The following is a 1146595-nucleotide window of genomic DNA, read 5'->3' on the forward strand; positions in this document are numbered from 1 at the left end:
CAAGGAAGCCTCTTAAACACCCACCTTGTTGCAGGTGGGACGCTCATGGCCAGCTGCTTCCAGCTGGAAAAGACAGGACTGCAAGTGGGTTCAGGAGCTCAGGCCTCTGAATAGACAAGCAAAGGCGAGGCTAGCAGGCGAGGGGTGATTCAACTGCAGTTGCTGTTGACTTGGGAAGAGAATTTGTTAGGAGAGACAATGGACATTGATTAGGGTGGACTCTCCTTAGGAAAAGGCAGCCAGATATGGTTCATCTTGTAGTGAGGAATGGACTCGGGCAGTGGTTTGGGGCTCAACGATGAAGGACAGGTCACAGCTTCAGAATATGGGGTTAGCTGGACTCACATGAGGCCTGAGTCCAGAGCCTCAGATCTTGCACTGGCAGCACACGGGGACACAGCAGCTAGACTGGGAGCAGCAGGGCTTGCAGCAGCTGGACTGGGAGCAGCAGGGCTTACAGCAGCTAGACTGGCAGCAGGATGACCCACAGCCTGAGGAGCAGCAGGGCTTGCAGCAGCTGGACTGGCAGCAGGATGACCCACAGCCTGAGGAGCAGCAGGGCTTGCAGCAACTGCGCTGGGAGCAACCACAAGAACCACAGATCCCCTTAGAACCCCCACAAGAGCCACAGCCCCCCTTGGAGCCTCCACAAGAGCCACAGCCACCCTTGGAGCCCCCACAAGAGCCACAGCCCCCCTTGGAGCCCCCACAGGACCCACAGCCCCCATTGGAGCCCCCACAGGAGCCACAGCCGGAACAGGAACAGGCTGGCACACAGCAGCACACAGGCTTGCAGCAGCAGACAGGCACACAACAGCTGGAGCCACAGCCCCCACAGCCGGAGCCACAGCCCCCACAGCCGGAGCCACAGCCCCCACAGCCGGAACCACAGCCCCCACAGCCGGAACCACAGCCCCCACAGCCGGAGCCACAGCCTCCGGAACAGCCACAGCAGCCCATGGTTCTGGTGGATTGAGAATAGAGCAGGTAGAGGAGCAGGTGAGAGGGAGGTGCAGGTGTGGAGCTCCCTGAGGCTGGGCTCTTTATATACCTGTCCAGAGGTCAGGCATGATACAGGGTCCCTTCCTTGTGACTGTTTACACTATTTTTCCAGAGCTCTGTTTTTTCCCTCTTCGCTAGTGACTTCCTCCTGGCTCAGTTGAGCATCTACTTTCTTTGTGTGCTAAATTTGTCTTTTTCCCCATTTGTTTTGGCTCCTACAATTAATACCTCAGCTCCAGGCTGTCTGGTGCTTCCCACAAAGCCCCAGGGTGCTGGTCACCTGCTCTCTGCTGACCACATGTGACCAGTGGTCAACAGCCTCTGCCCAAGTGCTCTCATCTTTCCTGTGTTGACTCCCCCAGATAATATTAATTTTACCTTTTTAGATTTCAAAAGTTATCCATGGTCTTTATATTTTAGTCATGCCATTTTCAGTTTTGCATTGTTCTAAAGAAATACTGGAGGCTGGGTAATTTATAAAGGAAAGAGGTTAGAATGGCTCATGGTTCTGCAGACTGCACAAGTGTGGCACCCACCTCTGCTCAGCTTCTGGGGAGGCCCTCAGGAAGCTTTTCCTCATGGCGGAAGGCAAAGCAGGAGCAGGCACACCACATGGTGAGAGTGGGAGCAAGGGGTGAGGAGGGGCCCCACGCTTGTGAACAACCAGATCTGAGTGAACCCACTCATCGCCAAGGGGATGATGCTAAGCCCGTCATGAGGGATCCACCCCCATGATCCAAACACCTCCCCGCAGGCCCCTCCTTCAACACTGGAGATTACATTTCGACAAGAGATTTGGAGGGAACATCCCAACTATATCATTATACCCCGACCCCTAAATCTCATGTCCTCGCATTGGAAAATAGAATCATCTCTTCCCAACAGTCCTCCCAATGTCTTGACTGATTCCAACATCAAGTCCAAAGTCCAAGTTCCTTCCACCTATGAACCTGTGAAAACCAAAACACATTATTTACTTTCAAGATACAATGAGGGTAGAGGCACTGGGTAAACATTCCCATTCCAAAAGGGAGAAATCAGCCAAAAGGAGGGGGCTACAGACCCCATGCATGTCTGCAATCCAGCAGGGCAGCCATTAAATCTTAAAGCTCCAGAGTAATGTCCTTGGACTCCCTGTCCCACATCCAGGGTACACTGGGGTGAGCGGTGGGCTCCTAAGGCCTTGAGGAACTCCACCCTCGTGACTTTGCAGGGTTCACCCCTGCACCTGCTCTCATGGGTTGGAGTTGGGTGCCTGCAGCTTCTCCATGCTCAAGATGTAAGCTGCCAGTGGCTCTACCATTCTGGGGCCTGGAGGATGGTGTCCTCCTTCCCACAGCTCAATTAAGCAGTGCCCCAGTGGGGACTCTATGTGGGCCTCCTGCCCCACGTTTCCCCTCTTCACTGCCCTAGTATATACCCTCTGTGGGCTCTGCCCCTGCATCAGGCTTTTGCCTGAGTGCCCAGGCTTTCTCATAAATCCTCTGCAATCTAGGCAGAGGATCGCAAGCCTCCTTCCCTCTTGCACTCTACACATCTACAGGCTTAACACCACATGGGAGCTACCAAGGCTTATGGCTTGCATCCTCTGAAGCCAGAGTTATCTTTGGGGTCTTTTGAGCTGAGGCTGGAGCTGGAGCAGCCTATGTGTGGGGAGCAGTGCTCCAAGGCTGTGCAGGGCAGTGAGGGCCTGGGCTGAGCCCCTGAAACCATGCAGTCCTCCTAGGCCTCTAGGTCAGTGATGAGAGGGGCTGTCTCAAACACCTTTGAAATGCGTCTGAAGTCTTTTCCCATTGTGTTGGCTATTAGCACTTGGGTTGTGTTTTGTTTGTTTGTTTTGAGTCATGCTAATATCTCTAGCAGGTGGTTGCTCTGTAGCCTGCTTGGATTCCTCTCCTGATAATGCTTTTTCATTCTCTGCCACATGGCCATGCTGCAGACTTTCCAAACTTTTACACTTTGATTCCCTTTTAAATATAAATTCCAACTTTAATTCATGTATGTGCTCTTGCATGTGAGAGTACGACGTTAGATTCAGTCAGGCCACAACTTGAATGTTGTGCTGCTTAGAAATTTCTTCCACCAGATATCCTAAGTCACCACTCCTAAGTAGAAAGTTTCAGAGCCCCCTAGGGCATGAAACACAATACAGTCAAGCTCGCTGTCAAGGCATAACACATGTGACCTTTGTTTTTAGTTTCCTGCAAGTTCCTCATTTCCCTGAGACCTCATCAGGCTGGATTTCATGGTTCTTATCACTGTAATTATTTTGGACACAACCATTTCACCAGTCTCACAGGAGTTCCAACCTTTTCCTCATCTTTCTTTCTTCTTCTGAGCCCTCCAAAAGCTTCCAGTCTCTGGCCATTATCCAGTTCCAAAGTCACCTCCACATTTTCAGGTGTCTTTGTAGCAACATCTCACTCCTGGTACAATTTTCTGTATTAGGCTCTTTTTCGTGTTGCTATAAAGAAATACCGGAGACTGGGTAATTTATAAAGAAAAAAGGTTTAATTGGCTCATGGTTCTGCAAGTTGTACAAGCACGGCACCAACATCTGCTCAGCTTCTGGTCAGGCCCTTAGGGGGCTTTTACTCATGGTGGAAGGCAAAGCGGGAGCAGGCATGGCACATGGTGACAGCTGAGAAAGACAGAGCTGGTGGAGGGACAGGTGCCACACGTTTGTTTTTTTTGTTTTGTTTTGTTTTTTTTTTTGAGATGGAGTTTTGCTCTTGTCGTCCAGGCTGGAGTACAATGGCATGATCTCGGCTCACCACAACCTCTGCTTCCCAGATTCAAGTGATTCTCCTGCCTCAGCCTCCTGAATAGCTGGGATTACAGGCATGTGCCACCACACCTGGCTAATTTTGTATTTTTAGTAGAGACGGGGTTTCTCCCTATTGGTCAGGCTGGTCTCGAACTCCTGACCTCAGGTGATCTGCCGGCCTCAGCCTCCCAAAGTGTTGAGATTACAGGCATAAGCCACCATGCCCGGTCAGTGCTACACATTTTAAACAACCAGATCTTGCTTGAACTTCCTCATCACCAAGGAGATGGTGCTAAACCATCCATGAAAAATCTATACACATGATCCAAACACCTCCCAGCAGGCCTCACCAACATAAGATTTGGAGGAGGCATCCAAACTATATTACTGGGGATCACTTTTTTTTTTTTTTAGATAAGTCTTCCTCTGTCACCTGGGCTGGATTGCAGTGACGTGATCACAGCTTACTCCAGCTTCAAACTTCTGGGCTTAAGGAATCTTCCCACCTCGGCCTCCTAGGTAGCTGGGAATATAGGCGTGTGTCACCATACCCAGCTAACTTTTAAACTTTCTGTAGAGATGGGGGTCTTGCCATGTTGCTCTGGCTGGTCTTGAACTCCTGGCCTCCAGTGATCCTCCTGCCTTGGCCTCCCAAAGTGCTGGGATTGCAGGTGTGAGCCAGTGCACCCAGACAATATCCTTTCCTTTCCTATCCAGATAAGAATAATCTATCCTCATCTTGATGTTTGTGGGGAATCTTTTCCCCTACTCAATTATTTCTGAAAATCTCACAAGTCTCTCTGCTGTTGTTTTCTCTCTTCCCCAGACAGAGCGTTCACTCCTCTTAGGCTGCTTCTTCCAGCTTCTCAGTTGGGTTCCTTGCTCAGTTGTACTCCACGTGGGGAAAGAGGTTCCTTTATGCCATAGTCTGCATGTGTTCCCCAAAATTCATGTATTGGAAACTTCACCCCCAATGCAAGAGTGTTGGGAGGTGGGGCCTAACAAAAGGTACTTGGAATGAGTTAGTGCTGCATGCAAGAAGGACTTGAGGGAGGGCCTTCATCCTTTTCTGCGCCATGTGAGGACAGCATATTCATGCTCTCGTGCCCTTCTGCTTTCCAATATGTGAAGACACAGTAAGAAGGCCCACACCAGACACCAGCACCTTGATCTTGGACTTCCTAGCCTTCGGGACTATAAGAAAGTACATTTCTGTTCTTTATCAATTACCCAGGTCAAGTATTTTCTTATAGCAGCAATAACGCCCTGAGGCACTCTAGTCACCAAACCACTGCTTATATGAGGCTGCTTTCTTTGTTTAAGGGATGCATGCTAAACCCCGAGGAGAGCATAAGAGGGGCACATTACTGACAAGAAACTGAAGTCTGCTTACCAGATGTGTCTGCTCCTCAAATCTCCTGGCCATGCTCTTGGGCATTGTTTCACCAGTGTACTCACCTAAGAACACAGCAGCATGTCCCCAGCGTACTCGCCCAAGAATACAGCAACATGTCACCAGTGTACACACCCAAGAATACAGCAACATGTCACCAGCGTACTCACCCAATAATACAGCATCATGTCACCAGTGTACTCACCCAAGAATACAGCAACATGTCACCAGCATACTCACCCAATAATACAGCATCATGTCACCAGTGTACTCACCCAATAATACAGCAACATGTCACCAGTGTACTCACCCAATAATACAGCATCATGTCACCAGTGTACTCACCGAAGAATACAGCAACATGTCACCAGTGTACTCACCCAAGAATACAGCAACATGTCACCAGCATACTCGCCCAAGAATACAGCATCATGTCACCAGTGTACTCACCCAAGAATACAGCAACATGTCACCAGTGTACTCACCCAAGAATACAGCAACCTGTCACCAGCGTACTCACCCAATAATACAGCATCATGTCACCAGTGTACTCACCCAAGAATACAGCAACATGTCACCAGCATACTCACCCAATAATACAGCATCATGTCACCAGTGTACTCACCCAATAATACAGCAACATGTCACCAGTGTACTCACCCAATAATACAGCATCATGTCACCAGTGTACTCACCCAATAATACAGCATCATGTCACCAGTGTACTCACCCAAGAATACAGCAACATGTCACCAGTGTACTCACCCAAGAATACAGCAACCTGTCACCAGTGTACTCACCCAAGAATACAGCAACATGTCACCAGCGTACTCACCCAAGAATACAGCAACATGTCACCAGCATACTCACCCAATAATACAGCATCATGTCACCAGTGTACTCACCCAATAATACAGCAACATGTCACCAGTGTACTCACCCAATAATACAGCATCATGTCACCAGTGTACTCACCCAAGAATACAGCAACATGTCACCAGTGTACACACCCAAGAATACAGCAACATGTCACCAGCATACTCACCCAATAATACAGCATCATGTCACCAGTGTACTCACCCAAGAATACAGCAACATGTCACCAGCGTACTCACCCAAGAATACAGCAACATGTCACCAGCATACTCACCCAATAATACAGCATCATGTCACCAGTGTACTCACCCAATAATACAGCAACATGTCACCAGTGTACTCACCCAATAATACAGCATCATGTCACCAGCGTACTCACCCAATAATACAGCATCATGTCACCAGTGTACTCACCCAATAATACAGCATCACATCACCAGTGTACTCACCCAAGAATACAGCAACCTGTCACCAGCATACTCACCAAGAATACAGCATCATGTCACCAGTATACTTACCCAAGAATACAGCAACCTGTCACCAGCGTACTCGCCCAAGAATACAGCAACCTGTCACCAGCGTACTCACCCAAGAATACAGCATCGTGTCACCAGCGTACTCACCTGCAGAAATCCTTGAGGAGATGATCTACCGAGATAAGAATCAGAAGAGCCCTCAAGAGGTGACTGAACTCCGTTGAAAACAGAGGCTGTGGTGTGCAGTTTCCAAGTAGTTCACCTAAGACAAAGTGATAGAGACATGTTGAACATGAAAAGGGTGATGGATAACAGCAAAAAATAAATAAAATAAAATAAAATAAAATAAAATAAAATAAAATAAATAGAAAGGAAAAGAAAAGAACAGACAGCAGCAAGTTGGCAGCTGGGATTTAGGGTCAAACACCAAACAGGCCCAGGGCAGTGGCTCATGCCTGCAATCTGAGAGTGCCTGTAATCCAGGGAGGCCAAGGCAGGAGGATCACTTGAGCCCAGGAGTTCAAGACCAGCTTTGGCAACAAAGGAAGACATCGTCTCTAGAAAAAAAAAATTGTTTTAAATTAGCCAGGCATACTGGCACACACCTGTAGTTGCAGCTACTCAGGAGGCTTAGGTGGGAAAAACATTGAGCCTGGAAAATCGAGTCTGCAGTGAGCCATGAAATAAAAATTAAAACATATCATAAAAATAAAAGAATATGGAGGGAGAGTTAAAGATCTCACTTTCAGAATTGGGGACACCTTTAGACACAAAAAATGTAAGGATAGAAAGGAATCGAGTAAGAAAACTAACAAGTCCAAGCGTTCAGTTTGGGAACTGGTCCCAGAAGATGGGTAATGTCTTCCCGTCACCACCAGCCTATCCCACTCCGTCTTCTCCAGAGCCTCCATCTCTGTCTCCGTTATGTGCAGGCTGGTATGCCTTGCCAATCTCTTCCCAATTTCTTCTTGATTTTAGCTTCTGGCTCGTGACTACTTTTTCCAACACAATTTCTAGGTTAATTCTCAGTGATTTCCATACACAAGTAAATGAATCTTCCCCACTCCTCACCCCTGTGGTGATATCTGTGACCGTGTTCTCAGCAGGGCACCCCACTGGGCTCTGTCCCATGCACCCCGCTTCCAGCCACCATCCTCTTCCTAGCTCTCTTTCTCCAATGCTTTGATCTCACCAGAACTCTGGGTCCATCAGCACAACCATGGCTTCACCACTCCCCAACCTCTCTGATACCTCTTCTTTTTCTGGTAACAGCTTTGTTGAGATAAAATTTATATGCCACACAATTTGCCCACTTAAGGCATACAGTTCAATGCTGTGTATTCACAGTGCTGTGCACCCATCACCATCACCAGTTACAGAACGTTTCATCACCTCAGAAGGAAAGTGCACGCCCTTGAGTACCCCCAACTCACTACCCTCCAGGACGGTTCTCCAGGCGGGTTCAGATCTCGGCAGTTCTCCCGGTGTCTTACTTGTGGTTCTGAGGCTGAGGTCAAGACCCCTGACTTAGTTCCTTCTCCTTGGCTAATCTGATCCCTGCACTGCCAGCTGTGCCATTCCGGGCAAGTGATTCATACTTAACCCCTCTGTGCCTGTGACACGAAAAACACGCAGCTGCCTTGAGGATGAAATGAGTTAAAGTCAATATCAAGAAGTGCCTTGATATTGTGCCAGTATCAACAGGTACAATCCCCTTCTCTGTCACACCCAGTTCCAGCCCACCCCGGCTGCAGTGCTTAGGGGCCCAGGGAATCCTGAGTGACAGGCTAAAGCGTGTGCCCTACCCTGCGTGGAAGGCCTGGTCCCCAGTCCCTCAGGACGGGGCCTGATTTGAAGGTGGGGCCATTGAACAGGTCATTCAGTTTCAGTGAAGTCCTCGGGGTGGGCCTGATCCCCACGCACTGGGGTCCCCATGGGGAGAGGAGACACAGACCCACAGAGGGCGGCCCAGGGTGGGGAGGAGACACCCGCCCCCAGCCCTGGAGGGGCCTGGGAAGGAACCAAACCCTGAGACTCCCTGAGCTCAGGCCTCCACCCCCAGAACAGAGGAAACCAACGTCTGTGGCTGAAGCCTTGGAGCCGCCCCGTCTGTGCCGCCCTGAGACTGTGGCCCCGAAAGCTCCTCTCCCCGGCCACAGAGCTGAGGGTCCGACAGCGGCCCCAGGAGCCCCCAGAGCCGCAACCCCACCGTGAGGGGAGGGGAGGGAGTCAGGTCCCGCGGTCTGCCGGGTGCCTGCCCCGCAGCTTCCCCGGGAGGAGGGAGACGAGGCCCCGAGGAGGCTGCAGGCCGGGGCTCCAGGGTGGTGCTGGGGGGTTCCCAGAACGGCCGGGGGGCGGGCGAACAGGCGGAGCCTTCGTGGGTTACCCCCTAAAAACCAGCCCACGCTCCGCTTCTCGGGAACCCTCCCCACGGAAGCAGCCCTGAGATGGGGGGGAACTGCCCTGTGCCAACCCCAAGGGAAGCCCCCAGGAGTGACTCTGATGAGCCGGGTCCATCAGGGCACGCCCCCCACCACGCCCCCAGACAGACACTGAGACCCAGATGGCCACCCGGTTCCTCATTCATTCACTCATTCATTCCCCGCCAGCGGACCCCAGGGACCGCGCAGTCCCTGGAGATCCAGAGGAAAAGGAGAAACCCAGGCTGCCCCGGGGGCTTCAGGCTGGCATGGGGAGGGGGAGGATGTGGGCCCTGCCCAGGTGCATGCTGGAGGAACCAACTGCAGGAGGCACCGCCAAGCAGGTAAAGCGGGCAGGGGCAGTTCTGAGAGCCCGGGGGTCTTTCTCTTGCTGCCCCCAGGAGCGTCTTCTGTCTCATTCTCTTAAACCTTCTACAGACTCCGCTTCCCGTTTAGTGATTTTCCTTTATAAGGGTCACAGTGAAAAATCAGAGTCCTCCTCCTGGCGAGTAAGGGCCTGTGTGGTTCTCACTGCTTGCTGTGCCACTGCTTTTGGGAACATGCTTGCACCTGCCTATGTTTGAGGAACTCTATGCGACATGTTTTCTAACTTCCCTTTTCGCATTGTGTCTGAAGTGTGCGAGTGATGGTGTTTGGTTCAGAAATCCCGGAAGTCCTGTAAACAGATGTTGTGTGTCTGCTTTCTGATTTCAATTCCTACAGAGGTTTCAAATGGGAGTCTGCAGAAATGTATACTCAGTAATTTTCTCCGAACACTAAGCATCTGCCCAAATATAAGATAATCTAGTTATTTTACTTCAAAATGTTATTTTCTTTTAGTGTGAACTGAGGTTGGTCATTGAAACTCTATATTCCCCAATGCCCAACTGTAACAGTTATAATATTATCATTTTATAATTTTATCTTTTTCAGATAATACATGTTTACATTTACATGTTTATAAAGAAAAGTAGGGCCTGTGGTATTTTTAATGCCGTTTTGCTAATGTACTCAGTATTATTTTATAGATTAGATTAATAAAGTGTATTCATCTGTGTCTAGTAAGTAGGTAACTTTATTTACTTTTTTCAGCTATGTCTTCTCATATCACCCAAGACTTTTTGCCAGAGCAGGGCATACAAGATGCGTTCCCAAAATCAATATGGAGAGGATGTGGAAATTGTGGCCTTGACAATTTCCACTGGAGGAAAGACTGGGGAAATGTAGATGAGTGTAAATTGCAGAAAGAAGATTACAACAGACTTAAGCAATGTTCATCAACTACCCATAGCAAAATCTTTCGATGTAATAAATGTGTTAAATATTTAACAATTCTTCAAATTTAAATAGATATAATATAATTCATGCTGGACAGAAGCCTTTCAAATGCAAAGAATGTGGTAAATCCTTTCAAATGTTCTCATTCTTAACTGAACATCAGAAATTCACACTGGAAAAAAATTCCACAAAATGTAAAGAATGTGGCAAAACCTTTAACCAATGCTCACACTTTACTGAACGTGAGAACATTTGCACTAGAGAGAAACCTTACAAATGTCAAGAATGTGACAAGGTTTTTCAAACTTGCTCAGTCCTTCCTAAAAACAGAATTTACACCGCAGGGGAACATTACAAATGTGAAGAATTTGGCAAAGCCTTTAAACGGCTGTCCCACCTTACTGGTCGTAAGGAACACGGTGCTGTGGAAAAATTTCACAAATGTGAAGAGTGCGACAATGTCTTTCTCTCTTGCTCAAGGCTTTCTAATCATCAGATGATTCTTGCTGGAGAGAAGCTCTCCAAATGTGAAAAATTGCACAAGTCCAAGTCTTTCCAAACATCAGAGAAATGAGATTGGAGGGAAACCTTTCAAATGTGAGGAATGTGACAGCATCTTCGAATGGTGCTCAGACCTTACTAAACATAAGAGGATTCACACTGGTGAGAAACCCTACAAATGTGAAGAATGTGGGAAAGCCTATATGCAGTCCTCACACCTCAGTGAACACAGGAGGATTCACACCGGAGAGAAACCCTACCAGTGTGAAGAATGTGGGAAAGTCTTCAGAACTTGCTCAAGCCTTTCTAATCACAAGAGAACTCATTCTGAAGAAAAACCCTACACGTGTGAAGAATGTGGCAACGTCTTTTTTTTTTTTTTTGAGACAGAGTCTCACTCTGTCGCCCAGGCTGGAGTGCAGTGGCTGGATCTCAGCTCACTGCAAGCTCCACCTCCCAGGTTTATGCCATTCTCCTGCCTCAGCCTCCCGAGTAGCTGGGACTACAGGTGCCCACCACCTTGCCCGGCTATTTTTTTTTTTTTTTTTGTATTTTTTAGTAGAGACAGGGTTTCACCGTGTTAGCCAGGATGGTCTCGATCTCCTGACCTCGTGATCCGCCCGTCTCAGCCTCCCAAAGTGCTGGGATTACAGGCTTGAGCCACTGCGCCCGGCCGGCAACATCTTTAAGCAGTTATCAGACCTCACTAAGCATAAGAAAACCCACACTGGAGAGAAACCCTACAAGTGTGACGAATGTGGAAAGAACTTTACCCAGTCCTCAAACCTTATTGTACATAAGAGAATTCATACTGGAGAGAAACCCGATAAATGTGAAGAATGTGGCCAAGTCTTTATGTGGTTCTCAGATATTACCAAACATAAGAAAACCCATACTGGAGAGAAACCCTACAAATGTGAAGAATGTGGAAAGAACTTTACCCAGTCCTCAAACCTTATTGTACATAAGAGAATTCATACTGGAGAGAAACCCTACAAGTGTGAAGAGTATGGCAAAGCCTTCACCCAGTTCTGACACTCGACTGTACATGAAAGCATTCATACTTGAGAAAAAAAATAAATATAAAAATAGGCAAAGCTGTTAGTATCTGCTTGCATCTTACATCAGAGTTCAGACTTAATAATTATAAATGTAATGACTGTTGAAAGACCTTTCATGAAATACAAGTTTCCAGAGGACTAAAGAATATTTCTTCTGGAAAAAAAATTAGAAATATGTTTTATACTAGACGGAAATCTTGTATCAGCTGCTTAAACTTTATTCAAATTCAGAGAATTTGTATTGTAGAGAAATCCTACAAATGTCATAAATGTGGAATAACATTTGTTCAGAAACTGTAGCTTAGAAAACACCAGAGTTCATACTAAAAGATATTTTACAAATGCAGTAAATGGAAAAAATAAGCAAAATCAAGTCTACGGAAACACTGGAGGATTCAAGAGAGAAAGGAATAGGGCACGGACACATTCAGAAAAGATGCTGAATCAGAGTGTTGAGTCTACAGACTCATCTAGACTTAAAACAGATCATTAATTAGCTGGGTGTGCGCGCCTGTAATTCCAGCTACTCCGGAGGCTGAGGCGGGAGAACTGCTTGAGCCTGGGAGGCAGAAGTTGCAGTGAGCCAAGATCGTACCACTGCACTCCAGCCTGAGTGACAGAGCTAGACTCTATCTCCAAAAAAAAAGGAGGATGAGATTGATTTTTAGTAGTTATATATTCTAAATGTACTTTTTTGCATTGAAAGAATGCTAAGTATTTTGAAAAGTGAATATTGATGTAATTCAACTCTCAATTGATGCTGTGTCTTCATTTCTAGTTCTGATGTGAAAACACACAGTCAATTCTTATTGTTGCATCAGAAATATGAGAAATTCCTTTACATTAGGTGTGCATCACTGATACACTGGTCCATGAAAGGCGAAAGGCTCTGAAATGTAAGATGCGTGAATAACATCTTGATCAAGAGGCTCTTTGTGGTTGTCTTACTTACTTGTAAGTGGTTCATGAGGTAGGAAGATTCTTCTGCATTATAGGAAGAGGGAACCATTTTGAATTTTATAAATCATTGGTTTTACCAGTATTTCATGAAGGTAATATACCATAAATTTTTAAATGTTTTATAAGATTCTGTGTGAACTTAATTTGCTTTTAATTCAATACAATTGTGTTAAATGTGTTAAGTTCATGAAATAAAGTGTTATCCTACCAAAAACCAATTCCATCTTACTCAAGGGTGTTGATAACAGGTGGTAACAATATGCTATTGGGTGGCATAGTGGAATAGCATCTCCGGTGATCTCTATTCCCAGTGACTTTTTAACTGCAAGTAATTTGAAGAATATTGTTCCCATAGTTTTTTATACTTTTTTTGTAACCACAGAGTCATCATTATTGCTATAAGAAAGATTATACAGGAGTTTAAATAAAATACATACATTTCTGAGTATTTTAATTGTTTTCCTATATTTTTTGTTGGATGTACAACTATTCTGCCCTGACAAAACACATACAGAGTTTTAGTTTTGATTCACATAGAGTTAAATATACAAATATATTACTGTAAAGATAAACTACGCTGAGCATGGGGACTCACATCTGTAATCCCAGCATTTTGGGAGGCCAAGGTAAGAGGATCACTTGAGGTGAAAAGTTTGGGAACAGTCTGGGCAACATAGTGAGACCTTGTCTCTACTATAGATTTTTTAAAAATTAGCTGGGAGTGGTGGTGCACACTTTCAGTCCCAGCTACTCAGAAGGCTGAGGTGGAAGGACCATGTGAGCCTGGGAGATCAAGGCCGCAGTGAGCTATGATCATGCCACTGCACTCCAGCCAGGGCAGCAAAGCAAGCCCTTGTCTCAAAAAAAAAAAAAAAAGAACAAAGCAAATGCAATAAAGATGAACTTTAGGTTTAAGAGAATTATGGAGCAAGTAATTGTGTTTGTATGAGTGTTGGTGTCTACCTAGTTTGAAGGTACAGACAACAAAGAAAACAGCAGGATTGGATAAAACAGATAATTTTAATAGACATGATTATTTACTATAGAAAACTATAAACCTCAAAGATGTTGAAAGAAATCTCTGTTCTTTCCTTTGTATTGAATTCATTTCTGTAAAATATTCTGGCTCCTGGTTCAGAATCTCCTCATGCAAACCCTCTGTTTTTACTTGCCTCTTGTTCATGCTGGACCTCACATCAAATGTTCCTATCCCATTGTTCATGCAGCATTATTTCCATCCCCTGCCCAGGGATGAGAAGAAGAATTTACATAAACCTTAGTGATGCTCCCCAAATCATTTTCAGATGTGAGCAATTTCACAATGAGTGTATTAAGTAATATTTTATATAACTCATACATTTTATTTAGTTATTTCATTTAAAGAACCCAATTTAAGCCAATTTTTCTTTAGTTATTGTTCTTTTACTTTATATAATTGATATCGTTGGGTATATTTACATTATCGGGCCAGTTTGTTCAGGTAAACACTGGGGATGCTTTGTAAGTTATTGGGTTATTTTGATATGTAAAAGAAGTAAACAAATATAGTGCTAGGGTGAATAACATTTTTTATAATTAGAAGTAAATAATTCTGTTGAAGCAAGTTTGTGTTTTCAAGTTAGAGACTGAAAACATCCATGGTGAAGAAATGGTATTAATTTTGCATGTGGAGAGAGGACATCTGCTCCCAGGCTACACAACTGGCCTTCTCTGAACTTATGAAGAGGAATTTGCTTGTTTTATTTTCTAATAATCTCCAGCTCTCTGCCGTCTCTTTTTGTTCATCTCTAACTATGCATTGATCACAGCCCTTCTTTGCCTGTCTTACGGCTACACCTTTCTCACTGTTTTCCCCACCCCACATCGCTCCACATAGCACTTTGCAGGTTCTGATGAGAGGTTTGGAATTTTCTAATGTGGTGAGAAATGGCTTTTCACTGGAGTGTTTGAGGTCATTTATAGCCATGAATACACTTGGATCACTTAATTGGGACAAGAGGCGTGCACTGTCTGCAGGTCAGAAGATTCAATCGGTCAGTTAGCACTGTCTGGATTTATTTGTAAAAGGTAGATGTTATTAAGTCCTCACACAGTGTGGTTACTATAACATTAGTTTGAATAGTAAAAGCATTAATACCAGTGGGTTGTATATGGTAAGCACTGTTTTAAGAAATGTCAAATTTTGAAATGTCTTAAGAGAAAATGTATTTTGAAATAATTTTTTAGGAGAGTTTATGGTAACTAAAAAAATTTACATTTTCTGTAAAATACTTATAGCATAATGCATGCTGTCATCAAAATGTATTTGAGTGTAAGTGGAGCAATTAGAGAATGACCTCTGTGGATTTAAGATTTTGAATGGGCGGGGCGCGGGGGCTCATGCCTGTAATCCCAGCACTTTGGGAAGCTGAGGCGGGCACATCACCTGAGGTCAGGAGTTCGAGACCAGCCTGGCCAACATGGTGAAACCCTGTCTCTACTAAAAATACAAAAATTAGCCAGGCATGATGGTAAGCTAATTTTTGGAAGCCCAGCCGCTGTGAGATGGGACTCTACTGCACTGAATAGCTTGTGTATACATAGCACTTTACACTGTTTTGGTGTTGTGATATTTTTTGTCCATGGTTCCTAGCTGATAACTTCCACAGACTTGGTGAGTCTTTTGTTACTAGTTTGGTGCAAAAATTATTGTAATTACTTTTGCAGCAACCTAATAGACTATTGAATGTTTTAAGCCTCAGGGGCAGCCTCTGGTGTCCTCCTGCTCTCCTTCTACTCTGATGGTCCCTTGCCTTGTTGACTGTGGGTCTTGAGACCCTCCCATGAGACAGTAATCCCTACCTACCCCATGCCCTGGGGGAAGGAATGGTGATGGCACAAAGCTTCCATGAGAACCCAAGAGGGGCCGGGGAATGGTGGCTCACGCTTGTAATCCCAGCACTTTGGAAGGCCGAGGTGGGCGGACCACGAGGTCAGGAGATCGAGACCATCCTGGCTAACACGGTGAAACCCCGTCTTTACTAAAAATACAAAAAATTGGCCAGGGGTGGTAGCACGTGCTTGTAGTCTCAGCTACTAGGGAGGCTGAGGCAGGAGAATTGCTTGAACCCAGGAGGCAGAGGTTGCAGTGAGCCGAGATCATTCCACTGCACTCCAGCCTGGGCAACAGAGCGAGACTCTGTCTCAAAAAAAAAAAAAAAAAAAGAAAACCCAAGAGGACTGGGTTCAGAGAGCTTTTCTGGGTAGCTGAATGCAGGGAGGGTCCTAGGGGGTGGAGCCTGGGGAGATCACGGAAGCTCGGCACCCCTCCCCCTGTGCCTCACCATACGTGGCTCTTCATCTATAGTCTTTGCAATATCCTTTATAATACACTGCTAAACACGAGCATTTCCCTGAGTTCTGTGAGCTTAATGAGGGGGTCATGGGAACCCCAACTTGAAGCTGGTAGGTCAGAGGTTCTGGAGGCCCGGACTTGCGACTGTTTTGTGTGTGTGTGTGTGTGTGTGGCGGTGGCGGGGTGTGCAGTCTTGGGAACTGAGCTCTCAATGTGCGGGACGTGATGCTTTCTCTGGGTAGATGGTGTCAGAACTGAATTAGAGGATACCCAGCTGGCGTCCACTGCTTAGTGTGAGGGGGAAATAAAACCCATGTTTGGTCACAGAAATCTTGTGTCGATGATTGTTACGGTGGGAGAGTAAAGGAGAAAACACCATACCTGCCATATTTCTTCTTGGTTTCACCTCCTGTTACCGGTGGCGAATCCATAGGGGTCTGCGGCAGCCTCAATTCTCGTCTCCTCAGAAGACAGAATTCCACTGAGGGGCATGGGACTGAGGCGAGTTTTAGAGCAGGAGTGGACGTTTATTAAAAAGCTTTAGAGCAGGAACGAAAGGAAGGAAAGTAAATTTGGAAGAGGGCCCAGCAGGCTACTTGAGAGTCAGGTGCGTGGTTTGACCTTTTGACATGGGGTCGGCATGCTTCCGGGGTCTGGCATTACGGTTCCCGGATTCCTCCCTCGGGGAGCGCTATCCACATGCACAGTGGCTGCCGGCGCTTGGGAGGGGAGCATGCGCAGTGTGTTTACTGGAGTTGTGCGCATGCTCACTTGAGGCGTTCTTCCCTTGCCTGTCTAGCATTCCTAGACAGCACCTGCCGAGTGCACCCCCCCTCTGCTATCCAGACAGCACCTGCCAAGTGCTCCTCACTTTCTGCTATTCAGACAGCACCTGTCGAGTGCCCCCCACTTTCTACTATACAAACAGCACCTGCTGAGTGCCCCCCACTTTCTACTATCCCGACAGCACCTGCTGAATGCCCCCAACTTTCTGCTATCCTGACAGCACCTGCCGAGTGCCCCCACTCTACTATCCAGACAGCACCTGCCGAGTGCCCCCCACTTTCTACTATCCCAACAGCACCTGCCGAGTGCCCCCCACTTTCTACTATCCCAACAGCACCTGCCGAGTGCCCCCCACTTTCTGCTATCCCAACAGCACCTGCCGAGTACCCCCCACTCTCTGCTATCCAGAGAGCACCTGCCGAGTGCCCCCCACTCTCTACTATCCAGACAGCACCTGCCAAGTGCTCCACACTCTCTGCTATCCATACAGCACCTGCCAAGTGCTCCCTACTCTCTACTATACAAACAGCACCTGCTGAGTGCCCCCCACTTTCTGCTATCCCGACAGCACCTGCCGAGTGCCCCCCACTTTCTGCTATCACGCCACTTAGTACTGCTATGACCTAGAGACGGTGAGACCAGGATGGACCAAGGAGGCCTCGGGCAGCCACCCCCTGGGGGTCGTCCCCAGTGGTAGCACACTGGGAGGGACAGGGTCTGCTGGGGGCCACCTCGGTACCGGGCACATCACAGTTGGAAGGCTCCCTGGTGGCCCAGGACAGAGGGAAATCTACAGCCCAGCTTAGGGAAAGCTGGACATTGAGAGGAGACAGAGCAGGGACAGGGGAAGAAAGACCGCGCAGACCCGCCTCTGAGCGGGGACAGGGGAAGAAAGGCCGCGCAGGCCCGCAGAGGCGGCATGGTGGGAGGATCACTCCCCGTATCCCAGCCTAGGGCCCCCAGTCGCTTCCTAGGAAATTCACCCTCAGCTGTGGTCTGTGTCCCAGCCTGGGCCCTGGGTTTGGTGTGGGGCTCTAGGTGAGGCTGGGAAGCAGGAGTGCTCCAGGCAGAGGGGCCGGGCATGGGGGAGAGAGAGGACGGACACCCGGTGGGCAGCACAGACCCCAAACCCACTCCACCCTCCTGGAGGCTCTGGCCTGTGCACCCATCTTCATCTCACCTTCACCCTGCAAGGATGGGAGGCTGAGACTCCCTGGGGCTACCCTGGAGAGAGGGTTCCAGGACCAAGGGGAGCTCTGGAGAGGATGGAAGCGCCGCTCCTCACCCCATTCCATAAAAAGACAAAGGTGCCCAGAATGGCAGGAAAACGAACAGGAAGGGGGACCCACAGGGCCCCGCCCCTGCCCCGCCCCTGCCCCATGCCCAGATGGGGTGGTTCTCCCATAGGACAGGAGTAAGGCCAACTAGTCCCCAGACTCCCAGGAAGAGAGCTCTGCGGGGACCATCTCCCCAGAACCTTCTGGAACCCAGGACAGGAAGGTGTATATGGGTGGGAGAGGAAGTCTTCTCTCCTTCATTTTCTGCTCATGATACCCCTCCCTGCCCGGGAGCCACCATTCTTGTTCTTGCAGCAAAGATGCCACACAGGGCGGCGGTTGGACCTGTCCTACCCAGGCGGCTTCCGTCAGAGAGTGCCAGAGTTCGCGGGGAAGCACGCGCTGGCAGGAGGTCAAAACCACATGCATTGGATTCCAGCCTCTTTTTAAGCCCAGGCTTTATTCCAGCCTCTTTTTGAGGAATTTGACTGAAAAGTTCCCTCCTTCTTGGCTGATGTGCCGTGCCGTTCTGGGCTCCTACCCTTGGCTCCAGCAATGCTGGTGACGAGGCGCTGGGGTCCCCGAGGAGAGGAGGCCTCCAGGAAGGACCTGGCCTCAGTCCACGCCGTCCAGGGACTGTGGCGCTGCCCTCTCGAGCTGTAGCACCTGGAAAGAGAGGCCTGTGACACCACAGCCCTGCGAGGACAGACTCTGGGGCTGTCGAAACACTGGCACACACCAAAAGCGGGTCACAAGTCCCAGAGGTGAAAAAGTAAATTACCAGAGTCTCCACCGGATGCTGGGAGTGTGCGCTGGTAAAGCCTGGAGGGGCGGGTCCAGCACACGCACAGCTGTCACCGCAGACGACAGCACGGCAGTGTTTCCACCTTTACCTGAATCTGTCTCTGATGTTCCTACGTGTTTTCACTCTTGTGGCTGCACAGCGTCTGAACCCCCTTCCTGATCTGGGGGAGCTCACCCGAGTGCATCTTGGTGGGAGCCAAGCCCCACCGCCCACTACAGAGGCCAGAGCTGGGGTAGCTCTCTCTCCTGTCCTGGGTGGCCAAATGACAGGGCCCATCACCTGAGGCTTGGCCACTCCACTGCCCGGTGACCCAGGGACACTGGGATTCAAGGATGGCAGAGCAGGTTGGCATCCAACCCAGACAGGGTGTGGCGCATGGGCTCATCCAGCCACAGCAGGGGATATAGGGCAGCAGCCACCTGGCCTGAGTCCCAGCTTTCCAGACCCTGTGACCCCTGCCCTCCCTTCCACGCTCTAAGTCACTCTTTCAGCAAGTTCCATTCCACAGAAATCAGCCAGACACAGTATCTGTTCCTTACAACCATGCAGCCCCAAACACCTTCCGGCCCCAAACATCAGCATTCCTCAACCTTGGCGCCACCAACATGTGGAACAAAGAATTCTCTGCCAGGCGTGGGGTTGGGATGGGCCCGTCCTGCACGTGGAAGGACATTCAGCAGCATCCCTGGGCTTCACCCACAGGATGCTGGGAGCACAGACCCTAGCCCAGTCGTGATAACCAAAATCATCTCCGGTCATCACCTAACGTCCCTAATATGTGCACACACACAGTGGAGAACTATGCAGCCTTCGGAAAGAAGGAAATTCTGCCATTTGCAGCAATATGGATGAACCTAGACGAACATCTTAAGTGAAATAAGCCAGGCAGAGAAAGACAAATACTGCATGGTCTGAGTCATCTGTGGAATCTCAAAAAGGGGATCTCGTGGAAGCAGAGAGTGCGATGGCGGCTACCAGGGGCTGCTGGGTGGGGAGATGTTGGTCAAAGGCCACAAAAGAAGTAAGTTCAACAGATCCAGTGCACAACATGGTGACTGTAGTTAATATTGGAAAATTGCTGACAGAGTAGATTTTAAGTGCTCTCACCACACACAAATAATAGGCATGTGGGGTAAGGCATGTACAGTGAAAGAGCTTGACTTAGCCATTCCACCGTGACACTCGTATCGAAATGTCATGTTGTATACCATCAATATACAGAACTTTTATTTGTCATCATGAGAAAAGTAAATTTAAAAAACACTTTAAACATACTTGTCCCTTTGCAGAAAGGAGGACAGTAAAAAGTCACTGTGTATATAAGAAAGTTTTTCAGTCTTTCATGGAAATAACCTCACGTTTCTTCTACAGACACTAAACATGGAGAAAGAAACATTTCTGCTGGATTTACCTGATTTTCTATGCACCGAAACTGCCAAGGCCAGCTCGTGTTGTACAGGAACGGTCGCAGATCAAACCTGTTGTCCTCAGGGCTGTAGTTCTCGGCGTGGTACGCGGGCGTGAGCGTGGTCATCTTGTGTCTGTTCATGGAGTGCTTGGTGAAAAACCACTTCACTTTGTCAGCGACCTGGTTGGCGTGCAACACACGAACTTCATGTTAGCAAAGCTGGAGAGACCCCAGGCTGGAATTCCGATGCTGGACCACACAAGCAAACGGTTAATGGGTTACTCCCCACACAGGACCTTCCCCAGTGGCAGGCATGGGGGATGCCCAGGCTCACACTGGGGGCGCTGGCCGAGCTATGAAACCAGCATCCCCCTAACTCTGATGCTATGAAAACAGGGTCCCCCGCCTCTGATGCTATGAAAACGGGGTCCCCCGCCTCTGACGCTATGAAAACTGGGTCTCCTTGCCTCTGACGCTATGAAAACTGGGTTTCCCTGCCTCGGATGCTATGAAAACGGGGTCTCTCTGCCTCGGACGCTATGAAAACGGGGTCCCCTGCCTCGGACGCTATGAAAATGGGGTCCCCCTGCCTCTGACGCTATGAAAACAGGGTCCCCCGCCCCTGATGCTATGAAACCGGGGCCCTCCTGCCTCTGATGCTATGAAACCGGGGTCCCCCTGCCTCTGATGCTATGAAAACGGGGTCCCCCATCTCTGATGCTATGAAACTGGGGTCCCCCTGCCTCTGATGCTATGAAAACGGGGTCTCCCTGACTCTGATGCTATGAAAATGGGGTCCCCCGCCTCTGATGCTATGGCATGCTGACTCGGGAGATCTGAGATAAATCCCGCGAAGATTTATTTCACAAGGCTTCCAGGAGGTTCCATGGGACTACCATGCTTGTGGGTTTCAGCCCAGGCAAGACTCACAACTAGCAGAAAAGCAATACTATTCTGACCCTGAGGTTTACATTCTGCCCTCAAAGAAAAGGGAGCACTTGTTTCATGTCATGTTTATCTGGCTGTGGGTGAGCCTCACACAGATTAACTTTGGGCCAGCAGAAGACCAAAGTTGGTAAAAACAATTGGAGAGTGTTACTGTGTGAGACACAGTTTTATTATGTTAGGGTCACACTGTCGTCTACTTGTTCCTGCAGGTCAAACCGGCCTCTGCAAAGGGGACATTACCTAACTGGCCTCCCTCTGTGACATGTCCCACGGGCTTTACCTGTCTCGGGGTGCAGACGTGTCTCCACATGCCGAGGAGTTTGCAGAACATACTGTAGGGCCCCATCTTGGCCACCTTCCTGAGTTTCCCATAGACCGAGAGCTCTGCATACGTCATCCCCATATCTTCCTGTGCACGACAAAAATCCGTTCCACAGTGACAGCAAGTCACAGCGGGAGGACAGCCTAAAGCTTCTTTTGGAGTTGGGGACCAGAGACCCAGGAGGTGAGACTCTCCCAGGGAGGCAGGAGCAGAGGTGGGCTTTGCTCCCCATCGCTGGTCAGCCAGTAAGGAGGCAGCATTTGGAAAACAGCAACGAAGAACCAGGCATTTGGTTTGGAGGACTGCAATGCGTGACCTGTGGCTCACCAAGAGCACTCGTGTCTGAAGGCCCAGTTCCTGGGGATGTGACTTTATTTGGAAAAAGAGCGTAGGCCGGGCGTGGTGGCTCACACTTGTAATCCCAGCGCTTTGGAAGGCCGAGGTGGGAGGACTGCTTGAGCCCAGGGGTTTCACATGGCAAGACCTTGTCTCTACAAAAAGTAAAAAACTAGCTGGGTGTCGAGGTGTGTGTGCACCTGCAGTCCCAGCTACTTGGGGGGCTGAGGTGGGAGGATCACCTGAGCCCGGGACATCGAGGCTGCAGTGAGCCAAGATTACGGCTCTACACTCCAGCCTGGGTGACAGAGCCAGACCCTGTCTCTTAAAAAAAAAAAAAAGAAAAGAAAAAGAAGAAAAGAGAAAAAGATAAAAAGTCTTTGCAGATGTAATTAAGTAAAGAATCTGAAGGTGAGATGACTCTGAATGTGGGGTGGGCCCTGCATCCAATGACATCCCGTATGTCATTGGGATGTCATAAGGGCCAGGAGGACACGTAGAGAACGGGAGGCCACAGGAAGAAGGAAGCAAAGGATGGAGTGATGCAGCCACAAGCCAAGGAACACCTGGAGTCCCCAGAAGATGCAAGAGGCAAGAAAGGACCCCCTAGAGCAGCGGTCACCAACCCCCAGACCATGGATGGGTACTGGTCCCTGGCCTGTCAGGATCTGGATCGCAGAGCAGGAGGTGAGCGGAGGGGTGAGTGAGCGTTATCGCCTGAACTCCGCCTCCCATCAGATCCTCGGTGGCATAGATTCTCACAGGAGCGCGAGCCCTACTGTGAACTGCACAAGCGAGGGATCTAGGTTGCACGACCCTTATGAGAATCTACCACCTGGTGATCTGAAGTGGAACGGTTTCATCCCAAAGCCATCTCCCACCCTCTGTTTGTGGAAGACGTTGTCTTCCAGGAAACCCTGGTGCCAAGAGACTGGGGACCACTGCCCCAGAGCCTTCGGAGGGACCAGGACTCTGCCAACACCTTGATTCCAGACCCTGGCCTCTGGATCTGTGAGAGAAGAAATTCCTGTTGTTTTAAGCCACCGGGTCATTAGTGACAGTAGCTCCACAAATCATCCGAGGAAGGCGTGGCACACGGAGCAGATGGAGCCTGTCTGCTGCCCTCTTGAGCCCGTGCCCTGAAGAGTGGGGGACTCAGAGAAGAGGACTGGGGGCTCACTGAAATCTGGGCCATGCTGGAGGCCATGAGGTGCCGCTGGTATCACTATCACAGCGCCAGGCAACAAATGCCTCAAGCCAGGCTCAGAGGAGCCGATTTCACCGTGAGGCTCATACAACCCAGGCCCCTTCCATTGTTCAAGACCCGCTCCGATTTCCCCTGGATTCCTACCACACCCCAGGGCCATCATTAGACAGTACGGCCACAGCCATCGCTGGGCCTTCTTGTCCGTCCCTCCAGGGGACTCTAAGTGTTTTCACTGCAGAGGCCACGTCTGTGTTGCTCACCACAGCGTCCCCAGCACCTGACGGGTTGTGCACAAACGGCTGATTGACGGGTTTCTTTCCCATGAAGTGAGCATTTTCCAGTGTGACATTTAATTCCTTCAATTCAACAATAGCTGGAGACTTCAATACCCCACTTTCAGTAATGGACAGAACAACTAAGATGAAAAATCAACAAGGAAATGGAAGATACAGACAACTCTGTCAAGCAGGGAGGCCTGGCACACGGCTGCAGGGCGCTGCACCCAGCGGCCGCGGAACCCGCCTTCCTCCCAAGGGCACACGGGGCACTTCCCAGGCCAGACCATCTGCTGGACCACGAGAGAGGCCTCAGACAACTTTAAATGTGGAAGTCATACAAAGTGCTTTCTCACCACAATGGAATAAAAGTACAAATTCAGTAACAAAAATTTTGGAAATTCACAGATACGTGGAAATTAAAGAGCATATTCCTAAATAATCAATGGATCAACAAAGAAGTCACCAAGGGAATCAGAAAATACTTGGATAAATGAAATGAAGACACAACAGACCAAAACGTATGGGAGGCACTGAATGCAGTGCTAGGAGGGAAACTTGTAGCTGTAAACACCTACCTTAAAAAAGAAAAAGATCTCAAATCAATAACCTAACTTTCCACCTTGGGATACTAGAAAAAGAAGAGCAAATGAAACCCAAAGCCAGCACAAGGAAGGAAATGGCAGAGATCGGAGGGAAATTAACGAAAGACAATAGAGAAAATCAACAAAACAAAAAGTTATGCTTGGAAAGACAAAAAAAAAAAAAAAAATTGACAAACCTTTAGCTAAAATGACCAAGAAAAAAGAATGAAGACTCAACTAAAATCCGTAATGAAAGAGACACCTTAGTGACTTTACAGAAATCAATGGCGAGGCCGGGCGCGGTGGGTCTGTAGACCCAGCACTTTGGGAGGCCGAGGCAGGCGCATCACCTGAGGTCAGGAGTTCAAGACCAGCCTGACCAACATGGAGAAATCCCGTCTCTACTAAAAATACAAAATTAGCCGGGCATGGAGGCGCATGCCTGTAAATCCCAGCTACTTGGGAGGCTGAGGCAGGAGAACTGCTTGCTTGAACCCGGGAGGCGGAGGTTGCGGTGAGCAAAGATTGCACCACTGCACTCCAGTCAGCCTGGGCAACAAGAGCAAAACTCCATCTCAAAAACAAAACAAAACAAAAGAAATCAATGGATCGTCAAGAAAGACAGGCACGCATCACTTAATGACAGGGATACGGTCTGAGAAACACACGGCCAGGCCACTGCATCTTGTGAACATCCTCAAGGCACTTACACACATCCAGATGGTCTAGCCTCCTACACGCCTATGCTCCATGGCACAGTCTGAGCTCCTTGGCTACACACGGGCACAGCATGTTGCTGTGCTGAATACTCTGGGCCAGTCTAACACAATGCTAAGTATTTATGTATCTAAATGTAGAAAAGGGACAGTAAAAATACAGTAGAAAGGATAAAAGATGGGACACCTGCATAGGGCACTTCCCAGGACTGGAGCTTGCAGGACTGGAAGCTGCTCTGGGTGAGTCAGGGAGTGAGTGGTGGGTGAATGGGAAGGCCTGGGATGCTACTCTGGGCTGTCTAAGCACTGTAAACTTAGGCTACAGTCAATTAATACAAATATATTTTTCTTCCTTCAATAATAAATTAACCTTAGCTTATTGTAACCTTTATATCTTATACACTTTTTTTGTTTGTTTGTTTTGTTTTGCTTGTATTTCTTTGGTATAGATGGGGTTTCACCATGTTGGCCAGGCTGGTCTTGAACACCTGACCTCAGTGATTTGCCCACCTCAGCCTCCCAAAGTGCTGGGATTACAGGCGTGAACCACCGCGCTCAGCCTTACCTTATAAACTTTTTTTTTTTTTTTTTTTTTTTGAGACCGAGTCTTGCTCTGTCGCCCAGGCTGGAGTGCAGTGGCCAGATCTCAGCTCACTGCAAGGTCCGCCTCCCGGGTTCACGCCATTCTCCTGCCTCAGCCTCCCAAGTAGCTGGGACTACAGGCGCCCGCCACCTCGCCCGGCTAGTGTTTTGTATTTTTTTTTAGTAGAGACGGGGTTTCACCAGGTTAGCCAGGATGGTCTCGATCTCTTGACCTTGCGATCCGCCCATCTCGGCCTCCCAAAGTGCTGGGATTACAGGCTTGAGCCACCGCGCCCGGCCTAAACTTTTTAATTAAAAAAAAAAATTGACTCTTATAATAACAGCTTAAAACACAAATACACTGTCAGCTGCCACACACAAAAATTAACTGGCTCACAGACCTAAACATAAGGACTTAAATGATAAAACTGTTGGAAGAAATTATAGGAGCAAATCCTTGTGACCTAAGGAAGTTGGAGGGTCATGGATCTAATTGTAAAAATATTTTTTCTTATTCTATAAGCTTCTTTCTATTAAAAACAGATTTTTTATTTTGCTTTTTAACATTTGTTGTTAAAAACTAGTAACACAAACACGTCGATCAGCCTGGGCCTGCCCTGGGTTAGGATCATCAGGCTTGGCAGAAATTCTCTCTAGCTGCGACGGCATGACCCTGTAAATCGGAATCTTAAGGAGGTTACTAAAAAGCTCTGAGCACTAATACATGAGCTCAACAAGGTGCAGGGTATATGGTCAATATGCAAAAATCAACAGTGTTTCTCTATAAAGTAGCAATGAACAACCTACACATGAAATTATTAAAACAACTCCATTCACCAGAGTATCAAAAACGATAAAATATTTTGAAATACATTTGGCAAAAGAAGTGCAACCTTAAATTCTGAAAACTAGAAAAAAACATTGTTGAAAGACATTAGAGGCCGGGCGCAGTGGCTCACTCCTGTAATCCCAGCACTTTGGGAGGCCAAGGTGGGCAGATTACTTGAGGCCAGGAGTTTGAGGCCTCATGCTTCGCCCAACATGGTGTAACCCCATCTCTACTACAAATACAAAATATTAGCAAGGCGTGGTGATGCACATGCATAATCCCAGCTACTCAGGAGGCTGAAGCAGGAGAATTGCTTGGGCCAGGGAGGCGGAGGTTGCAGTAAGCTGAGATTGCGCCACTGCAACTCCAGCCTGGGAAACAGAGTGAGACACTGTCTAAAAAAAAAAAAAAAAATTAGAGACAACTTAAATAAGTAAGACATTCCATGTCCCATGTTCATGGATCCAAAGAGTTCTTATGATTAAGATGGCAGAACTCCCCAAACTGATCTACAGTGTCAATGCAATCTCCATCAAAATGCAAGCTTTTTTTTTTTCTCCAGAGATTGACAAGCTGATCTCAAAATTCATATGGATATTCAAGAGGCTCAGAGTAGCCAAAATCCTTCCTACAAAGTTATAATAATCAGGACAGTGTGGGACCAGCATAAGGAAAAACAGAAAAGATCTGTGGGACAGAATTGAGTGTCCAGAAATAAATCCTACATTTACAACAAGGGTGCCAAGCTAAATCAATGTGGGAAAGAATCATCCTTTCAGCAAATGGTGCTAGGACCACTGGATATTCACATGCAAAGGAATGAAACTGAACCCCTTCCTCACACCACACACAAAAGTAACTCAACTAGATCACAGACCTAAATGTAAGGATGAAAACTAGAAAACGCTTGGAAGAAATTATAGCAGCAAGTCCTTGTAACCTAAGAGGCTGGAGTGTCATGGATCTTATCACAAAAAGCCCACAGCCACTTCTCCCAGCATCCATTAAGCTACAAACCACAGCCTGGGCCTCATCATGAAGGGCCAGTGTGCAGTGGAGGAGTCAAGGGCGATTCTCCTCCTAGGTCACTCTAAAGCACAAGCAGAAACGCCCCTCCTGCCTGCGAGGGACTTGTGTTCCTCCGCCCGCCATATGCTCTCCCTCCCCTCCCACCATGTCATCCCCGTTCTGGGGCCCCAACCATGAGGAAGTAAATTGAAGTGTCAAAGGCCAGCGATGTGACTGACACTGAGCCCTGGGCACCCAGGCCAGGGACCCAGTGACAGTGATGGAGCACTGCTCCTGGGGTCAGGAGGGAGGTTGGAAGAGCCAGCACCACCATGCAGGAGGTGGGGAGGAGGGCAGGAAGCGCCGTGGCAAAGCCACTGCCATTACCTCGTCGGTCTGGGACACCTGTCCATCAGCCAAGGGCTCCAGCTCTGCGGTGGCCGGCGCCGACACGATGCTGCAGCCAAAACACACAGAGGTGGGTCAGTGCAGCTGCGAGGGTGGTGTGAGCTCTCGGAGAGAATCCCCAAACTAAGTTTCCCGAGTGTGCTGGCCCTGGTCACTCCGTTCACCCTGGGCAGGACATCACCGAGGCTTGCGGTGCTGGGCTTCCCAGCAGGGGTGAGCACCCTGGCCTGAGGAGCGTGGGCACTGCTGTGGCCTCCCGACCCCAGGAGGGGAGGCAGAGGTGGAGGCACAGTGCAGGGCCAGTCCACCGGGCACTGTCCACACCCGGGTCGAGGGGACTCTGCTGTAGGGAATGTCAATGGCCTGTGCACGGCACGATGTTGAGGAGCACCCCTGGCCTCTACCTGCTAATGCCCAGCACACCCCGTGTGGTGAAGCTAACTAAGCATGTCTGCAGACATTGCCTGCTGTCCCCTGGGGGGCACAGTCACCCCAGTGACAATAAGCAGAGAAGAAAACACATTCCCGTGGCAGGAAACCTTGGCAAAGGCCGAGGAAAGGTCTGGGCACTGATCCGTCTTCTGTCACTTCTATTTTTTTTTTGAGACGGAGTGTCGCTCTGTCGCCCGGGCTGGAGTGCAGTGGCCAGATCTCAGCTCACTGCAAGCTCCGCCTCCCGGGTTCCCTCCATTCTCCTGCCTCAGCCTCCCGAGTAGCTGGGACTACAGGCGCCCGCCACCTCGCCCGGCTAGTTTTTTGTATTTTTAGTAGAGACGGGGTTTCACCGTGTTAGCCAGGATGGTCTCGATCTCCTGACCTCGTGATCCACCCATCTCGGCCTCCCAAAGTGCTGGGATTACAGGCTTGAGCCACCGCGCCCGGCCCCGTCTTCTGTCACTTCTAAAGCACAGGTGCTCTGCTCAGATGTGGCGAGCCTCGGTCCGCCAAGCCTCGGCCTGGGGAAGGGAGGCAGGGCAGGCGGGGAAGGCAGGAGGCCGCAGCTCCGTGATCTGGCCGGAGTCGGGGGGCTGTGGAGGCACCCACAGGAAGAAAGGGAGGCTTGGTCACAGGCCTCAAGTGCCAGCTCAAGGGCAGGACTATTCAGCAGGCAACAGGAGCTATGAAGGAGCCTGAGTGTGGGCCAGGGTGGCCAGGCCCGTGCTGGGAGAGGAGCCCGTGGCTGCGGAGCCACAGCCCGTGAGCACGCTCACCTCTGCAGGGCAGTAAGCTGGAAGCGCTCGATGCAGAACTGGACGAAGGCTCTCAGGTCTGTCTTGCTGATTCCGCCTATGGGGTTGATGTCTGCACTGGAGCAGTCATACTTGGTCAGGTAGCCCAGGAGACTGCAGGGAGAGGGAGAGAGAGCGCGGGTTCCCGAGGGGCCGCAGATTCCATCAACCCCAGCCGTCCATGGAGTTGCTTCTTCCAGGGGCCCTGAAGCCAGAGGCGTGGCAAATTCAAGCCTCCTGGAGAAGTCCCCGAGCAACCCGCAAAGGTGGCAGAGGCTGCAGAAGACCCAGGAGGGCCTTTGAGCACACCAGAGGAGACAACGGGGATGGCAGGCAGGTTTTGGGGGTCACCAGCACGGAGCTGGGAGCAGCCGTCTGAACAGAGCTGAGGGATAGAGGTCTTGGGGTGTCGGGAGTGAGCAGGGACTCGACACACGTGGACGGACACTCTGCTGCCCATGCGGCCGGGCCCTTCCCCTGCCTGTCAACTCTGAGGCCTGCGATCAGCAGAAGAATCCATCCCTCACTAAGATGCCCACGTCCTAATCCTCAGAACCTGTGACTCTGTCACCGCACAGGGCAAAAGGGACTTTGCAGATGGACTCGGGTGGGGACTTGAGATATGGGGGTGATGCTGGATTGCAGGGTGGCCCCGAAAGGCAATCACAGGGGTCCTTAAAAGAAGGGGGTGAAAATGAGAGTCGAGGGAGCCCTGACTGCAGGGGAAAGACAGAAACGCGGGGCCGCTGGTGGTAAAGACGGAGGAGGTCGTGAGCCAAAGAAGGCAGGACTCCAGAGCCTGGAAACGGCAGGAAACAGATTCTCTCTGGGGCATCCAGAAGGAACCCACCACGTCCACACCTTAACTTGAGCCAGGGGACCCATACTGGACGTGCGTCCCACAGAACTGAGGGACCATAAATGTGTGTTGTTGAAGGCACTCACCTAGTGGTACTGGGTTCCAGCCGCCCTTCTCCACCCCACCCCACTGCCACCGCTGGCACAGGCCTCCAGGTTCTCCACGGGACTCCTGGCTGACCACCCATCTCCGCCACACCAGGCCAGGCCAGGCCCTTCCACCGTCTGAATCCTCTCAACGCTGCCCTTGACCTTGCAAGGCCTTCCAGACTGGCCCCTGCCTACCCCACCAGAGGCATTTCTCGACACTCTCAAACTCACACCTCCACGCCTTCTCACCCTTCCAGACCCTCACCGTGGAGCAACGTCGGGGGGTGTAAGACCTCCAGGGTCCCCACAGAGGGACAAGTGAGACCCTGTGCTGCCTTCAGTGGGGGCTGTCCCAGTCGCCCCATCACTCCCTGTCCTGTCCCGCCCAACGGTCCTTTAGCAGGAGCTGGGATATGGGCCAGACGGGCCAGGGGAGATGACAGTCTCCATCTTACCACCTTTTCTCTTCCATCCCCAGTGACTGCCCAGGACTGGGGAAATCCGCCTGGGCTGACTCAGAGAGCACAGCCAGGTGAAATCCCGCAGTGCAGAGCTCAGCTCAACCTGCAGACCCACGGGGCCAGGACGCTGCCTTGCCTTGGCGGAAGGAAACTCCGGCTGGGAGGTTGGGGACCACGGGGATGGGGAGGCACGGTTATAGGGGGAAAATTGAGGCAGACTTTTTCTGGTGAAATCGAGACTGATTTGGTGGATTGGTGAGACTCTGAAGCCAGCAACAGGCGTGGCCATAAATTTCAACACAGGACCACCGAGTTCCAGCAGCTGTCCCCTCCTCTCGCGCTCTGCACGGAGCTTTCCCCCAGGCTGGTCACTTCCAGCAGCCGAAATCATGTTGTTAGATGCCCACTTTCAACACAGTCTCTCAGCCCTGCATTCCCATGCTAACCCCAACTTAACCCCGCAGGGCTGGCTTCACTCTCCCCTCCCCTCCTGCTCCCTCTGGAACCTTCTCCTGGGCCTGCCTCTGAACCCACCCCTCCTGCTGCTGGGGATGCGCTGGCCGGGCCCCCAGCAAAGCCACGCTCCTGCTTGGTCACCTGCTCTCATCTCGCCAGTAACATCCCCACTGCTCCGCACCAGCAAGTCCACCCCCTCTCTGTTGGTCTTTTCTTTACAGCATTTTAAGGCAAGAAAACAAATGGAGACCAGTCTGGGCAACAGAGCGGAAACAAAAAAAATTTGGCGTGGTGGTGTGCCTACAGTCCCAGCTACTTGGGAGGCTAAGGTGGGAGGATCGCTTGAGCCCAGGAGGTCGAGGCTGCCGTGAGCTGTGACGGTGCCATGCCACGCCAGCCTGGGTGACAGAGCAAGACCCTGTCTCTAATAATAAAGCAAACTCCTTTTCCTGTCCCCACTGATCTCGGCAGCGCTTATCCTGCGCCTCCCCTCCCCTTCGAAGTGAAATTTCTGGAAACAGCTGTCTCTGGCTTCTCACACCTCCCCCTGCCCCACACTGCACACTTTCCAAAACCAGCTCTGTGGGTCTTCCAGTCCCCACTCAAGACCAGGCCTTTCAGGGAGACAATGACGGAACCTCAGTCCTGGGGCAGTCACGACTCAGGCCTTCACGGGCTCTTCTCCACCCACCCTTGCCTCCTGCAGGCCTTTATGAAACCCAGTTCTCAGTAGGGCCCTCCCTGGGTGAGCTGCTTACAAACTCCCAGCTCTCCCTTCCCCTGCTTGAGCTCTCTCGGCAGATGTTTCCTACAACACACATGTTATCAGCTGGGTTATTGCTGTCTGCTCCTACTTGCAGAGAACAAGAATTGTTTCTGACTCATTCACACCACCGGGAAGAAAGCCTGATGGGGGACAGGTGTCCAACAGGCCCCCGACGAGCAGACAGGGATGCAACGGAACTAGAATCAGAAGCAATTCAACAACAGAATTACAGGGAAATTTAAAAGAAATCAACACTACACACTTGAGATTCTCGCCAGAATGCAGAGGAAGAGAAGGACTGGCTGTGTCCAGTGAGAAGAAGACAGCAGACGGGGATGCGGCATGTGAAACAGACAGAAGGGCTTTGCTACATCATGAGGGGCGTGTCCGCAGCCACAGAGCCTTCTGTCCCGCAATGAGAAAGGGGCAGCTGAGGAATTACGTTTGCTTATTTTTTCTTTTTTTTTTTTGAGACAGAGTCTCGCTCTGTCGCCCAGGTTGGAGTGCAGTGGCGCCATCTCGGCTCACTGCCAGCTCCGCCTCCCAGGTTCACGCCATTCTTCTGCCTCAGCCTCCCAAGTAGCTGGGACTACAGGCGCCCGCCACCACGCCCGGCTAATTTTTTGTATTTTTAGTAGAGACGGGGTTTTACCATGTTAGCCAGGATGGTCTCGATCTCCTGACCTCATGATCCGCCTGCCTTGGCCTCCCAAAGTGCTAGGATTACAGGTGTGAGTCACCGCACCCAGCCCGTTTGTTTATTTTCTAAATGGCATCTAGAGACCTTCCAGCTCCCAGAACCCAATCCCGCCCTGGAAAAAATACTCGTTTCTTTGTTAATATTTTAAATACTAGAAAATGATGGACAAGAGTTGTGAGGGGAACTGTTGTAACACAATTTTATAACAGATCAAATTCTTCCGCATCTACAAAAGCAATGAAAAACCAAACCAAACATCAATCTCCTCAACTACACCAGAGCTCAGAATACACACCAGCCACTCACCCCTCCTGAAAAATCAGTCCCTTACAAAGGCACCAGAGGCACCAGAAAAGCAACGATCAAAACATGCATGAGGAGGATGAGAATGTTTACACGGTATCAGGTGTTAATTTCAGATTTCTGTAATTAGAACAATAAAATAGGATTTAAAAGTAAAAAATCAGTTTTAAAAGAGAACACGTCTGTAGACAGACAAGGATGCAGAGTGATTAAGACACTTATACCCTTTGGGAGGCCGAGGCGGGCGGATCATGAGGTCAGGACATTAAGACTAACACGGTGAAACCCCGTCTCTCGTAAAAATACAAAAAAATTAGCCGGGCATGGTGGTGGGCTCCTGTAGTCCCAGCTACTAGGGAGGCGGAGGCAGGAGAATGGTGTGAACCCGGGAGGTGGAGTTGCAGTGAGCCAAGATGGCGCCACTGCACTCCAGCCTGGGCGACAAAGCGAGACTGTCTCAAAAAAAAAAGACACTCACACCGTAGAAAAAAGGGAGGGATAGATGGATGGAAGGAAGGAAATGTGGACAGATGGGTGGATGGACGGACCAAGGGAGAGATGGGCGGATGGATGGGTAAGTGGACAGATGAAATGGTGAATGAATATATGGATAGATGAGTGGACAGATGGACAGATGGGTGGATGGACAGACACATGGGTGGATAAATGGATAGGTGGGTGGGTAGATGAATGTGTGGATGGACAGTTGGGTGGAGGGATGTGTGGGTACACGGATGGATGGATGAGTGCACAGACAGATGGGTGAATGAATGGATAGGTGAGTGGGTGGGTGGATGGATGAATAGATAGGTCATAGGTGGGTGGGTGGACAGACAGATGGGTGGGTGGGTGAATGGATGGATGAATGGATGGACAGACAGATGGGTAGATGAATGGACAGGTGAGTGGGTATATGGATGGGTGGATGCATAGATGGATAGATGAATGGACAGATGGATGGATGGGTGGATAGATGGATGGCCCAACTGATGGATGGATAGATGGATGCAGAGACAAACAAATGAATACATGACAAATAGTTTTTGAAATTCCTCAGCTCCTAAGGAGCAACTAAGAATAGCACAGACGAGCTGAGAGGGGCAGAGGCTCACCTAAGGGAAGTGGGGAAACAAAGGCTGGAAAAGAATTTCTAGGAGCCTCCACTGCTGGGCTCGAGGGGCAGCTTGAATTTTATCCGGGGAGTATTTTCAGTCCACATAAAAAATGAACTCTGGTTTGGAGGTAAAAACTAGCTGCAAAGGAATGACTGAAGAGGCAGTGGAACAGCCTAGAAGAAAGAGGGGAGCCCGACCATGGCAGAGGGCAGTGGGAAGATGAATTTGAGGCGCAGGAGAGACGAAGAACCACAAGGCTGATGAAAGTGGTGAGCACCCAGAGCCACTGGCAGGTACACAATGCTCATAGCTCTGCCACTCGGGGTGGGTGAAATTCTAGAGGAATGATGTCGTTCCAGGTACCAAACCCGCCATGAGAGGCACAGGAGTCACCCTCAGAGCGTGTCACCCTCAGAGTCCTGAGAGGTTCGGGGGCCCACCACCATGTGCCGGTGGACCACACTCACCTCTCATCCACATTGGCGGATCCCAGCACGAGGAGCCCACCACGGATGCCCCGAGACCAGAGGCTCAGCTGAGCAAACAGATAGGCGAGGACCATCCGTATTCGAGCCTGGACAACACAACAGAGGAAATAACAGGTTCCCTCGCAAAGGAACACATGGGAGACGCGCACCCACAGACTCTTGAAAACAAGAAAATTAAAACAGCTTAGGAGCTCTCTAGTGTTCTGGGAACATCAGAGTCTCAGAGTCCCACGGTGTCCCGAGGCCTTCCTCTCAGGGTTGTCCCAACTCCACAGGGCTCACGCAAGCTCGGTGGGGCTTGTCTTCAAAGATGGGAGCACCCGGAGCCCAGGAGGGCAGAGGGCAGAGGGCAGAGGGAGCATCAGTGGCAGCAGTGGGGTCCCTGGGAGAAAGCTTGGCAACTGCATTTCCATCCCTTTACCACTGGCAGGAGGGGAGGGGCCACCAAGGCACAGCAGAAAGGGGACAGGGAGAGACAGGACAGATCCCAGCAGCGGGAGCCCTCGGCCTCTCTTCTCCTCCACCCATCATGGAGCACCCAGTCAAGTGCAGTAGCCCAGGAGGCAGACAGCGTGTGGGCTTTTCCCTGAGGATTAAAAAGACACACACTCACACACAGTCACGTGCACTCTCACATCATGCACACCCACCCACCCGCACGCTCACAGGCATGCTCATGCACTCACTCATGCGCACAATTGTGCACTCATGTTTGTGCACACTGACTCGCACATCCACACACACTTGTGCACAAGCACTCACAAGCACACCCACACTTGTGCATACTCACATTCACACACTTGTACTCTCATACACTCATGTAACCTCTCACACTCATGCTCACACCCAGGCTCACACCCTCCTCTTGCACTCATGCTGGTATGCTGGTGCACACACTCGTGCATGCACACCCTTACACCCCCGATCTTGCTCTTACACATCACAGGCTCACGCACCAACACACACACAGACCCCCTCCTTGTTAACAAGGCTGCATGACCGACGTCTTCAGTGAGGCACACAGGCTGTGACCCCAGCACTAGTTGTCCCTGAGCTCCCTGTGCCATGACCTTCATGGAGATGACGGCCCAGTCCGGGGCACCGACACATCCTGCAGTGATTGTCCCAGGGCTCCCTGCACCTCCCCAGGGGACGCCGGCCCAGGCAGGGGCACCCGCACATTTTGCAGTGATTGTCCCAGGGCTCCCTGCGCCCCCACCCCAGGGGACGCCGGCCCAGGCGGGGGCACCTGCACATTTTGCAGCGCCAGGTTTTCCCTGCTGCTTCCTCCATGAGCTGTGAACAGAGGGCTCTTCCCCGTCACCAGGCTGAAGATGCCCGTGACGGCCTTCACGGCTGGATCAATGTTGAGACTGATGTGGTGGCTGGAGGGAGAAGGGTAGGTGTTGAAGGCAGCATGTGCACGTGTGTGCATGTGTGTGTGCATGTGTGCATGTGTGTGTGCATGTGCACGTGTGTGCGTGCATGTGCATGTGTGCATGTGCACGTGTGTGCATGTGTGTGTGCATGTGTGTGCATGTGTGTGTGCATGTGCACGTGTGTGCATGTGTGCGTGTGTGTGCATGTGTGTGCATGTGCACGTGTGTGCACGTGTGTGCACGTGTGTGCACGTGTGTGCATGTGCGTGTGTGCGCATGTGTGTGCATGTGCACGTGTGTGCATGTGTGTGCGCATGTGTGTGCATGTGCACGTGTGTGCATGTGTGTGCGCATGTGTGTGCATGTGCACGTGTGTGCATGTGTGTGCGTGTGTGTGTGCATGTGTGTGCATGTGCACGTGTGTGCATGTGTGTGTGCATGTGTGTGTGCATGTGTGTGCATGTGTGTGTGCATGTGCGGTGAAGCCCTGATGACCTAAAACTGACCATTGTAACCCGTTTAAAGTGTATGATTTGTGGTGGTTAGCAATCCACAGTGCTGTGCAGCCATCACCACCATCCAGCTCAGAACTTCCCATCACCAGAGAAGGAAACCCCATCCCACTGGCAGTCTGTCCCCACTCCCTCCTCCTCCAGCTCTGACAGCTGTGACACTGACAGATGCAGAGAGTGACAGACTCCCTCTCTCTCTGTGCCGTGGCCTGTTCTGGACATTGTGTGGAAATGGAATGGAAATGGAATCAAACACCATGTGGCCTGGTGTGGCTGGCTCCACTCCTTTCATCCGCACCACGTCTTCAAGATTTCTCCTCACTGTGTCACGTGATCGTGCTCCACTCCTTTTCATGGGTGAATAATATTCCACTGTGTGAATGGACCACAGTTTCTTCCTCCGTTCATCTGAAATGGACCTTGGGTTGTCCCAACCTCTTGGCTTCTGCAAATGGTGCTGCTATGGACTTTCCTGAACAAGTATCTGTTTGGGTCCCTGCTTTTGATTCCTCTGAGTACATATCTAGGAGGAGAATTGTTGGGGGGCAGGGGGACAGCTTTTAGCTGAGCTCAACAAACAGGATGGGGAGCTACTCATTTTCTCCTAGGAGCCATTACGGATGGAACATTCCAGATGGAACCCAGTCTCTCTTCTCTGGAAAGGTGCTCTCCCTCCACTGTCCTCACGTAGAGAACTGCCCGTGGAAGAGGGAGTGAGGGCAGGGGGAAGGGACAGGAGGAGGGGTAGGAGCCAGCCCGCAGCCGACTCCCAGGACCTGCTGTGCACCCTGGTGAGCACATACGACCTGCAGCCTGCACTGGGAATGCAAGGAGTGAGGGGACGGAAGGGTGGAAATCGCAGGCACCATCAGAGACCCGGGTGGGTCAGATAGGGAGGACTCATACACAACTTCCCTGAAATCTGTCTCAAACCAAGAGAAAGTGGAGCCCTGATAAACTCCTAGATGCACGTTTAAGCAATTGCTGATGACTGGAGAAAGAAACTGGTCTATCCGTAGACAGTGGAATATTATTCACCCACAAAAAGGGACGGAGCACTGACACGTTTGCCCACATTGTGGATGACATGATGTGGAGTGAACGAAGCCAGTCACCAATGCGCTCACAGGCAGAGCTTCCAGCGGCTCTGAGCCCTGTCAGCCGCCTGCCATGCCCAGCACCAGGGGCCAACTCCACCTTCCAATCTGCTGGGCCAACTCTCTGGCCCGGGTGCACGTCTCCTGGGAGGAGTTCTTGCTGGCCATGTAGCAGGTGGTCAGTATGCGCCCACAGAGGTCTCGGGGATCCTGAGGGGTGTAGCTGATCTGGTTCACGATGGTGCGGACATCCGCCAGCACTTCCTGATCTGAAAACCACCAGGACAGAATGGGTGGAAGTCACCTGAGTGTGTGGGGTGTCTACAGAGTTCTACCCTAGTCTACAGCTCCCAGATGCCCGTGCAACTCCACCCCAGTCTACACCCCCAGGTGCCCGTGCAACTCCACCCCAGTCTACACCCCCAGATGCCCGTGCAACTCCACCCCAGTCTACACCCCCAGGTGCCCGTGCAACTCCACCCCAGTCTACACCCCCAGATGCCCGTGCAACTCCACCCCGGTCTACACCCCCAGGCGCCTGTGTAGCGCCAGCCCACGCTATGGCCCACAGCCCCATCCGACGGGCATCGTCACCCCTGTTCTGCTGCATATGCTAAGATGATGTCCCATACCATATCACACAGGGGAGGATGTGAACCTCCAACGCCTGTGTTCTCTCCACCAGGCCACACCGCGCACAGAGCAGGCAGGTGCAGCTCTGGAGACTCAGCCACATAGGCCCAAAGCTCCAGGAAGCTGCTGATGGCCTTGCTGCCTTGGCTGCAGGACTGGGATGTGACGTTGTGACATTTGTGCGTGGCCACAAAGCCCCTTTCACCCCGATGTCCACGGCATGGGTGTTTCCTCTGCCCCCTCCTGGGTCCCAGACTCAGGTAGCCCAAGGGCTGGACCCTGGAGCCTCCCTCAAGCCAACAGATGTCACCTACTTCCGCTCCTCACAGACTTGCAGACCTGGCAGCACATGGAGTAGACGAGGCAGGCGGTGGCTGCGCTGTCCACCCCGCCACTCAGGGGCAGCAAAAACCCCCCCTGGAATGGACCAACCAAACACAGTGTAAGCAGAGCCTCGGAGAAGCGGCATGCCCACGGACCAGCCAAGCTCCACCCACAGACCTCAAGGAGGCGTCCACAGAAATGCACGTGGGTGTCGGCACTTTCCACGGGGTCAGGACAAATGCCCACACGTGGCAGGATTAATGGATTTTTCAGAGGGAAAAGAGACACTTTGCTGTGGGGCGTGTCTGAGCTGATTCCACTGATGAACTGCAGATACGTGGGGTTACAATGCTGGCGAGATGGCGAGCGTGACCCTGGATGCCGACAGGCTGGGTTTTGCCAAGCCTCCAAAGGTGGAGCCGACCCACCAGCCACTGTGCCCACCTTGCCTCTGGCTAGTGCAGACTAAGCTCACCATGGAGGCAGAGTGATGAAATGCTTTTTGTCATTTGCATTAAAAAAAAAAAGAAAAAATCCCTACCCTGCCCCAGAATAAAACCAGACCAACCAGTAGAACAAGCAAAGTGGGCTCACTAGAAACTGGAAGTCTTACCTGTTGGCTTCGTCTTAAAAAATCCCAGAGCCAGCAGGCAGGTCCAAGGCTGCAGGGCAATCAGAACATGGAGCCCGGAGGCGGACGCCCCGGCCCACAGCCCCCAACAACCCACCCAAGCAGGCCCCAGGAGGCTGCAGTGCCGGAGTCAACGCTGGGCTCTCAGGACGCCCGTCTCTGCTTCAGGCACCTCGTGAGAAGGGACGCATGTGATTCCAAAGACAGCCCCGGGACGTGGGTATTACCATCATCCTCATTTAAAAATGGGGACACTGAGCCACAGAAAGGACAGTGCCTTGGGGCCCAAGGTCACAGCACGGGGAAGGAGTAGGACTGGGGGTCACACCCAGGAGGTCTGGCTCCAGCATCCATGCCCTCAACCCAGGGGAGGCACAGCTGCCTCCTGCCAAGTCTCCACCCAGGCAGGTTCTGAAAACCCACTGCGTGACCTCCAGGAGTCCCCACCCCAGAGGTGTGGCCACGCGGATGCCAGGTCCTTCCCAGGGGTCGGGGCCACACACCTTATCTCCTCCTCAGGGCTGTGGTATTTCCACTCGATGGGCTCAGAGACGGGTGCCAGGAGGTCCTCATGGCACGAGAGGGCAAAGTCCACCTTCACTCGGGGGTAGGGGCTCGCCCTGCTGGCCTGGCAATGGAGATTCAGACAGGATGACTCCCAGCTTCATGGAAACCCTCTGGGTCCCCGGGACCGACAGGCAAGCAGGACTCCATCAGCCATGTCAAAACCACAGCGAGGCCGCCCTCACTGCCACAAGGATGGCGAGGAGCAAAACGACCAATGGCAACAGGTGTTGGTGAGGGGCGAGAAACCGGGGTTCTCATACCCGGCTGCCCGGAACCCACCACGGTGCAGCCGTGTGGCAAACGCTCTGGCAGCTCCTCAAAAGGCTCAACAGAGCCAGGGGTGGTGGCTCACACCTGTAATCCCAGCACTTTGGGAGGCCGAGGCAGGTGGATCACCTGAGGCCAGGAGTTCGAGACCAGACAGACCAATATGATGAAACCCCCCGTCCCTACTAAAAATACAAAAATTAGCCAGGCATGGTGGTGGGCGCCTGTAATCCCAGCTACTCAGGAGGCTGAGGCAGGAGAATTGCTTGAACCCACGAGGCACAGGTTGTGGTGAGCCGGGATCGCACCGTTGTACTCCAGCCTGGAGTGAAACTCCGTCTCAAACAACAACAACAACAACAACAAAAAACCCATAAAAAATGGCTAACAGAGTTACCATAAGACCCACCCAGCCAATTCCACTCCTGGATAGACACACCCAAGAGAAATGAAAACACGTGTTCCCTCCAACAAAAGTACATGTATGTTTGTAGCAGAATTATTCACGATAGACAGAAAGTGGAAGCATTACTGATGCCCATCAGTGGATGAGTGAATAAACACAACGTGTCCATCTCCGCTACAGAACACGCTCTGACCACACGAAGGGATGAGCTACAGTCGCTCCCTGTATCTGTGGGTTCTACACCCGCAGATTCAACCGCACACAGAAGATACGGTAATCGCGGGATCTGAAGCCCATGGATACAGAGGGCTGACTGTTCGTGTCAGTGAGCTCTGCAGGGGGCACTGTGGGACACAGGCATCCCTGCAGGGGATCGGTGGAGGCTGAGGCTCCCGGATCCAACCCCTGTGGATACCGAGGGGTGGCTGCACCCGACACATAGATAAACCTTGAAAACAGCACAGTAAAGTGTGGGAAGCCATACGCTATGTGATTTCATCCCAATGAAACGTCGAGAATAGGCAAATTCATGAAGACAGAGAGTAGACTTGTGGTTGTCAGGGGCGGAGGAGGGGAACGGGGTAGAGTTTCTTTTTGGGGTAATGAAAATGCGCTAAGATTGTGGCTGCATAACTCCATGAGAACCCGAAAAAGCACTGAATTGGGTGCTTAAATGGATACATTGGGTGGTATGGCAAATACGACTTAATAAAACTGCTATGAAAACAAAGGCTGGGTGTGGTAGTTCACGCCCGTAACTCCAACACTTTGGGAGGCCAAGGTGAGAAGATTGCTTGAGCCCAGGAGTTCAAGACCATCCTGGGCAACATAGTGAGACCCTGTCTCTACAAAAGAAAAAAATTAAAAACTAGTTGGGCATGGTGGCATGTGTCTGTTGTCTCAGCTGCTTGGGAGGCTGAGGTGGGAGGATCACTTGAGTCCCAGAGGTCCAGCCTGTGGTGAGCTGTGATGGTACCACTGCACTCAAGCCTGGGAGACAGAATGAGACCCTGTGTCAATCAATCAACAGCAGAAGAGTCCGCTCTGTGACGAGCATCACACTTCTTCAATGTCTGCAAAAATCACTGTCTCACGACAGCTGCACAGTTGGATATCCTATTTGTGATGACAACCTGCAGAAATGCAGAGCTCCAGGCTACCAGCAGCAGGACCTTGGGCTGCAGGAGGGGCGTTACTTGCATCCCAGTGTCTCAGACACAGGCTCACTTGTGCCTTGGACCTTGCCTCCGACTGCCGAGGTGGGGACCAGCCTTGGCTGCACACTGTGTGCCTGTTTCTACTGCGCTTGCCACCCCCCACCTTGAGGCCTTCCTGGGCTCCAAGGCTGCTTGGTTCCTCCTTGTGTGGCAGCCCCTAGCACACTGACCGTCTCGTCGGCCTCTCCGCCTGCCTGTCCCCAGCTCACCCCAGCTCAGGGCCTGGCTCAAGCAGAGGACGATGAGGAAGAGATGGAAGCAGGTTCCGTCTACAGCACCAGCCCTTTCCACACTTGGGAAGCCCGGAACTTCCCGTTGGACTTTTCAGGCACTGCACTCTCATGGCCGCCACCAGGCCCGCACGAATGGGGCCACTTTCCACATCTTTGAGGAGCGTCCCACACAGTTGTCTACTGCAGCACTCACCGCCAGGTTTCGAGATGAAATCTCCGCCCTATAGCTCCGGACGTCCTCCAGATCCAGCGTGGCCGTCAGGACTTCCTGGGGAAGGAAATTTCAAAGAGAACCCATGATTTCCCATTTATTCCACTCCCACGTGTAAACTGGCCGCTGTCAAAGGTGTGTCACACCTTCTAAAGCAGGGGCTGAGACCCCTGAATTCCTGGGGGCCCAGGGATGGGACAGATGACATTGAGGCCAACCCACAGCTCTTCCCCCTCACTGTTGCCACCAGAACCTCCACTGCATTCAGACACTTGCCAGTGACCCACTAATCACGGCACAAGACACCACCCTATAAGACACCCCCCTGTCAGTAGGACACCTCCTGGTCAGTAAGACACCCCCGTCAGTAAGACACCCCCCTGTGAGTAAGACACCCCCGTCAGTAAGACACCCCCCTGTCAGTAATACACCCCCCCGTCAGTAAGACACCCCCATCAGTAAGACACCCCCCTGTCAGTAAGACACTCCCCTGTGAGTAAGACACCCCCGTCAGTAAGACACCCCCCTGTAAGACATCCCCCCGTCAGTAAGACACCCCCGTCAGTAAGACACCCCCATCAGTAAGACACCCCCCTGTCAGTAAGACACTCCCCTGTGAGTAAGACACCCCCGTCAGTAAGACACCCCCCTGTAAGACATCCCCCCGTCAGTAAGACAGCCCCTGTAAGACACCCCCTGTCAGTAAGACCACCCCCCTATAAGACATCCCCCCGTCAGTAAGACACCCCCGTCAGTAAGACATCCCCCCGTCAGTAAGACACCCCCGTAAGACACCCCCCTGTCAGTAAGACACCCCCGTCAGTAAGACCACCCCCGAGTAAGACACCCCCCTGTCAGTAAGACACCCCCCCGTCAGTAAGACACCCCCGTTGTCAGTAAGACCACCCCCCTATGAGTAAGACACCCCCCGTCAGTAAGACCACCCCCGAGTAAGACACCCCCCTGTCAGTAAGACACCCCCCCGTCAGTAAGACACCCCCGTTGTCAGTAAGACCACCCCCCTATGAGTAAGACACCCCCCGTCAGTAAGACCACCCCCCATCAGTAAGACACCCCCCTGTCAGTAAGACACCCCCCTGTCAGTAAGACACCCCCTGTCAGTAAGACACCCCCCTGTCAGTAAGACACCCCCCCGTCAGTACGACACCCCCCTGTCAGTAAGACACCCCCCTGTCAGTAAGACACCCCCTGTCAGTAAGACACCCCCCTGTCAGTAAGACACCCCCCTGTCAGTAAGACACCCCTGTCAGTAAGACACCCCCCTGTCAGTAAGACACCCCTGTCAGTAAGACACCCCCCTGTCAGTAAGACACCCCCTGTCAGTAAGCCTCTGCAGGGGACTTCTGGGAATGTCCCTCTCATCAAAAAGACACACAGGGAGCCAGGGCCCCTTTGCTGCCTCTGCATGTGGCTGTGTGAAGATGGGATGGCTGGAGCTGCTGCAAACATCCCGTGCCCAAGAAGAGAGGCAACCTGAGACTGAGGCCAACACAGAGGAGGGCGGAGCTGGAGGACAACCTGAGAATGAGGCCAAACACAGAGGAGGGCGGAGCTGGAGGACAACCTGAGAATGAGGCCAAACACAGAGGAGGGCGGAGCTGGGGGAGGGCAGAGGCAGAGCCACAGGCCCAGTATCCATGCCAGGGTCCTGGCCCGGACGTGCTGCCTGTGTCACAGGAGGTGACACTGCCTTGCCTTTGAACCTGGCTGTGGGGGATTCTGCCAATTGCAGTGTATGCAGAAATGAGGTTTTAACTCAGGGGTTATTCCTTCATGAAAAAATACCTTTATCAAATTGTGTTCCTGAGTGTTGCCTTGCTAAACGCAAGCGTGGGACAGCGGGAACACCACCTGCACTACTGTGGTGGTTCACAGGATGGCCGTGGCCACCTTGCGCGCCCCTCACTCCTACTGCTGTAACAGGGGGCCAGACCTGGCTGGAGATGCCCATGAACACAAGGAGACCGATTCACGCATCCTGTGGTTCCCTGGCTGCTTTCCAAAGTGATGGCACTGTGGCCACCAAGCTTCCATGCAGAAAGCCATGGTAAGTGTGAAGCCATAAAACAATGGAGATGGGGGAGGTGAGGATTGTTCCATGAGAAGGTGGCTCCATCCCACTCTCCCCAAGGCTAGGTTAACAGCCTTCCATATTGCAGCCTGACTCCAGGTACACAACAAGCCGGAAAGCCCAGGGGATTAGGAAGACTCTAAGAAACATGGGCCCGACGAGGGGGATCGGCGGGTCTGTTGCTCGAGCGGGAGGCAGAAGGGGAGACTCTCAAATGATTCCACGTGTCACAAGACTTCTGTTGATGATTTCAGGTGCACCACGGAGGACCTGGCAGAGGGCAGTGTCCTGAGCCTGAGGACAGCACTGCCACTCTCAATGCAGCAGACCTGTGGCTGTAGCCTAGGACGGAGATCTCGGGCCACATCAGGAATTCTAGAGACAACAGCTCCTGGATTCTAGTGCATGAAACAACTGCCTAGTGCTCACTAAAAATGCAGACCCCCGAAGACTCCGGTTCGGGGGCTTGATGTGGGGCCAGGAACCTGCGGGGGTCCTGGGGCAGGTGATTCCCAACACACCTGCCAATCAACACGACCGCCAACGTGCCTGTGGCTGTGGCGTGGGGAACGGGGAGAGGACCACACTTCCCATCAGCAGAAACTTAATCCTTCTCTTCAAAGCCCTTCCAGCTCTGTCGTGGTTAACGATGAAGAGCAAGGAGGCCTGCAGGGACGCTGTCACGTGGAAAGCAGGGCCTGGAGTTGAGACGGCCACATCCTTGCCTGCCCCCTGTGCAAGAAACCCCTGAAAAGACCGTGGAATTCTTTTTCAGGGTGAAGTTCACTCGGTCCACTTTGAAACTGGTTTGGTTTCGTAACCGCCTCCGTGCTGACCGCGCCTATGCTGTACGGAAAGCACCACACAGAATCGTGAGGATGGGAAGGCAGGGGCAGCAAAGCAACGAAACCGCTCAGCCAGCCTCTCAGAGTCGGTGACGCCAGGACACAGGCTCGTTCTGCTCCTGCAAAGCCAGCTGCAGAACTCGTGTCCTGTGCTACCGCCTGCCTCGGTGAATCCGACGCTTTAATGCTGCTCCCCAACAAGAGTAGAGTGGAATGCCGTAGTGTCCAAAGGCGAGTCCGGCGACGCTGTGTGCGGGAGGGAGCGCTGGGGACCCGCGAGGGGTCTGAGCCCGAGAGTGGGGATGCTCCCACCCACGTCGGCTTGGGGCAGAACTAAAAGTTACTTTTTGTTGTATTTGTGCACTCGGGATTGATTTCCATTTTTGGCAATAACAGCTCGTTTTTTCTTGTTTGCTTCAAAAACCGAAAGGGAGGCCGGGTGCGGTGGCTCACACCTGTAATCCCAGCACTTTGGGAGGCCGAGGTGGGTGGATTGCCTGAGCTTAGGAGTTTGCGACCAGCCTGGGCAACACGGTGAAACCCTGTCTCTACTAAGTAAAGTACAAAAAGTTAGCCGGGTGTGGCAGCAGGCGCCTGTAGTCCCAGCTCCTGGGGAGGCTGAGGCAGAATTGCTTTAACCCGAGGGGCGGAGGTTGCAGTGAGACAAGATCGTGCCACTGTACTCCAGCCTGGGCAATAGAGCGAGACTCCGTCTCAAAAACAAACGAACAAACAAAAAACTGAAAGGAAGAGTGGCCCAAACCTCTCCCAGGACTTTCCACCTGTGGTCTCTTCTCTGTGGAGGAAGTTCGCGCCCATCGCGGTAACGATCACCTGGGAAGCCCTGCCCCGTGCTAATGCGCATCTTTAGACGCAGAACGTGCAGAGCTTTCATCAGCTTCCCAAAGGAATCTGGGGCTCCAACAAGGTCCTGAACCCCATTCCAAGCGGCAGCTCAGTTGCTGGTGAGGACTGTGCCAGGCAAGGTTCTTAGCTTTGTTCTCTGTTATCTCCTTCCTCTGAGCACCCACATATCTGTGTCGCTTCAGGATAGCAATGGCGCTTCCAACCTGTAACTCACAGCTTCCCCAGGGCTGTCCCTCACGCAGCTGGCCACTGTGTGCTCAGAGAGCCCCATAGAACAAAGCCTCGCTGACCAGAGTGTCCTGGGGTCTCCACTCCTGCTTCCCCCGACTCAGGGACAGCGTGGTGTAAGGCCTTAGATGAGTATATGTGGCCTCAGCACCCAGGGAAGAATGGCGGGGACTTAAACGGCCTCACCATGAGCTCCCCTGACGGCTCTGCTCCTGAGGATAAGGCCCCCTCACCAAACACGGGATCCCTAGACCTGTCTCGGGGGCCATGGAGTCTGCTCCTTTCAAAGGAGCGGCTCCGGTTCCCTGCCAGCCCTTGGAATTCCAACAAACCAACACCACCCTCCCACAGGCGCCAGGCGGCACCCATCCTCTAGGCACCACAGAGCCTGCCTCCCACCGCGGGCTGTCCCCTTGGTTCCTGAGTGCACTCCCACCTGGCCCTGCGGGGCACGGAGCCCTCCTCCCGCACTGTGGGTACGCAGAACTCCTAAGCTGCCTACAACCTCAACCGTCCAGTACCATGTGCCGTGTGTCGGGGTTCGGCTATCCTCAGACCCGAGGGTGGGAGGTTCCCCCCTCACCAACCAGGTAAATCAGAGGCCATCAGAGCGGGCGGGACCCCCGGGGGCTTCTCCACAGGGGCCCTCACTAAGCACCCGGCTTAGAGGGGAGGGCCAGGAGCTCGGCCTCTGCACAGGGAACCCTCCCCCAGTCACGTCCAGGCCCGTTCATTACCACGTCATCCAGAGAGAACTGGGATCCTTGAGCGAAGACGCTTCCGTTCATGGCGATCATGGCGCAGCCGTCGTAGTAGAGGCGGTCCCCGTCACAGCCCTTCTGGTTGGCCAGCAAGTAAATCCCACCGTTCTGGAAAAGGCAGAGCCCACAGCAGAGTGGTCAGCTGTGGTCCACCGCCCTCGCCTGCCACCTGCCCGCGTACAGGAACGTCCCCCCAGTCCCGCGAGGTCATCATGAGCGGCCCCACCACCGCCGAGATAACGCGCACGTGTAGGGAAGCACAGACCCGTGAAGCTGCGGCGAGCCTGGCCTTGCTAGGCGCCAGGCTCTTCGTAAAACATGTGTTTTTGCTTCATAACAACCCTACAAGGCAGACCCCGTCACGTCTCTGAGGCATGATGAGGTTCAGACAAGCCAAAGAAAGCTCCGTGTGATGAAGCCAAGATTCAAACGCGGCTCAGCTAAACCCACACCTGCAACGTGAAGGACGAACCAGCACCGCCGGCTGCACATCTCACTGCCCAAGAGCAGGAGCAGCAAACATACGGGTGTTCCCTACGCCCCGCCATCATGCCAACGAACAAGGAGCACGTCCTGGTTCCTGGTCACAGCAGGAAGGGTGACGGGGTTGGCTTCCTGGGGTAGCTGCGCGGGTGAGATGGGCTGTGCCAGCGAAGCCCCGGGGGGCAGCAGGGCACACTTGTTGAGTCCAGGCCGTAATTACAAGCCCGGAACGTCCAGCTTGTGTGGGCCCAGCCCTGCAATGGGCACTGAGGATGCAGGAGTGCTTGAGATGCAGTGCCTACCCCATGGTGCACGCTCCCTGGCCCAACCCCTACCTTGCTGGTGGCCATAGTCACAAGATCCACCCTGGTGTTGGCTTTGCGCAGCACGTGGTGACTGCCCGAGGCATTGGTGATGATCTCCACTCCATCCAGGCCCATGTCGATGTGCGGGCTGCGGGCAGGGGCAGGTGAAGAGAAGAGGCCACCAGACTCCTCTAACCCAGCCTCCCCGGCGGCCCCTCACACTTTCCCATGGCAGCTCCCGGCCGATGGCCCCAGGAGGTCTGCAGTCCCAGGTCCTCCCAGCTGGCCCATGTGAGGTGGGTGATCGGACAGCACAGGGGCATGGGGCTCACCTGTGGGGTGTCCAGAGCTCCTCACAGATCTCACTTCCAATGCAGGTGTCCCACGTGGCCAGCACCGCATCTCCGAAGGGCGCAGTTTCCTGCCGTCGGAAGAGAAGAGTGCATAAGATTCATTGGTCACGCCCTGTCTGGGCCACAAACACTACCTAGGGCCACACACATCCTGCAGCCACAAGAGCTGGAGTTGGCTCTGGGCTCTCGCACATTCCGAAGAGGTGGGTGCCCTGCGGCTGCACATGGGACACTGGGTGGTGCCAGGAAGAGGAGCCTTTAGGAGCCTATGTGTGGAATAAGGGGATGCCTGTACTCTGAGCAGCCAAGGGGCACAATGTCACGGTCACCGATGGGGTTGCCAATTGGGGCCAGCGGCTTCTGAAGTGACCCTGTTCTGTGATCACACTGAAGCAGCTGCTGCCCTGTGTTGATGAAACTCGGCCTCCACTCCCAGCCACAGAGCAGCGGCTGAGAGGGGACACCAGGGTGCCTTCCCTTAGAATTCAAAATTGAGAATAGGGCAGTTTGCTGTCGGTCTAGATAACACTTAAACGTAGGAACACAGCCCCTGGGGGCGGAGAAGGCTGTCTTCTGCCACAAGGAGGACACCAAGAGGAGGAAGCCAGTGTGAGCAGGGAAAGGGAGGAAAAGCAGCCCCAAGGCCAGGAGGAGCCGCCCTGGCTGCTGCCTGGCCCGCAGCCCCCCTCGCTACAGGAATCTGCCTCCTTTGTCTGTTTCAGACCTGTGCGCACTGTGGTGCCTTCCGTTACCTGGATCCCAAAGGGTTCCCGCCCCACCCGGTCCACTGTTGCCTGAGAACAGCGACAACCGACTGAAAAATGGGCTCCACACCCAGGGACTCGCCTGCTTTGTCAGGTCCTGTATCATCCGAGGCAGAAGGTACTCCTCCGTGTGCCTGGAGAGGAAAACACCAAGGATCTGAGGATGAGCATCTCAGGACAAATGAGGAAGGGCAGCTACATTTAAACAAAACTCAAACTGAACCCTCCGAACTGATGAACTGGCAAAGGAACTGCCAAGCGTTCCCCCAGTGCAATAAACAATTGCATGAAGGTAAAGAGTATGAAGGTGGCTTGAGGAGACTACGTGACATCGTGGTGGGCTGGGCTCTCCGAGCATCAGGCTATCTCAGTTTCCCCACACGCTCATGGTCATCTTTACGGAGAGATGTGTCACAGGGGATTCGCTGAGAACTGGCCACGCTGCCCCATGGAGAAATCCGGGTGGAATTCCTGACTGCTGTTACTGAATCAGAAAAATCATGTGGCATTAACCCGAAACACAATGACAAACCCGTACATCCTTGGAATAAAATGATGCTCTCAATTTGAGAGATGGGGAGGAGGGTTTAATACCAACTTTAGTGCAAGGTGTCCCAAGACACTCCACCAAGAGGTGGAATCTTCAAAATAGACGGTTCACGTATTTGACTTCCAACAGGCTGTTACAAGATGCGCCACTCAGACTTGCAAGAAACTCTGTTTCCTTTTTGCTTTCTCAGAATTCCCAGGAGCCTTCTGGGCATGGTTTTAGTAGTTCTCTTTACTTAAGAAATGTTAAAAGTTGAGAAACTGAGTCAATGATGTCTTTCCCCATCATTCACGTAGGGAACGGGGACATGAAGATACCCTACAGACCTCCAGGCTGCCTTGGCATCCCATAACGAGCACTCAGTTCACCCTCTATAGCCTGTTGATGGCGATACTGCTGCACCAACATGCATTTTAAACGCAGGAACCGTCCAAACATCTCTCCCTGCATCTGCACCTTTCCCTCGACTCATGCAAAGACCCCCCGGGCACCAAAGACCCAGCAGGATGGGCATGCACCCAGCCTTGCCCCTCACTGCAGCTGTGCTCCACGGCCAGCACACACCTTGAGAATGGCTCTCTGCAGGCAAGGACCAGGCCTTAGTTATGTTTTCCTAAGAGGACCTGGAACCTGGAATGGCACCTTGAGCCTGCCAAGTACTCTTTACTAAAACAGGGGCATGGTGAACACGACCATTTCTTGTCATCATCTGGCACAGCTCCCAGAGGATTAGAAACCTCACCTTTCGGCCAGGCGCGGTGGCTCAAGCCCGTAATCCCAGCACTTTGGGAGGCCGAGACGGGTGGATCACGAGGTCAGGAGATCAAGACCATCCTGGCTAACCCGGTGAAACCCCGTCTCTACTAAAAAAATACAAAAAACTAGCCGGGTGAGTTGGCGGGCACCTGTAGTCCCAGCTACTTGGGAGGCTGAGGCAGGAGAATGGCCTGAACCCGGGAGGCGGAGCTTGCAGTGAGCTGAGATCCGGCTACTGCACTCCAGCCCGGGCAACAGAGCGAGACTCCATCTCAAAAAAAAAAAAAAAAAAAAAAAAGAAACCTCAGCTTTCTCTAAGCGAACCAAAATGTGCAGTTGCTTCTGGTGGGCTCCAGCCTCACCTTCCTGCCACCCCTTCCACAGGGATGAAAGGAATACCATCCCAGAGGGCCCAGTGTGACACCTGACACTGAGGTATTCATGAGACAAACGGAGAAGGAGGAACAGGAGCCCCACACTTACGCTCTGAAATCCTAGAGACAACATCAACTGATAAAAGGTCTCAACAAAAGCACAAATAAATGACGGGAGATAAGTTGACAACTAAGAAAAGATTTTGAAAAGTCTTAAAATGCTTGCAGATACGAAAAACAAAGCACAGGATAGAGCCCCGTGAAGAGCACTGCAGAGAAGACAAATTCAGGGGAATAAAACTGCCAGAAAAAAATGCAAATACATGATGGTTAGAAAGAAGATGAAAGATAAGGCAGGCAGACACAGACATGTCACTTGCCCACCATCGAGGTTCCGGAAGAACAGAACGGAAGCAAAAGAACAAAAGCCTTTGGAAGCAGAAAATAGGTCAACTTTTCCTGAAATAAGAAGACCTGAATGTGAAGTCGAAAAACCTTACAGGGTATAATCAAACATGATGAGAACCCCCAAGCCATTTGCTGGAGCTACTGAACCTCCAGAGTCGTAGAGATATCCCACAGGCACCTCGGCAGGAAAAGCTGGTTCCTGCAGAAGCAGCACTAAAATCTGGTTGGCCACAGACTTCCTTTATGGATTCGTTTTATTGCAAAATATGTTACGCAAAAGAGTACAAAGGCACACATGTGTAATTAAAGGATATTAAAATAAGTCCAGTGCACGCAGTACCCAGGTGAAGGAGCAGAGCATCGCCTGGACCTCGGAGCTCCCACCGTGTGATGCTCTCTCCTTGGAAGTGCTCCCCGCAACAAATCTCGCCTATCTTTGGACTTCAACCCAGGTGCGCTGATATGGTCTGGCTGTGTCCCCACCCAAATCTCACCTTGAATCGTAGCTCCTGTGATTCCCACATGCTGTGGGAGGGACCCGGTGGGAGATAAATTAACCACAGGATGGTTTCCCCCAAACTGTTCTCATGGTAGTGAGTCTCAGGAGAGCTGATGCTTTTATAATGGGTTTTCCTTTTTGCTTGGGTCTCGTTCTCTCTTGTCTGCCGCTACGTAGGATGTGCCTTTCGCCTTCTGCTGTGATTGTGAGGCCTTCCCAGCCACATGGAACTGCGAGTGTATTAAAGCTCTTTTTCTTTATAAATTACCCAGTCTTGGGTATGTCTTTATCAGCAGCATGAAAACGGACGAACAGGGTCTCATTCTGTCATCTGGGCTAGAGTGTAGTGGCACGATCAGGGTTTGCTGCAGGCTCAGTCTCATGGGCTCAAGTGATCCTCCCACTTCAGCATCTCAGGTAGCTGGTGTTGGGAACAGGCCCCCAAATGTGGCCATAAACAAAATCTCTGCAGCACTGTGACATGCTCATGATGGCTATGACGCCCAGGCTGAAGGCTGTGGGTTTACCAGAATGAGGGCAAGGAACACCTGGCCCACCCAGGACGGAAAACCACTTAAGGCGGTCCGGAACCACAAACAATAGCATAAGCAATCTGTGCCTTAAGGACATGTTCCTGCTGCAGATAAGTAACCAGAGCCCATTCCTTTGTTTCCTGTTTTAGTTAATCTATAATCTATAGACACAATGCTTATCATTGGCTTGCTGTCAATAAATATGTGGGTAACACTCATTCGTGGCTCTCCACTCTGAAGGCTGTCAGCCCCAACTACCACTCCACACTCTATATTTCTGTATGTGTGTGTCTTTAATTCCTCTAGTGCCACTGGGTTAGGGTCTCCACAACCCAGCTGATCGCGACAGCTGGGACCACAGGTGCACATCGCAACGCCCAGCTGATTTTTGTATTTTCTTTGGTAGAAAGGGGGTTTCACCATGTTGCCCAGGCTGGTCTCGAACTTCTGAGCTGGTCTCGAATCCTGAACTTCTGACTGCCTTAGCCTCCCAAAGTGCTGGGATTACAGGCATGAGCCACCACGCCTGGCCTTTCTTTTGGTCTTCATGAGTATCTTAGCTATTCGTGGCCTTCTGCTCTTCCATGGAAATATTGGAGCTGGTTTATTGAATTTCCTGTTCAGATTCTTATGGAAACTACACTGAATCCATAGATCAACTTAGGGGAGATGAATGCTTTTCACACTGTGCCTTCCTTTTCACATATGCAGGCAATCTCCATTTAGCTCAGTAGTTGTTAATGCCCTCCCATAAAATTTTATCACTTTTTCCCATACGGCGCTTACACATCTCTGGTTATAGTTATCCATAAGCACTTTGGCTGCTGGAATAAACAGTATCTTCCTTAAAGTTACACGTTCTGACTGAATGTTGCTGGTAAATGAAAGGAGCCTGACTTTTGATTGGTTTTATCATCCAGCAAACTTGCCAAAATGTATTGTTAATTACAATACGGTTTCAGTCTATTCCTGGATTTTCATTTGATCCAGATAATCAAATTATTGGATTAATTATTGTCCTTTAATTATTTAATTATTAATTATTAATTATTGTCCTTTAATCAAATTATTGTGTCCATTTTTATTTGTAGTGATTACTGACAGATTTATTCTGTCTTCTGTGCTATCTCTGAGTCCCACTTTTTCTACTGGACTTTTAAAGAACTCACTTCCTTTTATGCTTCATTTGGAATTATTTCATTTTTTCCTTTTTATTCTTCTTTTCTTCTGCCTGCTACTTTGACAATCATATGTTCTGTATCTTTCCTTTTAGTGGTTACCCTAGAAACTTTATGTGTATTTCACCTAAAGTCAAAAATTGATCAGTATCTTTACCCTCCTACAGAGCATTGCCCTAATTTACATGCACAGCTGTGCAGCGATTTAGGGCTGGCCGATTTTCTACTACATACTAGACATTATGTTTCGTACAGTCCCGTTTGTTTACACATATCCACAAATTTATCAATATCCCTTTTCACCAATCCTTTTGAAATTTCAAGGCTTCTGCTAGAATAATTTTCCTTCTGCCTAACGTACACGTTCAGAATTTCCATTGAGTCTTTTAACGATAAACTGTTTTTGCTTGTGTAAAAATGTCTTGATTTTGTCCTTGTTCTTAAAGGATGCATTTGCTGATTCTAACATTCCCGGCTGCCGGTGACTCCCTCCTCGGATTTTTTCCAGCCACCGTCTCCTGGCTCCAGGCTTTGCCACGACGAAGCAGGAGTTGCTCCAGCTGCTCAATCTTTGTGGGTGATTTCTTTTCTCCTTCTGGCTACTTTCGAGAATTTCTCTGTGTCTTTAGTGTTCTGTGGTTTCACAAGAATGTTTCTAGATGTGACTTTCTGTTTGTTTATCCTGTTGAGATCTGTTGCAGTTAGTGTATCTGAGAACAGCATCTTTTAAATATTGTGTGGATGTTTCCATCTTCTTTCAAATACCGCCTCTTCTCCATAACCTCCGTTATCTCCTTCTGAGACAGGGATTCCACCCTTGTTATCCACTTTCACTCTTTGCTCATGTTTCTTAATGTCTCTTAGGTTTGCATCAGATTTTCTTTAAGGCTTAAATTCTAGATAATTGCAGGGAGAGGTCTATCTTTCAGTTCCCTACCTCTCTATTCAACTATGTTTAACTTACGTGTTATTCATCCACATTATTATTTGGCTCTTTTTCTAACTCTGATTGTCTGTTTCTTACCTTTTGAGCTTCTCATCGATTTATTTCAGTGTATTAGGAACACTTATTTTCTATTCTGTGTCGAGCTTTCACGTCTGCATCTACTATATTTTTTTGCTGGTTCTTACTCGTTGTGCCTTATTTCCTTGTACATTTTATGATTTTGGACTGTGAGTTTCTCATTTTCTATAAATGTCATGTCTAGAAATTCTGAGCAGCCTGGATTGAAGGTGAATTGCTCCAGAGAGATGTCTGTTTGCCCATGCCCAGCATCTGCGGGCGCTACGGTAACTTCTGGAAGGTCTATTGCCTGGAGACTGGACACTTCCTGAACTCATCTTGGGTGCACACGGAATTAACTTCTTCTCCTGAGTCTTATTATACTACACAGGTAGGGAGGTTTCCAGCACAAAGGCTGTCAGTTTCTAGGCAACATTTCTCCCCCTCCACCAAGCACCAGGTTGAGGAAGGCATGTGTTCAGCCTTCTCTCTCTGTGCAGTGGGCTTATGTCTCAGTCACGGTTTTAATGTGAGCCGACTATAGCGACAGCATATGGGGGTGTCTCCTACTGGATCTCCTGCCCATCCCCCCACCTCCACTTCCATGGAGTTATCATCAATAAAGCTCAAGGTCTCCAGGCGTAGGAAAACCCTTGGGGCAAAAGCCAGCTTTGTGCCCCCGGTCTTACCCTTGTTTCCCAGGGTCTCTGGTTTCACTGTTTTTAGGCTCAATGTATTCTGTACTTTCCTGCCAGCTCAGTGGTGCACATTTGAAAATGAGACATAAATGCAGACACACTGTATCCTGCATATTAATGGCTTCGGTCGTGAGGGTCATTCCGGTTCTGGAACTGCCCTGGAGTCAGAAACGGCAAAGCAGCAGAGGAGTGAGTGGCAGACAAGAGCAGTCAACGATTCCACCTGCAAGACAGAAAGTGAACCGCGAAGGGGCAGACATCTCTCCGCCTCTGCTGGCAGAGATGATGAAATTACAGCCTTGGAGCCTGCAGAAGAGAGTGGCCATGAGAAGCAAAGCCGTCCGCCCACGGAGACCTTGCAGCCCGTGTCTGGCAGCACCAGGCTCTAGAGGGCGGGGTGAGACAGAGCCGGAAGCAGAGGATACCTGGACCACTTCCTGGGCCCAGCACATCATCCCACTGGGGACCAGAGTGCACCAGACACTGGGCACCAGAACACCAGGCTCGGGAGACAGGGGACAGGGAAAGGGGTGGTCTTGAGGTCTAGAGGCTGAGGATGGGGGCGCGTGTTAAGTGAAAGCCCAGGTGGCTGAGTGTAGGTGCTCAGCCTAGGAGATCAAAAGACAGCTTTTTTGTTTTTGTTTTTGTTTTTCTTCTGGAGAATTTACAAAGCAAAGATTTACTTTATCTTCACCTCAACATATGCTAGAAAGACATGGGATAAACTTAACATCCATTCTCAATTTTTAAAAATCTGAAGTAAAACTAGCTATAGATAGATATAAGCCCCAATCAAATGCAGAAACATGAAGAACTTTCCAAGGAAAGTCGGGAAAAAGACGAAACTGCCCCTTAGCAAAGAATTTTGCTCCAGAAATGATCTAGTACACCGTTCTAGAAATGCTGGCCAACAAAAGTTAAGAAAATGAACCAAGAGGTGTAAATACTGGAAAGGAAAAGGAAAATTAGTTGCATATTATATAAGTTTAACTTAAAAGAAAAACTACAAAAATCAACAGACTAACAGACACAATAGGAGAATTTAATGAGGTGGTCAATTACAAAAGCAACACAAAAATCAAGTTTTCCTACATAAAAATATTAACCACTTAAAAATATAATATTAAAGAATTCATTTACAATAACAACAATAAAAAATAGAAATAACTGTAGTAAAAATAGAGAGTAGAATTTCTCAACTGGGGCAATTTTGCCCCCCAGGGGACATCTGGTAATGTCTGGGGACATTTTTGGTTGTCACAACTGGGAGTATCTGTGGGGAGACCAGCTATGCCAGTAAATGCCTGAGGATGCACGTGGCAGACACCCCATGATGAAGAATGACCCAAAGGTCAACCGGGTGACGATGTGAAACCTGACATTCAGTATCATTCGAGATGGAAGTGACACTTCACCTAACATGACTGACATCCCTGACTGATGACTGGGAGTTCCACGTGATCTGCACTGAACCTAGCTACAATTTAATCAGCAGCATCAAATCAGGCATATAAGGGACTGGCACCAGGGGGTGGAGACCCTAGTCCATGTTTCTGTGCATCCTCTGCTTGCAGAGACCTGATCAGATGAGGAAGCCATGAGTATGGAGCCCCAGATGTGGAGAACAACGAACAATTGTTCTGAGGGCACGATGACCTCCACAGGCACAATGACCTCCTTCCGCAGTGGCTCCCACAGTTCTACCTCATCCCCAATGTAGCCCCCTCCAGCACAACCCTATAACACCTCCCTCCAGCCCCCGCCTCTCTGCAGACAGCCCCTTCTCTGCTGTGCTGCCTGTTGCAATCTTGCAAAATATTTTCCTACTTTCTCTAATCAATCTGCCTGTCTTCGCCTACAACCGTCTTGGTAAATCCCTTCACCGCCTGCACCATTGGCCCCAGCTAGTCCATATCCCTGACACTGCTGAGGTAGAATAGGGTCTGGGGGCAGGGAACCTGAGCACTTCCTAGAACTAAATCAAAGGAAAAACCCCAGCTTTCTAAGACCAAGTAAATAACTTTGTAACTAATTCAGAGAGGAAACACCTCTTTATTTGCATAGTGTGTACACCAAGTAAATAACCTTGTCACTTCACTTCAGCCTCTTTATTGACATGGGGCCCACACCAAGTAACCAATGGGAAGCCTCTAGAGGATATTTAAATCCCAGAACATTGCGTAACCGGGCCCGTGAGCCTTGCTGGGGCCGCTCCCGTCCTGTGGAGTGGGCTTTTATTTTCATTCAGTCTCTGCTTTGGTTGCTTCATTCTTTGTTTGCTTTGTTTGTGCTTTTTGTCCAATTCTTTGTTCAAAATGTCAAGAACCTGGACACCCTCCACCAGTAACACCCCCATGATCCGGACCCAAGGCTACACACAGCGAAGGTGCTTAACACACATCCCGGGAGCGGTCCAGCACCCGACTCACCGACTCCTCGACCACGGGGTGAACCAGCGTAGCTCGCGGTAGTTGCCTTCGTTGGCCAAGGCCATCTTGGGTCTGATGAGCAGGATCTTCCTGCAGGCAGAGGAACAAAGCCGTGCACACCGGGCTCCTGAGACAAACATGTCACTGGCGGTGGCCACTGCCACCGGGGGACAAGGTGATGCCGTGTACAGTTGGCTCAAGAATGGGGCCCCGAGCAAATCTCTCTCCTTATCTGGGCTTCCACTTTCTCTCTCTGACTCAGGTCTCCACGGCTGCATCCGTTCCTGACCCTCACAGTGAAGCAGCTAAGCCCCAGCAGGTGTGCACCTCACCAGCAGCTGGTGACCAGGCGCTCCAGGGAACTCGCTCAGCAGGACTGGCTTCCAGGCCACAAGGACCTGTGTCCCCACACCCCCACCCTCTGCGTCTCTCTCCTTCTGATACCTGATGATGCCTGTCTCGGTGATGGCTGAGACCCAGAGAAGCAAAGGCACCTGGGTCACCTGCCTGGTGCATCGGCTCTGACTAACCCGGGCACTTCCAGAAGCAGCCTACCAGTAATGGGTCCCCAGGGCAGCACCCTCGGCTGAGAGCCAGGGAGAGGCCCCAGTCACCCTCCCGGGGGCAGGGGCAGGGAGCCTACCTGTTGAGGAATATTACTCTGCAGTTGTAGCGGACATTTCGGTGCATTACAGGCCTGCAGGAGAGAGGGGAGGTACATGCATGTCTGCCCAGTTATGAAAACACAGAGCATGCGGAGGCAGTGGCTGGCTGCAGCTCTGGAATCATGCATTTTACTTTAATATGAAGCTTCCTCCGATCCCTTCACAGAACTGCAAGGCTCTTCTGTTGGCACCTCAAATCAAAGCTAAAATGAGCCGAGATGGTTCTGCCACCCAGGCAGCACCGACTCTAAGCCTAGAGGAGCTTCTTCTCAACGAACAGCAACTTCTTTCCACCACAGGGTTCTTCCCTCTCCTCCTGAAATGTTCCAGCCTCTGCTGCCTCCTCCCCTTCCCCCTCCAAATTGCCTTGTGCTAACCTGAGGTATCCACTTTCCAGCACTTGTCCGCCCTGAGCTCATTTCCACCCACCACCTGGGACATGTGGAACCCTTCCATTTGCCACTCGGGGCCGGCCCTTTCTCAGGACTGGGCCTTGGCTTCACACTCCTATCACCTTGCTGACACCCTATCATCTCCCACTGCAGATGAGGGGACCACAGCAGGAGAGGGCGACCTGGCTGGGGATACTCGCACGGGGACCAGAGTGACCCGACAAGAGGCTCTGGCCAGAGCAGGGCAGCACAAGGGAAAGATGACCCGGACAGGAGCGCTGAGAGGACGCAGTGTCGGAGAGAAGCACAGGCGCCTGCCGGGGGTGTGATCCGACCGCAAAAGTGTTTCGGGGGAAGAAAAACCAAACGTGGATGGTGTGGAGTTCCGATTCCAGCCTTGCCACTGGCTGAGTAACCGGTGTGAACCCAAAAGTATCTGAGACAGGTCTCAGTCCACTTAGAACATTTATTTTGCCAAGGTGAAGGACACACACCTGACACAGCCCGAGGAGGTCCTAACCACACGTGCCCGCGGTGGTCGGGGCACAGCCTGCTTGTACACATTTCAGGGAGAGAGAAGATGTCACTCAATACATGCTGGATGGGCACTGCTCGAACTGGAAAGGCAGGACCAACTCGAGGCGGCCGGGGATGGGCTTCCAGGCCATAGGTGGATTTAAATGGTTCTGATTGGCAATTGGTTGAGTTATTATCAATAGAAAGGAATGTCTGGGTTATGACAGTGGGTTGTGAAGACCAAAGTTTTATGATGTAGATGAAACCTCCGAGTAGCGGGCTTCAGAGGGAACAGACTGTAAATGTTTCCTATGAGACTTAAAGTCTGTGTTGATGTTCATGCTGGTCAGCTCTTCCAAAAGGAAGGAGGGGAAATGAGGCCTGTCTGATCCCCGATCACCACCGACTCCCCGTCATGGCCTGAACCAGGCTTTCAGGTTAACCCTGGAGGGTCCCTCTGAGAGAAGCAGTTCATTCAGAGGGTTGGGAGGACCTTAGGATTTTATTTCTGGTTGACAACAGCCTCGACTCTTCCTCCCAAAAATGGGGATGAAAGGGTAAGATGCATGCAGGGGCACCACTGCCCGTCCCTGTCCTGGCTGCAGCCCCCGTCCTGGCTGTGGCCACCATGAGCGACTCACTCCATCATGGCTTCTGTTCCTCCTCTCTGACGTGTTCTGGATTCAGGACCCCACCAGATCTCATGTCCAACTGTAATCCCCAGTTTGGAGGTAGGGCCTGGTGTGGGCGGAGTTCTCATGCATGGCTTGGCACCATCCCCTCCGTGCTGTTCTTCTGACAGGGAGCGAGTGGGTTCTCGTGAGATCTGGTCGTTTTAAGAGTGTGTAGCAACTGGGTGCAGTGGCTCACGCCTGTAATCCCAGCACTTTGGGAGGCTGAGGCAGGCGGATTACAAGGTCAGGAGTTCAAGACCAGCTTGACCAATCTGATGAAACCCTGTCTATACTAAAAACACAAAAATTAGCCTGGTGTGGTGGCGTGCACCTGTAGTCCCAGCTACTTGGGAGGCTGGGGCAGGAGGATCGCTTGAACCCGGGAGGCAGAGGTTGCAGTGAGCCGAGATCGCACCACTGCACTCCAGCCTGCGCGACAGAGTGAGACTCTGTCTCAAAAAGAAATAAATAAATAAAAATAAAAAAGTGAGTAGCGCCTCGCCCCTCTCTCTCTTGCTCTTGTTCTTGCCACAGAAGATGCCTGACGAACACAAACTTGTTCTCACTTAGACAAAGTGTGCCCAGAGTGTGAGAGAAATAGATGTTTTCAATAAAATACGAGCCCTCCGTGAATATCTGATCTCTAAGTGGAGTAAGTCACCAGGACAAACTCAGAAACAAACTAAAGCAGATCAGGGCGGCGCTTTCACCACGTGAACGTTTTACCACCGGACACATAAAACAAAGTTACACACCAAACGACGCACCGGGAGAAGGATTTTTACCTTACGTGGGAAGGGACTGACATGTTTCACATGTCAAGGACTCAAAATAAATGAGACACAAGCAGTTGTAGGCAAAAAAGCAGGTAACTCTCGAAGAGTGTTACAACCAACCAACAAACAAAAAAAGTTCAACTCCGTAAGTGAGCAAAGCAAATAAATAAGACAGTCGTTTTTAAAAAAGTATCCACCACTCTGTTTCTTTATTTTGTTTATAAAGGCGAACCCCTTGTAGGGCAGAACTAAGGATGGTGCACCTGCAACCACAACCAAATCAGCACCCTCTTCCTGGAGGACCATTTGAAGAAACAGTGCAAGATGGAAGTTATCAATGACATTATGATAAAACTCTTGTTTTGTTCATTGGAGCCTCCAATCCAGAAAAACGCTAGATTTCAAAAGAAAAAAATACCTTCAAATATGATGGTTACAATTTTTAAGTGTAAAAAGTAGAAAAATGAAAAGAGGATTATAAACTCAAAGTCAGCAGAGGAAAAGTTTGAGCAAAAATGAACCAACAAAAGACAAAACCCAAAAAGAACCAGCCTGGGCAACATAGCGAGACCCTGTCTCTAGGAAAAATTAAAAAAAAAAACAAAAAAAAAACACCAGCCAGGTGTGCTAGCGTGCACCTGTAGTCCCAGGTACTCAGGAGGCTGAGGCGGACGGATCACTTGAGCCCAGGAGGTCGAGGCTGCAGTGAGCCAGGATTGCACCACAGCACTCCAGCCTGGACAACAGAGTGAGAATCTGTCTCAAACAAACAAACAAAAACGAAAAAAAGAAAACCTAATGAGTAGAAAACTTGGTGAAGTGACGAGAGTAAGTCCCTGTGGTCGGCTGACTCTCAGCCCCTCAAAGATGTCCCCATCCTAACTGCTGGAGCCTGCGACTGTGTTTTGTTACCTGAGACGTTGCAGGGGTGATGAGGTGACAGGCCTTGAGATGGGAGATGATTCTGGACAATCCGGGCCAGCTAGCATAATGGCAAGAGTCCCCATAAGAGGGAGGGTCAGAGGAGGAGCTGTGACAACAGAAGTGGGGGTCGGGGCGACGTCACAGCTGGAAGAGGCCACAGGCCAGGGAAGCTAGAGAAGGCAAGGACACAGATCCTCCTGGAGAGTCTCCAGAAGGAACCAGGCTTGCTGCTGACCCACTGACCCCTTGACTTCTGACCTTCAGAACCATTAGATAAAAGACTGGTGTTGCTTGTGTGTTTTGTGTCCATGGTAATTCACCAGAGCAGCAAAAGGAAACTAAGAGAGTCCACGGGACCAATTAGCATCATCCATGTGAACAGAGCCTAAAATTCCCATCCGTGTGCTGCTTAGAAGAGGCCCCACTCCATAAATGTCATGGTGAGGGTTGGATGCGAGTGGCGGGAGAATATGCGCCAGACAGATGCCAAGAAAGAAGTGAGCCAAGATGCCATCTCCATGCCGGATGAGGCGGGGCTGAAGGAGACGTAAAGGACTCGATGCAAAGCCCAGTGAAAGGCGACAGCGATGCAGAGCGCGGCAGACACCAACAGAGCATGTGCAGAGGCCTCCACAGGGGACAGCTATGCAGAGTGCGGCACAGACACCAGCACAGTGAGTGCAGAGGCCTCCATAGGGGACCAGCTATACAGAGTGCGGCACAGACACCAGCACAGCGCACACAGGGCCCTCCACAGGGGACAGCTATGCAGAGTGTGGCACATAGCGGACCAGCTATGCCACAGCACAGACACCAGCAGAGCGTGTGCAGAGGCCTCCATAGGAGCAGCTATGCAGAGCACAGCACAGACAACAGCACAGCATCCTCCACAGGGACCGGCTATGCAGGGCACAGCACAGACACCAGCATGGTGCATGCAGAGGCCTCCACAGGGTACCAGCTATGCAGAGTGCAGCACAGACACCAGTACAGCATACTCCATAGGGAACCCGCTATGCAAAGCAGGGCTCAGACACTAGCACAGCATGTGCAGAGGCCTCCATAGGGACCGGCTATGCAGGGCACAGCACAGACACCAGCATGGGGCGTGCAGAGGCCTCCATAGGGACCGGCTATGCAGGGCACAGCACAGACACTAGCACAGCGCATGCAGAGGCCTTCCTTGTGGAGCTACACATATGCAGCCTAAGCCATGGGAACCACGTGGCGACATGCAGACATGGAATGAGCCCCAGGGCTCCCCATGATGTGAGTCAAGCTCTCTGCATGCAATGGGGTGAACGCTGCATTCCCCTTTGTGTGGAGTCTGCTGATGTGTGCATGGGACTTTCCGGAAGAACTGACACATCCTGCTTCCGGGAGCTACCTCCTTGCAGGGGAAATGAGGTGGCGTACGGGGCTGAGATAGGAACAAAACCCACTTTTCAAGCATAAGGCCTTTGGTATCCCTGGACACGTGGACGTTCCACACCCTGGATGGAGGCTGGTTGGGTGGGTCATGCCCTTGAGCCTGCCTTTGTCCCGGGCTTGCCCTTCCACACTCACACTGGCACTTACATGCCCACGTCGCAGATGATGTCCTGAGTGACGGGAGACTCCAGAAGGGCCGCCAGGACTTGAAACGAGTGCAAGAGGGTGTCCGACTCGTAATAATGATCCCAGCATCCGTAGCCGCTGCAGAGAGAGTGAGAAGGTGAGCTCCAGAAACAATTCAGGTGAGCGGGCTGGGGCAGGGCCTGTGGGCCCGTCCAGTCTGAACGTGTCTGGGGGCCGGGGCTCAGGTGTTTTCTCAAAGCCTTCCAGGTGATTCCAGTGAGCATCCAGCATAAGACCCACCACCCCAGCACAATGTGCTTTACTGAACGTGATAGAGCATGGCCCCTGCTCCTCTCTCTGAGTTTTAAGTTACTACAAAAAATCTCTCATATCAGGAAGCGCCTGTCCTTGGGTTTCCTTTTAACCATTAATGTGGCCCAAATGACACTGATCGACAAGAGAAGAACCCCAAAGAAACAAAGCTGGACCCACAGAAATCCATTATTTGGCAAAGATCACTAATAACCGTTCAGAAAAACCACCCACAAAGCTACCCCTGAGTTTCTTGCTATAGATGTTTGTAGTCGGCTGAATGAAGGTAATGACCTTAGAAACCTACAAATGCAACCTTATCTTAGAAAAAGAGTCTGCTGATATAACGAAATTAAGTATCCCAAGATGAGATCACCCTGGCTTTTGCAGGTGGGCCTAAGTCCAATGACAAGTGTCCTTGTAAGAGAAAGGAAAGGAGAGACAGGGAGAACAGGAGGAGGCAACGTGAGGACGGAGGCAGAGATGGGAGCACGGAGGCCACCAGCCAAGGAGCACCTGGAACCACTAGGAGCTGGGAAAGGCAGGAGGGACCCTCCCCAAGAGCCTTTGGAGGGAGGCAGGCCCTGCTGCCATCCTGATTTTGGACTTCTGGCTTCCTGAACTATGAGAGAATACATTTCTGTTGCTTTAAGTCTCTAGTTTGTTTCTATTTCGGCATCCGCAGGAATTCAATAATCCGTGGTGTCATTAAATGTGAAGGCTGGGTTGCTTACTATTGGGGTTCCCATAATACAATATAGAGCATTTGTAGAACACTTATAACTCTTCAAGAAGTTCTCCTTTCTACTACGCCATCAGCCTGGAAGGCACACTTTAAATGCCCAGCAAACCTCACACACGCTCGCATAAACCCCAGAACCGGCAATTATGATTTTTAGTATCTGGGAAAGCACTGCTCTCTGTGCTGGCTCTGCTAAGAGGAAAAGCCCAGTTCTCAGATACAAACGGTATCCAGGAGATGCCCCAGTAGGGAACGGAGTCCTGAGATGTCCGTTCTCCTCCAACGGATCCCTGTTTCGTGGGTTTTCATGCCCTGTTGGCGTCCTGGCCCACATGTGAAACCAAATAACATAATAACACCACACGTCCCTCTGCATGGCGTCCAGCGACCAGAGGCCTCTCACCCCTTCGACGGGCCAGCAGCTGGAGGAGCAGTTTATCGCAGGCGCTGGTCAATCCGTGCCCGGGGCTATTTGGGTGGCAGCCATCCCTTTCCAAAGCCTCCAGCACCGACTCAAAGGAAACAGCTGACGTTTCTAGGTGAGAGGGTCTCTGGTCCACGAGTCAGCCTGCTCTAGGGCCACTGGGCCCTCCCTGTGTATCAGGTGCTGGACCCCTAACCAGTAAGAACAAGAGGCGGTGTGCTCAGTGAAGTGACGTCCCTCCTCTCCTGCCTCGGTTTCCTCTTTGTAAACTGTGCAGGTTGTGAGCTATATAGAGCCCTGCTCAGCTGGGCCCCTGTCCCTGCTGAATGCAAATATTCCATCCCAGGGGCCTTTAGTTAGACATCCTCCCATTTTCAAAATGAAACAGGTCCATATTTGGAGGAAAGAGAGAGGTGGATATAACTTTTATAGAAGAGAGAGACTAGGACGAAGAAAGAAAAGAAGAGTTAAACTCTAAGCATCTGGGCCACATCAGGCCGGGGGACTGGGCTGTCACCACTGCAGCTCTTCCAGGGCAAGCAGCAGACAGGACATGAGGATCACGCTCCTGGACCAGCCCAGGAGAGGTCAGGCTCACGAGATGATCAGGCCTTGAGTCCGGCCCAGGAGAGGATCCGGCCACAGGGCCAGGAGAGGATCGAATTTTTGTGACCTCAGACTACCCAGAATCCTAGATCCCTTGGCACTTAGGTGAAGAATTTCTTAAAGAATCAATCAAATGAAGACAAATTAAAGAACAAAGTAAACATTCTTGGATATTATGGGAGAAACAGCCCTATTTGAAGGTGGGATTCTAAGGAGAGAAATCGACCTAATAAAGGAAAGGAACTTGGAAGGACTTAGAGAAAGATGCCTCTGGACTCACACAAAACCTCCTAAGAGAAGACAGTTCCTGCTTACTCTAAGTCCAGAAGCAAGAACACACACTAAGGCAGGAGACAAAGACTGAAGAGGGACTTCCAGATTCCACAATGGGTCAGGGGCCTAAAGACCAACGGGAAACTAGCTGAGCACAGATGGCAGCTGACATCCAAAATGAGAAAGGACTATCGCTTACAAGAGACCTACAATGTGGCTACTTATTATTTTTTGTTTTTGTTTTTGTTTTTAAAGAAGGGACAAGAAGGGAAATAAGCAATCAGTTTTCCTGATTTTTACAAAAAGGCATATAAGAAATGATGACTTATGCTTCTTTTGAGATCACAGAATGAAAACCAAAGATATCTTGGTCCTCAGGCCGTTATAACAAAACACCTTGGACTGGGTAATTTATAAGCAACAGAAATGTATTGCTTACAGCTCTGGAGGCTGGGAAGCCCATGATCAAGGTGCTGGCAGATTTGGTACCTGGTGAGGGCTGGTTCTCTCCTTCTGTGTCCTCACGTGGTAGAAGCGGCCAACGAGCTCCTTTGGGCCTCTCTTATAAGGGCACTAATCCCATTCATGAAGGTTCCACCCTCATGACCCAATCACCTGCCAAAGGCTTCATCTCTTAATACCATCACCTGGGGGTTAGGTTTCAACATATGAATTTTGGGGGGACACAAACATTCAGACCACAGCAAAAAGGCAGTGGTAACACAGAAGCAGCCCAACTTTGAAATTGGCCTTAATCCGGTAAAAGTCAGTTCCTTTAATTACTCAACATGGGAATCTAGACTTACTCAGCCTCCCTGGGCCTGCTCTTGCTCAGGTGTTCAATGGCATTAACCAGGCCCAACAGCAGGTGTGGCATGTCCACAGCTCTCAGGACTGTCCCTGCTCCTTCCTTGCCTTCTCAGCTGGGGAAAGCTGATGCAGGCATCGCTAGCTGACCACCCCAGGGTGTCTGTGTCTGTTCTTACCATATTTCCAGCTCTGGTCCAAGCCTGTATCTTGCTCCTCTGTTTTTGGCAATTTCAATACCTGGAAGTACAGACAGAAAAAGAAAATGGGGCAATTTCAGCACCTATACATTCAGAGACAGATGAAATAACCTGCTGCAGTAGGTAGGATAAAAACAAAATACAAACAACAAACAAAAATGCTCTGTGCCTTCCCAGACCGGATGCAGTCAGGCTTCCTGTTGACAGCCTGGCAGCAGAGGGCAGCATACACCTGTATACACCTGCACCTGCCTATACTTGCATATGCCTGCTTATACCTGCAGAAAATGAGAAACAGGGAGGGTTTGCAGGCCTGACCCTTAGCACCACGGAGGAGGCGGAGGAAGAGGAAGAAGTCACACCCTGGTAGTTTATTAACAAGGAAATGCCCAACACCACCTAGAGGAAAAAGGACTTGAAGGATTACGATCCAGCAGTGGTGCCACTGTCAGGCACCATTGGCTTACTGGTCTGGGGCAGCAGCTTCCAACAAGCATCTAGGGAGGAGAGGCTGGCAGAGTGTAGGCTTAGCTCTAGTCACCCAGCCTTCTTCAGTCCAACTGGATTTGCTCTGAGCAAATGAGGTGAAAGCAGGTTGCTATTAAAAAAAAACAAAACAAAACAACCACTGGCTGCGGTGGCTCATGCCTGGAATCCCAGCACTTTGGGAGGCCAAGGCAGGTGGATCACTTGAGGACAGGAGTTTAAGACCGGCCTGGCCAACATGGTGAAACCTCGTCTCTACTAAAAATACAGAAATTGGCCATGCATGGTGGCGGACGCCTGTAATCCCAGCTACTCAGGAGGCTAAGGCAGGAGAATTGCTTGAGTCCAGGAGGCAGAGACTGCAGTGAGCCAAGAAGGCACCACTGCACTCCAGCCTGGGCAACAGAGTGAGAGTCCATGTCCAAAATAATAATGATAATGATAATAATAATAATAACAATAATAATCCAGGGTACATGCTGATAAGATGCCAGCTCTTGAAACATTCTGTTTCTATTGCTCCTGGCAAAGGCTCTTGCAGTCAGCAGACCAGTGCAAGATAACCTGCAACCTGACTACACCTGCAGGCTTGCCCATTTAGGTGCAGGTGTAATAGTTTAACTTTTCATCCTCCACGGTGCGTCCATATGAACGAAAATTAGATGGTGACCTTTCAACAACCACACCCTATCTTCGAGGCCACCATGCCCAGCTGATTTTTGTATTTTAGTAGAGGCGGGGTTTCACCGTGTTGGCCAGGCTAGTCTTGAACTCCTGACCTCAGGTGATTCCCTGCCCCCTCCCCGCCCAAAGTGCTGGGATGACAGGCGTCTTTTTCTACTTCCCTTTCTGGGACGCCTTCTCCCAATGCCCACCCACCAGGGAGGTCCACGGGGACCCAGACCGTCAATCTCTGGTCTCTGCACACCATACCCGCCAGGGGGCAGCCATTCCGTCCAACTTACATATCTCCGAGGATGGGCAGCTCAGCCCCAGCCACTGGACCCCAGAGATAGAACACGGGTCCATCCCCAGGCCTCCCCCTAAACCGCCAGACTTTTCTTAACCGTGCCTTGTATATCGCTTGTCCCCACGAACTATAAACACTCACTTCCCGAGGAGGACCTGAGCACGTACCACTGGCGGGGTCATTACCCATTTTCTCACCTGATCCCATGCCCAGGGCCGCGAGTTGCCCAGGGCAAGGCTGTGAGCGCGCCACGGGCAAGCCTGGGCCTAGCCACAGTGCCCCCGCCGCCCCAGACTCACTCTTTAAAATCCTTTGCAAATTGCCCTCGAAGTCCAGGGCCCACTGGTTGAGTGCGCAGGTGGCCACGGTCACCTTCCGGCCCATCCTGGCTGCAGTCGCCCGGGCAGGAGGCCAGCGGGGGACAGCAAGACCCGGGTCCCAGCGAGACAGGGTGCTCGGGCGCCGGACCTTCCGGGTTTCCCGGCCCCGCCCCCTCCCCGCCCATCCGTTGAGGCTCCGGCCAAGCAGAAGTGCGGCGTCAGGCCCTGCCTACGGATCGCTCCGCCCCGTCTGCGGCGCTCACGACCGCGCCTGCGCAGCGAGGTGGCCGCCGAGTTCGTTGCCCCGTGAAGGGCCCCGCCCCCGCCCCGGCTCCACCCCTGCTCCGGGCCCCGGCCCCGCCCCCGCCCCCGCCCTCGCGGGCAAACCTGTCCAGTCGCACAGGTGCGGGGGAGCTCACCGCCCAGCTGCAGCTCGCCTCCATTTTATCCCAGACCGCCACCCCACAACCAGCTTAGCCATGTTTTATTTTAATACGGCGTGAAACGTTCCAAATACACCAACACTAGAGAGTACGGTAGGAGCGCTCCATCGTGCCCGCGGGACTGCAGACCGCAGCAATCGTTTCTCCGTGCTGGGAATCCCGCCTCCCTGGGCAGATGGCGTTGAATTCCTGGGAACCCTCTCGTGCCCCTTTCACTCCTGTACCACGTGTGTAAGCAGCGCAGGTAAGCGCGCTGCTTGCCTTTTCTGAAACTACACGAACTGCACTTTAATGTGCTTCTGCAACTTGATTTTTTCCCCTGTAACATGAGATACGTTCTTTTAATTATTTTTCTGCAGTTTGGTATTCCATTGTAGGAATAAAGTAGGTTTATTCAATAGCGGATGGGCATTGAAGTTGTTAGCAGCGTTTTGCCAACAGACGCACGCACACACGCACTGCTGCAATTTCCTTTCCGCCAGTTCCAGCAGCTTTGCGGAGTAGTAGGGTTCGTGCTGTTGGACTTTCCTAAATATTGCCAAGTCTCTTCTCCAGGGCGCTTGCACCGATTCACTATCAGCAGTTTCTCACTTTTTATTTTTTCACATTTCCTCTTTAGTCCACCCAGGGTAGAATCCATTTTTCCCCCATATAAATAACTGCCTCACCATCCTTGCTCGAAGAGGCCGTCCTTCCTTCCGTCATTCATGTTAGTTTAAAAACACACAATTTACAAATTTGGAAAAAGAGGAGGCTTTATTTGTTGTAAAGGGTTGTAGCCTGCAAGGTGGCCGCACCAGGAATCTGTCTCCAGCCAAGGCCAGAGACAGGGACTTCCAAAGAGGAGGGTTTGGGGCAGGAGCTCTATGCTGAAGTGATTGACTAAACATACATATTTAACAGGTTAGAGGAGGAGCTATGAATATTCATGAAGGTGGTCCTGACACATGCCCTGTTTTTGAGCAAAGCATGGAATATATGACCCATGTTCACTTTGGCGTGGAGACTTAACATTTACATGTCTTACAATTAGGGCCTTTATGGCAAAAGATCTTTTCAGGACACAAAGGCATACAGGTGCATCATCTCTATAAACGCGTCAGCTGGTTGGTGGGGTCAGCTGGTCGGTGGTCTCTTATCAGGAGAAAGTCACTGAAATCAGTCTCTTGTCCAATCACAGCTGTTATGGCTGGTGAAACAGGGTGAGTTAGTCAGCATGTGGAGCTGCAATTGTTTTAATATTGCCTATCCCAAGGCCAGTGTTTGGCTAATAGAGACACAGAAAGCCTTGTGGCCGTTAGAATATAGTTTATTCTCTAAGTGTGGAGTGCCTGACTTACCCTTGCCTAGCATGGCTTCAGGTCCTGTTTATAATTTGGTGTCATATTGCCACAGAGTCCGTTCTATCAGTCTTACGATATCTGTTTTAACATGAATGCTGGCCAGTTGTGCTGTCCAAACTCTAAAACAGGGGGCTATTACCAGGCATGTCTGACCTCCCATCGCGTCATGTCTGGGAACTCAGTGTTAAGGTTTTTCTGGTGTCCCCTTGCTCAAGAGAAGGTCCCTTTGGTCAATGGGAGACTTAGGACTTTATTTTTAGCTTATGTACATATACCTGTTTTCACATTTTTTAAATCACTTTTTCACTGCCTATAAAGTAATGCTTGTTCATGACAATTTGGCAACTCCACAAAAGCACAAGAATGTTATACACGCTAACTTATTTAATCCTCACAGTAGTTTTCATGCCTCTGAAATCCACACAATCTGCTCAAATGATCTCCTGCCAACAATGGCTGACACCAGGCCTGGGCAGAGAAGGGGAGGATCCTTGAATATCTGGTTGTCCCAGAAAATAGTAAGTACTCAAAGGATGGTAGGGACATGTCATTTGAAAAAAGAAGCCAATTTGAAGGGGCTCCCATTAGCCAAAGACAGGACAATACAGTAAGGATCATAACTCAGTCAGTTAAATCCATTAGGGCATACTGATAAAAAAAAAATAAAGAGGAAATTTCTACAGAAGAATGCTTGCTAATAAATAATTTATTAATCAAAGTTGAGGGAATGATAAAATTAGAAAATTAACATTGTCCCAAGAAATAAGGGATTCAGGCAAGAGTCATCATTAAATGCTAGGGTGAAAGGTAATTTGGGAATAGCATATTTACAGTCTCAAAGTATCACTGCTCCAATTACTCATAAATAACAAAAGGAAAAATGGAGACTTCTGGCAGTAAACACTGAACCCCACTATCAATCATGGAGCACAGTGATGTGTTGTCTTAGAAAAGTTTAGGACTCTCGAAATTTATTATGTCACCCTGGGCAACAGAGCAAGATCTTGTCCAATTTATTAAGTCAAGAGGGAAGTCCTAGAAACTGAGTCACGTAGCATGTTTGTAATTTTGTCTTTTAGATTAGAGACTAATGTTTTTCTTTATCATTTATGTTTTATAAATGACTAGGAGAGACCACAGACCAGGCCTCCTCCCCTTTTAATTACTGATCTTTATTATATTGTCTCTTATTATCCCATACTTAACTCAGACCAGACTCCTACATCTTCAGTGTAAAATGTTAAATATACCTTCTCTCCAAAAAAGACCACCTCAATTTGTCAGATTATAACTTTATGCATAAAAAAGTTAAAATTCTGTTAAACTTCCCTAAAATTTGTCTACATAAATGATCCCAAACATCTACACTTTGAAACACTGATTTCCATTCTTTAAAATCTGTGCTTCCCAGGCAGCCTGTCCTCAAACTTTATACACTTAAATAAACTCTCTTTAAGCTAAATTCTGACCCGTTTGGTTATTTCAGGTTGACAGCCTTCTGACAAGATAAAACATGCTCTAGTATATTATCCTGCCAAAAAAAGTGCATAGCCTGAATGCACAGTGTGGCTCCCTGATTAGATCCTGGGGTTTAAAAAAGGACTGTAGGGCAGGGCTTCACACCTGTTGTCCCAGGATTGTGGGAGGCCAAGATGGGTGGATCGCTTGAGCCCAGGAGTTCGAGACCAGCTTGGGTAACATAGTGAGACCCACGTCTTTACCAAAAAAAAAAAAAGTGTGCTCCTGTAGTCCCAGCTACTCAGGAGGGTGAGGGAAGAGAATCGCTTGAGCCCAGCAGTTCAAGGCTGCAGTGAGCTGCGATCGATCGTGCCACTACACTCCAGCCTGTGTGACAGAGACCCCGTCTCAAAAAAGCAAAACAAAACAACAATAACAAAAGGGCTGTAAAGGGCATTATTGGGACAACCGGGGGAAACTGGAGATGCAGAATAGATAACAGCGTTGAACTGACGTGGTCACTGTATTTTGGTAATATAGGAGAAGGTTCTTCTTACAGAGTTGGATACCGAAGTATTTGGGAGGGGGGTATCACGGTATCTGCAGCTAACGGTGGGGACTGAGTGGGGAGAAAAAAGAAAAATACACATATATAAAGAGAGAAAGAGAGACATGAAACGTGGCCACCTGCTCACCCCTGGTGAATCCAGGAATCTGTGTGTTCACTTTACGTTCAACTTGTTTGTATGCTGAACATTTTTCAAAACAAAAAGGTGCAGGTTAAAAATAAAACATGATGTATCTCTGAGGGCCACAGAGACGTGGTAACCAGATCGCTCTGCTCCTAAGTAAGGTCTGTTACCCGAGCTGTTGGGTGTGGGGTCAGCAGACACCTTCAGCTGCCCCCACCTCCAGGTCTGCCTCGCCCCAGGTCATGCCCTCGCAACGTGGCCCGTACGTCCGGCTCGCACTGTGGCTCAGCTTCTTCCTTTGCCCAGTTCTGCTGCTCCCTCCCCTCCCGTCCTAGCACGGGTGTGCCCCCTAATAAGCAGACCACCTGGACTCCATCTCGGGTCACTTTGGCGGTCTCCCAGCAGCGAGACTTCCCTGACATCCATGTGTTTACCTGATCGTTTGCGGAGGATCCTCTTCGCCCCGGGACATAAGCCCTAGGAGCAGTGGCTGTGTCTATTTCGCTCCTTGCGGTGCACCGGCGCCTGAACATACGCTCCATCAATGTGCGTCGCGAGCCGCTGAAGCCCCATTTGCCGAGGAGGAAACTGAGGCACGATCATCCAGGTGATGAGCCTGGCACGTTCATCGCGCGGCCCACGTGGCCTCCCCGCCCCGCCCCACACCCGGCTGGTCCTAGCGGTTCCAGACCAAGCGCGGGAAGCTGCGCTCACTCGCGGGGGCCGGGGAGGGGCGGCGGGGCGGCGGGGCGGGGCCTGGGCCGTCAATCTCGAGTCTGGCCGCTGCCGAGTGGCGGGCGCGGTGGGCCCGGAGTCAGCTCAGGCGTCTCGGCCAATCGCGGGGCGCGGGACCGACGGGCGTCCGGGGTTCGCCTCCGATTGGCGGGCAATCGCTGACGTCATCCGGGGGCGGGCACCCCTGCCCTGCTGGTGACTCCGGCCCCTGGCTAGAGGGTAGGCGGCGAGGAGCAGCGCGAGCCGGCTAAGGGGCGCGTGCGCAGGTGAGGCCAGGGGAAGGTGGTCGCAGGTGAGGGGCCGAGGTGTGCGCAGGTGAGACCAGGGGAAGGTGTGCGCAGTGGGGGACACGTGCCCAGGTGCCCACTCACAGGGCGAGGGTGGGGTCAGGGGCAGGGGGCGTGCGCGCAGGTGGGGACGGGGACCTGCGCGCGCTAGTGGGGACAGGGTCCGGCTCACAGGCTAGGGGCAACTGGGGCTCCGGGAAGGCGGGGCGGAGGCGTGGATAGTCTCCCCTCCCCCACGAGCCGGCCCCTGAGGGATGCTCTGTACCCGCGCGGTCTGGAGCTTCCCCGGGCGAAGGCTGCCTGGCTCCGGGGTCGGCTCCTGGCCCCTCCCCCGTGCCGCGCTCCGCGGCGGCGCTTTCTCCTGCTCCACCTGTTGTTCGCCTCCCTCTTTGTCAGTGCTGAGCCAGGCACAGCAGCTCTGCGATGGGACTGGCTTGTCCGCCGCCCTACCTGACATGCGGCTGTTGAAGCCCTGAGCGCTCACCTTGTGCCTCTTGCTTGACTCCAACTGTGGACCTTGAGCGTCTGCCCTCTCCTGAAATGTTAGCTCCCTGGGGTCTTATTCATCTTTGTGTTCCCTGCAGGACTTTAGCCGGTTGAGAAGGATCAAGCAGGCATTTGGAGCACAGGTGTCTAGAAACTTTTAAGGGACCAGTTCAAGAAGGAAAACTTCCCTTCTGCTGTGAAACTATTTGGCAAGAGTCTAGAGGTAAGTGTGTCTCAGTGTCCTGGATCCTGAGCGCAGGCTATGGCTTCACAGCGTTGAAAGTACAGACAGACTGGTCCACCAGCTCTCGAGTGCCAATGACTGTCTGTGCCTCTTATGAGTAAAGTACAACGTATCAGGGCACCTCCCCTTTGTCTGTTCCCAGCCATCTATTGGGAAGGATGTTACTTAGATATTTATTGCAAAACTCAATGCTTATGACTAAAGAGCTGACTCCTGGGTGACTGAACTCTGTAGTAAGCTAAAAGTACTTCTTAGGTCTTGTTTTAATTCCTTTTGACAACATTCTCCCAGTGGCTTTTTCACACTTTGGTTCTGAGGTTACACATCCTCTGACCCTTTGCAATTTTCTGGTATTTTACATAATTGATAATGTTGGTACCAGGCATTGTCCCCTCGTAGCTTATCCATGACTTGGGGCAGGAAGAATGCCACCCCATTCTGCTTAGCCTTCCTGTAAGGCAAGTGTGCATGTGGGTGGTCTGGATTAACACTAGTCAGTGTGGAAACTAGGGATCGGAGGGAGTGGGGGCACTGAGCTGGTAAGTTTTGGTTGGGAAGAAACTAAACTTGTATCTTACCTTGATGAGAGCCTGTGGGAGAGGAACTGTCTAAAACAAGCTGGCTTGTCCGGGTGGCTGTGATCTTGAGATCAGACTCACTAGCGTGTCAGTTTTTCTCAGAAGCAGTTTTCTTTCATCCACTTTGATTTTACAGATATAAGGAGAGTGACTGGCACTCACCAGGCTCTGTATTCAGTATTTGGGGCCGTAGAGAGACACGGTCTCTTCCCATCAAGAACTCTTCGTCCTGCTTTGTACATCATAGGAACTTCAGAAACTAACTTGTGTAAATTGAATTAAGTGCTGCTACTCCAGTTCTCACACTGCATAAGGAAAATGTCTTTCATAATTGAAAATTTTTAAATGAGTGTAAATGTTTATTAAAGTAGTTCATGCTCACATTTTTTTAAAAATCAGGGTTAAAAGGCTTCCAAAGAAATAGTCTCTACCGCATCCCACATCGACAGTCTTGCTTGCCAGCAGCAAACACTTTTCATTCTTTTAGCTACTTTTGTGTTGTTGTATGTACCTACTTATTTCTAAGTAGTTTGCTTTTAGCAACCCTAACTTTGCAAATTTCCTTCTGCACGTACAATAATCAATAGAGAATACATTGTTATGACAAAGTTACCATTATTCATTGTTGAGCCAAGTAAGATCCTATAATAATGGTTTGATTTCTTCTTTTCCTCCCTTGTATGACTTTTTATTTTTCCTGGAGTTAACAGTTGCCTTGCTTTTTTTTTTTTAATTTGGTAAGGTTTCTATGCATCTATCATTCATATTTTTTTTCTGGATGCTGTAACTGAGCTGTCACACATATCAATAATTTTCCTACACATTCGGATGCAACAAAATTCATCATTTTCATTTCCTCTCTTTCCTAGCCATTCATCTTATACCAATGTGGTCTGGTTTCTGGCTAGTCCTGCTGCATAGCTGTCCTCTTGGGACTTGCCCATGCCCTTTTGTGGACATCACTTCAGCAGCTCTCTTGGGTCTCCAGTTTCCTGGATCCTTTGTTGTTGTCCTTGAGTAATAGTTCTCATAGGAATAGAATTCTAGGTTGCAAAAAAGTTTTCCTCAGAATTTTGAAACTTTTCGTCATTGTCTTCTAGAATCCAGTTTGCTGTTGAGAAATCTAAGGCTACCATGATTTTTACTCCTGGTTTTTCTCTAAAAGCTTTCAAGAGCATCTTTTTAAAAAATCTCTGATATTTTAAAGTTTCACAGTTATGAACTTGTTCTGGAAGTGGGGATGTCACTGCTTCCTCCAAATTATAACCATGTAGAGCAGCTGTGGGTACCTAGAGACATTCTTTGTTCTCTCCGCCTTTTTTTGTAGGGTGATTATTGAGGGCCTCATATGGGCCGCTGTTCTAGGCCCTGGTAGTAGAACAATGAGGAGGACACACAATTCCTGCCCTTGGGAAACTTACACTCTAGTGAGGGGAGACAGACAATACACACACACAAATGAATACTTCTAGGCGATGGGGAGAGTTACTAAGAAAATTAAGTACCCAGTGGAGGGCCTTGGCAGGGAACCTGGGGAGCAGCTGCTTCAGATTGGCTGGGAGAGAAGATCTCCCAAGGAGGGGACATTTTACATGAGCCCTGAACAAGGACACCTGCAAATGTGCTCTAAGCAGAGGAAGTCAGTGCCACGGGCGACTTAGACTGTGTTCAAGGATGAGTGAAGACCCCTGTGTTCCTGGAGCCAAGGAGAATAGGAGAGAGTGGTATGTAGGAGGGAGGTGGGAGCCAATTTGTGCTGTAAGAGGGAGGGGCATTCTGCCATGTTTGGAGAATGAACTGAGACTAGCAGGAGCAGCCGTAGGAAGGTCAGGTGGGAGGTGATTGCAGGGTCCAGAGGAGAGAGTCTAAGACAAGATGATCTCTTCCCTGCATGGAATCTGCTGTCAGGGACAAGGTACCGGGAAGGTGTGCACAGGAGGCCAGCCCTGCCAGGCCCAGGAGCAGTGGTGGATGCAACAGGGAAAGGTGGTGTCTGTTATTTGAGGGACAATGTTAGCAAGGTTCTCCTTCTTGCAGGGCCCAATGGCTGCAAAATCGCAACCCAACGTTCCCAAAGCCAAGAGTGTAGACAGCGTCACCAATGACAGAACTGCATCTCAAGGGCAGTGGGGCCGTGCCTGGTAAGGATCTTGCCTGTTCTCCCAGCTAGAAAGTAAAGTGGGGTCTCAGAGCTTTCCAGCCTTTGGAATTGTATGGACCCAAAGGAATGAAACACCTATTTAAAAGAAAAAAATTTTTTTTTTTTTTTGTCAAGACTAATGAAAGGTAAGCAGTTTCCCACTTTATAAAGTAAGGAATTAGAAAAAGAAACTAGAAATCATGGCCGGTCCACAATGTGGGAAAAAAGATATGGGCTTAAAGAGCAGCTGGGGCCTTCTCACCACCCTGGAGTATGACCTGTTGTCACAGCTCCCATTTTTCCATGGAGCCGTGGGGACTTCCTGTGGGGCGAGTGTCCTCTCCGGCCTGGAACTGGGGAAATGACTGGCCTTGGTGGTTGTGAAAAACCTACCTGCACTCATGTTCTGAGCTCTGGGCCTTCCGTGGGGGCCCCAGATTGTGCTGCCAGTTAATCAACCACAGTAAAGCAGGCGTGCTGAGTGGCTTCCTTGCCCACAAGGAGGGCCTGTGCTAGGAGCTGATGCCCTCTCTCATGGGGTGCTGGTGGGTTTGAGCAACAGGTCCTCCACACAAGAGCCTGTTAGGGTCCTGGTGGGGCCCGGGGCGGATGGGCCCCCGTGTGACTGCCTGCATCCGTCCTCGCAGGGAGGTGGACTGGTTTTCACTGGGGAGCATCATCTTCCTACTGCTGTGCGCGCCCTTCATCGTCTACTACTTCATCATGGCGTGTGACCAGTACAGCTGCGCCCTGACCGGCCCCGTGGTGGACATCGCCACCGGGCGTGCTCGGCTGTCAGACATCTGGGCCAAGACTCCACCTATAACGAGGAAAGCCGCCCAGCTCTATACCTTGTGGGTCACCTTCCAGGTCAGCAGCCCCTGCCCTGGGGTCGGGGCACAGCAGGTGGGGAGTGTGCCCTCCTGCTGGGGTAGTCCTTCCATTTGTCTGGGACATGGGATCCTGACTCAGGTTGACATCTGGGTTCCCGGGACCCAGCAGGGCATTCCTTGGTGTGTTCAGATTCATCCTCAGATGTCAGGCAGAAGGCACCTGTCACATCAGTGTTCAATGCACCTTCATGGCCTGCCTGCCTGCAGTTGCTGGGCACGCCCAGCTCTGGAGAGACAAGCTGAGGATAGGAGCAAAACCTGGTGGGAGGGCAGGGCCAGCCCGGGGAAGCCCCATAGTCGGCAGGAGTCATGCCTTGGACCAGGCCTGGAAAGGAGCATCTCAGTCCCCAAAGGGACGCTCTCAGTCATGAGATGCCACTCACGAGGCAGGGCTGTGTTTCCCCACAGGCAGTCAAGATCCAGGATGTTCTCAGCTCTGTGGTGTCCCCACCGGCTTCCCGGTCCAGAGGGAGTTCCGGGAAGGGGTTGTTGTAAACCTGGCACACACAGGGGTGGTGCTGATTGCCTGAACCCAGGAAAAGGTTTCCAGGGAAACGGTGCTAGAAAGAGACAGGCCTGGGTTTTCCTTCCCTGCGAGGGAGGAAGGCTCAGATCCTGATTAGCTGTTTCTCCGCAGGGTCCAAGCTTTTGGGCTCCAGAATACTTCTCAGTTCCGATCTCTTGGTCCCTTTGAGTGAACAGGGGCAGTGTGAATCACAAATAGACACAAAGCAGGAACCCACCTGTCCATCAGTAGATGAATAGACACACAAAACAGAACACTGTGCCCACTGTGGGACACTATTTGGCAGTGGAAGGGAATGAAGCTCTGATGCCACTAGGCGGATGACCCTTGAAGACACCACTGAGCGAGAGAAGCCAGTCACAGAGGCCGCATACCGTGCGGTTCCATTTATATGCAATGCCCAGCACAGGCAGATCCACAGAGGCAGAAAGCTCAGTGGCAGCCAGGGGCGGCAGGGCCAGGGAACTCAGAGTGACCGTGGATGGGAACAACATTTTCTTTTATGGTGATGAAAAGTTCTGGAATTAGCAGTGACGGGTGTACAACCAGTGATGTAAATGTGCTGACTGCCACTGAATTGTGCACTTTAAAAAGGTGAATTTTAGCCGGGTGTGGTGGTGCACACCTATAATCCTGGCTGCTTGGGAGGCTGAGGTGGAAGGATCACTTGAGCTCAGGAGGTCAGCGCTGCAGTGAGCTATGACTGCACCACTGCACTCCAGCCTGGGTGGTGGGGCAAGACGTCATCTCAAAAAATAGATTTATGTATCAAAAAAAGGTGAATTTTGTGGGATTCTCCATTTTTAAAGGTGACTGGGAGGGACCTGTGCCCTCTCCTGAGGCGCGAATGGAGCCCTGGGGGAGAACGCGTTGGCACTTTCCCTGGTTGATGAGTTTATTGTCTCAGGACCCTCTTCAAAACCGGCAGCCCAGCAGTGTGAGCTTCCAGGAGCCATAAGTGCTTTGGGAAGAAAAAGGCTATGATTGTGATTCTCATGTTCCTGCTATGCATCCCCCTTTGCAGGTGCCCTCCAGGTGGGGGTGATCAGGCTGCTTGTGTGTTTCAGGTGCTTCTGTACACGTCTCTCCCTGACTTCTGCCATAAGTTTCTACCCGGCTACGTAGGAGGCATCCAGGAGGGGGCCGTGACCCCTGCAGGTAGCTCCCTCCCCTTCACCCTCCCCAGGCTCCCGTTCCTGGCCCTTCCTCTCAGGGACCTGTCCTTCCCCACACTGCTTCATCCCTAAGACTTGTCACAGGATAGAAATCCGTTTTGCTTGGATTTTTCACAGCATCCGTCCTCAAAACCATTGAGGGCAGCTGGGGCCATCCCACACCCAGGTTAGAAATCACTTTCCTGGGTAAGGAGGGAATGGATGGGTCCAGCTTCTTCCCAGCCCCATAGCAGGGGATGCACTGGGCCCATGGAGCTTCCTGCAGACACCACCGTGCCTTCCTCTGGGCTGTCCATGGGAGACCTTGTCTGTTCATTCCTCGCCATCATTGAGAACCATGAGGAGCCTGGCTTCATGCCTCACACGTGGGTGCAGACTGGAACCTCACCCCAACTCTGCCCTGAGAGACTCCCTGTTTTTGGGGTGGGGGGTGGGCTGAGGCGCTCCCCAACAATTACAGATGGGACCAGGGACACCACAGGGGCATCCTCACTTGCTTCTGCCCCTCTGCCCTGACCTCCCTGTCAGACTGCGCACCTGTCACTCAGCCTATGGCCAGTTAGCAAGATGCAGAACCAAAGGATGGACTCAGCCTCCTCTCCCTCTTCCCAGGAATTAGGAGGAGCAGGCAGTTCCTTGGCCAAGGGTGTAGGAGCCTCAGAGATGGTGCCTGGGGCCCCGGACGAGGGTCTGCAGCAGCAGTGGCCCAGAAAGTGACCAGAGCCCCCGCCAGGCACACTTCAGCCCAGCCAAGCTCCTCACTACAGGCTGGGAAAGCACCTTGATTTCTGAATCCTTCGTCTGCAGGGGTTGTGAACAAGTATCAGATCAACGGCCTGCAAGCCTGGCTCCTCACACATCTGCTCTGGTTTGCAAACGCTCATCTCCTGTCCTGGTTCTCGCCCACCATCATCTTCGACAACTGGATCCCATTGCTGTGGTGCGCCAACATCCTTGGCTATGCCGTCTCCACCTTCGCCATGGTCAAGGGCTACTTCTTCCCCACCAGCGCCAGAGACTGGTACGTTCTTAGCAGCGGGTCCAGCCTGATGTGGAAAGTGGAAACTTCCACCCCTGGCCTTTCTTGCTGCCTGGGGCAGGTAGTTGTAAAGCCCTGAGCACTGAGAATCCATGGAAGAGGAGGAGGGGATGGAACTTGCTTCACCCTGGGGAACATCCTTTCTGAATGTTTGCTGGCTTCTCCAGCCTTGGCAAGAATGCAGCTGAAGATGGCCAGGTCAGATGTGGTGGCCAAGTCATTGTCTTTAGGGCTGGCGTGGGGGTAGGGAAGTCAGGAAGAACTTCTGGCTTGGGGCACTGGCAGACCATTGCCTCTTTGGATTAGCTAGTGAGGCCCAAAACAAGCTTCGTGAAGAGTCTTGTTGTCCCTGTGGCTTTAATGTAACAGCTTCCCAGGAGAGCCCTGCTGGCTTGTACCCATTCTATGGAAGCCTTGGCTGGACAGCGGTCAGCCAGTCATTTGTCTGTCCACTCACCCATTCACCTGCCCATCTCCCCAGCCACCCACCCATCCACCCGTTCACCTACATATTCACCCATCATCCACCCACTCATCACCCCATCCCATTCACCCACTCACCCATCCATCTACCCATCACCTCATCCCATTCACCCACTCACCCATCCATCTACCCATCAACCCATCCCATTCACCTGCCTACCAATGCATCATCCACCCACCCTCATGCATCCACCTATCCATCACCCACAGCCACCCAGCCATCATCCATCCATCTACCCTCCCATCATCCATTCATCCATCTGCCCATCCACCTACCCATCTAGCCACCCACCCATCCACCTGCCCATCTCCCCATCCATCCACCTACCCACCCAACCGTCCATCATCCGTCTCATCCACCTGCCCATCCACCCTCCACCCCATCTGTCTACCCACCCGTCATCCATTTGTCCATCCACCTACCCACCCACCTACACATCTAGCCACCCACCCATCCACCTGCCCGTCATCCATCCACCTACTCATCCATCCACTCTATCAGGGCCTGTAATGGCGTGTGCTGAAGGGAAGGGATGCATTCATCCCATCCAGGTCAACCTCCTGCCTGAGCAATGTCCACAGCTCCTGACCGGCCTCCCTTACCATCTCAGGCCCTCCTAGCTGGCTCCCTCCGGTTCCCTGGGTGACGCTTCTGAACACACCTGATCCCTGCCACCCTGCACCCTAGCTCAACCCTGCCTATCATTTATCCATCCCCCTGCTCCTCTCCCCATCTCATTCATCCATCCTTCCACCCACTCACCCTCTTATCTGTCCATCCATCCATCCATCCATCCATCCATCCATCCATCCATCATAAACCAATGTTTGGTGGGATTCTCTTGTGGACACTTGTAGGCAGTGGGACTCACAGTTCAGTTTGGGGGATCCAAAAAACCCAGTGTGGTTTACACCTAGGCTTTTGGGAAGTGTTTCTGGAGGATGACGCTTTGTAGCTTGTGTGTTACCAGATAATGAGCCTGGCCTTCAATGTCTCCTTTAGATCATCCTTGTCACCTTTCATGTCAATGGCTGTGGACTTTGTGTGTTTTGCTTTTTGCTACTTACCCTACCTGAGGGAACTGGACATGAAAATAGGATTTTCTAGTTAACACAGAAATTGCTGTGTGTCCGCAGCCAGCTAGACCGAGCCAGGGTCTCCACAGGGGTTATCTCAGCTGATGCTCTGGCCCTCCAGGGATTGGGGGATTCAGGTAACTGGTCAAAGAACTTGTCCTGCACATGCTGGAAGCCGGGCCCAGGGTGCGTTTGTCATTCTCTACGCTGGCGTGATTTATAATGTCACTCACCCATGAGGGCCCATATGCCCCGAGTCTACTTCAAACCACGTGCTTGGGCCCCAGAACGTAATCTCAGTGCAGTTGAGCCAGTTCTTCGGCTCACCTGTGCCATGCATCAAGGGCATCTGGAGAAGGGTAGAGAGAAACCCAGGTACCAGCCCAGGGCCAGTCTCCCATCCTCCCGGGCACGGAGCAGGTGCCCAGGGGCTTCTGCCAAGGATGCCTCTGCTGAGCAGCAGCTGAACACAAAGGAGAATGAATGAGGGTGCCAGGAACCAGCCAACTGAAGCATTCCAGCCGTGGGGGTCCTGACGGCTCATGGCCAGCCTCTGCCCGTGCCGTCTCACGTTACCCTTTAGGACCCTGGACCAGTGCTGGGCTCCCACTAAGCGAGGTGGCCCCATCTTCCACTAAATGTATCTTTTATTTATATTTTCAAGCAAATTCACAGGCAATTTCTTTTACAACTACATGATGGGCGTCGAGTTTAACCCTCGGATCGGGAAGTGGTTTGACTTCAAGCTGTTCTTCAACGGGCGCCCCGGGATCGTCGCCTGGACGCTCATCAACCTGTCCTTCGCAGCAAAGCAGCGGGAGCTCCACGGCCACGTGACCAACGCCATGGTCCTGGTCAACGTCCTGCAGGTGCCTGTCATGGCTGGAGAGGGTGGAACGCCGATACCGGCGGGCTCTGGGGAAACCCAAGAGCCGGAGCGTGTTTCCATGACCTTAATCTACCGCTTGTAAAAGAGAGTCAGCCGCCCTCCCCAGGTGTCACCAGGAAGCGGCCGGAGAGCATGTGGTGAAGGAAGCCATCCTTGGGTGCCTGTCTCTGCCAGCCCTGGGAGGGGAGGAGGCAGGTTCTACGCAGCCAGGCATGGTCCGGGAAGGTCTCCCTTGGGGATTACACCAGGGTAGACTATGGTGGTGCGTGGGAGTTAACCTGGTAGAGTGGAGGCAAGATGGCGTGCTCCAGGCACCCCCTGTAGGGAGAGAGGGTGGCAAGTCTGGGACACTCAGGAACGTCCCGCATCCTGTGCAGACAGCGTTCAGGAGCTCGGAGGCAGGTGAGGCTGGAGGCCTTATGGAAGTCGTCGTCTTTATCTTAAAAGCAGCAAGACCGGGAAAGTGTGTGCTGAGCTGGGGTGCAGGGTGGCAGGGATCAGGTGTGTTCAGAAGCGTCACCCAGCGAGCCGGTGGGAGCTGGCTAGGAGGGCCCGAGAGGGTGAAGGAGGCCGGTCAGGAGCTGCTGACATTGCTCAGGCAGGAGGTTGACCTGGTTGGGATGAACGTATCCCTTTCCCTCGGCATGCGCCAGTGCAGGCCCTGAGAACCTGGGCTGGAAGAGACGCCAGGGCCATGGGCTTGGGTGGCTCTGAGGACAAGGACACCCTTACCCCTGCCCATGTGCCAGGCAGGAAAAGCCCCAGCTGCACAGTGAGGAAGCTGCTGAGCCGCTCCCCAAGCGCCCCCTCCTGCGTCCGCGCCGAGTGTGATTTCCCCGAGGCCCGTCTGGGCCCCAGGAGGGCCGGGGACAGTCAGTGGCTGCTTCCGTCTTGCAGGCCATCTACGTGATTGACTTCTTCTGGAACGAAACCTGGTACCTGAAGACCATTGACATCTGCCATGACCATTTCGGGTGGTACCTGGGCTGGGGCGACTGTGTCTGGCTGCCTTACCTTTACACGCTGCAGGTGAGGAGGTGGGCAGGGCCGGGGCCGGCCCAGCGGGGCATTTGGCAGACACATGCTAAGCTTTCTCCTTGCAGAAGCATCTGTCCTTGGGGGCGCCAAAGCTGCTTTCTGTTTCTAGGAAGAAGGGAAGGCCTCATGTATTAGCTAGCTTGGCCGCCTTGGGCCACCAGCCAGGGAGGTGACCTTGAGCATGTCCCCAACATCTGCAAAGTAGGGCAGATGCCGGCTTAGGGCTTAGGGCTAGATGGGGCAGTTGAGGTGGAGTTGGATCAGTGCGGGTGCTGGCAGCAGGTGTCCTCTTTATTCCTGCCTCCTAGGATGTGCTGGGCACTGGGGCAGGGCTGCCCTGGGAGTTCCAAGACAGTGGGGGACAGCGAGCGGCCTTGTCATTGGCATCAAGCCCCCCACTTCCCTCCCAGCTCAACGAGAGCAGCCCTGCTCTGATTTGGGGGAAATGCTGGGCTCCCAGGTAAGGGATACCAGGTGGCATCTGGTCCCGCATCCTATGCAGGATGCCATCTGCCCATTTCAAGAGCAAGGAGCCCCCTGGGGACAGAAATAACTCACACCAGGGCACTTGCTCAGCAGCACGGTGGGGTGGCCTGCCCCAGGAGGCTGTGCACAAGTGAAGAGAACCAACGTGGAGAGGCTGTCACCTGTTCAGGATGTGACAGGCCCAGCCTCACCCGTGACAGCCAGTCCTGTGGGATGGAGGTGTGGGTGTCCTGGAGAAGTGTCCTGGAGACGCTCACAGCAGAGAGGGCCAGTACCAGGTGGAGGGTGCAGAGCCCCAGCTGGCCCCACGCTCACACCAGGTCCTTGGAGCCTCCGCATGGCCCACCCGGCCCCATTTCTCCACATGGCTGGCTGCAGGCCTGCTGGTTCCCTGGTTTTATAAACTCCGTTTTCTAGGGATGTGAAAACGTAGCAATAGGTCCCACTATATAATAGTTCTTACTTGCTTTAGCCTCTGTATGTGTCTTGAGATGGATGTACATTTTTTATACTACATTTGTATTAGTCTTCTCCGGAGAAACAGAATCAATGGAAGGGTGGAGGGTATACGTGTAAGAAAGAGATGTATTTTTCAACTCATGTGATTGAAGGGTGGCTTCAGGGCAGCCTGGAGGCCCAGGGAAGAGTTGATGCTACGCTTAAATAGAAGGCCACTTTTTTTTTTTTTGAAACGGAGTCTTGTTCTGTCACCCAGGCTAGAGTGCAGTGGTGTGATCTTGGCTCACTGCAACCTCCACCTCCTGGGTTCAAGCGATTCTTCTGCCTCAGCCTCCCAAGTAGTTGGGATTACAGGTGCACGCCACCATGCGCGGCTAATTTTTGTATTTTTAGTAGAGATGGGGTTTTACCACGTTAGTCAGGCTGGTCTCAAACTCCTGACCTTGTGATCCGCCTGCCTCAGCCTCCCAAAGTGCTGGGATTACAGGCATGAGCCACTGTGTGTGGCCAGAGTGAGCCACTGTGCATGGTCAGAAGGCCACTTTTTAGCAGATTCCCTCTTCTTTGGGGAAGGTGGGTCTTCTGTCTCTTAAGGCCTTCAACTGACTGGATGAGGCCCACCCCCATTGTGAAGGGTCATCCGCTCTGCCTGGTCGACTGATTCGTGAATCTCATCTGAAAAATGCCTTTACAACCAGACTAGTGTTTGATGAAATATCTGGGAACAGTGGCCTGGCCAAGTGGACACATTAAATTGACCATCACAATATTAAATTCAGATTATATTTTTAATACTGTTACATGTTTGATATTTATACTATATGTCATATATAGGGGGTGTATACACACACACATACACACATAGACAGGTAGAATGCGGGTGGAGTTACTCATTTAATACCCACAATAGCCCTCGAGGTAAGTGCTTTTATTCACAGAAGAGAACACTGAGGCAAGGCGTGTCAGAGGCAGAGCTGCGGTTCGACCCCAGGCCCACCGGGCCCCCGAGCCCACACTCCTGTCCTCTCCCTGGGCAAAGCACCGCTTGACCCCTTCCCCCTCGTCCCCCAGGGTCTGTACTTGGTGTACCACCCCGTACAGCTGTCCACCCCGCATGCCGTGGGCGTCCTGCTGCTGGGCCTGGTGGGTTACTACATCTTCCGGGTGGCCAACCACCAGAAGGACCTCTTCCGCCGCACGGATGGGCGCTGCCTCATCTGGGGCAAGAAGCCAAAGGTCATCGAGTGCTCCTACACGTCCGCAGACGGGCAGAGGCACCACAGCAAGCTGCTGGTGTCAGGCTTCTGGGGCGTGGCCCGCCACTTCAACTACGTCGGCGACCTGATGGGCAGCCTGGCCTACTGCCTGGCCTGCGGCGGCGGCCACCTGCTGCCCTACTTCTACATCATCTACATGGCCATCCTGCTGACCCATCGCTGCCTCCGGGATGAGCACCGCTGCGCCAGCAAGTACGGCCGGGACTGGGAGCGTTACACCGCCGCGGTGCCTTACCGCCTGCTGCCTGGAATCTTCTAAGGGAGCGCCCGAGGGAGAAGCCCTGCAGGGCTGTCAAGAGCATGTTCTGCCAGGTCTGTGGGGGCTGGCATCCCAGCTGCAACTGTAGGAGCCTCAGTTTCCTCATCTGTAAACTGGAGAGAGCCCGGCACTTGGCAGGTGTGCAGTACATAATAACGCTCTGTTCCTTGCTGTTGCCTTCAAGGGAATTCTGAGTGTCCACCACTGCCATATTGCCAGCACAGACGGGTTTTCCCTTATCAGTGTCTCTAGGGCAGGAGGATTACCCGGTCACCTTTACTAGTCCTTTGGAGACAATTTACCTGTATTAGGAGCCCAGGCCACGCTACACTCTGCCCACACTGGTGTCTGCTGCTGAGCAGGTCTTCCCATGCCCTGTCATTAGGCTGCATTTATTCTTGCTAAATAAAAGTGGGAGTGGGGTGTGTGGGTTATCCATGTATCGCCTTTCAGCTGCAGATCCCCCCTCCCCTGCCTGCTCTGCAGTCGTGGGCGGGGCCTGTGCTGTGTTTCTCCTTGGTGGCGTGCATGGTGTTGAACTGGGGCGCTGGGGAGAAAGGGGCTTTCATGTCGTTTCCTTCTTGCTCCTGCTGCACAGCTGCCAGGGGTGCTCGGCAGACATCCAGGGGCGCTCTGCCTGGAGTGTGCAGACCTCAGAGAGGTCCCAGCACCGACTGTGGCCTTTCGGGTGTCGGCGAGTGGGCTCTGCTCCCCGATTCCCTGTGAACGCCCACCTTCTCGAGAGAATTTTCTGCTTGCCCGGTGACTCTGCGCGGACTCTGGCTTGAGCAACTCGGGGAACTTCACCCTCGGGGGCCTCCCACGCCTTCTCCAGCAAGGAGGTCTCAGTCCCGGCCTTGGCAGGGCACCTCCTTTTCTGTGCTTTGTTACCTGGGGCATTCTCCCTCATCCCTACGGTGTTGTGTAAAGCTCTTTTTAAACTTTATCCTCTGAGTAGAGTTCATCTTTATATTAAACTTTCCCTGTTCGAATAAATGGCTGTGTGGTGTCTGACTCGTGAATGGGCCTGACCGCAGGTCTGACTGGTATATGCGGGCTCTGTTTCCAGTATGAGAAGGGGTGTCCGAGAGAGACGCTTGGGTGCAGCATCAAAGCGTTGGGTGCCCATGGGTGCATGGCGCCACCCTGCCCCTCTCCCTCCCACGTCAGCCCTTTGCTGGGGCTGTTTTCAGGTTGGATGTGGAGAGTGTTCCGTTCCCCAGGGAGATGAAACCAGGCTTGGCCCCCTGTCCCCAGCAAGTGAACGGAGAAGCCAGAAAGAACGTGCCAGGTTTGTCTTGCACCTGGAGAAACAAGAGGGTTTCACACAGGCAGCCCAGTGCCCACGCCGGGGCAGAGGGCCAAGCTCAGAGTGGTTTCATTGCTTCTCATGAGAACTGGTCCCACAGCCAGGCGGCCTCCCAGACAGCCTGGAGGGTATCGGAACTGTGACCTGGGCTGACTGCGGAGCCCCGGTGTTGGTGCACCGGGCCCCACTGCTACCTGTTTGAGGATATGGGCCTCAGGGGTCCCGGGCGTCTGTGCTGGACACATACCATGAGAGTGACTCAAATGCCGGGGAGATGGGAGCACACTGCCCCGTGTGGCTCTGAGCGGAGTAGACCCTGCCTTTTTTCCCCAGACATTGAGTAAATTCATTTCACGGAGGCTGGGGTGTGGTCGCTGTGAGCTCAGATTTGGGCTTCCTTGCCCGCGTTGGAATCCTGGCCCCAGCATTTAAAAGCTGCATGACCTTGAGCGGACCTACCCTCTCTGTGTCTCAGCTTCCTCTTTTGAAAGATGAGGGTCATTATTATCTTCCTGCCTTGATGTGAGAAGGGCTTCCCAGGCCAGTTTGGTGGGAGAGCTCTCGGTTCAGATGTGGACCTGCCTGTCTCAATCGGCCGAGGGTTGCTTTTGGTTTGGTTTCTGTTGGAGCAGCTTTGCGCTGGGCTGCAGGTTCCCCTTCCAGACGCCGTGTGTTTGCACAGTGGGTTCTGCAGATGCAAGGCTGTCGCCCAGGCTCTGTCCCACCAGACACATCTGCCCTCACTCGTCCTCAGATGGAGCCCGCTTCTCTCTGGGCAAGAACAGGGTGACCCAAGAGCTCAGATTAGACAGTGCCAGCCTCTACCATTCTCCAGGTACAGAGTGCATTCTGTTCCCAGTGAGGCCACAGTGCCTGCTCCCTGGGAAGCTGGGCTGGCCTTTGCCCCCTTCCAGAGTGAAGGGCAGCTCAGATCAATTGCCAGGGCCATCTGACCTGTGCTGTACAGGGCATGGCACTGCCCTCTGATAAGGGGCAGGCATCTGGTACCCCAGGACAGGGTCAGTGCAGGAATCCAGTGGGCACATTCAGCGAGGCTGTTTTCCTTTGAGTAGATTCAGTCCTGACACACCCCACCCTCCCCCACCTCAGCCTTGGAAAGCGAGGGGAGGCCTTTGTCAGAAACCACCCTGCTTGCTGTTGGCTCCAGCAGATCTGCTTTCTGGTCCCTGTTTAACAATCTTAACAAACTCAGCACATATCTCTGTCCTGGGAGGAGCTGGGCACTGCGGGCACTGTCTTTGATGGCAGAGCTGACTTCTTGGGAAACTGAGGCCTGGGGTTTGAAGCAACTCACCCCAAATGACAGAAGTAGCAACTGGTAGAGGCCAAATTTAAACCTCAGGTGGAGACGTAAAGGGGCAGTGTAGGTCACAGTGTACAAAGTTTGGGTTAGACAGGAGGGTAAGTTTCTGCAATCTGTGGCACAGCATGGTGAGTGACCATAGTTAGGAATGTGTTATATATTTCAAAATTGCTAAGAATAAACTTTCAGGGTTCTCCCCACACCCACAAAAACACACAGGTGGTTAATTAGCTTGATTGACTCATTCTACAATTTACACAGGTATCAAAACATCACATTGTACCTCATACATATAAGCAATTATTGTCAATTGATAATACCATTAAAAAATAGAAATGACCAATGAAGATCTGAAAAGCTGTTCAATTTCCCTAGCAATTAGAGAGAGGAAAATTCACATCATGTGATCCTTTGGCAAACTTTATCACATTGGCAAACTTTATCGCAACAGTAGCTCCCGGCATCACCGAGGTCAACAAGAAGCCAGTGTTCTCCTAAACAGCACGTAGGAGTTCTGTGACCCATTCATTCGGGTCAAGAAATTTACCCTGAAGAAATCAAGGGAGGAGGAATATGTTTCGATAACAATGTTCGTGCAAGTATGGTTGATAATAAAGTTTTCTGCTGGGCGCAGTGGTTCACGCCTGTAATCCCAGCACTTTGGGAGGCCAACGTGGGCCGATCACTTGAGTTTCAGGAGTTTGAAACCATCCTGGGCAACATGGCAAAAACCTATCTCTGTAAAAACAATGAAAACATTAGTTGGGCATGGTGACACATGCTTGTAGTCCCAGCTATTCAGGAGGCCAAGGCGGGAGGATCATCTGAGCCTGGGGAGGTTGAGGCTGTAGCGGGCCGTGATTGTGCCATCACACTCCAGCCTGGGCAACAGAGCAAGACCCTGTCTCAAAAAAAATTAATAAAGTTTTCATATGAAATATACACATAAAAGGATATAGACCAAAACATAAACATTAACGCTATTCATAGCTGCACGGTGGAGGTGATCGTGTTTTTTTTTTTTTCTGTATTTTTGATAAATGTTATTTTTCAGTAACACTTCTGCAGGATTATAGTAGAGATGAGGAAGGCTGCTTGCACCTGGACAGATACGATGCGTTTGTTTTGAATAAACTAGACCTTCCTGCCCTAAGCAGGCCGAGGAGGAGGAGGAGGAGGACTTCTGACCAGGAGGGGTGTTTCCTCGCAGGCACTGGTGCCACTGAGAGCCGCGGACTGGGGTTGGCTTCACCGCGTTGCCTGCAGGGAGGGCTGTTTCCGGAGCAGGAGTCAGCTGTGTGCAATTCGCTTCTGCTCAGAGCTCTGTCTGGAGGACTGTCAGAGGCGGATGTCAGTGATAGCGACAGGAGGCAGCCAAATGCCCAGCAGACAGAGGCGGGTTCCCGGTGAAGCCCCACCTCCAAACCGAAGACAGTTTAAAGCCTGAAAGCCAAGTTATCCTTGGACCGGACTGAGAAGTTGTCTTGCTGTTTGGTGTACTTGCCTCTGATGGATCCCCACCCTTCACCTGTTTTACATATACCTACCCTTTCCTAATTGGTTTTCTACACTGTCGTGTCCACCTTGGAGTGGCATCTTTGCTTTAACCATTTTTGTTTGTTTGTTTGTTTGTTTGTTGTTGAGACAGTCTTGCTCTATCACCCAGACTGGAGTGCAGTGGTGCAATCTCAGCTCACTGCAACCTCCGCCTCCTGGGTTCAAATGATTTTCCTGCCTCAGCCTCCCGTGTAGCTGGGATTACAGGTGCCCGCCACCATGCCCAGCTAATTTTTGTATTTTTAGTAGAGACTGGGTTTCTCCATGTTGGTCAGGCTGGTCTTGAACTCCTAACCTCAGGTGATCTGCCCACCTTGGCCTCCCGAAGTGCTGGGATTATAGGCGTGAGCCACCACGCCCAGTCTAGTTTTAATCTTTTTTTTGCATACTCACAAACCAATCAGCATGCACTCCCCATCCTGTGCCTATAAAGACTCCAGACTCAGACAGTAGAGGGGAGAGGGCCTGACTTTGGGGAAGATGACCTGCCCCTCCTGGCCCCCCTCCAGCTCCCCTTTCCACTGAGAGCTGTTTTCGTTGCTCAATAAAATTCTCAGCCGTCACCATCCTTCAATTGTCCATGTGACTTCATTCTTCCTGGACGCTGGGCAAGAGTGGCACCCACCTAGTGTGAGTACCCAGAAAGGCTGTCACACTGGCCCTTTGCCCTTGCCAGTGGAGGGCAGCCACACCATGTGACAAGGCAGGGGGACAAGTGAGCTGCTAACACACCTCCATCCACAAACGGCAGAACTAAAGGGGCACTGTAACGCTGCCTCTGGGGCTTTGGGGTCACAGGCACCCTCACCTGGGTGCTGCAACACGCCTAGTCTGGCCTCAGGTCCTGCATGGAGCCTGCTCCTGTGTCTGCACCCGGAGTGTCCGGCCAGATCCCGCACTCACTCGCTCACGTGCTCCCTCCTGCAAGGGGTTGAGCACAGAGAGCTGAGTAGACGAGGCACCCCTTCTGTGAGTCCCATGAAAGGACCAAGAAAAACCTTGCATTATTAGGAGAGGGAATGCCAGGCCATAGCCTGGCCAGATTTTCTGGTCAAGAGGCCTCAAGTCCATGCAGACTTGAGGTCTAAATCCCCTCTGTGTGTTTTTTTCATCAGGATGGGCAGATTATTCTCCCTGAGTGCCTCCTCAGTTCACCAATCCGCTCTTGCCCCTTTACCAAACCTTGGTCTCCAAATCTCTTAGGAAATCTGGATGTTACCTGGGAAAACCAAGACCGCAGTGACTGGGAGCTGGGGACGGGATGGGTCTGGCTTTTGGAAACTCAATGCCCACATTCAGCAATGACCCACAGACGTGGGCCAGCTCTTTGTTGTCCCAGGAAGTGGGCAGGGGTGGGGGTTTGCACAGGGTCAGCGTTGTCACCTGGACACACAGGGAAGCTGCAAGATGGCTGTTAGCAAGAGGCAAGTACCAGGCAAGCCCACCTGGCTCATAGCTTTAAACAGCTCCACAGCTTGATGACTCCAAGGTTCCATCTCCAGCCATACCTTTGTCCTGAACTCTGCTCATGAGTCCACATGTCCCCTCTGCACCTCACTCAGCATCTGAAAGGTGACTCAACTTCACACCTCAATCAGTCCTGACCTTTCCCCATAAATGTCAGTTGCTCAAACCCAAAACCTGGTATCATCCCTGACTCCCCTCTCTCACCCCACATTCCATCAGAGCATAAGCCTGTGGCCGTGCCTGTAAAATGTCCAGGATCTGACCGCTTTCCATCTACCAGGTGCCCCCGTCCCAGCGTCTCTCAGCCCCCAGCACATGTCTCCCCGCCTCCTGCCCCCTGCCCCCAGTCTGTTCTTGGCTCAACAGCCAGACTATCCCATCAAAACGTGAGTCAAGTCCTGTCACTCCACCACTCAGAACTTTCCAAGGTCTTCTAGTGTTGCTCAGAATAAAAGCCAGGGTCGTTCTGAGGGCCTCAGCAGCCCTGTGGACTCTCAGACCTCTCCTGCTGCTTCCTCCTACATTGACACAGCGACAGCCATGCCCGCCACCTCCCTGGGCCTCCGGCACTGCTCCACCCCAGTCAAAGCCCAGTTAGAATTATGGATGCAAATCCCCATGGCCAAGATCATCAAGACATCGACCGCCAAGCTTTCTGGCCAGGGATTTCAGCTGCAGAACTGTTTGCAACACTTAGCTGCAATGGAAGTGCCAATTCTGGAACTGGTTTCCGTGTTGTTGGCTCACTTCTTCTTACCCCTGAGCACACTTGGAAGGCTACAGACTTAGATAAGTGAGGAGGAGGCGGGAGTCTTTTGAATTACGTGGTTATTATTTTTTTCTTTAACTGGGAGTGAACTCCACTCTGTCTTGAGAAAGAATTCATTCTTGACTTGCTTTGCAGATGAGAAATGCTGCTGTGGAGGCTGAGTAGAGGCAGGAACGGCTGCCTTCCCTTTAAGACTTGGAGATGACCCTGAGGAGGGCAGCAAAGGCGTCTGCAGAACCATCTTGGCTGTTCCTCCCTGGACAGGAATGCAGGGAGCTGCAGGGAGGGTCACCATGGCCCTCTGTACCTTGGAATACACTAAGATCTCCAGGGTGTGGTGGATCCTGGTGTGATGGGTGCAGATGCCCACATATCCCACTGTTAGGAGTGTCCTCACAGTTGTATCCTGCCATGTTCAAAATGGCTGCAAGTTCAGGGCTGTGCATTGCAGTGTCCTGTGCAAAAAACTGTGAAAAGATTGGGAACGAGTTATGCAAATCAATAGGTGATTGGTTTATTAAGTGCATCCACATGGCAGAATATTATGAAGCTCTCAAAAATAACAGGGCAGTCAACTGATGATGAATTACATTAACTTAATAAGGAAGAAAAACCATTTTATTAAATCAAATAGATGGAGAAAAAAGGACACTAATTCATGATAAAAACTCTCATAGATAGGGAATCAAACTTTCTTAATCTGATCAAAGACATCCATAGAAAACCTACAGCTCGCTTCATACTTAATGGTGAGATATTGGATTCTCTCCCCATAAGATCAAGAACATGGCAAGAATGTTCACTGTCACGTCTTCCAAATGATATTAGAGATCACAGAGATTGCAATAAGGCAAGAAAAAAATTTAAAAAGACCTAGATTAGGAATAAATAAGTAAATTAGTACAACTTACAAGATTGTTATGTAGGAAAGAGTTAACACAACAGGCCCTAACTACTCTGTTTGGAAAGGTCTGCCTTCAAGGTAGGCCCTTAAGTAGCATCTGGGAATTTAGATGTGGGTAGGGTTCTCACCACTGTGATTGACACGAGTAGCTCACTGTGCCTAGACTGTTGATACAAATAGTATGCCTTTTGGTTCACTTGCTTTCCTTCTGGAACTCTGGAATTTTGACCATGCCAAGCAGAGGCTGGATATGGTATAAGGCCAGCACTCCTGAAAAGTCCTGGCTGCTTAATCTCAAAAGAGCTTCCCTCATTGATAACATGTCAAACGTATTGTCACAACTTGTTGCTGGGAAAATTAAGCATGTCCTGCATGACCCCACTGGGAGAGACCCTTTGAAGCTTATGCCTGGTCTCCCCCAGACTCCACTCGCATGCACCTTTTCCCTCTGCTGATGTCGACTTTTGTTCTTTCCCTGGAAGCTGCAGTTTTCTGAGCCTTCTTAGGGAATCATCAGACCTGAGGGTGGTCTTGACAGTCCCCCACAATAGTTGTGCAGAAAATCCTAAGAAGTCTACAAAAAAGCTACTAGAACTAATAGTGAGGTTGCAGGATACAAGGTCCATATCAAAAATCTAGTTTATTTCTATTCTTGCAAAAAGGGAATCATATCAATTTTTCGATAACATTTACTGTGTCAAAAACACAGTGGACTTAGAATGAAATTTTAATTAAAAATATGGAAGACTTACTGTATTTTGGAAACCACAAATTATTTCTGAGAGAAATTAAAGAAGAGCTAAATAAATAAACAGGTGTGCCATATTTACATATTGCTGATGTGTTTACATACTGGTTACATATCAGACTGGTGATACAGCACCATTTCATCCAAGTGAGAAATGAAGAATATTTTCAATGAAAAAATTAGCAGTTAAAAAACCAATAAAAATTTTTGAGTCATATAGATACCCAAATGGAGAAAAATGAATTTTGACTCCAACTCGTATCATTTACAAAACTGAAATGGATTATTAATCTAAATGGAAAAAGCAAACCCATAAAATCTTTAAAAATATATGTAAGAAAAGGATCTTGGTTAGGCAAAGATTTTTAAACAGGATGATAAAAAGCACTAACCACAAAAGAAAAGGAAAAAAAGTGGACATTGATGAAATTAGAACTTCTCTTCATCAAAAGAAAATGCTACGAGAATGAAAAGGCAATTCACCAAGAGGGGGAAGTTATTTGCAATGACACTTCCGTCCCCTGGAGGACTCACATCCACATTATATTATGATGCTGCAAAAGTAATTGCGGCGTTTGCTATTTCAGTGACAAAAACTGCAGCTACTTTGTCACCAACTTAATATAAGAGGTTCTGGCCGGGTGCGGTGGCTCAAGCCTGTAATCCCAGCACTTTGGGAGGCCGAGACGGGCGGATCACGAGGTCAGGAGATCGAGACCATCCTGGCTAACACGGTGAAACCCTGTCTCTACTAAAAAATACAAAAAACTAGCCGGGCGAGGTGGTGGGCGCCTGTAGTCCCAGCTACTTGGGAGGCTGAGGCAGGAGAATGGCATGAACCCGGGAAGCGGAGCTTGCAGTGAGCTGAGATCCGGCCACTGCACTCCAGCCTGGGCGACAGAGCGAGACTCCATCTCAAAAAAAAAAAAAAAAAAAAAAAAAAAAAAAATATATATATATATATATATATATATATATGAGGTTCTTACAAATCATGGAGAAAATGACTGGCACGCTGATGCTTTTAAGATGAGACAGAGGCTTTGACAAAATGACCAATGTAAGTGAAAATATGCTCAACATCATTAGTTATCGGGTAAATGCAAATTAAAACCACCAGGAGCTACTGCATCTTCACAAGAATGGCAAAGAAAAAGGCTGAGAAGCCTACCTGTTGTAGAGATGTGTTCTCCGGTTGCCGATGGGGTGCACATGGGAACAACCCCTTGGGGAGATCGTTTGGCAGCGTCTCTTACAGCCAAGTGCTCATGTACCCTGTGAGCCAACAACCCTACTCCTGGGAGTGTTCCCAGGGATGCAACCTTCATGCTCGCCAGAAGACACGTGCAAGAACGTTCATAGTGGCATTATTTGTAAATAGTTTAAAAAAGAAACAGTTGGCAACAGCCCGAATATCAATCAGCAGTAGAATGAATAATTTGAAGTACAGCCACACAATGGAAAAAACGCATGGCAACTGAAAGAAACCAAGAAAGCAGCAATGGCTACGTCCAGCAGCACGGCTGAGTCTGCACACGGGACGTTGAGCGAAGGAAGCAGACCCGAGACTGTGTACCATGTGAGTTCCTCTATATGGTGGCCAAGGGCAGGAAGGACTTACTATTATAATTAAAGACAGAAGCATGGTTACCTCCAGGGACCATGGAGCTGGGTGGGGTAACCTAGCTGGAAGGGAACAGGGTGCTGCCTTGAGGACACACGAAATATTCCAGGCTTTGGTCCAGTTACTCAGGAGTAGGCAAATGTGAGTCATCCCTCTGCACCTGAAATGAATGCATTTCATGTCTGTAGATGATATCTTTTCACTAGGAAGGGAAGAAAGCCAGGCAGCTCATGCAAATGCACCTGCAGAGGATGAGGCTGGGCTGGGACCAGAAACACAGGTGTGGACAGGGGCCTGCAACAGGAAAGCTGTAAGGGGGTCTCCTAGAGGGAGGTGCTGTTGGGAGGGCAGTGGCTGCAGTGGCTTTTTATAGAGACCCTGCGGATGCAGAAGGAGCTGATGGGGGACAGAGCCCCTGAGCAAACGACAAAAGTGGGAGCTTGGAAACCCAGGCCCCTGGTGATGACCAGCATTTACTACTCCCTGACCAAGGGCAAGGCCCTCATCTCAGTCCTTGCTGTACAGTGACTCAGACTCCCTGAGCTAGGTAGGCGTCACGCTTGACATTGCTCCCACTTAACAAGGGGGGAATAGCAGTGCCAGGTCTCAGTTTTGTCCAGTTCACAGCAAGTGCAGAGCCAACATCCTTATTGCCCAGCACTAGGGTCCTCATGCTTAAGCACGAAGCTATAAGTTCTGTCTCCCACCACACTCTTTCCTTTCTTTTTTTTATTTTTGAGACGGAGTCTTAGTCTGTCACCCAGGCTGGAGTGCAATGGCATGATCTTGGCTCACTGCAACCTCCACCTCCCTGGTTCAGGTGATTCTCCTGCCTCAGCCTCCCGAGTAGCTGGGACTACAGGTGCATGCCACCACACCAGGTTATTGTTTTTATTTTTATTTTTTAGTAGAGATGGAGTTTCTCCATGTTGGCCAGGCTGGTCTTGAACTCCTGACCTCAGGTAATCTGCCCGCCTCAGCCTTGGCCTCAAACTCCTGGGCTCAAAGGATCCTCCTGCCTCAGCCTCCTGAGTAGCTTTGACTACAGGTGTGTGCCACCACACTCAGATAACTTTTTAATTTTTTGTAGAATCAGGGTTTTGCTATGTTGCCAGGCTGGTTTTGAATTCCTGGCTTCAAGGGATTCTCCTGCCTTGGCCTCCCAAAGTGCTGGGATTACAGAAGTGAACCACAGCACCCGGCCCACACTCGTACTTATAGCCTTCTGTCTCTTTTTTTCTGATAGAATTCTAACAGTCCCAAAGCTCTGTCCTCCAGACCCTTAGAATCTAGAGCAGCAAATTTGGAGAAAAAAGAGGGTTTCCCAGTTAAGTCCGGGTGATAACAGTCAACATCTGGTTGGCCATCACGTGATGTTTATGGAGGTGGCATTAGGAACTGGCCCCCGACATATGGAAGTGAGGATGTTAAAGTCCACTACTCCAGCAGGGTGTGGTGGCGGGCACCCATAGGCCCAGCTACTGGGGAGGCTGAGGCAGGAGGATCGCTTGAGGCCAGGAGTTTGTGTACGGCCTGGGCAAGGTAGCAAAATTCCATCTCAAATTTGTTTTCACGTGAACAACTCCACGGAGGCCCCCTGCGTTCACCTCCCAACTGGCAGAGACAGTGCCATCATGCCTATCAGTCGGGCTTCAGCAGTCCTGACTACCTTCTGTTTGCACAGCCTCAATCATCTCGTTGAAATGCGCAGCATCTCCACGCTGAGCTGCCCCGTGTCCTTCCACAGCTGCCTGGTACTATCGTTTCAGCCCAGGTGAATGTCCCGCCCACATAGGTGAGCTGCACCTTCCTCTGCCCTTATCTTGTCCCAGCCAGACGACCTGGACCCTCCTGCCTGCTCCACATGTGCGGCTACCGCTCCTGTATCCCCAAGAGACCTCCCAGGCCTCCCCTGCTCAGAGCTGAGGGCAGGGATGCCCCGTACTTTGAGCTCTCTCTTCAGCCTCCCAGTGTCTCAACCATCCCGGCAAAAGTCTTAGGGCCTCTGTTGTCCTTGGCAGGACAGATCCCTGGAAGGTCACACACTCCAAAACAACCAAAACGATGGATATAGATAAAGTAGAAACACGAGCATAAAAGCAAAAAGGTATATTCTGGGGCCACCGCTGCCAGGGGCTGATGCCCGCACAGGGCGGGGCCCCTGAGGTCATGGCTGTGTTGCAGCACAGAGCCATTATTGTGCATGATGATGGCCTGAGCCACCCAGAAGAGGCCACCTGACACCCAGCATCCCTGCTCAGGAAGGCAGGAAGGTTTGTAACGCCCTTTAGAGATCTTGGTGCATTTACAAACATCCTGCTCGGCCAGGTGCGGTGGCTCAAGCCTGTAATCTCAGCACTTTGGGAGGCCGAGGCGGGCGGATCATGAGGTCAGGAGATCGAGACCATCCTGGCTGACATGGTGAAACCCTGGCTCTACTAAAAATACAAAAAAAAAAAAAGCTGGGTGTGGTATCAGGCGCCTGTAGTCCGAGCTACTCGGTAGCCTGAGGCAGGAGAATGGCGTGAACCCGGGAGGCGGAGCTTGCAATGAGCCGAGATCGCGCGTGAACCCGGGAGGCGGAGCTTGCAGCGAGCCGAGATCGCGCTACCGCACTCCAGCCTGGGCGACAAAGCAAGACTCCACCGTCTCAACAAACAAACAAACAAACAAACATTCTGCTCTACCTAGTTTTTTGTTAACCGGATTATTCAGTTATATGGAACAATCCATTCTCTAATGAAAAGAGCAGAAGGGTTGTGGGTGGGTTGCATTATAGATGATTTTCAAGCAGTTCTTTGTTTCAGTAGCTCTGGTTTGGCCTGGATGTTTTCACTGTTCAAGTCTTTCAGAGTCTTTTTTTTTTTTTTTTTTAATTTTTAAATAGGAAGTGAGAACATCCCTGAGCAAGACCAACAATTGCTGAATAAACACAAACACCCTTGAGAATCACTCCGACAGGTGCTGCCTCTTCACCTGGGGATTGCAAAGGTGAGAGGGGAGGTGAGTGTCTCCCGGTGTTTGGAGAATCATATGAACGTGTGCTCTGGGAGCTTTAAGTTTCTCGTGAGTGAAAGTTCGCGGTTTTAGGTTTTCTCTTGATGCTACTTTTTACCTCTTCCTCCGTCTACTAAGAAGGGTTTCCTTGTAGGTGAAAATGGAACCAAATTAGTTCTGTGATCTTGTTCCATTCTAAAAGCACCTGGAATTCAGTAATTTCTGTGGGCTTGTGCTCAAAAGCAGGCTGCCAAGTCCTGGGGTCCTTATCAGGGGTCCTGGCAGAACCCTCAGGAGAGGGCTGGGTTTCTGTAACGTGGCTAACACAGACCAGCAAGGCCACATTTAAACCAAGGTTTTTTTTTTTTAAATTTTAATTTTAATTTTAAGCTCCTGGGTACGTGTGCAGGACGTGCAGGTTTGTTACGTAGGGAAACGTGTGCCATGGTGGTTTGTTGCACCTATCAACCCATCACCTTGTTATTAAGCCCACGTGCATTAGCTATTTGTCCTGATGCTCTCCCTTCCCCCACCCCACCCCCGATAGGCACCAGTGTGTGATGTTCCCCTCCTTGTGTCCGTGTGTTCTCGTTGTTCAGCTCCCACTGATAAGTGAGAACATGTAGTGTTCGCTTTTCTGTTCCTGTGTTGGTTTGCTGAGGATAATGGCTCCATCAAAGTCCCTGCAAAGGACGTGATCTCATTCCTTTTTGTGGCTGCGTAGTACTCCATGGTGTATATGTACCACATTTTCTTTATCTGGGTATGTTTATTAAGGGGAAGACCCAACCATGCATTGTGTGTGGCCACCTGGTAAATGAAAAGTAGGTTGGGATTTTCTTCCAAATATATATATGGGTATGTATATGTGTGTATATATATGTGTGTGTGTATATATATTTGTGTGTATATATATGTACATGGGTAAATTGCATGTCGCAGGGGCTTGGGGTACAGATTTTTCCATCATCCGGGTAATAAGCATAGTACTCAATCGGTAGTTTTTTGAGCCTCACCCTCCTCCCATCCTCCACCCTCAAGGGGGCCCCATCCTCTATTGTTCTCCTTTGTGTCCGTGTGTACTCAGTGCTTAGCTCCCACTTATAAGTGAGAACATGTGGTATTTGACTTTCTGTTCCTGCATATATATATATACACACACACACACACACACACACACACACACATATACATGTTTCAGTAGCTCTGGTTTGGCCCAGATGTTTTCACTGTTTAAGTCTTTCAGAATCTTTTTTTTTTTAATTTTTAAATAGGAAGTGAGAACATCCCCGAAAAAGACCAACAATTGCTGGATAAACACAAACCCCCTTGAGAATCACACCAACAGGTGCTGGCTCTTCACCTGGGGATTGCAAAGGTAAGAGGGGAGGTGAGTGCCTCCTTGGTGTTTGGAGAATCATAGGGGCGTGTGCTCCCTTTATAATTTATAATAATAAAATATATATATTATTTCCAAATATATGTATTTCAAATATATTTCAAAATATATTTCAAAAATGTTTGAAATATATATATTTGAAATATATATTTGAAAAAATATATTTATATATTTTAATTATATATTATATAGTTTAATAAAAATATATATAAATAAAAATATATATATATATTTGAAATTCACAAACATTTGCATTTCTCACCAGCCGATTACCACTGCTGGCAGTGAGGTGGCCTCCAGTCAAGGTCTAGGGACTTGACCTGGCTTGATCTGGCTCCACTCCCACTGCTCGATTTAGACTCTGCCCAGACAAACAGCAAGAGTGTAGCCAGATCCAGATCTTACCAACACACTCCTTCCTCCCCCGTCCTACCAGGCTGGAATTCACTGTCAATATCCTCCATAGAAGACACAGTTGGCTTCCAACAGCATCAGGGGATACAGGCAAAGGGGGTGATGGGGCCTGAGATAAGTTTCAGTTCAGCATAGAGGGGGCATCTGTGCCCAAATGACCAACTGGTCATTGGTAACTGGTATGACTTACTGTTCTCACTGAAAATACTACAGCTCCCCAAGTTTGAAAATAACATCAAGAATCTTCTCTGGCCAGAATAATGTCTGGCACATAGGTATGCAACCGTTTTGGGATGGATGGATGGAAAATCAAATCCTAAGAGGAAGCTTCCTTCCAGGCTGGTCGTACGTCCATGTCATAGGTGTCTCCACTGAAACGCTCACCCAGGAGTGGGCAAACTGATTCTGGAAAGGGCCAGGGAGTAAATATTTGGGGCTTTGTAGGCCATGAGGTCTCTGCTGTGATTACTCACCTCTGCCATTGCGGTGAGAAAGCAACCGCAGACAATAAACACAGAATCAAATCAGCATGTTCCAACACAACTTTATTTACTAAAGCAGTCGGTGGGCAGGTTTGGCCTGCGGGCCACGGTTTGCCAACCCCTGTGCTACACACGCTCACTGTTCCTACAGGACAGAGACTGCGTCCCCCATTCCCTTAGGATCCAGAACTAGATGTTTTAATTAAGTACATATGTATTAAAACTGCCTCCCCCTTTTACGATTCTGTTTTAAGAACTTTAAAAAATGTTGCAGGATTCTTAGGTATTATGTGAGGTTGAAAGGCTGAAAGTACCAACCTTGCTTCAGAGGGAATAGTGTGTAAAGCCGTTTCCTTCCTGAAACTTGGATTTGGGACTGAGAGGCGTGAGAATTGTGCTCTAGGGAACAGCCACCAGGGGGAGCGCAATGCACACAGAAGTAACCTGCTTTGCACCAAGAAACCAGGGGTGAAATCTGGAGGCTCAAAGGTGCAGGCTATTCCTGGGATATGCTGTGTGCTCACTTGGGGTACGGGAGCTGGGATTCTGGGTGCAAATGAGGGAGCAAGACACTGTTTTCTCACACTCTACCCTTCCAAAGGTTTCGTGGTTTTGATTTGTGCACGTATTACTCCTGCAAATATATGCGTAAGTATTGTATGTGTGATGTCATCAGGACTAGACCAAGACGCATGGCACCCAGGGGAACAAGCTTCAGCCCAAATTACTTACATAACTGACTGATCTGTGTTTAGGGAAGGGGCTGAGTGCTATGAGGGGGAGCAGAGGGAGTTCAACTTCACCTGGATCCCCTGAAATTCAGTTCAGGCTCCACCTGCAAGCCCTCCAGGCAAAGCATGGTATCATCCACAGGACCATTTTCCAGCTTTCTGTTGCTATCCAAACATATCCCTTGGCCCAAATGACCACATTTTCATCCAGTGGAACCAGGAATACTATACAGCAGGGAAAAACAAGCCACAGCTACACACATCAACATGGGGGCACCACCAGAGGACGAATACAATAAAAAGGCCACAGGAAAAAACATACGAGGTGGTTACTTTATTTGCAGAAAGCCCCAAATCAGGCAAAACCAATATCTTCTCTGGGGATATATCCAGATGTGGCAAAAGTGCTAAAAAGAGCAAGAGAATCATTAAGCAAAACGTTAGGGTGCTGGATATCTTTGGGAGGAAGAACTAAACAAGAAGTGTGGAGAATACATGATGTCTTATGCTGGGTAGCAGGTTATTCACTTATTTGTTAAAACAAGGCCAGGTGAGGTGGCTCACACCTATAATCCCAGCATTTGGGAGGCCGAGGTGGGAGGTTAGCTTGAGGCCAGCAGTTCAGGACCAGCCTGGGTAACATAGCAAGTCCCTGTCTCTACCAAAAAAAAAAAAAAAAAAAAAAAAAAAAAGTACACCTGTAGTCTCAGCTACTCGGGAGGTGAGATGGGAGGATCATGTGAGCCCCCAGGATGTGGAAGCTGCAGTGGGCTATGATCATGCCATTGCAGTCTAATCCAGCCTAGTGACAGAGCAAGGCTCTGTCTTATTAAAAAAAAAAAAAAAAAAGGCCAGGTATGATGGCTTAGACCTGTAATCCCAGCACTGTGGGAAGCTAAGGCTGAGGTTTGAGACCAGCTGGGGCAACATGGCAAAATCCTGTTTCTACTAAAAATACAAAATATTAGCCAGGTGTGCAAGTGCATGCTTGTAGTTCCAGCTACTCGGGATGCTAAGGTGGGAGGATCGCTGGAGCCCAGAAGGTCGAGGCTACGGTGAGCTATGCGGGTTCCACTGCACTCCAGCCTGGGCAACAGAGCCAGACGCTGTCTCAAAAAAAAAAAAAAAGTCATCCCTAACGTGTATTAGATTACATATACCTTGTTTTACAATATATCATAATAACACAGTATAAAACAAAACTAGAAATAATCCCTTCTGCATGTGTATCTCAGGGTGCAGCCCTGGGGAGACGGAGAAGCTTAGATCTGGGGAAGCTTTCATTTGGCTGTTAGGGTTTGCAGTGTGGTTTTCTAGAAGCTGTAAGGTTGAATGAACTGCAGATGCTCAGCTCAACCCAGAGAACTGCAGCTGGTGTGGAAATCAGGCTTCGTAGTAGAGTGGGAGGCATGACAAGCTGTAGTGAGAGACGTCGGGTCTGGAACACAGTGACTCAAGGCAGAGGACTGTCCCAGGGCATGGGATCCAGGCTGATGCCCAGGTGCCACTGCACCGCTGGCTCAGATGCCCCCGTGACCCCTGCAGCTCCCGGGGCTCCTGGGAATGCCACTGGCGGTGCCCCACACTGGGTGGTAGCTGCCTTTGTATTTACCCAGCCATGCCTTGGCTCCCTGAGCACTGGGTTGCTTCCAGCTCTGCGTTCCAGCACCTGTAGGACGCATCTGTGGATGCTGGTGGGCGGGATCAGCCTCCATATTACCTGCTCTTTGCAGGAAAGCCTGGCCTTTTAAGTCCCGGGCCTAGGACCTGTCCCAGTTTGACCGGGACTGAGAAGTTTTGTGGGGACATGGTTCCTCTCAATGTTGAAACTGGAAAAAACCAAACCAGGATGAGTTGGTTATTTCACCCAGACTTTGGTACTCAAATATAAGGGCTTGGTTTGGCTAGGACTGCTTTTGTGTCGCAGGAGCTCTCCACATATCCTGTACGCCTTCTGGAAACCCTCCATTTATTTTGGAAGGAATAGTCATCCCGCATCTCCCACTGGCAGCTCCTGGGGGCTGCCAGCGTTTTCCCGAGTGACTCTCAGCTGCCTCCAATCTTGCTAAGGGCAGATTAAACTAGTAAAATGAGACTTGAGAGCAATTATTCCTCCCTGAAAGGCTGGAGTGAGGACACAAGAACATGCTTTTCAGACTGGGGAGTCAACAATCACAGCAGATTTCTGTAACTGAAGGTGGTGGTTTTCTTGTCTTATCTTCGACTGGCAGGCATCAGACTCACCTGGGGGTCTTCTTAGACTGAGATTGCGGGGCCCCCACCTAGCGTTTCTCATTCAGGGGATCTGGGATGAGGACTGAGGACTGCATTTCTCACAAATGAAGCTAATTCTGATGGTCTGGGGTCCACACTTTGAGAACTGTTGTCACAGTGTTAAGGGATAAAGTCTGGATGAGGGGTTATCAGACTTTTTCTGTAAGGGGGTCACATAAGAAATATTTTAGGCTTTGTGGGTGATATGGTTTGGATCTGTGTCCCCACCCAAATCTCATGTGGAATTGTAATCCCCAGTGTTGGAGGTGGGGCCTGCTGGGAGGTGATTGGATCCTGGGGGTGGAATTCTCCCCTTTGCTGCTATTCCTGATAGAGTTCTCAGGAGATCTGGTTGTTTAAAAGTGTGTGGCATCTCCTTCCTCTCTCTCCCTCCTGTTCTGGCCATGTAGGATGATCCTGCTTCCCCTGCGCCTTCTACCATGATTGTAACTTTCCTGTGGCCTACCTGGAAGCCAGCACCACACTTCCTGTACAGCCCACAGAACCGCAAGCCAATTAAACCTCTTTTCTTTTCTTTCTTTTTTTTTTTTTGAGACAGTCTCAGTCGCCCAGGCTGGAGTGCGATGGTGCAATCTCGGCTCACTGCAACCTCTGCTTCCAGGGTTCAAGCCATTCTTTTGCCTCAGCCTCCCAAGTAGCTGGGACTACAGGCGCACGCCATCACACCTGGCTAATTTTTTGTATTTTTAGTAGAGATGGAGTTTCACCGTGTTAGCCAGGATGGTCTTGATCTCCTGACTTCGTGATCCACCCACCTCGGCCTCCCAAAGTGCTGGGATTACAGGCATGAGCCACTGCACCTGGCCCTAAACCTCTTTTCTTTATAAATTACCCAGCCTTAGGCATTTCTTTATTGCAGTGCAAGAACAGACTAGTCCAGTGGGCCACGTGTTCTCAACTACTCAACTCTGCCGTAGTAACCTAAGAGCAGCTAGAGTGCAAATGAGCGTGACTGAGTTCCAATAAAACTTTATTTACAAAGACAGTCAGTGGGCCAGAATTAGCCTCTGGGCTTTGGTTTGCCGGCCTCTGGTTCAGACCGTTACAGTGTGATTTTCAATGATCCCCTTAGCTTCTCTGTGTTTTCCATCTTTGTATTTGTGTGTGGATGACTTTGAGCCAGTTGAAAGCAGACCATGGAAGTCTGGGAAGGACCGTTTGTTTAGAGTATAGATGCAGGGCAGCGTAGCACAGCCATACCAAGGCTTTACAGCTTTCAACAACCGTCATATTATACTCACCGGTCTGTGGGTCAGCTGGGGGTTCTTCTGGTCTGAGCTGGTTTGGCTGGTCTTTCTGCGCTGTCTTGTGCACCTGGGGGTGGGGTCACCTCACAGGTCATCTGATGGTGGATTATCCAAGGTGGCCTCAGCCACATGTCTAGCAGATGGTTGGCTGTTGGCTGGGCACCTTGGTTCTCTTCCACGTGGCCTCTCCTCCTCCAAGAGGCTAACTCCAGCTCCCACACCAGGGGTCTGAACATAGCAAGTGAGGAAGCTGCACCTCCTCTGATGACTATGTTTGGAGCTCACACAATGTCACTTTCATCACACCGTATCCATCAAAGGAGTCACAAGGCCAGTCCAGATTTAAGCATGGGAAAATAGGCTCCACCTTGTAACAAGAGCAGCTGCAAGGAATCTTTGGCTGTTTGTGATTTGCCACTCAGATGGAATGAAAGGATAGGGAATGAAGCTGCTTGGCATTGAATTTTAACTCCAGCTCTCATAGCTGGAGGTCTCACTTCATCCCCCTGAGCCTGATCCGCTCCTGCCCCCAACAAAAAAAATGAGACTGATGCTACCCAGCTTCAGAAGGTTGCTGAGAGGCTAGCTGGATTAATCTAGAAGAGTGTCTGGCACAAGCAAGTCCTCTCCATGTGGCTGCTGTTATTAATGTCTCAGTGAACCCCTACAGATGTGACAGCACTGGGGGCGTAAAGAATTGAGGACACCCAAGACCATTGGAATGTCCCTTCACATACGTACCCAAGGACTCCCTGCCCAGCTCTGGGCTTTTTCCTTATCTGTTTCCCTGCCTAGAATCTGTTCAAGCCTTCAAAGGTCAACTCACCTTGTAGCCTCTTTTTACAGCCCTTGTTGCATTGAATAATTTCTTTTTTACAAATATCTTTCTCCTATGAGCTGGGAGCTTCTTGAGAGCAGAAACAGGGTGTTGCCCAGAGCCCGTGGTTGTGCCTTAGGGAACATCCTATCCCAGCCCCTTTAAATCATCTGGGGTTTGCTTCACCCTATTTTCCATCAGAAACGTTGGAAGCCAGCCAGCACTTCTCAAGAGAGGAAGGATGTAAGCAGTACACATTCTGCTCCCTTGCAGGTCTATGTGGTCTCTCTTCTGGGACATTGCCATATGGATCTTAGAATAATTTGCTTAAGAAAAACACAGTAGCCAAATTCTGTCAATCCTATCTGTTTCCCATGAGAAGAACAGATCTCATCCTCAGGGCATCAGGGATGTTCAGGCTTTTTGAGAAGAGAGGACAAAGGTGGGCCCCCCAAGGGCATCTCTGTGCACTTGGAGAGATCCAAGAACTTGCTAAAGTAATGTAATAAGTTAGTATTCAATGCACACTTGTAGGGTTGAACTATGCTTTGTTATAAAGGGATGCCAAGATAGTAGAAAGTTTGTGTAGGGAGTAGACAGATACATCATTTCTCTTTCTATAAGGCCTGTTTTGAAAGATTTCTTTCTAACAGATGGACTAGGTGAAGACACGGCTGTCTGAACTTAGAGAGGTATAAGAGATGCAAGGATCGAAATGACTACATTATGTATCCATCCATCCATCCATGGACTTACCACCCATCCTCTCATCCATCCATCCACCCACCCATCCCTCCATCTATCCACCCACCCATTCACCCATCCATCCACCCACCCACCCACCCATCCATCCATCCATTCATCCATTCATCTATCCATCCGTTCAACATTCATTCATTCATTCATCTACCCACCCATTCATCCACTCATCTATCCATCCATCCTGGAGCTCACACAATGCTTTGCAAATACTTCAGTCTACCAACTTATTTTCCAATTCTAACCCTCTCCAACACTCCAACATCCCCTTCTCACAATCTCTCTTTCTCTCTCTCTATCTCTCTCTCTTTCTCTGTCCCTCCCCAACTACCCCCTTTTGGGAAATTCAAATTGCCCAAAATATAATAATATAATAGAGATAACTCCTTGATGTTATTATTGTGATCACCCCTTAGGTATGTACAGCACTTTACAGTTTTACCAAACACAAGTCTTCACATCAATCCTCTTCTCTGCAGCCACATAACTCAAGCAGTGACAGGACCCATCGGGAACACCAGAGTCATGAGCAGGAAGAACGTCTCCTGTTGCAGCTATGGGGGGAGTCAGGCATGACATGCCCGATGGTGCAGCAGGACACGATGATGTCAGGGCTGCCCCGGATATATTGAACTTTCTGATTTTTGTCTTCTTGTGATGGAAGAAATGACTTTGGATGAAGATGGAGAGAAACAATGATAGGATCAGATCTGTTGTGATGGTTTCTCTGGTGAGGAAATTATTTCATAAGCTTGGAAAATCTGATTCTAACTGGTTCACCCCTTGGAATTGTCTTCCCACTTGGCTTCCACAGGTCTGCATCATGAAGGCCCTTCCCTTTCAGCCAGGACTGTTTTGTCCACCTCCCACTCCCTCTGCAGGCAGGCTTGGCAGAGCCTGGACATTTTGGGTTGTCATAACTTGAAAGGTGCTACGGGGATCTAGTGGGTGGAAGCTGGGGGATGGCTACACATCCTACAAGGCACAGGACAGCCCACAGCAGAAAACGATCAAGACCAACATCTCCAGAGGACCATGGGTGTGTGGCTTGGTGACGCGTGGCCTTCCAAACAGAGCTGGTGGGCCCTGACCCACTTTGGCCCAGAAGTTTCTGGCACCTCCCCCCGTCTGTGTGACTGCTATTCTGTGACATTTGCACACTGCAGTCATAGCTCAGTGCTCCAGGCAGGACAAGTGACATCACAAGACATGCACAGGCAGCCTCGATGGCACTGATCACAATTGAAAAATTATTAATGACTTTTTAATGTAAAAATAAATTCTGGGCCAGGTGCAGTGGCTCATGCCTGTAATCCCAGCACTTTGGGAGGCCAAGGCAGGTGGATCACCTGAGGTCAGGAGTTCAAGACCAGGTTGGCCAACGTGGTGAAACCCTGTCTCTACTAAAAATACAAAAATTAGCTGGGCGTGGTGGTGCATGCCCATAATCCCAGCTACTCAGGAAGCTGAGGCAGGAGAATTGCTTGAACCCAGGAGGTGGAGGTTGCAGTGAGGTGAGATGGCACCATTGCACTCTGGACTGGGTGACAAGAGCGAAACTCAATCTCGGATAAATAAATAAATAAATTCCATATAATATCTGGCTTCCCAGGGAGACCAGCATGCCCATGGGGAAAGAAATTTGTCTGAATCCTCCTCACTGTCTCCTCACTCTAGAACAGCACCGTGCCCCTGGGAGGCAGTTGGTAAATATTTGCCGAATTAATACTAATAACCCTCTGAGTGAATCTACCTTAAGCTAAATATACAAGAGCATTTTCAGAGGATAATCGTGTAGCTCTAATTTTCAATGATTTTCTGGGCATTCCATCCAATGAAGCTCTAATGCCCAGGACCAAGGAAGCCCAATTTCTAAAAATTGGTCAGGACTGTCTTGGTTGCAAGTGACAGAAACCCAACTCAGACCCATTTGGCAGGAAAACATTCTGTTGGCTCCCTGCGCTAAACAGTGCAGGGCAGGCTGAGGTTTGTGCTCCAATGATATCGTAAAAATTCTGTTCCTCATGTCTCTCCTTTGCTTCCTGCGGACTGACTTCCTCCTCAGGGAAGCTCTGGTTGTGGGGCTGCAAGGCAGCTGCAGGGCAACTCCAGGCTCACTTCAGGTTCTCCCAGATCCTGAATCCAAGGGAAGAGAGTATCCTTCCTGAGAATTGACCAAGATCCCAGGAAGAAACCATGGCTGGCATCACATGCCCACCCTGGTCAAGGGTAGCCGTCACAAATCAACGCAAACTTTGACCTAAGACAATTGAAATGTATTCTGACAGTTTGGAGGTCAGAACTCTGAAATGGGTTTCACTGGGCCAAAATCAAGGTGTCTGCAGGGCCATTTTACCTCTGGGGGGCTCTAGGAACTGGGAGAACCTATTTCTTTGCTCTTTCTAGCTCCTGGAGGTGCTTACATGCCTTGACTCGCTGCCACTTCTCCGTCTTCCAAGCCAGGAGTGTATAATCTTCCAATCTCTCTGACTCTGACCTCCCGCTTCCTCTTATAAGGACCCTCGTGATTATCTGGTGTGCAGCCAGATGATCCAGGGCAATCTCCTCATCTCAAGATCTATAACTTAACTATACCTGCAAAGTCCCTTTTGCCATGGAAGGTCACATATACACAGGTTCTGGACACTAGGATGTGGCAGGAGGACAGGGACCATTATTTAGCCAACTGCAGTAGCCAAGGAGTGGAATAATCTTAATGGTCAGCATGGGTCCTGTGAGCCCTCAGGGCCCACCTCATCCAAATCTTAAGACTGGAGCAGGATTAGAGTGGAAAGAGACGTAGAGACTCTAGGAGGCTGCTGGGCCAGCTTCCAGAAGCCCCAACTAGGTCAAGAGGCCATGACATCTACTAGGCACCTCATAGTGGCATCATGCAGAGCAATGACACAGAGGGACCCTGCCTGGACTATGGGTGGGCTCCACCTCTTACCTCTCTGCACCTGTTTGTCACCAGTTCTCTCCCTGGTATTAGTTATGTGCCCAGGACAGCACCTAAAACAGGGCAATGCCTTCTTTCCCTTCCTTTTGCATGTCAGTGATGTGAACCAACAGTTTCTTTTCTCAGTGGTTGAACAGTATTTTCTGGTTTCTTTTTCTTTCTTTCTTTCTTTTTTTTTAGAGACAGGGTTTTGCTCTGTTGCCCAGGCTGGAGTGCAGTGGTGCGATGTTGGCTCACAGCAGCCTCGAACTGTGCTCGAGCAATCCTCCTGCCTCTGCCTCTCAAGTAGCTGGGACTACAGATGTGTGCCACCACCATGCCTGACTAATTTTTAAATTTTTTGTAGACATGGGGTCTTTCTATGTTGCCCAGGCTGGTTTCGAACTCCTGGGCTCAGGGAATCCTCCTGCCTTGGCCTCCTGAAGTGCTAGAATTATAGGTGTGAGCCACTGCAGCTGGCCTCTCCCAATTTCTGTTATGCTTTCTTCAGATTTTCACTTCTGTGCATTGATAGTCAATATGTGGATTCACAAGTAAGTTTCAGAGCAATGAGGATTTGGAGTAAAGTAGAAACATGCTGCTTGGTTGGCCACATCATTCTGGGGCAAGCTCAGGGATTCAGCCCGTTGGAGGCAAAAGCCTTCCCTGCGCTGAACCAGTTTTTATTCCACTCAACACACCCCAGGTGAAAATATTTTGGCTCAGGAGAGCAGTGCAATTACTCATGGCCTCATTTCCCTCCTTCTGTGGGAGTGGAAGCCAACATCAGATGATTTAAAACAAAGCAAAGGAAAAACCACGTTTTTGACATCAGGGCTAATTTCCCTGAATGTAAATGCTATTGTACCAAAGAAAAAATGAAAACAGCTTGACCAGCCCTGGAATTAATTTATTTCTGTGTCCCAAATGCATAGCACTTGGCAGAAAGAGCAAGGTATTTGGATGTCTGCTCCCACAGTGGCTATTTGCTGATTTATGTGGGGGAAATGCCTTGCATATCAAGACAATCCATCATCATCGTCATCGTCACTGTCATTGTTATTATCATCATTATCAGTGTCATCATCATTGTCATCATTGTCATTATCATCATCAATGTCATCATTGTCATCATTGTCATTGTCATCATTCTCAATGTCATCATTGTCATCATCATTGTCATAGTCATCATCATAATTGTCATTGTTATTTTCTTTTTCTTTTTTTTTTTTTTTTTTGAGACGGAGTCTCGCTCTGTCGCCCAGGCTGGAGTGCAGTGGCGCGATCTCGGCTCACTGCAAGCTCCGCCTCCCGGGTTCACGCCATGCTTCTGCCTCAGCCTCCCGAGTAGCTGGGACTACAGGCGCCCGCCAACTCACCCGGCTAGTTTTTTGTATTTTTTAGTAGAGACGGGGTTTCACTGTGTTAGCCAGGATGGTCTCGATCTCCTGACCTCGTGATCCACCCGTCTCGGCCTCCCAAAGTGCTGGGATTACAGGCTTGAGCCACCGCGCCTGGCCCATAATTGTCATTGTTATTTTCATCATCATTGTCATTGTTGTCATTACTGTTATTGACATCATCATTGTTATTGTCATCATTGTCAATGTCATCATCACCATCATTGTCATAGTCATCATTGTCATTGTTATCATTTTTTCATCATCATCATTGTCATTGCTGTCATTACTGTTATCATCATTGACATCATCATCATTGTTGTCATCACTGTCAATGTCATCATCATCATTGTCATAGTCATCATCATCATTGTCATCATTGTCATTATGCCATCATCATCATCGCCATTGTTGTCATCATCATTGTCATAGCCATCGTCATCATTGTCATCATCATCACTATCTATCATCAACGTCACTGAGGCCATCACACCTGTCACCGCAGTGAGGGTCAGGCCAGGAAATGCACCCAAGGGTTTCCTGTGCTGTCAAGTGCCCCTCATGTCTCAGGCTCTGTTGCAAATTAGAAAGTAAAAAGTCAAATTATTCTTATTTGCAGACCGTATGATCTTATATATAGAAAATCCTAAAGACGCTACCAAAAATCTTTTAGAATTGATGAATGAATTTAGTAAAGATAAAAAATTAACATATAAGATCAGTAGCGTTGCTATACATGAACAATGAAATAGCTAAAAGGGAAATCAAGAAGATAATGCCATTTATAATAGCTACAGAAAATGAAATACCTAGGAATACATTTAAGAAGTGACTGACAAAAAACTGAAGAGGAGAAAAACAAATGGAATGACATCCCATACTCATGGATCCAAAAATATTGTTAAAATGATCGTAGTACCTAAAGTAATCTACAGATTAAACACAACCCCTACCCAAAATACCAAGGACACTCTTCACTGAATTACAAAAATGTTTAACTTTGTACAGAACCAGAAAAAACTCTGAATAGCCAAAACAATCCTGAGCAAAAGCACAAAGCTGGCATTATAACACTTCAAAATATACTACAGAACTGTAGTAACCAAAGCCTCTTCCATCCCTGCATGTCGAGGATGAACAGAAATGAATAGGCAGCCGATGCCTGGCCTTCCAGAAGTAACAGGCTGGCTGCAGATACACAGTCAGCATGCAGACAGACGGGACACCAGCAGATATTCCAGAGAAGAAGGTTATGAAGCCCCCCACATGAGAGACCAGGTGGGTTCAAAAGCCATCCAGCCATATCAGCTGAGCATGCAGTACTCAGAGGGGGAGTGTGGGCCTGACGTGGAGACGTGGGACAGGGGCCTGCAGAGATGACGGCAGCTCCATGTGACGAGGGCGTGACGTGGCTGCGGCAAACTGACCGATGTTTCTGGACAGCAATTTGGCAAAATGTTTAAGGAGCCTTTAAAAATTCTTGCTCTTCCAACTAGTCATTCAAAGGAGGTGATGGAAAGGGGCTGATCCAAAATGCAGGAAAAAGAGGGATGACGAAGGAGATTATCCCAGGGTTGCTGATGGTGCCAAAAAAAAAAAAAAAAAATAGGACCTACAGGCTCCACAGAGGATTCATAGCAGGTGTGGCAGATGACATTAGAAGGAAAACATTTCCATCGAATACTCCATAACATGCAAATGGCTATAAGGTTCCACTGAAAAGTCTAGCACAAAACCACATATACTGTAATATATGTAGTGTGTATACCTTAGCAAGTTAGTGAGAGACGCCCTGGTGCCCCACTGAGTTGCACCTCATACAGCTGTTCACAGAGGCACTAGATGAAGGGAGACCCCTCTGTTTTCTGTGCCGACTATCAGGGTCGATAGCTGAATATTGACAAAGTTTACCTCTGATTAGCAGGATTTGGAAAGGGTTTTTTTCTTCACGGTTTTCTCTATTTTCCACAATGAGCCTGTATTCTTTCTTTATTGAAAAAAGATCCAAAAGTCACTTATAAAATGAAGAAAACATTTGTCATGACAAATATTTAGTCACAATGCAATATTCAAAAAAGAAAATGGACTCATTCATTTTTGAGGGTAGTCGATTTTTAAAAAACCTATACACTGCATAAAAGTAGGTTGAAAACAGGCTGGGCACCGTGACTCACGCCTGTAATCCTGGAACTTTGGAAGGCCGAGGTGGGCGGATCACCTGAGGTCAGGAGTTTGAGACCAGGCTGGTCAACATGGCGAAACCCTGTCTCTACTAAAAATACAAAAAATTGACCCAGTGTGGTGGCTCACACTTGTAATCCCAGCTACTCAGGAGGCTGAGGCAGGAGAATCCCTTAAACTTGAGAGGCAGAGGTTACAGTGAGCCAAGATCATGCCACTGCACTCCAGCCTGGGTGACAGAGTGAGACTTTGTCTAAGAAAAAGTAGGTTGAAAACAGAAATGCCAAAATATCAGAGGGGTGACCACGGGCGGGGACCTCAGGTGATTCTGATGTTCTGTATCTTTCTGCATGTTTTCTAAACTTGCAAAAACATGGAAAATGTTCTCTGGAAGCAAAGCAGAGGGACAGAATGGTTTCAACCAGGGCCGGAGGCCAGTGAAGCCTCCCGGATGAGGTGGCGTTGAAGCTGGAAGTCAGGCATCTGGCTGGGACCACAGCTTGCAGACCACCCAGGGCCCAGCTCCTCTTGGGGTCTCCCCTCCCACGAAGGGGAGAAGGGCTGCTTCAGAGAAGTGGCTGCGAAACAGGTGTCAGAATTTGCTAGAAACAGGTGGAGGCCAAAGCCTTAATGCAGGACCCTCCTAATCCTCCCTTCTCCAGGGCAGCCATGTGCAAATGGTCATCGGAAAGGATCCCCTTCCAGCAAACTGCACACAGCATCCTGGAAGTGGCTCTTGCCCGCCCAGGGCCCAGCTCTGGGTGTGGGGGGCCACCCACACTGCCGTGGGCCCCCAGGCGCTATGAACCCTGATCCTAACGCCCAGCACAGCGCCTGCCCCAGGGACCAGTGCCATGCAGTGGCGTGGGTAACCGTGTGTTCTCTTCCACAGCCTCACCGCCATGGACAGCGTGCCCCTCATCTGTGACTACGGCTCTGGCTTCAGCAAGGTGGGATTTGCAGGAATGGAAAGCCCAATGGGCGTGTTCCCCACTGTCCTCGGGAAACTTCGGCACGATGTGAGTGATGTCGGGGTCTCCTCCCTGTGGGGTGCTGCTCATCCAGAGGTGGCCTGCTGGCCCGGTCAGTCCCATCGCCTCTCCCACAGGGTGACCAAGGCAATCCCCTGAGCAGGGCGTGGTGGGCGCGAACGTGCCTCCACGAATCCAAGTTGGGAGCACCAGGCTTGGTACCACACAGATGGCCGGGCCACCTAGAGTCTCTGCCTCAGCCGGTCCGGGGTTGGGGATGGGGTGGGAAAGGCCTTGCCCCTCTCACGACTCCCAGCATGCGGCCCGCTCTGAGAACCACAGGCTTAGAGGGAGCAGTGATGTGTAAATCAGTAAAGTGGACACGTTGTGAAAAGTCAGTCTTACTGCCCGTCTCCCATCTCTGGCTCTTCCCACCTTCGGAGAGGTATGGACGCAGGGAAGGAGCAATTCGCCTTTAGGATAAATGGGAGTCCATTAGGGTGAGCGGCAACGGACACTCAGCCTCTGTGACAGGAAGGCAGTAGGAGGGAGGGTGGGGACCGGGGCACAGGCCCTCCAAGAGGTCCGTCTCTGACATGCCAGCAAGTGGACCCCACATTGCCAGATCTTCCTGCGTTTCAAGGGAATTTAGAAACGCAGGCGTTTCTATTGTGGTAAAGTATACACAATGTAAAGATGTGTTAACTGTACAGTTCAGTGGCATCAAGAACATTCACCACCATCTATCTCCAGAACGTTCTCATCCTCCCAAACAGAAGCTCTGGCCCCATTAAAAACCAGCTGCTCATCCCCTGCCCTGGACAACACAGTCGCATCGTAAACGAAACTCGGCGAGTGGGCCTGGGCCCGGCCACATTCCTGGTAAACGAGACTCGGCGAGCGGGCCTGAGCCCGGCCACATTCCCGGTAAACGAAACGGCGAGCGGGCCTGAGCCTGGCCACATTCCCGGTAGGGAGGGAGATGCCCCTTCTCCCCGAAGAGGAACCACCTGCTCCGAGAGGTGACTTCTCGAATCCACGTGGTGACAAAGTGGTGGTGACAAGACCCCCAGTGCACCTGCGTTCCCAGCCCATGCTCTGGATCGTGGAGCTCATCCTCCGGAAGTTCCAGTCATCCGTGGCAGGGAGCAGCGTCGTGACACGGAAGATCTCAGGTGTCACAGGACCTCATGGCGATCACTCTTGTGTTTTGCAGTGCTTGGAGCAAATTATTGGCAATGTTTCTAATTATCCAAGATACACTGGCTCCCAGAGCTGTGACAGAGGAGAAAATCCCGTCTCCCTCTCTAAGAGGATGAAATGCACATGGCTCCTGGGAACCAGTGGATTTCCTCCTCGCTGTCCAAGTGGCAGGCATCATAGCAGGGACCGCCCTGGCAAATCGCAGGCGCCTGCACTCGAGCTAGACAACCAGCTTACCGCTTGGAGATTGTGGTGCTCAGTGGTTAACAGCTGGGGCTGCAGGGCCGGGGAGACTGAGGCTCCAATCTCAGTCCTGTCCTCAGCACATGCATGACTCAGGGCAAGGGTGCTGCTGTGGCAGAGGTATCTCTTTTACATAATATGATTGTCCTCATAGATGTATCTCATAGATTCAGCCTGAAGGTTAAGTGAGATGAGTGAATGCATGTTTGGTGCAGTTTCTGGCCCATGGGGAAGATTTAGCAATGACAACGATGGCAGTGATGATAATAATGACTAGCATATTCGTGTATTTGCTTAGAACAACAGAAATGTAGCCAGGCACAGTGGGTCACGCCTGTAATCCCAGCACTTTGGGAGGCTGAGGTGGGTGGATCACCTGAGGTCAGGAGTTTGAGACCAGCCTGGCCAACATGGCAAAACCCTGTCTCTACTAAAAATATAAAAATTAGCTGGGTGTGGTGGTGTGCACCTGTAATTCCAGCTACTCTGGAGGCTGAGGCAGGAGAATTGCTTGAACCTGGGAGGCAGAGGCTGCAGTGAGCTGAGATCACACCACTGCACTCCAGCCTGGGTGGCAGAGTGAGAATTCATCTAAAAAAAAAAAAAAAGAAAGAAAAACAGAAATATATTTTCTTATAGTTCTGGGACCTGGAGTCTGAAAGCAAGGTGTCAGTAGGGCTGGCTTCCTCCCAAGGCTGTAGCGGGGGGATCTTTCCTGCCTCTTCCAGCTCCTGGGGGCTCCAGGCATCCCTTTGCTGCCTCTGTCTTCACATGGCCTCCTTCTCTTTTTCCTTTTCTGTCTCAAATCTCCTCCTGCCTCTCTCTTAGAAGGACACTTGTCATTGGATCTGGGGCCCATCCAGGTAATCCAAGGTGATGCTCATCTTGAGATTCTTAACTATCACTTCTGCAAAGACATTTTATCCAGATAAGGTCACCTGAGACTCCAGGTGGACATAATGGTGGCGGGGGCCGGGGGGCATCATTCAACCCACTGCAGTTACAATGTGGAATTTCATCTCAGCTCTCAGCCCCTGCTCCAGGGAAGGGGCCTTATCCTTGGAGTATGATTGACTTAGAGGGGGTGCATTAGGGAGCGTCTGCTGAGAGCGAGGCTCTCCCCTCTGAATCCACCCCAGCTAGGCTGTAGGCACAGTCATTGTCTCCCATCACCCCCAGATGAGACTGTCCTAGTTGCAGGAAAACAGGCTCAGGGATCCCACTGATTCTATGTTGTGGTGAGTTATATAATTATTTCATTATATGTTACAATGTAATAATAGTAGAAATAAAGCACACAATAAATGTAATACACTTGAATCATCCCAGAACCATCCCCTGCCCTGCTCAGTGCAAAAATTGTCTTCCATGAAACTGGTCCCTGGTGCCAAAAAGGTTGGGGAACGCTGACCTAGATGGCGAAACACAAGATCACAGCAAGAGGAAAATTCTTCGCCAAAACAGAATGAGTGACCAAGATGAATTATGGAGCAGCAGACTCTTCCGCGGAACCACAGCAGATTGGCTCTTGATCTGGATTTATTTTCACGGGCAGATGGGAGTAAGTTTCTATCTCTGAGAGAGGTCACCTTTTGTCCTAGATGTAAGCTCCATGGCCCTTCCCACAAGCTCGACGCAGTGCCCTTAACTCCCAAGTCAAGAAGTCACAGCCACGGAGACCCAGGGTGTCCCTCGGGGCTCCCCCAACCCCACACCCCTTCCAGGGCTTGAGTCTGGCAGCCAAGACGGCAGTGAGACCCCTCCTAGGAGGACTTGTGAGAACAGAGAGGCAGGATGAAGGCGTTGCCCAAAGTCATTGGGTCCCTTCTGAGTAGAGCAGCCGCTCTGACCCACAGGCCTCCTGACGAAAGGACACCAGGCCCAGCACTGTCCATCTTTTTATTTCAAACAGCAACTTTGAACCGGAAAAAACATTGTTCCTTCTGCACACCCATGACTTTGTCCACCACCCACCCACCGCACTTAGATGTGGTTGCTGAGAAACGTTCGAGGAGGTGGCCGCAGTGACAGTCCCTCCTACCATGAAGCCAGCTTATGAAACGCATTCCTGCTGGTGGGCTTAATCGACTTGATCCTCCAGCAGCGCCATGGCGAGGTGTGAGGAAGAGAGGTCATTGTTCCCATTGGACAGAGAAGAAGTTGGAGGCTCAGAGAAGGAGATAGAGGCTCAGAGAAGGAGATGGAGGCTCAGAGAAGGAGATGGAGGCTCCGAGAAGGAGATAGAGGCTTAGAGAAGGAGATAGAGGCTCAGAGGAGGAGATGGAGGCTTAGAGAAGGAGATAGAGGCTCAGAGAAGGAAATGGAGGCTCCAAGAAGGAGATGGAGGCTCAGAGAAGAAGATGGAGGCTCAGAGAAGGAGGTAGAGGCTCAGAGAAGGAGATGGAGGCTCAGAGAAGAAGATGGAGGCTCAGAGAAGGAGATGGAGGCTCTGAGAAGAAGAGGGAGGCTCAGAGAAGGAAATGGAGGCTCAGAGAAGGAGATGGAGGCTCCGAGAAGATGGAGGCTCAGAGAAGGGACACAACTTTCCCCAGGTCTCATAGCTGGTGATTCTCATCCCAAGTCCAAACCTCTTCTGCGGAAGAGACAAACTCCTAAGATAGAAAAGCTCTGTGCAGGTGAGCTGTGGCAGCCTGGAGAGGGGGCCTCACTCTGAAATCACTGCTCCATTGCATCTCTGCACCATTGCACTCTTGCACCCGGCATCATGGCACCACTGACCCACTGCACCATGGCATGGTTCCACCGCATGTACCATTGCACCGTGGCACCATGAGGTCATTGCAGCATGGCACCATTATGTCACTGTGGCACAGCACCATTGCACTAAGGCCATCCTTCCTACTTGCTGCTCCCAGCCAACAACGGAGGATGGCAGTGACACCAAGGCAAGTCAAGCCCATTTCTGGGAAACCCAGCACTCCTGTGATAAATGAGCCTGGCTCAAGGACTCTCCAACAACCTTGCAAAGCCTTCCCTTAGACACCATGGTGGCTAAGGTCACCCACCCAATCTGCTTCCCTGTTTCCTGCACCCAGGCTCAGACTTGGACAGCAGCCTGTTGTCTTGTCGATCTTCATCCTGCTCTCACCCCACTGTCCCCCTTGTGTGCGCATTCCCTAATCACATCCTTGCACCTTTCATTCCATCCTGGTGTCTGTTTCTCAGTGGACCCAGATGAACACATGGGCCATCAAGTAAAATCACCTCTGAATGATGGAATGGATAGCTTAATCTGCCATGAAAGTAGCCAGGTTTATCTTCCTAAAAAATAACAGCAGTTGAATTACATCACAGACCCTTTCCCGGTCAACCTTCCAAAGCAAATATGGAAGCAGTGACGATCCCTCCTACCATGATGTCAGCTTATGAAATGCATTCCTGCCAGTGGGCTTCATCGACTTCACCCTCCAGCAGTACTGTGGCATTCCTGGTGCATCTCCCCACACCTCTCCTTCCTCAGCAGCCTCTCTCCTTGCTGTCCCCAGTTTCCTCATCTACAAATTGGACAGGATGAAGTTCCTAGGAACGACTCCCCGGGTGCACTCTTACCTTGCAGGTACTTTGCTAAAACCTCTTAGCGGCCATTTCTGAAACAGCTGACAGGGCTTGGGGAGGTCGTGGATGCCGGTGCTATGACTTGGAGTCTCCCACGAAGGCCACTGTGGCCTCCCAGCCGCGGCTCACTGGGTCTCCACAAACGAAAGCCAGCTGCAGGGGAGTCCAACCCCAGTCACCCCTAGAAGCTGACCTGTCCTTGCCTATGTCTTTCAGAACGTATTGGTGGGGATGGAAGAGGAAGACTGGTTCATTGGAGAGGAGGTTCAGAAAAATCGAGGGAAACTCATCCTGCAATATCCCATTTCTCGAGCAACGATGACCAACTGGGACAACATGGAGAAGGTGGGCACAGCTTCTGCCAGGCAGGACGTGTTCATAGGCCTCCCTTGTCATGTCCAGCTATGAGACGGGGGTGCAGGCCTTCCTGACCCAGACTCTGCTCTGAGGGCTGAGGGGGATGATGGATAAAAAGTCCTCAGTCCTGGCTGGGCGCGATGGCTCGTGGCTGTAATCCCAGCACTTTAGGAGGCCGAGGCAGGTGGACCGCTTGAGTGCAGGAGTTTGAGTCCAACCTGGGAAACAGAGTGAGAACTCATGTCTGCAAAAAATTAAAAAATAATCTGGCTGTGGTGGTGTGCCACTGTGATCCCAGCTACTGGGGAGGCTGAGGTGGGAGGATTGCTCGAGCCTGGGAGGTGGAGGCTGCAGTGAGCTGTGACTACACCCCTGTGCTCCAGCCTGGGCGATGGAAGAAGACCCTGTCTCAAAGCAGACAGACAGAAAGCAAAAGAGTCTTCAGTCCCAACAGTAAAGAGTGGTAAGTATGGTGAACTTGCAGCTCCCTCACTTAGTAACAGGTTCTGGCTAGGGCCTCCATGTGCATTTGGACAGGCCGTGTACTGCCTTAGAGGATGTACCTGTTAGTTACTGTGTCCCTGTTCCAGCCACAGACAAGGCAGCTTCAACAGCAGGAATTCATTGCCTCACCATCCTGGAGGCTGGAAGTCTAAGGTCAAGGCGTGGGCCAAGCTGGTTCCTTGCAGGGCCGTGCATGTCCTGGGCCTCCCCACTGGTGACTGTCAGTCTTTGGCTCACAGATGTGTCACCCTGATGTCTGCCTTCAGGTTCACGTGGCGTTCTCCGTGTCTGTGTCCACATTTCCTCCTTCCTGTGGGATTGGGGACCCACCCTCCTCTTAACTGATGGCATCTGCAACAACCTTGTTTCCAAATAAGGTCCCATTCAGACATACGGGGGCTAAGACTTCAAACTATGAGTTTTGGTGTGACACAGTTCAACTCATCACAATGTTCTAATGCTGCCTTCACACATTTAGCCCCAAATGTGGAGTCTCAAAATGCCAACGGTCATCTCTCTCAGTTTTGTGGGCAGGAATCTGGGAGTGACTCCTCAGGCTGGTTCGGGCTCGGGGTCTCAAGTGGCTGCCATAGCTCAGGGGCTGTGTCGGCTGCAGGCTTGACTGGGGCTGGAGGAGCCCCTTCCAAGGCGGCAGTATCAGGTGGCCGCAGGGTGCTTCCTCTGCACGGGGGTCACCCTCCAGGGCTGCTCGATGGCCTGCCAGCCTGGCGGTTGGTTTCCCCCATGGGGAACTATGGAAAAGGCCAAGGTAGAGGCACCAGGTCACTGTTACTTCTGCCACATTCTGTTGGTCACAGAAGCCAGTCCTGATTCCATGTGGGAAAGGTGTGCACAGGGCATGACTTCCAGGGGCTGAGGGCCTTGGGGCCATCTTGGTGGGGGCAGTGGGAGCACTGTTCACAAGTGTTTTCTCCTGCACAGCTGTGGCTGTGGCTCCCAGTGTGACAGGGAATGCAGAAACACGGGCCGTGTAGACAGGTCTTGGAGAGCACGGCTTCAGCTATGGGCCCCAGCGGCCCCCCACCCTCTGCTGCCTTGGGTGGGGCTTACCTGCCTGAGGGAGCCCAAGGCACTGACTTCTGTGTGGCTTCAGGGGTCCTGGCTCCTGGCTTCACCATCTTCCCTGAATTGCCAGTGTCACGCAGTGACCCTCTGCTGTGCCCACGCCTCCCACCTCCTCTCTCTCATCATCCCGCCCCATCTTCAGGAGACTCTTCCAAGCTCGTGTCTGGCTGTGTCCCTTCCCTGCCTCAGGCTGGTCATCTGCGGATGGGCCACACCTGCCGCTGATACCTGGCTCTTGCTCTTTCATAGGGATTGTGGCCTCATGCTTCCGGGTTCTGTGCCTGCCTGCAGGAGGCTGCCCCTCCACACTGTCCTCCCCCAGGGGCACGTCCCCGTACGGGGACGGGCAGCAGACTCACACCTGGTAACCAACCATGGTGTACTGAGCCCCTACTGTACCGGATATGAGGGGCTGAGCCTACTGTACCAGATGTGAGGGGCTGAGCCTACTGTACTGGATGTGAGGGGCTGAGCCTACTGTACTGGATGTGAGGGGCTGGACCTACTGTACCGGATGTGAGGGGCTGAGCCTACTGTACCGGATATGAGGGGCTGAGCCTACTGTACCGGATGTGAGGGGCTGAACTGTGTCCCCAACGTTTACATGTGAAACGCTAGCCTCCGATGCCTCGGAGTGTGACCGTGCTTGGAGATAGCAGCTTTAAAGCGGCAGCTAGGTTAAGAAGAGATCATTAGGGTGGGCTCTAATCCAATGTAAGTGAGGCCTTATCAGAAGAGGAGGTTAGATGCAGACACACAGCGGGGGACCCTGTGAGGACGCGACCAGGAGAAGACAGTGCCTGCTGCAAGCCGAGGAGCGAGGCCTGGGGAGGAACCCGCCCTGCAGCGCCTTCATCTGGGACTCCAGCCTCCAGCATGGGAGAGAGTGAGTGTCTGCGGTGTGAGGCACGCCGTCTCTGGAGCTTTGTGATGGCAACTGTGGGACATGAATGCTCCAGGCTTCTCGGCGAGGTCACGATTTCACTGTTACACTCCTCTGTGAGGCAGGGAACATTTCCTGTTTGGAGCATGAGGAATGAGGTTCACAGAGTCAGGTCGCTTGTCCAGGGCTGGCCTGGTGTGTGGTGGAGCTTCCGTGCATGCTGGGCTCACACCTGCACTCTCTCCCCGTGCGGCATCCACCCATCTGAGTCCCAGTCTGTGTCACACCCTTGAAGTCCTGGTGGTGGTATCTGTCCTCATTAGACCACATGATGCTGTAGCCAATCTCCGGGCCTCACTGGTCTCAGCCCCACGTCCTAGCCCCAGGCCCGGTGACTGAGCAGAGGTTCTGCGTCTTGCTGAAGCTGCCTCCCTGCTCCTCCCTCAGATCAGGTTGACCTCGTGTCACTCAGCCGTCACGAGTGCTATTTAAAATGCTGCTTTGACGGCCGGGCGCAGTGGCTCACACCTGTAATCCCAGCACTTTGGGAGGCCGAGGTGGGTGGATCACCTGAGGTCAGGAGCTCAAGACCAGCCTGGCCAACATGGCAAAACTCTGTCTCTACCGTAAACACAACAATTAGCCGGGCGTGGTGGTGGGCGCCTGTAGTCCCAGCTACTCGGGAGGCTGAGGCAGGAGAATCACTGCAACCTGGGAGGTGGAGGTTGCAGTGAGCCTAGATTGCACCACTGCACTCCAGCCTGGACGACAGAGCAAGACACTGTCTCAAAAAATAGAAATAATAAAAATAAAACACTGCTTTGTCAAACAAATAACATAACATAAAATAACATAAAATAACAGAACATGAAGCCCTGCCCGGTCCTGCAGCCGTGCCCTGCTCCGTTTGCAGAAGCCTGGCCTTGGCCCCAGGAAGCCGCTGACTGCATCTTGTCTCCTCCTAGATTTGGCATCACTCCTTCTACCAGGTGCTCCACGTCGCCCCAGAGCAGCACCCCGTGTTGGTGACGGAGCCGCCTTTGAACCCAACACCCAGCAAACAGAAAGTCACACAGGTACCGGGGTCAGTGGTGGTGAGGGCCTCGGCGGGGCCAGTGGTGGTGGGGGCCTGGGCGGGGCTGATGGCGGTGGGGGCCTCGGCGGGATCAGTGGTGGTGAGGGCCTCAGGGCGGGGTCAACATCTGGTCTCCCCCGAGCTGGGGGCAACCTCGGCCTCACCTGCCCCTTGCTTGGCAAGAGGAGGACGCTGGGCAGGAGACGCCCCCTCAACACTCATGCCAAGCACGCCGGCCTCCGCCAGGGCGCTGGCTAGGGGCCAGAAACTGCATACACGTGACTTCATGCAGGCCTTCCAACCAGCCATGGGGCAGTTGACCATCCTCCCCTTTGTATATATGAAGAGCCTGCGGCAGCAGGGAGCTTAAGCAGTTTGGCAAAGGTCATGCGGAGTGTCGCTGGTGGGCTTACCTAGACCCCGGTGGTCTCGCCCTGCAACTCCACTCTCAGCCACAGTTCATTTGTCCTATGTGCAGGTCTGATTCTGGTTTAAAACCTCCCAGGTCTCTTCTCTGAGCTTCCTCTTGGGCCTGCCCACCAGAGAGGAGGTGCTGGTGTGTGCTGACAGGGTGGCCCTGATGGGACTGGGCAGTGGGGCCTGGCAGGGGCCTGGGCTAGAGAAGAGAGGAAGGTGTGGCACTCTCCTTAAGGCCGGGGTGGGGGCTGCAGGGCCGCCACTGGCCACCATGCTCCCATCACATCATTAGCTGCTCCTAATGAGGACATCGGTGAGCTCATTAAGCGAGCAGCATGGTTCCACCACCTGGCCCAGAGTCCCTGGAGCCCAGCGGTTTCTCCCGAGGTGAGCCGTGACCCACGGACAGGGCTGGGGCTCGCGGCACCACCTGCTCGCTGCAGAGGCGCACGTGGCGGCCCAGAAACGGCAGCTCAATCTGTCACGGTGCAGGCATGAGCTGCTGCCTCATTTAAGCCAAAGCCCTGAGCAGACCCTTGAGTCCTCCTTAGCTTGTGGACAGGTGGATCACAAGAGTGGGCCACAGCTGGGCTGCATGGACGGGGTGCAGCAGGCTCCCACTTTCAGACTGTCGAGTGCCCATGAAGTGGTGGGGAGCTGGAGAAGGAGCGGGACAGCCCCCTCTGCAGGGGACATCTCGCTTCCCGGCGGGGGCGGCAGAATTCTCCGGAGACACAGAACAGTGGGATGATCGTAGGCATGGAGAGGGGTTCAGGATGAGGGCCTGGTTCACACAGTGACAGAGGCCGGCGAGTTCCAGGCTCTGCCGTTGGGAAGCTGGAGCCCCAGGAGGGCCCATGCTGTGGCTCCAGTCCGGAGGCTGGCGGGCTGTAGTCCCAGAAGAGCCAACGTTCACTCCCAGTCTGAAGGCAGGAAAGGGTTGGCGTCTGGGTGCAGGCAGTCAGGTCAGAGGGGCTACCTCTTACTCCGTCCTTTTGAGCAAATCAAGTCTGCAACTGATTGGATGAGACCCACCCACACCCAAGGAGGGCCGTCTGCTTTACGCAGCCCCTGATCCACGTGTTGGTCTCACTCAGACACACCCCACAGACACACACTGAAGAACACTTGGCCAAAGCCCAGGTGCCCTGCGGCCCAGTTCAGTTGGCCCGTGAGATGAGCCAGGGCTCCAGCTGTGGGTTTGGACTCCAGCCTGCCTCGGCGGCTTCCCACCCGCTGGGTGCACTGCCTGCCTTTCTGCCCTGGTCCTCTCCAAATTCACCCTCTAACTGTATCAGGGACCCAGCAGGAAGTCAAAGGTACACTCACGTGGGGCATATTTAGTGGGAGTGGCATAAAGGGATTATACACAAAGGTGAGCGTGAGTGTTAGAAAAAAGTCCCATGAGGGGCTGCAGTATCCGGGGGTGTCCCAGGGCAGCTGCTACCACACCTTTGCCTGAAAGAGCAGTGGATGGTTATCAGTTCCCAGGGAGGGCTGTCGCCCAGGCACTGTGGCCTTCAGAGGAGGGACCCAGCAGGGAGGGAGCTGGGACGTCAGCAAGCCCTTCTCCTCCCCTCCCTGGGTCTCCTTCTGGAGCCCTATGGGCAGAACCTGATGGGCGACCCGAGAAAGAGGAGCCCAGGGCAGACATCACGAGGAAGACGGGGGCTCCTGCAGGCCACAGGCAACCGCCAGCCCACCTGTGTGGGGCTTCTCCTCACTGCTGGCAAAGGGAATACTTCCACATCTGTGGGCTCTACTTTGACCTCTCCATCCTGCACCCAGCCCCAGCAGGCCTCAGAAAATCCCCACAAAGACAAAAGTTGGCCTTGGCTCCCACTGGTCTGCTGTGGGGCCATAAGGTTACAGAGCTCGCATGGTCCTCAGGATCCTTCCCTTTGGTCCACTTCCCATTTTACAGATGAGAAAACTGAGGCCTGGGACCAGCAAGTGATGGCATTTGCAAAATGCCCAGTGTACACTAAGCACTATGGCATGGGCGTTACGGGTGTTAACTCATGTTGTCCTCAGCACCATCCCCAGGGAGGTACCACTATTATCCTTCTGATGAAGAAACTGAGGCACAACGAGAAGCAGTCATCTCCCAAGGTCACACATGCTGGAAGAGCCAGGCCTAGAACCCAGGGGTCCTGATGCCAGACCAGGCCCTTCCCTGAACTCTGGGCTGCTCCCAGTGTCCACACCCCAGCACTTCACACCCTGGGGCCACTGTGCACCTGTCCTAATCCACCCTGAGCCAGATACCAGACATCAACGGACAGCCCCTATGCCCAGGAGCCCATCCGTAGGGAGTCCACCATCTAATGCAAGTCTCCCCACAGTCCTAAGAGATGTCTGGGATGGATGTGAGCCCATTTTACAGACTGGGAAACTGAGTGTCCTGGAGCTCATTGGAGCAAAGCTAGGATAAGGAGGAATGTGTTTCTGTGCCCGTGGTCTGGCTCTCTCTTGGGTGGTCCGGGGAAACAAGTGCCTCTTGCAGGTGGGACTCATGTTGCCTGAGTGGTTAAGGAGAAGCCCACCTCCTCCTCATCTGTGGGCCTGGCTGCCAGGGGTGGCTGATGTTTCTCCCTAGGTGCTGTTTGAGACTTTCAACATACCTGCCCTGTATTTAGCTAACCAAGGAGTCCTTTCTCTGTACGCCTCTGGCCAGACCTCTGGTGAGTGGCCCTGTGGGAGCCCCCCACACCCTCCCCATCCCTCTGGCTGAGACGCTCACCACTGTGCACAGCCCACTCTCCCTGACCGGTAATGAAAAACAAAGACCCACACAGCTCGCGCTCTCCAGCCCCTTTCATCCCTCCTGGTTAAACGATTCACTCCCAGGTTTTAACAGTTTGCTCACTTTTTTTTCTTAATAGCTTTCTTGAGGTGTAATTGATATACAATAAACTGCACATGTTTAAAGTTTTTTTAATTTGCTAAGTTTTGACACATGGGTCCAGTCTTGAAGCCTTCAGAACCAGATAATGAACGTATCTGTCACCCCAATCCCTTCCCTGGCACCGCACACTCTGCCCCTCCAGTCTGTCCCCAGACAGCCACCAGCTGCCTTGGGGTTTGCATTTTTTAGAATTTTGTGTGAATGGACCGGGAGGGCGGCACTCTTTTTTGGGATTCTTTTTTTTTTTTTTTTTTCCACGCAGCATAATTACTTGAAGATTTATCCTTGTGTGTGGGTTGAGAGTTCATGTCTTCCCATTGCTGGATAGTAGCCCATCATATGAATACATTGTACTTTATCCACTTGTGAATGAATGTTTGAGTAGTCAGTTTGGGGCTATTGTAAATAAAGCTGCTATGGGCCGGGCGCGGTGGCTCACGCCTGTAATCCCAGCACTTCGGGAGGCCGAGGCAGGTGGATCACGAGGTCAGGAGATCAAGACCATCCTGGCTAACACGGTGAAACCCCGTCTCTACTAAAAATACAAAAAATTAGCCGGGCGTGGTGGCGGGCGCCTGTAGTCCCAGCTACTCGGGAGGCTGAGGCAGGAGAATGGCGTGAACCCAGGAGGCGGAGCTTGCAGTGAGCCGAGATCGCACCACTGCACTCCAGCCTGGGCGACAGAGCGAGACTCTGTCTCAGGGAAAAAAAAAAAAAAAAAAAAAAAAAAAAAAGCTACTATTTGTGTACAGTACAAACACTGTACAAGTATTATTTGTCAATTAAAACAATAAAAGGAAAAAAATCCTGGTATAATTTTTCCTCTTTTACCTTTTGGACCACTACTGTGAAACCTGCCTATGTGGTGTCATAAGAAAACTTGTGGGCTGCTGTCCAAAACAACCAGTCCTTTTCTTCCTCCTTGGGCGCTTCCCTTTAGGGGAAGAATGCTGGCTCCTGAGAATCTTTGTCTTCTCCTCCATTGGCTCCCCTCTGCCTTCTTTCCCTGCAGATACAACAATTATAAGGGATGTCATTGGCCCTTCATTATGATGCCAGCATGTTCTCTTGTCTAGGCTTGACTGTTGAATCTGGAGAAGGAATGACACACTTTGTGCCCATCGCTGATGGCTGCCCTTTGCATCTGTCAACCTTCCAGCTGGACATAGCGGGCCAGGACCTAACCTTGCACCTCCTGCAACTGTTGAAAGACAATGGGCAATTATTGTTGGGCACAGGTAGGAAACTGCTATTCTTGGCTGGGTAAACTAGTCTCTGGGGTGTAATAGCCTTCTTTGCTAGCTCATCCTATGGCCCTCAGTATGTAAAGCCAAGACTTCATGACCATCATTGAAGTTCTAAAAAACAACCTTATCTATATTTAGGGACATTTAGTGGATTGATGATGATGATAAGGGCAATGATAATGATGATAATGATTATGGTGGTGGTGATGATGGTGATAGTGATGGTGATGATGGTGATGCTGATGATAGTGATGGTGATGGTCATATGATGATTGATGGTGATAATGGTGATGGTGGTGATGGTGATGATGGTGATGGTCATATAGTGATTGGTGGTGATGGCGATGATGATGGTGGTGATGATGGTGACGATGACGGTGATGGTGACGATGACGGTGACAGTAATGGTAACAATGATTGTGATGATGGTGGTGGTAGTAATGATGGTGATGATAGTTATGATTGACAGTTGTTATGATGATGGTGAGCTAAGCTTTATAGAGAATTTATCCTGTGCCAAGCACTGGGCCAAGTAAACATTTTACATGCATTTTCTCATTGCTTCTCACTGTAACCCCATGAGAGGGAACAATTATTTCCATTACAAGAGGATAATGCAGCTGGGTGCAATGTCTCATGTCTATAATCCCAGCAATTTGGGAGGCTGGGGTGGGAGGACCACTTGAGTCTAGGAGTTTGCGATCAGCCTGGGCAACATGGCAAGACCCAGTCTCTACACAAAAATTAAAAAATTAGCAGGGTGTGGTGATAAGCAACCTGTAGTCCCAGCTACTTAGGAGGCTGAGGCAAGAGGACTACTTCAACCCGGAAGTTAGAGGTTATAGTGAGCTATGATGGCACTACTGCATGCCAGCCTGAGTAACAGAGTAAAGCAACACCCTGTTTCTTAAAAAAAAAAAAAGGAAGAGGCTTAGGAAGGTTATTAGAAGATTTGCCCAACACTCCATAAATGATAAATGGCATAGCAGCTGGGATATGAACCCGAGGCTCCAGGCAAGGTGTCTGTCCCTCTCTACACCAGTTCCTGGACTGGATTCCCAGCCTGTATAACCTGCATGACACTCATTCCCAGTGAGCCTACAATCCTGCATCTCAGGGTCTTCCTTGCGGACCAAGAGGTCTGTGTCAAAAGTGATGCAAAGCATGGAACCCTAAAGAATAACAGCAGTTAGGGGGAAAGTGAGAAGGATTGCAGGGCAAAGTCATACCATGTTATTGACGCCTCACACTTGGTGAGCTCTTGGTGAGCATCGTTGCCTCTCGTCCTTCCAACAGTCCTGCGAGTGACCATTAATCCCATTCTTGCAGATAAGGAAAGGGAAGGTTTAAGAGGTTGATGAAGTTGCCTAAAGCCAGGCATTGGGTCAATGGCAGAGATGGGATTCTAAGCCAAATTTGCCTCACCAAAGCCCCAACTACATGAAGAAAGGAACAAATATTAGGAGAGTGCAGTATCCCAGGAGCTGAGGAAAGAGAAGGGAGTTATTAACAGCCTCAGCTGCTGAGGAAAAGAGGGCAGGAAAGAATCAAAGCGTGTTCTCAGGTTTTTGGACCTAGGAGTACAGAACAGACCCAGGCAAGAGCAGGTTAGGTGGAGCGAGTGAAGGTAGAAGGCAGACGTCAGGGGGCTGAAGAGCAAGTGACATTTCCAGGTGGGTGGTGCAGAGTTCCCCTGATCCAACTCAAAAGCAGTGATAGACAAAGCATAAAACCATAACACAAGAAGACGCAGCTGGGTTTAAAACCTGTCGTCCGCCATCCAAAAAGAGAAGGAATGTATGTAAGCTTCCAGATATTTCTGGGTGCGGACTTTGATCCACTGTGGGCAATTCTCCAGAGAAGAAGAGGGCAGCTGTGAGCAGGTGGCAGCTGGGGGATGGGGCACCAACAGCACCACTCATAGCAGTAGATAAGAAAGTTGGGTTTGGTTTTCCAGCTCCTCCCACCCTCTCCCAAACATACACCATATATAGAAGGGTCTCAACTTCTCAAAAGCTGAAATTTCCTAACCCCTTTCATCTTAGTTCAAGACATACCTATTCTACACTTCCACAAACTCAGGCTCAACACGCGGCACGAACAAGAGCACCTGGGGTGTGAGATGGAAATGGAAATGGCAGCTCCAGTGGTGCAGCCTCAACCTCACCAAAGGCGTTTCTGTGAACTCATCTCCTTTTCATGCCTTTTTCTGTTTGGCACTTTTCCTTTGTCCCACAGGGGATCGAGAGTACATCCGGGACATGAAGGAGAAATGCTGCTATGTGGCTTTGGACTTTGACAAGGAAAAGAAGAAAACCGATTCACCTTCCCACCATCAGAAATATCAGCTGCCTGACGGCCAAGAGATCACCGTTGGGCAGGAGAGCTTCTTCTGCCCCGAGGCGCTCTTCCAGACAAAACTCATAGGTGAATTGCTAAATGCAGTGTCATTTAGAAATTAGCCTGGACATGAGCAAGTGAGCACCCTGTAAGAAAGAAGGGGCCGGGCGTGGTGGCTCATGCCTGTAATCCCAGCACTTTGGGAAGCTGAGGTGGGTGGATCACCTGAGCTCAGGAGTTTGAGACAAGCCTGGTCAACATGGTGAAACCCCATCTCTACTGAAAATACAAAAATTAGCCAGGCAGCGTGGCGCATTGCCTGTAGTCCCAGCTACTCTGGAGGCTGAGGCAGGGGAATCGCTTGAACCTGGGAGGTGGGGGTTGCAGTGAGCTGAGATCACACCGCTGCACTCCAGCCTGGGTGACAGAGTGAGACTCCATCTGAAAAAAGAAAGAAAGAAAAGAAAGAAGGGAGGGAGGGAAGGTGGGAGGGAGGAAGGGAGGAAGGGAGGAAGGGAGGGAGGGAGGGAGGGAGGGAGGGAGGGAGGGAGGGAGGAAGGAAGGAAGGAAGGAAGGAAGGAAGGAAGGAAGGAAGGAAGGAAGGAAGGAAGGAAGGAAGGAAGGAAGGAAGGAACTAGGGCTGCCAGGAGGAAGTCTGGTTTGAGTAGCAAACAAGCACATTGTTTCAAAAGCTCCTCCGACTCCAGCTAACACAGTCTGCCTGTCACTTCGCTGACAATCGCATGTGTTATATCCTTAAATCTACCCCCAAATCTGCCTCTATAAAATTATCCCAATTTACAGAGAAGGAAACTCACCGAAGAGGCCTTCTCTTTAATAATGTACTATTTATATTCTGCCTACTCACAAAATAATCTGAAATATAAAAATCAAGACAATTTAAGACAGACATGTAATCACCCTGGATTTGGAGGGAGCTTTTTACAAATGTGGCTGATCTAGAGACTTTGAGTGAGCATGCTGCTGCCTAAATGCTCCGGCCAGTACATTTGTCCTGGTGGAACGGCAAAAACGATGGAGGGTGAAATCCCTACTGATGGGAAAGATGGAATCTCCCGGGTCGACATGGAAAAGCACGTGTTCCCCAGAGTCCAATTCTTCGTTACCTTCATAAAGGACAAAGGGGAATTAAAGGTGGGGAAGTAACCATTTCCCCAGGATGAGGACCCAGTGAGTACCTGGCACTTAGAATCCCCTGTAAGTTAGTTGGTTTGTCTCTGTGTTCCCCTGTTAGACTGTGCAGGGGATGGCGTGGTCACGTGCCCCACCAATGTGACGTGGAGAAGCAATTGAGATTCTTCACCCACCGTGGGGAGGTTCTCCCCGGGGTCTGGCTGGGTCCCCATGAACGGGAGCACCACCCCAGAACGGTGAAGCTAGCAGGGCCTTCCTGCCGGGCCCCTCTTAAATGCCCCCTGAGATTAATCTTTTTTCATAGGTCCAAGGTTATTCGGCAGCTTTTCCTCCCAGGCAAGGGACATGAGGCATGGACGGCACCACCTAGCCCTCCCAGGGGCTCACAATATTGAACAAAAAATATCAGGTTGGTGCAAAAATAATCGATTACATTTGCACCAACCTAGTAATACAGGGCACACATCTCTTCAGGGCGGTTCCCATTATATTTGAGTTTATTCATGTGGCCAAATGATGAGCCAAGAAAGGAGGGATCAGTGTCATTTCTCAAAGGCTGCCAGAAGGAGGATGCTGCCTCGACAGGAATCTTTTTATACACTTGATACCAGAGCGTTACATATTAATAACTGTCAGTAACAGTTGAATATAAATTCTCCTGGAGGAGAGCGGAGAATTGCTATGTATTTCCTCAACCAGGAGCAGCTGAGTCCTGTCGTCTGGCCGGGTGGCTCCCTGCATTCCCTGGTGGGAGTCCAGCTAAGCTAAGGTTTGCCGGCCACACTGGGAGCTAACTAAGGCTCAGGGAGGTTTCCAGCACCCAAGGCCTTCCGCTGGGAGGCAGGGGCCCAGGTGCACAGCTGCCGAGCCTCTGGCTTCCAACATTCTTTCTCCCTCTGCCTGTCCTGACAGGGAGAGACGCCCCTGGCATCCACACGATGGCCATCCAGAGCATCACTTCCTGCAGCGCCGACCTCCAGAACGTCCTCTTCGGCCACATGCTGCTGTCGGGAGGGACGGGCTCCTGCCCCGGCTTGAGATTCCGGATGCAGAGAGAAATATCTGAGCTGGTATCCCCTACAGTTCATGTGAAGGTGAGGCTTCCCCAACCCATCCCCTCTGGGAGCGCCTCCAATTCATTCCACAGATGTATCTGGAATGCCTCAGATATGCTGGGCATGGCTCCTGGCACCTGGGAAGTCCTTGGAGCTTTCACTCTAGTTGGCGGAGGTGGGGGAGGCAGGAAACGTCGTGAATAAACATGAAGGGGACATGAGTGGCATGTCAGGAAAATGCAGCAAAGGACGGGGTGGGAGGGAGTGCGGGCAGGGCCGGGGGTGCTGAATACAGGGTGGGCCAGAGTGGGCCTCCTTAAGAAGGGGACACTGGGTAAGCACTTGAGGTAAGGGTGAGCCATGTGGGTATCTGGGGAACAGCGTTCAGCCAGGGGGGATCAGCCCATGCAGCAGCTCAGAGGCTTGCTTCCTGGAGGAAGGGCAAGGAAGAGTTGGCCGGGGCCGAGTGAGCAAAGGCAATGGGAAAGCGAGGTTAGAGATGCCGCAGAAGGACATCCACTCCAAGAGGGGCTGGAAACCCCCTGGCGGGTTCAGCCGAGGAGAGACGTTGTCCAAGTAGGCTCTGGAGAACTGATCGGGCTCCTGTGCAGAGAGTAGACATCATAGGGACACAAGGTGTGGACAGTCAGGACATTAGGACTGTTGGGATGTCGGGACTATCAGGACATTGAGACTGTTGGAATGTTGGGACTGCCAGGATTTGGGGACTGCTGAGACGTCAGGACTGTCAGGATGTCGGGACTGTTGGGATGTTGGGACTATTGGAATGTTGGGACTGTTGGGATGTTGGGACTGTTGGGATGTTGGGACTGTTGGGATGTTGGGACTGTTGGAATGTCGGGACTGTTGGGATGTCAGGACTGTTGTGATGTCGGGACTGTTGTGATGTCGGGACTGTTGGGATGTTGGGACTGTTGGGATGTTGGGACTATTGGAATGTTGGGACTACTGGAATGTTGGGACTGTTGGGATGTTGGGACTGTTGGAATGTTGAGACTATTGGAATGTTGGGACTGTCGGGATGTTGGGAATGTTGGGATGCTGGGACTGTCAGGATGTTGGGAATGTTGGGATGTGGGACTGTCAGGATGTCGGGACTGCAGGGATGTGGGACATACCTGGCCTGGCTGGGGCAGGAGGGGCAAGGTCACTCAGTCACTTCCAGCTGGGCTCAGCAGCTGCCCCATGAATGCAGCCTCCTTTGGTTAAATGAAAGCACTCTTCCCCCGTGGGTGCCCCACCCAGGGTTGTCCCCAGTGGACACTTTCTCTGGCTTCCTTTGTGTCTGCGTCTGGCCTCACAGCCTCTGCTGTGGGGTCTCTGGGAGCTGTCACTGCAAGGCGTCCCTGTCGAGCTGGCCCTGAATCCTTCCCATCTCACCAGCTGGCCCTGGAGCTGGCTGCAAATCCCACCGGCCAACTGTAGGGAACTCTGTGATGGGGTCTCCTGCAGGTGCACAAGAGACTTTCACCAGAGCAATACCCCCACCCAACTTGTGCCTGTCATCAGGGTTCATGGCCACCCTTTGTATGCTCTGTGGGGGCGGGGCAGGGGCGGGATCTTCCAGACACCAGGGTGGGCAGGGGCGTGAGTGGCCATCTCAGCACTTCTTGTCCTCCCTAGACCTATCTTACTGCCTTTGTCCCCTCTGCTGCAGCCGCCAGCTTTGAAACAGGACACTGCAAGGTGACTTCCTCCAGAGTCTGCAGGCAGGAGGCATGGACTTACTCCCTTTTGCCCACAGCCCCCCAAACTTTTCTGAAGGATTCTATCACCCTATCACCCATTGCCCTCACCCCCAACCCTAGGGGCCTCAGGTCTGGTTGCAGGCAGATGCACTGAGAGGGAAGGGTCTGGCACGTGTCCTCAGAGCATCTTTGGCTGCCTCTGAGACTCTCCTTGTCCATCTGACGGTGTTCCCTGCACCCTTCCTGTCCTTGCTCTGTAGACCAGGGTGAGATTTGAAAGAGAATGCACAGCAGTGATGCCTGTCCCAGGTAGTCCCCATCCTTCCTCCATAGCAACAGAGAAGCATCAGGAATTACAAATGCATCAGCCAGGATTACACAAAAATATCTTCCCACTGCCTTGTCACTTCCCAAGTCTTCAGCCCTCTTCCTATAGGCCATAAACATTCATGGGATGCTGTAAAACGGTTATTGGTTTCCTTCCTCCCTAAGTCTGCAGCTCTCGTTAGACCATCTTATGTTATATCATAGGCATTTATATTCTGTTAAAACCATCACCCCTCCCACCTTCTCACTCCAAAGCCCTAGGCTCTCACTTCATAGCCTCCTTCTGGTCTCCCTCCTCTCAGCTTTCTGGACCACTCCAGGCTCGTGTGTAATTAACTTTGACTGAATCAGAACAGAAGGCTACTGCTTAGCCCAGCGTGGAAAACACATTAAAATTGAATGTCATACTTTTGTAACTTTCTTTTTTTCTCTTTCCTTTTTTTTTGAAAATAAGACAAGGTCTCACTGTCACCCAGGCTGGAGTACAGTGGCATGGTCACGGCTCACTGCAGGCTCAGGTGACCTCCCACTCAGCCTCCCAAGTTGCTGGGACTACAGGCGTGTGCCTCCACGCCCGGCTCATTTTTTTGGTTCAGGTCTTGGACTCTGGGCTCAAGTGATCCACTTACCTCATCCTCCCACAGTGCTGTTATTGTAAGTGTGAGCCACCACGCCTGGCATACATTCATAGGTTTCTTGACCACGTTTGCAAAGGGGATCTTTGGGCCATCTCTGTCCTGCCAGCAGGTGGCTGGGCTGCATTTGGTCCAAGCCCTTTCATCTTTCTGAGTCCTCAAGGTGTCCTCCACAGCCTCCTCCCGCCCAAAACTCTCCATGAAGCTTGATGATGACATCGCCCATTTCCCATTACTTGGCTGTGATTTAGCTCTTCTCTGCCTAATTTCTCTCCTGTCTGAGCCATCTCTGAAAGAGGTACCATGGTAGCTTCTCCTGTAATCATCCGTAAAGCTCCTCATATTGTTGCCTAAAGAAAATGCTCTCCCTGAAATGAGCTCATCATCCACCTTGAGAGAACAGCTAGTTTCCATGGGGCCAACTTTTCAAATAATTGTTTCTCCCAGCAACCTAAATCTGCTGTCATGAATGTTCTTGAGCTAAAATTCTGTCCAATATTTCCCCTCATTTCTTCAGAATGTTGTCATACCCTTAGATCCATTTCTAGATGTGGATTTTGGAGTCACAATCATGCACAATTCGAGGTTTTTTGAATAGATGACCCAATTGCCCACAGAAACACTGAGCCTCCCATCTGTCCCGGCGAGGGCTGAGCCAGCTCTGGACCACGTCCACGCCAGCACAAGGTCCTTTGTTCTCAAAACCCCTGGGCACCTGGGTAGATGGAGAAGAAATGTTTGTTGTTCTTTTCTCTGTTTTTTTTTTTTTTAATTTTTTAAAACATATTTCTCGTAATTGTTCAATCCAATCCTTTGGCCATCTTCTGTTAGTGATTTGCTATCTTCTTCTTTTCTTTCCTTTTTATTTATTTATTTATTTTTTTGAGACAGAGTCTCACTCTGCCGCCCAGGCTGGAGTACAGTGGTGCAATCTCGGCTCACTGCAACCTCCGCCTCCCAGTTCAAGCGATTCTCCCTGCTTCAGCCTCCGGAGTTGCAAGGATTACAGGCGCCCACCACCACGCCCAGCTAATCTTTGTGTTTTTAGCAGAGATAGAGTTTCGCCATGTTGGCCAGGCTGGTCTAGAACCCCTGACCTCAGGTGATCCACCTGCCTCAGCCTCCCAAAGTGTTGGGATTATAGGCATGAGCCACTGATCAATTTACTTTCTTCTTAACACACACACCATCCCAGTCTCCATTTGGTTTAGATAAGACACAGATGAGGTCACCAACTGATCAAGGTGACATCCCCTCCATGGAATCTGTGGAAGAGGCTCCCGGGTGCCTGGCATCAGCCCTTTCTCTGCCTGATGCCCTGATCCTAACCATGCTTTTTTTTCCCCCCCTCCTGACTCTTCCTTTTTATTTTTATTTTTTTAGCTATGATAAATCTTTTCTTAACCAATGCCAGCAAGTGGTTTCCAAGCCAAGAGCCATTCTGTGGTGCGGCAGAGCCAGGAGACACTGGGCAGCTGAGTCGGGGAACCCCTCTTCCCTCCCTCTCGTCTACGCCTCGGGTTTCCCAAATCTCCGTTCAGCGCTTCCTGACTGCAGATCCCCGCAGCGAGGCATTTGCTCCCTGTGTCTTAGAATCCTAAGCATGTCCTGTTATTATCTACCTAAGTGACTTAAGGAAAGTTAGTGAACATGTGAAATGACAAGTGTCTGACCTGGAGCAAGTGACCTTAACCTTCCTGAGCCCCAGGGGCCTCTGTTTAGTTATTATTAATTTATTTATTTATTTATTTATTTTGAGATGGAGTTTCACTCTTGTCACCTAGGCTGGAGTGCAATGGTGCCATCTCGGCTCACTGCAACCTCCACCTCCAGGCTCAAGCCATTCTCCTACCTCAGCCTCCCAAGTAGCTGGGACTACAAGCATGCACCACCATGCCTGGCTAATTTTTTGTATTTTTAGTAGAGACGGGGTTTCACCATGTTGGCCAGGATGGTCTCAAACTCCCGACCTCAGGTGATCTGCCCGCCTCAGCTTCCCAAAGTGCTGGGATTACAGGCGTGAGCCACCATGCCTGGCCTTTATTTTCATTTTTTGAGACAGGTTCTCACTCTGTTGCCCAGGCTGGAGTACAGTGGCACAATCACAGTTCACTGTAGCCTTGACCTCCCAGGATCAAGCAATCCTCCAGCCTCAGCCTCTCAAGAAGCTGGGTCCACGGGTGCACACCACCATGCCTAGCCCCCTGCATCAGGCAGAGAAAGGGCCAACACCAGGCACCCGGGAGCCTCTTCCACTGAAGGGCTGTCACCTGGATCAGTGACAAATGGCTGTAGAGACCTTCACTTCCTCCCAGTCCAGAGGTGACCTGACTGGGTATAAGAAACATTACTCTCTCTCCTAAAACAGAAATGGAAAGAAATATACACTTTATAGGTGTTGCCATGAAAAGAGGAGCCTAGCAAGAGTGAGAGGAAGTCTTGAAAGCTCCCCATCGCAATCTAGAAGGAATTTCTCTAGGGGGTTCGATGACTGGTGATGGGTTGATTTTGCTTATCTGTATTTTCCAATTTTTTCTACAAAATACCTATGCCTTAGGCACCATCATTCTATATGGACAAAATGTGTTACATGTTTTAAAATGCCAAGGGCACGAGTCCTCTGTGCTCTTATTCATTTTATCTAATAGTTTAAAGCTACAGGCTGGGCATGGTGGCTCACACCTGTAATCTCAGCATTTTGGGAGGCCGAGGCAGGAGGATCACTTGAGGCCCTGAATTTGAGGCCAGCATGGGCAACATAGCAAGACCTCATCTCTACAAAAAAAAAATGAAAATATTAGCCAGGCATGGTACTGTGCACCTGTGGACCCAGCTACTTGGGAGGCTGAGGCTGGAAGATTGCTTGATCCTGGGAGGTCAAGGTTGCAGTGAACTGTGATTGTGCTACTGTACTCCAACCTGGGCAACAGAGCGAGACCCTGTCTCAAATAAAAATAAAAAATAAAGCTACAGGAAGTAGGCATGGACTGTTCGATATCTTTAATGGCAAATCGTAGATTGTATTTGCCAGGAGAGAGAGACGACTGTCCATGAAGTTCTCTCAGGGGCGGACGTTTTGTGTCCCCACTTTAGAGTAGCATTTTGATTTTGCTTTCTTCTCTTTTCTCCTGCCCTCTCCCTACCTCCCCTTCCCTCCTCTGCCCTCCACTCTCCTCTGCCTCCTTAACCCCATCCAGGTGGCCACCTGTCCGTATTCCGTCTATGGAGCTTGGGTAGGTGGCTCCATCTTGTGCTCACTCTCCACGTTCAAGGACATGTGGGTCACCAGCAAGGAGTACAAGGAGATGGGCTCTTCCATCGTCAGTAGAAAAAGCTTCTGATATATGGCTTTCAGGTGCCTTCGACACCAACTGCAGGATGAGCCTTGTTGTGGCTGAATTGATCAGAGCTCAGAACCAGCTCAAGGGCAAAGGCACTTCCTCCCCCAGACTTCAATAAAGAATGTCAATAAAGGATGGACTCTGTCTTTTTGTCTAGGCTGGGCTGGCAGCAGCACAGGACACTCACTAGGCAGTGTCACAGGACACCAGCTGCATGAATGCAGAGTAGTTGAGGTGAGGGAAATCCTGGCTCTTCCTGTGTTATCAGTCAGGATGGTGACACTGTGCTGCAGTAACAAGCATCCCCCAAATCTCAGTGCCATGAAACAAAAGTCAGTATCTCACTCATGCATGTCCACTGAAGGTCAACAGGGGCTGCCTCCTACATCATCCTCACTCAGAATCCAGTGACGGAGCAGAGCATCAGAGACATTGTCATTCATTGTGGATGAGCAGAAGAGTGTGCTGCTGGGTCTTACATTGGTAACTAAATCCATCAATTCAGAAAAATCACAGGGTACACAGTCATGATTAATTAACCACAACAAGTCACGTGGCCCTACCCAACCACAAGAGGCAGGAAGTGTCATCCTACCACAGGCCTGATGTACCCACATGAGCAGAACAGCATGGATGCTCTTGCCTCGTGAAGGCACGATTGGGGCAGTACCCATAGCACTCACCATGCAAGGGGCATTACATCCCCTGATGAACTTAATCCTCATGGCGTTGCTGTGAGGTTGGTTTCATTAAAGTTGATTTCATGAAGCAGAAACTGGTGCTAAGAGGTGAATTAACTAGATCAAGATTATTTAGGTAGTAACAGGCAGTTTAAATCAGCAAATAGCATCTAGTAAGAGCGTCAGGGGAGAACAGAGAGAACTAAGGAGAGGAAGAAACCAACCAAACAAATAGAAGACATATGTTTTCAGTGTAGAGGGGCCATGGAGGGCTGCACAGACCCAAGGAAGGGTCCTGAATGCAGACACTAGTGGAATTTCAGAATATCAAAAATAATGACATTTAGAGGCTTTGAGAAAAATAAACAAATGCAGGTTAACTTAAAGTAAGGTGACTGGAAAAAAACCCAGGTTACCCAGTTAAATTTTGAATTTCAGAAATGTAACAAATTTTTAGTATAAGCACGTCCCAAATGTTGTATATTATCTCTACTTGCTAAATCTGGTACCACCATCACAAGGGAAAGTGACTCCAGTTATTATTATCAGAGTTCTTGACTGTAAATTGTTGTAGAAGATAAGAGAAGAAAACCATCAAGTGAAGAGGAAGGATTATTTTGAACCTAACATCTCATACCTTTTCCAATAGGTGGAAATGATAAAAAATAATGTGGGGACAGGCAAATACTCTGAAAATTTACCACCTATATGCTCTCTCTAAAAACAGAATCAAAGATTATCTACAAGATGGATAAACCAATAAACCAAGAAAAAGAAACAGTGGTGAGTTAAGAAAGCGGACCAAACTTAGAGTTAAATCTAAATAATTATTATTATAGATTAAAAAAAATTAATAACAGTATGGAACAAAAATCTAAGATGATCTCAAAATGAGGGGTGAGGTGATAGAGGAGGGAATGAGGCAGAAAGTGAAATTGTGGAAAATATGTGTGTTACATGGGTGTTCATTAACTCTGGAGATTGATAGGAGAGATTAAATTTAGGCATGTATGTTTCTAATTTGAGAACAGCAGGAGACTGCACACACAGACCTAGTCCACATCTTCCAGGTTCATTTACTGTCCTCAGCATGTATTGTTGGCCTGTACAGTCCTCCCCCAACCCTCTACCTGGCCCAGGTGATTTGGGTAGGCGAAAGATACAATTCTGGCAGCTCTGGCTGTATTTAAAAGTAACATTTTAATCAATGGGTTGTAATTTCAGACGTCAAACATTGGGATTGTTTTCCTTCCGTTATCAGATAGTTCTAACTTTTTTCTGGCCTGAGAACAAGGATTTTTATTCCAATACATTTGGAAAAGTTGGTTGCTTGCCATTGTCTTTACATTGGCAACATGGTATGATGCAGCCAGCAAGCAGAGGCACCCATGGATCTGCAGGCTGAAAACCATGCAGACATGTAGCTTCTGGAGGTATAGTCTCACCCTGGGTGGGTATTGGTCCATTCTCACACTGCTATTAAGAACTTCCCTGAGACTGGGTAATTTATAACAGAAAGAGGTTTAATTGAATCATAGTTCCACATGTCTGGGGAGGCCTCAGGAAACTTATAATCATGACAGAAGGACAACTAGGCACCTTCTTCACAAGGTGGCAGGAGAGAGAGCATGTGAAGGCGGAATGGTCAAACACTTACAGAATCATCAGATCTCATGAGAACTCTTCCACTATCATGAGAACAGCATGGGGGAAACCGCCCCCATGATCCAATCACCTCTTTCCCTTGACACTTTGGGGATTACAGGTACCTCCTTCAACACATAGGAATTACAATTCAAGATGAGATTTGGGTGGGGACACAGAGCCAATCTGTATCAGGGTGGCAGTAGTCAAATATGTAAATCAGGATTATTTTAAGGTAGTAAACCTCTAATGCTTTTATTACTGTTTTAGTCTGTTTGTGTGGCTATAAAGGAATACCTGAGACTGGGTAATTTATAAGGAAAAGAGGTTTATTTGGCTTACAGTTCTGCAGGCTGTACAAGAAGCATGACACCGGCATCTGCTGCTGGGGAGGGCCTCAGGAAGCTCCTACTCATGGAAGAAGGTGAAGGAGAGCCAGTGTGTGCTGAGATCCCATGGGGACAGAGGGGGCAATGTGCAGTGGAGGCGTCAGGCTCTTTTGAACAGCAGCTCCAGCAGGAATTAATAGAGTGACAATTCAGTCATTACCACAAGGATGGCATCAAACCATTCATAAGGGATCCATCCCCAGGATGCAAATACCTCCCATCAGACCACAACTCCAACATCGGGGATCAGATTTCAACATGAGATATGACAAACATCCAAACTATAGCAATTACTTATAAGCGGGCATTAGAATTTAAATTAGAGGAGCCTAATCTAAAGAGTTAATATTCTGAGTTTTGTCCTACATGCATTGAACTTTAAGTAATTTTTTAAGAATAACTTAAGGAGGCCAGGCATGGTGGCTCATGCCTGTAATCCCAGCACTATGGGAGGCTAAGGCAGGAGGATTGCTTGAGCCCAGGAATTTGAGACTAGCCTGGGAAACACAGGGCCCATCTGTACAAAAAAAATTAAAATTAGCTGAGTGTGGTGGTGCACACCTATAATCCCAGCTACTCTGAAGGTTGAGGTGGGAAGATCACTTGAGCCCAGGAATTTGAGGTGGCTGTGAGCTATGATTGTGCTACTGCACTCCAGCCTGGGTGACAAAGTGAGACCCCATCTCTAAAGAATGTTTTTTTTGTTTTTAAAATAACTGTACTAGTCTGTTTTCACAGTGCTGTAAAGAACTACCTGAGACTTGGTAATTTATGAAGAAAAGAGGTTTAATTGACTCACAGTTCTGCAGGCTGTACAGGAAGCATGGCTGGAGGCCTCAGGAAGCTTTCAATCATGGCTGAAGGCAAAGGAGAAGCAAGTGCCTTCTTCACATGGCGGCAGGAAAGAGAATGAAAGGGGAGGTGCCACACACTTTTAAGCCATTAGGTATCATGAGAACTCACTCAGTATCATGAGAACAGCAAGGGGGAAATCCACCCCCATGATCTGATCACCTCCCACCAGGCCCCTCCTCTAACACTGGGGATTACAATTCAACATGAGATCTGGGTGAGCACACAGATCCAAACCATACCAGTAACCAATGGGAAAAAAAAGCAGTGAGTGGGACATATATAAAGTGAAATTAGAAAGCAAAGTTTGAAACAAAGTAGCAGAAGAGGATATGCCAGAAAAACAAGAACAAAAATAAGTAGATGTGACATAAATAAGAATCAAAGCAAAAAAGTTAAAATGAGAGAGATTCATTTACCAAGGGGAGGTGACAACTATCAAGAATGTGTCAAATCTTTTTACCTCTTTAAGGTGCATGTCGCTTCCAAACATATCAGCAAAGGGTATAATATATAGAACATACCAGGAACTCCTTCAAGTCTGGGTGAACATGCCCAAATCAAACTCTTCCTGTGGGCCCCTCCCACAAGCACTCACCTACTGTCTCAGGACAGGGCAAGGCCACTCACTCCATTGCTCAGCCAAAATCCTGAAGGTGATTCTTGACCCTCTACTTCATGGCCCACATACAATTTTAGCAAATCTGATGGAATATACCTTCAAACTACATCCAGAATCCAGCTACCTGTCTCCAAGTGACTGCCATCCCCTGGGCAATGGCACCATTGCCTGCCTCTGGATTTTGGAGCAGCACTTCTCAGCTAAATTTCCAGTGGTGATACTAGAATCATTTAGGGGTTGTAGTAGGGTAGCGGGAGGTATTTTCCCCAGCAGTGTCTAGACAATGACTCTATGTTTATAGTGGGCAGGAGTTGGGGGTCTCAGGGCCTGAACTGAGGTGATTGAGGGGGAAAGGAGCTAAGTTCCAGGCTGCTGGACTACCATGGGCAGGGGGCTCCAGGAAAGACTAAGACCTCCCCCACCCCACCCTCCCTGACTCCAGCTGGGCATGGGGTCACCCACTCAGGAGAGCGGTGTAGTAGAGGAGAGGCCAACCTCCCTTTTCACCCCCAGGGACAGGGAGCGCTTCCCCTCCCTGAAGCCAGGGACCCCTGCACCCTCAAATCATACATGATTTGGAGGCGTCATTTTGTTTCTCTAGTTGGATGTCACTCGGAACAAAGGGTGATGGAATGTGGAGTCTCATAAGGGACCTCTAGGTCCCAGGGGAGCTGCCTGGCAAGGAGCTCTTGAGGGTGGGGGCTCAGAGAAGTCACACCTGCCCACATGCAGGCCACAGACCACAGCAGCAAGGACGACCAAGGAAAGGACGGCATCCTCACTCTAGACAGTCAGGTGAGAAGCTGTCTTTTCTTCCTCTTTCCTCCCTACCCACATTGGAGCACCCAGTGAAGGGAAGAGGGAGAGACCGGAGATGAACAGGCACTCCAGCGCTCCTCACTCAGCTGCAGGAGTCAGGGCTGGGGCAGTAGGAGGGAAATAGAGAGAAAGAAAGAAAGACCTTTCATCAAATACAAAATTTATTCATCTATCCAACTACCCACCCATCCACTCATTCAACAATCCATTCATCCATCCATCTACTCATCCACCCATCGCCCATCCACCCTCTCCTCCATCCATCCAACCATCTCTCCACCCATCCATTCTTCCTTCCATCCATCCGTTCCTCACTTTTCCAGAGCAGAAGTCAAGGCTGGAGCAGTGGTGGTCGGGGGAAGCATAGAGGGAGAAAGTCCTTGAATCAAATATGACATTAACATTTTAAAACAAATAGGACCAAGCTGTAGAAAATATTAATGAGACTGCCCCACCCCTAGTAAAAGCACAACTTGCCTTACACCAGCCCTGTTCTAAGTGGTGTGCATAGGTTACCTACCTCAGTCCTCACCACAAGGATGGTGGAAGTAGGGGCTATGGTTATCCCCATTCTAGAGAACACAAGTGGAAGCACCCATCATCACACAGTTAAGAAAGTGGGGGGCTGGGTCTCAACCCCAGGCAGGTATAGACCTTAGCCTGCTTCCCAGTAGAACCAGAAATCTGTAAACAGTGACAGAATCAGAGTGAACCATCAGCTATCACTCAGGTTGCCTGCTGCCTGAGGAGAAGAGCAGGGGGTGAGAGAAGGGGTCAGCACAGCTGAAAGCAATTGAGAAAAACATCCATGTTTATATCCCAGTAAATCAAGAGTACTCAATAACTGGGGCCCACACACATGCACGCAGAAACCTGGCTTGCCTGGTTTCTCCAAAGGAGTGTAATTACCAGCATTCAGCAAGTGATTTATACTAACTACTCCAGAGTGAGTTTCTCCTATTAAAAACACAACAATTAGTGATCCTAATAGTCCACTACACTTAATCTGATGCTGAAAATTGCTTCATTAAAAGCCAGTTGAGAGACTGGGGTAAATAACTGTAAACCCAGCCCCCAGATGATCTCTCTGTTCCTGGAGAGTTGGTTCTTACCCTTGGCTGAGTTTCAATCCCAGTCCAAGGTATAGCAGCCTACGGGCAGCTCAGACCTCAGGGATAATCATTCCTCAAGAGGCCATTTTGTTCTCATGTCTCAAATTATGGGACTCATTATCCCCCAACCCTACACAACAGCAGTAGAGGGGGTGGTAAAAGGGTCAGCTGGGGCTATTCTGTCATCCCCAGGTCAATCCTGCAAGTGTTGGTTCAACTGCAGCAATCCTCTCCAACCTACACAGGATGCAGCTCTGGGTACAACCCCTTGTGCCAGCCCAGCCTGTATCCATGCACTTCAGTGCTGGCTGCTGAGGAACATAGAGGCCAGGCTTGAGATAACTCAAGTGTACTGCTTTCTGTTCTTTATTTTTACCATTCATCCATGTCCATCCCTCCATTTGCCTAGCCCACCATCATTCATCCATCCATCGCCCCATCCATCCTTCCATCATCTCTCCAACTATTCATCCAACTATACATACAACTCTACAACTATCCATCCATCCAACCATACATATAAACATCCATCCATTCAGCTATCCATCCGTCCATCCATCCATCCATCCATCTATCCATCCACCAACCCACCCACCCATCCACCTATTCATGCATCCATCCATCCATCCAACCAACCAACAATTCACTCATTCATCCATTCCTCACTCATTCATTAAATACCGAGGTTATACTACATAAGTGAACAGGTTCTTTTTAGTCAAATCATCTGTACTTGAAGTCTAGTTGTATTATTAATTAACTGTGTGTGACCTCCAGCAAGTTTCTTTTTTAAAAAATTTATTTTTAAAGACAAAAAGGTTTATTTGGCTCACAGTTCTACACATGTACAGAAAACATGGCAAGGGAGGCCTCAGGAAACTTAAACCATGGCAGAAGGTGAAGGGAAAGTAAGTACATCTTACATGGCTGAAGCAGTGAGGAGGGAGAGAGAGGGGAGGTGCTACACACTTTTAAACAACCATATCTCGTGAGAACTGCATCACGAGAGCAACACTAGAGGGATTGTGCTAAACCATTAGAAACCTCCCCCATGATCCAATCACTTCCTACCAAGCCCCATCTCCAACATAGGGGATTACAATTGAACATGAGATTTGGGTGGGAACACAGATCCAAAGCATATCAGGGTGTTTATTTGCAAATATGTTGTTCTCTAGTTCTGTAGTGCTCTGTTGTCTGCTATAAATGCCTGCTGTGAAGGTGACACTGGCATTGTTTTTCCTGGCAATTGTGTGGTACATGGAATAATGGAGTCCAGTGCTGACTAAATTGAGTTGGAAGGTCAGTATGGAAGATACACAATTAAACTCTCATGCATGACATGTTTACGTAAACAATAATCCACTGTTCTTGTTGAACTCTATGAATGTGATTTCAACCCATTTGATTTCAAATGTATTGCCTTAAAACACTAAGGGCATTGAAAGTTTAAAAGGGATTGGCCCAGTGTTTGAGCAACTGAAGCAAGTTTCTTATATTTCTATATGGTACAGTTTCCTCATCTATAAAATGAGGGGGAATAATAATAATCTGTAAAATGGGGGAGTCAAAGAGTTAATCCCTGTAAGGGGCTTAGAAAAGTCATTTGGGAATAATAAGTGCTTAACAAATGTTAACTGTTATCATTATCATAATTTTTAAAATTCACCAAGATTTACTGTCAGCCAGGATGGTATAGTTTTAAAGAAATATATAGAAAAAGTTCTGGAATTCAGAGAAGCTACTGGGGAAGGTGTCAAGGAGCTGGCAGCATGTTCAGGGATCATACAATACTAAATTATTTTTTCAGATTTCAGGAGAAGAGGAGCTTAACTTTGGAACCTGGTAATTAAACATTTCCAGAGGAACCTTTCTTAAAATACTATTTAAAAATAAGGACAATACTGTGATCTTACCCATATATTTAATTTCTGTTCAAGTCATTGCTTAGACTTGGTAATTTTTTTAAACAAAGCATGACACAATGTTAAACTAAAGAAGTCTTAAATAAGACCAGTTGAACATACTGAAAGCTTCAATACAAAACCTATTGATTTCCTGAAAGTTAGTGAACAACCCAACTCTCAATTTTTATGTCTCCAAAAAGAATCAGTCCAGATAATCTTCAAGATGGCTTCCAACTCTGGCCAAAGTTATTCTGCATGCACATCTTTCCAGTATCAGAGCTTGCTTATGTATAGAAGATTATTGAATCCATGACTGAATCCACTGTGTGCGTTCTTTAGAAAGAGGGACATAGCTTAAGAGGAAAAATGATCATTTACAAATTAAAATGATCCAATGTATTGGGTGAACTGACTTAGTAAGTATTATTGAAGCCCTCAAGTTTGTTGTCTGCCAACCCACATGGTTGGCTCTGGCCATGGAACTCAGCAGCCAGAAGAGAGGAGGAGAGGGAAGTGCTGGTCCACCCTGAGCAGGGAGCAGCCAGTCATCACAGTCATGGCGGAAGTTATGATCTCAGGCTCATGGCAGCCACTTTGCTGCACTCATTGTGGATGGAAGCCTGTATTTTCATTTAAAATTCTGTACAACACAGAGAAGCCATTGGCTTAATCCTCCTTTCAAACAATCTCTATCTTCCTGAGGTTGAAATAATGGGGAAAGGGGAACTGCCAGTCCTGGCTCATTATGTGATGTGTGATTTCAGGCAGGTGGCACCACCACTCTGAGGCCCCTTCTGCTCATCAGTCATGAGGTGACAATTTGCTCTCTATCCCTATCCCTATCCCTATCCCAGTCTCTATCTCTATGTCCACTCCTATATCTATATCTATCTCGAACCCTATTCCTATTTCTATCTTTATTCCTGTTGTGGTTTGAATGCCCTTGCTAACATTCATGCTGAAATGTAATTTCCATTGTAATAGTAGAATTAAGAGGTGGAGCCTTTAAGAAGTGATTAGGTCATCAGGGCTCTGTCCTCATGAATGGATTAATGCTGTTATCTCGGAAGTGGGTTGGTTATTGTGGGAGTAGCCTCCTGCTGCAGGATAAGTTCATCCCCCATTTGCTCTCTCTGTTTTGTGTGCTTGTTTCCTCCCTTCACTCTTACACCATGGGATGACACTCACCAGATGCAAGTGCCATGCTCTCAGACTGCTCAGCCTCCAGAACCATGAGCCAAATAAACCTTTCTTCTTCATATAATAAATTACCCAGTCTGTGGTATTCTGTTATAGCAGCAGAAAATGGACTAAGATAATCCCTATCCCTATTTCTATCTTATCCCTAACTCTATCCTCATCTCATTCCTATACCCATCACTAACCCTATCCCTCTCCCTGTCTCTGTCCGTATCCTTACCTCTACCTCTACCTCTACCTCTACCTCTACCTCTACCCTTATCTCAATTTCTATCAGCAGGGCTGTTATACATATGAGCGTAAAACAGCAAACACAAGACACTTTGTAAGCAGTAAAGTTCTTAGCAAACTCAGGGAGCGGGGTGTTGGCATAAACCAATGGTTCCCAAACTTAATATGCATCAGAATCACCTGGAGGTGATTGAAAGCAGTTGGCTGGGCCCCACCCCAGCATTTCTCAATCAGCAAGAATTTCATTTCTAACAAGCTCTCAGGTGTTGGTGCCACTGCTGATCAGGGGATCAGCATTTCTTGTGGATCTCTAAGGTGGTCTTTATAGGTTATACTGGGACAGGCAAATACTTTCTGGTAGTCTTCACCATAAAAGTAGGATATACTTTGTTAAGACTTACAGATTAAAAAAAATATATGTTTATTAATCATCACGATTATGCTATGAAAAAGGTACTGTATTTATTTAACCGACGGACCTAACTTGAGTAAAAATATTTTTAAGGTGCTCACAGATAGGGTAGAAAGTTCTAGAACTGCCTTCCTCCAACCTGGTCTTTCCCAAGAACTGACCCAAACCAGGGGCTCCCTTGGGAGCATGTCCTATCTCTGTTTGAACCCTAGCACAGCGATCCTTGGCCAACGGCAAGCCTTGGCAAGTCCCTGTTTGCAAAAGCCCTGTGGCTGCACCCTGATTAGTATCCCTGGCACTTGTCTGAAAGTGGGCCCTCATTCCGTCTCTTTCTCCTGCCTCCCTCCTCCTGGGTAAATTTGGACAAATACCTGGCATCTGCTATAATTCACATTGTATGCCATGTTCTCCACCAAGGCTGTGAACAGGAGCCCAGGCATCTGCAGGAGGGGACTCTATGGAAAGATAAGTAACTGGAACTTGTTTCTCAAAACAAACAAACAACAAAAATCATAATCCTGACTCCATTCTCTTTAGTGCACTACCAAGTTCCATAATTCAGAATAAATGATCATATTCTCACTATGCTGCCTGTTTTTCTCTAAGAAAATATTTCAAATTGATTTTTAACTCATAAGAACTAATGAAGTTGTCGACTTGGCAAAGAGAAGTCTGCACTCCCACACTCATTGCTCCACTGTTCACAATAGCCAAATTATGAAGTAAACATCAGTGTCAATCAACAGATGAATGTGGTATAGACACAAATAATGGAGTACTATTCAGCCCTAAGAAAGAAGTCTTGTCATTTGCAACAACATGACCAAACCTGAATGACACTATATTCAGTGAAATAAACCAGGCACAGAAAGCCAAATATTGGATGTGATATCTAAAATTGTCAAACTCATCGAAATAGAGAGGAAAATGGTAGTTACCAGGGGCGAGGGTAGGGGAGGAGGATTCGGGAGACGTTGGTCAAAGGACGCATTTCAGTTAGGAGGAATGAGTTCAAGAGATCCACTGTACAACACAATGACTATAGTTAATAACAATGTCTTATACACTTGAATATTGCTAACAGAGTAGATTTTAAATGTTCTAAGAATACATAAGTATTTGAAAAAATTATTTTTCTGCCACCTATCTAAAAGTTGTTAACTTGGGGTTCATAAGGGAATACCATGTACTGTAGTGGATAGTGGGGGGCCGAGATTGGGAAATTGTGGGTGAGCAAGGGTGGAGATCAGGGGACTCACCCTCTATCCTAACCTTCCCAGTGTCTCCCTGTTCTGCATTTCCCAGAATCCCTTGCAGCAAGCTCCTAACGGAAGCACCTGCATCCAACTGAACGCTCCTACAAGACAGAGGCTCCACCAGCACTGCCTGGCATTCCTGCAGGCAAGCCCCTGCACAGAGGTGTTGACCCTTCCTCCAGCAGCTTCCCTATCTGGGTGGCGTCTGCAGTGGCTGTCTCCTGACTCTCATGGCAGCCTGACTCTGGAGCTGAAGGAGGAGCTACAGCTTCCCAGTTGAGCAGGTGGCTTCCCGTTGTCAAAGAGGAAGCAGCTCCTTTGCTGGCTCAGTTTTGTTTTCAAAGTCGTTCCTGAATGTTCAGCTCCAAATCCATTTCTTCAGCCTCTCCAATTATTCTGTTTGCCCTGCTGTATCCTGGAACTAATTCCTTCCTGACTAAACTAGCTGCAGTGCATCCTGTTCTCTGAGACTGAGCCCCAGTGATATAGGGCAGGTAAGCATTTTCTAGGGAGATGCTCCATCATTCCCACTAGCTTCCTGAAAGGTTGAATATCCAAGAGAGGCTAAGAACCTCACCCACTTGTGATCCACAGGAAGTTCTGGTGGGCTTGCGCAGGTGTCCTAGAATACTTGAGGGGAATCACATCACGCTGAACTTGTGGTACCGATAGTGCTTCTAAAAAGCTCTGCTAATTTGCATTCTGCCCATCTGGAGTTTCAGATCCCGGGTCTAATTAACACATTGCTCACCTGAAGCCATTTTCACTTTATATTCAATTCAACAAATTCAACGACTTGTTTAATAAACTTTCACTGAGCAAGCATTCACCAGATCCTAGGGTAGGAGATTGGGAAAGAGATACACCTGCTGTAATTCCTGCCTGGGGCAGCTCAGTCGCTGCATAAGGAGGAGAAAGCCTAGAAATAAAACCTCTGCATTTTAAGCCTATTATGGCCACAGCAGCAGTTATGTATTAGGTGGTGAAAGGGGAGAGAGAATGAGGCAAAAATATCCTAGGAAACATCCGTGAGCACCAACTGTGGCGACTGCAAAAAGGGCCACAAATTCTTCCCCTTCCATCAGGAACTGGAGACTGCTTCTTCATCCCTAGAATATGGGTTGGTCATGTGACTAGCTTTAGTCAATGGGACATTAGCAAGCATGATGCAATGTTCCATAGACTACGGGGTAAAAAGTAACTGTGCATTGGGATTCCTCTCTTGCTGTTCTTGGAAATTCTGCAGCCACCACCATGCAAACTGATGGATGTACTTGGGGTCACGAAAGACACATGCCCCAGTAACCCCCATTAACTCTATCTGACCCTCAACCAATCAGCAGCCAACTGCCAAATGCAGGTGTGAAACTACCTGACCACCAGCTACCCACAGATGAATGAATGAACCCAGCCAAAACGAGCAGAGGGACCAGTGAGGTCCAGCCCAAGTCACTGGGCCACAGAATCATTACTTGATAAATAATTGTTCCTTTAAGCCACCAGCTGGTGGGATTGATATACCTACTCTGTGCCTAGATTTCTACTAGGCCTCCAGGCAGAGTTTCAGGAGAAATAGAATAAATATTCCCTGTTTTCAAGGAACTAAGGCATCACATCTGAAATGTGCCTTTGGCATAGGGGACTGACTACGACATGGTATCAGTCTTCAGGGTCTGCCTTCTCAGTCCAGAAGAGGTCAGTAGTTGCTAATGCTCCAAGTGCTTTTGGTTTAAAAATCCCTTCTCCAAAGGAGGTTGAGAATCGACTTTTCCATCATGGTCAAGGAACGAGGATGGTGGTCAGAGAATGTGGCAATGAGGCAGGTATGCTGGTAGCAACGATCCCCATTGTCCTTCTTGCCAGTGTGGCCCAGAGGCTGGGGATTGAAAGGACACTGGCTATTTGTTAGGTAGCCCGGGTATGAATTTCAACTCCACTCAGTATGGACAAGTTCTTAGGCAAATCACTTCACCCTCCAGGGCCTGTTTCCTCTTCAGCCACATGGGCTGACAACACCAAATCTCAGGGTGTTGGAGGAGCAGATGTGTAGACATGAGTGGAGGGTTCACACGTGCACACCCACTTCCTCTGCTCTCTCACTGACCCTGCAAAAGGGCAGGGAAGTGGCCCAGACTCCTCATAACCCCAGCGGTCATCTATGCCGCAGGCAGCCCTGGTAACTGGAAGGTTCAGTCAGAGTGGATCGTTCGGTGCCTGCGAGGCCTGGCTCTCTCCTCATCAGGCTCCAACCTCCCTCCTCTTGATTCCCCGGGTCTCCTCGTAGACTCCTCTCATCCTCCTTCATTTGTGCCTGTCTTCACTGCTTCTGGGGAGAATGTCCTGCTCGCCTGGGGCCCTGGGCCTCCTTGCAATGCCACACTCTCGTCCCAGCCCCCACCGAGTCTAGCGGGGCCCCTCTAGTAGGGTTGGGACAGAAATGGCCAAATGAGGCCAGTGAAGGCCAGAGCTCTGGGGCAAGCAGCTTCCCTCTCTTACAAGCTGATGGTTGCAGGATGGGGCTCAGCCTACTGGAAACAGCTGGATCTCCCTCGGGTGAAGCAGCAAACTCAGGGGGGATGGGAAGCTCTGCAAAGCCACCCCTAATGAGGCCAGCAGGGTAGTGCAAGGTATAGGACAGAGAACCAGGAACCAAGAGGCCTGAATTCTGTACCCAGCTTGCTGGTGCTGGGCCATTCTAGGACCCACACTCACACTGGGGACGCAGCTCCTGCTGTTCCATGAGCCGCCCTATGGGGTCAGGACACAAATGGCAGAGCGGGAGGCCTTGCTCCCCTCCATGGGATCTGAGAGCAGAGAGCACAAAGCAGCTGCTACAGCATAGATGTGTCTTTTAGAGCTCTCGTCCTCTCTTAAAATGTGTGCAGGTTGATACTCCTCTCCATAGCAGAGCTGTTGGTTTTATGGTTAAATGTTTTAAGTTACTTACCGATTAAATTATCTAACTCTTCCTCTAAAAGAAGAGTTGGAGGAAATTGACATATGGGCAGCTGTGCTCCAGTGTCCTGCAAGTTCAGGCCCCTGCCCAGTGTCCCCAGGTCAGAGGTCTTCCATCTCAGAGCAGCAGGAGAGCAGCGTCCCCGAATGGCCCATCCAACTCGGACACACAATGGCTGCGTCTAAGTTGTGTTGAGTGTATGTTTTTCAAAACCGACGTCAGGCAGAGAGTTTTGTGCTGGTGCAGGTATCGGAGAGAGACTGGGTGATGTCTCTGGAATTGTAGGAATTTTCTGTTTGTTTGGGCAGAGGATTGGAAACGTGACTGGTCTGGAGTGTGGGGAGGGTGTTTTTCATGGTCGCTGTGTTTCTTCTCACTTCTCTTCTCGTCTGAGAATGTGGCTGGGCTCGGCAAGCAGACTCGTCCCTACTGCATGGTTGGAGAAAGTGAGGAAAACACATGTTCTCAAGGTCATGTTTTTGGAGGCCTGCGATTGATCTGAATGCAGCAGGTGGCTCTCCTTGGAAGGACAAAGTGGCCACTCAGAGGCCTTGTGTGCAGGTTCTGTCTCACCAGCTGGCACCCGTGCCGGGGCTGAGTGCGAGCTGACCGCTGGCCGACAGACCCAGCTGGAGATATTTTCCTTTTCCCTTTTGCAAGAGGCTGATTCGACCCTGAAGGAGGGTGCAGCGGCCTCCCAGAGAAGCTGATGCAAAATTCAGGTGCATCATATCAAGGGGATCGGTTGCAGACCACCAGCTTGTTTTCCCCCTCCGTGCTTTTCCTTGATTTTTCTGTGAGATGGAAACTTCTCCCTCCTCCAGCCAGGGCTGGGGGCTGCCGAGTGAGTGGGGAGACTGGGCAGTGAGACCTGCAAAACACATAAGTGAACCTGGAGGACAGTGGCAAGATGGGGAACCCCTCTGGGGAGCAGCAGACCAGGAAGCACCAGGCAGGAAGCACTGCGCAAAGAGCACCAGACAGGGAGCACTGGGCTAAGGAACATCAGGCCAGGGCCATAAATACAGGGAGCATCACGCTAGAGGCACTTACTGTTCCCAGGAGCACCAGGTGAACAGTGCCGGGCCAGGAGCACTCTGCCAAGGAGTACTGAGCCAAGGAGTACTGAGCCAAAAAGTACTGTGCCAAAGAGTACTGTGCCAAAGAGTACTATGCCAAGGAGTACTGAGCCAAGGAGTACTGAACCAAGGAGTACTGAGCCAAGGAGTACTGAACCGAGTACTGAGCTAAGGAGTACTGAATCAAGGAGTACTGTGCCAAGGAGTACTGAGCCAAGGAGTACTGAACCAAGGAGTACTGAGCCAAGGAGTTCTGAACCAAGGAGTACTGAGCCAAGGAGTACTGAATCAAGGAGTACTGTGCCAAGGAGTACTGAGCCAAGAAGTACTGTGCCAAAGAGTACTGTGCCAAAGAGTACTGGACCAAAGAGTACTGTGCCAAGGAGTACTGAGCCAAGGAGTACTGAACCAAGGAGTACTGAGCCAAGGAGTACTGAGCCAAAAAGTACTGTGCCAAAGAGTACTGTGCCAAAGAGTACTGGGCCAAAGAGTACTGTGCCAAGGAGTACTGAGCCAAGGAGTACTGAACCAAGGAGTACTGAGCCAAGGAGTACTGAACCAAGGAGTACTGAGCCAAGGAGTACTGAACCAAGGAGTACTGAGCCAAGGAGTACTGAATCAAGGAGTACTGTGCCAAGGAGTACTGAGCCAAGAAGTACTGCACTAAGGAGTACTGAGGCCGAGGAGCACTGTGCTGGAGTACACCTAGGGTTGTCTGTGAGGTCAGCGCTCTGCCCAGCAGACCCTCTTGCAGCCAGGCCTGCTGCTTCACCTTGCAGTGCTTGGTCTGGGTCTCCTCAGCCATTTTTGGGCCTGAGCCCACCATCAGAGAGGCTAGTGAGCAGCCTAGGAAGCTCTGGTCCTGCTGGAAGCTGCAGCTCCAGCTGAGGCAGATGCCCCGGTCCAGGCTGACTAGCGATGAGAGGCTGATAGTCAGTGTTTCCCGCCCTGCTCTGCACCGCTGTGGCTCCTGCAAAGGCACAGCTCCACAGGCCCCTCCGTCTGTGCTGCTGCCACTGGCTTTTGTTTTCAGAGTGCAGGGTTAAGAGCAGATACAGTGGAGAGACTGCTGGTATCCCACACCGGTCCGTCTTGGCTATGGGAGGTATTGCTACATAACAAATTGCCCCAAATCTTAGCAGCTGAAGACAACAAACATATATTAGTCCCAGTTCTGGCCCAGGGTCTCTCCTGAACAGATTCCCAGCCCTGAAGGCTAGAGGCACCGGTGGACAGAACTCAAATTGTCACTCGGAAGCTGGCATCAGATTGGACATGACAGAGAAATGCATCTGAGAATCGAGACTTGGGGATTGTGTGTTCCAGCTGTGAACCTGCCTAGATGGCAGACATGCTCATGCTCCCCTCCCCCAGGAAGCCTCCTGGGAGTACCCCACACCAGGGCAGTTCGGGGGAGTCCTCTGTCTTCACCCTCAGTTCCTGCAACAGGCACCACGTGGTTGCTGCCCGGCTGTGGCCTCACTGTGGCCCTTCAGGAGCCAGCTCTGGTGTAGACCACAAACAACCCAGCACCTGGTCCAGGCTCTGAAGGGCTGGTTTCCACTCCTGGCTCTGCCTCATGCTTGTCCTCTGAACCTCACCTTCCCCATCTGTAAAGTGGGCAGGAGGGTCCCTTTGGTAAGGGCCGGTGCAGCAGCGGATGTGAGAGGCTAGTTGTTGCCTGTACACCACAGTGGATGCGGGGGTAGATGAGCAGAGTGCATGTCAACTCCCGCCTCTGGCTGCTGTGGCATCACCCAGGTGTGCTCTCTGGCACCTGTGCCCTTGCAGGGATCTGATCCCACAGCAGGAGCCTCCCCTGGGGGTCACTTTTACAGTCGGGCCCTCCTGCTCAAGCAAGAACGCTGAGGAAGGTGGTTGTGAATTCTTTCACACCACAGAGGGTGCCGGGCACCCACCCTGCTCCCTGGCCTCTGTGGGGACACTTTTCGGTCAGTGCATCCATAGCGCTTGGCTGTGGAAGACCCCCTGCCTCGGACATCAGGAAAGGCTGTGTTACAGCTCCTGCTGAAACACCTGCTTGCCAGACGCCCCGCTTAACCTTAAGGATGAGCCCTGGAGCAGCAGCCTGCCGCCAGGGCTTCCCCCGCCAAGCCGCATCAGCCAAAGCTCTTGGCTGCCTTGCCACTCTTCATTCACAAGTATTCAAAGAGTGGCCGCCACATGCTGCCCGGGGAGTTTGAACTCCATGGTGGTCTCACTGCGGTCCCCAGCTCTGGGGGTGGTTCGGTGAGGTCTACAGAGCACAGGCTTTGGTGCCCACAGATCTGAATTTGGAGCTCCCACTGCTTACCTATTGGGACTGGAACAGCGGGTGTATTCCATGCCTCCCACTCTTCACTTTCAGACAATGAAACAGGGCTCTGAGGCCTGCTGCTTGGGATGCTGTGAAGGTTGAACCAGCTGGGGCTGCACCTGGGACCACTCTCCTTCCCGGCAGCACTTCCACCCAACCCGCAGCTCCCTTGCTGTCCACAGCCCTGCAGACACTTTGTGGCCTCCTGTTGTGGTGCCTGTCCCTAGACCTGTGCCTGGCTCTGAGTGGTCTCCAAGCAAATCTTCATGCTTGCTGAATGTCCATTGAGGTCAGCAGGGAGTTCCAGGCCAGCAGTATCAACGTCCCCGGGATTGTCAGAAAGGTAGATTCTTGGCCCCACGCTCACCCTGCCACTGGGGACTCCTTGGGAGGGGCCGGGATGCGTCATGATCAGCCTCAGGGACCCTGCTCACCCTTGGCACCATTGGGGAGAGTTCCTGTTTTTTGGTGCTGACCAGTAGATGTTACCCTGGTGCAGGTGGCGGACCAGGCTCTTCATCCTGGCTGCACAGCTGGAGAAGGGTGGCAGGTGTGCTCGGCTGCCTGCCTGGGGGGTCAGCTGGTCCTGAGTGGGAAGAGGGTGGGTCTCTGTGTGTTTGAGCATTTAGGGCAAATGGAGCTACTCAAGGCCATCCCCGACGAACGTCCTGAGGTCAGAGAGGGTAGGAGAGGGCCACTGAGAGGAGCGAGTGCTGAGCTAGGATTTCTAAGACAGACTCAGCACACGTTGTGACCTGGGCTGCTAGCCACGTGCTTGGATGGGAGGCACCGCCCTGTTAATGCCTGGTTTCCTCACCTCGCCCGGGCAGGGGCTGTGCCCCCATCACAGAGCCATGCGGACCAGCTGGGAAGGATGCATTGGAGCGTTGGCATTGCCCTGGGGAGCCTGGGTGGTGCTCACGAATTCTGGTGGTTCTGCTGCTGCTGGCATCTGACATTCAGCAAACTTCAGTGAGCACCTCTGAAGCTCCAGGTGCTCTGTGGGGTCCAGAGTTGGAGACTGACGCTGGCCCTGGTGTGGAGCGTGGGTGGAGCAGGGAAGAGGCTCAGTGCAGCAGCGGGGAAGCAAGAGGCTGGGGCGGCAGCTCGGGGGCTCTGGGAAGGCATTCCAGGCTCCAGGGGCTCAGACTTTAACCGATACCCGCTGGCGTGGTGATAGCAAGCCCCGTCAGCAGTCCTGGGAGTTTCTCCAGCCTCGTGCCCTGCTCAGAGTCTTCCTGCTGGGAGTGTGGGTGTGAATTATTTTACCCCACAGAGGGTGTAAGAATTCACACCCACACTCCTTACAGGAGGGTGAACCATTTCAGGGTCAATTCTGTTTCCTTTGAGGGCCCTGAGAGAGGTGGCAGGTGCAATTGTCTAATTTGCACTTTAGAACAACTTCTCCAGCAGCAACAGTTTGGAGGATGTGTTGTGGGCACGACGGAGGTCAGAAAACAAGGGTCTGGAGACGGGTACAGCAAGCTGGGCAGCTGCCCTGAGCAGTACAGGGCCTGGGCAGAAGCCCTGGAGTGTGTTTGTCCCACTTTGTGGGTCTGGTCGACATTTTTTTTTTTTTTTTTGAGATGGAGTTTTGCTCTTGTTGCCCAAGCTGGAGTGCAACAGCGTGATCTCAGCTCACCGCAACCTCTGCCTCCTGGGTTCGAGCGATTCTTCTGCCTCAGCCTCCTGAGTAGCTGGGATTACAGGCACGCACCACCATGCCTGGCTATTTTTTTGTATTTTTAGTAGAAACGGGGTTTCACCATGTTGACCAGCCTGGTCTCCCTCTGTCGCCCAGGCTGGAGTGCAGTGGCATGATCTTGGCTCACTGTAACCTCTGCCTCTCAAGTTCAAGGGATTCTCCTGCCTCAGCCTCCCGAGTAGCTGGGATTACAAGTGTGAGCCACCACACCCGGTCAATTTTTTGTATTTTTAGTAGAGATGGGGTTTTGCCATGTTGACCAGCCTGGTCTCGAACTCCTGACCTCAGGTGATCCGACCACCTCGGCCTCCCAAAGTGCTGGGATGACAGGTGTGAGCCACCGCGCCCAGTCTGGTCAACATTTTTAGAACCCAGGAAGGAAACACACCAGCAAGCTCAGCACGTTTTGCTGCCTAGAATGTTCCTGCAGCTCAGAGTCTCTCCCTAAAGCAAGCAGAGATCAGTTGCTTGTTCACCAATTGCTTGACATAATTCATTTTCTAATAGGAAATCCCAAGACAGCCAGGGACCTCAGGAACAGGTGTGCCCCTACACCACATGCCCTACTGCCAGCCCTGGCCCTGCTGCGGGCCTCTCACCTCTACCCCACAGAAGCTGCCCTGGACTCAGTAGCTGGTTGCTCTCTTGGGAGCCCTGGCCATCGTGGTGCAAGGAGCCAGGCACTATAGCCAGGAGGGCTCACCCTTGCCCAGCAAGAAAGGCTGAGCTCTGAAGCATCCTGGGAGCCAGGTCTGGCCATCCAGTGACAAAGCCTGGGTCACTCTGCAGCCTGGAGCACAGACACTTCCAGTCCGATGCAACAATCCAAAGTCAGGAGCCCTTTCCAAATAGAGGAAGCATGTTTTCTGTCATGGGCAGGAGAAGCAGAGGCCTTGAACCCAGCTCCCTGCATTTGATTCATGGCCTGCTGTGCTGAGGGCCAGGTACTCAGGCACCTGAGCCTTGAAAGGGCTCAGTGTCCTCATCTGCAAGTTGGGGACAGTGTCTAGAAATCAAGGCTCTCAAATGACCAGCAGGGCATCTGGTCCTGAGGACAGGTCAAGCCCTTGCCATTAAGAACACTAGCCCAGCTGGGCACGGTGGCATGCGCCTATAGTCCCAGCACTCTGGGAGGCTGAGGCAGGAGGATTGCTTGAGCCTGGGAGGCCAAGGCTGCAGTGAGCTGTGATTGCACCATTGCACTCCAGTCTGGGTGACAGAGTCTATTTTATTTTATTTTATTTTATTTTTTCCTTTTTCCACATGTTCTAAGAGACCCTGTCTAGAAAACTTTTTAAATTAAAAAATAAAATGTAAAAAAGGACACAAGCCCTCTTCAGTGAGGGCTGGCCAAGAGCATAGGAACGCAGGGCAGATGAGACCTATGGAGGCCAAACCATGGTTATCTTAAATATTTAGCAGATGGATGGATGAATGAATGAATGAGACAATGTGACTAAAGCAGCTCTTGGCAGGGAAACAGAATCTGCAGTGAGATGAAGACAGGATAAGGTGTCACCACTCACATTAGGAAGTGGTACCCTTGAAGATGCTGGACTCCTGCCTACTGGGACATACTTCTCATCAAAGCCAGGTGACAGCAGTGCCCATGTGCATTGCACAGACTGCATGTCTATCTTTAAGCAGCCTCCTCCTCCCTGAGCCGCACTCAAGTTCTGCTTTTTCCAGAGAGAAAAACCAGGAAGGCTGGAGTGAGGAAGGGACAGGGTCCCCGGGGAAGGACCGGGGCCAGGCCACGTCCCCTTGGCTGGTTCGGCCGAGGCCTGCGAGATGCCAGGCAGCTGCCCTCAGCTTACAGCCGGGCCTCACTCAGGACACCAGAGGCCAAGGCTCCTTCCTATTCCCTGGGCTGACAGCCAGAGCAGCCCCTCTGGGCTGGGATGGACAGACCCAGGGCCTGCAAGAGCCCCTTCCTGGCCCACTGAGCCTGGCTGGAAGGTGAAGAGCTTTGGGTCTCCCAGGACTGGAGGACTTGAGCCAGTGAGGAACCCAGACTGGGGAGGAGGCTGAGGCTCAAGAAAAGCAGGTGGGTGGGCATCAGGTCAGGCATCAGAGAGTGACGTTGGCTCCAAAGCAGCACTCAGCCCTGCCACCTCCACGCTGAGCTTCTCCACCTGTGTCCTAACTCATTAGTGAGGGACACTGGGGACAAAAGGACACCCTGCTGGGCTGTTGGGAATGAGGGACACAGGCAGAGTACGTGCCATGGTGGCCTCAGCTGCAGTAGCTTCCATTGTTATGGGACATGGGGACAGGTCACAGGCCCAGCAACATGATGACAGCTGGGCCTTCCTCCCAACCTTGTGCACCTCTGCTCTGCTCAACCAGGCCTGAAGCCCATTGATCCTCCCTGCCCACTCTCGCTGCCCCTGCCAGGGCTGGGCCAGAGCAGGAAGTGACACCTCCCAAGGGCTCACTCTGCTGGGATCTGCCACAAGGATCTGGGTATCAGAGGCCCCAAGACCACTCAGCTACTAAGAACGTGGGGGCACAAGGGGCCTCCTGAGTCTGGTCCAAGCCTCTCCTCATGGCCAGTGGCTGGCTGTGGCTGAAAGCAGAGGGTGCTCTGTGCTCCTAAACAAATAAATGAGGTCAGGGTACCCAGTGAGAGGGTTGGCAGTGAACACCATCTGTCCCTCTCCATCTGTGGGGAAGCTTCAGAGCAGCCAGCAAGGCAGGGCTGTCTGGCTGTTTCTCCCTCTCAGGGGATTCCCTCAACATCAGCCTGAGAAAGCCAGCACCCTAGAGAATTTTCCAAATGGCTCCAACAGCTGCCATGGGGCCTCTGGGAGACCTCAGGCCTGGGACTGATCTTTGTTTTAAAAGACAAATATTCTATTTATTGAAAAAGGGCTCACACACCTCCGCCTCCCCAGCCTGCCTCCTCCCCCAAGCCACTGAACTGGTTTCAGGTCAAGCCTCAGCTGAGTGGCATCTCAGGTTGGGCTCTGCAGTCTCTGAGGCCTTGGTGACCCTAGAACGGCCCCCACAGTGACTGGCTCAGGCAGTTCCTCTCCTTGGCAGGTGATGCAGGCACAAGTGTGGAAAGAGAGGCAGAGGGACAATCTCCTGTAAAGCCCACTCAGTGGGTTCATGGAGGGTCAGCGTCCAAACCTGCCCACAGAAGCAGGTTCCTTTTCATTCTCTGGGTTCGACTTAGATAACCCATGAGAACCACACTTCTAAGGCTCCCTGAGCACACTTTTCTGGGAACAGCAGCTTAGGGTATGTTTATATCCCCTTCATTAAGGTCACTATTCTTTACAGGTCCAGCCATCAGGGTCTCCACCTGCCTGGGCAAGTGGCCTCACTTTTTACTCTATGACCCTCTTCCAAGTAAATGTAGAGACACCTGGGCCACATAGGGTATGATTCCATGAAATATACAGAGAAGGGAGATCCACAGAGACAGGAAGTAGTTTAGTGGTAGGTTAGGTCTGGGGAGTGAAAGGTTGATAGCTAAAGGGTAGGGGGATTCCTTTGGAGGTGATGAAGTGGTTCTAAAATTAATTGTGCTGTGTCAGCCTCCCGAGTAGCTGGGACTACAGGCACCGGCCACCACGCCCGGCTAATTTTTTTGTATTTGTAGTAGAGACGGGGTTTCACCACGTTAGCCAGGATGGTCTCGATCTCCTGACCTCGTGATCCGCCCGCCTTGGCCTCCCAAAGTGCTGGGATTACAGGCCTGAGGCAGGAAAATGGTGTGAACCTGGGAGGTGGAGCTTGCAGTGAGCCAAGATCGTGCCACTGCACTCGAGCCTGGGCGACAGGGTAAGACTGTCTCAAAAAAAAAAAAAAATTAATTGTGGAGATGGTCACTCATATCTGTGAATTATACAGTGTTTGAATTATATACTAATAAAGCTGTTTTTAAAATGCTGCCGACTCATCTGAAAAATGTGGTCTATTCATTCATTCCCTCTTCCTCTTTCCCCTGGCCTGGAGTACAGACCTAATGGCTGGAGCTCCAGCAGCTCTAAGGGCCAGTGAGAGTAGAAGCCAATGCTAGAGAAGACAGAAGTATTCTGGGTCCCAGATGACCATGGAACCACCAGTCTAGTTCTGCCTGTCTGTTTGCTGAATTATTTTTCATGAGAGAGAAATAAAATCTCACGCGGTTCAAACCATTGGTATTTTAGTTTTTCTATTGACAAAGTCAAAGCTTATCCTACATTAAGCAATAGCATTCATTGATGGCCTATTTTGTGCCAGGCACTGGTCTAAGAAATTGACATGTAGTGACTCTTGTAGTCTTTGTTGATATTATTTTTTAACATCTAACTTATTTTAATATATTTATACCCATTTTAAAGATGAAAAAGTTGAGGCCCAGGGAGATTAAGAAACTTGCCCAAGATCACACAGTGGCAGAGCCTAGGCTCCCAACCACGACATTAAAACAAGCTGCTCAGAAGCTAGAGACTTCTCTTTTTTAAATCTTCTTATCGCTGTTCTCTTTTGATTACAAACACATTACTATGAGGCCTTGCAATAAAACTTATATGGGGAACTTATATAAAAATCATAACGTCTCGCTGATACTTCTGAAAGCACTATTTTTTCTTTGTTCTTAACTCACTTAAATTTTCTCTTTAAAGACCGTGGATTGGCCGGGCGTGGTGGCTCAAGCCTGTAATCCCAGCACTTTGGGAGGCCGAGACGGGCAGATCACAAGATCAGGAGATCAAGACCATCCTGGCTAACACGGTGAAACCGCGTCTCTACTAAAAAATACAAAAAACCAGCCGGGCAAGGTGGTGGGCGCCTGTAGTCCCAGCTACTCAGGAGGCTGAGGCAGGAGAATGGCGTAAACCCGGGAGGTGGAGCTTGCAGTGAGCTGAGATCCGGCCATTGCACTCCAGCCTGGGCGGCAGAGCAAGACTCCATCTCAAAAAAAACAAAAACAAAAACAAAAAAAAACCCTGGATTGATCTCCTCTTATCCTGGAGTTTGCAATGCATGGAGCAGGCCCCAGGCTCTTACCTCAAGAGAACCTCCAAACCTCAAGGTCAGGAAACACCTTAAGGTCAGGAAGCACCCACTCTCCCAAAGCCCACTCAGGGCCTGAGCGCTCTTGATGGTGTATCCAAATGTCCCAGCCCAGTTTCACCTGAGCTGCACTGGCACCCCACCAGCCTTTCTCCTGCATGGAGAAGCTGACTGCTAGGAAATTCCTCCACCAGGAACACCAGGAAGGGGCAATTTGAAATGCATGCACAACAGTGTTGGTGGCCAAGCATGAGTGTTGCACAACCTTTATTTAAAGCAACTGAGCCCTTCTTGTTCTCACACCACCACCTTGCTGGTAACTAAGGAGAGCTCCATCCTATCCACTAATCTGTTTCCTACAGTAGTCCTGAGAGTTGGCACTACTGTTCAGGGTCAGAAAACGGGAGGGGCCTCCTCAAAGTCACATGGGCTTGGGGGACACAAGTGATGAGGATCTAGTTTCAGCACTTAGGACTTGCAAACCTACCACATGCTCATGTGCACAGGCAGGTGTGCTCAAACGGTGGTCAGCAACTTCACCCAAGGAGGAAGAGTGAGGCCAACCCTGGCTACAGAGGTCAGTGGCCATGTATACCCTCCCTGGGCCTCACTGGAACAAGGCAGAGTTGAGGTCGGGTAGAAAGGGGACATATGATTCATACATGAGAAATTTGGTAGTGTTAGAGAGTTGATAATTAGTAGAGAGACAGATAGGTAGATAGATAGATGATGGATAGAGAGATGGATAGATAACTGGATAGACGGATGGATGAATAGATCATTGAAAGGTAGATGATGGATAGATGAATGGATGAATAAATAGAAAGATAGATAATGGATGGACAGGTGGATGGATAGTTAAACAGATGATAGGTAGATGATGGGTAGATGAATGGATAGACAGAGGATAGATGGATGGATGAGCGATGGATCGATGGATGGATAGAAGGATAGAGAGAAGGTAGATGACAGATAATAGATGGATGAGAGAAGATAGATAACAGATAGATAGATGGATAGGTGAATAGAGAGATGATGGATGGATGGATGGATGGATATATAGATAGACAGATATTGAGATATTGGATGGACAGATGGATGGGTGGGCAAATAGGTAATAGATCAATGATAGATAGATGATAGATAGATAGATAGATAGATAGATAGATAGATAGATAGATAGATAGATAGATAGATTAGATAGATAGATGATGGATAGATGGATGGATGGATAGATGGATAGATGGATGGATGAATAGATAGTAGATGGACAGATGGGTAGGTGGATAGATTAATAGATAGACAGATAGATAGATATAGATAGACAGACAGATGGGCAGATGAATGCTGTGGAGGGGACCGTCCTAGACCCAGACACCCTGCTCACCACAGCCTTTACTGCAGACTCAGGACATTCTTGCCGCTTCCCCAGCACAGAGCTTCTTTTCATGGTGACGAGGCCCCCTTGGTGGGCATTAACAGCAGGGAAACTGTGCTCATGAATGATCCACTCCTTCATGCCCATGCTGGGAGCTCATAATATCAGCAGCTAAGCACACAAGTTCCACTTCCAGGAGGTCCCCTGCACCTGCTGCCCTGCCCAGAGTCCAGGCTGACCAGGGCAGGATTGGAGACAGAGCACACAAGGATGGCAGCTGCCGGCTGCGCTCATCCCGGCTCTGCTGCTGACCAGCTGTGTGGCCTGGGGCTGATGTCAACCTCTCTGAGCCTCGGCCCTCCTTCCCATCCCAGTACTGGACATCACTGTGTGCCGTGTCAGTATACTGTCGGGAGCAGAGGGAGCCAAGTGCTCTGTAATTGTACAGCGTTTGATGAGTTAAGGGATATTTGTGATTACCCTGGTCCTGTATTGGTGATTGTCCCGCCTCCCCAGGCCAGTTATAAGAACCATGACGATGATGATGATGATGGTGATAATGAAGGTGATGACAATAAAAGTGGCATCAGTAGTACCTCTCCCACTTATAGATGGTGCCAAACTGGTGAGGTGCTGAGCCGAGTGCCTGCTGTGCATTATTTTATTTCATCTGCACAGTATCCCCATGGGTAGTTACCAAAACTCTCCCATAATGCAGATGGGAAGTCAGGCCTCTGGCGGGTGTTCCTTGATGCAGAGTGTACATATCAGAGCTGGAATTTAACCTCGGGGTCTGCTAGTCTCCAGAACCTGGGTCTTTTTTCATCACTGCCCCTGTCTTTCTACTGGTCCCAAAAGCCCCAGGTCCCTGCAGCAACGTGCAGTCCACTGCAGGATTCCCACCATCACCTTCCAGCCAAGCCTGGTGGGCCCTGAAGTCCCATCCCACCTTTGGGATCCACTGCCTCTCCCTGGAGAACCAGCACAGGCTGCAGGGTGTGGCCCACTGTCCTGGGTGTGACCATGGAGCATTTCTCTCCAGCATCTTGGGGCTGTGGGTGATGGTCCTGGCTCTGTCCTCCTCTTCCAGCCCAGGACTTCTTGTTCAGGAGGGATGAGTCCATCTCTCAGGTTTGAACTCCCCCTCCCAGATGCGGGAGTCCAGACCTCTGCGTGGGCCAGGGTTGGGTAGCCACACCTGGAGTGGGAGCGGTTCCATCTGGGTGGGACTCGGAAGCAGAGAGCAGATGACGCTGGGTCCGTGGCTGGGGACAGAGCCGGTGGAGAGGCCCCCAGGGAGGGCGTGAAGGAAGGGAGCCATTCACCGAGCCCTGTGGGGGTGAGCAGGGAAGGAGGATCACTGAGACCACATGTTCATGTCCCTCCCTCACAGAGAGCTTGGTTCCCATCCATGACAGGGCATCCTCCTGTCCTCTGACTTTTCCAGCACCCGAGGAAAGCCTTCCCCTTCACCACCGACTGCCCTACATCAGCCCTTGCTTGGTGCCTCATGCAGAAAGCTCCCTGCCTGCCATTCATTTCCTTCTCCCTGAGGGCCTGGCATCACCACTGCCCAGGCCAGCTGGCCACACTGGCCTTGGGACAGCCCTGGCCTCTGGGCTGCTGCTGTGCATGCCCACTAGGAGCCAGACCAGCGAAGGCCATTCTGAGATGGAGAGGCAGGTGTGACGGGGAAGAATACAGCATGGTGGCCTGAGGGCAGGTGGCCGTCCTAGTGTGCTGATCCTGGTGGTCCTCAAGTTAGCATCCCACCAAGTACAGCCTCAGCTCCATGACCCTGGCCATGCCTCCCCAACGTTGGCCTCTCAATGGGGACCAGCCCCAGCCTTGAGCCTCAGGACAATTGCTGTGCCTGACTCCCTGCCTCCTCCAGCTCCAGAAGGGGCAGTCCTCCACAGTTATTCAGGCTCTCCTGGGGGCGTCCTCTGTTTCGATTCCCAAAGACCAGAGGGTGCAGTAGACAGAAGCCCTGTCCTTCCTGCCCAGGTCCAGAATGCTGCCTTTGAGAGGGAAGCAGAAGGGGCCAGACTCAGCTCTCAAGGCCCAGTTCCAGCTACCTGGCCTCAGCCTGGAGGACGGACCCCATGCCCACCCCCACCCTGCTGGGCGAGGCCTGTGCATCGTGAGCCTGGATGGCACCTGGCTTTGTGGGTTGCCTCCCTCTATTTGAAGATAGAGGAAGGGGAGTCACTAAGCGAGATCACCATGATTAATTGATGAACACTCGTCCCAGATTTGGAGAGGAAATGGGTCACTGTCAGAGGCCCTGGCCAAGAGCATGCACATGTCACCTCTGAGTCTGCACATGTCACCAGCCAATGGGGAGAGGCTTCCGGAAGGTGTCGGGAAGCAGGTGGCTGAGTGAGAGTCAGCCCAAGACCAGAGAATGTGGATGGATGGCAGACAAAACCTCCAGGCATCACTAGAAGTAGCCTTAGGGACAAAGTTAAAATATTCACTTTTGTTTGCTGTGCACAAGCACCCAAGTGTTGAATAAGATTTGGGTTAGTCTAAACATACAGTTGACTTTTGACGACACAGGGGTTAGGGGAAACCACACCCCACTCCCCTGCACAGTTGAAAATCTTCATATAACTTCTGACTCCCCCAAAACTTCACTACTAATAGCCCACTGTTGACCAGAAGCCTTACATACATTAACAGTTGATTAACACATACTTTGTATGTTGTATGTGTTCTATACTGTATTCTTCCCATAGATAAGCTAGAGAAAAGAACACGTTACTAAGAAAATCGTGAGGAAGAGGGAAGACAGTCATTAGGTGGAAGTGGATCCTCATAAAGGTCTTCATCCTTGTCATCTTTATGCTGAGTGGTGTGATGATGGTTAATACTGAGTGTCAACTTGATTTGATTGAAGGATGCAACGTATTGATCCCGGGTATGTCTGTGAGGGTGTGGCCAAAGGAGATCAACATTTGAGTCAGTGGGCTGGGCGAGGTAGACCCACCCTTAATCTGATGGGCACAATCTGATCAACTTCCAGTGAATGTAAAGCAGGCAGAAAACCGTGAAAAGGCGAGACTGGTCTAGCCTCCCAGCCTACATCTTTCTGTGTGCTGGATGCTTCCTGCCCTCAAACATCCGACTCCACGATCTTCAGTTTTGAGACTCGGACTGGCTCTCTCCTTCCTTCCTTCCTTCCTTCCTTCCTTCCTTCCTTCCTTCCTTCCTTCCTTCCTTCCTTCCTTCCTTCCTTCCTTCCTCCCTCCCTCCCTCCCTCCCTCCCTTCCTTCCTCTCTCTCTTTCCTTCCTTCTTTCTTTCTTTTTCTTTCTTTCTCTTTCTTTCTTTTTCTTTTTTCTTTCTTCTGTCTTCTTTTCTTTCTCTATTCCTTCTTTCCTTGCTCTTTCTTTCTTCTTTCTTTCTCTCTTTCTCCTTTCTTTCTTTCTTTCATTCTTTCTCTCTTTCTTCTCTTTCTTTCTCCTTCCTTCCTTCCTTTCTCTTTCCTTCCTTCCTTTCTTTCCTTCCTTCCTTCCTTCCTTCCTTCCTTCCTTCCTTCCTTCCTTCCTTCCTTCCTTCTTTCTTTCTTTCTTTCTTTCTTTCTTTCTTTCTTTCTTTCTTTCTTTCTTTCTTTCTTTCTTTCTTTCTTTCTTTCTTTCTTTCTTTCTTTCTTTCTCATGATACATTCAACACCAGGGAAGAAGGCACTTTATATTTTTCTGAGCATACCTATAAATTTATAAGGAAATTCTGCACTTCTATTTTATTCATTGACTCAAGGAGAGAAGCCAACCAGTCTCCTTTGAAGATTCTGGGAGGAGGCCTTTAAACTTGAGTCTGGCCCTATGAAACCTGGTGAACGCTGAAGGCACCCTGGGCCCCTTGCAAGGCTTTGAACAAAGTGTTAGTCAAGTTGAGAGTTGTGGCAAGTGCAGTCACATATCCAAGGGCCCCGGCGGGTGATCTGAGCCAGTGAGTTGGCTCACACATGGCCTATTTTGGGAAATGGGGACATCAGAAATGGAAAGGCCCCAGTTCCACAGCCCAAAGCCTCATCTAGAGAGTGGGTGAGGCACTAAGACATTTACATAATGGAATCTTTCTTTTTTTTCAAGTCAAAATCTTTGAGAAAAAAAATAAACTTGGCTAAATTGTCTTTTAACAACACAACAGAAGCTACCAGCAGCCTTGGGGCAGAATGGACTGGCAAAGCTGTAAAGGACGGCCCTGTTTACATGCCTTGCAAGGCAGGCCTTTATTAGTCTGAGGGAGAGGGAGTCCTGTGCCCTCACCTGACGGGGCAGCCCATACAATCGCCAGCAGGAAAAAAAGAGGCAGTTTAGGAAAATTCTGGTAGGAATGATGGAAGCTAGCTATGTCTCTACCAATGCTCGATCAATAACGCCCCAAACCCTGGCAGACTCCCTTGCTTATAAGAAGCAGTAAATAAAATAATAATAATAATAAAAAAAGACGGTTTACCAGTTCTATAACTCAAGATGCTTTTGTGATTGCTTTCCTTCATTGAGGACTTTTCCTGGCAGACATGGTTTTGACCAAGTCTAAATGGACACAGAGTGAATAATGGCCCAAGTGAAAGATGTTTGCCAAAATCTACACATGTGAGGGAGTTCTTTTTCCTTTTCTTGATATCTAAGAACACTAAGGGTGCAGTTGGTTCTGAAGATCACACACATGGCACACTGGAAGGATGTCAATCTTTTTTCATGAAAGTGTGTATCAAGTATGGGCTCTGGGCAAAGAAGTGTGATGCATGCTGCCTGGTCCTGGGCAGTTCACATTCCAGGAGGGGAAATGGTTGTAAAACTCTATCAAGCCTTATGCAGAGGTGGTAAAAACAACCAAGGAGGCAGCAGCTCAAAAGAAAGATCCTGGACCAGACATGGTGGCTCACGCCTGTAATCCCAGCACTTTGGTGGGGGAATCGCTTGAGGCCAGGAGTTTGAGACCAGCCTGGGCAACATGGTGAAACCAAAAAATTAGCCAGGCATGGTGGTGTGTGCCTGTGGTCCCAGTTACTTGGGAGGCTGAGGTGTGAGGATCCCTTGAGCCCAGGAGGTCAAGGCTGCAGTGAGCCATGATTGTACCACTGCACTCCAGCCCAGGCGACACTGAGAGATTCTGTCTCAAAAAACAAATAATCAAAACAAAGTTCCTATCTCCAAATACAGTCACATGCTGAGGTGCTGGGGGTTAGGATATCAACATAGGAATATTGGGGAGACACATCTCAGCCCATGGGGATCAGTCGCAGCTTGAACTTGAGCTCTGACGTGGCTGTGTTTGGAGGACTCTGCATTCCTCCAGCTCTGAGATGTGACGTAATCACCTTACCCAACCCACTTCTCATGTTCTCCACTGGGAAGCCTCACGAGCACCCTGAGACCTGAGGAGTCACTCTTGACTCTCCCGGGACTTGTTGGCGCTCCCTTCAATGCAGACCTCCTGCCCAAGCCCCTGGTTTCTTGCTTGGACGACTGTGAGCCCCTCACTGGTTTCCTGGGCACCCCCAGCTCTACTCCCTTCCATTTTCCTCCTTGCAACATTTTTGAAATGCAGACTGGACCATGTCACTCCCTTCCTCAAAGCCTTCAGTGCTGCCCTATTGCTCTTTGGACAATGTTTCACAGCCTGGCCTGCAGGGCTCTGCCTGGCATGGACCTTTCAGCCACATTTTCAGTGGCCAGCCGTGTAACCCATGCCGTGTCCATATTGGTCATCTTTCCATTTTTTGAATGTCCCAAGCTATTTTCCTCACCTGAGATTTGACCAGAGCTGTTGTTGCCTCCCGAGATGTCCTCCCTGACTCGTCACCTCACCAGCTCCTCCCACCTGTGGGGGTCCACCTAGGAGCCACCCCATCTCGGCGCGTCTGTGCTCCCACCTTGGCTCGCCCATGTACATCTGCCCACTGTCCACCTGCTCCTTGCTAGACAGTGCTGTAGGAGTTGGGATGGAGCATGCACGAGACAAACAGACTCCAGCAGGGCAAGGCGGAGAGCAGGCAGACGGGTAAGGAAAATAAACGAATGGCAGGCCAATGGCAGGTGAAGAGTGAGGTCTCCTTTTGGAGGTCGTGGTCTTTAGCGGAGACCCACATGACAGGAAGGGACCAGGGAAGAGCACCCCAGGTGAAAGGAACAATTGGCGCCCAGGCCCTGAGGTAGGGATGGGCGTGGGGTGTCTGTGGAAGAGAAGAAAAGACCATCGCTGGAACCCATGGAAAGAGGCAGCACGAATGCCTGGGGAGGCTGCGAACTGAAGCCTGCAGGGTTTGCAAGTCCAGGCGAGGGGTCTGGATCTTATGCTACTGGAGAGTTTTCAGTAAAGATGGAACATGATCTGGTTTATGCAGTTAAAGGATCACTCTGGGCCAGGCGCGGTGGCCCACGCCTGTAATTCCAGCACTTTGGGAGGCCAAGGTGGGTGGATCACCTGAGGTCAGGAGTTCAAGACCAACCTGTCTAACATGGTGAACCCGTCTCTACTAAAAGTACAAAAATTAGCCGGGCGTATTGGCTTGTGCCTGTAGTCCCAGCTGCTCGTGAGGCTGAGGTGGGAGAAACCCTTGAACCCAGGAGGCAGAGATTGCAGTGAACCGAGATTGTGCCACTGCACTCCAGCCTGGGCCACAGAGTGAGACCCTATCTCAAAAAAACCCACAAAAAACACAACATCACTCTGGCCATTCCAAGAAGACAGTATCAACAGGGAAGGGACACGCAAGGAGACCCCTTAGGAGGTTACTACAGAAGCCCAGGAGAGAGTTACCAGTGACCAGGGCGAGGGCAATGGAGTAAAGCTGGAGAAATGTGCACAGACTAGTCTACACTTTTGAAGTAGATTTAAGAGAACTTGCTTAGGGTCAATAAAGGTGGCAAGAGAAGAGGAAGCAAGGCAGATGCTGGAATTTTGACCTAAGCATAGACAGACCACCCCCTGAGAGTGTAAATCCCAGGGCACAGCAGACTGTGATGGTGGCCTTTCCGATACCACCCTTTCCTTCTTCCTATGACAGTGGCCCGGTGAGGCTGAGGCAGGCATTCAGCCTGGCTAAAGAACTGCATTCCCAGCCTGCGCCACTGCTAGGTGTCATCATGCAGGGGTGGGGGACACAGGGAGGAGGACCAGGATTGGGGCAGAAGCTGGGAAAGACAGGGTGTGAGTCTGTGGCCGGGTGGAGTTGGAGCTGCCCCCCCGCACCCCTCACTTCCGCCGCCTGCTGTGCAGCCCCCTGAGGCTTGCTCACCGTGGAGCTGACCATTTCCACGGCATGCAGGTTGAACTCTGTCTCAGGAGCACTCCTCACCGCACCGTGACCTGCAGGACGTTTGCCTCCCTATCTCACCCTCCATCACTGCAGAGGCCCTACACCCTGCCCAGAAGCCTCGGCGCACGGTGAATGTACAGTTAGTGTCGCTGGAATGAATCGGTGACAGAGGGAGGAACGCAGACACGAAAGGACCATTGTGCTCTGTCCAGAAAGGACATCAGCAGCCCTTTGGCAGCTTGGTTCCCCGGCTTCCCCTGAAGCGCCTTTAAAATCAACTACAGTAAGAACTCATCTTTGGAATGGCCGTCCACGTATTTTATGACTAATCCTGAGAAATCAGCAGCACGGAGCCCACTAGGCAATAACAGTAACTACGGTAATTAACCCAAATTGCCCTCCTCTTTAAAGACCAGCACCAGCGAAGCACAGGAGATGCATCCCCAGGGAGTGCAAGGGATGAAGATGATTTCTTTAAGCTCCTGATATCTGTTCCATGGACGTGTAAAATCACAGCTTTGAATTCCTAGTTGAGTTGCCAGCTCTGTGGGCTCCAGAGAGAGCACACACGGGTAGCCGCTGACTCACCTAGACCTCAGCCCTGGGTATCCTCCTGGTTACAGGCGGCCATACGGCAACCACCAGGCTCTGTCCTCTGCCTGCTGTGTTTGGGAGGTACGGCTTGTGCTGGGAAGCACAGTTTCCGAAATGGTCTCCTTTGGCCTCCCAGGGCGATGCATTAGAAGTAAGGAGAAGCTTCCATGTCTGTCTGGGTCGGGAGACCAGCACGCCTAGACTTGCGAAGCAAATGTGTTTCCTCTTTGGAAAATGACTGTCCCTGGCAGCTCCCTGCCTGGACAGCGTCGGGTGCATAATGGACCTTGACTGTGCGTGGGTGTGAGGAGCGAGAGGGCCAGAGGCGGGCGTGGGGGCCAGACGACCCAGAAGCATGTGCTTTTGAAAGTGAAAATGAACCATAATGACCCAGAAGGGTGTTGATGCCTCATATTGGACTTCCAGTGGTGGAATACGTGAGAATGCTTTCAATTTTGTCGTTGAGACACTGTTGATTCTGGGGCATGGCTGTGCATGCGTGCCCTTCGTCGTGGTAGAAATGGCTTGTCTTAATAAGCTCTGGAGCAAATGCAGGAGGTTTACAGAGCCACGCTGCAAAAAGGGCATTTGGCGGTGTGCAGAGCTCCCCCAAAGCAAAGCAAACGCAGGACATGGGAATCAAGAGAAAAAAATCCTGGGGGAGGTGACCAGGGTGTGAAGGGGCCAAGATTTAGCAAACAAAAGTAACAGTGTGCATAGTTACATAGGAATCCCAGACACACAATATATATATATTTTTTACATATAAGTGTGCCCAAATATTGCATGAGACATACTTACACTAAAATAAATAATAACCCATTGCTTATCTCACATGTTATCTGGCAGCCCTGTGCAGCGAGGGAAGCTCTGCCTGCAGCACCTTAAATGGGTTTGACTTGTCGTCACTTCTGAAGGTTGAGTTTTTGTTTCTGAACATTTTAACCCCTTGACAGAAAGGAGGGGATTAGCTCGGCAAGTACTTTAATGGGTAGTTGACACGCTGCTGTCTGCCATGGTAGGCTCCTCTGTCAGGCCATTCTTGCATTGCTATAAAGAAATACCGGAGGCTGGGTAATGTATAAAGAAAAGAGGTTTCATTTTGTCTCATGAACAGGAAGCATGGTGCCAGCATCTGCTTCTGGTGAAGACTCGGGAAGCTTCTGATCGTGGTGAAAGGTGACAGGGAGCCAGCATGTCACAGGGTGAGAGATGGAGCAAGAGAGTAACGGGGAAGGGGCCACACACATTTAAACAATTAGATCTCGCACGAACTACCTGAGCAAGAACTTACTCATTGAAGGAAGTAATGTATACAGTGGCCCATTTCCAAGACAAAGTGCCTTAAATTGGCTTAGGTCAGCAAACTACAGAAGAAACAGGATATACTAGGCCCCTGCTTGGATAGCCAAGGCCTGCTTGTCAAGCCCCCTAACCCCCTTGGTTGCCCTCACCCGAAGTGAAGAAGTTTAGTCTAAGATGAATGTTTACAGGCCGGGCGCGGTGGCTTATGTCTGTAATCCCAGCACTTTGGGAGGCTGAGGCGGGTGGATTACTTGAGGTCAGGAGTTTGAGACCAGCCTGGCCAATATGGTGTAAGCCCATCTCTACTAAAAATACAAAAGTTAGCCAGGCGTGGTGATGCGCGCCTGTAGTCCCAGATACTCCGGAGGCTGAGGCAGAAGAATCACTTGAACCCGGGAGGTGGAGGTTGCAGTGAGCCGAGACTGCGGCACTGCGCTCCAGCCTGGGAGACACAGAGAGACTCAGTCTCAAAAAAAAAAAAAAAAAAAAAGAAAAAAGAAAAAAGAAAAAGGAAAAAAAAAGATGAAAGTTTACTAGCCTGCAAAATAGCTCACTTTTTCTGTTCTTATCAGCCTGCCCAGCTACTTAGGTCATAAGTCAAATACTTGAAGAGCCCCTGAACTGACTAGGATTGCAATGCATTATGGGCTGCAACAAAATGCAGCAAAACAACCCCCAAAAATAAAACACCTAAAGTCCCTGCCTAACAGTCAATGGGCAACGTCTGGGAAGATTGTGACCCCACAGTACTCAGCCTGTGGGGAACCGGGGGAGGGACCTGTGCACTGGGGGATAAACTGCTTATTGAAACCATGCTGGGTGTGCCTGCCCATCAGACACCTGATCTTACAAGACCATCATTAAAAGTCTCATGTTTGCCGTTCTCCAGGTGTCTGAGTCTGTTCTTCGGGTTTGGATGGGTGAGTTTGTTTCTCACATCATCACCAAGGGGAGAGTGCTAAGCCACTCACGAAGGAGCCACCCCATGATCCAATCACCTCCCACCAGGCCCACACCTCCAACACTGGAGATTGCAGTTCAGCATGAGTTTTGGAGGAGACAAACATCAAAACCAACAGAGCTCCTTTTACCCTCCGTGCAGGCTGCACCCACAGCTGCTCCAGGGCTACGTGGCTGGATGCAGTGCTCTGCAGAAAGCATGCTCCTTCATCTTTAACAAACCCTGCAGGGTAGGGATCTTTGTTCCATTTTAAAGATAACTGTGTAAGGCTCAGAGAATGGCAAGAACTGCCCGAGCTCATGCAGCACACTAGCCAGGGCTCTTTAGTTGTAAGCAAGAGAAAAACAGGTTCTGTCTAGCGTAAGCAGAACAGAAATGTATTAGAAAAATAAAGGGCAGCACAAACATGGCCAGAAGAAGGGGAAAATGCTGCGGAACTGATGACAGGAGGTATCTGTGGACACACGCCCTGCCGGCCCCGGACACGGGCTACTGGACCACACTGGCCTCTCCCAGTCTCTGTCTCCTTTTCCCATGGTTCCCATGCACAGTTCAAGGCAGACATCTGACTGGACACAATTTACAGTGGCTGTATCTGACTGTCCCTGTTTAGATCAGGTGCATCTGATTGGGCAAGATGTTCAGGGAAAGGGCACCTGATTGGACAGGTGACTCAGGGCAGGCTCATCTGATTGGCTGAGTCAGTCCACATTCCCGTGCCCAGCTTCCAGGGAGGCTGGAAAGCAGAAGGGACAGTGCTTTTAGAGTGTGTTCTAGAAGGGCAGGTTATCCTTACCAAGACCTAAGGAGGCAGGTCCTGGAGAAACACAGCACCAACAACCAATTATCTGTTGCTCAGCTACAAAGCCATGGGGAGGGAAACTAAAGGGAACCTGGGCGGGTCCAGTCCCAAAGCCCTTGTTCTTTCCATTTTCCATGCTGCCTCTGGGCAAGCCTGGCCCCTGGGTGGGCTCACAGGCCATGGGGTACCCCCCTCTGTAAGCCTGTCCAGCACCAACTTTCAGAGCTTAAAAAACAGAGCACATCTCCAGAGGACACTGCCTGTGGGACAAATAAGTGAGCTACAAAAATGGCTTGGCATTGATTCTGGTGCTGCTCTAAGCCACAAAACCTTTCTCATCAAATATCTCATTATCCCTGCAAATCAGCTGATTGCACAGATAAGGGAGGCAGCCATATGGTCCGGCTTGCCAGGACAATCCCCGTTGTACACCTGTTGCCCTGGTGGAATTACTGATGGCACTAGCAGTCGTTCTCAGAACTGTGCAATGTGGATGACGGATGTGGTCCCCTACAGGTGAGGAGGAATGCTGAACTAAAGATGGGCTTGGCACGTCCTGGTGCGATTTCACCACCGTGCACCTGGATGTGGTCTTCCTCGTAATTTTTTTCTGCTCATTTGTACGTCTAGCATTTCCTTTGTTATTCTTTCCAGAAACATAAATTGAGATGAATAAAAAACACACTGTGGGCTCTGGCTCCCAGGATCACATCTTCTCAGCTGCACTCTTGGAACACAGTAAAGGTCAGGGCGATTTCTCTGCAGGGCTCCACAGAGCAACACCTTCCACTCAACTGCACTTGGCCGAAGCACAGGAGGCAGCTCCATCATTCTAATGGCTGATGAGGAAGTTTTTCTGCAGGTGAGCACAGAGTCACCTCCAGAGCCCAGAAGTTTCCAGGGCTGTCTTCCAACTTCTGGGTTCTCTCTCAGGTCTGCAACATCGAGGCTTTGCAGTGTCTACTCTGTTAACATCAGCCCTCCCTCCCAGAGGCTTTGGGCTTGCAGCTTCCCTGATGAACAGCCACTCTGCTCACCGTGCCCAGTCCCAGGGCAGCTACAATGCCAAATGCATCTCCCTGGCCTCATCTGTCCCCTGTCCTCTCCGACCCAGGCCAGGAGTCCCTGCTCAGACTAAGCTCTGCCCAAACCAAGCAGGAGAGCTGGCTGACCAAGGTGGAGGTCTTGGGCCAAGCAAGGGCCCTGGGTTCAGAAGGACCGAAGGGTGAGAAAAGAAGCCACACAGCCCAGAGGCCAGCTGGCAGAAGCCAGTGCCCAGCAGTCACCCTAGATCCACACCTCTGTGGAGGGTGAGTTGTCCACCTCCTTGTGCAAGCCTGGTGGACTGCAAACTCTGGGCCATCTATCACCGCACCAGGCTGCCCCAGACCTGGGCTGCATTAACAGGAGTATTATGTCCAGGACAAGGAGGTGAGAACCCAGCTGGGCTCTGGGATCACAACCCCAAACACTGTGGAGTACAGCGTTTGCTTCCTAGCAGTAGACTCTGGAAGGGGATGGATCCCCTTCAGAATGAATCCAGAAGAAATGGTCCCAGGAGCAACCAAAGGCAGGAGCCCTGCAGCCTGGAGGGGTCGATGCCTGGGAGAGAGCAAGCTGCTTTCTCCTGTGGAAATCGTTCCCCATGAAGAGTGGAGACCTGGCCTGCACACCCCAAAAGTTGAGCTATAGGCTGGAGGTCAGTTCAGCATGACAACAACTCCTGTGCCCTGAGCACTTACCCTGTGCCTGGATCTGAGAGGATGTTGTGCACACACTCTCTTTTGAAGGCTGGAGACCTCCCTGCACTCGCAGTCCCGCAATGCTCCCACCAACCCTAGAAACTCAGGGAGCTTCTGTAACTTGCCCACATCATACAGCCAGAGCCTGAAGTCCCATCGGGCTCAGGTCTCATCTGTGCTCTGAACCACAAATGCTTGTCCACATACAGAACCTTCTAGTACAGTCATGTATCCACACTGTTATGGTCCCTGGGGTGACAGAGGAGGTGACTGGCCCTGTCCCTGCTTCCTGAAGCTTCCAGGTTGTCCGCAGAGTAAGGGTCTTGGGAAGTAGCGAGTCCCTGGATGAGGATCATTCCCACAGACACACATGGCAGGGACTGGAGATGTGGATTCATGCACTCTGCAGGGTTTTGATGCAGGCAGCTTCTCAGAGCCACTTCCATGTGGAAACCCTCTGAGAAGCTTCTGGAGAACAGCAACCAGCTCCCATCCTGCAGCCAAGGACAGGCTCCCAGGGGGTGCACTGCAGCATGACCCTGTTAGACCTGTCTGTGGTTTTCCTCTAACCAGCAAAGCCTGGGGAGGCTGGAGGACTGCAGCTGGGGAGGACTTGCTAATGGGCACGGCAGGTGCAGAGAGGGGGCCAGTGGGAAGGAGCCAGGCAATGGGCTCTCCATGTGCACAGCCCAGCGGGGGCCTGGAAATGGCTGTCCTCCCAACTCAGCCCAGCTGGGCAGGGACCTGTGGGGTGCTGGGGAAATGCAGGAGCCAGTCCTCCTCTATCCATCTCCTGGGCCCAGCCTGAGCTCTGCCCCTCCCCTGGTGCACGTCTGCCCTGCTGGGAGGGCTTTTAGTGCTCAGGGTCCAAGTACTGCTTCACAAATGAGGAGACCACAAGGAAGATGCTTTCTCAGGACACAGCACTGCCAGGTAACTCTGAAAGACCCAACCCCTGGGTGTGATTCCAGGACCAGTCTGTCCAGTACCACGGTGACCACTCCCCAAACCCCCATCCTTGTTTTCCTCCATAACCACCATGACCTGTGTCTACTGAGCACTTACTGCCTGCTAGGAACTGAGTGAGATGCTGTACACATCATATTTTTGGGTTTTCCCAATAGCCCTCTGTATTTCCCAATAGCCCTCTGTCTTAATCCCACCCCTATCATAGCAGAGGGAACTAAAGTTTGGGAAAATTCTGTAACATGCCTCAGGCAGCAGAGCTAGGAAGGGGTGGAGCCCAGGAGAGAGCCCAAGTCTGAGTGTAGAACCCAGCTCTCCATCACTCTGAACTGGGTTGCTCCTGTATCTGAGAGCAATCATTATGCAAGGAAACACCAGTCACTGAAGTGCAATGAGCTGGGAAGAGGAACTGAGTCAGCCCCTTCGTTGGCCAGCAGTGCCCATCTGGTCAGGTGTAATTGGCCTGGTGAATGGGCCCTCGGCCATCCAACCCCTTCTGGGGGGGCTTTCCATATTGCAGATGCCAGAAATCTAAAAACTACATTTCCCAGGTGCCCTTGCAACTTGGGCCCTGTATGCAAATTAGGCATCATATGCAAATGAGTTTCCTCCAATTATACACTGTGTGAGTCACAGCTGCTCTCAGCTTCTGTGATGGGCACCACCACAGGGATGTTGAGCTTTTAGCCTGTGGCCACTTTCTTTATTGGTGCCAAGAGGCAGCTGTGCAGGTGGCAGCAGCTGACCCCTGCATCATAGCCCTATGGAACATTCTGGAAGTCAGTATTTCCAAGGGCAGCCTTCTTCTCCCCATTTTCTTGCCTAAGACTTTCCTGGATATCCACTCTGGCCAGTCCACTCTTCTTGTCTTAAACTCTCAATCTAGACTGTGTGTGTTTCCTGCAGCTGAAGCTTGACTGATGACTCCGGTGATTTTCATTAAAGGCAGAAGGGAGAAAAATGTTTAAAAATTGTGCCTATTTTACAGATTAGGGTGCTGAGACACAGAGGGGATAATCAACCGAGAGTCTTGCCAGAGTCGTTCCTGGTGCTAAGACTACTCCCTGGACTCTTAGCTCTGGGCAAGAAAGGGATGGGGTGCAGACACAGTGAAGCCTACTGTGCTAGTCTTTGGATCCCTGCCCACCTTGAATCCCAAAGTATTTCCTTCCCAAAGGAGCTTTGGCATCAACTCTTCATCCAGTCACCAGCACAAATCCACTGTAGAACTATGAGTAATAGGATCCATGCCATTTGTGCAAAACAAATTTTAAAATGCAGGAAACAAAAACCAATTGTTTTGAGTTGGTTATGCAACGTATGATCCATTGTAATAGATGCATATGATATGCAGATTTATGCACACGCTTTGGAATGTGAAATTGCATAATCTTCTACCTTGCCCTTCTAAATCTCTGGCAAAAGGCGGGGTTTGCATCGGGGTGCGTTTGAACACCAAATTGAGCTTGAATAAAGAGATTAGAGAAAAGGGAAAGGCTGGCCCATCGCTTTCCATCTCATTTCAGCTACAGTTTTATGGATCTATCTTCATGATCAAGCTGCAATGCTTTTAATGTCCCTCATGCAGGCCAAGCATTTGGGGAAGTGCTGGATGGTCCCACCTGCCTCTGTGGCTGTGGCTACAGCTGTGGCCTCTATGGCCGGTGCCCAGGGTGCCCATCAGGCCTGACTCCTGCCCAAACACCCTCAAGGCAATGAGCCCTGAAAAGGTGGGAGGCCCTTTGTCCTGTGGCTTGGGCAGGTTTGCAATGTGTGGGGAGAGGAGTAGGGTGGAGATGCTTAGCCTGAGGCTGGAGGTGGCCCCAGGATTTGCACTGAATCAAGTGTCTGCCTGGTCCTCCCAGGATATGGGCTGGGAAGAGAAGAGGCTGTTTTCTCTGCTCTGGTGTCCCCAGGCTGAGCCGAAATTCAGAAGCAGGAGGGAAGCTGGACTGGCCATCTGCTGACAGCCCAGCCCCAACCTCATACCCCCAGATCTATGAGGGCAGCCCTGGAGACCCACCTGTAGTCCCTTGTCATGAAAGGGCTCCCAGCAAGGCTATTATAGGAAAGAGGAGGAGTCTTTGGGTGAGTAAACTCCCATTCTCCTTCTACAGGAGGGGAACCCCATCAGAGAGGGGCAGCGGCTGAGGCATGCAGGGTCACCCTAGAAGCTGGCCCCTGATTCTGAACTCATGCTCCATTGCTGCTGCCACCCTGCCTGTTCCTTCACAGAGATTTGAGTTCTCTGCTCTACCCCCACCTCAGGTGCCCTAAGCATTGGTGGCCAACCTTCTCTGCAGTGCTGGGTGGTTGGTCCTGGCACCCTTGCTGTTTGCTCTTCCCATTCTGGCCAAACCCCAGCTCTTTCCTGAATGCCCCTATCCAGGGAACACCAGCAGGAATGCCCCTTGGTCCTAAGAGACCTGCCCTCGCCTCAGATCTAGAGGCTTTTTTGTTTTCCCAGTCTGCCGGCCCTGGTGAGTCTGTAGGCACCCCCAGGCCTCAGTGTTTTCCCCTTTAATGCTGAGAGATTCATTCCCACATACAAGAGATGACATTAGAGAAATGTCATAGCTCCTGCCCAGCACATAGCTGGTGTTCATGAAATAAATGGTGGGAGCAGCTTTTCTCTCCAGTTAGATCAGTGGTGTGAACGTTTCAAGGGTTATGAAAATGTTAAGAATCTGATGAAGGGAACTGACCTTCCTCCCAGGAAAACACACATGTGCATTTGTAGAAAAATTGGATGGAACGTCATGGGTTCCTCGGTCATCTCCATCAATCTTTGTTTAAGGAGTGAGGACCCCGGCACAGCCCGGTCCATCGGAGCCTCCAGGCCACTGCGCGTACTCCCCAGAGACTCCGACCCACGTGGGAAGGAGGGGCTGGATCCAGGAGTGAGCGGCACAGGGAAGGAAGAAGCCTTCAGAGAGCAGAGCACCTGGTCCACCCACCTCACCTGCCCCAGCTCCCTCTCCAGGGAGATGCCACAGGTGCTTCTTAGGAGCAGGGAGGGGTAATCCCTCCATTCTCTCCATCTGAGGGGCCTTGTGTGGCTAGACTGAGGTGACGGGAGCTACTCTGCAAAACTTGCCTCTTTGTGGGACCTCTCCCAGCACAATTTAAATATCCAGAACTGGACATCATCAGACTTTCCAAGAAACACACAAGAAAGCCCACCCTTGCCTACTCACTTATTTTTAATGCTGTGATGCTCTGCCTCACAATCAGATATTCCATTTTGTTTACCAATGCATTATTTCGCTGGCCATTGGTGGCTGTGTTGAGAATTAGATTTCTCATGAGTGTTTCTCAGATTGAAAAATGCTTTGTGATGAAGTAAAGCATGCATAGAACCTAGAGGTATGTGCCTAGTCATGAGACATCCTTGTCAGCTCTTTGTCCCTCTGCTGCCTGTGGAGGCCTCTGACTTCACGTTCGCGTGGACACCTGGCTCTGTCCTCTCCAACCTTCTGCGTGGAGGTGGGGAAGGGGCACCAAGTGGGAGCTAAGCCAAGGCGGCAGCAGGTTGGGCTCACGAAAGAGGTGGGGGGAGGAGGACAGGCCCCCGGGCCTCACTGTGACGCTGCAGAATCGAGTGGCTGGCCCACCTCTGGCCGTCATTTTAGAATTCTGTTTCTTCAGTGTGTACAGAGGCCGGCAGAAATGCACAGGCCTGGTCACACAGGAAGTCACCTCTCCCATATGTGCTTTACCCAACAAACATCCAGCCAGCCCCAGTCCATGTCAGGCATTTTTCTAGGCGTTTGGAGCCTGGCCTAGTTCGAGGGGACCAATTCCTGCCCTAACAATGCGTCTGATGGAGAACAGCCCCTGGAGAACAAGTCAGTTACCTAATGAATAGGTCACTGTCAAAGGGTGGTAACGTGGAGAAGGAAGGAAAGTGGCAATTGGGGACCTAGGATGAGTGTTGGGTGCAGACAGCATGCTTACATAGAGTGGTCCGGGACGGCCACCTTGAGAAGGTGATGTATGAGCCAAGGCGAGGAGGTGGCATGGGGAAGAACATTTCAGACGCAGGAATGGCCCGTGCAAGGACTGCAGGGCGGATGGGTGCACAGGTGGGGAGTTTGGGGAAGGGCAAGGAAGACTGTGGGGCTGGAGCTGAGCCAGTGGTGGGGAGAGGAGACAAGGTCCGGCGGGGAATGCAAGGAGCGGGGTTTCTGCAGTTGGTGCAGGCCTAGTGGGCCTTTGCAAGGGCTTTGGCTTTTATTCAAGGAGAAACGGAGAGCCCTCCAGGGTTTTGAACAGAGTCACATGCTGTGACCCACCCTCTAAAGCAGGGGTAATGGTCTGTGGCCTGTTAGGAACCTGGCTGCACAGCAGGAGGTGAGCAGCAGGCAAATGAGCATTCCGGCCTGAGCTCCGCCTCTGGTCAGATCAGCTGCAGCATTAGATTCTCATAGGAGCATAAACCCTATTGTGAACTGTGCCTGCGGGGGATCTGGGTGCTCCTTATGAGAATCTAATGCCTGACGATCTGTCACCATCTCCCATCACCCCCAGAGGAGGTCATCTAGCTGCAGGAAAACAAGCTCACGGCACCCACTGATTCTACATGATGCTGAGTTTTATAATTTCATTATAGCACAATAATAATAACAAAAATAAAGTGCACAATAAATGTAATGTGCTCGAATCATCCCAAAACCTTACCCCCTGCACCCCTGCCCTCCAAGTCTGTGGAAAAATTGTCTTCCATGAAACCAGTCCCTGGTGTCACAAAGGTTGGGGAGCCACTGCTCTAGAGGATCACACCAGGTTCTGTGCCGCACAGAGCCTCTAAGCACTCAAGAGTGGAAGCAGGCAGACCAGAGAAGATGCCACTGCAACAATCCGAGCACGATGCCACAGCCACTTAGCCCGGGAGGTGGCAGTGCAGAGGCTGTGAAGTGCTCATGCTGGGATTTAGCTTCAAAGCAGAATTAACAGAATACATTTTTTTTTTTTTTTTTGACAAGGTCTTGCTTTGTCACCCAGGCTGGAGTGCAGTGGTGCAATCATAGCTCACTGCAGCCTTGACCTCCCAGGCTCAAAGGGTCCTCCCACCTCAGCCTCCCCAGTAACGAGGACCATAGGCCTGTGCCCACATGCCCGGCTTGTTGACACCTTTGATCTGGGTGTGAGACAGTGAGGGAGGCTGGTTTTAAACTGAACAACCAACCCAAAGGTTGGAGGTGCTACCACCCAGGATGTAGCAGGCCCAGTGTGGCACCTTTGGCAGGGACAGTTAGGAACTGGGCTGAAGACACTGGCAGACATACATGCAGCGATGAGCTTTCGGGCCCACACAGCTGGAGTGCAGGAAGGTCTGGGCTGGGAGCTGTGGGCACCTGGGTGGAATGAGAGACACGCCTGGAGCAGAGCAGCAAGGAAGGGACTGCAGGCAGAGAAAGGACACATCCAGCTGGGCTGTTCCAGCCTTAAGAGGAAGAGAGGAACCAGGCGCAGTGGCTCATGCCTGTAATCCTAGCACTTTGAGAGGCCAAGGCAGGTGGATCATGAGGTCAGGAGATCGAGATCATCCTGGCTAACACAGTAAAACCTTGTTTCTACTAAAAATACAAATAATAATAATAATGATGATAATAATAATAATAATAATAGCCGGGCATGGTGGCACATGCCTGTAATCCCAGCTACTCAGGAGGCAGGGGCAGGAGAATTGCTTGAACCTGGGAGGCAGAGGTTGCAGTGAGCCAAGATAGCGCCAGTGCATTCCAGCATGGGCGACAGAGCGAGACTCCATCTCAAAGAAAATAAATAAATAAAAATAAAATTGTTTTTAAAAAAATTGAGCTGGGCATCGTGGTACACACCTGAGGTTCCAGTTACTCAGGAGGCTGAGTTTGGAGGATCAGTCGAATCCAGGAATTCAAGGCTGCTGTAAGCCATGATTGCACCACTGCACTCCAACCTGGGTAACAAAGAAAGACCCCATTGTTTACAAAAATAAAAAATGAAAACTAGCTGGGTATGGTGGTGCACGCCTAAGGTTCCAGCTACTCAGGAGGCTGAGATGGAAGAATCGCCTGAGCCCAGGGGTTTGAGGCTGCTGCGCCCACGCCACTGCACACTAGCCTGGGCAACAGAGCCCTGGAAGCCAACACCGCCGAGGGAGGAGGGAGCGCTGTCCACACGTTCCTGAGGCCAACACGATGGGCACTGAGGACTGACCGTGCTTGGGCAACGCAGTGGCCACTCATGAGTGACCCTAACGAAAGCACTTTGGATGGGTTCCTCGGGTCCTCAAAGCCACCATGTGAGCAGGGGCCATCGCTACCAACATCTTACAGATGAGGAAACAGAAAGGCTCAGAAACGCAGCCCAGGTCCCACAGCCAGGAGTACAGGCAGGCAGGGTCTGCGGTGGATGCCTGCTCATGAGATGGGGTTCAGGGCCCGCGTCCTGGGCAGTTCCTCATACACCGTGGTCAGGATGTACAGCCAAGTCCTGGGCAGTCCCCAGCATCTTGGTGCAGAGACCAAGTCCACCAGGCAGACTCAAAAGCAAAATCAGGCTAATGACAGGGGCTGGGCCCAGGGGAAGGTGCTGGGAGCCTGGGACCAGAAGTCAGGCAGCTCGGCATGAACAGGGATGCAAAGCTCGTCTGTTCGCTGGGGTGCAGACGTGCAGCCTGGGAGTGGGGACGGGGGGACATCGGTGCAGTGCTATGAGGTGTCACCTGCACCAGGTGGAAGGGAGTGTTCATGCCAAGCCTCCCGAAGGACAGGGAGGAGGCCTTAGAGGCCACTGCCGGCTTCCTGTCTGCAACTGCTCTTGTCTGGGGATGGGAGAGACTGAACCATCCAGGGAAAGGGGGCTCAGGGCCTGGACTGAGGCCTGCTATGTTTGGAAGCCAGAGGCTGGAAAAACAGACCCAGACAATTGTGCAGATGGGTCCTCAGATGTTTTCTGTGTTTCTCTGCATCACACAGACCACAGCAGAAACGAGGGGCTTGGATGACAGGAGACCCTGTGCCCATCTGCACTTGGCCGCTGCCCTTGAGGCGGACCCCATGCCTCCGCCAGGTGCAGTAGTTTGAGTGAGGAAAGCAGCCTGCCAGCGTCGTGTGGCCCGAGCACCCAAACATGCACATCTGCATTGACCCCATGAACACCAGAGCTGCACGGGCCCCGAGAGGGCGTCACGCCTGCAGCCCACGCTTCCCCAAGCCTTAGGACGTTATTGAAGTCACCGGCCTACAAGTAGGATGGCTGCCTGATTCACCTGGCTTCCCCTGGGGTTGCTTCTTGGATGCCACACATACACAGTCCACCGACTGGCCAGAGGAGGGCCGGGCAAAAGTGCAGCCACCTGTCCGCTGGACATCCCAGGAAGAGGACAGTCATGGCCTTTAATACCCCAGACCAGCGAATCAGCAGTAAGTGACAGATCTTTCTCCGTGGGGTTGGTGTTGGAGATGCCGAAAGGCGTGGAATCCGGCTGTGGCTGGCTCCTCCGTGGCTCTGGGTTGACCAAGGAGAACCCGCCTCTGGAGTGGCAGTGAATCCAGGAGTGGGCTGTGCTGTTGACACGCTGGAAGGGTCCCCTGGGGCCTGACTAACCGTCGCTGATTTGTAATTGAATGGTGCTGAAACTCGGAAGATCCTCGCACTCAGCAGGGAAACACCTCCTTCCTGGCCCTTCAAGCACCGTGAACTCAGTTTGCCAAGCTTTGTCCTGAAGCAGCAGTGACGCTTCCTACCGAGTTGGACCTGGTGCAAACCTGTGGCCACCCGCAGGGTCTGTGGAGCTCTGAAGGAAGAGGTCACCAGGACCAGGCTTGTTCCGGGGACAGATGAGGATGTGCCTAGTCCTGAAAGACTGAACATTGCTTCCCATGGCACATGACCCCAGGGCACTCTACCTAGTCCAGTAGGATCCAGGCCCAGGCCGGCTTCCCTCCGTCCCTGGGGAAATGGAATTTGTGCAATACCGCCTGCATTCCTTTGCTGGGGCTGCCCTAACAAAGCCCCACAGACGTGTGGCTTAAGCAACAGACACTTACTGTCTCACAGTCCTGGCAGCTGGAAGGCCGAGATCAAGGTGTGGCAGGCCCAGCTCCTCCTGAGGCCTCTCTTCCTGGCTTGCAGACACCACCTTCCCCTGAGTCCTCACACGGTCGTCCCTCTGTGTGTGCCTGTGTCCTCACCCCGTCTTCTGATAAGCACCGGGGTCAGATGGGATCAGGGCCAACCCTCGTGAGCAGAGCGGGCCCATGTGGTTCTGCAGTCCCACCTTGGCTGTGTCGTCTCCACCCGGCCTTCATTTCCCCCCCACCTCCCTGGAGGGCCGTGTTCATGTCCGTGGCTGCTGTATGCAACAAATGACCACAATCAGGATGGCTTAAAACAGCACGGATTTATTCTTTCACAATTCTGCAGACTAGAAGTCTGAGACCAGGGCGTCAGCTCGGCTGTGCCCCCACCGAAGGCTCTAGGGAGGGACCCTTCCAGCTTCCAGGGCCCAGGGGTCTCATTGCTGGTGACTCCTCCGCTCCAGTCCCTGCCTTGCCTTCACAGGGCCTCCTCCACTTCTCTCTGTGTCTCGACCCCCTCTCTGTTCTCTTCTAAGGTCACTTGTCACTGGGTTTAGGGCCCATCCAGAAATCCAAGATGCACGTGGTTCAAAGCTTTAACTTAATCACATCTTGCAAAGACCCTTTTTCCAAAGAAGGTCACATTCCCAGGTGGTGCGAGTTGGGACAGGGACACGTCTCTCTGGCAGACTCTTTTCAGCCCCTGCAGGTGCCATGCTGGCATCCCAGGCAGAGGCCTCCTCCCTTGGTTGTCTTCTCCATGTCACTGGCCATCCATCTCCAACCCAAACCCCCGGGCTACGTGTCCAGGTGTGTGTCTCCACCATTCTGCTCGATATCTCCACGTGTGGGTCTTGCAGATGTCTCTACCTATTGTTCCCAAAATGGAACCTGATGTTCCCTCCCCACTGCTGCGTGCTTTTTCCTCTCCCATTGGGCTCAGGCCGTGGCCTCACCACCCTCCCATCGCTCCTGCTGGCCACCTTCCTCAACCCTCCTCTCTTCCTTCCTCCTCGCTCCCATGAAGCCCCAAAGCCACGGATGGGTCCAGTTCTCTCCCTTTCCTCGGCCACCACTGTCTGCCTCCTGGACTTTGGACAGAGCCTCCTGGGGAGCTACTGCCTCACTCTTACTCCCCACAGTGCACTCTCTACAGAATGAATGCCATAATCTTTTTTTTTTTTTTTGAGACGGAATCTTGCTCCCTCTGTCACTCAGGCTGGAGTGCAGTGGCGTGCTCTTGGCTCACTGCAACCTCCACTTCCCAGATTCAAGTTATTGTCCTGCCTCAACCTCCCGAGTAGCTGGGATTACAGGCACACGCCACGATGCCCAGCTAAATTTTATATTTTTGGTAGAGATGGGGTTTCACCATGTTGGCCAGGCTGGCCTGGAACTCCTGACCTCAAGTAATCTGCCAGCCTTGGCCTCAGTGCTGGTATTACAGGCATGAGCCACTGCGTCTAGTGCCATAATCTTTTAAAATACAAATTATATTGTTAGTTCCCATCTTAAAATCTTCCAGAAGAATCTCACCACTCTTAGAATATGGTCCAATTCCCTACTATGCCCACAGGGCCCTGCAGGGCCAGAGGCTTCCTGCCTCCTCATCTGGAACTCCCCTCCGGTGGTGCGTCATGCTGACCAGCCTCAGGGCCTCTGCGCAGACCTCCTGCCTGGAATGCCACCGCCACTCTCTATACCAGCTCCGCATCACTCAGGCCCCCACTTAGAAGCCATCTCACCAGAGTCCCTGTCCCTGCACCTGTGCCTGTCCTGCACAGCAATCACGGCAGGTTGTAGCAACACGTTTCTTGGTATCTTCGCAGTGTCACCTGTCAACTTCCAGTTCCATGGAAGCAATAGAATAGGCGCTGGTGTGCATGGTGAGTGACGGGAATAATGAACGGCCCAGGGAAGGGACACAGGGACGGGATGCCCTGTACAGATCCAGGGTGCGGACCAGTGTGGGTGAGACTGAGACAGCTCCCTAGAGACATGACGGTACCTCCTGGGTGCCAGGACCTCGAATGGGAAGGGGCTAAGGCAGCCTCCCGCATAGTCAAGGGGTTGCCCTGTGACATCGTCTCTGAGCTATTATAGAAAGCCATTGCTTCTGAAAACCAAACTCAGTATGGGATCTACGTGTTCAAGTATTTATGGAGCTCCCATTAAGTACCGGGCACTGCCCTGGGGGCTGGGGACACAGCCCTGGACAGGTGTGGCCCCTGCCCTTCTGGACACTGTCCTCCTGAGCAGTGCCCCGTCAACAAGCAGACACACAGGGCGTCCTTGTAGATTCTGATGGGGCTTAGAAAGCCTCTCCCTGCACAGTCAATGTGGGCTCGGGAATATGGATTTACCACTGTGGCTGAGCATCCCTCCGTCCCCCAGGCTTCTCCGACCCCTCCTTCCTCAGGGCTCCATCTGCCCTCAGGCTTCCTATGGCAGCCGGTGGCCCTGACTCTGACCCTGGCCCTTTGAATGGAGCCTTCTGGCACGGGTTTCCTCCCCAGGTTCTCCCAGAACCAGCTTCTCTCCAGCTCTCCCGCCTCTGTCCTTGGCTCTGGCGTCCCCAGCATTTACCTCCCTGGGCCTGGGCGCTGGCTGTGTGCCTCAGTCTCTGGGAACAGCAGCCTCCTCTTTGACCACCTACACAGACACTTAAGGCACGGAGCCCAAGAGGGGGCTGGGGTGACCACCTCCGCCTAGTACCTCGGTACCGTCACCAGCAGAAGGCCAGGGAGACATTGGACTAGCAGAAAACAACAACTGTTCATGCAGGTATGTTGGGGGAAGCCCTTGAGGGTCGCAAGACGGGAGACAGGCACAGCTCTGCAGCCTGGGAAGAAGTTAGGGGTCAGGGGACCCAGAATGGTTCAATCCTCCATTTGGGACCTCCCAAAGCAGGGAAGATCCCCAGGACCTGCTGGGAGCATCTTAAAAACACAGCGGGGACCAGAGCACCCCAGACCTGGTGGGACCAGAGAGAGGCGGTGGCTGGGAAAAAACTGTCTTGACAGTGACTGAGATTGCATCGTCCCTCAGCACCTCGGATAGGAGATAAGGCTTGAGTTTGGGTTGATTTAAAGTGAATTAAGGAGTGCAGTCTTCTTCATGCTTGGGGGTTAAGATTCAGGTTTGTTGTAAGTAGATGGAGGGATAGAGGCCAAAACAAAGAATATCTCTGCTTCTCAGCCTGCCCTGACAGTGTCTGACAAAGGCTAACCCAGGCGTGGAAGCGAGCAGTCCTGATTTAAAATACTCAACAGAAGAATCCAAGCTTATGCTCCACTCTGGAGCCTTGAGGGGTCTTTCCTGGGAGGTGGCTTTGGGTGGTCCTGCCACGGAGGCCTTGCATTAGGGAACTGGGAACGGGCATCTTCTCCCTGAATGGGTACCCAGGCCTCAGGGCATGGGGGCATCCGGGTGGGGCCCAGCTATGTTTGGATCCAGAGGGTTGGGGCAGAGACAGAACTCTGAGAGCGGCCCCAGCAGCTGGTCTTCCCAACCAAGGAGTACTTCTGTCCAGCAGGAGGGAGTTGGGTGAGCCAAGCCAAGGAGCTAATTAAGCTCAGAAGCAAACGTATACTCCCAGATTGATCAGCCAATTCCACAGCAGTCACCCACATCGGACGTGTCCAATCTGTGTGGCTTGGCTCACACGAAAACCAATTAGAAGCCTGGCAACCTTGGGGTCACTGCCTTGCTTCTAGCCCTGTCGTCATGACGAGTTTGCATATTAGACTTGTAATTTCTGCCAGAGCTGTTGTAATTTTTTACAGCCATCAGCACGCAGGAAGGAAGGGGGAGAAATGACGTTCTGCAGGGTACGGGGGCCAACGACTCACCAGAAGTTGTCAACACAAAGGGTGGAAGGATGGCCCAGGTCACCCCCTGGTGGTCACTGGGATGACCACGTGAGAGTCACGATGTCCTGGGCTCCCTGCACATGTGATCTGCCCTTGCTCGATGTTACCTCTGGCTCTCAGGATGCCCCATGAGCTCAGTATCAGTACATGTCCAAAGAATAGTTTATGAAATGCACATCCTGGTTCACAGCATGTCCTGTAATTTATCCTTTGAAGATAGGGAAACTGAGGCAGAGAGGATAAGTGACTTTCCCCAGGTCAGGTGGAGAGCAGTGGCATGTGAACTTCAATGCCCACAGCTTTGTCCTTGGACCTTCCGCAGGGACTGAACCTCCCTGCACCCTCCAACCTACCCTTCATCAATGAACAACAGCTGCCATGTGCCGACTGCTTCTTAAGCTATTGCATAATGATCTCATGCAAGCCACTCTACAAGCAGGGGTGTATTCATCCGTTCTTGCATTGCTATAAAGAAATACCTGAGGCTGGTAATTTATACAGAAAAGAGGTTTAATTGGCTCATGGTTCTGCAGGCTATACAGGAAGCATGGCAGCATCTGCTTCTGGGGAGGCATCAGGAGGCTTCCAATCATGGCAGAAGGCAAAGGGGGAGCAAGGTAGCTCATATGGTGGGAGAAGGAGCAAAAGAGAGAGGCGGGCGGTGCCACACACTTTTAAACAACCAGATCTTGGGAGAACTCACTTAGTATCACAAGGACAGCACCAAGAGGATGGTGCTAAACCGTTCATGAGAAGCTGCCCCCATGATCCAATCACCTCTCACCAGGCCCCACCTCCAACATTAGGGATTACAAGTCAACATGAGATTTGGGTGGGGACACAGATCCAAACCATATCGGGGGTCATGGGGCCAGCTTTGCAGACGAGGATGCTGAGGCTAAGGGAGGCTCTGGAATTTGCTGCAGTCAAGTCCCACCTCCCATCTGAGGTGCTGACAGATGATACAACCTCAGTCACTGTCAAGAAATGTTTTTCCTCCTCTGGCCACTGCCTCCCTGGTCCCGCCAGGTCTGGGGTGCTCTGGTCCCTGCTGTGTTCTTAAGATGCTCCCAGCAGGGTCTGGGGATCTTCCCTACTTTGGGAGGCCCCAAATAGAGGGTTGAACCACTCTGGGTCCCTTGCAGTCAGGATACCCTGGGGTGGAGGAAGGAAGGTGCAAACCAAGGAATCCCAAACTCCTAAATCCTGGCTCCTGGAATTCTCTTCCCAGCATGCTCATTCATGAACATGGGCCTAGGGATACCTAATGTTTCTGTGTCCCTCCTCTGTTGTTCTGCTTTCTGATAACTCCTCATAGAATAAGAGACGGAGGGACCGGAGGAACAACAGCAAATGAGTGCACGGATGGTCCCTGCCCTCAAGGAGCTTGGAGCCAGGGTGGGAAGAGGGGTCAGGTATTAGATAAATGTATGTACAGGATCAGCATGGTGGCTGGCTTGTAATGAACACCCAATATTTTAAAATTAAGAACATCATTAGCATCTATCGTATACAACTTAATGTACGTTGAGGAGCATGTTTTGGATATTAATATTTATGGGACACTTACGTGCATAGGACCAGGCTTAGGAGGTTCAGTTTGAAGACTGTTTCTCCTGCAGTGACCCTTCCAGGGCTAATTAAGCAGCTGCAGATATGGTGTGATTTTCCTTATCGAACACTGCAGCGAGGACAAAGCATGAGGCAGGTGGGAGGTGATGGTCAGAGGGACCTGGACTATAGACCTCCTTCCCGCCTCAGGGCTATTAGAGAAGAAAGCCTCAGCCCTAATCCTCCTTTCCCAGTGGGTAAAAGTTCAGGGCTCTGGATCAAAGCCCAACTCACCACTTACTGTGTGACCTTGAATAAGTCAGTGGGTGGGACCACCGGGGGATGACCTGTGCCATCCTTCTGCCCTTTGTGTTGACAAGTTCTGGTGAGTCTTTGACCCCAGCACCCTGCAGAACGTCATTTCTCCCCCTTCTTACCTGTGTGCCGATGGCTGTAGCAAATTACCACCACTCTGGCAGAAATTACAAGTCTAATATGCAAACTGATCATGGTGACAGGGCTAGAAGCAAGGCAGTGACCCCAAGGTTACCAGGCTTTTAATTGGTTTTTCATGTGAGCCAAGCCACACAGATTGGACAGGTCTGATGTGGGTGGCTGCCGTGGAATTAGGTGATTGATTCAGGATGATACGTTTGCTTCTCAGTGTAATACAAGTTACGCTGAGACACCCAGCTAGTACCGTCTGCACATTTGCCAAGCCAGCAACCATTCCCTTTGAGTTTACTGGAGACAGCAGCAATGACATAAAATTCATTCTCCTGGAAGCAGAAGGGAACTGGAGTTTTTCAAATTTGTTGTCTTATTTTCAGGTTTACTAGAAAGCAAAACAGAATAAAGCATGTCAGTGGTCTGTCTGGCCAGGAGTCTTGTCCCTCCCTCCTAGAATACAAGCTTAAGGTCTCAAGCAGGTGTGGGCTGGTAAACAATTCTCTAAAGGAGAGCGGCAGAGAGTTAGCGTTGGCTCAGAGGCAAGGAAAAAACGTGGTCTGCAGAGACAAAGCAATCATCAGAGCAAAACTGGGATGTGACACAGGTGTTAGAATGATCAGACAGGGAACTTAAAATTACTATGATTATTATGTTAAAGGATCTAATAGAAAAAGTAGACAACATGCAAAAACAGATGGGTAATGTAAACAGAGAGATAGGAACTCTAAGAGCCAGTAAAAAAAAATGCTAGATGAAAAACTCAGTAAGAAGAATGCCCCTGAAGGGCTCATCAGTGCCTCAACACAACCTGGAAAGGGTCTGAGCATCTGGATAGTGGAATGAAAACCTCTTAGAATGAAATCCGAAGAGAAAGAATTGAGCAGAGAATATAATACACAGGAACTATGGGGTCATCTCAAGGATTCAACAGAGGCCAGGTGTGGTGGCTCATGCCTGTAATCCAAGCATTTTGGGAGGCCAAGGCAGGAGGATTACTTGAAGGCAGGAGTTCAAAACCAGCCTAGGCAACATAGTGAGCTGTCATTTCTACAAAAAATGAAAAAATTAGCTAGGCACAGTGGTGTGTGCCTCTCATTCCAGCCACTTGAGAGGCTGAGGAGGGAAGATTACTTGAGCCCAAGAGTTCAAGGCAGCAGTGAGCTATGATGATGTCCCTGTACTTCAGCCTGGATCACAGGGTGAGACCCTGTCTCAAACAGAAACAAAAACAAAGATGCAACATACATGTAATTGGAATACTGGAAGAAGAAGAAGAAAAGATAGAGGAGAGAAATATTTAAAGTAATAATGGGAAAGGTCTTTCCAGAATTAATGAGAGACAATAAGTACACATGCAGAAAGCTTGGAGAACATTGAACATGATAAATATCAAACACACACCCCCAGGCATATTGTATTAAAACTGCCGAAACCAGAGACAAAGAAAAATTCTTGAAAGAAGGCAAAGGAATACAACATCTGATACATAGGGGAACAATGGTGAACATTACAGTGGGTTTCTCATTGGAAACCATGCCAACAAGAAGAGAGTGGCATAAAATACTTCATGTTGAAATTTAAAACAAAACAAAACAAAATAAAAAAACAAGGCAGAGCATGGTAGCTCCTTGGGAGGCCAAGATGGGAGGGTAGCTTGAGGCCAGGAATTTTAGAACAGCATAGGAAACATAGTGAGACCATGTCTCTACAAAAAATAAAAATAAAAAATTAGCCAAGCATGTTGGCACACACCTGTAGTCCCAGCTACTTGGGTGGCTGAGGCAGGACAATCACTTAAGCCCAGGAGTTCAAGGTTACAGTGAGCTATGATTGTGCCACTGCACTCCAGCCTGGGTAAGAGAGTGAGACTCTGTCTCTACAAATAAAAAATATACGAAAAAGTTAAAACCAACAAGAATTCTATACCTAGAAAAATTATCCATCAAAAGTGAAAAATAAAGAAATACTTTCTCAGAGGAAATAAATGAAAATCCTGAAGGAATTCGTCATCTGAAGACCAGCCCTATTAGAAATGTTTCAAAGAAGCTCTTCATGCAGAAAGAAAATAGTATAGGTCTACCTATCTACACAAAGAAAGGAAGAGCATCAAAGAAGAAATAAGTGAAAGTAAAATAAAATCATTTATTTTTCTTATTCTTAATGAACCTAAAAGATAACTTTTTTCATAAGCAATAATAGTAACAATGTATTGGGTTACACATATTGGATTATAGCATATGGATGAATGATATTAATAACAGCAATATCACAAGGAACAGGAAAGAGGAGTGGAGAGTACTCTTGTAAGTTATTTCTACCACACACATAAAGTAGTATAGTGTATTTGTGGGTGAATTTACATTAGTTAAAATGTATATTGTAAACTCTAGGACAATGACAAGAAAATGCATACAAGAAATATAATTTCAAAGGCAGAAAAGGGAGGGAGAAATGAAAAACTAATGCAACAAATAGAAAATAAATATATCAATCACCATTTTACATGTGAACGGTCTAACTACACCAATTAAAAAAATAAAGATTGCCAATGTAGACTAAAAACAAGATTCAACTATATACTGTCTACAGAAACCCACTTTAAATATAAAGACCCAGCTAGGATAGAAGTCAAGAGATAGAGAAAAATAGACCATGCTGACAGCAATCAAAAGAAAGCTGGAGTAACTCTCTTAGACTTCAGAGCATGAACATTAGTCAGGAACAAAGAGAGGCATTAGATAATGATAAAGGCATCAACTTTCAAAAAAAAAAAAAAGATAACAATCTTAAATATTTATATGTAACCAAAGAGCTTAAAAGTAAAGCAAAAACGGACTGGGCGCGGTGGCTCACACCTGTAATCCCAGCACTTTGAGAGGCCAAGGCGGGTGGATCACCTGAGGTCAGGTGATTGAGACCAGCCTGCCCAACATGGCGAAAACCTGTCTCTACTAAAAATATGAAAAATTGGCTGGGCATGGTGGCAGGCACCTGTAATCCCAGTTACTCAGGAGGCTGAGACAGGAGGATCCCTTGAACCCAGGAGGCAGAGGTTGCAGTGACCCAAGATTGTGCCATTGCACTCCAGCCTGGGCAACAAGAGTGAAACTCCATCTCAAAAATAAAAATAATAAGGCAAAAACTGGCAACACTGAAGTGGGAAATAGCCAAATGTACTATTAGAGTTGGAGTTTTTAATATTCCTCTATCAGTAATTGATAGATCAAGCAGGCAAAAAATCAGTAGAGATATCCATGATCTGAATAGCACTAGCAACCAACTTGATCTAATTGACATTTACAGAGTACTCCATCAACAGAACACACATTCTTCTCAAGCTCACATGAAACAAACCACATTCTGAGTCATAAAACATGCCTTATTAAAATAATAGAAGCCATACAAAGTATGATCTCAGATTTCAGTGCAATTAATCTAGCAACCAAAGCAGAAAGATAACTAGAAAATTCTGTAATATTTGAAAAATAAGCAACACTTCTAAGTAAACTGTGTGTCAAAAAAGAAGTTTCAATGGAAGTTTTAAATATTTTGAACTAGCAAAAATGAAAATACAACTTATCAAAGTGTGTGGGATGCACTAAAGCAGTGCTTAATGGTAAATATACAGCCTTAAATGAATATATTTAAAAGAAAAAAGCTCTAAAATCAATAATCTTGACTTCTACCTTAGGAAAGTAAAGGAAAAAGGGCAAAATAAGTCCAAAGCAAATGAAAGAATAAAAATTAGAAATCAATGAAATTGAAAATAGGAAAATAATAGAGCAAACCAATGAGACCAAAAAAAAAAAAAAATCCAGTTCTTAAAAAATATCAATCAATTTAATAAACCTCTAGCAAGGTTAACCAAGAAAAAAGAGAAGACACAAATTACTAGTGTCAGAAATGAAAAAGTTTCATCATTATTGATCCCTTGGACATTAAAAGGATAATAACAGAATACTACAAATAACTATGCCCCAAAATTTGATGGCTTAGATGAAAGGAACCAATTTCTTGAAAGACACATATCATCAAAACTCACGCAAGGAGAAATAAATAACTGGAACAGACCTATATATTTGAATAGCAAACATGATACTGAAGAACAAAGTTGAAGAACTTATACTCTTCCATTTTAAGATTTACTAAAAGCTACATTAATTAAGCCACTGTGGTATTGGTGAAAGAATAAATTCATAGGTCAATGGAATGAGAGAGAGAGCCCTGAAATAGACTTGCAGAAATACAGTCAACTGATTTTTGACAATGGCCAAAGACAATTCTGCGGAAAGAATCTAGACAAAAATTATTACAGAAAAATTAACTCAAATGGATTATAGACCCAAATGGATTACATTTAATACTATAAAATGTACTATAAAACTTCTAGAAGAATACATAAATAAAATCTACATGCCCTGGGTTTGGAGATGAGTTTTTAGACACAGCACCAAAAGCATCATTCAAGAAAACAATAGATAAGTTGAATTTTATTAAGATCAAAAATCTTTGGTCTGTGAAAGAATGAAAAGACAAGGCCAAGATAGGAAAAAACAATTTGCAAAACACATCATATCTGATAATGGACATGTATCCTAAATATACAAAGAATTTAAAAAATACAACTATAAGAAAAAAGGACAACTCTATTTTAAAATGGGCACAGGATCTGAAAATATATCTCATCAAAAAAGATATATAGTCCAGGCACAGTGGCTCACACCTGTAATCCCAGCACTTTGAGAGGCAGAGGCTGGAGTGAAGCATCTACAAGCCAAGAAATGCCAAGGATCACCAGCCACCACCAGAACGAGGGAGGGAGGCATGAGATGGATTCTCTCTCTGAGCTCCCAAGAAGGAACCAACCCTCGACTGTGGACTGCTGGCCTCCAGAATGGTGAAAGGGTCCATTTCCATTGTTTTAAGTCACTCCGTCTGTGTCAGAAAGCCCCAGAAAACTCATACTGCGGTCTTGGCCTTTTGGTTTCAGATCCTCAAAAGGAAACTGTCCAGGTTACCATGAATTCCAACACATTAACAAGAATTTTTGACCCGGGATTCCAGGTCCCAAATCACAGAGCCTTTCTGGCTGCTTTCTAGGGGTATGAGTGCAGCAGCTGGAAGAAATTAGGGGTCTGCAGGTGCACCAAGAAGATCGATGTTCGACATCAGTTGGTATCAGCGTGCAGAAGAAGGCCTTCCTGGGGAGCTGAAGCAGGTTGTTTACAGGGTGAAGAAAAAGCGCTGTTTTATGAAGTGCCTTTTTCTGCTCATTTGGACAATCACAGCAATGATCTGATGATGAAGATATGTTTATATATGTATATATTTTTTGAGACAGAGTCTCACTCTGTCGCCCAGGCTGGAGTGCAATGGCATGATCTTGGCTCACTGCAACCTCCGCCTTGCGGGTTCAAGCGATTCTCCTGCCTCAGCCTCCTGAGTAGCTGGGACTACAGGCGCAGGCCACCACACCCAGTTAATTTTTGTATTTTTAGTAGAGACAGGGTTTTAGTACGTTTGCCATGGCTCCCCTTCCGGGCACGAGGTTTCTTAGACCCAGGACAATGCTTACCATCACACGGGGCCTGTGCTTAGAACAGTGCCAGCTTTGGTTTAATGTTCTGCTGCCACTGTCTTACCACTTTTAGTAGTCTATCCTTGAACATGTGTCTTGTAACTGAAGTCCAATGGGACAGTGGAGCGTGTCTGTGGCAGGAGGCCTGAGCTGGGTGTGGGTTCACCAGCCTCACACAGTTCTCCCAATGTGTCACTAAGCAGGACTCCAAGAGAGTGGAAGTCCACGGTGTGAGGTCCGCAAATGCCTCAATGCGGTACAGCCCCAGAGGATGCTATTTCCATGTAAGTCAGAGTCTGCTTCAGATGCAGAAAGATGGCCCTCGAAGAAAAGGAACAGGCCAGGCGTGGCAGTTCACTCCTATAATCCTAGCACTCTGGGAGGCTGGGGGAGGATCGCTTGAGCCCAGGAATTCCAGACCAGTCTGGGCAACATAGCAAGACCCCATCTCTATTTTTTATTTTTATTAAGAAAAAAAGATGAAAAATAAATAAATAAGAACAAGAACAACTGAGGAGTCCGTGTTAGTCAGTGTGTGCTGCTGTAACAAAATACCGCTGGCTGGGGGCTCGAACAACGGATACTTTTTCTCTCACGGTTTTAGAGAGTGGAAGTTGAGATCAAAGTGTCTCAGGGCTAGTTCCTCCTGAGGCCTCTCTCCTTGGCTTGTAGATGCCACCTTCTCCCTATGTCTTCACAGGGTCAAACTTCTGTGTGTGTCTGAGTCCTCCTCTTCTCTTCTTATAAGGACACAGTCATCTGGGAATAGGACCCACTCTGAAGATCCCTCAATTTAACTTATTTGCCTCTTTAAAGACTCAAATATGGTCACATCCTCAGGCACTGGGTGATAGGGCTTCAATAGATGAATTGGTGGTGGAGAGGAACAACCCATCATATTCTTTTGTTTTTTTGAGACAGGGTCTCACTCTGTTACCCAGGCTGGAATGCAGTGGCACCATCACATCTCACTGCAGCCTTGACCTCCCAGGTTCAAGTGATCCTCCCACCTCAGCCTCCCACATAGCTAGGACCACAGGCACACACCACCATACCCGGCTAATTTTTTATTATTTGTAGAGACAAGGTCTCACTATGTTGCCCAGGCTGGTCTCAAACTCCTGGACTCAAGCAATCCTCCCGCTTCAGACTCCCAAAGTGCAGGGATTAGAGGCATGAGGCATCCCGCTGGACCTCGTTATATTCTTTCTCACTCATGTGACTTCCATGTTATAGCCAACCATTTATGCTGAGAATTATGACACAGAAGGAGAGAAAAAGTTCCCTCACCTTTCACTTCTTCCTTACCCACCAGTAAGTGGTAAGTAGAGAGTGTAGAATGTGTGCATCTGGAAGAGTAAAACAAAAGCTGCTGTTTTGTCTTACAAGAACACAATACATGTGTAGGTGTGAGCCACAAATGACAAATGGTACAATTTCTACAATTCCACACACAAGTTCAGTGATCTTATACATGAGCTAAAAACCAATTTATATGAATAATTTAAATTTTAAATTTTTCTTTATTTAGAATGATATTCATTGCAAATCTAAAAATAGGACATCAAGAGAGAAATGGAGGAAATTAGTGACAAGTTTATCTTACAATAGCTTTAACAACACGTTATTCCTGAGTTTTGAACAAAGGCTCTTCATTTTCATTTGAACTGGGGAAAATTATGCACCAAATTTTTGCAGCCAACCTTGCAGGAGCACAAAGGTCCCCCATCCCCAAACATTATACCAAATTCTTAGGTCCACCCTGATTATCTACCAATGGATTGCTGCACCGGAGAGGACAGGTCTGTGTGCTGATTGGCTTAGGTCTGAGTCACATGCCCTGCACTGACCAATCACAGTGGTGATCCCCATCAGCACCCACCCTGAGTTGGGGGCAGGGTCCGTCCCTCCCAATCCCAGGTCTACCCTGAGTTCTCACTGTGCGTGGATCAGCTGTGGAGAAGTCACTGGCACCCAGTTAGCACCCCTTCTGTGTTCTCTATTAAATTCTGGCTGCCGAAGTACCCATGTTGTTTCTGTCTCCTGACGGCCCCTTAGCAGCATGCCAAGTGCTGTGATGGGGCCATAAGCCGTGTGTTCTGGAAGAACTGTGGAAGAAGCAGTTCACTCTAACGGGGTCCCCAGAGGAGGGGCTTTCACGACACACCAGGGAAAGAGGGGCTGTTCGAGGTAGGCGGTTCATCCTGCCGTCCCTCCTTAACACATAGGTCAGACCAGCACTGCCCTTCTGTAGCCAGGTTGCCCTGGAAGTTTCCTAGTTGGGCCCCTGCAAGGGTCATGCTGTGTCCTGAGCTGCCAAAGCAACCCAGCCTGGCTAACGGGTGAGGAGACTGGCCCGGCCCAGGTCTCTAGGGACAGAGGGCCTCCAGTCACCCTCCAACTCCGCTCTGGCCCTACGATTTCAGACTCCCATCATCCCCTTTCCTATGCACCCTGCTAAACAGCGGAGTCCTGGGGACACCATCCAAAGCTGCCTGCAGAGATGGGACAAGCGCTTGCTGTGACAAATGCACTCATTCTCAGTAGCTGAGAGCAGAGGACTGGCAAGCTTTCTATTTGTTCTGTAAGAAGATGTACTCGGCTTCCAAGAAGGCCTCTCTCCAGGAAAGACCTCGGATACAGATACATCCTAAATCTTTGCTTCTGCCTGCATTTTCTCCAAAACCTTCATTCCATTTCCATTGTCAGTACCTGTGTCTTTCATTTTCCGGGCGGCAGCTGTGCCTGGCTTTCTCAGGGTCATTAGAAAAGGCCCCTGCCTCCCTCCCTGGGCTATTCCACATCAGTCCCTCGCCAGGGTTTCACTGATGCAGTTTGGAAAGCTGAGGCCACTGCCTGGCTGATGGGGAGAACGTGAGAGGCTGTTTTTCTACCTTTCTCAGGTCCCTGGAAATCTGAGCTTATGCAACATGTTCTTTTTGGTTGGGGAAAAAAAAAAAAAAAAAGAGAAAACTCATCAATCATCAAGTCTGGGTAGCAGACCAGGCAAAATTGTGAAATATAGAACATTGTTAAGTATTTTTATCTGTGCTGTGTGGCCATTTCTCCCTTTCGTTCTTTGGTTTTCCAGTTGTGATAAACAGAACGCACATTTTTATTCTTTGGTCTGTTCTCTAGAAATGGCTCTTGGCTTGTAGCAATCAGGGCTAATTCGTAGTGAGGGCCTCCTGTGCGTAGGAACTTTTCATGCTTGTTTTCTTTTTCCTCCTCGAAGCTTGTTTTGGCTTCTTAGAGCTGCCAGAACAAATGGGACCACAAACTGGGGGGCTTGAAACAACAGAAATTTATTAGTGTCAGTTCTGGAGGCCAGTTTTTTGTTTGTTTGTCTGAAATGGAGTCTCACTCTGTCACCCAGGCTGGAGTGCAGTGACACGATCTTGGCTCACTGCAACCTCCGCCTCCCAGGTTCAATCAATTCTCCTGCTTCAGCCTCCTGAGTAGCTGGAATTACAGGCGTGTGCACCATATCCGGTTAATTTTTGTATTTTTAGTAGAGATGAGGTTTCATCACGTTGGCCAGGCTGGTTTCGAACTCCTGACCACAAGTGATCCGCCTGCCTCGGCCTCTCGAACTGCTGGGATTGCAGGTGTGAGTCACCACACCTGGCTGGAGGCCAGAAGTTGAAAGTCAAGGTGTGACAGGGTTGGTTCCTCTGGAGGCTCTAGGGGAGGGTCCTTCCTTGTCTCTTCCAGGCTCTCGTAGCTGCTGGTGATCCGCAATGCTCCTGGGAGGGTAGACGTGTCACCCCAGTGTTTGCTCTGCATTCCCATCACATCCCCTCCGTGTCCTCTGCCCTTCCCTTCTCTTCTCTCATGAGGACGCTGGAGGTACAGCCGCTCCCGTGCAGAATAACCTCAGCATTTCCTTAATCACATCTGCAAAGATCCTTTTTCCAAACAAGGCTGCACGCACAGGTCCTGGGTGGCTGTACCTTCTGCGGGAAGTCACCACGCAAACCACCACATGGCCCTTTGAAGCAGATTCTATGGCCACCTCACTGAACTGATAACAAACAAAATAAGCACGTTTAGGGAGGTCGAGTGATGGGCTAGTGAGCGGCCATGCTGGCATTTGAGGCTGGGCACCTCCAGGCTGACGTGACTCATTCCTGGTGCTCCCTCTGGCTGGAGTTCCCGCTGGAGCTTCATACTTCCTCCGTGTCACGTCCCCCAGTGTTGGTCTGGGCTCTGAGCTCTGGACCAGCCTGGCTGCTGTGGCGGAACAAGCCACACTTTACCCACATCGGCTTAAACGTCACCTTGTCAGGCAGGACTTTCGTGTCCCCCGTCCCTGCACTAACATTAGAATTTACTTCCTGACCTCACGTAGGAGTCCCCAGGGATGATGTAACAAAGGATCACAAACTTAGTAGCTTCACACAAGACATTTATTCTGTAGCAATTCTGAAAGTCTGGAGTCTCACTGGGCTAAAATCAAGGGGTCATCAGGGTTGGGTTCTGCTGGAGGCTCCGGGGAGAACTTGTATCCTTGCCTTGTCTGGCTTCTAGCAACCGCCTATGGTCCTTGGCTCAGCTCCTGGCCCCTTCCTCTTAGGCCAAGCTAGCAGTGTAGCGTCTTCCAGTCTCTGTCCGATGTTGAATAGACTTCTGCTTGTGTTGCCGCATCTCCTACCGTCAGGGATCCCCGTCTCCCTATCCTAAGGACCCTGCAATGACACCGTGCCCATCCGAATAATCCAGGATCATCTCCCTGCCTCAAGGCCCTAGTCACATCTACACGGCCCCTTTTTCCACATCAGGTAAGATATTCGCAGGCTCCTGGGATTGGATGCGTCACTGGGAGGCCGTACCCTGCCTACTGCACCCTGCTTTCTTTATATCCCTGGTGGTACCCGGCATGTTGATTATTTACTTCTATAGCTGATCTCTCCCCACTGGAAGGTCAGTTCCCTGAGGGCAGGGGTGTGGTTAGTTTCCTGCTGCATCTTCAGACTGTGTTTGGCACACAGCAGGCACTCAATAAATACTTGCTTAATGAATGAAATGGCATAAGACCCCTACTGAAATGTGGGTCTCACTGAGTGACTTAGAAGATGCTCTGTTCTGAATTGGAGCCACCGTAGGCTCAAAGAAACTTTTTTAAAGGCTAAATCTGAAAGCAATTATATCATGGGATTCTAAAAATGCCTACTTTAAATTGTTGACATAATGCCCACAGCCAAAACCTCAGTGCCCCTGAGAACATTAGCAGGTGCCAAAAGGGCATCTGAAATGCTGTAATTTGGGACAGCTGGTCCATAAAGCCTGGCCTGTGGGCTGCCCCTACAGCCATGCCTGTGGTGCCCACACCAGACCAGGGGATGCTGTCACAGGACCAGGGAATGCCGTTCATTTCTAAGCAAGGTGTGACTGGGTCCTTGGATGGGGAAACACAGCAGACCTGCCTATTTCTGAGACTGTTTTAAGCAAAGCCCAAGGCTCCGGCCTCCTCCTTGTATACAACAGAGACCTGCACCTTGCATCTGGGAGAGGAAGCAGAGGCAGTCAAGTGGCCACATCCTTCCTCAGAGCCAGAAACCACTAGTCCAACCCCTCTGGCCCCTGGTTCACTAAGAAACAATACCCACTTCTCTGAGTTTTCTGACTCTTCTTACATCTCTCTCTATAGTAAGCTTGCCAGAAAAAAAAAATTTAAGATAAGTATATCCCAAATATAGCATGGGATATACTTATACTAAAACATTTATCCATTGCTTACTTGGAATTCATATTGCCTGTGAATCCTGCATTTAAAAAAATCATCTACAGCTCATCCTTGTTTTAAGAGCAGTTTTATGTGCACAGCCAAATTGAGCAGAAAGGAAAGAGACTTCCCATATACCCCCTGCCTCCACACATGTACAGCCTCCCCCATTGCCAACATTCCTACCAGAGTGGTGCATTGGTTACAACTGATGAACCTACATGGACACATCGTCACTTAAAGTCCATAGTTTATGTTAGGGATAACTCTCAGGGTTGTATGTTCTGTGGGTTTGGACAAACATTACAATGACATGTCTCTACCATTACAGTATTAAACAGAATTATTTCCTGACCTACAGATCTCCTGAAGCCAAGCTCAGTGGCTCATGCATGTAATTCCAGCACTTTGAGAGACTGAGGAGGGAGGATCACTTGAGCCCAGGAGTTCAAGAACAACCTGGGCAACATAGTGAGACCCCATCTCTACCCCAAAAAAGCAGATTCTATGGCCACTCTGGGGAGGTATGATGCAGTGACTATGGGACTTTGCATTGGAACTCCATGCTGTGCTGTCACAGCAGAAAGCAACACATGGCAGAACTCAGCTGGTGCCCATGGAGGGAGCATTTAGACCAATCTTAGCTGGGGGGAACCACCCATCTCAGTGGTCAAAATCTGAGTTCCAGCAAGCCCTGACACCGTGAACTAAAGTGCTCTGGGGTTCTAAATACACTCAAAGGAAGTCTAGGCCACAATGACTGTAATTCCTGGGCAAGTCCTGGTGCTGTGCTCAGAGCCAGTGGACTTGGGCTGCACATGACCTAGTGAGACACCAGTCAGGGCAGCTGTGGGAGTGCTTGCCACACCCACCCTCCAATCCCAGGCAGTGTAGCTCACAGCTCCAGGAGAGACTCTTTCCGTCTGCTTGGCATAGTCCTGAGGCCGCTATTCCCGGCCCTAGCTCCTGGATGACATTTCTAGACACACCCTGGACCAGGAGGAAACCTGCTCCCTTGAAGAGAAGGACCCAGTCCTAGCAGGATTCATCACCACCTGACTAAAGAGCCCCTGAATCCTGAATAATCAGCAGCAGTATCCAAGCAGTACTTGTTGCAGGCCTTGGGTGAGGCTCAGAGACGTGCTGGCTTCAGACATGACCCAGGACATTCCCAGATGTGGTGGCTATGGGGAGAGAGACTCCTTCTCCTTCAGGAAAGTAGAGAGAGGAGAAAGGAGGACTTTGTCTTGCAGCTTGGGTACCAGGTCAGCCACAGTGGAGTATAGCACCAAGTGGGCCGTTGGTGGCCCCACTTGCAGGCCTTGGCTCTTGGACAGCATTTCTGTACCTGTCCTGGGCCAGAGGGGGAGCCCACTGCCTTGAAGGGAGAGACACAGGCCTGGAAGCGTTGACCACAGGCTGATTGAAGAGCTCATGAGCATTGAGTGAACACTAGCACTAGCCAGGCAGTACTCACCACAGGGCTGGGGCAGTGGTGGCCGTGGAAAGAGACTCCTCTGCTTGAGCAAAGGAGAGGGAAGAGTGGGCAGTGAGAAGGACTTTGTTTTTCAGCTTGAGGGCCAGCTGAGCCACGGTAGAACAGAGCACCAGGTATCTTCCTAAGGTTGTTGACTCCAGATTCTGGTTCCCAGATGCCATCTTTGGAACCCCCCGCAGCCAGTGGGAACCTGTCACCCTGAAGGGAAGGACACAAGCCTGCCTGGATTCACCACCTGCTGACTGTAGAGCCCTTGGGCCTTGAGTAAACATAAGCAGTAGCCAGGCAGTGGTCACCGTGGGCCTTGGGTAAGACCCAGTGCTGTGCTGGCTTAGGGTCTGAACCAGCATAGTCCCAGTGTTGGTGGCCACAGGGGTGCTTGTATCACTCCTCCCCCAGCTCCAGACAGCTCAGCACAGAGAGAGAGACTCTGTTTGTTTGGCGGACAGTAAGGGAAGGGAACAAGTCTGTACCCAGTAATCCAGGAAATTCTCCCCAATCTTACCGAAGACTACCAAGGCATTACCTCTACAAGTCTGTAAGAGCCACAGTGTTAGGTTTGGGGTGCCGCCAATGCAGATATGGCTGCAGTGACCAAAGACTTGGATCACTCAAGTCCCTTCAAATACTTGGAAGGCCTTCCTAAGAAGGATGAGTACAAACAAGCCCAGTGATATGGTTTGGATTTGTGTCCCCACCCCAAATCTCATGTTGGATTGTAATCCCCAGTGTCGGAGGTGGAGGTCTGGTGAAAGGTGATTAGATCATGGTGGCAGATTTACCCATTGGTGCTATTTTTGTGATAGCGAATGAGTTCTGATGAGATCTGTTCATTTTATAATGTATGGCACCTCCTCCCCTCTCTCTTTCTCCTGCTCCAATCATGTGAAGTACCTTGTTCCCCCTTTCCCTTCTTCTGTGATAGGAAGCTTCTAGAGGCTCCCCAAGAAGGAGAAACCACTATGCTTCCTATAAAGCCTGCAGAAACATGAGCCAATTAAACCTCTTTTCTTTATAAGTTATCCAATCTCAGGTATATTTTTATAGCAATGCAGGAACTGACTAATACACCCAGACTATAAGGTACGATAAATATCTAACTCTTCAATGCTCAGACACAAATAAACATTCACAAGTATCAGGATCATGACCTCACCGAACGAACTAAGGTCACCAGTGAACAATCTTGGTGTATGGTATGTAACCATATACCAGGATGTAAAGGTATGTATGTAAAGGTATGCAACCTTTTGCACAGAAAATTCAAAATAGCTATTTACAGGAAGCTCGTTGAAATTCAAGATAACACAGAATCTTATTAGATAAATTTAACAAAGAGATTGAAATAATTTAAAAGAATCATGCAGAAGCCAAGAAATGCAATTCACATATTGAATTCATCAGAGGCTCAATAGCAGAACGGATCAAACAGAAGAAATAATTAGTGAGCTTGAAGAAAGGCTATTTTAAAATACATAGTCAGAGGAGACAAAATAAAAACATAAAAAAGAATAAAGCATGCCTATAAGATCTAGAAAATAGTCTCAAAAGAGCAAATCTAAGCAATATTGGCCTTAAAGAGGAGGTAGAAAGAGAGAGAGATCAGGATAAAAAGTTTATTCAAAGGGATAATAACAGGGAACTTTACAAACTTAGAGACAGATATCAACATTCAAGTGTAAGATGGCTGTAGGATACCACGCAGATTTAACCCCAATAAGACTACCTCAAAACATTTAATAATCAAACTCCAAAGGTCAACGTTAGAGAAAGGACCCTAAAAGCAGCAAGAAAAAAGAAACAAATAACACGCAATGGAGCTCCAATACATCTGGCAGTAGACTTCTCAGTGGAAACCTTACAAGCCAGGAGGGAGTGACATGACATATTTAATATGTGGGAAAAAACCCTTTCATCCTAGAATAGTATATCCAGTCAAAATATCCTTCAAACATGAAGGCAAGATAAAGACTTTCCCAGACAAACAAAAACTGAGATTTCATCAACATCAGACCTGTTCTACAAGAAATACTAAAGGCAGTTCTTCAATCTGAAAGAAAAGGACATTAATAAGCAGTAAGAAATCATCTGAATGTACAAAACTCATTGGTAATAGTAAGTACACAGAAAAGCACAGAATATTATAACACTGTAATTATTGTATGTAAACTATTCATATTGTGGGTAGAAAGACTACAAGATTAACATATCAAAATAATAACTACAACAACTTTTCAAGATATAGTAAAACATAGAGACAACACAAAATTCAAAAACAGGGAGATGAAGTTAAAGTGTAGAGTTTTTGTTAGTTTTCTCTTTGCTTGTTTGTAGTTTATTTATGTAATCTGTGTTAAGTTCTCACGAGTTTAGAATAATGAGTTATAAGAAGATATTATTTGTAAGCCTCATAGTAACCTCAAATCAAAAAACATACAACAGAGATATACAAAAATAAAAGGCTAAACATTAAAACATACTACCAGAAAAAAAAAATCACCTTCACTGAAAAGAAGATGGAAGGAAAGAAAGAAGGAAGAAAAGATCACAAAACAATCAGAAAACAACAAATTGGCAGGAGTAAGTCCTTATTTTTCAATGATAACATTGAATGTAAATACACTAAACTCTTCTATCAAAAGGCATAAGCATGGCTGAATGGATAGAAAAACAAGACCTAACAACCTGTTGCCTACAAGAAACACACTTCACCTATAAAGACACACAGTGACTGAAAATAAAGGGATAAAAAAGATGTTCTATGCCAATGAAAACCAAAAAAGAGCAGGTGTAGCTACGCTTAGATCAGACCTAATAGATTTCAAGATAAAAACTATAAGAGACAAAGAAAGTTGTTGTATAATGATAAACAGGTCAATTCAGCCAGAAGATATAACAATTATATATGTGCCCAACACTGGAGCACCCAGATATATAAAGAAAATATTATTAGAGCTAAAAGAGAGATAGACCCCAATACAATAATAGCTGGAGACTTCAACACCCCACCTTCAGCATTGGACAGATCATCCAGGCAGAAAATCAACAAAGAAACATCAGTCTTAATCTACACTATAGATCAAATGGAATGAATAGATATTTACAGAACTTTTCACCCAACAGTTGCAGAATACACATTCTTCTCTTTAGCACATGGATTGTTCTCAAGGATAGAGCATATGTTAGGCCACAAACCAAATCTTTGAAAATTCAAAAACATGAAATTAAACCAAGTATCTTCTCTGACCACACTGTATTAAACTAGAAATCAATAATGAGAGGAATTTTGGAAACTATACAAACACATGGAAATTAAACAGTATGTTCTTGAATGACCAGTGGGTCAATGAAGGAATTAAGAAAAAGTTAAAAAATTTCTCAAAACAAATTACAGTGAAACCACAACATACCAAAACCTATTGGATACAATGAAAGCAGTACTAAGAAGAAAGTTTATAGCAATAAATGCCTATATCAAAAAAGTAGAAAAATTTGACAAAACTTGACAAGAAAGTTAAAAGAATTTTGACAAAAGAATTTAAAAATTCAACAAATCTTTAGCCAGACTGACTAAGAGAGAAGACCCAATAAATAAGAATGGAGATGAAAAAGGAGACATTACAACAGATACCACAGAAATGCAAAGGATCATTAGCAGCACCTATGAGCAGCTATATGCCAATAAATTTGAAAGCCTAAAAGAAATGGATAAATTTCTAGACACATACAATCTACAAAGATTAAACCATGAAGAAATCCAAAACCTTAACAGACCAATAACAAGTAATAAAATCGAGGCCATAATAAAAAGCCTCCCAGCAAAGAAAAGCCCAAGACCCAAATGTCTTCACTGCTAAATTTTACCACAATATTTAAAGAAGAGCTAATACCAATCTTACTCAAACCATTCAGAAAAATAGAGGAGGAAATACTTCTGTATTCATTCTACAAAGACAGTGTTACCCTGATACCAAAACCAGACAAAGACACATCAAAAAGAAAAAGAAAACTACAGGCCAATGTCCCTGATGAACATTGACGCAAAAGTCCTCAAAAATTACTTGAAAACCAAATTCAACAACATTTAAAAAGATAATTCATCATGACCAAGTAGGATTTATCCCAGGGACGCAAGGATGGTCCAATATATGCAAATCAATCAATGTGATACATCATATCAACAGAATTAAAACCATATAAGCATTTCAATTGGACTGAAAAAACATTTGATAAAATTCAACATCACTTCATGATAAAAACTGTCAAAGAACTGGGTATGGGAGGAACATACCTCAACACAACAAATGTTATATATGATGGACCCACAGCCAGTGTCACACTGAACAAGAAAAACTAAAAACCTTACCTCTAAGATCTGGAACAAGACAGGGATGCCTTCTTTCACCACTGTTATTCAACACGATACTGTAAATCCTAGCTAGAGCAATGAGAAAAAAGATAAAAATAAAGAGCATCCAAATTGGAAAGGAAGAAGTCAAATTAACCATGTTTACAGATAATATGATCCAATATTTGGAGAAACCTGAAGACTCCACCAGAAATCTCTTTGAACCAATAAAAAATTTCAATAGTTACAGAATACAAAATCAATACACAAAAATCAGTAGCATTTCTCTATGCCAACAACAAATAATCTTTCTGAAAAAAATCCAGAAAGTAATCCCATTTACAATAGCTGCAAATATAATAAAATACCCAGGAATAAACTTAACCAAGGAAGTAAAATATTTTTACAATGAAAACTATAACATATTGATGCAAGCAATTAAAATTGAAGAGAACAGAAAAAATGGAAAGATATTCTGTGTTCATGGATTGGAAGAATCGATACTGTTAAAATGTCTGTACTACCCAAAGCAATCTACAAATTCAATGCAATTCCTATCAAAATACCAAGGACATTCTTCAGAGAAATAGAAAAAAATAATTCCAAAATTTATTTGGAACCACAAAAGACCCAAAACAGCCGAAGCTATCCTGAGCAAAAGGAACAAAACTGGAGGAATCACATTAGCTGAGTTCAAATTATACTACCGAGCTATAGTAACAAAAACAGTATGGTACTGGCATAAACACAGATACATAGATCAATGGAAAAGAATAAAGAACCCAGAAATATATCCCTACATCTGCAGTGAAATCATTTTTGACAAAGGTGCCAAGAACACATATACTGGGAAAAGGACAGTCACTTCAATAAATGGTGCTGGGAGAACTGGATATCCATATGCAGAAGAAGAAAACTAGACCCCTCTCTCTCACCATATAAAAAAATCAAATCAAACTGGATTAAAGACTTAAATCTAAGACCTCACACTAAGAAATTACTAAAAGAAAACACTGGGGAAACTCTCCAGGACATTGGACTGGGCAAAGATTTCCTGAGTAATACCCTACAAGCACTGGCAACCAAAGCAAAAATGGACAAATGGGACCATATCAAGTTAAAAACCTTCTGCACAGCAAAGGAAACAATCAACAAAGTAAAGAGCCACCCCACAGAGTGGGAGAAAATATTTGTAAACTACCCATCTGACAAGGGATTAATAACCAGAATATATAAGGTGCTCAAACAACTCAACAGGAAAAAATTCAATAATCTGATTAAAAAATGGACAAAACATTGGAATAGACATTTCTCAAAAAAAAAAAAGACATACAAATGGCAAACAGGCATATGAAAAGATGTTCAACGTTACTGATCATCAGAGACATGCAAATCAAAACCACAATAAGATACCATCTCACCCCAATTAAAATGTTTTTTATCCAAAAGACAGGCAATAACGAACACTGGTGAGGATGTGAAGAATAGGCAACCCTCGTACACTATTGGTAGAAATGTAAATCAGTACAGTCACCATGAAGAACAGTTTGGTGGGTTCTCAAAAAAACAAAAAATAGAGCTGCTATATGATCCAGCAGTCCCATTGCTAGGTATAAGCCCCAAAGAATGGATATTAGCATATTAAAAAGATATCTGTACTGCCATGTTTACTGCAACATTGTTCACAAAAGCCAAGATTTGGGAGCAACCTAAGAGGATGGACAGAGGAATGGATAAAGAAAATGCAGTGCGTATACACAGTGGAGTACCAGTCAGTCACAAAAATAATGAGATCCTGCCATCTGCAACAGCATGGATGGAACTGGAGGTCATTATGTTAAGCAAAATAGGTCAGGCACAGAAAGACAAACTTCACATGTTCTCACTTATTTATGGGAGCTAAAAATTAAAACAATTGAACTCATGGAGATAGAGAGTAGAATGATGGTTACCAGATGCTGCAAAGGGTAGTTGGAGGGTGGGAAGGAGAGAAAGGGGATGGCTAATGGGCACAAAAATGTAATTAGAATGAATAAGATCTAGCATTTGATAGCACAACAGGGTGACTAGAGTCAACAAAAATTTATTGTACATATAAAAATAGCTAAAAGAGTATAATTGGATTGTGTGTAACACACACAAAAAAGACAAATGCTTGAGGCGATGGATAGCAAAACAAAAAACTCAATCTTGAATCCACTTGTGGCATCATCTGTCATGGACAACAGCCCTTCCTGCCAGTCCCCAAATGCCTGAACAGCAGCCAACATCCTTCTCTCTGGCACCCTCTTGCTTGTCAACGATTAAAAGCACACTGGGCTGGCCACCGAGGGAGTGTTGAAAGAACATGTGGAGTCTCAGGCTTGCAGCTCTACCAGAGCAATGAAGCAGAGAGTCCAGTAATTGGATGCAGGGGCCAGAGACAGCTGTGTCCCTTAGCAGAATGCCCAGCCCGTGAACTCCTTTCTGTGGCTGCGTTCTCAAGGCCGGGTGCCAAGCTCACCATGCCGCACAACAGTGACCAAAGAGAGTATGCACGAAGACGGGCAGGGCTGGACCTGACCTTCCTGTGCGTGTAAAACTCCCCTGCTGCCATGAGCCTGATTTTAATTAAAAGTAACCAAGTTTGCTCCTGTTTAAGTTGACAGAAAGCCAACCCCAACAGACAACTCCCAGAAGGGAAAGTGCAAATGACACACACGTCAATGAAGAGCTGCTCGAACCCACAGGAATCAGAGAAATGCAAAGTAAAACGCAGGAATTCCCTTTACACCCATCAGATTGGTAAAAGCTAGAGGGTTGACTAACGCCAAGTGCTGGCAAGTTGGTGCAAAGCAGAGCCTTCCAGGACTGCCGTGGGAGGGAGACCTGGCACATGGCAGCCTGGGAAGCACTTAGGCTGGGCTGTGTAGTGGGCTGCGACCTTGCAGTCAGGCTGAGGAATGCATGTCTGAGAGAGGCTCTCACTGCATCTTCCCCAGAAGGGCTTGCATGGGTATCCATCAACACTGTTTGTGGAAGTGAGGGATGGAGCAGCCCAGAGTCCAGTGGTCGGCGACTGAGTTATCAACACGTCGTGGAGCAGCAGATGGAACTGTGCAGGTGTCACCCCGCCTGCATTAGGCGTGCACCGACACGCCCTCAGCTGCATGGAGACAAGTAAAAATAACACACAGCACCACCTCACACTCCTCGGGATGGCTACTGTCAACGAGGTGGAGAATAACAAGTGTCGGCGAGGCCATGGAGAAACTGGAACCCTTGCACACTGTGGGTGGGGATGTAAAATGGTGCAGCCCCTGTGGAAAATGGGATGGCGGCCAGGCGTGGTGGCTCAAGCCTGTAATCCCAGCACTTTGGGAGCCCGAGACGGGCGGATCACGAGGTCAGGATATCAAGACCATCCTGGCTAACACGGTGAAACCCCATCTCTACTAAAAAATACAAAAAACTAGCCAGGCGAGGTGGCGGGCGCCTGTAGTCCCAGCTACTCGGGAGGCTGAGGCAGGAGAATGGCGTAAACCCGGGAGGCGGAGCTTGCAGTGAGCTGAGATCTGGCCACTGCACTCCAGCCTGGGCGACAGAGCGAGACTCCATCTCAAAAAAAAAAAAAAAAAAAAAAAAAAAAAAAATGGGATGGCTATTTCTCCAAAAATTAAACATGGAATTAGCACGTGATCCAGCAATGCCACTTCTGGGTCTGTCTCCAAAAGAACCAAATGCAGGGTTTCAAAGAGGTATTTGTACACCCCTGTTCTGAGCAGCTTTTTTCACACTAGCCGAAAAGTAGAAATGGACCAAACGTCCATTGACAGGTGAATGGATAAACAGAGTGTGGTCCATCCACACAACGGAATATCACTCAGCCTTGGAAATAAGGAGATTCTGACACAGGCAACAACATGGATGAAGTTTAAGGATGTCACACTGAGTGAAATAAATCAGTCACAGAAAGGTGAAGGCTGTAGGGCTCAACTTAAATGAGGTCCCTAGAATGGTCAAACCCATAGAGACAGAAAGTAGAATGGTGGTTGCCAGGGGCTGGGGGAGGAGGAAACACAGAACGGGGGTTTAATGCGAACAGAGTTTCAATTTGGGAAAATGAAAAGTTCTGGAGATGGATAGTGGTGACAGCTGCACAACAGTGTGAATGAATGTAATGAATGCCCCTGAACGATACAGTCAGAAATGGTTAAAATGGGCTGGGTGCAATAGCTCATGCCTGTAATCCCAGCACTCTGGGAGGCTGAGGCAGGCAAATCACCTGAGGTCAGTTCGAGACCAGCCTGGCCAACATGGTGAAACTTCGTCTCTACTAAAAATACAAAAATTAGCCAGGCGTGGTGGCGTGCGCCTGTAATCCCAGCTACTCAGGAGGCTGAGGCAGGAGGATCGTTTGAACCCGGGAGGCGGAGGCTGCAGTGAGCCGAGATTCTGCCACTGCACTCCAGCCTGGGAGACAGAGCAAGACTCCATCTCAAAAAAACAAAAAAACAAAACAACAACAACAACAACAACAAAAAAACAACAACAAAAAAAACCCAGCAGGTTAAAATGGTCAGTTTTAGGTTATATGTATTTTACCAAAATTTTTTTAACTTGATGACAACAAACAAGAACAGCGTTGAGTGAAACTGAGTAGGATCCGGGGCACAGTGGCATTTACAATGTGAAGCGCTCACCGGAAGCCCCACGCCGTGTTCTGCAGGGAGGCGTGTGCATTGTGTGCGTGCATTGAACCTGCTGAATGGGAAAGCGATCAGCGTGAGATGGGGAATGGAGTGCGGGGGCCGTGAGCGGAACATAGGAGAGGAAAATGAACACGTCGTCCCCTGCACCCTCGTCCCCAACGATGAAGAACAAAGAGTCAGGCACCTGTCAGATGACGGGAGGACGGGGAACGACTCAAGGACGGGGTGGGCCCACTCCAGGCTGAGCCCTCCCTGCCCCGAGCAGCCCCTGCTGTCACCTTTTAAGGATCACGCGTTCACTGCCTTGTCTTGATTCTCATAAATTTTAGCCCTGCACTTCCTAGCCTGGCCTCAGAACACACAAGTGCACGGCAGGCCTCTGTTAGCTCGGGCTGCCTGAAATCCTTTCTCCTTTTTCTAGAAAGAGTGCAGCAGTTCCTCCTAGAGAATCAGGCTGCCCCAATCCCTGCACTTATGGTTCCCATAAGGGAGGCTGACCCCTCCCTTGCAGCAGAAGTAGGCAAGTGGCCCTAGCTTGGCCCCACAGAACATCCCAGCATCCTAGGAGAGATGGTCACAGATGGGCTGGAACCAAGCCAGCCGTGGTCCAGGGCTCCAGGAGTGCACATTCTGGAATCCTGCCAAAAGCATTGGCCAGGGGAGGTGCTCTTTCTGCTGAGTCTAAGTCCAAAGGCAGGAGAAGACCTATGGTTCCGCCTTGAAGACAGGCAGAAGCAAATAATTATCTCCTCGTCTTTTTATTCTATTCAGGCCCCTGATGGATGGGGTGAGGCCCACCTTCTGCAGGGAGGACACTCTGCTTGCCTCGGCCTGCAGATTCGAATGCTAGTCCCATCCAGAAACATCCTCGCAAACACAGAGGCTTGGCCAAATGTCTGGGCACCCCCACGGTCTCATCAAGGCGACACATAAAATTTACCATCACGCACGGTGAGACTATCAGCCACGGGGCTGGAAAGAAATGCCCCCGGTCGGCTTGCTCTCTGCCAGAGCTAGCACCCAGTGCCACCCAGTCCTTAACCTGTCCTGCGTCCTCACCCGCAGGCCCCATTCCTCTCTGTGTTTCCCAGGCTCCGTGCATTCCTGCACAGACCTCTCAGACCAGTGGGGTCTTTCTCATGGCTGCCATCCGGCATCTCCGAACAATCCCGCCTTCTGTTTTATTGTTTGTTGGGTAAACGAGCTGGATTATGAACAAGCTCCCTCTTCCTGATTCTCCCACACACAACCAACCCAACCAGCCTGGCCTGTTCTGAACCCAGGCAGCTGGCACTCAACAGCGTCAGCAGGGCCCTCCTCCCAATACGAGCCTCAGAGGCTGAAGGGCAAGGAGGCGCTGAGAAGCTGACCTCTCCCCGCTCTGAAAGCAGCCGAGCCTTCCATTCTGCTCCTCCTGTTTTGGCTTGGTGTTTGATATAGAAAAATCACGTATTGGGAGGCCAAGGCGGGCAGATCATGAAGTCAGGAGATCGAGACCATCCTGGCTAACACGGTGAAACCTTGTCTCTACTAAAAATACAAAACATTAGCTGGGCTCAGTGGCGGGCACCTGTAGTCCCAGCTACTCAGGAGGCTGAGGCAGGAGAATGGCGTGAACCTGGGAAGCGGAGCTTGCAGTGAGCCGAGATCGCACCACTGCACTCCAGCCTGAGCGACAGAGCGAGACTCCGTCTCAAAAAAAAAAAAAAAAAAAAAAAAAAAATCACTTAGGGTCCAGGCGTGGTGGCTCATGCCTGTAATCCCAGCACTTTGGGAGGCCAAGGTGGGCGGATCGCCTGAGGTTAGAAGTTCGAGACCAGCCTGGCCAACGTGATGAAACCCTGTCTCTACTAAAAATGCGAAAATTAGCCGGGTGTGTAATTCCAGCTACTTGGGAGGCTGAGGTAGGAGAATTGTTTGAACCCAGAAGGTGGAGGTTGCAGTGAGCCAAGATCATGCCACTGTACTAGTCTGGGTGACAAAAGCAAAACTCCATCTCAAAAAAACAAAAACAAAAACAAAACAAAAAAAAAGGAAAAAGAAAAATCACTTAGGAAAGCCACATTGTTCACCCTCTATGGAGCACGTTTATTCAACACACGTCGGTTATATTAGGCACTGAGCCTGGTGCCGGGGATTCAAAAATGATGAAGGCAGGGCTCCTCTCATAATCTAATTGCAGGGAGACCCCTGCCAGACAAGGCCAGCACCCAAAGTCAATGCCGTGGTGGGGGAAACGGGAGCTATGTGGAGCCCGGGGGATGAGTTTGTCATCCAGCCTCAGGAATGAGGAGGTATCACTTGGTGGAACACCGTTCTGGAAGAGCTCCGAGGACTCTGCAGGGTTGGACTTGCCTGGAGACTGGGAACAGCACCCTCAGCAGAGGGAACGCCATCGGCAAAGACAGGATGCCCCAGGGCGCATGTGGTTCCCCGGGAGCACAGAGCACAAACCATGGGGTGTCCCAAGCTCGAGGAGGAGCCCCAGAGATGGGGCCAAGCTGACAGCCTTCCCTGCCAACCCGAGGCCCGTGGGGTTCACTCTGCAGCAGAGAAGTGTCCTCGCGGGGTGGGTACAAGGCATGGTCAGAAGTGAGGCCCCACACAGCCCTTCATTCCTGGGCACCACAGTCCGGGGCCTCCTAGACTTCCCTGGAAGCCACCCCCACCCCTGCTGTCTTCTCCACCTGCTCTCTGGCGCTGCTGCCATCATTTGGGAAAAAGCCATTAAATGAACGAGACCAGAAGCTGCATGTACATTTCCCGCTGTGCCCCGGCAATGCTCTGACTGTGCCCCAGCTATGCCCCAGCTGTGCCCCAGCAATGCCCCGGCTGTCTCTTAGCTAACCCTGGGACCCAAGGGTGCCTGGAGATGCTCCAGGCTGCTCCAGTGGGGAAGAATCCACCTTCCTCAGCCACTGGATTCCAAAAGGCCCTGGAGCCACGCGTGAGACAAAGGTGGTGTGTTCCTGCTGCCAGAGTCACTCTCTCTGTCTCGCCCAGTGGTCAGAGCGAACAAAGAGGTGATTGAGGACTCTCATTCCTGTTTCCTAAGCTGCTCTCCTATTTATCTTCCTCAAGGTGCAATTGAATGAAGAGGGGGATGGGGACGGGCCCCAGCGAGGATAATGCCATGATTACTGGGTATCCAGCTAAATTGTAAAAATGTGCACCATTCATAATCCTCCAAACGGCCTCACCAGGCACCAAGCCCAAACTTGAGGGTGGCCTGGAAGAGGTGGGCTCTGATTTAAGAACTTCGAGTCTCTTCAATTTTCCTGAGTGTTTTTGTGGCTGAAACCCAGTGAATGATAACCTTGGCAAAATAATAATAATGATGATGTATGAATGTTTTGTATTTTTAAATAAATCATATGAGAGTCATATTTCCTGTTGGGGTCAGGCTGAAAGCCAGGCCTCAAGGTCACTTCAAGGTCCCTGTTCCCCACAGGCAAAGTGAGTTCCAGCCTCTGTCCAATGTTTCCTTTCCTGCCCCACGGGCCTGGCACTGTTACCTAAAATCCAGGGGCCATTCTACTCAGTCTTCTGCTGTCTCTAAGGACTTGCATTCTGCATTCGGTCTAAATGTATTTTCCATGGATGGTGTTGCCAAGTGGCTCACCTGACAGCTGAAGTCAGTTCCAATGGCCGCAGAGGGAACCAGAAGTGCGTCTAGACATCAATGCATATTCTTATTTACCTAGTATTTGGCTCACATCTCAGGATCTCACTGAATGTTCAGAAGCTCTGGGAAAGAAACGTTATTACCCACTCCTTCATATTTTCAGAGTGGAAACAGGCCAAGAGAGGGGACGTGAGTTACCCAATGTCACGCATCCAGCAAATGGCAAGGCTGAGATTTCACTGATTTTACAATTTTATTGATGTATAATTGACGTACAGTAATCTGCCCATGTTTTAAGCGTGCAATTCTGGGCCCGTTGCAGTGGCTCACGCCTGTAAACCCAGCACTTTGGGAGGCCGAGGTGGGTGGATCCCCTGAGGTCAGGAGTTCGAGACCAGCCTGGCCAACGTGGCGAAACCCTGTCTCTACTGAAAATACAAAATTAGCCGGGACATGGTGGCACATGCCTGTGGTCCCAGCTACTTGCGAGGCTGAGGCAGAAGGATCACTTGAACCCAGGGGCCGCAGGTTTCAGTGAGCCAAGATTGCACCACTACACTCCAGCCTTGGTGACAGACCAAGACTCTGTCTCAAAATAAATAAATAAATAAATAAATAGTGTACAATTATGTAATTTGTGAAACATGTATACACCCAGGTTTTTCAGCCTCAGCCCCACTGGCATTTGGGGTTAATTATTTTTGGGGGATGGGGGATGTCTTGTCGACTGTAGGATATTTAGCCTCATCCCTGGCCTCTATCCACTAGATGCCAGGGGTCTAATTAGTCTGTGAGGGGCAAAATCATCCCTGATTGAGGACCCATCGTGTCCCCCAATGAAGCCACCACCACCATCAAGTGATGAAGGACCCCTCACCCCCAATTCCTTCACGCGCCTTTGTGTTCCCACCTTCCCCAGGCAACAGCCCATCTGTTTCCTGTCACTGAGGATTCGGCTTACATTTTCTTTTCTTTTCTTTCTTTCTTTTTCTTTTTTTTTTTTTGAGACAGAGTTTCACTCTTGTTGCCCAAGCTAGAGTGCAGTGGTGCGATCTCGGCTCACTGCAGCCTCTACCTTCCTGGTTCAAGTGATTCTCCTGCCTCAGCCTCCGGAGTAGCTGGGATGGCAGACATGCACCACCACGCCTGGCTAATTTTGTATATTTAGTAGAGCCAGGATTTCTCCATGTTGGTCAGGCTGGTCTCAAACTCCTGACCTCAGGTGATCCACCCGCCTCGGCCTCCCAAAGTGCTGGGATTACAGGTGTGAGCCACCGCGCCCGGCCTTGGCTTACATTTTCTAGGCTTTTGTATATCTATCTGGAATCGCACAGCAGGTACCTTGGAGCGGTCTGGGCTTCACTAAGTTGTGTTATTTTGAGGCTGCCCCGGACAGTGTGTGTGTCCGCAGTGATTCCTGTGGGGCCCTGAGTTGCCTCCTGTGGTGTAGACATTCTGTGCCTGGCTTCACCATCCGCCTATTGACGGATTTTCAGGTTGTTTTCAGTTTGGGACTGTGACAAGCAAAGCTCTTACAGACATTCATGCCTGACACCTTTTGTGGACACGAGCATTCATTCCTCCCGGGTAAGTACCTAGCAGTGGAGGGGCTGGATCGGAGGGCAGGGGTGTGTTTACCTTTTCAGGAAATGGCCACGCTGTTTTCCAAAGTGGCTGACAGCTTCTGACTCCCGGGTCAGTTCTCTAGGTTCTCGCTCACTGGCTTCTCAGATCCAGACACAGCGGGGAGGAGCAAAGGCAGATGAGGGTGGGTGGAATTCCCTGGTTAAATGGAAGCCAGAGAGAGATTTTGAATCATTTAGAAAATACCAGGAAAAGGAGGCACGATAGGAGGGTTCAGAGACTCCACTCACTCTACAGGGGCCCTTGCAGACCCCAGCCAGGACGTGGCTACCCGAGCCAGACACCCACATCTCACTCCACACTTCTCACCTTTCACATCCTGGATGTTAGAATCTCATTCCTGGGAACCCAGGGCTTCCCTTGGCCCCAGGATGGGTCACATTCCACAGAAATAGTAATCAGTTTCGATTACCTTAATTCTTTTAAACCAGGAGAGAACCTTCACTAGAAAAAAAGTACGTCTTTTGGGGGTACCATCAGTTTTCACAGGACTGCTTCCTATGTGGATTGCTGCAGAGTCAAATTCTGTGTAACTTTTTCCCCTTGACTGTACCCACAAATAACATTTGCATCATAGAAATGAACCCACCGTAGCCGGGCGCGGTGGCTCACGCCTGTAATCCCAGCACTTTGGGAGGCCGAGGCAGGCGGATCACAAGGTCAGGAGATCGAGACCACGGTGAAACCCCGTCTCTACTAAAAATACAAAAAATTAGCCGGGCGCGGTGGCGGGCGCCTGTAGTCCCAGCTACTCAGGAGGCTGAGGCAGGAGAATGGCGTAAACCCAGGAGGCGGAGCTTGCAGTGAGCCGAGATCGCGCCACTGCACTCCAGCCTGGGTGACAGAGCGAGACTCCGTCTCAAAAAAAAAAAAAAAAAAGAAATGAACCCACCGTAAACTTCCAGAAAAGCTCCTATGCTAATTTATTTGCTGTCCATTCACATGGCTTCAGATCTTCACTGCCAATTCTGCTGACATGGAAGAATTCTGAACCTACAGGGTAGGTCTGGAGAACTGACCCAGAATCTTGATGAAATTTTTCCCTTTCTTTGAAATGCTTTCATAAAGACTTAAAGAGTGATCTCATGACATCGTATATAATCCCAAATTCTTGCATTAAGTAAGATTTCTCTTCAAAGCTAAATATACACCTTTCAACTAGGTAAACAAATAAGAGTACAAAGAATGTATTTTCCTGTTTCTAAAAGTGTGAGGATTAAATTTTAATCCATAATTTTAATGAGAAACAGATTAGCCCTGTATAACACAGGAAGAATCTGTGCTGGGTAGAATATTATTTTAGATCATTATTTTTTTTTTTTTACTCAGAGATTTGATAAACCTTAGTTCCATAGTTAGTTGGTGAATTGGAATTACTTGAAAAGACAGGCCAGATACGGTGGCTCATGCACTTTGGGAGGCCAAGATGGGTGGATCGCTTGAGGTCAGGAATTCGAGACCAGTCTGGCCGACATGTTAAAACCCCATCTGTACTAAAAATACAAAAATTAGCCAGGCGTGGTGGCGGGCACCTATAATCCCAGCTACTCAGGAGGCTGAGGCAGGAGAATCACTTGAACCTGGGAGGTGGAAGTTGTAGTGAGACAAGATTGTGCCACTGCTCTCCAGCCTGGGCAACACAGTGAGACTCTGTCTCAGAAAAAAAAAAAAAAGAAAGAAAGAAAGAAAAGAAAAAAAAGAAAATATGGCTACAGAGAGAACATTTCTAGAACTATACCAAGAAAATATTGTCCCCAAAGAGTGAGAATGGGGGTTAGAACGGGAGAATGACTTTTTTTCATTGGGCATCTGACTTTTGGTATTTGGGGTTCTTTTATCATCTGTGGAATAATGTCATAGTTTTAAAAGAATTCAAAACAGTATTTGTGGATAATCACCCATAATGCCCAGTACTAAGAGGCAAATAGTGTTAACTTCTTTTTTTTTTTTTTTTTTTGAGACGGAGTCTCGCTCAGTCGCCCAGGCTGGGGTGCAGTGGCCGGATCTCAGCTCACTGCAAGCTCCGCCTCCCGGGTTTACGCCATTGTCCTGCCTCAGCCTCCCATGTAGCTGGGACTGCAGGCGCCCGCCACCGCGCCCAGCTAAGTTTTGTATTTTTAGTAGAGACGGGGTTTCACCGTGTTAGTCAGGATGGTCTCGATCTCCTGATCCCAGCACTTTGAGAGGCAGAGGTGGGAGGATCACTTGAGGTCAAGAGTTTGAGACTAGCCTGGCCAACTTGGTAAAACCCCGTCTCTACTAAAAATACAAAAATTAGCCAGGCATGGTGATGGGCGTCCAGCTACTTGGGAGGCTGAGGCAGGAGAATCACGCGAACCCAGGAGATGGAGGTTGCAGTGAGCCGAGATCATGCCACTGTACTCCAGCCTTGGTGACACAGTGAGACTGTCTCAAAAAAAAAAAAAAAAAGTTTTCTTTACACCATAATATAGTCTATTAAGTATGCAATAGCAGTATGTCTTAAAAAATGTACATACCTTAACTAAAAATACTTTATTGCTTAAAAAAAAAAAGCTAACAATCATCTGAGACTTCACTCAGTTGGAATTTTTGGCTGGTAGAGGGTCTTGCCTCGATGTTGATGGCTGCTGACTGATTAGGGTGGTGGTTGCTGAAGGCTGGAGTGGCAGTGGCAATTTCTTGAAACAAGACAACAATTTTTTTTTTTTTTTTTGAGATGGAGTCTCGCGCTGTCGCCAGGCTGGAGGGCAGTGTCATGATCTTGGCTCACTGCAATCTCCACCTCCCGGGTTCAGGCAATTCTCCTGCCTTAGCCTCCCCAGTAGCTGGTACTAGTGCGCCACCACGCCTGGCTAATTTTTGTATTTATGGTAGAGATGGGGTCTCACCATGCCAGGATGGTCTCAGTCTCTTGACCTCGTGATCCGCCCGCCTTGGCGTCCCAAAGTGCTGGGATTACAGGCGTGAGCCACCGTGACCAGCCAACAACGAATTTTACTGCATCAATTGATTCTTCTTTTCATGAAAAATTTTTCTGTAGCTTATGATGCTGTTTGAAAGCATTTTACCCACAGTAGAACTTTCAAAATTGGAGTCAATCCTCTCAAACCCTGTCACTGCTTAAGCAACTATGTTTATGGAATATTCTCAATCCTTTGTTGTCATTTCAACAATGTTCACAGCATCTTCACCAGGAGTAGATTCCATCTCAAGAAATCGCTTTCTTTGTCCATCCAAAAGAAGCAGCTCCTCATCTGTTTAAGTTTTCTCATGGGATTGCAGCAATTCAGTCCCATCTTCAGGCTCCACTTCTATTTATAGTTCCCTTGCTATTTCCACCACATCTGCAGTTGCTTCCTCCCTGGAAGGCTTGAACCCCTCTAAGTCATCCATGAGGGTTGGAATCAACTTCTTCCCAACTCCTATTGTTGATATTTTGTCGATATTTTGACTTCCTCCCATGAATCACAAATTTTTAACTGGCATTTAGAATGATGAATTCTTTCCAGAGGGTTTTCAATTGACTTTGCTCAGATCCATCATAGAAATCACTATCTCTGGCAGCAATAGCCTTGCAAGGTGTATTTCTTAAAAAAACAAGACTTGAGGCCAGGCACGGTGGCTCATGCCTGTAATCCCAGCACTTTGGGAGGTTGAGGCAGGCAGATTACGAGTTCAGGAGATCAAGACCATCCTGGCTAACATGGTGAAACCTCATCTCTACTAAAATACAAAAAATTAGCCAGGTGTGGTGGCGCCCACCTGTAGTCCCAGCTATTCAGGAGGCTGAGGCAGGGGAATAGCTTGAACCCAGGAAGTGGAGGTTGCAGTGAGCAGAGATTGCGCCACTGCACTCCAGCTTGGAGACAGAGCAAGACTCTGTCAAAAAAAAAAAAAAAAAAAAAAAAAAGACTTGAAAATACAAATGACTCTTTGATCCATAGGCTGCAAGTGGATGTCGTGTTAGCAAGCATGTAAACAACATTAATCTCCTTGTACATCTCCATCGGAGCTCTTGGATGACCAGGTGCATTGTCAATGAGCAGTAATATTTTGAAAAGCATCTTTTTTTCTGAACAGCAGCTCTCAATAGTGAACTTAAAATGTTCAGTAGGTTGGGCATGGTGGCTCATGCCTGTGATCCCAGCACTTTGGGAGGCTGAGGTGGGCAGATCACTTGGGCTTAGAAGTTCAAGACCAGCTGGGCAACATGGCAAAACTCTCCTCTACAAAAATTACAAAAATTAGCTGGGTGTGTTGGTACATGCCTGTATTCCCAGCTACTGGGGAGGCCGAGGTGGGGGGATCACCTGAGCTTGGGAGGTTGAGGCTACAGTGAGCTATGATTGCACCACTGCACTCTAGTCTGGGTGACAGAGTGGAGCTCTGTTCCTCCCGTCCCCTCAAAGAAAAACCAAAAACTCAGTAAACCATGCTGTAAACAGTAAACAGATATGCTGTCATCCTGGCTTTGCTGTTCCATTTGTAGAGCACAGGCAGAGTAGATTCAGCACCATTTTTAAGGGCCCTGGGATTTTCAGAATGGCAAACAAGCACTGGCTTCAACTTAAAGTCACCAGCTGCAGTAGCCCCTCACAAGAGAATCAGCCTGTTCTTCGAAGCTTTGAAGCAGGCATTGGCTTCTCTTCTAGCTGTGAAAGTCCTAGATGGCATGTTTTTCCAAGAGAAAGCTATTTTGTCTACATTGAAAATCTGTTTAGTGTAGCCACCTTCATTGATGGTCTCAGCGAGATCATCTGGAGAACTTGCTGCAGCATCTCCATCAGCACCTGCTGCTTCTCCTTGCACTTTGATGTTATGGAGATGGCGTCTTTCCTTAAATCTCATCAACCAACCTCTTCTAGTTTCCAACTTTTTTTCCTGCAGTTTCCTCACCTCTCTCAATTTTCATAGAGTTAGGGCTTTGCTCTGGGTCAGGCTTTGGCTCAAGGGGCTGCTGTGGTTGGTTTGATCTTCTGTGCAGACCCTTCAGACTTTCTTCATACCAGCAAGAAGGCTCTTTTGACTTCTTCTCCTTTGGTGTTTTTACTGGAGTAGCACTCTAATTTCCTTCAAGATCTTTTCCTTTGTATTCACAGCTTGGCTCACTGTTTAGCATAAGAGGCCTAGCTTTCAGCCCCTCTCAACCTGCCTTCCTCACTAAGCTTAATTGTTTCTAGTTTTTTATTTAAGGCGGGAGGCATGTGACTCTTCCTTTCACTTGACACCTAGAGGCCATTGTAGGGTCATTATCTGAGCTAATTTCAATATTGCTGTGTCTCAGGGAATGGGGAGGCCCAAGGAGAGGGAGAGAGGGGAATGGCTGGTGAGTGGATTGGTCAGTACCCACTGAGCATTTATCAATTGGTTGACGGGGTCCTAAAACAACTACAACAGTAACAGCAAAGATTGCCGATCACAGATCACCATCACAGAGCTATTCAGAACAGAAAGGTTTGAAATATGGCAAGATGTACCCAAAAGTGACACAGAAACATGAATCAACCTCATATTGTTGGAAAAATGCCACTGATTCACTTGCTTGATACACGGTTGCCACAAACTTTCAATCTGCAAAAAATGCAATGAAGTGAAGCTAAACAAAATGGCATGTGCCTGTCTCTTCTTTAATGCTGAAGCTCAATGTAGTTGGCAGAAAATCTGTGATCAGGGAAAGTCCTTTTCCTGGTCTAAGGGTATTAGTCAGCTTTTGCTGTGGTACCAAACAACCCCAAAAGCTTAGTGTCTTCTGATTACAAGCATGTGTTTCTTATGAGACTCAGTGGGCTTCGCTGGGCTGGGATTTAGGATGTGGTCGGAAGCGCTGCTCAGAAGACCCCTCCACGGGTCTCTGTAGAAAATAAAAGTTCCTCTTCAAAGTTACCTTTTTTTTTTTTTTTTTTTTTTTTGAGACGGAGTCTCGCTCTGTCACTCAGGCTAGAGTGCAGTGGCTTCTGCTCACTGCAAGCTCCGCCTCCTGGGTTCATGCCATTCTCCTGCCTCAGCCTCCTAAGCAGCTGGGACTACAGGTGCCCACCACCATGCCCGGCTAATTTTTGGGTTTTTTTTTTTTTTTTGTATTTTTAGTAGAGGGGTTTCACCGTGTCAGCCAGGATGGTCTTGATCTCCTGACCTCGTGATCCGCCCGCCTCGGCCTCCCAAAGTGCTGGGATTACAGGCATGAGCCACCGTGCCTGGCCAAAGTTGCCCTTTTATTAAAGAATAAATCATAAGTGTTGAAAATAAGAGTTTCTTTAAAGACTAACTTCCTTCAAGCCTCCGTACTTTATGCTAATAACTCTTTGTTAAGCCCTATCCTACGTAGCTGTTAGACGTGCTCACAGGCACATAGTACATTCTATGTCCTTGTACTTTACCCAAAATATTTGTGCTGGACGTGCTCACAGGCATGTCCCAGCTCACAGCCTATGCCCCTTCCTTATTTGGGAATGTTATTATTTTCTAAGTCCTTTCATAAGCAACTTCCTCCTTTCCTGGTTTCCATTGCTTTTACCTATTTATAAAAGTTTTAAAGTTATTAGCCAGTCGGGTTTTAGTTTAGATTGTGCGGTCTGGCTTCAGCCAATGGAGAGAGGTCACAGTAGCAGGGACAAACTGCATAAGGGTAAAAAATGCTTCTCTCCTTTGTCCAGGTGTGCTCTTGTCATTGTTCCATCTGCAATGAGCACCCTTTCTGCAGAAAGGAAAAATTGCCTTGCTGAGAGAATTAAATGTATGCTCAAGTGCCATTTATTTGTGGCACTGGGGAACAAGCATTTCTAACAGTCTCTCATTCTGAGACTGAGGATGAAGGAGCAGCCATCTCTGGGGTCTGTTCTGCTCAGGGTGGAGATCAGGAGTAAGTGAGAGCTGTTGGGCACCCGCACTGTGTTCCTCACCACCAGGTCAGGTTGGTCAGTTTCATCCAAATTCTATGGGCCAAAGCAAGTCATATCATTGGCCAAGTCAACATCAGTGGGGCGAAGGAGTAAACTTCACCCATGGTGGAATGGCGGGGTGGGGGTGGGGCAGTAGAGTCGATATTTGCTGAACAATAATGCAGTCCAGTGCACTGCATGAAAAGAAATAAAAAGAGAAGTTGGGATTCTGCTGAATAAGTCACAAGGGCTTTAGAAACCGAGCTGGAACTTGTATTTTGTGGCTGCTATAGTAATTCTTCAGATCTTACTCCATTTTGTTTTTTGGGCTTGAATTGCTGTGAATGTTAGTGAATAGAATGTAATTTATACCATGAATAATGACAATGATGATAGCTGTGAATAGTTCACCATTCAGAGCACTTTTTATGAGCATTTCATTGAAATTATCTTATTCAATTCTCACTATAATCTGATGAGATGTTTATCACTATGATCCCCATTTCAAAGACGAGAAAACAGAGGCTCAGAAGATTAAGTTACTTGTCCAAAGTCACACCCTAGTGGGTGACAGTCGGGACTCAAATTCAGTTCTGTTTAACTTGAAGCCCAAGCATTTCAACACTATAGAGTCCAACAGTAGTATTTGAGGGGTGTGTGTGGCTTTAATATCCTCCTTCTTCTTGATATAGGAGGGAGGGTGGCTGTGTGCTCTTAGGGAGGGGGCATTATTTGCATGGGTATAATCCCTCCAATGACAGGTGCCATTGGTGAAGGCCCCGACCCCAGGAACACTGACCCTGCATTTCTACATAAAACATGGCCTTGTAGTAAGCACTGCTGAGGCTGATCAATCCTAGCTCTGCTTCTCCTTGCCTTCCTGAACACAGAAGGACTATGACCTTTTCCTGCCTCCTTGAGTGAGGCCTGGCTGGTTGCTTTCCTTGGCTGATGGGGTGTGAATGGCAGGGGGTGGTGCCACTTCCAGGAGGGAGCATTTAAGAGCTGGTGGGTGATTCCCATCGCCCACTCTTCCTTTGTGGTGACAGTTTTGGAGGTGCGTGGAGGACAATTGCTCCGGAGGGTCAGCGGCCCACAGTGAAAAATAAATGACATGAGAAATCACGTTGTTGTGCTAAGCCACCTGGAGTTGGGGGATGTTTGTTACCACAGCATAACTCGGCCCATACTGGCAGAGACAGGTCTCCCTGGCTGCCTGTAGCACTGCTCCCCTCTCCTCTTCTGAGGGTTTGCTCTCTAGTTAGCCTACAACATTCTTCACTCTGATCTACAACGGACCTAGCTCCCCTTTGAGAGCCCAGGCAGGCTCCTTTGCTGGTGCGGGATGGGGATGGGGTCTCTATTGTGAAAATCACAGCAGAATCCCTGAGGACCCTGCTATCCCCAACTGGGCTGACAGCAGCCCCACAGGCCATCTGACCCTGCAGACAGGTCCCTTTGTGCAGTTAACAGGTTTCAAACTCACATCTTCAGATGAGCATTAGAGTTTGGGTAACAGTGCCCAGGGGTTTAACGGGCACCCAGGCCCTATCAAGCCACTGTGATTTAATGAGCTCCCAGCCTTTCTTGCCTAATTATCATCAGCACTTTACCACAATTTGCTTTGCAGAGTGTTTTACAGAAATTTTGGTAGTTATTAATCCCAAGACACAGAGAATAAGACCACCAGAGTGCCGGAACGAAGCCTTCAAAAGCAAGGCAGAGTTGTGAGTGGAAATTTCTTCAGTCCTGACCTCATGTTGCCACAGTGAGATGCACACATGGCCTCTTCTGTGTCACACAACAGGACCCAACTCAAGAGAGGGTGTATCCGTTCTCCGTTCTCCGTTCTCCCTAACACTTGGTAAGAAGATTCTGAAGCCCCACAAAAGGCCAGATCCACCTAGTTGCTTTCATTTTCTACCCCTGCCTTCAGGTTAATTTGCTATTTTTAAGAACACATGTGGCTGGGAATGGTGGCTCATGCCTGTAATCCCAGCACTTTGGGAGGCCAAGGTGAGTGGATTGCTTGAGGTCAGGAGTTTGTGACTGGCCTGGCCAACATAGCAAAATCCCATCTCTACTGAAAATACAAAAATTAGTCAGGTGTGGTGGCATGTGCCTGTAATCCCAGCTACTCAGGAGGCTGAGGCAGGAGAGTTGCTTGAACCCGGGAGGCGGAAGTTGCAGATCACACCGCTGCACTCCAGCCTGGGCAACAGAGTGAAACTCCCTCTCAAAAAAAATAAATAAATAAAAGAAAAGAGAAAGAGAAAGAGAAAGAGAAAGAAGAAGAACACATGTGACAATAGAAACTCCTACCCACAGAAGTCTATGAAGCAATCCAAGCTCTCATTATAGAATTAAAAATAAAACCAGGCCAGGCACAGTGGCTCACGCCTGTAATCCCAGCACTTTGGGAGGCCGAGGAGGGAGGATCACCTGAGGTAGGGAGTTGGAGACCAGCCTGACCAAGATGGTGAAATCCCATCTCTAGTAGAAATACAAAATTACCCGGGCATGGTGGTGTGTGCCTGTAATCCCCGTTACTCAGGAGGCTGAGGCAGGAGAATCGCTTGAACCCAGGAGGCGGAAGTTGCAGTGAGCCGAGATTGCACCATTGCACTCCAGCCTGGGCAACAAAAGTGAAACTCCGTCTCAAAAATAAAATAAAATAAAACAAACAATAAAAGAGTTCAGATATGCAAGTAATCTATAGTTAACTGTTATTAGAATTATCAATCGCCTATTCCAAATTGTCTCTGCATCTTTATCCCACTTTCATGGAGGCCCCATTCTTGTTCCCTTTGTGCTCTTTGCAACAGCAAGGGACGGGCATCTCTTGGTCTGCCAGTCTGTACATCCCTTGCATTAAAAGGCTCTCAGGAAATACATGGAGAGGAGCCAGGAACAAACCACTCCGTCAAAGGCCCTGGTTATAATTCTCTGTAATGTGCGTTCCTAATTAAGTTGTTATTGGGCCAATTAACTGTTAATGCCAGGGCCTAGAACACAAAGGCTTCTTTAATAAGAGTGTTAATCACTGCTAACTAAGGAGGGTTAGGAGGTTGTCTGTATTTTCCAAGGATTCAGCCGAAACCTCTCTTGTTCTTTCATTCAGCCCTGCAGCCAACACAGGGATCCCCACTGCAGCCTCCACGCCAGTCACCGGTCATGTTTCACCTCGGCCTGAACCCTTTCCACCAGCCACATGGGCTCTCTGTGAGACAACCCAGGGTGTTCCTGCAGGAGCCTGACTGGGGGCACCTGAGGGGTGTGCCCAGGTGGCCCACAGGGTGGGAAACCCCTCCATAGAGGCACCGCCTCCAACTTTTGATCTTTTGTCCAGATGAACTACTGCTACAACAGTGGGCATAGTAAAGGCGCTGTCTTCAAGAAAGAATTTTGGTTGAAATAGGCCTTGTTGTGTGCAGGAGAGCAGGTGCAGCTTGCTGTGTGTACAAAGGGTGTGGACAGAGGGGCCATCTAGCAGGTACCCGAGAGTGACCACAGCAACTGGGAGAGGATATACGGCAGGGCAGACAGCAGTTTCATGCTGTAAAGACATTGTAGGAAACGCAGCAGTTTTTACTCTTGTTCTCGGATTTCTGAATTCTTTTAAAATGAGTCTTAAATGCCTTAACCCCTCCTTACAAGCCACCCAAAATTCTTGAAAGTGCACCCCGAATGTAATGCAGCTCGAGTCACTGACCTCGTGGCATGGCCGGTTCTTTGTATTGAACCCGATTCATCACTTTAAAGTTCCACTGATGTTACTTTTGTCCCAACAGGAGCTGTGCAAAGTCTAATCCAACGTTCATGGGCCATTGTTCTCAGTGATTTTGATGGCAGCCCTAATGCCACCTCCAGCCTTCTATTTCCAGTTGTGATAACAATTCTCTCAACCAGATGTGATAACAGCAATTCTCTCAACCAGATGTGATAACAGCAATAGCTGACATTTGCTGAGGATCTACTCTGTGGCAGCAGGCTCTGTGCCAAGCCTCGTGCCATGCGAGATTTCATTTACCCTCATTAAATAAAACACAATGAAGACATTGTTGTCCCCCCTCTCCCCCTTTTTTTTTGAGACAGAGTTTTGTTCTGCCACCCAGGCTGGAGTGCAGTGGTGCAATCTTGGCTCACTGCAACCTCTGCCTCCCAGGCTCAAGTGATTCTCCTGCCTCAGCCTCCTGAGTAGCTGGGATTACAGTCGTGCACCATCACACCCGGCTAATTTTTGTATTTTTAGTAGAGACGGGGTTTCACCATGTTGGCCAGACTGGTCTTCAACTCCTGACCTCAACTGATCTGCCCCTCTCAGCCTCCCAAAGTACTGGAATTACAGGCGTGAGCCACTGCACCTAGCCAGTTGTCCCTATTTAACAAGGAATCTGGGACTCAGCATGCCCAGGTCAGCCCCTCAGCATCATAGAGCTGGTACAATTGGCAGAGAGGGGACCAGGGCTCCATGTGCCATATCCTCAGGCAGTCAGGGCCAGCTCCAAGCTCTCCTCCACCCCCAACCCCCTCCCCCTCCATGAGGCCGTTCCCATTCTCAGTGTTCCAAACGTGTGAAATGAATTCTTCTGCCGGCCTGTCTTGTCACAAACACAAGGACAGCACGATATTCTGTTTCTTCTGTGGAGAGTGTGAGGGTGGGGTGGTTTTAAAGTCCGAAAAGTCACAGGGGCACGACTCGCATCCACCGATATTGTGCAGAACACAAATCAGAGAGATTCTGGAATCTAGAAAACCTGGCTCAGTCTCCTCCTCCTCCTCCCAAAGCCCAGGCTTGGACCCACTCCCACCTTGCAGAGGCAGCGGGGGTAGAACTGGGCGTGGAGAGAGGGGCATGGACTGTCAATGGGGAGGTAGATCTTTTTAATTTTAGAGTATGTCTTGACAAACATTAGTTAAACTATTATGCTGTTATTTTCATAATAACAACGAAGAATGTAAGTATTAGTTAACAATAAATCGATAGCAATGGAAGTATAATAATAGTGCAGTGAGAATGAACATGGGAAAGCCTGACTCTCCGGCATCCTAGTTGCAGCCCTGGATTGTTTCCAACATCTGCGCTCTCTCCAGGGACGTCTGGTGGAACTCGGGATGTTGTGGTGGGACAATGAAGGAGACGGCTGGTGATGCAGCTGTGCCCTCTCATGTAGCCTCCGCCAGCCTCTGAACTTCCACTGCCATAGAAACAGGGAGGCTGGTTCCCACCTCACTTTATTAGAGGAAATTGACAGAGGAAGAGCCGGGGGCTGAGGGAGCTGTGCAGCGGACCTTTCCCAGGGCACAGCTCCCCGAGGTGCATGAGCTCATTCTGAGGGGAGCCCAGACCACACAGGGAACAACAGGGCAGTAGACGGACCACCAGGTGACAGCAGGGACCAGGCAGACGGGGAAGAATGGATGGTGGTTTGCAAACGACTCAAGCCTGGGAGATGCTGGGAGTGAGGACTGCACAGCTGCCAAGCTGGGGGTTCCCACTCTGCTCGACTGCCCCATCCTGCAAGCTGCACTGGCCCTGGCTTATCTACTGGGTCTCTAGGGCAGGGGCCTGCCCTGGGTGGTGGGGTGGGTGGTTATGGGACCCCAAGGGAGACAGTTTCTGGGGGGAAGAGTGGAGGCTGTGGCCAAGTTTAGAGGAGGAGGGAGTGGGACCTGGGTTCTGGGGGTCCCTGCTGGCTCCAGCCCGCATAGCCTGGAAATGGCCTCCTGCCTTAGATACCCCAAACCCAGCCAGAGAGGGAGAGGTGGACTGAGTAGAGGCAGCACCCTGTTTTGTTAAAATAGAGCAAATCCTGTCTAAACCCTATAGTTATGTACTCTGCATCCTGCACTCCAAAGAAATGAATGTAATTGTCTCCAACAAAATGATCCTCTTGGTACACTTTGCATTTGGCCTCAGGGTACATTCCGGTAAGGAAGGAGATGCTTAGGGGAGGCTGTCCAGGGGAGAAGGCCTTGGGTCTCTTGTCAAAAAAAGTCAAATAATTTACCATTGGCCATTTTATTTTGACTTTTATATCACCTATTCCATTTAGAATTAATTTCCTTAACTGTGACCCGGGGAAGGGCATAGGGAGGCCTTTTTAAAAGTGGGAAACTTACCAAGTGGCTCCATATCCTTCCCAGATAGCAGCAGTAGACCCGATTCATTGCTTCATCGATCATTTACTTAAAAAAAAAAGTCCCACATTTCCTTCAGAGAGGTGAACGCATGGAAGTTGGTTTTTCTTTTTCTTTTTTTTTTTTTTTGAGACAGTCTTGTTCTGTCGCCCATCTGCCTCCTGGGTTCAAGCCATTCTCGTGCGTCAGTCTCCTGAGTAGCTGGGATTACAGGCGCACACCACCATGCCCGGCTAATTTTTGTATTTTTAGTAGAGATGAGGTTTCACCATGTTGGCCAGGCCGGCCTCTGACTCTTGACCTCAAGTGATCCGCCTGCCTTGGCCTCCCAAAGTGCTGGAAGTACAGGCATGAGCCACCGTGCCTGAGCAAAGCTGATTCTTCTAACGAAAATAAACTTTGGACCTTGGGATAAATTCAGTCACTGTGTGCCTTCAGAGGTTTTTTCACAGAGCGCATCGTAGCAGTGTGCACTTGGCCAGATGAACACGGTGCAGCCTCTGGTGGGCCCGGTTTGTCCAGAAAGCAGACAGCCTGCACCTCCTTCCTGTGCCGGATTCTGAGCCCAGAGGCCCGCGGGCGCGTAACCCGCCCCAGGAGCAGCTCTGCCACATTTCTTACATGGAACTGGTTTGGAAACCGGGCCTGAGTCCCAACCTTTACTGGCTCCACTCTGCAAATGTGGAGGGTTGCTGGGCTCAGGAAACAAGGCAGGTAAAACACAGCCCCTCCCCACGAGGAGGAGCAAGTGCAGCTGAGGGCAGGATCTCGGGGAACTGGCCCTACCCGGACAGGGCAACAGTGGAGCCAGGAGAACTGGGAAGTTCTCTGAAGGGAGTGAATGTGCGAGCCAGTCTTAAGAGGTGATGAAGAAGCATCCGGGTGAGAAGTTCGGCCCCTCCAAGGGGCCGTTTACCCAGCAGAGGGGTTTGGATCTGACGCGGGAGGGATGGAAGCCAGACAGGAGTGATGGAAGCCAGACAGGAGTGAAAGCAAGGTGCAGTTTGAGGCCAGGCCAAGAGCTCCAGGGCTGGTGAATGAGGCAGGTGAAGGGGCTGAAGGTGATTCAAAATCAACAACAGATGGATGACAGCAGGGCCCCTGCAGGATAGATGGAGAGACACGCGGGACCCAAGGCAGGTGGAGGAGGCCGATTCTGCAGGGCTTGGAGATGTGAGAGCTGGTGGGGGAGCAACAGGGGTCCGGGACACCGCGGGGTCCTAGCTTAGGGCACTAAGGTGACAGTATTGACACCCCTGCCCCCAGCAGGGAGCCTGGAGGGGAACAAGCACTGTGTTGTGATGTTCTGTACTTCTGCCACTCAGTTAGGGATCGGGGTCCTCTTTTTCGTGTCTGTCTGTAAATTTAGATCTACGTCCCCATTTGCGTCAGCTGCTTGGTATTCTATTGTCTTCCCGTGTTACATTTTATTTGTGCTGAGCACTTATATTTGTGAGATTAATCCATTTTTGAGATCCATCCACATGTTGTGTAGTAATAGTGCATTCACTCTGTGGCCATGAAGATGGCATGATTTGTTCATTCATAGCACTGTTGACAGGCTTTTGGGTGCTGAATGAGTCAGCAGGGTTCTCCTGAGAGACAGCACCAACTGTGTACACGTACACGTACACACACACACACAGGGAGAAAGAGAGAGAACGAGAGAGTGAGCAAGCATGAGAGCCACAGAGGGGCTTCGTTACGGGAATTGGCTTAGGCAATGATGAAGGCTGAGAAGTCTCAGGACCTTCTGTGCAAGCAGGAGAACCAGGGAAGCCGACACAGCATGGCTCACCCCAGACCAAAGGCCTCAGAACCAGGGGGGCAATAGTGTTGCTCTCAGTCTGAGGCCAAAGGCCTGAGAAACTGGAGCTCTGATACCCAAGGCCAGGAGAAGACAGGTGTCCCAGGCCCAGAAGAGACAGCAAATGTGCCCTTCCTTTGCCTTTCTGTTCTATCCGGGCCCCCAGCTGATTGGATGGTGCCCGCTCACATTGGGTGAGGGCGGATCTTCTTACTCAGTCCACCAATTCAAATGCCAGTCTCTTCTGGAAACACCCTCAAAGGCCACACCCAGAGAGAATGCTTTACCAGCCATATGGTCATCCCTTCACCCAGTCAAGTGGACAGCCAAAATCAACCATCACAGCTATTAACACTTTCCAGACTGGGGAGCTTATCAACCTACGTACAGGTGATCTCCTTCAGGCATAAATCCCTTGGCGATAATGTGATTGTGTCTTTAGAATAACCTAGAATTTGGTTTCCTGGATTCCTACACTTTTCCCTTTGACATGGGTGGCCATGCTGCAGTCACCTTGCTTGCAACTTTTGTGTGTGTGTGTGTGAATGTGAGATGGAGTTTCACTCATCGCCCAGGCTGGAGTGCAATGGCGCGATCTCAGCTCACTGCAACCTCCACCTCCCAGGTTCAAACTATTCTCCTGACTCCGCCTCCCAAGTTGCTGGGATTACAGGCACCTGCCACCACGCCCAGGTAATTTCTGTATTTTTAGTAGAGATGGGGTTTCACCATGTTGGTCAAGCTATTCTCAAACTCCTGGCTTCAAGGGATCTGCTTGCCTCAGCCTCCCAAAGTGCTGGGATTACAAGCATGAGCCACTGCACCTGGCTACTTGCAACTTCTTACACCATCACCCAGTCCTGTGGGCTCCCCTATTCTCACGTCCTGGAAGACACTGGGGTGCATCTGTCTTTGATCCTCTGTTTGCAGAAAAGGAAGTAAGTAGTTTTGATTTTATTTCATCATCTTGAATTATCAATGAATAAAGATATTTTTGAGATATATGTCAATTGTCTTGATTGTTTAGAATAGATTCATTGATATTTTAATAGTTGAATAAGTTTCATTTTCATAATTTGTTTTCCAACTTACATGGAGTGAGAGTCCTTCTTTTTCATTTCACAAGTTTTGATAGATGCACAGTCATCACCACACTATCCAGATAAAAAGCAGTTCCATTGCCCCCAAAATTCCCTCCTGCTGCTTCTCTGCAGCTTCTCTCCAACCCAAACTCTCGCAACCACGGATCCCTTCTCCGTGCCGAGGGCTTCGCGTTTTCCAGAATGTTTAAGTGAGATCACTCAGTAAGTAATCTTCTTCCTGATGCTGCCTTCTTTCTCATAGCACGAAGTATTTGAAATTCAGCCACTCATCGCATGTGTCCGGAGATGATCCTTTTTATTGCTGAGCAGTGTTCACTGAAGGACATTCATTTGGGTTACTTCTACATTTTAGCAATTACGAATAAATCTGCTATAAACATTCAGACAAGTTTGAGTGTGGACATAGGCTTTTCATTTCTTTTGGGTAAATATCTAGGTTGAATATATTAAGGATATGCTTAATTTTCTAAGGAACTGTCAAACCTTTTTTCCCCCCCACCAGAAATAAAGTCTCACTCTGTGGCCCAGGCTGGAGTGCAGTGTCACCATCACAGCTCACTGCAGCCTCGAACTCCTGGGCTCAAGTGATCCTCCCGCCTCGACCTGCTGAGTAGCTGGGACTCACAGGCACGTGCCACCGTGCCTGGCTAATTTTGTTTTTAATTTTGTGTTTTAGAGACGGGGTCTTACTATGTTGACCAGACTGGTCTCAAATTTCTGGTCTCAAGCCGTCCTCCGGTCTCAGCCTCCCAATTAGCTGAGACTACAGGAAGAAGCCACCATATCTGGCTGGCTAAATCTTCAATTCATCTGAAATTTACTTTGCTATGAGAAGTTGGCTAGAGATTTAACTGTGTTTTTCAAAAATTGCTAGGCTTATACTTCAACACCATATATTGAATAGTCTTTTTTTCTATATGTTTTTAAAAGCATATTTATGATCGCTAAATTTCCTCCCAGGTTCCCTCCCTCCTTCCCACCCTGCCTTCCTTTGCTAAAAGCATACTGAGCACGTACCAAGAGCCAGGTTCCATATAAGTGCTGCAAATCCAGGTCAGCAGGAGCGAGTTAATGGGTTTTGCTGTTGTCATTGTTTTGAGACAGGGTCTCACTCCCGTTGCCCAAGCTGGACTTCAGTGGCACAACCATGACTCACTGCAACCTCTACTTCTGGGCTCAGGTGATTCTGTCATCTCAGCCTCCCAGTAGCTGGGTCTACAGGTGTGTGCCACCATGTCTGGCTAATTGTGGTTGTATTATTATTTTTATTATTATTATTACTATTATCATTTGTAGAGAGGGGGTCTCTCCATGTTGCCCAGCTTTCTAGGCTGGAGCAATCCTCCAGCCTTTGCCTCCCAAAGTGCTGGGATTACAGGTGTGAGCCACCACACCTGGCCTGAGAGAGTTAAGATGTACCGGTTGACAAGATGCTCTGAAGCACATGGCCCTGGCACACAGTATTTCAGCTTTGCTGTAAAAGTTGAGTGATGGATAGACAGTCAAGGAGGTATGGTGGGAATGGGAAAACAGAGGAAAGAGAGAGCCTGGCGTCATGAAAACTTGAAAGGAGATCATTGTGGTTGGAGCACAGAATGCAGGTAGTGAGTAACCTGGTTTTATTTCTGATGGGTCGGTTGCTCTATCACTCTATTTCTGTGCCTGTTACACACTTGGTCATTATCATAGCTTCTTGGTATATGTAAGCTTGAGTAGGGCAGGTCTCCTTTGCTGGTCTCTTTGAAGGTTTTCCTTGCTATTCTAAAGTCAACTTTTATCGAAGTCTAGCATATCTATAAAAAATGCATAAATCATAAGTGCATGACTTGATGGATTTTCACAAAGTGAGCACACCCATATGAGCAGACCAATTAGGAAACAGAGCACTCAGCACTGAGAGCTTTTCCTCATGTTCTCCCCAAGTCCCAGCTGCCGACATTATAGATTACGCTTGCCTATGACTCAATCTTCTATAAATGTGATTTTACAGGACCTTCCTGTACAACATGTAAAGCTTCTTCCACTTAAAATGGTAGCAGTGAGATTAATTCCCGCTTTTGCATGTAGCAACAGTTCCTTCATCTTTATTGCTGATCAGTATTTCATTCATGTATCATTTCATTTCACTGCTGATGGAGCTTTGGGTGATGTTTTAGTCCATCCAGGATATGATGGACTAAATACCATAGACTGGGTGGCTTTAACAACAGAAGTTTTCTTTTTATAGTTCTAGAGGCTGAGAAGTCCAAGCTCAAGGTGCTGGCGGATTCTGTGTCTGGTGAGGGCCCACTTCCTGTTTCACAGACGTCGTCTTCTCTCTGTGTCCCCTACACATGGCAGAGAGCAGAAGTGAAGCTCTCTCATGACTCTTATAAGGGCAGGAATCCCATTCTCGGGGGCTCCACTCTTAAGACCTCAATGAATCCTAATAACCTAACAAAGACCCCACCTCCTAATGCCACCAAATTAGGGGGTAGGATTTCAACATACAAATTTTGGGGAGACACCAATAATCAGTCCCTAACAGATGGTTTCTGTTTTTGCCACATAATGAATGCTTTGCCTCTTTATCTTTTTTTTTTTTTTTGAGACAGGGTTTTGCTGTGTCCCAGGCTGGAGTGCAGTGGCACGATTGTGGTTCACCGCAGTCTCTAACCACCCAGGTTGAAGTGATCCTCCTGTCTCAGGCCCCTCTGAGTAGCAGGGACTACAAGCACATGCCACCATACCTGGCTAATTTTTGTATATTTTTAAGAGGCGGGGTTTTGCTATGTTGCCCAGGCTGGTCTCAAATTCCTGACCTCAAATGACCCTCCCATCTTAGTCTCGAAAAGTGCTGGGATTACAGGCGTGACCACCATGCCTGGCTGCTATGCATCCTTTTTTTTCTTCTTTTTTTTGAGATGGAGTTTCGCTCTTATTGCCTAGGCTGGAGTGCAGTGGCGCAATCTCGGCTCACCACAACCTCTGCCTCCCGGGTTCAAGTGATTCTCCTGCTTCATCCTCCTAAGTAGCTGGGATTACAGGCATGCGTCAACATGCCTGGCTAATTTTGTATTTTTAGTAGAGACAGGGTTTCTCCATGTTGGTCAAGCTGGTCTCAAACTCCCAACCTCAGGTGATCCGCGTGCCCCAGCCTCCCAAACTGCTGGGATTACAGGCGTGAGCCACTGTGCCTGGCCTGCTATGCATCTTTTGATGCACATATACACTCATTCCTCTGGAGTGTCTCCCTCTGAGCAGACCTGCTGGGTCATAGTAGACAGTGCCAAAGCGTTTTCAGGCAGCTGTGCCAATTCACACTCCCAACCGCAGTACACACACGTGTCCATGGCCCCATGGCATAGTCTCTCATTGTCATTTTAGCCAATCAGGTGACAGAGGTGTTTCGCTGTCAGTTTATTTTGCATGTTTCTCTGATGACAAATAAAACTGGGGACCTTTTCATACCCTCACAAGCCATCTTGATAGCCTCTTTTTTGAGGTCCTTGTTCAAATCTTTCACCCACTTTATATATGGACTTGTTTTTATCTTGCTAATATATTCTTTTATATATTCTAGACATAAATATTTTACCAGATAAACTGCATGTCAAGTTAAAAAAAAATCCTGCCATGATTGTGTTTAGGATTATGTTGGATTTTATGATCTGTTGAGGAAGAGTTGCAGCCTTGCAGTAGTGTCTCCCTCTTCAAGAACAGCCAGGTCAGCAGCACTTACATTAGTAAGAATTACTTCTTGGCCAGTGGTGGCTCATGCCTGTAATCCCAGCACTTTGGGAGGCTGAGGTGGGCGGATCACTTGAGGTCAGGAGTTGGAGGCCAGCCTGGCCAGCATGGTGAAACTCTGTCTCTCCCAAAAACACAAAAATTAGCTGGATGTGGTGGTGGGTGCCCATAATTCCAGCTACTTGGCAGGCTGAGGCAGGAGAATCACTTGAACCTGGGAGGCGGAGGCTGCAGTGAGCCGAGATTACGCCACTGCACTCTAGCCTAGGGTGCAGTGTTCTAGTGCTGTATCTAGGGTGATACAGCTAGACTGTCTCAAAAAAAAAAAAAAAAAAAAAAGTACTTCTTGCAAGGTGTGGTTCTGAGTAGATTATATAGGTTTGTCCATTTAACTTTCTCAGCAAAACGGTGCTGCTTCAACTTTCATTTTAGGTATGAAAATGGAGAAAAAGGCCAGGCATGGTGGCTCACGCCTGTAATCCCAGCACTTTAGGAAGCCAAGGTGGGCAGATCATGAGGTCAGGAGTTCGAGACCAGCCTGGCCAACATGGAGAAACCCTGTCTCTACTAAAAATACAAAATTAGCTGGGTGTGGTGGCACACGCCTGTAATCCCAGCTACTTGGGAGGCTGAGGCAGAAGAATTGCTTGAACCTGGGAGGCAGAGTTTGCAGTGAGCCAAGATCGTGCCACTGCACTCCAACCTGGGTGACAGAGTGAGACTCTGTCTTAAAAAAAAAGAAAAAAAGAAAAAGAAAATGGAGAAAAAGAGAGGATAGGGAACTTGCCTACATCCAACAAATTCATGGGTGGTAGAGCTGGGATTTGAAATCAGGCAGTTTGGCTTAACACTCCCGCTTCTTAACCACAATCTTATGCTTGTTTTTTGCTCATTCTACTTTTTTTTTTTCTTTTCCTCTAGAAGGTTTTTAGTTTGTTTTTTCTTATAGGCCTAGAAATATTCTCATTATATTTGTCTTGGCATATTTTTCTTTTTGTCTTGTTGATACCAGGAGTTATGGTTTTATTTTTATTTTTTTGTATTTCTGACGTGTTGTTCCTATGAAGAAAAGCTAGTGCTTTTGAATAGTCTGCTTACTAAACTCCTCCATGAACTTTCAGTTTCAGTGTATTTGCTTAGATTTTTAATCAAGAAAATCATAGCACCTCCCCAAATGGTAAATTTGCCTCCTCTGTTCCCATGCTTATTCTTCTTATTCGATTGCATTGGGAGCATTTAGAGATATGCTAAGTGCTAGTAATGTCTCTTGTTTAATTTTCTTATTCAATTGCATTGGCTATCATTTTAGAGAAATGTTAAGTTCTGGTAATATTAGCAGCATCACAGTTCTGGTTCCTGAATTGAATGAGGGCAATTCAGCATTTCATATTGGACATAGTGCCGGTTTGATATACAAAATTGAATAATACTAAAATATTCTCACACGATTTCTTTTTTTAACCAAGAAATGTTATTGATCAAACATATTTCCTAATAGGTTTACTAATACTGAAATATTCCAGCATTACTTGGCTAAACCTTGCTTAGTCACGGTGTGCTGTTTTTGTAAAGCCTTGATGTATTCTGTCTGTTGATCATTTTAAAAGTTTTGCTTCTTTCCTTGCTTGGCCAAAAAACCCCAAGGGTTGTGAGTTGGTTGTAATGGGATCCTCTGATTCCTTCCTTCCTTCCTTTCTTCCTCCCTTCCTTTCCCTTTCCCTATTTCTTTCCTTCTCTTCTTCTCTCCTTCCTTCCTTTCTCTTTCTTTCTCTCTTTCTCTCTCTCTTTCTTTCTTTCACAGTTTCCCCTCTGGGCTAGAGTGCAGTGGCATGATCTCGGCTCACTGCAACCTCCACCTCCCCAGGTTCAATTGATTCTCATGCTTTAGCCTCCCGAGTAGCTGGGATTACAGGCATGCACCACCATGCCCGGGTAATTTTTGTATTTTTAATACAGACAGCATTTCGCTGTGTTGGCCAGGCTGGTTTAGAACTCCTGACCTCAAGTGATCCACCCGCCTTGGCCTCCCAAAGTGCTGGGATTATAGGCATGAGCCACCGCGCCCGGCCAATATGTTTCATTTCCCAATAATAGCATCAAGTTGCTGATAGTGATTTGGATCAGCTGAACCCGCTCCCTCCTTAAGGTTCCTTCACGCAAGCCTCAACTCACATGGCCTGCTGGTGACTTCAGGCGGATCTGACCCATGACACAAGACAGGTTTTTTTGTTTTATCTGTTTTGAGACAGAGTCTTGCTGTGTCGCCCAGGCTGGAGTGCAGTGGTGTGATCTCGGCTCATTGCAACCTCCATTCCACCCCAGTTCAAGTGATTCTCGTGCCTCAGCCTCCGGAGTAGCTGGGATTACAGGCGCCCGCCACCATGCCTGGCTAATTTTTTGTATTTTTAGTAGAGACGGGGTTTCGCCATGTTGGCCAGGCTGGTCTCAAACTCCTGACCACAGGTGATCTGCCCGCCTCAGCCTCCCAAAGTGCTGGGATTACAGGCATGAGCCACCGTGCCTGGCCTCACAAGACAGTTTTTAATATAATAGTGCCCCCTATCCACAGTTTTACTCTCTGTGGCCTCAGTTACCCCAGGTCAACGAAGGTATGGAAATATTAAATGAAAAATCCCATCAATAAACAGTAAGTTTTAAACTGTGTGCTATTCTGAGCAGTGTGATGAAACCTCAGGGCATCCAGCCCCATCCCTCCCTGGATGTGAACCATCCCTTTGTCCAGTGTCTCCATGCAGCATACACTACCCGCCCGTCCGGATCAAGAGATAGAAAAATAGTATATACCGGGTCAGTACTACCTGCAGTTTTGAGCATCCACTGGGGGTCTTGGAAGTATCCCCTGTAATAGAGGGTTAGGGGACACTGTATTATTTTGGGTTTCCCCTCAATGCTTTCCCTGAAACAAGGACTTGGATGCAGGCTCCTCTATTTGAGAGCTGACTCCAGGGAGCAGCGGAAGGGAGATGCAGAAGGAGGCCATCTCCAAATAAAGGTGTTTTGTCCTGGCCCCTGCTGTAAACAACGGAGGCTACAAAGGCCCTTCCTAGAAGCCAGACAATGTGCCCCAGCAGGACAGTTCACCTGCGGGGTGGAGAGCAGCTCCCTCTCCCAGTCTCCCAGCTCTGCTTCCACAAGGACTAGAAGTGGCCCCTCAGGGAATTAACTCCTCCATTCTACAGGATGCCCTGCACCCCCACGGGAGACCTGGGAGAAGGTGGACGATACCCTTGTTCTGGACGTGGGCCTCAAGGGAAGAGACCATGGCCTGGCTGGGAAGCCCGGCAGACCCTGTCCTGCAGCTTTCCCTCCTGCCTGCTGCTTCCCACATCCTCCCGCTCCAGTGCAGCAGGAAAAGCTTCAGATCATTCCCTCTCATCAGCTCAGATTCCAGGAGACAGAAACTCTCCCTCCAATCTCCCAGGTAGCAGCCAAGACGCTTACATTCAAAGTCCCAGGAGGCTTTTCTCCGCAAATCCATCCACGTAAGCTCATGGAAAATTAATGGAGAGGAATAAAAGTCCACAGTAAGCTACAGAGGTGAGACGTGAGAGGCACTTCTGCACAGGAGTGAGAGGGCTTGTAAAACCTGGGAATCCTTACAGCATCAGGTTTATGTGATTGAATTAGAAGTTGTCATGAAATTATGGAGAAACGAGTGAATTTTCCAGTACTTGACATGGGAGGGAACAGGAGGGAAGTGGACCTCTTGCTGTATTAGAAAACAAGCAGGAAAAAAAAATTGCAAAAGCATGGGAGAATCTGGCAGGGACAAGGGGATGCAGCAGACTTGCTGGCCAGAGCACCTACCTTTACTTGGGCACACCTGCCTTTACTTGACTTCACCTGTGTGTGCTTGCCTTTATCTGGCTTCATGGGTTCACCTGTGCACACCTGCCTGTGTGGCCCTGACCTCGTGCCCTTGAGTGAGTCTCCTCCCCTCCATGCACCTCAGCTTCCTGCCTGTTAAACAACAGGGTTGCCTTGGGTTAGGCCACTGCCACTCGGGCTGTCTAGGAACCGTTCTCTGAAGATGTGCAGGCCTCCAACTCTTAATACATAAGCCTCAAACCCAGGAGCTTCTCTGGGGGGGAAGGGAGGGACTGCTGCTGAAGGCGGTGAGCATCTGGGTTAATCTAAGCCACAAAATATTTATAATGTTTTCCCCAGGACCGAAAAGGTGGCTGTATCTCACATCCCTGATGGTACGGTGTCCCAGTTTCTAGTTCTCTATAAAACAGTTACTCTTCCCAGAAAGTTCTGGCGTGCTCAGGACCACACAGCGTGCACTCCACAGAGGTGGCTGACGGTTTCATGGTTCAGGTCGGACAAGAAAAAAGAGAAGATGATTAGATGGAAAACCTTACCCCTTTCTGCAAAACCTGGTGAATCCTGGAAAGCAGCTTCCAGAAACAAAACCGGAGGGTCATGTCTCCTTTTCCTAAACTGAACCTAAAACAAGGCATTTGGTGGTGTGTGTGGCTATGGGCCCACCAGAAATTAGAATGCCAAAAGAGGTCCTACGTCAAATGAGCAGTGGGGGGTAGGTGTTCCTCTCAACCTGAGATGCCTGCCCAGGGCGTTAAGGTGTGAATAAAGGCACTGTGGCAGTGTTATCTGACCCTGAACCTTTTCCTAAGAGGCTTTTTTTTTTTTTTTTGGCTGTCAATACTTTTAGTTGACACATAACTGTATGTATGTATGGGGTCCAGTGTGAGATGTTGATACACGTATACAATGTGTAATGATCAAATCAGGGAAATGAGTATATCCATCACCTGCAACCTTGATTTTCTTTGTTTTGGGATCATAAGAGATTTTTACAGACTTGAAGGATGTTGCTTCATCAGAGTACAAGGCTGAACTGGATATCTCTAAACAGACACAAAGAAACTGGGGCGTAAGCAGGATGCTGTCCTTAAAATGCCGAATGCCGGGGCTCTCACACAGCGCTCTTGTTGGCTAACAGATCAGAAGGACTGGAGGGGGATGGCCCAAGGGGTGTCCACTTAGGTGAGGCTGGCAGAGGCCTGCGTCCCTAGGGGAGTATTTCTTGGAGATAGCAGAATGGCACTGGCCTTAAACCTTGCATGGAGATAGCAGGAAAGTGTTCACGATTGAACTGTGACCAGCTGCCTCCTTTGCTATCTGCAGTGGTGGTTCTAGAAACCTAGGAAGGGGCATTCCGGGGGTGGGGATCTGGTGAGAGGAGGGAAATATCTTGAGGATAGGTCTTTGAGCTGGGTTTGAAGGGTAAATACACTTTATTCAGATGACTTGCCTTCTTTGGTGGGGAGGGTACTGACGGACTGTTACGGAAAGGTAGAGCCCCCACCCCTACTCCCTGCAACCCAGGTCTTACATCTGCCACTGGCCAACCCAAAGAACATCCGATTGCCCTGCTGACACCCCTCCCGGGCGCCCCAGCTTCCATGCCAAAGAAAGGATGCCTGCAGGATCCTGTGAGGATGTCCTTCTTCCTGTTTTGGGGATTATTATTATTTGATTGCCTCCTTTATTCATTCGACAAATATTTTATCAAGTGTATGCTTAAGGAAGCAGCCACGAGAAAGACGTTTGCATAAGGCAGCTGCCCTCAAGGAATTACAATATTTACTCCATGTGTGTCCTGAAATATTCAGGCAGGCCCAAAACACAACTTTTTTTTTTTTTTTTTTTAACCTAAGTGCTTTTAAAGATTTCTTTGAAATGTGGGACAATTATGCAAGCAGGAAAAAAAAAGTATCTAGAGCAAATATTTAACTTTGCCTTTGGTATGTTGAAGTCACCAGCCCATGCAAACCTCTCAGGCATGTCCTGTAAGATAGACTGACTTACACACACACACACACACACACACACACACACACACACACTCTCTCTCTCTCTCTCTCTATGTGGGGGGCACAGTTTTGGGTTTGCATAATGCCAGGCTCCAGGGTTCTGGAGACAGTTGTTCTACTTCACAGCCTGGACTCTGATCCCTACCCACCCCTTCCAGAATACTGGAAAACCCAGAACAGAGAGACCTCAAGAGCTTACTCAGAAACACGCAGCTTGTACTGGGGGAGATTCCTAGTGAATGATCAAGGCCTTGAGAAAATCTAGCTCACACATCGGCCACAGCTCCAAGCTCAGGATCCGCCCCTTCGGGCTTCCGCAAACCTAGCAATCCGGAGTCCTGGATAATAACAGGATTCCTGGGAGTCTCCGGAGGGTGCCTTTGGCCTCTGGGATTCACCCGAGCCGTTGGCTTTTGCTCTCCCCACCCCACCCCCTGGCTGTTTTTGGCTTGGAGGGCAGCTGGCGGAGACACCGTTGTGCACCCCTGGGCGGAAGGCGCCCCAGACCTGGTGGCCTGGGCAGCAGACGCTGGCGTTATTACCTGGGTACAAAGTTTTCATTTGCTCTGCAAACGTTTTGATGTGCAGGCGGCCTCTATTTCCGAATCCTATTATTATAAATACTCTGTAGCGGGAGCCAGCTGCGTTCGGGATAATCGTGCAGACCCAACCGGACTTTACAAAATTCAGGGACTTTCTCGTCCGCCGGCTTTGGCTGGGGAGGGGGAGGTGCGTGAGCCATGCAGCCCGGGGCGGGGCGGAGGCGGCCAGGGCGCCCCGCGGTCTCCCGGGGTTGCCACAACAGACCCCACGCGCGCGCCCGAGCCGCAGCCGCGGGCGGGAGCAGGAGCGGGGCCGGGGCGGGGGCGGGGATCCAGGGCGGGTGGCCCGCGGGTCCTGGGCCGTACGCGTCCTTTTGGCGGCGAGAGGGCCCCTCCCCCACCCTCGCCGGAGCCAGCGCCCGTGCCGGGCGGGGCCGGGTCCTTCCCCACCCCCTGCACCTGAGCGGCGGTGGCGGCTCCCGCGCTCCGGCGGGGCTGGGCGCGGCGCCGCTCGGCTTCCAGCGGCCGAGCCAGGTGTGCGCGGACGCCGGCGCTCCCGGGGGGCTCGGACCCGCCCCCGACTCGCCGAGCCAGGTGAGGCGGCGGCTAGGGACGCAGGGCGCGGGCCGGGGAGGACGGAAGGTGGCCCTTGGGCACCCCACCTTGCTCACTGACGGCATTTTGGGTGCGTCTCGATTCCCGGAGCACCCGCTACCGGGTAAGCGCAGTCCTAGACCCAGAGAGGCTGGAGAGGTGGGCGCTGAGGGGAGGGAGCCGCGTGTCCAGGTGGGGGTCGATTTTCCGTAGAGAGCTCCTCCCCCCGCGTGCCTTTCTTCCCGGGCAGGGGCCGGTGTCGAAAGCTTTGGAAGCGGCGTGGGCTCAGAGCGCAGGAAGGAGCCCCCGCTTTGTCCCTGCGTGCACGGACCCCGTAGTCTCTGGCGCGTCCTGCCCCTTCCTCTGGAACAGCGTGTGTGGCGCGACCTCCGCCGCGCTCCCGCGGTCTCCTTGCCCCAGGTCGCCGACCGCCAGCCCTAGCACCCGGGCCAGGGAGCCCAGCGGAGGAGCTGGCTCGGGGCCGCCAGGTGGCGCGCGGGGGCGGAGACCCGAACCGTGGCCGCCAGGTCCCCCGAGACCCCGCTGCGGTCACCCTGGCCCTGCACTCAGAGCTCCCATTCAGGCGCGCGCGGCGGCAGCAGCAGCTGTCGCGGAGAGGCCGGGGCCGGCGCGCCTGGTGCGGGCCCGGGGGTGGCGGGTCGGGCGCCCAGGTCCCGGGGTCGCGCTGAGCCACAGCCGGGTGCCCGACTCCGGCCCGCCGTGCTCACCAAGTGGGATAGGGAGACCCGGCGGGCGCAGCCCGGCCGCCACCGTCCGTGAATTATGCAGGAAGCTGGCACCGGCGCGCTCGAGTTGATCAAGTTTCCCTGGCAACTTTCGCCCGGGCATCCCTCCTCCCCGGCGGCCGGGCAGCTCCGCCCGCGCAGCCCGCGGCCCAGGCGCCTGCACCGGGTGGCCCCGGCCCGGGGCGCCAGGCGTGGGGAGCGCTCCCGGAGACGCCGACAGCGCACTCGCCACCTGGGCTGGGGCAGCCGGACTGAGCCAGCAGGTGCGACCACCGCAGCGGGCCTCGCCGCCCGGGTTCGGGGGGGTGCGGGGGCTGGGGTGGGCCTCCCCGCCCGGGTTCTGGGGCTTGGGGTGGGGGTGCAGCGCGGCCAGGCGGGTCTGCTTGCGGACACCCTGCTCGAGGTGGGTGAGCGCGTGGGCGAGGCTTGCCTTTCCGTGGGGCTGGAGCACCCAGAGGGAGGAAGGATGGTGCGGGTGACCGTGGGTTTTCGCAACTGAGCTTTTAAAGGGGTTCGGGGCGCCTGGAACTGAGAAGGCGCTCGGGCCAGCCAGGTGGGGGGCGTGTGGGGGGGTCAAGCTAAAGTACGTAGGGCCCTCGGGGGCTGGCAGCCGCGGGCAAAGGCCTGGGCGTCCTCAGAGGCCATCCGAAAATAAAGTGGTTTTCGGATGGAAATTCAGGGTAGTAAATTGGATAGTTGCGTGACCTCTTTTTTCGTTTGAAACTCAAGTTCGAACGTTAATGAGGCCAATCAGCTAATTAAGCTGCCAGATCCAGAGAGGTAATTTCGGAAGTCCCCCGGTGTGGGAGGGCGATTTGATCTCTACCTGGGATGTGAACCTCGGTTTTGCAGACCCAGCTACGGGGAAGTTCTGCGCCCCTGGAAAAGGACCTAACAGATTCAGCCTTCAGCCGGGTGCCCTGCGGTCCGCATCCCATAATTAGTGACGCCCTACTACGCACTAGGCACCGAGCCCGGCGCCCCAGCGGTTTCAGCAGGTCCAGAACAGCCTCTGGGCCGATTGCTTTTGGAGTTTTCCAACTACTTGTGGGTTGGAAACAAGGTTGAGGGTCCTAACAGGGTTGAGCCTGCGAGAGTGGAGTGAGCTTGGCCCCCGTCTGGGTTCAGTGTTAATTCTGGGGGAAAGCCGTTGTGGCCGCTCTAAGAGGGGGATTGGTAGGTGGGAGCTGTGGGTTTCTATGCCGGATATCGCTGTCCTCTAAGGGGGTTTGAGGAAGACCCTTGTCCTGATAGGAATCTGGGTGTCCCAGTGAGTGCCTACATGATCCAGCTCCTGGGAAGCACTGTCTAAGGCCTCTGATTCCATTATCACACCCAGGAATTCCTGGTTTTCCTGGAAGGAAAATTGGGTGGAAAGCTTGGTGCTTCTTTGGGTGCCTTTGGAAGGAGGTTGGAATTCAGGTATCAAAGGTAGCTCTTTAAGAGTAGGTGATTTCGCCCATAAAGATGATCCCAGAGGCCTCGGTTGACAGCACTTGGCTGCTTTTAACAAATTAGATTACCCCCCACCCCACGGGAGGGTTGTGGTCTGTGTAGGGGATCTTTTCTGCGTACTGTCTCCAAGTACAGTCTGCTATAGAAAGCCCTATTCCTATTTGGGTGAGTTTCAAGGAGATTTTTCATTCATTCATTTCTTCATTCGGGTGCTTAGGGCCCATGCTGGGCCCATGCTGGCTTCTAGGGGTCTTGGTCTAGGCCAGGGTCTACCGGGTGATATCAGATGTGAGCGCTGCCCAGAGGAAGGTAAAGGGATTCTGAGACTGCATTGCATTTTGTATATCATTAGTGAAGAGGAAAAAGATGGGAGAGAAAAACGGACTGGAAGTTGATCAGTATACAGGAACACACTCCTAAAAATGGCTTTTTATGGGAAGGCAGTGCTTTAGCATACTTGCCTTATTTCCAAATACGTAACAGAGTTGCAGATGAGAGAGTTCTGTCCTGATGAGAGAGGGTCAGTCCTGATGAGGGATGAGGACTTTTCTAAAGTGGGGCTCAGCTTGGGAGTTGCTGCGGGGCCTGAGGTCGTGCCTCCTACTCTAAAGGAGTTCTGGGCCTGGACACCTGAGGTCTCACCTGCCTGCAATTCCAGCCTCCTGCTTTGTGAACTCAAGCTGGAGCTTTCACCTGGGGCTGTTGTACCTGGAGTCTTAGGGCAGCAGGGAGGGTGTGGCTGAGAAAAACTGGAAATGGATTCGCACAGCCTCTTCAGGAGCTTCTAGTTGTCCTGTAACTAGGACTGTGAGCCCCAGGGAGGGACCCTTTAGATCTTCTTGCCTTCACATGACCTCCAGCAAAATTCTTGACCCTCTCCGTGTCTATAGACTGGGGAATCTGGAAGAAAGGGAAGGAGAAGGGAGGATAGCTCCAGACGAAGGCGGGTCTTCTCCATCTCTGGAGTCCCCCACCCCTCGCCACTGGCCTGGGCACCGGGAGAATGAACCACTTATTGAGAGGCCGTGAGCATATTAGTGCAGGGCCTGGAGCCTGCAGCCCCCCAGGGCTGAGTGACCTTTGTGACTTGGCCACTGCACCTAACCTCCCACCCAAAATGAGAGGCCTGTCATTCTCTGATGGTCAGAGGATAAATAGGGTGTATTTGTTTGTTTCCGCATGAATAATCATCTGAGGGCCTGCTGCCGCATCCAAGCCTGGACTGGCCGCAAGGGCTGCCTCAGGGAGCTTCTAGGATAATGGGGAGGAAGAGGCGTGACTGGACAGTCCAGTTAGTCCGTGTTGTGACAGGGCTTGTGATGGAGCTGACCATTGAGTGCTGTAGGGCATAGAAGGGGTCCCCAACCCAGCGTGGGGTGGGGCTATACAAACCCTTGGAAGAGGCCCGGGTTGTTTGTGTCCTCCTGGGACTGAACATGGGCCCTTGGCAGAACGATCCAGTCCTTGTTCCCGGGGTGGGGACAGAGCCACACGCTAGTCACAATAATGTCAGCAGCTGCAGTGTGCATAGTGAGACTCTCACCGAACATTTTCCTTTTGGTTGGCATTAGTGCCATACTCTTGCTATTTATTCCCTCAGTAAATCTCACAGAAGTCCAAGGAGGCAGCTCCGATTCATTACGATTCCCATTTCACAGATCAGAAGCTTGAAGCTCAGAGGAGTGAAGCCGCTTGCCTTAGCCCACACAGCTAGCGGGTAGGGGAGCCCTTGACCCCGCACCGCCCCGTGGTTAAATGCACACTACCCAGCTGGAGAAAGCTGCTAGGCAGCGGTTAGAAAATTAGTCTTCTCGTTCCCGTGCTGTGAAATAGCGCTGCGGTCAGCAGGTGAAAACCAGTTTCTCATTAGACTTCTTGATGTGCTCCACGTTTTGCACTGTGGAAAGCAGATTCAAGGACTGGTTTGATGCTGCTGATGGACGGCTGTCTCATTGGCCGTGGCTCCAGTACGGACGCTGGGCTTCGGGGTACAGGTGCTTCTGCTGCAAGCCTTTCCTGCATTCGAGGGTTTCCGTTCTTTGCAGGGTATGGGAAGATGGGCCCATGCCCAGTACCCAGAGCCTGCCTTGGGTTTAGGGACCATAGACTGGGTCTCTCTAGATGCACGTACCCTGGGGATGGACCTTCAGGGAGGGACTGGTTGAAATGCAGCTCGCTCCCTGGGAGATTAAGCTCTTAAAAGCCTGTGGGGCTGCCAGGAGTTAGCGGGCAGCAGCAGGGACATGCTGGGCTCCCCGATTGGCTGCCAGATGTCATTGCTGAACCCGGCACTGCACCAGAGCGTGACTGGGGACGGTGTTTGAAAATTGTCCTTGCTGGGTGTGGTAGCTACTCTGGGGTTAGCTCAGTGAGGGGTGTGTGAATGGAATTAGGCCACAAACTCCCAATCTGAGGCTGCAGATTCGAAATGGTGGCGTGTGGAAGGGCTCCTAGCTCCCCGTCCTAGAAATTCTGATGCGGCAGAAAGGCAGCACGGGAGCCCCCCAGAGGAAGAGGAAGATCAGCTGGAGCAGCCCTGAGTTGCTGGACTTAGAAAGGCCTCGCCAGAGACCCCCCCCCCCCCAAGGAGGTGTGCATTTGAGGTCATGAACCCTGCCTTGGCCCTGCTGGGCTGGGGCCCGCTTCTTGCATTTTTTTTTGTCCCTCCCTAAAAGTGTTTTAAAAAAACAGCTTGTTCTCTCAATTGTTGCTTGTTCTCTGCAACAATTTCTTATGAAAAATTCAAATATCCAGCAAAGCTGAAAGAATTGCCAGCAAACGTTCAGATTATGCCATTCATCATTTACCAGGCTTCTTACACATTTTAAAGTCAACATCTAAAATTTTTCTTCATAGGTTTAAATATTTGTAAAGGCTACGGTACCTCTGTGAGGGCAAATATCAATATTTTAAAAGGAACTGTTGCCTAACTCTTTACTCACTGTAATATAAACCCATCGTGACTCACATCCACTTTTCCTTGACAGATACGTAAGTGAGCTTTAGGACATTTTCATCGTTCTTTTCTCTTCTTGAATTTATACAGCCACTTCCCCCAAAGAATTTTATCCTAATGTAATAGACTTTTATGCTCATGGGTCTTTTATTAATCAACTTAGCATACTTCTCTGCATGAAAAATATACATAAATTGACTTTCATAAAATTTCCCGTGACCTGAAGTTGCTAAGTATTTAAAAAAATTACTTCTGAATTGAAAAAAGCTGTACAGTCATTGCTGGGGCACAGTTGGTCAAAAACTATAAATATATTACAGATTTTTAGAAATGGAAAAGGGGAGCTGTTACTGGAGCTGCATCTCTGAGAAGGCAGTGGGTGTTTTTGGTGTTTTAATTGAAGCCCTAGTTGCATTAGCCCTTTTGTTTAGTATCAGGAGGGCTCTTCTGGGGCTGCACCGCCACCTCACCAGCTTCTGGGGGATAGCAGTGCCTTTCTTATGTAAAAGAGCTCCTGGGGTGTTGGGGAGGGGAGGTGGGCAGGGGGACCCAAGGCCTCTCTCCACTGAGCAATTTCAGGAAAGACTTGGCTACCCTTTAGACTGAGCTGGGTCCACTTGGAAAGGGTCCTTGCACCTCAGTTTGAAAGGGACCTCTGTAAGGGAAAAGATCTTGGTTCACAAGATTACACCTGCACTCGGGGTCCTGCAGGTGATTCTTACCTGGGGAGAGTAATGATACCAATATGAAGGCACTGACAGGTGATGCCCGCAGTGTGCTCTGGATACTGCCAGGCTTTGCTACCTCCCTGCAGACTTGGGGGTGTCCTGCCCCACGTCCTCCTCACTCTGGCTCATCAGGCCCCTCCGCTTCTCGAGGAGAATCCAGAGTCAGCACCTAGAGTCGAGGTGGGAGGGGGAATGGCCGAGAGTCTGGACAGCTGGCAGCCTGGTCCCTGGTCCACTGGGGTGGGTCCTGGGAGGCTTAGGGCCAGGGAATGGGGTGCAGGGCATCCTGGGTTTCCAGGCCTGGAGCTGACACAGACTTCCCGGCTCCTGGGCAGTGGGAAATGAGCCTCTGAGCCTGTCTTTCCTGAAAATCCTGCCCTGGATTCCTTCCCTGGGGAGAAGGCAGGCTTCTTGGGGAGGGGAGGGGGAGGCTTCCACGCCCTCATTTGTACCCCTGAGAGCATAGGGCTCAGCCGTTCCTGTCCATGTTTTTCCTGCCGCCCCCCACAAATGTCCCTGGAATTTGAAGAATCTGCTCCGCTCCCCCCTTCCTGTGCAGGGGCCTGCAAACCAGAGGCGTTTGCCCCTGGGCCAGCTGGCTCCTGTCTGACCCCTCCTCACCACATGGACAGGACCCCAGGAAAGGCACCACGTCCTGCTCCTATCTGCATTTCAAGGTCCTTCAGTGGCACCAAGCATGGACCAGGGGACGTTGGCAGGGGAAGATACTGACCGGATGGCGTTGCTACGGCCCCTCATCCTGGTTCTGGACTTTCCCTCCCTCGAGGGTCATTCAGCTCCAGTGGCTGAACTTGCCGAAGGTCTTGTGGCCCAGCTGGGATCCACACCAGGTGGCTGCCCACTGCACTGTGCAGAGGAAGGCACCGCTCGCTTCTCCGGCCTCCAGGTCGCCTCCTAGGTGGCACGCCAGTTTATCTTTCTGTTCGCTTTCAGGTGCGCAGTGGTTGTCAGACTTTTAGCTTAAGGAACCTTTTTTGCTCTCTTAGAATGTTGAAGGACCCAGAAGCTTGCTGTGTATGAGCACTAATCTATTGTTATGCTGTTAGAATTTAAAAATATTTATTAATGCATTTAAAAATAGTAATAAACTCATTACATGTTGGTATAAATAATGTGTTTTTATGAAAAACAACTCTTTTCAAAACAAGAAAAACATTTGGTGAGGCTGGTTGAGGTGGCTCAGGCCTGTAATCCCAGCACTTTGGGAGGCCAAGGCAGGAGGATTGCTTAAGGCCAGCAATTTGAGACCAGCCTAGGCAATATAATGAGACCCTGTCTCTACAAAAAATAAAAAAATTAGCCAGGTGTAGTGGCACGCATCTGTGGTCCCAGCTACTCAAGAGGCTGAGGTGGGAGGATTACCTGAGCCTGAGAGGTTGATGTTGCAGTGAGCTGTGATCACGCCATTGTACTCTAGCCTGGGTGACAGAGTGAGAAAAAAAAATAGTGCAGTGGCTCACACCTGTAATCCCAGCACTTTGGGAGGCTGAGGCGGGTGGATCACTTGAGGTCAGGAGTTCAAGACCAGCCTAGCCAAAATGGTGAAACCCCATCTCCACTAAAAATACAAAAATTAGCCAGGCACAGTGGGGCACACTTGGAGTCCCAGCTATTCAGGAGGCTGAGGCACAAGAATCACTTGAACCCAGGAGGCAGAGGTTGCAGTGAGCCAAGATTGCACCACTGCACTCTAGCCTGGGCAACAGAGTGAGAGTCCATCTCTACAACAACAAAAAAGACTTGGTGAGAAGAGTGACATTGTTTAACATTTTTGCAGTCTTTTTGCTGTCAGGTTTAATGGAAGACAGCTGGGTTCCCGTATCTGCTCCTGCAGTCAGCTAGTTGCAATATCACACGTTCTGTAGCTTCCGTTGTGCACTTGGGAGAGGATGAGCTTGAAAAAGCAGCTCACATCTCAGTGTTATGATGAGAATGGTTTGACTTCATAGATCTCTCGAATAGGCTGGTTCCTGGGGCTGCACGCTGAGAGCCTCTGGGAGGTGCATGGGATCCACCTTGTCAGTGCACGAGTCTGGTTTGAAAGCTGGCTTTGCCATGTGGTCCAGGGGATGCTTTGAATGTTACATGTCCCTTGTCGTTCAGGATATTTCTGTGGAGTTTAGTTGGGGGCTTCAGACAGCACCAGGTGGTTCCCACCCCAGGGGCAGGCCTTCTGATTGTGGAGTCTAGGATGTTGGAAGCATGCAGGGGCACCTTCCAGGCTGTGGGGTCAAGGAGGCTGGCAGAGCCTGAGGTGACTTAGGAGACTCTGGGAGAGCAGCCTGGCCAATTCGTAGAGTGAGGCAGGCTTGCAAGTGTAGACAGGAGAGCGGAGAGGACTTTGTAGGTGTTTGGCTGCCAGAGGAAGCCTGTAGTTTTCTTGTGAAGTCTAGTTTTGGTATCAGAGTAATATTGGCCTTGTAAGATGACTTGGGAAGCATTGTCTTCCATTTTTTTCCTGAAAAGTTTATGCAAAATTGGCCTTCATTCTTCTTTAAATGTTTGATAGAATTCACCAATAAAGCCATCTGGGCATAGGCGTTTCTTTGTGAAAACTTTTAAAATTATTAATTGGATCTCTACTTGTCATAGGTCTTTTTAGATTTTCTGTTTCTTCTTGAGTCAAGTTTGTTTGTGTCCCATCAGAAATGTGTCCACTTCAAGTGAGTTTCTCTGATTCGGTTGCTGTGTAGCTGTTTGTAGCACCATCTCATTATTATTATTATTTTTGAGATAGAGTCTTGCTCTGTTGCCCAGGCTGGAGTGCAGTGGTGCGATCTTGGCTCACTGCAAGCTCCACCTCCTGGGCTTACGTCATTCTCCTGACTCAGCCTCCTGAGTAGCTGGGACTACAGGCATCTGCCACCAGGCCTGGCTAATTTTTTTGTATCTTTAGTAGAGACGGGGTTTCACTGTGTTAGCCAGGATGGTCTTGATCTCCGGACCTCGTGATCCGCCTGCCTCGGCCTCCCAAAGTGCTGGGATGACAGGCATGAGCCACTGAGCCCGGCCTGATTCCTTTTAAGTCTGTAAGTTGGTAATAATGTCCCTTCTTTCATTTCTGAGTTTGATGATTTGAGTCTTCCCTTCTTTTCTTGATCATTCCAGCTAAGGTTTGTCAATTTTGTTGATCTCTTCAAATAACCAACTTATAGTTTTATTGATTTTCTTTATTGTTTTTCTAGCCTAGATTTCATTAACTTCAGCCCTAACCTTTATTATTTCCTTCCTTCTGCTTGCTCAGTTTCAGTTTCCCATTCTTTTTCTGACTTTCACAAGGTGGAAGGTTTTGGTTACTGATTTGAGATTTTTCTTCTTTTTAATAGAGACATTTACAGATCTGAATTTCCTTTAAGTACTGCTTTAATTGTATTCCATAAGTTTTGATATGTTTTGTCTTCTTTTTCACTCGTTTCAAAGTGTTTTCCAGTTTCCCTGTCGTTTATTCTTTGACCCATTGGCTGTTTGTGTGTTGTTTAATTTCCACATATTTGTGCATTTGTAAAATGGATTTCAAATTTCATTCCATCGTGGTTGGAGAACATTATTTGTATAATTTCAGTCTTGCTGATGTTTAATGAGGCTGTTTTATGGCCGGGCATGAGGCCTCTCCTGGAGAATGTTCCATGTGCCCTTGAGAAGAATGCGTATTGTGCCGTCTTTTGTGGCGTGTGCTGCAGATATCTGCTAGGCTGCTCTAGACTCTGGGATACAACAGTGAACCAGACAAATATTTCTGCCCCTGTAGGGTTGACACCCTCACCGGGGAGCAAACAATAATTAAGGGAGATCATAAAGAAGCAGTGATGCCGTGCGGGAGGAAAGGAGAGCTTGCTGGTGGGGACTGGGAGCCAAAGGGGCTGCTGTTTTAGCAGGGCGGTCGGTGCGGGCCGCACTGAGGAAGTGGTCCTTGAGCAAACACTTAAAGGAGGTGAAGGAAGCGATGCGTGATAGAGGAGGAGTTCAGTGGAAATTGATATGAGAGCACTTTTTTTCCCAATGCACATTTTATAAATCATGCAAAAATACCTGTAACATAGAAGGGTACCCTTTTCACCATTTTTAGGTGTGTAGTTCTGAGGCGTTAAGGACACTCACCTTGCTGTGCCGCCATCGTCACCATCTATCTGTAGAACTCTTCAGCTTGCAAAACTGAAACTACTTCCCCACTAATCACTAGCAAACCATCCCCCTTCTCCCAGCCCCTAGTGACCACCAGTCTGTTTCCTGTCTCTTTGGCTTCTGTAGGGACCTCATCCAAGTGGAATCATGCAGTGTTTATCTTTTTGAGTCTGGCTTAATTCACTCCGCATAATGTTCTCAAGCCTCATCCATGTTGTAGCGTGTGTCAGAATTTCCTTCCTTTTTGTGGCTGAGTAATATTCCGTTGTGTGGATGGACCACATTTTGTTTATACAGTCGTCCATCCATGGGGACCTGGGTGGCGTCACCCTTTGACTGTTGTGCATGATGCTACTGCGAACGTGGGCATGGAAATATCTTGAGTCCTTGCTTTCAGAAAACACCTTCTAAAGCAGTGTCCAGCCCCAGGCCCATCCGGTCTTGAGATACTAAAGCTGAGGTCTTTTACCCACTCGCTCCAGCCCAGGCTGGTGTCTCAGAGAAGGAGGCCCCACCTTTCTTTGTGGGTCTCAGGAGAAAGCAGGGGTGACCCTGAGTGTGGGAGAAATTGTGGGACAGACTTTTTCCCATGTCCGGTGTCTTCCAGTGAGGCAAGGTGCTGCTCCCTGGGAACCTACTCCCTGGGAACCTACTGGGGATGTCTGATCTTTGTGGGTTCAACCCTAGCCTAGGGTAGGACCAAGAAAGACAGGGACCAGAGACAGTAGCAGGGGAGAGAGTGTCTCCTGCAAAATGTAGCTGATGAACTGATTAGATGCTTTCCGGTTGCCTCATGATCTTAAATGTGGGCTGATTGTGCAATGGGTCATTTGTCGATCTCATGTGCAGTTGCTGGCGAAGGTACGTATTTGTTTGTCTCATGGGGCCTTGGGTCGCCTGTGTGGGGCAGGAAAAGCGGGGTGTCCAGGTACTTCCCACTCCCTGAAAGCTTTGCCTTGAAATTTTCTCAATAGCCACTTTAAAAAATCCACGCTGAGTTGATCATGTAGCTCGGTTTATACATTCTATGGAATGGTTAACCCCATTTTATTCTTTCTCTTCCTGTTGACATTTGGGTTGTTTTCAGGATCTTGTTCTTTCAGACCGTGCTGCAGGAAACATTCTTCTCCGCAGGGCCTGCCGGGGCTTCCCTGGATACCTCCTTAGACGAGAAGTTGCCTACCCCGGAGCTTTCACCATGCACAGAGCTAACTTTTGCCAGTGTTCTCAAATTGCTCTCTCGGGGGTTGTACCAAGTTACAATCCCACCCACATGGTGTGAGAACTCCCTGGACCCCTCCTCCTCAGCAAGACTTGGTGTTACCTGATATTTGCCAGTCTAATGGGTGGGAAATGGTGTCTCCTTTTAACTTGCATTTTCTCTGATTCATACAAAGCTTCTCCCAGTTCCGGTTCATCCACCACTCAGCTTTCCATTTTCTGAGTGGATCTCCCTGGCTCAAGCAATCCTCTCACCTCAGCCTCCCGAGGAGCTGGGACCACAGACGCACAGACTACAGGTGCACAGCACCACACCTGGCTATTTTTTTTTTGGAAGGGGCTCCCTATGTTGCCCAGGCTGGCCTCAAACTCCTGAGCTCAAGCGATCCTCCCACCTCAGCCTCCCAAAGTATTGGTGTTTATGGGCATGAGCCAACATGCCCAGCCCATTTTATTTTTTTGACGTGGCTCCTGGGAAATTTAAAATTACATTTGTGACTCCAATTATATTGCTATGGGGCAGCATGGATTTGTAACCTTCCTTCTGCAGGGGCTGGGGTCTGCCCCTTCTTGCTTGGCCCCCTGCCCTGCAGTGGCCCTGCTTCCACCGCCACCTTCTCACCCTCGGACGGAGTTGCCTTCCTGCTGACATGCTTCCTTTGAGTTAGCAGCCAAGACTCTCGTTGGAGGAACAGGAGAGGGGCTAGGGAGAGAGGATGGGCTAGGACAGCTTGTCACGGCTTGTCACTCAGAGAGACCTGAGTGTGGGCAGGACCGCAGAGCTCACTGAGAATTAATCAGGGTTCTGCACTGCTGGCTCTGGACAGTCCAGGTCCAAACCTCTTGGAGAACAATGGAACTTGGGAGAAGATGCACCGCGTCTGGGTCCTGCAGGAGGTTTTATGCTGGATCAGAGAATCCCCGTGCTGATAAGCCTCCCATTACCCTGTGGCAGGCTCTTCATAGACCAAGCCTGGTTAAATAGCTTCTGGAGTTCATTCTCCAGAAGAACGAGGTTCTTACCAGAAGCAGTCTAGAATTAGTATCATATTTCTGTTAGTAATTATTACTATTAGAATCATATTACTAATTTTAGCAGTCTAGAATTAGTATCATATTACTGTTAGTAATTATTACCACTAGAATCATATTACTAATTTTAGCAGTCTAGAATTAGTATCATATTATTGTTAGTAATTATTACCATTAGAATCATATTACTAATTTTAGCAGTCTAGAATTAGTATCATATTACTGTTAGTAATTATTACCATTAGAATCATATTACTAATTTTAGCAGTCTAGAATTAGTATTATATTTCTGTTAGTAATTATTGCTATTAGAATCATATTACTAATTTTAGCAGTCTAGAATTAGCATCATATTATTGTTAGTAATTATTACCACTAGAATCATATTACTAATTTTAGCAGTCTAGAATTAGTATCATATTATTGTTAGTAATTATTACCATTAGAATCATATTACTAATTTTAGCAGTCTAGAATTAGTATCATATTACTGTTAGTAATTATTACCATTAGAATCATATTACTAATTTTAGCAGTCTAGAATTAGTATCATATTTCTGTTAGTAATTATTACTATTAGAATCATATTACTAATTTTAGCAGTCTAGAATTAGTATCATATTACTGTTAGTAATTATTACCACTAGAATCATATTACTAATTTTAGCAGTCTAGAATTAGTATCATATTATTGTTAGTAATTATTACCATTAGAATCATATTACTAATTTTAGCAGTCTAGAATTAGTATCATATTACTGTTAGTAATTATTACTATTAGTATCATATTACTAATTTTAGCAGTCTAGAATTAGTATCATATTACTGTTAGTAATTATTACTATTAGTATCATATTACTAATTTTAGCAGTCTAGAATTAGTATCATATTACTGTTAGTAATTATTACCATTAGAATCATATCACTAATTTTAGCAGTCTAAAAGTATCATATTACTGTTAGTAATTATTACTATTAGTATCATATTACTAATTTTAGCAGTCTAAAAGTATCATATTACTGTTAGTAATTATTACTATTAGTGTCATATTACTAATTCTAGCAGTCTAGAATTAGTGTCATATTACTATTGAACATTCACGGAGGCCCTTGGATCTTCAGATGGCTTTCTGGCCACCACTGAGTGTTTGCCCAGCTCCCAGGGACGTGCAGTTGCCTGAGACACCTGGCAGACGCCCTGCGAGATGTAGCCTGTGCCTGGTGGGCTCAGTGGCCTGGGGTGGGGTGGGTGATTTTCTGAACGAAAGGAAATGCCCCCGAGGTAACAGACCAGCCCGCCAGCTGCAGGACACTCCACATGTAGAGGCAAAAATGACTTCTTGGTCAGGTGCGGTGGCTCTTGCCTGTAGTCCCACCACTCTGGGAGGCCGATGTGGGTAGGTGGCTTGCTTAAGAGCAGTTTGAGACCAGCCTGGGCAGTATGGTGAAACCCTGTCTCTAGAAAACAAAACAAAACAAAAACAAATATTAGCTGGGCATTGTGGTGTGTGCCTGTAGCCCCAGCTTCTTGGGAGGCTGATGTGGAAGGATCACTGAGCCTGGAAAGGTTGAGGCTGCTGTGAGCTGAGATGGTGCCAGTACACTCCAGGCTGGGCAGCATAGTGAGGCCCTGTCTCAAAAAAGAAAAAAATTGACCATTAACAATGCAGTAATAACACAGAGTGACCTGTATCTTTGTAGGTAGCTCAGTCAGTCAGTCATCATCATTATCGTTAATGTATTATCTGCAGACATTGTTGGAGGCCATTTCAGTACCTGCTGTGTGCCAAGAGCTTCGTGCATATGGTCTCATGGAATCACCAGTTGCTGTCTGGGAGTATCTTAATGCCCATTTCACAGAAGGGGAAACTGAGCTCCAGAGAGGTGCATTGGCTGGGGCTTTGAACCCATGTAGCACATTACCCATGTAGTAGAACGGAAAGGGACGGGAGCATTTAGTCTCCTTCACTCCAGTGAGTCCTCCCTCTTGGCCTGCCTGGCGGCCCCTCCTGGTCATCTGTTGACATGTTGACAGTCAGTCCTTCCTCAAGCCTCCTGGGTGTTTGTGAACAAAATGCTTGTGAAACCGTGAGTTGGACCTTCCCATGAATGAAGTCTGTCCCCGTGACTCTGTGTCCGGACAGCCCCTCTTCTGGGGAGAGTCCTCTGCAGCAGGTGCAGTCAGCGTGGGGACAGAGAAGACACAGAGGGCCCCAGCTCTTTAACACTTCTCCTGATTGACTCCAGCAAGCTCTGGCCGTAGACGGTGCATTTGCCCAGCAGAGTTGAGTGTCACCGTGTTTCAGCACCCTGTTCTCTAGGCCGTGGTGACGGGTGATCTGCCTGGAGAATTTGGGCCACAGAGGGAGCATAGCACTGGCCAGGAGGGGCCTCTGGCCTCTCCGCTCTTACCCCGACATCTCTGGGCTTTGGGGAGTGTTGGGTTCATTTTCCTTGCTGTAGTAAGTGGTACATTGCAGTGCAGAGCAGCTCTGCCGTGCTGCTGTGTGACCTTGGACAGCCCAGTTGGCCTCTCTAGGCCTTGGTTTTCTTATCTGTGAAACGGGGGTACTAACATATTTCTGGTAACTGTGAGCATTAAATAAGGTAATTTTGTAAAACTGAGACTACGGTAAGCATCCACGTACTGCCACTGTTCTTACTGTCTTTAGTGGTGACGTCTGCATCGTCTGTGTCCATGCGACCTGTGCCACATGTGGATTGTTGGGTCTATTAAGTGCCTGTCTTGTCAGGGCTGCCCACTGGCCTGTTGAGATCTCAGGTTGGCACACAGGTCCTGTTACAGGCAGAGCAGGTATGCTGTGGCCTCTACCTGTTCTCTGCAGAGCCTCCCACGTGGGCTTCATGAGTGCACAGGGTTCAGGGACTCAGGATGATGGGGTGCCCAGCGGCAGCCCCCCAGCTTGTGCAAGGGACATCTGCAACCTTGCCCCCCCCCAGTCCCACCCTCAATCCATGTGTGCATGTGTGCAGTGCCTGGGGACAGAGGTGAGTCTGTGTGTCACAGGGAGAGCCCCTTGGGAGGGGCCCCCCTCATCCTGTGGGAACTCCAGGTGACTGGGTTGCTCTGCTACCCGTGAGCCTGGGTAGTGGTGTGTGTTCATCCTTGTCGGCCTTTGTGGCCCTCAGTGGCTTTTCCTGACATGGATGAGCCTTTGTTTGTTGGAAATCTTATCCTGCCATGTTTTACTGAAGAGAAAGGGGCGGGGGGCCTGGGAAGGGGAGATGGGGTAGGCTGTACAGCTAGTGACTCCGTTAGGGACCCTTCCATAAAGCCTGCATTGTGGTGGGCTTGGGGCCTTTGGTTTAGACAGACAGGGTTAACTCCTGCTTTGCCGGAGCCTCCCCGTAAGTGCCACGATGTGACCTGGGTGAGTGACTGGATCCTTCGCTGTAGGCCTTGGCTTCCTGATCTTTAGGTTGGAGGTAACGACACCTATCTAATAAGCAACTGTTAAGTTGAGAGTCGTGTTAGTTAACCTTTGCTGCATAACAGACCACCCCAAACAAAGGGTAAAACACCTGTTCATTTCAGGGCCGGATAGTAAATATGTTGTGTTTGCGTGCTGGGCAGTGTCTTTCCAAAAAAGCAGTCAAAGGCAATACATGAATGAATGGGCACGGCTGTGTTCCAGTAAAAACTACTTATAAAAACAGGCTTGGGCTAGAATTGGCCCATGGGCGGTCACTCGCCGACCCTGATTTATTTAGCTCATTGTTCTGCAAGTTGCCCACTAGAGCCAGGCTCAGTCCCTGGACTCAGTCCTCCTTGCCCACTGGCTACTTGGTGGTTCTGGGCTCCTGAGGGCAGCAAGAGGGGGAACTTCAGGATGCCATGGTCTGCAGCTTCTGTTTGTGTCACATTTGCTGCCGTTGTCTCTTTGGGTTTATTGACATGGCCGGAGCGAACACAGTGACCGTTTCCAGGGTCGTTGTGGGAGAAGACTTCCCAAGATGGTAGATCTAGGAGGCACGACTGATACTGTGACAGCCTCCCAGGCCCGCAGCGCAGTCCCGCCTGTGCCAAGTCCCTCCTGGCCGCTGCCTGCACTGTTGCCCTCTGGGCACAGAAAGACCTCACAGAACTATAGAGGTGCCACATTGGGTTTTGTTTATCGGTTTGTTTTGAGACAGAGTCTCACTCTGTCACCCAGGCTGGAGTAAAAATGTTGTGCTTGTGCGCTGTGCAGCGTCTCCCCAAAAAAGCAGTCAAAGGCAATGCGGGAAGGAATGGACACAGCTGTGTTCCAGTAAAACTTTGCTTATGAAAACAGGTTTGGGCTAGAATTGGCCCGTGGGCAGCTGCTTGCTGACCCTGATTTATTTAGTTCACGGTTTTGTAAGTTTCCTCCTGGAGCCGGGCGCAAGCCAAGTGCAATCTCGGCTCACTGCAACCTCCACCTCCCAGGTTCAAGCAACTCTCCTACCTCAGCCTCTGGAGTAGCAGGGACTATAGGTGCATGCCACCACACCCAGCTAAGTTTTATATTTTTAGTAGAGATGGGGTTTCATCATGTCCCAGCTAATTTTTATGTTTTTAGTAGAGATGCGGTTTCACCATGTTGACCAGGCTGGTCTAGAACTCCTGACCTCAAGTGATCTGCCAGCCTCCTCGGCCTCTCAAAGTGCTGGGATTACAGGCATGACCCACCACGCCTGGCCTCACATTGGGTTTTGATGCTTTTACTGGTCACAGCATTTTATGGTTCAACCAGGACGCATAATGCATGTTTTTATTTTATTCCTGAGTAATTTTGCATGGTGACTGTTGCTAAGCTAATTTCAGCCTGCCTTGTTGCCTTCTCTGGCCGTTGAGCTGGGGACAAGGAGAATGAGGAGTGTTCTGTGGATGGTGAGACGGGCCCCGAGCAACATCCCTCTCAGTCCAGTCCTGCCTTTCAAACAAACAGTGTTTGTGGAGGGGATGGAGGAGGCTGAGCAGGAAGAACCGAATGGCCAGCCTGGCTTCCTCCTGGTCCTGGCTCTGCTGCCAGTGCCTGCTGGTCTGGTCTCAGTTTTCTCAGCAGGAGAATGGGTGCATCTGTTAAAGTCACATTGCTTCTGGCACAGACATCAGCAAAGGCAGCCGGCAGGATGGGAGACGGTGTACACACACGTGTGAGGAGAGCGTGTGCCCATCCTCGCGGCAGCCACTCCCCACAGGCTGTGTCACATGGACCTCAGGAGGTGGCTTCTGACAAAAACTGAAGATTGGAGGCTCTTCTGTCCCCGCTGCATGCCTGTACATGTTGGCCTTTTGCCTTCAGTGTTTTCCTCTCCATGAAGTGGATCCTGAACCCTTGTGAGGCGTTGAGAATGAGAGGTTCTTTTTATTTCCTTTATGGAGGTAAAATACACGTAACATAAAGTTAACATTTTTTTTTTCAAGATAGAGTTTTGCTCTTATGGCCCAGGCTGGAGTTCAATGGCACAGTCTTGGCTCACTGCAACCTCTGCCTCCCGGATTCAAGCGATTTTCCTGCCTCAGCCTCCGGAGTAGCTGGGATTATAGGTGCGTGTCACCATGTGGGCTAATTTTTGTATTTTTAGTAGAGATGGGGTTTCACCATGTTGGTCAGGCTGGTCTCGAACTCCTGACCTCAGGTGATTCACCTGCCTCAGCCTCCCAAAGTGCTGGGATTACAGGCGTGAGCCACCGCGCCCGGCCTGTGCAAGAGTTTTTATAGAGCTTAATCTCCGGTACCTTCCGGAGCTCAGCAAGTAGGGCCAGAAGTTCCCACCTTCTCAGATACCTGTGCTCCTGGTGACCAGTCCCGGGGCCCCCACCCTAAGTCACCTCATTAGCATAAGCTCCGGTGGGGTCAAAAGGGACTCACTTCTGCTACTCAGGAAATTCTCAGGGTATTAGGATCTCTGTGCTGGGAACCAGGGACAAAGTTCAGTGTATTTCTTTCTTTTTTTTTTTGAGACAGAGTCTCACTCTGTCGCCCAGGCTGCAGTGCAGTGACGCGATCTTGGCTCACTGCAAGCTCCGCTCCCCGAGTTCACACCATTCTCATGCCTCAGCCTCCCGTGTAGCTGGGCCTACAGGCACCCACCACCACGCCCGGCTAATTTTTTTTTGTATTTTTAGTAGAGACGGGGTTTCACTGTGTTAGCCAGGATGGTCTCGATCTCCTGACCTTGTGATCCCCCCGCCTCGACCTCCCAAAGTGCTGGGATTACAGGCATGAGCCACCGCGCCCGGCCCCCAGTGTATTTCTTATACCACAGAGGACGATTCGTGCTGTAGCGTGGATCAGTGCCTCCTTCCTTTTTATGGCTGGAGATGCTCCGTTGTACCGTAGCTCTTGTTTCCTATCTCCGTTGTGTATTGATGGATCTTTTGTTCTTGCTGGGTTTTGGCTATTGTAACTGGTGCTGCCATGAACATTTGTATACACGTTTTGAACATGAGACGGGGAGGGTGTGACATTTCCTCCGTCGGTTCATGGGTGCCTGTGGGGCAGCAGGGCCACCCAGCCATGCTCATCCAGTGCCTGGGACTCCGGAATGAGTGTGGTCCCTCATCCCCCCCTTGACAGAAGAGGACGCAGACTTAGCTTGAACGTGGGCAGTTGGGAAGTCATGGAGGGGGCTGGGGTCAGGCAGGGTGGGCTGCTCCAGAGACCAGGCCCCTGCTTTGTGGCACCTTCCAATAAAGGGGCCCAAGGCTCAGGCAGGCCAGGTCTGGCTGCCTACAGACAGGCCCCCCGACTTGGAGTCCAGCACGTGGAGGACCTGTCTGTGGGGGTATTTCCTTTGGGTCACAGAGCTGTTTCAGAACTCCTCACAAGGATGGTTTCCATCTCTGCAAGAGTGATGAGCACTTCCAAAAATAGATGCACATCTGCGGGCTAACGTTTATTTATTTATTTATTTATTTATTTATTTATTTATTTATTTGACGAGTCTTGCTCTGTCACCCAGGCTGGAGTGCAATGGCATGATCTTGGCTCACTGCAACCTCTGCCTCCCGGGTTCAAGCAATTCTCCTGCTTCAGCCTCCCGAGTAGCTGGAATTACAGGCGCGTGCTACCACACCTGGCTGATTTTGTATTATTATTATTATTTTTTAGTAGAGGTGGGGTTTCACCATGTTGGCTGGGCTGGTCTCGAACTCCTCATCTCATGATCCACCCGCCTCGGCCTCTCAAAGTGCTAGGATTACAGGCATGAGCCACCATGCCCGGCCCTATTTATTTATTTATTGAGATGAGTCTGGCTCTGTCTTAGTGGCATGATCTTGGCTCACTGCAGCCTCTGCCTCCTGGGTTCAAGCAATTCTCCTGCCTCAGCCTCCTGAGAAGCTGGGATTACAGACCTGCACCAATACAGCCAACTAATGTTTGTACTTTTAGTAGAAATGGGTTTTTGCCATGTTGGCCAGGCCAGTCTCGAACTCCTGACTTCAAGTGATCCTCCTGCCTCAGCCTCCCAAAGTGCTGGGATTACAGGCATGAACCACTGCGTCTGGCCTGCAGGCCAACGATTTAAATAGTTCAGTAATTTAGTGATTCGCTATTGGGGGAAGGAGCATCCTTCTTTAATGGATGTCGTTAAAATTTCCTAGAACCCAATTGCAGATTTCTTAGAGAATTTGTTGAGATATAATTTACATACCATTGTGATTCACCCTTTGAAAACCTGCAGTACCATGTTTTTCAGTAAACTAGGGGGATTGTGCAATCATCAGAGTCGATTTAGGAACATTTTCATCCCCCCTAATAAAGACCCCCAAACCACCAACCTTACTCCCTGCTCCAGTCTTCCCTTTCCCAGCCCCTGACAATGACTCATCTGCCCTCCATCTCGGTGGGTTTGCCCGTTCTGAGCATTGCATGTAAGTGGAATCATGCCAAGTGAGATCCTTTGTGACTGGCTTCTTTTGTTTAGCATCACGTTACCAACGTTCCTCCGTGTTGTAGCCTGGGTCAGGCCTTTCTTCTTTTTGATGACTGAATCATGTTCCATTTTAAGGCTGGACCACAATGCATTTATGCATTCGTCAGCCCAGGGATTTTTGGGTTACCTCCACTTTTGAGCTGTTATGAGGGATGCTGCCATGAACATTCATATACACTTCTTTTTTTTTGGTAGACATGGAGTCTTCTGTACTGCAGGCTGGCTTCAAACTCCTGGGCTCAAGCCACCCTCCCACCCCGGCCCCTCAAAGTGCTGGGATTACAGGTGTGAGCTGCTGTGGCTGGCCTGCATGTTTTTGTGTGGATGTATGTTTTATTATTTTTAGTTGTATGCCTAGGAACATTGCTGTCTCTTATTGAAACTGTGTGAAAGTTTTGTCCTTTCGTTTTCCACGATGTACTTTTAAAAAGACTTAAAATTTTTACAGTTAACCTTTGAACAATGTAGAGGTTAGGGGTTCCAACTCCCACACAGTCCAAAGTCCAGGTATAACTTGTGACTGCCCCAAAACGTAACTACTGATAGCCTACTATTGACTGGAAACCTTACCGATAACATAAACAGTCCATTAACACCTGTTTTGTATGTTATACAAACAAATAACCTTACTTTAAATAAGCTAGAGAAAAGAACATGTTACTAAGAGAATCGTAAGAGAAAATATATTCACTCCCCATTGAGTGGAAGTGGATCATAGTAAAAGGCTTCATCTGTATCATCTTCATGCTGAGTGGGCTGAGGAAGAGGAGGAGGAGGAGAGGAGGAGGAAAGGAGGAGGAGGAGAAGGGGTTGGTCTTACTGTCTCAGGGGTGGCAGAGGTGGGAGAGTATCCACGTGTAAGGGACTCGTGAAGTTCAAACCTGTGTTGCTTAAGGGCCAACTGTATTTTTAAGATAATTGCAGTGTAAGAATTAGTACAGAGATACACGCAGTTTACCCCCATAGTCTCGTCCTGGGACGGTATGATAGCATCACAGCCAGGATGCTGATGTTGACACGGTCGAGATTCAAATGCTGCCGTCCACACCAGGACCCCTCACGGTGCCTTTTTAGGGCCTGACCCACTTCCTTCTGCCCCTGCTTGCTCCATAAGCCCTGGTAACCACTCATCGGTTCTCCATCTCTGTAATTTTGTCATTTCAATAATTATACAGAAATGGAATCACACAGTAAGTAACCTTTAAGACTGGCTTTCCCCTCCTTGGTCAGCACAACTTCCTAGAGATTCACCCAGGTCTTGTGTATCAAAAGTTCTTCCCTTTTTATTGCTGAGTAATGTTCCATGGTGTGGCTGTATCAGTTTGTTTAACCACTGAGCTTCTGAGGGCCGTCTGGGTGGTTTGCAGTTTTTGGCTATTATGAATAAAGCTGCTATAAACGTTAGTGTATAGGTTTCTTTGTCTTTTTTCTTTTCCTTGAAGACACCCGGCCCTGTCACCCAGGCTGGAGTGCAGTGGCATGATCTTGGCTCCCTGCAACCTCTGTCTCCCCGGTTCAAGCCATCCTCCCATCTCAGCCTCCCAAGTAGCTGAGACTGCAGGCGCATGCCGCCATGCCCAGCTAGTTATGTATTTTCAGTAGAGACTGGGTTTCGCTACCTTGACCAGGTTGGTCTTAAACTCCTGGGGTCAAAGTGATTCACCTGCCTTGGCCTCCCAAGGTGCTGGTATTATAGACGTGAGCCACTGCACCTGGCCCATAAACATAAGTCGGAATTTCTCTGGGACGAATGCCTAGGAGCGTGGTTTTTCAGTCACATGAGAGTTACATATTTAGGTTTTTAAGGAACTGCTACACTGTTTTCTGTAATGGCTATACCATTTTGTATTTCCACCAGCAATGTGCGAGATCCAGGTTTTCCATCAGCAATGTGATTCTTTATTTTCTCACTAGCAATTAGTGTCACCATTTTTCATTCTAGCTGTTTTGATAGGTGTATGGTCATATTTTGTTTTATTTGCATTTCTTTAATAGCTGGTGTGTTGAACGTCTTTTCATGTGCTTATTTGCCATCTGTATATCCTCTTGGAAAATGTCTTTTTCTATCTTTTGCTGTTTTAATTGGATTGTCATTTTATTTGTTTGTTTGTTTTTACTGTTGAGCTTTGAGAGTTCTTTATTCTAGACACGAATTATTTGTTAAATATGTGGTTTGCAGACATTTTTCTCCCGTTCTGTGGTTTGTGTTTTTCTCCTTTCAGCAGGTCTTTCTCAGAGCAAAAGTTTTTAATTTGGATGAGAACTTATTTGTCAATATTTTTGTCTGTGGATTGTGCTTTTTATATTGGGTCTATGAACTCATTTTCTGGCTCTAGATCCTCAAGATTTTCTCCCATTTTTTTCTAAGAGTTTTAGTTTTGTATTTTACATGTAAGTTCATGATTCATTTCAAATTAATTTTTGTATAAGGCAAGACACTTAGGTTGATATTCATTGTTTTGCTGATGGATATCCAATTGTTCCAGCATCGTTTGTTGAAAAGACAATCCTTTCTCCATTGAGTGGCTTTTGCACCTTCATCAGCAATCAGTTGGGCGTATTTGTGTGGGTTTTTTCTGGACTCTGTATTGAGTTATATTGCTATATGCCTGTCCCTCCACCAGAACCACACAGCTTTGATTACTATACTGTATAATAAATCTTGAAGCTGAGTATATTCCTCCCTCCCTTTTTTTTTTTTTTTGCAAATGGTTTTAGTTTTTCTAGTTCTTTTGCCTTTCCATGTACTTTTTTTTTTTTTTAAAGTCACAGTCCCGCCCTGTTGCCCAGGTTGGAGGCTGGAGTGCAGTGGCGTGATCTCAACTCACTGCAACCTCCACCTCCCAGGTTCAAGCAATTCTTCTGCCTCAGCCCCCCAAGAAGCTGGGATTACAGGTGCGCACCGCCACACCCGGCTAATTTTTTGTATTTTTAGTAGAGACGGGGTTTCACTGTGTTGGCCAGGCTAGTCTCAAACTCCTGACCTCAAGTGATCCACCTGCCTTCGCCTCCCAAAATGCTGAATAATCTTGTCCATATCTACGAAAAAATTTTGCTGGGATTTTGACTGGAATTGTGTTCATCATCATCACCTGCACGTCAGTTTGGGAAGAACTGACATTCTGACTATGTTGAGTCTTCCCATCCATGAACAGGGTATATCTCAGTGTTTTTAGATCTTTGATTTGTTTTCATCAGTGTTGCATAGCTTTCCGCATACAGTTCCTGAACGTGTATTGTTAGGTTTATACCTATTTCTTTTTTCTTTTTTTTTTCTTGAGATGGAGTCTCTGTCACCAGGCTGGAGTGCAGTGGTACAATCTTGGCCCACTGTGACCTTCACCTGTCAGGTTCAAACGATTCTCCTGCCTCAGCCTTCCGAGTAGCTGGGATTACTGGTGCCTGCCACAATGCTCAGCTAATTTTTATATTTTTAATATAGACAAGGTTTCACCATGTTGGCCAGGCTGGCCTTGAACTCCTGAACTCAGGTGATCCACCTGCCTCGGTCTCCCAAAGTGGTGGGATTACAGGTGTGAGCCACCACACCCAGCCTGTAATCTTTTTATGCTCACTTTCTCTGGCTTTGGTTATCAGGGTAGTACTTGCTCCATAAAATAAATTAAGAAATGTTCTCTCCTATTCTACTTTCTGGAAGAAATTGTGTAGAATTAGTATTAATTATTCTTTAAGCATTTCATAGAATTCTCCAGTGAACTCATTTAGGTCTAAAGATTTCTTTTTCTCAAAAAAACTGGAGTTTAAAAATTATGAATTCAATTCCCTTAATAGCTGTAGGAAATGATTCAAATTACCTTTTACAAATTGGGCAAGGTGAAGTAGTTTGTATTTCTTGAATAATTGCTTTATTTCATCCACATTGTCAAGTTTATGTGTGTAGAGCTGATTTAGTATTCCTTTAGTACCTTTTTGATGTCTGCAGGGTCTTTAATGGTGTCTCCTATTTAATTCCTGGTATTGGTAATTTGTGTTGTCTTTTTTTCTTTGTCAGTCTTGTTAGAGTTTCGTCAATTGCGTTGACTTTTACAAAGAGCCAGTTTATTGTTTCGCTGATTTTTCTGTTGTTATTCTGTTTCCTGTTCATTTTTTTTCCCACTTATATGTTTATTATTTTCTTCCTTCTGTTTGCTTTGGGTTTGTTCGGCTCTCCTTTTGCTAGCTTCTTGAGGTGGGAACTTAGAATTTGATTTGAGATTATTCTTCTTTTCCAATATATGCCATAAATTTCATGAACACTTGAAAAGAATGTGAATTCTGCTGTACTACGGTGGAGGCAAGTTCTACAACTATCACTTTGATCTTGTTAATTGATCATATTACTGAGTTCTTCTGTATCCTTGCTGATTTTCCTGTCTTATTCTATCAATTGTGGAGAAAGGCTTGTTAAAGTTGTATTCAGTTATAAGTGTGGATTTATGTCTTCTTTCTTCAGTTCTATCCATTTTTGCTTCATGTGTTTTGCTCCTCTGTTTGGTATATACACATTTAGAATTACTATGTCTTCTTGGTGGAGTCCTCTCTCATCATTATGTAATGTTTTCTTTGTGGTATTTTCCTTGCCTCAAAGTCTATTTTATCTAATATTAACATAGCCATGATTGCTTTCTTTTGACTTCTGTTCATAAAAGGTATCTTATTCCATCCTTTTACTTTCATCCTACCTATGTCATTATATTTGAAGCAAATTTTTGTAGATCTTATTTAATTGTAGCTTGTAAAATCTACTCTGCCAATCTCTGTCTTTTAACTGGTATATTTTGACCATTTACATTTAATGCAATTATTGATACATTAGGCCTTACATTTGTTATTTCAGGTTTTCATTTTTCTATTTTTTCCTGCCTTCTTGTGGGTTATTTGAACATTTTTGAACATTTTTTAGGGTTCCATTTTGTTTATGTGTATATCTCTTTGCACAGCTTTCTAAGTGGTTGCTCTGGGTATTATATCACGTATACTTTATCATCTATTGTGATACCAGTTTGAGTAAAATATACAATCTTCTTTTATGTCTCTTTACCCTTCTCCATTTATAAATGTTAAATATTTGCTCTATACATTTAGAACCATATCAGATTGTGTTGTAATTTTTGTTTCAACCATCAAATATAATCGATAAAACTCAAGAAGGAAAGCCTATTATATTTACCAAACTTTTGCTTACCATACTCCTTTTTCCTTCCTAATGTTCCAAAACTCTGTCTTTTATTATTATTATTTTATTTAGAAAGGTTTCCTTTTAGCTATTCTTTTAGATTAGGTCTGCCAGTGGCAAATTTCCTTAGTTTCCTTTCATCTGAGACTATCTTAATTTTCCCTTCATTCTTACAGGATATTTTTGTTGGTATAGAATTATGAATTGAGAGTTCTTTTCTTTCATCACTTGAAAATTACTGTGCCACTTTCTTTTGGTCTCCACAGTTTCTGATGAGAAATGTAAGTATTGCTTTTCTCTGCCTGTTTTCAATATTTTTTCTTCATTATTAGTTTTCAGAAGTTTAATTCTCATGTATATTGGTGTGAATTTTCTTGGGTTTATCCTATTTGGGATTCATTCAGCTTCTGGAATCTGTAGGTTTATATCTCTCACCAAATTTGGGATATTTTAAGTACTTTTTTCAGACCCTCCCTCTCTTATCTCTCCTTCTGACATTTCAAGCACTTAAAGTTAGGTATTTTATTATTGCCCCGTAACTCCCTGAGACTCTGTTTATTTATTTTCAGTCTGTTTCACTCTATTGTTCAGTTGGGGGTAATTTCTATTGTTCTGTCCTCCAGTTCACTGATTATTTTCTCTGTCCCCTCCATTCTGCTGTTGAGTCCATCCACTGAGTCTTTTGTTTCAGTTATTGTATTCTTTAGTTCTATCATTTTCCTTCCTTTCTTTTTTTTTTTTTTGTAAGATGGATTTTGACTCTTGTTGCCCATGGTCTGGAGTGCAGTGGCATGATCTTGGCTCACTGCAACCTCTGGCTCCTGGGTCCAGGTGATTCTCCTGCCTCAGCCTCCTGAGTAGCTGGGATTACAGGTGCCCACCACCACACCCAGCTAATTTTTGTATTTTTAGTAGAGATGGGGTTTAGGCATGTTGGCCAGGCTGGTCTCGAACTTCTGACCTCGAGTGATCCACACACCTCGGCCTCCCAAAATGCTGGGATTACAGGCGTGAGTCACCGCGCCTGGCCAGTTCTATCATTTTCACTTGATTCTTTTTTATATCTTTGGTGAGATGTTCTGCTTCCTTGGTGAGGCTTTCTGTTATTTCTTCTGTTTCTAGCATGTTCATACTTGTTCGTGGAAGCATTTATCACGGTTGCTCTCAGCTCTTTGCCAGACCATTCTGACATCTCTCTCACCTCTGTGTTGGCATCAATTGATTTTATTTTTTCAGTTTGAAATCTTCCTGAACCTTGGTTTGATGGGTGATTTTCTATTGAAACTTGGACATGTTTGTATTATGTTATGAGACTTTGAGTCTTACTTAAACCTTTTTTTTGTAAGCTAACTTTTCCTGACGCCACTTCCACAAGGGAAGGTGGAAAGGGGCGTCACCTCATTACTGACAGGTGCTATAGAAATCCAGGCTCCCCGTGCTGCCTGTACTAATGCCAGAGTGAAAGGAGGATTTGTTACTGCCTGGTGGGGATGAATGTGCCAGCTCCTTCCTTTGGTCTATTCGATGCCACCCTGGCAGGGATTTGGTGCCTCATTATAGCCACACAGGGTAGAAATCTAGACTCCCTACTCAGCCTTTGCTGCTGTGGGTGGGGCTGAGGTCACAGATTTTTCTGCAGTGTCTGGCTGGAGTAGACCTGTTGTCTAAATGTATTGCCCTGTTAGCTGCCACTTTCCCAGTCTTTAGACTAAAGAGAACACGCTTTTGTTGTGGTATTGTTCCTGCTCCTGTTGACTTTTCTGGGTCGCTGGTTTATTCAGCACCATGTCTGGGATGTATGAGGCAAGAAGAAAACCCAGAGAGCTCACACCATGTCCCTGGCTGGTCTGCCTTCTCTCCACCTTGAGGAGCGTTATGTTTGTTTTATATACACCATCCTGAGTATTAGTTGTGCTTTGTGTGAGGAATAGGGAAAAATGTGTCTACTCCATCTGCCCGGAAGCAGAAGTTCGATCCCTGGTTTTTAGCTCAGAAATATCAGAATCTACATGAGGTTTTAACACGTGCCTCTCCACAGTCTCTGTCTGACCATGCCCTGGTCTCTGTCTCTCCACAGGTCTGGAAATCTCTCCAGGCACCCTGTTTTGGCCCCCTAGAACACAGACAGTTCCTGCTCTAAGAGGCCATCTGTGGGGCTCAGTCTGCCAACACCTCTGGTGAGTTATAACATTTTCCCCTGTGCTTGTTACCTGCAAGCCAGTGGCCACTGTCTGGTTTGGTCCACCTCCCCGCCTTTGCACTGTGGCCAGGGGACTTTCAGTTTCTTTTGTCAGGCCCTGTGTGCCCTGTGCTTGTGTTTGGGTGGGAAGAAGGTGGGTGGCATTGTCCTTGGTGGCCCTCTTGTGTGACCTTGTGGGGTGTGAAGGGGACTATGCCTCTGGCTTCTGAACTGTGCTCTGAGCTGTCCTCACCAGTGTGCCCATGCCACACCCAGTCAAGGTGGCGGCAGACAGATGAGTGGTGCAGGCACTTCCAGCTCTTCTCCATCATTTTCACATGAACGGGGGTGTGACTGGTGGTGCCCACATGCAGGGAAGGGTGCACGGAAGCTCAGGCCTGTGTGCTCTGCAGAGGCCAGAGCGTGGTCTGGTGCTCAGTGGCCCTTTTCTTGAGTGCCTCCTCTGTGCCTTGCTGGTATCACCTCACCTGTAATGTGCTTAAAGGCCCCGTCTGCTGAATATCTTATCAACGTTGACCCTGACTACCACCAACTCCATGCAGAAAGTGGCATCACCACCATTTTCAGTGAGGACACAGGCTCTCAGCAGTTAGATACTTGGTCATGGTCATGTGGGTATCGAGTGGCTGAATCCAGCTTGGCTGACCGCACACTGGGCTCCTGCTGGTACAGGACCCTGCCTCCTGGCATGGCCTTGTATACCAGGGGCCGTAAAGACAAATCTGTATGGTCCAGAGCCCCATGGGCAATTTCTCAGTCCTTCTGAGCTGTTCTCACCAGTGTGCCCATGCCAGACCCAGTCGATGTGGCTGTAGACAGATGAGTGGTGCAGGCGCTTCCAGCTCTTCTCCGTCATTTTCATGTGGACGGGGTGTGTGCCTGGTGGTACCCACATGCAGGGAAGGGCCTCTGAGCTGCATGGGCCTGCCCAAGAAGCTGTGTCAGATATGCTTTCCTAGTTGTGTACACCATGAGATCTTAATACTGTGGAAGTGCTGTACAGTCATCCCTCGGCACCCAAAGGGGATTGGTTCCCGGATCTCCCGTGAATACCAAAGTCCATGGATGCTCAAGTCCCTGATTTCATACGGTGCAGTATTTGCATATAACCGAAGCACTTTCTCTCATACACTTTAAAACATCTCTAGATCATGTATGATACCTAAATGATGTAAATGATATGTAAATGGTTGCTATACTGTGTTGTTTAGGGAACAATGATGAGAAAAAAAGTCCGTACGTGTTCGGTACAGATGCAACGAAAAAGTATTTCCAATGTGTGTGTGGTTGGTTGAGTGCAGCGAAACAGAAGCCGTGCACATGGAAGGCTGTTTAGGTGCCGATTGTGTATCTCTGCTTCACCCTCCACCACCCCACGAGAATGCACATGCTGGGGTCCTAAACACGGCAGGCAGGAGCGGAATGTCAGAGTCACAGCCCCATGCAGGACTACCCTGGTCCTGGTCACCATCGCAGTTGGGCGGCCTCACCTGCCTGGTTTTCCTGTCTCCAGCTCCACAACTCACCAATCCCGTCTGAAATCCAGTCGGAGTCCCGCTCTCCCCGTGTTCAGGCCCTTCTCTGCACCCGCACGTACCTCCAAGTCTCTGAGTTCCCTCTCAGCCTCTGCTGTCATTCGCTCCCAGATGTGGACAGGTGTCCTCCCGGGTGGAGGGTGCTTCTGCCTTCCCTGGCTGTCTTGGCCGAGGGCTGGGTCTGCATCCTCCACAGTCCCCCTTGTCTCTGGCCGATGCTGCATACTTGTCCCTTGTGCAGAAGCACTGGTCTGGTACATGGTTCCTGATCGAAAGCCGTCACAAGGATGCATATGAGAACGTGTGACCCTGCTGGAGAAGGCGGTCCACCCCTTTATCCTAGGGCAGGAGCAGAGAGGGAAGGACATTAGTTCCTGTCCGCCTGGGAAGGAGCATGTGTCCCTGCAGGCCCGGGGTTGAGCCACTAAGATGCTGTCAGCAGTCAGCTGCCTTTGGCTTCCTCGGAGCTTGGACTTGGGACTTGCCATTTATTCATTCTCTCTCCCGGGGCTGGGGCAGAGCTAAAACCCATGGTGTGCATGCACTTCTGCCTTTAGAAGGTGCCTGCGTCCGGCCAGCTGGGCCTCGGTTTGCAGCTGGGACCTGTCTCCCTGCAACTCCCTTCTTAGCTCCTCCGGGAGCTTCGTGAGGAAGGAACACTTGGGCGGTTGGGTTGAGCTTTTGCTTCTCGCTGGGAGCCTGTCTCTCGGGAGCTGCCTTTGGCTCTCAAGTGTTGGGGAGCGCTTGCTTCCGGAGCAGCAGCCCTGCAACCCTGGCGACTGTGATTAAAGGGAAGGAGAGAATGAAAAGCTGGCCTGGGCAACTCATGAAGGCCGGGAGTGAATTTCTTTTAGTTCTGTTTTTCTGGCCAGGGTACTTTCAGCCCACACAGTTGGTGACCTCGGGACAGGGGAGCCGTGCTGCTTTCTGGGAAGATCAGTCCCCTCGGCTGGAGGCAGGGTGGTGGGTAGGTGGGGTTTTCCTTTTGGGGATGTCAGTGCTCTGGGAGGCCCAGGTGGTCCTGGTCCTGGTGCAGGGAAGGGTGAGGCAGAATCACTGACTTGGCCACGCTCACCTGGGCGCTTCTCCCTCCAGCAGCTTCTCCTGCTTCCTCAGGTGTCCCAGTTCCACCCTAACAGGAGCCACCAAGGGACCCTGCTCCTCAATGGCTCTCCTGATGTCCTCAGACCCCCATTCGTCACGAACATTGTTGTGTGGCCACCTCACGCCCCCATGCCATGGCTGCAGTGTCATTTTACAGTGGAGACTCCCAGCGCCTAAGCGCCTGCGTACATCCTGGGTTTCTAGCCTTGTCTACTGATCACCTCCCCTTGCTGCTCAGAAAAAAAACCGGAAAATTACCCTGGAGGGGTAATTGAGTGAGCAGCCAGGATATCATGTAATTAGTGGCAGAAGGGTTCCACTTAGCAGTAATGGAATTAACTGACAATGTTGCAATTCTCATTGACTGTTGAAGAGGCTAGATTAGATGAATTTGAAGATTTGGCTTTTCCTGAGGTGTTCTTTGCTATTGTCTCAAATTATATTTTTCACTTGTTGGTGTAATCAGACCCCTAATGATTAATGACGTGACCCGAGAGGATATGCTCCAGGGGACCCTCCTGGGTGGGGAAACAGGGTATCAAGCGGCATTTGCCAGGGCAGGATTGGGGCGAGGACCCTGTCCTCTGCAACTGTTCTCTGGCCACCGTCTCCTGCTGGGCACCCACTGCCTTGTGCCCAACCAGAAACTGGCAGACTGTGGTGCAAGGGTCCAATCCTGGTCATTGCTAATTTTTATAAATGAAATTTTGTTTTTATTTTAAAAGTCTTAGCAAGATACACATAATACAGAAGTTACTATCTTCATTTTTTTTTTCTTTTTCTGAGACAGAGTCTCGCTCTGTTGCCCAGGCTGGAGTGTAGTGGAGCGATCTCGGCTCACTGCAGCCTCCACTTCCTGGTCTCAAGCATTTCTCCTGCCTCAGCCTCTCAAGTAGCTGGGATTATAAGCACCTGCCACCACGCCTGTGGGTGTCTCAGGGAGCTGTCATCGTGAACTTGGTAAGGGGAACAATTAGGGCTGCAGCAGCCTTGGGGAACCCCCCGAAGCAGGACCCCAAGGAGTCAAATGGCAGGATCCTGTCAGCAGTACAGATGGACCGAGCTGGAATACCCTGCTGCCCTCTCCTCCTGCGTCTGTCTCGGACACTGTCATGTTTCCCCAAGTCCGTGAGGATGAGGGAAGTGCTGGCACCGCATCACGCTGTCTTCATTGCCCCCCCAAGACGTTTTTCTCTTCAGCCCTGGGGCTGCCGGGCTCATTCTTGGAGCAGGGAGAGTGCTGTCCACGTGTGGAGAGTGTGTGTGTGTGTGTGTGTGTGTGTGTGTGTTTTAAGACGGATTGTGCTGTGTCCCCAGTTCCTTCAGCAGAAGCCTGAGTCTCTTGGCATCCACTGAGCCCCAGGCCAAGTAGAGGGAAGTGGGTGGATGGAGTGAGCTGGTCTCCAGCTGCAGTGGATTTCCTGACACTTGCAGAACAGTCTGCCGGTAGGGAAGAAGTGAGATGAGTGTGAACAGAAACAAAAGCACGTTACATGAATATAAATATATACCTGGGCCAGGTGCTGTGGCTCACGCCTGTAATCCCAGCACTGTGGGAGGCCAAGGCAGGTGGATCACGAGGTCAAGAGATGGAGACCATCCTGGCTAACACGGTGAAAGCCCGTCTCTACTAAAAATATAAAAACATTAACCGGGTGTGGTGGCGGCACCTGTGGTCCCAGCTACTCGGGAGGCTGAGGCAGGAGAATGGCGTGAACCTGGGAGGCGGACCTCACAGTGAGCCGAGATCGCGCCACTGCACTCCAGCCTGGGCGACAGAGTGAGACTCCATCTCAATAAATAAATAAGCCTGTGGATTTCCAATGAAGAGGATAAGGTGGCAAGGGCTGAGACAAGGTGCTGAGACCAAGTATGCACCACTAAGTACTGGGATGGTTTTGCAGCCCCTGGAGACCACCTGGGACTGAGGCTGCCTTTGGAAGTTCCCTTGCAGATGATGGAAAGCTGCTGTTCTTCACATTCTGGGGTCACGGACTTGTTTGAGCGTCTGTTGAGTCTTGTGAAGAATGGACGCCTCAGCACACACCCACGTCCTGCGTCGAATCCTCGGCGATTTATTGCCACTCCCAGAGAGTCCCCACCGGGCGCCAGGCATCTGATGATTCTTATGAAGAATGGACATGTCCTGCTCTCCCAGCGAGCCCCCACCAGGCGCCAGGCAGGCCCCTGGGATCTAGTCTGGCAGAGACCCCCCAGTATATCTCTCTAGGCAGCTCACGGCAGGTGCTCTGTTGAGGGGACCAGATGAAGACCTTCACCTCCAGAGCAGATGCACTGTTTGGTAGTCCAGGGACACACACAACACGGAGGGTCTCCTGCAGGAGCACCCACACATTGACACCAACGCAGTGTTCCTGTCTGCTGTGTGTTGTGCCACAAGGGATGGCTGCTGCCTGGCTTTGCAGCTCTCTCAGAAGTTCACTGAGTCAAGATTGAGGAGCTGGGTCTGTGTATGACCACGTGTGTGCTGGTGGGAGGGCGCCACGGCTGTTCCTGATTCTGAGAGGAGGCACAACTTATGCAAGGGTGAGCACCCAGGTGTGTCCCTGGACAGGGAAGCCTGACACCCTCCACACCATACTTGGCTGGGCTCCTATGAACTGAAGCTCCCGAAGGTCCCTCCTGTGTCATCGCTGCACATGGGTTTTCTTGAGGCATGGCGTGGCGGGGTGTGTCTGATTGGCCTGCCTCGAGAGTGGCTCACTACAAATTGTGTAGCAGATTTCTTGATGAGAACAATTGTGGCAGTCCTTGCAAGGCCCTGTGCTTTTCCTCAAGTCCTTACCCATAGCGACATTTGTCCTGGCCTGGACATGGGGCTGGCAGAGCCTCCTGCTTCCTGATTCAGCCTGACTAGTTGCTGACCAGCTCCTTCCATCTGTGGTGAGATGAGGAGAGCCAGGGCCTGAGAGGGCATTCTGCTTTGGAAGCACAGTGGCTTTGAGTCAGAGGACTGGGCTTTATTCTGCTCTGACCTTTCCCCTGACAGTGGGGCCGAGCGTCCTCGCTGGTGAGGAACAGTGGCTGACGGTGCATCTCACTTCTGCAAACGCCTTTTCCTGGAGACATATAATGTCGGGCATTCCAACAGGATCATGAAATTTCTTTTTCTTCCATTTCCTGGCCTGTGATCTCCCAGAGTTTAGTAACCTCTGCTCTAAGTCAGAGGGTGTGTGTGTGCCTTAGATGCAATTTATGGAGCACTTCTCTCTCAATAAATAGTCTGGTCTTCTTAGACTATCTTAAGCCTCCAACCTGCCTTTGACAGATAAGGAAACTGAGGCTGGAGATTCAGTAACTCATCAAGGATCACACCTAAGGGAATTAGAATCAGGATTCCAAGCCAATATTTCGTATCCCAGAGACTGCCCATTGGTCCCCTTTGCTATGCCAGCCACTCTATCCTGGGAGCTCCCTTGAGGCAGGGCTGTTTTATACCCACCTGTAATGTCCACGGCACCTGCCTAGGACTCAGGAAGGGAGGGTGGGGAGGGACACTTGGGTGCACAGCCCTGTCCTGGCAACGTAACATTCCCTGGAGCTATCCAAGATTTGGAAAACAGCATCGGGCTAGGGTTTATGGGGTTGGAATTCTTTCTCCCCTTGTTCTATAGCCTCACTCAGTCCATCCTTGGAGTCCTCTGCGCATGCTGGGCTCTGGGGCGTGTCCCTTCTCCCCCGTACTTCCCCATCTCCCCTGACACTTCTGCTCGGGCTGCCCTCCTTCCCAGGACAGCTTCTCCCTGCCCTGGCACATCCCACTCAACCAACGATGCCCACTTCAAGCTCATGCCCCTCCAGGGCACCCTTCTGCCACACCGAGTACACAGTGGGGCCCCTGGGAACACCACTGCATGGCTTTCTGTGCCGTGTCCCCCCGCCCCCCACCCCCCACCGGGTTTAAATACAGGGATGCTGGAACAGTTGGATGTTCAGGGCAGCTGTAGATTTCTTCATGTGTGCGTTTTAGGTGTCTTAAGGCCCTTAAAAGCTTTTCTTGGGAGCCCTCAGACTGCCAAACCCAGTGTACCCCTTGGATGCCAATCATTCTTTTTTTTTTTTTTTTTCCCAGTGGAATTCATTGAAAGTTAGGTAAGCCTGCCTCGGAAGCAGGCAGGAATGCAGAGGAATTCCTTTCTCGGCATTTCACTCTCCAGCCTGGAGAGGCGAGAGTGACCCCGAGTGTGCCACCTTCCAGAGATGCCTGGTGCAGGGTCAGCCTCCAGCAACGGTGTCATGCTGAGGACTAGTTAGAGCTGTTCAGATTCTGGAAATGGGGACCGGAAGACCTGGCTGAGGGAGAGACACGGGGTCACATGGGGCAGCTGGCCCTGGCGTCCGTGCTGTCCTGCTCTGTCGATTTGCTTTTGCTTCTTGGTTAAACTTTACCTGCATCTCAGCAAAGCACTGAAAATAGGTTAGAAACTTGCTAATTTCCCCTTTTCTTGGAAAGAAGAAGGGAAAAATCAGAGAGAATGTCGTTCAACCAAAACAAGCAAACAAGCAAACAAACCTAATGTAGGAGGCTTGGCCTGAGACTGCTGGAAATGAAATTTAAAATGGGCCGGGCATGGTGGCTCACACCTGTAATCCCAGCACTTTGGGAGGCCAAGGTGGGTGGATCACCTGACATCAGGAGTTCAAGACCAGCCTGGCCAACATCGTGAAACCTCATCTCTACTAAAAATACAAAAATTAGCTGGGCATGGTGGTAGAAGCCTGTGATCCCAGCTACTTGGGAGGCTGAGGCAGTAGAATCACTTGAATCCAGGAGGCAGAGGTTGTGGTGAGCCAAGATCCCGCCATTGCACCCCAGCCTGGTTGACAGAGTAAGACTTGGTCTCCAAAAAAAAAAAAAAAAAAAAAGAATTTATAGTGTTGGTTGAATCCAAATGTTCCTGTTTTGTTTTGTTTTTTTCCTTTCCTTCCATGATTCTTTCTTTTCTTTCTTTTTCTTCTTTCTTGAGGCAGGGCCTCACTCTGTCACCGAGGCTGGAGTAAAGTGGTTCAGTCATAGCTTACCGCACCCTCAACCTCCTGGGCTCAAGCGATCCTCACTCCTCAGCTTCTTGAGGAGCTGGGACTACAGGCATGCACCACCATGCCCAGCTAATCTTTTTTTTTACTTTTACTTTTTGTAGAGACCAGGGTCTTGCTGTGTTGCCCAGGGTGGTTTCAAACTCCTGGCCTCAAGTGATCCTCCCACCTCAGCCTTCTGAGTAACTAGGACTACAGGTGTGTGCCACCATGCCCATCTAGTTTTTTTACTTTTATTTTTTGTAGTTGCTGCGTCTTGCTATGTTGCCCAAGTGGTCTCGAACGCCTGCCCTCAAGTGACCCTCCTGCCTCGGCCTTGCAAAGTGCTGGGGTTGCAGACTTGAGCCACTACACCCAGCCTTGACATTTTTATTATATTACAAATTATCAACTGTTTACTGAGGTGTCCCTTCCCTGCCCGGCCCTGGTCAGCATCCCGTGAATGGGCCGTTGGGGGAGGTGGAGTGCTCCGAGCCCCTGCCTCCTGCCTCCTTCCTGGGACTTGTTCTGTGTGGCTCCAGGTTGGCCCTCATCACTTAGCAGTCCTGAGAAAGAGAATGAGTTTGTAGTAGCGGGAAGTGCATTCTTGGTCTTATTTTCTGTGTCTCTGCTCAGGCTTAGACTGGGGCCGTCTTGGAAGGTGACAGTGGCCCCAACTGAAACCTCAGCGGGACCCTGTTCTCAGAAGCCCTATTTTCCCCTAAAGTGCAAGGGTGTGGCTGGCAGGGAACAGGCGTCAGGGTCTCGGGGTGAAGTGTACCTGCCTCAGGAGTCCCTTGCTGCGGTCTTCACCCTGGGGGAGGAGGTGAGCAAGCAGCATCCTGTGGTGCCTCTTCCCGTCGGAGCCTGTCACCTGAGAACTTGTCCATGGGGTCCCTTCCTGGCACAGGCTCACTTTACAGAGGCAGTGCAGCTGGGAGGTGTGCCGGGTCCTGTTACCTGCCCAGGGGACGCTCCTGCCAAGCCGCATCATCAGCCCAGCAGGGGCCCTCTGCCTACGCCCTGAGCTGGGAGCCTGGTGCCGCGGTTACCATGTGAGCACACCCCTTCCAGATCATTCCAGTGGAGTTTATGGGTTTTTTTTTTTTTGGATTTACATCTTTGACTTTTATAAAAGTAACTTATGTTCTTGAAAATCCAGCCAGACCTCGGTTTCCCCACCCCTGGCCTTCAGTTCTCCTCAGAACAGGACAGCTGTGTTCGGGGCTCCCCAAGGTCGCCCCCACTACCAGGTTCACTGATTCGCGAGAGGGACTCACAGAGTCCTTAGTGAAGCTGTTTTGGTGACAGGCACGGTTCATCACAGCGAAGGGTGGAATCAGCAAAGGCAAAAGGCAGGTGGGGCAGAGTCCAGGAGAGACCAGGCGCCCGCTTCCCCTGTCTTCTCCCAGGGTGGCATGTGGACGGTTCCCAGCGAAGATGTTGACAGCACACAAGGAGTCCAGCCCTCTGCACTATGCTCCAGACCCTCAGAGCCAGGCTTTTCCTGGGGGTTTTTCACATATGTATGACTGGCCTTAGTCCCCAGGCCCCCCAGAGGTCACGCTGCTACCATGTGGCCTGGGGTCCCCACTGTAATGCGTGTTGTCAGCACAGGCCACATGATGCCGCTCAAGACCCCAGGTGAACTCGGGCACTCTTACTGCACAGGATATTCCCAGGGCTCAGAGGGGATCTCCCATGAGCTGGGTAAAGACCTCGTCTTTCGTTTTTTCCTTTTGAGATGGAGTCTTGGTCTGTCGCCTGGAGTGCAGTGGCACGATCTCAGCTCACTGCAACCTCCGCCTCCCCGGTTCAAGCAATTCTCCTGGGGATCCCGTCTTTCTTTGGAATGTGTGGGGTTTGGACAACCCAGGCCTGCTGAGTTAACCCTTTATTGCACTGTAGTATTTAAATGTCGGGCATCTGGTCCAAGCTGCACAGGATCAAATCTTGGTTTGACCATTTATTAGCTCTCTGATTTAGATACTTTTTATATCTCTTTGTTTTCTTGCTGTTGAAATAGGGGGTATCATAGCACCTACGTCTTAGGCATGTGGGAGATTGACTTGTTGGCAAATGCTGAGCCCTGAGGTCTTCGCAAAGGTTCGCTGCCTCCTCACCATCTCCAGCAGACAGTTGGGGCACATCTCCCTAGACCCTGCGCCGCCTCCTCACAGATGGTCATTACGTTGGTGTGACCCTTGATTCTAAAAGCTGACCCCACCCTTGCAGGTGGTACCTGAGATCACTGGAACCCCACAGGGCCACCTGCTCCGTGAGCATGCCTGTGTGTGCAGTCCTGTGGACACACGGTGTTTTCCAGATCTCAATTTACTTCTTATTTTGCTGCCCCACAGAAAATTTGGAAAACAGAGAAAAAGGGTCGAAGTCACCCATCCCCAGTGCCAACTAGCCTCGTGGCATCTGGCTCCGTTTCTTCTGAGGCAGTTTCCCACGGCTTTGGCCCTGGGTCAGTGCCATGCCAGTGCCATGCTCATTGTTGCCCCTTGCGTGCCCATTGACTTAACCAGGGCAGGTGACTTTGACACCACGGGCAGTGGAGCCAGCCAGGTGCATGGAGACAGCCTTGCTGTGCCCTTTGGGTGGGACTTGGTCAGGAATCCCACATGGACAAGAGGATTGTCCATGGTGTGCTCTGGCTGGCCTGTGACTCAGAGACTTCCCAAAGGTCACCTTTGGTGACTCTGTGTGCTGGCTGCTTTCCCGGTGGGTCATTCTGGCCAACATCGGCCCCTTTTGACACCTGGGCAGAGCCACCCGGCAGCCAGCTCCTGAGGAGGGGTAGCCTGAGATGTGGGTATGATGCTGAGCATGGAGTTGGAAGACCCGGGTCCTAGCTCTGCCTTGTCTGGCTGACGGACTGGGAGTACCCTCACCTCTCTGACCTCAGTCTGTGGACCTCTGAAATGGGTTCAGTCATCTGCCCACCCACCAGGTAGGCTGTTCTTAAGGTACAAGGACCTGAGCTGCAGTGAGTGGCCGGTTGTGCGTCCACTGTGCTTCTGTGCACATTCTGAGATGTGGTTCTGTGACCTGTCTGGGCCCCGAGGGGAGGAATGAGGAGGGGGTGGGGCTGGGGAACCCGTGGCCTCTGGGGTGAGGTCCTGATCTGGGCTGCCACGAGGCAGAAGGATGAGGCCACCAGGCCCATTCAGATGCCTTAAAGGCAGGGAGTTATTTGTGCAACTTGCACCCTCATCATCAAGCAGCCATTCATTCACTTGGCACACAGTGATTAAGCACCTACTGTGTACCCGTGAGCCATATGGGCACACCCCTCCTCCACACAGCTGTGAAGAATCAGAGAATCAGATAAACCAGGACTTGGACAAATAACAATAATTGGTCAGCATCCTGTAGAACAGGGAACCCTAATCCATTTGGAGGGCTCCTGGCTGTGCCCCTGAAATTCGGCATTGACAGAAGCCACTGGGCAGGTTCCAGGAGGCAGGTTTGTTCCTCGGGTCAGGGTGACTGGAGGAACCTGGAGTAGGTGCCTCGTCCCTGCCTCCTTCCCACAGATTCAGCCCCTGCCCCCCGGCGGGAGACGACGTGCTCCTTCTGGATTTCAAAGCCAGCCCCACTATCATCAGAGTCTGCGTGCTGGGCGTGGACGAGTCTCTGCTTTGTACCCACTCTGTGGCCGTGAACCTGTGACCTATACTTCTCAGCCTTGCTTTTCTTATCTGTAAAATGGGAACAGTCACTGGATTTATCTTAAAGCCGAGGTCATTGGTGTCTGGGCTTGAAAGACAACCGGCTCATGGGGACCTCACTCATGAGCCCCTGCTGTGCAGGTGACCGCTGTCAGTGACCGCCATCTGTGGCCAAGTGAGTGGCGGCAGCAGCAGCAGCTCTGACCATCGTGGCATTGGAGTGCAGTGGACACAGCGTGGTGATCATCCTTTGTGGCACACGCCAGCTCGGCGCAGTCTCCGGGCGGGCAGCGACAGGCGGCACAGCTCCCCCAAGGCGTGGAAAGATGTGCTTGTCCCTGGGATCATGATGCATCTCGTGTATCCAGGATCTCACGTATCCGTGAGAGCAGAGGTGCTTCTCGTAGCCGAGGCCTCTCTCTTTGCAGTGCCTCAGATTTCCACGGCTTTGTCGAGTTGGAATACAGGGGAGGGCACGTGGTTGCTGTGGAGAAGGAATGGTTGAGGGAGATGAATGTGTGTCATCGGCAGGGGCTCCACTTGGCCTGATTGGAAGATTAATTTTCCATCTTGGGAGGAACTTCCGGGCACTGCTAATTATCTTAAACTGTCACTATCGTATCTGTCTCTTTGATGGCTCTGGGGAGGTCGATGGGGGAGGCTTTATGTTGTTCACTGATGCATCCTCGGGGCCCGTGGAGGGCCCTGCCACTGCAGGTGCCCAGTATTGGTTGAATGCACCACTGAACAAAGCTTTGAGCACACACCTTTATTTACAAGTAGGGTTTTCCCCATATGACAGTCACTAAAATAAAGATCTGAAGTGTGTAAGTGTGTGTGTGTGTGTGTGTGTGTGTGTGTATTAATTGAGACTTGATACCTCTCTCTGGTCTGGTGACTGAGGACAAATACATCTCACCACGGTGTGAAGCTCCTGACTGAGCATGCAGATAAAGGCTTGAAGACAAAATGACAGCAGTGGGAAGGGAATTACTGTCTGAGTCATACCCATGGTGTTGGTTAACATGTGGCTGCTGCTGAGGAAAATGGTCTGGCAAGTCCTAAAAAAGTTAAATGTAGAGTGAAGTAAAACGTAGAGATACGTTAAATGTCGAGTTAAGTCAAATGTCGAGTTAAGTCAAATGTAGAGTGAGGTGAAATGTAGAGTGAGGTGAAATGTAGAGTGAGGTCAAATGTAGAGTTACGTTAAATGTAGAGTTAAGTCAAATGTAGAGTGAAGTTAAATGTAGAGTTAGCACATGAGCCAGCAGTTCCACTCCTGGGTGTGTCCCCAGGAGAGAAGGAATCTGGGTAGGCGTGAAAACATTTACATACATGCTCCCGGCAGCATTATTTACAATAGCCCTCAACTGGAATCAATCAGATGTCCGTCAGCTGAGTAATAAACAAACAGGGTGGTGTACCCATGTGATGGGATGTGACTCGGCCTGAAAAGGAATGGATTACGGATGAGGACTACTGCATGGATACACCTTGAGGACATGACATGTGGTGAAAGGAGCCAGATGTAGAGGGCCACGTGTGATGTGACTCCATTTATCCGCAGTGTCCAGAATGGGCAAATCCATAGAGGCAGAAGATAGACTAGCAGTTGCCAGAGGCTGGGAGGTGGCTGCTAATGGGTTTGGGGTTTCCATGTGGGGTGCTGAGAATGTCCTGGCATTAGATAGTGGTGATGGTCACACAACATGGCTAAAAACCATTAAATACTTTACAGTGGTAAATTCTATGTTATGTGAATTTTATCTGTCTAAAAAATTGCTAAGGAAACACACCCTAAAAGACAAAACCATGTCTGCCTTTGAGAGATTAATCTCTTTGGAAATGAAGCATCTTTCTCTTTGCCAGAGGGGATTCCCGCCTGGCATTTTGCTGTTCCCTTGTATTCTTCATACCCCCGACTCTGTCCCCGGCAGCCCACAGATACAGGATCTGCGCATCTGGCCAAGGTTGTTCTCCGTCGTTCCAGCGCAGGGGATTAGGATTCCCCATGGCAGGGAGAGGTGTCCGTGCTGCCAGCTTTCCTTCCACGGTTCCTGGCAACCCTGCTGCTTCAAGGACATCCACTGGGCGCAGGTCCTAGGGGCGGTGGCTGGCTTGTCACATCTTTCCTGCATGCTGCCTTCGAGGCTGCAGCTGCTTTGTGTGGGCTGCTGCTTGGGGAGTGTGCACATTTTAGCGAAGGCTTCGAGAGCCAAAGCACTTTGCTTCTGTGTCTTCCTCCTATCCATGAAGTGCCTCTTCCTGAGGCGTGACTGCAACCTTCATTTCGACGGAGTGGTCACCTGTAGCTGTGGGTATTGCCTCTACGGCAGGTCACATTTCATTCGGGTATGGCCCCTGCCTGCCCATTTGCCTGGAGCAAACCCCGGCTGCCTCCAGGTGGTGACACAGTTTGTGACTGAGTCTTCTATTTTAATATGCGGCTTGTTCACATCTGCAGAGGCCGACTTCTGTGGATTTGCCCTGTGAGGTGGGAAGTAAAGCTTCCATTTTACAGGTGGAGGGGCTAAGGTTCAGAGAGGTCTGGTGATTTTCTCAACGTCACACAGCAAGTGGCAGAGCTGAGAACGCTGTGTTCTCAGCTCTGTGAGTAAGGAAAGTGACTGGTAGCCCCTGAGACTGTCTCTGGTTTCTGGACCTTCTTGGGGGATCCCTCACGCCCCTTGGCCTGGAGTGCCTCACTCGTGGGCTCCAGGCCACATCATTGAATGCGCCTCTGCCCCGTGTCCACTGTGGCATGGTGGCAGGTGACTGAGCAGAACGGAATGGAATTCGAGAAATGGGCCTGGTCATGACCGTCGATGCTGGGCTGAGCATCACAGGCAACTCTCAAAGCTGCAGTGTAAGGAAGCTGCCACAGGATGCTTGGGCCTCCATGAGCCACAGCTGCCAGTGCGGGATCCAGAACCAACTCTGCCTTCGAAGACTCTGCCGCCTCGCGACCTCACTCGCCCACAGACACGAGGCATCTGCCTCAGAGGCTCACTGCTACCTTCTGGATTTTGAAATTCCTGGACATCTGCCGGACGGGAGGGGGCCCTGGTGGGACTGACGTGGAAGGGAGTCTGGTCTCGGCCCATCCCCAGCGTGGCGTGGAGTCAGCCATGGATGGGGGTCGGCGGGGACGGCGTTTGCGGGGACAGCCGTGGTCTCGCCCCTCACAGCTCGTGGACTCACAGTGTGGTAGTGGGATGTTCCTGACAGGGTCCTGGGGAAGAGAAGACCTGTTTCCTGTGGCACTGTCTCTCAAGGGTACCGAAACCCCTCTTGGAGGCCCCTCTAGAGACCTCTCCTCATATGGCACGAGCCTTCCTCAGCCGGTCTCTGGCTCAGAAAACGGGATTGTTTAACCTGAGAGCTGCCAGCCCCTCCAAACTCCCCGCAGGGGGAGATCCCAACTGGGGTCATGGTCCTGTTGGGACAGATACTCGGCAGGAGGCCCCGGCACCAGCCACAAAATTCATAACATACAAAGGCAAAAATGGCTGGGTGCAGTGGCTCATGACTGCAATCCCAGCACTTTGGAAGGCAGAGGCGAGAGTCTCTTGAGCGCAGGAATTCGAGACCAACTTGGGCAACATAGTGAGACCCCATCTCTAAAAAAAAATTAAAAGCAAGGCAAAAATGCAAACCCAAGCCGCTGTCCTTGAAGGCTGGGTGTGGAGCTGACCCGAAACGGTACACAGAGTGAAGCTTTGGCAGCTGTAGCTCTTTCACCATCCTTAGCAGTGACTGCCCTGTGTTTGAACTTGGAATTCTCTGACGTCGGAGTTTGTGGCCAGGGTGCCCGACTCCTCCTTCCCTGGCTGGGGTTGGTGATTAAGGCTCTTTGCTTTAAACGCCCTTTCCTTGGGGCTGAGCATGGTTAGGCGATGTGGCTCAGGAATGGCCTTTCGGTTAATCCACAGTGATTTCTGAAACGCCTCCCGGTGTAGTCCCAGCTACTTGGGAGGCTGAGGCAGGAGAATGGCATGAACCCGGGAGGGGAGCTTGCAGTGAGCTGAGATTGCAGCACTGCACTCCAGCCTGGGTGAAAGAGCGAGACCATGTCCCCCCCCCAAAAAAAATAAAATAAAACGCCTGCCAGGTTCTCTTCAGAAGACGCAGACAAAATCTGAAATCTGAGACCGATGGGGTCCATCTCCACAGGATTCACCATCTGATGGAGCCAGTGGGGTTTGCCCAGATGGAGAGACGGAGAAGAAGATGGCCTCATGGGGCAGGATGTTTGCGACCTCAGCTTACCTGGCGACAGGGAGGCCTAACCCTAGATGAAAGAACTGAGCTAGAACTTAAGAACCATCACATACACTTGCTTATTTTTAATCTGTTTTTGAGACGGGTCTGAGCAGGGTTGTGTGCTGAGGTTGGCGCAGGCTGCATCACGTGCTTGGAATGGTAGCGTCTTTGAACCTGCCCACACCCTCCTCCACCCCACCTGGGAAGGCCCAGCCATGTGCTCAGGCCGGACACTGTGGAGAAGGAAATGAAGCAATGGTTTCGCGGATACAAACACGTTGGGTCACACTGAGTCACGGAACTAAGTTCTTCTACCTGCAGTTCTGTTGTGACTCCCAGCACAACAGACGGTCTCCCAGGGCAGGGATTTCTGTTGATTTTGTTCAGTGTGAGGTCTCAAGCCCTTAGGGAGAGCTAGGCACGTGAGGGCATTCATCCAATAAATGCTGAGAGCAGGGATGGATCTTTTTTTTTTTGAGACAGAGTCTCACTCTGTCACCAAGGCTGAAGTGCAGTGCCATCTCGGCTCGCTGCAACCTCTGCCTCCTGGGTTCAAGTGATTCTTGTGCCTCGGCCTCCTGAGTAGCTGGGATGATAGACGCCTGCCACCATGCCCAGCTAACTTTTGTATCTTTAGTAGAGACGAGGTTTCACTATGTTGACCAGGCTGGTCTCAAACTCCTGACCTTGGGTGATCCGCCTGCCTCGGCCTCCCAAAGTGCTGGAATTACAGGCGTGAGTCACCACGTTGGGCAGGGATGGGTCTTTGTGAGCCATCAGGGGGAGGGGGTGTGGGGAAACCCCTGGTTTGCTGTGCTAGAGAGCCTTTGACATTTCTAGGACCTTGGTAGTCTCTCCCTTTTTAGCAGAAAGAACCAGAGGCGGGGCCGTGTGCAGTGGCTCGCACCTGTAATCCCAGCATTTTGGGAGGCCAAGATGGGCAGATCACGAGGTCTAGAATTCGAGACCAGCTTGGCCAACATGGTGAAACCTCGCCTCCACCAAAAATACAAAAATTAGCCAGACGTGGTGGTGTGTGCCTGTAATCCCAGCTACTTGGGAGTCTGAGGCAGGAGAATTGCTTGAGCCCGGGAGGTGGAGGTTGCAGTGAGCCAAGATCATGCCACTGCATTCCGGCCCGGGCAACAGGGCAAGACTCTGTCTCAGGAAAAAGAAAAAACAAGAAAAACAAAAAAACCAGAGGCGGGCTGAGAGCCTTAGGTAGATTAAAGCATGTAGCTAGAATTTAAGAACCATCTATTTGTTTACATACATATTAATTTATTCTTTAGACAAGGTCTTGCCCTATCGCCCAGGCTGGAGTGCAGTGGCGTGATCATGGCTCACTGCAGCCGCAGACTCAAACTCCTGGGCTCAAGGAATCCTCCCGCCTTAGCTTCCCGAGTAGCTGCAACCCCAGATGCACACCAACATGCTTGGCTAATTTTTAAATATTTTTGTAGAGACAGGGTCTCACTATGTTGCCCAGGCTGGTCTTGAACTCCTAGGCCCAAAATATCCTCCTGCCTCACCCTCCCAAAGTGCTGGGATTTTAGGCGTGAGCCGCTGCACCCGGCCCATCACATTTATTTTTATGGCTGACTCTCCTCTATGGCAGGCAGGTTCTTTCTTGTTCCTCAAGGGGAGATTTCCCCTCAGAAAAGAGTATTTTTGTTATGTGTGATTTTAGCATTAAACTTTTAACTTATTAGAGTGATACATTCAAAAACTTGTTTTTCTTAAAGTTTGTAAGTTTAATTTTACAAGGATTTCTCTATTTATGTCTAGTTGATTTTATGATCCTTTAAGAGTGGGTCTCTGATTACACTGTAGTCTCATTTACAAACCTGAATTCCTGAAATTCTATCAAAAGACTCTGTTTTGGGTATGTAAGTAATCCTTATTAATCTCAATATACTGAAAATAGGGGGAATCCTACATTCTCTGAGACATTTAAGAAATGTTTTCACTTTTCTTAAAATTATGCTTTCAGTATAAAATTTCACGTCTCCATCAATCATTCACCTGCATGTTTTGGCTGTGATGACAGGATTAATTGGTTAGGCACTTTTTAATACTAAATATAAACAGGTGCCCTACGTAAAACGTGAGGCCTATTTCTGGGTTGTACATGCAATGCGTGTCAGGTGGCTTTGGTTTCTTTCTTCATGTCTGTCCTCAGGTTTAAGCCTTCCTGGGATTGTAAACCATTGACCCATGAAGGAAGCAGACTGGACCTTCTGTCTAAGTAGCTGGAATTGACCTTTGACGGGGGTGGGTGTAGCGCTGGGACCCAGGATTTGCTTCTTCCTCATGGTCCTTGCTCTTTGCAGCCATAGCAGGTCTTCTGTGATTTGCAGAGGGCCGGGTCCTGCTGTCCATCAGCCCCTGCTCGAGTTGCGGAAGCCTGGATTATTCTCTGCAAGCATACTTTGCCGGGAGGTTTGGAGCTCCCTTTAGTGGTCTGGTTCTCTTTTGTGTTTCTTTGCGGTCTTTAGATGTTTTAATTACTTCCAGATTGGCTCTGAAGACACGTGGCTGTTCCAGCAGCCCCTTCACACCCGTGTGTCACTTAGCGTCCGCTTCCTTGGTCACTGGTACTCTGTTCTCTGTGTCTGTCTGTCTGGACCTGCCCCTCTCCCATCGGCACCTGCTCTTTGGATCCAGCCGTTAACATCCTGCTTCATGGCTTAATTCTCAGTTAACACAAAGTGAGGTGATTTAGAGAAGTGTGAGTGGTGTTGAGATTTTTTTTATGTTAGTTCTTTTATTTATTTATTTATTGTTATACTTTATGTTATAGGGTACACGTGCACAACGTGCAGGTTTGTTATATATGTATACATGTGCCATGTTGGTGTGCTGCACCCATTAACTCGTCATTTACATTAGGTACATCTCCTAATGCTATCGCTCCCCCCTCCGCCGACCCCACAACAGGCCCCAGTGTGTGATGTTCCCCTTCCTGTGTCCAAGTGTTGAGATTTGAGGCCAGAGAGAGAGAGCAGGGCTGAGGCAGTGGCAGCCTGCCCTGACTTCCTGCAGCTCCCACTCCCAGGTCCCCGGGTCTCAGCCCTCACGCCCGGCACTGATGCTGGGGTCTGTTGATGACATCAGCTCCATTGGGCACCCACTGCTTAGTTGTCCCCGAGAGTAACTGTGGTCCCATCAGAACAGCCACTTCCAGACCAGCATCCCCAGATGTGGCCTCAGTAGCCACTTTGAACACAAAACTTTTCCTGGGTTACCCAAATACCTGTTGTCCATCCCATCTGGAGTGGGTGGTGATGTGTTTGGTGTTGATAAAGCTTGGGGATCTCTCTGTGCCTTGATTTCCATGGAAAATGGGAACGATCTTGCTCTTGGCCCAGCCCTTCCTGCCAACGGCACTGTTGTGGGCTGAACTATGTCCCTGCAAGTTCGCAGGTTGAGGCTCTGACCTCCAGTACTCAGAATGTGACCTTATTTGGAGTGAGGGTCTTCAAAGAAGTAATCAAGTTAAATGAGGCCAGTAGGGTGGGCCCTGATCCATCATGATTGGCGTCCTTAGAAGAAGACAGCTGTATAAAGACACAGGGAAAATGGCAGTGCCCAGGTGAAGGAGAGGGGCCTGGAACAATCTGTTCCTGCAGAGGGAACCGACCCTGCCTGGACCTAGGACTCCTGGCCTCCGGGGGCGTGGGATAGTGTGTTTCTGTGGTTTCAGCTGCCTGGTCTGTGCACTTTTCCGCAGCAGCGCTGGCTGACTCGTGCGGGTGCCCAGGGCCGGAGCAGGCTAGAGAGCTCTGGATGGTGAGCAGGCAGTGACCGGAGGCATGTGGGTTGGGGACTCTGTTCCTAGCAGTCATGCCAGTGCCCTTTGACCTCAGAAATTGTGGCTCTTTCTAGCCTGTTATCTCATGTTATGAGACCTCAACCCCTCCTCTGGATGGGGTCATGAGATGTTGGACATCCAGCTCAAGGTCAAGCCCTGGGATATGGAACAGCTCTGCTGATTATAGGGGAGTCCAGGAAATGAGGTATCTCTGGTGTGTTTGTGCACACATATACATGCACGCATGTGCACGCACACACACACACTCTGTCTCTCACACATACTCCTCTTGGAATTGCTGCAAGACTCTGATGAGATGGCCCCAGAACCCATGGGCTGGGATTCCAGACCGGCCACAGAAGCCCTCTCAGCTGGTTCTGGTGAGTGCGACCATCACCTGGGGCCCGTGCCTGTGGTTTGAGTTGATTTATTAGTATAATTTGGTGGAGGAATCTGGCTTTAGCAGAGTTGTGTCTCTGCATTGCCTGGAGGCCATTTGTCTCTGTGTATCTAACATGGCAATAAAGAGAGGAAGGGTTTTAATTTCTCTCTTTTTCTAGTACTTTCCAGACAGCCAGGTTTGGTTTTGCAGACTTCTTTAAAGGAGGAAGAGTAAGCGGTACCAGCTCTTGTTTGAATTGGATGTTTGCCTTTGACAAGGAAGGTTCCCCCATTAAAGATGCGGTGTTTTATACGAAGCGTTTCATCTTTTCCTCGAGCACCCTGCCTGCGATGTAATTAAGCAGGCATGATTGCATTCTCTGGGTCTCGCCTTTTCCTGTCACCTTTATGAGCTGATAGCCTCCGATAGCTTGATAAGATCTCTAGGAAAAAGAAAGCCTTGATGAATATAGATCTCTTTGCAATTTGCATTTGTAAGTGAATATTCCAGTAATGACTGAAGACAGAGAGTATGAAACTGGATTGATTAGGTCATTTTTTTTGGTAAAAGTGAGGCTTTTCCACCCAGGGCGGGGCATGTTGTTCCTTTCACCCGGACCTCATGTTTCTTTTCATTTAAAATATCTTCATAAAGGCTCAGGTTCTGGTCTTTCTAATTACAGTGGGGTCAGCCGGGGACCTTCCAGCGTCATCCGGTCCCATTCAGGAAACAGGGTTCCAGGTAGTGACTGAGGTACAAGCACCACAAATGTGGATTCTGATATGAAGTAGCGGTTTTGTTTGACGTGTTGGTCATTGGGCTTTCATAGTCACAGCCCAACAGTCTGCAAGGAGCCCCGTCACCACAGGTCATGAAGAGCAGAGTGGAGAGTTGTCATGGGCTGCACTGTGTCCCCTCCTGGAATTCCTAAGTTGAACCTCTAACCCCCAGTACCGCAGAATGTAACTATGTTTGGAGACAAGTCATCAAGTTAAGTTGGGGTCATATGGATGGACCCTAATCCAAAGGACTGGTGTCCTTATAAGAAGATGAGATGAAGGCCGGGCACGGTGGCTCCTGTAATCCCAGCACTTTAGGAGGCTGAGGTGGGTGGATCACTTGAGACCGGGAGTTTGAGACCAGCCTGGTCAACACGGTGAAACCTCATGTCTACTAAAAATACAAAAATTAGCCAGGTGTGGTAATGTGCACCTGTAGTCCCAGCTATTCAGGAGGCTGAGGCAGGAGAATCACTTGAACATGGGAGGCGGAGGCTACACTGAATTGAGATCACGTCACTGCACTCCAGCCTGGGCGACAGAGCGAGACTCCGTCTTAAAAAAAAATAAAAAATAAAGCTAAGGGCTTGGCAAAGTGGCTCACACCTGTAATCCCAGCACTTTGGGAGGCTGAGGTGGCACTTGAGGGCAGGAGTTCAAGACCAGCCTGGCCAACATGGTGAAACCCCGTCTCTATTACAAATACAAAAACTAGCCAGTCGTGGTGGTGCATGCTTGTCATCACAGCTACTGGGAGGCTAAGGCAGGAGAATCCCTTGAACCTGGGAGGCAGAGGTTACAGTGAGCTGAGATCACGCCACTGCACTCCAGTCTGGGCGACAGACAGTGAGACCCTGTCTCCAAACAAAACAAAAAACAAAAGAGGAGCTGAGGAAACAGACCTGCATGGAGGGATGACCCTGTGAGGACACAGTGAGAAGGTGCTGTCTACAAGCCAAGCAGATAGGCCTCAGGAGGACCCAGCCCTGTGCAGACTCCAGCCTCAGGATGTGAGGTAATGAATGTCTGTTGTGTAAGCTGCCGTCTGTGGGGCTTTGTGCGGCAGCCTGAGCGAAGACATCTGAGGTGATATGCAGTGTCCTGTCTCCCTCATAACACACAGTTGTATCAGTACTAAATTGTGAATGAGGACATAGTGTGGATGGGGATACAGCTGAGCTGAGTGTGCTGCATGCGTTTTTGTATTGTTTTTTTCTTTTTTCTTGAGACAAGGTCTTCCCCTGTTGCCCAGGCTGGAGTGCACTGGTGAAATCATGGCTTATTGCAGCCTCTACCTCCTGAACTTAAGTGATCCTCCTGCCTCAACCTCCTAAAGTCTTGGGATTACAGGCGTGAGCCACTGTGCCTGGCCCATTTCTCATTTAAGCTTCACAGTGGCCTTCTCCAGCACCGCAGGGGCTGGACGTCCACCTTCCAGATGGGGAAAGTGAGGCCGAGACAGAAATGACGGGTTCATGCAGGCCACGCAGCCCAGGGTGGAGCCGTGGAATTGGGACTCGGCTCTGCCTGACCTGCAGAGGCCTCCGCCCAACGTCTGCACAGCCCTTGTTCCCATGTCTTGACATTCTGTCACGGCCTGCAGGACGTCACACACCTCTGCACAGACGTTGTCAGAAAGGGGAGAGGCCTTAAGAGTTTGGTTCCCTGCGGAGGCCTTGTGCCTTGGTGGATGGTGACACACTTCCTCTTGTTCCCCATCAACCATCTGTTGGTTCCAAGGTCTCATTTTCCAGACACTGGTGAGCCACACTGTCTCTTCCTTTGAGAAGTGGCATAGACGTCCCTTTCTCCCCGCGGGCATTGCAGGGGTTAGTTCAGGAGTGCGGCAGATGGGTGCCGAGATGCGTAAGGGTCTGGATGGAGCCTCATGCTGTCCCCTTGCTAAGTACTTAGCACCGCTGCCTCTAGGGCCTGGTTATTGATTATGTGGAAGGAGAACACAAGCGAAAGCCTTCTGAAGCTGCCACCAACAATGCCCACCTTTGCAGCTGTCAAAGCATTTCCCCTCTGCTCCAAAGGGGCAAGGCCATCTTCTTGTCCAAGGCCAGCTTGGATAAGAGCGGGGATGGGAACAATGGCAGCTGTAGCCATTGGGCAGCTCGGGCAGCAGTGCCTGTGCTTGGCTGGTTTCTTTTTCAGTCGTGGGCTTGGGGCCCTGCAGGTGGACGTCTCTGCTGTTGCTCGACCTACGCTGGGATGACTTGGGACTTCCTCGCAGATAAGGGCTGGGCTGCGGGAGCAAGTTGGCTGTGCTCTTCGCGGTGCTACTGGTCGCGTGGACTGGGCCCTCATGCTCGGAGTGCTCAGCTCCCTTACTGTGCCCCTCTTGTCCTAGCAATCGGGGTGAACCCTCCCCCAGGTGCTGGGGCTTTGAAGCCAGGCTGGCAGAAGAGCTTCCCCAGGCCTCAGCTGCGGCCTTTCCCATGTTCATTCACCCCCAAGGGTAGCAGTGCAGGCTTCGGGAGGGACGCTGTGGACATGGAGTTTGTCCCTGAGACCTGCTGGCCTCGGATACAGAGCTCGTCCTCTCTGAGTGTTGGTGGGCTCGTGTGTAAAGTTGGGACCATGGCCAGGCACAGTGGCTCACACCCAGTACTTTGGGAGGCCAACACGGACAAATTGCTTGAGCCCAGGAGTTTGAGACCAGCCTGGGCAACATGGAGAAACCCTGAGTCTACAAAAAATAAAAATACTTAGCTGGGTGTGGGGGTGCGCTCCTATAGTCCCAGCTATTCAGGAGGCTGAGATGGGAGGATTGCTTGAGCCTGGAAGGTTGAGGCTGCAGTGAGCCGTGATTGTGCTACTGCACTCCAGCTACGGCAGGAGGAATCGGCAATTGCACAGACTTCGCCTTGAACCACAAGAAGTCAAGGGCAATCTTGTCATCTGTGACGCTCCTAGATGGTGAGTTGAGGCTGGACTGAATGCCAAGGGCCAAGGTAGTGGCATTGATCACCTTCCCTAAATCCCGGGACGTGTTTCCTACAACCTTTTGTAGTCAGATGTATCCTATGGATAGCTGTCTGCAGCATTCACATAAATAATGTGCCACTAACCCAAAAATTTACCAAGTCACTGAGGGTAGCTCCACTTTGGAGGGAACTTCTCAGTGATGCAGGGCTATGTGACATACAGGGAGTGCTTCTGCTTATATACCCGAAGGTCTCTTACAACGCTTCTAAGGTACAAGTGTCCGTGTTCTCAGGAGGGAAGCAAGGTGACACTTGGCTTCCACACAGGAAGTAGAGAGCTGTGGGTACATGGTGCCCCAGAAAGTGAGGGTTGCTTACAATTGCTGGAGCCCCCGCAAGAGGGACCTCCATAGGTTGGGGGATAGAGGTTGTCGGTGTCTCCATCATGGCCTCCTGGATGACTGATAGACCTTAAGGCACCTGGTTCAGTTGGAATAATTCAGTTCAGTCTGCGGGTCCAGCCTGTTCAATGTGTCCACGCCAGATGGCATTTGTCCACCCCACAGAATGACTGGCCAGTGGTTCCAGGAGTGGGGATGGGGCTGGGGGGGAACATCAGCAGGTGTTGACTTGTGTTTTGTCTGGGATGTGCAGGACTGAAGTTCTCCCATGCACGTTCTGATAGATTTCTCAGTAAGAGTAAGGCGAATGGGCGTCAAATTGGGTTTAGAGAGTGCTAGACCCAGAAGTCAGTGAAATTTATCACACTTTTGGGGCATCACTGTACCAATGTGTTTTCTATTGTGGGGAATGAGCCATGGGTGACTCAGAAAGGCAGAGAATGCTAGACCCAGCAGCCAAGTGAAATGTACCACACTATGGGGCTGTCACCGTACCAGTATATTTTCCATTGCGGGGAATGCGCCATGGGAGACTCAGAAAGGCGAGACTGTTAATGTCCCCCTCCCTCCCCAGGCTCTGGGGTTGCTGTTCTTTCCCCACCCACCCCCCAAATTGGTGTCTCATTACAATAGCTGCAACTTCACTTTCTTCCTCGAGTGTCCCCTCCTCGCACCCAGACTTGAAGGGTCAAGTGCAAGAGGCTTTTTATAAAACTGGAGGACCCATTGTGTCTGCTTTGTCCCATAGGAGAATCCATTGTATCCACTTTGTCCCATATGGGTCACTGTGGAAGGACATGATCAGCAGTACACTCTCCCAAGTGTGTGTTGTCCTTGCAGCCCAGGACCATGTCAGTCAACAGGATAATCCCAGTGGCTGAACTGGAATGAGATTTGAACCCTCCAGGCCTCCGTTTGGCTGGGTAGTCACCTGGAGGCTACACCAACCAGACCAGCCTGGGCTCGCTGCTAGAGGGAAGAAAGAAGCGTCATGCCCAGGAATGGTCAGGGTGGAACCTTGAGTTTTCACAGTTGGTCTGTATGATCCCCATCCTTCTCTTCCTGGCCGTTACTCAAGATGCGGCCAAGGGGAGATGATTCCTTCCTGGATTAGCCATATATAGTGATGAGACTTTTTTGCTAAGGACCAGAAGGAGGTGAGGGTAGCAAGGGTGGAGAGTAGGGAAGGTAGACAGTCCGAGTGTCTCAACCCTCTGCCTGCTGGCAAGTGGCTTTTGTGATACAAGGTGCACCATCTTTGAGTGTGGATGGTCTGAAAAGTCGAAGACGTGCTACAGATGAGTTTCAACAACCGTAACAGTGTGGCCAGTGCTGGCTGATTGTATTAGGACAGCATCATGGTAGCCTATAATGGGCTCAGTGTTGGTGAGGCCCCCACCGGTACCCTGGGTCGGTCGGGAGAGCACCACATTTTGAGATGGTTGATCTGCTGAGAGGAGGCAGGAGCAATGGGCCCACCCTCATGGGGGACAGATGGGACAGCCGTGGGCAGGAGTCACAAGTCTGGCATGCAGAGATGGCCTCTGCATCAGGAACAGAGTGTTAAATTTTGTGCCCAGGCAATAGTGGATGTGGTGCTGTCTGGTATGATGGGTAGTAGTGGTGGCCTCTGGGCAGTGCGGGCTCAGTCAACAGCTTGGTCTTATTCAGTGTCATCAAAGAACAAATGGACTCTTAGCACAGGCATCTACATGATGACCCAGAATGTTCAATCAGCCGCCGTGGCCTGCCGCAATGTGCAGCCCTGAAGACGGATGTCTTTAATCTGACTGTTCCAACTGGCAGACCAGACAGTGAGGTTGCTGCCAGCAGTTGCCCATGAGTCAGTGAAAACATAACCAAGTTCATCAAGGGGAGAGTTGGCCACAGGTATGAGAAGGGCCCTCAGTCCTGCCCGCGGAGTGGCGTGGCTCTGTGCACTGTTTGTTCTACAGAGCCAGCCCTGAGGCTGAGCAGCTGCTGCGGCCCAGTGGGTATCGTTGGGCTTCAGTATAGTTGAACCATCAGTGAACCCAGCCCTGACATTCAGGGGCAAACTCTGAATCGAAGGCCCCATGAAGCCAGCGACATTGTTTCACGTGATGGACCCTTGTCCCACTGGAGATTCGAATTCAGTAGATCTGGGTTGGGTGGGGCTGGGAACCTGAACATCTTACTGCTCCCCAGGTGGCTCTGACAGCATCCAGGGCTGAGGATTCCTGGGCATGTCCCCACACCTGCGGCTTTTTGTTGCACTGGTTCTGTTGTGCACGCGGTGTCCTGGTTGCCTTGGATGTAGGGGATCCCCATGTTTCACCACGAGCGGTTGCCTTGCTTGGAGGCCTATGCGCTTCATTTCCTGCCTGTAGCACCTGCCCTTTCCTCTTGCCGGCGGCCACTCCGATTGGTTTTCTCTGACACTGGGGTCATCTCGTTGTCAAGATGAGACTCTGACCTTGGCTTCATTCTTCTGAGATCCTGACTTGTCATTTGACCATTGCCTTTTTTTTTTATTTTTGAGCCTCATTATGTTGCCCAAATTGGCCCTGAACTCCTGGGCTCCAGCGGTTCTCCCGTCTTGCCCTCCCAAGCAGCTGGGTCTGCAGACACACGTCACCATGCCCAGCTGTCATTGTCATTCTTTTGTTTTTGTTTTGTTTTTGAGACGGAGTCTTGCTCTGTTGCCCAGTGGCAACAGAAGTGCAGTGGCGCGATCTCGGCTCACTGCAAGCTCCGCCTCCCGGGTTCTCGCCATTCTTCTGCCTCAGCCTCCCAAGTAGCTGGGACTATAGGTGCCCGCCACCACACCCGGCTAATTTTTTTGTATTTTTAGTAGAGATGGGGTTTCACTGTGTTAGCCAGGATGATCTCGATCTCCTGACCTCGTAATCCGCCCGCCTCGGTCTCCCAAAGTGCTGGGATTACAGGTGTGAGCCACCGCGCCCGGCCTGTCATAGCCATTCTTAAAGGCCATGTGCCACTTGCTACCCAGTGGCTTCTTTGCACGTGAGAGTGAGGTAATGGAGGGAGAGAAGCTGTGCTGAGGGGATTCAGCTGCTACCTTATTAACAAACTCTGAATCGGGCTTCCTGCCTTCAGCTCAGCTGGAGGAACCTGAAAGTCAGTTCCTGGGCCTTCCTGCAGTTCCGTGCTGCAAGCTGGTCGGCTTCTCCAGGCCTCCCCTCGGCAGCAGTTGCACTCACGGATCTTCTGCCATCTCTGGTTTCTTTCCCAGCTTCCCCTTTCCTGTTTGTCCTTGTGTTTATATGCGTTAAACATCAAATCCCTTTGCTGCTATTTTTTGTGTGTGATTTCGAGAGGCAGCAGGAATGAGGCTGATTTGCCACATGGAACTGGAAGGTTGCTTTATGGCCAGAAATACACTAGACAGCCGGACGGGGCTGTGCCTCGTGGGCGTTGGTGGAGGGGAGGGACTGTCTGATGGTCTGACCTTGCCCCGGGAATTTTTACTTCCTCTCCAGTGGTGTATTTAAGAGTGGTAGCTGGTGACAATACCATCCTTCTTGGCTTGTAGCTTCAGCGCTTCCTAAAAGTTTTAGTTCCTGAGCTGAAATTCATTTGATCCACATTGGCGTGTGGGCTAGTGTGGTGTGGTTTACCTGGATTGACAGGTTTGTTCAAACATGCCGTCCCCACCACCCCCTCCCCCCCAAAAAAAGTCATCTGTAGATGTTTTCTAGAAGCCTGTATCTATTTCCTTTAGAAATTGAACTTTGTATGGGGAGGTTGTTTTCTTTTCTTTTTTTTTTTTTTTTTTTTTTTGCAACCTAGACTTCCACTGTCGACTTCTTTGTACAGCGTTGTTAGATGGGCATGGGGTAAGGGACTTTGTGTTTTCTTGCTTTCCTTCTGCTCCTACCCTGGTAGGAAAAGCTATTTTAACTGCCCAGACCATAAATTAACAAAGCTTGTCACCTCCTCCACATTTTTCTTTGGAAACTACTTCCTCTGTTCTCTTTCCTTCTATCCTGTACCCTTGATAAAGAACGCCAGCAGGTCGACTTCGTTCAAAGAAAAGCACATATTCTGTGCCCCATGGTGTGTTTGTTCTGATAAATACCAAGGTGTTGCTGGGCACATCTGGAGTAAGATGTAGTTGTGGGTACACCTGGAATAAGGATGCCCAGAGCTATTTGCTTCTGAGTCACGTTTTTCTGCAAGTGCAAAGTGAAGATAATGACATTTGTCCCTGGGAAATTCAGCAAGATGCTTGTCATTCCCAAGTGGCAGGCAGGTTACAGCGTGAAGGCTGGTTGTCAGCTCCCCGGATGTCCTGTGCCTGGAAGTCCTGTAACCTTAATTGGTCAGCAGAGGTTTGCATGAGCGTGGACTTTGAGACTCGCATCACAAGGTGGCATCTCGGTTATCCAGTCATCTTTAGTTTCTTGCAGCAGGGTTTTGTTGTTCTCAGTGTATAAATCTTTCACATCTTTCGCCGAGATTTTCTCCTCAGCATGTCTTATTTTCTGTTGGTATGTGTAAATAGAGTTGTTTTAACATTTCAACTTCTAATCATTCATTGGAATGATATAGAAATATAATTGATTGCTTTATATTCCTATTGCCTTCTTCAGTCTTGCTAAAAATCGCTTGTTCTAGTAGCTTTTTCAAGGATTCCAATGGATTTTCTACAGGGACAATCATGTCTTCTGCAAACAAGGATGGTTTTATTTCTTTCATCTCACTCTGGGTGCGTTTTATTTATTTTTCTTGTCTTGCTGAGGAGAAGTGTGAGAGTGGATGCCTCAGTCTTGTCCTCGATCGTAGGAATTTGTCAGTCTTCCCATGTAAATACGGTGGATGCTGTGGGTTTTTCAGAGATGCCTTTTCTCAGGCTGAGGAGATTCCCTTCCAGTTCTGCTTTGTTGAGGGATTGTATCCCAAGTCTGTGTTAGATTTTATGAAATGCTTTTTTTTGCAACTATTGAGCTGCTCATAGGGTGTTTAGCTTTTGTTAACATGGTTTGTTGGGATGTTTTGATTCTCAAATGTTAACTGTTGATTTCAAATGTTGAACCAAATGTTAAATCTGATCAGTTCCCGATCAAAATCACACTTGGTTATGAAATATCCTTTTTACATATTGTTGGATTTGATTTGCTGTTTTGTTTTGACTTTTTGCATCTGTGTTCATGAAGAATGTTGGTCTGTGTTTTCTTATTCGTATCAGGGCAATATTGGCCCCAGAAGGCATTGGGATGTTTCCTTTTATCCAGCTTTCTGGAAAAATAATATGATCCTCCAACTTTCTTTTGATTACTATTAAGTTGGTCTTTTATTTCATTCATTCATTCATTCATTCATTCATTCATTCATTCATTCATTCGTTTTAGACGAAGTCTCATTCTGTCATCCAGGCTGGAGTGCAGTGGCGCAACCTCAGCTCACTGCAACCCCTGCCTCCCAGATTCAAGTGACTCTCATGCCTCAGCCTCCTGAGTAGCTGGGATTACAGAGGTGCACCACCACTCCCAACAATTTTTGTATTTATAGTAGAGACAGTGTTTCACCATGTTGGCCAGGCTTGTCTTGAACTCCTGGGCTCAAGTGATCCACCCACCTCGGCCTCCCAAAGTGCTGGGATTACAGGTGTGAGTCACCGCGCTTGGCCAGATTAATACTAGCTTAGTATGCTTTTTCCTATTCAGTTACTTTTTACCTGTATTTGTCTTTATTTTTAAAGCACAGTTCTTTTTAAAGACTTTTAAAATTGTGATAAAATATGCCTAGCATAATATCTATCATCTTAACCATTCATGAGTGTACGATTCAGTGGTATTAGATACATTCATAACATTGTGTTACCACCACTCTGTCTATACCAAACCTTTTTTTGTCATCCTTCACAAAATCTCTGTGCTCATTAAATAATAGTTCCCTCTCCCCTCTCTTTCTGGCCTCTGGTAACCACCAGTCTACTTTCTAGCTTTATGAATTTGGCTATTCTAGGTACCTCATATAAGTAGAATCATATAAGATGTCTTCTACTGTGTCTGGCTTATTGAACATAGTGTTTTCAAAGCTTGTGCATGTTGTAGGATGTGTCAGAATTTCCTTCCTTTTTATGACTGAGTAGTATTCCACTGTATGGATAGGCCACATTCTATGTATTCATTCATTCATCAGTTGATGGACAGGTGAAAGGGTTATTTCCATCTTTTGGTGCTTGTGAATACTGTTGCCATGAACATTCATGTACAAAGCTCTGTTTAAGTCCCTACTCTCAATTTTTTTGGATTTATAACTAGGAGTGGAACTGTTGGATCAGGTGTTACTCTCTATTTAAACTTCTGGAAAAGTGCTATCCTGTTTTCCATAGTGGCCACGCGATTTACATTTCTATCAGCAGTGCATGAGGGTTCCAGTTTCTCTACATCCTCACCAAATGTGTCATTTTCCACTTATTACTATTGTTATTGCCCTCTTAGTAGATATACAGTGATATCTCGTTGTTGTTTTGACCTGCATTCCCCAAATGCCTAATGTTGTTGGATTTTTTTTCATGTGCTTATTGGCGATTTGCATATTTTATTTGGAGAAATGTCTATTTAGATTCTTTGCCTATTTTTGAATTGGCTTATGGGTTTAAAGTGTATTTCTTATAGAAAGCTTAGAGTTGGGTCACATTTAATGGGAAAATTGATAATGGTTTGATTTAAATCTGTCATCTTACTATTTTCTTTTTGTTACATCTGTTCTTTGTTCTCCTTTTCTTTTTTCTGTCTTCTTTTAGATTAATAGATTTTTTTCCATTTATCTTTATTGGTTTATCTGTGATTACTCTTTGTTTTGTTCTTTCAATGGTTGGTTTAGGGTTTATTGTATAAATCTTTATCTTACTATACTCGATCATCAAGTAGTGTTATACCAGTTCATGTAAGCATAAGAACTTTAAAATAATACGCTTCCATGTTCCCATCCCAACCTTTGTGTTGTTGTTATACATTTTTCTTCTATATGTCTTGTAAACCCCATGATACATTTTTTTTCTGCTTAGTCACTTGTCTTAAAGGGGTTTAACTAAGAAAAAAATTGTATATTTAGCCTTGGGGTTACCAGTTCTGATTGTCTTCACTCTTTTGTGTAATTCATATTTTTATCTGGTGTCGTTTTCTTCTGCCTCAAGACTTTCCATTGACATTACTTGTAGGACAGATCTCCTGTTCATGAATTCTTTCAGCTACTGTATGTCAGAAAAGTCTTCATTTCTGAAAGATATATTCACTGCTTGTATAATTCTAGTTTGACTTTTTTCATTTAAAGATGCCAATCCACTGTCGGTTCACTTGAATCATTTCCATCAAGAAATCTGCTGTTGTTCTTAAGTTTGTTTTCTGAATGTAACGTGTCTCCCTTCCCTAGTCTGCTTTTAAGCTTTTTTCTTTATCTTTGGTTTTGAGCCATTTTGTTATGTTGTGCCTTGGTGTAATTTTCTTAACGATTCTTGTGCTTAGGTTACACTGAGTTTCATGAAACTGCGAGTTTATAGTTTTCATCAAATGTGAATAACTTTTGGCCCTAAATAGAAATATTTGTTTGTTCCCCCTCCACCTTTTCTTTTTAGAAACTCCAACTATGTACATATTAGGCTGCTTGACATTGTTTCATGGCTCACTGATACTCTGTTCTGTTGTTATAATTTGTTGGTGGTATTATTTTCTTTGTGTGTTTCATTTTAGACAGTTTCTACTGTTCTAGCTTCAAGTTCACAAATCTTTTTGTGTGATTGTCGTTTTTATCTTTGGAAGTTTAATTTTTTTCCATGTTGCTACTTATCTTTTTGAACATACAGAATACTGTTAATATGATTCGAATGCTTTGTCTGCTAATTCTAACATTGGTATTTTTGCTTAGTTTTTATTGATTATTTTCCTAATTATGGGTCATATGTTCTTACTTTGCATGTGTGATAGTTTTTCATTGGTTTATTAATTGAATTTTCTATCACTAAACGTTGTAAAATATGAATTTAATCTTTTTGGACCTGTGTGTTTTGGATTTCTGTACATATTCTTGAGCTTTTGTTTCTGGGATTTAGTGAAGTTACTTAGAAACAGCGTAATCCTTTTGGGTCTTGATTTAAATATTCGTTTGGCGGGATGATCGCAGTGCTCAGCCAATGTCTGATTATTTCCCACTACGTGAGGCAAAACCCTTCTGTATGTACACTGCCCCGCGAGCGGTGAGATGGAAACAGACACCGTTCCTGGCCTGTGTGATTGATATGAATTGTTTCTGCCAATTCTTTTGGGTGGTTCTTTCTCCGGCCTAAGGTGGTTTGTTACGTGCTTGCATCCATCATATTCTGAATAAGGGAACACGTCCCTGCTAGGCTCTGTTTCATTCTGTCCCCTCCTGTTTTTTTGTCCTGCAAACTGGAGCTACCTTGACCTTCCTGTGTTCTCAGCCCCATCGCCTCCACCCTGGGAGTTCACCTTGGTGGTCCTTGCTTGCAGCATGGCCTGGAAACTCTGGAGAGGCAGAAAGCTGGGAGTCATCATAGGGCTCACCTCGTTATTTCCTGTCTCCCATGCATCCTATCCTGTACTTTGAAAATATATGGTTTTTTTTTCATATTTTGAATATTTTGGGGGTGGTTTCAGGTAGGAGGCTAAATCCAGCACCCCTTCCTCCATCTTGGCTGGAAGCAATGTTTCTGTCTCTCTTGCCATCTCTGTGTCTGTCCCTCTGCCTTTTTTGTCCCCACATTCTCCAGCTTTGGTCTGTTTCTCCTCCTCCTCTCCCTCTCTTTTTCTTCCCTTCCTCCTGCTCTCTTGACAGACTCGCTTTCCTGCTTCGGTGTACACAGGACCACCCAGCAGCAGCCACGGTTTCCCATCGACACCAGCTCTGTAGTTCAGGCATCATCTATCTGCTTTGCATTTCCTGAGGAGACCTGTCATGCTCAGCTGTGTTGTTCCCGTGCCCATCCAAGAACCTGCCGCTGCTCATTTCTTCGTTCTTCACACTTGTGCTGAGTTGGACTAGGTGCCAAGGAAGCACTGGCGAAGATGATGGGTTTTGTCTCTTGCCCTCCTGCGAGCGACACACAAAATAAATAAGACACAGATTTAACAAAATCCCTTGCTCTGGTAAATGCAGATAAGTGACTGTGTGTGTGTTTTGTAGCTGGAGAAAGGTAACTGGGAAAGCCTTATCTGAGAGCATGACATGTAAACTGGGAGAGGAGGAGGGGGAGACAAGGAGAGAATTCCAGGCAGAAGAAATGGTGAGCACAAAGCTGGGTGTGTTCTCTGTGTCCAAGCTACTTCCCCAGGGAGCCCCAGCATTGGAATCTAATCCTGTGTGGCCCCCCTCAAAGCCTGTGTTCTTTTTTTTCTCTTGAGACTGGGTCACCCTCTGTCGCCCAAGCTGAGTGCAGTGGTGCAGTCACAGCTCACCGCAGCCTCGACCTCCTAGGTTCAAGCAGTTCTCCTGCCTCAGCCTCCCAATAGCTGGGACCACAGGCACACATCGCCACACTCAGCTAACTTTTGATTTTTTTTTTTTTTTTTGGAGATGGAGTCTCATTCTGTCACCAGGCTGGAGTCCAGTGGTGCAGTGTTGGCTCATGGCAACCTCTGCCTCCTGAGTTCAGGTGATTATCGTGGCTCAGCCTCCTGAGTAGCTGGGATTACAGGCATGCGCCACCACACCCAGCTAATTTTTGTATTTTTTAGTAGAGACGAGGTTTCACCATGTTGGTCAGGCTGGTCTCGAACTCCTGACCTCGTGATCCACCCTCCTCAGCTTCCATAGTTCTGGAGGTCAGAAGTCTGAAATCAAGGCATCGGCAGGGCCGTGCTCACTTCAAAGGCTCTAGAGGAGGATCCTTCCCCCCCTCTTGAAGCCTCAGCTATTCCTTGGCTTGTGGCCACATCACTCCAGTCTCTGCCTCAGTCTTCACCTGGTCACTTCCCTGTCTTTCCCTCTGTATCATTTCCCCTCCTTATAAAGGCACCTGGCATTGGATGTAGGGCCTACACTCCTCCTTATATGATCTCATCTTGACTAATTACATCAGCAAAGACCCTCCTGTTCCCAAAGAAGATCTCATGCTGAGGTTTGGGTGAGGATGAATTTTGAGAGGACACTCTTCACGCCAGTGTGCTTGGGTAGGTTTCAGCGTGTTCTGGAATAGTCGACTCTTTGGGCAGAAGTTAAAATTGTTGTAGTGGAAGTCCCCCTAGCTTGTGGATATGAAAGAATGTTTCCTAGGGGGACATTTGCCTGGTTCCTCAAAGAAGAGGGTTGAAAACAGTATTAGCTTTGTGTGCTGGACAGTCAGGGTATTTCCAGCAGGGTGAACTCACACCCGGACCACGTGCAGTGGTGCCAATCCTGAGGCCAGCCCCGCAGCCACCCTGCCTGGAGGCACCCGGGAGCTTCATCCTTTACATCTGCTCCAAAAGCAGGCAGGGTAACAGCAGACTTTTTCCAGCAGTGATCCCAGCCAGAAGGAGAAACCTGTACTGGAATCAGTTTCTCTCTTCCAGTTCATCTTGTCCTCCATGAGGGGTGAGATAGATTTTCCTTTTATGGTTATTGACTCCAATAGTCCAGTATTTTATAGTCTACAAAAGACCAGTAGCTGGAAAAAATAAATGTAATAGATTTATAAGACACTTCATCAAACAAGGCATTCTGCCTGTCCCTGCTCAGAGAGGACAGGGCACAGTGACAGGGTTGGGTGCTGGCTGGGATGCCCACTTCTCAGCCTCCACCAGCCCGATGGCCCCGGAGGCCAGAGCACTTTGAAATGCAGCCCTCGGGAGTGTCTTTGAAGGAGTGCGAATTTGCTGTGCTTGTGCATTTTTGATCCTGTTCTCACACGGGACTCGATCACTGTGTGTGTACCTGCTGTTGCCTGCTCTAGCGTGCCGAGCTAGACCATGCACCTGCAGGAGGCAGGCATTGCCCTGGCGTTAACTGTGTAGGCTTTCTGGGTGGCAGTCTGACGGTTCTCTGGTGGGGGAGTGCCTTTAAGGGGTGCATGTGCCCTGAGGGTTATTCCTCTCTCAGGAGCATTTCCCAAGAGGCCATTGGAAATAAGGGAAGGTGCTGCTCCTCAGGTCCATCCTTCCTCCCTTCCTTTCTCCCTCCCTCCCTCCCTCCCTCCTTTCCTTTTTTTTTTTTTTTTTGAGGCAGAGTCTCCCTGTGTCTCCCAGGCTAAAGTGCAGTGGTGTGATCTTGGCTCACTGCAACCTCTGCCTCCTGGGTTCAAGCAATTCTTCTGCTTCAGCCTCCAGGTTAGCTAGGACTACAGGTGCTCACCACCGTGCCTGGCTAATTTTTATATTTTTAGGAGAGATGGGGTTTCACCATATTGGCCAGGCTGGTCTCGAACTCCTGACCTTGTGATCTGCCCACCTCGGCCTCCCAAAGTGCTGGGATTACAGGCGTGAGCCACCGCGCCTGGCAGCTGTTTGTTTTAAGTAAATAAAGTAACAAGAGAAAGCACGTGGCCCACCGTGGCCCTGCGTTCTTGAGGTGGATGCCTTCCTTGGGCGCTCCTTCTCCTTGTGTGAGGTCAGGGATTGAGCTGGCAGGACGGTGGCATATTTTGAGGGCTTCCCTTGCGCCAGATGGGAATCATTGTGTTGGAAATCCTAGCAGTTGTTTACTCCTTTTGGTTACGTGGTCAGTGTGCCACGGATGGGGCTGAGTGGAGTGGTGAGGTCTGCCACATTGTTCAACCCTCGGGCAGCCATGGGGGACAGTCCCATCACCCCACTGCTGCTGCCCCAAGGAGGCCTCCCAGGCCCAGGGTCTCAGGATCACAGCTGCGCCTTCCCAGGTGTTGTGGACTAGATTGTGTCCCCTCAAGATTCCTCTGTGGAAACCATAACCCCCATCGTGACTTTGAGGCTGGGGCCTCTCAGGCAGTGATCCTGGTTAAACGAGGTTACAGGGATTAATCTGATTAATCTGATGGGATTAGAGGCCTGAGGGGTGATCTTCAGAATCCTTTCGACTGCACTAAGGAACACCTGGGATCCCGGCAAAGTGTGACGGTGGGCGTGTCTGTGTGGGGTTTCTGGAGGGGATTAGCACATAAGTCTGAGAGGACTGCAGGCAGGGATTTGCCCTGGGTGTGAGTGGGCACCGTCCAACCTGCTGGGGGTCCAGAGAGAACAACTGCAGAGAAGGGGCAAGGGCATAGAGCCGCTGGGCTGGACACTCTCGTCCTCTCCTGTCTTTGGGCAACTCGAAAGCCTTTGGACTTCAGGACTTGCACCAGCGGCCACCCCCTTCCCCTCGGGTTCTCTGTCCTCTGACCTCGGACTGAGTTACGCCATCGCCTTCCCCGGTTCTGAGGGGAAGGACTCAGAACCTGGACTGAGTCTTGCTCCCAGCCCCCAGGGGCTCCAACCTGCAGACGGTTTGTCCCAGGACTTTTCAGCCTTTGTCATCGTGGAGACTCTGTCAGCCCCCTGACAAGCCCACCCGCATGTGTCTGTATACATTTCCTGTTGATGCTGCCTCCCGGGAGAACCCGGACCAATACAGTGCACCTAGAAGAAGAGAAAACAGAAGGCTCACTCTCTCCCCGCGGGTGCCAAAAGAGGAGGCCGTGCTGAAAACAGCCAGAATTTGGCTGTCTGCAAGCCAGGAAGAACCCTCACTGGGAGAAATGTGAGCACATGCATTTCTGCTGTCATAGCCCCAGCTGTGGTGTTCTGTGATGGCAGCAAACTGACTACTGCACCCCTTGCCAGCGACAGCAGGAACCCAGGAGGACTAGGGCCATCATATTTCCTAAAGCTCTTGCGATTTGATAGGCGTGAAGGCCTGACCCTTGTCCTGGGAGAAATAGCTGCTTCCTCCTGGCACCTGGGAGCGTCCCAGCTGCTTGCCTCTTTGGAGACCCCTTTGAGCATGGGCTCTGCTGTGGTCTTGGAGGTCGGGAACAGGCAACATGTGCCTCAGTGCCACGTCTCACCAGCCAGCCCCTACTATTTGGGGTCCGGGCAGGGAGCACCAGCAGAAGCCCACGTGACATGTTTCCTATTTGAAAGTTAGGTCCACACCCAGCTAGCACGCGGTTAGATCATAGTTTCTTCTGCTTTCACAGACGTCCCTTTTTGATGGCAAAATGTAAACCATGTGGGAATTGGCTGTTGCATGCAATTGAAAGCTGCTGATACACCAAACACGGCTGAGTTTAGTTGTTCTGTTGCACACTTGGGCATCTCACTGATGCACAGTGACATTTGGATAAGTAATAAATATAAATGCCATTCATTCATTATTATATATGCCAGAAAATATATTTGTCTTGCCTTCCGTTCAGCAAAATTACCACTATGTTGTTCTGGTCTAGCATTTTGCACAATCTGTGTTTCATATTCTAAATGATTAGAAATTTAATATATTCAGTGTATACAAAATTTGGGTGTCTATGAAAATGGGCTAATACAGAAAAGAAAATTGAATGTATTTTGATAAAGGTATAAATTAAATTTAGCATTAAACATTTTTCATGATTCCAAAAATGATATCTACTAAAATATTCCAAATTAACTGCTCAAGGGCAAAATACAAGTTAAAATTAATGAGTATTATATATTTTTAAAAAAGAGATGAGGTCTTGCTATTGTGCCCAGGCTGGAATGCAGTCACAGGTGGGGTCCCAGAGCACTGCAGCCTTGATCTCCTGGCCTCAAAATTTTAATCAAAATGATTTCTATGAAATGGAAACATTTTAATTTAGTTTTCTGAAAATTTACTCTCATTAAATATTTTTATGAACATAAATCACAGTTATACTGCTGAGATGTGCAAAAATCAGTATCTGGTTTTACACACATTCTTCTTCTTTTATTTTTTGAGGTGAAGTCTCCCTCCTTCGCCCAGGCTGGAGTGCAGTGGCACCATCTCGGCTCACTGCAGCCTCCGCCCCCAGGTTCAAGTGATTCTGAGTGCAGTGGTACCATCTAGGCTCACTGCAGCCTCCGCCCCAGGTTCAAGTGATTCTCCTGCCTCAACCTCCTGAGTAGCTGGTATTATAGGCGCCCGCCACCATGCCCAGCTAATTTTTGTATTTTTAGTAGAGATGGGGTTTCACCACGTTGGCCAGGCTGATCTTGAACTCCTGACTTCAGGTGATTCACCTACCTCGGCCTCCCAAAGTGCTAGGATTACAGGCGTGAGCCTGGTTTTACACACATTCTGTGTAGACTTATGTGCATACATATTTTGGAGTCACATGAATTGTTTCATGTTGTCAGATTAAAAAGGAAACCAGGCCTAAAGAATCCTAAGCAGAGCCCGTCAGAACTCATAAGTGACCTCAGCCTTGCTTGATGTACGACACCTGAGTGAAACCTAACTTGAGCTATTTCTTATAAATGCCTACATCAAAGAAAAATGAAGCTCAAGCTTAGCTGATCAGAAGCCATCAATTAACTTCAGCTAGGGACTTTCCGACAAGATAAGCCAGTAAGGCAACCACATCATTGTAACCAACCAGGTGTCTCCTTTGCCTTGCATCTGCGTTCACCCCATAAAGCTTTCCCCTTCCATCCCTGTAGTGGAGCCTAAAACTACTAGGTTGCTGCAAAAATAATTGCAGTTTGTGCCATTTAAAAGAAACGGCAAAACCAACAGTTCCTTTTGCACCAACCAAATACCTTCAGTTTGGTGCTTCCTGATTTCATAAATCACTGTTTGCTCAAACTAACTCTTTATGCATCTTATTGTGCCTCAGTTGACCTTTTATCAGTGTTGTCAAATGGTCCCTAGATGCTACTTGCCGCTGTTGTGAATATTGATTACTTTCAGAAGTGTGGGCCAAGCGTGGTGGTTCACACCTGTAATTCCAGCACTTTGGGAGACTGAGGACGGCAGATCACTTGAGGTCAGGAGTTTGTAACCAGCCTGGCCAACATGGTGAAATCCCGTCTCTACTAAAAAATACAAAAATTAGCCGGGTGAGGTGGTGGGCGCCTATAATCCCAGTTACTCGGAAGGCTGAGGCAGGAGAATCACTTGAAGCCGGGAGGCGGAGGTTGCAGTGAGCCGAGATCATGCCATTGCACTCCAGCCTGGGTGATAAGAGTGAAACTCCATCTCAAAAAAAAAAAAAAAAAAGTGTGGATTGGAAGGTAAACCAAGAAAAGTCATGTCTTGTAATACTGGGGAGTGCTGCATGGGTGTGCAAGAATTCTTTTTTTTTTTTTTTTTTTTTTTTTTTGAGACGGAGTCTCGTTCTGTCGCCCAGGCTGGGGTGCAGTGGTGCAATCTCAGCTCACTGCAACCTCCGCCTCCCAGGTTCACGCCATTCTCCTGCCTCAGCCTCCCGAGTAGCTGGGACTACAGGTGCCGCCACCACACCTGGCTAATTTTTGCTGTCTGTAAAGAAGTAGCTGTCCAGTTAATTCCTTGGTTTGTCCTTACCTAGATCCTTCCAATGCTCAAATTCTCTTCAGATTCAGAGGTCCTATCTGCCCATCTCCAGCGTCTTCGTGATACAGTCCCCGGACTGTCTGGTGCAGACCTTTTGTTTCAGGATGTCTGTGAGAGGGTGAAGCGAGGTGACCCAGTGCCTGGGCGGCACCTGCTTTGGTGCTTGGCCTGTGCAGTTTTGATTTGTGGAACCCCCCCGTCTGTCCTATCATCCCTGGCTTTTTGGCAGGAGCCTCCTTCAAGGGAAGGGCTGACACCAGGCTGTCGTGTATGCTTGTCAGTGTTGGTCCAGGCTGGGGGGGATGTGGAAACTCACATTCGTCCATCTGTGCAGCATGCGGAAGGCTGGAGAGTTGTCTTCCACTCAACGCTCAGCAGAGGACAGAGGAGACGGCTTCCCAACAGTGTTCACGGCGGGTGCTCTGCACTGGGTCCTGACAAGTGGGTGGGGCTGGACCATGAGATCAGCCGGGAAGCATTCCAGGACGGAGGCCCGAGAATGAGACGTGTCTCTGCTCCTGAGAAAAAGGTACCTGACAACGCAATGTAAAAGATGTTGCCAGTTCTCAGCCTTGGCTGGGCCCGTTTCACTTGGGGGCATTTCAAGGTGAATGATTCTCAGGTCCCCAGGCAGCCTCTGGCATCCGAATCTCAAGGGCTGAGAAGTTCCGAGGAGGAAGATTTCTGGGATGAATGATCTCGCTGTAGGGTTTGTCCAGGCTTCACAGAGAAAAGTGAGAACAGCCTTCCCACCTGGTGTTCAGGCTTCATTCTTCATGCTGTGGGGGCATTAAGGCTGTGGGACTGCTGCACAGCATAACATCCTAGGAGCAGGACACACTGAGGACCGGCACACACACCTGGGGGCACCTCCCACAGAGGACTGCAAGAGGTTCTCTCACCATGAGGTTCTCTCAACCATTGGGTTAGCGCAATAGTTTAAAACGCCCCAGACGGGAACAATATTTCTTCTTAAGAAAACAAGACGATGGCTGGGTGCGGTGGCTCACGCCTGTAATCCCAGCACTTTGGGAGGCTGAGGCGGGCGGATCATGAGGTCATGAGATTGAGACCATCCTGGCTAACACGGTGAAACCCCGTCTCTACTAAAAATACAAAAAATTAGCCGGGTGTGGTGGCGGGCGCCTGTAGTCCCAGCTACTCGGGAGGCTGAGGCAGGAGAATGGCGTGAACCCGGGAGGCGGAGCTTGCAGTGAGCCGAGATCGTGCCACTGCACTCCAGCCTGGGTGACAAAGCGAGACTCCGTCTCAAAAAAAAAAAGAAAAAAAAAAAAACAAAAAAACAAGACGAGGCTGGGAGTGGTGGCTCACACCTGTAATCCCAGCACTTTGGGAGGCCAAGACGGGTGGATGGCTTGAGATGAGGATTTTGAGACCAGCCTGACCAACATGGTGAGACCCCTGTCTCTACTAAAAATACAAAACTAGCTGGGTGTGGTGGCACATGCCTGTCATCCCAGCTACTTGGGAGGCTGAGACAAGAGAATCACTTGAACCCGGGAGGTGGAGGTTGCAGTGAACCGAGATCGTGCCACTGTACTCCAGCCTGGGCGACACAGTGAGACTCCGTCTCAAAAAAAGCAGAAGACAAGAAAATTAAAGTTAAGATAGCAAAGGACATCTGGGTTCCCACAAACATTGGAATAATAGGAATTAAGGGAACCCACCCCCAGCTTAAATACTGTCATTACATACGATGGCAGGATGGAGTAGCCACAGCCCCACTCATGGTGGAGTCAAGGGCGTCCCCAAGCAGGTGGTTGGGAAGCCCCCTTCAGACTCAAGCACTTGGCATCTCTCCTGGGCCCCCAACAGATACCTGCGGCCAGTTTTTGATGGAATTGGGTACAGCACAGAAAGCTGTTGAGAGTTCTTACCCTTGATTTGAAATCTGTTTAGTATACAGGCACATCTGTACACTAAATATGTTTAGTAACAGGCACATCTTAGTTCACCAGTGACATTTCATCTCCATAGAGCTCTCAGAGCGTGTAAGTTTGTTGTGTGATGTTCCCAGTTCCCAGACATGGTAATTTAACTTACTTTCTGGTAACCCATAGTTTAGAAGGTGCGGCAGCTGTCGTGAGGCCCCTCTGTGAATCAGAGATGCCTTAGGTGGGTCACCCTGTGGTCAACCCCTCACTGGGGACACTGGGTCCCACTGGGTTATTCTGTGGCTGCTCTGGTGTTGAGTCTGGAGCTGGAATAGAACCTGGTCATGCTTCTGTCTTCTCTGTAGTGGCCTAGGTTGCTGAGTCTGTTTAATGCCAAAGCCCTTCTGCCCAGACAGACACTGCTGAGATGCAATGTACTGTGATATTTAATCTTCAAAGGAAGGTTAATCCCCCAGCCCTCCACTGCCAGGTACTGGGATTTTAAGAACCTGACTTGTACCTGGGGATGATTTTGGTGGCTAGTCTTGACTGCCACACCCCTCCCTTGCACTCACAACGCAGGATCCAGAACTGTCCAGATGGACCCAAGTCAACCGCGGGGAGCCTCAGGAACAAACGGAGGGCACCTGAAAATTTAGAGACCACTGGCATCTGGGAGGGTTGTATTTTGATTTTACATCTCCTTTTAGATCCTAAGTGCAACAGGTTTGTTAGAGCAGACAGACTACAAACTAGGAACTAGATCAGCGGGAACTCTCTGTATCAGCTGTTTCATATAAACCTAAACCTGCTCTAGAAGAATAAAGCCTATTAATTTAGAAGTGCACAATAAAAAGCACGGATATATAAATATTTTGCATTCTGCCTTCTGTCCTCCTGCAGCCTCCCTGTTGCTGAGGGTGTGTGATTTACGTGAAAGGATGGGGAGTGAATTGATCTGAATTTCACTTCTCTAAGACCTCACGCTGCAATCTTTTGGGGCAGTTTCCACTGAGCTCCTTTTTGCACAAGCAGACTGTCTTTTGGAAATTGTCTGGAGAATCTTGAATTTGGATTGAGGGTGAGCTGCCTCCCTTCCTGGCTGTGACGCACCAGGAGTTTATCTTCTGAGGTTCCTTATCTATCAGATAAGGGGAAGTCACGAAGTCCTCCTATCACATTCTCCCAGGACTGACAGGAGATACTCAAATACAGGCCTAGCTGGTAGGCCGACTTGCTGGAAGCCCTGAAGAAGCATCAGCTCTGCCTTCCTGTAGCAGCATGGCCTTCTGTGTTCTCATCCACTGGGATCCCCCACAAGCACATCTGTCCGGCTTCTAAAATGAATAAACTTGATTTGTAATTTCTAAAGTTTTTATTTTTAATGAAAGACATGATAAACATAGAAAAGTAGAAAAACACAATAATGACTCTATACCCATCATCAGAACTAAACATTTTAAGATTTTGCCCTATTTGCCTATTTGCATTTATTTATTTATTTGTTTTGAGATAACTCCCACTTGTTCTCATCAGTTTTCCCTGTTTTGAAGCAGGGCTATAGATAGGTGAAGACAGCCATCACCATCTATATTTTTAATTTGTGTATGAAAATGTTTAGATAAATGTATCTGTTCTTTTGAAAGTTGACATTTCCCGCATTTCACTGTCGCATGTCAATGTATGTTACTTGACTTGTCTTCACTGTTCTATAATTTTACCTGATATTACTACACAATCATTTACTTAGTTTCCTGTTGGTGGCTGCTATGGTTTCAACATGTTCCTCAAAGTTCTTATGTTGCAAGCTTCATCCCCAAATTTGTATGTTGATTGGAGTTGGGGCCTTTGGGAGGTCATTGAGATTAAATAAGGTCATCAGCGTGGAGTCCCCATGATGGGACTTATGGCTTCAATAGGAAGACAGACCAGAGCTGACATGCCTGATCTCACCCTCTCGCCATGTGATGCCCCCTGCCATGTCATGATGCAGCAAGAAAGTCCTCACCAGATGCCACACCATACTCTTGGACTTCTCAGCATCCAGAGTCCTAAGAAATACACTTATTTTCTTTATAAATTACCCAGCCTATGGTATCTTGTTATAGCAACAAAAAGTGGAATAAGACAGTGGCATTTAAGCTGTTTCCAGTTCATTGGTTAATTCACCAAGTATACATTGAGATCATGTGATGCTTCAGAACAAAAAGCAGGAAATGCTACAGGGGTGTCTCATTCAGTGTAAGGAGAGGCTGCTGCAATGGCTTAGGGAGCCTCCACACTGTCCACCAGATTTGAGGATGCTGCCCTGCCTATGGACAGACTATGAAGACATTTCCTCCTGTATCTAAGAAAATGCCAATGAAAAATAGTCAACTCTGTAAAATATTTAAAGAGGTTTATTCTGAGCCAAATACAAGTGACCAAGGCCCATTTTATAGCCCCAAGAGGTCTGAGAACATGTGCCCAAGGTAGTTGGGTTACAGCTTGGATTTATACATTTTAGGAGGTAGAAGTTACAGGCAGACAACAGTGCGTACATGTAAGGTGTACATTGGTTCAGTCCAAAAAGGTGGGACAGCTTTAAGTGGAGTCAGGGGAGGGTTTCCAGGTCATAGGTAGATTCAGAGATTTTCTGATTGGCAATTGGTTGAAAGAGTTGTTATTATGTAAAGACCTGGAATCAATAGAAAGGAATGTCTGGCTTAAGATCAGGGGTTGTGGAGACCAAGGTTCTTATTATGTGCAAGAAGCTTCCAGATAGCAGACTTCAGGGAGAACGGAGGGTAAATGTCTCTTAACTTACCTAAAATGATGCCAGGCTCTTAGTTAATCTCTCCTGGATCAGGAAGAGACCTGGAAATGGAAGGGGATTCTCTATAGAGTGTAAATTTTCCCCACAAGAGACAGCTTTGCAGGGTCATTTCAAAATATGTCAAAGAAATATAGTTTGGTAAAAAATACTTTGTTTTCTTTCAGGACCTGCTATCTATTATGTGATGCTATACTAGAGTCAGATTGGAATTTGCTACAAAGACTCCATTTGGTCCATCTTGAGATCTCTTGTTTTAATGTTAATGCTGGTCAGTTGTGCCTGAATTCCAAAGGGAGGCAGATATAATGAGGCATGTTCGATCCCCGCTTCCCATCATGCTTTGAACTCGTTTTTCGGTTTTACTTTGGAATGCCCTTGGCCAAGAGTGGCTGGGGGATCCATTCAGTTGGTGGTGGACTTAGAATTTTATTTCTGGTTAGCAAAAGTAAACTTCTTAAAGAAGGCTATCTACAAACTTAGTTTCAGTGTTGAAGCAACTGGTTTCTATTGGAAACCATCTTCTTTGGAGACAGACATCTCTTGGGAGACTCAGCAGCCCAGGGTTGAAGGCTGCCAACATGGACCATGATTTAAGGTGTCATTGCTGGAGCCGAAATAACACAGCAGGGATTTTCCTGGCTTCTGCAGGGCTCTGGGGACAAAAAGGCATATGTTGGAGTGGCCTCCTCAACTGTTTTCCCCATCAACTCTGTTATGTTTTACACATGATTTTGTAGAAGGTGGGTGTCTTGGGCAGCTCAGGCTATAACAGAATAGATAGAGTGACTTGGCAGAAATTTATTTTCTCACCTTTCTGGAGGCTGGACATCTGAGATCAAGGAGCTGAAGAGCTGGCTGATTCAGCTCCTGGTGAGGGACTGCTACCTGGCTTGCAGAGGGTTACTTTCTGGCTGTGTCCTCACATGGTTGGTTGCAGGGAGATAGGAATGCATGACCACCTGTGGGCACCCATGCTAGCTCTCCGATATTTCTTCCTTTCCTTATAGGGATGCTAATCCTATGGGATCAGGACCCCACCCTTGTAATCTCATAACCTCAACTACCTCTTAAAGGTTCTACCTCCAGATACCATCACACTGGGGGGTTAGGGCCTTAGCATATGAATTTTAGAGGGAGACAGTTCAGTTCATAGCAGCGAGAATTTCAGGGCTGCTTTAAGTGGGGATGACAGAGTCCCCAGGAGCCTCCGGAACAGTCCCACTTTGCATTGCCTTCTCCATCCTGGGACTGCATTTTCATTGTGGGCCTTGGCATTGCTTGTTTTCCTGGTACCTTTGGGATATGTTCTCCCATGCCAACTAGCCCTTCAGGTGTCCCCTGCGATGAACTGTACCCGTTTGCATCTGGAGTTGTTTCTTTTTTTGCCCTGTAGGAATTCTTCCCAGATTTTCCACAGCACTTGGTCCTATGTTGTAAAGGTCCCTTTCGGGTGTTTTCTTTCTTTTTTTTTTTTCCTGTCACCCAGACTGGAGTGCAATGGCATGATCTAGGCTCACTGCAACCTTCGCCTCCTGGGTTCCTGCGATTCTCCTGCCTCAGCCTCCCAAGTTGCTGGGACTACAGGTGTGCACCACCACGCCTAGCTATGTTTTTTGTATTTTCAGTAGAGACAGGGTTTTGCCATGTTGGCCAGGCTGGTCTTGAACTCCTGACCTCAAGTGATCCACCCGCCTCAGTCTCCCAAAGTGTCGGGATTACAGGCATGAACCACCGTGCCCAGCCTGAGGTGTCTTCTTGCTGTTGTGTCTGATGAAGTCTTAACTTTTACATTGTCTAATTTGTCTGTCCCTTCATGCTTTGTACCCAATGCCTTGTAGAAAGAAACACTTTTTTCTCCCCTTGATTTATTCAGCAAATAACAATTGAACATATTTGTGGCTAATTAATGGCCCCCAAAGATATCCAGGTCCTAGTCTCTGGCACCTCTGAATATGTGACCTCATACGGCAAAAGGAGCTTTGCAGAGGTGATGAAGTTAAGGATGAGATGCGAGCAATTATCTTGGGTTATCCAGGTAGGTCCTGAATGTCATCACAAGGGTCATTATTTTTAAGAGGGAGATTTGACTGCAGAAGAGGAGATGGTGATGTGAAGATGGAAGCCAAGGTGGGAGTGACCCACTTTGAAACTGGAGGAAGGGGCCATGAGTGGCGGAATACAGGTCACCACCACCGTCTGAGGAAGGCAAGGAAGTGGATTGTTCCTCAGAATCTTAAGGAGGAACCAGCTCTGACAACACCTTGGCTTTAGCCCGGTGAAACTCATTTAGGATTTCTGACCTCAGCATGATGAGGGTACACTGCCGCACATTTCTGTTGCTCTAACCCACTAAGTCTGTGCTATTGTCTTACACAGCAACAAAGCAGCATTTATTGAGCAGCCAGAATCCCCTGTCTAAGGGACCTTACATGAAGGCATTGCCTCTTACTTTTTCTTCTAGAGGTTTGTTGTGTTGCTTTTCATGTTACAGTAGTCAGTGCATCTGGAATGGATTTGTGTGTCTGGAGTGGCGTGGGGCTCATCTTTTCCATATGAATACCTGCAAGTGTCAACCTCATAGGTTTCTTAATTCATCCCTTTCCCCCGACGCATATGGGACTCTGATATATACAAGCCCAGACTAAGGTTCTGTGCTTTTTAAATCCATCTATTTGTCTTTGTTTAATACCATACTGTTTTCATACTATAACTTTTTCTGGTAAGCCTCAGCATCTGGTAGAATGAGTCTCCTCTTAGTCTCCAGAGTTATCTTGGTTTTAGCTGGCTCCCTCTCTTCTTTGAGCTTTAAGATCAGAGTGTTAAGTTCTACGAACAGTCCTATCAGGTTTTTATTAGAAGTTACTGTAATCCCAGCACTTTGGGAGGCCAAGATGGGAGGATCACGAGGTCAGGAGATCGAGACCATCCTGGCTAACCCGGTGAAACCCCGTCTCTACTAAAAAAATACAAAAAAACTAGCTGGGCGAGGTGGCGGGCGCCTGTAGTCCCAGCTGCTCGGGAGGCTGAGGCAGCAGAATGGTGTGAACCCAGGAGGTGGAGCTTGCAGTGAGCTGAGATCCGGCCACTGCACTCCAGCCTGGGCGACAGAGCGAGACTGCGTCTCAAAAAAAAAAAAAAAAAAAAAAAAAAAAAGTTACATCAAGTTTATATTTTGTGGAGAATTTTCATCTTGAAAATGTTAAAGCCTAGTGTCCATGATTATTGTATAGCTCTTTATTTATTTGGGTCTTCATTTTTTTCTTTATTTCAAAAAGATAATGCTATATAGTATTACTTTTCTCCATAAAGGCCTCACACATATTGTGTTTTTTTTTTTTCAAGTTAACTTTGGTTATTGTTCATGGTATTATAGTGTTTTTGAATGTTTTTCAATTGTTTATTGATAATGTAACAATTCAGTTAACTTTTGTATATTAACTTCTTATCTGGCATTTTGCTGGACTTTTTTTTTTTTTTTAACTAGTTTTACACTTACACATTATTTAATTTGTCCCTAGATTTTCTTGGATTTTCTATTCACAGAAGCATATTATCTGAGAATAATGATTTCCCTCCTTTTAATCCGTAAACAATGTATTCACTTATCTGTTTGCTTATTGGTTTTTGATGTTTGCTACAGGATTTGAGTAGATGCTCTGTTCGAGTTCGGGAAATTATCTTCTATTCCCAGTTTTCCAAGAGTTTGATCATGACTGGGGGTGGTTTGTGTCCCCACCCCAGGCTGTCTGTGGCTGGGCCTCTTGTTCCTGCTGGACACAGGGCCTTGTTGGACCCATGCTTAAGAGTTGTGCACACAGGGGCGGTGTCCCAGGAGGGGCTTGTTGACCTGTTGTCTTGATTGGTTTCCTTCTGTGTAGGTTGTCTCCCAGGAAGCCTTTTACCTTGGGCAAGTCGTTCCCTTCTTGGTCACGGTGAGTGGTTTCTGCAGAATTGTGAGATGGGTAGGCCAGCGTATCACACACAGGCTGAGAGTGGGTTCATGCTGGCTGGCCAGAACCCCTTAAATTCTGCTCTAAGAAAACTGAAATGGAAACCTGTCATACAATGAAGGCTTCTTTAGAAATCATGTGCTCTTTACAGCAGCCTGGACAGAAACCCACTGAGGCCCAATTAGAAAGCCAGACAGACTATTCTCTCTGGCTTTTCTAGCAGAAACTGAGAGACTGTTGGAGTCTGTGTTGAGTCTGGCCAGAGAAAGACGGTGCAGACCACATTTGTGGTGTGATTACCGGTGCCACCGAGAAAACGGCACACTCCCACATGAATGCTGAGGCGTGGAAGAGAAATAGACTTACCTAATGAATGTACCATCTCACCAGTCCTTCTCAAGACCTGGACACCCCAATATCTTAACAGAACACAACAGTGAGGCATTGCAATTCATCTAAGGGAGTGCTTTTAAGTGACGTATCATTTTAATTCAGGTATCTGATTTATTAGTAGCTCGTTTTCTGATTTGGGGATATCGGTTTGGGCATTAAGAGGAAGGTATGGAGTGGCTGTTTTATCCCTAGAGCCCCTTTCTTTTAGATAGAGAACCATTGCAGAGTTCCTACTGTCAGTCTCTTTCAGGCAATAATGGTTGGCAGGGTGCCAGCCTCAGTGAGCCACGCACTCTAGGGGTGTGATTGGCTTTTGCTTCTAAGATCTTGAGTCTAGCAAGGAAGGGCCCATTGGCAATTCAGACCACAGCTTCTCTTCCTGTTGTGGGAGATTGCTTATCAGTCCCAGGGGAAAAGCATGTCTGGGGCAGGTGCACTTGGGAAATGCTGCCTTTACCCCTCTCTCTGGGACACTGCCATATAAAGCCCTCTTAAAAATTCAGCAGCAAAGTGACCTGTGTATTTTTGTTCTATCCAGTTACGTTTCCCAAATGTGTGTGTCCAGAGGAGGATTGGAGGGTGTGTGTGTAATGGAATTAGTTCTCAGAGCTGTAGTCAGGAGGCGCAGCTGAGGAAGGAGTTAGATGTGGAATTAGGCGTGGACTGCAGGCCCTCCGAGGTGAGAGGAAGGGGAGCTTGTGTACCGTAGCAGTTGGTTCTCACCTGGGGTAGAGCAAGCCAGGCTGAAAGGGAAGGACTTGGCTGAATGGGGAGAGAAACTCAGGGTAGAAGACGGTGACACCAGTGGAGGGCGGAAACTCAGAGGCAGGATCCTGTTTACAGGTGTGAGCCACTGTGCCCAGCTGAACCCTTGCACTTTTAAAGGTGTTTACGAAGGTTTTGTAACTCTAACCTTGACAAAGTCAGCTCTGGCCGTGAGGTTTTTTGTTTGTTTTTATTACGTATCTTCTCTCCCAGGTCAGCTTTCATATTTTCACAGTGGCTGAAATAATTAGTGGAAAAGTCTGTCTACCTTTTCATCAGAGGTACTGGAGGACGCATGAGCTGGTTGAGGATTTTAGGTTTTCTTGGAGCAAGTTAGCAGCAAAATGCTGAGGCTCTGTTGGACTTGCTTTGATTGTGATGATTTTCTTGTCTCCTCATTAGTCTACCCTAGCAGGGCCAATGAGAGAAACACACACTAAGAGTCATTGAAGTTCACGCACCTGGGGTTTTATAGCCTCTCTCCTGACCAGCCCGAGAGATTAGTTACACAGAGAACGGTTGCCCGGGGTGGGGAGTAATCTTCCCCTCCCCTGAGCTGGGACTGGCATTTCCTGGGGAAGCCAGGATTTCAGATTGTGTCTTGGTCTTTGCTTTCATTCTCTCTGCGGAGCCTTCCGGCATGCTGGTCTTCACGGGGTTAGAGAACTCAGCACAGCCCACCCCGGCTCTCCCATGGTGTTGCCAGATAAAATACAGCGCACCCAGTTCTGCCCGAATTTCAGATGAACAACAGAGAGTTTTTTAGTATAAGTATGTCCCGTGCAATTATTTGGGACATGCAGTCAAGTGTCTTTGTGGTTTGTCTGAAATGTAGATGGGACTTGCGCCGTCTGCCTTGCCCGGTGGTTCTCCCCGGGAGTTAATAATTAAATGTTTTCCCAGGCAGTGATCAGGTGTCTGCTGTTCCCAGGGAGCTGCTAATCAGGTTACTCAAGCCCCTTACGAAGGTCAAGACCCTCTCGGTCAGATCTCTGGCCATGCGCTCCCAGGACGATTCTGCAAAGAGCCTGGGCGGTGTGACACAGCCTTCTCTTCTCTGCTCCCCCTGCTTCTGCACGAAATCCTGGTTCCTCTTCGGACCCAGCACCGGGGCTCTTCTGCACCATGGTTTGGGAGCAGACGTGCTTGTTTGTGACCATCACCCCTGGAGCCAGTGCCGGGGGACATGGTCCTAGTGGGCGATGATGTCCGCCGGCAGCAGTGGGGGCTATAGCCCCAGGAGCCCCTCTTTGCTGTCTTTCCTGTTGTGGGCCGTTGTTTTTGTTCCTGGACTCAGGTCCCGCTATAGATGTATACTATGTGGCCTGCAAAGTAATCTGTTAAAAACAGTGAATTTCCAGCCAGACGCGGTGGCTCACGCCTGTAATTCTAGCACCTTGGGAGGTAGAGACAGGTGGATCACTTGAGGTCAGGTGTTTGAGACCAGCCTGGCCAACATGGTGAAATCCCGTCTCTACTAAAAATACAAAAAATTAGCCAGGCGTGGTGGCAGGTATTTGTAATCCCAGCTACTTGGGAGGCTGAGGCAGGAGAATGGCTTGAACCCAGGAGGTGGAGGTTGCAGTGGGCTGAGATTGCACCACTGCACTCTAGCCTGGGTGACAGAGTGAGACTCTGTCTCAGTAAAAAACAAACAAAGTGAATTTCCAACGTTTATACATTTCACATTCTTGCATCAAATCTGCCATATCTAAAAGATACCTGCAGGCCTGGCAACACCAGATCTGCGTTCCCACCTACCAGCTGTGGCTGGAGTGGGAATGCTGCCACCTGGCTGATTTGGGGACCATGTTCTGCCAGCGTTGCCCCCTTCGTGCCCCCTGACTGCTCTCCTGGGCATCTGCGATCCGGAGCCCTGGCCTCCCACCCAGCGTGTGTTCACTGGGTGCCCACTCTCCACTGAGGGAGGCTTCCTACACATGCCCCCCGGGAAGCAGCTTGGAGCCTGGACAGTCTTTCGCCTGCTCTTGCCAGTCAGACATTATCTGACCTGAGCAGGGACAGAACCAATGTGGGCCGTGTCTGCTCTATGCCAGGGCTCTGAGCTCGGGGCTCCCACCCTGCCATTTTTCAGATGTTGACGCTGAGGCTGGCCCCGCTACCACACTAGGCTTCTTTCTGCATTAATGGGTGACATGAGCTCTGTGTAGCTTTGACTCCACTTAAGAAGGGCTCCTTTCTCCTTCACCCTCATGCCTGCACTGCTTTCTAACCCAGCAGGGCCCAGGAGAATGAGGACGCAGAATAAAAACAGGTGGAATGGGGTGGCATCGCACCCACGGATGGAGGTTGATACCTGATGAGGAGTGGCTGCTGTCAGGTTTCTGGGCAGCGAAGCTGAGGGCGAGGCCGGAGTGCCTGCTGAGGACATAGTTCCAGCGCCCTCCGCTACCCGGCAGGCTCTTCCCACGCTGGAGGAGTGCTGGGAGCCAGCAGCAGGTATCAGCTTTCTCCTAATTGGACATAGAGCGTTGGTTCCTGGTGAACTGCCCGTGGCCTCCCCGGGACATCCCTGAACACTCACAGGGTCGCCCAGTTATAAAACGCTAGCACAGGGTCTGTGAACCTACACTTCTGCTGCCAGGGTCCAGGGCTGATGGGGCAGGTGAGGTGAGCTGGGTGCAGGGTGAGCCTCACTGTACCTTGATGGGGAGGGGCGGCAGCTCCTGTTGTGCAGAGGGCATGACGAGGTGGGGCTGAGTGAATCATGTTGCTCCTGCCCCATCGAGAGGGCCGCATGGCCCAGTGTCCACATGGCTGCCAGGTGGGTGGAGTGGGCCCAGGAGGCAGGAGCCTGTCCAGATGTTCTGTGAAAACTCTAAGTTCAGGATTTTTATTGCACTTGACCTTGAGGAAGTTGCGCTCTCAGCTGCCCCTGCCTCTTGGGGACCCCCGAGTCTGATGGCTGCAGTCTGCTCATGACTCGGGTTCCTCTCCAGTCCTGGTCTGGGAGGTTCTCTCATCTGTGAGCCTGGCCCTGGCTTTTTGTTCTGTTTTTACGTGGTACCTATCATTGCCCTGTGTTTGAAGCAGAGGGGGTTATTATAGCATGAACTTGCTGCCGTTCTGACCTGTGTTTCTTCCTCTCCTGCAGCTCTGTCCTCCAAGGAAAACAAAAGGCAGCCTTTTTTATTACCTTGGGCGGCTCAGACGGCCTCAGTGGCCCTCTGCTTCATCTTTGTAAGCTGTGGTCATCCCCATGGCTAGCCTAGGCTCCTTTTGAGTGCTGGGGTTTCATGGCTCTGGTACCAGAGTTTGCAGGGGTTTTTCTGGATCCTGGCTGCTGCCTCTTGCTCAGGCTCCAGGGGGAGCAGGCAGTGCTGACTCGTGTCCGCCCTTTGGGATTTGTACGTGTGCACACACGGGGCCCTCGGCTGGCAGTCACACCAGCAAACACGACCGTGAAAGCGAGTCCACCGCGTGTGTTCCAGTGCCAGCGTCCACCTTGCCCCTGGGTTTTCTTTCATTTTCACATTTCCTGTTCTTTGTCTTCCTTCTTCCCACTTTGAAGACACAGGCAGCCATGCCGCGCAGCCCAACATCCAGTGAGGACGAGATGGCCCAGAGCTTCTCCGACTACTCCGTGGGGTCGGAGTCAGACAGCTCCAAAGAAGAGACCATCTATGACACGATCCGGGCCACTGCGGAGAAGCCGGGCGGTGCCAGGACGGAGGAGAGCCAGGGCAACACGCTGGTGATCCGCATCGTCATCCATGACCTGCAGCAGACGGTGAGCCTTGTGGTCTGCCCTTTGGTTCCCATCTGGACGATGTCACCTGTGGCTTGAACACCAGAGGGCTGCTCTGGTCCTCCCCGGACCCGCGGTCCCGACTGCTCCAGGCACACCGTGCTCTTTCCTTGCTCCATACTTCTACCCCACTCCCCGCAGGCTCCCTCCTGTGCCCGCCTCCCCTCCCTGCTACCACTGGCCTCACATCATGCTGTCGCGGTCACTGTCCCCGCCTCCACTGTCCCCGCCTCCATCCACAAACATTTTCTGAGCATCTGCTGTGTACCAGACCTGAGGCAAGGGGCCCAGAGATGGAGAGGAGCATTTCACAGCCTCACAGAGGAAACCCAGGCAGCAGGTGCACCTGCAACTGGCTTCTAGCGCCAAGTGCAGGAGGCTCTGAGGCCTGGCCCTGCCTCTTCCTGGTGCCGGACTCCACCGTGCCCGAGGAGCAGCGTCCCATGCTCCCCCACTTCCAGGGGATACAGCTCTGAGCACTCCTCCCCACGTGGCTATTGTCCTGCCTCCTCCTGTCCCTCCAGCCCTGGGTCCAGTGTCATTCCTGTGCCCCCCAGAGCCCTCAGGCTGCCCTGGCCCACGCTGGCTGGGCCCTGGACGTCTGTCCTTATGCCTGGGGATCCCCGTTGTTGGATTTGCCTCCCCGAGGAGGACGATGGCCCCTGGGAACTGGGGCTGTCTGTAAAGGGGACCTTCGTGTGCAGAGGAAGGGGTGTGGCTTCATCCTCTGCCTGAATCCACCTGAGCAAGCTGGGGGCCGGTCGCCCAGCCGCTTTCCCTCTTCCTCACAGCAGGGACTGTGCCGCATGTGGTCTCAATCGGAGGTGTGGGACAGAGCTGGAAGCATGGAGCAAACATCATGGTTGCGGACAGGCGCCTAGTAGGGTTGGCCTGTGAGCATTTCACACGCTGTCCACCTGGGGAAGGCGGATGGGAGTGACAGTAGTAGGGGCAGTTGATACGAAGCCCTTTTGCTGTGGAGTAGAACATGGTGGACATCTAAGCGTTAGGACTCAGAGGGGCATCTGGGTGAGGCTCCTGACAGTCTCCACCTGTGCTTTCTAGAAGGGTCTCCCGGGGCCTCAGTGGGCTGGGAGGACCCTTCTCATTTTAGCTTTGGGTGAAAGGAACGGGGAGAGGTGGGCTGGCGGTGTAGGCTGCTGCAGGTGCTTGAGAAGGCGAGCCCAGTGCTCCGTATCCACCCCGACCTCTGAGTACAGTCTCCTGTCCCCAGCCACGATGGGGAAGAGAGGCCCAGGTGCTGGAAGTCAGGGAAGCGTTGTGCTGCCCACTGGCTGAGTGTTGCTGGTGCCTCACTTGGTGCCCATCCAGGGTGCCAGCTCCTGGTGCTGTGGAGGAGCTAAGAGATGCTCTGGGGTTGGCACCTCTCAGGGCTTGGTCCCCAGCGAGGGCTAAATGTGTGTCTCCTCTTCCCCCAGTGCCAGCAGCTTGCGGTCCAGCAGGGACCCTCTGCTCAGCCCACCCCCAGCCCTGCTCCTTCTGGGAGAGATGCTAGCTGGGCTGAGGGGGCTAACACGTACCCTCTAGGGATGCGCTCAGCCAAGTGGCTTCACCGTCTAGGACAAGCTTGTCCAAACCAAGGCCCGTGGGCCACATGCAGCCCAGGACGACTTTGAAAGTGACTCAACACAAATGCATAAACTCTCTTAAAATATTCTGAGAGTTTTTTTTTTTTTTGCAACTTTTTTTTTCTTTTTAGCTTATCAGCTCTCTCTAGTGTTAGTGTATTTTATGTGTAGCCTAAGACAATTCTTCTTCCCATGTGGCCCAGGGAAGCCAAAAGATTAGAGACCCATAGTGGGGGAAGCTTAGGGTGGCCTGATGCCCCAGAGCTAATCTGGCCATGCCACGGGGCCCAGGGGCTGCCCTGGTAGTACAAAGGCTGTTCAGGAGGATAGGCGTGGTCTTTTGGAGTTCCTTCTTCTGTGTTATTTAATGCCTCTTATAAAAGCTATAAATGATTGTTATGTAAAGATCAAGTAATGCAGGGAAGCACAAATGCCAGACTCAGCAATGGAGGTCACATCAACACTCGCAGACCCCCATTCCGACATGCCCCTCTGCGGGATTACAGGCAATGGGTGGATGTGTATATGGATAGAAATACCTTGGTAAATGTGGGCTCAAACCACACACGCTCTTAAGAAATGAACTTCATCAATGTTATTTTATTTGAGTATAAGAGGAGAAAAAGATGGTGAAGGAAATGCTGCTTTTATTTATTTATTTTTGTCACGAGACTTTTTTCCAGCTAAATCTGTGAAGTTAAAAGAAGTGATTATGAAACACTGGAAGGCTGGAATTTGTTTTGTTTTTTGTTACAGTTTTTTCCCTTCTCACTGTGTCCTCTTCCTATATGGTTTAGGGGTAAATTAAGCTCATTGCTGTAATAAAAGGCCTCCAAATGTCAGGCACTTAACGTATCAATGCTTTACTTTTTTCTCTTTTCTTAGTCCACCTGGTTTGGCAGGAGGGACAGGTGGGAAGTTCTGATCCATACTGACATTCAGGGACCCAGACTCTTTCCGTTCGATAGCTGGACCATTCCCTGGAGCTCCGGAATCTTCCACGGGGTCTTCTGTATCTGCCCAGAAGATAAGAGGAAGAGACAGAACTTGTAAAGTGCATCATCTTCCCTGGTTTCATGAGGAGGTTGCACCTGACTGCAGAGTAGGCTGGGAAATGCAGTGGAGGTCTGAGCCCAGGAAGAAGGAGGCATCAGTTTGGTGAATGAGTAGCTAGCCCACGCGCACACACACACTTCTCCTCCCCCACCTCCTGAGCCTTGTTGGGTGTGGACAGTGATTTTTTGCACACTGTCACTCTCCCTCCCACTTACTATCCACCATGCCACCAGGGTGTGCAGCCACTCTGTCTCTCTTGAGGGGGTCACTGCCGTCAGTTGCCTTTGCAATAGCCTTTTCTTTTGCCAGATCCTTTTCTGGTTGTTGTTTTGCGTTTAATGGGAGGGAATTCATTGTTCAGTGGGTTTTTTAAGGAAGAGTTCCTGAGAGCAGTGCTTTCTCAGCGAATGGACGGTCAATGCTCATTATCTGTGGTACCTGTGTTCTAAAAAGCTGCCACAGATGCTGAATGAGTGACGCCTTGGCCATTGCTCCCAGGGGAAGTGCAGTGTTTGATTCCTACAAGCCCCTGGTCGCATGTTTGACCATAGGTCAGTACGCAATCTTGCTTTATGTGCGTTGCTGTTTAAAGATGCCTTATTTAATATGTAATGGTGATTCATTAACATGGAACTCACAGCCAACAGTGCTCTCACGCAGGCCTCAGTGAAGCTTCTCTGGCACGTTTTCGGTGTGAAGCTCATGACAACCTTCTTGCCTTAGGGACAAGTAGACAGCACTTCAGCCCTTTGCTAGGGCCCTCTTAAATGGCAAAATCACCAAGAAAAAGCACAAACAGTGTGAGAATCATGACACTCTGTGGGCTGCAGTCAGATGCTTGTTTGCAAGGTGAGAGCTGAGACAGGAAGTCGGACCACCACCTTGTTCACCCTCCCGTGGGAACCCGCGCATCGGGCAACTGAAACCTTTGGCTGTTTTGTGCAAAAAGCATTGCTTCTGGGGTTACAAATAAATTTTAGCAAGTAGGCACACCCCCAATCCAAAATTCATGCATAGTGAGGATTGGCTGTGTTTTGAAAATGTCAACGCGTTCCCTCTGGCTTGAAAACTCTTTTCTTCTGTGGGTTTTTTGTTTGTTTGTTTTTTGAGACAGAGTCTCACTCTGTCACCCAGGCTGGTGTGCAGTGGCGCGATCTCCACTCACTGCAACCTCCGCCTCCCGGGATCAAGCGATTCTCCTGTCTCAGCCTCCCAAGTAAATGTGATTACAGGTGCCTGCCGCCACGCCCGGCTAATTTTTTGTATTTTTTAGTAGAGACGGGATTTCACCATGTTGCCCAGGCTGGTCTTGAACTCCTGACCTCAGGTGATCCACCTGCCTCAGTCTCCCAAAGTGCTGGGATTGCAGGCGTGAGCCACCATACCTGACCTCCTCTGTATTTTTGAGTCACAATTTCCCGTCTGTGATTGTTTTCTTGCCCTGAACATTGCTTTGAATACATTTGAGGCCAACAGATTTATTTTTTCCATCTCATAGGTGACTTTTTTTTTTGAACTAGATTCCTAAAGAAGTAGCTTCCATTGCTAGACCACGAAGTGTCTGGTGTTGGACATTCTTGGTTTTTCCTAGAAAAACTTTCTCTCTGCAGATTCTGTTTAAGGACGTTTTCATTTTAATGATGTTTTCCTGTATTTTGTTACTTTTTCTGTGTTATCGGTTGGATCCTTTATTTCAGGGATAGTAATTATCCCTGTATTGGATTTTCCTTGTTCATATCTGTTATCTTTTTCTCTAATTGCTTTAATTGCTTGGCATTTTTCTGTTTGTTTGCTGTTCTTTTTTTTTTTTTTTTTTTTTAAATGAAAGAGAGTCTCGTTCTGTCGCCCAGGCTGGAGTACAGTGGCGCGATCTCGGCTCACCACAACCTCTGCCTCCCAGGTTCAAGCGATTCTCCTGCCTCAGCCTCCCGAGTAGCTGGGATTACAGGCACCCACCACCAAGCCTGGCTAATTTTTGTATTTTTAGTGGAGACAGGGTTTTGCCATGTTGGTCAGACTGACCTCCAACTCCTGACCTCAGGTGATCTGCCCGTCTCAGCCTCCCACAGTGCTGGTATTACAGGCCTGAGCCACTGTGCCCGGCCTGCCGTGATTTTCTTGAGCCTTTAATTGTTGTGTTCTCAGTTAGACCCGTTCTATTTTTTGTAATTTCTGATTTATTGTAGTCATGCTCCTTTGACTTTTTGTTTGTTTCCATAGCCCTGCACGCTCTTTTTGAGAGTACTCTCCTGAGTTATTTGTTTGGTAGGTTTTCTGTCTTATTTTTGTCCTCCCTGGCAGAAAGCATTCTTGGGGGCTTTTCGTCTTCTGACTATGCTGAGTTTTCATGCAGCTCGGAGACTGTCGGAGGTTTGCGTGCCGCCTTTCTTGGTCTGGTTCATTTTGCGTCTGTGTGAGGTCCCTGTGGCTTCCCTGACGTTTTTCCCCGTCTCGTCCCGGTTGGCTGTCGGCAGCTCAGGTTTTCTGTTGGTTCGCATAGTGCATGGGTGAGTTCCGTTCGGCTCCATTATGAGGTTAGATTTGGCTGTCTGTTTGCCTTTGCAGATGAGCAGGCCCAGGGCTGGGAGAGTGGCGTCCACGTGCAGGGCCTGGAATCCCTGTCTTTCCTGAAACGCTGTATTAGCCCATTCTCATGCTGCTAATAACGACGCTGCTAACTACCCGAGACGGAGTAATTTATAATGAAAAACAGGTTTAATGGACTCACAGTTCCACATGGCTGGGAAGGCCTCACAATTATGGTGGAAGGTGGAGGAGGAGCAAAGTCACGTCTTTTTGTTGTGGTTGGTTTGTTTGAGAAGGAGTCTCGCTCTGTTGCCCAGCCTGGAGTGCAATGGCGCGATCTCAGCTCACGGCAACCTCTGTCTCCCGCCTCCCAGATTCAAGCGATTCTCCTGCCTCAGCCTCCTCAGTAGCTGGGATTACAGCCACCCACCACCACACCCGGATAATTTTTTTTTTTTTTTTAATTTTTAGTAGAGAGGGGGTTTCACCATGTTGGCCAGGCTGGTCTCGAACTCCTGACCTCAAGTGATTTGCCCACCTCAGCCTCCCAAAGTGCTGTCAGCCTTGAGGTAGACAGCACTGTGAGCATCTTTGTTGAAGGATAACACCTGTCCAGAGGGCGTGTGTCCCATGCACTCAGATGGAACACAGCGTGTAACCTGCAGGCGGAGGAAGGCGTAGGACACCAGCCAGCCCCGGGAGCCCCACTGCCCCCTCCTAGTCATGGGGAGGGTTTATGTTTAATCCCAGTTTACAGATGGGAACAGGAGGATCAGACTCCAGAGCCAGTGAGGGGCAGAGCCATTGCCCTGGGGGTATCCAGTCTTGGGCCTTGAAACCTGCTGGATGGAAGCCCTGGGATGCTGGCGTTGGGTGCGCCACCAACTGCTTGGTGCTGGGCAGAGCCAGTGAGGGGCAGAGCCAGTGTCCTGGGGGTTCCCAGCCTTGGGCCTTGAAACCTGCTGGGTGGAAGCCCTGGGATGCTGGTGTTGGGTGCGCCACCAACTGCTTGGTGCTGGGCAGAGCTGGTGTCCTGGGGGTTCCCAGCCTTGGGCTTTGAAACCTGCTGGGTGGAAGCCCTGGGATACTGGCGTTGGCTGCGCCACCAACTGCTTGGTGCTGGGCTGATTTGCACCTGCAAGTCGAATTCCCAGCAGGAAGGCAGCCAGCAGGCAGCGCTGTGTGCGAAGCAGCCCCGGCCCCAGTCGTCCCAGCGTGAGTCAGACTCACGTCCCCCTCGCCATTCACTCTGTGCTTTTGGGCGAGGTTCTGAAGGTCTGAGCCTTGGGGTTCCACCTGTCGGGACACAAACACCACTTGTGAAGTGAGCCATTGCGGGTTGGCGTCCAGCCCAGGGAGCACCCACAAGGGGCCCATTACTGTTTCCATTCTCCTGAGTCCACTCTCCTGGAGGTGCCACCCACACTCGGAGGCTCTCATCAGCCACACAGGAGGGAGGCCCTGGTCATCGCAGCCATAGAGGTCCTCCATCAGCAGTGGGGCAAGGGTGTCGGGAGATCAGGGGCCTCCTAGACCCGCCCGGACCCTGCCTCCCTGCCTGTCTGACGCTGTCCTTGACGGGGTAATCTTCCCCTTGCAGGGCAGGGGTTGTTTCCCCAGCAGGTGTTCTGCCCACTTTGCTAGAGGCAATGGAGACCTGTTGGAGTGACGGATGGAGCCACAGCTCTGCTACAGCCCAGATTTAATCTACGGCACCTCCTCGTGAAAGCCAGGGCCTCCTCAGGGTTTAGTCTCCACTTGTGGGAGCTTGGTTGTTTCTGGAACCTTCTGAAGACCACTTTGCTTCACTCTGTTCAAGGCAAACAAAGCCCCTGGAGGCCAAAACCAGAAATCCTCTGGGTGTGAGCTCTCAGCAACAAAGCAGACTTTGTTCCCGTGTGAAATCCCTTGTGGGGCTGAGTCCTCTGTGTAGCCAGGGACACGAGACAGTTCCTGGAACCCTGCCGGGAAGAGCCAGCCAGGAGCTGCCGAGTGAGTCTGCACTGAGGCCCCAGTGCCCGCCAGCTGGGAGTTGGTCCTGGAGAAGCACCTGGGCGGCCCCTTTTCTCCCCAGATGCTGCCCCTCCTCCCCTGCTGTCCGGGCCCACTGCTGCTGGCCGAGTGAGTGCTGTTTCTGAGCCTCACCCTCCAGTGGGACTGAAGCTTTAAGTCATTGAGTGAGAGCCTCTAGCAGTGCCCATGACGCTTCAGGCACAACCGGAGCCCTCACTTGAATAGTCTTATGTGGGCAGACTTCCCAGGCCACGCAGGGAGCGGTGGGGTGGGCTCTGGGCACAGGGAGAGCAGCATCTCTGCATCCTCTGAAATGCGCTGTAGTGGAGTGCTGGCACCGGACATTCAGCGTGGCCTTTTACACAAGTAGCATGTGCCAAAATCAATACAAACTACGGTGAGCTCTGTTATTTCTGGGGGAGCGTGAATGAGGAAGAGGGAAGAAAACTGGCCCTATGGCCCGAAGCGGTTTCTCTTTTAATCCACAGTGAATGCCATGTTGCAAGGACAGCAGAGAAGAAAATAGAATGGGGCTGCAGTGGCCTTTCTCGGGCTCTCCTGGGGTGTGTACGTCGGCCCCACATCTGCCTCTCCCCAAGGACTGGCACCGAGTAGCTCAGCTGTCACTCTGAGGGCCGAGCTCTGTGACCTGGCCCACCTCCCGGCAGACGCTTTGGGAAAACGAGTGTCCCGTTCTGTGCTTGAGTCAGTGCTTCCATTTTAAAGCACGTGCATCTTCAAGTGGGGTACTTCATTTAGGAAAAAGCATTTGCACTGCCATCCTGACCCCCTCAAAGACCACACATTGTCACTCACCTGTCCTCCCTCTCTCCCCACCCGTACAGTCACTCAATGCTCATTCATACCTTTGCCATGCTGGGAGGCCCTTGCCCTCTCATTCCCCCTGTGCTGCCTCACCCTGTGGCACACACCTGCTGACAGGGATGTCCTCTCGTCTATCTGCTGCTTCCAAATGGACTCTCAGATCTTTTTTCTTTTCTCTTTTCTTTTCTTTTCTTTCTTCTTTTTGAGATAGGGTCTTGCTCTGTCACTCAGGCTGGAGTTCAGTGGTGCAGTCATGACTCACTGCACCCTTGGCTCAAGGGATCCTCCTGCCTCAGCTTCTCAGGTGCACACCACCACACTGGGAATTTTTTTTTTCTTTTTAGTAGAGACAGGGTCTCACTATATTGTCCAGAGAGGTTTCAAACTCCTGGGCTCAAGTGATCCTCCGATCTCAGCCTCCCAAAGTGCTGGGATTACAGGCATGAACCACCACGCCCAGGTGGATATGCTTGATTCCAAAGTGACCTTGGCCTGCCTGCTTATTATTGTGGATTAAAATAGAACCCCAGGAGCAAGGAGGTTTCACCACCTCCTCCTTCAGGATTTAATCCCCTCTTTTTGGTCACAGGCACATAATTACTGTATTTGCATCTTGTATTTGAGGATTCCTCTGCTTTTGAATATTGGGAGGACTCTACCTGTCCTGGCAACGTCTGAGCCTATCTTCTCCTCCTGTACCTGAGGCTGGCTCCTCATCCTCAGAGACCATGAGGCGCCTGCCCATTGTGAGAGGGGGCTCTGGACGGCCGGTGCAGGGGTGGTTTGTTACCGTTAGAAGCTGCATTTGGAAGCTTTGCTGTGTGAGAGAGCCCCCCCCCCTGCCCCATTGTGAGAGGGGGCTCTGGACGGCTGGTGCAGGGGTGTGGTCGTTACCATCAGAAGCTGCGTTTGGATGCTTTGCTGTGTGTGTGTCTGACTCCTTGTTCCTGGCCCCTGCGAGGTGAGAGCTGGGTGTCGTCTACTAGGAGTTGATGGAGTTCGTGTGTCTGGGAGATTGGCGGCTTGGGTGGCCGTGATCCTGAATGGTAGCCTCTTAATTCCACTTCAGGAAGGTTTGTTCTTGACTCCTTCAGGTGGATTTTTCCAGGTAGAAAGCCAGTTCTGGTCAGATTTACCTTCTGCTGTGTTCTATTCAACACCTGAACCTGCTGGGCAGTAGGTGGCAGGAGGGCTTCTTGGCCTCCACCCACCCATCCACCCATCCATCCACCCATCCATCCACCCATCCGTGCACCTACCCAGCCACCCACCTACCCATCCATCCGTCCGTCCATCCGTCCGTCCATCCGTCCGTCCGTCCGTCCGTCCGTCCGTCCGTCCATCCATCCATCCGTGCACCTACCCAGCCATCCACCCATCCACCCATCCATCCATCCATCCATCCATCCATCCATCCATCCATCCATCCATCCACCCACCCACCCATCCATCCATCCATCCGTGCACCTACCCAGCCACCCACCTACCCATCCATCCATCCATCCATCCATCCATCCATCCATCCATCCATCCATCCATCCATGCATCCACCCAGCCACCCACCTACCCAGCCACCTATCCACTCATCCTCCTACCCACCTCACCCCTCCCTCGCACCCTCCATCCACTCATTCACCCATCTATCCATTATCTTGATTATAGAAATAAATGGTTAGGATCTTTGGTCTCCTCTTTGAGTAGCCCTGCCATGTCCTTTGTAGTATGCATTTGGATTACCTCTTGGGGAGGTGGAAGGCATGGAATCTGATTTCCTTTGTGGTTTCATTAACTGGTTGCTAAGACCAAAGAGAGTGCCGCTCCCAGCCCCTCAGCCTTCCCTCTGCCTCCACTGTCTCTGTAATACAGCAATGAAAACTAGCCTCCGTGTCCTTAAGAGGAGTGGTTTACACTTGACTATTTTAATCAAGAAATTGGTGTGTTACAAATTGTTTAAAACAAAAGGGAAGGCCCTGGGGCTCTCCAATGGAAGTTACCATGGAAAGTCAAGCCTTGATTATATTGGTTATCATTCATGTCACAGGGCACCCTCGATAAAGACAGAGAAAGACTTTATTTTCTTACACATCATTTAAAGCAAATATTGTAAGGACTGTATGTGGACCCTTCCTCTGTTACGTATTGGGTTCGTGCTTTGTATGTGGGAGAGATTGCCCCAGTTTGCAGGGGTCTCCGTAGCCTGCACGGAAAACGTCTGACTTGAGGTACTCTTCTGCCTCAGCTTAGAATTAATACCTACTTAAATCTCATGGAGAAAATAATGTATGGGAAAAGTGGCTTTGGTCTGGAATTACTACACGTTCTGTAGCAAAGCTCTGTAAATCCCACACTGTGGGGGGAGTATTGTAGTTTGAGGCCGTGCTGGTGAGGAGTAGCCATCCTCTCTTTGCTGCCATCCCAATCTGGTAAGGCTTATCCAGAGGGTGGCAATACCAGGGCCGCAGATCATCAGTTTTTACTTTTCTGTGTTAAATCCAAGGGTGGGGCTTTTTTCCAGCATCTTTGCTCTGAGGTTGGACCTGGGCGATTCCTCCAGCCTGGCTCTGACTCTGCCTCCCTGCCAGCCTCCACCCTTCCCTCGCTGCCCTCCCTTCTGGGCAGACGAGACCTCCCACATCACAGCTTCTGAGCAGCATCTGCATCCCAGCAGCAGCCGCACCAGCCTCTGTGGCCTCGTCTTTAATCCACTTTCTGACCTCCTGCTGGCTTAATCTTCCTGACTCACAGCTTCGTCTGTGTGCTGCCGGGATCGAGTTGAACTCATTAGCTCAGCCTCGGGGACCCCCTTAATCCCCGCTCCTCCTCTTGCAGCTGTGTGGTTCTGGGAACGATCTGGCATTTTGGAGCATTCCTCTTTGGGCATGGGGGTGCTAATGCCGCCTCCTGGAGAACATAAGGAAGAGATGATGTGTTTAACGCACCGACGAGCCAGGCTGTGGGTGCATAGTAAGTGTTTTGTGTCTGCAGTCAGGACTTTTTAATTATAACTCCCCTCCATGGCTGCCTGTTACTTCACTTCAATTTACTGTTCCTAATGGGATTTCTCTGGCCAGCATCTGGTCTCTGCTTTACGATGGCTCTGCCTGAAATCATGGCTATGGAAAGAGGAAGATTAAGTCACCCCCAAGGAGTCCATGGACCGCTGGCAGAACCAAGCAGTGTCTCCCAGTTTAGCATCCCCTTGACAATAGCAGAGACAGACAGGCAATCTCTTTACTAATCACCCAGAGATACAGTGTGCCCGCCACTTCGCCACAGCATCCAGCGGCTGCCATGAAGCTTTCACTGTGTGAAAAATGTTCTAATTGGAAAAACGAATCCACAGCTGCGTTACCCTTTATTGGCATTTAAACATGCAGAAACACTAAGCCTGACCCTTGGACCTCAGCACCCCCTGACCAGGCCATCTTTCTGAGTCAAGGTCACCCCGTATTTCCCTGTTCCATTGATATCTCTGATTTCAGCTTCGTGTGTTACCCGTGCGAGGGTCTTAGTGTTTGCCACCACGAGTACCAGCCCAGTGGGCCTCTGTCCACAGTAAGAAGTATTATCTCATTTGGATAATTGCATTTGGGAATAAACCAATTGGAGTTTGGGGTGACCATGACGTTGGTTGTTCGTCAGAGGCATGCAGGTACACAGACTGCACGTGAACAGCTATCAAAGGCCCGAAGACGCTGCGTGCACCTTTCTATGGCTCCTGCCAAGCTTGTGTTTATCATGGGCCCTTGAAAATGCATCATGCAGAAATTGATGATGACAGAAAGCATCACGGCAGAGGAACATCTGAATGTGAAATGCGCTTCCTCGTAATGAACGGTGTGCTCAGAAACTTGGATTTCTTTCTGGCTTTCCTGAGTTCTTGCCGAACGCTGCTTACATGCGTTTGCAGAGCTGGCATCTTGACTGTTCCAGGTGTCTGTGTTTCTAGCTCCAGATCCTGAATAGGGAATGTCCCCGTGGGGCCACGACCTGAGATGCCCTGGCATTTCCTCCCCCTTATTCTCTTGGCTTTTCCTGGGCTGGTTGGGTAGAAGTCAAGAGGAAGGTGGATGTAAGTCTCACCTGAGAAAGGTGAATTAGCAGATGCCGTAGAGGTGGAGGTCCCTGAATCCATCTGTGTAATCCGAGCCTCGTGTTGTGGATGGCCCTTTCCACAGCCTTCAGATAACCCACGGCAGTAAGACCTATTTTATATGGTATAATATTTACCATTTTCTCAAGCTTTGTCAAGACACTCTCTCGCCCTCACTACTGTCTTCCAAAATCAGCTGTCATCGTCGCCATTTTACAGGACCCAAAACAGATTTGGAAAGCAATTTAGTCTCTCACAGGAAACTCTCTTGCTACGTTGCTATAAATCAAAACAGCCTGGCCCAGGAAGCTCCTCTGACCCCTGCAGGCCAGACACTTTTTGGCGCGGGTTTGCTGATCCACCATTGTTTACGTGTCTTACTCATCAGTGCAGACGTGTCCCCCCACAGGCAGGTGGTGGCCCTCAGTGGGTTGCAGAGACTCGCCCATGGTCGTTCAGTGCTGTGGGCTAAGTCTGTCCCCCACCAAAATTCCTGTATCGAATGAAGTCGTAACCCAGGACCTCAGAATGAGACTTTATTTGGAGATTGGGTCTTTACGGAGGCAATCAAGTTAAATGAAGTTGTTAAGAGTGGGCCCTGATCCCATCGGAGTGGAGTCCTTATGAGAAGAGGAGGTGGGGACAGAGACACGCACAGAGGGACAACCACCTGAGGACGCAGAGAAGGCGGCCGTCTGCAAGCCAGGAAGAGAGGCCTCTGGAGGAACCAGCCCTGCAGACATCTTGATCTCAGACTTACGGCTTCCAGAATGGGAGACAATAAATGTCTGTGGTTTAAGCAGCCTGGTCTGTGGTACTTTTTGCCATGGCAGCCCGAGTGACTCATAACTCAGCATAAGTGGCAGACTCAGGCCAAACACAGCTGCCTCTGCCTGTCTCCAGTGACCGCATTCTGCCCACAGTTGTGTAGTCTCAGTTCTTAGTCTCTCACCTTGCAGAATACTTGTAACTCATGTGAACCAAGTGTGAGTGGCTTTCCCTCACTTTCTCCGTTTTTTTCTTTTTTTTTTGTTTTGAGTCAGGGTCTTGCTCTGTCACCCAGGCTGGAATGCAGCGATGCAATCATAGTTCACTGCAGACTCAACCTCCCAGCTCAAGGGACCTTTCTATCTCAGCCTCCAGAGTAGCTGGGGCTACAGACACGTACCACCATGCCTGGCTCATTTTTTAAACTTTTTATTTTTTGGTAGAGACTGTTTCCCTATGTTGCCTAGCCTGCTCTTTGGTTTTGATTGGAGCTTGACCATGAACTGTACTAAGAGGGGTGTAGGTGTGTCATTCTGTTCAACAGCATGGCCAACCCTAGCTCTGTGACATATAGTTCTGCAGACCTCGGTGTCGTAGCCTCCACTTGCAGGGTCATGGCTGTAGTTAACAGTCTGCACAGTCCACTGAGTACAAGCAAGGCTCAGTAGGCAGAAACTTCCATCAGTCCCGATGTGAAGTCCAGACCTTTCTTGACTGTTGGATGATATCACCCAGGAGTATTCCATGTCTGGAATGTTGATCCAGTGCCGTTCAATGCCATCCACGTTTACAAGCTGTGGTTTGGTTATGCAAAGAAAAAGACAGAAATGGCCGGGCACAGTGGCTCATGCCTATAATCCCGGCACTTTGGGAGGCCGAGGCAGATGGATCATGAGGTTAAGAGATCGAGACCATCTTGACCAACTTGGTGAAACCCTGTCTCTACTAAAAATACAAAAATTAGCTGGGCGTGGTGGCAGGTGCCCATAGTCCCAGCTACTCCGGAAGCTGAGGCAGGAGAATTGCTTGAACCCAGGAGACGGAGGTTGCAGTGAGCTGAGATTGCGCTACTACACTTAAGCCTGGTGAAAGAGTCAGACTCCATCTCAAAAAAAAAAAAAAAAAAAACCAGAAACCCCTGTCCTCAGGCAGCTTGGGCTAGGGCAGGGAGGAGCACTTAACTGGCTGGATGTTGGAGTGGTGCTGAGACAGATGTTGGGGGAGAGAGAGATGGGGAGGAGTAGGAGGGACAGGAAGATGTAGGTGGTTCATCTGTGCTAGAACATAGCTCCCTTTTGTGGCTGAGGGCCTTTGTGGTATGAAGGGGACTTAGGGAGAACTGAGGCTGGCTCGAAGAAGCCCCGAGAACTTCCGAGGATCGGTGTGTACATCATCGCAAGACTGGTGTCAGCCACAGACTCCTCCTCTACAGCTCCTGACCGTGTCAGCCCTGTTCCACTCCATCACCGCCCGGGTCTCATGCTGTATGCACTGCCTTTCTGGAGATAAAGGAGAAGCCTGATTTGGGTCTCGGAGATCTCGTTCCATCCACTTGCAGGCTTTCTGTGTCTTGAGCCGCTTGGGCCAGGCACGCAGCAGGTTTCAGAAGGATCTGGACATCACAGCCTTCAGGGGATTGAGTGACAGAGGGACCGACTCCTGCCTGCCGGTTAGGAGAGTGTGAGGAGAAACATCCTAAGGCAAAATATGAAACTCAGCACTGCTCCCCCCTTCCTGGGAGGCAGGAAATGCAGGGTGAAGAGGCCGAGACTCACGGGCTGGACAGGAAAGGGAGCAGGATCGGTCAGCTGGCCTGAGGGCCACGGGCAGTTGGAGCAGCTCCCTGTGTTCCCACCCAGGATGCCCAGTGGTCAACTCAGCCTGCAGGAGGCCAGGGGCGATGGATGGCACCGTGAGACCTCGGCCCCGGTGGAAAGGATGAGTGCGGCTCCAGCTGGCAGACACAGAGAGGATGGCTGGTCCACCAGAGGCTGGGGCGTGGGGTTGTATGCAGCCTGGTAAGTCTGAACAAAGGGAGTATTTCTTCGGATCCAGAAATGACCTGAACATCAACATCCTCTTCAGTATTCTCAATGACTCACATAACAGGCATATCTTAGAGATAATGAGTCTGGTTCCGGACCACTGCAATAAAATGAATCTTGCAATAAAATGAGGCACACACATTTGTTGGTTTCCCAGTGCATGTAAAAGTTTTATCTACACTCTAGATTATTAAGTGTGTAATAGCATCATGTCTAAAAAAGCAATGTATATACCTTAATTAAAAAATACTTTATTGTTAAAAATACTTAGAGTCACCTGCATCTTCAGTGGCCTGTAATCTTTTTGCTGGTGGAATGTCTTGCCTCCTATTGATGGCTGCCGACTGATCAGAGTGGTGGTTGCTGAAGGTTGGGGTGGCTGTGGCAATTCCGTAAAATAAGACAGCAAAGAAGTTTGCTGCATTAATTGACTCACGAAAGATTTCTCTGTAGCATGCAATGCTGTTTGATAGCATTTTACCCACAGTAAAACTTATTTCAAAATTGGGTGAAATCTTCTCAAACCCTGCACTGCTTTGTCCACTGAGTTTATGGAATATTCTAGATCGTGTGTGGTCATTTCAACAGTGTTCACAGCATCTTCACCAGGAGTAGATTCCATCTCGAGAAACCACTTCCTCTGCTCATCCCAAAGAGGCAGCTCCTCATCCATTCAAGTTTTATCATGAGACTGCAGCAATTCAGTCTCATCTTCAGCCCGACTTCTAACTCCAGTTCTCCTGCTGTTGCCACCACACCTGCAGTAGTTCCTTCCTCCACTGAAGGCTTGAACCCCTCAAAGTCATCCATGAGGATTGGAATCAACTTCTTCCAAACTTAATGTTGATATTTTCACCTCCTTTTATGAATCATGAATATTCTTTGCTGAGAGCGGTGGCTCACGCCTGTAATCCTAGCACTTTGGGAGGCTGAGGCGGGTGGATCGTGAGGTCAGGAGATCGAGACCATCCTGGCTAATGGTGAAACCTTGTCTCTACTAAAAATACAAAAAATTGGTCAGGTGTGGTGGCGGGCACCTATAGTCCCAGCTAGCTACTCAGGAGGCTGAGGCAGGAGAATCAGTTGAACCTGGGAGGCAGAGGTTGTGGTGAGCCGAGATCACGCCACTGCACTCCAGCCTGGGCGACAGAGTGAGACTCCATCTCAAAAAAAAACAAAACAAAACAAAAAAACAAAACAAAACAAAAAAAACCATTTGTGAGAGTTGGAATCAACTTCTTCCCAACTTAATGTTGACATTTTCACCTCCTCTTATGACACATATGAATATTCTTAATGGCATCTGGAATGCTCCATCTGAGGAATCTATGGCAGCTATAGTCTTACAAGATATATTGTTAAATAATAAGACTTGAAAGTCGAAATTACTCCTTAATCCATGGACTGCAGAGTTGATATTGTGTATGCAGGCATGAAAACATTTATCTCCTTGTGCGTCTCCATCAGAGCTCTTGAGTGACCAGGTGCATTGTCAAGGAGCGGTAATATTTGGAAAACAATCTCTTTTTCTGAGCATTAGGTCCCAACAGTGGGCTTACAATATTCAGTAACGTGCTGTAAACAGATGTGCTGTCATCCAGGCTTTGTTGTTCCATTTATAGAGCACAGATAGAGTTGATTTAGCATAATTCTTTTTTTTTTTTTCTTTGAGATGGAGTCTCTCTCTGTCGCCAGGCTGGAGCGCAGTGGCGTGATCTCGGCTCACTGGAACCTCTGGCTCCTGGGTTCAAGCGATTCTCCTGCCTCAGCCTCCTGAGTAGCTGGGGCTACAGGTGCCTGCCACTATACCCAGCTAATTTTTGTATTTTTAGTAGAGACGGGGTTGCACCACGTTGGCCATGCTGGTCTCTATCTCTTGACCTCATGATCTGCCCACCTCAGCCTCCCAAAGTGCTGGGATTACAGATGTGAGCCGCCACTCTCGGTCGGTTGATTTAGCATCATTCTTAAGGGCCCTAGGTTTTTTTGAAGGATATATTAGCATAGGCTTCAACTTAAAGTGACCAGCTGCATTAGCCCCTAACAAGACAGCTTGTCCTTTGAAGCTTTTAAGCCAGACATTGACTTCTTGTCTCTAGCTATGAAAGTCCTAGATGCCATCTTCTTTCAATAGAAGACTTTCTTGTCTACATTGAAAATCTGTTTAGTGTAGCCACCTTCATCAATGATCTCAGCGAGATCTTCTGGAGAACTTGCCGCAGCTTCTCCATCAGCACTTGCTGCTTCACCTTGCACTTTCTGTTATGGAGATGGCGTCTTACCTTAAACCTCATGAATAAACCTCTTCTGGTTTCCAGCCTTTCTCCTGCAGCTTCCTCACCGTTCTCAACCTTCATAGAATTGAAGAGAGTCAGGGCCTTGCTCTGGATTAGGCTTTGGTTTAAATGAATATCGTGACTATCTTGATCATCAAAGTTTGACGACTCCAACCTTCTCCCTTTCAGCACTAAGACCTGTTTCACTTACCATTTGCGTGCTCACTGGAGTGGCCCTCCTCATTTCCTTCAGGAACATTTTGTTTGCATTCACATGTTGGCTTACTCTTTGGTGCAGGAGGCCTCACTTTTGGCCTGACTCAGCTTTCAACATGCCTTCCTTGCGAAGCTTAATCATTTCTCGCTTTTGATTTAAAATGAGAGATGTGTGACTCTTCCTTTCACTCGGACACGTAGGGGCCACTGTAGGGTTATTACTTGACCTAATTTCAATATTATTCTGTCTCGGGGCATAGGGAGGCCCAAGGAGAGGGAGAGAGGTGAGAAAATAGCTGGTCGTTGGAACAGTCAGAACACACAGAACTTTTATTAAGTTTCCTATCTCATATGGGTGTGGTTCATGAAACCCCAGAACAATGACAGTAGTAACATCAAAGATCACTGACCACAGATCATCCTAACAGATATATTAATTATGAAAAATTTGACATAGTGCAAGAATTACCCAAATGTGACACAGATATATGAAGGGAGCACGTGCTATTGGAGAAATCACGCCGATAGATTTTCTCGTTGCAGAGTTGCCACAAACCTCCAATTTGCAAAAACACGTTCTCTGTGAAGCTTAATAAAGCAAAGTGAAATAGAACAGGATATGGCTCTAATTTATGTTTTGCCTGCACTAAGATTGGCAGTGAGTGTGTATAGAGAGGAACATAATCTATCACTTGAACAGCAAGCACTTGGGAGATGGGGAGATTTGACTTGGGTTTAAATCAAACCTCTACTGCTTTCTAGGAGTATGACCTTGCAAAGTGTAGTTACTTGAAGTCTCTAAGGCTCAGCTTCTTTATCTAGAGAATGAGAAGAATAATATTATTGTTATATAAAGTGAGAATAATAATATTATTATTATATAAACAGTAATAATAATAATATTATACAAACAGTAATGATAATATCCACTTAGGGTTGTGGTGAAGGTGAATACGGTTAGCAGAATTTCTGGCTTATTAGGAGTCAATACATGGTAATCATCACTGTGTCGTGGTTATCATCATTATAACTGTCATCACCATCATCTTCATTATCACCGCTACTACCATCATCATCATAATCACCACTGTCATCATCATTGTCACCATCACCATCATCACTACCATCCCCATCACCAACATAATCACCATTATCACTATCATCATACCATCATTATCACCATTATCATCACCATCACCATCATTACCGTCACCTCCATCACCATCATCACTATCGTAATACCATCATTATCACGATTATTATCACCATCACCATCACCACCATCCTCATAATCACCACCATCACCATTATTACCACCATCGTTATCACCATTATCACCATCATCACCATCATCATCATCATCACCACTACCATCCCCATCACCAACATCATCACCATTATCACTATCATTGTACCATCATTATCACCATTATCATCACCATCACCATCACCATCATCACTATCATAATACCATCATTATCACCCTTATTGTCACCATCACCATCATCACCACCATCCTCATCACCACTACTATCACCATTATCATCACCGCCATCGTTATCACCATTATCACCATCACCATCATCACCACCATCATTACCATCACCATCATCACCACTGTCATCACCACTACCATCTCCATCACCAACATCATCACCATTATCACTATCATCATACCATCATTATCACCATTATCACTATCACTATCATCACCACCACCATCATCACCGTCACCATCATCACCATCATCGCTATCATAATACCATCATTATAACCATTATCACCATCATCACCATCACCATCATGATCACTATTGCCATCACCAGTTATCTCCGTCATCACCATTATCACCACCATCACCATCATCCCCCCATCACCCTCATCACCATCACTGTCACCACTACCACCACCATCATTATCACCACCACCATCATCACCATTACAGCCACTCTCATCATCACCATCATCATCATCCCCTCCCTGTAGACACTGAACTCTTTAAGGGGCAAGAGCCCATCTTGGTCATCTTCATGTTCTCTCACCCACTGCTGTCCTGGTGCTGGTATAGGACCCTGCGCACAGAAGATAGAAGCTCAAGGAGAAGATAGGTGTTTCCTCCAGCAATCCTTTAGAGGAGTTGGCCAGGGTTGGGACTCCTTACACACTGTTGTCTTTGCCATCCTTTCTGTACTATCTGTGAGTCATCTGACAAATCACTCACTCGCTCAGAATGTCTCTAACAAATTATAAAGGAATAGCCACTCACAGGGCTGTGGGAGACCGGAATCAGATACTGTTCTCCTCAAGGAGAACTTGACATGACCAAGGCTCACATTGGTAACAGTGGGACCAGGAAGGGTCACTTAAGGCAGAAACTGTCTTATGCCATCTGCCTGCCAGACACATCACTGTTCCACCTTTGCTTCCCTCCCTCTTCTTATGCTGGGCTCTCAACCTGTAAGTCCTACCCCACACTCGCATATCCCTCTGTGTTCCTGGGCAGCAGCCTAGGATGTGCACTCCTTACCAAGCAGCGTCACTTACTCCTTCCTCTGGGTCCTCAAGGGAGCTTGTGTTAGCATGAATTTTTACCTTTTCCATATCGTATGACAGTTGAGTGGGTGTCTTTCCCTGCTACAGATGGTGGCTTCAGGCTGGTTTGCTTCTTATTTATTGTCTTCGTGGCTCCCATATCATCCATTCAGCCAGTGTCAGTCACCTGTACTGTGTCAGGCCTGCTCTCAGACCTGGGGTTTGCCTGATTAGGCAGTGAGTCAATGACGGGTAAGTGAAGAGTTGAAGCAGGATTCATCCAAAGTGTATTCTGACCTTGTGGGCTTGCCCGGAGCTGGTGTGAACATGCGGGCAGCTCCCATCACATATGGAGGGAGGAGAGTTCCCTGGGAGCTGGGAAGGCTTGACCTGCTGAGTTCCGCTCTCAGAGATGATGGTGCTGCTGTTGTTTTGTTTTGTTTTGTTTTTTTGCTGCCACAATTAGTGGCAGGTGATTCACACGTTTATGAGTTCCCATGCCTGCCATAACCAACCACAGACTGGTGGCTTAAATAACAGACATGTGTTGTCTCACATTCTGGAGGCTGGAAGGCCAAGGTTAAGGGATAGGCAGGGTTGGTTCCTTCTGAGGCTTGAGGGAGAATCTGTCCCAGATTCTCTACCTCTACCCTGGCTGCTGGGGGCTTACCAGCAATCAGCATTGCTGGGTTTGCAGATGCAACACACCGGTCTCTGCCTTCCCATTCACATGGTCATCTCCCTGTGTGCGTGATGCTGTGTCCAGATTTTCTCACTTTTCTTTTTATTACACTTTAAGTTCTAGGGTACATGTGCACAATGTGCAGGTTTGTTACATGTGTATACATGTGCCCTGTTGGTTTGCTGCACCCATTAACTCGTCATTTACATTAGGTATTTCTCTTAATGCTATCCCTCCCCCAGTCTCCCACCCCATGCCAGGCCCTCGTGTGTGATGTTCCCCGCCCTGTGTCCAAGTGATCTCATTGTTCAATTCCCACCTATGAGTGAGAACATGTGGTGTTTGGTTTTCTGTCCTTGCAATAGTTTGCTCAGAATGATGGTTTCCAGCTTCATCCATGTCCCTACAAAGGACATGAACTCATCTTTTTTATGGCTGCATAGTATTCCATGGTGTATGCATGCCACATTTTCTTAATCCAGTCTATCATTGACGGACATTTGGGTTGGTTCCAAGTGTTTGCTATTGTGAATAGTGCCACAATAAACATATGTGTGCATGTGTCTTTATAGTGGCATGATTTATAATCCTTTGGGTATATCCCCAGTAATGGGATGGCTGGGTCAAATGGTATTTCTAGTTCTAGATCCTTGAGGAATCGCCACACTGTCTTCCACAATGGTTGAACTAGTTTACACTCCCACCAATGTGTAAAAGTGTTCCTATTTCTCCATATCCTCTCCAGCAACTGTTGTTTCCTGACTTTTTAATGATCACTGTTCTCACTGGTTGAGATGGTATCTCATTGTAGTTTTGATTTGCATTTCTCTGATGACCAGTGATGATGAGCATTTTTTCATGTGTCTGTTGGTTGCAAAAATGTCTTTTGAAAAGTGTCTGTTCATATCCCTTGCCTACTTTTTGATGGTAGTGTTTGATTTTTTCTTGTAAATTTGTTTAAGTTCTTTGTAGAAGAAACTGGATCCCTTCCTTACACCTTATATAAAAATTAATTCAAGATGGATTAAAGACTTAAATGTTAGACCTAAAACCATAAAAACCCTAGAAAAAAACCTAGACAATACTATTCAGGACATAGTCATGGGCAAGAACTTCATGACTAAAACACCAAAAGCAATGGCAACAAAAGCTAAAATAGACAAATGGGATCTAATTAAAGAGCTTCTGCACAGCAAAAGAAACTACCATCAGAGTGAACAAGCAACCTACAGAATGGGAGAAAATTTTTGCAATCTACTCATCTGGCAGAGGACTAATATCCAGATTTTCTTGCTTTTTAAGGACACAGTTATTGCAATAGGACCCACCCTGCTCCTGTATGACCTCATCTTAACTCGATTACATCTGCAAAGATCCTATTCCCAAATAAATCACATTCATAGGGTATGGGTGTTAGGACCTCAACATTTATTTAGAGGGGCACAGTTCAGCCCATAACAACATGTCTTTTTTATATTCCATTTGATCCTCACAGCAGCCCTGAAGTTAAGTAGTGGCTTTGATTTTCATGGGGGAATTGGAGGACTGCTGGGTGGGTGGGTTTCCCTAGGAATCAAGGTTGGTGTGCGCCACTGGGTTGCAAACCCAGGCTTTCCGACCTTTGAGCTCTTGCTCCTTCTAGATGATTCTCAAGGCAGTGCTCTTAGCATTTTCTGGAGCAGATGGTTCTTGTTTTGTGGGGTTGGCCCCCGTGCTGCACAGACACAGCGTCCCTGCCCTGTCCACAAATGATGGTGGATACCTATCTTTGCAATCACCTGCAGTGGCACAGAAGTCCCCTGAGAGGCAATTTGGAGCCCTGTGCTCCTCCAAGGAGTTGCCCCTTGGCTGAATCTTCTCTGCAGGTGTCAGGGAAGGAGCCATGGGCTCTATGGACGTGGTAGCCATGGGCTCTGTGGACGTTGGAGCTTGAATTAGAGGGGCCCAGAATGATTCCTGAGACAGAAGGGTGAGTAGTGAGCGGCCCGGCCTGGTCACACCTGATACGGTTTGTTTCTTGTGCCAGGAGTTTCCAGAGAGTCCTTGCTCAGCCAAGGATAGGGGAGGGTGTGGGTCTGGAAATCTTTCTGGAATAAACAGCTGCCCCCATCCAGCCTCACAGCCCTTGGTGGGGGTGGTGGGGGGAGCTTTGAGAGCCACATGTGAGCTCAGCCTTTGACCTTGGAAGGGAGAAACAGGAGCTTTTGTGCAGAGGGTGTCAGGTTTCCTGGCAGGGAGGACTCTGGCCGCCCACTGACCCCAGGCTCCTGTTGGCAGTCCCAGGATCATTTTCCCAGCAATGAGGAACTTACCCTCGGGCTGTCTTGGGAAGATGGTAGGGCCTTTTGCTTTCTTGAGCACAAACCCACAAATCCCCAGATAGAGAATTGGTTTGAGCCTCATAGTCGATCAAACCTCCTTTCGTTCTGAACATGTTGACAGTGACAAAGGGAATTACTGAGCCCCTGCTGACAGCTATTCAGTAGAATATAATTTTAATTCAACAGAAATTAGAAGTCATGGTTAGAAGTGGATTTGCCTGGCCTTTGCTTTTCCTGGCTCACTGGTGAACCTCACAGAGGGGACCTGGGAACGTGACCGAGTTGCTGTTATTTCAGTTCTCAGAGGTGCCATTGTGTGTTTGAAGTGTTGTGATTGGTTTGCAGGCCCTGTTGACACTATTTAACTTTGCAAAAATGAACTCTCGTGGCAACTGATTTGATTTTCCGTCAAATCGTTTTTCCGTAATTGCTTTCCTGTGTCCTTTGGGAGAGGTGATGACTGTGTTTTTAAAGCTTTTCTGTTCAGAGTCAGCGTGGGTAGTATGAAAACTTTCTCGTCAGCGCAGTTCTAAGACAAGGCTCCCACCGAATCTGAAATGCTAAAGAACAATCCATGTCAAAATTAAGTCACGTTGTAATATGCGCCGGCTGTGGTTCTGAATGTGTGTTCCCCAGGACGGCACAGCAGTAGTGCCTTGGGATTTGTCTGAGATGTAGGTTCTCGGGCCCCACCCAGACCTGCGGAATTAGACATTCTGTTAGGGAGAGATAAGTGGGGTCTGTAACCTGTGTTTTTCAAACTGCTGGAGTTTGAGAAGTGCCATGCAAGTGAGAGAGTGCCCTGAGGCGACAGGTGGTCATCGATGACCAAAAAGACACTGTGAGGGCCGGGCGTGGTGGCTCACACCTGTAATCCCAGCACTCTGGGAGGCCCAGCAGGCAGATCACAAGGTCAGGAGATCGAGACCATCCTGGCTAACACGGTGAAACCCCGTCTCTACTAAAAATACAAAAAATTAGCCGGGCATGGTGGCAGGCGCCTGTAGTCCCAGCTACTGGAAGGCTGAGGCAGGAGAATGGCATGAACCCGGGAGGCGGAGCTTGCAGTGAACTGAGATAGTGCCACTGCACTGCAGCCTGGGCGACATAGTGAGACTCTGTCTCAAAAAAAAAAAAAAAAAAAAAAGACACTGTGAGGGCTAGAGATTTTTTTGTTTGTTTGTTTTGTTTTGTTTTTTGTTTTTGAGACAGAGTCTTGTCTTGTTGCCAGGCTGGAGTGCAGTAGCGCAATCTTGGCTCACGGTAACCTCCGACTCCCTGATTCAAGTGATTCTCCTGCCTCAGCCTCTCGAGTGGCTGGGATTACAGGCACGTGCCACCATGCCCAGCAAATTTTTGTTTTTTATTAGCAGAGATGGGGTTTCACCATGTTGGCCAGGATGGTCTCAAACTCCTGACCTCGTGATCTGCTCACCTCGGCCTCCCAAAGTGCTGGGATGACAGGCGTGAGCCACTGCACCCGGCCAGTGCTGGAGATTTGAGTCTGTGGTGAGACCAAGGCCAAAGAGACCAATGTCTCGTTCCTTCCTTTTTCCCTTCTATATTTACCAAATGTCTCTGTCCCAGCAACCAGTAGGCTTTATTTTTCCACGTGAAAAGTCGTGGGTTCACTGTTCAGAGGGAGTGTTGGGAAGGGGTTGAAGCAGCTTTGTCTCTGACCATGTGCCCCACGTGGGTGACTCAGGTAGCGTCCTCCGTCACTCACCACCTGTCTTTGTCCTTCCTGGCAGAAATGCATTCGATTTAACCCGGACGCCACGGTGTGGATTGCAAAGCAGCGGATCCTGTGTACATTAACCCAGAGTTTGAAAGATGTCCTGAACTACGGCCTTTTCCAGCCGGCCAGCAACGGGCGCGACGGCAAGTTCCTGGACGAGGAGCGGCTCCTGCGGGAGTACCCACAGCCTGTGGGCGAGGGCGTTCCTTCCCTGGAGGTATATTTCAGCCCACGGTGCATGGGCCGTGTTTGTGTCACAGCCTGGATGCCGTGGTGGGTGGGGGAGACACGGTGGTGGGGGGAGACAAATTCCATTTGCGTTGGGAAATTATCCTCACATTTAAAAATCAATCTGGGCCGGGCGCGGTGGCTCAAGCCTGTAATCCCAGCACTTTGGGAGGCCGAGACGGGCGGATCACAAGGTCAGCAGATCGAGACCATCCTGGTTAACACGGTGAAACCCCGTCTCTACTAAAAAATACAAAAAACTAGCTGGGCGAGGTGGCAGGCGCCTGTAGTCCCAGCTACTCGGGAGGCTGAGCCAGGAGAATGGCGTAAACCCAGGAGGCGGAGCTTGCAGTGAGCTGAGATCTGGCCACTGCACTCCAGCCTGGGCGACAGAGCTAGACTCCGTCTCAAAAAAAAAAAAAATCAATCTGGGGTCTTGAGGTTTGATATCATTTGGCTTGTGTTCCCCACTGAAATCTCACCTCTAATTGTCATCCCCACGTGTTGAGGGAGGAACCTGTAATCCCCATGTATTGAGGGAGGGAGGTGGTTGGATCATAGCGGCTTCCCATGCTGTTCTCATGATGGTGAGTGTGAGTTCTCACGAGATCTGATGGTTTTATTCTAAGTGTCTGGAAGTTCCTCCTTTGCTCGTCTCTCTCCTGCTGCCTTGTGAAGAAGATGCTTACTTTCTCTTCACCTTCTGCCGTGACTATAATGTTCCTGGGGCCTCCGCAGCCCTATGGAACTGTGAGTCAATTAAACCTCTTTGCTTCATAAATTACCCAGTCTTAGGTATTTCTTTATAGCAGTGTGAAAATGGACTAATAAAAGGTTCCATCTGATTTTGCCGTGAATCTCACACTGTTATACAACTTTTATAATTTTTTTTTCACTGCAGATTCAAAGAATCCGTGGAGAGAAATCTTGCTGTGAATAATAAACCATAGGTCTGATTCAGGCTTTCATAACCAGGACCGTGGGTCCTGAGCATGCAGAACGGGGCTCCCCATGCTTCTCTGAGGGGTTTTACGTTTTTCCCTCCCAGCGCCTAATGGATGGTGTGTTCTCCTTCTCCACCTATCCAGACACCAGCTGGATGTCAAGAATTAATTCAGTTCTGACACTAACTACAAGTTTAAGGGCTCAGTCCCACAAGACGGCCCTCCACAAACGTCAAGTCCCCAGGCCACCCACACTTCTGTCCCATTTGGCTGTGAACTAGGGGTTCCCACCACCCCCTTTTCGGGTTCAATCACTTGCTAGAGTAGCTCAGAGAACCTAAGAAGGCATTTTAACTACTACCCCTGGCTTATTACAAAGTGTACAAACGCACAGCTGATGAAGAGGTGCACTGGGCGAGGTCGGGAGGGCCCAGCCTGCAGGAGCTTCCGTCCCTGTAGAGTTGGGGGTGCGCCACCCTCCCAGCACGTGGATGTGCTTGTCAGCTCGGAAGCCTCCTGGCCCCGTTGTTGAGGGATTTTTATGGAAGTTTCATTACATAGGATGAAATCACTGACCATGGTGATCCGATTCCATCCTGCTGGTCAGCAGGGAGGCTGGGAATCCTGACCTTCAAGTCATGGTCTGATCCTTCCGGCCACCAGTCCCCATCCTGGAAGCTGCCTGGGAGTTGAGAGTCATTTCATTAGTGCTCCAGAGATACTCTTATCACCGAGGACATTCCAAGGGTTTTAGGAACTCTGCCAGGAATCAGGGACACAGAAGGAATTTTTAAATTATATCGTGTTCCTCACGGTAGTCTTCTTTCATTGCTATAAAGAAATAACTGTCTGGGTGAGGTGGCTCACGCCTGTAATCCCAGTACTTTGGGAAGCCAAGGTGGGTGGATCACCTGAGGTCAGGAGTTTGAGATTAGCCTGGCCAACACGGTGAAACCCCATCTCTACTAAAAATACAGAAATTAGCTGGATGTGGTCATGTGCACCTGTAATCCCAGCTACTTGGGAGGCTGAGGCAGGAGAATCACTGGAATTCTGGAGGTGGAGGTTGCAGTGAGCCAAGATGGCACCGTTGCACTCCAACCTGAAACTCTGTGTAAACTGTCTGAAAGAGTGAAACTGTCTGAAAAACAAAAACAAACAAACAACAGCAAAAAAACCTGAGACTGGCTGAGAGAAAAGAGGTTTAATTGGCCCACGGTTCTGCAGGCTGTACAGAAAATGTGGTGCCAGCATCGGCTCGGCGTCGAGGCCTCAGGGAGCTTGTTCTCGTGACAGAAGGTGAAGCAGGAGCAGGTGTTAGGTGGCCAGAGCGGGTGCAGGAGCGAGCAGGGGAGAAGTAGTTCCTGGCTCCCCCATGAACTAACAGAATGAGAACTGATTTACTACCTTGGGGAGTGCACCAGGCCCTTCAGGAGGGATCCGCCCCAGGACCCAAAGACCTCCCACCGGGCCCCACCTCCAACACCAGGGATCACATTTGAACATGAGGTTTGGAGGGGACATACATTCAAACCATGCCATTCCCCAATTCATCTCTGAGTCCTTGGGTAACAGGGTGGCTGTGGCCATCCAGCTGTTCTCAACAGCACAGCTTTGCTTCCGCTTCCTGTCCGGGTGATCAGGGCTCTTTGTGCTGCCGTCAGCAGCCACAAGCGCCTGGGCCTCCCTTCAGAAGTGGCCGATCCATAAGATGGGGCAGCCCTGACACGTTTCCACGCGATGCATGACCCTTGTCTTTCCTTTCTGACCTGGGCTTGCTGTGCCCCAAGTTTACAGGCAGCGTTTCCTGTAGTGTATATGTGTTGGGTTATGTCAGTTAAGAGAAGCCGGAAACGGGTCATTTCTACTCCTGCACAGCATGTTGGCATCGTTCAGTGATTGCACTCACTTTAGCTTAGTCAACAGCGAGAGGCTGCATGTGTGTAATTGCAGCTGACTCTTGAGCAGCCTCAGTGGGTTCTCCACTCGGTGACTAGAGATTCCCCTGAAGCCCGAGATGTCATGGACGCCCACCCAGGACTAAGGCGATGCTGCGTCTGCATGTTTCTCGGTTCCGTTGTGACGTTGAGGCTGAGGTTGTTGGGATTCCCAGTGTGGACCATGTGTCAGATTCGGGGAGGGGTTTCGGTGGAGAAAAAGATGAGATGCCACTTGGAAGTTGGGTGGTTTAGAGCAAATCACTCACGGGTCCTGGCCTCAGTTTGCTTATCTGTAAAATGGGTATCCATTGGGAAAAAAATTGTCATTGAGGTCCAACTAAGGATCAGATACTTCAGGCACAGTAAAGTCAAGGTGCTGATCCCACAGACCTTACACTCCAGTGGGAGGTGATGGATCAGGAAGAATAAATCCACGCAGTTCATTTCGGGGGCTGATCATATCCATAACAGCAGGAAAACTGGGCGAGAAGACCAGAGAATCTGGGAGCCTCCTCTGCATCTGGCCCCAGTACCTGTAGCTGTGCAACCTCGAGCCTGCCACCCACGCTCTCTGAGCCCCAGATTCCCGGTCATCGAGTGAATGTTAGTGGTGACGTCCGGGAGTGGTGGTGAGGGCCAGAGAAGGTATTCATGGAACAGTGTGTGTGTTGTGAGTCTGGCCATCCACAAGTCCCCAGATTGACGTTGCAGCTGGTGCTCTGATTTCATTGTCATGAAATTGTTGCTGATACTTTCTGTTTGGTTTTTGTTTTGTTTTGCTTTTGAGACCGAGTCTCGCTCTGTCACCCAGGCTGGATTGCAGTGGTGTGATCTCGGCTCACTGCAGCCTCCGCCTGCTGGGTTCAAGTGATTCTCATGCCTCAGCCTCCTGAGTAGCTGGGATTACAGGTGCCCACCACCATGCCATGCCCAGCTAATTTTTGTATTTTTAGTAGAGACGGGTTTCACCATGTTGGCCAGGCTGGTCTTAAATTTCTGGCCTCAGGTGATCCACCTGCCTTGGCCTCCCAAAGTGCTGGGATTACAGGTGTGAGCCACCATGCCTGGCCAAAATTGTTGCTGGTACTTAGGTTTATTCATCTCCCCAGGCCACTGTCCCACCAGGTGACCCACTGCAAAGGCTGAGATTGACCCAGGAATTGACACATTAGGGGCAGGCATCAGTCTGGGCTCTTTGCTTCAGATAATTTCAGCATAATAGGGTGGGCTGCTCATGAAACGTTGGAGAAATAGCAAGAAAAAGGATTTGTGGTTCTGAGCCGGTGTCCTCTGTAGTCACGGGCTATAAATGTTTATGACTCTGGAATAAACACTCCCCGCTTGAATACTTTACCCTCTTGCCCAGAGATGCTATAGGCCCGAGCGGATTATTTTATATCTGGAAAGGGGACCCGTGGAATTGAATTCCCTGAGACTTTTAGGCTTAGCCACATGATTGTGAGCCTGAGAAGGCACCTGGCATCATTCTCAGTGGCTTCTGAAATCTGGACCAGAGGCGTGATTGGTTCCAGGGCATGGACACACAGAACCTGCTGTCCTGGAATCTAGAATCAGAGGTGGAAATTCTAAAATGGGCCTGTAGCTCTTCCTACCTGCTCTGTTCTGGGAAATGAATGGGTGCCCTTCTGACCAGCACACTGTCTCCCCGAACTCTGTGCAGCCTGCATTTCACAGAACTTTCTGATTTCACAGCTGGTTTATTTTGGCACTTGAAAACAAAACCCTACAAGTATCAGTCTGTGCACAAGAATTTTGTCTTTTGTCAAATAGCCGTTTTGTCTGGCATGGTGGAAAAAGGAGAGTAGGGTTGTTTATTTGGAAGCGTTCCATGAGATGCGGCTTTCGGTTTCAGGATGAGCTCACCCACCCACTACTCCGCACTGTCATTTTACCCAGGGGCAGTTTTTGCTGGCCCTGAGCACACGTGTAACCGTGCAGGGTGATGGCATCAAGGGCAGTAAGGAGGGAGAGAGAAAGTGGACTTGTCTAGTGGCAGGTCTGTGCCAGGAGGCTTGCATTCAATGCTCAGGCCACTCTGGGAGGTGGTGCTGTTATCCCCATGGGGCAGATGAGGAAACTGAGGTGAGACAGGAAAGTGCCCAGCCCTGAGTTACCCTGTGAGTTGAGAGCGTTAGGGCTGGGATTGAAACAGAGGTCCCGACTCCAAACTGCTGTGACTCCTAAATGCTCAGTGTCCTTCCCAGACCTTCTGCAGCATCTCCAGCCCAGCGGGGCGCTGGGGGAGGGAGGAGGTGTTTTAGAGACCCACCAAGCCCGCTCCGACAGTGTTGCTTACTCCCTACATCCGAGGAAGACATGCCCCTCGGTCCATGCAATGATGTAATTTCCAGTTCAAAGGAGGCGCTGCTGTTTGCAGGGAAAAACAGTAGCTCCAGCGTTCTGGGTGGAGGTTGCAGGAGTACAGGAGGTGGGGCTTTTCCCAGGTGGGGCTTCTAAGGTGTCTTTTAACTAAGGTGGACGATGTAGGAGAAAAACCTGGTGTTTGGAGCAGCATCCTTGTTTACCAAAAATGCCTTGTCGAGGGCTGATCGATTCCCCCGGGAGGAACCGTCACCATCCTGTTAGCTGGGGAGCCCATCACCAGGTGGGAGACCTCCCAGCTCCTCACCTGCAGGATCTTCCCTTCCCCTTGCTCCTGTTTCTTTTTATGTTTTTTTGGCTAAACTGCTGCAGAATCTTGGCAAACGTGACGCTTAGGATGTTGTAGGCTCTGGGGTGCGAATACCAGTCATTTATTTAAAACTGGAAGAGTTTGCTGTGGGGTTCCCCGTCTTCTATGACATAGCCAAGGAACAGGCCCATTTTCCCTCTGAACAGCTGTGTGAAGCATTGACCTGTTTTCTTTCTCTCTCTTTTTTTTTTTTTCCCCTGTGCCAGTTTCGATACAAGAAGCGGGTGTATAAACAAGCCAGTCTCGATGAGAAACAGTTGGCCAAGCTCCACACAAAGGTATGCAGGGAACGGGCTGTTATTTACACGTACGGCGTCCTCATTGTTATCTTGTTGTGTTATCTTTAGACACTCTGCTTCCAGGGGCACCTGCTGTGTACCTGGCGTGGCATGTGGCCAGTCTGGGATGTACAGGCAGACCGGCCGCCACGGTGCACACTGCGGAGACCCACCCGGGAAGCAGCAGGGGCTGCTTGGTGTGGCCGTGGGGGCTCGGGGAAGGGGGGGCAGATCCCACTGGCTGCTACAGGGAGGATCAAAAGTGGTAGCTCCGAAGAGAGTGGGATCTAGACGCACGGCGTGGTGGAGGGAAGAGGGTCCATGCCGAGTCCCATATTAGTGTTCTGCTGTTGTTGCTTCAGGAAAAACCTTGTGAAAGTGCTGTTGACGTAAACTGCACTGAAGTTAGACTGCAGGTGAGCAGCAAGGGCATTGCACACGGTGTTCACAACCTGGCAGAATGCACTATGCCTTGAGCTCAGAGTCCCACATAAGACATCCACGCCACGGACACCCTGCTGTTTCTCAGGGTGCTGTGTGAGTTGAGGAGGAGGCATGGAGGGGGGTCTGAGGCATAGGGTATGTGGGCCGAGCAGTTTGCTTAACTGACAGGAGGAGGAATCTGTAATACCCAGGAGGCTTTTGTCCCGGCCCCTGGTGCTGTTCCTAAGGAGACCCCAAGAGCATTCCCTGCAGAGCATGGGGTGGAGAGTCGGGGCAGCTGCCTGAAGCGCTTCCCTTTGAGGGCCCTGGTGCTCTCCAGGTGAGCTTCCCTGCAGCTGCGAACTCACCAATGGCTTTCTCAGCCAGCAGGATCCTCTCGGGTTTTGTTTGGCTGCCCCCACTTCTTACATCAGATGGATGCAAGGATTCCGTTTGGTTGGTTTGTTTGAGACAGAGTTTTGCTGTGTTGCCCAGGCTTCAGTGCAGTGGCATAATCTTGGCTCACTGCAACCTCTGCCTCCCGGGTTCCAGCGATCCTTCTGCCTCAGCCTCCCGAGTGGCTGGGATTACAGGCACGCACCACCATGCCTGGCGATTTTGTATTTTTAGTAGTGATGGGGTTTTGCCATGTTGGCCAGGTTGGTCTCAAACTCCTGACCTCAGGTGATCCATCCACCTCGGCCTCCCAAAGTGCTGGGATTACAGGCGTGAGCCACTGTGCCCGGCGGGATTCTTACTGTACTCACTGGGTTCTAATCTGTCATTATCATTATTGATTTTTGTGCTCAGGTTGTCCAGATGTGGCCGGCAGTTGCCCTTCCTCTGGTGCTCTGCCCTGTGGCTCGTCCCCAGCATCCTGAACGCACCGGCCACTTTCTGGCACAAGATGCTCTGGGCTCTTCCTATCCTTCCCCTGCCTCTGCCCTGGAGTTTGCCTGGAAAGCGGCATTCAGACAGCAAGGTTTTTTTTTTTTTTAATCACCCTCTGATGTGCAGATAAAAACGTATTTGTGAATTTTAAAAATGCTGATTTGTAAATAACAATGCAGGGTTTCAGTGACATCATGTGTAGGTCGTGCGTTTTGGGGCATTGGATCAGGTCTGGTTCTGGACTCTACAGAAAACGGTCAGGTGGAAATCCCGCCTGTGCCAGGAGGCTGAGAGGCCCAGGAACCTGCTGTGTCAGAAGCCACCTTTGTCCCCTTTCTTTGAGAGAGGTACAGAGTAGGGACAAAGAATTAGGCTGGTGAGGAGTATTAGACGCAGCAGGCAGAGGGGTGCCAAGTCCCACAGTCCTGCTCAGACAGCCCAGGCTGGCTCTGGATGGGCAGAGGATCATGACTTTTCTTACAGCGAGGCTGGGAGGGTAGGAAAGTTCCCACCCCGTCAGGTTGAGCTGCGGACCATCATGACCTCACAGCAAATGAGCCCCGCCCTTCACCTTGAGCCACTCGGGGACCAGGCTTCGCTGTTTTCTGCCTGTGTGGCCACGGGGTTCACCACAAAGTGGGTTAAGTACCAATCCGCGGGCCTCACTCTGTGGCGATGGAGGCAGGAGGCTGGCCCTGGAAACTGGAGATTTGAAAAGTGCTCCAGCAGCCCGGCTGTCTCTTCCGAAAGCAGAGGAACATCCGTAGCTCTCAGCAAAGTATCTAAGGCCATTTGCGCTGCTTTTACGAAATACCTTGGGTAACTTATAAACCACAAAAGTGTGTCTCTCACCATTCTGGAGGCTGGAAGTCTGAGATCGTGGCATCGGCAGGTTCAGCATCTGGCGAAGGCCTAGTTCCTGTTCCTGGTTGGGATGGCCATCGTCTTGCTCTGCCTTCATGCGGAGGAAGGGGCAAGGGAGCTTTCTGGAACCTCTTCTGCAGTGACACTACTCCCATTCACGAGGGCTTCACCCTCCTGACTTTGTCACCTCCCAAAGGCCTTACCTCTCAATGCTATTACATCGGAGATTATTCAACTTAGGAATTTTTGGGGGATGCACACAGTAAGTCCGTAGCACCAGGATGGTGAAGAGTGAGGGGATTTTAAACATTCATCCAGGACAGGCTGATGATTTAAACATTCATCCAGGACTTGCCTTGTGCCAGACACTGTGCTCAGCCTGTGGTTCCAAAAGCCTCAGCTCCAGGAGCCTCAGGGCTTGCAGTGCGCCCTGGCGAGAGTGGGTCTCCCGAGTGTACCAGTCAGGAACTTTCCCAGACCCTGGAAAGACATTTGTTTTTCTTTCTTGAGACAGGTCTTGCTCTGTTGCCCAGGCTGGAGTGCAGTGGCATGAACACAGCTCACTGCAGCCTTGGCTCAGGTGATCCTCTTGCCTCAGCCTCCCGAGTAGCTGGAATCACGTGTTCCACCACATCTGGCTAATTTTTAATTTTTATTTTTATTTATTTATTTATTTATTTGTTTATTTATTTATTTTGAGACGGAGTCTCGCTCTGTCGCCCAGGCTGGAGTGCAGTGATGTGATCTCGGCTCACTGCAAGCTCTGCCTCCCGGGTTTACGCCATTCTCCTGCCTCAGCCTCCCGAGTAGCTGGGACTACAGGCGCCCGCCACCTCGCCCGGCTAGTTTTTTGTATTTTTTAGTAGAGACGGGGTTTCACCGTCTTAGCCAGGATGGTCTCAATCTCCTGACCTCGTGATCCGCCCGTCTCGGCCTCCCAAAGTGCTGGGATTACAGGCTTGAGCCACCGCGCCCGGCCATAATTTTTTGATTTTTTTGTAGAGATGGGGTCTTACTTCGTTGCTCAGGTTGGGACATTTCTTATAAAGATGTTTGAATTGTATTGTTTTTCCTTCTAGACCAATCTGAAGAAATGCATGGATCACATTCAGCATCGCTCGGTGGAGAAGATCGCCAAGATGCTGGACCGAGGCCTGGATCCCAATTTCCACGACCTCGAGACCGGAGGTGGGCACTCGCTAGAGGGGACCTTACCAGGCTTTACGGAAGCATAGAAAAGGCCAGCCCGCTGCTCAGGCTACCCGTGAATGACGTGGCCGTTACGTTTTACTTGGTTTTGCTTGGTGTTTACAGGTGCATTCTCACTCTCCTGGCTTCTCAGTCAGCAGGGGCTGAGTCCGTCTTGTCCATGGGGCATCCCCAGCGTCTTGCACGGGGCCTGGAGCACGGCAGGTGCTCGGTGCAGAATTGTTGAGGAAGTGAATGAATGAGCAGATGACACGCATGTGTTGTGCCCCTGTGTGCCAGCCTTGGATCTTTGGAGACACATATGTTTGTAAAGGCGGAGGATGTGTGTTTCTGCCTTCCGCTGGGCACGGGCAGCCCAGCAGACAGGCATCTGCACACACGCATCTTCTTATTCCCCTGCTGGAAACCGCATTCCTAACGAGTGTGGGCCTCTAAGCATCGGTCGGGAAAGACGGCCCAGGCCCTTGGTGGTTCCACGAGTGTGTCTTTGCAGCGTGACCGTCCTGTGCACCAAAGGGTTCAGTGCCAGCCCCCGCCTCCACTCAGCGTCAATAGCAACACCTAGTTGTGACAACCAACAGTGTCTCCAGACATCACCCACTGTCCCTGGGTGTGAGCACTGTCACCCCAGGTGACAGTCCCTTGCCAGCAGGGCACCAGCTGGAGTTGGCAGGCAGAGGTTAGGTCTTATGGAGAACCAAGAGAGGCGGAGCTGAGGGTCTCCATAGCAACTCAGAGTATGCCCCCTCAGGTGGGCTATCCTGGGCTGGGGACACTCCTCCTGGGCTCAGGGCAGTGGGCACCTCCCTCCCCTCTTGTCTTGAGTGTGCCAGCCCTGCTTCTGGCCCCTGCATGGTGTGCAGTCGTCACGTACTGGTGTCACACCTCCAAAATATAAAATACACAACAAATGCGTTTGTCAACTGAAGGATGCCACTTTCTCATCATTTGTGGGAACCCCTCAGACCTCTGAACGCCGGGGGAGACCCTGCTGGGTGTGGATCCAGCCTGCACAGCTCTGCCTGAGCACTGCTGGAGGACTGTCCTCGCCTCTTTGCAGTTGTCTGTGTCTCTTAGGCTTCACTGTGAGCGGCAGGAGGAGCCGGCACAGGAGCTTTGATGCCTGTGACATCAGGAGGCAGGACTGCATGAGCGTGGCTCGGAGGGGCAGAGTGCACCCAGCGGGTAGGGAAAGGATAGGAAGGTGAGTGCCTGTCTACAGCTGAGCAGGCCCCAGGCCCTGCGCCGATCCTCCATGAGTCAGGGAAGCCTGAGGGTCTGTGTGCAGGGCAGTGACGTGGACAAGGCCGAGCTTTCGCTGGAGGTCTGGGCAGTCCCAGCTGATGGCATGAAGCAGGAGGCTGAGTGGGGCTTGTGTTGCTGGGGACATCTGGAGAGGAGGAGAGCGGAAAGGCAGTGATGGGGCAAGGGCATGTGGCAGGCAGGAGTAGTAGAGTCTAGGCCTGCAGGGCATCTGGAGGGTGGTGGGCAGTTGCAGGGCTTCATCTTATGTGAGTGGTGGCCCTCAGCCGTGGAGCCGGCAGTGGGAGGAGGAGAGGAGCTGAGGTGGGAAGCAGAGAGGCCTGACCCGGGCATGGTGGTGTGACGGAGAGCGTGCAGGTCTGCAGGCAGCTCGGGAGAGTCCTGGCCAGTCGGCCTTCCCCGATGTGGACGCATTCTGTGCTGCGCTGACGTGGCAGTTTCTCTCTGGCGATGGCCTCTGCACCAGCTCCTGGCTCTGTGAGGACTTGAGCCCTTTCCATCTGAGGCTGTGAAAGTAAATGGACCCAGGGGCTCCTGAGCTTGACCTTGAGCCTCGGAGCACCTCCACGGGCAGCCTTCATCCTGAGCTGCTGACCTGGACTCTCCCTGGAGACAGCCTTTGGCCGTGGCTCCCACCACCCTGGCAGAGCCACTTAGGTCTTCATCCTGGCCTCATCCAGGGCTGTTTCTAATGCTGCTGTGGGGTAACCAGGCAGCGTGGCCCTCTGTCTTGCCTTGGCCTGGCCGGCAGTAGAAGGAGGCTGGGAGTCCCTTCTGAGCTGCTGTGCTCCTCTCTTCCTCATGTGCCCGCTGTAATTGGCCCCCGTCCCAAGCCAGGCCTCCCCCGGCTTCCTTCACCAGACTGTTGTTGGTGTCTTGACTTTAAGAGTTCTGAAATGACTGTTATTCCAGAATAGACCCTCAATTTGCTGCTAAAAACGCATCAGTGCAGACTCTGAACAGGTAAGCAGCGATTTCTCTGGGCCCTGCCTGGAGTTAAAGCTGCTGCCACTCGAATCCTGGATTAGGCCGGTGCCAAACATCAAGTTCATAGTTGTTAGAGCCATTGTGGAGGTGCGTAATTAAAGAGGGAGAAAGACCTGACCACGTTCCCCAGAACTCAGGAGAGACGGCTCGGGAGCCTGTTCCGTGGAGATGGTAGCACGGAGTTACCTTTCGAAAGTTCTGAAATATTCTCATGATGACAAGCCTCCGGGCTGGTTTACTGATGACAAAGACCAAACCCAGAGAAGACACAGGAACTCCTGCTGTCATCAGGTCCCTGACAAGTGGCTCCTGGGAAAGATCACTTAAGGACAGGCGTTCTAGGGTCTCCAGCAAAGGCAGAGACCCGTGGGGCCGGGGCCTGGGACGGGGCCCCGGTGGGTCTGGTGCTCAAAGACAGAATGCGTGCGTGCTTCCTTACAGGACACTTCCCTGCATCACCCAGGGAGACGATGAGCACACACAGAGGTTGGGGGTTTATTTTGTTTTGGTTTTGGCCTCGACAGAAATCATTACCCCTCCCCTCCTCTTTCCTTTTTGTTTTTTTTTTTTTTTTTTGAGACAGGGTCTCCCTCTGTTACCCAGGCTGGAGTGTAGTGGTGCAATCTCAGCTCCCTGCAGCCTTGACCTCCCAGGTTCAGGTGATTCTCCCACCTCAGCCTCCCAAGTAGCTGGGACTGCAGGCATGTGCCACCACGCCAAGCTATTCTTTGTAGAGACGGGGTTTTGCCATGTTACCCAGGCTGGTCTCAAACTCCTGAGCTCAGGTGATCACCGGCCTCGGCCTCCCAAAGTGCTGGGATTACAGGTGTGAGCTACCGCGCCTGGCCTCTCCCCTCCTCTTCCCTCCCCTTCCTTCTTCTTGGGACAGGGTCTCCTTCTGTCACCCAGGCTGGCACGATCACAGCTCACTGCAGCCTTGACCTCCTGAACTCAGTTGATCCTCCCGCCTCAGCCTCTTGAATAGCTGGGACTACAGGTACATGCCACCATACTCGAAATTCTGCCGCTGGAATTCTGGATTAGGCCGGTGCCAATGCAGAAAGTCCATAGTTGTTGTGAACCACTGCGAAGCAGCAGAATTAAAGGAGAAAGACCTGACCGTGTTTCCCAGAACTGAGTAGAAACGGCTTGGGAGCCTGATCCGTGGAGACAGTAGCACAGAGTTACCTTATGAATGTTCTGAAATATTCTCACGATGACAAGCCTCTGGGCTAATTTTTATATTTTTTTGTAGAGATGAGGGTCTCCCTATGTGACCCAAGCTGGTCTTAAACCTCCTGGGCTCAAGCAGTCGTCCTGCCTCGGCCTCCTGAAGTGTTTGGATTACAGGCGTGAGCCACTGAGCCCAGCCTCTTATTTTCAATTTTAAAATTTAAAGCAGAATTATGGAATCAGTTCTCCCCTGGTTGTTGCCAAACGGCAATTTTATGAATCAGTTTTTCTTCTCGTAGTGGCTCATATTTCTCTATAAAGCAGAACTTCCTCTTCTCCTGCCTCCCTTTTGTGAAATGAGCAGAGCGGATTTTTTAGAGCAGTTTTAGGCTGACAGAAAATTGCATGTGAGTTCCCATATTGTCCCCTCCCCCAGTTTCCCGTGTTAGTAATATCTTGCTTTAGTGTGGCACATGTGTTACCATCAGTGAACCAATAGTGATCCTAAAGTCAGAGCTTACACGACGGTTCGTGCTTGGTGTAGCACCCACTAGTGATCCTAAAGTCGAGCTTACACGAGGATTTATGCCTGGAGTTGTACCCACGAGTGATCCCAAAGTCCAGAGCTTATATGAGGGTTCAAGCTTGGTGTTGTACATTCTGTCACTTTTGCCAGATGTCCTGTATCCACCATCACAGTATCATAAAGATCAGCTTCACGGCCTGAGAGCTCTTCTGTGCCCCTGTTCATCCCTGAGTCCCTGTAAGCTGCTGACCCTTTTTGTTTTGTTTTGTTTTGGGTTTTTTTGAGACTGAGTCTCTCTCTGTCGCCCAGGCTGCAGTGCGGTGGCACGATCTTGCCTCACTGCAACCTCCGCCTCCCGTGTTCAAGCGATTCTCCTGCCTCAGCCTCCCAGTAACTGGGATTACAGACATGTGCTACCATGCTCAACTAATTTTTTTATTTGTAGTATAGATGGGGTTTCACTACATTGGCCAGGCTGGGCTCACATTCCTGACCTCAGGTGATCTGCGCACCTCTGCCTCCCAGAGTGCTGGGATTACAGGCATGAGCCACCACACCCAGCCTTGCTGACCCTTTCACGTTCTCCTTTTCCAGAATGTTCTAGAGCTGGAATCTTATCACACAGTGTGCTTCAGATCGGCTTCTTTCACTTGGCAGCACGTGCGGAAGGTGCCTCCAGGCCTTTCACAGCTTGGAAGCATGTTTCCTGTTTGCGCTGGACAATGTTCCATTTTCCGACGTACCGCGGTTTGCTTATCCACTCGCCTTCTAAAGGACGTCTGGGCTGCTTCCAGCTTTTGGCAATTGTGGGTCAAGCTGCCATAAACACCTGTGTGTGGGTTTTTGTACAGGTAAAACTAACAGTGATCATATACACTGACATATTTTTGTAAGGCCAAAAACATTATGTATGGCAAATAAAAAGGGAAAAGGGGTAACTAAGGGAGAAAGTTCCGAAACTGAAGGCCAAGTGCAGACCCACGGGTCGGCTGCAGACAGCGCAGGTGGCCCTGGCCTCACACCACCCCGCTTCCCAACTTCTGCGCCTGCCACCAGTGTCTCAAGAATTCTCACTTGTTTTCTCAAATCAGGAGAGAAACCAGCAGTGCTGACAGAGGGGCAGTGAAGTGGGGACCCAGGGTGACGAGGGAAAAGAGAAAAGTAAGCCGGGGTGGGTGCTCTCAGAAACAAAGGTAGCTGTGGGTAATTCCAGAGCAATGGCTTATAGCAACCCTCAGGCACACACAGAGCGAGTATCAGGGGAGACAAGCTTAACACAAGCTCCGGTGAGAAGCCAGAGCCCCATGTTGCCAGGGAGGACACCACCTTCACTTTGTTTCTGTCAAGGCAGAGTAAGAGAAGGCAGAGTGGGAAGGACGGATATGCATCCTCCTGACTGAAACGCCGACACTCCCCGGCCACACGGATGACACCACTGTTAGAGACGCTGGGCTTCAGAGGTGCAGGACCAGGGAGCCCTATGTTGGAACTGCAGAGGTGACCCTTCCAATGCCCAGCTCAATGCCAGGCCATGGAGAGCCCCAGAGAGGAGACTTTAACCCCCGCTTCTCTGCAGCCGGCTGTGTGAAGACCAGGTTAAAGAACCTCTCTCAGCTTCCATCCTCTTGTCTCCTAAACTGAATGATAACAGGGCAGGAAAAGGTGAGCATTAGATGAGCAGTGTGGTGCTATCAGGCTATTTTCACATTGCTGTAAAGAAATACCTGAGGCTGGGTAGTTTATAAAGAAAAGAGATTTAATTGGCTCTAGGTTCTTCAGGCTGTACAGGAAACTGGTGGCATCTGCTTCTGGGGAGGCCTCTGGGAGCTTTTACTCATGGCGGAAGGCAGAGGAAGAGCAGGCGCATCGCATGGCGAAAGCAGGAGAGAGAGAGGGAGGTGGGGAGGGGGAGAGAGAGAAGGGGAGAAGGGGAGAGAGAGAGAGAAGGGGAGAGGGCCAGAGAGAGAGAGAGAGACGGGCAGAGGAGGAGAGAGAGTGAGAAGGGGAGAGAGGGAGAGAGAGAGAGAGGTGCCACACTTTTAAACAATCAGATCTTGTAAGAGTTCACTCACTTTTGCCAGGACAGCACCAAGGAAGGGGATGGTGCTAAACCATGACAAATCCATCCCCAGGATCCAGTCACTTCCCACCAGGCCCCACCTCCAACCCTGGAGATTACATTTCCACATGAGATTTGGGCAGGACACCCATCCAAACCATATCAGTGGTTAAGCCTGTGGGACATGTGCCACCCTTAATAGAGTTTCCAGAATGTTCCTGTCATCAGCATCAACTACAGCAGCTCAATCAATGTTGTTTTCTCCTGGTTTTGGACGCAGAGGGAGAAATATAGGGTTGGCTCTGGCAGGCTGCCTCCAGGAAACAGGCAGGGTGACCAATGTGTCCGGTTTTCCTGGGACTGCCCTGATTTTAGTGCCGAATGCCCCATATCCTGGGAAGCCTGGTGGTCCCAGGGAGACTGGCACTGTCACCCACCCTACCAGTAATAAGGGCACTTGAGAGTGATAGCTGCAGTCTGTTGGTGACCTGCTGTGCTCCAGCAGCAAACAGGGCCTTGCCAGGCCTCGGCTCTGTAATCAAGGGGGGGTCCCCTGCAGGCACCACTGTCTTGGGAGGAATCTGAAGCTCTGAGAGCCCAGCTGAGCGGCCGCCAGGGCTGATGTCTGCGTCCCCCATACTGTTGAACCCTAACCCCCTAGGTGATGGTATTAAGAGGGTGGGGCCCTTATGAATGGGATTAGTGCCCTTACAAAAGAGGCCGAGAGAGCTCCCTCGCCCCTTCCACCCTGTGAGGCCGCAGCAAGAAGGTGGCCTCTGTGAGCCAGGTAGACACACGCCAAATCTGCCAGCACCTTGATCTTGGACTTCCAGCCTCCAAAACCGTGAGCAATACGTGTCTGTCACTTCTAAGCCACCTAGCTTCTGGCATCTTGTTACCACAGCCCAGTCTAGCAGTCGCTGAGTCATTGTGGAGGGCAGGGGCAGAGCCTGGGCTCCGCTTGCCCTTGGAGGTCCCTGCTGTCAACTCCTGGGGGAAAAGACAGTGGGACAAACAGGGGTCTCTTAGCATTAGCCGGCCTGGCTAGACATGGATGACCCAGGCAGGCCCAGGTAGGGGACAAGCTGTTCACATTCCCACTTTCCTCCTGGTTGTCGGCCACAGCCTGGGCATGTTCCCATCCCATATTTTAGCCTCTCCACAGTGAGTTTGGTGACTTCTCAAAGCCACCTGGGGAGCAGCAGAGTCTGTGCTTAGAGTTGAAAGCAGCCTTTTTGCTAAGCTTAGGAAATGACGCCTTGCTCAGTCCCAGGCCCTGCAGACCTGGGCCCCATGTCCCTGTTTTGGGACTGGACATGGGGCGGGAGCAGAGAGAAGCAGCCCTCTAGACTGAGATAATTAAATCCCAGTGGAATGACCTGTCAGTGAAAACATAACAGCCTGTGTGATTGCAGGCGACCATCTGGTACCTGTTCTAAATGTAAATTTTATTAAGTAACGGTGATGAAAGTAGTGTTAAAAAAAAAAAAAAACAAAGACTTCCCCCACCAGAGTCTCAGGGCTCGTCTCCTGCTTTGGTTGGAACCTCTGAGATGAGACCCAGTCATGTTTCCAAGCCCCGAACAGAAAGTGAACCTGACAATTTGAACAAAACTTAGGTTGGCCCTTTTATCTTGCACCATTGTCTCCAAATTTGAGAGAAGCCTTAGGAACCGCAACAGAGGTCTGGTTAATAAAGCTAGAAATGCCTTTCGACTCTTTAAGTATCTGGATGAGAAGTCAGAAAGAGAGGTTCCTTTGTGAAGCCCGATTCCGCAGAGCACCTGTGATGCGTGTGGACCTCACTGATGAAATCCAGTTACTGAATCTGTTTCCAGGGCCGTGGTGCACTCATTGCCTATGAGGCTGAGCTCCTCCAGTTCGGCCACCCCCCATCCCCGGCTCCCCCTTCTTGCTGCTGTGGGGCTTTGTCGCCGGGGAGCCCCTTCCCACCTCCCGCACCACCCAGTTAGGAGGCCTCAAGGACATTCTGGGTCCTGGTGCACCGACTACCTTCAGGGCATCGTCGTGAAGAGCGGAAGGGGCTTGTTTGATGCGTGCAATGACTGACAGTTCATGCTCCGCAGTCTCACCTTGGCCCCTGAGTGAATCACCCAGTGCGATTCCCCAGAACTAACAGCACCTGGGAAGGTGAGGCAATTCAAGAGAATATGGTTCTGGAACCTCATGAACCTCTGTCTGCAGAGGGTGAGAGGTGCAGAAATTACCCAGTGCCAATGAAGGAGCTGGAAGACGTCGAGTAAATAACTCCCTTTGCTACTGGTGAATATATTTGGGTGCCTTTGGTTTGTTCGGTACAATTCCTTATAAAAAGAGACCTGTTTTTAAGGGTCCAATTATTTCAAATACAGTGTCTCATTATTTCAGGGTTTTTCTTACACACACCCTGCCATGCTCTTAGATGGAGCAAGGTGCCGTGCCTTCAGTAAGGAAAATGTGGCAGAGGGAGTGGCGAGGGTGGGGGTGACACGGAGGCAGGGGCCAGGGTCCTCAGGAGCCCCTCTTGGGGTCGGGGACAGAGCCCAGTTTTAGGTTGGCAGAAAAATCAGGCAGAAGGTACAGAGTTTTCCCCTGTGCACTTTCACTTCCAGCTCCCCTGTTGTTGACAGCTTGCACTGGTTTAGGGCATTTGTTACAATAACTGAAGTCCATAGTTTACATGAGGGTCCGTGCTTGGTGCTGCTCATGTTGTGGGTTTGGACAGATGCATCCTGTCCTGTACCCATCGTTATAGAATCACACAGCCTAGCTTCCTTGCCCTAAAACTGCTCTGTGCTCCACCTATCCATCCCTCCCTTGCCGTCTAACCCCTCACAACCACTGATTTTTTTTTTTTTTTTTTTGAGACAGAGTCTTGCTGTGTCACCCAGGCTGGAGTGCAGTAGCATGATTTCAGCTCACTGCAACCTCTGCCTCCCGGGTTCAAGCGATTCCCCTGCCTCACCCTCCTGAGTAGCTGGGACGAAGGCATGTGCTACCACGCTCAGCTAATTTTTGTATTTTTAGTAGAGACGGGATTTCACCGTGTTAACCGGTATAGTCTCGATCTCCTGTCCTCAAGATCTGCCCACCTCGGCCTCCCAGTGTACTGGGATTACAGGCACGAGCCACCACGCCTGACCAACCACTGGCTGTGTAGTTTTGCCTTTTCTAGAATGTCATCAAGTTGGAATCACACAGCATGCAGCCTTTTCAGATCAGTTTCATTCATTTGGCAATATGCATTTAAGCTTCCTTCGTGTTGTGTCGTGGCTTGACAGCTCGTCTCTCTTTAGTGTTGAACAGCATCTTGCTGTCTGCATGTGTCACGGATAATTTATCCACTCAGCTACTGAAGGACCTCTGGATTGTTTGCCGTTTTGGGCAATGGTGAATAAAGCTGCTGTCAACACTAACACTGAGATTTCTGTGTGGGCGTACGTTTTCAGCTCATTCAGGGAGACACCTAGGAGCTGAGTTGCTGGATCGTGGAGTATGTGCATGTTTACTTGTGTGTGAACTCGTCACACTGTCTTCCAAAGTGACTGCACCATTTGGCACTCCTGCCAGCAATGTTGAGAGTTCCTGTTGCTCCACATCCTCACCAGCATTTGATGTCAGTGTTCTAGATTTTCATCATTCTGACAATTGCGTCGAGGTATTTTTTTTTTTTTTTCCCAAGACAGGGACTTACTCTGTCTCCCAAGCTGGAGTGCAGTGGTGTGATCATGGTTCACTGCAAACTTGATCTCAGCTCAAGTGATCCTCCTACTTCAGCCTCCTGAGTAACTGGGACTACAGGCGTGTGCCACTATGCCTGGTACATTTTAAAATTTTTAGTAGAGGCGAGGCCTTATGTTGCCCAGGCAGGTCTTGAATTCCTGGGCTCAAATGATCCTCCTGCCTTGGCTCCCAAAGTGCTGCGATTGCAGACATGAGCCACTGAACACAGCCTCTAATTGTTGCTTTAATTTGCGGTTTCCTAATGACATACAGTGTGCAGCATCTTCTCATGTCTGAGTTTGCCATCTGAATATCTTCTGTTGTGAGGTATCCATTTAAATATTTTATCCTTCTTTTAGTTGGGTGGTTTGCTTGCTTGTTGGTGAGTTTTAAGGGTTCTCTGTATATTTTGGCTACAAGTATTTTATATGCTTTTCACAAACATTTTCTGCCAGTCTGAGCAGCAGCATTTTTTACATTAAATCTATTAACCCACACAATGGCCAGGAGGCAATTTTTTTTTTTTTTTTTCCAAGACGGTGTCTCGCTCTGTCACCCAGGCTGGAGTGCAGTGGCACTATCTCGGCTCACTGCAAGCTCTGCCTCCCGGGTTTACGCCATTCTCCTGCCTCAGCCTCCTGAGTAGCTGGGACTACAGGCGCCCGCCACCTCGCCCGGCTAGTTTTTTGTATTTTTTCAGTAGAGATGGGGTTTCACCGTGTTAGCCAGGATGGTCTCGATCTCCTGACCTCGTGATCCGCCCGTCTCGGCCTCCCAAAGTGCTGGGATTACAGGCTTGAGCCACCACGCCCAGCCAGGAGGCATTTTTAAACAAACTTTTCATTTTAGAACAGTTCTGGACTTACAGAATAAGTGCAAAGATAGTACAGATAATTTCCGTATATCCTACACCCAGGTTCCCCCCTTATCAGCATCTTACTCCAGTTTGGTACGCTTCTCACAATTAGAGAACGAATATTGATGCATTATTATTAACTGAAGTCCACATTTTTTTTCTTCTCTCATTAGCATTTATCTGCTGGTCCTTTTCTGTCCCCAGGCCCCACCCCGGTTCCCACACAACGTTCCCTCGTTCGTCTCCCTGGGCTTCTCTGGGCGGTGACCGTTTCCCAGGCTCTCCCTGTTGGTGATGACCTGGACAGTTTCAGAGGAGGACTGGTCAGGTGTCTGTAGGGTGCCCCTTATTGGGATCCATCTGGTGTTTTCACAATTAGACAGGGCTGTGGGTGTGGGGAGGAGGAGCACAGAGGGAAATGCCTTTCTCATCGCCCGGTGCCGAGGGCCTGTCCTGTTGGCATGGCTCATCGTGGGCGATGCTGCCCCCATCTCCTGGCTGAGCTTGTGTGCATCAGGTTTCCCCATGGAGAGATGCTCCCATTTTTCCCTTTTCCACACTGTGCTCTCAGAAGGAAGCCACTGTACACAGCCCACGCATAAGGGGTCGGGGGAATGGGGGCTACACGTCACCGCCTGAGGACAGAGAAGTGATGCGAATTGCTTGGAATTTGTCTGCATTGCAAGATCGGCCCCTTCCTCCCATTCACTTTTGAATCCCTTGCTTACTTCTATCGATGTGGCTGCACTCACTTTCTGGTTGGCTTATAACCCAGCTTTATCTATTCTGTTCCTTTTGCCTTTAGTCTTACAGAGTCCATTCATGTCTGGAGCTACCGAGGTCAGCAGTTCTTTCCCCATCCCTTTCAGTGAGGTTGTTTCCTACACCTGTGATACGTCTGTGGTCTTCTTTCACGTGATGGTTTCCTTCTGAGCATCCCCAGCCTCCTGAACTATCATCTTCTAAAAAACCTGCTGGAGGCCCCCCAGCCCTTTGGGGAAAGAGCTGGGTTTTGTTGACACCAGTCACTCCCCCTCATAGGAAGAATTGCTTGCCCAGTCATTTGATTTTTGCAGCCCCATTGATCTTGGACACTAGGATGCACCCAGGAGCACACACACATGGATATGCACACAAGCATGCACACACACAGAGGCATGCACACGCAAACATGCACACAGGCATGCAGACACATAGAGGCATGCACACACAGAGGCATGCAGACACATAGAGGCATGCACACACAGAGGCATGCACACACACAGGCATGCACGCACACACAGGCACGCACACACAGGCATGCACGCACACACAGGCATGCACACACACACAAGCATGCGCACATACAGCCATGCACACACAGAGGCATGCACACACACATACAGGCATGCACACACACAAGCATGCGCACATACACCCAGGCATGCACACAGGCATGTACACACACAGACAGGCACACAGACAGGCACACACACAGAGGCATGCGCGCACACACACAAGCATGCACACATACACACAGGCATGCACACACAGAGGCATGCATATACACACACAGGCATGTGCACACACACACAGGTGTGCATACATAAAGGCAGGCACACACAGGCATGCACACACAGGCACACACACAGGCATGCACACAGGCACACACAGGCATGCACACATACACGTAGTCATGCACACACACAGAGGCATGCACATGCATACACAGGCATGCACACACATACAGGCATGCACATGCACACACAGGCGTACATACACACAGGCATGCCCACACACACAGGCATGCACACACGCACACAGGCATGCACACAGGTATGCACATATACACCAGCGTACACATGCTCCAGCCTGCACTGCCCTGTGCCCGCTGGGTAGCAGCAGCTGTCTTAAACACTTACACTCCTCCTGCCTCCTACCCCCCCACCCCCCATTGCTGTGCTACCTCCCAGTGTCAGGACAAAGAGCTGTGGCTAGTGCCCTCCTGCTGCGCTTCCAGGAGCCCCCACTTCTCAACTTTTCGAAGCACATCTGCTCATCCCTGGAGCCACCTGGCTGCTGGGCAGCCTCTAGTTGGAGGGTCTGCATGTCTCTGAGGTTATCTCAAAATATTACAGGTGTTTTTACTCCCACCCATTGTTCACGTTGAGGGAGACTGGGGCCACTTCTGAGGTTATGCTTGTTGAGCTTCCAGTCTTCCTAGCTGGGGAGGACAGGAAGCCTGCTTTTCACATGGAGAGGGGATGAATGAAGATGCTGTCGTGTCTACACACGGCACACTCCTGACGTGGAAGGGTTGAGCCTGTGCATCTCACCACGAAGTGGCAAGCTGCAGAGTGGTTCCTAGGGTGAATTTTAAAAGTCCTCAGGATGGTACCCATTTGTGGATAAGTAAACATCAGAATTAAAAATAGATGGGAATAGTCAGTGCACACTCGCGAGGCAGGTGCCCTTTCTGGGATGGAGGGTGGTGGGATGGGGTGAGGGGTCAGCAAGGCACACCCCCCGTGGAAGGCATCCGAAGTCTTCCGTCACTGGAATGTGCTTCGAGACCGAGTGAATATTCACTGTTGGTGTTTCTGGGTCATGGGAACTTGCGTGTTGTCCTGGTACTCTGTGCACTTTTCTGGAACATTAAGAGCCTCTCATATGAACCACAGCAAAATAGTTCCTCATGCTTAGCAGTGGCCATGGTGAGCCCATTAGGAAGATGGAGATGGATGGAAAGATTTGTTGTCATAGATACTGATGTCCTTAGCCGCGCTCAGCTGCACACTGGTTCAGGGTCATCTGCACGGGACCCTTGTCCCTACAAAGGCAGGCGGCATCCTTCTGTCTGCTGGGCCCCTGCCCTCCCTCCTGGGTCATCCTGCACCGCGTTGATGAAGGAAAGTTTCCACTTACCCAGATCGGGAGCTCCAGGGGGCACGGACTCCGTGTCTTATCTGTGTGTGTGCCCCTGCAGCCCATGGCTGGCATCTCCTAAGATGCCCGTAAATGTGACATTGAATGAGGAAGGGTGGCTGTGTGCCTTTCCCATCTCTAACGAGGGCTTTAGTCCTTCACTCCTCCTGTACGGGAAGCACCCAGATGGCACAACAGGATTCTGCGTACTCAGAGGGAAGGGCACCAGGGCAGCCTCTTGGACTGTGGCCCACACAGCAGTCCCGTTGAATCCCTGCCTCTGCCACTCCTGTGATCCGCGCGTGACCCTGTGTGTCACTGCATCGCACGGGGTGCCTGAGCCACACTAGGCAGTGTGCCTGGACTCTTGGGGTTCCCGGGTGGTGGGAGCTGTAAACAGCCTGGAGGTGGTGGGGGGCGGGGGGCAGTTCTTTCAGCTTAGTTTTGGGCATCTGAATATGGCTGTGTGAGCGGTGTGACAAATGTCGGTTCTAAAGTGTGTGTGTTTGGGTTCCTCAGAGACCCCCCTGACCTTAGCCGCTCAGCTGGACAACGCTGTGGAGGTCATCAAAGCTCTCAGAAATGGCGGGGCTCACCTGGACTTCCGTGCCAAAGATGGGATGACCGCCCTGCACAAAGCTGCGCGAGCGAGGAACCAGGTTGCCCTGAAGGTAAACCCGGGCCCATCTTACGTGGGTGCCGCCCCCTGCTCTGTCTGATCCCCGGCAGCTGCCCCATCTCATCCCTGCAGTGCCCACCCTAGGGGGTCCGTGCACAGTGTTTGGCCCACCCTAGGGGGTCCGTGCACAGTGTTTCGGCCGGAGCTTGGAAGTGAAGCCAGGTTTCAGGTTTTCCTGTTCTCTCTCCTGGGTGTCGATGCTTTGAGAATTCGTGGTTCCCAAGAAGTCATCTTTCACCTTCTATTCAGTCAAGGGACTTGTGTTTTCGACCCATAAGGCCAGTGCTGAACCCCAGCCCCATCCACAGGGAGACTCATGATCATGAGAGCAGCACCAAGCGGGTGGTGTTAAGCCATTCCTGAGAATCCGCCCCCATGACCCATCACCTCCCACCAGGCCCCACCTCCAGCACTGAGGGTTACGATTTAAATTGAGATTTGGGTGGGGACGCAGAGCCACACCGTACCCGTTGGCTTCCTCGGAAATCAGGAGCGTTCTTGAAGATGCGATGCTTGCTAGGTTTGCCACCGTCGCGTGCAGATTGAGGTGGTTTTCCACTGGGCATGTAGGTTAAACCATGTACCTTTTCTCTCTTCGGCACATGCTGCCGTCACTGTATTGCTGCCCATGCCATACCATGGCACAGAATGTTGGCCAGGCCGAGGATGGGTCTGAGTGCTGCAGGTCTCCTCATCTGAACAACAGTCTGCCCTGCATTTCTGGGCACTGTTTGCTATTTCAGAACTAGAAATGTTACTGTCTAAAGTTATACCCCCCCACTTTTTTTTTTGAGACTGAGCTTCGCTCTTGTTGCCTAGGCTGGAGTGCCATGGTGCAATCTAGGCTCACTGCAACCTCCACCTCCCAGGTTCAAGTGTTTCTCCTGCCTTAGCCTCCCAAGTAGCTGGGATTACAGACGCCTGCCACCATGCCAGCTGTTTTTTTGTATTTTTCGTAGAGATGGGGTTTTGCCATGTTGGCCAGGCTGGTCTTGAACTCCTGACCTCGGGTGATCCGCCTGCCTCAGCCTCCCAAAGTGCTGGGATTACAGGTGTGAGCCCCCACACCCAGCCAAGTTATACCCTTCTTAATTCTGGGGAGCCCAGGAGAAGCACTGGGTACTCAGGGTGTGGGTTGCTTTGGCCTGTGGGAGGGTGGTCCTGGTGCTTCTTTCCTGATTGCCTCACTCTGCAAAAGGGGTCATGAGACCAATAACAACAGATTTTGATTTTTTTTTCCCTAGACTCTTTTAGAGCTTGGTGCATCCCCGGATTATAAAGACAGTTACGGCCTCACCCCCCTGTATCACACGGCCATCGTCGGAGGTGATCCCTATTGCTGTGAGCTTCTCCTGCATGAACATGCCACCGTGTGCTGCAAAGATGAGAACGGCTGGCACGAGATCCACCAGGTACGTGGGCCTGCTCCTCCACTCTGTCGTACCCACGAACCGACCTTCCCTTCTCCTCCGATCCCCCAGATATCAGGGCAGCCCGAAGGTTAGATCCTACCTTCGGGTATTTTGTTTAGTTTGCCCAGAGTTCCTAAAAATACGTGAATTGAAAATTATTTTAAAATGTGAATACCAGTATTTGAAAACAGACACATTTGCATACAAATAGACATTTCTGACTTCTCTGGAGAAACCGGGAGATTAGGCAAGGCTGCTGAGTTTCTGCACAGCACGAGTGCCCGGCAGTTATGGGGTAGACGCCGCCTTCCTAGAAGCCCTGCGCTTTCCAGGTTCCCACCGTCCTGACAGGGCAGGATACCAGAAAGCACTGGTGTTTTAGCACCAGTGTTTCCTGAGTACAGGTGAACCCCAGGAAGGCCTGATTTGCATGCACAAGGGGCATGTTTTTCAGGCCCCACCTTGCAACAGTTGGATTAGGAGATAGGTCACCCGTGGTCTTGGCAAGAAACAGACTTTTACCTGTTATCTGCAGTGAAAAGTCTTTACCTGATCAGATAGGGGTGTGGACGGGGTTAAAGGCTGAGGCCCCCATAGAAGAGCAGTCTTGGGGAGCCATCAGCATCTGTGAGCTGACGGGCAGGGAGAGGAGATGGTGCTCCCGGGAGCAGGAGAGCCAGGGCTGAGGAGGGAGGGAGCCCCCAGGCCCATGTCAGGAAGGACTCAGGGAAGGAACGCCTGCCTCTCTTCTCTTGGCTGAGCCCTGCCAGAGTCAGAGGACAGTGAGGGAGCTCAGAGGTGCAGGCTGGAGGCCAGGGTCTCCAGGCAGAGGGGTGAGGTGGGTCAGGGAGAGTTGATGGGGCCTGTCTACCCAGGAGGTCAAGAGGAGGCTCTGGAATAGCAAAGGGAGGTCAAGGACAGAGGGCCCTGAGCTGGTTTCTTGTTGGTCCTCTGCACAGTGACTGCCATGGCTTCTCCGGCTACCTGTGTGTTCTCCTCGGCCATCGCCACCTTGCACACCTGTAAGGGAGGTTATGCACACCGCCCACTGTGGTCAGAGTGGGTAGTGGGGGTGCCAGCAGGCCCCACCCTCCCTGGGTTTTCCTTGTGCTAGGTCAGTTCTGGTCGATCTTCAGCCCTGCAGGCTGGAGAAGCCCCTGTTCCCCCCGAGGTGTGAGTAGGGATCTGTGCAGCTGCTCAGGGTAGCCCCAGGCCCACACCCAGGCCGGAGCTCTCGGGAGCAGGAGCAGTAATGACCGGTCTTTGGAAGTCCTCTTCCGTGTATCCGCCGTGAGATTTCTTGTCGTTCTTGTGCTTTTCTTTGTGAAAAAGGAAAATAATTTTCCCCTGTGATCATTAATGTTATGTGTCAACTTCGCTAGGCTGTAGCTCCTAAATATTTGATTGAACAATATTCTGGAAGTTGCCGAGAAGGTGTTTTTTAAGGTGGGATTAACATTTGAGTCAGTGGACTGTGAGTTAAGCCGATGACTCTCCAAATGTGGGTGGGCCCCATCCAATCAGTTGAAGCCCTTATGAGAAAAAACACTGAGATCCCAAGAGAGAAGGAATTCTGCCGGAAAAAGACTCCAGATTCCCACTGAACTCTGCCCTGGGTCTCCAGCCTGCCCTGCAGATTTCAGACTTACCTCTTCCATGACTGCATGAGCCAACTCTTTAAAATATTTCCATCTTTAATTTTATGTGTCTATTTTAAACTTTAAACTTAAAAATTCTTTGTGCATATACATATGTAACATGTAAGTGTATACATGTACAAACACACACACATACACAGGTTGTGTTTCTCTGGAGAACACCGGCTGATACCCTCTGAATGTAGAAGCAGCAGGACACACACACACACACACTCACACACACACACACACACACACACAGGTTCTGTTTCTATGGAGAACCCTGGCCGATACACCCTGAATGTAGAAGCAGCAGGACATGGACACACACACACACACACACACACACACACACACACACACAGAGGTTCTGTTTCTCTGGAGAACCCTGGCTGATACAGCCTGAATGTAGAAGCAGCAGGACACACACACACACACACACACACACACACACACACACGTTCTGTTTTGATGGACAACCCTGGCTGATACACCTGGAATGTAGAAGCAGCAGGTCACACACAGACACACACAGACACACACACAGGTTCTGTTTCTCTGGAGAACCCTGGCTGATACACCTGGAATGTAGAAGCAGCAGGGCGCACACACACACACACATTGGTTGTGTTTCTCCGGAGAACCCTGGCTGATGCACCCTGAATGTAGAAGCAGCAGGACATGGACACACACACACAGGTTCTGTTTCTATGGACAACCTTGGCTAATACACCCTGAATGTAGAAGCAGCAGGACACACACACACACACACACACACACACACACACGTTGTGTTTCTCTGGAGAACCCTGGCTGATACAGCCTGAATGTAGAAGCAGCAGGACAGACACAGACACACACAGACACACACACACAGGTTCTGTTTCTCTGAAGAACCCTGGCTGATACATCTGGAATGTAAAAGCAGCAGGGGACACACACACACACACACACACACACACACACACACACACACACACACGTTGTGTTTCTCTGGAGAACCCTGGCTGATATACCTGGAGTGTAGAAGCAGCAGGACACACACAGACACACACACACACACAGGTTGTGTTTCTCTGGAGAGCCCTGACTGATACACCTGAATATAGAAGCAGCAGGGGACACACACACACACACACACACACACACACAGGTTCTGTTTTTCTGGAGAGCCCTGGCTGATACACCCTGAATGTAGAAGCAGCAGGTGACACACACACACACACACACACACACACACACACACACACACAGAGGTTCTGTTTCTCTGGAGAGCCCTGGTTGATACACCCTGAATGTAGAAGCAGCAGGACACACACACACACACACACACACGTTGTGTTTCTCCGGAGAACCCTGGCTGATGCACCCTGAATGTAGAAGCAGCAGGACATGGACACACACACACAGGTTCTGTTTCTATGGACAACCTTGGCTAATACACCCTGAATGTAGAAGCAGCAGGACACACACACACACACACACACACACACACACACACGTTGTGTTTCTCTGGAGAACCCTGGCTGATACAGCCTGAATGTAGAAGCAGCAGGACAGACACAGACACACACAGACACACACACACAGGTTCTGTTTCTCTGAAGAACCCTGGCTGATACATCTGGAATGTAAAAGCAGCAGGGGACACACACACACACACACACACACACACACACACACACACACGTTGTGTTTCTCTGGAGAACCCTGGCTGATATACCTGGAGTGTAGAAGCAGCAGGACACACACAGACACACACACACACACAGGTTGTGTTTCTCTGGAGAGCCCTGACTGATACACCTGAATATAGAAGCAGCAGGGGACACACACACACACACACACACACACACAGGTTCTGTTTTTCTGGAGAGCCCTGGCTGATACACCCTGAATGTAGAAGCAGCAGGTGACACACACACACACACACACACACACACACACACACACACACACAGAGGTTCTGTTTCTCTGGAGAGCCCTGGCTGACACACCCTGAATGTAGAAGCAGCAGGAGAATTCTTGCAGAGCACTAGGGAGCTTTTTGGGTTGGGGGAGCTGCTTCCCCGCCTCAGTCTCCTGCCCTGCCCTTGCTTTTTCCCTGGATTAAACTTGCCAGTGTTTCTGTCCTTGCTCCCTCTTCCTTCCTCCCCTTGACCTCTTCTCCCTTTGTCAACCAACAGTTCCAGCCTCAGATGGCCCTGCCATCCCACGGCTGTGTGTCAGGCCTGGCCCTTCTGAGCCTCTCCACAGCATCTGACCCTGGCCACGCTCATTCCCCTGGCACCCTCCTCATTTGTGTCTGAGCTGTTTCAGGGGGTCCCCAAGAGGTCTCCCGGCCTGAGCCTGACCACGCTCGCCTCTTCACGCCTGACCCACTTCCAAGCATTCTGGCTGCACCGCAGACCCCACCTACTGCCGGTGCTCATTCAGCCACAGACGTCGTCTACTGGGTGTGATCCTCAGCGACGTGTCTCAGTGTCCTGAACACACAGCCTGCAGCAGTGAACAGAAATGCCTGATGCAAGCCCCTGGTGTTCCCTTGTGGGGAAACCAGATGTGAGACAGAAAGACTAACATAAATTACACATACACACACACACACACGTACATACAGGTCCACGTGTGTGTGGACATGCTTCTGAGCAGGCCTGACAGTGTTCTGTGTTTCTGGGCACTGGTGCCTCTTGGGTTCACGCCGTGGCCATGCAGACGCTCACGCCCTGAGACACGGCTCCGTTCCTCTGCCCATCTCCTCTCCTTGCTGCGCTTGGCTGTCAGCTCTGTGCTGGTGTTTTCAAGACCAGGCCCGTCCACACGGTGTGAGCTTCGGCTCCTGTTGAGGATGTGGAAGAGGCAGTTCCCGAAGGAGAATCCCGCCTGCGTTGGGAGCTGTCCCAAGCTTCCAAGGTGACCTGCTTGGAAAGGGGCAGTTCCTGGGACTGCCAAAGCTCTAATGAGCTTGGTTTTTAAAACTGACTAGGCTGATTTGAGGTCAAGGTCAAGTTCAGCACGAGGGGAGGCTCCTGGTGGGGTGGTGCAGTCACCCACGAGACATTTCCACCAGCAGACGTGGCTGGGCGAGGGGTGGGAGTCGTGGCACCCTGAGCACCCACGTCCTTCTCAAGTCTCACAAGGTCTCTGCCTACAGCTGCTGGCCCCAGGGGACAAGACTGAATTGTGAGTCTCTAAGAGACGTGGATGTTGGGGACGTCCCTCCCGCCTGGCCAAATGGAGAATGAGTTATGTGCCTTGTTCTCAGTCAACTCTAAGTCGGTGGTTCACATGAACAGAACTGTCATTTGATGTCACTGGATGACACCATGGAACCCACTCGCTGTTGCTTCTGTATTCACGGGTGATAGGGTTCTCCAGAGAAACAGAACCAATAGAGTGTGCACATGTGTGCATGTGTGTGTGTGTGTGTGTACAGATACAGAATTTTTTTTAAATAGAAAGTGTTTTTGAGGAATTGACTCATGCAATCATGAAGCTGCAAGTCCAAAATCTGCAGGGCAGGCTGGAGACCCAGGAAGAGTTGATCCCGCTGTGTGGGTCCTGTTCGTCTCTGGCGGAATCTTTTCCTCCTCAGGGGACCTCAATCCTCTTTTCCCCTTCAAGAGTTGAAGGCTCTTGAGGCCTTCAGCTGATTGGATGGGGCCCACCCACATTATGGAGAATCATCGACTCAGTTGACTGATTTTGAAAGCAGTCACTGACTTCATGAAGACAGGAGCGCGCCCGGAAGAGGAACGTTTAAATTCACGTTTCCTTTAGTGAATGAGCCCCTCCAGGCACAGGACAGAGGCTTTGTAAAAACAGTCAAATGTGGCTGGGTGTGGTGGCTCACACCTATAATCCCAGCACTTTGGGAGGCTGAGGCAGGTGGATTACCTGAGGCCAGGAGTTCGAGACCAGCCTGGCCAACATGGTGAAACCCCGTCTCTACTAAAAATACAAAAAGTAGCCAAGTGTGGTGGTGCAAGCCCGTAATTCCAGCTACTCGGGCGGCTGAGGCATGAAAATCACTTGAACCCGGCAGGCGGAGGTTGTAGTGAGACGATATCATGCCACTGCACTCCAGCCTGGACAACAAGAGCGAAACTCCAAAACACACACACACACACACACACACACACACACACACACACACACACACAAAAGAAAGAAAACCCACCATAAATGCATATGGGACCCGAAGCTCGCTTGTTCTCTGTGAGAATGCCTGCTTGAATTAGTGTTTTCCAAACGTGTCCTCCCTTTAGACATCAGTGCTCTGGTTGCGTTGCTGTTTTCTTTTAGAGCTCTGAAAGTGTGAGTGCAGGCTAAAACCTCCTTAAACGTGGAGTAGTTCACAGAGCCCCAAATCCAGCTGTCAGCCCTTTTGCCAGAATAGCCGCTGTGTCTCAACTTTGGGGATTCCTGGAGATCCGTCCTTTCCCCTCCCATGCCCCTCCCTGTGTCCTTTTTCCTGCCCTCTCTCCCAACCAGGCAAATGTCTCCAGGCCCATCTCTCCAGCTGGCCCTGGGATGGAGGTGACGGTGGAGGCTGGCAGGAGCCCTGGCCATTAGTCACTCACTGCAGCTCTCAGCTGTGACTCCTGGCCTGCCAGGGGCAGGGTTCCGTCCCTGAGGGCCTTCGCTTGCATTCAGAGCCTGGCTGTCCCAGCGCCACCTGGCCACCTCGGTCCCACGGCCTGAGCCTGTGCAGCTGCACTGGTACCTCGGAGGCATGAGCTCCAGGGCGGTGCACCTGCTCTGGCCTCAGCTTGGAAAATGTGGAGCAGGGTTTGGAAAGCCAGCCGGGTGCGTTCACTGCCCTCTAGTGGTGTGCTGGCTATTCAAGAGACTGGGAAACCCATTTTCTCCCCTGCTAAAGAATCTTGGTGATGATGTGAAGAACTTTGCCTTTGCGAGCCTCGTCTCGTTCACGTGCAGGGCCCTTGTGCCTATCAGATGATAAGGGATGGAGCAGATAAGGGATGGGTGCGGGTGCCTTGCACGGGCCTGCAGGAGCAGTGAACAGCGCCGTCTGCCTCCCAGATCATCCTCATCAGCCTGGCATTTACCCTGCCACGTGGCCCAGTAAATGCCACAGTGCAGGTCTCAAGTCTATCTCTAGCAGAGTCTCTTCCTTCTCAGGGGACCTCAGTCTTAAGGCCTTCAATGGATTGGATGGGACCCACTCCACATTATGGAGAATCATCTGCTTAACTCCAAGTCTACTGATATTTATGTTTATATTTATATTTGAGATGGAGTCTCACTCTGTTACCTGAGACCTGGGGTGGAGTGAGGTGATCTTGGCCCACTGCAACCTCTGCCTCCCAGGTACACGCGATTCTCTTGCCTCAGCCTCCCAAGTAGCTGGGATTACCGGCGTGCGCCACCATGCCCAGCTAATTTTGTCTTTTTAGTAGAGACAGGGTTCACCATGTTGGCCAGGCTGGTCTCGAACTCCTGACCTCAAGTGATCTGCCTGCCTCAACCTCTCAAAGTGCTGGGATTACAGGAGTGAGCCACCGCGCCTAGCCCAAAGTTTACTGATTTTGACAGCTGTCATTGACATCATTAAGACAGGAGCGCTCCTGGACGAGGAACGTTTAATTTCAGATTTCCTTTAATGAACGAACCTTTCCAGGTATGTGACAGAGGCTTCTCTTTGTAAAAATGGCCAAATGTGGCCGGGCGCGGTGGCTCAAACCTGTAATCCCAGCACTTTGGGAGGCCGAGATGGGCGGATCACGAGGTCAGGAGATCGAGACCGTCCTGGCTAACACGGTGAAACCCCGTCTCTACTAAAAAATACAAAAAACTAGCCGGGCGAGGTGGCGGGCACCTGTAGTCCCAGCTACTCGGGAGGCTGAGGCAGGAGAATGGCGTGAACCCGGGAGGTGGAGCTTGCAGTGAGCTGAGATCCGGCCACTACACTCCAGCCTGGGCGACAGAGCGAGACTCTGTCTCAAAAAAATAAAAATAAAAATAATTAAAAAAAAATTAAAAAAGAACGGCCAAATGTGTGTAGGACCCGTAGCAATTTGGGGGCATTCATTGTCCTGAGCTGCTTTAATTGCACTGTGATTCTATATCCTCAGAGCTGGTTACTTCTCGTTGCTGTTTCTCATATGAGTTCACAGGCCCAGAGAGGGCAGGTAATTTGCCCAAGGCCACGGAGCAAGCAGTGGGCTGAGCTGGGATCGCTCCCAGCCTATCTCATACCAGAAACCTGGTTCTCTGTGCTGCCTGTAGGGTTCTCACATCCAAACCACTCACAGCACGTCTGTGGCAGAACAAATTACAGGGGCAGGTGGGTTTTCCTGGACTCACTGGGCTGTGCCTGGCTCTGTGCTCTCAGGAGAAGCACCTCTGAGCTCTCAGGCTGATGGGCTCTGCATTTAAAGTCTATGTCTCCGTTCTAGCACCTGGAGAATGGACAGCCCTGTCCCAGGGTTCTGGCTGTTCATGGTGTGGGAGAGCCTGCGTGGCCACAGCCAGGCCTGGTCACAGCTGCTACAGGTGCACTCCAGAGTTCCCCAGGTCGCTGCTTTCCCGTCATGGTCTCAGGCCGGGTGCATGTGGCCTAAGGACGCATTTCAGATCCACCTTCCACTTCATGCAGTGGGGATATGCCCCGTCCCCACAGGCTGATGTTAGAAGAGCCTTTTTTGAGCTCAGGCTTTCTGCAAATTATCTTAAAAGTTGTTATTCAAATTACCCTTTTTTTTTTTGGATTACCAAAAATATACCCTTGCATGATGGAAATCTTGGAAAATACAAAGAAGTATAAAGAAGCAGGTTAAGAAACACCCCAATGCATTCCCACAATCCAAGGACATCAGGGATCAGATTTGGGGGTATTCATTCTGTATTTTTAATTGGTGAAGACTTTTACATCCACCGTGCAACGTCACAGCACAGTGGCCCTGGCCAGAGCGGGTGTGGTCCTAGAGAGGATGCCGCTTGGTGAGGGATCCAGACGCTGTGTTTCCACGTGCTGAACTCTGGTGCCTGCCTAGGGGCAGAGCCTGGCTCCCTCCCTCCCTCTCTGAGTTTGACTCAGTATCTTTGGGATGAGGGAATCTCCTCCTCATGCTGTCTGTTGGCCATACTCTGGCCTGGGTGTTATGCAGCCTGGGGTTGCAAACCCACCTCATCGCTCACTGGGTCACCCAGTGGTGCCCCACCCTCTCTGGGCTTATGTGCTTATCTCTCAGGTTGGCTGAGTAATAATTTGCAGAGCTCTGGAGACAGCTAATGACAGAATTCACGTGAGGCACTTTCTGCAGTGCCCAGCACCGACCAGGTACTCAATAAATGTCCCCATCATTATTGTCATCATCTGTCCCCACATCATCATCCTCATTATCATCATGTGGTCACGTCCAACGTCATCATTAGAAGTAATGCATTAGGCTGGTGAGCATTAGAAATAATACGTTAGTCTGGGCACAGGGGCTCACACTATAGTCCCAGCACTTTGGGAGACTGAGGCAGGCAGATCACTTGAACCTAGGAGTTCAAAACCAGCCCAGCCAACAGGGCAAAACTTGTCTCTACCAAAAATACAAAAATTAGCGGGGTGTGGTGACACATACCTGTAATCCCAGCTACTTGGGAGGCTGAGGTGGGAGGATCACATGAGCCCTGAGGTGGAGGCTGCAGTGAGTCGAGATCGTGCCACTGCACTCCATCCAGCCTGGACAACCATAATGAGAGCCTGTTTCAGAAGGGGGAAAAAAACTAAATAATCTGTTGTATTCAGAGAGTGCCGACCACATCTGCTCCCAGCCCCTCGTTTGATTTTCCCCCATCGTGCGATGGGTGTGGCATCAGTCTGAATGTTGTTACTGGCTGCTATTTGTTATTTGTCGCATTTAAATGAAGAGTGTCAGCCTTAAAGAGAGAATTTCAGGCCACAGTGACTTCTCCCCTCCTCCTGTTCCAGGCTGCCCCCTGCCCATCCCTGGCCAGACGCCCTCAGCTCTCGAGCCTCTCCAGGCCCCATGGCGAGGGGACGGGCCCCTGATCCTCCCAGGCCTGTGGGAGGTTCTCTACTGGAGCCCCACGTTATGTCGTTCTGGGTCCAAGCATTCTGGTTACCGTCCCGCCAGGGTGGGACTGTGTGCAGCCCGGCGTGAGCTGCATGGTAGAGATGGGAGTCAATGTTTGACTGAAAAGTTAGCATTTAGGATGGGATGGAGCCACATGGGGTGTGGTCTTCCTTCAGATTGAGGTTTTTCTAGTGTACTATGGCTCCCACCGTGTCCAGGCACTGAGGTAATCACTGTCCATCTAGGTACTGAGGTGACTGCTGTGTCCAGGCCCCAAGATGACCATTGCTTAGGCGCTGAGATGACCACTGTTCAGGCACCGCGGTGACCCTGTGTCCAAGCCTGGGCTTGGTCACAGAAAGTACAATGCCAGGTAGCACAGGAAGGACCAGTGTGAACAGCGGCCAGGTGGAGAGCCCGGGAGCTCCACAGTGCCAGCCGGGAGTGGCTCATTCTGGCCAGGGGAGGTGGGGGCTGTGTTGGAGCCAGACTGTGGTGCTGGCAGGTGACCCTCAGATCTGGGCAGGTGGCATGCGCTGGCCCTGGTTGGGGGGAGGTGTTGTGAACAGGGTTCTGCCCCTTGGTGCTGGCATGTGCTTGGCAGCCTTGGAACTGTGGCCGAGCCTCACTGTGGGACGTGGGTACTGGCAGGTACTGCACCTTTCCAGGTGAACACCTCCAGGGTGTGAGAGTCTGGGGTCCCTGCCAGGTGGCAGGACCGGAGCGTGGGAGCCCCTCCCCATGTCACTCTGGACCCAGGGCTCAGTGTCTGCCCGTGGGCACGAGTGGCCGAGCCTCTGTGGCCCCAGTGTCTGGAGCCGCAGCAGTGAGCCGTGTTTCGGGGGATCTGCTCTGAATTGACCTGGGAGGTCAGTTCCGTATTCTGAGCCCCTCTTGCCTGGCAAGGTTCTGTTTGGAGAAGGAAGAGAGGCATCCTCTCTCTGAGCCTCCAGAAGGAATGAGGACCCTTGAGTCCCCGTCTTCCCAGTCAGCCCTGACTCCTCAGGGACGTGCGGGGAGCGGAGGAGAGGGGATGGGTGAAGACCCCGAGACCAGCACCCCACGCTCTGCACTTCGGCAGGTCCTCTGTCCTGCCCTGGTGACATAGGTGACATCTTTAAGAGACTTCATCTTTCCAAAAATCACATTATGAGAGCAATGGGCTCCGTGGGGAAGGTGGGCAAGGGCCGTAGCTTTATGTGGGAATGCCAGTCATCTCTCCTTTTGGAATTGAGCGTGGCGTCCTTTGTCTGTGATCATTTCAGGCTGAACAGCACACATTAGTAGACCCAAAGAGATTGTGTTCGCTGCATAGGGCTGCCGCCGCAAAGTTCCTCAAACAGTAGACATCATCTCACAGTTCTGGAGGCTGGAGTCCGAGATGAAGGTGTCCAGGGCTGGTTCCTCCTGAGGCCTCTCTCCTTGGCTTGCAGACACTGCCTTTTCCCTGCGTCCTCACAGGGTCATCCCTCTGTGTGTCTGTGTCCCCAGCTCCTCTTATAAGGATACCAGGCAGACGGGATTAGGGGCCCCCTAATGGTTTCATTTTAACTTAATTGCCTCTCGAAAGACCCTCTTCACATACAACCCCACGCGGAGGTGCTGGTGATGGGGACTCCAACTCATGAATGCTGTAGGGATGCAGTCCAGTCCGCAACACCAACAAAACTGAACTAGCCACTTGTGGTTTGCATCACAGCCCGTCCACTGCCTGCGTTCCTGCGTTCATTCAGGTGCCTTGGCCTCCTCGACTGCTGGGCCAGGAGGAAGACCAGAGCCAGCCTTTGAAAACCGTGGTATGCGGGGCCGCGGAGCAGCCGGTGGCTCAGGCCAGGCGAGGGGGTTTGCCTGTGTTTGGACAAGACGTTGTTTCTCTACTGACGGGCAGCCTGCTTCCTGACCCAGTGAGAGCTGACATGATGTGACTCTTGGTTGTGTGAGCTGTGGTGTCTCCACCTCATGTTACAAGGCATATGCTTTGGGAGAAAAGCCTAAGTGTGGTTGGGAACAATTCTCTTTGGGGCACAGAGCCAAGCAGAAGTGGTAGGGGGTTTGTCTCAGCCAACCTGTGCTGCTTCCCTGCAGAGAGAGCAGTGACCTCCCCGCCGCTCCGGTTGCTGTGCTGGGCGTTGTACAACCCCAGGTGGCACCGTTCCTCTTGCCATAGTTTGAGGGCCTGTAGATGTATCGCCAGTGTCCAGCAGGTGGCAGTAAAGGGCTTGAAGGAAGCAGCACCCTTTTTTCTCATTCACACCAAGTCTTGTGGTTGCACAGGGGCGGGTGGGACGCCAGGCATCGCTGGGCAAACAGAGTCTCGAGGGGAGCCATCTCCAGGTGCCCTTGCCCAGGCCTCAGCAGGAGATTCAGAGGCAGCAGACGTGGGTGGAGCCTCCCACACATGCATTTTCCGAAAAACGCCTCAGGAGAGTGGGTACGGGGAGCAGGTGTGAAGGACAGTGTTTTGTCTTTCGTTCCATTACTCTCCACCCTCCTATCACCCTCTCAGCTGTCTCTCAACAGCCAGAGGCCAGACACCCTTTTCAAAATAAGAAAAGGGGGTTAGTGTTGCTTCTCTTGGGGGAGGATGAATTCCTTCCTTTAACGCTTTGGTAACTTTCAGTATCTTTGTGTCAAGCGAGTCCCTCCCTCTTTCCCTCCCTCCCTCCCTTCCTTCTTTATTTATTTATTTTTGAGACAGAGTCTCACTCTGTCGCCCAGGCTGGAGTGCAGTGGCATGATCTCGGCTCACTGCAAGCTCCAGCTCCCAGGTTCATGCCATTCTCCCGCCTCAGCCTCCCAAGTAGCTGGGATGACAGGCACCCACCACCACACCCGGCTAATTTTTTGTATTTTTTAGTAGAGACGGGGTTTCACCGTGTTAGCCAGGGTGGTCTTAATCTCCTGACCTCGTGATCCGCCCATCTTGGCCTCCCAAAGTGCTGGGATTACAGGCATGACCCACCACGCCTGGCCAATTCTTTATTTCTTTTTTATTTATGAGACGGAGTCTTGCTTTGTTGCCCAGGCTGGAGTGCAGTGGCACCATCTCAGCTCACTGCAACCTCCGCCTTCTGGGTTCACGCCATTCTCCAGCCTCAGCCTCCTGAGTAGCTGGGATTACAGGCACCCGCCACCATGCCCAGCTAATTTTTTGTGTTTTTGGTAGAGACAGGGTTTCATCATGTTAGCCAGGATGGTCTCAGTCTCCTGACCTCATGATCCACCCATATTGGCCTCCCAAAGTGCTGGGATTACAGATGTGACCCACCGCGCCCAGCCTATTACTTTCTTTTTAAAATTGTAAATGACTATTTCCATTTCCAGCTTATAGAAGAGTTGCAAGAATAGTACAAGGAACTCCCATATGCCCTCCACGCGGAGAGCACATTTGAGTGGTGCTGGTGTCGCAGTAACGTCCCTGATAGAAGAGGATCCAGCCTGGGACCCTGCATGGAGCCTTTCCATCTGGGAGACTTCCTCTGGCTTCCCTTAATTCCCATGGCTGTGACCGTTTTGAAGATTTTGGGGTGGTCATTTTGCTGGGTTTGCTCGGTGTTTGCTCATGATGGGATCCAGTGTGTGCATTTGGCAGGAATGCCTTAGAAAGGATGCTGTGCTGTCAGCCTCACGTTCTCACAGGGACACATGGGGACCATTCGTCTGGTGCTCACCGTGAAGGTCACGCTGACCACCTGGTCAGGTGGGGTCTGCTGATTTTCTCCTCTTTGGATGCAGGGCAGGCGAGACCCAAAAAGGGGGCTTAGCCAGGGAGGACTCTTGGCTTCACCCAGCAAAGAATTCAAGGGCAGGATGGTGATGTTGGCAACCTTTATTGAAGCAGCTGTGAACAGCAGCAGAGAGCCTGCTCCTTGCAGAGCAGGGCTGTCCCAGAGGCAGTGTGCCCAGAGCAGCAGCTCAGAGGCCATGCTGCACTCACATTTATACCCACTTTTAATTACATGCAAATTATGGGACAGGTTCTGCAGGAATTGCCAGGAAAAGGGTGGTAACTTCTGAGTCATCAGGCCATTGCCAGGGAAGGGGGTGGTAACGGCTGGGTGTTGCCATGGCAACAGTAAACTGATGTGGCACACGGATGGGCGTGTCTTATGGAAAGCTGCTTCTGCCCCGCCCTGTGTTAGCTAGTGCTCCGTTTGATCCGGTGTCTGAGTCCCGCTTCCAGAGTCGAGTCCCACCTCCTGCCTTACTTTGCTCCTTTGTAATTAATAGATCTTTTTTGGTGATCTTTGAGGCTATGCAAAAATCTCTTTTCTCATACCCTTTTCACCTGACAGTTCTGGCATCCATTGGCCTTTCTTGCCGGAATTATTGCTATCATGGTTGCTAAATGGAGATTTTTTTTTTAATCCTACTATTGCTTCTACATTTATTAGCTGGCTTTCTGTTGTAAAGAAAAGCTTTCCCTTCTTGTTTGTTTATTCATGTATTTACAATAAGGCAGACTTGCAGAGTTCTCTTTATTCAGGAGGTAATAATCCATTATTATTATCCCAGTTTTAGCTGGTGGGTGCCCCTCAGGATGGCTCATGTGTCCTCGGGACACAGCCACATTGATTTTTTTTTTTTTTTTTTTTTTTTACCATTGTCTTAATTTCTGGCACAACAAGTTATATCAGGCTCACCTTGCTCTTTTCCTGCCTCAGGAATCAGCTGTTTCTCCAAGGAGCCTGGTTCTTTTTAGTGTGGAGTGGTATTTAGAAGCCAAGGTGCAGGTGCTTGGGGTGCTGATGGCTGCTCGGCTGTTCCTGTCCCCCACCCTCTCAGTAGGCAGAGTTAGGGATGGGTAGACATGTGGGCATCCATATTCTAATTTTTATTAGTCTGTATATTAAAAATTGTGAGTTTCTACTGATACTCCCATTCCAAGCCAATGCCACAAGGCATGTTCTCATTTTCTCTTGTACTGTATTTGTAACTTCCTTCTTTGAAAGTGAGAGCGCAGCTCCCATTCCCCTTCTTGAGTGTCCTTGTGTGTGCAGAGTCCTGCGTGCAGCCATCTGTGGACCCGTCTGCCCACTATCTGGCTTGGTTCCCCCTCACCCCTTTGCATGGCAGCTGCATCTTCCTCAGCAGGCGCGAGCTCCGTGCCTCAACCACCAGGGGTTAAAACAGAAAGAAGAGACTAGCTGAAATGATGCTTGAAAAAAAAAAAAAATACTGCTAGTGCTAAGACTGTGGGATTCTGGGTGACTTTTGGTTTTTGTTCAGCACTTTCCTGTATTTCCCGGGTTTGTGTGTTATAAAGCAATGGACGTGGGAAAAGTGGAAAATGGAAGCATGCTCTTGGGAATACGCCTACGAGACGTCCGCCTGGAGTCAGCGGCTCCGTTTTCATCTCTTCCCGTTGAGCCTATTTTGCCCTTGCAAGGAAAGAGTGCTCTGGCACCATCTGACTGATGGAACTTACAAGCTCATAAATTCAGATTAACTGGGGGAAGGGGAATAATGAGTGTGGATTAATTGTTCAGTGTCTTTATGCTAACATTAGTTGTCTTTATTGACCACAGAGCAATTAAATTAAGCTGTAACAAAGTGTTGCCTCCCAGAAGTCCTTTGGGGAGTGCCAAATAGCCAGGGATCCTTCAGTTTCAGGAACGCAAATCCCAATGCAAATGGGTGGGTGAGGGGAGGGAATTATGCCTAATCGTTATGTCCCTGAAATTTCAGAGTCAGTTGTAGCTTAGATGGGCTCAGACAGTGTCATCTTGGCTTTGTGCATGTCTCTTCCTGTCTCCCCTCTTTCTCTTTCCTTTCTTCCTCTCCCTGCCCCCGTCACACTTCCCTTCTGTGTTGAGGGTCCTAGCAGCTCCAGGGCTCTGTCACTTTTCTGCTCCCCACTCTGGAAGAAAGAAAGAACTTTTCCCCCGTTAGTTCTGGTGAATGTTCTAGCTTGGGACATGGCAGCTTCTCTGAGGTCACATGGGCGTCCCTTATTTTGCCTGGGGAAATGGAACCTGATGGCTCCTGCCTGTGTTCTGTGCCTCTGCAGGAGCAGGGTGGGGAGGCCTTTCCCAGACCTCTGAGAGTGGAGCTGGGGTAGCCCCCAAAGGCAAACGCAGGTGCAGTTCCCAGAAGAAGGGGCTGTGGGGCCGGGCAGGTGACAGCAACGAGGTCTGCCACAGGGATCTACTTCATAAATTAATGAGATTTGTGGGAGGCACAGCAATGGTAAATGGAAATTTCTAGTGTCTTTTTTTTTTTTAAACAGCTCATCCAATTAATAGTTTCAATATCCTCCCTGTCATCTTTCCTCACCTTGCTGAGGTGTAGCTCTTTCTCATGGACCCTGAGAAGGTGAAATTCACCTCTATCTGTCTCAATTAGCAGTAGAGCAGGATTCATGAGAACCCCTTCCTGGGCTACCACGGCACGTACTGCTCTCAGCACCCCTTGGCTGCCTGGGGGTGAGACCTGTTAGGTCAGGACCCACTTTTCTCCAGGTCCAAGGTTGTGGCCACAATGTCGAGCAGTGCGTGGCTGGACAGAGGGCCCTCGTCACCTGGGCGGGGACCTCCCTGGCCCCTGTGAGCTTGGGTGGGGAGGGGCTGCGCTGGCTGACTCAGTGCCCGGCCTCATGTGAGGCCCTGTGGGGTTCTTTGTCCCACGTGATTCTCATCTGAACCCTGCGAGGGTTGAGGGTTGTTCCTGCCTACAGATGAGAATGCACGTAGGTGCCGAGGCGAAAGTTCTGACAAATGGTTCGGGCCTGGGTCTGTTTGACCCCCGGGCCCTGATGGTTCACAAGCCACACGTGTTGTAGTTCTCAGAGAGAAGTTGGTCATACTGCAGGGCTGCCCTACCCCTGTGTCCTGCAACTTACTTAGGAGCTGGACTGCATTAAAGCCATCGTGGGGCCGTCCATCGCACGTAGAAGGACAGGGCTCACTCCTGTGGATACAGCACAGGGAAGAGGCTGTGAAGGCCTCTCCTGGCCATCTCGTGCCGCCTCCCTGGAAGGGGGAGCTTGGGTAACCGAGGCCGGGGCTGAGCCTTCTGGTTTGCATCTCGTGGAGCTGGGCACTGAGGTTGAGAGAAAGACGTCCTGTACCTCTAGGCTCTAGGCCCCCGGATCAGGATGGAAGGAACTTTGAGGCTCCTTCCCAGACCCTCTGTCTCACAGCTGAGCACCAGTCCCCAGTCCCACCATGAAGGTCGTTCTCCCCGATCCACAGCCAGGGGTCTGGCGGTGCTTGCTGACGTCTTTGGAGCCCTTGCGCAGATGGTGGGTGGGGGGTTGGGGTCCGCCCAGGCCCTGCCCTGCCTTGGGGTTCTGGTGGAGCTCCAACCTGACAACCAATAGGTAACATCTGAAAACTTGTAACCCATAGTACTCAGCTTATGAGGAACTGGGGGAGGGACCTGTGCATTGAAGGATAAGCCGAGTGGCTGATGTACTTTGTGTGTGCATGCGGCTGTCATGGCGGAGGGTTCCTGATTCACAGCCTGGGTTCTGCGTTTCAGGCCTGCAGGTACGGGCACGTGCAGCACCTGGAGCACCTGCTGTTCTACGGGGCAGACATGAGTGCCCAGAACGCCTCGGGCAACACGGCCTTGCACATCTGCGCCCTCTACAACCAGGTGAGTGCTGAGCATGCCTAAAGGAAATAATGTGGACAGAGGTCCATTTCCAAAACAGAGTGCCTTAGATTGGCTTAGGTCAGCAAACTACAAAAGAAACGAAATATACTAAGCCCTTGCTTAAATAGCCAATGCCTGCTTGTCAGCCTGTGCCCTTTAGTTGCCCTCACCCAAACCAAAAAAGTTTAAGATGAAAGTTTACTAGCCTGCAAAATAGCTCGCTTTGTCTGTTCTTACCAGCCTGCCCAGCTACATGGGTCATAAATCAAATACTTAAAAAGCCCCTAAGCTAACTAATATTGCAACACATTGTGGGCTGCAACAAAATGCAACAAAGCAGTCCTTAAAAAAAGCACCCAAAGCTCCAACCCAACAGCCAATAGGCAACATCTGGAAAAATCGTAACCCATAGTACTCAGCCTATGAGGAACTGGGGGAGGGATCTGTGCACTGAGGGATACACTACTTGTTGAAACGGTGCTGGGTGTGCCTGCCCATCAGACACTTGATCTTACGAGACCATCAGTAAGAGTCGCACTTTCGCTGTTCTCCGGGTCTCTGAGTCCATTCTTTGGGTTTAAATGGGTAAGTTTGTTTCTCACACGCTGCAGTGGCATGCACCCCAGCCAGCCCTAATCCTGGGGGGCATCGGGAAGGCCTTGCAGGGGGCGTCTCAGGTCATCCTCACCTGCTGCCTCGGTGGGAACTGTTACCCTGTTGTAGAAGGGAGGAAACAGAGCCCCAGGAAAGCAAGGTGAGCATCGCGCTCGCACAACTGGTGCCAGAACTGGGTGCAGGAATCAGGTCTGGTCAGTGCCACGCCTCCGCACTGTCCATGCTCCAGAAGATGCGCGAGGAGCCAGCCAGGCTGTCTCGTTCACACTCCGTAGCTGGGATGCAAACTCTGTTCAGTTCTGGAGTCAACCATCTACCCCGTCAGCAGGTCTCTGTGTGGAACATGGAGAGGGGCAGATCAGAGTCATGAGATGGGGAAGGACGTGGCAGACAAAGACTTAGGATAGTTCTGGTACCCTCACCAGGCATGCGTGGCACCATCACATGACAAAAGCAGGCCTTCCGGCCAGGTGCAGCAGCTCACACCTGTAATCCCAGTGCTTTGGGAGGCCAAGGGGAGGTGGATTACTTGATCTAGTTCGAGACTAGCCTGGGCAACATGGTGAGACCCCATCTCTACAAAAAATTTAAAAATTAGCCAGGTATGGTGGCATGTGGCTGTGGTCCCAGCTACTCAGGAGACTGAGGTGGGAGCATCACTTGAGCCTGGGGGTTTAAAGCTGCAGCAAGCCGAGATCATGCCACTGCACTCCAGCCTGGGTGACAGAGTGAAACCCTGTCACCAAAATATTTAAAAAGCCAGCCTGGTCAGGTGTAGTGGCTCACTCCTGTAAGCCCAGCAATTTGGGAGGCTGAGGCAGGCAGATTGCTTGAGGTCAGAGTTCAAGACCAGCCTGGCCAACATGGTGAAACACCGTCACTATTGAAAATACAAAAATTAGCTGGGTGTAGTGGCACATGTCTGTAATCCCAGCTACTCGGGAGACACTGAGGCAAGAGAATTGCATGAACCCGGGAGGTGGAGGTTGGCAGTGAACGGAGATAGCGCCATTGCACTCCAGCCTGGGTGACAGAGTGAGACCCCATCTCAAAAAAAAAAAAAAAAAAAAAAAAAGCAAAGCCTTCCACCACGGCGTGGGACAGATATGCCCCAATGTGCCTTTTCATTCAATGGTAAAATACACATAACCAAAGTATGCCATTTTAACCACTTTTAAGTATGCAGTTCAGTGGCATTAAGTACATTTACATGGCTGTGCAACTGCCCGCCATTCATCTCTGGAACTCTCTTAATCTTGCAAAATTGAAACTCTGTCCCCATCAAACAGTAACTCTCCACTCTCCTCAGCCTCTGGCAACCCCCATTCTACTTTCTGTGCCTATAGATTTTCCTGTGGTAGAGACTTGATATGAGTAGGAGCATAAAGTGTTTGTGCTTTGGTATCTGGCTTATTTCACTGAGTGCAATGTTTTCGAGGTTTGTCCGTGCTGTAGCCTGTGTCGGAATTTTTGGCCCTTCCTTTTTAAGCTGAATAATATTTTTAAGCTAAATAATTGTGTGGATTGTGTACGTGGATATCTGTCAAGGGACGCTCGGGTGGTTTCCACCTTTTGGGTGTCGTGGATAACGCAGCTGTGAGCATAGATGTGCAAATATTTGTTCAAGGCCCTGTTTTCATTTCTTTCGGGGAAAAATACCCACAAGTGGAACCTTGATGTGAAAAAGCAAATCATCTTCACACTCTTCCCTGTAAGTACAAGTGTGAGAGCCGAGGATAGCAGGAAATGAATGTGTCTGGGAAACACTGAAGGCTCCGGGGATGTGAGCCCTGCCCTCTGGGAGGCTGAATCCTAAATGACAAGGCCAAGTGCCACCCCGCCCAGTGTGTGCACCGTGGCCTTATGGGGAGGTGAAGCAGCGGGGTGGGGGCCCCTGCTGGTCCCACAGGAGCGGGGAGCCGTGGGGGTCTAAGCGGTGGGGGCGGCCTGTGGAGTGGAGCTGGTGAGAAGGGGCCCTGGGCTCATGGGGCATAGGAGGGGTGCAGGCACTGCTTTAGGAGGACAGGGGGCTGTTTCTCTGTTTCCTAGGTGCTCAAAGTCAGGTTAATTCTTGGACATCACTATTGAAGGACTTCTCCTTTCCTGCCTTTTCTTTTCTCTTTCTCTGATTTCAAGGAACTTCAAATCTGGAGGGTGTTGAGATGCGGGTGCTACACTAAGCAGCAGAGCAGCGTGGGGTGGGAGGGGATGTGGCTCTTTGTCCTGGAGGAACAGAGGGAGATCTCAGAGGAGGAACTCTGCTGGATGCCCAGGGCTGTTTGTGCCGGGGTCCATCCTCTGCAGGCTGTCGGCATTCTCTTCCCATCCCAAAGCAGTGCTCCCATCCTGTTGGCTCACAGTGGCCTCCAGGGTGAAATCTCAAGCCTCATCCTTTACCCAAGCCATTCCCCAGCCCTTCCATGGCTAGTCACCAGCCCAGGCCCCTCCAGCCACTCTGCTGGAGTCCCACTTTGCTTCTAGCTGTTCAATCTTCCTGGATTCTTTGCCCTGGAAAACTCCTATGCATCCTTCAAGACCCTATTCAGACTTCCTGCCCCTGAGTCAAGCCTTCTGCTAATGACTCCCTCACACAGTTGTGTATTTTTCTCTGCAGCCCTTTGCAAGACACAGCCAGGGCATAATGTCCAGGACCAGGCAGTTACTATGCCTTCCTTGTTTTCTCTGCTGACGCTCCCTTCCCCTTGGGTCTACCTGAGAGGAAGCACGTGTGGATACCATCAGAGGCATAAGCCACTGTCTTTCATACCTGGCACAAGAAAACAGCCAGGCTGGCTGTGGTTGGGTAGCATTTCAGCTGAGCTGTGAGCAGCATTTTACAGAGCTGCTGGCTTCCTCCTCAAGGAAAGCACATTGATGTGGTTTGCATGCAGCTGTGTCCCTAGGTATGCCACGGCGTGTGGATGCTGAAATGTCTGTGTGAGTGTGGAGATTCGTTATTCAGCTGCATTAGAAAAACACATTATGAGGCTTGGCTGTGGTTGGTAAACACATCTGCACCAACATCTGCTTCCTAATTACTGCTTTGGATGGGAAAAACATTCCTTAATTTTCCCCAGTAGATTGCAAGCACATTTTATCTTGAAAACTCCAGAAAAGCCTGTTTTTTGTCACTTGAAATAATTGTGGACAAGATGGTATTTGAAAGTGTTGATGTTTCTTTCTGATTAGAAAAGGTTAACACATTTTGATGATCTGTATTGAGCTTGACTCGATATCACACCACACTCCACATGCCCCATATCTCTCCTTTGCCTCAGCTGCCGGCTCCAGGAGGGTCCCAAGCTGGCCGGGGCTCTCAGGACATCCTCTACCCACCTTGGGCCTCAGGTTAGCACAGGAGCCAGCTGCTTTTGCTATAAAGAGCAGGTTGGGGAATATTTTAGGCTTTGCGTGTTGCGTGAACTCTGTCGTAATCATTCAACTGCCGCTGTAGTGCAAAAGCAGCCATAGACAGTATGTAAATCAGAGTGTAGCCATGTTCCAATAAAACTTTATTTACAAAACAGGGAGTGGGCTGATTTGGCCTGCAAGCTATCCTTTGCTAAGCCTTGGAATGGAAGGCTGCATCTGCTTCTCTCTCCCACCTGTCTTATTGATGGATCCCCTTCCCCAGGACTGAGTGGCTTCTCCTGCAGCCAGGAAGCCTCTGGAGGTAGTGTGGAGAGCCGTCCCCTTCCGGGGGGACAGCTCTTCCAACTCCCGCCTGTGTGCCCCCTTTTCGGTCTGGGTAGAAATGCCTTAGCTGGCGCCCTTGGTTTTGATTCCCAGCCTTGCCTAGCCTCCAGGAGCCAATGGGCAGGGTCATAGGCTCTGGGCTGGTTGGCCCCTTGATCTCTGGCTACAAGGTCAGTTGGAATGTCTTTGAGTGGTCTAGGATCCAGCTTTGTGTATCCCTCATACTCATCCTTAGGGTTCTAGGGTGTCTTTAATCTCCTCCCTCATGCCCTCCTCAAACTCTTTGGAGTGTCCTACTGATGCAGTTAAAGAAGCTGGTCCAAACCACATCTCGTGTGATGCCAAGAGAGGCACAGCTTCATGTCTGCGTCTTCCAGTAAGTGACTGGGAGGAATGCAGAACCCCTACCTTTGTCCTGTAGGTACTGCGTGTTGTACTTGACCCAAAGCTGCTTTCCTTCCTGAGTCACCAGCTGAACACCTTGCTATACTCACTCCCCCTTGTCTACACACGTGTGAGACATGTGATTGCATTAGAGCAGGTACTCACGCAGGCAGCAGAAACCACTCTGGTAACTTTAAGCAGGAAGGGTGCCATACAGGGCGCACACACACAGGGCATGCAGGGAGTAGTGTTGAACAATAGACTGTTCAGGGGTGGGGCAGAGATGCCTTTGAATCAAGACAGGATTCAAGGAAAGGAGTCAGGAGGCAGCCCTGAGAAAGTGGAACAGTAATTCAAAGAGGCATGGTGGTCTGGGTTTCATCTGGGCTAGCCCATTGCCTTGCTTTGCTATGCTGTCCTGGACAACCGATTTTCTCTCTAGGGCCCTAAATTTACTCATCTGTAATGTGGGGATAATTATACCAAATTCACAGGGTTGCTAACGGACTAAAAATAGAAAACAAATATATGGTAATATGGTATTCCTGGAACATAATAGATGCTCAGTAAGTAGTGGCTGTAATGATAGCAGTGGTGTTGGTGGTGATGGTGAAGGTGGTGATGATGAAGGTGGTGATGGTGAGGCTGATGGTGATAATGATGAAGGTATTGATGATGAAGGCGATGGTGGTGGTGGCAATGATGAAAGTGGTGATGATGGTGGTGGCTGATAGTGATGGTGAAGGTGAAGATAGTGATGGTGCTGATGGTGGTGGTGATGGTGATGGTAACCATAAGTAGTGGTGATGGTGACGGTAACCATGGTAATGGTGATGGTGATGGTCATGGTGACAGTGATGATGGTGATGGTGGTGGTTGATGGTGGTGGTGGTTGTGATGGTAATCATGGTGATGGTGATGATGGTGGTCATGGCGACAGTAATGGTGATGGTGGTGGTGGTTGATAGTGATGGTGCTGATGATGGTGGTGAGGGTGGTCATGGTGATAGTGATGGTAGTCATGGTGTTGGTGATGATGGTGGTGGTTGATAGTGATGATGGTGATGGTGGTAGTTGGTGGTGGTGGTGGTGGTGATGGTGATGATGGTGGTCATGGTGACGATGGTGGTGGTGGTTGATAGTGATGGTGCTGATGATGGTGGTGAGGGTGGTCATGGTGATAGTGATGGTAGTCATGGTGATGGTGATCATGGTGGTGGTTGATAGTGATGATGGTGATGGTGGTGGTGGTGGTGGTGATAGTAATCATGGTGATGGTGATGATGGTGGTCATGGCAACAGTAATGGTGATAATGGTGGTGGTTGATAGTGATGGTGCTGATGATGGCTGACCATGAGCATGGTCATGGTGATGGTGACGGCAACGCAGCAGAATAAATGAGGTTTCTAGCTGAGCTGTAACCTCCACATTGGAATTACCCAAAGAACCTGTGAATAGTACAGATGCCAGGCTTCTGTGAATAGTACAGATGCCAGCCCATAACCCAGAATCGCAGTGATGCCGAGGAATCTGCAGAGCAGCAGCTGGCTCCACTGTGAGACAGGACCAGCATAGCAGACTCCATGCCCATTAAGGTCTCTTTCCATTCTGCCCTCACAGAGCATGAGCCAAGTTACTGTGGCATCTAATGGTGGCTTGACAGGCCTTCTCCCTGAACATGGCCTGTGGTCACCAAATACACAGTCATGGTTGCAGTGTTCCCTTGTGGAGCTGGGGAACTTGTCAAGCAAAGGCATTTTATTTGCCTTCCCTAGATTTTCAGATTCTTCCAGTTACTTTGGATGAGTCTTATAGCCCTTGAGCTTTTCTGCTACAGACACTGGGGGTCAGGGTGCAGTGTTCTGTTGTCTAGGACTGTGCCAAGCATTGCTGGGCATTTAGGATTTAGTTTCTGGGCACTAAACAGCAGGAGTGTTTGTCACTCAGTTTGCCATTGAGACTACTTGTGTACATCACCCCCTCCCTCTTTCTACTTGTAGATTAAGTCATGGTACTAATGATGATGGCAGTGCTAATGGTAATGATAGTGACGGTGATCACGTTGATGGTGAGTGATGGCAGGTGATGGTGATGATGATTGTGATGATGGTGGTGATGGTGATGGTTGTGATGATGATGGTGATAGTTGTGATGATGCTGGTGATGATGTGGATGGTGATGTTGGTGATGGTGGTGGTGTTGAGGATGGTGGTGACAGTGATAATGATGATGGTCATACTGATGGCGAGTGATGCAGGTGATGGTGATGATTGTGATGGTGGTGATGCTGGTGATATTGATAGTGGTAGTGGTGGTGGTGGTGATGGTGATAGTGACAGTGGTCATATTGATGGTGAGTGATGGTGGTAGTGGTGGTATAATGGTGTTAGTGGTAGTGGTAATGATGGTGGTGATGGTGATGATGATTGTGATGATGGTGGTGATGGTGATGATGGTTGTGATGATGCTGGTGATGATGTGGATGGTGATGATGGTGATGGTGGTGGTGGTGAGAATGCTGGTGAGGATGGTGGTTACAGTGATAATGATGATGGTCATACTGATGGTGAATGATGCAGGTGATGGTGATGATTGTGAATGTGATGGTGGTGATGCTGGTGATATTGATGGTTATAGTGGTAGTGGTGGTGGTGGTAATGGTGGAGATGGTGATAGTGACAGTGGTCATATTGATGTTGAGTGATGGTGGTAGTGGTGATGATGGTGATAGTGGTAGTGGTGATGATGGTGGTGATGGTGGCGATGGTGATAGTGACGATGGCTTTATTGATGGTGACTGATGCAGGTGTTGGCGATGACGATGAGGATGGTGACGATGACAATGATGGTGATGCTGCTATTGACGATATTCCCGTAACACGCTTCTCGTTATTAAATCTAAAAGCACCCAGGTGTATGGATTGTTACATGTGCTTTATCAGTTTTAGGCAGGCCTTACTACCTCCACACTTGTAATAAAATACACTATGATCAGAATATTCTCTCTTCTTTTATGAAATCACCTAATTAGGGCTTTGATTATAAGTATCAAATTGTGTCTAATCTGTCAACCCCTCACCTCATCCTGGCTTTCGAAGAGCTCCAGAGGGAGGGGAGCAGCCTGGGGTTCATTTTTCTGCCCTGGATGACGAAGGAGTGAAGCAAGTTTTAAATATCAAAGGTTACTGGGCTAGGCCAATTTGTCTGGGAGGTAAAAATAATAAAATAAAAACCTGCCTCTCTTTGATACCAGTGCAAGCCAGGGTAGGAAGACGTCGTGTTTCCTGCTTGCGTCTCTGTGCTTGCTGGTGTCCCATGGAGCACCTCTCCACTCTGTGGCAGTTCCCATGGGACCACCATGGGGTGATAGCCCTCTGAGCACTGGGCATTGCGGGCGTGGGTCTCGCTGAGTGGAGATGGCATCCACACACCCTTTCCTTCACCTGCCCCAGCTTCGGTGGATGGTTTGGTTGACTTTCCCTTTATACAGGTCAGAAGATTCAGGAATGGTCAAAGTCCGCTCTGTTAGTAGACGGGGAAGCCAGGCTTCCAACCCACCCCTTGTGAATGCATTCCCATAACCCACTGACTGGGGAAGGGGCCTTTATTGGGCATGGGTCAGGCAGAAGCACCCGTGTCCATGGCAGTGAGGGATATACTCATGTTTACCCTGGACCTTACTTAGAGGCACAGCTCTTCAAGGGGAGGGCTGGTCTGAGGGACCAGGTTCTAGCCCTGCCCCGATGACACCAGCGTCCCAGCCACTTCCCCCGTGTTACTTATGCAGACATCTTAGTTGTTTTTACATTTATGGCTGCCCAAACAGCCTTATTTCAAAAGATAATTTAACCTGAAAACAAACTCCTGACTTACAGTTTGGAGTGTGCAGTAATTTGTGTCTGTGACATTTAAGTGAAGACAGCCTCAGTGCCGTTGAAAGGAAATGGCTTGACGGGGCCTGGAGCTTCCGAGTTAACATCCTGGTTGCAACGTTGTCTGTTTCTGTGGGCACATCTGCCACCAGTGTTTCTGCTTTTGACCTCTGCCTTCTCTTACTTCATGCCCATTTGTTTATGAAGACACTCCACCCACTTCTGTCTCCAGAAGCTCTCTTGGCTTCACAGACCCCCCCCACCGCCCACCTTCCCTGCTCACCGCACATCTCCCTGGGAGAGTTCTGTACCTCCCCCTCCAACTTCCACACTCACTGCTCATCTCCCCAGGAGAGCTCTGCACCCCCCCCCCCGCCAACTTCCATACTCATTGCTCATCTCCCCGGGAGAGTCCCGCACCCACCCCCAACTTCCCCACTCACTGTATATCTTCCTGGGAGAGCTCTGCACCCCTCCGCGCAACTTCCCCACTCACTGTACATCTTCCTGGGAGAGTTCTACACACCCTCCCCTAAGCTTCCCCCCTCACTGCTCATCTCCCCAGGAGAGTTCTGCACACATGGCTTCCACCTTCCCATGGCTCTTGTCTCACTGACACAGAGTGGTCAGACTTTTGTCCCTGCTTGCTCAAAGCCAGTCACACCCATATGGCACTTCCATGGTCCCGCCTCTGTCCCCATCCAGCTCAACGTCTCTGTGGCATCTCTCAGCGTCTGCACTGCACACTCCCGTTACCCAGGTTCCCTCCTGCAGTGACTCCCGAGGTGACCTCAGGCGGGCCTGTCTGTGTCCTTGCACACCCTCCAGAAAACCCCAAGAGTCCCCAGTCAGGGTCTCCCAGCTCACTTCTGCCCTGAGCTCTGGCAGTGATGTTTGCTCCTGGCCCGTGTCCCCATGTGCTGACCTCTTAGGAGCCTCCACTGTGGCAACTGCTCCCCACTCTGTAAATAATGCCCTTCCCCTGGAGCTCAGGCCTGAAACCTGGCCGCCTCCTGTTTCTCACCGTCCCTCTCATCCCGGGGCTTGTCCGTTCCCTCTCCACCCTCTCCGGGCCCGTCTACCCCTCTTGTCTCCTCCACCCGTCTTGTCCCCACCATCCCTCTCACCCTTGCCTGGGGCCCTGCCGTCTCTCCCCAGGACTACGTATTCACTGTCCAGCCTCTGTCTTCCCTTCCAGTCTGTTTTCCCTCAAATCCACTTTCTGTCACCCGAGTTCTTCATCCCTCCTCTGCTGAGAACCCCCTTTGCATAACCCAGGACTTGTGTCCTGTGCCCTTCTCTCCTGTCCAGCCCAGCTCGTCCCAGCTTGCTGCAGCCTGGCCCCACCACTGCCTTCTTGCCTCCCGGCCCCTCGCTGGTTTCTACTATGGGATGGCCTCTGCCTCCGCTGGCTGTCTCTCCTCCCATCCCAGGGCTCAGCTTGCCCAGCCAGCCACACCTTCTCCACTGTCTGCATCAGACCCACCCGTCCTGAGGCGGTGTTGTTGTTTCCTGTGTCCCCTCTCCAGCCCAAGCCTGGCAGAGACCTTGACCTTCTGGTTTGCATCTGTGTCTCCAGGGACTAGGACGGTACCTGGCAGCTCCGTGAAGACTCACTGCGTGCATCGATGAGCAGCTTTCTCCGTCTGTCTCTTCATCTGTAAATGGAAATGATGGGGTCCGGGGAATCCATTTGCTGGTGGGAACTGCAGGTGTTCATCTGTGAATGGAAATGATGGGGCCTGGGGGTCCAGCAGCTGATGGGACCTCCAGGCACACTGTGTTCTCGGTGGGCACAGTGTGAGCCCCAGGAATGCTCCTTCGGTGGGAGGTACATTTATTAAGGGAAGTGTCTCGGAAAATTCATGCCAAGAGAAAAAGTGGCAGTGAAAATGATATTCTTCTTGATGCTTGGGTCTTCAAAAAGCATTCCAATTGCTTCTATATTTATACTTCGCTGAATTATTTAAAAGGATAAAGACCTGTCAGATAAGATACACCTCTGAAAGGAATCCAGGGCAGCCAGCAGCCTCGCAAGGGAACCGAAAGCTCCCACCAGCACCTCCTGGATCACAGTTTTTCCTTTCTCCTCCTTTCCGAAGCTGCAAGTCTTTGCAGTTTTTCACATTAACCTTGTCTGTAAAATGGGCCTCCTGTTCCCCCTGGCAGAGAGTTCTCCCATCCCTTGAGAGTTAAATCAGAAGGAGCGGGTAGATGTGCGTTTTGAACTGCAAAACACGTACATGTTCACACACGTGTACACAGACACGTGTGTGATATGCACACATACATGGAGGTGTCATTGTTATTAAGCTAAGTGAACCGTGTACCTTTGCACTTCGAAATAACGAACTGGAACCTGATCTCTTTTTGACGTCTAGGAAACACTGCGGTAATGGGTCGGAGGTATGATACTGACTCGGTCAAAGTCACTGGGCGAGCGGAGGTAGTGGAGGATTTTTCTTAGGTCCTGCCTGTATCCCCCTGGAATGGCAGTGTCTGCCGAGGGTTTATTCTTAGCTTTTTGTTGGAAATACGTGTCCTTTATAATAGGGAATTTTCTTTTCTTTTTTCTTTTCTTTCTTTTCCCTCCCTCCCTCTCTTGCTTTCTCTCTCTCTCTCTCTCTTTCTTTCTTTCTCTCTCTGTGTCTTTTTTTTTTTTTTTTTTTGAGACAGGGTCTCGCTCTGTCACCCAGGCTGGAGTGCAGTGGCACAATCACAGCTCACTGCAGCCGCGACCTCTTGGGCTCAAGGGATCCTCCTGCCTCAGCCTCCCAAGTAGCTGGGACTACAGGCGCGCACCACCACGCCTGGCTAATTGTTTTCATTTTGTGTAGAGACGGGGTCTTGCTATGTTGCCCAGGCTGGTCCGAAACTCCTGGACTCAAGCGATCCTCCTGCCTTAGCCTCCCAAAGTGTTGAGATTACAAGTGTGAGCCACCATGCCCAGACTATAATAGGGAATTTTCAGAAAAGGTTCTTACTGAGAGATAAGAGGAAGAGTGTCCCCAGGCTCCTCCCTGAGCAGGTCTCTCGTATTCTGAATTCCAATTTGCCAGGCCGCTCTCAGCCATCTGGGTCTTGTCAGTGCTGGGTGGTTCTTCTAGGCCACTGGGCCAGGGTGCAGTTAGAGCCCAGAGCAAACGGGTGAGCAAGACCCCCAGGGAGCAGCCTTCACATCCCCACGGTTGCCCACCCCCATGAAGTCCCTCCTCCCTTGCTGCCCTATTCTCTCTTTCCTGCCCCCACCACACCCCAGAAGATGGAAACTGGCTGAAAGCCATCGCCCCATTCTCCTGGCCATGTGGTCTCTCCTCCTCTTTGTTTTCTCTCTTACCAAAGTGAAAAACAAAGTGTTGCTCACCATAGCCTGATAATACTGTGATTTTAGTAAATACTTTGGGCTGGGTGCAGTGGCTCACGCATGTCATCTCAGCACTTTAGGAGGCCGAGGTGGACAGATTGCTTGAGCCCATAAGATCAAGACCAGCCTAGGAAACATGGTGAAACCCTGTCTCTACAGAAAATACAAAAATTAGCGAGGCATGGTGGTGCAAGGCTGTAATCCTAGCTACTTGAGAGTCTGAGGTGGAGGATCGCTTGGGCCTGGGAGGTAGAGGTTGCAGTGAGCTGAGATTGCACCAGAGCAAGACCCTGTCTCAAGAAAAGAAAAAAAGAAAGACTCTTTGGGTTGGAAATAACAGGACCCCACTGGGGGTGATTTGATGGGAAATTCTGGACTCATGATCAGGACACAGGGCAAGTCCTGCAGCTGAGGCAGAGCAGGGATGGGCTAGGTCAGGACTGGAAAAACCAGAGGCCCGGCCAGTGCTGTCCACACTCTGCCTTATCCCGGTGGAGAAGGCTGCGTTCTGTGCATCTCTTGAAATGCCGGTCACCCGCAGAAACTCACCATTCCCAGTTTCCTGGTAACACCCGATGGGCCCATGTGGCTGGGACTCGGAGGTGCTGTACTCATATGGGTGGGCCCCTCTCCTGGGGGTCAGGGGTCACTTTCCAAGGACAAGGCATTGCTGAGGGTGGAAGGAGACCCCTACCTGTGTCATTGATGGTGTATCAGGCTCGTTATGCTGCCACCAAGCCCGGTGTCCCCACTTTAAAAAGGTGGAAACTGAGGCTCAGAAGACAAGAGGCAGAACCGCTCTCTCAGAGCTGACGCTGGTTATCACCCTGCACTCCCTGGGACCAGCCTAAGTGGGGCCTGAAGATTGTTGTTAATATGTCTAGTGTTAGGGCATCCTGCCGATGTGGTCATTTCTGTGAACGTGTGACTGTGTTGGGGAGATGCAGGACTACTTAATTAAAACCAGAGTGGGTACCCTTTTTTCTGTAAAGACCCAGAGAGTAAATACTTCAGGCTTTGCAGCTGCAGAAAAGATGCAGGTGAGTGGATGTGGTCGTATCCCAATAAAACTTTATTTACACAATTAGATGTGCAGAATTCGGCCTGAGGACCATAGTTTGCAACCCTAAAATGAAATAAGCAGGCCCAGAGTCTCAACCTGCACCTCCCACGGTGTGGACCTGGGGCACGGCAGAACGGACACCAGGGCTTTCTGTTTTTGAAACTCTGGGTTTAATTATACCCCAAACATGAAAGATTTGTTTGCTGAACATGGTTGTGTCTTTGAAAATTCCCTTACATATTTTTTCCTGTACTCAAAGCAACACATGTTTATGGCAATAATTAGAAGAGTATGAAAATCCCAGCATAAAACCCGGAATCCACATTTGTGCTTTTTCCAGGGGTTTCCCACCCTGAAACCCTGTGCAGAGCGTCACCCTATATCGGCTGCTGCACGTTCTTGCAGACTCACACGTTGTTTTGAAACACCATGGGCTTCTAGCGACTCGTTTCCTTGTGTTTGCTTTTTCTCAGCTCAGCCTCCATCTGCAGTGTTGTTCGAGCCTCACACGTGGCTTTGCCGGCTCTCCTTTCACCTCTGCCCCACGGGCCTCAGGCTGACAGCTTCATGGGCATCCATCCCTCCCCTGCTGACATGCGTAGTGAGAGGTGACAGAGGCCACCTCCACCTTCCCACTCCCCAGGAGTGAAGCATCTTCTGTGAAACCTGCTGGACTGTCCCTGAGTCTGAGGACACGTTCCAGGGACAAGACCCTGAATAGCATAGGGCTTGGCGTCCCCTAGAGGCCTGACCAGCTGGGGCCAGGGCCTGGTGGGCTTGGGGAGTGGCATGTCATTCATACAGGAGACTGTGGTCTGTGTTGTTCTGAAACTGTTCTAGAGATGCTGCTGTTCATGACTCATATCCATCATCAGTAACATTTGGAGCCATGAAGACAGGGGTTGTTGACCTCAGCTTTATTGAGGTTTGGGGCTGGACAGTTTTTTGCCGTGGGGGGCTGTCTTATTCATTGCAGGATGCCTCACAACATCCCTGGTCTTAACCCAGTCAGTGCCAGTAGTACTCACAGCCGTGACAGCCAAAAATGTCTCCAGACATTGCCAGATGTTCTCATGAAGGCAAAATCACCCCCAGTTGAGAAGCACTGTGCCAGGAGGTGGGGACACCATGGTGGTCTTGCTTCTAATTGGAATCTTGGTACAGGGGCTCTGGGGATCCCTCTCTGACCAGCCTGACCTTCCTGCAGGGCGGTGGGACAGAACACTCAGCACGGTCTGTGAACCGGTCCACACTCAATTCCACATGCCTGACTCAGTGGCATCTGTGGCCAGAGCCCCCCACTCTGTACAGAGGCGGCCTCAGTGGGGCTGGAGGCAGAGTGCACCCCCAAGTATGCAGGTGGCTTTTTACACAGTCGGTGACCAAAGCCGGCCACGGTCACCGAGGCCCCAGGATGCTGGAGAATACAGAGGCAGGAGAGCCTTTTCCACCGAACTCACATCCCCCGACCTGTGTCTCCCAAGTGAGCACAGCCTACACTCTTAGCTGCCGGAGAAGGTGTGGTTCCCTCGTTAATAATCACCATCATGGGGCTGAGGCCTGGTCGGCTCCCCACCCTGAAACCAGCCGGGTCCTGAGAGCTCAGTGTGCTCCTGGCCTGCCCCACCCGCCCAGCCAGGGATGAAGATTCTCTGCCAGGGCGGCCGCCTTCCTGCTATCTGTCCTCTTAAATATGTGTGCAACCCTCTATCAAGATGTAATTCACACACCACACAGTTCACCTATCTGAAGTGTGAGGCTCCATGATCGCTAGTCTGTTCACAGAGTTGTGCGGCCATTACCACTGTCAACCATTACCACTGTCAGCCTTAGAATTTTTTTTTTTTTTTTTTAACCCAGACTGAAACTCAGGATCTGTTGGCAGCTGCTCCCTACTTCCTTCTGGATTTCTAGCTCTCTTTCTTATTTTTATTTTCTTTTATTTATTTATTTATTTTGAGACAAGAGTTTCGCTCTTGTTGCCCAGGCTAGAGTGCCATGGCGCAGTCTCAGCTCACTGCAACCTCCACCTCCCAGGTTCAAGTGATTCTCCTGCCTCAGCCTCCCGAGTAGTTGGGATTACAGGCACCTGCCACCACGCCCGGCTAATTTTTGTATTTTTAGTAGAGACGGGGTTTCACCATGTTGTTGGCCAGGCTGGTCTTGAACTCCTGACCTCAGCTGATCCGCCTACCTCAGCCTCCCAAAGTGCTGGGATTACAGACGTGAGCCACGGCGCCCGGCCAGTCAGCTCTCTTTCAAATCTCCTGATCTGCCGCGTCCCACCACCTGTGCCGTGTCTACTCAGCATCTTGCTGTTCCTGAGGATGAGGCTCCTCCGGGGCCCGGGCTGGGGTCTCTGAGCCGTCCTCGGTGGGAAGCCCTGGTCATTTAATCCACGTATCCCTTTATTTGGTGTGTGTTTGTGTGGTGTTGAGTCCAGGTGGTCACACCTGTTGTCTGTACACTAGACTAGGTAAGGATGGAATTCGCAGGATCTGCCCAGTATAGGCTTCGGCTGTCACCTGCGCTGAGGCCCCGAGTCCTGTAGGAGAAGGTGCCCCCAGCCCAGAGTCAGGCCCCTGCTGCCGAGGCACAAGCAATCAGCCAGCTCCTGATCATTTAAATGCACTTCCAAAAACAGTTTACTTATTCTAAATAGCCAACTGCATTTGGAGGCAAAATTATTCTAATAGTTGGTCCAGCTACGTCGACATTCTACCACTGCCTTTTTATTGGTCGTTATTTGCTGCTGCAGTCCTCACTGGCCTCACTGGCTACATCGACGTTCTACCACTGCCTTTTATTGGTTGTTATTTGCTGCTGCAGTCCTCACTGGGAGCTTCAGAGGGGTTGGCGAGAAGTTCTCCATCAACCCCATGGACAAATAGTAGATGCCCAATCAGTGGATGGACGCACATTCATTTTTGTTATGCAAATGTGTAAGAGGCTGGGTGCAGTGGCTCACACCCGTAATCCCAGCACTTCGGGAGGCTGAGGCAGGCACATCACTTATCACTTGAGCCCAGGAGTTTGAGACCAGGCTAGACAACATGTGGGATCTCGTCTTTACAAAAAAAAAAAAAAAAAAAAAAAAAAAAAAAATATATATATATATATATATATATATATATATATATATATATATACACACATACACACACACACACACACACACACACAAATTAGCTGGGCATGGTGGCACGTCCCTGTAGTCCCAGGTACTCAGGAGGCTGAGGTGGGAGGTCGAGGGTGCTGTGAGCTGTGATCGCCACTGCACTTTAGCCTGGGTGACAGAGTAAGACCCTGTCTCAAAAAAACAAACAAAAACACTTTTGCTTGCTTTTAACAGCATTAAATAATATAAGCCCACATATTAAAACAAAAAAGATTCTCCGGCCAGGCATGGTGGTTCACGCCTCTAATCCCAGCATTTTGGGAGGCAGAGGCCTGCAGATTACTTGAGCCCAGGAGTTCTAGACTAGCCTGGGCAATATAGTGAGACCCTGTCTCTACCAAAAAAAAAAAAAAAAAAAGTTATCTAGGCATGATGGCACATGCTTGTTGTCCCAGCTGTTCAGGAGGCTGAGGTGGGGAGAACTGCCTGAGCCCAAGAGATGAAGGTTGCAGTGAGCCAAGATTGCACCACTGTACTCTAGCCCCAGCAACAGAGCAACACTATGTCTCAAAAAATAAAAATAAAATGAAAAAAGATTATTTCTGTTCTCTCCCTAATCCTTTTCCTTTCCATGAAAGTAAATACTGTTAACTGGTGCATATCCTTCCAGACATGGTCCCTGCTTTTCTATAATAGAGACTTTAAGCCTTTATTAGTTTCTCTTTAAGCCTTTAAAATGTAAATGAAATTAAGCAGTATTACTGGGGATTTTGTTGTTGTTTTTTTTTTTCGTTTTTTTTGTTTTGAGATGAAGTCTAAGTTTCGTTGCCCGGGCTGGAGGGCACTGGGTGCGATCTCGGCTCACTGCAACCTCTGCCTCCTGGGTTCAAGTGATTCTCCTGCCTCAGCCTCCTGAGTAGCTGGGATTACAGGAGTATGCCTCCATGCCCGGCTAATTTTTGTATTTTTGTAGAGATGGGGTTTCACCATGTTGACCAGGCTGGTCTCGAACTCCTGACCTCGGGTGATCCACCACCTCGGCCTCCCAAAGTGCTGGGAGTACAGGTGTGAGCTACCACGCCTGGCAAATATTATTGTTTTGAGGCTTGCCTTTTTAATTTAGAAGTTCCTGGATATGTTTCTTGTCAGTTTATAGTCATCTGCCTTGTTTTGTCCTGAGACTGCCTAGGTGAAGAATGTTCTAGAATATATCCCCACTGTTCCCTATTTTAGAACATGTATGCTATCTCCAGATTTTCTTTTCTTGTTTTCTTTTTCTTTTTCTTTTTTTTTTCTTCTTTCTTCCTTTCTTTCTGTATTTTATTGAAGATATTTCACTTGTTATATATTGTATACAATGTGCAAGACTTTTTATAGAATATAGTCTTAAAAAGTGAAATTGTTTGGCCATAGGGTGTTTTTTATTTATTATTTTATTTTATTTTTTTAATAGATTCTACCCAGCTGCTGTCCAAAGTGTTGGCAGCAGGTGAACCTCACCTGACAGCATACGGGAACCAGATGAAAGCAACATGCCTTCCCTTTTAACTTTGCACTTCTGTTTCCCTGGTTTCCTGTGAGCTTGAGACTCTGGACAGATTTCTTTGGAGAATGTCTGTGCTACCATTTTACAAACAGGTTTCTCCTTTTCTGTTTGCAGGATAGCTGTGCAAGAGTGCTTCTGTTTCGAGGCGGAAATAAGGAGTTAAAAAACTACAACAGCCAGACTCCCTTTCAGGTAAAAGAGATCTCAGCATCAGGAAGGCCTGTGTGTGGATCACAGTGGGTAATGGCTCTGCATCTCTGCGGTCGTGTTTGTATGTGTGACATGAGGCTGGCTCGTTCTGTTGCGGATGTTTTCTTATTCGGAGGCTGCTCCGGGTGCCTCCCTCTCTTGGTGCAAAGCTGCCGCCCTGTCTCAGTGTGCCTGCTTGCACTGGCTCCTTCCTGTTAGAGCAAATGGCACAAATAATGTGGAAATGCGTGCAGCAGTCAGCGCTGGAAAGGCAGCAAAGACGTAAGTGCGTCCAACCGTGCAGCTGTTGGGAGATGCTGGCTTTGCCGCCTCTCCGTCCAGTGGGACAGGCTGCCTGAGGATCACACGGGAGGGGACTTGCCTTCCATCAGCACCCCTAGGGCATCCGCTGTCCCAGAGTGGAGGGAGAACAACCCCAGCCAACATGGTCCAGGGTGTTCTGAGGTGGAATGCACAAGCCCAGGTCCTAAACTTTTTTAAAAATTGTGGCAAAATACATACAACATCACATTTAACATTTGAACCATTTTAAAGTGTACACTTTGGTGGCATTAAGTATATTCATGATGCTGTGCAAAACCATCCCCATTATCTAGCTAAGAACTTATCGCCTCCAAAAGGAAACCCTGTACCCACTAACCAGCCACTCCCCACTCCCCTCCCCCAGCCCCTAGAAAACCACTCATGACTTTCCATCTCTATGAATTTGTCTATTCTGAATGTGTGATATGAATGAGGTCATGTAATAGATGAGATTTTGCATCTGACTTCTGTCACTCAGCATCGTCGCTGAGGCTCGCCTGCGTTGTAGCCTGCGCCTGTGCTTCACTCCTTTTCATGGCTGGGTAATATTCTGTTGCACAGAAATGGAGCTCGTCTACTTCTGATGCCGTTGTCCAGAGAACTGTTTAGGGTGAAATAAAATATTTTAAGCTAAATGCTAATTTTTTTTAGCTAAATGAGTTATAGAAATGCTTTTTGATGTTATACACAGTCAGATCCACTTGAACTGAAAATTGACATTTCCATGATTCTCCTCATTTGGAAATGATTTGTATATCTTATTGCACTGAGAGAGGACTTTAGTTTAGAATCAGCTTCCACGAATGATTTTACTAATACTCTTCTTAGACATTCCTAATATATACAGGCTTGTAGTGTTGAAAATGAATGAGTTCAGCCCAACAACTGGGCCCAGATGCTTCATAACCACTATTAGTCCATTCTCATGCTGTTAATAAAAGCACACCTGACACTGGGTAGTTTATAAAGGAAACAGGTTTAATTGACTCACAGTTCAGCATGACTCGGGAGGCCTCAGGGAACTTATAATCATGGCGGAAGGGGAAGCAGACACATCCTTCTTCACATGGTGGCATTAAGGAGAAGTGCCGAGCAAAAGGGGGAGAAGCCCTTTATAAAATCAGATCTCATGAGAACTCACTCAATATCGTGAGAACGGCAGCATGGGGGTAACTGCCCCCATGATTCAGTTACCTTTACCTCCCACTGGGTCCCTCCCATGACACGTGGGGATTATGGGAACTACAATTCAAGATGAGATTTGGGTAGGAACACATTCAAACCATGTCAACCATTAGGGAGTTTACTTTAACTCTTCAGTCATGGTGAGCCTGGATTTTAGTCTTGAATCTGGCCGTTTGCAAATGTCTAATATAAAGTAGATGGTTGGAATGGGTCCCTGGTTTGCTGATGGGTCTATAGAGATTCCAGTTACACTCCAAGAGAATGTCCTCTTTCCAGTGGGGAATATGAGGAGGCTGCGGCTTTCTTTGATTTCATGGTGTGACTGCGTCTGCCCCTTTGGGGTTAGCTATGCATTTGTGGGCTTGGATTCAACATTATTTTTGGGGGCATCAAATAATATATTTCTTTGGTCCTTTATTTTAAAAAGTCACATAGTTGCTTAAATTGCTCAAAAAACAGCTGCTGATGCCCGTTGACTCAAGGCAAACACTTGGGTAATCATGAAAGCCATTTCTGACTCTCCTGGGCGGTAGCCTACAACCACCACACAGCACTCCAGGGAAGTGAGTCTTCCATGGCAGCCAGGATGAAAGGTCGGTTCGGGTGGCCTGTCCCTTCCCTGTCAGTCCCCATTACAGCCTTGTCGCCATTGGCACAGTGACCACCGGGGATGGGGATGCCCTTATTACGTGAGACCTGGCAGGATGCTTAGTACGCCTTCACAGCAGCAAAGCTGCACCAGCACCAACCCTGTGCCATCTGTCTCTATTTTGCTAAGGACAATCAATCAGTGCCACAAATGATTCCAAAAGAAAGTGATGCGCACTGTCACTGAACTGATCAGACTCCGTACACCATAGACGTTGCTCGGGTAACTGGCGGAATGAGGTCTCTGCCAATCTACGTGCCCAGAATGGGCCCTGGCAGTGCCTGTCAGGAGCCAACTTTCTCCTCCTTATCTTCCTGCCTCGTGTTTTATTAATACAAAGAGACTGGATTCACTCTGTGGATCTTTGCCCGTAAAATATCCCCAGCTTTTATTTTTCATTCACAGTTGTTCTTACCCTCTCAGTTATGAAAAATGAATCATTTAATATTGAGTTTGTGGGAGAAATGATGACTGACTGCACGATTTAAAAGGGATCAAATATGTTCATCTGGAAAGTGCTGATGATGTACAACTGTGCTGCAAAGGCAGGTTTTTCTAAGAAGTCTTGGGATAGTTGTTGGAGTTCATCTGGCTGACCCTTGCTTAATGATTTAAAATACTGGACAGACAGCATCAGAAGACCTAGGAGCTTGAGAGAAAGGCAGATTCTCGGGATTCACCCCAGTCCCACTGGATCAGAAACTCTTGGGGGCAGGGACCAGTGCTCTGTGTTCTCCTAAGCCCTCCAGGGATTCTAATGTTTACTCTGGTTTGAGAATCAGAAGATAGACAGAAGTGGATTTATCTAAGGTAGAGACGAAGCACTTAAACATTTTGGGTGGGTGTTGAAGAGTGATGGTGATGATGTGGTGATAATGATGGTGTTGATGGTGATAATGATGGTGATGTTGATGGTGGTGGTGGTGGTCATGATGATGGTGATGTTGATGGTGATCATGGTGGTCATTATGATGGTAACGATGGTAGTTATGACGACGGTAACGTTGATAGTAGTCATGGTGTTCATGATGGTAATGGTGATGGTGGTGGTCATGATGATGGTAACGTTGATGGTTGTGATGGTAGTTATGATGATGGTAATGTTGATAGTGGTCATGGTGTTCATGATGGTAATGTTAATGGTGGTGGTGGTGGTCATGATGATGGTAACGTTGATGGTTGTGATGGTAGTTATGATGATGGTAATGTTGATAGTGGTCATGGTGTTCATGATGGTAATGGTGGTGGTGGTCATAATGATGGTAACGTTGATGGTTATGATGGTAGTTATGATGATGGTAATGTTGATAGTGGTCGTGGTGTTCATGATGGTAATGTTGATGGAGATGGTGGTGGTCATGATGATGGTAATATTGATGGTGATGGTGATAATAGTGATGATTTTGATGATGGCCATGATTATGGTGATTAAGATACTGAAAATGGGCCGGGCACAGTGGCTCACGCCTGTAATCCCAGCACTTTGGGAGGCCGAGGTGGGTGGACCACCTGAGACTGGGAGTTCGAGACCAGCCTGACCAACATGGAGAAACCCCATCTCTACTAAAAATACAAAATTAGCTGGGAGTGGTGGCGCATGCCTGTAATCCCAGCTACTTGGGAGGCTGGGGCAGGAGAATAGCTTGAACCTGGGAGGCAGTGGTTGCCTTGAGCCAAGATCGTGCCATTGCACTATAGCCTGGGTGACAAGAGCAAAACTCCGTCTCAAAAAAAAAAAAAAAAAAAAAAAAAGATACTGAAAATTTTAATGATGATGAGAGTGATGAATTTTCCATTTGCACAAAGTTTTAAAGTTCACAAATGCTTTTCTATATGTTCTTGTTTAATGTTCAGCAATCCAATGAGGTTGGCTTTTTTATCCCCAGTTTGTGGGAGAAATGGAAATCTAGAGAGACAGATGGTAAGAATTCCAAAATCAGTGATAAGTCAGTGGTCTCCAGCCTTCTGACTTCCGGTCCAGGGCTCTGGGATCTGTGGTGAGGAAGAAGCTTCTTTGTGACAGGCCCTTTTCTTGCAACCAGGTGTGAAATGAACATCATCGGCGACCCTTTGCTTTTTGGATTGCTCAGTCCAAGATAGCAAACTTCCTGATTCTGAAGACAAAGAGGAACAGAATGGGTAGAAGTCTAAACAGTAGAAGACCCAAGCCAAGGAGGGGCTACAGCAAGGGAGAGAGGCAGAAATGGGCTGTATGTGTTGGGTAGTTTGATATGTCAGCTTGGCTAGACTCTAGCACCCAGTTATCTACTCAGATGCTAATGTGGGGGTTGCCGTGAAGGTGTTCTGTAGATGTGATTGACATCAGCAGTCAGTTGACTTTAAGTAAAGGTATGCCCTCTATGTTGTGGGTGGGCCCCATCCGATTTGTTGGAGGCCTTAAGAGCAAAACCTGAAGTTTCTCAGAGAAGAAGGAATTCTGCCCTAAGACTGCAGCATCAACTCCTGCCTAAGTTTCCAGCCTGCTGCCCTGTCCTATGGATTTTGGACTTGTCAGCCTCCACAATCATTTAAACCAATTCCTTAAAATAAATCTCTTTATATACATACACATATACACACACATAAAGTATATACAAATATATACATATACACATATTACAAATATATATGTAAATATGTATCTATTTGTAAGTGTGTATATTCACACACACACGCACATGCACGTCACACACATCCCGTGGGTCTGTGTCTATGGAGAACCTTGGCTGAAGCATGGGGGAACTGACTGGAGGAGTTGTTCCTGCCTCCCAGCAGCTGCATTCTGAAAGGGGCTTCCACTGTTTCTTGGATGCAGGGACTTTAGCACCTGGCATTGTATTTTTGGAGAGGGCAACCCTCTCCCCATGTGCTGTCATTCTGTCGGTTTTCAGGCTGTATTCAACAGTTGCTAACCAGACATCCAGAAGCAAAGGAAAGGTGGATAAAATCAGGAAAAAAAGGCAGTGGCAATGAGAGACGTTCAGAATGGCTCCATTTTAATATGGCCCAATTTTAATAATGGGCAGGGAAGGACAAGGATGAAATGGGAGGGAAAAGACAAAGAAGGCCTTGACGTGGATGTCTTTCTGATGAATGACACTGTGCCTGGTGGTTTGGGTACCTTTCAGTGCATGGTGGTACCCTGCCCAGTCCTGTGCTGAGCCCTTTCCATGTGGTCCCACGAAGTAGGGTCTCCTGTGGGTGAACAGCCCAGGTCACACAGCTCCTAAAAGGACAATGAACAGGGCATAGGCTGCTGGATGCCAGACCCCATGTTCTTCCTTAACTCCTAACACTACACATAGAAGGAGGAGGAGAAAGGCTGAAGTCAGAAGCAGGAAACTGAATTTCCAGTTCTCTGGCAATTAGGTGATGGACCCCAGCATTGCCGCAGGCTAAGCCAGTGATGGCAGAGGCCCAGGAATATCGTTGGCAATGGTCCTGTGTCGTCTTGTGCTCTTCACTCCAGGATCCCAGGCAAAGCGTTTTTGGACATGGCCTGTCCCAAGTGCCTTCACTGGGGGGAGGACTCAACCCAAGAAAGTGAGGGCGGATCTCCTGAAATGTCGTCAGAGCCTGGCTTTTGCCCTCCAGACCCTTCGTCTGATTTCCTTTTGCACGGAGCTCCAAACCGAGTTCCCACATTTAGCAATTTAGCCAGAGGGGGATGAGTAAATTTTCTTGTGCCACGCGTGGTAGTGGCTGCCAGAGCACTCTGCCAGCGGCTGTGCACTCTGCCGTTCCTCTGATCGTGCTGGTGGAGGCAACTGCGTGGCTGAGGGACGGCCAGTGATGAAGGCCGCCTGACACCATGGATGACATTGTGGTTCCGGGCGTTGCACTTTTCAGAAACCCACGAAATCTGTTCAATGGACCCTTCTGTTCCCTGTTCCCTCCAGGTGGTTTTCTGAGTTTCTTTCCTGGTTAAATGAGCCCCAACAAGACTCTTTGGTTGTGCCTTCCTTGTTTTGTGGAAATCCACGTGGATGTGGGAACAGGGTCATGGCGTTTTCTCCCAGGTCCTTCCTCTTCCCTGATGAACGCCATGGGCAGGGTCCCAGGACGTCCCTGTTGTGCTGCTGTCTACATTGCAATTTCTATGAGCTGATGTTGGCAAATTGTAAAGTTCATGTAAGACTGTCTATTAGACACACACACATACACAAACGGCTCTTCTAGAGGTGCACATGCCTGTCAGTTCACAGGCAGGAGCTGGCCCAGCTCCTTGGCAGGGAGGTGCCAAGCCCTTCGTAACAACCAGCTCTCAGTGGGAACTCGCAGAGCAGGAACCCGCTCTCTGTGATGGTTAATGTTACACTTCAACTTGACTGGATTGAGGGATGCCCACAGGGATGGGGAAGTATTGTTTCTGGGTGTGTCTGTGACGGTGTTGCCAGAGGAGGTGGACATTTGAGTCGGTGGGCTGGGAGAGGAAGACCCAGCAGCCAAATGGGTGGGCACCATCCATTTGGCTGCTAGCACGGCAAGAGCAAAGCAGGTGGAGGCAGGTGGGATGACCTTGCCTGCTGGGTCTCCTGGCTTCATTCTTCCTCCCATGCTGGACGCTTCCTTCCACTGCTGACCTGGGACATCAGACTCTAAATCGTTTGGCCTTTGGACTCTGGGACCTACGCCAGTGTCTTGCCGGGGACTCTTGGTCCTTCGGCCACAGACTGAAGGCTGCACTGTCAGCTTCCCTGGTTTTGAGGCTTTCGGACTTGGACTGGGCCACGATCTGCTCCTGTCTTCCCCAGCTTATAAACGGCCTGTTGTGAGACTTTACCTTGTGATGGTGAGAAAACTCGCTTTCCTGTGTAAATATATCCTATCAGTTCTGTTCCTCTGGAGAGCCCCAATTTAATACACTCACCTCGGAGGGGAGGGCATTGATCTGTTCATGGGGGATCCACCGCTATGGCCCGGACACCTCCTGCTCGGCCCCGCTCCCGACACCACCACACTGGGATTACATTTTAACGTGAGGATTGGAAGGGGCCAATGTCCAAAGTGTAGCACTGGGTAAGCCAGCGTCATCACCAGGGTCCTCATAGAGGACACACACAGGGAAGGGGGCTGCATGAAGGTGGGGGCGGTGGGAGTGGGACGTGGATGGGGGCAGAGATACAAATGGTGCTGCCAGGAGGCTGGGAAGGACCCTGCCCCAGAGCCCTCCCGGGAACACGGCCCTGATGACACCTCAGGGCCAGCCTAGTGATGCCGTTTTGGACGCTGGCTTCCAGGACTGCAGGGAAGGTTTGTTGCTTGAAGCCACCTTGTTCGTGATCATTTGTTCCCGCAGCACAGCTACCAGAGACCACAGGTAGGTGTCAGTGGCGAGTTCCTGCACGTCTGCTGCTCAGGTGCCCCCGGCCACACGAAGCCAGGACAGCCCTGCCGTCCCTGTGCCCCGGAGTGCCGCCCTGAAGCAGCCTCACCTTTCCATGAAAATCGTCAGCCGCTTGGGTGCGTCTCTGCTGTTTGCCACCACCGAAAGCCACGTAGAAAAGCCACGGCGTAGGAGCCAACAGGAGAACAGTTTCAGCACTGAGACGGGTATTAGCTCCATCGCCCCCCAGAGACTGCATTTTGCACTTCCTGGGTGATTTGATGAAATCGCATTTATTTGAACAAGACAGCCAAGTAGCTAGACAGCTTGCGTCTATCCACTTTAAAAGAGGAGGGAGCACATGCAGCCGGGAATTGGCAAAGGATTACGGTTTCCACAGCGCACCCGTGGAAGGGTTTTGTGTTGTGTCCAACACCATTTCTATGAACAAGATGGAACTTGTTTCCAGAATTCTCTTCCGGGTTCTCAGTCACCCAAGAAGGTGGTTTATTTTGGGTCTGCATTTACTGAGGCACAAGACCTCGGCCAGGAGAGACACCCCAAGGAAACCGGTGCACTCTCAGCCACAGATCTGGCCAGAGGGCACCGCAGGGGCCTGGCATCCCCGTCTGCAGAGCCTGGGTTTCAGTCCGGCTGGGTTTCTTCTCAGCTGGTGCCCTTGGGCAGGCCACTTAGGATTTACTTAAAAGTCTCCACGTGCTCCCGTACTGAGTCAAAGCGTTTGCCCCGTAAATTCACGTCTATCTAGAACTGTGAATGTGATATCGTTTGGAACTAGGGCCTTTGCAGATGTCACTGAGTTAAGACGAGGTCACGCTGGACTGGGGAGGCTCTAATCTTGAAAGATGTCCTTTGAAGAAAAGGCAAAAGAGACACCGTGCACACAGATAGAATGCCACATGAAGATGGAGGGCTGAGAGTGGAGTGACGCGGCCACAAGCCAAGGAATGCCGTTGAAGCTGGGAGAGGCAGGAAGGACCCTCCCCTAGAGACTTTGCGGGTGGACAGCCCTGCTAACACCTGGAATTCAGACTTCTGGCCTCCGGAACTGTGAGAGCAGAAACTTCCGTTGTTTAAGTCACCCGCTTTATGACAGCACGGCGCAGCAACCTGGGGAAATGAATGCAGCCCCCTCCACTTTGAAGTGGGGCTAATCACTGCAGTTAAGGGAGTGTCCAGAGGTTCAAATGACATCACATATAGGTGCTGTAGTCTTAATGTGCCTTCAAATTCATGTGTTGGCCGGGCGTGGTGGTTCGTGCTTGTAATTCCAGCACTTTGGGAGGCCCAGGCAGGCAGATCACTTGAAGCCGGGAGTTTGAGGCCAGTCTGGCCAACATGTGAAACCCTGTCTCTCCTAAAAAAAAAACTAAAATAAAAATACACACACACACACACACACACACACACACACACGCAAATTAGCTGGGCATGCTGGCGTGCACCTGTAATCCCAGCTACTTGGGAGGCTGACACATGAGAATCACTTGAACCTGGGAAGCAGAGGTGGTAGTGAGCAGAGATCGTGCCACTACACTCCAGCCTGGGCCACAGAGTGAGATCCTGTCTGAGAGAAAAAAAAAAAAAAAATCTTGTTGAAATTTAATCGCTGCTGTGGTAGCACGAAGAGATGAGGCCTTTTGGAGGTGATTCCATCATGAGGATAGAGCCTCTGCGATGGGATTCGTGCCCTTGTACAAAAGGCTGAAGGCAGACCTGGTGCGGTGGCTCACGCATGTGATCCCAGCACTTTGGGAGGCCGAAGCGGGTGGATCACCTGAGGTCAGGAGTTCGAGACCAGCCTGGCCAGTATGGTGATACCCTGTTTCTACTACAAATACAAAAATTAGCTGGGTGTGATGCGCTGGGTGTAGTGGTGCTTGTCTGTAATCCCAGCTACTCGGGAGGCTGAGGCAGGAGAATCGCTTGAACCCGGGTGGCAGAGGTTGCAGTGAGCTGAGATCAGCGCCATTGCATTCCAGTCTGGGTAACAAGGGAGAAACTCCGTCTCAAAAAAAAGGGCTGAAGGCAACTGCCTTGTCTTTCTGCCCATGAAGACACAGCAAGAGCCACCACCTGTGCAGCAGGGAGCAGCCCTCTCCAGGCACCGCACCTACCGGCTCCTTAATCCCCAGCCACCAGAACTGTGAGTCATAGACTTCTGCCATTTATAATTGGCCCAGCCTCAGGTGTTTTGGCATAGAGGCCCGGACTCACTAAGACACGCAGGTGGAGGGGTCAGACAGCGCCTCATGACTGTGGGTGCTGTCATCAGCGTCAACCCCACCATAGGAACACGCCAACCTTGGAAGCCCAGAGAGGCCGGCCCAGGCCGTGGGGGCCCAGGGAGGCCTGCAGCATGGGTCAGGGCAGTGCCAGTGAATGTGCAGGACAGGGACTTCCTTCCATGGCAGGAGGAGGTGGTTGTGTCCAGCTGGCCCCTCATGATCCCTGCAAACACTCCAACCACGAGGCTCGGTGCCCTAGTCTGGAGCCCAGGTCCCCCTGTGGGTTCCTGGGTGGCTACGCGGCAGGGTGAGGAAACATGGCTGGTACCAACTCAGGGATTCTGGTCCATGTCACGTTTCCTTTTCTCCGTGTGAAGGGAGGATGAGCAGGTGGAGCCTGAGAGCGAGGACGTCTCCCCACACAACAGGTGGAGTCTCTGAGCTTGTGCAGCCCAGGGTCCTTGGAGAGTTTGCCAAGATGATGCGCCCCGGGGGAGCTGCTTGCCGGGCAGCACGCCAGGCCTGGGGACGTTGCTGTGCACGGGGTTCTTCGCCCACTTTCACCCCTGCTGCCTGTGTTCTGTGGGCAGAGCCGGGAGGGGCGGTACTGAGGCTCTTGCAGACTGAATGAGGGAATATCAGCTTCGATTTTAGCCTTTTCTCTTCCACATGTGAGTGGCCAAGCAAATCATTATTTTTATTTCTTTTCCCTTCTTCTTTTGGTGTGTTTATCCGACGTATTTACAAGCAGCTGGTTGGCAGGGAGCTGGGCACTGGCTGGTACCTGCCATGCATCTTGTGATCAGTCAACCTCCTGCAGGGCTGTCAGTAAGTCTGGGCCTGGGGCCCAGCTCTCACTGGGTTGATAGAATGAGCCGTAGTGTAAAGTTCACCACCGGCCGTCTGGAGGGTGGATCTGACCCAAGAGAGCTTGATTGTAACCTGCCCAGATGTTAACATTTATTTTTTTTAACTTAAAAAAAAATTGAATATGTTGCTGGTGTTTAAACTTCCAGGAATTTCATTAAAAAATTCAGCTTTCCAGCTTCTCTTGAAAAATTAGGAAACGTGGCCACACCCAGGTAGCCTCTGTGCATGTGGACATTTGGCAGGGGGTGGGAGCGTGGCCCCTCTGGAAAGGCTGTGCTCTCCAGCCTGCCACACTCCCCCCAGCTCCCTGCAGCCCACCCCTGGTCCACCTCCTCCACGCTGCAGCATGGTGGCCCTGCTGAGGGCATGCGGTTGGCGGAGTCAGTCGTTTAGAAGTAGCTTCTTTTAAAAGTTCTGCTGAGTCTTATTTGGGATTCAGACTCTGTGTTCCCATAGAAACAGGAAAGTGGAAGTTGTATTTCTAGATGAGGGCGTAGAAACCTGGGTAACCCAAAATGTGGCTGATGTTCGGTGCATATCTATGATGAAAAGTAATCAGGGATCGAATTCATTATTTCCACTAGTACATATGGAGTTTCTCGTAAGAGCCACGCTCTCTTCTAGGTGCTGGGGACACATCAGTGAGCCACGGCACACTCTACTCTCTGAGACTGCACATTAGATAATTAACAAGTAAGCAGAGAACTGTGCAACATGTCAGGGTTGGTAAATGACAGGAAGAAAAATAAAGCAGGGTGAGGGTGGAATGACACGGAGCTGGCAATGCAGAAGCGTGTTTCCTTCCCGCTGGGAGCTGAGGGTGGCCTCTGTGACATTTGGGGCAAAGACCAGGAAAAGAGGAAGGAAGGAGTGGGCCTTCGGGATGTCACAGGGAAAGGCATCTCAAAGAGTGGCACTGACGTGTGCAAAGGCCCTGGGGTCACTGCATGCCTGGGGTGTGTGGGAAGCAGCCAGGAGGCCGGCCAGCTGCAGAGGATGGGGTGGGATGGGGCCCACACCAGTGGTGGGAAATGAGATCTTAGAGGGCCATGTTGCTTGGCAAGGTCTTTGGATTTTAGTCTCAGGGAGATGTGCAGTGCCAACAGTGCAGAAGAGAACTCTAAAATGGATTTTAATCTGTACATCCATCACCCACCCAGATGCTATCCTGGATGGGGAGCAATGTTGGTAAAATCTCATGAAGATGCTGAGTGAGGCATCTGGGGTTAGCAGAATATTCTAGAGCTCCCTGTCCAGTCCAGTAACCACAGGACACACATGGGTATTTACATATAACTATAATTTTTAAAAATGTAGAGTTCAGGCCAGGTGCAATGGCTCATGCCTGTAATCCCAGCACTTTGGGAGGCTGAAGCAGGAGGATCACCTGAGGTCAGGAAATCAAGACCAGCCTGGCCAACATGGTGAAACACCATCTCTACTAAAAATACGAAGATTAACCAGGATTAGCCAGGCATGGTGGTGGCACACACCTGTAATTCCAGCTGCTTGGGAGGCTGAGGCAGGAGAATCGCTTGAACCCTGGAGGTGGAGGCTGCAGTGAGCCAAGATTGTGCCACTGCACTCCAGTCTGGGTAACGGAGCAAGACTTCATCTCAAAAAAAAAAAAAAAAAAAAATGTAGAGTTCAGTTCCTCAGGCACATTTCCCATGTTTCAGGCGCTCCGCAGCCAAACCCTACTGCACAATGTTCTGGAAGTTGAGGGGTCCTTAGTCCAGAAGGCTGGCCTTGTTCCCTTACATCTGGGTACTGCAGGGCTGTTTTCTAACCTTTAAACGTCACAAGTGTGTGTGTGTGTGTGTGTGTGTGTGTGTGTGTGTGTGTGTTGGGGGTGGGTGGTGTGTGTGTGTGTGTGTTAGAGAGGTGCCTCAAGAATTGCACCAGATTGGGGTCAGCACGGGGAGATTTTCCAAGTCAGTTGGTTAATTGAGAAGGGTTGATTAGCAGAGAGGGAGGTTGAGCCTGGGAAAGAGTTTGGTTAGCGGAGAGGGAGGGTGAGCCTGGAAAGGGTTGGTTAGTGGAGAGGGAGGTTGAGCCTGGGGAAGAGTTTGGTTAGCGGAGAGGGAGGGTGAGCCTGGAAAGGGTTGGTTAGTGGAGAGGGAGGTTGAGCCTGGGGAAGAGTCTGGTTAGCGGAGAGGGAGGTTGAACTTGGGAAGGGTTGGTTAGTGGAGAGGGAGGTTGAGCCTGGGAAGGGTTGGTTAGTGGAGAGGGAGGTTGAGCCTGGGAAGGGTCGGTTGGCGGAGAGGGAGGGGGAGCCTGGGAGGGGTCGGTTAGCGGAGAGGGAGGGTGAGCCTGGGAGGGTTCGGTTAGCGGAGAGGGAGGGGGAGCCTGGGAGGGGTCCGTTAGCGGAGAGGGAGGGTGAGCCTGGGAAGGGTCGGTTAGCGGAGAGGGAGGGTGAGCTTGGGAAGGGTCGGTTAGCGGAGAGGGAGGGTGAACCTGGAAGGGGTCAGGGAGGTTGAGCCTGGGAAGGGTCGGTTAGCGGAGACGGAGGGTGAACCTGGGAAGGGTTGGTTAGCAGAGAGGGAAGGTGAACCTGGGAAGGGTTGGTTAGCGGAGAGGGTGGTTGAGCCTGGGAAGGGTTGGTTAATGGAGAGGGAGGCTGTGAAGGAGAGGACTTGAGGTCACGTTCATTCCCACCAAGGGCTGTAGATCCAAGATGTAGGAGAGCAGCTCCTTGTGGGCTGGAAGGGTGAGTCCTCCAGCTCTTCCCCCATAATGTCCCACTCAGCGGTGCTGCAACCCCAGGCACCTGCACCTGAGGTGGTCACCTAGTGTCTCAGGAGTCTAAAGTCATTCTGTTGTCTGTCTAAGCAAAGCCATCTGAGGTCAGCCGCGCCTACCTGCCCTGATGCACTCAGACAGGTCTGTGGCTGGGGCCTGTGAGGTATGTGCAGGTCGGGGCTCTCCTTCATCTTTGTGGTGCTAAAGGCCTGGCAGGCACACAGCCCTGGGCTCCATTGTGTGAAATGAAGAAGTGGTTGTGATGAGGTGGCAGCCTGGAGAAAACCATCCCTACTGGCAGCAGGAAGGGCTGAAAGCTGTTGGAGCTCAGGATATTGGAGGTCTGGCCCTTCCACATGAGGCCGTAGGCATGGCTGAAAACAGGGCCTTGGAGGAACCACAGCCAGCCTGGTGGGGGCCTTGCTGATCTCACCAGCCTGCTCCCGTCACCTCCTCCCTCTGCTCAAGCCTCCCGGGCCTCCACTTTTGCTTTTCTCAAGCACAGAAAACACATGGTCACCCCAGGACCTTTGCACTGCTGTGGACTCTGACTGGAACGTGTCCTTCAAGGATTTCATGGTTCATCTCCCCAGCAAAGTGCCCCAAGGGAAGTCCTCCTGTTGACAAGAGGCACCCATACAAAATTTCCATCCCCTGTGTAAGTGCCTCAAGTACAAGATGGAGACAAGCAGCTGAGAATCACCTGTCATTGAAGGAAAGCTGTCACCTCAAAGGCAGACATGAAACAAGTAGAACTGAATACTCCAGGCAGAAACCAAGACAATTTGGGGAACTGAAGTATCAGGGGAACCAGCCCCCAATATTTCAATGCAGGTTCTTTTTTAAGTGTCAGCCGGTCTGAGAAATAAAGAGAGTACAAAAGAAAGAAATTTTACAGCTGGGCCTCCGGGGGTGACATCACATTTTGGCAGGTTCTGTGATGCCCCTGAGCCACAAAACCAGCAAGTTTTTATTAGCAATTTTCAAAGGGGAGGGGTGTACAAATAGGGAGCGGGTCACAGAGATCACATGCTTCAAAGGCAATAAAATATCACGAGGAAAATGGGGGCAGAGCAAGATCACAAGGCCAGGGTGAAATTAGAATTACTAACGAGGTTCCATGTCCTGCTGGGCACATGTTGTCATTGATAAACATCTAAACAGTAAACAGGGTTTAAGAGCAGACAACCAGTCTGACTAGAAGTCACCAGGCTGGAATTTCCTAACCTTAGCAAGCCTGGGGATGCTTCAGGAGACCAGGGCGTATTTCATCCCTTATCTACAACTGCATAATATAGACAATCCCAGAGTGGCCATTTTAGAGACCTCTCCCTGGGAATGCATTCATTTTCCCAGGGTTATTCCTTGCTGAGAAAATAATTCAGCAATATTTCTCCTATTCACTTTCTGAAAGAAGAGACATATGACTCTGTTCTGCCTGGCCCCACAGATGGTCAGACTTTATGGTTATCTCCTTTGTTCCCTGAAAATCACTGTTGTCCTGTTCTTTTAGGATGCCCAGATTTCATATTGTTCAAACACACATGTTTTACAAACAATTTGTACAGATAACACAATCATCACAGGGTCCTGAGGCAACATACATCCTCAGTTTACGAAGATGACGGGATTAAGAGATTAAAGTAAAGACAGGCATAGGAAATTGTAAGAGTATTGATTGGGAAAGTGATAGATGTCCATGAAATCTTCACAATTTGTGTTCAGAGACTGCAGTAAAGACAGGGGTAAGAAATTATAAAAGCATTAATTTGGGGAACTAACAAATGTCCATGAAATCTTCATAATTGATGCTCTTCTGCCATGGCTTCAGCTGGTCCCTTTGTTTGGGTTCCCTGACTTCCCGCAACACAGAAGGGAAGTTCCAAAGGAGATGCCCTCCCTACCTAATATCCTCAGTGCAGTAAGAGAAGATAATAGCATCTGTGAAACAGGGAGCATTTGAGAAAGTCATGAAGATCAATAATGATTGCAAAAAAGTGGCATAGCAGTAATGTTGGAGATGAACACAAGGAGGCGGAAGAGAGCCCTGGAATCAGGTAGAGTTCGAGGAGTCATCTCGCAGGTTCGGCATCTGAATAATGAGGGAGAAATAAACAAAGAGATCATCCAAGATAAAGCCTCTGAGCAGATGGATGTGAGATTCCCAGTTGAAAGGGCCCTGGTGTGAGAAGACACCCCCAGGCAAGCTGGGGGTCCTAAAAGCTCAGAACTCAGGGAATAGAAACAGAAACGCAATCCTAAAAGTTTCAAGAGAGAAAAGTCAAGTTGCACGTAGCGGATCTGGGGTCTGACCTCTCAGCAGCCATATGGGAAGTGCAGTGGGAAAAACCTTCCAAACCAGTGTTCTAGCAAATCAGAGGGTCCCAGATGCGTGTTTTCTCGAATCAGCCCCTCCTATGCTGCTTTCTCAGGAAGCTCCTGGAGAGGAGCTTCACCAGAGAGGGAGTGAGCCAGGGGACAGGAAGACCTGCACTCTGGGGAGGGCCCTGGCACCGGGCAGAGGCCGGGCCTGGAATGACTGTGGAGCATTGACCTAGGTGGGCACAGGAGGGTGGATGGCTCTGGGAGAGGGTGGCCCAGAAACCCAGGCAACAGATTGCTGGATGTGTTTGCACCTCACAGGAGGAGACCTGCGCTCTGCAATTTACACCTCTGTCAGAACTTGGTGATAAATTCGTTACATGTAAATAGAAAGGCAGATTTGAAAATGTGGCTGTTATTTACTCAAGGAAAATAGAATCGCAGTCGACTGCCTACCTTGCTGTGGACAAGATGTAACTAGCCCTAATAGCATAAACACAGGAACCATGATTTAACCAAGCGGGGCCATGGCTGTCTTGGGCTGTGTGATAAATGAGTGAAACTCTCATCCTCCCTGGCAGGAAGTCAATAAGTAATATTTAAACAGAAGGAAATCAAGACAGATGATCAGATGTGTGCTATTTACAAATAGGCAGCAAACACCTGAAAAAGCACTGCGGCGTGGGATGTGGTTGGCCCTGTAGTGAGGAAGGGGTTGGGTGGGAGGGGAGCAGCTCGTACTCCATGTAGAACAATAAACGTTTCAAAGCATCCATCCAGACAGGACATTGTTGCTGTAAAAGTTAGATTTCATTTGTTTAGAGAAAATCTTTAATATTACCTCTTCTCCATCTTCTGATCTGGCACTGGCTATTGCAAACAAGACTGCATTTCGGGGTCAGTGCTCCACAGTGCTCAGGGCTTGCCATCCTTCTGGCCCAGGCTCTTCTCCTGCCTCCTCAGCCCCTGTCCCCGCCGCCCAGGGGTATTGCCACCTGCTCATCTCATGAGTATCTGCTGTGCCCTAAATCTGGACCCACTGCCATCTCTCCTTGCATGGGAAAAGCTCCTGGTTCCTCCTCGGTTTGACCTGCTTACTGACCTGGTCAGAGCCCCAGTTCTCAAGGTGCTTCGAGCCTGGGCATCCAATTGAGTTTCCACCTAAGGACACCAGAGTGAGTTGTAGTCCTAGCCAGTTTCATGTGCAAGGGGCTCCATAGGTGCCTTCCCTAGCATGGCCACACTTTCCTTGTTGAGTTTATCTAAGAAGTGCCTTAGCCACTCTCTCTGCTGCTGGGCTGCCTCCAACAGGGGATATAATCTCCCCTAGACACAGACAGACCCCTTTGAACACGTCGGTGACTGAACACCATCTTCTCAATGATGTGATGTCTCTCCAGCCAGGTGGGACTGCTTGCTTCACCATCACCACCTTTGCCAGGTGAACTCCTTCCCACCCCTCAGAGCCGAAGTGCTTTCTCTGCAGGAAGCTTTTCTTTTGATTCCCACAGTACTTGATGGGTACCTTTTATATATTGTATTACAATGAATGGTTCATGCATAAATCTCCCAAGCTAAACTTTAAAGTGCTTTGAGAGGGATGCACTTTCCCATCTATCTTTATTCTCCTGGCGCCCAGCACCAGACCCAGAACCCTCAGTAACAAATGTTAAGTGAACAGGCAAAGGCCCTGTCTGGTCATATGGCTCCATGTAATTTCTTGAGCTGGCCACTAAGTGGCAGTGTTAACCTGGTACAGCTTGGTGCCCAGTTAAGGAGGAGGGGCTTGTGAAATGCAAAAGGTGAGAGCAGGGTGCAACTGATGCTTGGTGAGATACTTATAATCCACTGTTTCCATCCTGAAGAAGTGTCTGTCCCTGAATGTAAGTCCTCAAGTTCATCTGTTAGAAGTGAAGTGGAAATGACACTCTGCTAGTGTGCTGGGGCCGTGCTAGGGTTTGGATATGGCTTGCTTGTCCCCACTGAATCTCATGTTGAAATTTGATTTCTCAATGTGGGGGTGTTGGGAGGTGGGAGGACCTAGTGGAAGGTGTTTGGATTCTGGGGCAGATCCCTCATGAATAGCTTGGTGGTGTTCTCCAGTAGTGAGTGAGATTTCACTCTCTAGACGGGATTAGTCCTCATGGGAATAGGTTTCTTCTCATAAGAATGGCTTGTTATAAAGCCAGGACACCCCTCACATGTGGTTCCTCCTTGCATGTGTCTACTTCCCCTGTGACCTTCTCCACCATGTTGTGTAGCAGCACAGAAACCATCACAAGAAACTGAGGCGGTGCCCTTGAACTTCCCACACCACAGAACCATGAGCTAAATAAACCTCTTTTCTTTTCTTTTTCCTTTTTTTTTTTTTTTTTTTTTTTTTTTTAATGAGACAGAGTCTCACTGTCGCCCAGGCTGAAGTGCAATGGTGTGATCTTAGTTCACTGCAACCTCCGCCTCCTGGGTTCACGCAATTCTCCTGCCTCAGCCTCCCGAGCAGCTGGGATTGCAGGCACCTGCCACCACACCCGGCTAATTTTGTGTTTTTAGTAGAGACGGGGTTTTGCTATGTTGGCCAGACTGGTCTTGAACTCCTGACCTCGTGATCCACCCACCTTGGCCTCTCAAATTGCTGGGATTACAGGCATGAGCCAGCACACCCAGCCGTCTTTTCTTTTGAAATTACCCATTCTCCAGTATTATCATGTTATTATTATATATTATTATTATAACACGAAACAGATGAAGACAGGCTGCTATAGCAAAGTGCTGTAGGCTGGAAGGTGTTACACAACAGAAATTTATCACTCACAGTTCTGGAGGCTGGAAGTCCTAGCAAGGTTGTGGCTGATTCCATTTCTCATGGGGGCTGACTTCCTTCTCCCTGTGCCCTCATGTGGCAAAGAAAGAGTGAGTCAGCTCTCTAGTACCTCTTCTTATAAGGACACGAATCCTATCGTGGGGGCCCCACCCTCATGACCTCACCTAAACCTAAACACTCCCAAAAGGTCCCAATCCAAATGCCATCCCACCAGGGGTTAGAGCTCCAACATATGAATTTGGAAGGGTTGGGAGGGGACACACAATTTAGTCTGTAGCGACCCCAACAGCAAGTTTAGGAGATATGTTTCAAGTCAGGAATATTAAGTAGTTTTCTCAGTTTACCGTAATGCTTCTGTTGTCTGTAGTTCTGCAATATTTTGCTTTCAACACACAGCCTGCTGTCTTCCTACAGATGTAGTTCTGGGAGGTGTCGTGTGTTTAAGTGTGTCAGCCTCCATTTTTGGGCAGTGTGTGGAGTTAGCTATCTGACTAGTTCATGAATAGATAGAACTCAGGGGGAGGGGGGAGAGGACTACATGTATTGAGTATCCACTATGTACACATAGGGAGCAGATGCTTTATTGGTGTGACATGGTCCTTGAATGCTCTGCAGGTTTAAATATTATGAACCAATTTTACTGATCAGTTCATGAGGCAGAATTGAAATTGGAGACTATCAGACACCAAACTTGTTTTTAATCAGCCCCTCTGCCTCCTGGAAGGGATTCAAACCTGTAACTCTCTATCTTCGTCTCCCACCAGAATGAACGCTCCAGAAGGGCAGAGGCCAGTCCCGTGGTCATCATCTCCCCACCAAGTAGCACACTTGGGATCTCAGCAGGTATTTTATGACTAAAGGAAGGAAGTACCCATGACCCCTATGTGGTGCTAGTTCATTTAAGTTGGTGCTTTAAAAGCCATTTTTTTCCCTTTTTTCTTGCACCCTCCATGAAGATTTAATGCCTCACATAGACCATAAATCTTTTTAGTTATCACTGCATTGCTGTGCTTTAAACCCCCTCCAGCAACCAGTGATCAGCCTCTTGTCAGGGTGTTGCTGTCACACCTTTTGAGAATGGTTTATGGGAGTTATGATTTATCCTCTTAGAAAAATTGAGTCGGTTCTGGGGGGACTATCAGAGGAAGAGGGGCACTGGCTAATGGGAGAGATGCCTTTGTGTCCTGGGCCTGCTGTGATAAATGACCACTGCCTGGATGGGTAGAAACAGCGGAAATTCTTGGGGAGGCTGAGGTGGGTGGATCACGAGGTCAAGAGTTCAAGACCAGCCTGGCCAACATGGTGAAACTCGGTCTCTACTAAAAATACAAAATTTAGCTGTGTGTGGTGGCACACGCCTATAATCCCAGCTACTCAGGAAGCTGAGGCAGGAGAATTGCGTGAACCTGGGAGGCGGAGGTTGCTGTGAGCCAAGATCGTGCCACTGCACTTCAGCCTGGTGACAGAGTAAGACTCTATCTAAAAAAAAAAGTGGAAATTGACTCTCTCCAGTTGAGGGGGCCAGAAGTCTGAAATCAAGGTGTGGGTGGGGCTGCCTTCCTTCTGGAAACCCTGGGGAGAAACCATTCTTCGTCTCCTCCAGCTCTGGGTGGCGACGGGCAATCTTGGTGCTCCTTGGTTTGTGGCCGCATCACACGAATCTCTGGACCCCCAACCCAGTTCAACCCCTGTGGTCACATTACCTTCTCTTCTGCATCAAATCACCCTCTTAGAAGGGCACTTAGGATACATTTAGGGCCCACCTGGATGATCCAGGATAGTCTCTGCATCTGAAGATTTTTAACTTCATGACATCTGTGAAGACAAAGGTCACATATTTATAGCCTCCCAGGATTGGGACTTGATCTCTTCTAGGCCGTTGTTCTGCCTACCTCTAAAGAGAGGAGCAGGCCAGGCACGGTGGCTCAAGCCTGTAATCCCAGCACTTTGGGAGGCCGAGACGGGCGGATCACGAGGTCAGGAGATCGAGACCATCCTGGCTAACACAATGAAACCTCGTCTCTACTAAAAATACAAAAAAATTAGCCGGGCGAGGTGGCGGGCGCCTGTAGTCCCAGCTACTCGGGAGGCTGAGGCAGGAGAATGGCGTAAACCCGGGAGGCGGAGCTTGCAGTGAGCCGAGATAGCGCCACTGCACTCCAGCCTGGGCGACAGAGCGAGACTCCGTCTCAAAAAAAAAAAAAAAGAGAGGAGCCATGCAGCGGGGAGGGCTGCGGGTAGGACAGGGCCTTTCTTGGCCCATCATGGGGAAGAGAATGAGGTATGAGAAGTTCTGTAGGATCAGGGTAGACCAGGAGGGCCCAGGTCAGCAAACCTTAAAGTTGTTTAGCTGTTGGATGGAGAACAAAGCTCAGGAAAGGCCTTGGTAAGCAGGCTGCCCCACACATGGAGCACCTTGCTAGCACCTTGCTAGTCTCTTTTTTAGAATTATTATTTGTTTTGTTTTATTATTATTTTTATTGAGACAATCTCACTCTGTTGCCCAGGCTGGAGTGCAGCAGCACGATCTCAGCTTACTACAACTTCCGCCACTCAGGTTCAAGCAATTCTCATGCCTCAGCCTCCCGAGTAGCTGGGACTACAGGCACGCACCACCACACCCAGCTAATTATTTTTGTATTTTTAATAGAGATGGGGTTTCACCATGTTGGTCAGGCTGGTCTCAAACTCCTGACCTCAGGTGATCTGCCCACCTCGGCCTCCCAACATGTTGGAGCTAGCCTCTTTTTAAACTGAAGTGCACAAGTTCTTGAGACGCTCCCAGCAAAACACAAAACCCGGGAGGGAAAGTCAGAAAGAACAGCCTGGTCCTCATCATCTTATTTATGAGAAAGAAAGTCACCCCGGGTTCCCTTAGGGTCTGTCATCTCCCTTCGGAAGGTCTTTCCAGCCCATCGGCCTCCCTCTGTCCCTGCTGCCACCCCACAGTTCTGGCGCCGCAGTGTCTCTCCTGGATTAGCCACCAGCTTCTCTGCCGCTGCTGGTGGCCCAGACCCTTCTCCTTTCTGCAGCTGGGCACCTCACCTTTCTAGATTACACATGGGGTCATGTCACTCCCTGCAGCTGCCCCGCCAAGAAGGGCCCTCTGAGTGTGGCGGTTGTCACATCACCTCCCTTCTCTGCCGTGTGCTCCCTGCATTCCGTGCTCCAGGCGTGTAGAACTGGAGTCCACTAGCCTGACTCTGACCTCTGGCATTTTGCATATGCTGTTCCTCTGCCTGGAACTCTCCTCCTCCTCCTCAGCTCCTGGGCTTCCCTCTCCCTGTCCTCGCCTGGCTGCCCATTGCCTTCTGGGTTCTTTATCATCTCCTCAACTAGAAGCCGTGTTTCCAAAGGGCAGGGACCTCCTGTGCTCAGCACATTCCTCAGGATTGACCTGTACAGGTGGCTGTCAGTAAATACTGTTTCTTTGGCTAAATCTTAGTGAGCAAAACGACACATATATGCATTTTCATAAGTCCCCCGATGGCCTCTGTGCCTCCCGTCTTTTGTTTCAGTAATCCCTGAGTGGACCTGCGTGTAACTTTTCAGGAACATGCCTTTCCTTGTTGGGGAGGGAATCCTGTTTTCAACAATATTCCAGAGTATTGACTAAGTGGATCACATTCATGAAGCAAGTCTACCTTCATTTGCTCCTTCTGTGTTATTTTATCCTCAGCACATCTCCTCCTGGCTCAGAGGGGTTAAAGCTGTGCCCAGGATACCCCCCGCCACCACATCCACACATACAGTGATGCTGGTCCCACCTGAAAACCATCTCTGGGTTCTGTTCCAACCTTCACCCCACTGTGTCCCCAGCCGATTGGCTAATTTTGAGCCAATCTGATTTGTCCCTGGGGAAACTGGGACTGGGGCAGAGACTCAGTCCTGCTGGGATTTTTTTTTTTTTTTTTTTTTTTTTTTTTTTTTTTTTTTGAGACGGAGTCTCGCTGTGTCTCCCAGGCTGGAGTGCAGTGGCGTGATCTCGGCTCACTGCAAGCTCCACCTCCCGGGTTCACGCCATTCTCCCCCTGCTGGGATTTTAAAGAGCCCTCTGCTCCTAGGGAGGCAGAAGCCAGGGAAGGACATGCCAGAAAAAAAAGGAGAAGGTGATATAGACCCAGAGAGAATAAGATGGACAGGTCGGCCGGGCGCGGTGGCTCAAGCCTGTAATCCCAGCACTTTGGGAGGCCGAGACAGGCGGATCACAAGGTCAGGAGATCGAGACCATCCTGGCTAACCCGGTGAAACCCTGTCTCTACTAAAGAATACAAAAAACGGCCGGGCGCGGTGGCTCAAGCCTGTAATCCCAGCATTTTGGGAGGCCGAGACCATCCTGGCTAACACGGTGAAACCCTGTCTCTACTAAAAAATACAAAAAACTAGCCGGGCGAGGTGGCGGGCGCCTGTAGTCCCAGCTACTCTGGAGGCTGAGGCAGGAGAATGGTCTAAACCCGGGAGGCGGAGCTTGCAGTGAGCTAAGATCTGGCCACTGCACTCCAGCCTGGGCCACAGAGCGAGACTCCATCTCATAAAAAAAAAAAAAAAAAAGATGGACAGGTCGTGCTCACGCATGCGCGCGCACACACGTGCATGCACACAGGCGTCCGCACACATATGCAAATGAAGAGAGTGGCCCCAAAGGTCCTCTGGCTTCTGAGAGGTCACACATCCTACACTAGGTTTTTGTGAGATTCTGCCTCTGGGACTGAGCCCATCTGAGTGGATTTGTGTTCCTCAACAAGAAGCAGTTCCTGAGTAAACAGGGACAACACCAGGACTTGACCTAGACCTTTTTTCTCTAAGCTCTGCCTTTTAAAAGATGTTCTATTTCCACTCGAGAAAAAAAAAAGGTGCACACACACCTGCACGTGTGCACCTGCGCACACACATACACACTATAAAGTGCTCAAAAGATGGGAGTAGCCACTGTGACTGTGATCTTTGATAGCAGAATGCACACGATCTGATGGCGGCCATTCTCATCTTTTGCACGCTTGCCAAGGCCAGGCCCTCTGAGCACTCCAGATGCATAGGCCACCAACTGATGAAACATGGATGTCCTCGGGAAATTGTAGGATCTGGGAGACCCCGGGGCAGACGATGACAGAGTCACTTGTCCACCATCCAAAAGTCACCTAGGAGGGAGCCTCACCGAGCTGTCAGGGAAATGAGGTCCTGGTGAACCTCCATCAGGCAGGCAGCAGTGATCAGTGAAGGCATTTGGGGCTTTTGTTTCGAACACATCCCTGTTATCACATGACTTGGGGAGTTTCAAAAGATTTCTGTGTTCCCGTCACTTGTTCTCCCCAGAGGATGTTTTCTTCCATCTCCTTTGAGCTTTGAAAGCACCTGTGCATCTAGTGTTTGGTGGCTCTTAAACTCTTCTAGACACAGGCTATATCGATTCTGAGGAACCCAGAGGCCCCTGCACAGCATCTTAGCTTGTCCAGGGCTGATAAGTGACATGTTCCGACTCCTCACGGAGAACTGGGGTTTGGCAGGGCAGAAGTACATGACTGATGCTACAGATCTCAGTCTTCCAACTTAAAAGCGACAGCTAGCAGTGACATTTCAAAAAAGGTCAGGCCCATCAAGACATCTCAGGGAGGGAAAGGAAGGTGGAAGAGTCAGTTCCAAGGAGAAATGAAGGATCCTTGGAACTGGAAACCCGGTGCTGGCTGAATCACCTTGAGGACTTACAGTGGGTACTGGTGAGCATTACCCGTCACCAGAGGTGTTTTCCTGCTTATAGTCTCTGACTGTTCTTTAGGGAGGGCTGTTGGGAACCTCGAGGGTACACACGGGTTAGGGTCCGGGAAGCGAGGAGGCCAGAGCCCACCCGGCCTGCACCAGCTCTCTGTGAACCTGTTCCTTAGCGGAGAACTGTTTCAGCTCTGTCTTTTGGTTGCTAACATGGTCTTTACAGACCAAAATGATTGTCAACAAGATAGAGAAAAAAATAGCAAAGACAAACACACAAACACATGGTCTTGCTTCTTTTGCCTGTTGCCTTATTTATTTTAGTTTTACTTTTTTATGTAATTCTCTCTCCTTTTTTTTTTTTTTTTTTTTTTTTTTTGAGACAGAGTTTCACTCTGTTGCCCAGGCTGGAGTGCAGTGGTGTGATCTTGGCTCACTGCAACCTCCGCCTCCCGGGTTCAAGTGATTCTCCTGCCTCAGCCTCCCAAGTAACTGGGATTACAGGCACCCGCCACCACGCCCGGCTAATTTTTGTATTTTTTAGCAGAGACGGGGTTTCACCATGTTGGCCAGGCTGGTCTCAAACTCCTGACCTCAGGTGAACTGCCTGCCTAGGCCTCCCAAAGTGCTGGGATTACAGGCGTGAGCCACCACGCCTGACCTCTCCTGTTGCTTTAAAGGTATCTGAAAACTCTCTCATTGGTTTTAGTGCTGTGATTCTTCTTCATGGGTTTTTCCTTTTTTTTTTTTGAACATTTTGAGAATAAGCTCCACAGAGTTGGCATTTAAGGAATGGTGTTTACTGGAGAGAGAGAAATCTCAGCCAACTGAGACATTAATGTGGCCAAATTGATTTCAATCCGTGTGAGACCTCAGCCGTGGGCCTCTAGGAATGGTGCCCACTTCAGCCAGTGCAGCGGGGACAGGCAGGGGAAAGACATGGTCCCTGGCAGGTGTGAACCCGAGGCTGTTCATGATGGGCACCTCCAAATCCCTGCTTAACCTGGAACTGTTCACCACTGCGGAGGCGGTGTAACAGGCCCGCTCTCATGACGAGGAACTCGGGGCAGAGATTCGCTGTGCTTTTCAGAACATGGAGTTTTAAAACATTCCTAAGCTGCTGTCTCGGAGGAGGCCTTTCAGATCTTGGAAAGTGTCTGTTTAGGACAGAGTCTGTTTTATCCATGTCTGCATTCAAGTCAGCTGTCCTGCTCGGGGCCTGGCACGTGGTAGACGTGTTTGCTGATTAAATAAATAACAGGTTAGCATCCCAGGTTCAGAAAAGACCTCATGTCCAAGTCAGAATAGAATCGGTTGTGGTTTTAGGTTTTAGGCTGTTGGAAAGGTCAGCGTGACCCACGGGGAGTGACCTCCGGAGATGGATTCCAGATGGTTCAGAGGTGTCCTTGAACCCGTCCGTTTGGCTGCCACTCTCGCTTTCACTCCTGGCTTACCATGTGATAGGGGCTAATTACAAACTGAGGACTCGGTTCTTCCATCTGCAAAATGAGACTGTAGCAGACCCTTCTTACCCATGTGGGCTGTGTTCCAGGACCTGGGTGGATGCCAGAAACGGAGGATAGCACAGACCCCTCCATGTATGGGCTGTGTTTTCAATCTGAGAACTGAGAGAGCTCCTGAGTGACGAATGGGTGGGTGGCCTAGACAGCATGGGCACGCTGGACAAAGGGATGATTCACATCCTGGGCAGGACGGAGCAACAGGAGGCAAGATTCCATCACATTGCTCAGAATGGCACGCAATTGAAAACAGGTGAATTGTTTATTTCTGGAATGTTTTGTTTCATATTTTCGCATTGCATCAGACTGCAGTTAACTGAAACCGCAGGTAAGGAGGGCCCCTGTCATAGACACGGCTGTTTACCTGTGGAGAGAGGAAGCAGGGCGGCTGGCTCCACACCTGCTCCATCCCTGCTCTCTGTGAACGCTTCCTGTGGCCACTGCGTTGCTTTAGTTTGCTTTGCGGTCCCCGGCAAAACATAGGCAGTTCGAGAAAGGAGTCAGTTCCAGAAGTGAAGCCCCGTTATGAGGACGGCTGACCCTGCTAAGCCGGACCAGCTCGTCTCCTTGGTAACGTCCCTCTGAGTGCCAGGCCCTGCGTCTGTGAAACGGCGACAGTCCTGCCCATCTTGGGTGCTCCTGTGACCGTCGGGGTCATTTGTTCATCCGCACTGGGGATGAATATCTGTGACACTGGCCCAGCCCTCGGGTGAGGGGACACATTTTGGCTCCCACATGGCTACGCAGTTCTCGAGAGTCAGTAGGCTCTCAGGAGACTCCTGCTGGAGCTCTAGAAAGCCCACGTGACCTTTCGGCGCCCACCTGTGCCCAGCACACCTGTGAGTTTGGTGTATTCTGGAGGCAGGAAGACCCACTCTGAGATTCTGATTCCTGAGAAACAAACCCTGTTTCTGGGTGCTATACCCTGGGAGGTTTCCGCCCCTGTCCCGCTGGTCCCTGACTGTTACCTAATGTTCCTGCTGTGTCCATCATCCAACCCCCATTTATTGAAAACCTGGGCACTGGACATTCCCCAGCGAGGAGGTCCTCCCCTTGGAACGGCCCCACTGGCCTCCGGGAGGAAAATCGCACCACTCATGATTTACTCACACGCGGCATTTCAGCTGATCTAAGGGGGGTTCTCTTTTGCCTCTTGTATATTGTAATCAATAGTATTGGAAATATTCAGTGACAGCGTTTTCTCTTATCATTGGGGCATAAAATAAGGAGCCTCCTTAATTGATGGTGGCTTTGAGTTGATGGAATTTGGTCTTATAATTGCAGTGAATGCCAGGAGATGCTATTTGGGGGTGACTTAGTCTGAGACCCAGTGACCTTCCTGGGGAGCATCATCTCCTCTGGCTTCAGAAAGCCAAGGTGCTTACCCTGCGGCGGGGTGGGGACGGCCGAGGACTGCTTCCCGGGCAGAGCCCCTGTGTTTGAGGCTGCACCCTGGGCAGGGCTGGGCTGTTTGGGAAGCAGAGGCGGCCTGAGAAGCAGGAGGGAGGCCGGCCGGCTGCACGGGCCTCCATTACCTGGGGTGAGAAACCTGAGTGTGCGGCAGGAAGTGACTACCTGGTTTTAATGTGCAGTGGGCATTGTTGTTGCTGCTGGTTTTTTTTTTTTGTTGTTGTTGTTTTTTTTTTTTTTTTTGAGACAGAGTCTGGCTCTGTCACCCAGGCTGGAGTGCAGTGGCGCGATCTCGGCTCACTGCAAGCTCCGCCTCCCGGGTTTACGCCATTCTCCTGCCTCAGCCTCCGGAGTAGCTGGGACTACAGGCGCCCGCCACCTCGCCCGGCTAGTTTTTTGTATTTTTTTAGTAGAGACGGGGTTTCACCGTGTTAGCCAGGATGGTCTCGATCTCCTGACCTCGTGATCCACCCGTCTCGGCCTCCCAAAGTGCTGGGATTACAGGCTTGAGCCACCGCGCCCGGCCGCTGCTGGTTTTTGTTGTTGTTGTTGTTGTTGTTGAGACAGAGTCCTGCTCTGTTGCCCAGGCTGGAGTGCAGTGGCACACTCATGGTTCACTGCAGCCTCTACCTCCCAGGCTTAAGTGATCCTCCTGCCTCTTTCTATGGAGTAGCTGGGACTACAGGCGTGTGCCACCACACACCACTCATTTTTTTGATATTTGATATTTTTGTAGACGTGAGTTTTGCCATGTTGCCCAGGGTGGTCTCGAACTCCTGGGGTCAAGTTATACTCTCACTTCAACCTCCCAGCTCATGCTGGGATAATAGGCATGAGCCACTGCGCCCAGCTGTTGTTGTTGCTTTTTCTTTTTTCTTTTTCTTTTTTTTTTTTTTTTTTTTTTTTTTGAGACATAGCCTTTCTTTCTCGCCCAGGCTGGAGTGCAGTGGCGCGATCTCAGCTCACTGCAACCTCCACCTCCCAGGTTCAAGCAATTCTCCTGCCTCGGCCTCCAGAGTAGCTGGGATTATAGGTGTGTGCCACCACGCCCAGCTAATTTTTATATTTTTAGTAGAGACGGGATTTCGCCATGTTGGCCAGGCTGGTCTTGAACTCCTGAACTCAGGTGATCTGCCCGCCTCAGCCTCCCAAAGTGCTGGGATTACAGGCATGAGCCACCACACCTGGTCTGTTGTTGCTTTTTTAAAAATTGCAATAAATACACATACCCACTGTTGTCAGATCTTCCTGCTTTTCAAGAGAATTTAGAAATTCATGTTTTTCTCAACTGTGGTCAAATACACATAACCTAAAATTTATCGATTTTGATCATTTCTCAGCATGCTCTTCAGTGGCATTAAGCACATTCATGGGATGGTGTCGCCATGACTACCAGAACTTTTTCATTTCCCCAGACTGAAACTCTGTCCTCATTAAACACCAATCCTTTGTTCCTTCCTCCCCCAGCCCCTGGTAACCATCATTCTACTTTCCATCTCTATGAATCTCACAACTCTAGGGACCTCATTTAAGTTTAATCCTACAGTATTCGTCTTTTTATGACTGGTTTATTTCACTCAATACAGTGTCCTCAAGGTTCCTCCACGCTGTAGCCTGTGTCAGAATCTCATTGCTTTTTCATGGCCGAATAATATTCCACTGCATGGATGGACCACACTGTGCTCATCCATTCGTCTGCCGGGGGACACTGAGCTGCTCCCACCTTTCTGGCTAGTTTGAATCATGCTGCTGTGGACATGAGTGTGCAAATATCTGTTGGAGTCTCTGGGTTGAATTCTTTTGGGTATAGACCCAGAAGTGGAATTACTGGGTCATATGGGAATTCTATTTTTAATTTTTCCAGGAGCCACCATTCTGTTTTCCATAGGAGCTGTGTGATATGTAGCAGCCATGCTAATCCATGTGAAGTGGTATGCTGTGCTTTTCAATAGTTTCTGATTTCTGTGGCATCCACCAGGACAATATCATATGGAAGGCATGACATGCCTAGGCAGGGGGTGGAGTTAGGAGAGCCCCCTGCCCTGCCAGGTGGTCCCCACGTGGGGTCTCTGAGGCCTGGCCACTTCATAGCTACCCTGGCATTTGCTTTGATCAATGCTTGCAGAAGACTGAATGTTTGGGGGTGGATCTCTACTCACACCATGGGAAGGTGTGGCCCAGATGCCTGACTTGGAAATTGGCTTTAATCTTTGTAAACAGAGATGGTTTCCTGGGAATTGGTCTGAAGTCTTAGGGGCACGGATCTGCCTCTGGTCTGGACAGTTTCCATACATCCACTTCCCCTAGCGGGACCGCACGTGCACGGACCCGGCAGAGCCCTGCTGCTTCTGCTGCTGAGGGGGTCTGAAGGACCCCTTATTCCTTCTGGCTCCCGGAGTGTCTAAGATGAGGCCTTGCTTTATATAGGACAAGATTTTAAGATAAAAACGAGTGCATCTGGAAATTAATATTTCCCATGGCTCTTATCAGAGGCACTGCCTTTGTTTCCTCCACGGAACGTAGTTTCAGCTGTTCAGATTTCCCCAAGGGGTAGATTTCCATGGCTAAGGCAGAAGCAATGCTTTTGTCCAGAACCAGATGTCTGCAAAATGTTTTCTTTTCTTCTCAGAACATCACAGTTTCAGCTTGAAAAAGACGTTTCCACTCATTTCCGATGGAAGATACCGTGTCATAGAGATTATGGTGATTCTGAGACGTTTAGAGTGGGCTTATTGAAATCGGTAATAAATACGGCACACGGAGGCTCTTCCAGTGTTTCTTAAAAAAATATTTGTTATGCTAATTTCGAATTGCTAGGATTTCTGCAGGCTTGAAAATGAGTGATGTTTTTCTTTCTTTATAAAAAATGTTAGGATGATTTTCACTTTGGAAGAATAATAAGCGTCGTTGAGAAGGTGTCTCTGCTCAAAAGAGATTGGCCCTTCAGCAACAGGCAGTGGCTTTCTGGATGTGAGAACTCATTGCTCCGACAGACGCTCGGCGCCAGCACCTTGCCGTTGCCCTGTGCACCACTAAGTGGTCTCTAATTATAGCTGTGTCCTTGGCATCCAGACACCTTCTCTTGCCCGTTTCAGAACGGCGGGTGAGGGCTTAGAGATGACCTACAAAGGGCTGGCCCCGGTGACCGGTGGACAACGTCGCCACCAGGAAGGAGAATACAAGGGCAGGTGATTCTGTAGCCTCTTCGGTTTCCCTTTCCTGACTTGCCGTGGCCACGCCAGCAACTCTGACTTGTGGTCCAGGGTGCCCCAGAGCTGCCACCCTCTGAGGGCTGTGCGGAGGGATAGACGGACATCCCTGGCGCTGGTTTCCCAGTGCTGTGTGCTGTCCTTGTAAAAGACTGCTTTATTGAGATGTAATTCACAGACCATACAGTTCACTCGTCTAACATGTATAGTCCAGGGGTTTCTGGTATATTCACAGTTGTGCAACTATCACCATAGTCAATTTTAGAACATTTTCATCACCTCAAAAAGAAACCCTTTCACTAGCCTCCCCTAAACCTCCCTCCCTATAGCCCCTGGCACCACGAGTCTACTTTCTGTCACTATGGATTTGCCTTTTCTGGACATGTCATGTGAATGGAATCATGGAACATGAGGCTGTGTGTGTCTGGTTACTTTCTCTGAGCATAGCGTGATCAAATCTTATCCATGTGTTAGTGTGTGTTGGGGCTTCATTCCCTTTCGTGGCTGAATTTTGTGCATCTGTTTATCCATTGATGGCTTCTGTGCCTGTACTCAGAAAATGCATTTGTGGGTGGGTATGGTGACTCATGCCTGTAGCCCAGCACTTTTAGAGGCTAAGGCAGGAGGATTGCATGAGCCTAGGAGCCCCAGACCACCCCAGGCAACATAGTGAGACCACATCTCAAAAAAAAAAAAAAAAAGAAAGAAAGAAAGAGAGAAGGAAAGAAAGAAAGAAAGAAACGCACCCGCTGGGTGTGGTGAGGTGTGTCTGTAGTCTCAGCTGCATGGGAGGGTGAGGCAGGAGGATTGCTTGAGCCTGGGAGATCGAGGCAGCAGTGAGCCATGATCGTGCCACTACACTCCAGCCTCCAGCCTGGGAAACTGAGTGAGACACTGTCTTTAAAAAAAAAGAAAAAGAAAAAAGAAAGAAATACAAGAGAAAAGGCATTTATGTTTGCAAGATCAACCTCTGAGACCAATGACCTCTATCCAGACCTAGCAGTGACTTGAGACTGCCTTAGGTTCAGCATCTCATACTGGCCAGGTGAGATAACAGAGAAGGTGCTGGAATAGCATTAAAACAATACAATCCTAATAACTAACACTTTCTATTTGCATCAGTCAGCTTGGACCCGGTTATGCCTCATAACAAACACCCCCACATTCCCAGTGACTTCAAGTCATCTGGTAACTGCATCTAAAGGTTGACTGTCGATTTGCCCCAGTTTTTTCTGTGTCCCAGGATCCATACAAAAGGAGACATTGTGGTTGTCTGGGTAGAGGGAGCAGAGCACCGGCAGATCCTGACATCTGTGGGGTGGGAAGGACATGCTTCCTTCCACAGGGAGGCAGAAGGCAGGGCTTTCTGATCCTCATCCAGGGAGATATTGAATGATTGGAACCAAGAAAATATTCTGCATTGAGGTTTACACAATAGGTCCTGCACTTGGCCCATAGCCTTATCTTTGTAAATACATTTTTTCTGGAGCATAGTCATGCCCATTCATTGAAATGTTGCCTGTGTTTGCTGCTGTGCTGGAAGGGCAGAGTTGAGGAGCTGTGATAGAGACCATGTGGTCCTCAAAGCTGAAGGTGTTTACTCTCTGGCTTTCTGCAGGGCTTGCTCACACCAGCTGAGCGTCCTCATCAGCATCCTACTCACTGCTATCATTTCAGTGACTGTCTGTGGCACGTACAGCTCACGTTTCTGTAGTCACCCAGGATCCAACTGCTTTCAATATTGTGATTGCTAGAATAACGTCCCCTCAACATATCTGCATCCTAATCCCCCAAACCTGTGTACATATAACCTTACATGGCAAAACTGCCTTTGCAGATGTGATGATGCACACACCACAGGCTTCCTTACGATACACACACCACTAACAGATGGTGACCTCAGGTACAAGTTCTGGAACTCACACTAGAGATTAGGGAAGTGACAAGCCCCTGGGCACATTGTTCTTCGTGTCCTGTGGGTGGTGTTGCTTCTTTTGTTGAAGCAGAAGTACCCTCCCAGCTTCTCTCTCCACAAGGCAACTGTGCATCTCCATAGGTCTGCACTCCCCCCGGGTCTGCATTACCATCTGTCTGCTCCCTGACTCTGCCGGCCCCACCCTCCCAGGAGAGATGGGGAGTCACTTTCAGGTCACCCCATACCGTTCTTCAGTGTGCGCATCTTCCTGCCTCTCTCCTCTGGTGTAGGCTTTTGGTGTGGGAGTTTGAAGGCAGCCCTACCACCTGTCCAGGTTCACAGTCGTAGGTGGGCTCTTAACTTCCAGCCCTAGGCACCTTTATCAGTGCTCATGTCTTGCCAGGCTTGCAAGTTTTTCTCCCTTAGTCCTCATTCTGCCCCATGGATCCCATTGGAGGGGTCTGGTTCTTCCTCTAGGGGAGGACCCCCTGTGCCCCCACCCAGTCTTCCTCTCCCCACAGGAATCAGCTTTGAAACAAATGCCTTTTTCTGTTACCACGTGCTTTTCCTCCATTCTGAGGCCCTGTGATTCCATCTCGTGTTCCACATAAAAGCAAGCAGTAGACCTTTGCCGCATCTTCTGGGGGTGAGGCTGTTCTGGCAATCATGCTTTTGTTTCTCATGTCAACAAATGCATCTTAGGACTGTCCTGGGCAGCCCTTGATCCATGCCAGGTGTGCCACGAGGGCCTGTTCTGCACTGAATTAGGGCTTTATAGCGAGTTGACCAGTTGTCTCAGATCTCTGCCTTCAAGTTTTCCCCCTTCAAGCACACAAGCCTTTCTTTCCCTTCTAGACACCTTTGGAATGCATGGTGGAGGGGGCAGCTCCATGGCTGGGGTGTCCATTGATGGGAACAGGTATCCGTGACAATGCTCTTGTCTCTCTGGGTTTCAGGGCATGCAGTCAGTGGTGTCGACAGGCCTTGTGTTAGCCAGGGTTCTCTAGAAAAAAATGGAACCAATAAGATACATGTATATATGTGTACATATATAAATATATACATATATATAGAAAGAGAATGAGGAGAGATTTATTATAAGGAATTGGCGCATGTGATTACGGAGGCTGAGAAGTCCCACAATCTGCCATCTGCAAACCAAAGACCTGGGAAAGCTGGTGGTGTAAATGCCAGGACAAGGGCAGAAAACGATTTGTGTTCAGCGCCAGCAATCAACTGGGGAGAACTGATGCCCCCTTCCTCTGCCTTTTGTTCTATTCAGACCTTCAATGGATTGGATGAGGCCCACCCACTTTGGGGAGGGTATCTGCTTTTCTGAGTCTACCAGTTCAAATGCGGATCCAGAAACATTCTCCCAGCTATATCCAGGAACAGCCTCCCAAATAGACTCAGAAATAACGGTTTACTCTGAGCACCCTGGAACTGAGTCAAGATGACACATAAAATGAACTGTCACTGGCCTTGAAGGTCACCAGGACCCTGCCTGTGTCTTAATGGGAATTTCCATCTCCTTAAGATCTTGCTTGCCTTTGCTTGAACCCCCACAGAGATGGGGAACTCACTGCTTGTGGAGATAGCTTGCTCTGTGGGGTTATTTGCCTTGTATTGACTCGCCTGCCCTCTCCCCATCTCAGACCCCATCAGTCCCAACCTGGCCCAGATTCATTGGTCACATAGAACAAGCTGAGTCTCCCGTGCTTCCTATGGCTTTCAAGTCCATCACACCAGGCAGTGAAATGACCTTGGGAGCAGAGCAAGAGACACGGGATAAATGGAATATTTTATTGTGAAATCTTTTTTGGAGATCGAGTTCAGAATCTTCATGAATATTTAAATGGAATTCAGAGTCAGCGTTCAGGGACTCTTATTTATTTTAACACAATGGGAAGTATTATTGTTTATAAAATAGCTACAAAGAATCTTTTGTCTCCATGTGTTGCGTTGAAGTCTATTTCTTATTACTGTAGGCCCTTATTTTTTTAAAACAAAGAAATTAACATATTGAGATGCCTTGGCAAGCATATGATGTGTGTCTGCCTGGAATTCTTTTTTCCGCGCCATGTCATGTGGTAGAGATTCTGATCCCTGGTTTTTGCCTGTTTTAAGCAGGTAGAAAGGGATCCACCAGGAGGCAGGAGAGAGACGAGTGGTTATTGGTGGAAAGTAAGGATCAGATGCCTCCTCCAGCTCGAGTGGGTCAGACCGTGGACGCCACACACTTCTGCACAGTTCGTCCTCCTTATCCGCAGATTCCATATTTGTGATTTTGCCTACTCACTAAAATTTATTTGTAACACTGAAATATAAAAGCTCATGCGCCTTCACGGTTATTCGCAGCTATGCAGAGCGGTGGAGAGTCTGAGTCATCCAGCCCGCAGGTGCCCAGCTGAGGCTGAATGGGGCCACGCTCTGCCTTCTGGTCTCACCTCTTGTACCCTAAACAAGTGTCCTTTTTGCCATGTCTTTAGTGCCATGGGTTTTGAAATTGTGTGCTGTTTGTTGGTGGTTTTGCTCTATGGAACGGCCCCCTGTCGTGGTGCTGCAGTGCTGTCTGGGGTTCCCAAGTGCGAGAAGGCTGTGATGTGCTCATGAAGAAAACACACTTTAGAGAAACTTCATTCATGTCTGAGTCATAATCATTGGCCGTGAACACACTGTTTTTGTTTTGGTTGTTTTGTTTTGGAAACGGGGTCTCAGTCTGTCATCCAGACTGAAGTGCAGTGGCGCCATCTTGGCTTACTGCAACCTCTGCCTCCTGAGCTCAAGTGATCCTCCCACCTCAGCCTCCCAAATAGCTGGGACTACAGTCACACGCCACCATGCCCAGCTAATTTTTTTTTTTTTTTTTTTTTGGTATTTTGTAGAGATGGAGTCTTACTCTGTTGCCCAGGCTGGTCTTGAACTCCTGAGCTCAAGGATCTGCCGGCCTTGGCCTCCCAAAGTGCTGTTACTACAGACACGTACCACCACACCCAGCTAATTTTTGTACTTTTGGTAGAGAGGGGGTTTCACCATGTTGCCCAAGCTGGTCTCAAACTCCGGGGCTCAAGCAGTCCACCCACCTCAACCTCCCAAATTGCTGGATTACAGGTGCGAGCCACCACACCCAGCCAATACAATGTTAATGAGTCAACAATATGTGTAAATAAAGTGTCTTTAATCAGGAGTACACATAAAACTAGGTTATGTATTGATGGGTTGATGAGGGTGTGACCAGAGGCTCTCAGGAACCTAACCCTGCTTTTCTCCTAGGAGCAACAGCTCAGGATTGCTAATTTTGTATTTGTGGCAGATTTATAGGATGTTAGCAATACAGACCATGAGAATAATGGCTTTACACATCCTGGACAATAAGAAGTTAGTGCTGTATGCACACGGCAAGGCAAGCAGGGGAGGTCAAGCACCTCTCAAGTTCATGTTCACGTAACATCCAGTAGGCACGCCCTGTGCAAACCTGGCTTTTCTTCTCACTAGGGTGCTCCTGCCAGTCGTTTGTAGTGGATTTGCTTTTATATTTCAACCTAACACAAGCATGAAGTTCTACAGTGGGAATGATTAGATTCACATGTTTTTTCTACCAGGCTTTAAGTGTCTGACTTTTCACAGGTGCGTGTCTGCTTGGTGTTGATTATAGACGCGTGGGGTGGGGCAGCAGGCACTGGAAGAGTCATGTTCTGTGAACATGCTATTTCCTTATTACACAGCTTGGTTTCCAGGTGGTACCTGCTCCTATTGGGCACCTAATCTGTAAGAATTAGCAGGGCTTTCTTCACTTCGGCGGGTCGTCTTTAATAAAAATGCTTGGTTTTCTTAGCACAGAGTCAACCTAGCAGGGTATCGTTGAAATATTTATTCCATAATGTTGCTGATGAAATAGGGCATATATTTAACCATTGCTTTCTTAAACATACAGGAACTGCTTAAGCTTTCAGCAACAGCTTAAGGCTGCTGATTCATACAGATATAAATAGTGGCCCACTGTGAAAGCCCCACACATACTCCCCTCTGCAGTGCCGACCGCCATGGAGAGTTGTATCTGGCTTTGTCTATTTCCTGACCGCTTGGTGGAGGGAAGCTTAGAGTGCGCATCTCTGCTGGGCAAGTGGGCGCTCCGTCTGCCCCCCTGTGAGCCTGGATGGTGATGGGAAGGGAGGGTCCTGGTGAATGCTTCCGATTCAAAGTTAGCAGCTCCGGCCTTGTTCCGGGAGTGGCGGACCCTGTGCTGTCTGCATAGCTTTTCCTTTATCTGTTCTCTGAAATAAGCTCATTTCTCTTATGAGGTTTTGTGATGCCTAATGAAATAATAAACGTGTAAAACCCTTATCAAGTATCAGGCAAGGGGCTGGGCACAGTGGCTCATGCTTGTAATCCCTGCACTGGGGAGTCAAGACAGGCAGATCACTTAAGGTCAGGAGTTTGAGACAAGCCTGGTCAACATGGCGAAACCCCGTCTCTACTAAAAATGCAGAAATTAGCTGGGCATGGTGGCAGGTGCCTGTAATCCCAGCTACTCAGGAGGCTGAGGCAGGAGAATCACTTGAACCCAGGGGGCAGAGGTTGCAGTGAGCCAAGATCATGCCACTGCACCCCAGCCAGGGTAACAGAGCAAGACTTTGTCTTAAAAATAAAATAAAATTGAAAAAAAGTATCAGGTAAGGGCATGGCTTTCCTTTAGCCCCACCATTTCACTGGCTGTTGGACAGAGCCCCCAGTGTCAATTTGGCTCCCACACCTGAGCCCGGCCCCATGTCCTAGGAGCAGCACGTCGCAGGTGAGACTGGGATGCAGCATCTTACCCAGGAGCCGCGGACTGAGCTCCTATCCATGGAGAGACCTGCTGTGGGGTGTGTCCTCAATACGGCAGGTCAGGCCGATCAGTATCTGTTCCGTCAGGAGGGATCCCTGGGGACTCTGGTAACGGTGCAGGGTGGTGGGGAGTGTGGAGGGAGGGATGCTGAGTCTAGTGCATTGGAAAGCAAAGGTTTCATGATGGCAACCAGGACCTGGCGATGCTTTCCCTGTGATGGTATTGGTTTCTGGGTAGTTCGCCAGCCTCCTGCCCCTGTCTGCTCCCTCTTGCCTCCCCCTGAGTAGACACAGGGCTCACTGCAGTATCTCACAAGGGCACTGAGGAACCATCACTGGGCAGTGGTTCACTGGTCTTCGTTCTCATAGGCTGGATGTCAGTGGCTGGAAGGGAAGAGGAGCTGCCCAATTAGGCTAATCAGGGTTAAGACAACAATGCTTGGCCAGGTGTGGTGGCTCATGCCTGTGGTCCCAGTGCCTTGGGAGGAGCTAATTTGAGCCCAGGAGTTCAAGAGCAGCCAGGGTAACATAGTGAGACCCTGTCTCTACAAAAAAAAGTATATAAAAACAAACTGGGCATGGTGGTGCGTGCTTGTAGTCCCAGCTACTTGAGAGGCTGAGATGGGAGGATTGCTTGAGCCTGGGAGGTGGAGGTATCAGCGAACCGAGGTCACGTCATGCCACTGCACTCCAGCCTGGGCGACAGAGTGAGATCCTGTCTCTCTCAAAAAATGTTGAAAGCAGCTGGACGCAGTGGCTCATGCCTGTGATCTCAGCACTTTGGGAGAAGGAGGATGGTGGATCACTTGAGGTCAGGAGTTCGAGACATGGTGAAACCCCGTCTCTACTAAAGATACAAAAATTATGTGGCTGTGGTGGCACATGCCTGTAATCCCAGCTACCCGGGAGGCTGAGGCAGGAGAATCGCTTGAACCCGGGAGGCGGAGGTTGTGGTGAGCCGAGATCGCGCCATTGCCTTCCAGCCTGGGTAACAGAGCAAGACTCCATCTCAAAAACAAAACAAAAAATGAAAGCTGAGGACCAGGGCAGTTGTATTGGAGGGAAACAGTGGGGACCCATCATGTGTTGTCAGCCCCTCCTGACCATGCAGCTGCAAATTTCCTTCTTCTTCCTTACAGTTGATGGGTTTTTACCATCAATGACTCCCTGTCATACAAATTGTCAGTTGGATTGTACCCGTTTGGCTTTTGGGTTTGGATTTCTGTGTTGTAGATTTATAATAATATAATAGGTACTTTTAACTCAATCATAAGTTACAAATATGTGGATTTTTTTTTTCAAATTTCTCTCCTTTCAACTTTGCTTATAGGGATTTTTGTTTGTTTGTTTGTTTGTTTAAAGTATAGGGGATGTTATTATATTTCATTTATGTCATCAGGTCAGCTTCTTCCCCTATGTCTCCTAGCTTTGGTAACATGTTTAGAAACTCACCACTCCTATATCTTCATGTTCTTTATTACTTGCTCACTTATTTTCCATTTGCTTTTTACTCCTTCCAGATTTTTTTTGTGGGATCATCTTTCTTTTGCTAAAAGAAGTCCTTTTTAGAATTCATGCTGGTGATAGATTGTCTGCTTTGATTTTTCCAAAAATGTCACCATTTAGCCTTATTAATAGGATATTTTTGTGAGGTACAGATTCCAGATTGGTAGTTACTTTCTTTTTTCTTTGTTACATCCCTTATCTAGTTTCTTTTGAAAGACTGCTGTCAGTGTAATTGTAGATAATGGCCATTTGCTATGGTTGCTTTAGAAATTTTATTTGTCCTTGGTTTTCAGTATTTGTGTGCCTAGCTATGTTTTTTCCCTGTGTTTATCTTGAGATTTATAGAGCTTTTTGAGTCTGTGGCTTTACATGTCTTGTCAGTTTAGGATTAATGTATATAATACTTTTGCCCTATTTTTCATCTTCTCTCCTTCTAGGATTCGATTCACATACATGTCAGAGCCTTTCAGTGTGTCTTATATGTGTCCTTTCTGTGTTTTCCATTCATCCTTCTGTCTATGCTTCAGTTTGTGCATTTTTTTATTGACCAATTTTCCAATTTCCTTATCCATCTCCTACATGTAATCTGATCTTAAATGTACCTTTGAGGTCCTTAATTGTAGATGTTGGATTTTAACGTCTAGAGTTTACGATTGATTCTCTTCTGCATTCAATTGCTTCTTGAAATTCTCCATCTTTTCAGCTGCTTTCTCCAGTTTTCCTTTTACCTTCTTGATCATACTAATAATTGTTAAGTTCTTCACTGCTGACTCCAGTATCTGGATCATCCACGGATCTGTTTCTATTGACTGTTTTTTTCTCTTTGTTTTCCAACCCATGGTACTGTCTCTGGGAATGACTAGTAATTGTTTATAGAATGTCAGCCATTGGAGATATATATATATAAATTATGGCCAGGCGTGGTGGCTCACGCCTGTAATCCCAGCACTTTGGGAGGCCGAGACGGGCGGATCACGAGGTCAGGAGATCGAGACCATCCTGGCTAACACAGTGAAACCCCATCTCTACTAAAAATACAAAAAAATTAGCCGGGCGTGGTGGTGGGCACCTGTAGTCCCAGCTACTCCGGAGGCTGAGGCAGGAGAATGGCGTGAACCCAGGAGGCGGAGCTTTCAGTGAGCAGAGATCATGCCACTGCACTGCAGCCTGGGCGACAGAGGGAGACTCTGTCTCCAAAAAAATTATGGAGACTCTGGATAATGTTATTTTCTTTCAGAGAGGATTATCCTTTCTTCTGTTAGGCAGATAGAGGGAAGCCTTGTCACCATAATGCAGTCAGAGACTTAGCTGAGTCAAGGCTGGGTTGTAGTTTTGAGAGGACTCATTCTAACTCCAGTTCTCCTTTCCTTCTAGAATGTAGCCCTCAGCACTTTCAACTGAGAGCCTGGTGTTTACCAGCATCCTTCTCCCTGGTGGGCCCTGCCCTCCAGTTCTTAGGCCTAGCTTTTTCACCTTCTATTCCTCCCAATTTCGGAATTCAGCAAATATCGAAAGGAAAAGCAGCCGAATGCCTCATTCATTTTTCTACTCCTTCCTCTCACCCAGACGACTCCTCTTCGGGTCTGCAGTTTTTGCCTTAGGAGCCCTACTTCACTGCTAAAAACTCCAGGGATTTCTCTACACCTAGCGGGAATCGGCTCTTGACCCAAGGACCAATTCTCAGCCCTTTCCCTGAGTCTGGGATGTACAAATGATCCCAGGGGAGAAGCAGCTTTAGCACATCTGCTCACCTCTCGACAGCAGCCCCCTTTCCGAACCTTGGCACCTGTGGTCTTTGTAGCTTCAGTAGCTCCCTGATGCTTTAAAAGATACGTTTGCTGTTGTCTTTTGTTGTTTATTCTTTTTCGGGGGAACATTCATATGCCTCTAACTACTTCATCATATCTGTCTGTGCCCAGTGGAGGCTGATTCCGACCTTTTCCTGAGTCTTTTGGACATGACCTCATAGTCATTGATAGCTTCCTGATTTTCTGGTGTGGTGAGACATTTCAGATTTCTCATCTCAGACATGGAATCAGCCATTTTTCAGGGAAGCCTGTTTCTTTTAGTGGAAACTGGTGTTGAAGGGCCACATCTAAGTTTAAGGGGGCTTACTTTTTAGGTAATATGCATCATGAGTTATATTGATATTGCCTGTTGTGATTCAGGACAAGGTTTTGGCTTAACCTCCTTGATCTTAACATCTGTATCTCCTTTCAGCTATGCTAAAAACTTTAACTTTTAATGAGCACCATCACCCTTCTTTTGGTTTATTCTACATGCACAAAAAATTCTTCACGTAATGCTGCTAGCACTTACCCAGCAATATGCTGCTGTAGTGGTTTCAGATTCTCCCTTGCAGTGTCGTGTTGTCACTGGAGTAGACCCCGTTAGGGACATGCAATTAAGCTACTGAGCTTGAGAGACGTTTGGAATAATTTCTATTTGTTTTTGCCAGCAGCTATGTACGGATTTAGGTTCATTTGTTTAATTTCATTTTTGATTTTTAATGACTTGCTTTTTACATTTTTAATTTTGGTTTGTAATTCTATAGAATATTTGCATTTTAAAGTCAAATCTATAAACCAAGTTGTATACAAAGAAGTTCCACCTTCCCCCTCTCCTTTCCACTCTGTTCTCTTCCTTCATGATAGGTAATCATTTTTAAAGATAGGCTGGGGTATGGCGTCTCACACCTGTAAACCCAGCCCTTTGGGAGACCAAGGCGGGAGACTGGCATGAGCTTACAGTTTGAGACCAGCCTGGGCAACATAGCAAGACCCTATCTCTGCATACATACATACATACATGCATACATACATAATATTTCTATTGTTTACAGAGAGTGCTTTTAAAATAATTATGATTATACTAGTAGCTACTATTTATTAAGTGCTTGTGTATTGGGTAGTACTGATAATTATGGTCTATGCACTATCTCAGTTTGACAAAATGCCCTGTGCCCACTGGGCACGGACAGATATGATGAAGTAGCTAGAGGCATATGAATGCTCCCCCACAAAAGAATAAACAGGTCTGTTATAATCTCTGTTTACAGATGAAAACACTGAGGCTCAGAGATGTTAAGTGACTTGGACAGAATGCTACAGCTGGTAAACTTGAACTTGAGACTAGAAGCCAGGTCTTATCCCAACATGCCTATGTCTCTGCAGTTTTGGAAGCTGCCACTTAACAAGCTTGGGTTGCTTGCTCTTGATTGATTATTTAAAAGACATCCACAGAATGAGCCCGGAGGACTTAACGTTAAGCACCACAAGCCAGGCACAAGCATGGCGCAATCTCACTTATGTGCAGAATCTTAACAAGTTGAACTCATGGAAGCAGAGAGTAGGATAGCGGCTGCCAGAAGCCAGGAGGTTGGGGAGGGGGCCAGGGCAGTGCTGGTCAAAGGATACACAATTTCAGTGAGACAGGAGAGGTAAGTTTGAGACTGGCCGGGCGGAGTGGCTCACGCCTGTGATCCCAGCACCTTAGGAGGTTGAGGCGGGTGGATTACCTGAGGTCAGGAGTTCAAGACCAGCCTGGCCAACATGGTGAAACCCCGACTCTACTAAAAATACAAAATTAGCCAGGTGTAGTGGCGCACGCCTGTAGTCCCAGCTGTTCGGGAGGCTGAGGCAGGAGAATCACTTAGAACCCGGGAGGTGGAGGTTGCAGTGAGCTGAGATCGTGCCACTGCATTCCAGCCTGGGCAACAGAGTGAGACTCAGTCTCAAAAAAAATAAAAGTTAAAAAAAAGAAAGAATTAGTAAGTTCTGAGATCTGTTGTACAACATTGTGGCCAGTTAACAATGCATTGTATACTTGAATAGCTGAGAGGGTCGAATTTAAGTGTTCTCACCACAAAAAGATGGTCAGCATGTGACGCAGTGCACGTGTTCATTAACTTAATTTAGCCATTGCACATTGTATGCATGTTTCTTTTTCTTTTTTTTTTTTATTTTTTTGAGACGGGGTCTTGGTCTGTTGTTGCCTGGGCTGGAGTGTAGTGGGGTGATCACGGCTCACTGCAGCCTCGATCTCCTGGGATCCAGTAATCCTCTCAACTCAGCTTCCCAAGTGGCTTGGACCACAGGTGCATGCCACCACACCTGGCTACATTTTTAAATTGTTTGTAGAGGTGGGATCTTACTGTGCTGCCCAGCCTGGTCTCAAACTCCTGGGCTCAAGTGATCCATCCGCCTTGGCCTCCCAAAGTGCTGGGATTACAGGCGTGAGCCACTGTGCCTGGTCTGTATGTGTTTTTCAAAACATGTTGTACACCGTCAGTGTACACTATTTTTATTTGTCAACTTAAAAAGTCAATTAAGGGCCAGGCACGGTGGCTCAAGCCTGTAATCCCAGCACTTTGGGAGGCCGAGACGGGAGGATCACGAGGTCAGGAGATCGAGACCATCCTGACTAACCTGGTGAAACCCCGTCTCTACTGAAAAATACAAAAAACTAGCCGGGCGAGGTGGCGGGCGCCTGTAGTCCCAGCTACTCCGGAGGCTGAGGCAGGAGAATGGTGTAAAAAACCCGGGAGGCGGAGCTTGCAGTGAGCCGAGATCCGACCACCGCACTCCAGCCTGGGCGACAGAGCGAGACTCCGTCTCAAAAAAAAAAAAAAAAAAAGTCAATTAAGGCCGGGCACGGTGGGTCACACCCTATAATCCCAGCATTTTGGGAGGCCGAGGCAGGCAGATCACTTGAGGTCAGGAGTTCAAGACCGGTCTGGTCAACATTGTGAAACCCCATCTGTACTAAAAATATGAAAATTAGCCAGATGTAGTGGCAGGGGCCTGTAGTCCCAGCTACTCGGGAGGCTGAGGCAGGAGAATCACTTGTACCCGGGAGGCGGAGGTTGCAGTGAGCCGAGATCACGCCACTGCACTCTATCAGTCTGGGAGACAGAACAAGACTCTGTCTCAAAAAGATAAAAAATCAGTTAAAATAAAGATATCCATATAGACTTTGGCACATTCTTCCCCAATTCCACTTCAACCGGCCGAGCCACCTGGGCTGTACCTGGCATGGATGATGAAACTGCAAGTGGGTGCTGAGCGACCTTGTGATTCTAGGACATAAATTATCTCAATAAAATTGATACCAATCAGCCTCTCTCTGTGGAGAGGGTACGCTGTCTGACTTGACCTGACCTTGTAGCTGATGTAGGAGCCCTGTGAGGAGAGTCTGGTGACCTTTATTCCCTAGGCAGCCCCCGCTCCCCCCCCCTCCCCCCCACCGCCGGCATGGAGCAGCTGCAAGCATTCTGCCTTTGGGAGATGGATCTCTTGTTAAGTTGGCTCTCATGGCCGATCAGTGGGCCACCCGTTTTATAGCCGTTGCTTTTCTTTCCTGGGTCAGGGTCCTCACAGTAAAGTGACTTAAAATACGGGTTGCCTTGAGATGTTCATCTGTTGGCCTTATTAAAAAACAAAACAAAACAAAACCTTTTATTTTAAGTTCAGGGGTTATATGTGCAGAATGTGCAGGTTTGTTACATAGGTAAACAAATGTCTTGGGGGATTATTGTACACACTATTTCATCAACCAGGTATCAAGCCTAGCGCTCATTAGTTGTTCTTCCTGATCCTCTCCCTCCTCTCACCCTCCACCCCACTGAAAGGCCCGTGTCTGTTGTTTTTCTCTTTGTGTCCATGTGTTCCCAACATTTAGTTCCCACTGATAAATGAAAATATGCTGTATTTGGTTTCCTGTTTCTGCATCAGTTTGCAAAGGATAATGACCTTGAGTTTCATCCATGTCCCTGCAAGGGACATGATCTTGTTCTTTTTTATGGCTGTATAGTATTCCATGGTGTATATGTACCACATTTTCTTGATCCAGTCTATCACCAATGGGCATTTAGGATGACTCCATGTCTTTGCTGTTGTGAATAGTGCTGCAGTGAACATATGTGTGCATGTATATTTATAATAGAATGATTTATATTCCTTTGTGTATGTATCCCATAATTGCTGGGTCGAATGGCATTTCTGTCTTTAGGTCTTTGAGGAATCTCCACACTGTCTTCCACAGTGGCTGAACTAATTTACACTCCTACCAACAGTGTAAAAGGGTTCCTTTTTCTCCTCGCCAACATCCATTGTCTTTTGACTTTTTAGTAATAGCCGTTCTGACTGGCGTGCGATGGTATCTCATTATGGGTTTGATTTGCATTTCTCTAATGATCAGTGATGTTGAGCTTTTTTTATGTGATTATTGGCTGCAGGTATGTCTCCTTTTGAAAAGTGTCTGCTGATGTCCTTTGCACACTTTTCAAGGGGATTGTTTGTTTTTTTTTCTTGCATCCTTAACTTCTTGTGAGTTTGGAGTAGGCTGGGATGTTCAGCTGACTTCAGGGCCAAGACCTGACTTGCTCTCTCCCTTCGAAGCAGCTCGTTGTCCTGCGGTGTGGTGGCTTATCTTGGTCACTTTCCCTCTCCTCACACTGACTTTTCATGTTCTGTTTCCTAATAAAAATTAAGCAAAACATCCAAAAGCAATGGTTTCGTAACCTCCCTCCACACCTTCCCCGCATGCACCTGGTGCTTAAGGCCTCAGGTATCGTGGAGATTGAGAAATGATACATTTGCATATTATAGGAGGAGATTTGTGAACTAAGACACCAGAGCCTGCTGAGGCTGTTTCTTCTTGGACTCCATGTGATCCTGGCTTCCCTTACACCAGGCTGCTTGGATACCTGCAAGCTTTCAGGAGAGAGACCCTGGAGTCACATTAGCATTTTGCAAGCCTCTCTTCAGACAGCAGGAAGATGCTGAATGCTGTGCCAGGCAGAGGGAGGGCGAGGGGCCTTTTTGCCATTTAACTGACACAGGTGGATAATTAGGTCATTGTCCTCTTGCCAGTGAATCATGCTCCATTACAATTCTGGAAATAATTCCTGAAGCTTGCTGTGCTACTGCATGAAGGGTGGTGGGGCAGGTGTGTGTGCGTGCGTGTGTGCGTGGGTGTGCGTGCGTGTGCGTGTGTGTGCACGTCCGTGTGTGTGCGTGTGCACGTGTGTGTGTGCACGTGTGTGTGTCTGTGCGTGTGTGTGCGTGCACAGTGTGTGTGCGCGCATGTGCGCGTGCGTGTATGTGTGTGTGCATGTGTGTGCGTGCACGTATGTGTGCGTGTGTTTGTACACACACGCACACATACACATGAGTGACTGATGCTAGGATTTAGCTTGTCTGCTGTCTGCCAGCCTCGCATTTTGGAAGTGCCAAGAGCTTTCCATGCCTCTGTCCACTGTGTGGCCATGTGACGGCCAGCCGACTTGGCAAGGGATATTGTTCTGTGCTGCCTCCCACTCTGCCGCAACTAGGCCATTTCCACGTCCCCCGACCTTTCCCCCAGACAGTGCCCGTGAGTATTAGACTCAGCATGAACTGTTCCACGGGGTATGGGGCTCAGCTTATCTCAACTCTACCCTCTCTCTAGAGAGCGAGGGACGGTCAAGAATATCTTTTATCCCTCCAGATTCACAGGTACACACATTGCCCAGTTTAGAATGGCTTTGGGCAAACCACTGAAAGAAGGTGGTAATTGCCCTTCATTCTTCTCTAATCCTTTCCTGCAGAAAATACGTAGGCCTCCCTAGACATGTCTGGCTCCCGAAAACAAGAGCAAGGTGATGTGGATCGGGGAAGAACACAACAGGGTGGAGGGTGTAGTGTCCGAAAACCCACATCTGTGTCTGCTGACAGCCAGGTCTGTGCTCTGAAATAAGTGGAGGTCGGAGAACACACACAGTGTTTAGAATAAGAAAAAAATGATGATGTGCCTAAGTGTCGTAAGTCAAGTCATCCAGAAGTCTTTAAAGCATGGCCTTGGATTTGATGACCGAGCAATGCATCTTTTCTCCTTGGCAAGCTTAAGCGAGCCTCAAGGGAGTCCCCTTTCTCATAGCCACAGCCCCTCCGTCATCCCGTCCATCCGGCGAGGCAGGCAGCCCTTTTGTGGGGTGGTCTCCTGTGGATTCTCTCATGCCTGTTGCCTTTAGCTGTCTCCTGGACCTTGCAGCCGTGCTCTCGGTGTTCTCAGGAGTTTGAGGACGGCTGAGGGCATGATGTCACTCGGGTGGGCGCAGCGGCCAGACCTGCTGCTCTGATTCACTGAGTCCCATTTTAGCCGTGGGAGTGGTTAGGCACTCCCGGGGTGGCACCGTCCCTTCCCATACTTGGATGCAACTGATGCTAAAACTCTGCTGAACAAATGCCTGATAGCTATTCTTGGATTATTGTCTCTCATTATCTGTCCACAGATGGCACCATGAATCATAACTGAAAGAATTAAAATGTTAGGCGCCAGCGTGTAGTTGCTAGGGGATTTTTTTGGGGGTGTGTGTACAGTCTGCTAACGTGTGCTGGCAGATTTGGGAACAGCAGCCCTGCACATTTGAGATGAGATTCCCAGTGGCAGCGAAGTGTCTCCAAGGGCCCAACTTCTGTGTCTAAAGAAGGCATCAGTATTTTTGAGGGATTGTATTGGGACCTGAGGATGAACGTGTCCCGTAAGCCAACAGTACCCAGAAATCATCTGGAAAGTCATTGCCAGCCAACAGCAGTCGGCTTCACCCACAGATCACATTACTAAGATTAGGGAGAGGAAGCCGAGATGCAGCTTGTGGAGAGGAAAGGGCATTTCCAAAGTGAATGGCGTCGTAGCCTACAAGATTCCTGGTGTTTCCAGTTAAATACTTTGACAACGGAATTTTCTTCTTTTTCTTTTCTGTTCTGTTTTTTTTTTTTTTTTTTTTTTTTTTTTTTTTTTTTTTGAGACAGAGTCTCGCTTTGCCACCAGACTGGAATGCAATGGTGCGATTATAGCTCACTACAACCTCAAATTCTCAAATTCCTGGGCTCAAGAGATCCTCCCATCACAGTCTCCCAAATAGCTGGGACTACAGGTGTGCACCACCATGGGGGACTAATTTTTTTTTTTTTTTTTGGTAGAGACAGGGTTCTTACTTAAGACTTTGCCCAGGCTGGTTTCAAGTGATCCTCCCATCTTGGCCTCCCAAAGCACTGGGATTACCGGTGTGAGCTACTGGGCCCAACCCCCCTTTTCATATGCTCAGCCTCTTGTGTTTGCTTGCAAGCGGGGGTGTGTTTTTGAAAGGCCTTTCTGTGCGAGGCTGGATTTTTAAGCTTCTCTCTGTATTCCCGGGAAGGCCCCAGCATGGACAGGTGGGAGGTGTGGTGGGATGACCTTTTTCTAGCCCCTGGCTTGAGGGGATGCCAGGCTCTTGGAAAGCCTGGGTGTTGCTCATGCTTTCCTGGTGCCAGGTAGATTGTACCTGAAAGGGAGACCAAGAGGGTCAGGTGGACTGTGTGTCTAAGTGGAACTCCTTTGCACACTTGTTCCTGTGGCTCTGTACAAGCCCCAGAGCCCGATTTCCTGAAACAGGCTGTCGAGTGCAGCTGAGCAGGGTGTGCCTTCTCAGGGCCCTGAAACAAGATGCTGCAGAGGCAGTGTGGGTGGGCGGAGCCCTGCACCTGCTCTGAAGGCCGGACAACTCCTTACAGAAATTCCCCACCGCCACCCTGTTCTCTGCTTGCCGCCCCAATGTAAATATGCTAAATCCAAAAGTGGATTAGTTGAAAAGCCATAAACACTCACAGCACTGCTCTGACGAGAACACCCTGATGCCAGCTGCTCTCCCTAATGAAGTGTGGCAGCATTACCTGAACAATGAGATGATTGTGTGGTTAAACATGAGTGCTGTTTTCCGAATGGAGATGAAAAGACCAGCTCTGATTGAACCAGAAGCACAGAGAGCCGGGCTGGCCGGCAGTGGCACCATGTAGGGTCCTAATGCCTGCTGCTCCTTGTCTCTGGAGAGGATGCCTTTTTAGGGTATGTTTCTGCATGAAGTCTGGGGCAGGGTTTAGAGCCAACGTCTAAACTCAGAATCTTCTCTTTTAGCCCCCAGATCCCAAAGTGGGAACTCTGAGGCCTTGGCTTTTATTTTTAGTGGTTTTTAAATTATTTGCAAGGATCTTAAAAACAATGTTGAGGAAAACCATCCCTGGTTCTTTGCTGTTTCTTTCCCTCTTGTTCTCCCTCCCTTCTCCTTCTCTGTTTGCTTCTTTCTCCTGAACTTTTACCTGCCAGTTACAAGGAACTTAATCATGATCCCCAGATTTTTCCTAATACAGTAAATGCCTTTTGATTTTTCTTTTTATTCCTGGAGGAATTGAAATGCAATTTTATGTTATTTAAATGTGTTGAATTGAATTCTCATACCTCCCATCCACTTTAGCACATAGAGCCCCCCGAGTATTCCATACGGTCCCTGAAGGGTCCAGGTTCTCATAATAAGGTCCTTCATTTAGGATAAATGAGGGAAAAGTAGGAAAACAAATTTCTTTATGTAATAAGTTTCTTCTTTCTCACTGGGATTAATTATAAATTGAATGCCTTTTTTTCCTAAAGGACATGACCTAACCTGAATTTATTTATAAACATGCCAGGAGGTTGTGAGAGGATGCGAGGGTAGAGGTTTTTTGTGGTTGTTTTTTAATTTCCTTTTCTTTGCTGGAGAAGTGGTGGTGGGGGGGGGAAGGAAATGAATGAGGAACTGGGTTAGAATCTATAATTCAGTTCCCTGAGACTATATATTGATAAGTCCAAAGAACTGAAGGAAAGAAGACCTTTTTCCCGGATGATCTTTTCGTGGTCAAATTTTGTTCCTGTCTCAGAAATTGTTCCCCAATGTGACACATGACAGTGATTTGAATGAAATTGTTAATTTGGGTTTCTATAGAAGCTGACCAAATAAAACCCCGTGTAAACACCTGTATTCGTTCATTTTCACACTGTTGATGGACATCCCCGAAACTGGGAACAAAAAGAGGTTTAAGTGGTTTTGGAGGAAGTCTGGGGGTGAATGCCGATCTTCTGAGTGTGACGTTACTTGCAGGAGCACCCCCTTCGTTTCTGCAAATGCTGAGGTGTTTAGAGATACATCATCGTGATGCACGATGCATCATCGTGGTTTAGCATGTGGACTTACAGTTCCACACGGCTGGGGAGGCCTCAGAATCATGGCGGGAGGCCAACGGCACTTCTTACACGGTGACAGTAAGAGGAAAAGTGAGGAAGAAGCAAAAGCGGAAACTCCTGATAAACCTGTCAGATCTCACCAGACTTATTCACCATCACGAGAATAGCACGGGAAAGACCCGCCTCCATGGTTCAATTACCTCCCCCAGGCCCCTCCCACAACACAGGGGAATTCTGGGAGATACCATTCAAGTGGAGATTTGGATGGGAACACAGCCAAACCGTATCAACACCCAACTAGTCCATTTTTAAAAATGTAGTTGATACCCCATAAGCATGATTTTAGCTTATATAATTTGTTTGTTAAACTTCCTTCACATCATTGAATGAAGTAAAGCATTTTCTGTGGGCATAAGGTCACCCGGTGTCACCACCACCTTCATAGCTGACTCCCTTCCTTCCTTCCTTCCTTCCTTCCTTCCTTCCTTCCTTCCTTCCTTCCTTCCTTCCTTCCTTCCTTCCTTCCTTCCTCCTCCTTCCCTCCCTCCCTCCCTCCCTCCCTCCCACTCTCCCTCCCTCCCTCCCTCCCTCCCACTCTCCCTCCCTCCCACTCTCCCTCCCTCCCTCCCTCCCACTCTCCCTCCCTCCCTCCCACTCTCCCTCCCTCCCTCCCTCCCACTCTCCCTCCTTCCCTCCCTCCCTCCTTCCTTCCTTCCTTCCTCCTTCCTTCCTTCCTTCCTTCCTTCCTTCCCTCCTTCCCTCCTTCCCTCCTTCCCTCCTTCCTTCCTTCCTCCTTCCTTCCTTCCTTCCTTCCCTCCCTCCTTCCCTCCTTCCTTCCTTCCTTCCTTCCTTCCTTCCTTCCTTCCTTCCTTCCTTCCCTCCCTCCCTCCCTCCCTCCCTCCTTCCTTCCTTCCTTCCTTCCTTCCTTCCTTCCTTCCTTCCTTCCCTCCTTCCCTCCTTCCCTCCTTCCCTCCTTCCCTCCTTCCTTCCTTCCTCCTTCCTTCCTTCCTTCCTTCCCTCCCTCCTTCCCTCCTTCCTTCCTTCCTTCCTTCCTTCCTTCCTTCCTTCCTTCCTTCCCTCCTTCCCTCCTTCCCTCCTTCCTTCTTTCTTTCTTTTTTTTTTTTTTTGACAGGGTCTTACTCTTTTACCCAGGCTGGAGTGCAGTGGTGCAATCTCAGCTCTCTGCAACCTCCGTCTCCCAGGTTCAAGCGATTCTTCTGCCTCAGCCTCCCAAGTAGCTGGGATTACAGGCACCTGCCACCACGCCCAGCTGATTTTTAGTATTTTTAATAGAGATGGGATTTCACCATGTTGGCCAGGCTGGTCTCAAACTCCTGACCGCAGGTGATCCTCCCACCTCTGCCTCCCAAAGTGCTGGGATTACAGGTGTGAAGCACCACAGCCAGCCACTGACCACTTCTACCGCCATTTTCAGTCTTGTCATTTTGGGATAGGAGATGATGTTCCTGAGCAAACAACAGCAGCCATGAGTCTTACTCCCTGGCCCGTAGAAGCTGCAGACGCACTCACAGATTCTGTGAAGCTGATGTCTCCAGTTCTTGGCCTGAGTCCTATAGAATCATTGCGTTTTTCCACCCTCTGGGCAAACAGATAATTAATTTTATTCTAATGATAGTAATGATGAGGTTGCAGAAAAGGAGAAGTTGGGCCGGGCGTAGTGGCTCAAGCCTGTAATCCCAGCACTCCGGGAGGCTGAGACGGGCGGATCATGAGATCAGGAGATTGAGACCATCCTGGCTAACACGGTGAAACCCCATCTCTACTAAAAAATATAAAAAACTAGTGGGCACCTGTAGTCCCAGCTACTCCGGAGGCTGAGGCAGGAGAATGGTGTGAACCCGGGAGGCGGAGCTTGCAGTGAGCTGAGATCCGGCCACTGCACTCCAGCCTGGGCGACAGAGCAAGACTCCGTCTCAAAAAAAAAAAAAAAGAAGTTGGGGGCAAATAAAGTTTAAAACCACCTACTTCACGCACACAATTAGCCAAAATTAAGAAGATGGATGGTGCCACATGTTGTCTGTAAGAATGTGGAGTAACTGGGGCTTGAAATGGTATCCCCTGCTCTGAAAAGAAGGCAGCGTTTTTGTTTTTGTTTTTGTTTTTGTTTTGAGACGGAGTCTCTCTCTGTTGCCCAGGCTGGAGTGCAATGGTGGGATCTTGGCTCACTGCAACCTCTACTTCCCAGGTTCAAGCCGGGGCAATAGAGCAAGACTCCATCTCAAAAATGAAACAAAACAAAACAACAACAACAAAACCTTTTCCCACTCTGTGCTTAAGGCCTGTGTGTTTCATGGCATGTACTTTTAGCTGAATTAAAACAGTACAGAAAATTAGGGGAAAGAGGCATGTGGAGAGCCGTGCGTGTAGAGTGGTTTTAGAAGTCTGGGGGTGAATGCTGATCTTCTGCGTGTGACATGACTTATGGGAGCACACCCTTCGTTTCTGCAAATGCTGAGGTGTTTAGAGAGGGATGCATCATCATGGCTTAGCAAAAATCGAATTATGTGCACATGTGCCCCCCAGCGCACACACACACGCCACACCAAGCAACATGTAAACAGTTGTGTAATCCAGTTTGGAAGTGTTTTGATTTTCATTGCTCTATTCTTCCAACATTTTCTTTTTTTGAGATGGAGTCTCGCTCTGTTGCCCAGGCTGGAGTGCAATTGTGCAATCTTGGCTCACTGCAATCTCTGCCTCCTGGGTTCAAGTGATTCTGCTTCCTCGGCCTCCCAAGAGGCTGGAATTACAGGTGTCCGCCACCATGCCTGGCTAATTTTGTATTTTTAGTAGAGATGCAATTTTGCCACTTTGGCCAGGCTGATCTTGAACTCCTGACCTCAAGTTATCTGTCCGCCTCAGCCTCCCAGAGTGCTGGGATTACAGGTTTGAGCCACCAGAGCCAGACTATTCTTTCAACTTTTTCGGTGGGTGTGACACTTTTCATAACTGGATCATGGGGGTGGGAGAGGCAGTGATTGCTTCGGCTCCTGCATGTTCATCTGTGACAATTGAGTGTGCAATAGCCTCTTCCTACCCTCTGCTCCCTGAAAACAGACCACGTGAGGGGAGAGATTCTCCAGCCTCGTGCAGGTCCCGGACACCTCTGACCTGGGTGTTTGCTGGGGACCCTAGGCGTCCCTGAGGAAGGCAAAGAGATTCTGCATACTCTTGTGCTAAGCAAGTTGTTCTGGGTGGAATGGTGTCCCCCTGAATTCCTATGTTGAAGCCCTAAGCCTCAGCACCTCTGAATGTGACTGTAGTTGGAGATGGGACTTTGAAGAGATAATTAAGTTAAATTGAGATCACTAGGCTGGGCCCTAATCTGATATGACCAGTGTCCGTATAAGAAGAGGAGATGAGGACACAGACACACAGAGAGGGACTGTCGTGTGAGGACACAGAAAGCGGCCCAAAGTAAGCCAAGGAGAGAGGCCTCAAGGGGACCCAGCCCTGCGACGCCCTGATCTCAGACTCCAGCCTCCAGGACAGTGAAATGAGAAGTGTCTGTGGCTTAAGCCGCCCAGTCTGTGGTGCTTAGTGACGGCAGCCTGATCAAAGTCATGCACAAGCGTACCCCGCTGTCAGCCGTGATTTCTTTCTTTGGTTACTGTCCTGCAGAAAATGGTGTTCAATTTTTGCTTCAGAACCAAATCTCATTGCTAATCTCCCTCTTGCCTTTTTTAAGCAGGGAGGCTGTTCCTGGGCTGTTGCACAAGAGAACTTTCTGTAGTTAGAGCCACATGAGGCCACATGTGTAATGCCTGCCTTCCCCTAGGCTTTGGAATTGAATGGACAGGCCCTTCCTTTACTCAGTGAAGAAATCTCACTCGCTTGAGCTCTCAGAGCCTGTTTTCTGATCTGCAGAACAAGGATCATGACAGCTCTACTTCCTCAAGGCATGCCATGAGGGTGGAATTCAGAGACTGTATTTAGATGCTGGGCTGCATGTCGTGTTGGGTAAACATGGGTAGTTATCATTAAGATCAGCTTGATCACTCTCCTCATCATTACAGCACGGGAAAGCCAGCCTAGCAACATCGGTAATCCCCAGAAATCTCCTCTTCTCACAACAGACTCAGCCTCCCTCATTCTGTGCCGTGAGTCTAGGGTTCCTGGAGGCCAAGTAGAAAAATCTAACTGCCCTGTGGGCTCACGGCTTTCTAGCCTCCGAGTCCCACCAGAGCCACTCTCCTGAAAACCATTCCTCTGCAAACATCAAAGAACTGTTGCTTTTCTATCAAGATTTCTGGGAGCAAATGATGTCCTTCGATGCCATCACTATTTCAAAGGAAAAATTTACATCTTATTGGCAAATCCTTCTGGGACACGGAGGTTGCATTCGGTCCACATGAAATAATTATTTCCCATTCTTTTGTGTGTTTGTTAAACTTTCACTCTGATGTTTTTCGAGGTTTATATTCCCTTGACTGCCATACGTATTTCACAGGACAGAGGACTGGATAATACTGCCTGGAAGGTCTCTTCTACCCTAAGAGGGGTGAGGGGAGGTGGCTTCCTCCAAGGAGGTGGCCGGTTTTTCCCCCGGCTGACGTTTCAACATCTTGGCTGGAAGCTGAACGACTAAATGGAGGTAGATCCGTTCGGTCGTGGTTTGACTTTGATATTGATGAGGTCAGAAAATTCCAAATGCTGAAAGTGCTTTTCCTCTCATACGTGATCCCCCCATGCCAACCCCTGGTTCAGGTTCAGCATTTCGTTTGTAATGAGAGTCACCTTGGTGCTGAAGCCCAGCATCCTTGGGAGGTAACTTGCCAATATCAATGCAGCTCTGGAGGCCTGTCCGAATCCCAGATTGCTGTGCAGCCTTCGGAGCTTCTGCTCGATCCCAGGACCAAAAGGACAAGGTCAACCAGAAGGTCACCCAGCACACCCGCGGATCCCCATGACCGTGTCTGAGCTGCAGTCATGGCACAATTGCAGATTAGAACTGTGGCAGGAAAAAAAGTGCAGCCACTCCCAGGTACAGGCAGAGTCTGTTTCCCTCCTTGGCAGCGTGACTTGCTGTCTACGTGGAGCATTGTCCTGAGGACACCGTGTAAGGAAGCCAGCCTGGTCTGCTGGGGGATGGGAGGATGCATGGAAGAAAACAGATGTGTTCCAGCCAACCACGAGGCCCATGTGAGGCCATCCCGCACCTGCCAGCCAGGCTGACCCTCCACTTAAACGCAGTCATGTGAGGGAGTCCAGAGCAGCAGTCCTCAGACCCATACGGCCCTTAGTTTTAGGGTGTTCTCTCAGGCACAATCTGTTTCACTGCTGCACTAGCAGGCAAAGTTCACTTTTCTTCCCAGTCTATTAAGATTTTTTTTTTTATTTTTTTATTTTTTATTTTTTTATCTTGTTTGTTTGTGAGACGGAGTCTTGCTCTGTCACCCAGGCTGGAGTGCAGTGGTGTGATCTCCGCTCACTGCAAGCTCCGCCTCCTAGGTTCATCCTGTTCTCCTGTCTCACCCTCCCGAGTAGCTGGGACTGCAGGCGACCGCCGCCACGCCTGGCTAATTTTTTTGTACTTTTACTAGAGACGGGGTTTCACTGTGTTAGCCAGGATGGTCTTGATCTCCTGACCTTGTGATCTGCCTGCCTCGGCCTCCCAAAGTGCCAGGATTACAGGCATGAGCCACTGCACCTGGCCTTTGTTTTTTGTTGTTGTTGTTGTTTTTTGTTTTTTGAGATGGAGTCTCACTCTGTCGCCCAGGCTGGAGTGCAGAGTGCAATGGCGCGATCCCAGATCACTGCACCCTCCACCTCCCAGGTTCAAGAGATTCTCCTGCCTCAGCCTCCCGAGTAGCTGGGATTACAGGCTCGTGCCACCATGCCTGGCTAGTTTTTGTATTTTTAGTGGAGATGAGGTTTTACTATGTTGGCCAGACTGGTCTGGAATTCCTGACCTCAAGTGATCTGCCTTCCTTGACCTACCAAATTGTTGGGATTACAGGCATGAGCCTCCATGCCTGGCCCAGTCTATTAAGTTTTATCATGAATCTATGTTGTCGTATCCAATGTATTTTGATAAAATATTTATCCAAAATCTGATCCTGCAACTGTCAAAGATGATTATGTAGATTTCCCCCGCTTATCTGCTAATGCGATGAATTATATTCGTCGATTTTCTTATTTCTGAAGTAAACCCCCCTAGCAATGATATCATCTCCTTAATATATGGATCGCTGCATTCAATTTGGTGATATTGAATGGTGTTTTAAGTCATTTGCCAATTATTATTTGCCAATTAACTTTTAATTCTCATGATAGTCATAGACGAATCATACCTGAATTATTATCCCCAGTTTCTGGAGCCTGACGGCGGGGAGGTTGTCTGTGGTGTCGGTGCTAGAAAACTCCCTCTGGGGCTGTCCCGTGTCCAAGCCTGTAGCCCTGACCACTGCATGGTGCTGCCTGAGTGAAGTCTGGCCACAGCCCAGGGGGTCCCCTTCACTCCGCCATGGGAGGGGTGCTGGGGGCTGGACCTGCTCCACCTTCTGTGGGACTGAGGGGCTGTTTCATCCCCAGCCTCTGGGGATACTGGCAGAGACCTAAGCAAGTCTTGCTCAAATGCTCAGGGTCCTCCTCTAACCTGGGAGGCTTATTGGGTCACCCGGCATGAAACTACTCCTACAACAGCTTCCCAATCCTCAGCTGCCTCCTCTGTCTGGGGGCCTGGCCCACGATGCCCCTGAGCCAGCACTTCAGGAGGTGTGGACGTTGCTTGCATCAGTCCCACCTCTATCTGGTCAGCCCTGTCAAGGTAGGTATAAGGTCCTGGAGCAACCAGGGGCTTCTCGGTAATATACATCGATTTGCAAAGGCCCTGGCCCCGTATGGGGTTTTAACAAAGCCCCAGGGAGCTGTTCTGGAACCACAGAGGCCTCAACTGCCTCTCCAGACTCTGGGCTTTAGCCTGGAGATGGGCAGAGACTCCCTTGGAGTTTGCAGGGGAGCTTGGCGACCCCTGACCTTGGTGAGCCAGGAGCCCAGGTGCCCTCCCTGCCGTGTTTGGAGGATGCTTGTAATTAAAACATCCTCACCAGGCCCTGGGGTCTTTGGGCATCAGTGGCTTCCTGAGTTGCCACAGGAGTCTGAAATAGATGAAGCTTCGTCATCTGGAAGGAAACAAAGACGGGGACATCCCAAGCCCTCGGTTTCCCTTGTGCCTTTCCGAGGAGCCGTTTTCCGGTTACGGCGAGGAGGTGTCAGGATCACAGAGCTACCTCTAAATAGCTCTCGGTGTCAGGAGGCACATTTCGTTTTGGCAAGAGAAGGAGGCTTCGCTGGGTCAGTGGAGTGGCTTTTCTCTGAGTTCTCGGTGCAGATCCCAGGAGCTTGTTGAGCAAGTGATGAGGAGAGAGGTGGCCTCCACCCTCGCCCGGGCTCTGCCTTCAGGGAACAGGTCGCGTTGTGGGTACCACAGCAAGGCCACAGCCTCTCCAGGGCCCTGGCCACCGGAGAGCCACTCTCAAAGGTGACAGTCCCGTTCCATGGCGTCCTCACCACTGTGAAGATCACTCCCATGCATTGCCCATGTCCCAGCCCCGAGCAGAAAGGCAGGGCTTTGTGGCACCTTGTCGGAGCCCGGGGCTGGCCTGCGTGACAGGTGCAACAGGCTGGACACTGCCTTAGTCTGTTCAGGCTGCCATCACAAAATACCATAAACTGAGCTGGGTGCAGTGACTCAATCCTGTAATCCCAGCACTTTGGGAGGCCGAGGCCGGCAGATTACTTGAGGTCAGGAGCTTGAGATAAGCCTGGCCAGCATGGTGAAACCCCGTCTCTCTGCTAAAACTACAAAAAATTAGCCAGGCATGGTGGCAGGCACCTGTAGTCCCAGCTACACAAGAGGCTGAGGCAGGAGAATCGCTTGAACCCAGGAGGTGGAGGCTGCAGTGACAGGAAATCGTGCCACAGCACTCAAGCCTGGGCGACAAGAGTGAAACTCTGTCTCAAAATAAATAAATAAACTGGGTGACTTATAAACAATAGGCATGGATCTGTTATAGCTTCAGAGGCTGTGAGTTCAAGATCAAGGGCCAGCAGATGGGCTGTCTGATGAGGGTCCGCTTCCTGGACGGCGGTCTTCTTGCTGTGTCCTCACATGGCAGAAAGAGCGAGGCTCTCTCTGGGGCCTCTTTTCCAAGGGCACTAATCTCATTTATGAGGGCTCCACCCTCATCACCTCATTACCTCCCAAAGGCGCCAGCTCCTAACACCCTCACAGTGGGGTTTCCATTTCAACACATGAATTCGGAGGGGGCCTCAAATATCCAGACCATGGCAGAAATCCGCATGGCCCCTGGGCTCAGGGAGAATCATTTCGTCATTCAGAATGCAGGCTTACACGAAGCAGGAAGATCATCACAGCAGGCCAAGTTCAGTGCTAGCTGGTATAGGATGTGGCACTTTGTGGTGTTCAGTGAAGGGTGGGTGGCTTAAGCCCAGGAAAGGTATTTCCCACACAATGCTGGAGCCGTCTAGGGAGCTGTCTTGAAAGGAGTTGCCTGATATAATGGGAGCAGTGGAATTCAGATCCTCGGAGAAACCAGACAGCCCCAGGTCCTCCTCGCCTGCCTGTCTGTCTGGCTCATTTCCCGCCATCAAGCCAGTCCAGGTCCCGAGTCCCAGTGGGGCTGTCCTTGCTCCTGGCATCATCCCACTCCACCTTCCACCATCCTGAGACCATGCCATGCCTAAGAGCACCCAGGCTGTTCCTCGCATTTCCCCACTGTATTAGTCCGCTTTCACGCTGCTGATAAAGACATACCTGAGACTGGGAAGAAAAAGGTTTAATGGACTTACAGTTCTACATGGCTGGGGAGGCCTCACAATCATGGTGGAAGGCAAGGAGGAGCAAGTCACATCTCACATGGATGGCGGCAGGCAAAGGTGCTTGTGCAGAGAAACTCCCCTTTTTAAAACCATCAGATTAACTGGGCATGATGGCTCATGCCTGTACTCCCAGCACTTTGGGTGGATTACTTGAGGTCAGGGGTTTGAGACCAGCCTGCCCAACATGGTGAAACCCCATCTCTATTAAAAATGGAAAAATTGGCCAGGTGTGGTGGCGGGTGCCTGTAATCCCAGCTACTCGGGAGGCTGAGGCAGGTGGTGAACCTGGGAGGTGGAGGTTGCAGTGAGCCGAGATCACGCCACTGCGCTGAAACTCAAGTCACTCAAGGTGACAAAGTTAGACTCCATTAAAGAAAAAATCATCAGATCTTGTGAGACTTATTCACTATCACGAGAACAGCACGTGAAAGACCGCCCCCATGATTCCGTCATCTCCCAACAGGTCCCTCCCACGACACATGGGAATTATGGCAGCTACGAGATGAGATTTGGGTGGGGACACAGAGCCAAGCCTTGTCACCCGCTTTGGTCTTTAAGTTCCTCAGAGGCTGAGAGTGCAGCTTTTTAGGTGAGGCATGGGATTGCAGTCCACACCACCTGCAGAACCTGAGCAGGTAGCTTCACCTGCTGTGCCCGCCAGCCCCCAGCCTGCCTGCACCTCCTAAACACGCTCGGGCCCTGTGTGCACCAAGCACTGTCCTTTGGCATGAGACTCAGATAATTTCCAGGCACCCACCGTGTGGTGGTCTGATCCTTCTCACCACTTGTTACTCGAGTGGTTCATTTCTGAGTTTGTGGGGCAGGCAACACCAAGCGAGGAACAGGTGCCCCCATGAAGTCTACGGGTGTCCTTGATGGGGTGGGTGCAAGGACTGGGTGGATAGCAGGGGCTGCCTAATTTAATACAGATTAGGGGAGTGAAGGAAGCACCAGATACGAGGGTCTCTGCTGGGAATTTGGGGTGCTGCTCCTGGAATGGGCTTCACCTGCTTACACAGCATCAAAGTGCTGCATTTTGGGGAGAAGGAGGGTTTGGGGCTCAACAGAGCTCAGGGCTCTAGGAAGATGTTCAGGTGGCATTTTCACTAGTTTTGCAGGGCTTTGCATCTGGCCCACAGCACCTTCTCCTGGTACTCCAAAGCTGGACGATGGATTAAGAAGAGAGGGGACAGGAAGTCTCTGCGCTGTTGCAATGCAGGTGGCAAAAGAGACAACAGGGCCCCAGGAGTCAGGGCTTCCAGCCAGTGGTCATGCACAGAGTGTGTGGCAGGGGTCTGGACCGACCTCGAGCCCTGGGGCCCCAGCCCCTCCTGGACAAGCCCTGGGCACCCATACTGTCTTTCCCAGTGACACTTGCCAGTGATGAGTGTGATGGATCGAGTCCCCAGTCTTTCTATGATCCTAAGTCCTAGTGGGCTGTGATTGTCATATTATAGGCTTTGAAGATGTGCTTCAAAGCTTGAGGCTAAGATAATGTTTTTTATTTTATTTTATTCTATTCTATTGTATTCTATTCTAATTTACTTTATTTTATTTTATTTACTTTATTTTATTTTGAGACAGAGTCTTGCTCTCTCGCCCAGCCTGGAAGGCAGTGGTGCAATCTCGACTCACTGCAACCTCCACCTCCCGGGTTCAAGCAACTCTTCTGCCTCGGCCTCCTGAGTAGCTGGGATTACAGGCGCCAGCCACCACGCCCAGCTAATTTTTGTATTTTTAGTAAAGATGGGGATTCACCATGTTGGGAAGGCTGGTCTTGAACTACTGACCTCAGGTGATCCACTCACCTTGGCCTCCCAAAGTGCTGGGATTACAGGCATGAGCCACTGAGCCCGGCCGGCTAAGTTAATGTGAGGTGTAAGCATTTGAGGTGTTAAGGAGGAGATGGTTGTCAACTTTTGAGTTAGGAGAATAGATGGAGACTCCGCCTTCTCCTCCAGTTGGTAGATCAGTGGAGTGGGGCCATGCTGTCTCCTGGGCTTGGCTCCCGAGATGCACTGCCCTGCAGAGTGGCTCCTGTTGAAAAAAAAAAAAAAGTGTGAGCTCCCTCTTGACATTCCTGCATCTTTAGGGGTCCCTGTGGCCCTGAGTGCCAAGAGCAGAGCCCCCAGCTCCTAGCAAGGTGTCCATCTGCTTTCCTCTACTTGTTAATCCCAGTGCCATCTCTTGCAGGGGGCTTTGCCAGCACCAGCAAAAGGTCCCCATCTCAGATATGATTGCTTCATTCCAGGAAAACCCAGTTTACGGCACCGAGGACTTACAACTGGGGGTGATTCCCACAAGAACTCATCCTTTGGTGCCCTCATCACACAAAACTTCAGCCATCGATGCTGCTGGAACTGTAGATCACACTTCAAATGCAGGATGTCATTCATAAGGTCACAGCAAAGGCTCCAGAAAGTGATGCTAACTCTGTCTTGGGGCAAGACCTAAGGGGAGTCCCCTGAGAGGCAGCCCCCAGGGGCACAGCAAGAAAGCCCAGTTCTGAGGGAGACAGGTGGGGAGGCGGCGGGAGCTGGGACCTCGGCCCCACGCTTGGCTGAGAGAGGCCAGCGAGGGAGGACGCCCTCTGCATCTTCCCTGGAGGCCCCGCCTCTCCCTTTCCTTTGAAATCCACAGAAGAGAAACACAGACTGTTGCTTTGTGTTACATAATTCTTGTTTAAATGTCCATAAAAGGCCTTCCTCCTTCCCAGCCAGCAGATACGGAAGTGAGAATTAGGATGATTTAGAATGCCAGTGAGGCGTCTCATACAAATGCCCAGTGTGGTGCAGTGACACTGCCCGGGTGGCCGCCTGCTGCTCTGCTGTCCAGTGGCGTGGCACAGAACTGGCTGCCCGTCATCCGAATTCTCCCAGCCTCCTGTCTGTCCAAGGGTGCTGGCCGGGCCTCAGCCTTGGAGACATCCTGCCTGTTGCTGTTTTTCAGGGCTCCCTGGTATTGTCTGTCCCCAGATGCTTTCCAGGGCCATGGTTTCTTGTCACCTCTTCACTGCAGAAGCCAGGGTTCCCTTTGCTTCACGTGTGGATTCCTCCCATGACCTGCCAGTCTTTGCCTTCTGCGCTGACCTCTGACCTTCCTCCCTCCACACATCCATCTTGCCGGTCTTGCTGGCACATTCACCACGTCTGACATTCATCCTGCTAACCTTTGCCTGAGCTGTAACCCCTGCCAGGTGCTCCTTCTCCAGGTACTCCAAAGCTGGTGATGTCTTATGAAGGGAGGCGACAGGAAGTCTCTTTGCATCCCGTGGGGGTGAGGGGCTCCTTCCTGCTCTGGGTTTCTTTAAACCCTGACATTTTCCCCTCAAGGTTGCATTATGGTCGTACCCCGCAGGCAGGCATCTGCCTGTATTACCGAAATGTTGTTTGAAACAAGGAAGGAGGAGGACAGTTGAATTAATGGGGGGAAAACAGGTGAGCTGTAGAGAGCTGAGTTCTCATTTCTTCACTGGCTCCCCTCCAGGCCTCTAGGGCTCTGAAAAACCTGGACAAAGCAGCATCTGTTCTTACAGGACTTGTCCTTCCCCTGCGCAGGGCACTTTTCACCATAGAAGATCCTGTGGGTGCCCAGCCTGAGTGTGGCTTGTCATAACCCTCGAGAATAATTTGTCATTTGTTTCTTGTGCTTCTTTGTTTTACAAAGGTGTGTGACCTGTGATTATATCATAACTTTTTAAAAAAAACTCCCTAGTCCATGAAAATGACAGCATATTATATGCTAAGGTGATTAGATGAAGATTTTGAACCCAAACGGCTTGAGTGAATGTCTTGGCTTCGGTGCTGACTGTGATGTGGAGCAAGTTTCTTAATCGCTCTGTGCCTCAGTTTCCCCCTCTGTCAAGTAGAGATAATGGTGCCCACTTCATAGAGCTGTTAAGATCAAAAGAGGTCGCTCCCGGGAACTCGGAGCAGCGTGTGGCACCTGAGCCCCAGCTGTGTCTCTGCTATGAGTGTTCTTTTCGCTACTATGTACACCTGCAGCCACAGAGACAGACCCCACACTCTGCCTTCCTCATGTCACCCAGACCAGCAGCCTGACAACAGCTGGACAACACTGAGCAATGCCGAGACATCACATAAGAGCCAGTTCCCTCTTCCTTCTCCCAGAAGGCTTTTCCTGGGAACCTGTGATAAGCCAAGCATAGGGCAGGCAGTGCCAGAGGACAGGCAGGAAGCTGCTTTCTGCCAAGACGATTTTCTAGGCCTTGAAATTATCAAGGGGAGAAACAGTCAGGCAATTATCACTAGTAAACGTTTGCATTGTTCTCATTTGCATTTTGAGCTGAGTCCTTTAGACCAGCAGGGAGGTGCCTGGGCTTAAGCTCCTAGGGCTTTTCTTTGGAAGGAGAATCCCGGAATCACTAGGGGATGGTCCACATGTGTGTTACTTCAGCAGCTGTCCTAGGTGTGTGTTCAAGTGCAGACGTGGCTGTGCACTTGTATGTATCTGACTGTGCATTTTTGTGGGGTACTGGGTGACCTGGGGAGTGGGTTACCTTTACAATGAGCAGTCTGCAGTGTTCGAAGATGTAGTCAGTCATTTTTCTAACCATAGCAACCTTTTTTTTTTTTTTTTTTTTTTTTTAAGACCGAGTCTCGCTCTGTCACCAAGCTGGAGTACAGTGGCACGATCTTGGCTTACTGCAGTCTCCACTTACCAGGTTCAAGTGATTCTCCTGCCTTAGCTTCCAGAATGGCTGGAACTACAGGTGCATGCCACCACACCCAGCTAATGTTTGTATTTTTAATAGAGACAGAGTTTCACCATGTTGGCCAGGATGGTCTCTATCTCTTGACCGGTGATCCGCCTGCCTCAGCCTCCCAAAGTGCTAGTATTACGGACGTAAGCCACAGAGCCTGGCCCATAGCAAACTCTTTTAGGGTTGATTGGCCACGTGCCAGGCACTGCTCTAAACCTTTACTTGTGAGATCTCAATAAATCCACACACCAAACTCATTTCACAGGTGAGAAAACCTAGGTTTGTGGATTACACGTAATGCCCAGTGTCACATAGTACAAGTCTGGATTTACACCCAGGCAGCCCGGGCCAGAGCCCATGCCCTCCACCTCTGTGGCAGCATCCCTCTGCCAGTCCGCCAGTTTCACCTCAGGCATTCGGCAAGGGCTGGTCTATAGGAATGCTGGAGAGATGCCTGGGCCTTGTGGGCAGAGAGGCCTCGGGCCATCCTGGAGCCAGCACAACCATCAAGGCCCTGGAGAAGGAAATGTCTGGCTCAGCCTGAGCAGGCCAGGGCATGGGTCCACATTGCTTAAGTTGAGTTCCCAAAGCTGAGCTGGAGGTGTGTTGTAGGAAGAGGTGGTCTCCCTTTGGGAGGAGGGCACCTCGGCTTCTATCTCTCTGAATGTGGCCTGGAGACATGCTTATCTCTAAAGCCACCTTTTCTACCTTTGTGCCCAAGGGAAACCACCACTCAGGAAGCTTCCCCCACATTCTCCCACTGCTATGAAGAAATACCTGAGACTGGGGGAAAAGAGGTTTAATTGATGCACAGTTCCGCATGGCTGGGGAGCCCTCAGGAATCTTACAGTCGTGACATAAGGCACCTCTTCACAGGGTGGCAGGAGAATGAGTGTCAGCAGGGGAAATGCCAGACACTTACAAAACCATCAGATCTCATGAGAACTCCCTCACTATCACAAGAACAGCATGGGGGAAACAGCCCCCGTGATTTAATTACCTCCCACCGGGTCCCTCCCTCAACACATGGGATTATGGGGATTATGGGGACTCAAGATGAGATTTGGGTGGGGACACAGCTGAACTATCTCACCCCGCAACTCTGCCCTGTGGTCCTGCCACAAGTCTTTGGGCAGAGACCATCTAACTCTTGAAACCAAGGGGTGGATCTGATGATCTCTGAATTTCTTTCAGGGTTGTTTTGCCTTCTTCTTGAAGAGTGACATACATTTGTGACCAAATAGCTCTATCACCCTCTTCTGTCAAATCCAAAACGTCCAACAGTCTTCTTTAATTTGTTTTATCTCCGTCCCCTTCTGTTCAAACTGGCAGTGTTCCTGCTCTTATAATCTCATACATTATCAAGTGATGTTCCAGCCATATCCTTGGTGTTCGTTTTGTTGCAATGTGGATAGGCTTTTTCATTTTTTGCCATATGGATAGACTAAGAATCTTCCAAATCTTCCAGCTCTGGTTCCTTTTTGCTTCACAATTCCTTCTTTGATTCATCTCTCTCCTTTTGCATTTTACTATAAGCAGTCAGGAGGATCCAGCTGCTCCTTCGACACTTTGCTTAGAAATCTCCTCAGCTAAATATCTGATTTTATCGCTCACAAACTCTACCTTCCACAAAAATACTAGAACAGTTGAGCCAAGTGCTTTGCCACTTTAGAACAAGCATCACTTTTCCTCCAGTTTCCAGTAACGTGTTCTTCATCTCCATCTGATATCTCAGTAGAATCATTCTAACATTCATGTTTCTAGCATGCACCTCAAAACTCTTCCAGCCTGTAATCATTACCCTGTTCCAAAGCAATTCCATAATATTTTTAGATATTTGGGTTTTTTTCACCAACACCATATTTATTAAAAAAAAAAAATATATATATATATATATATATGTGTGTGTGTGTGTGTGTGTGTGTGTGTGTGTGTGTGTATGTGTGTGTGTGTGTGTGTATTTGGCCAGGCACAGTGGCTCATGCCTGTAATCTCAGCACTTTGGGAGGCAGGCCGATCACTTGAGGCCAAGAGTTTAAGACCATCCTGGCCAACATGGCAAAACCCTGTCTCTACAAAAAAAAAAAAAAAAAAGGAAAAAATATATATGTTATTTAGCCAGACATGGTGGCACATGCCTGTAATTCCAGATACTTGGGAGGCTGAGGCACAAGAATCACTTGAGCCTGGGAGGCAGAGGTTGCAGTGAGCCAAGATCACACCACTGCACTCCAGCCTGGAGGACAGAGCAAGACCCTGCCTAAAAAAAAAAAAAAAAGTGTGTGTGTGTGTATATATGTATATTATGAGACATTTCAGAATAGACTGCTGCTGCCAACAGCCAATAATTCTAAATAAAGTCCTAACTTATTCCACAAATTTGAGCTTTAAAAATACTCTTTAGGAAAAACAAAATAAAAACAGAAGAGTGAAGACTTTCTGAGGAATATGACCTAAACGAAAGGTCCTTTGAGGCCTACAGATGCCCTAAGTAAGGAAGAAAAAACACAAAACCAAAAATCTCCCACCCTACCTTACCAGATCACCTCATACACACAAGAAAAAAAGGTTGATTTAAATTAATCAAATGAAGTAAGCCCATGTTGGGAAGACGTTATAAATATTTGTTATAGCCACACCCCACTCCTGACACTAAAGTTTGCATTTGTTTATAATTTATTGTAAAGAATTGGCTCACAGGTTGGCCAATTTGAAATCAGTAGATAAAGCTGGAAACTCAGGCAGGAGTTGATGCCTCAGTCTTGAGGAGAAACTTCTGTAGGAAACCTCGATTTCGGCTCCTAAGGCCTCCAGCTGATTGGATAAGGTCCACTTAACGTTATGACTTGACATCAGCATATTGTAGATGTAAGTGTATTTCTGCAGGCTGGCATCTGAATGCCTGGCTCTTTTGTGGGTTGTGTGCATTGGTCCTGAGCCCAGTGTCTCTCCTTCTGAGGCACTGTGTGCCTTGCCCGTGTGGTCTCTGGTGCTGGCCTTCCTTCCAGGTCTCCATGGCCATCCTAGGAGACTTGGCTTTACCTGCCTGGCTGCTCTCCCATATCAAAGATCATGCATCTTTAGGCAACAGATCTGTAGGGCCTGAGTTGGAACAATTTCCTGTAGGTGATGGTTTTGGTGCCACCCATCTGGCTGTGCATCTATCTGTGGGTAGAATTTTTCCCACAGAACTGAAATCCGATGAGTTTTAAATGCTTTATTTGAGGTTTCCCCCTCTCTCCAGTTATGTAGATTGGCATGCCTCTAATCGGATAAACAGGACTCCGGGGTGTGAGAGCTGGAACTAATCAAGCCCCGTGGGAACACTAGACATAGTCAATGGGGAGATTTCCAGACGCAGGCCTGGTTGAATCCTCAGCTGCTGTGTGGGTGATTTGCCCCACATGCCTTCTGGACAGAGGCCCCCACTCATATAGGTTGTAGAGCAATGACAACCTTATCATCATAGAACAGCCAACTGCTTTGAGAGAAGCAAGTGTAGTGGTTGGCAAGTTCAGAGGATGAGTGTTGACGGATATTGCGGCTGCAATTTTAAGAGCTGTGATTGTACTCCTTTTGGTGTCAGGCCTTCAGTGATGTAATAGTGTATGAAGAAATCATTGTTCTGCAGGTGACACTTAATGTGATTTTCACTTTGCAGGTGGCCATAATAGCAGGCAACTTTGAGCTGGCGGAATACATCAAGAACCACAAGGAAACAGACATCGGTGAGTAGGCACGTGGAGAGACTGGTGGGATTTGGTTTAGAGATGCTGTGAGGGGTCACTCACCAGCTTTTTAAAATGCTCCTAAGATTGGTTTAGAGCCTGCTTTTAGCAAAACTTCACGTAGTATTAGCCCATATTCTGTCTCTGGTCTTAACTTTTTTAACTTATGGTGGGGATGGGGCTAAGGAAGACCTTAGAGGTTAGGCCATCTGAAACGTGCTTCTCTAGAAGGATGATGTTCTAGTCTATTCTGACAGTCCCCATTGCAAGGTTTCTTTCCATGTGAACATCATTGATGTAGTAAAATGGGGAGAGGAACAGGAAGTGTGGAGTTCATGCTGAGGGTTGGCTCTGGGATTCCCTCTCTGATGTATGTGTCTGGTTTTCCCAATTAATGACAAAAATTGATACATGTCGTTATGCATTTGTCCAAACTGGTAGAATGTACAAGCCCAAGAGTGAGGCCTGATGTAAACTGTGGACTTCGAGTGACTCTGTAGGCTCTCAGTTGTAACAAATGGCCCACTCCAGGGGGGTGTTGATGACTGGGGAGACCGCACGTGAGGGGCAGGGGCTCTCTGGGTAAGCTCTATTCCTTCTGCTTGGTTTTACTGTGAACCTAAAACTGCTCTAAAAATATGACATCTTTTTTAAAAATCTGAAAAGAAAAGAAATCAAACTGGAGAATGTGCTAAGCATCAAGCAATGGATGTAGGGCAACGGCTCTTGATTGCTGAAACCAATTAATTTGCAGCTGATTTAGATGTGTTTATTGGAAGGTGCCGTAACATCCACACTTCTATTTAGGCAAAGAGCTGGCGACCCGATGAGGGTGGAGAGAGAGCCAGTGGCATCCTCTCGACTCCCCTCGGTTGCCTCCGCTTCACTTCCTCCGCAGTTGTGCTGATGGCCGTTCCCCTTTTTAGTACCCCTTGTGCCAACCAGGAGGACAGTCTCTGGGGCTCCTCCTCTCTCTCATCGCCCTGCCATTGGCTGGGCCCAGTCTTGCAACTTGGACGAGCCCACTGGCCTGTTTCCTCCAGCCCCGCGCTTCCACAGGACCTGCAGCGGGGAGCAGTCCCATTGGACCGGCAGTGGTGAGCTTTCGAAGATGGCATCACCCCATCAAAGGGGTCCGGGGGGTGCTCCTGGGTGTCATTTATTGCCTGTGACCCTCAGCTCATTTTTGGCATCAGGGAAAGCAGAACTGTGTGTTTGGCTGTCGAGGCTTTACCATGTGGCATGTGTGCCCTGCGCCAACCACAGCCGATACCTACTGCACCTTGGAGAACTGCATGAGGATGCAGAGCCAGATGCACGGCTTGCATCATCAAGTACCTGTGCAGAGCCTCGGGGCCTCCCAAAGGCTGCGCCTGACACTGACGCACACGTCCCTCCTGTGAGCCAGGGCAAATCACTTCATTGCTCTGAGATCCAGGGTTCTGCCAGGGCTGCCTCAGCACCTCCATGAACGCATTATAGAGATTGATGAGTTAATGTCTGCAAAGTGATTTAGAAAATGAGCTCTCAGAATGCCAGAGACCATCTCCCTGCTACCTCCCTAATATGAAAACGCAGCACACAGAATAGCTTTGGTTTGAGAGCTAAAAATATTGGCTGCTGTGAAGGGAGTGGGACTGTCTTGACCAGGGGCACACAGTGAAGAAGGGAGGTGAGGGAGCCTGAGCACAGGTCCCACCCACAACTACAGGGGTTGTTGCTGGCAGCCCCACGGATCCTGAGTTGTCTGGGATGGTGACAAGCTCTGGGCTACCCTCATTGGGCTACCCTCACTGGGGCCTACACGGCAAAGAGGAAGGCGTGAAGTGGCTTCCTTATCCCAGCTCTCCACATGGAGCTGGGAGATACCGGGGCTGCCACCCCTGCCCCTAAGCGTTGCCCCATGGAGTCACAGCCACCCTTCCTCCCTTCTGACAAAACTCTCCTACTCAAAAACAGGATGGGCCGGGCACAGTTTCTCACGCCTGTAATCCCAGCACTTTGGGAGGCCGAGGCGGGTGGATCAAACTCCTGAGGTCAGGAGTTTGAGACCAGCCTGGCCAACATGGTGAAACCCCGTCTCTACTAAAAATACAAAAATTAGCTGGGCACGGTGGCAGCCACCTGTAATCCCAGCTACTCGGGAGGCAGAGGCAGGAGAATCGCTTGAATCCGGGAGGTGGAGGTTGCAGTGAGGCAAGATTGCACCATTACACTCCAGCCTGGGCAACAAGAGCTAAACTCAGTCTCAAAAACAAAACAAACAAACAAAAAACCAGGATGACTTTCCAAGTCCGTTGAAGCACTGAGTTGATTTCACAACCCAGCGTGGGAGACATTTGTTGTCTTTTCAGTTTTTAGATATAATTATTATTAATATCTTCCCTATTTATGATGCAGACTCCTCTTTACAAACAGAGGAGTTTTCATTATTATAAAAGGAACGCCCATTTGTTGGGCGAATACATTTTAATTACCCTTTTCCTGTTCTGATCAATTATTTATTAGCTGTAAACAGCACCCCCCTATTGAGAAAGGGGGGGATCCTCACTACAGGCTCACGTGGCTAACATATTTTGAAATGCCAGGATCGAGGTTTGAGTCTCTCATGTCTGTATGTTTGTAAACTACCCCAGTTCTGCAGGAAAGAAGCAGGACTGGCTTTTACAATCAGCTTACGCAGGGAGTCACTGTCTGTCATTCCCTGCTCTTTGAGCTTTCCCAGGGCCCCAAAGGGAAAGGATAGTTTAAAAAATCTGTACTTGCCCACGGGGTTCCTTGTGCATCTACGAAGAAGAAGAAGAAGAAGAGGAAAAAACCTCTTGTTTCATCTGAGTCGTCTAAGGGTTTGTGATTATGAACTAGCAAACTGGCATCAACGCAAACTGTGCCATTTAAATCATTGTGTTGAAAGTTTCCCGGAGAGAGAGATGAAGGGTGTGGAGGCTGTGAGTCCTCTAGGAACCTGGTGCCTCTCAATGTGTTGATTGATCCAAGCACAGTGAATCTGTTGTAAAATCCTGAACTAATGCCTTCTTAACTAAACCTGTAGGTTGGAACCCAGTGGCTTCTCCCCTCCCCTGTGGTCACCCCCTCTTTGCATCACCCCTATGGTGGGGCCAGGTGCTGGGTATGTGGTGGGGAGGGTCTCGTGCGCTCTTCCCCACTAGCTTGCGTGTTTTTTGCCTGCATGGGTCTTGCTAACTCCTGCATGTGGGTCTTTGCTCATTGTTTGAGAAAGCTGCCCTACTTCTGGGTGAATGAATGAATAACCACAGTGAAAACAGTTAGCGCTTACCAAGTACTACAGGCCAGCACTTCACGTACAGCATCACAACCATGTAAGCCTCCACGTCCAGTTGCAGTTGTGATCTCCATGTGAAGAAGAGCCTAAGCAACATGGCACTGGGGGTGGGGCTCCCCGGAAGCTGACCTTGAGATGAGGATTTGAGGGTAAGCTGTTTATTGTGGAGGTGATATAGGAAGCACCAGCAGGGACTTAGGGAAGGAAGTCAGGGAAGGGCAGGGCACCAGCCATACACGTGTGTTCACGAGCAGTTGACTCTGTGGGCCCCTGAGGCTCAGACCCCTGGGGTCCTCTGGGAACCTGCAGAGGGTGTGCCTGGGCATTATGAAGCAGTTCATGTATTTACCCACCAGTTCCAGCTCCTATGCGTGCTCCCTCTGGGTACCAAGACCCTCATCAGGGAATTGGGGAATTGCAGGGGCCTGTGGGGGTAAGCAGTGCACATACCCGGGAACAGTGAGTGCCAAGGGGATGCAGGCAGGGCACCAAGGGCATCTTACATTCAGGACTTTTCCAAAGCCACATGCTGGAGGAATTGGGCAAACCAGATTTCAACCCCACGTCCATCTGATGCTGAAGTACTTACCTTGAGAACCTGTCCTTTCAACCACCACACCCCGCTGCCTCCCTGGTGAAGCTGAGAGAAACCTTCCACCATGCAAGAGCTGTAGGCGTCAGTGTGGACTGGGACGAGGCAGGCTCAGGAGGCTTTACACAGGCTGGGCCTGGAACCAGAGCTGGGAAGCTGGGCGGAGGGAAGAGGAGGCTTCCTGGGCCACAGACCACCAACAGGGTGGTCCCCCCATAGTAAGAGGGGTCTCTCCTCTCTGCTTCCTCATCCAGGCTCCCTCGCTCTGGGATTACTAGAGCTAAGCATTTGTCAGCTCCCGGCCAGCTCCCCAGTTGTGCTTAGAAGGCAGGGGTGGGACTAGAGGAAGATGATGCTGAGACCGCATGGGGCAGAGCCTGGCGGCTGGAGAGAGTTGTCTGAGAATGGATGGAATGATGGACTGAGGTCCCGGCCTCTTGGCTGTGCTGCCTGGCAGCTCCCGAGGGGAGCCTTTGCAGCTCACAGTGGTCTCTCACCAGGGCGGCTCAAGTTGCTCATCCTCTGAGCTTTCAAGAGAGGTCATGTTTTAGTCAGAACTGGTCCTGGCCACTCTTGTCCTCACCCGGTGCCCAGAGTAACTTCTCACCCACAGAATCAGTTGTTTTCTCTGCAAATCCTAGATTCCTCTCCTTCCACCTTCCACGTTAACATTTCAAAGAGGAATTTCTTCTGTGACATTTCTCACCCACCATGAAATATTCAGTTGTCACTGGCAATGTTCCTTCCCAGAATGCTCTTAGCAGTGTCAGGGTGAGGGTCCATCAGGGTCACCCAGGAGGCCTTCAGAGGGGAGATGCAGCCTGGCCCAATGCCCTGGGGGACGGAGACCGAGAGAGGGAGGGAGGAGGAGGACATGCTTTGGAGGCTGCAGAGTCACTTCCCTGGGATCACAGAACGAAAGAATTCCAACTGTGAGACCTTGGAGGCTGTCCACCCAGAGCACCAGCAGAAGGAACCAGCCCTGCCAACACGTTGATTTTGGACTTCTGGCCTTCAGAACTATGAGACAGTAAATTCTGGTTGTTTTAAGCCACTCCGTTGGTGGTGGTTCCCACCAGCTGAGCGGGAAGAAATGGCTCCATTCTCTTTCGATCTGAAGAGGAGCCTGTGTGCACTGAGGATGACAGACTGCCTCTGCTAGAGGAGAAGCGTCCTTTCTCCCAGGCTGTACTTGCACATGTCAGGTACCTGAAATAGCAGGTCCTGAAGACGCCTGCATTCTCACCAGCTCCAACTCCTACGTGGTCACCACCTTCCCGTGACAACTCTTTTTTTTTTTTTTTTTTTTTTTTTGAGATGGAGTCTATCACCCTGTCACCCAGGCTAGAGTGCAGTGGCACGATCTCGGCTCACTGCAACCTCCGCCACCCGGGTTCAAGCGATTCTCCTGCCTCAGCCTCCCGAGTAGCTGGGATTACAGGCATGTGCCACCACGCCTGGCTAATTTTTTGTTTTGTTTTGTTTGAGATGGAGTTTCGCTTCTATTGCCCTGGCTGGAGTGCAAGAGTGTGATCTTGGCTCACCGTAACCTCCGCCTCCCAGGTTCAAGCAATTCTCCTGCCTCAGCCTCCCGAGTAGCTGAGATTACAGGCATGCGCCACCACGCCTGGCTAATTTTGTATTTTTAGTAGAGATAGAGACGGGGTTTCTCCATGTTGGTCAGGCTGGTCTCGAACTCCCAACCTCAGGTGATCCACCCACCTCAGCCTCCCAATGTACTGGGATTACAGCTGTGAGCCACCACTCCTGGATGCCATATATATATATATATGTGTGTATATATATATAAATTTTTTTTTTTTTTTTTTTTTTTTTTTAGTAGAGACAGGGTTTCACCATGTTGACCAGGATGGTCTCAGTCTCTTTACCTCGTGATCCATATGCCTCAACCTCCCAAAGTGCTGGGATTATAGGCATGAACTATATGCCTATAGAGAGGCCCTCTGGAATTGCGGTTTCAAATCCCTCTGGCGTTTCTCATGCTGGACGTCCCAGCACCAGCTCCTCCTTTGCTTCCCAGGGTCTGCCAGGCATTTCTCCTCATCCACATCTTTCGCATCCCTGCTCAGTACCCGGGGGTGGGCCGTGTACTTGGTTCCCGGGGCTGCCACAACAAATGACCACCAACTGAGTGACTTCAAACAACTGGAATTGACCGTCTCACTGTTTTGAAGGCCAGAAGTCCAAAATCAAGGTGTTGGCAGGGCTGGTTCCCTTTGCAGGCTCAGGGGAAGGATCCTTCCTTGCCTCTGAAGTTCCTGGGCTTCTGAATGCACCACCCCAGCCCCCGCCTCTGTCTTCACGTGGCTTCCCCTCTGCATGTATCTCAGAGGTCCTACTCCACTCCCTTATACAGACTCCAGTCTTTGAATTTAAAGTCCACCCTAAATCCAGGATGATCTCATCTTGAGATCCTTCAACTCATCACACCTGAAAAGACCCTGTTTCCAAATGAGGGTGCAGTTTAGGTCCCAGGGATTAGGACTTGGTCCCATCTTTTTGAGGACCACCATTCCACCCACTCTAGGGGACTCACATTGCTTCGTGACCTTTGTCTTCCCAGACTGTTACCTCTTCAAGGACAGGTGGTATCTGATTCTGCCGTCCCCACTGTGCTGGGCGCGTGGTGGGGCCTCAGGCAATGTGTGTTGGATGGACGGCTCCTGCCCCAGCTCTTGTTCACTCCAAGTCAGCCCTTCTCTCATCCTTGTTTGTTTGTTTTTGCTTTTTCTTTGGTTTTTCTTGGGTTTTTTTTTTTTTTTTTGAGATGGCGTCTCCCTTTGTTGCCCAGGCTGGAGTGCAGTGGAGTGGTTTCACTTCACTTCAACCTCCGCCTCCCGGATTCAAGCAATTCTGCTGCTTCAACCTCCTGAGTAGCTGGGAGCTGGGATTACAGGCACCTGCCACCATGCCCTGCTAAGTTTTGTATTTTTAGTAGAGATGGGGTTTCACCATGTTGATCAGGCTGGTCTCGAACTCCTGACCTCCAGTGATCCACCTACCTCAGCCTCACCCAAAGTCCTGGAATTACAGGTGTGAACCACCACACTCGGCCCTACTGTCTGTTCTTGACATCAAACCTGCTTTCCGTGGTACCCGTTCTTGAGTGTAAAGGGTGGGACACATATTGGCAAATCAGTTGCTGGATTGAGTGTGTTTGCGAGAGGACGATGTTTTATCTGACACGAACAGTTTCAGAGTCCAGGAGCAGCCGAGCTTAGAGGCACAGAGGAGAGGAGGCAGTCGGAGGAAGTGGGCTGTGCTGGGTTTGATGTCGTGAGTCCTCAAGCCAGGGATTTCTGGATTTCTGCGTTAGATTATGGGTGGCCACATGGCTTCCTGATTCTAGGTTCTGTGGCTTGGCTTCCTCCACCCTGTATCCTCCATAACTTCAAGGGTGCTGCTGTAGTCCTTCCTCAGGGCGAATCTTTTGTCCGTTCCTGGCCTCTTGGGTGGGGGTGGGTGGTGTCAGATGATCACTGGAGGACTCCAAGTTCTCTCTCTGCCATTTGTCTATCACTGTCAGCCTCAGGAATCATGGCATTTCTGCGTTATGGTCTTCAGCAAGACTTGTCTTATGCAACGTAGGAGAAACATGGAGAAAGAGAGACCTGTCCCTTAAACTTAAGGCTGTTGGCTCTTGCTTTGGTGTCAGGGCAAACCCTGGGTGCTCACAAGCAGAGCTCTCTCCTGTCGGGAAATGGAGGTGAGACTCGCCTTTGCCTCTATGGGGTTGGGTCACCTTTCTCAATGTGGGTCTGGCGGAAGCAAATTCCTAGGTGGAGGTGGGTGTGGGGTGGATGTTGGTGCTTCAAAGTGGGTAAATTAAAAATACCGAACGTTTTTCTGACTTGCCACGTACAGCCTGGTCAGTGGGATGTTTTCCTTTAAAAAGTTCCTTTAAAGGATCAAATGGCCTCCCTGATGCTGAGGAGGGATCCTTTGTTTCCGAAACACAGAAGCCACCAGTGCCAGGAAGTCGGTACCTTTACGATGCTGGAATGTGGCTTTCAGGGAGAAGACAGCGAACCCTGCGAGGTGATGAATGGGTGCGCTGAGGTCTGTAGAATCCAGAAATGGATTCAAGTGTATCTCTTTAAAAGAGAGGGTTCAGCCTGCAGCGAAGCATTCTGTTCACAATCCGGCCAGCATGTATGTTGCTGTGGACTGATGCTGTGATGCTGTTTCCGTCCCCCTCCTCTTAAAAAAAATATATTAAATGTGACCTCTGTTTGGTGATTTTATTTGCCAACTGGAAGAAAGTGGTGGTTTAAATGCAGACGTGAATACCAAAGTTAATCCTTGCTTGTTGTCGTCCGGTGTTTAGCCGGCCGAGTAAATGAGCCCAGCAGGTTATAAAAGCTTTGCCATAGAGCCTTGACGATGGCTTCTGTAGGATGGAGATTTCAAACAGCAAGACTGTCCGGGTGCCCGGGAGCCCGCGTCCGAAACAGTCATGCACACATTAAGCATGTTGCCAGCTGATAAGCTTTGGACTGGGATAACCTATTTTTTACGGTCTTTGTTGTTTTTGCTTTTGCCCGGCTTTGTGGGGAGATGCACTGTCAGATGGATTAAATGACATGGGTTGTTCTTCCTCAACCGAACAAGGTTTGTTTTCATACATCTTGTCCTTCTGCAGCTATGGAGAGAGAAGCGAGTGGTTTTTGTATTTTAAAAGGAGGCACATTGAGCTGATGTGTGAGTTTGGGTGCCTGATTAGCCGACGAAGGAATACTTGGATACTGTTGCTAGGTTTCAAGACCGGGTGCCTGTATAATTATGCTTTAGATATGTATAGATGATGAATAGAGGGTCGTGTTTTCAAACAGATTGCTTAATGTAATATGTTAGGGGTGTGTGTGTGTGTGATTGTGTGTGTGAAAGTAAAATTCAGGCTGATTTTGAGCCATGATCCTTTAAAAATATACCTGTTTCCTAGATACTCCCTGCTGTGAAATAAAATAGATCTGATTTGAAAAATTTCAGTTTACCTGGCATTTTGACTGTGAAATGTGCTCCTTCCAATGAAACACAGATGATTATCTGCAGTAAACACAGTAGCCTTTGTGTTTGCAAGTAGAACCAGCAGCTCCCAAGGAAAAACCCCAAATCCTCACCTATTTCATTTCGTTAGATCAGAGTGATCGGGGTCCCCGTTATTGAGTCCCCCTCCTGTGCATGTTAAGAAGAAAGCCTCCCAAGGAAAGTCAAGATTGCATTTTTTTTACTTAGCATTCTGCAGCAGTCACACAGCTGTTGACCAGATTCCCATAGAATATTTTCAAAACAAATTGCTGGAGAAGGAGGATAGAAAATCCCCAACAGACACAGCAGATTCTAGGCATATGGGAGCAGTCGGCCGCCTCTGTGACCTGTCTGTTGGGACTGACCTGCGTCTTGTCTCGTCCCCGTTCGCGGGACCGAGTGAGCTGTGCGAGTGTGCGTGCGGTTTCCGGTCTGTGTGTGTGCGGTGCTGACTCCACACGCCCGGCTGCTGGTTTTATCCGGACACAACCAGCTCTGTTGTTTGTCTGCCACTCTGGAGTCTTGCGTGGTGTCATTTTCATGTCTGCTGAAGCGGTCAGTCACGTGCGTGTCGCTGTGGTTCTGCTTTCTCCCGTGCGTATCTGTCTAGAAGTTTTGTTCCAGAAAGCGGAGTCGACTTGCGGGGATGGGATCCAAGGTGACCAGCTTTGTGTAAGGGCCACAGGTGGCCAGTGTGTTGGGTTGGGAGGGTATTTTTACATTTGGTCGATTTCCAGCACTGACGCCCGGGGAGTGTCCGCTGGCAGATCGGCCGTCTTGTGTGGCCTGCCCCGAATGCTGAGTACATGGTGCTCCCGGGGCAATTGTGGTTTTTGTCCTGAGGGGATGCGGCAGTGACAGTGAGGCCAGGGCTTCCGCCCCGTGTGCGTCTCTGTGTGCCTTGTCTTCGTTCATGTTCGTTGCCATGTTCTGTCCACACCCCTGCCCCATGCCTCCTTTACTCACTGGAGCCTGCCCCACGGCCTGTCCCCTCTTCAGCCAAATGGAGAACTGTTTGGGGGGACTGGGTGGAGGACATGGAGTCCCTGACCACACTGATTCCCGCGCAGTGGACACGTGGCTGCTGGGAAGCCTGTCCCACTGCAGATCCCGCACGGTGCACACAGAGATCGACCCCTTCCGTCTTCTGGGTTGAACTGTTGCCCGAACCTGAGCTTCTCCCAGCTCTTGGCTCCCCGTTTCTGGGCAGTTAGGGCCCCTAGAGAAGAGCCTTTCCCACTCCATCCCCCGTGGAAGGGCAGAAGCTCAGAGAGTCTCCGTTGTACCCTAGCCTGACCCTCACCACGCGTCCCTGCACGGTTCCCCTCCATACAGCGCTCCCGGGGCACTTACCGGAGACGACTTTGTTCCCTGGTTCCCAACCACACGAGACCCCAGCTTCTCTTAGAAGAAATGTTGTATAACATCTCCTTCGTTATCCTGAAATGAAACTCTTAGGTAACATACCCTGACAAGTGGGACTTAGAAATGACATCCGGCCGGGTGCGGTGGCTCATGCCTGTAATCCCAGCACTTTGGGAGGCCAAGGCGGGTGGATCGCCTGAGGTCAGGAGTTCGAGACCAGCCTGGCCAACATGGTGAAACCCCATCTCTATTAAAAATACAAAAATTAGCCAGGCGTGGTGGCACATGCCTGTAATCCCAGCTACTCGGGAGGGTGAGGCAGGTGAATCACTTGAACCCGGGAGGCGGAGGTTGCAGTGAACCAAGATGGTGCCATTGCACTCCAGCCTGGGCAACAAGAGCGAGACTTCGTCTCAAAAGAAAAAGAAAGAAAAGAAAAGAAAAGATGCCCATTGTGTTCTACAAAACAGGAACACTGTTCCACAACGCAGGAACACTCGAGGGGGACCGGCCACTGCAGGCAGGGAGGGGTCTGCCCCAGAAGACCCAGTTTCAGTGGTCATTCCCTTCCCATCTGGTCACCATGAACCCCAGAGCTCCTCCAGCAGCTGGGAGGTGCTCGGCCATAGGTCGGGTGTGGTCCAAGGCAGGGCTGGCTTCCAAAATGGTCAACAGTTCTTAGGAAAGCTCCAAACCAAACAAAGCCCGTGCTGTCTTTCATTGCATTCCTGGAAAATTCAGGGAATATTAAAGCAGTGCAGATCTGTGTTGTGTTTCTAAGTCACATGCAGGAGGTTGTGCAGATAAACAGGTTTTGCATCTGTCTGAACGTCTGGTGGGTCACTCAACATCCCTAGGGGCCCGTTCCATGCCTTACAGGACTTTAGCCTGTCTGGCCCCTGCCCACCACGTGTGAGAAGCACCCCCTGCCCGAATTATTATCACAGCCCCGAGCCCTCTCTGGTGGGGTGGATGCCAGCCTGGTGGGAAATGCTACTCGGGCACTCACAGGGTTTGCCTTGGTGCACTGGCCTGAGCCAGGCGTGGGCTGGTGCATTCGACTCTCGCTCTCTGCGTCCATTCTCCCACAAAGTTCCTTCGTTGTCCCTGCGCGCCACCTGCCCCTGCTCCTGGCTCCCTGCAGAGCTCTGTTCCCACCCTTCTGAGACCGAGGACTCTGTGGCCCTGCAGGTTGGCCTCTGGTTCCTCAGCTCTGACTCCTGCAGAGGGCTGAAGACCACCAAGGTCACAACCAAGGCAGATCCTCCTTCCTGGCCTCCTGTTGTAAAGTGTCCCCTTCGTGCCCTGCCGGCGTCTACAGTGCCTTCTCCCCTTGCCTGGGCCTCCCCAGCCCCGCCCGCCTTCCAGGGCACATGTCCTAGCCCAGGTGGAGGCCGGTTCTTGTTTGCACATGGTCTCACCCACCCCTTCTCTCTGCCTCTGGCGTGGGTCCAGGAGGGTGTTGAGTTGCACCCTGGAGGCTTTCCAGGGCCCCCTGGTTTTGCTCTGTCCTGCTCCACACCGTGGCATGCCCTCTCAGGTGGGCTCCTGGAGTCCTGGGTGGCCTCTGCCCCCTTTCCCGGCCTCCTTCGTTCTCTTGGTCTGGTCCTGCCTGCTCAGGTCAGGTTCTGGATTCTCCCTGCCCATGTCATTTCTCCAGATGGAGGCCCTGCACCAGGTCCAGGGATCAAGTGGACCAGGACTTTGTGCCATAGCTGAGGAACTGGACTTCTGGCTGTTGGTTTCCTACAGATGGAGGACATTTATGTTGTACCTGCCATAGGTATCAGGGTGGGAAGGCTGAGGTCAGCATTAGGGGATTGCTAAATCCCAATGGGGTGTAGAGTCAGGACGGCTTCCTGGAGGAGGAGGCAACTGCTGCCTCGATCTGAGCAGCAAAAATAGCTCCTGTGCCTTCAGCCCTTCCAGAGCCGGGCCTGGACTCAGTGCTCAATCCTAATGACAGCCCTGTTAGGGAGGTGCCTTCACTGCCCCGGTTTCGGCCCAGAAGGATGAGGATCCTGGAGCCCAGACACTTGACCCGGGTCCCCAGGGTGGGGACGGAGCTGGGGCTGGAACCAAGAGCCCTGACTCCAGAGCCGCTCCTTCACTCCTGCCAAGGCTGCCCATAACACTGCTTCTCTCTGCCACCTTGATCTCTGGGACCCTGGCTCCTGCCCTCCCCTCCCGCAGGCTGCAGGCAAGCCCACCCTCCCCTCCACCTGCCTCCCGCCTGCCCTGCAGTGTGCTGTTCACTGGAGCTGTTTCCTCAGGACCTCCCCTCACTCCTGCAAAATCCATGCAGTTCTGCCCTCCTGGAGGATCAGGCCAGCTGCTTGGCTTCCTGTGCTCACAGATGCTGGGCCAGCGTGGACAGATGGCACAGAGGTGGCCTCTCCTGTGGACATGAGGATAAGCCACTGCCACCTTTCAGCAAAGCCGTGGGGATCACTGTCCTCTCCCTGCACCGTCACCCCTCACCCCTGTGCTCTTGGATGATTTTGCAAGCAAGTTTTGCGGTCTGCCCTACATGACCTAAGCCTGTCTCTGCACAGACTAGCCCAGCTGGCCCCTGCTCCTGTTCTGTGACCTATTAATGACAAGGTCACATCTCAGCCTGCAGCAGTGACCAGACACTGCCAAGGAAAGGAATCCTTGGCCGCTTCTGTCATGATCTTTTTCACTGGGCCATTTTATCAAGGAAAATCAATTTCCCCATCACCCTGAGATATATATTAAATCCCTGGCTTGTAGGCGATAGAGCTGGTTCCCAGCTCCTAGGCACAGGCACACCGCAGGGGCCTTTTTGCCTGCCTTCCACACTGCAGTGGCCCCCCCCCCCCGTCCCACCCCGGAGCTCATCAGGCCTGGAAACACTTGGTGGACGGGCGGAGCAGAGCCACCCGTTCTTCCCTCCTCACTTCCTTCTCCCTTGCTCATTCCTCCCCTTTCCCCACCCCCTCCCTCCTCCTCTTCCATGCTATTTGTCTCACCTGCCAGCATCATGCCGGTGACTCATCCTTTAACCCTGGTCCTCAGTGTGTCCACTTGCGGGCTTGGGGAATTCACATTGATGTTTTCCCCTTCTCTAGCAAAGGTTCCCTTCCTGCAAGTGAATTAAAACAAAGGATCTAGACCGGTGTGGTGGCTCACACCTATAATCCCAGGACTTTGGGAGGCTGGGCTGGGAGGATCCCTTGAGGCCAGGAGTTTGAGACCAGCCTGGGCAACTTAGCAAGACCCTATCTCTACAAAAAAAATAAATAAATAATTAGCTGGGCGCAGGAGGCTGAGGTGGAATCATTGCTTGAAACCTGGGAGTTTGAGGCTGCAGTGAGCAGCCCTGGCTATGATGGTGCCACAGCACTGCAGCCTGGGCAACAGAGCAAAACCTGGTCTCTTAAAAGAAAATTAAAATTAAAGCCAAAGGATCTAGTGTACTCAAAAGAGCTCTGGAATTCTAGAACTCTGTGCTCACCCATCCACCTGAGGAGAAAGATTATTGGGATCTACCCAGAAGAGGACAATCCAAGCCCCCTGGAGATTCCTATTATTATTGTTATTATTATTATTATTTTGATAGAGACAGGGTCTCCCTGTATTGTCCAGGCTGGTCTTAAACTCATGAGCTCAAGCCATCCTTCTACCTCAGTCTCCCAAAGTGCAAGAATTACAGACATGAGACGCTGTAACCAACCCCATTAGCCACGTTTTAAGATTTGTGTCTATCTTGTACCCCCGATTCACCCACCTGCTTCATGGTGAAGCTGTAGAAAGAATCTTGGCCAGGCAAGGTGGCTCGCACCTGTAATCCCTGTACTTTGGGAGGCCGAAGCTAGAGGACTGCTTGAGTCCAGGAGTTCAAGACCAGCCTGGGTAAGATGATGAGACTTCATCTCTACAAAAAATTTAGAAAATAAAATAATTAGCCAAGCGTAGTGTTACATGCCTGTAATCCCAACTACTTGGGAGGCTGAAATGGGAAGATGGCTTGAGCCTGGTAGTTCAAGGCTGCGATGAGCTATGACTGGGCCACTGTGCCCCAGCCTGGATGACAGATAGAGGTTCTGTTTCTATTAACAAAAAGAAAGACTCTCAAGGTGCTTCCAGAAGTAATTGTCTTTCGGGGTTGGGACGCACAAAAGTTGGTGACCCCAGGGAACCCAGACTCTGAATGTGAAAGGGTTCTAGGAATCTTGGGAACCCCCACTCAGTCTCATGACTCACAGACCTGGCCAGAAATCCCCCTTCGAGAGCCTGCACCTGGGCGACTGTGGCTGATGGCCCCGGGAGCTCCATCCTCTCAGGATGCCTATCCACAGGTGGCAGCCAGGACTCTGGCCCCTTCAGTCCTCCTCGTTCTGTGGAGGGAAGAATCTACACTTCAGTGGGGCAGGGGCTGTTGTAAGGGTACACAGACTGATGGGAGCAGACATCATGTCCCCCATCCCCAGCCCAGGGTCCCCCACTCCCAGCACAGGGGGCAAGCCCAGGGATGGGAGAGGGGTGGAGAAGAGTCTTGACTTCTGTGTTCCATGAGCACATGCCGCCTGCCTCACGGGGCGGTCATGCCTGCTTCTGGATGACTTGAATGGAAGTCTCAGAAGCTCTTGATCCCGAGTGGCTCCATCTGCCTCTCCAGCTTTCTCTTTTCCCAGCCCTTCCAGGCAGCTCACAGGCAGCAGCTGTCCCTGCCCCACCTTTTGGTCCTCTGTTTAGGGTGTTCCTTTTCTCAGTGCACCCCCATCCATCTCCCCAATTTTCTTCGAAGACTCTTCCAGCAGCCCCCCAAGCCTGGTCTCCTTCCCAGCCAACCACAGCCCTTCTTTTGACCAGGATGCCCAATTAGTGCACTTCCCTTTTCACATTCAGAGTCATGGCTGGCTTCATAGACATCAGGGTGCATGTGCTGTCTATCCCCAGGCTAACCGGGAAGCTCAGAATAGACATCAGGGTGCCCAGGTTATCTATCCTCAGGCTACCTGGGGAGCTCGGGATAGACATTGGGGTGCCTGGGCTGACTATCCCAAGGCTAGCTGGGGAGCTTGGAGCCCTGGAAGGCACAGCACTGGCCCCTGGGCCTCGCACTGGAGCTGCACAGCACCCACCACCCACCACCGAGTGGTCCACAGCACAGTTGCAACATCGGGGTCCTGAAACTCAGACAAACATCTGGCTACCCTCAAAAGCCAGGAAGCTCTGTCACTATTCCTGGGAGAGACCTGGGATCCCTGTGGACTCTGCTTTCCCTGACTCCTCACTTGTGCCCTTCCCTGGGGTGTCCCTGTCTCTCCAGGCCTGGAAGCAACTGCAGGAACCCAGCCAAGGCCCCACTCAGCTGGTGCCAGGAGAGAGGGTCCCACCGCTGGTGTCCTGCTGTCAGAGCCCATCGGTCCTCTGCAAGCCTGGGAGCGGGGACCTGCATGACCTTTGGGGAAAGGGATTCGATCCCCAAATTCCTAGCGACTGGCACTGGAGTCAGGAAAGAGTCACAGAGATCCTAATTTTTGTTAATATGCAAAGGCACCTCGGTAGTGGAACTGAAGAAAAAGCATTTGACCAAATCCCAGAGGGACGAGGGTTCCAATTCGGAATTTTCCGTGTGGTCTTGGACCCGCCACGGCTTCTCTGTGAGCCTCAGCAGCCACCACAGATAACAGTCTCTCTCCCTCACCACTCCCTGCATTTCAGACCCTCTTCTGAGCTGAGCCCGAATTCAGACAGAGAATCGAGAGTCCTTTCTTGAAGTGCCTTTTGGGATTTCAAATATTGGAGCCTCGTAAGAATATGCAGGGTAGAATTAAACTGCACAGAGGAGAGGTTTCTAATTCTGGTTCTAATAAGCATAAGTGAAAAGACGTTATGGAGGCTTCAGACAGAAAAGGAAGAAATCGTACGCATGTGTACCTAAGTGTTGCTGCTTTTAGCCAAGCCAGAAGGGACAAATTAAACAGCTAATGAAGCAGCAGCAGTTCATGGGATGCTGGTCCCCAGTTCCCCGGGATCCAGGTGCCAGATGAAGGCAGCAGTATACCCTCGTCCTTAGGGTCACCGGGCACATGGGCTGCCCTGACCGAGGAGTCCACCAAGATGGGGGCGGCTTCAGGAAGATAAGTAGCCTCAGGAAACATTTTCCTTCCCCAGGACCAGACTTCAGAATGTCCACTGGGGGAGAGCTGGTGAAGGAGAAGTCACATGACCTGGAGGGGCAGAGAGTCTGGCTGGAGCTGGAGGTGAGGGCAGGGAGCAGCCTCCTTCCTGGCCTCAGACCAGATCCTTCTCCAAAATTGTTCAGCGTTCATTCATGGCCCTGGTCCAAGCTCGTAGGAGCTGGTGGGAAGGGAGCTGCTTCGAACCCTGGACAGCGCAGCGGAGAGCTTGGCAGGGTCCCTTCTGATGGAGCAGGAGGAAGTCCACCTCTCATGGCAAACTCATGGACTCATTTATCAAGTAGAGGCTGAAAATTAGAACAGATCCCATTCCAGTCCTCAGCCAGTCCCCTGTCCAAGACCACCCCCGAGGAAGGCCGCCATGGTGGTGCCCTGAGATGGCAAGACCATGGCTTAATAGGTGAGGTCCAAACCCACCATGCAGCCTGAGGCAGGTCCCTGGGTTCCTGTGGGTTGAAACGTAGCTTTCCATGATTTCCTGAGCATCAGCCACAGCCAATTAATGTGGTAAATTGCTCCAGAAAGCAGGATGAGGAATTCCCGTGTGTTGATGCCCTGTATGTTTGCTCTGAATTTTCTCCTTTCTACGTGGAGGGGAAGTTAGGGCTGCATTGAGAGGTGTGGCCCAGTGTTAGGGTCTAGACCTTGTCGAGGCCCTCCCAGGGACCTGCCTTTGGAATGACTTGGTCATCAACCCTCCAATTCCCTGTTCTCCGTAAACATTCATCTGCATCCCAGCTCAGCAGCTGTGGCTTGGTTTTGTAAGAGAGATGTGGACGGGGCAGCCTTCTGCAGTGCTGACTTCATCCACAGAGGGAAACCCGTAAAGGCGACACCCTCCTTCCTGTGTCTGGGACCCCCAGTGCCCTGCTCCTGAGGCCGAGTCAATGGCAGCTGAGCCCTTCTCAGAACCGCTGACTCCCTCCTGCTTCTCTGAGTTCTTCGCTAGACTCGCGGCTCCACGAAGGCAGGTGTTATGTCTTCTCTTTTCCCCAGCACACCCAACCAGTATGGCTCTTGCCACCTGGTAGGTGCTTGACAAATATTTGTTGAGTCAATTGCTGACTATTCAGACCTGTTCTTTCCTGGTGCAGGAGAGAAAGAGCCACTTTCTCCGCAGGGAATATTCATAGAATGTGCCAGAGTCTCTCAGTGTCTGTACTTGGCTTCCCTCTGTTTTGCCTCAGCCTTGCTCCTTTGAGTAAGTAAACTTCTTACTCCTTGTGGCACTGGCCAGAGCCTCAGGAGTCCAGCCAATGACGTGGCTTTAGGTATCAACCATCCCTGAACCAATCGCAGTGGCCAAAGGTGTTCATCTTCTATCCCGTCTATCAGGCCCTTGGTAGAGTCCTGGCAGGGTCCCAGATGTGCACAACCAGAGCTGGTGAAGTAAGGAAAGGAAATGCGTGACCCAAGCTGGATGGCAGAGTTCTGCTGAAGCTGGTGGGGAGGGCAGGAGCCGGGATCTCTCCCTGAAATCACGGTGGCTTCGTTCAGTTCCAGGCAGCCAGCAGGCAGGGAAAGGGTGTTCTGCCAAAGAACAGAACAGCAGAAAGTCAGGCGGCGTATGCCAGCAGACCCAGTGGCCGGTTACTATAGAAATCCGGCCCAGGAAGCCTCTTGGCTTATGCGAGGTCACAGGCTGGCCATCGGCGTAGGGTGAGGGCTCTGCCCAGGCCTCCTGGCCCTGACCCTGGCTGGGGCCCTCGGAACACCTGCCTTCTCTCAGAGTTATCCACGAGCAGGGCACAAATTAGATGTTGATGTGTTCTAAAAAGAGGGAAAAATAAGAACACCATTGTTGCTTCTTTAGTTATGAATTATCTGCGTCCTGAAGAGAAATACAAACATCAGTGAGGAAGAGATGGGAGGAAATTGTGTGGCTGGGACAGGAAGCAATAGTTACTCCTTTCTCACCAGGGCCATATGTGTGTTCCAGTTGTTAGAATCTCACCGGATCTCAGTCCCTTCTGGAATTCTCCAAGGTCCGGGTGGTGAGGCCCTTTGTCGGCCAGTGTCCAGATGGCCCAGGCTGAGAGGCAGTCACGGGACCAGAGTATTGGAGTGGCCACTGGACAGTGCTGGCCCCTTCTGGTGGAACATCCCCGTCCCCACCGTTGCTCAGAGCACTTCACAAGACCTGACTGTGCACTCAGCCGTAGCCCTGTTATTTCCTGCCTTCACTTGTACAGGCCATAGAAGCATTGTCACCTGCTGCAGCCCACATGGATGAAACACTCCTCTGAACCTCAGCTTCCCCGTTAATGAATCAACATGCAATATATGCATGTGTGTGTGTATGTGTGTGTATTTATTATTATTATTATTATTATTATTATTATTTGAGATGGAGTTTTGCTCTTGTTGCCCAGGCTGGAATGCAGCAGCACGATCTTGGCTCACTGCAACCTCCGCCTCTCGGGTTCAAGCGATTCTCCTGCCTCAGCCTCCTGAGTAGCTGGGATTACGGGCATGAACCACCACACCCGGCTAATTCTGTATTTTTAGTAGAGATGGAGTTTCTCCATGTTGGTCAGGCTGGTCTCAAACTCCCAACCTCAGGTGATCCGCCCACCTCGGGCTCCCTCATGAGCCACCGTGACTAGCATTTTTTTTTTTAAACAGTGTCTCACTTTGTCACCCCAGCTGGTGTTCAGCGTTGTAGTCACAGCCAACTGCAGCCTCTACCTCTCAGGGCTCAAACAATCCTCCCACTTCAGCTCCCCACCGCCAGTAGCTGGGATCACAGGTATGCATCACCACACCCAGCTAATTTTTATCTTTTTTGTAGAAACAGGGCTTTCACTGTGTTTCCCAGGCTGGTCTCCTAGGGTCAAGTGATCCACCCGCCTCGGCCTCCCAAAGTGTTGGGATTGCAGGTGTGAGGCACCATGCCCAGCCCCCAAACATGCAGTATTAATGCTTTATCATCATGTTCCAAAAGCAGAGCTCTACTGAGGGTGGCGTGAGTGACGCTGTCTGCCCCAGGTACACGCAATAGGAGGGCACTTCGTCTGGAGAGAATTCCAAATAACAATCAAGCCAGCTAAATGTCCCTTCCCTTGTAATGATCACCACATCCCCCAGTTCTAAAAATCGCCAGTGATAAAATACTGCAACCCCCAATCGTTGGTCTGATATCTGAGCAATTGCTACAGTTGCTGTTGAAATGTATCTGTGAACTTCAAATTCCCACCTTTTTATAATGCATCTTTTAGTGAATACCGTATTCTGTGTGGACATTAACTTGGGGAAGCCTGTTATAGTTACATGTGGTGGTTCTCAGGCATGAGTGGGCTTAGCTGCAGCCTTTCGACTGGAGTGAAGTCTGCAGGGTCTGAAGCCTGCAGGGTCTGAAATGGTCTGAGCCGGCTTTTGCCATCGTTCTGGTCTCCATGCTGTGTGATGACCATTCCTGCTATTACACGGTAGATTCGAAACAGACATGAGGGCACAGTAACTATAAAGACAAAGTGAACCTGTGTTCCTTCAGTGCTGTCATTCTAGGAAGCCACTCGGAATTTTCATCTGTGTTTAAAATTTGAAACAGCAGTGGGTGTGAACTATAAGGTGGACTTTTTTTTTTAGTAAATGCAGATACGCAGATTTCAATGCTTACATGAGCTATTTTATTAGATTTGGATAATAACCATTAAAATTGGCATTCTTTCAAAATGTTTGGTTTTAAAACTGATGCACAAATCAAGAAAATGATGGTTATTATATGACTGTCAATGAAAATAATTTTGCCATATAGAAGAGGGGCATGTGCCTGTAGTCCCAGCTTCTCAGGATGCTGAGGCAGGAGGATCGCTTGCGTCCAGGAGTTGGAGGCTACAGTGAGCTGTGACTGGGCCACTGCCCTCCAGTGTGAGTGACAAAGACCCTGTCTCAATAGATAGATTAGATAGATAGATAAATAGTAGATAGATAGATTACATATAAATAGAATGGATAGATAGATAGATAGATAGATAGATAGATAGATAGATAGATAGATAGATAGATAGATAGATTATATAGATGGATAGCTGGAGGGGTGGATGGATAGATGGATGGCATATATAGATATGGATGGATGGATAGACAGATTAGGTAGGTAGATAGGTAGGTAGATATATTAGATAGATAGATACAGATAGATGGATATGGATAAATGGATAGATAGGATAGATTAGATATATGGATAGATAGGTAAGGTAGATGGATGGATGAATGGATGGATGGATACATAGATGGCTAGATAGAGGAATTTATGTGTACTGTTCACATGTTCTTTAGTCTGTTCAAAAACATACTTTGCATTGGGGCACTGCCCCCAGCTTGCCCACATTATGCATTCTTCCTGATGACCTGTGTTCCTGTCACTGACACCTGGGGGCTATTTTTGAGGACAACTTGCCCAGCATGCTAGTGACGGGAGGCTGGGAATGAAGGTTGTTTGGTTTTCTCATGGGCATCACCGTTTGGTATTCTAATCCCATGAGATTGTTGTAAACAATAGCAAAGTTGTTCATGAACTGGCAAAAAAAAAAAAAGTAAATGGAGGAAGCAATGACTGGCTGTGAGAAGGGGCCGCACTCCCTGTCCTTTGCAGAGTGAGCAGGGTGGATTAAGTGGTTACTTCGGGCTCTGGCCTGTGCTGCCATCTTTGCAGTGACCCTGAAGAAGAGAACTGCCCCAGGTGGGACTGCAAAGCATCTCTTCTGAAGGAGCCCTGAAAGGGTGTGGGCAGCCCCTTCTCCTGCATGGGATCACTGCTGGAAGGTTAGGGATCCTGCCTGCCTCACCTCTGGGCAGCCCCTCCTCCTGCACTGGACCGCTGCTGGAAGGTTAGGGATCCTGCCTGCCTCACCTCTGCTGTTTCCCATTTCCTGTTTGCCTGTTGAACATGTCTGGGTCCGTTGGGCCCTCCTATCTCATGAACGGGCGTGATTCCTGGGAGCCCTGCAAGTCTCGACCTTGTCAGCTCTCCCCTGCCCTCCTCTTACTCATGGGTTTTGTCAGAGGATGTTAATACCTTCCAAGCAAATTGTATCAAATGCATTTGAAAGGCAAAACTCATTGTTTAGTGTCTGAGAATAGCCTCTGAACGCTGGGATGCCACGGTTGCTGTGGCAACGGCTCTTTGTTTTAGGGAACCACAAACATATCATTCTATAAACTGCAGGGCCCAAGCTGCAGGTTTCACCTTCCTGAGGGTCGCCATCCGGGAGGCAGAGGCACCAGGATGGACGTGGGAGCTATCTCCTCTCTTCCTGTCTTGCAGGTGCCCAGGACATCTTTAGCGTTTGTAATGTTTGGGGCTGAGGGAGGTAGAGGTCATGAATGTGGGGAGGGGCAGACAGCAGAAATGTACTCCTCCTGCCCCGAGGAGCTGGGCTCTACAGGGCGTTGTGAGGTCCGTTCCTCTTAGCAATCAGTGCCAATCAGTGCCATGCTCCACTGTGACCCCAGACTCCAGCACCAAGCAAAGCAGCCCCCACAACCCTTCAGACAGTGAGGGGTGAGAATTGCCACCCATCAGTTTTCAATTGGCCAGTGTGTAGGAGAACAGGGACCCGCAGGTGGCCAGGACGTGGAGGAGGTCCGCCAAGGAGCCAGAAGGAATGTGGTCCAGGGACCAATCTCTCATTCCATGTGGCTCAGGGACCTGTGTGCCCCTGACTGTCGTCTGTGGAGGGCCCCTCTGTATGGGCGCCCCTCTTCGCTCCATCTAAGGGTCTCTCTTCCCTCCATCCAGCTACTTGGTCGTTTGCAACCACTGTGTCCACCAAGCGCTTCTAGGGAAGGGTCTTGTCCTTTTTTCTGCCCATCTCTCCGAGCCTCCACGTCAAAGCCTGCATCCTGCTTGTCTTTCCTCTTCATGCATGTGGGTTTTCTTCCCTCCTTTCCACTGTGCACCCCATCTCCTCTGTAAACTTGAAGGCAGGGAACTCTGTCTTCACTCGAGTGCCCTCCAACATGAGCACTCAGGAGTGGTGACAGAGTTCCCTCCCTTCAACGTGGATCCACAAAAAGATCTGAAAAGCGAATGCTTTCTCCATAACTCATTGGCAGTGGGACTTGACCTGAACTGATGTGAGGCTATTTATAGTTTTTATTTATCCTACTTAGTGTGATTATTCATCCATCCCCTGAAGGACTCCTCCCGCGATTGGCAATGGGGTGCTGCCCAGACCCACTGGTGGTATGATGTAACAGGCCGCACACGCATCGTCCTACTGCCACAGAAGCAGGCAGCGTGCACACACCAAGGCACCTCTGCCCCGGTGCTCAGGGATGTCGTTGTGGGGCTGTATTTGCTGAATCCACAACAGAGTTCTTAATCCAAGAATAATGCTGGGTCTACCTTTCAAGAAGTTCAAAGGCTCCTTTCAAGACGGTGTTGTCACGGAGGATGGGATGCATCTTGCTTTAAATATTAATAGAAATCGTATTTGGGAATCTCAGATGGCTTCAAAGCGTCTCTCAGTCACATTCAGACAGGGACTGTGCCTCTTTCCTGGCTGTCACCTCCCAGCCCCCACATGGCCACAGTTTGCTGTGAAACCCTCCCTGCAGGGCTCCATGAGCACCAGGTGTGTCCGGCCCGCTTTGCCTTTCAATGTGAACTCTTTGTTGACTTTCTTCTCCATCAGGGATATGGTCATATTTATAATATTTGTCTCAACCTCAATTTCCTTTCTCTCCCTGCCCTGCTTATTCAGCAAATGTGTTGGGGAATCTGCAGGGTCCCAGGCACAGCCTCTCCCTGCAGGGGCTCACAGGCTCCATGGCACACAGATGTGGCCTCAGCACGTGGAGGAGGCTCAGTGCCGGGCTATGTGGCTCATCTCAGAAGGTGATATGGCCCCAGGTCCTGTGGTTGCCTTCGCTCTGCTATCTGGGCCCCCTACATCTTGCCCTGCTCTTCTGGTGCCAGTGACCCTCAGGGCTGGTGGCTTGCAGAGCCCTCCCTGGACCTCAGCTTGGACCCTTGGACTCACCTTCTGCAGGGCCTGCCACCAGGCGAGCCCACACCCCTGACTGCCCTTTGAAGTGTGTCCCTGCAAATGCATGTGTTGAAGTATCACCCTGAGGATCTCAGAGTGTGGCCTTGTTTAGAGATAGGGTCTTACAGAAGTCATCAGCTGAAAATGAGGTCATTAGTTTGGGCCCTAATCCAGTAGGACTGATATTCTTATAAAAAGAGGAAATGGGACCGGGCGCAGTGGCTCATGCTTGTAATCCCAGCACCTTGGGAGGCTGAGGCGGATGGATCACCTGAAGTCAGGAGTTTGAGACCAGCCTGGCCAACATGGTGAAACCCCGTTTCTACTAAAAATACAAAGATTAGCCGGGCATGCTGGCGGGCGCCTGTAGTCCCAGCCACCTGGGAGGCTGAGGCAGGAGAATCACTTGAATCTGCCTGGGCGGAGGCTGGAGTGAGCTGAGATCATGCTACTGCACTCTAGCCTGGGCGACACAGCAAGACTCTATCTCAAACGAACAAACGAATGAATGAATGAATGAATGAATGAATGAATGAACGAATGAATGAATGAAAAAGAAAGAAAAGAAAGAAAAGAAAAGGAAGGAAAGTAAGGAAAAGAAAGAAATGTGGCCACAGCCATGCACTCGGAGCAAACATCATGTGAAGATGAAGGCAGAGCTCTGGGTGATGCTTCTGTCAAGGAATGCCAAAGATTGCCGACAGGCCACCGGGAGCTCAAGACAGGCCTGGAACAGGGTTTCCCTACAGTCCCCAGTGGAAACCCACCCCCTACCAACACCTTGACCTCAGACTTCCAACCTCCAGAACCATGAGACAATATATCCCTGTGGTTTCAGTCACCCGGGCTGTGGTTACCACAGCTCCAGTGAACACACCCCATCTTTCCTGGCCAACTGGCCCTTCCTCCTGGGCACCCCATCTCAGTTATGGCCCAGGAACTGAAAACCCAAAAACCTTCCTAGATCTTTTCTTGGCCCTCACCTGCCCCTTCCCCCATCTGTCCAGGACCAGTCCCTTCCATTTTTTCTATGTCTGAATCTGCCCCTCCCTCCCCACTGGTTGGCCTCTCATTTTGGCTCAGCTGGACTGCAGGAGGAGACGGCGCTGGGTCTCACTCCGGGTTCATTTATCTCAGTCCCCTGGAACGGAGTGGAGCACACTCTGCTTGGGTGAGTCTCCAGCACTCAGATTCTGCTGCTGTGCTCATCCTCAAACCTCTTCCACAGTGCCCTGGGCCACACTCCCCTTATAAGGACACCAGTCATTGGATTTAGGACCCTCCCTAATCCAGTATGACCTCGTCGCAACCTCACTGATCACATCTGCAAGGAGATAATGACCCTATTTCCAGTTAAGGCCATATTCATAGGTTCTGTGTGGACATGGATTTGGGGGGATACTCTTGTGGACTTTTGTGAGGGTTTCTGGGTGTGTGAGAAGGCAGAGCCTGGAGAGCTTCACATAATTAGTGGTGAAATCCCTGCACTGACCCAACAGCAACTGAGCACCCAGCGTGGTGGTAAGTGACCACAGTGACAGTTCTCATCCCAGCTTCCAACACCACCACCACGAGACTCCCTGTCAAGCCGCTTGTCTGGGGGAGGACAATCAAGGAGATGATGGAGACATGCCAGGATGACATGATGGTCACCGAGCCCAGGGTGCCCAACCCAAGGAAGGCTCTGCTGGTAACCAGGTTTCTAGCCCAGGACACAAAGCAGAGTGCTGGGCACCGTCAGGAGCTCCACGCCTGAGCCTGGCTTGGTGGGGAGCCCGTGGGCAGCAAGGTGGGACAGACAGCCTGCCGTGAACCAAATGGTCTGCACAACCTTGCCATGAAATATGAAAACCTCCTATGGCACAGGATGAGATTGGAAGCATTAATCACTGTGGTGTGGGAAGTGTATGGGATGTGTGGAATTCTATTGATCCTGGTGAGTTTAATAGCATGCTGATCGGTGCATCCCAAGCGTTCTGTGGCCTGTGGACCAATGCATTCTCCTCCCTCTGAAACCAGGTGGACTGGAGGCCTCTAGGACAGATTGTTGGGATCTGTGGTGTATGAGTTTGCTCCAGCTGCCCTCATAAAGCACTACAGACGGGGAGGTTTACGCAAATCATTTATCATCTCACCGTTTGGGAGGCCGGAAGGCCGAGATCAAGGGATCTCTGGACTGGTTCCTTCTGAGACCTCTCTCCTTGGCTTGTAGACTTTGCCTTCTCCCTGTATCCTCGTGTGGTCATCCCTCTGTATGTCTGTGTCCTGATCTCTTCTTGTAAGGACACCAGTTGGATTGGATTTAGGACCCGCCCCATCTGACCTCATTTTAATTTAGTTGCCTCTTTGAAGCCCCTCTCTCCCAATACAGTCGCACACGTGCCGACATCCTGGGGGTTAAGCCTGCGTCACATAAATTTTGCGGGTGACACAGTTCAGCCTCTAGCACTCAGCGCCCACCTGGACATGGCCTCTGACTGCAGAACGCCCTCCCCCAACATCCTCTGGACTTTGCACCCTGGGTGAGAATTGGGCAGGTTTGTGGAAGAGAATGGGTAAGGATGAGGAGGCAGCATGATGTGTCCAAACAGCGTTTTCTGTGCCAGAGCCCTTTCCTGGACGGGACTTAGAACTGGCCACGGCAGCTCCTGGACTGTGCTCCCTGTGTAGGTGGGACCCTGGGCTGCCCCTGTGGGGTGTGGGACTGACTGTGTCAGATGTGGACATGCCCCAGCTCAGTCCACAGGCTGTGAGCCTGGACTCTGGAACCCACCTTCTTGGCTTGTGTCTTGACTCTGCCCTTCACAGGCTGTGTGACTTCAGACAAGTTACTTAACCTCTCTGTGCTACAGTTGCCTCCTCTGTATCACAGGGATAAATAATAGTCAATAGCCTCATGCCCAGGTAGTAGCAGTGGTGGTAGAGGGACCCTTGACTGTTGTCATTGTTTATTATAGTGTTATTTCCATTTTACACATGGAGAAACCGAGGCCTGGGAGTTTATCCAGCTTGGCCGGGCTTATCATAGCAGGCACAGGTTACGAACCTGGAGTTGTCCAAGAGCAGATCACACCGCCCCATGTCCATGGACAGGTGTCCGCATGCCGACCCCATCAGCCTCTGTGTCTACGCGACCCACCTTACTCACCTGCACCCTGTGCGCCAAGCTGTTGAAAGTGAGAACGAGGGAGGCTTCCTCAAGAAAAGAAACTCTTCATTAGGCTTCCTATTTGTGTCTTCAGTTATGCTGTCAAATGCTAAGGAGTTTAGACACTTACTGCCAGCGCCGGACCCTTGGTGACGGCGTACACTATTTGCATAATCAGCACGGGTGGACCCGCTGGTAATTCCACCCGACTGTTTGCCCAGAATTGACACTGATCAGTTTAGAGGGAGGCACAGTCAGTGATGGAATTAAGTGGTAGCAAACACACTGTCAGTACATGAAATCCAGACAGAGGCAAACAGCCCGGAGATGGATGGACGGGAAGCGGGGGCCGGCCGGTGCAGGAGCAGTGGAGGCGGTGGACCTGGGACCTGTGTGCTGAACGCTGAAATGCTTCCTTGGAAATTTCACAGAGAGTCGTAGGCAATAAAGGTCAGCAGTGGAATATTGTCACAGAATAATGACTCTGTGCCGCTGGGTAAATGTTAAAGCTTTTATTGGGGTGAGACGTGGATGTCTGGCTGGCTCTGAATTCAGTGGGTAATGAATACAAATCTATAGCATCCATTCTCAAGAGGGAACGTGGCTGAGCTGACCCCACATTCACGAGCCAGTGGCCTGGACAGGCTTTGCTGGCTGGGGCAGCGTGTTCGGGAAGGCAGCCCTGGCTCGGGCAGCTCTGGCCTGTCCTGCTCCAGCCCTCAGCCCTCATGCCCATACCGTACTTCCCGGCAGTGCACACAGCTATTTGCTGTCAACAACAGTTCTTGCCTCTCGTCCTCCATTGGTGGAGTCCTGGGGCCTCTGGACCTGCTCTTGGCCCTACCGCCCATGTAAAGCCAAGATGTGTGTGCTCTCCTCATTGGTCCTCCCCCATGTTCAGGATTTACTGAGGACTCGGACAAGAGAGTCCTTCCACCAGCACCCTCCACCCACCCCTACCCGGATAGGAGACAGCTGACCTCAGGATGGCACCTTCGTATTCTAGAACTTGAGAGAGTCGGAATGGGGATCCCCTACCCCAAGGGACCTCTCTCTCTCTCTCTATTTTTTTAATACACCTAATTGGATTCAAATCCCTCTGGGCTACGAGGTCCTGTTTCCCTTCTGTGCTGTCCAGGGTGGTGTCCACGACGCATCATTCGTTTGGCGCCTGGCTTCATGGAATGTCAGCTCCAGGCCTTGTCTGCTGGGGTGAGAGCCACAGTGAGGGAGTGAAGGAAGAGGCTGCTGCGGTTGTTGATCTGTCCTCCTCCGTTACCTAGAGGTGTTCTCAAGACCAGCGAGGGCTGTCATGGAGCTCCTGCTGTGTCCATGTGCAGTCAGAGAGTGGCTGTTTCTAGGTTACCCCTTAAGAAATGTCTCCTTGGGGAAATGGGGAGTTGAAAATTTGCCAGGTAGACACAGAAAATCTCCAGCAAAAGCAGACCTTTAGAAATCACAAAAATCTCCTATTTGTTGACTTGTGTGTCTCCAGGCCCTTTATGAACTGATAAGAAAAGTCATTCCTACTGAGACAGGACTTTAGATTCTATCCTTACTCCTTGTAAATTGCTCTCCTCGGATCCCAGGTGCAAGTGCCGTGAACCCTTGGTGCTAGAATTACTGACGTCTGCAGCAAATTGCAATTTTGACTTTCTGGAACATCAACATAAAAGAACACTTGGACTCCTTCTTTGTAGCCAAATGTTAGGTCTGGGATGTTTCTTGGTCTTATCTGTTCCCTTCTTGTTTCAGCAGCATCTCGTTCTCAGAATCCTAATTAGCCAGGTGTGGCTCTTTTGACCATTGCTCTAAAAAATGAGTCTCAGTTCCTGACTTCCCTTCTCTGTGACTAGATCCCTCCCAAATGGTTCCCCCCATTTGGTACCATGGGTCGTGATGGGCTGCTGTTCCTCTGAGCTGCACTCTGTGCCTCTGCCTTCTGATGACAGGGGAGCCACTCAGGAGCACTGTCTGGAGCGGAGCCTGAGTCTCACAGGAGGGTGTAGACTGCAGCAGACCGCTCCCTGGTGGCCTGGGGGTTAGAGTCTAATCCAGAAAGTGGAGACTACCCTGGGCCTTTCCGACAGAGGTATCTGTGCAGGGAATTAATGACCAAGATACTGGACAGGCCATGGACCCTGGAGAACAGCCAGGCAGCCCCCTGCCACTAAGAAACTGCAGAAAGCACTGAGGAGAAGAGGGCCCAGGGGAGCAGTGCCCGAGGCTGGGATTGCCAGGGAGGGGCCACGACCCAAGAAAGCCAGGTATTTGAAGTTGAGGAAGGGCAGCACTGTGGGCATCTTCCTCGATGCTGGATGCTTAGGTAGAGCAGTACCTGGCACATAGCAGGTGCTTGGTTTCTGCAGGGTGAATGAAGGAATTAGTGAGTGAGTGAATGAATGAATGAATGAATGAATGAGTGAATGAATGAATCCATCTATCTGAGGCTCATTTTGAGAGAAAGGATCTGATTCGATGCTGGAAGAAGAACACGCTTCTTGTCTGGCTACATCAGAAGGTGGCACCAGGCAGCATCTTCTGGCTCCTTGCTAGCAGGCTCATGGGTGATTTTGGAGATGGATGCTTGTGGCCCCGCCCTCTGCTGCTGAGCCTGCCCGGCCACCCCACCCCGCCCTGAGGCACACCTCCATCTAATGGGCTGTTGGGGAATGAGGCACGCGCAGCTGCATCTCAGCCTGGCCATTCCGTCACTTGACTTCTGTACTTTCTCAGATGCCCGCCCCCACCGCGTGCCCTTACTCACGGTGAATTCAGCCTCCTGGGCCCATTGTATTCTTCTCCTTGTCCCTTCAGAGTAGTATTTCCACGCTCCCGTGCTCTAGATTCTTTGTGAGGCTAAATTTAGACGTCGCCTAGTTCTGCAGCATCTTTGCTTCTTTTCTCTATAATGGTTTGTCCAGTGAGAGAAGTCTGCCAGCCAGACCCTAAAAGTTGAGTCTTTTCCTTAGAGCCTGCGGTTGGGTGCATGTCTGACTGTAATCCTCTCACGGGCATTGCAAGGACCCCTTGAACCCCACTCCATGGGATCTCCAAGGAGGAGTGTCTTAGCCCACTCAGGCCACTGCAACAAAGTACCATGAGCTAGATGACTCATAAACGATACATATTTATTTCTCACCATTCTGGAGGCTAGAAGTCTGAAACCAGTGTACCAGAGAACTCTCGAGGGCCCCCCCTTTTTTTTTTTAAGACACTCTCACTCTGTTTTCCAGTCAAACTCCTGGGCTCAAGCAGTCCTCCCACCTCAGCCTCCCGAGTAGCTGGGACTACAGGTGTGCAGCACCATACCGAGCTAAGTTTTGTATTTTCTGTATAGACGGGGTCTTGCCATGTTGCCCAGGCTGGTCTCAAACTTGTGGCCTCAAGGGATCCTCCCACCTCCGCCTCCCAAAGCGCTGGGATTACAGGTTCACACCATCACACCCAGGTCCTGGGGGTCGCTTTAATAAAGAGACTAATCCTGTTTATGAAGGTTCTACCCTTATAACTTGATTACCTCTCAAAGACCCCACCTCATAAAACCATCACATTGGGGGTTAGGATTTCAACATATGAGTTTGAGGGTTTGACACAAACATTTGGTTCATTACGAGAACAGAGGCCTTCCCCCAATACGGCTGCTTTTACCTGGAGAATCCTCCAAGTCACAAGGTGACCTTGCACAGGGCACTTCTCGTCTTTGAGCCTCCGTTTCCTCTCTGACAGTGAGGGACCTGGGCTGACATTGGCTGGAACCACCATGACTTAATGGGGAAGTCCTAGAGCCCCTGGGACTCATTTCAGCTCAGTAAGCACTCTCAGGGTCACCCGTCCGAAGCTGGATTTTTCCTAAACTCCCTTTGCTTTTCTCTCCATTCTTTTGCTCTGGATACTCCCATCTCCCTCAATTTTTCTTTCCTTTTTCCCTTCTCACTACCCACCTCCAATTTCAAAATGTGCAAATAGCAGAGCATCCCAGTGGAGTTGCCACGGCAACGGATGCTGGTTTTCCCTTTCCAAATGATGGGCCCCTCGGAAGCCTCTCTCCCCTTTGCCTCCTCGGTGACCAGAGCTCGAGGAAGAAAGGGTGTGTGGGCGCCCCAAACTGGATGGTCCCTTCCTTGCGCTTGCAAAGTGCCCAGGTCGTAGAGACCGAGGGGCCAGGACAGGGGAGGCCATGGCGCCAGTTCTAGTTTGCTGGGGCTGCCGTAACAAAGTATCAAAAACCGGGTGGTTTTATCAGAAGCGTTCTCTCACAGTTGTGGAGGCGGACGCCTGTGATCAGTGTGTCCCAGGGCTGGTTTCTCCTGAGGCCTCTCCTCCTGGCTTGCAGGTGGCCGTCGTCATCCCCACTCGGTTTCTTCCTGTCTGTCCAGGTTTCCTCTTCTTACAACACACCTCTCCTGTTTGGATGAGGGCCTGCCTGAGTGACTCCACTTTAAAGACTCCCTGTAGCTGTAAAGATCCCATCTCCAAATAAAGAGGCCGAAACGGGGTGCTGGTGCCTCTTCCCCGTGCCCTCAGCCTAGGATGCCAGAGAGAGGGGACCAGATGTTGTCTGAAAGGAGGCACCAGGCCCAGCAAAGCTCTGTTTGCACCAGCTGAGTTATTTTAGACTCTAAATTGTACCTTCGTTGGGATCCAGAGTTAAAATGAGGATTTGCCATGGGAGCAGGTGGGTGAGTCCTAGAGATAAGGAAAACCCCCCAAGGAATCCGTGTCTTCCACCGCACAGCCGTGGCCAGGAGTTCACAGGCATCCCAGGGCACCAAGCAGAGGACACTTGAGGCTCGTCCAGACAGGGCCAGCACTGGATGAGCCGGGATGAGGTCAGGCTGTGTTCGGGGAGCTGGGACCTGGGCACGGGGCAGGTGTGCCATCAGCTCAGGATCTGGTGCTTAGATGAAGCCGAAACAGAGACGGCCACTTCATGGGCAGAGGTGTCACCTCATGGAGCCCATCCCAGTGGGCCACTCAACCTAGGCCAACCCCTCCTGACCAGGGACCTCTCTCACCTGCTGTGTGGCCTACAAATTATTTTTGAGATTTGTCCCTGGAATGTGATGGTGTTCATGGTTTCTCTAGACCGACCCAGGTGTAAAAACCCCTCGATCCCTGACGTCTAAGGTGGATGCTACCCCTGGTCCATAAGTCCTGTGGAGTGGCCTCTGCCCTGCCCACCAGCTCACACCTTTTAGCCCGTGTCCCTGAGTCCCTGAGGTAAGGTGGCTTGGCTCCTGCTGAGACCGAGAGCCCCGAGAGGCACTTCAGCAGAGTCAGCCCCACACCCATGTCTCCTCCTCCTAAATTCTTATCTTCAGTTTACTAGACTCTAGACTATGTCCCGCTGCCCAGTTGACTACTCCCGTGGGGGAATCTCAAAGGGTCGTCTAATGCAATGTGTCCACAACGAAGCTCCTCACCCCCACCCCAAGCACATAGATTTCCCTCTTTGTTCATGATCCACCCAAGCCGGGTGGCTAAGCATCATCCACAGTTTGTTACCCCATGTCCAGTCCATCAGCCAGTCCAGTCCTGTCCATCAGCCAGTCCAGTCCGGGCTCCAAATTCCAACTGACATATTGCACTTCTTTCCATTCCCACTGTCTCTACTCAAGTCCATTCCAGAGACTACACAGACCAGTGTAGTAGCTTCCCAGCCAGGCTCCATGTTCTACTCCTACAACCCAGTCTCCACCCAGGAGCTGGAAGAGGGATTTTCCAACAAAGACCATAAATCAGATTGTGGCACACACCCTCCCCCTCGAGACACTTCATCACAGCAGGTTTAGTATCAACACCAGATTCCCCCTGGCCTGGGAGGCCCAGTGTGATAGGATCCTTCCCAGGTCTTCACTTTTTTTTTGCCCCTGCCCTCTGCTCTCTGCATTTTGGCTGCACCTGTGTCCCTCTGCTCCTAGACCACCCTATCCAAATTGGGCTCTGCTCCTCTTCTAACTGGTCACAGCTCTGCTTTGGTCTTTTGGTTCTCCTCCCAGTTGGATCATTCATTTATTCCTGTGCTTATTTATTGTCTAGCTCTAAACTCCCTGAGGTCTGGTCTATTCCCTGCCTTTCTCTTTTGGCCTGGGGGTCGGCATCTGCTGGGATCGTCTCAACTCACAAACCCTGCAGCCTGCAGAGGCAACTGTAGGTTGCTGTATTTGCGCCTGCCTGGAGAAGTCAAAGAAACAAACCCGAGGCCCTGAGCTACAGAGTTAACTGGCTTGTAGAGAAGGCCAACTCAGTGCAATTAACTCTGGCACGGACGTTTGCATGGTTTAAAAAAAATAGCCTAAAAAGCCTGCTTTCCTCCAAATAAGACTTTTGATGGAAATTTTGATGGAAATCATGTTTTGATGCAAGTTCAGTTGCAGGTAGGGCTAGGGATTTTTTGTCAGAACACACAATAATTCTGCCTCTTATTTTAGAGCTTGTATTTCAATGCTGTATGGTGTAGGAAAACATAAATTTTCATCTTAATACACCTTTTGAGGCGTCAGAGCCATTACAGACCTTGTTTTATAGTGTTTTAAAAGCATTAGTCCTTCACGACCCATTTTTAAGAGGACAGACTGGAGGAGCAAAACCATTAGTAGGTTTGGGACTCATTTATTTTCACATGGAAACAGAGGCATAATAGCAGGTCTTGCTGTTAAACATGACCTTACAACTGCAGGGTTAAAACCCACAGGGAAGCGGCAGGATTTACTAACCTGGGCCTGATTAAAATGCCTGGTGGTAGCTGCCAGCTTGGACTGACGGTACCTGCAGAGGGGGCAGGCCGGCATGCTTCCCTCCCACAAGGGGGTCCAGAGAGGCCAGCACTGCCCTCCATGTGCCCAGCAGGTGGAGGGACGTCCTTTCCCTGGGTCCTGGGAAGAAAGTGTCCCCTGAGATGCACGTGGCTCCTGCGGAAAGAGTTTGGAATGAAGGAGCTTTATGGTGCGATTCACATACACATTTTCTTTTATTTCTTTTTTGCTTGTTTGTTTAAATAGAGATGGGATTTTGCCATGTTGCCCAGGTTGGTCTCGAACACCTGATCCTGGGCCCAAGTGATCCTCCCACCTCAGTCTGCCAAAGTGCAGGGACTACAGGCTTGAGCCATCGCACCAGGCCCCTTGCGTATCTTTCTAAAACTATAAATGCATGCTCGCATTTCATTTTATATTTTTTATGACACTGAGAGGTCAAAGGATGAGTAATCATCCATTTTCTTCAAGCGAGAGAGTAGGGGAGAAATGGTTAACTATTTGTCCTGGTTCATTCACCCAACTGGTAGAAAAGCAAGACTGAGTCCCCGTCCCTGGGCACCTTGCATTCTCCCACTCCACACATCAGGATTGAAGATGGACAGATGAAATACACACTCTGTTGGTCTAATTCTTATTCCCTTCTTCCTTCCTGTATTCCACAGACCATTTCTACCTTCAAAATGTTCTTGCGTGGGGTTACGTAAAGAGACCTGTCACCATGGGTGGTGGGAGAGGTCTGAAGGGCAGGTGTGCATGAGAATAACATGGCCTGAGGGGAGAAGGGGCCTGTGAGGGGACATTCAGGCTGATGAGAGTCTGGGGGTGCCAAGTACAGAGCTGAGAAAATCCCCCATACCCAAGTAACTCATAGCCATGGGGGCTTTGGGGCAGGTAGAGAATGTTTGACCAGGTGTGATAGGGTATGAAGGTGAAGGGATCAGGTGGGCTGTGTTCGCCTTGGTCTGGAGCCAAGAGGCTTCTGAGAGAAAGGGGCTCCTACCACGTGAAGGGAGCAAGGGGCAGGGTCGGATGCTGGGGGAGGTTGGAGGTGGGGATGTTTGCTCTGCGGGGAGGGAGATAGGCAGTGTTCTTTGCGGAACACAGGAGGATGACTGCTGAGCCTGGGCGCTGTGGGATTGTTGCCAAGGCTGAATTTGGAAGAGGCATTGGCATCCCATTGATCAGTCCCAGCTGTGAGCTGGACCCTGGGACATGGTTTCTGACTGTCCCTGGAGGTGTGGTGCTCCAGAGTTCGCTCATCTATCCTTGTGTTTAGCTCTGATAGTGAAAGAGGGCTTAGTGCATCTTTTCAGCTATAGTGCACACCAGCCTCGAGGGTAGAACCAATCTGTGGGTAACAAGCTTCCTGACTTGTTTTCTCACTTCATGGGGGTCAAACCATGTTCAAGGGCAGGGACTTGACCCTGTTTTGTCACTTGCTGGTTCTGTGTCTTAAGTTTCTCAACTTCTCTGAAGAGGTTTCCCTGACTCTGTTGTGGAGGTGATGACGTCTGTCATCTACGCATGATGCCATTCATCTACTTTTCTGACTATCCATCCGTCCACCTATCTACCTGTCATCCATTCATCCACCCACTCACCCATCCTTCTACCCATCTTTCCATCTATCCATTCGCCTGCCTACCCACTTCATCCATTTGTCCATCCATTCGTCCATCCACCCACACACTTACCCATCTGTCGGTCCATCTGTCGGTCCATCTGTCCACCCACCCATCTACCCATCTTTCCATCCACCTACTGCCTGCCTACCACTTCTCCATTCATCCGTCTGTTCATCCATTCATCAGTCTGTCCATCTATCCCTTCACCCACCTACGCATCCATCTATCCATCTATATATCAATTTATTCATTCATCCATCTACTTATCTATTCATCTGTTCATCCACTTGCCTACTTACCCTCATCCACCCATCCATCCAGACATCTGTTCGTCTCTCTATTATCTATACATTCATTCTGTCCATCTAATTCATCCACCCACATATCCGTTTATCTACTCACCCACCCACCATTCTGTGTATCCACTCACCTCTCCATTCCTCCACCCACCCATCCAGAGCAGTGCTGTATTAAACATTTTATGACTCTAGGCTCAAAACCAGTGCTCCAGTACAGAAAGGACAGCGTGAGACTGAGGGCAAGGTGTGCTGCCCAGTAGTAAAAACCAAGTACTCAGGAATGCCTGTGGGAGGGACGAGTGTGTACAGATGTGTGGACAGCACATTCCTGAAAACAGCTTTGGCCAAGACCCTGCCATGAGAAAGAACTTCCTTGGGATCTCCCAGATGCCGGGGGTAGCCAGATGGAGGTATGAGTGGGAGGTGCATAGTCCAGGAGAAGAGATAGTAAAGTTAGGCTGAAGATAGGAGCCAGGTCCCTTGAGCCTCATATTCGAAATCAGGGGTCTGGGTTCTGTTCTAAATGTGGATAACCTTTAAGGAGTTTTAGCAAAGAAGTTTCCATGATTTATATTGTTAAGAAGAATCCTTTGGCTGTTATGTGGATAGCTGTCTTTAGCAAGGAAGGAAGCCGGGCTCACATTGGGAGGCTGCTGCCATGTCCATGGGAGACTGAGCCATGGGCATGAGACTGGTGAGCCATGGTCAGGTTGAAATCTGCCTTGCTGCTAGGTGTTGGGTGTGCAGGTCATGCCTGGGTTTCCAGTCTGGCCCACTGAGTGGATGGCAGAGACTCCAGGAGGCCGTGGGCTTTTGCATGGCACACTGCCATGCCTGCAGCTTCAGACATGGGTATCACGTGCCCCCTGCCTGCCTGGAAAGGCCATGACTAAGAGAAGAGCAGCCTGGCCGCACAGTGCAATATGAATTTAGTGGCAGTTGCTGCTGTTATTTTATATGAACATGGCAGTGAATTTTGATGACTCCGTTTAAAATGGATCACGGACAGGGGACGGGAAGCAGATGCTTTGGGTGGTTTCACAGCAGCACTCGGCTCTTTCTGGACAGAGCACGGGCTGGATACAACCCTCACCCTAAATTTAGCTCCTGGCACATTTGGGCTGGGATGAAAGCTGAGAAGCACAGGTCATGGGTGTGCTATGATTTGAATAATTCCCTCTCCAACTGGTGTCTTGCAACTTGCCACAGGCCGGGAGAATCCATCAGGCTACAGTACAAGGATTCCAAGGTGGGGTAGGGGGAGGCTGCAGTGAAGCACCCACACACTAGGTCAGATGTGGCCCCCATCCTGGGTCTCAGCCTCCTGAGAGGATGTGTGTGAGCCATGGAACGTGGTGTGTGACTCATGCAACTGCCCCATCGCTGTGATCTGCTGTTACCCCCATTTTTGGCCTTTGGGGTCATGGTGTCTTCGTGATGTCATGTGCTAAGGCTGCTGTCAGTTCCTACTGGGGAGTTTCAAGTCTTGTGGGCTTAGATCTCCCCTTGTGCTCCGTGATGCCCCTAATAGCAAGAGGTGGGCCATCCTGTCGACTAAAGTGCTGAGGATGATGGGGTGGGCAGCAGAACCCATATGTCAACTGCTTGTGCTCTCTTGGGCACTGACCAAGGGCTTGGCCCTCTCAAGTCCTGAGAAAGACACCAGGGTCTTTATCAGGAAATGAGGCCACTTGAAGAAAAGGAAATAGGATATCCAAGACCCAGCAGTCATTTATTGGGCACATGACTGAGCCCTGTGCTAGGGAAGGCCAGAGTCAGCCTAGGAGGGGCTCAGCCTCCAGGTTGCTTGTGGCTGAGTTGAGAACGCTTTGCTTAGGAGCAGGCATTTGAAAAGAGGGTCACCATCCATTGAATATTTACAGGGTGCTAAGTCCTGTGCATTATCCAATCTGATTCCTAAAATAACCCTGTGTGGGTGCTACTTGCATTATTCCCAGTTTGTAGGTTGGGAGCTGAGGCCTGCTTACTTGTCCAGTGTCAGTCATCCTATGGCCCGACTGGGCTCTCAGGCTCCAGCCCTTGGAGTCTACTGAAGTATATGCAAAGCATGGAAACCAGGTATTGAGACTGCCTCCTGGCTGCTGGGGCCATCGTCAGGGAAATGTTTGCTTTATTCCTGTTGCAGGAACATTTGCATGCAGTGGCAGGCAGTTGCAGAGAGCATAAGTTAGCAGGGAGAACTGTAAGTCCAAAACAGGTATCACCAACCCTGTCAGACTAAGGATAGAGATGAGGTAGACAGAAGTTAAGGGCGGGCCAGGGGTGTCCATTTGGTATGTATCCAGAGTTTCAAATGATGCTTGGGGCTGGGAAGAGCAGGGAGAACCACACTGGGCAGAGTCCTGGGCACAGATAAGCAGATATTGCTGTGTTTGAATTCCAGCTCTGCCACCTGCTTATTGTGTGGGACTCTGTTTAAGATCCTTGAAATTCTCTGATTCAGTGAAGCAGGAATTAGATGCCTACCTTATAGGGCTGTTGGTGTTTTTAATGAAATAATGCATCAAGTATGGTTTAAACTCACACCACCTAGAGGCAAAGAAATGTAATAGATGGGCAAAACAGTCCAAGAGGGGAAGGTTGCCTTTATATATACAACTAATATATCTATCCAACCTCCCATCCACCTACCACCCAACCTCCCATCCACCCACCTATTTCTTCACCCATTCATCCATCTAAATATCCGTTCATTAATTTATCTCTCCATCCATCCGTCTACCCATTCATCCATTTATTCATCTATTCATTCATCCAATCATTTATCCATCTATCTGTCCATCCATCCATCTATCCGCCCACCTAACCACCCATCTGCCCATCCAATCACCCATCCATTCATCTATGCGTTCACTTGCACACTTACTCACCCATCCATCCTCTATCCATTTATTCATCCATTCACTCATCCATCTATCTACCTATTCATTCATCCATCCGTCCCATCACCTATCCATTCATCATCCATCCATCCATCCATCTGCCCTTCCAATCACCCATCCATTCATCTGTGCGTTCACTTGCACACTTATTCACTTACCCATCCATCCATCCATTTATTCATTCACTCATCCATCTATGTACCCATTCATTCATCCATCCATCCCATCACCTATCCATTCATCATCCATCCATCCATCCATCCACCCATTGAACCACCCATTCACCCACCCACTCATCTATCCATTTACCCACCCACCCATTCACTCACCTATTCATTTATCCATCCATCCACCTATTAATTTATTCTCCCATCTTTCCATCCATCCATCCATCCATCCATCCATCCATCCATCCACTCATCTATTCATTTATCCATTTCTTCATTCAGCCATCTATCCTTCCATCTGTCTATCCATGCACTCACCCATCTCTGTATCCATTCATTCATCCATCTGTCCATTCACCAATCTTTCCGCTCATTCACTTATCTATTTATCCATTCATTTATCCACCCACCCACACACCCACCCATTCATCCGTTCATCCAACCATCCATGCAGTTACCCATCCTGCCATCGATTTACCTGCTTCCTTTCTTCCCATCTTTCTTTTTTCTTTCCTTCCTCTCTTCTGTTCATCTCACATTTTTTGTGAGCTAACCACATGCCAGGCCCTGTGCCATGGAAGGGAGCTTCTCTGCCCTCAGGGTCTGCCAGTTTATCATCACCTCTTGTGAAGTTGGAGACTAGGATTTGAATGCAGGAATTCCCATTCCTTCACTTTTGTTCTAGCCATGGGAGCTGTTGAAGATTTTTAAAGCAGATGCCCTGGTCAGAGCTATAACTTTGGGGTTCAAGAATCAGGAAGGGGAAGCTGGCTAAATGGGGACCTGCTTGGAGGTTGTTGGAAGAGCTGAGAGGATCAGATCTGAGCAAAGGGTTGGGGGAGCAGAGAGGAGGGATCTGACACCTGTGACTGAGATGGGCCAGACTGATGGGCAATTTGCCCAGAACCCAACATTCTAGATATGGGAATCTTCCAGAAACCTGGCTTACTCCTCACCTGCTAGAATGTCTGTCCTATAGGGCTTACCTTGCTAATTTCTTCTGAGCTTGTTCATCACGCAACCAAATTGGGTGAGGGAGGAGAATGATCAGGGAAGCCGTTTTAATTATCCCTCATCATGAAGTCAGTGAGGGGCAGCCGAGCCTGCTGTGCAAACAGCCAGAGCCACTGGGCCATATGCTGGCATCTGGCCAAATAGCTGTCCTTTCTTATTAACAGGTCACTGAGAGCATCCAGATTTCCAGGACTACGGGCCAGGCCCAGACCTCCTAGATTGATGGACAGTCATGAACATCTGGGGGTGGGTTTCTGATAGTTGTGAGTGAACCGTGATCTGGATTTCTGCAAAAACAAAAAGAGCACAGCTGCTGCTGTCCACTCCGTGTACGCACCACAGGTGTAGTAGGGAGACTAGTCCCTGCTCTGTGGTGGCCAGAGGGCTTGTCCAGGACCCCAAAGGCCATGGGGCAGTGCACTCACACCCCAGCAGCTTTGCCCCCTGTGGTGCCTGCTTCCAGCTGTGGGTGTTTCTCCCTGGGCTCCCCATTGAGAACGGAGAGGGACATTTCATTGGCCTTCATGTGCTTGTCAACATTGGCAGGACCTTTCATTGTGTGGGCCTGCATCCGTCTTCCATTTGGGCTGCTTCTGCATCTCCTTCCCCAGAAGGCCCTTCCTTACCTGTGCCAGGATGGAGAGAACATGATTCACCCTCTGGACCTTGGTCCCTCTCCCTTGATCCAGCCATGCATGCAGTCACTTGGATTTCGAACTACAAGGCTGAATGCAGGCCACTGGGGGTGGAATCTGAGGCACCTGCTCACTTCACTTTCCTGTTGCTCAAGCTCTTGACTTTGTTGGTTGGGCTGAGTGCTAGTAACAACACTGGTCATGGTTACAAGGCACTGGGTTTCTTGGGCCATGAGCCAGCAGCCTTCTCTCTCCTGGACTCATCAGATTTGATCTCAGCATTTTTAGCATTGGTAACTTTCCTACCCATGACAGTCAACAAGGACCTTTGAGATCTTAAATAGTTTTTTCTTAATCAAAAATATACTATTATTTATTTGCCTCTGAATAGAGAGGTAATATGTGGTCTTCATAGAAATTACACAAAAGCAAGGGGTAAATGTGTGTACATATGAAAATCGTCCAAACCTTCTTCTCTTCTCCTCCACTCTCCAAGTGAATCATTGTTAACACTGCAGGGTCTTTCTTCTGGGTCAAATAGTGTCGCCTCAATTTGTTGTCCAACTTGAACCTCAGAATGTGACCTTATTTAGAAATAAGGTCTTTGTGGGTTTAATTGGTTTGGTTAACATGAGGTCGTGCTGGATTAGTATGACCAATGGCTGATGTCTTTGTAAGAAGGAGGAGGGGGCATTCAGACACAGGAACCCACAGAGGCACACCAAGAGCGGAAGGCCACGTGCAGACAGAGGCAGAGAATGGAGTAGAAGAGGCAGGAAGGGTCCTCTACTAGAGGCCCTGGAGGGAGGAAGCCCTGCCACCACCCTGATTTTGGACTCTTGGCCTCTAAGATTGTGAGATAATGAATTTCTGTCGTCTGAAGTCACCCAGTATGCATTAAGCGGTCACGGCAGCTCCAGGAACGCGGGACGCATCCTGCATTTTCACTCTGTCTCTCTCCCGTTACTGAGAGTGGAGGCAGATGCCCAGGAAGCATCCTACACATCACACGCTCCGGGCTGGTGGAGCTGTCGGGAGGAGACATTTGCCTTTGCCCTGCCTGCCGAGAGGCATCACCCCTGGCCATAAAGAGATCGAGAGAGACACTTAAGGCTGCACCCAGAACTGAGCACCAGTCCACTTCAAACCTCTCTCGGTCACTGGGTAACAATGGCCAAGGCACTCAGCCTCACCGCAGCCTCAGGGTCTCGTCTGTCCCCACGGCTGCTGTGACTCACACCCTCTCCCGCACTTGGGCTCTCCCAGGAAGCTGTGCTCTGAGCTCCAGGGCCCGTGGGAGGCGCCGGGATGCCTGGTCCAGGTCCACCTGGCTGGAGTTTCCAGTGTCTGCTCCCTAGAAAGAGTCTGGCTCTGTTTCCAGAGCTCATGGAGTGTTGCTCATGTTTCATTTCCCCCAACTTCACTCTCCCCACAGGCTCTAAGGAGCCCAGGAGGACCCCGCCAAGGATTGCTGTCTCCCGTAAACCCAATGCCAGGCAATGAAGGTGTCTCAGCAAGGGGCACCCGAGATGGCCTGTTGAGTGGGCCTGAGGGCTCTGCTTTCCCAGGGCAGGGCTGGCTGTGGGGCTCTGCAGAACTTCCCATGTGGCCCATTGGTTTAGGGAACATTGGCTTCCTCTGGCTGACAGTGATGTGGAGACTCAAGGCCTTGTCAAGGCAACCCCTCCCCTGGCCTCCCCCTTGGGCTCCTTCCTTACAGCACAGCCATCCTGGTAGTGGATTGATTGATTGATTGAGAGGGAGTCTTGCTTTGTTGCCCAGGCTGGAGTGCAATGGCATGATCTCGGCTCACCACAACCTCCGCCTCCCGGGTTCAAGCAATTCTCCTGCCTCAACTTCCCGAGTAGCTGGAACTATAGGCACACACCCTCATGCTTGGCTAATTTTTGTATTTTTAGAAGAGACGGGATTTCACTCTGTTGGCCAGGCTGGTCTCGAACTCCTGACCTCGTGATCCACCCACCTTGGCCTCCCAAAGTGCTGGGATTACAGGCGTGAGCCACTGCGCCCAGCCGATTGTGGATCTTGAGGAACGCACAGTCCCCCGAAAACTTGGGGGCCTTTGTGGAGTGCAGACTGTGGCACTGTCCTGATGGAAATGGACAGCTACCCCGTTCTTCCTGCCCTTCCCCTTCAACCCTCCTGCCCCAGCCTCTGCATCCCACAAACACCCTTTGCAGGCCCCGTGGAGCCCCCACATGGCCTTCTGAGGAAACTTCTTTCTGAAGCGCTTCTCTGGGATGGCCTTGAAGTTGACTGGGGTTTACATTCGTTGCTCTCCCAATATTCTTTTTTTAAAGCTTCTAAACGGGAGCCAGTTTTCTTTGTGGTCTGTGCAATCTGGCACTGTGCAAACACTTTGGAAACAGCAGGACAAGGGGCTATAAGCTCTAACAGGTGGGCTGCGTGTCATGTCTGAGTCCAAGGTCTCTCTCACCTCTGTAGACCCTGCCCACGCCCCTCCCCGGTGGCCAGGGGACCCCTGCAGCAGTCCTGCTTCCCTGGGCACAGAGTGGCCCAGAAGATCTTGGTTTTAAAAGAGACTGTGTTTTATTTTCATGGCTTTCAGGAGTAGGTGGGAATGTGAACAGACTGCCTGGCAGAGTTTCGTGGGGTGGTGATTCTTATTAATTGATCACATTCTATCACAGTCGTTTATGAGTCGGCCTCACTTCACCAGCCTGGGGGCCGGGAGGCTATGACTTTTGCATCCACTCAGGATGATTAGTGAGAGTTTGAACCTCCCTGCATGGTCCAACTGGACCCTGAGCTCTGTGTCCTTAATAACGATGCTACTGCTCTCTCGAGTATTTCTAAATTGGCATTGCTAGCCTCTAATAGTCATGGTGAGTCATGGCTGTGAGTAACTAAAAATCCTAAGTTTTTAAAAAAGTTTGTCTTTTCCATAAAAGTCCAGCTAGGTGGTCCAGAACTGAAGCAGGGTTCTGTGGTATCTGAGACACATGTTCTTCTGACTTACTGCTCCATCATATGTGGACTCCATGCTCAACTGCTCTCGTAGTCCACGGTGGCTATGTTAGCTCCACCCATTATATCATCATTCCAATCAGAAGAAAGGAGAAAGGAGCAGGAGAAAGGCATTATTCCCTTTTCCTATAAGGACGCTTTCCTTAAGTGGACCTATTTCTTTTATTTATGTCCCAGTGGTCAGGATCTTACCACACAGCTCCCTTCTTAAGTGGACAGCCATGCTCTTAAACCGTCTTCTTTGTGGACCAGCCAGGTGACCAGATGAAGGGCCAGGTTACATTTCAGAGGAAAACAGGAGAACAGAAAGTGGGGGACAATTAGGAGCCCCAGCTACAGCAGCCCTTTCTTGTGCCTTTGCTGGGGAGATCTTTTCTGAAGGAAAGTCTGTTCTCGTTCTGCAAGGCTGTGTATTCGGATCTGAGAGTTAAGGGTTCAGTGAAGTGGAAAGTCCAGAGAGTAGGGGAGAGATCCTGGAGAGGATTCAGGAATTCTCACCAGGGTCTGACAGTCCCTACAGGGCTGGGTCCCAGCCTTCCTCTGAGAGCCACAGCCATGTTCACGGGTCACTTTTGGGATGCGGATGCTCCAAATTTATGTTAGCTCGCTCTACCCCTGCAGCAAGCGTGAAGAGTCCTGTGATCCCATTTTAAAAATGGAAAATGTGTGGCTTAGAGGGCGAAGGGGTTGTCAGGGCTGCAGAGCCCAGCAGCACAATTGTCAGGCCTCTCGGGCACTTGTTTCAGCTGGTCGGGACTCAGGGACCCCTGCCCAAAGCTGAGATCAGGAGCTGCCTTGTGAGGTCACCTTCCCAACTTCTCCCCATTCGCCAACAGTCTGATGGGATCCAGAACTGACCAGAAGGTCCGGGTGCCTCAGAGTCATAAGTTACTCTCCCCAGGAGCCCACAGGAACTGCAGGCACAGTGACCTGAGGCCCAAGCACCCACTACACTTGGATCTTGGAGTCTGGAAGAGAGCTCAGCTGGGGCATGCATGTTGAGAACATGTGGCTCTTGGCAGAGGGCAGGCTGAGGAGCTGTCCTTGATGTGGTTTCCACACACTGTCCCAGAGAGTTCCTCACAAGTGCTTTGGGGACTGTCTGGTGGGCAGGAGGGAGAACTGGTAAACCACACCACCCTGGCCCCCAGTGAGTATGGGCATATCATTTGGGTCAAGTAAGCCAGTTGCTTGAATAATGCATCAAAAACCACTGCTTCTCTGGCCTTGGGGACAGGAGGTATAGCACCTGGGGTGGAAGCTTAGAGACAGACATCTCTAGGTTCAAGTTTCAGGTGCAGCTGTGTGACCTTGGACATGTTGCTTGACTTCTCTGATCCCATCTGGTCATCTGAGTACTGACCACTGACACTGTTGTGAAGATTAAAGGAGAACCGTAAGAGGTTGTGACACAGGCTACAGCATGGAGAGACCTTGAGGACACTGTGCTGAGTGAAAGAAACTGGTCACTAAAGGATAAATCCTGTATCTGTCTACTTTTATGAGGTCCCTAGAGTCGTCAGATTCATAGAGACAGAGGGTAGGATGATGAGGGCCAGGGGCTAGGGGAGGCGGAATGGGGCGTGCGTGTTTCATGGGGACAGCATTTTCAGTTTGCTAAGATGAAAAAGTTCTAGAGACAGATGGTGGTCATGGTCACCTAACACTGTGAATGTACTTGATGTCACTGACGTGTGCACTTAAAAATGATGAACATGGTAAATTTTATATGTATTTTGCCATGAGTAAAACCATTTTTTTAAAAAAAGAGATAATGTAGGGAAATCATGGACCCCAGACCACCGTTCGGGAGACTTGATAAATGGCAGCTGTTAAAGCTGTTAACAGATTTGACCCGACAGTGCTGTCTGCATATTTTCTGCTGTGGTTTCATTCTTTTGACATAAATGCCCTCATAAGAAAATTCAAAGAGAGGAAGGAGCACGGCTACTGCATGCTGACATGTGTATTAGGGTGTTATGTTCTCACACAGTGAGCCCTTGTGTTTTCATTTGACAAAGGGTAGGCACTTGTCCAGGGTTATGCTCTAGTACAGTTGGCGCCGGGATCCACCCTAAGCCCAGGCACCCATTTCCTACACTGACCTGCCACAGCCCGCTGGCCTCTAGTGCAGAAAAGGATTTCCAGGTTCCATGTCCTTATTTAGCCCCATTTGTGCACCCATAGACAGAATTCACGCAGATGTGATCTAGGGAGAGTAGATTGTGGATCTGTGTCTTTTTCTCTACCTCACCTTTTTAGACCAGCCATTGGCATGCATGCATATATATACATATTAATATATTGAGATGGGGTCTCACTGTGTTGCCCAGGCTGGTCTCAGATCCCTGGGTTCAAACAATACTGCCTTAGCCTCGAGTAGCTGGGATTTCAGGTGTGCATCCTCACGCCCTGCATATGGACATATTTATCTTGTTGGTAAATGTGCCTTGCGTCCTGGTGGGGGAGTGTGGGCCCCTATGTCTGAACATTTCAGAGTGTGAGGTCCAGGCCGTTTCTACCATTCATGTTTTCAGTGGCCCTGCAGCCGGCATCCCTGGGCACCACTCACATCCTTCTCTGACTCATTCACGCAGCGTCATGCCTCAGAGCAAGGTCCCCCTTCACCCACTCGGAGGCCCAGCTGTCTGTATGGTGCTCAGTTGCTCTCCCAGAATCATGCACTGGTTGACATTCCTGGTGGTCCTGAAACAAGCTGGCATCGGGCTTGCTCGCTCGGGGAGAGGACTGGCTCTCCCATTCTGTAATTAAGATCACAGCCAGAGTGCACGGTTGAGGGTGGCGTGCAGCACTAGACATGGTGCATCCCTGCCCAAGCTTCTCAGACCCTGAGCTGCACACTTGACATTTACCTTTCAAGGTAAAGGTGCTGGATTCTAGTGAGTGCCACGGCTGCTCTGCAAAGCACAGGTCTGCGGTCAAATTGCATTGGGAGCACTGCCTGCTTTACTTCCTTCCTGGACCCTCAGAATGTACTTAAGAGCATTTAAGGTCCTGATAAGGCCTGCAATGCACCTTAGGGCATTTAAGGTCCTGGTAAGGCCTGCAATTAAAAAAAGCCCCTTAGCTTGTTTGACCTGGCATTTCCCAAACATGACTTTAGAACCTGTTCTGCACAGTCGGCTTCAAGGGTCTCCAGGGTCCCGCGGAGCTCACTTTGGGAAGTGGCAGGAAGAACAGGGAGCAGGTGGGCTGATCGCCCCCACCAGGCCCTGACATGGCCCATCTTTCAAACCCCCACCCCACAATTCCTGGCGGCTCACGGGCAGATTCTTTTAGCCCATGCTGTAAGGCACATTTTGATAAAATAGGAACTCGTTGCTGGTATTTAAAATCAGGAGATTTCACATAAAAATCCAGAGTTCTGGCTTCTTTTTTAGGCAGCAGTGATAAGATTGCTGTCGCTAAGCCTCCGTGGAGAGACGGCTGTCCTGAGAGGGCCTTTCGTCTTCTGTTTCATTGGCTGTGAAATGAAGCCCAACAGACCTCAGACTCCTTTTGGGAACTGGGAATAGGTGTGGGGCCGCCCTCTCTACCGCAGGCGTTGCCATGCCTTCTAGCAAGATGAAGCCGCACCCCAGCTGGCTGGTCCCCTCCAGCCACGGTCACCTCAGCAGGCCTGAGCACCCCAAGGCTCCTGTAGCCGTGAAGCCTGGGAGGAGGCGGTCTCCTGGCGGGCCTCCGCTGGGGACCGTCTCCAATCCCTGCCCCCCTCTTTGGTCTAGGCCTTGCTGGGCAGGCCCTGGGCTGCCAGATGATGAGGGCTGGGTAGGTGGGGGCACCCTGGGCAGAGCCAGGCTGGTTCCTGTCTGTGGGGATGTGGGAGAGTTTACATGGCAGCCTCTGCTTATGAACTCGGAGCATGAGTGGAGTGAATTGAGAGGGGAGCGTGGGAAATTCAGGAGCAGAGATGAGACCCTGGATGGAGTCGCTGCTGAGCACAGAGAGATGCTGGGGCCGGTTTTCAGTGTTGGTCCCCCGTTCCAGAGCAATTTTAAATTAATTTAAAATGCTGAGGGGGGTAGGGGGGCAGCACCCTCCCTGGCAGGGGATCTGGCAGCCAGGCACATTTCCCCCTATTTTTAACACTGACAGCAGATCCTGGGATTGACGGCTTTGCCTCCTGGCATCACTTTCTTGCTGAAAATCTCGGAGAGGAGGCCCTGCTGCTGCCAACCCCATCACCACCCTGTGAGACAAGGCTGCATTTGGGGGACCCCGTCTCATTAGAACCTCAACAGAATGGCAGCAGTAGGAGGCGTGGACCTCGTCAAGTGCAGAGTGGGCAGGAGGGACGGCCTCCCACGGGGTGCCCTGATGTGGTGGGACTGCACAGCTGAGGCCCCGATTGTAGACCTGTGTCTCCGTCTCCCTAGCGCACTCCCAGGACCCTGCACTGGGTGGGGGTCGCAGCACAGTGGAGGGCCCTGGCAAGACTGATGATGGGCTGCGGTGGGGGTCCCCTCCTCCCGATGGGTGCCTGCACCTCTCCTCTGTAAAGTGATGCCATCTTGCTCAGGGAGGGGAATGCCCAGGCCCCAGCTGCAGTCCTGCTTATCCTCAGATCAGAGAGCAGCAGCCAGCCCCCATGGCAGCAGGCTGTTTTATGAGCACAGAGAAACTCTTAAATAGCACCACGGGCCTTGAGCCATGCTCTGGACCTGGCAGGCACCGAAGGCTCTCCAGTGGATGACCTCATTCATGCTCACAGCACCCAGTGGTCCTGTTCTAGCGCCCATTTTTCAGAGAAGGGTGGGAGGGAGAGTGTGGCTGTTTACATAGGAACACAGACCTCGGAGCACTGGCTCCTTCCCAGCCGTGTGGCCAGGAGCAGGTGACTGGACTGTCTGTGTCATGGGGATGATGGCGCTGCCTCCTGTGCTGAGATGAGGTGGCCGCTAGGTACCTGGGATCCGTGGAGTGCTGAAAGCAGGGCCTGGGACACGAGCAGTTGACCTGTGCTTCCCAGCGTCATCCTTGTCATTGATTGACAGATGACGCCGAGCGCAGCAGCTCATGTCTGTAATCCCAGTGCCTTGGGAGGCCGAGGTGGGAGGATCGCTTGAGGCCAGCCTGGGCAACATAGCAAGGCCCCATCTCTACAAAAAATGAAAAAGTAAAAATTAGCCGGGCATGGTGGCACCTGCCTGTAATCGCAGCTACTTGGGAGGCTGAGGCAGGAGGATCACTTGAGCCTGGGAGGTTGAGGCTGTAGTGAGCTGAGATCGCACCACTGCACATCAGCCTAGGCGACAGAGTGAGACTCTGTTTCTGATAATAATAATAACAATAATTTACAGATAAATAACCTGAGGCATCGAAGGCTCAGGTGTCCTCCAAGGAACCCCTAAGAAGGGGGTGCCTCCGTTTTCTGCCGCGGTAGGAAGACCCCCCACCGCACTGTCTTTAGCTGACTTTGCCTGGGGGTGCCTTCCACCTGGAAGCACATTCTAGACTCTCCAGTTCGCGTTTCCTGCCCTTCCACTTTCCCAGGAACCCAGTGCAGGTCTCTCTGGGCTCGGCACCAGCCTCTGGAAACCTTGCCGGCTGCCCTTGGCCACCTGTTCCTCCGGTGTCGGGGCACGGGGAAGAGCGTTTCTGGGGTGCTTCTCCTCCGCCAGCTCCCTTTCCTGCCCCCAGTGCATTGCTTGTTGTTTAATTGCAGGAAGCTCGGAGACAAACACTGGTGGTTTCTATCCAGCACCACCTCTCCAGTGTCTATTTTCAGCCTCCGCTGCAAACAACTTGGAAGTGGGCTGTCCTTCCCGCTTTGTTCTGTGCTGCTTATTTCCATCTCTATATAATTATGGGAAATGTGCATTCATTCACCCAGGGCCGTCCGTTTGATTCTGATTTTCCCTGGCTTGGCTCGTCTTTTCATCAATCAATCCTGGATGTTACTGGGATCTCAGTGTCACCAGGTTGTCTGCCATTCCTGCCTCTGGTCTCTCGGAACGGTCTTTGTGGGTGGTTTGGGGGCATCCCCACCCATATCTTCCAACACCCCCACTCTATCCTCGGCACCTAAGATGGTCTCGTGCTGACCCCGGGGCCAACAAGCACGTTCCATTGGAATTTCACGAAGCCAAGTAGGAAAAATGTCACAGACTTGGAGATCTGGAGTAAGCCTGATGTTATCAGAGTCCATTTCTCTGCGAGAAAGAGAAACTATTCTGTTCTGATGAGTCCTTCAGTGTGAAATTATGTCTTCCCTAATCCACTCGAGTGGAAAGCCCTCTCATCTTCGAAGTTTATTGTCCTCTGGTTGGAACCCATTTTCTCTAGAGCTCATTTTAGAAAAAGATTTTTTTTTTCTTTTTTTTTTGAGATGGAGTCTTGCTCTGTCACCCAGGCTGGAGTGCAATGGCACAATCTTGGCTCACTGCAATCTCTGCTGCCTGGGTTCAAGCGATTCTCCTACCTCAGCTGGGATTACAGGTGTGTGCCACCATTCCCAGCTAATTTTTGCATTTTTAATAGAGACAGGGTTTCAGCATCTTGGCCAGCTGGTCTTGAACTCCTGACCTCGTTATCCACCCGTCTCGGCCTCCCAAAGTGCTGGGAATACAGGGGTGAGCCACTGGCCCTATTTTATTTTCTTAAGAGGAAATTGAGTCCCAGTGCCTTGGTCATATAAATTGGTATAACTCCAATGAAAGCAGTTGGTCAGACGCATGCCCAGGGCCATGGGGGCACTCAGACCTTTTGACCTGGCATTTCTACTCCTGGGAATGTAAAATATTCAAATGAAGAAAGGTGCTACTTGTGTGAAGATGTTCTTGGCCGTGTTATTGATCATGGGGAAAGTCGAAAAGCATCTCAGCTGGACTGAGATGATCCCTGTCTCAAGAATTTGTCATGTAAAAGAACAGCATGTGTCCTCCAGGAATGTTACGTAACATCCCGTGAGATTACTCCAAGGGCTGCGGCAGGAGGGCCAGGTTCTCAGTGTGAGGAGTGAAGGGCAGCACCCGGTGTGGAGCCTGTGTTTCCAACTCCTCCACCGCGGCCCCGAACCCCACGGTTCCAGTGAGTTTGTGCTATGTCGGAAAATGTGCCCAGCATTTTCGATGACCCCCTTGTCGAGAAGGCCAGCTGTGAAGGCCGGAGCAAGGATTTAGGGAGAGAGATTTTCATGCCCGCACCCCCACCCGCCCCCCAACCCAAATGGAAAAACGCATGGCAATTTCAGGTAGAAACTGAACAGCTTAAATGCTATTCGAGGAGTGCTCCGCTGACCCAATTAGGAAAATGGGGCATTCATTAGATTTTTCTTTTTAAGCAGAGTATTAATGAGTTGCACTAATGTTGTGGGGGTACCTGTGGCGGGGAGAACGCGCTGCCGGAAGAGTCCTCCTGTCCAGAGATGTGGGGAAGCCGGGTGAGGGCTGGGTGTGCGTGGATGGATGCAGGCACCCACTCATCCCCCAGGGAGCTCCCGCCCCCTCAGGGACTTAGATGGGACAGGGGACGGTGGATGCAGCACAGTGTGGTCCTACCTTAGGAAAACTGAGGAGTCACCGGAGAATTGTCCACTAAGACTGCATCCCCAAGCTGAGGAGGAAGATGAAGATGGATGACCCCCCATCCAAGGAGATGGCATGGTCACAGGCCTTCCTGGAAGCACCAGGAGACGTTTTTGAACTCCCGGGCCATGAGCACCAAAAATTGGGAGGGCTGGAGCAGTTCTGTTTTAGAGAAGTTGACTCATGTATCCTCTAAGAATCGGTCGAGCCCTGGATCAGTCTCTTATGTGCAGAGAGGCCCGCAGGTGGGCTGGGGGAGTGGGATTCAACAGCAGACGTCTATGTTCTCACAGTCCTGGAGGCTGGAGCTTGAGATCAAGGTATTGCAAGGCTGGGGCCTCCTGAGGCTTATCTCTGCGGCTTGTAGGTGCCACCTTCTCCTTGTGACCTCACAGGGTCGTTCCTCTGTGCGTGTCTGTGTCCTCATCTCCTCTTCTTCAAGGACACCAGTGAGAATGGGTTCGGGACCACCCTAGTGGCCTCCCTTTAACTTAACCGCCGGGAAGGACTCTTCTCCGCATGCAGTCCCACTAGGCGTCAGGACCTCACAATATGAATTTCAGCTCTGTCTACAATGCCAGCCATCCGTAAACTCTTCCCAAAGGCCACCAAGGCTTGCTTCCCTTCCTCCTCCTGGGGCCTACCAAGCCCACCCCATAGCAGCCCAGCCCTCCCCATAGCAGCCCAGCCCACAGCAGCCCAGCCCTCCCCACAGCAGCCCAGCCCTCCCCACAGCAGCCCAACCCTCCCCACAGCAGCCAAGCCCACTCCTAATAGCTGTCTTTGCTGCCTCCTGGTCACAGTCACCAGCCTGAACATCTCAAAGGCTTTCCACTTCCACTGCAGCCTCTGCTCCCTGACCCCATGACCTGAAACTGATACCTTCTAGCCTCAGCCCTGGGCTCACACCCCAGCCTTCCACATGCTGTGAGAGTCCAGGGTCTGCCCAGCCCGCTCTGGGAGTCTGAGGCCCAGGGTGTGGTGTGGGCAGCTCTGTGCGATGCAAGCCACGCCTGTGTCAGGGGTATGACACCACGTCAGGGTAGTCAGATGACACTAGAGAACGGCCGCCCAGCCCAGCCCCGTGAGCCTGTGGAGTGGAAGGTTCCACCGGCCGTGTCGTTCTCACAGATGCCCGTGCAAGCTCAGACGCTGAGGGAGGGAACTGTGTGGTGAGCCTGTGGAGTGGAAGGTTCCACCGGCCGTGTCGGTCTCACAGATGCCCGTGCAAGCTCAGACGCTGAGGGAGGGAACTGTGTGGAGGGAGCTTCACCTTGGCCATCTCTTAGGCTTCTGGGCGGGGAGACCCTGTGTGCTGCCCCCCACCTCCCTGTGAGCCTCCAGCGGTGTCTCCTTCAGCTTCAGGACGGGGCTTGGCTTCCTTGCTGAGTTCCATTTAAGCTGCACGAGAATCCCAGGTGGCACAGCAGGGAGCGGGACCCACTCCTGGCCGAGGGACCCAGGCTGAGGCTTGTGCTTGCTCCAGGGCGGGAGCTTACAGTGCAGGGCTGCTGACCCCTCCCTGTGCCCAGTTCTCTTCTGCTGTTGAAGCTAAAGGGGCTCCTGAAAGGGACAAGTGCAGAGGGGGCCCTAGAACACCATTTGCACTTGGAGAGACAGTGAGTGGCTCAGAGAGGTTATGCAGCCTGGCCAAGGTGTTGGCACAGCGAAACCCCAGCGCTGATTGAAGCAGAATGGGCCATGGGCCTCCATGGCTCATAGCTTGACCACCTTGGGGTCACCACGGTGCTGCAGAAAGGTCTGGAACCTCCCGGGCTGCCCCAGGGCAGGGAAAGTGCGTTATTCCCTGGAATGTCTTGTCTCTTTCCAGCATGGGTTTTGGCCCCAAGTCAAGGGAAAGCAAAACCATCCTCAAATTTTACTGAAAAGAAATTAGCAAAATGTTTAAATATTTTAATATCATAATGAGATTTCATATACTTGGAAGTAAATGCTAGGTGAGTTGTCAAATATCGCCAATATTGCGTTTGTTCTGTTCGTGATTTGAGCAAGCACAGGCCAAACAGCTGTGACGCCCAACCAGGCTGCGGGGCGTGTGGAGTAGAGAGAGACAAGGTCTCTTGTCCTGTAGGAGCCCAGCGTTCAGGGAGAAGGGCAGTTAGGTCCCAGAAATAAGGGCGGTGACAGCACAAGGACTGCTTGTAAAGGATGGTTTGGGAGGGAGTGGGCTCCGGGGATGTCTACCCAGGTCAGTGACAGCAGGCAAGACCTGGAGAAGGTTTGGGAGCTGATGAGCAGACACGCACAGTCAGGGTGGGGGTTGAGGCATGAGAAGGTCTGTAGGTTAGAAGTGGCACTGAGTACTTGGGTCCCGAGGAGGAGGGAAGAAGCCAGACAGGAGGAGCAGTCACGTTGTCCTGGCTTTGCGGGCTGCAGACTCACCCTGATTCAGCAGGAGCTGGCTCTGGTGCCTAAGGGAGAAGTAGAGGGAAAGGGGCCCCGGACCTTCCCGCAGCTATCGCCGGCACCTAGGTCAGGCCAGAATTCCTGAAGAACCAAGGTGGAGACCCTCCTGGAATGTGGCACTACAGGGCTTGGGTTTCACCATCAGCAGCTGGGTCAGCGATGGGGCCAAAGGCAGACCCCACAGGCTCAGCCCGAGCACATCGTGGCCTGGCTGTGTGACCTCCATCCAGTTGCTGACCTGCTCTGAACCTTGGACTCCTCCGCCGTGTAATGGGGAAAATGGCTGTGCCCTGGGCGGCGGTGGAGGGAGGAGAGACGGAAGCCGTGCAGCTCTTGCCCTCCCTGCCTGGCGTGTCGCAGGCATCACCTGCTGCCGCTGCCCACTTCTTTCACTGTGGTGATAATTGCTATTTTATTTCTACATGGTTTTTTTTAAATTTATTTTTTTTGAGATGGAGTCTTGCTCTGCCACCCAGGCTGGAGTGCAGTGGCGCCATCTCAGCTCACTGTAACCTCTGCCTCCCGGGTTCAAGCGATTCTCCTGCCCTAGCCTCCTGAGTAGCTGGGATTACAGGCGCCCAGCACTGTGCCTGGCTAATTTTTTGTTTTTTTTTTTGTTTTTTTTGTTTTTTTTTAGAGACAGGGTTTCACCATGTTGGCCAGGCTGGTCTTGAAGTCTGGACCTCAAGCAATTCACCTGCCTTGGCCTCTCAAAGTGCTGGGATTACAGGCCTGAGCCACCATGCCCGGTCTATTCTTACGTTTTATACACCTCTGGAAGAGATCGAGCCAGCCAGAGTGTTTCTCAGGTGAAGTCTTATCAAGCTCCAGTGAAACACAGTCAAGTCTTGATGGCTGGGGGTGGCCTGATCAGCATCTCTTAGAAGTGCCTGGCGCTGGGGTGGCTGCAGCATGAGAACCCCCACAGCAGTTCCTTGTCGCTGTCCTCAGCACCCAGGAGGGAGATCCTGAGTCTGCGGGCTCCAGCCTCCCCTTATGGCCCCCCAGTCCTCTCCAGGCTCCTGCTGCCTGGAACAGCCCTGCCCTAATGGCTGAGGTCCCAGGAGCTCTCCCTGGCCGCTGAGCTACAGTATGTGGCTGCTGCTGTGTGCCCTTTTATTTGTGGACAGCTGGGAGGGAGAGGCCTCCCCTCCCAGGTCTCCACCTTTTGTATTAGTTAATGCCGCTAGAATCCCAGGAGTCAGCCCATGGGCACTCTGCTCTTCCGAGGGGCTCCTCCCAGACAAGGATGCTCCTCAGAATGGAGAGGGGGGATCTTGCAGCCTGAAAGACTTTTGGGGTGCATTCCACTCCTCTTTTGACATGTGGGGAAACTGAGGCTCCAGGGAGACAGACTCCTAGCCAGGCAGAGGCAGCACCTGGAGCACGCAGGTGGGTCTGCGGACCTGCCCTTGGGCATCTCTGCCTGATGCCATGTAGTCTGCCAGATGAGCTCCTCACCTGCCCCCCAAGGCACCCATCCAACTACCTCCCTGTCCAGGGGTCGGGACACCTCTGGTTGGCTTTGACATTGAGGTGGCGATCACAGTGAGGCCTTCGCTGCCCTGGGAAGCTGTGACCGTGATAATGCCTGAGTCCTCAAAGCCCCTCATGCTGTTCTTCCCAGACTGCACGCCGTCATCATGTGGGGAACCAGCCGGCAGGCCCCACGCCCCCTGCCTTCAGCCCCGGGGCTGCACAGCTGCTGGCTGGCCGAGCCCACCTCACACTTGATGTTCCCCCCTCTCCACATCCCTTCCCTTCGGGGTTTGGTTCTTCCTAGACTTGGGGGTTTTCTTGATGCAGATGCGGTGCCTGATATTCACTATGCTGCCAGCTCGGCCCTGGGAGGAATTTATTTGAAGGTTAAATCAGTCACTGAGCCTTAATTAGTTCCCAAAATATAAATGTGCATTTGGATCCGCTAACTAGGTGAAGAACCGAGGTGGAGAAGCAGCCTCACTCAGCCGCCTGGTGAGTGCTTCCTTTTCCAGGGCGGCCTGGCAGCTTTACCAGGGACACCTTGATCTAAAAAGGGACCTCCCCTTCAACCCGCCTTCACTTCCAGCCTCCCGGAGGTACTCAAGCCTTGCAAAACTTGGATTCTTATATTGAAATAAACCCCCTCCAAGGCTGTGGTCCTTCCCTGATGGGCTGTAAGGAAGTCCAGGTCTGGGAGCCCAGTGGCCCGGGAAGGCTGCACCGCCTGTCTGCTCAGGACTTTTTGGCTTACGTAGTCAGTGGTCCCAGCACATCCTGGTCCCCTGTCTGCTTTGACACACCTGCCCTCTCTACCAGGGCTGTGTGTGTTGCCTCCAGACGTGGGGAGAGTGCGCTGGCTGCTGGATACCACGGGCTGTGGAGCGGGGTGGGGAGGGCCACGGGCCCAGACCTGCCCTTTCCCTGAGGGCTTTCTAAGCTGAGTTACCAAATAAAGCAACCAAGACACCTCCAAGCACATGAACTGAGTTGTGGAGCCCGCATGTTATACCATGGTTCTTATTTTATTTAGGATGAAAAGTAGTTTGAAGGAGCCTATTGGATGATTTCTCCTCCACTTTACTGAATATCTACAAGTGTGTTGTATTAAATATAATTACAGATGTATCGATGAGCCCGTGACTTCTGCTTTCCCGTAGTGATGGAGCAGCTCATGTCAGACTAACCCTCCTGTTAATCACAGTGACAAACGCCAGACCAATTCTATATAAACACCAACACCAGCTGCTTGTAGGCTTGGGCAAGTGGCCAAAAGCAGACAGAACTAGAGATGCCGGGACCCTTGACAGAAGAGGCCCCCGCCTTGTGAGGCCCACATTAATTAGGTTTCCCCTGACATAAACTGGAATCTTACTGTGTTGTGGATTCAGGGATTTGAGGTTGGGGTCAGAGTTGCCTGAGAGACTGGAAGTCAAGAGAAATCCTGGAAAGAGGAGGGCCCTGAAGTCTACACATAAATTCCTTTTGGATTGTTGAACCAGCCTGTGCAGGGTGAGAATCCAGGGGCTCAGCGGAAAACAATAGCTTAAAGCCCAGATGCCTTGGGGAGACTTAAGTAGTTTCTTCCACAGGAGAGACAGAGTATAGAATTGAGTCCCAACATGTTAGAGGAGCTTGATGGACATCTTGAGCTTTCTGCTGGAGCCCCAGAGGGGCCCTAGGAGTCAGGACTCCATCCCAAGACCAAATCGACAGAGACTCCGCCAACAAAGCCTCAGATGGCTACCTCCACGGGGCAGGGCATTGCACTGATAGTTTTACTACCTACTTGAAAAACTAAACACACCTCAGAGGAAGATAACAGAACGTAGAGCCTCTCCGACATAACAAACACAATGACCAGTATAGAATGAGAAATTACTAGCTACAAAGAGAAGGAAAATGCAATGTGCAACCAAAGGAAGCCACAATTGTTAGAAGCAGCATCAAACAACCAAGTGTTGAAGCAGCCAAGGGCCTAAAACGACCAGAACATGCACTGATAAGCTCCCACTTTGTGCGGGGTCTTCTGTGGTGTCCTGAGCATAGAAAAGTGTGTGAAGGCCCCTCCCCTGCCCCAGGCCTTCCAGAAGGCCCCAGTTGTGGGGAGACAGTGTTCATGACGGGAAGATACTTCACATGGTGAGGCAAACACCATAAAAGTCCAGGGTGGTGGCCGGGACTTTGGTGGTGGCTCACGCCTGTAATCCCGGCACTTTGGGAGGCAGGCAGATCACGAGGTCAGGAGATCGAGACCATCCTGGCTAACACGGTGAAACCCCATCTCTACTAAAAATACAAAAAATTAGCCAGGCATAATGGCAGGTGCCTGTAGTCCCAGTTACTCGGAAGGCTGAGGCAGGAAAATGGCGGAAACCCGGGAGGCGGAGCTTGCAGTGAGCAGAGATCACGCCAGCCACTGCACTCCAGCCTGGGCGACCGAGCGAGACTCCATCTCAAAAAAAAAAAAAAAAAAAAAAAAAATGTCCAGGGTGGGAGGTAGGAACGTGCCTTCCTTTTATTTATTCATTTTTTTGGATGAAGTTATTCAGCATGCTTTTTTTTTTTTTTTGAGACAGAGTTTTGCTCTGTTGCCCAGTCTGGAGTGCAATGGCACCATCTCAGCTCACTGGAACCTCTGCCTCCTAGGTCCAAGCGATTCTCCTGTCTCAGCCTCCCAAGTAGCTGGGATTACAGGCGTGCCACCATGCCTGGCTCATTTTTTATGTTTTTAGTAGAAACAGGTTTCACCATGTTGGCCAGGCTGGTCTTGAACTCTTGACCTCAAGTGACCTGCCTGCCTCAGCCTCCCAAAGTGCAAGGATTACAGGCATGAGCCACTATGCCTGGCCTCAACACACATCTTCAAGAGGGGCTGGGCTCTGTGCTGGTGATGCAGTGGTGATTGAGATAGACTCTTCCCTTGTCCACAGTTTGCAGACATTTTACTTGGGGGAGAAAGACCAAATAAGCAAACTTAAAACTAATGTGACTTCAATATTCAATAAATAGAATGAAGGAAAAAGTCACAGGGGGCTAGCATGGAGAATAAGAGAGAAACCCTCTTGGACAGGATGGCCAAGGAAAGCCTCCTCATGTGTTGACCTTGAGTGTGAGTGCACAAGGCCTGGAGTTGGAAGCAGCCAGATACAGGAAGAGCAGGCAGAGGAGTGCCAGATGGAAGGCAGGCACAGCAGGGGCAGAGGTGTGTCCAGAGCACTGGGAGGGAGCTGGCAGGGCCCGTGTGGGTGAGGGGGCACGTGGAGGAGCAGGAGCAGCAGAGGCAGTGGCGTAAGTCCCCTAGAGGCCTGTAAGGGGGCAGTGGCATGTTCAGTCTGCCTGATGTCTTCATCAGCTGCAGCTGTTTTAACAAAAATACCATAGACTGGTGGCTTAAGCGACAGAAACATTTTTCTCGAAGTTCTGAGGAAAGTCCAAGATCAAGGTGCCAGCCTTGATTGATCTTAATTGGGTGTCTGATGAGGGCTCCCTTCCTGGCTTGCAGACGGCAGCCTTCTTGCCAAGCCCTCCCATAGTGGAGAGATAGAGAGCAACCAAGTCTCAAGTCTCTTCTTACAAGGACACCAATCCCATCATGGGGGTCCCACCTCCTTGACCTCATCCAACCCTCATTACTTCCCAATGTCCCCATCTCCAAATACCATGACATGGGAGGTTAGAGCTTTAACACATGAATTTGGGGGGGATGTAAACCTTCAGGCCACAGGACTTGGTGACTGTAGTTGGCCTCTGATGGTCTCAGGTGCTGCTTTGAGTAAGTCACTCTGTGAGGGGAGCCGCTGAGCGGGCCTTGCCCTTCGATGTGTCCTGGGACACTCAGGCGTTGGGCAGCTGCAGTGGTTCTTTCTGTGTGGTCCTGGCATCTGCAGTCTGGCACCAAATGCCCAAGCAGTGAGGAGCCTGTGAGCAGTGAGCAGAGGCTGTGATGGAGGCAGACAGGGCCCTCCAGACAGCGTCTACCCATGGGGGAGCAGCAGGAAAGATATAGAGGTCCAGGCCTTGGGTGGCACCCGGGGCCACCCACGGGAAGTCCTTTCCCTCCATGCCTAGCACTCTGTAAACGTTGACCTGCGCAACTGCTGGCCTTCGAGGCGGCTGCAGTTATTACCCTTTCTCCGACCTGCAGGCTCAGGCTCGGACAGGCACAGCCACGTGCCTGAGGTCTCAAGCAGCAAGGGTGGAAGCAGGCACCGTCCTCGCCCCCAGCCTCACCCAAGCTTTCCCTCTGTGCCCAGTGGCAGTTGTGTGGCGCCGGCCTGAGAATCAGGGCCAAGGGGCCATGCTGCTTCTGAGTGTGCAGCCGCTCAGGAAGTGGAGGCAGCGGGCACGTTCCCTTAAGGACTGAGAGCCGGGCCTTCCCTCGGCCCCCCGTGGGCAAACTGGCCATGTTGTGAAAGGGTGTCTGTGGCTGGAAACAGAGTGACACTCCCACCCACGTTTTGGGAGTCCCTCCTGCACCTTGGTGGGCCCTCCTGTAGGGGAGAGGATGTGGTGGGCGCCCACCCCAGTGTGGCTTGAGACAGGGAGAGCTGCTGCCCTGCTTAGGGTGCGGTGGGCTCAGGGTGCCCACTCCCCCAGCCTCTGCTGAGGTCCGAGAGGGAGTCCACTCGGTCCCTAGATCTCCAGGCTTCTCCTCCCTCGGTTTATCTAGCCTGTGGGATTCTCAGAGACCTCATGAAACCTCAGCAGAGTGAGGGCTGGTCACCCTACTCTACAGATGAGAAAATTGAGTTCCAGAGCCCCGCCTTGAGTCAGAGACTGACCCAGGACTCACATCTTCCACCACCAAGCTCAGATTTCATTCTTTTATAAGAAGCTGGAACAAAGGACCCCATCAGGTCCTGTGGAAAGAGGATGGCTCACCCCAACAGGGGTCCCCCAGCTCAGCTCTGGTTCCTCCCAGGGACTGGACACCTCTTCTCATGGTGCAAGATCACTCAGACCCCCGGGGTCCTCCATCAGCCCTCAGCCCACTTGGCCTGCACCTCGGCCCCTGGTTGTGATTCCTGACTGAGCAGCCCGTGTCCTTGAGAACTGGCGGAGGACGTCTCAGCATATAAGCCTCATTTTCCCCTGTGGGAGGCCCAGGTATCCACAGTCACTCCGCTCTCAGAAGGGCCACCACAGGGGTGGCTCATGCTGCCTGTAAGCCAGTGCACACCCCTTGGGTCCACCCCTGCTCCCCCGTCAGGGCAGCATGTCCCGCACACAGTAGCGTCCTGTGCACTGGGGCTGCGGCTCTGCAGGGAGCCTGTGGCCAAGGCTGGAGCTGCGTGGAGGGAGGGCAGAGGAGGCAGCGTCTGGAGGCTGTGATTCGTCTAGAATATACCTTAGGGAACCCCTCACTTCTCTTTGTAGTCAGACCCATTTTCACCCTCCAGAGCTCCTCCCCACTGCCCCCCAAAATAGCTGTGTTCTTGGCCCTAAAGCCCATTTCAGGGTCAGAAAACTGGTGAGTGGTATCTCCTGGAGTTACACCCCCAGTCCCCTGCAGCTCTCCATCCAACCAGGGAGAGAGACCCTGTGGGAGGTTCCGATGCCCTCTCCTCAGTGCCCTCACCCTGATTTTCCACAGGCCTCCATCAATCCTGCAGGAGCAAAGCTTCCCTCAATGACTCCAGCGACGGGAACATTACAAACGCCACAGACTCCTACCTCTTTGTGCAAAGATAACCCCGCATTATTGCCGAGATGCCTTTTTATATCTTGCGTTATTTATAAAAGCATGATTCATTTAACAATTATTGTGAGATGGAGAAATGTTGCCTACTAATATTTAAATTGCAGTTATCTAAAGCTACGAGGGAAAGAAACAAGAGCTGCTATTTTGGATCTGGTGGGGGATGGGCAGGAAGAATTCTGCTCTAGCTTGTACCTGCCCTGCACCTGCCACCCCTGCTCCTGGCTTGGCCCCCGCTGGCTCAGGCTCTTGCGTACACACTTTCTCAGCATTCAGTCTTTGTTTCTGCAAGATAAAGTGGAGCTTGGGGCTGGTGGGCCACCGAGACCCTCTAGAGTTTCTTTTCTTTTTTCAGCTTCCCATGGGCCTCCAGTCTGAACAGAGTTAGAGCCACCTCCTGTGTGTTTTGTGTTCAGGTGGAAATAGGCTCAGGTGCTCCCCTGCATCTACCCCTGAAATATGGGGTGGGGCCTTAATAAATCTCTGGGATATCAGGGCATCCTCTGCCCCAAAACCCTGCGAATTTTCTTGGCATTGCTTCCTACATCCCAGCATTTTATTTTCTTCCCTTCTGGTTTGGGTGTGATCACGCTCAGGGTTTTGCCGCGGGTTTAAGTTGAAGGTACTGCTCAAAGCTGGCCCTTGTGCCTTCCTCAACTTGGAGCTCCTTCCTGGCAGGAGGGCCCGGGTCTGAGTTACGCAGGAACAGTGTCGTGGGGAGATGACCCTGCCCTGGCCTGGGTCAGGACCCTGTCTCTAGCGGCCCGATGGCCTTCCACTACCTGCAGCCACCTGAGCTGCCCAGAGAGACTGAGAATGCCTGTCAGGACCTCCCTCGTCACCAAGCTGTTGTAGTAATCCCAATAATGAACAGTCAGCAATAATAAACAAACTTCAGTCGTGGTCATGGTGGCAGCAGCTAACCTCTGTTGAGCGCTCACTGTGCGTAAGTACCGCACCCAGTAAGCACGTAACCCCCCGAGCAGCTGCTTGAAGTGGCCACTATCGCTGTGCATGCTTTGTTTTTGGAGATCCAGAGTCCAGGGACATTTTGTGACTTGTGGACAGTTGCCTTGTGGGATTTGAACCCAGAAAGTCCAGCTGCAGATGTTGCAGAGACGCTCTCAGGGTCCCTGGACCACAGGCCTCCCTGAGAGATGTGGCGTGCGCAGCTCTCTTCCCTGAGACCCAGCCTCATGGGCTCTGCCGGTCAGGGTCTGGGTCACCAGCGGTAGAGTCCACCCTGGCTTGTTGATGCAGGAGAGGAAGACTCTGACAGATGTCAGGCAGTCACTGTGCTCCAACAGGGCTGGAGAGCCAGTTCCGGAAACTGCGGCAAGCCGGGGCAGCCAGTCGGGGCAGCCAGTCAGGGCATCCAGCCACAGGTGGGCTCTGTGGAGCACCTGGTGCCATGCACAGGCTGAGGTGCTGGCAGGAGCTTGACATTGTGCTGGAACCGCGTGCCACACCCCACTGGCTTCGGTGAGTTGCTCCTCCTGCATCAGTGCCTTCCTGGTCCATGTGTCTGATTGGCTCGAACTCGAAACCCCAGCAGCCGGGGAAGCTGAGAGATGAGCCCTCGCTGTTTCCAGGCAGGACATGGGGTGCGGGGAACTCCAAATGCAGTGAGGACGCTGAGGACGCCAGCCCGGCTGCTCTGCAGATGCAGTGAGGATGCTGAGGACACTGGCTCAGCCGCTCTGCAGATGCAGTGAGGATGCTGAGGACACTGGCTCAGCTGCTCTGTAGATGCAGTGAGGATGCTGAGGATGCTGTCCTGGCTGCATCTGCTCATGGGGCAAGGCGGGCCAGTACAGACCTTCTCAGGGTCTGGGGCAGCTGGTAGCATGGCTGTGGCTTAGCACAGGCCTCCCTGGGCCTCCACTGGGTGCATGCAAGGCCCTGGGCAGAAGTGGGGGTGGGGGTAGGATGGGAGCTGGAGAAGGAAGCTGGCTTCTGGCCTCAGGTGAGCAGCACAACTAGAGGCCAGCCTGGTGAAGCTAGTAAAGTGCTGTGAAACACTCAGAAAAGAAGCTGGGACTCACCCCCTCTGTTAATTCACTCATGCATGTATTCATTCATTCATTCGTTCATTCATGTCCAGAGCACTGGGGATCACTGCCAGTGTGCAGGGCAAGGAGGAGGGCTGGGCACGGAACCTGCCTTCGAGGAGCTGCGAGTCTCCTGGCTCCACAACATGCCCTGAGGGCTGACGGCTGCCACAGGAGCCCTGAGGAGAGGGGTCTGTCTGCTGCCTGGATCAGTCAGGGAGACTTCCTGGAGGAGGCAGCACCCAGAAAGATAATGTGAATGCATTGTAAGCAACAGACCAGGACTTGTTTATTATAGAGATAGGGCAAAGCGGGAGGATTGCCTTGCTATCTGCTTACAGATTTTTAAAAAATTAAATGTATTCATTCAGTGATCACTGACACTGCCTCCAGGTACTACTGTTACAAATATTAACTTACTTTATCCTTATGACTCTCCTGTGAAGCGGCACCATTAATATCCCCATTAAACAGACTAGGAGACAGAGGCAAAGAGAGGTCACGGGACTTTTCTGGGGTCACAGAGCTAAGATTGCCCCCAAAGGTGTCCCCACAGTGTTGCGTGCACCAAGCCCCTCTCCTTTGTGCTTCAAACGTGAGCTCGGGTAGCTCTACCCTGCGGAGTAAGTTGTGCTATTCCCACTTTACAGATGGGGAAACAGGGTCAGGGGGTGTCCAACCAGCCCATGGCTGCAGGGGTCATGAGACAGAGTCAGCACCCAAACCCGCATCTTGACTCCCACGTCCGGTTCTTTCCAAACCACATGGGCACTGAAGCCACAGCAAGTGGAGGTGGGTGTCTGATCGCCACTGAACGGGGGGCATTTCTGAGACCCGTGCGCACCTCTGAGTCTCACCAGGCACGTCTATAACACCTGGTACGGCCTCTCCGCCAGGACTTTGGAGCACCTTGAAATGTTCTGATGTGCGAAGAGCTTTTTTTTATGCAAGAAGTGAAATTATTTTCAGCCCGTTGTCAAGCAGTTGTCAAAAGACATGGCAAATAAAGGGCTTAGTGAGTCTCAGGGTTTGAGGGGGTGGTGCAGTGTATGGGGTGAATCTGTGGGGTGCTCGTGGGCAGGGGGTGCAGGGAGGGAGGGAAAGGGGCACGGGGCTTTGAATGTCACTGGCTCACAAAGCACCAAGGGCCAGGCACTGAAGCTGGGCTGAATGGAGCTGAGTTGGTGTCTGTGGGGCCAGGTTGGGTGGCTGAGAGTTTGGGGTTCATTTGGGGGTGACCCTTTTCCTTTCTGGAAACTCTGACTTCAGAGCCTCCCTCTCCTCTTTTCTCCTGGTTTTCAGTCTGTCCATGGACAACAAACAGACTCGAAAGGTGCTTGCCTGCGTTTTGGGATGGGTGGGCGTGTGGGCAGGCAGGCAGATAGCTTCATCACCAACCACTCCCATTGCCACCCTCTCTGCTACCCGCCTGCCCCCAGCCCAGCTCACACCCGGAAGTTCTTCCCCTCCAATCTCTCCCTTTTCCAGAATGAAATCCGTTTGAAATAAAACCTCATCTGCATTCAGTAGGAACGTGGCCAGCACAAGCCTGCAGCGTCGTTGTAGGCCCTCCACACAGGACCGCTGTAGGAACAGAGGGTCTAAAGGCGGAAGGAAGGGAAGGCTCAACCATGCTGTGGGCATTTGGGCTCCAACGCATGGAAACCTATGTGGGTGCAGCAGGGATATCTGACCCTTCCCGGACCCTGGGCAGCTTAGCGCTCAGCCTCTCTGAACCTCGTCCGTCTCATCTGCCAGCCTTCCTGCTGGTCTCAGGGACCCAAAGCTGAGGCCTTTCTCAGAGAAAAAGATTTCTGGAAGCCTCATGGGAAAATGGGTTTTTAAGTTTCGTCTTTTATCTTCGTCTTAATTTTCATCTCAACCACTAACACTCGGTCGTCCTCGGAATCCTTGTTTTAGAGATGGGAGCGGTGCTAGTGAGTTCCCGGAGTTCTGCGAGAGGCTCTGCTCCCGCCTCTGCCTCTGCTGCCCCAGCTCTCCAAGGTCACCTGGTCTGTGGCAGGTTTCTGGGTCTCCGTGGCTCGGAGGGTGAAGGGCCGGGCCTGTGTGCAGATAGAAGGAGGGTGCGTACCGTCTACCTGGGTCTCAGGGGTGCGCCTGTCTCCTGCAATAACCCCAAGTATGGATGTCTGTGAGGGCCCAGACCCCAAACACTCACACCAAACGTTTGTCCACGCAGAACTTCCCGCCCAGCCAGGCAGGCAGGGCAGGCTTCAAGCTGCAAATGCGCTCATAAAACGAGGGGCAGAAGGAATGCTGATGTTCCCATGGACACATCCCAGGGCTGGAAGAGAAATATTCCCCCAGGAGGGCAGGGACGGGGACACCAGATGAAACCCGCCCTGGAGGCTGCACAGGGGTTTGTGTTTGTCGAGGCAGAGACTGTGCCTTCAGCGCCAGACTTCCTGGCAATTGAGGAAGTGGTCTGCACCCACTGGGGAAGGGGGCAGGTGGTGGGTGTGGGAGAAGGAGGTTCATATAGGCTGCTGCCCGCGTCTTTGACAGCGAGAACCCCTGCACACACGTAGTGAGCCCCCTGTCGCTGGAAGTATCCATGGAGAGCCTACCACATGGCCAGGAGGGTGGTGTCAAGAATGACCCAATACCCTCTGCAGGATTTCTGTGGGGTTGACCAGAAGACCCCTGTGTGGCAGAGCTTGGCCCAGGGCCGGGCACTCAGTAGGTCTGTGCATGAGACTGATGGAGCCACTGCTGCTCCTGATCTTTGTGAATGGTTTACTCAGCCTCCTGCGAGTGTGGGTGGGAAAAGTTGTCTGCTTATTGAAAGAATTGAAGGTGTCGGGAAAAGGGATCCTTTAGCCTGGGGGTGTTCCCTGGGTTCCTCAAATCGTCCAGTGTCCAAAGCCTCATCGTGCCCCGCCCCTCACCCCTGCACAGCCTGAGAAGCAGGCCTGGGTCTTCAGATCTGGCTGGCTGTCTTCTGCACATGCCCCCAAACCGGATGGGACCTGGGGTGCAGGGGTGGGGCAGAGGGACACCAGGGATGGAAGCCAGCCGTGTTCCTGGTGACGGGGCCTTGTCTCGGGAAGGCTCCTTCCCTTCTCCCTGGGCAGCTCAAGGTTCGTGGAACCCTTACCTGGCCTCCTGCTTGTGAGTAAATGCCCCTCCAGGAGCGGCAGCTGCACACACACATGATGGCGGTCACTGAGGGTCCTGTCTGGGCCAGCTGTGGGTGCTGCTGCATGGCTCCCGTCCAGAGGTTCTAGGTTCTACTCTGGTTTAGACAGGGCAGGACCTTTTCTTGGTCCTTTGGCATATTTGACATTGGAGGCCCCTGTGAGGGGAAAAAGGCTCCATCTTGTCCCCTGCATCTGTCCAGAACAGATGCAAGATTGTCGCATGGCCCCCGGGAAGTGGCTTCTTCCCTGCACCCTCCACCCAAGGTCATCCGTGGCCAGCAAGGCAGCCAACGATGACAGGACACCACTGGCCTCAGGCCAAGGGCCATCCTGGCCTCACCAGCCCAAAAACGTGCAGGCTCTGCCCGCGCTGCTGCAGGCCGCAAAGGCAGCAATGCCAGAGCAGTGATTGGCTCAGAAACTTGGCTTAGGATGAGGCTCTCTGCTTTTGGGAGGGAATCGATCAGTGGCAGATGGAGGTGGTGTTGAGCGTCACTGAGTCTCCCCGAGAGTTCCCTGAGCTTTGGTGAGTTCTCTGGGCTCACGTGGCTGAGCACACGACCAGCCGGGTCCCCCAGCCTTGGAGGAGCTCCCTCTACACACCAATACGGACACGGTGGCATCCCCGTCCCAGCCTCCCAGCGCTCGCCAGCCAGGGCAGGCAGCCAGGCCAGCACATAGCAATGAACTAGACACTCACCATCTGGAAAGCTTCTGGCCCCCCTGGCTGGTCCACCCTGAGGACACATCGTCAGGCCTCTCAAAGTAGGGGAGGCTTTGTGCATCTGAGGAAGGTTCTTCTGGAAGCCGTTGAGCCTTGCTCACAGTGTCCAAGTGCATGAACCCTGTGGGACACGCTGGTGACTCTGACCTCAGAACGATTTCTTAATGCAAGTCTTAGAAATGGCTTCGACTCACTCGGTTTTGTGATTTGGCGACGTATGGTAGGGTGAGAATGTCACCCCTGGCAGAGTTTTGACATGGCTCATGAGTTGTGTGAGTTAAATAAGAGATGAGGTTTATTGCTATTTCTGGGTTTCTGTGGGGTTTGTTTGTTTGTTTTTGGAGACAGAGTCTTGCTCTGTCCCCAGGCTGGTGTGCAGTGGACAGTCATAGCTCACTGCAGCCTTGAACTCCTAGGCTCAAGCAATCCTCCTGCCTCAGCCTCCTGAGCAGCTGGTACCACAGGCGCACGACCACACCCGGCTAATGTTTTTAAATTATTTTTCATGGAAACGGGGTCTCACTGTGTTGCCCAGTCTGGTCTCAAATTCCTGGGCTCAAGCAATTCACCCGCCTCCACCTTCCGAAGCGCTGGGATTACAGGCGTGAGCCACCACGCCCGGCCAAGAGATGCTGTTCGGGTGCTCAGCTGATACAGGGCTACCCTCAGTGATTCTGTGGCAGTCTCTGCTCAGAGGCCCTCACCGAGGAATGCCGCTGTCCCGTCCCCGGTATGCCGTCGGGGAAAGGCTCCTGGGGGAGGCCAGCCTTCTCGTTCTCACAGCGCCATTTTTATTGACACGAAGTGTGTCAACCATATGGAATTAAACTTCAGTGCTCTGGTTGCTTTTTCCTTGTCTTGTCTCATCTTTCTCCGATTTTGGGTGTGTGTGTATGTGTCTGTGTGTGTCTGTGTGTGTGTATGTTTTAAATTTCTGAAGCAGTTCTCTTAGCAACCAGGAAAAAAAAAAAAAAAAAACAGCACACTAAATTACAGCCCAGCAGAGGCATCAGGCAACAGAACCTTGCCCCTGGATGCTCCATGTAGCTTCAGGAAGCTCCTTCTCCTGGTGTAGAAATAATGCACTGTCCACCTGCCATAGGGCACCAGCCTGCATCCACTTCTCTGTGTTCGCTTTATAAATCTGACTTTCTCCACGTAGGGCTTCCAAGGGATCGCTTTCCTCTTTTCTCTTCTTCTGCTGGGTTGGAAATGCCTAAAGTGACCCTGAGGAGCTCGCTTTTATCAGCTGCCTGGAATCGGGGCCATCCTTGGCAGGGTCTCAGTTTAATTGTCTTTTTATCTCTCTCTTTAAAAAAAAAAAAAAAAACTAGGAGGGGGTGGAGTCCTGTTTTTTCCAGGGTAATTACCTCGATGGAGGGGGAGCCAGAGAAGTCATGGGCACTTGTGTCTGATTCTTTTGAACAGAAATATAGGTCGTGTTCAGAAATTCCAGAATGCTGGCCATGTCTGCCCGGGGAACGTGGGTCTGGTGTGAAGCTTATCTGGTACTTGGATGCTTCCCTCCCCCTTGTCTGTCTTACCACATCTGCTAGCTGACAAACAAACTTGGCTTTTTCTTTAAAATTTTTTTTAAAAAAAATAGAAAAGCACAGTGCATTATATTTAGGCACAGGCGCATGGAGCGCCCAGCACCAGCCCGAGTTTCCTTGGATAACTGGGGCTTGAGATCACTCATGCCTCCCGGCGTCTCCCAGCTGCCAGCTCGAGGACGCCTGATCTGCGTTAACCCTCCGCGGTGCCTCTTCCTCAATGCCCTGAGCACAAAAGCAGAGTAGCCCGGCTCACATGACGCGCGCCGCGAGAGGTAGCCGGGTTTGAGAGCAGCCCGTCTACGTGCAGTTGGTTCCCAGCTGACAGACAGAATATGGGGTGGGCTTTGTCACCAGCACGCTGGGTCTGGCATGCCCAGCTATGCTCGGAAGTGCACCGTGCCCAGACACCCGCCACCTCTCCCCGGGTCCCAGCTGCTCTAGCACCGAGGGGCCGGGCTGCACGCCTGTCCTTCCTCCCATCCAGGAAGGTTATATAATGAGCGGACCGCTGCCAAAGTCAGAGGGAAAATGAAGTCTTTGTTAAATGCCTTCACCAAGAAGGAAGGTAAGGAAAAAGCTGTCGGGAGCCGGGTGCATGGGAATTAGCAGCTGCTTGCTGATTCTCGGGGTAGGGGAGAGGGAGGACTCCAGTTCCTCCTAAAATTGCCAGTTGTTAATCCCTGGCATGTCAGGGGATAATGACTTTGGTTTGGGATATGGTTTGGTTTGAGTTGGTCCGGATGTAACGCTGTGGAAGGTCTTGCCTTATTGTGTGCTGCTTTCAAGCCCTCAGCCCTTGTGGGATTGCATTCTGGAATGGCCATCCGTGGGGACCGTGCCACGGAGCGTGTTAGGAACTAAGTCCTAGGGAAAATAAAGGAAGTTTTGACTGTAGTCCTCAGTGACCAGAGAGCTGCTAGGCACTGGCCAAGGCAGGTCGGGGCACATGGCTGGCTGCACTGAATGGGTGGCTACCTTCCGAGCCGCTCCCGGCTCTCCCATCCCTGGGTTGCAGTTACATGGAGTGGATGGGAAGGGAGCGTGGCCAACTTTAAAAGTGCACATGCTCTTTGTCATACCTTGTGTAATTTTTATTGTGGGGAAAAAATGTATAAATAAATGCATGTAAGCCAGCTAAGAAAATATCCACCTACTTAGAGTGTGCAGATTGCCTGAAAGAAGGAAACAGTTGGGTGGAATATTAATCATTTTCAGACAGAAAACAGTTATTTTTAACCCTTTTCACAAAAATCATCATTTCCATGGATGGTTCCAGTTTTGTCAGAGAGCTCTCATTTTAGGAAATCAGATATCATATAAAGATGTGACTTTAAAGAAATGAGGAAGGTACTTCCCAGCCCCAGCTTCTAGCAAAATAAACACTGAAGACATTTCAGTACTCAGGAAACTAATTTAATATGAATCTTGGTAATTAAGCGAGGTGATTTTCGTTAAAATGTTCGCACTGATGTCACCGGTGAGATTTCGTTTGAGTAACTTGCCTGGTCCACAGAGTAAAATGTATTTGAAAATGTCCCAGCTCTTTTATTCCTTAATCCTCCAAGGGTGGCCCCCCCCATGCGAATTCTTCCCCTTCTCTAAATCCCTACTCTTCTGACAGAGTCTTAGGAATGTATATAAATAACCACCTTTGTCTGTGCCCATTTTCTGACATTATTCACCAAAATTCACCTTCCGGGACTTCGATTTTTATAATCCATGAACAGCCTGAAAATTTGGGGGTTTTGGTGTTAGGTTAATTCTGTATCTGTTCTGTTCTTCCATAGACTTCTCTTTCCTAATGAGTTTATCTTAGCAACTGCCAGGACTCCCCCAAATGCCATCACTTGCTATGAAGGCTGTGCACACCTCCCCCAGTTACAAGGGTCAGAAAAAGAGAATTGGCTGTATTGTCAGGGCGGGGAGGCTGGGCGTGAGGCAGTCGGCTGTGGGAGGCAGCGTTTCCGTGACTGGGGGCCCTGTGATGTCTCCTTCACGTGGGTAGGGAGAGCCCTGGCCTCTCCTGGGTGCCCCAGGAAGCTGGGGGTTCTGCGGCTGCTTCCTGCTGGCTGTGTCTGTTTGAGATTTTGGCTCTCACACCAATACAGTCTTCCAACACGTAATCTCTGTAAATGAAAGATAATCGTTCTCTGAGACTGTGGGCTCATCAGCCCTTTGCAAGGTCTTTTAATCCACCCGCCCAGCCCCCTCCAATGACAGGCAGTTCCCAGATCACCCGGAAGCCCTCTGGGCCAGTCGTATCTTTGTAAGCCTCCATGCGAACACTCAGTGATCTACAGGGTTTTTTTTTAGTCTCTGCCGGTCCCGAGGGAGGGGCCCCAATGTGGTTTTCCCTCGTGACCAACAAAACACAGACTCGGTGACCTGTCCCAGGGATGAGGTTTTACTCGTGGGTGGTGGCTGCGGATCCCAGGCCAAGCCCCTCGAGGGTCTTTGGAAGGAGGGTGCCGTCAGTCTTCTCCGTTCCTTGTCTCTCCCCGGCCACCTGGGTGGCGTTCATGGATCCATGTGCTTTGAGAAATTAGGAGTGGGATCAAAGTCCCCGCTGAGGAGCCCCGGCTGCTTAGCAGGGCATCTTCAACGACAGAAAGACTTCACAGAGGAGCCAGATCAGAGCAGGTGTGAGACCGCGACCTCCCCAGTGTGCCACCTCCAGGTTCTTACCAACAGCAGGCACTGACGTCCGACTGTGCCAAGTCCAGTGTCCAACCTCAGGACGCTTTGCGCAGCTCTGTGCGGCTCCCCAGGCTTGGCTCTAGCTCTGTCTCCAGGACTGCCCTGTGTCCTGGGGAGGTGGGGAAGGTGTGCTGGGTCTCAGCTGTTTCCCGTGAGCAGTGCCAGCACCCTCCATCCCCCATGAGCTCTGCCAGCACCTCCTCTGTCCTCAGGAGCTCTGTCAGTGCCACCTCTATCTTTAGTGAGCTCTGCCAGTGCGAACCCTGTCCCCCATGAACTCTGCCAGAGCTACCTCTTTCCCCCAGGAGCTCTGCCAGGACCACTACTGTCCTTAGTGAGGTCTGCCAGCGTGACTTCTTTTCCTCATGAGCTCTGCTAATGCCATCTTTGTCCCTGTGAGCTCTGCCAGCACCACTTGTTTCTCATGAGCTCTACCAGCGCCATCTCTGACCCTCATGAGCTCTGCCAGCGCTACCTCTGTCCCTCATGAGCTCTGCCAGCGCCACCTCTGACCCTCATGAGCTCTGCCAGTGCTACCTCTGTCCCTCATGAGCTCTGCCAACTCCACCTCTGACCCTCATGAGCTCTGCCAGTGCTACCTCTTACCCCCATGAGCTCTGCCAGCGCTACCTCTGCCCCTTATGGGCTCTGCCAGCACCACCTCTTACCCCCATGAGCTCTGCCAGCACTACCTCTGACCCTCATGAGCTCTGCCAGTGCCACCTCTTACCCCCATGAGCTCTGCCAGTGCCACCTCTTACCCCCATGAGCTCTGCCAGTGCTACCTCTGACCCTCATGAACTCTGCCAGCACCACCTCTGTCCCTCATGAGCTCTGCCAGTGCCACCTCTTACCCCCATGAGCTCTGCCAGTGCCACCTCTGTACCTCATGAGCTCTGCCAACTCCACCTCTTACCCCCATGAGCTCTGCCAGTGCTACCTCTGACCCTCATGAACTCTGCCAGCACCACCTCTGTCCCTCATGAGCTCTGCCAGTGCCACCTCTTACCCCCATGAGCTCTGCCAGTGCTACCTCTGTACCTCATGAGCTCTGCCAACTCCACCTCTTACCCCCATGAGCTCTGCCAGTGCTACCTCTGTACCTCATGAGCTCTGCCAACTCCACCTCTTACCCCCATGAGCTCTGCCAGTGCTACCTCTTACCTCATGAGCTCTGCCAACTCCACCTCTTACCCCCATGAGCTCTGCCAGCACCACCTCTGTCCCCCATGAACTGTGCCAACACCACCTCTTACCCCCATGAGCTCTGCCAGTGCTACCTCTGACCCTCATGAACTCTGCCAGCACCACCTCTGTCCCTCATGAGCTCTGCCAGTGCCACCTCTTACCCCCATGAGCTCTGCCAGTGCCACCTCTGTACCTCATGAGCTCTGCCAACACCACCTCTTACCCCCATGAGCTCTGCCAGCGCTACCTCTGTCCCCCATGAACTGTGCCAACACCACCTCTTACCCCCATGAGCTCTGCCAGCGCTACCTCTGACCCTCATGAGCTCTGCCAGTGCCACCTCTGACCCTCATGAGCTCTGCCAGTGCCACCTCTTACCCCCATGAGCTCTGCCAGTGCCACCTCTGACCGTCATGAGCTCTGCCAGTGCCACCTCTTACTCCCATGAGCTCTGCCAGTGCTACCTCTGACCCTCATGAGCTCTGCCAGTGCAACTTCCTTCATGAGCTCTGCCAGTGCCATCTTCGTCCCTGTGAACTCTGTCAGCGCCACCTCTATCCCCCGTGAGTTCTGCCAGCACCATCCATGTCCCCAAGACCTTCGTCATTGCCACCTGTGTCCCAAACTACTTGTGAGATTCTTCTCCTCTGAGGCATGAAGGTCCCCCCAGACCCACTCCCAGGGAGGGCGTGTGTTTTCTCTTGCCTTGCAGTTTGTCAGATGGTAGCCCTGGTCCTGTCAGTGCAAACTTTGGAGCCAAGCGTGGCTTAAGCCTAAGGGCTGAATCCTGTAGCCAGTGAAAAGCTGCTGCAGGCGTGATTATCACGGGCCGGGAAGAAGCCCGTGCCTTTGGCCAGCCGGTGGTGGTGGTTTCTGCTGTTTCCTGCAGAGCTTGGAGGGCTGCCTTTCAGGAGGTCCTCTGTCTTGGAAAGGACGCTTGCCGTTTCAGGAACTCTGGGTGACCCAAGGCAGCTGTGGTGTGGCTGCCACCCCTCAAAGCTCCCAGGGGCTGTTGCTCTCATTCTGAGTCCCTGGGCTCATTGAGTCAGGAGAGTGAGGGCCTGGCCCCGTCTAGAGCTTTGTAGGATGTCAGATAAGTGGTGCTCAGCCCCTGCCTCCTCACACAGTCCCCACTTGGTGGGAGGGAGGAAGGCGCCTTCTTAGTAAAGACTGAGATTGAATCATCCAGCCAGTAGACTCGGAGACTGCATGGTTGGCTCAGGCTGCATGGTAGAACACCACAGACAGACAGGTGGCTTAAACCCCAGATCTTGGCCGGGTGCGGTGGCTTACGCCTGTAATCTCAGTACTTTGGGAGACCAAGGCAGGCAGATCACAAGATCAGGAGTTCAAGACCAGCCTGGCCAACATGGTGAAACCCCATCTTTACCAAAAATAGAAAAATGAGCAGGCATGGTGGCAGGGCACCTGTAATCCCAGCTACTCAGGAGGCTGAGGCAGGAGAATTGCTTGAGCCTGGGAGGCAGAGGCTTCAGTGAGCCAAGGTTGTGCCACTGCACTCCAGCCTAGGTGACAGGGCGAGACTGTCTCAAAAACAACAGCAGCAGCAACAAAAAACAAACAAACAAACAAAAAACAGATATTTACACCTCCCAGTCCCGAGGACTAGAAATCTGAGATCAGGTCATCGCAGGGCTGGTTCCTCCTGAGGCTCCTTTTGTGGCTTGCAGATGCCACCTTCTCCCTGTGTCCTCATGGGGAGATCCCTCTGTGTGTGTCCTCATCGCCTCTTCTTATAAGGACCCCAGTCCTATGAGATCAGGGCCCCCACTAATGCCCCTCCACCCAGGTTATCTCTGTAAAGACCTTACCTGCAAATATTGGCGTGTTTTGAAAATGGGGGGTTAGGACATCAATTTCAGCCCATCACAGAGGCCCAGCTTAGGCTGTGAGGAGAGGGGCCCTGTGGCAGGCAGCTCGGTGCACTCCTGCTTTGTGTGATGGCGTGGCCCATCCTTACACATGCCCAAGCCAGCCGGACGTCTCACGGGCCAGATGGAAGCTCAGACCCCGTGTCCCTTCCATGTGAAGCACTGGCTTGAGCTCCTTGCCATGGAGACGTTCTCTGTCCCCAGCCTGCCTCTCTGCTTCCATGTCAGGGGTGAGTTCTGGGCCTGGTGGAGTCCAGCTGGGGTCTCGGCCCAGAACTCACAGCTCCCCTCTGCTGGGCTCGCATGGGGGCTTGGACGCACGCAGGCCTGCACCTCCCTAGGGTCCCCACCCAGCTGACCGCGACACGGATGCACTCACTGGCCTTTCTTGCTGTTCTTCTCCCCAGTGCCCTTCCGAGAGGCCCCGGCGTACTCCAACCGCCGGCGGCGGCCCCCCAACACGCTGGCCGCCCCCCGGGTCCTGCTGCGCTCCAACAGTGACAACAACCTCAATGCCAGCGCTCCCGAGTGGGCCGTCTGCTCCACGGCCACCTCGCACCGCAGCCTCTCACCCCAGCTGCTGCAGCAGATGCCCAGCAAGCCTGAGGGGGCCGCGAAGACCATCGGGAGCTACGTGCCCGGGCCCCGCAGCCGGTCCCCATCGCTCAACAGGCTGGGCGGCACAGGCGAGGACGGCAAGAGGCCGCAGCCTCTCTGGCATGTCGGGTAAGGAGTGGCACATGCCAAGGGGAGGGAGACCACCGTGTGCTAGGGGTCCCAGCTCCTCCAACTTGGGGCTGGCCCAGAGGTTGAGAAGGAAAGAAGGAAGCCCATTTTATTCCAATGCAGGTGTTGAGGACACTTTCATGCCTGAGTTTTGCCCAGTGTCCCTGCTGACACTGTCTCCCGCATGGGGACTGGGGTCACCTTCCCGAGCCTCATGGAGGCCCATGATGATAGCTCGGGGCGGTTATGGAGGCTGAGCTGAGCATCCTGGGGTGGGCTGGGGATGCAGCTGGTGTCTTGGGTCCCGTTTCCTTTCCTTGTGCACTGACTTCTTGGTCCTAAGTGAAATGTCAAGAGGGAGAGAGGCAGGGTTGCAAGCCTGGTCAGGGGTGCGTGCCCTCCCGAGGGCCACGTTTGCAAGCCTGCAGACACACCGTATTCAAAGTGAGGGTGCACACGGGTGGCAGGGAGAAACCCAGCCCAGAGGAGGATACTGGGGGCCGGAGAGGCTGGCTCAGGGCTCTGGTATCTGGCTGTCTCAGCAGCTGCAGGCATGGTCTCAGGTAGTGCTACCCACAGGGAGCTCTTGCAGGCCTGGGCCGAGCATGGCAGGAGCACAGAGGGCAGCTCCGTCAGTCTCTGAGGCAGCCCCAGGTGACAGGAGCCTGTGCCTTGTTCCATTTCCTAGACAAGGACATGGGCAGCATAGGGCAGACTTTGGGACCTGCCTGTGGTCTCCTGCCCAGCACCCCATTGGGCATCCAACTCCAGGTCTGGGTCTCTCCCGACTTTCCTGCCTCCCGAGCAGCCAGGGGAACTGGATTTGCACTCAGAGCTCCAACTCCCAAGCAGGTCTCTGCCTTTCTCACGCCGCCTCCTGGAATTTTCAGGCGAGGAAGAGACTTCCCAGGGGTCCGCTCATTGTCGGGGCCCCAGGTGCTGGGGTTGGTGTTGGTTCCATCCATGAAAGTTGCGCCTGCAGGGGCAGCGGCCGTTGCCGCAGACGCCTCCAGGTTCTTATGGGCACTGCTGCTCCAGGAGATCACCGTGCTGGCTTCCTTGCTGCAGGATGCCTCTACGAGGAGCCCAAGGTCACACAGCCGGAATGTAGCAAGGGCAGGACTCGGCACAGGCCCCTGGCTCTGGAGTCTGGGGACTTGGCACTCCCTCGGGTTTGGGCCTTGGACTTGTGCTTCCCCGGCTGTTGCCGTGTTTTCGGTGATGTCGGCGTTCAGTGCTGGGGCCCCTGACTCTCGCCCCCATCCTACCTGCTTCCTGTTTCCTCCCTGGCCTCAAAGCCTCTCGGGGTCCACAGCCTGGCTGTGGGGAGTGTTGCAGGCCTGGGTCACGCTCTGTTGCCAGCTAAGGTCAGGGATGTCAGGGAGGAAGACCACCACCACCCCTGCCCCCAGGGGCTCCACGTGGCAGGCTCCACATGAGTTGGAGGAGGGGTCAGTGCGTCACGTTGTCCCAGGAGGGGCTGATCACCCTGACTATGACCAGCAGCCCAAGCTTTGGAGTCACAGCCAAGGAGGCCGGGGGGGAGAAGGTGCCGGTGAGAGCCCACTTCTCCTGGCCCCTAGGCAGGGTCCAGCCCTGACCCTCTTAGAGCTGGTGGACCCCCATCCTCTCAACGCTTTGGCCTTTAGCCCATGGACGCTTCCCACCAGAGCCAAACGAGGAGGTCCAGCTGCCTCTGGTCTAGATTCCTGCTTGGAAGGACCCCGAGGGAGCAGTCCCAGGTGCTGAGAACAGTGGGAAGCTAAATTAAAGGGCTCCCCCGAGGCAGCCAATTGCACTTCGCACACTTAGCGAGACTTCTGACTACAGTTTTAAAAAAGTGTGTGTCCCTTTCGCCCAGTACAAAACCTAATAAGAGAGCAAAGGCAACATGGCCAGGGACTTGAGCCAGCTGTAGACGAGATGTGACTCAGGAGAGAGAGAATCTGCCAGGTGTATTGCAACTACGGTCTGACCGTCCCTGTTTCCCTTTTCATGTGTGGGGAGCAGAGGATGGAGTACACATGTGTGTGTGCATTTTTGTATGTGCATGCCTGTGTACGTATGTGCACACATTTTTGTGTTTTTGTGTGTGTGTGTGCATTTGTCTTCGTGCATGCAGGTGTGTAGACATGCGTGTGCATGTTAAGGAGAGAGAATCATTATGTGTGTGTGTGTGTGTGTGGTCATCATGGTGATCAGCCTGCCTCAAATGCTCATTGCCTGGCCTCCTGCATACTCACTTCGGGACTGTACCGTTGTATAGCTGTGTAACCTTGGGCAGCTAAAACCCAATCTGTCTCTTCTTTGTCAATTATAAAATAAGGGGCCGGGTGCAGTGGCTCATGCCTGTAATCCCCAGCACTTTGGGAAACCAAGGTGGGTGGATCACTTCAGGTCAGGAGTTCAAAACCAGCCTGGCCAACACAGTAAAACTCCATCTCTACTAAAAATACAAAAATGAGCTGGATGTGGTGGCACACGCCTGTAATCCCAGCTACTCGGGAGGCTGAGGCAGGAGAATCTCTTGAACCCGGGAGGCGGGGGTTGCAGTGAGCTGAGATGGCACCACTGCACTCTGGCCTGAGTGACAGAGCGAGACTCCTTCTCAAAAAAAAAAAGGTCCCAGAAAGACCACCTTCAGGTTTTTCTCGAGATCAGCTAAAGCCGTTCAGGGTGGCCGCCTCACACAGCACCTTGTCCAGCCAGGGCTCATTCCACATTGGTTCTTAGAGTTCAGGTCCGTGTCCAGTCCAAGGCCCAGAGCTTGGCCAAGACTGTCCCCTTTGTCACCCAGAACCATTGGTAGAGTGACCAACCATTCAGGTTTGCCTGTGATGCGGGACTTCCAGTGCTAAAATCAGGACAGCCGGTCCCCCTAACTGTGGGCCACTGCCTGTCCCGAGTCGAGGGGCCCTGTTCTTACCTGGTGGCCCTGACCCGTCAGTCCCGTCTTCCTTGGCCTCGTTCCCGTCTTTTTCCCTTTCCCCACCCCCTCACAGCCTCCCTGTCCGTATCCATCTGTCTGGGACTCAGCACCCTCAATGGTAGCAGTAGCTGTGCTGCGGGAGGAACCCTCTGGGTGGGCACTAATGAGCTGAGAGGTCCTTCCCTCAAGACCTGTGTCCTAACTAGGACCTGCCAGTGGCACTGGCGTCCCCTCCTATGGGACAGCAGTAGTGAGCATTTGCCTTTGAGGCGACCAGGTGGGATGGAGAGTTGGAGGCAGGCATGCTTCTCCAGGCCTCTTTTTGAGGTCCCCTGGGATGAGAGTGGGCCATGCGGGTGCCATTGTTGTGTTCTGTCCCTGCATAGGGCCACATGCACTTGGGGGGCAGAAGCGTCTTTGCACAGTGAGGGGGTACAGAAGGGAGCCAGTTCATTGCACATTGTTTGTTTATGGAGCAGTTACCCAGGCCCATGCCGGGCACAGGGACATTCAGGTGACGCAGCCGGGGTGCAAAGGCTGGTGCCCTGAGCACACTTGGTCTGAATGTCCTGCAGACGAGGTACAGCCAGGGGAGGGGGCCCGGCCAGAGCTGTCTGCTTCCTGGCTGTGGACTGAGGGCCCAGTGTGGAAGTGGCCTTTACTGAGATAGGGAAACGCTCATTCGGCCAGCCCTGGTGATGCTGGATGGTGGATCACAGAGCCGTGCAACCCAGCCCAGGGCCTTTTGGAGGCTCCAGGAGGTGGCTGAGCCCCTCTGCTTCTTGTTCATCCTTGAAGCTCAGAGCACAGCCCCATGCCTTGTGCGCCTGCCCTACTATTCCTGAAAAGCCAGCTCTTTCCTAGGGCAATGGGCGCTGGCTGTGCGGCACTAACAGGGCACTTTCAGGGAGGCTGCTGGCTCCCAGTATCTGGGGCCCTGGGTGCCCCAGAGCTCTTTCTGGTTGCCATCAGAAGCATAGGTGACAGCGTGCTCTCTCTGCTGTGGAGGGGAAAGCCCTCCCTGCTTCCTCCTGTCTCGGGGGTGGGGCAGCTGCCCATCAGCCCATGCTGAGCAGCCGGTGCTGACCATCCCCCAAGCGATGCTGACCATCCCCCAAGCGGTGCTGACCGCCAGGGCTCCCTGGCTCTGCCTACCTGCCAGGTGACTTTGGGCAACTCACTTGTCGGTTCTGTGCCTCTGTTTTCTCCTGTGTAACGTGGGGCTGATGACTTTCGCCCCCTCCTGTGTGTGCTGGGTGGATTAAGTGGCATTCAGCACCCGGCCTGCACTGAGATCCACAGCTGCTCATAGAGAGTCTTCAGTTCTGCAGAAGCGTCGGCCGTTCTTAGGGTCGTCTTCAACTTCATCCTCACCATGGACAGTTTAGAAAGACCCCCGCTGGCTCCCGTAGGGCAGGGACCAGAGGGCATCAGGTGTTATTGTCCTGGTGGCAGAGGCCTGCTTGGGCTAAGAAGCAGGGGAAGCAGAGATGGCCAGGTAGGAGGAGGGTGACTATCCTGGGCAGGGAGGTGACTGGCCAGGCCCCGTGTCCCCCTGCTTATGCTCAGCACCCCTCTCGGGCCAGACTTATTTCCCTAAACGCTGACCCAAAGACCCAGAAACCTTGGCCAGGACTGCAGTGGGTGTGGCAGTGCGGTCAGAACCAGCCTCAGGTCACTCCCTCAAATGCAGCCTTGATGGAGTTCAGGGAGGCCTCCCAGCCTCCCCAAGGCCCCCACTGGGACTCCTGCTGGCACCAAGCAACCCAGTGCCTCCTGGCCTGGGCTCAGAGCTGCGGGCAGAGTCTGCTTCCTGTATGGAGGTGCCAACCCTGGTTCAAAGCCGCCCTGAGCCAGTTTGCACAATGGTGAGCACCCCGAGGAGCTCGCCGGGCGCAACCTGGGAACTGGTGTTGCAGTGATAGTGTAACAGGAAGGGGGCTGCAAGGGGTGTGAGGGGGCCGAACTGTGGACGGTCAGTGTCTGCTGGGAGGTGAGGGCTCTCAATGGAGACACTGCAGGGTCCCTCGCTGCCCATCACTGCACAAGCCCCTCCCGGGTGAACCAGAACCTGTGGCAGGGCTGTCCCTCTGAGGCAGAGAGAGGAACATGCCCCACTCTTGTCCCTGCCCCCATCCTCCCCCACGGTCTCTCCTGCCCACCTGTCCCTTGTTCCTCCCCCCTCCTTCTCCTCCTCATTTTCGTGTGTGTGTGTGTGTGTGTGTGTGTGTGTGTGTGTGTGTGTGTGTGTGTGTGTGTGTGTGTGTGTGTGTGTGTGTGTGTGTGTGTGTGTGTGTGTATACGCGCGTGCTCCCGTCCTCCTAGAGGTGCTGGCCCAGGAGGGTGGGAGCCAGTGCACCTGCACAGCTCTGCTCCCTCAGGTATGAGGCTCAGCCAGCTCCGCATCTGGGGGGCGCCCTCTGGTGGCGCCCACTGGCACTGCTGGGCCACGATCTGAGAATATTCCTGAGACACCCAAGTCCCTGCTCTAGGAGTGCGTGGGGTGGGGGCGTCCCTGTTCCTTCTGGGTCTCTCCCAGCTGCCAAGGGGCTGGTTGGCCTGCCCAGGTTCAGAACAACTCTCGATGTATTTCTACAAAGTGGCAGCCGGTCCCAAGGGCTGCTCTTGCCTCACCCACCAGGGAACGTCCTGGCCACCCTCTCTTTCAAGAATGTTTCTTGGGTGGGGTCAGCTCGGCAGGGAAGACAGACTCGTGCTTTCGAGTTCAGTTGGTGGAGATGAATGCTGCAGCCCTGTCCACACCTCGTCCATTGCACTCATGAAGGACAGTGGCACCCACCTGGCCACACAGGCAGGGGCTGGACCCCTGCAGGACCTGGTGGGGCTCTGGGAAGCCCGTCTTTGGCCCAGTGACCTCTGTTTTCCTGAACTTGGCATGGGATCTGAGGTGCAGCTGCATTCAGGGTTTCAGGTGGATGAAATGGACAGAGGGGGCATTGGCCATCCTGGGACACTGCCGGTGAGGGTCCAGCAGAGTAGTTTTGAGTCAGTGCCAGGACTGTGGCTCCTGCTTGCCCTCCTGTGCCCCATTATCCTGACCTAAAAAGTGGGGGTGGCTGGGCCCTGCTGGCAGAGTGGGGGTGAGGTGTGGAGTTGGGAGCTCTCCCAGTGACCCCGACTTTCTCTTTTCTTTTTTTTGAGACAGAGTCTCACTCTGTCGCCCAGGCTGAAGTGCAGTGTCATGATCTTGACTCACTGCAACCTCCACTTCCCAGGTTCAAGTGATTCTCCTGCCTCAGCCTCCCAGGTAGCTGGGCTTACAGGCGTGCTCCACCACGCCCAGCTAAGTTTTGTGTTTTTAGTAGAGATGGGGTTTCGCCATGTTGGCCACGCTGGTCTCCAACTCCTGACCTCAGGTGATCTACCCGCCTCAGCCTCCCAAAGTGCTGGGATTACAGGGCTGAGCCACCAGGCCTGGCCTGACTTTCACCTGTGCCCAGGATTAGCCTGGCAGGGAGCCGTGGCCAGATGGAGGGGCAGCCAGTGTCCTGTGCCCATCCCTGAAGCAGTCACTGCAGCCAGCAAGCTGAGACGTTGCAAATAATCCTGGGTCCCCATTGTGCATCCTCAGAGATGCTGTCACCAGAACCACAGAGGCAGAATGAAGCCCTCAGGCCCGAGACGCGCAGGGCTTGGGTACGGGCTGACTTTCACAGATCTGGGAAGCCAGGGAGGGAGGCAATGTTGACCAGACAGGAGATGGCACAGGGTCTGAGCCTTCAACTTTAAAACAACTGTCAGCCCAGCCAACAACATTTAGTAACGTTTGTCAGATGCTAAGGGCTTGGGACCTCCTGCGTTTGCTATGCTGCCCTCTGTGCCAGAGACCTGAGCTGACAGCTTTCTCTGTTCCCCTACTGCCATCTTCCGTATGAGCCGTAACCTGGGAGACACACCCATCTTGAATAGGTCCCAGGCCTGGGTGATTGTGCCTCTTGATACCTCCAACTCTCTCACAACTCTACACATCAGGGGCTCCCCCAGCCCCCCTGGTATGGCCACAGGGGCACCTCAGTGGGGCTCCCCACCTCCACCTTCTTGTCTGCTCCAGCCCAGCCCTGAGGCTGCATCCAGGGTGAGCTGGTGCTCGTTCCCCGGCACCACTGTGCTGTGTGGCATCCATTTCTCCCCGAACATCCCTGCAGAGCCTTTCCCACAGCCTTGGCCTTCTCTCTGCACCATCCGGCTCTCCCCTCTCTTGGCCCTTTGTGGGGAGGCCCTGTGGACTCTAACCTTGACCTCAAGTCCTGGCCCTGAAGCAGTCACTGCAGCCAGCAAGGTGAGATGTTGCAAATAATCCCAAGTCCCCATTGTGCATCCTCAGAGATGCTGTCACCAGAACCACAGAGGCAGAGTGAAGCCCTCAGGCCCGAGATGCACAGGGCTTGGGGACACCCACCTTGAGTAGGTCCCAGGCCTGGGTGATTGTGCCTCTTGATACCTCCAACTCTTTCACAACTCTACACATCAGAGGCTCCGCTGGGATGGCCACAGGGGCCCCGCAGTGGGGCTCCCCTCCTCCACCTTCTGTCTGCTCCGACCCCTCAGATGAGCGGAAATGCATCTGCTGACCTGTGCTTCTGCCCAGTTGACAGTCAGTTCCATGAGGCCTGCATCCGTGTCTACCATTCACGGTGGTCTGCAGACCCACATGGCTATGGGCTCACAGCCCACCCACAGAGTACTTGCTGGATAAATGAATGAATGTGTAACTGACTGGTGAATGAATGAATGGAAAAAGGTCAGTATGTCGACCAGTTCCTGTTCACCCAGGCTGGCTGGGAAATGGCGCACTTCACTGATCCAAGTCACCCCACCGAGAAGATTACCAATTTTTTCATTTTAAGAATTCAGTGATTTGGCCCTTATACCAAAACAAGTTGGTTAGAATCCCTCCTGGTTGTTCTTGGCTAGAGCATAAGGAAAACATGGACAGATTGGGGTGCAGGAACTTCAGACCAGTCCTCACTGTGCAGGCAGGACAGCAGGAGGGACCCCCAGCGTGGCCCGGGTGCCATGTCTCCTGAGTAGGGCAGCCACTCTTTTCCCTGGGCTGCAGAGGCCTGGCTTCTGCTGCTGTCTGTGGCTGCCGTGGGAAGAGTGGGGCCCAGCAGGAAGATGTAGTTCATCAAATGAGACATCACAAGGATAAGACACCTTGCAGCAGATGAGATCTTGTTCACCTCATTCTGTCACCAGACAGAGCAAGGAACCCTGTATTTCCACACCCAAGTCTGTATTTCCATACCCAAGTCACCATTTATGGAGCCTCCATTTTCTCACCTGTAAAATGGGGACAGAGATTCTCACCGCTGCCTTTATGGGACTCTTTGAGGTTCAAATTAACAATAGAAAGACATGTGAGCATTTGGGTGGAATCGCATGTCACTGCCGGTAATCATGTCCTAGAACCATGCACACCACTGTGGTCGGGAAGAAATAAGGCTTTCCTGTTTTTAGATAAAGGTTTTCCAGGCCATGGGATTGATGGGTTAGAGAATTGATTCCTGCAAAGAGAATCAAGAAACAGAACTTCAGAGTTGGAGCTGTGTTCACTTTGACTTCTCTGTCAAGTGACACACACTGGTGCCAGCTGGAGCAGTGAGGTGAGACAGGCACTTAGTTACCGACTTTGCAGCTGCAGCAGGGCAGTGTGAAGGTGCTGATGTTTGCATAACACCTGGCAGAGTGCATTCTCACAGTTCCTCCTGATCATCCCCTTTTCTGATGGGGAGGTTAAGGCTTTGAGAGGTTAGCTGACTTGTCCAATGGTGGATAGTAAGTGGTCAGCTGGGCTTCAGGCCAGGTCTTTCTGAACTTTGGGTAGATGAGTGAATAGATGTTCAGAAAAATGATAAGATGGATGGATGAATGAATGGTGGATGGATGGGTAGATGGATGATGGATGGATAGATGATGGATGAATAGATGGGTGGATGGATGGATAGATGGATGGATGAATGAATGGTGGATGGATGGGTAGATGGATGTTGGATGAATGGATGGATGGATGAATAGATAATGGATGGATGAGTGGATGGATGATGGATGGATAGATGATGGATGGATGGGTGGGTGGATGGATGGATGGATGGATGGATGGATGGATGGATGGATGATGGATAGTGGGTAGATGAGTGGTGGATGGATGGAAGAACAGGTAGTTGGGCAGATGGAAGGAGCCTGGATGGATAACGGAGAAGAGATGAGTGGATGGATTAACTGATGAAGTTAACTGACTTCTCGAGTAGGGCAGGCTTAGTCTCCCCTGCCAGCTGCTGTTGAGGATGCACAGTGGGGCCGTGGGATTCCTTGCAGAAGCTCCTTGGGTGTGGAAGACCTGAGAAGACACACTCCTCGTTTGGTTCCTGAGTTCTGGACTTAAGCAGCTGCTGTGTCAGCCATATAACAGTTGTGAACAGATCCTGCGACTCCTGCTCTGTGGCTCACCCTCTGCCCTGCCCCAGCTACTGTCAGCCCTGTCCATCTGATTTTTGCTCTAGACTTTGACCCACCCTTTCCCCTCGGGAGGAAGCCCACGTGCCTCACCTTGCTCCCCCTGGAGTCCACCTATCCGGGTGCTTGGGGACTGATCCTGGGGCTGGGCTGACCTGACCTGCAGCCACTCCACCTGCTCAAGAGCATCCATGGCGCCCGGGGACACTGGGGCCACGTGTGACCCCATCTCTAGGACTGACCTTCAGTCCTGATGGGGCCTAATGCATCCAGCTCCTCCAAGCGCCCATATGACACCCCCAGCCAGGACAGGGGGCTTGAGATGATGTCAGCATAGCCCTTCGTTCTGGCTGCTGCCCATCCAGCCTGGATGATGGTCAATGCAGAGACAGTGACTGCCCTCGGAGCTGCAGTGGGGCTGAGAACTGAGCTTTTCATCTGCATTTTCTCCTGTATGCTCCCAGCAACCACAGGGGGTGGGGATTCCCCCCACCCTCTACCACCTATTTTACAAATAAGAAAATTAAGGCTCAGAGAGGTAAAGTGACTCACTGAAGGTCACACAACTGGGGCAGATCAGCCTGGGAGTAACGGGAGGTTCAGGCCGTCCACAGAGCCCATGATGGTCACTGGCCTTGCTGGCTTCATCACTCGGGGCAGATGTGGGCAGGTGCATTAAGGGAAGTTCAAGGAGAGGAGGAATTCTGACCCTGGGGTGCTGTATTCTCCCGGAGTCCCCTTGGTTGCCGGGATTCTCCTCCCCACATCCCTGCTGGCCTGGGAGCCAGAGAGGAAACAGCTGTGAGATGCTCAGTGCCTGCAGTGCAGGCTCCCATCCCTCCCAGCTCTGGGTCCTGCGCCAGTCCAGCCCTGAGTCAGGCTGAGCTGAATGAATGCGTCTGAGTGCTGGTGCACGTGCAGACGGCTGGGAAGGCTGGCAGGGAAGCCTCTCAGATGGGGGCCTGGCCCAGCACTGCTGTTGCGTTTCTCAGCTCCCCTTGCAGAGCAGGAAGTGCCCAGTGTCCTTTCCCTCTGCTCCCTGGTGGCTCACTGAGCTATGCCTTTGGACAAAAGGAGGCCAGCAAACTTGGCTTTTGCAGGAGTTCCTGCTCCAGGAACTCCTGGGGTGTTTGGGGATAAATGATGTCCATCGATGGGGAACAGTGGTCCTTTGGAATTCTCCTGGCTGTGCACATCGATGTGCTGCTGTGCCACACCGTGCCCGGTGGGCTCCATCTTGTGCCCAGGCTGTGTGGCAGTGACAGCATACCTGTGCCCCCAGGAGTCTGTGACTGCCATATTTGTGGCTGTGACTTGGGGGAGGAATGGCATCCTAGGGACAGGGGACAGGGAAGTCCTAGCTGCCTGCAGCCTCCCCCATCTCTCAATGTCCTCAGAGCCCAGGTAAGCATCCAAGATGCCCACCTGTTCCAGAAGAGGTCACTGTCCTGCCCTGTCTCGGCTCCCCATGGTTTCAGGACAAATCTGAGATTTGGAGTCAGGCTGACAGACTGAGCGTTGAGGCCCAGTCTACTCCCTGCAGAGTCATCAGAGTACATGGAGCCCTGGCTCCTCAAACACACTGACATGGGTAAGGTCCCTGTGACCAGATCTCACCATCCTAATGCTGAGAGAAGGAGTAAGAAGCAGAACTAAATACAGCCCCGTTGCCCTTTTGTAATTTTATACAAGCACAGAGCAAACTCTAAGGCAATTATCAGGGACACATGTGTCGGGTGATTACAGTAGTGAAGGCGCATGATGAGGGGGAGGCTCACATTAAGTGCCAAAAGAGGCTAGTCACATCCGCTTCTAGAACTTCCCTACAAGCCCTTTTTGCATGGGTCCCTGTGTGCATGGGTCCTTCCTCCCTGTCCTCATAGAAAGGTCAATGCTGCCTCCATCGCCTCAGAGGCCACAGCACCTAAAGTTTGGGAAGGGAACCATGGTCAGAGACCACTCGCTTCCCTTGGCCAGCGCCCTATTGGAGGGTGCCAGCTGCAGGTGGACGCTTTCCCTGTCTTTCTGAGCATGTGCCTGGGAGGGCTGTCCTGAAATCCTGGCCAGCTTCTTCCTGTGAATGCGTTTGTTTCTAAGGACTCCCGTCCTGGCCACTGTGCAGGTGCATCTCAGTGTACTTTGTGCAGCATGTCCTGTCGCTGGGCCCTGTTAAGGTGTGTCTCACTGTCGGGTGTAGAAGTCAGGTTGAAAACATAGCTCTGTGCAAAATCAGTGACAGACAGCAAGAACGGATATTCGTTCCTCTTGTGTGTTTCACTGGGGACACTGGGAACCGCACTGAGAGAACCGAGGTCATGAGCGATTTTGATGGAAGGTCCTGGGTGCTTCCTCGTCGGGTGTGACTGACGCTCACAGGGAGGTGGATAAAATGTCGGACACCCAGGGCCTTCCTGGATCTCTTTCTCCCCCTGAGTCTCTTTGGGTTTTTTTTGTTTTTTTTTGTTTTGTTTTGTTTTTTTTGAGACAGGATCTCACTCTGTCACCCAGGCTGGAGTGCAGTGGTGCAGTCATGGCTCACTGCAGCCTCGACCTCCTGGCCACGAGTGATTCTCCGGCCTGAGCCTCCCAAGTAGCGAGAACCACAAATGCAATGCACACCACCATACCTGGCCAATTTTTGTTTTTTTGTTTGTTTGTTTTTGTTTTGTAGAAATGAGGTTTTGTCATGTTGCCCAGGCTAGTCTTTTTAAAAATAGTGGCAAAATAGGCCAGGTGTGGTGGCTCACGCCTGTAACTTCAGCACTTTGGGAGGCCGAGGTGGGCGGATCATTTGAGGCCAGAAGTTTGAGACCAGGCTGGCCAACATGGTGAAACCCCGTCTCTACTAAAAGTACAAAAATTAGCAGGGCATGGTGGTGGGCGCCTGTAGTCCCAGCTACTCAGGAGGCTGAGGCAGGAGAATCGTTTGAAGCCGGGAGGCGGAGATTGCAGTGAACCGAGATCACGCCATTGCACTCCACCCTGGGTGACAGAGCAAGACTTTGTCTCAAAAAAAATTTAAAAATGAAGTAAAATAGTGGCAAAATATATGTAACATGTAATTTACCACCTTAGAACCATTTTGAAGTGCACAGTCCAGTGGCATTCAGTGGAATACATTTGAGTGCTGTGTAGCCATCACCACCATCCATCTCCAGAACCTTCTCATCTTGTGAAACCAAAACTGTGTCCCCATTGAACCCTCACTCCCCATTCTCTCCACCAGCCCCCGGCACCCCCCATTCTACTTTCTGTGTCCATGAATCTGACGGCTCTCGGGCCCTCGCATGGCTGGGATCACACAGTCTGTGTTCTATTGTGTCTGGCATATCTCACTGAGCAGTGTCCCCAAGGTTCACCCGTGGTGTAGCCTGTGTCAGAATTTGCTTCCTTTTTTCTTTTTTGGATACAGAGTCTCACTCTGTCACCCAGGCTGGAGTGCAATGGTGCGATCTCGGCTCACTGCAACCTCTGCCTCCTGGGTTCAAGCGATTCTCCTGCCTCAGCCTCTCCGGTAGCTGGGATTACTGGTGCCCACCACATTCAGCTAGTTTTTGAATTTTTAGTAAAGACGAGGTTTCACCATGTTGGCCATGCTGGTCCCAAACTCCCGAACTCCGGAACTCCGCCCACCTTGGCCTCTCAAAGTGCTGGGATTACAGGTGTGAGCCACCACGCCTGGCCCAGAGTTTACTTCTTGATGGAGGCTAAACGGCGTTCCATTGTGTGTTTGGACCACCCTGTATCTCTCCATTATTCTGTGGAGGGACCCTTGGGCTGCTGTGAACGGTGCCACTGTGAACGCGGGTGTGCAGATGTCTCCCCGAGTGGCTGCTGTCTATCCGTGCGGGGCAGACCCACAAGTGGGATTGCTGGATCTGCCTGAATCTCTGACCACAGTGCTGCCCCAGCCCATTCCCGTCTTCCTCACTGTCTGGCGTCAGGAGTTCTCACGTGGCCTGCCGAGGCGCGGTGTGTGTTGAATGGCGTGGCTGTGGTTCTTGGAGGGTAGCTTGTGACCTCGTGACTCTGCTGTCTCTCTCTCTGCCCCTCTTGCCTGGTCCAGGTCGCCTTTTGCTGCTGGTGCCAACAAGGACTCACTCTCGGCCTTCGAGTACCCGGGGCCCAAGCGGAAGCTCTACAGTGCCGTGCCCGGGAGGCTCTTCGTCGCCGTCAAGCCATACCAACCCCAAGTCGACGGCGAGATCCCCCTTCACCGTGGCGACAGGGTCAAAGGTCAGTGTCTGCTGGTTGTCCTCTGCTCCTGGAGTGAGGTCAGGCTGGGGCTTTTCAGCCAGCCTGCTGTGGGGAGGATGTCCAAGGCACTGCTTCTCCATGGAAAGTACAGACCCCTGGAAGGACAGGAATGGGGAACAGAGTGACGGTCCCAGATCCTTTCCCTCACTCTCCAGGAAGCTGCTGCGGCATCCTCAGTGCTGGGTCTCAGGGATCGATGAGGACACGCCCATCGGGAATGAGATTCCACTTGAGAAGTGCAGTGGGGGAGCCAGATGAGGGCGCTGAAGAGCAGAACACCTTTCCATCTGGAATCCCCTAAGTCTGAAGTTCGGGGCGGGCCCTGGCATGGGTCAGCTTTGGGGTCTCCAGGTAGATGGTCCGGTGTGACCTGAGGCCTGGGGCCTGCAGTGTTCAAAGGAAGGAAGTCTACCAGCTTGGAAGGAAAGATTCTCAAAGTAGAATCCTGGGAACCAGCGTTGAGAAGCCTCTGGGGGGGCCATTGTCAACACCGGGTCAAGGGGTTAGACGTTGTTCCTGGGGTACTGGGGAGCCAGCGATAGTTTCTGCCCAGGGGAAATCAGGTGTGTGAGGTACTGCAGGAAGATAAAAGTAGGGTTGGAGGGAAGTTGGCAGTGGTGGCATCTGAGGCACGCAGCAGAAGCAACATGGCAGGTGTGGGCTGCAGGGGTTGTGTGGGGTGGTAGGGAACTCACTGGGTGCAGCAAGAAAGGCCCAGCACACGTGGCCAGCACACCCAGGCCCTGCCGTTGGAGGGCGGGCTTCCAGAAGATGCGTGGCACGGGTGGAAGGTGTGGCCCTTAGGGGTCAGTAGGCCCAGTTCAAATCCTGCCCTCCTCAGCTGGCTGCCGCCTGGCCCCCAGCAGGTAATTGACTCAGTTCCTTTCTCCTCGCTGCACACTGATCAGGTCAGCTTGACCTGGGTTACTGGAACATTCTAATGATGGCAGAGTCCCGCCCTCATGCCTGATGGCCGGTGTTCCTGCTGCACACATATTTCATCATTTGATAGCATCAAACAAGTCCCTGGAGCTCTATTCATTTTTTTCAGTCATTTTTCTTTACATTAGATCATTTCTATTGGTTATTGTTTAAGTTCACTTACCCTTTGCTTTGAAATGTCCCTTTAGCTGTTAAGTCCATCTTTTGAGTTTTATAATTTCAGAAATTATGTTTGCTAGCTTTTCCAGGTATCTATTTTTATTGTTGCCTTTTATTTGCCAAGACCTCCTATTACTCTGTTGAGTTTTTTTATTCATTAAAAACTTGTTTTAGGGCCGGGCGCGGTGGCTCAAGCCTGTAATCCCGGCACTTTGGGAGGCCGAGACAGGCGGATCACAAGGTCAGGAGATCAAGACTGGCTAACACAGTGAAACCCCGTCTCCACTAAAAAATACAAAAAATTAGCCGGGCGAGGTGGCGGGTGCCTGTAGTCCCAGCTACTCAGGAGGCTGAGGCAGGAGAATGGCGTAAACCCGGGAGGCAGAGCTTGCAGTGAGCTGAGATCCAGCCACTGCATTCCAGCCTGGGCGACAGAACGAGACTCCGTCTCAAAAAAAAAAAAAAAAACAAAACTTGTTTTTTGGCCGGGCGCGGTGGCTCAAGCCTGTAATCCCAGCACTTTGGGAGGCCGAGGTGGGCGGATCACGAAGTCAGGAGATCGAGACCATCCTGGCTAACAAGGTGAAACCCCGTCTCTACTAAAAAATACAAAAAACTAGCTGGGCGAGGTGGCGGGCACCTGTAGTCCCAGCTACTCGGGAGGCTGAGGCAGGAGAATGGCGTAAGCCCGGGAGACGGAGCTTGCAGTGAGCTGAGATCTGGCCACTGCACTCCAGCCTGGGCGACAGAGCGAGACTCCGTCTCAAAAAAAAAAAAAAAAACAAACTTGTTTTTTTGTTTTGTTTTTACATTGTAGATTGGTAATTGTCACTTTGAAATCCCTCACACTTACCCCATCAACTTGGCTGTCTCTCTGAGGACCAGTGCTGAGAGCCACCTTCCCTCCTCCCCACTGAGGCCAGCCCTGAGATGTCGGGTGATAGGGATGTCAAGGCCCCGCAGGTGGGGAGCAAGAGGGGCCATCTGTGCAGGGATCAGGGCCAATGCTGGCCTTGTTAGCAACCCCATTCTAGGAAGTGAGAGCCGAGGTTCCTAGTTAGAGAATGTTTTCTGACCAGTCTGCACACTCAGGGCCACCCCCCAGGCCCAAGTGAGAGCCAAGGAGGTTCACTGTCCCTCCAGAGTGGGAAGGGATACATGGTCCTCCTGTCCAGGCCTGTCCCCGTTGTAGAAAGGAGAAGCCTGGGGCTCAGGGGTTGGAGGGTGGGAGCTGCTCCTCTGTGAGTCCTGCTTGGAGCTCACTGATGCCCAGGGAGGAGGCTGGGGTGTGGCTGGCAGTTCCTGTAGGGCAGCCAGGTTAGTCCTGGACTTGCAAAGGGGCAGAGAGGCCTGTAAAGATGAACCTGGAGCCTGGGGCTAGGCATCTGTGGACTCACTCAGGAATACCGACCCATGCTCCAGCAGGGGCAGAGCTGCAGACAGGCTCCCATGCTATGAACTTGGCAGCATCCCCAGTCCCCAGACATAGAGCAGAGGCCCATGGGAGTGGGCACTGAACAGCTGAGAGTTCCTCGGAAGGAACCTGAGTTTGCAGCATGGATGAGTAGGAGGTCAAGGGAGAGGGGGAGCCAGCGATGAGCCCATCAGTGGGCCCGGGTCTTCCACAGGCCAGCAGTGGCAGGCAGACTTGAGGACCCAGGACTCGCAGGGGTTGTGGGACCTGGCAGGCAAATCCACATCTCACACCTTGATTCACGGCAGCTCTGGTGGCCTTCAACTGTCCAACTCCCTGGGTTTGATAAAATGATCCAACAAAGGAAAGAAGAGAGGTCACGTGACTCCTGTCCAGACCCCAGGACTAGGCTTCCTTGGCCCCTCTGCCCCTCCCCAGCACACTGGAGCCCAGCAGCACCTCCTCAAACACGACCAGACGGGAACCCGCCCCTCGCAGGAGTGTGGGGCGTGTGGGGAGCTGGGCCTGTCTCCCAGGGAGAACAGAAATGACGGAGCTTGGTTCCAAAACTCACACTTCAAAGGATCGATGGCAAAGGACTGCTGTTCTGAAAAGAGATTCGAGTGGGCCGCGCAGGCCATTTGCACACAATTGGCGCGGAGCCCCTTCCTGCTGCCAGCGGCGCCGCTCTTCCTTCCTGCCGAGCTGTCGGTGCCTCCCGCCCTTCACGGGGTGGCCCGCGCATCCTTGCTGCCTGCATGGCAGTGCTTAGAGGCGGGCGGGTCGAGCTGATCCACTGCCTGCAGAGCCCAGGCCCTTTGGAGGAATTCTGTCCCCTTGACATCAAGGGAACAACCATTGTGGGCAGGAAACCCAGCTGCCTGGCTGGCAGGGACAGGTCTGGGAGGGTTTCCAGAGAAACCAAACTCATTTTTTGCAGTGGAAGTCGGGCCCGGGCAGCAGGCAGGCAGGGTGGCTGTGACAGGTCCCAGGGTGGCCCTGGGGTCCTGCTGATAACATTGCTACTCCTGGCTCTTTCAGAAGGCTAATTTACATCTCCTCCATGCAGTCCCATTTGGGAAGGGGTTCACGTTCCCAGTAGACAGTTGGATATCATGTACCTGGGAAAACATACCCAGCATTTTTCTCCTAAAATAAGGGGTGCCCAAGAATAGGTATGTACATGTTCTGATTCCCCCACTGACCCTCCTTTTTTCTCTTTTCTTTTTTTTTAATTCAAGGGCTCTTCTTTATCCTTCACTGTGCCTGGCACATTCTTCCCTCCACCCCTGATAGTTCTTTATGCGAAATCTGGCATCAGGTCCCTGAGCCAGAGGCCTGTCCAAGCTGTGTACCCTGAGACAGAGCCCTGTCCAAGCTGTGTACCTGGGTGCAGTGTCTCAGCCTCTCTTCCCAAAGTGCCTGCATCTGAGACATGAGGGGAGTTTGTTAAATGTGCAGATCTCCTGACCATCCATCCCTACATCTGTAGAATTGTGTCTCCAAGGACACAGCCTAGGAATCTGAATAGTTAACGAGCTCCTCAGGTGATTTTGCAGCATTCCTGACTGTGACGGATTGTAGACCCTCTGCAGGCAGGACTATGTTTTCTTCTTGTTTCCCAAGCATGTGACACAGTGCTTGGAATGGGACAGATGATGGATGGATGAAATGGCTGGATGGGTGGGTGGGTGGGTGGATGGATGAGCAGGCGTGCAGGCAGATGGACGATGGGCAGGCATGCAGGCAGATGGACAGATGGATGGACGGATGGATGGAGAGGCAGATGGATAGGCAGATGGGTGGGTGGATAGGCAGATGAATTGATGAATGGGTGGGTAGGTGGATAGATGGATGGGTGGATGGGTAGATGGGAAGATGGATGAATCGGTGGGTGGGTGGGTGGATGGATGGATGAATGGATAGATCAATGGAAGGGTAGATGGGAAGATGGATGAATGTGTGGATGGATGGATGGATGGATAGATAGATGGATAGATGGGTAGATAGATGAATGGGTAGATGGATAGATGAATGGATGGATAGGTAGATGGATGGATGGATGGATGGATAGATAGATGGATAGATGGGTAGATAGATGAATGGGTAGATGGATAGATGAATGGATGGATAGGTAGATGGATGGATGGATGGATGGATAAATGGTTGGATGGGTAGATTGGAAGATGGATGAATGGGTAGATGGATAGATGGATGGATGGGTAGATGGATAGATGGATGGATGGGTAGATGGATGAATGGGTGGATGGGTAGGTGGGAAGATGGATGAATGGGTGGGTGGATGGATGGATTCATGGATGGATGGATGGATGGATGGGCAGATGGAAAGATGGATGAATGGATAGATGGATGGATAGGCTGATGGATAGATGGGTGGATGAGTAGATGGGAAGATAGATGAATGGGTGAGTGGATGGATGGATGGATGGGTGGGTGAGTAGATGTGAAGTTAGGTGAATGGGTAGATGGATGGATGGATGGGTAGATGGGAAGATGGATGAATGGGTAAATGGATGGATGGATGGGTGGATGGATGGATGGGTAAATGGATGGATGGGTGGAAATGTGGTTGAGTTTGATGGGTGGATGGATGGGTAGATGGATGGATGGGTGGGTGGGTAGATGGGAAATTGGATGAATGGGTAGATGGATAGATGGATGGATGGGTAGATGGATGGATGGGTGGATGGGTAAATGGGAAGATAGATGAATGGGTGGGTGGATGGGCGGATGGATGGATGGATGGATGGATGGATGGATGGATGGATGGATGGATGGATGGATGGGTAAATGGATGGATGGGTGGAAATGTGATTGAGTTTGATGGGTGGATGGGTAATGGATGGAGGGGTAGATGGATGGATGGGTAGGTGGGAGGATGAATGGATGGATGGATGGATGGATGGATGGATGGATGGATGGATGGATACATGGTTGAGTTTGGTAGGTGGATGAATGAATGGATAGATGGGTAGTTGGATAGGTGGTGAGTGAATGAGTGCATGGCAGCATGAAAGAATGACAGAGCTTTCTAAACAGCAGTGTGTGTTTTGTCCCATACTCTCACCTCTATGCTTCCATCCTGGTTTTCCTCTGCTCAGAAAGCAGCTATCCCTGTGTTTTCCCGTCAGCTCCTCCTCCAGGATTCGGCTGCCATGTCCCTTCCTCTGGGAGTGTCCCCGCTCCCACCTGCCATGCTCCATCTCTACTTTTTGGCTCAGGCCACACAGGCCTCTGATGCAGAGTGTAGCACAGTGAGCGTGGTCATTTTAGGGGTTCATTTAACAGATGCACAATGAACCCCTGAGGGTTCCTGGCCATGGGTGAGGCCTAGGGAAACAATGATGATTGACCCTGCTTGCTGGAAGCCCCCATTCTGGCAAGCAAAAAACAAAACCCACGACATCGCATTGCCAATGCTGGGGGGTGGGGGCATGAGGGACGCCCACGTTTTTGCTCTCTGATATTAGGTAGTGGACAGTGAGGCCATCTTCCTCTTCTGAAGCTCCTCCAGGTGTCTGCCCCAACTCCTGCACCATCTTTGTGACCCCAGAGCCCAGCACAGTCCCTGGCCCAAGTAAGTCCTGGGTCAATTTAAGCAGAAGGATATGCGTATTCAAGAACACCATGCATGGCTTGAAAGTAAAGATGGCCCAGAGGTACATTAGAAACCAGGGAGTTGGGTACAGAACAGGAGAAATGCTGGGTCTTAGCTCCTCCCTCCTCCGCAGTGACCTGGCGGGTCTCTGTACCCAGGCTGGGGTCGAGGGGAAGAAGGTGGAGCGTAGCAGTGGGGTCGGAGCCACCCCTGCCCCAGCTCATCCAGTACAGGGAATCACTGCTGCTTTCCAGTTTGCAAGAGAGCTGCTGAGGCAGGGAGCGGCCCACTGTGGTGGCCGTGGTGAGGATGGCAGGGCTGGCTCTTCTCCAACCAGCTGATGCCCACTGTGGCCTCAGGGAGCATTTGGGGCCCATAGACAGATCTGCAGTTGGTTCTCACAGGTGCCTTAAAGCCTCTGTGTTGGAGCAGACATGATGTTGAGGATGGACCTTCCTTCTAGCCAGGTTTCCCAGGGCCCCCATCCATGTCGTATATGCTCCTCCCCGTGTCCTCATGCCCTGGGTGCAGCGCCTTCACCTGCTCTCCACCCACCATTCAAAGTGCGGCCTCTTCCTGCGGCGCTTGCCCGAGTCTCGCCGCGCCCCCTCCTTGCTTCAGTAGTCTTCCTCCTGCCCCTCGGTTTGGCTGGAACTGTTGTCATCTGATCCTCTGTGGTAGAGTCAGTCCTATCACACCGTGGCTCCCCTGGAACTCTGGGGCTCCAGGGACAGGATCCTTGACAATTTTTCCAGCCGGAGCACCCAAGGGCAAGGCAGGACTCCAGACTCCAGAATTCACCTGGTCGCCTGGTCAGAATTCACCCTATTGTTCTGCATGGAGGAGGTGGGGCCACAGAGAGCGCAGGAGACCCCGGGGGGCCCTCAGCATCCCAGTGATGGGGCCAAGTCTCTGGCCTCCCAGCCCAGTGCTCGCTCTTGTACTGCTGGATGGAGGGGACTTCGGAAGGGACTTCCTCTTCTCCTCCACCTCTTCTTACCCGGGGTGTGGAATCTTTACTTTTGAATGAATTGCATCAGCAAACAATGGGGTAGCCAAGCCCAGCCCCTTTCTCACTATATGAGGAACACCCATTCCTACCTGGACGCAGATGTTCTGTCAGGGAGGCACTCAAGGCACAGACCCCTCTCTTGCTCCCCATTCTCTGAAGAGGACCAGCAGGTACCATTTGCACAACCAGAAACCCGGAAGGGGCCCCTCCTGCATTCCCCTGCACCCTCGGCCCAGATCCTGCTGTTTCTACGCCCCTGATGCGAAGTCTCCCCGTGCTGGGGGGCCCCTCGCAGCACATCACCTCTGCCTCCTTGTACGAGCCTGCTGGAAACAGCCTTTCGTATTTTTGGTTGGTCTTATAATAACGATAACACATCCCGAAGTGCATACTGGATGGAGATCAAATCTGGACCTAAAAGGCATGATTCTCCCAGAGAGGGGAGTTTGGAAGGAAAGTCAGGCAAGAGTGTTGAGTACTCCTTCCACACTGGGCTCACGTGCCTCTGATTCACGCATAGCAACGCTTAGGAGCTAGATAGCATTGTCATGCTCTGATAAATGAGGAAACTGAGGCACAGAGAGACTGAGAAGTTTTCCCAAGCACCGCATAGCCAAGATGGGGCACAGCTTCCGTGGAAGAAGATACAATCTCTACCTGTGCTGTTCCCTTCTCCCCAGGCCCATACAAAACAGCAGAATGACCTCACAGCCATGAAGGAAGGAGAGCGTGGGTATCTTTGTGGGCATTGGCTCCTAGCGGCACAGCAGCAAGTCCTTGGCCTCGCTTTGCAGCCCGGGGTACTGCTCTGAGATGACTCTCTCAGGTCCAGGGTTCTGCTGGGAAATGGGGGGGCATATCCCGGTCAGCTGGGCTGAGAGGAGCCCACAGGCCCCGCATCGAGTTTTGGAGGAGATGCTTCAGGCAGGGATGATTGTCCTGGTCACCTGGGATGCGGCTGATAGGTTTCCGTTACGTCATTTCTTCAGGTTCTTAGGAACTTATAAAGTGGGGTTTTCAGTTCCATTAACTTTGAAAACTCATGGGCTGAGTGGTTCTCTGTCTGGCCTTTGAGTTAACATGAGGGCTAGAGAAAAACACTTCTGGGGCCATGATTCCTCTCTCAGCAGGGCCAGTGCCTTTGGATCCTGAGTAATTTAAAAGAAGGTAAAGATGTGGAGAGATCAGATTGTTTTCTCCTAAGTAAGATACAGACCGGCTCAGTGGCTCACCCCGGTAATCCCAAACACTTTGGGAGGCGGAGGCAGGCGGATTGCTTGAGCTTAGGGGTTTGAAACCAGCCTGGGCAACATGGTGAGACCTTGTCTCTAAAAAAGTAATAATAATCAGTGAGGTGTAGTGGTACATGTCTGTCATCCCAGCTACTCAGGAGGCCGAGGTGGGAGGATTGCTTAAGCCTGGGAGGTCAAGGCTGCAGTGAGCTGTGATGGTGCCACTGCACTTCAGCCTGGGTGACAAAGCAAGACCCTGCCTCTAAAAAAAAAAAAAAAAAATCCTAAGATATAGATTTTCCTTCCTCACTTTGCCACTGCAGGCTTTGCAAGCTTTATGACAGAAATAGTTATCACAATGGGGCCGTGGGGACCGGTGGGGTCCTTGTAACCTTCCCCCTACCCTCTAGTGTCGTTGGGCTTATGTCCCTCACCCATGCTCAGCAGTTGAGTTTAAAAACAAACATGCTTTATTCTTCCAGCGGATGTTCATTGAGGGCCTACTGTGCACCCAGCACACGGCCCGGGGAGGGGTGCCTGTGTCTGGACTCAGCAACTTCCACCCTGGCTGGGGTGGCCGTGTCTGCCCAGCGGTGTACGTGGTCCCCAGGACAAGGTCACTGTGTGGCCACCATCCCTTCTCTCCTGGGGAATTGGTTTCTTTCAACCGCAAGCCAGAAAGAAACCTGCAGTCCTTGCCAGCAACCACGTAATGAATAGCTTCCTGATTAATAAGCCAGCAGGCCGGTGCGCCGGGCCTCCAAGGGGCTGGTGCTGACTGTGTGAAGTTTTCAATGCAGTCCCTTCCATTTTAAGTGAAGATAATTCCATGTCCACACCATTGTCAGACGATTCGTAAGCTACTCGCCCATCCACTGCTGTGATTTCTTTTTCTTTTCTTTTCTTTTCTTTTTTTTTTTGTGAGATGGAGTCTCACTCTGTCACCCAGGCTGGAGTGCAGTGGCACGATCTCGGCTCACTGCAACTTCCATCTTCCAGGTTCAAGTAATTCTCCTGCCTCAGCCTCCCGAGTAGCTGAGATTACAGGCACGTGCCCCCATGCCCAGCTAATTTTTGTATTTTCAGTAGAGACAGGGTTTTGCTATGTTGGCCAGGCTGGTCTTGAACTTCTGACCTCAGATGGTCCACCCGCCTCGGTCCCCCAAAGTGCTGGGATTACAGGCATGAGCCACCGCACCCGGCCCTCTGCTGTGATTTCTCCTTCCCCACACTTGTTTAAAAGATCTAGACATAGCCGAGAGGTGGATTTTCTTTCTTCTAGGCCTTCTGCCTCCAGTTCTTGCCCAGGTTAGGAGGGGAAGGTATGACGTCATCATTTCCTCCCTGCTTTGTGGCAGTGCCCCCTGACTCTACTTTTACATCTGAAATCATTGGTGGTAAGGACAGCCAGGCACCACTGTTCCATCTCATGTACAACACTGAGAGATGCTGCAGGGCTGCCGTGCACATCCATCTGTATGACGTAGTGTCAAATACGTAAACAGGCAAACATGTCAGCGCTTCATTCCTGTCTCATCACCTGAGGGGCAGAGGACACCTGTGGGCTGCAGTGGCGATGCCTCGACGCCTCTTATCAGTGTCAGTGCTGAAGGAAGTGCAGTCACACCAGAGCCACTTGCTCTGCCGGCCTGGTCAAGGGTGCACTGATTCTCCTGCCTCTGCCTAGCCCCTCTCGTCCTGTTCACCCTCAGGCCCTCCACGTCCCCCGTGCTAACGCCTCTCCCTTTTTGTCATCTCTAGTTCTGAGCATCGGCGAAGGGGGCTTCTGGGAAGGCAGCGCCCGCGGCCACATCGGATGGTTTCCGGCGGAGTGCGTGGAGGAGGTCCAGTGTAAGCCCAGGGACAGCCAGGCAGGTAAGGCGGGTGCTCGTGGCCGCCCACCCTTGGTCCCGCGGGCCCATCTCAGGCCCGTGGTCGCTGTTGTCCGTGGCAAGATTCGGCCATTGCGTCGTAGAAGGAAACTGAGTTGCAAATTCAGGACTTTCTAGATCTTTGGAAACAGGTTGGTTGCTTTCATTCCTCTGGGCTTCATCCAAACCAGAAATTCCTTACAAGATGGTGTGGAAGCTTTTAGTTAAAAGGCTGCTCAGTACACGTCCCAGAAAACTTGGACCGTATGTTCTAGCCGTCAGAGAAAGACTTTGGGGGGTTGATTAGATTTCTTTTTCGATCTCTTCTATCGATGGCATAAAACAAGCAGCTTCCCATGTGCAGGCGAGACGCTCCCGTGCCACCCTGAGAACACATAGCAAACGCCTCCGTAAAAACTGCTCGAAAGAGTTCAGTGTTCCGACGGGAAGCCATTCCAGCATCTCTCTTAGAACCTCCAGATATAGCACTTGCTGAAAATCGTTTCAAAATTGATTGCCAAGAGAATGAATTGATTAAAATGTGAAGAGGAGACCACTTATATAAAATGGTACCAAGAGTGTGTGTGTGTGTGTGTGTGTGTGTGTGTATGTGTGTGTATATATATATATATATATACATGAAAGTGGGGGGAAAGTGAAGCCTTAAGTGTCTTATAAGAAGAAAGCAGTCTGCATGTGAACGGCGTCTGGCTTTTAGTAGAATCCCAGGCTCACAGAACATGTGTCAAGCAGCCACGGTCGCTGCGGCCACCAACCACGCACACCTTCTTGTGCGGAGCCTGCCGTCTCTGAGCTCTGCCCAAATGGGCCCACTGCCCTGTTTTTGAGGTTCCTAGTCTAGGGGCTCACTAGGTAGCCCTCCGCCGTATGATCAGATCTACCAGGGCCAGCCAGGCCCTACAGACATGTGCTCTGGAAAGCGAGGAGGAGTCTGTCCTGGACGCGGCTGGCTTTGCAGTCTCTAGCAGGGGGGCTCAGCGGGTTCTCTGTCTGAGATCTTGGCTTCAACGGGGGCTCAGTTCGTGCAGCAGCTTCCCCGCTGATGAGTCCCTGCTCAGGCTTAGACACCAGACGGTATTGTGGGGTATCGAGGTAAGACATGTCCCAGACGTAGCCATGAAGGAAGCTGGGAATGTGCTCTGCTCGGAATTCGGCTGGCTGGGAGGGGATGTGTTTTTCTGGATGTGGCGGTGACAATGCTACCAACAAAACTGGTCTTCCCAAGAATGGGGTCTTACCCTGTTGTGTGCTACACAGCCAGTATCCAAAAGCAAAAGTGAGCTTCAGACAGCACAGGCTTCATTTGATGGCCATGGAACTGAGAAGCAGGAGCTTGGCTCACAGATCCATTTCTCAGCTCCCGAGAGCTGGGAAGTCACAGAGCTGGGGCCTCTGTAATGAAGGGATTGGGCATTAAATCAAGGGGAAGAATATTCGTGTCTTTTCTGGAAATGGGCAGGGAGCTTCTCAGAACCGGTATGCCACCTTCCTTTCTGTGCTTTTCTGGTTTCTTTCTGTTGTTGTCATGGTGATTGTCAACTATCCTGGTGCTGGTGGGAGGGTCATTTAGCATGGAAATCAGATTCTAATGAGGTTAGAGGTTCTTCAGAAGCCAAGTGAGCTGCCATCTTGGATCCCACAAGTCTTAGCCTTTTTGGTCACCAGGGGAAACTTCTTGACCTCAGGCATCCTGTTGCCTCAAGATAAGCAGAGTTGAACCAGGTAGGCCACACGGGCTTTACACTGGGTAGCAATCACACTGAGCACTGGCACAGGTGAGACCTCCAAGCCCTGCCATTGCCCGTTCATCCCTGGTCCATACCTACCCTCTCCTGCAAGCAACCTGCCCTTGCCTCACTTGTCTGAGAAGGGCCAGGCCCGGGAGCTCAGCTTGCCTCCCATGGTTGCTCAATGCCTTCCTTCTCCCTGTCCTCCAGTCCTCCTCTTCCTGGGCAGCCACCGCTCCTCCCTCTCCTGGGACTCACCTTCAGAGCCACGCTGGCTGCCCTCCCTCCACTCTTGTTGGAAGGACTCAACTGTGTCAGCACCAGGCTTTGCCGGCTATGCCACACGTGGATGGGACAGCCCTGGAGGGCTGCATAGGGGGATCATTTGAGCTTCGTGCTCTCTCCATCCTCCAGAGAGTAGTGGCCTCCTGTATAGTGTGCAGGAGGCAGCAGGGCAGCCGGAACAACCTGCCTGCCTTCTCTCTCCTGTGGGCTTTTCCTGCCCACCTGCCAGCATTGCCCTGTGTGCCCTAGAACGTATGACTTTCTGCAGCCCGGTTGACAGGGTACCCACCCAGGGCAGGTGGGCGAGTGGAGTCTGCCAGAAGATGCGCATCCTGTTCAGGCAGCTTCCAGAGAGGCAGAGGTTTGTGTTTGTGTTCACTGTGGGAGGAGGTTATTGGGGTAAGACAGAGGTTTCTAGAAGGGTGATCTTGTTCCAGCTCACACTCCCAGGACGATGTCCTTGATAAAACCGTATTTTCTACCTGGGCTGATGCAGGTAGAAAACCGTATTTTCTCACTGGGCTAATGTTAGGGCATCACCCGGGCTGCATTCCATTCTGCGGTCTGTGGGAGAGAATTTGTTTCCTTGCCTTTCCAGCATCCTCGGCTCATGGCCCCTTCATCCATCTCCAAAGCCAGCACCTGTTGGTAGGGTCCTTCTTCCATTGCATCTCCCCAACCCTCCCTTCTGCCTCCTCTTCTTCCACTTTTAAGAACCTGTGTGATTATGGCCAGGTGCAGTGGCTCACACCTGTAATCCCAGCACTTTGGGAGGCCAAGGTGGGCAGATGGCTTGAGGTCAGGAGTTCGAGACCAGCCTGGCCAACGTGGCGAAACCCCGTCTCTACTAAAAATGCAAAAATTAGTTGGATATGGTGGCACACATCTGTAGTCCCAGCTACTTGGGAGGCTGAGGCAGGAAAATTGCTTGAACCTGGGAGGCAGAGGTTGCAGTGAGCCAAGATTGTACCACTGCACTCCAGCCTGGGCAACAGAGCAAGACTCCATCTTAAAAAAAAAAAAAAAAAAAGGCCGGGCGCGGTGGCTCACGCCTGTAATCCCAGCACTTTGGGAGGCCGAGGCGGGCGGATCACAAGGTCAGGAGATCGAGACCACGGTGAAACCCCGTCTCTACTAAAAATACAAAAAATTAGCCGGGCGCGGTGGCGGGCGCCTGTAGTCCCAGCTACTCAGGAGGCTGAGGCAGGAGAATGGTGTAAACCCAGGAGGCGGAGCTTGCAGTGAGCCGAGATCGCACCACTGCACTCCAGCCCGGGCGACAGAGCGAGACTCCGTCTCAAAAAAAAACAAAAAAAAAAAACAAAAAAAAAAGAAAAAGAAGGAAAGGGAAAGGGAAAGGCAAAGGGAAGGAAAGGAACCTGTGTGATTAGATGGGCCCACCTTGCTAATCCAGGTCAAGTAAACTGATGGGCCGCCTTAATTCTGCCTGCAACCTTAATTCCCTTTTGCCTTAAGGGCACATGTTCACAGGTTCTAGGAATTAGGACCTGGGCATCCTTGGGAGGGGCCATCTTTCTCCCTAACACAGATAACAAAAATGAACATCAGGACTCTCCTCTAACACAAAGGCTGTGGGTCAGGGAAGGAAGGTGTCTCGTGACCTGGGGTGGAACGAGTGCACTGAGGTCACAGCACATAGGAGTTGAGGAGGGTGGGGAGGATTCCACAGTGGTTCCTGCTGGGTTCTGTTTGCCCTTGGGCGTTCTAAGATCGTGATTTAGCACCTTCTTTTGTATTATCTTCTTTTATAGAGGTGTGATTTACATACAGAGAAACACAAGGATTATAAGAAAAATCTAGTTCAATGCATCTTGACAAATGTATATACCCACATCTTTAACTGCAAATAAGATATTAAAACTTTCCTTCACAGGCCGGGTGCAGTGGCCCATGCCTGTAATCCTAGCACCTTGGGAGGCCGAAGCGGGTGAATCACTTGAGGTCAGGAGTTTGAGACCATCCTGGGCAAGATGGTGAAACCTGTCTCTACTAAAAATACAAAAATTAACTGGGTGTGATGGTGCATGCCTGTAATCCCAGCTACTTGGGAAGCCAAGGCACAAGAATCACCTGAACCTGGGAGGTGGAGGTTGCAGTGAGCCAAGATCACACCATTGCACTCCAGCCTGGATGACAAGAGCAAAACTCCGTCTCAAAAAATATATAAAATAATTTTTAAAAACACCTTTCCTTCACCCTAGGAAGTGATCTCAGACTGTCTTCAGCCATCCCTCCCCATACCACAACAGAAGCAAGTGCAATTCTGATTTCTACCGGTTTTGCCTATCGTTGGATTTCATGTAGATGGGACCCTGCAGCTTGAATTCTCGGGCCTAACTTCTTTCCCTCAGCCTAATGCCTGGGATATCAGCTATGTATTGCAGGACTCAGTGGTTTATAATTTTTTTTTTTCTAAGACGGAGTCTCTGTTGCCCAGACTGGAGTGCAGTGGCATCATCTCAGCTCACTGCAACCTCCAACTCCAGGGTTCAAGTGATTCTCATGCCTCAGCCTCCCTAGTAGCTGGGATTACAGGCTCCCACCACCACACCTGGCTCATTTTTGTGTTTTTAATAAGGAGGGGATTTCACCATGTTGGCCAGACTGGTTTCGAACTCCTGACCTCAAGGGATCCACCTACCTCGACCTCCCAAAGTGCTGGGATTACAGGCATGATCCACTGTCCGGACAGCAGTTTATAAATGTTTATTGCTGGGTAGTGTTCTGTGATGTATTTACACCACAGTTTGATCATTCTGCTGATGATGGACGTGTGGATTGCTTCTCAGTTTTGGCTAATATGAATGAAACCTGCTAAAAAAGGTTTTCGTGTGAGTCTTTCTAAGGGCATACATTTTTATTTCTCTAGGTAGAAAACTGCTGGGTTGTATGATAACATTTTCATTTTATAAGAAACTACCACACAGTTCTCCAAAGTGCTGTCCCATTTTGTTCTCCTACCAGCAGTGTGTGAGAGTTCCAGTTGCTCCACTTTCTCATCAACATTTGGCAATATCAGTCTGTTTAACTTTAGCTATTCTAATGGATATGAAATGATACCTTACTGTGGGTGTAATTTGCATTTTTCTGGTGATGATTATTAAGCGTCTCTTTGTGTGCTCATTTGCTCTACGTATTGCTTCTTTAAGTCTTTGGTTCATTTTTAATGGTGGTGTTCATCTTTTCCTTATTGGTTTGTAGGAGTTCTTTATATATTCTGTTTATCAGTCCTTTGTCAAATATATGCTGCATTTTTCCAAGCCTGTGACTTGCCTTTTCATTTTTCTAACTACAGTCATCTCTCAGTATACATAGGGATTAGTTCCAGGACACCACCCCCTCACACCATATACCAAAATCCACCTCAGGTCCCACAGTCAGCTCCATGGAACCTGTGTATGTGAAGTCAGCACTCTGTATATGCAGGTTTTATATCACACAGTGTGTTTTCAATCTACATTTAGTTGAAAAATCCACATGTAAGTAGACCCATGCAGTTCAAACCCATGTTGTTCAAGGGTCAACTGTATGTCTTTTAATGAGTAGAAGGGTTTTTAAAATTTTGAATCTAATCCAAATTATTCTTTTTTTCTTTCACGTCAGTGCTTTTGGTCACTTTTTTCTTTTGAGTCAGGGTCTTGCTTTGTCATCCAAGTGGGAATGCAGTGGTGCCGTCACAGCTCATTACATGCCTTGACTTCCCAGGCTCAAGTGATTCTCCTGCCTTATTTTAAAATGTATTTTATTATTATATCTTTTTGTAGACACAAGTTGTCACTATGTTGTCCAGGCTGTTCTTGAACTCCTAGGCACAAGTAACCCTCCTGCCTTGGCCTCCCAAAGTGCTGGGATTGTAGGTGTGAGCCACCGTGCCTGGCCCTTCTTGTAGCTTTTTTGATGTTGAAAATTAGAAGACTTTGAATATACATAGAATCTGGAAGATGGCACAAAATGTTTTTAGATGTTCCCATCCAGCAAGCTCTTTCTACACAGTTGGCCTTGCTTGCATCCTTGGAAGCTGTTTCTCTTTTATGGAGCACCACTGCTTTATGTTGTAAAATGAACATTTAGTTGGTAAACCCCATTCATGAACATTAAGTGAAATAAGTGAGTGACTCACAGAATGAATAACTCAGTAAAGCAGTGGCTGCTCAGGACCTAGTGAATTCTCATTGCCTCATGACAGTCACTGGAGGTTTGGGGTAATAAACAGCAAAATCAAATGGTGGTCCTCATTGGTTGGTTTGTTGATTAGCTGGTCGACTGACTGGCTGGCTGGCTGGCTGACTGGCTGGCTGACTGACTGGCTGGCTGGCTGGCTGGCTGGCTGGCTGGTTGGTTGGCTGGTTGGCTGGTTGGTTTGTTGATTAGCTGGCTGGCTGGCTGGCTGGCTGGTTGGTTGGTTGGCTGGTTGGCTGGTTGGCTGGATGGATGGATGGATGGATGGATGGATGGATGGATGGATGGATGGATGGATGGATGGATGGATGATGGATGGATGGATGGATGGATGGATGGATGGATGGTCAAATGATAGAAGTTCAGCTTAGTTCCATGAATAGTTTGGTGGTTATGCCTTCAAGATATGATGGGCTTACTCACCTGGACCTTAGTTGTAATTTCTTAAGGCTGCATGTTTATGGGACTTCACAGTCTTCAGTGGGCTTTCCTGCATGCTGTCTCATCCAACTTTCTGGAATAAGTAGGGCAGGAATCATCACCTGCATTGTACACATGAGCATCCCCATCCCAGCATGTTGGAGCACACAGATAGGGAGTTACTGGGCAAGGAGCATGACCCATTGTTTGTGACTACTAATGCTTGAGCTGTGACCTGTACCTGCATCAGGGCAGCATTTCTCGTGCAGTGATCAGCGTGGTGATCCTGATGTGTGACTGCCGGTGATTAATCCTCCTGCATATCCACCTGAAGCAGTGGGGAAGCAGAAACATATCCAGGTCTGTTCTCAGCTCAGCTGTCTCTGGCTGGCTCTGAGTAGACTTCTTTATCTGAAATGTGAAGTCTGGAGATGATGCGTGTGAAGAGTTGGGGGCAAGTTTATGATGGTAGCTTTTTTGTTTCTGTGCATAAGAGATGGAGGCATGCCCAGATTTATAAAATCTCACCTCTTTGCATGCATCAGCCCAGAGACCTGAGAGCAAAGTGCCACATATGACTATGTTGTTATAGCAGGAGGAGAGGCATCTCGGAAGATGGTGCTCTGGAAAATTGGTGGCTAATTACATGCATGTCCTCACCCCATCCTGCTAGAGTTTAAGCTCCCTGAGGGCGGGGACACCTGTGTCCTGCACGGTGCCTATCCAGGACAGAGTGCGTATCAGTTGGCCCACCACGTTAGTGAAAAGGAGGTTGGGTGGTGTCGTACTTGATCCGTCAGGAGTTGGAAGGTCTGGCTTTTGTCTAGACTCTAAAGCTTTCCACCCGTTTGTATAAGGTAGCACAATGTCAGCTGCTATGACAAGTTAACCCACAACTTCAGTGGCTTAATGGAGTGCAGGTTTTTTTCCTGCCCAGTTGCTACCCAGTGTGGTCTCTTCTGGTCAACAGACGGGCTGATTTTCTCCATGATGTGACCAAGCAGTCCAGGCCCTTCCATTATGTGGCCTGGTCATCCTCGAGGGCCCCATGCCCGCAGCCTGCAGAGACAGGGAGAGAGAATGGAGAAATGCTGCCCTCTTGTGTGAGGCTCTGGCACAGCAGGGACACACGTCATTACCCGTGACACCCTGTGGAGGGAACCTGGATGCTGCAGATGCTGGGCCCTGTGGTCCCGGGCCAGGAGCCAGAAAACAACCAGCAGGACACAGACACAGATGTAGATACAGATAGAGCATATGTATTAAGAGACTCATTTCAAGGAATTGGCTCACCCAATTGTGGGAACGGGCGAGTCTAAAATCCTCCGGGCAGTCTAGCAGCCTGCAACACCGGACAGGAGCTGGTGCTGCAGCCTGGAGGCAGAATTTCTTCTTCCTCAGAGAAACTTCAATTTTGCTCTTGAGACCTTTTAACTGATTGGAGGAGGCCCACCCACATTACTGAGAAAAATTTTGACTTCAAGCCAACAGACTGTAAATGTTAGCCACATCTACAAAATACCCTCCCAGCAACACCTAGGCTAGTACTTGGCTGCATAATCGGGTGCTATACCCTGGTCAGTTGGCCCATAAAGCTGAGCCTCTGGGGCCAGACATGCACCCTGGATGGAGGGACAGTGCCCACCTCCCCTGCTGGGGACCTTGACTACCTTCCGCATCTTCCAAGGCATTGATTTCCTCATCTGTGAATTCAGGCTGGTGGATTGTAGAATCACTTGATCCTTCCTCCTCAGAATTCTACAAATTGAAATCAGGGCTGCCCCGGATGATGTATCTTGACTAAGAAACAAAGATAAAATATTTTCAAAGTAATCAGTTGGCACCCGTGGATGAGGCAGTTTATGAAAAATGAATGCAATGCATGTGCATGCAATTTTCAGCGACACATCTTATGTGTACATGGAAGCTGTCAGGCCAGGGCTCTCTCTTTATCCCTGAGAAAATGACAAGGCCAAGCAGCACCAGAGGAAATCGTATTTTAGCTGCTGAAACAAAGAAAAGACTTGACTATCAGTGAGCACCATTCATGTAGAACGTGATGAGAAAATGGGTGTGATGAGTCACCACTGTACATCCCTGTTTCCATCCTCCAGAGACAAGTAGGATCTGGTCACCTGAAAGCCACTGAGGTAGGAGTGGTGGCCTCACAGCCAGGCAGCTCAGACCGGGGCATAAGATGCCACATTCTCAACTCTTCACTCCTGGGCACCTACCCAGATGAGCACCCCAGTGCCAGTGTAGTTTCAGCATGTCCTGTGCCGTATGCACTGCCAGAGCTTGTTGGAGTCGGGATCCTTAATCAGCTACAGAGACCACCGAGGAAGTGACTTGATGGGATTCTCTGCCAAATGGGCTTCCGGAATCTTCTGGCTGACTCGCTGGTGCAGGGCTTTCGACTGGGTAGAAGATGTGAGTGTAGGATGGGATTAGCCGCACCTTCCCTTGACTGGCCACTCTTGTGGGATAAGTCTGCATTTAAGAATAGTCCCCCTGGCTCTCTAGAAGTTTCTAGAAGCTAGCCATAAGCACAGGGTCTAGATCAGAAGGTCAGAGCTCTGACCAGGGAACAGATGTGGTTTGCAGTTGTGTCCTTTCTACTTTTTTGTGGCACTCAACGGAGAAGAGAGAGGACTTCATCTGAACCTCCTAATTGCCCTTTATGGAAGGTCCCTTTATGATCCCTGCTTATTGATCAGGAAACACGTGTTGTGTATGTGTCCGGGAAGCATGTAGGTCAGGCTGTCCACATTCCCAAGCTCTCTTTCCGTGGACTGTTCCCATTCAGAATCTCTGCCATGGACTCTCCTTTCCAGCCACTCTCGAATTTACCAGCGTAGGAGGCCCTTACTGGGAGCATCTTACAGCTTCGCGTTGCCATTTGCTCTGAGAAGTGTCTCCAGACTGCCACCAGCCCCGCACCCCAAGGGCTAATGGGCACAGCATTCTCAGATCTCTCCTTCAGATCACGTGGACCCGACAGGGTGGTGGTGAGGCTGGCATGTATTTCCTCCTCCCAGAAATCGCCCCGAGTGCAGTGCATTGCTCCTCTGCCATCTGAAGCCACACCTGGAGCCGTCCCCTCGTGTCTCCAATAGGACACCCTGTGTGGCCTCTTTGGGGTTTCAGGACACACTTGGAGTATAAATCTCCTCTTCCCAAATCCAACCCTTGGGTCAGGGCTGGGCAGGAGAAGGATGGGGACCTCTTGGTTTTGCCGACTGTTTTGTGACTGCAGCAGTCCCCCGTTATCTTCAGGGGATACGTCCCAAGATCCCCATTGGGTGCCTGAAACGGGGGACAGCTCTGAACCCTGTACTGCATATACCGTGTTTTTGGTCTGGTATCAGAGCCAGCTCCTAAGTGACTAACCAGTGGGTGGTGTAGACAGCAGGAGTACGCTGGACAAAGAGATGAGTCACTTCCCCTGGGCGGAACGGCACTCGACATCACGCTACTCAGAATGGCGTGCAATTGAAAACTTTTCAATTGTTTATTTCTGGACTTTTCTGTTCATTATTTTCAGACTTTAATTGACCGTGGGTGATTAAAACCTCAGAAAGTGAAACCGTGGATAAAGGGGGACTGCTGAAGTCACAAGTGACTTGGGGCCACTGTCCTTTGAGATTTCTTATCTGTGGCCATTGATAAGAAGAGGACATAACGAGGAGAGTCCTCATCGTGATGGCCGTGGGTGGGGGACCTGTCCTCTTGGCTGCCACGCCTCCCTGTTCAACACTAGGTCAGCCTCTGGGATCCACCTGCTCTCCCTCAGGAGCCATATCAAGTATGCACTGGAGTCAGTCAAGTTCCCCCACCCTACAGGCCATGTAATGTTATCGTTCCAGCCTTTTCAGAGCACACAGTTCCAAACCTTGTCCCTGTGGTTGCATCCTGTCACCTCTCATTTGATGTTTATAGATAACTCATGTGATCCTCAGACTAAACTTGGGAGGGGGACATGCAGTGATGTTAGTCCATTTTATTTTATTTTATTTTTATTTTTTTATTTTTTTTGAGACGGAGTCTTGCTCTGTCTCCCGGGCTGGAGTGCAGTGGCCGGATCTCAGCTCACTGCAAGCTCCGGCTCCTGGGTTCACACCATTCTCCTGCCTCAGCCTCCCGAGTAGCTGAGACTACAGGCGCCCTCCACCTCGCCCGGCTACTTTTTTGTATTTTTTGGTAGACACGGGGTTTCACCGTGTTAGCCAGGATGGTCTCAATCTCCTGACCTCGTGATCCACCCATCTCAGCCTCCCAAAATGCTGGGATTACAGGCTTGAGCCACTGCGCCCAGCCGTTAGTCCATTTTAGACACAAGGTCAGAGATGGTGAGTGACTTGCTTAGAAGCATAGGTGGCCAACCCAGGACCTAAACATAGATACATCTGAGCTGACATCTGTTTCCTTTACCTGCCAGGCTGGAGCATCCCCAAGGTCAGCCAGTCTCTGAGATGTTAATATTTTGTGGCCTTGGAGTCAGGGAGCAGGGGTGGTGGTGGTGGTAGTGATGATAAGTGGTTGATGGCAGCCATGGTGACACTGTTTGTGGTAGTGATGGTGGTGGTGCTGGTGGTGGTGTTGGTCATGATGATGATGGTAGTAATGCTGGTGATGGTGGTCATGGTGATGATAGTGATACTGGTGGTGGTGGTCATGGCAATGATGGTGATGCTGGTGGTGGCAGTCATGGTGATGATGGTGGTGATGCTGGTGGTGGTGGTCATGGTGATGATAGTGGTGATGCTGGTGGTGGTGATGGTGATGCTGGTAGTCATGGCGATGATGGTGATGCTGGTGGTGGCAGTCATGGTGATGATGGTGGTGATGCTGGTGGTGGTGGTCATGGTGATGATAGTGGTGATGCTGGTGGTGGTGATGGTGATGCTGGTAGTCATGGCGATGATGGTGATGCTGGTGGTGGTGGTGGTGGTGATGATGGTGGTGATGGTGGTGATGCTGGTAGTCATGGTGATGATGGTGATGCTGGTAGTCATGGTGATGATGGTGGTGATGCTGGTAGTCGTGGTCATGGTGGTGATGGTGGTAATGGTGGTGGTGGTGATGGTGATGATGGTGGTGGTGCTGGTGATGGTGGTCATGGTGATGGTGGTGATGCTGGTGGTGGCAGTCATGGTGATGGTGGTGATGTTGGTGGTGGTGGTCATGGTGATGATGGTGATGCTGGTGGTGGTGGTGGTGATGGTGGTGATGCTGGTAGTCGTCATGGTGGTGATGGTGGTGATGCTGGTAGTCGTCATGGTGATGATGGTGGTGATGATGGTGGTGATGCTGGTAGTGGTGGTCATGGTGATGATAGTGGTGATGCTGTTTTTGTTGGTGATGATGGTAGCGATTCTGTTGATGGTGGAAGTCATGGTGATTGATGGTGGTGGTGATGCTAGTAGCAATGATGCTGGTGGTGCCGGTGACAGAGGTTTTAAGATGACAAAGGGATGATGCTAGTCAAGTCTGGCACTCCACCTTGGTGAACCCTACTTCTCTGGCCATGAACAAATACTCTTCCTCATCCCAGCCCTGTGCAGCCTTCCCTTCCTTTGGAGGAAGCTCCTGGCTTTCCCCTTTCTAGTTCTTGAAATTCCATTTCTTTCCTCACATCCCCTCTTGATGTAGAGGAATCAAAACCACACTGGGTACCCTTGAGAAAAATTATTTTACCCTTGTATATCTCAGCTTTCTCATCTGTAAGTTGGATTTATATGCCCTGCAGATAGACACGCCCTGCAGTGTTGTTACAAGGGCTCACAGAGAAGAATGCAAAAGTGTAAAAGTCCGTACGCATACAAGAATTGTTACCAACAGCACTGATGGAATGGGCTTCCTGATAGTAATACTGGGAACACCAGCACTGCCAAGGCTCTGGCCATGCAGCACTTTGGGAGGCTGAGGTGGGCAGATCACCTGTGAGGTCAGGAGTTCGAGACTAGCCTGGCCAACATGGCGCCTATAATCCCAGTTACTCGAGAGGCTGAGGCGGGAGAATCGCTTGAACCCAGGAGGCAGAGGTTGCAGTGAGCCGAGATCGCACTACTGCACTTCACCAACACGGTGAAACCCCGTCTCTACTGAAAGTGCAAAAACTAGCCGGGTGTAGTGGCGCATGCCCTGTAGTCTCAGCTACTCAGGAGACTGAGGCACAATAATCACTTGAACCCGGGAGGCGGAGGCTGCAGTGAGCTGAGATCGCGCCACTGCACTCCAGCCTGGGTGACAGAGTGAGACTCTGTCTCAAAAAAAAAAAAAAAAAAAAATGCAGGGGTTTCTGTGTATTCTCCCAAGGCCTCTTTGTGCCAAGTGAGACCCTGGCTGGGAGAGCAGGGTGCCCGGCTTCTTCCTGCAGCACCGAAACATCCCGGCTTTGCCCCAGAGACACCTCTGGGGCCATCAGGCGGCCACTTGTTCCCACTTCCAGCCTGTCCCCAGTGGCCCCTGCCCTGCGTCTCACACCCCCTGGGTCTGTGTCACCTCCAAGGCTCTGAGAGACGTCTGAGAGACGACCTTGCAGGTCAGACCCAGAATCCAGCAGTTCCCCTTCACTCCTTCCTCTTCCAGGCCTTCCGAATAGCTGGGAGGATGCTGTTTAGTGCCTGTGTGATGCTTTTATTTTCTATTTTTCTGTGTGGCATGTGACAAGCATGCAGAGAGGTTCACAAGACAATGCACATCCAGTGGGCAGTTATGACAAAAACCCTGTGGACCCAGCACCCCCAACCCCACCCCACACGCACCCTCTGCCTCCTCAGCTCCCTCCCCAGGATAACTGTCTCTGCCCAGGGCTGGTCTCGCGTACAGTTGTTTCCTGATTTTATTTCTAGTCCCAGGCTCTTATTACAGCCCCAAACAGTGTCGTGGGGCTTTGCCCACTCGTGAGCCATATGGAGACAGGATTGGCGTGTGCTGCACTGTGCTGGCTTCTCTCCCAACAGCTGTCCCTGGTATCTGGGTCATGCGGGTAGATCTGGGTCACTTGTTTTCACTGTGAGGTCGTTCACTGGGGATTTGTCCCTCTGTTCCGCCATGGAGAGTCCTAAGCCGCCTGCTGTGGGAGTCCCTACCCTTGTGTCGCAGTGTAAACATGGGTGCCCTTCCATCGCCCGTACCCCAGGAGTGACCGTGGTCAGGCTGGACACGTCCTCTGCTTTTCTGAATTCTTCAACCCTGTCCTGCATGGACCTTGTCATCCTAGGCTGCTGTAACAGAACACTGAGGGCTGGGAGGGCTGAAATGCTGGTTCTGGGGGCTGGACGGTCAGAGATGAGGGTGCCAACACGGCTGTTTCTGGGAAGGGCCCTCTTCCTGGCTTGCAGACAGCCTCTGTCTCTCTGTGTCCTCACCCGCAGAAAGACAGAGACAGAGAAGAGCACTGTGCTGTATCTTCTTAGGACGGCAGGAATCCCATCTTGGGGACCCCAGCTTCGTGACTCATCTAAACCCCATCACACTGTAAAGGCCCCATCACATTGGGGGTCCGTGAATTCTGGAGGGGATCACAAACACTTAGTCTGTAAGAGTAATGGTTCCCACGCGTTGCCAGCTCACTGACGGGCCCTTCCACTGCGGGCGCTCTGCGTGTGCGATGATGATGTGGTGGTGATTGCCATTTGCGGTTCCCTCATTACTTCTGAGGCCGAGCACCTTTTTGTGCATGTATTGGCTGGCTGTTTGTGTGTCATCTTTGGCCACGCGCCAGTTCGGGTCGTCTGCCTGTTTCTCTTTAGGCTTGTCTGTTTTGTGTTGATTTGTGGTCACTCCTTGTATACTTCAGAAGCAAGACCTTTGTCAGTGGTGCAGGTGTGCAGACGTCTGCTCCCAGAGCGTGGTTGGCCTTTTTTCTGGGGGCTGGGGACTCTTCCACACAGCTCTGGTGGTCCATAGTCCTCCTTGTAACTTGGAGAAGGTGGGCCTGGCCCAGTGCCTTCCACAGATGGCAGTGCGACTCGACTGGGACCCCACAACCTGCTGTCCCCCTTATCGAATGTGAAGGCTCCTTTCTATCTATGCCAGGGAGGCTGGTTTTGCACTTAAAACGGTAACTTAAAGAACTGCTTTAAGGCCGGGCGTGGTGGCTCAAGCCTGTAATCCCAACATTTTGGGAGGCCAAGGTGGGCTGATCACCTGAGGTCAGGAATTTAAGACCAGCCTGGCCAACATGGTGAAACCTCATCTCTATTGAAAATGAGCCAGGCGTGGTGGCGGGCACCTGTAATCCCAGCTACTCGGGAGGCTGAGGCAGGAGAATTGCTTGAACCTGGAAGGCAGAGGTTGCAGTGAGTCAAGATCACACCACTGCGCTCCAGCCTGAGCAACAGAGCAGACTGTCTTTAAATAAATAAATAAGTAAATAGCGAGCTGCTTTTAGAAATAAACGTGTCTGATTGACTGTGTTTGGAAAACTCTGCCCTGTGGCTTTGAGGATGACCGAGCAGTAGTCCCTTTCCCAGACAAGCTCCTTAACTTAAGGCTCTCAGAGATGCCTGGGTTGGGGGGCTTCAGATGTTTGTGGGGGGCAGTGGGTACCATGGGGCTCTGAAGGTCCTGAAGCACCATGACAGTAATCCTGACCCTGATTCCGACACCAACCAGTGCCTGTTGGGCGGCTGGCTTCAAACCGGACGTTTCTCACGGTTTTCCTCCAGTCTCCAAAACAATCCTGCATGTTCAGTATTGCCATTCCTATTTTGCATGCAAGGATGTGGGCTCAGGGAAATTAAGCAACTGGTCCGGGGTCTCACAGTCCTGTGAGTTGCAGCCTGAGGATTTGCATGTGGTTCACCTGACGAATGGAACCCCTCAGTCCTTGGGCTCATACACAGAGAACCAACACAAACACCATCCAGAAAAGGTGAGAACCAGAAGGGATGATAGTTACTGCTTAGTTCAAAATCTCTCCGACTTAGTAATGTGTAGGTCACTGTTAAGAGGGAGATCTCCTGCATTCAAACAACAACAACAAAAAACACAAAACACAACAAACTACTGTGAAACAGAAGTTCTATCTTTGAAAATGTGAATTACAGCCCGGGCACGGTGGCTCACGCCTGTAATCCTAGCACTTTGGGAGGCCGAGGCAGGTGGATCACCTGAGGTCAGGAGTTTGAGACCAGCATGGCCAATATGGTGAATCCCCGTCTCTACGAAAAATACAAAAAAGTAGCCGGGTGTAGTGGTGCGCACCTGTAATCCCAGCTACTCGGCAGGCTGAGGGAAGAGAATCGCTTGAATCCAGAGGCGGAGGTTGCAGTGAGCCGAGATCATGCCACTGCACTCCAAGCCTGGGCAACAGAGCAAGACTCTGTCTTAAAAAAAAAAAAAACAATTACCAGGGAAAAACTGTTTTGTCTTTAAAGATAGGTGTAGAGTCATGTATTTAGGTTATCATCTGCATGTTGGCACCGAATAAACATACCTGAGATGACCCTCAGATAACTTCGAGTTTCTGGACCCCGATTTGGGAAAACTCATTTAGAACCAGGCCTCTGTTTTTCAGAGGAAGAAATCTGGGCTTCTGGCTACTGGGAATCGAATGCCTGGCTCATGGCAGGGCTGGCGTGGAGCCCTGGCGTTAAACTCTGACCCAGGGCCTCTCCCTTTCCCTGTAACAACTCGGGCTGCTCTGGTCATTATTGCTTTTTAAATTGGAGGTGACAGAACCCCAGGACTCCCTCCAACCCCTGTCCCTACAAAAGGAATTTATTAGTGTACATCATGGAGAAGCCTAAGATTGTCTGGTATCAGGCATAGTTGGATCCAGCCGCTCAAATGATGTGCCCAGGTAGCTCTCATTCCATCTCTTGGCCTGATTTCTCTATGGGAGTTTTATTCTGTGAGCAACTCCCTCTCAGGATGGTCCCTGGTAGCTCCAGGGCTTATATCCTCACAGGTCCAAGTCCTGCAGAAAGAGAATGGCTCTGTGCTAGCTTTTTAGCGAGAGTCCTACAATGTGCCCTGAATGATGTCCCTGCCCACTCAGAACCAGGGGCTAGGGGTGGGTGCACCCGCCCCAGTGTGACTGGCCAGGTCTGGGTCAGGGGTGTAGGGAAGATGGCTTGCCAAGGACGGTTGGGGTGCTGGAACCAGCAGAAGGAGGAGGCGGCAGGCAGGACCTCTGCAGGCCATAGTTAGAGATGTGCCTTCAGCAGGGATGCCAAGCACCTGGGCTCTTTGAAGATCAGAGGAGGATATTGCTGTGACCTGCTTTCTCAGGGAGTAGGAATGCCTTCCCAAGGACATGAAGGGAGTGGGAGCTGTCACCCTTATCTCTGAGCGGCTCTGGTTGGAGCCATGGAACAGGGCATGGTGGAGTCCTATTAAAATGAAGTGTCGTTAGTCACTGTGTGTATAAACCCTCGGCAAAACATCAGCATACCCGTGTTTGGTTCTTCCAAAATAGAATGTTTTTGTTATCTTTAGAGCATTTAAAAATACAGACAAATGACTCTTATTAGCACAATTATAATCTAAAATATTAATAAGCCACAAAAGCCAGCTTCCAAAGAAGTTACTAGCTGTTCCCTCGCAGAACATAAAATAGCTATGAGGACGCATTGTCCTGTCTGCTAATGATTATGTTTTTGTTAAACAACCGTGGCAGACTCCTGCATCCCCCGCCCTTTCTGTCTCATACGCCACTTTATTAAAACACTCTCAGAGCCCTGCTGCCATGCGGTATGTGCTGCTGTTTCATAGCAGCTGCTTTGTGTTTTAAAGACCAGCTTCCATGCTCGGGTTCACCCTCAAAATAGAGTTCTGCCAGGTCTGTGTGTTGCTTCAGGTTCCGTTGGGAGGATCCAGTCTCTGGCCTTGCTGTGGGGCCCAGGCCTTCCTTGTCCCCTCCCAGCAGTGGTGGTGCCTGCTCTGGGTTACTATGGCAACCTGGTGATGCTGGGTACCAACCTTGCCTTTTTTTTCTCCGCAGCCCCTCCTGCCGCTACAGGATATGGTGTCTGCAGAAAGTCACCTTGTGCAGCGGCCACTGTGGGCAGACGGTTCAGGAGAGAGGGGCAGTGACATGGCTCGAACATTCACGGGGTTAGAAACCTTCTTAGTGCTACATTGTGCTGCCAGTGTGGAGGGCAGTAGGCAGGGAAGGGTCTATATTAGTCAGCTTGGGCTGCCGTCATGAAATGCCATAGAATGGGCAACTTAAACAACAGAAATGTATTTTCTTCCAATTCTGGAGTCGAGAAGCTGCAGATCAAGAGCTGGCAGGGGAAGTTCCTGGTGAGGCCTCTCTTCCTGGCTTGCAGATGGCCACCTTCTTGCTGTGTCCTCACAGGGCCTTTCCTTGTGCATACACACCTCTGCTATCTCTTCCTCTTCTTAAGAATGCCAGTCCTCTCAGGTCTGGCATTATGCCTTCATTTAATCTTAATTATCTCTCTAAAGTCCTTGCTCCAAATCCAGTCACATTGAGGGGGTCATGGCTTCAACATAGTTTTGAGGGGGACATAAACATTTAGTCTGTTCCAGAGGTGAAGAGTCACAGCTGTAAACCAAGCTGAATTCTGTGGATGACTTCTCAGTTTCGCCCTTTCTTACCACACAGTCCTATCCTCTGTGGGGCCGTTTTGTTGTGTGAGCTGAAGGCAGAGACTGCTACTTGACAAGGCTGTACCCTGGCCCATCCGCATTTAGAAGCCTCTTTAGGTCAGTCTCAGGGCTGTTCTGGGGGTGTGACCTGGATTCTTTGCTGTTGAAAAGGCAAACATCAGACTCCATGACTCCTGATTTATGTCTCCTTGCTGTGTGACCTTGGGCAAGTTACTCAGCCTCTCTGAGCCTCTGTCGGCATTGACAGTAATGTGTTTGCCACAGGGCTGCTATGAGAGGGGAATGAATTCATCCTGGAAAGCACGGGGAGCGAGCTGGCTCTCCTATCATCATTCTCCTTCCTCAGCTGCAGATACCCAGAAAACATAGGCTGTGTCTGGCCAGCCATGCGTTAGGGTATGGCCCTCAACCTGGTCTATAGAAAAGTAATGTGGATGCCAGGGCTGTGCCTCCACCTCAGGAAACCAAAATGTCTGGGGTGGGACCTGGGAATTGTATTTTTAAGCAGCTTTCCCAGCGATGTGTTTGATGAGCTGGGATCAGGAACCTCGTGTTGGAGCAGATTTAATAAGTGCAGATGGTGCAAGCCAAGAGGACCGAGGGCAAGGACCTGGAGGTTGATCAATTTGTAAACACCTGTTTGTGGAGTGAATTGATCACGGTTTACTACCCTCCATGAGAGCCAAGAACCAGGAGGATACAACTGATACATATCAGTATTCTCTGCACCTCACACAGTGCCTGGCATGGAGTAGAGGCTGAGAAAGTACTTCCAGATGGTTGGATGGGTAAATGGATGGGTAAACGGATAGGTAGGTGGGAGGATGGATGGGTGGGTGATCAGATGGACAAATGGGTTAGCGGGGTTGGAAGGATGAAGAGTAGTGGGATGTTAGATGGATTAATGGGTGAGTGGGTGGATGGGTAGATGAATAAATGGGTGGGTGGGTGAATGGATGGATGGATAAATGGATGGGTAGGTGGAAGGATGGATGAGTGGATGGATAGATGCATGGGTGGGTGAGTGGATGGATGACTGGGTGAGTGGGTAGGTGAGTGGGTAAATGGGTGGGTGGTTGGATGGATGGATGGATGGATGGATAGGTGAATGGATGGGTAAGTGGATGAATGGATGGGTGGGTGGGTGAGTGAGTAGATGAATAAATGGATGAGTGAGTGGATGCATGGGCAGATGTGTAAATGGATATGTAGGTGGGGGAGGATGGGTGAATGAGTGAGTGGGTGAACAAATGGCTGGATGCATGAGTGGGTGGGTAGATGAATGGATGGATAGGTAGGTGGGTAGGTTGGAGGACAGAAGCGTGGCTGAGTGGATGGATAAATTGGTTAGTAGGTGTGTGAATGAGTGGATAGATGTCTAAATGAATAGTTAGGTGGGTAGATGGGAGGATGGGTGAGTGGGTGAATGGGTGGGTGGGTGGGTGGGTAAATGGTTGGGTGGGTGGGTGGATGGATGGATGGGTGAATGGATGGATAAGTGGATGAATGGATGGGTGGGTGAGTGAGTGAGTAGATGAATAAATGGATGAGTGGGTGGATACATGGGCAGATGTGTAAATGGGTATGTGGATGGGGGAGGATGGGTGAATGAGTGAGTGGGTGAACGAATGGATGGATGCATGAGTGGATGGGTGGGTAGATGAATGGATGGATGGGTAGGTGGGTAGGTTGGAGGACAGAAGGGTGGCTGAGTGGATGGATAAATTGGTTAGTAGGTGTGTGAATGAGTGGATAGATGTCTAAATGAATAGTTAGGTGGGTAGACGGGAGGATGGGTGAGTGGGTGGGTGGATGGATGGGTGGGTGGATGGATGCATGGATGGATACATGGATGAATGTATGGATGGATGAGTGGATAAGTGATGGATAGATGGATGGGTGAATGGATGGGTGGCTGAGTGGGTGAGTAGATGGATAAATGGGTGAGTGGGTGGGAATCTAGTGAGACCTACCCAGTTAGGTGCGTAGGTGGGAGGATGGGTGACTAGGTGGATGGATGGATGGGCTTTGCTTGGGGGTGTTTATAGATACTCACTCTACCTTTCACACACAGCTCACCCCAATTCCAGTTGTGCACCCCTTCCTATTGTAAACCTTTACAACATTACCCCGTGAAATGTCTTTAAAACCATAGAGTTTGTGAGCAACAGGGAAAGCAGTGAGGTGTGTATGAGGCTCTTGGAGATACCAGCAGCATCACTGGCATTCCAGGTCAGGTTGTCTTCGAGTCTTTGGCCCCTAGAGAGTGTTAAGGTATCAGTTACCTTCAGCCAACCCAGATGCACCGTGGCCTTAGACTCTGCATGCTTGTCCTGCCCCCCAAGTCCAGTTTGCCGGCCTCAGCCCTGCCCATGTGGAGCCAGAGGAATGGGGTTGGGGCTTGGACATCCACATGGGAGAGGTGGGTGACCTGCCCCGCCTCGCTCATGCCATCAGTGTCTTGGATTCTTGCGTGTTCCAGAAGCCTGATGTTGTCATGCCCTGAAAAGGTAGAAGGAATGGGCTGCTCCCAGTATGTGCAGTGGCACCACTGATGTGCCATCTGTCAGATGGGAACCTAGTGAGGACAGACCTGCAGTCTCTCGCTTGACACTGGGACACTAAGTCTGGGTCTGATCAGCCAGGGCTGGGAGTCCCGTTCTAGCTGGGGCACAGATGGAGGCCAAAGGCCACCCCCCGAGAGCATGCCATGGCTCATTCTGGGAAATGAAAGCTGTCATATGGTGCTCTGTTATTGAATGAAGATGTTGTTTTTGGCTCCTCTGAAATAGACGATGGGAAACAGATTCAGGGATTATGAATAAACATTGGCTTATGGGGGCCGCGTGCTGGTAACGATGAAACCTCCACATTTACAGATTAAATTTAAGGCATGCATATGTAGAGTGGATGTGTAAAGGGCAGACTCCTGCTCAAACAAATCATGTAACCAAGGCGAGCATCTTGGACGACACTCTAGCCCCCTGTCCACGGCCAGGTTGTGTGGCTTAGGAGCCCTGGGTCCAAGGAGGAACCCGTGTTTCTAAGAGACCTGGCACAGGAAGCCAAGAGGACATGGCTGGGAGTGGTGGATTGGACACCATCTGCAGATGTGAGTCTAGAGTCAACACTTACCTTCAACAGAGGCAACCTCCAGATGCTTCAAAGAGGTTAATTCAATCAAAGCAGGTTGCAAAATAATTTTTTCTCATTCATTCATTCATTCATTCATTCATTCATTTGAGACAGACTCTCACTCTGTCACCCAGGCTGGAGTACAGTGGCACCATCTCACTGCAACCTCCACCTCCCGGGTTCAAGCGATTCTCCTGCCTCCCGAGTAGCTGGGATTACAAAAGTGCGCCAACACGCCCAGCTAATTTTGATATTTTTAGTAGGGATGGGGTTTCACCATATTGCCAAGGCTGGTCTTAAACTCCTGACCTTGTGACCCGCCCACCTCGGCCTCTCAAAGTGCTGGGATTAGAGGTGTGAGCCACCACGCCCAACCAATTTTTTTCTCTTTTTAAGAGACAGGATTGCCTTTGTCACCCAGGCTGGAGGGCAGAGGTACATCATAGCTCATTGCAGCCTTAAACTCCTGGACTCAAGTGATCCTTTCACCTCAGCCTCCCAAAGTGCTGGAATTACAGGTGCGCACCACCGCACCCAGCCTAAAAGCAATGTTTATTTTTTAGAGACAGTCTCACTATCTTGCCCAGGCTGGTCTTACACTCCTGGCCTCAAGCAGTCCTCCCACCTCAGCCTCCCAAAGTGCTGGAATTATAGGTGTACATCACCACACCCAGCCTAAAAGCAATGTTTATTTTTTAGAGACAGTCTCACTATCTTGCCCAGGCTGGTCTTACACTCCTGTCTTCAAGGGTCCTCCCACCTCAGCCTCCCAAAGTGCTGAGGTGACAGGTGTGAGCCACCACACCTGGCCTCAAATCAAATTTTGACAGTTAACCCTCGCCTGTTTAGTTTTGTATTATTCTGTGATCTAAAGGAATTCATACAGGACACCAACCTTTTTTCTTTTCTTAAATTGATATATAATTTCAATGCCATAAAATTTACTCTTTTAAAGTGCACCATTAAGTGGCTTTTTGCATGTTCACAAGATTGTGCAAACATCACCATTCTCTGATCCCAGAGCATTCGCATCACCCCAAAAAGAAACTTTGTACCCATTAGAACTCACTCCCAGCCAGGCACCGTGGCTCACTCCTGTAATCCCTTTGGGAGGCTGAGGTGGTGGGTGGATCACCTGAAGTCAGGAGCTCGAGACCAGCCTGGCTAACATTATGAAACTTTGTTTCTACTAAAAATACAAAAATTAGCCGGGTATGGTAGTGTGCACCTGTAGTCCCAGCTACTCAAGAGGTGGAGGCAGGAGAATTGCTTGAACCTGGGAGGTAGAAGTTGCAGTGAGCCAAGATCGCACCACTGCACTCCAGGCTGGGCAACAGAGTGAGACTCCATCTCAAAAAAAGTCACTCCCTGGTTTCCCCTTTACCAGACTGGCAACCATGACTCTACTTTCTGAATCTAGATTTTTCTGTTCTGCCCGCTTCATGTAATAGGATCATCCATGTGGGGTCCTTTATGACCAGCTTCTTCTACTTAGGACAGTGTTTTTGAGATTCTCCCACACCGTAGCATGTATCAGAATCTCCCTGGTTCTTATGGCTGAGTTGTGTTTCATTGTGTGGTTATACCATACTTTGTTTCTATTAGATGATGGACACTTTGGTTGTTTCCAGGTTTTGGCTGCTGTGAACATTTGTGTGCATGGTTTGTTGGAACACCTGTTTCCAGTTATCTTGGGCATATATCTAGGAGCGGAATTGCTAGGTCACAAGCAAACGGTAGGTTTAAGCTTTTGAGGCACTGCTAGACTGTTTTCCACAGTGGCTTCATTTTCCACAGTGGCTTCATTCCTGACAACAGTGTAGGAGGGTTCCAGTTTTCCCCTTGTCTTTGCCAACACTTATTATCTGGTTTGTTGTTGTCGTTATAGGCATCTTAGTGGGTATTAGACCTTTATCATTGTGGTTTTGATTTGCATTCCCCTAATAACTAATGATGTGAAGCATCTTTTCATATGTTGATTGGTTATTTGTGCATCTTCTTTGGAATCACTTATTAAATTCATACTTTATTATACAAGTAATATCTAGTCCTGTAGCAAATTTGGAAAATATAGAAAGGTATAAGGAGGAAAATTAAAATCACTCCTGAATCTATCCCACATTGATAGTCACCACTGAAGCTGTAGTCCTTCTTTGAGCACAAGTGTATATTCAGCAACATTAAGCTCATTCTCTATGATTAGGAATCTGCTTTTTTCCAAGTGAAAAGACATGTCATGAATTTAAAAGATCCTTCCAAAACACCATTGCTAATGGCTCTTCCAGTTGTCACAGATGTGTGACATTTGTCGTCTGTTCCCCCCCAACCCCCGCTTCCGACTTGTGATACTTCCATTGTTGGCGTGTTTCCCTCTTCAGGAACGTCCTTATCATCTCAAAGCTTTGCTGTTGTCCTTAGGACGCTGCCCTGTGAGCCGCTCACCCAGCTACTTTGCACAGTAAGACATCACCTTGTAGCTGTTCTTGAGCAGTGCACTCGCACCCAAGCCAGAAGTGTGGCTGCCTCACCCCCAGCTCCTTCTAGAAGTTCTAGAAGGCCCCTCTCTGGTTCAGCTCTTGGCAGCTCAGTAAAGATAAGACCTGCCCACAGCCCTGGGAGCGGGTGGAGACTGGGGGACTAGAGGAGCCAGAGGTCACCTCCAACCGCCATTTAGCTCTTAGTGAGCACTTCAGCTGGATCTAGAAACCAAATGGACACCAGGCAGATTAACAAGAATAGCATACAAATTGTATTGATTTCACATATACGCAAGGATCTTCCGCAAGAGAGTGAAACCCAAAGAAGTGACCAAAGCAAGATGCTTTTGTACTTTTTAGACAAAGAATGATAAATTTGAAAAGAAATGACAGGGCAAAGAAAATCTGGCTAGGACAGTACATTTGCTAGTGGAGTCCCCAGGAGATATACAGGGTGGTGTAAAGCAGTAGAAGATAAGGGCTACTCCATTACGTATGTTTACTCAGGCCCACTGCAGCCTCCAGTGACCAGCCTCTGGTGACAAGGGCTGTTTTCTCGTCCTGGTGCAGAGAGGGGACCCCTCCCAGAGGCCTGTCTATCGCTGGCTGCATGTAGGAAGCGACAGGTCAGCTCACCCTTTCTGAAACTACAGTTTCTCCAGTGTTTCAACAGGAAATGGTCAGTATACCAATCAGGCATATGTGAGGACAGCCCGTCCTTCACTCTCAGAGGCATGGAATAATACACTTTTTTTTTTTTTTTTTTGAGACAGAGTCTTGCTCTGCTGCCCAGGCTGGAGTGCAGTGATGTGATCTTGGCTCACTGCAACCTCTGCATCTGGGGTTCAAGTGATTCTCCTGTCTCAGCCTCCCGAGTAGCTGGGATTACAGGCGTGCGCCACCACCCCTGGCTAGTTTTTGTATTTTTTCGTAGAGATGGGGTTTCACCATGTTGGCCAGGCTGGTCTCAAACTCCTGACCTCAAGTGATCCACCTGCCTCAGCCTCCCAAAGTGCTAGGATTACAGGCGTGAGCCACTGCACCAATACACTTCTCATACCAGGAGGGCTTGTACCCACTGTCACACGAGCCCCGTACTTGTGTAACGCTCTGCTGTCACCACCCAGAGACTCTGAGTCATTTTAAACAAGAGGCCCTTTTTCATTTTGCCCAGGGCCTTGCAGCTTGCACAGTGGGCTCCTCTGGCTTGAGCCGTCCTCATCCTTAGAGACCTTCGCCTTTTAGACCTCAGAGTTTTGCTGCCTTTAAACAAAGACACCTTGTGGTGAAAACCCCCAGGCCCAGTTGTGACTTCCTGACCTCCTTAGCTTGATGGCACAGACCAGGGGTGGATTCCGGAGTCCTGGCAACGCAGCTGGGAGCAGGGATTTGGCTCCAGGAAGTGTTCATTATTTATGAACCTCCAAATTCCAAATCCATCAGTGGCCATGTGTGGCCACAGTGGGACAGACTGGCTGGCAGCCCAGCTGCTCCTGGAATGAGCTTAAAGCTGCCCCTCCCGGTGGAGGCAGAAGCTCGCTGGGCCTCCAGAGCGACTCCACGCCCCTCCTTCAGGTGGCTTGGGTGAGAGCCTCTGTCCTGTGAAGTAACTGCCGAAAACCGCCAGATCCCCTGGGAGCCATCGTCCGACCCAGTGGATGTCCACCCGCCCCACCCGGCCCAGCTGCTCCCTTCACCTTTTTAGCCCTGAGAATATGCTCAGAAGGTTCCAGCACTGCATTCCTCATGCAGGAAGATGAGCTGCTGCCGGGAGTCTCCATCCGGACCCCACTGCCCTGGGCTGGGCCCCACCTGCGTCAGGCACCCAGGGACCCAGCTGCCCCCACCACTCCTGTGTGCTGGCCACTCATGCGTGTGGTCACAAGGCGCCTGGCCCTCCATGTCTCTGAAAGCGCCCTTCACTCCTCCGTGATGGTGTGCTGAGAGGGCAAGAAGCCGCCTTTTATAGAAACTATCTCTGAGCCGGGTGCCGTGGCTCACACCTGTAATCCCAGCACTTTGCGGGGCCGAGGGGAGGTGAATCGCCTGAGCTTAGGAGTTCAAAACCAGCCTGGGCGACATGACGAAACCCCATCTCTACCAAAAATACAAAAAATTAGCCAGGTGTGGCGGCACACGCCTGTGGTCCCAGCTACTCAGGAGGCTGAGGTGGAAGGATCGCTTGAGCCTGGGAGGCCTGGTTCACAGCGGAGCAGTGAGCCAAGATTGCACCACTGCATCCCAACCTGGATGACAGAGTGAGACCCTGTCAAAAAAAAAAAAGGAAAGAAAGGCAGGCAGGCAGGTGGGTGGGTGAGCAGGCAGGGAAGGGAGGGGAGGGAGGGGAGGGAGGGAAGGGAGGGGAGGGAAAGAAAGAAGGAATCTCTTATTGACTACCAGGCTTCTGCAGATCTGTGCAGAGATTGAGTCTGTTAACTTCTGGAACATTCTATATGTCAGAGGAGGGACTGAACCCAGAGCAGGAACCTGGGGAAAGGTTTCTTTTCCTTGGGGAGAGGAGGCCCATCCTCCAGCTGATTCTAAGAGAACCAGAATGGGTGTCACTTTCATCCTCACTGTGGAGCTTTTTATTTGTAAACGGTTACAACTTCTCAAGATGCTCAAGCACCTCCCCAGAGCCTTCCATTGGATGAATAGGGCCAGAATTGCACCTGAGGACCCGTTTTAGAGAGAAGCCCCTGGGGGTTAAGTAACTTCCCAGCCATCACACCGTGACCCAGGCTCGTTGGCCACTCCAGGCATAGTGGCTTTTGTCCAGGCGGGCATTTTCAGGCCAGCTGGGGGCCTCAGCGTTAACACAGCTGGACAACCGACTTCTCTACAGTGAGTTTCCTCGCTGGGCGTGGAAAGTTCCCACCCAGGCAGATGAGAAGAGGGCCCGTGGCCATGACCCCAGTCACCTTCGAGGGACTTCCTGAGCCTGCTGTGTATACAAGATTCCCACTGCCAGAGACCAGGCTGCTCTGGTGGTGCTGTTTCTCAGGAGGACACCAGAGGCAAAGAGCAGGAGCCAGCTGAGCTCCGAGTCACACATCAAGTGGGCTGCAGCAGAGACTAGAGCTTTCCCCCCAGACTGGAGCTTTGTCTGACCCACGTACTCAGCTGAGAAGGGTTTTTATCTTCCCCCCAGCTGCTTGGCAACGGGAACCAGAGGGCCCAGGTCACACTGTCCATGGACCACTGGGAGGGTACATGCTCACACAAGGTTAGGTAAGGCCTTCCTCCATGGCCCGGGGATAGGGTAGGAGATGGCGGAGGAAGATGATGGATGCCCACCTGCTCCAGCCTCCAGCACCTGCAGGACCCAGGGTGTACTGGCTGGTGCCTCTCTCACAGACACATGCAGCCACAGACCTCACTGAGTAGCAAATGAAAGATACCCATGCACACACACACCACTACACACGTGCAGATGTGCACATACATGTATGCATGCATGCACACAGACACATGCCTCCACATGCCTATAGAACACATACCACTACACACGTGCAAACGTGCACATACACATATGCATGCATGCATGCACACAGGCGCACATGCCTACACATGCCCATAGAATACACACACACACCACTACACATGTGCAAATGTGCACATACACATATGCATGCATGCATGCACACAGACACACATGCCTACACATGCCCATAGAACACACACGTGTGCTTGTGCACATACTACACACGTGCACATGCTACACACGTGCCCAGAAGCACACGTACACCCACACACATTTACACATGTTTACATATGCATGTGCACACACACCATTTAATGTGCTCTTGCAGAAGGCTCAGAGAGCCCCCCGCCCCCCACCGTGTGCACCAGCTATGCATCACATCTGTTGAGCACAAGTTCAGGTCACTCTGCAGCTCCAGCGTTGTTCGGGGACATGTTCTGTCCTTGAGCTCTGGCACAGATACAAAATCCCAGTGGGCACCTGACCTATTTCTTGTTCCTGAAGTTCCTGGCATTTCTCCTGGATCCTCCTAGAAGGAGTCTATGTGCCAGAGTGACCGTATCATTTATCATCCAAACGGGGACAGGTCTGCAAGCAAAGGAGGGCAGTGGGCACCGTCCCTGGGGCCGCTGCGTGAAGCAGGGCTGTCCTACTTACTGCCAGGAGCATCGGCCCTGATGATGGGCCGCACTCACTCTGCTGAAGGAGACTGGAACTGGAACTTCTCAGGCGAGTCATTCACTCAGCCACCCACCAACCCATTCATTCACCCCGCCACCCTCTTACTAGAACAAGTAGGATGCCAGGCCCTGTGTTCCAGGGAATAAAGCCTCTCAGCGAATTACACCTGGGGATAAGCAATGGCCTACTGTGGACAGACCCCGACGAGGCAGGCCCAAGATATGGATGTGAGACCAAGGCCTGGGAAGCTTCCCTACTGCGGACAGACCCCGACGAGGCAGGCCCAAGATGCGGATGTGAGACCAAAGCCTGGGAAGCTTCGGTTGGCCGTGCAGACACCTTTGGGGAAAGTTGGAGACACCTGCCTTCCCCGCACCCCTGGGGCGGGTCTCTGGACCTGACACCGCCACTGATGCTCACCTGGCCCCTCTTCCCATGTGCAGGATAAGAACCTTGGAAGCCGGGAGCCAGAGCCAAGGCCTCAGAAGCCAAGTCCAGCAACCTTGGAAGCCAAGAGCCAAGTCCTTGGCCTCACCCTCACACCACTGCCTGCCTCCTCCCTCCATCTCCAAGCTCCCCATGGTCTGAGGCTTCCCCCAGCCTTCTTTCTCCTGATGAGGGAAACCTGCCTGGAAAACCTCTACAAATGGCTGTTCCCTTCCTTTACTTGTTAAATAACTCGGGGGCGCAGGCTGTGGTGTGTGCCCTGCAGAGTCCTGAGATGCCAGAGTGGGAAGAGGCTGTCCTGCCTTCCGGCCCTCACTGTTGCAGGCACCCAGCTCTCTCTGCTGCCACAGGCTTCCCTGCAGGGTCAGGCAGCCTCCCCACTGTGCCGCCACTCCAAGGGCCTTCCCTGAACTGCTCCCGCATCCCATTCCTCACCTTATCCTTTTCTTGGTGTGCTGTGGCCAGAATTACTTGGCCGATTTGGGGAGCTCTGTTCTTGCCTATCTCTCAGGTGATGCTGGGGACTTTATTCTCCCTGTCCACAACTTCCTCCGTCACCGCTTCACCATCTGGTGAAGAAGCCTGCTCAGTAAATAGCCACTGGCAGAACTACCCTGTTCATCAGACATGGCCTCTGCCCCAGTAAACAGGCAGGGAGGGAGCTCACATCTACACTGCATGCTGCATCATCTCTTTGATGCCACTGCTGGCCCTATGTGCAGCTATTACTGCTTTACCAAGAAGGAAACTGAGTCTCCAAGAAGTTCAGCAACATCCTCAGACCCCTACCCCAGCTAGAAAGTGGCCAGCTTGGATCTGAAGGGGGTCTGGGTGTTTCTAGCACCCTGCCCCACCTTACTGCACAGATCCCTGCAGAGTCAGGCAGGGGAGACCCAGAGGACCCCTGGTGGTGACCTGACTGCAAGAAGCAGAGGGAAGGGCAGCACGGCATATCTGAGCCCTAGCAGACCATTCTGGAAGGCTTTTGTGTTTTAATTCAGGCGAAATTCACATTAACCATTTTAAAGTACAAAATCCTGTGGCATTTGGATCCTCCTGGAGTTGTGAATTGTCACTTCTATTTAATTTGAGGACATTTCCATCACCCCAAAAAGAAACCCTATGCTCTTTAGCAGTCACTCCTCATGCCCCCCAACCCTGGCAGCCACTAATCTACTTCCCATCGCTACGGACTCCCTTTCCTGTGCATTTCCTATCAATGAAATCCTCCAGCGTGGACTTCGTGACTGGCATCCTTCCCTCAGTGCCCTGTTCTCGAGGCTCGTCCACATTGTGGCGTTGTGGTGGTGCATCGTTCCTTTTGAAGGCTGAATAGCACTTCCTTTTGTGTGTGGACCACGTTTCGTTATGTGCTCATCTGTTGAGGGACACTCGGGTTGCTCCCACCCTTCTGGCTCCATCTGTGAGTGGTGCGGCTGTGAACGTCCATGTGTAAGGATATGCTTACCTGTTTTTCCTTCTTTTGGGTGTGCCTACCAGGGAGTGGAATCGGTGGTTCATATGGTAACTCTGTGTTTAACTTTTTGAGAAACTGCCAAACTTTCTTACATTCTGGATTCTTGAGCCCAGAGAATGAGGTCAGTCTGGCTGCTGCCTGGTCCTCTCCTGGGGCTGGGCAGGACTCTGGGCTGGAAGGCAGAGGTGAGGCTCTCCCAGATGCTTAGCCCAACATCATCTCTGCAGCCAGCCTTCAGTTCCAAAGCCCAGCGCCCATGTCCATCTGTGCTTCTCTCATCTGCGTCCCCACTCTGCAACTCCTTGGGGCAGGGACCCTGTCTGATGCCTCCCCATGTCCGCCCCTGGCACACAGTAGGCCTGCCACGCCAGAGCTAGCAGAGTGGACATCACATCTCCCGGACAGCTAGTTATTTTCTAAGGAGCGCTAACCAACTCAAAATAGATTTAGAATTCCGTGTGGTTAAAAATCACCCGTCTTATGCCGTTTAAAAATTGCTTGTCATTTTGTATGCCAAGAGCTCTTCTAGCAGCCTACTTTTCCAAAATGATCGCTGATTGGAACAAAAACATTGCCACTAAAATTAGAGTGACAAAATGGAGTTGTTATGAAACAAGAAGAAAATCGACAGGTACATTTTAACAAGTGAGGAGTGATCCCTCTCTACCTGTTATGGCAGAGGGAGCGTTCCAGCCCCGTCTGTTCTGAGGGGCATTGATATCCACGTACACTGCTCTATTGTTTGATTAAACCCCTGATGCGGTTGCTTAGGAGTGGAAACTATTTTAGCGACTTAAACCAGGGCCTGGAGGTGTTTGAGGGAAATGTTCTGTAATTGGAAAGCATCAGATAAGATGGTTTCAAATTAACACAAAAATCCAAATATCCATGTCTTGAAAGAAGAGACCCCCTTCTTCCCCTCTGACTTCTCCTTCCTCTCAGCCAGAGTATCCAAGACGTGCTGCTCTTCAGAGTCCCGTCAGCCACGTGTGACAGAAAAACAACTAAAGAACATGGCTTACGTGAGACAGAGGCGTATTTCTCTGTCATATTAAAGAAGACAGAGGGCAGCAATCCAGAGCTGATACGAGGGCTTCAAATGTAGAGGGACCTGGCCTCCACCTTTCTTGCTGCTCCAACATCCTTCGTAGGCTGCCTTGCAGTTCAAGGTGGCTGCTTAGACTCCAGCCATTGTATCTGCATTCCAATAGAGGAAGAGGGAAAGGTTCAAGAAAACGTTCCCTCTTTTAAGGACATACATATTGTCCACTCTGCTTCCAATTATGGACGACCAGCCATAACATCATCTCAAAGGAGGCTGAGCTGTTGGCTTTATTCCAGATAACCTGCTATGGGTGAATAAGCTAAGAACCGATACTGGGGTAGGCAGCTGGTCACCTCTGTCACAGTACCTCCTAGGTAATGGCTTTCTTCCCATTTCCAAGGTGCTCACCCCATACAGATGTCCTCTACTTCCTCCCACTTTCAGAGCAGTTCAGGATATAAGGTATAAAATGTCATTCAAGGAAAGCGTTGGGAAGCTTTAAGTGAGAAAACAAAACTTATTTCACATACGGGGAAAATGAAGCCTGAGCTGGGGAGGGACTTGCCCCGGATGCATTTGTGCCCGCTTAATGTTACACCAGCCACCCTGGGTCTCTGGCAGGGGATTTCAGAGCCTCATGGGAGTTCTTGCTGTCTTGGGACCTCCTGGATCTCTTTGCTGAGGCTATACCTTGCCATATTAGTAAGGACACTTAGTTACAAATGACAGAAAGCAAGCCTATCCTGGCTGATGCCAAACAGAAATTTAATGGCTTTTAAGTTTAGGAATAACAGCTTCAGTCCTGGCTGGATCCAGGTGCTCAGAGAGCCTTAGGAAGCTCTCATTCTGTCTCTTCTCCCTGGTGTTCTCTGTATGAACTCCCCCATGCCGTGTGGAGGTGGTCACTGGCAGCACCAGGCTAGCATTCTGCTGTTTTAGTAGGCACACAAGAGCAAGAGTGCCTCTTTCCCAGTCACTGGACTGATTTGAATCACTGCCCATCCCTAACCCAATCATGCTGGCCAAGGGAGTGGGATGAACCCTTTGACCAGACCTGAATTGCATGCATATCTTTGGAGGGGGCTGGCCGTGCCACTCGGGGCACAAAGACTGGCACACAGACATGGGCTATAATGTTTCCCCAGGAAACAGGAAATAGATGGTAGGCAGGCCCAACTCCCTCTTCCCTTCTACCTCAGTTCTGCACCTCCCCACTTCCTGCCCTGACACTTCTCTCCTCGATCAAAACAGAACTGGTATAGTCTTCTTCCCTTGGGCTGTTGTTCAGTGACTTGTCTCTCATTAATGGATTACTTCCCCTAGGCCTATGAATCTATTGGGAGAGGGGTCATATGTAACACCTTCTCTGATTCATCAGTGCCTGCCCCGCACAGAACGTGGCATAAAACAGGTGCTAATAAATATGTGACCAACTGGATGGATGGATGGATGGATGGATGGATGATGGATGAATGGAAGAGAGAGTAGGGGGCAGGGATAAAGCACAGATGGATGTGTGAATGGATGGATAGATGTGTAGGTGGATGGATGGATGATGGATGGATGAATGCATGTGTGGATGGTAGATGCACGTGTGGATGCATTAGTGGGTGGGTGGATATGTGGGTGGATGGATGGATGGATGGATGGAAGAGAGAGTGGGAGGCAGGGATAAAGCACAGATGGATGTGTGAATGGATGGATAGATGTGTGGATGGATGAATGGATGGATGGATGGATGTGTGGATGCATGGGGTAGGTGGATCAGTGTGTGGGTAGATATGTGAGTGGATGGATGGGTGGGTGGGTGGGTGAATGGATAGATTGATAGAAGAGAGAGGGGAGGGGGGATAAAGGATGGATTGATATGTGAATGGATGGATGGATGATGGATGGATGGATGGATGCATGTAGATGCGTGGATGGGTGGATATGTGAGTGGATGGGTGGGTAGATGGATGGATGGGTGGGTGGATGGATGGATGGATGAGTAGGTGGATATGTGGGTGCATGGGTGGATGGATGGGTGTGTGGGTAGGTGTGTGGATGGATGGGTGGGTGAATGGATATATGGATAAAAGAGTGAGTGGAAGGGAGGGATAAAGGATGGCTTGATGTGTGGATGGATGGATGGATGGATGGATGGATGGATGGATGGATGGATGGGTGTGTGGGTAGATATGTGGATGGATGGGTGGGTGGGTGGGTGAATGGATAGACTGATAGAAGAGAGAGGGGAGGGAGGGAGGGATAAAGGATGGATTGATGTGTGAATGGATGGATGTGTGGATGGATGATGGATGGATGGATGGATGATGGATGGATGCATGTGTGGATGTGTGGGTGGGTGGATGGGTGGGTGGGTGGATGGGTGGATGGATGGATGGGTAGATATGTGGATGGATGGGTGGATATGTGGATGCAGGAGTGAATGGATGGGTGTGTAGGTAGGTATGTGGATGGATGGGTGGGTGAATGGATAGATGGATAAAAGAGAGAGTGGAAGGGAGGGATAAAGGATGGCTGGCTGGCTGGCTGGCTGGATGGATGGATGGGTGATAGATGGATGCATATGTGGATGCATGGGTGGGTGGGTAGATGGATGGGTGGATATATGGATGAAGGGGTAGGTATGTGGATGGATGGGTGGGTGGGTGAATGGATAGATGGATAAAAGAGAGGGGAATGGAGGGATAAAGGATGGCTTGATGTGTGGATGGATGGATGGGTGGATGCATAGACGGGTATATGGATGACTTAATAATCAGATAGTTTGAGTGATGGAAAACTTTGCTCTGTGAGTCCCACAGCTCTGATTAAATACATGCAGTTTAATGTGATATGATTTCATGTCAGCCTCTAACTTTCTTACATTTCACCCTTTTAAGAAGTGGTTTAATAGTGTGGATGATGCTGAGTCACATCCACTCACAGTGTGACCAGAGGCCCAGGACAGCTGAGTCTCTCTTTCGAGTAAGCCTGCACTGGGGCTCGGGCCTCTCTGTCTCCCTGGGTGTGGTTCTAGGGGTGACACCCTCCTGTCAAATGCATTCTGCCTGCCTGCTCTTTATTGCAGTCCGCTGAAGACCATTATGCGTCGGGCATCCATATGGTCCAACAGGCTCAGAGCCAGGCATGCTGTTGTCCAGGTCACAGGGTGCTTTCTGTGGGTGTTGTTGGCCCGAAAGCACATGGCCCCCACCCCCTTCATGAGGCTGGCTCCAGTAGGTGGCCTTTCACTGACCACTGTGAGCCCAGCCTGGTCCCGAGCAGCCCAGAGCACAGAAGGGCATGGGAGTCATGAGAATGTCCAAGTTCTGCTCCACTTCCCTGCAGAACCAGGCCCTGATGCTTCACCCACATCCACTCACCCAATCCTCAGGGCAGCACAGTTATTCTGAAGCAGCCGCACCCCTGCCAGTGAACCCTCTGTGCCCCTGTGTCCCCCGCTGTCCCATGCGGACAGGAGTTCCCATCCCACGGCCCCGTCTCAAGGATTGTTGTGTACTTGGCTGCTGTGCGTGGCAGCTGCTTCATCACTGCTGTTCGTTGGGATGCGCCTGTTGTAACTTAGACCCACCCTCCAAGGCCAGTTGGTTTTCACTCTATCCTCCACATGAAGAAACTGAGGCTCAGAGAGGTTAAGTGACTTGTTCCAGGTCGCAGAGCCAGTGAGTTCCCTTGTCACACCCTGCTCCTTCAGGTCAAGCTCCCTGTCGGGGAAAGTGGGGAGTTGGGGAGGAGTTGGAGTGGCTGGGAGGGATGTGCCCAGGTGGAAATGCAGTGTGGCCGGGCCTCATGGTGGTATGCAGGTGAGCGTGCTCCCATCACGTGGCCTGGCCACCAGCCATGACTTTGAAAAGCACAGCATCTCTCCCGCCTCCATTCTGAGTTTCTGTAACAAGGCCACCACCTGTCTGTGCTTCCCTCCTCCTCCAGGGTGAAATGAGGGCACATATTTCAGGTGGCCGCTGTAGAGGGTCAGGTGGCCTTAAGGCCCCTCACCTCATGCCTTACCAGGTGAATGTGGCTTACCTGAAAGGACCCAGGGACACCTGCCCTAAGGTAGACACTAGGCCACCCAGATGGCTCATACTGAGGAAGGAGCTATGACCTCCACTGCTTGTGGGCTCTGTGGACCTGGGGCCTGGGGTCTGTGCACCTCTGTGCTGGAGCGTCAGTCTTGTCACCCATTGGCTGGGCTTGGACTGGAGGGGCAGTACCCTGGAGTGGTCTCCAGGCACCTGGACACTTGGCACCACAGAAACCCTGATAGGAGACTCTCACCATGGCCCTCAGACCAGCTGCCCACCAACTCCAGAATACTCCAAAAGAGGTGCCCCCGCCACTGACATTCTGTCTCATTTTCTCTGCATCCTGCTGGCCTGGGGGCCCTGGATGCCACTAACGGTACCCACCCAGGGAGAACTTCTCTCTCCAGCCAGAACACTTGGGAGGTCGGCAATTAACATGGGCCCCATTTTCCTTCAGCTTAAAAATAAGCTAATTTCAGGCCACGTTTGTAAAACCGCCGAATTTTGAGAACTACCGCGTTGGCTTAGGTTTTGCTTTGTTGGAGCTTTGCTCTGTTCTATCTCCTTCAAAGATGAAATATTCATGAGATGAGCTTTGGCAGATGGAGGGAAAGAGAGCAGGAGCGAAGTCAGGGGTTCTCTGAATCCCTGGGGCACTGCAAAAAGAACCCCACGGCCGCAGATGCTGATGGAGTGGGCGGGGCCGGGGCAGCAGTCATTGAGAAAAGCCACTGGCGCTGAGAGCCACCTGCACAGTGTTGCTCCAGCTGGATGCCCAGACCAGCAGCAGCAGCCGTGAACTTGCTAGGAATGCAGAATCCCAGGCTCCACCCTGGAATCCAAAGCTCTGTGCTTGAAAAAGCCCTCCGGAGCAGCTCGGGTTTGGGGATATCTGCACGAGGACGACTGAGATCAAGGGCCACTTGTGAGGATCTTGCCACTCAACGTGGACCATGGAGCGCAGCATGGGCATGGCCACCTGGGGGCTTGTTAGGAATGCAGAACCTACCGAATGGAGCCCACCTGCTGACAAGACCCCCAGGGACTGGAACACACAGCAAAGCCGGGGAAGCCCCACACTCCGGAGGGTTTTGGAGTCTTCTCCAGAATGTGGGGGGAACAGCCCTGCATCCAGGATGAGTCAGGAGACCCGTCGAGGCGCGTCCCTCATCGGACACCCTTCACCATCATCATCATCCCACACAGACGTGGTGCCTCGTTCTGTGGGTCTGGGGAAGGCTGATGCCTCAGCTCAGGCTGCTGAAACAAAACATAGTCGAGACTGGGGCTCACACAGCAGAAATCAATTTTCTCACAGTGCTGGAGAGTGAAAGTCCCAGGTCAGGGAGCCTGCCTGGCTCATGGACACCTCCCTCGTGTGGCCAAAGGAGAGAAAGACTGGGACTGACCTATCTCTCCTAGTAAGGGCACGAATCCCATCATGGAGGCCCCACCCTCATGACCTTATCTCACCCCAGTCACCTCCCAAAGGTCCTATCACCAGATACCATCCTGTTAGAGGTTTGGGTTTCAATGTTTGAATTTGCGGGCAGGAGACGCCATTCAGTCCACAGCGGATGTCTTTGTCTCATTTGTCCAGAGACCCAGCACACTAATAGAGGAGGGTCCCACCCTCTCCTCCCAGTGGTGCCTCTCCCACCCGACCTGCAGCCTGGAAGGCCGGCACCTCCACCACCGCCCCTGGGCATTGCAGCCCCCTCAGCACATCCTCCAGGGGACTGTCACCTCCCACATTGCAGCCTTGCAAACACGGCTCTGGACCCGCCTTCTGCTGGCTCTGCTCATCCTCCAGTCTCCACCCCACAGGTCACTCCTCCCAGGAGCCTTCCCACCCCGACTACCACCCTCCAGGTTAATCCCTTCATTTGCTCCTGGGGTACCTGCAGCTTCAGCAACTGCCTTGCAGCTGGAAGCCCCCAGGCCACCGCCTAGGGACAGGTGTGCAGTGCTCAGGGGAGCAGCCACCATGGAGCCTTCTGAAGCTGCTCCCTGTGCCGCACCCTCCCACAGCGCTGTAGGGTGGGGATTCATTGAGTCCCCTCGAGGACCCTGTCTCAGGCTGAAGGTTGGCCCCCCCATGACCAGCATGCATCCTAACCTCCAGGTGCTGTGAGTCGGACCTTATTTGGGCGGGGGGAAGCATTTTTGCGAATTTTGCAAATGTAATTAAGTTAAGGATCTTGAGATGAGATCTCAGATTATCATGGCCTCCAAATCCAATGGCAGGTGACCTTAGAAGAGAAGAGAGGGGGAACAAAGGCGGGGAGCAGAAAGTCGCGTGTCAGCTTAAGAATTGCACGATTTATAAATTTAGAAAGGAGACTATTAGAAAGGGTTACAACCTGCGAGCTGGGAAGTGGGCCTCTAGCCAAAACCAGAGGCAGGCGCTTCAAGGAGGGGAGGGTGGAACGGGGCTTCATGCTGACTGCATTGGCTAAGGTTATGGCGGGTTAAGCATACTCAGCAGGTTACAGGAGGAGCTGTGAATATTCGCAAAACAGGTCCTGACACGTGCACTGAGCACACATGCATGTTACATGCGTCCCATGTTCACCTGGGGTGGAGGCTTCACATTTAAAGGCATTACAGTCAGGCTCTGTATGTCAAAAGGTGAAGCAGGAACGTAAAGCTCGGTGTGCAGCCTCTGTAAACCAGCCAGAGCCAGTCTCTCACAGGTCTGGAGGCTGGAAGTCTGAAATCAAGGTGTCTGCAGGGTGGGTTCCCACTGGAGGCTCCAAGGTAGAAGCCATCCCATGCCTTTGTCTTTGGCCAGCAGTTTCTTATCAAGAGAAAGCTACTGAAATCGGCCTCTTATCCAATCACAGTTATAGTTATAGCTGCTGGAATGGGGTCAGTTATCAGCATCTGGTGGGGCTGTGATGGTTTGATTGTCGTCCATCCCAAAGCCAGGGCTTGCTGGCAGCTAGAGGAAGAGAAAAGCCCTATGGCAGCCAGAATTCAGTTTATTTAAATGTGGGGTATGTGTGATTTCACCCTCACCTCACACAGTCTTAGGTATTGCTTACAATCTGGTCTCTTATTGCCACCAGGAGCCCATTCCATCAGTCTCACAATCTCTCCTTTAACATTAACGCTGGCCAGTTGTGGCTAAACCTCAACAGGGAGCAGCATAGTAAGATGTGCCCAACCTCCCGTCCCATCGTGGTTGGAACTCCGTTTTGCTTTTTCATTTTTTGTTTTTGAGATGGAGTCTTGCTCTGTAGCCCAGGCTGGAGTACAGTGGTGCCATCTGGGCTCACTGCAACCTCCACCTCCCGGGTTCAAGCAATTCTGCCTCAGCCTCCCAAGTAGCTGAGATTACAGGCACCTGCCACCATGCCCGGCTAATTTTTGTATTTTTAGTGGAGACTGGGTTTCACCGTGTTGGCCAGGCTGCTCTTCAACTCCTGACCTCAAGTGATCTGCCTGCTTCAGCCTCCCAAAGTGCTGGGATTACCGGCGTGAGCCACCACGCCCTGCCAGAACTCAGTTTTTAAGGCTTCTGTGGTGTCCCCTTGGTCCAGTCAGTTGGGGGCTTAGCTCTCACATGTGAAGATGGAGGCAGAAGTTGGAGGGATACGGCCACAAGCCAAGGACTGCTGAGGGATGCCAGCAGACCCAGAGGCTGGGAGAGAGGCTTGGGGCAGATTCTTCCTGGGAGCCTCTGTTACCGGCAGGGGGCGGGGGGGTGTCCTTGTTCTTAGAGCTCCTCAGATGGTGGCGGGCGGCTTCCAAGATGGCGGCAAGCCTCTTGTTCTCTGACCTGGGGTTCTTGGCCTCACGGATTCCACGGAATGGAATCTTGGGCCATGCAGTGAGTGTTACAGCTCTATTCAGCTCCATTAGGATGAACCCCAGGCACTTAGCCCACACGGGAACAATGGCGAGCCTGTAGCTCCACTGGGAGCAGCAATGGGCCCTGCCTTGATGGATCAGAAGTGCAGCAGACACCCTGCCGGATCTGGAGGGGTGGAAGCCAAGGGCGGGTCTGGGACGGCGAGTGAAAGCTCACCTCGAGCTGTAACAAATACGGACCGGAAGAGTGTGCAGTTGCAAGATTTAATTGAGTGAAAACAGAGCTCCCATACAATGGGAGGGGACCCCAAGGGGGTAGCCGTTGCCAGTTCGAATGCCTGGGTTTATATCTCAATCATCGTCCCTCCCGCTGTGCTCTCAGGCGATAGATGATTGGCTGTTTCTTGACCTACTGTTTTTGCCTAATTAGCACTTTAATGAGCTCTCTTTACTATCTCATTGGTCGGATGTGAGCTAAGTTGCAAGCCCCGTGTTTAAAGATGGCTGTGGTCACCTTCCCAGCTAGGCTTAGGGATTCTTAGTCAGCCTAGGAAATTCCAGCTAGTCCTGTCTCTCACCTCCAGAAGGCGCCCGCCCTACAGACACTGTGATCTCAGACTTCCAGCCTCCAGAACTGAGAGAATGAATGTCTGTCGTCCAGGCCTCCCGGTCTGGGATCATTTGGGCCACTCCTGCAGGCTTATGAGATGGTGTGTCGGGGGACCCCACCCACGCGTTCTGGGATCCTCTAGAAGGACTCACAGGACTCGATATAGAATCATCCTCTTGTCTAAGGTTTATAAGAGTGCCACAGCTCAGGCGGAGTCTGCAGGCATCCATGGGCAGATTGAAGCCCCCCTCCTTCCTCTCTCCTGCGAGGGGACACAGCACATTCCCCACCCACCAGGAAAAAATGCAGCCACATGTATGAAATATTCCTCCCTAGGGAAGCCCGTCACGTAGGCACCCTCTGCCTGGCACGTGCCACAATTCCCAACTCCTGGCAGGAAAGCTGGAGTTTTGCTTGCATAAACCACAATGTTGGCTCAACACGCCATGGGAGCTGCTGCCGCAGGGCTGGGTGTCCAGGCCTCTCCATGTAGGGGACATTTCAGCTGCCAGATGCCAGCTAGGGGCCAGCCCTGCAGGCAGGATTTTCTCAGGGCAGCAGCCACAGGCCTGCTGTGCTCACTCTTATCTGCGTGGGTTGATGTGGTTGTTATCCCTTTTTACAGATAAGGAAACTGAGGCTAGAGAGTGCAAGCCCCTTACTCAGGGTCAGCCAGCTCATAAGTGGCAGAACTGGGATTCAAACCCAGGGAGTCCAGCTCCTAACACTGCTGTTAACCCTCCCGCTCCCTGCCTCTCCTGCTCAGGGCAGGGGCTCAGTAGATAGTTGTCTGCTAAAGGGACGCATGGAGGAATAAAAATAAGAATAGTTACATTTATTAAGCATTTATTACCTGCCAGCCTTTGACCTTCACACGACTCCCCTCCATAATCCTTGCCAAACGTCCAATGTGATGGAAACCACTAGTGCCCCATTTTGCAGACGTGGGCACGAGGGCCTGGGGAGGTGGAGCGGTTGGCCCAGGAGATTTGGAGCCTGGGTCTGAGCCCAGGGTCTGCTCTATGTATCCGGCCTCTTTCGTAACATGCTGTGCTGGTCTACATAAGAGAAGCTGCAGATCTGTGTAAAGGTGAGCTTAGAGGACACATTCTCAGAAACACAAAGCAGCTTACAAAGCGAAATTCCGTATGTCAGAATATGTTCAAGGCTGCGTGGCGACTGAGATGATAGGGGTGTGGGGCTGCCTGGTCCCCAGAGTGTGCAACTGAGGCCCTGCCCTCAGCAGCTCCAAGCCTCCCCACCTCCCCCTGCTAGTGGCAGAAAGCAGGACCCAGCATGATGCTGTGGAACCTGCCTGGACCCCAGAGAGGGCAGTATGGGTTGTGAGACTAGTTAGAGAGGTAGCCACAGCCCCTGCCCATACAGCTGGAGGGAAGGAGTGTGCAGGGGGCAGTGGATTCAGATGCCTGTTCCTGGGAGAGGGCGACAAGGACAGAGGGTGTGCTCTGTGTCAGGCAGCGTGAAGACTTCGCCTGCTAACCGGGGCTCTTCTCTGGCTCACCTGCCATCTATCCCAGGCCCAGCACAGTGCCCAGCCCCCAGGATCAGTGAGTGCTCCTGGAACCCTTATTATCCCCATTTCTGCAAATGTGCCTTCAAGGTTTCCCATCAGAGCCTGGACATTCAGGAAAGGAGCATTCCCTGGCTGGAGGGTAGAAGAGAGACCTTCTGCCTGGGGTCTGGAAGGTTCTCTGCCTTGCTGTGGGAACCTGTGTCTGGGGGAACTGGGGATGTCTCCTGCACCTGCTCACCCAGGGGCTGCAGCTGTCACCCTGAACCTGCTGCGGCCAGTGAGGAAACGAGCTCAGAACAGCAGGGCCATCTCCCCAAGATCGCAGAGGCCCTCAGCCCCAGGACGTCCGCAGGGCCTGGGGCTGGGTGAAGTGGCTAAGTCACAGGCTTGACTTCCTGCACAGGCATAGCTGGGAGGGCTGGGTATTCAAGAGCTGGGCAACGGAAAGCCATCCTGTAAGATGGAAATAAACTTGTATTTCCAACAATCAGAGAGTGATGCAAAAGTGGCCCCACGATGGCCCCCGCACTGGGAGGCCCTTCCGGAAGCCGCGGCGTTGGGGGACCTGCTGGCCCGGTGTGCTCCCTCCCTTGGCCCATGGCTCGCCTGGTAGGAGCGGACTCTCTGCCCCGCGTCTCCGCTCGTGGCCACTAGATGGCAGCCGCGGGGTGCGGCGCCGACGGCGGCCTCCAGGAGCAAGTCCCTTCCGCGCGAGGGAGGCGGGTTCCCAGGAGAACCTGCCGGGCCCTGCGCCCAGAATCTCCGCTGTGGTCCCACTGCCCCCACTGCAGACCGGGGCCAGGGCCGGGGACGCTCCTGGAAAACCACCGGCTCTGCCTGGGTTCCCACAGAGCACCAGAGAGGCCAAGAGGTTGGACGCTCACGGCGCAGGGATGGGATGAGGGGTCCGGGACGCCCCCTGCACACACTCTTTTCTGCAGGAAGCCCCTGGAGGGTGGATACCCCAGGAAGAAGGCCGCTTGCGCGCCGGGCGCAGTGGCTCACACCTGTAATCCCAGCGCTTTGGGAGGCCGAGGCGGGTGGATCACCTGAGGTCAGGAGTTCAAGACCAGCCTGGCCAACATGGTGAAACCCCGTCTCTACTAAAAATACAAAAATTACCCAGGCATGGTGGCGCACACCTGTAATCTTAGCTACTAAGGAGGCCGAGGCAGGAGAATCACTTGAACCCAGGAGGCAGAGGTTGAAGTGAGCTGAGATTGCACCACTGCACTCCAGCCTGGGCAACGGAGTGAGACTCTGTCTCAAACACACACACACACACAAAATATCTTTAATAGATGTAAGACAGTTTATCTCTTTCTTCCTAGGAGATTTCTGGAAGTTTTGCAACTTTTAGAGAATCAGTTTATTTTACGTAAATTGTCAAATTTATCTTAGACTTCTTCATAGTATTTCCTCATTATCTGTTTAAAGTGGACCCTGTATTGATACCATCTCTTTTAGTAATTTGTGTCTTCTCTCTTTATTTCTTTGTCAGTCTTACTAAAATTTTATCAATTTTATTGATCTTTTCAAAGAACTACCTTTGAGCTTCATTAAGTTTTCTCCTTTCTCCCTGTGCTTTTAGCTTATTGATGGCTGTCTTTATTTTGTTATTTTCTTCCTTGTCCATGCTTTGAGTTGATTTTGTTCTTTTTCTATTTTTTTGACTCCGGCTGTGGTTTATCTTGATGAATAATCTGTGGATATTGAAAAGAACGTATATTATGCTCCTTATTGTTGAGTGCGGTGTTCTTTAAAGGTCAGTTCGGTCCTTTTGATGGTATTTTAAAGTGTTTATAGCCTTGCTGACTTGTCCTCTGTTGTTGATTGCCGAGAGCATGGGAATGTGGAAATTTTCCAGTATCATTGTGTGCCTGTCCTTTTTTTTTTTTTTTTTTTAACAGATCTGTCAGTTTCTGCTTTGTGCTTGTTGTTTGTTTTGTTTTGAGACAGAATCTCACTCTGTCACCCAGGCTGGAGTGCAGTGGCATGATCTTGGCTCACTGCAACGTCCATGTCTTGGGTTCAAGTGATTCTCCTGCCTCAGCCTCCCAAGTAGCTGGGATTACAGGAACCTGCCACCACACCCAGCTTATTTTATTTTTTTAGTATAGGTAGGATTTCATCATGTTAGCCAAGCTGGTCTCAAACTCCTGACCTCAGGTGATCTACCTGCTTCGGCTCCCCGCAAGGGGCTGGGATTACTTGTCTGAGCCACCGCACCCGGCCTGCTTCATGTAGTTTGAAGTTCCAGTGTTAGGTTGTAGGTTTATGCTGGCATTAGGTATTATTATACTGGTTAGGTTATTCAGGACTGGCATGTCTTCTTGGAGAACTGATTTTTTTTATCATTATTCAACGTTCCTACTTATCCCTGGCAATTTTCCTTGTACTTGAGACTACTTTGATATTAATATACCAGCTCTAGCTTTCTTTGTATTAGTGTGTATATATCTTTTTCTATCTCTTTGTTTTTAACCTCCCTATGTTGTTATACATAAATTTGATTCCTTATAGACTGCCTGTCATTGGGTAGTTTTCTGAAAGTCCACCTGATTGAGAGGCCAAGGGGCGAGGGATTGCTTGAGGCCAGGAGTTCAAAACCAGCCTGGATAAGAAAGTGAGACCACGTCTCCACAAAAAAAAATAATAATAATAAATAAGTCAATTTTTTTCTGATTTTTCCCTTTATTTTATAATTGAAAAATGAAACCACTTAACGTGAACGCTTGATACATAATTTCCTTAAAACTTCTCTATGGTGAAATAAAACTGTACCTAGTTGAAGAGTATATAGAATATTAACACTCATGACAATTTCAATCCAACCGTTGACATAGCTTCAAAGTACTATTAATTGTGGCTATTTTTTGGGAAAAAGAAATGTGTAAAGCTTATGAGGGCCCAGTATACGAAAGGCTTAATTTTTAAGAGTCAAATCTACATTTGTCACAAGAGTTCAAAAAGTGACATTATAGTGCGGAAACACTAGAAAATGCCATCTCTTACTCATAAGTCTTTTAAAACAGGTTGGAAATCATATAAAAATACTCAGTACCTTGTAAGTAATAATTAACAAAAATATTTCCATTGACTAGTCTGTGTCCAAAGTGATGAAGGACAAAAATAGAAATTCTTGTTTCTTTATTATTTGATAAACTGCTGACAAGCTCCCATTAGAAGTTTTTTAGACATTACACCAAGTTGTCTTGGTCTTCTGATCATATATATATATGTATACACACACACACACACACACACACACACACACACACACATTTTTTTCAAGCAAAGAAATGTTTAACAGATGTAAACTATTTATTGAATATTTGCCACAAATATTGTTAAATACATTATCTTGTAGCATATCGCTTTCAAGTTAAAATGTCAGAAACAAACACCAATATTTACAATTCTTTTAAGGAATGTTATATAATGACACATTCAGGCGTAAATTCTTTTGGCTTATAATTCTTAAAAGAATGATAATAGCAAAAGTGATGCAAAATCTTCAGTGTGAGATTATGATTAAGCTACATTTTACAAAAATATGGTGTAAGATGGCAATAATCCCATTCAGAGTCCTGGATTAGATCCCTTCAGGAGGGACTGATAATTTATACAGTCAAACTTTAAAATTTACAGATAATGGCAGTTCAATAATGCCACTGAGAAGTACATCTCTTAACATACAACTTTCAGGCCACAGTTTTGAAGGTCTGAAGTATTAAGTTGGTTTGATGAATTAGTCGGTTGGCACTTACGAACACATTTATTGCCTTGCCATCTTTAAAATACATTTTCAGAGTATCACTGAAACTTTTGGAGTACTTTACAAATGCTTTCTTTTTGTATTCAAGTGCCCTGCGGTTCTGGTATTGATATTTCTTGAAGACATTATTCACCGTATCAAGAAGTTCTTTTATTGCACTAGCTATATCCTTGATTGTCTGCAGAAACCTCACTCTGTCATTGATCTCATCTGGGATCTTACTGAGAATTTGTTTAAGTGCTCGTGCCTTTTCATTTAGGTCTTGGAATTCTGGCTCTGGCCACTCAATCATATACTCTTCTATATCATCGGCTGCCATGCGAAGAAGGGACTCCATGAAGTTAGCTTCTACACTTTTTTCCTCTAAAATTTTCATAATGATGTCTTGTGTAAGACCTGGATTTTCTTTTTCAGTCTTAATGAAAGTGGCTCTCAGTGTCTGGGCTGCAGACAGATTTACTCGTTCTAGCTCTTTAAACACAGGATACATGACTGCAGAGAGGGGCGTAGAAACCATGGATGTGGTCTCAGCTTCATTCTTCATCTCTTCCATTGTCATCCTCATTCAAAAGCCAACTACAGTTGAAAAAGCAGTGCTAAAATGCAGAGGAATCTTCATTCACTGCAATATTTCTTCTCTTTTTTGGTGATAAAAGAGTTGGACACAGAACACACACTGATCAGCAACTGAGGCACTGACTTCACTTCTCACCTTTGCAGCCCTCGTCAACTCCCGGATCAATTCACTCCCAAGTCAGATTTTTAAATAAAAAAATAAAACTCCATCTGGTAATCTATTTTATTTGATGTGTTTAGAGCATTTAAATTTAATGTTATTATTCATGTGTTGGTATTTATGTCTACCATTTTATTTATTTTCCATTTGTTTTCTTTGCATGTTATTCTCTATTTTCCTTTCCTGATAATTTTTGGATTACTATTTGACTAGTTACTTTTCCATTTTAATTTAATTATGGAGGCTTTAAAAAAATTATATAGCTTTTTTTTTTTTTTTTTTTTTTTTTTTTTTGAGACAGAGTCTCTGTCAGTTGCCCAGGCTGGAGTGCAGTGGCACGATCTTGGCTCACCGCAAGCTCTGCCTCCTGGGTTCACACCATTCTCCTGCCTCAGCCTCCCAAGTAACTGGGACTGTAGGTACCTCCACCACACCTGGCTATTTTTTTTTTTTTTTTTTGTATTTTTAGTGGAGATGGGGTTTCACCATGTTAGCCAGGATGGTCTTGATCTCTTGACCTCATGATCCACCCACCTCGGCCTCCCAAAGTGCTGGGATTACAGGCATGAGCCACCGCGCCTGGCCGCTTTTTTTTTTTTTTTCCATTAAAGCATTTAGTCTGGTATTTCAATACACATATGTAGCTTTTCACAGTTTACTTAATGCTTTACCACTACAAGTAGAACGTGGAAACCTTACCACCATATAGATTGCTTTATTCTCTCCATTTTGTGGTGTAGCTATCACGTGTATTAAACCCACATATATTGAAGGTACTGTCATAAAATATAATAATGTTTACTTCAACCACCATAGATGTTTTCAAGAATGTAAGAAGTAAAGTATAGTCTATTAAAAGATATTGCCCATTTTGTCTGTACTTCCTTTATTCCTGACTTTCAAAGGTTCTTTCTGGTTTCATGTACATTCCATTCCAAGCATTATCTTTGGCATTCCTCTTAAAGTTGGCCTGCTGGCCGCAGATGTTCTTGGTTTTGCTTCATCTAAAAATGTCTTGATTTAACCTTTATTCCTGAAGGATATTTTCGCTGGGTATAGAATCCTGCATTTGCAGTATTTTAAAAATACTGTTCCACTTCCTTCTGACCGCTATGGTTCAGATGAGGAATCTGCAGTCATTCCCTTGGTTGTTCTTCTGTATGAAACGTGTCATTTTTCTCTAGCTGCTTTCAGTGTATATTTTTTTCACGTTTAGTCTTCAGCAATTTGATTTTGACATGTTTGGGAATGGATTTTTTGAGCTAATCCTGTTTAGGATGCATAGAGCCTCTTGAATTCATTAAGTTTATGTGCTTTTCTCTCCCACTTGTTCAGATTGGATAATTTCTAAGGATCTGTCTTCACGGTCACTATTTTTTTCTCTGTCTTCTCTACATTCTGCTTTTGACACATCTAGTAATTTTTTTTTTCATTTATATTGTTTCCCTTGAGAGTTGGTGTGTTTCTAGTTCTTGGTATGCTGAGTAAATGAAGCCTGTATCATGGACGTTTGGAATATTTTGTTAAGATACTCTGGGTCTTGATTAAACCTGATGGAAAAGGTTAACTTGAGCACTTGGTTGAGATCAAGTCCCAAATTCCTTTTATAGGACTTTTATGAGTTGTGTTTCCAGTGTCAAATGAGCTTCAAAACCCTTTGCTTGCAATTGAGATCTGCCCCACATGTGCACAGACACTGGCCAAACTTGGAGATGGTGGTGGTTTTTATCTCTTAGTTCTTTTCTCAATATCATTGATACACTGTTTAAGGTCAGATCCACCTGTGCACAACTTGGAGCTGAGCCTAGAAGTTCATCTACCGCTTCACACAATCCCTGTTCTGCTCCCTCCTCACTACAGTCTCCCTGACATTTTCCATGTCCATGGAGACCCCTTTATCAGGCTTGTGGATGAAAAACTGGGACCTTAATTTCCCTGCTTTGCCATAAACTTACTGCACATGGATCTTCATCCATGGTCAAGTGGCAGAAAAAGAGAGAGAGGCCAAAAGCAAAGGAGATTCCTCCACGTATGTGGACCACAGCTCCTCTGGCCAGAAAGAAGGATCCCCCTCCTCCGGAGTTTTAGATGCCTGCCCAGCCTCCACCACCACAGGATTGCTTGAGGCTGTGGATGGGAGAAAATGCAATAAAGAATGAAAGGGAAGATCTCCCATGTTCTCTGAACCCTGGGGCTCCCTTTTCTTGAAGCTCTTTTTATCCACACTTGTTATTCACATGTGACTTTCAGGCTACCTTTGAGTCCCAGCCAAGTGACACCCCAAGGGAAAAAATGGGAAACTCACAGCTTCTTTTTCTTATTATTATACTTTAAGTTCTAGGGTACATGTGCACAACATGCAGGTTTGTTACATATGTATACACGTGCCATGTTGGTGTGCTGCACCCTTTAACTCGTCATTTACATTAGGTATATCTCCTAATGCTATCCCTTCCCCTTCCCCTCTCCCCACAATAGGCCCTGGTGTGTGATGTTCCCCTTCCTGTGTCCAAGTGATCTCATTGTTCAATTCCCACCTATGAGTGAGAACATGCGGTGTTTGGTTTTCTGCTCTTGCGATAGTTTGCTGAGAATGATGGTTTCCAGCTGCATCCATGTCCCTACAAAGGACACGAACTCATCCTTTTTTATGGCTGCATAGTATTCCATGGTGTATATGTGCCACATTTTCTTAATCTAGTCTGTCACTGATGGACATTTGGGTTGATTCCAAGTCTTTGCTATTGTGAATAGTGTCACAATAAACATATGTGTGCATGTGTCTTTATAGCAGCATGATTTATAATCCTTTGGGTATATACCCAGTAATGGGATGGCTGGGTCAAAAAACTCACAGCTTCTTTAGTGGTACTTGGAATTCTGCTTTTCTTCTCCAATTTGCCTGCTACTCTTTATTTTTCAGACTCCACAGATAACGGCATCTGTCCAGGTTTACTAGCTGCCTTAACTAGGGAAACAGAGTGTGGTGTGTGTACTCCATCTACCCTGGAACTAGAACTGCTTTTGCTGAGCTTCTTAAATCTGTACATTCATTTCTTTCATAAAATTCGGGAAGTTTCTATTTATTATTTCTTAAAATATTTTTTTCTGCCTTGTTCTCTGTGACTCTGATTATCCAATCCTTAAATTTTTTGTAATACTGTCCTTGGGAACCCTGACACTGTCTTTTTTTTTCAGTCTTTTTTTCTTTCTTCTTCAGATGAGACAAAAGTCATTGATTTGTCAAGTTCCTTGAGTCTTTTCTTTGTCACCTTTATCTTAGTAAGACTGTCCATTGGATTTTTTGAGGTATTGTATTTCTCAACTCTAAAATTTTCATTTGGTTCCTATTTATGAAAATGTTCGGCTGGGCGCGGTGGCTCACGCCTGTAATCCCAGCACTTTGGGAGCCTGAGGCAGGCAGATCACGAGGTCAGGAGATTGAGACCATCCTGGCTAACACAGTGAAACCCCGACTCGACTCAAAATACAAAAAATGAGCTGGGCGCAGTGGCGGGTGCCTGTAGTCCCAGCTACTCGGGAGGCTGAGGTAGGAGAATGGCGTGAACCCAGGAGGCAGAGCTTGCAGTGAGGCGAGATCGCACCACTGCACTCCAACCTAGGTGACGAGCGAGACTCCGCCTCAAAAAATATATATATATGTTCACCACATTTACCTTTCCTTGTTGAAATAGTTACAATAGTGGCATTAAAGTCATTGCCTCCTAATTCCAGCATCTGCACCATCTCAAGCCTGCTATCTCTTGCCTTTTCTCTTGAGAATGGGTCATATTTTCCCAGGAATTTTGGATTGTTTGCTTGATATTGTGAGTATTACCTTGTGTAGATGGTGGGTTCTGATATATTCCTCTGGAGAATGTTTGTGATTTGTTTGAGCCGACAGTTACTATGATTAGACTCAGACTGGAAGCTCCATCTCACCTTCAGTGGTTAAAGCCTCAGATCACTCAGCTTTTGCTCCACTCCTTCGGGCCTGTCCTACACATGCATGATTCAGGATCAGCCTGGGACTTTTGCTGATGCACACCCAGAACGGGGGACTCCCTTCCTCCGGCTTTTCTCCCTCCAGGGCTTTCCTCTCACTCCCCAGTTCCCCTACAGTTGCCTGCATTTCTTCCCCTGAATCCTTCAGCCTGAAAGATGGCAGCCGTCCTGGAGTTTTAGCTGCCTGTGCCACGTGGCTGTGTGTCTGCAGCAGGCCCTCAGGACAAAGCGCCCGTAAAATGCAAACTAATGCCTGAGCCCATCCGACTGCTCTCATCTACTCTTGGGAACCCTCAGGTCACCGTGTGTGCGATGGGGAGATTCGTTGCTGTTTCTGTTGTGCAGTGTTCTGATTGCTGTCAGTGGGGGGTTCTGCAGCGTCTTAACAGCAGCACTCTCCAGTGCTGGCTTTTAATTTGAAACTTTTCCAAGAGCTTTTCTCCACTTCACTGTTAAGCAGCAGGGCTGGTGGGAGGGGGGTCACCGGCTTATTCTGCACTAGTGGTTTTCACATTCACGGTCACTCCATCTGTGTAGGTGCGAGCATTTCACATGGAGATGCAGACAATTGTGTTTTAAACAGTGTCCTTCTTTTGGTTTGTCTGCACCTTAACAGTTAGAAGGAATTATATTGGGGGTGGGTATACCGAAAGTTTCTAATATCTGTGTATTGTATTTCTTGGCAACATAGGGGTGGCATTAGAAAATGTTTATTTTAAAGGTGGACGGTTGGATCTGAGGTCATTAGGAGCTGATAGACTAGATGTTGACGAGGCCCCCTTTGGGCACTGGCCCTCCCTGATTCTAGGGAGTGTCTCTTCCTGCCCTCCTGCCAGCAGTCCCTCCAGGGAGCACCAGACATTAGCCAGGCACCCACCATGGTTATGGGGACGGGCAGGGAACAGTCCCCTTTTCTGGTTAGTGGATGTTCACCCGTGACTTGCTCACTCTTGCCAAAAGGACCTTGTGTCTGGGGATTCCATCCATGGGGCACATGCGGCACTGGTGGCTTTCAGAACAGCAGTGTCTCTTGGTGACTTACGTCTGGGCGAGGCCACCTCAGTGCACGGTTTGTCTGTGGTAGGTGTCCTGGAAGCAACTCAGAGTTCCTGGGAACAGGAAGAGCCTCCAGGCAGTGTGGTGCAATGGGCTGAGAAATGAACTGGGAGCCAAGACCCAGGTTCCTTCTCTGCTGTGTGACCTCGGGCAAGTCATGTGACTTCTTCAGTTTTCCTGACTAGGAAGTGTATAGGTTGGATAACCCAGTTTCTGCTCCACTGTTCCATATAGCAGTGCAATCTCCTGCCTCCTTCCCTCTCCTCTTTTTTCCTCTAACATTTAGTATTTTCCGTGTATACATACACACATTCACATATGTGCACACACACATGTGCTCACACATGTGTGCTGTATGTACATCATATGTGCATGTATGCACACGTACACTACACATACAGGCACCATGCAGCATGCATGCCCACATGTGGACACACATGCACACAACATGCATATGCAGCATGCATGCATACATGGACACTCACAAACATGCATACTGCAATACACATACCATGTGGCATACATGCACACATGCCTATTCACATGTATGCACACTATACATATGTGCAGCATGCATGCACACACATATACATACTCATGTGCACACACATGCTGTTGTCTCTGCTACTCAGCATGGAGTCGGGGCCTGGGGACGTGGAGGGAGGGCCAGGTCAGCCCCACCCAAACAGTGCTATCTCCAATGCAAGCCCAGTGGCCACCAGCAGTGCCAGGTCTAAAGGCTGCCCTGGAAATAGGCTTCCAAATCCCAACACTGGTCTGTAAGCCAGTCTTCAATTACTCAGCTGTCCTGTCAGGATGTGACAAGGAAACACGGCCCCCATGGCTCCTGGCCTTGGTTGATTAGGAGCCTGAGAACGTCAGACCCTGAAAGGACTTTTCCACCAGCAGAAAACAGGACTGTGTTCTCTGGGTAGCCAGCTGCTGACTGCCGGGGTCCCTCCCATCCCCGCTGCCCAGGGCTCCAGGGCCAGCTCTGGAGAGCAGGGCAATGCTAAGCACAGCACCGAGCCCCACCTCCCCACCTGCCACCTCCCCGTGCACTTGCTGCAAGTTCTGCCACAGGTTTCCACTTCAGGGTGGTGCACCCCACCCAGCCCTTCAGTCTCCTACCTCTGTGAACCCAAGCGGAGTCTCACCACCTCGGGCTTGTCCCCATGCAGCCCAGTCCCCAGTCACTTGTGGGGACCATGGATGAGCCAGGGGAAGAGACAGCAGGGAGTGCAGGGGTGGAGGGAGGGGAGTGCAGGGGTGGAGGGAGGGGAGTGCAGGGGTGGAGGGAGGGGAGTACAGTGGTAGAGGGAAACAGACAAGCCACCCTCATCCCCAGGGGCAGCGGCAGAGAGATCTGGAGAGCCCAGACCTGAGGCTGAGATGGGAAGGGTGGGGCAGAGCCCTCCCCGCAGTGTGGGGGCATCAGGGTATAGAGGAGCTGAGGTGGGAGGTTGTGACGTGCCTGGGGACACAGAAGAGTCACCCAAGGCCACCTACAAGTGCTGATGACCAAGGGGGAGCAACAAGATGGAGGACAGGGACCAGACCCAGAGGCTCCCATCTGCGCCTCCTGGGGTGACCCTGAAAGCAGCAGGGAGATGGGGGCTCTGAGCATGGGGCATCCCGCAACCCCCACCCTGAAGGGAGGCCCAGCCTTCCCCGTCCTGGAGAGGCGTGAGAGTGTGTTGGGAGAGGCTGCTTCTGAGCTTCAGGTAAGGCTGAGCATGCTACCCAGCCCTGGGCTCTGCCCCCAGATATGCCGGGTGAGTTCATGGCCTCCTGGACCATGCCAGAGTCACCTTTGAAGCCTGGGTGTGAGATTCTGACCCAGCAGGTCCTCAGCCATGTCTCGGGTCAGCACCTGTGTGATTTCCCCCTTCAGTAACTCTCGTGAAAGCCCCCAGGCCCCAGGCTTCGGTCGGGTTGGCTGGAGGCTGGAGGAGGAGGGTGCAGCACACACATGCTCAGCTGCCTTCTCCATAAATGCACCCAAATGGTTTCATATCCGAGGCCTTTTTTGAAAACTGTGAAGAACACGGATGAAGGAATAACACTTACTGGAGGTCCCAGGTGTGGCGGATCAAAGCACAAGGCCTCCTTTTGAGCCGCAGTTGCATTTGCGTCCTTAGTGGTGTGTTTCCCACCAAGACTGCACCTTCCAAGGCAGCAGGTGACCCAGGGACAGCTTGGGTGAGGCAGGGAGTGGGACAACTCACAGAAGTAGGAGGCAGACCCTGGGCCAGGCGGGAGCCAGTCCAGCTCCAAGCAGCTCTACCCATCCAAGCTTACTCTACATGAGACCCACGTTCCCAGGAGAGGACTGGGGCTCTCTTGAGTTCCGGGCTTCCCTCAGGCCAGGCCAGTGCAGGGCAGGACACTCCAAGGGTAGCCACCACGGTGGCAGGACCACTCATAGGGGCGGGACAGAGCCAAGGGACACAGCCAAGACTGTGTTTTCAAGGCAGCAGGAGGAGAGGACGGAGGCCCGGAGGTTTGTTTTGAGGGACTGTGAGCCCCAGGCCTGAGACACAGGTGTTTCAACCCAGGGAGGGTGATAGATGAGAGATGTGGGTACCCAGGGCTGGCATGGAAATACGTGGAGACCACCCAACTGGGAGCAAGCAGAGGCTGGGTGTCACGAGCTTGCTCTGGTAAGACAGCCGGGCGCTGCCACTTGCATGAGGCAGAGGCTCGAAGGCAGGCAGTGAGGGAAACGCTTTATAGCAGAGAAAGGGAGGGCTCACTAGCACTGGGGCCTTCTGAGTCATTGGTGGCGGGGGACAGATGTGGCTCTCTCTGGTTGACCCTGAGTTGGAGGTGGGGTGAAAATTGGAGTGAAAATGACAATCTTTGATGGGGAAGTCCTGGCCGCTGGGGACGGCTTGCTGAGAGGTTTGCTTGGCTCCCTGGTGCTGCCGCAGATGCTGAGTTGGGGCGCTGGTGCCCCCTGTGGTGTCTGTCCTCTTGTGCCTTCACTCTCACATCAGGGCTGCAGGGCGCAGCTGCCACTGCCCAGGCTGGGGAAATTGGCTACCTGGACTCAGGCGTTGGTGGGGAACAAGACAGTGCTTATCACTCAAGAGGTGGCCTGTGCGCTTGACCAAGCTCAGGCCTTGCAGGGATGCGGCCAGGGGACCCCTCAGATGCCTGAGGTGGGGTGTGGCCCAGCCGGGGCTCCCACAGCCCAGGGCTACTGACCCCAAGAAACTTTGGCTGGCTCTGCGATGTCCTAGTGCTTGGAGGAACGCTGGCACTTCGGTCCCCAGCCATCACAATTCCACCACCACAGTCACCACTGCAGGGGCACAGCCAGGCGGGCAGTGGGTCCATGAGAGATGCCAGGACCGCTGGAGCCACTGCGGGCTGCCCTAGAGGGACTCAGAAAGGAGCAAGGAGGAGGGAGGAAGCTACCTGCGCTCTTCCAGCCTTCTGGGTTCATCGTTCTTCCCATAGAAAGATCCCAGCAGGAACTCCCCAGGACATTGGGGGCATCACCTGCCAGGCCGGGCTGCAGGCTCACAGAGCAGAGCACAGAGAGGGCACTCAGAGGTGGGGAAGGAGGGCCTGGCAGGGTTCCCCACATGGGTCTCAGTGATGCTTACTGCAGGATGTGACCAGCCTCTACTGCAGTCATGGAAAGACCTCCCAGGGATCTGATCGCCCAACCCCACTTGGGAACCCACGAGGGCAGGAGATTTCTGGGGGAGGCCAGAGACCCACCCTGGGCCTTGGGCTAAAGCCTCAGCCATGGGAGTGGCGACTTGCCAGATGCATGAACGTGACCCCGGGAGCCCTGTTTGTTCCTGGTTCTTCCACTTTCCTCCCCTTGGGTAGGAGCCAGGGGCCTGCAGCCGCTCATCGGTGGCAGCTCAGGGTGGCTGCTGCATGAAGTGTGGCCCGGGATGCCCAGCTGGGGTTAGACCCGGAGGGAGGGCTGAGACCAGGTGTGGGGCTGAGGGCTTGGGCGAAGGAGCAGCTGAGACTCTGCAGGCAGAAGGAGGTGCAGGGGACGGGGTCTTAGGAAGAGGACCTCACGGAGCCACAAAGAGCCATCCGGGGATGTCACAGCAGCCCAGTAGGAAAGGAGGGAAGGAGACCTGAGGGAGAAAGAGGCTTTGGAGCCTGAATCCACAGGAATTGGTGGGCAGGGATGTAGGAGCTGGGCAGAGTACATCAGGATCTGAGGATCCCGCCTGGAGGAGGCTGGAGAAAGTGAGGGGGACACAGAGCAACTTCCTGGGGGTGCTCTCCTGGCCCCTGTGTGTAGGGTAACTGCTGTTGTCACCCTATGGAGAAGCTTTTCTGTAGCTGTGTGCTTATCCCAAAGTGTCCGGTGTGTGTGTGCGGTAAATGTTGATGCATAAAGTCCTAGTAGGAATCACGTCTCCTCCTGAGTCAGCTCAGGCTGCTGTAACAAAAATCTTCTAGACTGCATTGTTCAAACAACAGAAGTGTTTCTCAGCCCCCTGGAGGCTGGAAGGTCCTTCATGGTCTGCAGACAGCAGCCTTCGTACCATTTGCTCTCATTGGGGGGCAAGGGATACTGGTGTCTCTCCTCGCAAAGGCACTAATCACCAGAGCCCATCCCCATGACCTTCTCCAACCCCAATCACCGCCCAAAGCGCCCACCTCCAGACACCCTCACACCGGGGATTCGGGCCCCAATATATGAACGGGGGCGGGGGTGGGGCACACACACACGCAGCTGGAGCGCTGTCCCTAGCATCCGGCTGCTCTGGCTCCTGCAGCTCCTGCATTCCTGGCTGTGCTGTTATCGATCATTCCGCGGGTTTCCCCTCTGGCCCCCGCCCTGTGCCTCCGTGTCCCCACTGCTCACACTGGGCAGATGCACGCTGGCCCTCGGGCACCTCCCCTCTCCCAGGTTCTGATCCCCTCTTAGATCCCATCAGCACTGCAGCCACCTGGTGTGTGCAGCAAAATACACACAAAGCTTCTGCAGAATTCCAAATACCAGACGTCCAAGGACGTGAGGCCAAGAGCCAGCTTGTCAAATATGTGCAAGCATCAGAGGCATGAATTTTCTACTCTCAGCCCGTGGCAAACTTTCTTCCCATTGCCTTTATCAGCGCTGGTCACACCTGTGCAGGGAGACTCCGGCCCCTACCCCCAGCAGGGAGTGGCCGTGCGTGCGCTCCAGGCCGCCCCCCTTGCCTCTTATCTCCGGCAGCCAGTGAGCCACGCTGCCTGGTGGGGTGGCTGTGCATGGAGAGCTCTGGATCCGCCTCCTTTTGAGCCTAAACAGATTAGTGCTGACATTCATTCCACGCCCTGGGCCTGCCTCTCTGTCATGCAGGGAAGTGGTGGATTATGGGATGGCAAAGCCCGGTGAGGGCTGGCGTGAACTGGGCTGTGACTGTGGATCTGGAGTTAAATATGCCTTCTGTTCCTTACTCTTTGCCAGTTGTGTCTTCTTAGAAAAGTAGGATGGGCCCTTATGGATGTGTGATGACTGCTTAGGATTCCCCATCCCTCTCAGTGCTTGGCCTGGGTACTCCTAGTAAGAGAAACCTGCCAAGAATTGTCCTGGACCTAGGCAGAGAAATAATATGCCTAGCTTTTGAAAAAGCATTCCAAAGTTCTACTTTGTGCAGTGGCCTGAGGGGCAGGCCCTTTTCCTTCACCCTGTGGGTTCAAGAGCAGTCGGTAGAAATCAAGAGACAACAGGGTCTGGAGAGCCGTGACCTCCCAGAATGGGTGACAGTCCAGCTGGGTTTTGAAGGATGAGTAGGAGATTACCAACAGAAGGAGAAAGAAGGGGCTTTGCTTCACGGAGGACTGCAAGCTGTCTGCTTCCCTGGCCCATGAGGCCACAGGGGATGTGGACTCAGGGATAGGGCAGCGGCCTCCAGGGGTTGGAAGCTGTCAGAATTTGGAGTTTGCCAGGAGGACAGCCAACGTACGTAATGTTTTGTCTTGCGAGTGGTTTTCATTACTCCATTTTACAGATGAGGAGATGAGGACTCGGAAGAGAGCAGTCCTTTAGCTGGGGCAGCGGGGGAACCAGGCGGGAATCTGGAATTCTGGACACTGACTCTTAACACTTCTCAGGGTCCACCAGCATGGGGGCTGCTTCCTGTGCGACTGCTGGGGGCAGCAGAAGGAATCCTGGATCTGGAGTTAAATACGCCTTCAGTTCCTTACTCCTTGCCAGTTGTGTCTTTTTAGAAAAGTAGGATAGTCCCTTATGGACGTGTGATGACTGCTTAATGAGAAAACAGGCAGCCTGCGTGCCCAATACATAGTAGGTCTTCTGTTAGTTTGCTTCCTTCTCTGAGGAGGTAAGTATCGACCACTGAAGTTATGGTGAGGCAGAGGGTGGAGAGGAGGCTGGAAACCTGACAGGGGATATGCCAGGGGCCTAGGGAGGACACAGAGGGTACCCAGGCAACTGGGAACAGTGAGTAGGCACCACCTCTAAGAAAGTGGGGAAGGTAATTGGTAGGTGCTCAGTGAGGTGCAGACAGATATGTGGGGTGGATGGGTGGGCAGATGGATGGGTGACTATGCAATGCCTCTGGAAGCTAAGTGGGTCTGAAGGTGGGAGAAGATGCCTGTTGGTGCTCAATGAACAGTGAATGAATGTATGGCATGGGTGGGTGGGTGGATAGCTGGATGGATAGATGGATGGATAGTTGGATGCATAGATGGGTGGATAGTTGGATGCATAGATGGATGGGTAGTTGGATGCATGGATGGATGGATGGTTGGATGGATGGATGGATGGACGGATGGACAGATGAACGGATGGATGGATGGATGGATGCATGGTTAAATGCATGAATGTTTGGATACATGGGTGGTTGAATGCATGGATGGATGGATAGGTAGGCAACACCTCTGAGAATTTGAGGGAGTTCAGAAGTGGGAGAAGGTATATCAGGTAGGTGCTCAATGAGCAATAGCTTAGTCTATGAGATGGATGATTGGATGGATGGATAGACAGACGGAATGAGCGGTAGTTGAATGGATGAACAGTTAAGAGATAACACAGATAACCTCATCCCCTCCACCTTGCTGTCCAACACATCAGTCTCAGTCATGGTTTGTCCCCTTGATCAACACACATGGGCACCACCTGGCCAGGGGCTGCAGATGCTCAAGGACATTCCCTCAGTGAGGGACTCTGCCCTTTCCCATCTGCTGGATAGGACCAGACTGGCCTTGGACATCCAGAACTGCCTCTGGGGAGAGGCTGGCTTCAAGGACTGGCTTCCTCTGTCCACTGCTACCAGGCTGTGCCAGCTGACGCTTCTTCTGGCTGCCCTGCTGTGGGAGGGGAGTGCTGCAGCTCCCAATTAAACTGCTTAAGTGATAAAAGACCCTGGGTAATCGTGTGATTAAAAATAAACTTGAGCTGGCTGATGCTGCTTGCTGGGGCCTGTCAAACCAGGCAGGGGGTGAGGGGAAGGAACAGGAAGACTTCAGTCCCAGTTCCTCTGACGCATAACCCCAGGGGTTGAGGGTGCTTCAGCTACTCCCTGTTTACCACCGAGGATACGGGAGACCCAGAAAAGACGGTGGAAGCTTCAGGAACTCAAGGTGGAGGGTGGGTGGTCCCAGCCTAGGGGAGTCTCAGGCCACAGAGACACGGAGCAGAGGTCAGGATAAACGGGCTGGCATTTATTTATCGAGCACGTACTGTGTTCCTATCCCCAAAGGGAGCCCTTCTCGTGGATTGTCACGAGAACCCATTGCGGACAACCTTTATGGTTTTCATTCATACAGATGTGGGCTGCAGGGGCAGAGAAGCCCTTTCAGTCCTTCGTTCGGTACCTCCTGTGTCCAGTGGGTACCTGCTTTGTGGCAGGCACTGTCTGTCCTAGGTGCTGTGGTCGGAGCTGTGAGCAATCCCAAAAATCCTGCCCCTGCTGGGCCCCTGGTCTAGGCTGTGTGATTGTCCAAGGCCTCCTGATGCCGGAGGAGCTGAGCTGGCATTCTGTGTCCTACCTGTGTGCCACCGAATGCCAGGATTCAGGATCATCATCCTCTGTGGCAGCTCTGGCCTGTCTTCATGTGGCTGTCCTCCCCGCGTGCCTCCCTGGTGCCTCGTGCGTCTGGTTCTCCTTGTCTTACAAGGACACTGTCACGCTGGACGAGGGCCTGTCGAAGGACCTCATCTTAACTTAATCACCTCTTTAAAGACCTTACCTCCAAATACAGTCGCATTCTGAGGAGCAGGGGTTAGGCTTTCAGCGTATGAATTTGGAGGGACTCCGTTCAGCCCATCACAGCCTCCCTGGGGCCCAGCTGACCCTAGCTGGTGGTGGGACCCTGGACCCACCTTACCAGGCTCAGAATCTGAAACCAGAACAAGACAAATCACACGATCTGGTGGAGCCCAGCAGCCACGGGTCATGATCCGATGTTCCCCAGACAAGGCACAGGCATGCACACCCTCCCCACGTGGGCACAGGCAGACCTCAGGGGCAAGAGGAGAGGGTGGGGCAGCCTGGGCGTCAGGGCTGGGGTCTGTGACTGGCCTCATGGCGGCAGCTGCTCCACACAGTTGTTTTATTGTCCACCTCCCGGCCTCCTCCTTTCTGTGGGGAGGTGGAGATGGGCGGAGATGGGAGATGCCCTGGGTCTGTGTCTGGGCTCTGTGTGCCCCCGAAGTTCGCATGCCTCATCCCCACCATCAGGCCTTCTGGCTGAGGTTCAGCTGGTCGCTGGTGGGTCAGGCTCCCTGATGGGGCTCAGCCATGCCACCTGCCTAACTCACTGGCCAAGAGGTAAAGTGGGACGTGTCCTGCCCCCAGACAATGGGATATGCAGCTTCTCGGCTGGAGACACTCACCAGCCCTGCTCACTGAATCCAGAGGGGTGTCTGAACACCACAGGCCCTTCCGTCGGGCCACAGACCCCCTCCCTGCATGGAAAAGTTGAGTGCAGTGACCCTGCTGTCTTTCTCCATGGGCTAGATCTCCATTCGAGGGGGCAGCAGAACCCTCTGGGGCCTGGGCAGGCTGATGGCAGTGCATGGACATGGCTGGAGGCCTCGAGGTGCTTTGCTTACTGCTTTTGTTGTAAACTGCCGCTTCCCTCCAAAGAGGCGGGCGGCTTCCGGCAAGGTGGGCGTTCTGGCTAGTCAGCTCTGTTGTCAGGGGACGCAGGCTGGAGATGGGTCAGGACTGATGGGGGTTATGAGAACGAGTACGGTGGCCACTGCAGAAAGACAGGAGGGGTGCAGCAGCTGGCTCTGCTTCCACTGGTCCCTTGGGTAGCTGAAACAGTAGGATAAGTTTGGGCCCAAACAGACCAGAACACCATGGGGAAGCTCTGTAGATTCCGGGGGCTTCCCTGTGGCGGGCCCTGGGAATGCACTTGCTCCCCGTGCACGAGGGGCGGTGAAGGCGGCCTCTTCCCGTGCCGCCTCAGCCACGTTGCATACTGCTCGGAGGCTTGGGCATCCCGCTTGTGACCTGCAAACAAGCACAACGCCCCTCAGGGCTGTGATGCAGCCTCCACGGCGTGTTTATGGTTGGGGTTGGTGCACAGAAGAGAGAGGGGAGCGCCTTTCCCTGCACGTTGTTACGGGCGTCCGGCTTTCTGCCAGGCCACGCGCGGCTTCCTCTGAAGCTTTGGTTGTTGTAAGTCTTGAGCATCTACCAGGTCTCTTAGCAGTTTTGAAACTTGTGGCATTGCTGCCAAGCCCCTCCTGGAACGTGTGCTGATTCTCTCGTGCGATGCATGGTTGCTTTGGTGTCAGGACAGATTTCGGGGCTTTCGGCCAACCATGCGATATGCGAGGGAGCTCTTGCCACTGTCTTGCGGGCTTTGTCACCGTGCAGCCAGCCGGTGCAGTAGCTGCCGAGCCCGGCACCCGGCTCCTGGCATCGTGAGGCCTGGGCCCAGACTCTGGTGTGCCGCCCACGTCTCCACAGCTCACCGTAGGGCACCTTCACACTTGTCATTGTCACACGTGCTCACCCTGGAATCTTATTAGCAAATATACTTAGTGTCTTTTCATTTAAGTGCCAGCTCTTGCAGATGACGGGCCTCCTTGCCATCTGTGTGCAGGGAGAACCGGCCCCAAGAAGCCTTCATTCTGGAATCATCTGTCCTCAAAATGTTTGCAATGGAAGGGTCTGTGGGAGGAGCACCACCCTTGCCTTCCAGATGCAGCTGAGGCTGCAGCCCTGCCCCGGGCTGGCCGTCCTGTACTGGCTGCCCACTGGGGCCTGGGCTGCCTTCTCTAGAGGGCCAGGGAGCATGGAAGCCCTTGCAGACGGTCTCCTGGAGAGAAATGGGGTGTATCATGTGGGTTTGGACTCAGTGCAATGGAGGTGGCCAGGGATGTCTGGAGCGAGATGCATGCCGGTCTGGGGAACTCCGCCAGGTCTCATTCAGCCACCTGTGCCTGGCACGTGTCTCTGGGCAGATCCCAAAGAAGGCCACCTGGGGGCGAGCGTGTCCCAGGTGCAGAGGGCACAGGGCTGAGCCCGGGACCCTGATGGATGAGGATCATTTTCAGAGCCGTTGGGGCTGCCACCTCACAGGAAGCTGGCAGGCAGATCAGGCAGGTGAACGCATCTTCCTTGAACTTGTTTCTATTTTAACATTGAAACGGGAGGATGCGCCACGTGGCTGGGAAATAATAGTGAAGGCAGCTGCACCCAGAAGCCGGTCTCCAACCCCTGAGGGACCCGACTACACCAGAGTGGCCGGGCAGGGCTGGCAGTCCCAGGAGTCTCGAGGGGTGTAGCCCTCGGCTCAGGACTTTGGCTCAGAAAGGGTTTTGTCCCCGCTTTGGCTCCAGGTGAAGGAGGGTAGGGACAGGTTCCCCAGGCCCCTGGGAACGCACATGGTACAAGAAATTCACACAGAAACTGGGATTCTGGAGGCCACGTTTCAGAACCCCCAGGTTCTCGCAAGGAAGAGGCTGAATTCCGTTCCCATTTCACATTCAGTCCCTCGCCCTGACCACATCTTGGCAAACCGTGTGGTTCTGGAGAAGCCACATCGCCCCCAGGGAGATGGTGCTGTCCTTTGCTTCGTCCCTGGGGTCTGAAGGGTGTGAGGGTGGGGTGGGGGTTGTGTTGGGGTGCGTGGTGGGGAGCCGCCATGGAATGAAGCTGTGTGACTCTCCTGAGGACCACACACTGCGTGGCTCAGAACAGCAGAAACGGATTGTCTCAGTTCAGAAGTCCAGAAGTCCAGTATCGTGGTGGCAGCAGGGCTGTGCTCCCTCCACAGTTGCTAGGGGAGGGTCCTTCCTGCCTCGTCCACCTCCTGGTGGCTCCCGGCGTTCATTGGCCGTGGCTGTATTGCCCCGTCTCTGCCCCTGTCCTCTCATGGCCTTCTCTGTGTCTGCGTCTTCTCTTCTGTCTCTCAGAAGAGCACTTACCATTGGATTTAAGGCCCCCCTGGGAAATCCAGGATGATCTCCTCATCCCAAGATCCTTAACTCAATCACCCCTACAAGGAGCTGTTTTCCTAATCACGTCACACTCGTGGGTTTTGGGGGCTAGGGTGCAGTCACATCTTTTGGGGACCAGCACTCACCCTGCCTGCAGTTACACCCTCACAACTAGAGAGGGGCATGCTGTAACTATTTGCTGAATGAGTGAGTGAGCTCTGAAACGAGCCACTGGCCACCAACAGGCCATTCAGGGCCTGAATGTGAACATAGGTGTGTGTGGTTTCAGAGCCTAGCCAGGGACCTTGACTGGCTCCTCTGCCACTGGGCTTGGCTGGGTCCTTGTCCCCGAGCCTCAGACCTGGGTCAGGCTTTCGTCTAGTTTGCCCATCCTTGGCTGCTCCAGTGGCTGTGGAGGAAGGCAATGGCCTGGGTCAGGAAAACATGGCAAGTGGCAGGATCTGAGGTCACATCATAAGGAGTGTGTGCCCAGGGCAAGGGAGGTGAATGGAGCTTGTGGAGGTGAGCAACTAGGATAGTGATGGCTGTGAGATTTGGAGAGCGTGACCATGCAGTCACCTGCCTGAAGGGTGGACTCACTGAAGAGAGAGCTCCGAGAACCTAAGTTAGGCCAGCACATGGTGCTCTGGGGAGGCGGACCTGGGGGCCAGTGAGCACTGGGGAAAGGAGTACTCAGCCTCCCCCGTTCCCTCCCTCTGCACGGTTTTTTTGTTTGTTTGTTTTGTTTTGTTTTGAGACAGAGTCTCACCCTGTCGCCCAGGCTGGAGTGCAATGGTGCAGTGTCGGCTCACTGCAACCTCCACCTCCTAGACTCAAGCGATTCTCCTGCCTCAGCCTCCCAAGTAGCTGGGATTACAGGTGTCTGCCACCATGCCCTGCTAATTTCTTGTATCTTTAATAGAGATGAGTTTTCACCATGTTGGCCAGGCTGGCCTCAAACTCCTGACCTCATGATCCGCCCGCCTCAGCCTCCCAAAGTGCTGGGATGACAGGCGTGAGCCACCTCGCCCAGCCCTCTGCACATTTTCTGTCATGCTGGGTGAGGCTGGCCTGTGGGACCCCAGGAAGCCTCCACAGGTGTAGCTTCCTCTCTGGAGTTCCCTGCACATCCCTCGTCCCCGAGGAAGGATCTCCTGGGAAACCGGGCCTTCCCAAGACCCTGCCTGGTTGCCCAGCTCTGCCTGGGACACTTGCAGAAGACTCAAAAGGTGTGCCTCTGTCCTCAGTCCCCACTGCCCCTCTCAGGGAAGATAGTACCTCGAACACAGGGCAGTGGGTTCCCTGACAGATCGGGCAGAGTCCCGAAAACCTGCCCACCCTGGGGGCAGCCACGGCCTCGCCCACCTTCCCACACTGACCCCGCAATGGAGGGGTCCCCTTCGCCCCTGAGCCCAGACACAGGGCTGGCCTCTCACAGAGCACAGTTGTGCTACAGCCGCTGAGGCCTGGGCCCGCTCGTCTCCAGGGCAACTCAGAATCCCCCCCTGTGCCGCTTAAAATATCCTGCCATTCCCAGCCTCATGGGCCTTGTACCCTGTTCTTGTCAGAATTTCTCTTTCCTTCTCAAGCCTAGGGGAAGGCGGTGGCAGGAGGGCTGTCCCCAAGGGTCCTCATCACTCAGGTGGTCGCTGGGAAGGCCCTGGGGGCCAGCAGCCATCTCCATGGCCACGTAACACTGGCTGGTCCCCAGGCCACCTCTCAGCACCTGTTGGTCTCGAGGACACCCCTTGGCCTCCAGGGCATAGGCCATGGGGCCCCTGCTGAAAGCCTGGGCCAGGGCAGCCCCTGGCCGGGAGGAGAGTTGGTGTTGGCCTGGGGGCCCTGGCTTGGCCTGTGTCCTCCCCACCCCGCCCCTTGGTCCTCGCCCACTGGATCCTTTGAAGCACACGGCAGGAGGGCTCTGTGTCTGCTGGGCTCCTGGACTCTGCCTGTGGTTGGTGAGGCCCAGCTGAATTTTGCCAGCCCAACCACAGGCACCCTGAGCTGGCAGCATTGGGCATGTGGAGTGGGCATGAGAGCCCCAGGCAGCCCACTGGCACCCTTACGCTCGTCATGAAATGCGCCTCACCTTTAAAGTGACCTTCACACACCTTCACCCGACCTCCCTCAGATTTTAACTATTCTGCCTGTTCAATCCCTGCTCAGAAGCATCAGGCAAAACATTCTCAACCCAGTTAAAACATCTCCTCACATAGCCAGTTCCCCCATCACGGTGCCCTGGAGGGGCCTCCACGCCCTTGCCCCTGCTGCACCTGCTGCCCGGCAGTCCCTCCCGCAGGCTCTGCTCTGCATACTCTGCCTGCTCCTCCCAGACGCGTGGCTCAGAGGGTGCCTCCTTCCCCCTCCCTGCTGCCAGGGACCTCCCAGCCCCTGGAGACTCCTCCTCTCTCCCCAGTCACTGCACACCCTCCCTTGTCTTCCGTGAGTGTGCGAGTATGTGAGCAAGTACACAGAGCCACGGCTTCGCTTTGTCTCCAGGTCTCACCTTGGCCAGGCACGAGCTGGGCCTAGCAAAGGCACTCAGGGGTAGCAAGTGCTTGGAGGTCGCCCTCCCCGCCTTGGCGGCTCTGAGTCCCTGTCCTCACCATTCCCTGCGCCTGCACAGACACCTCATGGGAGCTAAGCCTGTCTCTCTTCCTGGGCCTCCCTCTTCCCCAGACCTGCCAGGCCCTCCTTCCCTGGTCCCTCTCCTAGTGGGGCACGGCCCACCCTAACTTACCTGCCACCCCCCTCTCCATGCCCTAGGCCAGGGGTCCACAGACTTTATCCGTAAAGGCCAGAGAGTAAATATTTTAGCCTTTGCAGGCACATGCTCCCTGTGGCAGCCCCTCAGCTCTGCCTTTGTAGCAGGGAACAGCCACGGACAGTACCCCCATGAATGGAGTGGCAGTGTGCCAATAAAACTTCATTGACAAAAGCAGGCAGCAGCCCTGGGTTCCAATCTCAGCTCAGTCACCCATAGCTGTGAAGCCTCCAGAAAAGGATGGAGCCTCTCAAATTCTTCTTCAAGATCCTAAAATGGCGATGATCACTGTACTCACCACACAGGGCTAGCATGTGCATTGAATAAGACATTCTGTATCACACATAAATTGTTACTAAGAACCAACTCCTTCCTTCTGTGTAAGCATACTCAGCTTTTTCACACCTCTGGGCCTTTACTTATGTTCTTCCACCTTCCTGGGATGGCCTTCCCTCATGTGTCCATCTACCCAACTCCTACTCATCCTGCAAAACCCAGCTGTGACAGTCCCTCCTCTCCACACTTCCAGCGAAGCCCTTCACACTCCCGGCACTCTCAGTGGCTCCGGTAGCATGTGACACCTCTTTCTATCGCGGATGATCCCACTCAGTTGAGACGATCTGCTCCGCGTCTGTCTCCCCCACCAGCCTGTGCCCTCGCCACTGCTTAGTCATCACTCCATCGGCAGCATCTGACTTGCAGGAGACGCTCAGAATTCATTCATTCCATTCATTCCGCAGAGCGCTATTCGCGCGGGCTGTGTGTGCCAGACACCATTTCCAGAGCCGGGGTTACAGCAGGGAGCAAAACAGAGAGTCCCTGCCCTCACAGAGCTGGCAGGCCTGTCCCCTGCAGGCAAATGGCAGCTGCTGTGGGTGTGAAACAGCTGCGGGGCTGGGGAGTGCTGGGGAGGGGACGGCAGGCTTCCTAGGCAGGACAGAGATGGCCACCTAGAGGTGGGCTGTGTCAGCAGAGACCGGACAAAAGCAAGGGCATGGGCCACATGGGCATGGGCTGGGGCACTGCAGGCATCAGGAACAGCAGGTGCAAAGTCCCCATGGCAGGAATGGACTTGTGCTTGGGGAACAGCAAGAAGGGCAGCGCGGTTGTAGCTTCTAGGGAGGGTTGGGTCCGAGAGGTGTGGTCGGGTAGGCTGAGCCCAGCTCAGTGAGGCCTGGGGGACGCAGAAAAAAATCCTGGGCCGTGCAAGGGTCTGAGCAGCCTAGAGATGTGATGGGTTTGGCTTTCTAAGGATGGCTTTGGGGCCAGGTGGAGAAGGGACAGAGCAGTAGAGAAGTGGGGAGACTGGTCCAGAGCCAGGCACAGGGTCCAGGAGAGAGGGGAAGGTGGCTCAGGCCAGAGCAGAGTTTGTGAATGGACAGCAAGAAGGGTCCGGAGTTGGCTGTGACCTGCAGGCACTTGCTGTCTCATTGGCTGTGGAGGGTGAGAGCAGAGGCGAGGCTTGCAGCCCCAGCAACTGGATGAGGCGCCAGAGCAGAGACGGGGTGACGTTACGTGTGATGTTGGGCGAGTTACATTTGAGCAGCCCGTAGGGTGTCAGGGTGGAGCCTGCATGGGTTGGGCTGGAGGGTGAGTCTGGGGCCACAGGAGTCTGATGGCGTCTGAAGCCAAGGCTTGATCAGGTCACTCTGGGGGTGCGTATGGCCTGAGAGGAAGACCCAGAGAACTGTGCTCAGAGGATGGGGAGCTGAGGAGGAGGCCACAGGAGTGGCCGGGGGCATCCAGCAGGTGAGGAAGGGGACATCTGGAGAGCCTGGCCGTGCCCCAGTCTGGCAGAGCATGTGCAGGACGAGGAGGTGGCTGTGTCAGCTGAGATGAGGGCTGCTCATCAGCCATTCCACCTTGCAGTGTAGAGGCCACAGGCACCTTACTGGTAGCTGGCGTGAATCTGGTTTTGAGGACTCGAGAAAGAAGAGAGCCCAGAGAATTAAAAACAGATGTCCAGACAAGTCCCTGTGCATAGATGTTCACAGCAGCACTATCCACAATAGCCAGAAAGCAGCAGCAGCCCAGATGCCCACCAGACTGTGGTCTGTCCAGAAAATGGAATATTATTCAGTCCTTAAAAGGAATGAGGGACTGACACAGCACGCGTGAGTATGGGAAACAGGATGCTGAGTAAAAGGAGCCAGACACAAAAGGCCACACATTGTGTACTGTGTGATTCCATTTCTGTGAAATGCCCAGAATTAGCAAATCTGTAGAAACAGAAAGTAGATGAGTGGTTGCCAGGAGATGGGGGAGAAGGAGTGGGGAGTATGTCAGTCAGCCTGGACTTTCATAACAAAATGCCACAGACTGTTGCTTAAACAACAGACACTTACTTTTTCACTGTTCTGGGGGCTGGAAGTCAGAGGCCGAGGTGCCATCAAATTCAGTTCCCAGTGAGGCCTCGCTCCTTAGCTTGCAGACGGCCGCCTTCTTACTGTGTCCCCACATAGCCTTTCTCTGTGTGTGCTGAGAGCAAGACGGTGCACAAGTGTTTCTTTCTCTTCTTATAAGGACTCTAGTCCTAAGGATCAGGGCCCCACCTTTACGACCTCATTTAACCTTAGTTATCCTTAACTGCCCCATCTCCAAATACAGTCAAATTAGGCATTGGGGCTTCAACATGTGTGTGTTGCAGGCACACAGTTTAGTCCATAACATGGAGTGGCTGCTTCATGGGTACGAGATTTCCTTTTTGGGTGATTTAAATGTTCTGGAACTAGACAGAAGTGCTGGTTGCACAGCATTGTGAATGTGTTAACTGCCACTAAATTGTACTTTTTTTAATGATTAGTGTTCTGTTTTGTAAATTTCACCTCAATTACAAAAAAAAAAAAAAAGGGGAGAGGAGAGGACCCAGGCATAGTGGTAAGCAGAGGCCACTTTGGGAAGGAGAGTTGCTGAAATGAAGGCGTGGCGTCCAGAGAATATGTCTTGGATGATTTGGAAGTTGCTGGCCCTGCTGCAGCAGCCTCATCCTTCAGCAGGGAGAAGAGGAGAAGCTGGCCTGGCCAGGAGCCCAGCTGCTCATCTGCAGGGACCAGGCAGATAGGGTAGGAATGGATGTGAGGAGACATTAGCTCGCCAGGCAGCTCTGAGGACAGTGCTGGAAGGGCTGGGAGATGCGGTCCAGTTAGGGGCACACACAGCATTACAGGGGTGTACATTGGGGTTGAGTCTGGGATAGTCAGGTGAGATGCGGTCCAGTTAGGCGTGTGCACAGCCTTACAGGGATGGGCTTCGGGGGTGAGTCCTGGGCATCTTTTTGTGATGAGATCATGGGGACAGTTGGGCGTGAGTGGGTAGGTTGCAGTCTCAGGGCCTGCAAGGGCAGGAGTAGAGAAGGCAAGGAACTGACAGGCCAGGAACTCACAATCTAGGTGTTTGTTGAACCAACGTACACATCCTGCTTCAAGGAGCTCGGGGAACTCCATGCAAGGAGATTCACCTGCCCCAGCTCCTGGGGCCTCCTGCTGCAAATAGCATCGACGATAAGATTAAAACACTTAATAGCAGCCGGCACACAGGTCCCACTTCCTCCTCTCCAAGGCCGTTCTAAGAGCTTCACGTGCGTTGACACATCCAAGCCCTACACATCTGCTGTGGTAGGTATCATGGCAAAGGAGAAAACTGAGGCAGGGAGATGCAGTTTTGCTTGCCCCACATCATGAAGCCGTAGGTGGTGGAGCAGGTGTGGGACTTAGACCACCTGGCTCGGGCACCTGTCTGCATATATATATATATGTAAACACTTTGTTGAGATATCATTCTCAAACACCAGAACTATCCCCATTTTTAAAATACACAGTGCAGTGGTGTAAGTACATTCACAGGTGTGTACAACCGCCTCCTCTCTCACTCCAGAACGCTTTTAGATCCTAAAAGGAAGCCCCATGCCCATGAAGCAGTCACTCCCTCCCTATTTCCCCCAGCCCCCAGTCCCTGGAGCCCACCAGTCTGTTTCTGGCCTCTATGGACATGTGTATCTGAACATGTTGTGTAGATGGAGCCCTTGGTGTCTGCCTTTGTTCACTGAGCAGCAAGTTCCTGAGACGCATCTGTGTTTCCACGTGTGTCAGTCCTTCCTTCCTTCCTTCCTTCCTTCCTTCCTTCCTTCCTTCCTTCCTTCCTTCTTTCTTTCTTTCTTCCTTTCTTTCTTCCTTTCTTTTTTTAAAATTTTTTTTGAGACGAAGTCTTGCTCTGTCATTAGGCTGGAGTGCAATGGCACGATCTCGGCTCACTGCAACCTCCGCCTCCCGGGTCCAAGTGATTCTCCTGCCTCAGCCTGCCGAGTAGCTGGGATTACAGGCAACTGCCACCACACCCGGCTAATTTTGTACTTTTAGTAGAGACGGGGTTTTGCCATGTTGGCCAGGCTGGTTTCAAACTCCTGACCTCAGGTGATCCACCCGCCTCAGCCTCCCAAAGTGCTGGAATTACAGGCTTGAGCCACCGCACCCGGCCCTTCTTTCCTTCTTAGGTGCCAACACCAGTCAGCCCGTGCTGCACCATCTCCCACTGGGAGGATCATTTTCCCGAACCCCTTATGAATATGTTTAGCCGCAGGACTCCTGTGATCAGAGGGCACGCTTAGGAGAAGGTGTGAGTGTCACTGAAAATGTTTGGAACTGGTTTTTTGTTTTTCTTTAAAGCAAGCCTGAATTGGGGGTAACACAGTAATTCAAACAGCACCTTGGGTGAAAGAAAGACCACCCATGGTCAGTATTTTGGGCGTGCACATTTGTTTGTGCCTTGTTTGTTTCCAGGCAGGTGTGTTGTTTGGGTGAGAACTCATTATCTCTGTCCATCGGGCTCAACGAGCCCAGCCCCGTTCCACTCAGAAGCCCTGGAGCGTGGCTTTCATCTGGGGCTCCTTGAAGTCCTGGGATGACTTTGCTTCCGCTCAGGACGCTTCCTGAGTCTGCGTGATGAACCAGTCCAGCTGCCAGGCTGTCTTGAGTTAATTGGCAGTAAGGAGGCCGCCTTCTACCAAATGAACTGAGTGTGACCGCTCCCAAGTCGCGGTGCCTCGGATCTGGCCTCTGGCTGCAGATCCTTCTCTGTCCCTTCTCACTTATCCCAGAGGGATCCTCTTTGGATCCCGCAAGGACCCATCTGCATCTGGGGAAGCGTGGGACACTCTTATTTGTTAATTCCAAGCGGGGAGTACATTTCCCTGTGTTCCTAACCAAGCGCTGCCCTCTGGGAGTCGGTTTAACCCCATGACTCGGTCTCTATGGTGATAGTCAACAGGGAACCGCCAGGGAAGCTGTAGGCTCCGCGTACACCTGCCTGTTCTTGCCCTGACACTGGGTGCTTGCATATTCATTTACTCTCCTTTTCCAAAGCATTTATAGCATAGAACACTAAACACAATAAATGCCTTCGCTGAGCCCCGTAAATAACTTCTGAAAAATGTCAGCCGACAAAACTCATCAGAACACCTCTCATCTCCTTTGTCCCTTGAGGAAAATTACTTACTGCTCTGGAAGTTTTCTTTTGTTGATGTAAATGTTTGTGCACAGAAACGGAGGACAGCCCACGGCCTCCATCCAGTGTCTTGGGGGAGCAGAGGGTGTGTTGCTGATAACACCATCTGAATGCTTGTGGGTAGGACTGGGACCCCCAACCTGGGACCTTGGGAGGTCATTTATCCTGAGTCTTAACCCAGGGTGGTACCAATTTTTGACATGGGTCACCTCATTTTTACCTTATGCCTGCCCCATGTGGAATGCAGAGCAGGGGTGGCAGCATCCATTTACCCACAAATAGGTGTAGCAAGAGGAACAGTCTTAGCCTAGAGCATAAACTACAAAGCAATAGGGCCAGAATACCAACACCTTGCCTGGGACGCCAGCTCCTAGGATACCCCTGTTCTACCATGGTGCCTCTTGTATCAGGAAGCAAATTACCTACCACCTTCATTTCCAGAAAGCCCTGGAAACCACACAGGAGTCAGTGAAGACTCAGCATCCCCAAAGGAACCCCTCAGGGAACTCTGCTATTCTCTGGAGAAAGATCCTGAATGTAGCAGTTCACATGTGAAGTGTTGGCCAGCCTCCCACATTTTGTCTTCCAGGCTATTCTTCTAATAGTAATACTTCCACCCCAGCTACCTTGCACTTTGCAATGCATTTTTTTATAGTTCCCCATGTGACTCTTATAACTGCTCCATGCCAGAAGCAAAATTTGTCATCTCCATTTTGTAGATGGTAAAACTGTTGCTAAGTTATCAAGTATCTTGCCCAGAGTCATAATGTATTAGTCAGCAGTTGCTGTGTAACAAATTATTCTAAAACTTATGTGGCTTAAAACAACCACCATTTATCTCATGATTCCATAAGTCAAATTAGGGCAGGTTCTGCAGGGAAGTTCTTCTGTTCCCAGGTAGACTTCCACTTGTGTCTGTAGTGGCAGTTGGTGAACTCTCAGCAAGTTGGCAGGAATGACCAGGGCATCTGAGTCTCATCCTCTAGTGGGCTAGCCCAGGCTTAATGACATGGCACCTGTACAGCCTTCCAAGAGTGAGCAGAAGCACATGAGGCCTTTCGGAGTCTAGTCTCAGAACTGGCATAGGGTCACTTGCACCACATACTATTGGCCAGTATCATAGGACCAGACCAAGTTTAAGGTCTGGGCAGATAGACTTTGTCTCTTGATAAGCGGAGCTGCAAAGTCATACTGCATATGCATGTAGGTTCAGGGAGGGGAATAATTTTAGGTCTTACTGCCGTCTACCACAGCCAACCCCCATCTGCCTTCCCAAGTGAGCGTAGTTTCTCCCTCTCTGAAAATCTTTAATCTCCACAGACAGAGATACTTTCCACTGCCTTTTGGCTTCCACCAGCTTTGTCCACCTCTGTTCCAGCCCTGATCCCAAGGGGGTCTAATTTATCTGCCCACCCCACCCACCCACACCAGACTCAGAACAGCTCCAGGGCAAAGACCCCACAGCTCTAGCCTCCTGACCAGAGTCTGGCACGTGAGCTCCATAAGGCATTGGTGAATTGACAAAGTGCATCTTGACCAGAGGTTTCTGGCTCCCCTTTTAGTGGCCAGACCTCTGCACTCCCTGCTTTTGGTACAGACAGGCAAGAGATCTTTATCCCCAGCTTCCAAACCCAGCCCCGAGGGAGCTCAGGTCCCTCCAAGATGCTGGTGAGAGGTGAGGGGCAGGGCCTCTGCCCTCACTGCTTCTGTGTTAGGTTCTGGGTAAGATTTCACTGAAAAAGAGGCACCCATCCCTAAAGTGGGGAAGGAGGTGTAAAAGCCCTCAATGCACTTACCAGGTACAGCTCTGAGAGACTCAGCTGAGCATGAAGGAGCTTACATGGAGCAGAGAGCAGGGGCTTTGAGTTGAGCTCTGTCCCTCCACTGCTTGTGTGTATAAGTTCATACACACCCTCCTGGACATCCAGCCGCTTGTGTGTAAGTTCATACACACCCTCCTGGGCATCCGGCCGCTTGGACATGCTTTTATGGACTGTCAAGCAAACTAGTTAGAACAACACGTCTGCCTTGCTTTGTCTAGGTGCTTGTGAGGAACGGAGATGATGCAGCTTAGAAGGTGGCCATTCTTCCCCCCATGCTTCTGTACACATCTTTTCATTCATTGTGCGCCATCTTTCAGTTGTCTGCAGATGCCTACTGTGCCATCCATGAAGACAGGGAATAAAATATGTAGAATACTGACAATGTGCTGATAAGAAGTAGGCCTTTGATAAATGACATTCTCAGTGTTTCTGTGAATAGCCATGTTTCTGTGTTGATATGGATGCATCCTTTCTCCTTGCATCCTCTTGGGAATGTGCAGTGTTGGGGTGAGGTTTGTCTGAACAACGCCCACTGGTCGAAGTGATTCGGTCCATAGTGAGCCCCTTTGGGCACCAGACCCTTGCTCTGACCTCATTAGCCTAGGGCTCCAGCCAGCAATTGCAGCTGACATGCAGCTGTCAAAGGCCCCAGGCCCTTTGGGAGGAGTGGGTCTAGGCCACCGCACCCTGGCAAGCCCTCAGCGCCATGCGCCTTCCTGTCCCAATACCCAGAGAAATTCCTCCTGCCACGCTCAGCTTTTAAGAGTCCGCAAATGTTGAAAAATGATTCATTTTAAATATGACACAGAACCAGCTGCAAATAAGTTAAATGTTGCTGCTTTGGGGCGTTAGTGGCATTTATGAATATTGTAGGGAAACATTTACTCACTAAAATTCCACACAGTAGAAAAACATCCCTCCCTTTGGTATACTGTACGGTGCTTATTTTTGCCCATGTTATTTAGGCTAACGATAGTCTTATAATGGCCTTAGCTGAAGTATTTTCCCCCAAAGAATCAAGCTTTGGAATACTCTTTTTTAAAAACATACTTTAAAAAATCTTTTCTTACCTATGAAAGCTTATGGCACATAGTATGCATTTAGCAAATGTTGGTTTGCTTCCTTTTAGACCGACATTTGGTTGGGACTGGTTTTAACTACCTTGAGGACTTTCCTTATCTCACCCATCTCAAATGTCTCCTCCCCTGTAGGGTGTATGGGCATCAGCTGCAAGTTGCTGCTTCTGACTAGAGACTGCTACCTGTTCACCCCGTTAGATCTTGAGAGAGGTTTCCATTCCCAGACACTGAGCAGGTGACATTTCCGGAATGCAGAGTTAGCATCTTCCTGCTACCTCTGAGCTGGTGTTTGGACACAGGGCTGCCCAGACAGCCTGGCCGCAGGTGCCGACACAGCTCTCCACAGGACGTGGTTGGTGGCAGTCATCTGGTCACCACAATGCTTCTAAGTCTCGGGAATTCCTAACTTGGGAATTCTGGACCTCTTGCATCCTCTGAATCGGATGCTGTCTGATATTTCCAAAAGGGCACCATGCTTGATGAGATCAAAGGAGGAGAGGATGACTCAGAAAAGACCCAGAAGAGCTAGCAGTGCTCTCAGCAGGATGCTCAGTGACACGGAGTCCTCTGACAGCAATAGTTCTTGGAGACATTTTTACACTTATGGCCACAGGCACGTGCATACACACACCCCACCACCACCACAACAAAACCTGCTTCACAGATGGTTCTTCCTTAACTGAGCAAAGTGTAAGAGTGAACTTTGAGCCAGGCACGGTGGCTCATGCTTGTAATCCCAGCACTTCAGGAGGCTGACGCAGGTGGATCATTTGAGGTCAGGAGTTCAAGACCAGCCTGGACAACATGGTGAAACCCTGTTTCTACTGAAAATGCAAAAATTAGCCGGGAGTGGTGGTGTGCACCTATAATCCCATCTACTCGGGAGGCTGAGGTAGGAGAACTGCTGGAACCCACGAGGTGGAGGTTGCATTGAACCGAGATCATGCCACTGCATTCCAGCCTGGGCAACAGAGTGAGACTCCATCGCCAAAAAAAAAAAATGAACTTTGGGGTTTCCAGAACACCTCTTGAGGAGTCAGGGTTTGATGCGGGACTTTTTTTTTTTTTTTTTTTTTTGGAGATTTGGCAAGGTCTTGAGCTGTGAAAAGGAACGTACTCTAGTTTCTGCCCCTAGAGTACTCAGAAGAGCACCTAGGAGAATGCTGGCTCCTTGGAGATGCTTCGTTATTATTTGAGGACACCTGCTCTTGTTTGTTTCTTCAGTTTGCTTCTCCCACATTGCCTCTCTACATCCTCTTCCTTGGGTCTAGGAGAGACCGTTTCACCCATAGAGTATTTTATAGTGTTACTATAAAGTAAGGCTACATAGCATGGCTCATAAGTCTAAACAGTGTGGGACTTGATTAGTCACCTATTACTGCATGACAATATTACCATAAAATCAGTGGCTCCAACAACATGCATTTACTCTCTCATGGTGTCTTTGGGTTAGGAGAGAGGCATGCTTTAGCTGGGTCTTCTGCAAGGCTTCACTCAGCCTGTTGGTTGGGCTGCATTCTCATCTGGAGGCTGACTGGGGAAGGATCCACTTCCAAGTTCTCACAGATTGTTGGCAGAATTTAGTTCCTTGCATTTTTATGAGGAAGGGCTTCATTGCTAGGGGCTGGAGACTGCTCTTAGCAACCAGAGGCCACCTGTGTATCCTTGCCAGGTGGGGTTCCCCAAGGCAGCTGCTTGCTTCACCAGGCCATTGAGAGAGAAAGAGGAGAGAGACCCTCCAGCAAGAAAATTGCTACCATCTAATATAATCATATAACCATATAATCATGTGCATGAAGTCACATATATCTTGTCCCCTTTGCTGTATTCTACTTGGAAGAAGCAAGTCTGAGACCCAACCCACATTCAGTGGGAGAGAATCACATCAGGGCCTGAAGACCAGAAGGTAGAATCCAGGGCCACCTTATCAGTTTGTCTACCACAAGGACCATGAGGATATTTCTAGCCCCACATGGGGTCTGACAGTGCTTTGTAAAAAGTCCCATAAAGGTAAGGAGATGAGGGACCAGGCAGAAAAGTTAAAACTGAGGCTTATTCATTATTAACAGTGAGATTTTTATCTAACAAAGTAGGTTTCTTTTGAAAGCTTTTGGTTATTTCAAACCTCTTTTTCAGGAGGCTTAGAATCTTTCTGAGCACATTATTCTCCTGCCACTTCTCGTAAGTAGTAAGTCCTGCTTTTAGGCTAAAAGATTATTTTAATAAGTCTCCAGGTTAAGCCACCGGCAGCCTTCGAAGTACACTATATTAGGAGGTAGTGGTTTTGACCTTTATTCCCAGCTCCAGCATCCTCAACCCTTTAAGAAATTATCTCTCATTTTTGCCCAGTGATTCTCACCTCTAATAGACATATTGCACCTATTTTTTCTTTTTTTTTTTTTTTTGAGACGGAGTCTCGCTCTGTCGCCCGGGCTGGAGTGCAGTGGCCGGATCTCAGCTCACTGCAAGCTCCGCCTCCCGGGTTTACGCCATTCTCCTGCCTCCGCCTCCCGAATAGCTGGGACTACAGGCGCCCGCCACCTCGCCTGGCTAGTTTTTTGTATTTTTTTTTAGTAGAGACGGGGTTTCACCGGGTTCGCCAGGATGGTCTCGATCTCCTGACCTCGTGATCCGCCTGCCTCGGCCTCCCAGAGTGCTGGGATTACAGGCTTGAGCCACCGCGCCCGGCCGCACCTATTTTTTCAAACAATGATGTGCAAGGATTCCCCTTATTATCTTTAAATGAAATTCTTACAGAATAAAATTAACAATATACCTAATTTCAAAAAAGTCAAGATAATACCTTTTATGAATCCATGCACAGTCAGAGAAAACAAATGCCTGTGTGGGTGTTTCAGACAGAGGGGATTTAATACAGGAAATTGTTTTCAAAAGTATTGGAGAGGCTAGAGGAGCAGAAAGGGATAGGTGATGCCACCCAGAGATTGGTCACTGCAGGAAACCGTCATGTCCATTAGGGTTACAGGAGTAAAAAGAACCAAGAGGTGTTGCTGAGAGTGTGAGGAGCATCCTATTGATGTTCCTCAGTGGCCACCTATGCCAGCCACTAAGGCCAGCTTTGCACAAATGCCTCCCATCAGCAGAGCCTGACTGTTGCCCTGGCAAGAGAGTGGGAAATGCAGTGTGCATACTTAGCCCCTGAGAGCACAGAAGGGCAGGAATGGGGCTGAGTGCCACAAGACAGCACACATCCCAACAGTGACAGCGAGGACAGAGGAAAGGATGGCATGACAGAGCAGGAAGATGATTTCCAGATGCATGCACTTGGGTGCCGCTGGACTGGAAAACAAAGGATGGGATGGATGATCCTGCAGTCACCTGGAGTGCCACACAAAGTGCACTCACACCTTGAGAGGCCCTGCCACTAGTGGCATTGTTTGGGGAATTGGTGAGCAGTTCTTTCCAAGCCCCAACTAAACAAAGGACATTCTTCCCTTGATGTTGAAGTCACTGGCATTCCTGAAGAATTGTGTGTATTCAAGCCGTGCCCAAAACACTCTGTGCTTCTTGTGAAAAGAATTTAGGATCTGAGCTCGGATGGTTAGAAAAAGACGCTGCACCTGTCTAGGGTTGGATGGGACCTTTGGAAGTCCTGCGTGCAGGGTAACTGGCTGCTGACTGTCCCACATCCCAGTTCTGCCCATGGCACACCAGTGGTTCCTCCCCAGCACTGGGACAGCGATAGCTGGCCCACGAACCTCCAGACCACACGCCGGGGGCAGAACTGCCTCAGTGAGAATGCTGCTCACAGAGTGATGCCCTGAGCCCAGCCCCACCCACAGCTGCCCTCAGAAAGAACAGGCCTTCCCCAACAGTGGGGTGTACACACCTCCAAGATTCAGTGGGACCCAGTCCTCACAGTTCCCTGTGGTGGTACACCAGCTTCTTTACACACAGCCTGCCCCGAGATGTTGGCGTCTCTGACTCCTGCATTTAACCCTGACTCGTGTATTAAATCCAAATAAGCAAGAGTTCATTGAGAACCGACCTTGAGGCATGTCCATGTGAGACACTGGGGAGGAAGCCTCAGAGCGTGTGCCGGAGAGCGGCTGCAGTCACTGAGGGACACCCTCACAGCCCCACTAGGTGTGATGCGTGTGAAATGAAACTCAAGAGCTGCTCGCCCCTTCCAAGAAGGATCAGCAGAGCGTGCCAGGGAGACCCTTGTCTCCCTAGACATCAGTGGAGACACGTCCAGATGTTAACTGGAGGAAAGAGAGGGGCACAGAGAGAAGATGCCCAGGCTGCCAGTCAGTCAGGAGTCTCACCTCAGGCCTGCCTGGCACATGGAAGCCCAGGCTCAGGTCACTGGGGGAATGAGGACTGGACTCCTTTGGGTTCAAGAAGGAAGGGAAAGCTTTGAGATCATTTTTCCAAAGAAAAGAATTCCCAATTCCCAATCTCTCCTCTGTTCCTCCCCACCATGTGTGTACAGATATGTATGTGTGCATACATGGGCATGCATACATGTACGTGTGTGAAGATGTTTGTGTGCATGTATGTGAGCATGTGTGTAGATGTGTATGCACACGTGTGCATTTGTGCAGATGTGCTACATGAATGTGTGTGCATATGTTCACGTGTGTGTTCATGTGTGTCAGCACATGTATACCTCAAGAACACACAGCTGTCAGTCCCGCCTGACAGCTTGTCATTCCTGCATGTTTCTGGGTAATTAGAGACTGGTGTTGGGCCAAGAGCAGTGTAAACAACTCTTCCCTATCTCCAGTCCTCCCTTCCGGGACCTCTTAGAGCCTGCCTGCCATGGGGGTGTGATGGATGAGCGGATTTCAACTGAGACACTTTCCACACACCCTCGTGGGTTCTCCCCACGGTTCCCCGGGAGCTGGCGCTTTCTCCATCCCCACTTTTTCGCCAATGAAGGAGTCACAGAGCCGAGAGTGCCAGGGACATTCCTTCAGTCCCATCACCCATGGCATCAGCGAGTAGATTGACATGCAGGGGCTGTGGACGCCAGACCTCGGGGTCATTCTCTGTAGCCTCTGGAGGTGTCCCTGGGTCACATCCATTTTGTGATAACTCAGTTAGACGAGGTGATGACCCCTACATCAGAAATGACCATGGCACTCTGTACAGTACTTTATAAGTACGTGCGTGCAGGTAGTCGGTGTTTATGGGCATCTCCTGGGTGCCAGGCCCTGGGGATGCAGCGGCATCTAGGGGCAACGTGGACCGTGCCTGCTTGGAGCTGGTTCCAGCGGTCCAATGGTTCTGGCTCCGCCTTCCAGCAGGAGCTGTTCTTGTCTGCCTGCCTCTTCCTGATGCAGAAGCTGAATCTCAGGTTGAGGAACCTGCCCGGGCTCACCCACTGGGAAGGGACCAACCCTTTTGCTTCGAAGTTCAGCCCTCACCCACTTCTGGCCTTCCTAGTCAGCCTGATGTGGGGGATTTGAGGACTTCAGGGAAGGTGGAGCCTCTGCTGTGTGAAGCTACGAGCTCCTCATTTTCCTGGCAAGACAGGGTATCTCCAAGGACAGGAACCTTTAAGATTCCAGTGCAGTGGAGGATCTCGTGTGCTGCCATGTCAAATGCTGGAGTGCAGGGCTGTTGTGGAAACCCTTGCTATTTTTACCCCTGTCTCTGCAGCTTCTGCCTCCCACTGAAATCCCAGCGAGCAGCGGCAGCCCCCTGGGCCCCTGGTGTGCCAGGCAGGGCTATTTTTATGACCTTCCGATTTGCCCGTAGATCACATCAGACCACGGGCAGAAGGAAAAGGCTGCAGGACCCAGGATCCCACGTAGGTCGGGGTTCCGCACCCTTCCACTGCGTTGCGTGCGGGCAGGATTAGGGTTAGGTTCAACATCTGCCAGGCCACCCATGAGAGTGAAGCCCAGCTCCATCCTCATCCCCAGCAGCCCTCTGCGTGCCCACGCACACAGCACCATGACACGCATGTCCCCAGGAGTGCTGGGGCAGCAGGCATGGATAGCGGGTGGGCACAGCACTGGGTTCCAGCCCCAAGTCCACCCTTACCTGGCTGTGTGACTTTGAGCCAGTCACTAACCTTCTCCAGGTCCACTCTTCTCATCTTTGAACCTTTACAAAGCGTCTATTCCAACGTGGGTGGGCTGACGGGAATCAAAGGAGTGAGCTACACCGCAGACTATCCGGAAGCCCAGGCAGCGTTCACTGTGCCACGGCGAGCGTGTGGGTGACAGTACCTGACGTGCTCTTCACGTCGGCAGTGAATGTAAGAACGGGAACGAAGCTGATCTTCCTTGCATGCCTACTGTGTGCCGGGCACCCTTCTTTAATTCATTGTATTCTCATGACCCCGATTTCCATCTTGTGGATAATTCGTGATTCTCCCCAGCTGACACATCAAGATAACTGGAAACAGGCCCGAGCTCATAGCGCCAGTGACCGGCAAAGCTGGATTCAGTCCAGGCTGCCTCCCTGCCGCACACTCTGCCTCTCCAGGGGGATGAAAGACATCCATGGAGTATCCCCAACCCCTTCCAATCTGTTTGCTAACCCACTGAAAGCCTGCATCTCAGGAAGGTGAGGGCTTCTGTCCCTGGCCATGATGGACATTCAGGCCAGCAATTCAAAAAAAAAAACAAAAACAAAACAAAACAAAAAAAATGGAATGAGCTCCATCAAAAAGGGAGGCACACTCCCTCCCTTCCCTGCTGTGACATTCCTCTTCTCACAGGACGTACAAATTGGGAAGTGTTTGAAAGCCGAGAAGTCCTTGCAGCTATTTGGAAGGAGGCTCAGCCCCCAGCCCTGTGCCCTGATCCTGATCCAGGGTGGACTGCTGGCCATGACCCTGCAGATGGAATCGACAGCATGTCTGTGGATTTTTCCCCAAATCCCTCCTTGCCTCTTGTTGTCCCAAGCCCTGCTAAGGACCCACTGCCCAGAGGAAGGCACAGTGCATGCCCTCCACCTCCACTGAGGCGCAGTTCCTTCCCTCCAGCATTGGCTCAGGGCATCTGTGTAGCCAAAACGGGCTTGGCTGCCCGGCTGCCCCCTTCACAGAAAGCAGGGCTGTGAACTGCCAAGACCGAGGAAACACCAAGCCTTGCAAAATGATAAAGCAATTACTGGGGACGAGGACAGCAGCCGCCTCTAAGTGACACCTCCGGCCCGTCCTAATAGCCGGGTTGAATCACTGCCTCTCCCTACTAATGGCATGCGTAATTGCACTGGTTTTTCAGGCGTCCTTCACCCGTACTTATTTAGACTAGTGACTGATGCATTGCCATGGAAACCAGCACTAGGGAAAAAAAAAAGTCCCTGGTACGGTGGGAAGTGGAAGGACGCGGCTCCAGTCCGGGGCTTACAACTTGTGTCAAAGAAACGAATTTTCAGCTGATTGGGATGCTCAGTCCCCAGAAGTCAAATTCGTGAACTTCCTCATGGATGAAACATTCCCAGAGCCATCTTTCTTCTTCATCTGATTTTTGTTTTTTTTCTTTTCTTCTTCAATTCTGCCCCCAGAGGGCTGCAACTTTTTTTTTCCTGTTGAATTAACAGGCAGTAGTAGATGAGGCCGCCCCGCGGACTCGGTCTCCGCGGAGACCCCGAGGAGCAGCGGTCCCAGTGAGATGGTCACACCCAGGTTAGAAAGGATGGCCGAGAATTCAAGGTTCAAGAAGAAAGTTCATTTTGGAGGTATGCTGTGGGCTGGTGTGTGGAGCCTTTGTTCTTTAGGAGAGCCGCGGGGACGGGAGGACTGCTGGACTCGGGCAGTCCTGCTGGCGCTTGGTGAAACGGGGTGGCGATGGCTTTGCACTTCGTGTGTTTTAGAGGGACTGTGTCCTGCTTGCTGGGCGCCCCAAGGCTATTGTTTCCATCACGGCTTTCATCTGCTTCTGATTTAGAATGGAAATAAAGATAGCCTCAGATCATCCGGGAGGAGACAGGTTTCTCAGTTGCAGCCAGAATCCCAGGGGTCCTGTTTATATTCTCAAGAGTCGCTTTGAACGGCTGGTGGGTTTTTAAGACAAACTCGAACATCTCTTCCTAGTAAGCACTGCGGTTAACCTCAAAGGGCGGTCGGTTGCATGATGAGGTGCTGTGGCTACAGGCGTGGATTGTTCATTTTCTGGCGTGTTCTTTCCTAACCCGACAAACTGTATTGAAAGTCCCCACAAGGCTGGCCTGGGGCAACGTGCCTGCTCCCGAGTGCAGCCTGCCTTTCTCCAAAGGCAGCGTGGCTGGGTGGATTTCCGTTGTTGTTTTACCCAAGTGGATGGTGTGCTCCTTCGGCGTAGCAACGGTGGAGAGGGAGAAACACCCCGTGCATTTACAGGCTGCATAATCATAATGGTTTATATCAACTTCTCCAGTAGCTTCTCACCAACTGCTCCCTCTCGCCCACAAAGGCTGAGGAGAGCAGGAGCGGCCAGCCTGGGAGGGGTCCAGCGGGGGATGGGGGCCTCCGGGACCCGGTCCAGTGAGATGCGAGGCGCCTGCCACCGAGGTGCCTCCCTCGCAGATGTTGCTTTGCGGTTGAAGAGATCCATGTGAGCCATGAGCTGCCGAGACTATAGTGACCCCCGCCCAGTCTCCCCGCTGGTCTTCACCCGCCTGGCAACTCTGGGTTTTGTCAGTGACGTGTAGAATCTTTTGGGGGTACCCTGTGTTGGTGAATGGCGGGGAACGAGCCCTGAGCATCTGGCCCTGGCTTGTTAAGGTCATGGCCGGGGGCAGAGGGCAGGTAGTCTTTGTCCTCTGTTAGCACCAGTGGGGTCCACCTCATCCTCCCCAAGAAGGCACCCTGATGGAGACGGGTCCCCTTGACCACAAACTCCGGTTGGCCAAGGTCCTAGCGCCGAAACCCGAGCAATAAAGAAGCAGCTGTCTTCCCACACGATCAGGGCGGTTTCCTTGAGCTCAACAGGTCGTTTTTCTAGATGTCCTATTTCCAAAGCCTCAGCTGCTGGCATCCTTAAAAAAGATTATAAAGCTAAAAAGAATCCTCCCGCCCCCACCCATTCCTAGATTTAAATCCAGGCTCCGCTGCGTGCCCTTGGACATGGCCCCCTCCTGGGCCCTCTCTTGGGGGTAACGAGGCCTGGCCGGGAGCAGCGTTGAACACCTTCTGCCAGGAGATGCTCGGGGTGTTTGCTCCAAGAATGGTGGCTCTGATTATCATCGGCCTTCTCTGAGGTGCTCTGATTGGCCGGGGAAAGAGGCTGACCACAAAGAGGGCCCTAAGACAGGGTGTTCCGTGGGGTTAGACAGTGGGTGTTGGGAGGGGTAGGCATGGGGGGCAGGGTCGTAAGACAGGGTGTTCCGTGGGGTTAGACAATGGGTGTTGGGAGGGGCAGGCATGGGGGGCAGGACCCTAAGACAGGGTGTTCCGTGGGGTTAGACAGTGGGTGTTGGAGGGGTAGGCATGGGGGGCAAGGGTACACAGAGTGAGGCCCTTCCAGATGCCCTGTCCACAGCCAGAGGCAAGCTCTGCTCCCCTCTTGGCTCAGGCCGGATTAGCTCAGCCATGGACAAGTTTTTTGGAGTCTGGCCACAATACCCCACCTCTCCTCCCCACTGGTGACTCCAGCCCTGGGCTGCCAGGGCCAGGGGCATGTGGGTCACATTTGCCAGGCGTCCTGGACAGATAGAGGAGAGAGAGCCATTCTGGAAACAGAGCCTGCTTCAGCATGGACACTCCCAGCCGAGCTCATCAGCAAATGCAAATCAGGCACAGATTCATCCATTTACTCTAATTTCCATTTAAACTGTGAGTTTGGCTCGATGTATTGGTATACATGCTTCCACTGAGCTCCTGGGCTGATTTTTTTTAAACATTCTAATTACTATAGAGTAGAAACCAACTCAGTGACAGCCAACAGCTTTATTCATTTGTCCAGCCAATTTGGGAGGGTGGTAATTGGGAAGCATCACCAGAGACTGTATGTAGCCTCCCCTCTGATGGTGTCCCCAGCCTGGCTTGGCCCGAGAGCTGCAAGAAGTGCTAGTGTGGGCAAAAGAGAAGTCCACACTGCCCTCCCCATGGGCACCGGGTGCCCAGGGTGGGAGGCATCCACCAAGCTTGCAAAGCAGGTGAAGGAGCGCAGTGGTGGGAGGGCAGCAGGGCAGAGTTGGGCATCCTCCCTTCCGGGCCGAGTGACCCTGGGCAGAGCCCGTCCCATTCTCCAGTGAGGATCCTTCCGCCAAGAACCTAGGATTCCAGGCTTTTCGCACATTCCCGGATAATTCTCAAGAGTAGCATTGTAAACACTATTAATCTACAGGGCACCACTCACCTCTAAGATGTATTGTTTCAAAAATGTTATAGGTGGGGCTGGGTGTGGTGCCTCATGCCTGTAATCCCAGTGCTTTGGGAGGCTGAGGTGGGAGGATTGCCTGAGGCCAGGAGTTCAAGACCAGCCTGGGCAACATAGTGAAACCTCATCTCTACAGAAAGTAAAACAAACAAACAACAACAACAACAAAAGTGAAGTATGGTGGTGCACACCTATAGTCTCAGCTACTTGGGAGGCTGAGGCAGGAGGATTGCTTAAGCCCAGAAGTTCAAGGCTGCAGTGAGCTATGGTTGTACTGCTGTACTCTAGCCTGGGCAATAGAGCAAGACTCTGTCTCTTATAAAACAGAAATGCTACCGGTAAAACCAATCTTTTGCAAAAGAAAAAAAGGAAAGAAAAATGCCATAGGGAGGATGCAACCAGATGCCGTGGGTTGACCTAGACTCACAGAGCCGGGAGGACCTGGGTTTGGATCCCAGCTCTGATGTTCAGTAGCCAGGTGACCTTGGAAATGATCAGATCACACCTGATTTTCTTCCGGGTCGAGTCCTCTCATGGAGTCTCTTGTGTTTATTACTGCAGAAGTGTTAAGATATGAATCTAATCACCAGCTCCGTCACTTGCTGATTGTGTTATAGGGGACACTGTTTAACCTTCCTGTGCCTCAGTTTCCCCATCTGATAAGTGATTATTATAATGACGGTACCTGTCTCATAGGGCTGTTTGTGGTTAAAGAAGATAAGGCATGGCCTTGCAGTTAGGACCCTGCCTGGCTGGGAGAAACAGAAACCGTTGCCTAAACTCGCAGGGCTTTACTCGTCTCACCCAACAGAAGTCAGGGGCCAGGCCACAGGGGCCAGGTGGGCATAGCTGCGCCACAGTGATCTGGGCCTGTGACTCTTTCTCTCCTTCTCCTGCACGTCCTCAGCATGCTCTGGAGGCAGCATGGCTGTAGAGCCTCTTCCACATTCCAGTCAGGGAAGAGGGAAGGGCTGAAAAGCTGCAGGCTCTGGGGAGGTTTGGTTTGGGGAAAGGAGCCCCTCCTGGCAGGCGCCTGCTCCTGTCTCATTGGCCAGGACCTAGGCATTCCTGGAGGGAGGCTGGGAGAAGCGCTGAGCTTCCTGGGCCCTGGGGTAGAGGGAGGAGCTGCTGCTTGCAAATAGCTGTTGAGTGAGCCAAAGCAGTTTGTTGGAAGGAAGAAGGTGCTTAGCAGGGCCACAAGGCAGTGCCCAGAGCTTGGACACTGGCACAGATCGTTGGTGTGCACCTGAGCTTCTTCACCTGCACATTGGAGGCCAATGCTGCTAGCACTTGTCTTGTAGGGTTGCTGGGATCATTCAGAAGAGAGCGTGTTTTACACTTAAATGGTGTGTGTGGCACACAGCGAGGCATGACGGATGGTGGAAGAAGACAGATCAAGATCACATGGTGGCAGCAATGGACACCCAGCACTGTGACAGACACCCGGCGCTGTCATGGACACCCTACACTGTGACGGACACCCTTCGTGTGACGGACACCCAGCCCTGTGACAGCTCTGCCGTCTGGAGGCATCTCCCTCCCATTCTCTTCCTCAGACTCTTGGAGGCTGACATCTCACCCTGGCCTTCCGACCATCAGTGGAACACGCAGCTGAGCCCCGGCGTTGCTGGGTGCCCTCGGCCACCTTGTGAGCCTGCCCGTCTCCCCCTCGGCTCCGTACATGAAGCCGCTGCTATGTGGGCCTTGTCTGCTCCACGCCCAAGCCCCGCTGCTACAGGGGTTCTGTGAAAGCAGACACAGCTACACTTGGCAAAAAGACTGCTTCGTAAAGTGGCAAGTCAATACCGCAACCCGTGTTCTTAAGGTGCTTCAGTCATCTTGCAGTACAACCAACAATTTCCTGAGATGACTAAGAAAAGACCAACCGTGGCAGAAGCAGCCGGCTCTCCAAAGTGATTTCTGTTTATCGGAGGATGGAAACACAGCCCAGCATGCCAGCACCCGCTTCCTTGGCCCCTGGATTTGGAGTCCATAGATCTGGCCCTTGTGTGGTGTCGGAGTGCTGGGGACCCACTGGCATACGCCCGATAGGGTTGGTGCCTCCCCTCACCACACACACACCCATGCCCATGTTAAGGGAATTCAATGCACGTGGTTCTTTTGGCAAACGTCCCCCTGCGCCTCGCTGCTGGGGTCTTACCCAGGTGTGTAACACAAAGTTGTTCTTCCCAGCATCGGGCAAAGAGGAGGAGCAGGGCGGACGACACACGCCACGCACGTGTGCGTGCGGGAGGAACCACGATCCTCCAGGGAGCTGGGAACAAGTGGAACCATGGACTCGGGTGCAGCTTCCACTACTGGAAACCACTGTGATTCCAAGAAGGGGAGCCTGGCCCCCCGAGCTTGTGGTGCAGACCAGGAAAAGGGCTGTTGGTGCGGAGCTGGGTGCTTTTAGCCCAGCGAGGAACCATCGTGCTGGCGGCTCAGCCTGAGTAAGGGCCACACCCACCCATCGCAGGAGGAGTCTCCAGGAACTGAGCCCCACCCTAGGGCTCACTGTAAGTGGCAGAATCCGAATTGGAACTGAGTGTTGTCTGTATCTGGGAACAGTTAAATGCATTTCCTGGAAGCCGCTTCTCTGTCACCCTCGTAATTTCTGTCCTGTTGAAAGTTCTGAGCTCTGTTGCTGATGGGGAGGTAAACAATTTTCTGAGCACAGCCTGTCCAGCTGTGCTATCCGACAGGGATGGTCTCTTTGTGGTTATGGTGGCACAATAGTGACCCCCAGAGATGTTCACATCCTGATGTCCGGAAGCTCTGAATACATCAGCCTCGTGGTCACGTGGAGTGGAGGTCTGAGAGGGAACTCAGGTTGCTGTCAGCTGAGGGTTATCTGGGTGGGTTCAGTGTGACCCCAAGGGTCCTTAAACGTGGGAAAGGAGGCATAGAGCTGAGAGTCAGAGGGATGCAATGCAATGGGGGGAAGGACTCGCGCCACTTTTGCTGGCTTTGAAGGTGGAGGCAGTGGCCAGGATCCAAGGAGCACCACGGCCTCTGGAAGCCGGGTCGGGAAAGCAAGTGGATCCCCCGCGAGCCTCCAGCAGGAAGGAAGCCCCGTGGACACCCTAACTTCAGCCCAGCAGACCTGGTCAGACTTCCGGCCTGCAGCTCTGGAAGGGGAGACGTTTGTGTTGTTCGAGGCCACCGAGCCTGGTCGTCTGTGCCGGCAGCTGCAGGAGCCCAGGCCACCGCCCCCACGAGGTCCGTGTGCTGTGACGTCTGCCTGGGCATTCTGCACAGGGTCCTTATTTTCTCTTCCTCTCCCCTGCAAGGTCAGTCCCGGGAGCCCAGAAGGTGCTTGATGAGTGATCTGCAGCTGATTGAGCGAAGAAACGAGTGAGCCACGTCAGCTGGCGGCATTAGTGTGATACGTGTTGCTTTTCAAACGAAAGCTCTGTACCCTTCGGTTGAGTAACTCTCGGAGCCGGGGTCCCCGCCCTTCTGTCCCCCTCGTGGTGGGTCCCGTGCCCGACAGCTGGCCAGAGCAGAGACTGCGCCCCGGGAGTGGAGTCCTGGGCCTGGAGGCCGGCGGGCGCGCTGGCTCTAAGCTCCGTGCGCTCCCAGCATTCCTGCCTGCGGCACTCCTGCCTGTGTGTTTCTCTGCCTTGCAAGGAGCCCATCAGCATCTTTGGTTTTAAAAAAGAAAAGTTATTTCTGTCTTTCATCCCCATCAGTAATTTCTTCCCTCCTTGTGGTTCTGATCCCGCATTTGGCTCAGCAGCCTGGGCACAGCCTGAGCGGCGTCTGATTTAAAACCCGCGGAGACGGCAGGAGGCCGCGTGGGAGGGAAGCATTTGGGTGCAGTGCTGGGGGGATTCGGAGCCGGACAGCCTGGCCACGTTGCCACCCGGGTGACTCTGAGCCCTCTAAACAGTGGGAAGGATGCCGCCGCGCAGGGCCAGTGTGGCCAGAGCGGACTTGAGGCTGCACGTTGCAGGAGCTCAGCAATCACAACCAGGATGACGTGGACGTCCTGGGGACCCCCACCCCGCCCCAGAGCCCACTGCTGTGATTTTTGCCTCTTTGGGGTAAAGAGTCAAGAATGAGAGTTCAGAGAGGATGATGGATTTCTTTTTTTTTTTTTTTTTTTTGAGATGGAGTCTTGCTCTGTCACCCAGGCTGGAGTGCAGTGGCCGGATCTCGGCTCACTGCAAGCTCCGCCTCCCGGGTTCACGCCATTCTCCTGCCTCAGCCTCCCGAGTAGCTGGGACTACAGGCGCCCGCCACCTCGCCCGGCTAGTTTTTTGTATTTTTTAGTAGAGACGGGGTTTCACCGTGTTAGCCAGGAAGGTCTCGATCTCCTGACCTCATGATCCGCCCATCTCGGCCTCCCAAAGTGCTGGGATTACAGGCGTGAGCCACCGCGCCCGGCCAGGATGATGGATTTCAAGGGAGGGAAGAAGGGAAGATTCTCAGGGACTTCCCTTCACCCACTTACCTCTCTCTCCCTCCCTCTCTCTCTCTCTTTTTCAATCTCTGTCTTGGGTGAGACTGCAGACAAATCTTCAGAAAAAGGAAACAAACAAACAAACAAAAAAAAAACGTGAAGGAACCTGCAGCCCCAGTACCCTCCGTTTTCTGTGCTGCGGAACCCGTGACCACAGGGGTGTCCACTCACGCCCCCCCCCCGCCGAGGCTCTGTGAGTCCAAAGTCGGGCAGCTGGTCTGGGTTCTCTGGGTTCTCTGTCCAGGCTATCACAGGGCTCCCGTGGAGGGATCTGAGGCCTGTGCTCTTGGCCGCAGGCTGGGGGAGGAGTCTGCCTCTGGGCACATTCAGGTTGTGGGCAGGATTTCGCTCCCTGCGTCTGTGGGACTGGCCTTGCCAGCTCTTCTGGTCTCTCCGACTTCCCCTTCTGCCACCCACCAGAGACAAGTACTTGCTTTCAAAGGACTCATAAGATGAGATTAGTTTGGTCCTACCTGATGATCCCCCTTTCGCCATCAACCCTGACATTACTGTGGGGGTGATGCCAGGGGGCAAAGGTCGAGGGGGGCATAGTCAGTTCTGCCTCCCTCGCCGGCCTTATGTGCTCCAGCACAGTCTGCATTCAGCCAGGTGTCTACAGCCCTCCTTGGGTTTGAAGCTTCCCTCCTGCCCCATTCCATGGCCGAGAGGGGGTGGTGGGACAGTCTCCTACAATCCTCTCCGCAGGCCAAAGGTCGTGTGCAGCGGTTGCTTGCCCTTGACTTCAGAGCCTGGTCACTTGTCATGCGGCAGCTCTTAAGGCATTGTGAAGAGGGAGCCAGGCCCGCCTCGGGGGACGGCATAGCCCCCAGGTGTGGGGACAGCCAGTAGGGGTCAAGGTCCTGCCTTCCCACGGCCATCGAGGAGGCGGACGGCAGCCCTAGAATCGCGTTCATCTCAGAGCAGGGGTTTTCAGTGCAAAGGCGGTGGTGGTTTTTGATCTGGAAGAGCGCCTACAAAACCTCTTCAGCTGCCCCACCCTTTCCTGGCCTCTGAATGTCAAGTCCAGCAGCCAGGGACTCTCAGTATCCTTCCTCCTTTACTTCTCTGCGGGAACCGTTCTTACCACCTGTGCCCCTCCGTCCCTGAAAGTGTAGACTCAGCTCTGAGGGCTTCCCTCTGGCCCGCCCCACTGGCAACCTAAGGCCTGCGGCTGGCTCTTCTCTCGTCTCTCCCCAGCCTCTGCCCTCAGCCGTCACGTGGACTCGCTCGCCAGGGCTCCCCCAAGTCTCTCCCCCAACCCCAAATCTCATGATACTTGCGTGCCTTTGCCAGCTGTCTCTGCCACGGCCGCGTGCTCCAGCAGCCCAACACTGAGTGCGTGTGCTAAGCCTTCCCTTAACTACGCTCTACCTCAGTGTCTGCGTTTGTGAAATGGGCGTCCTGTAGAATTTTTCTATGGCTTGTCCTGAGCATTTTCCCATGGGATGTCAGGATGGCTGTGGTCACCGAGTGGGCTCTGTCAATCTGTAGCTAACATACGACATTTCCCCATCTCTGCTGGGACTTCCTCCTCCTTCCTCAGCCAGGTCAGACCTGACCTCAGCCTTCGGGAGCTCCCTATTCCCAGCAGGGGCCTTGGCAATAGCCACCATTAGCTAAGGTCCTTCCATGTGGCAGAGAACACAGTAAAGTAACCTTCCCAGGCTCCTGGGTCCATGTTCATGTGTGTTCAGGGCTTTAGCTGATGTGACTCAGCTCTCTGCAGTCACCTTCTGAACTGTCCTGTTCAGAATTCGCCTGCATCAGAATTCTTCGTGTGTGTTTTGTTTTGTTTTGTTTTGAGACAGGTTCTCACTCTGCCAGCCAGGCTGTGGTGCAGTGATGTGATCTCAGCTCACTGTAGCCTCAAACTCCCAAGCTCAAGCGATCCTCACACCTCAGCTTCCCAAGTAACTGGATTTATAGGCACATGCCACCATGCTGAGCTAATTTGTGTATTTTTTGTAGAGATGGTGTTTTGCCATGTTGGTCAGGCTGGTCTTGAACTCCTAGCCTCAAGCCATCTGCCCACCTTGGCCTCCCAAATTGCTAGGATTATAGGCATGAGCCACCATGCCCTACCCTTCTTGTGTATTTTAAAACCTGCCCTGGAGGTCAGCAAGGGGTCTACGCATCAGAAAGCCTTTCAGTCCCCTCTTCAGAACACATGGTGTCATCTTCCCACTCTCCCGTGGCATCTGTGCTTATCGTCAATTTACAAAAGTAAATTTGGGACGTAGTACTGGGGGAAAAGCATGAAAAAGCTCAGTGTATTATCATCTGGGACACTTCAGAGGGCTTGGAGGAGCGGCTCCCAGCAAAGGTGGACGATCCAAGGCCGCCTGACCCGGAAGTGCTCTGTGGTCATTTGAAGTCAGCCTTAAGGTCCTTGGCCACATCTTGGGGCCTCACTGTCTTTGTCGTGGACACAGGAGACATCTGACCCCTGCATGTTCAGTGCCCTCTGTCTGGTCATTGTCACTGCCCTTTGACAAAAAGTAACCCAGAAATGTCTGCGATGCGTGGCTCTCGTGGTGGGGGAGTGAGGGGAATGATTGGAAATGTGGAGGGGACGTTACTTGGTTGTCATGGTGAATACCAATGTTTAGAGATTGGAGCAAGGATACCCAAAGCCCTGCAGTGTCCAGGGCCATCCATTGGGAGAAATGGGCCACCAAGCCAGGACCTGAGATGACGTCTTGGGTGACAACAGGTTCCACCCAGCATGACAGACAGACTGAAAGATGGCACTCTTCCGGTTGCAAGAAATACAAGGCTTACCTGATCTGGGTTGCATGAAGAAATGGACCTTGGTCTAAGGGTGCCAGGGCTTTTCCTGGTTGTCGAGGGCAGAAGGCACAGCCCTGCCTCCTGAGGCCCTGGAAGCACATGGGTCCCTCCACTGGTGCTGTGTGGTGACAGCCTCATTGCCCCAGCTATGATGTCCTCAGTGCATACCGGGAGCAGACTGTCCACGTCTACTCCAGATTCCCAGGGGAGGTTCTGATGATTGGCCTGGCCTGGCACAGGCGCCATCTCATGGCCCAGCCCTCTGTAACCAGGGCGTGGGGTGAGGTGGTACAGAGGTGGTCAGGGAGCAGGGCTTCCTCTCTGCAGAGGGCAGGGGGATGTTTTCAGAGAGGCTTGTAGACCAGAACACCCAAGCTGGGTTCCTGGACAGACAACAGTAGCCAACATGACTCGATGGCTTCCCTAGGCCAGATGCTGGGGAAAGGATTTATTTAGAAGTGTTCATTCATCTTGTCCTCACCGCAGCCCTGTAAACTCTGCTCTTGGCCCAGGGCACAGTTGAGAAAACTGAGGCTTGGAGGGAGGTTGTTTGCTGCCTGGGGTTGTGTAGCTAGCAAGAGATTTAAGCTCGAGCTTGTCTCGTCTAAAGATGGACTGTTGTGTATCCTTCCTGTCTCTGTCTGTCCACGTGTGTCTCACGAGCAGAGGGGACCATTACCCATGGAATGTGGCTGGAGTGTAAAGAGGTTAGCGTGCTCACAGGACCCTGTCCTCACCTCTCACTTTCTCTCTTTTTTTTTTTGAGATTGAGTTTCACTTTGTCGCCCAGGCTGAAGTGCAGTGGCACGATCTTGGCTCACTGCAACCTCTGTCTCCCGGGTTCAGGCAATTCTCCTGCCTCAGCCTCCCAAGTAGCTTGAGATTACAGGTGCCCACCACCACACCCAGCTAAATTTTGTATTTTTAGTAGAGATGGGCTTTTGCCATGTTGGCCAGGCTGGTCTTGAACTCCTGACCTCAGGTGATCCGCCCATCTCGGCCTCCCAAAGTGCTAGGATTACAGGCATGAGCCACCACACCTGCCCCACCTTCTATCTCTTAGTTCCATAACCCATCTCCTCCCAACCCATCCAGAAGATTAGCTTTTGGCCTTTCAGTGTCTTAGTAAATTTCTTTGAGAAAATTCCTCTTATTTCGTTTTCCAGAAACAGTCAGAGCCCAGGATCAGAGGCCATTGGAATCTCCCCAGATGCCCTGTCTTGGCTTCCTTGCCAAGCTGTATGGCATCCTCTTTCCAGTGGCTCTGCGTAAAGGGCTATTTTAAATGCTGACAGTCTGAAGCTTGTCATGCAATCTGTCACTGCCTCTCGTGAGTCCCAAAAGGTATATGAAATGGGATTTCTAGGTTTGGCCTTTTTTTTTTTTTCCTTTCAGTGTAGATTTTTCTAGGCCATACTCAGATAACAGCTTTCAGGCCCTGCATGCTCAAATGCTGCGTGTGTGAGATGCCTGGACCGATGGCCCTCTCCTGGGACATGGGGTGAGTCGCCTTACACCCAGAGGGATGTGTCAGGTTGACAAGTTCAAGAGCCTAAGGAATGTTTAGTCCCCACCGACCCACTTCACAGCTGAGAAGCAGAAGGCCCAGAGGGGCAAAGTGAGGAGTTCACAGCCAGCCACTGCCCCAGCCAGGGCTGTGTCCCCTGCCTCAGCAGTCCAGATCATCCAGCATCCTGTGCTCTATCTCCAACTTGCCACGCTCAGACCCAAGGAGATGGCGTGGCCAACGTGGAATGGGAGCAAAGGGTCCAAGGGTGTGTGACTTTTACCCATTCGCTCACTTTCTCCAGAGTTACTGAGTGCCCGCTATGCACCAGGCTGTGTTGTAGGATCCGGAGAGCTAGCATTGCGGTGAAATGTGAGCCGGGAAAGGAAAGTTCCAGGCAGAATTAAGCATGCACAAAGGCCCTGAGGCGTGAATGAGCTTGACCTATTCAAGAGACAAAGAGGAGGCTAACTTGGCTGAGGGGACCGGGGAGGGGAAGAGCGGTGGGAGATGAGCCAGGGAGCAGGCAGGGCCATGTGGCGTCTGGCTTGTGCCATAGAAGGCAGCTTGAACATGACTCTGGTTGTGTTGGGAAGCCGTTGGAAAATGTTAAGCGGCAGAGTTGAAAATCACCTGATTTACGTTTTTCAAAAGCTCATTCTGTTGGCTCTGTAGTGTGTGAATCAGTGAAGGGGAGGGGCAAGTGTGGAAGCAGGGAGATGGGAGGCTACTGCAACAGTCCGGGTGCAAGATCATGGTGGTTCAGACTAGAGTGGTAGTAACTGCTGGCCTCCATGTGTGTGGAGCACTACAAACATCGCTGAGCCCCTGCTATATGATGCACTGATCCCAGTGCTGACCAGGAGGAAGTCCTGGTTGGAAACTTGGTTTTGACGTCAAGAAGTTTCTCCACGGTTAAGGAAGCAGACAAATCAATACTTCCCTCTTGGATGGTTGGGTTCTCTGCCTCCTTTATCACAGGCAGAGGGATCTCCTCTGAGACACATAAAGTGCATGCTGCGATGCCATATTCTGGCCATGCTTAATGGGATCCATTTCTGTTGTCTAGTAGGTTGTTTTCTCCTTTTCTTCTAGGAAGTACAGCCATTCTCTCCGAGGAGGCTAAACTCAGCCTTTGCCTTGATTTTGTCTGATCTTCCCTCCTGTACTTGCTAGGACGATTTTGGTTGCTGGTGACAGAAATCCATCTCTGCCTAGAATGTACTGGCCCACAGGACTGAGAGGGCTATGGAGGTGTGTTTCAGTCAGCTTGGCCTACATGAAGCTGCAGTAACAAGCATTCCCCTTGGCAGGTCTGAGTGCAGCAGCGTTGACAGCTCATTGATCACAACCAGTTACAGATTTTGTTTGTTCCTTCTCCATTCTCAGTGCTTCACCTGACTAGCCTTCAAAAATAAAAAGTAAAAAATCCCCCAATCTCTGTGGTTTGGAACAACAAAGGTTTCTTTCTCTTTCATGCCTTGTGCCCATCATACATCAACAGGTGGTGACTTGGGGACCCAGACCGATAGAACCACCAGCTTCTCAAATATTTTGGTCGCCATGCCCAAGGGCAAAAAGACAATGCTGGTGGGTGGGGTCTTGCATTTGGAATTAAAGTCTCCAGCCAGGAAATAACATAAGTCACTTCCTCTCAAAATTCACTGGCCGAAATTAATTTCAAGGGCTTACTCAACCACAGGAGAGCCAAGAAGATAGTGTCTGACCACATACACCCTGGTGGAAAGCCAGAAGTATTTGATTAGTAGCCTCAGTGACCACCACAAGCCACAATCCAGGGACTCCTGGCATCAAGGTCTTTTAGGCCTATCTCTCCCTGCCCCAGACCTTGAACTTGGTTCTGCCTTCTACTGTGATCCGGCTTCATCGCCGTACTCCCTCCCTCCCTGTGCTTTGAATGGTGGCCATAGCCCGTGTCCTTCCATCACATCTCTAAAAGGAAGCCAAGATCACCTTCCTCAGCAGTCAGACTACAGAACATCTCAGAAAAAGGCCACTTGGCCTTGCGTGGGCCATGGGTCACTTACTGCTAATGACAGGGCCTAGGAGAGTCCAGCAGGATCCCTAGACCACACGCACATGTACACCCCTGTGCACCGGGTGGATTTGTTGGCCTTCTGAGGGGCAGCCTCACCAGGACCTTCCCATGGTGAAGGGAAGCGGCTGTGTCCCCAGGGAAGCTATGTGGCCATGGCAGTTTCTTAGCCACGTGGTACAGCAACGCAACTATTAAATGCATTACTGCATCATTCCTAGCTCTTTCCATTGTAAACAACAGAAAGCCAATTTTTTAAATACCACCAAGGATATGCATTTGGTTTGTACAAGTGAAAAGCCGGGCATGGCTGTGTCCAGGGTTTCCACCTATGTCTCTAGGACAGTCGCCCATCTCTCTGGGTCTCTCTGTCTCTGTTCCTGCCCTCCCTCTTCCCCCAGCCCTGTGTCATCCTGCACGTGGGCATCCCCCTCAGGCGGCTGGCCTCCCTCTGTGTCCTGAGGCGTGGGAACCCCAGCAGCAGGAGTAGGATGGCATTGTCTCCACTGGGGTCCCAGGCCCCTACCCTGATCCCATCAGTCACTGGGATCAAAGGGACATTGCGGCCAGGCTCCCATGGCAACTGCAGGAGCCCAGGGCTGGGCGGTTGGGTGGCGAGGAGCAGGGTGCCCTCACCTGACCACATGGCTGGAACTGAGAAAGGACTGGCCCCACAGAAGATAGGGAGGATGTGGCCAGCAGGGTGAGCAGGTGCACGTGCAGCCGAAGGTGCGGTCAGCTCTGAGGCAGCATTGACCGCAGGCCCCGGCACCTGGGAAGCTGGCCTCTCAGCAGCAGGGAACAGCCAGCATCCTTTGTTGTCATTGGCGCACAGGGAGGCTGGTGTGGCCCCTGACCTCCTGCTCCTCCCGTCGTCTGTCTCAGGGTGTTTTATTTGTGACCCACGTTTTCACCGGTGAGATCCAGGGAGCCTTGGGAAGGGGCAGCCCTTTCCAAGAGGCAAGGCCCAGCAGCCCCTGCCTCTCAGCGCAGCGCACAGCAAGTCCCAGGGGGCCAAACCTGGACAAGCCATGAGGTGTGCAACTATAACACTGGGGACAGGGTCCCAAGGGCCGTCTAGCCCACCCCGCTCTTTCCAGGTGAGAAACCGAGGCTGCTGAGAGCACGTCCACAGGACGTGGCAGAGTCAAGAAGGCCACCTGGATTTACGCGGGTCACTCATTAGATGCTGCCTCCCAGGAATCCCGTATGGGCGCTACCCCTGGAGGCTGCACTACAATGGGCTCTGCTACTTCCTGGCTGGGGGACCTGAGGCAACTCACTCAAACTCTCTGAGCCTCCCCCTCCTCACCCGTAAACCAGACACAGCAACATCAGACAGGTGAAGCACAGACACCTAGAATACGTGTGGGCCCTGGTGAGTGGATCACCAGCTGTGGCCGTTGGTTGCTGTCAGCACTGGTTGTGGAGGCACAAATCTGGGGTCAGAGACCCACACTGCTGCTCACGGACTCCGTGACCTTGAGAGGTCACCTTGGGAGGCAGAAGTTTCTAAACGAATGTATGACCATGACAGCATTAGTTAACATCACATAGCACTTTCAACATGCCACACGCCATTCTAGTGCCTTACACGTATTGACTCCTCAATCCTTCCCCTTCGAGGAGGGGCTGTTACTAGCATCATCCTTTTAAAGATGACATGATGAGGACTTGCAGCCAGTAAGTGGCAGAGCTGGGCTCTGAATCGAGCCAGCCTGGCCTCGGAGCCCACATCCCTCATCACTGCACTCTGCTACTTCTGTAAGCCAGGGACAGGAAATCTGCTTACTTTGGGATATTGTGTGAGGACCAAGTAAGGGTAAAGACTTACTTTTAATGAAATGAGAGAATTTAGCAGAGCATTCCACACTTGACAGTAAATAAATATGTCTTCTGCTGCAGTGATGATGATAATGATTACAGTGGTAATGACGATGATGATGATGGTGAAGAGGATGATTGTGGTGGTCATTGTGGTTGATGATGGTGGTGATGACGGTAGTGATGATGATGGTGGTGAAGAAGATGATGGTGCTGATGATGGTGATGGGGGTCATGATGATGATTAGTGGTAATGATGATATGATGTTGGTGGTGATGGTATTGGTGATGGTGTTGGTGATGACGGTGAAGAACATGGTGGTGATGATGTTGGTGATGATGGTGAAGAAGATGGTGGTAATGATGTTGGTGATGATGGTGAAGAAGACGGTAGTGGTAGTAATGGTTATGATGATGATAGGGATGATGATGATGGTGGTGATGATGGCAGTAATTATGATGGTGATGATGTTGGTGATGATGGTGGAGATGATGATGGTCGTAATGGTGGTGGTGATGGTGGTCGTGATGATGGATGGGGGTTATGGTGGTGATGATGGTGGTGATGGTGGTGATGGTGGTGATGATGGATGGGGGTAATTGTGGTGATGGTGGTGATGCTGGTGATAATGGTGGTGGTGATGGATGGGGGTAATGGTAGTGATGATGGATGGTGGTGATGATGATGATGGGAGTAGTGATAGTGGTGACAGTGATGATAATCTTGTCTCTTAGGATCCCTTTCCTGTCCCTTAGGGCCATATCCCAGAGCCCAAGTGTAACTGTCTCTGGGAACCAGGAGACAGGGAAGGCCTGTGTGGTGGGATTCTTGTATGAAGCAGTCAGAGGTAATGTCCTTTTAAGGACTCCTTTTTCTGGCCGGGCGCGGTGGCTCACGCCTGTAATCCTAACATTTTGGGAGGCCAAGGCAGGCAGATTACGAGGTCAGGAGATCAAGACCATCCTGGCTAACACAGTGAAACCCCATCTCTACTAAAAATACAAAAAAATTAGCCGGGCGTGGTGGCAGGAGCCTGTAGTCCCAGCTACTCGGGAGGCTGAGGCAGGAGAATAGCATGAACCTGGGAGGCAGAGCTTGCAGTGAGCCGAGATTGCGCCACTGCACTCCAGCCTGGGCAACAGAGTGAGACTCCATCTCAAAAAAAAAAAAAAAAAAACAGTTCCTTTTTCTTACAATTTTGATAACAGAGGGGAATTTACTGTTCTTGATATCCTTACTGAGCCAAATGTAAAACTTGGTGAATGTTTTGTTAGTCTACACCCTTCTTCTCTTTGTTTCAAGTTTTGTTGGTCCATGAAACTCCAGTCTGGGACACACTGGCTATCTTACCTAGCTTAGAAATGGTTCCTTTACTGAAATAGTCTTTTCTCCTGGTAAACACACACACACACGTACACACACATGCGTGTACAGTACACACACACGCATGCATGCACACAGACGTGCACACGCACACATTCCACTACACATTCTCCTCTCTGCTTCTGGCTCCTGGCCTCTGATCTCAGCCAGGATCCTGCACCAATCAGCTGGTAGTGCCCAGCAGTTCCCTAGACAACCAGCGCGGAGCTGCCACGTGGGGGTATAAGGAGCAGAGGCAATTAGCAGTAATAATAACAATTAGCAGCCAGTCCTGGAGGCCCTTCATTGGCATTGTGAGCTATTCTGCTTAAACCCATGGAAAGGTTCAAGTCTCACTTGTCCCTGCACGTGCATGGCCCAACATAAATGTCACAGGGATTGCCTGACCGTGTGCTCCTACCTCACGGTTACCCACATGCTGGGCCCGTCATCCAGCCTGTGGAGCCTCAGCACCCTGGGACTCCTCCTTCACCCCATCCCTGGGATCCTGAGCACAAAAAGCAGAGCCTGAGGTTCTGCCCTGCTGAATTCTTCCAATCCCTGCACACAGGGCACGGGCCTGGCTGCCAGGCAGACTTCATAAATGATGATTGGAGTTGGACCTGTGCAAGATGCTGGATGCCAGGGAAGAGGAGGACACAGGTGTCCTCCTGCACCTGGGCATATTTGTTGCAGATGCCAAGCACTGGGGAGGTGTGTGCAGCTTAGCTGGACCAGTGCGGGCTTGGTGAGGGCCCTGTGCACTCTGACCAATCTGATGGTGTATATTGTGTTTTTATCTGGTAATTGTGCAATGCATCTTTTTGGTAGTACTAGCAGGGCTCCCATGGCCCTGAGCAAGGCTTTGAGGAGTGGCATTCAACGGAGTGAGGGCAGAGAGTGTCCCTGGCTGCACTGGAGGTGCTGCAGAGCGGAGTGTGCCCCCACTCCCTGGGTGGTCATGGTAGTTAAACTGTTGAATACTCAAGCGACACTTTATAGCAGGGCCTGGTACACAGTCAGTGCTCAATAAATGTCAGTGATGATGATGGAGATGGTGATGATGTGGCTGTTCGGGGAATCTTGTGTTTTGTAGGAGCTTCAGGTGTTTGTGGGGAGCAGTGTGGAAGGGGTGGAGACAGCTGGGAGCTTCCAGGTGGAGGACCCGTCTGTCCTGCACAGGCAGGGCACTGCTAAGGCAGCGTTAGCCGCTGCATCAAATTAATCCAAGGTTGCAGCCTAATGTGGTAGAAATGCAACACTTGCTTACGTAAGGGTCCAGGGCACAGAGACCCAGCTGTTGACCCCAGGGTCTCAGAGGCCTGAGCGTTGAGCCGGCAGAAGCAGGAAGAGAGAGTCGGGAGAGAACACTGGCTTCTAAAAAGCCTAAGCTTGGAAGGGACCCTTCCCACCCTGCTTGTGCTCACATCTCAGTGGTGAGAACTAGTCACGTGGCCACATCTGGGTGCAAGGGAGGCTGGGAAATGGAGTCCTGGGCTCAACACCTGCCTCCTTTCCTGCCCCCAAGGGCAACACCACACCACTGGAAAAGGGAAAGGGTTCTTGGAACGTGTGCTTTTGGTGAACAGCTGGCTGCCTCTGGGCACATGAAAGGTGTGGAGACCTTTCTCAATTCCCTCACTTTACTTTTGAACTGCAAATGTGCATTTTGGGGTTTGAGCAGAAAAAAAATGCTTTCATCTCAGAATTTGGGATTGAGGAGGCTAACAACAGAGAAGGTTGTTTACAGAGTTTAAGTGAAACTTTGGGCCATTTTCCTGAAGTCAGTTGCATAATTTCTTTGGATGTTTTGCAAGGTTTAGGTAGGAGATCGTGCAGGAAATCCTGTTTGGGAGGAAAGTAAACAGGAACTCGTGAGCTGCTATGTTTTATGTCTTTTTGTTGTGGGTTTGTTTTTTTTTTTTCTCCCTCTGACGCTGAACTATCCATTAAATCTAATTACTCCGCTCATATCATTTCCCATGAAATTTATGTCTCAATCTGCTGAGTAAGGGGAACAAGCAGAGGACTTAATTAGAAATGTTAATCATGTGGGTTTGGTGCTTTTTTTTTTTTCAGGAGAGAGGAACTATAATCAGGAAAATGACAATAAATGTTCTTTCTTTCCTGAAAGGCAGTTGTCTGCAGGTTTTCAGTTTTGCTGGAAGGCTCACCACGGCAGAATGCTGTTCTAGTGGATTCCATGAGCTGAGTGGGCTGCCCTGTCGTGGCCTGAGCTGGCCTGGCCCTCTCGTCTTCACAGGCTGCTTCCTCCTGCCTCCTCTGGGAGATGAGGCCTGTGGGACTCTGCGTCCCTTAGGGAGTGGTGCTCCTGACTCCTCAGTGGTCAGCACTGGGGTGCACATGCATTCCCCAAGTTTCTCAAAGTCGGTCCCCGGAACCAGGCCTCATTTTCCTCCAGACTCTTCCCCAGGACAGGGCATCTCACATTTTGGGAGTTGGTGAGAGGGCCCACCAGCCTTGTGTGCTGTGGGTTCAGAGTTCGGGGACCATGACTTTTCTGAATGGTGTTTCTCTTCCCTCTCTGTACAGAAACCCGTGCTGACCGCAGCAAGAAGCTTTTCAGGCACTACACCGTGGGCTCCTATGACAGCTTCGACACTTCCAGGTAAGACGCGCTGCTTTCTCTTCCAGGACCCTCTGGTCAAAGCTGTTCGTCTAGGGCCGGGCGCGGTGGCTCAAGCCTGTAATCCCAGCACTTTGGGAGGCCGAGACGGGCGGATCACAAGGTCAGGAGATCGAGACCATCCTGGCTAACACGGTGAAACCCCGTCTCTACTAAAAAATACAAAAAACTAGCCGGGCGAGGTGGCGGGCGCCTGTGGTCCCAGCTACTCGGGAGGCTGAGGCAGGAGAATGGCGTAAACCCGGGAGGCGGAGCTTGCAGTGAGCTGAGATCCGGCCACTGCACTGCAGCCTGGGCGACAGAGCCAGACTCAGTCTCAAAAAAAAAAAAAAAAAAAAAAAACTGTTCGTCTGTGCTGCAGACACGCTGGACCACCTTACGTGCAGCTTTCAGGCCCCTCGTGTCTGCCTCCTGCTGTATGTTACCAGGCTAGGACTGTGGAAGCCACCGTCTCCCGGAGCCCCTGTCTGAGAGGTGTACTTGGTGCCACCTTCGGTTTGTGTCCAGCCAGAGCACACCTGTGTGGTGGTCCCAGGGAGAGGGCCGGCTGGCATTGTTTTCGCGAAAGCACGCAAATGTCAAGGATGAAGGCAGTGGGCCACAGGAGCCTCAAGGCAGTACCGGGGTAGTGGCATCCCCCAGGGGAGTATTTCGGATGCCTCAGGTCTGGGTTTGTGCCTCCTCTGCGGTCCTCAGGTTCTCATCCATTCCTGCCACTTCTGCTTAGGTGGAATGGCTGTGAGGGAAGGAGGCAGGCATGCCGCCAGTCAGCCAGATCTTCTAAGCACAGCAGGTTTGGGTCCGTCTGATGTGTGGAAAGAGTCCTGCCTCTTTGACAACGTGACTGCCGCAGGCACATGGTTGGATTTTTCTGCAGAAACCACACCTGTGTGGCACCAGCTGTGGGGACGTCCTTGGGTCTCTGTGCCCCTCTGCCTGCAGGGGAGGTTGAGGCTGGGGGGTGTCCTGGCCCCGAGTGTGGGAAAAGACCCCTCCATGTGGGAAGCCCCAGATAGAGGGTGCTTACTGGATGTTGAAGCTCAACAGGTGCCAGCGTGTGAGGTAGAAAAGAGAAGGAGGTGCAGATGCAGGCCCCGGGGACGTGAGGGTCCTACGCCCAGCCCTGCTGGCTGAGGAGCCTCTTCTCAGAAGCTGACCACACCTGTCTCCTCCAGAGGTGGGAGGGTCCTACCCTGAATTCTTCCCCAACCTCAAGGACATCTGTGATGAGCAGCCCAGACCCCTGCCCTCGACTCTTACCTGCCTGTGGAGGGATCCAGCTGGGTTGGCTGATTGGTTTGTTTTTGTTTGTCTGTTTTGATTGAGGTAAAATGTATGTAACCTAAAACTTACAATTTAAAGTGTACAATAAGGTAGCAGTTAGTACGTTTACAGTATTACGCAACCATCACCACTATCTGCTTCCAAAACATTTTGTCACCCATTAGCAGTCACTCCCACTCCCATTGCCCCTCCCCAGCCCCTAGCACCCACCCACCTGCTTCTGTCTCCGGGCTCTGCCTGCCTCGGTGCTGTGCATAGATGGAATCAGCTGCTACATGATCTTTCATGTCTGGCCTCTTCCACGCTGCATCATGTTTTCAAAGTCCATCCACATGGTGGCATGCATCAGTACTTCATTCCTTCCCTGCCCCCAATTTTTTCTTATTGTGGTAAAATACATGTAATATAAAGTTTCCTATTACGACCATTTGTTAGGGAATCACTAGTTTGGTGGTATTAAGAACATTCACGGCTTTGTGTAGCCAACACCACCATCCAGCTCCAGAGCTCTTTTGTCTTGCAAAGTTGAAACTCTGTCTGCATTAATGCAAACTCCCCACTCCACCTCCCTCAGACTCCAGCCCCCCACCTGTTTACTTTCTGTCTCTATGAATTTGATGACTCTAGGAACCTCAGATGAGTGGAATCCTGACATATTCATCTTTCTGTGACTGGCTTCTTTCACTGAGCATAATGTCTTCAAGGTTCATTCTTGTTGTAGCATGTCTGGATTTTCTTCCCTTTTTTAGGGTTGAATAATGTTTCATTGTATGGACGGACCACATTTTGCTCATCCCTTCATCTGTCAGTGAGCACAGGTTGTTTTCACCTTTTGGCTGTCGTGAATGGTATTGATTGCTGTTGATATTTGCATGCAAGTATGTGCATGTACTTAGGAGCGGAATTGCTCGTTGGACTCAGTGATAATGCTGACCTGTCCCAGCCACTTCTCTCGTAAATGAGGTGTGCTATGAAAGGAATGCTACAGCCAGGAGAGGAGCCGGTACCCCTCCAGGGAATGTCACAGACTTTCCAGGTCTTGCTACACTTGCCCACTTTTTTATGTTGAAGCCCAGGTGTGATCCATGGCCTGGTCACAAACACAGCCCTAAAAGGCAGCTCAGGGGCTGACCCCAGTTTCTCCTGATGAGCCTTTATTTGGGACAGATGAATCATTTCTGCAGCAGTAGCCTGTGGAAGTGGACCCTGGGCAGGTGGTCATAGTCAGTGGGCCTATCACACTGTAATAGGATCTGTGATAGCAAGCAGAGTCTGCACAATGGTCCCTAGTGCCTGAGGCTCCCCATAGAGGAGCAGAGGAAGGACCTGCCTGGGAAGAGAGACATCTGTGGGCCAAGCTGCCTGGGGTCACGTAGCAAAGGTGTGATACATGGCCAACAGCAGGGCCAGAAAGCACCAGGGACATGGGCTGGAGTTCAGCCAAAAGAAGACTTGCAGAACTATTGTGGCTGTTCAGGCTGCCTCAGGAGGTAGTGAGCTCCCCATACTGGAAGGAGCCAAGCAGGGCTGGGGATTCTCTTGCCAGAATGTCACAGAAGATTGGACTGGATGACCTCCAAGATCCCCACCAACTCTGCATCCCTGTTTTGGTGTCCAGACAAGGACTTTTGTTTTACATGTGTACTGAACACCTGCTCTGCCAGGTCCTGGGACCTCACCTCAGAGAGGAGGAACATACAGACCACACTGGGGTCAACTGGTAGCTTAAGCAAATGGTGAAAAGCTTCAGCCTTGACCAGAGTTAGGAGTCAGCTCCAGCACTCCCATGGTGAGGGATCAGACAAGCTGTGGGTCTCTTGTGACCCTGTGTTTCATTGGAAGAAACAAGAGTCATAACAGCACTGCTTATCCACCCCTCCCATGCGCCACCCACCCTGCATGGAGCATAGCCCTGTTCATAGCTGAGCCTCCCAGCAAGCTGGTAATGCGAGTGTTACATTCCACCTGCTAGAGGGACACTGATGAAGGGAAAGGAAGGCCAAGTCAATGAGCATCTGAGCCTGAATATGAGGCCTGATCTGTGAGCAGTAGAGCCCTGGCACTTGGGTCCTGCCTTCCTGTGGTGAGGAGGGTACTGCCGAAAGCCAACCTGGGTTGAGGGAAACTGACGAGGAGGAGGGCCAGTGTTTTTTTGTGGTGACAGAGTCAGCACCTCCTGAAGCATTATTGGGAGAGATGCGCATAGATGGAATCAGCCACTACGTGGTCTTTTGTGTCTGGCTTCTTCCACTCTGCATCATGTTTTCAAAGTGCATCTGCACAATGACACACACCAGTACTTCATTCCTTCCCCGCCCCCCAATTTTTTCTTATTGTGGTAAAATACACATGATATAAACTTTCCTATTCTGACCGTTTTTACGTGCATCACTAGTTTCGTGGTAGTAAGACATTCACTGTGTTGTGCAAGCAACACCACCATCCAGCCCCAGAGCTCTTTCATCTGGCAAAGTTGGAACTCTGTCTGCATTAACGCAAACTCCCCGCCCCACCTCCCTGAGTCTGGCCCCCACCTGTCTACTTTCTGTCTCTATGAATTTGATGACTCTAGGAACCTCAGATGAGTGGAATCCTGATGTATTCAGGATGATGGTATTACCTTTGTTCATCCCTGACTGTCTGAGCTGGTTCATAACAGGTGCAGGGTTAGCCTGAGGGAGCCCACCCTGCTCAGGACCAGCAGAACTGGCCTCGACCAGACTGTGAACCTGTGAGCATGGCAGGGTGGATGGGGGACAGGCAGTGCTGACAGAGGGTGGGTAGCACGGATGGAGGGTGGGCAGTGTAGGCAGAGAGCGGGCAGTGTGGAAGGAGAGCGGGTGGCATGGAAGGAGGGCCAGCAGCATGGAAGTTTGTGGACAGAGATGAGTAGGCCTTGTGCACCCCTGTGACCCTGTAATGGCATAGCCCTGGAGTGGGTGTGGAGTGAGAGGCTGACTGCCAGCTTCTCCAGGGGAGCAGGAGGAGCATCTGGAGGTCATGGTCACCAGGGCATGGGTGTAGAACAGCCTGTAGCTTGCAAACACTTGTCGGCATTCATGTTGTAACTAGACTAATGAGCACAGAAATCCGGGTGCGGTGCCAGCCCCGTGGGCCAATTATCCAGAGTCGGCTGTGGGGCCGCAATCTAGGCAGACGGCACGGGGCTGAGGCCACCCCACTGCTGATGCAAGTGTAATGAGAGAAAATGCCATGGGAAGTGAGACTCAATGGAGACATTTTCTGAATCAGTCAGGAGGTTTCTCCCCTTCCCACCTCCTCTTATGTCAAAAACTGCTCAGAGTCTCAGAGCTGGAGAGCCAAATGTTAAAACACACCAGTTCATTAGGGAACATACTCAGCTGTTCCAGCCAGTTCTCTCCCTGGGATTCCCCTCCACTCACCCGGAAAACAGTGAGAGAATGATCTAGAAATGGCCACATTAATTAAGGTCAAACAACAGAGGCTCTAAGGGCCATTTCTACTCAGGACTTTACAGATATTTCAATGTCATTTTTAAAAAAAACATGTCTCCACTCAGGGAATGGGAATCTTAAGTTCCCACTCCTCTTTAACTGAAGACTCAGCCTCATCATGGGATACCCAGGAGAAGTCTACGTGGTGGGATGGGGAAGAACTCAGGGTCTCGCTTTAGGCTGAACAGACTCCATTTATACATTTATACATCCATCCTTCCAACCATCCACTCACTCAGCCATTTATCTTTCTATCACTCATCCATCCACCTATTCATCTATCCACCCAGTCACCTGTCCACCTGTCCATCTATCCACACATCCATCTATCCATCCATCCATCTATCCATCCATCCATCCATATGTATGTCTTTATCCATCCATGCATTCATCTGTTCCCTCCCCCGTCCACCCATCTACTTACCCACCCATCCATCCACCCATCTACTCATACATCAATCCATCCATCCACCCAACCACTGCATTCATCTATCCATCTGTTTAATCAGTATTTATCAAGACCTGACTATTCTGGGAGCTCAGAATATAGAGATAAACAAGGTAAGCACATTCTTTGACTTCAAGTAGGTTACAGTCTAATTAGTAAAAGTACACAATAAAGTTAACAAGTGAAGCAGAGGATCTCCCTTTGTAGTTGACGCTATGAAGCAGACGAGTGCTGTCATAGAGTCCTGGGAGGTTGGGTCATGCCAGCTTTATGTAGGGATGCCAGGGAGCGAGTGTCTCCCTGAAGAAGTGACTTTTGAGTTGAAACCCAAAGATTGAGGAGGAATCAGCCCTCAAGAGAAGGTTCAGCAAGCACAGAAGCACTGGGGTGATGAGAGGATTCGACGCTGCAGGAATAGCCACGGCCTAGGAAAAAGTAGAAGCAGTAATGTCAGAGAAAGACCTCGTGCTTCATGAAAGGAGTTGGGTCTTCTCGCACTTGCAGTGGAGGCATTGGAGGGCGTTAGGCAGAAGTGACATCATCTGAATCACTTTTCTGGAGGAAAGCAGATGGCAGGATGGATGGAGTCCAGTGAGGAGCCCAATTGCAATTATCCAGGCCAAGCAACAACGGTAGTTGGTGCTGGTGGAGGAGGTGGGGTAGAGAGGTGGATGGAACTGAGGTGTAGGATGAAGTTAGATTGGAAAGGGGCATGGACATGGGGGTAAGGAAGAGCATGGAGGACTTAGCTCTCACCTTCTCTTGGTTTTCGCAGGGAGGAGCTCCCGGAGGCACATCCTTATTGGCAGCAAGGAACATGTCCATTAATGCTACTCAAGGAAAGGGTTTAAGAAGGTGCTGAGCATCTGTTTTTTGTTCTCCCTTAGAGAAAACCAGTTTTATCTTAGAGAGTGAATTAGAAGGATGACAAAGTATGCCTGTTCACCATTGAATATCCACTGTCCACAGCTCCCCATTTTCATGGCTTTTGAGCCTCACAGCCCGATTTTTATCTTTTCTAAATCAGTAATAAGAAATACACATACCTGGTTTAAAAATTCAAGATATGCAGGAAATTGATAGAGTGTGAAGGGTAGGTCTTCCATCTTTGCCTTCGAGTCCCCAAGTTCTTCTCCTTACAGAGAATCTCTGTTGCTGGGTTCGTGAGGATCTTTCTAGAGAAGGACCCTGCAGCTAGAAGCATATATGCATATTATCTGAAGCATTCTAAAGACCCTGAGAAATCACTGGTCCTAAGTTTTCTCTCTGGCTTTCCAGCTAAGTAACTATGCAACCTTGGGTAGCTCACCTCCCCTCCCTGAGTCTTCAGTTCCTGTTGTTTGCAAAGTAGAGCTGCTTCCAACTCATTCTATATCTCCAGTTGTGTTCGTGTTAAGGATGAATGAGAAAATATGTTTAGTACTTGCACCTCCTAAGAGGCATGTGCTATATAAATCCAGAGGGGTGCTGAGTTGTGAGCAGCGTGTGTGGGTAGCTGGCTTTCCTTTGAAACCCTAACTCTGCGCTCTAGAAGACTGCCTCAGTGTGTAGGTTGTAAGAACTGAATGGCAAGAAACATTGATTTCCCCCATTCTTCCTCCGCCATTATTTTATGTTTTTATATATATTTTTATTATTTCTTAGACTTGAAAAGAAGGCTTTATTCCTGAGTATGTCTACTGTCTGGACACAGAAGGAAGCACACCCCATTTGTTCCTTACTCTCAGCTGAAGGCTGGGCCTCGCAGTTAATATGGAAGCCCTCATAGCAGCTTCTTTGAGGCATAGTTTGGGGCAGGGCAAGAGATTATTTCACTGTTTATTTCATGCATTTTATGTATTTTTATTTTTTTACTATTTATTTATTTTTGAGACAGAGTCTCACTCTGTTGCCCAGGCTGGAGTGCAATGGCGTGAGCTCAGCTTACTGTGACCTCTGCCTCCCAGGTTCAATTGATTCTCCTGCCTCAACCTCCTGAGTAACTGGAATTACAGGCATGTGCCACCACGCCTGGCTAATTATTTTGTATTTTTAGTAGAGACGAGGTTTCACCATGTTGGCCTGGCTGGTCTCGAACTCCTGACCTCAGGTGATCCACCAGCCTCAGCCTCCCAGAGTGCTGGGATTACAGTCGTGAGCCACTGCACCTTATTTTTATTTTTGCAAGTATGTAGTGCTTTTGTAGTTTTTTGAAACAGAGAGGTATTTCTCTGGGTATGGGCAAGGGAAGGCATCACAACCACAGATGACCCATCTCTTCCTTCATGCCCTCCCAGCATGGTAAAGATGGTGGCCGGGGCCAGGTCTCCATCTGGGTGAGTCATTTCTCCAGGGAGTGCTGCCCTTCTCTGTGGTCTCTATTGTGATGGACAGCCCTCCCAGTGCCTAAACGGGGGACCTGAGTGTCCCCCTCCTCATTCTCCCTTGCTTTCCTCCCTCGCCCCCTCCTTTAGTCCATCACAAGGGTCAAGGAGTCCTACCTTCTCCTTGTCCTCCTGCTGTTTCACTGGGCCGGCTCCTTGGCTCTTGTCCGTGTTCTCTGTTCCTTATAGCACCCCACAGTCTGGCTGCCCCAGGGACTCCTCCTCTCATCCATTCTCAGTGAACTCTCAGTTTCACATTTTTTCTTCCTCCATAAATTTTCACCCAAGTGCTGCATGCATGTAATGAAAGCAACTAATTAAACTACAGAGATAGGGCTAAGAGTAGAACTAAATTATTGTCTGCCCACTCTGACCCAGCTTCATCCACACAGCCCCACTTGGCAGACAAAAAACAGTTTTTAAATTAGGTCTGCTTCATTCTTCTGGTGAGTACCTTCCCAACATGATGATTACTCCCATATTTCTTAATTTTAAAATGTGAAACATCCTTGACACATTGCTGGGAAAGATGAGGCTTTCGTAGTTTGACCCTCACCTCCAATTTTGAATAGTTCTTGCCAGTATGCTAGTGGATTACCTTTAAATAACATTCTCAAACTTCCCTCTCTTGTTTAATGCATTTTAGACAATATCACTTGACCTTTTGGTATATTTATATTTATACGTTCTAAGTTCTCTCTCCAAGTTGGACTCAGAAGTTAAAAAACGGTGGAGGGTGGACACAGTGGGTCACACCTGTAACCTCAGCATTTTGGGAGGCCAAGGCAGGAGGATTGCTTTAACCCAGGCATTCGAGACCAACATAGACAACAAAGTGAAACCAAACACACACACACACACACACACACACACACACACACACACACACACACACACACACACGGGAAGTATTACATTATGATGATAATACAAATGGGGCTAGGATTCCAATTCCTCTTTACAGACCTGTGAGAAGAAGAGTATTAATAGTATCACAACCCAATGAGTTTTTTTTTTTTCTGCTCTATTAGTGGTTCAGAGTTAATTCCACATTTCAGCTGAATATTAGAATCATGATTTTCAACATGAAGATTTTATTTTTCCTTTTTTTTTTTTTTTTTTTTTTTTTTTTTTTGAGATGGAGTCTTGCTCTGTCACCCAGGCTGGAGTGCAGCGGCCGGATCTCAGCTCACTGCAAGCTCCGCCTCCAGGGTTTACGCCATTCCCCTGCCTCAGCCTCCCAAGTAGCTGGGACTACAGGCGCCCGCCACCTCACCCGGCTAGTTTTTTTTGTATTTTTTAGTAGAGACGGGGTTTCACCGCGTTAGCCAGGATGGTCTCAATCTCCTGACCTCGTGATCCGCCTGTCTCAGCCTCCCAAAGTGCTGGGATTACAGGCTTGAGCCACCGCGCCCGGCCTAAAATTATGGCTTCTTGAACATACCACTAAAATATCATTCTTTTTCTGATGTATCACTGGAATCTGTCCTCTTCTTGTTGGAGTCCTCTGACATTCTGCTCCAATTTGAACTCCTGTTCTCAGTACACAACGGTCATCCTGCAGTTCCACTTCACTGAGCTAGTGGATACATGAGTTGTTTCTTGTCTTTGCCCTTGTTCTGTCAGGATACCTCCTCAACTTCAACAAAAGGTAACTGGAATGTAACCTCCATGTCTGGAAATTCCCTAGTTATCAAATGTTCTCTGGGTTGTAGAACTCTAGCTTCAAAACCATTTTCCCTGTGAACTCTCCAGGCATTGCTTCATCGCCATCCCACCTCTACTCATGGCTTAGAGCCTTACTGACTTGTCCTCTGTTGTCAATTGCTGAGAGAGGAATGCTGAAATTCTCCAATATTATTGTGTGTTTGTCTATTTTCTCTTTTCAGTTCTCTCAGATTTTGCTGCATGTATTTTGAAGTTCTGATGTTAGGTTTGTACTCATTCAGGACTGTTATGTCTTCTTGGTGATAGGCCTAGGCCTGGAAGTTCAGATGCCCAGGGGTTCTGTTCCCAGTTCTGAATTGATCTTTTTCTCATTATTCAATGTTCCTGTTTATCCCTGGCAGGTGAGAATTGCCAGTAAGAAGTTATAGCACTGTCTGATTATCATTCCACTGGAGGTAGGGACCCTTTATTTTCCTCTCTAGAAGTTTGTAAGAATGTCATATTTTCTACTTTTTCTTAATGTTCTGAAATCTGATGGCGGATCTGAGTGTGGGCTTCCTTTACACATTGAGCTCACTGCTCTGGAGGCTCCTCCAGACTGAAGCGGCTTCCACTTCAAGAAGGTATTTTATTACCTCCTTGACAATCCCATCGCTTCCTCTTTCAGTTCAGCCTTTCTGGATTTCCTCTAGTAGACCATTTACATTCTCCCCATTTGTCACTTATTTCTCAAGATTTTTTTCTCTGCCTTCTTGTTCTGTATTCTGGGAAACATCCTTAACTTCCAACCTGTCTATCTAAGTTATTATTTTGTCAATCACACTGTTACTGTCCAAGAGCTTTTCCTTTCAACAATGGGATAAGCTTCTAAAGCTTGAGAGAAGTGGTTCCTGGATCTCTTTGGGAACAAACCAGCCAGCCAGGTATGGGCAGATCTCTGCACGTAGCTGCTGTCATGGCAGAGCTCAGGTGAACTGAACGTTCCTCCAGGTCAGACACCAAAAAGAGAGGCTTAGAGACTTGCTCCTGGCCCCACTCCCACCAGAAGGTCATAAGCAAAGATAGACCTAGGTTCTCGTGCATACCTATGGGACAAGTAGTAGCATCCAAATTGAAAATTGAAGTGCTGATGAGTTTATATTGAAGTGAGGTGCACAGATGACCAGGTGATGGAACTGTGGTAGGGAGAAATGGTCTCAGGAGCGCAGTGTCCCTGCTGAGTCGTGAAAGTGGGGGGCCTCTCTGGAAAGGGGGCAGTGAGGCGCAAAGGGCCTAGGCTCGTGAGTTACAAGCCCCTATTCCCTCCCAGCCTCTCCACCTGCCAGCCCTGTAACAAGATCATCCACTCTCAGCTCTGCCTGTGCCTTCTACAAATGAACATTTGTGATTCTGCCTCTGTCACGGAGCTTTGAGATTCAGATTTCATAGATATCATCTGTGAAATATATAATTTCAAAGAGCCGAACACAAGGCTGACACTTGCTGTGTGTCCTGGGTACACAGTGGGTCATGAGTCTCTTGGGATGGTTGGGGCTGCTGGCTTGGCTGGGCCAGGCTTGGACTCCTTCTCCAGTACTTGGTGATGCGAAATTAGGTGTGCTCCGACCTGGCCAGCTTCCCCTTGCAGTTTTATGACGTCAAGTGCCTGACTTGGGGACTTTGGACCTTGGCCCCAGACCAAGGTGAGGGTAGGTTTTTCTGGCTGGAAGTACGCTCAGACCCTCTGAAAACAGCTGGATGGACTCTGAGGGGGGAGAGGGGGAGGGGCCTCCTCACGCCCTGCAGGGGGGACCCAGCTCAGCAACTGTTCTGCACTGGGGATGGGCACACTTGGTCTTCAGGTTGGAGTAAGTGGCCCCAGGACCACTCCGGCTGGAGGGTGGGGAAGCCAAGCTCTCAGCAGCCTGGACACCCTCGTGATGGCCTTTTCTGTGGGGCCAGGCAGGAAGGTCTGGCTGCTTTGTTCTGGACCCAAGGTCCCTACTTTAGGGCTGGGAGCTGAGTTCCTCACCACAGGAAGGCTCCTGGCTCAAAGCAGCCTCAGACCACGTTTAGTACATTTCCCAGGTGGCGAGTGGGTGGATGGTGGGGAGGGCACCGGCGGTGGGTGGGGCCATTGGAGCAGCAGCAGAGGAGGGCCTGGGGGACTGGGATTCAGCACCTTCAGGCGGGGTCCCACTGAGGGTACTCCCAGAGGCCTGCCTTGCTCCCCACCTGGATGGGGCAGGGGCCCCCAGAGCTCAGGAGCTCGGCTCGATAGCTGCAGAGGAATCTCCTGTCTCCTAAAATCCCCGAGCCCCTCTGGCAGGCAAAGGACAGGACTTACTCATGTTCTCTCTGGAGCTCTTCCTGACAACAGCTGCCAAGGCTGACCTCTGCCTCCACACTGCCCCCCCATACCCACCCCCCAACCCCCGCACTGTACCTGGCCCCTCTCGTGCCCCTGTCTTATATCCACCTTGATTGGTAGCATTTGCTGATTTTGGTGGTGCAAATCACCCCACAATGGCCCATTCTGAGCTGCCAATGTGAGGTCACTGAGCAAGCTGGAAAGAGGTGCCCACAGTCAGCCCTGGCAGCTCCTAAGAGTCAGTTCTGGCTCAGTATCTGTGCCTCTGCACCCCTGCTCCAACCTTGTGCTCTGAGTCGGGGTCTCACACAGGGTAATGAAGCATGCTGATCTGAAGCTCCGGCAGGCGGGTTTCAAGCCTGATGGGCCTAGGCCTGGGAGTTCAGGTGCCAGGGGTCCTGGTCCCAGTTCTGACATCACCTTCCTGCACGGGCCTTAGTTTCCCCATTTGTAAGATGGCTACATTGTAAAATGCCTACATCATCGCCCAGATCTCTTCTGAATATAAAAGTCCACACACTGGGCCTGAAACTGCCATAGCCACTGGTCAGTGGTCACCATGAATGAATGCACTTTAGACAAAACTGCAAACCCTGAGACAGGCTGGGCAGGGTTGGGATTCCAGGGCCTGACCCAGAGTGGGCAGGGGTGGCCAGAGGGCAGCCCAAGATGAGCAGGAGCACTCTTAGTTGGGGTCCAGGCACGGGCCACCAGTGGCATACAAGGCCGAGGGGTGCCTCTCCAGGGAGCAGATGAGGAGACTGGTTCTGGAGGGGTACCCAAGGCTGTGTCAGGGAAGCGGCAGGCTCTTGGGAAGTGCTCACACTGATCCCCGCCTCTGGCCAAAAGCCTGGTGTTCTGGGCCTTCCTCCAGGAAGCAGGGGGAGTCTTTGGTGCCTGACTGGGAGAGCTAGAGTGAGAAGCAATCAGACTTCCCTGATTCAACATTACCTGGGCCACTCAGGACAGCCAAGAGTTTGATCTGCCTTTTCTCTGCCCACCCCTGTGCCTTCTACGCCTGTGTCTCCTCCAGGATAGGACCAGAACTGACTGACTTGTCTCCTTCTCCCTCTCCCTGGCATCTGGCACAGGGTCTGACAAATGTCTGGCTCTCCGAGATTGGGGAGATGAGTGGAGGGAGAGGTGAGAAGATGGATGGATAGAAAGATAATGGATGGATGGAAGGAAGGAAGCATAGATGGGGAGCTGGATGGGTGTGTGGATGGGTGGATAGATGGATTGATGAATAGATGGGGGGCTGGATGGGTGTATGAATGGATAGATGAGTGGATGGATGGGTAGATGGATGATGGATAGATGGAAGGAAGGATGGATGGATGGATAGATGGGGAGCTGGATGAGTATGGGGATGGATGCATGGATGGATGGATGGATGGATGGATGGATGGATGGATGGATGGATGAAAGGAAGGAAAGGAAGGAAGGAAGGAAAAGGAAAAGAAGGAGCTGGATGGGTGTGTGGATGAGTGGATGGATGGATGGGTAGATGGGTGATGGATAGAAGGGAGGAAGGGAAGAAGGAAGGAAGGAAAGGAAGGAAGGAAGGAAGGAAGGAAGGGGAGCTGGATGGGTGGGTGGGGGATGGATGGATAGGTGGATGGATGGATGGATGAGTGCGTGGGTGGACACATGGATGCGTGGATGGATGGATGGATGGATGGGTGGGTGGGTGGCTGAATCTGTGACTTGGGGTAAGGGAAGGGACCAAGGTTGGGCAGTGTGCTCACACCTCTCTATAGGCAGTACTTGGCACATTGTCAGCACTCAATAAGTATTCACTTCACGGAAAGGAAGGGACAGCATGGCCCCAGTGAGAAGGAGACTTGTGTCCCCAGTGCCAAGGAGTGTGCCATGAAAGTGCTCAGGGCAGTCTAAGGATCTGAGACTGCCCTCTGTCCTCCCTAGGGCTCTGCTGCCCCGTTCCCTCCAGGACAGAATGAAGCACCAGGCACCTGTCCGCACGCTTAGGATTATGAAGAGATGCAGCCCATCCAAGTCTTCGGGAGGGTCCAGCTTAGAACCTGCTTCCCTCTCTTTCCCTGTCAGGGAGCTTGGTCCGATGGATCAGGTCTAGAGGCTGCACTCCCAGGCCCTGCCAACCAACAAGCAGGGCTTAGCTCTGATTAAAGGGCATGTGCTGATTAAAACCTGACTCCACTGACCCGAAGGCCAAGGTGGAGGCTGGCTCAGTGCCCTAATGCCTGGTATAGCAGCTGGCACCATGTGTCTCGGGTCCCCTGGCCTGGAGTTGGCCTCGTGGAGCTCTGAGGCCTCTGAGAGGAGCGAAGGGGAGGAACCAGGAAGAGAGCAGCTGTTTTCTGGGCGGCAGGAGGACAGGAGGGTGGAAAAAGTGAGTTCAAAAGCAGACTGGAGGAGAGGGGCCCAGACTGGAGGTTGGGAGCTTTTTTCTTTCCTGGGTTTCATTTGCCAGTTTTTTGTTTTTGGGGGTTTCTTCCCCAAGCTTCCGGGACTGTCAGATGGGAGGGCAGGGATTAAGGAACTGGAGTCCTCTGGCCACACCACCTGGGGGAATGACTTGGACTGAGTTCGGGGACCCGAGGCAGGGACTAAGGTGGTGTTGGAGTCAGGCATTGACCAAGGTCCTTTGCCTCACCCTTCTGTGGCTCAGCGTTCCCACTGCCAAAATGCACAAAGTAATTGCCCTGCCTCTTTCCCCAAATTATCCTCACCTTTGCATTTGAGCCAAGAGGGATCTCTGGAGTCCCTTCTTCCTGAGGGGTACACTGAGGCAGAGAGAGGCATGTGACCTATCGGAAGGGCTGCAGACAGGGCAGGGCTGGGACCAGCAACACTTACTGGATGGGCAGGGCCAGGGGCACTGTCCCTCTTGCTGGGTGTGACTCAGGCACTCACTGAGTCCTGCTGAGTGACGGACAGGGGCCAAGACACTCTTTCCACAGCCTGTGCTTCCTGGGTGAGGGGAGTGTGAGATATCAAACTGGATTCTCCTAGGAAACCGGAGAGTATGCCTTTGCGGTGGGCGTAGGGGTTAAGAGACAGGGTTTCACTTTGTTGCCCAGGCTGGAGTGCAGTGGTGCAATCACAGGTCGTTGCAGCCTTGAATTCCTGGGCTCAAGTGATCCTCCCACCTCAGCCTACCAAGTATCTGGGGCCACAGTACAGGTGTGCACCACCACGCCTGGCTAATTTTGTGTGTGTGTGTAGAGGTGGGGTCTCTCTACGTTGTCTAAGCTGGTCTTGAACTCCTGGCCTCAAGCAGTCCTCCCACCTCTGCCTCCCATACTGCTGGGATGCATGAGCCGTGCCCAGCCAGGAGTGTGCCTCTAAACGTTCATGGTTTCAGGCTCTGGGAGCCACTTTTCACGTTTCAAGGGTGGTGATTGGGTAGGAGGACGGGGACAGTGAGGACCCTGGGAGAGGGACCATGGATATGAAGAGTGAGTAGCAGGGACAGGGACCCAGGTTTCTCTCTTTTCATTCATTTATTCAAAAGTATGCATCCAGGGCCAGGCGCAGTGGCTCACGCCTGTCATCCTAGCACTTTGGGAGGTGGAGGCAGGTGGATCACTTGAGGCCAGAAGTTCGAGACCAGCCTGGCCAACATGGTGAAACCCTGTCTCTACTAAAAATACGAACATTAACCAGGCGTGGTGGTGCATACCTGTAATCCCAGCTATTCAGGAGGTGGAGGCACGAGAATTGCTTGAACCTGAGAGGCGGAGGTTGCAGTGAGCCAAGATCACACCACCGCACTCCAGCCTGGGCAACAGAGCAAGACTCTGTCTGGAAAGAAAAAAAAGAGGAGATCATGAAGATAGAAGAAGAGAAAGCCACATGACCACAGAGGTAGCAATTAGAGAGAGGGACCCCAAGACAAGGAATGCTCGCAACCACCAGAAGCTGCGAGAAGCAAGGAGGGGTCCTCCCCTGGGGCCTCCTGAGGGAGCGTGGCCCTGCCGATGCCCTGATTTCATCACAGCGGGTCATGCTGATACTGCATTTCTGGCCTCCAGCACTGTGAGAGAACCCGTTTCCACTGTTTAAACCACCCGGTTTGTGGCAATTTGTTGCGGTGTCCACGGGAAACTCCGAGAGCATGTATCAGCATATCAGTGAATTAACACACAGAGATGCACCATGAGTAGAAGGCGGCAAGTTCCAGGGGTGAAAGGAAAGTGTTAAAGGCAGCACGGATTGGGTGGGTAAGAGGGCAGTTTGCTGAGTTACACAGAAACACCAGAGTGGAGCTCGCTGAGGTGAGAGCTGGCCGGAGACAGGAAGAAGGTTAGAACTAAGGAAAAGAAAGGAGGAGGTGGCCAGGCACGGTGGAATCCCAGCACTTCAGGAGGTCAAGGTGGGAGGATTGCTTGAGCACAGGAGTTTCAGACCAGCCAGGGCAACAAAGCAAGATCCCATCTCTAAAAATAAAATTTAAAAATTTCAATAAAAAAGGAGGGAGCGGTAATTGTCAAATCCTGAGCCAGCAGTGAGCCTGGTGGGGAGACCAGCAGGGAACTGTGGCCATCAGGGAGACGGCGCCTTCCAGGGGATGCAGCTCAGCGGTCACACCTTTGCTTCCCAGCTTTGCCGACTGCAGCTGGTCTGCCTAAGACTTGTCACCTAACCCCTGGCCTCGGTTTCCTCACCTTCAGGGTAACCCCTGACGCATGCCTCGGACCTGAGCCGTGCCTCAGTGGCACCGTGAAGAGCAGCGTCCTTCCCCATCCTCCCGTCATCCTCCTGTGCTTAGGATTTGCGTTTTGTCTTTTCATTTTCTTCCGTCTGCGGCTGCTCTCGGGTCCTGAGAGAGTGAGTTCAACAAAGGAACCAGGATGCTCCCCAACCCACGAGGACAGGGGCACCAGGCCTCCTTCTGTGTGGCCTTGGGCAAACCGGAAACTTCTCCCTACCTGCCTCCCCCGTTTCCTCCCTCTCTCCCTCCCATCTTCATTGTCTGTTTTACAAAACAGCAATGCCCACTTTTCCATCTCAAGATATTCAAGGAATGCAGAAATATATAGAAAGTAAATGTCGTCCTCCTGGTCCCACTTCCCAGAAGGGGCCACTCTGCATGGCTGGCTGTGCCCGCCAGCCTTATTTATTTGTTTGTTTTTGTTAGTTTGAGACAGCGTTTCACCATGTTGGCCAGGCAGGTCTCAAACTCCTGACCTTCCGCGATCCGCCCGCCAGACTTTTGCAATGTCACTGCATCCTCCTGTCGTGTATCTGTGGGGCACAGCGGGCTCCTCCACACGCCATCCTGCTGTTTGTTTCTGCACTCTGTTGGTGTCGGACTTCCAAGCCCCTGAATTTGTGTAGACGGTGTCCTTCCTAGTAACCGTCTGGGGTTGGGGTGGACCCAGCATGTCCCCTGGAGATGGCTCAAAATGTTCCCAGTTCAGACAACGGCAGTAGCAGCAGCAGCCCTGGTCCTGCCTTGTGGTGCCCTTGAGGGTGCGTCTCTGTGGGATCAGTCCTGGAACCTGGCCTGTGGATCAAAGGCCGTCTCGCCACGCACCCTCCAGCACGTTTGAGCCGCCTTACACTCTTTCCCAGGTTGTCGGACTCCTGTTTCTCTGAAAGGGAAAGCTGCAGCCCCTCGCCTGGGTGAAGGCCACACCCCAGATGTGTTTCCGTTAGATTTCACCCCGAGCATGCCCGGAGCCTGCTGTTGTAAAGCCCGGTGATGTCCGCCCCTCCGTGTCTTTGACCTGAAGCCCGTGCAGAACCCCACTGCGTTCAGGGTTTCTGGAGGTGGTTTCTGTTGCTAAAACCAAGAGCTCTGGTTGATCCCAAAAGGGTTTTCTCTGTGGAACCTGGATACCCCGCCTCCTGCTCCCACCCAAGTCACTCCATTAGGTACGGGGCTTGGGTCACCTCCCAAACCGAAAGGCATGGGCAGGGAAGGTTGCTGTGAGTGATCTGGGGAGCTCCGTGTGCCCCAGCGTCCGTTCAGCCTCCCTTCATGCGAATGAGCTGGCCTCTCCCCCGCGGAGGTACGGCAGGGGATCCGGCTGAGAGCCTGGATGGTTACAGTCCAGGGTGGCCGAGGCAGCACCGCCGGTGGGTTCCATTTCCGGGCGTGGTGGGGTGGACGTGGTGGATGTGCACCTTTTGGCCTTTGAGGAGATACCCCAGAGGGCCCAGGTTTCCTCTTTATCTAATTAGTTTCTGGGTTGGGAATCTGATAGGCTCTTTAACCTTGCCAGATAAGGAGATACCCCAGGGGGCCCAGGTTTCCTCTTTATCTAATTAGCGTCTGGGCTGGGAATCTGATAGGCTCTTTAACCTTGCCAGATAAGGTCCCTGCTGAGGCTGGTGGAAATTTGGCAGTATCGGATGACGGGCTTGGACTTCTGAATTCTCCTCCGACGCGAATCCTGAACCGCAGAGAAACATCTCCGTGCAGCAGTTGTTTATTCGGGGGGGTGGGGGGGTTCCGCTGTCAGACTTTGCCAAGAGAAAAGGGACCCCACGCTGAGCAGCAGAGAGAGAACGGGGGACTTGGCAGAGCCGGTGCCGCTGCGCGCTTCAAGAGGCAGGACCCTCCCAGCAGGCGCCGTTGGCCCCAGGCACCGATGCCGAGGTGTCCCTGAGCAGCCAGTGTCCTCTGAGGCCTCCTGCAAGTCAGGGTACCTGTCAGCTGGGCCACCAGCACCCCAGAGCCGGTTGCCTTTTAAGCGGGTACTGGCCTGTGGTCTGAGCATCGATGGGATGGTCCACGCCCAGGGAGAGTGTGATTTTCTGGGAAGAGTGTGGGAGTATCTCGGCCGCAGGACCTGCCTGTTTGCTTGCTGGTACTTAATCCAAGGTGCGCCTGCATCCTGTTGAGAGTCCCCACAAGGAGGACAGTGCCTGGGGTTGGATGAGTCACCCCTCAATCTGTGAAAGATGGTTGAAAACACCCCCACTCCATATTAAAGCCTCATCCACCTCGAGCCTCACCAGGGGAAGAGAGAGAGACTGGGGTGGCATGGCCAGCTGAACCGTGGAGCCCAGAGATGTCCATGTCCTGACCCCTGGGGCCTGCGAGTGTGGGACTCCACCCGGCCAAGGGGAATGAAACTTCAGAGGGGCATTTGTCAGCTAATCAGCTGGCGGTGGATTAGGAGATGGTCCTGGGAATGCAGGTGGGTCCTGTGCCATCACAGGGGTCCTCATCAGAGGGCAGGGGGTCAGAGGCAGAGAGTGGGGAGCTGGGATGATGGGAGCGGAGGCTGGAGTGATCTGAGGAATGGTCATGGGTCTGGGAACGTGGTGGCTGCTAGAAACCAGGAAACACAGGAAGCAGCCCCTCCTCTGGAGCCTCGGGGAGGAGCCCATCCTGCGACACCTCAGTCTTAGCCCAGTGAGACCTCTGGCCCCCAGAACTGTAAGAGGCTAAATGTGCCTAGCTGCCAAGTTTATGTTATGCTGTTATCGCCATCACAGGACACTCAGAGTGCTTGTGAACGTTCAGTGCGTACACTGAAGAGGTTGAGAACCCACTCTGATGGAAGGCATTTTGGCCGACTTTAGCTGTGAGTGTGTAACTCCCTGGGACGGGACGCGATGGCCCCACTTTACAGATGGAGAAACCGAGGCTGCAGGAGTTCTGTTCCCTTTCCCAGGGCCAGGATGTGCAGCAGAAAAGGACACGAAACTCCGCCTCTCCCCCAGATTGTGCGGACTGCATCCTGCCTCCGTCCCTGCCCCAACCCCCGTCCCACCCATAGGCCTCCGTGGGACCCAAAGTCATTTCCAATCACAGTGATCACAGGGGTCTCGGAAGGGGCTGTGCAACCCCAAAGGCCACAGTCACCCTGGGCTCTGTGGATTTGGGAACGGATCATACAACTGTTGGCAGGTGGACGTCCAGGGTCCCGAGGGAGGGGCACCTGGTCTAGTTGTCACTCCGTGGGCCAGAGGGTCTGGCTGGAGTGTGGCAGCAGGCAGCGGTGGCCTTTGTCGCTCAGGCCACAGACATCCTCATGACACCCCCACATGTGCCAGACACTGTTCCAGTCCCTGGGGAGTGTAGTCAGCGTGACAGATGGCACCAGGCCTCCCAAGCCTCCCGTTCAGTGGAGGTGCCCTTCTGTTCCTCGGCAGGACCAGGGCCCAGCCCTGACCCACTTGTCCCCACCACAGGGGGATGGGACACAGCCCTTTGTACTGGTCATGGGGAGACAGCTGGTAGCTGGAAGCCTCCACTGCTGCCAGGCACAGAAGGACTGCCCCAGGCAGGTGCACACCCCAAAAGAGGGGGCCGAGGGTGCAGGGAGATCTCCCACCTCCCTAATGGGCCGGAGATAGGCCTGCCCTGCTCCTCCAAAGGGGGCTGGCTGACTGCTGGTGGTGGGAACAGGCTCTGCAGTTGGCCTCGGGTTTGGATGCCCAGGTCCGCCACTTGCCAGCTGTGTGACCTTGAGCTCCTCACTGAACCTCTCTGAGCCGCAGCGTCCTTGTTTGTAAAATGGGAAAGAAAACGGTGCCTCCCTCCACAGTGTGTTGTGTGAGAGAGAGAATGAGTGCAGGGGCTCCCCACGGGGCTTGGTGTGTTGTGAGCACCGGCCTGCCAGGGCCCAGCGTTGCCGTCAGGTGTGTTTTACTACCTGCATTTGCACGGATGAGCCCGTGCTGTCACCCGTTACGGGCCTGGCATCTTCTTCTTCGCCGTCATGTGAGGGCGAGGGAGGAAGGTTGTCCTAGCGAGCATTCTGAGAGCCTCTGGTTAAGGAGAGTGAGTGTGTTGGAGCTTGGAGGTAACCAGGGGGTATATGGAGGACATACATCAAGGCAAATGAATACCTGTGCCGCCTGGACTTGGGGATAGGGGCATGGACAAAACAGTTTGCAGTTAGAAAAATACCTGTTCTGGGCCAGGCGCAGTGGCTCACACCTGTAATCCCAGCACTTCAGGGAGACCGAAGCAGGCAGATCACGAGGTCAGGAATTCGAGACCAACCTGGCCAACATGGTGAAACCCCATCTCTACTAAAAATACAAAAATTAGCTGGGTGTGGTGGCTCACACCTGTAGTCCCAGCTACTCGGGCTTTGGAGGGCCCCCCAACATACTAAATTAACTGGACACAGTGGGAAATGGCAGTGAGGACTCCTGTGGAGATGGTGGAAGGGAACAGAGGACTGGAACCTTCTGCAAAAAGAAGGAGTGAGTCTTTTTGTCCCACAACTGGGACAAGCAGCTCGTTCTTAAGACATGTCTTCCTCAGCGAAAAGTTTGCACACATCTGGGAAATGAGTATGCAAGGACCCTGGCTTTGGTGGTCGAGTGCAAAGCAGCGTGAGGGGGAGTGGGCGTCTCAGGCTCAGGGGAAGCCTGGCTTCCAGAGCCCTGAATGGGGTTTCTGGTGGGTCATGCTGTGTTGGACCTGGTGTTCTGAGGGTTCCCTGCCTGCACGCTTCTTGGAGGTCATCTCAGCAGTAGACGTGGTCACATAAATGGTGGACTTCCTTGGGTGGGTGCAATGAGCAAGGTTGTCCAGGGGCAACCAGCCTTACCTTTACCTTGTTGGGAGACGCTTCAGCCCCCATGCCGTGGCCAAGGGTCCAGTCACAAAGACAGGGCATCAGCGGTGTCATGGAAGGTGAGAGGGAAGGCAGGGCTTCATGTGAGCCAGGCCAACTTTCAGAATTGTGGGTGGTGGCCTGGGTTCTAGGAACGCTTAAAGGATAGAGAAGACTCGGCACACCACGTGCTGAATCCAAGAGGAGGATGTTGGCCGCTCAGCTGGATGCATTGAATGACAAAGACTTTGCAATTGTGTGGCTCGTCTGGGGTGTCTGGAAGCCCCGTCTGTGGACAGGCTGGTCCTCGGGTCTAGCAGAGGGATCTGTTAGCAGAGGCAGTGTACGGCCTCAGACATCCACTCATCAGGTCCAGACCGGACCGTGGGCCTCGGCTGTGTCTTCTGATCCACTCCGTGGCTCCATTCCCCTCTGCACCTAAAATCTGTATCTCTTTACTTTACTTGGCTTTTTAGAGATTTCCCAGCCTTGGTGTGTGTTGTCCCCAATGCTGTGATGTACAAGTAATTGCCTGTATACTTGGGATTAGCCAGAGTGCTCAGGAAGTCAGTATTGTGGTGAGTGGGAAATTCAGAGCAGTTGAATCCAAGGAAACCACTTTTCCTTAGTTCTCTGCTTTCTGAACCAAGAGTTTGTTTGAGGTGAGGGGTTGTGACTAGATCTTCTTTGGACAATTGAATACAGAGCAGGGCCCCCATCTGTGTCACCGGGGCTCATGAATCCTCCTTGCCAATGACTACAGTCCTTGAAGGAATGAGGGCTGGGTCAGTGTTTCCCAACCCAGAATATAACTCGGAGACCTCTTAATTTGTCAGAAAGCCATCCTAGTGTTTTGCCCATATCTTGTCATTTATAACCACCCTGCCCCCTCACTCCAAGTTCCAAATATTCACCTTATGTTCATTAGAAAGCATTTGGCTGCAAGTAATAAAAAACCTCACTCACAGTGGCTGAGACCACAATGGCGAGTCCAAAGGAGGGCACGGCTATCATCCATTGCATGGGCAGTGACATCTCTGAAGGCCTCTTGGCCTCTCCTTCATGGTGGCAAGACGGTGGCCATAGCTCCAAGTATGATGTTTCCCTAGCACGTCCTACTCAGGAACGAAAAGGAGGGGGTTCCAGGGAGCACTTCTCCAACCCCTACTCCCTTTCCAAATAGTCTGGCCTTTCCCAGAGGTCCCAGTGGACCTGGCCTCGGGTCTCCTTGGCCAAAACTTTTCCATAGGGTCATAACCATCCATGACCGCAGGGGAGGCTGTAATACCAAGTGTCTGGCTTTTCCAGCCGCTGCAGCGGGCAGCAAGCTGGGAAGAGTGCCAGAGTCTGCGCCAGGAGCTGGGTGTGGGAGAAAAAGAAGACTCGGTCCCCTCCGTCTAAGCGCACAGATTCACGTGAGGGACAGTATTAAGGGCCTCTCGGAAGCGGTGGCTGTTGCAGTGGGCTTTAAAGTATGAATAGGAGTTCAGCCAATAGAGATAGCAGGTATAGAGTGTTGCAGGTGGGAGTAAAAGTGTGAACCAGAGACCAGCACACAGCCCTGCTGTGCCCAGGAGACGCCTTCTCTTCTGACCCATGGCCAGTTCATTGAGATGGGAATCATAAAACACAGGCATAACCAGCATGGGGTGTGAACTGTAAACGTTTATCCAGATGTTCCTGCACCCATTTTTAGTTGTGGGGCCTTGCTTTGCCTTTGGCCTTGCTCACCCCACTGTGTCCTTCCTCCCTGGCCTTACCCAGCCCAGCATTTTGTCCACCATTTCCAATTTCAAATTTTTTGATACAGAGCAGGATCTATTGGCAAAATCTTCTCAGAGCATCCCAGGGTGCTCTTCCGGCAGCTCAGATACTGGCAGGACAGTAAATCACCAATTCCTTCTCCAGAACATGCTGCTAAAACCAGTGCCTCCCCCGGGGGGTTCCTTTCCTTTCTCTCTGTCACTGTCCGGGTTGGGAGGGCTGTGAGCTGTCAGGGAACTGGCCCCCACCTGGCCAGGAATCAACAGTGTTTCAGTATCACTATTGTTCAATAACCCACAGTGGTTCAGACAGCCTGGCTTTGCCTCCAGCTGTGTGTCCTTGTGAAAATCACTCAACCTCTCTGTGCTTTATGTGCTCATCCATAAAGTGAGAGTCATAACAGTTCCTGCCTCATATGGTCATTATGCAGATTCAATTAGTTAAACCCACAGAACACTTAGAACAACGCCTGGCGCGTGGAAGGTGCTCAAAGGCCGTAGCGTAATAATTACACTAATTACTCTAATTATGAATTATTACTCATTAAGCCAGAATTCAGGTCTGTCCCCACCTGGAGCCAACCAGAGCATAAAAACCTAGACAAAGTAAAGAGGTGTTTCTTTGTTTCCCAGAAAGGACTCCCCATGTGATCCTTCTGAACCTCTCTCGGGCGTCTTACAGATGATCTCATTTCTAAAACACGTTCTCCTCGCCTCTTTTCCAGAGCTCAGGTGTTAGATCAAGTCAGGCACACCTGTACACGGTAATGTCAGCAAGGCTTCTGCAGCAAGATTGAGACTTTTCTTAGCTTTTATTATACGTAGTTATATGCCACGTACATGTATTATTTGTGTGGATTTAAATGTCGTTAGAATATGTAGAGCCTATCTTTAGAAACTGCAGCCCACAGGCCAAATCTAGTCCCTTGCCTGTTTTTGTAAATAAAGTTTTATTGGAACACAGCCCCACCCATCATTTACATATTGTCATGGCTGCCTCTGAGCCACAACTAGCAGAGTGAGTAGTTGGACAGGGACCACCCATCTGCCCTCAAAACCTGGAATGTTCACTCTCTGGGCCGTTGCCTGGTCTAGAACATTTGCAGAGCCCCTTCCAAAGAACATCATTGGCTGGACATTGTGACTTATGCCTGTAATCCCAACACTTTGGGAGGCCAAGACAGGCAGATTACCCAAGGTCCCGAGTTCGAGACCAGCCTGGCCAACATGGAAAAAACCCATCTCTACTAAAAATACAAAAATTAGCCAGGCCTGGTGGCGGGCTCCCATAATTCCAGCTACTCGGGAGGCTGAGGTGGGAGAATCACTTGAACCTGGGAGATGGAGGCTGCAGTGAGCCGAGATCATGCCAAGCTGGGCATTCCAGCTTGGGTAACAAGAGCAAAACTCTGTCTCAAACAAAAAAAAACAAAAAGACATCATTAAAGTGCTTTCCTTTACAATGTGTCAGCCCTCTATCTCAATCCGGCTGCATTGCAGTAATGGATGCCTAAGCCTGGGTAATTGATAAAGAAAAGAGGTTTCTTTGGCTCGCAGTTCTGCAGGTGCCCAGGAAGCACGGTGCCAGCATCTGCTTTTGGTGAGGGCCTGAGGAAGCTTCCACTCATGGCGGAAGGCCAACAAGAGCTGGCATCACATGGCAAGAGAGGAGGAAAGAGAGAGAAGAGGAAAGTATCAGACTTCTTTTTAACAACCAGATCTTGTGGGAACTAAGAGTAAGAACTCAGCCCTGGGAGAATGGAACCAAGCCATTCATGAGGAATCTGCCCCCATGACTCAAACAGCTCCCACCAGGCCCGGCCAACAACATTGGGATCAGATTTCACCGTGGGATTTGGACGGGACAAATAGCCAAATTATATGAGCCTCATACTTTTAACTATTTTTACAACTGTCCTCTGGTGACACCAGCCTCTTAATGAAGTGTCAGCACTTGGAAGAGAAGCAAACTTTTCAGTGGCCCCAATGAGTAGAGGGAGATTGGTGGCCAGGGGTGGACGGCAGCAGTGGCCTTCTCCTCCGGCATGGGTCTGGCCTGGGTTTCTCATGGCCTCCTGCCCAACAGCTCTGTGCCATCTAGGTTGGGCAGGTGAACCTGGTGGGGGGACCACGGGCTGCAGGTGGGCCCCCAGCCCTGGAATCAGCCTTCCCTGCAAAGCCCAGGACATCAGGTGAGTGTCACATTGAGTCTGGTTCCCAGGAGAGGAGGACGCTTCTGGTTTTGTAGCTGTGGGGCCATTCCCCCCCCATCCCCACCACAGGGACTTGGGAACTTGCCTCACAGGGAGACCCCAGTGGCCTGTCCCATGGCCCGCTGGCACGGTCTTTGTGGGCGAGCTTTGAGACAGACAGATGAGGCAGGCTTGGCCTGTCATTTTAATTAACGAATGAAGAAAAGCCATAAACAGTCCCTTCCTGCACTCACAGCAAAATGCCAGGTAGTTGTACTGTTCCCCTGATTTTTATTTTAAAGAACATTCAGTTCAGAGTCAAAGGCTGAAGCTTGAGTGTGAGTTGGCCCTGCTGCTGGTGGAGACATGTGCCCTGGGCAAAGCTGTCACTGCAGGCTGCCTGGACCTTCCGTGGCGGTGCTCCCACCAGCCTGCAGGGTCTCGAGGGCTGCCGAATTGGAGGAATGCGGGAGAATGGTTTGAATAGAGCCACGGGTACTGTCCTCCAGGCACAGGGGGTGGTCCGGGAGGGCGACCAACTCACCCCATTTGTCCAGGGCCATCTTGGTTTTAAAACTGACAGCCCCATATCCCAGAAAACCGCTTTGTTAGGGAACTTCAGGACAGGGGGACACCCAGCCTGCATCAAAGACCACACAGGAGGTTCCAGCTCAGGCTTCCTTCACTGTGTCAGGAGCACTGGTGAAGCTTCTGCCCAGATATTCTGGTCTTTCATTTTGCAGACAGGAAAACCCAGGCTCAGGGTGGTTGAGGGTCCTGTCCAGGGTCCCGCTGCCAGTTCTTGCCAGAGCCAGGACTAGAAAGTGGGCCTTCTCCACCTAGAACAGCGCTTTTCCTTCCTTCCAAAAGTAACTCCGGGGGCCAGCGCTGTCCAAGGCTGCAGAGGTGGTGGGCAGAACCGTCCTGCCTTCAGGGGCACTCACGTGCTTCTGGGGGAGTCAGACAGCCAATGAGTGAACAAGCAAATCACAATTTCAAACATAGTAACTGGCCAGAAGAAAGCAAAGCAGAGAGAAAGACTGGAGAGCTGGGGACACAGAAGGACAGCCCCCACCAGGTGGCAAGGCGTCTCTCTGGAGGCGACCCGGGGGACCTGCAGGGACAGCAGCCCAGCTCAGGGAGACCTGGAGCAGCATCCTGGGAATTGCACAGGCAGCGCAAAGGCACTGTGCTGGAGATGAGCGTGACCTGCTGGAGGAGAAGAGGATGGCAGCACGGCTGGAATGGGAGGAGTCAGGAGGAGAAGGGGCATGAATCAGATCACAAAAGGTCTTAGCCATGGTGGAGAATTTGGATTTTATCTTCGATTATGATGGGGAGGCTGGGTGCAGTGGCTCATGCCTGTAATCCCAGCACTTTGGGAGGCTGAGGCGGGGGGATCACCTGAGGTCAGGAGTTTGAGACCATCTTGGCCAACATAGTAAGACCCTGTCTCTACAAAAATTAGCCAGGTGTGGTGGCGGGCGCCTGCAATCCCAGCTACTCAGGAGGCTGAGGCAGGAGAATCGCTTGAACCTGGGAGACGGAGGTTGCAGAGAGCCGAGATCGTGTCACTACACTCCTGCCTGGGTGACAGAACAAGACTCCGTCTGGGAAAAAAAAATGATGGGGATCTGTTGGGGTATATTAAGTGGGGGAGATACCATGCGATTTAAGGGTTTTGCATAGTGAATTCAGAGGAGACTCCTCAGTGGGCTCAGAATAGAGGAACTCATGGTACTTTCAGACAGGTTGGCTGTGGGGGAAGGAAAGAGCTCACTTCTGGATACCTCCTCAGGTTCAGGCCAGCACTTGGGTGTTCTGCCTGGCACCGCAGAGTCCCTGCCAGCTTTGGAAGCAAAGGGAGGCATCCTGGCATCCCTCACTCGGAGGCCCCCTGCCCTCATCCCGTCTGCCCATAGCTCTGTGTGCAGGGACCCGCCCACCTGTGAGACACACACTGTGGGACTTTCTCCTTGTTTGCTAACAGACAGGTGTGTCTTGCTGTCCATAAGGAAGGATACCCGAGGGCAGGCCTCTGCTGATCTCAGTAGAAGAGTGTTTTACCTGGGGACAGGTGAAAATACCTGTTTATGCATAAGGTCTCCAGAATGAAGCAAGTTCTGCAACACTAAGGTGCGTTCTCATGTGCTAATAGCCTTCCAGCCCCTGCCGCGTGCTGAATCCTATGCCAGAGGCCTTTTAAACAAGGAGTTTCCCGCCCCACTGTGGTGTCTCGAGGCTGCGGTTGATGTCCGTAGTCAGCAGGTGAGGATATTGGAGCTCAAAGAGGTTGAGGAACTTGGCCAGGGGTGTAGTGCTGTTTTGGGGAAGCTGGGGTTCCACTGGGGTGCTCAACTTCCAAGGCAGGCATTCTCCCTCCCAGACTACGTTTCCGTTCGTCTTAGCAGGGAGTGCCGATCACATCCCATCATGATCATGAGCGCAGTTAAGCCGTATCTGTCTCCTCCGCCAGCCGTTCCTGGCAGGTAACATGCCTGGTGGTGCTTAGGAAACGCTTGTGGGTGATTTATTACAAAGTAATGAGACAATTTAATTTGGATCAAGTTCTTTGTACATTATTGTTTCTATTAGGAAAAAACTTGCCTTGCTTATCATGTTAGCAATGAGGAGGAAAATGGTCGTAATAAGCGCTGGGCAGGGCGTTTTCGTAATTGCCGATTTGAGATATGGCTTCCGCCAGCGCACGTCTGTGGGCGCGCCTGTGCGGGCTGCATGGGGACAGAACCACTGCCCTCCCAACGCCACGTGAAGCGACACAGCCCCCTACCCGTGGGCGACAGTGGCTCCCGGGAGCCAGGAGGAGTGCCCTCCGTGCGTGAATTGTCCAAAGTCATCACCTCCTGCCCTGGAGACGGCAGTGGCCTCCCAAGAGCAGGCTGGCCGGGGCTGTCACTCAGGCGCCAGGATGGCACTGGGCGTTAGGCATCATTTCCCCTGTGAATTCTGCAGGAAGGGCAAGAGAGCAGCATCACACACTGCAACTCTCCGACCAGGAAGCAGGATGCTGGCAGCAGCTGTGTGTGGTCATGGGCTGAGAGGCTCCCCCTCCCACTTGGGAGTGACAGATGACGGGGAAACTCTCCTGTTCTCCCGCAGCCTGCCCGCCCGTAGAACAGCCCTCTGTGTTGCCCTCTGTGCTGCCCTGCAGCCAGCTTTGCCACGGTGAGCTGAGCTGGCTGCCCACACCCGGTGGCCAAAGAGCCCGAGCTGGCATCTCCGCTGAGCTGGGACACCTGTTGGGTCCCCACCTCAACACCCCCCATGGAACTGCTGACAGCTCTCTGCTTAGCCTCATCCTTCCTGATTGGCAAAGCCCGGAAATTTCTAGGACATCCACTGCCATCACCGTTCCCTGGAGGATCCTCTTTCTAATATAGTGCTCCAGTTCCTGCCTTCACCAGGCCCTGCCACGGAAATGCGATTACACCAGGAGTGATTTAGCCAAGCCGCTCTCAGGCCCTTCCCTGCCTTGGAGAGAAGGCAGATCTCCTGGCTTCTGCTGCTCTGGGAAGGACTTTCAGGGACAATAAACAATGCACCACCCAGTCTTTCTGCGGGGAGTCCTTCCTGGCTCTTCCAGGTCCCACCACCCATCTCCATGGACCTTGCTCCAACCCCCTGCATTCCAGTGGCCCCTGCCTGGGTCTGATCAGACATCACATCCACAGCCCGCGTTCACTGTACCTTTCCGCCGTGAAAAACGTTCGGAAAGGATTTCGATCATGCTGCCTTTGAACTTGCTTGGCCGTGAGTGATACACCGTGATCGTTCCCCAGCAGCTGCTGTGATTCCCGGCCGTCGTCGACACACCCAAGGATTCTTGCGAGGTGGGAACACCTGCCTTACGAGTGCTTCTTGCACACAATGAAGTGATGCGTTTGCGGATACCAGCTTCAACAGGTCGTGATGTTGACCCCATATTAAATTTAAGAGACACGGAATTCAACAGACATTAACCACGCTGTTGGTGGCTCTTTGGATTTGGGAGCCGGCGAGTTTTATTTTTCGGGTTGCAGACACATCTGGGGGTCCCCGCAACCCTTGGAGACAGCTGGAGTCTGGACCTATAGGGCCTGGTTGTGGAAACAGCCCGGTGGCTCTGGAGGCCCCTTCCGCACACCCGGGGCGGGTTGGCTGCTCCGGCTCGGCCCTCCCACCCAGCGCTTGGATATGCAGCCCCCTCCTCTGCTGGCCTCGAACCTTGGACCTCACACATGCACACGTTCCGACGTTGGTACCTCATCCAACGTCCAGCCCCTGCCAAAGGGACCACCGTGGCTTCAGCCCCACCCTGACCTTGGAAGCCCCACCCTGCGCAGAGGCAGGGGTGGGAACTCTGTCGTCCACCGTTCCCCGCGGACCACTCACAGCCGCTTTAAGAGAACAGCCAGAGCCTCTAGGCAGGAGCGCAGCAGCGTTCACGCTGATGGCCAGGGAGCCGCCTCAGCCAGCAGCAGCCGACTCGTGCTTGTGAATTGTTTAGATGGAAGCATGATCATTGGATGGAAGTTCCTGGCGTAGGTGTGAGTTGACCCTGAGTCATTCCAGGAGGATTTGGGCCTCACCGGAAAAAAAAAAAAAAAAACGCCAGGAGAAGCCATAGGGCAACAGCTTTTCTGTGGTTTCAGCCTTCTTGGGTGAAACTGGGTAAAGCGTGAGTGACCACGGCCCTGCTGACACCTGCACTCGTGCGTCACTGCCAAGCTGTGTCCCCAGACTGCCCTGGGTGAGTAGGCAGCCGACGTCTGCATCCCCATGAGGTCAGCTGCTCCTGCCCTCCCGCCTCATCACGGCCCTTCAGACATGAGGGCCGGCTGCCTACCTTCCAGCCCCACTCTGTCTGGAATGTTCTTTTCTCTCCTGTCCCCTCCCCAGTCCCCCAACCCATTCTCCTATGTATACTTCAGTCCTCCTCCTCCAGGAAGTCTTCCAGGTGCCCCTATGGTTCTCACAGAACCAGATCCTGCACTGTTGAAGGCACACGTGTCTGTGACCGCGGATTGATGTTTATCGTCCTCACTTGCCCAGCCTTTGCTTTAATGATCACCACAGACAAGGGGGCTCGAAACAAGAAAAGCCACTTCTGTCACAGCCCTGGAGGCCAGAGGTCCAAAACCAAGATGACAGCAGCGCTGCGCTCCCTCCGGGGGCTCCAGGAGAGGGTCTTCCTCCTCTGCCTCTGCTGTTGGCCTGCAGTCCTCGGTGCTCCTCGGCCAGGCCACATCGCTCCAGCCTCCGCATCACTCCAGCCTCCGCCTCCACCTTCCCGTGGCCTCCTCTGTGCTGCCTCTGGGTGTCGACCTTCCTCTGCTTTTCTCGCATAAGAACACAGTTGTTGGTTTAGGACCCTCCCTCAATCCAGGAAGATCTCAACTCAAGACCCTTAACTAACTACACCTGCAGAGACCTAATTTCCAAAGGTGGTCACTTTTCACAGACGCCAAGGGTTAGGAATTGAACACATCTTTTTGGGTATGTTAAAACCCAGTCTTTTTGGGTGGGTTCAACGGACCACACCAGACGACTCTGTAAGGGCCAGACTGGGCCTGGTTTGTTCCTTCCTAAATGCCCAGCACCCAGGAGTTCATCCCTGGACCCTCAGTGGGTATTCAGGACGTAACAGCTGGATTGATTCACCGATTTACACGGCAGCTTGACGCTGGCCCCGGTTACTTCTGAACTTGGGGCCGAGACTGAAACCCAGTCCCAGCTGATCAAGGAAGAACTAAAGCTGTCACCAGACGGGGCCACCAACCCAGCTGGGATCCCGAGAGCTATGAGTAAAGCCATCTGGTCTACCCCAATAACACTGGTGTTCAGAGTTTAAAATGTCCACGTCTATCCACCCCATGTGTCGGGAGGCACACAGAGCCACCCAGAGCCCCTCAGGCCCATACGTCTGGGCCAGCTCAGGCTTGGCTTCCTGTGCCTCCAAGTTGACGTTGCCTCCAGGATCAGGTGCTGCTGCCAAGGGAGCTTGTTAAAGTGACTGACAGATCCTAAATGCCAACTGGCATCGCTGGCACCTGCTGCCTGCTGGACCAGGGAAAGTGCAGCCTTCCCTGTGGGTCTGTCATGGCGCCCGCTGGGAGAAAGGGAACCCAGGCCACTGCTAAAAGCCACAGGGTGTATGGCCACCTGTGGTCTTGCAAGGCAGACACCAGGAGCATCTTCAGGCTTGCCAGCGGGGAGAGATCTCTGGGGTCTGCTGCGTGGCCGTCCCTGGGTCCCCACAACCCTCCTGTCTTGCTTCAAGGTGCTAAGTGTTCCAAGTATATTCCACAAGCTCTCTTGCAGCGTACAGTGGGACCGTGGGCGAGCACACACAGGCAAACCTTTGATGCTCTCTCCTCCGTGTGGCTCCCAGGAGGGCATCAACATGGAGGTAATTGTGTCTCTGGGAAGCCAATATGGCTACCATAGGAATACCTCTTGCATTCTCCATGGCGGCATGGCCAGGGCCGCCTAGACCCCATCTTTGTGTGAACTAGGAAAAGGTGCTTGCCCCTTCCTTAAGACGTTTTTCTTCCCTCTGTGCCGAAATTACCATTGGTACGTGTGCTGTGGTGGCCATGATGGCAATGGTTTCCTCCATAGTTGTACAGTGCACAACCTGCACAGCTGTGCTTGGTGGGGCTGGTTGTCCACCCCCTTCACCTTCCACAGCTCCTGCTGCAGGCAGATGTTGGCAAAAGAGGGTACATTTGGGGAGTGTCAAAGTGCCCTTCCACCTAGCTTAGAAAACTTTTGGAGAGTGCACCGCTGGATTACATTTTTTGTTCAGTCAATAAGCACGGGTCAATGTTGTGTTGCATGGAGAGACTCAGAGGATCGGGGCATGGCATTTGCTTACAAGGAGCCCACAGTGCCTACTTCAGGCACGTGGTCAGTGAGCGGGTTAGGGGGTGAGACAGGCTTGGAGAAGGCTGTTGCAGCGGCAGTGTGGGGAACGTGCAGGTGCCTCAGTCGTTTCCCCATGAAACTGGATTGCAGTGCGTCTCAGCTGCATGTGGAGAGTGGGTCTGCTGGCGCAGGGGCAGGGCAGGCTGGCAGGGGCCGAGGTCAGGACAGACTCTGGTTCACAGGGGCGTCAGCCCAGTTCTGGGGCAGCACACAGAACTCAATGCCACAACTTCCAGACCCAGCCGCAGCTGTCATCCTGGGACAGGTTTTAGATTCATGAACCAGCAGGAGCTTGAGGGTATCTTGTCTCCAGAAGGGCCGCTTCCTCAGGCCTGCATGTGAGGTCCCCCTGTCTGATTGCATGGGGATGGGGGGTGCTGCCAAGTTCCACCTTTCAGACACAGCGACTGCAGCTCCTTTCAAGGAATGACTCTTCTGGAGTGTCCCATTGCTTTTCCTGAATTCCTCAAAACACTGAAAGTTTCTAAGGGCCTGGGGCTGCCTTTTCTCTTTCCTCTCTGACTTCCTGGGCCAAGCCAGGTGCATGCAGTAGGTCCTCTGCAGCACTGAGTTTGCCCTCTGGGTTTAACTAGGAATCCGGGGATTGTTCTGGTGCCTTTTTACTGGAAACCCTGCAGTCATCCTTTGCCCACCTCCCACCCAACATCTGTTTCTCCCTGCTCTGCTCCTGACTTGAGTTCATACCCATTTTGCATGCCCTGTGGGCGCACATGGGGCACCTGGCCTATGCGGGGTGCTGTGGGCATTTGGGATGGTCTGCAGGATGAGGTCACTGTCCCCACTGACCCTGTAGAAAATGTCCCCTCCCTGCCAAGAGACAAGCTCAGAGGGGACGTTTTCTTCAGGGTCACCGAGCTCAACACGATGGATGGGGATGCTAAAAAGAGCAGCTTTCCCTGGTTACAGAGCCCCCTGCTCATGGGGCACTCACTGGGCACCGCCTCACTGGCTCCTCCTCAACCTTACAAGCCAGATGTTTCTCCCCCACTTTGCAGGCCAGGAAATTGAGGCTGTAAGTAGTCAAGGTGGTCAATGTCTGGGTTAAAATTGAAACCCATGTCTGTCTGTGAGTGAAAGTGAGATGGGGTCATAGTGGGTGGGAAGCAGGGGCTGTTTAGATCCTGAAACAATGCAGGAAACAGAAGTTAGAAACAGTCCTTCTTAATGTCAGAGACTAAGCAGTTTGGTGTTTTACTGAGTAAACAGGACAGGGCCATTACAGTCTTGGGGCAAGATCTTTGCACAGTTACAAGTGTGGGCTAGAAAATTATCAGAGGGAGCAGGGTGTGGTGGCTCACGTCTATAACCCCAGCACTTTGGGAGGCCGAGGAGGGAGCATCCCTTGAGATCAGGAGTTTGAGACCATCCTGGGCAACACAGTGAGACCCTGTCTCTACAAAAAAATTAAAAATTAGCCGGGCATGAGGGTGTGTGCCTGTAGTCCCAGCTACTTGGGAGGCTGAGGTAGGAGGATCGCTTACGGCCTGGAGTTCAAACTTACAGTGAGCTGTGGTGGCACCACTGCACTCCAGCCTGAGTGGCAGAGCAAAACCCCGTCTCTAACTTTCAAAAAGGAAGTTCTCAGGTGCATCAGGAATTACTGAAAAGGTTTTAGCCTTGGATGTCGAGATCGGAGGGTTCCCTGCAGGAGGAAGGGAACCTGGGAGGAGAGGGTGGCGTGTGCAGACCGGGATCCCACTCGTAACTGTTGGAGTTACGAACACGTGCTGCCTGCTGGGGCTGGTTCTGAGGCATGGATGGACGACTCACGGCCTCCCACTCAGGACCCATCAGGCACATCTTGCTGTTGTTCTCATTTTGCAGAGCAGGCTCTGGGGCCTGGCAGGTCAGTGACCTCAGGGTCAAAGCAAAGCTGGGATTTGAACCACGCTCTATGTGATGCCAAAGTGGGTGCCTCCACCCGCCGCACTGGAATGCCCCTGCCCTTCTCTAGTCTGTGGGAGACAGCTAGCAAGTGTCTGGGCAGCCCCCCTGGCCTTAAGAAGTTCCCTGTCACAGAGTATGCTGGCAGGAAGTGGTCTGGATCATCTTGGAGATGCAAGGTTTGGGTGGTGTTGGGCACTGCAGGAGGGAGCTGCCCAGCAGTGCAAGTGAGCACCTGGAGCGCGTGACAGGTTCCCCTTGGAGCTGGGTGGAGATGGACTTGATCGGCCCATGTGTCCCCAGGGAAGAGTGCAGGGCACTGAGATCCAGACCCCACGGTTCGGCATCATCCTTCCAGGGTTTCAGGGAGGCTGTCACCCTCGGCAGCTCCTCTTGCAGAGAGCAGGTGCACAAGAGGGTTGAGCAGAGGCTCTTGGCTTTGACAACCGGGGCCTTAGAGAACCTTCCATGAAGGAGACACACAGGCTGGTCACACAGCTTGCGCCTGCCCGGCCGTGAGTGAGCCATGGGGCGGGGCCGGACTGACTCCCCTTTCAGAAGTTCAGAGGGGAAACGGGTGGTGACTAGAAGGCATTTCCCGTGAGAGGCACAAGTCTGTGTTCTGGTTGTGGGGGCCCGTGGAGACAGTTCGAGGGGCCTGGTAGGGGGTCTGCTCATCAGTGCCTCATGGGCCCCTAAATCCATGGCAAGAGAGCCCCAGCTCTCCCCCCATCAGCCTCCTCAGGGCTGCGGGGTCCTGGCCGACTACCAGGCCTGCTGGAGGTTAATGACAGCCGTTACAGGGACAGCTCCCTGAGGCTTCCTATTACAGCACACCAGCATGGCATGGCCTCATCTGACCCCATGGTGATCCCAAGAGGCCTGTCGGTTTGTTCTTACCCACTCTTGCTGTGTAGGGAAACTGAGGTTTAGAGACCCCCATCGTCTCCTAAAGGCCACAACAGCCGCGTGAACTCACCCCCAGACTCCCGGGGTCCTGGACCTCTGACCATGTGTCAGCCCTTGTCTGGTGGCCCTGAGCAGGGCGAGTGGGCTTCCGGGGCGGAGCCAAGAGGAGCTCACAGTTGTGACCGAGCTCCCCAGAGTGGAGCTCCCTGCACTTAGCAGGCTGTCTTTGGAGAGGGGGAAGGGGAAGGAAGGTCCAGGGCCAGAACCCCCGTCCCAGCTGCTGAGACGAGAGTGACCAGTCACCTGGATTGTCCTGGTCTTCGGCTGTGAAGGTATCACCCATGCCCGGCTATTCCGGGAAGACGGGGTCACTCCAGCATGCCTCCATGCACAACCCTCTGATGCCGTCAGGGGTGGGTGTGTGGAGTGGCGAGAAGAGCACGTGTTCCCCAGCTGGGTCCTCCGACCTGAGCCTCACCAGCCTCATCTGTAAAATGGGAGGATTGAGGGGCCGCTGCCCATCCCTTGTCCAGGACGCCGAGCCCTGTCATCCACATTTGCCCCATCCCTCCTCCTTCCCGGGGCCCCCCCAATCCGGGGTGGCTGTGCTGTCGCCAGTTGGCTGCACCTGAGGCCCTGTGCTTCCTGTAAACCGTGAACCTGGTGCTGGTGCCAGGCAGAGCTGACCCGTACTCCTCTGGGACCAAGAGTCCATCAGCACGTGGCTCTGTTTGAGATTTGTGTCCCCAGGACTCCCTCTGTGCGATGGGGGCCTGCTGGGTTCTTCAGGGCCCATCTGCAGCTTTTTCCGGCTGGGCCCCTGGCCTGGTGTCCTTTCTCCTCACCCCTGAGGCTCACACACAGCCCCGCAAGACCCTGCAGAGGCCTCCCTCCACGCTGCCTCCCTCCCTTCCCCGGTCCCCTCCGCAGAGGCCTTCCCAGCTCCCCACTAACTTCCGGGCAGCAGCAGAATCCTAGCGGGGTGCCGGCAGGCCTTCATCTCACTCCCCTTCTGCCCCCGCAGGCCACCCAGAAGGTGGAGGTGGAGGACAGTTCAGCCGCAGCCTGGAGGCTCACTGAGCAGTTCACATCCCACACACTCTGGGTGCCTCAGGGGCTGGATGGTCATGTGGCGACTGCCAGCAGGAAAAGCGAGAGGACGCTGTGGCAGCTAGCGCAAAGTTGGAGCTTTTTTGGTTTCTTTCCTTAAAAATAAAAAAAAATGCCATGGCAAGAGGCAAGCAGTGTGGCTCTAGCTTGTCATCTCAAAGGGGCAGCCCATACCCCCTCCAGTTCCCCCAGCAATGGATTCATCATCCCCACAGAGGACCAGTATCCTCAGGGGCTTTGAGACCGAAATGTCCTGAGTCCTCTGCCAGGGAGCCCCTCACCCACCGGCCTCACCCACCGGCCACGGGGCAGGGGTGATGCTGGAGGGGGGGCTGCAGAGAGAGCCCCAGCCCCTCCCGCTCCCCGCCCGCTCCCAGCCCAGCCTGCGGATGCTCTGCGCGGGATGACGCCCAGGCAGCCGCCGGGCGGGCGCACTGTGGGCTCGTCAGATGATTGTGGGGGCTCCTGCCTGCCGCACACCGCCGGCGCCGGGACGGGAGAGGGAGGGGGCGCTGGATGCGACGCGCAGGTCCCTGCGTCTCTGGTGCCTGCTGCCGGCTCGTGCGGGGAGCAGATAGGATTTGATTTATTTTTTTTTTTAACCCCCTTCAAGGAAAAGCAAAACAAAACTGCTGCCTCATTTCTCCTCTGGCTGGTTTTCCCGGGCTCTGCTGGAAGATGCGTGTGGCCGGGACAAGCCGGAGGAGCTCATTCCCGACGCCGCCGCTGCTGAGGCCGCCGCTGCCGCCGCCGCCGTTCGGGCCACTTACTTTCTTTGCCCTGGGCGGCGTCCTGGCCAGCCCCCCTTGAGCCTGCAGCTCAGCCATCCCTCCGGCAGCCGCCCCACCATGTATGACTCCTTCCTCCGGCTGGCTCCGGCTCTGCCTGCCCCCACCCTGCAAGTCTCATTGTGCCACGCTCGCCTATCCCGGTAGCCACCCCCCTCTTCCTTCGCTCCTCCTGCACCCTCGCTGCCTCCTTTCCTCCATGCTGCCTGGATCTGGCGAGCTGGGGTGATTAATTGGCTATGATGATGAACGTCCCCGGCGGAGGAGCGGCCGCGGTGATGATGACGGGCTACAATAATGGTCGCTGTCCCCGGAATTCTCTCTACAGTGACTGCATTATTGAGGAGAAGACGGTGGTCCTGCAGAAAAAAGACAATGAGGGCTTTGGATTCGTGCTTCGAGGGGCCAAAGGTAAGAGCAGCCGCTCCGAGCCTGAATATGTTCCCATGTTTGTGTGTGTGTGTGTGTGTGTGTGTGTTTGTACGCCTGCATGCAAAACGTTCCTGGCTCAGGAATAAGCATTAAATAAGCATTTTTCCTGGGGGCACTTGGTTGCTAGACAACCATGTTCTTTCACATTGCGCTTTACTCAGAAAGCGTCAGGGTTTCCTTGAGGAATGTTTTTAATTTTCTGTAGACAACGTTGTTCTGAACGGGTTTTCTCTCCCCCTTGCCCCCTCCTACCTTTTGTTTTTAAATGATGGGGTGGTTAAAATTTTGTGTTCTACTTGAGCCAGACTGTGGCTGCCCTCAGAGCTCCGGCTCTCAAATCCCCAGGATTGCCCAGGCCTGAGTTTCAGGCACCTAGAAACTGCCCCATTCTGGGAGTGGGCTTTGGCTCCAAGGGCAGCGAGCATTTGTGTGCTTGCCTCTAAGGTGACTTTGCAAAGAAAATGTGACAAGATGGTCCCCTCTGCCATGGACTGAGCCGGCAGCACACACGTTACGTGGCCCGTCGTGGGAGGCTCAGGGATGCCGTCCATGGCGGTACACCCGCCAGCCGCCCTGCACGCACAGCTTCCCCTCCAAAAGAAAACAAAATGGCATCGCCTCCCCGTGAGAGGGGACATCCGCCCACCGCGTGTGTGGCTCAGCCATGTGGAAGTTTCATCTAAGGGCTTACGTGCTGTGCCAGGGGTCCTGCACCTGTGCTGCAGGAGGCCTTGTCCCCGGCTGGCGTGCCCACCTGCCTCAGACTCAGGCAGCTCCATAGCAAGCTATCCAGAGAGAGAAAGAGCAGTTGCAGCTGTCTCTGTGAGAGCGTCCACGCCTGTCTGTGTGATTTGCTCTCCCCTCCCCCTGCTGGAATCTTCATCTCCACACCCACCCACCCCCGGCCACTCATGCCTCCCTAGGAAAGTCCGTCTCCTGCCCTGGAGTTGCACCTGGCAGCTGTGTGGGCCCCAGAAGCTGAGCCTCATTGTGCTGGGCAGTGTGGCTCAGCACCCCCCCACACACACACACACACCAGTGCCCAGGGACACTGGTCACACACAGAGTGATCACAGAGGCCTGGGGTCCCTGTAGACGGGACTCATGAGCAGATTCCAAATCCGTAGCCACCCACTGGGTCAGCGTGATGTTCCGTCCGCATTCCAAGTTGAATTCCCTTGGTTGCGAGTCTACGTAGATGTAAATTTGGCAAGTGGTTTAGTGTGGTGTTTCTGTAGCTCTGTGTGGCAGGGGAGGAACTTTTCCATTTTTAGAACCGAAAATGTTTAGTCACTGATGCTTTTAAAGAAAATGACAGGCGTGTAGACATGTACCACAGAGCACATTATCCCGTGGTTTCAGCAGAGAGGCCAAGAAATATGATGGCGACACCAAGGTGCAGTTGACCTCATTGCTTGAGTTGCATCGGCCCATGAGTATGAGTCTCAAGCCATTCCTGGGGGAGAGTTGGCCTGGACCAGCCACCTGCGATGGGAGATGTGCGGGCCCACTTCCTCCCGGGGTCCCTTGGGGAGGTCAGGCAATGTGAATTTGGAAAACATCTCCCAGGCTTGTAACCAGGTGCTGCTTGTCTTCCCAGCTGACACACCCATTGAAGAATTCACACCAACACCGGCGTTCCCAGCCCTGCAGTACCTGGAGTCCGTGGATGAAGGTGGGGTGGCGTGGCAAGCCGGACTAAGGACCGGGGACTTCTTGATTGAGGTAGGGACACAGGTGTCTGTATCTTTCTGCTTGGGGAGAGCGCCGACTCTCGGGGAGGAGGTCGTAGTCCTGGCAGCACGGCCACGAGGCCCAGTCTGGGAGTGCTTGTGGAGTCTGCCATGAGCTTTCGTTGTTTGGTCAATTTCTCCCACCATGGGTGCCTCTGCCTGTGGACCTGGTGTTGGGCTTGTCTTGGAGGCCTTGGCCGTAACCCGTTGGAGGAGGAAACGTCTGTGGAATTTGGCCATTGGTCTTGAAGTAGAAGATAGAAAGTGGAGGCATGTGGTCACCATGATGTTGGGGACATGTGCAGATCTGTGGGTGGCTTAGGTGTGACTCCATAAATAGGTACCAAGAGGAGTCATCATCCGTTCTTGTGTCCTACGGGTGAGTCGGCAAGCACTCTTGTGTGGCAGTTGCTGGTGTGAGGTCTGTAACATTGGTGGCTAAGAGCTCGTAGATTTGCAGGTTGTGGTAATCACCCTGTCAGTTGGACAATGGCCTTCTAAGACCAAGGAGCCCGGGCAAGAGGGATGGCTGGCGTCGATGGTGCAAAAAGGAAACTTAGGAATTCAGATGCTTTGAAAATGGGCGTTTGCTGGTACTGAAAAGGAAAGAGCATTTTCTTCCTTTAGAGAATAGAGGTGTGAGTGCCCCGGCTCTCCAAACAGCAAACAGTCCCTAGGGTTGGCACGTCGGTGTGTGCGAGGGGTCAGAGGCCCCAGTGCATCTGATCGCCTGGCCTTTTTGTGAGTTTAGATGTTACTTTTAATCTTGTTATGCAAAGGAACGTGTGACTCTTTGGAAACAGGAAGAAGAAAAGAACGTTATAGGTTGAAAAAGATGATATTTTAAAGGCTCAGTAGACTCAAATGGTCCTTGTTGGGAGTGTGCGTTTCTTGGATGCACACGCTCTTCTATGTCACCCTGAGCCCTGCCTCATGTACATCAGAACTCCACATGCAGGTGGAAGGGGTGGGTACGTGGCATCCAGCCAGCCATGTAGTGGTCCCTGCCATTGGGCCAGATATTCGTTCTGTAAATGAGGATCCCACATCCCAGCCCCTGGTGAGAAGGCTACCTGTGATCATTTCTCCCAGTCAGGCCTAAGCTCCCAAGCTGGCTGATCATGCTGTGATTCTGCTAGTGATCTCCTTAGAGATCCTCAGGACTATTAAGGGGCGATGGAAAGTCAGAAGGGAAGAGACTGTTAGAGAGCCAGGTAAGATGGAGCAGGTGCTTAAACTTATTCTGAGTGCGTCCTGTGGATCTCTTTGATTTGCTGGAAGATATATTTAAATGATTATCGACCAATCAGAACCTGATTTGAATGAGAAATGAACTTATTTGGGTTCTTGTGCATTGAAACTGTCGGATGCCCACTAGAATGATGGAGACCGGAGCCCGCCATGGCTTCGGGGGTTAATTCAATTTGTAACCTTCATGAAAATGCAGAGGGCCTGGGTTGAATCATCCTCTGTGGGATGCAGTTGGGATGTGAGTCTCCTTCGTGTGTGTGTGTGTGTGTGTGTGTGTGTGTGTGTGTGCGCGCGCGCGCGTGCGTGTGTGTGTTGCGGGGGGCGTGGCCTTGGGCCTAGCAGCAAGGCTGAAGTCTATAGATGGTGTAAGAGTGTGTGCATGTGTGACAGGCAGGATGGGGGGGTGTTGAAATAGGTTGCTCTTGGTTCTTGATTTTCAATAATAAAAGAGGGCTGCAGATGCAAGAGCACCCCCCGTTGTTCAGCTCGTTGGACTGTTTCCTGGATAAACTCATCAATAAAAGAAACGTGGCCTGCTGAGGCATATGTGTGGGCCCCGCACTTGCCCGGTGAGCAGAGCCGCACTGGGTTAGAAGATGTTGCTGTCTGTGGCTGCAGCGCTTGCCTGGGTGGGGCCGAGAAGGTGCACCTGTCCTGTCGGTTTGAAGCCTTTGTGGAAATTTGGAGCTTTGAGAGTTTCCACACTTCTGTTTCTAAGCACCTCCTTTGACATTGCTTTTAACCTCTGATATGCAAATATATTTGCCATTTGAGGGCAGGTTTTATATTCTGGGTAACCTCTGACTTCCAGTATTCTAGGAATGGCTGGTCCTGAGATGCATTAGGGCTTTGCCTGCATTATGATGTCACAGATGACCCAAGGAGCACTGGGCCCTCCACAGCACTGCACGGCTGCTGTACACCAGTCTTACACTAATGAGGGTGCAGGGCGCAGGCAGCTGGACCCTTGCATGATCCTGGCTCCTCACAGTTCATGTCCACAGCTGCCTCTGGGGACTCAAATTCTCCTCCAGGGGCTTAAGACTGAGAATTCCATTGAGTTGTGTTTCTAGAGGCTGGATTTTGCCACCGGAATATTAAAATCGTGTATAGCCTAATAGGTGCGTGTTTGTTCCGACAGACCATGTTTCTCTATTTTCGGTGAAAAGCTTTGACCTTGGAGGGATGGTGTGAAACAGCGTCATGTGTCTCACGTGAATTTTCTTTTTGGTGAGCAGCCAGCCCTCGAGTCGGTGGGGTTTCTGAGCTCTCGGTGAGGTGCAAGGTCTCCACGTGAAAAGCTGCCTGAAAGGCAGACACTGTGTCTTCCTTACCCCAAGCAGCCCTTGGCAGGCCTTCCTTTCTGTCTGCTATTTGAAAGAACCTCGAAAGTGTGACAGATTTTTATTTTCTCTTTAAAACTGCATGCTGCGGTCTGAACTTTTGGATGAAGGGGCACCCTTTGAAGTGAATGTTGGCTTTTAACGTCTTTGGCGTCTCCAGAACTTCATTTTCCCTCATTAACTTTGTGAGAATGCCCTGACGTGGCCCTCCAGCTCTCAGCCTTGGCGCCTGTCATGGTTTCCTGCTGTGCGTGACTTTCTTGGGTACTTACCTTGTAGAATTTATTTCTCTCCTACCTAAGCTTTGGGGAAGAGTTCGTTCTTTTGCTGTTGTTTTTGTTTCTGGTTGACCACCCCCGACCCTACCAACCACAATCAAAGGCTTTGAGCTGTCGCCAAATCGGGAATCTCATCAGACAGACAGATGTTATCACACAAGCTGCGTTGTAATAAAAGGTTCACCTCAGAGGTGGACGTGAAGGATAAGCAGATGTCCCGTGGATAGGGACATTTGATCACAGTGGCTCCGTGGACGGTGTGATTTACCATTTAGGATCAGCTGGTGTGCCGGAATCCCCGAGATAGCCAGTGACACTGAGCCATTCCAGATTGTGAAATGTCAACCAGCCCAGCGGAGAAGGAGCCAGAGAGATTTTAGAGGCCGTGGGAGGGGCAGGGCAGTGGGAAGTTGAATGCCCCTGCAGAGATCGCCCGTGGGACCTGCAGGGGGAGGCCGAGGCCAAGGCTTGCAGAGGGGTGGATGCTGGAGCAGTGACAGCCCCTGAGAGAAGCAGGGCAGGTGTTTCTCTCCATGCAGGTCAGAGGTGACGACGGGGCCTCCACCAGCCAGGAATGACAGAGGCCCACGTCCCTCTGGTGACAACAGGAAACCCAGTCCAAACTGATTTTCATAATGATTGGAGCTTGTCAGAAAGCCGAGACCAGAGTCTTTCGAAGGAGAGTCAGCCTGCTGTAAGAGTTTGCTGAAGACTTGTTTGCTGTCTCTTTTGAGATGACCCTGATTAGGCCCCTTCACTCCCACAACATGGGGCTGGAGAGGTCAGAGGCTGCTTCTGAAGTTCATGATACGTCCTAAGCCTGTGGGTGGCTCCCGGAGGACGGTAGTGCATCAAGTGTTTAAGGAGATGTGGGGGTGAGGACACCACTTTGATGTCTTGCGGGGTTCACCGTAGGTCTCACTCAGTGAAAGCTGGCTGGGCGTCCCAGTCACCCGAGGTTTATAGAAATCTGGTCTCCAGCCCACACGCCCTGAATCAGAACTATGAGGCAAGAGCTGGGGCATCCGTGAAAGCTGCAGTGGTGATGCTGGGGGTCCCAACAGACAGGAAGGGCGGTGACCCACTGGCCCGGCCCAAGTTGACATTCCAGCCTCTTGACGTGACCTGCCGACTAAAGTCTCCTCGACCCAAACACAAGCTGGTGCTGCGCTAATCTCCTTAAGACTAGGACCGTCTTCCACAAACCCCTTCTTTGACAACCTGAATTTTGTTTCTTGAGTGACTTTCCTCATCTAAAATATCCTGTATCTGAGACATCCTTACGATTCAACTCAACAGCAGGCAGGCAGAGGGCAAACAACATTTGCAACAAATGTCCCAAGAAGCCAGTGTCCTTGTTTATAGCAACTGAGGTGGATCTCCAAGTGCTAGAAGCCCTGCAGTGCCCCATCCAACCCTCAGAGTCATCCGTACAGCATGTGTGTTCCTCCCCACTTTACAGATGGGGAAACTGAGGCACACAGGTGAAGTAACTGGAAGCCCTGCAGTGCCCCATCCAACCCTCACAGTCATCCGTACAGCATGTGTGTTCCTCCCCACTTTACAGATGGGGAAACTGAGGCACACAGGTGAAGTAACTGGAAGCCCTGCAGTGCCCCATCCAACCATCAGAGTCATCCGTACAGCATGTGTGTTCCTCCCCACTTTACAGATGGGGAAACTGAGGCACACAGGTGAAGTAACTGGAAGCCCTGCAGTGCCCCATCCAACCCTCAGAGTCATCCGTACAGCATGTGTGTTCCTCCCCATTTTACAGATGGGGAAACTGAGGCACACAGGTGAAGTAACTGGCCCGTGGCCATGTAGCTGGTGAGTGGAGAAGGTGGAATTCCAGCCCAGGCTGTCCGACTCTGTGATGTCGTGGCTCAAAGATGCATGAACAACACTTTGATGAGTTTTATGTATAAATGGGCAAACGGTAAAAAGAAAAGCAGTGAGGTGCCCGTTTTGTTTTCACATTAGCAAATACTTCTTTGTGACTATACACGTTGCTGGTGACAGGACTCACATGTTGCTGGGGGAAAGACTAGGTTGCCATAGATGTTTTCAAAATCAATGTGGCAGTAGGTAACAAGAGCCATAAAGCTGAACGAGGAATTTTACATCTAGGAATCCATGCTAAGGGAATAATCTTTAAAAACAGGCAGAAATCAGCCAGGCATGGTGGCTCACACCTGTAATCCCAGCACTTTGGGAGGCCAAGGCGGGTGGATCACCTGAGGTCAGGAGTTTGAGACCATCCTGGCCAACACGATGAAACCCCATCTCTACTAAAAATACAAAAAATTAGCTGGACGTGGTGGCGGCGCCTGTAGTCCCAGCTACTCGGGAGGCTGAGGCAGGAGAATCGCTTGAACCTGGGAGGCGGATGTTGCAGTGAGCTGAGATCACGGCCACTGCCCTCCAGCCTGGGTGACAAAGCAAGACTCGGTCTCAAAATAATAATAATAATAGTAAATAATAATAAAAAAATTAAAACAGGTAGCAATTACAGTGTGGCAGAAACAAGGAGTTGAGGCGGGGAGGGGGCGGGGCTAATGGGAGAATGGTTCAGTGACAGTGAACATCTGTTGTGAATTCATAAGAAAGCATTAAAAATGATGTTTACAAAGAGCTCTTAACACCAACCAAGAAAGGCTACATTCTGCTTAGTGAGAAAGGCAGAATCAAAATGCTCAGCACAGTGTCATCTAATACCATCTTTCCCCAGTGTAAGCACAGAAGAAAACAAAAAGGACAGGAAACATTAACCCCTAGGTGGTGAGATTATGTTATTTTCTCTTTCTTTCAGATGTTTCCCTCAGATTTCCTGGAATCGAAGTATTCCTATTTTGAAAAGTATCCATCTCATACATAGGAAAGCGTGTCTTAGAAGAAAGTTATCTCACACGGGAGACAAATGTCCAGCCCCCTTGGCACAGGGGGTACTGTTTGCTGTCAGAGGAAAAAGGCTTCCTGGGCATTAATTACTTTCCCGGGGCCGTTCCTCACCCGCCTGCTGCAGGGCTCTGACGACGCCTATGGTTTTTGTGGTTGTTTTCTTGGCCCTGAAGTGGCCGATCTCATTTTTGCGTTAATTTCTCTAAATAGGTTTTCCCTCGCAGTTAAAGCAGCAGCAGTATCCTTCATCCTTGAAAAGTGGTGCTCGAGTTTGCTAATTACTTTTTCCTCGTATTAAATACTTGCACGAGAGAGGGTGTGGATCTGCTTTATACTCGTGGTTTGTATTTAAGTCAGGAGGCTAAGAGGGATGCACTGGTGTTTTCCTGAGAGATCCTGGGAGGGTCTTGTAAGGCCGGGTGTGGTGGCTCACGCCTGTAATCCCAGCACCTTGGGAGGCCAAGGTGGGCAGATCACTTGAGGTCAGGAGTTCAAGGCCAGCATGGCCAACATGGTGAAACCCTGCCTCTACTAAAAATACAAAAATTAGCTGGGCGTGGTGGCGTGTGCCTGTTAATCCCAGCTACTTGGAAGGCGGAGGCAGGAGAATCACTTGAACCCGGGAGGTGGAGGTTGTAGTGAGCCGATATCGCACCACTGAACTCCAGCCTGGGCAACAGAGCAAGACTCCGTCTTGAAAAAACAAAAATGTTTCTTAGGCTGGTATTTTAAAATTGGACTTGAGAAATGTGAGGTGGCCTCTAGCATGTTTGACTTTTCAACCAAGCAGGCATGAGGAACAGTTGTTAGAGCTCGCTACTCAAGGGTCAACCTCCCCTCCCCAGCTTCAGACTTAAATATTACTTGGAGGAAAGAAAATGAAGTCCAGATTCAGCACGATCAGTCATTACTCTTGCTGGGTCCTGTTATTCCTGTCGATGAAATGTGTGGTTGTGACAGTAGAATCACTTGAGACGAACTGAGCTCTCAGCACTGGACTGCTGGTCAGAGGCGTGGAGCACAGAGCTGGCATTCAATCAACTTTCTTTTTTAGAGACAGGATTTTGCTTTGTTGCCCAGGCTGGAGTGCAGTGGCATAATCACAACTCACTGCAGCCTTGAACTCCTAGGTTCAAAAGATCCTCCCGCCTCAGCCTTCCAAGTAGTTTACACTACAGGCATGCACCACCATACCTAGCTAACTTGTGTACTTTTTTATAGAGCCAGAGTCTTGCTTTGTTGCCTGGGCTGGTCTCAAACTCCTGGACTCAAATGATCCTCCTACCTGAGCCTCCCAAAGCACTGGAACTAAAGATACATCACCTCACCTGGCCTCAGTCAGTACTTGTCATGGATCATCATCTTGTCCTTCATCATCATTAATGATGCCCGACTCAGAAGAGGAAACCAGTGGCTATTAGTTGAACAAACAGGGATAATAATATTATCATAATGACTGATGTTCATTACCACTGTTATGTGAAGCATGTAGCAGTCACAGAGCACACCCAGCATGTGCCAAGTCCATCAGACACTTCCAGCCAAGAGTACATGAGCCATGGTTTCCTTTTGCCTCTGTTGTGGGGAACATCTCGAATACAGGTACCTGCCCCACCCCGCCCCCTAGCCTCCAAAGTCCCTGGCAGGCACATCTCCTCCTTTGGCTCAAACTCCTGCTCCCAGAGCACTCACCACCCTGTACAATTCTGTGTTGGCGTGGGTCCGGCTTTTAGATCACCTTGGAATTCCTATTCCTGATGCCCGCTTTGCTCTCTAGCAGCAAATCCCAGGGCCAAGGCCAGAGCCCTGTTGTGGTTTGCCTGGTGCCAGCATCCCTTGGGTCTAGTGGTTCAACCACATCACACAGCTCACATTTCTCTAGCTCGCCTTTTGGGATATTGTGAGAGACTTTGTCCTGCTGGTGGCCCTGATGACCAATCTGGAAACTCTCTGCACCCCACCCCCAAAATTTCTTCTGCTCTTATTTAAATGGTTTTAAATGGCTACTTAATAACCAAGTTAAAGACCAAAGACCAGCTGATGTTAGCAGGAACCCAGGGTGACTGCTGAATTCTTGAGCAGGGTCACATTGGTGCTTTGGTCATCAAGGCCAATATTTCATTGCATTCACACCAAAGACAAACAGGGTCTGTCCTGCATCCCTCTGAGTGTGGGGTGTTTCTGTCCTGACAGCTCAGTGGCTTCTCACCGTGTCATCAGGATCCACTGACCAAGGGCAATAGCACTGGGGGCCTTTACCCTCTAAGGCTAATAGCACTGGGGGGGGTCTTCACTCTCTGAGGCTAACAGCGTTGGGGTCTGCTCTCTGAGGCTTAACGCACTGTGGTCTTTCTTCTCCCAGGCAGAGGCCACTGCTCTGTGGGGAGTCCTGGATGGCAGGGAGGTTGGATCCCTTTTCTGCGCGTGGCCTTCTGGGCCTGGGGAGGTCGTTCTCTTTGTCCTCCATATTGACTGGGAACAGGTGGTCCGGGCTGAGGAGCAGCCCAGGAATCTTGCTGAGAAGGTGGATGCGGGCAGCTCGGCAACTTGCAAATCTGAAATCTTGGCTCGTTCATTTTGGGGTTCTAATTTGAAGCATCAGTGATTTCAATTTCAGGCTATAAAAAGATTCAGAATCACTTCAGGGGACCGTGGCTGCTGTGCTCAGATGCCGTGGGACTGGCAGATGGCAGCACACGGGGTTGGAGAGAGGCGGAGAGGAGCCACGGTCAAGGGCACAGGCTGTGCCGTCTGATCTGGGTTTGAATCCAGGTTCTGCCTCTTCTTAACTTTGTGAACTTGGGCAGGTTGCTCATTTCTTGGCCTCAGTTTCTCAAACTGTAAATAAAAGTGTGTATGAAGCATGTAGCAGTTTCTGGCATCATGAGTTCTCAACAAATGGTGGCAATTGTAAAAATTACTTCTGAAACTTCACTCATTCATTTCTGAAGCATACATTCTGCCTCTCAGGTGCTGGGCCGGAAGAAAGACGTGAATCAGACACAGTTCCTTGGGGAACACACAGTTTAGGAGGGGCAGGCAAAAAGCAGAGTGTGGCGAAGGCCCCACAGTAAATCAGGAAAGGCCTTCATGAAAGATGGTGTTGGCTCCAGGCTTTGATGGGTTAGTGAGGTTTCTGCAGGCAGAACTGAGGAGAAAGATCTTGAGCAAAAGCTTAGGGGGTCAGGAATGTTCAAGGTGGATTTGGGGAGTGATCAGATGCTGTGAAGCTGGGGGTGAGCAACTGGTCTAGTGGGGGCCTGGGATGTTAGTTAAGTAGGTACAAATGTGTGTGACTGGACAGCTGCACAGAGCGAGAGCGTAGCTGGATCTCTCCAGGGTGCTGAACCCCTGTGGGGCATGGTCTCTCTCCAGGGTGCTGAACCACTCCAGGGCGCTGGCCCTCTGCAGGGTGCTGAACTAGAGAGCTGGGAGGATAGGATGCAGCCTTCCTCAGGAGTCTGGAGGAAGCCCTCAGCATGTCCCCTGCCTCCGTCCCTGCACCTTTCATTTCTGTCCCCTGCATCCTTGGAGTTTCTGAGCATAGAGGCTCATTACTTAGTGACAGTTTCATCTACTTGGTAGAGAAATCTCTTCCACAAGGAGGGGCCAAGGAGCCAATGTGGTCGAGCATCTGCCATGTCCTGCCTTGTCCATCTGCATCTACTTTGAGCCCCACTTCCCTCACCACTGTGGTTTCAGCTCACATCATGCCTTCTCAGAGAGGACCCTCTTGGCACCCTCAGGTTTCCCTGACTCTTACACTCACACCGTGTGCTTCCGTGACCATAGGAATCATACATTTCCTGTGTTAGGTGACTGACTTACTATCCACCTCCCTCAGGGAACATTCCCTGTGGGCCAGAGAGTTTGCTGACCATGTCTCTGCTACATCTCCAGCATGCAACACAGTGCCAGGTGCATAACAGAGGCCCCAGCGCATATGTTCAGTGATGGGCACTCCTGGGAAGTAGTTTTACACTCATCTTGCAGGTAATGAAACTGAGCCTCAGAGAGATTAAGAAGCCTGCCCAGGGCCCTCCAGGGAGGCCTGAATCTAAGCTGACTCCAAAGCTTGTTTCTTTTGCACTGTGTCTACCTCATGGTCCAGGTAAGTCCCAGATCGTTGGGATGTAACCTTATAGCCATCTTTTTCTGTGTGTGGATGCTGTACACCCAGCCCCAGGCTACATGGAGCGAAGGCAGCAGGAGGCATAGTAGGCTGACACCCCCATGTTGGAAGCTCCTGGCACCAGGTCCTCTGATGCACCCATTCGTGCCTCTGGGTCCTCTCCACCTGCCCCCTCCTCCCTCCCGTACACCCACTGCCCGCTTCCCAGTGTGCTCAGCAGGCTCTTGTTAGCATTGATTTGTCTTAGCCTTTGGTGCCCTTTTGTGGGGAGTTTCATGATACAAGCGGTTAGATTGGCAAATGAACTGGAGGAAGGCCCTGTGCTAAGTGCCCCATGGGGTCTTTTAATTGATGGAGTTTGTCAGCCCTGGGAATTAGGGTGTGTACGCGCCCACAAGCAGAGTGGGATGAGAAGGGGAGGCAGAGCTGATGCTGTGGAGCCCTGAGAATGGTGGCCCCACTGTGGTCTCACGAAATCAACCACCCACCAGCAAGTTATCTGCTTCCCTCTCCCCGGGATCTTCAGATGGGTCCTATGGAGCAGACTTTTCCATGCATCTCCTTTGTATTCAGTCTCGTGGCAGGACCTAGGGGGTCATGGAGATAAACAGGGACTGTCCTGGGCATGTGCACCTCCATCAGCACCCTCAGGGCTGGATCTGCAGAGAGAGGAGTGGGTTATATGGGTGAGAAGGGGAGATGGCACGTGTGCCAGGCCAGTGAGGAGATGGATGTCGCCATTGGGCGCTCTCCCTGGTCTGCGGAATGTGCCACACTCCTCCTGGCCCCAGACACTTGCCCACAATTTTGTCTCCTCCACCTGCATTTGCCTCAGATGTCTGAAAGTTGCCTGTGGTGCCCACTCATAACCCCTTGCTATAGTCACTTCCTGCACACACCCCGTCAGATAAGGGACCACCCAGAGGCGAGCACATGGCAAGCACCCAATAAATATTCCTTAAGGAAAGGAAGGCACCACTGAGGAGAGCACAGCCAGGATAGAACTTCTGTCTTGGAGAAGGGGATCCTTCCTCCCAAACCCCTTCCCCATCTCCATCAGTGCCGGAACTTGAAAAGCTGGTGGAGGTGGAGGGGTGGACTCATTTACATCAGGGAGAGCGTGAGAAGCCAGCCCTTCCCTGGAAGGTGCCAGCCTTCTCTCCCCAGGCCCACTCAAATCCTGAGAGGTTTACAGGGGGAATGTGTACCCCTCCTCCTAGGAAATTTTGAGTAAACTCTACCCCCATATCTGCCTGGTGGCCAGATTTTACATTAGTGTTATTTCACTATGTTTCGAGTAAATCATGTCAGACACAAATAAAATTGGTAATGCAGAGAAACCAAAGAAAAAAACCAGGGATGCTGCCACCAGGAGACAGTGTCTGCAAAACAAGGTTTATCTTTGTGGAATTTTATTTCTTTATATGTGTCTTGTTAGTAATACACTTTGTCATGTGTTTATACACTGTTTTTTTTTTTCGCTTGGGTATGTCTTTTTTTTGTTGTGGTAAAATACACAGACCATAAAATTTACCATCGAACCCATTAGCACTCACTCTCCATATCCCTCCCAGCCCCAGGCAAACACTCATCCCCTGTCCGTCTTGGGTCTGCCTGTTCCAGATGTTTTCCATCCACAGAATCATGCTCTAGGCAACCTTTTTTCTGTCTTCTTTCAGCATCATGTGCTTTAGGTTCAGCCGTGTGGTAGCGTGTGTCTGTACTACCTTCCTTTTGTGGGTGAATGACATTCCACCACATGGTTAGACCACAATTAGTTTATCCATTCACCAGTTCAGGGACACTTGGGCTGTTTCCAGCTTCTGGTTATTGTGAAGAAAGTCGACATGAACGTTTTTGTACCAGTTTTCGTTTTCAGTTCTTTGGGGTACATACCTAGGAGCGGGATTGCTGGGTCATGCGGTAATTCTGTGTTTCTTGAAACTGCTGATGCACACCCCAGAGTCCCCATCCCAGGTGGGACAGGCGGGTGTTCAGTGAGTGCTGAGTTCATGACCTTCGTCTCACCCCTGTCCAGAAGGACCGAAGAGGGGAGGGGGTCCTGCCCGCTTCCGTTAAGATAGAACTCAGACCCAACAAAAGCTTAACTGCTGGGCAGCATGATACACACTGCAAATAAAACTCAGAACAGCCGTGGCAGCGACTGTGTAAAATGCCCGCGCTGCTTGAGCACCTACTGTGTGCCAGCACCGTTTTTGAGAGTTCACACACATGAACTCACTTTGTTCAGTTTAACTCGGTTACTTTTTTTTTTTTTTTTTTTTTTTTGAGACGCAGTCTCGCTCTGTCGCCCAGGCTGGAGTGCAGTGGTCGGATCTCAGCTCACTGCAAGCTCCGCCTCCCGGGTTTACGCCATTCTCCTGCCTCAGCCTCCCTAGTAGCTGGGACTACAGGCGCCCGCCACCTCGCCCGGCTAGTGTTTTGTATTTTTTAGTAGAGACGGGGTTTCACCGTGTTAGCCAGGATGGTCTCGATCTCCTGACCTCATGATCCGCCCGTCTTGGCCTCCCAAAGTGCTGGGATTACAGGCTTGTGCCACTGCGCCCGGCCAATTTGGTTACTTTTATCAGTTCCTTTCCCTGCGTGAGGAGGCCACAGCACAGAGTGGGGACTCACATACCCACAGACACATGGCGAGTGGCAGAGCCAGGCTGTTCTTCCAAGATCGATGTATTGCTTCCCACCCTCCCGCTCCAGCTACCCTCCTGTGCCACCTGTCAGGGAGGAGGAGTCTTGCCCAATTTGATGTCTTCTGTGATGCAGATTCTAGAGGAAAGAGAAAAACAAAGAAACTGAGGGAGCTTAGACAGAAAGCTGAGAGGAATAAAAGTTATGACGGGCAAGCCTTGAAGGAAAACTGGGGGCTTACTTCTACGTACAGATTATAAAAGGTGGGGCTACCCAGAGGTACTGCTTTGTGCTTTAAGTTAGATTTATTTTGGCTGGGCACGATAGCTCATGCCTGTAATCTCAGCACTTTGGGAGGCCGAGGCAGGCAGATCACCTGCGGTCAGGAGTTCAAGACCAGCCTGGCCAACATGGTGAAACCCTGTCTCTACTAAAAAATACAAAAATTAGCTGGGCGTGGTGGCAGACACCTGTAGTCCCAGCTACTCGGGAGGCTGAGGCAGGGAGAATCGCTTGAACCCAGGAAGTGGAGATTGCAGTGAGCCGAGACTGTGCCACTGCACTCCAGTCTGGGCAACAGAGCAAGACTCTGTCTCAAGAATAAATAAATAAATAAAAAGATTCCCTTTAATAACTGGAGAAGTACTATTAAAGATCGGAAACCCTGTTTCCTATCTATTTGGCATTTGGACTGTGATTCTTTGAAAATCGTTCCAACAAGGACAGGAGCACGCGGGGTGAGGGTATCTGTCTGGGTTACACACATCTGCAAACTTACCTTGAGCAGCTGCTGGGTAGACTCAGGCCTGGAGCCTAGTGGTTGGTGAAACAGATTTGAATCCTATGTGGTCCTTCTTCCCAAAGAGTGCAGAGTTCAGGTCCCATGTTTCTCCTTAGCCCTATGCTCAGGCATGCCTAAGCAGAGGCATCCTGCAAAGTGGTTGCTGTACCCATATTGTCAAACTGAAGGAAGGAGGAAACACATGGGCTGAGAAACAAGAGGGATGGGAGGGCGGCCCTTGGAGATCCTGTGTATTGGGAGAGGCAAGCCATGGCTACTGTGCACCATGAACTTGGAGAGTAGAGAGCCTGCTTGGGCACTTTGCCTTGGGAAGCCCCAAATGCTGCACTTGGGACACAAGCTTCATTACCTTTGACCACCCTGGAGGACTCAGGGGTCTGACACAGCCTGATGGATGAGTCTTTCTAGCTGGGAAGGGAAACGATCTTTCCAGCCTCAGGCTCACAGTCATTTATTCTGAATGGCCTGGGTTTGAGGGGGCACAGAGCACAGGAGATCAAAATGCTGCCCTCGCCACCATGGGCTACCAGCATGCGAGTTCTGGGGGTCCACACAGCTCTGGGAACAATAACAAGGACTATTTCAATAATGACCTCTGCCACTTCTTAAGCACTTACTGTATGCCAGTGCCCCTTTCCACACTCGGCAGTCTGAGGAGGGAGGTGGCATTAGTGTCATTTTGCACATGGAGCAGCTGAGGTTTGGTGAATATAGGATGACCCAAGTCACAGGAGATAGTGAGGGAGTGACGGGGCAGGATTCAAACCCAAGTCCAGCTCTGGCTCCAGAGTTCTTGGACACTGTGTGTGACTCCTGCTGCAGCAAGGCAGGGGGTCAGAGGGCTCTCGGGGGTCCTGGCCATCCTGATGCTGGACTCAAAGCCCAGGGCACTCTGCCTTGCCCCAGCTCCCCAGCCCGATCCCGGACTGAAGCAAAACTAGGAGGTGTCGGCCACTGAACTTGAGGGGACTCAGCGCCAAGGGCCCATGGCAGGCAACGCTGCCTCTAATTCGTGGCATATGCATCATTCCCTTGTAAATATAGCAGCTGAACCTCTGCAGTACCTGTTTGGGGTCAGCAGTGATTGGTTTTAATTCCTATATTGGGCCCAGCCTCATCTGTTCCAGGAAGACATTTTTTGTTGTCAGTTAATTTTCCCAGAGTGGTTTTTGATGAGCCTTCTGATTCCAGTGGACTGATGTATTGTTCAGGTTTTTTGTTGTTGTTCCTGGAAAACAGGCTGTGTGCCCAGCAGCCCCATGGCCAGCCCTATCCCCAGCCTGTAGCCCCTCTAGACAGCCCCTGCCTCAGCCCAGCAACACTGGGATTTTGGCATTGAGCAGGACGAAGCTTGTGTGTAACTTGTCTGCCTCGTCAAAGCATTCTTGACGTGTTTTTTATTTTTGTTTTCATTTTTGTTTTGAGACAGAATCTCACTCTGTTGCTCAGGCTGGAGTGCAATGGGACAATCTCAGCCCGCTGCAATCTCCGCCTCCCAGGTTCAAGCAATTCTTCTGCCTCAGTCTCCTAAGATAGCTGGGATTACAGGTGTGCGCCACCACACCCAGCTAATTTTTGTATTTTTAGTAAAGACTGGGTTTCACCATGTTGGCCAGGCTAGTCTCGAACTCCTGAACTCGGTGATCTGCCCACTTCAGCCTCCCAAAGTGCTGGCATTACAGGCATGAGCCACCGTGCCCAGCCTTTGATGAGATCTTTTGATGAATTTCCTACTTGTTCATAGTCCCTGCCAGGCTGGGGTCACCTTTCCCCACGTGTATATCTGAGGCACAGGTGTCAGTCTTGGCAAAAGGCATGAGCTATTGTTTGCTGAATGCATGAAGGAAGGAATCAATTAAATGAGCACAGCAAATCGGGACTCAGTGACTCTGTGGGGTTTGGCAGGCAGGTCTAGAGATGGATTTCAGCGCTGTCCTCACCCCTGGCTTTGCTGAGATCTGCACTGTCTCTGGGAATGCATGTTGGAAAGGCGTGTTCTTCCAAGATCAGCCTCCCTCTTGTATTTGCAGCAGGTGGGAGCTGCCCTGCAGGTGGGCTGCTGGTCCTGCCCTGGGACAGGGGCCCCTCTCAGTTCCTGTCACTGCCTCCACCCTACACGGAGGTATCCAGCCTGGGACCCATGGGGAAGCAGATGGACAGATGCCAGGAGTAGCCAAACACAACGTTCTCTTCCTTTTAACTGTATGATTCCGCTCAAGTGAGGTTCTTAGAGTAGTCACATTCGTCACATTCATAGAGACAAAAAGTAGGATGGTGGGTGTCGGGGGCTGGGGAAGGGGATGGGGAGTTAGTGTGTAACGGGGACAGAGTTTCCATTTGGGAAGATGAGAAAGTTCTGGAGATGCGTGCTGGTGATGACTGCACACACTGTAAACGTAGTTAATGCCATGAACTGGCCACTTTAAAATGGCAAATTTTATGCTTTATGTCTTTTACTACATTTTTTTTAATTTAAAATTTTTTAAACAGCAATGTTCTTCCCTTTTCGTTGTTTAACTTTTGAACAGTTGGGCTTTCCTGTTAGATCTGGGGCAGGTCCCAGCATGTTTCCTGGGCTCTGAAACAGAACCAGTGGTGACCCCTGCTCACCGCCACGTACAACCCTTGGGTCAGCTGAGACCCCGGGCACAGCTCCAGCTCAGCCCCCGACCCCAGGTCACCTCTTCGCCTCTCTGTTCCTCCCCCTCCTCCACCTGCAGTCCCTTAATCGGCTTCCTGTTTATTCATAGTTTGACCAGCACACGGTATGGTTTCTATTCACCTTTTATTGTTGGTCTGTCTTCTCCCGTGGGACCGTAACTCAATGAAAGCAAAGACTGCCTTTCTTGCTCACCTGCAAGAGAAAGCACCCAGCACATGGCAGGAGATCAACCCTCATTAAAATGACCAAAAACGATACCGACGTATAAAAGAAAGAGGAGTATTTGCGTACCAACCACAACATGATTCCCGAGACACCATCTCAAATGCCAACCGCAGGTCACAGACCAACCACTGTAGTATGATAATATTTCTGCTTTTTAAAAAAGGACGCAAAAATACTATATTTATTCTCTGTACGCCACATTTTCCAAGGGAACATAAATGTTATGCAAAAGTTCTGGAAATCTCCACACCCATGTGATAATCCTTCAAGATAAGCCTTCCTCCAAGGTAACCCCTTGGAGGAAGAGACAGGTGGAGGGTGAGTCACAGAGGGTATCTGTGAGTCACATAAAAATTGTACATATTTATGTGGCCCGTGTGATGTTTTGATACCTCTACACGAAGTCTAAGGATCAAATCAGAATAAACTGCGATGTCACCTTCAACATGTATTTCTTTGTGCTGGGAACCTTCCAAATATTCTCTTGTATATTTTGAAATATACTATAAATTATTATTAACTATAGTCACCTTGGCTCTTCTGTAAAGTAACTTTTTTAAAAACTTGTATGGCCGGGCGCGGTGGCTCAAGCCTGTAATCCCAGCACTTTGGGAGGCCGAGACGGGCGGATCATGAGGTCAGGAGATCGAGACCATCCTGGCTAACATGGTGAAACCCCGTCTCTACTAAAAAGTACAAAACACTAGCCGGGCGAGGTGGCGGGCGCCTGTAGTCCCAGCTACTCGGGAGGCTGAGGCAGGAGAATGGCGTAAACCCGGGAGGCGGAGCTTGCAGTGAGCCGAGATTGCGCCACTGCACCCCAGCCTGGGTGACAGAGCGAGACTCCGTCTCAAAAAAAAAAAAAAAAACTTGTATTCTTTGTCTAGTTAGAAATTCTAAGCTGGCGAAATTACGGCTCTCAAGCCTGAGGGACCAGCTCTGCATTATTCTTGGTCACATTGAGGGCCTTTGTCATCTTTACCTCTTCAGCAGGTGCAACTGCTGAGCCAGATATAAATCTCCGGGAAATCCGTGTCCTGTTTGTGTTACTTGGTGTTTCCCAGAAGATGACTGGAGGTGTCGGGGAAGGATGGAAGTGGCAGCCCGGCCTCCGTGTCCGTGGGAGGGAAGCACCCAGCTAGCGTGGACACAGGGGAGACGCCTCTCGGCTCCACCTCAACTGCGGTTAGACAGGCTGAGCCGCTATCCCCATAAATCCAACAAAGCTACCACTCTGTTGTCCAAAGTGGTTCACATGGGGTGACCTAGCAAGCGCCGTTCTGCCCAGAGCTCCTGCTGAGGCCCCTCTGTCGCTCACTGGTTATTTTGTTAGCTAGGACATTGTCTTTATCCTGGGCATTTCATCGCCATCCCCCGCCCCCCACAGCACTGCAATTCTGGATGTAAATTCGAATCGAACGGAAAATCAAAGTTTTAAGACCCATGGGCATTTTTAGCCAAGAATATTTATCTCAAAGGCAGCCTAATTGCCAGTTGCTAGGCAGGATGGTTTGAGGTCAGGACGCAGCACAGGAAATATTGGGTTGGTTTTGTCTGGTTTCCTTTTAAAGAGACCCTGCAGGCAAAGGCTTCGCCAACTGGAAAAGCCTGTGAAATGCGGCCTCCCTCAGGGGAATGCCAGTGACCCCAGCCCCTGTCCTTCTGACCTTACCCATCCTGGTACCCAGTCCCCCGTGGCCTTCTTTCCAGACCCAAGAACTCCCAGGAAAGAGCCTGAACCTTGATTACCCAGAAGAGTCATCCGCAGTGGGATTCCCTAGCACGACCCTTGCCCAGAGAGATTGGCCCTTTTGTGCTAGCACAGCTGCAAGCTGGGGCAGGGGCTGGCATGCCCACTTGACTGCCCACAGCCCAGAGGTCTCGGGTACACTTCGCAGTGTTGCACCCGTTTTAGACATTGTGCGTCCGTTCCCGCAATGCTGGACGCTGTAACAAGTCCCAGACTGAAAACTGGCTATTCATTGAGCCATGGAAAGTTATTTATTGCCCCTCTCAAGTCCTCCAAGCAGCTTCAGGCTCCTCCCAGCTCCCAGCTCCTCCATCCTGAACACGCGGATGCCCAGGTCACCGGGTTCGGCCGCATCTGGCTGGCAGAAGAGAAAGCACATATCACTTCTGCTTATGTTCTGTTGACTGCAATCTCAACTGGCGGTCATTCCTCCCTGCAGGGGAGGCTGGGGCAGGCGGTCTTGCTGTGCCTCTGGAGGGAGAGCACATGCCATTCTCTGCTGTTGATCTCACAATGCCTTGCACTGGATCCTGTTAGACAAGCTGAAGCACGTTTAAGAAAAAAGCATAGGCCGGGCGCGGTGGCTCACACCTGTAATCCCAGCACTTTGGGAGGCCAAGGCAGGCGGATCACGAGGTCAGGAGATCGAGACCATCCTGGCTAACACGGTGAAACCCCGTCTCTACTAAAAAAATACAAAAAATTAGCCGGGCGTGGTGGCTCAAGCCTGTAATCTCAGCACTTTGGGAGGCTGAGACGGGTGAATCACGAGGTCAGGAGATCGAGACCATCCTGGCTAACACAGTGAAACCCCGTCTCTACTAAAAAACACAAAACTAGCCGGGCGAGGTGGTGGGCACCTGTAGTCCCAGCTACTCGGGAGGCTGAGGCAGGAGAATGGCGTGGACCCGGGAGGCGGAGCTTGCAGTGAGCTGAGATCCGGCCACTGCACTCCAGCCTGGGCTACAGAGCAAGACTCTGTCTCAAAAAAAAAAAAAAAAAAATACAAAAAATTAGCTGGGCATGGTGGCAGGCGCCTGTAGTCCCAGCTACTCGAGAGGCTGAGGCAGGAGAATGGTGTGAACCCGGGAGGTGGAGCTTGCGGTGGGCTGAGATCGCGTCACTGTACTCCAGCCTGGGGGACAGAGCGAGACTCCGTCTCAAAAAAGAAAAGAAAAGAAAAGAAAAAAAACCATAGTAAAGAAAAAAAAAGATACTTAGAATTTTAAAAATTCTGTACACGATCTATTGTTATTTTTAATCAGGGAGGGATGCCAGGCAGTGGCCAGCACGTGTTTTAGCTGTCTGAACACTCTGCATCCCTCTAAGTCCGCAGGCTCTCTGTATAGACGCTCATTGCCTGCACTCACTGTGCTAAGCAGGTTACCCAGCGGTTGCCTCGATTCTTTCCAGGAGCTCTGCAAAGTGGACTTGCATGACTTTTTCCGTTTTCCAGATGAGTAAACTGAGGCTTTCTGAGATGGAGCAACTTACAGAGGATTCCAGAGCCCAGCCTTGAGGGACTATTCTAGGGATTGGGGAACAGGGAGGGATCCTGACTGGGCATGTGCTCCTCCTACCCCAGCCCTCCCCAGCCCGTAGTGCCCCCAACTCTGGCACATACCTGTGCTCCCAGATCAGGGCTCGGGCCTCAGCTTTGTGTAGTCCTTTCTGAAGCACAACTGTATTCATGTCCTGCGGCCGTCGTCACAAATGACCACAGACTGGGTGGCCTCAGACGACAGCGATGCGTTCACTCACAGTGCTGGAGGCCACGAGTTTGAAATCCAGGGCCTGGCAGGGCCCTGCTCCCCATGGTGGCTCTAGGGGAGGATCCTTCCTGGCCTCTTCCAGCTTCCTGTGTCTCCAGGTGTCCCTTGACTCATGGCTGCGTCGCTCCAGTCCCTGCCTCTGTCTTCCCGTGGCCTTCTCCTCTCTGCGTCTCTGTGTCTCAAACCTCCCCCTGCCTCTCTCTTGTAAAGACACTTGTCATTGGGTTTAGGGCCCAGCCAGGTAATCCAGGATAATCTCCTCATCTCAAGGTCCTTAACTTGATTATGTCTGTGAGGACTCTTTTTCCAAATAAGATCCCATTCCCAGTTCCGGAGATTAGGACCTGGGCACATCTTTCTGGGAGACCCCACTCAGCCCACTGCACTAGCCATGCCCGGCCCCGGGTTGCCTGCTTTACCGTGGGAGACACATCCCAGCTGCACCTCCATGTCCTGCAGCCCCCAGCCCCCTGGAAGGCCTGGGCAAAGCCCTCTGAGCCCCAGACGGGCCTGTGGGCCAGAGGACCTGCCCCTTCCTCCTATGCCTGAAACCCAGCCCCTTCCTTGGGGTCGTCCCTGGGTCTACTGACATCCCAGTCCCAGCCACGTGGAACTCCACCACGGAAAGGAGCCCGGTAAAGACCCCGTGTGGCTCAAGGGGGTTCCGCTCAGGCCCTGGAGGCCAGAACCCACCCTGTAGGCCTGCAGGGGAGCCAGGGCACCCTCATGTCCCCGGCCTTCAGGGGAGCCTCAGGCCACCCTCCTTTCTGTACCCACCGCAGCTACTCACATGGATTTGGCTTTACCCAATTAATGTGTTGCTGGGAAAATCAGATGGAAATCGACTCTCAGAAAGAAAGGAAGAAGAAAACCCAGGCCCTCTTTGCTGTGATGTGATGGTCTGTGTCCCCCGAAAAACTTATACAGTAAATCCTCATCTCTAGAGCGATGGTGTTAGAAGGTGGGGCCTGCAGGAGATGAGGTCATGAAGGTGGGTCCCTCATGAGAGGGAGTAGTGCCCTTAGAAAAGGGACCTCAGAGAGCCCCTTTGCCCCTTCTGCCCTGTGAAGACACCATGAGAAGAAACCAGGAAGTGGGCGCTCACCAGACACTGACTCTTCCAGCCCCCAGCATGGTGAGAAATACATTTCTGTTGTCTAGAAGCCACCCAGTTTGTGGCATTTTGCTACGGCAGCCTGAGCAAAAGCCTAATGGACTGAGGCTCTCTTTCAGGCACTTGCAGAGCCCACTTCCATCCCAAACTGGTCATTTCCTGAGGCTACCACCTGGGTCCCCAACACAGAGGCCTCTAGATGCCGTCAGGGAGTGGCACGTCCTGGGGCTGTAGAGACCCTCGGCCAGCAGGGGCAGCCCCTCCCAGCACCAGCCCAGGCTGGCTCTGTGGGACCAAGAGCAGTGTCAGTCATGGACTCTCAACCTTTTTTTTTTTTTTTTTTTGTGACAGAGTCTCACTCTTGTTGCCCAGGCTGGAGTGCAGTGGCAGTCTCGGCTCACTACACCATCCACCTCCCGGGTTCAAGTGATTCTCCTGCCTCAGCCTCCCAAGTAGCTGCGATTACAGGCGCCTGCAACCATGCCCAGCTAATTTTTGTATTTTTAGAAGAGACAGGGTTTCACTATGTTGGCCAGGTTGGTCTCCTGGCCTCAGGTGATCCGCCCACCTCAGCCTCCCAAAATGCTGGGATTACAGGTGTAAGCCACTGTGCCCAGCTGGACTCAACTTTTTTGAACAAAGCCAGAATAGATCATTTTCTAGGAAATCTTTCTATTATATATGTTGGAAATTCAGATGTTTTTATTATTGTACGAGAAGTGCTGAGCAGACTAAACAAAATGGGGCTTCCTCGGCCACCACGGATTTTCTGGTGCATCTGCTGACAGAAGAACTGCTCCTTGGTCCTTGGCTATTACGACTCATTCTTTGCTTCTGTTAAAGGAGAGACGATCAGAGGAACCGGGGGTCAGACTGGCCCAGGGAAGGTCAGCAGCAGGACGCCAAGCAGATCTTGCTGCTCCGGGCCCTCAGCTTTCCCATCTGCAAGCGGGGCTGGGCAGGCATGTGGATGCAGGGTTCTGTGACAATAGAAGCATTGTGCCCAGTGCAGCAGCTGGTCTGTGGCCTGGGTCCTCCGTCACTGGGAGCGGCTTATGGTCCGTCGCCAGCTTTGGGTTTCATATCCTGGCAGCACATTCTTCAAGCCGGCCGGCCGTGGTCTCTTTCTATGCCGAGCCTGTTCCCTCCGGACTTTGTAGCTCATAAGCTCCTGCTCTGAGCAGGGCGGTGATGATTAGTGTATTTACCAGATTATGGGATCAACTTCGTTGCAGGAGAAAATTAGCCCCAAATTGCCGTGTGCCTCACAGCTCACTGGGCTGCTAGCCGTCCTGGGGGTACTTTCCAGCTTCCTGCTGGCTGGTGAACAGCCACCTGTGAATGGGACCCACCTGGCATGGGGCTCTTGGGCATTCCTGAGAACCTGTGCTCAGCTAGCCTAAATTGATGGACAGAGCGGAAGCCGACTTGATGTGAGCCGTGGGCAGCTCGCAGACCCCAAACAGGGCTCCAGCCCTGTCACAGGGTAGACTCACTGGTCAGCCTGAGGCTGGTTGGGATGCCAAGGCTCCTTGGGATTCCCCTGGGCAGCCTAGAGTGTGGGATGTGGGAAGGAAAGGGGTCTGACCCCTGGGTCTGTTTCATAGGACTGCCAGGATCTGGGCCTCAGGGCTTTCAAGAGTCTGGGGCAGCCAGCCTCCCCTCGCCAGGGCACCAGCCTCACTTCCAGTGCCTAGTGTCCTTTGTGCTGGCCTTCCTGAGCACTGGGTGGCGGCCTCCCATGGGTCACACCCTCTCTGCGGTGGCTGCTTCCCGGTGGGCTGGTGGGGGGAGGTCTGAGGGGCTGTCCATCAGGGACTGGCTCTCCGGCTGCTCGTTTGTCTTTGTGGGCACCTGGATTCTGCACCCCAGGAGGAACTCGATCTGGCCGTGCCCTGGCCAGAAGGGGTGTAAACACCCAACCCAGCCCCACCTGCCCCCATCTGTGAATAGCAGGAGGGTCTCTATAGGCACCCTGGGTCTGATCAGTTGTGTACGGGCCACACGCTGACTCCATACTCAGCACCAGCCTGGGCCCTTTTGGGATCCTGCAGAGAGGAAGACCAGGCCCTGCCCTCACAGAGCCTCAGTGCTGGGAAAACAGACGCTGCACAGATTGACAGGCACTATGTGGGTCAGCAGGCTCCATAACTGGAGGCTGTGGCTGTGCTGTGAATGGAAACACACACATACTCATGCACACACACATGCACATATACACATGCACACACAGGCACCTACACACACGCACGTACACAGGCACCCACACACGTGCACACACACGAATGCACCCACATAAGTGGCCACCAGAGGAGTGTGGCCCAGCTTACACCTTGATCTTAGACTTCTGGCCGCCAGAACTAAGAGAAAAATTCCTGTTTGAAGCCCCTTGGTTTGTGGTGATTTGTCATGACAACCCCAGGAACCAGTACACATGTTCACACACACACCCTTGCACATGCTCACACACTCGCACACATGCTAGCATATGCACACACACGTACACACATGCTTACACACACACACAGATGCTCACATGTTCACACATTCACACACTCACATATATGCTCACACACATGCTTACACGTGCTCACACACATGTTCACACATGCTTACACATACACATGCTCACACATATTCACATGCTCACACATGCTAACACACATGCTTGCATATGCACATGTTCATAAACTCAGGCTCACATTCACACACACACATACACATGTGCCGACATGCATTCACACATGCTCACACATATACTCACATGCTCACACACACACACACACACACACACAAGGATGCTGTGAAGCTACAGGGCAGAGACCACGCCTTTGTCGACAGAGTGGTCAGGGAGGATTCCTCAAGGGGAAGGCTTTAGGCTGAGACCTGGAGAGGAGGGTAGAGCTGAGGTGGCGGTGGGCTGTGCACCAGGGTGGTGAGTGCAAGGCCCTGCCTGGACCAGAGAAGGACTCGGTGTCTTCTGGAACATCGAGAGGGTGGATGCTGCAGAAAAAGGGGCGGGACCCAAGCCCTACAGGGCCTTTCAGGCTGTGGCAAGGCCCAGGGCGATGGGGAGCCATTGGAGGCCCTTGAGCAACGGAGGAGCATGACCGAGGGTTTATGAAGACCTTGTGGAGAGCTGGCCTCCAAGAGATCGCAGCGCCCATTTGCTCCATTCACTTCCTCCCCCTTTTTTTTTCTTACAATTATACTTTTTATTATGTTTCAAATTGTAGTGCAGTGCACATACCATAAAATTTACCATCTGAACCATTTTAAGTATACATTTCAGTGGCATTAAGTACATTTCCATTCATCATCACCACCATCCATCTCCAGAACCTCCTCATCTTCCCGAACTGAAACTCTTCCCTATTAAACACTCATCACCATCCCCTCCCCCAGCCCCTGGCACCCACCATCCCACTTTCTCTCCCTATGAATTTGACCACTCTAGGGACCTCAGATCAGTGGAATTCTGCAGTATTTGTCTTTTTGTGCCTGGTTTATTTCTCTCAGTGTAATGCCTTCGAGGTTCCTCCGTGTTGTTGTGTCCGAATCTCCTTCTGGTTTAAGCCTGAATGATAAATATCCCATTCTATGGAAACACCCCCTTTTGTGTATCCATTCATCTGTAGGTGGACACTTAGGTTGTGTCCACCTCTTGGCTATCGTGAATAGTACTGCCATCGTGAACGCGGGTGTGCAGATATCTCTTCAAGACCCTGCTGTCAGTTCCTTCGGGCATAGAGGCAGAAGTGGCATTGCTGGCTCACGTGCTCGTCCTATGTTTAACCTTTTGAGGAGCAGCCGTGCCATATTCCACAGGGGCTGCACCACTTTACCTTCCTGCCAGCGGTGTTCAAGGGCTCCAGTTTCCCCACACACTCACCAGCATCGTTACTTTCTGTTTTAGGATCGTGGCCATCCCAACAGGTGTGAGATGGTGTCCCGTTGTAGTTTGGATTTGCCTTTCTCGAAGTGATTAGTGGTGTTGAACATCTTTTCAGTAAAGTCCTTGTCGGCCATTTGTATCTTTTCTTTGCAGAAATGTCTATTCAAGTCCTTTGTCCATTTTATTTATTTATTTATTTTTGAGACGGAGTCTCACTCTGTCACCCAGCCTGGAGTGCAATGGCGTGATCTCGGCTCACTGCGACCTTTGCCCCCTGGGTTCAAACGATTCTCCTGCCTCAGTCTCCCGAGTAGCTGGGATTACAGGCACGTGCCACCACGCCTGGCTAATTTTTGAAATTTTAGTAGAGATGGGGTTTTGCCATGTTGGCCAGTCTGGTCTCGAACTCCTGACCTCAAGTAATCCACCCACTTCAGCCTCCCAAACTGCTGGGATGACAGGCGTGAGCCACCACACCCAGCCAGTTTGCCTGTTTTTAAGTTAGATTTTGGTTTCTGTTGTTGAGTTCTGAGAGTTTCTGCACCTTCTGGGTATTAACCCCTTACCAGATACATGATTTGCAAATATTTCCGCCCGTTCTTTAGCTGCCTTTGTGCTCTGTCGATTGTGCCCTTTGATAACGCAGAAGTTTTACATTTTCATCTACTTTAGTATTTATTTTTTCTTTTATTGGCTGTGCTTTTGTTACCTAAGAAATTCTTGCCGTCCATATACAGGTAGCCCTTTTTATTTTTTATTTTTTTTTCCAGCAAATCCCAGGCATTGCGTCACTCCCTCCTCCCCTTCAGTCTGTCTCTCAAGAGCATAGCATCTTTCTTGCGGGCCCCAGTGTCACTATCCCATCCACACACCCAGCAGTGGTCTCTGGGTGGAATCTGAAGTGCCTCCGTTAGCACATGTCCCAAATTATCTCAGAAATGCCTTTTCATGGCGGTGACTTCGACCCAGGACCCACGTGGTACTTGGGAGCTATGTCCCCAAGTCTCCAGTCCGAGTCATCTCCCGTGTTTCCTGCCAGCGACGTGTTATAGGGATGGGGTAAGTTGTTAGAGGGATGGGGTAGGTTGGCCATCGGCTGCCCCCAACCCCAGATGTGCCTTTTGCCTCCTGTGGTGTCATCAGCCAGTCCTTGGGTCCTTCCTGCTTCCTGTAAACGGAGGTGAGCTCTTGCAGTGTTGTTAATGTTGGACCCAGCCACACGCAGGTGCTGTGAGCTTCACACCCTGTCTCCCCAGGAGGCAGAGACTGCGCTCGCCACCGCCGTGACGAAAGCTGCACCCGGGCTCCAGGTGGTGATGGTGAATCTTTTCTCTTGAAGCTCCTCACCAGCTGGTCACCCAGGGGCCTCCTTCTGGGGTGGGCCCTGCAGACATTGAAGAGTGTGCTGAGGCTTGCATTTGGTGACTTCCTAATCCTTCCACAGAGATGAGCTGAGATTCTTCCATCTCGAAGAACTTTCTCATCTCAAATAAGATGACTTGGTTAAGCTGAACGCTGTTTGTACCAGAAGGCAAGATAAATGCTTAATTCTTTCTAATTATCAAGTCTCTCCGTACGAAGCTGATGCTTCAGTGATCTCCACTGATGTCCAATGAGTTGGTTTTCTATCGTGTTGTTGGGGGATGAACTAGGGTCTTTTTCTCTCTCCCTCTGTCCTCTCTGCCCCTGTCTGTCCCTCTCTCCCTCACCAATATATCATTGTGAACTCAGGATTTTTGTATATTCAACTCAGTGTGTGTTTTTTTATATATATATATGTGTATATATAATGTGTGTGTATGTATATATTTGTTTTATATAGCATATATATTATATACAATATATATTTTTATGTAATACATAAATATATAACATTTATGTTATATATATGAATATATGTATGTATAAATATGTTATATATAACATACATAATATATATTTAATATATATAACGTTTTTATATATTCAACGTGTCTAAATCAGCTGCAGATGCTATTCTGCCTGGTGCCCAGGTTGCCCATCTGTGCCCAGTGGCAGCTCCCTCATGCCCAGGTCTGGGGACCGCAGGGCCTCTTTCCTCAATGAGCACCTGCCCCCGTCCCTGTCCCCCTACCCCTCATCCGTCAGCGCTCCGTGTGAGGGTCTCACTGGGATTAAAGGAGCCCAGGCTTCTCAGAGACCCAGCTTCTCAGGCCCTCATCTTGCTGAATGATGTCCTTGTCCTCTGTCCTCCTTCTGGTCCTGTCTACCCTTCCCCTGAGTTACCTTCCAGAGCAACATGACCTCGTTTCAAAAAATAAACCAATTAGTACATTCTTCTGCCGCCCGGATGTACCCTCACACGCCCTTTTCTGGTTGGCTGACCAGCAGGGTCCCAGCATCCACCGAGTGCTCAGGGCGGGTGGGAGGTAGAGCAGCGTGTGGCTGTGTGCCCACATCCATGGGAGACAAGAGTTGTCAGGCAGCATCAGGGGAATATGGTATGTGGGGAGACGATTCTGTTGTAAAAGGCAGTTCTATAAAACAATCACAATTTGGATTTTTATCAAGGAGAGAAAGGAGCCTCTGGTTGAACCAGGGAGGTAGGTCTGACTCAAAAGTGTTCCCCAACCTGCCTTCGCACACCTGCGGCTGTTCAGGGCCCGCGATGGAACCAGGAGCAGGGAGCGCGGATGGCATCCTTAAAAGTCCGCTCATTCCGCTCTTCCCTGATTGAAGAACAAATTGCATTCTAATGTTTAGCATCTAAATGAAGCATTTCCCAGAACACAGTGAACCTTTCCATTGTCCTCTGAAAGCATTTCAAAAATAAGGGGGAATCTAATTAGTTAACTTCCACATGTGATTCCAAGAAATGTGATATATTTGATAGAAAATTACCTGTGGCAACTGCTTTCTTTCTCTGAGACTTGTGTTTTCCGAGACGGGTGCAGATGGACGCTCAGCACGGGCTGGGGCGTGATCCAATTACACAGCAGATTTCAGACGCCCAGACTCGGAGCTAGGGAAGCCTGGCGCCCTGGGGAGGACACTGCCTGGAGAGAGGCCGGGGAGGTCACGGGACCCCGACTGCTTTGGGCCAGGCTTCATCCTACAGGCTTTTGTGTTCTTATAACCCCAGCTTGTCATGCAGGAAGCAACCTCACAGACACCCAGCCACATCCTCTGCTGCGGGGGCACCTACGCTGTCCTATTCTCAGAGCCCTCTGGGTCACCTTGCCCTGGAGGCCCTGAGCTCAGCGTGTGCCTGGCCCAGGACTCAGTGACTCACTGTCCTCCGGGACTTTGCTGAGTGGATTAGGAGCTGAGACCTCCTCCGTGATGGAGAAGGTGGATACTGAGAGAAACAGACCAGGGACATGGTTTTATTTGGAGAAGGCGGGTAGGAGGGAGTGTGTGTGTGTGTGTGTGTGTGTGTATGTGTGTGTGTGTGTGTGTGTGTGTGACTCTGGGAACCTTCAGGATGGCACAGCCCCCAGCAGGCTCCTCCCAGATTCCAGCTAAATGTACCACTTGTACAAATCTAAGTTGTCATGAGTCTGGGAGAGCCTTAGGCTACCCTCCCCTGTTTTAGGCAACCTGGGCCTTATTTGCCATAGAAAAGTCAGCTCTCCTGTTCCTGAGCTGCCTGGATGGGGGCCTGCCTCTTCCCCTTGGTGGTTTGCTGGGGTGGGAGTTCGCATCTCGTGGGTCCTCTGAAGGGTTCTTGCTGCTGCTCCTGTCATTCCTGCTGGTCTTCCGCGGCTTCTCCTAGGAATGCCACAGCCCTTTGTCGGTCAGATTCCGGAATGCAGGCTCTGTCATCCCCCTCTGCTGCCAGTTGCTCCGTGTCCGGTCCCCAGGCCCCGGCCAGTCCTGAGGACGCGTTGGGCGCCAGATGGAGGGAGGGAGGGACCACCGGATGGACAGACGCAGATCACCACACTGGCCTGCTATGTGCTCACCCTTTGTGTTCTTGCCCTGGGGCTGCTGTCACAAAGGGTCAAAGCTACCAGCTGGGGCTTGAACAACAGAAGTGTCTCCCCTCACAGTTCTGAAGGCAGAGACCAACGTCAAGGTGTCGGCAGGGTCCTCTCCCTCCAGCACTCTAGGGGAGGACCCTTCCTTGGCTCTTCCAGCTTTTGGGGGCTCCAGGTGTTCTTTGGCTTGTGGCCACATCCCCTAGTCTCTGCTTCCATCTGCACGTGGCCATGTCTCTGTGAGTCTGTATTTTCCCTTCTTATAAGGGCACCAACCAGTGGACTGAGGGCCCACTTCTTCCAGGATGACCTCATCCCAACTGATTGCATCTCCAGCAACCTTATTTCCAAAGGAGGTCACATTCTGAGGTTCTACATAGACATGGATTTTAGGGGGACAAAATTGAACCACTACCGTCTCTTTGCTTGAAATCACACACAATTTCCAGAGGCCTAGAGATGCCACTTTGTCTGCAGATCTGTTCCCGGCCCCGCCTCTGGGCAGCCTGGGCCTGATTGTCCTTCTGTCTGCCACCCTCACAGTCCTCAGCTGTGGCCTGGTTCCTGTCCTGGGGGCTGACCAGCCTTCTGGGGTCTGGGACCTGGGGCGTCCCTGCTGCCTGCCGTCCGGCCTCAGGGCACCTGCACAGTCAGTCCCAGCCCAGCAGGTTGGCTGACCTTTCTCTTGCTCTAAGCATGGCCCCTGCAGCCCACCTCACCCCACTGCCATCAGGGAACCTTGTAACATAGGGCAAGCTGAGTGGGGGCCAAAGCTCATGGTAGTCCATCTCCAGGGCCAGGGCCAGGAGCAAAAGCAGTGTGCATGCCGTCTGCTCCTCTCTGGAAGCCCACAGATGATGTCCTCTCCTGTCTCATTGATAAGCACCCTGGAGTCTCCTGGTCACCGCTAGCAGCCAGGGAAAACTGAGAAAAGGGGTTTTGTAGCTGGGTCTGTTAACTGACAAGACAAAATTAGGGTCCTCAAGTGAGGAAGGGGACTAGAATGAGTGTTAGGGGACCGGGTCTGCTGGGGGAGCTGGATGGCCAGGCCTTTCATTGCACACTTGGGGAAACTGAGGCCCAGAGATCAGCTTATTGGAGTCAGGGCATTGGAGGGCAGCAGGATTATCCGGCTCTGCAGCAGGTACTCCCTGGTGTCCCGTGCCTCTGGCCCAGGTGGCAGCTTTCTGAGGGCAGCACCCGCCTCTCCCCGACTTAGAGCTGATGTCAGAGTGCACCCGGCTGTAGCGGCTGTGGCGGCAGTTCAGAGGCCCTTAGGGGAGCTGCGGTCGCCAGTGTTTGCCAACACATCCCCCTGCCCTTCCCACCACATGTGGCTCCCAGGGCCACGGTGGCCCGCAGTCTGTGATCCAGGCCTCCCTCTCCCGCCAGGCTGGAACCTGCTGGACGTCCGTGTGTCCTACTCCATCAGGCCTGGAGACCCGGGAGGCCAGCAGTGGGGCCACACTCCATTCTGTGTCCTCATCACCAAGCGCCAGGTTGAGTGACAGAGAACTGACCAAACCCTTCGGAGCGCTGGAGAGAGGCGGTCTCAGTCTGGCTCCCTGCCCCTCTCCCAGCCTTTTCGGCAGCAGCCTGGGTGGTGTGTTTTAGTTGGTGGGGCAGGGGACAGGGTGTGGCTCAGTGGAGAACACACCCAAGGCTTCTAGGTGGAAGGAGGGGCCAGGCTCTTCCGGTGCTGGGATGTGGGGGTGGCTTGGAACGCTGTCAGAGGAGGGAGGGTGCCCGGGGCGCGTTTCCCCACTGAATTCAGGCTGCAGTGGGCACGTGAGCTCTGGCGTGCACATGCCTGAAACCAGCCCTCTCCGAGTGTTGGCGTTTCCCTCCCAGGCTGGAATCAACTCCAGGCTTAAAATTAATTTCTCTTCCGCTCACAACAATGGTGCAGCCTCTCCCCAAGTACATCCTGTCTTTGTGCGGAGCACACTGCCTTGTCGTGCTGGAGCCCAGAGCCCCAGAGCTGGGATGATTTACCCAGCCAGAGCCCACGGCGGTACTGCGATCCTCCGGCACCTGTTCACTCCCCTAGTCAAGAGACTCTTCCTAGACACTCAGTTTGAGCCTGTCCTGGGGTGGGCAGGTGGCCCAAACCTGCGGCAGCCCCTCACCACCCAGCGGCGGTGCCAACAGCCGGCAGGATGGTGGGTCTCCACTGCCTGGAGCTCGGGAAGCCGGAAGTTGGGGGATGACAGCAGCATCATGATGCTGGGTGTGGAGTGAGCATGGGGCTGGCGTCAAGGCCAGCTCTGCCTCCCGTGGGCGGGCCACCTTAGGCTCCTCCTCTGCAAAATAAGGAGCTGGAACTAGACATTTCAGGGCTACTACAAGGACTGAAGGAGGCCCCGGGGAAAAGAGCTCTTGATATATTACGATACTACTTAGTAGTGACTATGCTCACTTTGCAAGCAGGGAAACCGAGGCCTGGGTAGGACAGAGAAGGGGCACATGTGTTTACTGCACTCTCTGCCCCCTGACTTTGGTGCCATCAGCCTCCACCCGTGCTGCAACCATCAGAATTTGGCTTCCATGTTCTGCTTCCGGACCCTCCCAGCCTAACCTGTGGTTCCTGCCATGCAAAGATGGGCTTACCTGGAAGATCTTCAGTTTTAAGAACTCTCGGCCGGGCACAGTGACTCATGCCTGTAATCCCAGCACTTTGGGAGGCCGAGGCAGGTAGATCACCTGAGGTCAAGAGTTCGAGACCAACCTGGCCAACATGGTGAAACCCCGTCTCTACTACAAATACAAAAATTAGCTGGGCATGGTGGCATGCGCCTGTAGTCCCAGCTACTTGGGAGGCTGAGGCAGGAGAATCACTTGAACCTGGGAGGCCGCTGTTGCAGTGAGCCAAGATCATGCCATTGCACTCCAGCCTGGGCGACAGAGCGAGACTCTGTCTCAAAAAAAAAAAAAACAAAACAAAACAAAAAAAACTCTCTTCCTTGCTAGGCATGTTGACCTTTAGAAGGGCACCCTTTGAGATCCAATCCAGGTTGAACTCATCTAAAAATCCAAAATCCAAAATGCTGTAAAACCCCAAACGTTTTGAGCATCAACATGAGGCCACAGGTATAAAATTCCACACCTGACCTCATGGGATGAGTCCCAGTCAAAATACAATGAAAACTTTGTTTCATGCACAAAATTCTTTAAATGTTGTATAAAATTACCTTCAGGCTATGTGATAAGGCGTATATGAAACATACATGAATTTCATGTTTAGACTTGGGCCCCATCTTCAAGATATATGTGATTATATGTGTAAATATACCAAATGTACATGCAAATATTCCAAAATCCAAAAACACATGCAATCCAGAATACTTCTAGTCCAAGGGTTTAGGGTAAGGGCTATTCCGCTGTAGTCACCTGACCTGTAGCAGTCAGGACAGCAGGGTTAATCTCCAGCAGGAACAATCTCCAGGTTGCCATGGCTTAAAAAAACAAAGGATTATTTCCTGCTCACTCTCACTGCCCTGCCAGGTCTGCTGGGTGCTGTCCCTTGCCCTCCTCACTTAGGAACCCGGGTGGGTGATGCCCCCACCGGCCGGACCATGATCCATTCATAGTCGCCACATCTGGGTTCAAGGGCAGTGTGGCGGGTGGTGAGTTGGTCTTCACCTTTCCTGGAGTGACACACATCCCTGCCGCTGCCAACTCACTGGCCGCCCCTAACTTCAGGAGGGTGGAGACCTGCAGCCCTGCATGTGCCGAAGAAGAAGGAAAATCGGAATTTTGGGGAACAACTCTAATACCGCAGACCTCAAAAACAGGAGCCTTTAGTGCTAGAGTGAGCTGTGAGAGGAGACACTTTAGGGACAAAGTCCGCGGGCGCCATGCCACCACCCCCGCCTCCAGGCTCCCATCTGACCTTCACGGCTGTGCCAAGGCCGACCAAAGGGCCTCCCGGGGTCCCCGTCTTGGGTGCCCAGGAAATGAGATACATGCTGACGGAGGACCTGGGAACTGCAGGCTTCATCCTTGCTGGGATGGGGTCTTTCCTCTTCGCGCTGCCCACTCTGGGCTGAAGAGTGTCGTGACGTGGCTTGGGGTGCAGTATTTCTCCACTACAGCAACAGAGGCCAGCTCTGCCTCCTGTGGGCGGGCCACCTTGGACTCCTCCTCTGCAAAATAAGGGGTTGCATCTGGACCTTTTGGGGCTGCTGCAAGGATTGACCTTGCAGGGGTTCTACGAGGATAGTAGCCTCTGGTCCAGGGCTGGAGCCATCGGTCTCTCCTGTTTCTTGCAATCCAGTGGGCTCCGTGGCGTAAAGCTTGCCACCCAGGGGTGGTGGGATCAGACCAGATGAGACTGACTGACAAGCTCTGCCTCTTGCCGAGAGCAGGAGCCGTCCGTCTCTCCTGTTTCCCACAGTCCAATGGGCTTTGTGGCGTAAAGCTTGCCACCTGGGGGTTGAGACTGACCGACAAGCTCCCAAATCAGCCAGGAGCACCAGGCTTCCCTGTGATAAGAGGCAGGATTTTTCCCTGGTGTCTCCCTGCCTCTTGATCCCAGTACCAGGCTTCATGCCATAGTCAGTGCAGATATTGTGGGTGATATGTTTGTTTCATAACCGTTCCTAAATTTAGAGTGCATGCTAAGTGATATCTAGAAGCCATGTAAAAGAAAACGTTTGAAATGTTTGCAAAGAGGATGAGGCATTGAGTGGACCAGAAAACATGTCTCCCTAAATGGGCCCAGCAAACTGTGTTGCTGGGGGTGTTTTCCGTTGCCAGCTGAGTTGTGACTCTCGGCAACGGTTTCTTAGCAACCGTGTGTGCGGGGTACCATGCTCAGCCGGGATGGGAGGCTGGGACGGAGGCTGCCTGGGAGTGAGAACGAGGCAACGGAACTGGAGGCGGGGAGGCCCCAGAGGGCTGCAGCCCTCGGCCCTCCGAGTGGGAGGGGCCCCAGGTTTAGAAGATTAATACTCCAGGTCCCATGATGGCCTGGTGGTTGCCATGGGGTGGATTACTGGAAACTTCTCTTTCTGCATTTTTCCTTCCTCTACAGTGTGTATTTTATGCACAAACGTGTCCTCTTTTTTCATTTTTGCACAGAGGTCTAAGAGGCTGCACTGAGATTTCACCCGGCTTGGGCTTATGGACCTCTGGGAGGCAGGGGGCTTGGGGAGCAGAGGGGCCTGAGTAAAAGAGGAGAGTGCAGAGACTGGCTTAGAGCCCACATCCTCCACTGCTCAGAGCCTGCTCGGATTTCCTAAGGTCTGGGCCTCAGTTTTCTGATGTAAAATGGAGGGAGGGAGGTCTGGGTAGTGAAGCACCAGCTTGATCCAGAGAGAGGGGCTCACCTTTGCCTTCAGCTCCCGGGCGGTGATCTTTGGGATCCCAGAATATCTTGCCTGATGTGTGTGTGTGTTTGCCCGGGGGATTTGACGGCTGGACAGTCTGACAGTGTGATTTATGGCAGGGGCTCTGGGTCATGCCATGTCAGCTTGGACCTCCAGAAGAGACTGGAGACCAGAAGGATTAGCCCAAACCTCCAGGAGGAGCTGGAAACTAAAGCCCTGCCACCGAGGCAGTGTATGACAGAGCCCCAGCAAAGACTCGGGACACCAAAGGTCCTGGAGCATCCCTGGTGGCAATGCCCCGTGCGTGTTGTCACACATCATCTCTGGGAAGGAATTATCCCCACTTTCCCAGGGAAAACGTCAGATACCCCGTGTCCGCGTCTGGACCCTGCCCCACGCCTCCCTGTCCTTGCCTGATCTCAACCTGGATCTCTTTGCTGTGATAAACCAACACTGTGAGCACAGGTGCTTCTAGTGAGTTCTCCGAGGCTTTCCCACAAATCACCAAACCTGAGGGTGGTCTTGGAGACCCCCGGAACTTACAGCTGGTGTCTGAAGTGAGGAAGGGGCAGTATTGTGGGAGCTGCTCTCTTGAACTGTACATTGGCTAACCTCCTGGTGAGACCCCTTGGGGCACCCCCCGAAGGCCGCCAGGGGAGGGAGCCGATAGAGACCACGCTCTGGGTGGGGGCATTTCCCAGAGCCGCCCGCCAGCTGTGGAACTGGGGCAGTGTTGCCCCGCGGAGGCACCAAGGACATTTCTAGCGGGATCACTCTGTTGCGGGCCCCTCCTGCACGCTGTAGGGTGTCCAGCAGCAGCCTGGCCTCTCCCCACTCCATGCCAGCACCAGCCCCTAGTTGTGACAACCAAGAATGTCTCCAGAGATTGACACGTGTCCTCGGGTTCCCTGGGGGTTGGGGGGATACCATCGCCCCTGGCTGAGGACTGCTGCCTTATGGGAAAGCTGGTTTGAGGCTTTTTGGTTTTGAAGCAGGCTGTGGCCATGGGAGCATCTCTTGGGAAAGATGGAAATGGATTCTGAGGGATGTCTGGGGGTGAATCCTGGCTCAGGCAGGAGGGGACAGTTGTTCGTCTCTCTGTGAGGGATGCAGTGTGTCCAGTACCCCCTGGCCTCAGGTCTGAGGGCCGCAGAGCTGGCAGGAATCCCTTAGGGGAACCAGAGGACTGGCTGGGGGCGTTGCTCCATTCCCACCTCCTCCATGGGGGAGAGGGGTAGGATACAAGCCTGGGAATAAGACCATGCAGGGGATAGCCCGCCCCCATCAACTCTGCCCTCAGCTCAGGAAGTGGCAGACATAGGGTCCATTAGCCCTGCACACTCCCCAGCCTCAGCCCCTCCTGAGGCTGGAAGCTCCTAGGAGGCTCCAGGCCCACCCCTCCCCTGGGGAACCGAGGGCCTCTGCTCCCAGGAGTCCACACCCGAGGCTGCCCCTCCCTGCACAGGGACGAAGGCGCCCCACCTCCTGTGACTCTAGTTCTTGGTGGCAGCTCTGGGCGTACCCTTAGGCCTGAGTTGTGCCCCGTCCTATACCCCAGCTCCCCAGTGGGGTTTCTTGCTGTCCATACCCTGCCCTGGCGTGGGAGGGACCATAGGCTGGAAGAGATGCCCTGGGACCTTCATAATGCTGACAGCCCTGAATTCTCTCTCCTTCCTTGGCCTAAAGCAACTCTGTCTGATAGAACTTTCTGGAAATGTCCCATGTGCTTGATATGGCACCACTGGCCACACACAGCTTCTGAGCACACAAAATGCAGCCAGTGTGGCTGAGGAACTAATTCTTAGTTTTAAATATTTAATGTCAATTAATTTAAACTTAAGCAGCCGTGGGCGGCTGAGGCTACTGTATCAGACCTCCCATTTGATGAAAACCACCTTCGGAGCTGGGAAGAATTTCCAGTCCCCTCTCTCCTTCCTTCCTTCCAGCCAATCCACCCATATTTCCCAAGCACCTGCCACGAGCTGTGTCCTCATCAAGGGTGCTGTGGGGACGCAGCCTTCGGGGTGCGTCTGGCTCCATGATAGGACAGAGGCAGGAGCCAGGCCAGAAAGAAATGAATAAATATGATGATCCTCCAGAAGGGCTAAGGGTGCGCAGAGCATAAGCAGTAGCCACGCAGTGCTGGCTGACAGGGAGGGTCGGCAACAGCCTCGGAGGAGGTAGGCTCGGAGCTACAGAGGCAGAGACTGCCAGGGGACCTGGAGGGGAAGAGGCCATGCACCCAAGTGTGGGAAGGGCAGGAGAGGCAGGCACAGGCCCCACAGGGTGTGGAGAGGAATTTTTTTTTTAATTGAGATGGAGTCTCGCTCTGTCACCCAGGCTGGAGTGCAGTGGCATGATCTCGACTCACTGCAACCTCCGCCTCCCGGGTTCAAGTGATTCTCCTGCATCAGCCTCCCAAGTAGCTGGGATTACAGGCGTGAGCCACCATGCTTGGCTAATTTTGTATTTTTAGTAGAGACAGGGTTTCACCATGTTGGCCAGACTGATCTCAGACTCCTGACCTCAGGTGATCCACCTGCCTTGGCCTCCCAAAGTGCTGGGATTACAGGTGTGAGCCACCGCACCCGGCTGTGGGAAGAATTTCGACTCTACTCCCCAGGTGACAGGGTTTGTGGCAGGGAGCAGCAGTGCTTGCCCGTGTGTGTTTTTCAGCTTGTTGGACTTCCGTTCGGAGACTGCATTGGAGAGAGTAGGGGGTTGGATGGTGTTCCACAGAACTTGTGTCCACTGGGAATCTCATTTGGAAACAGTATTCACAGATGTCTTTAGACATCATTTATAGTTAAGGATCTGGAGATGAGATCTTGAGATGAGATCATCATAAGGATCTTGAGATGAGATCATCTTGGATTTAGGGTGGTCCCCAGATCTGCTGACTGCTGTCCTTGTAAGAAGAGGGGACGCAGAGGCAAAGAGCAGAAGGCCACGTGCAGAGCTTGGCGGGTGCAACTACAAGCTAAGGGGGGGTGCCAGGGTGGCCCGCAGTCAGCAGAGCTGGGGGAGGGCCCCAGAAGAGATGCCCCCTTCCAGAAACCTTGGTCTTGGACTGGAGGCCTCCTGAACTGTGAGTGAATAAATGTTGTTTTAAGTCCCCCGGTTTGTGGTGCTTTGTAACAAAAGCCCAGGGAAGCAGGAAGCCCCATTAGAGGCTGTTCCACATCAAACACCAGGGTGGAGAGGACTGAGGCTGGGGGCGGTTTCAGGGCAGAGCATAGGTGGGGGACAGGGACTGACATAGGTGAGTCCTGGGCTCTTCCATACACTGCTGGGCAGCCGTGGGGCCCTTTGCTGAGATAGGGAAGCCTCTGGCAGGCAGGGGAAGTTGCGGTGCTGTGTTGGATTGGAGATGTCCATTCCATTGGACATCCTGCTGGGTTCGGATGGTTCTAGAAGGAGCCGAGGAGCGGTTGACCAGCTGTTCTTGTCGGGCTCACCTACCCCACTTGTCGGGCTCACACCTTTGCCCCAGTGTGCCTGGGGGAGCCAGCCCAGCATGGTGGGACAGGCGCCTCCACATGGTGCTGGGCTCAGCGCCAGACCCTCCCGGCACCATGTGGACAGAGCCGGGAAGAGAAACGAGCTCGGAAGTCGACCCTCACCACTCCTGTGCGAACGGAAGAGCTGGCCAGGCCTGGGGGTGTGCAGGATGAGCTGTGTGTTGGCAACACCTGTCAGTCACACTTGACCACCTCTGCCATTAAGCCCTCAATCATGCTTTTCTGGGATCGTTTATGGGTGTCTCCAGAAGAGTTACAGCAATGGGCCATCCCCATTTATCTCCATCATTCCTCCTAAATCCTCCATACCCACGTCCTCAGGCAGAGTCTCCCCTTCTGCACTCACTGGCCTGGGTTGTTTCGTAACGTAAGCAGCCGTGCGTGGCTGGGGCTACTGTATCAGACCTCCCATTTGATGAAAACCACCTTCCATCTGGGAAACGAAAGAGTTGGGAAGAATTTCCAGTCCCCTCTCTCCTTCCTTCTTTCCTTCCAGCCTGTCCACCCATATTTCCCAAGCGCCTGCCAGCGGCCATGTCCTTGCCATGGGTGCTGTAGGGGTGCAGCCTTCAGGGTGCATCTGGCTTCGTGGTGGGGCAGAGGCAGGAGCCAGACCAGAAAGAAATGGACGAAATGTGGCAGAGCATAAGCAATAGCCGTGCAGTGCTGGGCTCCAAGCTGTTCTGGTTTCTGCTTCGCATATTCTGCCTGTGACCTCACGTGAGCACCCTGGCAGCTCCTGCCTCGGTTTCCTCATCTGTAAAATAGTGATCAGGACAGAGGGGTTGATGTCTCATGACACGTAATTTCCTCAAGTGTCTACGACTTTCCTTGGACGCCCCAAAAATGGGGTCTTCCTGGGCGGTCAGGGCAGGCTGCGCAGGGGCTGCTGTCATTGATATGAGCCTATGGAGGTGAAGTCAGGACCACACCCTGCCTGATCCCAGTGCTTTGGTGCCTGAGCTTTCATTTCAGCCCCCGCAGCCTTTGAGGCAGGTGCTGTTACCATCCATCCCCATTTCAGATGGAGAAACTGAGGCCTGTTGGGGTCACACAGATATTACGTCATACCCAGCCCCACAAGTCTTATTCAGTTTGAGTTGCTGTAACAAGATTCCACAGGCCGGGGCGGGGGGCGCTTAAACAAGCATTTATTCTCTCATGGTTCTGGAGACTAGAAGTCCCAGATTAAGGTGCCAGCAAGTTGCTTCCTGGTGAGGGGTCGCTTCCTGCTTCAGGCAGCTGCCTTCCTCACATGGCAGAGGGAGGAGAGAGAGAGAGTGTGAGCATGAAAGTGCCACCAAACTCTCTGGAGTCTCTTCTTATAAGGACACTAATCCCATTGGATCAGGGCCCCACCCTTATGATCTCACATAACCTGAATTACCTCCAATAAAGGCCCTGTCTCCAAATGTGTCAACATAGGAACTTGAGGGGGGACACAGACATTCAGACCATAACAACAGACTCCACATTTTGTCTGGGGGCAGGACAAGCATTAATGCAACAACCCAGATAGCTGGAAAGGAAGGTGCCCATGGTGGGGGTGGGGGAGACCAGGCTGGGGCAGGCAGCCGCATTTCCACAGATATTGGAGCTCTGCGTGTTTCTTGTAATAATGATGGGATTACCTGTTCTGCTTAATTAAGTACTTCATGGACAGCCACCAAAATCTCCATTTCTCCCAACTCAGGAGGTTTCTGAAAGGCACAAAGCAATTACATTTTTGTTCTGATGAGGCCCTGGCAAGGTAATGATTCTTTTGCCTTAGGAAAGAGAAGAGCCAGCTGTGCTATGCAGAGGCCTCTCCCCATCTCAGACACCAGGACGCATCAGCATGGTGCTGTGGACCAAATGTCTGTGTGAACCCCACACTCAAATGTTGGAGCCCTAACCCCCACCAGGATGGTGTCAGGAGCAGGGCCTTTGGGAGGGGGCTGGGGCTGGATGAGGTCAGAGGGTGGGGACTCGTGATGGGATCCATGTCCTTTATGGGAAGAGAGAGGGAGACCAGCACTCTCTCTCCCAGGATAGACATTCTGTGCCAGTCTTTAACAAGGCCCTCACGTGTTCTCCTTCTAAGCTCCTGGGTACTTTGTGGCTCTTTTAAAACTCTCCCCTCCTGCCTCCCTGAATATCAGTTAGCAGAGCTGAGCCCCAAACAGGGGTTCCTCCAAGTCCCATGGTAACAGAGGTAGATTTTGCACTGGGCAATGTCTCACCCTCCAGCGTCCAAGGGCCTTGCTGTCCTGGAGGCCTCCTTCCTGTGAGCCAGCACTGGCTAGCACGCCCCACAGAGGCAGCCAGGACAGCCCCAAAGAGAATGGGGGAGATGGGGAAGAGAGGGGCCCTGAGGCGTTATCACTGCCTCGAAGGGTCCCTGGGCAGCCTCTCCGCAGAGCCCAGTTGTGCCTCTCAGTGGCCAGCTGAATAAGAATCCCTGAGATGACCACGTGCTTATCCCCAGAGCCTTCCATGGCAAAGGCAGCTTTGCAGATGCAATGAACTGAGGGATCTTACTGCAATCAGGAGGTCATCACGGATCACTTAGGGAGGACTGAGTGTGACCACAGGCGTCCTTATAAAGGGGAGGCAGAGGGAGTTTTGATGCATGCAGGGGAGAAGTCCATGGGACCCCCAAGACAGAGCTTGGAGTGATGAACCCTCAGCTAAGGAACGCCAGGAGCCCCCAGAGCTGGAAGAGACAGGAAAGGATCCTCCCTGAGAGCCTTCGGAAGGAGCCAGCCCTGCCCACACCTCTCTCTCAGTCCCCTGAGCCCTGGGTTGGCCCTCTGACCTACAGAACTGGCAGATAAGAACATTTGTGTTGTTTTAAGCCACTAAATTTGTAGTAATTTGTTACAGCGAGCAATAAGAATCGAACTCAAGGGTGGTTGTAAGGCTGAAATGATGAACCCTCAGAAGTCCTTAGCATGTCACAGGCTGGGCTGGGGTCTGCCTCCCCTGGGCAGGGCTGTGGGCAGAAAGCGGGGGTCCTGAAGGGGAATCGAGCCTGCAGGACAAAGCGTATGGGTACGGGACTGGGGTGGCTGTGCACGACACCTGTGATGATTCACCCCGTCCGTCTCCTGGCCATCTGCCGGGTCAGCCTGTGTGTCCCGTGTCCCAGAGAAGCTTGCCTGCCTTTGATACCTCTCAGGGTTGCTGGATTTGTTCCATTTTAGCACAAAGGCCCTGGAGAGCCAGCCTTGGGTGGTTTCCGGGCCTTTCCAGGGTCACCTGCCCAGTTTTCCAAGCTCAGGTTTATTTTTATTCCACACAATGACAAATCCTCAGCATAGTGTGATGAGGGTAAGCGGCGGCCAGCGTTTCCGCACGGGCTGGTTTAACCCAGAGGCCTGCGCCTTGCTCTCTGAGTCGGTGTTAATTAAGCTGGATTACCATGTTCACAAGCTGCAATGCCTTGTAATTCTGCTCTAAGTAGCCAGCCTTGTGTTTTGTGACTTAATTACTGAATCCCAGCCATGCACACCACCTGCAAGCAAGGCCAGGCCTGGCTGTGGGCAGAGCCAGGGCCACTCATTGGAACCTAGGGCGGAGTGGCCCTGGGATTCTAGAACCTCCTTCCTCAAATGGGTAGGCTAGACATAAATGGCAGTTAACTCTGGAGACTTTTGTCCTTTTGTTCAAAGACTTTTCCCTCTCGTGGGCTCATTTTGACCTTCTGAAATCACCCCTGCATGAATCACATCAGAATCAGACATTTATTTTTTTCTCTTTTTTTTTTCTTTCTGAGACCAAGTCTTATTCTGTTGCCCAGGCTGGAGTGCAGTGGTGTGATCTTGGCTCACTGCAACCTCTGCCTCCTGGGTTCAAATGATTCTCCTGCTTCGACCTCCCAAGTAGCTGGGATTACAGGCACGCCACCACGTCTGGCTAATTTTTGTATTTTTAGTAGAGACGGGGTTTCACCATGTTGGCCAGGCTGGTCTCGAACTCCTAACTTCAAGTAATCCACCTGCCTTGGCCTCCCAAAGTGCTGAGATTCCAAGTGTGAGCCACTACGCCCAGCCTGAATCAAACCTTTTTAACATGCTTGGTATGGTAGACATTTATTCAGAAAAATACTGTTTTTCAGAGTTTTGGTCATATGCGCATGGGGTAAACTCCACCTTGATCATGAAGGCCTCTTTCTCCTCATTCCGGCCGCCTTCTCCCGTTAACTCTGAACTTGAGCTTGCTCCAGGCTATGTAGGGCCCCTGTGGGGACAGCCGCGTCTGCCCCCTAGCTCTGCTCTGAAGCCCACAACCAGATCTGCGGAGGTTCTGACTGCCCCTGTTTTGTTTGTTTGTTTGTTTGTTTTGTTGTTTGTTTTTATTAAGTTCTAGGGTACATGTGCACAATGTGCAGGTTTGTTACATATGTATACATGTGCCATGTTGGTGTGCTGCACCCATTAACTCGTCATTTACATTAGGTATATCTCCTAATGCTATCCCTCCCCCCTTCCCCCTCCCCACAATAGGCCCCAGTGTGTGATGTTCCCCTTCCTGTGTCCAAGTGATCTCATTGTTCAGTTCCCACCTATGAGTGAGAACAGGCGGTGTTTGGTTTTCTGTTCTTGCGATGGTTTGCTGAGAATGATGGTTTCCAGCTGCATCCATGTCCCTACAAAGGACATGAACTCATCCTTTTTTATAGCTGCAGAGTATTCCGTGGTGTATATGTGCCACATTTTACTGCCCCTGTTTTGACAAATCTGCCCCACCTCCCCACTCCCTTCCTCGCATTTCTTTATTTTATGGCAGGGCTGGGTGAACTCTGGCCTGGGGTCCACATTCCATTCATGACTTGAGTTTCTGCACCCACGAGCTGAGGAAGGTTTTTACATTTTGAAAGGGTTTTAACACACACGTACATGCACTACACACTCACATACACACACACTCCCTCAGGCACTGACAAACACACACCGTCATAGACATTGACACACATGCACTCTCAGTGACACACATGCACACACACAACACACTGTCACACTCACACATTCATGGACACTGACACACACTCAGAGACAGCTCACACACACACCCTTTCAGTGACGCACAGAGCACACTCTCAGTCACACACACACACACTCTTATAGACACACACATATACACACACACTCAGACACTGCCACACCTACACACACACTCATAGACACACAGTGACATACACCCACTCTGACATACACACAGTGACACACAACACTCTCAGACACTGTCACTCTCACACACACTGTCATAGACACACACGCACACAGGAGCACACACGGCTCTGCCCCTGGCTGCTGCACTCTGTGGCCCTTTGTGGGGCATTTGCCATCTCCTCTTCCTCAGTGGCCCCTGTTGGGGGATGCCCTGCAGGCTCCACTCACCTGGAGCCTGGTCAGGAGCCAGCCTGGCAGAAGTCCCCTGGGCCAGGGTGAGGCTCTGGGCTGCCCTAGCCTGAAAGTAGTCCCTTCTGGCACTCCCAGCCTTCACCCAGCAGCCTCCAGAGGCCTCAGAGCCCCCCACACCCCACCCTGCCTTCCTTCTCAGGTGTGAATGTTCTAACCCTGGGGAGAACTTGCTCAGGACCCAGCACTGGGCACCAGGACCCGGTTCCAGGGCCTGTGGGAAACGGTGCCTCCTCCATCCTCATGGCCTGGCCCCGCCTCCCGCATCCCTGAACCTTCAGCCTCCTGAGTTGTCTGGCCTCCCCAGTACCACCCAGCGCCCTCCTCAGGCAGTCCTAGCACTCGAATTCACATCCTCTGCTCGGCTCACCCTCTGGTTTCATTGTAGCCCCAACTCAGAGATGCCATCCAGGCCCCTCCCAGGCTGGGGAGGCCCTCCTCTCGGGGCCCCTGGAGCCAGTTCCAACAGCCCAGTATGGGGTTGCCAGCAGGTGCAGGGCCTGACCTTCTATTCTTCAGGACTTCTCGGGGGCCTTCAGCTCTATAGCTACTTACTGGAGCAAGGAGCAGTCAGCCGTGGGGTCCGTTCAGTTGCACCATGTCAAACTAGCAAATATTGACCTATTGTCAACCTACAAGAATGGCGATCTCATGTGCCCCCCATCCTGATGAGCAGCTGAGGCCCTGAATCCAGGGAAGGGCATCCTAAAGGCAAGGACAGTGAAGGGAGGATGGGGTCCAGGGCCTCTGTCCATTTCCCAGAGGCAGGCTCTGATCTCAGCGTCCACGCTGTCTGCCACTCCTTCCTCGGCAGCCCTCTAAAGGACAGCTGGGGTCTGAGTGGCCCCAGTAAATGCTGGTGCCCAGCCTCACCTCACTACTAACCAACAAAGAGACAGACCGAGGACGTAAGAGCCGCATAGAGCAAGTTCCTCCCTTGTTGCCAACAAAGACAGTACCGGCCAAGGTGACTTAGACCTGTGGGTGGGTGGGTTTCCTTCTAGTACCAAACCCCAGGATTGGACTGAATGGCCAGGCAACTCTGCCCCAAGGTGTGGAGCAGGTTCACTGCACATGGCTTACCGACTTTTCCTAGCCTGGTGAGCCAGCCGCCCACACAGCGAGTTACATGAAGTGGTTCGTTGCTTACAGATAGGCAGCAAGGGACAACAGAAGCCTGGGATTCGGCCGAGCCAGCCTGTAAGGCTCAGGAAAGGTGACTGGAGTCTTGACTGCATGTACCCACTTGTGCTGCAACTGAGGGACCCTGGAAAGCAGCTCCTCCTGGGTTTTATACTCCGGGGCCACATGACTTCTGGGCTAAAGTGTTGATGGACATCAGGTTTCCGGGGAAGACTGGGACAGAGCCCAGGCTATTCCAATCAGCCCTCCCTCTCTTGGGGTGTTGCATTTCTAGCACATTCTTTGGTTATTCTTAAGAACTAAAAGCAAAAGAGATGGGAGAACTGGGCTCGTCCGAGGCCACCTTCTCCTTCTAGGCCCACCCACTGTTCTCCACCCCCCCACTCATTCCCCACCAGCTCTTGGTTCAGAGGGAGGCTGAGTGTTGAGTTCATGATTGCCCTCTGCCATCGGAAGGCCTCTTCCATGAAGCATTGCAGATGGCATGTCCACGAATGGATTCTGTGCATAGGGTGAATCCAATCTAAGCAGGTTTGTCTTCTTTCCTTCATTTTGCTTTTCCAGTTAACCCATTAAAGCAAGGCCCTGGGACCACAGCCCCCCAGCCAGGAGCAGCATAGCTGCCCACTTCCTCTTCCCTCTCCAGAAGCCTCTAATACGGCCATGGGGACATCCAGTGCTCCTGCGTGTTAAGTTAGTGGGGAGGGGAGGTCTGCAGCACTGTGTTGAAAAGGGCTCAGAGGCTCCTCCCAGGCTCAGAGGAGCACACAGACTCTTGGAGATCTGCAGAAGGGCTTGGTTATCCTTGCTCTCACAGCAACAGACCCAAGGCCTGTTTGGTCACTGAGACAAAGACTGGAGGAGGGGATGAAGGAAGGGCCTAGAATGTTGCTTGTACTTATTTCTTAGGGCTGCTAAGAAACCACAGGTTGGGCTGGACATGGTGGCTCATGCCTGTAATCCCAGCATTTTAGGAGGCCGAGGCAGGTGGATCACCTGAGGTCAGGAGTTCGAGACCAGCCTAGCCCATATGGTGAAACCCTGTCTCTACTTAAAAAACACAAAATTAGCCAGGCGTGGTGGCGCACACCTGCAATCCCAGCTATCTGGAGGCTGAGGCAGAAGAATCTCTTAGAACCTGGGAGGCAGAGGTTGCAGTGAGCTGAGATCACGCCACTGCACTCCAGCCTGGGCAACAAAGAGAGACTCTGTCTCAAAAAAAATAAAAAAGAAACAACAGACTGGCTGGCTTAAAACAACAGACTTTTACTGTGTCATTGAAGGCTAGAAGACAAAGGTCAGGGTGTCAGCAGGGCAGCGCTCCCTCCAGAGGCTCCTGGAGGTCCTTCCTGGCCTCTTCCGGCTTCTGGTGGTGCTGACGTTCCTTGGCCTTCCCTGGCTTGTGCTGCCCAGCTCCAGTCTCGGCCTTTGTTGTCACGTGGAGGACTCCCTGTGTGTCTGTGTCCAAATTCCCTTCTTCTGGTTGGGCACAATGGCTCATGCCTGTAATCCCAGCACTTTGGGAGGCAGAAGTGGGCATATAATTTGAGGTCAGGAGTTGGAGACCAGCTTGGCCAACATAATAAGACCTTGTCTCTACTAAAAATGTAAAAATTAGCTAGGCATGGTGGTATGTGCCTGTAATCCCAGCTACTTGGGAGGCTGAGGCAGGAGAATTGCTTGAACCCGGGAGGCGGGTTGCAGTGAGCCGAGATTGTGCCACTGCATTCCAGTCTGGGTGACAGTGTGAGACTCCATCTCAAAAAAAAAAAAAAAAAAATTCCCCTCTTCTTATAAGGACAGCAGTCCTTGGATGTAGGGCCCACCCTACTCCCCTATGACCTCACCTTAATTGATATCTTAATTACATCTGTAATGACCCTCCTTCCAAATAAGGGCACATCCTGAGGTCCTGGGGTGAGGACGTCCACACCTCTTTCTGGGGGACACAGTTCCACTCATAACATTGCTGCACATGGCCAGGTCTTCCTGAGCCTTTTGAGTTTCTACACTTTGTTTTTTTTTTGAAAAAGAAAAACATGAAAAAAAGTCCCAAATTGCAACCTCTTTAGAAAACAGTAGTCATTGCCCACTAACATGAAAGATGCACCTGCTATGCAAACCAGCATGTGACTGCATGGCACACACCCCTGATACATTCTCCCACGTGGGCCAGGAGACACACACGAGAAGTTTCCAAGCACCTCTGTTCATAACAGCAAGAAGCTGGAAATGATGCAAGTGTCTGCGAACAAGAAAGGATCCGGATGCCGTGAGCTGCTCACACGTGGAGTACAGTGCGGCAGTGGGAGAATGAATGAATGCCAGCTGCATTCACCAAGGCGCGTGAATCTCAGAAATGCTGTGGAGGGGAACGTGGAGGCCACAGAGGAATACATAGCGTCTGATATCGCGTATAGAAAGTTCCAGAAAAAAAGGGGGGGAGCAAAATGATTTCTGTAAAATTTGAAAAAAAAGGCAAAGGGAATCCATGTATGGTTTAAGGAAGTGAGCAGGTGACAGTGCTAGAGAAGAGCCAGAGCGTGGAAACTGCACGCACAGACCCCAGGTACCCCTGCAGGGAGGAGGGTGGCTGCTGGGGGGCCACTGGGAGCTTCTGGAGTGTTGAACATTTTGCATTTTTCTTCGTGGAGTTTCGTTTATCCTTGCCTATATGGTATGCTTACTTCAGGGATGAAGTTCCATCAGAAAGTAAGCGTGGATCTAAAGATATTCATAATTGTATGAAGAAGGCAAAACACCCTCAAGAATATGTATGCATGCATGCCTATGGGTATGTATACATGTACACACATATGTAGAGAAACCCAACCTTTCGTGCCTTCACCTGCAGCCGTACCTGGCGAGAGATGTGGCTGCTAACAGGTAAATGGAAGGTGCTTGTGCATCTTGCCTCTGTCAGAGATACGGGCTACAGGTAGACTTCCTTTGCCCTCTGCGTTTCCCTAATCAGCCCAGCCCTGATTCTCTCCCGCCCAGCACGTGTGAGTTCCCATACTCAGCAGCAGGACACCTTCAGAGCCCTTATGAAAGGCCTCTCTGTGAGAACACACATCCCACAGGGGCCCCACCACCAGCACAGAGCCCCGGTTCCCAGGCAGGAGTCGCAGGCAACTTCCCCACCACCCCATCCAGCTCCCCTCTCGGGCCTGTGTCACACCCGGCCGCCGCCTCCTTCCCGGATCTTGGGCAGGACGTTCAGGACGCTCCCCTTCTTTGATGCCTTCCCAGTGTTCACGCCCCCCCCACCCACCTCCCATGACAAGTAAATTTGGAACAAGGCTTTTCGTTCCTTTTCAGCAGCAGCCCAGTTTCACACTCCTGAGTGCTGCAAGAACTGAAAATTGCCTTTTTTTCTCCATTTTCAGTAGAAACGAAGGCAGTTTTCTAAACTCCCCCATTCATCCTGGAAGGCCCATCCTGGGTGCCTGACTACCTAGAAATTCTAAATGGCTAGAGGAGGGAAGGAGTCTCAGATGACACCTCCTCCAGGACACCCTCCCATCTTGCCCTGGGGCCAGTGGGTCCTTTCGCTTTGTACATTCCTAGCCTTTTTGAAAGCATGGTTTGAATTAGACCCAAAATAAAGAATGGAATGATAAATGCAGAAGTAACCCTTAAACCAGAAACCCTCTGTTTCTGTGCCTTGTCACTCTGTCCTTCGAAACAGCCCAGAGGCGAGCCTGTCCCTGAAGGATAGGACATGGGTCGCGGGGTGGTGACCAAGTGCCCAGGGCTGCCATGGGGCAATGCAGGGAAGATGGGGAAGCAGGGCAGGTGGGGAGCAACCCAGGGCTCCGGCTGGAGTGATGATGAGTTGAGGGAACTGTCAAGGAAAGGGTAATGCCGCAGCCCTGCAGGCTGCTGGCCCTGCCTCACCATCCCCGCGGAGAACAAGGCCAACGCTGATAGGCATCCGTGAACATGCCCTTTGCAACATTGATAAACTCCCCTTTGTGAGCTTCTGCCAACCAGCCTTTTCCTGCAGTTTTAGCACCAGCCCCAGGAAGTGGCATTTGCGCTTAAATCTGAGAACCTCCAAACTCCTTTTGAAAGCTGCCACTTCTCTTGCATTCTGAGGCCTTGGCTTCACATGTGAAAAGGCAAGTCTGGGGTTGTGGAGATTTTGAGAGCCTGCATTTGCCTCTTAGTCACTATGGCTCTAGGTTCAGCCTTCTTCTGGACGTTCAAAGGGATCAGGGTGCATCATTAGCTGGTTTTTAAAGAGGCTGGAGCCCTTCTGATCACCATGCCCCATGGTTCCATATGGAAGCAGTGTTCTTCAAAGGACCATTTGTTTTTCAAAATCAGAGAGTTTTGAGCTCAGAAAGATTCCCATCATTCTTGGCATGAGTCCCGTGGATCCCCACAGGCCCTGGAATGGAGTCTCTGGGCTCTAAGAGCTGCTTTAAATATGCAGAAAGCCCAGAGGGACCGGCAGGGGTGCCTGGTGCTCCTGCACGCCAGCCCCATGCCGCGCTCTGTGCTCTGGGCTGGCATTGTGTTGGCTGCTCCACGGAATTCTCCGGGCCTGTCCCATCCACTGGAGCCGGTCAGCAGCTCTGGCTGGCAGTTCTGTTTGTCTTTCATTCATATGACATGGAGAGTCGAGGATTACTTAACAAATGCAGCCTGCTTGGAAAACCATCATCCTTGGATTCAGGGAGAGAAGAACAAAGGCCAGTAGCCTGTTTCTAGCTTCTGAATTTGCAGGGGAGAAGCTGAGATCAGGGACCGGGGGACTGGCCGGGGGGGGGGGCGTGCACAGGCATGTCATGTGCCACCCTGACAGACCTCCTGGCCTTGGCATCAGTGGCAGGAGCAGGTCACAACGTTAGACTCATAAAACCAGGCAAGAATTCATTTCTTTGCAGCTGGGCAGCAGGAGGGGACTTGGAGCTGAGTTTGCACACCTCGTATTAAGAGGTGAACAAGCCTGTCTAAGAACAGGCAATGCTGATGGAATTTTGGGGGTACCAAAGCTCCCATTGGTCCCATAACTATTTTCTTTTAATTGTGGTCAAATACGTGTAATATAGAATGTGCCATTTTAGTCATTTAAAGGGGGAATAACGCAGCAGTGTTTAGTACATTCACAAGGCTGTGTGACCACCACGACCTGGTTAACCGCCCCAAAAGGAACCCCCGTATCTACCGGCAGCCACTTCCCTCACCCCTCCCCGTCCCCTGGCAATCCCCAGGGAGCTTTCTGTCTCTATGGATGCACCGATTCCGTGTATTTTCTATAAATGAAATCCCAGAATGTGGCCTTTTATGCCTGGCGTCTTTCACTTGGCATCATGTTTGCAAAGTTTATCCATGTTGTAGCATGGATCTGTGTTTCATTCCTGTTCATGCCCGCATAATATTCCATAATATACATAGTCCATATTGTATCTATTCCATTCTCTCTATGATATATCCCGCATTATTTGTACGGCCATGTTTTGTGTATTCTTTCGTCAGTGGATGTGCGTCGGGGCTGTTTCCACCGCCTCTTGGCCATCACGGATGGGGCTGCTCCGAGCATGGCTGTGCGTGCTTGTTTGCGCCTCTCTGTGTGGTGGAATTAGTGGGTCACATGGTGGCTGGGTGTTTAACTTACTGAGGAACCTCTGAATGCTTCGCATGACCCATGCTGGTTTCTTCACAAGCCAGGTCGTCATCTCTCTGGGGGTCTCTAATTTGAACAGATAAAGACACCTCCTGAGGATTCCTGTGACCCTTCAGCAGGAGCCCTCAGTGTCGTCTTCTTTCACTTTGAAACCAACCACCTGCCGCCAGACCTAGCCCTCTGTGGGGTGGGCCCTCCTGGAGCCTTGCCTCTGAGCAGCATTGTCCAAGCAGGGCTTTGAGAGGTGGGAGCTGGCCAGGCCCTCTCTGGGTCCCCCAGTGCCACAGGTCCGTGAACAAACCACGTGGCCACTTGCCGTGGCTCCATGTGGCTGGGCCCTTCTGCCAACAGGTTTCCCTCGAGACGTCTCCTGTTTCATCGCAGGGTTTTCTTGATGGAGTCCCACTGACCATGGCTAAGCAAGGAGCGAGCGCTCTGTGAGCGGTGAAATTAATTAGCATCGGTTTGTGTTTCCATTATCTCGTTATTCAAAACCATGCCGCATCTTTCCAGAGAGTTCCTGGGGACTGTGTTGTGAGGGTTATTTATAGCCGCTGGAATGAGGTTTTGCGTAATAGACCGTGTTTAGCTGAGAGGTTTGTAATTTGAGATCAAGTTCTCTCATCGGCTGCACACAGATGAGACTTAAAAGCACGAGCTCTTGGCTGTGAATGGGTTTCCAGGAGCCTGTGGCCCTCACCCCAGTGTCGAGGTGGGTGAAGCAGGGAGAGAGGCCCTGAGGAAGTCGTGCTCCTGTGGCTGATGGAGTCCAGGCTCAGCCAAGAGAAGGAGGGACAGCGGCTCTCAGTGACTCCTGCTGCTGGGTGCTATGTCTCTGCCTACATGCAGAGCCTTTACATGACCCCATTTTACAGATGAAGAAGCTGAGGCTCAGAGAAAGGCTGGGTGACTTAGCCCAGGTCCCAGAACTCAGAGGTGCAGACCTACCCTCCAGGTCCCACGGATCCCCCATCAGGAGCTGGGTGTTTGAGAGAACAAGTTCCCATCGCCAGGTGACCTTGGGAGCCTGCAGGCCCCCTATACGTTCAACTAGGGAGCTCCCATGTAGCCCAATCAGTAGCTGAAAATAGTAGCTCTTTTCACAAAGAGGAAAGAAATATCCCTCGTGGCCGGGTGAGATGGTTCGTGCCCATAATCCCAGCACTTTGGGAGGCCAAGGCAGGGGGATCGCTGAAGCTCAGGAGTTCAAGACAAGCCTGGGCTACATGGCAAAACCCTGTTTCTGAAAGAAAACAAAGAAAAAGAAAAATCTCTTGCAAATTAGGGTGAGATTCCGATTTCCCACAAGAGCAGCTGGCACATTTACCTTTATCTGGCAAAGGCAACAGGAATCGGACATGGCGGGCAGTGGTCAGGAGCCCTGGCACTGCCTTTTCTGTGTGACTCTGGGCCAGCCACTCGGCCTCTCTGATCAGAGTCAAGTGTGGAAATGAGCAGCTGCTCACTGTGCCCCACAGGAACACAAGGATGAGCTGGAAATAGATTCTTCTTTCTGAAAGGGGGGCTAAATGCTGTCCAAGAGAGAGAACACTCAGTGGTCTGTTTCTGGCCAGCCGATGGGCTGGGGCCTCTCCCGCTTAACTCCAACTCTCAGAACGGACCAGCTAGGCTGACGTTAGGCGGTGCTGCAGCTTCAAAACAGAGCAGAGCTGGCCACTGCCTGCTCGCAGATTGGTGGCGTGCCCTGGGGGCCCCTGCTGCGGGGAGTCAGGAGTTGCCCTTGTTCTCCTTGGACAAGCCAGGGGTACACAGGGAGGCCAGCCCTTCTTCCAAGCTCATCTGCTCTGTTTCCTGGTGGCCACAGGCATTTTCCAAGAAGTCACTGGACCCGTGGGCCCAGGGAGTAAATGATGGCGAACAGACCCTAGAACCAGTGTGTGCGTGGAGGTGCTGGGCACAGAATGGGCGCCTGAGGGCACAGGGTGGGGTGTGATGGTGACCAGGACCCACTTGGTCACCTCTGACTTCCGGGAAGACCTGGCCAAGCATGTACTTGGTTGGGGAGCTGGGCATGAGGCAGGCACATGGGGAGAGAGGAGCCGGAAAGTGACCAGGTCCTTAGAATCTGCCAGCAGGTCACCTCTGACCTTCCACGGAGGCCACGTCCAGAGTTTAGCCTGAAAACCAGTTCATCTGCTAAAATTCTCCTAGGACCCAGGGTATGTGACCGGGGCAATCTGCAATACCCAGACCCCAGAGCCACATTCTTCCCAGACCTGAAAAGGCACATATTCCTGTTGGTGCCCCGGGGAGGAAGGCGGATTTTTCCAGGAAAGTCGCCCCCCTCTGAGGGGCCACAGAGGAGGGCTGAGGCCTCAGATCCTAGTGTGAATTTGGGACCTCCACTGACCCCGGCTATGTGGAGGGACCGAGAGGAGTGGGCACCCTTGCTGGCCTGCCCCTCCAGGCACCTGTCAAGGAGCTGCAGGCACAGACGACATGACTGGGAACTCAGGTCCCGAGCCTCATCCTTCTCCAGGGCTGTGCAGAGATTTCAGGGCTTTGCATTGAAGGATGAAAACAGCCGAAGAACAAGGTTGCTCAGAGACATCGCCTAGCACCACCTCCCTTCCGTATCTTCCTGCTGTGGTTTGACCCAGTACCAGGAACCGGGAAGCACCTGAGGCTCAGAGAGCACACGGTCCGTTCCATCTTGCACCTGGGCAGCTCCTAATCCTAGGCCAGGACCTAGAAGTTACAGAAGTGGTGAGGATGACCACAGGCCCGTAAAGACACGGGCACCCAGGAGGAGAGTCTGAGGGGTAATTGTACTGCAGGACTTGGCCCACAAAGGACCGCTGATTCAAACTCTGATCTGCACATAAGGCTGAGGATAGGGTCTTTCTTTTTTTTTTTTTTTTTTTTTTTTTTTTGAGTCAAGGTCTCACTCTGTGGTTCATGCTGGAATTCAGTGGCACAACCATGTGACACCCCCACCCCACCCCCAGGGTCATATGATGGCATGTGCCACCACACCCTGCTAAATTTTTTATTTCTTGTAGAGATGTGATCTTGCTAGATTGCCCAGGCTGGTCTCAAGTGCCTGGCCTCAAGCGATCCTCCCACCTCAGCCTCCCAAAGCATTGGGATCAAAGGCAGGAGCCACCAAGCCTGTTCGTGCTAGGATCTTGAAAGAGTGCGTAGGAATCTCTTCAGTGGAAAAGGTGGGGAAAGGATGGGCGGTGGAGCCAGAAGAGCTGATTTCCAGACACGGGGTGGCATGATTTTGAGGGGGGTCTTTGCTGGTATTGGGGTGGCTCGGGACGACCTTCCAGCTGCCCACTGCCAAGGACACTTCCTGGCAGTGGAGCCCCGATCTGCTGTCGTCTGTCTGGAGAGTGCGACCCTCGGATGGTTATTTTTCTTCAGGGTTCTTAACTGAGGGTACTTCATGCCGTCTTTTTACCCCAAGGAGGGAGGGAATAATAGGTTGTTCTAGAAGGGTCATTTAAATTCGTGCTTCCTCCTTCCTCGCTGGCTTCAGACGCCTAAATCCAGCTCTAGATAGGAAAGTGGTCTTGCTGCCGGCTCGCCTGCCGTCCTGGGGCCTGTTGCCATCAAATTTCCTCGGGTTTTCTTTGCTCTGGCTCCAGGAGGAAAACATCAAGAAATGGGTCGGAAATCTGCATCTGTAACTCAATTTGCGCAGTGAGTCCAGGGAAACGTGGAGTGGAGCTCTGTGTTCCTTGCCCCCCTCCGCCTCCTTGGAGAGAGTTCGATATGGACATGCTCCCAGTGCGCATGATACATCTGAGCTTCACTAAGCGGTCATTAGAGTGGAAATTGCTAAAAATAAGGCTACCAGAGGCAGCCGGCCATTAAGAAATCTGCAGGAGCTCACAAGGCTCTGTGGTCGCAACGTGCTAATCTCTGGAGAGAGAGAGACCAGCTGCATTAGGAAAATGCACGTGTGGAGTGTCCAGCCTGAACATGGGAGGTCACAGGGGGCTTTCTGCCAAGGGCCTTTTCCCAGCTGCTGAGGGTGCCTCTGTCATGGGCTCACCCGCTTGCTGCCTTCTGGGCGTGGCCAGCCAGGCTGTCTCCGGCTGGCTGTGGGAGGCTTCACTTCTCACTCTGGGCGTTCCCACCCCCGGGGCTCACAACAATGGAGTGGCCAGGCCTAGCAGGGAGAGCCTCTTCCAAAAGAGGTATGTTTACTTTAAGATTTGGCATGGCAAGGGGCTTTTTTTATGTGCAAAGACACGTGGCCCTGTTAAAAAGTGCCATCCCAGGCTCAAGCCCTGCCTGGAGCAGGATTTCACTGAACAGGGCTTCGCAACCTTTCACGGAGGATTCTCAGAGCCTCCCATCCTTGAAGGGCTGCTGCAGGCCCCTGGCCGTGCCCCAGGCTGCCTGCCCAAAGCCCATCTGGCATCAGCTGTAGAGCCTGATGCTGCTGCTGGTGAATCCTGATGGGCCCCGAAACCGCCGAGCCTGCCCTGTGACTCACATGCTGCCCACACACCACTGCCCTGCATCCAGCACCCTGTGCGGCCAGTGCAGACGGATCGGGAGGGGGCCAGAGCCAGGCCCCCGGGGCTTCCATCCCATCGCCACCCTCAGCCCTTCTGTGCCTCAGTTTGTCATCTGTGAAATGGGGTGAGGATCGTATGACTAACCCCCTTCAGGGGACATTGTGAGACCCCAGTGGTTTCATTTATGAAAAGCACTGCGTCGTATGCTTGCGGGATGCCGCTATGCTATATGTAGAATGCATGTTGTATGTATACACGTGTAGTATATCAACGCATCATCTATGACATTGGGGAAGCTTTGCTGCCACTGCCTTCAGTGCGGCGCTCATCGTTTCTACGCGGTGACCATTCCCCGGGGGGGTCTCGGGCCAGGCACCTGCCCTCCTCAAGCTGAGTGTCTGTATCTGTAACCAGCGTGATCCTAGTGCCCGCTCCAGCCCAGAACACCAGCACCACCTCTCCCAGGCCACCCCCCTGGCCCTCCTGGACTCGCTGTCCCAACCGTTCAGAGGGCAGAGGGGTCCGGAGGGTCCCCCAGGTAGCTGTGTGCCCCACAGTTCCCATCTGCCCTGTGCAGACCTGCCAGAGATGCTGGGAGGAGCAGGGGGCGCAGGGTAGCCCCCCACGGGCATCCAGCTTCACACTCTTGCTCTGCTTACCTGTGTCTCTCCATTTTGCTCACCATGGAAACGCCCCACCACGGGTGAGAGAACCATTCATGGGTGTTTATTAGAGGAAGGAGAAGGGAGTCTTTCCCTGAGCAGCGGGGCCTGCGCAGAGACGGAGGGGCTGTCCCTCCCTCCCGGCTGCTCCCTCCGAGGCACCTTCTCCTCCCCAAACCCTCCCGCCCCCTCCAGCTTGCTGCTGGCTCTGCACACAGGCACTTGGGGCGGCGGACAGCTAACGTTTCACGGGCTCCTCGATGTTATTTTCGCGTTGCCGCAGTGCCCGTGGTTAAATATTTGCATCAATAATTTTACCGGGTCGTTCTGCTCTCCTGACCCCTCTTCTGGGTGCCAAGCACCATCCATCTGCTCAGCCTTCCTGTGGCCACCACCAGGGCATCGGGCAGGTCTCTGCCTGTCCCCTGGGCAGGGGATGGATCCCGATGAGTGGAGGGCTCCACGGATATTTCCTCGCCTGCCAGTTAGGCTGAGAAGGGGGACTGTGGGATTCTCCTGGAGCCTCTTGAGTTTTCGTGAAAGCATCAAGGCTCTTGGGAGTGGGGAGCAGGACTGGCCCGGGAGAGGGCTGCCTAGCACGGAGGAGGCACCTTGTCCGAGGTCCCGGCTTGGTATCTCACTAGCTGTGTGGCCTGAAGCAAATCAGTCAACCCTCTGTTCCTTGGTGTCGGTGACATTGTTAGTGGCCCATCTGCTCAAGAATGATTTATGTGCCTACTGAGCAAAGGCTCTGCTGGACTCAGGGTTTATTGCAGCTGTGGACCAGCTGCTGGACAGAGTCAGGGGCAGGATGTGGAGGGACACCCAGGATATGCCTTTCTCCTTCGGGCAGCTGGGAAGATGGGCTGCTGCCCCAGAGGAGGAGGGGAAGCCTGGAGGAGCGGTGATGGCTGTGGCTTGGTGTTGGTCTCAGGACAGCAGCCAAGCTTCCTGCCCAGAACTGCTCACGGGGCCTGAGCCTCAGGCTCAACTGCCGTCCAGGCCTGGACCCATGTGGTGTACATGGTCCATGGTTGGCGGTTTCTCCCCATGTCATGGAAGCATCACGGAGGTACTGGCCTGAGCCAAGGGACAGCGTGGAGAGACAGTAGGGCTGTGAGGGGTCCCCCGGCACTGCTTCCTTAGGATTTTCCTTGGGGTTTTACCACCTGTGTTGATATCACTAAACAAAGCTAATGTTTACCTGTTTTCTGGCTTTCTGTAAATGGACATTTGCCACCTGCATTCTTTGCCGAGCTCTGCCGTGGCCCAGCAGCACGCTCTGGGGTTCTCCCTCCCGGGTGTGTGTGGCTTGTTTATTCATTTTCCCACCTGTATAGGACTCTATCATATGATAGACAGCTTCTTAGTTGCTACCCAAAGCCTGTGGGGCTACATGCATTTCAGAATAAACGTACGACATGCATGTATTTATTTAATACTGTAAAACGTAATGTTATAGCCGGGCGTGGTGGCTCACACCTGTAATCCCAGCACTTTGGGAGGCCGAGGCGGGCAGATCATGAGCTCAGGAGATCGAGACCATCCTGGCTAACATGGTGAAACCCAGTCTCTACTAAAAATACAAAAAAATTAGCCGGGCGTGGTGGCGGGCACCTATAGTCCCAGCTACTTGGGAGGCTGAGGTGGGAGAATGGCGTGAACCCGGGAGGCAGAGCTTCCAGTAAGCCATTGTGCCACTGCACTCCAGCCCAGGTGACAGAACGAGACTCCATCTCAAAAAAAAAAAAGTCATGTTTTACAATTTACACTATAAAATAAATTTCAGAGGATGTAACATTTTATGTATTTTATATATAATTCCAGTCCAATCATGTCATGTAATCAAGCATGCTGATTTTTCTGCCTCAAAATGTCCAACTATTCAGTGGGATAAATGCAGAAAGTAAATACAGGTGTTGCCACCAGTGCAATTACCAAAAAGAAAAGGAAGAAATACTTTTTGTTTTCAGAGCCTCGTGGAGGTGGGAATTTGGGGTCTGGTGTTGTGGCCTGTTCCATCGCTGTTGCGTCTGTCCTCTCACTGAGGGATGTGTGATGCCTCCTGGTTTCGGGGGCTGTAAGCGGAGGAGCTCTGAGCACTCCTGCACATTCTCCTGATGTCCGAGTGCAGGTGTTAGGACAGCAGCTGCTAGATCACTAGGAGGCAAGGATTCAGCTCTACCAGGTGGGGGCTGAGACCTCTCTGCAGGGAGTTGCATTAGGCCCTTCTTGTGTTGCAATAAAGAAATACCTGAGACTGGGTAATTTATAAGAAAAAGGTGTAATTGTCTCACGGTTCGACAGGCTGTGCAAGAAGCATAGTGCGTGCATCTGCTTCTGGGGAGGCTCAGGGAGCTTTTACTCATGATGGAAGGTGGAATAGGAGTAGGCAGTTCACACAGCAAGAGCAAAGGCGAACAAGGGGAGCTGCCACGCACTTAACTAGAGCTCCAGAGAACTCGCTCACTATTGCAAGGACAGCACCAAGCCACGAGGGACCTGCCCCGAGATCCAAACACCTCCCGCCAGGCCCCACGTCCAACATTGGGAATTAGATTTCGACATGAGATTTGGGCAGGGTCGAATATCCAAACTGTATCAGCTGCGTTCCAGCCACCTGGGTGGCTGGTCTCCTGGCTCCACGCTGCAGCTGCCCCTGTTCTGGTTCAGACCTGGCAGTTTTTGTCAATCTGGGGGGTACCTAATAGTTTTTCATTGCCATTCGAATGTGCATGTCCTGATTACTAATGGACGTGAGCATCTTTTTGTATGTTTCTGGACTGTTTGCAGTGCCTTTGCTGGGAAATTCTTATTCTCGTCTTCTGCCCAGTTTTCTACTGGGTTGTTCATCCTTTTCAGATTGATTTGTGTTCTTTACATATTCTCTTTACTGGCCGGGCGTGGTGGCTCACGCCTGTAATCCCAGCACTTTGGGAGGCCGAGGCGGGTAGATCACCTGAGGTCAGGAGTTCGAGACAAACCTGGCCAACATGGTGAAACCCCATCTCTACTAAAAATACAAAGATGGGCCAGGTGCGGTTGTGCACACCTCTAATCCCAGCACTTTGGGAGGCTGAGGCAGGTGGATGACAAGGTCAAGAGATAAGACCATTCTGGCCAACACGGTGAAGCCCTGTCTCTACTAAAAATACAAAAATTAGTTGGGCATGGTGGCAGACGCCTGTAGTCGCAGCTACTCGGAAGACTGAGGCAGGAGAATCACTTGAACCCAGGAGGCAGAGGTTGTAGTGAGCCGAGATCGCGCCACTACACTACAGCCTGGTGACAGAGCAAGACTCTGGCTCAAAAAAAAAAAAAAAAAAAAAGAATTAGCTGGGCATGGTGGCACGCACCTGTAGTCCCAGCTACTCAGGAGGCTGAGGCATGGAAATCACTTGAACCTGGGAGGCAGAGATTGCAGTGAGCTGAGATTTCACCACTGCACTCAGCCTGGGCATCAGACTAAGACTTCATCTCAAATATATATACATATATATAATATATATGTATGTTCTCTTTACTGATCTTTAGCTTGTCTTTTCATTCTTTTATGACAAGTCATTTCTAATTTAATATAGATGAATTTATCAAACTTTCCTTCAGAGTTTGTGATTTTTGTGTCTTATTTAAGAAATTATCTTCTCCCAAGAGTTCGTAAAGCTGTTTCCCAATCTTGTTTTCTAGGAGTTTAATGTTTACCTTTCATATGTAAATCCTTAATCCAAGAATTCAGATTGCATGTGTTTGTGTTATGCGAGGCATGGATCCAATTTCACTTTTTCCCCTGAGGACACCCCATCCTTCCAGCATCATTGGTGAAATAAAACCCTTTTCTCCAAGATCTTCTGTGCTGGAGGCATCATAAACCAAAATTCCACGTGGATGCAGGTCTGTGGCATGGCTGTCCATTGGTCCGTTTGTCTATCTGCGTACCACCTTCATTACCTCTGAATATTTCTGCCTTTCACCCACAACTTTTTGTCTCTTTAGCATTATTTGAGCAATCATTGGCTTTTGCATTTCCATATGCATTTTCTTTTTTATTTTTTTGAGACAGAGTCCTGCTCTGTCACCCAGGCTGGAGTACAGTGGCGCAATCACGGCTCACTGATACCTCCGCCTCCCGGGTTCAAGCGATTCTCATCCCTCAGCCTCCTGAGTAGCTGGGATTACAGGTTTGCACCACCACACCCAGCTAATTTTTGTATTTTTAGTAGAGACGGAGTTTTGCCATGTTGGTCAGGCTGGTCTCGACCTCCTGACCTCAAATGATCCATCCATCTTAGCCTCCAAAAAGGCTGGGATTACAGGTGTGAGCCACCATGCCTGCTCTATATGCTTTTTTTTTTTTTTTTTTTTTTTTTTTTGAGATGGAGTTTCACTCTTGTTGCCTAGGCTGGAGTGCAGTGGCGCGATCTCCAGCTCACCGCAACCTCCGCCTGCTGGGTTCAAGCAATTCTCCTGACTCAGCCGCCCGAACAGCTGGGATTACAGGCATGTGCCACCACCCCCAGCTAATTTTGTATTTTTAGTAGAGACGCGGTTTCTGCATGTTGGTCAGGCTGGTCTTGAACTCCTAACCTCAGGTGATCCGCCCGCCTCGGCCTTCCAAAGTGCTGGGATTACAGGCGTGAGCCACCACGCCCGGCTTCCATATGCATTTTTAAACCAGCTTTCAAGTTACACCAAAACAAAACAGCAACAACAAACCCTATTGGGATTTTGGTTGGAATTGCATTGACCCAGCATAGACCAATTTGGGAAAAATTAACACCTTCACAATGTTGTCTTTCTCTTCAAGAACACAATACACTTACTTACTTACTTACTTACTTACTTTTTTTTAGACAGAATATCACACTGTCACCCGGGCTGGAGTGCAATGGCACACTCTCAGCTCACTGCAACCTCTGCCTCCCAGGTTCGAGCAATTCTCCTGCCTCAGCATCCTGAGTAGCTGGGATTACAGGCGCCCGCCACCACACCTAGATAACTTTTTTGTATTTTTATAGTAGAGATGGGTTTCACTATGTTTGCCAGGCTGGTCTTGAACTCCTGACCTCATGATTCACCCGCCTCGGCCTCCCAAAGTACTGGGATTACAGACGTGAGCCACTGCGCCCGGCCTACATTTTTCTTTCAAACTTGTTTTTTAAGCGTCTCTACAAAGAGCTTCTGCAACCTTGTTTATATTTATTCCTAGGTAGTTTCACTGTTGTCAGTTCATGATATATTTTTCAGAATTGCATTTGCTGATTCTTGCTGAAATACAGAAACAGGGCTGGCTTTGGTATATTGATTTTTATTTTATCCGGCCACTTTGCTGAATTCTCTTATTAATTCTCATCTTTTATCGACTGATTATATTTTTTCTTCCTTTCTCTTTTATTCTCTGCTGGCTAGGACCTGCAATAAAATGCTGAATAGAAGTGGGAATAATGGAAATATCTGCTTTGTTCTTGATCTGTAAAAAAAAAAAAAAAAAAAGCTTTCAAAATTCCTGTTGAGTCCAGTTTTTTTTTTGTTTTGTTTTGTTTTTTGTTTTTGACATGCAGCTTATCAGGTTAAAGTATTTTATTCTTTTCCTAGTGTGCGAGAGATTATTTAATTGCAAATGGGTAATTAATTTCCTCAAGTCCTTTTTTGTATCACTTGCAAAAATTACACAGCTTTTCTCCTTTGCTAATGAATTGTATTAATTGATGTTTCTATTAGATCAGTCTTAGCTTCCTAAGATAAACCCAATTTGTCATGATACAGTCATCTTTTTAATATGTTGCCTAATTCCATTTGCTAATATTATGTGTAGGACTTTTGCATCCAAGGTCATGAGTGAGATTTGCCTGTAATTTTCCTTTCCAATGCCATTCTTTTCCAACCGGAGTCAAGCTCTTGCCAGTCTCCCAAGAAGCTGGGGAGCATTCTCACTTTTTCTCCAGAAGACATTGTTGGGGTTAGAATTACATGTTCCTTCTGCGATGACTTGACCCTGCTCAGAAAGCCATCTGGGCCTCATGTTTTCTTTTTGAAAAGATTTGCAACTTCTGGTTCAATCTCTTTCAAGGTTACAGAACTCTTCGAGTTTTTATTTTTCTTGTGCCATTTGTGCTAACTTCAGATCCATTTTCGGCTCCTTCCCAGATAGTCAAGGGCTCCCCGCCAAGCCTCCATTTCCAGCCTCTTCCTCTATTCTTCTCCACCTTCCAATACCCTTCTCTCCAGCCCAGCTTGCGTGCGCCCCGAGGTCATTCAACAAACACATATAGAATGTTCAGTCTTTCGTCCTACCCTGTCGTCTGCAGCTGGAAACAGGCTCAGTCTGCCCCTGTATGGGACCCTGTCCACGGCACATTCCCTTGCAGGCTCTGGACTCCAGCACACGGCCAGAGTTCCGCAGCCCACCCCACCCCTGAGTGTCCAGAGGGGCAGTTAGTGGACAGCGTTGCCCAGTGTGCTGTGAAGGCACAAAGCACAGCTTCCGGGAGCTGCTGTCAGACTTGGTTGGTGCAGGGGTGCCCGCAAGGCCTCTCTTGGGGGCTGCATTTCAGGTAGGGTCTGAAGGGGTCTGGATCCTGCCGCTCTGGTGTTGTTTGGTTTTTTGTTTGTTTTGAGATGGAGTCTTGCTTTGTCGCCCAGGCTCGAGTGCAGTGGTATGACCTTGGCTCACGGCAACCTCCGCTTCCTGGGTTCAAGTGATTTTCCTGCCTCAGCCTCCCAAGTAGCTGGGTTTATAGGTGCCCACCACCATGCCTGGCTAATTTTTGTATTTTTAGTAGAGATGAGGTATCGCCATGTTCGCCAGGCTGGTCTCAAACTCCTGACCTCAGGTGATCTGCCCACCTCTGCCTCCCAAAGTGCTGGGATTACAGGCATGAGCCACCGCGCCCGGCCCATCACTCTGGTATTTTCTGATATGCCTGCTCAGAAGTCCCATGAGGACTTTGCCAGGTGAAGAAAAATCTCTTCCCCTCTTTACCCTATTCTCTTACCTTACGACCGCCAGCTCCACTGGCCGTCTCTCAGGGAGCTTTCCCAGTGAGCCCTGAATCCATGGTGTGGTAAAGAGGCAACCCCTTCTCAGGGCTCCTCCATGTTTCTTGTGTCTACTAAGTACTTGCTGCTCCTTGGGATCTCCATGGCTATGATTGGGTGCCTGGGTAGTGGAAGGGAGTAGCTTAAAGGAGGCAGAGGGGCAGTGGGTGGAGAGAGAATGAGGGACAGGGAGGAGTTTCCCCTGGTGGCGGGCGCTGAGCCTGGCATGAGTGCCAGGAGTAATCGTGGGCTCAGTGACCTTGTGCCCATTTTGTGCAAAACCTGCTCCCCTGCACTGTCACACCCCTGAGTCTGGAGGGAACAGTCACCCCCAAGCACCGGTGCACAAGTATTCAGCTTCGTTGATAGGGTCTGAGGATGTCTACACTTGCAAAATAGATAGAGACCATAGAAGACCTCAGTCATGGGAAAGGCCCCTTGCCTCCGAGCCTGTGCCCATGCTGTGCCACAGCCCGACGCACTGTCCTCTGTTCTCTCCTCCTCTGAGAAGCCTCCGTGATTCCTCACAGTGGGGGAGAGCACAGCTCCAGACAGCTTCTGAGTGCACCCACCAAAGTGCCCGTGACTCCAGAGAGAGTGGACTGCTGTGGTTAGAAGGTGAGCCCTGCAGCAGCCCAGGGAAGGAAGGCGGGAAGGAAGGCCCAAGTGGAGGGGCAGCCGCCAGCCCCTGCCCTGCGCCGGCCCCGCTGTCCTGGCGGTTGCCCTGCTGGGCCCTCTGCCCCTTGTGTCGGGATTCTGCCCTCAGCGGTTTCTACTTCAGGAAAGTCCTACAGTCCTCTTGGCATAGCAAGGCCTAGGGTGGTGGGTCCAAGACCGGATCCTAATGCCCCTTCCAACCCCAGAACCCTAGAACCCGGGTAGGGGGTCCTCGGAGCTCTTCTCCTTTGTCCCGCCCATCCTGGCCTGTCCCTTGGAAATACCCTGGACAGCTTCTCTGCTTGGTGCCTGTGGCTCCTTCTGGAACTGGCGCCCATGCGCCTCCCCTCTTGGTTCCCAGGCGCCAGGTCTGCCTGTGGGAAGTGAAGTCAGCAGGAGGTACCGTGGCACTGGGAAGCGTCCAGGGTCTGGCCCAGCCCCGGCCCAGGTGCCCCAAAGAGCAGGCAGTGAAGGGGGCTTGCCTGGGCTGCCAAACAAATCACCACACACAGGACAGCTCAGCACAGCAGAGCTCGATCCTCCTGCAGCTCTAGAGGCCGGAATTCTGAAACCAAGGTGTCAGCGGGGTGGGCTCCCTCTGGAGGCTCTTGGGGAGGGACCTTCCTGCCTTTCCCGTATCCTGGCGAGGTGCGAAGATGGTCGCCGCAATCTCTGCTTCATCCTCATGACGTTCTCCTGTGTTTGCAACTCAAACCCGGCTCTGTTTTCTCTTACAAGGACACCAGTCGCTGGAATAAAGTCCTGCCCTAATCCAGCATGACCTTACCTTAACTAAATCTGCAAAGATCCCGTGTCCAAATCAGGCCACAATCTGCGGTTTGAGAGAAGGGCTTCGTGGCTGGGAGCTGGGTCTCTCTGAGTCATTTCCTGGTGGAGTCCACGTCTGGGTGAGCCTCACTCTTCCCCCGCTACCCGGGGCGGTGGGGCCTCCCAGCAGCTGGGGAAGGGCTGGCAAGCCCCTTCTGGGTAGACACGAATTTTGGGCAGATGCCATTCAATACGGTCCAGGGGAACCTGAGCCGCGGAAGCCCTGTGGTTCCCAACTTTCCTTCACCTCTCCCGTGACAGGGGCCGTAGGCTGGGCTCCAGGCCACAGTTCTCCGCCGCCTTCGCGGAGGGTTGTCTAGGCCCGTGTGCACTTTTCAGAGAGAGCGAGCCAAGCCAGGTGAGCCTCGTAGGCCTCAGAAGCCTCATCTCAGAGATAAAAGCTCGACTTTAAAAGAAGCCTCAGTCGCTTTATAAATAAATTTATTAAATTCCAAGTTGCTGCAGATGGTACTGCATATTTTTAACAAACGCAGCGGCCTCAGCTGGCTGCGAGGGGGCACGTGGAGGGTGCTGCTGGCACTGGAGCTTCCTGAGAGGGGGCCGGGGTGGCTGGCCGGGCTGCACCCCTCAAACTGCCCTCCTGGCCAAAGCTGCCTGGAGGGCCACCCCCACTCCATCCGGTGGCCGATGTGAAGGGTCTGCCTGGGTTTTTCCTATACCTTGGCAGAGACCAAGCCTTGGGCCCATTGGCAGGTGAGGGCTGAGAGGTGGGGGGGCCCACAGAAACCACCTTGGGGAGTGAGGAAGAATGAGGCCCACCCAGATGTGGAGCCCGCCAGGAAATGGGCTCAGAGAGACCCGACTCCTGGCCCTGAAGCCTTTCTCTCATTGTTTGTTCAAGGTCACTTTTGTTTGAAATTTTACTGAGGTAAAATGAACCATGAACAGGGGGTCCCTGAAGGTGCATACAGAGGGGCACGGGCTGCAGGGCTGAAGGAGCATAGGCGGGAATCTGCAGCTGCCTTGGGCCATAGCAAAAGGGCAGATGCAGCCACTGTTGCTTAGATGGTGGACACTGAACGCCCATTAGCTCACTCTTCGCTCCATTCATTCACTCAACGTGTATAATCAGTGACATTTCAAGGTTCACGGTGTTATTCCACCACCACTTTTATCCAGTTCCCAGCCATTGTCCTCACCCCAGAATGAAACCCTGGACCCGGTAAGCACCTGCGCCCCATTGCCCCCACCTGCCCCTACCTAGCAACCACCAAGCTACTTCTCCTCTATAAATGAGTCTATTCCAGGCTTTTCATATACCGTTGACACTCAAACTGCATGGATTGACTTCACGCAGATTTTTTCCAACCAAACATGGGTCAAAAATACAGTATTCATGGAATATAGAACCCACCCCACGTAGAAAGCAGGCCGGCTTTTCATATGAGTGGGTTCCTCAGGGCCAACTGTGGGACTTTTGAATATTCATGGATTTGGGTCTGTGCCGGGGTCCTGGGACCGAGCTCCGGAGTGCACCGAGGGTGACCGTGTGTGGACTCACGTAACGCGATCTTTCGAGGGTGACTGTGTGTGGACTCACGTAACGCCATCTTTCAAGGGTGACCGTGTGTGGACTCAAGTAATGCCATCTTTCGTGTTTGGCGTGAAGTAGCCGAGCGTCCCCCAAGCCCGGGTGTGTCAGAGCTGCGGCCCTTTTCATGACCAAATCATATCCAATGGTATGGGTAGACCACAGCTATTTACTCATTCATCTGTGGATGGCCATTGTTTATCAGGTCAGCCAAGGCACAATAAAATTTTAAAGAGTTGATGGGCCGGGCGCGGTGGCTCACGCCTGTAATCCCAGCACTTTGGGAGGCCAAGACGGGCAGATCACGAGGTCAGGCGATCAAGACCATCCTGGCTAACACAGTGAAACCCCGTCTCTACTAAAAAAATACAAAAATTAGCCGGGCGCGGTGGCGGGCGCCTGTAGTCCCAGCTATACGGGAGGCTGAGGCAGGAGAATGGCTTGAACCCGGGAGGCGGAGCTTGCAGTGAGTGGAGATGGCACCACTGCACTCCAGCCTGAGCAACAGAGCGAGACTCCGTCTCAAAAAAAAAAAAGTTGATGTAAGCAAGCAGCGATTTATGAATCGGGCAGCTCCAATGCAGCGTTGCCTAGGAAGAGGCCCTGGAGGACATCTGGTCCACCCGTCTTTCTGAGAGCCCCTCCCTGGCACTTGTATCCCTTCCTCACACCCTCCACATGGGTTCACTCAGCGTCTGACACCAGCAGGTCCCACGTGTGCATCAGTCACCATTGTATCAACAGAGCCTAGAACAGCATCTGGGATGTAGCAATTCGTTGAATGAATGAATGAATGAATGAACGAACGAACTAATGATAACAGCTGCATGGTCCCTCCAGCTGAGGCCAAAGGGGTCCAGATTGGGGTCCTTGTCACTCAAGAAGGTGGACACTCTTCGTTTGCCCACAAAGTCAGGAATGTAACCTGCCCCAACCCTGCCCTAGGTCTCCTGACATTGAATGCCCTTTAGCTCACTCTTCACTCCATTCATTCACTCAACAGGAGTTGGTTGGTGGACAGAGCTCCCTGGGGGTGTTGTAGGTGTGGGAGGTGCCTTCCTGCTGCTCTAGTATTTTCTGACGCATCTGCTCAGATGTCCCGTGGGGCAGGCAGGCGAGGCAGTCACCATGCCCAGGTGGGGAAACTGAGGCTCAGGCTGATGAGACAGCACCAGTCTCCTCCAGGACCACTTTGGTGTGAGAGCTCTTGAGCTTTCCAGGATCCAGATCTAGAAATAACATTTCACAGCCTCTGAATAAGAAAAGGCAGCAAGAATGTTCAGATTAGTAAATATTTAATTACTATATCCTACCTTCATTCACTGTTAAATGCAACATTCATTTAAAAACAGGCTGTAGGCCGGGCGCGGTGGCTCAAGCCTGTAATCCCAGCACTTTGGGAGGCCGAGACGGGCGGATCACGAGGTCAGGAGATCGAGACCATCCTGGCTAACACCGTGAAACCCCGTCTCTACTAAAAATACAAAAAAAAAAACTAGCCGGGCGAGGTGGCGGGCGCCTGTAGTCCCAGCTACTCCGGAGGCTGAGGCAGGAGAATGGCGTAAACCCGGGAGGCGGAGCTTGCAGTGAGCTGAGATCCAGCCACTGCACTCCAGCCCGGGCTACAGAGCAAGACTCCGTCTCAAAAAAAAAAAAAAAAAAAAAAAAAAAAAAACAGGCTGTAGGTTAGATTTTTCTCAACGTGGCAAGAGTTCTCAGAGCTGCATGGAGATAGCTGAGAAATTATAGAATATGATAAGATAAGTAGAGGATCCACACCAAGCCAAAAATGCCCCTAAAGTCCTACGTGTGCTGGGACAGTGTGCGTTCATGTTGGAAACGGTACGAGGAGAGCTTTAACAGTCAGGAGGGGCAGCCACGGGCCTCCCCTGAACTCTGGGGCCAGATAGACAGATGTGGGGAGTTTGCCACGCGGGGCCAGGGCTGGGACCCACCCCTCCGACAGCTGCAGGCTCCCTTCATGAGTCCCTCCTTTCGGCAAGTGTTTGCTGGGCATCTTGGGGTTGCAACACGTAGGTGACAGGCCTGGGGACAGGGCCGAGGAGGCTGGAAACCCTGAGGGCTACCCCAGGCGAGGTGGGGATGTCTGGGTGTCCCTCTACTGGACATGGGGTCCCTGAAGGTGCATGCAGAGGGGCATGGGCCGCAGGGCTGAAGGAGCATGGGTGGGAATCCGCAGCTGCCTTGGGCCATAGCAAAAGGGCAGACACAGCCACTGTTGCTTAGATGATGGGCAGAAATGGGAGGGGGCTGGAGGAAGAAGTTGGCCTAACCACACAGCCCTTGTTCTAAGTGGTGAAGCAGGCCAGGACCAGGGCCGCACACATTGCCCTCAACTAGGGGTGCAGACAGAGGGACTGAGGCTGCCCGAGACCCCCCTTGGGCGGAAGGGGGGCACCAAGATGCTGCATGGCCTTCAGAGAGACTCCCCTGGCCGTGGCTGGAGGTGATGTGCTGGGATTCAGAGCTGGGTGCGTCGTGCTTGGGTCTGAGTTGGCTGCATCAGATTGGCGGCCACTTCCCACCCCAAAGCCTTTGCAGAAGCCCCACCCGAGTCAGCAGAAGTCCTGCCTCTCACTCCGAGTGGGAGCAGACCGCATCCCCTCTCGGACTGACCCAAAGACAGTGCCAGCCTCCCCAGGCAGGACCCAGTCCTCACCTCCCCTGGCTGTCCCTTGGGGGGCCAGCGACAGTTGCCTCTGTCTTTCCCCTGTCCCTTGTGTGCAGAGGGAAGACGGAGCAGGTAGAGTGAGGAGGCCAGCAGTTGGCACACATCAATTCACAGCCCGAGCCACAGGAGAGTATTAGAGGCTTGACAGGGACTGGGCTTCCTGCGTGCCCTGTTTAAATGTAGTCTCCACATCTCTGCTTATTTATTTATTTATTTATTTATTTATTTATTTATTTGAGACACAGTCTCGCTCTGTTGCCCAGGCTGGAGTGTGATGGCGCGATCTTGGATGGCACGATCTCAGCTCACTGCAACCTCTGCCTCCTGGTTTCAGCGATTCTCCTGCCTCACCCTCCCAAGCAGCTGGGATTACAGGCACACACCACCACACCTGGCTCATTTTTTGTATTTTTAATAGAGATGGGGTTTCACCCTGTTGGTCAGGCTGGTCTCGAACTCCTGACCTCAAGTGATCCACCCTCCTTGACCTCCCAAAGTGCTGGGATTACAGGCATGAGCCACTGTGCCCAGCCCACATCTCTGCATTTTAAAAAATGTTTCAGGAGATCAGTGTAGCTCAGGTCTGCCCTTGAGAGAAAACACTATTTCAGGATGTTTTCACATGGTCTTCCTGTCCCTTTTTAAGTTGTTGAAATGTGTTATGTTTCCTTGGAGAAGACAAAAATGGAGCTATGATGTTGCTTTTTTTTTTTTTTTCTTTTTTTTTTTAAGAAAAGCAAATGTTGTATCTCCAGAAGTTGACAGCATTGAGTCCAGGGCAATGCGCTTACTCCTCTAATTTATCTGCACAAATTGGCTCTGTGGATTCTGGCTCCTTCTTCCATTTTTGCTTCTTTCTTTTCTACCTTCTTTTTTCTTTTTCTTCTTTTTCTTTCTTTCTTTTCTTTTTTTTTTTTTTTCTTTTTTTTTTTTTGAGACAGAGTCCGTCTCTCTGTAGCCCAGGCTGGAGTGCAGTGGCGTGATCTTTGCTCTCTGCAACCTCTGCCTCCTAGATTCAAGCAATTCTCCTGTCTCAATCTCCCTAGTAGCTGGGATCACAGGCACTCACCACCACACCCAGCTCATTTTTGTATTTACAATAGAGACAGGATTTCACTGTGTTGGCCAGGTTGGTCCTCAAGTGAGGTCCAGTGATCCGCCCACCTTGGCCTCCCGAAGTGCTGGGATGACAGACATGAGCCACCATACCCGGCCTCTACCTTCCTTTTTCTGACCCATTTCTAGAACCTTCCCTTTCCCTCCATTTCTTTGTCTTTTCCTTTTCAAAAAAATTATATCTACTGGGGAGAGGGATACTAATTATAAGAGTAATGAATCCTCCAGGCCCGAAGGTCTTGGTCCCAAGAGAAGCCTCGTTAACTTCAGGATGCCTCTCAGCCCTTGTTTTCTGCGCAGGCCGACCTTGGGGATATTTGTGGGTTCAGCCGAGACCACCACAGGACAGCAAATACCACATTAAAGCGAGACGCACACGTTTTTTTGGTTTCCCAGTGCATAGTAAAGTTATGTTTATCCTGTAGTCCGTTAAGTGTGCAATAGCATCATGTCTAAGCAGTGTGCATATCTTAATTTAAAATACCTTATTGCTGAGAGATGCTAGCAATCATCAGAGCCTTTGGCGAGTCATAATCGTTTTGCTGGTGGGGGGTCTTGCTTCAGTGTTGATGACTGCTGACTGATGAGAGCGATGGTTGCCGAAGGCTGGGGTGACTGCGGCAATTTCTGAAAATAAGACAACAATGAAGTTTGCCACATCAATTGACTTTTCCCTTCATGAAAAGTGTCTCTGTAGCATGCGATGCTGTTTGATAGCATTTTACCCACAGCAGAAATTCTCAGAATTGGAGTCTTTTCTCTGCAACCCCTGCTGCTGCTTTATCAACTAGACTTATGGAATATTCTCAATCCTTTGTTATCATTTTAACAGTGCTCGCAGCATCTTTACCAGGAGTAGATTCCATCTCGAGAGATCACTTTCTTTGCTTGTCCCTAAGAAGCAACTCCTCATCCATTCAGGTTTTCTAATGAGATTGCAGCATTTCAGTCCCATTGTCAGCTCCACTTCTTCCTCTTCTTCTTTTTTTTTTTTTTTTTTTTTTGAGACAGAGTCTTGCGCTGTCGCCCAGAGTGGAGTGCAGTGGTGCAATCTCAGCTCACTGCAAGCTCTGCCTCACAAGTTCACGCCATTCTCCAGCCTCAGCCTCCCGAGTAGCTGGAACTACAGGTGCCCACCACCACACCCAGCTTTTTTTTTTTTTTTTTTTTTTTTTTTTTGTATTTTTAGTAGAGATGGGGTTTCACTGTGTTAGCCAGGATGGTCTCGATCTCCTGACCTCGTGATCTGCCCGTCTCGGCCTCCCAAAGTGCTGGGATTATAGGTGTGAGCCACCCTGCCCAGCCAGCTCCATTTCTAATTCTAGTTCTCTTGCTGTTTCCACCACATCTGCAGTGACCTCTTGCCCTGCACCCCTCAAAGTCATCCATGAGGGATGGGATCAACTTATTCTCAACTCCTACTCATGTTGACATGCTGGCCTCCTCCCATAATCAGAGATGTACTTAATGGCATCTAGAATGGTGAATCCTTTCCAGAAAGTTTTCAATTGACTTTGCCCAGATCCATCAGAGGAATCACTGTCTATGGCATCTACAGCCTTACAAAATGTATTTCTTAAATATGAAGGCTTGAAAGCCAAAATTATTTATTGATCCATAGACTGCAAATGGCTGTTGAGTCAGCAGGCATGAAAACAGCATGAATCTCCTTTTACATCTCCGGCAGAGACCTTGGGTGACCAGGTTCATCGTCAATGAGCAGTGACATTTTGAATGGAATCTCTTTTTTCTGAGCAGTAAATTTCAACAACGGGCTTAAAATATTCAGTAAGCCGCGCTGTAAACAGAGGTGCTGTCATCCAGGCTTCGTTGATTCATTTACAGAGCACAGGCAGAGCAGGTTTCGTGTAATTCCTGGGGCCCTAGGATTTTCAGAATGGGAAATGGGTCCCATCTTCAACTTAAAGTCACCAGCTGTACTGGCCCCTCACAAGGGAGTCAGCCTATCCTTTGGAGCTTTGAAACCAGATATTGATTTCTCTTCTCTAGCTATGAAAATCCTAGATGGCACCTTCTTCCGATAGAAGGCTGTCTTGTCTCAATGGAAAATCTGTTGTTGAGTGTTGCCACCTTCATCCATGATCTTAACTAGATCTTCTGGAGAACTTGCTGCAGCTTCTCCGTCAGCACTTGCTACTTTGCCTCGCACATTTATGTGACGGACACAGCTTCTCTTCTTAAACTGGATGGAAGTTGCTGGCTTCCAGCTTTTTTCCTGCAACTTCCTCAGCTCTTCAGTCTTCAGAGAACTGTAGAGTTAGGGCCTTACTCTAGATTAGGCTTTGGTTGAAGGGAATACTGTGGCCAATTTGATTTTCTGTGCAACCAGTTAAAACTTTCTCCATATCAGTGCTATGGCTGTTCCAGTTTCTTATCAGTTGTGTGTTCACTGCAGTAGCACTTTTAATTTCTTTCCAGAGCTTTTCCTTTGCATTCACAGCTTGGCTAACTGGTGCAAGAGGCCTGTCTCAGCTTTCAGCCTATCTCAGCTTTTGACATGCCTTCCTCACTAAGCTTAATCATTTCTAGTTTTTGATCTGAAGTGAGAGATGGGTGACTCTTCCTTTCACTTGAACAGTTAGAGGCCAGTGTAGGATTATTATTGGCCTTATTTCTTTTTTTATTCCCTTGGCATGTGAAATTAGAGCTATAATCGGCCTAATTTCTATATTGTTGTGTCTCAGGGAATAGGGAGGCCCAAGGAGATAGGGAGAGATGACGGACCCGCCAGTTGGTAGATCAGTCAGAACACCCAACATTTATCAGTTCAGTTCTCTGTCTTATGTGGGTACAGTTCATGGCACCCCAAAACAATTACAATAGTAGCATCAAAGATCAGTGATCACAGATGACCATGACGGATACCATGATATTGAAAAAGTTTGAAATGTTTCGAGAATTGTCAAAATGTGACAGAGACATGAAGTGAGTACATGCTATTGGAAAAGTGGTGCCAACAGATTTACCTGACTCAGGCCAGGCACAGTGGCTCACTCCCAGAATCCTTGCACTTGGGGAGGCCAAGGTGGGAGCTTCATTTGAAGCTGCAGTGAGCTGTGATCTTGCCACTGTACTCCAGCCTGGGTGACAGAGCGAGACCCTATCCCTAAAAAAAAAAAAAAAAAAAGTATAATTAAAAAAAAAATTACCGTCTCAATGGAAATCATAATGAACTGAAGAGTAGAGGCCCTTCCATCAATTTTAGGACAAGACGTAAGCCTCCAGGAATTAAGTGGGGAAGATTCAGCATTCCTGAATTGACTTTTTTTAAACCACTCTGCCAATAAGAGTTTCTGAAGAAAGTGTAATCATTTAATTCAATGTAGAAAAATAAAGCAATGTGATACTTTTATTTCCAAGCAAAAAAATAATAATAATAAAAATAAAATAATAATAATAATAAAAGTAGGGGAAAAAACTGGATGTACTCAACCATGGGTTGCCACAAACCCACAAACCTTCAGTTTGTAACAAATGCAGTATCCCCAAAGCACAATAAAGCGAGGGTTAATAAAATAAGATATGCCTCTGCGTCTTTTTAACACCTTTTCTCTGAATATCGGACTCCCTGTTCCATACTGTTTTGTAACCTACCCTTTTTTTCTGAACGGATGGGGAATATTTTTTCCCGTCGGTAAGCACTGTCATCCGTGCCTTTGATGGCTGCATAGAATGCCCCAGACCAATTTCGTTTTTCCCTGACTCTCACATTTACAGATGTTCCTGTGGCTCTGTGACAGGCTCTTTTCTCCGGATTGCTCTCCCCGCTTCTCCCCTCTGCCTCATTAGGGCCTGCCTAGTTCGGGTTCCTGTTGGCCAGGTTGCCTTTAGAGAAAGCATTTAGAGGAGGCACTGGCAAGTGCATTGCTTTATTTCTTGGTGATTCATGTGGCCTGGCATCCCTGGACATCTGAGAGAACTGCTTTCATGCAGCCCGGCCCAGCTCGCCACAGAACTCTGTGCAGTGGTGGAAGAGATGCAGCAACCCCAGCGTTGTGGTCAGGAGAGCGACACAGGCCCTCAGCAAAGGGAGTGGGCTGCAGAGGAGCCGTGGGCTAGAGCGCGACCCCGTTTTGTTCAACAGGAGCACCGGCATGTGTCTGTATTCCTGCGCGTGCCCAGCGGTGCATAGACAAAGGTCTGGAATAACAATCCTCGGAGTGACGTTTGAGGTCGTCCCTGGGAGGGGAGTGAGATGGGGGAGGGAAGAGGGAGACTTTGCCTTTTCTGCGTTATTTTCATCTTTCCCGGGAGCGATGTATTCTGGGATGGCGCCTCTAGGCTCTACCCACTCTGGGAGGTGAGGTACTGGCAGCCCTCCCCATTCTGGGGAACGGCACCCTCAAGACACCTGCCCGCTCCCGGCTCCAGCTGCGAGCTGTGCTTCCCTCGCCATTCCCCTAGGAGAAGGGTCAAGAGATATAAATAAGAGGAGGAAATGCTTTTTTCAAATGGCTAAATTTCTCATTGCCCGTTGGTTTCCACGGCGACGGTGCCAGAGGCTGGCGATCTGTACTGAGAGTCTGCGTCCCAGCGTGTGCCCCTTGGCCAGCCATGCAGGGGCCACCTCGGAGCTAGCTTCCAAGGTCCCTGTGAAGAGCGGTGTGCCCAGGCTGCCAAGCTCTGAGTGACAAGCCATGCAGCACCCTGGGGCCCTCTGTGCCACTAGCCCCAGCCATGCCTTAAGAGAAACAAGCCAATAGGTGACCCCGGCCCCAGCACCTCCCTCATTCGCACCTGCCACCCCTGCCCACAGCAAGCCTTCTAAGGCGCAAGTGATCCTTGTGCCCAGCTTTTAAAGGTTTGTCCAGAGGGTCCCTGAGGAGGCACCCCATTCCCATCTTCCCGATCTGCCCCCACTGCCCACTTCCCAGCTCTCTTGCCTCAAGCACTCCTCCCTCCCTGGCTGACTCCTGGGCACCATTCAGGCCTGACAGTCACATTCTAGAGAAGCCTTCCCTGACCTTTCCCCTAATTAGAATAGCCTCCACCATATTACACAACCCAGGGCAGGCCCCTGTGTGGTTCTCCAAGAAACTTCACCACACTCATGGCTACTTGTTCAGTTGTCACCTGCAGGTTGCAAACTCCACAAGGTCAGGGTTGAATCTGTCTTTTTCCCAGGTGTCTCCCTATGGGAGATTGTAATTAAACAGTTCAAATAGCTATTGGATGGATGGGTGGGTGGGTGGGTGGATGGAAGGATGGGTGGATGGATGGATGGAGGGAGGATGGGTGGATGCATGGATGGATGGATAGCTAATTGGATGCACAAATGTGAGGGTGGGTGGGTGAGCAAATGGATAAATGAGTAGGTGGGTAGTCAAGTGGATGGATGGATGGAGGATGGGTGGGTACATGGATGGATGGAGGGATGGCTAATTGGATGAACGAATGGGTGGCTGAATGGGTAGGCAAATTGATAGATGAGTGGGTAGTTGGATGGGTGGATGAATGGATGGAGGGATAGATGGGTAGATGGACACATGAAAGGAGAGATGGATGGATGGGTGAATACATAGATGAGTGGGTGGGTGGGTGGGTGGGTGGATGGATGGATGGATAGATAAAAGCAAGCCTGTCCTTATTAGGAACAAAGAACAGGGAATGACTCTGGTCAATTTGTGTTAAATGCCAGGTGAGATTGGAGAGTATTGCAGGGCAGTGTGGCCTGGGATTTAGAGCTGTGAGGACCTGGGACAGCTTTACTGACTGGCTGCTTCCCCGTTCCTCCCTCATGCTGTACCTGCCCCACTCTGCCAGTCTGTTCTATTGTCACTGGTCCCAAATTCTCTGTTTCCCAAAGCAGCCTATCCAACTGGCTGTACTGGTCAACCCTGCCCCACTGGGAATGCCCTTTGCATCAGCTCTTGGCTTTAGCCCCTGCCAGCCAAGGGATGGGCCACCTGTGATCAGGAGCCCACCCTTGGGTCAGTCGGTCTCCTAGGGCACAGAGCATGGTACCATTTCCCTTGAGCCAGAGTGGGAGTGCTATGGCCTGAGCTGTGCCAGCTCAGAGGGGCTGCGAGGTGGTATTCACCATGCCCCCCCCACAAAATCCAGTGCATCCAAGTCCCTGGGGTGGTAGCCACGGAGCTCAGGGACTTGCCGTCCAGCCCTTAGCCCTCTGCGTCTCTGCTGACGATCTCAGGCACCAGCATGCACCAGACTGTGCCGGCACTGCCACTCTTTTCAGAACATGTAGTGGAACGACACAAAACAACTACCTTCAGGGACTTGCTTTCCTGGGTCCTTTGTCAGGCAGGTCCTGTGTACTCCAATGTTTTAAAATGTAGGTTTTATTATTATTAAGGTATGGCGAGGCCAACGGATCAGGAGACAGCTGCTAACTCACAATTCCCAGGAGGTAGGGGAGGCCATGCCTTGGAGGCCATATGGGGAAGCACCAGGTCCATTAGGAGGCAGAGGGAGAGAGGGGGGAAATGTGGACAGGAGCTTTATCATGATTTCCGCAGGAAGGAGCGAGCAAGGCAGGCAATGTAGGTGGGTTTAGGGTTGGCAGCTGGAATCATTTCAGAGATCTAGGGTGTGGGGCCTGTCCCTGGCTGTCTGGTACCCAGTCCTGCGGCTATGAGGGCAGGGATAGTGGCTAGTGACTGGGAGCATGGGAGCCGGATAGAAGAGGGATGGGCATGGCCTCTGCTTTGGTTGGTTGGCATTTGAAAGTCCGGCTGTTGGCCGGGCGCGGTGGCTCACGCCTGTAATCCCAGCACTTTGGGAGGCCGAGGCGGGTGGATCACAAGGTCAGGAGATTGAGACCACGGTGAAACCCCGTCTCTACTAAAAATACAAAAAATTAGCCGGGCGCGGTTGTGGGCGCCTGTAGTCCCAGCTACTCGGGAGGCTGAGGCAGGAGAATGGCGTGAACCCGGGAGGCGGAGCTTGCAGTGAGCCGAGATCGCGCCACTGCACTCCAGCCTGGGCGACAGAGCGAGACTCCGTCTCAAAAAAAAAAAAAAAAAAAAAAAAAAAAAGAAAGTCCGGCTGTCAGGTGAGCTGTTTTTACTTTCTCTAGGAATTGCCTGACTCTCGAGGGGCCGTCCCTCCAGGGTCAGCAAAACCCTGGATGCCAGAGCATCAGAAAGAGAAAATAAAAGACACAGATGGTAGGTCCGTCACACGGGATCAAAACACAGACTCAGCCCTGCACGTGATTCGAGCGCCTGGATGCCTGGCTTAGTAACTACGTCCTACCTTTAGACTCACTGGACCTGCAAATGTGCCCTTGAGCCAGGCCCCACTCTCAGAGCTGGGGACACGTCAGGGGCCACCCAAGGGCAGAGTGGAGCCAAAGTGCTGGCAGGCAGACCCATCACAGGCAGCAATCACGGCCGATAATTGAATGGTTCTGGGGGTCGGCTGGGGATGAGGCCTTGGGGAGCGTGCTCAGTGTGGCTGCAGAGTCATGCACAGCGGTCAGGCCATGCCTGGAGGTTGGAGGGAAAGAGGGCTGTGCAGTTGGGCTGAGCAAGCTTTGGAGAGTGGCAGGGGAGAAAGGGGAGGCGTGGCTGGGCCAGGCCATGGGAACCCTGTGGGCCACTGGGTGGTGCTGGCTTTTACTTGTGAGGAGCAGGCAGCGCGTGGGCATTATACCATGGGGTGGCGGTGAGCTCTTGTTGTGTTGTGGAGGATCGCTCTGGCCGCTGGGTGGACAAAAGACTGCAGAGGGGACGCGCAGCCTCGGTAGGTCATTAGGAGGCTCCTGACAGTGAGCAGGGGTGGACGGGCTCCAGTTTTTATCCTGAGCCACTCAAGATGGAGGGGACTCAACCTCAGTGAATTTGGGATTTGGTGACCCAGAGTGCATGTTTTCCGTGCCATCTAGGCAGCTGGCATTTAGCTGCACTTTCCTGGCACGGCCCTCCTTGGAGCCAGAAGTCAGCCAGCCCCTTGCAAGAATCAGAGCTCGTGAAAATCGCACCTGCCAGTATTTGCTGAGCATTTGCCATGCTGTAGGCACAGGGCAGGACTGGACTCCTTCTGCCTGTGCCACAGCCCCGAAGATCGGGGCACTATGGATGCTGCCATCACATGCTGGCCCCTGTTCTGCAGCTGAATCTTCTGGCTCTATCCTGGCCCTGTACCCTTGCCCTCCAGGTCACCTTCTCACCACATGCTCCCTCTGCCAGCAAGGCCTCCTCCCACCTCTTGCATCAGTTGGGGAGACGCTGCTAGGCCTTCTGGAGTCAGCCTGGGAATCCCACATCTATGGAGCCATACCTGAGCCCGTAGGTAGACGACGACATCCCCCCTCTGGCCTCCACGGCTCCCTTACACGTTCTCAGCCACAGCCTAGTGCCCCTGCCCCGGGGCTAGGCACCATGCAGATTCTCCCCCAATCTTCCCTCTGTGCCCGCCCCGCTCCGTGTGGCCGTCAGAGCACTGAGCTGTGTCCCCCATCCACAGGGCAGCGCCCTGGCCCCACGAGGCTGCTGCAAGCCTCAGGAGAGTGAGCTCCTGCAGAGCAGGCTCTGCCAGTGATTCCTGGGGCTTCTCAGACTTCACCAGCACCTGGGGGTCCTGCTCATCAGACGTCCATCCTACTCAGCAGACCCCAGCCCCATCCCCAGCCCAGCCTGGCTGACTCAGATTGCCAGGGAGAGGGCCCAGGGTCTGCATTTGTCCAAAGCCTCCCAGGTGGTTCTGAAGCTCCACCAGCTTCTAGAACACCACCAGAGCACACACAGATGCTGCCTGTGACACATCTGGTTTTTGGCTGTCATCTCTGGGATAAGGCCCCTTCAGGGACCCTGACAGCATCAGAAGTGAGACACTGCATCCCCACACCTGACCAGGTGCCCACCAGGACCTGTGAGGGCCCCATCGCTCCAGGGCCACCCTCAGTGAACCAGGGGAGAGGTTTGCACATCCTCCTGCCGCCCCAGCCTGCACGCACTGGTCAGACAGATATGGGCCTGAGCATGTATCTGCTGCCTGCCGCCTCTGTAGGGAGCTCAGAGGGACGCACTGGCTCCGGGACTCCACAGGGAAGCTGAGTGGGTCCCATCTGCTGAGCAGGCCGAGCAGAGAGCATCTCGCCCCAGCCCTCCCCGTCACTTGCAGACCTGTGTGCATGAGCTAATTGGATCCGGCCGGGGCTGGCGGCCTCCGTGGCATTCAATCAGCGGTAACAGAGTTAGGGGCTTGGAGGCCCTGGATGTGTGGGGATAGTTAGGTGGTCCTTTCAGCCGGTGCTCATGCCAGGCCCCTTCTCATCGTGAGGACGGCGGCATTAGCCCCCCGGGGTGGAGCCCCTCTCTGCTTTCTTTCCAAGGCCTTCTCTGACTGATAGCACCTTTGACTCTCCGCTCTGGGTCTGTCTGCTCTCTCCCCAGGCCAACCCCTCCTCTGGCCTCAGCTCTTGTGCAGGGAAGGGAGACCGGAACCGGCCCGGGATCTGTCCCCTCCCATTGACCCGCAGCTTCCAGGGGAGGCAGGGTGGTCTCTGTGGGCATCAGGCTTGGGGCAGGGCTGGCAAACGTTTACAGCCCCAGCGCTCGTGTGCCCGAGAGAGGAGATCAGGAAATTTGCTCTACAGGAGGTTAAATTGGAGTCCAGGAAGATTAAGTGGCTTCCCAGGGGCCACAGCAGTCACACAGCTCAGAGCTGGCAGAGCGAGGCTTGGGGTGAGTTCCTCCAGTTCCAGGGCTGGGCTCTCTGTATTCACGGAATGCCACTGTGTGCACCAGGCCCCAACTTCAGTCTTTGCCTTTAGCTAGCTAGCTTGATTGATTGATTGATTGATTGATTGACAGAGTCTTGCTCTGTCACCCAGGCTGGAGTGCAGTGGCATGATCTCAGCTCACTGCAACTTTCGCCTCCCGGGTTCAAGCGATTTTCCTGCGTCAGCCTCCTGAGTAGCTGGGATTACAGGCACATGCCACCACACCCGGTTAATTTTTGTATTTTTAGTAGAGATGGGGTTTCGCTATATTAGCCAGGCTGGTCTCAAACTCCCAACCTCGAGTGATCTGCCCTCTTCAGCCTCCCAAAGGGCTGGGATTACAGGCATGAGCCACTGCACCTGGCCTAGCTAGCTTTAAAGTATAGTGAGTTATGATGTTGGTGAGAAGTAAAAAAACAGTAACAAAAATTGAAGCACCAGCAACGTTAATGTAACAGAGAATATGACGTTCAGATAGGAAGATGCCATCTTTGAGGAAGACAGAGGCCTTTCCTAAGGTACTGGAACAGCCAGTCAGGTTTGTGGTTCTGTTTCAGTGACTACAAGAGCTTTTCTTCCCTTGCCCTCCAAACACTAGACTTGCTTTTTGCCATTGTCCCTGACGGAGATTCCCACGGTGACTTCTCGAGAAGGGAGTGCCCTGAACCTTTATCCGTTCTCAATCCGGGTGCCTCTTGTCCCTGGATCTGGCGTCCTCCCTCCCTGGCGGCTCCTCGGAAGGCCTCGCGGTGACGAACACTTAGGTGCTGATGAGGGGGAAGAGCCAGAACTCTGAGAGCCCCTGGACCTGGTGGGCTCCAGGTCAGGGCAGAGTGACAGAGGGGTGTGGGATGTATACCCACATGTGTGTGCTGCGGCATCCTGGGGCCCACAGAGGGAACAGCAGTGAGCCCCCCAGGGTCTCCCGAGCCAAACCAGCTCTAGCCTCTGAGAGCAGCACAAGCTTTGAGGTCTCATCTCTCATTTGAGGTACCATCACCGCCCAGGCCCGGGAGAGGGAGAGCCTGACATGAAGATGTGGCCCGTGCCCTGCTGGCCTCGCTGTTCCCGCCTGCCCCAGCCCTGGCTCTGGCTGGGCAGCCACCAGCTGGGAAGCAGCCTCAGGCCTGAAGAGTGGGAGGAAGCGGCTCCCGTGCCCACTGAGCCAGTGCCACGGCGCTGTCCTTGGTCCTGGCAAAACACCACTCCCTCGTCCTTCATCTTGAGCTCCCGTGGGTGCCACCAGGTGCCCACAATTTCTTCTGGCAACACCGAGCAGACCCAGACTTCCCAGACAAGGCCAGATCCCCAGCAGCCCAGGCTCCAGGCCCACGCCACTCATTGGCAGCCCAATTTCATCCTGCAGGAGGGTAAGGGACGCATTGAGTGTTCTGGAGACTGGCGTGGTCTGCAGTGACAAAAGGATGTTCAGAGACGTCCTGCTGGTGGCCCCCTGGACACTGGGGCCATGTGGGGTACAGGGCTGAGCTCTCACCTTGTGGCTCATTACACGGTCTTCAGTTGCAAAACGTAGCCAGCAAGACTGCGCAGAGCCTCAGCCCAGCGGCCCCCACTCCCGCCGTTTATTTTTTTTATTTTTTATTTTTTTATTTATTTTTTTTCGTTTGAGACGGAGTCTCGCTCTGTCGCCCAGGCTGGAGTGCAGTGGCCGGATCTCAGCTCACTGCAAACTCCGCCTCCTGGATTTACGCCATTCTCCTGCCTCAGCCTCCCGAGTAGCTGGGACTACAGGCGCCCGCCACGTCGCCTGGCTAGTTTTTTTTTTTTGTATTTTTTTTTTTAGTAGAGACGGGGTTTCACCGTGTTAGCCAGGATGGTCTCGATCTCCTGACCTCGTGATCCGCCCGTCTCGGCCTCCCAAAGTGCTGGGATTACAGACTTGAGCCACTGCACCCGGCCACTCCCGCCGTTTATTAATGACCAAAAGGGAGGGGCTGGTCTGCAAAGCACCCCCTTGCAGCAGCCCGGTGGATGTCCACAGCTTTCTGATGTTCTCAGCCTCATAGAAGTCAGCTGTGCACTTCCTGTGGGTGACGTGGTGGCAGCAAGTCACCATGAACCTGGTGGCTTCCAACACCACGTGTTTATTATGTTAGGGTTCTGGAAGCCACAAGTCCAACGCGGGGCTCACTGGGCTAAAGTCAAGGTGTGGTCAGGGCTGGTTTCTGCTGGAGGCTCCAGGAGAGCCTGTTTCCTTGCCTTTTCCACCTTCTAGAGGCCACCTGTGTTCCTTGGCTTGTGGCCCCTCCAGCCAGCAGCACATCCCTCCAACCTCTGCTTCCAAACTCACCTCTCCGGCTCTGCTCCTCCCAGCTCCTCCTCCATTTATCAGGACCCTTTGATGACGCTGAATGCCAGGGCCATCTCCAGGTCTTCATCACATCTGCAAAGTCTGTTTTGCCACTTATGGTCACACAGGTCCCAGGGATTAGGGCATGGACATCTGGCAGCGATGGCTCTGCTGACCACAGCGGGCTGACCTGCACAGGCCAGGTCCTGGGGACACCTGGGGTCCCCGGGATCTGGCCCAGGCCTGGGAGATGCCACCTGGGGCCTAGCTCCATCCATGCCTGTCTTACATTGATACCGCCCAGGCCCGGGAGACGCCACCTGGGGCCCAGCTCCGTCCGTGCCTGTCTTACATTTGTACCATCACCCAGGACTGGGCTCTGCCCCATGGTGTGGCCTGTAGGCCCCACTTTCTGGGCAGAAAGAAGGGAAAGGATGTAGTGCCAGCTGCAGCCTCTTCTGGCTGTCCTCAGAGGCAGCCACCATTGTCCCGTCCCACAGCTGGGCCTTTTCAGGGACACCTCATGCTCTTGCGAGGGGCTTTGATCTGTGTTTCATGTAGATGCTAAGGTAGCCCAGTGAGCTCATTGGCTGGAAATGATTTTCTTGAGAAATATGATGTCCCACGCCCAGCACAGGGCAGGGTTGGACTGGGGACACATCCATGCCCTTGGCCACTTTGCCAGGGGTGAGCTGGGCCTGGAGTCTGAGCAAGACCTAATTTAATAAATCAGAGTGGGACCTAGGGTGTGTAGCCCTGCGTTCCTACTCCCCTGGATCCAGCACAGGCCTCGCAGTCCTACTCCCCTGGATCCCACACAGGCCTCGTTCTCACCTGCATTCATGCTCCTCTGTGTTCAGGTTCCCACGTCCCTGTATTCAGCAACAGCTGGAGAGAGGCTGGTGCTGTGGCGCGTGGGAATGGGCTGTGAGGGGAGGCTGCCCGTCCTGTGGGGAGGCCAGGGAAGGGCTGCGAGTGATCCACTAGATGGTCTCTGGGTTCGTGGCATCCCCGACATCTAAACCATCACGAATAAGTAACTTTCAAGGCAAGGGCATTTGTCCCCCTTTGAGAAGAAAACCAATCTCTTGGTTATCTCTGAATTGGGCAAAAATCTTCCATAGGCCGTCCTGTCGCTCCAGTTCGTGTAAATTAGCAGATTCGATGTCACCAAGCGCAAGGCCACGCACCTGGCTGGTTCGAGCTGGTGTGAGATGAAGGTTCTGTCTGTGAGATGTGCCCCAGGGCCCCCCACCTTCTCGGGGCCATGCTGTCTACTCCACGGGGGAGGAACCGCTGTCAGTACCAGAACGGTGCACGTAAAGGATGTGGGCCTCCAGAGCCCGTCGTGGCCACAAGCACTTGGGCTGTGCGATGCTGTGGCCCAGGCTGGGAAGGCTGTGTGTGCTGCCATGTGCATGTCCTCCCTGAGACCTCGCCTTCTGCACCAACAGCATCACCATCCTCGGGTGAGCAGAGAAGGCGCCGTTCCTGAAACCCACTCTTGTGGGGCTGGAATAAAAGTTCCAAAGCAATCTGCATTCCTCCCTTCTGGGGGGAGCAGGAGCCTCCATTTCTTGCAGCCTGTCGTGGTTCCGGGAAGTACAGTGCACCCTGCAGGCATCCTGCTGGGGTTCGAGTCCTACCTTGGACAGGCGCCGCATCTGTAGGCTGCTTCCCTGTCTGTGCGATGGCGAGAGTGCAATATACGAGCTGCCACGGCAATGCATTCAGTGTGTCTTCGTGTGTCTGAGTCAGCTCGGGCTGACCACAACGCCCCACAGACTGGGCGGCTGACACGGGCCATTGGTGGGCTCACATTCTGGAGACTGGAGTGGGAGATCAAGATGGAACAGGGCTGGTTCCTCCTGAGGCCTCTCTCCTGGGCTGGCATTCAGCCACCTTCTCCCTGTCCCCTCACAGATCATCCCCACGAGTGTGTCAGTGTCCTCATCTCCTTAAAAGACACCAGTTCTACTAGATGAGGGCCCACCCTAATGGCCTCATTTTAATTTAACCAGCTCTTTAAAGGTCCTATCTGCAAATACAGTCGCGTTCTGAGGTTGGGGTTGGGACTTTAACACAGGAATAGGGACACAGAGTTTGCCTCCATTTATCAGCCCACCCAGGCTGTGGGGTGCAGTGCAGCCAGGGCAAGGAGCCACGAGTCCAGTGCCTGAATGCTCAGGTAGGGGTGGGCCTGGGCGGGAAAGCAGGCCTGGCCCCTCAGATCAATCTGTTGCCTCGTCTATTTTGTGCACATCAGGAAAGGATGATTTCCCTGCAAGAGGAGGAGCAGCAATGCCTGTAGGCCCCGGGGTGGTCACTGGCCAGGACCCCACGCCTGTTACCTGGCTCGATTCTGCAAACCCGCCTGTGGCTTTCGGTCTCCATTTGTAGTGGAATCGAGGCTCTGGGAATCGTGTGACTTTCCTCAGCCCAGAGGTGTCTTGTGGTCCGTGGGTGCCATGAAGCGGCTCCACCAGGGAGAAAGGCGTGGCCGTGGCCCTCCTCACTCTCCGCGTGGTTGGGTCATTCCTGGTGGTCTTGGGGTCACTGGAGCAATCATGGCCCCTGCCCGGAGCTCGGGGTTTTGACACTGATGATCTCATATTATGCTTTCCAGAAAGACGCAGCCTTGAGTCACTCTTCCTTCCTCTCACTGCACGGGGATCACGAGTCCTCCTGGGGGTGTCTGGGCTCCATGGTGTCACGTCTGTGTCACCGTATCCAGACTGAGGGAGAGGCTGGCGCCCAATGACGTGGGTCCGGAGGCACTGAGGGAGCTCGTTCCCAGGGAGGGAGGCAGCGGCGTGGCCTCCGTGGCAGGTGCAGGATGGGCGATCTCCGGGGCTCCCACAGTGTCCTGGCCATCCCTTCTGCTAACTGCATGATACTCATTATTTCTAGAGAGCCACCAACACTCCCCAGGCGTTTGTCACCTGCCTGCTCTGTCCTTGGGGCTGACTCATGGCCCCCTCACAGTCCCTTGGGGTTGGTAGTTCTACTGCCCTACTTAGTAGGGGAGAAAAGTGAGGGATAAGGAAATGATGAAACCTGTTTGCAGGGACTTTCATTGCAGCCCTGGGCATCTCAGTCTTACTGATGGGGAAACAGAGGCCCTGGGAGAGCCAGGTAGCTTCTTCAGGCTGGTAAGGGCAGAGTTAGGGCTGGGAGTGTGGTGTTTTTTGTTTTGTTTTTTTGAGACGGAGTCTCGCTCTGTCGCTGAGGCTACAGTTCAGTGGCGCAATCACGGCTCACTGCAAGCTCCGCCTCCTGGGTTCATGCCATTCTCCTGCCTCAGCCTCCCCAGTAACTAGGACTACAGGCACCTGCCACCACACCCAGCTAATTTTTTGTATTTTTTTAGTAGAGATGGGGTTTCACCGTGTTAGCCAGGATGGTCTCAATCTCGTGACCTTGTGATCCGCCTGCCTTGGCCTCCCAAAGTGCTGGGATCACAGGCGTGAGTGTGGGTTTTTTGACGCTGAGTCCAGTGCTCCTCGCTGGCACGGCTACCTTCCCGGGAAGTGCATGGGGTCTGCTGCAGCCGCCTGCTGTCCCTCACAGGAAGGCTCCACACCACATCTTCGCCTGCAGCTTCGATGCCCCTGCACCCTCAGCCTCTCCTTTCCTCATCTGCTTCCCAGCACCTGTGAAAACAAAGGGCTCCTAAGAAGTACTGAGGGACAGGTGACTCCCCATAGACACAAATGGCCTGGTGCTCAGATGCCAGGAGTCTGTCTGCCAGAATTTAAGCCCGTGCGATGCTCTGGTTGTGGGGGGGCGGGGGACGCATTTCCACTCTGGAAAACGGGAAAGGCAGCACACCGAAGCTCACGCCTGCCTCTCACTGCTCAGGTGACTCCACCAACAAATAATTACTGAGCCCCTGACACTGCCAGGCTGTAGCACGGCCCAGGGGATTCTGCGGTAAGGAATTAAAACCTACCAGGGCCCCAGTCTAGCTCTGAGGAGCCTCACAGGAGCTCAGCGTCCTCCACTCTGTCCAGCCCACCTGCCCCCACCGACCCAGGTTCTCCACGCCATCACCCACCACGGGCTGCGGCTATGCAGAAACCTGTCAACAGTCATCTCACAGCCCCAGAGTCTCTGCACGTTTCATCCCGCACCCCCCACCCCCCCGCCACCTGAGTGTCGATTTATTGCACTCTGTAAAGCACGCACACATTGCAAAACACACGTGGAAACGCCAGAGGTGGAGGCAGAGGGAATGATAAAGAAAAGCCTGGTGTCTCCTCCCCACCCCAGGGGACTCTGTGTGCCCTCTTTGGGGCTGACTCTGTAGCTTTTGTACATTTTTTTTTTCTTTTTTTTTTTTTTTTTTTTGAGACAGAGTCTGGAGTTGTTACCCAGGCTAGAGTGCAGTGGCACAATCTCAGCTCACTGCAACCTCTGCCTCCCGGGTTCAAGCAATTCTTCTGACTCAGCCTCCTGAGTAACTGGGATTACAGGCACCCACCACCATGCCCAGCTGATTTTTTTTTTTTTGTATTTGTAGTAGAGATGGATTTTTGCCATTTTGGCCAGGCTGGTTTCAATCTCCTGACCTCAGGTGATCCACCCGCCTCAGCCTCCCAAAGTGCTGGGATTACAGGTGTGAGCTACCACGCCCAGCCAGCCTTTGTACCTTGACAGTCACTGTTGGGTGACCTCTCCTCTGCTGCCTGCCTGGGTGGCTTGACTTGGACCCCAGTGTCCTTCCTACTCAGTGTGCTGTCCTTGTCCCCACCCGGAGCAGGGAACAAGGGGGGGCCTGGCTTGAATGTACCATAGAGGATCGGCTGCAATGAAGATTTTGAAACAGAAACGTGCCTTGTGTGTGTGTGGCTTCCTGTGTGTGAGTGTGGGGATGGGGATAGCTGGGCAGGGTCTGCAGGACAGGCGGGACTCATAGCAGGACCTCTACTCAGCCTCTAGGTATCATGGCAAAATGAGGAGGACGGGGAAGGAAAGCAAAGAAAACTTGCCGGGCAGCAAGGTTTGGGGTCAGAGTTTTGTAAGGCTGCCAACCATGATGGTTTCAGAGGTGTCCCAGCACTACTAGCAGACATGTGACCTAATCCCCCAGTTCATAGACTGAGACCCCTGTCTGTGCTCCGTGCTGCAGAACGGCGTGGCCCCAGTGCACAGGGTGGATCCCGTCAGAGCCAGCCCCTCCTTCTCTTCCTGCTCCACGGTGAAGCCAGGGCTGCACAGAGAGTCAGAGAAGAGGAGGGGACCCTTCAGGGCACGCCACCTTCATGGGCAAAGGGACACTCACTAGAAGTCCCCCGGCAAAGTGCAAATGTGTGAAAATGGGAGGAGCCATGGCCCCAGAGTCAGATGAGTGAGTAAAAGAATGACTGACTGAATGAATGAATGAATGAATGAATGAATGGGAGACATTAGGTGATCTGTCACAGTTGCAGTGCTGGGATGGAGCGGAAGCAGGCATCAAGCCAGCCTGTTCTCCTGCCTCCAAAGACCCCCACCCCCTACCCTGATGTTGCCTCTCCCAGTGGGGGAGGTGGGGAATTTAGTGCCCTGTGGTATGAGTTCCCGGCAGGCTGTGGGGAGCGTGGGGAAGCTCAGAATAAAGGCCCCAAACAAGCACAGGCTGGCTTTGGGCCAGACCTCCACAGTCTGTGTTGGCTCACCTGGAGATTGATCAGCAGGGTAAACTGAGGCAGGGCCTAAGAGAGATTGGGCAGGGGCTGCCATGAGTGCTGTGAGCCCTGTGGTCATAGACAAGAGGAACTGGCCGAGTTCTCCATCAGCACCACGCTGGGGGCTTGGCCGCCCCTCGGAGCTGGCAGGAGGAGACCAGATTTCCTAAGAAGTGTCCATGTTTGGAGAAGAACCGGGGCTGGGGGCCAGGAGCATGGGTCTTGGTGGCTGGAGAGAAACTGGTGTAGCGCCATCCGCCCCGGGGCAGGGTGTGGAATCCAAGAGCATATCATCAGCCCAGGCCTTTCAGGGCCCCCATCGGGCTCCACTGTCACCAGGATGTGGGTGTGCCCTGAAGTCTTCGGTGTGAGAAGTACTTTGCACACTCTAAGTCAGACAGAACATAAAAGTGGCCGTTTGCTGAAGTGAGGTGTGGGGTTGGGAGCTTGAGACATCAGCTGGCGCCCCTTTTCCCCTCCTCACCCTCAGGGGTAGCCAGGGGCTTGCGTGGGGCGTGGACTCCAGCTGTCTCCCAGAACCTGAAGCTTGATCTGGTCAACGTAGGAGGGGCCACTGGGGTCATCTTCATGTCTTGGTCCAAGTAACTTCTATGTTCTTTATATCAAATGCCACGCCCCCCCCCCACACAGACGTATGGGGCAGCCTCTCCTGTGGTATCGGTCATATCATGATATACTTTTTAAAAACTTTCCTGGGGCATAATCAACGTCAAGTTCGCATATTTAAAGTGTACAATTCTGTAAGTTTTCACATGTGTGTGTTCTTGGGAAACCATCGCCAAGGTCAAGGTGACAAGTCCTTCCACCAACCGGCTTGCTCCCGCCCCTGCCCCCCCCACCCCCACCGCTGCAGGGACCGCCCAGCTCCATCACATCACAGCCCCGCCCCCAGCACTGCAGGGACCCCCCCCAGCTCCTTCACTTCACATCCCCACCCCCACTGCTGCAGGGACCGCCCAGCTCCATCACAGCCCCACCCCCACCACTGCAGGGACCGCCCAGCTCCTTCACATCCCCGCCCCCACCACTGCAGGGACCGCCCAGCTCCTTCACATCCCCGCCCCCACCGCTGCAGGGACCGCCCAGCTCCATCACAGCCCCACCCCCACCACTGCAGGGACCGCCCAGCTCCATCACATCCCCGCCCCCACCACTGCAGGGACCGCCCAGCTCCATCACAGCCCCGCCCCCAGCACTGCAGGGACCTCCCAGCTCCATCACAGCCCCACCCCCACCACTGCAGGGACCACCCAGCTCCATCACAGCCCCGCCCCAACCACTGCAGGGACCTCCCAGCTCCTTCGTATCACGTTCCCGCCCCCACCGCTGCAGGGACCGCCCAGCTCCATCACAGCCCCGCCCCCACCGCTGCAGGGACCGCCCAGCTCCGTCACAGCCCCGCCCCCACCACTGCAGGGACCGCCCAGCTCCATCACAGCCCCGCCCCCACCGCTGCAGGGACCGCCCAGCTCCATCACATCACATTCCCGCCCTCACCACTGCAGGGACCGCCCAGCTCCATCACATCACGTTCCCGCCCTCACCACTGCAGGGACCGCCCAGCTCCATCACATCACGTTCCCGCCCCCACCACTGCAGGGACCGCCCAGCTCCATCACATCACGTTCCCGCCCCCACCACTGCAGGGACCGCCCAGCTCCATCACATCACGTTCCCGCCCCCACCACTGCAGGGACCGCCCAGCTCTATCACATCACGTTCCCGCCCCCACCGCTGCAGGGACCACCCAGCTCCGTCACATCACAGCAGCCTGCACCCTCTAGAATTTCACATGAAATGTAGTCACGCAGTCGATGCTATTTTTTGGGTTGGTTCCTCTCCGGCGGCGTGATTATTCTGAGGCGTGTGTACCGGCAGCGCGTTCCTTCGCGTTGCCGAGTGATGGGCAGTCATCGTGTGGACGGCCCACAATTTGGCAACCAGTCACGGTGGATGGGCGTTTGGTTGCATCCACTCCGGACGTACCGCATATAAAGTTGCTGAGAATGTCCATGCCCTAGAGTTGGGGTAGATGGGTGCCTTCATTCTCTTGGATATTCGGAAGAGGAAAGGCTAGGTCATGTGGTAGATGGCCGTGCAACTTGAAGAGAAGGCCAAGCGGTCTTCCAAAGCAGCCGCACCATCTCGCGTCCCTGCCAGCCACGTGTGGCGGTCCAGCCTCTCCTGGACCTCGCCGGTACTTGGTGTGTGCCTTCTTTTTCAGTTGGAACGGTGTGAGGTGGCCTCTCATTGTGACTTTAGCTCACATTTCCCTGGAGACCTCTGATGTTAGGCATCTTCTCTTATTCTTACCAGCCATCCCTGTATCTTCTGGGAAGCTAGAACTGCAACATTGTGGGGAACAGAGGGGCTTTCTCTCCTTGTTTCCCTCTTCTCTCTCCTCCCTTAGTTTCCTTCCCTTCCCTTCTGTCTGAGTCAGCTAAACCTGCCAGGGCAAAATACCCTAGACCGAGGGCTCCAAAACAGCAGGGGTGACCAGCCATGGTGGCTCATGCCTGTAATTCGAGCACTTTGGGAGGCCGAGACAGGAGGATCACTTGAGGTCAGGAGTTCGAGACCAGCCTGGCCAACATGGTGAAACCCTACCTCTACTACAAATACAAAAGTTAGCCGGGCGTGGTGGTGGGGACCTGTAATCCCAGCTACTCGGGAGGCTGAGGCAGGAGAATCCCTTGAACCCGGGAGGCGGAGGTTGCCGTGAGCCGAGATCGTGCCACTGCACTCCAGCCTGGGCGACAGAGTGAGACTCTGTCTCAAAAACCAACAGGGCTTGATTTTCTCCCAGTTGTGGAGGCTGAAGCCTGAGAGCAGGATGCCGGCGGGGCCGGGTTCTGGTGAGGGCCTGTCCCTGGTGTGGAGACGGCTGCCTTCTCATGCCATCCTCACGTGGCAGAGGGAGAAGGTGGAATCGAGCTCTCTGGGGTCCCTTTTGTAAGGGTACTGATCCCATCACAAGGGCTCAGTCTCCTCCCGAGGCCTCACCCCAACACCATGCCATTGAAGGTTAGGCTCCAACCCAGGAATGTTGCAGAGACACAGACATTCAGCCCACAGCACCCAGACCTCCCTCTCCTCCTCCTCTCTGGCTTTCTGGTTCTCCCCTCACCTCAACCCCTCCTTGGGGCCCCCTGCTGCCGTGCCCCTCCCTCTCCTCAGGGCTCATCACTTCTCCCTGCACGCACCACCCTCCTTTGCTGACTCCTCTAGTATCGACCTCAGCCCTTGCCTGTAGGGGCCTCCAACTGAGCTCCCTGCACAGACACCTGGATCCCCTGGTTCTGCCCCAAGGACAGAATTGGCTAGGCTCAGCTCACCTCTCCTCCCTAGACCCAAGGCCACTGGTCAGCCTGTGGGGTCAGGGGGCCACTCCAGCTCAGCCAGCTATTGCTGGGGAGGGGCACGTGGTGGGGGGTAGCATCTAGACTGTGTTTTTTTTTTTTTTTTTGAGACGGAGTCTCGCTCTATCGCCCAGGCTGGAGTGCAGTGGCCGGATCTCAGCTCACTGCAAGCTCCGCCTCCCGGGTTCCCGCCATTCTCCTGCCTCAGCCTCCTGAGTAGCTGGGACTACAGGTGCCCGCCACCTCGCCCGGCTAGTTTTTTGTATTTTTTAGTAGAGACGGGGTTTCACCGTGTTAGCCAGGATGGTCTTGATCTCCTGACCTCGTGATCCGCCCGTCTTGGCCTCCCAAAGTGCTGGGATTACAGGCTTGAGCCACCGCGCCCGGCCAACATCTAGACTTTTTATATTGGAAAATGAACATTTTATTTCAAAGAAAAAGTAGCACAATGGTATCCAAGTATCCAGGACCTGCTACCATGCCCTTTCTCTGCAGAAGGCCTGGCTAGGCCCAGTGGCCTAGCCAAGAGCCTGGTGTTGATTCTCTGCCCTTCCATTTTCGGGCTATGGATCACCGGAAGTCACTAAGCCTCTAAGATGAATACCCACAAGGTATTTGATGCTTATTTCATGCTCACAGCACTGTCCTTGGCCCGCACCTGGAAGGATTAAATGCCATCTTCTGCAGGGCAATGGAGAGCACAAACACGGGTGCAGACGCCGAGCCCAGCCTTGACCCCAGAGTGAACACTCCTGACCTCCGGGGGATGGGGGAGAGCTGGACAGGGTCAGAGAGGCCTTGGGGGAAGCCAGGGAGAGTCATTCCCTAGAGTCCACCTCCAGGACCCAGCTACTGTGGTGTTCTGAGCCTCCTGGATTGCTTCAAAAGGAAGAAATGCTCACACCCATGAGCACCACCGCACAAAAGCATCTCGTGCTTTGACCCACAGGATGCAGCATAGTTGTGTTATGCACGAGATAACTGCAAGGTTTATGAAACCTGTCCACTCTCAGAGCCCCACTCATATCTCCAGTTGGGTGACAAGCAGCGTATGTCCCTGGAACTGCACCCATGGCTCCACGGGGAGCTCAGTGTGAGGCCCTGGTGGGCGTGGGCCCCGGGTGTGAGTGGGCACTGACTGCCGGAGGGCCTCAGCCTATGGCACCCCAATCCCCACTCCCCACTCAGGTGCTCCCACATCCTCCAGCCCCTTGGCGCTTCCTCTCCTAGAGCCAGCTGGGCTGCAGTGATCCTGGAGGGTGGCCCTGTCTGAAGCTGCAGCCTACACACACCACTGGAGGCCGTAGCTGTGGAGGCAGCCCCAGGCCTGCAGCAGAGCAGGTGAGGAGCTAGCCCTGTCCAAAGCAGGAGTTCACGGCACGGGCTGCCCAGGGCCCCTTTCAGAGCAAGGCCTCCCTGGGGAACCTGGCGATGGGACCCCGGTCCTGGTCCTGCGGCAGGTAGGGGTGCTTTGACCACAGCTCCTAAAAAGAGCCAGACAGTACCCATCCTGGGTCAGGGGCACCCAAGCGTGCACCCTAGAGAGGCGCCGGGGCTTGAAGTTCTACCATCAGGAATCAGAAATACCGTTTTTAGAAAATTAATCATCAAGAACAGGAACGACCTGGGCCCCTTGTAAACCCGGCAGATCTAAAAGAGGGAAGGGCTTCAAAGGGGCAGGGCTCCTGCGGGTCAGCGTGGCCACCGGCCAAACCTACTTTCTCCAGGACTCTGGGCGGCAAGCCATAGAAGTTCCCTCTTGTCATTCAGTCAAGCCTTGTGAAGCTGCCATTTTTATAGGTCAAAAAACAGTCAGGTAGCGACAGCCTATGAGGCCCCAACCGAGCAGCTGAAGTTTCATAGGTGAATAATGTGTGGGGGGGACTCAACAGCTGGAGACAGGAGTCCACGGTGGTGCTGGGGGCCTGTCTCTGTCTCTCACTCCCTTCTCTGTCTCCCTCTCTCTGTATGTCTCTGTGTCTCTGTCTCGGTGAGTGTGTGTCTCTGTCTCGCTCTGTACCGCTGTCCCCATCTCCTGGTACTGACCTCCTGCCCTTGCTTCTTCCCTGTGCTGGCCCCAGCCTTTCCCCGGGCTGAGGAGCCCCCTCCCTGCTCACACATCTGCCAGCATCACAGCCCCCCGGGGACAGAACATCTTTCCCAGTAGATGTAGAGGAAAAACCCAGGCAGGATTCTGATTGGCCTGGATGACCGTCCCTCAACCAATCACTGTGGCCTGGGAAACGGGAACCCCCGATTGGCCAGGACTGGGTCACTGGGCACTCCTGAGCCCAAGGGCTGTCCTAGCCTCCTCAGTATCCTCCACGTGGGGAGGGGCCACAGAAAGGAAAGGGCTGCGGCACCAGCAGAGGTAAGATGGGGACGCGGCCGGCTTTCCCTGGGGCCTCATCGCGGATCAGCCCCACCGTCCACCCTCTGCCCAGTCCAGCAGCCTAGGAGCCGCCTTCTCCCTCGGTACCCAGGTCCTGCTCACTCTGCCAGCCCCGGAGCTCCCCTCTCCACCGCACCTGGAAACCGGGGCAAGATGCGTCCACCAGGGAAGGCATGAGCAGGATCACCCCAGGTACTCCCGAGCCCAACCCCCCAGGACCCCAGGGCATGGCTTAGCCACCAGCCTCCCCTGAGGTCACTATGCACTTGGGCTCGGGACAGCCCGGGGGTCCTCAGTCCGATTGGCACCGAAGGGACAAAGGATCCCCCTCTCCATGGGACTGAGGTGGTTCAGGTGGGGCCTTCCTGCAGAATCCGGGGCAAGTCAGGGCAGACTCGCTTTCCTGGCTGCGTTCACTGTAAGTCCAGCGGCGGGAGTGGGGCCTGCATGCTGCATGCCTGAAAACGGGGAAAGAGCGCATGGGCAGCCTCAGACATCTTCAGAGAATGTGAGCAGTCGCTGGGACGTGGATGCTGAATCCACTGGCCACACAGCCGCACTCTTGTTGGGCGCAGACAGGCTTCTCAGCCATCTGTAAACAGCTGGACTGCAGTGCCAAGGGCTCAAGTCCTCTGTCAGAAAGGAAGGAGGGGGCTGTCTAGTCATGGTGGCTCAAAGAATCGAAGTCTTGGGAGTCACACCCTCCAGAGGGTGGTTTATCTTTCAGAATTGCTCCCAGAACCCGGCTCCTCCCAGATGACTGACCTGGACCACCCATGGCTTTGCAGAAAAGAGCAGCTCCGAATCCGCTGCCCACATGGGAGAGGGGAGGTGCTGGGAGATGCATCCTCCCAGGAGGAACAACAACTCGAATTGGCTTTGGGGAAAGTCAAACAGTTTCTCTCCAGCTGGAGGCTCTACCAAGAATAAGTTCCCCAGCTTCACAGAGCTCTGAGGATCCTAGCCGCCTCCAAGAATCCATTAAATGAGTTCTTCGGACTTGCTTTTAATGCTTTTCCCAGGTTATTAAACAGAGTTCTCTGCAAGGAGCTTTCAGGGAGCTGTGAGAGAGGGAAGGAGGCTTTACACACCGAGTGAGGCAGTGCCTTGCCTGAGCTCTGTCCCTAAGCTCACTTCCAGGGCAGTTTCAAAGAGGAAGTGAAGATTCTTCCTGATGCTGGAGATGGTGCCACCCCTGGAAGGATGCCTGGCTCCAGCCTCCCCAGCTGTTAAGTCTCACGGAAGAGGCGGCAGCTACAGCTACCTGAGGGCCTGCTTTCTAGGTTCTCTGTGTTGGAAGCTTTGCTCTGACCCCTTCACGGGATCCATCACAGGCAGGATCAGAGTCAGAATCCGCCATCTTCCCCACCCCACCCCGCCCCACTGACCTCACAGCTGTGTTGCACCCGGCCTCCAGTACTAGCCATCAGCTGATGCCCAGACCCATTTCACTTCCAGTCTCCCCATTAACTCTTTAGTTGCCCGTCTCCTCGCTGAGTTTTGGTTTGAATAACTCAGTCCATTTGAAGTGTTTTGGCTGGACAAATACATCGAGTGTCTGCAGCTTCCCTCCCAGCCCTACAGCTATCCCAGGGCGTGGTGTCTGTGGTAGCTCGGACTGCCCCAGCAAAGCACCACAGACAGGGTGACTGAGACAGTAGATGTTGACTGTCACAGTTCTGGAGTCCAGAAATCCACGATCAAGGTGTCTCAGGGGCTGGGTCCTCCTTTCGTGGCTTGTAGGCGCTGCCTTCTCCCTGGGTCCTCCCGTGGTCGTCCGTCTATATGTCTATGTGTGTCTGTGTCCTCATATCCAGTTCTTTTTTTTTTTTTTCTTTTGTGAGACAGAGTCTTGCTCTGTCACCCAGGCTGGAGTACAGTAGCGTGACCTTGGCTCACTGCAACCTCCATCTCCTGAGTTCGAGCAGTTCTCCTGCCTCAGCCTCCCGAGTATCTGGGATTACAGGCACCCACCACCACACCCAGCTAATCTTTGTATTTTCAGTAGAGACGGGTTTCACCATTTTGGCCAGGCTGGTCTCAAACTCCTGACCTCGTGATCCACCTGCCCCAGCTTCCCAAAGTGCTGGGATTATAGGTGTGAGCCACCACGCCCAGCCTCGTCTCCAGCTCTTATAATGACACCAGTCAGATGGGATTAAGGCTTATCCTCATGATGTCATTTTAACTTAATTACCTCTGTACAGGCCCTGTCTCCATAGAGTCATACCCTTGAGTACTGGAGGTTAGGACTTCAGCATAGGAGTTAAGAGGGACACAATTTAGCTGATCACAGCTTCATCACAGATGCTCTGCAGACACCTCTCCATCAATCACAGCCCAATGTGTTTGACTTAGGATAGATGGTGGCACCACCCGATAACAATGGTGGTGGCATTCAGCAGCAGCTCAGAGGGTTCCAGAAGCATTCCTCCCGCCGCGAGGGGAAATGGTGCCTCTGGCTGACAGAGGGACCCATCAAAGCCAGGTAGGGTTTCTTTGATCGTGTTTAGCTGCTTTGTGGCTGAGTAGAGATTCTTCCTTCTTCCTGTCCAGGTAATTAATGAGGGACTTCAAAGGCCTGAGGCTTTTCTGCTCCAATCAATTATTCAGATTGCCACATCCAAAGGTCTCCGAACAAGAAATAGGAAACAGATTGCTAAGTGGTTATGATGGAGACTAAATGAATTACTTGTTAACCACCCATGTCTGCTCTGGTAGTATCTGTGCAAGCCAGAATAGCTGCGTGGGGCACACTCGCCATCAAACTCGGGAGGGGAAGGGCAGGGTGGGGTACATTTCACTCTCAGAAACACTAATTTATTCCTTTTCAGGATCAATACTCACCCGTATCTTGTCAATTGTGACAGCAAACTTCAGAAGGACTCAGAGTGGAAAGTCTTGGCATCCATGTTGGGGTCCAGGCTGTGGGAGCCATGCTTCTGCGAGTGAGCCTAGGGACTGGGGACGGTGGTCCCAGCCCTGGATTTGCTGAGGGGGTGTCCCTGTCCTGGGAGGGTGCAGCATCACTTTTCCACTCCCATTTGGGGTCCACTCTTAACAGCATCCATGAGAAGCAAGGTGGTGTAGATTAAAGTCAGGGAAGTGTCGTTTTTGTCTTAATGAAAATAATGCTATGAGATGGATGATAGCAGAAGCTTCGGGGTAGACTGTGGAGCTCATCATGGTGTTTGATATGGCTTGGCTGTGTCTCCACCCAAATCTCATCTTGAATTGTAGCTCCCATAATTCCCATGTGTTGTGGGAGGGACCCGGTGGGAGATGATTGAATCATGGGGACATTCTCCCCCATATTGTTCTCACGGTAGTGAACAAGTCTATGAGATCTGATGATTTTATAAGGGAGAACCCCTTTCACTTGACTCCCATTCTCTCTTGCCTGCCGCCACGTAGAACATGCCCTTTCCCTTCTGCCATGATTGTGAGGCCTCCCCAGTCATGTGGAACTGTGAGTCCATTAAACCTTTTTTTCTATGTAAATTACCCAGTCTTGGGTATGTCTTTATCAGCAGCTTGAAAACAGACTAATACAGTATTCCTCTTTACATTGCTTTATGTTTGCAACTTTCCGTTAGAAAAGAAACCTGAAAATTAAAAAAAAAAAAAATAATGCCTACTTCTACTTCAATTTCTACTTGTGGCCAAGATGGAGAAACAGAGACCAGATTTACCTTTCCTCATGAAATGTCCAAAAGAAAAGATAAAATATATATAAAGCACTAGGTTTTACAACCAGACACCAGGTAATAAATGATAGTGATCACTAAAGCATAAGAAACAGATGGGATGAGCCCTATACTTGCCCCAGCTTCCTGCACTGAGCGTTTCCAGGCTGTGGGGCAGGGAGAGGGAACTCAGGCAGAAACTGGAAGAACATCCACATTGAAGACATTGAGACCGGGCGTGGTGGCTCACACCTATAATCCTAGCACTTTGGGAGGCCGAGGTGGGTGGATCACAAGGTCAGGAGTTCGAGACCAACCTGGCCAACATGGTAAAACCCCATCTCTACTACAGAAATACAAAACCTAGCTGGGTGTGGTGGCAGGCACCTGTCATCCCAGCTATTCGGGAGGCTGAAGCAGGAGAACTGCTTGAAGCTGGGAGGCAGAGGTTGCGGTGAGCCGAGATCGCACCACCGCACTCCAGCCTTGGCAGCAGAGCAAGCCTCTGTCAAACACACAAACAAACAAACAGATAAATGGATCAAACTGCTTCCAGGTAACTTAACTACACCCAGAACAAAGCTCAAGACCAGAATACAGAACTACCCAGCACCCCCAGCAAGTACAATTAGTGATGTCTGGCATCCATTCAGAAATTCCCAGTCTTGCAAAGAAGCAGGAAAATGCGGCCCATAAGGAGGAGAAAAATCCATTATCAAAATTGACTGGGGATTAACGCAGATGTTAGAGTTAGCAGACAAGGATATTAAAAGAGTCATTAAAACTGTATTCCATATGTCCAAAAAGTTAAATATAGACACGGAAGATATTTTTAAAGCCCACTGGAATGTACATTTTTAAATGGTTAATATGATACATTTTGTGGCGTGTATTTTAACATAAAGCAGTTCTTTACCTTTTAACCCAAATCAAACTTCCAGTGGTGAAAACCACAATGTCTGAGATGACAGATACGCAGGATGAGATTGAGGGTAGATTAAATGTTAAAAAGGAATAGTGAACTCAGAGAAGTCTCAGTAGAAACTATCCTAAGTGAAACACTGGGAAAAAAAAAGAATTCTTTTTATTTTTTTATTTTTTATTTTTTGAGACGGAGTCTCGCTCTGTCGCCCAGGCTGGAGTGCAGTGGCTGGATCTCAGCTCACTGCAAGCTCCGCCTCCCGGGTTCACGCCATTCTCCTGCCTCAGCCTCCCGAGTAGCTGGGACTACAGGCGCCCGCCACCTCGCCCGGCTATATTTTTGTATTTTTTAGTAGAGACGGGGTTTCACCGTGTTAGCCAGGATGGTCTCGATCTCCTGACCTCGTGATCCGCCTGCCTCGGCCTCCCAAAGTGCTGAGATTACAGGCTTGAGCAAGAATTCTTTTTAAAAGAACATCAGTGAGTGAGCTGCAAGACAGCTTCCAGCAGCCCAATATACATGCAAGTAGAGTCCCTGAAGAGGGGGTGGTTGTAGGGAGAGGGCAGAAAAAATATTTGAAGGCCGGGCGTGGTGGCTCACGCCTGTAATCCCAGCACCTTGGGAGGCTGAGGCGGGCAGATCAATTGAAGTCAGGAGTTCGAGACCAGCCTGGCCAACAGGGTGAAACCCCATCTCTACTAAAAATATGAAAAGTTGGCTGGGCATGGTGGCGGGTGCTGTAATCCCAGCTACTTGGGAGGCTGAGGCAGGAGAATCTCTTGAACCTGGCAAGCGGAGGTTGCAGTGAGCCGAGATTGTACCATTGCACTCCAGCCTGGGTGATAGAGTGAGACCCCGTCTCAAAAAAAAAAAAAAAAAAGAAAAGAAAAAATATTAAAATATTTGAAGAAATAATGATGGAACTTTTTCCAAATTTGAAGTAAACTATGAACTCACAGACCCAAGCAGCTCAACGGACTCTAAGCACAAGACACATGAGAGAAAAACAAACAAAAACATACCCAGGCCCATAGGATTCAAATTGCTCCAAACTAGAGATAAGGACAAATATGTTAAAAGCAGCCACATGGGGATAAAAGGACATGTGACACATGAAGAAGAAAGAGAAAGATGACAGCAGGCATAGTGTCAGAAGCAATGCCAGTGAGAAGATCGTGGACAAATACCTTTACAGTATTGAAAGAAGAAAAAACAGAATTATTCAACAGAGTTATTTCAACAGAATTCAAACAGAATTATTCCAACAAAGATAAAAAAGACTTTTGAAAAATACAAAAGGTTTAATCATTCATCACCAGCAGGTACACTATAAGGAATGTGAAAGGTCGTCTTTCAGATAAAAAGAAAGTGCCTGAGGTCAGGAGTTCGAGACCAGCCTGGCCAACATGGAGAAACCTCGTCTCTACTAAAAATACAAAATCAGCTGGGTGTGGTGGTGGGCATCTGTAATGCCAGCTACTCGAGAGGCTGAGGCAGGAGAATTGCTTGAACCCAGTAGGCGGAGGTTGCGGTGAGCCAAGATCTCACCATTGCACTCCAGCCTGGGCAACAAAAGCAAAACTCCACCTCAAAAAAAATAAATAAGTAAATAGGTGACCACAGAGGGAAATACACCAAGGAACGCAGGACTTAGCTGCATGGCCATATATGTAAAATGTGTTTTGTTTAATTCCTTCAAAAGATAACTGTCTTTAAACAGAAGAATAAATGTAGCTTGGGGATTACGACATGGAAAGATCGTAGGTGTGATAACAGTGTCACAAAGTCTAGGAGGGGAAGAGTGGAAGTGTACTGTTGTAAGTTCTTGTACTATACACGAACTGGTAGATCATCACTTGATTATAAGCAGTGATAAGGGTGTCTGCTATAAATAAGTTCTTTTTTTTTTTTTGAGACAGAGTCTGGCTCTGTTGCCCAGGCTGGAGTGCAGTGGCCGGATCTCAGCTCACTGCAAGCTCCGCCTCCCGGGTTCACGCCATTCTCCTGCCTCAGCCTCCCAAGTAGCTGGGACTACAGGTGCCCGCCACCTCGCCTGGCTAGTTTTTTGTACTTTTTAGTAGAGATGGGGTTTCACCGGGTTAGCCAGGATGGTCTCAATCTCCCGATCTCGTGATCCACCCGTCTCGGCCTCCCAAAGTGCTGGGATTACAGGCTTGAGCCACCGCGCCCAGCCAACTATAAATAAGTTCTGAAGCAACTACTGAAATAACAGAACAAAGAATAATAGCTGATAAAGTCACAGAGGAAATAAAATGGAATCATAAAAAATTATCAACACAGCTGGGCACGGTGGGTGGCTCAGGTCTGTCATCCCAGCACTTTGGGAGGCCGAGGTGAGCAGATCACGAGGTCAAGAGATTGAGACCAGCCTGGCCAACGTGGTGAAACCCCGTCTCTACTGAAAATACAAAAATTAACTGGGCGTGGTGGCGGGCGCCTGTAATCCCAGCTACTCGGGAGGCTGAGGCAGGAGAATTGCTTGAACCTGGGAGGCGGAGGTTGCAGTGAGCCAAGATCGCGCCACTGCACTCCAGCCTTGATGACAGAGCAAGACTCCATCTTAAAACAAACAAACAAAATTATCAACCCAAAAGAAAGCAGAAAAACAGAGAATTGGGTTGCGGGGGGTGGGGGGCAGGCAAAATATACGTGGGACAAACAAAAAGCAAAATGGAAAGAAGAGACAGAGTTAAACTTCATATCCATAATCACACGTTACGTGCATATGATATAAACACCCCTATTTTAAGGGCAGATTTTTCAAGTTGAATAGATGCTCACCTCCAAGGAGCACTTGCTTTAATTATAAAGACACAAAAGTGTTAAAAAGTAGGAAGGTGGAAAGGCATATACCACGTTAACACTAATCCGAAGAAAACTGGGATGACAACGTTAGTATCAAAGTAGATTTTAGAACAAAGAACGTGAACAGTCTTAAAGAAAGTTATTTCATTATGGTAAAAGGGTCAGTTCTATGGAAGGACATTAAAAACACTAAATAATAACAGAGCCTCAAAATACATGAAGCAAAAAATAGACCTGCGGCCGGGCGTGGTGGCTCAAGCCTGTAATCCCAGCACTTTGGGAGGCCGAGGCGGGCGGATCACGAGGTCAGGAGATCGAGACCATCCTGGCTAACACGGTGAAACCCCATCGCTACTAAAAAATACAAAAAACTAGCCGGGCGAGGTGGCGGGCGCCTGTAGTCCCAGCTACTCAGGAGGCTGAGGCAGGAGAATGGCGTGAACCCGGAAGGCGGAGCTTGCAGTGAGCTGAGATCCGGCCACTGCACTCCAGCCTGGGCAACAGACCAAGACTTCATCTCAAAAAAAAAAAAAAAAAAAAAAAATAGACCTGCAAGGAAAAATAGATAAAACTACAAGTATAATCACTTCTCCTTCTGTAACTGATAGACATATACAGAAGGTCAGCCAGGATATAGGAGACCATGAACGAACCCCTCAGCCAGCTTGACTTAATGGAGAGTTATGGAAAGAATCCTCTATGCTTTGTTTTCAAGTGCGCTTGGAATGTATATTAAGATAAACCATATTTTAGTCCATTAAACAAGTCTCAATAAATTCGGCACTATTCAAGTCATACGACGTGTGCTCTAACCCAAACGGAATCATATTAGAAACCAGTAAGAGAAAGATCTCTAGAAAATCCCGCAGATGTTAGGAAAGTAAATAATATTACTTTAAATAACACCAGGATCAAAGTAGAAATCAAATGGGAAATTAGAAAATATTGGAACCAAATGAAATGAAAGTACAACATATGAAAATGTGTGGAATGCCTCTAAAGTGTCTGTAAGGGAACATTTCTAGCACAGAATGCCTCTACTAGAAAAGAAGAAAGGTCTCGAATCAGTGCTTCAGCTTCTACCTTTAGAAGCTAAAAGGAAAAGAACAAATTAAAACCAAAGTAAGGCCGAGTGTGGTGGCTCACGCCTGTAATCCCAATACTTTGGGAGACCAAGGTGGGAGGATCACCTGAGGCCAGGAGTTCAAGACCAGCCTGGGCAACATAGTGAGACCCCCATCTCTACAAAAAGTTAAAAACTAGCTGGGTGTGACGGTACACATCTGTAGTCCTAGCTACTCTGAAGGCTGAAGTGGGAACCTCACTTGAGCCCAGGAGTTCGAACCTACAGTGAGCTATGACCACACCCCTGCACTCCAGTCTGAGCAACAGAGTAAGACCCTGTCTCAGCAGCATCAACAACCAGTAAGCAGAAGAAATGAAGTAATTAAGATCACAGCAATCAATGACATAGAAAATAGAAAAACAATAAAGGAAAATGCAGCAACCAAAAGCTGGTTCTTTGACATCGATAAGATCGATGCACTTTGGGAGGCCAAGCTGGGCAGATCACTTGAGCTCAGGAGTTGGAGACCAGCCTGGGCAAAACCTTGTCTCTATTAAAATACAAAACGTAGTCATGCATGGTGGCACATGCCTGTAGTCTCAGTTATGCAGGAGGCTGAGGCAGGAAGATTGAGCCTCAGAGGTCGAGGCTGCGGTGAGCTGTGATCACACCAGTGCACTCCGGCCTGGGCGATGGAGTGAGACCATGTCTCAAAAAAATAGAAACCTGTAGCCAGGCTGATCCGGAAGAAGAGAAGACACACATAACTAACAGCAGAAATGGGAGAGGAAGAATCCTGCAGATTCCGACTCTGTTGAATTGCCTTTGTCCTTTATCAAAAACCCATTCTTCACATGTCTATGGGGCTGTCTCTGCGTTCTCTATTCTGTTCCATTTTCTATTTGTCTAGCTTGGTGCCACTGTCTTGATTACTGTATCTTTATAATAAGTTGGCTGGGCAAGGTGGCTCACATCTGTACTCCCAGCACTTTGGGAGGCCGAGGTGGGCGAATCACCTGAGGAGTTTGAGACCAGCCTGGTTCAACACGGTGAAACCCCGTCTCTACTAAAAATACAAAAAAAAAAATAGCCAGGCGTGGTGGCGGGCGCCTGTAGTCCCAGCTACTCTGGAGGCTGAGACAGGAGAATGGCATGAACCTGGGAGGCGGAGCTTGCAGTGAGCCGAGATCGTGCCACTGCACTCCAGCCTGGGTGACAGTGCAAGACTCCGTCTCAAAAAAAAAAAAAAAGAAAATAAAAAAATTAGCCAGGCATGGTGACGGGTGCCTGTAATCCCAGCTACTCAGGAGGCTGAGGTAGGAGAGTTGCTTGAACCCAGGAGTTGGAGGTTGCAGTGAGCCAAGATCGTGCCCCACTGCACTGCGCCTGGGCGACAGAATGAGACTCTGTCTCAAAAAAAAAAAAAATCTTGGAATCAGGTCAAGTTAGTCCTCCAACTTTGTCCTTTTTTAAATCTTTTGCCTATTCTAGATATTTTGCATTTCCATGTGAACTTTACAATCAGCTTGTCATTTTCTACCCAAAAAAAAAAAAAAAAAAAAACCCTACTGGGGATGTGATAGGAATTACATAGACTCTATAGACCAATTGGGAGAGATTGAGCCTTCTGCCACATAATCTAAAGCCTCTCCATTTATTGAGATCTTCCATTTCTCTCAGCCATGTTTTAACGCTTTTAGTGTACAGGTCTTGCAAATCTTTTGTTATATTTATTCCTAGTTTGTATTTTTTGAAGATATGGTAGAGGTATTTTTGAGTTTCTGTTTGTGATCATTTTTTGCTAATATATAGATTTGCCCTCTGAGGTGTGAGAGGATCCAGGACATTCTGCTCCACTTGAAATGCAGCCTCAAGCTGAGCACGGTGGCTCGTGCCTGTCATCCCAGCACTTTGGGAGGCTGAGGTAGGCAGGTCACTGGAAGTCAGGAGTTCGAGACCAGCCTGGTCAACATGGCAAGACCCCATCGCTACTAAAAATACAAAAATGAGCTTGAGCTTGGTGTGGTGGTGCGTGCCTGTAATCACAGCTACTTGGGAGGCTGAGGCAAGAGAATCACTTGAACCCAGGAGGCGGAGGCTGCAGTGAGCCGAGATCGCGCCACTGCACTCCAGTCTGAGCAACAGAGTGAGACTCCTTCTCTAAATAAATAAATAAGCAACCCCCAGAATGTGGGTGGTCTGGGACAGGAAGAGGAAAGGGCTATTTTGTGTGAGGACTCTGTTTTTGGAGTCTGGTCATCTACCGTTTGGGCAGGAGTGGACTGGGCAGGACACACTGTCTTCTGTTTTGGGGAGAGGTTACATTGCACGTCCTCCTTGGAGGACAGCTCATCAATTCCTATGAAAATGATGAATGCAGATGCCCTCTGGTCCAGCCTCTGTGCTTCCAGGACTTGATGCCACAGCTCCACTTGTCCAGGTGTGTCCCCAGGAGAGCATGGGTCAGGTGAGCTATGGAGCACCCAGTGTGGGGAGTGCCATGCTGCTGTCAGAAAGCTGAGGTTGCTCTGGGTGTCCTGCTAGGGAATGATCTCCTAAGTAAGTGATTTGAGGTGAAAAAAGCCAGGAGCAGACAGAATGTTAACTGTGTTGCTATTTGTGTAAGAAAAAGAAGCTTGGTGTGTGGAAACTCTGAACGCTGTCTGCATCGGTTTCTTTTGGTAAAGCTAAAAGTGTTCTTAAAAAAAAAAAAAATGGGCCGGGCGCGGTGGCTCACGCCTGTAATCCCAGCACTTTGGGAGGCCGAGACGGGCGGATCACGAGGTCAGGAGATCGAGACCATCCTGGCTAACACGGTGAAACCCCGTCTCTACTAAAAAATACAAAAAACTAGCCGGGAGAGGTGGCGGGCGCCTGTAGTCCCAGCTACTCGGGAGGCTGAGGCAGGAGAATGGCGTGAACCCGGGAGGCGGAGCTTGCAGTGAGCTGAGATCCGGCCACCGCACTCCAGCCTGGGTGACAGAGCGAGACTCCGTCTCAAAAAAAAAAAAAAAAAAAAAAAAAAAAAATTGGGGTCTATGGTCCAGGTGTGATGGCTTACGCCTGGAATGCCAGCACTTTGGGAGGCCGAGGCAGGTGGATCCCTTGAGGTCAGGAGTTCAAGACCAGCCTGGCCAACATCGTGAAACCCCATTTCTACTAAATATACAAAAAGTTAGCCAGGTATGGTGGCAGGTGCCTGTAGTCCCAGCTACGCAGGAGGCTGAGGCAGGAGAATAGCTTGAACCTAGGAGGCGGAGGTTGCAGTGAGCCAAGATCGCACCACTGCACTCCAGCCTGAATGACAGAAAGAGACTCCATGTTGGAAAAAAAAAGCATCTGTGAAGTGAGAAAATTGTTATGAAGGGTCTCTGAAATGAGGAAATTGTTATTAAGAGGCATGTGTGTGCACATCGCCCTGAGCACCTCTTTCTTTCGTGTGCAGACACGCTGCAGGCCAACTCCGACGGGGACTGCTTTCTCTCCATGCAGCAGCTGTGCTACTGTTTTCTTTCACATCCTCCAGGAAGCCAGAGCCCTCCTGTGCTCTCCTGTAACTGCCACATCCCTGCACTCTGGGCCATCATTGTGTCTTTCTGGTCGCCTCGCGCTCAGGGGTGCACAGTCTTGTCTCTTTTGGTTCACTCGCCCAGTGCCCAGTGTAACTCAGGGGCCCAAGGTGCATCAGGCCCTGGACTGACTACCTCCCCACATGGCCTCAGGGACCCAGCTAGCATCCCCATGGGGGGAGCACTGATATTGCCTCTGTGTAACAGACGAGGAAACTGAGGCACAGATAGGGTAAGCCACTCGTCTAAGACCGTCCAAGTGAGGGCTGGCAGATCCAGGTTTGGAACCCTGGCAGGCTGGCTCCAGCCTGAGCTCCGAAGCTCGGCCCAGGCACTGTCTTCAAGGCCAGCTCTGTGGCGGTGACAGGCACCACTGGACTGGGTTGTGCACGCCGAATGCGCTGAGCCCGATGCTGACGCAGGGGGACGCCAGCTGCTCCCTTCCTGCTGAGAGCCCCCGTGGCATTGTCCAGAGGGCAGGTACGGGTGTCCCCCACACGACCTCAAGCCCACAAGCCCATGGCCTGACGCTCCTACCCAAGCCCCAGTGGGCAGGTGAATGAGCCTCCAGTCGGAGGGCCGGAGGGCCGCCCCTCGCACACCTCCAGATGGAAAGAACCTCTTTGAGAATCCCCAGAAAGACCCAGGCCTCCTTGGTGGGCAGCCGGACCCCTGCCACGGGACAGCTGGAGAGCATGGACCCTGGGACCCCTCACGGTCTCGCCTCCTCTCCCTTCTCCCCCGGCATTTCCTTGCTGAGCAGATGAAGGATGATCAGAGTTCCTGGTGGCATTTATTCTCGATTGGTATTTAACATATTTGCCAAAGACTGTCATTTTGAAGAGGAAAGTGTTCAAATAGTAGCAGTGACTCAGCCCTGGCTCGGCACGCCTGGGAGCTGTGGCTGCAGAAAGCCCAGCTGCAGGGTCCAGGTGGGCTCAGACACACTGGGCAGTTGTGTGTGTGAAGAAAGCCGCTTGCCCGTTGGAAGCGTCCGGGCCCAGCCTCCTCGGGATCACTGGGGATCTCCGGAACCACTTGGGCCTCTGCACAGGGAGGCCCGGGTCAGGGGACTTTCTGCTTATCCTTCCAGACTGTGGGAATCTTGGGGGACACAGCTGTGAGGGCCCCCCACCCACAGCTCCTCCAGGTCCCGCTGCCAGCTCTTACCCTGGCCCTGCAGTGCTGCTGGCCTGCTCCCTGCTCCCGGCTTTAGCAGCAAGACCGACATCAAGCCCTGGGATGAGCCTCCCAAGGGTCACATCCAGCCTCGGAGCCAGGACTGCCAACTCTATCTGGGCTCCTCCCCAACTGCTGAGCATCCAGAACATATGTCTGGAAGCTTCCATACAGAACCCCCTCCATGTGAGTCCCTCCTTAGGAGGAGGTGGGGGTTAGCAGCAAGAGCCTCAGGGTGGGCTGGCCTGGGTTCAGTCCCTGCCCTGGAACTCACATGTCATCGTCTGTTTGCTTGCTTGCTTTTTGTCTGTAATTTGTGAGATCTTGAGGCCAGTTGATAACTTTGTTCCTAGCACCCAGGACAGAGCCTGCATCTAGCAGGCACTTGGTAAATATTGAGTGAAGAGGTGAATGAATGAATGAATGAATGAATGAATGAATGAATGAGGCTTTTACTGCAGTGCCTGGTATGTGGTGAGCACTTGAAATATGGAAGTGATTGGGTCCTTCTGAGTCACACCAGCAATGCCATGACATTTATGGCCCTGGCTTTGTAAAAGTACAATCAGGCTCAGCCAGGTGTGGTGACTCATGCCTATAATCCCAGTACTTTGGGAGGCCAAGGGCAGGAGGATCACTGGAGCCCAGATATTTGAGACCAGCCTGGGCAACACAGCAAGAACCCATCTCTACCAAAAAAAAAAAATTAAAAATAAGAAAAAATGAGGCCAGGAGTGATGGCTCACGCCTGTAATCCCAGCACTTTAGGATGCCAAGGCAGGCGGATCACTTGGGGCCAGGAGTTAGAGACCAGCCTGGTCAACATTGAGAAACCCCGTCTCTATTAAAAATACAAAAATTAGCCGGACGTGATAGCACATGCCTGTAATCCCAGGTACTCAGGAGGCTGAGGCAGGAGAACTGCTTGATCCTGGGAGGCTAAGACTACAATGAACTGATATCACATCACTGCACTCCAGTCTGGGTGACAAAAAAAGAAAAAAGAAAAAAATTAGCTGGGCATGGTGGTGCATGCCTGTAGTCCCAGCTACTCAGGAGGCTAAGGCAGGAGGATCACTTGAGCCCAGGAGTTTTAGGCTGCAGTGAGCTATGCCTGTACCACTGCAACCCAGCCTGGGCAACAGAGCAAGACTAAAAAAAAAGGAAAGATAAGTAGAGAGATAGAGAGAGAAAGAAACAGAAAGAGAGAGAGAAAGAGAGAGAGAGAAAATAAATATGATCAGGCTGCACGTAAGTGCTTATAGCAGCTTTTTTGCCAAAACCTGGATGCAGCCTGGACATCCTTCAGTAGGTGAGTGGTCAAACAAACTGTGATATATTCAGACTATGGAATAGTATCCAGCAATGAAAAGAAATGAGCTATCAAGCCATAAAAAAGAAATGAGGCATTGAGCCACAAAAGACATGGAGGAAACTTAAATCCGTATCGTTAAGCAAAAGAGGCTAACCTAAACAGGTTACACTGAAAACCTGTTGTTCAGTGTAGCCACCTCCATCAATGATCTCAGCGAGATTATCTGAAGAACTTGCTGCAGCTTCTCCATCAGCACTTGCTGCTTCACCTTGCACTTTTATTTTATGGAGATGGCTTCTTTCCTTAAATCTCATGAATCACCCTTGCTAGCTTCAGACTTTTGTTCTGCAGCTTCCTCACCTCTCTCAGCCTTCATAGACTTGAAGAGAGTTAGGGCCTTGCTGTGGATTAGGCTTTGGTTTCAGGGAATGTTGTGACCGGCTTGATTTTCTGTCCAGATCACTGAAACTTTCTCCATTTCAGCAACGAGGATGCTTTACTTTCTGATAATTTGTGTGTTCACTGGAGTAGCGCTGTTGTTGCTGTTGTTGTTGTTGTTGTTGTTGTTGTTGTTGTTGTTTTGAAACAGGGTCTCACTCTGTTGCCCAGGCTGGAGTGCAGTGGCATGTTCACAGCTCACTGCAGCCTCAAACTTCTGCACTGAAGTGACCCACTGTCTCAGCCTCTGGAGTAGCTGGGACTACAGGCACATGCCACCATGTCCGGCTAATTTATTTGTTATTTTTCATATAGATGGGGTCTCAAACTCGAGGGCTCAAGTGATCCTCCCATCTTGGCCTCCCAAAGTGCTGACATTACAAGCGCGAGCCACCTCGCCCAGCCCAGAGTAGCACTTCTAATTTCCTTCTAGATCTTTTCCTTTACTTTCACAACTTGGCTGTCGTTGGCGCAAAAAGCCTAGCTTTCAGCCTGTCTCAGCTTTCAACAGGCCTTCCTCACTCGGCTTCGTCCTTTCTAGCTTTTGATTTAAAGTGAAAGATGTGTGACTCTTCCTTTCACTCGAGCCCTTAGAGGCCAGTGTAGGGTTCTTAACTGGCCTCATTTCAATAGTGTTGTCTCTCAGGGAATAAGGAGACCCGCGCAGAGGGAGCGAGATGGAGGAGTGGACGGTGGGTGGAGCAGTCAGAACACACAATATTTATCGATTAAATTCACCATCTTATTTGAGTGTGTTTTACGGCACCCCCCAAAAAAAGTCCAATAGTAGCATCAAAAAGTATGGATCGCAGATCATCATAACAGACAGAAAGTTTGGAATATTGTGAGAATTATCCACCATGTGACACAGAGACACAAAGCGAGCATGTGCTGTTGGGGAAACGGTGCTGATGGGCTGACTCCACGCAGGGTGGTTGCAGGCCTTCAGTTTGTCAAAAAAAAAAAAAAAAAAAATGCAGTGTTCATGAAGTGCAATGAAGTGAGGTGTGCCTGTAGATGACATTCTCAAAAAAAAAAAAAAGATGGAGATAGTGAAAAATCAGCAGTTGCCAGGGATTCAGGGCAGGAAGGGGTGAAAGATGGGGCACAGCCGTTGTTGGGCAGTGGTGCTCTTCTGTGTGGCACTGGAGTGGGGGAACAGGGCGTTATAGATACGTTAAAACCAATGAATAGACAATGCCAAAGGGAACCCTATGATGACTGTGGATTTAGTTAATTATAATGTGTCAGTATCGGTTCATTAATTGCAACAAATGCAGCCGACTCATGCAAGGTGTTACTGACAGAGGAGCCTGGGGGAGGTGGGGAGGAGAGGGAATGTGGGAACTCTGAACTTTCTGTGTAATTTTTCTGTAAATCCAAAAATGTTCCAAAATATAAAGTCTTCTACATTTTGTTATATTTGTTAAAATATGATCAGGTAGGTCCTTGCAAGTGTTGACTCATGGTAGAATACAGGATTATAACGGAACCTGTTATCCGAGAGGACAGAACAGGTGGAAAAGAGGCCGCGCAGGAACCCTCCCTGAAGCTCCACTGTGGGTGATCAGCTGAGCACACACTGACTTTTGAGGCCATCTAAGACTGGACCCCCTTTGGGACCCATCAAAGCCAGGCTTTTAGGAGAGGAATGGAATGTTCTAGAAGTGGTTGGAGGGTCAAGGAGGTGCCTGTGATTTCTTATCAGGAGGGGAGGGTTGCAGATGTGGTGTTTTCTGGGGACAGGGGCTGGACTCGGGAGTTCCTCCCCTATCAGCACAGGCTGTTCCAGCCATCTGCTCCCCGCAGAGGAGAAGGCAAAGCAAGGCTGTTGCCCCCAGCAGGGACTTCCTGCCAGTGATCCCATCCGTTCAGCGACCCCAGGCCATTTCGAGTTCTCTTTCGTGATTTTATTCAGATTGCTGCTGGCTTCCTGTCCACCAGGCCTGTAGCCTCTTTTGCAGCACACACGGGGAACCCTGAATCACCCACTGGAAGTGAGCTTATCCCGACCCCACCTGGATGAGAAGTGACTTCTGACGTGACTGGGCTCTTATTCACAGAGGAGGTGTTAACTAATACAGGGATGTATCACACAGCCTGACTTCCACCCTGTGTCACGCAGACCATCACTGGAAGCCCAAGGGACAGAGCAGAAGCAAACCTCTGATGTTGTCTGGTTCTGCTGTGTGTTCCCCCAGAGAAGAGAAGCATCTCGCTGAGGATTGCACGGCCCTTGGTGAAAGGGCCTGAGTGCCAGGGTCCTGACCCTGATTTGACGTGCATCCCACTGCAGTCCTGCACCTCACGTGGCTGAGTGTTCCAGTGACCGAGCTTCAGGACAGGAGCTAGTGGGGATCGTCACAGCTGAGTTGTGTCCCTCAAAAATCCGTGCATTGAAGTCCCAATCCCCAGTCCTTCAGAATGTGACTGTATTTGAAGACAGCATCTTTAAAGAGATGCTTAAGGTCAGCCCGGGTGAGGTGGCTCAAGCCTGTAATCCCAGCACTTTGGGAGGCTGAGGAGGGCGAATCATTTGAGGTCAGGAGTTCAAGACCAGCCTGACCAACATGGTGAAACCCCATCTCTACTAAAATTACAAAAGAATTAGCCTGGCGTGGTGGTGGGCAGCTGTAGTCCCAGCTACTCAGGAGGCTGAGGCAGGAGAATTGCTTGAACCTGGGAGATGGAGGTTGCAGTGAGCCGAGATCGCACCACTGCACTCCAGCCTGGTGACACAGTGAGACTCTGTCTCAAAAAAAAAAAAAAAAAAAGGAGATTATTAAAGTCAAATGAGGCCATTAGAGTGGGCCTTAATCCAATATCACTGTGTCCTTAAGAGGGGATTAGGACACAGACAGGCACAGAGGGACGGCCACATGAGGACACGGGGGAAGGCGGCCATCCAAGGAGACAGGCCTCTGGAGGAGCTAACGCTGAGATACCGTGCTCTCAGACCTCAGCCTGTGTGTGGTTTAAGTTACTGTCCTGTCTGTGTGCTCTGTTAGGGCAGCCCGAGCTGATGACTAGAGGCTTCTGCAACTGGGTCCAGCTTAGAGGCCAGGTGGGCACCAAAGTCACCCTCCGTCCTGAGACATGCCTATAAGGAAAATGTCCCGACGTGGCTAGACACGGCGACTCCCTTGTGCCCCGGGCTGTGTCCATCGCTGGCCACCTGCGCCATGGAGAACCCTCGAGCTGCAGGTTTAATGACAGCCAGTGACGAGCCCCAGAGGCAGCCCATGGTGGCCCGCAGCTTGCCCGGGGTCAGCTTCCGCCTGTGTCATCTTGGGTAGAAAGTGACAAATCACTTCACAGACGAACGCCTGGAGATCAGAGCCTGGGAAATGAGGCATCTGATCCCCTTGCAGAGCTAATCGCTTGCTGTTGGGATTAATTTTTCAGTTGTTGTCAAGTTGAAGCACTCGATAAATGACTCACCATGACATGGGACATGCAAGAACTAAATTGAGCTATAAATCTCCCTGAGCTTGGCACACGAGTGTTCCAGGGTCCTGCTGGGCACCAGGAGTCCCAACCTCCCGAGGCTTGGCCTGGGCTGGAGGCGCCTGGGCGTTCTCTCAGCTTCTCTCCTCCCAGGAGAGGCCCACCCATTGCTCGCCTGTCTGTGCGTTTGTTTGCAGGCAGCCTGGCCGTACCCAGGAAATACCAGCTGCCCCTTCCAACTGTCACCTCACCTGCTCATATTATTCTTCAAAGCCGAGGTCAAGGCCTCCTCCTCCATGCAGCCCTCCTGGGAATCACCCTGACCTCAGGCATTGTCACTGGTAAACGTGGTCTCGGGTACTGCCTGGAATTACTCGTCGCATTTAAGTTTGGTCCGTGCTCTCCAATAAAATGTACAGACCCCAGGAGGGAAGAAGCCCAGGCCCCCACGGGCTCCCCCGTGCCTTGGGCTGGGAAGCTGGCAGCACAGGCTTGGCGCATAGAGGGTCTTGCTCCCCAGCCCTCCAGCCTCAAGGCCTTACGGCCGGGTCCCAGGCCGGCACTCCTGACTGTGCCTGCTCACAGAACCCAGAGTCCAGTTCTGCGGGGCCAGGCGAGGGTCCAGGTGGAGGAGCAGAGAGCCATGTCCCCAGGTGGGGCCCGCAGCTGAGGCTGAGTGGGATATAGGGCTGCACTTCACGTTGATGGAGTGTATTGATTTTAGTGTGTTAAGTACAAAGACGTAACTAGCGCATCGTTGTAGAATTACAGCTCTATTCATGCTCCTGCTTAGTGGAGGCTTGGGAATTTGAGTGAAAAAAACTCAGCCTGAGGAAGCAGCCGCACGCCCGGAACGCAGGCCATGGCAAGCGTCACACTGGGGCTGCTGTGGCCCGGGGGAGATAACAGGCACGCGGTCGCCATCAGAGCCCAGACGCTGGGGCGAAAGTCAGGTGCGGCATTCTGCGTGCGGTAGGAATTTTTTGAGAATTCTGCCCACGAATTTAAAATAAGAGGTAGGGCTGCACGCCACGTCCACACAGCTTAGGGTCATACTGGCCCAGAGTGGAGGTGGGGGAGGCGGTGGGAGGGAGGGGGAGGGCAGTGGGCAGGGCACAGAGCAGAGGCTCCGTGGTCTCCGGCCTCCTTCTCAAGGCCTCAAGAAAGAGCCTTAGACACGTCTTTAAAGCTGAAAGAGCCACATCATAGGCAATGTCGGGGAAGTTTCTGTATGTGTTTGTTTCCTCCCTCAAAAGGAACCTTTGCTGCGATAGACACAGGCAGAGTGGGCACATGTGAAAATGCAGACCGGGGTGAAGCCCCCAGCAAAGTGTAGGGATGAGGCCTCGGAGGCGGGGTGGGAGGGGGTCTGCTGGCCCTCAAGCCCCTCGGCCTTCCCCGCTCGGCCCTCAGGGACATCGCCTTCTCAGTGTCCCTGGACCTTCCCGGAGAGCGCTTACCACCGCAGGGTGGCTGTTTAGGTCCACACGTGTCCGCTCCTGAGGCCTGAGGCTAGACAGGTGTCATCTCCGTAGCCATCCATCCACGCCTCAGTGTTTCTCAGGCCGGCTCCACGGAGGACCTGAGGCTGGACTCACATTTCCACCACCTCTGGGCCCTCCTGGAACTCGTCCTGCCCTGAGAGCCACCCGCTGACTGCCTGTGAGAGCCCGGTAGCCCAGGACTGACGGGAGGTTTGGGCGCTGAGCCTCCAAGGTATATCCGCTTCACCACCGTGCCCCTCCCCAGGGTTCTCCCTCACTCGGGACCTTCGCTATCAACATCGCTCCGTTCTTAGCCCACCGACCCACGAGGATCCAGGACCAAATGCGAGCCGACCCCGTGGACGTGGTTTTTCCTCCTGAACGGAGGCCTCACCAGTAGACCCAGCAGATGAGGTTTTTGCCGAGCAGCAGTGGCGGTGGGCTGGACTTTGGTCTTGAATAGAAGGACCCAGGTATAGACAGCAGCAGGGTCCAGGGTGTAGAACGCAGCATTTGCCAAAAACTGAAGGGCACCTCCTGCCCCGGCCCGCCTGGGGGTACCCGTGCAGCAGGCCCCAGCAGGGGAGGGGTGGCGTCTGCTCCGAGGCCAGCTGTGCTCCTGCCCACCGTGCAGGTTGGGAGGGTCTCCTCTGCCTAACTGACATGGGGAAAGGGCTCTAAGGGGGCTGAGGTCATTCGTGGCAGGGATCTGTCCCCTCCCAGAGGCGCTGCTGGGAGTGGGTCTGCAGCAGAGCACTTGGGCTGCTGGGTGGGCATAGGCGGGTGGGTGGGTGCCTCCCTTTCCAGGGATACAGGAACCCCGGGTAGGAGTAGGAAGAAGGGAGCCTGGCGGGGCTGGTAGGCCTGAGCTGCTCTTGGCTTCCTGGCTTTCGGGGCGGCGGCCAAGTCAGTGCGGTTGTTCTGAGGGGCTGGGGAGGCTACAGGACAGTGCCCGGTGCATGGGGAGGTCTCAGCCAGCACTGGACAGAGCCCTGGCAGAGCCCAGCAGGAGAGAGCCGGCCAAGCCTCCCAGAGGCAGTGGCTGCGAGTGAACTGGGGCTTTGCTGTGTCCTTCGCAAGCCGTTGCCTGGTGGAAAGCCCAAACATCGAAGTGTAGTGAGAATCACGCCCAAAATGCAGCTCTGTTTCCTTGAGCTCCTGTGTGGGTGTTAACTGTCCGTGGAAAAGGTCTCACCTCCAAGAGGCATGAATTCCAACAGAACTGAAGATTCCTTCAATGTCCTAATAAATTCATCCCATCCCAGGGACAGAGCTCTGGGACCCAGGTGTCCCACTCAAGCTCCCCAGTCCCTGGCCGGGGACCTCGGGTCACATCCCAGCTGAGCCCAGCTTCTGAGAGGGGAGCAGCGGCTCCTGCCTGTCCCTGGCCACGCTGCCTCGAGCACCAAAGGAGAGGACGGCGGAAGCAACCTCACTTTGCAAATGTCGTGAGGCTGTCCTAGTCCACGTCCTGTCACCGAGGAGAAAGCAGGCAGCTCCGTCTCCTAAATACAGAGGAGCACCTTTCTGGGCCATCAGGAGCTTATTTTTAAGGGCCGTTCACTAGGGGGACCAGTGTGACTGTGGGCTTGGGGTGAGAGAGGCAGAAGAAACTTGCAATGACTCGCACGAGGCCGCCACACCTCATCCATGTCTGGAAGGGATGCCTTCGGCTAAGTCGGCGTGGAATCCTTCACTCCACTGCACAGGTCACTGGGGGCCGCAGTGCCTGCGGCCTGTGAGAAGTACCTCTGTAAGTCGGACCGTGGACGCAGGGCCCGTGTGGTCAGTGTGAGCTTTGACGTCCAGCACCCCCATGTGTACAGCTGTGCCTGGGAATCCATTTCCTAGGGCTGCTGTCACAGTGTCCCGCACACCCTGTGGCTAGAACAACAGAAGCATGGTCCCTGACAGTTTGGGGGCCAGCAGTCTGAAGTCGGGGTGTCAGCAGGGCCATGCTCTCCCGGAATGTCCTGGGGGAGGAGCCTTGCCTACTCCTCCAGCTTCTTCCTGCTCCCGGTGGCTGCTGGCAACCCCTAGCGCCTCTTGGCTCGCAGCAGCAGCCCCCATCTCTGTATCTGTGTTCACCCGGCCTCCTTCCCACCATGCGTGTCCACATTTTCCTCTTGTTTGAGAACACCAGTGACTGGATTAGGATCTACCCCAGTGACCTCATCTTAACTTGATTACATCTACAAAGACCCTGTTTCCAAATAAGGTCACGCTCGCAGGCTCCGGGGGTTAGGACATGGGCATAGCTTTGGGGGTAACACTTTTCAACCCACAGTAACCCGTGATCCCAACAGCCAGGGTTCAGCACTCTCACGGGGCAGCCTCTCCCATAGACCACACCCGCATCCTAGGGGAGAAAGTAACAGCCTCCGTTCTCATCCGCGGGGACTCTGGAAGGGGAAGGACAGAGAATGGGCTCCGTGTCCGGGCACAGGCGCCAGCCAGCCTCCTACCAAACTCTAGGAGCTGCCCTGAGAACGGAGCCCAGCAGGAGGCTGGCCAAAGTCAAGAGCAGGGAAGTGGTGGGTGGACGGGATGGGACTTGGGCTAGGTGGTCCTAGAAGCAGAGTCTCCCCACCTGGGATCAGGGGGGTCCCAGGAGGAAGGGAAATCCAGCCATCGGTCGATTGCTAGAGATGGCTGTGTGTGCACGTCTGTCTGAGGCTCTTTTCAGAAAGATCTAAGTCACAGGAGAAAACTGGAAGCATCTATTTCAGGCAGGAAGCCGCTGAGTGGGGAGACCAGCCGCCCACTCCAGGGGTGGCCAGTGTCTGCACACAGCCAACCCGGATGCTGGTAACTCCTGCCGCCATCCTCGGGAAGCAGGGCGGAGTAAGAGGGCGGTCGCTCCTACATCTGTCCAGTACAGGCCACATACATCATCGCCCCCTTTGCCCGGAAGGCTGCACCAGGCCAGGCCAGCATGCTGATGCCAGCCACACCCGCAGCCTTCTAGGGCATTCTGTGTGGCTGGCAGGGAGACAGGATGTTTCCGGTTCTAGTTCAAACTCAGTGAGCTGATAACAAGCTTATCTTCACACTGCTGCCGTGAAGCTCAGCCTCGGGCTTGCAAGGGCTTGCCAAGAACGTTGAAATTCTCTGTCTCGATTGTGTCTAAATGGTTATGGGGACCCAGGATTCCTTTAGCAGAGTTAATTTGCACTTGGAAGACAGTTACATAGAGTAAGAGCTCAGCCTTTCAAGTCAGCTATTCAAACGGGGGTCCCAGAGAAGCTGTTTTTATTTTCAAATCGGGTCTGTACCTTCCTCGACAGAGGAATAGCTGTTGGATACTCAGACACACTCTCCAGCTGGGATTACAGGGACCTGCTCTGTGCTGGGCTGTGTAGTGACCAGAGCTGAACAGAAATTAAAGCCATAGGCCAGGTGCAGTGGCTCACGCCTGTAATCCCTGCATTTTGGGAGGATGAGGCGGGTGGATCACCCGAGGTCAGGAGTTCGAGACCAGCCAGGCCAACTTGGCGAAACCGCGTCTCTACTAAAAACACAAAAATTAGCCAGGTGTGGTGGCAAGCGCCTGTAATCCCAGCTACTCGGAAGGCAGAGGCAGGAGAATCGCTTGAACCCAGGAGGCAGAGGTTGCAGTGAGCCAAGATTGTGCCACTGCACTCCAGCCTGGGCGACAGAGCGAGGCCCTATCTCAAAAAAAAAAAAAAAAGAGTTAAACAATAAATACAGTTTTCATCCAGGACTATTTCATCCAGGATATTGAATAGGGAGGAGACTCAGTACAGGACACAACTCAGTTCCTAATACTGCATGGGCCAGTGGGGATTTAGGGCCCAGGAGCAGGCTGGGAGTGAGAGGGTAGAACATTCCTGAGTGGAAGCATCAAAGGTGGGGGAGATTCTGGCTGAACTGACCTAACGGGATTCTCGCTGCAGGCAGGCTGGGGTGAGCAGACATCCCAGGTGGGGGTGGGGGGTGAGTGGCCTGATCAGACATCCAGGTCGGGGGTTCTTGCTGAAGTTGGATTTGATATGGAAGAGCAGGGGTGGACTCAGGAGAAGTCTAAGGAGCCTGGTGAAGCAAAGAATCTTTTTTTTTTTTTTTTTTTTTTTTTGAGACGGAGTCTCACTCTGTGGCCCAGGCTGGAGTGCAGTGGCCGGATCTCAGCTCACTGCAAGCTCCGCCTCCTGGGTTTACGCCATTCTCCTGCCTCAGCCTCCCGAGTAGCTGGGACTACAGGCGCCCGCCACCTCACCCAGCTAGTTTTTTGTATTTTTTTTTTTTTTAGTAGAGACAGGGTTTCACCGTGTTAGCCAGGATGGTCTCGATCTCCTGACCTCGTGATCCGCCCGTCTCGGCCTTCCAAAGTGCTGGGATTACAGGCTTGAGCCACCGCGCCGGGTCAAAGCAAAGAATCTTAATCATCGCTCGGCAAGCACAGAGCTGGCCAAGGCAGGATGCCCCCCAGAAGGTTCTGCAGCTGGAGGGACCTCGAGGGCCTGACACACTGGAGACACCCAGAGCCAGCAGGGAGGTGTATGCTCTGTTCCCCCTTGACCGTTTCCAGGGAGGGGACTGGGGCAGCCCAGCCTCTGCCAAGGCCAGCAAGACAGTGGACACCCTCCCACCAAGTCCCACCAGGGGTCTGCACCAGCCCAGTCAGCCAGGAGAGGCTCCAACGGGACTGGACCGTAACAGGAGGGTCAGGGAAGCTGGGAGGGTCTCGATCTTGAGGAAAGACTGCCCGGTGGGGCAAGGTGTCTGGGCTTACTTTTGACAACTTGGAATAATAAAAAAGCCTGCATTGGGTCTCTGTCCCTAGTTCCTGGCACAGAACTCTTAAAACCCCTTGAATTTCCTGTCTTTTGTATGTTAATGAGATGATCCTTAGGGGAGTCTGAGGCTAGATAGCTTCAGGATGGCAGGGGCTGGTCACCAGGAAAACCAACCACGTGATTCTAGAGGAACAGAAGGCTCAGGAAGAGGGGCTGGAGGTTGAGCTCAGTTGCCATTGGCCAGTGATTAATCCGCTGTGCCTACGTGTTGGAACCTCCATTAAAACTCTGGGCGCAGTGGCTCACACTTGTGAGCCCAGCACTTTGGGAGGCCGAGGCGGGTGGATTGCTTGAGATCAAGAGTTCAAGACCAGCCTGGGCAGCAGAGTGTGACCCCATCTCTACCTAAAAAAAAAAAATTTAATAAATTTTTAAAAAACAACCAGACTGGGGAGGTTCCGAGCTGGTGGTACCCAAGGGGGTGTGGAAGCTCTGCACACACACCCCCACCCCCGTTGGCCCCGAGCTTCTCTTCCCTGTTCAGAGGTGCAGCCTCCATAGCAAACCAGTTGCCATAAGTGATGCATGTTCCTGAGTATTGTGAATGGTTCTAGCAGATATCAGACCTAAGCAAGGGTTGTGGGAGCTCTGACTCATAGTCAGCCAGGCAGAAGTGTGGGTCATCCGGGGAGCCACTTCTTGGCGACTGGCCTCCGAGGCTGGGGCAGTCTTGTGGGACTGGGCCCTTACCCCGCGGGGTGTGCGCTGACTCTAGGAGGTACTGTCAGAATTGAACTGAGCAGTAGGACACCCAGCTGGCGGGGATTAGAGAATTGGTTGATGTTGGAATGATGTATTTGGTGTCAGAAAAAAATACAACACCAGCTGTTTAATGAGCACTTACTGTCAGGCGCCGTACTAAGGGCGTGCATGAATTCTCCCGTCCTGTCCCAGTGGCCTTAGGGAGACGGTGCTGTCACTGAGCTGCTCTCAGGGGAGGAAACCAAGGCTCCAAGGTGAGGATCACCAACTCTGCAGTGGGCGCTGAGTTGAGCACCATCCAGGAGAGAGCGTGCAGTGGCTCGGGGCCTCCCAGAGCTGCCCCGACTCCCCTGCTTGGCCAGCCCCTCCCCTGGAACCCAACCCCAGGGCCAGCGAAGGCTGCAGTGAGTTGGGGCCTGTGAATGCCTCTGGAGCAGGAGCTGCAGATGGGAGGGAGCTGGGTCAGGAGGACGAGACTGGCACACAAAGGAGCTGATTAGCGACGCGAGGCTGCCTCCAGCCAGCCGGATTAGGAGCTCAGACAGCGCGAGCCCAGGGACTGCAGGAGCCACTTCCATCCATTCTCAGGCAAAAAGGGACGCCCACAGCAGGGCCGGGGTGGTGATCAGGGGATCAGAGTGCCACCCCTCCCAGGCCCAACGGCCCTTGCCTGCCCTGGCCTGGGCTCTTGCCACTGGCCCGTCCTCCTCGAAGAGGCCGTCCTGTGCCCGCACTAGGCGTGTGGGAGAAGCTCCCCAAGTCCACCATGACCCCGGCAGGAGACACAGCAGCCGGCCCAGCCCCAGAGGCCGCAGCCCCACATGGTCGCATGACGGTGTCCTTGGTGCTCACGTGGGCTCAGAGGATGCGATCCCTGAAGGGGCCCTGGGTGGGGACACCGGTGTCTTGCCCAGGACAGCCCCGGTGACATTTACTCCTTTGTGGCCTGAGAAGCCTGAGGGTGGGGAGAAGCCTGAGGGTGGGGAGAAGCCTGAGGGTGGCTGAGGTCTCGCCTCTGTGAGACTGTGGTTTCAGGGTTTCAGGTTACGGCAGCAGCAGGGGCCACCCCTTTTGTCTCCTACCGAATGGAAGACCCGTATCCCTGCAGTGGTGGCCACCCCGCTCCTGGTCCCAAGTCCATCTGCTGGTCCAGGCCAAGGAGGGGGCGTTGGGATGGAATGGTGTCTACTGTGACCTGAGGGCGGGGTGGCCCCTCCTGATGTTGCTGAGTGCATCTCCCCGGGCAGGGATTTGGGCCCTGGTGAACCACACACACTGAGCAGCCCACAGTGAGATCCGTCGGTCACTCTCCCACAGGCAGCTGCTCTGGGATTCACAGGGACAGACAGGGGCAGTAGCCTTGCCCCCCTCCATACCCCAGGCTAAACAATGACAGTTGCTACCAGCTGGTCTTGAAGGTCCCACGTGGGGCTCCACCTTTGGGGGCTCATTTTAACTTGACAGCAGCTATGGGGAAGGAGCTGGGACTGGCCCATTTTCCAGATGAGGACACTGAGCCCCAGAGTGGGCAGGCTGGGGGCTGGAGAGGTTCTGCAGCCCCAGGATTCTCTCCTGCGTGTGGAGAGTGGAGATTTGAACTGGGCCTGTCATCCCCAGGGAGAGGCACAGGGTGGGAGGTCAAGGTTGGATTTTCCAAATAGGCTGTTTCCTGACTTCTAGAAAGTTGTCTTAAGAAATGGGGACGTGTCTGCTAACGGCCTCTCATTGAGGCCACATTTGGGGGGACTGTGAGGCTACAGGAAAAAGCAAACTCAGTTCCTTCCCACTATACTCTCTCAATGCAATCCACAGAGAGACTCAGAGGCCAGGTGAGCGGGGTTCCCACACACAGCAAGCAAGCAGTCAGTTCCCTCAGACACCAGCAGGTGCTCCTAGTTCAGTTCAGTTCTGCACTGTCCACCCGGAAAGCGTGTTGATCCCACAGGGTGAGGCTCAGTCCCACAAGACGGGCCCCGCGTCCTTTGCAGGTGCCGAGCACAAGCCCCAGGCTGTGACCTGTGCCTCTGACCGACCAGCTATGAATCAGGGTTCCCGTGATGCCCTTCTCGGGTTCGATTAATTTGCTAGAGCAGCTCACAGAGTGGAGGGAAATACGTTTGCTGGTTTCTTATAAAGGATGTTACAAATGGAGCGATGTGTGAGGTGAGGTGCGGGGAGGGTGTGTGCAGCTTTCATGCCCTGCCCAGGCACGCCGCCTCCCAGGAACCTCCACACGTTCATCTATTCAGAAACTCCTCCAAACCCTGTCCTTTTGGGGTTTTTATGGAAGTTTCATTCCATAGACATGATTGATTAAATCATTGGCCATTGGTGATCGACCCAACCTTCAGCCCTTCTCTCTCCTCCCTGGAGGCGGGGCAGCAGGGCTGAAAATTTCAACTCTCTGATCTTGGGATTGGTTCTCCTGATAACCAGCCCCCATTCTGAAGCCATCTAGGGTCCCCCAGCCGTCATCATCTCATCAGCATCCAAAGACACTCAGCACTCTGCAGAGTCCCAAGATTTTAGGGGCCACATGTCAGTAAAGGAGAGGAAAACCAAATACCCATTTCACAACGCAGGCTGCGTGTGGTTCCTCCATGCCTTTCTCTAACAGAGCATCCTCTGATCTAAAAGGTGCCCATCCCTCAAACTGCAGTTCCTGTTCCATCAAAAGCACATGCAGTTGCCCTGGGGAGCTCAGCCTTCACCCCGTGCCAGGCTGGTCCAGGGCTCTGTCTCCTCACCCAGCACACACCGCCCCTGCCCTTCCACCCACCTGCTCGCTCCGTTCAAGTTCTCATTTGTGGGACTGGTCAGCCGTCCCGGGGGAGCCCCCTTCCTGCTGAGATCTCCAGACGGGGGACAGTCAGCCCTTGGGATGCTGGAGAAGTCCCCTGGGAACGTTTCCTGCCTCTTCTCATGGCAGTGGGGAAACTGAGGCTATGGTGCCCAGGAGTGAGGAGGCTCGTTGGAAACCCTGCTGGGGTGCAGGCAGGAAGCTGCGTGATCAGGTCATCTTGTGAAACTGCTTCTTTGGGAACCAGCTTCCAGGAGTAGTCACTCAGGCCCACATGACTTCTGAGTCATTCGCAGACCTTACTGGGCTGTTGGGGTTGTGCTCCAGGAAGGGCCTGCTGGTTAGAGTGGAGGTGTTGGACAGAGTCCAGAGCCCTGCCCAGTGAGAGTCAGGAGCCTGTGGCCATGTGCCCTGAGCAGGGCTGAGCACAGCCCACATGCATCTCCAGGGGCTGGGCTGTAAACGACACACATGAATTTTCTCACAGTTTGGAGGCCGGAATTTCAAAATCAAAGTGTGGGCAAAACCATGAGGCCCCTCTAGGCTCTAGGGGAGGGTCCTTCCTTGCCTCCTCCAGCTCCGGGACTGCCGGTATTCCTTGGCTGGTGGCCACATGGAGCCACTCTGTGTCTCTGTGGTCACACAGCCTCCTCCTCCTCTCTCCTCATCCCTCATAAGGGCTCCCATCACTGGATTCAGGGCCCGCTTCAGTAACCCAGGATGATCTCATCTCGAGATCCTTAACTTAATTATATCTACAAAGACCCTATGTCCAAATAAGGTCACATTGGCAGGTGCCAGGGGTTAAGGGCATGGACATACCTTTCGAGGGCCACCAGTCAGCTCACTATGTAGTCTGTTTTTGTAACCTCCCTGCAGTAACTCAAGCAAAGCATGCAGCAGCCACTCAGCATTTGCCCGGTCACTATGGGGCACTCAGTGGCCTGTGCACAGAGGAGTAGCGTGGATCCTGGGCAGTAAACTCTCTCTAGCCACTGTCACGGGGTGTGCAGAAGCTTCTGAGTGAGGAGCTCCCTGACCTGCATGGGTCCTGCTCTATGCCAGCTGCCACGAGAACTGCAGGGTCCCTTCCAAGATGGCTGCCCTCAGCCTTAGGGCAGGGTCGGTCCCAGCACTGGTGGCACCTGGGACTCAACAGTTCTCTGTTGTGGGGGACTGTCCCGTGCTTTGTAGGATGTATAGCAGCTTCCTTTGTCTCCACCCACAAGATGCCAGTAGCAATACCAGTTGTTGTCACAACCAAAAATATCTCCCGACATGGCTGAATGTGCTTTGTGGGGGGCACTATTGCCCCCGCTTGAAAACCCCTGTCTTAGGCCATAAACCAGGTTCTCAGAGCCAATTTGAACACCAGGTTCCACGCCCCACATCTGTCAGTGCCTGCTGGCCTCACCCCTGCCTGCCCAGAGGTCTCTGGCGAGGCCCGCAGTCACCTACACATCTAGTCATCATTCACCCTGTCCTAGCTAGCTCATGCCCGCCAGCCCACCTGCTACATGCAGAGGTGACCAGCCAGGAGGGCACACCAGGGAGCGCCCAGCCAGCACAGCCAGCTGTCCATTTTCTTGATGAAGCCAAGGATGGTTGGCGGGGGGCCAGTGGCTATTCCTACTGTTCCCGCCAGGCTGATGAGTAGGGGAGGCTTAGAGGTGCAGCCTGGCTAACGGAAGGACAGGTGTTCTCAGGTGAAAGGGCCGGCTTAAGTGTCCGTCACTGGTGCAGGAGGAAGGCAAATGTGGTGTATCCGGAACAGGGAGCATCGTTCCATCTTAAAGAAGGAAGGAAAACCGACACCGGCTACAAAGGCCTGGTACGGAGGAGACTTGAAGATATTATGCCAAGTGAAATCAGTCAGTCACAGGAGACAAGCTCAGCAACTGTACCATCCACTCATATGAAGCTTCTAGAGTAGCCAAGTCCCTGGAGACAGAAAGTCGGAGGGTGAGTGCCAGGGGCTGGGGAAGGAGATGGGGAGTCTGTGGTTCACAGGGACAGGCTCAGTTTGGGAAGATGAGAATGTTCTGGACATTGTGTATTCAGTGACACTGAATTGTGCACTAATGGGTTACCGTGCTAAGTTTTATGTTTTGCGGTTGTTGTGTTGTTGTTTTTGTTTGTTTTGTTTGCATCTTACTCTTTCGCCCAGGCTGGAGTGCACTGCAACCTCCACCTCCCGGGTTCAAGCAATTCTCTGCCTCAGCCTCCCAAGCATCTGGGTATTACAGGCGCCCGCCACCACGCCCAGCTAATCTTTGTATTTTTAGTAGAGATGGGGTCTCACCATGTTGGCCAGGCTGGAAGTTTCATATTATACAGATTTTACCACAGTGCAGTTAAAAATTAAAACTATAAAGAGGCAGGCCTGGGTGGGGCTGATGGGACGTGTCTCAGGGCTTTCATGGAGTCAGCTCACCCCCGTCGCTAATTGTGAAGCTGCAGTCGTGGGTATCATGTATGTGTCAGGCTGGACATGAGACTCCCAGGCTCCCGCAGACAGGGAGGAGGTGGTAGGATGAGAAGGGTCCCCATCACCCTGACTCCACAGGAGGGAGGGGCCCCAGCCTGCCTGGGTTTCTCAGACGCCGTCCCCTTGACCTGCCCACTGGCTCCCCACTTGCTGGTTCTGTTCTCCTTCTTGCAGAGATGGGCGAGCCCTGGCCCTACCCTTGGGGACACTGGCCTGGGGGAGGCGTGTAAGATGAGACAAGCATGCCCGTAACTCACGGCTGTGGAATGAATCATGTTCCCCCAGATTCTTACGTTGAAGCCCTAACCCCCGTTACCTCAGAGGGAGGCCTTGCTTGGAAATCAGGACATTGTGATATGATTGGTTAAGATGGGGTCACAGGGGTAGGGCAGCCCCTGATCTACCGGCCCACATCGTTGTAAGAAGAGGGAGGTTTGGGCACAGACAGGCACGCAGCGGGAAGGCCGGGCAAAGATCAAGGCAGAGGGGGTGATGCTCCTCCAAGCCAGGGACACCAAGGCTTGCCAGCCACCACCAGGGGCACAGAAATGCCTGGAACAGAAGCTGCCTTGCAGTCCCCAGAGGAACCCACCTGGCCCACACCTTGACCTCGGACTTTGCCTCCAGGACTGTAGGAACATGAACATCTGTGGTTAAAGCACCCAGGCCCTCTGCGACGGCCGCCCCGGGAGAGAAACGTGCTCCCTGGAAACCCCAGCCTTCTGGATCATGGCCCATCCCAGCTGAACGAGGAGAAGGTGGACACGGGTCAGCGCCCAGATTACGTCCTGGTCCCCACAGCAGAGTCCGGGTAGGAAGGAGCTGGGTAGATAAGAGCATCAGAGTTGCCGCCAGCCTGTGGCGCTGCCTGTGATTGCTTATCCACTCATGAGCAAGCGTGCGGAGCAAGTGTGGGGAGCGAGCCTGGTGAGCGAGCGTGGGGAGCAAGCGTGGAGAGTGTGCCTGGTGAGTAAGCTTGGGGGAGCGAGCGTGGGGAGCGAGCGTGGAGAGCGAGCGTGGGGAGGGAGCGTGGTCAGCGAGCGTGGTCAGCGAGCGTGGGGAACGAGCGTGGGGAGTGAGCCTGGTGAGCAAGTGTGGGGAGCGAGCGTGGGGATTGTGGTGAGCGAGTATGGGGAGCGTGCCTGGTGAGTAAGCTTGGGGGAGCAAGCATGGGGAGCGAGCGTGGGGAGCGAGCGTGGAGAGCGAGCATGGGGAGCGTGGTGAGCGAGCGTGGGGAGTGAGCCTGGTGAGCGAGCATGGGGAGCGAGCATGGGGAGTGTGGTGAGCGTGGTGAGCGAGTGTGGGGAGCGTGCCTGGTGAGTAAGCTTGGGGGAGCGAGCGTGGGGAGCAAGCATGGGGAGCGAGCGTGGGGAGTGTGGTGAGCGTGGTGAGCGAGTGTGGGGAGCGTGCCTGGTGAGTAAGCTTGGGGGAGCGAGCGTGGGGAGCAAGCATGGGGAGCGAGCGTGGGGAGCGAGCGTGGAGAGCGAGTGTGGGGAGCGTGGGGAGCGAGCGTGGGGAGTGTTCCTGGTGAGTAAGCTTGGGGGAGCGAGCGTGGGGAGCGAGCCTGGTGAGTGATCATGATGAGCGTGGGGAGCAAGCGTGGGGAGGCTGGGGGTGCCCCTGAGACAGGACCCAGGGCTACCCCCAACACTTAGCCCTGCCCACCGTCTGTGCGGCCTCCCGCCCCACCCAGTGCTTTCTCTGTGTGGAATGGGCCGTTTCCTGGAGGCTGTGCCCCGGGGCCGGTTCTGCCCCCTGGCTGGCAGTTCTCATCTCCTCCTGGAGCAGGCAGAGCCCCAGGTAACCAGCACAGACTCCACCACCGCCAGAGCAAGAATGACAGCCGCCTCCTTCGCCATGCACTTCCTGCAGAAGACAGGTCCCCCCGCAGGTCATCCTGCTCCTTCCTTCTGACCAGAGCTGTACTCTGACCGGGGCCAGGACACTGCATGGGACCGTGGGAACCTGCTTAGCACTGACTCAGGGGAGGACGCACTCCCAAAAATACCATATGAGCTGTGTGCCACCTGTGATTTTGCCCTGTCCATGGCCTGGCACAGAGGCTCAGCACGCAGCCCACAAGAGGCCTGGCAGGCGCCATCCACTCCACTGTGCATCCTTGGCCCAGCCCCTCCGGACAAAGGCAGTGGCTTCAGATCCCCTGGCCCCTCCAGGTCACTGTCGGCTAATCCTGGGGAAGGACTGGCAAGGCTGTTTGGAAGAGGTCAGTGCCCAGGGACTCCGTGTGGCCTGCTGGCTGTGTCCACAGGTGGGGTGACTCTGCACTCTGGCCCTACCCAGGCCTCAGGCTGGGGAGATGACAGTGACCGCCTGAATCCCCACTGCTCGCTACTGCCCCGTGGGTGTGCTGGGCCCAGGATGGTCACGAGTGTTCCAGGGTAACGCCCCTCTGCAAGTGAGCGAGCGACTTTGAGATCACTGTTTTGTGACACTCGTGGGGTCTCTCACTGCCCTCTCAATGTAAAATCCAACTAGGACAAGTGACCGGCCAGGGAGTTGCTCAGGGCACGTGCCCCATAAAATGCCTCCTGGAAGACCCCCCACGGGCCCCCGTGACCTGCTGCAGGGTTGACGTCGGCTGCACCACGCCTGGCCCTGCACACACAGTCCTTGTTGCCAACGGAGTGTAGACGGTGCCCTCTGTGGAGCTGGCGGGTGCCTCTGCAGGACTGAGCCAGGGCCCAGCTGCCTATTTCTTCACTTTGTTGGGAGTGTTCGAGTGGCCTGGGCTTGCCACAGTGGCTACAACCACAAGTGGCTACAAACAGGGCAGCTTCAAGCAAGCGGAATGTGTTCCCCTGCAGTCCTGGGAGCCAGGAGTCAGACAGTAGCCACACAGGACGCAGCCAAGCGCGGCAGGGCCCCGTGCCCTCCCAAGGCTCTGGGGAGGAGGCCTCCTGCCACTTCTAGCTTCTGGGGGGCTCCCAGTGTTCCTTGGCTGTGGCTGCATCCTGTCTCTGCCTTCATCTCCACGTGCCCTCTCCCGGCTGTGTGTCTCCTCCTCTGTCTCTTACGAGGACACTTGTCAATGGATTTGAAACCACCATAAATCCCAGGTCATCTCCTGTTGAGAAACATAATTACATTTGCAAGGACTTTTTCCAAATAAAGTCATATTCACAGGTTCGGGGGGCTAGGACGTATCTTCTGAGGGCTGCCGTGCTGGCCCCAGGGGTTTCTTTCCTAACGAGCATCCTGGTGGGGAGGTTCCCATCCTCTGCTTCTCAGGCCTAAATTCTGGAGGGACTGTTGGGGACACCCCTGCAGTGGACTCAGAGGGGGATGCTCAGGGCACTTGGCAGATCCTTTCGAACTAGGATCTCAGTGTTTGGGAGGCCCTGAGGGAGCAAAAGGAGCATGGGCAGGCCGTGCCCCCACCCTTCCCCAGCCTCATCTGGGGAACCCTCTTCTAGCTGATGTACGACACAAAGCCCAACACTCAACACAGCTCAGAAAATGCTGTTTACTTCCTGGAGTAAGAAGGGTCCTCTGCTCTGTTCTCACCCCATGGTTCTCTGACTCAAGAAGTGAGAGCCAAGCCTGAGATGTGTGACCCCAGCTGAAGGGGAGCTGCAGGCCTGAAGCCCAGGAGCTCGCGGGAGATGCTGAATGCGGGAATCGGGTCGCTGGAAGTGGGCCCTGTGCCCACCGCGGCCGTGTGGATGCAGCCACAGCCTCAGGATCGGTCGGCCATTCTGCCTTTCGGGTTCGACGGAGGCCACAGCTCGGCTTCATCGGGGGACAGCTCACCAGCCTGGGTGGGGACAGCCCCGGGGCGCACAGCCGCACTTTGCTGGCTGTGGAGTGGCCTCCAACCTACAGAACCGGCCCACACACTGACGCAGCTCCGGTTTTATTTTAGACCAAGCCTCATGCTCAGCTTAGTCCAACGGACTTGAACTTTAACAAACAACAAGCATGACGAGCCCGCCACGCCCCGCCACTTACCGCCGGCCCAGCCCCTGGCGCCGTGAGCTCTGCCCAGACCACACGGGGCAGGCTCAGCACAGAGCTGGGCGGCGAGGCCAGGGTCAGGAGGTCTCCTGGGTCAGTGCCTCCAGCAGACCTGGGTGGGCTTCAACCCAGACTGAGGGTCCCCGGGGGGGCAGGCATGGCGCTGTCGGTGGCCTGGGCCTGGGGGTGCAGTTGTGCCCATATGCCTTGGCGGTAGTGTGTGCACCTGCAGAGAGTTGGGCCCTGTGGGGCTGCTGGCTTCAAGCCCAGCCCCCACACAGCCCCCTCAGTCACCCAGCCGTGGGTGAGCTGCATGTCCGTTCTGGGCTATGTGCCTTTCCTGGGATCTCCGGCCAATCACTGCTTCCCCCACAGTTTACCAGGCCCTGCCCCATTCTTCACAGGCCTCCAAGCTTCCCAAGTGCCTGGGCCCAGCTCCTTGCCAGCAGACGGCCCACCTGAACCTCTCCTGCCCCGTGGAGCACAGGGACTTCCCACAGTGCTGCTGGGTGGCCCTGCTGCAGGGCTGGCCTGCGTCCCCCTGGGTGGTCATCCTCCTGCCCAGCCGTGCAGCCCTCAAAGGCAGGCCCAGGAGGTATTGATTCCCCAGTGCCTAGCACAACACTTGACCTCACAGAGGCAACCTGACAGACATCAGATGCACCAGTAGACAGAAGGACAGGGGGTGGATGAACAGATAGATGAATGGACTGATGGATGGTGGTGGATGGATGAATAGACGGATGGACGGACGGACAGACGGATGGATGATGGATAAATGGATGGACTGATGGTTAGACTGATGGATGATGGCAGATGAATGGATGGATGGATGATGGTGGATAATGAATGGATGAATGGAAAAACAGATGGGTAGAGTGATGGATAGATGATGGATAAATGGATGAACTGGTGGATGACGGCAGATGAATGGATGGATGGATGATGGTGGTAGAGTGATGGATGGACTGACTGATGGAGGATAGAGGATGGATGGAAGGACAGATGGATGGATGGAGTGATGGATGGACTGACTGATGTGATGGAGGATGGATTAGGTGAGCAGATGGATGGAAAATGGATAATGGAGGGTGGGAGGGAGGAAGGTGCTTGTGGGAACTATCCCTGGTCATGAGCAGCACTTCATGTGCCTGCCTCACCTGCCCCAAAGCCAGTCTTCCCTCCACATCAGCTTTGCCCTGTTCAACGTGGGTGGCAAGCAAGGTGTGAGAACTGAGGATCACCCTGCCCAGCGTCCTGGAGCCGTGGCTCCTTTGTCAGTGTTTCCCCAGCCAGAGGCACTGTCCACATCTCCCACCCCTGCGTAGCTAGTGAACTTGACTGTCCTCGTCTCTGTTGGGCCGAAGCAGCTTCATGGCCTGAGCACACTCTCAGTGAGGCAGACGGTCAGGGAAAGGCCATCATGCAGATCGTGAGTCCCTACCTCGCCATTGTCCTCTACACCCCTCAGTCTGTGCAGTAGTGTCTGAGGGGTCACCTGAACTGATGAGCTGTGTCACTGTCATTTACGGGAAGAAGTGACATGCTAGAATGAAGCCACCAGTTTGGACTCCCCAGCACTCTTAGGACACTGTCATTCTTTCATCCAGCTGGCATTTGTTGAAGCCAGCCTGGCTCAGGGGCGAGACCACAGACTGGAGACCAGGACACCTGAGGCCTTGTCCCAGCCCTGTGTCCTGCCCTGGGCCCTCCATGGTGGCTTCTGTCTGTGAATGGGACAGTAAGAGCACCTGCCTCCCAGGGCTGAGCGAGGGCTAAGCGAGTTACCGTCTGAGATGGTCTGGCTGTGTCCCCACCCAAATCTCATCTTGAATTGTGGTTCCCATAATCCCCCCGTGTTGTGGGAGGGACCCAGTGGGAAGTAATTGAATCATGGGGGCGGTTACCCCCATGCTGTTCTCATTATAGCAAGTGAGTTTTCACACGATCTGATGGTTTTATAAGGAGCTTTTCCCCCTTTTACTCGGCACTTCTCTCTCCTGCTGCCATGTGAGGAAGGATGTGTTTGCTTCCCCTTCTGCCAGGATTGTGTTTCCTGAGGCCTCCCCAGTCACGCGGAACTGTGAGTCAATTAAACCTCGTTCCTTTATAAATTACCCAGTCTTGGGTATGTCCTGAAAGCAGCAGGAAAACAGACTAATACACTGCCCCTCTAGGGCAGCGCCCAGCAGATACTGGCCTTTACTCCTCCTTCATCAAGAGACCCTGGGTTGGGATGAGCTGAGACTAGCCGTGTACCACAGCTCTTGGAGAATGGGCACCCATTCAGTGGAACACTACTTGGCCATAAAAAGGAAGAAAGTGCTGAGCCATGCTACCTTGTGGGTGAGCATGGAAGGTGTGACACTGAGTGAAAGAAACAGACACAAAAGGCAGCATGGTGCACGGTTCCATGTTCATGAAATGTCCAGGACAGGCTGATTGGTGCTTGCCTATGGCTGGAGGAGGGGAGAGTGGGGACTGACTGCTAATGGGTAGGGGGTTTCCTTGTGCGGGGGATGAACTAGAGGTGGTGCTTGCACAACACTGAATGCCATGGAGTCGCACACTTGAAAAGTGTGAATTTTACATTATATAAGCTCATCGCAATTAAAAAAATATGCATATCCCCAAAAAAGCTGATGGGAGCCAGTCATTAGGGAACAGAGTGGCACCCAGCATGGCTGCAGCAGAGGGAACGCCAGGCAAGCAGGGGGAGGAGCCAGATGGCACGGGCCCCAGGTTGTGACTGGAGCTAGGTTGGACATTCTCAGCAGTTCTGACACTGGAATAAGGATGTAGTATTTGCACCTAGGAGTCTCCGTATTTGAGACCTTGGATCGATTGTCTTTTTTAAAAATGGTAGTAAGTCCAAGCACAGTGGCTCACACCTGTAATCCCAACACTTTGGGAGGCCAAGGCAGGAGGATCGGTTGAGCCCAGGAGTGTGAGACCAGCCTAGACAACATAGCAAGACCCCATCTCTACAAAAATACAAATCTAAAAATGTAAAGTGTTAGTAAAACACACATAAAATTTACCATTTTAAAGTGTACAGTGGTATTTGACACATTCACAGGGTGTGCAACCGTCACCTTCTTCCGGTTGCTGGAGATTTCCATCACCCCAGAAGAAAACCCCGTCGCCATGAGCCGTCACTCCCATTCCCCCTCCCCCCAGCCTCCGGCAACGTCTGCTTTCCACCGCTGTGAATTTGGCTACTCTGGGCATTACACAGAAATGCAGTCATGCAAAGTGGGGTGCTTCGTGGCTTCCTTCATTCAGCATCGTGTCTCTGAGGCTGTCCTTGTTGCAGCACGTGTCAGCATTTCATTCCTTTCTGAGTGTCGCACTGTCTGGTGCGGCCACAGAGTGTCATTCATCCCTCTGTCCATAGACGGTGGGTTGCGTCCATCTTTCGGCGATTGAATGGTGCTGCTGTGGACGCTGATGTGCACGTGTCGGTCTAGGACCCTGCTCTGAATTATCTTGGGGTTATAAGTAGGCTTGGAATTGCCGGGTCATTGGGTAATTCTGTGTTTAACTCTTTGAGGCATCTTCAAACTCTTTCACCGAGGCTGCACCATTCTGCATTCCCACTGAATGCTTGCTTGCTTTTTTTTTTTTTCCCCATGGACAATGGACTGTATTGGGAGCGGGCTTCACTGTGCTGGGCCTGTTTCCCTGGAAGAGGGGAAGCCTCTTTCTGGGTTGTGACTCCGTTTTAGAGTCTGGCGAGGACCAGGGGCCCTCCCTCTAGGAAAATGCAAACAGACCCACAAGTGTGCCCGTAGACTCGAGGCGTTTGCTGACGGGCCACCTCTGTGAGCCCACAGTACCTCTGTGCAAATGTGAGGAGGCCCCGCACGCTGGGCGGGCACGCCAGCCGCTGTGCACAGCATGGGGGGCAGAGCAGAGTGGACTTGAACACCACCCCCAGCAGACGCCCTTGTGGAGTGAACAACCTACACGGTTGTCCAGGGCAGTCCTGCCTGCTGACACCCGGAAACACATTTATCTTGCACAGTGTGGGAGCACCTGCCTTATGGAATTGACACGTTCCTGAGAACAGCTGCGGCCACAGGAATTTCAGCTCAGCATGCTCAGTTTCTCAATGACAGGCAAAAGAATTGAGGAGAGGTTTCCTTGGGCCTTTCTGCCCAGGCGCAGTGATCCAGAGGGAAGAAGCCCAGGTTGGAGGAAAATGCTCGGAGCTCAGGGCCCAGCCTGTGTCCTAGAGAGGGGCATATATCCCAGAACTGTCACCGCACACCACGGTCCAGGCAGACAAGGAGAGATCTGGTCCCTGCTGTCAGCTCTGGGAAGGTTTGACAGAGACAAGCACCAGCACCCAGAGCTGTGAGGCAGGAAAGAAATGTATGGAGGGCAGCGGGGCTGCAAGGACCCCGTCCCATCAGTGTGGGGCCAGCCAGCAAGTGACCAGGTATGGAGAAGCCACTTCCAGCCCCTGAGTGACATGAAGGTCCAGGACTTCCCAAGGCCCCCAGGGTCTCTGCGCTCCTACCCGTCCCCACACCAGCCCTGAGGTGCTGCTTATCCCCACTCCTAGGACACAGGGGGCAGCAAAGTGCCTGTGGCCACAGAGCAGGGCCTGGGGACACTGAGATGGAATCTCAGCCCTAGACTTGTCCTCACAGCCCTGCTGCGTGCCACGGTCACCCGGCCTGCCCTGGCATGGTCCCAGGCCTCCCTGGGGCCTCACCCTCAACCGTGGCCTGGGAACAGTCATCCACCCGCGGGGCAGTCAGTCTAGGGTGGGACAAAGAAAACCACAGCTCACCTCTGCAAAACGTGCACCCCAGGCTCAGGTCGGGCGCCTGGGTGCATTTGCATTTGATCCTCCGAGACCCCAAAGAGTGGCCCCACCACCAGTCCCCGCACAGATGGATGCAAAGGTCCAGAGAGCCACTCACGGGGCTGGCAGGTGAGGCGCCTGGGCCTGGGCCATGCCGCTCTCTTTTAAAAAATTATTATTTAAAATCATAGTAAAATACATGTAAAATCTATCATCTTAGCCTTTTTTTGTTTTTGTGTTTTTGAGACAGTCTTGCACTGTGGCCCAGGCTGGAGTACAGTGGTACCATCTTGGCTCATTGCAACCTCCACCTCCCAGGTTCAAGTGATTCTCATGCCTCAGCCACCAAGTAGCTGGGATTACAGACGTGCGCTAGCAAGCCCGACGAATGTTTTACATGTATTTTATTTTTTTGTATTTTTAGTAGAGATGGGGTTTCACTGTGTTGTCCAGACTGGTCTCAAAGGCCTGGCCTCAAACGATCTGTCTGCCTCGACCTCCCAAAGTGCTGGGATGACAAGCATGAGCCACCACGCCCGGACAAAATCTTAGCATTTTTAAGCATACACTTGAGTGTACTTAACGTTATTGTGCAATCGTCACCACCACCCATCTCCAGAACTTTCCATCTTCCCAATAAACACTGTCCCCAGTAAACTCCATCCCCAGTAAACACCAGCTCTTCATTCTCTCCCAGCCCCGGGCACCCACTGTTCTACTTTCTGTCTCGATGGATTTGGCTACTCTAGGGACTGCAGATAAATGGAATCATGCAGTATTAGTCCTATTGTGTCTGGCTTATTTCACTGAGCATGATGTCCTCAAGGCTCATCCATGTTGCAATACATGTCAAAACTTCCTTCCTTTTGTGTTTTTTAATTTTTTTGAGACAGGGTCTTGCTCTGTCACCCAGACAGGGGTGCAGTGGTGTGATCATAGCTCAGTGCAGCCTCAAATTCCCAAGCTCAAGCAATCTTCCCACTTCAGCCTCCTGACTAGCTGGGATTACAGGCACATGTCACCACACCCGGCTAGTTTTTAAATTTTTTGTAGAAATGGTGTCTCACTGTGTTGCCCAGGCTGGTCTCGAACTCCTGGGTGCAAGGATTGTTTCAGCCTGGCAGTTTGAGACCAGCCTGGGCAACATAATGCGGAGATTATAGACATGAGCCACTGTGCCCGGTCTCCTCCTTTTCATGACTGAGTAATATTCCATTGCATGGATAGACCACATTTTGTTTATCCAGTCATCCATCAGGGGACATTTGGGTTGCTCCCACCTCTTGGTTATTGCAAATGATGCTGCTGTGAATATGGTGAGCAAATATCTGCTTAAATCCCTGCATTCCTTTCTTTTCTTCTGTACCCATGAATGGAGTTGCTGGATTACGTGGTAACTCTGTTTGGTGTTTTGAGGAATGCCATACTGTCTTCACAGCAGCTGCACCATTCTACATCCCCACAACCCAATCCACAAATGGTCGTAACTGGTAAGCAAAAAAACCAACTGTGGTCTGTCCATGCAATGGAATATTATTCAGCCATGAAGAGGAACAGAAGACTGATGCCTGGTCCCACACTGTGAACCCTGAAAACATGAGGCCCAGTGAAAGACGCCAGACACGAAAGGCCAGAAAGTGTCTGATTCTTTTCACACGAAATGCCCAGAATAGGCAAATCCACAGAGACAGGGAGGAGCTGAGCGGTTACCAGTAGGAGGGGGAGGGGTGCAGGGTTTCCTTCTGGGGTGACAAAAACGTTCTGGAACTAGATAGAGGTGGTGGTTGCAAAGCGCTGTGACTGTACTAAACGTTATCAGTGGTCAACGTTATGCCGCGTGTATTTTACCACAATGCAAAGGTGGTAATCCCTGTCAGGAGAGGATCCCTAGAGGACCTTCTAGGCTGTTCTAAAATAACCCAGAATCTGCATCCGCCGCACTGCAGCCTGGATCCCACGGCACCTTGTCGGGGGGGGGTATTGGGTGGTAATGAGGAACCCGTGCGCTGAACCCCAACTGCCCGGTTCCACTGCACCAGCCACCATTACCAGCTGTGTGGCCTTGGGCAAGTCACCCGCCTTCTCTGGGCCCAGCCTCCCATCTGGAAGATGGGGATGACAGTAGTGCCTGCTGACAGGGCTGCTGGGAGGACTGGGTGAGGTTCTGCAGTGGGCACAGGCCCTGCTGTTCCCAGTAGCAGGTGCCGTGATGGTTTCCTAGCATGACACGGGTCCTGGGCTGCTGCCACCTGAGACGCCGGTCCTGGCCTAGTGTGCCACTGGCTCCCCAGGCACCCGTTTCTTACTCCCTGGTCCCAGAGGGGAGTAAGTGAGCAGGGCGTCTGACCCCCCTGAGTTCTGCTCCACACCCAGGTTCCAGGATACCCCATCATCTGCCCCCATCATCACACTGAGGAGACCCCGTCTCCTCCCCTACGGCCACCAGTGGGGGAAATCATCATGGGGCCTCCCCAGGACCTTTTATTTCTTCAAACAGGAAGCCCCTCCTGAGAGGCGGGTGTGGGGCCCTGGAGCAGGAGCCATCACCTGGGTTCCTCCAGGTGCTGTGCTTCTCCCAGCTCGCCGGCCTCCACGGGCCCCCTTCACCTTTCACCCTCTCCACCCTCAGCATAGGTGATGTCCCCCGCAGGTGCCGAGGACGCTTGCTTCCTTCCACGCCCCTGGGGAGCCAGCCAGCTGACCGCTTGTCAGGGCATAGTAAAGAACCGCCCAGGAGAGACTCCCTTCTGCCTTCAGCCCCAGGCTCTGCCGGGCCTGCCTCTGCGCAGGCCTTCACCAGGATGCAGGAGCCCCCCACCATGGAGCTCTGCTGCCCCCACACCGGCTGACCGGGGCAGGCTAACGGAGCTCTGGGCAACTTGAACACCACGCGGTAAACGGGAAGAACCCCATCCAGCCCCCTCCCATGGGTGCCAAAAAGGTCCATGAACTGGGGTGTTCTGTGGGACCTGGAGCCCCTTTCCGGGATCCCATGGGCACCAGGTGGCACCTGCATTGTGCTTTGAGGCACTGGTAAGGAGCCTTTCATCAGCCCAGGAGGCTGCACCCTGCCGAGGACCCGCCAAACCCTCCTGCTTCTGCCAGATACCAGGCACCACAGCAGCCCGAGAGCCACGTTCGTGCCACACATGGGCAACCTGATCCTCAGACCTCAGGGGTGCCTGGGGACGGGGTCTCGGCCTGCCAGGTCCTCAGCTGGGGCTGGCAGCATCGCGCCCAGGTGCCTCCTGATGCTCGCTTGGTTTCTGCACCGCCATCCTGGTTTCCACCTCCTGCCTGGTCGTCTGGGTCCAGATCACCTGCGGGGATGGGAGGACGGTCACGAGGGTGTGGCCTCCCCATTTGCTGCGGATGCGCCCAGCAGCTCTCCAGGTCCTCAGCATGCACTCAGGCTCCTCCCTCCCACTACCATCCCGTTTTGTGGCTGAGACACCTGAGGCCCTGGCAAGGTCTGGGTCGCCCGGTGAAGGAGCGTGGGCCGGAGTCTGGCTACCTGGCCCACCTCGGCAGGCTCCTCTCTGCCCTTTGCCCTGGTCTGCCGTTGTCCCTGGGTGTCCTCTCTCCTAGCCTCCTGAGGTGGGTCAGGCACATTCATAGCTCATCAGACGGGCCTTCTCCACGACCTCGGAGTCTGAGTCACCACCATGTCCCCTGCGAGGCCACATGAATGGCCGGGGAGATTTGGGGGCCCAGCCTCAGGGCCCCTGCTCCTTTCACCACCACCGGGGCTCCAGGGAGGAGGTGCCTCTGCAGACCCGAGCTGGCTGATGACACCATCAGTGCCGTCTCCAGGCTGCTGGAGGCCATTTATAGCAACTGCCCTTCTGAGTGAGGAGCAAATGAGTATTTTAAACACACCAGGAAGCCATGCTGCTTTAGGATCCCCCAACTTGAATCAGGCCCCACCTGAGCCCACACCATTCCCCGGGGCCCACTGGGAAGCCAGGACCGTGGGGGTTGTTCTGGAATGAGCTCCAGGTGGCTGCAAGCTCTGCCCAAGAGGAACAAGGTCAGGGTCAGTCCAGCCCAGCTCCAGAAGGGGTCAGCACAAGCCCACAGCCAGGCCAGCACCACACCCTCCCCAGGAGGCTTTAACTACAGGAGTCCCAGGGGTGCAGACAGGGACAGGGCTTAGGCAGAACGTTCAGGAGCATCTGGTCAATGAACGACCAGGTCTCTGGGCTCTCCCTCCCCACACACGGGCTGCCCAGACCACAGCTGTGGAATCAGAGCCATGCGTGGGTCAGAACACCAGCGTGATGTGGAGGAGGCCCGGAGGCCAGGATCAGAGAAGGGGATGGTGTAAGGAGGGTCTGGGATGTGTTCATGTAGGAAGCCTTGAGGACTGGGAGCATCTGGTCAGCAGCTGAGGTGTCCTGGGAGGTTGGCATACCTCTGAGACGGGGGCAGGGATGCTCCCAGGGTGGCGGCCGGATGGGGAGGGTACAGGGAGGAGAGTGGGGTTCAGAGGGCCTTCCCTGGGATGTGATTCCAAGAGGGCCAGGACTGCAGAGGTCGGCAGCACATGGCGGGGGGTGTTCAGGTGGGAGGGAGGGGGTCCTTCTTGCTGAGAGTAGTGGGGGCAGGGAGGAGTGGTGACTACTGAAAAGAAATCACAAAATCATAAAATTTCGAAAGGGGACTTTATTTTGTAAAGGGTTAAGCCTGCGAGGTGGCATTGTGACCAGCTGGGAAGCATAACCTCTGGCCAAAGCGGGAAGCAGGCACTTCAAGGGAGTGGGGGCTGGAATGAGGATACGCTGGCTAAGCATACTCAGCAGGTTATGGGAGGAACCATGAGTATTCACACGGGGGCCCTGATGCGTGTGTGCTGAGCACACATGCATGGTACATGCCTCCCATATTCATCTGGGGGTAGAGACTTAACATTGAAAGGCACTGCAATCAGGCCCTACCTGTCAAAAGGTGAAGTAAGGACTCAGAGGGGCTCAGTGCAGCCTCTGTGAACCAGCGAGAGCCAGCCCATGGCCAGTGGTCTCTTGTCAGGAGCAAGTCACTGAGATCAGTCTCTTGTCCAGTCACAGCGGTGGCTATGGCTGCTGGAACAGGGGCCAGCTGTCAGCATCTGGAGGTGGATGAGCTATAATTATTTTAATGTTGCTTATCCCAAGGCCAGTGCTTGCTTAGCTGCTAGAGAATCAGAAAAGCCTTGTGGTGGCCAGAAGCCACCTTATTCCCTAGGTTTAGGGTGCAGGATCACGTTGCCTGGCATGGCCTCAGGTCTTGTTTATAGTTTGGTGTCTTGTTGCTACCATAAGTCCATTCCGTTAGTCTCTGGATCTCTGTTTTAATGTGAGTGCTGGCCAGCTGTGTCTGAATTGCAAAGGGGGGTGGGCGGGCAGGGGCGGAGTATGCCAGGGCCTGTCCTCCTGAGACAGGCCTGTTGGCCGGGAATGATGGGCAGTTGCCCCCCAGGCCACCAAGACTAAGGTGGGGAAGTCCAGCAGAGGGGACAGGAGTCACAGAGCCGGCAGGGGGAAGGAAGCTTGTGAGAGCAGGACCTCCCCACTATCACCTCCACAAAACCAAAGGAGTTGCATCCCCTGGGGGCTGGGCGGGGGTGAGCTGGAGAGCAGAGATCCCTTCTGAGCATGCTGTTTGGGGGGCAAAGTGGTGGCTTGGTCCTATCCAGGACCTGCTGTGTGTGCTTACCGGGGTGTCAGGGCTCCCCTCCCTTCCCTGGCGTTGGGAGGTGGGGGTGCACAGTACCAGGACCCTGTCTGCTCCTGTTCCGTTGCTGCCAACCCTGGCATTTCAAGAAAAAGAGCCTGTTTTCTCCCCTACCTCGAGGCTCGTTTCCAAATGCCCTTTTCTCTCACCCCTCTCTTAGTCTGTCTCATGCTCCAAGCAGAAGGTAGAAAAAAAAAATCCACCATCCCCTGCCCAGCCCTGGGCCTGCTGGCTGGGGTTCACAGACCCGGGAGGAGTTGTCCTGGGTGTTAGGGGCTGCTGTCCTTAGCTCTTGGAGAGGGGCTGCCACCCACAGAGTCTGTTCCTTGGGTGAGCTTGGGGGCTGGTGCACAAAGCTAACAGAAGCGAACTAGCTGGGCGAGCCTGGGCAGGGTATACACCGTGGCCCGGGAGCAAGCCAGAGAGGTGTCTCCCAGAAGGAGAAGAGTTACCTGCAGAGAAGGGCCTGGATGTGCGCCCAAGTCCTCGAGGCCTGCACTGGGATTCTGTTGCTGGTGCTGGCCGGAGCCTCCACGCAGCGTCCCTGTTTGCCATGGGTACTGTAAGTGTCACTGCAGCTGCTGGGCTGTCAGGCCGATTGGCGGCAAGGCCTGTGCTGCTGCAGCAGGGACCTGCACAGAGCCGCCTTACTCTGGCCCCACTCAAAGTGGGCAGAGGCTTGCAGAGGACTTTGTAGATGGGATGGAAAAATGTTCCAATGTGGCCTGTGTTGCCTCCACGTTCCACAAAGAGCTGCCAAGCCTCGTGCCTGTGTGCGTGTGAGCACGCGTGTGAGGACATGTGTGAGCACGTGTGCATGAGATGGTGAGAGGCAGCAGCATGTCCCTCCCCTTGGAGGGGCTATCTCGACATGTTCCAGGGCACTGAGGACGCAGAGCCCTCACTGAACTGGCAGGCCCCTGCATCTCTGTGGGCTTCCTCCCCCACCCTTTGGTTTGCACGGAAGGCATCTGAAGCGTTTGCTACTGCCTGCTCATGATCTAGTTACCGTAATGTCATCAGTATTGTGGACAGCGTGATGTTGAGCATGGAAAGCTGAGCTGATGGGATCTCTGAGGGCCCTGGGATGGCAGAAAGCAGGAGGCTCGGGGTAGCGGGAGGGCAGGCTGTGCACGTGGACCACTGGTGCTGTCAGGTGAACGCAGACTCCTACTGGTACTCCTTGCAAATCCATGTGGAGCAAAGGAATTCACAAGGTCATAGCCGCATCCGGGTGTCTGGGGTTGTACCGATTTGCTCCAGTAAAGATAGCACATTGGGAACAGCAACCTCAATGGGTGTCACCACCAGATTATGTTGAAGACAGCCCATACCTTTCTCCAGGCTCTCTGGGATTCTGTGCATCTACGCTGATAAGGCAAGCATGGATGTGAGCGACACAGCTGCCCCTGGTGCTTTCCCATCTCCGCTGGTGGCATTCACAGCGGCGCTGTCCCCAGGGGCGGGACTGCTCTTGGTTACTGTCCTGGTAGAGAGGGGATGACCCAGGGTTTCACTGTAGCTTCAGTCCCTCATCTGTAAAAGGCGATCCTGTCGCCACCTGGTCCATCGGGTGCTTGTGAGGACTGAATGGTATAACTATGTAAAGTCCTTAGCCCAGGGACAGCCACATCGTCGGTGCTTAGTTGGCACTGGCTGTTAACGTTGCCTTGCTAGTCACGCTGCAGATATGGCCAGGCCCCATCATGTGCCAGGTATTCAACCTGGGACCTGACCCCTGACAGGGGCCTTGAAGCCAGCACGCAGTGGCCATGTGGAGCCAGGGGAGGGAGCACAGGGGAGGGAGGACAGCTGAAGGACACAGCAGGATGAGGGCTCACAGGAAGCTACCCCGGCTCTCCGACTCTGCCTCTGTATGATGCTTTTCCACTGCTTTGAACTGAAATTATGGATATTCTTGTTGAGAACAACAAGATAGTGGACTGAGAATCCCCTACAGCCCCTGATTGGTGCACAGCCCAGCCCCAGCTAGAGAGCGCCTCCTGACACAGGAAGCGATGAACGCTGCCCTCCAGGACCAGCTGCTGCACAGGGTACACAGGAAGGACAGCTGGGGAGGCAGGACCACAGACGAAGCCTGCTCAGGTGGGAAAGCCGGCCTGCAGCACAGGGCTTCGGGGCAGCACGGGGGATCCTCCCCAGCAGGGCAGGGCCTCTGCTTCCCGCCCTCCTGTCACACACCCATCCTCAGGCATTCTCACAGAGAGGCTGCTGGGGCTGCTGCTCCCTGCTGCAGACAGAGCTGATGAGGGCCAGAGCCCTGCTCTGAGGTCACAAACTCACCTGACAGTGGGGGAGCTGAGACTTGAACCGAAGGGTTCCCACCCTGCTGTGTTTTGCCAGTCCCAAAGAGAACCGCCCAATAGTATTTATAGAGCACCCGCTGCTATGAGGGCTGGGAATCTGCATTTGTAACCAGTCGCACTGAGGTGTGAGGCCAGCCTCCTGGTGCTCTGGACAGAGGCCTCCAGGTGTGCACACGGCAGCCAGCTGGCCCGGGCGGATGCAGAAGCATCTGTGTGCCACCCTGCTGTGCCACCCGCATGCCTTGATGCTCGGGGAGGGGCAGGAGACAAGCAGCCGCCCCTCCACACCCATGCCAGCATTGCAGGTGTGGACCCGTGGGCTTCCTCGCACCCGCAAGCCCTCTGCTGGAGACCTCGCAGCACTGTGTGTAAACACTTTTCAAAGGGGGTGTGGATTGGAGCTGCGGGTCTGGAGGGAGGCCTCAGCGAAGGCAGCCTGCCCACTGCCACACGTTGCCAGGGGCAACTGTGGCTGCTAAGAGAGGAGCTGTGGCATTAAGGGGCCCAAATGTCTGGCTGGCTTGGGGCAGCTTCCCTTCTGCACGAGTCTCGGAAATGATGCTGCCTGGTTGGAGGTGGAGGCAGTGCCCTTCTCTTCCTTCTTTCCTCTCCCCCTCTGATGGCTGTAATAACTGAGGGACTAGGACACAGTCTGAATGGATGCCAAGGAAAGGCCAAGGACAGCCTTGAAAAAGCTTAGACAGACAGTGTGAGCAGGTGGCCCACCAGCCTGTGGAGCTGGAGCCGGGTAAGGGGCGTGGGCTTTCAAAGCCTGAGCCAGCAGGGACTCGGAGCCCCTGGGTAGGATGAGAGACGATGGAGGGGTACCACCAGAGAGCTGCTTTCTAGTCAAAGGAGGAAATAAGATCGGGGTTTGAATAAACCATGGCTGGAGACAAGCTAAGAATTAATGACAACCCTGCACGTGCAGAAGTGTGGCTGCCCTGGGAGGGCAGCAGTGCCTGGACAGCCATGCTGTGGCCGCCCCTTTGGTACTTTCTTGTATCTTTTTCAAGAATAAATGAATTTTTAGAGATTTGATTGGCAACGTCCAGCAAAAGAGGGACACTGCCAATCAATCAAATCTAGATAGAGGTTAAGCCGTGCATTCAGCCATGCACGCAGCAGGATAAGCCATCCTTAAAGAGGCAGAGACCATCAAGGACAGAGCAGAAACGGCGATGGTGGCTGCACGGCAAGTGGACTCAAAGGCCTCAGAAAGCTGGAATGGGGCTGTGGTGGGGAAAGCTGGTGCAGTCAGAACACGTGGCAGAACTGCAACTGGCTGTGGCCTCTGCCCAGGAGGTGGAGGTGGCCTGGGCTAAGGGCTGATGGGTAGTTTGGATAAGAAACTGTTAGAGCCAGCAACCCCATAGATGTGAACACAGCCCAAAGGTGCACTCGGAAAATTAGAGCAAGGACGCACGTGGCTGTTTTCAGCTCTGTTTGGAGAGCAGAACACTAAGCACCAGACCCACCAGTAGGAGCCTGCAGTGTGCGCCGCGGAACAGCCTTGTGCGGAGAACATGTGGCTGCAGTCAGGTGCGGGGAGTGTCTCTGAATGCTGCCGTGGCACCGTCTCCAGGGGGTGTTGTTATGTGGGAAAGGCAAGGCGAGAAGAACGTGACCAGCGTGCTGCTGTTTACCCAAGGAAGGGTGGGGAGGCAATGCGCACACACACGTGCACACGCCCACACACGCTCACATGCACACGAGCACACGTGCACACACACTCATACACATACAGAAACACACAGGTATTTCTCATTTCTTCTTTTTAATGGAAGGATAATCCACCAAAATAACTTGTTTTAATTTAACATTGCCTCAAAGGGGAGAATATAAGAAGAGGAAGTAGAAGAGAAAGAGTAGCAGGTTCAATTTTGGAATTGAGTAAATATTTCACATAATTGTAAAACACAAGTCAAAATTTTGAAAATCTCAAAATCCAAAACAAAATAACAGAAATGAACATAACTGCTAATTAAATTAATGGCATTAACACATTATGTCAAGTGGCAATTTGCATGTCATTGCAAACTGGAAAGAAATCATAACCTCTTTACAGTAATCCTGTTATTAGTAATGACATCGGTGGTGTTAGTCTGAAAGCATCTAATGATAGATGGATAGATGATTGATTAATAAATGATAGAGCAAATAGATCATGACCTTAATGTCAGTCATTAGGAACCTAGATTTTCAGCAAAGAGAAAGAGACACCAATATAAAAGAAAATAAGTAAAAACAGCATCATCCTAAGTTTCTGTTGAAACTATCAGTATAATTGTGAAGAGTGTAGAATATTTTGTCACACCCAAAAGCAAGGAAAGTATTGAAGATACAAAGTCACATGTGATGGGCTCAGAAGCCAGTGTGAGGAAGGACTGCTCATACAGCACAGTGGAGGATTCAAAAGCACAGCAAAAGGTAGCAGCCCAGAGCATCCTGCAGAACCAGAAAGGAAGGAAGTGGTCAAAAAACAAAAGGCTGGAGCAAATCCCAGGGAGCTCCCAAAGGCCACGGCCAGGACAATTTGAGCCAGAAGATAAAGTCGCATTTGGTTATCATTCAAAGTACAACATGAGTATCCATGGGTCCACACTGATATAAACAACTGAAAAAGCAAAAGAAGAATAGACAAATCTTCCCTACCATGTGCAGAGATACTCTGTCCTCAAGGAGGTGGTGTGTAACTCCCCACCCCTTATATGTAGGCGGTATGCAGTGACTTCCTTTCGAGAGCACAGCGTGGAAAGGAGGGAAAGGAGAGTAACTTCACAGCGGGGAGCCCGGCAAGCCCTCCCTTGGCCAGGCGAGCAGGGTCAGCACCAACGGTGATAAGTCTTGGTGACTGTGTGTGCCCTCGATACTATGTGACAGGGATGGCTCTTTACCTCCTGAACACCCGTATATACCTCAGTCTAATAATGAGAAAAAAAAAAAATCTTAATTCGGGGTAGTACAAAAGACCTGACCAGCAGCCAAAACTGTCAAGGTCAACAAAACAAAGTCTAAGAAACCATCCCAGCAGGCAGAGCCTAGAGACGCGGCGACTAAACATAATGTGGCATTCTGGACAGGTCCTGCGACAGACAAGGGACATCAGGTAAAAATTAGAGAAATCTGAATAAAATATGGGCTTTAGTTAATGATCATGTATCAATACTGGTTTATTAATTGTGACAAATGTCCCATACCAGTGTGAGATGCTAGTAATAGGGGAAACGGCGTGGAGTGTATGGGAACTCTGGATACTGTCTTCAAATGTTTCTGTAAATCTAAAACTATTCTAAAATAAAAGATTTGCTTAAAAACAAAGACTAGACCAGGCATGGTAGCTTATGCCTGTCATTCCAACACTTTGGGAGGCTGAGGCAGGCAGATTGCTTGAGCCCAGGAGTTCGAGACCAGCCTTGGCAACATTGTGAGACCCCCATCTTTAAAATAAAATAAAAAAATGAGGCATGGTGGTACATGCCTGTGGTCCTGGGTCCCAGCTACTTAGGAGACCAAGATGAGAGAATCACTCCAGCCCAGGAAATCAAGGCTGCAGTGAGCCAAGATCATGCCACTGCACTCCAGCCCGGGTAATAGAGTAAGACCCTGTTTCAATAAAATAAAATGAAAACAATAGTAATTGTAGTGGATTCAAACTTTTATCTGATACGTTCTCATAAACATCCCTGAGTTCATGATGGCACTTTTTTTTTTTTTTTTTTTTGAGACGGAGTTTCACTCTTGTTGCCCAGGCTGGAGTGCAATGGCATAATCTAGGCTTACGGCAACCTCCACCTCCCGGGTTCAAGCGATTCTCCTGCCTCAGCCTCCCGAGTAGCTGGGATTACAGGCATGCACCACCACGTTGAGCTAATTTTGTATTTTTAATAGAGACAGGGTTTCTTCCCCAGCTCAGGTGGTCCACCTGCCTCAGCCTCCCAAAGGGATGGGATTACAGGTGTAAGCCACCGCACCCCACCCATAATGGCACTTTTTAAAGAACTGATCACTTGAAGGAAGTGACTCATTCACATGAAAACTGATGAAAGGCGAGCGTCTGGCCCATATCTGGGCATTCTCACATATACTGTGCCTCAGGGTCATCCAAGTGTTGAAAAGGGAACGTTTCTTCTTAAAAATTATTGTGGCTGGATGCAGTGGCTCATGCCTGTGATTCTAGCACTTTAGGAGGCCCAGGAGTTCAAGACCAGCCTGGCCAACAGAGGAAGACCCCATCTCTACAATAAATACAAAAATTAGCCCAGTGTGGTGGCGCACACCTGTGGTTGCAGCTGCTTGAGAGGCTGAGGTGGGAGGATCACTAGAGCCCAGGAGGTCAAGGCTGCAGTGAGCTGAGATCATGCCGCTGCACTCTAGCCTGGGTGACAGAGCAAGACCCTGTCTCAAAAAGTTAAAATAAAAATTATTGCAACTAAAAAGTGGAGAAGGAGCAATAGAAGTCAAACATCAGCGTTCCACAGTTCCCAGGAGGTGAAGGATCTGGGCATGGCATTTACCAGTGGCTGCTAAAAATACTAAGTGGCAAGCTAACAGGGAGTGGGCCAGGCTGAGGGTGCTTGACCTACCGGTGCCATCTCATCGCAGAAAGATCCAAGTAGCTGTGCCAGGGCTCCTAGCATGGGCGTGCCCAGCACCACCTGCAAAGTGCGCCTGGATGTGATCCTGCCTCTGACCACTACTAATAAAAGCAATGCCGCAGGATGCAATTGACTCGGTTTCTTCAGCAAATGAACTACGAAGGGATAAAAGAGGAATGGGGAAAGCCTAGAGATGTAAAAAGGCTTCAGAGACATGCCAGCCAGATGTGACATGTGCATCTTGCTCATGAGTCAAGTAAACCAGCTGTACACTCAGGGAGCCTGAGCCATGACAGGGTGCCTCATGATACCAGGAATGCAGTCGCTTTTTAGGCGTGAGAATGGCATTGTGGTTTTTTGTTTTTGTTTTGTTTAAGACAGGGTCTCACTCTGTTGCTCAGGCTGGAGTACAGTGGTGTGATCTCTGCTAACTGCAGCCTCAACCTCCCAGGCTCAAGCAATCCTCCCACCTCAGTTGTGTTTCTTCTTAATGAGAGTCTTTGTCTTTTCCTCGAAAGCACTCCGCCGAGCCATTTCCAGGGAACAAAGAGGGATATGATCACCCCAGGGGCTGGGTGGGTGCTCTCAAGGCAGCAGTGGCTGATGCTGGCTGAAGGGACAGCAGTGGCTCAGGGTACTCATCTTTCTACTGTCATGTAACATGAGGCTTCTTCCATAATAAAAACTTGTAGAAATGAGCCTCTTTTTAATTAGTAGACTTTATATTTTGAGGAATTTTCGTTTCTGGGGAAAAATGAGTGAAAAGTACCAACTTGCCATATACCCCCTTGTATCTCTCCCCATTTTCCCTATTTTTCAATTGGCTCAATTGTAGCAGATGTCTCACACAATTGATGAGCCAATATTGATACACTATTATTAACTAAAGTCCATAGTCTACACGAGGGTTCACTCTTGGTGGTGTACATTCTGTGGGTTTTGCCAAATGTATAATATCCTGTACCTGCCATTACAGTATCAAACAGAACAGCCTCATTGCCCTAAAACATTCTCTGTGCTTCTGTTCCACCTTCCCTCCCCCTGAGCGCTTGGCAACCACTGATCTTTTTACCTTCTCCATAGTTTGCCTTTTCTAGAATGTCATGTAGTTGGAATCATACAGTGTGCACCCTTTTCAGATGGGCTTCTTTCACTTAGCAACATGCATGTAAGCTTCCTGCAGGCCTTCCCATGGCTTGGTAGCTGATTTCTTTTAGCGCTAATATTCCGTTTTCTAGAGGGACCAGTGTGTTTGTCTTCTCACCTCCCAAAAGACATCTGGGTTGCTTCCAAGTTTGGCAATTATGAATAAAGCTGCTCTGAACATCTGCATACAGGTTTTTGTATGAACCTGTTCTCAACTCATTTGGGTAAATACCAAGGAGCACAACTGCTGGATCATAGGGTAAAATTTTGATATTTTGTAAGAAATTGCCAAACCGTCTTCCAAAGTGCCTGTGTTGTTTTGCGTTCCCACCAGCAATGATAAGCATTCCGGTTGCTGCACATCCTCGCCAGCATTTGGTGGTGTCAGTGTTTGAGATTCTGGCCATTCCATAGGTGTGTAGTGGTGTCTCACCATTGGCTTGATTTGCTAATTCCACATGATGTGGAGCATTTATTTGCCATCTGTGTATCGTCGTTGGTGAGTTGTCTATTGATATTTTGCCCTTTTTTTTCACTCTTGTTGCCCAGGCTGGAGTGCAGTGGCACCATCTCAATTCACTCTAACCTCCACCTCCCAGGTTCAGGCGATTCTCCTGCCTCAGCCTCCCAAGTAGCTGGGATTACAGACATGTGCCACCACACCTGGCTGATTTTTGTACTTTTAGTAGAGAAGGGGTTTCACCATGTTGGCCAGGCTGGTCTCGAACTCCTGACCTTAGGTGATCTGCCCGACTCGGCCTCCCAAAGTGCTGGGATTACAAGCATGAGCCACCATGCCCAGCCCCATTTTTGAATTCAGTTGTTTTCTTAGTGTTGAGATGTAAGAGTTCTTTTTGTATTTCAAATACCAGTCCTTTATCTGATAAGTGTTTTGCAAAGATTTTCCCCCAGTCTGTGGTTTATCTTTTTATTCTCTTCAGAGTGCATTTTGTAGAGTTTTTAATTTAAGGAAGTTCAACATCAATTTTGTCTTTTATAGATTATGCTTTTGGTGTTGTATCTAAGAAATCATCACCAAACTCAAGGTCACCTAGCTCTTCTCTTAAATTATCTTCTAGAAGTGTCATAGTTTTGCTTTTTACATTTAAGTCCATGATCCACTGGGGGTTAATTTTTGTGAAAGATTCCAGGTCTGTCTCTACATTCATTTTTGCATGTAGATGTCCAGCATGGCTTGTTGAAAAGACTGTCCTTTCTCCATGGAACTGCCTTTGCTCCTTTGTCAAAGATCAGTTGACTCTATTTGTGCGGGTCTATTTCTGGGCTTTCTATTCTGATCATTGGTCTATTTGTCTATTCTTTCACCCGTACCCCGCTGCCTTGATTACTGTAGCTGTATAGTAACTCTTGAAGTTGGGGAGTGTCGGCCCTGTGACTTTGTCGTCCTTCAATATTGTGTTGGCTATTTTGGGCCTCTTACCTTTCCATATAAACTTTAGGATCAGTTGTCAGTATTCACAAAATAACTGGCTGTGATCGAACTTAAGTCTTTTAGGGGCTACTCTGAAATATGAGCTGCCTTCCAAGGAACATCAGACATTTGATGAACTAATATGAAATACAGCCCAAAACAAACACACTGAAAATAACTGAAGGAACCAATATGCAGGAAGAGTAAGTTTAAGAAATGGATTATTAATATGCTCAGTGAGATCAAAGAAAATATTGCATCATTGAAATAAAAGTAGAATGTTCTTTCTGAAATGATCATTCAGAGAACAAAATAAGAGTTCCTGAAAATTAAAAATATTATAGCGGGTATTAAAAAAAATTGTTTTTGATACAGGTCTCGCTCTGTTGCCCAGGCTGGAGTACAGTGGTGTGATCATGACTTGCTGCAGCCTCAGCCTCAAGGGATCCTCCCACCTCAGCCTCCTGAATAGCTGGAACCACAGCCACATGCCACCATGCTTGGCTAATTTTTTAAAGTTTTTTTTTTCAAGGAACAAGGTCTCACTATGCTGCCCAGCTGGTCTCAAACTCCTGGTTTCAAGCAATCCTCCCACCCTAACTTCTCAGAGTGCTGGGATTATAGGCATGAGCCACTGCTCCAGGCTGGTATTAAAAGTTTGAAAGATAGATTGAAAGATAAAATCGAAAAGAATTTCTCAGAAAAGAGAAAGATATGACCTTCGAAGAAGAAAGATAATAAAATTAGAAGGTCAGTCCAGAAGGTCTACTGTGTATAAAATAAAGATACCTCAAAGAGAAAATAAAAGAAATATTTAAAAAGTAATTGAATGGTCAGGCACAGTGATTCATGCCTGTAGTCCCAGCACTTTGGGAAGCCAAGGTGGGCAGATCACTGGAATCCAGGAGTTCAAGACCAGCCTGGGCAACATGGTGAAACCATGTTTCTCCACACAACATCATTAGGCGTGGTGGCATGCATCTGTGGTCTCAGCTACTTGGGAGGCTGAGGTGGGAGAATCACCTGAGCCTGGGAAGTCAAAGCTACAGCGAGCCATGATCACACCACTGCACTCCAGCCTGGGCGACAGAGCAAGACCCTGTGTCAAAAATTTAAAACAAACAAACAACAACAACAAAAAACAGTTATTTAAGAAAACTTTAAGCTGGGCACAGTGGCTCATGTGTGTAATCCCAGTGCTTTGGGAGGCCAAGGTGGGAGGACCACTTGAGGCCAGGAGTCTGAGACTAGCTTGGACAATGTAGCAAGACTCTACGAAAAAAAATAAATTACCCAGGCATAGTAGCACATGCCTGTAGTCCCAGCTATTCAGGAGGCTGAGGCAGGAGGATCTCTTGAGCCCAGGAGTTCAAGACTGCAGGTGAGCTGTGATTGTGCCAGGCTGCACTCCAGCCTGGGCAACAGAGCAAGACCCTGCCTCTGAATTAAAAAAAGAAAAATACCTTCTAGAACTGAGTTTCCTTATGGAAAAGGATCAATAAGTACCCAGTATAAGAGAAGAAAATAGACACGCCAAAGCACATCAATACATTTCAGAAAATTTGGAACAAAGAGTCTCTCACAAAGTCTTCCAGTAGGGAGGAGATGGGCAGCAGAGAAGGAAGGCAGACTCCATACAACAGATCAAAACAGGAATGGCATCAGGTCCTTCACAGCTCACCTGGAAGCTAAGTGAAGCACAGCCTTCAAGATTCTGAAAGAAAAGTATTTCTAGCCTAGAAGTTTATGGCCCAGTATAGCATTTATTTTGGAGAATGTTCCATGCACACTTGAAAAGAATGTATACGCTGAAGTCGTTGGGTGGTCTAGAATTATCCATTAGGTCAAGGTGGTTGTTCAGATCATTTGTGTCTTTGTTTTTGCCTGTTTTGTCAATTTGAGAAAAGGGTATTAAAATTTCCTCCTGTGTTTGCGGAGTTGCCTCTTTCTCCCTTTAATTCTGTCAAATGTTGCCTCATTACACTGATACACTGTTATTAGTTGTGTAAACATTTATGATTGTTATATCTTCCTTATAAATTGCCTCTTTTATCATTCTGAAACATTCCTCTTCATTTCTGGTAATACTTTCTTGAAGTCTGCTTTTTAATAACAGTTTTACTGAGATACAACTCACCATAAAATTTAAGCTTTTAAAGTGCACAATGCAATGAATCTTAGTTAATTCACAGTTGTGTAACCATTAGCACAATCTATTTTTAGAACACTGTGTCACTCCCCCAAAAAAACTCACACCCGTTAGCAGTCATTCCCCATTCATCCCACCCCTGCTTTTTAACTATTATGAGTAAAAGCTGCTATGAACTTTCATGTACAGGTTTTTGTGTGGACATATGTTTTCACCACTCTTGGCTGTATAAATAAGCATGGAATTTCTGGGTCGTACGGCAACTCTATGTTGAACATTTTGAGGAATTGCCAAACTATTTTTCTAGTGGTTGAAATCGATTTTGTCTGATATTAACAGCCATTCTACCCAGGAACTATCTTTTCCAATTTATTAACTGTCAGCCTCTCAGTGTCTTCGTATTGAAAGTGTATGGACAGCATCACTAGGTCTTCTTTTTAAACCGTCTTATAAGGCCTGATATTTAATCGGAGTTTTATCCTATGTGACATTTAATAGAATTGTTCATGCGGTTCCATCTCGGGTTACAAGTTTGTCTTCGGTGTATCTCCTTGGTTTGTTTTCTTTTTCCCTTTGTCTGCCTCATTTTGGATTATTTGACTATTCTTAGAACCTTATTTTAATTTATCCACTGGTTTTACGCTGTACCTCTTCACATTCTTTTAGCAGTGGCTCAGGGATTACAGTATACATTCTTAGCTTTCCGTCATCTACTTAGAGTTCAAATAGTATACTTCATGTAAAATATAAAAACCCAGCAGCCATAGAGGTGCATCTTCTTCACTCCTGCCTCACTTGATTCTATAATTGTCATGCGTGTTACACCTACACACTTGTAAACCCCAAAATCAGTATTATTTTTGCCTAAAACAGTCATATCTACTTTAAAAATTAAGAGGGAAAATCGTCTTTTATTTTGTATCCAGGTGTTCACCATTTGTGGCACCCTTTGTGCCGTCCATAGATCCAGTCCCACTTCCCTTCAGCTTGAAGAATGTTCTTCAGCATTTCTTAGAGTGCAGGCTTTCTGGCAACAAATAACTTGGTTATCATTTCTTTATGAAGGTCTTTATTTTGCCTTCATTCTTTAAAGAATTTTCACCAGAAATGGAATTCTAGTTGTTTTTTTTTTTTACTTTCACCTGTTAAAGATGTTGTTCTTCTCCATGGTTTCTGATGCAGTCTGCCATAATTCAGTCATTTTTCTGTAGAGTGTGAATAATGTAAATAATTTCTCTGGCGGCTTTAAGATTCTCACCTTGTCTTGGGCTTTGAGCAGAATTGACTATAATGTGCCTATATAATTTTTTTTAACATTTATCCTTTTGGGGATTCACAGGCTTCTTGAATCTATAAATTTTTGTCCTTCACCTACTTGGGGAATTCCTTGGTTATCATTTTTTCAAATATTTTTTCTGATTCATTTTCTCTGTCTTCTTTGATTCTAATTTTCTCCCCTTCTGGGACTCTCGTTAACCTTATGTTAGACCTTTTGACCCTTAATACTCTGTTCTACTTTTTAAAATCTTTTTTTCTCTCTTCTTTGGATTGGATACATTCTTTTGGTGTGTCTTCAAATTCACTGATGATTAGCTCTGTCATATCCATGCTGATGTTAAGCCTAGCTGATGCATTTTTTAATTTCAAATACTCTACTTCTAACAATTCCATATATTTTTAAAATTTCCTTGGGATTTCCTGTCTTTTATTCATTATAAGCCTATTTTCCTTTACCTAGTATTGTTATAGTAGCTGTTTTTTAAAGTCCTTGTCTGATAATTCCAACATCTGGGTCATCTCTGGGTTTGCTAAATAAGTTTGAGTTGTATGCCAAATATTGTGAATGTTATGCTGTGGCAATTCTGGATTATATTACATTCCTTTGATGGGTGTTAATGTTTTCGTTTTAGCTGATAATGAGTTTGGTTAAACTCAAATTGCAGCCTTTGTCTGACCTGCAGTGGCAGCAGCTCAAATTTCAGCCTTATCAGCAAGCTTATTTGAGTCTTCCTTACACACACAGCTCAGACATCAACCAAAGACCTAGGAAAAGTTTACACACAGAACATGAAACTACCCTTCTCTGGCTCTTTCTTTTCTGGAGTTCTCCCCTCACTCTGGCTGCTATGGCCACTGTGGACTGTATCCTCTAATTTCTATCAGAACCGCAGGTTTGAGCAGGATCTGGATTTAAAAAACAGAAACAAAACAAAACCGCAGGTGACTCACACCATAATGCATCCATTGCACAAAGCTTCTAATTTTCAACTCTCTTCTAAAATCTGCCTGTCTGTGTGCACTCTCCAGAACTTCTCTTCAGAGAATTCATTTGTTGGTTTGGGGGTGGGGATTGTACTCTGTCTAGATTTTATAGCTGTTACCTGCAGAAGAGTTAGTCTCAGGAATTTACCTATTACCCAGCCAAACTACCAATTAAGTGTACAGATAAAGCCATTTTCAAATAGTCAATGTCTCAAAAAATTATCTCCAAACTCCATTTGGGGAGAAGATACTGGAGGATGTCCTTTACAAAAAAATGAGGTTTTTGAACCAAATAAACAAATGCGAGGATTCAGGAGATCCAACACAGGAAAGAATCAATCAAAAGAATCCTGAGGATTAGAGTAATGGGGACAGCTGCTAGAAAACACTTAATCCTGGTTGTTCAGTGCCGATCAAAAGTCTTCAGGAAATATTTCTTCAGGAAGACAAACTTAAAATGGATAATGTATTTGAAAATTCTGAAAAGAGATTTACATAATTAGGGAAGCATTTGGATTTGAATTATTGTTAAATACATAGAAAAACCAACCAACAAACAAAATTATTTTGCTCTAGGGAGAACAAAATGTACAGGAAAAGACAAAGTAACCATAGTATACTATATAGTTTAAGCTATGAATACATTTGACATAGTCATGATGTAAATCCTGAATGGCGATCTAGTTAAAATTTTGATATAAATACATCTAGAAGATGGTGGTACTAGGAAAATAGTGGGGAGGGAGGATTTTTTAAAAAGAGCTAAATTAGTGGTTCTCAACTGATGGTGTCTTGACCATCCATAGGACATTTGGCAATATCTGGAAACATTCTTGATTTTCATGCTTGGGGGTGGAGATTATTGCTGGCAGCTGGCAGGTAGAATTCAGGGACACTGCTAAACATCCTACAATGCACACCCACAACAAAGAATTAATTGGTCCAAAATCACCATAGTGCCACATTTCACAAGCTCTGAGCCAAGTCATCCTTTTCCATCACAGTGTGTCAGCAGATAATATCAAAAATGTAAATATCAAGTAGCAAAAATAGGTGTTCAAAGATGGAGTGATAGATATAAAATTAAATAGCTGAAGGCTCAGAGTGAGAAGTAAGGCTGGGTGGTGGGGTTTCTGTAAACTCTGTGTATGTGTATGTACAACTTTGATATTTTAAGTAACAATTTAAATGGAAGAAGATAATTATTTACAAGGAAGGCAGGTATGCCCATTCTGCACAGAAATTCCCTGGACTGTAGCTGATGACAGGGTTGGGTTCTTGCCATCTCCCTGGATGTGGCTGTGATTCACTCACTGTAAATGTCTCCATGTCTGTACGTAAGGGTGATGCATGGATAGGCACATTACTCTTTTTTTGGAGTTAACTAGATCCATGATTTCTCAACAGTTTCTCTCAACTCCAAGGCAGTTATCCCCAGGAGCTTCAGTACTTACCTGAGCCTTCTATAAATCTGGCAAGTGATCAAGCCATACCTTCCCCTGGTGGCAGCATTCCAGAATTGCAGGTCCAGGGTTTTTTGAGGGGCACAAAAACCCCATGAAAGCTCAAGATGCCAACCTGAGCATATGAGGAAACAGCAAGCATTTCACCTATTCTGCAGTTTCTGTGTCTGCTGTTTCTGTCACCACATGAGCAATTTCTGGCATCTGTTTTAAGGACTGTAGCTGGTTCCAAAGTCTCATTGCAGGTTAAATTGATTTTAGGTTTGTTTAAAGGCTGGGAAATTCTAAAGATCCCAAAGCTCTTTCTTCCTCTGTCTCTGCTGAACTGGGTAGGGAAATGTAACTGAATTATCCAGTCCTGCCTTGTTGCTTGCTGGTCTTGCCAATTAATTTTACATTGAGTTGAGTTGCCAGCCATGTGCCTTTGCCCCACTCTCCCCATAGAAGTGTTGATGGGCATTGGGGCACACTCTGTTGGCATCCTCATGCCTCGTTGTTAAAGTGCTCACCTTCACACAGGGAGCAGGTGCACAAAAACGGAAAGCCACAGAGCGCACAGCTTTGACCTTGGTATGTTTCTTACTTTTGGGGAAGGACTTCATCCAAAGCTTGTTTATTTTGCAGAATAGGATGAGAACTTAAGACCAGCATGGTCAATGGGAAGTTGGAGCAGCCTCTTTGGTTGGGGCTGGCTCTAAGGCAGCAAGGAGTAGGTGCTGCCACTTCATGTAGCTGTGCAGCTTCTGTCCGGAAAATGGAGTCACACTTCCTCTTCACCGGGAAAGGGGAAGGCAGCTGGGAGCATGGGCTCCACCCTTTGTGTGCCCAGCCCAGGGAGGACTCCAGTAACCTCTAGGACTCGCTGTGCTATGACTCGCACAAGGCAGAGACACTTCCCCTAAAGGCAGAAGACAGTGACATGGACCCATCCTGGCGGACACCCTCTTCCTGCAGACGGGTCCCCCCAGCTCCTGGACAGAGGAGCAGGGAAGGGAGGGACAGGATCTGTATCCAGAGGCCTCACAGACATCTGGGTCCAGTGGCAAAAACTTGGGGGTGGGGGGACTGGCAGAGGCAGGAAAGACAATCTCTTCTCAGGGACCCATATTACATGCCTCAGTTAGCCCTGCTAAAGGGGACAGTTTCGATAGGACCTCTGTGGTTTGGGGAAGGGCAGAAGCTCTGTTACAAGCAAGAGCGTGGGAGGGTTGTGGCCTCCAACCTGCACTGCCCACTCCCTCCCAGGGCTGCGGCAGTCATTTTCCAATGGCAATGCCTCTGAATTCCCACTCACAACACCCCTTCCCCCAGGACCTTTAAGATGCCCCAGCCACCAACCTTGACCCTGGGTTTGCTAACAGCAGCAGCAGCATCTGGGGGCTGTGGCCTTTGCATGCCAGAGCTGCCTTTGCCATCTCTGCAGGTCTGGGTGGACTGCGTCCCCAGGGTCTGCTCCTCCAGTCCCTGCCTCCCAGCTTCCCTTTAACTGAGACCAGTCACTCCTGGGTCACCTGCTGGCTGAGACACCTCCTCCCTCTCCATCCCAAGCCTGGTACAATATATGTAATTGCAGGGGATAGGAGATGGGAACTGTCCCTAAGATCCCAGAGGAGAAGCTGTGGCCAGTCTCCTGGGAAAGTAGGCACAGCTATGGTTTGTCACTTGAGTTCTTAGTCCATTTGGGCTGCCGCAACAGAATACACAGCTCAGGTGGCTTAAACAGCACTTATTTCTCCCAGCTCAGGAGACCAGAAGTCCAAGATCATAGCACTGGCCGGCAAACTGGTTTGCAGAAAGCCATCTTCACAGGATGCAAAGGGTTGCTCTAAGGTCCCTTTTATAAGGGCACTAATCCTGTTAACAAAGGCTCCGCCTCATGATGTAATCACTTCCCAGAGTCCCTGCCTCCCAGCCCCATCACACTGGCAGTGAGGGTTTCGACACATGGACTGGGTGGGGGACACAGACACACAGCCGCTGCAAGTCCCCAGCTCCCATTCGTGGCCAGCAGGGTGGGCTGAGTCAGAGCTGAAAGACAGGCGGGGCGAGGGGGCGGGGAGCTGAGGAAGGCTGCCCCGAAGGCCACAATGCTGAAGACCCAGGCAGAGCCACATGCCGGCTGGCCGCGCTCTGAGCTCCTACGAGGAAGAGTGCAGCGCTCCATGCTGGGAGCCCCTCCTCAACGAGATAAACAGGATTCGGGGCCATTTTTGCTCTGAGGCCAATAGCCAGTGTCCCCACACTGGGCCCCTGGGGGAGGTCATGGGACCAAGAGCCAAGGCTGTGGCCCAATCAGTGTACGCTCACATTGGGCAGTGCTGGAGACCTGTGCCACTGCCTGGGCAACAGCTGCTGCTGCAGGGGCAGGTGAGCCTCAGTGGGCAGCAGACAGAGACGCACTGTGGCTGAGGGCTGCTATAGAACAGTCCTCCGGGTGCTGGCCAAGAAGGCCAGGCAAGGCATAGGCCTGGTGACGGGGCACTGCAGGTGGGCAGCTTCGACCAGACAGGGACTCTCCCACAGCTCTGGAGGCCAGAAGTTTGAGATCAAGGTGGCAGTAGCATGGGTTCCCTCTAAGGCTGTGAGGGAAATCTTCCAGGCCTCTCCCATAGGAGCTGGCGGTTTCCTGGCAACCTTTAGCATCTCAAAGCATCACCCTAATCGCAGCCTTCATGGCGCCTTCTCCCTGTGTGCATGTCTCTATATCCAGACTCCCCTGACTCCCTTTCTTTTGAGACAGGGTCTTGCTCTGTTTCCCAGACTGGAGTGCAGTAGCACAATCAAAGCTCATTGCAGTCTCAGCCTCCAGAGCTCAGGTGATCCTTCTGCCTCAGCCTTCCAAGTAGCTGGGACCACAGGCACACACCAGTACACCAGGCTAACTTGTATTTTTTGTAGAAATGGGGTCTCACTATGTTGCCCAGGCTGGTCTGAAACTCGTGCTCGAGCAGCTTGCCCACCTCGACCTCCCAGAGTGCTGGGATTACAAGTGTGAGCCGCCACACCCGGCCCAAATTTCCCCTTTTCATAAGAACACTAGTCACCTGGGTCAGACTCACCCTAATGGCCTCTTTTTAACTTGCCTGTCTCTGCAAAGACCCTCTTTCCAAATAAGGTCATGTTTTGAGATACTGGGGGTTAGGACTCCAGCATATAAATTTGGGCAGGACACAGTTCAGTCCAGAACAAGTGTTCGGGGACACAGAGATGATGCACCAGTAGGCAGGGTAGGGCAGGGGGCAGACTCTGCCCTGCCCCAGGACTTAGCCCTGATGGCGGCCTTAGGGGAAACTGGAGGGGTGGGATGTGGGGAGGGGTGCTGAGCATTCTGTCGGGAAAGGTCAGTGTGGGCAGAAGGTCGGGATGGATTCTCTGTGCTCAGTTGAGGGGGACAGGGCAGGTGTGTGCCCAGCAGCATGTGGGCACCATTCACCCCCATGAGCCCTGGTGCCCTGTGGTGCTCCCGACAGACAGGCTGTCATTGCCTGAGGTCAGAGCCGGGGACAGGCTGTCAGTGCGGCCAGGTTCTCACCAAGGGGGCTTCCTGTCCTGGGCCTGTATGATGGAGGTCCCTGTGGCACACTCATGGCCTGTGCCCTCTTGGAAGAATCTAAACCACACCCTGGAGGGGTGCAGAGCAAATGCGTGTTGCAGGAGTTACTACCGGTCTGAGATCATTTGCAGAGCCTCTAAACACGCCGAAAAGTCACAAGCCCCACTCCTGCGGGTGCCTCCCAGCCCCAGCTGCTTTGGGGAAGTCGGCATTTTTAATGCCTTGATGGTATTTAGAGTCTAATTACAAACGCGCGTCACTGGGACCACATGCTTGGTGCTGGAACTGGCTCTTCATTGATGGAAACAATGTGGTTTCTATATTAAGTGCAAGATTCGGAGCCACTTTCCTGGCTTTTGCAAGTTTGAGCTGGGGTCCCCCACAGACCCCTCCAGACCTCATGTCCATGTCTGTCCATTGGGCCTGCATCTAGGGTTCAGGGTAATGCAGAGTGGTGACAGGCAGGGTGGCCACCTGCCTGTGCCCTAGCACCCACATGACATTCCCCCATTCTGCCTCCTCCTCATGCTCAGAGAGGCTGTTGAAGGCCCCTTGTAGACATGCCTTTCCCTCTGCAGGGGAAAGATTTTGGTCACAAGGTGAATGTTTTTTGAGAGCCAAGCTCTGCCACAGGAGACTGGCTTGGGAAGCTTAGATTGATACAGGGCTCACCAGTCATCTGCAGCTTCCCTAGGAAATAGAAATCAATTTCATGAATGTCACCCGGACTGCTTTTGAGACCAGCAATGTGCAGAGTTCAATCTGTCCTTTCCCAAAATTCTAAATGCAGATGGCATCAAAGGCAGTGATAGCAGTTTTCTGTTTCACTGGTGGCTGGCAAGAGCCACAAATCCAATGCCCCCTCAAGCTGAGAAAGTGACGTCACAGCCCAGGAGGCTGGGGCGGGTGGGCACAGCAGCTCTCTCAGCCCCAGCTAACAGCAGGGGAGAGTGCCGCATGCAAGTGGGAGGCCCAGCTCCCCAAGTGCGAGGGTTCTGATTTTTCAATGAAAACTGAAATTCTAGACTTTTTATGCAAAGGTTTCATACTCTAAATTGTGACAGCTAAGTTGAAACTGACTGAGGCACTGTGTGGGTGGGATTTGACCCTTGGTAATCGCTGGATGGGGACCAAAGGGAACATCCTAGGATGTGTGTGGATGGTTTGAGGCCCTGTTGGCAGCACATCCCTGCCCCCAAGTGCTTGCCAGGATAGGAAGCCATGCTGTTTACTGAGGACACCCCACTAGAGAGGCAGGTGTCCTGCCCACGGGCACCCAGCAAGCAACAGGGCCCCCACGGGCTCTGGACCCAATAATACGCTGATTCTGGAGGGGTGCAGGCCCACCAGGACCAGGGCTCTCCGGATACCATCCCACCATGAAGCGGGAGGGAGGGCCCTCCAGGTGGGGCTGGGACTGCAGGGGAGCTCTTCCAAAGCAACGTTGTTTGGAAGTGGCTCATGACCTAGGAAGACCTGGGCGAGACAGATTCTGGAGGTCAGAGGGGCATCAGATGCCCAATAACTGATTCCAAACCTAGCTCCACCCCTGCAAGCTCTGTATGCCCCTTTGTCATCAGCTTTCAGAGAAAGCCAAGTGACGTTTCCAGGGCCCATGGGAGCCTCATTTCCTCCCAGCTGTCCTGAGCAGGTCCTGCCATTTGCTGCAGTCTGCTGAGGGCAGCAGGTCTATAAGGGGTACAGGGGACAGAATAAGGAATTGGGGAGCCCTGCTGATTAGGAGTTAGGTGGAAACAGCAGCTTCTGCAGACTCAGATACGAGACATCACATCTGGGCAGCCAGCCTGCCCCCGTGCAGGAACAGCTCTGGCTGGGGCAGCATGACTGTGTGGAGGTGTCGCCAGAACGTGCCCCCAGGCTGTCGGCTACAGACAAGGAAGGTGCTGGGGCCACCAAGGTCCTCGGCCCCACAGCCAAGCTTCCTGAGAATCCCCCATGAGTGGCTCATTCCCTGAGAGGCCCTCTGGTCCTTTTCCTAAAACACAGTCTCCCCTGCCCAGCGAAGAGTAATGTCTGTCTCTGACACTTCAGAGGAAAAGGGCTCTCCAGCCCCTTGACCCTTCCAAGGCACAGGAACAAACTTCTCCCCCAAAAGTGGCCAAGGGCCAGCTCTGGCCAAGATCATGGAAGGACAGCATCAGCCATCACAAATGAACCACAGGAGACTCTGGAGGATGAGGATTCTAGGGAGTGAGCCCAAAGCCGTGATGCTTAGCAGGCGGCAGTCGGAGGCCACATCCCCAGCCCCTCCCTGCCTAAGCAGCCGGGCTGCTAGAGTCCCCAGCAGCCCAACGAGCCCTCAGTAGGCCCCAGCTTGAGCCTGGCTTCTCCAGTGACCCATCCTTGTGCCAGTCCCATAGTCTCCCCAAGCATCAGATCCAGAGAACGCCCCACAGCGGGTGGCAGCAGTGAGCAGGCAGTAATATGCACTTTCTTGCTTGGAGCCCCCTCAAGGCCTGGCACTGGGGGCCTGCCCAGAGCAGGGAAGCTGGTCCTAGTCCATCTCAAGGTGGGGCCAAGTCCTCCCCTCTCTACCCAGACCCCTGGGGATCTAGTGGCCGGGCAGCTGGGGGCTCCCTACTGTCAGGTCTTCTCACCAACGTCTCACACACTGGCCTCGTGACTCCTGAGCCGGGGCAGCCTGCCTCCTCCATCTCAGTTTGAGGCCCCAATGTCTTGGTGCCCCCCACATGTGTTTGGTACCTCATACTCACAGCTGCTTCGGTCACATGTCTCATCTCTGCATTGGACCTCAGCACTCCCTGGCCCATAACCTCACCCTGGCATCCTGGGCCCAGCTCTCAGGCCTTTTCTGCGCCCCCGGCCCCCTAACTGCTTCCTTGCCTATTCCCACCCCAGGACTCCGCTTCACACTGCTCTTGCCTGGTGGGTCCAGGCCTCTGTTCCATCTCCTTTTACTTGGCTCTGCCTTCTTAGGTGGTACTCAGCCACCTGAAGTTATGTGTTCACTTCTTTGTGTGTTGGCCAAAACTCCCTCATGAGGACACAAACTTCCCACAGATGGAGACAGAGACAGCTGAACTGCCTGTGCCTCATGGCTTTCAGTGGTACCAGGAACAGAGACACTGGAATGACTGAGTGAATGAATTCCTGAGCAACAGCCGCTGCCCAGGTGTGCCGATTGGAGGGGAGAGAACCGATATAACGTGTGGCTTGTGTTCGGTTGCCTGTCTGTACCAGAGCAGCAAGGGTCCTGCAAGCTGAGGTCTGCCCTCCGAGAATTCTCGGCATTCTCTTCCTTGATCTGGCTTCTTTACTTCCTAAATCCATCTGCTTTCCTAATTACATTCTGAGAACCTCAGTAAAAGGGACAGCCCCAGGAGTCACCTTGCAAAGACCACTGCCGCTGTAGGTGGGCCTCTCTCCCAAGGCCCCACTAGGATGGTCCTGCTCCCAAGACTGTATCTTCAGGGCGGTTCAGGGTGATCAGCTGTCCAGTGGGCCCAGGACATTGGATACTCACTGCTGAAACCGGGCAGGTCTGAGTACATGGGAATGAGCCGGTCCCACAGCAGAGACTGCAGAGCAGCTGGCGTGGGGACTGCCCTGGCGCCACTGAGTCCTCCCTGGGCTCGTCACAGCTCTGCCTGGAGGAGCTCTGCAGCCATCTTGGAGGTGACTGAAACTGGCACATCCTGGGCCTGTCAACAGTATGGGGAGCCGGGCGGTACCTGCTTCTATCCAGCTCTTACATGGGTGTTGGATTTGTGAGAATCCACCAAGCAGCACACAGGTTTTACGTTTTCTGTTTGTGGCTACACCAGATGTTTAGTTTTTGAAAAATCCATAGCACGAGGAGGATATGCGCACAGCGCAGTGTGGCCGGTGAGGGGCATGACTTCTTGGCTGTTGTTTACCGTCAGGGTGCTTTTCTTTGTTCAAAGGTGGTGCATAAAGTAGCTGTAAACTTCACCTTCCCGGGCTTCCTCCTCCCTGCTGCCACCTAGAGACAGCTGCCTTTGGGCTGCGCTCCCATTCAGGAGCTGCTGGGATGAAGGTGCCAGAGGCCCCCTGTGGAGCTCAGTTCCATGGGCAGGGGTGGGGCCGGGGCCTTTTCACAGCAACATTTGAAAACCACTAAGGGTTATTCCTGCAGTAGCCAGGGTGGGCAGTGTCAGCCCAGACGCCCACCCAGTTCCAGTCTCTATCTGTCGGGTTTTCCTCTGGGAGTGGCGTGGGGCTGGGAGGCAGAGGCCAAGGCCATCTGCTGCTGAGCGTTGCTCAGGGAGGTGAGAAGAACAGACAGCAGAGGGCCAGGGCCCAGCTCCACCTCTGCCTGTGGGATGGCACCCTGAGTCCGTTCCTACTTCTGTGCCAGGTGCATTTGCCACGGCAAGAACAAATGGGGCAGAGGAGGTAACCGGCTCCTAAAGGGACCAAGAGCTCCTCAACTGCAGGGCAGTGGCCACAGCGTGGCAGCCTTGGGGGTCCCCAGCCTGCCACTCACCTTCCCAGGAGTACTGGGGCAGCTAGCTATCCAGGCCAGAACGGGGACAGGGCCCCCACTCTGTGAGCGCCCTGCTGGGCCAGGCTCTTCTGCCTTCCCAGGCCTCTGGAGCAGGAGAGCAGGGAGGGAGTGGGAGGAAAAGGGCCGCGTCAGTGTGATGTGCGTTCCCAGAATATATGAGAAGCAATTAAGCGCCACGTTTCCTCCTCCTATGAGGATGCAAAGCCTGGCGCTGCAGCCCAGCCCTGGAACTTGCCTGTCAGGCTCTTCACATGCCGTCTCTTGGTGGCCGTGAAAGTTGCCCCAGGCCTGTAAGAGTGAGCACGTGAGGATGCTCAGGTTAAATAGGAATCGGCCCTTCCTCCGCAGCAGCTGTGGAGGACTCATTGGAGAGCTGCAGTGTCACAGGAGGGCCTCCCCGCCTCCCCTGGCCTGCCCTGGCCTCCTGAGCCAGTTAAGTGACCTCCACAGTCACAGCAGCATTCATTCTGGTTTCCCCAAAAGCACCTTTGCTCCCAAAAAGATGACGATCTCACTCCCCTCGCTTCCCTGCATTCGCCCCCCTTTTAGGAGCCCACATGTCTCTGCCTTGGGTGGGTGCTGGCTGTCTTCTTCTCCGCTGGCTCTCACTGACGCCATCCTCCCCGCCTTCCCACAGGTTAACAATGAGAATGTTGTCAAAGTCGGCCACAGGCAGGTGGTGAACATGATCCGGCAGGGAGGGAATCACCTGGTCCTTAAAGTGGTCACGGTGACCAGGAATCTGGACCCCGACGACACTGCCAGAAAGAAAGGTACATGCCCCACATTGCCCAGCTCCAGCCTGGGGCCCTACCAGGGGTGGGTGGGGGTGGGCAGGACAGCTGGGGGGCAGTGGGCCCTCTCTCTAGCTGATTCCACACTTCTGAGAGCCCAGGAACAGGGACAAGACTGGAATTTGCCGCCAGAGCCCATGACAATGACTTGGGGCTCACAGGCTGCCGGAACCATCCGTGCCCCACCAGGAGTGCCCTTTTAGTCACTAGCAGGGGTCCCTTCCGCAGGCTTCCGACTCAGTGTCCCGTCCCCTCCCTCCCCCTGCCCAGGCCCACCCATGAGAGGGCAGCCTCTGCACTGCAGTTCAGAGATACAGCAAGATCCTCCTGAGCACCAGTCCTTTCCCATCATAAGCACACCTGCACAATCCCTGACCACCGCAGCCAAACAGCCTGAGACCCACCTGCCAGCCACAGGGCCACTGCTGGCCTTATTCCTATGTCTGGAAACATGGTCTGGTGTCTCACACCCATCTCTCCTCTGCCCTCCAGCTCCCCCGCCTCCAAAGCGAGCACCGACCACGGCCCTCACCCTGCGCTCCAAGTCCATGACCTCAGAGCTGGAGGAGCTTGGTAAGTCGCACACCCAGCCCAGCCCCATAGTCGCCATGCCTGTCCCTGAGCTACCCTTTGCAAAGCAGCAGGCTGTGCATGACCCCATGCTTGCTCGCTACCCCCTTCCTGCCCCTGTGCCCAGACGTGTGTCAGGAAGTGCCCCTGCATGCCCAGCAGCCCCACGTGTGCACCTCCCTCGGAGCCTCGCGGGGAGTTGTTGCTAGTCCTGCCTTTCCTCTTTTCTGTTTATCTAACATTGTTTTGTTTTGAATTTTTGGGCCTCTCACTAGTGGATAAAGGTAAGCAGCCCCACTGGGTCCCCAAAGCAGCTCCCCCTGCTGTCTAGGGCACCCCCACCAACATCCATCTCAGTCCAGGCCTCAGAGGCCTGCGCGAGCTGCTCCCCATGTGGCTCAGACCAGAAGGCTCCATCCTCCAGGGATCTGTGTAGATAGCATGGGCTTGGCAGAGCAGTCTGGTCTGCACAGCAGGCCTAGGGAACTCCCGGCACCTTTGTATAAGGTCTGCAAGGAACAGAGAGAGGCTCTGGCCCTCTGACTCCATCTTGGAGACAGGGGAAGGGCGACAAGCAGCCACGTGGGCCATGCTGGCCACGCAGGATCCTGTTCCGGGGAGTCACCATGGAGCCCAGGGACACCTTTGGAAAGAGGGTGGTTCTGAAACACACAGAGATGGCATGTGGGTGGAAATGTTTGCTCCACTGGAGCACAAATTGGAGCTGGTGAAGGCAGCTTACATGGGCACGGAAAAAATGAGCCCCTGCCCAAGGCCCACGGTCCAGTCCAGCTGGCCCAGGAGGTTGAGAGCCAAGCCCCGACCGGCACTCTCACTCACAGGCCCTGTCCTCCCTGCACTCCTGGCACAGGCAGCTTTCCCGAGAGGGGTCTAGCAAGTGCTGCCACAGTGGTGAAGCAGTAATCATCCTTCCTCGGCCAAGGGTGCTGAGGGCGGCCAGGCCGCCTCTCACAAGGTTCTGGGCTGGAGTCTGAGGACGGGCATGAGGCCTCAATCCAAAATAGCAGCCCTGCAGTGGCACTGCCCCACCCACCCAGAACCAGTAGTGCCCCGCGTGGGAAACCCACTTCCACGTGCCCCAGCCTCACAGTCGATGGAGGAGGTGGCCAGCCTCCAGGCCCTCTCCACAGAGGCCTGTCCTGGGGCTCCCCAGAGAGACAAACCCAGCAGCTCTCATCTTTCCAAGGGGTGCTCCCACGAGCTCAGCTCAGTCAAGAAACAAAGGAATGAGGCAGGAAAGGCCACAGGTGCGCTCTGAAGGCTGGCGCCACCACCTCTGCTCATGTCTGCTCTGAGAACTCATCCCCCACTTTGGCAGGGTGCTGGTGGGACAAGAGGTGCTGAGGAAGAAGGAAAGCCCCTTTCCACTGCCAGGCAGTAGGTTAACGAGCAGGGCAGACAGGACAGAGTTGTGCGGGCAGCCAAGGTTTGCTGCTCCGTGGATAGCGCAGCCTGCGTTTGCAGCGTTCCAGACAGCCCCTGCCCGCTGCCCCAGTGCCAGCCCAGCCTGCTCCTGAGGCGCCCGGAGCTGACAAGGCCCGAGTGTAGGCTGCGGGCGGGCGCTGCATCCTGGTGGCTCACGGCGCTCCCCTTTCTGTTTGCAAGCCTCAGTCCGGAAGAAGAAGGGTAAGGGAGGCCCAGTGTCTGTGTCAGCCCCCTGCCCATCACCCCCCCGTGGAACAGAAACCTCCTTTGTGACGCCGTGCAGTCTTGAGTGTGCCGCAAAGCCTTGTGTTGCCTTCTCCCACCGGGTCCTGCCCGAGGAGCCCCACCCTGGAGCACATCCGTCTGTCTGTTCTTTCTGCTTGGCTTCTCCTGTCTGTGATTCCCCAGCGTGTCCTGTGTTTCTTCCCTGACCTGTGTTCACATCGTCATGACCGTGAAGCTGGCAGGACCCCTGTTTGGTCTTAGCTGGGCAGCCTTCAAGCTCTGTCTGTGAGGCCTCCCGGGGCCTGAGTCACATGGGGCTCCCTGGATGGGGGGTTGCAGGCGAGCAGAGCCCCTGGCTGCATTCCTGACCCTCAGGAACCCTTTGTGGTGGGCAGGAACTGCCTCCCTTTAAGGCCCGGAAATCACCCACTCCCCAAGAGGCCGCCCTGTGCCCCGTGCCTGGCACTGGGGGGGAGAAGGGAGCAGGGTGAGCTCTTTGGCTACACCTCCCCACCCAGGGCTGGTGTGGAGTGGGAGACTGGCAATCACCATGGAGTGGGCAGGCGGACCGCAGGCCCCGGATGGACTCGGTCCCCCTTTTCACAGCAGCAAGCACATTGGGGGACACTGCTCGCCTGCTGCTGGACACAGCTCCCCCAACAATTAAAAGCAGCACTCCCAGCTTTTAATTCATCTCTTGGAGTTGGGAGGACCCTAGCATCTGGCCAGAGGCACCGGCCCTAAGGCAAATCTTAACTGTGTCCCAGTCATGTTAGATGAGAATGGGTGAAGTGGGCATAGAACCACCACCGCCTCCTCCCCTGGCCGTCCCTGCCTACCGCCCCCGCCTGTGCCATCCTAGTGGCCTCTGAGCAGCAGCCCCAGGCTTGCACCAGCATCCTACGGCTGCCCAGAAAACTCCCAGCAGGCTTTCTAGGCCCCGTTGCTGCGCCGAGGATGTGGACGCCCGGGATACAGAATACCCTTCTTTCTATGTCGTGCAATTACGTTTCTGTGTGAACGCCCCTTCAATCCAAGGCCAAACCCCAGCTCACAGGAACGGCCCTCTATTCATCACCTACCCGAGGAAGACGCCCGCACCACGGGTGCCCATGGACCCAGTTGCCAGAACAGCGCGGGACAACAAAACTCCCTTGTCAGGGAGAACAGTTCGGGACTCAGGTGGCTGAGCCGCTGTGGGCACCTGTGGCCTGCTGGGACCTGGCCCCATCCACACTGCCCTTCTCCCCCAGTGTGGCATCAGAAGATAAGAGTCACAGCCTGCACGGCCAGGAGCTCCAGAGAGAGAAGATCCACCTCCCGTCTGAGCAAGAGAACCTGACTACAAATTCGAGCTTAAATGCCCCAGAGCCCCAACCCCAGCTATAACGGGGGCAGGGGTGGGGGCAGGCAGACCCCAAAGGGACCAGCAGCCGTGGCCTGGCCTGGTCACACTGGGGGGTCCAGCTGGGGACTGAAGACACCGAGGGGTACTGACAGCCCCTGCCTCCCGGGCCATGAGCGCATCCCATGGTGCACATTGCGAAGTGTGGAGCACACATTGGGTGTGCAGCAAATGCTCCAGGACCCTGGTGCTGCCTCCACCCGTCTCTGGGAAGACTGGCCTCTCCTCGGAAAAAGCACTCACCACACTCCAGAAAGGCATGTGGAACAAAATCCAGAAAGGCATGTGGAACAAAAGTCAGGCCTTTGCAGTTGTATTGGGTTGAAAAGTGACCCCCAAAGTTCTGTGAATGGGACCGTATTTGGAAATAGGATCCTTGCAGATCTAATCAAGATGAGGTCATGCTGGACTTGGGTGGGCTCTAAATCCAGTGACGTGTCCTTGTAAAGAAGGAACAAGCCAAGAAACACCATGGATTTCATCCTCCCCAGACCCTCTGAAGGAACCTGACCTTGGACTTCCAGCCTCCAGAACTGTGCAGGGATATGTTTCCATTGTTTTAAGCCCCCCGGTGCGTGGTCATTTATCTTAACATCCCTGGCAAAGCACCTCAAATCCCAACTCTGTCCCCTGCTAGCTTTACCCTGCTTAGTGATCCCAGGCTTTCAGTTCTCCATCTGTAAAATCTTTAGTGTTTAAGTGTTCTCTGAGCACCTGCCCTAGACCCCAGACCCTGTGCTGGGCTCAGGCAGAAGCCGGCTGTCAGGCAGGATTTGGGGTGGGGCCTCTGCCCCCAGGCACATGAAGGGGACTGTGGCCTCCACCCTGCCAGGTACCTCTGACTTGTACCTTCAGACTCTAGCCCTTGGAAGGTGTGTGACTCAGAGCTGCAGGCCAGGACCAGTCCACCAGAGTCCAAGCACACACTTCCCACCCTGCACTGCCTCTTTGGAAGATTAAACCAAGAGGCCAGCCAGCTGGCAACAGCCGCTGCTTCTAACACACACAGCTTCTGTCCTCTAACATCTGGCACTGCAGATGTGTTTTCCTTTTGGAAATAGAGTGACATTTATACTCTCACCCAGAGACAGGATGTAGTGGCACTGCACCTCCAGAGAGGTAGACAGACCACTTCAAGCTCACATAAGGGGAGAGAGCAGTGGTTGAGAACCGATAGGGTCCCTGGATCATCTTGGAGGATGTGAAGCAGACCATGAATCAGGTCCCAGGAAAGCTGAAGAGCTGGAGCAGCCCTCTGCAGCCCTCCACAGGGTCTGGTCTGCTGCTTTCCCCCGGAAGGTTCTGAAGAGTCGATGGGGAAACAGCTGGGCACTCTGCCCCTCAATGGAGCTGGCTCCCAGGCTCTGGGCCTGCTGTGTGGCCACAGGCAAAGGAACTCGCTGGACAGTGGACCTAGCGTCGCTTCAATGCAGAGCCCATTTCCTACCTGGGGAAGCAGGAGACTTGGCCACCAGGTGCCTGTGTGGTCCTGGGCCTCCCGGCCTCAGCATGGACGCTGGGATTGTGTCACTCCTCGATTTGGTGACTCCCTTGTGACTCGCTGAGGATGCAGAGCAGTGGCAAGATTTCTCTAGCACGGGGAACGCTGCTGCTTCCCCACTATCAGGGGAACCTGCATGGAAGTCAGCCCGTGGTCCAGAGTCAGCTCATGGGCTGGGGGGCTCTGGTAACAGGAAGGGCAGGCAGGTGACAAACCTACCACCTCCCCTCCCTTTTCCCTGTGCCTGGTCAGCATCACGTGTGTCTTCTAGAGAGAACACACGCTTGCTCAGAGGGCGGAAATGCGGGTGACTGCTGGGGCATCTTCATCAGCTCCTCACTGGAGTATTTTGGGATTTGACAGTTTCAAATCTGTCTGAGGCTCGTTTTCAGTCACTGAGCACTTCATTCGAAGACTGCCAGGGGCCAGATTCGCTAATCCCCTTCATCCGGAGTCCCTGAATAAAGACCTAGTTCTGAGCTTTTATAAATTAAGCATAATCCTTAGGAGCCTAGAATGAGAAGCAGGAATCTGCAGTCCTGTGGCTTCTCTGAAAAGTCTTGGAGATCTGGTAAACAAGATCTCCGAGATAGGGACTGAGCAAGTCAGGCCAGCACGCTCCCACTGCCCACATCCCCAAGAGACGAGGGCCAGGAAGGACCCACACCCCTGTGGGGGACCAATGCAGGGTTTTCCTTTTTCATTTGAATTACACTAACTCTAACTTAAAAAGGAATGCTAGCCCCTGACCCTGTCACCCCAACACGCCCGGCTGCTCTCACCTGTTCTGGTTCAAAAGAATGTTTGTTTTGGGGTTATTGGGAAGGGAAAGGTTTAAAACAGAGAACGAGCATCCACAGTCAAAGTGGCCACAGCTTCAGGGATGCACCTGCAGGGACTTGACCAACCCCACCCTCCGACGTGGCGACTGTGATGATGGGAAGGGCGCCCCCACCCCCGCCTCGTGGTTCTCCTGGACGAGGCAGAGCATGCCAGTGCTGACCCCAATCATTTCCAAACTAACATTCTGCAGCCGTTGCCCACCAGGGCCCAGGGCTGGGCAGCCCATCCACATGGCAGGCATAAGGCTCGGGGGACCCCAATCCCAGCCCCAGCTCCCGCCTGGTCCCATGGTTTGCCCCTGTATGGCCTTACGCGTCTCAGACCTGAAATGTTTTCGCTTCAACAAGGGAACAATCCCTTTACTACAGCCAGCTTCTCATGAGGATGAGAAACAGGATGATCAGCCCAGAACCTCCCCCTGATTCAGGGATGGTTGTCATTATTGACCAGGACACCTGTCCTTCACCCCGGGCACACAGTTACATGAGGTGTGTTTGGCAAGATGCCTGTTGCAGGCCCTGAGGTCCTAAAATCACAGCCTGTAGCCTGTTCATTTTGGGAATGTGAGGATTCAAGGCAGTGCCCCGGGGAGGCCAGGCAGCAGACCCTCCGTGTGCGGTGGATGGAAATGAACCAGCCTCATCAGCTGTGGAGTTTGTTAATACATAAAAAGCAGACGCATGGCTTCTGGAAGGGCCCAGTTGGAAACAGGAGCTTCTTGAAGATTTGGCTCGTTTAAATTGTAATCCCAGGAAAGATGTTACACCTTAGAGTCCCTCCTTCTTTGATGTGCCCAGACATGGCCAACAGCACAGTGGAGCCTGGCCATGGCCTTCCCACACCCACCTGCGCTCAGGCCTTCCCCTGCAGGGCCGTGGCTCTCCTGCATCTTCTGGGTCTGACACCTCTGTCAATGTTCAGTGCTGATAACTTTCCTTCACCTCAGCTATTCAGCCCTGGCTGCCACCTTAGCCTCTGAGCTTACCATAGCCTGAAGTCCGGCCAGGAGGGATGCCCAGGGGTTTCTGGCTCGGATGGGCCTTCCTGCATCTCCACAGGTGCAGGCCCGAGCACAGGCAGGTGGCAGCCAGGAAGGCGCCCTTCCCTGAGTGCACCTGCATACAGTATCCGGCGGGCTGGATTCTGTGGCTGTCCCCAGAGCTCACCACCTGGAATGCCCCCGTGGGATGTTTTGTTGGGCTCCAGCTGTTCTTCCCCTAACCTGGTGGCATTCCTTCTGGGTCATGTTTGTGGAGGTACATGCTGCTGCACCCCACTCAGGCCTCACCCTCCACTGGGGTCAGAGGAGGGGCCCAGGCCAGCACTGTCAGGAAGCAGGTCCGGGGCATCCCCACCCCACAGTGCCCTGGCTCACCACAGTTGTGGGACGTAACTCCCTGGTGACGGAGGCACATCTCAACCCCTGTTTCACTGGAGAAAAATACTCTGAGGGCCACCAGCGGCCACATCTCAGTTGAGGCAAAGAACAGCCACTGCCCAGCGCCCCCACTTCCAGGGACAGACCAAGCTGGAGCTGCACGTCACAGCCGGCCAAAGCAGATCACCCAAGCGTCAGCCTGGTCCTGAGTCAAAAGGGAACAGCCCAGCTGATGGGCAAGGCCAGGGCAGAGAGGCCTGCACAGAAACAAATTCGACCCCAGCCATCCAAGGAGTTCCACCCCAGCCCTAGGAGGGGAAAGGCTCCTTGGAGGAAGCAAATTGTTGGAACCATGGCAGGTGGATCCGGCCCGTCCAGCCCAGAGAGATTGACAGGGACCCTAGCAAAGGGAATGTGAGACGAGGCAGCCATGCAGCACCTGCTGCAGCTGGAGGAGCTGGGCTGAGGAGGGTCTTGAACGCAGGTGAGGACAGCACGGCTCTGGACTGGGGTCACAGGTCGCAGCCAGGATGTCCCCACTGCCAAGTGAGATGAGAATCGGGTGTTTCCTACCGTGCCTGACCAGTTCCCTGAGGAGCAGATGCTTAGCATCCACTGGGGGAATGACAAGACCCCAAGGAGGCATCAGGCTCGTCAAAGAGCCAGCAGGGCTTGTGGGTCCAGGAATCACAGGAGAGAATGCGTGAGCAGGGATGCAGCAATGGGGCCCAGTGAGCCCGCGGGCCTGGTCAGCTGGACTTGGTCATGAAGGGAGAGTGCTGTGGGGGGAGATTGGGCTGCCTGGACACTAGGGGGCAAGGGCTTTCTTGCTTTGCGTGAACACTTGGCATTTTGCTGACAACTGGAAACGTGGTCCAGGCCAGAGGTCGGCAAATGCCTCCCTGAAGGGCCCGATGGTAAGTGTGCTGGGCTTGGCAGCCATATGGCCTCTGCTGCACATTCTCCTGCCTTTTCTTCCCCCTCCTTGTTTGAAGGCTAAAAACATATGGCTTGGCATGGTGACTCACACCTGTAATCCCAGCACTTCGGGAGGCCAAGGTGGGCAGATCACTTGAGGTCAGGAATTTGAGACCGGCCTGGCCAACATGGTGAAACCCCATCTCTACTAAAAATACAAAAATTAGCTGGGCATGGTGGCGCACAGCTACTCAGGAGGCTGACACACGAGAATTGCTTGAACCCAGGAGGTGGAGGTTGCAGTGAGCCAAGCAGCCTGGGTGACAGCGAGACTCCATCTTAAAGAAAAAAAAAAAAAAAAGTATAGACTGACCTGAGGTTCTGGCCCAGTGTGGGCAGGACTGGTCCAAGGGTCTGGAACACAGGCCTGGAACCAGGCCCCTCATGCAGACTCTACCATGAGAGTGTCCACAGGTGTCAGAGTTATGTACATCTCAGCTGCTCTGCAAGGTTGAGGGGCCATCACAGGGTGCCCGGCTCAGTGTCCCCAGCACACCCCCATTTCTTCTCCCCAAACTTCTGTTGTGGGGACCTCTGGTCTGGGCTGCCTTTGTCAGGAGCCTGATGCCTTTGTGTTGGACAACCCTGAGCCATGCTGTGGCTCTGGAAGCTTTGCCCATGGGTCAGCTCCCCGTGAGAAGCTGCCATGACAGGTAACTTCCGCCTCATCCTGAAGAACAACTTGGAGATGGGGGCCTTCCTCCCTGCACTCTGCTCAGCTCCGACCCGCACAATAGCCCCATGGCTCAAAGTCTGGGCAAGTCCTTAGCATACACTTCATGGGAGGCCACCAGATGCCAAGAGTGGGCTTAGGGTGGCCAGAAGGCAGAATGTTCTAGATGGCCTGCTTCTTCCCAGGGAGTAAGGCCAGTGCTGTCTCAAAGGCTTAGAATGGGGTACACCCACCAGGCACCACACTGGCTTTGTCCCAACCCAGTGACATCTCAGAAGTACAGCTGGGGTCACTTTTTCCACAATCGGGACTGGAAGACCAGTTCTCCAGGTCTCAGTGGCACAGGGCCCTTGCATTTAAACAGCCCTAGACACACCCTTATGCCTGATCCAAATACCCTGAGATGAAGCTAAGGTGTCAGGAGAGCTCCGGGATGTGCTTCAGTTTTCAAGTTTAAAAAAAAAAAAAAAAAAAGTGCTGTAAATGTCCTTTTTAAAAAGCTTTTGTTAATTGCTAAGGATCCCTTATAAATAAATTTTGGCTTTCATTTTTTAAAAGGAAATGGGAAGGTTCTGCGTTGGGGAAAATTGTAACAGAGAACTTTCCTCTGCAACACTTACTAATGCCTGGGGCCCCTGAGCACCCTGGCTTCTGAAACACCCACACTGCCTTGGATGGCAGGTCCTCATGTCTTGGCAATCACAGTTACAAAGGAACCATATTTCTGAGTCTCTTTAAAAAAAAAAAAAAAAAAAATTCAAAAAGTCAGTTTAGTTAACCCTCACAAGAATAAATCCCATTAGTAAGAATAAAGTGATTCCACTAAAGAAATGACCCAAACGCCTGTAATCCCAGCACTTTGGAAGACCAAGGCAGGTGGATCACTTGAAGTCAGGAGTTCAAGATCAGCCTGGCCAACATGGTGAAACTCCATCTCTACTAAAAATACAAAAATTAGCCGGGCGTAGTGACAGGTGCCTGTAATCCCAGCTACTCGCGAGGCTGAGGCAAGAGAATTGCTTGAACCTGGGAGGTGGAAGTTGCAGTGAGCCAAGATTGCACCACTGCACTCCAGCCTGGGCGACAGAGCAAGACTCTGTCTCAAAAAAAAAAAAAAAAAAAACCCGAAATGTCCCAAAAAGCTTCAGAGCCCTTGGTGGGCTGGGCACGTCTGAGGAGGCGACCGAGCTGTGGAGGGTCTTCTATGTCCACACCTCGTGCATGCCTCCAAGGACAAGGTCTGGGAAAGGAGCCCATGCCCCAGTGGGAATGCATGTGGCAGAGGCACACGCATGCTCCTCACAGCAGCAACAAATGCCCCATGCACAGTTCTGGATGCTGGAGTGGCTGCTGCACCTGTGCGCTTTCCTATGGACGCCCAGCTTCCCCTACTGGTGATGCTGCTCCAATCCTCACGGTTCTATTGCAGATAAACCCGAGGAGATAGTCCCGGCCTCCAAGCCCTCCCGTGCTGCTGAGAACATGGCCGTGGAACCAAGGGTGGCGACCATCAAGCAGCGGCCCAGCAGCCGGTGCTTCCCGGCGAGCTCAGACATGAACGTAAGTGGCCATACCTTGGGACCACGCGGGGCAGGGGCTGGCAGTGACCCAGGAAGTGGGTGGGCTGTCTCAGTAGCTAAGGCACACATGCTGTCATGTCTGGTTCATGCTGTCCAGAGGTGGGGCCCAAATCCAAGTAGCCACAGGACGAACAGCCGGGTCGGTCCGTGCAGACTCACAGTGGTGGGACACAGCAGACCACATCTAAGCCCTGCCACTCCCTTACTGCACTGACTGCCTCTGCTTACTCAGTGCCCTGAGCCTCAAAGGTGTCCCCTGTCATACTTTGCTGAGGACCTGTGAACACACGGATGTAAGGGGCCTTGACGCACGCTTCAGACAGAGGTGATCTTGCCTCCTGGTCCACCCAGAGCACAGAAATACTCCGGTGTGGAAGAGGCCGTCTGTCCCACATCCCATGTGGCAGTCCCCAACGTGCTCCGAGATCCTGAGCAGCACTTGTCCTCGGGGCCTGAAGTGCCATGAAGGGCTTCAGTGTCTGCTGGGTAGAGTGGGTGCCTGGCTCAGAGCAGGCTGCCCATGCCATGGTCACCTTCCCTACGCAGTCAGGAGGGCACACAGCTGGAAAAGGGCCTGGGGCAGAGGCTGCTCGATTCCCCCAGGCACATCCTGAGGAAGGCGTGGCCTCCTGGACCTTTGGATTGCTTCTCCATTTTCCAGAGGCAGCCATCTGAGCCTGATGTCAGATTCCGGCACTGCCTACCTGTCGTGATTGCTTACCTGACTTAGTATTCCCTTTGAACCAGTATCAAACTGCCTCACTATTTCTAGCCTTTTCTTGAACAATAACACTTATAAATATTATAAATTTACCACAAGACTTTTCTGTAATGTGCATTAAACAACTGTTAATGGTTACAATTAAAATATCTGCCCTCACACCTCCTCCCATCACCTCTGAACTTCACAAGGGGCCTTCCCCTTCAAGCCCTGCCTACCCGTCCTTGCCTCCCTCTTTGTTCCCAGTCCTTCGCAGCACCCACGTGTCCCACCTAGTTGGGGGGTGTCTGAGACAAAGTGCCCTCGACCTCCCAAAGGGTCCCAATTTCCCCCTCCAGCCTCAGGGCCATACAGTGAGACAAACAGAGGCTGTGGACACATGGAAACAGCATCTCCAAGCTGGAGTAATAAAAGCTTGCACACGAATATTTCCATTGAGCTTCCGCATCTGATATTCTTCTGGGTTAGCCTTCAACACTACAAGTTTGGGGCCCTGAGCCATCTCAATTTTGCAAAGAAAGCAGCAGCCTGGGGAAGCCAAAGGGTTGGCAGCACCAGGACTCTGCTTCCAAGGTGGAGGAGGGGAGCCCTAGGCTCCTCCTGGAATAGGCCGAGGAGGGAGGAAGCTGGGCAGAGCCTGCTGCTGCAGACTCCACACTGTGCCCCCAAGCAGCTCCAGGGCTTGCTCAAGCTAGCTGGCACATCACACTCACCCACACACTACCCTAATACCTGGCTGGCCCTTGCACATACTGTGGGGCTAGTATCATGAGCCCATTTTATGAAAGAGGAAATGATGGCTCCTATGTAAGGACTTGATGGTCACATGGCACATGGGGAGCAGCGTATGGACCCAGGCCAGACCCCACTGCCCACCACTCTGTGCCCTTTCCCACGAGACAACCAGCCTGGCCCCCATCTCAGAGAGACGTGTCTGTCCAGCTGCTCTGGCAAATGGTGTTGCAGCAGACCACATCTCCATGGAACAGGGCATGCTGCCATCCTAACAGGGCCAGAGGCCAATAGCAGCTGCAGTGAATAGGAAAGGCACCTAGAGAGGGCCCTTCCTGGGTCCTCAATGCTGTGGCTCATCAGCCCCTCTGGAGATTTGAGGTGGCTCCAGAAGCAGCTTGGGGAAGCCACAGTGACAGACGTTCCCTTGTGGCCTCTGGGCCCTGTGACTCTGGGTGGGGGCTGGCCAGGGCTGCATCTCACCCTAGGCTCTCCGGTTTGCAGTCTGTGTATGAACGCCAAGGAATCGCCGTGATGACGCCCACTGTTCCTGGGAGCCCAAAAGCCCCATTTCTGGGCATCCCTCGAGGTACGATGCGAAGGCAGAAATCAATAGGTAAGAAGTGTGGCACTCCCCCACAGAAGTTGCCCCTGGGCTTTCAAACAGCCTTAGAGTCCCTCGGGAGTTCTGACCCCAGGCCTGCCACAGTTGCCTTGGCGTCTCACCCCAGCAAGGCCCTGCCAGCCCGCCTACCAGAGGGCAGGAACCTGGCCTTGCCCACCAGGGAGCCATTGGAACATCTGAGTGGCATGAAACTTATGCCCCCTGAAGGACACAAAATCCGGGGTGGCTTCTGTAATATTGAAGCCCAGTTATCTGTGATAATTCCAGCAGAGTAAAGGGGCAGCGGGGGCAGGGTGGTCTGAGCCAGGCCCCCTGCCCCACCCTGCCCTGCTCAGGGTGGGAAGGGCCAGTGGGTTCCCTGCATTCCCCAGCCACCACCAGGCCTGGAGGATGAGCTCAGCAGATATACTTCCAAGGGTGGTCTGGTCAGGGTCTCGAATTCTAATGAAATAACGTACTGTGTGTTGCAGAAAACTGCCTTCCTTTCTTCTTAATGTCACAATTATTCCTGTTGACTCTGTTGCAGGCAAAGGTACACTTGACCTTGAGACAAGGTCACACTTGACCCTTTGAGACAGTCCCTTTGTGAGATAATTCAGCATTGCCTTTACTGTGTCAATTCTGATAGAAGCTAAGGCCCTTGCCCTGTGAGAGTTGTGGGGGCAACCCTGGGACTCTGGTCTGCCCAGCCCACCCCAGGGGCACTGTCCTATGTGTTCTGGAAATGCCTCTGGGCTGCTGTGCAAAAGCGCAGTGTGCTTGTGAGTCTGAGGTGGATGACTGTAGGCAGTCACTAGGCAGTAAGTGGCCATGGAGGTGGTGTCTGCTGTGCTTAAAGCTCCCCCTGCACCAGCAAACTCAGGGGGAGCTGCGTGTTTGTCTTGCGGTTACTGGTTAATAACAACTGATTTCCTCCTGTCAGACAGCAGAATCTTTCTATCAGGTTAGTGAACCCTTATGGTTTGGAATCTGTAATCTGAATGTAACCCAGTTTACTTTATAAGGTGTATTCTTAAATTAGTACTCCTTGGGAACATAATTGCCAGACTACCAACTCAGAGTGACTGGTCAATGGAGAACGAGCCATCTTTGCAATGCCAAAATGTCCTCCCACAAGGAGTATGTTAAATTTGGAATACCCTTATCGAATGGAAGTTTTCATTGGAATAAATTATTGTAGTTTGTCCTAGGAATTTTTTTTCATTTCAAGTAATTTATTTTGCTACCTCTTTGAAAACCCTGCATGCTCCTGACATGAAATCCCTGTGCCGTGCCTCTGTCGGTGCGTGTGTGCGTGTCTCGCTTCCCTTCTCCCTGAGTGCTCCTGTTGACGTGTCTGTGTCTTGAGCTGTTGGACAGTCTGTAAAGTCACACCCAGGCAACACACCCAGAGAACCCTCAGGCCACTGCTGGCTGTTGCAGGACCTCAGCTGCATCCCCACACACTCAACATCCACGTTTTTTTTTTTTTTTTTTTTTTTTTTTTTTTTTTGAGACGGAGTCTCGCTCTGCCGCCCAGGCTGGAGTACAGTGGCTGGATCTCAGCTCACTGCAAGCTCCGCCTCCGGGGTTCACGCCATTCTCCTGCCTCAGCCTCCCGAGTAGCTGGGACTACAGGCGCCCGCCACCTCGCCCGGCTAGTTTTTTTTTTGTATTTTTTTTTTAGTAGAGACGGGGTTTCACCGTGTTAGCCAGGATGGTCTCGATCTCCTGACCTCGTGATCCACCCGTCTCGGCCTCCCAAAGTGCTGGGATTACAGGCTTGAGCCACCACGCCCGGCCCCACGTATTTTCATTAGGTCAACTCATACTTTGTGCCAGTATGAGGTTCTATCAGCTGCGATCATGGTGGTCCGCTGGGCTCTCAGCCCCTGCTCTAGAGGGTCTTGACAGGACCACTTCCAGGGCTGCCACTGGGACCCAGAAGGGGCTCACTGAGGCCTGGCTCAGGATCCTACTCCTACCTCAGGCCGGGATCTTTAAAGGAACCTGGGCTCCCTCCCATCAGGGCCAGGCTCTAGAGCCCACATGGCCCCTCCTCTGAGCTGGCATTCCCCAGCCATCTACCTCTCTGAGGGTCCAGAGAGCTCCAGGACACACAGAACCCCAGTGGGGCCCAGTGAAGTCAGGCAATTAAAGGATTCACGTGACCCTCGAAGAAAAGCACCTCCTCCCAGCACACACACAGCCAACCGTGGGCAGATGGCTTCGCTCAGGGTGGCAGAGGCCTCCCTGTACATCTGGGCAGCCGCGGGGCTCAAGTGCCATCTGGATGGTGGACTGCACACCATCCTTGCCACATAAACACAGCAGTACCTGCACCCCTTTGCTCTCATTTCACATGGACAGGTGACAGCCTTAGGCCCCTGCCCTAAAAACCCTCCCAGGAGCCCTTACCATATCTGAAGGGGCGTGGTGGAAGGACACCTCCTGGTCTAGCCAACCCCGCCCCAAGCACAATGCCAGCACAAGCACACGTGCGCACACACACATGCAGCCCCAAGACAAGCTGCCCACTTGGCCTGCAGACTGACACACAGCTCAGCGTCAGGGGCCCTTCTGCCCTGGCCTCACATAGCTCCCCTGCTGCAGCCTGCGCCTGGAGGCTCCGCAGCAGCAGCGCACTCACAGCATCCCCAGTGCTTTTCTGTTCTTCCCTTTCTTGTCCTTTGGCTCACGATGGGCCATGTGACTAACCACTTGGCATTGTGGCTTGTGCTGTGTTTCATGAACACCCGTTCATCATCTGAACTTGTGAGTTTGTGGAGACGTAGCATATCGCACGTTCCTAGGAACTTAGGCTTTGTTGCTATTGTGACTTAAAGCTAAACCTATCTTCTCTTTGTAGGAATAACAGAGGAAGAGCGGCAGTTTCTGGCTCCTCCAATGCTGAAGTTCACCAGAAGCCTGTCCATGCCGGACACCTCCGAGGACATCCCCCCTCCACCACAGTCTGTGCCCCCGTCCCCACCACCACCTTCCCCCACCGCTTACAACTGCCCCAAGTCCCCAACTCCAAGAGTCTACGGGACAATTAAGCCTGCGTTCAATCAGAATTCTGCCGCCAAGGTGTCCCCCGCCACCAGGTCCGACACTGTGGCCACCATGATGAGGGAGAAGGGGATGTACTTCAGGAGAGAGCTGGATCGCTACTCCCTGGACTCTGAAGACCTCTACAGTCGGAACGCCGGCCCACAGGCCAACTTCCGCAACAAGAGGGGCCAGATGCCCGAAAACCCATACTCAGAGGTGGGGAAGATCGCCAGCAAAGCCGTCTACGTCCCCGCCAAGCCCGCCAGGCGGAAGGGGATGCTGGTGAAGCAGTCCAACGTGGAGGACAGCCCCGAGAAGACGTGCTCCATCCCTATCCCGACCATCATCGTGAAGGAGCCGTCCACCAGCAGCAGCGGCAAGAGCAGCCAGGGCAGCAGCATGGAGATCGACCCCCAGGCCCCGGAGCCACCAGGCCAGCTGCGGCCTGACGAAAGCCTGACCGTCAGCAGCCCCTTCGCCGCCGCCATCGCCGGAGCCGTCCGCGACCGTGAGAAGCGGCTGGAAGCCAGGAGGAACTCCCCGGCCTTCCTCTCCACAGACCTGGGGGACGAGGATGTGGGCCTGGGGCCACCTGCCCCCCGGACGCGGCCCTCCATGTTCCCCGAGGACGGAGTTTTCGCCGACGAGGACAGCGCTGAGCAGCTGTCATCCCCCATGCCGGGTGCCACACCCAGGGAGCCCGAAAACCATTTCGTGGGTGGCGCCGAGGCCAGTGCTCAGGGTGAGGCTGGGAGGCCGCTGAATTCCACGTCCAAAGCCCAGGGGCCTGAGAGCAGCCCAGCAGTACCCCCTACAAGCAGCGGCACAGCTGGCCCCGGGAATTACGTCCACCCACTCACAGGGCGGCTGCTTGATCCCAGCTCCCCGCTGGCCCTGGCACTCTCCGCAAGGGACCGAGCCATGAAGGAGTCTCAGCAGGGACCCAAAGGGGAGGCCCCCAAGGCCGACCTCAACAAACCTCTTTACATTGATACCAAAATGCGGCCCAGCCTAGATGCTGGCTTCCCTACGGTCACCAGGCAGAACACTCGGGGACCCCTGAGGCGGCAGGAGACGGAGAACAAGTACGAGACCGACCTGGGCCGAGACCGGAAGGGCGACGACAAGAAGAACATGCTGATCGACATCATGGACACGTCCCAGCAGAAGTCGGCTGGCCTGCTGATGGTCCACACCGTGGACGCCACTAAGCTGGACAATGCCCTGCAGGAAGAGGACGAGAAGGCAGACGTGGAGATGAAGCCAGACAGCTCGCCGTCCGAGGTGCCAGAAGGTGTTTCCGAAACCGAAGGTGCTTTACAGATCTCCGCTGCCCCCGAGCCCACCACCGTGCCCGGCAGAACCATCGTGGCGGTGGGCTCCATGGAAGAGGCGGTGATTTTGCCATTCCGCATCCCTCCTCCCCCTCTGGCATCCGTGGACTTGGACGAGGATTTTATTTTTACAGAGCCATTGCCTCCTCCCCTGGAATTTGCAAATAGTTTTGATATCCCCGATGACCGGGCAGCTTCTGTCCCGGCTCTCACAGACTTAGTGAAGCAGAAGAAAAGCGACACCCCTCAGTCCCCTTCGTTGAACTCCAGCCAACCAACCAACTCTGCAGACAGCAAGAAGCCAGCCAGTCTTTCAAACTGTCTGCCTGCCTCATTCCTGCCACCCCCTGAAAGCTTTGACGCCGTCGCCGACTCTGGGATCGAGGAGGTGGACAGCCGGAGTAGCAGCGACCACCACCTCGAGACGACCAGCACTATCTCCACCGTGTCTAGCATCTCCACCCTGTCTTCCGAAGGTGGAGAGAACGTGGACACCTGCACAGTCTATGCAGATGGGCAAGCATTTATGGTTGACAAACCCCCAGTACCTCCTAAGCCAAAAATGAAGCCCATCATTCACAAAAGCAATGCACTTTATCAAGACGCGCTCGTGGAAGAGGATGTAGATAGCTTTGTTATCCCCCCGCCCGCTCCCCCGCCCCCGCCGGGCAGTGCCCAGCCTGGGATGGCCAAGGTTCTCCAGCCAAGGACCTCCAAGTTGTGGGGCGACGTCACAGAGATCAAAAGCCCGATTCTCTCAGGCCCAAAGGCAAATGTTATTAGTGAATTGAACTCTATCCTACAGCAAATGAACCGAGAGAAATCAGCAAAGCCGGGGGAAGGACTGGATTCACCAATGGGAGCCAAGTCCGCCAGCCTCGCTCCAAGGTAAGTCCGCGGTTGGTGCAGGTGCACACCGCTCCGCGTGCACTGTCCCTGCTGACCAGGAAAGGCCCTCGGGTAGCAGCCCCAGCGGACACGAAGAGGGGAATTTGTAAAGCCTGTGTGGGCCACGTCTGTTAATGCAATAACACTTCTTTTTCTCATGCTCCTGGACTCTGGGACAGCCAAGTAATGATCACAGCCATCCTGGTGGGACACAGCACTCCCTCCTAAAGACCTGTAATGAAATGAGGTTGCTGGAAGCCCTCCCCACCGTGGCTTCCAAAGAGAAGCTCCACTCTCTCCTCTGTGCCCTCCAGATCTCTGCCAGGACTACCTAGAAGGCCATTTAGAGCCTCACCAAAGCCCAAACCAAGCTTCGAGTTGGTTGCAGGAGACCAGCTGCCCCAAGAGGGCAGCGAGTGGGTGGGCGGCGGGTGCAGGTGTCTGAATACACGTGTGGGTTCTTCTCCCCACATCACTACCAGGTTTGCGGGCTAGGGAGGCACTGGGTCATGGCTGTACTGGTGAACTCCAAGTGCAGTACATTCTTCCCTGCCAGTCCCCCCGTCCCAGGGGCAGAAGCCTCCAGCTGTGTCCATGTCAGCCCTTCACAGTATCATGCAGGGTTTACATTATTTCCATTGGAACTGAAGGTAGAGTGAGTCAGGAGTCATTTCTAGATGCAACCAGAGGGCTCTATCTGAGGCTGTCTAGAAGGAGCCTATATTTGATCTCTCTTGCACTGCTACAAAGAAATACCCGAGACTGGGTAATTTATAAAGAAACAAGGTTTAATTGGCTCAAGTTCTGCAAGCTATATAGGAAGCATGATGCTGACATCTGCTTGGCTTCTGGAGAAGCCTCAAGAAACTTTCAGTGATCACGGAACGGGGAGCAAGAGGGAATCGGGGGAGGTGCCACACTCTTTAAACCACCTGATCTCGTGAGAGCTCACTAACTATGTACAGTACCCGGGGGGATGGTGCTACCATTCATGAGAACTCCCCCACCATGATCTGATCACCTCCCAGGAGGCACCTCTTCCAACGCTGGGGATTACAATTTTGCATATGAGATATGAGTGGGAACACAAATCCAAACCATATCAGGGCTCAGGAGTCTGTGGCTTTTGGGAGCCCCGTTGGCTCCCGTGATGGCTTATGGTTCTTGGTTTTCCTTCCCCGTGGCGTGCACCATTTTGCTGTTCCCCAGGCAGCAGCATCTTCAGTCTCTCCCACTGATACTTGATCTCGGGTTTCATCATTTTGACTAATGAAGCCTCTCTCCACACCCCTGCTGGGCAGGCATTTGATTTAAGCCACTCAGTGCAGTAATCAGTGACATCACATACAGCTGGGGCTCAAGATGTAACCTGAGAGCCCCAATTTTCCCAGTTATTTTTCAGTGTGGATGTAAATAAATGACTCGGATGCCATCTATTACTCTAGAGGAGTATCGATAGACTGACATTGGTAGAGAGAAGCACAGTTACACGGCAGACGTTCAGACAGTGCCTCCAGTCAAGGAGAAAGTCTTTAAGAATTATGTACGTATATACCTACAAGTACACTCAACAGCCTCCAGGAATTTTGAGAAAGGGTGTTGCTTTGCCGCTCAGGCTGGAGTGCTGTGATGTGATCACGGCTCACTGCAGCCTAGACCTCCTGGGCTTAAGAAATCCTCACACCTCACCTCGCCTCCTGAGTAGCTAGGACTATAGACGCATGCCACCACATCCAGCTAATTTTTTTTTTTTTTTTTTTGGTAGAGATGGGGTCTCGCCATGTTTCCCGGGCTGGTCTCGAACTTCTGGGCTCAAGCGAACCAGTGGGCTCAAGCGAACCACTCGCCTCAGCCTCCCAAAGTGCTGGGATTGCAGACATGAGCCACTGCACTGGGCCAAAAATCTGAAAAACTGACTAGTTTAACCCTTCCCCTTTACATACTAATGTGGCTCTTGCGTCATTACTCTATGTGGAAGCAACAATTAAGAGGCCTTATCTTAGTGTTTCACATTTTTACAAAAGACTTTCACATGGGTGGGTAATTTTTATGACAGCTGGGGCGCAGGTATGAGTCACACCCATTTTTCAGAGGATAAGCGGCTTGTCTGCATCCACAGCCAGCAGGAGATAGAGCTGGGGATAGATAGGGACACAGGCTGGGGTTTCTTGACTTTTACTTCCCCTTGTAAGCAATGTCTGCAGTAAGGAAGGAACTGGAAGGGAATGGCTCTAGGGCTAGAGGAAGGAATGCACTGTTCAGGCCAGCGGAGCATCCTGCACCAAGCTCTGCTCTCCTGAGCACTCCACCTGGTGAGTCCAGGGACCTCGTCCGTAGGGGCCTCTCCCTGAGTGGCAGCTGGACAGCTCGTCCCCTCTACTCGTCTTCAGCCTGGGCCGGCTCCTGGGGTGCCCACAGGGGAGCGGGACTCCACCTTATGTGTCTCTAGGGTTTCTCTGCCCTGCACTGCTCCAGAGGGACCCTGAGTGGGGGGCTGGCTCAAAGCAGACCTCACAGGGCAGAATCCTGCTGGACTCTGAAGGAGAGCAGCTGCATACCACTGCCAACCCACGCTTGGGAGCCAAGAATGGCCGCCTCCCAGCTGTCCTGTTATTTATAGCCCGGCTCTCTTACAGTAAGAACAGGAGCCCACACCTATGACACAAAGCATTCACCAAATGCCAGGCACCGCATTCCACGGCACCCCTGAGCCAGGGCCTGTAATTTTTCCCGCGGCACAAACAAGGAACCCGAGGGCAGGGCGGTGAATCTACTGAGCCAAGGGTACTTCACAGGAAGACGTGGAGCTAGACCCCCAACCCACGGAGCTGGCTCAGGGTTTGACTCCTGACCTTGTGGGAGCCAGGGACTGCCTTGGAAGGAATGACCAACTGGCAAAGCGAACACCTACAAGGCTGAGACTGCCACGGGCAGGACTGCTCTCAGGCCTCTGACTCCCCTTAGGCCAAGCTCTTTGGTCACCATGAGGCTAATAGCAGGTTTAGTCACTAGGAGGTCACCCTGTGGCTGATAACAGCAGGCTTAGTCACTAGGGGTTCACTGGCACTGCCAAGCTCCCAGAGGCCATGTCTGTTCCTTCCTGCTCCCAGCCAAGGGTTACACTTTACACTCAGGGTTGGACTAGAAATAGGATGGCCTAAAGCCGGAGGACAAAGATGAAGAGCATTCGCTGTAGGCACTAAACTAGGCTCAGTTCTCTCCCTCACCCTTGCTTCTTGGATCTAATAACCTCACCAGGCTGAGCACTTGGGACAAAGCCCCCATGGAGGTGTGCCAGTCACGGGACACACTGATAAGGACAAGTGGGGGGGGTCAGTCAACCACCACCAGGGGTTCCAGAATTGCCAGGGCAACAAAGCTGCCCCCCTTGCCGTGAGGGCTGTCTCCTCTCAGCCACAGACCCAGCTCTGGGCACGTCTCCTTTGCTGGGCATGGCCTTCACTGATGGGCCCTGGGCATTTGATCATCTGAGGATCAGAGGGAGCCTTAAGAACTCTCACATGGGCTCACCTGCCTGGGCAACTCACCACCCCTTTTAAATGCATCTAAAAATTAAGAGCTGTGAATGGCCCTGGGCAAAATGAGGCACGAAATTGGATGAAGGGAATTCCTACTGAGGAAAAAGAAATGAGTTTTTCCAGGGAAAATTGAAAACCAGCCATGCTTTTTTGAAATAATAGATAAGCAGTGGTGTAAAAATCCCATTTCCATAGAAACAAGTTTTGATTGCCCAAGAAAGGGACCGTTTTTAGAGTTGTTCCTCAAATGTTCATTCACGAAATGGGCAGAAACCTCAGCTGAACATGACCCTTTTAAAGTTCGTCTCGTCCTTGGAATCTTCCTTTCTTTTCACTTCTTGCAAGAATCCAGGATGGGATCAAAGGAAGCAGCTAAAGATTAAACGACTAGATCCTCGTTTTCCTTGGGTGTGTGTGATTTAACTTGAGCCATGAATGAGTCTCTGCTGCTCACAGTTCTTCCCTGAAGTCAAGGATGACATGGAATTTGCAGGCGTCTTAATTACAAAGATGCTGACGAAAGGAAGATGATGAAGTAGTTCTCTTTAGTACATAATGTTAAGAGAGAAAAAAGTACATCATGTTAGAGGCGTCTCTCAGGGTGATCTGAAAACGCCCTGCCAAGAATGGAGGCGTAAATTCTGAGAAAAGTGTTCCAGGACCACCTGGCCTGATTATTCCAGGAGGTAATCTCATCTTTGATCTCAAACTGGATCAAAGTGAAGGAAACTGGTTTGGGGAAGGAAGAGTGAGTGTGTCTCCGTGAAGAGTCAGTGGTCCCTCCTCCACAGAAAGCCAAGACAACAGCTGCCAGCCCAGAGGCCTGACAGTGCCACACACTGGGGGTCCCAGCACAGGAGCCTGAAGCTCCTCAGGTGCAGGCCTGGGAGACCGACTGGACACTCAGGCTTGGAATCACGGCCCAGCCCCACCGTCTCCTGAGTTCACCAGTCAGGAGTTCACTGGGCCACTTTCTACAAGCCCAGTGCCAGGCTGAGGCTACAGAGTAATGAGGAATACACCAACAAGGATGCCTGGGCCCTCAGAATGGGGCAGCAATGCCGTCACTAATCATTCACTCCACAAAGTTAGGGATTGCCTTTATGTGCCAGGCACCATGCTGTGCCCAGGATTTATCACTGAACAAGAAAACATTCCAGATGCCCCTCCCTCTGGGGAGCTCAAATTCTCGAGGGGAGAAGTGGACAACAAATAATAAGACAAACCCAAACTGTGACAAATGCCACAGAGGAGCCACAACATGCTACTAGGTTAGTGACACCAGTGCAGAAACGGGCTATGACGCACCAGCAGGTTACAATAACCACATACAGAAGAGAGCCATGGGACACCAGCAGGTTAACCCTGACCACACACAGAAAGGGCTGACTATGATGCCCTAGCAGGTTACAGCGAGCATGTGCAGAAAGGGACTGACACTCTGTAAGGAAATGACATTTGAATGACCAGAAATTTAAAAAGGAGCCAGCCTTGCAGAAAACCAGGAGTGGAGCATCCCAGCATGGGACAGAGAATACAAGGCCCTGAGGCCAGAAAGCGCCTTCCGTGCTCATGAAACCATGGCCAGATGAGGAGGGCTGGGCAGGGCCAGGTCACAAGGGGCTTGCAGGCCATGGGCATGAGCTGGGTGGAGTTCCAGATGCCTTCAGAGGGCTTCAGCAAAGCCTTGGCATGACCAGACTTTGTTTCCTGAACAAAAAAAAAGGCCAGGCAGCTGTGTGATCAGGTGAATCCATTGGTGGCACAGGGAGGCTGCTGTGGGAGTGTAGGGCCTGCACACTGGAGACAAACAGGTAGACTCAAGGGATAAGTGCCTCAGGAACCCAGGAAAACACAGCAGCTTGCCTGACTTATATGCTTTGACCCAAAACAAACTTGCTATGACCCAGGAGCTCCAGGTGTCCTTTGCCCTCCAGCTTTATTGAGAGAGAATTGACACATACCAGGCGCCGACTGTAAAGCCAGATACATCTGATGTTCTTTACCATCACTTCCATGGCAGAGGTCAGCTTCACATTCACTCTGTGTATGTGGGGGCAACAGAGCAGTGAGTGTGTGCTTGTGGGGGTCCCCCATGGCTTCTGTTAGGGGGCATGGCCTATAAGAGTTCCCCAGAATCCCCTCTAGGTCACCAGCCCTTTGCAGTGGGGGAGGTCCAGAAGGGATCTCGAGATTGGCCTTCGCTTCCCCATGGGATGGATGGGCTTGAGGAAGATTTGTCCTGTGAAACTCCAGGTCCCAGAGGCCTCTGAGTCGTCAGGCTACCTGGACGTGAGCTCAGGCGAGTTTTCCTCCCGAGGCCCCTGTGCCCGCTGCCTCACGTACCTGCCTCCCCTTGCCAAGGCCTCCAGTCCCTCCTGGGATCTCTGCAGTATTATCCTGACAGCCTCTTGATTTTCAGATAATTTTAGGCTGTTAAAAAATTATCTCTGCCCAGCTGGTCCCAGAGCACAGACTGCTCCAAAACTGACTTGGTACTAGAAGCTGCCTCACGGGTTTTCAGCACCTCGGCCCCAGCAGGGTGGTGTGAGGGTTTCCAGGCCCTGATAGAAACGTGAATGTGATGTCAGTGAATGCAACTGTGGATGGCTGGGGGCACTAGTAAGGTTGTGCATCCACCGGGGCTGGTACTTGTGGGAGTTGGGCAAGGATGAATGGGAGTGCCTCGTCCTTGCCCGTCAACAGGTGGATCTCAAGTCAGAGTCTTCCTCCCCATTTTGGACATGAGGCCTCTTTGGCAAAAGCATATCACAGGGTGAATCTCTCTTCCCAAGAGCTGGGCAGCTTCTTGATCCTAGCTGTGAACCTCCAGGCACGAAAACCTGGATTCCTGCTGGAACTGCTGCAGAGCCTCAGGCTGCCTGCCCTGCTCCCAGGTCTGGCTCTGTAACTCGGCAAAGTCCCTTAACTTTCTGATCTGAGAAAAGGATATATTATCCATCAACACTTAAGTCAACAATTATTTATTCCACCCCTGTTCTGGGCCAGCCTCGAGGACTAAAACTAGACCACCAGGACCCCCTCATGGCACTCAGAGCTGGGGGTGAGGCGGAGGCCTGGCAGCTGCTGAGACACACAACATAAAGCATGGCACATGCCGGGCGCGGTGGCTCAAGCCTGTAATCCCAGCACTTTGGGAGGCCGAGGCGGGCGGATCACAAGGTCAGGAGATCGAGACGACGGTGAAACCCCGTCTCTACTAAAAATACAAAAAATTAGCCGGGCGCGGTGGCGGGCGCCTGTAGTCCCAGCTACTCAGGAGGCTGAGGCAGGAGAATGGCGGGAACCCGGGAGGCGGAGCTTGCAGTGAGCCGAGATCGCGCCACTGCACTCCAGCCTGGGCAACAGCGTGAGACTCCGTCTCAAAAAAAAAAAAAAAAAAAAAAAAAAAAAAAAAAAGCATGGCACAGGTGAGAGTGTGGGCTCCAGTCCCCACATCCAGGCCTCGGGCAAGCTAGGTAAGGACTTGGTGCCTCCAGTTCTATCTTTTCAATGCCCTGCTCATCAGGAGGCTATAAAGATGGAATAAATAAGAAAGCAGTTTGGAAATAAGTGCTATTTTCATGCAAGATGGAGGCTCATCACTAAAATGCAGAGGCGTGCAGTGTGCTGGAGAGAACATATGTTGACAGGCTCCAAGTCCAGCCCCAGTGCTGGCCGGGCCCAGCAGGCCCTTGACAGGCGGCTCATGGGAGGGAAGAACCAGCATACCTAAGCAGTGTCACTGACCAGCCCCTGGTCCATGTTCAGCTACAGTTAAAGAACAAATTACTCTAGCTATGCCAGAGGCTGATGCGGGAGGATCAGTTGAGGAGGTTGAGGCTGCAGTGAGCTATGATTGCTGCATGACCTTGTCTAAAAAAAAAAAAAAAAAGCCAAATTGAATTTGTAAACAGTGAAAAGCCACTTGCTTCTTTACTTACTGCACCCCAATTAACTTGTACTGATGAAATAACAGCACCTCTTTGAGTGTCTCAATTACCTTTTTTTTTTTTTTAATTATCACATTTCTACATGGATTTGATTTAAAAGGCAGGGTAGACAGTGGTGACCTGGTGGGGAGTTGGGTGTGAGTGTGTATATGTGTCTGTGTTCTAAATCAGGGCAGCAGATTCCTGTGTGTTCCGACTGGGAACCCAGTGGTTGCTTAGCAACGTAACCATCTGTGCAACCGGGAAGATCCAGTGCATATCATCAATGTGATTAACCAAGAGAGTCAAGCTGCTGAGGAGGGCAGGGCGGGCAGCCCAGGGTGGCCTGCACCCTGCATCTCACACTCTCAGGCAGTTATTTTCTATAGCGATGTTGGGCAGGACATTGGCAGGCCCCAAGCACGTGACACCCCCATGATTAACGGCTGGGCTGTTATCTTGTGATACAGACTTGAAGCAAAGCACTTGTCCTGTTGGGGTGCCCTCCCCGGCCAGGAATGTTCGTTTATCCTCCCTAAGCCTCAGGAAAGACAGTCCAGACACCTGAGGTAGGAAATTGGCAATAAGCTGCTTCTCAGTGGGCTTCAGGCAGAGGTGAACTTCACTCCAATGCCACTATTTTCTTTCTTTTTTCCTGGTTATTTTTCTTCTTTACAAGTGGTTACATTATCCCAAGCCAAAGAAGGAGAAGGCAAGCCTGTGAGTTTCCCACGCTCCCTGTGAAAGTGATGCCATATTGATGTTTCAGCTCTGGGCAGGCTGTGGCAGGCCGGAGGGACTACCACGGATGGGCTCTCAGCCAGGGTCTGCCCCACTGCCTTCATTTCATCTGTCGAAAGCAGCTTTTTTCTGTTTCTTCCTTTCTTGTTCATTAATTTTTGCCGTGTTGTCTCAAGTCATTCCATTTGTCATTTTCATTTGCTCCCATGACCGGTGTTAACAGAAGAGGGTCGTGCTGAACGGAAGTAAGTGCCACCTGCCGTGCTGCTGCGTGACCCCGTGTGTGCCACTCTCACGCTCCCGCTGCCCACCAAGGTGTTTGCAGAGCCTCCTCTTTGCTTCCTAACCACACACACAGCTGCCTGCAGAGCCTTTCCTGACAAAAGCCAAAATCAATCCAAACTACCTGGGAACAGCTGGGTATTTTCCCAGTGAGGGTGACACTGGGGCAACCCTCTGGGCCAGAGATACCCGTGGTGAATACTGCCCAGGTGTGAAGCAGGTGCTCTCACTCTGGGGCTCACTTGCCTCTGCTTCACAGCCCTGGTGAGCACCAAGGCCAGGCCCCAGCCATGCTGCCACCGTGGAGCTGCCCAGAGTCAGGGCTGCAGGCACAGTCACCATGCAGTCAGCTTTAGCAAAAGCACATGGAGACCAGAACTTTACCCCAGCTACCCTCCTCCCCTAGTTCTCTGTGGGCATGTGTCTTCTTGCAAGATGTTTTCCCATTTTATAGGAAACATTCCCTGTGCCCCAAGGTCCTTGGCCCTAATTAACACCCTAAATCACCTCTGAATGCAGGGACTTTCAACTTACCCGTTATTTGCTTTCAATCATCTTGGCTTAATTGTTTTATCAATGTAGACAAATAAGCCTTCCCCAAAACCTGTGCTCTTGTGACTCTGGAATAGACACAGAAGAACAGGCCACAGCACCCCCAGTTTTAACTTAAGTTGGAACTGGAGCTGGTCTTTCAAACCTCTTTGAGTACCAGAGAAGGGGGGGGTGCAGGTTTCTTCATGTATCCTATGTCCATAGGCCACCTCTCTCTTGAGAATGTAAATTGAGATACTAGAGGGTGCTGGCCCCTCTCCCCTGCTGTGAAGCCCCACTGGACTCTGATTTGATTTCAGGTTTTCTGTTTGTTTGTTTTTTGTTTTTATGAGAAGTCGTCTCGCTCAGTTGCCCAGGCTGGAGTGCAGTGGCATGATCTCCACTCACTGCAACCTCCACCTCCTGGGTTCAAGCAATTCTCCTGCCTCAGCCTCCCAGTAGCTGGGATTACAGGTGCCCGCCACCACACCCAGCTAATTTTTTTTTTTTTTTTAATTTTTAGTAGAGACAGGGTTTCACCCTATTGGCCAGGCTAGTCTCAAACCTCTGACCTCCAATGATTCACCCACCTCGGCCTCCCAAAGTGCTGGGATTTGCCCGGCCTCCGATTTCTTGATTGTGAGTAACTGGGCCCAGAAACAGTGGAAGAATCCTCAGAGTCTCACCTGCCTTATGCCTGTTGGTGTGACCAGTACAACCAATGACCAGCAAGCGCCCATTGAGGGTGGGGGCAGGCTCTAGATGGGGGTGCCTGGTTTGTAACATCTCCCACTCAGGGGCACCCAGCCCTCCGGAAAATAGCACGTGAACACCCTGTGGGTGGATGGGGTCCCTGGCCCAGCAGTGCCCCCACCAGCCCCTGCAAACACTTCTCATAGCAGGATGGAAGCCTCAGTCCACAGCACAGGCCCCTTTCAGATTTGCTCCTCCTTTCTCACTATGAACTACTCCACACTTTAAGCAACAGTGACTAACATCAAGCAGGGAAGTGTCCCACAGCTTAGGGGCACCTAGGTAACTAATGGGTGGTTTCACCCAAATACACATCCACGGTGAAGAAAGAGAAAAGAAAAACCGGAGAGACAACTGGACCAGCGGCGGGGCCCATCTCTAGCTCACTCCCTTTGCTTTTAGCTCCTGGAGGGTTCTGAGCCATTAGCTTTGTGCATACCCTGGAATGAAAACCAAGGCCTAACCAAATGGCCTCTAAGGTTCAGTGTCTCAGTGTCCAGGGAGTTTGTTAATTGCAGACACCTGGTCCCCATGCACAGCACTCCTGCTTCCATAGGTTTGAGACAAGCTCAGGAGTCCTCACTGCCTACCAGTGTCCCAGGTGGTTTCTATGAAGGGTTGTGGGCTCCTCTTTCCGAAGTGCTGCTCTAACTGGTCAGCCATTGAGCTCCAAAGACAGCCCCAATGCAAGTCGATGAACCAGCCCCCAGCAGATGGGCAGGGGCTTCAGTCTTGCCCTCCAGGGAGTCTCCCCACACAGCAGCATCTCTACTGTTCGCAGCTCTCCCCCTCTTGCCCATGACCTTTTCACTGAGACACTGCAGCCCACCACCATTCACGGTCATGATGTCACACCAGTGCACTCCTCATGCTCTCCAGAGCCCCTCCACCCGGGGTAACCTGCCACGTAGGAGGGAGAGGAGCCCACTTCATGCGGGAAGATGTGGAGACGGGAGAAAAGTGCACCCAAGCTGGCATTTGGCAGAGCCAGGGCTCCAGCAGACATCTCTCAAGTCCAGGTCTTGAAGAGAGAGCTGTGGTAGGATGGATCTTTCCAGAAGTAGTGGGTGGGCTGTTCATATCCAAGTGAATGGGCCCAAAAGGCAAGAGACCCACACCTCTCTTCCCCCTCCCCAGTGGCTGTGGCCTTCCTAGGGGCAATAGGATGAATGGGCTTTCAGTGTGGGGACAGCAAAACACGCACCAGGGCCCAGAGTGGCAGTTGTTCTCTTGGTGTGGAGAGTGCCTGCCATGGGCCTTGTCCAAAGCCCGTGAGGAAGTGATGTGTGAAAGGCCACCTCCAGGTGGGTAAGTGTGAGGACTCGGACTTCTCTGGCCCTGAGATGGGACCTCCTGCCTGTAGGAACCATCTGGCCACCTCCCTGGGGCCAGTAAAGATTGGAGCTGGAAGGTTCGTCCTGACTTGAGCTCTGAGGGCTTTGCCTGCCTAGCCAGAGTGGCAAGGCACAGGGGACCCTCGGGGACGCCCATGGCCACCCTGGGGAACACAGGGCTCCTCGCGCATTCTGCTTTTCAGTAAGGCCCGTGTGTCCTACCAGTGAGCTAAAGAGGTTAAAAATAACACAGTGCACCCCAGCTCCTTCTGCAACAAAACTGTCCACTGGGTGGGTGCTGGACAGCGTTGCCTCAGGAAGGTGAGCACAGCCCACGCTGGCCACACAAGCCACGCCCTGCTGTCTGTGTTTCTGGGTGATCTCAAACCCTGAGTGCCCTACATGGCTACAGGGGTTCCAGTCACTGAAAAGGGCCGCCTGGAAATGATCCTGCCCTGCTCTTGTCCATTTACCCAAAAAGCCAAAGGCTGCCAGGCGGCTCAGAGGGGCCTCTCCTTCAGGTGTGCGCCCTCCCACCTGCTGAAGCTGAGGCGCTGGAGATGTTACCCGGCACGTTCTGTCCAGGGGACAGGATCCCACATGTCCCTGTCTCCATACCCTCTTCAAGGGACCCCTTCCAAGTGCCTCAGTGGCCACCCTCCTGAGGGCCCCCCTGGCCCTGCCCCCCAGCACAGGCAGGTCCCCCAGCTCCTCTGTCCCAGTTCAGGTGAGTGGGCTGACGTGGTGTGCTCTGGTGTCTCCACCTCTGCTCTGGCTCCTTTCTCCCCCTCCCCCACCCTGGCATGGCAAATCATTTGTTCACTGCCAGCGCATCTGCCACTAGACACTCTGGCATGGTTTGGGCATCTCCTTCGCCTTCCTTGGTGATCTGCACCCAGCTGCCCTGACTCGGTGACCTGCCTTGTGACGGTCTTCTCTGTTGTTGCTGTTTCAGAAGCCCGGAGATCATGAGCACCATCTCAGGTACACGGAGCACGACGGTCACCTTCACTGTTCGCCCCGGCACCTCCCAACCCATCACCCTGCAGAGCCGGCCCCCCGACTACGAAAGCAGGACCTCAGGAACAAGACGTGCCCCAAGCCCTGTGGTCTCGCCAACAGAGATGAACAAAGAGACCCTGCCCACCCCCCTGTCTGCTGCCGCCGCCTCTCCTTCTCCCACTCTCTCAGATGTCTTTAGCCTTCCAAGCCAGCCCCCTTCCGGGGATCTATTTGGCTTGAACCCAGCGGGACGCAGTAGGTCGCCATCCCCCTCGATACTGCAACAGCCAATCTCAAATAAGCCTTTTACAACTAAACCTGTCCACCTGTGGACTAAACCAGATGTGGCCGATTGGCTGGAAAGTCTAAACTTGGGTGAACATAAAGAGGCCTTCATGGACAATGAGATCGACGGCAGTCACTTACCAAACCTGCAGAAGGAGGACCTCATCGATCTTGGGGTGACTCGAGTTGGGCATAGAATGAACATAGAAAGGGCTTTGAAACAGCTGCTGGACAGATAAGGACGGCTGCTCTCCACCTCGCAGACTGCTCTTGTTATAAGTAGAGATGGGCTCGTGCTGAAACATCTGAATGCCAAGCGAAGTCTGTGAACATCAACCCCACTCCATGGGTTTGTCTCCTGGTACCCAAAGAAATACTGAGTTGTGTCCACAACATGGCTGGGTCTTCAGACCCCTGGCTCACCATGTGGGTGTCTTGGGCAGTTTCTATCAAACATGGGACAAGGGGAGAGAGTTTTTCTAACATGGAAAGAGATTCCCAGCCTGCCGCCCAGCATGCAGGTGGCCTCGCTTTGCTGGGTCCGAGAGGCTCCCCGTTGATTTTGCACGGGATCCTAGCTCTTGTAGGCAGACACCAGTGCACTCTAGATACCTCCTGAGACCTCCGTCCTCTGCTTTCCGGGCAGCTCTCACCACCCCAGGCCCCGGCACAAGGCCTTTCCTCAGTCCTGTGGCCTCCTGGAGGACACCTGATGCTCACCTGCCCCTCTTTCTCCTGCACTTGGCTTGCAGTGAGATGCTCCCAGATGCATTTGTCCAGTGCCCTGTCATGGGCCTGAAAGGCAGAGAAACTTTTTCCTACACAGATTATTTTCCCCATCTCCTCCTGTGGTTTGCATCCATGGCTCCTTGGCCATGAGGTTCCTGGCAGTGCTGGGAGTTTGGATGGGATCGTGCCCAGCTTTGCTTAGCTTTCTTTCTTTATTTCTGCAAATCTGTTAGCATAATTCCAAGGTGGCCAAGCAGAAGTCACATGGAGTTAGTCAAAGCACAAAGTCACGATTCCACAATGGAGGGGAGACCTGGCCAAGGGAGCCAGCCAGCATGCTGCGGCCCAAGCTCCAGGTCTCCAGGACAAGAGCAATTGTCTGCCAGGAGCACCCATCCAGGATGGAGAATCAGGGCTTCTCTGCCTCTCAGAATTCTTTTTAATTGAAGATGTCTTGAGCTCTGCAAAGATCAGAGCAGGTGAGCATCCACTTTGACATGAAGGACAAGACGCATGGCTCACGGCGGGCACATGCAGCTGCCAGTGAGACAGCGTCTCCTCTGGGAGCTGGGCGGGCACAGCATTCTCAGTTCTGTGCCCAGCCAAGGGTGAGCATCTCTGCTGAGACAGTCCTTTTGCTCTCGGAGGCCAGGGAAGATGGTACTTAGAGGCTTTTCCCCTATCGCTCTGGGTGTCTAGGAATCCCACCAGCTTGTCTTAACAGTACAATAGCTTCTTTGAGGACCCAGTGGGTATGGCATATAGACAGAACCCAGGGTTGAGAACAGAAGGTGGGCGGCAGGATCAGAGCAAAAGCAGAGGCGTTAAGGAGAGGAAAGCAGGGAGGTCTCCTGGGCTGCCAGGTCAGCCTCTCTGGCAAGGCTTTCTTGAGCCCTGCCCCTTTCTTTCCCCGAAGTCCCTCCACCCCATAACAATACCTCGAATTTCCAAAAGAGGTCACCAGATGCACATGGGCCACAAAACACACAGTCAGGCTTCCAGCACATTCTCCCCCATTTGGAGGATACTCGAATGTCAGGTTTTTGGTTTTATTATGATTTCAGAACTAGCTCAGCCCATCTCTAATTATAAAACATGTTTTTTTTTTTGTTTTCCTTTTTTTCTTGATTAGGTCTGGAACAGCTCTAGAATGAACACATAAAATTTAGCAATTTAAAATCTCTTTCTTTACTGCAAGTTTAAATAGTTGTACAGATAGTTTATAAGCACAATATTTTAAGAAAAAAAAGTGGCTGGTCTACTAGGCAGCCTTTGTGCCACTTCAGTGCTAGAAAGTTAAAGAAAAAAAAAAAACTTTTGTGATTTAATAATACTATTTCTGTGGAATAATTATAAAAGTATGACCTTTTTAAATCAACCTTATTTGGATGCATCTGAACCAGCAGAGCTGTGTTATATTTTCTATCTTTGCTAGAACTTCGTCATTGAAGGACAATTTCTTCAAAGTGGTTACAATTCATAATGCAGCAGTTTCTCCAAAAACAAAAACAAAACACACACCACACACACGCGCTTTTCCAGCCACACACCCGATTTGGAAACCAAGTTTTTGGACCTTCTGTTCCAAAACCTTTTGCAGGTCAATCTTTGTATTTGAAATGATTCAAACCAACTTGAAATCAATTGAATATTAAGGCGCTTTACTTCCATGTGCTTTCAGTTTTTCCATGGTGAGATGAATAAGTATTACTCTAGAGAAATTTCAAGACAGGATACTATAGATGGCCTGCTGAGGCCGCCCCATATTTTAGAAAATGTAAAAATGGTGGTTTGGCCATTAATTTGTCTTCCATTTGATGATACTGCAAAATTCCGTGAGTCCATCCCTTTGGCATGGCGCTTTCCCTGGGCCTACAGTTGGTATTACCTCTGTGCTCAGTACCAGGCAAAACACTAGCTCAAAGGAGAGTAAAGGAAACTGCTGGCAGACGATAACCAGTCGCAACTCAGTGACTTCGGTTTGCTGAACTTTGGCAGCCAGTTGGTGAGGGCCAGATGTTATTCCCTTTCTTAAAGAGACTCCAAGCCACATGCCACTAACCACAAGCAAGCTGGCTGCAAGACTAAAGAGCTGATAACATAGCTTATTTTTACACTGTCTTATTATAGAGAAGTAATAGACCTATCAGAACCTGCACTGACCAACAAATAAACACATGTTGCCAAGATGAATCGGTCTCTATCTCTATTTGCTTATTTTGGTACTGAAAGCAATAGTTCCTCATTCAAATCACCACCCACTGTTCTCCCCCTTTGGGACATGTTAGGACCAGGCCCTATTCCATGCCCCTCTTTAATGGTGGAACAAATGTTAAACTGCTCATCTAAAGATCATATTGATATTATTCCAGGTTTTAAGATCAACTTTTGTTACATACTGTAATTTAAATAAACTGCATTTACATGCTTAGTTTCTGTAATATTGTGTATACAAAACCCAAATCTCTCAAAATGTAAATTATGTATACCTGCCAAGATACCTTTTCCAGGGTGTCTGTGCACATTTTAAGTTAATTCACATAATATAAAAATTACTCAATGTGACTGTTGATTTGCTGAACTTTACATATCACAAAGTGAATTATTTGTGATACTTTAGTTAATAAAATGGTAAATTTTTTTCTCAGTTATTGAACAAGCAAGCATTATCCAGTTGATCTGGCAATGACTTTTTGTGTGTGGGCCACAATATTGATTTTCCCATTAACAATTTTTTTTTGTTTTTTAAATACTAATACGTTTCACACTATAGTTTGTGTAACAACACGTGTTCGCATTATCTATGTTGCTGTTACTTTTGTGCTTTTATTCTTTTTAGACTTTATAAAAAAAAAAAAAAAGCTCCTGTAATTTGCACTTTCTCCCAATCCTTAAATCTCTTGTATGGCAACCAAAATTACTGTAAAAAAAATAAATATACTATTGCACTAAGGTTGTGGTTCTGATTGCAAACAGTGAACACTGTCTGAATTAAACAAAAAGCTGCCCGACTTGCAATCTAATGTAGGTTATCTCAAGCATTGTGGCCAGCTCTGCCTCTCTAAAACTGACCAGAAAAATCTCTCTCATCGAGCAAATAGGCTCCTGTCACTGAGCTAATTTGCCTTGGTTCCATTTCCTTAAATTATTCTCAATTTATCAATGGATACATGTATGTTATTTCAGAGTTATGCAAAACGTCAAAATCTGCTTCTGTGACCGCCGCTATAGGCATGGAGCTGAGGCTCAGCTTTTCCTTTTGTTCTGGGTGGAAGCAGTGGTGCCGTGGAAGGCCAGCCAGATCCGGACCATTCCCTCAGGGTCCAGTCTCCCCACACCCCAGCAGGGTGTCTTCTAGCCATAAGGCCAAGGGAGTGGCAGAACTGGGCCGCCTCTCTGGTTGACAAGCGAGCCACATGCTAAGGCTTGGAGCAAGAGAGAATTTGTGTCTATTGGCAAAGAACTAAGCCAGGAAGACATGGGCCATCCCTCCGCTTTAGGGAAGCATATTTTAAACCTAAACGTTGAACAACTTCTTTGGCCTCACCAGTGAAAACTTGTTTGTTGTCTTTAGTTCCTAAAGTTTCTTCTACTTTGGCACATTCCCCAGTAGAGCAGCAGCCACTGTGCTTCCATGTTCAGGAAAAATTCCAGTCCTCATATCTTCTGTAGTTCACCCTCAAGCTCTCCCGCTTCACCATCCAATAGTTTCTCCCAAACCTTGGCACCCCCCTAGACTTTGCTTCCAGTGGTTTCTTCCAGACCACTTTTCCTAGATGAATATATTCGTTTACCTTACTAGGAAAATTATTGAAAGATTTTTTTCTTTTACTTGAAATTGGAGGCATTTTAAGAACTGGTGAACTGGAATGTGTTTCTGTATTTGTAGACATCCATGTACCCATGCGAGTAGGTGAACATTCCACAGCGGCTGGGTGACCACAGCAGCTGCATGCAGACAGGACTGCCCATGCTTTGTGGGGAATCAGAGACTTTCCAGACTTGTTTCTCAGACTTCCACAGATCTGATCACTTTGATTTCTAATCCATGCTGTATTGGTGATTTTGTTTATCGTTCCTGTAACTTGTTCTACATTCCACAGTCTTTACCGTTTTATGTTCAAAATTACAACAATCCCTGTCCATTGATTCCACTCTAGAACTCTTTGTTCATGGCAATTTTGAAACTTTAATACGAGCCTTCAAATAAACACAGAAAAGAAAAAAAAGGAAAAAAAAAATTAAGTGTGTGCCTTGGGTGTTTTGAACCTGATCTGCATAAAACCATATTGTATTCAAATGCTGTATCTTTCATGAAAGGATAAATATATCTTCAATGTATTAATGTAGCTGATAAAATAGTTATAGTGCCTTGTTTTCTGAACTGAGAAGCCCATATCAATGCACAACGTAAAGAAAGGACGGTTCGAGCTATGAAATGTTGAGGACACCTACACGTGATTCTGGAGCCTTTCTCATCATAAGACTGTGGAAAATACACAGTCGTTTAAGTTAAAAAATAAAAAGTAAATTGAAATAAGATTGTGTTATCAATTAATTTTCCATTAAAAGTGCTCTCTACTGTATCATTTTCAGCATTTTCATTTAATTAAAATACAAAATGTGTTTGAGGATTTTCACGGAAAGGAGAAAAGACATTTTAACCACAGGAGCCCTGGGCTCTCTGACCTCCTCCGCTTGTGCTGTGCCGCCCTCCGGTGGTACTCATTGGTAATGCTTAACGAAGCCATCAATATCAATCATTTCGACGTTTTGTTATAAATATACACAAATTCATTTTTAGTGATTGAGGCCACTCATTGCAGGAAAACTTTCCATTTTTCACAAGTGAAAGTGGCAACATGTGTGTTTTTCTTTTGACCAAAAAAACGATGTGAGAAGGACATCAGCGTAATTCTTGTCTCAATGCTGTCATGCTCCATTTGCTTTAAGTGCGAAGCTTCCCTGAGCAGCCTCTGCCTTTCTAGAGGATGAGCCTGGAGTGTAGTGAGCATATCAGGGCTGCCATCTGCCTGCAGGACTAGAATAGCCACAGCAATAGTGAGCATTTGTGGGACTCCAGACAGATGGGAGTGGCAGCAGCCCCATCTTCTCGGGGGCACCCCACAAACAGGCCGCAGAGGTTCTGGAGGCAGAGCACTGTCACGTGCTGTCCTGCCACACGCATCTCTCAAGGGAGTGAGGAGCTACTCAGATCCAGAACTCCCCACTGTGCCTGCTGAGCTCACAGACTATTAATCAGTGTGGCTATTTACCAGCCAGAAGAGTCCACTGGAATCCAGATTGTGTAGTTTCAGGCAACAATGCAGCCAATAATCCAAGAACCTACACGGTGCTCAGGGAGAGGTGGCCAAGGCTTCTTGGTCACCCTGCTCCACATGTGCTGCTACTTCTGCTCCAAGTGTGAAGCATGTGTCTGACAGCCAGAGGAGGGGCCCTGGCACTGCCCACAGCCACTGGGTAAGACCTGGCAGCCAGGCCCTAGGCCCCCGTGAGGTGGGGACCATGGAAATGGCCCAGTTCACAGGACTGAGTGTGGAGACCCCTCACTAGCTACCTGCATTTGGGGGCCGGCCCCTCTGACGTGGTGCTCCTGGAAGGCAAGCCATCCTGCCATCGCCCACCTGTGGTCATCTCTGCCCAAGATGACTGCAAAAACATAATTAAGCGTGTTCTCCAAACCCCAGAACCCAGGGAGTGGGAAGAACACGTAGCCCTTGAAGCCCCGCAGAGGTGTCCACAAGCACAAGCATTCTGTGTGTGTACCCAAGAGGCAGCACTGGTTGGAAACAGCACTCAGTCTACCTAGTGCTATCTGGGACGGGCACCGTTCAGAGCACTGCACCCACCACGTGGATAACAGCCCCGTGAGGTGGCAACTAAAGTCCTATTTCCCAGATGAGGAAACTAAGTCTTGCCAAGGTCCACAGCAAGTGGAGAAGCAGAGGTTGCTGTGCAGCTTCCCAAGTCTATCTACAGGCGAGAGAACCCAGCCCGGGGCCTTGGGAACCATGCTGGCTCAGAGTCTGCTCCACCCACAGGGTGCTTCCTCTCCCTGCCCCGTCTGACGTCGTGTGTGCAGGGCCAAGAATTCAGGAGGTGGGGCAAGGCGGGAGTCCCTACCCACTGAATCACATCAGGGCTGTGGAAAACTAAGACTGAATTCAGTGGCCATCTGGTTACCTTAATTCACTCCTCTGGGATCAGGAGAACCAAGACCTAGAAACCCCTGTTTTTCAGAGAAAGGACCCACGTTTGTAAAGTCCCCTTTGCATCGAGGGCATGTGACACATGGATCTGCTTTAATTCCCACAAGAATCTTATGAGGTTAAGTATCACCAAGGTGACTATCTCCTTTTCTCACGAGGACACTGAGGCTTGGAGAACCAGTTGCCACTGCCCATGGCCTCCAGGAAGCTACACAAGTTATCCCCAGCCTGTGAGACCTCACCGTGGGAGCAGAGTTGCCCGAGGCCAGTCCTTCCCAAGTCCTCCGTGAAGCCTTCCTCCTGTGGCTGTGAACCGTCCAGAACCCTCCCAACACGCACCTCTGTGGCCTCAGCCAGCCATGGTACATTTCTGTTGCTTGCAACCACCATATGACAGAGCTCCTAGCCCACCACAATGACGACGTGTTTTCTCCCACAGCCCACGGCCCTCTCTGCCAGTCAGAACTGGGGCAGCCCCTTCCTCTCCCTCTACTGTCACCCCCATTGGTAGAGGAGAAAGGCCCAGCTAATGAAGGATGAGATAGAGGGTCTTATGGCTACCAAGTGAACCTGGAAACGGCTTGCCAGCCCCATGCAGCTGTGAAGCTCCACTTAACGCCAAGGGCATGGCCAGCTGCCCTCCTGGCCTTGGAGCCACCTGGGAGAGCTAAGAAAAGCTCCATCTTCACAAGTGGGAACTTATACAAGGTGACTACAAAGGCCCTGACAGAGACATCGAGGCCCCAGGGAAAGCCACACAGCCCGAGATCTTTAAGACCCAGTATGCTTGCTGGGAAATACCAGCCGCCCTCGCCGACAGGCACGGGACCAGCTTTCCCCGGCAGGCCCCCGGAGGGCTAAGCGGAGAGTGCGGTGGGAAGGAAGGAAACCACAAAAAGAGAGGTCTAGAAATAGCAGGAAACACAAGCCACCTGTGCATTCACAGCAGCAACACAGAGACAGCCACACTGACCTCAGTTCTGCCACTCTGCCCACCAGGTCCAGAGCCATCTGGCCCTACCCACCCTCCTCTTCGGGCTTCCTCCCTGCTCCCCTGGCTCCAGCCACACTGCCACCTCATCGCCGCCTCCCTGTGGGGTCCCCGTACCTACATGGCTTCCCAGATCACCTGATTTAGAACGGGACTCACTGCAATCAACCCCTTCCACATCCCCACGGCACTTACTGCCACCTTCGCTGTTATTGCTTTACTTACTTGCTCACTGATTAGTGCCCATCGCCCCGCCCCACCCCACCCCACCCCACCCCACCCCACCCCACCCACACATGCCTCTGGAAGACAATCCCCGTTGGGGAGGCACGGCCTGTTTCATGCACTGCTGTAGCCCTGGCTCAGGCAATGTCTGCAGGGACAGCCCCTCCTAGAGGCCCCCTCACAGCCTCAGCCCACTGCAGCTGTGCCCATGCTGCAGCCACTCCCACTCCTGCAGCTTCCATCTGGTCCTCAGACACCTGGTAAGGAAGAGGGGCTTCCCCAAGGGCTCAGCCTCCTCCCGAGCACGGCCTGCCCCTCCACGGGCCCTCCTAGTCCCCTGCCTGGAAAATGCCTGGGAGTCCTCCATCTGCCCTGCTCCCCCAAGCCACCAGACCCACGGACTTCGCCCGTCCTATCCCAGGGTGCGGAAAGGAACACTTCGCTAGTCCTCTCGGCGGCCGCAGCAGAAGCGGACTGTGTCCTGGGCAGACGCTTGGGCTGAAACCCCCAAACCCCACGAGTCTGTTTTCCGGCACACAGGGCTGGGTTCCACAGGGGAACGACGTCTGTGCAGCCTGGGCCCGTTTCAGTGAGTGCAAAGTCCCGCAGCTCCTCGGGGCACCAAGGGGATGCTGGGAGGGTGCGGGACTCCCGTGCACCGAGACCCACAGTGGAAGGGCTGGGACTGCAGCCATTCTCCCCAAATCAGGTGTTTGGGGTCGCGTACCCCAATCCCCAGCTTCCGGAAGGAGACGGTGTCTGCCCTGGGCTCACCTGAGCGGAGCTTCACAGGCCGCAAAGGCGCCCCTGAGTGAGGACAAAGATTGCAGCCTCGGCCCGACTCCAGCCGGGCGCCTCAGAGCCCTCACCTGGACCAGGCTTAACCTCGGCCTATGGAAACCACAGCCTCCCAAACCCCACGACTCCGCCCGCCCCTCCCGTTATTAAAAGACTTCAGCCAACACTAATGGCTCAAGGCCGCCGCCCCGGGAGGTCCCCAGCCCCTCAAAGGCCCAACCCGAGGAAGGGCAGGGCTGCCGGGGAACTGCAGCTCCCTCCGGCGCCCTCACGGCGGTGAGCCGGCACCTCAGTGATTCTGGCGTCGTGCCCCTGGCGTCTCGCTCCAGGACCCGAGGTCCGCCATAGCTCGGGGGGTTTGCAGAACTCAAACCGCCACACCTGCCAGCGCGTCCACACCCACACCCACGGGGCACGCTCCACTTGTGCCCCTACTCACCCTCATCCTCCTCTCAATACGCGACGGGCGCCTCGGCGCAGGCAGCTGAGCTCAGGTGGCGCCGGGCTTGCTCCCGCGTGCGACGCCGTCCTCACTGAGCAAAGCCTCGCCCTCCTCGTGGGCCCGCAGCCCCCGGCTCCCAGGCCAGGGATCTGGGTGAGGAGGGCGAGGGCCACAGGACGGGGCCCAGATTGGTCACTGGGGGCCCCCGCTCTGGGAGGAGCCAAAGCCAGGGCCACCTTCCCCCCAACAACTCCCTCGCCACCTCAGCCAGGTCCCGGCCAGGGCGCAGCCGCCCGCGGCCGCCATCCCACCTTCCGGGCCTGGCCTGCACTCAACTCCCGCCTTTAAAAAAGGCGCGCAGAGGACTCTCGGCCCAATGGTCACATGCTTCACATTGACCAATCACTGACAAAGAATGGGGAGCCATGATTGGCTGAGCTAGAGTAGGTGGGGCATCTATCAGCCAATCCCTGGGACCAGGAGGCGGGGCCACAGACGAGGCAGGTGCCCGGGAGGGAGCCGGGATACTGATGTCCTCTTAGATGCCTGCAGCCTCTTGAGGGAGCAGTGAGAAGTCCCTCCTTCCTTGTGGGGGTGCACATGTTTGAGGTTTGTTTTTTTAAGAGTTACCACTTTGAATTTCAAAGCCATGTAACCACATTAGGCACACACTGGAAAATGGGGAATTGCCACAGCCTTACCACCAGGCTGAGTTCGCATCCAGGCCCCCAAGTCACCTCCAATCCTAACACCCACCTTCTCCCTGCGTTGAATCATGATGCCCCTACACCTCCACTCCTGCTTCTCTGGCTTCCCTTTAGCCCCCAAACTTTGCTTGCCTGGCCTTCAGTCCCCAGACCTTCATGGAAATGGTGGTGTGAGATCCCATTGAGTGGTATGGTGTGATTCCTTGACAATGCCCTTTTAGTTGGCATTAGGGATAACGTCCACTTTTTGCTATTACAGTATCATCTTACATCCAGTCCTCTGAAGGTGTGGTGTTCACATCACTATGGTGCTGCTGCATACACTTCAACCCACAAGGCAGACCCTGGGCGGGGTCTGTGCAGAGCAGTAGGACAGATATAAAAAAGACATGTATTGAAACAGAGTCTGGGCTCCAGCCTCAAAGAACTCTTGTCCTCATCCAAGTTCTGGAGCTTGTTAGCTATGTGACCAGGGCATCTTAACAAAGACATGAACATTTTCACTCTGACCCCTGGAAGTAGATCAAACAATGGAAGTAAACAGTTGTGTCTGTTGATACCATGTTTGGCTGCAAATAACAGAAACTTCAATTAAAAGCAATTTAAACAAATAGTGGTTTATTCTTTTCATATTACACAAAATTGTAAGCTCCAGAAGGGCCTGGATTTGTCAGTCTTGTTCACTGCCCTAGTGCCTAGAATAGGATGTTCTTAGTAAGTATGTGCTGGAGAAGAGGTGGGTGGTTCCCGGCTTTGGTCTGACAGCTCAACAGTGTCAAGTCTCAGATTTCTTCAAACTTACCACCTCACAGCACCTAAAGGCTGCTGCCACTCCACACACCACATTCTCTTCAAAGATAGGAAGAAGGGACAAGACTATGACAGCTGAGTCTGTCTCTTTTAACAGAAAAGTCAATGCTTTCCCAGAAATGTCTACCAACACATCAGCCACAACGGTGTCTGCAGCAAACTAGAAGCAAGGCAGACTGGCAGAGCAAGTGGTTAGCTTGGCACTGTGCTGCCAGGAACAAAATGGGGTGGGTGGGGTGGAGGACAAAATGTTAACAAGGCAGAAGGGGAATGCAGAATGGGTGGGCATGTGGCAGATGCTAGCAAGAATGCGTTCAGGTGGAGTATCCTCACTGAGCATGTTTAAGTGTACAGTTCATTGGCATTAGATAAATTCAATGTTGTACAGTCATCACCACTACCTAGTTCCATCACCCTAAACAGAAATCCCATACTCAATAAGCAGGCCCTCCATGTTCCCACCACTCCATCCCCAGCTGTGGGCAACCATAAATCCACTTAACATCACTATGGATTTGCCTATTCTGAGCATTTCATATAAATAGAATCAGGAAATATCTGTCCTTGTGTAACTGGCTTATTTTACTTACTGTAAAATGTTTCAAGATTCATCCAAGTTGTGGCAGGTATCAGAACTCTGCTGTTTATTATGGCTGAATATTATTTCACTATGTGAGTAGATCATATTTTGTTTATTTACTTGTCAGTTGATGAATACTTGGGTTTTTTCTACCTTTTGGCTATCGTAGATAGGGCTGCTGTGAACATTTGTGCGCGAGTTTTTGAACACCTATTTTCAATTTTGAGGGGGCGTATACTGAAAAGTGGAACTGCTGGGTCCTGTGGTATTTCAATGTTGAACTTGTTGAGGATCTGCCAAGCTGTTTTCTGCAATGGTGGCACCATTTGACATGCCCCCTGGAGTGCATGGGGGCTCCCATTTCTGTCTGCCGCACCTCTCCGGGGGAGTTATGTTTGAGCTGGGGAGGGGCCAAGCCCCAACCATCTCACTCCTGTGTGCAACACAGGCACTGAGGATGGATTTGAGAGTCAGAAACTCTGTCTCTCCCACATGCACCAGGCACTGCTGGCGAGGCCAGGTCTGCATCCCTGCATTCCACTTCCCTGAGCACAGCAGGGGGCATTTGTGAAAAGGGAGATGCCCAGGCCTCCTCTGGGAACTCAGATTCAGTAGGAAGCCTGGGAATCTGTTTTCAACAGCCTCCCAGGGGAGTCTGATGGGACGTTGGAGAAACTGCTCCACATAACCCCATCCTCAGTTGACTGGGGCAAGGGTTGGGTGACAGACACCAATGCTATAGCCACAGGCCCTCAGAGTGCAGGGTGCATGGAGACTTTAGTGGCAGGGCACCTTATATACCTACTGTCTGTGCAGTCCCCTGTGGCTCCATCAGCCCCTAGTTTAGAGTGAAGGAGGCTCTAAGGCAGAGGTTCTCAGGGTGTGGTCCGTGTACTGGCTGCAGCAGATCAGATCACTTGGGAACTGGTTAGAAATGCAAGTTCCCCTGACCCCCAGCACACACACACACACACACACACACACACACAGACACACACACGCACATGTGCAATCAGAAACTCTGGGCGCAGCCCAGTGAGCTGTGTGTTAGCAAGCCCTCCAGATGATCCCATGCCTGTTTAAGTCTGAGCACATAAAAACCTTAATTCCTGCAGTATAAACCTCCCCCAAACCTCCAGCTGTGGGACATTAGGGGACACGGGGGGATCACTGAAGCAACTGTGGTGTCCCATATGGCCATGCAGCACTGAGCACCACCCCACAGTCCCAGAGGCAGTGACCACCTCATGAGGAAGAGGCCGCACAACAGCACTGCCCAGGCTCTGCCTGTGGACACCTGTGCAGCCGCTCATCTGGCCACCAAGAACACCAGAGAGAGCACACTGTGGCCTCCAATGCTGAGGAGCCAGTGGATTGGCCCAGGGTACCCCTCCCACTGAGCTCCACTGTCCAGGGCAGGAAGAACCTCAGCTGGGAACCAGCCATCTGCGTTCCAAGACCGCACCAACCACTGACCAAGGAAGCAAGGATCGTGTCTGTGCCTCTGCCTTATCATCTGAAAGGTGCTGACAGTCGCTGGAACCCCAGGGCCTTTGTGGGGGCAAATGAGGTCCTGGGTAGGAAATTACCTGGCAAAGCAAAAGGAAATATATGATTAGAGGCTGAATTATTTTGTTTTTTCTCTTTCCTTTTTTTTTTTTTTTTTTTTTTTTGAGATGAAGTCTCGCTCCATTGTCCAGGCTGGAGTGCAGTGGCACGATCTCGGCTCACTGCAACCTCTGCCTCCCAGGTTCAAGCAATTCTCCTGTCTCAGCCTCCCAAGTAGCTGGGACTACAGGTGCCTGCCACCACACCTGGCTAATTTTTGTATTTTTAGTAGAGATGGGGCTTCACCTTGTTGGTCAGACTGATCTCGAACTCCTGACCTCAGGTGATCCACCCACCTCAGCCTCCCAAAGTGCTGGGATTACAGGTGTGAGCCACTGCGCCCGGCCTGTTTTGTTTTTCCTGAAGAGACAGGGTCTCACTATGTTGCCCAGGCTGGCCATAACCACTTGGGCTCAAGTGATCCTCGTGCCTCAGTCTTCCAAGTAAGTGAGACTATAGGCATGTGCCACCATGCCCGGCTAGTTCAGATTATTTTTAATTAATAAGTAATAATACATGTGGTACAAAATTCAAAAGGCAGCAGGAAAAAGCATGTATCCCCTCTGAATCAGCTCCCCAGCCCCCTGGACCCTTCCCCAAAGTTTGGGCCTACTAAGAATCCCTTGCAATGGTTTCCAGGGCTGGTGCTGACATCTACAAGCATAGATGTAGGAATCATTTAAAAAACCCAAACAGAGCTCATTCTATGCATTTCTCTGCAGAGTCTTGTCCTTTTTAAAATTATTATGAAATGTATTAGGCATACCAAAAGGATGGAGAATAACAAACAGCCATGCCCACTACCCAGCTTCAGACATCAAACATTACATGTGCAATACAAGTCCTTCATACCGTCCAGATTCCACCCTCTTTCCTCCCACCGTAGAAGTAACCACTGCCCTGAACTTGGCATTCATCATTTCTGTGCCTGTTTTTATTCATTTATTGCATATGTATGCTTCTATAAACAATATGTAGTATTATTGTGCTCATTTTAAAACCTTATATAAATGGCCTCTAGCTCATGCATAATAAATTAGCAATCCTTATGAAGAGAACCATGCCCAGCACATAGTCATCACTCAATTAAATGTTGGCCACAATTATCACTGATATTATAGCTATTGGCAATCACGAATCCTTCTGCAGCTGGCTTATTTTGTTCAATAGTATTTTGAGATCCATCCAAGATGACAGATGTAGTCTAAACCATTTATATTCACAGTTGAGTAGTATTTTATTCCGTGAATATATCAAAATTATTTAGCTATTCATCTGTCAATGGATCTTCAGATTATTTCCAATTTTTAACTATTAAAAACAATGCTATTTTGAGGGGGAGGGATGGCTAGGTGGAGCACAGAGGATTTTTAGGGCAGTGAAACTATCTTGTATGATACGTGTCATTATTCATTTGTCCAAACCCATAGAATGCACACCACCAACAGTGCACCTTAACATAAACTATGGGCAGGTGGGTGATGGCGATGTTTCCACATAGGTTCATTGATTGTAAGAAATGGACCTCTCTGGTGGGGAACGTTGATATTGGAGAGGCTGCTGTGTGTGGGGCCAGGAATATATGGGATATCTATGTACCTTCTACTCAGTTTTACTGTGAACTTAAAACTGCTAAAAAAAAAAATTAGTCTTGGCCAGCGCAGTGGCTCATGCCTGTAATCCCAGCATCTTGGGAAGCCAAGACAGGAGGATCACTTGAGGTCAGGAGTTTGAGACCAGCCTGGCCAACATGACAAAACCCTGTCTCTACTAAAAATACAAAAATTAGCTGGGCATGGTGGCGCACGGCTGTAGTCCCAGCTACTTAGGAAGCTGAGGCAAGAGGATTGCTTGAACCTGGGAGGCGGAGCTTGCAGTGAACCGAGATCCTGTCACTGCCCTCCAGCCTGGGCGACAGAGCGAGACTCTGCCTCAAAAAAAAAAAAAAAAAAAAAAAACTCTAATAAAAATTTGAAAACATTTATTTTCTACATTATGCTAAATGAAAGAATCCAGTCACAAACAAACACATATTATATGATTCCATTTACATGAAATATCCAGAACAAGCAAATCCACAGAGACAGAAAGTAGACGAGTGGTTGCCAGGAGTTTGGGTGGCGAGAGGAGGATGGGAGGGACTGCTAATGGGTAGGGGATTTCCTCAGGGGTGATGAAAATTTTCTGGAATTAAATAGTGATGATATTGCCATAATTCTGTCAATACGCTAAAAACCATTGGATTGTACAATGTAAATAGGTAAATTATATGGTATGCAAATTATCTCAATAAATCTATTTTTTGAGAAAAAGAAAACCAAAATCAATGCTTTTCTAAATGTAATGTGGGATCCTAGATTGGATCCTGAAACAGAAAAAGGACATTCATGGAAAAATTGATGAAACCCAAATAAAATCTGTCGTTTAATTAATAACATTCTACCAATGTTCATTTCTTGGTTTGCATAAATGTATCACAATTAAGATGTTAACTGTAGGAGAAAACTGAACGGGGCAGTATACAATAATTCTCTGTATCAGATTTGCAACTTCTCTGTAAATCTGAAATTATTCCAAAATTAAAAATTTATTTATTTATTTATTTATTTATTTTAATTTTTTTTTTTTGAGATGGAGTCTCGCTCTGTCGCCCAGGCTGGAGTGCAGTGGCCGGATCTCAGCTCACTGCAAGCTCCGCCTCCCGGGTTTACGCCATTCTCCTGCCTCAGCCTCCTGAGTAGCTGGGACTACAGGCGCCCACCACCTCGCCTGGCTAGATTTTTGTATTTATTAAAAATTTATTTTAAAAGCAAACGCTGTGATGAGCGCCCACGTGCACGGCTAACAGGGCAACTCTGAGGTGCTCGCACAGGAGTGGAACTGCTGAGTCATCTCCGACTCTGTGGAAATTACTGAACTGTTCCCTGCGGGGCCTGTGCCTTTGTTAGTCAACGGTGTAGCCTGGCGATGGTTCCCAGGCATCATTGTTCTTTATAGGCTGTCCAGTTCCTTCGTGCGGATGTTCATTAGTGTATGAAACCAGCCCCTGTGGATGGGCAGCTAAGTTGTCTCCTTTATGAACGTGCTCCTGTAGCGAAGATAAATCCTTAGAAGCTGAACTGTGAGCTGAAGGACATGTTTAATGAGTGCCCGCCCACCCCCGCCGCCCCAGATGATATCAGGGCACACATATCAGCATGGCAACATTTTCCATGCACAAACCCATGCCCATTTTTTGCTGGATCCAAATAAGAAATGCAAACATCTCTGATAGTTACCATTGCTGCTGAAGGAGTGAAGGACACACCATCCCCCAGAATGCCAGATTAGTATATTGATTATGTGAAAGGAAAAGAAAAACTCGGGGCCGGGCGCGGTGGCTCAAGCCTGTAATCCCAGCACTTTGGGAGGCCGAGACGGGTGGATCACGAGGTCAGGAGATCGAGACCATCCTGGCTAACACAGTGAAACCCCGTCTCTACTAAAAATACAAAAAAACTTAGCCGGGCGAGGTGGCAGGCGCCTGTAGTCCCAGCTACTCGGGAGGCTGAGGCAGGAGAATGGCGTAAACCCGGGAGGCGGAGCTTGCAGTGAGCTGAGATCCGGCCACTGCACTCCAGCCTGGGTGACAGAGCTAGACTCCGTCTCAAAAAAAAAAAAAAAAGAAAAAAAAAGAAAAACTCGGGACCCCAATCCACTCTGCCCAAAGGAAAGAACTAAACTGAGAGCTGAGTCGTGCAAGAAGCTGCTTTTCCTTTTGTTCCCAAGCAGAGAGTGATGGATAAAAGGCGAAACATCGCTCTGTGTTCACTGGACCTTGTGTAACGAATACGTAACTGACAATTCCCCTACTACCCCTTTTCTCTTGCATCATGGGAATTCCACAGGGTGGCCATGCCCTCCCGCCTTCCCCTCCAGCCTGCTTTTCCCTTTAAATACTGAAGCCCTCAAAACTACCTTTGGAGAAAGGCACAGGCCTGTCTCCTGGGCACGCATCCTTAACCTTGGCAAAATCAACTTCTAAATGGATTGAGACCTGTCTCAGACACTTTTTGGTTTACAATTATTTCATGTTGAAAACTGGAGGAACTGAAAACTGGAGAAATGATGCCTGGGAACCATCACCAGTAGTTTCAGAAAGGGTGAGGTGACCTGTCACTTCCTGCATGCCGGGAGCCATAAGGATGCTTCTGGGAGGGGTCCCCTCTCCGAACCAGGGCAAGAAAGCAGCCCTTATCACCAGAGACTGGACATCAGGGGCTGCAATGGGCCTGAATAAACATAGATAACGCAGTCGCCCTCATCTTCCACCTGCTTTACACGCCCCCATAGGTCTCCAAGTGACTCCCCGAGAAAACTGATTGCCCCAGCCAGATTTTCTCTGTCCTATCGTTTCTTCTCAAATTTATCACTCTTTGCCAAAAAAACATAAAAGCATCTTTGTATTCTTGAGTGGGTCTGAAAAGAAAAAGAAAGAAAGAAAAAGGAGGCTGGGCACGGTGGCTCAGGCCTGTAATCCCAGCACTTTCGGAGGCTGAGGCGGGTGGAACACCTGAGGTCACGAGTTCGAGACCAGCCTGGCCAACATGGTGAATCCCTGTCTCCACTACAAAAACACACAAAAAAGTAGGCCGGGCGTGGTGGCTCAAGTCTGTAATCCCAGCACTTTGGGAGGCTGAGACGGGCGGATCACGAGGTCAAGAGATCGAGACCATCCTGGGTAACATGGTGAAACCCTGTCTCTACTGAAAAATATAAAAAACCAGCCAGGCGAGGTGGAGGGCACCTGTAGTCCCAGCTACTCGGGAGGCTGAGGCAGGAGAATGGCGTAAACCCGGGAGGCGGAGCTTGCAGTGAGCTGAGATCCGGCCACTGCACTCCAGCCTGTGTGAAAGAGCGAGACTCCGTCTCAAAAAAAAAAAAAAAAAAAAGTTAGCCGGGTGTGGTGGCAGACACCTGTAATCCCAGCTACTCAGGAGACTGAGGCAAGAGAATCACTTGAACCTGGGAGGCGGAGGTTGCAGGGAGCCAAGATCACACCACTGCGCTCCAGCCTGGGTGATAGAGTGAGATTCTGTCTCAAAAATAAATAAAAATAAAAATAAAATAAAAATAAAAATAAAATAAAATAGTAAAAGCATCTCGCTTGGGCTACATCTCCAGACTTGCCTCCTTTGTAAAGATCCCCACTAGCATGTGAAACTCAAAACTCATAAAGCGTGTGTGCTTTTCTCCTGCTCATCTGCCTGGTGTTGATTTAGTTTCTAGAGCTGGCTGAAGAGCCCACTAACAGCTAAAGCGGGGCAGGAGGTGACCTCTGGCTCCCCTACAGTGCTTTCTGAACTATGCCAAAAGGTAGTAGCCTAAAACAGTCCTAAATGTATATTATTTTCTGCTGTTTCTGAGGGTCAGGAAGTGGGGAGAAGCTTACCTGGGTGGTTTCGGCTTATGGTCTCATGAGGTTTCAGCTGAGATGAAAAACAGAGTCATGATTCATGAGAGTGAGCCTGGCTGACTTTCTCCTGAGAGAGGACATGGAGGGGATGGAGGAGATTGCTGGGGATGGAAGATTTGTTTCCAAAGCGGCTTGCTCACCAGGATACTGGCAGGGGGCCTCAGTTCCTCTCCACGCTGACCTCTCCATACGGCTGCTTGAGTGTCCTCATGACAGGGCGCTGGCTTCTCGAGGAGCTAATGATCTAAAACAACAAGGCAGGCCAGGCGCGGTGGTTCAAGCCTGTGATCCCAGCACTTTGGGAGGCCGAGATGGGCAAATCGCTTGAGCCCAGGAGTTTGAGACCAGCCAAGGCAACACAGCGAAACCTCATTTCTACAAAAAATCCAAAAATTAGCCAGGCATGATGGCACACACCTGTGGTCCCAGCTACTTGGGAGGCTGAGGCAGGAGAATCACTTGAGCTCAGGAGGTGGAGGTTGCATTGAGCTGAGATTATGCCATTGCACTCCATCTGGGGTGACAGAGTCTCAAAAAAAAAAAAAAAAAAAGAAAGAAAGAAAAAGAAAAAGAAAAGCATCTACCAAAAAACCCCACAGGTAACATATACATAAGGGTGAAAGATTGCATGCTTTCTTCCTAAGAATGAGAACAAATGTGTTCACTCTCACCACTCTTATTCAACACAGGGTTAGGGCTCTAGCCACTGGAATAAGGCAAGAAAAGAAATAAAAGATCAGAAAGATACACATCGAAAAGGAAGAACTGAAACCACCTGTCTGCAGATGACATGATTGTCTATGTAGAAAATCCCAAGGAATCTACCAAAAAACTTTCTAGAAAACTTGCTACAGGCCGGGTGCGGTGGCTCAAGCCTGTAATCCCAGCAGTTTGGGAGGCCAAGATGGGTGGATCACGAGGTCAGAAGTTCGAGACCATCCTGGCTAACCTGGTGAAACCCTGTCTCTACTAAAAAATACAAAAAACTAGCCGGGCGATGTGGCGGACGCCTGTAGTCCCAGCTACTCAGGAGGCTGAGGCAGGAGAATGGCGTGAACCCGGGAGGCGGAGCTTGCAGTGAGCTGAGATCCGGCCACTGCATTCCAGCCCGGGCTACAGAGCAAGACTCTGTCTCAAAAAAAAAAAAAAAAGAAGAAGGCCAGATGAGGGGGCTCACACCAGTAATCCCAGCACTTTGGGAGACCAAGAAGGGAGGATCACCTGAGTCCAGGAGTTTGAGACCAGCCTGGGCAACATGGGGAGACCCCCATCTCTATACAATTTTATTTTTATTCTATGTTTTTTTTTGTTGTTGTTGTTGTTTTTTTTTTTTTTTTGAGATGGAGTCTGGCTCTGTCGCCCAGGCTGGAGTGCAGTGGCCGGATCTCAGCTCACTGCAAGCCCCGCCCCCCGGGTTCATGCCATTCTCCTGCCTCAGCCTCCCGAGTAGCTGGGAGTACAGGCGCCCGCCACCTCGCCCGGCTAATTTTTTTTTTTGTATTTTAGTAGAGACGGGGTTTCACCGTGTTAGCCAGGATGGTCTCGACTCGATCTCCTGACCTTGTGATCCGCCCGTCTCGGCCTCCCAAAGTGCTGGGATTACAGGCTTGAGCCACCGCGCCCGGCCTTTTATTCTATGTTTTTAAATTATTATTATTTTGAGACAGAGTCTTACTCTGTCACCCAGGCTGGAGTACAGTGGTGTGATCTCAGCACACTGCAACCTCCGCCTCCCAGGTTCAAGCAATTCTCCTGCCTCAGCCTCCCGAGTAGCTGGGACTATAGGTGTGCAACACTACACTCAGCTAATTTTTGTATTTTTAGTAGAGATGGGGTTTCACCATGTTGGCCAGGCTGGTCTTAAACTCCTGACCTCAGGTGATCTGCCCACCTTGGCCTCCCAACGTGCTGAGATTACAGGCGTGAGCCACTGCACCTGGCCCCCAGATTTTATTTTTTTAATTAGCCAGGTCTGGTGGCTCACACCTGTAGTCCCAGCTACTTGAGAAGTTGAAGTGGGAGGATCATGTCAGCCTAGGAGGTCAAGGCTGCAGCAAGCTGTGATTGTGCCACTGCACTTTAGATTAGGTGACAGAGCAAGACCCTGTCTCAAAAAAAAAAAAAACCTAAAAATGACACACACCAAAGGTGTTGAATGAGAAAAAAACAAAAGTAAATATAAATAAATAAATAAAAATGATACTAAAATCTCAGTCCCTAGAAGAGCACAGTGGGCAGACCCTCCATCCTTCCCTCCATCCTTGTGGGCTCTTTGTTGGCACCACACGGGCTTCCCGCACACAGCCCTGCCTCGTCAGTGTTGCGCTCCGGATGAGCTGGACTAGTGCAGGGACACGGAGCAGGCAGGAGGCCAGTACTCGCTGCCAGGGTGGGGGTCTCCAAGTGCTGGGAGTCAGAGGCTCGCTGGGCAGTCCTCAGCCCCAGAACCCACAGGGAGTTCCCACGGGACCTCAGTGCTGTACTTCTTGGAGCAAAGTCCTTAAAGATAAATATCATCAATAAAACTAAATGTTTAGAATTTAATCCTTTGTATTTCAGGGGTTACTACCCATTCACTTTATGTATGCTATAAAAAAAGGGGGGGTCCTCATATTTCATTTACTGAAAGCAAAAAAAAAAAAACAAAAACACCCACAGGCTGGTGCAGTGGCTCATGTCTGTAATCCCAGCACTTTGGGAGGCCAAGGCAGGCAGATCACGAGGTCAGGAGTTCGAGACCATCCCAGTTAACACAGTGAAACCCCGTATCTACTAAAATACAAAAAAACTAGCCGGGTGTGGTGGCAGGCTCCTGTAGTCCCAACTACTTGGGAGGCTGAGGCAGGAGAATGGCATGAACCCAGGGGGCGGAGCTTGTAGTGAGCCAAGATTGTGCCACTGCACCCCAGCCTAGGTGACAGAGCGAGACTCTGTCTCAAAAAAAAAAAAAAAGCGGCTGAGGCAGGAGAATCACTTGAACCCAGGAGGCAGCGGTTGCAGTGAGCCAAGTTCGTACCACTGCACACCAGCCTGGGCGACAGAGTGAGACCCTGCCTAAAAAAAAAAATATATATATATATATATATGCATCAGTTTCTTTTTTCTTTTTCTTTTCTTTCTTTTTCTTTTTTTTTTTTTTTAAAGAAACAGGGTCTCTTAAGTGATCCTCTCCCCTAAGCCTCCCAAATAGCTGGGACTACAGGTGCACCCCACCACACCCAGCTATTTGTTTTATTTTTTGTAGAGACAAGGTCTTGCTATGTTGCCCAGACTGGTCTTGAACTCTAGGCCTCAAGCAATCCTCCTGTGTTGGCCTCCCAAGGTGCTGGGAGAACAGACATGAGCCACTGTGCCCAGCCACTATTTCTAAAAAAGCATTTCTCAGTTGGTGAGAGTGTGGGACGGAAGTGGATGCAGGTCCTGGTCATGGCGAAGTTCTGACCTTTACTTTGTCACAAAGCACATGAATGCTTGGATAGCCACAGCCAGCCACATGTGAAGCAACTCCAAAGGATAATGAAATTATAACAAACAGGACCGCCCAGGGCAAGGGAGAGGGCCCTGGTGCTTTGCCTGCCTGTCAGGTATCTCCCCTCTGCTAAGACTACCTCGGCTTTCCTTTGTGGGAGCCCTCTCCCACACTCAGCCCCCAGTGCTAGGGGTGGCCCACGTGACCTGGCCTGGCTAGTATCTTCCAGCCCTGGCTATAGGGATTGGTTCAGGAACGGGTGCATGACCAAAGTCAAATCTGAAGATCTGCACTGGAACAACTGGGCTGGAGAAGGACTCTCGCTGATGGGGTGCTGTGCTACACACCACTAGGCATTTCCCGTCCCTTCATGAGGAGACTCTGCCTTAGAATGAAGTGACACAGGGCAAAACAGGCCCAGGAAATAGAGAGACCAAGGCCCGAGAACACAGCAGAGATCCTAGATCCAACCCTACCTGAAGGTAGATGTACTTCTGGCCTTCCAATACACAAGCCAGCAAATTCCCTTCTTTGCCTCAGCCAGTTTGATTGCAACTTTTATCATTCATTTTCCATCTGATACAGGAAGTTAAGCCTTCTCTGGTATGGGTCAGCCTGAGGCTCCCAAGATGTTCACAGAAAAGGTACAGTGAATTCAACGAGAGACAGAACGCTATCACAGCTGGCCCTCATAACCATGAGGCCTCTGAGAGACCCAGCTTAGCTGCTGCTTGTTTAGATGACACAGACATCCATTTTTAGGGTTGTATTGCAGCACCGGTCTTGGTTATTCCCCTGAATATGCAGATCCCCACTTACCCCTGGAAGGCTAAAAAAGTCACATGTGCTCTTCACCCCCACTCCCTCACCTTGCCGAGTCCTGAGTCCTGGTTAGATCAGAAAAATCACACAGCCATACAAACTAATGCCACTATAAATATATAATCTATTCCTGAAACTAATAAGCAATTATACCAAGGTTGCAGGACACAAAGTTAATGTACGAAAGCCATTTGCTTTCCCAAATACCAGCAATGAACAAGTATAGACTGAAATTTCTGGCTGGGCACGGTGGCTCACGCCTGTAATCCCAGCACTTTGGGAGGCCGAGGCGGGCGGATCACAAGGTCAGGAGATCGAGACCATCCTGGCTAACACGGTGAAACCCCATCTCTACTAAAAATACAAAAAAATTAGCCAGGCATGGTGGCAGGCACCGGTAGTCCCAGCTACTCAGGAGGCTGAGGCAGGAGAATGGCGTGAACCTGGGAGGCAGAGCTTGCAGTGAGCCGAGATCACGCCACTGCACTCCAACCTGGGCAACAGGGTGAGACTCCATCTCAAAAAAAAAAAAAGAAAAAAACCAAATTACAGTAAGTTTTAACATAACACAGTCCATAGGTTCCTGGAAACTAACTTTAAGTGAAATAATGGTCTGTATAACAAAACCAATTTACCACAGACTAACTCATATAAACAAGAGTTCTTACAGCATACAATAAGTCATTTTGCTTAAAGTCATAGTTTCCAAGAAGCTATCAAGGATGTTAAGTGAGGATTTATTGTATAAATGCATCTCAAACAGCAGCGTGGCCCCCACATTCCTAGTATAATATCCCCTCAGATCCTGCAGAAGCCCCTGAATAGGGCTGCTACCAGTTTTTGTGTCCTCTAAATCTTTGTCCACATCAGTGCCAGAATGATCCTTCAAAAATACAGATTGGGTCACTTCTGTGCTTAAAATTCAGTAACTCCTCACTGCATTTTAAATGAAATCCAATTGTCTTGTGATGACCTATGAATCTTTCTGATCTGCCCCTGCCTGTGTCTCTATTCTCCACATGCGCCAGATGCTTCAGCTGCTTCAAAGCCCTTGATCACACACACGTCTCAGCCTTGCCTCTCCTGCTACTCAGACTTCCCTGTTTCTCTTGGTTTACTTGAACTTGTTCTTTCAGACTCAGCTCACTCCCGATGTCCTCCCAGAATCTTCCCCTGAATCTGCCCTCCTTCCTCTGAGTAACCGTGGTCTCTTTACCTTTCATGTAATATCAAACTTGTCTGTTTTTCACTATATCACAGACTTCAAGACTGAATCATTCTCTATTTGCTTTTTAAAAAATTAACCATTTTAAATGTACAATTCAGCAGCATTTCATACATTTACAGTGTGTGCAACCACCCCCTCTATTTAGTTTCAGAACATTTATATCACCCTCAAAAGGAAACCCTGTACCCATTAGCAGTCATTCCCCACTCCCTTCTTCTCCCAGCCCCTGACAACCACAAGTCTGATTTCTGTCTCTGGATTTACTGAGATTGTCTCTTTTATGCTCCCATCACCAATTATTAAGCAAAGAGGCGGGAGTGGGAAATCCAGTTTGCACAGAGGGCAACCAAGCTGTCCTGAGTTAATGGCCCCATCTAGTGGCTAGTGTGGGAAATGTCACTCAATCTCTTCCCCATCTCTGGTAGCTCCAGCCCCACAGCGGGTCCTGGTCCAGAAAGCCGTCTGTATTTCCTTTCACCAGTCATTAATCTCCTTTAAGCAAAATCTTGGTCAAATATCACACAACTTCTTTTTCTCCACCCAGATCAGATGACTAGACAAATTATGTCAATATCACTCTTTGACCACAGACAGATATTTCACCCTCCCACCCTTTCCCTGAGGTCATATCCCTTTCAGGACCAAGCCTTATTCAGGTACTCTTTCCAAATGCGCACTCCTGACCCAAACGTCTGTTAAACCCCAAGGCTCAAAGTTCTAGTATATTGTTACTGTTTGATATCCAGAAAAATGCCTGGATGGTCTCATGGTGATCAAGACTTCAGGGCTGGCCTTTCATTCTGTGTTCTTGCTTCCTCTTTTCTTTGTCCCCCTGAAGATTTTCTTGATCTTTTTGCAAGCTCAACTTTACATTTAAAAGATACCTATTACAATTTATCTACCATTTTTGGTGTTGTATGGCAAGAGTTTTCATAATGTCTAGCTAAAAATACTTCCAGAACTGAAAGTCCTTGTTTGAATTTTCACCATGAGCATGTAATGAATCACTTGTGTATTTGTAAGAAAGGAATTAAACAGAAAATAAAAAGAGAGGAGGAGGGAAAGAGAAGCCCATTTGTTAGAAGGAGAATTAAAGATAAAGTAACAAATATGATACACATTTTGACTTCTTAGATTGGCAGAGGTTTTTCTTTTTTGAGACGGGGTCTTGCTCTGTCACCCAGGCTGGAGTGCAGTGGCACAATCATGGCTGACTGCAGCCTTGACCACCTGGACCCAAGTGAGTCTCCCACCTTCACCTACCAAGTAGCTGGGACCACAGTCACACACCATTATGCCCAGTTAATTTATTACTATTATTATTATTCATAGAGATGGGGTCATACTACGTTGCCCAGGCTGGTCTTGAATCCCTGGGCTCAAGCAATCCTCCCATCTTGGTCTCTCAAAGTACTGGGATTACAGGTGTGAACCAACAGGCTCAGCCTAAAATTGTTACACCTGAATTCTGCAAAAATAAGAAGAAATATGCTCTCGCATGTAAATGAGCGCCAAACATGCTAGAGGGAAATGTTGTACTCATTGACTCAGTTGATCAGTTGGGATTTGTATTTGGACTCATGGTAGAGACTAGAAATAATAATGGTTTAGATAAAATAGAAGTTTACTTCTCCATCTCATTTTCTAAAAAGGTCCTAAAACAAGTTGGGTGCGATTGCTCACGTCTGTAATCCCAGCACTTTGGGAGGCCAAAGTGGGAGGATCCCTTGAACCCAGTTCAAGACCAGCCTGACCAACATAGCAAGCCCAATCTCTACAAATAATAATGAAAAAAAAATTAGCCAGGCATTGTGGCACACACCTGTGGTCCCATCTACTCGAGAAGCTGAGGTGGGAGAATGGTTTGAGCCCTTGCCACTGCATTCCAGGTTTGGTGACAGAATAAGACCATGTCTCAAAGGAAAAAAAAAGTCCTAAAGCAGGCAAGACTAGTGGGGTAACTCCATGATGCAAACATGAATCCAAAGTCTTTCAGGATGCCTCGTGGTTGAAAATAGCTGGGAGAGCTCAAGGTGCCTCGTGGTTAAAAATGGCTGGCAGAGCTCCAGCCATCAGCCATCACACCCACATTCCAGAGAATAGAAAGGAGAAATGGAAAGAGTGGTGAGATCAAAGGATACTCCAGCTGTCTGTCCTTCTAATGACCAGTCCCAGAAATCCTCCACAATTGAGCTTTGCTTCCAGAACAGTCACAGAACTAAATCAGATGACAAGTGACAGACAACTGTAGTCTTTCAACTGCATTGTGATGCTGAAGAAACTTGGAAACTTGGCACCATAACAAAGAAGAAAGCAGGGAAGGCATATGGGGTATCAGTGTCACACTGGGCAATCCCACTGCTGAATATTCACCCTCCAGACTCAGATGCACAAGTGTGCATTGAGACTCAGGACAGCACTGCAGTAACAGAAAGATGCAGAAAGCCAGTAAATGTCTTTTGATGGGGTTGACCTGACATTCACACACAAATGAAATTCTCTGCAGAGGGTACAAAAAGAATGAGGTAGAGAAAGATGGGCAAGCCGGGTGTGGTGGCTCACGCCTGTAATGCCAGCACTTTGGGAGGCCCAGACAGGTGGATCGCCTGAGGTCAGGAGTTCAAGGCCAGGCTGGCCAACATAGTGAAACCCCGTCTCTACTAAAAATACAAAAAATTAGCTGGGCATGGTGGCCGGCACCTGTAATCCCAGCTACTCAGGAGGCTGAGGCAGGAGAATCGTTTGAACCCGGGAGGCGGAGGTTGCAGTGAGCCGAGATCGCGCCACTGCACTCCAGCCTGGGCAACAAGAGAGAAACTCCATCTATTACATTGAAAAAGCAGGTTGTAGAAGGTAAAGTACAGTATGATCCCTTTGTACATAAAAAGGGATTTCTGTACTATACAGACATGCTCCTATATGCAGAGAAATTTTCCGTAAAATCACCCATAAATTATTGACAAAGCCACCTCTAGGAAGGGAGAAAAAGGAGAAAAAAGAGGAAGGCTTTATTTTTTCACATTACACTGATCTGTACTGTCTGGATTGCTTTGGAACTTTTTTTTTCCTTCTTCGAGATGGAGTTTTGCTCTTGCTGCTCAGGCTGGAATGCAATGGCACGATCTCGGCTCACCGCAACCTCTGCCTCCAGGGTTCAAGCAACTCTCCAGCCTCAGCCTCCCGAGTAGCTGGGATTACAGGCATCCACCACCACACCTGGCTAGTTTTGTATTTTTAGTAGAGATGGGGTTTCTCCACGTTGATCAGGCTGGTCTCAAACTCCCAACCTTGGGTGATCCGCCCACCTCAGCCTCCCAAAGTGCTGGGATTACAGGCGTGAGCCACCACGCCCGGCTTGCACTCATATTTTTATATTAAATATGTTCGTTCAGAAAAGTAACAGTAAAATAAATAAAAAGGTCTGACAATTGCTTAGAGGCCTCCCTCAGACTGTGCCACATCCTCCTGCTGCCCCATCCTAGGCTCTGAAGTTACAACACTCAAGAGAAATGTAGCTTCTGAATTACTTTCTTTGGTTATAATTGCTGGGGCTGGAATGATGGCTTTAAGAAATATTCTTGCAGTCCTTTAGGGCTTGTGTGCTTCCCATTTTCCCCGGGGCTTGCTCCCACCGGTGTTTCCCTCCCTTTGCTGCTCCAGCCTCTTGCTCAAGGTCCCCGTGACCCCCATGCTGAAGCAGGGGTCAGATCTATCTTCATCTCTCCTGTGTCCACCACAGCCTCTGACACTGTGGCCGCACTTCCTCTTTGGGATGTCCTGGCCACTGTCTCCCAGGACCCCATCATCCTATCACTGCCTGTTGTTTCTGGGTCTTCTTTGGGGGTCTCTTCTCTTCTCCCTGACCTCTAAATCCTGGGGTGCCCCGGGTTTCACCCTTGGCCATCCTCCCGGTCGGCAAACACCACATCTAGGGGTCTAATCCAATCCACGGTTCTAGTTCTAACTCAAGCTTACAATTCTAACACTTACATTCCCAGTTGGGTCTCATCCCTGAACCCCACACAGAATTCCAGCAGGTGCTTGGATGTCTAACGGGCAGTCAAGGAACCTCCCTCAGCCCTTCCCGTTTCAATAAAAGGCAACTCCATACTTGCTGTTGCAGGCACCAAAAACCTTGGAATCATTCTGACTCCTTTCTTTTCCTTTGCTGTGTCTAATCTGCTAGCAGTTCCCACTGGGTCTGTCGTGAAAGCACAGCCAAACACTGAGCCCCGCGTCTCCTGCTCCGCTGATGCCGCGCCTGTCTACGCCTCCGCACTTCTTGCCTGGGTAACTGAACTGACCTCTTAACTGGGGTTCCTTCCTCCTCCTGTGCCCCCCTAAAGATCTTCTGAACACAAATTCATCTCCCTGCTTGGCTGTGAACCCTGGAGTGGCTCCCATTTCACTCAGGGTCAGACTGAAGTCCACACCGCACAGTGTACAGTGTCTGCATTAGACAATGAATGACATCCATTTCAGTGAGCTGGTCTGGAAACCAAACCATTACTTAGGCTGTTGTTTCTACGGGCAGATGAATTCTGAGCCGTGCACTGCGGATTAATTAAACCACATCAAAATTCTAAAATTCTGCAGGAAAAAAATCCTACCGTAAACAAAGTAAAAGACAAATGGAAAAACAGGGGAGAAAGGTAGGCAAATACTATAAACAAACAGCACATAGAGAAAAACAAATATTTTCTAAACAAATGTCAAGCTGCTACCCTCTCATAGCGAGAGGTGCATTAAACCCACAGTTGAGACCACCTCAACCTATTGGCAAAGCTTTTTTTTTTTTTTTTTTGAGACGGAGTCTTGCTCTGTCGCCCAGGCTGGAGTGCAGTGACGTGATCTCGGCTCACTGCAAGCTCTGCCTCCCGGGTTCCCGCCATTCTCCCGCCTCAGCCTCCCGAGTAGCTGGACTACAGGCGCCCGCCACCTCGCCCGGCTAATTTTTTGTATTTTTAGTAGAGATGGGGTTTCACCGTGTTAGCCAGGATGGTCTCGATCTCCTGACCTCGTGATCCGCCCGCCTTGGCCTCCCACAGTGCTGGGAATTACAGGTGTCAGCCACCGTGCCCGGCCTATTGGCAAAGCTTTTTTTAACCTGCTGATGAGCAGCGCCAGCCACGGCGCAGAAGGCGAGTAAGCTGGTTCTCCCCACGGCAGGCGGCTGTTAGTTTCCACCCAAATGTACAAGAAAGAAGAACTGAATCACATGCCCAGGGTGACAAGGAAGGAAGTGTGGGGCCAGGATTTGAACCCAGGCTGACTCCTGGGCTGAGTCTCCTGGTCGTCTTTCCGGAAACCAAACCCTATTCATGGCTCTCCGCTCTGGCAAGCTGTTGGGTACAAGACCCACCACAACGGGGAGAGAAGGGCGGGGTCCCGGCTCCGAGAGTTACTCAAGCGAGGGTCACAGAGCTTTCATTTGAAAAGCAACACGTGGCCGGGCGCGGCGGCTCACGCCTGTAATCCCAGCACTTTGGGAGGCCAAGGCCGGCGGATCACGAGATCAGGAGATCGAGACCATCCTGGCTAACCCGGTGAAACCCCGTCTCTACCAAAAACACAAAAAATTAGCCGGGCGTTGTGGCGGGGCAGGAGAATGGAGTGAACCCGGGAGGCGGAGGTTGCAGTGAGTCGAGATCGCACCACTGCATTCCAGCCTGGGGGACAGATATAGGCTCCGTCTCAGAAAAAAAAAAGAAAAGCAACACGTATCACACTAATGCCTCCAGCTGACGTGGCTCACTCGTTTCTTTGCTCAATCAGCTGCAGATCACTCATCAAGCACCTTCTGGGCTCCCGGGACTGACCTTGCAGGGGAGGGGAAGAGAAAATAAGGACCCTGTGCAGAATGCCCAGGCAGACGTCACAGCACACGGACCTCGTGGGGGCGGTGGCCTGGGATCCTGCGGCTGCCGGCACAGACGACCAGGCTCGGTGGCCTCGAACAACACAAACGTCTCCCCTTACAGAGCTGCAGGCCGGAAGTCTGACCAGGTCTGCTGGGCTGAAGTTAGGGTGTCCACGGGGCTTCCTTCCTGCTCGAGGCTCACGGGGGATCCACTTCCTTCCCTGGCCGGTTTCCAGAGGCCGTGGTGCTCCTTGGATCCTGGTCACTGCCTCTTCCTCCTGTAGGGACCCTTCAGATCGCACTGGGCTCACTCAGATGATTGAAAGGAATCTGCCTTAAAAAAAAAAAAAAGTGGTAAAATATACAAAGCATAAAAATCACCATTTTAACCGTTTCTCCATGAACAGTTCACTGACTTGCAGCACGGTCACACTGCTGTGCTGCCGTCGCCGCCATCCAGCTCCAGAACGCCCGCATCTTCCGCGAGGGTTCACGAGGGTTTGTCTGACTCCTCCAAACCTCACGTTGGAATTGATCCCACATATTGAAGGTGAGGCCTAAGGAAAGTGCTTGGGTCATGGGGGCGAATCCTTCATGAATAGATTAATGCCCTCCCCAGCGGCGGGAGGGAGCTGTTGGTTTTTGTGAGAGCTGGTTATTCAAGAACCTGCACCTGCCCCCCTTGCTTCCTCTTCCCCATGTGATCTCAGCGCACATGGGCTCCCCTTCCCCTCCCCCATGAGTGGAAGCAGCTGAGGCCTCCCCAGGAGTGGACACCGGCATCATGCTCCCTGTACAGCCTGCAGAACCCTGAGCCAAATCTCTTTCCTTTAGAAATTACCCAGCCTCGGCCGGGCGCCGAGACTCACACCTATAATCCCAGCACTTTGGGAGGCCGAGGCGGGTGGATCACCTGAGGTCAGGAGTCCGAGACCAGCCTACATGGTGAGGCCAACATAGTGAAACCCCATCTCTACAAAAAAATTAGCTGGGCGTGGCAGCAGGTGCCTGTAATCCCAGCTACTCAGGAGGCTGAGGCAGGAGAATCGCTTGAACCCAGGACACGGAGGTTGCAGTGAGTCGAGAGAGTGCACCACTGCACTCCAGCCTGGGCAACAAGAGCAAAACTCTGTCTCAAAAAAAAAAAAAGAAAAGAAAAGAAAAGAAAAAAGAAATTACCCAGCCCCAGGTATTCCTTTATGGCAACACAAAGAGACTAAACCATATTCCCAAATGGAAACTGTGCCTATTAAACATTAGCTCCACCCCCGCCCCCCAGGCCCTGGCAGCCACCATTCTCCGTCTCTGTGAATTTGACTGCTCTAGGGACCTCACAAGTGGCATCATACTGCATTCGTCTTTTTGTAACTGGCTTCTTCCACTTAGCATAACGTCTTCAAGGTTCATCCGTGTCGTAGCATGTCAGGATTTCCTTTTTAAGAGACAGGATCTCTCTGCTGCCCAGGCTGGAGTGCAGTGGCGGGACCATAGAGCGCATTGTAACCTCAAACTCCTGGGCTCAAGGGATCCTCCAAGCTCAGCCTCCTGAATAGCTAGGACTATCCTTCCTTTCAAAGGCTGAATAATATTCCCCCATCTGTATTTACTACATTCGATTTACCCACTCACCCACAGATGGACGGTGAGCTGCTTCTACCTTTTGGCCAGAGAATAATGCTGCTGCTATGAATATGGGTGTAGAAATATCTCTCTGAGACCTTGTTTTCAACTATTTGGGGTATATACCCAGAAGAGGTATTGCTGCATCATATGGTACTTTTTTTTCTTTTTTTAAAGGATTTTCTATACTGTTCACAGCATCTGCCACATTTTACCTTCTCACCAACGGTGCAGGAGGGGCTCAATTTCCCCACATCCTCACCAACTCTTGTGACTGTGTTTCTTCATGGTAGTCACCCTCATGGGTGTGAGATGTTACTGCAATATCTTGGCTCTGTCCCCCATGCTGGAGTGAGGTGATGCAATCATAGCTCATGGCAGCCTTGACCTCCTGGGCTCCAGCAATCCTCCTGCCTCCTGAGTAGCTGGGACTACAGGCGGGTCCCACCACACTCAGCTAATTTTTAATTTTTTGTAGAAACAAGGTATCCCTATGTTGCCCAGGCTGATTTCAAACTTCTGGGCTCAAGTGATCCTCCTGCCTCAGCCTCCCAAACAGCTGGGATTACAGGCGTGAGCTGCCGTTCCCAGCCTCCATGTGGTTTTGATTTGCATTTCCCTAATGATAGGTGATGCTGGGAATCTTTCTCCTGCTCATTTTCCATCTGTGTATCTTCTTTGAGACATCTATTCAAATCCTTTGTCTGTTTTTAAATGATTTGGGTTTGTTGTTTAGCTGTAGTTCCTTACATATTCTGGACATTACCCCCCTTATCAGATGTATGACTTGCAAATATTTTTTCCCACTCTCTAGGTTGCCTTTTCATTGTTATGTCCTTCAATGCCGTTTTTTAAATGACATCCAATTTACCTTTTTTTTTTTTGAGATGGAGTCCTGCTCTGTCGCCCAGGCTGGAGTGCAGTGGAGTAATCTCGGCTCACTGCAACCTCTGCCTCCCAGGTTCAAGTGATTCTCGTGCCTCAGCCTCCCAAGTAGCTGAGATTACAGGTGCGTGCCACCACACCTGGCTAATTTTTGTATTTTTAGTAGAGACGGGGTTTCACCCTGTTGGCCAGGCTGGTCTCAAACTCCTGACCTCAAGTGATCCAGCTGCCTCGGCCTCCCAAAGTGTTGGGATTACAAGCGTGAACCACCATGCCTGGCCCAACTAAGCTATTTTTCCTTTTGTTGTCTGTGCTATTGGTTCCATATCTAAGAAATCATTGTCAAATTAGGAATGTCATGAAAGCTTCGATGTCATGAAGCTTTTCCCGTTTACTTCTAAGAGTTTTATAGATTTAGGTCTCGTGTTTAGGTCTTTAATCTATTTTCAGTTAATTTTTCTGTCTGGTGAAAGGTAAGGGACCAACATCACTCTTTTGCATGTGAATATCACTTTCCCAGTGCCATGTGCTGAAAAGATAATCTCCCTATTTGAAGGCCAGCTGATTAGTAACCTTAATTCCATCTGCTACCTAATTCTCCTTGGCCATGCGGGGTAACATCATTACAGGTTCTGGGGATTAAGATCTAGACATCTTTGGGAGGCCAGGATTCTGCCCACCAGGGGGTGATCAGGCCTGCAGGGACTCATGTGCATCTCATTCACACACCCTACTCAGGAGAACACAACTGACTTTTGAACAAGGGTGTGAACTGTGAGCATCCACTTATACACGTATTTTTTTCAACCAAGCACATAAAAAATACAGTATTCAGGCTGGGCATAGTGGCTTACACTTGTAATCTCAGCACTTTCGGAGGCTGAGGCAGGAGGATGGCTTGAGGCCAGGAGTTCAAGACCAGCCTGAGTAACATAGTGAGATGCCGTCTCTACAAAGACCTAAAAAAAAAAAAAAAAAAAAAAAAATTAGCCAGGCATGGTGGGTGTGCACCTGTGGTCCCAGCTGCTCAGAAGGCTGAGGTTGGAAATTGCTTGAGGGAGGTTGAAGCTGCTGTGAGCTATGGTGGTGTCACTCCACTGCACTCCAGCCTGAGTGACAGAGATCCTGTCTCAAAAACAACAAAAAATAGAGTATTCACAGAAGGCAAAACCTGCACATGCAAGGCCAACTTTTCATAGATGTGGGTTCTGCAGGGCACTGGGGGACTTGATTATGTGCAGATTTGGGTACAGGAGGGAGGCCCTGGGCCCAATCCCCTGCAAATACCAAGGCACGGATCTCTTTCTATGTAATAGCAGGAGGTGTAATTCACAGACGATACTGACAAACATTACGGCGAGAGATGGTGTATGTTAGTGGGAAGTCTGAGAGCTCACAAATGACAATGGAGTGGTCTCAAAACGGTTTTAATCGAAGGAGCACTATTATAACGACGACAGTAGGTAGAACAAAAGCACCTTATCACACACCGTAGAATTCTTCAACTGTGTTGCGGTCTGTGTGCATTTTCACAATCATCATCATCAAAAGCAGAGTGCGTCTTCCCAAGGGAGGTCAAACAGGTCAGAAGAAATAACTGGAGGGAAAATGGGGGAAAAGAAACAACAGAATTCAAAACACAGGACTGAGGGGCCAGGCGCCATGGCTCACACCTGTAATCCCAGCCCTTCGGGAGGCCGAGGCAGGTAGATCACGCGAGGTCAGGAGTTCGAGATCAGCCTGGCCAACATGGTGATACCACATCTCTACTAAAATACAAAAATTAGCCAGGCATGGTGGCGGGCACCTGTAATCCCAGCTACTCGGGAGGCTGAGGCAGGAGAATCGCTTGAACTTGGGAGGTGGAGGCTTCAGTGAGCTGAGATCGTGCCACTGCACCACTGCACTCTAGCCTGGGCAACAGAGTGAGACAACGTCTCAAAAAAAAAAAAAAAAACCAAAAACCAAAAAGCATGGGACTGAGATAAGGACAGAATCCTAATGTTTCAGGCAAAATAAGTAAAAATTATTAAAATGTATTGTTACCTTTTGTTGTTAAGATATATTCAGTGTGTTCCATCAGACTGTGGAGGTGTATCCTGGCAATACATCTCAAATGCAAGCAGGCAAATGAATCTAGCAGGCATCTGACTAGAAAGAGGGGTTCTTTTTTTTTTTTTTTTTTTTGAGGCGGAGTCTCGCTCTGTTGCCCAGGCTGGAGTGCAGTGGCGCGATCTCGGCTCACTGCAAGCTCCGCCTCCCGGGTTCCCGCCATTCTCCTGCCTCAGCCTCCCGAGTAGCTGGGACTACAGGCGCCGCCACCACACCCGGCTAATTTTTTTGTATTTTTAGTGGAGACGGGGTTTCATTGTGTTAGCCAGGATGGTCTCGATCTCCTGACCTCGTGATCCGCCCGTCTCGGCCTCCCAAAGTGCTGGGATTACAGGCTTGAGCCACCGCGCCCGGCCTAGAGGGGTTCTTTTATCCTCACTTTCAGATGAAGAAATCAGAGCTGAAAGTCAGCAAGGCAGGTATCAAAAACCGTGCCCACTCCATGAGGCCCCGGTGTGGAGGGACACAACAGGGAGAGCTTTCTAAGGGGAGGCCCCTGGCCAGTCCCGAGCTGTGTTCTCAGATCTCCTTGTTCTCCTTTCGGAACTTCCTCTTCTCCTTGGTTAGAATTAAACATAGCGGTGGGGGCCGGGCGCAATGGCTCACGCCTGTAATTCCAACACTTTGGGAGGCCGAGGCGGGCAGATCACCTGAGGTCAGGAGTTTGAGACCAGCCTGGCCAACCTGGCGAAACTGTCTCTACTAAAAATACAAAAATTAGCCAGGCATGGTGGTGCACACCTGTAGTCCCAGCTACTCGGGAGGCTGAGGCAGAACTGCTTGAACCTGGGAGGTGGAGGTTGCAGTGAGTGGAAATTGCGCCATTGCACTCCAGCCTGGGCAACAGAGCAAGACTCCATCTCAGAAAGAATAAATTGATTAAAAAAATAAAAATAAACGCAGTGGTGGAATCTCTTGATTTCTTGGGTCAGCTTCCCCAGGGCTGAGCCATCTCTTATTCAACATTCCCCCGTTTCCCCTCCAAGGCCCAGCACACAGTATGTGCACAGTTAATACCATGTCAGTCGCTCTCTGAACATCTTGGGTTGAAGAAGCATTTGCCAGCAGATCTTCCAGGAGCGCAGCGAGCATCTTCACCGGACAAAGCACTCTCCATGCTGTGCCCACGTCTGAGCGCCCAGAGTGGCCAGCAGTGGCTCCGGCGGTTCTGGGAGGTGCCTGCGTGCTGATGGCTCCCTACATGCCACAAAACATTTTCCATGTCTGGGCCTCAAGAGGGAAAAGCATGTCCACGTCCTGCCCTCCCTCCTCCAGCGGGCTGAGAGCAAGTTGCTGCTGGGCAAGCCAGGCCTGGGCTGCTCCTCAGGCCAGAGGGGACCTGGGGAGTGCATCCAACTTTGAGACAGAAGGTACAGTGAGCTGACATTAAAATGACCACATCTAGGCCGGGCGCGGTGGCTCATGCCTGTAATTCCAGCATTTTGGGGGGCCGAGATGGGAGGATCACTTGAGGTCAGAAGTTCTAGACCAGCCTGGGCAACATGGTGAAACCACATCCCTACTAAAAATACAAAAAGTAGCCAGGTGTGGTGGTGCACACCTGTAGTCCCAGCTACTTGGGAGGCTGAGGTGGGAGGATCGCTTGAGCCCTGGGTGCACAGGTTGCAGGAGTGGAGATTGCGCCACTGCACTCCAGCCTAGGCAACAAAGCAAGACCCCTTCTCAAAAGACAGAAACAAAAAACCCCAACCACATCTAAAAGGAAAGTGGCTAAGATTCAGGTGGTTGGCTCCAGGTGCACAAGCTGCCAGGCAATGCTCGGCCACCAACAGAACAGAAACACAGACCCGCTCAAGATGTGTCCCGCTCCCGTTGAACTCCTGCCATGCTCATCTGCAGGCAGCACAGGTAGAGCCAGACTGGGCAGACAGTGGGCCAGCAGGGCCGCCTCCCTTCGTCGCACCGTCCTCCAGCCCCCTGACCCCATCTGCCCACCCGTGCTGGGACTTTCCCCTGGTTCCCAAGCCTCCATGCCTCATTTCTTCAGGACCCAGCTCCCTGCAGGTGGCTGCCATCTCACCCGGCAGACAGGCCCTGTGTGGGACAGGGCTCGCCATTAGGGCTCTGACCCTGTGATGCAGAACGCACGGCAGCCTGGTAGTGGAGGCGGGCGAGGGCACTCTCACGTTTGGCTCCTGTGGGCAGAGCTGGCACAGGCGCTGTTTACTAAGCCAGAGGCAGGTATAGGACAGTCGAAGGGAGGCAGTGCTCCGTCACCACCCAGGCTGGAAGGGGTAGCAGGTACGTTGTGCAGCCGAAAGCTCCCTGGGAGCACCTGATGGGCAGGAAGTGTGAGCCGGAACTCAGCTCCCCAGCACCCCCGGCTCCTGAGGGCACACCTGCTCCCTCAGTGCCACTGTTCCCCTTAGCCTTTAACTTCCGGTGCCCCTGAGCAAAACGAGACTGGGAGAAAAATCCCCCTCAGGATTTGAGAATTGTAATTCAGAAATGACTTTTAAGCATAGAAAGTTTGACTTTGCTTGGAACCTCTGTGCAAAAAACTGGATGATCTGCGAGAGTAAACACATTTGAGTGGGTAAGCAGCACCTCTGAAGAACACGGAAAAGGGAACGCGCGGTTCAGTCTAAGTCCAGAACAGAACACGCGAGATGCACAGGACGGCAGGGGGGCCTCCGCCAGCCCAGGTCCGGGGCGCAGGATGCCCAGAGTGTCGACGCAGCTTCCACTGCAGAACGGAGTGACCACAGACCAAAGCGAATCACACAAGTGGATCAAAAAAAGTTTATTCTGAATTCTTTAATTTAAAAAAATCATACCTATGAGGTGTGCTACAGGAATTCAGATACAATAAGTTGCATATAAAACTCGACCTCATTGCTCATTGTGGTAAAGCAAGGATGAGAAACGCACCTCAGAAGCAAAAACACGCGCTTCACGGGTGCTCCGGGACCCAAGTCCCGAGACATTTCCACGGGACCTTCTGGAACGACACGCCGCCCACCTGACTGCATGATGGGACTGGTCCAGCCTCCCGGCTCCTCAGAAAGGAGGTGAGTTTCCTACAAAGTGAGTGGCCACAAATGCCAGGACAGCGGCGTCCCGGAGCTGTGCGGGGCCTTGGGGAGGAACACGCACTCATCTGCACTTCACACTTCTAGCCTTCAGCTCATCAAACTACTGTAATTGAACATGATATTTTGGCAAAAAGACTACACCCCACTGATGGGAGGAGGCTCCTGGTGGCTCACAGCAGAGCAGGCACCGACTTCCTTCCCAAGGCTGAGAGGCCGTGCTGTGACACGGCACATATACCGCCCCAGGCTGCCCGGTGGCCCACGGACCACCTGGGTGACGGTCAAGACATCAGCCTGTGTGAAAAGAAAAGCCCAATGCAGACCTCAACTGCACTGTGCCAATCCAGAGACCTGCGGGGCAGGGGAAGATTTCAAGGACTTGGTGACGCTGCCCGGCAGGTGCAGAAGAGGCTCCCAGCAGCCCTCCCAGCGACCTGGGTAAGGGATGAGTAGAGATGAGGACGAGCCGGGGTGGGCACAGGAAAAAATCCAGGGTCTCTGCTAGAAGGAACCTGATCCCGCGGGCTGTCATGGTATGACACAGGCAGATTTCCCATCTGACGTGGCAGCTCCTGTGTTCTGGGTGACTTAGCTCCGTGTTAACCTCCAGCAGGCCCGCCCCTCTCCCCCCAAACACTGAGACTCTAGAGGGAGCCCTCGTCTGGGACAGTCCTTCCTGCCTACCCGCCACAGGGCCTGGGACAGTCCTTCCTGCCTACCCGCCACAGGGCCTGGGACAGTCCTTCCTGCCTACCCGCCACAGGGCCCACCTGAGGCCTCGTGCTTGTCGTGGGAGGCCCCGACTGCACTTGATGAGCACGAGGGCAACACGCACTCAAGAGAATGCGAGCTCCCTGAAGCTGCCGCGTGTGACAGTCAATTTGGCAAAAAATAAAACAAAAAAAACCCCATCAATCCATCAATGCATAAAACCAATTACCAAAGTCCTCCTAAGGAATGTGATTACAATATATTAGCAAATTCTGTGGCATAAACATTTTCAAAAGCATCAGCAAAAGTATTAAATATAAAAGCAATGTGTATATTCTCCTCCCCACCTTCAAAAAAAACCAAAAAAACCAAAAAAACCCAAAACCCAAGAACCAAAGAAGGCCTGATCTGTAGTGTGAGGGTCCGGGGCGCAGCTCCGGGGGCTGGGGGCTGGGGGCCCTACTGCCGCAGGTCCACGTAGTTGGCTGGGAAGAGCCCGTACCGGCCCTTGCACACCCCACGCCACCAGCCATCGTCAATCATTTCGATGTTGGTGATGATGTCATCGGGGTCAAATGAGATCTCATCATCACCCGCTGGGGAAGAGGACACAGAGAAAGGTGCTAAGTGCGAGCGTTTCCTGGTCTGCTAGAAAAGAACAGGGCAACCCAGAGCAAACTCCCAGGCAGCCTGCTCAGAGGAGATGCCCCCGCAGAGATGCACTGCGGAGGCTCCTGCTGCCTCTCTCTTGCCACCAAGGCCAGGATTTGTCAAGAACATGAGCCGAGTGACTACAGAGATGCCCAGAGCCCCTCACACAAAACACCCACCCCACCCGGACCCCTTCCTCAGGAGCAGGTTTCCACCACATAACTCCAGCCCTGCCCGCCCTCCCTTCCCCTCTCTCCCTGGCAGACGTGTCTGTGGAGGGGGTGGGGAGATGGGCTGCCCAAGGCCATGGGGGTGTGGAGGCCACAGTAGAGGGACGGCTGGGGGACACCCGGAGAGAAGCCCGAGGTGATGGCTTAAATGGGCCTGGAGGGCAAAAGCCACGGTGATGAGAATCCACACACAGGTGCCGAGATGCCACAGACATATCCACACGCGTGCATGTAAACGCACGTGTGCAAAAGGGACTGAACGGGGACAGCCAGCGCTCACTTATGGTAGCATGCCAACTTCCGCACTGATGGGAAACTGCAAACGGGAAGCACTCGGAGGCAGCGGCCAGGGGTTCGGAAGGGAATCCCACGCCACCCACAAGATGCTTGTCAACTGCAGAGGGGTGGCAGTGGCTTTGTGGACCAGACGGTGGCTGAGACAGAGGCACAGGTGGACGCCACGCGGCACAGCAGGGAGCCCCACCGCATGGTCCCCACGACCTCACTGCCACCAGAACACGGCTCAGCCTGGCCCTGAGGGAACACAGGGCAGGCGGCTGAGGCCAGCCCAGGAGCTGAGGCTGCTCCTAAACTGCCAAGGCCGCAAAGGGAACTCAGGGGGACACGCTGGCCACATGGGAGCTGGCGGCCAGGACAGGACAGGCAGGAATGGGGCATCTGTGTGGCCCCCTCACCTGGAGGGTGGGGCATCCCTGAGGGACAGCGTCCTTGACCTTGGGAAACACGCTGGAGTCTTTGGGGCTGGCAGCACCCTTGCAGCTCTCCAAGGGTTCAGAGAATACTAAAGATAACGGGGTGGGTGCGTGTGTGTGCGGAGATGGAATCTGGGTAGGGAACATGGGAGTTCTTGGCACCATACCTGCAACTTTTCTATACCCCTGAAATTATCTCAACAGAAATTATTTCTAAAACTAACAACGCTGGAGAAGTCAATTCTCAGGAAACAAGCACAGGCGGGTGCAGCCGCCCGGGTCTCCCCTCTGAACACTTTTGCGGGCCGCTCACCAGCCTGGTAGTCGTACAGGGCGACGGCTGTGATCCCCAGGTCGTTCTCGTACTCGTCGTAGGTGCTGTCCTCTAAAAGAAAGCCAGGACAGAGCTGAGCAACACAAAGTCCCACACAGGTTCCCAGCCTTCTCAAGTTTTAGACGACACTTCCTAAGATTCTGTCCCAAAGACACAGGACGGCAGCTGAAGCCCTCCCTTCCTCTGCCCTGCCCGCCCGTCCCCAGCACGACGGGGATCTTCCCGGAATGCAGCTCAGGAGCCGCTGCCCCAAATGTGTCTAGAGCACTTCCCTCAAGGGACAGAAAGACCCTGCAGCAAGCAGGCGAAGGCGGGTCAGCGGGAAACCCACCCACGCTCCTCGCAAGGACGCCACAGGTCGAGCAGGATGTCTCGGGAGCTCCCCACTGGGAAGGGCGCTGCAGCGTGGGGCCCAGTACCTGTGGGATAGTGGCCTGGGGCCTCTGTGCTTTCGTAGACAGCCTCTGTGGCGTAGGCCAGGCCCTGCTGGCTGCCGGCCTCTCGATAGTCAGCGGCCTCCACGCTGTACAAGGGCTCCGGTTCCGTCTCACTCACAGGGCCTCTGTAGCTCAGCTCTGCCTTGAAGGAAGCCGCGTCCTGGGGAAGGGTCACACGCACATGGCACGGGGCCCATGTTGGCTTCCAGAGAGCAGCAGCTGCACTGCCACAGCCAGCAGAAACCCACAGGCCACCTAATTCTCAGTCCCAGCCAGGACCGAGAAAACAGATGTGGCATAGGAAGGCCAGGCCTGTTGGCATGTTCACCATGGTGGTGAGTGCGGGGAGGCCCACATGCCATTTCCTTACCGATGACTGGGTCCTCACCCCCGGAACACCCCAGTCCTGCAGTAGCCACGCCCACACAAGAGGTTAGGAGCCACGCCCCTGCCTGCGCTGTTGCCTGGGGGTAGAGCCCATCTTTGTTGGGTTAATTTGGCTGATTTCGAGGCACAAGGCACCCTGGGGCCGAGTGGCCACCCTCCTGCCCTGTGCTGCTCCACCCTGGCCCTGCCTGACAGCAGCTTCACCACATGGCTGCAGAGCGGCTGAGCCTGCAGACCGGGCTCTGCCCTAAACAAATCCTCTCTGCAGAGGGCAGTAAGGGCACCGCCGAAGAATCACATTCAACTACAAAGGTGCCAGCGGAACACCTCTTTCTTTATAACCACCGCAGCTTCGGAGCCCTCACGAAAATCCCGACCTGCTTATCACCGATGCTGGCTTTAATCAGTGTTTCTGAGCAGGGTCCACCTGATGTCACCGGCAGTGAGAGAAAGCAATGCCAACAGCTCAGAAACGCGCACCCAGGAGATCCGGGAAGAACTGGCGGTGGAGCGCTGCTCGCCAGGGAGAGTGAGCGGGCAGGGAGAGCGACTCCACCCTCAGCGCAGGCGCTGGGAGCCACGCGAGGGCCGAGTTGCACAGGAGGGGCAGGGTCGGAGCTTCCTTGCGGCAGACGGCGCTGACTGCCAAGGGAGGGACGAGGGGGGGAGGCTCGTTCCCGATGAGCTGCAAGGCCTCACTTACCACATCCCCCCAGGGCCTGGCAGGGTAAAGGCAGCAGCACAGCCCAGGACGGACAGTCGGGTGGTGACGAGGCCATGGCCAGTGAGGCCCAGGCCCCAGACCCTGCCTGTCTCCAGGGCGCTCTGGGCTCCTGAACTACCGTGGTCCGTGGTCTGGAGTGTGCCCCCCGTAACTACCGTGGTCCGTGGTCTGGAGTGTGCCCCCCGTAACTCACTGACTGGCTCCTGGGCGAGGAGAGATGAATGCATAGACCAGGATGATGGCGGTGGGATGGAGAAGGGGCAGGGCTGGGGCCAGGAGAGGTGGTCATAGGTGGAGGGTGTGGTTAGCGCAGAGATGGCAGGGAGCAGGAGACACAAAGTCAGGGATGGGCGGGCTGTCGGCAGACGGCTCGGTAACTCTGGGATGGGGACGGAACACTGGGGGACCCACGAGAGGGGGTCAGCAGCACAGGGAGGGTCTGGACAGCATGTCCGCAGCACACTCATGAGGGGCTGCAAGGCTGGAGAGCTGGACGGGGCAGGCACAGAAGGCAGATCGCGCGGGAGGTGGGGGCTCAGTGATGAGGGAGGGCAGCACTGCCAGAAGGGAGTGTGGCGGCGTCCCGCACAGCAGAGAGCAAGTGGGGGGAAGACCCCCACATCTGATTGTCTGACAGCAGGTGACCCCAGCAGGGACTGCAGTGAAAGTGGCCAGACTACAACAGGCTGTAGAGGGGTGAGAAGATGGCACGTGGGCCTGCACAGCTGTCCCCCGACAGCACCGAGGCCTGTCACCCACCCCCAGGGCGCTCCTGGCCCACCCCTCTCCGGGCATGGAATGCAGCGATGCCCTCTGCACCCACACCACGCTGCCTGCCTGCAAGGGCTTCCTCCACTCCACAGAGGACCTGGGCTCTGGCAGGAAGTCACGCTCATTCAAACACCAAAGACACCAACCTCATAGACGGGGCTCGAGGGCAGCCTCTCCTCGGTTGGCTGAGGTGCAGGCGATGCAGGGGGCGTTTGCGTTTTGGCTCTGGCTTGCTCCTGTGATTGAAAACAAACAGCAATCGGAATGCTGCCATGACACTCTACACTGTCACGCCTGCCGTGTTTCAGAAGTTTGCGCCTAAGCTCTAGACATGCTCTGGGGGAAGGAGCGGAAAACATCCACACCAAGGTTGAGCTGGAGCACTAAGCCTCGGACCCCACCAGCACCCAGGCAGGATCCGAGGGGCAGGTGAGCTGGAGCACTAAGCCTCGGACCCCACCAGCACCCAGGCAGGATCAGAGGGGCAGGTGAGCTGGAGCACTAAGCCTCGGACCCCACCAGCACCCAGGCAGGATCAGAGGGGCAGGTGAGCTGGAGCACTAAGCCTCGGACCCCACCAGCACCCAGGCAGGATCAGAGGGGCAGGTGAGCTGGAGCACTAAGCCTCGGACCCCACCAGCACCCAGGCAGGATCAGAGGGGCAGGTGAGCTGGAGCACTAAGCCTCGGACCCCACCAGCACCCAGGCAGGATCCGAGGGGCAGGTGAGCTGGAGCACTAAGCCTCGGACCCCACCAGCACCCAGGCAGGATCAGAGGGGCAGGTGAGCTGGAGCACTAAGCCTCGGACCCCACCAGCACCCAGGCAGGATCAGAGGGGCAGGTGAGCTGGAGCACTAAGCCTCGGACCCCACCAGCACCCAGGCAGGATCAGAGGGGCAGGTGAGCTGGAGCACTAAGCCTCGGACCCCACCAGCACCCAGGCAGGATCAGAGGGGCAGGTGAGCTGGAGCACTAAGCCTCGGACCCCACCAGCACCCAGGCAGGATCAGAGGGGCAGGTGAGCTGGAGCACTAAGCCTCGGACGCCACCAGCACCCAGGCAGGATCAGAGGGGCAGGTGAGCTGGAGCACTAAGCCTCGGACCCCACCAGCACCCAGGCAGGATCAGAGGGGCAGGTGAGCTGGAGCACTAAGCCTCGGACCCCACCAGCACCCAGGCAGGATCAGAGGGGCAGGTGAGCTGGAGCACTAAGCCTCGGACCCCATCAGCACCCAGGCAGGATCCGAGGGGCAGGTGAGCTGGAGCACTAAGCCTCGGACCCCACCAGCACCCAGGCAGGATCAGAGGGGCAGGTGAGCTGGAGCACTAAGCCTCGGACCCCACCAGCACCCAGGCAGGATCAGAGGGGCAGGTGAGCTGGAGCACTAAGCCTCGGACCCCACCAGCACCCAGGCAGGATCAGAGGGGCAGGTGAGCTGGAGCACTAAGCCTCGGATCCCACCAGCACCCAGGCAGGATCAGAGGGGCAGGTGAGCTGGAGCACTAAGCCTCGGACGCCACCAGCACCCAGGCAGGATCCGAGGGGCAGGTGAGCTGGAGCACTAAGCCTCGGACCCCACCAGCACCCAGGCAGGATCAGAGGGGCAGGTGAGCTGGAGCACTAAGCCTCGGACCCCACCAGCACCCAGGCAGGATCAGAGGGGCAGGTGAGCTGGAGCACTAAGCCTCGGACCCCACCAGCACCCAGGCAGGATCAGAGGGGCAGGTGAGCTGGAGCACTAAGCCTCGGACCCCACCAGCACCCAGGCAGGATCAGAGGGGCAGGTGAGCTGGAGCACTAAGCCTCGGACCCCACCAGCACCCAGGCAGGATCAGAGGGGCAGGTGAGCTGGAGCACTAAGCCTCGGACCCCACCAGCACCCAGGCAGGATCAGAGGGGCAGGTGAGCTGGAGCACTAAGCCTCGGACCCCACCAGCACCCAGGCAGGATCAGAGGGGCAGGTGAGCTGGAGCACTAAGCCTCGGACGCCACCAGCACCCAGGCAGGATCAGAGGGGCAGGTGAGCTGGAGCACTAAGCCTCGGACCCCACCAGCACCCAGGCAGGATCAGAGGGGCAGGTGAGCTGGAGCACTAAGCCTCGGACCCCACCAGCACCCAGGCAGGATCAGAGGGCAGGTGAGCTGGAGCACTAAGCCTCGGACCCCATCAGCACCCAGGCAGGATCAGAGGGGCAGGTGAGCTGGAGCACTAAGCTTCAGATCCCATCAGCTCCCAGGCAGGATCCGAGGGGCAGGTGAGCTCTGAGGCTGAGATCACACAGCCAGTGACGCGACAGTGCCGGGACTGGGCCACAGCTCATGTCCCGCCCACACACCGATTAGACGGTTTAGCCACAGATTTGGGAGTCTGAGTTGATGCTGCAATGGGTTGAGACTTTGGGGGCCTTCATATGGGCTGAGTGCGTTTGCGCATGAGACGGACATGAAGCTTTAGGGGCCAAAGGATGAACTAGGGTAGGATAATGGCCCCTCAAAGCTGCTGACATCGCAGTCCCCAGACCCCATGCGGAGGGACTGTGTGTGTGATGAAAACTAAGGGTTCTGTGACGGGAACTCTGGACTATCTGGGTGGACCCAATGTAATCACGAGGTCCTGAGAGAAGGGAGACAGGAGTGTGAGGGACAGAGGAGGGGCGGTGACAACGAAAGCAGAGGCTGGAGACGGGAAGACGGGGCCGCAGGGCTGCCAGGAGGAACACAGCTCTGCTGACATCTTTGAGGACTTCTGACCTCCAGGGCTGTAAGACACTAGCTGTGTGCTGTGTGTGGTGGTGACTACAGCAGCAACGGGAAACTCACTGACAGCCTGCGGGCTCCAGTGCCAGACGCTGAGTCTGAGGGCAAGGCGTGCAGGCACACGGGCCAGGGAGCCACCCAGGCAGGATCTGAACCCCAGGCGTCCGCTCCAAACCCTCCCTCCTCTCCCTCTGCAGGACCTGAACCCCGGGCGTCCACTCCAAACCCCTCCCTCCTCTCCCTCTGCAGGACCTGAACCCCGGGCGTCCGCTCCAAACCCCTCCCTCCTCTCCCCCTGCAGGACCTGAACCCCGGGCGTCCACTCCAAACCCCTCCCTCCTCTCCCCCTGCAGGACCTGAACCCCAGGCGTCCGCTCCAAACCCCTCCCTCCTCTCCCCCTGCAGGACCTGAACCCCATGCGTTCGCTCCAAACCCCTCCCCTCCTCTCCCTCTGCAGGACCTGAACCCCAGGCGTCCGCTCCAAACCCTCCCTCCTCTCCCCCTGCAGGCTGCCTTGCTCTATTAGGAACAATGGTAGTGCTGTCTTGTCTTGCTGAAGAGAAAACCACTCCTGGTCTTGAGACCCTAGCACGGTTCCTGGCATCTATGGTCTTGCCTGACCCCAACAGGACAGTTGTAAATTCCCACGTCACCTGGTGCCATCCACAGATTAAACACTCGAAGTACCATGTCCTGTGTGGCCCTGCAGGGGCAGGGCCTGGGGTGGGCAGGAGAAGCCCAGGCTTCCACACAGGCTGGGCCTCCCCCACATTGCAGATGCCCCAGCTGAGAGCCACACCTGGTAACTTCACACACACATTTGTAGGCTCCAGGCTCTATTCACGGCCCCCCTAATCCCGCTGAGCACAAGGAAATTCCTTGTCAGTGGGACGCCACCCAGGCTAGACCCAAAGCACCCAGATGCAGGCTCGTGCTCTGCCCCTGCCAGGGGTGCGCTCCTGGCATCTTTCTCTGGAGCGCTTCTCCACAGCCAGGGGCTTGGGTGAGCGGGGCTGGGCTGGCCAAGCAGAAGCAGGCCCCAAGAGCAGGCTGCCTCTGCACAGAGGCCCCTCCAAACCCCAAACTTTCACCCAGAAAAGGAGGGGCTTCCAGAGGGGGAGGGGTGAGAAGAGACTCAGGCTGACATTTGGACAAGAGCTCCGTGGAGGACGAAGCCGACAGGACTCTGCTGTCAGCTCAGGGACAGAGGGTAGGGCAGGTTGCTGGGTCCTGGGGCTGGACCGGCAAGACCAGGATGGCGCTAGCTAGCTGCCTGGAGCATTGTGGCCAGAGACTCAGCCTATGTGTGGCTTCAAGTGACAAGTGCCTTAAAGCACAGCCTTAAAGGAGAGTTAAACATGCCTTCCAAGGAAACCCTGGCCAGGAAAGAATAAGCCCCGCCCAGGCCCCAGAGCTGCCAATCCCCTCGCACAGGTCCGAGAGGGAGAGCGCGCTGCAGCCCACTCGTTGCCGCTCACCTCCAGCTTCCTTCTGGCTTCTTCCTGCTCCTGCCGCTCCTTCGCCATCCGCTGGGCTCTCTCTGCCTCCGCCTTCCGCCTGTCCTCCTGCTCCTTCTCCTTAGCGAGGTTTTCAAAGTTAGCTCTGATGTTACTTGTTTTGCTGGTCACTATAGAGAAAGGAGGGAGGACGTGTGGCTTGAGCACAGCAAAAACATGGCTCCTGGACAACAGCCCCACAGAGGGTGACCGCCCCAGGAACCGGTCATCCCCCCACCCCCGAGGAGGGAAAGGTTCTTGCAGCTGCCAGCTCAGCCCACTGGTCCGGAGCCAGCACTGGGCGCCGGCCGCAGGGCACTGCACACCTGGTGGGACTGGCGATCCCCCTAAGCTTGGCATCAGGAAGATCTTTAAACAAGACAGAATCTCCACCACCACACTCACAATTTTAAATAAAAACAGCCAATTTCTCTTAAAGACATCTGTCCTTGATAAAGCAGTTAAGGTACTGATGTATACTGTAATCGACATATACTGAATACAGTGAATCTCAACCGCTAAGTATACATTTTTTTATATTGTGTGTGACAAAAATGGAAAAGAGGGCACTGGCTCATGCCTGTAATTCCCAGCACTTTGGGAGGTTGAAATGGGAGGACTGTCTGAGATCAGGAGTTTGAGACCAGCCTGAGAAAGACAGTGAGATCCCATGTCTATTAAGAAAAAACGATAAAAATGTAAGTCAAAAGTGGGGAACAAGGCCGGGCGTGGTGGCTCACGCCTGTAATCGCAGCACGTTGGGAGGCTAAGGCGGGTGGATCACGAGGTCAAGGGATTGAGACCATCCTGGCAAACATGGTGAAACCCTGTATCTACTAAAAATGCAAGAATTAGCTGGGCGTGGTGGTGCGCGCCTGTAATCCCAGCTACTCGGAGGCTGAGGCAAGGAGAACTGCTTGAACCCAGGGGCAGGGGTTGCAGTGAGCCAAGACGGCACCACTGCACTCCAGCCTCGCAACAGAACGAGATTCTGTCTCAAAAAAGTGGGAAGACACGTGAGCCTTCCCTGCTGTGTCCGGGACTGTGGCGGTGGCTGTCTCTGTCTCAAGGAACATGAATGGAACCATGAGAGCTGCAAGTTGATTGTTTTTTCATGGAACAACGTTCTTCCCTGAAATAACAACTGACAGACAAACTATGGTTATGCAAAGCTGGGTATCTGGCAGCAGTTTTCTCCCAAGTGAATGAACTAAGCCTATTGTGTCAAGAAAAATTACTGTAGTATTTGTCGCCAACGGGAAAATTCCAGCTTTCAAGTAAAAGACAGAATTCTGAAAAATGTGAGGCTGCCACATGAACACGACAATTTCCACTTAGCCTCTGCAGATAACATTGACGATGACAGCAAATGTGATTTTTTGGGTCCTGTATAATGATAAGTGTCCACAAGTGGAAGACGGGCATAACGCAGAGGTCCAGCATTTTCCAAATAGCCAACACAGGGTGCCACCCGAGCATACTGGGGGGCGAGCCATTCAGGGCCAGAGGAGCCACCCCCACCTGGCACGCTTGCATGGCATCGCGGAAGGACACCCACACTGCCCTTAAGGTTACAAACACTCCTCCCTTTCCCAACCGCCTACCCAGGTGATTCCACATGTTCTTCCTAAACAACGTAACATCGACAGACTGCAGAGGCAGATAGGTGTGAGAATGCAGCCGTCTTCTATTAAAGAGATTTACAAAAAAAAAAACAATGCCACTCCGTGCATGGCCAGTTATATTATTATTTTTATTTTTTGCGATGGAGGTTAGCTCTTGTTGCCCAGGCTGGAGTGCAGTGGCGCAATCAAGGCTCACTGCAACCTCCGCCTCTAGATTCAAACAATTCTCCTGCCTCCGTCTCCTGAGTAGTTGGGATTACAGGCGTGGGCCACCATGCCCAGCTACTTTTTGTATCTTTAGTAGAGACAGGGTTTCACCATGTTGGCCAGGCTGGTCTCAGACTCCTGACCTCAGGTGATCCACCCGCCTCGGCCTCCCAGAGTGCTGCGGCTACAGGCGTGAGCCAGCATACCCAACGTAGTTTTGTTCTTTTTAAGTGAACCAATTTATAACTTTCCAATGGCTGTGGTGGCTCATGCCTGTAATCCCAGCACTCTGAGAGGCTGAGGCAGGTGGATCACTTGAGCTCAGGAATTCAAGACCAACTTGGGCAACACAATGAGACCTCGTCTCTACTAAAAATAAAAAAATTTAACTGGGCATGGTGGCATGCACTTATAGTTCCAGATTCTCAGAGGCTGAGGCAAGAGGACTGCTTGAGCCCCGGAGACTGAGGCTGCAGTCCTGCCTGGATGACACAGCAAGATCCGGTCTCAAAATAAATAAATAAACAAATAAAACAGTCCTCTGATTTCTTTTTTTTTTTTTTGAGATGGAGTCTCGCTCTGTCGCCCAGGCTGGAGTGCAGTGGTGTAATCTCAGCTCACTGTAAGGTCCGCCTCCCGGATTCAGGCCATTCTCCTGCCTCAGCCTCCTGAGTAGCTGGGACTACAGGCGCCCGCCACCATGCCTGGCTAATTTATTTTTTATTTTTAGTAGAGACGGGGTTTCACTGTGTTAGCCAGGATGGTCTCGATCTCCTGACCTCGTAACCCACCGGCCTTAGCCTCCCAAAGTGCTGGGATTACAGGCGTGAGCCACCACGCCGGGCCACATTCCTCTAATTTCTAATATAGTCAATATCATCAAATACATCAACGTCTTGGGGGGTTCTCACTAGTGGTCAAAGTGTCAAAGCGTCCTGGGCCCTCCAACTCTGAGAACTGTGGATCCACGGCTCCCCTAGTAAGCAGTGGTAGCTCTCCGCATCCTGTGTTAAATTTAGCACTTGCTTTCATGTACGATATTTTCCCCAAGTACCTGACTCTCCGGGGCATGGGCCACCTCTGACTCAATCGTGTGTCCAGCACAGAAAAGGGCAGGTTTCGAGCTCCCCGGTCAAGGGCCCAAGAACAAGCAGCAGAGAGAACGTCTGCCGTCGCCTGCACACTGATGCCTTCCTCCTGCCACAGCTGCGACCCAGTGGCTCAGGGAGCCGGGCAGGCCCCGGCTGCTCCCAGGAGCTGGTCACTGGCAGTGTGGAGGGACCCTCGTGGATGTGCACGTAACCCCTTTGCTTTGGGAAGAGGCCCACGAAACGGGCCCCAGCGAAACAGCTGCACCATGCTGCGTTTGAAAGGTGACTCTACACCTCTGCAGGAGAAACGGGATCTTCATCAAAAGGATCGTTTTCTGTCCCAAAAATACGCAGCAACAACCACGCTTTCAACTAGTGGTGCGTCTGCTCCCGGCTGTGTTTCAGCTCAGTGTTTTCCTGGGAAACCACACGGTGCTCCCGGTATCAGCCAGGACTCACCAGCTTCAACAGGTACCGTCTTCTGGTAGGCAGAGGACACCTGGGGGACATCCTCAAAGGTGGACGCGTTCTGTGGAGATAGGAATTGGGCGTCAGAAAAGCACTTTTCTCTTTTCTCCATGCCCTGTGGCAGCTCCTACCAGATGCAAATGCCTTCCTCAGATCTTCCCAAAGGCCCAGCCACACAGCCCAGAGCACTCTTCATGGCCTCTCAGTTTTGCAAACTAACTGAGGCATGAGAACGATTACCCACCACATTTGCAGGCAACCGTGAGTCAGCATGAGCATAAGAAATACATGTATCTCCATCTGCTCTATCATACACCAATTCTGGGATCCGCCTCACGCCTTCCCCACCCTCCCTCCGCCACCCAGAGGTGTGAGCATTGACAGGAAGCAGAAGACGCTGGGGACACATGCAAGGCTCCGGTGGCCCGTCCTCCACACCACACCACGCAGTGGTGCAGTCACACCTTTCTGCATTGCGGGGGACTCAACTCCGGCCTGACCAATGAGCAATGACTCTCACATAGGACTCAGGTGGAGACTGGCAGGGCTCGTGGAGACTAGTGGCCGTCCCCAGTCTCACTGTGGGTTTCACTACCTCTGATGAGAACACCTGAGGCTCAGAAGCCACCAGAGCCCCCACGCCATGGCCCCTTTCTGCCCAGCACCTCCTGCTTGCCCCCTTCCTGGCCTGCCTGTCCTTCCTCGGACCCTGCTCCCTCCTCCTGTCAGTCAGCTCCAGCGTCTACTCCATGTCCCTTGAGCCGCTTGCACCTGTTCAAAGGCAAGGCCATCAGCCTTACTGGGTCCCGTCACCCACTGGGCCCTCTGCAGACATCACCTCGCCCTCAGGGGATGACCTCACCTCCCAGCCTGGGTTGTAGCCCCATCCCCACAATGTACGGGGACCCAGGCAGTTACATCACTCTCTCTAAGCCTTGGACTTCATCACACAGCAAACCAAAGGAGAGAAGCTCCACCCCGTCCTGGATGAAAGACAATGACACCAAAGGCCACACCCCTACACTGTCTCCCCACGTGCTCACAAGCTCAGCGGTCACTGCCAACACCAGCAATGCTGACCACAGACACCCACGGCACAGCAGTCCCTCAGGTTCGGGCCCCAAAGCCACAACCTCTGACTCACCCAGAGGGGAGCTCCTTCCCTCCACCCGTCCCAGTGCGTCGCAAGGCCCCCGCTACCTCGCCGGTTCCCCTTGCCCAGTGTCCTCTGACCGCATGCCTACTCCCCTCCCGACTCTGCATGCCACCCGGGCCTGGCCCCAGCCCTACCCCAGCTTCCTCTCACTGACACCCACATCCGCTACTCCCAGTTCTTCAGCTCACTGTCGGCCCCACGTCCACCCCACACCCACCCGACTGCTCCCTCCCCTGCGTCCCTTGGCACCAAACACCATGCCCTGCTTCTCTACCACCTGAGCCCCTCCAGTTCTCCTCAGGACCACACCCCCCTGCCCAGGCCATTCCCCACAACCCAGACTCCACGCTGAGGCTGGCGGATTCTCAAAGCAGACCCCCAAAGTGTCCCTTACCTGCTAACCCTTCTGGGGCCATGCATGTCACCTAATGGCGTGCAGAACACCCTGTGGTGTGTGGGGCTCTCCAGGGCCAGCTCTGTCCCCGCTCCCCGCCCTCCCTCTGCAGCTAGGTTCCTTGAGAACCTGCTGTGACTCCTGTCCCACCCAGGCCCACACCTCGTCCCTCCGTGGTCTCCTGAGCCTTCTCTCCTGAACTCCCGCCTGCCCTCAGAAATGAGCCCCGGCTACGGCTCCCTGGCGAGCCCAGCCCAAACACCTGCTCTGCCCGCCCACGCCCCCAGAGCCCACATCAGGAGCCCCTGGATGGTGCTGTGTGTGGTCAGCTTCGAGGCAAGGACTGACCCTGCCACCCCTGACCGCAGGCCATGCACAGGAGCAGGCAGTGTGGGGCCCGCGTCTCTGTGAGGCTGAAGACGGGAGACATGGCTCATCACGGCACAGGCAGCGCCGGCCACCAGTGGGGAAGCCCCACACGCGGTCTAACACTCGCTTCCAATCTCATTTACTGTTAAGAATTTAAGTTCAAATGGACATGAGCCCTCGAGGCTCTCACCTCTCATGTTAAACGTCTGGGTTCCTGTGGCAGCCCAGCCGCCCACTGCTGTGCCACAGCCAGGTGCTGAACCTGCCTGGCCTCGGGCCCCCAACTAGGAGGGGGGCCCCCAACTAGGAGGGGGGCCAGGGCCAGCGCCCATCCCACAGGACGGCCATGAGAAGCACAGGACACATCATGTCCACCGTGATGGAAACCACCTGTGCCCCACCCCAGTGCGTAGGTGCCACCCGCACCGTGAGCCACGCCCACCAAGAGTCCCTGCAGGCAGACGACACTAAGCTCCGGGTCTGGAATATTTACCTTATCCATCCGATCCTTCTGCACCCCATACTTCCCGCCGAATCCTTTGGAGTAGTCTGAAATGTGGCAAAACACAACACTTACTGTGCGGCGGAGGCGAGCGTGGGGGTGGCCGCGGGTGCATGCAGACAGATCCGGAAACAGCCCAAGAAGGTGCACCACAGCGGGAAGAAACGAGAATGGCCAAGCGAGGCTTCACTTGCAAGGCAAGTTTTGCTTCCACCCACGGTCGTGAGACCCAGGCAGTGAGAAGCAGGGCACAGGCCAGGGGCGGGCTTCAGCATTCCCTGAGGGGCAGGAGGGGCGGCAGGCGGCAGGCAGGAGCTAAGCGAGGAGAGGGCACGGACAGGCCTTTGCAACGCGCCACTTCAATAGCACAGTCTTCCGCACCAGCACGGGCTTATTCTCAGCTGCTTCCTGTGCGCCTGCTCTACTGAGCGCTAAAAAGAGGCTCAATCGCAGTTTGTTCTCTTGCTTTTTAAGAGAAAAAAAAAATCCATGTGGAAATTCTACCAGCCAAATCCTTCTGCTGCAGCAACACAGATCCACATGAAAGTCACACTGTCATGCAGGAGTGATGCCTCGGAGAGCCACTGCCATCTCCATGCAGTCTGCGGGACCACCCCAGGTGTGTCTACCTGCCCACACCTGAACACTGCTGTGTTTCTAACGCTGCAGGTGGAAAGTCTAGAGTCTGCCCTGCAAGGTTAGGGAATTACTATTTTTCCAATTATGTGTTCAGGTTCTAATAACCAAGTCCAAATTTTGAAGGTAACATAACTGCTCTAAGGAAGGATGCAGAGCTGGCTCTGCGTACATACTGTGTGGCTCTGTGTGGAGATGTTACACACATACGGTGTCATCAAATGAAACAAACAAAAAACCTCCCAACCCCGGCCAAAAACACCACCACAAATGAAACACAGAAACCACACAGAACACGCCTGTCTCCTGGCCCTTGCTGCTACGAAGCCCCTGGTCAAACGGCCAGCGGTTTCGTTGAACCAAACACCTCTTTCCTCATCTGGAAGGCCTGACTCAATGGCTCACAGCAGCCACCATTACCAGCAGAACAGCCTCGGGCAGAATGCTGCTGGAGACCGGAGATGCCCCGGTCCAGAGACTGGAAGGGTCACAGGGTTCGAAAGACGGCACCCACACACTAACTGGTACATCCTGCCATACGCAGATCACAGGTTCACAGGGAAGAAAGTGAAGTGGGGAAGAGAAGGGAACCATTCAAAACCAGTGTCGCTCTAATAGAAATGGGTTTCAAGTGCCCAACAGCCTGACAGCTGACAACTGGTGACACAGGAGGACTGTGCTGCAGGCGCGGACGGTGAGCCCTGAAGTCTGTGCTAGAAGTGGCTGCATGGGACGGGGAGGGTGGGGGTAAGAGGCTGGTGGCAACTGTGCCTTGCTGGGACTCGTGCTTGGCCAACTTCTCCTTGTAATCAAACCCCACAGCAGCGGAGTCCTGCCTCTCCGACTGAATACCGAATTTGCCTCCGAAACCAGTCTTATAATCTGAAAATCCACAAGCAACGGTGGGGAAAACAACCAAGAGAGGAAACACAGTTGGGTTAGAATTGCATGAGCATGCGCAAAAATCAAACACAGTTTCCAGAAAGCAAGGACTCTCCTGAGCTTACGGCCTTTGAGATCCTACTCCCAGGCTCAGCGCCAGAAGGCGGCTCCAAAGGTCAACGTTAAAGAATGAACTTAAAATCTGAACACTCGGCCAAGATGTGGAAACAGGCTAAGAACTGTACTTCAAATAATTCAGTAAAGGCACTCCAGGCTGTGCAGTTCATTCCTAGGGTCCTACCCACACTGCAGACGCGTGCGCGTATCTGTGTACACGGGAGGAGAGACCCTGCAGATGCGGAGGGCGCAGCCCCATCAGCCCCGCTCCTGCTTATCTCAGGGCTGGGTCATACTCAAAGCGTTTCAGCCCCTTAGGTTCCTTTCCCCAGGGAAAAGGGACCCGTTCGGACAAGAGAACACTTTCGGTTCAAAAGTGAGTATCTCCTGCCAGACACCGTGGCCCACTTTATAGACAAGCAGCCTGGACGAGGAGCACTGCTGCTCCTGCACCTCCTGAAGGCAGAAAACAAGCGGCATCCCAGGAGTGCTGCAGGCTTGGCCCATGTGCCCACTCCCGGGTAAACCCAGTCCCCTGCTGCAGGTCTGGCCCATGTGCCCACTCCCGGGTAAACCCAGCTCCCTGCTGCAGGTCTGGCCCATGTGCCCACTCCCGGGTAAACCCAGTCCCCTGCTGCAGGCTTGGCCCATGTGCCCACTCCCGGGTAAACCCAGTCCCCTGCTGCAGGCTTGGCCCATGTGCCCACTCCCGGGTAAACCCAGCCCCCTGCTGCAGGTCTGGCCCATGTGCCCACTCCCGGGTAAACCCAGTCCCCTGCTGCAGGCTTGGCCCATGTGCCCACTCCCGGGTAAACCCAGCCCCCTGCTGCAGGCTTGGCCCATGTGCCCACTCCCGGGTAAACCCAGCCCCCTGCTGCAGGTCTGGCCCATGTGCCCACTGCCGGGTAAACCCAGCCCCCTGCTGCAGGTCTGGCCCATGTGCCCACTGCCGGGTAAACCCAGCCCCCTGCTGCAGGCTTGGCCCATGTGCCCACTGCCGGGTAAACCCAGCTCTCTGGGGCACCAGCCCCGTGTCAGCAGGGAGGGGTCATGACTACACTAGCTGGAGGGTTTCTGGAACTGGGAGACTGGGGGCGGTGCACAGGACAACTTCAAACAGTGAAAACAGAACAACGTGCAGCAGGCACACGCAGACACAACACACACACACACTGACGCACAAGAACAAAGACAAACTTCCAAAACCATCTCGCGGACAGGCAGAGGGAATATACCTTTTTGGGATTCATGCAGCTGCAATTTCTCCTGGTGATCCCAGCCAAGGGCACATTTGTCTTGTCTGTCTGTCTGCACACCAAACTTTCCTCCAAACCCTTTCACATAGTCTACATGCACAATGAAAGGCCAGAACCCATCATTAGCAGGTAGTGCGGGTCACAGGTAGAAAGTATGTTTTCAATACAGTTAAACACATTCGAGTCACTCAATCTGCCTTCCCTTCTGGATCTTTGGTAATACCTTAGATAACATCCACGAAGAGGCCCTCCTTGGAGAGTGGCAGGAAATAACCTAGTCTATGACCTCAGCATTGTGATTAAGCCAGACAGGACCCCACGGAAGCTCCCAGGTACGCGGCTTCCACCCGCACCATGAGGCAGCACAGGCTCACACGGGCAACACGGACGTGCGGGGCGCGGCCGCCACGATAAGCAACGCCGCTGGGGCTGGAGCGCCAAAACATGCAAGCTCCGAGTTCTTATTTAGCAGCGTGTTTCTAGATGTGCCGTTTTCAAGTTGGGTACTTAATGAAAACGAGACATCTACATTAAGGGCTGTCAATAACGCTTTGTCTTTCCTTTTCCGGAGTGGCTACCACCTGCCACATCACTAGCTGCTGGCTGGAGGGTAAGATAAAACGGAAGACACCTTTCTGGGACTCGTGCTTCTCCGTTTTGCCTTGATACTCAAAGCCAACGGCGCTCTTATCCACTTTGTCCTTGTCGATGCCGTATTTGCCACCGAAACCTTTGGAGTAATCTAAACACAAACAAAAAAAGGACTGCTTTAAAGGGAGCAATGAAATCAGTGAACACGCAAGGGTCTTAGCAGTCCTTAAGAAAGGCTTTTATCGTTTGATTAAAAAAACACAAAAATCTTTCGGGTCCACTGTAGGGCCACTGAATAATACAGACAATATTTAAAGGTGCTATTTATGTGTAATAACAGAAACATAAACAGTGGTTAGCAGAGGTGGGGGCATGTGCCTGCAACCCAGCTACTCAGGAGGCTGAGAAGGGAGGATTGCTTGAGCCCAGGAGGCTGAGTGCAGCCTGAGCAACATAGCAAGACCCCATCTCTAAGTTAAATCATTAACGAATTTTTTAAAAATTAAAAAAACAGGCTGGGGGTGGGGGCTCACACCTGTAATCACACCACTTTGGGAAGTTGAGGTGGGAGGATCACCTGAGGACAGGGGTTTAAGGCCAGCCTGACCAACATGATGAATCCCCATCTCTACTAAAAATACAAAATTAGCTGGGCGTGGTGGCCCACACCTGTAATCCCAGCTACTTGGGAGGCTGAGGCAAAAGAATCACTGGAACCCAGGAGGTGGAGGTTGCAGTGCGCCGAGATTGCACCACTGCACTCCAGCCTGAGCAATAAGAGCGAAACTCCATCTCAAAAAAAAGAAAAAAAAATTATTATTATTTTTTTAAGTACAGCAGAGGCTGGACACGGCAGCTCACACCTGTAATCTCAGCACTTTGGGAGGCTGAGGTGGGCGGATCACGAGGTGAACAGATCGAGACCATCCTGGGCAACATGGTGAAACCCTGTCTCTACTAAAAATACAAAAAATTAGCTAGGCGTGGTGGCGCATGCTTGTAATCCCAGCTACTCAGTAGGCTGAGGCAGGAGAGTCTCCTGAACCCGGAAGGCAGAGGCTACAGTGAGCTGAGATCGCGCCACTGCACTCCAGCCTGGCGACAGAGCAAGAGACTCTATCCCAAAAAAGAAAGTACAGCAGACGAATTCCTGTAACATCATGCATTGCATCCAGAAGCTAGCAGGAGATGAGAGTTTATGATAAGGCTCTCTAAGGGGAGGAGGTGGCACAGGGGCAAGACTTTCAAAGGCCACTCTTCACAAACTGAAGCAAACAGGGGGATACCAGGAAACAGGACACACACAGCATCTTCCAGAAACACCAGTTCTACTCAGAATGAAGCCATTTAGCATGCCACTGTGATACCAAAACATGAATCTCTCATGAACCCACTAAAAGTAAAAATGCAGAGGATCAAGGCCTGGGAGAGAAGGCCTGAGGCATCTGAGGAGGCTTGAGTCTGCCCAGGTGCTCGGCCCATGCTCCCAGGCTCACTGGAGTCATACACTCACGCGGCTTCACGGAGCACGCACTGCTCACAACTGTGCGGTGTGGGAAGAGGAGGAATGGATTGTTCCCAGGAAAGAGGCAGAGAGCAGAGGCAAGCAGCCCTGTGCAGTAGGCAGGGCCTGACCGGCAGGAAGGCCAGGCCAGGCCAGTCCGCAACAAACTGCAGGCCAAGCTGCCCTTCACACCACTGGCACTTTCCTCAGGGAAATGCCAAGCCAGAGTGGTCAGATCTTCCAGTGGTGTTTCTTGGTCTGGGATTTTTTTTTTTTTTTTAGAAATCTGAGTTTTTAAATAGTCAAGCTCTCAGTTTTCAAATGTTGGCAAATATTTTTAAAAATTTAAATGTGCAGGCCAAACAAAAGAGGCGCAGAGAAACGGGCAGGCCGCAGCCTCTGCAGCCCTGGGAAACTCTCTGAGTGCTGGTGTACAGGTTACGCCGTGGGGAAGGAAGAACTCAGCACAGCCTCCAAGGACAACTTGGCAGTATCTATGGAAATTTTACATTCAATAGACTTCAACCCAGCAATTCCACATCTAGGAGTGATTCTTTTGAATAATCATTCGTGAACAAAACACAGGTACAAGAATGTTCCCTGCAGTCAATTTTCAGTCGGGTGCGGTGGCTCACACTTGTAATCCCAGCACTTTGAGAGGCCGAGGCGGGCCAATCACCTGAGGTCAGGAATTCAAGACCAGCCTGGACAACATGGCAGAATTCCGTCTCTATTAAAAATACAAAAATGGCCGGGCGCGGTGGCTCAAGCCTGTAATCCCAGCACTTTGGGAGGCCGAGACGGGCGGATCACTAGGTCAGGAGATCGAGACCATCCTGGCTAACACGGTGAAACCCCGTCTCTACTAAAAAATACAAAAAACTAGCCGGGCGAGGTGGCGGGCGCCTGTAGTCCCAGCTACTCAGGAGGCTGAGACAGGAGAATGGCGGGAACCCGGGAGGCGGAGCTAGCAGTGAGCTGAGATCCGGCCACTGCACTCCAGCCTGGGCGACAGAGCGAGACTCCGTCTCAAAAAAAAAAAAAAAAAAAAAAAAAAAAAAAAAAAATTAGATGGGCGTGGCAGCATGTGCCTGTAATCCCGGCTACCCGGGAGGTTGAGGCATGAGAATTGCTTGAACCAGGGAGGTGGAGGTTGCAGTGAGCAGAGATCACGCCACTACACTCCCTCTAAAAGAAAAAAAAAAAAAATTTACAGGTCACACCTGTAATCCCAGCACTTAAGGAAACCAAGGTGGTGGAGGATTGCTTGAGACCAAGGGGTTCAAGACCAGTCCGGGCAACATGGCAAGACCTCATCTCTACCAAAAAAAAAAAAAAAAGAAACAACCTAAATTCCACATTCAAAAAAGGAATGGTTACATGGACTCTGGAATCCTCCTATGATGGGGAACTGTGCAGCCATTCAAATTAGGAAAAGCCCACATACACTGGTACTAAAAGAATACCAAACATTTTAAGTTAAAAAATCTACAACAATCATCTGTGAGGAGAGAAAATGCCCTCGTGGGTGCTTCTGGAGCAAACGCATGATTCCAGACCATGGGGTCCGCCCCACCTCTCTGTGACTCGTGCTTCTCCGTTTTGCCCTGGTAGTCGAAGCCCACCGCGCTCTTGTCTACTCGGTCAGCCTGCACGCCGTACTTGCCGCCAAAACCACTGGAGTAGTCTGAAGAGACAGGGCAGCAGTTAGCACGTGGGCCTGAGGACAAACTAAACTGTCCCTTTTGTTAAACTAAGCAGAAGTGTGTAGTGGTTACAACTCACAAACAGATCAAGCACACATTTTACCATGTACAACAAGCCACCCACTGCTCCATACAGGTGACGCTGGACCTGCTTCGTAACAGGTACATGGTGGGGTTCCGGGCCCTGTCAGCTGTTACAGGGCAGTTCCTTTGTGTGGTCAGAAATGAAGCTGCATGCCCGCTTTGAAAATCAACTGCTCAGGTAAAAGTTGGAAAGCTTCATACAAAGAACCAGTACTTTGGGAGGCTGAAGCTGAGGCAGGCGGATCACTTGAGGTCAGGAGTTTGAGACCAGCCTGGCCAACATAGCAAAATCCCATCTGTACTAAAAAATAGAAAAATTAGCCAGGGGTGGAGGTGCACATCAGTAATCCCAGCTACTTGGGAGGCTGAGGCAGGAGAATCGTTTGAACCTAGGAGGCGGAGCTTGCAGTGAGCCAAGATTGCGCCACTGAACTCCAGCCTGGGCAACAGAGCGAGACTCTGTCTCAAAACAAACAAACAAACAAACAAAATGAAAAAAATGGAAAGAGAAAGCCTCGTATGAAGAAAGCCACACAGCTGAACACGGGAAACAAGACCCTGATCCTCCCTCTGCCTGCCCACACCACAGCTACCTCCACCTGGACTGCACCGAGACTGCTTAAGGACTGAGAGCTTGTTCCCCCGGATGATGCAATGACACTAAAAGAGGAAGAACTAAATAAGGTTGCAAAAAATAAACTGAAAACTTGAAGGTAGCGATATGCTTTGGTCTTTCAAAAAGAGATAGTATGATGTAATAAAGATTAATCACCAGCAGTTAAGACCGTATGTGTATAATGAAAACAAGAATTTAACAACTCTGGTTTCTATCCTTAGAGGGGGAAGTTAGCTTTTTGCTGATAAATCTGAGAGCTCTCTTCTCCAGGAGGAGCACTGCCCAGATGAAGGGAGGGCAGCTTCCGCTAAAGCGGGAGGCTCCACAATGACAGCAGATGCCAGGGCTCCAAGGAGGCTGTGTAACGGGGAATGCATCCGTCATGTGGCATCCGGATGATCCAGAAACATGAAGAGGAGGGCAGAGTCCTCCTTGTGGCAACAGAAACCGCTCGGGAAACGGCTTCAGGTGGCCGTGACTCTCCCCATCAGGGCCCCTGGAGCGCCGGCCTCTTTCCGCGCCTTTCGTGTCTTACCTTTCTGGGAGGCGTGCTTCTCAGTCTTCCCCTGGTATTCAAAGCCTACGGCAGACTGTGGTGACCAAAAACACATTAACGAGTGGGGAGAAATACATTTTTTCAATGTCCCTGAAACAATCTCTCTGAATTAATTACATGAAATTTTTAAAAACATGAAACATGTTATGTTGTGACCTCTGGGTTCCTAAGCCAGGTACAGGTGGCAGTAACGCCAAGAGCTCTGGCATCCTAAACGGACAGGACAACAAACGTTCTGCAAGGCCCAGTGGACAGCGTGGGCCAAGCTGTATCCATGGCGACCTGCCCTCCCTAGCATGTGGCGGCAAGGCATCCTCAGCCGATTCATTCCACAGGTTTCACGAAAACTCGCTTCTCAAATAAGTCATGCTGAGAACATTAATATTAATAACAGGAATAGCAGTGGCCACCAGGGGTGCACTCCCACCAGCCAGGTACTGCGATGGGCATCTGAGCACACCCGTGAGAGAGGTGTGATCATCCCCCTCATTTCAGACACATAAATTCAGAACCGTGGCTAATATGTCACAAAGCCACAATCTGCCACCAGCATCAGCTCCCTGCTCCCTCCAGGCTCCAGATCGCTCCTCTATCAAACAAAAGAGCCGCCAGCCCCAAGCTGAAGAGAATCAGAGAAGAGGCTCGGGCCCAGGATGACTGCAACAACATCCTGACGCAATGCCTGAGTCCTGGACGCAACGAGCGCATCCCGCTCCCCGGAACACGCTCTGAGGCCACTCTGTCACAGTAGCACACACATGAGAAACACGGGCAGCAATGGTCCCTGCTGGCACATTTGGACAGACACAGGGCCGTCCAGTACTGGGGCACGTAGTGAAGAGCGACCGCAGGGACTGCTGTAGCAAGCCCTCCGCATCCCGCTTCCTCTCCCTGGGACCAGGCTCTCAGAGCATCCTGGGAGCGGGATGCCCCTCTCTGCAGTCCCACAGAGCTCGAGGGCACCTGCCTGCCACTACAAGTGGCCCAATATGGCTCAGATCTACGGGGAACGCTCCCCCTTGCCCCAACCCCCACCAGCCCCAGCACCACATCACTCACCTGATCAACTCTGTCCATCTGGACACCAAACTTGCCTCCGAAGCCGCGGACCGAGTCTACCTGTGAGCAGTGCTTGGAAAGTTTCGACTGATATTCGTGGCCGACAGCTGACTGGAACAGGGTTCAAACACAAAGCATTAGACACTGACGACACTGCGGCACTTCACTTCCTCCCAGAGCAGGGCTGGGGAGGCCACCTCCTGCTCAGTGCAGGGAAACCTTACATGAACACACCCATCTGGGGAGCCAAGGAGGGGGCCCGACTCCTGGGAGGTCCAGGTCCTTGGTGCAGGCTTTCATGGCCCACCCCAGCCCTTGGGCTCCTGGAAGCTGCACACGACCCCTGGCCACAGGTTGGGGCCACCAGTGGGGATGTCTGACACCACTGGGCATGAAGAAGGGACACAGAGCTGGCGGCCTGTGGCAGGATCTGTGAGACCCGCCGGTGTGGAGGCTGCTGGCCTTTACTGAAGTGGGACCTCTGCGAATCACATGACCCAAGAATCAGCACAAAAAATAGTCTGCAAAACACAGGCTCATATTCGATTTCCGCTGAGCAGCACCCCATTCAGGCAGGAGCCAGGTGCCGGCCCCAATGCCAGCTCGCTTCAGCGTCATTAATGTCGTCAGCCCCCGTCAGCGCACACAGGTTTGAGGACCTTCTGTTCGCCAAAGCCAGCAGGTAAAGCCGAGGGTTCCCCTGGGCTTTCCAGACCCGGTACCCAGTTCTTCTGTAAATAACGCCTCTGGGACAGCCACATCCATCCACAGGTGTGCTGTCCACAGCTGCTTTTGTGATTCCGCAACTCCGTTTAGCAGTTTCAACGAGACCCTCTGGTCCACAAAGCAGACAAGATCTCCCACCTCAAAGCACCGGCCCTGCTCCAGCCCTGACAGTCCCACGCTCGGGCACACCGAGGCCCCAGGGTTCTGAGGCTCCCTGCTGACAGCAGAGCCGGGTCAAGGCCTCCTTCACGGACAGTGCAGGCACGTGGCCCAGCAGACGGTGTGGAGAACGCCCACGGCACACCGGGACCCGTCTTCTCACTCCCTCTAGTATGTGGAGCTGCTCATACTAACCCGAGCAGCATCCCACACCGGTGCTGACACAGCAGGCAACTCAGAGCGCGTCCACTCTTTCCCCGAATGAAAAGTAGGCTTTGCCCTAAGCCTCGGACCTGTGCTGCGCCCTCTTCTTCCCACGTTTGTTCTGAGGTCGGCAGCTGACTCCTCATCCACACGAGCTGTCACCTCCAAACCCTCTGTGGCACAGACTGCCCATCCGTGTCCTCTGGGGTCCCACCCAGAAAACAGAGATGAAGGAGTGGCAGAGGCAGACGTGCCAAACGGATTCCCCAGCATGAGTTTTCATCAGAAGGAAGTTATAGGAAAACGGATCTAAAGACATGCCCAGAATGACAACTAGGCAAAGTTTCCAACCTTTTGATGGAAAGAGATTCATCTCCAAAATTGCATTTGATTTTACGTTGACGAAATCACATGTTATTAAACAGTCATGCTGGGGAGATTGTATCTTGAAGCCTGAATGTGTAGACTCAGGGCTACGGGATGCAAGGAGACACGGGAGCAGGAAGGAAGCCTGCCCCGCGTGATGGATGTAGCCACCGCCGGTCGCAAGGGAAAGGTGCAGCGTGCTCAGGCCCCAGCGTAAACAGAATCCGGACAGCCTGTCCAGGCTCCTCTCACGTGTGCTTGTCCTCCATGTGTTCTTTTTTTCTGGAAGTCTCTAGCACATATTCCTCAACTCTTAACGCAGAGATTTCAATTTTTTTATTTTTTTCAATTTCTGAAGTGGGCAAGTTACAAATAACTTAAGCCATTTCCCCTTCAGTTTGGAATCTGAGTTCAATCTATTTATTTCCTGAGACGGGGTCTCCCTCTGTCGCCTAGGCTGGACTGTAATGGTGCGATCATAGGACACTGCAGCCTCCACCTCCTGGGCTCAAGTGATCCTCCCTGCTTAGCCTCCCAAGCAGCTGGGACTGCAGGTGTGCACCACGTCCAGTTAATTATGTTTTTGTAGAGACGGGGTCTCGCTATGTTGCCCAGGCTGGTCTTAAACTCCTGGGCTCATCAGATCCTCCTGCCTCGGCCTCCCAAAATGGTGTGATTACAGATGTGAGTCCCGTACCTGGCCCTGAGTTATTTTTGACAACATATTTGTCCCGTGGTGCTGACCCGAGCTGAGAGCTAACCTGGCCCAGATGCCAGCCGGGACTGAGCAGCTGCAGCACCCCTTGCTGGACTCGCCCTGCCAGGATAGCTCTCCAGCTTGCCGGCTAAGAGGTGACAGCAAGGCTCACCAAGCCTCCTGGGCTCCAGGAGCGCACTGGCCTAAGAGGTGGGGCTCATGGCATAGGGCCAGGCATGAGGAGAGGATGACAAGTCCCGACCCTTGAAAAGCCCAGCCCAGAGGGGAGTCTCCCTGGGAAGGACAGCAGGATGAGGCAAGGACAGCTGACGAGGGAAGCAGAGGCTGCCATGGAGACGGCACAGGAGAGAGGGAAGCGAGGGCTCTTCCAGGGAGCCTGGCGCTCCAGAAGGCCTAAGTGGCAGGTTCCAGGGTGAGCGAGATTCGGGCTGAAAAAAGGTGCAGTCCAAGCAGCAGCAGAGAAGCCACAACAGCTTCCCTACCAGGCTTTCCCTGACACTTTGCCTTTCTTTTCCCCAATATGTAATTTTCCCAACCCAGAGCAGGGAGCCCCATTTTTAGAATAAATTTCTCTCTGCACTAACTCCCCACAAGCCCTGTAAGCACAGGGCTTGCCTCAGTCTGGGGTGGGAAAGGCTTCCACCGACTTGCTTCGCTCACTGCACTGAACACATGGATTCCGTCTGTCCGTCTGCACATGCTTCGCTCACTGCACTGAACACAAGGATTCCGTCTGTCCGTCTGCACATGCTTCGCTCACTGCACTGAACACAGGGGTCCGTCTGTCCGTCTGCACATGCTTCATTCTCTGCACTGAACACATGGATTCCGTCTGTCCGTCTGCACATCTTCGCTCACTGCACTGAACACAGGGGTCCGTCTGTCCGTCTGCACATGCTTCATTCTCTGCACTGAACACAGGGGTCCGTCTGTCCGTCTGCACATGCTTCGCTCACTGCACTGAACACAGGGGTCCGTCTGCCCGTTTACACTCCTAAAAGCTAGCGGACTTTTTTTAGACTCCAGAGGTGATGATTTTGCACACACTGCTCTCCTCAGTGTCAGCGCATCTCTGTGGTAGTGACACAGCAACATCCATGTCTCCTTCCTGCAGATGGTCCCTCACCCCACTCCTCCCCCAGGCTATTTATGATGGTGGTTTGGGGTGCCCTGCCAGCCCACCACATCATCTACTGTGTAGGGGACAGAGCAAGGTGCAGCTCACTGTGACACGGCAACATCAGCCCGTGCCCAGCTCAAATGTTCATCCGGCTGGTGCATGAGGTGGGAGAGGTATGGAATTACCGCCTGGAATCCGACACTGGCTGAAACACTTCTTTCCACAGGGTAAAGGCAAGCATCTGTCAGGTCAGAACAAGCTTATGTTGCTTAGACTCAAAAGTTCACCTCCAGGATGTCTGTTTTACTGAAGAAACATGCAAACGCACCACGATCTCTTCCATCCTCTCTCCACGAAGGAAAAGGCAGCTGTCCTGAGCTAACGGGGCTCCCTTTCTTAGGGTAGAGAGGACCTAAAGTACGGGTGGAGCTGGAGGCATTTGGCCAACGTCCTCAATCAACGTCTGCATGGCAGTTTGCATCCCATCAATGATGGCTCCCGGGAGGCTCTCCCAGACCTCTCAAACAGAGCGAGCACTGTCCCCAGCCTGGTGGGCACCCCATTTAGACAAGGGACAGACTGCTCTGACAGTCACTGACCGCATGAAGCATGTTAGCTAGGCCTTTGGCTGAATTTCCGTGTGTGCTGTGAACCATGGGGGCCTACAGATTTGACTTTGCTCTTCGGACTGGCATGACTTAGGCTGCAAGCTGGAACCAGAGGCATTGACAATGATGACACCTGGAGCCACGATGCTTCCGGACTTCTATCCTGATCACAAGGCCGCCTCTGAGGGCCAGTCTCCCGCTCTGGGCCTCCCCACGTACCACCCGTGCTCCAGCACCTCTGAGGGTTCTCAGCGAGCTTTGAAGAAAGCTAGAGCACTTCGTGAGCAAGTCCGATCAACAGGGGTCTACTCTGGGCAAATCTCAGCCTCAGCAGATTGACTCAGAACTGCTGATCTAAGGAAAGTCTGAGGGACGACTCTGCCACTCAGTCGAGTGGTCCAAGCGCACCAGGAGCCTGGCACAGGCAGCCGTGGGCCACTCACCTTATCCATTCGGTCTTGTTCCACACCAAATTTCCCTCCATAGCCGTGGGAGGCTTTGGGTCCTGTTTCAAGTTCCTTCTCCTTAAGAGTCTGATGTTCTTGAAAGACGTTCTCCCTCAGCTTGTGGATGCTTGAAGGAGGAGATGGAAATAGGAACAAATCAATAAACAGATGTGCAGCTTTGCCTCCCGGTGTCATAAATAAGAACAGGTGACATTATCTTTGTAAATCTGCCTATCTGATGTCCACCAATTCTCTCCCTGCACTGTCCCTTCCTGACTATTCTGCCGGCTGGTACACCCACTTCGGCAGTCCGCAGTGTCAGATGCACGCTCCGTGGGAGACAGAACGTGAATCTGAAGGCAGACAGTGGGGTCATCCCAAATCCCCGCTAAAGATGGCTCTACCCAAACCCGGCCTTTATTCACACGCAGAGAACAGGAAAGCCCGTCTGTAATCATCCAGAGGTAGAGGGGAACACGAGGCTACGCCCCCTTTCCCAGTCACTGGCAGAAGTCCGGTGGTGCTGCACATGTAGATGGCTCGTCCGTACTTGAAGTACTCCAGCTTTTTCATACATTCAAAGATGTGAGGAAAGCGTTTCAGAATTTAACATCTAAACGCCACTGAAAATTTTTAATATAGCAGATGATGAAACAGATGACAAGGTGTGCTCAAATCTGGCAGGCAGGACACAGCTGTCATTGAGAGACTCCAGCATGGTATGAAGGCCACTCTGGCATTCACACTTTCTGCCCAGGAGACACCAGGCCGCCACCTTCGACATCTGGACAACAATGCTAGAATTGAGGATGAAATACGAACCATGCTCGGAAACCGCCCAATACCCTGATGAGCAGGGAAAGACACCACTCCTAAAACCTGGGAAGGCCCAGAGCGTGAAGAGTGGGCTCATTCCCCACGTGCTCCTCTCTGAATTCTAAGCCGCCCGAGGCTTTTGTACTGGAGAGTTGTTTTTTCTCCAAGCCACCCTTCAAGACATGTTTTGAAGCTACAGGGAACAGAAGAGATGAGAAGAGGTACGATGACTCAACAAATTCAGGAGTCTGCTTAACGCCATAGCAAATACCCAAGGCTACAGCGGACTCCTAAGTCAGCCCCATTCCAGTCTCTTGTCCTGGGCAGCCGCACGGCCACTGGAGTTCCGAAGTTGCTTCTGTGGAAGGGAGTGTGCTGAGCAAGCCAGAGAGGGACTAAAACTTCTGTATAAAAAGCCACTGTGGGCCAGGTGCGGCGGTGCACACCTGTGATCCCAGCACTTCGGGAGGCTGAGGCAGGAGAATCACCTGAGCCCTGGAGTTCAAGACCAGCCTAAGCAACAAAAGCAAGACCCCGTCTTTAAAAGAAATAAAAGAACTTAGCTGGCCATGGTGGTGTGCACCCACGGTTCCAGCTACTCAGAAAGCTGAGGCGAGAACCCAGGAAGTCAAGGCTGCAGTGAGCTATGATTGCACCACTGCACTCCAGCCTGGGTGACAGAGTGAGACCCTGTCTCAAAATAAATAAATAAATAAATCTTTAAAAACAAAATAAAAAGCCACTGGGCAGACTGTGCCTTCTTTTCTGGATGATGGACTGAATCTTTCTCAGTTGAAGGGACTGTGGCCAAGCAGGACAGTCTCGCCAGGATACTGAGGCGGTCACCGGGTCAGTGGTGCTGCCTTCACAGCCAGGGAAAGAAGGATCCACTCTGAACCCAGTGCGGCCTAAAATAAAAGTCTGAGCACATTTTAAAAGTTCCTTTTATCTGCATTTCCTGAGGAAAAAAAAAAAAACTGCCCCAAGAGCTGGCATTTTAGATAGTGCCAAGTGAGAAACAATGACAGGGCTCACTCAGTTCCCTCCTCTGGGCTTTTGATAAGAACACAAAGCTCACAGTACCCCACGACTAACACATAATCATTTCCAGATAATAAAAACAGGGACAGGGCATTTAAGGTCTCAGTTATTCAGACATCTCATACTTTAGAAACCTCTCGTGTGTAAGGTAGAGCTTAGGTAAAAGTGTTCCCTGATAAAAGCTACAATACTGAGAAGCAGACACTCTAAAATTATAAATATGGAAATTGTTTGCAATGGGAATTTAAAAATTACTGAGCACATAAGTATCTAAATATACACATATAAACACACACATTACATATACACACATATATGTGTGTGTGTCTTATATTCATTTACTGCATGGGTATCAGGTCAAGAAGATAAAAGCAGTTTCCACACAGGCCGTCCCTCCACAGACGACCATGAGCCCTGTTGCACCTGGGGCTCCACCCACAGAGGGGCCCTCGGGAGGGTGGTGGCGACGCCTCTTACTTGATATGCTCCTGGTGCCCGGAGCCCTGCACGGTCTTGGCACCCCATCTTTGCTCCTTCTCACTCACATCATTCTGAAAAGAAAACCAACCAGTAAATCTCACAGCCTGGATTGCGACACCGACAAACCACCACCCCATCAAAGAAAAACCCAGGAGAGCCACTTCCACTTCATGAAAACGGAAAGCAAAGGCTGGCGGCTCCTACCACAAAATCGGGGTCGGTCTCCCAGTCATCGGCCCCCGCGTCATCCTGGGCGATGGACACAGCGTGGCCTGCTGAAGCTTTCCACATCTGAAAGAGCGGCCGGGGAGGGTTACGGAGGCCTCAGGGTGCCATCCACAGAGGCCAGCAGATGAGCCCTTTGGCCAAAACTACCGAGATTCTAGGCAACCCAGGAGGACGAGGCTGCAGGACCAGCCAATCCTTCATGATCCCTAACCCTGAATGACAACCACAGGAGTGAAAGAAGCTTCCCCTCGGGGTTCTAATACTGCTGTCCCCTGGCGTCAGAAATATATTGCAAATACTCTTTGGCTTCAACTCAAGTGAGAAAATTCTGTGGAAAATAAAAAAGTCGGGTGTGCACTTACTGCATTCATTAAGAACATATTCCTGTTCTGCCCAATCATATGATAGTTTCTAACCAAAAATAAATGTACCATGTGTGTTATATATTATAAATACACTAAACGTTACCAATGGTAGATCTCACGGTACGTGTATCTTATCACAATTTCTTAAAAAGTGCACCCATTTTGATTTCAAGTGCTTACTGAAACGATAACAACAATTTTCCTAATTCAGACTTACAATTTAATAAATGTTTCAGGTAATTCATCAGAGAATTGCTTTACTCTCTACTTGGGAGAAAACAGACTATAAAACGCCACCTTTTCCTCTATCAGGCAGCTCTGCAAGTGGGCAGCCACCTTCTTCCTCAGCCCGTGAAGACTGAAAGGTTTTCTGTTATAGAGAACAATGGCACACCTGTAAACCCTAACAAGACAATTCTTCTTGTAACTGCAGTGGTAACATCAAAACTTTTAAGGGTTTTTTTTTTTTTTTTTTAAACTACGTATAAAAAGAACTGATTCCTTTTCCACAGAAATAGTAATAAAATTTCACACAGGCCATACAGCCACTGAGAGATTATTTTAAATCAAACAGCCAGAAGCTGTGCCCAGGGGTCTGAACTGAGGACACCCCATTCACTTTTCCTCAGGCGCCGTGTTGGGACTCTAGCGCCCTGAATCTGAACGGGACAAAAGCCCTTGGCAGCTTGAGAATGTCCCATCTGGCTCCTCCCCGTCCAGCCTGGCTAGGTCTCAAGTCCAAATCCAATGTGACAGGGAGGGACCAATCAGAGCACCATGCTCTCAAATTTCTAGATGCGACTTTGTCTCTCGGGGAAGAACTGTCTGCCAAGGGGTGTAGCAGGACCAACAATGCCCCTGGAACCTCAAGTCAATGCCCAAAGCATGGCAAGAAATTTCCAGAGTGATCTGCTTTTGCCAGGATTTTAGAGAACAGATGAACTAGAATCTTAGAACTGAAAGGCACAACCAGTCCATCTTGTCCCAGTGCGCCCATTTATAAATGAAGCAACGGCTGCAGGAAAGAGAAACGGGATGCTCGGTCTCCGGCTGCCACATGGCACCATGCTGCCCTGGCGAGGGGGCTGCCTGCCTGCGTTCCCACCACTGAGGAAGTGGCTGCAAGAAAGGACGGGAGTCCGTGCGGAGCTGGCGAGGCCAACCTTCAACCCCAAGTCAAAGGTGAAAGAAGGCAGGTGTCTGCCTGGTACTTTCTCAGGCTCATCAGGGAAAGATTAGCAGAGAACAGTCTCCACTCACCTTCCTGGAGGCAGCTTCACCAGGGGGCGGGGTAGGCACCTGCAAGCTTCACAGTCCTGCGCCTGGGGGCCCACCCACTTTCATGGTGTGGGGAAGGGGCCAGATTTCCCCCTCAGGGAGGACAGGAATGAGTTCCCTTCCTCAATTCCAGAGTTTTCTGCAAATGTCTCCTCTAAGTCATACACAACAGAAATCTGACTTCATCTTTTAAACAATGAAATTTCCTCCCAGAAAATTATCATCTCTCTCCCAGTAAATCCACAGAAACAGCAACCTCCCCCGCTTCCTGTTAAAGGGATTTCTGCCCTTTCCATCCACAGGAAAAGAATGTTAGGATGTTCACAACGCACAAGTACCTTTCTTTCCGCTTGGAGATAAAAGGCTGTTCACAAAACTCTGTCTAAAACACAGTAATCCAATGAGGAATTTCCAGGCATTGGGGAATGATTCCGTCTGTAAAAAGATTAAGAGTAAAAGCTCAGAAGGATGTCTGTTGAGCAGCAGCCTGGGCAAACCCTTCTGTGTGGAGATCTTTTTAGAAAACTTCAGAAATCCTCCCAAATATAACAAGGTTTTGTAATGAAATCTGAAATGAGGATGGAAGATTTGCATTTTACTAATAAAAAAGTTCAACATAGAGAAACTAAAGAAATAAGTTTTAAAAGATTTCTAACTACATGATGATTCTTTGTTTGTTTTTTGAGATGGAGTTTTGCTTTTGTTGTCCAGGCTGGAGTGCAGTGGCACAACTGCGGCTCACTGCAACCTCCACCTCCCGGGTTCAAGCGATTCTCCTGCCTCAGCCTCCCGAGTAGCTGGGACTACAGGCATGAGCCACCACGCCCGGCTAATTTTGTATTTTTAGTAGAGATGGGTTTTCTCCATGTTGGTCAGGCTGGTCTCAAACTCCCGACCTCAGGTGATCCACCTGCCTTGGCCTCCCAGAGTGCTGGGATTACAGTCATGAGCCACCATGCCCGGCCTACATCATGTTTCTTAATGAATGCAAACAGAAATTACCGCCTTAATTGCTAGCATGCATTTACTGTTTGCTATAATTCTGAGAGATTTTCACTTTTTATTCATTCTAATTAATAACATTATAAAATAGAATTGTTACTGTGAGCTTTTTAAAACAATAATATAAGAAAAACACTCCTTGAGAGGATCGTGATATGGCCGGGAGAAAACACAGGTACGGTGACTGTCTCAAGACGTGACAGCAGCAGCTGGAGAGCCGAAGAGGCGGCGGCTGCATTCCTAATGGACGTATACGGTTACCACGCAGGGAGCAAGACTCCAGTTCTCCAGAGGGTGGCCAAGCACACGGCCCCTTCCCGAGGACCACACGTCAGCCTCAACTGGACACCATACTGCTAAACATCACTCATCGACGAATGAAATCCCCTCGTCCCTAGGAACAAGCTGGCCACAGGCAGAGTGGTTTCTCAGGCATTAGGTACTAGGGGATGGTGCCTGGCTGGCCCTGCTGGCAATTAATTTCCTATCTGGTTCCTGACCCAACTGTTTGCTCCATCTCTCTCCCCAATTCCCTTTGGCAATCCTAACTTCTACAGATTGCTTGGTGCATTCTGGTTACTACAGTTATTAGTGTAATCAGCAGGCATCTATACAATTCCACCTAAACCATTCGCCAGACATGGTCGTGTATACCTGTAGTCCCAGCTACTCAGGAGGCTGAGGTGGGGGAACTGCTTGAGCCCAGGAGCTCAAGGGTGCAGTGAGCCATGATCACACCACTGCACTCCAGCCTGGGAGACAGAGACCCTGTCTCATACATAAATCAATCATAAAGTAAAAAATAAAAATCTCATGAGCAGCTAAGGATAGGCTCAAATCCACAATTTTATACTCTCAATATTTGAAATTTTAAAAAAATCACAAAAATAACTAATAGAAAATAGGCTTGATTATTTTGTGGATCCAAAGATAAAGCCTCTAGACCCCTACCTCAAAACCACACAGAAAAATTAACTCAAAAATGAACTAAAATCCTAAAAAGGTGTAAATTTTTGTGACTTTGAATTTGGCAATAGTTTCTTAGATACGACACCAAAACACAAGAGGAAAAAAATAAATTGTACAAAATTAAAAATTTTGTGCTTCATCAAGAAGGTGACAAGACGATCCCAAAAGAAAACTATTTTGAACCATATATCCAGAATATATATAAAGAACTCTTGGCTGGGCACGGTGGCTCACGCCTGTAATCCCAGCACTTTGGGAGGCCAAGGCAGGCGGATTAACAGGTCAAGAGATCGAGACCATCCTGGCCAACATGGTGAAACCCCGTCTGTACCAAAAATACAAAAATTAGCTGGGCGTGGTGACGTGTGCCTGTAGTCCCAGCTACTCGGGAGGCTGAGGCAGGAGAATTGCTTGAACCTGGGAGGCGGAGGTTGCAGTGAGCCGAGATTGTGCCACTGCACTCCAGCCTGGGTGACAGAGTGAGACTCCATCTCAAAAAGAAAAAAAAAGGAACTCTTATAATTCAATAATAAAAAGGACAAATAACCCCATTTAAAAATGGGTGAAGGACCTGAAGAGACATTTCTTCAGAGGAGATATACAAATGGCCAATAAGCTCAGGAAAAGTTTGTTCAATGTCATTAACCATCAGGGAAACGCAAATCAAAACCACAATGAGAACCCACCTCATACCCACTAGGATGACTAAAATAAAAGACGATGACAAGTCTCAGCAACGGTGTGGAGAAACCGGAAGCCTCATAGACTGCTGATAGGAATGTTAAATGGAAAAGGTCTGGCAGTTCCTCAGAAGGTTAAACTCAGGTACTGTATGACTCAGCAACTCCACTCCTAGGTCTATGCCCAAGAGAAATAAAGTATAAGCACACAAAAACTTGTGCATGAGTGTTCAGAACAGCACTATTCATAGCAGCCACAAAACGGAAACACTCCAAATGTCCATCAACTGATAGATACATAGCATGTGGTCTACCTAACACAAACGCATTATTTCCGCCACAAAGAGGATCCAGCAGTGACACCTGCTGCAGTGTGGAGGGACCTCAAATCTATTACGCAAAGGAAAACCATGCACAAAAGACCACATATTATACGATTCAATTTCTAGGAAATGTCTGGAGTTGACAAATCTACAGAGACAAAAGATACATTGCTGGTTGCCCAGGGCTGGGCGGATGGTGGTGGTGGGGATCAGGAAGTCATGGCTAAAAGGTACAAGGGCTTCTTTTTGAGGTGACAAAATTATTCTGAAATTGATTGTGGTGATAGTTGTACAACTGCATGAAGATCCTAAACACCAGTGGACAGCACACATTAAACAGACGCATTGTATGGCGTGTGAATTTTACCTCAATAAAGCTGTTACAATACGGTTCAAAAGAAGATGACTCTGTCCAACCTCAACCTCAACATTAAACCTTCCTTGCAAATGTCAGTGTACAAATCAGATTGCACAAATGTGAAGTAATCTTGCTGTCTAGACAGAGTGAAAAATTCCTCTATACAAGAATTTTTTTTTTTTCAGAGTCTTGCTCTGTTGCCCAGGCTGGAGTGCAACGGTGCCATCTTGGCTCACTGCAACCTCCATCTCCCAGGTTCAAGTGATTTTCCTGCCTCAGCTTCCTGAGTAGCTGGGATTACAGGCATGTACCACTGCACTCAGCTAATTTTTTATGTTTTTAGTAGAGATGCAGTTTCATTATGTTGCTACAGGCTGATCTCCAACTCCTGGCCTCAAGTGATTTGCCAGCCTCAGTCTCTCAAAGCGCTGGGATTACAGGCATGAGCCACCACGCCTAACTGCCCCCCACCAGCCTTTTTTTTTTTTTTTGAGTCAGGGTCTTGCACTGTGGCCCAGGCTAGAGTGCAGAGGCACAATCTCAGCTCACTGCAACCTCTGCATCCTAGGCTCAGGCAATCCTTCCACCTCAGCCTCCCGAGTAGCTGAGACTATAGGAATGCACCACCACACCCAGCTAATTTTTCTTTTCTTTTCTTTTTTTTCTTTTTTGAGACGGAGTCTCACTCTTTTGCCCAGGCTGGAGTGCAATAGCGTGATCTTGGCTCACTGCAACCTCCACCTCCTGGGTTCAAGCGATTCTCCTGCCTCAACCTCCTGAGTAGCTGGGACTACAGGCGCCCGTCACCACGCCTGGCTAATTTTTCGTATTTTTTTTAGTAGAGACGGGGTTTCACTGTTAGCCAGGATGGTCTCGATCTCCTGACCTCATGATCTGCCCACCTCAGCCTCCCAAAGTGCTGGGATTACAGGTGTGAGCCACCGTGCCTGGCTAATTTTTCTATTTTTCATAGAGATGGGGTTTTTCCACGTTGCCTAGGCTGATCTCGAAACTTCTGGGCTCAAGCAATCCACCTGCCCTCGGCCTCCCAAAGTGCTGAGATTACAGGTGTGAGCCACTGAGCCCGGCCGAAGAATGTTTTAAATGACGGGACAGAAACATCCGTCTAGCATCAACTTTCCATTAGCCTCAGCATCTATGGCAGAGCAGGAGGAGAAAGGAAACAGACATTTGCTTAGCCAAAATCACCATCACAGGCCCACTCCCTACACCACACTTACTCAAGGGAAACCCTGACCCCAACATTTACTCTGTTTACTCAAAGCAGTGCGTGAGCAGATGGGGTGGGCTTGGGCCACAGAGAAAGCCAAGCCTGCTCCTGGAGCACAGTCCCCTGCTCTTGGCTGGCCCAGGCCATGGGAATACTGTAACACAAGGCAGCAACCAGCGCTCACAGCAATTCACACTCTCAGGACACCTTTTTCAGAGCACCTACTGCATGGCACAGACTGAATATCTGAATTGCCAATTATGTGCACTGTCATTTTAAGTGTTTTAAAAACAGGTCCATCAAAATGCTACAATTAAAAGTCAGCTTTAGCTGGGCCTGCAGTCCCAGCTACTTGGGAGGTTGAGGTGGGAGGATCGCTTAAGGCCAGCAGTTCAAGGTTGCAGTGTGCTAGATGGCACCTGTGAAGAGCTGCTGCAATCCAGCCTGGGGACAGGGTCTCGCTCTGTCACCCAGGCTGGAGTACACTGGTGCGATTGAGCTCACTGCAGCCTTCAACTCCTGGGCTCGAGATCCTTTGCCTCAGCGTCCCGAGTACTGGGACAACAGGTGCACGCCAGCATGCCCAGCGAATTTCTTTTTTTCTTTCTTTTTTTTTTGTAGATACAAGGTCTCCCTATGTTACCCAGGCTAGTCTGGAACTCCTGGCCTCAAACGATCCTCTCACCTTGGTCTCCCAAAGTGCAGCGATTACAGGTGGGAGCCACCGCACCCCTGCCCCAGGACAAAAGATATTTCTTTTCAGTAACATTTAGCAGAGGGTTAGCTTCCAGTTCTAGGGGACCTAATATCAAAACAACCCTGCCTCCCCAACTTTTTATTGAGTCCCACTTAAAAGACTCTTCCTTGTTCCTTGAGTATCTGGTGAATATTTCTCTAACCAGAGGAGAAATAGGACTGACTCAGGGCTCTGGAGCCGGTGACTCACCCACACGGTCAAACACGGGAATGAAGACGGGGGCAGGCGGCCAGCCCCTCCTGCACCACGGCCTTGGGCCCGGCCGGGTTCGAGGGCTGGATCATGCCTTAAGGACCTTGTGGGTGAAGTCCCCCCGATAGAGCCTGTGCAGCTAAGTCAACACTGAGCCCAAAGGGAGCGCATGGGATTGCAGGGAGAGCTCATCGGATGCCTCCGGAGCTTCCCTCAGCAGAAAATGAATTCCTCCCCAAGGGTCCCGACACGTCCAGATTCCAGTGGGAGGAAGCCCTGTCCCTTCTCACCCGAGGCCTTCCAGCGCCGAGGATCAGGCATCCGTTAGACTATCCAGGTGATGGAAACGTAACAGAAAGCCCCAAAGCACGGTTCTGGTGATTTTAAACACACCCCGAAGGAGGGACGGTTCCAAATTTAGAGCCTCACGACTAGCTGCAGCCGCGCCTCGCTGCCTCCATTGACCTGATTGCAAAACCTTCGCTCAGGTACAGGCCGGGTGGGTCTCCAGCTGCTCCGCCACGTCCCACGTCCCACAGCGAGCCCCTCAAACCGCGGACCCCAGGCGCCTTGACCCCGCGGACCCCATCTTTTTCCCCTGCACACGGATCCCTTCCCTTGGAGCCCAAATCCCCTCCCCTCCGACCCTATCCCTTTTCTCTGCGCCCCGACCCTTTCCGCTCGAGCTCCAATTCCCTTCCCTCGGACCCCATCCCTGTAGCCCTGCGCCTGGACCCCTTCCCGTCAGACCCCAATCCCCTCCCCTCGGATCTCATCCCTTTCCCTCTGCGCCCGGACCCCTCCTTCTGAAACCCCTCGCCCTTTCCTTGAGACCCCCCACACCCACCTTCCACGGCTCCTCGAACCCCGGCCCCCTCCGCTCGGACCTCCGAACCCCGCAGGCCCAGCCCCTCCCCCTCGGGCCCCAATCCCTTCTCCCTCGGAGCCCATCCCCCTCTCCTATTCCCTCGGACCCAGACCCCTCCCAGCCTGGCCCCTCCCCGGCCCTGGGGCCCCCCAGGGTCCAGGGACCCTCCCCGCAGAGCTGAGACCCCCGCTTTGGCCCCTCTCCAACCTTCCTCCGTGGACCCCAGCCCCGAGCCTTCCGTGCCCCCTTGTCCCCTGGGGCCCAGACCCGTCCTCGTGGCCCTCGTGAACCCCCGGCCCTCGCCCGGCCCCGCCCCAGGCCGGGAAAGCCTCGCCACTCTGCCCCGGCCCCCGAAACCGCGAGCGGAAGAGCGGTGAGACCGCTGCGGCCGCTGCTTCCTTCCCCTTTCGCGGCCCGGCGACGCCACAGGAGGGAAGAAGCAGAGCCGGGCCTGCATCTCCGGCGGACGCCGCACTCGCTCACCGCCGCCTGGGGTCGGTCCGGCCCGGGTCGGCCCTGGATCCCGCCGCGCCCGCCGCTCCCAGGCGCCAGGCTCTACTTCCGGTTCCGCGGGCGGGGGCGGGGCCGCATCCGGGTCCCCGCGCGGCCCCGCCCCCGACCCCTCCCCCTCCTGCGTCCCTGCCCCCAAGAGCCCAGGGGGTCCGCCAGCAGCTGGCGAAACGCGAGCCCGGCCCTGGCGAGTTTGCAGAGCGCGCTCGAAAGTAGCGTTGCGCGCGCAGACGAGGGGCGCTGAGAAGCACACAGCCCACGGCGGGGTGTCAGGATCCGCGGCGCTTCTCAGGACCGAGGGAAGGAAGCCAGCCCAGGCGATGCGCATGCCTTGAGCCCGGGAGCGGGGAGCCTCTTCATCTCTCCATCTTCTCTTCGCGCGCTCCCAGCCGTCCTCGTCCGCTTACCATACACCCCTCCAGAAAGGGCCACATGCGTGCCAGGGACGCGAGCCCCGGCCACAGGGACCTAGCAGCCTAGAAGGTGAGTCAAGCGTTAAACCACATGGGTACTCACCTGGGAAATGAGATAAATGCCAAGAAGTGAGAGTTTCATGCCATCGTGCTGGAGAGACGGTAGGACCTGAACCCCTGGGAGACCAGAGGTTTCTTTGGGCGATTCACATGTTAGCTAAGATGTGAAGGCCCCATAGGAGTAAACAAGGTTAGGAGGGAAGAATTTTCCAGGCAGGCCAACAGCAGGTTCAGAGGCCCCGAGGCAGGAAAGGTCTTGCAGCAGGGGAACTGAAGGAGGCTCAGCTCAGCATGGCAGAGGGCTGGTGGTGCAGCGGAGCTGCGGTGTGAGAGGGGCCAGGTCATGCAGAGGCCGAAAGAGCACAGCGAGGACCTCGGTCTTTATTCTGGGAGACATGGGAAGTCCTTGGAGGAAGTTAAGCAGATAAGAGACATCATGAAGTTTGGGCCAGGAGCAGTGGCCCACGCCTGTAATCCTAGCCTTTTGGGAGGCTGACATGGGAGGATCACCTGAGGCCAGGAGTTCGAGACCAGCCTGGTCAGCATAGTGAGACCCTCCCCGCCGGCCGCCCGCCATCGCTGAATAAATAAATAAGACATCATGAAGTTTGAATTGTAATGAGATCATTCTGGCTGCTGTGCGGAGAATGGATGGGAGAAGGGCCAGATAGAGCCTAATGTAGCCAATTCAGGCAGACCACTGGTGGCAGGTAAGATGGGGAGAAGTGGATAGATGCAAGAGGCATTTAGAAAGCTAAACTGTTAGATGTGAGGATGAATTGGGAGTGCGGGTGGCAGAAGGAAATGTCAGGTGTTGATCATTTTTTAGAGGTAAAATCATTACTTTCATACACGTATAAAATAAACACGTCCCATATTTTATTTAACTCAATAATGAATACATCATAAGTGACCCTCCTGCACTGGGATTACATATGTGAGCCCCTTGCTCCAGGAAAAAAAGTAAAAATTATGTTTTATAATCATGTTACTGTAAGGAAAAATATATTGCTATATATATACATTTTTTTTTTTTTCAAGACAGAGTCTCACTCTCTCATCCAGGCTGGAGTATAGTGGCTGTGGACCACGAAGGCAAAAAAAATCAGAACTCAGCCTTCCTCACAGGCAATCCAGGTTTGAGAGGCAGATGATTGAAAGGGTCCTGGAGAGGGCTCCAAAAGGAGGCATCTTGACTGAGTGTAACAAATGTGGGTATTGGAGGCCAAATAGGGCATAAACGGGGCAGGCGTACCCGGAAACGGGGGCCTCACATTCGAAGAGCTACCGCGATGAGATTTTTCCGGCAGGGTATTCCATTTTTTCCTCAAAACAGCTTTACAAGCTGGAAATCATTTTTGTAAGACCAGCTTTATTGACATATAATTCACGTACAATTCAGTACAAACAGTCAGTGTTTTGGGGGTTTTTTGTAGCATATTCACAGGGTTGTACAACCGTCTCCACAGCCTAATTTTAGAACATTTACCCTCTCCCAGAAAGAAACCCTACTCATCAACTGCCAGTCCCCTTTCGTCCCCTCTCCATCAGCCTGAGCAGCCAGTCCCCCTCCGTCCCCTGTCCGCCAGCCCGAGCAGCCAGTCCCCCTTCGTCCCCTGTCCCCCAGCCCGAGCAGCCATGAGTCTACTTTCTGCCAATAAGGTGGATATCATTGCTTCCATCTGACAGAGAAGGAAAGCCAAAGCTCACGGCAGACTTTGCAGCAGGAGGGCAGTGTTCGTGGCTTAGAAACCCCAGTCTGCTGCTGGGGAAGAGCGGGCTGCTTCAGAGTGGCTCCCAGGGAGAAAGGGGCAGCGCGCTCTTCCACGTGCCCATTGTGCTCCGCAGGACAATGTGTGGCAGAGACTGAGGCTGGCCACAGAGGAATTACACATACAGTGTAAAATTTGCAAAGCAATGAGTATAGCTGTGCTCAGAAATAGTTGGAGGCTGGGCGCGGTAGCTCATGCCTATAATCCTGGAACTTTGGGAGGCCGAGGCAGGCGGATCACTTGAGGTTAGGAATCTGAGACCAGCCTGGCCAGCATGGTGAAGCCCCGTCTCTACTAAAATTCAAACAAACAAACAAACAACAAAAAAAAAACTGGTGGCCAGGCGTGGTGGCTCACGCCTGTAATCCCAGCACTTTGGGAGGCCAAGGCAGGTGGATCACTTGAGGTCAGGAGTCCGAGACCATCCAGGCCAACCTGGTAAAACCCCATCTCTAATAAATATACAAAAATTAGCCAGGCATGGTGGCAGGCGCCTGTAATCCCAGCTACCTGGGAGGCTGAGGCAGGAGAATCGCTCAAACCCAGGAGGTGAAGGTTGCAGTGAGCTGAGATCGCGCCATTGCACTCCAGCCTGGGAGACAGAGCGGGACTCCATAAAAAAAAGAAAAGGTGATATCTCTGTGAGCCAGAAATGAAGAGGAATGCAAAGTACTGAGTGGGCCTGCAGCTACCAACCTGCTGGGCTGGGTCACCCATGCTTGTAAAAGCAGCACGCAGCCAGGGGCGTACTGGTGGTCCCAGCTACTTGGGGAGGCTGAGGTGGGAGGAATCACTGGAGCCCAGGAGTGCAAGACCAACTAGAGAAAAGGTCTGAATAGGGATCCTGAAGAGATGAGCTGACACCACTGTCAGGTCTTGAGGCCACAGAATGAATGAGGGCTTGGATCCTGGCAAATGAGGTTCTGGGAAGACGGAAGAGGTCTGGCTTGCAAACGGGGTCTTATTAGGTAGATGAAACCTCACAAGTAGAAGTTGTCAGAGATGATAAATGGCTCTCTTCAGACCTTTCAAGGTGTTAGTTCAGTTAATCTCTCGGGCCTGGGTGCAGTAATGGAGATTCTCCACAGATGCAAATTGCCCTGACAATGGACAGCTTTGCAGGGACCCTTCATCTGTTGGCCCTATAACAGCCATTTCAAAAAAATGTCAAAAGTACAGTTTGGGGTAAATGTTTCTGTTGTGGTCGAGACAGAGTCTGGCTCTGCTCTGTCGCCCAGGCTGGAGCGCAGCAGTGCGATCACACAGCTCACTGCAACCTCCACCTCCCAGGCTCAAGCCATCTTTCCACCTCAGCCTCCTGAGTAGCTGCGGCTGCAGGCACACCCCACCACACCCAGCTAACTTTTGTACTGTTTGTAGAGACGGGGTTTTGCCATGTTGCCCAGGTTGGTCTCGAACTGATGAGCTCAAGCAATCCACCCACCTCGGCCTCCCAAAGTGCTGGGATTACAGGCGTGAGCCACTGTGCCCGGCCTGGAGTAAAATCTCTTGATTTCCTTCAGTATCATTGCTTATAAGACACATCCTAATTTAAGATACCAAAATATGAAAAAATGTTCACAGCAGAATTGATGAAATATAGTGTGTGCGTGCTGGGTTGTGATATAAAATATTTCAGCTGTGGTCTTCGGTCAGAGTTTGAAACTGGGCAGAATTACCGTAACGAAGTGAAGGGGTAAGCAGCAGTATTCTCAACATCCAAAGACGAAGAGTTTATCACATAGAGGGTCTGCCTGAGACCACTATTCAAACTTGGTTTTTGGATTTTTTTTGAGAAGGGTCTTGCTGTGTTGCCCAGTCTGTAGTACAGTGGCACAATCATAACTCGCTACAGCCTTGACCTCCCAAGTGCAAGTGGTCCTTCCACCTCAGCCTCCAGAATAGCGAGAAGCACTGGCATGTGCCACCACACCCTGCTGATTTTTAAATTTACTGCGGAGGCAGAGCCTGTGTTGCCCAGGCTGGTCTTGAACTCCTGGCCTCAAGAAATCCTACAGGCTCGGCCTCAAAGTGTTGGGATTACAGGTGTGAGCCACTGCACCCAACAAAAATTTTATTATGGAAAAGCTCACACAAATGTGAAGGTGGATTAATAAAACGGTCATGAATGCACCACCCACTTTCAACAATCATCAATCCACTTGGTCAGTGTTGTTCAATTCATAAGCAGATCCCTCCCTCCCCTAAGATTATTGTAAAGCAAAGCCCAGACGTCGTGTTATTTCATCCGTGGATACTGGGGAATGTAGTCTTACCATGTGCCCCGTGTTATAATCGAAGTATCCCACTTGACTCACCAATAAATAATATAGTCACAATAATGAAAACGGAACATGGATTTGACCCCAACAACTTGACTTAACCTCAGCTGGGAGACTGGGAGAGGGGACGGGCGGTGCCAGGTGCTCAAATTCTCATCAGCCACAATGAGAAGCCACTAGACAGGGCCCAAAATGGAGGAAGCAGGAGGCCACGCTGAGCGCGTATTATTTGGGAGTAAGAAAGCAAATAGAAGGAATAGCCAAATCCATTCCCCATGGTCTAGGGAGTGGGAAGCAAGAGAGGAAGGACAAGGGCAAGGTCTGCTGGTTTTGTTCTTTTTTGATTTTATTTTATTTTTTGAGACGGATTTTCGCTCGTGTTGCCCAGGCTGGAGTGCAATGGTGCGATCTCAGCTCACTGCAACCCCTGTCTCTTGGGTTCAAGCGATTCTCCTGCCTCAGCCTCCCTAGTAGCTGGGATTACAGGCACATGCCACCACGCCCAGCTAATTTTTTGTATGTTTAGTAGAGATGAGGTTTCACTACGTTGGCCAGGCCGGTCTTGACCTCCTGACCTCAGGTGATCCACCCACCTCAGCCTCCCAAAGTGCTGGGATCACAGGCGTGAGCCACTGCGCCCGGCTTTTTACTTTAAATGATGTGCATGTATTACTTTGATTATAACAAAAACCTTAAAAATGAAAATAGGGTGTTGGAGAATTGGTGACTCAACTCCCTCAAGACTTATAGTTTCTGTAATACCCCAATTCCTAAGTTATATTGCTTTTGTTCAATGAGCATGTTTTGGCCTATTTGAAGATGAGAACTGTGTAGTGTAAGGCAGAGTCATGCTTATCGACTGCCCTTCATCAGGAGTGAAAAATTGTACTCCATTGGCTTCTTCTGAGGTCGACTGGCAAGACCTATTTAAAATATTCACAACCAGGCACGGTGGCTGATGCCTGTAATCCCAACACTTTGGGAGGCCGAGGTGATTGGATCACCTCAGGTCAGGAGTTCGAGACCCGCCTGGCTAACATGGCGAAACCCTGTCTCTACTAAAATAACAAAAAATAGCCGGGTGTGGTGGTGTGCACCTGTCATCTCAGTGACTCGAGAGGCTGAGGCAGGAGAATCACTTGAACCCGGGAGGCAGAGGTTGCGGTGAGCCAAGATTGTGTCACTGCACTCCGGCCTGGGCAACAAGAGTGAAACTCTGTCACAAAAAAATAAATAAATAAATAAATCACAAGGAACTGGTGCATGACAGGTCACATGAAGAAAGGTGGCATATTACCTAATACGGGTCCATTTGCACTGGTGTTCTCTGAAACCCTGTCTGGGGTTTTATTCATAGGAGACAGTAAATACGTAGCGTGAACATGAAACGGTTCTCGGCGTTTGATGTGTGTGATGCAGCCCTCCCCAGAGGACTTCTCCCTCCCTCCACACCAATGTCATGGTGCAACTCATACTCCTGGGCTCTCCCCTGGATGTACAGGACTAGCAATGTTTCTTTTTTCTAGAAGGGTGAAATAGTTTTGTCTTACCACGGTCTCTCCAGCACTGAAGAGAGTCCGGTACAGAGTAGATAATGAATGAATGAATGAATGAATGAATGAGGGCTCAATCACTTTGAATGCCGAGGGGACCCCCCACAACTGCATCTTTTGCCAGGTGATGCTTCGCACACTGGAGTTTGAAGATTAACGGTCCTAGACGTCAAATCGATTTGCGTGCCAAGTGTCATTTTGATTATTTTAAGATGTCTTCACCATTTTTTTTTCCTTCTTTGTGGAGAAGGGGGTCTCACTATGTTGCCCAGGCTGGTCTTGAACTCCTGGCCTCAACTGATCTTCCCAGCTCGGCCTCCCAAAGTGCTGGGATTACAGACATGAGCCACTGCCCCCAGTCCTTTTTTTTTTTTTGAGATGGAGTCTCGCTGTGTTGCCAGGCCAGAGTGCAGTGGCATGAGCTCAGCTCACTGCAGCCTCTACCTCCTGGGTCCAAATGTTTCTCCTGCCTTAGCCTCCCGAGTAGCTGGGACTACAGGCGTGCGCCACCACGCCCAGCTAATTTTTGTATTTTTAATAGAGACGGGGTTTCACCATGTTGGCCAGGATGGTCTTGACCTCGTGATCCGCCCGCCTCGGCCTCCCAAAGTGCTGGATTACAGACGTGAGCCACCGTGCCCAGCTCAGTCTCTTTTTTTCTGGAAGTTTTAAGATACTTGAGGCATGCCTTTGGCTTTGTTCAGCCAAAAAGGACTATTAGATGAAAAACAGCAGGGAGGCACTACGTTATGTTTTAAATCTCACACTTCGGTTAACCTCAAGAACAAGGAATTACAGGAAACAAGGCTTTCCCTATGTTAAGTGGGAAGATCAGCAAACACAGGCTCTAAACAGGAAAGCACAGAGCACCCCTGATGGCTGCCCAGGAGAAACGTCCCAGGACACTGACCCACGTGACAGCACGTGCCCCTCAGAGGTGTCAGCCACGGAGACAGAATGAGGAAACAGAGACCCCGGTGACGTCGGAGGTGGCCGCTGATGCCTGCTCCAGGCGGGGTGGTATTGGCCACGGGCTCTGCGAATCCTGGGCTCGGTGGCCACACTGAGGTGGGACGAGGAGAAGGGCCGCTTGCTGGTGTCTGGCTTTCCTCTTGGGCATCAGCTTGCAGCCTTGCAGCCTGAGGGGACTGAGCTCACCCACTTCCATGGGTGGCACCTGCTTGCCTTCCCCAGCCCGTCAGCGTGTCGTCTCCCCTCTGCCATGCTGGGCTGCTTCACGACTCAGTACTGGATGTGAGCTACTAGGGACCCCAGGCTTCCTGATTTCCAGAGGCCGTCAGTGTGGAAGGGTGCGGGCCTGGGAGCCACCTCGTGAGCAGGCAGGGAGAGCAGATGGGAGTGTGAAGCCAGCACTGAGGAAGGAAGCGGAGCTGGGAAACGGCGTTAAGGGACACGCGTGCATGCGCGCAGTCCATGGCCTAGGCTCTGCCTTTGAGCCCTACCTACGGACTGTGTATGTGAGGCCCCACATTTGCATTTAACACCAGGCACCTGTCTCCTGTGGTAATGCAGGCTGGGGACCTCCAGAGAAGCGGGCAGGATGATGCCCTGAACCTGCACTTCATCTCCTGGCTGCTTTATTCTGTCAGTTGACTTCTATAATCCAATTGCCATATGGTGACACTGCCTTCCAAAACAGCTATGGTCAATTTCAATGCAATTAGAGCTTATTCTCAGTATTCTTCATTGGCAGTGGAAAATGCTTCAGTACTTTATTGAAAGAAAGCAATAAATAATACTGTGATAAAAATAGTTCAAAAGTAGACTGTACATACTTTGTTACATAATCAGGAAGTTCACAAAAGATTAATAGAAAAACAGAACAGTAACAATGAATTGTACAAGTAAATTAAAAGCAGAAACCAACTGTGAAAAGACAGGCTGCCTCCACCTCTGTATCTGCTGCACAGGAAATACCACGCCATGGTCTGACACGCTTTGCTGGCTTTTTAATATGCCATTGAAAAAGTAAAAGCCACATCTGCAACTTACACAATCCAAAATGGCTATAACATCAAGGTCTAAAAATGTCCCACTAGGTTCATTCTTTAAACATGTTTACAAACAAATGTAAAAAGATGATTTACATAAGAAAAATAAGGCCTTTATTAGAGCTGCACTGCACTGCTTTCTGGGTCTCCTGCCTTCGTCCGCTGTGTGCGCCGACTTGCGCGTGGTGTTGGTGGCTGGCCCTAAGGGGAGCTACATGGGTGTCTCTCCACCCGCTCCCAAGGAGCAGAGGCAGGGAAGAGGGCGCAGGGGCTGGGCTGGTCCCCAGGTTACCCCATCCCGAGTCTCTCCAGCTGAGAGAACTGCTCCCAGCTCACGGTCTCTGTCAGCCACTGAAGACAAGCTCCCCAAATCCAGAGACTAGGCTAGGAAAGCGTTAACCAGTGCTAGGGGCTTCTCATAGTGTTGTGATAGTCTTTTCAGTCCACATTTTATTAGGAGCTGATATTTAACACCAGCTATTTTAAATCTGTTCATGCTGCAGAATAAAGCATTTCTTACTAGAAAAAGTATAGTTAAGGTCAGTCATTAAAATACAATTGCTTGAAATTAGGTATGCTTATTTCAGAATGATTGCTGTAGAGCTAGGCTGCGTCTGTAAAGGATAATGCACATTGCTTCTGTCATAATTTTATAAATGTAGTAAAATCCTTTTCATGGTTTATCATTAAAAAATTAATGATAATTACAATAAATGCATAATTTACAAAAGCCCTCTATTTGTTCATAGGATTTATACATACAAGCATTACAGTACATTCATTTGAAAGACTAAAATTAGGTATAAGAACATGATTTGAAAGGATATTTATAGCCTGGATATACATGAAAAAGTAAGTAACTATATAAATGAAGAGTCATAAGTTTACATAAATATAAGAAACATTAAATTCTAAAATATTTTCTCTATGGTATTCATGAATTTTTCACTAATTAAAAACTCTGTAATAAAATATCTTAGGGTCCATATAACAAGTATTAACAGATTAAAGATTCCATTGGATTCTAAAATGTAGTCTTTGTTGGATTCAAATGCTGAGTAATCATCGGTAGAAGTAGTGTGGGTAAACTGGAAAATAAACACAAACAAAAAGCCACTCAGTGCAGGCTGGGCCGTGCTGACGAAGGGAGCTTCTGACGCTGGGGCCCAAACGTCCCAACCCTGGCCCCTCCCCTCCAGGACTGTCACTTTCTGTGCCGTAGCTGCTCTGAGAATCACTGGCTAGAACATCAAGGGCTATGCACATCAATGAGACAGTTCCTTGGCTGACTTCATTTTGGCTTACGTCTACAAGTTACCAATTACAAATAAAAGATGAACAAACCAGTCAAATATGCCAACGGAGACCTTAAAATTGCTTAGAACAGCAAGGAGAGGGCGGGCCACTCACCAGCCAGAGTCTGTAGTTTTAAGAACCAGTCTCTCCAAACTGACAGGCTATTAGTGTCACACTTAATGCAGTATGTAATTAACCACAAAACTCGGGCTTGTTTCATTCAAGAATGTGTATTTAAAACGAAGCAAGCTTAGGAATCAAGGCCATGTGCGTAATGACGTCAGGGTGAGAGACTCCCCTGACGCTCTCTGCCATGCTCTGCTCTCCTCCCCACTGCACCCGCATGACATCCACAGACAATTACAATGAGTCAGCATTTTCAGGTTTAAGGAAACGGTGAAAATACGTTTTTTTTTTTTCCCTTAAAAAAAAAGAGGATGGCCGGGCGCGGTGGCTCAAGCCTGTAATCCCAGCACTTTGGGAGGCCGAGACGGGCGGATCATGAGGTCAGGAGATCGAGACCATCCTGGCTAACACGGTGAAACCCCGTCTCTACTAAAAATACAAGAAAATTAGCCGGGCGAGGTGGCGGGCGCCTGTAGTCCCAGCTACTCGGGAGGCTGAGGCAGGAGAATGGCGTGAACCCGGGGGAGCGGAGCTTGCAGTGAGCCGAGATCGCGCCACTGCACTCCAGCCTGGGGCACAGAGCAAGACTCCGTGTCAAAAAAAAAAAAAAAAAAAAAAAGAGGACACACTAACCTCTTTATGATCAATTGTAACAACAACATTATCTTAATGGGTACGGAGAGCTTGTGTCTCTATATATTTTAAATTCCCCCAAAACTGCATTGGCTTTCATGGTCCACACCCCTAGTCTGGCACTGCAGCTCCGATGACTCCTGCTGTGCCTCTGAGCCACCTCCAGGGGTTGTGGTGCTCTCTACTCACCAACAGGAGACTTTAGCAGGAGTAAGTCCTGACTGTAGCAGAATCCAACCTCTGTGTTCCTGATACATTGCCTGTTTCAACAGCCACGAGAGGAAGCGTGCAAACACAGCGTGCAGTTAGTCTTAGAACATCACATGAGGGCACAAGTAGACACACATCTTCACAACTACAGCAGCGCCTATGGAGGGACCTGAGGGGAGCTGCCTGAGTGGGCGGGATGGAGCCAGAGAGAGAGATCCAAGTGTCACCCAGTGGTGGCTCTCCCCAGCTCCCAAGGAGCCCCAGGAGACTCTGGAACACTACTCCGAAATACCAAGCACCAAATGGGACAGTAACAATTTCAAAATGTACATCTGCATAAATGACCCTACTTAGAGCGATCCCTTTGCCTGTTACCAAACTCTACATTCATAGACCAATGGGGCTTTCTCCATCTCTGACACTGGTATGAAGGAAACACCACGCGGCACCGCTGATGCCGCCCGGCCCTGCTGAGCACAGAGGCCGATGACACTGGGTACAAGGCCAGCCTCAGAGGAGGGGAAAGAACCTCGAAGACCAGCCCCGCTGAGCACAGAGGCCGACGACACTGGGTACAAGGCCAGCCTCAGAGGAGGGGAGAGAACCTCGCAGACCAGCACTAGCTGCGGTGTCTGAGAAGCCATGCCCTTTTCTCCTGGGGAGGAGCAGAGCAGGTGCAGAGATCTGGCTGCAGGGGTGGGGCGTTGGCCAGGGAGTGGGGTGAGGGCTGATCTAAAAACTGAAGCCCAGTCTCAGTTCCTACTAGAAATATTAATCATAGAGACCACAGATTTTCATTCTTGTTCAAGAAACACACTGTGTGGCCAGAAGTAAGCCTGATTTCCATTAACAACCTGGAGTTTAAGTTTTTACAAATCAGAAACAGGTACTGGCTGCTCCCGGTTTTATGTTTTTTGTTTTCCCACAGGTATACCAGGAACTCTTATCAACATCCTGCATGGTTCCAGCAAAGACGTTAGGACAGTTGGGACTATTGGGTAGGATAGATGATCTTCACAAACCCTCTGACTCTAAGAGCCTGGGAGACCTGCTGGAGTTTACCCCACATTCCCTTAATTAAAAAGCCATTAAAATAATCAATTTTGCTCGGCACGGTGGCTCGCGCCTGTAATTCCAGCAATTTGGGAGGTCAAGGCAGGAGGATTGCTTGAGCCCAAGAGTTTAAGACCAGCCTGGGCAACATGGTGAGACCCCACCTCTACAAAAAGTTAAAAAAACTCGCCAGGCATGGTGGTGCGCACCTGTGGTCCCAGCTACTTGGGAGGCTGAGGTTGCAGTAAGCCGAGACTGAGCCACTGCACTCCAACCTGGGCAACAGAGTGAGACCGTGTCTCAATAATAATAAAAATAATAATAATAATAATCCCTTTAGCAGGCTTGTGCCTGAGTTATTTATGTAAGGGTAAAAAGTCTTCTTTATAATAAATTCTCTATACCTTTTAGGTTTACTTTTTTTTTTTTGAGACAGTTTTGCTTGTCGCCCAGGCTGGAGTTCAGTGGCATGATTTCAGCCCACTGCAACCTCCACCTCCCAGGTTCAAGCCATTCTCCTGCCTCAGCCTCCCAGGTAGCTGGGATTATTGGCATGTGTCACCATGCCTGGCAAAATTTTTTGTACTTTTACTAGACACAGGGTTTCACCATGTTAGCCAGGCTGGTTTCCAACTCCTGACCTCAGGTGATCCACCCACCTCGGCCTCCCAAAGTGCTGGGATTACAGGCGTGAGCCACCGCGCCGGGCCTAGGTTTACTTTTCATCCATCCAAACTCTCATTCTTAATATTCCTGTTAACATTTAACAAGGGAAATGTGATGTACCAGAAGGAAAACTGAAATGGAAGCCACAAGGAAACAAGAAAGCACTCATGTGGACTCTGCAGGTGACAGCGCTTGAGCTGAAGGCCAAGTTACAGTTACATTTTCTAAGAATTATCCGCATGACTCTTGGAGGAAAAATGCTAATTTTAAAAAAGTTCTTAGTTATACTGAGTTTTCCCCCTTAAGTATATTCTCAAACTCTGGCAAACAATAAATAAATAATACAGCCTTTTACTAAAAATGCCACAAAGTTAAGCTATTCTCACCCAAAGTGTCCAGCTTAACTAAGGTTTTATTTTTTTTATTTTTTTATTTTTTTGAGACGGAGTCTCGCTCTGTAGCCCAGGCTGGAGTGCAGTGGCCGGATCTCAGCTCACTGCAAGCTCCGCCTCCCGGGTTCACGCCATTCTCCGGCCTCAGCCTCCCGAGTAGCTGGGACTACAGGCGCTGCCACCTCGCCCGGCTATTTTTTGTATTTCTTAGTAGAGACGGGGTTTCACCGTGTTAGCCAGGATGGTCTCGATCTCCTGACCTCGTGATCCGCCCATCTCGGCCTCCCAAAGTGCTGGGATTACAGGCTTGAGCCACCGCGCCCGGCCTAAGGTTTTATATAAATGTACTTTTTTTTTGATTTTTATACAGGTGATAGAGAACAAAATTTATGAACTTACTTATGGGAGGGGCTGATGACAAAAAAAAAATTTGCAAAAACCCCATTAGCACAGTTTTCAATTATTATTAATTATTATTATTATTATTCTTTGTAGAGATGGGGTCTCACTGTGTTGCCCAGGCTAGTCTCAAACTCGAGCTCAAGTGATCCTCCTGCCTCTCAGCCTCCCAAAGTGCTAGGATTACTGGCATAAGCCATCATACCTGGCCCCTAATTAGCACTTAAAATTTTTTTTTTTTTTTTTTTTTTGAGACAGGGTCTCAGTCTGTCATCAAGGCTGGAGTCCAATGGCACAATCTCAGCTCACTGCACCCTCTGCCTCCCAAATCCAAATGATTCTCATGCCTCAGCCTCCCAAGTAGCTGGGATTACAAGCGTGTGCCACCACACCTGGTTAATTTTTGTACTTTTTTTTTTTGCAGAGACGGGGTTTTGCCATGTTGGCCAGGCAGGTCTTGAACTCCTGGCCTCAAGGATTAGCACAGTTTTTAATGCCACTTCCTTTTCTTCAGTCTGCTCACTGGCCTCAGAACTGTGCATGAGTGACACCTGTGTGTAGCACAGGGGCTGCCATACGGCCCCCACTGACACGGGCTCAGAACTTCACCAGCTTTATGAATGATGCATTTAATCATCGCAACTACTCTATGAGGAAGACACTACCATGACGACCATTTTACAGATGGGGAAACTGAGGCACAGTTTAGTTAACTGACTTGCTCAGGGTCATGCACCTCCTAGCGGCAGAGCTGGAGTCAAACCTAGGCAGCCTGGCTCTTCAACCTGTGCACTGCCTTTCATTAGATGAGTACAAGATCAGAGCTGAGAGACCTGTCAGGAAGCCATGGTCAACTGTTAACTTCAAATCAAAGCGGCTGTCAAAGGGAAAATCCCAAACTGTGCTTGAAATCATGGCAGTGATGCTCTCTCTCTGGCTGGTATATTCATGGCTGCCTCGCTCCACTGGGGACTTCCTGGAGGTTCACCGTCCTCCCTTCCCTGCCCTCTAATGGGTAGACACGTGACTGCACAGAACAGCAGCAGCAGGGAGGGCCGAAAGGACAGGCAGAGCTCACACAAGCTGTAAACTGTGTGTTCTTTAAAATATACTGTTATATTCTCTGGTGTGGAGAGCGGTGAATCATGTGGTTTGGAAGCTACTACTACACTACTATTTCCTGAAAGAGCTTTCTAGCACGGCCTGTCACAGACACAGATTTACAAGTATGCCTCAGTCTCCCTCTGAGAACACAGACGAATACTGAGCTTTATTAGTTGGAAAAATATGCTAAGATTCAACCAGACAAGAATGTTTAAAAAATTCTATTATTATGGTTAAACTTTTATAAACAAATGTTAGAGTTAATTTAAAAACATTTATATTTGGACATGCAACCATACTCAAGTGCCTTGTAACATATTAACTGGGCCGTTTTAGATCATTATTAATGTTCCAGACAAAAAGCTGCTCATGCTCCCAGCAAGTGGCAGGTTAGCGCGACCCATCACATACCGTCCATCTGCATCTTCTTTGGCTGCATTGAGGGGGAAGACATAGAAGAAGTGACCCGGAAGTTTGCAGGGAGAGTCTCTGCTGACCCAGCAGCTAAGCCGCGAATGTCCTTTGGTCTAAACTTTTTTCTCCATGAAGGTGCTCTCCTAAAGCTTTTATCATCATCCTGGTAAATTAAACAACAAAAAACAAGATTCATTTTAAAAAATAAACGTCAGAGATGTAAAGTTAAATGTCCTTTAAAATGACTGCTGAACTCAAGAATGTACGTATTCTTGTTCACGTGTATTTCATCCCTTCTTGATGACCACACAATATATTGCCCAAACTGGAACTTCAGCGTGAAATGGGGCATGGTGATGGTCCGGCTGGGCCTCAGCTGGCGAAGTGAGGTCGGTGCTGGGCCATGGGGATGTGCTCCTTCTCCCCAGCATCGTGTTCTACTTCTTACCTTGCAGGAATCACTTTCTTGCTACATAATACATTTTTATTTATCTTAAAAATAGTTTATTTTTCATTTTTATTTATTTTTTTACAGACAGAGTCTAGATCTGTTGCCCAGGCTGGAATGCAGTGGTGTGATTATAGCTCACTGTAACCTCAAACTCCTGGGCTCAAGCCATCCTCCCACTGCAGCCTCCTAAGTAGCTGGCACTACAGGTATGCCCCTGCCACGTGCAGCTCTACAAACAATTTTTAAGCTATAAACAATTCTATCTTATGCCAGGATACAGCCAACGAGTGCTTCATCTTTAGAGGTGGCCTTCTATTCTCTGTCAAACTCAAGTTTTCTTAAGGTCCAATTAAGAGACTCCTAATAGTGTGAAACAAATGAGTCATGGTTTGAAGGGGAAATTAACATTTTGTGTTTTTAATATACTTCTGAAACACGCCACCCCACCAATGCACAGGATTATGGGGGGTATACTCTGGACTGGGGTAGGATACCTAGTGGTCCCTAAAACCCAACTTACAGACTCTATTCCTAAGCTGCAACCAATGTTTTATGATGTGAAAACCATTTTTGAGGGATGTCAAAAATTAAATAGCAAAAATAACAAAACTACCTTCTTGAAGGTATTACTTTTGTGGTTTTTTTTTTTGGGGGGGTGGGGGGGTGTTTTTTTCTCTTTTTTTTTTTTTTTTTTTTTTTTTTTGAGACGGAGTCTCACGCTGTTGCCCAGGCTGGAGTGCAGTGGCGCGATCTCGGCTCACTGCAAGCTCCGCCTCCCGGGTTCCCGCCATTCTCCTGCCTCAGCCTCCTGAGTAGCTGGGACTACAGGCGCCCGCCACTGCGCCCGGCTAATTTTTTGTATTTTTAGTAGAGACGGGGTTTCACTGTGGTCTCGATCTCCTGACCTTGTGATCCGCCCGCCTCGGCCTCCCAAAGTGCTGGGATTACAGGCTTGAGCCACCGCACCCGGCCGTTTTTTTCTTTTTGAGATGGAGTTTCTCTCTGTCGCCCAGGCTGGAGTGCAGTGGCGCAATCTCAGCTCACTGCAACCTCCACCTCCCAGGTTTAAGCGATTCTCCAGCCTCAGCTTCCCAAGTAGCTGCGATCATAGGCACCTACCACCACGCCTGGCTAATTTTTGTGTTTTTTAGTAGAGATGGGGTTTCACCATATTGGCCAGGCTGGTCTTAAACTCCTGACCTCAGGTGATACCCCTGCCTCCGCCTCCCAAAGTGCTGGGATTACACGCATGAGCCACTGCGTCTGGCCCAGGTATTAGTTTTTAAAGGCTCATTTGTTAATAAATTCTTAAGAGCAAATCCTAACTTCTAACATCCAGAGAGACTGCCTAGCTACGTGATGTCCTGAGTATAATAATAACAGCTTACATTTCACACACATTTAAACATTTACACACGTTTCATAGACATTTAAAGAACATTAAGCCAAAAACTTACTTCATCAAACCTTCTATCAGTCCCCATGACCAAAAGGTTGTTAAATTCTCTTTCCAAGACAGCACGAGCCTGAAATAACCAAAGAATAACAAATAAAACTTTCATCAAATCTAATTTGAAGGGTGTTAGCATCATAATTGTTTTTTAAACCAATACTTAAACTCCCTCACTGCTGGCTGGGTGCGGTGGCTCATGCCTGTAATTCCAACACTTTGGGAGACCGAGGCGCACAAACCATCTGAGGTCAGGAGTTCAAGACAAGACTGGTCAACATGGTAAAACCCCGTCTCTACTAAAACTATAAAAATTAGGACCTGGGTGTGGTGACTCATGCCTGTAATCCCAGTACTTTGGGAGGCCGAGACAGGCAGATCACTTGAGGTCAGGAGTTCGAGACCAGATTGGCCAACGTGGTGAAACCCCGTCTCTACTAAAAATACAAAAATTAGCTGGGCGTGGTGGCGTGTGCCAGTAATCTCAGCTACTTGGGAAGCTGAGGCAGGAAAATCACTTGAACCTGCGAGGCAGAGGGTGCAGTGAGCCAAGATCGCAACCGCACTCCAGTCTGGGCAACAAGAGTGAAACTCCATCTCAAAACAAACAAACAAAAATTCCTTCACTACTATGACCATATTGAACCATAATAATATTTTAAATCAGGGCATCTAATGTGGAGTCTATGGATGGACTTTTGCAGAAAGGGATCCATGATCCTTGGAGTCATATTAACAAGGGTGTGTGGGTTGGTCAGGGGTACTGGCAAAAGATATTCAACGCCTTTTTTTTTTTTTTTTCTTTTTCTTTGGGATGGGGTCTCACTCTGTCACCCAGGCTGGAGTGCAGTGGCGCAACGGCAGCTCATCACAACCTCCACTTCCTGGGCCAAGTGATCCCCCTGCCTTGGCCTCCCAAGTAGCTGGGACTACAGGCATGTGCCACCACACCTGGCTAATTTTTTGTATTTTTTTGTAGAGACAGAGCTTCACCATGATGGCCAGGCTGGTCTTGAACTCCTGGACTCAAGCAGTCTGCCTACCTGGGCCTCCCAAAGTGTTGGGGTTGTGGGCATGAGCCACCTCGCCTGGCATATTCAATGTTCTGTAGAGGAATAATAAAAGTTCTCTGTTTTTCAAATGAGCCCATAAGTCAAAAAGAATTACATAAGGCAATTACCCATAAAAACAAAATTAATAAAATCTTCATGTGGCACACCTAAAAATACTTCCCTTTCCATGTAAGAACTAAATATATGTCACTCTTCTGATCAGGCACATGGGCTGGAATGAAAGATCCTCCTTATCTGGTTTATTGCAGGACTCTCATGCTTTCAACAGAAAAGGGAAAGATGATAGACCAAAAACAAAAAGACAAAAAAACTAGTTGTCTGAAGGTTGTTTTTTTTTTCTAAGTTTTCTTTCTATTCAAATAACTGTCTATAATCAGGGCACCAACTGAACACTGAATGCAGACACGGACAGGCGTGGCATCACCTGTGTGTTCTGCGTCGGGATCTGTAATAGCAGTGCCAGTGCACTGAAGTCGAAGGTTTCGTCTAAGGCCAGAAGTGCTCCGTGAACACCACTCTCTATAAGATTGTTTGCATATTCTTTAAGGCCAATTGATAGGATCCAGCGAATCACTCGATCATTGCTCCAAACAAGCACGTCTGCAAAAGAATAAAGACAATTATAAAAGTGGCTTCAGAAAGCCATCTTTATCACATGTACCGGGAATGCAGGAGAAAGATTCCTACCATGGTTCCTAATCCTTCGGCTCCTGACAAAAGTGCTGGGAGACACTGCTAAATAGACAATCATTTGCTGCACTGGGACAATGGTGTCCTGGCCCTGCTCCACTCTCAGGGAGACTCTCCCATTAGAACTCATCCTTCCAGTGAGCACAAGAGGAATGAAGTTATTATTTCTAGAGAAAAGAAGATGAGGAGGATCCAGGGATCAGAAGCCAGAGGACTGCAAGAACGTGAATACCTAACACGTATAAACATGCTTCACACACAGACTGGAGTCTTCTGAAAACTTCATCACAGATGGAGCTGGCTTCAGAATAAAATGAACACTTTGCATAATTCCACAGAAACCTCTCATTTCTAATCTTGACGTCTTTGTCTCATTTTAAAATGAGAGAAACTTAAAAATATCATCCAGCATATTAGAGGCTTTGCAGAAAATCTTTTTTCTTCCTCTCTCTCTTTTTTTATTGACAAGGTGCTGCTCTGTCGCCCAGTCTGGATACAGCTTGGTACCATCACAGCTCACTGCAGCCTCAACCTCTGGGGCTCAAGCGATTTTTTCCACCTCAGCCTCCTGAGGAGCTGGAACTACAGGCGTATGTCACGAAGCCCAGCTAATTTTTTGGTACTGACAGGGTTTCACTGTGTTGCCCAGGCTGGTCTTGAACTCATGGGCTCAGATAATACTCTTGCCTTGGCCTCCCAAAGTGTTGAGATTACAGGCATAAGCTACCATGCCTGGTCACAATATCTTAAGAAAATTAACAAATTATTCAATTTGCTCTATTAGATCTAAAAATAGCCACTCTATAAAAATATATGCAGATGATCACCAATCACTTCCAAAGACAGTTTTTGTCTATTGGAAAAAGATGTAAAATAGATACAGAAAACAAAACAGATGGACATATTTCATTTCCAATGCCCTTTTCTGGATAAAAGTCCATACGTATACACACATTGTATAAATGTCGACTTACGACTTTTCTCCTGATTCACATTAACTCAATCATGAGTAAACTTCCCTTCGGCTGGGCCATCTCCCAACCATATTTTTATCCTTAGTTTCTTTCTTAGTAAAAAGTGGGGATGAAAACAGCACTTAGACTGACAGGGCTGAGGGAAAGACGAAAGAAGCCAACCCCGGAGTGCTTGGAGCACCACCCAGTGCCTACTCACTGTGAGTAAGGCTGGCCTCTTCTTATCGCTATTGTTGTTAGTGACTTCCTTGCATTCCAGGAATTCTGGGAGTCATTACTCTGAGCTTAATGTTTACCGTCTAACTTTAAAACCAAATTCTGACTGGGTGTGGGGGCTCACACCTGTAATCCCAACACTTTGGAAGACCAAGGTGGGAGGATCGCCTGAGCTCAAAAGTTCGAGATCAGCCTACGTGACATAGCGAGACCCTGTCTCACGCCTGCAGTCCCAGCAGCTACCAGGGAGGCTAAGGTAGGAAGAGCACTTGAGCCCAGGAGTTCAAGGCTACAGTGAGCTGTGATCACACCACTTCACTCCAGCCCAGCCTGGGCTAGACAGCGAGACCCTGTCTCAAAATAAGATAAATAAGCAAACAAACAAACACATCTGAGTGCCGAGTGAGAGGCTCCCCAACAGAGAGGAGAGCCCACCCCACGTCTTCTGGATGGATGTCCCACGTCCTCTAACCTCCCCGGCCTGTGTTTTCCAACTGAAATGCCTTTTCCTTACCCTAAGCAGCTGCTCCACCTTCTTCAAGGACTGGCTGAAATGTGGACGCTGCTTCTCCTTCCACTCTGGGAGCAGAACTGCACGGCGCTTTCCTGTGTTCCTGAACCCCTTGGATAAGCCCCCAGCCATATTTCTTACACTTGAATCATCAAGTGAGCTTTGCTCTGCTGTTATCTAACAGTGTGGAACAGCATTTTGGAGTGAAGGAGTACACAGGGCATGACCAAAGGAAAATTCTCAACTCATAGGAAATGACTAGCCTGAGACATTTAACCTCCAGACTGAGGTGTGAGAACACAGGGAACAGTTCTCTGGCTGTGGAAGAGGATGTCAAAAGCACTCATCTTCATCCAGCCCTCCTCTGCAATGACACTAGACTAGTTTTCTCCACTTAAATTTAGCCTTTCTTGATTTTTTGGAAAACAGGAAGTCACTGAGGCTGCAAACACACCAGCAAGTAGGAGTGAACTAAATCAATTAAATGTCATGTACTAGCCTTTTATTTCACTCTGACTTTCTTCTCTTTTTCTTTCCAGTTCTTTCCGGTCATAATTTAACCTTCTCAGGCACATAATTCCACACTGGAAACTGTTTCTATTTGGAAGAAAAGAGAGATGATTTAGAGATGGTAACAGTGAAAAATCTTAGCCAATTAGTAAGAACTATCTCCATTAAGTTACCTGTGAAAACTGTCGACCATTTTCAGCTGCCCTCGCAGGTCTTTCTTGGTCAAGTGGTCCAGCATCCTGGCGTCTACAAGGCACTCCATGAAGTAGCTACGGTACTGGGGTAGGCCCAGGCTGGGGAGCCACTCGTTGCCGATCCACTCATGGTTCATGTCCCCATAGGCGAGTGTCTGCTTTTCATAAATGAAAAAGGTCAGTTCTGGAGGAAGTCTCAAAAGCAGTTTAAATCATTTTTAAATTGAATTTTTAATCTATTACCTATATTCTCAAAGGCTAAACTAGTGATAATTTTATAACTGCAAAACAATTTGATCTCTTCTTCTCACCTTTTAAATTTGTTAGTAAAATTTTTATACAACAGGAATCGTAACATTAAAAATATATGATTCATTGTGATAAATTTAACTTTTTAATCAAACTACAAAAAAAAACTGTACCTGGCTACAAATTTCCTCTCTGAAATAGTTTTTAATATAATAATATGACAACAAAGATTGATCACGACTCATGAACAAGTTTGAAGGCTGAATTAAACACTGCTCCCTAAAATTATCTCTGGTTGGTTTACATTTTAACACTTTGTTTTCCTAAACAAAAAATCTATTTCAAAATCAGTAAAAGTAAGTTAAAATATAGTTTTAGAGAAGAGATAAAGCAACAACCAATAGGACTGAATGGGGAAACACACAAATCCACAATTACAGTTGAAAAAATTCAACACTTCTTTCTCATAGCAATTGATGAAAAGAGCAAAAAAAGAAAAAACTAAGAATATAGAAAACCTAAACTAACAACCCTTAACCAACCTGACCTGACATTTTGTAGAACACACCACCCAACAACAGAATATAGAACACTCCACCCAATAACAGAATGTAGAACACGGCGCCCAACAACAGAATATAGAATGTGCCACCCAAACAATAGAATACAGAACACATCACCCAACAACAGAATACAGAACACGCCACCCAAAAAGAGAATACAGAACACACCATCGAACAACAGAATATAGAACATCCACCCAACAGCGGAATATAGAACACTCCACCCAACAAGAGAATATAGAACATGGCACCCAACAACAGAAGATAGAACATGCCACCCAACAACAGAAGATAGAACACGCCACCCAACAACAGAAGATAGAACACACCACCCAACAACAGAATATAGAACACGCCACCTAACAAAAGAACACAGAACACTCCATCCAACAACAGAATATAGAACACGCCACCCAACAACAGAATATAGAACAATCCACCCAACAACAGAATAGAGAACAATCCACCCAACAACAGAATGCAGAACACGCCACCCAACAACCAAATATAGAACAATCAACAAGAGAATATAGAACAATCCATCCAATAACAGAATATAGAACATGCCACCCAACAACCGAATATAGAACACGCCACCCAACAACAGAATATAGAACAATCTACCCAACAACAGAATATAGAACAATACACCCAACAGAATATAGAACACAGCACCCAACAACAGAATATAGAACACGCCACCCAACAACCGAATATAGAACACGCCACCCAACAACAGAATACAGAACACGCCACCCAACAACTGAATATAGAACACGCCACCCAACAACAGAATATAGAACACGCCACCCAACAACAGAATATAGAACACGCCACCCAACAACAGAATATAGAACACGCCACCCAACAACAGAATATAGAACACGCCACCCAACAACAGAATATAGAACACGCCACCCAACAACAGAATATAGAACAATCCATCCAACAACAGAATATAGAACAATCCACCCAACAACAGAATATAGAACACAGCACCCAACAACAGAATATAGAACACACCACCCAACAACAGAATATAGAACACACCACCCAACAACCGAATATAGAACACGCCACCCAACAACAGAATATAGAACAATCCAGCAACAGAATATAGAACAATCCACCCAATAACAGAATATAGAACACAGCACCCAACAACAGAGTATAGAACACACCACCCAACAACAGAATATAGAACACACCACCCAACAACCGAATATAGCACAATCCACCCAACAACAGAATACAGAACAATCCACCCAACAATAGAATATAGAACAATTCACCCACCAACAGAATATAGAACAATCCCCCCAATAAGGGGAGATATAACACACCAACAACGGAATATAGAAAACTCTAACAACAACAGAATATAGAACATGCCACCTACCAACAGAATATAGAACAATACACCCAACAACAGAATATAGAACATGCCATCCAACAACAGAATGTAGAACATGCCATGAAACAACAGGATGTAGAATGCGCCACCCAACAATAGAAGATAGAATCCTCCACCCAACAACAGAAGATAAAACGCTCCACCCAATAACAGAACACAGAACGCTCCACTCAACAGAAGACAGAACCTGCCACCCAACAACAGAATATAGACCACTCCACCAACAATAGAACACGCCACCCAATAGAATATAGAACAATCCACCCAACAACAGAAGATAGAACACGCCAACCAACAACAGAATATAGAACAATCCACCCAACAGAAGATAGAACATCCCACCCAACAACAGAATATAGAACACACCACCCAACAACAGAATATAGAACACTCCACCAACAAAAGAATATAGAACATGCCACCCAACAGAATATAGAACAATCTACCCAAAAATGGAAGAGAGAACATGCCACCCAACAAAAGAAGACAGAACACTCCATCCAACAACAGAAGACAGAACACGCCACCCGACAACCGAATATAGAACACGCCACCCAACAACAGAATACAGAACACGCCACCCAACAGAATACAGAACAATCCAACCAACAACAGAATACAGAACATGCCACCCAACAAAAGAATATAGAACATGCCACCCAACTACAGAATATAGAGCACGTCACCCAGCAACAGAATATAGAACACTACACCAACAACAGAATGTAGAACACGCCACACAACAGAATATAGAACATGCCACCCGACAACAGAAGATAGAACACTCCATCCAACAACAGAATATAGAACACTCCACCCAACAACAGAACATAGAACACGCCACCCAACAAAGAAAATAGAACATGCCACCCACCAACAGAATACAGAACACGCTGCCCACCAACAGAATACAGAACACGCCACCCAGCAACCGAATACAGAACACGCCACCCAACAACAGAATATAGAACACACAGCCTAACAACAGAATATAGAACACGCCACCCAACAACAGAATACAGAACGTGCCACCAAAAATAGAATATAGAACATTGATCCAACAACGGAATACAGAACACGCCACCCAACAACGGAATATGCAACACTCCACCCAACAACAGAATACAGAACAATCCACCCAACAACAGAATATGGAACACTCCACCAACAACAGAATATAGAACACTCCACCAATAACAGAATATAGAACACGCCACTGAACAACAGAATACAGAACAATGCACCCAACAACAGAATAAAGAACACCCCAACAACAGAATATAGAACACGCCACCGAACAACAGAATACAGAACAATGCACCCAACAACAGAATATAGAACACGCCACCCAACAACAGAATACAGAACTCGCCACCCAACAACAGAATACAGAACATGCCACCAAAACCAGAATATAGAACATTGACCCAACAACGGAATATGCAACACTCCACCCAACAATGGAATATGCAACACTCCACCCAACAACAGACTATAGAACACTCCACCAACAACAGAATATAGAACAATCCACCCAACAACAGAATATAGAACACGCCACCCAACAACAGAATATAGAACATGCCACAAACAACAGAATATAGAACATGACACCCAACAACAGAAGACAGAACACGCAACCCAACAACAGAAGATAGAACGCTCCACCTAATAACAAAAGATAGAACGCTCCACCGAACAGAAGAAAGAACACGCCACCCAACAAGAGAATATAGAAGAAACCGCCCAACAACAGAATACAGAATGCGACACCCAACAAGAGGATACAGAACACTCCACCCAACACAGAATACAGAACATGCCACCCAACAACAGAATATAGAACATGCCACCCTTGGCCGGGCGCGGTGGCTCAAGCCTGTAATCCCAGCACTTTGGGAGGCCGAGACGGGCGGATCACGAGGTCAGCAGATCGAGACCATCCTGGCTAACCCGGTGAAACCCCGTCTCTACTAAAAAATACAAAAAACTAGCCGGGCGAGGTGGCGGGCGCCTGTAGTCCCAGCTACTCGGGAGGCTGAGGCAGGAGAATGGCGTAAACCCGGGAGGCCGAGCTTGCAGTGAACTGAGATCCGGCCACTGCACTCCAGCCTGGGCGACATAGCGAGACTCTGTCTCAAAAAAAAAAAAAAAAAAAAAAAAAAAAAAGAACATGCCACCCAACAACAGAATATACAACACTCCACCCAACAACAGAATACGGAACACTCCACTCAACAACAGAATACGGAACACACTACCCAGCAACAGAATACAGAACACGCCACCCAACAACAGAATATAGAACATGCTACCCAACAACAAAATATAGAACACGCCACCCAACAACAGAATTTAGAACAATCCACCCAACAGAATATAGAACACACCACCCAGCAACAGAATATAGAACAATCCACCCAACAGGATATACAACAATCCACCCAACAACAAAATATAGAATGCTCCACCCAACAACAGAATATGCAACATTCCACCAAACAACAGCATACAGATCACTCCACCAACAACAGAATATAGAACATGCCACCCAGCAGCAGAATATACCACACACCACCCAACAACAGAATATAGAACATGCCACCCAACAACAGAATATAGAATGCACCACCCAACATCAGAAGATGGAACGCGTCACCCAACAACAGAATATAGAACACGTCACCCAACAATAGAATACAGAACATGCCACCCAGTAACCGAATATAGAACCGTCCACCCAACAACAGAATATGCAACACTCCACCCAACAACAGAATACAGAACACTCCACCGACAAGAGAATATAGAACATGCCACCCAACAGAATATAGAACACACCACCCAACAACAGAAGACAGAACGCGCCACCCAACAACAGAAGATAGAATGTACCACCAAACAACAGAATATACAACACGCCACACAATAGAATATAGGACACGCCGCCCAACAACAGAATATAGAACACGCCACCCAACAAAAGATAGAACACACCACCCAACAACAGAATACAGAACACGCCACCACCAACAGAATATAGAACATTCCACCCAACAACAGAATACAGAACAATCCACCAACAACAGAATACAGAACAATCCACCAACAACAGAATACAGAACGCTCCACCCAACAACAGAATACAGAACGCTCCACCCAACAACAGAATACAGAACGCTCCACCCAACAACAGAATATAGAACAATCCACCAACAACAGAATATAGAACAATCCACCCAACAACAGAATATAGAACACGCCACCCAACAACAGAATATACAACACGCCACCCAACAACAGAATATACAACAATCCACCCAAGAACAGAATATACAACAATCCACCCAACAACAGAATATACAACAATCCACCCAACAACAGAATATACAACACGCCACCCAACAACAGAATATACAACACGCCACCCAAGAACAGAATATACAACAATCCACCCAAGAACAGAATATACAACAATCCACCCAACAACAGAATATAGGACACACCACCCAACAACAGAATATAGAACACGCCACCCGAGAACAGAATACAGAATATGCCACCTGACAACAAAATATAGAACATGCCACCTGACAACAGAATACAGAACACGCCACCCGACAACAGAATATAGAACACGCCACCCAACAACCGAATATCAGACACTCCACTCTACAACAGAATATAGGACACACCATCCAACAACAGAAGATAAAACACTTCACCCAACAGAAGATAGAACACGCCACCCAACAACAGAATATATATTCTTTTACTATCTGTATAGTATATTCTTGCAGACAGACAAATCTCAACATACTTAAAGAGACTGAAATCAAGGTACATTCTCTTGACTTCAACAGAAATTAGAAATCAATAATAAAACGCTATCTAGAACCCCCTACTAAATATTTAAAAATTAGCATACTTCTAAATAATTCACATCAAGAAATTACAAGGGGAAATTTTTCCCTCTGTCACCCAGGCTGGAGTGCAGTGGCGCGATCTCGGATCACTGCAACCTCGCTTCCAGGGTTCAAGTCATTCTCCTGCCTCAGCCTCCTGAGTAGCTGGGATTACAAGCACAAGCCACCACACCCGACTAATTTTTGTATTTTTAGTAGAGATGGGGTTTCGCCATGTTGGCCAGCCAGGCTGGTCTCAAACTCCTGACCTCAAGTGATCCACCACCCACCTCCGCCTCCCAAACTGCTAGGATTACAGGCATGAGCCACTGCACCCAACCAGAAAATATTTTTAAAGAAACTTTTAAAAAATTCAAAAATTGTGGGAAATGGTTAAAACAATACCTTGAGAGCACAAATCATGTCAAAGGATTATCAATGCAGAAAGACCTAGAAAATCAATGATCCAAGAGTCTGCTTTTAAAAACTTAAACTAGGCTGGTGCGGTGGCTCACACTTGTAATCCTAGCACTCCAGCAGGCCGAGGCAGGCGGATCACCTTTGGTCAGGAGTTCGAGACCAGCCTCACCAACATAGTGAAATCCCATCTCTACTAAAAATACAAAACTTAGCTGGGCATGGTGGCACGTGCCCGCAGTCCCAGCTACTCGAGAGGCTAAGGCAGGAGAATGGATTGAACCCGGGAGGTGGAGGATGCAGTGAGCCGAGATCATGCCATGGCACTCCAGCCTGGGGGATAGAGCGAGGCTCTGTCTCAAAATAAAAAAAATTAAAACTTAAACTAGAAGAACAAATGAAATCCCCAGCAAGCAGAAGGAAGAAGGTAAAAAAGCAGAAATCAATGAAACAGAAAACAGAAAAATAACAGCAAATAAACTAGTGAAATGAAAATCTAGTACTTCATAAATATTAATCAAATTAACAAACTCTAGCCGGACTACATAAGGCAAAACAGAAGACATAAATCACCACTATCAAGAATGAAAGAGGGGACCAGCCTGGCCAACAGGGCAAAACCTTATCTCTACTAAAAATACAAAAATCAGCCAGGCATGGTGGCACATGCCTGTAATCCCAGCTACTCGGGAGGCTGAGGCATGAAAATTGCTTGAACCGGGAGGCGGAGGTTGCAGTCAGCCAAGATTGAGCCACTGCACTCCAGTCTGGGCAACAGAGCGAGACCCCATCTCAAAAAAAAAAAAAAAAAAAAGTTAGAGGGCAGCCAGGTATGGTGGCACATGCCGGTAACTTCAGCTACTCAGCAGGCTGAAGCAGAGGATGGCTTGAGCCCAGGTGTCTGAGACCAGCCTGGGCAACACAGTGAGATCTTGTCTCAAAAACAAAAACAGAGTAACAACAAAAAGGGGACATCAATACAGATTCAATTGACATTGAAAGAATAAGGGAATACTGTGGACAATTTTAAGCAACTTAGATGAAATGGACAAATTTCTTTTTTTTTTTTTCTTTGAGACGGAGTCTCGCTCTGTCGCCCAGGCTGGAGTGCGGTGGCCGGATCTCTGCTCACTGCAAGCTCCGCCTCCTGGGTTTACGCCATTCTCCTGCCTCAGCCTCCTGAGTAGCTGGGACTACAGGCGCTTGCCACCTCGCCCGGCTAGTTTTTTGTATTTTTTTTAGTAGAGACGGGGTTTCACCGTGTTAGCCAGGATGGTCTCGATCTCCTGACCTCGTGATCCACCCATCTCGGCCTCCCAAAGTGCTGGGATTACAGGCTTGAGCCACCGCGCCCGGCGAAATGGACAAATTTCTTAAAAGATAAACTACCAAAGCTTCTCAGAAACAGGTAACACGTATCTCTATTAGAACCTGAAGTTGTAATCATAAATCTTCTAACACAAAAAAAAGAAAATCTCTACCCAAGATAGCTTCACTGAATTCTACCAAACATTTATCAACATAAATAAATAACCAAAATTCTACACGAAGTGTTCCAAAAAAGTCTGAAACACCTTATCTCATTCTATGAGGCCAGCGTTATCCTGAGAGCAAAACCAAAGATGTAACAGAACTATAGATCAATAGCCCTCAGGCAGATCCAAAAATATGTTAACAAAATATTGCCAAGTCAACAATAAGTTAAAACAATAAGATATCATGACAAGTATGGCTTATTATTCTAGAAACATAAGTTGATTCAACATTTGAAATGAAACTCACCATATGAAGAGATTGAAAAAAACCGTATCATCTCAAAAGATGCAGAATAAGCATTTGACAAGATTTGTCATCATTTATGGAACTCCAAGCATTCCAGAAATGTAAGAAAAAAGTGCCTCAACTGGATAAAAGGCATCTACAAAAACCCTACAGCGAACATCATACTTAATGTAAAAGACTGAATGTTCAGCTGGGCATGGCAGCTTTTGCCTATAATCCCAGCACTTTGGGAGGCAGAGGTGGGTGGGTCACTTGAGGTCAGGAGTTTGAGAACAGCCTGGGCAACAGGGTGAAATCCTGTCTCTTAAAAAAAAAAAAAAAAAAGACTGAATGTGTTTCTCCTAAGACAAGGAACAAACTAAGGATGTCCACTCTCACCACTTCCATTCTACACTGTACTGGAAATCCTAGCCACTGTAATAGGTCAAGAAAGAGAAATAAAAAGTACATAAATTACAAAAGAAATAAAATTGTCTTTATTTGAAGATGATAACATTATCAATGTAGAAAAGGAATCTACAAAATAGCTATCAGAATAAGTGGGTTTAAGCAAAGTTGTAGGATACAAGGCCAATTTATAGAAATGAACTGTATTTCTAAATACTAGCAATGAACTGAAAATGGTAAAAAGTACCATTTATAGTGGCATCAAAACCTGTAAAATCCTCAGGGATAAATGTAACAGAATGCATGCAAAATGTATACAATAAAAAATAACGAACACATTACATACACGCACACACCGAAGGAAGGTACCCGAGGCACCTGAAGTCTCCAGCTGAGGAAGACTAAGTTATGGCCACGGAATTCTGCAGTTACATTATGGGGTCTTTGTAATGGCTCTCAACTAACACCATGTTGGTCTTGAAACTCTGGCTTCCAGTATAATTTGTTATTTGGTCCAAGCTAGAAGCAATAACTCAAATTCTAACAAAGAATGTTTAAATTCTACTAGAAAAAAAATGCTTCACCACTTTCTCTAAAAAGAAAGAAATATGCCAAACATTTTTGGGTAATCATCAAGCTATCTAACAGTATCACCATGCTTGTTTCACTCTTCTAAACCTTACCCTTACAGGCCTGATATTTATTTATTTATTTATTTAGAGACAGGGTCTTGCTCTGTCACCCAGGCTGGAGTGCAGTGGCATGATCTCGGCTTACTGCAACCTCCAATTTCCCGGCTCAAGCGATTTTCCAGCCTAAGCCCCCCAAACATCTGGGACTACAGTCTCAAGCCACCGATACCTGGCTAATTGTTATATTCTTTGTAGAGACAGGGTTTTCCCATGTTGCCCAGGCTGGTCTTGAACTCCTGGGCTGAAAGTGATCCACCTGCCTTGGCCTCCCAAAGTGCTGGGATTACAGGCGTGAGCCACCCACCACACCTGGCCCAGGCCTGATACGTGTAGCATGGATATCTGGTATTATTTTCTTGCTTGCTGATTATGTATTCTTAAATGGGGAAATTAAACAAAGGAAATGTCTAAATAGAAAACTGCATGGAAGCAGAACCCTACTTATTTCTGTTTCCTCATTTTATGCTCTGCTCAGACTCCTGAAGTGGCCTTTAACATAAACTCCCAGAAGGATCAGGCTCCATCCCAGGGAGACCCACCTCTTCTCCTGGGCTGCGTTAGCAGCCTTCTAGAAAAAAAAAAACATACCAGGTGATCTCAGTCAAGAGAACATCCGAACTAGAAGAGACACCCACTGCACAGTGTTTATTCCCATCACTGAAACAGTCACAAGTACAACCCAGTTTTATGAACTCCATAAAATGGGAGCTCCATGATGGGGGGACCACGGGTGTCCTGCTCACAGGACAGCCAGCACTCTTACAATTTGTCAAATGAGGTATACATGGTTTTGAGCACGCCTTGATGCTTTCCTCCTGAGTGTCTAGGGGCAGCTCAAAGTTCTCCCCGGTTTAAGAGCTGGCCACTGTGGACTGCCCTTGGCAGCGGTGGCAGTCCCATCTGGAAGACAGGAAGGAGGAAGGAGGGAAAAGTGATACGAGCTTCCACTAGACTGCATGTCGGCTAGTGCTGGAGTCATCACCACACCTCAGTCTTGTTTGTATTTGCACTGCAAAGAGCAAGCTCAAGCTTATTTAATTTACACTTCATGTCTCTGACTCAGGCAATTTCATACTGAAGTATTAACCAAGTTCTGCTACTTGGTGGAAAATATACTGAAATTTAAGTAATTATGAAATGTACCCTATATAATTCATTTATGGTCATTATTGGTCCTGTAGTTAAACAATGAGGTTATTTATCTGGAGGAGAGGCACAGAATGTTTAAATCAAGAGAGAAAAAAGCCCACAGAGTCACATTATAGCTACTCTATTTGGTTAAAAAAATAAATAAATAAATAAAGGTGTGGGGACAGTCTAATGGGCTAGAATTTAGGAGCACCAAGAATAGGAAACAGCTGCTTCAATCATCACCTCGTAATCAGGAAAATTATGACTTAAAATCTTTTTGATTCTTTTCAGATATAACATGATTCTTCTGAAGCCCTCAAATACAGTCCATTCGGGAAAGCCTCTACAACTGCCTGTCCGTGCCTCATGGCTGCGATGTGCCACTGAGACACACACCCTGACCACAGAAGGCCACTGAGACACACACCCTGACCACAGAAGGCCACTGAGACACACACCCTGACCACAGAAGGCCACTGAGACACACACCCTGACCACAGAAGGCCACTGAGACACACACCCTGACCACAGAAGGCCACTGAGACACACACCCTGACCACAGAAGGCTGGTGGCATCGCACGGAAGGAACTGCTGACATTTCGGCAAGCTATCTGCATGTACAGAATGCCAAACAGTTGGGATAGAGCTTTTGGTGAGTTGAAGAATTGAGCAGCTGAAAATTCAAATGTACAGTACTCGAGAAGAGGCTTAATTCCTTAGGATTCCATTAGTAAGAAAATCTTTAAGTGGACATAGTATTAGGATAGTATTTAGTAAATAAAATCAACACAAAGACACAGAGGAAAAGTCACTACGCCAATTTCTATGTTTGGAAATTTATTAGAACACAATTTCCCCATCAGTATAGCTTGTAATTAACGTTACCCTACCAGGAAATTACATACATAATCTCAGAAGCTGCCTAAGCCACAAGACTTTGTATAAAAGATCATATGTTAAACAAAGCAATCTATATTAATTAAAAATAACTGCCATGGCACCATATGAGAAATGTTCAAAATTGTCCATGAGACGTACTCTTTAATCCTATGCTTGACCAGTGCTTTCAAATCATTAACAGTCCTGTACTCTGAATAAATTAAGATGCTATAAACATCAAAAAAAAGTAGATTACACAAGTTTTCATACTCCAATTGCTTTTTGCTGCTGTACATGTAGTGAAGAATATATTACAGAAAGACTCCAACCTGAGCCCAGCTTCCCTCCTCATCTTCCTGGGGTTACGTGGTTAGGAATGCAAAAGAACATAACTATTAGTATTGGTGAGCTCGGTAGTGCAGGCAAAGCAACTCTGCAGGGAAGATGCAGCTTCACTGAGTGAAAAAGTTCAGACTAGCAAAGCATCATGCAAAACTCATGCAAAACCAACAATTTCAACTTCTCATGCAAGAAGCAGGCTCTCTCCATGCCAAGCACATCCATGGAAGGAGAAAGGGCCACACAGACACACGGAGGCTCAACTGAGATCTCTCCAAAAAGAGAGCTAGGTTAAAGCTATTCTAAAGAGAGAGTCTACCAACTTTAAGTTCCTGGAAAAAACCTAAAATACAATACAAATTCTACTTACACATTCAACTAATAACTAAAGGAAATACTTATCTGGAACAATTGAATGGAAAATAACATTTTTGTTTCAACAAAAAGGCAAAGAACCCAGACGGTCTTAGTGGAAAATGCGCGGGGGGAGTGCAGGCTGTGGTGCATGACTAACCGTTTGCGGCGTGGCTGCGAGCGTTTCCATCTCTTCGTGTGTTAACCAGACATTTCCTGTGGTCTAAGGTGACCCCAGTGCACCAACCACATCCAGGGCAAGGGAAGCAGTGACAAAGAGGAGAGGGGCACACGCATAAGCCACAGGCACAGAGAAGGGGCCGAGGAGGCAAAGTTCGCTCTTCTCACTTTTCAGTTCAGATGCCCGTACAGAATAACCATTCCCTGTTAACACCGTGTGGTCAACACCACCAGGAGAAGAGCACACGATGCCCAGAGCTTTAGATGCCATGCTTACCCGAGGTATGTGAAATATCAAGAGAAGAAAACACGTTGTGTACTTCTGGAAACTTTGAGTAATTCTCAAGTAACTATTGATTCAATATATTTAAAACAGATTAACAACAAAGAACCCAGCATGAAACTCTTGCTTTGGCCATTGGAGGGCTTTCTGCCGCAGATGCTCCGTGATGGCCTGGAAGGCTGAAGGCAGGCCACAGGCAGAGGGGGTCATGGATGTGCTAAGCAGTGTCGATGGCTCTGTGCAGCCATCAGAACCAGACACGAGACAGACAGTGGCCTGTGTGTCTACTTGAGGGAGATTTTTTCCTTACACTTTGACATGGTGTGAAGTTTGCCTTAGGTGAGGTGTTCTCCGTCATTACTGAAGACAGTGGATAAACACGGGAGAAACCACTCAGCACCTCCATTTTCAGCAAGGCCACTCTCATGTAGAAGCACCAGAGAAGAGCTCAGACACTGCTCCCGAGGCAGGCCATGGGAAAGGAGCTCTCGGAGCAACAGGGGAGGACAAAGCTTATTGTTCATCACCATAATTTGTTCACTAAGAAGAAAAAAATAAATAAAACAAATAAAACCCCTCAAAACTTGTTTTGTAAGGTAAACTGGGAGCCCTGAATCCAGCGGTGATGTGCTCCTTGGAGAAGTGTGCCCGGGAGGCTCTTCATCGCAACAACAATTTGTGTTCTCCTGAGGAGACTAAAAGCAGAGACTGGGAATCCAGCCAGTGTAAAAAGTCTGAACTTTATACATCTGGAGTTGGCCTGCCCTTATCTCCCAATAACCATTCTTGTTTTTATTAACATAGTTCTTCTTTCTCAAGTAGGATAACCCTTCTTAAGGGCTTTCAGGGACTTCCCACATGGAGAGAAACTGTATGAGTACAGCTCATGTTGGATGAACATTTGCAGATTTGTGAACTGCTTGAAATCCTGAGCTCCCAGGGTCCTTAGCTCCCCAAACGGAAAATACCTACAGGCCAAACAAATCAAATACAGTAAAACACTGGTTATAAGGCAACCAGTGATCTCATCTTTATTTTTCCCTTTAGTTTTTATTTTAAAAAATTGTTCACAGGGCCGGGCATGGTGGCTCACGCCTGTAATCCCAGCACTTTGGGAGGCCGAGGCGGGCGGATCACAAGGTCAGGAGATCGAGACCACGGTGAAACCCAGTCTCTACTAAAAATACAAAAAATTAGCCGGGCGCGGTGGCTGGCGCCTGTAGTCCCAGCTACTCAGGAGGCTGAGCCAGGAGAATGGCGTGAACCCGGGAGGCGGAGCTTGCAGTGAACCGAGATCGCGTCACTGCACTCCAGCCTGGGTGACAGAGCAAGACTCCGTCTCAAAAAAAAAAAAAAAAATTGTTCACAAACTGGAATGATGGGGAAGGGAGGATTAGAATTCTTTAGGGACCTTTTCCAGGCATGGCTGTGCATGCCTGTAGTCACAGCTACTTGGGAGTCTGAGGCAGGAAGATCGCTTGAGCCCAGGAGTTCCAGAACAGCCTAGGCAACACAGTGAGACCCATTCTCTACAAAAAATACAAAAATGCCTTAGGGATCAATTTTGACGGTGGGATAACAAGTATCTCTTACTAGTATGTCAGCTATATTTCAATAGATGCTTCTGGCTGGGCATGGTGGCTCACACCTGTAACTTGAGCACTCAGGGACGCTGAGGCAGGAGGACTACTTGAGGCCAGGAGTTCGAGACCAGCCTGGTCAACATAGCAAGACCCTGTCTCTAAAAAGTTTTTAGAAAGTAGCTAGGTGTGGTGGTGCACACCAGTAGTCCCAAGTATTTGGGAGGCTGAGGTGGGAGGATCGCTTGAACCCAAGAGGTTGAGGCTGCAGTGAGCTATGACTGAGCCACTACACTCCAGCCTGGGTGACAGAGTAAGACCTTGCCTCTAAAAACTAAAGAACTTAAATAAATACATACATACATACATAAATATATAAATAAATGGGTGCTTCTAAGAAGGCGGAAGAGCCAGTCCTCTGAACTAGACACAAAAATTTTACTCAAGATGCTGCTTACACATAGAATGATACAGATGAATTCACAGACATAACATTAAGTGAAAGAAGCCAGACACAAGAGAGTGAATACTACAGGATCTTGTTTATCCTCATAAAGAATGAAACAAACAGAGCAGTCTATGGCGTCAGGAGCCAAGCACTCACCCCTAGGGAAGGGGCAGGGCAGTGCCTCAAAAGGAGCAGGAGGCCTTCAGAGCCCTGGTCAGATCCCATTTTTCAGTGTAGGCGTGGACCACACAGGGGATGCTGACTTACAAATCATTTAACTGTTCACTCATATGTGTGTTTCTCTATATGTATATTATATTCCAGTAACATTTAAAAACACACTATAATTGGCTTAGCAAATATCTTTATATATAGTACAAATGTTAATTACTCATTCAGTTTGAATCACAAAAACTGAAAAATGAAATTCAAAACAATTATAAAATGTGTCCTTAAATATTAACTTTTTCCTTCAAGAGGCCCTTAGACCGATTCAATTTTGATAAACTCAGCCGGGCGTGGTGGCTCATGCCTGTAATCCCAGCACATTGGAAGGCTGAGGTGGGAGGACTGCTTGAGCCCAGGAGTGTAAGACCAGCCTGGGCAACACAGCGAGACCCCCATCTCTACCAATTTTTAAAGTATTTTCATATTTCATATTTTTCATATTTTCATATTTAAATTTATAATTGCTTTTCTATGTTTAAAAAAGCTCATTTTTTTATAGTAGGATGCCATTCTAGCCAATCTTTCATAAAAGCATTTAATGAAGTTTCTTTGACCATCCAATTCCCCCAAAATTAAAAGTCCTAATGTATCTGATGCTAAAATTTTGAATTAGAACTATACTTGATGTGCTGTTAAGGAACTGGAGAAGCAATGTAAACAGGGCAGTGATACCTTCAGAGAGGCATTCCCTGTTTCCAAAGAATGCAGGGCTTATCTCTGAACATACCGTTCTAGACGTGGGTGGGGCGGACGGGCTGGTCAGCGACATGATCTCCTGGATGGCCAGCCTCAGCTTCAGTCTGTGCAGGGGGTTGCTGATGCCGATCTCACGCTGGATCTCCGTGTCAGACAGGGCCGACATGATGGCCCCGCTTTTCACATTTGCTCGGCAGGCAGCCACATACCAGGCTGGCATCCCAACCCAGAGCTGGAGGCAGAAAGCGGAAGGCAGCACAGTGAGGTACAGTCTACAAGGCAGAACTGCAAGTTCACATACTGTAACCCATGCAACTGCGTGTTAAATGAAGGACGTACCTCCAGCCAGACCACAACCGTTGGCCCGTCCCATTGGGCAAAAGGTAAACCTTGTCTCCGGGCTTCCTCCAGCAATTCATGCCTACAAAGGAGAAGATATTGAAAATTAGAGAATCAGCCAGGCATGGTAGCTCACACCTGTAATCCCAGCTCTTTGGGAGGCCGAGGCAGGAGGACCACTTGAGCCCAGGAGTTCAAGACCAGCCTAGACAACACAGCGAGACCCCATCTCTACAAAAAATTTTAAACATTAGCACGGTGTAGTGGCACACCTCTGTAGTCCCAGCTGCTCGGGAGGCTGAGGCAGGAAGACTGCTTGAGGCCAATAGTTCAAGAGCAGCCTGGGCAATATAATAAGATGCATCTCTACAAAAATTAAAAAAGAAATTAAAAAGAATTAGCCAGGCATGGTGACGCATGCCTGTAGTCTCAGCTACTTGGGAGGCTGAGGTGGAAGGACTGCCTGAGTCCAGGAGGCCGAGGCTACAGTAAGCCATGACTGTGCCACTGCACTCCAGCCTAGGCAACCGAGTGAGACCCTATCTCTAAAAAACAAAAATTAAAACCAGCAAAAACAAAAACAAAATCAAGGAACCACTATTATATGCATATATAAAATAAGTTAACAAAGTGTTCTGAGCATTTGCAAAAGTCTAACAGTACGCAGTCTGCCCTCTGTATCTGTGGCTTCCACATCCACACATTCAACCAACTGCAGATCAAAAATATTCAGTGGGAAAAACAATAAAAATCAATACAGCACAACAGCTATTTACAAAGCATTTACATTCCACTGGGTATTCTAAGGAACCTAGAGACGATTTGAAGTCTACAGGAGATTATGCCTATGTTATATGGAAACACCGTGACATTTTATACAGAAGACTTAAGCTTCCATGGATTTGGGTCTTCAGGAGGGGTCCTGGAACCAATCCCCCCCAGACTCTGAGACATGACTATAAATTCTCATCATTTTCCTTTCATCTTCTACAGTTTTACATTATCAACACCATCCATTCCACATTAGTTCTGTGCACACTACAAAGAATGCCTGAGTGAGAAAACACTGAATGACTCCCTCTGATTCCCTACAGAATCCCCACCTCCTTACAGAATCAAAAAATTATTACCAACTTTAAAAACACCAGCAGAGGCTGGGCGCGGTGGCTTATGCCTGTAACCCCAGAACTTTGGGAGGCCGAGGCGGGCGGATCATGAGGTCAGGAGATCGAGACCATCCTGGCTAACACGGTGAAACCCCATCTCTACTAAAAAATACAAAAAATTAACTGGACATGGTGACGCATGCCTGTAATCACAGCTACTAGGGAGGCTGAGGCAGGAGAATCACTTGAACCCGGGAGGCAGAATTTGCAGTGAGCTGAGATCATGCCATTGCACTCCAGCCTGGGTGATAGAGCAAGACTCTATCTCAAAAAACAAACAACAAAAAAATCAACAACAACAAAAAAACAGCAGCAGAGCCTTCACATCCAAGGTCTAGGACATTCAAGGAAAACAATCACAATTCCCTTTTTAAACAATGAAGACAACTATCTGGAAAGAGGAAACCACACCTTGGTCTAAACAAAGTAGCCTATCTCAATGAGAATCTTTAAAAATGTTCAGCATTTACCCAAAGAAAGAAGGAAAAAGAATATTGCAGCTTTTTAACACTACAATGTTATGATCTAATCTAGCAGGCAAGCAGTGGATGGCTGTCTCTACACTGCTATTTAGCTGATTACTTGCTGAATCAAGTCACTGGGTCATCTGTGGCTTAACCCACAGGCCTCCTACCTGGGAGATTTGAAACCCTAACAGTTTTCTCAGTGCAGGGGAATCCTGAATGCAAGAATCCATGTGTCACTGGTGACCACAAGGAGGCAGGCAGGCGTCAGTCCTGCCACAGATCTCTTTATGTGATCGGAAATATTCTATATGCCTCATTTTTAAATACCCACGGTTAACATAATGTTGTCTAACATAGGTATTTGAGAAATAACACTATAAGCTTGGTGAATCTCATTTTATTTCTCAAGTGTTTACCTATAAGGCTTTCAAAGAGGCTAATTGTTTAAAAAAATAAAAAGCCTCAGAGAGAAGATGTCATTGTAATGGAGAGGACACGTACATTTGGTTTGCACATAAAGATATCCCCAAGTCATTTAAACATCCCTAGGCTGCTTTTAGTCCATTTTTTCTATAATAATTTCTGTAAGACATACCATAGAATCTCTTATTTCTAAAAATTTGATATTGGCTCTTCAATACATTTCAATAGCCGCAGACTTTTCTTAGGAGTATGAAGTGGTATCGCAAGACGTGAAATGAAGGGGTTGGGAGGAAGGGCACACTGCATGGCACCAGTCACCAGGTGTTGGCTGAAACCCTGCTTTCCGTTCCCTTGGGACAAATGCCCCTCAACGACAGTCAGTAGAGCTTCCTTCACACACTGGTGGGTCTAGGAAGTAGTACAGGTAATTCCTGCCACATCAATCCCAGAAAAAGCTCTGAATGCTGACTATCTGGTTAACTGCTAAGGCCTTGAGCGTCCGTGGCCTGGCCAAGGAGCAAGGAGGATCTGACTGCTGCCAAGTCAGGAGGGCTTCCAGCTTATGCTCAGCCTTGGCACTCTGCCAGAGACTTCATTTTTTAACATGTAATAGATAATCACTGTAAACAAAAATAACTGTCAAAAAATAATCCTTTACTTCTATTACTTGGAGACTGGTGTACACTGTCCTGGACTTCACCAGTTCCGTCTTCCTGGCAATGATCACTAGCTTTTATAAAGTCTTTTCCAGAATGGAGACGCTTCTGGGTCCAGAAGCAACAGTGGAAACACTGTTAAAACAGTGGAGGTAGACGGATGTGTGTAAGAGTCACAGGAAGTTAGGAAGAAGGCAGAGGAGACCCCATCTGGGTGGCAGGCCCAGGCCTCAGTGTGTGTCCTGGCTCCCCTCCCCTATCAGACCAGTCCATGATCTTTAAGATCAAACATGGGACCTTACCCCTGGGCTGACACTCCAGGTGGGAACACCAGAGCCCCTGTTTTCTCTGGGGGAACTGTTCCAATTATGGAAGAAGTCCCCTGTGTCGAGGGGATGCAGAGTCCAGAACTTGGAGATGGCTGAGGCCACTCCACCCTGGCCCTCTGGGCTGTTCCTTTACATGAACAACTATATTCCTCCTTTATTGCTTGATCTCAGACTTGGCTCTTTCACTGGCTACTGAGAATGCTATAATGCAAAAAGGTCATATAATTTGTGAATAATGCTGTACATTTTATAATTAAGACATAGCATAATGGTAAAGTCTTTCATAATGAGAAGCTTGTGTGAGTTTTTGCTGATCAAACAGTATGTAAGGGATAGGGAGGAAGTACTTTCATTTAACTATCCAAACTAAATATATTACCTTGCTTTCATAAGACTGAAGCTGTTCAATCCCCTGCACCCTGCACACAGTGAACAAGACTTGCTTTCACAGGTACAGTTGCCACCTGGGTGACAGAGCAGGACCCTCTCCAAAAACCATAAAAAAATACCACCACCACAAGTACGGTTCTGTGACCCAGCCACAGCCCCTCCCACGCTCCATGGCCATGGCACACTGGCAGAATCCTGAGGAAAGATGTAGGCTCGCCCTGATGAGAAATGGATGGAATCAGCATTTCTCATGCAAAACTAAAAAGATCCTTGGGCCAGATGTGATGGCTCACACCTATAATCCCAACACTTTGAGAGGCAGAGGCAGGAAGATCACTTGAGGCCAGGAGTTCAAGACCAGCCTGGTCAACACAGTCAGACCGCTGTCTCTACTAAAAATAAAAGTCAAGGCCGCAGTGAGTGGTGAATGTGCCACTGCACTTCAGCCTGGGCAACCGTGCAAGGGCGAAAATAAAAAAATAAAAAGATCCTCTCAGGAAGCTCAGCATAGAGCCTGTGGCTGGTGACTGCCCACACTCAGCCCAGCAAATCTCCCAAGTCTGATTACCCTGAGAAAGCACTAGGAAGACAAAAAGGAGAACGTGAAAAGGGAACACTTTAAAAGCAAGGTTACTTCAAGAGATGGCGTTTCAATAACCCTGGGGAATTCCAGAAGTGCTGTGGAATCACTATGCACTATCAAAGCTGATGAACGTCTTTAGGACAGCCAGCCCCGACTTGCGGGTTCACTACCACGTATCCCAGGTACCAAATGCGCCCACCACACCGTGTCTTACAAAACTTGAAATCAGCTTGCTACCAAACTCACCAGGTTCCTTAAATTCTCTGTAAGTGAAAGCATCTGGCTGTGTAAATTTTGCAGTTAAAAGCACACTTTTGAGTGAAATCAGGGGTTAAGAAGAAGAAAATAATTCTGAGAAATATAATTTCATTCTTAAGAATGGCATAAATATTAAACTGTATTCATATAATACTTTTTCTGGAAAACGCAAACTTTTTTTCACATTTATATGTAGATACCTTAGGCCGGGCGTGGTGGCTCATGCCTGTAATCTCAACACTTTGGGAGGCAGAGGTGGACAGATCACTTGAGGTCAGGAATTCAAAACCAGCCTGGCCAACATGGTGAAACCCCGTCTCTACTAAAAATTCTAAAAATTTAGCTGGGCATGGTGGCACACACTTGTAATTCCAGCTACTGGGAGGCTGAGGCAGGAGAATCACTTGAAACCAGGAGGTGGAGGTTGCAGTGAGCCAGAATCGTGCCATTGCACTCCAGCCTGGGCGACACAGTGACAGACCTCATCTCAATCAATCAATCAATCAATCAATCAATAAAGCACTTTTTCTAAAATCAATTTTATCTCAGTTTAAGTGAAAGAAATGAAACTGCCCTCTATAGTCAGACAAATAATCTTTGTACTTGGAAATTTTCCCCACTAAGGAGCTGGTACATTTCAGAACTTCCACATGGATCCCAAGCACAACATAAAGGACAGAGAAGTTTTATTTCACTTCCTCATACTTACTATAATAAAAACAGTAACATTAGCAAAATCTAAGGAATGAAATTTTCCTAGGATGTTTCCAGGAGGCAGAAAGTTTAGTCCTAACATTAAGTTTCACAGGGCCAAATGGCAATTACCCAAGTTATTTTAAAACATTCTTGGCCGGGCGCAGTGGCTCATGCCTGTAATCCCAGCACTTTGGGAGGCCGAGGTGGGTGGATCATGAGGTCAGGATATGGAGACCATCCTGGCTAACACGGTGAAACCCCGTCTCTACTAAAAATACAAAAAAGTTAGCTGGGCGTGGTGGCGGGTGCCTGTAGTCCCAGCTACTCGGGAGGCTGAGGCAGGAGAATGGCGTGACCACGGGAGGTGGAGCTTGCAGTGAACCAAGATCGCACCACTGCACGCCAGCCTGGGAGACAGAGTGAGACTCCGTCTCAAAAGCAAACAAACAAAAAACACATTCTTACACAGTTCAAGCATAGCAATGCTCAAATCAGATTTTGCTGTTAAGTGGTTTCTATAAATTTCCATTTACAGGAAACCAAAAAACCTGAGTATTCCTATGGTATTGTTAACATTTAAGAGCATTTTACCTAAAATATAATCAATAAAGTTATTTATAAAGGCTTTGAAAAGAAAACTAAAATGAGACAGATTTCACAACAGAAAAAATCAGCCGGCAACTCTGGGGGCTAAAGGCAAAGGGGCCTCTAGGGCAGAGGGTCCCTGCAGGCTCTGGTGCTTCTGGGAACCAGTGTCTTTGGGCCCCAATTTCCAGATGAGCGTTGGTTTCTCAGGGCACTTAAAAGTGGCCAGATGATTTTTCCCACACTCAGAGTCATCACACAGCCCATCAAGTTTCACCCTGTCTCAAAGCCTGGCGTTACCATCTTCCACATTTCTCAAGCTCAGGCCTTACCCCATAGACTACACAAACTGCTTATTTTATTACAGAAGTGGCTTTAGTTTTGTTCATCGTTTGTTAGCTCACTCGGGCATTGTCTCAGCCTATCTAGTTCATCTACGGTCAGCCAACACACAACTCACCCCACATCCCAGAAGGCCCAGGGACAGGAACCTGATTCCTCCATGCCCTCACCCCGGGGCATCACAATGCCTGTGCTCCTTTGTTGAAAGCCATCCCAAATATTACAGCTTATTGTCAGAAGCAGACTTAGTTTAGAATTAAAACTGAATAAACAGGCTATAAAATCTGGAGTCTCTCTGAGATAAAAGTACAAAATCTATAGAAGAGAAAAAAATGCAACATGACAAATGTTTCAGGCAGATTACTAGCATGAAGGGCAAATGCTGAACGCTGGCAAACAACAGTCGCTGTAGTGGCCACAGTTACAACTTGTTTATGACTTGCTGGCACTGTTTAAATAACTTCATGCATATCATCCCATTTAATTCTCATAAAAGCCATACAAGGTATGTACTACTAGGATCCCCACTTTACAGATGAGAAAACTGAAGCACAGAGATGCTAAGTCACTTCCTCGACGTCACAAAGTGAACCTGAGCAGGCGCCAGGGCCGACTCCAGTGCTCAGGCAGCCGAGTCCAACTCTCACCCATCCTATCTCCTAGTTGGACAACTTTCCAAGACAATAGGGATACCAGTGTGAGTTTCTTCGAAATTTCACAAACACTCTAAATCTTCCAGAAAGTACGGCTTAACTAAGGCTGTAGGTAAAGCTTTCAGAATACAATGTATATATACATAGCTACATATTATAATTAACGAACACTACTTAGAGCTTAGGCACAACTGAAAACCATGCAATGAGATGAAGAAATAATACAAAGCTTACTTTTTTTGAAGTTTACGATTTTTTTCAGCCTGTCCTCCCAATTTGCTAAGTCCCAAGGCATCCTGAGATGAATTATCTGTCTCGGAAACGCCAGCTATGAGGAAGCAGAACAGCCCAGAAGTAAAAATCAGCATGACAAAGTTCTATGTTTTCATAAATAGGCGGATGAATATTTGCAGGTTCAGAGAGAAATCATTTCTTAAGCCTAAGTTTCTGACTAGACAACCAAATGTGCAAGACAAAAATGCTCAAAGACAGAAAACGTGTGGTACCTGAGTGGCAAGTGAGCATAAACCGCTGCTCTCTAGCTCCCAGGCCTTCACAGCCGCTGCTCCCTGGAGAGCACACGGCTGCCGGAGCACCGCATGGGAACTGCTGGCACCGAAGGCAGTGCCTTCCTCCCCGACCCCTGGCTGCTGGGAAGGGTGCGGAAAACCAACCAACCTTGTCCTAATGCTTCTTTGCCGGTTTGTCCAGGTCGGCCCTTTTCTTTCTTGCCAAACAAGCGGCCAATGGAGGACTTAATGCCTTTCTTCTTTGGGGCTTTGTGGAGCGAGTCCTGGCTACTGTTGCTACTGCTGGGATTGCTCACGGGACCGTCCTGGGAGCCTGTGGAGCTTCGAGGAAAGAAAACGGATCTTTACCATGTGCCCTTGTAGGATACTTCACATATTAACAGTTGCAAACTTCCCTACAAGCACTTCCAGTCTCTTTCACACACATCTTCCTCACCAAGTGCATCATGCATGACAAAGGCAGGCTCCCGGTGAGGCCAGCACAGAGACCCATTCTGGGCAGCTGAGACTCTCTGACACGGAGCTCCCCTTCCCTCCAGGGGAGGCCCTGACTCCACGCCATCAGGTGCCAAAACTCAGTGGTCTGCCTGCTACCCCTCCAGCAGCTCCCACAACTGCCCTGAGCATTACTCTGCTCAGCTGAGAAACGTGGCAATGTTAACTGCCTGAGGGGTTACTGCAAAAATTAATACACATGCCTCCCCTGCATATTGCCTGGAACAGAACCGAAATCCAATGGAGTTTGAAAAAAGAGGGGCTGGGCGCGGTGGCTCACACCTGTAATCCCAGCATTTTGGGAGGCCAAGGCTGGCGGATCATGAGCTCAGGAGTTCAAGACCAGCCTGGCCAGCATGGTAATACCCCATCTTTACTAAAAATACAAAAAGTAGCTGGGCATGGTGGCGTGCGCCTGCAGTCCCAGCTACCGGGGAGGCGGAGGCTGTGGTGAGCCAAGATCATGCCACTGCACTCCAGCCTGGACAACAGAGCGAGACTGTCTCAAAAAGAAAAACAAAAGAGAGCATAGATGGCATACTAGTAACAAAACAGCTGATTGGTTTCCTGAGTGGGGACACTCAGTAAATGGGTAAGTACAACTTGGAACTCTCCACAGCTTATAAAAGGCGCAAGAGGGCGTCTGAAAGGCACGGGTTGTCCTAGAGGGCGGTTCCAATCCCAAGTCTGTCATTTGCTTGCCAAACTCTCCATCAAGAATAGAAAGCAGTCAATTTGTAGACTCTGAAGACATGAAGTTTTTCCAAAACTTGCTGATATCATTTAACTCCTTCCTTTCCAAACTAAGCTTGCCCAAACAGATATGCATTTTCTGCTGGATTTCACTGTAGCCCAGAGCAGTGGTAGGCATTCTAAGTGTAACATGTAAATACACTCAACTGAATTAACAGACAATTCTAGAAAATCACTGTTTTAGTCAAGAAAAGATTCGTCGATTTCTCAACACTGGAAAGGAAAAGACAAGTACGCTCTGCACGGGGCTGCTGCAGGCTCCTTACTTCCTTATGTCCCTGATGTCCTCGTGGCTGACGGTGTGCAGCGCCCCTTTGGGCAGCCGGTCTAACCGAAGGGCTCTCGGGGAGGAAGGCGGGGAGGTTTCACACTTTATGGTTGTCTTGTCATCTCGTACCTCTTCTCTGGAAGGTGGCAACTGAAGGGTGAGAGAAGCGCAAAGTCAGTTAATAGCAGATTGTGAAAAACTCAGGCCTTAAATAATAGCCATAAACTTCTTTTGAAAATCGATTCGCTGTGCTTTCTGCCAGCACAGAAAGTCTTGTTTCAGTCTGGCACCATTCTGAAGGGCCACGCAGCACAGCACCACAGAGCCGTCAGACTCCTGGTCTGCCTCCCCACGAGCGTGCACTGGGCCCAGCAGGACACAGGGATGCCCCTCATCCTCAGCCTCCTCCATGCAGCCCAAGGTTATCCTAGGCACATTATGAGGACAGTCACTCAGCTGCAGAGATCCGAACAACACCTATAAACCATATCGTTACAAATGTCAGACAGCATTAACTCGCACTAATGAAGAGCCAGCAACGTTTACCTCCTGATGTACTTCGAAAGACACTCTAGAGATGGCAGAAACCTCTGGGGCAAAATTGTCAAATACCTTTTTGTCTGAAAGGGTAAAAAATAAACAAGGAACAGCCCATGGCCACCCATACACATGTCTATGGCTCATATTTCTCAATAATGTTTGGACTGGACACTATAAATTGAAGCACTTCTATGCAGTTTAAACCTTTTTCTTCAATATGGCTTAAAAGAAAATACTTCCAGGCTTATCATTACAAGATGATCTTTGTCAGACTCCCAGGGTTTTTCGTTTTTGCAGTGGAGCATGAATATGCCCATGTGCTGAGGGAGCAGGATGGTGGCAACAACAGTGAACAGACTCACCCCTGCAGGGTCTAGGCAGATCCTGCTTATACATCTGTGTTTTCTGGTTTTGATTGGGACTAGATTTCATAAAACACGTTGAGCAAGCATTACTATAAACAGCAAGACTTGAACGGTAAACTTTATTTTATTAAAAAAATTTTTAAGAGCCAGGTTCTTGCTATGATTCCCAGGCCGGACTGCAGTGGCTATTTGCAGATGTGATCATTTTGCATTACGGCCTCAAACTCCTGTGCTCAACTGATCCTTCTGCCTCGGCCTCCAAAGTAGGTGGGACTACAAGCATGTACCACTGGGCTCAGTTTGAACTTCTGCTTTTTAAATGGGATTGTGTAAAGTATATCAATCCTACTGTAGCCCCACTGTGGCTCAGGGAGGACCAAGTGCATTCAATGCAAAATGGAGCTGTGCTCATTTAGGACAAATCTCAACTGACAGTTAAAATGCAAATGAATCCTGCACCCTTTCCTACTTTCCAGTTACAATCACAAGACAATGAAAGGCTTTCATATCTAGAAATTATCAATATGAAGCTTAAGTTTCAAAATTCAGGTTGAAACAATCATCTGTTTTAAAAAAACAAAACCAAAAACAGGGTACAGGGCAAGCTGACATGCAGCCGGCTGTAAGCTGTTAACAGAGTCTGGGGAAAGCCCCGAGAGCCTGGCCAGCGCTGCCCACCGCATCCCTCCACACGCCACTCTCCGCACTCCCCCACACGCCGCCCTCTGCACTCCTCCGTACGCTGTAGTGCTGTCACGTGCCAGACTTCCGCCTCCATCCCAGCTGAGGCCTACTAGAGAGCAGGGAAGTCCTCTTGGTCCACACCAACACCACTGACACAGAGAATGAAGGTGACAGTCTTCTGTGGACCAGGTCTGGCACCAGGCCTGGCACTCTGCACGCACACCTGGTTTAACCTCACAACCACCCAAGGACTAGGCTCCTCAAAGCCACCAAGCAGCACGCTGAAGTTACCAGTGACCAACAGGGCCAGGTTATCATGCCTAAGTATCAATCAACATGATGCTTCCTTCACTGAGAAAATCTTGCTATCAAAAAATAAAGAAAACACAATCCAACAGAAGTCAGCTGAACTGAAGGCCGTGCTGTGTGTCTTTTGCTGCTGGTGTAAGCTCCTTATCTCACCACAGCCAGCCACAGGTCCAATGCCACTTTAAGTGGCACTGTTCTATCATCATCTTCACTTCTCAGGAGAGCAAACTGAGGTAGAAACAGACCCCAGCTCACAAACTCATCAGTGATTAAACTGGGATCCGAACCCAAGCAGTTTCACTAAATCATCCAACAGAGAGCTCACAGACAGTTGCTGACCAGGTCCCACGCTTTTGTCAGAGACAGATGCCTTTAGGTATCTAAACAGCTGTCCAGTCACCGCATCATCAGGCGGGTTTCAGACACCAGCACAGAATAAAGACCAGAGTGTGAAAGTTATGAGGGGGAGATTTTGGGTCAACATAAAGAACAGCCACCGAGCAGATCTGCTCTTAATGTACTCTACTTCCTTTGAGAACAGGAAGGCCCAATCCACAGTTATCTCTAAAGAGAAGTGGTCTTGGGCCTCCTTCTGTGGGAATGCTGCCAGGGAGGTCAGAGTATCTGAGACAAGTAAGGCTAGATGGTGAAGCGGTCACCTGTCAGATTTTGATATCAGACAAATCTGAACTCAAATCAGCACTGTGCACTGTGGGGCCTCTCTAAGCTTTAGTTTCCACATCTGTAAAATGGGGATAACAACCGTAACCTCAAGGGGATGTGTATGGGGATTAAATACGGGTTGAGCATCCCAAACCCAAAAATTTGAAATTCAAAATGCTCCAAAATCTCTAATTTGAGTGCTGACATGATGCTTGAAGGAAACGGTCAATGGAGCATTTCAGATTTTGGATTTTCAGATTTGAGAGGCTCAACTAGTAAGTGTAATGCAAATATTTCAAAATTCAAACAAATCTGAAATCTGAAATCCCTCTGGCCCTGAGCATCTCAGATCAGGGACACTCAGCCTGCACCAGACTGGGGAAACACTCAGCACAGTGCCCAGCATACAGCAAGAGCCCAATGCTAGCTGTGACTATTACAAAAATGGGTCCCCCCGAATCTACAATCCATAGCTTTGCACGAGTAATTTCTTATTTTTAAAACTACGTCTACCATGAATTAAGCATGTGATGACTAGAAGGCTAAAAAGGTGAGAGAATGGCAAACTGTTACATTTGTCCCAGTGTTCTGTGAAAACCACTAATGACTAATTTCCAATAGAACCATCATCCAGTAAGGTGCTAGGTCACTTTAGACACCTCCATTAAAATGCCAACCGTTCATTATTATACAACTACATAATGCTGTATTTATGTAAAATATGATAGGTACTCTTCAATACATTATTGAGATACAAAGATACGTTAAATTACTAAATAATTTACCTTTCTACGATGTTTCCTTAAATCACTAGGCTGATAGATGCGTGCAAAGAAATGAAGAGAAACCAGATTTACTATACACTTTGAAGTTAGAAGTTCAAGGATCAGTATAAGCAAATATATTAAAATAGAAATGACAGGAGACACGATTTAGAGAAAATGTAATTGGATACAGAACCATTTTTTCACCAAAAAATTTAAATACAAGTTATTAAAGGTTTATTAGAGAAACACTATAAATTATTACTTAGATAAAATTCTATTTCTTGTGTTTTATTAAAATATGGCATTCTATATAATAAACGACCCTAACAATCATCTATTCTAAGCCAAATCTCTCTATAACTTAGTTTTCTTTAATAAAATCCATGTTATAATTAAAAATATTCCAACTGATGACGAAGTTACTGCAATACCAATTATAAAACTGAACAAACCTACTTTTAGTTAATCACCTGTTGGACATTAATGTGAAATCCTTACCTAGAATTTGATTTACCACTTCTCAAAAATAAAGTTATAGGCCAGGCGCGGTGGCTCAAGCCTGTAATCCCAGCACTTTGGGAGGCCGAGACGGGCGGATCACGAGGTCAGGAGATCGAGACCATCCTGGCTAACACGGTGAAACCCCGTCTCTACTAAAAAAATACAAAAAAACTAGCCGGGCGCGGTGGCGGGCGCCTGTAGTCCCAACTACTCGAGAGGCTGAGGCAGGAGAATGGCGTGAACCCGGGAGGCGGAGCTTGCAGTGAGCTGAGATCCGGCCACTGCACTCCAGCCTGGGCGGCAGAGCTAGACTCCGTCTCAAAAAAAAAAAAAAAAAAAAAAAAAAAGTTATTGCTTAAAGCAAGGTATCCTGTGAAAATATATAAGAACAAAAGCTAGCATAATGTTAGGTAGAATCTTTACATCCATCCTATGATTCAAGTAAGATATTTTAATTTAAAAATAACCTATTAGAGACAGCAGCTGATGAGATTCAACAAGCTGATGAGATTTACAGTCTTGAATACAATCATCAGAACCAGAAAGCATACTGTCTGTGTAAACAGCTTCCATTAAGTCTACGCTTAGATAGATTATTTATGTAGGAAACACTTATGAATTACAGAAATCCTACATAATTTGAGTAAAAACACTCTTAAACACCTATGTCTTGCCTGTATCCATACTTACTATATAGTAATACACTAATTTAAATTTATTATCATTGAGAAAAAGATACTTTTAACTAAGAGAAAAGCAACCCATTAATAAAGTCATCACAGCACAGACTCACACATGATCGAACACACACAGTTGCGTGGTTACCTGAGCATGCTGTGAAGAATCGCTATAGCATGGGGTGGAACTGGGAGGGGAGGTGGATGAGTAAACTACAGACTGATGGGGACCTGAGGTCTGGATTAAAAATGAATCTGGAGATGGCTAAAATAATAAAACAAAAGGATGACAGGAAATCAAAACCAATGACGGAAGCATAGAGACTGTCAGCCAGCATACGGAATTACAAAACCAGAAAAAATATATAAACATACACAACTGTTTTTACAAATTCTCTGGACAGAAATAAGCATAAAACCACAAATAAAACAGTCAAAGAGTTTAAAATATTACCTAATTAGATGATGTAAATTATAAAAACAGTATTTCAAAACACTGCAAAATAGACTAGTTACCACCTCCTATGCCACTAAAATGATTCACCATCGATTTAATTGCATGCTGGCTAACAACACAACTAAAAATGAAAATAGATGGTAACGGGAAAAAATATGATAGAAGCGCAGTTAAAAAGCAAATCGTCTAATTATGAAATATTTCATTGACAGCATACTGACAAATCCTAAATATACAAGATGGTTTTTTTGTTTTTTGTTTTTTTAAATAAAGATGGGGTTTTCATTATGTTGCCCAGGCTGGTCTCTTAACTCCTAGCTCAAGCAATCCTCCTACCTTGACCTCCCAAAGTGCTGGGATTACAGGCGTGAGACACCGTGCCAGGCCCACAGGAAAGTTTTAAACATTCCTCAGACCCGCACACTTTGCAAACGCCAAACACCAGAAGGTCATCGCATTTCCAGGTGAGAGGTGACCCTAAGCTGCGAAGGGAAGAAGCCCATCTGCTTCCTTAGGGAGCCACGAAGCAGCTAGCTTGTTCACGGCTTCACATGCAGAACCCATTTCGCATGTTTTCCTTTTTTTTTTTTTTTTTTTTTTCCGGTAGTAGATGCCCTGGAAGCTGGCTGGGCACTCCAAAAGGAAAGAAATGCACTGACTCCCTTTATACATTTTCCCATATACTCTGATGTCCGCCTTTATTTACTTTTGCCAAGTAGTTTTTCCTAGAAAACAGAAAATATTTCCCCTTCTGGCTGCTGTACTTTTGCACAGTTGTCATGCCTAATGTCACACAAACAAATGGTGTATTGCTAGCCTGGCCAGCCAAATATTAAAAAAAAATTTAATATTTTTTGGGATTTGTTTTCAGATAGGGTCTCACTCTGCTGCCCAGGCTGGAGGGCAGTGATGCAATCATGGCTCACTGTAGCCTCAACCTCCTAGGCTCAGGTGATCCTCCCGCCTCAGCCTCCAGAGTAGCTGGGACTACAGGCATACACCACCATGCCCAGCTACTTTTTGTAAAGACAGGGTTTTGCCATGTTGCCCAGCTGGTTTTGACCTCCTGGGCTCAAGTGATCTGCCCACCTTAGTCTCCCAAAGTTTGAGGAATCACAGGCGTGAGCCACCATGCCCGGTCCCAAATGTTAAAATTAGTTTGTCATAACTGAATGATTAAATAATAACTAGTTTTTATAATCTTGAACCTGTTAGAATAATGAATGTACTTGATTTTCTTGTGGGTAGATTTGTAGTGTCCAAAATTTCATACAGGTATGCTGAGGGCAGCCACAGCAGGGAAAGGGCGGATACGTACAAGGGTCATGACGCCCAGTCTGTCCACTTCCCGGGCTGGGCTGTGAGGGATCCTTCGTGGGGTGGAGCGCCCACTGCCCGGAGGGGAGGAGCTAGCAAGTGAGGAAGCAGGGTAGGGGGGAATGGAGCTCATTGATCTAAAACGACCAAGATTGTCTAGACTTCCGCTGCCAACTCGACTTTCAATCTCCTCTGCCCGCTGCTCTGTGTTTTCTTTTTCTTCCTGAATCAACCTAAAATAAAACAAAAGCAGTCAGTCCTCCCGTTTCGGCAAACAGATTAATGTGTTTGCATGAGAAAGACCATGCTTATACTCTGTATTACTATGAGTAAACTCCAATAAGTTACTCAATGAACACTTCAGCAAAAATGTCCTACTCTTTTAAAATTTTTATGTTTTTGTTTGTTTTGAGATGGAGTCTCGCTCTGTTGCCCAGGCTAGAGTGCAATGGCGCGATCTCAGCTCACTGCAACCTCCACCTCCTGGGTTCAAATAATTCTCCTGCCTCAGCCTCCCAAGTAGCTGCGATTACAAGCATGCGCCACCATGCCCGGCTAATTTTTTGTATTTTTAGTTTCACCATGTTGGCCAGACTGGTCTCGAACTTCTGACCTTGTGATCCGCCCGCCTCAGCCTCCCAAAGTGCTGGGATTACAGGCGTGAGCCACCGCGCCCAGTCTAATTTTTATATTTTTTGAGACACAGTCTCACTCTCTCATCCTGGCTGGAGTACAGTAGCATGATCACAGCTCACTGCAGCTTCGAACTCCTGGGCTCAAGGGATCCTCCCGCCTCAGCCTCCCAAGTAGCTGGGGCGACAGGTATGCACCACCACGCCTGGCTCATTTTTAAAAAATGTTTTGTGCAGACGAGGTCTTCCTATGTTGCCAAGGCTGGACTCAAACTCCTGGCTTCAAGCCATCCTTCAACCTCAGACTCCTCCCAAAGTGGTGGGATTACTGGCATAAGCCACCACACTGGCCTCAATCTTTTTTAATGTACTACATCTTACAACAACAAAAAGTAAACCTTCCATTGAGTCTTGTTGGTTCTGGATATCATTCATATTTGATTTTACTTATTTACACTAAAATTTTGGAGAAGGCTGGATGGCAATTTTTCCTATGGTTGCAATTAATAGTTTCTTTACTAAGCAATATTTTAAAATTTTATGACCCTTATCTCCCCTATTCTTAGAGCAAAGCTGAAGACTTCTACAGATTTCTTCAACTGGAAATCAGGAACTCTAATATAAAGAACAGATCCACAAAGCAATTAGGAGTTTCCAAACACTTAACTGTTTAGATTAAATTAAAATACTGAGTTTTTTTTTTTTTAAGTTTAAATTTGAACCAGAGTGTTATCTGATGGGATTCTCTACCATCCTCATCTAAATTTCTGGATTCATGCCAACCATGCTACATAAATTTGGAATTCAAGATTAATGATCCTCTACCCTAGAGTGGATCACTAGACAGCAGTTTTAATATTTGACTGTGCCAATAATTATTATTCTAGTATTAAAATATAGAAACCTTGCAATAACCCTTCCAATTAAAGCTCTACTTACATTTCTAATCATTATTAATAGAAGAAAATCCACAAGCCAGTGGACAGAACATTTACACCAGGTCAGCTTTCTGCATAAAGAGGAAGCACTTTTATCTAGTAATACATTATAAAAAATAAAAACAGGCCGGGCGCGGTGGCTCAAGCCTGTAATCCCAGCACTTTGGGAGGCCGAGACGGGCGGATCACGAGGTCAGGAAATCGAGACCATCCTGGCTAACACGGTGAAACCCCGTCTCTACTAAAAAAAATACAAAAAACTAGCCGGGCGAGGTGGCAGGCGCCTGTAGTCCCAGCTACTTGGGAGGCTGAGACAGAAGAATGGCGTGAACCTGGGAGGCGGAGCTTGCAGTGAGCTGAGATCTGGCCACTGCACTCCAGCCTGGGCGACAGAGCAAGACTCCGTCTCCAAAAATAAAAATAAAAATAAAAATAAAAACAAAAGGTATATAATCCTTTCCCAGCTCCCATAATGATGAGGAAAGACTATCTTTCTGAACGCATCGTATTATTTTGCACCTCCTCCTTCAAAGGGCCCCCATGCCTGGCAACAGATTGCTGCAAGGGCCTCTTCACCAGTTTTCAACATGGCACATGAAATGGGAGTTTATAAAGTCAAAAACACCAGCAGCATACCAACTTCTTACTTCAGAACATACAGCCCTATTTTTTTTTCTTTTTAATAAAAAAAAAGCTGGAGTAATACAGCTCTTGTTGATGTTTCTCTTAACCTTCTCTTCTTTACCTCCTGTTCTCTCAGGACTGGCACCTCTACCCACATAAAATTCACAACCAAGTCCTGGCAGCACCCCACCCAGACCCGCCACAGGACTCCACGCACACACCTGTTCCTCACTTGGATTCAGGCTGGCCAAGCGGCACGTCAGGTCAGGGCCTGGGGGGTAGATCCCAGGCACCCCCTGGTCACACTGCTGTGTCCCTAGGCCAAGCCAGCGCGGGCAGGGTTTACCGGTCTCTTTGTCAATATAAAAGCAATTCTTGGATTCCATTCTACAGTTGGCCCATTTTGGAAGTTCTGCATTGTAACTGCTAAAGTTGCTAAAGAAAAACCCTTTAAAATACTGATGAGACTAGAGGGCAAACCTGCCCTCTGAGCACTCACTGTCCGTGTTAACTTCACACAGGGAAAGGCACACTGGAGTGGCGCGTGCACTCCGGAAGAGCTCCAGCGTTCTGTGCCAGGCCACTGTGTGATGGGACCTGAACACGTGAGGCTGACGGACGCACTACACACAGCCTCTTCTGTGCAGGAGGCTGCACACACGGCAGGTGACGGCAACGCGCTCCTTTCAGGATTCAGGGTCAACGAGGGACACTCAGACCAGAAGGGGGTTGATAAGCAACCCTCCCTCTCCCTTCCCACCGTATGTGCTTGCTCTGGCATGCACTTGTTCTGAGCACTGGTCTCTCTAGTGAGTGGCACTGGCCTGTGGAGGCTGTTCATCCAAGGCAGGCTTCAGTCTGTCATCTCTTTCCAGTCCACCGCCGTGCACACCTTTCATCTGCACTCCGGGTCAGGAAGGTAGGCCGATCGGCCTCCTCCAGATGTGCTCAGCTCACATGGCCTTCCAAGTGCAGCTCTCAGGACGGCAGTGGGAGCCGGGCGGGCCCAGAGCCCCTTCAGGCACCCTCCCAGGGGAAGGACTGAACACCTCTCAGGTCCCACAATGTTCTACCGAAAGGTACCAGTGCCGTGACTGTGGGGAGAGTGCCCTGGTTACTTGAATTTTATATTCAAGGGCAATTTCAGAACTTAAAATTCTTAAAACAGAAGTTAAGTAAGTTCTATTATTATGGAACACTTAGAAATGTTAATAGTATTTCATCCAGACTTTTCCAGGCAGGATGAGATTCCTCAGAGACACCCACGCGTGTGGTGAGTGTCATGCACGGCTGCACACACCTGATCTCTTTGTTGATGGCGTCCAGCTGCTCCTGAAGCATCATGGCTAGCGTGTGCGCGTCGGCCTGGCCGCTGGGCGACAGCAGGTCAACTGAGCTGAGGAGAGTGTCCCTGTCATCTTCACCATCAGACACGTCAGCATCACTCTCGAATGCTTGTGCTACATTTGCCAAGACACTAGCTTGCTGGGCACGTTCCCAATCCTGCTCATTAAGAGTCTGTACCTATAAACAAGAAAACCAAATCTCAGCAGATAAAGTAACAACATTAGTTGTAGAAACATAAATCTATCAGAAATTTATAAATTCTTTAATGAAAGCCCAAAAGATTTTAGAAAGATGGGCCATGCTTATAAGGTACTGACATGAAGCAGGCAGTATTTAAGAAACTGGGGAGGGCAACAATCCATTCCTTGGACCCTTGTGATATTAATGCCCTAACATGGACATGTGGCACTTCCATGGTGAAATACACAACTGGGAGACTGAACAGAGTCAGAAACAAAAACCGAAAATCAGCTGGGAAGGATGGGGAGGGGGAGGATGAAGAGAGGCTGATCAATGGCTGCAAATATACCCTTAGAAGAAACAAGACCTGGTGTTGGATAGATCAGCAGGGTGACTAGAGTTAACATTACTAGGTGATACACGCCAGGCGTGGTGGCGCATACCTGCAAACCCAGCATTTTGGGAGGCTGAGGCGAATGAATCACCTGAGGTAAGGAGTTCGAGACCAACCTGGCCAGCATGGCGAAACCCTGCCTCTACTAAAAATACAAAAATTAGCCAGGCGTAGTGGCTCATGCCTGTAATCCCAGCTACTCGGGAGGCTGAGGCAGGAGAATTGCTTGAACCTGGGAGGTGGAACATGCAGTGAGCCCAGGTCGCACCAATGCACTCCAGCCTGGGCGAAAGAGAGAGACTCTGCCTCAAAAAAAAAAAAAAAAAAAAAAAAAAAGGTGATACATTTCAAAATAGCTGCAAGGGAATAACTTGAATGTTCCTAGTGTAAAGAAAGGAGAAATACGTAAGGTGATGGATATCCCAATTACCCTGATGTAATTACACGAATGTATCAAATTATCACATATACCCCCTAAATATGTATACCCAATATGGATCAATAAAAAAATACATCTGTGTTCCAATTATACATGCTACTGGAAAGTTACAAAAAAAAAAAAAGATTTAAATCCATATCAATTGAGTTCACTCAGTTGTTGTAAATTTCGTGTTTTCGAGTACCCTCTAACCAACCTGTGTGTCCACATCCTGCCCTACCTGAGGCTCTTACTACCAAGCCTGAACAAGCAAAGGAGGGCAGCAGCAACTGAGAGAATCAAGGGTGATCTCAAGAATGGCAGAGGGCCGGGCGCGGTGGCTCAAGCCTGTAATCCCAGCACTTTGGGAGGCCGAGACAGGCAGATCACGAGGTCAGGAGATCGAGACCATCCTGGCTAACACGGTGAAACCCCGTCTCTACTAAAAAATACAAAAAACTAGCCGGGCGAGGTGGCGGGCGCCTGTAGTCCCAGCTACTCGGGAGGCTGAGGCAGGAGAATGGCACAAACCCGGGAGGCGGAGCTTGCAGTGAGCTGAGATCCAGCCACTGCACTCCAGCCTGGGCGATAGAGCCAGACTCCGTCTCAAAAAAAAAAAAAAAAAAAAAAAAAAAAAAAAGAATGGCAGAGTACGCGGCATGGGCAGCTCAGTGCTGACTGGCCACGTCTGACTGAGGCATCACGTATGTCATCAGAATGCAGAGGGTAAAGTGTGTGTGCCGGGACCTACACAATCCCCCAGATGTGATTCTTTCACGCCGCCTCACTCTTCAAGCCCCCAACACCTCCTCTCCCATTCTCACTCTCAGCCGGTGACCTTCCCATTTCATGGAGACAAAACCAAGGCCTGCACTCAGCCTTCCTCCTCTCTGGGATCAGCCCCACCTGCTGGGCAGCAGCCTCAAGCCCTGGCTCCCACCCGGATCTCCGGCCATCACGGCTCCCTCTCTGGATAAGCAAGTTCCACTAGCTCGTCCCATTAGCACAAGGACATTTTCTCCAATCCCTCAGCAAATCTTGTTGGCACTCCATAACAATACACTGAACATGTTCCACGTGCTGCTTCTCCTTCCCCCTTCACATCCCTGCTCAGACGTCACCCTCACTATACTGTCTCCCTGGCCTCCCTACTTACAATTCTTACTCCCCTGCTCACTCCACAACTCAGGGTCCCCCTGAGTCCCATTTCCGTGCTTATTACCATCTGACATACCTGGATGGTTTAAAAATATGTCCACAAACACTTTTAACACTCATCCCTTTAAGAGGTGGAGGGTGATTCTCACCCCAAACCCTGAGCGTGGGCAAGACTTAGCGCCTCACTCCAATGAACAGACTAGAGAGGAAGTGAAGGCTGCAGCATCCAAGACCAGGACTGGAAAGGCTGTGGGACTTTCTTCTCGCCCTCTCCTAGAGTACGGGCTGCTCGCATCACAATGCAAGGACCACAGAGCAGCCCTGGTGGCCAGATCCAAGTGGTGGGTGATGGCCCCGAGGCCTCCTGCCCCAGCTGGGTTTTTCTGCGGCTCCAGTCTTGCCAGATTGAGCCAGGACTGTCCTGCTCTGCTGCTCCCGCGCTCACAGGAGCCGTGAACTATGAAATGTTCACTGTTTTAAGCCACTGAGCTCTGTAGTAATTTGTTACACACCAATAGTCAACGAACACACACTACTAGACTTTATATGTCGACTGTTTGTGTCCTCTGGGATGCAGGCATTCTTCCTGTTTCACTACACACTGCTGCAGCCCTAGGTCTCTACAGGGCTGTAATGGGGCCGGGCCCAAACTAGCTGTTGAGTGACTATGGGGGCTAAAATTACACTTACATGTATTGAAACAAACGCTGCTGAACAGACCAAAGAAAGAAGGTAAATGTTCAAAGGTGAATTCTTTTCACTAAATGATGAATATATGTATTCAATTACTTCTTTTATTTTTTAGAAACAAGGTCTTACTCTGTTGACCAAGCTGGACCGCAGTGGTGCAATCATAGCTCACTATAGCGTTGACCTCCCGGGGCCCAAAGGATCCTTCTACCCCAGCCCCAAGAGTAGCTGGGACTGCAGGCGCATGCCACCATGCCCAGCTAATTTATTTATTTGTAGAGACAGGGTCTTACTATGTTGCCCAGGCTGGTCTCAATCTCCTGGGCTCAAAGGACCCTTCTGCCTCAGCCTCCCGAGTAGCTGGGACTATAGGCACACACTACCACACCCAGCTAAGTTTTTCTTTTTTTTTTTTTAAATAGAGACAGGGGTCTCCCTGTGTTGCCGAAGCTGGTCTCAAGCTCCTGGCTTCAAGCAATCCTCCCAAAGCACTGGGATTACCGGTGTGAGGCACTGCACCCAGATTTCTATTCTATTCTATTATTTTTTGAGACGGAGTTTTGCTCTTATAGCCCGGGCTGGAGTGCAATGATGCTTTCTCAGCTCACTGCAATGCCTCCGGGTCAAGTGATTCTTCTGCCTCAGCCTCCCGAGTAGCTGGGATTACAGGCACCTGCCACCATGCCCAGCTAATATTTTGTATTTTTAGTACAGATGGGGTTTCACCATGTTGGCCAGGCTGATCTCAAACCCCTGACCTCAGGTGATCCACCTGCCTTGGCCTCCCAAAGTTCTGGGATTACAGGCGTGAGCCACCCGCACCTGGCCTACTCATTTATTTTTAATCACTACTTTAAATCCATGATTATCACTGTATTTAAAAATGACTGTATTTTTATAAGAATTCCTATTAAAAGAAAGAAAGGAAAAAAAAAAAAAACTACAGACGCCAGGCACAATGGCTCACGCCTGTAGTCCCAGCACTTTGTGAGGCCGAGGCAAGAGGACTGCTTGAGGCCAGGAGTTCAAGAGTAGCTTGGGCAACACAGACCCTATCTCTTTAAAAAAAACAAAAACAAAAACAAAACCCTATTTTAAAAAATGCTCTAAAAGCTAAACTCTTAGCCAGAAAATAGAAAATGAGAGGAGGTCAAGAAAGGCAATGACCTATCAACATTTTTATTCCAAAGCAGTCTGAAAGCCACAGGATAAGCAGGTTAACTTTCACGTAAGCAGAGGTATTTCACACAAAGACCTTGCCTTGGAAGGCTCATCTCGCAGGGCTGCCAGACGGCCTTTCTGCGGGCGCCGCAGCACTGCGCTGGTGCTGTAGGAGTCTGTGTGGCCGTCTGCCATGGGGAACCTGAAATCTGGGACACTGCCCAAGTGGGGTCGGCTGAAATATGAAAAATAAGAATGATCATTATTAGAAGAAAAGGAAATAAACTCTCTTCTAGTTAAGGCAGAATCTATCAATTTGGAAAAGTTACTCCACACAGGAAAGGGTCTCCAGGGAGGGCACTGCTCTCACCCGCCCCAAGAGCTACTTGTTGCCTCCTCCAGGACAACAGTTTCAGTCTCTCAGCCCCACCAGGTAGAAAGCTCTCCAGGAAAAGCTGTGCAGATGGCCACGGTGATGAGCAACAAGGAGCCCAGCTGTCTAGGACGAGAGAGACCCCGGGTCCCCTGAGACCCCTCCTCTGGGTCCAGGTGTCCGGCTCTGCATTTCTGCTCCACTTTCCCAGGGCTGACGAGAAACACAGCCACACGCCACTGCTGGCCTTCAACTGCTCTGCAATTGTCCCACCCGTGCCAGCATCTGTGGTGTGAAATCTTGGGATCTGTCATCCTGCTCTTACATCATCAGTGTCACACTCTGCTGGCACCTTGATTAATATATCCAAATACTAACTGATCAAAACTCCTGCGTTTTGGAGTTCTGCCAGTGATGTGTGTCCTCAGTACCAAGCTCTAACCTTTGAGTTATTTCACTCTTCTCTCTTGCTTCCTACTAAGCTACAGGCTCCTTGAGGCCACACCATTAGCCGCACCCAGTTAGGCTGCCCACAGAGCCAAGAGCTGACCTGCCACAGGTGCTGACAATACAGCTGCTCACTGGTTAATACCATACCCATGATGAAGTGAAGCACCTCTTAGCCTCATCTGGTCTAGTTCAGCTCTCAGTGCTTCAATGTTCAGGACAAGCTGATCCTACAGAAAAGCAAAAGACTTACATTATTGCTATCTCTTTGAGATTTTAAAATCACTTACTTCAAATGTGCTCAGATGTTGAGCATAACCCTAACAGGTTAAATCAGCAGTTAAAAATACCAAACATTTTAATTCTGGGAAAATTTTCTCCAAGAGTACTGCAATAAACATAAACACTCAGACTACTACATTAACTTTGTAAGCCCTAATGAATGAAAAGCTGTGTCTTAGTCATAGAAAAGCTTTTAAGAGGATAAACACCAAATCATTAACAATTATTAGTTTTGTAGAGAAGCAGACTCTTTTAGGGGAGAAAGGGACCAAATTCACATCCTGTGCGTCTCTGTATTGTGTTTAATTGTCTTACATCAGGTATGCGTCCATTCCTGTGTCATGAGTATACTTGATCTCATTTCTAGAGCTGTGCTGTCCACCACTAGCCACACGTGGCTACTGAGCCCTTGTAATGGGTTAGTCTAAATGGAGATGTGCTGTGACTACGAAATACACAGTGGAAAAAGAATGTAAAGTAGCTCAGTTCTGTTACTATTCATACATAACGAAATAATATTTTACATATACTGAATTAAATAAAGTAGATTTTACCTATTTCTTACTTTCTAAAATGTGACTATTAGAAAATTAAACATTACATATGCAGCTCATATAATATTTCTGTTGGACAGCACTGTCATTGATGCTAATATTTTAGCTTCAAATAAATCCAGAAAGGACTCTGAATTCTGAACCATATGCACAGCCAGACTCAAAATACACCTGAAATACAAAGGCATTCAACATACAAGCCTGAGAGCGCTAGAAACTTATGGCAGTGGACTATGAGAGCCACAAACCAAGTTGATCTCCACTCTGTCAGACATCTGCAGTAACTATCATCATCATCAACTCAGTTCAACTCGGCTCTTCATGGATTTAGAGAAGATTTCAGTACCTTATCGTGTTGTGTTTCTTCTAATTGTTTTTTTGCATTTTCAACTTCTCTTAATAGAGAATTCTGAAAAAGACAGATAGTCCTTTAGTGTTTCTTTAAAATGTCCCATTTAAATACATAGCATGGCTATATCTGTTTAAAAAAAAAAAAGGACCACAGAAAGGGAACGGAGCCAGAAAGCACACCAGCAAGCATTGCTATAGTCCCAGAGTCAGACCCTCAGGCGGCGACACCTTCTCTTATGTCTCTTACTAATGTAACATCTACTCCTCACCAAATGAACTTTCTAAAGGTAGGTATGTCAAGTTCACGGTGCAAGTTCATTTTAGTCAGTTAAACTGGCTTATACTAGCTTTTAGACTTTATAATTTCTTGGTCACTTGTGAAACCTGAATTTAAGTTTCAAAGATAATCAAAGAAAAAAATCAAAGATAAAAACACTGCTCCATTAAGGCTGACCCACTGATCAAGGAGGTGAGTGGGATAACAACTCTGTGTGGTCTCTGGAAATGCCCTCCATGGTCAGCACCATGTAAATAAACGTGTCATGCAATGAGCGGGAATCATTAGTCTCTGAGATGAGCAGACCCCAATCCTAACAGCCAATCTCAGCGCAGTTTCTGAGTCTCATCGCTAGGGACACTGCATAGTCAGGACAGGCTTTATCAAACTGGAATCCAGCTGCTACCCATTAGAGCTTCTCTGACACAGATTCTAGGATATCCCTTCCCTTTGGCGACAGCTAACATGTTTCCATGACGACAGTGCTCAGAGTCCAGGCTCAGCCTTCAACTTTTTCCAAATCAAATGAAAAAGAATGAAGGTAGAGGTTGGAATATTTATTTGGTTTCAGCTGATTAAACCCTTTCTAGCACACGATACTCCCTAAGTGACCTGTTTATAAATGAGACAGAAATTAACTTTTTTCTTTTTTTTTTTTTTGAGACAGGATCTTGCTGTCACACAGGCTGAATGAAGCAGAGTGGCACGATCTCGGCTCACTGCAACCTCCACCTCCTGGGTTCAAGCGATTTTCATGCCTTAGCCTCTCGAGTAGCTGGGACTACAGGCAGGTGCTTCCGGGTCAGGCTAATTTTTATATTTTTAGCAGAGACGGGGTTTGGTCATGTTGGCCAAGCTGGTCTCGAACTCCTAGCTGAAGTCATCTGCCTGCCTCGGCGTCCCAAAGTGCTGGGATTACAGACGTGAGCCACCGTGCCCGGCCAGAAATTAACTTCTAATGCATGAACAATAAAGGGGTGAGGGTTGGGCCCAAAAAATGATCCAAGTGCAGGGGCTGGCAAACTAGAACTTGATGGCCAAAACCAGCCCACTGCTTATTTCTGCAAATGAATCTTATTGGAACATAGCCACACCCATTCATTTACATGTTATTTATGGCTGCTTTTGTGCTAATTACTTGATTGGCATAAAATTATTTAATTACTTGTAATTACTAAAAGCCTAAAATATTTATTATCTGGCCCTTTATAAAAATCACTTACCTACAGTTATTCTAGAGAATAAGAATGATAAACAATTTCCCATACATGCAAATGGGGCAAGGACATAGCAAACAATAAGTTAATTCAGTGACTGGATAACTGTGTGTACCTTTTCCACTTTAAAGAGTAATTCCCACTTTCGGTAACAGCTGCTAACCACTGTTACACATGCCTGCTCAGGGGCAGATGAGCAGTCTTTTGGCAGAGGGTGGGAAAGCGCCAGCGATGTCCGTGTTATCTAACCTACCTTATCTTCCAAAGCAGCCATTCTCTCTTTAAGATGAAGTTGAAGCCTCTCATTAGATTCTGAAAGTAGCTTGTCAACAGTGTCTGATAAACGTTTATTATGTTCTTCGTTCATTTTTTCTCTTTGCCTTGCCTAAAGCAGGAGAAATATAGACTTATAAACCTCATGTAAATGCTCAATCATTATTTTAAAAGCACAAGGACCAACAGGGTGAGCCCCATGCGTGCCCTCCCCTCCCCGGTTGCTGCCCGCACTGCCGTCTTGAGTGGATTTTTGCATCGTGACCAGAACCAACTCATGGACACGGGGAACACAGGACAAGTCTTGGAGAGATCATTAACTAGAAGGTCCCACTGCTCCTGCGACAGGACTCCTCAGGAATGTCCCTAGTTGTTAACTGTCAGAGGGACTTAAGGAGCAGATTTATAGCAGATATTTAGAGGAACAGCCTGTCTCCACGCTGGGAGAGGAATTTCCCCTTGTGTCACTAAAAGCTTGGGTCTGGATTTGGGGAGGAAGGGTGAATTTAATTTACAAAGCTAAAAAGTTTGTTTTGGAAAAAAAAATTAGTAGCACTAGAGAGACTTTCATATTTTTTCTTTATACCTCTATGTTGCTTAAATTTCTTGTAATGGAAATTTATATTCAAAAATTATAAATAATTACCTTAAGTAATTTTAATATGTAGTAACAAAACTGACATGTCTGTTATTTTATAAAACCATAATTAAGTTCATGGTTTAAAACCTGTTTCTCGGCTGGGCGCGGTGGCTCAAGCCTGTAATCCCAGCACTTTGGGAGGCCGAGACGGGCGGATCACAAGGTCAGGAGATCGAGACCATCCTGGCTAACACGGTGAAACCCTGTCTCTACTAAAAATAATACAAAAAACTAGCCGGGCGAGGTGGCGGGCGCCTGTAGTCCCAGCTACTCAGGAGGCTGAGGCAGGAGAATGGCGTAAACCCGGGAGGCGGAGCTTGCAGTGAGCTGAGATCCGGCCACTGCACTCCAGCCTGGGTGACAGAGCGAGACTCCGTCTCAAAAAAAAAAAAAAAAAAAAACCAAACCTGTTTCTCAAATGACAGGCAGAAGGGGACAGGAAGTGTTAGCAGGTGGCACCTGTCCAGGTGGCACCTCCACGCCCTCATCATCCAAGTGCCCTTGCAGTGCTCGGGGGCTCCTCCCAGGCAGGGGGCAGTGGCACGGGGTTATGACGTGCACTTGAGTCATGCTGCCCAGGCAGGAGGAGAGAGCCACGAGACCGCACCATCAGTAGTGCATTCAACCCCCGTGCGCCCAGTTTCTGCACTGGGAAAACATGGGGAGTGACCTCTCCTTTTCTCACAAGGTCTAACATGTAGCAACTCTCATTACCTGGAAGGGTCCAGCACATCATGGGGCATACAGAGTATCACATACTTCCTCTTAGGAAAGAAACAATATCCTTCTTTGTGCTTATTTTCTGTCAGCATTTAAATAATTTTTAAAGAACACAGCTTAAAGTTCACTGTTGTGTCTGTGCGCATAAGTGTGCGTTTTGGAAGGGGAGGTGGGGACTGCCTAAAACGTACCCTCTCACTGGGAGTGGGAATCATTGTTTCCCGGAAGCTCATTTGACTCTCTGCAGGGCATGGCCGAGAATACAGATTTCTGGTGAAAACAAAATCTAGTAGCCTTAAATTATAAAGCGGGTTGATGTGAGAGTGCAAGAGTTCTACAATTAGATGCTGCACGCTTCCTTTCTCCACCTACTTGTTAAAGAGAAATCCGGCCCAACCCCCAGGCCTGGTACCAGCTGGCCCTGGGACTGCTCTTGCTATTACTTTTTCCTGGATGTTCCATACTGACATCCGTCCAACTCTTCCAGAAAGACAATCTTAGGATTCAACGGACAGAAGTCTCCACTGCCACACTCCTTCCTAGTGCTTTTTACCGTAGCTCAATTACGGTGTTGCCCTTGCTTAGAACTATTCATTCCAACACACCACGACGTCTGCAGTGTTTTAACCTGGGACAGAGGTCAGGCCTCTGACCTGCATTTGGGAATTCAGTGCCACATCCTAGGCAAGTAGACTAGTCATCCAGGACAATGGGCCTGCCTCTACCCACGCCGGTACCACAGGTACCTAGAACAATTCCCCTCATAGGCCACTAGACAAGCAAGAAGCATTTTTGGACGCGGGGATCTAATCTACCCCCTGAAGCACTGCCTATGATCTCAAATTTCTTCTGCGGCTCCCAACACTGACTGAAAACTGCTACTGTGTGGGATGTACACATTAGCAGGCGACTCACAGATGAGGGCACAAAACAAATGCACGTGACCAGAACTGAGCTGGAGGACCAACATCTCAGTCAGGGGTGGGAGGCCCCGAGCTCCCCACAGCCCGAGCAATGCCCTTGCAGCACCCACTCAGCGCCCCTGCCCTCAGGGCTGCATGCTCACCCGCTGCAGTTCTTGATTCTTCTCCTCCAACTGTGCTTCCATCTGCCGTAACCTTTCTTCAATGTTGCCGTGTCTCTCTTCAGCCTGTCAGCAGAAATAGCATCAGCTTACCTCATCCTTACACTTCATTAACAACATGCTGCATACTACTGCAGTGGCAACAGGCAGGACATGCTCTGCGTGGACTCCTCCGCCATACTAAACGGAAAGCATTTACTCATCCATCAACACAGCTTACGGGGCTTCACGTGCTGGGCTGGGAGGTGGCTAGCCCTCTTGTGTTGGTGATTCTGAAGCATGGCTGCTGCTGGTGACTGACTGGGTGTTTCCCCCCAACCCCTATCCCCAATCTCAATGGAGTTGTGATTCCCCCATCCTTAGACTGCTTCTGGTCAGTCAGCATGGAAAGCAGAAAGCAGCAGCAAGCACAAGCAAGGAGCAGTGCACCCATTCTACCTTCCTAAGCTTGGAAGTAAGTTCCAACAGTTTAGCTTCCTTAGCAGCAGAGCTCCCAGAAGACAAAAGGTCAGACTACATAGCCGACAAGGGACAGGAAAGATAACAGGGGAGAAAAGAAATTGAGACTTTAAAAGCAGATCATGGAGTGGGAGGAAAGGTTCTCTTAAGCTGTTAGCAACAAATTTGCTAGAAGGAATAGGTCTGTAGGCCCTAAAACCATCTGAATGGTCCAGAAGGATGCCCTCCCCAGCAGCTTGAAAAGCTTGAGCCAGGAGACTCAGGACGACGGACAGCGGCCTCGGCTCCTGCTGCTCGCCTGCCTGGCACTGCAGTGCTGGGCTCCCCATGCCCCAGAGGCTGGGTGTTTGCCCAGTGATGTGCTCCCTGGATTCTTGCTGGTCCCAGGACCTATGACAGCATTTACCTCTTTAGCTGCTTCCCTCATGAATGGTGAGAACTTGGAGGGACTGTGCCTTGCACATGCCTAGTCAACAGTTGTTGGACAAATGAATAAATATTACTTAAAAACACATTTTTAAGTAATTTCAAAAATGTGATTTTTTGAAATGTGATAATTTTAAAAGAATGGCATCTTCCTATTTCTGAGAAAAACTACCTTCTTTTACAGAGGCTTCTATCCTATGCTTAAGCTGGTGACCAAAACAATTTTACGAAGCAGTAACTCTCAGATCACACATGCTGTGGACAAATAGTATACAGCTCACAACACCAAGGGAGACTTCAGGATAAAAGGATCATGTCTGGCATTTACGAAGTGTTCCAATCTCAGATGAAAGAGCACTCAAACCAAATCTGTGCTCTTCCATGGATTTAGGAGCTGATGTAATAAGAACAGTGACAAACAAGGTACATAGGCAAGGCACAGTCACAGGCCTGGCAGCCAAACCAGAACAAAGCTCATGGCACTACCTTGGAAAGCGCTGCCACCCTCTGGGCCAGCTCCGCCTCCACCTCAGGGAGCGTCTCTGCCTTCCTCAGTGTCTGCTGCAGCTTTTGCTCTGCCAATTCCAAGCGCTCCTGTAACTGGCGGTTTTTATCTTCAGTCTATAAAATGAGAGCAAAGCATCAAAATGCAGCAAATCTTCTAGCTGTATCAGTTTTTAGCAGATTGAAACAAACTGAAATGCAGATACAGACTAAGAGAGTCATGATGGAAGAGCTACAGTGATGGGGGTTGCTTCTGGGTCAGGTTTGTGTGTGTGTGTGTGTGTGTGTTTTGAGATAGTCTTGCTTTGTCACCCAGGCTGGAGTGCAGTGGCACAATCTCGGCTCACTGCAACCTCCACTTCCCGAGTTCAAGCAATTCTCCTGCCTCAGCCTCCTGAGTAGCCGCAATTATAGGCATGTGCCACCACACCTGGCTAATTTTTGTATTTTTAGTAGAGACAGGGCTTTGGCATGTTGGCCAGGCTGGTCGTGAACTCCTAACCTCAAGTGATCCAACTGCCTCAGCCTCCCAAAGTGGTGGGATTACACGTGTGTGCCACTGTGCCTGGCCTGGGTCAAATTTTCCTGTTGCCTGGAGTACATGCCCACTTTCCTGGGCTTCGTTTCAATGTGCAAAACACCTCTTGCCAAAGTATTTGCTCTTCCTAAATAACTTCTAAGAAACTTTTTTTTTTTGTTTAAAGACAGAGTCTCGCTCTGTCACCCAGGCTGGAGTACAGTGATACTCTTACAAGAGTAAGTATGGTTTAACGAAACCACAGGAGACACAATTTCTTACTATAAACTTCATTGCCTTTTTTTTTTTTTGAGACGGAGTCTAGCTGTGTCGCCCAGGCTGGAGTGCAGTGGTGCAATCTTGGCTCACTGCAATCTCTGCCTCTCAGGTTCAAGCAATTCTCCTGCCTCAGCCTCCTGAGCAGCAGCTGGGATTACAGATGTGCATCACTACGCCCAGCTAATTTTTCTATTTTTAGTAGAGACAGGGTTTCACCATGTTAGTCAGGCTGGTCTCAAACTCCTGACCTCATGATCCGCCTGCCGTGGCCTCCCAAAGTGCTGGGATTACAGGCGTGAGCCACCGTGCCCAGCCGCATTTTTATTTTAGACACGGGGTCTTGTTCTGTGGCCCAGGCTGGAGTCCAGTGGCACAATCATAGCACAGTGAAGCCTTGAACTCCAGGGCTCAAGGCATCCTCCCTCCTTAGCCTCTTGAGTAGCTAGGGCTAAAGGCACATTCCACCATGCCGAGCTAATTATTTATTTTTTTAATTTTCTGTAGAGACAGGGTCTTGCTATGTTGACCAGACTGTTCTCACATTCCTGGGCTCAAGTGATCTTCCCGCCTCAGCTTCCCAAAGTGTTAGAATGACAGGCATGAGCCACTGCGTCTGACCAAGACTTTATTTCTCATACCATTCATTTATCATAGTGCTCCCACTTAGTAACAAATAGCCAGTTGCCTTGAAGTTCTTTGCCACTCTCTCCTCCTTTGGTAAAAATGCTAAAAAGCAATAGATTAACTTTCAATTACAACAAAAGAAAAAATTGAGGACAAAATGGTTAAATCAAATCCTACGTTATCAAAACCTGTAAACTGAAGGAACTCCCACATATCTTGAACATAATATTCTAAGGTCATAAAAACTTGATATTTGGACTTGATTTCCAACATGAAAGTGAGAGAAAAAGGGTCTTTAATTTCATTAATAATTAACTGAAGCCAGACAAAGATCGATAAAATCCATTACCTGTCGATGCATAGAATCTTTATTTGCAATTTCATTTTCAAGTTTATCATTGAGGTCATGCACAGATGTGGCTTCACGCTGTGCAGCGAGGTAGCGTTTTTCAAGAGTAGTGATTCTCTCTTCCATGTCTTCCTTTTGGGCCATGGCCTAAATTAGTATTTCAGAGAGGACAAAAAAGTACGTAACTAACAGATTACACATTAAGATACTTAAGAGAGAAAAAAACTGAACTAAATCCCAAATTTCCAATCAAATTAAAAATTAGCATCTTCAGGCCAGATACAGCAGCTCACTCCTATAATCACAATACATTGGGACGCTAAGATGGGAGGATGGCTTGAGGCCAGGAGTTCAAGACCTTGTCTCTACAAAAATATTGTATTTTATTTTTTGAGACACAGTCTCCCTCTATCACCTAGGCTGGAATGCTGTGGTGCAATCAGGGCTCACCACAGCCTTGACTTCCCAGGCTCAAGGGATCCTTCCACCTCAATCTTCCCAGTAGCTGGGACTACAAGCGCATACCACTATATCCACTAATTTTTAATTTTTTGTAGAGATAGAGGTCTTACTATGTCGCTCAGGCTGGTCTTGAATTTCTGGGCTCAAGAGATCCTCCTTGGCCTTCCTTTGGCCTCCCAAAGTGTTAGGATTACAGACGTGAGCCAGCATCCCTGGCCAAAAAAATTTTAAAGAAACAAAAATTAGCCACGCATGGTGGCATGCCCCTGTAGTCCCAGGTACTTGGGAGGCTGAGGCAGGAGGATTGCTCGAGTCCGGCAGTTCAAGGCTGCAGTGAGCTATGATGGCACCACTGCACTCCAGCCTGGGTAACAGAGAGATCCTGTCTCAAAAAAAAAAAAAAAAAAAAATAGTGTCCTCAAAATTAAATTGAAGACGACGTCAATTTTCTCAAATGTGAATGAAAATGTAACTACCTCAAATATCATATTCACCTATACGATTAACAAAGACTTGTCTCTCTTAATACTATGTCTAGCCACTCAGTTGACCAAGTTTTCCCATTTCTACATAATATTATAAAAATATATACACTCAAATATCTAAATATTTTTCAAGGAGGTGAAAGTGACCTCAAAGAAGACGCAGTCTATGTCTGCCTCACGCTACAAATGGTCTTACACAGGACAGGGTGTGGCCTCTCTCAATGGATACAGTAGTGAGATACAAGTCTCACTTTCTAGGATAAGGGTTAGATGAAATCTCATACAATTACAAGATTCAGGCATATTGACAAATGGAAACAGAAGTACAAGTTCAATTTAATTGGACGCAACTACCTGAAGTCTACAAGATGATTACTAAACAGTATCAAACACTTAAGGCTAGGACCAGAACTTTTTGCTTGTGAAATACCTGTCCTCCACCCCCAGAATTCACTATTTTCAAGTTGTTCCCTATTTATAAAATGACTAAGGTTAGCAAAGTGATAACTATTAAAAGTGACTACTAAAAGTCATAGGGGAAAAAAGCTCAACATCACTGATTAGAGAAATGCAAATCAAAACCACAATGACACAAGATCTCACACCAGTCAGAAAGGCTATTATGGAAAAGTCAATAACAGATGCTGGTGAGGTTGTGGAGAGAAAGGAATGTTTTCCTACTGTTGGTGGGAGTGTAAATTAGTTCAACCATTGTGGAAGGCAGTGTGGAGATTCCTCAAAGACCTAAAGATGGAAATACCAACCCAGAAATCTCATTACTGGGTATATACCCAAAGGAATATAAATCGTTCTATTATATAGACACATGTATGTGTATGTTCACTGTAGCACTATTCACAATAGCAAAGACATGGAATCAACCTAAATGCCCATCAATAGTGGACTGGATCAGGAAAATGTGGTACATATACAACATGGAATACTATGAAGCCATAAAACAGAATGAGATCATGTCCTTTGCAGAGACATGGATGGAGCTGGCGGCCACTATCTTTAGCAAACACAGGAACAGAAAAACAACATACCTCATGTTCTCACTTATAAGTGGGAGCTAAATGATGAGAACACAGGGACGCACAGCGGGGAACAACACACACTGGAGGGTAGGAGGAAGAAGAGGATCAGGAAAAATAACGAATGGGTACTAGGCTTGGTACCTGGATGATGAAATAATCTGTACAACAAACCCCCAGGACACAAGTTTACCTACGTAACAGACCTAAGCATGTACCCCAAACTTAAAAGTTAAAATAAAAAATAAAAAATAAAAGTGATAGGTCTTAAAAGAATTTCAAAATTCTCAGCATGTTAATCTCTGCCACATAATCTTCCGCTATAGCCAAAGAATAGAACCTAGCAGGTGACACAGCACACACACATGCTCTTCCTGTGGCGAATTCCTACATGAAATTACTCATGCCAAACTATCACACTGAAAAGCAGACGTTCCACGGTTGAGGCGCCTGACAAGGGACAAAGCGCAGGTTAGAAAGTGACAGGAAGGGCACCTGAGAAAGAACTCAGCCTCACTGTTCCATGATCAAATAGTTTCTCATAGTGATAATGGCAGAAATACTTGTCAGCAATGAGTATACTGCGACATATTTTTACTATACGATCCTGATGACCCACGTAGAAGCAAATTCCACTCTTGATTATTTGTCTGACCATCAATATTCAATGCCACGAGTTCCTTGAAGGAGCAGGTCAGAAAACGAGAAGACCGCCAGCAACGCCCCTTCCCACAGTTAAAAGACTATAGTCACATCGCCCTACGTGAACTAGCACAGCCAGGATCAACGTCTGCTTGCTGAACATAAGAACAAATTAAGACAGCCTAGAAATTGCACAGATGAAGAATCTACAAACAAGGACATTAAAGAATATCAAAGCGGCCGGGCGCGGTGGCTCAAGCCTGTAATCCCAGCACTTTGGGAGGCCGAGATGGGCGGATCACGAGGTCAGGAGATCGAGAGACGATCCCGGCTAACACGGTGAAACCCCGTCTCTACTAAAAAATACAAAAAAATAGCCGGGCGAGGTGGCGGGCGCCTGTAGTCCCAGCTACTCGGGAGGCTGAGGCAGGAGAATGGCGTAAACCCGGGAGGCGGAGCTTACAGTGAGCTGAGATCCGGCCACTGCACTCCAGCCTGGGTGACAGAGCGAGACTCCGTCTCAAAAAAAAAAAAAAAAAAAAAAAAAAAAAAAAAAAGAATATCAAAGCAGCACAGGTAGGAGGGGCTGGTGTGGCGTCCACTCCATGGCCACATCAGTCAGTGGTACTAGTTCTCCTCTATTTTGAAGCGCTCAGGGACAGGAGATTTCACAACAAAAATGGGGAGGTATCTTATCGCAGTTTCACAGCACTCTTTCTTTTTCAATATAACTTATATAATAATCCAACGGTTGAAAGTAATTGGGAGAGCAAGGGACAAAAGGAGAAAAAAAATCATTAAATAAAACCTCCCAAACATTCAACTTCATGACAAGCCTGTAATTTTTGTTATTGCTCACTTCACGGACATCTCGTTGCAATTTTGTGTTCATTTCTTCAGATTTGATGAGATCTTTTCTAGCAGTGTCCAGATCCTCTTCCAGCTCTGACACGTGACTGGAGAGGGAAGCCAGGCGTTCTTTCATTTGGCTCTGTTCCCTTGACTGCTTACTTATGATTTCTTGGAGCTCAATTACTTTAGCAAGGTCTTCCTCATGGCTTAAAGAACCATCAGAAGATCTCTGATAGGGGGAAAAAAAAAAACACCCTAAATACCCTTGTTTGGTGAGCTATAAAATAAAAATACTTCCAGGAAACAGCTAAAATCAAAACTGACTTATGCAATCTGTCGGATTACACAATTTTCATGACCACTTCAGCTCTAAGCCGGCACTTTAGCAACCATTTTCCACATAACCCGACACATGCTGTGGACAAATGAAATCAAACAGAATGAAGAGAAAGCCTACAGACTTGCCTTTCCATTCGTGCTTGGTGTATTTTCTTGTTCGTGGTTTATGTCCAGCACTCCATCTGTTAGTGTTTTTTTCTGACTATTCTGTTCTTTAAGAATCATTAGCTGAAACCAAAAAATTGAATATGAGTGTAAAATACCTTACGTAAGAGAAATAAGTAAAGATAGCAAAACTCCTTTTGGAAAAACACAACTATAAACTGCTTAATATAGTATAAAAGAGAAAGCATATGGCAATGCTATCCAATCCGAAAATAACCAGATCATTAAAGACGGAATTTATTATCCACTGGCCAAATGAGTCCTTAGGTAACCATAGTTTTCTAGTCCTTAAAATGACCCAGATAGGTTGGTCCTCAATCAGGAAGATGAATAACATGTGATACACACAACTACAGTCTTTATACTTCTTTTACTTTTTTTTTTTTTTTTTTTTGAGACAAGAGTCTCGCTCTGTCGCCCAGGCTGGAGTGCAGTGGCGCAATCTCAGCTCACTGCAACCTCCACCTCCTGGGCTCAAGCGATTCTCATGTCTCAGCCTCCTGAGTAGCTGGGACTAAAGGAACATGCCACCACTCCTGGCTAATTTTGTATTTTTAGTAGAGATGGTGTTTCACCATGTTGGTCAGGCTGGTCTCGAACTCCTGACATCAGGTGATCCACCCGCCTTGGCCTCCCAAAGTGCTGGGATGACAGGCGTGAGCCACTGCGCCTGGCCTTATGCTTCTTTTAATAATTAAGGGATAAAAATAAAAACCTCCCAGTTCAACTGATGATGAAGTCTCAAGCTTACCTCTTTGTGTGTGGCACCTAATTCCTCTTCTAACAAACTACATCTTTCAAGTGCTACTCGTAATCGCTCTCTCACCTGAAAATAAAAGGGGTTGAGTTTGTGTGTATGTGTGTAAACTGTTTATTTTATTCTTAATACATAGTTAAGTGTAATATATACACTTAATGTATATATTAGTGTAATATAACATAAAATACCATTAATGTCTGTCCTTGATCTTAGTGTCACGAAAACTTGTTAATGGCTCTAAGTTTGAGAAAAACAAATCTTCCCCTGAAATACTAGGTTGTTGCAAAAGTAATTGCAGGGTTTGCCATTAAAAGTAATAGCAAAGCCTGGCCGGGCGCGGTGGCTCAAGCCTGTAATCCCAGCACTTTGGGAGGCCGAGATGGGCGGATCACGAGGCCAGGAGATCGAGAGACGATCCCGGCTAACACGGTGAAACCCCGTCTCTACTAAAAAAAATACAAAAAAACTAGCCGGGCGAGGTGGCGGGCACCTGTAGTCCCAGCTACTCGGGAGGCTGAGGCAGGAGAACGGCGTAAACCCGGGAGGCGGAGCTTGCAGTGAGCTGAGATCCGGCCACTGCACTCCAGCCTGGATGACAGAGCAAGACTCTGTCTCAAAAAAAAAAAAAAAAAAAAAAAGTAATAGCAAAGCCCACAATTACTTTTGCAACAACCTAATACTACCCAATCTGTAACAGCAAATCAATATATATTGGTAATTTTAAGACATTTATGCCAATTAGTACTTTTTAAACCTACAAAACCCTGTTTTCTTAGAGAAGTTATTTCCAAGAGTTCAAGAAGCTTCAAAAAATAAAAGTTACACCAACATTTGCGAAGCTGGCCTAACGGTATGTGCACAAACCAAGACTTATGTGGCTGATGGCACCTTTTCATCCAGAGCTTTGTGGTGTTCAAATAAGGACTTCAGTGCTTTCAGCACTTCCACTTCGCTGGACACGCCTGCTGGGGACTGCGCTTGTCTCTTCACCACGGTCATCCTAAGAGACCGCTCATGCCTGGAGACGAGGCATTCCAAATGCTCTAACAGCAGCTGAAATAAAAGGCCAAAATAAAGACTCGTTAAAGAGCACTTTTAATTTCATGATTGAATCTGGGGCAAATAATTCCTTTACAGACTCATGCTACAATGAAGTCCCTTCAATTCAGCAGAAAGACAAATTCCCCTCAATTGTATTAAAATATCATCACTTCTCATCACAAATTTCAAGTCATTAATGTGTGATCATGCTGACTAATCACAGTCTGCTCAGTGGGAAAAGGTATGAAAAGTGTTTCAGGCCGGACAGAGTGGGTCGTCCTTTTGTTTTGAGACAGCACCCCTCCTTCTGACAGTGGCTCCAGGGGCAGACGGTGAACAGAAAGGTCACACTCACCCTGGTGTTATTCCTTTCTGCTTTCAGTTCAGCAATTTCTTCTTCCCTTTCAAGAAGCTGTTCCCTGCATACATTGAGTTCCTTAGTAAGTGCCGCAAACTCCTAGAAAATCACAAAACAAAATTAAATAAATAAGAAAGACCCTCTGAAGAAAGCCTTTCATCAAGGCTTCACAGTCCTCGCACAAAGGCAATCTCATTGCAAGTTATGGGGAAGAGATCTCTGTGATCCTCCAGAGAAAGAGGGTGTCAAGGGACTGGCCTAAGACCACAGACTCCCTAACAAATCACAACACTGACAGACCATCTGACTTTCTTCCATCCCTGGGCCCTGGCACAAGGACGGCAGGCAAAGAAGGGGAATCCAAGTCCACCTTCTCAGCAGCCAGAGAAGTCCAACACATTTTCCTGAACAGCATCCTGGTGTGAACTGAATGAAGACATTTTTAAATGACTCACAGACATGTGATCTGGAGTTGCTGGAGAGAGAGGAAAGAAGGCCTAGAAGGCCACCACCCCTGTCCTAGCCTCCTTATCTTCCTTTTTCTTTCTGAGACAGGGCCTCACTGTGTCACCCAGGCAAGAGTGCATGGTGTGACCACGGCTCACTACAGCTTTGACCTCCCGAGCTCAAGTGATCCTCCTGCCTCAGCCTCCCAAGTAGCTGAGACGACAGGCTTGAGCCACCGTGCCCAGCCTCTCTTCTAAAGTAATATTTCTTCTGCAAGAATCCCTACTGTGGGGAATCAACTTCCAGCATGACAGCACAAGAAACTCCACTGACCTGCTTGCTCCCAAGGAAAACAGGTGAACCCTGTAAGAAAACAACTATTCAAAGACGCTGGAGATCATTCTAAGGGTTCATAGCAAACAATCGAAAATTCAGTAAGAAAGGCCAGAGTCTGTTGCATTTGAACCAAGACTGCTCCCTGCCTCCCCTTTCCAGGCCAGTGAGGCAGCAACTCCATTCCAGACTGCTATAGCTGACGACGCGGTGCTCTCTTCCCCGCTCCACCACGCCCCAGCTATGTGCTGCTGCTGCCACATCCTGGCTAGTGCAGTCTTGGGCGGGGGCCTTCCTACCTCTGTCCAGCCTCCACTCTGGAATGGAGGCTCAACTTTGAGTGTGGCGGGCTAATACCAGGGGTCCTGATCAGCTGTGCCCTGGCTCTGGGACACAGTGGTTGCAGGGCTGGAGTGACAAGCTGAGAGGGCCCTGGCTGCTACCATAAGACCAGGGGCGTCATTCAGGGAGAAACGAGTTTGGTGATGTTTAAACAAACCTGAGGGCACTCTTTAAACCTAAGAGCAGTGGAGGCAACTGGAGGTGTGGGTTTAATGGAGACACAGACTGGACTGCGGCTGGGTAGTCTGCAGGGAGAGCTGGAGAATGCTTGCTGCAGGAGCCCTCCAGGGTGGGAACAAATCTCCTAAAATGACTTCAGAAACTGTTTTTAGAATTAGCCACAATTTCACTGAATTGGTTCCTAATTATCCCACGGCATTGCTGAAGACAACAGAAACATTTGTGGGGCTCAAAACTGAGTGTGGTCAGAGAGAGTGGAAGAGAGCAGCAGGGTGACTGTGGACACACCCAAAGCTGCACCTGGCTGGGGAGTAACAGCAGAGGCTGAACACGGCAGGGGTGGGGAGGGGACACAAGCACATTTCACTACATGAATCTAGCATTCACTGAACTGGTGAAGCTGGCAAGTTTTATGTTAGTATAGTTTGTTGCAATTAAATATATATATAAATATTATAAATATATTACACTGTGAGTTTTGGAGACAAGGCTGCTCCTAAGACCATAACATTAGCTAAAGAACATGAATATCTCTTCAATTCAGGAGTTTTTTTTTTTGTTTTTTTTGAGACGGAGTCTCGCTCCGTCTCCCAGGCCGGAGTGCAGGGGTGCAATCTTGGCTCACTGCAAGCTCCGCCTCCCAAATTCACGCCATTCTCCTGCCTCAGCCTCCTGACTAGCTGGGACTACAGGCGCCTGCCACCAGGCCCAGCTAATTCTTTGTATTTTTAGTAGAGGTGGGGTTTCACTGTGTTAGCCAGGATGGTCTCGATCTCCTGACCTCGTGATCCGTCCACCTCGGCCTCCCAAAGTGCTGGGATTACAAGCGCGAGCCACTGCGCCCGGCCCAAATCAGTATTTCAATGCATACTTGCAAACACAAAGAAATTTCAACAATACTAATAAAGATCACCCAAATGTGTCTTAAAACCTGATAAGGATCCTGTCAAGTGTTGAAACCTCTTCAGAGATCGAACGGAGCATTCAGAAGCGGGCTCCTGGGCTTGGCAGCATGAGGGAGGAGGGTGGGGATAGGCCGCTGAGCAGATGGGTCTCCTGGAAGTGGGCTCCTCGGCTGGGTGGTGTGCAGGAGGCGGGTGGAGATAGGCCGCTAAGCAAACCGGTCTCCTGTCCACGTCCTCCCATCAAGTTTGTTTTCCTTGTCTTAAGTTTCAGAGATTTCTTTTTTATGTGCCAATATTAATCATATCAAATGCCCTGATTTACATCTTCTCTGATAATTAACTCTAGCTGACTGTCAGATCATCTAATGCCTAACTTTAATGAAACAGTGTCATCTTATGAAGGGGTTTGTACATGAGAAAAGATTATTCCTCTTGCAGGCAAAAAGCAAACAGACTCAAACTAGCTTCAGTTAAAAAGCCATTATTAGGCCAGGCACGGTGGCTCACGCCTGTAATCCCAACACTTTGGGAGGCTGAGGTGGGCAGATCACCTGAGGTTGGAAGTTCGAGACCAGTTTGACCAACACAGAAAAACCCCGTCTCTACTAAAAATACAAAATTAGATGGAAGTGGTAGTGCATGCCTGTAATCCCAGCTACTCAGGACACTGAGACAGGAGAATCGCTTGAACCCAGGAGACAGAGGTTCTGGTGGGCCGAGATCGTACCATTGCACTTCAGCCTGGGCAACAAGAGCGAAACTCCGTCTCAAAAAAATAAATAAATAAATAAATAGCCATTATTGTGGCACATAACTGTCAAGTCAAAGTAAAGAGTTGCCTCCAGGCTTGCCTGAATACAGGACCTTGAATTTTATCACTGTGCCCCTCCACCTTGTCCCTGTAGTCTGGGTCAATTTTGTGAAGTAACTGCCAATCCACTAATTTTATCTTTGACTATGTCCAGTACAGAGTCTATCATCCTGGCTCATATCCTTTTCATTTACTAGATTTCAAGTTCTTCTTCCTTTTTTTCTTCCTTTATTTTTGGGTCACATCTTCTTGCTCTTGTTTCCTTTTGGAAAATTTCTTGTTTTCATGGATGCTAATTTATGTTTTTAAGCATCTTAAACATACTTATTTTGACAGTTTTTGCCAGACTGTCTGTCCTTAAATTTCCGATGCAGTAAATGCACAGCTCTGTAAGGCATCAACTCTGTGAGGATGTGTATTAGAGTATAGAGGAATTGGGGTCTCAGGCTCATCGTGGTAGAAAGTTTGATGTTGGGTTTCAGGCTCATGGTGACAGAAGGTTTTCTGTTGCTGGCGTTCTCCTCCCTGTCTAGTGGCTCAGTCCATTCAGGCTGCTATAACAAACTCCCATTACCTGAGTGGCTTAAAACAATAAAAATTCATTTTTCACAGTTCTCAAGGCTGGAAGTTCAAGAGCAAGGCATCAGCAGATTCGGTGTCTGGTGAGGGCCCAACTGCCAGCTTCTGTGACCTCACAAGACAGAAGGGACCAGGGATCTCTATGGGATCTCTTCTAAGCACATTATTCCATTCACAAGGAGTCCACCCTGATGACCTAATCCCCTCCCAAGGGCTCTACCTTCTAATACAGTGAAACTAGAGAGTGGGATTTGAGCACGTGACTTTGGCAGAGCGGGGGACACAAAAGTATTCAGCCCATAGCACTAGTGTTCTGTGGTTGCCCTCCGAGCCTTCCAAGGCCTCAGTCCAGAACTAGGTTTTCTGTGGTGATGCAGGATTCTGTCACGTGGTTATGTCACTGACAGTGCAGACCCTGGCAGAGAATCATGGAACAGCAGGACTCATCCCAGGCCTTGCGTTCTACCTTCCTAGGACCACAACTGCCAATAGAGCCCCAATCTCTATAGCAGAGAATTGCCTTAGATGGGAAATCGTATCTAACTCCAGCTTCAAAAACTATCTAAGGCCAGGCATGGTGGCTCTCGCCTGTAATCCCAGCACTTTGGGAAGCCAAGGTTGGAGGACTGCTTGAGCCCAGGAGTTCAAGACCAGCTTGGGCAACATAGTGAGACCCCATCTCTACAAAACATAAAAAATGAGCACACACCATGCGTAGACCCAGTAGCATAGACCCGGCTACTCAGGAGGCTGAGACAGGAGGACTGCTTGAGCCCAGCAGGTTGACGCTGCAGTGAGCTGTGAGCGTACCACTGTACTACAGCCCAGGTGACGAGACCCTGTCTCAAAAAAAAAAAAAAAAAAGCTACATCTAGTTCTAATTCCACTGAACACTTTAGTCCCTGTTACCCTTACCCTTGTAAAAACCCTAGGTTCCTACTGACACTGCCTGCTTCGAGCTTGCAGCTCAGTGGCCAGCGAAATCTAGTCAATTCATGCTGACCATGCTAGGTTTCTCGTCTGTTTGTGTACTGAAGGGTATTTCTCTTGCTTCGAGGGCTGGCTATGCTTTTGGGTTTATTTCTCTACTTAAATTGTACCTTTTCACTGCTGTGTTTGGAGGGGAGATGCATCAAAGCACAAGTGAGTGCTTCCACCTCGATCGGACGTTACAGTTCATTCAAGAAATAGTGCATATCGGCCGGGCGCGGTGGCTCAAGCCTGTAATCCCAGCACTTTGGGAGGCCGAGACGGGCGGATCACGAGGTCAGGAGATCGAGACCATCCTGGCTAACACGGTGAAACCCCGTCTCTACTAAAAAAATACAAAAAACTAGCCGGGCGAGGTGACGGGCGCCTGTAGTCCCAGCTACTTGGGAGGCTGAGGCAGGAGAATGGCGTAAACCCGGGAGGCGGAGCTTGCAGTGAGCTGAGATCCGGCCACTGTACTCCAGCTCCGGCGACAAAAAAAAAAAAAAAAAAAAAGGAAATAGTGTATATCTCGTCCAGACTGGCCGCTGCAGCAACAGAGAAACAAGGCCTGTCCACTCCTCAGGATGCTTTAAAGAACAGACAGACAAGCTGGTAGGAACCTCAGAGCAGCAAGTGCTCTGGGTGAGAAGTGCCCAGGATACTGCAGGATCTGAACAGAAGCCATCCATGATGGGAAGTGGGAGTGCTTCTCGGAAGGTTTGCTGAAGGACACAGCACTTGAATTGAGCTGAATTCGGAACAAGCTGTAGAGCCAGTGAGAGCCTCTTTCACAAAAGCAGGAAAGTATCTGATAAGCGAGGGCTTCAGCAGGGCTGGGGCACGGGCAGTGTGTACGGAGGAAGCAGGTGAGGTCAGAAGTGGGCAGCCCTTCAGAGACCACAGCACACAGCACGGAACCTGGATTTCATGTTGAAGGCTACAGAAATTGCCTTATCTACAGACTTTGAGGACCCTGAACAGAAAATGGGGCAAAACTGGTAAAGTCTCAGTCAATCATTAGCATAAGGGATGTGCTCGAAATGGGTTTGTTGGAGCAATGAAAGGTCGCTGGGTGAGTTCACTGCAATAATCCCAGGGAAAAACGAGGGTCTGAACTAAGATTAGTATTAGAGAAAAGAAGGAGCCTAAGTAAGAATTCTCATGAGCTGTGCCCTTCACCAGTTTTCAAAGGATTCCCCTGGATGCTGTGTTCAGAACAGCCTGTGAGAAGACGAGGCCGGAAGCGCGGAGATGGGTAAGGAATGACTGCAATTACGCAGTAGACCAGGGTGGGAGCACTGCAGGTGGTGAGAAGCAGGGACTCCGGACCTGTTCACCGCAGAGCCAGCAGGAGTTCCTGGCAGGTCAAAGGTCACAGAGAAAGAAAGGCCCGAGGATGCCTGGAGGGAGCAAGTGAATGATGGAGTCGTTGGTTCCTGAGAACAGAGTGCCTACGGGAAGAGTATGGTTCGAAGGGAAGATGTCAAAGTTTGGGTTTGGACGTGCTAAATTTGAGGTGGTTATTAGACAATCGAGCGCAATTCACAGTCTGAAGTTCTTGGGTGTGTTGCAGAGACTGCAAATGGGGATAATCATTTTGTTCCATGCATTCAGTGAGGCCCTGGGTGGAGGATGAGAAGAGATAGGGATCAAGCCCCCACAGTCTCATTGAGGGGCATCAGCAAAAGAGGGTAGGAGCAACCAGAGAGGAGGAGGAAAACCAGGAAACCCTTCAAGATCTTTGAAGATCCTTATTTCCAGGAGGATGATCAACTGTATTCACTGATGCTGGTGGATCAAATGAGCCGGCTGATGCTCGCTGGCTGGACTTGCTGGAAGGAGATCAATGGTGACTGTGACAGCTGCAGCATGCTGCAGTGGCGAGTCAAAACTCGCACTAGACGGAGTTCAAAGAGAATGGGAAGAGTGGAAGTAAAGCAGGGAGTACAGAAAATTCTTCCAAGGAACTCTGCAGTAAAGGGGAAGGAAAACAGTGCAGTGGCTGGAGAAGATATGAGGTCAAGGAAGACCTTTGCAGGATGAGACAGACATCTGCATAGTGAGGGCAAGAATCCAGGGGGGAGGTGGGAACTGATAAGACTCCAACGGAAAGCAGGTAAGTCCAGCGACTAAGAGGAGAGGCTGACATTTTCTGAGGCACACAGATCACCCGCAGTAAAGGGAAAGAGGGCAGACTACATGGGGTGCAGATCCACAGATGAGGTGGGCGTTGGTGGAAGTTCTTTTCTGATTTCTTCCAATTTCACAGAGAAAAAACAAACACAATGTCATCATTCTGCATCTGCGTTTGGGGAAGACAGGAGGGGAGAAGGTATGAAATGGCATCTAGAGGAGAGGATGGGTAGAAGAAAGAGGGCAGGATGTGCTAACAGGGATGCTGGCGGCAGTCAGGGCCTCTGCGGGTCAGTGGAGGTGAATGGGCATGGAGAACAGACTGAATGGGGTGGTTTCTGCCAGGTAAGCGCAATGAAGTAGAAGAGGCAAGGGAGCTGAAAGGCTGGCAGGGCTGGGAGGGTAATAATGGACCAGAAGAGGAGATGCAGGATCCTGACAAGGTGGCAGGGTCCCAGGACTGTCAGTCCCAGGAAGGTGGAATATCGGCATTTTATTTTTAAAGTCTATTATGAACAAATTTCGTCACCTTTAAATAAAAGACCTAGTCAGAGCCTAAGTCCTCATAACCAGGAGGACCTGGAAGTGGAGGAAGAGCACTTCACAACTCAGATGGTGCAAGAACCATGCAGCCTGAGTTACTGCTACACATCCCGCACAGACCAACCCTCCAGAAACAGGAAGGCTCCCACCTGGCCCCACCTTCACTCCCACACAAACCCCCAGCACGCTGTCACTCTTTCAGCACCAGCAGCAAGCCTTTTTCTCTTTCATACAGTTTCCCTAACGTTTTCCTAAGAGCCCCAAACTATCTTCATTCAATTTCCAGATTTTAGATTTGCCTCTAAAACCGAAGAGAATACAGATAATTCCTATTATTTTGCTTAAATGTAAGTATTCCCAATATATTCAACTACCAAAACTATTCTGTGGTATACTACTGTGGCTACAGTAGAAAACAAATTTATAGACGTTGATGATTATTCTACTCAAAGAAAAAACCTTTCTCTCTGCTCAGAAGAATCCAACAACTGAAAATATATCAAAGCAAATTTAAACTTAGGAGTTTAGGTAAACATTAGACAGGAAATTCCAAAGTTTAAGATCTCAAAAGCATGTTCCTATGTGCACTGCTTGTCTTATTATTGCAGAAAAAAAAGGTAGGAACCCCAAATATGTGCAATAAATGATCTACCTTATTACATCACAGGAATCTAATTGTCAGTGTACATTTTTTCCTATTTAGGAAAAAAAAGTTAAGTTTATGTCAAATATACCACTAGTTTAAAGTAACATTCTATTTAATAATTAAAGTGTCAAGTATTTTCTGAAACAGAATAGATGCAATAATTACTGGAATATTTTCATTTAAAATATAAGCCAGAAGAATGCCAATATGTATTTCTATCTGACATTATCTAGGATTGAGAAGACAGAAAATAACACTAAAATCAGTTAAAGAACTTAGTTTCACATAATGCCTGATAATGCCGATGTTTATCATTTCTGGACAAAAGGTTTAGATCTGGATAATAGGTTCATATTATATAGACCAGACCTTATTACTCAAAAGCCACAATCAGGTCAATTTCAAGTTAAGTCCTATGGATCAGATGTGACGTTTATTGCCAAAAGCGATCCACCTTTTCTCTTCCTGTCATTCCGACGGCTCAAGGTAGCCCCCATCACCAGTGGGAAAGGGGTAGCAGAGGCTCATGGTCCCCACCCTCACAGGGGTGCCTGGGCCCTGCCCCTTACCCTTTCCTCTTCCCGTTTTCTTTACTTGGCCATAACATGTTACAATTCCACATCTCTTATTCTCTATAATCTCCTTCAATAGCTCTGCTTTGCTTTTTAATTACTTTTCATTATGTCACTAACCTTTTGCTGAAAATGAAATAAAACTTCACTCAGTGGAATATTATTCAGCCATAAAAAGGAAGGGAAATTGGCAGGGCACAGTGGCACACGGTGGCTCATGCCCGCAATCCCAGCACATTGGGAGGCCAAAACAGGCAGATTACTTGAGGCAAGGAGTTCAAGACCAGCCTGGCCAAAATGGTAAAACCTCATCTCTACTAAAAATACAAAACTTAGCCAGGCATGGTGGTGCATGCCTTAATTCCAGCTATTTGGGAGGCTGAGGCATGAGAATCACTTGAACCTGGGAGGCAGAGGCTGCAGTGAGCCAAGATTGCGCCATTGCACTCCAGCCTGGGCAACGAGAGCGAAACTCCGTCTCAAAAATAAATAAATACATAAAAATTTTTTAAAAAGGAAGGAAATTCTGACACATAATACAATACGGGTGAACCTTGCGGATGCTGGGCTGAGTGAAATAAGCCAGTCACGAAAAGGGAGAATACTGTAGGATTCCACTTATATGAGGTCTCTAGAGCAGTCAAACTCAGAGAGACAGAAAACAGAATGGTAGGTGTTTGGACAATGCTGGGTGGGGAGGGTGAGACAGGGAGTTGGTGTTTAATGGGGATGGAGTTTCAGTTTGGGAAGATGAGAAAGTTCTGGAAATGCATGGTGGTAATGGTTGCACAACAATGTGATTATACTTAATGCCATGAACTGGGCACTTAAAAATGGTTAAGATGTAATTTTTACCTTACATGTATTTTACCACAAAAAAAAAAAAAAAAAAAAAAAAAAAAAACCCAGAAAAAAAGAACTTCACAGGAGGCAAAGCCTGTGTCTTCTCAGTCGAAGAGAGGTCTAATAAACGGACACAAGGACCTGAGAAACCGGCATGCAGAGCTCACACTGTGATCTTCAGGCAGTAGAAGCTACTCGCCTCAGTCTAGGTTTAAAAGTATGTCAAATTTGAAATAAAGAAAATTGGAAGTTTATATATTAAAATGAATGAGCAAATCATGTTTTGAAACTCTGGTGCCATGATTAAAAGTATGCTAATAAACATCTATATCTATCTGCCCATCAGTCCACAGATAAGATGGAAGGGTGGACCACTCCTAGTGATAGAAGGGGGACAGGAGGACACTAGAAAAGAAGACCACAAACTTCACACTTTTATAAATTTTATGAAAATTTGGTCTCATCATCTCACTGAATTCTAACCATGAATTCAAAGCCACTGTGACTGAAGTAGCACTGGCTTTTCAATCACCGGACATTATCTGCATGTAACAGATTACACAAACATTTTAAGGTTCCACTGTATCTGATATGGCTGTGAACCCACCCAAAGTCTCACCTTGAATTATAACCCCCTAATCCCCATGGGTCAAGGGCAGGACCAGGTGGAGGTAATTGGATCATGAGGGCGGTTCCCTCATGTGCTGTTCTCGTGATAGTGAATGAGTCTCACGAGATCTGATGACTTTATAAGAGTCTAGCATTTCCCCTGCTCGCATGCACTCCGTCCTGCCGCCAGGTGAAAGAGGGACCTGCTCATCCTTTGCCTTCCCCCATGACTGTAACTTTCCTGAGGCCTCCCCAGCCATGTGGAACGGCGAGTCAATTAATCCTTTCCTTTATGAATTACCCAGTCTTGGCATTTCTTCATGGCAGTGTGAGAACGGACTAATACAGTATCTTATTCATTTTCCCTGTCAGTTTCTCTTTAAGAAATACATACTGAAAAAACGTATGCCCATACTTAGTATTTAGTGACCAAATAAATACTGAGTTAAAAAAACACAGTATAGAACCGCATTTCCGTATGATCCTACTTGGTTAAAAGCAAGCACATGCTTGTATTTTTCAAGTATACATAAGATAAAATCTAGAAAGAAACACACCAAGCTGCTGATGCTGCTTACCCACTATGGTTGGGAATGAGGGTTGGAAGTAAGATAATTTACTTTTTTTTGTTTTGATTTTTAAGTCTGTATTGCTTAGCATTAAAAACAAAAAAGATCAGTCCTCCTTTCTCTTTTTGTCTTTCTAAACAATGCTAAACCCAAGGACATGATCAGAATACACGGTGTCCACATGGACACGTAACTTGTTCAGAAACATTTCTCCAGCCTGCATCCGTCGGTCCTCAGTTCTGTTTCCTGCCCCCTTACTCACCACTGCAACTGTCTCCAGCGCCTGCTGCTTGCATGGCACTCACCACCTCTCCTCTGCTAAACCCAAAGGCCAGCTCCAGTCCTCACCTACTGGGTAGCCTCTGACTGTTCACCCCCAACTATTCACCTCACCCGGTTTCCTCTCTGACTAGTCACAGAACGCTGCTGCTCCCGGGGTTCCACATTCCAGGTCTGCTGCTCACCCCATGCAGTGTGCCTGCCTGATCCAGCCTGTGTCCACGGCTTCAATCACCTACTCCAGGCAAATGCCCAACTGCCCTTTTTAAAATTTCTATTTGAGACAGGGCCTCACTCTCTCACCCAGGCTGGAGTGCAGTGGGGCAATCATGGCTCACTGAAACCTCGACTTCCTAGGCTCAGGTGATTCTCCTGCCTCAGTCTCCCAATTATCTGGGACCACAGGCACGCGCCACCATGCCCAGATAATTTTCTGGAGAGATGGGGGTTTGTCATGTTGTCCAGGCTGGCCTCCAACTCCTGGGCTCAAGTGATCCTCCTGCCTCCACATCCCAAAGTGCTGAGATTACAGGCAAGTTATCTTGGAGGTTCAAAAACCTTTCTCCACACTGAGCTCATCATCTTCTTCCTGCCCCAATTCCCAACTCCTCATAAGCCTTCACTCAGTGGACATCAGCATCCAGTTGTCAAAGTCAGACACTGAGACATCACATCGCCTCCTCCTCCACAGTAACCACTTGCTGAGGACCCCTAATTCGCCCTCACACACATATCTTCTAGAACTGCCCACTCCTCTACCTCCTCACCCCAGCTTCCTTTATCCAGGCCACTGTGTCTCCATAGTCTACTACAAAAGCTGCCTAACTCATCCCTGCCTCTAATCTTTCTCCACTCCGATCCATTCTCTATGTTTTCCAAAACAAATCAGACTCTGTGACTTTCCTGCTGAAAATCCTTCAGTAACTTCCCATTGCCCTTAAGGTCAAGCCCAAAGCTCCCCTAATAACTTCTAACCCAAATGAGAAGTCATAACACACACTTCTGTTGCACTATCTGCCAGACATTGTTCTAAGCACTTAACACGGATTGCCTCATCCAGTCCCTGAAACTCTATCAGGAGCACACAGAAGAGAGGTCAGAGTGGCAGCTCCAGAAGTCAGCTCTGCCCATTCTGACTCCTACTTCTCACTCCTCACCTCATGCCTCATAGCACATCAGTCACAAAGCAATCTATAGCTCCCTCAACATGCCGTCTGTTCCTCTGCTGGCCCTCCACACTACGGCTGTTCCTGCTGATCTCGGAATCTGCTGCCTTTCCCTGACCAGCTCCCACTTACCTGATGTTCACAGCTTGAGGCCATTTCCTGCAGGGGCCTCCTCCGCTTCCCACGTGGACACAGACAGGTCCCCTTGCGAGGTGGTCACACCCACCCCCAGCCCCAGCATTCCTCACTTCCCGGCTGCATGTCCAGCTGTCTTCCCCACTCTACTCTGAAAAGCAGAAGCCTGCACATGTGGCAACATTCTGGGCACCCAGGAGAAACCCAGTCAATGTCCACAGTCCAGGTGATGGCAATGGGACCAAAGGCACACCCATTCACAAAACCAGAATGCTGCCTATCAGGAAAAACAATGCACTGCACACCTGGGCTCTCGCATCAGCAAAGCACGCAGACTCCACGGTGTTGAGGTGGCACGGGCATGACGGGCAGTACAGACTGGCTGCACAGTAACCACCTCTGCAGCTGATTCGAATACAGACTCCTGGGCCTCACCCTGCTGAATCAACACTCCTGTCGGGGGAACCCAGAAGTACATATTTTTTAAATACTAATTCGCTAGCCAGGCACTGTGGCTCATGCCTGTAATCCCAGCACTTTGGGAGGCTTAGGTGGGAGGATCATTTGAAGCCAGGAGTTCGAGACCAACCCAAGCAACATGGTGAAACCAGGTCCCAACCAAAAATACAAAAATGATCCAGTTGTGGTGGTGCACACCTGTAGTCCCAGCTACTTTGGGGGCTGACGTGGGAGGCTCCCACTTGAGCCCAGGAAGTTGAGGATGTAGTGAGCCATGATCACACTACTGCATACCAGCCTAGGCAACAGTGCAAGATCCTGTCTCCAAACAAAACACAAAACACAAAACAAAATGCTAATTCACGGCCAGGAGTGGTGGCTCATGCTTGTAATCCCTGCACTTTGAGAAGCTGAGCCGGGCAGGATCACTTGAGCCCAGGATTTCGAGCAGCCTGGGCAACATGGTGAAACCCCAACTCTAAAAAGGAAATACAGAAAATAGCCAGGCATGGTGGTGCATGCCTGTAGCCCTTGCTGCTCGGGAGGCTGAGGTGTGGGGACTGCTTGAGTCCAGGAGGTTGAGGCCGCAGTGAGCTATGTCTACACCACTCTACTCCAGCGTGACAAGGTGAACCCTGTCTCAAAAAAAAAAAAAAAAAAAAAAAAAAGCTAATTCACTGTCTTTCCATGTTTGAAAAGAACTGACCCTTCCAACCTCAAACACGTCACTTAAGTTATTATTCCCCTTGGTTTATGTATCTACAAAATGTGTGCAAAGATAGCTACATTCTACCCATGGTCCACAACCGTAACAATCAAATGAGAAAACCATCAAACGTGCCATTCAACTGAAAGGCAGTATCGCCACCAGCCCTCTAACCCAGGAGAGTGGCTCGACAGGTGTCCCGCAGCCCCTTCCACATTAACACCTCCTCTCTGTCTGCCCCTCAAATGCAAATCCTTGGCTTGTGATGCATTGGTTGATTTTTGCCACATGGCTAAAATGAAGTTACTTAATACCTCAACTGTTAACTCAGTTCTCAGCAGTACTGTTAACAGTTTGAAGAAAGCAGGTATATGCATTCCGACACATAAAGTGGAAAATGATCATACATGCCCCCATCACTGTCAGTCTATTGACAACCTTCTGGATTTCTAGCCTGCCCTGCACCTGCCTTTTTTTTTTTTTTTTTTGAGATGGAGTTTCGCACTTGCTGTCCGGGTTGGGGTGCAGTGGTGCAATCTCAGTTCACCACAACCTCCGCCTTCCAACTTCAAGCAATTCTCCTGCCTCAGCCTCCTGAGTACCTGGGATTACAGACATGCACCACCACACCTGGCTAATTTTGTATTTTTAGTAGAGATGGGGTTTCTCCATGTTGGTCAGGCTGGTCTCGAACTCCTGACCTCAGATTAACCGCCCACCTCGGCCTCCCAAAGCCTTTATCTTTGCTAACAAAAATCCTCCAAGAATGTCCACATTCTCTGCCTCTGCTTCCTGGGTGCTCACGGCTTGCCTTCCTGCCTTCACTGCTCACAAACTGCTTCCAAGGGTGAACAACCTTGAGCGCCCCTAAGAACCAGTGTGTCCTCGGCCTCTCTGCTCTCCCGATACTGGGTCCTTGGCTTGTGGGTGGACGGCTAACAGCACTTGACCCTCAGACCTGGTCCTGTCTTCCAGAACTTGTTCAGTCTCTGTTAAATGACAAGGAGCCCACCACTACCAACTGCAGCTTGAACTTAACAAAAACAGAATGTGGTTTTCATTTGGAAGAGAAAAAGAGGAAAAAGGCCCTTAGTGCTTTTATTTTATTTTATTTTTTTGAGACAGAGTCTTGCTGTGTCACCCAGGCTGGAGTGCAGTGGTGTGATCTCGGCTCACTGCAAGCTCCACCTCCTGGGTTCACGCCATTCTCCTGCCTCAGCCTCCTGAGTAGCTGGGACTACAGGTGCCCACCACCATGCCCTGCTAAATTTTTTGTATTTTTAGTAGAGACGGGGTTTCACTGTGTTAGCCAGGATGGTCTAGATCTCCTGACCTTGTGATCCGCCTGCCTCGGCCTCCCAAAGTGCTGGGATAACAGGTGTGAGCCACCGTGCCCGGCCAAAAGCCCTTGGTGCTTTTTAAAAAGTACAAGGGGCCGGGTGTGATGGCTCATGCCTGTAATCCCAGAACGTTGGGAGGCTGATGCGGGTAGATCACGAGGTCAAGAGATGGAAACCATTCTGGCCAACATGGTGAAACCCTGTCTCTACTAAAAATACAAAAATTAACTGGGCATGGTGGCACACACTTGTAGTCCCAGCTACTTGGGAGGCTGAGGCAAGAGAATCACTTGAACCTGGGAGGCGGAGGTTGCACTGTGCCGAAATCACCCCACTGCACTCCAGCCTGGCGATAAAGGGAGACTCCGTCTCAAAAAAAAGAAAAAGTACATGGATGAAGAGGTTAAAAATTCACTGTGCCGGCCGGGCGCGGTGGCTCAAGCCTGTAATCCCAGCACTTTGGGAGGCCGAGACGGGCGGATCACGAGGTCAGGAGATCGAGACCATCCTGGCTAACACAGTGAAACCCCGTCTCTACTAAAAATACAAAAACTTAGCCGGGCGAGGTGGCGGGCGCCTGTAGTCCCAGCTACTCGGGAGGCTGAGGCAGGAGAATGGCGTGAACCCGGGAGGCGGAGCTTGCAGTGAGCTGAGATCCGGCCACTGCACTCCAGCCTGGGTGACAGAGCGAGACTCCGTCTCAAAAAAAAAAAAAAAAAAATTCACTGTGCCTCTCTCTTCACTTCTGGCTTAGCAACTGAGGAGGGTGCATTTGTGCGTTTCTAAATGTTAAATCAGTATCACTGAAGGCCAAACGTGGGACACCTTAATTCAAGATGTGGTTTCTTCACCAGCTAAAGTGGCATTGTCAGCCACTTTATAATGAACACAATTTATAATCCATCTGGTCTGTCAGCTCTGAAACTGTATTATCCTTGACAATTTAACTTGTTTTTTGTTTTCACTCTGAAGGGAGCTGCATTACTTCATAGTAACTGAAACACTGATGTGAATTTCCACTCAAAAAACTTATGACCATACTGCTCTTATGTTTTAAAACTTTTGTCAAGATAAAAGTCACATAAAATTCTCAATCCCAACCATTTTAAGAGTACAATTCAGTGGTTTTTAGCATATTCACAATGTTGTGCTACCATTACCACTATCTAATACAGCACATTTTCGTCAGCCCCCCCAAAAAACCCCATAGCTATCAGTAATCATCACCAACCCTCCCTCCCCACTCCACCCTAGGCACCCACCAATCTGCTTTCTGTGTCTGTGGATCTGCCTGTTCTGGACATTTCACAGGAATGGAATCATACACTCTGTGGCCTTTTGTACCTGGCTTCTTTCACTTGGCATAGTATTTTCAAGGTCATATATGTTGTAGCGTATGGTAGCTCCACTCCTTTTTATTCCTTTCTCTTTTTTGGAAAACTTATTTTTTTGGCAAAACTGGGATTTTCTCATGGGAGTTTCTAAGTTTTGCTTCCTGTACTTTTATCATTCTGCTAAGAGCAAACCAAACTATTTTTGGTTGTTTTTAGCATTTCAATACTTAAACACATACAATTCCATAGAATAAACAAGCAAGACAATTAAAAATATTAGCAGCCAGGCCGGGCGCGGTGGCTCACGCCTGTAATCCCAGCACTTTGGGAGGCCGAGGCGGGCGGATCACAAGGTCAGGAGATCGAGACCACGGTGAAACCCCGTCTCTACTAAAAATACAAAAAATTAGCCAGGCGCGGTTGTGGGCGCCTGTAGTCCCAGCTACCCGGGAGGCTGAGGCAGGAGAATGGCGTGAACCCGGGAGGCGGAGCTTGCAGTGAGCCGAGATCGCGCCACTGCACTCCAGCCTGGGCGACAGAGCGAGACTCCGTCTCAAAAAAAAAAAAATTAGCAGCCAGGCACAGTGGCTCATGCCTATAAACTCAGCACTGTGGGAGGTCAAGGCAGGCGGATCACCTGAGGTCAGGAGTTCGAGACCAGCCTGACCGACATGGAGAAACCCCCGTCTCTACTAAAAATACAAATTAGCTGGGCATGGTGGCGCATGCCTATAATCCCAGCTACTCAGGAGGCTGAGGCAGGAGAATCGCTTGAACTCGAGAGGCATAGGCTGCGGTCGGCTGAGATCGCGCCATTGCACTCCAGCCTGGTCAACACGGCGAGACTCCGTTTCAAAAAAAAAAAAAAAATTTTTTTAATGTTAGCATGAATGTTTCAAAACAACCTGAAATATTACTGAGAATGTATATTTCATATACTTCAGAATTCAAGTATACATTAGTAAAAAAAGCCAAAGAAAAAACATTCTAATTAACATGTTTAAACTTAGCCTGAGGGGAGGGGCAGAACCAAACCAATAAAATAAAAATAAATAAAGGGCAGAAACCCTTGATTCTAATAGAAATGAAAGCCTTCTACAATCACCTTTTTATTCTTATATTTGTTTACCTCTTCAAGAGTCTCGCCCTGTCACCCAGACTGAAGTGAAGTGGCACAATCATAGCTCCCTGCAGCCTCCAACTCCTAGGATCAGCCTCCCAAGTAGCTAGGGCTACAGATGTGCACCACAGTGCCCAAGTCATTTGTTTGTTTGTTTGTTTTTTAAGAGATGTGATGTTGCCCAGACTGGTCTTGAACTCCTGGCCTCAAGCGAACCTCCCACCTTGACCTCCCAAAATGCTGGGATTATAGGGGTGAGCCACTGTGCCCAGCCTCTGCAATCAATTTTTTAAAAAGAATATTCGCTTACAAGAGTTTCGGATAAATTTAAAACACTAGAAAATAACATTAACATACGACATCCAGTTTATATAGTATTTTTCGAAGTTCCCAACAGAGCAAGTATGTGACTTTTGGCACTGATCATGCTTACAGGAATACAAAATATTTTTCAATTTCAAATATCTAATAGACCTATGCACGTGCCAAAAAATTACTGCATCATAAACTGTCTTCAAAGCATGAAATCAGAAAACGCCTGTTTGAACTTGATAGTCTAAAGCCATCAATGACCAGACACAGTGGCTAATGCCTGTAATCCCAGCACTTTAGGAGGCTGAGGCAAGTGGATCACCTGAGGTCAGGAGTCCAAGACCAGCCTGACCAACATGAAGAAACCCCATCTCTACTAAAAATACAAAATTAGCCAGGCATGGTAGCACATGCCTGTAATCCCAGCTACTCAGGAGGCTGAGGCAGGAGAATCGCTTGAACCCAGGAGGCGGAGGTTGCGGTGAGCCGAGATCGCGCCATTGCACTGCAGCCTGGGCAACAGGAGGAAAACTCTGTCTCAAAATAAATAAATAAATAAATAATAAAGCCATCACTAAGGTCAGTGTATAACCCGTATTTCTAAATACATTTTGGCCCCAACAAGGTTTAATAACAGTGGTAGCAGCAGCAAAGGAAAGGAGCTTAGGACAGAGCTTTTTTATTTGCTTTTAGAGACAAGTCTTGCTCTGTTGCCCAGGCCAGAGTGCAGTGCTGTAACCATGGCTCACTGCAGCCCTGAACACCCATACTCAACCAATCCTCCCACTTCAGCCTCCTAAGAGCTGGGACCACAGGTGCACACCATCATGCCCAGTTAATTTTTAAAATTTTTTTTGTAGAGATAAGGTCTGTCTATGTTGCCCAGGCTGGTCTTGAACTCCTGGCTCAAGGGATCCTCCTGCCATGGCTTCCCAAAGTGCTGGGATTACAGGGGCTATCACACCCAGCCTAATAGACCTTTTTATTTCTTTTTTTTTTACACACACCTTTAGAAAAAGTACTAAATTTTTTTTGAATCAGTAATAAAGGTGTATATAGAGAAATCTCCCTTTCAGCCTTGTTCACTCTTCCACACAGTAGGTAATAAACTTGTGCCTTTCCTGTTTATCTAGAGATGTTTTTTAATGCATATATAGGCAAATATATTCCTTCGTCCTTGCTTTTCTTCAGTTAAGGATATTTCCATATCAGCTCATAACATCCTCCTCCCTTTTTACAGCTTCCTGGCATACATAGAATATGAATCATAATTTAACTGTTCACCTACTGATGAGGTTTACGTTCCTGCTTCCAATCTTTTGCTATTACAAATAATATGCAATGAATAACCTTGTACATGCATCATTCTATACCTGTGCAAAGTATATCAGTAAGATAAAATCTTAGAATTTCTGGGTCAAAGGGAATTTGTAATTTAAAAGATACTGCTAAATTATCCCCAGTAGGCCAGCAACATAATAAAATGCTTGTTTCCTTGTGGCCTTACCATCCTGGTGTGTTATTAAACCTTGATGTTAATTTTCCCTTTTTTCAGATCCATTCTCCATTCCCCATTGCCTATCATACAGGAATCTCCAAAATCTTTTCATGTACTCGACTGGGTGTGTGCCTGGCCATCTGCTGGGTGAGGTGGGAAGCATATGTTTTCTGTGGTGCCTTGTTGCTCCTCCGAGTCTGACATGACCCAGGGAATGATTCTGACATTTCATTGGAAACAAAGAAGGCTTAGGGTTTTTTTTGTGAGATTATAATACTTCCTCATTGTCTCCAGGTGACAATCTATAATACGAATGGCATGTTATCTCTAACTTCATTATTTACCTTTTCTCTTATTACATATAAATGACTGGTCTACTTTTACCTATCCTAACACATTTTTATCCAGCAGAGTCACCTCTTCCTTCGTGTTCCTATATTCTTCTTTGCAGTAGCTTCTGACAATCTTCTCTTAAAGCCAAACATTGGTCATCAGAAAGTACACACATCGGGCCTGTTGTCTTCTAGCGTTGTCATGCCCAAGCATTTATACAATGAAACATTTTACTGTAAACTAATTTCCTCTTATTTATTTTACATTACAATTGAGACACTGTATTGATTTTTCTAAAATTATGTGCTTAGGTAAGGTTTTTTTAGGAATGTCATTTTATGATAAAAATTGTACTTTAAAATACTATTAAAAGGAGACGCCAGATTGCTCTAAGCTATCCACCTAGAAATGAACCTGCTGTGTCAAAGGGTTATGTACTTTAACTATCAATGTTTCTAATGTTATAAATTACAGTGTATTTCATCAATGTGTTACTGCTTGTCATTCCTCTATGTTTACAATTTACAGTAAGAGATATTTTTATGCCTTAACAACAACAACAAAAATTAAAGATCGCAAGTAATCCATTTCCCCACTGGCAATTCAGATTGCTTCGCAGGTAAGCGCATGTGCGTGCGCATATGTTTACTCCAAAAGAAAAAGGTCACTTTGCACCACTTTGGCCCAAAAGGCCATTTTCTAGTCCCACAGTACCACCACGCAAAATGAGGGCTGCCTTACTATTCCTAAAAACAAAACATTACTTGAAAACTAATCCATTTATTTTGTTCAAATGTCAGCACAATTTCTCCTTTTTTAATGTTGCTTTTTTAAACCTCCCCATGGCAATAAGGGGTAGATTAAAATACCCTATTACTTAACAGTATAAATAACCATAAACTTATCACTAGTTACCTTGATATTCAAATTATTGCTTTTATTTAAACATTACATGTATCCTAACATATGCCCAAATATAAGCCAATTTTTTTTTTGAGAGAGTCTTGCTCTGTCGCCCAGGCTGGAGTGCAGTGGCGCATCTCGGCTCACTGCAAGCTCCACCTCCCGGGTTCACACCATTCTCCTGCCTCAGCCTCCCAAGTAGCTGGGACTACTGGTGCCCGCCACCACACCCAGCTAATTTTCTGTATTTTTAGTAGAGATGGGGTTTCACCATGTTAGCCAGGATGGTCTCGATCTCCTGACCTTGTGATCTGCCCGCCTCGGCCTCCCAAAGTGCTGGGATTACAGGCGTGAGCCACCGTGCCTGGCCATATAAGCCAATTTTGAGTGAGAACCTCCCAATTTTCCTATGAAGGAAACTACCAATAAAAGTTTTCTGGCCACTTTAGAATGTAACTTAGTCAACTGTGAGTCAAATTCAGTCCTACATATTTATTAAAACAAACAGATGGGGGCCAGCCTCAGAGGCTCACGTCTGTAATCCAACACTTCGGGAGCCAAGGCAGGCAGACTGCTTGAACTCAGCAGTTCGAGACCAACCTAGGCAGCAGGGTGAAAACCCATCTCTACAAAAATTACAAAAATTAGCCAGGCGTGGTGGTGTGCCTCTGCAGTCCCAGTTACTTAAGAGGCTGGAGTGAGAGGATCCCTTGAGCCCAGGAGGTCGAAGCTGCGGAAGCGGTGATCATGCCACCGCACTCTATCTTGGCCAGAGTGAGACCTTGTCTCAAAAAAAAAAAAGTAAAATAAACAGATGCGTCGCTGGGTTGGTAGGTCAAACTGTTTACTCTAGTTGCATGTATGCTAAGTTACTGTATCTAACAAGCCAATTTCCTACCTAGAGTTCTATCACATGCATTTCAAACATTTCCAAGAAATTCTGAAGCTATGTTTTCTCCCCCCCCCCCTTTTTTGCTGTGGCAACTGTCACTCAGCTTTTGGTGAGCCATTTGGGCATCATTTGACACCACCATTTGGTGGCACTGCCGCATACCTGCCATAGAGAAACAAACAGTCTGCTCTGCCTGCGGGACACTAGGCACGGGACACTGGAACACGGTGGTCATGCCTAGTGATGCTGGCAGTGATAGGACAATCAAAATATGGAGCAAATAGACACAGGTGCCAGGAGGGGTGCCAGTGTCTCAGGCACCTTGAACTTGAGAAGCGCAAAGCACTTGATTAACATCCCTTCTCTAGTAAAACGAGGGGGTGCTGACCTCCCTGGCTAATGAGGATAGGAAAAATCAAAGTGTTTTCCCTACTTCCACCTACACCGCCACTGCTGACACCACATGTCGGGGGTGTAAAGTAATTCTACAGCTGTGTGCCTCTAATCCCATGCAATTCTGCAGCTGTGTGCCTCTAATCCCATGCAATTCTGCAGCTGTGTGCCTCTAATCCCACGCAATTCTGCAGCTGTGTGCCTCTAACCCCACGCAATTCTGCAGCTGTGTGCCTCTAACCCCACGCAATTCTGCAGCTGTGTGCCTCTAATCCCACGCAATTCTGCAGCTGTGTGCCTCTAATCCCACGCAATTCTGCAGCTGTGTGCCTCAAATCCCACGCAATTCTGCCTCTAATCCCATGCAATTCTGCAGCTGTGTGCCTCTAATCCCATGCAATTCTGCAGCTGTGTGACTCTAATCCCACGCAATTCTGCAGCTGTGTGCCTCTAATCCCACGCAATTCTGCAGCTGTGTGACTCTAATCCCACGCAATTCTGCAACTGTGTGCCTCTAATCCCACGCAATTCTGCAGCTGTGTGCCTCTAATCCCACGCAATTCTGCAGCTGTGTGCCTCTAATCCCACGCAATTCTGCAGCTGTGTGCCTCTAATCCCATGCAATTCTGCAGCTGTGTGCCTCTAATCCCACGCAATTCTGCAGCTGTGTGCCTCTAATCCCACGCAATTCTGCAGCTGTGTGCCTCTAATCCCACGCAATTCTGCAGCTGTGTGCCTCAAATCCCACGCAATTCTGCCTCTAATCCCACGCAATTCTGCAGCTGCGTGCCTCTAATCCCACGCAATTCTGTAGCTGCGTGCCTCTCATCCCACGCAATTCTGCAGCTGCGTGCCTCTCATCCCACGCAATTCTGCAGCTGTGTGCCTCTCATCCCACGCAATTCTGCAGCTGCGTGCCTCTAATCCCACGCAATTCTGCAGCTGCGTGCCTCTAATCCCACGCAATTCTGCAGCTGCGTGCCTCTCATCCCACGCAATTCTGCAGCTGCGTGCCTCTCATCCCACGCAATTCTGCAGCTGCGTGCCTCTAGTCCCACGCAATTCTGCAGCTGCGTGCCTCTAGTCCCATGCAATTCTGCAGCTGCGTGCCTCTCATCCCACGCAATTCTGCAGCTGCGTGCCTCTCATCCCACGCAATTCTGCAGCTGTCTGCCTCTAATCCCACGCAATTCTGCAGCTGTGTGCTAGTCCCACGCAATTCTGCAGCTGTGTGCCTCTAGTCCCACGCAATTCTGCAGCTGTGTGCCTCTAGTCCCACGCAATTCTGCAGCTGTGTGCCTCTAATCCCACGCAATTCTGCAGCTGTGTGCCTCTAATCCCACGCAATTCTGCCTCTAATCCCACGCAATTCTGCAGCTGTGTGCCTCTAATCCCACGCAATTCTGCAGCTGTGTGCCTCTAATCCCACGCAATTCTGCAGCTGTGTGCCTCTAATCCCACGCAATTCTGCAGCTGTGTGACTCTAATCCCACGCAATTCTGCAGCTGTGTGCCTCTAGTCCCACGCAATTCTGCAGCTGTGTGCCTCTAGTCCCACGCAATTCTGCAGCTGTGTGCCTCTAGTCCCACGCAATTCTGCAGCTGTGTGCCTCTAGTCCCACGCAATTCTGCAGCTGTGTGCCTCTAATCCCACGCAATTCTGCAGCTGTGTGCCTCTAATCCCACGCAATTCTGCAGCTGTGTGCCTCTAATCCCACGCAATTTTGCACTGTCTACCTGGAGAGTGTGTCGATCCCACAGGGCTAAGGCTTAGTCCCACAAGACCGCTCCAGTCCTCTGCAGGTGCTAAGCACAAGTCCCAGGTTGTGACCTGTGCTTGAGACCAAGCAGCTATGAATCATGGTTCCCATAATACCCTTCTCAGGTTCGACTAAATTTGCTGCAGCAGCTCACAGAACTCAGAGAAGCACTTTACTTACATTTACCCATTTATTATAAAGGATATCACAGGCTGAGCATGTTGGCTCACATCTGTAATCCCAGCACTTTGGGAGGCTAAGGCGGGAGGGCTGCTTAAGGCCAGGAATTTGAGACCAGCCTGGGCAACACTGCGTTCCCATCTTTAATTATTTTTTTTAAGGCTATCACAAAGGACCCAGGTACACAGGAGAGATGCACAGGGCAAAGTAAGTGGGAAGGAGTGTGGTGCTTCCATGCCCTCTTAGGGCACTACCCTCCAGAAACTGCTACATGTTCAGGAACCCAGAGCCCCCAGAATCCTATCACTTTAGGGTTTTAGGCTTCATTACATAGGCATGGCTGATTACATCATTGGCCACTAGATAATGCAACCTTCAACCAGAAGCTAAGGCATGGAGTTCAAAGTCCTAACCCTCTAATCCTGCCTAGGTCTTTCCAGTGACCAGCCCTTTTTTCTTTTTTTTTCTTTTCTTTTTTTGAGACAAAGTCTCGCTCTGTCTCCCAGGCTGGAGTGCAGTGGCACAATCTCAGCTCACCGCAACCTCGGCCTCCCGGGTTCAAGCGATTCTCCTGTCTCAGCCTCTCGAGTAGCTGGGATTAGAGGCGCACACCACCACGCCCAGCTAATTTTTGTATTTTTAGTAGAGACGGGGTTTCACCATGTTAGCCAGGCTGTTCTTGAACTCCTGACCTCAAGTGATCCGCCTGCCTCAGCCTCCCAAAGTGCTGGGGTTATAGGCGTGAGCCACCATGCCCGGCCTCCAGTGACCAGTCCTTACCTTGAGGCTACCTAGGGTGGCCAGTCACCAGTCACCTGATCAGCACATAAGGACACTCTCAGCACTCCAGAGAGTCCAGGGGTTTGAGGAGCTCTGTGCCAGGGGCCAGGGCACAGACCAAATGTACATTTCTTCTTATGCTACAATGTCACACTGGCACCACTCAGGAACGGCTTCAGAGTTCACAGGTAAGCAATTCTCCAGAAAAACCTTAGCATATGTGCAAGCTTTCCCTGAGTTCATTAAAATTGTAGTTAGCATTTTTCAGGCTCATATTAGCAAGGAAAGCCACAAGCGGCTTTTACATGTAATTAAACAATCTGCCAAACTTTTTCCGAGACATTTATTAAACTGGAAGCGCCCCAGGTGTGTGTGAGTAAAGCATTCTGAGCCCACTTTCCAAGCCTGGCATGTCAAGGTTCTGCAGACAGGACTCGGTATGTTCTGCTAGACCAAGTGCTACCGAAGAGCAGCACAAACACGCGGCAGGGCTGCCCGACACTGCGTCAGACCGGGGTCCAGAACCATAGCGCAATGCTGAAAGAATGCAAGGAACGCCAGCTGAGAACACTGGCCAGTATTTTCACAGACACGGAAGACCACAACTGAAAACTCAAGCCTCAGCATACGCAAGACCAAGGAAAACTGGGCTGCCACTTTCCTTTCAGTCTGTGACATGGTCTTAGAGATATCAGGTCAAAGATGGGAAGTCTGCTCATTTAATAAACAGGTATCTCAGAATGAATCAAAGGTCTTGGTATAAAGCTGGAAGTGAAAGATGCTTTATTAGGGATTTCCTCCTGTGGTGTGGTGGCACATCTGTAGTCCCAGCTACTTGGGACGCCGAGGCAGGAGGATTGCTTGAGCCCAGGAGTTCAAGATCAGCCTGGGCAACACAGTGGGATCACATCTCTTAAAAAAAAAAAAGTGTGTCAGAGTATGATATTCTGCTGATGAGTCAAGAAAACACAACACTCTAGTGTTCGAGACCATACAGCTAAGGCTGAATGTACAAATATAAATGGACTTGTAAAAGTTTTTGATTCTCTCTCACGCAGTTTTCTTAACAAGCACGACATTGCCTACCAGAAAACGACATAACTGACTGGTAGAAATGATAAAAAGAAAGGGTTTATTGTCAACCAAGGAAGTGCCTCAAGTGCCCTGTCTCCAGCTCACAGCTCAGCTGCTGCAGTGCCCTCCCTCTGCCTGTCCAGACTCCACTGCCCATCTCCAACCTCCCACAAGGCTCTTAGAGAATGTACTTCAGCCCCGGATAGCCACCTTCTTGTGAGCTCACAGTCCTCCCTGCCTTTCCTGTTTCCTGGTCAGCCACCCTTCTCCCACTGCTCCCTGGGAAAGCATCCCCTCTAAGGACCAGTGTGGCTGCCCTACCCTACACAGCTGCTGGGTGCTCCCTCCTCCAATCAAGCCTCTCTTCCCACTGCTGCTCACTCCCATGATCCCCTCGATGCTGAATCAGACCTCACAACCCTCAGTTCAACCATTCCACCTCCCCTGGGAAGGCTCTCCTGGCCCCTCGGAGGGCAACGGGGCCAGCTCCTTTCCTGAGCTACGCTGGATTCTGTCTACTGTGCCACTGCACAGCCACCGCTTCACTGCACTTCCATGAGTCTACTTAGACTCCACGCTTCCCAGCTGAAAGTCTGTGCCCATCACTGTTAAAACCCCAAGCCACAACAAGGAACCGAGCAAAGCAGAAGTGTTCACATGGTCAGTGCATATGGAATTAACTGAGTAATACTGACAGCTCGCGTTACTGCACGGTGGTCCCGTGAAATGTTCATGTGCTGCATACTGCGACTGGCAAAGCAGTCTGACCAGAGCTCTATGAATGGTTTCACCCTCTACTTTAACAAGAAGGCATCTCAAGATGAGCCAAAGGTCCAGATACACAACTGTAAACGAAGGTCCTTTATTAGAAATTTTCTCCCTGTGTTCTATTAAGCTTAGTAAATAGAAATACGAGCTTAAGAACAAGTACCCCTATTAATTCAAGCAATTTCCTGAACAAAATTCAAGCAATTTCCTGAACAAAAAATATTTCTAAGGTGCTATATACTAGGTACTCAAAAGATGTAAACTGCAATAACTATATTTCTCTAATGCCTTATAATTTTTAAAATACTTTCATATATTTTATCACATTTTACTCTCAGCAGCCCAGTAAGGCACTCAAAATTACCTCATTTTACAAATTAGAATACAGACCCAGGCAGATGAGAGAGGTACAAAGGTCACTCAGCTAGTAAGTGGCTCGGGACTCACAGCCCAATGCAGATGGTGTCTTCAGGGGAAGATACCATGGTGAGGACCAAAACCAAGTGCACAGAGCAGCGGTTTGCAGAGAGATGCCTCACATCAAACGAATGTCTACTCTGTGCAGGCTAGCATGGTAGATACTTTATGTTAGTTCTCATTAATTCTACCTATAATATCCCCTGAGCCCAGGGAAGCCCTCTGAGCAGCAGCTGATGTTCTCAGGCCAGCACTGTGGGACAGATCAGCCTGGAAGTCTTTTAATAAACAGGTTCTGGAATGAACACTATCAGGTACACTCTAGAAAATGTCACTTCCTGGCAGCACCTGGGCCTTTTAATAACAACCCTTTAGAGTAAAAATAGTTTAGAGAACATAAAAAAGAAAGTGCCAGGCATTCGTGGGTTTGTGAAAAGCACCCAGACCCTATCTATAGGAATGTGCTTTTAAGCAATCTCTTAATTCATCATTGAACTGTTCTAGGAACAAGTATTTCTATGGTTTGCACAAGAAAACAACCTTGGAATGCAGATTCTTTCCAATGTAAAACCTTTATTCTACCCACCCACTACTTCCTCCTGCATGAGCCTTCTACCACTCAGCTGACAACCAGGCACCCCACTACACACCATCAAAAAGGCAATATTTCTTGTTTATGAACCTTTCTCCTTGAAATGGAATAATCAGGAACAGGAATAAAAGTAACATGGGCAGTGATACAACAGAAAAGTTGACGGAAGGAAATCCAAACACCTGATTTGGATTTTCATTCAATATGTGTTCTTTTTTCTTTCTAGAGGAAAGTCAGAGCAGAGAGGAGAGAATCACATGGCATTTTTTCCTGATCATTCCAGAGGGAAGGAGCATTACCACCGCCATGCAAGCAAATGCAAAACTGCTCTCTTCAGATCTTAAGGCCCAGCTGTCAAGGGTTTCAGTTATGCTGTTGCCATTTGTCAGGCGTGCTGGCCACCCAGCATCTGAGCCTCTTCCTATGGATGGGAAACGGTCCACTCTTGAGGAACAGCAAGTGGCCCAGACGAGGGGCTGAAAGCAGCAGAAACTTGCTCTCCCAGCCTCCTGCATCCGCTGGTGACAACCTCAGAGCACAGACATTAGGGGGAAACGGGGCCCAGCTAGCGGGGCCTGGCTAACCAGCGTCCTCCAAGCCTAGTTCTCCACCTTCCCAGAGACACTGTGACCCAGTCAGAATCCTTACAATAATTGTTCTGTGCCGAACACACAGGTAGTGCATAACAAGCCCTTTGACTTAGCAGGTTTATTTTACCCGTTACTCGTATACACAGGTAGTGCGTAACAGGCCCTTTGACTTAGCAGGCTTATTTTACCCGTTACTCATATTTTGAATTTCATCCATTCTTCTCAAGCATGAATGCGCCCTTCAGACAATACACCCACTGTGGACACACTGAGTGCAAGGAGAGACTGTTACTGTGGACACCATACGTTTCCATACGGTTTACACCTTCTTTTTCATTTTTCTCTTTTTTTTTCATTTTAGAGACAAGTCTTGCTCTGTCACCCAGGCTGGAGTACTAGTGGTGTGATCATGGCTCACTGCAGCCTTAATCTGCTAGGTTCAGGCGATCCTCTTGCCTCAGCCTCCTGAGTAGCTGGGACTACAAGCATGCACCACCACATACAAATCTTTTTGAATTTTTGTAGAAATAGGGTCCTGCTATGTTGCCCAGGCTGGTCTCGAACTCCTGACCTCAAGTGATCCTCCCACCTCAGCCTCCCAAAGTGCTGGGATGACAGGCATGAGCCATCGTGCCCAGCCTCTCTAGTTTTGTTTTCTATTGACCACAATTAACTTTGGGAATCACAAGGAAAAGCATTCTTCACCAAAACCAAACTTCTGTAGCCCATTCAATAATGACTATTAGAAGAATGACTAACATTTATTGAATGCTTATTAAATACCAGGCTCTCTTCTGAGAGCTTCATGGGAATTAACTATCTTCACCACAAGTCTGTGAAGCACATCTCACAGTGAGCAGCGGAGAGCTAACGGAACAGCCCAGACCCCGAGGCCATGCTCTTACACACAACCTCAAAATCAAACCGCACTAACAAGCAACTCTCCATAAACACAGAAACAAATGTGATGAAGAAAATTCTCACCATTTCCCTTTTGACTTTTTGCCTTTGTTGCAAAGCCTCATGATACTCAAGGTAGGAGTTACATCCCACTCAAAGGCACCAAAATCCTGCTTTCTGTCACATGTCTAAAGGATGTGGACGTATCCCTTTAGCAGGAACACTGGATTTCCTTCCCAGTGTTCCTCTCCCTTGACCCTCACCAACTTTCATCGCCTCGCCATCTCCAAATACCCACTCATGTCTTCTGCAGGTGAATACTGGAATCAAAGTTTAACCTTTATCTACAATTTGCAAAAAAAGAACTGTGCAGCCCATGTGTAGTGGCTCACACCTGTAATCCCAGCACTTCGGGAGGCCAAGGTAGAAGGATCGCTTGAGGCCAGGAGTTTGAGACCAGTCTGGGAAACATGGCAAAACCCTGTGTCTACAAAAAACACAAAACTCAGCTGGGCATGGTGGTGCACAGCACACCGATGGTCCCAGCTACTCGAGAGGCTGAGACGGGAGGATTGCTTGAGCCCAGGAAGTTGAGGCTACAGTGAGCCTTGATCACACTGCATTCTCCAGCCTGGGTGACACAGGAAGATCCTGTCAAAAAAACCAAAAAAAACTGTGCAGCAAGTACAGAATATTTCAAGAATCAGAGAGCTGAAAGGGATCAAATCACTAGTCCTAGGGCTTTCCAACTGTCTTCCTAAGACCCCTTCGAGGGCAGGGTAAAGCAGAGGCTGAGGGTCTCAGCAAGTGGCTCCCCAGGGCAGCTGACTTTGCCCTGAGCCACTCTGCACAGTTTTACCTATGGAAAAGACCCTTCGGAGCCTGGCTTCTTCCAGAAAGCTTTAAACTACAGGGTCCAGTCCACCTACTTTATTCTACAGAGAAGGAACACAAGACTCCGGCAGATTAAGTGATGGCAGACCAGAAGATGCCGCTGGCTCCTGAGCCACCTGCTCTCACACTCTGTGAATCCGCAGCTCCTACGTGCCAAACGCAGTGGGGTAGGGGGAGTGGCCTTGCCACCACGACTCTGTTCTGTTCCCAAGTCATTGGTTTCATTTGCTTCTCTACTGTTCCAGTGATTTGTTTCAAGTTATCATCAAAATACCAACGAAATTGCAGGTTAGCAAATTTTAATTTTATGATGGGCCAAGAGTTGATTGATGGGAAACCAAACAATAGCGTCACACACTTGCTATGAAGCCAACATATAGCACACTTAAATCCCCTTGTTCTGCACTGTGAAAAAGTTTCTGGAAAAAGCAATGAAGAAGGGGAAAAAAACTGAAACTTTAAATGCCTTGGATTAACCGCGTGGAAGAGCTAGGAACAGAATTAGATGAGCCACTGAAAAACAGGTAGGTAATTGTTAAAAGATCCTGTTTAGGAAATTATTTCATCATTCCAGGACGCATCACTGTGTGTGTGTCTACTGTGTGCCAGGGGCTATGCTCAACACTGGGGACAGAATAGCACCAGGCAGCAGGCCACACGGGCAGGCACTTTGCTCAGACTAGGCACCCATCCCGGGCAGGGAAGCCCAAGCAGCTGCCCTGGCTGCTCAAAGGTGGAGCAGGTACTGAGGGGAGGAAGGGGATCTGACTGAGAGACAAATCCCTCTGCTAAAGAACCATAAGTGTGTGCACTCCAGTAATACTACAGAGGGACAGAGGGGTGCGAGGAATACTGTTGTGCCCAATCTTTTCATGCAGTTGAAGAACTCTGGAGTCAGACTGCTTAGGTTCAAAAACAGCCGCTACCATGTAATGTCTAGGGGATCCCGAACGAGTTTCCAAACATCTCTATGCCTCAATTTCTTCATCTACAAAATGGGGTATATAATAGTGCTCTGCTTTATAGTGCTGTTACGAGGTTTCAGTGGCTCATTCCGATAAAGAGGCTTAGAGGCAATACACATTCACTATTATCTCATTCTGTCTCCCAAACATCCATATACCCAGCCCCTGAACGGTACCCTACACACAGTAGACAATACCTACCTGCTAAAAACTACTCAAATGATTATTATCTCTAATTTATTGTAAGAAAACAGAAGGCTCAGTGATAAGGGAACGTGACAAAGGTAACAAGGGAAAGGGGACGTGTGAGTTCAGCTAGCTCCAAGCCCACGCTCCACACAAACCTACAGCTCTCCTTGCCACCCTCCCAGCCCGCACCCCAACGCGGGAATCCACACAGGGGAGGCAGAGTGGAATCTACCTACAGAGGCAAGCAGAAAGGATGCACATGGCCTGCTTCTAAACTATTCACTAGCTGGGCGTGATGGCTCACATGAGTGATCCCAGCACCTGGGAGGCCTAGGCAGGGGGGTCACTTGAGCCCAGGAGTTCAAGACCAGCCTGGGAAACATGGGAAAACCCTCTGTCTACAAAAAAATACAAAAATTAGCCAGGCGACTGGCCGGGCGCAGTGGCTCACGCCTGTAATCCTAGCACTTTGGGAGGCGGAGGCGGGCGGATCATGAGGTCAGGAGATCAAGACCATCCTGGCTAACACAGTGAAACCCCGTCTCTACTAAAAACACAAAAAATTAGCCGGGCGTGGTGGTGGGCGCCTGTAGTCCCAGCTACTCAGGAGGCTGAGGCAGGAGAATTGCTTGAACCCGAGATCATGCCACTGCACTCCAGCCCGGGCAACAGTGCGAGACTGTCTCTAAATAAATAAATAAATAAATAAATAAATAAATAAATAAATAAGCCAGGTGTGGTGGCACATGCCTGTGGTTCCAGCTACTGGGGAGGCTGAGGTGGGAGGATCGCCTGAGCCCAGAGAGATGGAGGCCATGGTGAGCTGTGACCATGCTACTGCAGGATCGCCTGAGCCCAGAGAGATGGAGGCCATGGTGAGCTGTGACCATGCTACTGCACTCCAGCCTGGATGACAGAGTGAGACTCTGTCTCAAAAATACATAATTACATAAATAAACTATTCATTTAAGTCAACAGATCTCCATCAGTCACAAAAAGAAAGAGGAAGGGAAATGCACTGAATCACTGTTTGTAAAGTGCCTTCAGGTAGCACAAAGAGCACAATGCCTGTCGGCTAAGCATCACCCACCAATGTGAATGTCTCAGCGTCTATGGTGGAGGAAAACGAGCTGAGCCACGGGGCAGCTAAGTAAAATTTTACTTAGAATTTCTTTAAGCCTTCCTGCATCAGTGGGATCTCACACGAAATCACAAGTGAAGTTCTTTAGATTTTAATTTGTATGAAAAGAAATACCACATCAGAGTATTCAAATTAATACTCAGACAAATCAAAATAGTCTCATCCCGCCACATTTCTTTTAGGGTACGCAGGATACTATGGCCTCGGCTGTCATTCATGTTTTCCCCCATAAATTATTTTTAAGGTGGAAGAGACTGCACTAGCTTCTTCACAGCACCTTAAGATTTCAAGAGATCGGCCGGGCGCAGTGGCTCACGCCTGTAATCCCAGCACTTTGGGAGGCCCAGGCGGGTGGATCACCTGAGGTCAGGAGTTCAAGACCAGCCTGACCAACATGGAGAAACCCCATCTCTACTAAAAATACAAAATTAGCTGGTCGTGGTGGCGCGTGCCTGTAATCCCAGCTACTCGGGAGGCGGAGGCAGGAGAATCGCCTGAACCTGGCAGGCAGAGGTTGCAGTGAGCCGAGATCTTGCCACTACCTTCTAGCCTGGGCAACAAGAGTGAAACTGTCTCAAGAAAAAAAAAAGATTTCAAGAGATCAATCGCTCAGAAATACTGATTCATCTTAAGTAGAACTTTAATTTTTCTATATGATTCAACAACTTCAGCATGTCACTACCTGAAATCAATTTTTATATTAGTACTGGCAAAGGTTTAAAACTACATAGGCAGGAAGAATAATTAGTCCTTTGCAAAGCAGAAAAACTTGGAAACGTACAATATGCTTCAAGCTCCCAAATTTATTTTCAGAGTAAAATGAAATTTCCTCCTCCGAATAAGAATGAGACTCTGTGAAAAGAGTATGAACTCCATGGTTAGACCTCCCCTGCCAAGAGAACCTCAATCCAAGTCTGCAGGATTCGGCCAAGCCCTTACTTTTAGCTACAGGGGAAAAAAATCCACAAAGTGGAAACATTTTGTCCACATCTCTAAATTAGCACGAGCAGGCGCCAACAAAGCCTTAGCTGTGCTTCAGTCCTGAGAGTGAAAGAAGGTGCTGTCACTAACTGCTCCAGGATAATAGGCACAAACTGGGACTATTCCACGCAAACCCAACATGTCCTCACTCCGCCTATGGCAGTGGGTGCCACAGGGCTGGGTGCAAGACTTCTGACCTTACATTTTTACACAGTTCTGGTCTTTTGAACCACGTACATGTTTTGTGTATTTGAAAAATAATAAACTTTTTTTTTTTACACAAAGTTTCGCTCTGTCACCCAGGCTGGAGTGCAGTGGTATGGTCTTGGATCACTGCAACCTCCATCTCCCAGGCTCAAGCGATTCTCGGGCCTCAGCCTCCTGAGTAGCTGGGACTACAGACATGCACCACCAAGCCTGGCTAATTTTTTTACTTTTTGTAGAGACGGGGTTTCGCCATGTTGCCCAGGCTGCTCTCAAACACCTGAGCTCAAGTGATCCACCTGCCTCGGCCTCCCAAAGTCCTGGGATTACAAGCGTGAGCCACTGCACCTGGCTGAAAAACTTTGTTAAAAATGTGTTTTTGAGAGACAGGGTCTTGCTATGTTAACCAGGCTGGCCTCAAACTCCTGTTCTCAAGCGATCCTCCCACCTCAGCCTCTCAAACAGCTTGGACTACAGGCGTGTGCCACCACACCTGGTTTGAAAAAGAATAGACTTGGCTGGGCGCAGTGAGTCATGCCTGTAATCCCAACACTTAAAAAGCTGGACATGGTGGCGCATGCTGGTGGCGCATGCCTGTAGTCCCAGCTACTTCAAAAGTTTATAAAATGCAAACTCTGAAATTAAGAATAAATAGGAACAAATGAACCTGTTTATCAAATTGGTAATTACTTTGGTTATGTTACAACAAATTGTTTTAAACCCATTATTCTAACTATATATTCTTTTTTTTTTTTTTTTTTTGAGACGGAGTCTCGCTGTGTTGCCCAGGCTGGAGTGCAGTGGCGCGATCTCGGCTCACTGCAAGCTCCACCTCCCGGGTTCACGCCATTCTCCCGCCTCAGCCTCCGAGTAGCTAGGACTACAGGCGCCGCCACCACGCCTGGCTAGTTTTTTGTATTTTTAGTAGAGACGGGGTTTCACCATGTTAGCCAGGATGGTCTCGATCTCCTGACCTCGTGATCCACCCGCCTCGGCCTCCCAAAGTGCTGGGATTACAGGCTTGAGCCACCGCGCCCGGCCTATTCTAACTATATATTCTTAAGATGTATTTATTTCTAAAGCCAAAAGAATTGCTAAGGAATCCTAAACTTCACTCAAAGGGTTGATTATAAGAACAATGTATTAAAATGTTGAACCCATTTTATGTATATCATAGATAAGGAAAACAATGTTAATATCATTATAAATCAAAATCATCAGTTTAAGCTGTATAAATATAAAACAAGGGGGAAAAATTTTATTTTGAAGAATCAATATGAAATTGGAAGTTTTTTTAATGAACACTTTTTTCTAGCTCTGGTCCAATGAAAGGACATAAAAGATGCTACCTTCAGCAGGGCACGGGCTCACACCTGTAATCCCAGCACTTTGGGAGGCCAGGACAGGGGGAGTTCTGAGGTCAGGAGTTTGAGACCAGCCTAGCCAACATGGTGAAATTCTGTCAATACTAAAAATACAAAAAGAAAAATGAGCCAAGCCTGGTGGTGTTGGCCTGTAATCCCAGCTACTCAGGAGAGTGAGGCAGGAGAATCACTTGAACCCGGAAGGCGGAGCTTGCAGTGAGCTGAGATGGCGCCACTGTACCCCAGTCTGGGCGACATAGCAAGACTCCGTCTCAAAAAAAAAAAAAAAAAAAAAATGCTATCTCCGTGAAAATGGGTACACCTAGCCCCAAATGCTGATTTCTAAACACCACTTCCAACTAAAGGGAACCAGGCCTCCTGAGAGGAATGATTTCAGATCTGACGCAGGAAAAGTACAAAGCAGGCCTGGGACAAATTTCTGTGCCAGAAAGCAATGAAGCACTCAAAAACTAATGGGGTCTTGGCAAAAAGACACAGGAGCCAATCTGAAAGGGACAATATGAGCATCCAAGGAGTAACGACGATGCCTGACTCTAATACGCAGTGTCCTCAGTGACTGAGAGAGCTGGAAAGCGAACAAAGGAGGACGCTCTTCTTCGTACAGGAATATCTGTTCATCACTGTACACACACGGAGAGCTGGAAAAATCACCTCTTTGCAACTTCCAGGTAAGAAGTGACACGAGCAGGGAACACCAATGGACACTACAACCATGAGGCTGAAAGTCTCCCGGGAACAAGTAATTGCAGAGAGAGAGTCAGAGGAGCGGTCTGCAATCACATCTCAGGCAGTGACCCCGCTTTCTACCACCAAGAAGGAGACCTCTGGGAACCGTGAGCCTCGAAGGGATACAAAAAGCAGAGGGGGGGGCCGGGTGCGGTGGCTCATGTCTGTAATCCCAGCACTTTGGGAGGCCGAGGCGGGCGGATCACAAGGTCAGGAGTTCAAGACCAGACTGGCCAAGATGGTGAAACCCCATCCCTACTAAAAATGCAAAAATTAGCCGGGCGTGGTGGCAGCGCCTGTAATCCTAGCTACTTGGGAGGCTGAGGCAGAGAATTGCTCGAAGCCAGTTGGCAGAGGCTGCGGTGAGCCAGATTGTGCCACTGCACTCCAGCCTGGGAGACAGAGCAAGACTCCATCTCAAAAAAAAAGCAGAGGTGAGATGGGGCATGACTGGAGGGCAAGTGAGAGATGTTGAGCCCCAGTGCAATGGGACCTACACACACTTAGACTTTAAATGTCTGAATTTAAAAATCTAACTATACAAGTTGTTAGGGTCAACATCATTATGTAATCCCAGCACTTTGGGAGGCCAAGTGGGAGGATCACTTGAGCCCAGGAGTTCAAGACCAGCCTGGGGCACATAGGGAGACCTCATCTTTCAAAAATAAAACAAAAAATTAGCAAGGTGTGGTGGCACATGCATGTGGTTCCAGCTGCTCAACAGGCTGAAGTGGGAGGATTGCCTGAGCTAGGGAGGTTGAGGATACAGTGAGCTGTGACTCTGTCACTGCGCTCCAGCCTAGGAAACAGAGACCCCGTCTCTAAAACCAAATGTTTTAAAAAAACAACAAAAAAAGGGCCGGGTGTAGTGGCTGATGACTGTAATCTCAACACTTTGGGAGGCTAAGGCAGGAGGATTGCTTGAGACCAGGAGTTCGAGACCAGCCTGGGCAACATAAAGACTCCTGTATCTACTAAAAACAAACAAACAAACAAACAAAAAAACCAAAAAACTTAGCTGAAGTCAAACCACTGCATCAGAATATGCGCATTTTTGAGGATCAGTATACAAAAGGCAAAACCGGATTGCTGAAAGAGCCGTACCAAATTACTTGTTGTAGCTAGAATAAAGTTGGCAAGTAGAAGATATAAAAGGCCTAATCTCAGAAAACGGCTTATTTACAAAGTTGTACAAAAGCAAGGAGTCTGCATGTGAGGAACTACCCATGACTGGGAGAGCAGGGAGGGGCTGGGCCAGGATGTGATGACACAGGAGTCTTCAGCCCGAGGGGCGATGGAGAGTTAAGTGTTCTGAGCAAAGGAAAGACAGATGCATTTTAGAAAGATACTGGCCCGGCGTGGTGGCTCATGCCTGTAATCCCAGCACTCTGGGAAGCTGAGGTGGGCGAATCACTTGAGCTCAAGAGTTCGAGACCAGCCTAGGCAACATAGCAAGACCCCACTCCTCTACAAAATAATAATAATGACATATATGTGTCTGTGTGTGTGTATGTGTATATATATGTGTATAAACACACACACACACACACAAATTAGCCAGCCGTAATGGCGCACACCTGTAGTCCCAGCTTCTTACAAGGCTGAGGTAGGAGCATTGCTTGAGCCCGATCACACCACTGCACTCCGCCTGGGTGACAAAGTGAGACCCTGTCTCAAAAAGAAAAAAAGAAAGATCTTGCTGCAATGAGGGATAAGATACTGGAAAGAAGCTCCACAACAGCCAGGGGCCATGGGAGTCAACCCAGTGAAGACAAAGGGTTCAGGTCTGAGAGTCGGTGGGCCTCAGGGGTAACCTCCAAGAGATGGAAAGGTCCATGCCACAGGTCCTGGAGACTAGAAGGATAAGGTTAGCGCACAAAAGAGACATAGGGCCGGGAGCAGTGGCTCACGCCTGTAATCCCAGCACTTTGGGAGGCCAAGGCGGGCAGATCACCAGAGGTCAGGAGTTCAAGACCAGCCTGGCCAACACGGTGAAACCGTCTCTACAAAAATACAAAAATCAGCTGGGCGTGGTGGCATGTGCCTGTGGTCCCAGCTATTTGGGAGGCTGAGGGAGGAAAATCGCTTGAACGCAGGAGCCAGAGGTTGCACTGAGCTGAGATTGCGACACTGTACTCCAGCCTGGGCAACAGGGCGAGACTCCATCTCAGAAGAAAAGAGACATAGCCACCTGACTACGTAGAAAACTGCCATTCACAGGAGGGGGACCCATGTGGGGGAAAGATGGTTTGAGTCCATGTTGAATTTAAGGAGCCCAAAGCCTACCCAAAGGAAAGTACACAGCGTGACAGTCAGGTAACGCATCTGCAAGGCACAGGTGTCGAGAGCGGAGGAGTACAGTGGGCAGTGAAACTCCCAAGCAAAACCACCTCCCTGAGTTCTGTCTACACAAACGTAAATGAAAAGCGGAAAGTGCTCCCACATTACATCATCCATGCATTTACCTTGTTCAAACTGAACTACGTAAGTCTGGTTTTTCCATTTCTCTTCATACAACGAAAAGAAATGTGGGCTAAATAACCCTTTTTACCTATGGAATATTCAGCACCTACAACAGTGCATGGCACATACAGACACTCAAAATACCTGAATAAATGTATACATTACATACATAAACATTATGTATACTGCATTAAAACAGTATGCATTTATGTGTATGATAATTAAAAAGTATACATTGTTCTGTGCTTTATGGGATGGGTGATGTTAAGGGGTTTTTGGGGTTTTTTTTGAGACGGAGTCTCGCTCTGTCCCCCAGGCTGGAGTGTAGTGGTGCGATCACAGCTCACTGTAACCTCCGCCTCCCGGGTTCAAGCGACTCTCCTGCTTCAGCCTCCTGAGTAGCTGGGACTACAGGCGCCCACCACCACACCCAGCCAATGTTTGTATTTTTAGTAGAGACAGGGTTTCACCATGTTGGCCAAGCTGGTCTCGAACTCCTGACCTCAAGGTGATCCGCCCATTTCAGCCTCCTATTACAGGCATGAGCCACCGTACCCAGCAAGAGTTTTTAATTTTTGCTAACTTTGTAGCCCAAACCCACGCACTCGAAGTGGCTCTACTCTAACCAGTGGTTTCCACCCTAGGTCCATTCTTCCCTCCATCCCCAGCTCATTATCCACATAGCATGATCTTTTAAAAACTTGGCAGGCCGCCGGGCGCGGTGGCTCACGCCTGTAATCCCAGCACTTTGGGAGGCCGAGGCGGGCGGATCACAAGGTCAGGAGATCGAGACCACGGTGAAACCCCGTCTCTACTAAAAATACAAAAAATTAGCCGGGCGCGGTTGTGGGCGCCTGTAGTCCCAGCTACTCGGGAGGCTGAGGCAGGAGAATGGCGTGAACCCGGGAGGCAGAGCTTGCAGTGAGCCGAGATCGCGCCACTGCACTCCAGCCTGGGCGACACAGCGAGACTCCGTCTCAAAAAAAAAAAAAAAAAAAAAAAAAAAAAAACTTGGCAGGCCGAGGCAGGAGGATCACCTGAGGTCAGGAGTTCGAGACCAGCCTGGGCAACATGGTGAAACTCCCATCTCTACTAAAAATTAGCTGGGCATGGTGGCGGGCGCCTGTAATCCCAGTTACTTGGGAGGCTGAGGCAGGAGAATCGCTTGAACCCGTGAGGCGGAGGTTGCAGTGAGCCGAGATCATGCCACTGCACTACAGCCTGGGCAACAGTGTGAGACTCCATCTTAAATAAATAAATACAAAAATAAAAATAAATAAATAACAACGCAGCCAAATCACATCATTCCCTCCCCTGAGGCCACGATGCACACAAAGTACTGAAGCCCTAAGGTACTTAAACAAAACAGAAACAAGCAAATCTTTGCCTCTGTCTGATCCCATGTCAACGTATCTAGCCAACCTTACCTTGTTCACTCTTCCCTTCCCTCCAGGCTGAGTAACCATGGCCACAGACCCCAGCTTTGACTCAGCTAAATGCTAAGCTCTCCCTTGCTCTGGATTTTGCTCAAGTAGCCCCACTGCCAAGAAAGCTCTCATACCTGGTTCCTCTTAGCCTTCATCTCTCAGCTCCAAGCCAATCCCCTCGAAAGCCTCACCTTCCTGGACCACAGTGTGCTTGGCAGCCCACCCTACTCAACCGAGATAATGGATTTCTTGTGAACCCCTTCATTCTATCTGGATGTGTCTCACAACCCGCACCTGCTTTGAACATGGGTGTACTGTGAAAGCCTTCTGGCGGAGACCCTGTCTGTCTCTACCAGTGTCTGCAGGAGCCTAGAACGGTAATATTCACACAGGGCTCAACAAGATAGGAGGGAGGACTCTGTCTCCTTGCTGACAATTAAAGGTGTAGAAACAGGAAGACAAGATGGCAAGTTCAGTGTGTGCAAAAGAGAGATGTAAATGGCCAAATATTATTCTGAAAGGATATATTCAACGATTTCATAAACCAAAGATGATGAAAGCAAGTATGATATTTTAAGAGGTGTTTTACCAACTACTACTAAGAAAGCAGTCAGTAAAGCACATGAGGGGCACCATCTGAAGGGGTAGTCATTAGTATTTATCCTCGGGGAAGAGTCATTTAGCTAGTTTTACCTAATTCCAATTCTTCCCAACTTGTTCACGAAGTTAAGCTTAGCAAGTACCTTGTTTGCAGCACTTAACAAATTACAGTTGTAGCCAACTTTGCATCATATTAGGTAGAAGGAAAAATAATTGCGGTTTTTGCCATTAAAAATAAAGCAAAAACACAAACACTATTGCACCAACCTAATAGCAATACTTGAGAAAAGCTTCTGATTCTTTTTTTTTTTTTTTTTTTTTTTTGAGACGGAGTCTCGCTCTGTCGCCCAGGCTGGAGTGCAGTGGCCGGATCTCAGCTCACTGCAAGCTCTGCCTCCCAGGTTCACGCCATTCTCCTGCCTCAGCCTCCCGAGTAGCTGGGACTACAGGCGCCCGCCACCTCGCCCGGCTAGTTTTTTGTATTTTTTAGTAGAGACGGGGTTTCACCGTGCTAGCCAGGATGGTCTCGATCTCCTGACCTCGTGATCCACCCGTCTCGGCCTCCCAAAGTGCTGGGATTACAGGCTTGAGCCACCGCGCCCGGCCCTACTTCTGATTCTTTATACCTAAACCTGGACACTTCCAACATTTGGGGCCAGATAATTCTTTGTTGAGGGGGCTCCACCGCAGAATGTTTACGAGCATCCCTGCCCCTAGTTGTGACAACCACAAATACCTCTCAACACTGCCAAACACCAGCGTCTCCTCTTTACCCTCCCCCACCCCCATCTCCCAGCAAGCCTGACCATGGCATCTGCCACTCGGCTCTCATCCTCTAGTCCCACACAGTTCTGCCAGGTTGTGCTTTTCTACTGCCCTCTGCCCTTGGATTCTAGCATCCTAGTTTGGGCTGTAACACTTCATGCCCACAATGCAGGAACCGCCTCCTAAACGGGCTGTCTTGCACCCTCTTGCCTTCCCAATCCAACCAGCACACCTTCCACTGCAACCAGCAGAAGCTCACCCATCACTTTGACAGGGAACACCCCTGACACAGGTAGACTTCTTTTTTTTTTTTTTTTTTTTTTGAGACGGAGTCTCACGCTGTTGCCCAGGCTGGAGTGCAGTGGCGCGATCTCGGCTCACTGCAAGCTCCGCCTCCTGGGTTCACGCCATTCTCCTGCCTCAGCCTCCTGAGTAGCTGGGACTACAGGCGCCCGCCACCGCGCCCGGCTAATTTTTTGTATTTTTAGTAGAGACGTGGTTTCACTGTGGTCTCGATCTCCTGACCTTGTGATCCGCCCGCCTCGGCCTCCCAAAGTGCTGGGATTACAGGCTTGAGCCACCGCGCCCGGCCGACTTCTTTTTCACTAAGTTTGGATTTGATTTGAAGACCTCATTTGTTAGAGTCTTCTGAGTTTTGTACGCCCTGCCTCAGGGATTAGCAGACTGGGAGACAGACTGGCAAAATTTGGGACCTCGCCTGCAATGAAAGGTGAACAGTCTCTTTTCTAGGTTTCATACATTAGAGTTCTTCAAGCGAGAGGTCTTCTAAAAATCTCATTTGTTGCTTTCAAAAAGACTGTAAAAATCACTGTACTCAAGTTTAAAATAAAATCTCAATTTGAAAATGCAGCTGAAACTTTAAAATGAAATTAGAGAGAAGCCCACAGGCAGTATTTGTTTAAAAAAAAAAAAAAAAAAGCACTCGGTTGGTTGGTCAGGCATGATGGCTCATGTCTGTAATCCCAGCTCTGTGGGAGGCCAAGGCGGGCAGATCACCTGAGGTCAGAAGTTCGAGACCAGCCTGACCAACATGGTGAAACCCCGTCTCTACTAAAAATACAAAAATCAGCCGGGCATGGTGATGCGCACCTATAGTCCCAGCTACTCAGGAGGCTGAGGCAGGAGAATCGCTTGAACCTGGGAGGCGGAGGTTGCAGTGAGCTGAGATCGCCTCCTAAACAGGCTGTCTTTGCACTCCAGCCATTGCACTAAACGCCACTGCACTCCAGCCTGGGCGACAAGAGCAAAACTCCTTCTAAAAAAAAACAAAACAAAAAACAAAAAGGCTGGGTGCAGTGGCTCACGCCTGTAATCCCAACACTTTGGGAGGCCAAGGCTGGCAGATCATGAGGTCAAGAGATCGAGACCATCCTGGCTAACATGGTGAAACCCCAACTCTACTAAAAATACAAAACAAAAATTAGCTGGGTGTAGTGGCAGATGCCTGTAGTCCCAGCTACTGGGGAGGCTGAGGAGAGTGGCGTGAACCCAGGAGGCAGAGCTTGCAGTGAGCCGAGATCACGCCACTGTACTCCAGCCTGGGCAACATAGCAAGACTCTGTTTCAAAAAAAAAAAAGCAGCACTGAAAAGAAAACACACATGTGATCAAGTCACAGAATAAACATTAGGGGCCGGGCGCGGTGGCTCAAGCCTGTAATCCCAGCACTTTGGGAGGCCGAGACGGGTGGATCACGAGGTCAGGAGATCGAGACCATCCTGGTGAACACAGTGAAACCCCATCTCTACTAAAAAAACTACAAAAAACTAGCCGGGCGAGGTGGCAGGCGCCTGTAGTCCCAGCTACTCGGGAGGCTGAGGCAGGAGAATGGCGTGAACCCGGGAGGCGGAGCTTGCAGTGAGCTGAGATCAGGCCACTGCACTCCAGCCTGGGCGACAGAGCGAGACTCCATCTCAAAAAAAAAAAAAAAAAAAAAAAAGAATAAACATTAGGTAGCTGGGCACAGTGGTTCATGTCTGTAGTGATAGCTACTCAGGAAGCCAAGTCAGAAGGCTTGCTTGAGCCCTGGAGTTCGAGACCAGCCTGGGCAACATAGCAAGACCCCATCTCCAAAAAAAGACTAAACACCACGCACACAACCTCTCCTACCTCCCTAGCCTCCTCCTTTGCCACTGCCACATATGTCATCACAAACCCTCCCTTGGTCTGGCACAGGGCAAAGGGAAGAGTAAAGACTAGAGCAGGATGGAAGAGCCCACACAGTGGCCAAGACGGGAACTGGAGGCCAAGGACTGTGTCTCCCGCTGGGCGGGCCACTTGCTCTATTGTCTTTAAGTGTTAAGTGACTGGGTAGGGGCAAATGGGGGATTCTGATTAGAAACTGGACAATGTCATGAGAAGCAGACTGAAAAAAAAAAAAAAGAAAGAAAGAAACTGGACAAGGCAGACTAAGCAAGGTAAGGGGGTTCTGTATGCTCCCTATCAAGTAACGATAACCAATGTCTACAGCCTCCGCACATGCCGCAGACAGAGCGAGCACGCCCGCTTTGACTGCACTTTCAGTGATATGCAGGGTGGCCTGGAGCACGGCAACCCACCAAGAACTGGAAAAGGAGAGTATGACTTAAAAGTCTGCAGGCATCAAAGAGATGCCAAGGCAGCCACAACTGAAGGGACCAATATTCCAAACAAAAGAGAACCCACTGAGGTGAGTCCACTATTCGGAGCCCCCACTCTTTCTGTCAATGCATTTGACAATTTGGAAGGATGTGGGGGCAGTACACTGATAAACTGGGAAGAAAACTCAGCAGAAAGTAGCGGCTAAAGAGCTCTAGAAAGCCCCAAGGGTCTGGGAAGACAAAAAGAAGTACAGGCCTGACAGTCAGCCAGGACTTAAGGGGCCAAGATCCCAGAGAAAAGGGAGACACAGGAAATGAGCCCAACACTCTGCAAACCTGGCTGAGAAGCTGGGCTTTCAGTAGTCTCATGGTGTTAGGGAGACAAAACTTGGGCTCCAAGACACGCCAAGAAAGAGGGGCCCTGGGAAACACTCCAGGGTTTCAGATGGAACCCCTGGATGGTTACACCGGGAGCAGGGGTTTGGGGGAAGGCAGCTCCAACTGAGGCTTACTGACTGAATCCCAGCCTCTGGTCACCCAGGCCCTGAGCTGAGATGATCTGTTCCTACTCTGGGCATGTGCCAGATGACACAGGGAAACTTTCTGAAGGAAGAGGGCATCACCCAGTGCTTCTACAGTTTTTCATACATAATGTCTGACTCAATTAAAAAAATAAAAATAAGCCTATCAACAAATGAACCAAGAGAAAAAAGAAAAACAGAAATGGATCCAGAGGTGACCTATATAATAAGTTACCCGATGCAAATGTCAGCTAGTCAAAAATATACTTGACAAAAGGAAAGCATTTCACTAGAGAACTAGAATAGTAAAAGGAATGATGCAGACTCTAGAACTGAAAATTATAACTGAAATTAAGAACTCAATCTATGGGCTAAACGGTGATGGACACAAATGAAGAGAGGGTGAGTGAGGTGGAAGATGGGTCAGTAAAAATACCTGGACTTGAGAGTTTGGGCACAATAGCTCACACCTGTCATCCCAGTGCTTTGACATGTAGAGGTGGGAGGATCACTTGAGGTCAGGAGTTTAAGACCAGCCTGGGTAAAACAGCAAGACCCCGCCTCTACAAAAAATTTAAAAATTAGCTGGGCATGGTGGCACATGCCCATAGTCTCAGCTACTCAAAAGGCTAAGGCAAAAGGATTGCATGAGCCCTGGAGTTTGAGGCTGCAGTGAACAGTGATCGCGCGCACCACTGCACTCCAGCCTCGGCAACAACAGAGTACCTGTCTCTTTTTTTTTTTTTTCCAAGACGGAGTTTCGCTCTTGCCACCCAGGCTGGAGTGCAATGGTGTGATCTTGGCTCACTGAAACCTCCGCCTCCCAGGATCAAGCAAGTCTCCTGCCTCAGCCTCCCGAGTAGCTGGGATGACAGGCGCCGGCCACGCCCGGCTATTTTTTGTATTTTTAGTAGAGACGGGGTTTCACCATGTTGGCCAGGCTGGTCTTGAACTCCTGACTTCAGGTGATCCGCCCACCTTGGCCTCCCAAAGTGCTGGGATTACAGGCGTGAGCCACCGCATCCAGCCACCTGTCTCTTAAATACACACACACACACACACACACACGCTGCCTCAAGCCTGTATTGCCAACACACTAGGAGAGTGAGGCGAGTGGATCGCTTAAGCCCAAGAGTTTAAGACCAGTCTGTGCAACACGGCAAAACCCCATCTCCACTGAAAATACAGAAATTAGCCAGGTGTGGTGGTGCGCACCTGTAGTCCCTGCTACTCAGGAGCTGAAGTGGGAGGACCGCTTAAGCCCAGAAGGCAGAGGCTGCAGTGAGCTGAGATTGCACCACTACACTCCAGCCTGGGCAACAGAGCAAGACCCTATCCCAAAAATATATATATACATATATACATATACACACACACACCCCCGCCACACAGGCCAGACACAGTGGCTCATGTCTGTCATCCTCACAGTTTAGGAGGCCAAGGTAGGAAGATTGCCTGAGCCCAAGAGTTCAAGACCAGCCTGGGCAAGAGAGAGACCCAGTCTCTAAAAAATAAATAAATAAATATATATATAAACATGCACATATATACACACACACACACACACATCTAGACACATACACAGAAAAGGTCTAGAAAATACAGAAAGGAGCACAAGAGACATGTAGGACATGACAAAAGCCTAATGTATATCACGCCATTGCACTCCAGCTTGGGCAACAAGAGCGAAACTCCATCTCAAAAAAAAGAAAAGCCTAATGTACACAAAAATGGAGGCCTTCAGAGTGAAGATGAGTGAAAAATAGGAGTATTTATACAGAGAAGAGCCAAAACTTCCAAAATTGATTAGGAACAGGCCACCAATACAACAAATATCGAGTTTTGCTAATGCCTAAAGCAAAGAAAATCTTACAAGCCACCAGAGGCAGCTTCAAATCCTGGTGGAAGGAAAGAGTAGCTGGTGAGATCTTGCTGTGTGTCTGATTAGTCCCTTCACTGCCTGTTTGAGCTTCAGCAGAATTGAAAATGGCTGGCAGTAAGGCTGGGAAGGACTCCAGAAAGGCCAACAAAGGCAGCTTCCCACTCACAGAGAGCCAATTTGCAGTTCCTGGTGGGCCGTATTCACTGACACCTGAAATCTAGGACAATCAGTCCTGGACATGTGGGCGCAACTGCCGCTGTGAATAGCACAGCCATCCTGGAGTACCTCACTGCGGAGGTACTTGAACTGGCAAGAAACCCATCAAAAGACTTCACAGTACAGTATATTATCCCTCATTACTTGCAACTTGCCATTCGTGGAGATGAAGAATTGCAGTCTCTCATCAAGTCTACAATTGCTGGTAAAGGTGTCATTCCACACATCCACAAATATCTAATTGGGAACAAAGGACAACAGCAGACTGTCTAAAGGCTGCCTGGATTCCTTATTATCTCAGGACCCTAAACACTCTACCAGCTGTCCAGTGTTGCTGATTCCAGTGAACTGTATCTCTGTGAAAAACACAATTCTGCCTTTCTGTAATTCTACTTGAGCAAGTAGGAAGTTTAATTAGCTTTCCAACCAACAAATTTCTACATTTAAGTCTTAACCATATTTGTTACCGTGGCTTCAAAGAAGCTATTGATTCTGAAGTAGTGGGTTTTGATTGAGTTGACTGTTTTCAAAAAACTGTTTGGATTTTAATTGTGATGGAGAGTTATAGTAACAAACATTTGGTTTTGCACAGACATTATTTCCACTCTGGTGGATAAACTCAGAAAAGTCATATCCTCTCCAAAAAATAAAAATAAAAGCAACCAGAAGGGAAAAAAAAAGAAGTATTACTTCAAATGGAACAACAATAACACCAAAAGCTGACTTGTCAAGAAGAAGGAAGTGAGCTAAAAAACAATGAATTCGCTGCTACAAAATGGTGCAAGGAAATGACCATGAACCCATAATTCTATACCCAGCAAAATCATTCTTCAAAAGTGAAGGCAAGTTGGGCACGGTGGCTCACACCGGTAATCCCAGCACTTTAGGAGGCTGAGGCAGGCAGCTGCTTGAGCCAAGGGGTTTGACCCCAGCCTGGGCAACATGGTGAAACATCGCCTCTATTTAAAAAAAAAAAAAAAGGCCAGGAGTGGTGGCTCATGCCTGTAATCCCAGCACTTTGGGAGGCTGAGGAGGGCAGATCACAAGGTCAAGAGATCGAGACCATCCTGGCCAACATGGTGAAACCCCGTCTCTAGTAAAAAATACAAAAATTAGCTGGGCGTGGTGGCACGTGCCTGTAGACCCAGCTACTCGGGAGGCTGAGGCAGAAGAATTGCTTGAACCCCGGGGGAAGAGGCTGCAGTGGGCCAAGATCGTGCCACTGCATTCCAGACTGGCGACGGAGCAAGACTCCATCTTAAAAAAAAAAAAGAAACAAAAAACTAAAGGTAAAATAGAAAATTTTCAGGCCAACAAAAATGACAATTCATTATCCACAGATATGAACTAAAAGAAATGCCTTAGCCAGGCGCGGTGGCTCACGCCTGTAATCCCAGCACTTTGGGAGGCCGAGGCGGGCGGATCACAAGGTCAGGAGATCGAGACCACGGTGAAACCCCGTTTCTACTAAAAATACAAAAAATTAGCCGGGCGCGGTGGCGGGCGCCTGTAGTCCCAGCTACTCAGGAGGCTGAGGCAGGAGAATGGCGTGAACCCGGGAGGCGGAGCTTGCAGTGAGCCGAGATTGCGCCACTGCACTCCAGCCTGGGCGAGAGAGCGAGACTCTGTCTCAAAAAAAAAAAAAAAAAAAAAGAAATGCCTTAGAAAGTTCTTCAGGGAAAAGAAATACAGGCTGGGTGCAGGGGCTCACATCTGTACTCCCAGCACTTTGGAGGCTGAGGCAGGCAGATCACTTGAGGTCAGGAGCTTGAGACCAGCCTGGCCAACACGGTGAAACCCAGTCTCTACTAAAAATACAATAATTAGCCGGATGTGGTGGCACACGCCTGTAGTTCCAGCTACTCAGAAGGTTGAGGCAAGAAAATCGCTCAAACACGGGAGATGGAGGTTGCAGTGAGCCGAGATTGTGCTACTGCACTCCAGCCTAGGTGACAGAGTGAGATTCTGTCTCAAAAAAGAAAAAAACAAACAAACAACAACTGCAATCCCCGACAGAAACATGAAACAACAATAAAGAATGAAGAGCAAAAAAAAAAAAGGTAACTATGAGGATAAATCTAAATAAACATTAACTGTACAAAACAATTATGATACTGCGAAAAGTACATCTAAAACTAAAATACATAAACTTGTAAGACGCAGCTAAAAGTGTGTAGTGGCTCACACCTGGATCCCACTGTTTTGGGAGGCTAACAGCAGAGGATCACCTGAGGCCAGGAGCTGAAGACCAGCTGGGGCAGTACAGCAAGACGCTGTCTCTATTTTTAAAAATAAATATAAATTAAATTAAACTGAAATATATAAAACAATGACACAAAAGGTAGGAGGGAGTTAAATCCAGCTCAAGTATCTAAGGAAACAGCAGTGTCTGGGAAGCAGTAAAATAATAAATCAGGCTTAAATTGAAAATGTATACTGTATCTGTGCAGGTGGCTACTAGAATTTGAATTACATGACTCAAACAATTGATATAACTGATGTACATAGAACACTACATTCCTATCAATATATATTACTTTCAAGTGGCTGGGAAACATTTAACAAAACTGAGTACATGCTGGGCTATTAGGAAAGTTCAACACATTTCAAAGGATTTAAATAATGCAGAATATATTTAGGGATCTTAAAATAATTAAGCTAGAAATCGACAAAAAGGTATCTAGAAAATCCCCACGCCAAGATTTGCCGGGCGCGGTGGCTCAAGCCTGTAATCCCAGCACTTTGGGAGGCCGAGACGGGCGGATCACAAGGTCAGGAGATCGAGACCATCCTGGCTAACACGGTGAAACCCCGTCTCTACTAAAAAATACAAAAACTAGCCGGGCGAGGTGGCGGACGCCTGTAGTCCCAGCTACTCGGGAGGCTGAGGCAGGAGAATGGCGTGAACCCGGGAGGCGGAGCTTGCAGTGAGCTGAGATCCGGCCACTGCACTCCAGTCTGGGCGACACAGGGAGACTCTGTCTCAACAAAAAAAAAAGAAAATCCCCACAAACAGGGAAGTTGAGAAATACACTTCTAAAAATTGTATGAACAACAAACAACACCGCAGTGAAAATTACAACATTATTTTTACATAAAAGATAATGAAAATTTGACATATCAAAACTTGTAGGCCGGGCGCGGTGGCTCAAGCCTGTAATCCCAGCACTTTGGGAGGCCGAGACGGGCGGATCACGAGGTCAGGAGATCAAGACCATCCTGGCTAACCCGGTGAAAACCCATCTCTACTAAAAAATACAAAAAACTAGCCGGGCGAGGTGTTGGGCGCCTGTAGTCCCAGCTACTTGGGAGGCTGAGGCAGGAGAATGGCGTAAACCCGGGAGGCGGAGCTTGCAGTGAGCTGAGATCCGGCCACTGCACTCCAGCCTGGGCGACAGAGCGAGACTCCGTCTCAAAAAAAAAAAAACAAAAAAAAAAACAAAAAAAAAAAACTTGTGACATGCATCTAAAAGTGTGTTTAGAGAGAAATGTATAGGCTTAAAAACATATATTAGAAAGAAAAAAGTTAAAACAAGTATCTATTCAAGAAACTAGAAAAGGCCAGGTGCAATGGCTCACATCTGTAATCCCAGCACTTTGGGAGGCCAAAGCGGGTGGATCACTTGCGGCCAGGAGTTCGAGACCAGCCTGGCCAACATGGCAAAACCCCATCTCTATTAAAAATACAAAAATTAGCTGGGCGTGGTGGCGGGTGCCTGTAATCTCAGCTACCCGGGAGGGGGCTGAGGCAGGAGAATTGCTTGAAACCTGGAGGCAGAGGCTGCAGTGAGCTGAGATCATGCCACTGCACTCCAGCCTGGGAGACACAATGAGACTCTGCCTCAAAAAAAAAAAAAAAAAAAAGACATATACATATACATATATATACATAAAATCTCAAACAAAAAACGAAGCTTAAAAAAAAGTAGAAATTAATGCAATAGAAACAAATGTAAGTAGAAAAAAAGTAAAGCTAACAGTTGGTCCCTTGAAAGAACTTACAAAACTGACAAACCCTCAAGACTGATTAAGAGACAATATACGAATTACCAATATCAAAAATTATTAAAAGGGGACATCACTACAGATCTTGCAGATAATAAGGACTGTAAACCACTTTAAACTTACAAATTGGAAAGTTTGGGTGGCCTGAACAAATCCCTAGCAGGGAAAAATGCTTTATCTAAATAGACACATGAAGAAATACTCAAAATCCTACATCTACCTATAAAATTAATTCTAAAAATACTACAGGAGCTGGTTTTGCCAAAGAATGTTTTCAAACATTTAAGGAAGGTAACACAAATTTCGAAGGAACTCTTCTAGGGAGTAGAAAAAGAAGGAATATATTCCACCTTGTTTTATGAAACCAGCATAACCTCAATACCAAATCCCAACAAGGGCACTGAAGGAAAGTAAAATTACAAGTCAATCTTTCTCGTGAATATAAATGCAATAATCCTAAACAAAATATTACCAAATACAATCCAGTAAAAGGAGAATACATCAAGATCAGGTTGGAATTATTCTACAATTGTAAATCTTTTTTAAAAGGGAGGTGCTCTTTCTCAGGAGTTCCTGAGGTTGTTTCCCCAGGCTACAAACAATAAGCAATTAAAAAAAAAAAAAAAAGCAAGGCGCAGTGACGTGCATCTATAATTCCAACTACCTGAGAGGCTGAGTGGGAAGATCACTTTAGCCCAGGAGTTCAAGGCTACAGAGAGCTATGATGGCGCCACTGCACTCGGGGCTGGGTAATGGAGCAAGACCCCACCTCAAAAATAAACAAACAAATAAAAACAGTTAAATTCCCACATAACAGAAAAATCACATGACTGTCTCAAAAGATGCAGAAAATCCATGTTAAGAAATATAACATCTGCTCATGGTATTTAAAAAACTCTTGGCAAACTAAGAAGAGAAGAATTTTTACATCTGGATAAAGAACATCTACAGGGCCAGGTGTGGTGGCTCACAATGGAAATCCCAGCACTTTGGGAGACCAAGGAGAGAGGATTGCTGGAGACCAGGAGTTTGACACTAGTCTGGGCAACCGAGTGAGAACCTTTTTCTTAAATTACCAGATCTCAAGACAGACTATATCTACAGTAATTTAGACATTGTGCTATTTATGCAAAGATGACAAAAAGATCAAAGGAGCAGAAGAGAGTCCAGAAACAGACCCACACACTTACAGTCACTGGACTGAGATGACATAGATGACACTGCATGTAGTACACTGGGGAAAGAATGGTCTTTTTAAGAAATTATGCAGGGTCAACTAGATATCCATTAAAAAAAAAAAAAAAAGAGAGACTCTTGGCCCCATCACATACCATAAACAAAGTCAATTTCAGACAGAAGATTTAAAAATACAGTTTTCAGAAGACAATGTAGAGTATCTTCATGAACTTGACCTAGCAAATTTCTTAAGCAGGACACAAAGAGCATTAAACATTACTGAAAAGATTGATCAACTGAGCTACATTAAAAATTTAAAACTTCTGGCTGGGCGCGGTGGCTCAAGCCTGTAATCCCAGCACTTTGGGAGGCCGAGACGGGCGGATCACAAGGTCAGGAGATCGAGACCATCCTGGCTAACACGGCGAAACCCCGTCTCTACTAAAAACACAAAAAATTAGCCGGGCGAGGTGGCGGCGCCTGTGGTCCCAGCTACTCGGGAGGCTGAGGCAGGAGAATGGCGGGAACCCGGGAGGCGGAGCTTGCAGTGAGCTGAGATCTGGCCACTGCACTCCAGCCTGGGCGACAGAGCGAGACTCCGTCTCAAAAAAAAAAAAAAAAAAAAAATTAAAACTTCTGTGTATCAAAAGATACCACTGAGAAAGTGAAAAGGTAAACACGAGAGTCTAAAAACAATCTGTCATGCACATATGTACTCAGAATATAGAGAAAACTCCTTCAAATCAGTAAGAAACAAAATAGACAACCCAACCAACCGATGGGCAAAAGATAACCGTCTCACGAGACATCCAGATGGTCAGTGAACACAGGAAGAGATGCTTTACCTCTGCATGTTCCTGGCCATCAGGGAGCAGCAAATTCAGACCATACTGAGCCACCTACCAGCTAACAGCCACCAGAACAGCTAAAATTAAAAGACCCAACAAGGCCGGGTGCGGTGGCTCAAGACTGTAATCCCAGCACTTTGGGAGGACGAGACGAGTGGATCACGAGGTCAGGAGATCGAAATCATCCTGGCTAACACGGTGAAACCCCATCTCTACTAAAAAATACGAAAAACTAGCCGGGCGAGGTGGCGGGCGCCTGTAGTCCCAGCTACTCGGGAGGCTGAGGCAGGAGAATGGCGGGAACCCGGAAGGCGGAGCTTGCAGTGAGCTGAGATTGCACCACTGCACTCCAGCCTGGGGGACAGAGCAAGACTCCGTCTCAAAAAAAAAAAAAAAAAAAATTGCAGTAATAAAATTCGACCTTCATAAACTTAGTATTTTATAAGATTCAAATGAGAAAAATCTTAATGATTCTCTAATCCAACAAAAAAGGAACATACAGCTCTAATGTCAAATCATTGTTGCTATAAAGGAAACCCACGTTTGGCTTATCAATCTTCCCAGAGAACTGACTACAGCCAAGAAATACATTAAGGCTAGTAATTATTCATTTACTAAGTTATCACTGCAGACCCATCATGTGAGTATAAATGTGTGTTTCTGCAGGTCTACCTGAATGCACCCCAAAGGCACTTAGGATGAGTAACATGGGGCCTAGACAGCTCTGAAACACCTAAGTAACCCACTTCTCTCCCACTCTGCTCCGTGACACTCACCTGACACTTTTCTAGTTTTTACACTTTCTCCCTTTACCTACCATTAAGCAAATCCTCATTCAACTCTATGAGCAAAGTCTTTCAAACACTGGTCCAAATGTAATATACTCAGAGAAATAATTTCAGTTGTTCTAAGCTTTAAATTTTTTTTTTTTTTTGAGACAGTGGTGCAATCTTGGCTCCTCTGCAACCTCTGCCTCCCTGTCTCAAGTGATTCTTATGCCTCAGCCTCTGAGTAGCTGGGACTACAGGTGTGTGTTACCACGCTCCACTAATTTTTGTATTTTTGGTAGAGACAGGGTTTTGCCATGTTGGCCAGGCTGGTCTCAAACTCCTGACCTCAGGTGATCCGCCTGCCTTAGCCTCCCAAAGTGCTGGGATTACAGGCATGAGCCAACACACCCGGCCTAAGCTTTAAAATTCTTGTCTACCAAGGAAGAAGTTCCTAAGGAATCAATCTCCAGTCTTCTATCCCCTAAAACAAATGTGACTTACAAAACCTAGATGTTCTGATAAAGGTGGGCTATCAAAATAATATTTTTTTCTGTGAAATCCTATTTGTCTACTAAATTATATTAGGAAATTAGAAACACATGAGACACAATCCATGGGAAGCACAAGTTTAGCAAGAGAAGGTTGAAGACAACAGAACGGAGGCACCACATAGATTGGTTGCTTCAGAGCCCTTTTTCAGAAACTCTGGAGAACTTCCTGAACCTAGGCAGTTCCCAAAGATAGGAATGAAAATAATGAGGTATTTTCACATGACTTTAGAGTACAACAATTTGTTCTCCCTAAGAAGTTTAATCCCTAGGAACTTTGCATTTGACTTAGAAACACCAGAAACCATCATTTCACAAATGGTTATGGAAAATACTCATCTGAAACATTAACAAAAGATGACACCAATTAAAAAAAAAAAAAAAAACATTTAGTGGAGAATAATCTACAGAGTCTCAAGTTAAAAGCACTCATACCTGTGGAAGTGCCGTGTTGAGCTGTCTCTGCAAGGAATCTCTTTCATGACCAACCTCATGTAACTTCCCCTGGGTTAAGGCCAGTGTTTCTTGAGTCTCTCTCAGTGTGTCAAGAAGGCGGTCCCTTTCTTCCAACATGGAGACCATCAACTGTTCAAAATGTGAATCTGCGTCTGGCTGCGAAGGGGAGCCGGAACCATGGCTTCCACCTCCTCCAGGGGGGCCTTCTGCTTCGCTGATGGTCGGCATCACCTCGCACATCATCTTGAAATGAAAGAGCCAGGCTACAGTCATCAAGTGCAGAATACAGGTTCCCACAAATATGCAACTTTACAGGTATCTGTAGCTAAAAAGAGGGGCAGCCTCATTATCCTCAGATCTGTTACGCTTTGTGTGTAAATAAGCTGGGAAAACATATACCGGGCAAATATTAAGTGCAGAAATACACAACATGAAGACATTAACACAGACAAAAATCCAGGGAAGGGGTCAAGATACCAGAGGACTACCCTCACAAAAAAGGGCAAACCCTGGGGTAGTCTGTTTGCAAAGCTGTACTTGTTTTTGTCGAAAACAAGTGTGCTTCTGTTACCTAATTTTTTTTTACTTCCCAGTGGGGGGTGGGGGGGGGGGGAAGAAAGTCAAAACACATGTCACCCAATCATTTTTCAGGAAAAGCACAGAAGGAGCATACAGCCAGCAAAACTGACAAGTACAAAATCCATCAGGCATCTTGCAGGAATGTGTGCAGTCAGCTCCTGTGAAGAACTGACGGCTCCCTGAATTCTTGAGCTGGAGCTGGTGAGCACTAAAAGGAACTGGATTCGTTAAACGCTGGCAGAAGTGTTTTTTTTTCAATGGCTGCAACGGTTGATCAGTCAACCTAACTTACGTAAGTTTACAACCGAAAAAAAAAAAAAACTCACAATGGAAATATAGCAGGTCGATATACAGCCGGAGGCGGCTAGGAAAGAGGGAAAAGTGAAAGGTGAGATGATGAGAGGCTATTAAGTGTCTGGGATATAAAGACAGCGCGAGGGGATGGGGAAGTCGCTTCTGAGTCTTTCGGGCAGTATTCGGGGCGCGATGGACCCCTGAGAGAGGATGGCCCAGGCGGCGCACCTGATGGGGATGACCTCCAGCCTGCTCGAACCGTACTCCTTCCCCTCCTGTATCAGGTGCGGCGAGAACCCCGGACCCCGGAGGTGAGGACCGTTGACAACGGAGCCCGCTCGGGCCGGGGCTTTCAGCGGCCGCAGTTCCCCGCCCCTCGCCCCAGCGCCCGGGTCACGGGGCGCAGGGCTCGGGGAGGGGCGGCGCGCAGTCCCCGGAGCCATCCCTCGGGGCGCTGGGGTTCCGCCAGAGCTCTCCCAGCGCGACCCGGCGCCGCGGCCTCGCCCCCACCCGCCCCGGAGCGCACCCTTCCTCGCGAACACATCCAACCGGCTGCGTGGCCGCCGCGGAGACCGGGACCAGCCGGTGACGCCTGGGCCCCGAGCCTGCCTCAGTGTCCCGCTCCCTTACCTTGCTCACCGGCGGGAGCGGGCGAGGAGGCTCCGCGGCGGCTCGCGGGCGGCTGCTCGCTCCGGGCGAGCTTGGGAGCCGACGAAGGCAGCCCGCGGCCGGCGTCCGCCTGCCCGCCCCACGCCGCGGCCCCGGGGCCCGCCGCCCCAGTCACTAAGGCCGGCCCGCGGCCGGACACTGGCGGAGCGGAGGAGGAGCGGGCCCGGCTGCGCGGCGCCGGCGTCGACGTGCCCGACGTCGAGCGCGTCGGCGCGAGCGTCAGCACCGCCCCGGGGGCGGGGCCCGAGGAGGACCGCGGCCCGAGTGCGCAAGCGCTGTCGCCTCAGGAGGAGGCGGGCGGCTGCTCCGGGGAACTGATTGGCTGAGCGAGACGGGAGCCACGCCCCCAGGCCCCGCCCGGGTCGGTGGGGGGTCTCCGGGATGAGCCACAGGTGGGCGCTCAGGTGCCCGCCGGGTCAGCGTCTTCCTCCGGGCATCCCTAGTCTCCTCCCACTGCTGCGGGGACGCCGGCGGCCTTTGCCGAGTATGTGCCGCGCCTCGGGTTCTGAGGCGGACGCGTCCCGCACGTCAGGTCCCTCCCGAGCTGGAGGCGCTGGATTCGCACCTCGTGAGGAAGAGCGAGCCGAGGCTTCAGCCACTGCCGCGGGCCCAGACCCCGCCCGCCGCGTCGCTCCCAGGGTCTCCGCGGGCCTGATCGGGGTTCAGCAGGACGCGGTTCCCGCCAGGACCCACTTACGGAGCGCAGCCTGCTGCACCTGGGGACGCTCCGGCGCAGCGTCCAGCGTGCAGGCTTTGCCGCTGTGGCTTTCACTCTGCAGCGTGGGCCCGGGCGATTCGGGAAGCCCGCCTGGGCTTCAGCGCCTCCGATGTAGGATGGGAAAATGATGCAGACCTACCTGCGAGGCTGCTTTAAGATATGAATCAGATGTGAAGAGTGACTAGTAGAGAACCTGACGGGCGGCCCTGCAGAAGTCTTGGTCATTTCATTCTTTCCGCAAGTTTTGTTTTGTTTTGTTTTCCCAGACGTTGTTTCACTCTCGTCGCCCAGGCTGGAGTGCAATGGCGCCATCTCGGCTCACTGCAACCTCTGCCTCCGGGTTCAAGTGAGTCTCCTGCCTCAGCCTCCCGAGTAGCTGGGATTACAGGCGCACGCCACCTAGTCCAGCTAATTTTGTATTTTTAGTAGAGACGGGGTTTCTCCATATTGGTCAGGCTGGTCTTGAACTCCCGACCTCACGTGGTCTGCCCGCCTCGGCTTCCCAAAGTGCTGGGATTACAGGCGTGAGCCACTGCGCCCGGCCTCAGCAAGCATTTTTAAACACCTACTGTGGGCCAAGTCTTGTGCTAGATGTTGTATTTACGGAGATGAATAGAGACACCTCTAACTAATGAAAGAGGATGCTCTCCCCACTCCTCCCAGGGTTTGACTTGGCGCAAAAACTCTTCACCAACCAAAATGACAGGACACCATCGCCAGTGTCCACTGGCCACCGTTGTTGGTGTGAGGCAGCCAGGAGCCCCTCAGAACTAATAAGTCTGAGAAGAGACTGCACAGGAGAGGGAGAAATGAGCCCGTCCAAGGTGAATTCCTTGATTCTCCATTGTGAGTGCACTAAGAACAAGCACTGCCTCCGACTGACTTTCTCGCCTGCCAGGATCTGGTACACCTTCCATTAATTTATTAGTTCATTCAATAAATATTTATTGACTGACTACACATAAATATGAATTTGTACTTTTTGCCCCTAGTTTCTTGCTATTTTAAAAGTGTAAAAATGGCCAGGTGAGGCCAGGTGTGGTGGCTCACGCCTGTAATCCCAGCACTTTGGGAGACCCAGGCGGGGAGATCACTTGAGGTCAGGAGTTCAAAACCAGCCTGGCCAACATGGTGAAACCCCATCCCTACTAAAAATACAAAAATTAGTCAGGTGTGGTGGCGGGCATCTGTAATCCCAGCTACTCGGGAGGCTGAGGTGGAAGAATAGCTTGAACCTGGGAGGTGGAGGTTGCAATGAGCCGAGATCATGCCACTGCACTCCAGCCTGGGAGACAGAGCAAGACTCTGTCTCAAAAAAAAAAAAAAAAAAAAAAAAAAAAAAAAAAAAATTGGCCAGGTGCAGTGGCTCACGTCTGTAATCCCAGCACACTGGGAGTCCAACATGGGAGGATTGCTTGAGCCTGGGCAATATATCGAGACCTGCGTCTATACAAAAAATTAAAAATTAGTCCAGCGAGGTGGGCCACGCCTGTAGTCCCAGCTACTTGGGGGGCTGAGGTGGGAGGATTGCTTGAGTCTGAGAGGTCGAGGCTGCACTGAGCTGTGATTGTGCCACTGCACTCCAGCCTGGGTGCCAAAGCGAGACTCTGTCTCAAAAATAAAAAATAAAATTGTAAAGATGATCACTTAGATGAGGTGTTCTGCAAGTACCCTGTACCTTTCCAGATGCCAGCAATTCTGCACCACTCCCAAGTTCCCCTGAACCACTGTCCAAAACCAGCAAATTTCCAGCTCTCCTTAGGGGTACCTGCTTAATGCAGCCAGCTTATGTTTGCACCATGCTCATAAAGTGTCTGTTTTCTAAGAAATCGGCTCAAGATCAAAATTTAGTTCAGCAGGGTAGAATGTTCATTCATTTCATGGACATTTGTGGAGCATGTATGAGCCAAGCATGGCTTAGGTTTTGGGAACACAGAGCTAAGACATCACTTCTAGTATGAGTTCACAGTCTGGAGGAGAGAAGAAAATCAGACTATTGCAATGTCTGTCCCATAAACAGTGTATGACTTGGTGCTGTGGAATCACAGGGAAGGGAGGAACCCTGTCTCCAGCTGGCATCATGGGGGTTTCAAAGAGGAGGCAATATCTGAGCTGGGTCTTGAATGATGTGGGATTTTTCCAGTGGAGAAGGGAGACACCCAGTTGGTATAGCTCCAGGAAAATGAAAATTCCGAATTTCATTCATTTTATGCCTGCCTGCCTGCCTGCCTGCCTGCCTTCCTTCCTTCCTTCCTTCCTTCCTCTCTTCCTCTCTCTCCCTCCCCTCCCCTCCCTTCCCCTTGCCCTTCCTTCCTTCTTTTTCTCTTTTTTTGTTTTTGAGACAGGATCTCATTTAGTTACCTAGGCTGAGGTATAGTGGTTCGAACACAGTTTACTGCAGCCTCTACTTCCCAGGCCCAATCAATCCTCTCACCTCAGCTCCCCGACAAGTAGCTGGGACTACCGGCACAGACCACCATGCCTGGCTAACTTTTTTGTATTTTTGGTAGAAAAGAGGTTTCAGCCGGGCGCGGTGGCTCACGCCTGTAATCCCAGCACTTTGGGAGGCTGAGGCGGGCGGATCACAAGGTCAGGAGATCGAGACCACGGTGAAACCCCGTCTCTACTAAAAATACAAAAAATTAGCCGGGCGCGGTTGTGGGCGCCTGTAGTCCCAGCTACTCGGGAGGCTGAGGCAGGAGAATGGCGTGAACCCGGGAGGCAGAGCTTGCAGTGAGCCGAGATCGCGCCACTGCACTCCAGCCTGGGCGACAGAGCGAGACTCCGTCTCAAAAAAAAAAAAAAAAAAAAAAAGAGGTTTCACCATGTTACCCAGGATGGTCTCAAACTCCGGAGCTCAAGCAATCCACCCACCTCGCCCTCCCAAAGTGCTGGAATTACAGGCATGAGCCACCACTCATGGCCCTCATGCATTTTAATTCATTGATTTCATTCCCCCAGATTGGAAATTGGTAAGGGAGAAATCGTAAACAACCTAAATGGCCAAGAAAACAAAATTGGTTAAATTATTGCACTTCCAAATGACAGAAAAGTTGATGACATTCACAGCCATTTTTTTTTTGAGACTGAATCTTGCCCTGTCGCCTAGGCTGGAGTGCAGTGGCGTGATCTCGGCTCACTGCGGTCTCCATCTCATAGGGTTCCAGCGATTCTCCTGCCTCAGCCTCCCGAGTAGCTGGGATTACAGGCACACCTGGCTAATTTTTGTATTTTTAGTAGAGACAGGGTTTCACCATGTTGGACAGGCTGGTTTCGAACTCCTGACCTCAGGTGATCCACCCACCTCAGCCTCCTAAAGTGCTAGGATTACAGGCGTGAGCCACAGCACCTGGCCCACAGTCATATTTTAGATAATTATGTATATCATGATTGTGGTGGTAGTTACATTACTATATGTTTGTCAAATACCTGTACATTAATATAGTATGCCTTAATTTTTATACATGGTTAAACAAAAACTTTTTAAAAAAAGCAAATGCAAACAAGTATACAGAGTGTGAACCCCAATCTGAAAAAGAAAACAGTCTATGTTTAGATTAAGACTGTATTATGTAAAATTTATCTTGTATATGAATAACTCTAGAATGTTAAGGTAATATATTTTTAATAAAATGAGTTTTATATGAAATGAACTATTTTTGAAATGCGAAATTAAATTTTAAGTTTCAAATTATAAAAGAAAAACATATATGTCTACATATGAAAATATTGTTACTATAGTCAATTAGTTTTTTCTCTTTCACCACTTCCTTCACATATATATATGTATATATTCCTGGAAGGAGACCCATCAGAAGGTTCGCAGTGGTTATCTTTGAGTGTGATTGTGGCTGGAAGCTGCATTTCCATTTTGCTAGTCTTTATTTTCCAGATACTTTATCATGAATGTGCATCATTATTATAATCAGTAGGAAAACCTCCAATAAATGTTCATTAAAATTCAATCTGGACAAGCAAGAACCATGGAGAATTGCTTTCAGGAAGTTAACATGACTTTCAGGTGGCGTTACTCACGCCACCCAACTAAACGACTTCCCAGAAGTATTTCTCTGGAAAACATTTCTCAGAGCTTGGGTGACATGCTGTCACACAAGGCCACGTCAGGAAAACAGCAAAGATGGAAAATGTTTTCACTCCAGTTCTTCTGTTAAAGGCTTGATAAATAAAACATGACAGAAGGAGTGAGGAGGGAGCAGAGAATTTATCACTACGCGTGGGTTTCATGTTCGCAAATGTGGCTGCAGTGGAGGTCAGCCAGCCTCTGCTTTCTAGGAGGTGCCTGGACGATGCAGTTAGTTGTCAACCATGAGCATCACCCAGGACACCTCTCCACTCCAGAGATGTAAGTGGCCGGAGAAGGAGGTTCCTGCGGGGATCAGGGTGTGGCTCGACCTCAATCACAGAGATCAGGACGTGCCCAAATTACCCAGAACAGGTAAAGCCACCTAATGAATGGGTGTTGTGACAACACAGTTCAGGGGAAGGTCTGAGCTGGAGGAGCCTGGGGGCGGTGGATGGTGGAGGATGTAGTCCTTCCTTTAAGAGGAGGAAGGTGAAACCCAGAGATGCAAAACAGATTTCCCTGTAGACACTCAGATAGTTTGGGGCAGAGCTGGAGGTGGAGGCTTGAGTGAACCCAGGGCTCTCGATTCCCGGTCCTGTCTGCATGTTGCTGTGATCAAGGAGTGGCCTCTTTAAGGAACAACTGAGGAGCAAACATTTTACCAGTTGGTCTGCAGTGCAGCCCAGATAATTCAATTCCCAGGGTCAAGAGCTACCGTTTTACTTACTCATCTCATTTCATTCTTTTCTTCTTTATTTTTGAGATGAAGTCTCACTCTGTCACCCAGGATGGAGTGCAGTGGTGCAATCTCGGCTCACTGCAACCTCCCCCTCTCAGGTTCAAGCAATTCTCCTGCCTCAGCCTCCTGAGTAGCTGGGATTACAGGCGTGCCCCACCACGCCCGGATAATTTTTGTATCTTTGGTAGAGATGAGGTTTCACCATATTGGTCAGGCTGGTCTCAAACTCCTGACCTCAGGTGATCCGCCCACCTCGGCCTTCCAAAGTGCTGTGATTACAAGTGTGAGCCACTGTACCCGGCCACCATTTCATTCTTAAAATAGTTCTCCGGGGCCGGGAGGCAGAGCTTGCAATGAGCCAAGATGGTGCCACTGCACTCCAACCTAGGCGACAGAGTGAGACTCCATCTCCAAAAAAAAAAAATATATATAAATATATATATATATATATATATGTTTCTCTGCCTGGCTATGCCTGTATGCTTTCCATTTTGCAGATGAGGAAACTGAGCCCCTAGTGGCCACTAAGCTGGGGAGATCATTAGCTCGAGTGTTCTGGTTTCTATGGCAGTTCGATGCCTCGTGGTAAACCGATTAATTAAACATTGGTCCATTGGCCAGGAGTGGTGGAATCCTAGCACTTTGGGAGGCTGAGGTGGGTGGATCACTTGAGGTCAGGAGTTTGAGACCAGACTGGCCAACATGGCGAAACACGATCTCTACAAAAAAAAAAAAAATACAAAAATTAGCAGAGCGTGGTGACACGCGTCTGTAGTCCCAGTACTCGGGAGGCTGAGAGGCACGAGAATCACTTGAACCTGGGAGGCGGAGGTTGCAGTGAGCTGAGATTGTGCTACTGCATTCCAGCCTGGGTGACAGAGCGAGACTTAAAAAAAAAAAAAAAAAATTGGTCCATCAATGACTATGTTGGGAGCTTGGTTTGTTCAGGTCAGTCCGAAGAGCATGGACATCTCTGGATGAAGTGACAATAAGAAAATCCCAGAGCATTTTACAATTTCCAGAGCGTTTTACAAAAAACCTTTAACCCATATAACTCCACAAATCCTCACAAGTATATCCTACTTCCTTTTACAGTTGAAAATACTGAGACCCAGAAGGATTAGATAATGTACCCCACACCCCACAGTTTATGATTTGGTAGAAACAGTGACTTGAGCCCAAAACTCTCTGGCTCCAAAGCCAATGTTCTTGCTGCCACATCAAAAGTTATCTCCAAGCCCCCAAAGCAGGAGTCAAACCCTTCCACCAGGGATGGGACACCAAGGTCCTGAGCCCCGGTCTATGAATCTGTCTCCCTGATCCATCTTGTCTGAAATCGTCTCCATTGCCCCTGTCCTAACACCAGGTACAGGGAGGTTCCCAACGCTTTGGGCATCTCATGGCCTCCTGCGTGGGCATGAAGATCTTTGTCTCATTCATAATATAATGTATACGTATAATTATATTTCAAAGGGAAGTCAAGCATTTTGCAACTTGCTTCTCTTGACAACCTCATTGTGTTCATCAAACAGAGCCACCTAATAAAAATGTCCCACTATTATAGGGAGAAGGGCCCAGACAGAGGTAGTCCAGCTCTCAGAGGTCTCAGCTGCACTCCCAGCTCTTTACCTTGCCCTGGGGCAAGGCACTAACCTCTAAGCCTCCATCTCCTCATCTGTCAAATGGGGATCATAACACCCACAGACCACCCTGCGATATTCGTTGTGAGACTCTTACGGCTGGAAATGAGAGTTGACTGTGGCAACCCCCCCAGCTGGCCTCCTGCCTGGTCACCGTGCCCACTTTGAAGACACTTCTGCACAGTGGGTGTGGACGCTGACCCTGGAGCCAGGTAGCTTGGGTCAGATTTGGCTCTGCTTCTTTGCCGTAGCTGTATGCTCCCAGGTAATCTTCTTGGCCTCTCTGGGCCACACTGCCCTCATTTGTAAAGCAAAGATGGTAGCACCACCTCATAGGATTGCCGTGAGGGTTGAGTTGGGAAGTGCCATATGAGCAATATTGTCACTGGTGGAAGTCCTTTGAATCTGAGCCATGCTCATCCCCACAGCATGAATCAGGCTTGGACCAACTCCGCTAGCATCTTCTTCCCCTTTTCTCCTGATAAGCTACAGTCCTGTTCTCACCCATGACACACAAGGGAAAGTGTGCAGAGACTCCTGGGACTTCCCTCTCTGAAGAAAGAGCGAGCAGAAGAAAGCCCCATGGCCTCTGTCCTTGAGGACTGGGACTGGGGGCTGCGGCAGCTGCCGTCAGACCATAAGGAAATATTCTGCCCACTGTGCTTCCAGGAAATTCCTTCCCACCATCTCGCAGGAAATTGGTCCCTTTCCCAATCCTGAATAACAAGAAAAATCAGTCAATAAGGTTGAGTACAGTGGCTCACGCTTGTAATCCCAGCACTTCGGGAGGCCAAGGTGAGTGGATCACCTGAGCTCAGGAGTTTGACACCAGCCTGGCCAACATAGTGAAACCCCATCTCTACTAAAACTACAAAAAATTAGCCAGGTGTGGTGGCAGTCACCAATAGTCCCGCTACTCAGGAGGCCGAGGCAGGAGAATCCCTTGAACCTGGGACGCAGAGGTTGCAGTGAGCCGAGATCGTGCCATTGCATTGTAGCCGGCAACAAGAGCAAAACTTGTTTGGTCTCAAAAAAAAAAAAAAAAAAAAAAAAAAATCAGCCAATAGATGGAAAAAAAAGGAAAGAGTAGGATTCTCACTGGAGAAACAAACTTAACATAGAGAGAGGTTACTGGCTCACGGGAATGCACTAATGTCAAGTCACAAGCTAGGACAGGGCTGGGCATGGTGGCTCACGCCTATAATCCCAGGACTTTGGGAGGCCGGGGCAGGCAGATAAGGAGGTCAAGAGTTCGAGACCGGCCGGGCGTGGTGGCTCACGCCTGTAATCCCAGCATTTTGGGAGGCCGAGGTGGGCGGATCACAAGGTCAGGAGATCGAGACCATGGTGAAACCCCGTCTCTACTAAAAATAGAAAAAATTAGCCGGGCGCAGGGGCGGGCGCCTGTAGTCCCAGCTACTCGGGAGGCTGAGGCAGGAGAATGGCGTGAACCCGGGAGGCGGAGCTTGCAGTGAGCCGAGATTGCGCCACTGCACTCCAGCCTGGGCGACAGAGCGAGACTCCGTCTCAAAAAAAAAAAAAAAAAAAAAAAAAAAAAGAGTTCGAGACCAGCCTGGCCAACATGGTGAAACCCTGTTTCTACTAAAAGTACAAAAAACCAGGCATGGTGGTAGGCATCTATAATCCCAGCTACTCAGGAGGCTGAGGCAGGAGAATCACTTGAACCCGGGAGGCAAAGGTTGCAGTGAGCTGAGATAGCGCCACTGCACTCTAGCCAGGTGGCAGTGCGAGACTCTGTCTCAAACAAAAGAAAAGCTAGCGCAGGCTGGGCACAGCAACTCATGCTTGTTATCCCAGTACTTTGGGAGGCTGAGATGGGTGGATCACCTGAAGTCAGGAGTTCGAGATCAGCCATGTCAACATGGTGAAACTCCGTCTCTACTAAAAATACAAAAAGTAGACCGGGCGCGGTGGCTTAAGCCTGTAATCCCAGCACTTTGGGAGGCTGAGACGGGCGGATCACGAGGTCAGGAGATGGAGACCATCCTGGCCAACACGGTGAAACCCCATCTCTACTAAAAAAATACAAAAAACTAGCCGGGCGAGGTGGCGGGCGCCTGTAGTCCCAGCTACTCGGGAGGCTGAGGCAGGAGAATGGCGTGAACCCGGGAGGCAGAGCTTGCAGTGAGCTGAGATCCGGCCACTGCACTCCAGCCTGGGCGACAGAGCGAGACTCTGTCTCAAAAAAAAAAAAAAAAAAAAAAGTAGCCTGGCGTGATGGTGCATGCCTGTAATGCCAGCCACTTGGGAGGCTGAGGCAGGAGAATTGCTCGAACCCAAGAGGCAGAGATTGCAGCGAGCTGAGATCTTGCCTCTTACTCCAGCCTGGGTAACAGACCAAGACTCTGTCTCAAAAAAAACAGAAAGAAGAAGAAGAAGTAATGATGCCACTGCACTCTGGTCTGGGCGATAGAGTGAGACCCCGTCTCAAAAGAAAAAAAAAAAAAGCTAGGGCAGGAAGTGCTGACACATGGAGCTGAAGGTTAAGGCCAACATTCCTGGAACCAGGACAGACGTGTGTGCGAGAGAACCAGTCTGTCTTGCCTGTGGCTGTGCCCTGTTGTGTATGCCTGCCCTGGCCCCCGCCTCTGCCAAACGGTGAGTTATTCTTGAAAATAAATGTTGTTGAGTTTCTACACATAGTGTGTTTAATCCAAATCCAAATCCTATGAGTGGTATTCTAAGAAATAAGCAACTAAGTCCTCAAACTGGCAACTTCAACGCGTGCTTCTGAATGTTAGCGCTGTTCACCTTGCTAACAGATCTCAATGTTCGTGTGATTTGAATCCTACCCAATGTATTTGCTGGCATTTTCCAGAGTCTGAGTACTCACTGTGGGCTATAGTTTTTTTGTGAAGCAGATGAAATAATTTCACCATTAAAAAAGTAATCTGGGCCGGGCGCGGTGGCTCAAGCCTGTAATCCCAGCACTTTGGGAGGCCGAGACGGGCGGATCACGAGGTCGGGAGATCGAGACCATCCTGGTTAACACGGTGAAACCCCGTCTCTACTAAAAAAACTACAAAAAACTAGCCGGGCGAGGTGGCGGGCGCCTGTAGTCCCAGCTACTCGGGAGGCTGAGGCAGGAGAATGGCGTGAACCCGGGAGGCGGAGCTTGCAGTGAGCTGAGATCAGGCCACTGCACTCCAGCCTGGGTGACAGAGCGAGACTCAGTTTCAAAAAAAAAAATAAAAATAAAAATAAAAAAAAAGTAATCTGGGCCGGGTGCAGTGGCTCACGCCTGTAATCCCAGCACTTTTGGAGGCTGAGGTGGGCGGATCATGAGGCCAGGAGATCGAGACCATCCTGGCTAACATGGTGAAACCCTGTCTCTACTCAAAATACAGAAAAATTAGCCGGGCATGGTGGCGGGCACCTGTAGTCCCAGCTACACGGGAGGCTGAGGCAGAAGAATGGCGTGACCCCGGGAGGCAGAGCTTGCAGTGAGCCAAGATGCGCCACTGCACTCCAGCCTGGGCGACAGAGTGAGACTCTGTCTCAAAAAAAAAAAAAAAGGTAATCTGGGCTGGGTGCGGTGGCTCACACCTGTAATTCCAGCACTTTGGGAGGCCAAGGCGGGTAGATGGCTTGAGCCCAGGAGTTTGAGACCAGCCTGAGCAACACGGTGAAACCCCATCTCTACTAAAAATACAAAAACATAGCTGGGTGTGGTGGATGCACACCTGTAGTCCCAGCTACTCAGGAGGCCGAGGTGGGAGGATCACCTGAGCCCAGGAGGTTGTGCCTGCATTGAGTGGTGATCATGCCACTGCGCTCCAGCCTGGGTGACAGAGTGAGATCCTGTCTCAGAAAAAATAAAATAAAAAAAAATTTAAAAGTAACCTTACGGATGAGTCTCAAAGGCATGTTCAGTGAACTGAGTCAAACACAAAGGGCAAACACCATGTGATTCCACTTATCTGAGGTCCCCAGAGTAGTCAAATCCATAAAGACAGACAGTAGAATGGTGGGTGCCAGGGGCTGGGGGAAGGAAAATGGGGAGTTACTATTTAATGGGGACAGAGTTCCAGTTTTGCAAGATGAAAAATTCTGGAGACAGCCGGGCGCAGTGGCTCACGCCTGTAATCCCAGCACTTTGGGAGGACTAGGCGGGTGTTATCACCTGAGGTCAGGAGTTCGAGACCAGCCTGACCAACATGAAGAAACCCCGTCTCTACTAAAAATACAAAATTAGCCAGGTGTGGTGGCACATGCCTGTAATCCCAGCTACTTGGGAGGCTGAGGCAGGAGAATCGTTTGAACCCAGGAGGCAGAAGTTGTGGTGAGCCAAGATCTCCCCATTGCACTCCAGCCTGGGTGACAGAGCAAGACTGAGTTGAAAAAGAAAAATTCTGGAGATGGATGGTGGTGATGGTTGCACGCAGTGAAACACTGTGAAAGTACTTAATGCCACTGAACTATGTACTCAAAAGTGGTTAAGATGGTAAATTTTGTGTTATGTGTATTTTACCGCAAAATTAAAAAAAAAAAAAAAAAAAAAAAAACAAGAACAAAAAAAACTCTACCAGTGAGGGCAACATAGTGAGATCCTGTTTTACAAAAAAAAAAAAAAAAAAAATGAAGGCCAGGTGTGGTGGCTCACGCTTGTAATCCCAGCACTAAGGGAAGCTGAGGTGAGTGGATCACTTGAGGTCAGGAGTTCAAGATCAGCCTGGCCAACATGGCCAAACTCTTTCTCTACTATAAATATAAAAATTAGCTGGGCGTGGTGGTGCACGCCTATAATTCCAGCTACTCGGGACGCAAAGGCAGGAGAATTGCTTGAACTCGGGAGGTGAAGTTTACAGTGACCCAAGGTCACACCACTGCACTCCAGCCTGGGCAACAGAGCAAGACCGTCTCAAAAAATAAAATATGAGGCCAGACATGGTGGCTCACACCTGTAATCCCAGCACTTTGGGAGGCCAAGGTGGCAGATCACCTGAGGTCAGGAGTTCAAGATCAGCCCGGCTAATATATGGTGAAACCCCATCTCTACGAAAAATACAAAAATCAGCCAGGTGTGGTGGCAAGTGTCTGTGATCCCAGCTATTAGGGAGCCTGAGGCAGGAAAATTGCTTGAACCCAGGAGGTGGAGGTTGCAGTAAGCCGAGATCGCACCTCTGCACTCCAGCCTGGGTGACAGAACAAGACTCCATCTCAAAAAAAATAAAATGAGCTGAGCATGCCTATAGTCCCAGTCACTCTAGAGGCTGAGGTGGGAGGATCACTTGAGCCTCGGCGCCTGAGGCTGCAGTGACCTATGATTGCACCACTGCCCTCCAGCTTGGGTGACAAAGCAAGAGCTTGTCTCAAACAAACAACCCTATAGTCTTCCTATTGTCCAACTTGAGGATACTTTTGGGCACAGTCCTAAGAAATTTTTCCACAGTTGGAATATTTATGATGAAACAAAGATCAAGATTATGAGATAGGACAATTAAGCTTTTAATAAAATGTTGGATATTTGTGGAATTATTCTAAGTTTTAAAAATTAATTTGACATTTATTGTTTACTAATATTCTTTTCTTTTAATGTTTTTTATTATCAAATGTCTACATCAGATGGAGATTTTTTATGTTATTAAAATATGTAATACTGGCTGGGCGCAGTGGCTCATGCCTGTAATCCCAGCCCTTTGGGGGGCCAAGGCAGGCAGATCTCTTGAGGCCAGGAGTTGAAGACCAGCCTGGCCAACATAGTGAAACCCTGACTTTACTAAAAATACAAAAATTAGCTGGCAGTGGTGGTGCACGACTGTAGTCCCAGCTACTCCAGAGGCTGAGGCAGGAGAATCACCTGAACTCAGGAGGCGGAGGTTGCAGTGAGCCAAGATTGTGCCACTACATTCCAGCCTGAAGACTGTCTCAAAAAAAAAAAAAAGCAATATTGTCAAAATATATTGGTTTATAATTAGAAACCATGCACTTCAGATTTTTAAAAATTTTTTTACAGAAAACCTCTGAACCTGCTTATTATGGTCACCCATTATTTACAAGCAAGTAAACACAATGTTTTTAATAAATACAAAATAACTTAGGGTTTGGGGAATTCTGATATCTCATACCCATGTCTTTTTTTTTTTTCTTTCCAAATCTGCAACATATTTATTTTTTAAATAAATGGATTCTGAGACAAAACAACACGGGGCAGAAGTATGGAATTGAAAACTGGGCCAGGAGTGGTTGCTCAAGCCTGTAATCCCAGCACTTTGGGAGGCCGAGGCGGGTGGATCACCTGAGGTCAGGAGTTTGAGACCAGCCTGCCCAACATGGTGAAACCGCATCTCTACTAAAAATACAAAAATTAGCCAGGTGCGGTGGCTCATGCCTGTAATCCCACCACTTTGGGTGGCCCAGGTGGGTGGATCACCTGAGGTGAGGAGTTTGAGACCAGCTTGGCCAACAAGGTGAAACCTGTCTCTACTAAAAATACAAAAATTACCCAGGCGTGGTGGCACGTGCCTGTAATCCCAGCTACTTGGGAGTCTGAGGCAGGAGAATCACTTGAACCCAGGAGGCAGAGGTTGCAGTGAGTCGAGATCATGCCATTGCACTCCAGCCTGGGTGACAAAATGAGACTTCATCTCAAAAAAAAATAAATAAATAAGTAAATAAAATAAATATGAATGTAAGCTATTTCGCTAATTTGTTTTGTTGTTGTTATTGTTATTGTTGTTTGAGACAGAGTCTCACTCTGTCACCCAGGCTGGAGTGCAGTGGCACGATCTCAACTTACTGCAGCCTTGACCTCCTGGACTCAAGGGATCCTCCAGCCTCAACCTCTCGAGTAGCGAGGACTCACGGCATGTGCCACTGGGCTGGGCTTTTAATTTTTTATAGAGATGGGGTCTCCCTATGTTGCCCAGGCTGGTTTTGAACTCCTGGGCTCAAGGGATCTTCCTACCTTGGCCTCCCTAAGTGCTGGGATTATAGGCGTGAGCCACACCACGCCTGGCCAGTGACACTTCTTAAAATTACTTTTTTTTTTTTTTTAAATATAGAGGATGTGACAACTGTTAGATGTTGTAATTGTATTCTTTTCATTCATTCATCCCACAGGCATTCTGGTGTGGAGCCACTTTATGCCAGGCACCGGGCCAGGCGCTGAGAGTACGTCAATAAATCAAGACATCAGAACGCATTGTCTCGGCGGCTAAACAGATGAAGCAGCAAAAAATGTGTATCTGGTTTGAAACGTGGTGTGTGCTGCCGGTAGTGACAGCTCTTTAAAGGGGTGCGTGTTAATTGGATCTGCTAAATGGAGGCACAGAGTTGAGCTTGCCCTGAGGCTGTGAGCTCCGCTCAGTCTCCCTAAGAAGGGAGGGCCCTCCAGCTCCTCCCATCACATGGGAAACGCAATGAGCTGCTCCCAAAAGAAGCCAGCGAGGCAGACAAACTCACAGGGGACTAACTACAGATGGGGTGGCTTCAACAGACAATTATCATCACACATTCTGGAGGCTGAAGTCCGAGACCACGGCATGAAAAGGTTGGTGTCTCTCTCCCTGGTTGGCGGACTTTTCCCTGTGTCCTCACATGATTGTCCCCCTGTGCATGTCTGTGTTCTAATCTCTTCTGGTAAGGACACCAGTCATATGGGATATGGGACTAGGACCCACCCTAACAGCCTCATTTGAATTTAATCACCTCTCTAAAGATCCCATTTCTAAATACAGTCGATTTCTTGAGTACTGGGGGTTAGAGTGTCAACATCGGAATCGGAGAAAGTGGGGGCACAGTTCAGGCCGTAACAGCCCGCCTCGATGGCGGCCTAGACCATCTCTGGTGAGACGCATGGGACTCCTCCCCCATCTTCAGCATCAGCGCCTGGATACCACATTTCCATTTTCCAGGCAAGACAGCTGACAAGGCTAAGCCAGAACTGCCAGGGAGGAGACTCAAAGATCCCAGAACACACTTTACCCTATCGAGAGCCTCATTTTAAAAATGAAACTGAGGCCGGGTGCGGTGGCTCACGCCTGTAATCCCAGCACTTTGGGAGGCCGAGACGGGCAGATCACGAGATCAGGAGATCGAGACCATCCTGGCTAACATTGTGAAACCCTGTTACTACTAAAAATACAAAAAATTAGCCAGGCGTGGTGGTGGGCACCTGTAGTTCCAGCTACTCGGGAGACTGAGACAGGAGAATGGCATGAACCCAGGAGGCCGAGCTTGCAGTGAGCCAAGATCGCGCCACTGCACTCCAGCCTGGGCAACGAGCAAGACTCCATCTCAAAAAAAAAAAAAGAAAGAAACTGAGGAGACCGGGTGCAGTGGCTCACGCCTGTAATCCCAGCTCCTCTGGAGGCTGAGGTGGGTGGATCACCTGAGGTCAGGAGTTCAAGACCAGCCTGGCCAACATGGTGAAACCCCATCTCTACTAAAAATACACAAAATTAACCAGGCATGGTAGCACACGCCTGTAGTCCCAGCTACTTGGGAGACTGAGGCATGAGAATTGCTGGAACCTGGGAGGCAGAGGTTGCAGTGAGCTGAGATCATACTACCGCACTTGTGCCTGGACGGCAGAGCAAGATTCCATCTCAAAAAATAATGATAATAAAAATGAACCGAGAACACCCCAGTTGGGAGTAGATTCTTGGGCTAAATGATCCCCACACACACACTTTTTCAGTTTGAGAGCAGTCACTGTTTATTAACTGACCAGATTACAAAAATAATCATGGCAAACCTGTCTCTACTAAAAATACAAAAGTTAGCCGGGTGTGGTGGCAGACACCTATAATCCCAGCTACTTGGGAGGGTGAGGCAGGAGAACGGCTTGAACCCTGAGGCAGAGGTTGCAGTGAACTGAGATTGCACCATCGCACTCCATCCTGGGGGACAAGAGCGAGACTGTGTCTCAAAAATAATAATAATAATAATAATAATAATAATAATAATAATAATCATGGCAGAGGATAATTTGAAGGGCCATGATTGGAGGTTACTTGCTCCTTTTTGTTTTTTGTTTTTTGAGATGAACCTCACTTTGCTACCCAGGCTGGAGTGCAGTGGCACCATCTCGGCTCACTGAAACCTCCGCCTCCCGGGTTCAAGCGATTCTCCTGCCTCAGCCTCTTGAGTAGCCGGGATTACAGGCACCCACCACCACGCCTGGCTAATTTTTGTCTTTTTAGTAGAGACAGGGTTTCACCATGTCGGCCAGGCTGTTCTCAGCACTTGACCTCAGATGATCCACCCACCTCAGTCTCCCACAGTGCTGGGATCACAGGCGTGAGCCACTGCATCCGGTCTTTACTTGCTTCCTTGAAACGTTTCCCGATGATATAGATCTCATGAATCAGATTCTTCGCAGATGATGCCATATTTCCAAGAGACCGAGCAATTACAGTGTTATCTGTCAGGGTAAATCCCTATTTTCACATGACGTTTTTCACTGTCGTGCCTTAAAGTATAGAGGAGAGTCATTCCCTTACACCACGTGTGTCATTTTTGTTGTTGTTTTGAGACAGAGTCTTGCTCTGTCACCCAGGCTGGTGTGCAGTGGCACAATGATGGCTCACTGCAGCCTTGACTTCCTGGGCTCAAGCAATCCTCCCATCTCAGCCTCCCAAGTAGCTGGGACTAGAGCCACATGCCACCGCACCCAGCTAATTTTTGTATTTTTAGTGGAGACGGGGTTTCGTCCTATTGCCCAGGCTGGTCTCAGAGTCCTAGGCTCAAGCGACGCACCCGTCTCAGCTTCCCAAAGCACCGGGGTTCCAGGCGTGAGCCACCGTGACCGGCTGGAGTTGCAGGTTGTTAACCAGTTTGCTTTCACATGCAGCGGGTATCAGGTTCTTGATCCTGACTGTTGTCTCTCCGTGGCCTTGTGTTCACACTGTGTTTGGGAAGGAAGCTGTGGTCTTACAGATCTTCACACATCAGTGCTTTCTGTGCGACTTACAGATCTTCACAGATCTGTGCTTTATGTTGCAGTAGGTTTAGGTTGGTCGGGTCTCTTCAAACGTGAAAAGTCCCCACATAACAGCCAGGTGCGGTGGCTCACGCCTGTAATCCCAGCATTTTGGGAGGCTGAGGCGGGCGGATCACCTGAGGTCCGGAGTTTGAGACCAGCCTGGCTAATATGGTGAAACCCCATCTCTACTAAAAACACCAAAATCAGCCGGGCATACTGGCAGGCACCTGTAATCCCAGCTACTCCGGAGGCTGAGGTTGGAGAATCGCTTGAATGCAGGAGGCAGAGATTGCAGTGAGCGGAGATTGTGCCATTGTATTCCAGCCTAGGTGACAGAGTAAAACTATTTCTCAAAAAAAAAAAAAAAAAAAAAGAAAAAGAAAAAAAGTCGCCACATATCAAGGAAACATGTCCCATGAATGGAGCCTTAAGAGCCTGCCCTTGCATGCTGCATGAGGCCTGGGCCCCCAGTCCACCCCCCTCATCTCCCCTCAACCCAACGGCCTGAGACCCCACCGATGCCTTAGGCCCCGGAAACCTCTCCCACCACACCTTCTCCTGGCCCTGGGATGGCGAAATGACTGCTCACAACGTGGCCAGGATGGATGGAGGACATCATATTGTTCGGTATCCCAGCATTCTGAGAACCCGCTGGCTGTGATTCAGAACAAAGGAGAAATGAGGCCTGTTTCTTGGGCAGTGGAGGTGGGGATTTTTCTTTTTTCTTTTTAAATTGGATTGAAATTTTCAGCTCTGAGTAACGGTCGGCTTGTGCCAGAGAAGGCGGCACCTGTGGACACGGATGGAGCCGAGAAGGCCTGAGCCTGGGGTTTAGGAGCTGCCCTGAGAGGCAGAGCTGCAGAAAGGAGCCGCGAAGCGCCTGGGGGAGTGGGGCCTGCGTCTCCAGCCAGCAGCCAACACCACCCCCGAGATGGCTCCAGCCGGGACACAAAAGGAACCCATGGTTGTGCCGGGAAGTGTTGCCACAGCAGATTTCCAAGAACTAATTATCAAAGAGAAGCCAGGCAGGGCTCCCAGCCCTAGCTCTGGGAACACACAGACTGGGGGCTCCGAAACCCCTGAGGGCCGCCGCCTCCCGGGGGAGCCAGACCCTGTTAGCTCGTTGCACTCAATGGTTCCAGGCTTTTCACACGGGCGGAATGGAATGAACACGTGTGGGAATCATGATGAAGATTCCCAAGCCGCTTCCCAACATGGTAAAGTTGTAGGGTAGAACCTTCCCACTGCAGACAAAGGCGGCCCTCGCCCAAGCCTGAGCACCCAGATGGTTAGAAATAGCCCAGGGCCATGTGGTGGTCCCGCCTGTAGTTCCAGGTACTCGGGAGACCGTGGCAGGAGAATGGCTTGAACCCAGGAGGCAGAGGTTGCAGTGAGCCAAGATTGCGCCACTGCCTCCAGCCTGGGTGACAGAGCGAGACTCCATCTCAAAAATAAAAAAAGAAAAAGAAAAGGAAGGAAGGAAGGAAGGAAGGAAGGAAGGAAGGAAGGAAGGAAGGAAGGAAAGAAGGAAGGAAGGAAAGGCAGGAAAGGCAGGGAAGGCAAGAAGGCAGGCAGGAAGGAAGGCAGGAAGGCGAGCCCAGGGCCAAAGTAGAGTGGGAGGGGGCCCGAGGGCGGGGGTGGCCTTGGGGTCAGGAGGCAAGACTTTTATCCTACTGCGGGTGGGGCTGGAGACGCGGTCTGTCCACGTGCCTCCATCTGTGTGTCCACCTGTCTCGGTCTCCAGCACAAAGCAGGTGTTTGGGCATCATTTTGGGGGAACTGCTGCCCACGGGGGCTTCCTAGGTGCCCAGCCATGGTGTCCGAGCAGCCGTTTGCTTTGTGCTCTCAGCTCCATAGGCCAAGCAGGCTAAATCCACTTACTTGACTTATGGTAATTCCTTCCTCCTGTGCTAGCTGAACGCCTCACTGTGACACAGCCCACCCTGCAGTCTCCTTTGGATCAGGCCAAGAAGGGTCCAGATCACCCCACAGGACCTCGTTCATTTAGGTGGCAATGATCTCTTGAGGGTCTACAAAGGAAGAACTGGGAAGGCAGGATCTGGGGAGAAGGTGAGCCTTAAACACAAATGACACCCATGATTTCCTTCATTACGAGGTGAGATGTGCCCCACAGGACAAGGACAGGGTGCAAGGAGAGCTGACAACTGGGGTGAAGCACACTGCAAGCTCTGAGCTAGTCTGTTGGGGGAGGGCGGTGGGCAAGTGGGCTCTGCGACGGCAACGCAGGAGGGAAGACCCAGCCCCCACTCTCATTCTCAGTTGCATCCTGGCAAACTCAGGCCACGGTCCAGAGGCCCCTTCCCTCCATCCTACTGAGCAGCCGGTGGGGTTGGAGGGGGCATGAGATGTGGCCCCTGCCCCGAGACAGAGACAATACCACAGACATCTGCACACCATAGGGCACCCTAAATTTTTGATCAAGCACTTTGACCACTAAGTAAATTTTGAGTGCCTTCCTATAAGTAGTAGGTGAATAGTGGCCCCCAAAAAGATATGTTCATGTCCCAATCTTTGGTACCTGTGAATACGACCTTGTGTACAATAAGGGTCTTTGGCCGAGCATGATGGCTCATGCCTGTAATCCCAGCACTTTGGGAGGCCAAGGTAAGTGGATCACCTGAGGTCAGGAGTTAGAGACCAGCCTAAACAATATGGTGAAACCCTGTCTCTATTAAAAATACAAAAAAATTAGCCGGGCATGGTGGCATGCACCTGTAGTCCCAGCTACTAGAGAGGCTGAGACAGGAGAATTGCTTGAACCCAAGAGGTGGAGGTTGCAGTGAGCCAAGATTGTACCACTACACTCCAGCTTGGGTGACAGAGCGAGACTCTTCTCAAAAACAAACAAACAAACAAACAAATTAAGAGTCTTTGCAAATGTAATTGACTTAGGGATCTCACGATGAAAGTATCCTGGATTCAGAGTGGCCCTAAATACAATGACTGTGTCCTTATCAGAAGAAGAAAGGACGCAGAGGCCAGGCACGGTGGCTCACACCTGTAATCCCAGTACCTTGGGAGGCTGAGGCGAGTGGATCACCTGAGGCGAGGAGTTCGAGAACAGCCTGACCAATATGGTGAAACCCTGTCTCTACTAAAAGTACAAAAATTAGCCGGGTGTAATGGCATGTGCCTGTAATCCCAGCTGCTCGGGAGGCTGAGACTGGAGAATTGGTTGAACCCAGGAGGTGGAGGTTGCAGTGAGCTGAGATCATGACACTACACTCCAGCCTGGGTGACAGAGCAAGACTCCATCTCAAAAAAAAAAAAAAAAAAAAAAAAGAAGAAGGAGAAGGAGAAGAAGAGACACAGAGACACACAGGGATGAGGCCACGAGAGACAGAAGCAGAGACTAGAGGGGTGCGGCTGTGAGCTGGGGCACACTGAGGGGTGCCAGCAGCCCCCAGAAGCTGGGAGAAGCCTGGAACAGATACGCCCTCAGAGCCTCTAGAAGGATCCCACCCTGTGTGCAGATGCCTTGACTTCAGACTTCCAGCCTCCAGAACTGTGAGAGAATCAATTTCTGCTGTTAAAGCTACTCAGTCTGTGGTCATTGATTACAGCAGCCTCAGGGAATGAACACACTATGTTTGTTTATTTGTTTTGTTTGTTTGTTTGTTTTTTAGACAATGTCTTGCTCTGTTGCCCAGGTTGGGTGCAGTGGCACAATCATGGCTCACTGCAGCCTTGACTTTCCAGGCTCCAGCGATCCTCCCACCTCAGCCTTCCTAGTAGCTGAGAGTACAGGCGTGCGCCACCATGCCCGGCTTGTTTTTGTATTTTTTGTAGAGACGATGTCTCACCATGTTGCCCAGGCTGGTCTTGAACTCCTGAGCTCAAGCAATCCTCCCACCTTAGCCTCCGAAAGTGCTGGGATTACGGGCGTGAAGCACCGCGCCTGGCCAGGAAATTAACACACTCTCATACAAATTTATGCATTTCTGCATTTTGAGTAGTCCATAGTAATATCCTAGGTACACTATGAAACCACAAAGCATTTGGCAGAAAGCAAGAGGTGCACGGGGCAAGGGAAAGATACAAGTAAAATCCAGAGTCGTCCTGGGTACCTGGGGGCCAAGTGGTGGTGATTCAACCATCGGGAGCAAAGGAAGGGTGGTTGGTCCCAGCACGTTTTATTTCTTAAGTGGACAGTGGTGTGTGGGTGTCCACATTATGTGATCATTATTTTCATCTTGCAAAACACCACCACCGTTGTTGGCGAATTAATGAAATAGTTCATAATAAAAGGTTTTTAAAAAGGGCACAAGATTTGAAGAGTCCAGGCATTGAGCTCACTGTCTGCCTGTGCTGGCCTGTGACTGAGGCAGGTCTCCAAAGTTCTCCGAGCCTCAGTTTCCTCAGTGAGCAAGCAGGGGCCGTGATGGTGCCTCCTTTCAGCACTGCAGAGATCAGTAGCTGGCCGGGTGGGCACACGTGATCAGTCCCTGAGCATCCAAGCACATAGCTGGTCTCCACAGCCGCTCAGCTCCTTTCCAATAAGAGAGAAGAATGGCTCTTGTGGCCATATAACCCAATACCTTCTTATGACATGCCTTATACCTTTGTGTAAATAACTTAAACCCAGAAGGGGCTGGAATCCTCATAATGCTACCGTCTCCATCCCTGTGGGTGGCTGAAAAACAGGTTCTCTTTGCCCCTGGTCTATTTCCCACCGTCTAATATGAACGGATAGGTGAGAAGTGCTCTCACTGCCCCCAGACTCTGGAGGCTTTTCTTGCTGTGTTTTCTGTGAATGTTTCCAAATAACTGGCCAGCGTCTGCAGGACGGCAGAGGCGGCTGCGAGGAGGCCCTCAACTTTAGTTCATCCAGCCACTCTGGCATCAAAAGCACCTCCCCCTGGCACTGCTCCCCAACTTCCAACACACCTGGGGTAAAGTCTACAGTTCGCTCTGCTCTTACTGGCCGTCTCTGTGGCCCTCAGATCTGCCACGCTGGTTCCTGCCCCGGGGTCCTTGCACTCATGGTTCTCCGAGCCCAGGACACTCCGAGCCAGCCCTCTGCGAGACTGACATCTTGCAGCCACTGAGCTCTTGGGCCATGAAGTCACCTCTTCCAGGAGGTCATCCTGCCAAGGAGTCTTGTCCTCTGGCTTGGCACTTTTTCAGCTCCCTGCACTCTTTGCTTGCTGCTTGCCTCGGTCCCACTTGGGGAGGGAAGCCAGGAGCCTCAGGCGTGAGAAGATGAGCCCGGCTCTGGGAGGGGAAGGAGAGGAAAATGACCAGGCCACCTGCCGATTCAACTGTGGCAAACCTGTGCTGTTTTGTAAGACCAGGTGCTGAGGATACGGGGTGGGCGACAAGACACAGGTTCTGCCCGGCAGGAGGCTAAATTCCATGGTGAAAAAGACAAAAGGGAGCGGGCAGCGTGTTCTGGCGGCACGGGGGAAGCAGGGAGGTTTCCTTGGAAGCAGCAACTTTGAAGGTGAAACAGCAAGGAGGAGTAAGAGCTTGTCATGTGAGCAGAGTGGGGAGAGGGCCCCTGGGAGAGGACAAGCTAGCATGAAAGCTGGCAGGCACACCGTGTCCACTGAGGCTGGGGTCTCACACAGTTTGGCTCTGGGTCCCTACTGAAATCTCATGTCAAATTGTAATCCCCATGGGCCAAGGGAGGGACCTGGTGGGAAGTGATTGGATCATGGGTGACTTTCCCCTTGCTGTTCTCATGATAGTGCGTGAGTTCTCAGTAGATCTGATGGTTTGAAAGTGTGTGGCACCTCCCCCTTTGCTCTCTCTCTCTCCTGCCACCTTGTGAAGATGTGCCTGCTTCCCCTTCACCTTCTGCCATGACTGTAAGTTTCCTGAGGCCTCCCAGTCATGCTTTCTGTTAGCCTGTGGAACTGTGAGTCATTTAAAACCTCTTTTCTTCATAAATTACCCAGTCTCAGGTAGTTCTTCACAGCAGTGAAGATTGGCCTAATACAGGGTCCCTTCCCTTCTTTCTTTTTTTTTTTTTAAGATGGAGTCTTGCTCTATCGCCAGGCTGGAGTGCCATGGCTCAATCTCAGCTCACTGCAACCTCCACCTCCTGGTTCAAGCAATTCTCCTGCCTCAGCCTCCCGAGTAACTGGGATTACAGACGTGTCCCACCACACCCGGCTAATTTTTGTATTTTTAGTAGAGTCGAGGTTTCACCATTTTGGCCAGGCTGGTCTCGAACTCCTGACCTCAAGTGATCTGCCCCCCTCAGCCTCCCAAAGTGCCGGGATTACAGGTGTGAGACACTGCACCTGGCATGGGTCCCTCACCTTCTTCTCAAAGATCTGGGGTAGGGGGGAGCTTAGATTTACTCTACCTCAGGTGCAAGAAGTTTTGCAAGAGGGAAGAAGGACATCCCTTTGTCCCATCCCTTTCTCTTTGGGAGCAGCCTGTGGTCTCCAGGACACCTAGAGAACAGCAGAGAAGAGCCCCCTGGCCAGGCTGGCACGGCAGCTGCTCCCTCGGCATGGACAGAAGCCTCCCCTCCTTCCCCAGCTTTCCCACGGGCCGCAGGCAGGTTCTTCCCCACCCCAGCTGTGTGAGCTCAGGCTCCGGGGGTGGTGTGGGAGAAGATGCAGACACTGGAGGCTCCCACCCACCCGCCAGGCAGGAACTTGCCTAGGGATAATAGGCTTTAGTCACTCACGAGAAAGATAACGAAGACCTCTAATAACAACTGAAAAAATAAGCCAGAAACCCTCACCGCTCTGGGGCAGCTGAGCCAGGAAGGGCTGGGCGTGGTCCCTCCGGGGCTTTCGGCTGAAAGCAGCACACCTGAGACAGGAGAGGTGCGGTGAGAAAGTGGTGGGCAGGCTGCGAGTGACCTGTGGGGTCAAAGTCTCCAGTCTGCAGGGGCTCTGTGGGGAGCATGATCATGCTTAGGTTGGAAGCCCCCTGCTCTGGGCCTGCACCTGCCCTTCTGATGACGCACAGTGCTCAGGGTCAGTGTTTGCTCTTTATCCCAGGAAGTAAAGAACAGCGTGTAGCCAGGCCCCAGCTGAGGTCAGACCTAGAAGAACTCCAGGGAGCTCGAGGAGCGCATCCACAAGTCCGCCTGAGATCTGCTGATGACCTTGGAACCCATTCAGTGGTCAACGTGAAGCCACGTGCTCTGCAAGGCACTGTGCTCTCCGGAGTCAGATCACCGAGTCTGGATCCTGGCTCCCTCACTTCCTGCGTGACTTGACTTCTCTATGCCTTCGTTACCTCACCTGCTACGTTGGAGTAACAGTAGTACTCCTGTGGTATTTTAGTACTATAGTACTCTCCTACTACTAGAGGTTAGGGTTAGGGTTCAATGAGCAAATCCATGCATGTGAAGTCACACAAAAAAGGTCAATAGTTGCAGCTGGAATTGGTACCTTCCTATCCTATAAGGAACCCTCTCTCAGCACAGACCGGGGCAGACATGCTGGGGCTGTGAGTGCTGATGCTCACAGGAGGCCACGGGTCCTACAGGGGTCTGGGAGAGTTACAGGGATCAAAATCTAATCTAGCGTCTAATCTGGAGGGGCTTCCAGCCCGAGGGAAGAACTGACAACAGCAAGATAAATACGTAAGAAGAGCCACTTAGTCCACTTGCCTTCGAGAGGCCTATGAGGGCGGGGCCCCGTGGCTCACATCGGTAATCCCAACACTTTGGGAGGCCGAGGCGGGCGAATCGCTTGAGGCCAGGAGTTTGAGACCAGCCTGGCCAACATAATGAAATCCTGTCTCTACTAAAAATACAAAAATCAGCCAGGTGTGGTGGTGCACCCCTGTAGTCCCAGCTACCCAGGAGGCTGGGACATAAGAATTGCTTGAACCCAAAAGGCAGAGGTTGCAGTGAGCCAAGATGGCACCACTGCACTCCAGCCTGGGTGTCAGAGCAAGATTCTGTCTCAAAAAACAAACAAATAAAAAAGAGGTCTAGGAGGCTGGGTCTGAAATGTAAAAACAAAATTCCATGCAGTCTGCGTTTTCCCCAAGCGGTCTCCTGACACTGCTCTTGCCAAAGTCTCCGGCCAGCTCATCGTGGAATCCAGAGGCTGCATGTGGCTCAGCCCTTCTCTACTTGACACCCCACAGCACTTGACCCTGTAGAGCCCACAGCCTCCTCCCTTCCAGACTGTGACTAAGTCCCCTGGTTCTTTCCTTTTTTTTTTTTTTTTTTTTTTTTAAGATGGAGTCTCACTCTTGTCACCTAGGCTGGAGTGCAATGGTGTGATCTCAGCTCCCTGTCACCTCTGCCTCCTGGTTCAAGCGATTCTCCTGCCTCAGCCTCCTGAGTAGCTGGGATTACAGGCGCGTGTCGCCACACCCGGCTAATTTTTGTATTTTTAGTAGAGACAGGGTTTCACCATGTGGCCAGGCTTGTCTCGAACTTCTGACCTCAGGTGATCCACCTGCCTTGGCCTCCCAAAGTGCTGGAATCACAGGCGTGAGCCACCGCGCCCGGCCCCCCTGGTTCTTTTCTAGGGCCCCTTCCCCTCCTTCCCTCTCCTCCCCCTCCATCTGCTCTCCCTGGCCAGTTACAGCCATTCCTGCTGTCTCAGTCACCATTTAGATGCTGCTGACCGTATACTGAGTTGGATAGGGGTGCCACCCAAATTCGGTGTCCAGCCGGAACCTCAGGACGTGAGCTTATTTGGAAACAGGGTCTTTGCTGATGTGATTGGTTAAATTAAGATGAGGTCACAGTGCAGGAGGGTATGCCCTAAACCTAATGACTGGTGTCCTTATAAGAGGGCCATGTGAACTATAAGAGGAAAGGTGACCATGTGCCGAAACAAAGGCAGAGATTGGAGGCGTCGCCAAGGATTGCTGAAAACCACCAGGAGCTGGAAGAGACAAGGAAGGATTCTTCCCTCGAGCCCTTGGGAAAAGCAGGACTCTGCTGACACATAGATTTTGGACTTCCAGCCTCCAGAGCTAAGAGAAAGCACGTTTCTGTTGCTTTAAGCCACCCCAACTCTGGCCATTTGTTTGGCAGCCCCAGGAAGCTAACACAGCCCTCACTATATCTCGCCGCCATCTCCTGAGCTTCCCACCTGACAGCCAGACAATTCCTCACACTCGGCCCTTCCAAAACCCACTCTCCCTGAGATCTGTTCCCTCTCCAGAATTCCTCATGCCAAGGATTGCACCACCGGCTGCCCAAACCAGAACCCGGTCATTGCCTGGATCCTCCCTGCCCTCCACCCCTGAAACCCAGTGACTGACTCATCAAGCCCTACACATTCCACCTCCAGAGTCTTTCTTAGAGACTAAAGAGACAACCAAATGTGACCCTGGGATCTTGATGGGACCCCGGCTCTCAAAACAAAAACCCAACCATGAAAGGCCATCCTGGAACACTCGGGACAATCTGGACACAAACTGGGCAGCAGACGTCACTCTTCTTGGGTTTCCGTGGTGTGATACTGGTTCTGCGATTCAGGAGAAAACTGCCCTCATTCTCAGGAGATGCAGCTGAGGGTCTCCGGGTGAAGCTCATGTCCACGTCTGAAACTGACTTCCAAATGGTACAGAAAAAGAAAATCCACCCGCTTTGCTATGTCTTGAGACAGCAAAGCTGGAGATATTAGATTGTTGACTCTAGGTAGAGACAGATGTGTTTGTGGTACTGGTCTTTCAACTTTTCAGGAAGGTAAGAATTTCTCTGGTAAAAAGTTGGGGGGAGGCCAGGCACGGTGGCTCACACCTGTAATCCCAGCACTTTGGGAGGCCGAGACAGGCGAATCACGAGGTCAGGAGTTCAAGACCAGCCTGGCCAACACAGTGAAACCCTGTCTCTACTAAAAATACAAAAATTAGCTGGGTGTGGTGGTGGCTGTAATCCCAGCTATTTGGGAGGCTGAGGCAGGAGACTTGCTTGAACCCAGGAGGTGGAGGTTGCAGTGAGCCATGATGGCACCACTGCACTCCAGCCTAGGTGATAGAGCTAGACTCCATCTCAAAAAAAAAAAAAAAAAAAAAAAAAAAAGATCGGGGGAATCTTCTGACCTTCCTCATTCTCTGCTCCCACTTCCATGCTCTGCTGCAGACCCCCAGCACCCCTCCTGCTTGGGGAACCTCTGCTCCAGCTTTGCCGGATGGCTTCCACACACCATCACCACCAAACCCAATCCTGTCCACTTCAACCTGGTGACTACAGTGCAGTCAGAGTTCTCTCTCCAACGCCAGAGCTTTCTCATGGCCCTCCCTTGCTGGAAGCCCTCTGAAGCCTGCTCCTGGGACAAGGATCACATTCCTTACATAATCTATGAGGTCCTTGGTCACCTCTCCAGCCCCTCGCTCCTCTCAACATGAAACTCCACATTCCGACTGCTCTTATCTTCTCTACACACCTTCTTACCGCCCGCCTTGCCCATGGAATGTCCACTCCTCTGCCTTCATCTGCCGGGACCATCTTCAGGTCTCAACTTGATGTCCCTTCTCCGCAAGTCCTTTGCTCGTGCCACCTGCTCTACAGAGCACATGCACTCTGCATATAATCTACAAAGCTCGTACATTGTGTAGCAAATACTTTCCCTTTCCACGTGGGGTCCTCTCTCCCTTACCCAGAAGAAACCTGTAAGAGGGGAAAGATTGGAACTGTTGTATCATTCTCTCCTACCCACCTGGCAGAAGAGCCGGCACATGGCAGGTGTGTGCCGTGGTTTCAATGTGTCCCCCAAAGTTCATGTGCTGGAAACTCCATCCCCAATGTGACAGTGTTGGGAGGTGGGCCTAACTGGGGGTAGTATTTGGGGGCCATGGGGGGTACTGCCTTCCTGAATAAATTAATGCCGTTATTGGGGAGTGGGTTCCTTATAAAAGGACTAGTTTGGCTCCCTCTTGCCCCACTCCCTACCCTCTCTTGGGCCTTCTGCCATGGGATGATGCAGCAAGAAAGCCTTTGCCAGATGTGGTCCCTTGACTTCTCAGCCTCCAGAACTGTGAGCCAATAAATTTCAGTTCATTATAAATTACCTTGGCCTGGCACAGTGGCTCACATCTGTAATCCCAGCACTTTGGGAGGCTGAGGCGGGCGGATCACTTGAGGTCAGGAGTTCAAAACCACCCTGGCCGACGTGTCGAAATCCTGTCTGTACTAAAAATACAAAAATTAGCCAGTGTGGTGGTGAGCACTTGTAATCCAGCTACTCAGGAGGCTGAGGCATAAGAACCACTTGAACCCGGGAGATGGAGGCTGCAGTGATCCCAGCATGGCAACAGAATGAGACTCTGCCAAAAAAAAAAAAAAAAGCAGCAGCAGCTCAGAGAGATTCAGGAGGTTGCCTGATGCCTCACAGGTTGATAAGTTGGCAAAGTCAGGGATTGGAATCAGGTGCATTGGACTCAAACCTGCCCTGTCAGCCTAACAAGTGAAATGGGTGAGGAGGGCAGGCCTGGGGGGCAGTGGAGGGGATCATAGGCAGAGGCTCAGAGGCAGGAAAGTCATGGCATGGGAGGAATTTGGCCAGAGTGGAGGGTTTGTGTCAGGAAATGAGGGTGAAGCTGAAGTTGGCATTGCAGCCTTGAATGCCAGGTGAAGGAGTGGGCGCCTAGCCCCTGTGAAAGGCAGGGCTGAAGGCTGCAGCAGGGCAAGAGCTCGGAAGGCAGGAGACCTGGGCGAGTCTCTGGGAGGCTGACACCCCAGAGTGGGACAGAGACCAGACATCGCAGGGAAATGAGCCTGACACGATCTCGAAGGCTTAGTTGAGATTCTGACCTTGTTCTACCTGCTCGTCCTCACCCGGTGTTCGTTAGTCACCTCCCGCTTGGCCGGGCGTGGTGGCTCACACCTGTAATCCCAGCACTTTGGGAGGCTGAGGCAGGTGGATCACGAGGTCAGGAGATCGAGACCATCCTGGCTAACACGGAGAAACCCCGTCTCTACTAAAAATACAAAAAAAAAAAAAAAAAAAAATTAGCTGGGCATGGTGATGGGTGCCTGTAGTCCCAGCTACTCGGGAGGCTGAGGCAGAAGAATGATGTGAACCCAGGAGGCGGAGCTTGCAATGAGCCGGGATCGCGCCACTGCACTCCAGCCTGGGCAACAGAGCGAGACTCCGTCTCAAAAAAAAAAAAAAAAAAATCACCTCCTGCTCATGGAAGGAACATGCCTTCCTGGCCACGAACCGAGCCAGGTGGGCTGTGGCAGTGCACGGCAGAGACCCGGCCGTGCCAGGACTGCGGTGACTGCCCTGTGCACGATGGCCTCCTCTTCCTCCTCTGAGCACTGACTCCCAGCATCCGGGTGCCTTTCTGATTCGATCGCAGCTGCTGTGGGGAGAGTGGATCCCAGCCCCTCTATCCTTCGTCACAGAGGCAGTAGCGGGGAGTGGCTTAGAATTAGGTGTCCTACCTCCTGGTTCTTGTTTTGCCACCCAATAGCTTTGTGACCCAGAGAAAAGGTCCTTGGTGCCCTGCTACTCAATTTTTTTTTTTTTTTTTTTTTTTTTTTTTGAGACGAAGTCTCACTGTGTCGTCCAGGCTGGAGTGCAGTGGTGCAGTGGTGTGGTTTCGGCTCACTGCAGCCTCTGCCTCCCGGGTTCAAGCTCTTTTCCTGCCTCAGCCTCCCAGCCTCCCAAGATTACAGGTGTCAGCCGACACACCCGGCTAATTTTTGTAGTTTTACTAGAGACGGGGTTTCACCATGTTGACCAGGCTGGTCTCGAACTCCTGACCTCAGGTGATCTGCCTGCCTCAACCTCCCAAAGTGCTGGGACCACAGGCGTCAGCCACCGTGCTCAGCCTCAATTTTTACCTCCGTAAAAATGGGATGATGTCTTCTCTACCCAGGATGCCGGGAGCAGTAAAGACACACTGCGTGCACATCTAGAAGGCGTGCAGGATGTGTCAGTCCCGACGTCTTCATCTGTTTCTGAACTTTACTTTCCATGTCTTTGAAATGAGAGTGGTCACTGATGATAGAGGGGAAATTGTGGGTGGGTTCTCAGCCGAGCCAAAGCCAAGGTTGGTTGTAGGGCTGGTGGGCCGCCCATGGAAGCCTTTTGCACACGCTGTTCGCCAGCAAGGAAGACTCTTTACAGGGATGTTGGGGCCTAAGACTTGAGGAAGATAATGAGGAACAAAGTCCTCTGGGCTCCTTAGGAAAAAACTTCATTTGGGAGAGCGGTTTTCCGTGTGGTCTGGGGGTCACACTGCATGACAGTTAAGAGAACGTTCTGGCAATGCGGAATGGGGGCCTGCTTGTCATGGTGAGTTCTACTGGATGTCTACTGGCAGAGGGCAGGGCAGCGTTCTAGATCATTCTAGACATTTCATTTCAGGAGAGTGAAGAGGGGCCAGATGCGCTGGCTTACATCTGTAATCCCTAGCACTTTGGGAGGCTGAGGCAGGAGGATCACTTGACACTGGGAGTTTGAGACCTGCCCAGGCAACATAGCGAGACCACCATCTCTACAAAAAATACAAAAATTAGGTGGGTGTGGTAGCATACACCTGTAGTCCCAGCTACTCAGGAGGCTGAGGTGGGAGGATCGCCTGAGCCTGGGAGGTCAAGTGAGCCAAGACTATGCCACTGAACACTTCCAACCTGACAGACAGTGTAAGACCCTGTCTCCAAAAAAAAAAAAAGAGAGAGAGTAAAGAGAACTGTACAAGATGTGTGTTATAAAAAAGGGCATCAGAATTCTGACCCATTCTACTCCATGGATAAACCTTGAGACTATTATGCTCAGTGAAATAAACCTGACACAAAGAGACAAATACAACTCCCTGTCCACAGAGGGTTCATTCCAGGACCCCCTGTGGATACCAAAATCCTCGGATGCTCAAATCACTTATATAAAATGGAGTAGTGTTTGCATATAACCTATACATGTCCCCCTGTAGACTCTAAATCATCTCTAGATGGCTCGTAACACCGAATAAAATGCCTACGCATTGCTTCATTTGCGTGGATTCAGTGCGATACTCAGCAAGCGGTAAATTCAAGTTTTGCTTTTTTTCTGCATTTTTTTCCCTCCCTCCCTCCCTCCCTTCCTTCCTTCCCTTCCTTCCTTCCTTGGAACTTTGTAAAAAGTTTTTTCTGCATTTTTTTTTCTCCTTCCCTCTTTCCTTCCTTCCTTCCTTCCTTCCTTCCTTCCTTCCTTCCTTCCTTCCTTCCTTCCTTCCTTTTCCCTCTCTCTCTCTCCCTCTCTCTCTCTCTCTTTCTTTCTTTTTTCTGAGACGGGGTTGTGCTCTGTCACCCAGGCTGGAGTGCAGTGGTATGATCATGGCTTGATCTCTCAGGCTCAAGCAATCCTCCAACCTCAGCCTTCCAAGTCGCTGGGACTACAGATGCACCCGCCTGTAATCCCAGCACTTTGGGAGATTGAGGCAGGCAGATTACTTGAGGTCAGGAGTTCAAGACCAGCCTGGGCAACACAGTGAAGCCCCATCTCTACTAAAAATCAAAAATTAGTTGGGTGTGGTGGCCGGGTGCCTGTAATTCCAGCTATTCAGGAGACTGAGGCAGGATAATTGCTTGAACCCAGAAGGCAGAGGTTGTAGTGAGCCAAGATTGCACCACTGCACTCCAGCCTGGGAGACAGAGCAAGATTCTGTCTCAATAATAATAATAATGATTTTTTTTTTTTTTTTTTTTTTTTTGTAGAGATGGGGTCTTGAGCTCCTGGGCTCAAGTGACCCTCCCACCTCAGCCTCTGAAAGTGCTGGGATTATAGGCGTATGCCACCGTGGCTGGCCTGAGAATATTTTTAATCAGTGGGTGCTTGAATCTAAGAATCGATTTGGGACACATAGACATGGGGGTCTGACTGTACTGTAAGATTCAACCTACACGAGGTGTCTAGAGTAGTCAGATTCACAGAGACAGAAAGAAGCTGGTGGTTGTCGCGTTTCAGGGACGGGGGAATGGGGAGTTAGTGTTTAATGGAGACAGAGTTTCCGTTTGGGAAGATGGAACAGAATTCTGGAGATGGATGGTGGTGATGGTGGTGCCACATTGTGAATGTTTCTTTTTCTTTCTTTCTTTTTTTTTTTTGAGAGGGAGTCTCACTCTATCGCCCAGGCTGGAGTGCAGTGGCACCATCTTGGCTCACTACATCCTCCACCCACCGGGTTCAAGTGATTATCCTGCCTCAGCCTCCTGAGTAGCTGGGATTACAGATGCACTCCACCATGCCCCGCTAATTTTTATATTTTCAGAAGAAATGGGGTTTCACCATGTTAGCCGGGATGGTCTTGAACTCCTGACCTCAGGTGATCTGCCCACCTTGGCCTCCCAAAGTGCTGGGATTACAGGCTTGAGCCACTGTGCCTAGCCATGAATGTTCTTAAGGCCCCTGAACTATATACTTCAAAAGGTTAAGACGGTAATTTACATGTTACATGTGTTTACCACCTTTTTAAAGAAGGGGATCATCAGCTTCAGAACTGCTGATCCCGATCCACATGTCAGAGGCCACAAGAGACCACAGGACAAGTTTGCAACCCTGGGTGACAGGACTGTGGAGAAGCATCCGGTTAAATAAAGGCCCCTTCTGTCTAGATGGCTGAGACGGAGGGAGGAGACAGAGGCCCAGGGTCTGGCCAGCCTTCCCTTCTTCCCTCCACTCAAGGAAAGTGACTTTTTTATGATTCTTATTTCCTGAGACGTGAAAGTAAACCAGGGGCCCTGGGGTGCAGGAGAAAGGTTTCTTAGATAGTAAGTCTTTTCCCAAATTATTTATTTATTAATTATTAATTATTTTATTTTATTTTATTTTTTACAGACAGAGTAGCACTCTGTCACCCAGGCTGGAGTGCAGTGGCACAATCATAGCTTACCACAGCCTCCAACTTCTGGGCTCAGGTGATCCTCTCGCCTCAGCCTCCGAGTAACTGGGACCACTGGTGCATGCCACCACATTCTGCCCATGAAAAAAACAATTTTTTTTTTTTTTTTTTTGGTAGAGACGGGGTAGGTCTCACTATGTTGCCCAAGCTGGTCTTGAACTCGTGGCCTCCAGTTTTTTCTTCTGTCTCAGCTTCCCAGAGCGCTGGAATGATGGATGTGAGCCACTGCGCCTGACCTAGAAATTCTTTTTTTTTTTTTTTTTGAGACGGAGTCTTGCTCTGTTGCCCAGGCTGGAGTGCAGTGGCCGGATCTCAGCTCACTGCAAGCTCCGCCTCCCGGGTTCACGCCATTCTCCTGCCTCAGCCTCCCAAGTAGCTGGGACTACAGGCGCCCGCCACCTCGCCCGGCTAGTGTTTTGTATTTTTTTTTAGTAGAGACGGGGTTTCACCAGGTTAGCCAGGATGGTCTCGATCTCCTGACCTTGCGATCCACCCATCTCGGCCTCCCAAAGTGCTGGGATTACAGGCTTGAGCCACCGCGCCCGGCCACCTAGAAATTCTTAATTAAGTGCCACTACTTTGGAAGGGAGATGAAATCAAGTGATCAGGCTCTGGCAGGATCTGAAATAGGCTGCTAGGGTTCCCAGGCTCCACGCTGATGATGTATCCCTCCCTCCTGGAGGAGGTGGGGGCGTGTGGCCCCACGGGCTCACTCGGCTTAATGGCAAGGCCCCTTCTGAATGCCCACCTCCCATGTAACATCCTGTGCTGGTCCCAGGTGCCTCCACCCGCTCACCTGGCCTGGGCTCAGTGCTCCACTCACTGCTCTCCACCTAATGGTTGGCCACCCCACGTGGACCAATGGATTCTTGGCTTGTCCAACTGTCTCCTGTGAGCTGATTCCTGTGGACCATAAATGGCGCGACTTGCACCGAGGTGGGATAGGAAGAGAAGGGACAGATGTGGTCAGCCAACCTGCAATGATGCAGCTGTGGTCACCACAGAGATCCCTTATGGGCAGGTAAGATATTCCAGGCACCAGATGTGGTGGCTCAAGCCTGTAGTCCCAGCTATCTGGGAGGCTGAGGAAGGAGGACTGCTTGACCCCAGGAGATCAAGGTTGCAGTGAGCCATGATTGCACCACTGCACTCCAGGCTGGGTGACAGGGTAAGACCCCATCTCTTAAAAAAAAAAAAAAAAAAAAAAAAGATATTCCAGTTGCTTCACACCCATAACCCTCCCAGTGGATGTGAGAGCTATCATCTGTGGTGGACCGTATCTCCCAACAGGTGGTTGCAGCAGTGACACCTATTCCATATACTCTTCCACTTTCCACCTTTCCAATTTCCCACCTTTCCACTGCCCCATCAAAGTCTAGAGTTTACAGCCTGGACAACGCAGTGAAACCCTGTCTCTACCAAAAATACAAAAATTAGACAGGTGTGAGAGGCGGAGGTTGCAATGAGCTGAGATCACAGCACTGCAGTCCAGCCTGGACGACAGAGCGAGACCCCGTCTCAAAAACAAAAACAAAATGTCTGGAGTCTAATTCTCCTTTTGAACCTGGGTGAGTTTGTGATGCACAGGCCACCAAGTGGGCAATTTAGCTGCTCTCAGGCTGTCATGTTGGG

At 50.6% G+C, this 1146595-nt stretch overlaps 8 protein-coding genes, 5 long non-coding RNA genes and 4 pseudogenes across 63 annotated transcripts; 6 read left to right on the forward strand and 11 right to left on the reverse strand.

Annotated features, from left to right (window-relative positions):
- The first annotated feature begins 45 nt into the window (after positions 1-45).
- On the forward strand, positions 46-8907 carry LOC105469826 (uncharacterized). The gene is given in 6 exon segments (XM_071076076.1): positions 46-84; positions 386-685; positions 687-1061; positions 6604-6720; positions 8577-8724; positions 8780-8907. Coding segments are annotated over 6 exon segments (1107 nt in total).
- Positions 8908-10010: 1103 nt separating this feature from the next.
- Positions 10011-11781, forward strand: LOC139357403 (zinc finger protein 195-like; annotated as a pseudogene).
- Positions 11782-18572: 6791 nt separating this feature from the next.
- LOC105469743 (NAD synthetase 1) lies at positions 18573-67500 on the reverse strand. Of its 5 annotated transcripts, XM_071074093.1 has the most exons (22): positions 67252-67332; positions 65476-65536; positions 62154-62270; positions 57272-57325; positions 56629-56718; positions 54191-54357; positions 48283-48334; positions 47416-47504; positions 47114-47231; positions 46272-46403; positions 41485-41559; positions 39105-39229; positions 38584-38632; positions 37961-38063; positions 37114-37282; positions 35275-35410; positions 34005-34111; positions 28771-28902; positions 27539-27608; positions 21573-21701; positions 20348-20524; positions 18573-18797 (listed from the first exon to the last, which is right to left on the reverse strand). In XM_071074093.1, the coding sequence occupies exons 2-22, from the start codon at positions 65476-65478 to the stop codon at positions 18747-18749; spliced, it is 2145 nt and encodes a 714-aa protein (XP_070930194.1). In that variant the 5' UTR covers positions 65479-65536; positions 67252-67332; the 3' UTR covers positions 18573-18746. The 5 variants fall into 5 exon arrangements, with proteins under 5 accessions (XP_070930194.1, XP_011719545.1, XP_070930195.1 ...); XM_011721243.2 differs by lacking the exon at positions 54191-54357 and having other exon boundaries at positions 67252-67500; XM_071074094.1 differs by lacking the exon at positions 57272-57325.
- Positions 67501-72104: 4604 nt separating this feature from the next.
- On the forward strand, positions 72105-90037 carry LOC105469742 (7-dehydrocholesterol reductase). 6 transcript variants are annotated; one of them, XM_071074096.1, is made up of 9 exons: positions 72105-72209; positions 72815-72939; positions 75576-75679; positions 76326-76548; positions 78165-78255; positions 79080-79293; positions 81536-81740; positions 82658-82789; positions 89123-90037. In XM_071074096.1, the coding sequence occupies exons 3-9, from the start codon at positions 75582-75584 to the stop codon at positions 89357-89359; spliced, it is 1200 nt and encodes a 399-aa protein (XP_070930197.1). In that variant the 5' UTR covers positions 72105-72209; positions 72815-72939; positions 75576-75581; the 3' UTR covers positions 89360-90037. The 6 variants fall into 6 exon arrangements, with proteins under 6 accessions (XP_070930197.1, XP_011719541.1, XP_070930198.1 ...); XM_011721239.3 differs by lacking the exon at positions 89123-90037 and adding an exon at positions 84815-86275; XM_071074097.1 differs by lacking the exon at positions 89123-90037 and adding an exon at positions 84682-84807.
- Positions 90038-91754: 1717 nt separating this feature from the next.
- LOC105469741 (uncharacterized) lies at positions 91755-97129 on the reverse strand. Its single transcript, XR_011610424.1, has 3 exons — positions 96651-97129; positions 94529-94977; positions 91755-92172 (listed from the first exon to the last, which is right to left on the reverse strand). It is a non-coding gene; the product is annotated as an uncharacterized lncRNA (long non-coding RNA).
- A 56-nt stretch (positions 97130-97185) lies between these two features.
- LOC105469740 (actin, aortic smooth muscle-like) lies at positions 97186-137806 on the forward strand. Of its 14 annotated transcripts, none has more exons than XM_071074104.1 (13): positions 97186-97254; positions 97869-97984; positions 99253-99356; positions 106602-106852; positions 113534-113660; positions 118851-118979; positions 122430-122540; positions 125556-125640; positions 126941-127102; positions 129350-129538; positions 130911-131015; positions 131519-131700; positions 137530-137806. In XM_071074104.1, exons 5-13 carry the CDS (start codon positions 113544-113546, stop codon positions 137671-137673), a joined length of 1224 nt encoding a protein of 407 aa, XP_070930205.1. In that variant the 5' UTR covers positions 97186-97254; positions 97869-97984; positions 99253-99356; positions 106602-106852; positions 113534-113543; the 3' UTR covers positions 137674-137806. The 14 variants fall into 14 exon arrangements, with proteins under 14 accessions (XP_070930205.1, XP_070930208.1, XP_070930207.1 ...); XM_071074107.1 differs by lacking the exon at positions 106602-106852 and having other exon boundaries at positions 137530-137565; positions 137688-137806; XM_071074106.1 differs by having other exon boundaries at positions 97869-97972.
- A 53124-nt stretch (positions 137807-190930) lies between these two features.
- LOC139357406 (uncharacterized) lies at positions 190931-244152 on the reverse strand. Its single transcript, XR_011610430.1, has 3 exons — positions 243978-244152; positions 217929-218072; positions 190931-191210 (listed from the first exon to the last, which is right to left on the reverse strand). It is a non-coding gene; the product is annotated as an uncharacterized lncRNA (long non-coding RNA).
- A 266-nt stretch (positions 244153-244418) lies between these two features.
- Positions 244419-911286, forward strand: LOC105469739 (SH3 and multiple ankyrin repeat domains 2). Of its 8 annotated transcripts, XM_071074114.1 has the most exons (28): positions 244452-244571; positions 272032-272131; positions 323568-323789; positions 324862-325080; positions 349792-349995; positions 355810-355881; positions 359139-359247; positions 373279-373430; positions 374683-374850; positions 392024-392140; positions 409914-409991; positions 476832-476898; positions 477825-477995; positions 550765-551083; positions 564556-564725; positions 574886-574999; positions 674951-675026; positions 712068-712150; positions 713772-713896; positions 875484-875619; positions 876133-876212; positions 876473-876494; positions 877837-877857; positions 886089-886219; positions 888197-888308; positions 889240-889260; positions 891166-893572; positions 905640-909347. In XM_071074114.1, exons 4-28 carry the CDS (start codon positions 324874-324876, stop codon positions 906208-906210), a joined length of 5733 nt encoding a protein of 1910 aa, XP_070930215.1. In that variant the 5' UTR covers positions 244452-244571; positions 272032-272131; positions 323568-323789; positions 324862-324873; the 3' UTR covers positions 906211-909347. The 8 variants fall into 8 exon arrangements, with proteins under 8 accessions (XP_011719522.2, XP_070930215.1, XP_070930216.1 ...); XM_071074112.1 differs by lacking the exons at positions 244452-244571; positions 323568-323789 and adding an exon at positions 244624-244695; XM_071074113.1 differs by lacking the exons at positions 244452-244571; positions 323568-323789 and adding an exon at positions 245565-245580.
- Positions 507806-516861, reverse strand: LOC139357632 (putative uncharacterized protein SHANK2-AS3). The gene is given in 6 exon segments (XM_071075871.1): positions 507806-507927; positions 508154-508187; positions 508189-508380; positions 510241-510292; positions 511283-511345; positions 516716-516861. Coding segments are annotated over 6 exon segments (609 nt in total).
- Positions 619436-620494, reverse strand: LOC105469736 (programmed cell death protein 10 pseudogene; annotated as a pseudogene).
- On the reverse strand, positions 680384-686749 carry LOC105469737 (uncharacterized). 4 transcript variants are annotated; one of them, XR_980049.3, is made up of 5 exons: positions 686709-686749; positions 682733-682905; positions 681299-681446; positions 681009-681082; positions 680384-680677 (listed from the first exon to the last, which is right to left on the reverse strand). It is a non-coding gene; the product is annotated as an uncharacterized lncRNA (long non-coding RNA). The 4 variants fall into 4 exon arrangements; XR_980046.3 differs by lacking the exon at positions 686709-686749 and adding an exon at positions 686610-686675; XR_980047.3 differs by lacking the exon at positions 686709-686749 and adding an exon at positions 686610-686675 and having other exon boundaries at positions 681009-681134.
- On the reverse strand, positions 726531-742179 carry LOC105469738 (uncharacterized). The gene is made up of 4 exons (XR_011610428.1): positions 741559-742179; positions 730043-730114; positions 727237-727421; positions 726531-726596 (listed from the first exon to the last, which is right to left on the reverse strand). It is a non-coding gene; the product is annotated as an uncharacterized lncRNA (long non-coding RNA).
- Positions 897515-901184, reverse strand: LOC139357405 (uncharacterized). Its single transcript, XR_011610429.1, has 4 exons — positions 901056-901184; positions 899458-899675; positions 899076-899154; positions 897515-897654 (listed from the first exon to the last, which is right to left on the reverse strand). It is a non-coding gene; the product is annotated as an uncharacterized lncRNA (long non-coding RNA).
- Positions 911287-944160: 32874 nt separating the features above from the next.
- On the reverse strand, positions 944161-983140 carry LOC105469734 (cortactin). 4 transcript variants are annotated; one of them, XM_024789089.2, is made up of 20 exons: positions 983050-983110; positions 981989-982163; positions 978844-979015; positions 976525-976621; positions 974520-974606; positions 974313-974386; positions 971976-972105; positions 967632-967742; positions 966552-966606; positions 965187-965297; positions 962147-962257; positions 961495-961605; positions 960032-960142; positions 958616-958671; positions 956195-956264; positions 952795-952943; positions 948703-948792; positions 946657-946834; positions 946217-946288; positions 944161-944905 (listed from the first exon to the last, which is right to left on the reverse strand). In XM_024789089.2, the coding sequence occupies exons 5-20, from the start codon at positions 974604-974606 to the stop codon at positions 944769-944771; spliced, it is 1653 nt and encodes a 550-aa protein (XP_024644857.2). In that variant the 5' UTR covers positions 976525-976621; positions 978844-979015; positions 981989-982163; positions 983050-983110; the 3' UTR covers positions 944161-944768. The 4 variants fall into 4 exon arrangements, with proteins under 4 accessions (XP_024644857.2, XP_024644856.2, XP_024644854.2 ...); XM_024789088.2 differs by lacking the exon at positions 978844-979015; XM_024789086.2 differs by lacking the exons at positions 978844-979015; positions 981989-982163 and having other exon boundaries at positions 983050-983140.
- LOC139357408 (uncharacterized) lies at positions 962268-965179 on the reverse strand (annotated as a pseudogene).
- A 7734-nt stretch (positions 983141-990874) lies between the features above and the next one.
- On the reverse strand, positions 990875-1112230 carry LOC105469735 (PTPRF interacting protein alpha 1). 16 transcript variants are annotated; one of them, XM_011721214.3, is made up of 33 exons: positions 1112006-1112176; positions 1110482-1110745; positions 1057325-1057426; positions 1056817-1056981; positions 1055920-1055994; positions 1055130-1055231; positions 1054672-1054893; positions 1051190-1051336; positions 1049403-1049537; positions 1048470-1048544; positions 1048014-1048097; positions 1045568-1045699; positions 1043816-1043878; positions 1042784-1042863; positions 1041913-1042048; positions 1037766-1037989; positions 1034273-1034504; positions 1032646-1032762; positions 1031338-1031367; positions 1027990-1028141; positions 1026624-1026796; positions 1026180-1026273; positions 1019398-1019479; positions 1019090-1019290; positions 1015804-1015866; positions 1015280-1015306; positions 1003510-1003685; positions 1003326-1003423; positions 1000860-1001035; positions 999370-999438; positions 997459-997624; positions 993413-993483; positions 991105-992256 (listed from the first exon to the last, which is right to left on the reverse strand). In XM_011721214.3, the coding sequence occupies exons 2-32, from the start codon at positions 1110743-1110745 to the stop codon at positions 993425-993427; spliced, it is 3921 nt and encodes a 1306-aa protein (XP_011719516.2). In that variant the 5' UTR covers positions 1112006-1112176; the 3' UTR covers positions 991105-992256; positions 993413-993424. The 16 variants fall into 16 exon arrangements, with proteins under 16 accessions (XP_011719508.2, XP_011719514.2, XP_011719516.2 ...); XM_011721199.3 differs by lacking the exon at positions 1112006-1112176 and adding an exon at positions 1111604-1111742; XM_011721206.3 differs by lacking the exon at positions 1032646-1032762 and having other exon boundaries at positions 990875-992256; positions 1112006-1112230.
- On the forward strand, positions 1102588-1102972 carry LOC139357407 (histone H2A.Z pseudogene; annotated as a pseudogene).
- Positions 1112231-1146595: the final 34365 nt, after the last annotated feature.

This window comes from Macaca nemestrina, chromosome 12 (genome assembly GCF_043159975.1).
Source record: "Macaca nemestrina isolate mMacNem1 chromosome 12, mMacNem.hap1, whole genome shotgun sequence".
In the NCBI taxonomy this organism is placed as follows: domain Eukaryota; kingdom Metazoa; phylum Chordata; class Mammalia; order Primates; family Cercopithecidae; genus Macaca; species Macaca nemestrina.

What these genes read in the sequence shown, in the direction of transcription:
- LOC105469735 (XM_011721214.3), bottom strand. Translation starts at nt 1,110,745, where the DNA reads ATGATGTGCGAGGTGATGCCGACCATCAGCGAAGCAGAAGGCCCCCCT. An exon ending in TCAACACGGCACTTCCACAG is followed by an intron (nt 1,057,427 to 1,110,481) that starts GTATGAGTGCTT and finishes GTGATTTTCTAG; the next exon opens with GAGTTTGCGGCACTTACTAA. An exon ending in CTGATAGAAGGTTTGATGAA is followed by an intron (nt 997,625 to 999,369) that starts GTAAGTTTTTGG and finishes TTAATTTACCAG; the next exon opens with GATGATGATAAAAGCTTTAG.
- LOC105469739 (XM_071074114.1), top strand. Translation starts at nt 324,874, where the DNA reads ATGCCGCGCAGCCCAACATCCAGTGAGGACGAGATGGCCCAGAGCTTC. An exon ending in TCTGCGCCCTCTACAACCAG is followed by an intron (nt 392,141 to 409,913) that starts GTGAGTGCTGAG and finishes TTCTGTTTGCAG; the next exon opens with GATAGCTGTGCAAGAGTGCT. An exon ending in CCACAAGGAAACAGACATCG is followed by an intron (nt 476,899 to 477,824) that starts GTGAGTAGGCAC and finishes TCCCCTTTTTAG; the next exon opens with TACCCCTTGTGCCAACCAGG.
- LOC105469740 (XM_071074104.1), top strand. Translation starts at nt 113,544, where the DNA reads ATGGACAGCGTGCCCCTCATCTGTGACTACGGCTCTGGCTTCAGCAAG. An exon ending in GCAAACAGAAAGTCACACAG is followed by an intron (nt 122,541 to 125,555) that starts GTACCGGGGTCA and finishes GTTTCTCCCTAG; the next exon opens with GTGCTGTTTGAGACTTTCAA. An exon ending in CGCCTCTGGCCAGACCTCTG is followed by an intron (nt 125,641 to 126,940) that starts GTGAGTGGCCCT and finishes TCTCTTGTCTAG; the next exon opens with GCTTGACTGTTGAATCTGGA.
- LOC105469734 (XM_024789086.2), bottom strand. Translation starts at nt 974,606, where the DNA reads ATGTGGAAAGCTTCAGCAGGCCACGCTGTGTCCATCGCCCAGGATGAC. An exon ending in GGGCACCAGGAGCATATCAA is followed by an intron (nt 972,106 to 974,312) that starts GTAAGAGGCGTC and finishes TCCTCCTTCAAG; the next exon opens with CATCCACAAGCTGAGGGAGA. An exon ending in AGATGGACAGAGTTGATCAG is followed by an intron (nt 966,607 to 967,631) that starts GTGAGTGATGTG and finishes TGGTCACCACAG; the next exon opens with TCTGCCGTAGGCTTTGAATA.
- LOC105469743 (XM_071074093.1), bottom strand. An exon ending in ACCCCGTGGTCGAGGAGTCG is followed by an intron (nt 54,358 to 56,628) that starts GTGAGTCGGGTG and finishes TTCTGACTCCAG; the next exon opens with GGCAGTTCCAGAACCGGAAT. An exon ending in CAAGTCTGTGAGGAGCGGAA is followed by an intron (nt 37,283 to 37,960) that starts GTAGGTGACATC and finishes GGTGGTTTTCAG; the next exon opens with ATCAGGAAGTGCTGGCGGAT.
- LOC105469742 (XM_011721239.3), top strand. Translation starts at nt 75,582, where the DNA reads ATGGCTGCAAAATCGCAACCCAACGTTCCCAAAGCCAAGAGTGTAGAC. An exon ending in CCTTGTGGGTCACCTTCCAG is followed by an intron (nt 76,549 to 78,164) that starts GTCAGCAGCCCC and finishes TGTGTGTTTCAG; the next exon opens with GTGCTTCTGTACACGTCTCT. An exon ending in TCCTGGTCAACGTCCTGCAG is followed by an intron (nt 81,741 to 82,657) that starts GTGCCTGTCATG and finishes TCCGTCTTGCAG; the next exon opens with GCCATCTACGTGATTGACTT.